Source organism: Stegodyphus dumicola, chromosome 10 (assembly GCF_044657685.1).
Source record: "Stegodyphus dumicola isolate Sdum_Otavi_A_Nest chromosome 10, ASM4465768v1".
Taxonomy (NCBI): Eukaryota; Metazoa; Arthropoda; class Arachnida; order Araneae; family Eresidae; genus Stegodyphus; species Stegodyphus dumicola.
In genome coordinates, this window is record NC_140777.1 from 69,912,760 (window position 1) to 71,066,192 (window position 1,153,433).

The 1,153,433-nt window shown below is 33.4% G+C and overlaps 2 protein-coding genes across 5 annotated transcripts; both read right to left on the reverse strand.

The window, feature by feature from the left end:
• Positions 1-1,228: 1,228 nt before the first annotated feature.
• Positions 1,229-198,585, reverse strand: LOC118192344 (uncharacterized). The gene is made up of 46 exons (XM_035363287.2): positions 198,324-198,585; positions 185,035-185,117; positions 167,612-167,766; positions 165,808-166,022; positions 162,592-162,869; positions 155,384-155,758; positions 149,316-149,400; positions 139,432-139,793; positions 134,217-134,446; positions 128,773-128,971; positions 123,057-123,611; positions 116,328-116,603; positions 115,464-115,627; positions 115,050-115,202; positions 113,066-113,231; positions 110,884-111,246; positions 106,025-106,157; positions 100,166-100,449; positions 98,077-98,304; positions 93,551-93,620; positions 85,598-85,848; positions 81,793-81,963; positions 74,188-74,304; positions 70,144-70,263; positions 64,577-64,699; positions 61,600-61,656; positions 57,478-58,013; positions 53,181-53,256; positions 51,711-51,863; positions 48,139-48,255; positions 46,320-46,436; positions 44,186-44,291; positions 41,239-41,307; positions 40,370-40,441; positions 38,386-38,457; positions 38,118-38,192; positions 36,541-36,612; positions 33,768-33,839; positions 28,089-28,163; positions 26,317-26,388; positions 23,450-23,521; positions 20,550-20,621; positions 14,574-15,442; positions 6,749-6,922; positions 3,929-4,161; positions 1,229-1,634 (listed from the first exon to the last, which is right to left on the reverse strand). Exons 2-46 carry the CDS (start codon positions 185,102-185,104, stop codon positions 1,443-1,445), a joined length of 8,496 nt encoding a protein of 2,831 aa, XP_035219178.2. The 5' UTR covers positions 185,105-185,117; positions 198,324-198,585; the 3' UTR covers positions 1,229-1,442.
• Positions 198,586-226,721: 28,136 nt separating this feature from the next.
• Positions 226,722-893,522, reverse strand: LOC118193720 (calcitonin gene-related peptide type 1 receptor-like). Of its 4 annotated transcripts, XM_085825064.1 has the most exons (17): positions 893,413-893,522; positions 890,896-890,964; positions 606,492-606,584; positions 545,229-545,401; positions 529,311-529,495; positions 479,543-479,665; positions 345,723-345,817; positions 345,289-345,380; positions 322,680-322,830; positions 312,164-312,314; positions 294,824-294,884; positions 286,337-286,403; positions 273,519-273,604; positions 269,710-269,848; positions 251,525-251,566; positions 241,400-241,541; positions 234,063-234,194 (listed from the first exon to the last, which is right to left on the reverse strand). In XM_085825064.1, exons 3-16 carry the CDS (start codon positions 606,522-606,524, stop codon positions 241,410-241,412), a joined length of 1,530 nt encoding a protein of 509 aa, XP_085681190.1. In that variant the 5' UTR covers positions 606,525-606,584; positions 890,896-890,964; positions 893,413-893,522; the 3' UTR covers positions 234,063-234,194; positions 241,400-241,409. The 4 variants fall into 4 exon arrangements, with proteins under 4 accessions (XP_085681189.1, XP_085681188.1, XP_085681191.1 ...); XM_085825063.1 differs by lacking the exon at positions 241,400-241,541 and having other exon boundaries at positions 226,722-234,194; positions 606,492-606,565; XM_085825062.1 differs by lacking the exon at positions 241,400-241,541 and having other exon boundaries at positions 226,722-234,194.
• Positions 893,523-1,153,433: the final 259,911 nt, after the last annotated feature.

The window sequence follows — 1,153,433 nt, forward strand, 5'->3', positions numbered from 1 at the left end:
CTCATAATACGCTTATTGCCTTGTATATAGTTTTAGTGGTTAGTTCGAAGATTTAATTTTAATCATTATCTTTATTTAATGCGAAAAATTCCAATACTACACTCAGAGATTGAACAAGTCTGTCAGTTATCAATATTGTTGAACTTGAGAGTCATCAGATGTTACTGATTTTGAAGAATGCGTAAATATTTCCTCATTTGAGACAGTAAGGTAAATTAGTGTCCCTGTAGTATCTGAATTTTGTATCTGAATAGTATTTGTCCCTGAAAGTATCTTACATTAAGAATAATGACCCCATCAACAAATTTTCATCCTTGATTTAGCATCCGTCCTAACTTTTCACCCGTGGCAAATATTTCAGTTTATCTTACCATCATCTGAACCATGATAAGCAGCTCTTCTTATTCCAAAGCCATTGTTTTCTTCAAGTGTCTTTCATTTGTTTTTATTCGCTATACATAATACAACGCTATACATATACAAAATACATATCAAAGATGCGGGACAAGATCTACAAATTTAAAAGGATTTGCTTTTTTTAAATTCGTCATTGCAGAGTGGTATTTATCATTCTGAGGCTGTATTTTAATTTAATTTTCTTTTCATACGTTAATCATGCACTTATATGTTATTCCAGAACAGAACGTAATTCTACACTAATTTAAAGACTTAATTTGTATTATTTTTAACATTACATATGGAAACTGCATTTAATAAATTATGCCTTGAATTATAATAATGTATTATGGATTGAATTAATAATGTATTGTGGCTTTAATTATTTCTAACATTTTTGAACCTGAAAAATATTCATACTTTTTCTAAATGAAGTTTTATCGCAATCTTTCCTTAAAAAAAATATATATATAATCGTTCGCCTTTGTAGTCACGGCTTTTCTGTACGTATCAAAGAGTTGAGTCACAAGCTACCAACCATGACCGAGGCCAGGAGGACAATTCATTTACTCCTGCACCTCTCAACATTCTTCTTAATTTGCGTAAAGCATAATAATTAGTAACTAAAATAATTTTATAATGATAATTTTTATGTTCATAGGTTTTAGTACTCTCTGCTTTCACTATGAATTATCAAAATTAAAATTCACGAATAACTCATGTAATATCGCAGAATCATTGGCAAATGGTGACATCAGTATGCAAGATTAGTGCCCAAATCTTTGTTGCAATTAGTTTAACAATTATATTAAGTGAAGATGCTATTCAGCACTAAGCAAATTGATTTCGCCTTTATTTTGAATAATTTCATACAAAATCATTACCACCAGTTTATCACTGGTCCAAAACTTTCTTTCAGAATCATTACATATGAACATATAAAACGAGTGAAACAACTGAAGAAAATCATATATTTAATATTCTGCTTCAGAGTTTCATTCATTGCTGAATTTTTTTCGCTGAAATATTTTATGATTCAGAGTTTATTAACAAGCAGTGCCTTGCATTGGATCGTTTGATCTGGTAACCACGTGGTACACTCTGAGCATTTTCTTGAGCAAAAGACCAAACTCTTCCATATCCACCGCCGTATCATCAGGCATGCCATTTATAGGAGTTGAGACTATTTTATAAGCGTTGATATCGGGTACGTAAACATGAATTTCATCACTGCCGCCCTAGAAATGTGAAATTAAAACATTAATTTCTATGCAAAAATTAAAAGTGACATATCACACCTGTTTTTAAGAAATGTCCATATTTTTTATATTATTATATTAAATTACATTCTTAAATATCGTAATATTAAACTATGTGGCATGTTAATGGCTTAAGAAACTAACCTATTTCTCAATATAATATTTTCTTAAACCAGCCTCCAAAACATCAAAAGTATGGTAGTAATTGGCCTCAAAAATTAACTAACTACTAATTTGCAAATTATATATATTTTTACGAAAAATAATGAACCAAAGGTACTAATTATGCTAATTAGTGCTTTTGGTTCATTATTAAGAATAATGAATATTCAGTATACAAATACTGCCATGTTACTCAGCTTTTCTGCTAATTAGCCAGGAATAATAATATAGCATTAATAACTGTATAATATAAAGGCTATAATTCCGTGTAAGAATACAGAACATTATACTGATCAAAAAAGTACAAGAGAATAGCGACCAAATTTTAACGTTTTTAAAAACTAAATCCATTCTCTCTTACCAGTGTATTCCCCTTACATATTCTGAAAGTTACTATCATGTTTGGAAAGCTTTCTAGAAATCTCTTAAATGAAGAATGTTTAGCATACTTTGTTATTCGGTCTGATTGTGCTATATGCAGTAAATACATTCGTGTGCAAAATTAAGATAATTTGCAAGTTATATATATTTTTACGAAAAATAATGAACCAAAGGTACTAATTATGCTAATTAGTACCTTTGGTTCATTATCAAGAATAATGAATATTCAGTATAGAAATATGCATTATGCAAATATTCAGAATCGAATACGTAAGCGTACATGTGTGTGCCTGTGGAGCTGTGATTATGGTGGGGATGTAAGCGCCCGAAGGGGTTTGAGACAATATGTGTGCTCATAGCTCCTTCACGATATTCGCCGTGTTTCTCGAAAGAGTTGGGCAAACATTATTAAGATATCGGGTAAAATGAGTAGCCACGAATGCATGGAAGATGGAATGAGATGCAGAATTGTCGATAGATTGGGGAAAAACCAGTCACAATTATAGGTGGCTCACAAATCTGAATGCAACGACCAGTATCGTCTGCATTTTGCTGAAACAGTTTCAGGATATGTGTTCCATATCAAGGAGGCGTGGACAAGGTCGATCAAGATCCATAACACGATGAATAAGGATAGTTATTTGGGCACTTTTAGCGCTGTGACGTAGGACTGCTACAGCTTCACAGCTCTTACTGATTCGTATTCTGCTACTGGAACCCTAGTAGTGCCCAAAGGTTTCTGGAGATAGGGTTGTATGCCAGATGACCACTACTATTTGCGTCCTGAACACTACAGCACAGAAGAGAACGCGTTTAACATGATGCAGACAGCATGCGCTTAGGACCAAACTTCGGTGGAGCACCGGGCTTTACAGATGAATCGAGATTCAGCCTGAACACGAATTCTCGGCATAGTTGTATCCGAAGAGAGCCTGGAACACGATACCATCCGTCTCGTATCAGGAATAAGGATCATTACGGTGGTAGAGGTGTAATGGTTTGGACAGGCATTATGCGTCCTATTTGCTATGAGGTACAGAGAGAAGATCTTCTAGCCATAGTTTAGATTCTCAGGGAAGCTGTTGGTCCTGGGTTTCTGTTAAAAGATGACAAATCTCATACGCATTGGGCTCAGATGGTCGACGATTAGATGGAAAAAGGAGATATTCGCCGTATGGATTGGACAGTCAAATCTACCGACAACTGTAGAGCATGTCTAGCACGCTCTTTGGATGGTAATTTCCCCTCCGAGAACCATCTCGGAGTTGAAAACTGCCTTGCTATAGGAGTGGGTTCGACTGTTTCAGGGATTCCTTAGCTGCCTCCTGTCCAGTACGCTGTCACGCTGCGCGACCTGTCTGGCTGTGAGAAGGGATCATACCAAAGATCTGACTCAATTTCAGTTCGAATCGCAACGTGGATTTTGGATATCTCTACTCTGAGCTTTACTGCCAATCATGCTTACCTAAAATGACTTTTGAATGGTACATGCTCTATTGAAAATATAAAAGCATATCAAATTTCATTGAAGACTGTCCAATAGTTTTCCAGAAATTTGGCATAATGTACAAATTCTCTTAATATTGCACACGAGTGTTATTTTATATATAATGTTTTCCTTTTGTTTAAATTTAAACGCTTTGTAGTGAATATGCTTCTGAATTATCTTTTATAAATATGAATAAAAAATAGATAAAAGTAGATAGAAAATAATAAATCATTTGGCTTACCGGATTCTCGCTTACGAAAACAGCATTTACGTCAATACCTCCCAATGCATATCTGTTTGCATGCAGTTCTGTCAACATTTTGCAGATAGATACAGAAATTTTCAAGAGATGGCGAGGTCTAAGGCCTGGCACGGTTCTTAAATATTGCAGAAGAGAAATGTAACCATGAGGAGGCTTAAAGGCACGAGAGTCAAGTTGATCTCTTAGCATCACACGCTTGGTTTTGTCTGAAACTAAAAATTAAATAGGGAATTTATTTATTTTTACAACCGAATTCAGTCATGGTGTTTCAAAATGCCACATGAAAATCAGTGGAAATAACTCCGAAAAGAAAAAAAAAATTATTACTAATAGTAAAACAGTAATAATAATAATAGTAATTATATAAATTTAAAAAAACTGTCTCTAATGCATTTTTTTAAAAATTATTGTTGTGTTATTTTATTAAAGCAAAAATATGCAGAATGAAAATAATAAAAATGTTGTTTTATTTCTTTATTTATTGTTTTATTTATCAATAAATAAATTATTGTAGCTAATGCCAAGAAAACCAATTAATATATACTTTCATTTCATTGTACTACTCTCATTTTCCTATTTATTTAAAATACATTGATGTTATTCAAAGGATTTTATTTGTTGCAGAGGGGAAGGATTTTCATATAGGATCACTATTATCTTTACAGCGTACACTATGAGGTATCTTTATATACATAGAAGATCTGCACATAAGTTACTTACAAATTATGATTTGCATTATTTGTAAAAAGTGATCGACAACGTCGGAATGAATATAAGATATCATATTTGGTCTTTAAGAAAGAAGGAACAAAACGGACACAAAACGAGGAATAAAGTCCTGTAGGAAAATTAGCATGTCTTTACATTTCAACATACTGATACTGCATGCCTAACTTTGTAGATACATACTCTGTAAGATTATCTAGATCAGCAGTCGCCAACCGGTGGTCCACGGACCACTGGTGGCCAGTGAAAACCTTTTGATGGTCCGCAGAAAAATTGGGATATTATTTATATTTTTATGAAGATTCAGTTCAAAAAATGATGAGTAACAAAACTTATTATGGAATATGTATTAAACTTTTATTTTAATTTCAGCTACATATTTTAGCGAAATTCTTTCTGAATTTAGACACATTTTAGCTACTTTTGCAGGTGTATCTGGCGACACTTGAAAGGGAGAGTTAAGATCCATGGATATGCTGGAAAAATAACTTCTCTGTTACCTTGTTACCTTTAATGGGTGCATTTCACATTAATAAAATAAAAGTTTGCTGATTATTATTGTATAAATTTACTCGTGTTTACCTTTTTTATTAATTCATATTAGTGGTCCGCCAAATATAAAATTATATATGTAGTGGCCCGTTAAGTTCTAAGGGTTGACGACCGCTGATCTAGAAGATACTGTTTGCCATTTCATTTTTCTTGTTTTACCTCGACAAATATGTCTTTTATAATAGTTGATGGAAGAATGAGTTCTGCAGTAACCATTCAAGGCTATTTTTACGCGATTTACCATCCAAAAGGTACGCTGGTTAGTCCATTCGATCTATGCTTTCTAGTTAAGCAGCACAAAAAAGAATATCAGCAGCATCATTCATTATCTTTCAAAGTACAACAAATTTATAACACTATAACAAAAATTCTTGACAGGCGATAGAATAACCTGCTGGAGGTCAATGGAGCCATTCAACCCCTTTGTTTTTAAACAAGCCAGCTTAATTCAAGCTCCTAAACACGCTTTGGCTATGAACTTCGTGAAGGGAGGTCATGATCTGACGGTGACCTTCCTGGTCTGGCCGATCTTGGCGTGCTACCAATTACGTCCTGAAAGCACGCTGTAAAGGTGGTAGGTAGGTAGGTAAGTAGGTAGGTATGGGACGCTCCACCCTCCTGGCAAGCTCGCCCTATGGTTTTTCTAGACCGGGCAGAAGTTGTAAAGATGGTATCACACATTCAAAACATTTCGGACATACAATTCTGTAGAAACATCTTTCTGCTTTGTCACACGATGTGAAACAGCCAATCACGGCGGATCGTTTTGGGGTTGCCATGTAAAGGGGAAACTAGTTCTTCATTACAAATGATGATTGATGACGAGGGGATTCGATACTGATAGCTAGCTTATAGTAGGTTTTTGAAAACGAACAACTTAATTTTTTTTTTTTTTTTTTTTTTTTTGCGAAAGAAAGGAAAAAATCGTCCGTCTCTCTTTCAGTGGTAAAGCAGAAAGAAGAATTGTTTGAAACAGTTGTTCGTCTGAAATAAAATGTATCTGTGATACCAACCTAAGAAGGCAGAAAATCCCTTATAAATTTATTAGTTAGCATGCAAAACAAATCTCACATTAAGAAACAGTTACTGAATAATCTAATAGTTCAAAACACACGAAAATAAAATTGAAGTAATTAAATTATTCAAAATTTTGAATATTTACACTTAATTTAATTGTTTCGAGGAAAGTTTATACAACCGCAAAGAAACTGTTACAATTGATCGCGACCTTTAAACACATAGAAGGTTTAGCAGACAAAGTTAGCTAAGCATTAGATTATCATTGCAAGCGAGATTTATAAGAACAAAAAAACAAAAATCAGAAATTTTGAAATATGAGTCACAGTGCTGTCCATTAAATATAAGAGAAAATTAAAATATAATTATAAATGAAGACTTTCTAGATGATTACACAGTATGATTCTAAAGGTTTATTTTACAGGAAAGTAATTTGTATTTATAAAATTATAAATTTTACCCAGAAAGTTTCTTTCTTTTTTTTTTTTTTGCATAGATACTTACTCGGATTTAAACTAGTTTTCTTGCTGTCATATGCACCTTTTCCATCTTCTGAATTAAGGCCAAATCTTGATAATAATCGCTGTTGGATATGAAGAGATGATATAGTATATATCAGAGGATTGGTAGCCGAATTCAAAGGTAGGACAAAAATGGCAATCCACGAATAAGCTTCTCCTAAGTATAAAACATATTAAAATCTGAGTAAAATTGACTAAACACTATTATAAATATACCTTTAAAAGCGTCTATTTAAAATACCTTTTAAAGCGTTAAATTCTGAATAAATATGATTTTTTATGTTAGTGCTGCATTATTGCAAATTAATTTATAACAATGAAATAGGATACAAAAGGTACATTAAACGATTTCATAAGCCGATTGCAATTACTGGACATTATTAATTTAATATATAAAAATAAATAACTAGAAACCTAAGCCCTGTAAATCAACCATTCACCACTTCAGAGATAGAACAACGATATTAGAACGTTTAAAATTTATTTAAAATTTAAGAATTCATCATTAAAGCAATAATAAATATGAAAACTCATAGATTTATTTTAAAATATTAGAAGTATATTGAAAAAGAATAAGAAGTTTAAAATCCTAACTTATATCTAAAAATAATATGGATATTTTTTTAGATACAAGTTAGAAATTAAAACAAATATTATCTGCACATTCACAAACGTTACGTACATAGTATATATGTTACAGTGACAAATCCTGTTAGCATCAATTAATAATAACCGGTTACTATTAATAATAACAATATTTTTGTGAACGAGATAAATAATGCATAATAATCGCATTCACCGGTAGATATTAATAATTGCCAATGCAATTTGGTCAGTGTGATTAATTATGCATAATAGATTGAAACCCGAAATTCTAACGTAATTTTAACGTCCTGCGGTACGATCTGCATGAAATTACACGCATAACAATTTTATTAATAATGAAATTTGGATCAATGTAGAAAAATATTTAAAAATAATGATTACTGTTATTTACACGATACATTACATTATTTATTACGTGAAACAAATTTCAAACAAATCCTTTTGGCGACAAAACCTGCAAACGAATTATAAGCACAATATTATTAATTTTACAGCAAACAGGAAAAGGCAAACAAATTATGTAACAAAAAGAGTGATTATATTTAAAAAAAAATATTTATTATGGCAGAAAGAACTTCTATGGGATTTGGAATTACAAAAGAATTTTAACGTTTTTTATTTACACAAATTTGAGTTATAATTGCTTTTACAATTACGATATTAAAAGCCTTGATCATCTAAATTAGAATTCTTAGAAGCAAATTATCTTAATCTTATTTCAATATCTAGAATTTCTATGACTTAAAGCCTTCTTGTAAATAAAAAAAAATATTATTTTGTGTAAAAATAATTTAAAATGGCATGTCTGTATATAGTTTTATAAGTTTTGATTTTCCTTAGAAATTATCACAGCTACAGCATTCGAACTATTAGTTTTATCCCTATCTACATCTAGTATTCTTAGTTGCACATTTTTTCTGCTACATTCTCATTTGGAAAGTTTAAAATCAAAAACCTTAACTTTTCTCTTCTTATTTAGTGACTGTTTAGCAAAGCATTAAACTTATTTAATAAGTTGAGGTTTCATCGTGTGCAAAAAAAAAAAAAAAAAAAAAAAAAAAAAAAAAAAAAAAAAGAGACTTCATCGTTTCTCCACAATCTTCCGATTCAATATCAACGAAACCTTTTTGCTTATCCTTTTCCATACTTATTACAGAGGCTGTTCACACATTTTTTTAGACGATGTATATTGTATTCACAAAACTAAATTACATAAAATTCTTGTGTTTTAAATGCTTTATTTGACATCCCTTATTCTGAAATATCTTTCGACACCGCAATTTTCAGGATAATAATGCCTTTTGAAGTGGCAGAAGAGATATTCTATCCCATTCCTCCCGAACAGCTTTCCAGAGTCCTGTTAGGGTTTTGGGACAACGTTTGGATAATGCAGTCTTTAAAAGTCCGAAAGCATAAAAATCCATAGATGACACATCGGGAGATTTAGTGGAGATATCAGTGAAGGGAACAAATACCCTTGCCTTAATACCAGTTTTTTGTTCCATTTCTTTTAGGAAATTTACAGTGGATTTTGATTTGTGACTGCTAGCTTTGTCCTGATGGAGTCTCACAGATTGATGGCACTGTGGGTAAAGCGATAGTATTTCATTCAGAAAAATTGGCGATAAAATATGTTCCTGATAGTATTTGGGGTTAATCTTGACATTTTTGTGCACTCTCTTTATTTTTAACTTTCCATTATAAGAAAAACCAGCAACAATTATGAATCCCTTAGAAAAACTTTCTTTCGATTCTTTGAACCACTAAATTCTTTGAACCATTTAAATTTTTTCTCCCCTTTTATGATAATAAATGGCTCTTTTACTGCTACAATAATTTAAATACATCCATGCTTCATCTATTGTCACAATTGTTTTCCATTTTTCTTTGAATAAGTGTTTCTCATATAGAATTCTGCAGCGTGTCCTGCGTTGAGCAATAAGCTTTGGAAGAAGACGATGCACATTGCATTTTTTCGCTTTCTTAAGATTTAAATCAACGTTTATCATTTTGTTTACAGTGAACACCGAGCATTTTAATGATTTTGCAATTGTTCTTTGAACTGGAGGATTTTCTTTTAACATTAAACAACGTACCTTTGCAATAGTCGAAGATGTCCGTTTTTCCTTGGATACTTGTTTGCAATTTTTGTCCCACTTGAGGCTCCAATTTGACGTTTTTTTTTTTCCCTTTCTCGTTGATGATATTACCTATCGACGCTTTAGATATCACAAAACCATGACTCTCACATTGTTTTTGGATAACGGAGTACGCATATTTCTCTTCGGAAAGAGCATAAATGTAGTCTTCGAACCACTGCTTTGTTAAATTCGCCATTTTGAATAAAAACAAAACTTTCAAGCCACAGACGATCATTTTGACTTTTAAAAACATAGTACAATTGCAATTACTTCTTTTGCAGCAAGCAAAGTTTTATTACTGCTTACCAAAATCGTCTAAAAAATGTGCGAACAGCCTCTGTACATTACAGAATTATATTGTTCTCATTCTGTTGGCCAACATGCTTATTTCTTTTTTGATTAGACCGGCAAGAGTTATTACTTCCAAATTTTTTCTAATTACCAGGTTCCACTTCCATATTGTCAACATTCAATGCACCTATATCTTCATTCCCAGCTGAGATTATTATCTGAAGTTGGACATCACTATTAGACTGATTTCTTAATGCAGCAAGATATTCTTCACTTGCAATTCCCGATAAAATATCGACTGGAAAGTAAGTTCTTAATTCTACTTTATTTTTAAAGTTAAATATATTTCCATATGGTATTGATCTATTCTATAGTGATGTGCTCTATTTTTCGTATACTGAATGGATGCTATTCCTTCTGCCCAATTTTTTTTTATTGCTTGTTTCAAGACAAGTGGATAACGTGTTCTCAATGTCTTGGTTTGCTCTATCAACCATCTTGTGATAAAATACGTCATAGCTTCCCATTAACAAATTTGAGTTTATTCCACATTCCAGAATTTTCTCAAATACATTTATTAGCAAATTCGCGGCTATTGTCACATTGCAAGAAGCATGGCGCTTCAAATGTTGTGAACATTTCCAGCAGATGATAAATAACTTCCTATGCTCGCTTTGTTTTTAACGCTCGTAACATTATAGGTCTTGATAAAACCTATAAATTTAAGTCTTCTTTCCTCTTGTGATTGTATATCAGTGAGATCAACTTGACATCTCAGATTAAATTCTCTGCTTTTAATTAGTTTAATTAACAAGACGTTTCTTGAAACGCTTTGTTTCTTTTCCCAAAGTTCACAAATATTTAAAATATTTAATTATGTTATTACAGTTTCGATTGTAATGTTCTTATACTTTGTCTTAACCTCTTTCATTATTCTGTCTCGTCCTACATGACCAATTGTAATGTTCTTATACTTTGCCTTAACCTCTTTCATTATTCTGTCTCGTCCTACATGACCAATTGCAATACCGACCTCATGAATGTTTTAAAAATTCTCCTCCCTAAAAGTATAATAAATAATTGGGTATTTCTCATTTTTAATTGGAGTAATATGGTTTTCAGCAACACCAAATCTTACAATATTATATCTTGATAGTCTTTGATTATCCTCGGTGATTTGCCAGAAATCTTTCCTTAGCTTCCGTTTACTTTTGCAAACAAATAAGCGAATTACTGTAAATAACTGATGAGATTTTCCTTTGTTTCGATCTGAGCATATCCAAATGACCTCAGAAACGTGACTCCATGACCTATAAATCCTTTCCATTGTACTTACAAATACAGTACAGACGATATGAATTACAAATACAGTATAGATGAATATGAATGCCATTGAATATGAATGCCATTCTACGTATCTGAAGATTATTATGCACACGCTAGTATTTGACAACAAAAGTAAAATCAAATTGATACTACGCAGTACAATGTACAGTGCAGCATCAAAAGGTTTTTTTCCAACTCCCAGTTGATTTTAAGTCATAAAAATTACTTTATACTGCATAGGTATACTCCCATCTAAAGAAATTTCGATTTAGCAAACTGTGGCAATATTTTTTTAGAAGACTGTGAACTACTTGTTACGTAATTCGATCAGGCGATGAAACATTTTTATCTCTTCCAGCTGTCAAGAACAGTTCTGCTCGTCAGAAATTTCAAATTAATGGCTTTATCAAAAGAGATGAATGATGTACACTAAATTTTAGAACCGAAAACATTGCCACATGTTCAGACAAATGCGTTAATCGGCACGGAGATTACGTCAAGAAATAAGGCATGCAACATAGAAGAGACTATATACATGATGGTACGCTGTATTATGCTGAAATAAATTATTGTGTTGTTATGATAATATTTAAAAATTTATATTAGAGGAAAATGTAATATACATACAGAGAGCATAAGTAACACATAAGTGATTTATAGAAAATTTATAGTGGTTCAGTAAGGTACCGGGTGGCCACAATTAAACTGACAGTGCTCACAGTGTTCTGTAGCGCGATCTATTTGCGAGAATGACGCCACATTTTGTAGGAAGATTAAACAAGACGGGGAACGAAGGATTCCGCGAAAAAACAAATTAGTTCCAAAAGTCACCGCTAGGGAAATATTTGGCGTTGTGTAATATTAGAAAATAGAGTGTTAACAAATGCAAATTAATAAGGAATAAAATTACCTTTTATTATGGATATGCCTTATGGAATATGGATATGCCTTACAGTACGGTAATACAGGTTTTGGGCTTTCCCGTTCCGAGAACTAGCTCACTACAGGTCGACTCTGCCTTCGGGCACGTCGTGGAGGTTCAACCTCCACTATTACCCTCTAGCAGAGCCGTGTACCACCTGGATACGTCACCAGGCAGCACCGGTCGTCAATTGCTCCTGCCAGTCGCTCGGGCGAGCCCGTCGCGGCGGGACATTACCCAGCGACCCCGGGGGAAATTCCCACGGGTTACTAGCACCACGCCGCGCTAGGACGTGCCAGACTCCGAGGCCGGCCAATAAGTGACCTTTCCCAGAGCCTTCAGAACCACCAAGTTCATAAATTTTATACCCCCGTGGCCGAGACTGCCTAGGTACAGATCCTAGCCAGTAGCTTCGCAGAATTCTCTACGTCGACCCCCGGGGGGAAACTTAAAGTACGGTAAGGAAAAGCTTACGAAAGATTATCAACTTCTATCCGTACAAGATCAGCCGTGTTCAGGAGTTACTGTACCCCGACCATGATAAGCGATTGACTTATGCTCTCACTTTCTTGCCAGAATGGAGGTGGATGATGCTTGGGCGTGGAAAATCTTATGGGGAGACGAGGCCCACTTTTACCTGATTGGAACTGTGAATAACCAGAACTGCCAAATTTGGGATGACAAATCACCACATGCAGTCACAGCAATTCCCTTACATTCACCAAAGGTAACTGTATGGTGTGCGTTCACAGCGGAATTTATCTTAGGTCCATTCCTCTATGAGAACATAACCCCGACAGGACCGGAAACCGGTGTCCAACGATAAAATCGCGGCAAAAACATCGCGGACGTAAACGTCACGGAGAAAACAACGCAAGGCGAAAACGTCGTGCTACAAAACATCGTAGGAGAAAACATCGCAAAGAGAAAACATCGCAGTTCTAAAACATCGTGGTACAAAACATCGTCGTCGAAAATAAAGCGGTTCAAAAACTTCGCAGTTTAAAAACATCGTCGTCGAAAATATCGTGGTAAAAAATAAAGTATCTACAAATCATCGCATGGCGATAACATCGCAGACATGCTATTTTCAGGCTTTAATAACTGTAAATGGATATTCCCATGAGCGCAAGGTGTAAGGGAGGATAATTTTTACTTTCATATTTTTAATTAACTATTAAATTTTTGCACAGAAAATAAGAAACTTAAGCATAGAAAATTAATGCAACTTATAGCACTTAATAGAATTTTAAACCGACATAGTTAACTAGCAAAGACCATTAATAAATCATTTTTTATAAATTTTTTACTGGTAATCTTTCATAAAATGTATAATCTATTAAGTTGCATTTAATTTTCTATGCTTAAGTTTCCTTCTTACTTTTTCAGCAAAAATTTATTAGTTAATAAAAAAATGTCAAAGTAAAAATTATCCTTCTTTACATCTTGCGCTCACAAATCATTATGGGAATACCCATTTACAATTATTAAAGCCTGAAAAAAGCATGTCTACGATGTTATCGTCATGCGATGATTTGTAGATACTTTATTTTTTACCACGATATTTTCGACGACGATGTTTTTAAACTGCGAAGTTTTTGAACCGCATTATTTTCGACGACGATGTTTTGTACCACGATGTTTTAGAACTGCGATGTTTTCTCTTTGCGATGTTTTCTCCCACGATGTTTTGTAGCACGACGTTTTCGCCTTGCGTTGTTTTCTCCGCGACGTTTTCGTCCGCGATGTCTTCGGCTGTAACCCCGGAAACCTGTTCTGTTACCGGAGAGAAATATCGCCACATGTTGAACAGCTTTGTCATTCCGGCACTTCAGCAAAGACAAAACCTGGGGAAAATCATTTTCATGCAAGATGGAGCCCCTCCACACGTTGCAGTACGGGTGCAACAGATGCTACGACAGAAATTCACAACAGAGAGAGTTATTAGCCGCTACTTTCCAACTGCATGGCCACCTCGGTCGCCTGATCTTACCCCATGCGACTTCTTGTTATGGGGTTACCTTAAATGCAAGATCTATCAAGGAGTGTTCCAGGACCTGGCTATGTTGAAGGATAACATATCACGGACTGTACGGGAGATAGCTGTTGATTTTAGCTGTTGTGCATACTGTGCACAGAATGCAATATGTGGTCCACAACAACGGCAGCCACATTGAACCTCATTTGAATGCAAAATAAAAGGTAATTTCCGTATTGATTTGCATTTGTTAACACTCTATTTTCTATTACACAGCGTCAAATATTCCCCTAGTGGTGACTTTGGAACTAATTTTTTTTTTTCGCGGAATCCTTCGTCCCCCGTCTTGTTTAATCTTCCTACAAAATATGGCGTCATTCTCGCAAACAGATCGCGCTACAGAACATTGTGAGCTCTGTCAGTTTAATTATGGCCACCCGTTACTATAATTAGTATCAGTAATAATATCTGCATGATAATCCCTTTTTTATTAAAGGAATAATGAAGGTCTAAAGTACAAAAATATGCTTAAAATAATTCTTACCAGGAATTCTGATTCCGGACATAGCTAGCAATCCCATAAGTATAATGGGAAACCAACACATAGAATTTGTCAAAGCAATCAGTGCCATTTGCCTTCCAATTGTGTTTTCTGTTGTTTGGCGAGACACAAGTCGACTCATGTTTCTGTATGACTTCCTAATTGTAATATACATGTAAAAATATGCAGAAACGATGAATATGAATGCCATTGTATTCATGCAGAAGAATATTCCGACTGAATATTCCCATCCTGCTGGTCTGTGATTTGTAATATGCAAAGCCAGGCATACTCCAGAGCGTGCATAGAAACGTCCTTGAAAATACGGTTCCACTACTAGAGGTATGATTGCCATGATGGCGGCTATAATCCATGCTGCAGCAATAAGTCTGTATGTGAATTGAAGACTGAACCTTCTCTGGGAAAGGGGAAAGCAGAGGCAGATTAGCCTATCTAATGTGATGAAGGCGAGAGTGAATACCGAAACTTCTGTGGAAACTGTAGACAAAAAGCCGCAAATCTTACAGAGGTTGCTTCTTTTCCATTTGTCGGAGTTTTCAATATAGATACTTCTGTAATAAACATCCACACTAGCAATGATAATGAGATATATTCCCATAAGGAAATCAGCGCAACCTAGGTTGAGGATAAGGGTTGAACTTATTCTGCTCGAATCTTTAGTCTTCAAACGCCAGATGATGACGAAAAGATTACTCAGCAGGCCGATGATTCCGAGAACCCATAAGAAGGATCTTTGGACCAGACTACTCATCAGGTCTTCACAGGACGAAATTTCATCCTCTGGTGGGAGGCAGTTCTGTAGTGATACTACAGAAGATGCCATACAACAAAAGGTGTATGAATCACTGTACCTGAAAAGTTTTAATGGTATTTATATAATGAAAATTTTTTATTGAGGAGTAAATTGAAAATAGATAAAAATAAAAAACAATAAACATATCCTATAGTCCATTAAAAACTGTAAACAATTCTAGACAACTTTTATATCGTTGGAAATACCCAGCTGCGGTGAGAAAGCTTTCTCGTAAAGAGGTGTTAGGGTTGCCGGAAAGTAGAGGCAAATCAAGGCTGCCAAATTTGGAGCTAAATCGCCCGTTTGGCGATATTTGACAACAAAATTAGCGGAGTTAGGTAAAACTATATATACCTTGCCTATATACAGATAGATTACAGTATCTTGAGTTCAGAGATTGGCTTGAAAGCGATCGACTGACAGGAGCTGTACTTTAGTACTTTGCCGTGAAGCCATTTTCACCGTTATAGACTGAAGGCTGCGTTGCTAATTCCTTCAGCGTATTTATTATATTTTTTTGACGATTGCAAACGTGGCTTTGGAACTGTCCTGCGTAATACTGGCGAATAAATTGTGTTTTCATTCTTCTTCAAGGGTTTTCATCCATAACTTCAAATCCACGAACCCGTAGAGTGCAAAAATATATATTCTAAAATGATATATAAAATAGACCTCAGTTAACGAACACTTTAATTATGCGAATTCATTAAAATGCGTTTATACAATTATTGATGAAAATTTGGAGAAAAGTACAGAAAAAAAATGCAGCTGTCTTGCGAGAAATTCTTAATCTATCGATCTCTTATTTTTTTTAGTACTTCTGATTCAGTCCTTCGAGTTATAAAGTTTCTGATAATCACAATTGATGTGTTTATCTGTCCTACATTACTTCAATTCTTTCGCTTTACTCTTTTAATCAATCAGTGGGTCTAGGCTAGAAAAATGTGATTTCTTCCATATATTATTACTCATTAATATACGAGATCAGAGCAGTGTGGTATTACATAAAGTGAAACTGAGTTCTTAATTGTTTAAAAAATCGTGAAAGAGCATTTGAGATAATTGTGGTTTAGACACATAGGAAATATTCATAGCTTATCAAAACGAGCTTTTTTCTAGGAGAAAAGAAAAAATTTATTGACTAGAAATTACTTTACATTCGCTTTATATGAATGAAATTAACGTTGGTTGGTCTTTACCTTCGAACACGAGAAGGTAATGTTAAAATTCTTCAAATGCGTAAAATATTCTAAAAGTTATAATAAAAATTAGAAACTTAGCATGAGCCAAATGCGAGATTTCGGAATATTTAGATGGACCTATAAAATTCGCAAAACATTCTGCGGCAATAAAATTACTACTCATACCGTAACTTAAAGTTACAAGGTATTCCATTTTTTGTTCTTTTTTCGGAAAATTACAAAAGATTTAATTCTTGAAAATAAATTTTTGTTTGATTGAATTAATGGAGTACACGAAAGCATATTAAGTTCGGTGATTATTTGAGAAAGTAATTTTTACGATATGGAAATCACTCATTTGAACCTATTCTGATCCCATTCAGTTGGGATAAGTGAAGCTGAACTAAAAGCAAACGTCAATACAACAAATAAATAAATAAATGAAAATAAAATATGAATATTGTGAAGCAATAAAGGAAATGCAATTGGACTCGAATCTTATTTTAACTTGATACCTGAAAATTTTTCCAAGTTTCAATTCTTGCCACATGAGGAGGTAGCATTTCGTCTAAAATTCGATATAAAATTCATTTTAGTTGATGTGCACACTAAAAACATGGGACACTGCATTCACACTGTTTGCTATCGAACATTCAATACCATGACAAAACAACAGCAGACTTGAAATTTTGCAACAAACGTAGACCTCAATAGGTTGCGCAAACGATTAGCATCTGCAAATCATGTGCGACAGTAGCACACAAATTACAGAAGCACTGTTGAAACCATGGAGGTAGGAAAGGGAGGAGGGGCCATTCCGCGCTAGAAGTGAAGCACTGCTTTGAAGCTTGGGTCACCAGACGGGGTGTTTTTTGTTTACATTCAGAAGCTCGCTTGACAAGATTCTGATAGTATTTCGACACACGACAGTTCCATAGAAATCGAAAAAGGGACACTCTCGCATGAAAGAAACATTCACAGTATGATGGATAATAGCAATTTGTATAGTTTACTGACATTTGCGCAAAAATTTTATCTTGGTTATTTTTCGATAACTAACAACAGCGATTTTGATTATGAATTTGTTTTATAAAATTCTAAGCTGTTGCACTACGAAAATATAGATTTTAAGAAAATTGCTAAAAGAGATCTGCCAAAATTTATTTTCTAGAAGATTTGAAAAGTTTGAAACTTGATGGCTAAATGTAAATATAAAATTATGTATGTTAAAATATTTGTAATTAGGCACATAAGTCAGATTAAGTTTTTATTAAATAGAGTAACGCATGCAAGGGCTGTCTGCCTAAAGAGAGAGATGCCATCGTGGAGGAATTTTGAAGAAAAACTGACCTTTGAGTGGGTATTAAAAATAATACTTATAATTTTCATTCAAATTATATTCATATATATTTTTTATGTAAAACTTTCGCGTGTATGCTAAATTAGTGTAAATTACTTTACACGAAAAATATAGTGAATGCACAGAAATTAAAGATTTGCACGTGTCGGAAATGATAAATAGGAAATATGTATGGGTATTTATGCATGTGCTTGCAAAAAGCATGTATCTGCCTTTGACAAAATACTTAAATATTCATTAAATTATTTATAAATGTATTTGAAATGAAGAATTTATTCACTTATAAACAACTGTGAAAGTACTGTGAAGAAATCTAATGATTAAATGTATCTAATTTATAATGATTATAAATGTTATCTAAATATATAATAACCTTAATATTGAATTGTAAACATAAATTGAAATCCTGTTGATAAATACGTTATAAAACTATTTAAGCAAGAATTGTTCGTATTGGAAAGCAATCTGTTAAAAGGTATTGTAAAGCAAATGCTATGAGATGCGCACTTAAGAACGTAATAAAGAGTTTTGGAATATGTATTGTTGAAATGAAGGGTAAAAAAAAAATCTGATAAGTATAATTAAAAGAATTATTCCTTTACATTTTATAATAACTCAGTTACAAGTTTTAAATAATACTTAAAAAAAAAAAAACTTATTTTATTCCCTTTCAGAAATGTTCAGAGAAAATCAAATACTCTTTAATTCCTAATAATTCTCTAATTTAAAATGAACCGAACAGAGCATTAATTATAAATTGACTTACATTTTTCGGTTTAAAAGAAGCCAAAAAATCATGTCATATTTAAGAAAGTATTTTAGAAAGAAGCTCTATAAATAGAAAAGAAATAATGCATAATTTTAATATTAATAATACAATAATAATTTAATATTAATAATACATCTCTACTTTGATGTTAATTTTTGTACCTTAATCGAATAAAATCAAATTACCTTAATTTTTATTTTCTAATGTAATTAACGAAAACTTGTGAAAATATTTCATTCAAATTAAACCATTCTGAGAAAACTGTCCTGTGAAAAGTATAGCATTTAATTCCGTTCAGAATGAAATGTTGTTTAAAAATATGTTGTTTTCACATACTTAGGACTCTGAAGTGTTGTAGAAAAAGAAAATATATACATTTATATGTATATTTGCGACGTAATTACAAAATATTTACACCCGAACGCGTCAAATCCCATAGAATTCAATGGTAAATGACCCAATGTTTTGGTCACCACGTAGGGATTGCCGGTGCTTCAGAGCAGGGTACGGAGAAACTTGTTTAGGGCGACTCCATCTTACTTCCTACCTCCATGGTTGGAACAACATCCGAATCATACTGTCTTAAGTAACACTGCAGTGAAGCTACCATTTAATTAATCACATTAAAGTATTAATTAAGAACCGAAACTTTTTGACTCCATCTGTGACGCTTCTTCTGAATGCGTAGTCACTTTTCCGCTTGCTTCACTCTTGCTAATACTCACGCGTCTTGCTTCTCTACATTGCCCATTGTCTGAAGATGTGCTAAGCTATCAAAAATGTAGGTGCATATTGCACTCTTCATGCATAATGATGAACATCAGATTATGCGTCTTAAGAATTAACTTTATCCAATAATAATAATAACCTAATTCCATTAATAATGCTAATTATGTTGAATCTACGGTTATCTCTCTCTGCAAGTCATCCTTCTATCTGCTCAGTAAAGACTCTCCAAGTTATTGCAACGCAATAAACCTTTCCAATTCATTACAGCTATCGCCAAAATATTACACACACACACATACACACCCGTAGGTTAAAGGAAGCCATTGATAGATATGTCCCCCAGTGAGAGTGTGTGTGTAATTATGGCAAAGCCTCGAGGGCTATCTGCCTAAGGGGAGGGATGCCTTCATGGAGGACTTTCTAAGGGAAACTGACTCGTATACACGTTACACATGGGGAAAACCACGAAAACGCCCATGCAGCCAGCCTGTTCGCGGGATTCGAACCTCGGACCGAACTACCAGTGTTCAGCGACTTTACCGCTCGGCCGCTGGTGCCCCCCCAGTGAGAAATACTTAAGTTAAAAAACTTGTCTTTCAATAAATCTGCACCTCATGAAATTGGAATGCATTCTACAACATACAAATAGGTATAAATCGTCAATTAGTAGTGAAACAGTTAACCCTAATGAAGTATTATAACATATAATTTGCGTAAAACTGCATTGATTTGAAATAAAATTTTATTATCTTATTTACATTAAATTAATAACTGTTGTTAGATATAAGACTTAAAAGTAAAACTTTTCATTGTAATGGGAACACGAAAATTATTGCTACTAAAAGTTATTCAAATATTTACAAAAATGAGAGTGGTTTATTTTAAATTTCGATAATTTTCAATTTCCGAAATGATCTAGTTAAATGAAATTATTACTGGCATAAAATAAAACTGGTATAACATGAGTAATTAAGTAAAAAAATCAAATAAAATTGATATAACGATGTGTAAATAAAGTGAAAATATTCAAGTTATTTTTCGATGTAAAAAATAGGATTTATTTTATAAATTGAAAGGGATTTAATATCCATAAATAAGTAGAATAATAATAATCTATAATACTTACAAATGCTCTAAACATTTCATGTCTGTAAAGAGATCAGATGTAAAATCCTCTATATTGTTTCCTCTGATGTCTCTAAAACAGACATTCGTTAAATCAGGGTATACAGCCAAAAAGTGATATCAAAAATTATATCAATTAAATATGGCGATGACGTATTCTCTTAATCATTTTGGTACATCAAATTACAGATTAAAAAAAAATTAAATTTTAAGTCTTTGATCAAATTGACTTTATATGCATAACTTACTCCTGAGATAAACGATCTCCAATAAAGATTGCACAATTTTGAATGGAGTTTTAGTTACTTATTACTATACTTTTTAATAATATTTTTAATGAAGATTTTTTGCACAAATTTTAATTTTTTAATTGCTAAAACTTTTCTTTTGAAGAAAAAATGATCATGTTTAAATTTTCTATCTCCTTATGGCTTATAAGAATTTATTTTTTAAAGTATTAATTAATTTATTTAATTTACAAATTGAAACTTGCTTCACGTAATGTAACTGCAGATTTTCTCTTTCAATAGCTAAACGATTTTATGATGATAAACTTTTATTTCTTTTAATATTAAAATTTCAAGTCTCTTAAAACTATTTTACAACCCAACTTATTTCGTTTTCCATGTATTTTTTTCTACGTCCAACCAAAGTACTTCAGCTTCTGGTGACACATCTTTTCTTACCTCTTTTCGAGAACAAGGTACTGCTGTCCATGGTTATGCTGCTTTTACGGTAAAAATATTATTTAGGCTCTAGTTTTTTAAGAAAAAAGTTTTAATTACTACGTTTTTCTATGTGGTTGCAATGATAAATTATTTATCTATCTTAAAATTGATTTATCTGATTTATAGACAATGATTTCACTGCAAGATTAACAAAAGTTTAAGGTATATTATTAGTAGTTTTCTTCTTACTTATTTATTCCCAATCTAAGATTAAATTTAAATTTATTTCAAAATTTTTCTTTTGTAATTGACTGGAAAATTTATTCTATGAGCTGAATAATTTTTTTTTTTTTTTTTTTTTTTTTTTTAAAGAATTTATACACATTTCCACTTTGTGATCTTTGTTTTTACTGATAGGTCCTACAGTTAAAAATTACTTCATTAAAGAATTTTCCAACACTATTTTTGTTACCTGAACATTTTAAAATTTGTTTATTAATTTAAAACATTTTTATGCGCATATTCTATTTCTTCACTTTTGCCCCCATTAGGGGGATACTTCGACCACTACTAAGTGTAAGGAAGTGGTAGCCACTTTATTGAGGAAGCACCTAATAAGTGTGCCACTGTGAATTGCTATAAAGTGGCGGGCAGTTACAGCTATGCTTTCTGCAAGATTCGAACGCGAGCCCATAAGTATAGCAGTAGGTTAGGTTATTTAATTACAGCAAAGCCTCGAGGGCTATCTGCCTAAGGGGAGGGATGCCTTCGTGGAGGACTTTCTGAGGGAAATTGGCTCGTATACACGTTACACATGAGGAAAACGACGAAAACACCCATGCAGCTAGACCGTTCGCGGGACTCGAACCTCGGACCGAACTACCAGTGTTCAGCGACTTTACCGCTCGGCCGCTGGTGGGCCCATAACAGTAGGTGACACTAAATATTATACTGTTTGGGCGGCTATTGCTTTGCTTTTGTTTTTCAATCTTTTTTTTTTTTTCTTTTCCGTTCTGGCTTATTGAGGTTGTGCTGGAGAATGCATAGTTTGTTTTTGAATTATTTCGAGTTAAATTAAACTCGAAATAATTACTGCATCTATTAGCTCAGAAACAGACGTATTCGTTTGCATTTTTCGGTATACAATCTTCCTGAAGAAGATATGCTGGAAAATAAAATCCTTTAATATTTTCAACTTTTTCATCTATTTTCAGGCTTTTCACTCTTCTGGATTTGTAATTTTATTCACCTAATGCAGTGTTTTTTTTTTTTTTTTTTTTTTTTTTTTTTCAGTATTTGTCCCATTTCTTGTTTTTTGCTTTACCAAACTGAGCGTGATATTTGAATTTACTTTGAATTTATTGAATTCATATACGTAAGCACACAGAGCTACTCAGTGCTGAAATGAAGTACAATCTACGATCGAATAAATTGAATGAAGATCCAATAAAATATAATATATGATGTATGTTGAAGAAATATGAAAAATTATTGCTTTTAATGGTTACGAACGATCTAGCTCATATTTGAAGTTTTTCCTTTTATTGAGCAAAAACGAGCTCAACTCGGCTGAAGATTTCTGCCTAAAAGCACACACACGAGTAGTATCCATAAAGCAGAATTTTGTTCTTATCTCATGGCCGAGCTAACCTCATATCGGAAAATAATCTATAATATCCTTCGAAATTATATTCAATAACTAGCCCAGTCTAACAAAATGTGTGTATGTGTATGTGTATTTTAATTACGGCAAAGCACACTAGGGCTATCTGCCTAAGGGGAGGGATGCCTTTCGTGGAGGACTTTCTAAGGGAAACTGGCTCGTATACACGTTACACATGGGGAAAACCACGAAAACACCCATGCAGCCAGCCCGTTCGCGGGATTCGAACCTCGGACCGAACTACCAGTGTTCAGCGACTTTACCGCTCGGCCGCTGGTGGGCCTATGCCCAGTCTAACAAAATTTTACTACATACGTTTCGGTATAATTAACACTTAACCCGGTGTTTTTCTACTTTGTCATTTGGTTTTTTAAAATTGTGGCGTAAAAACAGTTGTCTATTAAGACAAACTGTGGGGCTTAGACACAGCATTCTTTTAGCATGTAATAAAAATAACTGCTGATTGATAAAAATTTGAGTAAATATATTCTAGCAGTAATAAATATCATTATCATTGATAAAGATCACAATATACTTTAATGCTAAGAAATACAGAACTTAGTTACTTACAAGAGTGTCACAGAATAAAGTCCATTAAAAGCACCGCTTTCAACTTTTTCTATATTGTTATTCTGAAGATTTCTAAAATCAAATTTCAGAAGATTTTAAACCTGTGTTTATTTTATGTGCATTAAATACTGAATAACATTGAATCACATTTCATATATACTAGATAAAGAATTGAGGAGGAAACGAAAGTTTCAGCCTTGATTTTACTTCAATATGTATAAATTTCGCTGAAACATCACAGAACAAGGTATAAAATAAAAATAGTTTTTTTCCAGCGAAAAGTACTAGTTTCTTCGAGCTATAGTTGAATAATAACTGAACTAATTCGGACGTTCTTATACAATTATCTAAAAAATAAATTATGGTTAAAAGATTATTCTGATTGAAAGGAAAGTAGAAACAAATTATTATTAAATAATTAAATATATGTTATGATAAAAAATAAATGTTTTAAATAACGAGAATAAAATTATTTAGGCAAATAAAATGTCGAAAAAGTAAAAGTTAGTAAACGTTAATCGAGTTAGTAAAAATTATTAAAAACATGTAGATACTTAGAAAATTTAATTTAAGATAATATATGTAATCATACAAGAATTTCTTTTTCCCTATTTGAATACTTCGTGGTATCTATAATATTCAGAAAATAAGTAAATTGTTTGTTTACTATACTTTTAAAATTATTATACGCATATATTTTCCGAAGAATTAGGTAATAACAACAAAAATCCTTATATTTTTACTGAAACATTAATTAATACTGCCTACTGCCTAAATTACACTAATAGTGATGTAGCCAGAAAAGCAATTCATATTGCATTAAGTCAAACAAATGTTACTGGCACGTATTATAGTATTTATGAATATAATAAAATCAAGCATATGTGCATAAAATGTGCTTCAAATTGTTGACAGCTGACTATATAATCAAGCATATGTGCATAAAATGTGCTTCAAATTGTTGACAGCTGACTATATAATCAAGCATATGTGCATAAAATGTGCTTCAAATTGTTGACAGCTGACTATATAATACAAGCATATGTGCATAAAATGTGCTTCAAATTGTTGAAAGCTGACTATATAATCAAGCATATGTGCATAAAATGTGCTTCAAATTGTTGACAGCTGAATATATGGTAAGGAAAAATATGACACGAATTAATGAAGGGATACTGCTTGAGTTTGAATAGTTATCGCCGTGAATTTCAATGTGAACTTTAGTGAAAGTTTTACGGTTGAGCAATGCTGTTTGTAGAATTTAGAAAAGGATTGTATTCATCATAGTTCTTTACAATTATGGAAATGAAGGAAATAAAATGACTTCCTAAATAATTTCAAAGATTCTCAGTTGGGTTAAGTTGTCGGATTATCCTGCACAATCGATACACAAAATATTTTTACCTTTATATATTAATATTTAAACAAAAAAGACACTTTCTTAACTACAATATAAAAATATCTCTGTTTTTTTGTAACTGGGCTCTTTTCCTCGCAATATTCTACTTTAATATCGGGGATCGATTTCAAGATGCTTCTGTGTGTATGCCCTTAAATGAATTGGGACAAATAATGATGAACACCATTATAGAAATTTGATGGAAGAATTAAGATAATTTGATTTCTTTAAAAACATTTTGCTAACTTTTTCAGATTCAATAATGACTTATCTCTCGGATATGCATAAAAAGTTGAAATTTCAGGGAGGTCCTTAGACACTCGCAAGTACTGCAATAAACATCACAAGAAGGATCTACTTAAGGAACTTTTTTACCTTCGGGAAGATTTTTCTAAAGCAAATGGTAGTATGAATACAAAGATTCAAGCGATATATATTCATACAAAGACTTAGGTTGTTCTAAGATAATTCATTTGGTCTTCAGCAGCTAAAAATGAACAAAAAACTCTGATTCAAGGTAAATTAATGAAATCTCTTTCGTGGAATAATTTTTCTATCTTCAGAGAAAGAGAAACTGGAAGTAGACTGTAATACTATTAGGTAGTTGATAAAAGCAAGACAGAAATATTTACATTTCAAAGGCTATGTTACCTGTTACTTCAAAATGTAATATGATACAACTAGACAGGTGATGTAAAGATGATAGAGTGTCGATGTAGAGTAAAACAAATAATTATGCTAAATTATTTCAAAAAAAAAAAAAAAAAAAAGATTCTGTGATGTTGCCCGCCTATGTTAGAAATTGTAGTTACTGCTACAGTTTTAATCAGTTACAAATTCTAACCCGCACAGTCTAACAATCTCAGAAAGTTTTTAATTTTGGAAACACAATCTTAATCTTCAGAAATTACATCAGAATTTTTGATATAACAGTAAAAAGAAAAGTGGGGTTTAGGAGTTATACAAGATGGTTAAGTTTATAATGCACATATAAGATTCCTCAGTTTGCTTGATAAACTACAGGACTCCTTAAGTCTCAGAACTTTAGAACATAGACAGGGAGGTCATAAGGAGAGGGATACATGCAAGGAAGTCAGTACTGCATGTCATTTGAAGCACAGAATTTCAAATCACATTGTAGCACTAGTCTAAATTTATAATATTTGGTCTTCACCGACTTTGTTAACCGTTCCATCTATATTCCAATTATTAAATAAAAGTTTTAAATGGTAAATGTTTTGAAACTAATCATAAATCATATTTTGAAGATTTTTCTTTATACCCTTAACTAACATCTTATTAAAATTAAATAATAAGAAAACATAAAAAGATAAAAATTACCGTGAATTGCTTAAATTTGAAACTGGATATTATATTAACATCCTTTTGAAGATTGTATGTAACAAATCATACTTACAAAATTCTATTATCATTCTTTTGAAGACTGTATATCACAAATCATACTTACAAAATTCTCAGGCTTGACATTCCGTGAAATGCACGCTTTCTTAAAACTCTCAGAGATGTTCCAGTTAAATTCCTGTTAAAAGAAAACTTTTTCTACAGAACAATGCTTGACGTATAATTTGCATGCATGCATAAGTTCTTAAAATGAAACAATCAAATATTAAAAGGTATAAAATTCTAGACATTTTAGCTTCATTTTTCTGTCATCAGCATGTTTGAATTCGGCAAGAATGACAAAATAATATAATTTTATGCTAAATATTTTAATTCAAAATTTTAATTATGTATTTTTTACGATAGCTGTCTTAGTTTGTCTATTCCTAATGTAGAAAAAGATGATGACTTATCTCTCGGATTGTCGGGAATCGTTTTTTCACAATAAATTTAAAGCTCAGGCATTCTGCTCATGTGCATTAATTTATTTTATATCTGATTAAAAATTCTTTAAAACTTTTTTCGGTATGATGAGTGATATATATCCCACTCATTCTTGATATTAAATAAGGCTTAAATAAATTTATTGCGCTATGGTAATTTAAAATTCCTCACTTAATGTGGACCAGGAGACAGATCTTGTTGATTGTTTTTCCTAATCTCTGCTGGTTAAATATCTAAAATACAGCGCACAAACCACTCACCTCCACGCTGAGCAACACGATTGGCGACCGTAGTTTTGGGCAGACAAAATAGCTCGAGATTGTTTATATCAGACCTTTTTCCATTACGATTCTAGCGTCGACTTTATAGGATATTTTTATATTACAGATCATGCTGAAAATGCTGCATGATGCCCTTGTGTTCGTGTCCCATTTATTTGTTCCTCAGGGGTTACCTAAAGGACCTCCTCTGGAAGATCGGAATTTGACTTCATAACAAGAGTTATTGTGTTCGTGATAAGCTTGATATTCTTGCACAGGCTTGTTAATATATGAGTCGACTTTAATAGGTATTATTGGTGGTGGATGTAATTTTGAGCACATTTTCTGTGATTTCTGCATGTGCACCTTAATATCCTGTAGCAAACAAATGGTGAAGAATAATTATGTTGTAATAAAATGTGTAAACTCTTTTTATTTGTTTATTCTTACTTATTTATGTTATATGGCTATTATTATTTAAATTAACCAGTTATTTATAATTTAGCCTTTACTATAATTTCTCCTATCCGTTTATTCACCACAATGCAAATCAGTTAAACTGAGGTTTTGGGATTGTAAGACAAAGCATATGCCTTGTCAGCGCGGGCACGCTGCGTTTAGTTCCCATCCACTCTGATAAGCTGTAATTATACGGCTTTGCGTTATCGCTACGAACATTTGAATTTGATACGCTGGTTAGAGTTATTGAGACAGATTGGAGTGAAATGTATTTGTGTAGTCCTTGACTACTATTCTCTGTTTTAAATTGACATTCAATGTTTATGTTTAATTGCATCACAATGAGCTGCGGTTTATTTGGTTAGCACGAGAACGTGCATTTATACACTAAGTTCTGTTTAAATTAAAAAGGTTTATTTAAACCTTTACCAGACTCTGTACTTACTTTTAGACATAACAATAGTTTACTTCACGTCTATTAGGGAAGGATTCACTAAGGAAATCCCATAACGTTTAGTATTTTAGGTAACATTTCCGAGCATATTTCCCTTTTATAATAAGGTTTCCCGATTTATGCTGGATCTACCTTTAAAGTTTAAACACATAATTTCTAATCACCTTCTAGGAAGAAAAACACTGAAAGATTTATAAAATATAGTAAAGTGAAAGTTCTTACAATGTAGTTAGATTAGTCAGATCATGGAAGGCTTCCGTTTCAATTTCTCTGATCGTAGGATTATTTTCCAAATTCCTGTAAAACAGATGTTTCGGCAATTAGTTTTCATTTAAAAGACATTCTTGTAAAACATTCATTTTATTAGATGACATGTATAACATCAAAACAATATTCAGTATCAGTAAAAACTATATTTAGTTATAAAATAAAAACTTAGAATGGAGTAAACTGCTTAGGATTTAAAATAATGGTACACTGATTTTTCTGAAAGATGAAGTTTCACCTGATTTCAACCTGTTACTGCGAAAGTCCTAGTTATTTGCTGAAGTATCATTTATGATAGAAAATGAATGAATAAATGGTATTTTGCTTAAAAGTAGTCAGTTTAGATTATAAGGCATTTCTCCCCCCTTCTCAGCATGCCTTCGTAGTGTAGTGATCAGTACGCTCGGCGCGCATTCAAGAGTCCCGTGGTTCGAGTCCCGGCGAAGGCGTTGCTCATTTTTCATCTCTCCTGCTTCGAAGTAACTTGATGTCTCTAGAGTGGCGCCCGAACTAAATAAAGGTGGTGGATCATGATTTTCCACCACCAGGCTTAGGCGACTGGGTCCCCTAATCCCCAGCCGTCCTTTAAAAGGGAGCCTATATAAGGCATTTCTTCCGCCTTGTTAGCATGCCTTCGTGGTGTAGTGGTCAGCGCGTATTCGATAGGCCCGTGGTTCGAGTCTCGGTGATGGCATTGCTCATTTTTCATCTCTCCTGTTTTCAAAAAATACCTAATGTCTCTACATGTTTAACAGTTTTTTATTGCTCAATTTGATCCTAATAATTTTTTTCATTTAGCAAAAATATTCTAACATTTAAATATTTTAACATTTAGCAAAATATTTAGCAAAAATATTTTTTTTCATTTAGCAAAAATAGTATAATTTTATTAAATATAAAAATATTATTTTGCTATACTATATACTGATATTAAATTCTACACATACATTTGTTTTAAACTTAAAAACACATTAATGCATTAAATACTAATAGTATAGAAACTTCATTTTAATTTCAAATGTGAGATGTATTTTAGCTTTTCTACACAGTTTTCAATTATCGTCCCTTTCACATCACTACTAATAGGCTCTCTTGTTTCCACCAAGTGCGAAGATACGTAAATGATATATTATTAATTTATTATATAGGAATACCTTTCTATCGCACTTTTAACCTTTTCATCTCCCATCTGACAGCATTACTGTATTTAGTAAGAGTAAATTCAGCTACTGTTAGAAATTAGTATGAAACGCAGAGTGGCGTCTTTTCATTAGTAATTTAACATTATAATAATTAGTTCATTTAATAATTTAACTGCAAATACAAAGCAAATTTATTTTTTATTATACTTACTTATTTGCACGTGTATTTTTGGCTGTTTTCTAAAGACCTTTTCCACTTTTTTCTTAAATATGGCGTAAAAATGATGTCAAAAAGCGGAAATGAAGTATATTTTATAAAACGGTATGCATTGTTTAAAAGCTGCAAGATATACATGAACAAAAGTTCGCCCCAAACATAATTTATATAAAATATCGCATATTAAATGTGGGTTATACTTAAAACGGTCATTAAAAAGCGAGCCATTGCACGTTTTCTAGAGGTATATATCAAAAACTGACTAAAGCTTTCATTTGAAGACATTGGTTTGGGACCTAATTGTGACAGAAATATGCAAATTTCCATTCGTGAGAATAACATGAAATTCTAAAACTCTTAGTCAATCTCATTAAGAAACTTATTACATACAAAGACATCCCTTTGTCTAAACAAAGTTGAAATAGAAGCACTTTTATGAAAATATTAATGTTACAAGTCAGAGAGTACTTTCTTTTATATTCCTCGTTCTCTATAAAACTTTCTATATGTAGGATTTTAGATGATTGATTGTACAGGACTAGCAAAGGAAACTGACAGTATAAACGCAGGTAAACTGTATTTGTTATCAGGAAACGCTCAGTACAATTTTACAGAAGCAGACTTCAGGTTTAAGACCTCCACCTTTACTCTGTTTTCGTGACGTTTTTAACCCGTCCTATGATCACTGTTGACATCAGTCGAGCAATTAAGATGCGAATTTGAAACGAAACGCTATCTATATGTTTCAGTTTGCAAAAACAAATGCTGTTATTTAGAGAGTCATTTTAGAGCACGGGGTATGGAGAAAAATCTGCATCGATGTTGGGTTTGTCTATAGACCAGAGTACGTTTCTAGTATGCTGACCACAAAGAAGTCCATTTCTGACACTCTGTAACTACTCGCAGAGATACATCAAGGACTGAGATTTTGTTCATTCCGTTCCTAAAAGTTTAGACAATATAAAACAATGCATCAGAGCAGTTGCTTTGACTTTGACACAGACACGTTAGGATGTGATGAAACTTGTTTGACTATATTATGAATGCCTATTGTATTACAAAAAGATCGCAGAACATTTATAAATCAGGTAAGCAGATTTCAGAATATATTCTTCTAACCGTACAATTTAAAATATGTTATTAAAACTTTAACTTTGCAATGCATCTATTTCTTTGAAATTACCCCTCTTTATAAGGCAATCAAATATGATAATCAGGAAGTAAATAAAACATGGTGACTGTTATAAGTATTACCCACATTTCACTATTTTTAGCCGCACGTTGAGAGTTTTCAGCAGTTTCAGAAATATAGAAATCATCTAAAATAAGGATATAAATAGGATGCGAAATTATCAATTTCGTGTAGGCAACGTAATGCTGCAATAATTTGACACAGTATTACTTGTAGTTACATTACATGGTATAGAGGACTTTAATTTAACCTTAAAGTAATGAAAATAACCTTAAGCATTAAATTAATAAAAATAAATAACAGGAGAATAAACCTTTATAAGGAAGAGAAGGAAAATTATCGATATGCCAATAATCATTTTTTCAACTAAACCAAAGAGGAAGAGAGAAGAAATTACGAATAAAATTATCTGAAGACCCAAAGATAACAATGATTAAAACTTGCTCAGTAACTATCGAACTTGAATAATGCATTAGAAAACCTATAAATGTAGTTAATTAATTTATAATAAGATATAAATCTAAAATATTAAGATACAGATTTGATTGCCTTTGATTCGTACTTGTCAATTTTTGTTCTATGAAAACCGCTTTGTTTTTGAATACATTTATATTTGCATAGCTTTATTTCACAGTTGAAAATTAACCGGCGAGCATCTATAATCTGCGATGAAAATGTATTATCAATTGATAGCATCAGCCGTTAGGTGGCGCTGCGAGCGTCCTATCTGCTATTTAATGCGATGACTCAATTTTTGTTATAGAAGAACGAAAGTTAGTGGAGGAGTGTGCCTAATAATTATGTTTGCAAACCATTGCATATATGTAAATAAATTTCTGTGTGTTAATAACAAAGCAGAATCATCACTTACCTCTGGATTTAATGCTCGAACAGAAATCTAATGAATGGTAATGTAAATAATTATCACAAGATAAAATTTAATAACTTTTCTAAAAGGCTCATAAATTGTATCAAATCAAAACGCCATCAAGTTTCAGGCTGTAATTTAAGATTATTTACGTACCAAAATATGCATTTTTAATTACATGTTAAAAACACATTAGGGGAAAAAAAGAAAGAGACTGGTTTGGCATTATTTATCTTCAGTTTTTGCCCCACTTGGAAAGTTTTCTCCGAAAGCTTAGAATTTCACAGTTGTTTACCTTTTTAGTTTAATTTAAAGTAAGCAACTTAATGATTAGTTAAATACTATATTAAAGTTATTTGAAATAAATATCAGTCTAAAAATTTAGTATTTAGTATTCTGTCAGTATGTTTGAATTACAAAGTGTAATTAACAAAAATGTCTCTCAGATACCAAACTTCAGATTTAATGCAGAAAATAAATTTAAATTTGACTCCCCCCTTTTGGCTTACAATGATTAATATTATATTATGTTAGTATGTTTTAATAAATATTTAGTAAACCACATTTAAAATTTAGTTAAAATATGTTTTGTTCTATCGATAAAAAGATTTTCATTCTCTTAAAAATATTGCCTTTCAGCTGTTTACAGATCCTGCTTTATGATCCTGTTTCCTCTAACTCAAATTGCAGATTTATCGGACCATATGCGATTTGAGTTTGAGAACGCCGATCTAAACTAATTTCTGTTTTCAGTTATATGTTGAATTATATCTGTTTTCAGTTATATATGGTGAGTTAAAAAAAGGAACCTTTTGTAATAAGACCTGAAAATAAATAAAATAATTTCAGCTAAATACAGTTATGCAGTATTCACATAGATGGTATCACAGATAATTAGCGTTGATACTATTGGGTTGGCAACTAAGTAATTGCGGATTCTTTTTTAGAAAATCAAAGACAATTATTTTCATGGAACTAAATAACTTTATTCTGTAATGTATTGCCCATTTTGATCAATGACCTTTTGCCATCTTTCAGGCAGCATCATAATCCCACGTTCATAGAACTTCTGGTTTTTATTAGCAAAAACCTGAATCAGGTACGATTTGACATCATCATCATTATTGAAATTTTTACCATTCAAAGAGTTTTGTAAAGATCGAAACAAAAAGTAATCATATGGTGCAAGGTTAGGACTATATGGTGGATGTAGCAAAACATCCCAACCAAGCTCCAATAATTTTTGCCGAGTGACCAAAGATGTGTGTGGCCTTGCATTGTCATGATGGAATACAACACCTTTTCGATTTGTCAATTCGGGCCGCTTTTTTTTCAACTGCATTTTTTAATTTCGTTAGTTGTTCAATGTAGACATCAGAATTGATCGTTCGGTTGGTTGGTAAGAGTTCAAAGTAGACAATTCCTTTGTAATCCCACCAAATTGATAACAAAACCTTCTTTTGATGAATATCAGCTTTTGATGTTGTTTGAGTTGGTTAACCTGGCCTGCTCCACGATATTTTCCGCTTGATATTGTTGTAAACAACCCATTTTTCATCGCCAGTTATCAGCCGTTTTAAAAATGGATCATTTTCATTACGTTTCTTTAGCAAATCGCAGCTGTTAATACGTTGCGTTAAATGAGGAACCCATGTATCGAGTTTTTGAACATAGCCAAGTTGTTTTAAGTGATTTTCAATGCATGTATGTGATACATGAAGGTTCTCTGCAATCTCACGTGTTGTACTGTGACGATCCAAATCGATTATTGCTTTGATTAGGTCGTCATCAACTTCAACTGGACGACCATAGCGTTTTTCATCTTTGAGTGAAAAATCACCAGAACGAAATTTGGCAAACCAATTTTGACACTGCCGTTCTTATAAGGCTTCGTCACCATAAACATCACATAACTTTTTATGAGCTTGCGATGCGTTTTTCCCTTTGCGGAGATAAAAAAGCAAAATATGACAAAAATGTTCCTTTTGATTTTCCATTTTTTAACGAACGCCAAACAAAACTACGCGTCCGATCAAAAAACGTTTTTTACTAATTGACAGCTGAATTGCCAACTATCAAATAACAAAATGTGTTTTACATTTGTACTACTTCTGCAACCCTAAAAATTCAATTGAAGCCATCTATGAGTGAAATTCGCAATTACTTAGTTGCCAACCTAATATTTGATAATAAGAACGATAAAATGTTTACTTACAGAACTGTCACAGAATGAAGTCCAACAAAAGCACCGGTTTCCACTTTTTCTATTTTATTATTCTGCAAGTTTCTAGAAAGAATTTTACACTGATTTTAAAACTGTAACTTCCGCTTACAAATATAAGACACTAAATACTGAGATAATATTAAAAATATTTTCAGCACGTTTGAGAAGAATAACGGTAAGAGGAGAATGCTAATTTCTAATTCTATACCAATTTTAAAGCACTGAAGGAAAATTTGAGGATACAGAAACGAAAGAAGTACGATAAAAGGCAAAATATGGTCAGTAAAGACGTGTTGGAGTTCTTAAAGTGAAATGAATATTATAATAGAGAAATGTCTCTAAAAAGTTTGATCATGAAACTTGTAGAGTTATTGAATATTTTATGGGAGGAACAGGAGACACGAAATGCGGAGTGGCATCCTCTAAAATCGATCACCGGATATGAAAACTGCTAGCCGGACGTGCTTCCAAATACAGCACGAAAAGACATAACAAGGAAGGAGAAAATACCTTAAATACTCCTTCCCTGAAAGAGCGATTGGGTATTGGGACACCGAATTTCCAAATTCTGCTGGTGACGAATTACAATTTACTACCTTTTAGTTCAGGGTCCACTTTAGAAATCATATACAAATTTTTTCGAAGCGAGGAAACAGAAAAATCCGCAGTGCCCTTGACGGGATTCGAACACGGACTTTCGATTGTAGCAAGGTGTTCTTTCTAATTACAACACGCGGAAAGGAGAGTTTGATTTATTTTTTGGTTTTGTTTATTTTGATTAAGGCAAAGCACGCGAAAGTTATCTACCAAAGGGGCGGGATACGTTCGTGGTCAATTTATAAGAGAAAACATTTTATATTCACGTTACACATGATCAAAACCGCGGAAATGTCCATGCAGACGGTCCGTTAGCCTAAGTCGAACTCATGTTAAACTACAATGTGTTCAGTGATTTTACTGCTCAGCCGCTGATTGTCTGTGGTATGAAAGGGATAAATACCTCATAAATGATGATTAGATTTTAACAAAATTGTCTATTAATAATACAGAGAAATATGTAAAAACTGAAATATAGTCATGCTAAGACACACTACAGGCGTTTCCCACGCTGTTCGTTCCATATATTTGTTTGCAAATTGTTACTAGGTTCGTTATATATATCTCCTGAAAATTTTCATGATACTAAGACAAGAAAATAATATATTTTAAATTTTAAATACAGTATATAATAAATAAAAAAATAAAGAAAGAAAGAATTTGTTATAAAGTACGTATCGTGGATTGTAGCGTTTGAGGCATGTATGACTGGGTGTGTATGAGGATAATAAATCTTTAAATGGATGAGAAGCGTCAACGTCTGACTCGTCCTCTGAATACTCATCGACAGGTAAAAATGCTATTTAATGATGAGGAGGTTGTATGAGAGGTGACAGGAGTGTGTGTATGTGTTAGATGGCACAGCAAAACTAACTACTGAAGTTTCGTTCTGAGGGCAAGATGCCTTCATAGAGGATCTTTTAAACTGAAAATACCTCGTATTCGCACTACAAGCGGAGGGAATCCACGGAATATGCCCATGAGGCAACTTTAAACGATTTTTTTTCCAATGTGCATAATTAGGTGAACAGGAAATACTCGGGAGATAAAATTTTGAGCTCTTTTCGTCAAGTATTTATTTCATCTCTTTCTAAAAAGTAGAATTTGGAAACTTCCATTAACTAAAAATCTTAATACTACTTTGCACAGTATTTATACGTGAGTACGGGTTCGAAATGGATTGAATGCCCACAGTACCAATGATAGTTTCATAAAATTTATTTTCCCCAAAGAAATGCTGTATAGTTCTGGAACTTTTCTCAAAAGCACTCGTATAGCTACTTTCAGTATGACAGAACACAAATCAGTAGTTGCCATTTCAAACTACCACGAACGTTAAACTCAACGCATCCAAAGAACGAATTTTGCATGGGGATCTCTCAATACTCTGAACTAAAACCTGAGAGCTAATGCCATCTCGGGTTTTATATAGTTTTGCCCGGGTGCGGAGAAATTTCCAGTACCTTCGATTTCTGGAAATTACTGCAAGTTACAGTTACAATTACAAAGCAATAGGATAATTACAGCTATAACGAGATCAATCCAAAATGTCGCCAAATGGTCAGCTAGCTTGGCAAATTTGGAGCTTTTTCGCCAAATCTGGCAACAAAAATTAGTCGCCACAACCATTGCCAGCTTAACGCTAACTCACGAAGTCATTTACCTCAATGTTAAATGGAATAACCCTTGTAGCCTTATTTATCCTGGCAGAACTTCATTCTCTTGAGGCCTTTCGTATTACATTATGCAAGAGATGCTACAATTTTGCATATAATTTCGCTAAAATTATTCATATATGTGCAAAATTCGTAGCCGGCCAGAGGGGATATTTGTTAGTGATTCTGACTGCCGTACCGAAGGGCATGGGTTCGAATCGCGGAGAACGCATGGATATTTGTAAATGTATAGTGTCTTTGCGAAATTAGGACACTCTAAATATATGGCCAGCCGCAAGGTCCTCTCGTGTGTTTGGGTGGTACGGGAGAGGAGACTTCTCCCCTCCCCCCTGGGATGCCCTCCCTCAAAACTGGGGTTGAAGTAGAAATCCAACGTTCTTGAGGCTCTGGCAACCATTCTTCCATGAAATATGGACGTGCCAAGAAACAAATAAAATTTGTAGCACTATTACTATTCTGCTTAAAGAATGTCAACCATAAATAATACTTACAAAGTCCTTAGTTCAGGCATTCCATAAAATACATTCGTTCTTAAAATCTTAAGAGATGTTCCAGTTAGATTCCTGCGAAATAAAATATTTTCTAATGAATTATGTGTGACCTAAAATTTTCTCAGACAAGTTAGAGTTCCAAATTAAAGCGAAAGAATTTTGCGCATTGTAGTACTTATAAAATATTAATATTTATAATTTGTCAGCCGTATCTTCCCACATGGCTGTGCTTAAAATAAATTGAATAAAAAGCGATTATTAAGTACATAACATGATTTAGGTCCAAAGTAATTATGTAATACGATTTTGTAACTAACTTTAATAAAATTCAAATGCTTAAAATAAAATGAATTAATGACCCTTTTGTAAAAATATAATTTTCATGCATTTACGTGAATTTTTAATTTTACTGGTTCAAAAATAAATTATACAGGTATTTCAATGCTTCATAGGAAACAATGAGTTACAAATGTATTTTCTTCCTTTAATAATTAAAATATAACATCTGTTGGGAAATTTGCATTTCTCCCTTGGGTGCGCAGTGTTGAAGACATGTAAAGTTCAACGCTATATAGACCCGATGTAAAAGCCAAGACGTTGTCTCTGTGTCTGTGAGAAGACTGTGTGTCTTCCCATCATCCAGGCATCGACGTGGCCAGTAGCCAGACGTGCTCGTAATTCTCTTCAACGTCGTATGGCGAGTTGATGTATAGAATCCTGACGTAGAAAGGATCTATCGAAGATTACAATGGAAACAGAAATCTAGTCGAATGTTCCAGACAGCATTTATGTGAAGTATCTTATGGAACCGTTACAGCCAAGTACCTCGAAACATACCAATGAAGTTAATCGACCGATATCCATCCTCCCATCTTCTTCCTGGTTTGTTTATTCCTCATATCCTGTTAATTGGTTTTGTAAAACTCAAGCACCCATTAAAGTTTATGTTTAACATACAGCATGATGTTCGTTTAGTAAGGAACCAGGTTCCCCACTACGACAAAACTCTCATCATCAATAAATTAAAATCCAACAACATGAAAGTATAATTTTCTTTAGTTTGAGGGCCAATGTTTATTTCATAATCTTTTAAAATACCTGCAGTTTAGCTCAAGATCTTTAAAATGAATTCTTTCAGTGATGTCGCGAATTCTCTTTTTGTATTTGTACTCTCATGTAGCATTCATTTCCGATCGAATATCGCGATCAATTATTAGCTATTAATGTGATCGAATATCATATAAATTGAAATTAATTAACTAGTTAAAGTAATTAAATAAATAAATTCTTTTCAATGCAGCAAACTCCATAAGAGAATTTCTAGTGACTACCTATAAGCAAAAGTTCCATAATAAGATGGAAATATAAATTTTGGTACAGTTTTAAATATTAAAGCAATAAATCACATTTCTGTTCTAAGTCTGAAATTTAATAAAATTAATAATCAAGGTCATTGTTTTTCGTACTTGACATATGATACAATATTTTGCTACTTTATCAGTTAAAAGTATAACGTTTATTTGATAGGAAAGTTACAAGAGTTTTAAAATAAAATGCAATGAAAGGAGAAAACTTACAGTGTTGTCAAGCTATTGAGACCATCAAACGCTTTCGATTTTATTTCTGTGATAGTAGGATTATTCGCCAGGATCCTATTAAAAATGATTATTTTAGTAATGCCTATTAAAATGCCTCTTTTATTAAAATTAATTTGTAATAAACATTTTAAAACTTCATTTTATTAGCTAATGCACAACAATTAGGAATAGTATTGAATATAAATTCTGAAGTTATATAGAACTCTAAACCAATAATTATAAATGCAATAGTTCGCTGAATACTTACAATAAACGTACATTCATAAGTCCTTCGAATGCTGAAGTTTCAATAAATGTCAGCTCATTATTGCTGAGGTCTCTGAAAGCAATAAATAATTATTATAATACTTAAAAGTAATAGGACGTTTAGTTACAGCGCATTTAAAAATGAAACAAGAAGAATGGTGTTATTTTATTTAAATGAGATATTTATTTACATCCTCATTTGCCTTCAACTTATTAAAACATATTGACACACAAAAATACTGTAAACATTTACGTTTTATACTGTATCGTAATGTTTTGTATATGCCCACCAGCGGCCGAACGGTAAAGTCGTTGAACGCTGGTAGTTCGGTCCGAGGTTCGAATCCAGCGAACGGGCTTGGTGCATGGGTGTTTTCGTGGTTTTCCCCATGTGTAACGTGTATACGAGCCAGTTCTCTTAGAAGGTCCTCCACGAAGGCATGTCTCCTCTTAGGCAGATATCCCTCGAGGCTTTGCCGTAATTAAATAACTTAACCGTAATCTTTTATACTACATAAAGGCATACTATTGAAAATTTAGATTGAATAATTAGCCTTATTGAATGTGTATATCAGTGGCACATAAAATCTAAATTTTCATTTTTTTGAAACTAGCAAAAGCAAAAGAGAATTTTTGACGGATATTTTATGATAAAAATTTAGCTTTAAATGAGGAAAAGGTCATAATTTTTTAATTTTGTAAATAAAATATTCGTTATGATATATTAGCCTAAGTTCTGAAATCGGTCTTCAATTAAGGGGTGTTGGAACCCCAAAATCTTCAAAAAATTGTGAATTCGGATTTTTGCATTTTCAAACTATCTACACTTTTATCTTTCTAAAAATACCATTCCTTAATCCTTATGAAAATTAGAACTGTAAAAAAGTCTAGTTTTAATTTGTCATCTACTGCTTTGATCAATGAGGATTGGATTGGATTGGATTGGATTATTCAATTATGGCAAAGCACACGAGGGCTATCTGCCTAAGGGGAGGGATGCCTTCGTGGAGGACTTTCTAAGGGAAACTGGCTCGTATACACGTTACACATGGGGAAAACCACGAAAACGCCCATGCAGCCAGCAAGGTCGCGGGATTCGAACCTCAGACCGAACTACCAATGTTCAGCGTCTTTAACGCTCGGCCGCTGGTGGGCTTTGATCATTGAGGATTTTTACATAAAAACGCGTTTTTCTCCAAACGTGATTTTTTTATACTCGATATACCTTTTCTCAGGAACAACTGCTCACAGGTATCTAAACTTTTTATGGCTTATTTATTAGGTTCCCTTACATTTACTGACATGAGCTTTTTGTAATAAACCTAGGAAAAAAAATTTTAATTTTTTGTGTTAAATTTCACTACGCCTAGCAAAATATTCTGTAATTTACTCTAAAATTCAAAATGTTTCAAAAGCTTATTTCAGTACAATCAGATAGGTATACTTTAATTACAGAAAAAATTTCAAGCTTGTATCTACAACAGATTTTGAGAAAAGGTACATCGAAAATGGCCAATTTTACATTGTCTGTAATGGGGTTTCTGATACCCCTTAAATTAGTATTCGTCATTTAGCATACTATTTGAAACTTTGCCATTATTTTTATAACAAGATGATGTTCCTCAAAAAAAAAAAAAAAAAAAAAAAAAAAAAAAAGACCTCAATAGCGAAAATTGTTCTAAATATATGAACGTATTGAAGAAAATTTTACTAATTAATCTACATATTTTTACTGAAATTTCAAAAATGGAAAAGAACTACATGATATTTTATGTTATTTTCTTAAAAGCGATCCCCAATACCTTAAAAATATAATACAGAATTTGAAATTGAAAATCAAGCAAATCTAGACAGCTATCAAAACTTTAAAACTCTTTCCCTACATTTGTAAAAGGAGATATTTAAAAAAGAGAAAGTCATGCAGTTAAATGCATGAGTTATAAATAAGTTAAAGCTATAAATTAATACGCAGAATAGTTCCTTACAGCTTGTAGAGGTTTCTCAGACGTGTAAAACGTTTTCCCGGCAGAACACTTAAGTGATTATGCTGCAATATCCTAAAAGTTAAAAAAAAATATATTAATTCTTCGGTTGAAAACTTGACACAAGCACTTGCTTAGCACACGGTATATCACACAGGGAGCGAAAAATAATAATAAGCTAATAATAAGCCCTCTAAAATTAAAATATATAAAAGAAGTCTATGGTCTATGTCTATGTATATATAAAAAATATAAAAGAAATAAGTCCATAAAAACTTAGATGTTAATAAACTGAACATAAAGTAACGAACATTTAACTCTATTAAATGTTTATTTGGACTTCGTCATCGCATAATTTATTCATTTTATATTATTTTTCATTACATGAAGTAATAATTAAATCCCTTTTTATTATTATCCATAAATTATTCACAATTTATCCATAAATATTATTTATTCGGCGAAATGGATTTCTTTGAAGCTTTACACGTTCACAAAAATTTACCTTACGAAAATAACCTTCGAGTGGAATTAACTACATATAAAAAAGGATTTGCCATGCACTTTTATACATGAGAACACATTTTTAAGCAGTGTTAGAAGAACATAGATTTAATACAAATCATATTTTAGTTATGACATAATTTATGGTAAATTATTCCCATACCATTTATTTATGCAATGTCAATAAACGCTCTAGAAAGATAACCTTCGAGTGCATTACCATAATTAACTAAACAAATCAACAAACATTATAAAACTCTTGCATTTCGTTGCATTATTGTACATGTATAAGAAAACTTTAACTTGAATTCATGCATTGTTATACATTAAATTTCCAGATATAAACCTGAAATAATGATATATCTTACAGTTCTCCGAGAGTCCAGTAATATGAAAAGTCTGTTTTCTCTAAGTCGAGGTGATTGAAACTGAAATCTCTGAAATATTAATATAAGATAATAAGTTTTAAAGTGAAGATACGTAAGACGTGTAAAAACAATCACTCAAATACTTCATGCTCTTTATTTAAAACTAAATATAATTTAATAAGTTTCAGAGTAAGAAACTTGCAAATACAGCTGGGTTATTTTTGAAACATAATCATTCATGGAAGAAGAGAACAAAAATAGTATGTTATTTTATCAGAATAATGTGATAACAATGATAATAGTTTTCAGTTTCTCCAATTTCCGTGACACACTGAAACTAAGTGACATATGAAGCAACAGATAAATGGTTATTTTCTACAGATTAACCTAATGTAAGTAAACTAATATTTCGAATACAAAGCAAATACAATAGACGTACACTTTGAATTTGTTGCACATAACATTACTGAAACATGTATGGATAATTTTTATAACTTTTTAAAGCTGTTTGTGACCAGACTATATCACTTTTATAAAAATATTTTCAGTTTAAATCGCTATGTATATGTACACAGAACAGTGTAATTATAGTCGAAACTTGCTGTGTAATTATAGTCGAACAGTGTAATTATAGTCGAAATAGTGTAATTATAGACGACCATTCATTGCAGCAATCATTCCATTACATCAACTAAGGATAGTACATAGGCTCTTCGAGCATTTTCTGATGATTTTCATTCCATTTACAGAAATATTTTACCCAAATGGTTTGTGTTTTAATTGGTTATGTCTGATAACACTTATTCTTCTCTATCATTCTACACGTGATTTCCAAGACATAATGTCGTTTGCTGTATCGGAAGAGGTATTTTATCCCATTCCACTTGAACAGCTTTCCAAAGTCCAAGGAGGGTTGTAGATGGACGTTTGGACAATTTGCTTTTTTAAAGCCCAAAAGCGTAAAAATACGTGGATCAGGAGATTTAGTAGAGATACGAGTGAAAGGAACCTGATACATGTTTCTTGTTCCATTTATTTCCAGGAAACTGACAATGGATTTTGACGTGCGGCTGTTTGTTTTGTCGTTATGCAGTTTTACTGATTGATGGCATTGTGGGTAAAGAGAAGGTATTTTATATTTGAAAATTAGGTATAAAATATATTCCTGATAATATCTGAAGTTGACCTTAACCATTTTCTGTACTCTTTTTAATTTTTATTTGTCGTTATATCAAAAACCAGCAACAATCATAAACCTCCTTGAAAAACTTTCTTTGTATTTCTTGAACCATATTTTAATTTTCTCTTCACTTTGATGGTAATAAGAAATGGATCTCTTATTGCAGTCATTTAAAAGCATCTAAAATTCATCTTTTGTGACCACATGTCACCAGTTTAGTCCGGATAAATGTTTCTCACGAAGAATTCTACAGCGTGTTCTACTTTCATAAATATGTCGTAGAGAAAGACGATGCATATTATGTTTTTTCCCCATTTTAAGATTCAGAGCAGTTACCTTTGCAACATTCGAAACATTCCGTTTTTTCTGTTGGATATGTAACTGGAACAGTTTTTCAACTTGAAACCACACTCTGTAGTTTTTCTTTTCCTTTCCTTTTGACAATATTATCTATCGTATCTTTAGATATCGAAACTTAAGGCTTTCACAGCGTTTTTTAATAACTGGATACGAGTAACTTCTTTCGGAAAGAACACAAATATATACCTTTCCATTCATTGCTTCTTTAAAAGCACCATTCTGCATGAAAACTAAAATGTCAAGTAGCAGACGATAATTTATACTTTCAAAAATATAGTTGCATTTAAAAAGAATTATAAGCAGACTACTTCTTTATAGAAAAGCAAAGTTTTCTAAAAATGTGCGAACAGCTTCAGTATATTAAATACATTTTCGATATAGCTATCAATCGTAATATCACATTATTAGAAGGACACCAGAAATCGTTATAATAATCGTCATCTGATATGGTTGCAAGAACTATTTCTATTAATTCCTCTGAATAATATTTAAAATTGAATAAACCATAGTTATATGAATTCATTTAAATTCATTTTTTTTCAAATTCTTATACACGGATTATTTTTCGAAGGTCAAGTGAATTTCTTGCAAACGTGCAATTAAATAAATTACATATGTACCTATTGATTCAAGTCACACAGATTAGTTGTCAGATTGATTGAGTAAATAATTTAGAAAATTAACCACACGGACTTGCTGAACATGTGTAAAGTATTTAAAGTTATCCTAAGGTTTAACAGTTAATATTTAATTAAAGCCACTTTCCTATCGTTCTTAATTTCAGCCTACAATTTCCTTCCAGAACGTGTTTTCAGAATCGCGGTTAAATGCAAATGAAGGAAGAGGAAGTATTTAAAGTTTAAGTTCTACTGACTTCGTTAGAGAGCCAAAGATTCTGACCAGCGCGCATTCGCCTTTTAGGCTACACTCTCTCTAAGCTATTTCTACGCTCGGCCATATTTCAGACCCTTGATAGCTTCGCCGTTTAGTTAGCGTTTAGGAGCCAACTCCTGTAGAATTGTGATAGCTTCGACTATTAAGTTAAGTTTAGTTAAATTTCATTCCTTAGCATTCTTGAGTTCAAGCCCAAGTAGAGGCATTTTTGCATGTTCTTAGACAAGACCATCTATTAAATTCATTTTAAGCAATAAAGGGTAATTAACCCTTCCTGAGTATCTGTTCTCTGTCTACTGAACTAATGCGATTATTCGCTTACCAATTCTCAAGGTTCCACCCATTTTAGCTGTAAATTATAGGTTGGAACATTACAAGTATTTTAAATACCAGAATGTAAAAGCTAACATTTTCAAATAAAGAGTCTTGTTTCATGTGCAACTATATCTTTTAAACAGGAAAATAATTAAATTGCAATAAAATATCTAATTATACAATATTTTGATAACTTACAGTTTTCGCACATCATGAGGCAGATTACTTGGTAATACAGACGCATTTTGATGCAAGCAGGCGACGAATAGAGCATAGCACACACAATTCTCGGGGCAAACCATATCTTAAAGTTAAATGAAAATAAAAAATTAATTACATTTGGAAGATACATTTAAATATCAAATACTAAAATGGGTATTCATTATGTGGATTTCAGTTTGGTACTCTGAAAGTTAATTAAAAATATGAAATGAACGCGAAAATTGATTTTAATTAATGGAACATCTTGGAATACCTGAAATGAATAAATCTTAGAAATACCCTTTTCATCAAGGGGATACCCTTTTCATTAACGATAATATGAATTTAAATAATCAAATATTCTAAAATGACTGGATCTAAAAGTATCATGATAAAACTGTAACTATATACCTCATATATATATTCAGAGTTCATTTTATGAGGGAAGTGAGGTTTTCATATAATTTCTTACATTAGAGTCGTGTTCGCTATCCGCGGTTGACATTCCGTCTGAATAAAAAATTCTAAATGTGCGGTTGTGCGACGGAATATAATATAGTTTGATACAGCAAAACATATACGCCTTATATGGTTTTACCATAATAATGAGGATTATGAGTTTCTGCAAATTTCAAGACCTATGTAATTTATTTAGGGAACTTAAAATACCACAGAACCGCACCTGTGCACTTAGTTACATGCCACACCTTAGATTCATGTATTTGTTTTGTATGCGCCATTCTTGATGGCTATAGATGGTTATATTCCGTCATATGACCATGGCCAACCTCTATGATTTACTTACCTTGACAGAAAGATGCAGTTTAAACTGATCTTTATTTAATTAAGATACAATAACACGCCGAACAAATATTAATTTAGAAGTCAAACAACAAAAATTAGCGTTATATTTTCAAATTTTCACAGGACTAGTTTCGATGGTTTTACCGAACATCATTGTAAGCTGCCTAGTCCTGTGAAAATTTGAAAATATAACGCTGATTTTTGTTGTTTGGCTTCTAAATTAATACTTGTTAGGCGTGTTATTGTATCTTAATAACTATGTGACTTTTACCCAGCTTGAAGATAATAAAGAGGATTTAAATAAAGTTCTTTCAACAATGAATTCCATTGATCCTGCTATTCAGTTCACTCTTGAACTTGGGACTTGCATTTCTCTTCCGTTTCTCGACGTTCTGGTCGCACGTAACACATCCAACTTCAGTACTACGGTTTACCGTAAACCTTCATCGGTTTGCCTTCCACCACACTTCAATTCCTGTCATCCGACTAAACAAAAGTTAACATCATTTTATTCCTATATTTGCCGTGCCCTTCAAGTTTGCTCCTCCAAACTATCCCTTGATGAAGAACTAAATTATTTAAAAGCAATAGCTATTGACAGGAGCGTTTCATCCAACATTATTAATCAAGCAGTTAAAAAATCGCGGCTGGGGCTATAAATTTAAATTTAATTTTTTGTTTTCGATTATCCTCTAGAAATGAAGAGCAAAATCTATTGTAAAATCTTATTAAATGTTAATTCTTTAAAAGATTGAGGTAAATCTATGACAAAGTAGAAGTAATAGAAGTTTTAATTGCAATGGAATTCATAATAAAAAACTCAAAGTGCTAAAAATACATATAACAAAATAAAAATGGAGATGAAAAGAAAATGAATTATTGTTGATTCTATAGAAGAAGGCTGACTTTTCTAAAAGAATTAATCATTTTCCATAATATCCATAATAATTAAGGAACGATACCATTCGTCTGCTTCGTATATGTGTAGGAAATTCTTTTGAAAATTAGAAAAAAAGCTAAGAAATATAATATTTTTGGATTTAAATTAGACGTTTTTATATACAAAGCAATTTCCCAACACGATCTACCTATTTACAAAATGTTTTCAAATCAACAAAAATTAAATTTCATTTGATGTGTATTTTTATTTTAATTTTGATATGTATTTTTTAATACTGTAAGTTCTTTAATATTAATTGGAGCATCGCAGTTTAATGAAATAGTTCATATTCCACAGATTAAGGCTTCAGTATTCATTGATCTTTTTACCACAATTGATTTCATCAATAATCAATTACAAGCATATATTTCGAAGTTCGATACATACCACACAACAGCTCGTCGTCGCCGTTAGGACAATCTTTTTTTCCATCGCATAGCTTGTCCACCGGTAGACAGGAACTGCCATTATGGCATTTGTAGTGTCCAGGACAGCTGTATGAATCTGAAAGAGAAATATGATCCATTAAAAAAGATACGCATTATTTATTATTTGCCGAGTTCAATAAACGAAATTCTTAATATTTTCCTGTCAAAGTTATTTCAAAGACTGCGTTGTTTTAACATAAATACATAACAAGCTGATATCCAGACCATTTGATTAAGATCATTATGTAATGTGGGAAAGACGTAATATTAAGTCAAACACGGGAAAGGATCCTTCAAAGCAGTGTAACAAGAAAAATATATACTTCTCCAAATAAACTCTTCAAAATTAAATTAGTATATCAGTGACCGAAAGCAGTCTGACTTGTTGTTTGACGCTTTTTTATACTCCCAGCTATACGTGAAAAAGTATCGCTATTCAACTATTAATGTCTGAGAGGTTACAGCAACTCCACAGATAATTTCAGCAAAGGTAATCACTATATGGGTATAAACACGGAAAATTACTGCACCGTAACTACTGACAGACTAGCAAAAGATCCGTACCCCAGCATTAAAACGCGTAATAACTCGCCAGACCTTTCACCCTACTCAGACGTTTAATCTGATTGGATTGCTTGTGCCACTAATCGCTACCTGTATTTGTTACAACGCAAATCAAGAGGTATCGTTAAAATCTACATCCAAGAAAACTTTGTGGAGAAAAAAACGCGACGGATAACCTCAATTATCCGAAACATTGTAGCAGAAATGAAGAGAAACGTAATCATATCATGTGTCAAGCAACGCAACCTTATAGTGTATACTCCAACTGGACTGACGGGAAATATGAAGGAAAATAAATTTGGACTTTTCTATGCTTTAGTACACGACAATACATCTAGCATGATATCCATTTATCTGGAGTGAAATATCGAACTGCTTTGTTCGCAAAATATCGCTGAAGTACTTTATTACAAAGATGGAGGTGTTATAGGATCAAATACAGATTAAAGGGTATGTAGCGCTTTTTATGCTGGAAAGCAGCATCATGGATGCTCAGAATTGTTTGACTGAGACTGTGTTACCTGATGTAATTAATTCTTAAAGTGCTGTTGGAAATTTATTCATCTTTATGGATAGTAAAGTCAGGTGTAATAATTCATCCTATGCTGATGACGAAGTCAAAGCGAAAGAAACCAGTGAATGAACTCGCCACCAAACGTGCTTTGCCTAAATATCACAAAATAAAGATGAGATGATGAGAAGAAGCTTTCTGAACTCTTTACCAAGCACTAAAAAAATGGTTATGGCGCAGGAATAGAAAGATGAAACCTCTTTTAGGATTACATGAATAATCTTATTAAGAGGTGCACCACTTCTATTGGTTATTGATTACAGTCAAGAAGAAATATACACCATATTAAATTCATACCGTAGTATATTATCCTATGTTTTGATCGTTCTTCAACTTCTCTGCAAACTGTGATTTTATTGTTCCTGTTTCTTTTCATTTTTTTTGTTGTTATTCAAAGAAAATGTGCTTAGCTTTTATGAGTACATACGTTTTTATTCAGTCTGCTGTTCTTTTTCCTCAAAAGAAATATGTCGTGAAAACTCAAAGGAAGTATAGATGCCAATGCCAATAATCTTCAGAAGTTATTTGCAGAATTATAATTATTTACGATAGCAGTGTTGCAACCCATTCTTATGCTTAAGTGCTGCTTAGAAATTAATGTTCAACAAACTGTATCATAGAAATAAATAACAAATATACCTACCGCATTCTTTTTCATCTCCTCCTCCAATGCAGTCCCATTGCCCATTGCAAACGTAACGTAAAGGTATGCAGTAAGAACCTGGGCACTTTACGTAGTCTTTGGGGCAAACAAAAGTTTCTGCATAGCAAAAAAAGGTACCTTTTTTTAAATGCAATACTAATATCAATACATAATATGTGCTTCAATAACCCGTAAATATTTAGATTTAATTTCAAAGCTATTTTTGAGCATTTCATTTGTAGATATTTTTGAAAATTAAATTGGAAAATATTTGCGAATTATTACGTTTAGTGTATTTTCATTTTTATGTTAGTAGCAAATAGGGAAAAAGAATGCCAATTTAAACTTTAAAATTAGATTAAATTCTGTGTTAGATTGGAATTTATTTTAAGAAAACACGTTCTGCATTTTGAGGAAATTTGAGACTAGTCCGACTTTTTTAAAAAGCAAGCTTATTCTGAGAATATTTTAAAATAAAAAGCTTAAACAAAATCAGTATTATAAAATACCGTGCTATGAAATACGATCGATATATCGATATACATTATAGCACGGCTTAATGCAGTAAATGTAGCATACGCCAAAGGGTCACCTAAAAATCAGCGAATGCTGCATAGTATTCTTCTTAATATACATTCTCTATTTCTTAATTCTACATGCTACTGAATAAAACATTATAAAGCACACACCAGCTGTGGCACTTTAGTTGAGTCTTACTAACAAACTGAATTTAATCTTCATCTTTCCCATATACCTTATTTTCATCGCTGATTCGCTCCTTTATGAGGATCTGAGTGACAAGTAGTTTAGTATAAATTTAATGAAAGTAATCAGAACGTTATTCGAATTTGGATTAAAATTGGTGCTTGCCCGTTTAGAGGTTTTATTCTGCATTTATGATAAGTGTTTAGAGGTTTGATGCTGCATTAACTGTTATAGAGGTTTGATGCTGCATTTATGATCAAGGAATTTAATTATATTTCATTTTACTTTCTAAATTATTTAGCATACGTTTCTCCATTTTAGCGAAATTTCTAAATTGTCGTAAACTCAGCCATCATATGAGTAAAATACGTTATATAAATATATGTTCCTTTGCAACACAATTTAATTTGTATTTCGCTCGACTGCAGTTCTGATATTATTTATAATCTATAAACAAATTTAGTGCTTTGGCCACATAAAATTTGCATTCGTTTTTAAATTTGTATTTGATATTTCTCCGATTTCTTTAATTTCACTTAGCCAACGTCTTGGGCAAGAATAGATTCTAAAACCATACTGGTTGGTAAGTTAAGAATTGAATTAGCTTATAACTGCCTATCCACAGTTGTATTAGATTTGCTTTGACATTTTCAGTTTTGTATATTTCCGTATATAATTTTGTACATTTTTCTGTTTTGTATATCTATTGTTTAAGGATTATTTTGTTTCTTAATTACTTTAGGAGCTGATAAACTTGTTCTGTAACATTTTTATTTTAAACATCTAAACTAACAAACAAAAGTTAAGTGCTTTTGTTTTTAAGATAATAGTCAAGCCAATAATAGTAACTCACTCGAAAGCTTTTACGTAGCGTATTAGAGAGGCAAGAGTTCGATCTAAGTAATTAAGAATTTGATTTAGCCCCTTAGAGAAAATATCGATCTGCTATCATTGCAAACGACGCATATAGATTTCAAGAGAAGATACATTATTTTACTGAATAAAAATATTAAAATACGCTAGTCAGTTAAGCCCTGCTACTGATTAGTAAATGCAATGGAAAATTGCGATTTAGCTGCGCGCTATAATACTTCTTCAATCCGCTTGCATTTGTTCACGATGTCAGAAAAATAGTTTTATAACTTTATTCCATTCAATATATTTATCTGTTCATTACTGTTATTATGCATGATTATCAACATAATCTTTCTTTAATTTTATTTGCTTAACTGAATATTCATTTTTGTATCATATGAATATGCAAAGAATTAAATATGAGAACACCGAAAAATACTTTAAAAAAATAGCGTCAATCTCATAAAACTTAATTAAAGGAATCAGAAAAATATCAAATAAAAATTTAAAACCGAGTACAAATTTTATGTGGCCAAAGCACTAAATTTGTTTATAAATTACAAATAATATTAGAACTGCAGTCGAGCGAAATACAAATTAAATTGTGTTGCAAAGAACATTATATTTATATAACGTATTTTACTCATATGATGGCTGAGTTTACGACAACGTAGAAATTTGGCTAAAATGGAGAAAAGTTTGCTAAATAATTTCGGAAGTGAAATGAAATATAATTTAATTCCTTGATCATAAATGCAGCATCAAACCTCTATCACAGTTAACTTTAACGACTACAATTAGATACTATCCATTTCAGTCGTATAGCTTCGTCCATCTGTTATCTACTACAATAGTGAAGAGTAGCAAAACTGATGTAGATCGGGAGCTAATTGACTCTTCTAGGAGGAATTCAAGTGAAGCATTAGCTCCTTATTATCAAGTTCTTAATGTAAGAAAGATAAAGGAGCGGTGATAAGACTATTGATTCCTTCTCTGTCAAGACAGATTCTTTGTTCATGTAGCACTGAATTTTCTGGTAAGATCAAGATCCAGATTTCTGGAGATCTAACAATGGCTTTCTTCATTCCCAAATGACCCTCAATCTCATTACTGGAGGAATCTGGTTGCGCAACCAGATTGATACCAGGGTAAGCTTAAATATGAGCCGTAAAGTCCCCTGTGTTGAACATAGCTTAAACACAAACTTAAAACTGCTTGTGCGCAAAATTTGAATCACGGAATTTTCTTTTTTGGCAAAATCAATGCATTTCTGTTCTTGAATGTGATCATCAAACTTTCGAATGCATTAAATCAAGTATTTTATAAATAATTCATTATTGGTATTGATAGTATGGATAGTTAATTTATAGTGCGTAATGGCTCGTTTAACGCGGATTGGTTTCACGATGAGTCGAAGCTCTGCGGAAGACGATCTAGAAAGCTAAACAAAATTAAATATGTAAAATAATAAATAATGAACAACGAAATTAAATAAAATGAGCAGAAATAAATAAACAGAATCAATAACAAATAATTGAATAATGAAATAAAAAGCTACAGGGCTCCGGCTGAAATTTATTTGGGCTCCGGTTGAAATTATGATTTTACTGAAAAAGCGCAAAGTACCGGAATTCAGCCAGCGAAGTCCGGCTGAATTTAAACCTTGAAAATGCATCTTTTCTAGATATTTATACAATAATTACCTTTAAGATATATAACTTTTTTCTTCATTGACAAAAAGTGATTTTAGATGAAAAGAAATAGCAGTCACATTTTTCATGATTTTAGGTAAACATGACTTTAGGCAAAACTTCGTGAAAGTAAACAAACGTATATTTGCTTGTATAAGTATGAAAATGGTAGATAAACTGTTCTAAAAATAACTTAAAACTTGATATTAGTTATATTAAAATTAAAAATAACTTGATATTTCCATTTTGCTTCATTTTCTAAAGAAGGAGTATGAAAACGTATGGGTATTTATATAAAATTTTAAGCAATAAAGTACTTACCACACTGTCTCAAATGTGTTACATCTCTGCAACCAACATGAGATTCATATTCATCAAATTCGTAGATACACTTGAAAGCAATGCTGACATAATGACCGGTGGAACACTTCATATAATTTGTACTGTTTGTGCAGCTTTCCTCTACTTCCGCGGCTAAAAAATTTATTTTAGTATTAATTAATTACTCTTAGTAGGAAGAATAAATACATATGCAAAACACCATTTTCTAAATGAAAATATTTCATTAAATCATATGGAGCATACATGAACGAAATAATTAAATGGTATATGAAATATGACAGGTTAAAAATATATTTAGTACAAAATACTTTGCAGAAAAAACCTCATGACACTGCATTGTATTCAATAAAGGCGTTACCAGTGGGAGAGTACTTAAGATCACTGAATACTGGGAGTTCGAACAGGATTCCATCCTATGCAAACGGGCTGCCCTTAGGTGGTTTTCATGATTCTCGTCATATAGAAATCAGATTCGAGTAGAATATCAGGTTCTATCACCATATTCTACCCCATCAGATTCTGTTATAAAGTCCTGAACAAAGGTATTCGTCTCTTAAGCTAAAAGATCGCTCGTAATTTGCTGTATTTAAATAATTTAATGTAATCTGTTTAAGTACCTATTCATAACTTTCAACGATTTTTAACTTATTTAAGTAGGTATTTATAATTCTCGTTTTCATTAAACCCTCTAGTGGGATATTTATCTTTTAGAATTCATGTCTATTGATGCCTCCATTTCATGCTGCAACTCATGTCGTATGATTCTCATTATAACGGCTTGGTATTTGGAATCAAAAGAAGGTCCATAAATTTCTCTAAGACACTGATGACTAACGAGACAACTTTGCATTCAATTGGAAAATCACATTTGGCATCATTAGGTTCAAGTGATAAAAATATGTTAAAATAACTCTCTTATAAAATCATTTTCTAACTGAAGATGAACAGACCCATTTCACGGCTTATGATCGATACTCATTGGCCACTAATGGTGTCTACTCAGCGCTGTGCCGAACCAAAGTCTTATTACTAAAACCAATAATGTTCACTGTAAAGATGTTTGCTCCAATGATTTTTTTTGAAAGGACTTCGCACGTTTTCAGGAACGTTTTCCCTGAAGCATTTAAAAAATCTTTTATTTCCTTTTTTTGTGAACCATGTATTGTTATATTTTACTTTATAATACTAAAATTAAGTATACAATGACAAATATAAAATAATATTTTTTTATTATTCTTTAGTGCCTTGTATTTTAAAGCGAAAGAAAAGTAACTAACAAAATAAGAGTTTAAATTTTAAGGAAAGAAGTTTTCAATGTTGGCTAATTTAAATTCAATTAAATCAAAATTTAAATACCTTATGCAGATTTAAGATTGCTAACAGATTGATAATTTACTTTTTTAAAGCTAAATAATTTTTATAGAATTTGTTTCACGAAAATAACATTACCATTCCCGATACATTCCAAAACTCCAATTCGATGATAGCCATACTGGCCTGCCTGGAATGTGTACCCAAATCTTACCTAAATAAAGACACATTTAAAAATTATTATAAACTATGATTCATTAAATACACTGACTACCAATAAGTATTTGGACACCTGTGATAGAAAAGAAAAAATAACTTTATTCAAAATCAATAGTTGGTAGAGCCTCTACGAGAGGTAATTACAGCATGGACTCTCCAGGGCATACTTTCCACAAGTCTTTGTATTACAGCTAGTGGTATTTTCTTCCACTTGGCTTGGAGAAGACATAGAAGTTCCTTCACCAATTCTGCACGGGTAGTGCATCCCTAAATTCGGCAATGGAACTCGTCCCAGACGTTCTAGATAGGGTTCAGGTCTGGACTCTGGGCAGGCCAGTCCATTCGATGAACTCCATTGGCACCATACCAAGGCTTCGTTAACGTCAAAACATAACAACTGGCATTGTCGTCCTGAAAGTAACAGGGGTCCAACCCGTAAAACTGCCACAACGTAGGAAGCACATTGACATCCAAAATAGTGCAATAGGCATCGGAGTTGAGCTTACCATGAATGGGCACCAAGGGTCCCAGCCCATACCAGAGAAACACTCCCAGACCATAATTCCACCTCCGCCGAACTTGACTGTTGGCACAATGCATTCTAGCAGGAGACGTTCTCCAGGTAGACGCGAGACCCAGACACTGCCATCCGAACGGTAAAGGGTGAACCTTGATTCGTCACTCCAAAGAACCCGTTTCCACTGATCTACGGTCCAATTTCGATGTGCTTTGCACCACATTAACCGAGCAGCGCGGTTGGACTTTGTGATCAAAGGCTTATGGGCAGCAGCACGACCATGAAAACCAAGCAGATGTGCTTCCTTACGGATGGTATCCATTGAAACAATACTCCCGAATGCCTGTTGAAACTCCTCGCGGATGAGGGCCATCGGTTGGGTGCGGTTCTTCCGAATTTCTCAGGTCAGCACTCGTCGGTCTCTATCTCCCAGTTTCATTGGTCTGCCGACTCGAGGCACATTCCGACAATCACCGCTCACCTTCCACTTCTTAATCACATAGGCCACTGTCGATTTTGGGTACTTCAGATCTCGAGATATGTCCCTTAAGGATCGGCCATATTTGTGATACCCGATAATTATACTTTTCTCGAAATCAGAGAGCTCCGAACTGCGAGGTATCTTGCATGCGGCTAAAGCCGATGCTGTTTCCTAAACGATATAAACCGGCGGAGTCCGTGACGTACATTAGGACCGCAGATATCGTCATTTGCATAGGTGTCCAAATACTTATTAGTAGTCAATGTATTATTATTGTTCATATATTATAAAGAGAAGGTCATATTTAAAACATATTTAAAACAAAAAAACACTTCACATTAAGATAAAATTAGTTTTTATGGAGAACTGTGAAAAAGGTTCTTAACAATAAAACCTCTTCTTAAATGCAATACAAAAACTTTTGTAGCAGTTTGTTGGCTGTGTATCTGATTAGCATTACATTCAAGCACAAAGCAAAACACTTTAAAGGATACATTTGGCAAGTTCTCAAAGGAATGAATTAGAGTAACATATACGGAATTGTATTAAAGAATAAGATTTGTGAAACATTTAGCTGATATGTGAAAGCCTACTTGTTTTCAGATCATTAGTATATTATTATACGAGAAGATTAGAATATTTTTTATAATTCTGAAGCAAGATTAATTCGTTTCGTTTTAAAAGGGAAAAGGGATACATTTCTAAAGACTACACAACAAGTGAACAAAATAGAACCTTCATACTACTCAATTAGTACAATAAATCTGACAAATGATTTTATAAGGTATTTTCTCCCTTCCTCAAACATACATTCGTGGAATAACTGTATCACACTCGATGCGTATTCGAGAAACCCAGCCAATATGAGGTACATGTTGGTTCGAATCCCGGCTAGGGCACTGCTCATTTTGCATGTCTCCTGCTTCAAAATAACCTAAGGACTCTACAGTTTCATAAGAACTCTCTTAATCTTTATGAGCATATTCGTTATGAGTTAGCTTATTTCTCTCGATTAACCAATCTTAGAGCAACGTGTTTTATTACCATTTTCTGCATAATAACTAAGCCAAATCAGTCCAACAATTCTTTCTACGGTTTCAAAATGTATGACATCTTCCTGTGCATGTCTGAAAATTATAAAGCTCTTCTACATTGAATATAAAGAGCTGTGAATAGTGCGGCGCTTCCTAACAAAAGTTAAGTATTTTTTGCTCGTTTCTTTGATAAATTGTTCAAAAATAGGCAAAAAATTAAAATGCCTCATGGAAATTAGTATTTTCCAGGATAAAAGTGCATGAAAAACTTTGATCACAATATTGTTATCACCAAAACGTTTTAGCTTCAATACGGCTTTGCATATGATCGTAGTCAGACAATGTACAGTGGATGGACAAAAATATGGAAACACCTTGTGAAATGCATGTTTGAAAAGAAAGATTGATTTTAATGAAATATGTAGGTGGCGCTGGCGTTTTTGACTACTGACGCCACCTATACAACTTCGTAAATGTGCTAAACAGTTCAGTTGTTGTCTGAGTACTGTTATGTGAGGATGTCATTGCATTATGTCAGAGTTAACAGACTTTGAACCTGGGCAAATTGTTGGAGCACATATGGTAGGTGCTTCTGTAAGCAAGGTAGCCGAGGTTTTTAGTGTTTCAAGAGGTACTGTAACGAAGATTTATTCCGCATATTTGAAAAGCGGAAAAACATCATCTGCTAAATCACAGCGCGGACGAAAGTGTGTCCTGAGTGATCGTGACAGACGATCATTAAGGGCAATTGTGACGAAAAATAAGAAGACCACAGCTGCAAAAGTTACTGCTGAAATGAATGTTGTGTTACCGAACCCTGCGAGTACCAAAACAATTAGAAGGGAGCTTCATAAACAGGGAATTGCTGGCCGTGCTGCAATTGAGAAGCCACTCATCAGTGATGATAATGCTCGTAACAGGAAAAGGTGGTGTTTAAGTCATAAAGCCTGGACTATAGAGCAGTGTAAGCGAGTAATATGGTCTGACGAGTCTTCTTTCACATTGTTTCCCACTTCTGGCCGAGTTTACGTCTGGAGAACGCCATCTCAAGCCTATAATACAAACTGCTTGTTGCCAAGAGTGAAACATGGCGGGGGTTCTGTTATGGTTTGGGCAGCCATATCGTGGTTGTCTGCTAGCCCCATGACAACTGTGTCAGGGCACATGACTGCCAAGACTTATGTGAACATTTTGGCCGGTTCATCCCATGGTACAAACTTTGTTCCCCGATGGTGATGGTGTCTTCCAAGACGACAAAGCCCCTGTTCACACAGCTCACATTGTCCAGGACGGGTTTTCTGAGCACGAGTATGAGTTGTCCCATCTCCCTGGCCACCACAGTCAGCAGACCTGAATATTATCGAACCTTTGTGGTCTACATTGGAACGGAAAGTGCGTTCTCGTTATCCACCGCCAACATCGTTATCTGAACTTGCCACCGTTTTGCAGGAAGAATGGTATAATATTCCCTTGGCAAACATACAGGAACTGTATTTATCCATTCCGAGAAGACTGCAAGCTGTTTTGGATGCCAACGGGTTTCATACACCATATTAAGCAAAGAAACTTTTTTTAAAGGTGTTTCCATATTTTTGTCCAACCGCTGTATCTGATATGGGGGTTTTCAACACATGGCTTTTAGCGTGCTTCTGTGACAATTAGAGATGACTCTATAGGTTCCCATAATGCACCTGCAGATCATTTATTCAATAAGTACTTTCGTTCTTGAAAATATGGATATAGACTACCTTTTATTATTTCAACCTAATGTATTGATGCAGATCCTATGGTGTTGTTGTCTCAAGACCTTACAAAGTAACATAGAAATAAATGCTAATGTAAGGTACATAACTGCATGCTGTGAATATGTGAGTTATATGCACTTTGTACTAGAATTCAGAGTTCCTGGAAAATGAAGCGTTTTCAAAAATTGTTTATATCTTTTTATAAACTCACAACGAACGCAATTAAATACGGTTCTCTTTCTTCAATTTCAAGAAAAAGTAAGCAAAAATTTATTTTAGGAGACGTATAAAATTAGGGAGTAAAATGCTTGTTTCCAGGATAATTAGTTTAATTTCCAGGGTTAATAAAAATAAGAAGATACAGTAGTACATTTAATGCATGCTAGGTAGGCAAAAATACACTTTTAATAGATCCATGTGATATGATGTAAATACATACCTCTTTGACAGGTAAAATATCCTTGTTGTCCAAATATCCTTCGTCCTTTTCCCATTCAAATTTATCGACAGAATCGCAATTGCAGGAATTGCTGAGGTTTTTGCATCCTGTTTCGTAACAGCCGCAAGTTTTGTTCTTCTTAGCTCCTCCCCAAGTATACTGAGGCTGTCCGTTCCAGGACACCCACCAACCCCAAGGTTTGTCAGATTCAAAGTGGAAGCCTGTTCCCGAGCATTCCCAGCTGATGAATTGAAGACAGTATTTCGACGCATTGGTGAGGGCCTTGACTTTTTCCATACCAACGGAATACGTGAGATTCCGCCTATAAGTTCCCGCTCCGTCTCTTCCTGATCGGACATATATATTTTTTTCAGAGTCGTGGTGAACTATGGTTGTGACATTACCTGTCGTCTCATCGATAAGACAGTATACTTCAAAAGGCGCTATCGGTCCATCTGAGCCGTCAGAATCAATCACATAATAGCCGCTCCTTCTGATGTTATCCAGCATGTACAAGTCTTGACACGTCTTTCGAGCTTTAAAAAGTGAAACACGTTTCATAAAGATAATTAGTTCATGTAATTAAAAAGTTACTGGAAATTGTAAATTATGCTAGACAACTAAGACAATGTGATAAGTTGTTAGCAATTTTATTACAAATAAGTTTCTGATATATATTTCACTCAACACTCTATAGAGGTAGATTAATAATCTAATTAGATAATTTTTTTCTTCACATAATATTTTACATAACCAATTTAATAATTATGCAGGAAAAGAGGTTTTTAATGATTTATTTTGCCTTTAAGTAAAATATTACAAAATTTGAGATTTTCTTAATAAAGAGACGATTTATTTTTTTTTCAGCTTTTTTAATTAGGAAGCTCATACTTGATGTTATTTAAGGTATTTTTATGCTAATAATATTACTAATAATTGAACAATGAATTTAAGTTATCTAAACTAAAATGTAAAATCTGGACAAAAACAATTTTTAACATTTTGTCCTAGCAACAATATTTCGTGTTTTAGTTCAGGCTTCAAAGAATTCTTTTTCATTTGATGACATTTCTAAGAAGAGTTATTTAAAAACAATCAGCCTATTATACGTAATTTGAAGAAAATCGTATTAAATTTTAATAGATAAAATACTGTTCGTATGTTGTAGATTTAGGACAGAAAATTTTTGAAACATTTATTTTTTAATCAGAATACTATAGCGAATATGAAAAATTAATAATTTGAACTTAAATTACAAACATTTTAAAATTTATAAACAGATCCTAGGTCCAGACAAAAACAAAAGATGTTTCAGTGAAGAAATAAACTGGATATATTAGCCTAAACAAAAAATTCGGAAATGATTATTGCAAATATTTAACAATACACATTTAATTAGTTTTGTATCGTTGTCATTATTTTATGCTTAAGGAAAATGTTTTTTATTTTCTTTAGTCATAGAAAAAATTCGAGCTTAAATTAAGATTAAAAAAATAAAAATATATTGCTGTCTAATAAGACAATATTATTATCAATATTATTTCATAACATTAATAATAATTATGTTTTTTTAATATTTTATTTTTCATAAATATTATTCGTATGTATTATTATATAACTTTATAATTTTCGATAAGCATATAATTTTTATATTTTATATATAACACAAATAATTCATTAATTTTATTATTCACAAATTTGCTCAAAACATTATTATAAAACTTATACATCAATTTAAATATAGTAACTTATAATGGAATTAATATATGAATGTTTGAACATTTGTAAAACTTGAATCGTATTACAAGGCATAGTCTGCTTAACTCAAGGCGTAATTTCCGGTTACAGCCGAAAACATCGCGGCAAAAACATCGCAGACGAAAACGTCGCGGAGAAAATAACGCAAGGCGAAAACGTCGTGCTGCAAAACATCGTGGGAGAAAACATCGCAAAGAGAAAACATCGCAGTTCTAAAACATCGTGGTACAAAACATTGTCGTCGAAAATAAAGCTCTTCAAAAACTTCGCAGTTTAAAAACATCGTTGTCGAAAATATCGTGGTAAAAAATAAAGTATCTTCAAATTATCGCATGACGATAACATCGCAAACATGCTTTTTTCAGGCTTTAATAACTATACATGGATATTCCCGTAATAATTTGTGAGCACAAGATGGAAAGAAGGATAATTTTTACTTTCATATTTTTTATTAATCAATAAATTTTTGCTGAGGAAATAAAAAAGAAATTTAAGCATAGAAAATTAATGCAACTTATAGCATTGAATAGAATTTTAAACCGACATAGTTAACTAACAAAGGCCATTAATAAATAATTTTTTGTAAAGTTTTCACTGGTAATTTTTCATGAAAAGTATAATCTATAAGTTGCATTTAGTTTTCTATGCTTAAGTTTCCTTCTTACATTTTCAGCAAAAATTTATTAGTTAATAAAAAAAGTGTGAAAGTAAAAATTATCCTTCTTTACATCTTGCGCTCACAAATCATTATGGGAATATCCATTTACAATTATTAAAACCTGAAAAAAGCATATCTGCGATGTTATCGTCATGCGATGATTTGTAGATATTTTATTTTTTACGACGATATTTTCGACGACGATGTTTTTAAACTGCGAAGTTTTTGAACTGCTTTATTTTCGACGACGATATTTTGTACCGCGATGTTTTAGAACTGCGATGTTTTCTCTTTGCGATGTTTTCTCCCACGATGTTTTGTAGCACGACGTTTTCGCATTGCGTTGTTTTCTCCGCGACGTTTTCGTCCGCGATGTTTTTGCCGCGATGTTATCGGCGGACACCTAATTTCCTTGACTGAAAAAATTGGCCCGGTGTCATTTTGGATGATCCATTGGAAATATTTGTGACACATGTGCAAGAATACGTAGATACGTTTAAAAGTGTTAACCAAAATTATGCATTACACAAAAATTAAGCATCTGTATATCAAAGAATTTGCATATCAACAGCATTTAAAATTATAAATAGATTTCTTTTGAATTTTTTCTTTCTTTTGGGGGAGCGAGACACTTTCAAGTAGGTATGTGAGTCCATATTTCCATGGAAATTAGCCGAAATATTACATTATTATATTAGCCGAAAAAGATTCATATCCTTCTTGAGAGATATTTTATAGATGAATAAGCATTATCGATGAATGAATCGTCAATCGCATTGAATTTATAAAAGTGAAAATCTACAGTTTTTATCGATTGCAGAGTCATATCTTACAAAACAAAAGGAAATGAAAACGACAGTGTAGTTCCTTCTATTGTTGTGAGTGTACACTACTAATATTAAGTAAAACCCCTACTGCATAAGCAAAGAAGGTATCTTTCAAAATTACTCATACCATTTGGATAATACTTTTGTATTTAAATTGAATAATCACAGCGAATCATGAAAAATAAAAAAAAATAAGTTAAATTTAAATTATCAAATATTTAAAAATTTTTAAGCAACTAGAGCTGCAAACATTTTATTTCGAATTATTAAAAATGTTGTTTTAGAGTGCTGTTTGGGAAAATGACAAATTTTCTCATAGAGTGGTAAATCTTTACTTGAGATGTCATAATTTTTGTATTTTCTCTTTTTTTCCCTAAATAATGGGAAATTTTTATATTTTGTTTTTGATAGTTTAACAACTTCGTAGCAAATCTTCCTATATAAATGAACTTTGTTTCACAAAACCGCTCAAAGAAAGTTTTATCTCCAGAACAAAGATTTATTACGAAGTTCATTTGGTTTGCATCTAATACACTGACATTACTTGTTTAATCGTAAAATTTATATTTATCTCTAAAGATTAAAATAATGTTTAACATTCGATATAAAAAGTTGGGGTTGTCAATTTATGGGAAAAAGATGATTTAATGTCAATTTTAATCACGTTTCGATTAATCGACTGCACTATTTAATTCTACATTTACATTAATACTGTTGTTTAACTAACACAATCACTAACCATTAAGCGCAATTATTTTAATTGTTCAACGAGTTTTGATCTAGCCGAATTTAACATTCAAATAGCTCGTTTTGTGGGGAAAAAATAAAACATCAAAATGAAAAATAACCAACTAATTTATATTAATAATAGTAAATTACCTCTCCTTGAACATAGTTTCGTTTCTTCCAATCTTCCTTCTCTATCTGCCATTCGAGCTAAAAACATTGCAAACAGATAAAATATCAAATTTCATTGTTAGTGAAACACATAATAGATTAATGCCATAGTATTTTATTTAAAGTTTTCCAATATTTTATACTTGTCAGGATTTATTTATTTATTTTAAGTAATAGTTAATTTTGAAACAAGTTAGCGCTTCAGCCAAAAGCCTCATTATCCGAAATGTCTTATAATTTTACGCTTGTGCCATATCCGCTGGTTTTGTCCTTGGGATGCAAACCAAATATGTGTATAGTAAGGCGGAAATTTGTCGGGGGCCAGAGTGTAAGAACCAGGGAAGGAAAATATGCAGTATGTTCAGACTACTCAAATCTGTACATTTACATTATTTGCATGCAGGGAAAGTAGCAACATAGTTAACACACTATATACAGATAAATACTATTATAAGGATACCAAAACTATTATAAAGACTCAAACTGTAGCAAAATATTTACATAAACATTTCTATATGAACATTGTCAAAACCAAAACATAAAATTAATTATAAATTACGATATTTGTGTAACAGAACAATATATGTGTACAACATTAATATGAGAAGTATATGAGATATAGAAAGCTATATCGTACAACAAATTATACATTAACTGCCAAAATCTTAAAATTATATTCAATAAGTAATACAGGAAAATAAAACACAAGGTCCATACGAAGGAACGCCTAAGAAAATGGAAATGTACTACACATAGCACCTGACTCTTCTTTTTGTACCGGAGAGAAGGGAAGTACCTACGAATTATTCCAGGCTATCCGCTATATTCTTAAGAATGGAAGTTCAATGTCTTATTTGAGTTGAGCGCATATTTACTGCTGCTCGTGTTCCTGACACAACTTATTGGTGGGTTATGGAGGATCTTTTGAAATGATAGTTTGTGGTATGTGTGCATTAGAACAAATAATGATAAGGATCACGGATGCTACAGCAGATGCAAAGGAAATTATTTCTTGAGTCCCAAATGATGCAAGTAAGAAATACATGGGTTGTGCACTGTTATGTACTGGGTAAATTGTGGAGAGCCAATAATTAAGTTCTCATCGACATTAGGAAACACGCTGTGCAATTTGTTGTGCATAATGACCATGTTCCAATAATTCTGCCATTTTTTAGAGAGTTCAGTGCTGAGTGTGGTTTTGAGATGTGATGCACGAAAGGGTACTTACTTTCAGTGATAACTCGTTAACTGCGCTGTTCACAATCTCGTGAGCTGTTTACTTAAGCAAGTTCCCACCGCAGTCTAGTACCTATTGAAAACTTAACCCCAGGTTTAAAAGAAGCTATAGCATCTATTTTTGAATTGCCCTAACTAATGAGTGTCTGCTACGCACACTCTCAATGGCCTACACACTTGGTAAGGAATCTGTAAAAATTGCTTTTAATACTAAGAGTGAATTCCAGAACTGCTTTTAAGGCTATAACTTCAGCCTGAAGCACTGAATTACTGGTGTAAGTTTCCTGGCCAAGATATGGACTAGTCTCAACTGAACATTACTCTCAATTGCCATCTTGTCTGACTCTAGGAAAAATAACAATACAGATGGATGCTAAATCGAGGGACAATTTATCACATTTTACTGGAAGAGAAATTTATAGAAACATATTTCGTTTTCCAGGTTGTGTCATATTTTTTGTTTGACAATCAAAAATGTGATCCTATTTAATATTCAAAAGACCCTTCAGCTATGCCACGGGTATTAAACCTTTAAGCTAATTGTTACTGAAGAATGGAACATTCTTTTCTACAGTTGATTGCTAAACAGCTGAATGAAAATCACTATTACTTTAAACGAAAGGATTTCATCTTAAAAATTCGAAAGTGATGATAACATAAGCGAGTTTCTACGAAAACAAGGGAATTATTTAACACTAATTCATTACATTGGAACAAATTATGAATACAACTTTCACGTAAATATTTCGAGTTTATGAAAGAGGATTCTCTAAGTCAGACTTAAATATTCGACACATGGCAGTTGATTCACGATAACCATAAGATGTAATTTATCAAATCAGTGAACGATAGTTCTATATTAATATTTGGCAACAAAGAATGAAAAAGTGCGTGCATGTATATCTAATCATATATCCTACTGCCGATTGCTCACTCGTCACTAACCACTATACTTGCATGTATAGTGGTTAGTGACGCTGACTCTCGTACCGACTGACCCTGGTTCGGGAAGCACGGATGTTTGTAAGCTTATAGTGTCTGTACGGCAAGGTAGCACTCAAAATTCGCGGCGAGCCAAACGTCCTATCGAGATGTTGCTTCTAGGGAAAGAGGAGTGGAAGATCTTCGGAGGATGGGAGACCTTCGCACTGCTCCCTCAGGGTTCTTCGAAACTGGAATAGAACTGCACAAATTAGTGCAGCGGAACTATACTTGCTGTACAATGGTAAATTTCTCGTGTTCCGCCCTCTTCTACCTGCTTCTGTAGAATTGTTCTCCCGCGATTAACTTCTTTTCTAAAAACTGAAGTTGCCATTGAAAATGCATCTCTCTGACAAAGAAGGAGAGAATCAAAGTGTTCCAATTTTAAGTCCCTGAACAATAGCATATGTAAACATGCACAAATCATTACAGGGTTTGTTAGACATTCGGTATATGTGTCATTCGGTGTATCGCTGCAAAAAGGATATGCTTTAAATATCACACCAAAATTGTCCTTGTTATTTGTTTATTTTTTATTTAATAAATTCCGTCTCGTTATTTAATTGGTAGACTTGTATCCATACACTAAAAAGTTAGATAAATTTAATATTGATATAGGTACTTATGAACCAACAAAAGCTTTATTAATTAAAACAACATTAAAATGCAAAATTCACAAAAAAAAAATTTAAATTAACAGTGCTTTCATAAGCTATTTAGTTTTAAATATGATAATACTAACTGCATCCTGTTTGCTCATCTTCATGATATTTTCCAGGGCAATCTCTATAACCATCACATAGTGCAAGCCTGGGAATGCAAGTGCCATCGTAGCACTGGAAAGTTCTGTTAGAACTGCAAGAACCTGTAAATATGTATATTTACGTGGGTTTAACATATTAACATATAATGCATTTCTGTGAAAGAAATTAAGGTTTATTATTACAAATAAGACGGTGTTAAATTAACTTCTGCTACAGAAAAATGCTCATAAACAATGAATTACGGCGGTTAAAGAGAAGGTCCCCGTCTTAAGTAATCTTACACCAAGTGGAGTAATGCCAACTCAGAGAATTACGGCGGGTATAGGAAAAGTTCAATGCAAAAATCCTTAGAGGATATGGCAAGTACTGAGGCACGTGGAATTTATGATTGAAATTTTCTGTTTTCGGGATTTCAATATTTCTGTTCTATGTAAATCTGATTTTTTTTAAAATCAGGATTAAAGATTATGCATAAACATAAAAAATATGGAAAACAGTACAGCCTCAATGGTTTTGGTAACATGGGTAGCTATGTCTAGTTAAGAAAACAGAAACGTGTAAATGATGAAAAAGACCCTTTTATTTAAAACTAAATGAGTTGAACCGAAAGCTAACCTGGTGCTCACAAATCATCCAGCATTTATGGCGTGAACTCTAAAGTATAATTTTAAACTGAACTAAATCTAAGCAGCTATTAGTCAATGGTTACGCAGAGACATTTAAACGCGGAAGTTGGCCCTGCGTGACGCACTATTTACAAGAATCAAGCAACGCCGTAGACAGGAATGCTTATTATAGAGCAACAACTAGTGACGTCACCTTCAGGAAGCAGAACACGTTCTGAGACAATCTCAACCCTCACTTAAATACACGCGAGCAAATTTGCATTCTGTCAAGAAAAGGGAAAATTCGTAACATGAAGATTCTAAGAACATTCTGGAAGAGATTACTGTTATTTAGCGAATAAGTTGGTCTCACGTTTTCTCAGCTGCACTGAGCGGAAATATTAAAAGATAAACATTGATCAGCCAAATATTCTGACCAACCTAATAATATCGTATTGTTCCAGCTTTGTCAAGTTAAACAGTGGCATATGGTTTTGCATGGTGTTTAAAATTCCTTGAAAACCGGATAAGATTCTATCAAATTTTTAAGCAAAAGGGACTTAATTTCATTAGCTTACGAGAGAGTAGCTTATGAGATCTGAGTTGAACTCCATAGCATCCCAGATATGATCAACATAATTAACATCCGGCAAGTCAAAAGGCCAAAATATCAAGTAAATTCATCAAAATGTTCGTCAAAGGTTGTAAATACTCAGCAATGATGTTCACACAATTCGCAGCTGCCATAGTGTGTTCCAAAGTATGTTCTCCTCCACTGATTCAGTTATTTCTTGCGGTGTATATGTCTATTAGTTGTTAACTTGGCAGATGATATATTTTGACATGGTATCAATGTGATACAAAACAAATCGTGATTCATCAGACAAGACAAATTTATTCGATTGTTTCATGGTCCAATCATATGATCCATATCGATATTAACTGTGCATTCAGGTATACTTTAACCTTCATTACATTGAGTAGTCGAATGAATTTCCGGTAACGTGTATTGGCCTTCATCAAGAAAGACAGTTTTCGGCTCTACGTTCGTTGATCAGGCTTGGGCGTCTAGCATCTCGTTGTCTAATATTGGTCTCACTGTCATTGTCTGTCATTGTCATTGTCATTTTACAACACAGATCCAGCCTTTAAAAGATTCTTCATTCGCCAACCAGCGGTACTTAAAAAACTCAAAAGTATTATGGACAGACTGCAAGCATTAGGCCAGGACTTGTGTGATTCGGCTTAACCACAACCCTATCCTTTATGTAAATGTATATTAATGTATAAGTGTATCATTTCTATTACTGTATGTATAGCCACTTAGGATGATACACGATTACGTGTTACCATTATTCTTCATCTATCGTATAATGTATAAGTGCCATTTTCAGTATTTCATTTCCATTAATGTATAAGTCTTTAAGTGTATCATTTGTACTAATATATATGTATAGCCAAGTAAGGTAATACACGAATATGTGTAACCTTTAATTGTCATCGTTCAAACTGATACACAATTTTCATTCTCAGTGTATCATTTCTGTCAACGTATAGGTGTGTATGTATCATTTTTATTGATGTGTGTATAGTCCAGTAGAATAATGTATGATTATGTGTTTTCATTTATCGCCATCATTTGTATGTGTTTATGCATATCATTTCTAGTAGTTTATGTATAGTCATATAGGATGACACACGATTACGTGTATTCATTAATTGTCATCTTCTGCATTATTGCGCCAGTTGCGTCAGTGTTTCATTTCTTTTAATGTATAAGTGTTTATTGTTTGCCTATCTCATTAACCCGTTAGACCAATATACATATGTATCCAATGTACCTATACCACCAATGTACCTATGTATGAAACTTTTTATTAATTGTATACTGAAGCATATATATGCACACGCCCTTGTTTGGCCACGTCAATACCACATATTCTCCATTAATATATTTCCGATGCAGCCCTTTCAGGAAGTCGCCAGGGTTGTGTTGTTCTAAATAGGTGCGGGTACCGGACGACACCCGATTTATCATATTAAGCCGTCCGGGTGTCCGGGCCCTGCATTCACCTGTCACCTGCCATTGTCTGCCTTTCGTTGGTACTAACAAAGGCAGTTGACGAACACTCAACGAGCAGTGCCATTTCCATCTGTACACGTTCCTAGCTTTCGGGCCATTACAATATGATTTTCATCAAAATCGCTTACATCAACAGCCTTCAGATTATATATATACACAAAAATTTGTTGTTTGTATTCTGCTTTTCAGCATAAGAAATATTCCCTGCTCTTACAGGAGCCTCAATGAGTCTCTTATAGGGTCTGATGAAGAGTCTAGGTGGTGAAGTTCTTCATATGAGCTGAATCTGCAAGGAGAAAAATAATTGAGGCTTCTTTTCTCTGCAGTAGCAATCATGACTGGAAAAACCGAGGGAAAGGTGATGTCTTGGGAAAGCATGTTCAGTAGCTGATCACGTGATGAATTTGGGCGAATCCGAGAATAGAACGCAGCTAGCCAACTACTTCTTGCAGGTTTGAAATTACATATTGGAGTAAATACTAAGATTACCAATAATTAAAAAACTTATATAATATACACTATATACAGGTGACTATTGTTCTTAATAGAACAAAAATTAATTCATGAAAGAAAAAATAGTTACAGACGAAAACATCGCGGACGAAACAACGCAAGGCGAAAACATCGTTGTACAAAACATTAAACGAGAAAAGAAAGTAAGGAAAAACATTGTAGTTCTAAAACATCGTAGCACATAACATCGTCGTCGAAATTAAAGTGGTTCAAAAGCTCTGCAGCTTAAAAATATCGTCGTCGAAAATATTGTGGTAAAAAATAAAGCACCTTCAAAAAGTCATCGCATAACGATAACATTGCAAACATGCGTTTTTCAGTCTTCAGTAGTTGTAAATGGAAATTCATGTAATGATTTAAAGAAGGAATGAGGTATAGTTTTACCTGCATACTTTTGAAATACTATATTTTGCGGAAAAAGTAAGAATGAAACAAGCATTCAAAAACTGAAAATGGGTAGGAAACTAATACTACTTATAAAAGCAAAGATAATTTTATTATTTGATAATTAATTAAACAGTTTCAATAGAGGTAACCACGTTTAATTACTCTCCTTCCATTCTGAAATCCTTTATAAACTACATTTTTCATGAAAAATCAACAATAAAATTTTATAAAAGATATTAATTAATTAATGAGCTTTTTTAGTTAAATCTATACGTTTAAAAGTCTATTAAACTGCTACACATAGCATTATTTTTACACTCATTTTCAATGTTTGAATGCTGAAGTTTCCTTCTTATTTTTTTCAGCAAAAATTTATTAGTCAATTAAAAAAATCTGAAACATAAGAATAAAATATTTCTCATTCCTTCTTGTCTCACGAATCTCTATATGAATATGCGAATTTTTAAAAACCTGGAAACGCGTCTGTCATGTTATTGTCATACGATGATTTGTATGTGTTTTATTTCTACCACAATATTTTTTACGACGATGTTTTTAAAATGCGAAGTTTTTTATCCGCTTTATTTTCGTTGACAACGTTTTGTACCCCAATGTTTTAGAACTGCAATATTTTCTCTTTGCTTTCATTTCTGCCATGGCAATTTGTAGGACACCGTTTCCGCCTTACGTTGTTTCCTCTGCGACCTTTTTCTGTCCACGATGTATTTGCCGCGCGAAAAATTTGCATTCACATATGAAAAAATTGCAGGCTGCTGGCTTTCAATGGTCACGTAGCCAATCAACTTGCAGATGCAACAACACAATCTTATAAATGCTAAAAACAGATAAAAATGATCAAACTAATTAAAATATTTAAAAAGTAAGTACAATGGCCTATCTTTGCGATCAGAAAAATATACACTGCAAGTTAATGCTGGAGAAGCAAAATCTCTCTAAAGTTATATAAAAAAGAAGGAACGTTTCTTCAGAGTACGGTCCTAGTGTGTAGATACTGCACTCTCATTGGCTAAGTAGGTCATGTGCTACATGTAGATGACTAGAACTGTTAAATATGTTCGTTAACCTTATGAGCTGGCATCTAGGTCACTCCAGTAAGCACATTATGAACTGATTAGAAGCGAAAATGTAGTAGACGAAAACGTCGCGGAGAAAACGCAAGGCGAAGACGTCGTTGTTCAAAGCATCTTGAGAGAAAAGAAAAGAGAAAGCACTACATTTCTAAACAATCATGGTACAACACATTATCATCGAAAATTAAGCCTTTCAAAACCATCACAATTTTCAAACATCGTCGTTGAAAAAATATTAATAAAAAATAATGCACTTACGAATCATCGCAAGTATGTAGTTTCCAGGGTTTAAAGATTGTATATTCGCATAGTGATTTCTAAGCGCAAGAAAGCATAAAGAATATTTTCGCTTTTATATTTTAGAACTTTTAATTAATTAAAAACTTTTGCTGAGAAAGCAAGAAAGAAATACTGCGAAAGCTGGAAATGAGTAAACAATTAATATTATGTCTAGTTGTTAATACAGTTTTAAACTTTTGTAGTTAACTATCAATAATTATTATTTATTTAATATCACTTACAAAATTGTACTGGTAGATTTTCGTGAAAAATATAGTACTTTTAGACTCATGTAAAAGACCACATCATGTAACAATAGAAGTAAAAAGAGCAATTATTGAGATTTAAAAATATATTTCATAACTACTCCTAATTTTCAATTTAAGATCCTCCCGGATTTGGCTCATTAAATAATTTAAATTGTTCATTCAACAGTTTAAATTACTTAATTACAAAAAATAGATAATTTTAATCAACTAAATTATGCTTATACTAAAACTTAATTTACATTTTATATATAATTAGCCGATTAAGATTCAAAATTACAAAGTATAAGAAAGCATTTCCAATAGGAAAGATTTTCTTACCTACACAGTTTTCCTCATCTGAATTGTCAAAGCAATTTTTCAGTAGGTCGCATCTCTCTTCTAAGGGGATACACTGACCATTTGTGCATCGAAATTCATGAGGCTGACATTCTCGATGGGCTAAATTAATAAAATAATTGTAGCACAAATTCGGATCCAATGTCCAGCAATATTTGAACAAAAGTATAAATTGAACGCTTAACTAAATGTTCAGAGTTTGAAAGTGACAAGAGTTTGAAATTATTGAATGATTCTCCTAAAAAATGATGCACACCTTGCACAAAGCAGAAAAAATGGGACGGTTCTATGTCTTCCGTTCTACTGGCCAATTCACGAAATCTAACTTGAGTTTTTCATGTCTCGAAAGAGCGTCTTAAGATATATATTAGATTTATATCTTCAATCATCATCATCATCACCATCATAAGGGCACAGCCCCGATCCTAGCCGGAAATAACCGGCCGTATAATCAAAACGTGAGACTGGGGGAAAAAAAAAAGTAAAAAATCTCAGTCTTAGAGCCGAATTCCAGTTCTGTCTTTGTTCGTGTTTATAATCTTCATTATTGTCTCTCGAAAGTCTTTCAAATTTAAATAATTCTTTTTAAAATTTTCCTTAAAATTATTTCTATAGTTTTCTCTTGCATTCCGGGTAAGCATACCTTCATCGACGGACTGCCTGGCGTCTCCAATTAGATTTCAGTATAGGCATTATGACACAAAATCCGACTTTTTCTGAAAAGACTATCGATTTTTTTCCATATTTCGATCCTACTGCTCAAATTATTCAAAGTGCCAAATTTTGTAACATTCACACTAGTAGGTTTTAAAAATTAGCTCTCAAAATTTTAGTTCATCAATATTAATTGAACTTGGTATATATTTATAAATACCTCTCTTCTTTTTTATTAAACTTGTTTCCTTCTTTCACAACCGAAATTTGGGTTTAATCCAAATAAAATTCGCAGCTACTTTCTGATTGTTTTAAAAATTTGCATTTTTTAGTTTTTATAAATTTTTCGAAAACGTTTTGATTTATAACCTATAAAATTTTTACCATCATCTTAAAAGTATATTTCTAGCCCTCTGAGCTTCGCTAGTTTTTTAATCTGTTATGAAAACCTAAATTTAAACAGCATTTATTACCTAAATTTGTATATTTTTGTATCTTGGCATCGACTTTTATAAATGTGCATCCATTAAAATGACATTTACAATATTAAAGAACGTAAGAAAGCAAAATGTTTTAAATGATAAGCTTATTTGTACCAACTGACAAAATATCTCATAGCTAGGCATACCTACAAAAAATGAGGGTTTTTTTATTCACAGTTTCACAACATATACGTGAATTTATATATAGGCACATTTTGAAATCTGGAATATTTGTTATAAGCGATAATAATGCCTAATGTAGTTTACGCATTTTTTTTTTAATTATTAGACAGAATGAAAGATACACCTTTTTTCCCGCTCATGCACAATGAAAGAGAAATAAAAATAGGTTACCATAAATTAAGAATTTCGACAAGTGCGCCAAATGGTGCCAAATGAAATTCTTGGCACCAAATGAAAAAGGTACGCCAAGATACATTTTTGAATTTCTCGGTATGTGTCTCACCAAATTTTAGAAAATTTAATATTCGGGCATAATTTCAGTCATAGAACCGAAAAACAGAAAAAAATAGGTACATGATTTAAAAAAAAGTGCAGTTTTGTGTCAAAATACCTATATAATAACAATGCTATACATATACATCTAATGTATATCCTAAGGCCCACTTTCGAAACATGAAAAACGCATGTTGAATTTCCTTATATGTCCACTGGAACGGAAGATATAGAACTGTCCCTTTTTTTGTGTGCAGAATGTACATCTTTGTTATATTATTCGTTAGTGTTAGTGGTATAAATGTTTTATAACCTACAATAAATCAAACATAACAGTTTTAAATGCTCTTCATACCTTTATGGACAGTCTTGCGAGGAGCCAATAGTATATTAAGTTAATAAATTAAGGAAAGAAGCGTGTTTAATAAAATATACACATAAAAATAACAAAAAAAATTAAAGGAAAATTTTGTTTCACAAAATTATTTTCGCTTCTTCAGATGCGATAAAAGCCTACTCTTAAAATTTTAAAATTTCCGGATACCCCATATTTGAGTATAACCCTAGGAACGATCTGTCTCGGAAAATATCTCGGATTCTGTGAGTAGTCCTGGGTTTACCTAAAAATCGCTGTAAATTTTGTTACTGCTGCTTCATAAGAAGAATTTACGAATTTTCTAATCAAACTGGGTTTCACACTTGGAAACGTGGGCGCAACCAGCTTGAATTTTGCAAAAAGAGGATTTGTTGAAACATAGTTATCTGATAACACATTATGTAATGAAATACTGTATTTAGAAATACTAGCAAAATTTTCAAAATGAAAGAGCTTGGTCGAATATTAAAATGAATTTACGTGGAATGGACAGAAGTTTTTCTTACTTTAAGAATAAATATGTTTATTCCAAATCTGTAAATTTAAGAATTAAACTGTGTATGTTGGGAACAAATGCAATAACTATACTGTCAAATTTCGATAATAAATGCACGTAGCTACTTTTTCTAAAAGTGAGTAGTAGCGGGTGGCCATAATTAAGCTGACAGTGCTCACAGTGTTCTGTAGCGCGATCTATTTGCGAGAATGACGCCACATTTTGTAGGAAGATTAAACAAGACGGGGAACGAAGGATTCTGCGAAAAAACAAATTAGTTCTAAAAGTCACCGCTAGGGGAATATTTGGCGCTGTGTAATAGAAAATAGAGTGTTAACAAATGAAAATTAATACGGAATAAAATTACCTTTTATTATGCACATTTTCTGATTTAGTTCAAGTGCAATATGGCAACACTTTTAAAAAAGAGATTTTAAAAAGCGATAAAAGACAATGCCTGGGAGAAATCATTTTCATGCAAGATGGAGCCCCTTCACATGTTGCTGTATGGGTGCAACAGATGCTACGACAGAAATTCATAACAGAAAGAGTCATTAGCCGCTACTTTCCAACTGCATGGCCACCTTGGTCGCCTGATCTTACCCCATGCGACTTCTGGCTATGGGGTTACCTTACGTCCAAGGTCTATCAAGGAGTGGTCCAGGACCTGGCTACGTTGAAGGATAACATATCACGGACTGTACGGGAGATTCCTGCAGACATGTTACTTTCTGCTGCTGTGCATACTGTGCACAGAATGCAATATGTGGTTCACAACAACGGCAGCCACATTGTACGTCATTTGAATGCAAAATAAAAGGTAATTTCCGTATTGATTTGCATTTGTTAACACTCTATTTTCTATTACGCAGCGTCAAATATTTCCCTAGCGGTGACTTTTGGAACTATAATTTGTTTTTTCGCGGAATCCTTCGTCCCCCGTCTTGTTTAATCTTCCGAAAAATGTGGCGTCATTCTCGCAAATAGATCGCGCTACAGAACACTGTGAGCACTGTCAGTTTAATTATGGCCACCCGTTATTTTTAAAAACATAAATAAACCACAGTGCTAAACAACAGCCAAAATCCTGTTATCTAAATTGATCTTTACACAGAAGATCAGAATACTTTTGGAATTATGGGATATTTTATTGGAATATGTGGAAAACTGGAGAAAGGGTAAATAAAATTAAATATGTCCTTTTTTTCTCTTTCTATCCTTCAGGATAGTCTTGTCTCGGACTGCCTAGAACTATCTGTTTACTTTACTAATGATATAGTTTCGAGGAAATTTCCAGAGCTATCTACAGAAGTGATTAATTCTGTATACGTAGCGGACTACTGAGGCATTAAAATGTAATATTCAAAGATGTACCAATTGGCACACTTATTAAATTTACTTGCAGTACTCCGAAGGTATTACATATCTGGTGTGTTAAATTATTATAAATTTCAGTTTTCATTATACATAGAAACATAATACACGTGCGGCAATACGTTTATCGAGCATGACAAATATCTGCTACTGATGAATGCTTATTATGAATAAATAGATAAACTTACAGCATCTAGCTTCATCAGAGAAGTCACCACAATCATCTTTATAATCGCAATATGCATAAAAGGAGACGCAATTCCTATTATCACAACGAAAAGTGTTTTCTGGACATTCATCTTGAGCTAGTAATAAACAAGCAATATTAAAAAAAAATTAAATTCCTATTTAGGTCAACAAAGAAAAATTTTTTAAATAAAATTTTAAAAAATTAAAAATACAAAAAAAAATTAAACTAAAAGTTAACATGTGAAAAAACTATATTAACATCAAGTGTCATCCACTACAAGTTTAATCTTCCCGCCCACTTCGCAAATTTACATGAGCACGCGCGCGTCGTATTTTTTACGACATCTGTTATAAAACCGTGTTTGGCACGAAACATGAGAGAAATGATTAAATATTGATAATAATTTGTTAAAACATGAAAAATTAATCTTATTATTTCAAAATACAAATGATGGCACATTCAAATGAGAGTAAATTATTTTGAAACGCTTACATTAGTCAGGGGGAAAAGAAATGATGTATTTCGTTATAGAAATTTGAAAAATTTATTATTTAATAACTATATTTTAAAATCCAAGCTAGTTTTAATATTCATTTGTCCTGTCCTGTTGATTTATCATCGAAATAAATCTATAAATTCAGAAATAACAATCTGCCAGAAATAACGATGCCAAGTGCCATCGTTTGGGAACAATTCTTTTGCACTTACATGGTGGCCTTTTTTACTTCCTTGTACGAAGTAAAAAGGAAGTATTGTAATCGCGAAAAGTTTCAGGCAGCATATTTCAACGAAAATATCCATTTTGACCGCTATCGAATGCAATTTAACGATGTTTTTGCGTCATATCTGTACGTAAGGACAGAATAAAATACTATTTTCCTTCAAAAAAACTTATCAAACAGCTTTAAAATTAATTCTGAAGAGAATTTTTCGTGGCGTCTGTACGAACGTATGTACGTTCGTGCGCACGTACATATCTCGCATAACTCAAAAACGAGTAGCCTCAGAACGTTGAAATTTTGTATATAGGACTGATATAACATGTAGATGAGCAACTCGTATTTTGGTAGCAATCGGCCGCACAAACGTATATAAATATATTTATATATATATCCACTCTGTTACCCGGCTCAGTGATCTCAGTTTCTTTACTCTTATATGTTTGTAAATTGTATATATTATTTGCTTTAAAAATGATTGAATTATGTTGTTTTTATCTTCCGGTTAAGGATTTCATGCCTTTAGTAAATCTGTGTGCAATAGTTTTAGAATTATCAGCAATTTTAAAGTTGTTTAATTGCCGTTAAGACTGTTTTTAATGGCGGCCATTGATGTTTACATTTCAAACAAGAGACTAGTGGATTTGTTGCCAATCTAGAGAAACTTAGCTTCGCAACAACAAAGATAACGCATTCATTTATTATTGCCAATTAAATCATGTTTAATTCTTTCTGGAATTTTTTCGAGGAAATAAGCGTTTGAGATTTACTTCGTAATTTTTAATATAGATATTTTGAGTTTTTATGTATTTTTGCCTTCTGGCGAATTGAGAACTGAATTAATTAAATGAGAAATACTCAATCGTCTGTGAAAAACAGTTTCTGTTTTGCTTTGTTTGCTTAATTTCTTTTGTACATCGTTCTAGCTTTATTATAGTATTTGAATAGAACATGTGGCAACGATTAGATAATTCTTTAAATGATATACATTTTGTGCATTCTGAGTTATAATAAGAATGAAATCTAATACTGTTAAGTGAACCTAGCGCCAGAGTGTCGCTATGGTAAAGAAAGTGTATTTTAAAGAATGCATTTATTCTATTGTGGTTTATGTGGTCGGCGAAGTAGGTTTAATTCAATCTAATAAGTTTAAATAAAATGCAAGAAAAAATGCGTATAATTTAATATTCCGTACAAGGAAGTCATGTGGTGTACACATCAGATTTTTTTATTCCTATCATATATAACAATCTCTGTCTCTTGAGTATTTTGTCTTTTAGCAAACTTATATATTTATTTGTACATTCCAAAATTTCATCAAGCATATTTATATCATATTTAAAAAATAATGCTCCTATTTTATCCTTTATATTCTTGGCACTGTGTTTAGGGCAGGTAACGCTCACAATGTTCAGCTTATTCGTCTTTGAGCAGTTTGCATACTTCTGTTTTCACCACTCAGAAGATTTATCCTTAATAACATAGAATATACCATCATCATTCCTTTTTTCTATATCATTATTACTATCATCATCCGAAATATATTGTTCAGACTCACTTCTGATATTATTTATCTCTCAAATTAAAATAATACACGTGAAATAATAATTTAAAATTACAAAATATTTGAGAAAAAATATTTTCCGAATTTTCACCCACGACCACGCGCGTGTCATCGAAGATAATTTAACTCATGATAATCGTGAAATTCATGATTGGTTGTGTGTTTTCATCAACCCGTGCGTTGCCGGCTGTCACCTTAATCACATCCGGAGGAGTAGGGACGACTTGCAGAAATTTAACATTGGTTGCCTATTGCAGTGTGTATAATTGTCAAGAAAAACTGGTTGTAGCGCCTCATTTCACGAATTAGAATTTCTCCGTGCTTTTATTTTTGAAATTGAGATTGAGTTTTAAAAATTTAGCATATTTATGAAGCATAATTAACGTTCCAAATAATTATAAGGCTATTGCATGCTTTCAGAACTGGATATTTGTTTAGCTTTCCCTATGCTGTAAGGAAATTTGTAACTATTTCTTTTAAAAAACAATATTTTTAATCTAAACTAACAGAAAATTTCAAACAAGCAATTTTCTCTTGCAATTTTTATGCTTTTTATTGATGTAAATAAGTAAAAAAATACTAAAATATTTAAAAACGAATTTTTGAAAGTTTTGTTTAAAATTCTAAATTGTGCTGCTTTTTTAAAATTATAGATGAGTATAATAACACAATTTCTATAAAGGAGTTTTATTTCAATTATATTTCATAATACGTCATAGTGATAAACACTTTTGAATCCTTAAAAATTTTTATACGTATAATTCTAATATTAAAATTGTATTTAACCGTAATAATTAATTTTGCTTGTATTTAATAGTGATTATTTTTTTAAGTTTATTTTTAGTTCTGCATAAGATTTTTTTTATTTACTGTTAATTTAATTTATTAGCTCGAAGCAGCCTTTTGCGCTGTTTCACTATAAATGTCCGTGTCTCCTCGCAAAATGTTATACCAAATATTATCGCCCTGTATTATATGTAAAGAAATTAAATAATGAAGAATCTGCATGAATACATGTATGTTTTTCGCACTGTGACAAAAACGACAGTATCTAGAGCTATCAAAATTTGAATAATGTAAACCTTCACCCGAACATGGGCATCTGGACGGCCGAATTTCGAATTTGTTTTAATCTATTTCATATTTTGTAAAACTTTAACGAATTTTTGATTAACAAACTCAACGAGTTCAGAGCGAGCACTGTACGGAAAATAACAGTTTTATCTCCAGTGCGGAAATTCTAAAGATATGCTGTTTTCAAATGTATGTGGTTTACGGGCGAAGAACATGGTATTCAATAAATATAGGTAACACACAAAACTTTAAAAAAAGGTTCCTTTTGGGCGTAATATAAAATCTGAGTGCTTCTAGATTTTACTTTACCTTTTTTCTTTCCCTTCATTACACTCAGAAAATTTTATGCTCCGAAATTTATGAATTATTAAAATAAATAATCCACTTTAATGTTAATAATTTAATCCTCATATAATCAAATAAATATGATCGTTTCGTAATGTTATTATAGTTTGGAAAATAAATGCCTGAAAATGTTCACTAAATGTTTTAAAAAAATTATCAGATCTTGTTTAATTTTACCTTATTTATTTCAAAGCATCACATACTATCAATCTTATTTAATTTTAGTTTATTTTTACGCAAATTTAAGTTAAAAAATTTCGTGCTTAGAGTTTTTACCGTTTTACCAAAGTAAAGACGTTTGTACAAGAATTACGCGTGAAAAAATGCGCGAAATGCTGTAAAAAGTGCTTTAATGAGATATATTAAATCGTATTTGGAGAAAACTGTGACTTTTATAATCTCATCACTATACAACGTATCACATTTAATAATTAAAAACAGCTATGTGATACAAACGCCATAGGTTTCAGTGTTAAAGTAAACCAGATCGTCCCTACTCTTTCTTGCCGACATGTCGGTGACGCGCGCCCCGCTCACTGGGTTAGTCTATTTCTTATAAGGTCCATTGCGTTACCACTGATGTATTATATCTTGCACACACAAAAAAATGGGAGATTACTATATCTCCCGTTCTACTGGACCGATTGTCGAAATTTAGCTTGCATTTTCAATGTCTCGACAGCGCAACACACAACATATATTAGATTTCTACATAACATTATTCTAATATAGGTATTTTGCAGAAAATCGGACACTTTCGGAAATAATATACCAATTTGTATTTCATATTTCGATTCCAGGACTCAACTTATGCCCAGATATTAAATTTTGTAATTTTTCGTGAGAAATTTAAAAATTTATCTTGAAGCGTTTTTTTTTTAGTTTGCGCCAAGAATAATTCTTAGTTTATGGCAAACTATTTTCCTTTCCTATTTTTTCATTGTACACAAGTGGAAAAAATGTCATACTTCATACTTTTAAATAATTTTAACAAGGTACGTAAAGCGCAGTTGGTGTTATTATCGCTTCTAAAAAAATTGCCAAATTTCAAAAACCGCCAGTATGTAAATTCAAGTATACCTTGGGAAATTTTGAATAAGAAACTCTAATGTTTTGCAAGTAAGTTTATAAATACATATACTTAAGAGGATGGTAAAAATGTTATTGGTTATAATCCAAGTTTTTTTTCGAATAATATATGAAAATTATTTTTAAATACAAATTTAAAAAAAAATCTTAAAAATAGGTGAATTTTAGTTGGAACATACCTAAATTTCGAAATGGGAAAAGAAGAATGAAATAAGTTTAATAAAAAATGAGATATTAATAAATATATACCAAATTCAATTAACATGGAGGAGCTAAAATTTTGTGAGATAATTTTTTAAAAACTACTCTTGCGAATTTTACAAAATTTAGTACTTTGACATAATATGAGTCCTAGAACCGAAATATCACAAAAAATGAGTATGTTATTTCCGAAAGAGTCCGATTTTATGTCAAAATACTTATGTTAGAGCAATGCTATATACATCCTAAATCGCACTTTCGGGACATGGAAAACGAAATTAAATTTCGGAAACTGATCCAGTAGAACGGGAGATATAGAACTGTCTCATTTTTGCGTGCAAGGTGTACCTTTACTTAGCATATCAGTACACTTCCTTTAGGAGCTAAATGGCTGGGATTTTATCTTCAGAATTCTTTAAAGTTTCGTCTGTCTTTCTGTCTGATTCTCTTGTTTCCAGGGGTTTGGAAGGTTCTTGATGAAACTGGGAACCCCACATAACTGCTGATATGTGATCCTCTGCAGTAAAGACAAACAGGATTTTATTCTTCTTTCAAGAAGCTTTCAACACTTCTGTGGTTTAAACTTCAAGCACTGGATTGGTCCACTGTTCTTCGGTTTCAACTCATCTGTCCTTACATTAATGCCTAGAATGTTGTTTATATTATAGAAGACTTATCCTGCTTCATTTTCTCAATTAGATACAACGCGAAGTTTTTAATATTATCTCCATTTGTGTTCGAAAACTCTTTTTCTCGTATGATAGGAAGTGTCTGGCTGCTAAGTCATATATGAAAGTGTTTTTGGAAATCGCCTCGGGAATTCTTTGATAATAACATTTGTTGCTCTTTTTCGCTTTTACCCTCATGTGAATAAAAAGGATTGTTTCTTTCCTACAAGCTTTGTACCAATAGGTATCGGTCAGTCAGAATTTTTGCGCTGATAAAAAGGAAGTTTTCTTTACCATTGATCTGTACAAATTACCAGCAATTCTTTACTTAATTCGCACCAGTCAAAATCAGAATCGCTTTTTATAATTGAAGAAAGTTTTATTCCTTACATCTAATTCATCATTTGTTTTGTTCCCGTCGGCACATCACTTTTGCTGTGGAAATTTAATCATCTCTAAAGGGGTATATTTCTCCACTTGCTTTGAAGATTTTGAGATTGTTTTTTTTCTTTACATTCAGTCTTTATTTCTTGCAACGCTCCGAGTCAGTAATTTTATTTTCCTTACGTTCCGTAAGTTTAGCCCAGCTTGCAAAGAATGCATTTTGTGTTGTGTTGTTGTTGTGATTTATATCACTTGTCTGACAGTAATATGCCCATGGAAGACAAGCCAATGAGAGAACAAGCCCATGGAATTCATTCTGGCAAAGAGTGCAATATTGCGCCTGTCATTGGTAAGATCTTTAAGCACCATACAGGTGACAGTACGACTTTGCTCAGTTCTGCCCCCGATTTTGGTGGAGAGCACCACGAGGGGACAGGCACGAAGGTCACCCACCCCTCTTTCCCTAACACCAATCCCTTGAGAAGACTTTCGGCTGGTCTCATATTTAGAGTGCTCCCATGCGCACAGACACTATACATTTACAAACATCCATGCCTTCTCCGGGATTCGAATCCGGGCGCTTTGGTACGGCAGCCAACGTCGCTAACCACGAACCGGTTGGGCAGCAGGATACAAGTGGATTTAGGGAGGGAATAAATTTAAATGTCGCGGAATAAATTTAAATGGACCATTGACTGGTATTTCAATAGCTTCCCTATATTCTTCGACCATGTATTTAAACAGTAACACTGTTCTAGGAAACAGTTAATTATCGCTTCGACGTTTTTTGTCTTGTCCAGTTTTCTCTGAAAAGCTGGTTTGCTTTACTTTATTTTGTTTCTGTTTTATGTTTTTAATAAAATCTTCAATTTTTTAAACTCTCTGTGATTTTTAATACAACAGTAATGTGTTCAGAATCGTCACATATTTCTTATCCATCATTTGGCTCTCTGAATAGAGGCATCGTTAAAAAGTGCTACGAATGAGTCCACATAAATTCAAAAATACATAAATCTCACAAAATGCCGTCTCTGAAGGTTTTGACCAAACCTCTCTTATTATGAAATAAACAAATAAAACGAGCTAGAGTATTTTGTCACAGTCAATCGAAGGAATCTAAATCTGGGTAGAAGTAGTTGCAGTATTCTTAACAGAAGAATAAATGATACCCCTAAGATGGAGCAAATTTTTTTTAAATTAAAATTTAAATGAAATCACATTAATTGGTTATCGGTGATCACGTATCCGAGCTCATAAACTGAAAGAGAGTGATTTGAAAAGAATTCGTTTGGTTAAAATATGTTATTCATAAGTAAGAAATGCATCTAATGTTATATTTTATGACTAAAATAAGGTATGGTTGGATTTTTATTTGAGGTAATATTCCTTTCTGAGGTATTTAATACTGTGTCTCGTATCAAATGCTAAGATATGTTTTGGCAAAAATACTTTTATTATCATCTGTTTGTCCAGAATTTTGAACGAAATTTTAGAATTCTATATTGTTATTGAAGAAAAATGGCAAAGGATGTGAGAGTACGAAACATAACTATACTTACAGCAATTTGCTTCGTCACTCCCATTTTTGCAATCTTTAACAAAGTTGCACACAAACTCCCTTGAAATGATTTCTTTGTTTTCACATATAAAATACCTTTCTTTATCTATGTTTAAAAGAATGTTTTCCACTTCATTCTCGGAAGGAAGCTGCGACAAACCTTCTATACTCCCTAAAAAAATTCAAGAGTCACCAAAATGTCAAAATATATAGCAACATACTATACACTTAAGAGAAGTAGGTAGCAACCATGTAAGGTATATTTTAATTTTATAACAGTTATTTAAATTTAATAGCGCTTTCCTATCTTGCCTCGTTTCAACTTACACCTCCCTATCAGAATGAGTTTTTATAATTGCGTTGAATGCAAGTGAGTATGAAATGATGTTAAAGGAAAGTTCAACTTATTTCGTGAGAGCTAGGAATCCTGAGTAGCGTGCGTTTCTCTTTAGGCTAAGTCTCTCTAAACAGCTGTTACGATCGGCTGTATATTACGTGTTCTTTTACAGTTCACCGGCTAGTTTAAAACTAAGGGACAACTCCGTTAGATTTGTGTTAGCTTCGGCTAAATCTCTTAGTAATAGTTAGTTCTTATTTCTTATTTTTGAGTTCAAGCTCTAGGAGGCTTTGTTGTAAGCCCGGAGAAAGAGGCTGTCATCTAATTTTCATTGAAATAAATGATAATTAATCTTGAGTTTAATCTTGTAATTCTTGAGTTTACGATTTCTGTTCTTTAATCTAAGCGATAATTCGCTTAACAGTTCACTAGGGTTCTTAAACATTTAATTTAGCAGAATAAAAGTTAGGAACTCTAAAACCTTTGGCAATACATTTCTCATTAGGCATCAAATTGTTAAACAAGCTGATGTGATTAAATATCATTGTTTAATTTCCCAATTAAAGAACTGAAATATAGATATATACAATGAGATACAGTACTATATGTATATATTTATAATCAAATCTATAATATACATGTATAATCAAAGTCATGATTCGCAACTATCAAATGATATGTATGTATATGTATATGTAACATATTCTGTAGTCGAATGCAGGCGGTTGAATCCGTAAGGAACAGCAAAAATTTTAAAGGTTTGGAGATGTTAAACTCCAATCCACAATGCATAAGAAATTTGACAGTCGTGGTAGATTTAATTCAACTTTTATTTCAGCAAATATGTTGCACCAGAAATAAGTTGGCACATTATTTATGCCTATTCCAAAAGTTTACATTTTCGATAAATTTTATATAAGAAAGAAGGAGCAGACAGACTGCAGTCCAGCTAGGTCAAAGCACAGAAAGCAAGTGTGTTATGTTGAGGGTGAAATCTTAATTCAGACTGAGTTAGTTTTGGTTTTCAATGCATTTTTATTTCATAATTAATACTGCTGTAAAATTATTATTGGCTGTTTTAGTTCCATTTACAACATCAGAATTATGTAAGAGTCATATGACATGGATTAATCACGAAATGACGCAGTGCAGAGAGATTACAATTTTTAGAATAGAGAAAGAAAATTAATTTTACACTGCTAATTTAAACCTTTACATGTGCCTTATTTTTCTAACATGTATATCTTCTTATATATAAGCGGTTTAAGGGTTTAATTGTTTGTCGCCGATAGTTTATTGTTGCCACTCGGAAAAATGAGCGTGGAAATTATTCTCGCAGTTCTTAATTAATATCTCGGCCGATTATAATGAGAACGCTATCGATGGATTCGGAGAACTTTTTGGAATCGGAGAATACGCGTCTCGAATTTCAACTCGGCGCCGTTCCGTAGATATTCGAGAAAAAAGAATTTGGCACGTAGCCAAATCCCTGTAATAGGGAACGCCCAAGTGGAAAATGTAGGGAAAACGTAGGGGAAAATTAGTTTTTAATTAATATCTCACCTAATTAAAGTCCTAAGAAGACGCGAATGGTCAAAATGGCGTGCCACGGACCTGCGGAATCCAACGGTGTGCTTCGCTGAGCCCGGGAGCCAGTCGCTTCGGAGGATATGATGTTACTTCACCCCATACATATATGCGACTAAAGTGTCTGTTTGTCGCCGATAGATTATTGGTTGCTTGCGTAACTGTACTAGCCAATGCGGTGAAGTAGCCACGGCACAGGGTTGCCGTTTCAATTGAGACATAGACAATTTCCTGTAAAACTTGCCTTTGCTATGACCATCAATAAGTCTCAGGGTCAAACGCTTAAGCGTGTTGGCATTTTTTTACCTGATCCCTTATTTGGACACGTTCAACTTTATGTTGCCTGTTCAAGAGTTCGTGAAAGAATGGACGTAAAATTAAAAATAATGGATGGTCTTCTGCAAGGCGAGTTTAAAAATGATGGAAAGATCTACACAAGAAATGTTGTGCACAAAGAGATCTTTGACATGTGAATTAACATTTTATTGTTTAAATCACCTTTATTTTTTGAGCTAGCGGTGGCTCTTAAGAAATGTACCGCCAGTGGTTTCCTTCCTTGTTCTCTACTTTAAGCAATTGAGCAAGTAGAAGGAGGAAACCCCGTGGGGCAGTAAGCAAAGGGGCGTCCTCGCCGCCTGCCCTGGGTAATTCAGTTTGAATTAGCAGACACCTTTGCACAAATCATTTTAATTACAATTTATAATATTTAAATAGCGGTCATTTCGTATGACCGCTGGGCTTTCTAGTATATATGTACATATATCACTCAATGGTTGTGAATCATGACATTGATTATTATCTTTCTATTAATTTTATTTTCAAATTTATATATAAAGGGTGTATAAAATTTTGTAAAGAGAATTTATACAAATAGTTTGTAATATATTTATAGATACTGACATACATTGAGAAGGACAGGGGCTTGTAATCTTTTAGATATTTTGAAAATTAAGTTTATTCGCATTCAATTTTATTTAAAATTACACTATATGCTTTGTCCGCAATTTAGTTCTGTATATTTCATCAGTGCTAATTATGTACTTCTGCTGGTTTATGTTTTTAATTACTAGTTTTTATGGAAATTTGATCTATTTTTGTGTATTGTTTTTTATAGAGATTCTGTGTATGGATACCCGTTCTATGTATGGATACCCGTTCTATGTATGGTTCTATGTATGGTACGGTATAATTCTATCGGTTTTGTTTATGGGGTTTTGTCTACTGTTTTGTGCAGCGATTTTGCCAAGAGGTACCTTTATTCGTCTGTAGATGTTTGTGTACTTGTTTTTACAGGGATTTGGCCTGTGGGTACCTATATAGGTGTCCGCTTGGGTACCTATATAGGCTTTGTCTACTGGTTTTGTAAGGAATAGACCTACGTAATATGCAAATTTTTTTATGGAGATTTGGCCTATGGATACGCTTCTGGCTATGGGTTTTTACTAGAATTTCGTTTATGGTGCCTACAGTTTTACAGGTTTCTATGGATATTTGGCCTACTCATATCCGGACAGTTGTACGGATATGATAAAGGTTTATAGGTTTTTACGGGGATTTTGGTCTATGGTTGCCCGTACAGTTATACGGTTTTCTGTTTATGGGTTTTTACGGGGATTTGGCCTACGGGTACCAGTACAGTTGTATGGGTTTCCGTCTGTGGATATTTATGGGGCATTTTTAGCAGGGTCACTATTACAGCCAGTGATAGGGATACTAATGCTTTGAGATTACAAGCCTATGTTGTTCTTCATGAGCCAGAATACACAACTCAAGCAACACGCAACCAAATCACCAGCCTTAAAAATATTATGATTTTTTTTACCATGATCTGATTGAAAGCATGTTAATAATTTTGTGTTTTTTAAAATTATTATTAAATTACCTGTAAAGTTATCACTTTGCATCTTGCAAATGTAACTACTAATGGAAAACAAACTATCCGTTTGGGCTTCTGGCTTATTTGAGCCTACGTTTCCCCAATCAATGTCATCCCAATTGTGAAATGATAACTTTCCTAATGAACATGGAATGTCGTGCCAATGGGCTGTTGAGTGACCACTATCCACTTTCAACATGGTACAGTCTTGATATGCTCCACCATCTGGCTGAGTTAATAAACTGCGACCTGGAGACCTATGGTTAGGAATCATAATTTAGAAATGAAACGCGAAATTAGTATTATAATTAGGACAAAGATTACTGCTGAAAAATCAAAATCAAAATAAATGTTAATTAGAATGCTAATTGATGAGAGAAAATCGTAAGATTTTATAAGAAGTATTTTATTTTCAATTTTGATACATGTGTTTAGGAAGATGCTGAACTTAATATTGTTTGTTTTTAACTTTTGGAATTATTGATTACATATTCAGTATTTGGATAAAGTAGAAGAGTAAAATCTCATGCTTGGATCTCATCAGAATACACACTCATGTCCATAAATTAAGGATAATGCAAAATCAGGCAAAGGAAGAGTTAGAAGCAAAATAAATTTGACTTATTTGTAAAGCTTATTTATTAAACAAAAGGTAAAGATAAAAAAAAAGATGCTATATGTTTGATATTATTAAAAAAATTAGCGATTTTTCCTCCTTGGAGCAAATTACAAAAAACACCTATTTACAAAAAACCAATATTACATGGTTGGTATGATTGTTAGTACATTGTATGTCTCCCAGACGATGCAATGCAGTCCGTGCAACGCCTAGGCATGCTGAATATCAAATTATCGATCTGATCTTGGGGGATATTACACCACTCAAAACGCAATGCTCTCCGAAGTTCTGGTAGACATGTAGGAGGAAGTTGACGGGCTGCAACTCGTCGCCCAAGCATATCCCACACGTGCTCTACTGGATTCAAGTCCAGTGAGAATGCTGGCCAGTCCATACGGGTGATATCCTCCAATTGAAGGCATTCGCTTACGATGTTTGCGCGGTGAGGACGGGCGTTGTCATCCATAAACACAAATTGTGGGCCCATGCCGCCCCGAAACAGACGTACATGTTGTTCCAGAATGACTTCTTGTCATGGTTCCAATTTGAACATGCAGGTCAGTTTTGGAACCCAGAATAATTTCACCCCAAATGAGCATTCCTGCACTACCGTAAAGGTGTCGTTCAATGATGATTGCTTGGTGGTAACGGGTACCTGGAGCTCTTCATATGAAAGTCCGGCGAGAATCAGACTGCAAGCTAAACCTGGACTCGTCGGAAAACATCTCACAAGCCCACTGTTGCGGTGTCCATCATGCATGCTCTCTAGTCCAGGCTAACCGCAGGCGACAGTGAGTTGCAGTAAGTGGAATGCATCTGACAGGTCTACGAGCATATAGACCAATTTGCCCTAAGCGTCTGTACACGGTCTGCCTTGAAATTGTCGAACCAGTGGCTGAAGAGAGCTGACGAGACAGGTCTGAGGCTGTGCTCCGCCTGTTTCGTTTGGTAGTAACTGCCAAATACCGGTCCTCATTCGGCGTTGGAACTCTGGGGCGACCTGTGCTGTAACGTCTACTCATATTACCATCACCTTGGAATCGTTGCCAAAGCCTGGAGATGACACTCTGGGCAATGCCAAGTTCGTCTGATACTTCCAGTTGGATACGCCCACATTCCAGACGGCCGATAATTCTACCACGTAAAAAATCATCCAAATGGGTCCTTTGTGTCATAACTATTCGATTCTTGCACGGAAATGCTTATGAAGCGCCTGCGAACAATTTTACTTCTTTGCCTGTATTCCTTATATATCACTCTCTTACACTCTCGTCATTGTGACGTACCATCGGTGTCATCTGGTTACTTCCTGAAATTTGCAGATGATTCTTGAAGATATGTGTAGTAATTTTACAGGTGATATATTTATTTTAGAGTTCGATTTCCGCGTGACTCCGAATTATCCTTAATTTATGGACATGAGTGTATTTAGTTAGGTATACGTTTGCCTTTTTCTGCCTCATTTCGTTGAAAAAAGAAAGTTTTTAATAAAACGTACTTATCTAGTGCTTAATTATTCTCAGTGTATGAAAAACAGAACTTTCCAGATTTCCTGAATTAATTCTCACTTTAAAGGTGTATTTTCGGCTACATTTTTTTCTGTACTATCTTAGCTATTTTTAAGTTCCAAACTAGTTTATTAATTGCCTTATCACCAAATTAGTTTATTATTCAGATAAATGTTTACTAAACCAGTTTTTTCGATTTGGATCAAATTTATTAGACATTCTCATTTTGATATCACCCATTCAAAAAACTTCACAGTCATACTGCACCAGTATATCCAGAGGTTTTAACTACGATTCAATTTACATCTCAAATCTTATAAATAGGGAAAAATTCTGCTTATATTGTTAATTTAGCCTATATCTTACTTTGAACTTCAGTTGGACGAGACATCTAAGTATATTTAATTATATAACATAGCGGTTCTCCGCTGGTAGTACGCATAGTCTTGGGGTTACTTGATAGTTTAGCCAGGGATACGTGAAGACATTTTCAGTGATGACATAAAGTAAGAAAATATTTTAATAAATGCTGATAAAGAGGAACATATTCAAAAGCTTTAAATTTGTCATTAAATGGACGGGGAAGTAACTGCAAGGATTTCCGAAGCGGCCGTCATTGACCGAAATGTGTGTGATAATTTGGTTATCTACTGATTTTCAGCAGAAAATTGGCTGTCGCTGCTTTTACCAGTTTCATAAAGAATCTCATGCAGGACCTGATGTTAATAGAAATCGCAGCGATGTTTTCTCCAGGAGAGGTATATATGAGAGGAGTAAAGAAAATTGAAGCAAGTTGCTTAGGTAATGAAATAGCAGACTGTAAATGCCGAGGAAAGGAAGTGAGGTCTACCGAAATGTAAAAAAGACGAATGTAATTAAATGTCACTCTCCGCCGATAACAAGCATATTGTTCTTTCTTCACAAATCGATTAAACACTGTATGCAAAATAGCTCTCAAAGTGCTTATTTTCATTTGCTATTGGAACAAAACCTGTGATTCTCTTGCTATGGTACTGTTCTCTTTTTCAGCCAATAGCTAAGCTTTCGTCAGCCAATAGCTAAGCTCCTTTTATGCCTGCCGATGTGCTCCCATGCACTGCACTTGCGAGTCCACCATCGTCTCTTCACTGAAGCCTCGCCTTCCAAGTTGCGCGTCTGTCCACTTCAGGCTTATCGGCACCTACCTGTATCGGCTATCGCAAATCAAAACAGCCGGAGTCCTTTGGTATACAGAATTCAGAAACAGCTTCTGACAATTCCTATTTCGCAAAGACCCACTTTAAAATGGGTTCCCGCTCACACAGGGATTCAAGGCAATGAAGCCGCTGAGCTACTGGCCAAGCAGGCAGCCAACTGCACGGATATATTAGAAAGACCAACTAAACTTCCTTGGTCTCATATTAAGCGAAAAACTTTGACAATTCTGCTACAAAATTGGCAAAGTAGATGGACAAAGGCAGAGGTAGGACGAAGGACATTTCGTTTACTGCCAAAAGTTAACATGGAAATAAAGACCCACTGTGCTAGCCTAACACAGTTCTTGACAGGTTATGGACCATTCCCACTATACCTGAACAGATTCAGTTTTAGGGATACTCCTTTCTGCGAATTCAGAGAGGAAGGCGACACGGATCATTATTACTTCCATTGTATACATGCAAGATGCTGGCACTTGAAGAAACCAGCGGACTGTGCCTGGGCAATGTGGACGACTAACACACTCAAAAACAGAATAGCCCTTGATAGAGAAAATCTCAAGACACTGCCTAAGCAGAAACAACAGTGGATAATATTATAATACTTCAAATGTTCAGAACTTAAAGCAGATAACCAGAATAACGCTTAGTGTCTTGCAGTTATCAATATTTAAAAACTGTTATTAGTATATAATATTCAACCTTGTTACACTGGAGTCTTCCCCGCCGTGATGGTATATAATTCCGTTTGGTTCATGTCCGTGGTCGGAAGCCATCATAGCGGTGCACTCACTTACTCACTCACTCACTTTGTCCCTCCGAACTTTGACTTTCCATTTTCAACATATATTTATGAACTCATTGCTGTCGTTACCTACCTAACATTTTCACTTCGAAATGCTTATCTTGAATGCTCTATTTACTTTTTTCACTACATATATATAAATATCCAGGTACCCATTTCACGTCACCCAGGTACCCATTTCATGGGGCCTTCGGCCACCTTAAGAAACGTCGTTCATAGCTATTCCTTCTTTTTTGTCCTTGCATATCATCGGCAAGTATATTGTTATCATTTATGTATTTCGTTTCATTCTTCACTTACTTATTATCAATGTAGCATTTGTGCATTGCTACGCAGGCGTCTTCTAAGCTAATGCGTGGGAGGCTGAGTTCGCTTGCGCAGCATGTGCTAAATGGTGCTTTTCGCATCTCTTTGTGATGCATGGGCCTCACGTTTTTTTGCCTTCTTTTTGGAAATTTATTTCTTTTTTTAATGCTCTGTTCTGTTAGATGGTTTCTGTTAATCGGACATAGCTGAAAAATAATATCATATTTTCAGTTTTAAGTTAATGAAATCTTCTTTTACTATTGTGATATCCAAAAAGTGTGGAGGTTTATTTAAACTAGTATTTGGGCTTTTGAAGTCGTTAAATTTATGATGCTGTTTATATAATATTAGATAAATCCTAATACGTAAGTCTTTGCACAGAACTGAAACTACAGTAGACAACAGCTCCAGTTAGACGTTTACGCCAAGGACGAATCAATGGGTCTACCATCTGGGGGTCAGGCTAAAGCTGTTACTCTGATAAGAGATGGGTCGAACAGGTAAAGAGAATTCTAAATAGTTTGAGATGCCCATTGAGCTGTCTTCCCTAAAAGAATAAAGTATTGTGATGAATATTAAAGTATGAATTTTCGTTTGCAGAAGATGAGGACAGCTCAATTCTTTTTATGCAGTACATGGGAAGGTTTACATCAAATGAAAGTAATGAATTGTTGCGTCATTCAAAAACCAAAACTTCAGTTAAAAATAAAAATGAATAAACGTTTGATAAAGATTGAATATCCTAATATGAAACTGCATCCATCGTTAGCACGATACTGAATCGACAATAATTTAGAGAAAGAAAGATATTCGTTTTTTTTTTTTTTTTTTTTTTTTTTTTGCTATGGAGATGGAACTGATATATCGGAGCCGTGTGTAAAACAATCTTACCTTTTATTGTAAAGCCTAAAAGTCGTAACAGTTTCGAAGAAATCTCTGATTGTCACAGAAATATATGCAGGAGAAGCCTTTTTTTGTTTTTAGTGTGTAGCCATTTCTTATTCGTTTCCATTGCTGTGAGTTTTGTGGAAAAAAAAATAAAAGGGATGGGCGACTGCTACGTCGTTTGTACAGATGAGGAAATGTCCATGGCAGAATCTAAACAGGTTTGTAGGGGGTACATCAAAAAAGTCTCACTTATACAGGTAAGCCGAATAGACAAACTCCAGATTTCAAATCCTTACAAAAATCATTGAGAGAAAAAGTGAACGAATCTGTAAACGTTGTTAATTTCATTATAAATTCAATATAAACTCCCGAATATTCAAGGCATTGTGCGAGGATATGGATGATATACTTACTGCATTACTTTTGCATTCAGAAGCAAGGTTGTTGTCAACAGAAAAGTACGAATATCAAATAAGAATATAATGTTCAAAATAAAAATAAATACTCAAACTAAAAACGTACTAAGTATTCAAATACAAATATACTAAATACTCAAAATAAAAATACACTAATTAAGTGGTCTTATGCTTATTCAATTTTCTAATAATAAATGACCTTCAGAACTTGTGTTTACAGATATCAACTAAGAGCTTAATTTAAAATCACTAATTTTTTTCATTTTTCTCAACTGCAATTAAAGAAAAAAATATAAGATGCTCATTTTTGAAAACCGCTCATTTTTAAGGAGGAATCAGTCAAAAACTCAGTAAGTTTTTCTCTTCTGAAATGCAAAAAAAGTAATGTGCTTGGCTATTTAATATTTTTTCATGAATAAATGACCTCATTTTATTATGGGGTATTGAAACCCCAAAATCTTCAAAAAATTGTGATTTCGGACTTTTGCATTTTCAAATTCTCTACACTTTTATCTTTCTAAAAATACCATTCTTTAATCCCTATGAAAATTAGAACTGTAAAAAAATCTAGTTTTAACTTGTCATCTACTGCTTTGATCAATGAGGATTTTTACATAAAAACGCGTTTTTCTCCAAACGTGATTTTTTTATACTCGATGTACCTTTTCTCAGGAACTACTGCTCACAGGTATCTAAACTTGTTATGACTTATTTATTGGGTTCCCTAATACTTACTGAAATGAGCTTTTTGTAATAAACTTAGAAAAAAAAAATAAAATGTTTTTATGTGAGAAAAGTGCTAAATTTTACTGTGCCTAACAAAATATTCCGTAATTTACTCTAAAATTCAAAATGTTTCAAAAGCTCATTTCAGTATAATGAGACAGGTATACTTTAATTACAGAAAAAATTTCAAGCTTGTATCTACAGCAGATTTTGAGAAAAGGTACATCGAAAATGGCCAATTTTACATTGTCGGTATAGGGGTTTCTGATACCCCTTATGACAGAACAGTCCTATGACTACTTTTAAAGTTTAAAACTAGGCAAAACTGCAACCTTTTGCAGAAGAACTTTTACTGTAGAAAACGAGGGCGCTATATCTGATCGCCCTCGAAATCGATTGAGATGTATTGAAAACATACGCCAGGCTGCTATAACGTCTAATTTTAAAATTTTACTTAGGCGTGTTTCTCTTACAGTTTGCTTCAAAAGTGGCAGAAAAATTATTTTGTAATAAACAATTAGATTTTTGGAAATCATATATTGAAAAACATCAGAGTGAAATATTCGAGACATTTCACAACTTATTTTCAGGAAATGGGCTTCAGCTCACTAACGAAGGCAGAGACCATAAAAGACTCCACGGAACATTCAGACGTAACGTTCACAAGCACAATGAGGCGGACAATTGGATTTGAGATCCTTCCAATGTAGATTTCTTTAATGCAGTCTTAAAGTTATCATATCCTGAGAAAGAACAACTTACTGAGCTTTCGACTGATTCCATATAGAAAGGCGTTTTTGAAAAGAGAATCTTACTTTTTTTTTATTTCAAAGAGTAAATGAAAAATAAGTGATAAGGCAATAAACTCTTAGTTGATATTTATAAATACAGAAAGGAAAAAGAATTCTAATCCTATATTTATAAAAAAAAGTCACTGTGTCAAACCGGATTATCAGTAAAGATTTTACCTCTTTATACTTCATTCTGTCTTCGACAGGCTGAGCTCAAAAAGCAGACTACTATTTTAAGAATATTTAGGTTTTTTTAGTGTAGGAACAGACCTTACCAATAGTCATTAAATTCATCAATTCACTCATTTTCTCATTTCTAACATACAAAATGCTGATATAAAAATAATTATATTTCATTAATAATAATATGCTTTGCTTCAAATATCATGATGCATATTTTAAATAAATTATATAAAAATCAGTCTTTGTTTGATTATATTTTGATATCATTCATTGCAGGCCACAAATTTTATGACTTAAAGTAATGAAATAATAAGGTCCATTACGGGATCACTGGAGAAGCTATAACACGGTGAGAATATCTGAAGAGGAAGATTAGGAATACTCTGTAATGCAAAGCCTTTATCTACAGACACACAAAAGAAAAACAGAGAGCCGCTTCTCTGAATTGTAAACTGTACACTATATATGACTGAATATATTTCATTTGAGTACACTGATTTCAGAATAAAATGAAACTTTACCAGTCTGTATATATCATAGGATTTCCATCGCTCCAACGATATACACCTTCTTTGAGTTTATCACTGAGACCTGTAGATGAATAATAACATATAACAAATGCAACAGTAAATAACATCGTGATTATTATATATTAATAAATTGAAAATTGTTCTTCATTCACAGAACTTTAGTTATAGCTCTTAAGAAATTGTTTAAGGAACAGAATATGAATTCTTTCGCAGAAGAAAAGAAGGATTCCGTTGAAGACATGTAGATTAATAGGGGAAAAATAAAAAAATCACGCAAATTTCCCTTACAAATCCTTCCCAGGAAGCTCTTCCTTTATGCAGATAGACTAGTGCGCTTTGGAATAATCAGTTAAACCAAACCAAACCAAGCCTAATCCCAGTATTCATTTAGCTATTGAATTAGCAGTCCATTAATTAATGATAGAAAACATATTAATTTTGATGGATACTATATAAATAGATATTACTTGTCTATAACTTGAGCAAAAAGTCCTCCGTACTAACTTTGACACAAATACACTGCTGGCCTTTAAAATTGCAACACCAGGAAGGAATGATCTGACGAACATCTAAAATCACATGAAAGGAAGAAGTTTGGGATATGCAATTGATTAGCATTTCAGCACATTTGACGACGCAGGTGGGAGAAACGACATTTGAAACACTGCATAAAAGAAAAGTTGTGCAGTAGATTTCTCATTCGGAAAACGCTTTGTAAGGTCGGCGTTTGCTAGAATATTGTGTTATGCTTCGAAAAATAAAAAGAAATACTTACCACCAAGTATCGGAATTCGATAGAGGCAGGATCTTGTGGATTATCGTTCCGTGATATCAACCGTCGCACTGGTCAACATCCAACCATTGTCATGCGACTAGGGAATCAATGAGTTGCTGAAGGTCATACTGAAAGGCATGCAGAATCTCAATGTCCTTACCTGACTAACGCCAGAGAGGGCAGATATATTATGAGGTCAGCCCTACAAAACCGTACTACCATATCACGGACCATTAGGCAGGAAATATGCATGTTTGCAGCACGCCCGGTATCGCTCATACGGTGCGTACACGTTTGCAACAGCGTGAATTATCAGCACGCGAACATTACTTAGGCTTCCCATGACAATGCAGCATAGAGAGAGACAGCGACTCTGGTGAAGACGCAGCTGGATACAGGAGTGGCACAATATCTACTTTTCAGACGAGTCTCGTTTCTGTTCTGATGGCTGTATTCGTGTCTGAAACCTCCGAGGAGACTGCAAGCCTGCTTGCATTAGATATCGGCATAGGGACCGTGCACCTGTTGTGATGGTTTGGGCAGCTATTGGGTGCATGACACGCACATCTCTAGTTCGGATCGACGGTAATTTGAACGCAGATCGGTACATTTCTGAAATCGTACGTCCAGTGGTTGTGCCTTATTTTCGAGGTCAGACAAATGCCACCTTCCAACAATATAATGCACGACTACATGTTGCATGTCGTGTTCTGAGCTTCCTCGATACACAGGGTATTCGATTGCTGCCCTGACTTGCACAGTCTCCCTATCTGTCATCCATTGAAAACATCTATTCATGGGTTGCTAAGAGACTGGCCAGCCATCCCTCTCCAGCTAATACGGTTGATGAAGTGTGGCATAGACTTAAAGCAGCATGGAATGAGTTGCCCATTTCTGTCATTGAAGCACAGTTTAATTCCATGCCTAACCAGGTAAGGGCCGTTTTAGCTACCAGGGGTATTAGCTGTTTCTACTAATTCGCACACCTGTAATCTCCAAAACTGCATACAAATTTAGTCACCTTGTCTTCATGTTGTACAGTTTACGTACAATAAATATCTTTTTTGTATTTGCGTTTCTTTATGGTGTTGCAATTTTAATGTCCAGCAGTGCAATTCTGCAGCTACGTTTGCTTTAATTATGCTCGAAATATTATTGCATGCATTCTACAAGTTCTGTAAAAATATTACAGTAATTTAAGTAATATTTTCAACCTTAAATTTAAGCCAAATATTCCTTTGTAATGTATATGCAGCAATTGCCTTAAAATTTGACATATAATATTATAACTGGACAAATCGTTTTTGTAAATTTTTAAAGAAATGTGAAACTATTTTTTCGCATAACTTTCTTCCATTTCAATTTCATTATTATAATGCGCTATAAGTCTGCTAGCTATAAATGTTATGTATCATTAAAATAGTTAGAAAAATTGTTACCAAAAAAAACATGTAGCCAAGAATAATAATGAATTTATGATAGAAGGAAATAATTAAAATTTATCTTAAACTTTACAGCAAAAAAATTTTAATTTAATATATTATATTCTGTTGAAAGGAAAACCAATGCATACTGTATTTTCTAAATAACAGATTTCTTTTTTCTCAAACTGGCATATTCCGCTCGTTTCACATATTTTATCAGAGATGGGAATTCATGTTTATACTTCAAAGATTTCATACCAATTTCTCCTGAAAATATTTTACAGTGATAGTAGAAATGGAACAATTTTGAATTTAATTCATTCCTAGCATTGATTTTAGTAACTGGGTCATCAGTCCTATCATTCAGATATATATATATGTAAGATAAAATTATTTGAATCAGAATTATAATATAAGTATAAACATTAATTCTTCCTCTCTATTCTAAAATCGTAATAACGTCTCTGCATTGCGTCATTTCTAGATCACTCTATGGCCCGCGCAACTCTGATGACGTAATAATTGGAAACTGAAACTGCCTTTGTAAACCAAAACTTTTCTCTTCGCAGTGCTTCCATCCTTCATAACTACGCACTTCAGCTTTTGCTCTCTACTGTGCTAACATGTAATTTCGCTGGCTTGCTTTCTATTTCAACAATATCAAAAATGTAAATCTTCTGTGGAAAGGCACGACTAGAGTGCCAAGTGATTGTGGCCACAAATATCAAGTGCAAATAAAAATGGAATTAAAACTGCCTCGACTGCCAAGTTCTTTAGATATTATCAAGTTAGCATCACTAGCATACTACGCGATCAAAATCTCCTTCAATATGGGTCTAATCACGCATCTACAGTGTTCCGTCTTTTCCTTTGCTGCTGTTATGACATATATAAATGTAAAAATTAGTGTTTTCTTACTCTGAAGATAAAATAAAAAGTATATTTATCAATTGCCTGTACATAATCAATCCTTCACCCAAGTCGGGTTGCCTGGAAACCAAGAAAACGTCGAGCCTTAGTCGAAGTAAAATCTTTATTCTTTCATTTCCCCGCAGTGTTCTTCAATGAACGAAACGGTATTTCAGAAATATAAATTTTACCATCATTAAGAATTTAGTAAAATGACTAGTTCCACAGAATTATAAATTCTACGTGATGTGGTGATTTGTGGTGCTGAGATTGACTTGTGGCTCGCAGTTGTTCTGTGCGTTCAGTATTTCACGTTTTATGTGAATAGAATCCTCTACTGCTAGAGCAAAAGAGCTCTTGTGCGCTAGATTGAAGAATTCCGACTCTTTCAAATTTGCGAGCTTTGGGGGGCTTCGCGGCTGCCGTACACCCTCTCCCAGCATCTATATGTTAATGAGAAAGGACAACTGGTTGCCATGTTTTTAAGACCATGCGATGATGTTGTTGATCATTTGAATTGGTGGGCTATTAAACTCTATTCGTGAGGAGTGACTAGTCGGGTCTGTTGAGCATTTGTGAAGCGATGCGCCGTGGGTGTCGCGAGAGACGTAGTTCGTCAGTTTTTCTCCTGGTGGGCATGCATAAGGTGCGTGTACCTATCACGTCCGGGTCAGCACTGTGGCTGCAGGAAAGTAGAGGTGATGCCTCAAAGTAGAGCAGTTGTGTGATGCTTTCGGTGTTACGCGAATGTTTGTTCTTGGCGACATCTACGGGTAGAATCACAAGAGCGCTGCGAGATGCCGTCTCGCTTTGGTTTTTCTTTTCATGTGAGCATAATCCTTTACCGCTAGGGTATAAGAGCTCTTGTATGCTAGATTAAAGAATTCAAACTCTCAAGTTTACGACCATTCATTTGCTCCGCGGACGCCATATAGTGATATTATGAAACACACTAAAATTAATTTTTATTTATTTATAAATATTATATATGATGGTAAAAATACATAAAATTGTACACGAATACATTACATAATGAAAATCTGTTTCCGTCTCATGAATAATATAGTTAAAGAGATCTAATAGATAATCAGACTCACACGCTGGGTTTGGTTTGGTTTATATGATTACGGCAAAGCCTAGAGGACTATCTGCCTAATGGAAGGGATGCCTTTGTGGAGTATATTCTAAGGGTAACTGGCTCCAATACATATTATGCATGGGGAAAACCACGAAAACGCCCATGCAGCCAGCACGTTTGCCTGTACTCGAACTTCAATCGAACTACCATCGTTCAACGGCTTTACCGCTGATGGGCATCACACGCTGGGATACGGTTGGGTAACATAAAGAATTTTAATGCATTTGATTTCCTAAGCTATAAGAATACATAAAAGTTCTATGCAACTTACCGATGTATAAAGATCTCTGCTTTGCTTTCCACTCGTGTATAAGAAATGTGTGTAAAATTTCATTTTCTTTTTTGTCCAAAATGCTAACAAGATGAGCATTATTCTCTTTCCCACCATACGTTCTACATTTAGATTCCGCTTCGTACCACTGAAGAGTATCATTTTCGTGAAACGCCTTATAACAGTAGCCATTGTAGTATTTCCAGGTTTCTGGACATTTTACATCATCTGAAATGCCCCAAAACAAAAAAATATCTATTACTAATATGTGTGAAGTAATGAGAATAAATTGATTACTTTAATGGAAATCAATACAACAATAATTCTGAATAGAATTAAAAGTGAAAATAAAAATTTGCATTTTAAACGCAGAATTTTAAAATATATTTATGTAAAGGTATTGAATTGTTTATTACAATACAAAAATATCTTTATCTCTAAAAAAGGTTTATTTGAGAGGATATATTATCTAACTATTTTAATATATTCGGAGATGCATGCATGAGTTCTTTAGATTAAAGTAATGTTGTATTTATATATATATATATTTAAAAAGAATAAATTGAATTTAAATACAAATTTAATTAATTCTTTGCGACATGGCTGCAAGGAATGAAATTTAAATTTTGACAAACAAGTATATACGTAAAAAAGCAAATTTAAAGTTTATAATTAAAAAATGTGCAAACCTATAAAAGATTTAATTTTCGAACTAATCTACAATATCATTTAAATTCAGATAGCATAAGCAAATCAAGTGCAAAACCAAACCATGAAAATAAATTCCCCAACTAAGCAAATTAAAATTAATCTAAATTTTTTTTTAAAAAAAAAGCATAAGTGAATGACTGTTGAGCAGGCAGGAGCCAGACTTATCAAGGGGAAGTTTCCTCCAAACCTAACTCTACAATCATTCAATTCGTGTTTCGTCATTCATGTTTCGTCATTCATGCAGTTTCTAAAATGCATTGGTTTCTAAATTAATTAAATTTAATTTAATACTAGATTTTACATTGCTTAGTTCTCAAAATACTTCATTATTGGTTTTTTTTCCTTTTAGACCTTATTTTATTTGCTAATTTCTCAAGGTACCACTTTATTGGTATTTCTTTTTGGACTTTCTTCACTATGTCTTTACTTTTGGTATTGACTTTTTCCCTTGCCTGCATGAATGACGAAACACGAATTGAATGATTGTAGAGTTAGGTTTGTAGGTAACTTCCCCTTGATAAGTCTGTCTCCTGCCTGCTCAACAGTCATTCACTTATGCATTTAAAAAAAAAAATTAGATTAATTTTAATTTGCTTAATTGGTGAATTTATTTTCATGGTTTGGTTTTGCACTTGATTTACTTATGCTATCTGAATTTAAATGATATTGTAGATTAGTTCGAAAATTAAATCTTTTATAAGTTTGCACATTTTTTAATTATTTTAACTTTAAATTTGCTTTTAACGTATATACTTGTTTGTTAAAATATATATATATTTATATTGGCTAGCTGGCATTTTAGAAATCATTTATATAATTTTATCATTTTATATGTAAAGGATTTCCTATATCTGATGCAAATATTTCTGTTTAAATATTTATTACATTTTATGTTCTAAAAATTGATAACCTAAGTTGTCATTGCTCCGTGACATGGAAATTCATTGAAAAGAATGTAAAAATGAACTCGTGGCATACGTCCTTCTTTCTGCTTACGTCCAGATCTTTTATAATTGACCCGAATGCAACCTCCTACATTTCATCCTGACTAGCCATCACCACACGAAAATTATTGTTCATCCTCTTACACGCTTGTTATTTTCTCGATTCTTGTCAATTACCTATGTATATATTTTTCATATCATATATACTCCCACTTCACACAAGTTGTATATCTAGTAGTCATTTCTGTTTCTGCTATACATATTAGTATCAATTTTATATGTAGTAGTTTACTCTGCATGATCTTATTACTTACTTTCTCGTTCTGAAACAGCTCAATTGTTTTTTCTACGTAAGTAAATGATAGTTACTTAATTTTGGCTTCCTGAAGAGTTTGGGAATGACAGTGATAATTTCGTGTCATAAATCTTCCTACCTATGGCATTATAAGGATGAACATCAGCTGGCATTTCGTAACTGCTGGATGAATATTTAAGAGAAAATCCTCTTCCAGTATGCTCTGTATCTGATGAGAACTCCAACAAGAGTGTGTTCCAACTAGACACGATTACCAATGGCGGTTTCTTAGCGTTGCAATATCGACCAATTATATTGGATCGTTCCCCATCGTATACAGCTAAATAATCATGCTGGCAGTTTTCTCCACCAACAATGTCAAAATCTTGGAAGGTCAAATTAACAAAGTTCGTCTCATTTACCCTGAAAGAAAAAAAATCATACCATCATTTTATACATACACATTTGTCAAACGCCATCATAAGTTAAAAACTGGGATTTATATGTGAGTCAATTTTAACATTAGTTTAAGTTTTAGAAGGGAAGTAGAAATGATTGTTATTTAATTTCGCTTCATAGTATATTAATCTACGACGACAATTCTTTCCGACAGTTCTGATGGTAAATTTGACAGTTTTTATTCTAATCACAAGGTACTTAAGCAGAATTTTCTTTTTGCCTAGAAACGGAAAATCCTGTTGATAACGCAATATTTTAGTTAGCAGTTATCAAAAGCAAAACTGACACTATATAGTGAGTGAATACAGCATTTTCCCTGAGCAAAGGAAAGCACTCAACTGAGAAGGTTAGGAAGAAAATCTGATCTCGTCAGATAAAAGCATGCTATGAATTGCGCTTATATGGTTGAGAAGGAAACAGATGAAAAAATAAAGGTGCAATCTTATAGTGAAGTAAACAACTGGAAAGACTTACTTTCCTTCTATCATCGGTAACATGCTTTTATGACATTAATCCGTTTAACTTTGTAAGGATTATGTTCATTTTATTAACAGTTAAATTTAGAGTTAAACTTTCTTTCCTATCGCTTCTTAATTTCAACTTAGCACTTCCGGCCAGAACGTAGTTTTAGAATCACGTCTGAATGCTAATGAGGAAGAGAAGTATTTAACTGCGAAGTTCTACTGTCTTAGTGAGAGAGATACCAGATATTCTGGCTAGCACGCGTCCGCCTTTTTAGGCTGTTCTCTAGTAAGCTATTATTACACTCGGCCGTACTTTAGGCCCTTGATAGCTTCGCAGTCAATTAGCGTTAAGGGGCCAACTATGTTAGAATTTTGATAGCTTTGGCTATAATATCTCTTTAGTTAAGATTAGTTAAGTTTAATTCTTAGTTTCCTAAGTTGAAGCCCGAGGGTCGGCTTTATTGTACAACTCCAAGACGGACTAGATAAAGGGTTATTTCCCTCTTCTCACTTGTTTTCTGAGTCACGAACTCAAGCGATTATTCGCTTACTAGTTCTTAAGATTCTTCACATTCATCTGTAACTTAGAAATACACAGTGGAGAATCCTACAACTTTTATTCAAGTATTGTGTTCTTATTTTAATTTAATATTAAATTACTTATTCACATTTGACTTTTGTAATAATATTTTTTTTTACTTATTTATGATGTAGAGTCATTAGCTTATTTTTGAAACAGAAGAGGTGAAAAATGTGCAGTGCCTCCGCCGGGACTCGAAACTTGGACCTCTTGAATATGTCGAGTATGGTTCCAATTACACCACGGAAGCATGAGGAAATGAGGAGGAAAATACCTTATCAGGTAGCATAAGTTTAAATGAATTTATTTTTATTTTTATCTCTTTACATATACATTAATAAATGCAATGAATGAGCACATTATTTTCATTAGAAAGGTAGACTTTAATTGTATGACTTTTTATTACGGTTGTTGAAAATTTCGGCTGACAAAGACAAAATATTTCATCAATTATTACATTGCAGAGGCTACTTAAAATCTCTAATTTCTGTTTATTTTGACCCATATTTTAAGATTAAGACCCCATTTAAAAGATCGTTTCAGTTTCATTAGAACTCTATTATTTCGGTAAACACTCTTCTTAAAATAAATCTGATAAAATATGAAACTTGTTGAAATATCTATTACAGTTATACGTTATACTTAAGACAAGTGGCGACAATAATTTTCTAAAATACTGATCTCCGACCAAAATTTAATTCCACTTACAAAATTTCTCAAAAATAAGATCGAAAACATGAATGGACGCATTTACATATCTGCAGCTGGGACGTTTCTTTAATTGACAAACCTTAAATTTTATAAAATTTGTCTGCATCTTAACAGAATGTTTATCTGGACAATTACTCTTTTACGTCTCAGTTACAGTCTTTTACGTCTAAATACACATCTTTTCATATTTTTGTGTGCAAAATTAACTGCGATACACTTAACTGTGCTGTAATGTTTTCATTAGACTAAACATAAATTTAATAACATATAGGGTTCTACTGTAAATGAAAGATAAAGCAGACCCTATTAAATTGACAAATTACAAAATACTGAAAAAGGTAAAAGTATCCTTTATATTTAGCGTTAAACTGAACAGAATAGGCACAAGCTACGCTACATTGTGGGTATTTAAATTAACAGAACAGAAAGTTAAAATTTCAATATAAGTAACGTAGTCAGAGTCTGCACATAAAATAAACTTATTGAGCTTAGCTGGCTCAGAATTTTACTGGTGTGTATTTGAAAACTTCTACTAGCAAGACGCTAAAGGACAAAATATAACTTTAAACAGAGCTGGCGAGAGTACATAATAGTAAGACCCCGCTACTAAACGTTCTACTCTAAACATTCAAAACCCAATTCAGGTGAGGAATACAGAAAGAAAAAAATACAGTAAAGGCTTAAATCACAATAGTTGGTCAATTAAAATAAAATATCTTACAAGCAAATGCTGATTCCTATGAATCACCAAAAGAGAAATTTTTCTCCATAATTGTTTCCCAAATTCAAACTTTTACAGCAAATTTAAGGCATTTAGCGAAGCAGGAATATGACCCAAGTTATGAAATGCTTTGCTGAATACCTCAAAGAATTTTACATGTAAAATCTGAAAAGTTACATTTACCCAGTGAATAACGAACTAATCACAGATTTGCTTTGCAAACATTATAAAATATTCATCTTTTAATAAAATCGCTCAAACAAGCTTCTTCGTACCATTCTTATTTTGAGAAATTTTGTTATTGATAAAGCATACTTCACATTAAGTGTACAAGAAAATAAAGCCTGTAACACTATTTTCGAGCACTCTATATTACGCAAACCAAATGTTATCTTATATTTCTCAAATGAAACTTGGGTGATTATAATTAAAGTTTCAAAGCGCTATAAAAAAAGAACCACTCATGAAAATGACGTCAAATTTGAAAGGAATGTTATTGAAGAAGGCGGAAACCGTATGGCAGAAGAAAAAATTTAGTTTCAAAAGTTAGCAACAGATGGCGCTGCAAGCGGAAGAAGACGTAAATTAAAATGTTGGTTAAATTTCAGTGTTATAAAGCCGCCAGGTATCAGGCTGTTCCTCATTTCGCGTCTCAGACGTTCGCCATGGGTGTTTCACTGCAGGATCGCGTCTGTTGGTAAAGCTGTATTACAAGAATGATGATTGTGCAAGAGTAGCTCTGCAAAAATTCAGGACACTGAAGGGTATAAAAGAAGGCGTTGGTCCAATGAGTGTCGTAAGTCTAAAGAAAATGATGCAAAAATTCGAAACGACAGGTTCGTTTGATGTGCAATCTGGTAGAGGGAGAAAACGAGTGCATTCGACGGTAGTTGAAGAAGTGGCCACAGCATTACAAGATGGGTCGGCCGGTGCTGTGCAACCGTGCAGTGCACGAGGAATTGCCTGAACATTGGACAGGCCTACGAGCGCGATGCTGAAAATTGTACGAAACATCCTGCAATGCTATCCGTACAAAATTGGCCATGTGCAGGAGTTGCTTCCGTCTGACTTGACAGCTAGGGAGACGTTTGCGTTAGAATTCCTGGCTCGCATGGAAGTGGATAATGAATGGCCGTGGAAAATTTTGTGGACAGATGAAGCCCATTTCCATCTGACAGGATACGTGAATACCTAGAATTGTCGAATATGGGCAACAGAAAATCCACTGGCAACGCACCCCGTACCACTTCATCCTGAAAAGGTCACGGTATGTGGCTTTACGGCATCATTCATCCTACAACCATATTTTTTCGAGCAGATGGGTGCTTCCGGTCCTGTTATCGCAACCGTCACTGGTCAGAGGTATGCGTCTATTTTGCGCAACCACGTGATTCCAGCTCTGCAACAGCGTGGATGTGTGGATGAAATCATTTTTATGCAAGATGGCGCTCCTCCGAACATTGCACATCCCTTGAGGCAGCTGCTGAGACGCCATTTCGGAAATGCTCGAATTATCAGCCGTCATTTCCCTACAGCCTGGCCGTCCCGATAGCCTGATCTTACTCCGTGTGATTTCTGGCTGAGGGGATATCTGAAGGTTGTTGTGTTCCGTGCTCCAATTGCAAATTTAGCGGAATTAAAGGCACGCATTTCGCAACACATTCTGAACATCACCCCGGAGACACTGCGATCCGTTGTGGAACATGCTGTTTGTCGCTTTCAACTTGTTGCACACAACGGTGGACACCACATTGAACATGTTTTGCGCCAGTCTCGCGACAGTTCCGAACTTCTTTGATGAATGGTTCTTATGCGGTATGTCGCCGCAAAACTCTTGAAACTGATTTGTCCCTTTCGATGTGATATGTACAGTCATGCAAATAAATTATTCAATAATTCTAATTTGTCAATGCGTTTTAATGTGTAACTTCCAGCTTAGCCGTTGTTTTACGAATCATTTCTCGTTTCTCGTTGTGATTCTCCCGCTTACAGCGCTATCTGTTGCTAACTTTTGAAACTAAATTTTTTCTTCTGCCATACGCTTTCCGCCTTCTTCAATAACATTCCTTTCAAATTTCACATCATTTTCATCAGTGGTTCTTTTTTTATAGCGTTTTGAAACTTAAACTTTAATTATAATCACCCTATATAAGCAAAGTAGTTCTAAGAAACAACAATGGCAATTCTTTACACGTCATGTCATTATTTATTAAAGAAAACTCAATTTCGCAAAGAATATCTATGAATATACAAGGTATTTCGGCACAGCGGTTATAAACTTTCAAGAGAGATAGAACACGAGGGAAAATCATATATCAGTGCGTGGTCCGAAAAGCTTTCCTAGTGCGGTAGTGACGACGCAAAACACAAGACAAGAAGGACACGATCAAGATGAGAAAACAACTTTATTATGTAATGAATTCTGCCATATGGTTTCAGCATTACGGGGCTCCATCATATTATAGCCTTGATCTGCGTCTCCACTTAAATGCAACGTATCCTCAATATTGGATCGACAGGGAAAGTCCGGTGCATTGACCAACAAGATCGTCAGACCTCACTAGCATTGATAATGTCCTCTGGGGGAATATGTCAAGACACTGATGTACGAAACCTCCGTTAACAGTGCTGCAGAATTTGTTTCACACATCGTGGCAGCTACTGGGGGAACCTCGGTATCTTTAAGAACATCAGATTTTCCATGCGCCGGAGATATGAGTCTTGCATCACGGTCTAGGGTCGTAATTTCGATCCCCTTCTTCGATGACGACCGTTGTCTGCTTTTGTTCTTATTTCTTGTTACTATTTGGTTTCTGATGTACCAAGCATATAATATACATGTTTTATTAACCTATTGCTGCGTTTTGTGTTGCCACTAACGCGCCAGAAAGCGTTTTCGACTGACCATTGCTATGTCATTTTTGATCTTCTACGTGTATTCTATTTCTCCTGAACGTTTGTAACCGCCGTGGTGAAAAACCCTGTATAATTGGAGTTTAAATTCTTTAAATCCTTTTTAGTTTATTTTTAATTAATTAGTTCATATATATGTATTGTATTAACCTTATCAGCCAACTGCAACGGTGATTATTCTGGTAATTCAGAGGATGGCCTATAGAGATAATTTTTCCACAAGTCGATTCACACACGTATCTTCCAGTACAGTAAAAATCTCCAACTCCACAACCTGGACAATCTGAAAAATGAAACAAAACCAGCATCTAATTTAACTGAAACTGGATAAGAACATAATTTTAAAGTTACAGAAACAAATCTGAGCTCGCAAACAACCATTCTGCTGTTCCACTCTCTTCTGCAAATCCAATTTTTATGTCTTTTTGGCTTTAAGAATCATAAAATCATTTTCTCCGCCATATACAATTCTACAGCTAATTATAAAAACTTTTAAAGCAGCATAACAGCACATGTTTAGAATTACCGATGCACAGTTAAGTGTGTTACATACATTATTCAGTTTTTCTTAGTTCATCAATACCAATGTTCCGTTTTCTTAATAAGGTGGCTAACAAAATCTTTTATCTCTTGTCTTTTTATTATTAATGTTTTCTACGTTAAATGTATTTACTAAATGTCACGTTCTTCGCACTAATGTCACATAAAATTCAATTCAACAGCAAAAATCACAAAATATACAAAAACAGCATATCTTTAGAGTTTCCGACAGGCAGACTCGTGCCCTGGAAATAAAAATGCTTTATTCCGTTCAGTGCTTTCACTGCTTGCTTTTAAATAATTGAGCTGATTAATGAAAAACTCCTGAAAGGTTTACAAAATATGAAATATAAAATTCGAAATTGAAAATTTGGCTTCCAAGTGCACATCTTTGAAGAGGAAGTCTATGTTATTTAAAGTTTACTGGCCCTAGGTCCCTTCCATGTTTTCACAATGAGAGAAAAATACATACATTCATGCATACTCTTGATTATTTAATTTTATTTAAAATAATACAGGGCCATAATATTGGGTGGCAATAATTTGAGAAGTGATACAGCCGTTTACAGTGGGAAACGTAAAATCCTGTGTCGAAACGAATAGCCCATTTGGGCTAAACCGCATTTAACCTAAAAACCGCATATTAAGTACTTCAGATTACCCGAGTTAAAGTTTCAAATATTTAAAATTTAAATCTTAATCTATTACGCATTCAAATATTTACATAAAATATTCAAATTAAAAACCCACAAATCGTAAGATTAAACGGTGTTAACAATCTGAGCTTGGAATATAAATTTTTATTTAACACCTGTTACAATTTTAGGCAATTACGATAGACTCCGTTAGTTTGAGCATTAGTTCTGCATAAATTAAAGTGTAAAGTCCTTATGTTAAATTAATCAGTTATTATGTTTTTTATCTTTAATTCAAAATTGTCTTTCCGTATGCTCCGTCTGAATGCAAATTGGTTTATAGTGCTTTTAAGGTGAGGGTATTTAGATCTAGACAGGGAGGTCCTGGTACTCGCGTTGTGTTGGTTAGGATTCTGCAAGTTCTAGCTAAATATAATTATTCCGGCTTTGGAGATTTCTCGTATGTGTAAACTCACTCACTTAAAACTTAGGTTGACAGAGTCTGTAGCTTAAGTTGGCGGTTCCCAATGTGTGTGCCGCGGACTCTCCACAGAGACGCCGCAAAATGTTGTAAAAGCTTCATAATTAATTGAACCAAAACATTTCACTTAACAAAAAACAAAGTGAGAAGCTAAAAATACGTAGGTGTTTTTTTTTTTTTTTTTTTTTCTTTTACTTAACCCTGTATAGACGTAAAATCGTCGGCTCAGAATATGATTGCAAACGCGAGACAGCAACACTGCGCCTTCTCGATCCCGCTGTACTTCACAACAACCTTATCTGAGAACAGGTACAAGGCTAGAACGGCCATTTTACGGCTTTTCACGGCTCAGTCCGTATTAAAGAAACCGTGAACATTTCTACGTATTGTTGCTAAAGATAGTTCATCGTATCGTTTCATTCGGGTTTGCGTATACAGACTTTCAAAGGCCGTTTTTTTCCCGGATTCGAAAATACACTATTTTCTGTTAGATTGAGCTTCATGCAATTTATGCTTGTCCCAAAAACGCCAGTCAAATCAGCAGCATACGTAACAATTTTGTTAATCGATTTATTAAGAGCAAGCTCCCATAATTTGATAAAAACATTCATAATGATATTCTTGGGTTTCTCAGTCTTATGTTTTTGACGTATGTTTTTGAAACTATACACATGCTTCAAAGATGAAGCAGACGCCATAACAATTGCTTTCTTTCCACACGGTCAGTAAATGATTGAATGCTTTAGTTGCTTTTCTCGAAAGTGGGGGTGAGATCGGGGTTGCTGGAATTTGCAGTCTCGCCAATAAAGCCAAAAAAGGGAAAATTATCCTATTGGTCATCGAATGACTGACATGATATTCGCAAATATTTAAATAAAAAGTTAGATGCAACATAAATTATCGTTTCACACATTGTTTTTCATTCTGTTCTCTTTACTCAACAATATTTATATATTGTTGCGTTTTTCTTTTCTGACACCAGTTGTTACGTTATTTTCTTCCTTTACGTTAGTACGGGGTTTGTGATTTGGAGTGAATAACGACGACATTTGACGAAGTGTCGAAACACACTTTATTTTGCCAATATGGATCAGGATAGCTCCAATAACACTTTTTACAGTCGTCGAAGATCTACTATAAACGCGCTGGAACAATCAGCTACACAGCTTTCACACTGTCAGGCAATAACGGTGGAAACAGCTTCCCGCAAAGCACCAGAGTACAGCTCCCGACTCTGCTTGGTCGTTCTCGGAACTCCACGTACTCTGGAGACTCTCCACACTACAACTCGCGATGCACAGAGCACAGCTCCCGACTCTTCGGTTCAGTCGTTCCTGGAGCTTCTTTCTCGACGATGCACTAACCGCGATCCACTAAGAGACTCTTCGATGCACTTGACAACCCACTCGACACTCACTGGCCGGCTGACAACTCGATCGTCTCCGCGCGGACTAACTAGATAAGACACACTATCTGGCACTCCAGACGAGGCACACTCACTAACTCGCCCTCTCGACGAGGCACTGTCGAAGACACTCACTGACTGCGGACTAGCACGGTTTATATAGCTTGCGTTCGAGAACAACCGGTAGGAATTCGTTCCAGAAGGTTCTCCATCCGAACGTGGCATATCGCCAATTTTGTCGCCAAATAGGCGATTTCTCGCCAAATGTGGCAACCCTGCATTTTTATGTTATTTTATGGCAACCCTAAAATTGCTTTGCGGGGAAGCTACCTTACCCCGCCTGGACATTTCGTAACAATATCGTAACATAATTTTTACAATATGGTCTCTTGAAATAAAAGAGCTATCTTCTACGGCGGACGCATACATTTTTCTTCTATGTCCAGTATTTTCTACTCAGGCTGACCGGTGCTATAGACGCCTCGATGTGCGTAGATCCTTCACGACAGATTTCGACTGGAACATTTGCGGAATGCATATAAGCAAACGTTGCCGAAATGATTCAATCAGTCTGTTTATAATCCAAGTGTAGTGAAATTAAACTCAGCCCTTCATTTAAATAAATAGCGATATTAATTAGGTCATGTAGTGTTGTATTACTTCTTGTTGTTGTCCGAGATAAATAGTTTTGTCGTATTTTTGCTCTTGTATATTTGATGATTGACTGACGTTTGAACAATAAACGATAATAAACGTAACAGTGCATATAAAGAAAGCATGACTTGAATAAATGGCACGATTGGGAAGAAACGAAATTATTGTAACTATAATGACGGTTATTTAGAGCTGGGTTTTACGTCATAGAAATAAATGGTAAAGAGAGATCACAATGTGTCTTATGTATAAAATTAGGCTGCTTCAATGAGTAAAACTTATATTATACATTTTTACTGTAACTCGAGGATAGAAAATTCAAGTAATCTCATTTTCGTTTACACCTTGAAAATAGAAAATAGCTAACTTGATGCTAACAAGGAATACTTGTCAGCGTAGAATACCAAGCTGGTTTGAAAAAAAAATACAGCTGATTTATGTACATCATCTGAAGGAACAGTGAATATTGTAGATGTTTGCACGTATTAGGGTTTATTTGACTGCGTTTTAGTATTTATGTATTTTATAGTATTATGTATAATTTTTGTTATTTAGTGCTAGTTGGTGTTTTTTATTAAGCTCTATTAAATTAAAATTAAACAATAGCTTTTTTTAATAAAACGTATGGCCACTTACTGTGTTTTCAGATACTTATTTCGTGGACTTTGTTGTAGATCTTGAAATTTGGAACTGATCGACGTTTTAATAGCTCAATTAGAAGAGGGAATGTGGGCAAACATCCACCTTCCTGATCATAGCTAAAATGTTTGTCTCTGACTTGATGATCTATTTCTCGCCACATACAAACGTTTATGATTAATATATTACTTCGACATATACTTAGAGGTACTTTGTTAATAACAAACGTTTGTTTCTGACCGCCATTTCAAATTCATCTGCAAAATGGTTTAGAAAGCGAATCGCAAAAAAATATATTATACTTCAGTTGGAATAAATTGACTGAAAGGAGTTTAATGGACTAGTAGTGAAAATATTCTTGGTTATTTATTTGTTTCAACAAAAAGTACGAAAGCATTCTTAATTACAAATTATGGTTCTAAAAATGCTTTTATTCACATGAAAAGTTTATTCATGTAAAATGTGTATTCACAAAAAACTGCGAAAGGCATAGTTAGACGTCAGGACCAATTATGCCCTATTTCGATGTTGTGGAGACTTAAAATTGATACATTCTCATTAATATTGTTAGTTTCTAGAAAATACGATTATCATACTTCAATTTAATGAAACACTGGCTTCGGAACGAATGATAAGGATATTTTCGAATACTTACCTACCAATTTATAGTGCGCATCGAATCCTCTGTATCGGCTGCGAGAATATCTGAAACAACTGCTCAGGTGAATTTTCATTTTCCCGTTAGAAATTATCCTTTTAGGAAAGAGCTTACCATCAGGAGACTTTATAATTTGGCTCTTCCCATATCTAGGATACACAGTAAGTTCATCACAGCATGCGCTAGAATCTAGGCTGTCTTCTTTTGCCGCTAAGTCATAAACAATAAAATTCAAATCCACGTGTTTGTTTGGTCCCGGGTCAATGATCCACCAACAGGATTTATCCTGGCCGTAATAGGAAGGATAGTTTGGCGATGATATTTTTCCTTCAATTTCGTTCAGATTATATTCACATTTCACTGAAAGAAAATAAGTAAATTACATCGTTTTTCATATCTCATGGATGAAATTTGGATTAATTTTAAAATATCGTTTAAAAAACTATAAGCGGAATAAATCAACAGAAAGGATATTGTGAAATATTCGTCATTTACAAAGTCGAGTTCAGGCAAACATTTTATACTATTTTCTTATGTTTCAGATATAAGTAATTTACTGAGATAAATGGTAGTCCTGCATTATAATGCATATCAGAATAAGCGTATCAGAATAAAAATTTATAGTGATCTTTCAAAAAAATAAATTTCAAAGACTGAAATGTACACGTTTAAAACATATAGCAGCCCAAACGCTTATAAATTTATTGACTATTAAACATGCTTAACAGAAACTAGGTAAATAGCATGTTATCATAAAGCTGTAACAATTTAACATAATCAATCATATCATCAAATACCTTACAGGTAAATAAAAGGCTGACCGAAATCCCAACCTGAAACTATGACATCCTCGTCAGGGAAGGAATTCCGTTCTGGTTGAAAATCTTTGTTCTAGAGGAGTCGCCAGTAAACATTTTTTTAGAAAGGGCTAGATTGTAAAAAAATTAGGCTCAAAGAACCAAGTAGCATTCATGAAGATATGAATGGTTAATTTTCTCCCAGAGTAAATAACGAATAAAAGATTTACCTTTACATATTATAAATATATTAAAATTTCTAATGCAAAGAATGTAATTGTTTTAAGTTCTCATCTTACTGAGTTCGAAATTAATACGTCCTACCATTAAAGTTGTTTGCAAATGGTCATTTGTTAGTAATGATCCGAATTGAGATTTTACATGCTTCATTTTCGAAAATGTCTTTTCGTATAGGGTAAGTACTTCCAAGTACGGATATCAAATCCTCGTGCATATGATTGTAACTGAAAGTATTTATCTTCCGAAAGATATTAATAAAGCTGAGATAGATACTTTTCTTTAAACATCAATTTTGATATACAATCAATTTGCTAATCAATCACTTCCAGGTGAAGGTCTGATGAAACCCATTTGATTACATAAAGCTCGTCAATTATACAATCAAATGGGTTTTGACACATGAAAATATCTTTTGCACTTTTTATATACATCAAGATTGACAAAACTCTCTTATAACTGTAGTATAAGTTCAAAAAATATATCCTGTGCAAATCGTTTTGGAAATGAAGATTTTGCTAATATCTGAAATTTCGTAGAGCCTGGAAAATGGTGAAATTTGTTTAATGTTATTTGCATTTCTAACAATGCAAATTTTCGGCGATATGCCTTTACGCCAGAATACATTTCGCACGTTACTACTTTTTTCGGCTGTCACAAGCTAACATGATTTAATTAATTCACCATCGGTAAATGGTTTTCCTTTTGTGGCTAATAAATGAGCTATTCGTAAGCTGACTTTATTTGCTGCTTCATTACCATTTTTTGTTGAACCTCGAATGTCAGACTTGGTGCATGAAAGGTGCAGTTGCCCCTCGCTCCCTATTTTTTGACTTCGCTAATTTTATTGCGTGCTAGTCTATGTGTTTTATGTTTGATCAGATAGCCTGGCTCAGTAAAAGTAGGCGGCCAGTATAACTCTGGTGACGACCACCGAAATCCGGTGACGACCACGTGCAGTGCTGATAACGACCACATGTTTCTGAGAATCCTTTGCCAATGCTTTATTTTTCTTCTTTTTTTTCTCCTTTCTAGTAATTTCGTTCTCCTGATGAGGAGTGACCTTTAGCTGCCCTCGAAATCGATCGAATGTTTTAATATATGAAAGATAAATACAAGGTTGTTATTGCGATTTTTAATAATACCTTTGTTTCTGCATCCAAGAATTTCTAAGCGTAAACATGGCTTCTCATAATATTCCAAAATCTTCAGCTGAACTACTTTAGCTGTTATAGCTTTCAGAAGGTTAAATCTGATTTCTAGGTCATTCGTATATATATTACGTGATTCACACTGCTCACATACATAAATCTGCAAAAATAAAGAAAATACAGTTTTTAAACGAAAAATAGAAATGGGAGCCGTAGCTATGAAATGTATCAAGCTTATAAGCAAAAATATTGACAAACATGTTCACATAACGGACGAACATACTTCACATTACTTGAAGTAAGTTTTAAAGCAGAAAAATAAATTTATTGCTTTAGGTTAGAAATTAAGCGAAAATACATATTTTTAAGTAAAAATATTCCTTTATGTGAAAAATTCGAATTAAATCTTCTAAAACACAATTACAATTCATAATTTGCCTAATTTTTAATTAAAAAGATTAAAATTCAATAAATTGCTTAAATTCGTATTCTATTTCGCTATATATAATTGCGTTAATTTGGAATAATTGTTTAATATATCCAATTTTAATAATGCCTTGCTCTTTACTTCTTTTATTTCGAATAAATAGTTTTCAATTAAAGAAAATAAAGAACTTAAGGTACTTTTCCGTTTTGCCGGCGCAAGCGATAAAGTCGCCAATAATGGTACAACCGATGCCAAACGGAATATTCTCGCTGGTAACCTTTTACGCCTCATTCAGATAGTTCAGTTTTATGTCTAAGGCCATTTTCGGCAATTAAATCAATTAGGATGCAATCACAGCGCTTACCCGAAGCCGAAAATATAGAAAAGGTTAAAAAAAATATAAAAAAGTCAAGGTTTAAATTCATCAATTCTAATGAGAATGCATTAGCGAAGTAAAGCACTGCAGTTTTACATAATTTCTGAGTAAGTTATTCGTACGAATTGAAGTATTTCTTGCATTTAAACCTGTGTTCCAAATTAAGATTTAACTTGAAATTAATGTAGATAATTACTGAGAGCATTATATTTTTGTAGAGTAGTATACGTGAGATGAGATCGCTTGGGGTCACGTGATATAAACCGGCGAAACAGGATGTTGAACCATGAAAGCATAGTAAATTCTTAAATTGATGTCTTTTTATAAATTTATTGTCTTTATTTATTGGCTTTTTATAAAATTTTAAGCGATATTAAAATGTTTATGCCTTCAAAAAAAGAATTCTTAGGACTAACATTTTTTTAATATTTTTTGTGTGTATAATGTATGTTGTCGCCAATAAAGTCTGCTTGGCGAGATTTGCGCCGGCGAAACGGAAAAGTACCGAACTTAATTATGAAAAGCTTAGTATATATATATATAGAGAGAGAGAGAGAGAGAGAAAGAGAGAGAGATTAGACTTATCTTTAAATAACATGATTTACTCACGTATCAACGCAACCGATTTAGTAGAAGTCGCCAAATTTAGCTATAATTTAGCCAAATTAAGCTATGTGTTACTATATAAAGATTTTAAAAAAAGAGGTAAATATGCTTAATTTTATTCATTAAGAATCCTTGTAAAATTAGCATGTATTTTCCGTATATATAATGCAAGTAATATAACATTTTAATGAAAGATATAATGCTTTCATAATCATGATTACGAAGTATTTTACCACTGTATGCTTTCTCATAGAAAATTAAGAATTTGCATTTGCTAGACTTGTAAATAGGAGGAGAAGCACTAGATTGCATAGGTGTATGGTGTGGTGTATTTTAATTATGGCGAAGCACACTAAGGCTACCTGCCTAAGAGGAGGGATGCCTTCGTGGAGGAATTTCTAAGGGAAACTGGCTCGTATAACGTTACACATGGGAAAACCACGAAAACACCCATGCAGCTAGCCCGTTCGCGGGATTCGAACCTCGGACCGAACTACCAGCGATTGCAACATAAAGCGGACATCAAGTTTTCAAACATGCTAATTAATCACTGTTTTGATTTATCGTACTTTTTGTTGACCCACAGGTTCTTCCTCATATTTCCAGTTGTTTGATTCATCAAGGAAAAATAGTTGGAACTTCTTTACACATGTTCTTTTCGGCGCTCCTTTCAAACCTTGGAGAACAATGCCAGTAATCTTAGTCATACTTTGCAAGGTCACCTGAAAATTCATTATTCAAATGTTATAATAGTATATAGAGTTTCAAACGCAAATCATCTTTGAAATACTGCATATATGTGCGGCTAGAAGTTGACTGCATTTTGACAGAAAAAAGAAATGTTTTAATTCAAAAAGATTGTATTTAGTTAGTTCAAAAGAGTACCGCAGTATTGAAAATTGTGAAAAATACGAAATTTGTTTTAACTTAATTAATTTCTAGTATTAAAAGGAATGCATGCGGAAGCTATGACTATTTCTTACCGTAAATTGTTTCAAAGTATCATTAGATTTAGCGCACCATCCATGGTCAGCATTTAATCTGCCACTCGTATAATAATACTTGTTTGTATCGACAGTAGAGGACGAGCTGATATGGTTGTCAAATATTTCTTCAGATGCCATACCAAGAGGCTGACCACATGCTTCTGCAATATGAAATATATAATATTATGAATATTAAAAAAATTGCATTACTCTAATACTGAAAGGCAGACAGAGTACAGTTACAGAGCATCGAAAATAAAATACAGTTATTCATTTGCAAATCATGTTACGGTGATAACTGACCAGACCAAAATATAACCAAATGGTCGCCAAGTTTGGCGAATTTGGATGCTTTCTTGCCAAATTAGCGAGATAGCTATTTACTCAATATTAAATAGACTTGGCCCTGTATTTTTAATTTTCCGGCAAGCTTCGTTCCTTCAGATTTTCATGCTACATTATACAAAAGAAATACAACAATTTCATGTATAATTTCACTAAAATTATCTATGTACAAAATTCGTAACAGTATCTACATATTTCAGTCTTCTTAGTAATTGTTACTATTGTCACTGACTTTATAGAACAAAGCACTTTTTATTGAAATTAATTTTTCTATAGTTTCATTAATATTACAATCAGAATTTGAAATACTGATAATATAATGGATAATTTAATAAAGCTAATAATAATAATATAATATGATAATTTAATAAAAAGTATTAATAATTATTATTCAATAAAACAATGATCTTATGATTTAATTGTATCTTCAATTATACCTTAGATTTCCTTGTTCCAATATACAATGTCAGAGGAAACGTAAAAACATAAAAGAAGAAATATGTTAAAGAATTGCACCTGTTCCGAAAATTTTCATCTCGCAGAGTTGCAGACTGTCGAACCTGTTGTAGACGTGTATAGTTACATATTGCCCGTAAATTGGCTGAGAACAATTTGCCCTCAGAACAGAAAACTCTTCGTTCATTACAGGATATACATAACATGTATAAGCATTCAAGAACATCCCTTCTTGTGTGTGACGAATTCCAAAAGATAAGTCGTCATAATAATGGGCAAATGTCTTTTGGAGTCCGGTTTCATCCACGGTGACACGAAAGCCTCGTAAGCTGTCCACTGAAAATTTTGAAAATGCATTGAAAAAATCTTAATAATTACATGAGAAAAATTTAACAGAATAAAATTTCTTTCACCAATAATATCAAATCTGTTATTGAGGTGTTCAGTTACTAACAAATCTAGTCTTAAATTAGCAGTTTCTGTATGATTCATTGTCTATGTTATTTTAAAGAAATAATTTTGTTTATGTTCTCATAACCCCAAAATTTGGTAGAAAATAATATTTTAAGGAACATCTTTCCTAATATTTTCGGTTGTCGTGCTGTTTTACATTTAACCCGGCGGAAGTCGCACCAAGAAAAGTTACTAGAGTGGGAGCGTGGGGTATCACATACCCCAGTATTTAAAATACGATAAAAATAGTTTTATTTAGTTTTAAAGCTGTTTCTCTTATTCTCATGTATTATAAATGCGTTAATAATAATTGGATTTTAAAAAAATAATTTCCAAAATAATCTTAGAGTTAAAATTAAGATAAATGAAAAAAATAAAAAATAAACATCATGCCTCTAAGTTTCATTGCATCTTTAATACACAATGCTTATTTTATTTCTTTACACTTTGAACAAAATACATTCATGTGTTCTTGGCACAGAATGTTTTCACATTTTAAACATTGCATTCACGTTCTAAACAAAGATTATGAGAAGAATTTTAAACTAAATTAAAAAAAAAAAAATCCGTATCAAATTTTGAGTGAAATTCTGTGGAATAGTGTACTCTTGCCGCAAATACGTATGTGTAAAAATTTCAAAAAATAGGGTCAGAAAACGAGTCCTTGGCGCGATTACAATGAAAGTGAATGCCTTGCAAATTATTACATCTTTTATACTTAGTTGTTTCGAATTTCATGTATTCGTTTTAATTCTTTGTCGAAACTTATGCTTTTGTTTTCATGTTGTACGTCAGTTGCTTGGTAAAGTATTAATCTCTGATCTTTGTTCAATACTTTTTTTCATTAATTGTAATGCTAAGTCCTTCAAAAACAGACTTCTGTTTCTGGTTGGCGGATTAGCAGTTGAATGTAATATAATTCAAGCATTCATTACAGCAACTTTCAGTGCAGGAAAGAAAATTACCATTGGCAACCTCCTTGTTATTCTGGAAATTCAATAATTGGCTGACATTTCATCCCACATATCCACTGCTACTTTAGTCATATTATAAAAACATATAATACCTGACGTTGTATTTTCTCCAATAGTATCATCTATAGTATGATCGCTATATAATGTTGAAAGCATAAGAACAGTTTTTCCTTTTTTAGGAACATCAAGAATTAATGTTTTATCTTTTTCGAAACCAAAATAGTGTAGAAAATATTCCTAGTTTCATCTTCAGTTTCCGAAATCCAATCTTCATCGCTTTCAAATATTTCTAATAAATCTCACAGGCGTTGCATCTCCAGTTCATAGGGAGTCATTCTTTTTACCATAATGCGGGTAGAAATTTTTAAAAATTTAATGTCAAGTACTTTAAAATCACTTGCGAGTATAAATATTTACTGTTACATTCTACAAATAAATTTCTGAACTAAATATTCAGTCACAAAAACACTTACGCGGACAGGCGCGTGGGGTGTGTAATACCCCAGTTCCAACAAAATAACGATAACTTTTTCTGAAACACACAGGCAAAGAAAAAGCGGTTCTAAAAGGCAACCACAACTAGAAACTCAGCTACTGAATGCAGCAGAGAATTTCAGTTTCACAAGTTAGGAATATTCCACTTTTATGTAGGGGGTGGGGTATGATACACCCCACGCGCTTTCCCGAGGGTTAACAGTCGTGTCATTTCTTACCAAGGAATGTGGAAAATTTTGCCATTGCATCAGATATGTGATCTTCAAATGATTTTCCACGCCACATTGCAAATAACCATTTTCCAGAATATTGTCATTAACTTCCAACTTCATAAACAAATATTGGTATTAAAAATTAAGAGAATACTCACTTTTTTCCCCAATTTCTCAAAGTGTCAGATAGAATTTGATAAAATTTGGTATCGGTATCAAGTAACACAAGACAGGAAACTGTACGATACAAAAGTGAAAGTACTCACTTATTCATGATCCCGAGTAATGATTACCAGAATCTGAATGACTTTACAGGATGGTATTCAATATGAGGCTAACATGGCCGAAATAATGATGGTCACATTTAACATTATAAGGTATTTCTCCCACTTTCCTAGCGTGCCTTCGTGGTGTAACGGTAGCACGCTGGGCCGGTATTCCAGAGGTCCGTGGTTCGATTCCCGGCGAAGGCGGTTGCATATTTTTCATCTCTCGAGCTTCCAATTTACCTAATGACTCCACAACATAAGTAGAAATCGTACAGTAAGTCCTCATACCGTTAACAAAATATTTTATAAATCTCTGAGACAGAAGCAAACACACAAATAACACCTACTTCCTGGATAGCTGTTGGAAAGTTTGAAAAAGTGAAATTGTCATCCTAGGTACATATGAGAAATATTAAATCGAATTAAGGCCTGGAGATCTGATTGGCCAATTGAAATTGCCGAATATATTAGGGCTCTAAAATCTCCTTTTCTATTTATAATGCTCCAAGATCTCCTGTGAGCAGCCAGAAAGCCTTTGACGAGTACATGGAACGGTGTCATGATCCTGGTTCATGGTTTACACCACAAAAGTGGCCTTTATCTCTGACATTGGTGCAGGTCCTAGGCTTCCTCCAGATGAAGGTATCAAAAATCAATGATGTTGAATCTAGACTTGCAACTGAAGAGAACATGGGCCTAATGAAGTTAACCCGAAATTGATGATTTCTACCAAACCTATGTCATACGCAATACCCTGTTCGAGGTAATGAGGGGAACACAAGCAGAAAGTTGGAACTAAGATTCCAGTAACAGAAAAGAGTTCCAACACTGAACTGTGTGAGCTGTTGGAGTTCTCTCACACCTGCTGAAAATATCGACCTTTATCCGGCTGTGTCGATCCTGGAAGCTTTCACCCAGGCCGCCTTTTGGATATGGATCCGGTCTTCTGAAACTGCTTCTAGAAATTGAAGACGATAATAGTCGTTACACTGAGATTTCTTGAAATCTGAGATTGGGACTGCAGTGCCTCAAATGTACCAATAAGTTATTTTTTACCCCATTGCAACTTTTAACTGTAGTCTTTTAACATGACTCATTCACTCAGAATGCTTATGAAAGTTTACAAAATATAACAGCAAAAACTTGTAGTGTTCTGCTGTTCGTAGAAGCGTGTGTCTGTGTCCTGTAGATTCTACTATACTGGAAGCGAGTTATCGGTTTAGTTTGTAACACATGACCAATTCCTACGAAATTTAAACTTTTTATTTAATTCTTAAATGATCAGAAAGACATTGTTTGTGCGACATGCGAACCTATGCTTCTTGAGAGCATTCAAATTAACATAAAATATTGTTACATTCAAACGAAGGTAACGTAGTCGGATAACACACATAACGCAGTTTTATTATATATAAAAGAGACTACTTAAGCTATGTATACCGCCATATATTTGGAGCGTCGGCTAGCAAGATGCTAAAGCCGGAAATAAACGTAGGCTGAGATGGAGATAGTGCATAACAAGACGAAGTTGCCAGAAACTGTAACTCGAAGCATTAAAACCGTCAGCTTAAATACACAGTAATTAATTTGAAATATTATTCCACTATACCGTCTGGGCTGCTGAGAAGATATAATAACTGGTATATAAGATTTGCCAATTCTGGCCTCTTTTTTTTCTCTTTGACTGATCCCTGCAAATTCATACGTTGTTGGCAGTAAATATCTGAGTTGATCGCTTATTTTTTGGAAGCATCTCAAAACACACTACAACTTTGTAATCCGATCAAACTGGCATTTTCTCATGCAATTTAGCTTTCAATGTGATTTAGCCTGATTCTTCATTTTCGGAGCATGATCCTTTTTGATTAATGTTATTATAGATGATCCATCTATCATCACCAACGACAATTCGAGTTAAAAAAAGGATCGACTGCATTATGCTTGAAATACGTATAGCAAATCGTAGTATTAAGTGAATTTCATTTAACTCATGCTGGAATCAAATATCGTGCTTCCTAAAGAGTCCAAGACATTTTATGTGATTTTTAATTGTTGTGTGTGGCACATTAAACTTTTTTGCCATCTGTCGCATAGTTATATGACGATTAGATGTAATTATGACTTTAATTTTGTCATCATCAACTTCAGAAGGTCATTTTTAAGTGAAAAATCTCTAAAGAGAATTTTTAAACCGATTCTGGCACACGAATTCTGTTAAGCAATCAACAACATAAACTTCGCATATCTCTTTGTGAGCCTCAGCCGCTTTATTGCCTTTATGAAAATACAAAAGTAAAATAAGTAGAAAACGTTTATTTTTGAGCCCCACGTAAACTAATAATTGTAAACAAGAATACATGAAATTTGTTTCTATAGCAGTCTAAATGTGCCAGCTGCCAAATCTCAAAACGAAAAAAAAAATAAGTTTGATAGAAGACTAACAAAACAATGCTATCTATTTGTGCAAACTGAGATTATTTTTTGTCAACCCAATAATTTTTATACCAAATTTTAAATTATAACGAAGTACAGCAGAAAAAATGATCGGAACTTTAAGAACTAATAGAACGTCGCGGAAGTTTTAGTAATGTATTATTATATGTAAAAGGCTAACGGGGAAAAGCAGGAAATAAGAAGAAAGTAGAAAAAAAAATTAAGCTTGGACAATAACAAAAAATAATATTTTATATTTATAAGAAATATTCAAATGAATGCCCACCAACTGTAATGTTATGCAACAAGAATACAAAACTGGAGAAGTACCCATAATACTAAAATGTTAAATATTGAAATGATGGATGAGAACCGGTGGAGCCATTCTTTGGTCCCCTAGATTTTCAAATCTCTCCTCTCTCAATTTCTTACTCTGAACCCATGAGAAAAAAACCTAGTTTATGAGACTCACATTAACTTCTCGGAAGATATCAAAGAGAAAGAATAAGTAGAAATAGAAAATATGTGAAATTTTACGGATGAAGTTATCGATTTCATTTCGCTTCATGATATGATATTCGGTACTTTTCCGTTTCGCTGGCGCAAATCTCGCCAAGCATACTTTATTGGCGACAACATACAGTATACACATAAAAAATGTTAACAAATGTTCTAAGATTTTTTTTTATTTTGAAGGCATAAACATTTTAATATCGTTTAAAATTTTGTAAAAAAGCCAATAAATACAGACAGTAAATTTGTAAAAAGACATTAATTTAAGGATTTACTATGCTTTATGTTTCAATATCCTGATTCGCCGGTTCATATCACGTGATCCCAAGTGATATTATCTCACGCAAACTACTCTGCAAAATTCTAATTCTCTCAGTAATTATCTACATTAATTTCAAGTTAAATTTAGATTTGGAATGCAAGTTTAAATGCAGGAATGATTTCAATACGTACGAACAACTTACTCAGAAATTATGTAAAACCGCAGTGCTTTATTTTGCTAATGCATTCTTATTATAATTGATGAATTTAACCCTTGAGCTTGCCTTTTCAATATTTTCGGGTGAGCGGTGTGATTGCGTCCTAATTGACTTAATTACCGCGAATATCCTTAGGGCATAAAATTGAACTATCTGGTAAAAATTCTATCTAATTGTATGCAGTATTGAAAGAAACAAACAATCTGATAAGAAATGGCTGCGACTTGTTTTGAAAATGAGGCGTAAAAGGTTACCAGCTACCGTTTGGCATCAGTTGTACCATTATTGGCGACTTTATCGCCTGCGCCGGCAAAACGGAAAAGTACCTGATATTCTGCGTTTTGAAATCGTCATACATATATTAAATTCAAATCTTATAGCTGGAAAATAACTATACGTTTAAACATCAAGCGAATTTTGTGAAGTTCATAGACAATAAAATAAACTATTTAATGCAAATATTTGCGATCTGATGTTAGATTAAAGTTTTTCCAAAGCCAGACCTAAAAATAAAGAGGAAGCAAACTATCACCTCAGAAAAACCGTAAATTGTTTTCACGTTATATCTGCATGATATATTATCTACATATTACATTATTAATGAATTATTAAATCGCTATTACTTTTAATTGCTTGCCTATTCTAAAACCATATAAATAATTTGACAGTTCTTAGTTCCTAGATTGATTACTCTAGTTCATGCTCTAGGATCTTTAATTTTGAATATTGAGAATGGGTTCTTGTTTAAAATATTTTGAACAAAATGTACATTTATCAGTACTTGACTTCTTGAAAACTTTTAATACATTGTTTTCAAGATTTAAGCATGAACTGAGTTCACCATAATTCGTATTATAAATCCCGTGTGCAGTTTTTTAAATGCAGAAAATTTCCGAAAATAGTTGTAATATTTTAAAATTAAGTAGCAGTAAAAAAGTAAAACTATTAGTTTAATACTTACAGATATCATAATAACAATAAAAAAGCATAATTCCTTTCTCATATTGACTCTTGTCCACATATGGATGAGGTGACCCATATTTTGATATGCCATCGATCATATCGGCGTATTTTTCAGTCGAAGGATACCGGGGCTTAATGTCTTCATTGAAATGGAAGTAATGAGAAGAATGCGTCATTCCTTTTACCTTTTGGCACAGTTTGCCGTGTCTCAAAAGGTAGAAGGGAGAGGCTGTAGGAAGTTCGATGTAATTTTCTGCGCTTCCATCACTTCTGCAACAGAAATAGATTGTAGTTGTATTCTGCGTATAATTACCACGAGGAACGCTACCTTCAATTTTGTTATTTGACGGCGATTGCTTCGTATCCAACCAAGTGATGTAACCACTTTCAAATCCTGAGGGACATTGCCTACCATACTGGTAAATACAGTATTCACCTGGAGGCCATACTCGCGGGGATCTATGACTGGAGAGCGTCTGGTCTTTTATGCAGAAGTATTGACGTACACCTCTTCGTTGGGTTACACCTTTAGATGACTGCTTTTGAAGACCACCTAATAAAGAGCAAGAGAATTTATTAATAATTTTATTGTACGTTTAAAAAGCATATTTTATTTATAAACCTACTCATTGTAAAATATATACAAGGTCTGTGCCGAACATAACGGGCTTATTCTTTTGAGACATTTGTTGAACCGATTCGTACAATTACATAACATTCTTCGAAATATATTCCTCCTGCTTTAACACACTTGTTTCAACATGATTTCTATGCATTACATTTGTCCTGGAAGTCCGTCACAAGGATGTCCTTTAGTAACCTCGTTGTAGCCGCTTTGATGTGTTGTGTTGATGATAACAGAATTAAGTTAATTATTTTTCTTATTTAAGAAAAATCTGAATTTTTATTTAATTCCGTGAGTTATTAATTTAATGTATTAATATTTGGTTACTTAAATTCTTATTTTTGAGAAAAACCAATGCTTCAATGATATTCTTATTTTTTTCTTTTATTTAAACTTAACCAAGAAATAATTTGTGTAAAGGATTCAGGAAAGGGACGAATTTTCGCTGAGTCATTTTCGAACATTCTAGAAAGAAATTAATTTGCCTTCGTTAGCTTGAATGACAAGTACGTGACGAGAGGTCGAAAGATTATCGTTTCAACTACAAGGATAGGTTACTACTTTGGCAATCTAAGAATCCAGTTTGGCTACGCCAAGTTCGCCCGTGGACAATGGAGATTGTTTTGTGTTTTGAGAGAAACAGTAAGAATCTGGTCCCTAAAGGAGGCGAAAATCCAGTTTTGTGGTAGCCTGTGTTACTTGTGAGAAGTGAACGAAAATTCGAGTACGGGTCACTTTCAGACACAGTTGGATTTTTGCGCTGAGTGGGATGAGTTAAAGTTTTTTGTCTTCTAGCAGTAGTTACGGCAGGGAGCGGCAATTATGCTCCCGGGCCGCGTGTTAAACGTAAATTAGGAGAATAGGAGTTTGTATGGCAATCTGCTGAATTAATGAAAGAATTTTGATACATCTAAGGCCATTTGACCACACTTTAGACCTTTTACTCGGGTCGTCTTAGTGGAAGTTACCTTTTCCGTGAGCTGCGAAGGCGGGAAGCTGCATTATGCTTTCGACCTTGTTTTACTATTTAAAGTTCGAAAAATAGGATTTTGACGCTACCATCGGAAATGGTGAAGAATTTTAAAATATCTAACACTTTAGACCATACATTTTGACTTTACGCTTTGCTGTTCCGGAAGGTAGTTCTCTTCGTTGGGGCTGTTAAAAAAGGGGGCTTTTATTCCCCTTTTTCGTGGATCAATTAACAGTTCTGGGAACTGACGTCTGATTGGTTCTCATCTGAATTTAAATATCTAAGGACTTTTGCTGGTTGTCTTCGATGTGGTCTCTTGAGACTTTCCATTAGAATTTCGGGGAACAGGATGTTCGCTCGGCAGTTTCTTTTTTTTTTGGGGGGGGGGGACGTGAGAAGCCAGCTAAGACTGTGCTTACAGGTCATGTATGTTTTATCTGCGAGGAGACTCAACTTCTTTCTGCAATGTGAGGAACTTGCCATGACGGTGCTTGCAGGTCATGTGTGTTTTATCTGCAAGAAGACTCAACTTCTTTCTGCAATGTGAGGAACTTGCCATGACGGTGCTCGCAGGTCATGTGTGTTTTATCTGAGAGAAGACTCAACTTCTTTCTGCAATGTGAGGAACTTGCCATGACGGTGCTTGCAGGTCATGTGTGTTTCATCTACGAGAATAAAGGAGCCTTGTCTCTCTCTGCAATGGGAGTAACTAGCCATTACTGCGCTTACGGGTCCGTGCGTTCTCTTTAGTTATTGCCATTCCAGATGAAGAAACTTTGCGCCCTCTTCAAGTTTGTCGTCAGCCAGATAAGTAATTATTTTTATTTCATGAAAGGGAAGATAGAATAAATAGCCTAGTAGCCTTTTACTACAATTGTAAGAAAGTAATTTAAAAATATAATTAGCAGAACTTTCATTCATTCACCCTTGGACTGGAATCCTTTCACATGGAGGAAGCTATTGAGCCGAAAGCTCTCTGTAATGTAAAACAATAAGAATGTCTACCATTTTTGAAATTATTGCTTGTCCTATTATTTAAACACTTACTAAAAAGTTATTTTTTTTTCTTTTTCATCTTGTCTATTAACAATTACGATAAATAGAAAATAGCTATGGTTTAGGATCGTTTTTTTGGTGCCAAAAATTAAATTTAGAAATATGGAATTTATAGGTAATTGTAAAATAGCAGATAATAATCTGAGCCTTAATAAACTTACTCATTAATTTGGAAATTATATCATGTTTTCACTTGTGTATTGCATATATCACTTATCTGATCTTTACATGAGCACGATCCGGAAATAACGAAAAATCACAACGCAATGCTCTTACCAATAATTACGATCACAAATATGTTAAATTTGCTAGCACTTATATTTCTATGAATATTCTAATGTTATTGCTAGCCTAGTTAGTTTACGGTTTAATTATTTAATTGAATTAATTAGTTCACCAGATGATATTGTAGGCCCCAAAACTTACAATATTACATTAGTGCCGTTAATTAGTTCACCTGTCAGATCTGTGGCGTTATTTTATTTAGATACTGTAGCCGAATCTGAAAAGATGTTCTCCAGGGCCCCCAATGCTGTCCTTTGAGAGATTTTTTAATTTCCGGGAACAAAAAGAAGTTCGGCGGGCACAAATCAGGACTGTAAGGTGGCTGGGGGAGCGTTGATATGCTTCAAGTTTGATACAAAACTTTATCGCGTATCGCTACTCGAGAGTTGTTTCCATTTGATTTCGACGGAGCACTCAGACAAGTGTTCACTGAAACAGGCATAGTGACTCTTCAGGAGCTCGGAGTTGGTGCTGGTCGTGCTGTGTTCCCAAGACTCCACCCACCCTTCCGTACGAGCGACAACGCTGTGAGTCGGATGGTTACAGCCGGAAACATCGCGGCAAAAACATCGCAGACGAAAATGTCGCGGAGAAAACAACGCAAGGCGAAAACGTCGTGCTACAAAACATCGTGGGAGAAAACATCGCAGTTCGAAAACATCGTGGTACAAAACATCGTCATCGAAAATAAAGCGGTTCAAAAACATCGCAGTTTAAAAACATCGTCGTTGAAAATATCGTGGTAAAAAATAAAGTATCTACAAATCATCGCATGACGATAACATCGCAGACATGCTTTTTTGAGGCATGCTTTAATAAGTGTAAATGGATATTCCCATAATGATTTGTGAGCGCAAGATGGAAAGAAGGATAATTTTTACTTTCATATTTTTTATTAATTAATAAATTTTTGCTGAGAAAATAAAAAGGAAACTTAAGCATAAAAAATTAATGCAACTTATAGCACTTAATAGAATTTTAAACCGACATAGTTAACTAACAAAGGCCATTAATAAATCATTTTATAAAGTTTTTACTGGTAATATTTCATGAAAAGTATAATCTATAAGTTACATTTAATTTTCTATGCTTAAGTTTCCTTCTTACCTTTTCAGCAAAAATTTATTAGTTAATAAAATATGTGAAAATAAAATTCATCCTTCTTTACACCTTGCGCTCACAAATCATTATGGGAATATCCATTTACAATTATTAAAACCTGAAAAAAGCATGTCTGCGATGTTATCGTCATGCGATGATTTGTAGATACTTTATTTTTTACCACGATATTTTCGACGACGATGTTTTTAAACTGCGGTGTTTTTGAACCGCTTTATTTTCGACGACGATGTTTTGTACCACGATGTTTTAGAACTGCGATGTTTTCTCTTTGCGATGTTTTCTCCCACGATGTTTTGTAGCACGACGTTTTCGCATTGCGTTGTTTTCTCCGCGACGTTTTCGTCCACGATGTTTTTGCCGCGATGTTATCGGCGGACACCGAGTCGGATAGTCGTGGGAGAAGAAAATGGGGAGCATTACTTTTGGGATAGACCCCTTGTATAATTGATGTAACTATCATACAGGAAATTATAAAGGTTAAAATATAGAAAAATTCACTATCCCAGACATTGAAATCGCTAACATATATTTAAAATAAGGGACCATCTCAAGTAACTAGACGCTAATTCTTATTTATAAGTACGAACACCATGCTTCATGTACCTGATTGTATGGTCAATGAAAATAAATTCTTATTCTAATTCTTATTATTATTTCGTATATGCTTCCTTCTCACCACGCCCCCAGGTATGGTGGTTAGCAATTCCGCAGCTATATTACTGGGCCCAGGTTCAAACTCTGAAGCTAGTATGCGTTTGTAATTGTGTACTTGCAACATCAACCATTTAAAATAGCATTGATTCGGAAGTTCCTCCGACAGCTCGGTGGTACAGGAAGACAGCGAGAACGCTTTTAAAATCCCTCCCCAGTGGGGCTGTCCATCAACCCTGGTATGAAACTGGATAATACCGCATGTTACCTTATAAGGTGAAAAGGCCTTAGTCAAATATAGGCACTTTCTTCTTCACGGCCGTAATGAATTTATGGAGCTGACTGAGATCTTCTAGGATCAGAAGCAGAAACAAGATTTTTATGTTAAAGCTAGAACTCTAAACTTGTACTTCCTAAATACAGTTTTAACAATATAATATATTAAAATGAAAATTTCAAAGATGGCAACAAATAATGTATCCGCAAAGTTCAAATTTCTGTTATTAAATAAACATTTTGTGGAAAATATTAAAAGATAATAAAACATATTAGTTTGAGAAATCTTGTGCTGTTCAGAGATTTAAAACTTCGAAAAATCTACCAGAAATATGATTATGTTAAACAAAAAATAGTGTTAATAATAAAAGAAATCTATGTGCGTAACATTAGAAATCCTAATCTAACTGTAAGGTAAGTTGAAGCAATATTTTAAAACTGATTCTTTTATTCAGAATCGAATGACTCCACGGGCGATATATTAATTTTTTTAGAGTTCATGACATTGAAACCTATTTTTTCACCATTGTACTCGTATGTGAAGTTAAATCGCATGTGGCATATGAGTTATTAAAGCATGAGTCTATATGGCATATGAGCTATTAAAGCATGGATTTATGTGACATATGAGCTATTTGAAGTCTTTAATTTTTTTATTAATTTCTTAAAAGATATTCAGAAGAGCATTAGGTTTCGAGAAACACCTAAAATATCTTTCTGTCTTACCTTTTAAAAGCATTCCATTTGACCAGTCATAAACTTTATTATCTTGAACAGTATCATATTGCATGTCATGGTAACGGTAACCTGTCTGCCACTTGAAACCTGTTGAATTTGGACAACCGGATACAGGCATTGGCAATCCGTACTGGCCATCTGGCCACATTTTAGATCCGATATTTTTATTGATTGGTCCGACATTATACTGAGGAAAGAAAAAACATCGGCATATAACTTGCATAATACCATTTAATTTTAATTTACTTTAACAAAAGCTTACTGTTAGACATAAAATGCACATTAAAATCTGAAAGCAAATTATTTTAATAAAAGCATATCTTTAGAATTACGGATACACAGTCTCGCGCGCTGGAGATAAAATGTTTTTTTTTTTTCCGTACAGTGTTGCCATTGCTAGCTTTGAAATCGTTGAGCTTCTTAATCAAAATATCATAAATGCCTTACAAAATATAAAACACATAATAAAACAAATTCCAAATTTGGACTTCCAGATGCCCATATTCGGGTAAAGGCGTACATTATGCAAAATTGGATGGCTCTAGGTACCGTTGTTTTATCACAATGCGACAAACATACATGCATTTATGCAGATTCTTCATTATTTAATTTCTCTAAATATAACATATGGCAATAATATTTGGTGGCAATAATTTAAAAAGCGAATAGGACATTTAAAATTTTCAACCCAAAACGCCGAAACGAAATTAATAGTCCTTCTAGGCTAACGCTCTTAGGGCTAATAATTAGCATAGTTATTTGCTTCGACTTTTTGTGGTGAGTAATTTAATCATCTGCTTTCTAAAATTATTTCGGTGTTTGAACTTTTGAATACTCACGTATTCCTTTTTCTTAAATCCCTAACTTTAATATACAGTATCATTTAAAAGATTCACTGCTGTTGGGAACAAAATGAGTCCTTAGCATTATCAGAAAAAGTATGTAGAGAAATTAGGATTTTTTGGCATCCGGAGAGATGAAAAATTAGCAACCGCCTTCGCCAGGAATCGAACCACGGACCTCTTGAATACGTGCCCAGCGTGCAGAACCACTACACCACGAAGGCACTCTAGGAAAGTGGGAGAAATACCTTATAAGTAATTTAAAATTTTACCTTTATAATCTCCTTCGTTTCCTGCAATGTTTAACGTGTAATTTTTTCTCTTTACGTATTTTCTCAGAAGCATTTTTTCATTTTTAGTAGAATTTTTTGTATAATTCAGATTTAATAAATAATTTTTCAAATTTCTTCCTCTCGGAAGAAAAACGTTTTTGAATAAAAATATTAGTTTAAGTTCTAAATGTAAGTCTTTTTCATTGTACGGATATAACTGCGTATTAGAAAGTTGCGCGCGCACTTCTCGGCTCAGAATTTTTGTGAAAAGAATGAGAGTATGATACACAACAGACGAAAGTGCGTGCTTAAAATCGAGGATCTTGAGGATTTATTAGTGTTACGTGTGTTAACTGAGCTATCAGCCTAACACCCTTGATCCTTAATTCCAGAGGACCAGGATAGAATTTCTAAAGTAAGTTAAATTTTTGTAATTTATAATTGTTTTGTTTGAGTAAAATGTTAAAGAATTGTATGAAAGAAGACATTAGACTTAAAAACACAGAGTTAGGAGAAACTGTATCTGAAAAAGCAACACTTTTGAAATAATAATCCTATCAAAAATAATAAATATTATCAAACAGGTATTGAACTTCTGAAAGAATTAACAGATACAACGATCGCAACTCGTAAAGAACAGAGATTTAGAGTAGATTAAATTAAGGGTAAAAATGGGAAATAGAGCTTGCAAAATTACGAGCAGAAACGAAAGTAGAAACCAAACTGAGAGTGATATAGAAATTCATAATTCTTTAGCTTCCATAGTAAAAGGTGTAAGAAATTTTGCTATAAAAATGTGTCTACTAGGCCAGACGGCAGGGCTTTTTTCTTTTCTTCGTTAGTAAGGGTTTTTATTTCAAAAACTCTCCTTGATTAGTATAAATCATAGATTCTATTAAGTTTATTAGGTGAAAGAGCCTCTAACGTAATCACTTATATTAAAAATGACGAGTTGAGTAATTATAAAAAAATGAAATCTGTTATATTAAAAGAATTTCAGCCAGCACATCAAGCATGCTTAAAACAATTTAGAGTAAAAGTTTACAATTGGGTGCCCCTTGTTTATTGGTGATTCTTTTTTGACGCCAAGATCGGCACCAGAAAGGCACAATTTCAAGATGGCCGCTACACAAAACCAAAATAAGAAGTCAAAGAATTGCACAAGATCTGTGTCCATGTACACATCGATTTGTTTTTACTTAAAAAATAATCCTAGAATTGCACAAACTAGGCATTGCGCACTGCCTTAAACATGTCCATGTACATATCAGTCTATTTTCATTTAAATAAAATCGAGAAGCTAAAACAAAGTTAAAACTATCGTGGTAACCAGAAGTGAGGTTTCATCGCCAAAATTAAAAAAAAAAAATTATCGCCAATCGAAGGGGCACCCAATTCTACACTAGAGCCCAATTTAGAAAGACAACATGCCAGCAAAACGAAACTTATATGCAATTTACCTCACGTTTAATCACGAGTTAAAATTATTATTTAAATATTAAAAAGTGTCAGATTTTGAAATATTAAATAATCTTACTATATCGGAAAAAATATTTTCTGCTCTTGAGAAAGGAGTAGCGTCACACATTAGTATACGACAAGCAAAGAAATGGTTTCGTCCATCCGAGAAGTGCAGGATTTACGTATAAGCTACACAAGCTATAGCTTAGGACCCCCACTTTCTTGGGGGCCCCAAAAATTTAAAATATAGTATAACAGATTTATAAAGGATCCCGTATCTCAAATAGCTTAGGACCTTATCAAATCTAAATCCAGCTCTGCATCCGAGTTAGCAAAAAAAAAAAAAAAAAAAATATATATATATATATATATATATATCTTTAATATACTTAGCGTGGAAACATTCTTAAAAACAGTTCCACTCCGTGTCGTAATGGCTATCAAAATAAAAACTTACGAAAAGTATTCTTAACATTGTTAAAAGTTCAAAATATACTATTTGCTACGAAAATCATGCTTTGCGTCAGTGCTGCAATTACAAGAATTTATCTGTAATAACAGAGTAGAAATAGTTATGAAACTTAATTTGTATTTTAGCTGCCACTTGACATTTGACTGCTTAGCATTTAATCAAATGATTAAATGCTATTGAACAGCTATTAAATTGAACAGAAGTTCAAATCTCCAAATGAAAAATTTCAAGTTCTGTATATGGGATAAGACACCACGTGACGCGCCATTTTCAGTTTGAAAATAAATTATCGAAAGAATAAGGGAAAAAAAATAAAAACGAAACAGCAGCGACTGCTTCCTGTGTACTCACACCCCACAGCGCCACACTTTCTGCCTAACTGTGGTAATAGTCTGTTTGCAGCTAGAAATGTAAACAAATCAAGATGTGTTCTTTCAAGTACCGCGATCGGCTTTATTAATGATGGCATAAGATGTTACATCTGGTTAAAACATTCCTAGATGTCGGCTGCACTTCCTGTTTCATAAGCAGAACACGTGGGAGTGGATTTCAATCAAAGACACAAGCAAACATCGTAATTTCTGGGTTAAAGATTCCCTATTTACAATTCGAAGGAAAGTTTCGGCATGTGTTAACAATAAAGATAAAAGTTAACTATATGAACTGCTATAAAAGCTGAGTTAACTATATAACTACTTAACTATCTGAGAAGTTTAGACCTTTTAGTAGTACCAAAAATCACGCAAGGTTTGATTCCTTAAAGGAAAATTGATATTAAAATGCATGATTTTTGTAACATAAAATTAGCTGATGAAAATTTGAATGTAGCAGAACGTAACCATAATGTGTGAAGAACATTTTCAGAAAACTCATAAAGCAATACATTGGGTAGTTATGTTATAACTATGGTCTTTAAAGGTGTTTTTTATCTAGAAGAATCAAAGGACATTACTTTGAAAAATTAAGTCTTGTAGAAAAGATTAAGTTCAGATCCTGATTATTTAAAGTTGTACAAATTGTTTGTAGCATAGTATGAGCAAATGGGACATATGTATGAAGTAGTTGAAAAAGAAAATGAGACTGGGTCTTATTTTATACACAGTATAGGTGTGTATATACCTGAAAGAAATTCCAAAAAGTTTAGGGTGATATTCAACAGTTCATGTCCTTCATCTAAAGGAAATTCGTTAAACATATTACAATTTGGTTAGGTTCCGGAAAGATCTTTTTGCATTTACTGCCGATGTATAGAAAATGTTCCGCATGATCTAGATAACACCAGAGCAAATAAAACTTAAAAAAAATTCTGGAAAGAAGAAATTGCTAAGCCAGTAAAAGTCTTTGAATTAACAACTGTGACATACGGAACCGTAAGGGCTCTATACTTAAAAATGTGTACGCTACGACAATTAGGCATGATATATACATGGATGAGATTTTATCAGGAGTTCAGATATTGAAGCTAAAGAAGTACAATATCAAGTCCTCGAATTTCATGTAATACGCAGGGAAAGTAAAAATTAAAAATTTCTGTACAGCGCTTTTTTTAATTCGCTGGTAGTTTTATATTATCATTTATCTTTAATTTTTCGGCTGTCTGTATTTATTTTCTTTGCTAAAATGTATAACGACTCAATAACAGATTATATGATGTATAAGAATTGATATTTGAACTTCCAAAAAACGTGTTCTGTTTATGGTGATAAAGGACCACAGCTACTTGCAACCACGAAACGAATTTTTGCGTATTTAGACTAGGTTTATTAAGTATTATAAAGCAAAAAATGTCTGTGATAGCTAGAGATATTTAATATAAATCGACTGATGATAAACGTTTGGTATTAGTAGCTGAGAATAATCAGGTAATTGAGAAGGAAATGTACCTCCAGAGGAGGATATCGATAAAGATAGTATTGAAAGTGTTACGGAATTCTTAAGCACCATAGCGTGTTTAAGACTGCTTTAGAGTACTTAATCGTAATACAGAAAATGCAATCCTATCCAAATGTTAGTTATAACACCCGCTTACTGCTTCACACATCAGTATCCAATATAATTGCAGGCTAAAATAACAAAACCATTTTGCAATGCCTGGCACCTTAACGATAAACAAAAAAATATTTTATAAAACTCACATGTATATTGAAATTAAACAGCAATAAAAATAAATCCAAGTAACATTAAATTTCCTTTAGTGTTTTGTTAAGGTGTACACAATGAAGTTTTTAAATTTAATTGTACATTGTGATGCTATAAACATCACTAAATCAGTAGTCCAGAAACCGATTTCATCCGAAGGGGACATCTGGGCCATAAGATATCACTTATGAAGCATCTAGATAAGAATGCCTAATATGTAAATAATTATCTATTAAATATACGAACCTGTGATTTGCTCTTCATGCTGTGTAATTCAAATCCATATATTAGATAACGTTTCTGAAGATTCACTTGCCACCAAGGCTCTCTTTCAGATTCAGTGGCAGTGCAATGAGCGGAGCCAGTTGCCGAATCAGTCAAACCATCAACTGCTAAATTCGCACCCCGACTGTCACGTGTGCTAGATTGTTTAGCCGGTTTTCCTTCAGCAATATTGGTCAGTACAGTGTTGACTGCTGAAAAGGTAATAAAATTATTAACCATCAAGGTTTCAAAAACGAAAAGCTGATTCGTAATTCTTCAAGAATACATCTACTGACTTGATAAAAACTGCTTTTCTGGTGTATGAAAGTATGTTGGTGTTTTCTTTTCCTGAAGTCACTTTCGAAATTGTAAGCTTACAATATACAAGTTTTTTTCTACTTTTAAACTCATTTAACGTATTTCAAAGTGTATCCACTAAACAGGTGAGTTGAGTTAGATTTGGCATTTAGAGAAAGCAAAGGATATTAATGTTAAGTATTGATTCGCAAATTTAATGATGAGGAATTAAGGTTCTTATTAGCAACGTTAACCCTTTGTTGCATTATGTCCACTCTAGTAGACAAAAGTTTAAATTTGTTTATTCTTCTGTAAATGCCTTAAGGGGACTCATACACCTTAAACCCCCTCATGATCTTCGAATATGTGACTGTTGCAGGAATTGAGATATTTTATTTATTTTAAAAGTAATTACTTCCAACTTTTTATAGCTGACTACATAATATAGCTGCTTTGGAAACTAGTAACCAGAAAGTTTGTGTTGCCACAAATATTTTTGTAATTTAATCCTCTTTGTGACAAAATATTTCGCCATGTTTCCATCTTGCGCGCATCATATTTTAAAAATGGCTAATGGTACATACTTGAAATTGGATGGAATTCTTTATATGGGCACTATTTTCTAACTGAACCAACAATCTGATGAATATTTTAGTATTGAAAAATTTTATGGACGGAAACATTACAAATTTTTTTAATAAAATACATTTTATAAACTCAGCTCCAAATAAAATAAAAATTTAACGTGAAATTTTTAGAATTTTAGGTTTACGGTAGTTTTCAAATGTTATAAAAGCTAATATATTAAATATGGAATTAAATTATGAAATAGAATGTTTTAAACTGTGCGCGCGGAAACATGACGAAAAATGTTGTCACTAAGCGGATTAAATTATAAAAATATTTGTGGCAACACAAACTTTCTGATTACTATTTCAGAAAGCAGCTATATTATGTAGTCAGCTGTAAAACGTTGGTAGTAATTGCTTTTAAAATAAATAAGTTACCCCAATTCTTGCGACAGTCACCTATTCGAACATCTTATGTGTTTTAAGGTGTATGAGTCCCCTGCCTTAACAGATTCCATTCCTGTGTTTATTCATTCTATATTATTAGAACTTTCAACTGTCGATCATAGATAGCTATATAGCATCACTAAATAAAGCATTGCTATTTGGAAAATGGCTGCTACTTCTGTTTCCAAGTTAGTACAATTTCTCATATTAAACGTTATATAATATTGCTTACATTTTCTTATACTGCCATTTTTTATTCATAATTAGTAATCTTAGACATTTTATTTTAAATGTCAGTTTGAGAAAATTGTGGAGTGGGTAGGTGAGACTCTACCGAAAAGAGTGAATTGAAACCCAAATGTACTGCTTATCAAGCCAAAACACCACTGGAAATGATTGTTTGGCAAGGAATTTCTAGAACATTTGACATTTGAATCCAATAGGTACAGGTTACAAAATCGTAGCAAAATGAATTCAATCACAATCGACGAAATGAAGGTATTTTGGGGGATTTGTATGTACATGTCAGTTGTAGATTTACCATTTAGAGGATGGCAATGATCACTGCAAACAAGGCAGGAAATGATTTCAAACGCGAAGACCGTAAATCTTTGGGAAAAGATTTGTATGCATGTACGTATACGCATGCTGTCCACTGTAGTGAACAAACTCTAGCAATTATTTAAAACGAAATTTGAATAAAATTCATTCTTTTATTATTACTAAGGTTATTTTAAGTAGAAAAAATACAAACGTTTTTGTGTAACTTCTCTAGATTATTTGTAGGCAACAAAGGGTTAAGTGTGTGGTAAATCAAGTAAGAATTCACTATGAAAATAATTTCTGAAATAAGTGCGTTTAATTTAATACGAATGGGGAAATCAATTGTCAGGACTAGAGGAAGAAATCAAGAAAAAATCAGAAAGGAGAGAACGACCATTATTTCCTTAGTTATTAAACTTGTCTACCAAAGATCTGAAAGCCTTAAAGACGCACATGCACGAAATCATTTAGTATTGCATAGGAAGCAAATTTGCTTTTTCTCTAGAAACAAGTTAAATTCTCTGCTATGGTGAAGTATTATTCTGTGAGCCAAACGTGGCACAGAATATAAATTTGATTAATTTTTTTAGATGCAAGCTAATTGTTGTTCGGCATTATTCGTGAAGCATCTCCATTATACTGGCGAAATCATCTGTTGCTCGGAAAGAGAAGTCTATAAATCTAGAATAAAATCTAAAATACGATAAAATTATTTCATTTGAAGTAAATGTGTGGAATGATATTTTAATGAATCTGTGATATTTTGTAAAAGCGGCTTTTCCTCCTTGCAGGGAGAGAGACCTACTTCAAATAGTCTTTCTTTACAACAAGTTATAAAAATAAAAAGCAACACTCAAAGACGTAGCATTTTAGGTGCAGCCAGAAATAACAGGAGAAGGTAGAAGAAAAATCAAATCAAAATGATTGTCTTAGTTATTCAAATTTTCCTGTATGTTACATTTAATTTTCCCTTTTTTCTCTAGATACTTTTAAAGTGAAAACTGGTAACCTAAAAAAATGTAACTGTTATACTGATACAAAAGGTTGTATATGAATCTGAGAATATAAATAGCTTCTTTTTCCCCTCTTTTCTCACTTTCAGTCATTTAAAGAGAATCCATCATTTTCACAATAAAGATATATAGAATTTTATCCTTGTCATGTTTGTTTCTTGAATTAAATCATGCCTTATGACACTGGAATGAAGTTTTTGATGCAATATTACTTTGAATTCAAATTATATCCAGTCGTAACGTTTACGTTTTAACCTTAACAAAACTGGAATTTTGAAATTTTGAGCATATATATAGCAAATGAAAAATTAATCATCCAAGAAATAAGATACTTACGCTACATTAAAGTGATACGATTGAAATAATCTAGAAAACAATATCTTCCTATTATTCTATTAATAACGAGTTAATACTCAGACGTTTTTAGTATTATTAATGCAGAATGTTCAATGATGTTTATTTGACTCCTGAATTCTTGTTTATATAAATTTCTTAATGAAATATATAGAAATTGGCAGAGACCTTTTATATAGTAGATATTTTATATCATGCATGAGATCGCTAGTTTCCATTTCCTAAAACCTTGATTTAATTCCGGAAGCTTTTATTTACGACTTGTTTTCTTCGAGGAAATTATTACATGATTAATAAATTAACAGAACAAGATGCTTGTCTAATCGCATTTCATAAATATTTATAACTGCTTTTCCAAAAGCTCCCAAATTTAATTCAATTAGGTTATTGCTGATAGCTTTTGTTCTTTATGCAATGAATTCAAGATAAGTGATGAAAAAAAAAGTATTAAGTAACTATTTTTATGTGTTCCAGTAGAATAACTAGGAACAGAGCTTTGTAAGTTACTTGCTTGACATTTCTGATAGCTATAGCTTCGCATCTTTCATGGGAGACATTTGATGTTTAATTTACTTACTTAAAAATATTAAGCTGTAATTTAATTACACTTAGTAACACAATAGTTCTTCACATGGTCCGCATTATTAATCCGTGACCTTTGATAAGTATTTAAGTCTATAATTAACTCTGCTTGCATATAAAATAACAATAATGTTTTACTTTCATTTCTGTCATTTAATTTCATGCTGTTAATTTTTGTCAATTACTTTCCTTCTGTTTAGTTTCAGCCTGTAATTCATGTCGATTAATTTCATTATGTTGTATTGATTGTAGGGTTTATTTAATTTATTTAACCTGTAGAGACATTAGGATTTTTTGGAAGCCAGAGAGATGAAAAATTAGCCTTCGCGGGAATCGAACCACGGACCTCTGGAATACCCGCCCAGTGTGCAGAACCACCACACCACGAAGACACGCTAGGAAGGTTGGAAAAATACCTTATATACTCCCCCTTTTAAAGGGGGACTGGAGTTTTTAGGGGATCCAATCGCCAAATCCTGGGTGTGGAGAATCATCATAAACAACCCTTTTTGGTTCGGGCGCCACTGTACAGACATTAGGTATTTTGGAAGCAGAAAAGATGAAAAATAGCAACCGCTTTCGCCTGGAATCGAACCAGGGATCTCTGAATTACCGGCTCAGCGTGCAGAACCACTACACTACGAAGGCACGCTAGAAAGGCGGGGAGAAATACCTCATAAACCTGTTATTTTACGTTTTGGATCGGTACTGTCACTACTCTCTTTCCGTTTTCCCGCAAAAATGCAAGTTAGTTAGCGTCCATATAAATGAAGGTTTAAGATCGTGAAGGCAAAACGTGTTTTTCATAAAGAAAGCCAAGCTTCTACATGCGAGCTCCTAAGATAAGAAGAGTTCCTTTCTGTAGACTTGTACTTAACTGCAGATAGTATTTCAGGCTGGTGAAGCTTCAAGAGATAAAATCGTGATTAATTTACTCTGCGTAGCTATTGGCTATTAGTAATTTAGATTTAGTTTTGCATTGCATTTCTTCATTGCGTTCTCGCCATAAATGTTGGCTGATTAGTAAGCACCAGGTGTGCCTTCTGTTCATCTTCCTTAGTTTTAAAATAAAGGGTTTTTTACACCTTTGTTATGTCTCTAAAGTACTTCTGAAAACATAACGACAAGTCACTTACAATCTTATTGAAGATTAGTCAGAAGTTGCATATAGTAAAAGGCTAATGCCTTGCAGGGTAATTATTTGAAATAATTGTTAAAATTAAATTTTTCGTTCAGGTTTAATTATCTCACTTTATACAGTTTATAGAAACAAAAGATTGTATGCAAAATCTCAAACACTCTTGATAGGAAATAAGATCAAAATCACTTGATAGGAAATAAGATCAAAATCTAATGTGAAAATATGGTAAATAATAATCATTGAAACCATACCTATTTCTTCCGAAGGTGGTACGCTCCTGTACACAGCACAGAAGCCTCTTCCATTGCCCACTTTCCGCAGTTTGGTGGTGAAATGTAGAGTCATAATATTTGTAAATGAATAAAGAAATCCTCTTCGGTTTAGATTACAGAATCCACCTATAAGATTTTCTGATCTTATTTCTTCCCCATTGTATACCCAAAGAATCCCGCTCTCTGGGGTACAGTTTCTCGATCCTGGCACAGCTGGTATATCGAAGTCTCTAAATTCCAGTTCCACTACATCCGTAGCACGAGGGGAACGCAGGATCCAAGTATGACTATAGTCAGTAGAGTTTTCTATAGTAAAGTAGTAGTGGAAAGGGAAAGGGTACCTGGTAGGAAAAAAATTAAAAAATTAAATAAATGCTTAACAAATAAAAGTAAAAACTTTTAATATTGTTACGAAATTTCCAGCTGCGGTAAGATAGCTTCCTCGCAAAGCAGGTTCAGGTTTGCCAGATAACTGCAAGGGAATCCAGGGTTGCCATATTTGACGAGAAATCGCCCATTTGGCGACAAAATTGGCGATATGGCATAGATGGATGGAGAACATTCTAGAACGAATTCTGACCAATTTGGACCATAATGTTCTCGAATACAGTCCAAAAGGTATATAAATCCTGCCTTTGTCATATTCAATTCGAGGTCGTGGGCGTGTCAGGTAAAATTGTGCTTTCTAGGAGCTGCTGAGCGGGACTTAGAAGCAGAGCACATTTTGGACTTGACCGGACTTAGCTGGACGAATTGTAAGAAACATTTTTGATATTCGGGATGCCAGTATCCAATTCGAGTTAGGTTAGGCTACGAATTCAGCATAATGGATAAAATAGATTTAAAAGCGCAAGCCGCAAGAGCATTTTAGGTAAAGATGCGTCTAATGAGAAAATTCAGGAATTTAAAACCTTTTTAAAAGCAGAACACTCTCAATTAATGAGTAAACAGGATATTTCACAAAGATATTTCACAAATTAAAGAAATTGAGGATACAATTCTACAGATTGATACTCACCTTGCAAAGGAAAAAATGGAAGTTTTATTTGTTGATACTTCTTCCCAACCGAGATCGCAACCCACCTGGGGTGCTAGTTTGAAATCAAGCAAAAAGAAAATGCAAACTGACGCCGAAGGTTTTGTCACACCTAGAATAACCCGAATATGAGGCTCCAGCCCAGAAAAATAAATTTGAAAACTTAAACCCTGAAGATAAAATGGATCAGGATCCAATTAATGATGATAAGCACAGCGATTTTATTACCCCTAAAAAGACTGCCGGACATATCCCTCCGATAGTGTTAGCGGATTTCAACTCGGATTGGGGAAAGCTAAAAACTGACATAGAAAAGGAAAGGAATAAAAGTTAAAGGAAATATGGTAGGAGACACTCTTACGATAAAAGTTTTCGAATCAAATGTCTATAGAGCAGTTACTTCAATTTTGAGAGAGCGAGGAGTCCCCTTCCATACTTTTGTGATAAATTCTGAAAAGCTGATTAAGGCCTTAATTCGCAAACTTCCACGAAATACAAATATGGATTTAGTTAAATAAGAAATTCCCGATCAAGGAATCCTCATCGAGAAATCCGACAACTTAACAGTTACAAAGATGGAAAAGTCACTACACTGCCCTTATTTGTAGCACAGTATAAAAGAAATGTAGAAGGAAAGAGAATCAAAATTCTTAGACGTCTAGATGTTAGAGTTGAAACTTATAAATAGCGTCTATGGCCCGTGCAGTGTCCTAAGTGTCATCGCTATGGTCACTCAAGGCCCTTGTGTAATTATAAAGCTAGATGCTTAAAATGTGCAGAATATCATAAGACGCATATCTACTAGCTCATAAAAGACCAGAAATCTCTGCGGAGGCCCCCACGTTTCTTCGTACAAGGGTTGTTCACAACACCTGAAAATGTTAAGAAAAACATCGAAAATTGGAAAAAAACTAAAAGCTGATAAATCAAACAAATTTACTTTGAAAGAAAGCGAATTCCCTTCGCTCCCAGGAACTAATACATAGGAAATCCCAAAGAACGGCCTATCTTGGAAAAATCAACCCCCCCCCAAGGAACCGTCGTTCTTTGATTGGATAAAACCCCAACTCCAAAAAGCCAAAGATTTCTTTGTAAAATTTAAACAAGCTAAGAACTAAATGCAAAAGCTCGAAGTGGTATGGAAGCTTTCGAAAAATTTTCCGGCCTTGATTATGACTTTTAATCCAAATCAAGGTTCAAATCAAGGTTCAAAATCCGTTCAGGACCAGCGTCGTGTATACGCAACGCAACGATTCCATTCCTACCAGCCCAGCGTCCCGTATACGCGACGCAACGATTCTGCTCCTACGAGCCCAGCGTTGCGTATACGCGACATTAAAACGGAACGATTTATTTGAATTTTTAAAAGCCAGTAAATTGAGCTAAGTGGTAATTTCTTTCACATAGGTTGATTCATACGGCATTTGACCTTCATGTACTGGCATTAGTTTCTGTTTGTGCTTCTGGTTTTGAGAGATTTATTGAAATAAACAAACTGGAAATCACGGCTCTTTATAAATGCGCCTGTGAATTAAAGGGGCACAGGCGTTTTTGTTTATTTCGTTAGGATTTTCTTTTTTTTTTTTTTATTTTGAAACTCAACATAAGCTTTCTTGATTAATTAAAAAGTAACACTACAATATTGTTACAGAAGGGTAAAGCTTTCTCAACGCGTAATGCGTCTTGCTCATATTTCTCGGGAAAGAGCCAGCGTTTTTGTTTTTCTTACTTGATTTGATAGGTCATAATATATAATGCTCTGAATGATCATTACATAGAATGACACAGGCAAAGTAAATACATTATACAATATTTTTGTATAATGTATTTACTTTACATATAATGTAATTATATATAATGTATAGATTGACATGATCAGTAATGGATATCCCGCCAGTGAGGGTCTTTCCTTGATCACTTTCCGGTCATCGTGGACGCAGTTTTTGATTTAGAAAAACAGGAAGTTTTCTAATATAAACCTGATGTCACACAGGGTTTGAGAATGAAATATTTCTGAGTGTCTTTTGAAGAAGTTTTGGGACATGTGTTGGGGTTATATTCAGTTTTATTCCGTTAGCCATGGCTAAGAGACCTTACTTAAAAACTTAAAAAATTTGTCCAAACTCACCGGACGCTGGACACCGGACACAAATCACCACCTTTCCGTCTAACTGGAAGAGAGTTTCCGAAAATTTACGTTGACGGAAAAGGTAATAAAAGTAGGAGAAGATGCGTTGTGTATGCTAAAACCAAGGAAAAGCGAAAGCAAGCAACGTATTTTGAATGCGGAATATGCAATGTAGGACTGAGTGTCGATCTTTGTTTTGAATTATTTCACGCACAGCAGAATTTTTAAATTGGAATTTAATTACCTACAGGTAACTATTGTTTAGTTTTTTTATTTCTTATTTGTAATTTTTTTTCATGTTTATAATACTTATTTCTGAGTGTATAGTAATGATTTTAGTACTTTGCCTGATTAATTTATTTCTATTAAATTGATATTATTTATATTAATACACATTAAAAACAAGTTTATTAAATACGCAACTACTAACATTGACGTCATAATATCAAAATGCTGATTTTATACGATTTTTTTTTTTTTTTTTTGTAAAATTAGGCTTAACTACTTAACTACTGAAAGTGCTTGGGCCGGTGGCGACAATCCATTTCAGCCTGGTCCGGTCCCGTGACTGCGCTTCGTTCAACCGACGCTGGTCCTTAAGGGGTTAATTCAGTGATGGCAGCTAACGCCAGCTAACTGCCTCATTAAGACAATTTTCTTCTTCTAATGGACTTGCTGCAATAGTTTTCAATAGTGCACTATCTCCACTATGTTATTCTGTATGAAGCAATTTTAAAGCTCAATGCACATATTATGCTCTCATTGCATCTTAATTATTTATGTCTACCTTGAACCTTATGCCTATTGTCATTGCCATTGATATAAACCTGATTTTTACTGATTTAATATTTGCACATACTGTATTATTCTCTTTGATAACTAGTCTGTACATAATTTGTTATTGTATATAGTATTTTTGTATATTGACTGTATTATAAACTTTCTGCATGTATTTTGCCTTATGGCGAAGATGTCTGTAATACTACTATACTGTCAATGTCTCTGTACCTTTTGAAATATGCTCAATAAATGCCCGACTGACCTGTCTCCACGGGCTGAACAATTCTGATAGGAATTCATAGGTCAGAAGTTCAGCCCGTGGCGCTCAGTACGCTCAGCTAACGCCAGCTATATTAAAGTTTCCTTCTTTAATGCAAACGGCATTAAAAGGCAGACTCATGAACTCAGAAATTATCTTGATAAACATCAGATCGACATAATGTTAGTTAATGAAACTCATCTGAGACAAAGTTTAAAATTCAAAATCCCAGGCTATTCAATCATAAGGAACGATCGTGTTCAAAATTGACGCGGTGGCACAGCAATAATGGTGAAAAATCACATCAAACATTCAGTTTGATATGATTTTTTCCACCGAGATGAATAAGACTGAATGATTGATAATTGATGAATAAGACCGAAAGATGAATAATTGATACACCGAGATGAATAAGACAGCCACAAATGATGCTATCTTATTCATCTCGGTGTATCTCCCACCACACAGCTTAATGACAACTCAGGATTCAGACAAGTTGACTTCTACAAATTATCCTACATTAATTCCAGGAGATTTGAACGCTAAGTTCCACACCTGGAATTCGCGAAGTAATAATGGTTATTGAGGTATTCTCAACAGATATTTACTGAACAGCTATATCAGAATAGTGGCCTCGGATCGACCCACCCGTTTGCACACAGACGGTACAGGTGATATTATGGACATTTTGTTACTTAAAAACACCATTATCACTCCATATCTCGAAGTTCATGAGGATTTGGCTTTGGATCATTTCCCTGAAAATTTAATTTCTACGGTATCCACCCACCACTTCACCCAAAAGTTACAAAAGTAGACTGGAATGCGTGTGCAGAGAAGCTGAGAGATTTTCCGTTAGTATTTTTAACCATTGCGGTCATATAGAAACCCAAGTGCATAGATTTACGTACAAAATGCGATGAAAAGCTCGACTTATATTAGTAATTCAGGAAATATCTCGCCCTTCCCAACTAGAACTAAGGAAGAAATAAAAAAGAAAAATCAAGTCAAAAAAATTTGGCAGCGTTTTAGAAATCCCAATGATAAAAGAGAACTTAACTATTTAAACAGAAAAATAAAAGCTGATATTGCAGATTACTGTTCCGAAAAAAGGGACTTTTTACTCGAAAATTTGGATTATCATCCTGGCAGAGTTTGGAGGATAGCACGTTCTATAAGAATGCAGAAGACAAATGACATCTCCCCAATTCATCACATGGGAAATATCCACCACTCAGAAAGCGAAATAGCAAATGTTATGGCTAGTGAACTCAAAAAAAATTAAGCCACACCCTCAAGAAGACTCAAGAAGACAAGAAGATCATGAAAGCGAAATTCAATGCTCAGTAGACTCTATTAAATATAGTACACTGATTCATTTTATATCTCCCACTTCCCCAAAAACGATCTAGCAAATTATTAAAAATCTGAAAATCCGCAAGTCAAAGGTTTTGACGATATAAATAATGAAGCCATTAAAACATTCCCTAGAAGATGTATTGTACAATTAGTTAACATCTTGACGCATGTATCAAGCACTGTTATTTTCCACAACAGTGGAAGCACAGTATGATTATTACCTTACCAAAACCAGACAAAGATCCTAAACTAGTTCACTAGTTTTAGACCGACAAGTTTATAGCCGTCTCTGGGAAAAGTTCTTGCAAGGGTGATAAAAAAACAGGCTAACTGCTCACCTAGAGAGACTCAACTTAATTCACAACGCGCAATTTGAATTTAGAAGCGGGCAAAGTACTACCCACAAAGTTTTGAATTTAGTGGAATTTGTTGCAAGTAATTTCCAAAAGAAAACTGCAGTCGGGGCGTGCTTCCTCGATTTTGAAAACGATTTCGATCGAGTGTGGCACGCATGATCTTTTCACAAGCTCCGCAATTTCTTGCTCCCCACCAGTTTTATTCATTTGATAATTTCTTATCTTAAGCAAAGAACATTTCAAGTTAAGTTTCAACTTAGATTGGCAAAAGCTCTCAGTAGCTGTGGCCAACTGGCAAAGGATGACGATGACGATGGCCTGCCTTTGTTTGAGTTTTATCTTGAGTGTGTTGAGCTCCGAGAGCGATCGACCGAGTCGGAAGCTGTATTTAGTGTTTTGCTGTAGGAAGAATGCTGTGAAGCTGTCTTCACCGTTATAGCCTGATAGCTGGAAGGCTGTGTTTGCTGATTGTTTCAGCGTGTTTATCGTAGTTTTCGACGACTCTAAACGTATCTTTGGAACCTCCTGTGAAATACTGGCGAATAAATTGGGTTTTGATTCTTCGTCGAGTGTTATAGTCAATCATTCCAAATCAACGAACTCGTATAAACATAACAATATTTTTAGATTACAGATCCCATATTTCAGACACTGAAAAATTCAGCCTGCAGCTCTAACACCTTTATGTTATAAATAAAATAATGTACAAAATAAGCTAAATAATAATTAATAAATGTAAGTAAAATATAGAAAAATAAATAGAGTAAATAAAATGCAGAATAGTGAATACAAATAAAAAGTTGTAACATTAGATTAAAGATTTCAAATTCTAGATTCTGAAAATTTCAGATTGTGGTCTAAATGTATTTAAATCTTAAAACATAAAAATCATAAAGGTTTAAAAATTTTAGTTATTTATGGCCATTATATATTAAAAATTTTATATTCCAGACATTTCGTGCAGATTCAAATTTAACGCTTAAAAGAACATTAATTAAACTGCGATTAGTTTATAAATTTAAAGATTACTCACCATTAAATTGAAGATATGGAACATGAAATCATATATTTAAAACAATTTATGAGAAATACTAATGATAAACCGTTGGAAAAATTGCAGTGGTATTACTACATCATATATTAATTCCGTGGGGATTTGCATACTACTTATTTAGTAAAGAAAAGACTCATATTCAAGGCGAGACTGGTCATTTTTTTCTGTCAATCATTTATACACGAAGTTTGCCTCGAATATTTTTTCTCTAGTGGGGAGCAGAATACTGCTAAGACATGAACTCTTTTAGTTTAAAGAAAGCACATCAGATGTTGGTTTCTACCGGAAAAGAACATTTTAGCCTTATCGATGGCAGAAACTGGTTGCAATTGATCAAAACCGTAGAAAATGTCAGCTATTGATATAAGCTAATGCAATAATGTTGAGCATTCTATTGATGATGAGAGCATACGTTAATACTGTATTAAATCATTTTAAGAACTTTTATTACATAATTTTCAATAAATAAAAATTGCATAATTTAAAAAATAATATATCTTTTATTTATTGCAACTAAGGCAATATCTTTTTGCATGATAAAAATTAATTAAGCTAAAATACTAAATATAGTTATTATTTTAATCATTATTATCACATCCTTTATCTCTCCTCTATAATTTTATTATTTCCATTTTACATCCTAATGACAGTAAGTAATTTATTTTTAATATACTAACTCTTTAAACTCTGTCATCTTAAAAAAGCCTTCCCCAGTCATGATATTCAAATTTGGGAACTGAAGCTTAAATTAAACAATCAGCTTGAAGTTAAATCAAAACTGAATCAATTTCGTTCAACCCTTTGAAATAAATATGTTTATTCATTCTTCGCTTCTCTGTGTTTTTAATTTGCTCTTGTTGCTTTTCTTACTTAACTAGGAATAAGTAAAAATTCGCTGAAGAAAAACTAGACATGTCTTGCTCTCGTTTAGTTGTATGTGTTGAGAAATTATATTGTCTGGCATAAAATGTAAATGTTTCAATAAATATTGCCACATCTTGAATTCATTGTCACATTGTTATAGAAATATAGTAAATTAGTGCACACACATACATATATGAAATATAAAAATTACGTAAATCAGTTTTATAATTTAATTTAGTAATAACCTCTTAATTCCACATTTTTAATTTCAGTATTTAATCTCTCTATTCTGAAAATAATAATCCCTTTTCTGAACTGAGCATTTCTAGATTAATATGCGTCACATGGCTTCCGTAAGCTGATGACGTAGCTTATTCGAAACTTGAACTCTTGAGAACTGAAACCTTTCTAATTTAAACCAAAACCTTTTATTGCTAAGCTTTCATATTGGATAACTGTGTACTTTTAGCTTGATCCTTTGTGCTGCTTGGATACTCATTGCTGTGCTCTCTTCTTATCACAATAATATTAAAAAATTTAAATATTCTGAAAATAGGCACGACTAGAGTACCAAATGAATATGGCGACAAATGCCAGTTGAAATAAAAATTAATATTTAATCCTACTCGGTTGCTAGGTCTCCTGTTCATTTATGGATCAGCAGTCTACTCAATCAGAAGTCTTCCTCTTCAATATGCCATCTACGTGCTTCATCAAACAACATTGCTACTTCTTTTTCTTTCCTTTATCCCACACACGCATCCATAAAGAATAAGTTTATCAGTTCCAATTTATTTATGTCGTCTTTTTCCTATAAAAATATGTGCTTAAAATATTAAATGAACAAAATACTGTGCATTAATAAATATATATTATTGTGTCATCAGGAGAGTTAGCCATCTCATGTTTTCTCTTCTTGGTGCCTTGCATGGCACGTATTATCATTACAGTAACCTTGTAACGCTCGCTGAGTTTTTTTGCTGTTGTTGGCTGAGTAAATTATTGCTTGGAAAGATGGCTCGCATGTGATTAAAATTGTAAAATAAAATATTAATATTACTGCCCAGTTTTCGTTAATTTTGAGTTATTCGTAAAGGTAACGAATGCACGCATCGTTATATATAGGGCGTTTGGAATGCTGTCGTTTTTGTTTGGATTACACAATCAAGATTGGAATCCGTAATGTGAATGCCAATTAAGGCGGAAGCGCTTAGAGTTTTAAATGAATCAAAATAAAACTCGAGTAAAAGACTGAATTATTTACCTAAACACATGGGGCGCAATTCCGAAATGAAAACTTGTATGAAGATTTCATTAAGGAATGTAATAAATTAGGCCGTTCCAAAGAAATTGCTGAAATGAATAACTCTAGTTTTTCATATTATCTTCGTCATAATGAAGTTTCCAGGCTCGATAAGCCTAGCACTAAACTCTGGGTAGTGCTCAATGCTACTGCTCTTACGACTACTGGAATTTCGCTAAACGATGTTTCACTGAATAGAGGGTTAATTCAAAACGAACTATTTGATTTTATTTACAGATTTCGTACTCATTGCCTTCACGGCAGACATCGTTAAAATGCATCGTTAGATTTTAATTAAGGAGTTTTAAGGTATTAGTATGGCTTCGTAGTGCAGTGGTCAGCACGCTCGACGCGAATTCGAGAGGTTCGTGGTTCGAGTCCCGGCGACAGAATGCCCTTATTCGGGTCTAGACATACGTTATTTAAAATTGGATCGCTCTAGGTACCGTTATTTTATCACAATACGAGAAACAATTTTTCATTATTTAATTTCTTTAAATAGTATACAGGGGGATCATGTTTGGTGGCAACAATTTGAAAAGTGAAACAACGCTTGTAGTGAATAAACGCAAAATGCCAAAACGAAATTAATAGTCCTTCTGGGCTAACTGTTTTTGGGCTAGTAATAATGATAATAATAGTAACAGTAGTAGAAAAAGTAGTAATAATAATAAATCTCAAAATGTTCTTGATAATTTTTTTAATTTATTTAAAATTTACTCACTCTTTTGAAGCAATGATTCCACATCCTGCATTACAGATCGTTGAACCTTTGTCTTGTTCTAATCCAATATTACATCCAGCACATTCTATGTGTACAAAATTAAAATAATTTCATATAGAATAGCATTCTGTATGGAAGATAATTACATATTATACTCGTATGTTGACAGTTCAGAAGGCAATTATGATAATTTGAAATGCAATACTGAATTTTACCAAGCACTCCTTACTATTATCGATTTTTTTCAAAGTTACATTTAAGTAGTCATTTCCTACACGGAGAGCAAAAGATAGAAATGGATGTTTTTTCAATATTAAGAAATTTTTATTGCAGTTTTAAAATTTATATATATGATTTGTGCTGGATTTCTTCACATAAAGTGTTAAGTAATAGCAGGACTTCCAGCTATCTAATTTATTGCGTACAGCACAGACCCCCCCCTTATACTTAAATTCCTAAGCATTTGTAACTGATGAATTACGATTCATTTATGCAGCCCATATCCAACAAACTTAGTTGAGTAGGCTTCAGTATATCGTTACTGGGGATTGTGGACGATATGGAATTTTTCCAGATCCAGCACCCATTTGTTGTTGAGCATATCGCTCAAGAATGAATAAAGAATAAAGGAAAATTACCAATTTTAAACCTGCCAAAAAGTTAAACAAACGGCATTAATTTATTTCGAAATGGTAATATTGAGAATACAAGGCGTAATAAACACTAGTTATCTAGAAAATGCTGTTAAGGTGAAAATGTTAACTTAAGACGAGTTTCATTGCTAGGCAACTAGACATTCCTACGTCACACAAACTGGCATAAATTATTGGCATTTTAAACAATATTGTTAGCAGGACGTATTCATTGATGGCCATATTACTCAAGCATGAATAAAGAATGAAAAGAAAGATTTTAAGTTTTAAACCTCCCAAAAAACAAACAAGGGCATTCATTTGTTTGAACTAGGCACTAGTTATCAAGGAAATACTTTTAATGAGAAAATGTGGCCTTAATTCGAGTTTCGTTGCTACAAAGACCTTGTTGCGTCACAGAAACTGGCATAACAATTTTGCCTAATTGCTCTAACTGTTAAGATTTATGCCAACCTGTTATAAGAATCGAGAAATCACAGGGAAGCAATCATAGACTCAAATTCATTGATCGAATTTCACTCAGCTATACATTTATGCATGAGCAATTTTGTCATTCTTACAATGATCTAGTCGTCATTATTGTCATATGCTTAAGGCGTAAAATGCATTACGTCTGTTCACATGTCTGGAACAGGGTTTAAAGTTCTGGAATAGTAAAGCACTTACTTATTCTGTGTTTACTTAACTCATGAACTAAGGGAAGCTGATCATGTTAGAAAATGAAATACTTGTGATAATTTCAAGGCCTTCTGTTAAGATTTTTTTCCCATTTGGTGGGCGCTTAGTCGACTTAGACTTGGCCACTACTAAGGTTGGAAGTGGTGGCTACTTTATTGTGGAAGCACCTAAAAGATGGGCCAGCGTTACCTCCTTTGAAAGGACAATTACAGCTGTGCCTTCTCCGGGATTCGAGCCCGGGCCTTTCGGTATTGCAGTAGACTCCCCTAACCACTATATCGTCCGAGAGTGCTAATCCAGTCAGCTCAATCCGTTACGGGTTCAGTACCCTTTGTTAACATAGGAAATATATATTGAGGCATTGTCACCTAGTTAATCATTATGCGTCAGGAATTAGTATGATAATGAGATGATTATATTTTTTAAATTGCTCAGGTATGTTTATGCTAGTTGCAAGACAATTGTCTCATCATTCGCCAGTGTCTTTCCTCCTGTAGAGGTATTTTAAGTAAGAATAGTGTATAGTAAAAACTTATTTCTTATGTTTCAAATAACCTAAAACTAGAAACAAGAATTGGTTTTAAGTCAGAAAATGAGCAGATCTATATCTTCTAAGTTAAAGCAAAATCCTTTTTTTTTAGTTACGAGTGTGAAAACTTCTACATCAAACCATGTTATTGAATTTTTATTATAAACTTATGACAAATAAAACACACTTAAAAAATAATAATACACATATACCACACGTCAGATACATATTTGTCCTCATTGATCACATATACTGTACATTGTGGGGTGTGTTTACAGACGAGGGGCCATAAAATGGGAATAACATGTGGGGGACACGTAGAGGTCCGGCGAATATATATTTGTGGAGCGCATAGGTTGCTGAGTGTATGAGAATGCCGAGAGCGGTGACATGTTAGCAGCACAGGGTGATGTTCATGTTGACTTCTGTTAGTGGCGGACGTTGTGGGATTATGCAGCGTCGCATATATCTTGGCCCATAGCGGCGTGCTGGTCAATGACCTTACAGATTTTATTGATTGCAGGTTTGTTTTTAATAATGAACCGTTGAAAGGCGTCTGTAGGAGGAGTGGGATGCTATATGTGGTTGTCTGCTGTGAGTGGGCAAGAGTAGATATAGTGTTCTGGTGATCCAAGTTGGCCGCACACACAAGCATCTGTAGTGGAGATGTTGTGCCTATAATAATTTGCTGGATAGGGGCCATGTCTCGTTATGAACCGGGTGAGTTGGGGTATAGCTATGAGGCGTGATAGAGAGACTTTGGGTAGGAGATTATAGGTCCACCGTCCGGTGTCACACGCGTTCCATTCCTCTTGCCATATTTTGAGTAGGTCTTCTTTGAGAAGCCTCTTTAGATGCGATGGTGGTGCACGGATACGGATTTGCTGAACTTCAGAACTGATGGCGGCTTCTTTGGCTAGGGTGTCTGCTACCTCGTTTCCAACTAGACCAGCATGCGCCTTGACCCAGGTGAGGTGAATGCGTTGCTGGTGGTTTACAGAGAGTAGCTTTTGGATTTCGGAGATAATTGGGGAGGTGTGGCTTAAGTTTTGAATTGCCAGGAGTGAAGATTGGCTGTCTGTACAGATGCATGCTTGGTGGTAGCCGTTATTTAGTGTGTCGTTGGTGGCGTTGAGGATGGCCAAGGCTTCTGCCTGGAACACAATATTGAAGTGCCGCAGTGCTGCCTTCCAACTGGTACGTTCATTATTTTGGTGGTAGCAAATGTAGGCGCTACCAACTCCGTCTTCAATCTTGGATCCATCGGTGTAGTAGACGTACGTTAGCGTTGGGAATACTAGAATTGCTAGTGTTGTCTGGCGAATATATATTTGTGGAGCGGAAGGTGATCTATGGTGATGCGGAAGTTTCTTCCTTGAATGCCTGGGTGTGGGCGTAGGGTGGGGCGAGGGTTTTCATATAAGGTCGGACTGTGGGTTGTATCGTGGAAGGTGGAGTCTTTGCGTAGTTGCAGGACTCTGGTTATTGTAGCTTCTTGCTCGGCTCTAAGATATAGTGGCGGTATGCCTGCAAGGATGATGGCCGCAGAGGTGGCTCTGTTGCGAAAACCTTTGCACATCATTCGTGCGAAAGGTCTTTGGATGGTCTGTAGTTGTTTACATTTCCGGCTTTGCATCGGCGTCGCCCATATTGCGGCAGCGTACAGGACTATGGGTTCAATCACTGTCGTGTACAAAATCTTGTTAATATATGGGTTTCGTCCCCAATTTATACCTTGAAATTGACAGGCCTTGTATGCAATGGCTTGTGTCTTAATTTTGAGTTGCTGTAGATGTGGGATCCATGTAAGGCCTTTGTCCCATATTAAGCCTAAATACTTAAGCTGTTTGACGATTTTTAGATTTTTCTGTTGAAGTTTAATACATGGATTTCTGCTTGGGTTGGTGCCTGGCTTGGGAATGATAAGAGCGGTTGATTTGGCAGTGGAGATGGTTAATTTGAGTTCTTGACAGAGGAAGCTGAATTTTTGTAATATTTGAGTGCTTCAGTGTTCCAATTCGTTTCTGGTGCGACCCTGGATTAGGAACGCAACGTCGTCTTGTATAGGCAACTAGTTGTGTATGCTGTGGCCAGTTGGTGGAGATGATGCTGTTAAAAGTTAGATTCCAGAGCACTGGGCCGGCGCAAGATCCTTGCGGGCATCCTCTCTCCTGCTGTTTGATGGTTGTCCCGTTGTTGTGTGGGACCAGGAGGAAACGATTCTGGAGGTAACTGTCAAATATGCCATAGATGTTACGGGGGCATCGAGATGAGCGGAGAGCTTGTTTAATGGCCGGCCACCAGAGGGCGTCAAAGGCACTCTGAAGGTCAATTGAGACAAAAGCCGTGTGAAGCTGTTGTTCTTTGTTGTGGGGGATTATCCGTCGAACTTCCTCCAGAGCATGCAGTGCGGAGAGGCCAGAGCGGAAGCCGAACTGCCTGCTGCTTAGGATGCGGTTGTCTTGCAGATGAAAGATGAGTCTTTGTACTATTAGTTTTTCGTAGACTTTCCCTAGAGCCGGCAACAGGCAGATCGGTCGGAGAGAGCTTGGGCCTTGGGGATCTTTGTTCTTTTTAGTGAAGAAGACTACATGACCAGTTTTAAAGGCGCTTGGGAAGAGCTCATGTTTCAGTAGTCCCTCTGGTTTGACTGTGGGGATATGCCTCCTTGCGTCGCCTCCAAGGGTTGGAGAATTGTAACCGTGTAAGGCATCTTAATAAGCCAGGTCTTGGAGTCTCTACTCCCTAGGGCACTGTTGTAGCTATTAAAAATCATTATGTTTCGTCTTCCAATGGTTCTTCTTCTTCCAAGTAAACGCAGCTTTGTTAACTCCACTATCTTCATCTTATTAAGATGGTTAATTTATGTTTGAAGGTTTTATCAAGAGGTAAGCGATACAAAAGCATTTGATTCTTACAAGTGTTATCCATATAAATAATAAGGTATTTTTAGTACCTTCAGCAATAATATTTATTGCTCTGATAGAAGAGAACAAGTAACATATCCAATGGCTCTCTTGAAATATGAAGAATTGCTTGAAATTTTCCTACTGTATTCACAATGTAACAAAACCTTTCCTACCAGAGCTTACAGTCCCCGTATACATTTAAGGAATTTTCTCGGGAGTAGGACTAGGCTTTTCGAAGTTTTTGCATTTTAAGGTTTTGGGGTAGGGTTCTGCAGCTCTGAACGTAGCGAAAATAGTACAGCTTTAGAAAAATCTGTAAAGCTAGAAATTAGCAAATTTTTGGCTCTGAAAATTTAAAAAGTAATAGATGTGTTTTGTAACCATCACATTCTAATGCAAATGCAGTCTTTTGAAACGTAATGTCTTTACTTTTGTATTCATTAATATGAAACATGTTTTAAAAAAAATCACCTTGTTTTATTTAAATGCACTAAAATTAAAACTAACTTTGCTGTTATAATAATGTTGGTCATGTATTTAAAAATACAACCGCGAGACTGTTAAGTACGGCGAATTTTCCCACAGTTACTAAAAATCATAGGGCTGCTAGCAATATACTTTTTGATTTAATCATACAATTATGTCATTCTTAGAAACATAATAACAGTAAAAGAAATAATATGGAAAAACGACTAAATAGTGTAAATTACTTCATAAATTTCTAATAAGAATTTATTTAGAATATTATTTTTAGTCTATTCTCTGATGTAAAAACGGAAATTTTACTTTGATTAATTTGACATCAAACAAGTGAAAACAATTCAACTCTAAAACCATTTATGTAAAATTTTGAACAAACTTCTTGAGAAACATTGTATTGTCTTCTCAAATAAACACTCACTTATGAGCAATTTGAAAAAACTTGGATCTGCATTGGGCCGCAAAAATTAATTTTAAAGATGGAATTCAAACAAATAAGCAAAAGAATGCAGACACAAGAGTCGAGTTAAATAAAACAGTGTGTGAAACAGACGTAGCGGGTGAAAGCCTCTACTATTTTTAAATGTTTCATAACTTTTCGTAAAGTTACATAAAGTAATTATTGTATAAAAATATATGTTTAAAAAACGTAGATATTGAAATCAAATTTTAGTAGTCACCTTATTTTTCAGACTTTTCTACGTATTTTAACTTTATAAATGGCATGAGCAAAAATGTTCGACCCCTAACGTATTTATTGCTTTGCTCATCATTCACCATCAACATCATTTACATTTATATTCAAGAATTCCTACTTACCAGCTTTCCTAATGTGGGCCTTGAATCCCTTTCCTAGTTTTAACTTTGGATCCTGATTGCATGTAGTTAAAGATATATTTACCGTTGTCTCGGATCCATCTGACGCATAGTAGGGAGGAGTCTTTTGTCTTGTGAGGGTCACAATTTCATTTGTATTCGTCTTCTGCGCCTGAACAGTTACGACGTTTCTGCAACCGGGAACATTATTATATGCTCCGTAATGTACTACATCATATTCAGGAAAGACTAATTCCATGTAATCTCCTTCAGATATCGTTATTGTCCACGTATGTCGAAGGAAAGAAGCTGGGTACTTATCTTTGTAACCAGGTGTGACAAATTTACAAGGAGCGTTGAAACCATCTTCGAATATATCTATGGGATCAAAATTAGTCATTGTAGAATTTTATTATAAGAAAGACGAAATAATAAGAAACCAAATTTTATTCTGTTGTTTCATAATAACGGATACGAACTGCACTGTAGCACAGAACAATATTATTATATTGTAATGCATGTGATTATATTGCATTATAATGTATTGTAATATTATATTGTATTATATATTTAAATATTATATTGTATTATATATTATAAAGTAATTATTACAATATTGATTTTAATACTACAATAGATTTAAATGAATGACTTTTTTTTTTTAATTACTCATGTAGGATTTAATGCTCAAAGATTGAAAGTTCCGTCAACTTTCACAAAATTCCGTATAAATAATTAACCAATGAATGAAAAATTAAATGAATGAAAAATTAGTAACCAGATCCAGATTAATGCAAAATTTGAAATCGATATACTAAAAATTAATTTTTAATATGAAATTGATCAAATTTTCAAAATATGTTCTCCCCTCAAAAAAGATTTCTTGTAAACTATTCTTCTTCTTTGATACATGCTTAGTGTGAATTGAAAAGGGTATTGTTTTTGTAAAAGAGCTTATGAATTTACACCTCTACAAATAACCGATTTTGTGTAATATAATATTGCTTTAAAAATGGAATTATGAAGTTTTGAACTTAATAACTTATTTCAGCTTGTACTATCTTTGCCTACTTAAGGGAGATTATCTCACTTTAGCCATTTTAATGAGAGGGATGGGTTAGGGAGTTTTAGTGAAAGGGATTAGTTAGCTATTTTTAACGAAAAATCTTAATCTATGTTCACCATTATATTGATTCTGATAAAAATAAGTTTAGAATACTTTAAAAACTTTAATAACTATTGTATTAACCTAATCGCCTTAGAAGAAATTGCCAAATTTTGAAAATATGCCAGACTTTTTTTCTTTTTGCTGTATTCCGAGTTCCAATAATTTATACACAAGTCGTGATATAATTTTGCCTTAAACTTAATTTTAAACTCTGCGCTCATAGGAATGGTTAGTAAGCGAAGAAATTGAGTGTAAAAATTCTGCTGGAATTATATTTTTCGCCAAAATTGCTGAAAGAATTGTTTCGTTTATTTATTTATGACAAAGCACGCAAGCACTATCTCTCCATTAAAATAGGGAAGGACTATTTGCTTAGGGGAAGGGATAAGTTCAATATAAATGAAATCAGTTCTTTCTTTCCAAGCAACAATAAATTCGTAATTTTTTTTTTTTTTTTTTTTGTTACCAAACCAGAAAACAAAAACTTTTCATACTTCAGGTTAATACGTATACATAGGACGTCTTGGTTTAGATTTAATATAATATAACAACTTTTATCTCAATTTCAATAAAAAAATTAACTTGGCAATAATATACCTTGTCTGTTGTCTTAAAATGAATCAAAAAAGTTACGAAGGGCAGCTATTTATTTCAAATGCTGACATTACTGAAACATTTTCGACATACAGTGACGTCATATGCAATCGCATGCTTTCTTCAACGTCAGAATATAACCTTATATAATAATAATGTATTTAATGTTTGGCAATGCCATTTTTATTTCATATTTTGTAAAACTTACAAATATTTTATAAACAAAGTTTACGATTTGAAAGCAAGCAGTGGCAACACGTTTCGAAATGAAGCAGATTTTTATCTCCAGCGCGCAAGATTGTTGCCACTCGAAAAATGAGTGCGAAAATTAGCGTTTTTGGAGTTTTTAATTAATATCTCCGCTGATTAAAGTAGTACGATCATGAGAATGGTGATTTACCACAAATTTTAGGAATCAGGGGGTGCCCTCTCGAAATTCAACTTCCCGCCGTTCGGAAGGAGATAATGCTACAAACAAACACACAAAGAAACAGACGCGCACAGGTTTTAACACTATAGATTTGTAATTATTCTTACTGCAAAATTTGCATATATGAATCTGAAATTGTGCATATACAACCTGTCATTAATATTTGAATACTATAACTACAACAGACATCCATGTACATTTTTGTCAGTCTAATTTTGTACATTTTTCTTGCTTCAAATTATATGATGTTTAAATATTTTGTTTGATTGTTACGAATTAAGATTATTATAATTGCCCTTTAAATCTGATAATTCACGATTTATTTTTGATTTAATGCTTAGGCTGGAAACATAATTTATGAAATAGGAACAAAAATGTTTTGCTTTTTTAATCCCAATAAATTCAGTACTTACAAAATTACAGCGAGAGGCTGAATGAAGTGTAGCAACCATAGCATGTTTATGTTGAAGTAAATATTCAGTATGAATGATAGCACTACACAACTACAAAACTATTTCTTTTTAATAGCCGTTATTAGCGATTCAGCTGGAAACAATATATGTACCTTGTCGTATGCCAACATCTTTTCAATTTCCGATTCAGTCAAACTGGGTGTGGAATCTTAACTCAATTCTCTGTGCAATAATAATGTTTAAGTTTACAGATCGAACAAGTGACCTCTGGGACCTTATTAGATGGAAATAAGCAATTTAAACAGAGTCTATGTTTCTTGACGACATCAAATCTCCTCCTCTTAAATTCATATCCCTGAATGCAAGTGTTGAATGAATTATTAGTATATGGAGTGCACTTTTTTGCAACCAACATAAGATGGTTTTGAAAGGTTATTCGAACAAACTACAAAGCGCTTTGACACATGAGATAAATTTGCTCAGGTTGCAAATTAATTTAGGCACGTAAACGCCATATTTCGCAACAAGCTTTCTAATATCTGACTTGGGTGTCAATAAAACTACAAATATTCATCGAAGTTTGGGAGATTATTTAACGTGAAAGTCATTTCAAATTGTTTTCTAAACTCTTGATGAAGTCTCTGAATGATAACATTTATTAACAATATAACAGAAAGTTTATCAAAATCGAATGATTTCAGTGCCCACATATTCTTTTTTCATGATCTAGCATTTCTTGAAATTCTTTAGCCAACTCTTGATTAAGTTTTGGGATAGTTTATAGCATTCTGAACATGTGCATCTACAATTATTCTTTTGTTCTCGTAATGGTCTTTTAATGCTTTAAATAATGACTCATGCGTATCACATGAGTTTGAATTGGGTGGCCTCAGAGCGTAGTGTGTAAATAAAACATTTGTGAGAATCTGTTAAATGAGATTTGTTTTAGATATTAGATTAGATTATATGCAGTTTTGAAATTACTCCACTCTTTGTACAAATCAGAGAATTCCTGTCAAGGAATTTGGGGAAGAGAAATATAAAGACACTTCATATTTGCGGCACAAGGATCATCAACTTGTAATTCATTTTTCAAAGATCTGTTTGTATAATAAGTAAGGTATACCTAAAGGACACACGTCATTTGTCTCATGACGTACTGCGAATTCATCTAAACAATCATTAGTTTCTCCTCATCTTTATTTTTTTCATAATATCCAATATGCAGCTCCTTCAAATTTTGAAACAGAGTATTACAGAATCCAGTTTCCGCTGCAGTTCTATTATTGATACAAATTCGTCAGCAGTATCCAAAACGGCTAAAGTGAATTATTGTTTCGTGGCTTTTATAAAATTTTTGTGCGAGCAAACTTAATTTTTAAAGCAGCTGGACGAAACGAATGTTAGGAATTAAGAGGGACAGAATGCTATCAGAAGCAAGAAAAACTAAAATTTAATTTAGTTTAAAAGAATTCAAACTACAAAGAAGATAGCAGACGATAACTGAAGCTACTAGAAAAATAATAAATACAAGTTACTTGGAACTTAAATGTCTTTTTTCTACTGGATTTTAGATTAGATTGTATTTACCAGTCCATCAAAACTGTATCCTAGGGTTTTTCATATTATAAATAAATGTGCAACCGCAGAGTCATCCGAATGGACGAAAAGAGAATGTCTAAGAGTAACAAAGTCAAGGAATGTAATGCACAGGAGATTTTGAGATTACTAGAAAGTGACTTTTGGTGGTACTCACGTGAGGATGTAGTTTAATGTAAATTTTACAATAAAACATAGATGAATTGCAAAAATATTTACAGAATAATAGTTGAAATTCAAAGTTCTAGGGATCAAGTAAAACTCCTGATCTTAAATTTCCAAGAAAAGTGCTTTCCCACTGCGCTGTTAAGTCCGCATGAAAATCTCATTTACATGACAGGAGAAAAATACTGAATAAATGTTATGTAGAATAAATTGATTGATTCTTGAGTAGAATGAAAATCGTTATCAATGTCAATGTACGTTATAATTATGATATTCTTCCTGTACCTTCGATAGAGAACGGAACATATTTTTCTGTTTTTTAAATGCGTTTCAGTAGTTTATACTAGGGTGCAACTATGTTCTTATATAGCTGAAGATTATGGATAGCAGTTCGAGGGTTCATTGATCTCGCTAGTATTGCGGTGTCGTCTGCGCATTTTAAGACTTGAGGTGAAAGCGGAATCAGAAAATCGTTAATAAAAATACTAAACAATGTGGGATCTGGAATAGACCCACACGGGACACCCACATTGATGACATGTTTAGAAGAAAGGGTTTCTTCACATGTTAATTGGTACATTCTTCTTTTTAAGTAGTAATTTATGAGCTTAATAAAGCTGATCGGAAGATGAATTTCTGCTGATTGGGGAATCAGGTGATTGTGCCATATTCTATGGAATGCATTCTCGAAGTCGGGAAAGCAGACTGCAACTGCTGATGTTTTTTATGAATGCGTTAGCAATAATCTAGAAAATGTTAAGAATTTGGTGCGTATTGCTATGACCTTTGCGAAAACCACTTGGGAGGGATTGAGAAGATCACATTTTTCCAGATGTTCAGTGAGGCTAGAGTTCAGAATTCTTTCAAAAATATTCCCTACGCACGGGAGTAAACTGATGGGCCTGTAACTGGAAGTTAATTCGGGATTTTCCCCAGACTTAGGTAACGTGATGATTACGCAGTGTTTTCACTGTTGTGGAAAATATCACAGTCGTATGCAAGCATTAATCATATTAGTGAGAAGGACGAGACATTTTTTCAGGCAGATTTTAATGACAGACTAGCTTATGTTGTAGAAGCCCTTCGCCTTTTTACTGCAGCGGAACATCTATATACGAGAAATTCGAGACACGAGGAAAGTATGAGCGAAACATTCGTCTCTAAATACGAGCATTGACTCGAGTAACGAGCAATGAGCCAGGCTGCTGGTATGCGTGGCGCTACTCCCTTCGTCAGATCACTCAGTACTCTTTGATCTACGTGTTTGTGCATTTGTGAGTTAATTGGTTTTTACATTTAACGTGAAAATACTTGTTTCGCGATGCTTCCCAAGAAGTGTTTTGCCTCAGATAGTGCTGTAAACAAAAGGAAGGAGATCATGGCCGTTGAAATTAAGAAGGAAATCCGACACAAACATAAGCTTGGTGTAAGAGTGACAGAATGGCCGAAGACTTAAGTTCGACATCGACGATCTGCACTATTCTGAAGAAGAAGGAAGAAATTAAGAAACTTGATGTGGCCAAAGGAGTTACCGTTACTTCCCAGCACCGTCCAAATCTCCTAGAAGATGTTGAGAAGCTGTTTTTGGTATGGATTAACGAGATATAGTTAAAAGACGATTCGGTTTCAGAAGCTATCATAAAGGTAAGCTACGGGTTATATTATTTTCCAGTGTTATTTGTTAGAAAAATTTATTTCATGTTGATATTTTTGGGGGTGCGAAACGGATTAACTGGATTTCCATTATTTTCAATGGGGAAATTTGATTCTAGATACGAGAAATTCGCTATACGAGCACAATGCTGGAACTAATTAAACTGGTATCTCGAGGTTCCACTGCATTACGTTTCCTGAAAATATCATTTACTTCTCTGGGAGAGCCATAAGTGATGTAGTTGGAGAATTTACTACTGAGGATGTTATTTACAGAGTTTTCGATTTCTTTTTCATGTTCATGGATGATACTAGGGTTTGAAGTGAAAGTGCTCGCCAGCTTTGAATTAATTAGTACAATATTTGCAGTCATTTCTTCCGAGCGTGTAATCTGTCCCATGTGATTAATTGGGCCAATTTAATGATTTATCTCTGTTTTCATGGAATTGGCAAATTTCAAGATGGTTTCGGTACGAACTCATTATTCCCAGCATCTTGTTCAGCAAACTTGAAAGTTGTCAGATATTTATCAAGCAAGAGGGTTAATTGGCTTTGTAACTTTCCACTGTTTTCTTAGTTGATTTCTCATTCCAAATGTATCTGTAATAAGTTCCAGAAGATTTGTAGATGTGTTGGGAGCGTTGTTAATTTTATTGCTGAAATGGTAATTGAAGTTCTTTTATATCTCCGAAGTTATCGAGATGTGTAGCTCTATTGGTAATTTTCACGATATTTTGAATATTTTTCCAATTTATATCCTATTTTTTTATTTTTCAAGAGTCGAATAGTATCCGTAGAAATACATATTTACATATTTACGGGATAGTGACCAGAAGAGAGATCTTCAATACCTTAACGAAAAGGGGTTTGATAAATGCGTTTCATGATGGCAACATGACGAACATCACTCGTGCATGTATGATGATATGCTGTAAGGCAAATGAAGAATTCTGAGACTGTTATTGTCAGCAAAATGTTTCAGATGCCTTCCACTGGAATTTACGTGGAGGAAATTCCCACCAGGATGTTTTGAATTGAATTTTACGGATAAAGTGCGAAGAACATGTTATTTAATAAATAAAGGTAACACTCAAAACGTTAAAAAAACGCATCTTTGGACTTAATATAAAATCTGAAAGCTTTCAGTATCACTCTTTCAGTATTGTACGTAATCCTGTATAGTACTCACCTTTGTGACCAGTAGCTCTACATTTGAGAGTTCCAAGTGTGTGTTCTCCAGCTTCATTCGATTCTCCCGTATCTCCGAATCTTAACTGCAGCACAGGAAGTCGTCTAGAATCCAGAAGAAGTCCTGAATCATCCAGCCATTTTAATTTCTCATTAGAATCGCAGTTGCATGTACTATTTCTACTTGTTGGATAACAATACGGATGACAACCACAGCTCCCGCTGTCAGTTTCAGCTCCACCCCAATAGTATTGATCTTCCCAATTTCTTCCCACCCACCTAAGGAAAATACAAATTAGAATATAAATGAGATTTATTCAGTAATTTCATAACAAAAATTAAATACATTTGTGTAAAAGGCAGCCAGATCGTCTGGATTTACTTCAGAGATGAAATATGTTTGCATAAAAATGGCTGTAATATAGTAATACATTTCTTATTAGCAAACAACTAAATTTCTATAAATAGCTTATATATATTTGTTTCGTAAATAATAGCACGCAGTTACATTATGACAGTGCCTGATTAATTTATCTCTGTATTTGGTTTCTTTTTACATTGCTTCTCAAAATTAAATGATAATTTGTAAAACATATGCTCAATGATTAAACCTTTCAACCCGTATCCATTGGGGGATTCACTTAAATTAATTATCTGCAGCTAAACGAAAATCTGAACTACAACGCATAGGTCAGCGGATGAAATATGCAGTTAGGTGACTGGCAGGATGCTATACAATGTACACATGTTAGAATTCGGAGCGTAATGTATTTTCTGAAAGAGATATGTGTTTTACGAATTAGGACTCAAAGCTACAATTTAAGTGGAGTGTAGAAGTGGCGGTTAATTAATAGGCTCGAAGATAGGAAACTACAAACAGAAGTCTCCTGAGATCTGAATATACTAAAAAATGTCGGTACTTTTCCGTTTTGCCGGCGCAGGCGATAAAGTCGCCAATAATGGTAAAACTGAAGCCAAACGGAATATCCTCGCTGGTAACATTTTACGCCTCATTTTCAAAACAAGTCGCAGCCATTTCTTATCAGATTGCTTGTTTCTTTAACTACTGGCATACAATTACATAGAATTTTTACCAGATTGCTCAATTTTATACCCTAAGGCCATTCGCGGTAATTAAGTCAATTAGGATGCAATCACACCGCTCACCCGAAGGCGAAAATATACTAGAAAAGGCAAAGTAAAGGATTAAATTAATCAATTCTAATCAGAATGAACTACCGAAGTAAAGCACTGCGGTTTTACATAATTTCTGAGTAAGCTAGTCATATGAATTGAAATAATTCTTGCATTTAAAATTGTATTCCAAATTAAGATTTAACTTGAAATTAATGTAGATAATTACTGAGAGAATTAGATTTTTGTAGTGTAGTTTACGCGAGATGCGATCACTTGAAATCACGTGATATAAACCGGTGAATCAGGATGTTGAACCATGAGAGCATAGTAAATTCTTAAATTAATGTTTTTTTACAAATTTATTGTCTTTATTTACTGGTTTTTACAAAATTTTAAACGATATTAAAATGTTTATGCATTCAAAATAAAAAATTCTTGTAATTAACATTTGTAAAAAAATTTATGTGTATAGTGTATGTTATCGCCAATAACGTCTGCTTGGCGAGATTTGCACCGGCGAAACGGAAAAGTACCAAAATGTCATATCAAGAGCCTGGAACCGCCCTCTAATTCATGATTGAATCCTGCTAAAGGGCGGTCAAGTTTGTTTTCTACCATTTTCGGTTAGACGAAGCCATGAAGCTGCTAAAGAAGTTCGTTTAAGCCCTTTAGGCTGGCACAGGAGCTTAAATTAATGATTTTAGTTCTGCCTCAGGACTTCACAAGGTTAGACATTATGCGAAAAGAACCAGTGGTTTGTGTTTCCTTTCACCTTCTAAAGGGGCTATTTAAGTTAGTAGCATCGTTATGTTCAATAGATATGAGTGATGTGATGTGAGGGGCTCAGCCCTACGCTCCTGGCAGACTTTACATTGCCTTATGGCCTTTTTGCGGGCTGCGCCAGAATTATGTTCAGTTGAGTTCAATCGGGTACTTTTAGCTGAAAAATCTAGATAGAACATGAACTATGCTTTTAGACAAATTTTGATTAGAGGGAGCGATGAGGACGTAGCTTACCTTCCCATGGTTATGAAAGGTTCTGCTTCAACGAAGGCCGTTTCGTGATTTGGCAAGGGTTCATCGAGAAGAGGTGCATAACCTTTTTCATGAAAGTTCTGTAAACGGTCAAAGATATACGAACGAGATCTAAGAACCCAAGTAACATTGTTTAAGGGTATTGATGGCCGAAGTCTTTGGAAATGGATGAAAATTCTCCTCTGCATCAAATTTCTGTGGTATCAGAAATAGAAAATATCACTGTGGTATCAGAAATAGAATTAGGTAGCTTACAAACGAGACTTAAATTCTCTTGAGCATACTTGAAACACCTTAGCGCTGAATTTCAGGGCCATAAATGCATCCCCAGGCACTGCAGGTTCTGATAAATGCATTTTCAGAAGAATGGATCGCTATTTCACAAAATATAGTCACCATTTTGGTAACTTACATGAAATAAAATGTAAAGCTTGCAGTTCTGTTAGTGGTCATCATAAAAGTATATTGAAGAAATATGTTTGTAAAATACAATAGGTTATTTCCAATTTTCCCACTATTGTTTAATTTGCATAAATTTGATTGAATTCTATAATGTGGAATTAATCAGCTTGGAAAACGGGTAATTTACATTAATTGATGCTGGTGTACAATTTTGCAACAAACAGTTAAAAATTTTATTTCAGTCACTAGCCTGCAATTTTCACGAACAGTATATATTACATCTAAATTAATCACTAGCGTAAGATGTTCGAATGTTTCGCATTTATTCAGAACTCTCGACCGGATAATAAAAGAAGGAATGAAAGAATAAATGTGATTTTTTTTTCTTACTGCTCTAATATTTAAGGATTTTATTTTCGACAAATTATTAAACAGTTCTCAGCCAACAGTAACTTTAAAAAAATACTTATCCTTATGTTGTTGCATGTATGCAGTTACCTTTATTGACTAATATACTGCTATTTCAAAAGCTTAAATTTATTAATATTTGTGCAATTGTAACATATATTTTAACATTTAAAAATTTTAGCAAAACAGTTGCTCTCATTGCACTCTGTGCACATTTAAACCATTAAAAACTTACCAGCTATCGATAGCATCTGGATACCAAAATCCAAACATAGAACCTTTACAAGCCCATTTTATGTATTGTTGGCAAGAAAAAGATGACTCAATCAAGGCTATCAAATGTTCTTCGGTAGTGCCATTGTACGTAATATTTCGAAAATAAGAACCAGCAGATTCATAATGTCTAATATGTACAGGACGTTCACAGTCATGATGTATGACAGTCATCACCTGCAGTAGAAAACAATTAAAAATGATGTCAAATGTATTTGAAATACGTTATATATTGTTTTAACTCAAATTGTAGGATATATACTAGCGGGCTGTAGTCAAAGCAAAATTTATAAATTCTATTTACACCCGAAATAAAAGTTAATAATAAAGGCGTGAAATTGTGCAGTGCATTTCAATATCTTCTGAGGGTACTATTGACGGAATTGTTTTGTGAGTTCTTTGCTTGGATGAATTTACGAAGCTCCAGAATTCGTCGGCCGAGCTGTTTTTTCCGAAAAAAAAAATTCTCTTCCGGTCGATCGTGCGACTTTACCTTGGCCTTTAATGTTGTGATATATGCCTATTTCATATTTATCAACGGTCAAGAACCATGAGCGTGTTTCGTCTTATCCCTGATGTACTGTTCCCGAGATCGTGTTATCCCAAATATCCTAGTTGAGGTTTCTCCAAGAGCTAGCCGAGTCTACTGATTTCGTCTAGGCATGTTCCTAAATTCTTCAGAGGAAGGGATAGGTCTTGGTATCTCCATTTCCTAATCCTTGTGTACCCTACTTGTCCAGTGAAAGGTGCCTGTTTTTCTCTCAAGCTTCCGGTTACCGAAGTATCTTCAAGGATAAGTTTCTTCCTTATCTTTATTTTCCTGTTTACATTTTATCCACTTAAGGAATGAAATTTTGATGCACTGTAATTAACTTTGCAAGTTCTTTTGATTTGAATTAATATAATCACAATTAGGGCTAAATTGATAATATTACTATGTTACGAAAATGCCTCTTCCGCCTATCTGGCTGAGTATAAAATTTTGCTCTTGAATAAAAGATTAATAATGTTTGTTTTTTCTTCTCTGTAACGGGCTTAATGTGTAAAAATGTAGTGTACGCCAATAGTTCTACTATTGAACCTGGCATACAGTATTAAAAAAAGAGACTGTTAAATTGTGTAGACAATCTGTTCTCCATAAATGATAGTTTAATCAAGTGTTTCCTTAAAAACATTTATAATCAATCTCTAAATGTTTAAATAAATAAATAAAAAAAGGATACTAAAGAGCTTAAATTAATCAGTTGAGTGTAAGTTTTACTTTAAAATTATTTATTAATGATTCTCTTGAATGGTCATTCAACCGGCACGAACCCGGCAATCCCTAATACAACACAAATAACGCTATATTCGGCTTTAATTAAGGTTTCAATTAAATTGAATTTAATAAGGTTTTTGAGTCATACCTTACAATTTCATTTATTATTTGGAGAAATTATTGAATTGGTTTGAATGATATGTATTATTGGTACTGTGAATTTAGTACATAACAAAATTATAGTGCCGTGTAAGCGGTACATTACACAATTGTTGCGTTCTGCAATTTTGGAATGCCTTTAAAATATTTCAGGATAACACTTGCATGGGAGTTAAATGTGGTAAATTAAATTATAGCTTTATTGCTTTCACAAGGAAAAAGATAACTTTTTAAACCTCTCAAACAAACTATTTCAAAAAATTTTGTTTAAACCTCTCAAACAAAATATTTCAAAAAATTTTGGAGTAATATTTTTTCAAAATTTAAACAGCTAACTATCATGCCTTACTTGATGAGGATCGTCGTTCTCGACCATTTCACAGGAAACCCAGATGGGAGAAAGAGGACCATCGCCATCGACGTCAATTTGGTAGCTTCCCGAATCTCGGATGTTTCGATAATTCCACAGATCGTGACAATTCCTTTCTTGGATGGCACCTCTTGCTGTAATTTCAGGGAACGTGTTAGTTATAAACCTTTTCATAAATCACATTATCCTCAATGTAAAAGATATCAATCACTAAAAATTGATCCTTCAAACGAATCCTGGGAAAATGAGCACAGTTCATTGATTTCTGAAAGTTATAGGAAATTTGATTTTTGAACGAGAAGAAGATTTTTCAGTCTGCTGGACTTCTACCTTTAAATTATGAAGACAAAGTGTGAATTCATTCTCGATGTATATGTATAAGTAAGAATGTGGATTATGGTGCTACAGGTGAAAACATGAGCATCATTTTAATGGCTGTCGATCAATAAATCGAGTTGTAATACAAAAGTGTTCGCTTACATAGAGTTTGCAGACAAAGTACCAGTAACCACTTCTATAGCTCTTGAGAAACCTATACTTCGAAGAAGACTAATTAAGGCTCTTTGCTAAAGATACAAATGACCCAGGTGAGTACAATTAATAGACCGCAGAGAATTCTCAGTAGTACATCTAATCGAAATACAATGTGGACATCAATTGAAATTTTCACTGATGTGAGAATGACACGATGAAATATTTCTAACATACTGATATTACCATTCTTTCTGAGTTATTTTACATTCGTATTTCTCAAAATCTTTTATTTATTTGTTTGTTTTATAAGGTATTATCTCCCTCCTTTCTGCATGCGTTCGTGGTGTAACTGAAAGCATACCCAACGCGTATTCGAGAGGTCCAGGATTCGAAGTCCGTCTAAATTATTGTACACGTTCATCGTCTCCTGCATCTAATGACTCTATAAAAGGTGGTGGACGGTAATTCAGAACTTGGAGACTATGTCTCCTAATCACCAATTGCCCTTTAAAAAGGGGGAGTAGTAAAAGGGGTAGTTTCTCCTTCCTATCCGTATGTCTTCGTGGTGTAATTGGAAGCACACTCGAGGCGTATTCAAGAGGTCCAGGGTTCAAATCTCGACACTGCACATTTTTCACATCTCCTGCTTGAAAAAAGCCTAGTGACTTCACAATTTAAGTATAATTATTTAATTTATAATTTGTGTAGAATGTCAAGAAATCTTTTAACCATTTCCCCGTCCTAAGCTCAAATATTTACTTCTAATTTTTGCATCTAGAATTGGCCTCAGAAATGTTTTGTTTCCGTTTCATCTCCTGCTAAGACCTATTTAGAAGGCCGTTTGGAATCAACGTGAACCGGTTGCTTGTCTCACTCAAGGATTTTGAATACTGTCACCTTTCTCAGGACACACACACACACAAAAAAAAAAAAAAAAAAAAAAAAAAAAAAAAAAAAAAAACCACCCTTATTTTTTCTTAATTTCTCATCTGAAAATCAACAAAGATAATCCTCTAAAGCCACGCTTTTAAATGAGAAGTAGTCCCTCCTGCAAGCTGGCTGAAAGAGGTGGAAGTGGAAGTGCAGTCCTATTTCCGGCTTTTTAAGTGAACTTCGTTTTGTATGCAAACCAGATGTGGAGAAAACTTAACTAATTAAGTCATCAATTACCTTTTTTCATTTGCGCTGCATTCTGGGGGTTTGAAAACATTAAGCAATTAGTTTCTCTTGGGCGCAACGGTCTAGGCCACATTTTATTCCATTAGGTGTGTACCGTTGCTGAAGCTTGACAACACTTTTCAAATCGATGAGTCTGTCTCGGGACAAACGGGGAAGTGGTTTATATCGTAAAGTTCCTGCGAGGGCAGTGATCTCTAGGACGGCTGTAGTTGTAGAGATTAAGCATTAGGTTTCATACTTCTTTGGAATTCCTTGGAAACATTACAAAAAAAATCACGTGATGAAATTATAAATATGTAACAGTCGTTTTCTTTTTACAGTCTGCGAGTTGATGTTATTGAAAGTGGCAGGCTCCGGTAACTGTTTTATTCTTCAAGAATATGTGTTTATATTATAATTATGTTTCCCTAGAGTAACAATAAATATTGTTGTAAAGAACGTTTCTTGACTATGCAAAAACTCCTAACGGAACCATACCACAGTAAAATGTATAGAAAAAAAATTTTGAATTTTAAAACCTCCTCAACAAATCAGTAAATAAATCGAAAACATAACTAAAGTAACAAAATTAATAAACGATTACTACGTTAAATTTTAGACCGTGAAACGTTTGTACAATGATTTAAAAATTAAAAAGAAATTAATAATAAAGGTAGAAAATAAAGGTTAAAAAATAATAGGTAAACATTGCTTTAAACTTGTTGTCATCGAGAATAAAACGTGTTTAAAATGTTCTTAATTAATCAAATTAAATCTAATCTAATTAAATGAAATGCTGTAATTCTGAAATTATACAAGACGAGGTAAAAATCTAGAATGGCAAATAATAAAAGCAATATAAAATCAGTTGTGGCCTTGGTCTGGAATAGCTCAGCCACACGTACAATGTTAATGTCATAGAAATGTCTATTTAGTCAAATTCAAAGTACTATAATCAGAATAAATTTTAGACATTAAAATCAAACACAAATTAAAAATAAATATGCTGTGCCTTCAGGAAATAAAAATAAAAAATAAAAAAATAAATAAATATGCAGAGTTTTATCTAAGACAGATTGTAAGAATTCATTATGGCTGCTAAGTCAGAAAGCAATCCTAAAATAACGTCATTAAACATTTATAAAGAAAAAAAAAAAAGAAAGAAAGGCAATGCCTAAAATATAATCAAATAATAAAGCCAAATAATGGTGTTAATCTTAAGTTTAAAGTGTGTTAATTTAATGAAAAGATGAGCAACATGTTAGAAAATAGCTGTATGGCGAAATTAAAAGTCCTAAATTTGGATAAATGTAAACATTCTTAAAAAAAGAAAAATAAACTAGCAGTGTCTAAATTTAGTTAATTAATTAAAAATGAATAAAGGCAAAAAATAGGAAAGGAAGGAAAGCCAAAATGGCTTTGTCACGTGCAAATAAAAGCATGGCAAAAGGAAGGCAAATTAAAAATATCAGATATTAATAATTAAACCGAAATATGTTTAGTGCCTGACCAGTAACTAAATAATGAAATCATACAAATAAATTACAAGGAAAAAACATACAAAGAAGAGACTAAATTTACAGAAATATCGGCAGCAAAATTCCATGCCGCAATATTGGGAAAAAAGATGGAAGTGTAGTTGCCAGTGCTAAAATGCAAAAGTGTGGTTTCCGGTGCTAAAATGCAAAAGAGCGGCTCTTAGTTCTAATGTTATTAATTTCGTCACTTCAAATTATATTTTTTATTAGTCCAAAGGGATTTCAGTCCCGAAGGACTATTGCTTTCGTTTTGGCATTTTGCGTCGGACTCATAAACGTCGGTTCACTTTTCAAACTGTTGCCACAAAATGTTAGAGTCCTGCATTATATTTGAAGAAATTAAATAATGAAAAATCTGCATAAATGATTGTCTATTTCTCGCATTGTGATAAAACAATGGTACATAGAGCCATCGAATTTTGAATGACGAAATCCTACTGCGAATATGGGCATCTGAAATCCCAAATTTGGAATTTGTTTTATTATAGATTTTATATTTTGTAAAACTTTAACGAATTTTTGATTTACAAACTCAATGCTTTAAAAGCGAGAAATGGCAACGTTATATAGAAAAAAAAATACTTTTATCTCCAGCTCGCGAGACTGTGTATATCGGAAATTCTAAAGATATGCTTAATTTAACATTATTTTGCGATATTGCTCTTGAACTGAATTTTATGGTTTAAGTGCAAAGAACATGATATTTAATAAATAAAGGTAACACTCAAAACGTTAAAAAAACGCCCCTTTGAACGTAATTTAAAATCTGAAAAATTTCAGATTTTTTTTTTTTTTTTTTTTTTTTTTTTTTGTTTATTGGTTTCTTGAGGAATTTTAAAGTTTTTTTTTTTTTTTAAATTCGTTATATATACTATATATTATGGAGATTTCCGGTTATGTTTTTACCACCAATCCTCAAATTCCATATCACAGATTATGTTCTTACTGCATTAATATAAATATTAACAAGACATAGTGCACAATAAAAATTAAGCTTTATTTAGGAACTTCGCGCACACTGCCCGACAGCCTGCCTGTTTCGCTCTGCTCGCTACTCGTAAGAAGCTTCTCCTCTAGGGTTGCCACACTTATCGGAGGGCGCAAGGCGCGCTCCTTATCGCCATCACCACAGAGTTTCCCCCCAGTTCCTTTAATGGCTATTCAAAGGAACGACATAGGTTATGAAATTATCTCAGAGTATCCGTGCTGTCGGGTATTTTTTTTATGATTACAAAATTAGAATATAAAATTAGAAAAGATCAAAATGCAATTCAATATATAACAAGGTATTGACACATATAATAAACATGAAATAACAAGAAATATGTTAAGATATGAATTTTAAAAAAGTGTTTTAAATTGTTATGTAAGAAGCAAGTTTCTTAGGGAAGTGAACATGTCTTCCCGATCTGGTGACAGTTTGTGTCTTAGAGAGTTCGTTTGCAGATTTATTCTGCTGAACTGTCTTTAAGTCTTTATTTGTTTTCAGTTCAGGCAAATTAGAGTCCGAAAGCAAATAGGCTGGTTTCACACGGTCTATAGACACAGTAGATTTCAGACCGTTAACATCAATTGTGAAAGTTTTGTCTGTTCTAGAAAGGACTTTATGCGGACCTGTATATGGTTGGCACAGAGGTGGCTTTACTCGATCGACACGTAAGTATACATGCGTACACGACTTTAAGGTAGCACTTACGTAACATTTTTCTTGGCAATGTGCAGATGTTGCTATTGGATTCAACTGTTGCATTCTATGCCTAAGATTCGTGATAAATTGTGTTTCATACGGAGATATCTTAGATGACGTTATCATATCACTAGGCAGCTTGAGAGTTGTGCCGTACACCAGTTCAGCACAAGATGACTGTAGATCCTCCTTTACGGCTGTCCGAATACCAAGCATAACAACTGGTAGTGTTTCAGTCCAGTTATTGGTCTCGTGAGCCTTGAGAGAAGATTTTAAATGTCGATGAAATCGTTCAACAATGCCGTTGGACATTGGATGATAGGCTGTTGTTGTGATTCTGTTCGTACCCAAAATGCGCGTGAATTCTGCAAAAAGTGCGGATCTCATTTGAGAACCTTGGTCTGTTGTTATGATCGATGGGCAGCCAAAACGAGATATCCAACAGTTGAAGATGGCTCTGCAAATGGTTTCTGTTTTCATATCCGGGATGGGAATGGCTTCAGGCCATCTGGAGAATCTATCTATTAGAGTCAAAAGGTACACATTGCCTTCTGATGGAGGTAACGGTCCAACGATATCCATATGGATTTCTGAAAAACGTGCATCAGGAAGAGAGAATGTGCCCAGTGGTGCTTTAGTATGCCTAGTAATTTTCGATTTTTGGCAAGATTCACAGGATTTCACCCAATTTTTGATATGATGTTTCATATCAGGCCATACATAACGAGAACAAATAAGCTTCGTAGTAGCTGCAATTCCTGGATGTGACAGATTATGCAGATGATTAAAGATGAGTCTGCGAAAGGAATTCGGAACAAATGGACGAGGAATGTCTGTTGATATGTCACAAAGAATATTACCATCAGAATATTGGCATGGTTTAAATTCCACTTTCAAAGATGATGTGTTGTTTTTGAGAAGGTCTTGTACCTCCGGATCATGCCGTTGAGCTTCCGAAAATTTTTTAAAATCCAAAAATGGAGATTTTGTTATGGAATCAATTTCGATTCTTGAAAGAGCGTCAGCAACGACGTTTTTTGAACCTTGCACATGCCTAATATCAGTAGAGTACTGAGAAATAAAATCTAAATGTCGCAATTGTCGAGGTGAACATTTATGAGGGTTCTGTTTAAAAGCGTATATTAACGGTTTTTGATCCGTATAAATTATAAAATTTCTGCCCTCTAACATGTGTCGGAATTTCTTAATTGCAGAATAAATAGAAAATAATTCCCTATCGTACGCGGACCATTTCTGTTGACTTTTATTGAGTTTCATAGAGAAAAATGCTATAGGTTCCCATGTTTGTTGAGAAAACTGCATAAGTGTGCCGCCGATTGCGACGTCTGAGGCATCTACCCAGATGCTTAGCTGGGCTCCGGGAGTAGGGTGTCTCAAAAGTAAGCCTGAGCAATGGCATTTTTGGCAGCAATAAAGGCTTGTTCAGCATTCTCGTTCCAATTTAATTGTGGGGATGAATCCTGAACACGAGAACGAGATTTCTTTTTATTAATATAGCCTTCTAACAATTTTATTAAAGGGGAAAGAATATGTGCTGCTTTAGATATGAAACATCTGTAAAAGTTAAACATGCCTAAAAATCGGCGAAGCTGAGTGAGAGTGGTAGGTTGAGGAAAATCTAAAATACATTTGACTTTGTCAGGAAGAGGTTCAATTCCGTTTTCACTAAGGTGAAAACCTAAGAAATCAATAGATGTTTGACCAAAGGTGCATTTTGAAACATTTATGCAAAGTCCATATTCCTGAAGTTTGGAAAATAAAGCTTTCAAATGCCTGCAATGTTCCTCAGAATCTTTAGAGGCTATGAGCAAGTCATCGACAAAAGCGTAAACGCCTTCTAAATCCCGCGTAACTTCATCTATAAAACGTTGAAAAGTCGCAGATGCATTGCATAAGCCGAATTGCATACGGATACTTTCGAATAAACCGAATGGTGTGCATATGGCGGTTTTGTGGATGTCGGCTGGGTTAATTGGTATTTGATGGTATGCCTTAATCAGGTCGACATGACTAAAAATTTTAGTACCGTGCAATGCAGCAGTAAAATCGGCTAAATATGGAATAGGGTATTTGTCTTTTATTGTTTGAGCGTTCAATGCTCGATAATCTCCTACAGGTCTCCATTCCAGACTTCCCTTTTTTGGAACCATGTGAAGTGGGGATGCATAATTGCTGCTCGAAGGTCTCAAATGCCCCAATTGCATCATAGTTTGAAATTCTTGTTTTGCTATTTTTAAGCGATCTGGAGCTAACCGACGAGGTTTTGCAACCACAGGTGGACCTTTAGTTATGATATAATGAACGGTGTTGTGTTTAACAGGTTGGTTAGGATCTGGTAATCTAGTAACTGAAGGAAATTCTTTTAAAATTTTGTGATATGGTGTATCACTAAATACAGTTTTTACTGAATAAATGCTTGCATTTTTCACGCAACCGACGGTTTTAAAATGCGTTTTTAAATCTTTGAGACATTTGTTTCTGAGATCAGGCACCAATTCAAAGAAATGGAGAAAATCTGCTCCAAGAATGGGTGTACTAACATTTGCTATAAGAAAAGTCCATGTAAACTGTCGTCTTAATTTGAAATCCAAAGAAAGTGTTTTTTGACCATAAACATGAATAGTAGAAGAATTAGCAGCGAAAAGTGTTTGTTGGGACGAATTCCGTTTTTGAGAATTATTTGCTGGAAGTAAGGACACGTCAGAGCCGGTATCGACCAAGAATGAAAGGTTTGTTCTACGGTCACGAACGAACAGGCGACATGAAACTTGAGGCAAAGAATAAGTCGCCTCTATTCTTTGCTGGTTTCGTTTCCCTGCCATGAACAAGGTTTTGTACATTTGTCATCTCTACACTTTTTCCCAAAACGTCTATGATACCAGCAAACAGAATAATCTCTCCTTTTGGAATTGCTTCTTTCCTTATTGCGATCTCCGCGATTTGGCGAGCGACCACGAGAAAGAGAAATGCGATCAATACGTTTGTTTAATTTTTCTATTTGTTTAAATAATTTATGCTCAAGAGACTGATCGACTGTGCGAGAAACGGCATAAGTCCCTGGGGTTGGATTTACTTCTAAAATTCTGTCGGCAATTTCTGCAGCTTTATCTACAGTTAAATTGGACACCGCTGCCAAAATAGACTGAACAGTCGAAGGCAAACGTTGAAGGAATAATTCTAACATTAAGTTATCAGGAACATTTAAAGATTCTGCTCGACGTTTCATATTTCTAAGCAAATCGGAAGGTTTTCGAGAACCTAATTCTTCTCCAGATAATAATTGGCGAATTTCTTGCTGAGAAGATTCTCCTGAACGATTTATTAACTCAGTTTTAAGCTTTGCATATGGATCAATAGGGTCTGGTTTCATAAGTAAATCCCGTACTATTGATGCAATATCTGGAGGAAGATGAGCAACTACATAATTATATTTAGTAATGGATTCTGTGATAGGTTTGGGGGTGGCAAGAGCAAAGGTACTTTCACACATAATAAACCATAAAGATGGGTCTGATCGGTTATAAACCGGAATTTGGACGGCATAAACATCAGACATTTTGCAAGGTTTTTAAGCCAAAATAAAAGCAAGAATTTAACTAAAGAAAATAGATAAACAATAAAATAAGTAACAATAAGATAAGTAGAAAACAGAATTATAAAATGATCTATAATTACTACTCATCTGTGATTCGGAGGATGAAAACCGATGTAATCCATTACTTCTGGTTTGGAGATCTTGAGTGATGGCTTGTAGTCAAAACCGAAAGTGCTTGAGAACTGTTCATACGATTTAACACAGTCCGGGTTACCATTATGGAGATTTCCGGTTATGTTTTTACCACCAATCCTCAAATTCCATATCACAGATTATGTTCTTACTGCATTAATATAAATATTAACAAGACATAGTGCACAATAAAAATTAAGCTTTATTTAGGAACTTCGCGCACACTGCCCGACAGCCTGCCTGTTTCGCTCTGCTCGCTACTCGTAAGAAGCTTCTCCTCTAGGGTTGCCACACTTATCGGAGGGCGGAAGGCGCGCTCCTTATCGCCATCACCACAATATTTTATAAATATATATATGTGTGTGTGTTTTGTATATAATACATAAAGAAAGAAATTTAGAACTAATTTTTCACAAAGAACAAAAATTTGAATTTCATAATCAATAAATTTCAATAAATCCTTTAAATGTAGAATCAGTTTTGAGTAAATGCTAAAAGCAATTTCTTTCTTCTAAATTCGGAATGGCAACATAATTTAAATATCTTTCCTCGTACTTGAATACCTCGTACTTTTACTTGAATAATCCGCATAAATTCATAAATTTTAAGTGTTTTACGCGTGGCATCAAAATATTGATGCGAAAATCAAGTCGGCATGTGATCCGTGCTTCTGAAATTCAATCAAACGCATATTAGAATTCAGCACATTCATTTATTGAAAACATTGAATCTGATAGCATCCAGGATTTACACCACGAAGAAAAAAAGAATCTTAATATAGTCAGTAATCTATACCAAAAGGAATGAATATGAATGAAATGAATACCCAGACCTTCAATCCGCCAGTTAGCATAGTTATGGGAAGAGAAGATAATATAACGTCAACTCAGCCAGCATTAGCTACTAATGCACAGAGTGATGGACAGAATTTTAAAGAAATCGGTCCACTTGTCTTAAGAGCAGTACGTAATTTGAGGAAACTGAACGGTTGCTCTCTGAAAGACATAAAAGAATTTGTAGCTACCAAAAGCAAATTCGACATCAAGGCGGACGACTCTGGCATTAAAACATTTTTGAAGAAAGCTGTGAATTCCGGCACCCTAAGTAAGTTGGCAGGAAAGTACAAGATACGAGAAACTGCTGGAAGACGTAGAAGAAGCCGACAGACATCGAAATCTGGAGTAACAAAACGCAAAAAATCTCGATCCAGAAGACGTGCTGCTAGCCCTAAAACTAGAGGTCGTCGAAGAAGTGGTAAGGCTAAACGTTCTACTAACAGACGCCGCTCAAGACGTAAAATGCATAAAGGTCACAAACCTGGAGATAGCTGTGGGCAGTAACAATGGGAGAAAATTCTGACGTATTTCCACAAAAATTCCTAATCAGTCTCTTTCAGAACATTTTAGAGCTGTATGTCTTTTAAAATAAACTATAAATATTAGCATACTATTTCTACTACTACATATCAGCACAATGTATGAATCACAGCCTATAAAACGATGTATGTTCTTAAAAGTAATAGTTCAAATAAAAATTTAGAAGTACCCAGTGTTTATTTTTTGCAAAGTACCCAGTCTTTATTTTTTGGAAAGTACCCAGTGTTTTGTTTACTTTTAATAAATGCCAGGTGCTACTTTGGTAGACGGTTGCACGGATTTTGGCGATTTGTTGGCGATTTTTCTTTTGGCGAGTAATACAACTTATGGTAAACCCATTGATGGATAAGTTATTTATGGTAACCGATACTTTGTTGTCATTTTATTTAAAAAATAATGTGTTTTATTGTGCATAAATTCCGTGTTTTAAATATTATTTATGGCTTCTAAATATTAAAAATCAATTTAATTTTGCATTTTTATTTGAAATAAAAATTTTATTGTTTATCATATTTTATGAAATTTTATATTGTGGATGATGTAACCAATGACGTCACCTTACTTTAAAAGTAATTGGTTTTTATATGTATAAATTTAATCTAATGTTTTAAACATTATTTATGGCTGTTAAATATTAAAATACAATTTAATTTTGCATTTTTTTAAAAAATGATTTTATTATGTATGAATTTTTAAATAATTTTAATTCTAGGCGTGATATAATAAGCTCTCTGATTGGTTATAGAATAATTGTGCATTAACGAGCTATAATCAGCTCTCTGATTGGTTACTGAAAATTTGTGCATTTCCGCGCCGTTTTAAAATTTAATTCATATCTTCGAATTCCTTGAAAGATGTCTTCAAAGATGTTATTTAAATTATGATTCCGATTTTTTTGTGGTACTTATCAATAAGCAATAGGTTAAATGACTAAAAAAATGTAAGTACATATTTTTCCTTTATTTTATAATTGCATGCTTCAATTTTTTGTTAAAAAAATTAATACACTATTTTCAAAAATTGCTGAGATAATTATTTTCCATATGTTTTAATGTTAATTATATTCTATATAACGTATTTTAAAGTATTTGAATTTAATAATATTCTAATTCTTTTAAATGCTGGTATGATGGTTTTTAAATCGATATTCAATTTCAGTAATATTTTAATCTAATTAAACGTTGGCACAATGTTTTTATAGCGGTGTTTTTATTCTCTTTGCTATATGAAAGTAATAGTTACCTTACTTTACTATTTTATACTCATAGTAAATGTATTTATTTAACCTTGCTGCCATCTTAAAAAGCGACATTTTCAACAAAAAATTAATCCATTACTTTTAACGATATTTATTTTTTTAAAGTTTTGAATACTTTACTATGCGTAAAAACAGCGTTTTTCAAGATGGCTGACGTTTGTAAAAATCACGCCAACAATTGCGCCAACGTAAATCGCCAAACATCCGTGCAACCGTCTACCAAAGTAGCACCAAATGCCATCTTATGCTGTATTCTCATTTAGATCACTACGAAAATTTCAAAAAATCTGTCTTATATTCAATTGGAAATGTCAAACTTTAGTTTTGAAGTTTCTAGATGAGGAATAATAGAAATTTTACTTTTTATTTTGTCTAATATCTGACGTAATTTCACTTCTTACTTTATTTAATATCTTACGTAACATTTAGTATTTAAAGACAATGAGAAAGAATGCTATTTGTTAACGAATCCTGAAAATATGCTCTGTAAGTTAAAGAACTGGAATTGCCTGTCTGATACACAATGACTCTTTGAATCCTTAAAATCAGTTGTGAAAATTAATTCACGTTCTGTGGGTACCACATGAAAGTTTAAGCGCAGCTATAAGAATTGCTCTTAGTAAAAAAATTGAAATGTATTTATTTCTAAACAGTAATTTAAGATAAAATTTTCAGATTAGCTTACCAGAATATTTTATTACTCAATTTAATTCAGAACAACATAAATTTTATTTTTCGTCCATTTTTACCACCCAGAATTATTTTACAATACTTGCGGGGCTCACTCATATTATATCAGTAGAATACCGGGAAAATAATATAATCTAAAATTTGTAAATTATAAATTAAACATATTTTAAAAATTTGTAAATTATTCAAGGCATTTTCGGCCACCAGCAGTGGAGCGGTAAAGTGGCTGAGCACTGATCATTTGGTACAGGATTCGAATTACAAGGAATGGACTGCCTACATGAGGGTTTTCTGATTTTCTGTGTAACGTGTATACGAGCGAGTTCCTCTTTGAAATTTCGTCACAAAGGTATCTCATCTCATCCATTTGAAAATCGCAAAAATGGACTTCGAGAGTGAGCCCGACGAAAATAGTGTCCAAACAAATGCGAGGATTAGGAGCACCGAGATGGAGAAGAATAAACCTTCTCATACGCAAATTGCAATGCGTATGGGAAAATAAAAGCAGCGGTTGACAAGAAGAAATCTTCTGGCATGCAAATTTATTCTGTCTGTGGGGAAAATTAAATCAGAGAACAAGTATAAATTAGAGGGCATTGCATAATTCTCGGGCGTTAAAATTCATGCGGAAACAATATGTCCCATTACACGAAAAAGGAATATGCGGATATGCATATGATTTACGGCCGAGCAGGTGGCAATAGGCACCTCGCACAGAGGTTGTGCCAAAAGCAATATCCAAGAAGGCATTGTGCACACCATACCTCCTTCATGAACATCGATCAAATGCTGTGGGAGACGGGAATCAACACGAGACATCTTACAATGACATCTTACAAAACACGAGGCGTAATGTAGAGCTAGAACACAATGTGGGCACACCTAACAAAGAAAACGGAGTATTGCAGCAATTTACGATTTCCGGTAGACCAGTAGTTTCCGGTAGACTATGAACTGGGTATTAAACACAAAATGTTGCGCAGAAAACATGCACCCCCTTCCACGTGCAGAAGGTACAACTTCTAGGCGATGACGAATATCCACTTCATGTAGAGTTCATACACGGAATGCTTGATGCCACACAGAAAAACTCACAGTTTCCTGCCAGACCACTGTTTTATTCAAGGCCTGCTTTACGAGACATATTTAGGCCTGCTTTACGAGAGAAAGGGGCGTAAACACACGCAAAGTGCACATATACACTGGTTGACAATTGTTAAGGACGGATCACAAACGGCTACATAGTGCGCTAAAAATAAGTGCGTTTCGATGCTAGGTAAAATAAAACAATGCCAGAATACTAGAACCTAACAATAAATATCATTTATTGTGCTTGGAAATCTTGAAAACTTTGAAAAGAAGTGAAAATGGTGAGTGAAAAAAAGAAAATGAAAAGTGAAAAATAGTTGTATTGGTGCTGAATACGTAAAATGGAAAAAATGGCGATTACTGTTCGCCGGCATTCTCGCGCATGATATCAGTTCGGGATGTGCTCATCATGGAGGGCAATGTAAGATTCCACACGTCTTGTCATACTTTGCACAACATTATACAACAGCTGTTGGGGTGATTCAACCCATTTCTCTATCGTTTCACGGATGAGGGTATCCTTCTTTATTGGAGAGACATCTTTCCATCAAAAATGGCTGCTGGTTTCATAGTAGCTCTATGGGTGTCCAAGAAAATTCCGAATCTATCCATGGGATTCACCGTGGTTGACGGGTTTGTGACGTTTAGAGTTTCTTGAGATATACTAGTTCTTCCTGTTCGGCCACCACTGTAGAGTCATTCGGATTTTTGGAAGCAGGAGATATTAAAATGAGCAATGCTCACACTGGAACTCGAACCTGGACTTCTGGAATACGCGTTGATTGTGCTACCGTTACACCATCGAGGCATGCAGAAAGGAGGGAGACAATAGAAGAAAATGCCTTCTAAAATTTTATCTCAGCATCATGAGACGAATAATTTTGACAATCCAAAATTTGCGTACTCACAATACGTCTTACTGTATCTTGCACTTATGCTAATTTCCACGTTTTCCTGCCTTCCATTTTGTGGCTGTTACTCTCATCCGTTCTTAGCAATTGTCCACCGGTGTCATCGGAAAATCCCCATAGCACTGTCTTCTCGAAAGTGCAACACATGTTCGGTTTTAACATCTTGATAGGGATCCTCAGAGATTATCCCGTACCTTATGCTCAAATGCCTCAATACAGCAAATTATATTTTTTTCCTACTGCACGTCCTCCCGTATTTGATGCAGTAATACCAACCACTATGCACCAGAACATGTGGTTCATGCACCATCACATTTTGCTGTTTGCGGTACGTAACCACCTGGATGCTACGATGAGTTGAATTGGACGCGGCGGATCTGTTACTTGGCCTTCAAGTTCCCCGATCCTCAATGCATTGGATTTCTTATGGGGACACCTGAAATCGTTTGTTTAACAGACCCCTATGGATGCACTGGAGGATCTGACGGCATAGATCGTAGTCACTTCGTAGTTATGTATGAATTCGTCCGTTGGTGTTGGCTGTGCAATGATGTTCGGAGCTACACCTTCGAACAATTCCTCTAAACATATTTCACCATCTCCTTTCTGGCAATGAACTATGATTCATTATAATCCTGCTTGCCCGTTTTTGTTTTACTTGACGTCACATCCTTCGTAACTATTTTTTTGGTTTTTCTTACATTAAACGTGGTTTGTGACCCCATGTTATATGGCTATTTTTCATCTTCTTGAAGCTTACTATCACTCCTCTGAATTTGTCAGGCGAGTTTAACACCCTGTATATAAAATTATTTGTTCTGTTTAATTATGGCAACGCATTCGAGGGTTATCTGTCAAAGGGAAGGGAGACCTTCATGGAGGTCTCTCTGAGAAAAAACCTGCTCGTATAGACGTAACATATGGGAAAAGCCACGAAAGCGCCCATGCAGTCAGTCTGTTCACCAGGATTCGAACACCAGATAGCTACTACTATTCACAAACATTACCGCTCTACAACTGATGGTGGGCATGTATGAGAAGAAGAAAGCAACTTAAGTTAAATATCTTTTGCAAGTGAGTAAGGCTTAAAACTTACTGAACATCTTGTTGGTTCACGTTAATTTAGTTCAAGATTAACGAATTATTGAAAAGAAAACTAAAAAGTCATCAAAAGGATTGTGTCATATTTTTTGGTGACAGATTGTCAGGACTTGTGTTTCTCTTGATTTGGTTTGGAAACTGGAATGCCCTGAATAAGAACAGGGAGCTTACTCAAGCTATGTTAAAGATTTGTGTATAACAGACAACGCAAGCGGGAAAGGTATACGAAATCCTTTATTTTCAATACTTTACAGGCACTTTCGAACATCGGAATACAGAGACCAACAAGAATATAAAACTACTAACTAAAACTCTAACTAAAAGCTAACTTTGAATTAGTATACAAATGCCTAGCACTAAGACTGGCTTTTATTTAAAAAAGGTACATATGTAGTGCGCCGAGCTGCTGAAACTACAATACGTTTGCAAATATCAAGAGGGCTAAACCTCTGGCCTTAAAGGCAACCAGCAACCGAGTGAAAACTCATAAAACTGCAGTAGCAAGCGGCTTGCTTCCTAAAACTCCCTCTCTCTTCCGCTTGGCAAAAAGCCACAACTTAAGTACTTGGGCGTTAGCAAGACAATTTGCATAAACAAGTTAAAGCATTTTATACTGGCCGGAAAAAGAAAATAAGAAGTGATAGTACAGTTTTAAAATAAAATAAACGTTAGTAAAACTTAGGATCCTTACAAGGTATTTTCGAAAACGTTATGAAACTTGTTTCAGTGATTGCATCAAACTGCAATTCCTTCAGGTAATTTTGCACCTTCATCAAGTGGAAGATTTCTAGTAGTTAAGCATCCTATTATTGTATTTTGTCAATGATTAAAATGCTCTAACTGTATAAATAATTGTTCAGTAGAGCTTATGAAAAATTACAATTATTAAATACATCTATTTTAAACCATTGTTTGAAATCATCTACAATTATTAACTAGATTTATTTTCCATTTTAAATCAATTTTTCCTGTGACATTTTCATTTTCCTGACTTGTTTCTTCCCATGTTTGAGCCTTCAGTATAAGTGATTCCATTTGCCGACAGTTTGATTGTCTGAAGGCGTCGTACACTCAAATGGCAAGTTTACCTGAAAGTGCGTCTGATCTTATTTGTATTTGTACAACGAACTTCAAATATGCAGTACTGAGCTCTGAAATTTATGACTAGCCAATAAAAAATTTAATTCCACATGAAATCCGTTTATACACAACCTTACCTATGATATGTCTTCCTTTTCGTCGTTCACAAAATGATATTGATTACGATGTATCACACCCGATGACAAGCCAGGTCATTTCTTAATATTACTTCATAACGATAATATTATCTCCACTTACCGCAACATAAGACCACTACATACCTCTTATAGGCGTTGAATTTAAATTACCAGCTGAGAATAAGAATTTTGCAAATATAATAATTACTCGATCTTTCTTTTCTATATTTAATCTACTTTGTTATGAATGATATAAGTCCAACTAAGTGGTTTAGCACGATTGTTGAAAGATGTCTGATGAGGAACAGAAAATGAACACATTCATTACACGCATATTTTTTATCGTTTTGAATTTTATACAACATTAGAAGCTTCATCTCAAAATGCTGCTAAGAATTTTGTTGAAAAAATATATTCATACATCCTTTATCAGAAAAGTCCAGGACATTTTGTTTTTATTTCTGAGTTTGCAATACTAAAAAGTAACAAATGTTATAACAAATTGCGGCTGGGTTTCCGCGTAAATTCATTAGGTGGCAGGGCTGCGCTTAGCAACACACTGTTGGCGTTGTTGTCGCATTCCTTAAAGTGACAAAATGTTACAGTTTGTGAACAAAGAGTGAATGGGGTTGTTGTCGCATTCCTCAAAGTGACACTGTTACAGTTTGCGAACAAAGAGTGAACATTAAGTTCTGCGTTAAGCTCGGGAAAACCACTAGTGAAACGTAGAACATGACTAAGTAAGCATATGCAGGTGAGGCACTTTCAAGAAGTCGTGTTTTCGAGTGGCACTAAAGGTTTCGTGAAGGCAGAGATTCAGTGCAAGACGATCCCATAGCACATACCGATGCAAATATGGAGCCTGTAAGGCAGATATTGCAATAAGACCATCGTATAAATTTGAGTATGATACTAGAAGAGCTGAATTTGAGTTGTGAGGTGTGTCATAAGATTTGTCTTTTGCCCTGGAACGTTTCTGACAAAGGATGTATATTTAAATTAAATTTTGATGGAAGCGAATCAATTTGATGAGCAAAAACGTAGGTAGCATGAGTTCATAAGAAACAAGCAAGCAAGGGACAAATTTAAGTTCTATTGTTCCGATATATTTATAGAAATAATTCCATATAATGAGAAATTTGGACTCTAACTTACCTGAGGCAATAAGACGGTAAGCAACAAGGATAGACAAAATTAGTACTTTCATCATAGATTTCTGTGACATTCCATCAAATTCCCTAGAAGCAGAATATAGCTGATTAATTTATGCATGATATCCGTAAATTAATCTACTGTTAACAGATAAATTATTCTAATTGCAGGAAATATTCAATATAAAAAAGTCATGTCTTTAATTCATTCAATTAAACTGCTTTCAGTTAACATTGCCCCCTTTATTAATAACCTCTGTGTAGATCTATTGTCTGATATACATCCTTAATGAAATCATCAGAATAATTTCATATGACCGTGTAGTCGTGCCATATGGGCATGCGATTGGGCTTTACAATCAATTATTTTATTATTAAGCAAGACAATTGTATGAAGACTGAGACTTAATAATACAATTGTCTTGATATAATTGAAGAGCATGTACTTCGGAAATTTGAAACGATGCAGCCAAATACGGTTTCTGGTTAGACGGAGGGCCACCGAGCTTGGGGATTACTGTATAAGTGCCAGACAGCTATAGAATCTGTAGGATAGGAATGCAGGGCCGTGGCACATGTGAAACAAGTCTAAGAGAACATGATGCACAACAAGCAGAGTGGATACTGCAGTAGTTTTAAAACTGTGAAAGTTAATCAATGTGTTCCATGTGTAAATTTACTGACAATAATAACAATATGCTTTGAACATTGTTTGATTCAATAAATATAATGGCATGACTTCTTTCTTACACTTTTCGTGTAAAGATTGTAATGTTTATCCTAAGTTGATAACGGTTACTTTTAGTTAAAGCCACTGTCCTATCTTTCCTAATTTCAGCTTATAATTTTCTGCCAGAACGTGTTACCAGAATCGCTGTTAAATGTGAATGAAGCAAGAACAAGTATTTAAAGATGAAGTTCTACTGACTTCGTTAGAGAGCCAGAGATTCTGACCAGCGCGCGTTCGTCTTTTAGGTTGATTTCTCTCTAAAGTTATTTCTACGCTCGGCCATACCTTAGGCCTTTGATAGCTTCACCGTTTATTAAGCGTTAGGGGATCAACTATTGTAGAATTTTGATAGCTTCAGCTATATCTTTTTAGTTTAGTTAAGCTTTATTTCTTAGTATTCCTGAGTTCAAGCCCAAGTGGAGGCTTTGCTGTAAACTCCGAGAAGAAGTCAACTTTTAAATTCTTATTTCGACAAATAAAGGGGATTCAACCCTTCCTGAGTTCTGCTCTCTGTCTACTGAACTAAAGCGATTATTCGCTTACCAGTTCTAAAGGTTACACACATTTAGATGCAAATTATAGGTTGGAATATTGCAAGATATTTTGATCTGTTACAAAATAGTTACTTTTCGAGCTTACAGAGAAAGAATACTTTCATATTCTTTCTCTGTAAGTTTCAAAGACTGAAACAAGTTCATAAAAGTAATTCATGTAATTCACTTTCTTAAAATTAAAACAAATTTAACCAAATTTAGATTTAACTTTTGCTGACAAATAGTTGAGTATTTCAAAGAAATCTCATCTAGGTTTCTCTTTTGAAACTAAAAGAAAAACCTCTCACCCCATTTTCTGAGTATTATATCCTTTAAAAGCTATAATATATTAATAATTAAACATGGAAGAGAACTACAATAAAAGCACATTATCTAGAAGAAAATATTTAAGACTGAAAGCAGGATACAATGCTTTTCGATTAAACACTTTAAGATTATTTTTAACAATATTAAAGTCTTTAAAGAATCATGGTTTAACAGTGGAAACATTTACTAGGTATTGCTAGTGATCTAGTAAATGTTTCCATGTGCATGCTTTGCATACTTTTACACAATCCTATCTTCAATTTATGCTTCTCTTTTCCAATCATCATTTTATGCTATCCCATTTATGGACGTCATTTATTTGTTTTTATGTTCAGATGCCCATATAAATCTGAAGATTACATTTTGTAGCATTCTTAAAGTGAATTTGGTACATATGCACTAAACAATTTTAAGTCATTTGCAATATTAAAAATTTCTCAGTGATACATATTATCATTTGAGATTTAATGTCGCTGTCAAATATTTTCTAAGACATTCATTTTAAGATGCAATTTTTATACTTCCGAGGTTCGATTTTCTCAAGAGTATAAGGACACTTGGATTGTTTTATAATGCGTCGTATTTTTAATTTTTACTAATATTTGAGGAAACACATAATACAAAAGGAACTTTTCTATATGCTATTATAACTGCCACACTAGTCGCTTACCTTATGTATGTGAAAGATTTTATTTACCCCCTCCCATATTTGTTGAATTTCTCGTTATTTTAGCACTGATATACAAATAAGATATTCTATTTAGTTTCTAAATCTAATTTACCATAGTTTATAAAGATTTAAAAGATATTTAGTATTAGATGTTATCTGCTTACGGGAGCCTAGCTATACAGCTTTATTTTCTTCCCTTGCAGATGCATTTTAGCTACTTTGTACACTCGATATGTATTTTGACAAAAGCAGCATGAAACATGTGATCACAATTCTTGCAAGATTCAAATACAGAACCTTCCGTTTGCTAGCCGAACGTGTTTTTCAGCTACATGGTATAGAAGAAGAAAAACTGTACAACGTAACATAGAAATTTAAAGGATCTTCATATTTTGGTGACAACTACTTACAATACTACAGTTTCACGCTAATCACTAAAATTCTTGCTTCATAAATGCATATTCATAAAACTTCGCTCATTCTTAACCGAATGCGATACTTCATTTAAACCGTTTCGAAACCTTTTGAATATTAGTAGCTTCTAAAGACACAAGAAAAAGTGCATATAAGGTATACTTTGAATATCTACGACATCCTGTTTTAAGGAAACATAAGTAAATAGGTCATTGAACTGATAATAAGTTGTTTTAAGGAAATGATGGGTGATACGGTAAATATTACGACGATATATGGTAAATATTATAATGATGGGTAACCATTAATCTGGAATTAACTGAAAAAATATGTTTAAAGTAACTGAAAAAATATGTTTCTTTTAAAAAAGTAACTGAAAAAATATGTTTCTTTTAAAAAGTAACTGAAAAGTAACTAAAAAAATATGTGTGAAGTATGAAAAGTAACTGAAAAAATATGTTTCTTTTATGGAAGTTCCTAATTCAACTAACATCGTTGTGAATTTCCCAAATTATAATGAAACAATGTTCTCCATAACCAATCAGCAGTGCTTCGCCCACGGGCGCTTTCAGCGTATTTCAGATTTGCTTTCGTTGAAGTTTCTTTTATTTTAAAATAGGCATTTCAACCCGCATTTCGATGGGAAATGGAGAAGAGTCGTCTCCTATTTGCGATCAAAATACATGTCGTCACCACCACTTAACACTTATTTTCATAACCTCATCTGATACCATAGCTGAAGTCCCCTTTCATTTATGAGCCTTTCTTGAAGTGAAGCGTATTAAACCTAAATAAAAAGGAAAAAACACAGATAGGAGGAATCAAGAATCTGTCGCAGCTATAGTTACCATGGTAACGAGGCATGCCGATCAGGAAAATGCCCCTGAAGTTCTTTTTCTAAAGTCACAGACTATAGCGGTATATTTTAAAACAGCAAGGAGTTAAGCTGTTTTCCAACGGAATAAACATTACGCATATGCTCATGGACACAAATACTTTCCGTTTTAAAACACATTATCGTATATCTACTATAGCAATTATAAGTACTTTCAGTTGTTTAAATGTTAGATAACATTTTACCAATAATTCTAATTAAAGTATGACAAGGAATAATCTGTGTTCTCTTTGTGATTAAGAAAAAGAGCTGAATAGTTCGAAAAATGACTTTTTTAAAAATTATAAAATAAGCAGATAATAGAATAAGCTCATTCATAATAAACCGTGGGCATTAAGTATACTAAATTTACCATGCACTTTGTTGGTAATAAAAACAGCCAAAGCATATGTAGTTTATTTTAACATTTAACTTATAGAAGAGATAGCTATCTACAACCATCCTTGTTTTAAATCGCTTGCTGCCTTACCAAAACGTCTTAAATTAAACGAACGTGTTAAATTGACTTCGTTGTTCAACTAGTTCATTAGTTACTAAGTTCATTAATTAGTTTGTTGTCGTATTTCGAGCTAGTCAGTTTCAGTGGTACCTTCTCATATTATCGTTGTTCTAAGAAGAATTCTTATCATTTGTTTTTATAGCGTAAAAAAAATAAATAAGATTTTCATTGATAGTAATGGATATTAAAGTTTTATGAGTTTATTAGCGTTAACTGGATTTCAGATGATGGTAGTTTATACGTGCTTTCATTTAATTTTGTTTACTTAATGTCTTTTAGCCTATAATAATTATTCTTAGTTTTGTTCCTTGGAAGTGGCCAGAAACAACTTTTAGAATGAGCTAAAAATTTGTATGAGCAGTAAGCCTATTAAAAATACTACTTATTTACACGTGTTAGTTTAGTTAAGATCCAAGATTTTTGAACATGATGCATATAGAATATGTTTATTAGTTCTTAGATTCCGTGATTCGCTGATAATAGTTTATTTTGGCGCGTAAACGAGTAGCGTTAACTATTTTGTTGCCATATCTCTTGCGTTGAGGTTGTAACTTGCTATTTGATTTTCAATAACTGCATAACTTTTCAAATAGTTGTTACAAAAAATACCAACGTTATTAATAAGTGTTCGTATAAAAATATTACTGTCAAATTTTTTTATTCAAGTTTTTTCTTTAGTCTTTAAGGAGAAACTGTAAAGGAAAGAACTGTTAGTATAAAATGGATGGGGTGAAAAGTATTACTTTATCGGTTATGAAGATAAATGTGTACGCTTGTTGTGCATTAAAAGTAGTGTCCATAGAAAAGGCATTGTAAACCATCTTCTACAATTTTGATTCAGGCTATCACGGAAACTTTGTAATACGAAAAAGGATAATTTCATCTTGAAAATCAATAATGATTATCTCGCGAAGCCTTTTACGCTAAACCTCTGGAATATGCAAAAGTAGCCTCTGTTAAATTTGCATATTTTTTACTAAACTACCAAGTAAAGGTGCATCTTAAAATGCTTCCGACCAATTACGGATGGATATTAAAAGAAAAGAAATCTAAGTATAAAATAGGAAAGGTATTTTAATGTTATTATCCAGAAAATTATTTATTCATGGACTATTTGTCTTATTATTATTTATTATTATTTATTCATGGACTATTTGTCTTATTATTATTTATTATTATTTATTCATGGACTATTTGTCTTATTATTATTTATTATTATTTATTCATGGACTATTTGTCTTATTATTATTTATTATTATTTATTCATGGACTATTTGTCTTATTATTATTTATTATTATTTATTCATGGACTATTTGTCTTATTATTATTTATTATTATTTATTCATGGACTATTTGTCTTATTATTATTTATTATTATTTATTCATGGACTATTTGTCTTATTATTATTTATTATTATTTATTCATGGACTATTTGTCTTATTATTATTTATTATTATTTATTCATGGACTATTTGTCTTATTATTATTTATTATTATTTATTCATGGACTATTTGTGACATTTGCGCTTTTCGGAGCGAAGCATTACTACGGTTGAAGGGTTAGAAAAGCGTATTAGTATGAAGGATATATTTCCAGTTTCCATTTCGTTTTAATAAATATAAATATAAATATATATCAGTTTCAATTAGGACGGATGTGGTGCGCAAGCAACGACTGGTTATAAACGCTTTCTGCAGATAGAATTCCACAGCACAGATTGCAGACATGATTTGTCTCCTTCTGCAGATAGGACTCCATATGATTTAATTTTATTGCGTGCTATTGTATTTTATCCTAACGAACTCTACGATAAGAATTATTAGTTTTGGAAATTTAATTATAAATTTAGGTGTATCATAAATTATTAAACCTAAAAAAAATCAAATGCTAATTAGAATATAAACATACTCATTGCTATTAGAAATTGCTATTAAAATTGCTATTAGAAATTCCTGTTAGAATTGCTATTAGAAACTAAAGACGCTCATTTGACAGGCCTTTCCTTGAAGTGGGCTGGAGTGAGCGGAAGTAAAATGCTGGAAAGATTTATCTTTCGTTTACCAGAAGTAAAACAGTAAAGAAATAATAGGCATATTTTACGAGCAGCTAAAAAAAATAAAGATTGGTTAATCGATCTGCAATTTTTGGCCTTCATAACCGGGAAGTTTAAGAATTTAAAATTAATCTGCAAAGAAAAATTTGTTGTCACTTCCAAGACTATACATGAGCATAGTATTTACATTCAAATCTCAATTACCGTGACTTAAATTTTATTTGAAGAAAAATTTATTATCATACTCTCCTGATACAAAACATACTACTAAAAGTTTTAAAAAAATGAAATTTGTATTGCTACATCAAATATAAAAATTATAGGCGTACAAGTAAAGTATTTACTTCTGGATTTGTCGATTGTGTGATTAGGGCCTTTGAAAATGCTTTCATAAATCTGCCCAATACTACTGAAAATAATGATTCCGTTATACTTTCGGAATTTTTAAATGTTATGGCAAAGAAAGCTTAGAACTAGAATGAATAAATTTACAAAATGATCTTATTTTAAAAGCACATTGTAATGATTATACGGTTTGTAATTTAGTCTACAAAAATAGTTACTCTCTTTCCGGAAATCGTAATCTAAGGTACTTCATGCTGTTCAACTAATTTTTTTTTAATTAAGAAAACAAATACAAAACTCCTCGTGTTCCACGAAGTATTCCACAAGGCTTACAGATGTAAAAAATAACTAATAATACAAAGAGATACAATTAAACCATAAAAACATAATATCTAGGTTTGGAGAGAGCAAAGAAAAAATAAAAATACAAATACTATTATAATAAAAATACTAAAATATACCATGAATAATTAAAATATGTTAATATTCCTATAAAAGAAAAGAAATCAACTTAATAATAAGACATTAATAATAAAAATGAAATAATACTTCAAAATAATACTGATACAAAGGAAAAATAGTACATCAACAATACAATACATCAATATATAACGTAATCATACATGGACAATATGCAAAATAATACAATGATATATATTAGATTAATATCGAGTCATGTAAATAATAATACTAAAAGTTAAAAGAAGAAATAAAATCGCTCAAGGCTGCAAAGGCTTCGGAGCTCTTGTATTACGCCTGCCGTTGGCAACAGCCTTGAGCGCCATTCAGGTGACAGTGCGATTTAGATCAGTTCCGCCCCCAATTTTGATGGAGAGCACCCCGGGGGGGGGAATGGGTCAGAGGGCTCCCACTTTTCTTTCCTTCCACCAAACCACACGAGAGGATTTTTGGCTCGACACACATTAAATGCAATTGTCGCACCAACACTATACACTTACAAACATGGGAGTCGAACCCGGGTTCTTCGGCACGGCAATCAGTGACGCTAACCACTGTACCGGTTGATCGGCAAATATACTTCTGGCACTTGCATGCAACCTACAATGCAATAAAATATATTCCACGTCTTTCACAACATGTTCAATTGTTTAAAGGTTTTTTTAAAATTTTTTTAAATTTATTGCTCAGCTATTTGGAGGGAATTTTTTTAATGAAATATGCTATATTTTGATTTCGAATGAAATTTTGAAGTCAAAAGATCGAAACAAACTTTCGGATGCGCATATATCAATGGCTACTTAACAACAAACAAATCAAGTTATGTTCTTGGTAACAATAAATTATTAGGAAAATTACAAATTCGCAGTTTATTCTATAATTAGAATTGCTTTCAATTTTATTTCATTTGATTTTGTGCTATTTTTAATCCAAAGGGATTTGAATCCCGAAGGACTATTAGTTTCGTTTTGGCATTTTGCGTCGGACTCATAAATGTCGGTTCACTTTTCAAACTGTTGCCACAAAATGTTAGAGTCCTGCATTATATTTGAAGAAATTAAATAATGAAAAATCTGCATAAATGTATGTATATTTCTCGTATTGTGATAAAACAACGGTACATAGAGTCATCGAATTTTGAATAACGTAATCCTCCAACGAATATGAGCATGTGGAAGACCAAATTTGAAATTTGAAATTTGTTTTATGATCGATTTCCTATTTTTTAAAACTTTGACGAATTTTTGATTAACAAACTCAAGGATTTCAAAGCGAGCAATGGCAACGTTGTGCAGAAAAAACATTTTTATCTCCAGCGCGTGAGTCTCTGTATCGGAAATTCTAAAGATATGCTCGTTTTAAAACTATTTTGCGATATTGCTGTTGCACTGGATCTTATGGTTTAAGTGCGAGGAACATGATATTTAATAAAGAAAGGTAACACACAAAATGTTAAAAAACGCCCCTTTGGACGTAATTTAAAATCTGAAACATTTCAGTTTTTTTTTTTAAATTTTTTTATGTGCTTTTACATTTGAGTTTTTAATTATTAGATACGTGCGTAATTTTCATATTGTGCAAATATACTTATTTCAAAGCATAATTAATTTGTATTTTTAAATATAATATTATAATTATAACATTAAATTAATAATCTCTTCTTCAAAAATTAAACTAATCCTTAATGATTTTAATAACTTTTATTGTACCTTTAATAACGAAGAGGTTCATGTTCCCTATCCTTCCAATATTTATTCAGCTGTCAATGCACATAAAATTTTAGTTCATGGAATTCATGAATTATTATTTATTATAAGATTTCGAACCATATAAAGAACAAAACTAACAATGAATAAACACAATCTTGAAACATTTTTGTGTTTCAGTCTAAAGTTTTAATTCTTAAATAAATATTTTATTTTGGATGCATTTGTATCAAAAATTTTAAATGCTTAAAAGAATGGATTAAAAATGTTTATTTTTTAGTAAGGAAGAAATATTCTTTTAAATGTAACCATGCATTTTATTTATATAAATCACATTATCAGTACCCAGGAAATTTTAGGTATTAGAAATACTAATTCTGGATAGTATCGTTAATTGTCTTAAGATTTAGAGACATGGCAGTGTGTCAACTACGTTCGGAGGAGACGGAAAAGAAAACAGCGAGACACCGGCCATGTATATCATACACCAGGTGGTCCAACCTTTGGTTACCCGAGGGACAATCAAATGTTAGTATAGGAGAGTGAGGGCCAGGGACATTAAAGAAAGAAAATGATTTACATACAAATCACTAGTTTAATATATCACTATAATTTTAGTAAGGGAAAGTCTCAGGCTCGATTCTGGTGAAGCACTTTCAGTGCGATTTCTCGTTTTTGATTTAATTTGTTTGAGAGTAGAAAAAGCACTTTCACACACATATGTACTGCCAAACGGCGATAACATTTGCAAAACGGATTTATGCAGTTTGAGATAACGTTCTTTAGAAATCAGTTTCCAGAGATGTTCAGTGCATCACACTTTTTAGTCTGGTAGAATGGATCAGCCTGAAGATCACAAATTTCAATTTGAAGGTCCGATGGCACCTCACGTACTTCAATCTCCATGGGGTTGTTTAACAATAAAAGTTTTGTTTTTTGGGAGTCGAAATCATGGAACTCTTTCTTGATATCAGTAATTATTTCATGAAACATATTAAAATTTGTGTCATTTTCTTCTTTCAGCTGCTGGCAAAATGGGAGGTGTGCCGTATTATTTGCCTTCAGGGCAATTTGCATTACATTAATTTGTTTGCGAAAGCTTTGAATATGTCCATAAAGTTGGATATAGTTTGTTTTCTGCCTTGTAGTTTTAAGTTTAAAGCATTTAGATGGGATGTTAAATCTGTCAGAAAAACAAGATTATTTAAAAATTTGATTTCTTCCAGTTTTTCTTGATACTCATGCCCAATGTTTTATTTTTTGACGAAAGCAAGAATTTTATTCTTCAATCCAAAAAAACTGTTGCAGACAATTTCCAGAACTTAGCCAGCGCACTTGACAGTACAGTGAAATTTTATCATAGTCAGCATCCGAATTGTCCACAAATGCAATAAATGCTCCCTGTCTCTGGACTTTGCCTCCCCTCATTAAATTTACAATATTTACAACAGTTTTCATTGTCTCACTGAAACATATAATTTTTATTATTTAATTATTATATGTAATATAATTATTTATATTTAATATTTATTCTTTAAAGCAGTAAGAAGGGTCTTTTGTCTTTCCAAATGTTTAACTCAGTAAGAAGGGTAAGGGCCAAGAAAATGAATAAGAGGGCTGCATGCGGCCCGCAGGCCGTGGGTTGGACTACGCTGTCATACACGAATCATTTCGAACAACTTTCGACCCCTCCATTACTCAAAACCGTTTAGACCTACAAACCTGCAATTTTGTAATTCTGACTTCAAAAAGCTACATTATAATCGATGTTAAACCAAATAATACTCATGGAGAATGTCGAATGTCGGCAATTTAATCATTATTGTTTATTCAAAATAATTATAATGACTTGAAACACAGTTAATATCCAATTTTAAAATTTCATATAATAAAAAAAGTTTATATATATATATATTTTTTTTAAATTTCATTTTTATAAAAAGAAACCAGTGCAGCGTAAACGCAAGGAAAAAAATTGAAGGTCGCGTATTTATTTAGAAGCTCTTCATTTAAGTGCCTAAATAAAAACATAACCTATAATTTAGCTTTTCAAAAATTAATGAGATCATAACAATAACATAAATGTGAAAAAGCAGCCAAGTTCGGGAGAAAGACTTTCGGTGTAGTCTGTGTGACCAACAGAGTTGAGATCTAACAGATGGCAAGTTACATAGCAGTTCCTTTAATTATAACGCCCAGCAGCGGCGGAGCGGTAAAGACCCTGAACACTGGTAGTTCGGTCCGAGGTTCGAATCCCTGGAACGGGCTGGCTGCGTGGGCGTTTCCGTGGTTTTCCCCATGTGAAACGTGTATACGAGCCAGTTTCCCTGAAAGAAGTCCTCCCTCCCTTTAGGCAGATAGCCCTCGTGTGCTTTGCCATAATTAATTAAAGGATTAATGAATTATGGATTTATTAATTATGTATACAACGTTTTTCATTTCATTTAAAAACAATTTAATACTTTCTTTGATATCGGATTTCTAACTTGGCAAGCTAATTTCTAATTGGAGAAGTCAAAGTTTTTGAACGTAATTTATTAACAATTTAAACTTGCCAAGTTAAAAATCCGATATCAATGAAAGTAATAAATTGATTTTTAAATGAATTGGACAATGTTGTACATTCCTATAGCTAAGATTAAAAGGAACTACTGTGGAACTTTCCATCCATTAGATTTCATCTACTATTTTGTCGGTCACACCGACTACAACGAACGAATTTGGCTCCTTTTTCATATTTACGTTGTTTTGATATAAAAATACAAGAAACTTGATGAAATTGGTCACGTACCGTCAAAGCAAAAATTAAATTCTCAGCAGTTGAAAACACCCACAGTAAAATATATTACTTTAATCTCTAACAGTAGTGCAACACGGTAATGCGTAACCGAATTTATAACATGTGATTTGTATAGTGCTGCAGATTTAATACGAGTAATGATAGTGGTACAGTTTAATACGAGTAATGATAGTGGTACAGCTGCAGATTTTTCGCAGAGACATTTGATTTTACGCTCAGTTTGTCCAAATTAAATAATTAGGATTGGATTGGATTGGATTATTCAGTTATGGCAAAGCACACGAGGGCTATCTGCCTAAAGGGAGGGATGCCTTTCGTGGAGGACTTTCTAAGGGAAACTGGCTCGTATACACGTTACACATGGGGAAAACCACGAAAACGCCCATGCAGCCAGCCCGTTCGCGGGATTCGAACCTCAGACCGAACTACCAGTGTTCAGCGTCTTTACCGCTCGGCCGCTGGTGGGCCCTAAATAATTAGGAGATAAACTTCTAGTTTCTCAACAAAACTTAAGCAACGTTTTATAAACATTTTGATCGACTTTTCAATGAAGTAATTTTATGAAAGTTTGGGTAACATTTTATAGATTAAATTACATGTTTTATTCTAGATTCGAGCAGAAGTTTTAACTAGTTCGATTAGAAAGCAACTGTAACTTTATTCTTTTTCTTTTTGCTGGGCATAATTACTCCAATCTATTACCGATTCTAATGTAAAAACAGAGCTTATGCACAGAATAAAGATTTATTGATTTTATTTTATCATATAGACAATAAAAACACAGAAAAGATATGTGATTGTGTAGAAATATGTTTCGCAGTAACTTCCGAGCCTTTTGGTGCCTTCTTTCTTTGGAAATCTTTTTAATACTTGTTATTACTAAATTCTACCTTTGATTAAATGTCTGTATTAGCAGCATTTAAGATAACACATTGAAAGTATGTATGTATACATATATTAAAGCAGGGTAAAATATTTGCTGAGGTCTATTTGCGTTAAAAACAGACCACATTCTTACAAACCTTATCAATACACTCATTCGTTAGTAACGAATTTAAGATGTACCAAAATAATACATATTGAAAATTGAAAAAAAAAAAAATTAAACAGATAACATCTTCCAAAGCATTCAAGATTTCGTGCAATTTAAAGCTTTTTATTATTTTTTTAATGAACATAATTTTTGAGCAATAAACTTTACCTGATTTTATCAAAAAAGCGTATATGAATATAATAACTTCGGAATCACGTGAGATGTTAATGTCAAAAAATTAATAAAATTCATAGTCAAAAAGAGATGGTAATGTCAAGTTAAATTAAATTGCTTGATGATTTACTATAAACGCTGCAATTTAACAGTTTGTCACTGCTGGAAAAATATTCTCCATCAATTCAAGAAAAAGTTTTATTTTCTGCATACAATTAATGAAATGGAATATACTCATTCTATAAAATATAATAAAATTATCAATTTAATTAATATTATATAAATAATTAACAAATAAAAATGTTAGATTAATAATTTTAACTAAATTATTTATAGTTCATTTATCATTAAAACAGAGAATATTTAGATTAATATTCTCTGTTTATTAGTTTCATTATTTTCCTCAAAATTTTGTAAAATGTTTGTAAGTCAATTTATGTTCTATAAATTCAAAACCTATCTTACATTTCATTTATAATTATTTTTGGATATGCTAGAAGTATGTTAAAATGCTTAGAAATATTGTTTAACGTAACAAAATTTTCTCCTCTGTATTAAAGTCAAGAGTAATATGAAAATAAATTATTCTTAATTTTTTAATCAGATATATAGCGCATACGAAAGAAAGATATAAAATTTAATTTGAATTTACCTTTCCTTCCACCTAATATATCCTTAATCATAACTATATATGCGGCCAAAAAGTCTCCAGAATGTTCTTTTTTCATATAGTTTTGCGACAGGCAGAAGAAAGTTTACTTTTCTTGTTTCCGTTGTTTTTTGCTATTCTTCCTGCGATGACCGCTCTCTTCTTCCGGTTCCGGAAATAAATGAAGATGTGTGCAATCTGTGCCGAACGTAACAGCGAAGTGCAAGAATCTCATCCCGGAATTCATAACTTAAACCCAAGCGTGAGTGATAAGTGTTCATTACAGGAAAACCAATGAACGGCAAGTTTTTTTTTTACAGAAAAAAAAAAAAAAAAAAAAAAAAAATGCAACACTACTGGTTAAACTACAATGAATTCTAAAGAATTCCTATTTTAACATTTTAACAGCGGCTCAAACGGGATCCTTTAAAGTTTAATATAGTTTACCATTAGAGACGCCCCAGGTGGCGAGCGAAACATTTTATAGGATATGAAATGAATATACATTTAGACTAGCATGAGGACATTATATATCTTTAGTACATTTGAAAAATTATATTGCATAATCCTATGAAAATGTTTAATGTTTATAATTAGATATATCGTAAACTAAAAAGTAAAATAATAATATTCTTAAGACTGTATCTGTTGCTTTTAAATAACATATTTTGCTAATCAGTAACAGATATTAAATTTGAAAGATAAATACCTATATTCTTTCAAATAGCAACAGACTCGAATGAAATGTGAAACAACGCATTTATGACGATATTTAAAGTGAAATCGTGTTTCGAGACTCATAGCCTAGTTGGGCTCAAAATGCTCTCAGCAGAGAAAGAGATTGCTGTTAAACTGGCAGAAAAGTCTTTGATAAGTAAATTATAGTTTGAGTGCTGATATATGTGAGCCCTTAAAAATAAAGATCAAGCTTTTGAAAAGCAAATTTTATAATTTAAAATATATATCAGAATTCAAAAATTTAATGTTTAATTTGCGTAAAATCGTTGTTAATTTAAAAACTGTTGTCAGTACTTGTCAAATCTATTACATTTATGCAATAGAAGTTTTGATTAGCTATTCTTTTTGACGTTCTACCGTGTTAGCTTCTACCGTTTTAAATCAAAGAAATACTTCAGAAAATAATAACACTATAAAATGTTCTTCAAAAGCTTGCTCTTCATTTTTAAGTTCTCCCAAAAAACAGCAGTCAAACTACAACTTACTTACCAAAGACACTTCTGACAGTTGATCAATAATCTGTTTCTCTGCTGAGACCATTTTGGGGCCAAATCTCGACACACTATTCCACTTTAAAAATCGTCGTAAATGCGTTGTTTTACATAACACCATACGGAAATGAGACAATGTTTAATAAATGTGTGTTTATCATAAATGCTCATTAAGTTGGTTTTCAGACGTCTAATTCGCATAGGCGATGTAAAGCAAAACAACATACATCATCTGTTGCCAACAAAAACTATGAAAATTATCTTCTACAAAGAAAACGAACTATTTTCACGCTTAATCTGTGTGAAAACCATTTAATAATTCGAAATTAATTTTAAAAAAGAAAATGCTTACGTTCGATAAAAAGAGCATATTTTCAGATTAATGTATGCTTTCGCGCTTAATCTGTGTGTTATTAATTAACAAACTAGAACATTTAAATAAAATAGATGCATGTCTTAAAAATGTTATTTTTTGTTTTTTAATTTGATTCATTTAATTTAAAATGCATCAAAACACATTTACATTACTCATGGCATATCTAATTAAGAAAGTTAAATATTTCTGTAGAATTACAGTACATATTTTGTTTCACTTTTTAAATATGCAGAAAATATTAATCGAAATGCATATTCGTCTGTTATCACACAAAATTATTTTTATTCCATTATGCTATCTGAGCCATCTCTAATTCCTAATGATAAACCATATTACACTTAAAAGAGACCTTTTGGGTGATCATTAAAATATGAATTATTTCAGATTTTTTTCTTTGGCATTTTGTGATTTCTTTTTTAAATGAGAAAACAGTAAGCATACCTATAACGTGCAGTTTGATGAAAGAATACATACAATTTTATTTATTTACTTATTTATTTCTTTTACTTAAGAAAAGTAAATATTGTAAAACTGATATTGAATTTTTCGAAGTCTGTGTCACCGTAAGTTGTTTATTGTATATAATTTACAATTTTCGGCTAATTCGAAAATTGTAAATTATATACTATTTTCGGTATTCAGCCAATTCGAAAACCCAAAAAGTTATGTTATTTTTGACACAGTAATGAATTTAATTTCTTGTCAAATTGTGTGTGTGAGATTATGGCAAAGCCTCGAGGGCTATCTGCCTAAGGGGAGGAATGCCTTCGTGGAGGACTTTCTAAGGGAAACTGGCTCGTATATACGTTACACACGGGGGGAAAACCACGAAAACGCCCATGCAGCCAGCCCGTTCGCGGGATTCGAACCTCGGACCGAACTACCAGTGTTCAACGACTTTACCGCTCGGCCGCTGGTGGGCTTTGTCAAATTGAATGAAGCAACTGGAATTTCAAATTAACGAGGTTTTTTTTTTTTTTTTTTTTTTTTTTTTGTCTTTTGCATATTTGCACGTATTTCTGTCATTTCACAAAATTTGTTTTACAGATTTCTATATTTGACTTCTTTTTAATTATTTTACCACTTATTTACTTTTGAAATTTAAGACAAATGTCTCTGAGACGGCAATAGATGGCGCCATTTGCTGCAGAAATCTGCCAAAATGTTTGGAGTTCTGTCACTAATTCTCGCTTCTGCGGTTCTATAGAAATAACTGTAATATTTAGACATTTTATCAGTTGCCTGTTTATAATAATACAATTTAATCTAAACTAATAGTCTAGTCTCACAAGCGTTTGAAACTTCTGTAAAACAGTGATATATTTTATTTTTATTTAACATGCAGAATATGATTAACCGGTGAATGTAACAGAACGATAATTGGGAAGTTCTGTAGTTTGGATAGCGTCGAATTCAAATGAGAAAAAGGTCATTATTCTGCTAACTTTAAAATATCTCTCAATGTTAACAATTTTTTCTGTCATTCTAAAAGGTATGTTCGCATGGGAACGCCCTTTTTTATTGCCTGACAAAAAAGAAATAACCGAAGCCCTAAATAATAATAATAAATATTTTAGTAATAAAATATTTTAGACGTAAAAAGTAAATCTGTTGTTGGCTTTTTACTTTACATGAAGTTTTAAAATACAAAATACAGAAGTGGTTTTAAAATGATAATATTAAAGGTTACGGATTATCGCAGCAACCTTAGTAGATGTCGTTAAATTTTAGCAACTATTCGACTAACCAAGTCTTCAGGCTACAAATGCTCAAATGTTCGACATGTTGGACATTTTGCACTCCTCCGAAGTTGAAGGAACACAAGTTTGTTTTAGATAACCCAAATCTATTCAGATTATGAGTTGAAATTAGTCCATGTCCGATTAGAAATTTAGTAATTACAAAATTGAAGAAACAAATGTTTATTATTCAGTCTGTGAGGAATGGAAGGGAAAAATAATTTAGCCAAAGAGGCAATAGCAGAATTTCTGTATAATTTATTTCATTTGAATATTGTTTCACTCCTACTTTTTTCTTGAAGAATGACTTAAGTATCATTGGAGTATTAACTTGAAGATTTGTAACTTGTTTGCCAACCAATGAGTCATTTATTTCCTAGATTGCCGGTGTGACCACGTACACTGTGCCAAAAAAAAAAAAAAAAAAAAAAAAAAAAAAGAAAAGAAAAGGAAAAAAAAAGAAAAAAGGAGGGACAATTCTATCTCTCCCGTTCTACTGGGCCGATTGACGAAATTTAAATTGCGTTTTTCATGTCTCGAAAGCTCGACTTAGGATATATATTAGATTTATATATAGCACTAATCTAACATAGGTATTTTGACACAAAATCGGAATTTTTCTGAAATAGTATCCAAATTTTTTTACATATTTCGATTCTACGACTCAAATTATGCCAGACTGCCAAATTTTGCAAAAATCGTATCAGTAGCTTTTAAAAAATTAGCTCTCAAAATTTCTTCCTTTCACATTTCGAAATTTAGGTTCATTCCAAATAAGCCAATTTTTGTGTTTTATTTTTTAAATTTCTATTTTTAAATAATTTTTATAAATTTTTCGAAAAACATTTTGAATTATAATCTATAAAATTTTTACCATCATCTTAAAGTAGATGTAGTTCTAAGCATACCTGCAAAAAATTAGAATTTTTTATTCAAAATTTTCTAAGATATACACGAATTTACATATTTTCGCGTATTCAAATTTGGCACCTTTTTTTCAGCGATAATAACACCAAATGTAGTTTATGGACTTTTGTTACAGTGAATTGCCACAGCTATTTTTAACCTTAAATTTCAAATAAATTTTTATGGAGAATTAATTATATGAATTTTTTCCCTCATTGAAAAATATTTATTAATAAATATTTATTAATACTATATGAAAAGCTATTTTTTAATTATAGATGATTATTATTCAAATTTTTAACCTTTTTTTAATTTCTTTCCTTCTCCTTTTTTTTTTTTTCCCAAATATTTTTAAGAATAAATTTTTAACTTCGCCGTGTTATCGTCTGCTGCTTTACTATGACTGCACTTAAATTGAAATGTCTAAAACTGAGAAAGTTCGTTTGATGTTTATTTTCACAATGTTTTTAAGCAAACATGACGTTGACAGTTTGGGTAATGTCCCAGCTTAAAAATTATATATATACAGTGTCTCAAAAAAGTGATGAGACACTTGTGCTTTACAAAAGGAAACTGCAATAAAATTAATTTAAAAAACATGTAAAATTTTTTGTGGGTGTGTTTCATACTTAAATTTAGTAACAATTGTTACATAACATACATTTTCTCAAAATATTTAAATATTAATTTAATAAAAATACAATTGTTTAGAACGGAGCAGAAAATGGCTCACTTAAGTGATGGGACACTTAATTTTCCATCAAATATTTATCCAAAAATTTTACTTTTTAAAAGGTTTTAATATTTTGTTGGATTTCCTTTTACTTTTAAAACATGATTTAATCTTCTTGGGATGGATTCGACTAATTATTTTGGGATTTCTGGAGTGATTTTACCCCATTAATCTTGAAGCACCGATTTTAATTGTTGTTTTGAAGAAATGGTGTGTTTGTGAATTCTTGCCAAATATTCTTTATGGGATTTAATTGTGGAGATTGTGGGGGTGTTTTTATTATTTCAGGACAGTTATACAGCAGCCAGAGTATAACGTTCAAAGCACTGTGCTTGGGGTCATTGTCCTGGTGGAATTTAAAATCGTTATGAAGGTTCAATTTTCGTGCTGAAGATTTCAAATTTTGATTTCAAATGTCAATATACTTGTACTCATCCATTATACTGTCAATAAAAACAAGATTACCGACTCCAGCGGACGACATACACCCCCATACCATAACTCCTCCTCCACCATGTTTTACTGTTGGCACCAAGTTCTGTTTGCGAAATTCTTCCCTGGGTTTTCTCCACACCAAAGATTCTACCGTCAGAACCAAATATATTAAATTTACTCTCATCAGCAAATATAACTTCATTCCAGTAATCAGAATTCTTATTTATGTTGGATTTTGCGAAAGCCAGTCTGAGTTTTCTATTCTTTTCACTTACGAAGAATTTTTTCCTGGCTGCTCTACCGTGATATCCAGTAGATCGAATTACTCTTCTAATAGTCTCAGAATTAACAATTACTCCATATAATGCTTGTAAATCAGCAGCAACTTTAGGAGCACTCATTCTTGGATTTTTTTAAATATTTCGAACGATAATTCGCTTTATTCCATTGAATAGCTTTGATGGTCGGCCAGGTCTTCTTTTATCCTGAATCATATGATTCTTTTTATATCGTTTAATGATATTGAAAACTGTTTAATGACTGAAGTTAACTGTTTCAATAGTTTCTCTAATAGATTTTCCACGTTCAATATGCAAATTAATAACTAATATTCGAATTCCAGGCAAAGTTTCTTTTCGTTTAACATTCATGGCTGCACAGAGCTAAAAAACAAAAAAAATTCCAAAACAAACTGGAGAGAAATACTGCAGACGATTTTATAAATTATTGGCAATTGCGTTTGAGTAAAAATAAATACCCCAAAAGATATTTTTATTGCTTACTTCAGACGATTTTTGTTGCATAGTACGTAGTGTTCCATCACTTAAGTGAGCCATTTTCTGCTCCGTTCTAAACAATTGTATTTTTATTAAATTAATATTTTAATATTTTGAGAAAATGTATGTTATGTAATAATTGTTACTAAATTTAAGTATGAAACACACCCACAAAAAATTTTACATTTTTTTTTTTTAAATTTATTTTATTGCAGTTTCCTTTTGTAAAGCACAAGTGTCCCATCACTTTTTTGATACACTGTAAGTATAAATATTTACATTAATCCTTTTCGAAACAATGTTTTAAGTAACTAATTTTCTCTCGTTTTATAGATTTTATAAAAAACATGCTCTTTAATATGATTTAGATTAAGACACAATAACACGCCGAATAAATACTAATTCAGAAGTCAAACAACAAAATACAGCGTAATATTTGCAAAATTTTCACAGGACTAGTTTCGATGGTTTTACCGAACCACCATCTTCAGCTGCAAAACCGCAAATGAACAAGATAGGAAATAATGATTAGATAAGATAAGAAAGCTTGGACAAGAATAAGCAAGTGGCGCCATCTGTTGGCGAAACCAGAACTAAAACATAATTTCTCTAAAAGCCGAAGGCAAATTTGGATTGGAATTAGGATCGTTAACTAGAACAGAAAGATTTTTAGGAATGTGAAATGCCTCTAGAAAATCCAGTTCTCCAATGGAAGATGTTTTTTGAATAATTTTAGCAGCAGAAAAATTGAAAGTGTGATTTTCGGACCAACAATGTTGAGCAACAGAAGACTTCTGTGTTTCCTTTTTTCTAACATATGCCTCATGTTCCTTGATGCGAAATTTTAAGGCTCTCTTAGTTTGGCCAATGTAAATTAAACCACACTGGCAAGGAATCCTATAAATACCCCAGGAATTCATAGCCGGAATGGGGTCTTTGAGTATAGAAGTCCGAATTTTATTGATGGGAGAATGAACAACCCGAAAGTTAAATTTCTGCAAAATATGTGCAACTTTATAGCTAATTGATGGAAAGAAGGGAATGACAACAGAATTTTTATAATCTCCTAAAATAAGAGTGTGGCTTTTAGTGTGTTGAGATGAGAATTTTTTAACTGCTTGATTAATAATGTTGGGTGAAAAGCCCCTGTCAATAGCTATTGCTTTTAAATAATTTAGTTCTTCATCAAGGGCTAGTTTGGAGGAGCAAACTTGAAGAGCACGGAAAACATAGGAATAAAATGAAGCTAACTTTTGTTTAGTCGGATGACATGATTTAAAGTGTGGTGGAAGGCAAACAGATGAAGGTTTACGGTAAACTGTAGTACTGAAATTGGATGTGTTACGTGTGACCAGAATGTCGAGAAACGGAAGAGAATTGCAAGTCTCAAGTTCAAAAGTGAACTGAATAGCAGGATCGATAGAATTCATTGTTGAAAGAACTTTATTTAAATCATCTTTATTACCTTCAAACAGGGTAAAAGTATCGTCTACGTAGCGGAACCATGCCGGGAAGTTTAAAGTTTCAAACAGTTTTGATTCATAATAATGCATGTAGGTATCAGCCAGGATGGGACTGAGAGGGCTTCCCATGGCTAATCCCTCAGTTTGCTTGTAATATTTATTTTGGAAAACAAAATGTGTTTGTTTCAAACAGAGTTCAGTGAGAGAAATTAGCTCATCAATTTCGATGCAAGAGAAATGAAATTCGCGAAGTCTGGTTTCTAGACATCTTAATGCACCCTCCACTGGGACATTGGTGTATAATGATTTTACATCAAAAGAAACCATGAGTAAATTACTAGGAGAAATGTTTTTAACCTTTTTTACAAACTCTATTGAATTTTTTATGGTGTAAATGTTATGGTGTAAATGGTTCCGCTACGTAGACGATACTTTTACCCTGTTTGAAGGTAATAAAGATGATTTAAATAAAGTTCTTTCAACAATGAATTCTATCGATCCTGCTATTCAGTTCACTTTTGAACTTGAGACTTGCAATTCTCTTCCGTTTCTCGACATTCTGGTCACACGTAACACATCCAATTTCAGTACTACAGTTTACCGTAAACCTTCATCTGTTTGCCTTCCACCACACTTTAAATCATGTCATCCGACTAAACAAAAGTTAGCTTCATTTTATTCCTATGTTTTCCGTGCTCTTCAAGTTTGCTCCTCCAAACTAGCCCTTGATGAAGAACTAAATTATTTAAAAGCAATAGCTATTGACAGGGGCTTTTCACCCAACATTATTAATCAAGCAGTTAAAAAATTCTCATCTCAACACACTAAAAGCCACACTCTTATTTTAGGAGATTATAAAAATTCTGTTGTCATTCCCTTCTTTCCATCAATTAGCTATAAAGTTGCACATATTTTGCAGAAATTTAACTTTCGGGTTGTTCATTCTCCCATCAATAAAATTCGGACTTCTATACTCAAAGACCCCATTCCGGCTATGAATTCCTGGGGTATTTATAGGATTCCTTGCCAGTGTGGTTTAATTTACATTGGCCAAACTAAGAGAGCCTTAAAATTTCGCATCAAGGAACATGAGGCATATGTTAGAAAAAAGGAAACACAGAAGTCTTCTGTTGCTCAACATTGTTGGTCCGAAAATCACACTTTCAATTTTTCTGCTGCTAAAATTATTCAAAAAACATCTTCCATTGGAGAACTGGATTTTCTAGAGGCATTTCACATTCATAAAAATCTTTCTGTTCTAGTTAACGATCCTAATTCCAATCCAAATTTGCCTTCGGCTTTTAGAGAAATTATGTTTTAGTTCTGGTTTCGCCAACAGATGGCGCCACTTGCTTATTCTTGTCCAGGCTTTCTTATCTTATCTAATCATTATTTCCTATCTTGTTCATTTGCGGTTTTGCAGCTGAAGATGGTGGTTCGGTAAAACCATCGAAACTAGTCCTGTGAAAATTTTGCAAATATTACGCTGATTTTTGTTGTTTGACTTCTGAATTAGTATTATTTAGATTGTTTCAGTCGATATAAGAATCGGGTTACACAGTGGTACAAAATAAACACTGCTGGATTGTTTCATTTTTTTGTTATCTAGCAAAAAATCTTTTAATTAAAATATTTATCCTTTGGACTTTGCTTTAAACTTGATTCATATTTAAAATGCTTAGAGAATGAAAAGCTGTCTTCAATTAAAACGCAGTTGATGTATAATTGATATTTAAAAAACATTGACAAGAATGCAAAATTTATGGACGTGTAACAAAATCTTAATTTACTTGTGGTGAGCACTGAAAATAAACGTAGAAGGAAAGAAGAAAATTAGCGAGGAAAGTAAGAAAAAAATTGAAGGGGAATTTGGCTATCAGAAATACCAGTGTTTCGTAAAGTTGGATGCTTTTGAATATACTTTTAGAATACTTCAAGGAATTTGGGTGTTCAAAGTGAAAACACTTGAACGTGTACACCAGCAAATATCATCAGTTGAGTTTGTGATAACGGAAAAGATAAAAACGACGTCATTGCAGATTAAAGTGAAGAGCGACTGCTTTTCGACTACATGTTTGTATAAATTTAAATTACGTTATATAACATCATATCACCATAAAAGGAGAATCCCATGATTTCTTAGTCGAATTATTAATTTTAATCGAAAAATTCTGATTAATTGATTTATTTTAAAGGACAATTTCACGGTGAATAAGCTCTTTGTAAAATCAAAAAATGCAATCATCACCTTAATCTTTGATTTGTATGGGAGAAGACTGTCCTTTCCACTGTGTACATTGTCTTTTTGCATCTGGGTCACATTGTAGACACCAGATTTAATGTTACTAATAATACACTTTAAGAAATTGTTTTTCTGTCTCGAATTTATCAAGAAGGCTTTACAGCAAGTTTTTCTGTCTTCTTTTTGCTGTTGTCAAAATACGAAGCACACATCGGGCTTAAATTTTCCTCATTTCCAGATTTTTAAGTAAAATTAACTTACAGCTTTGTCTGCTTGTCGCAAGTATGATTGCATCTTTTACCAAAGAACGAATTTTCTCCACACTTTCCTCATTCTTTGAAGTGGAAAGGACGCACTTTCTTTGCCTCATTTCTAATGCTTTCGCGTCCACATTTCAAGCAGTTATATCACTTATAAACTCGGAGTCTTTGTAACGATATATCACCATATATTGTTCGAATCATCTCTAATATTTCGATGGCTGATTCACCTTAATTTGTAACAAAATGTTATAGCAGTGTTCCATATCAAAGCAAATTTATTTGTACAGTGTCTTTTCAGTAAATGAAAATGATAAAATAACTAGTTTAAACTGGCTATAACAAGAGTTGAAATGTCACTCTTACTAAACATACATTTATTCTTTCACGTTTTTAATTTTACTTTTTGTTCTTTTAATTTATCCGGTTACTTTATGGGCGCATCTTATATGAATGTCAACCTGAAACTATCATTGTATGAATAATACAAAGAATAATGCAATAGAATGCTAAAGGGATCTTGACGACTTATAATCGACTTAAAACAGTTTATTTTCAAGTTGGCCAAGTAAAATGATTTAGTAGTTTGAAAACTGCACAATGAAGAAAGCTTGCCAATTTAAAAGAGTATTGTTAGTTCGCTAGATGAGATCCTATGATAACCGCTTTCCATTGCTTTTTCACTAACGTTTTGCTGTAAAACAACTCCCATTTTTTTACTTGTTTTACCATTGATTCCTTCATGAGTACTTAAAAATTTAAGTTAAGGCAAAGAAATAACATAATTAACCAACTGCCTTTGATATATTTAACCTGTGTTGGCACTACTTAGAATGGCAGGGATCTTGCTGTTCTTGTTTATTCCTAATTCACATTTCTCGTTTCGCGGATCGTCTTCTAACCACATACGCTTCATTGATATCCATTATTAATGGCTTCTGTCACGTCATCAAGATTCAGTCTTTCGGTTTAGTTCTCTTGGGAACAATACAGACAGCTTCATTAATCTGTGGCCCATGAAATGTCTCCGAGAGCTTCGATCAATTCATTAGGGAGCGAACTCAGCTATTGCTCCTGACAGAAAGTTATTAACTCACTTCACGGTTTTAATGAAAACTGTTAGAGCAGTTAAATTGTATTTTGAAGTAACTAATGAAAATCAATGTATTTTTAGCCCAGCACCTGAGGTGAATTCAACTAGTTCCAGTTCAAGGTAACAATAATATAATAAAAGTGAGAAATTAATAAGGTTTATTCACGTTTGGTGGCTCATTTAACCTTTTAATCATAAATAATATGAAGCCTCTTTTTCCCATAAACTTTACCATTTTTTTAAAAGGTGTTATATTCTTCCATACTAGAAGCTGTATTATGCAAATAGGTAAGTGCCCTTTTTATGCTTCTTGGAAACAGTTTAATCTTTTAACAAAAGAAACCGAGAAGTGTTGATGAATGAAGACGCATATAGCTACTCAAAGTTAGATGCAAACTTTTCAAGGTTAATTTTGATTGATTTGTAACATGCTACCCATGCAGTATTGAAAGTTTATTTCAATTGCAAGAAGAATGCACTTGTTATATAGTGAATGCATTCACTTAAGGAGAAGTGGCTGGTTTCGATAGAGAAAAACATAAACATTTTCACTGAAAATAGATAAGAGACTAAATTGAAACTCAATGTATAGTTAATTTTTTTTATTTATATAAACTGCACATGTAAACTATATTTATATTTTATTAAGGATAAAACTAAATTTTTAACTGCGCCAATCTGGTTGCTCTAATATTGTAAGTACCGACATCAGTTTCCAAGCTTTGATATGAAAATATCACGTGGATCGTAGTGTATTCCCCTAGTCTTAAAGTGTTTGCAATTCACGAATCAATGACTTAACCCATTAGCCGTTGGTGTTGCGTTGACGCAACGGTCAAAATAAATGCGTATATAAATATAACTAACTAAGATATTTTGTAACAGCAGATGATTTTGTGTAGGGAATATTATGAAGATTATTTATGTAAAAAATATTTGCCTTATTTGCCTTCAACAATCATTTTGTTTATAATAATTAATCTCAGACTTTAAGCAAAATTTTCGACCGGGTAGTTTTGCTGAAAACATTTAACGAAAGAATCGCCGTCTTTATGAGTGATCTATTGTTAGTCAATGTCATCGTTTATCAGAACATTACATCAGTCAGATGTTTATATTTGTGTTGGGAAGGAATGAAAAACAAATGTTGCGTTGACGCAACGTCAGCAGGAAACGGGTAGCCAGTCTCCTTTTTCACTCATTCCTTTCGATGTTCTGGTTCATGTTCTGGTTGTTTAAAAATGCCTAGAACGATGTATCTGACATTAGAAGGCCTTCAAAGATTTTTTGATGAAGAAACAGATGATGACAATTTTAATAATGACCAGAATGAAACTGATATTGTTCCCCCAGAAATTGAAGAGGCTAGTGAGGAAGAAGAAAGGAATGACAATGTTTTAAACAATGATAATGATATTTTACCAAATGATACTGCTGGGGAAGTTGAAATTCACGTAAGAAGTAAGTTTCAGCCTTCTAAAAGCAGTTATAGTCCTACTAAAAAGTTTAAAAAGCAGATAACTGAAATCTTGAAGTGGATAAAAAAGGAACTTTTAGTTATGTCTCAGGAAGAACATGAAGAAAGAGATAGAAGAGAAATTATAAAAGATAAAACACAAGGTAAAACTAGTGCACAGATTTTCAATTTTCTTTTTGGTTGCATCTGAAGCCTATATCAGAAGATTTATTGGAATATTATTGCTTACAGGATATCATTTTTTACCTCAAAAATGTATTGATCTTTTGATAAGGACATTTTTGTTCCTGTTGTACGATAATTGATATCACGTTTGCAGTACAGGAATATGAAGCAGAATTTGCATTTGACAATACTGATAAATTATATGAGGTGAGATCGTATCTAAACTTAACTAAATATCACCACTTTTTATTACTGGAAATATAAAGTCTCTTTTAGATTTCAGACGCGAGAATGCATTATTTCTTTTGCAAACTCCTATTGAGAGTGTAGAATTAGCCAGAAATAGATCAGCAACAGGAAGACCTAGTAAATTCAGCATTCAAAAACCATTTCATGGAGATTATAGACATTTTATCGTAAAGTCCGTTGACAACAAAAGACTTTGTTGTAAAGAGTACCATAGCCAGACTGTTTATAGATGCAAAGTATGTAATGTAGCTTTACATCATGATTGTAATTAAGCTTTTTATGCTTGAATCTTTCAAATGAAATAATCTGTATTTGTAAAAGAAACACAATGTATATTTTAATATTAAATTAATTACAAGTAAAGTGATGTGTAGATTTATAAAACGTTATACAGCTAAAAAGTAATCCTGCGCTCCACTCAAAAGAAACATCACACGAGTACAATCCTACTCACTAAACATCCGTAGTCTTATTCCGCCGACGTTGCGCGAACGCAACACCCGCTTTTTCCACAGGTAAGAACATTTTTTTTTTTATTTTCAATGTAAATTTATGTTATAAATGCTTAATTTAATATTTGTTATTATTTTCATGAGAAAAGAAACATTCCTTGTAGTTTTGGCGGTTAATGGGTTAACAGTGCCATATATATATTTTTATATTCATTATATATTTTCTATATTATTTCTTAAAAAAAGTAGATAGCGATAACATTTAGTAGTAGCATCCATTTATTTGAAAAGTGGTTCGGCTCAAAAGTGCAGCAAACATAAAATTGAGAAATGAAACTAATAACTTTTCATTGCTTCTTAGCGAGAAATCGTCTTCATAATGAGCTTATTCTTGTTGCATTTAGCATAATTCCAAGAATGCATTAAATACCTAAAATTGTAATATGTTATTTCCAGTCATAGACTTAGTTTAAATACCATATTTGCGTTTAGAATTATCTCATAATATATTTCGCATAATTTTAAGTCTGTTTCGAGATTTCCATAAAGTATCGATTCCGATATACCAATTTTAGCTAAAATAATATATGTTAATACTCTTTCGTTTTAAATATTGAAATTAAAGAGTTTTGAATTATAATTAAATATAGATTTTAATTAAAAATTTCTATAGGCTTAAATCAGAATAACATATCCGGTTCTTTATTAAAACTATTATGTAATTCCTGTAAAATACCTTTTACTTTTTGTCCAGTTTTACACAAAACGTAGTCTTCTCTTTACATAAATGCACACCTCGCAAAAAAAAAAAAAAAAAAAAAAAAAGGGGGGGCAGTTCTATATCTTTCGTTTTACTAGACTGATTGTTGAAATTTATTTTCCTTTCCCCATATCTCGAAAGCGTGACTTAGTATATATATTATAGCATTGTTCTAACATAGGTATTTTGATACAAAATCGGATTTTTTCTGAAATAAGATGTCCATTTTTTTCCATATTTCGATTCAACGACTCAAATTATGCCTAGATATTAATTTTTGTAATTTTTGGTGAGAAATTAAAAAAATTATCTCGGCGCATTTTTTCAGTTTGTGCCAAGAATACTTCGCTTGGCGAACTTCTTAATTTATAGCAAGCTATTTTCCTTTCCTTTTTTTCATTGTACGAGCGAAAAAAAGGTCATCTCTCATACTGCTAACAAATAATTTTAACAAAGTGCGTAAATCACATTTAGCGTTATCATCGCTTATAAGAAATGTACGAAATTTAGACAAATTTGGACAGAGTCCAGGAGCATTAGCAATCCTTATCCTGAGTTTTTTTTTTTTTTTTTTTTTTTTTGTTATTGTTTTTATTCATGGAAAAGCTAATGTTTTTTTATTTTTTTTAATTTTTATTTATTCATGCTATGTGGCAATAATGAGGAAAAAAAAAAAAAAAAAAACTGGTGACAATTTCTAATGCACTTCTGCAGGTCCTCACCTCCCGTACGTTCATTTTTGCCACCTTTGTGACATTCTCGCAAAGGGAAATTAAAAAATTGTTCTCACAGCAAATCCAAGTTTCAATTTGTATAGGCTATAAATAATGTCCTTCAGGATACTGATTTGAATGTGCTTATATAATGAGGTATCGGAACAAAAATACGCATGATTTTTCGCTTTGTACTGAAATTATCTTTCAGCTGAAGCGTTGATGTATATAACAGTGTTACAGTACCTTCTTCTTTTGTGTGTATTTCCATGGGTCATCTATCTGCATCATATACATATACTTTTATAGAAAGCATTTCATTTTTAAAATTTATCCATACAAATGTAGTTAAGCGAGATTTCTAAAGGTCTACTCAGACTTCGATCATTTAATCTGCGCCATGCTTTGCATACCTTTATTTTCTCTCCTCACCTTAATTCTTTTGATTTATTACAAAGTGATTAAAAATTCTGGAAACACTTCTGTGTTTCTCAAATCGTTACAGTAAATGAAATTAAATATCGGATTAGGATGACAAATAGCAAGTTGTACCAACTGTATCCATCCTGAACCCCAACAATTCAAATGCATCTCTCTTGAATGCAACCACCTAAAATCTTCCTTCCTCTTTAATCATTAATGGGATTAAATCTTACAGTCATCTTTATTCACTAATTCGATAAATATTCTTCATTCTTATAAAGTCCATAGTGCTCTTATCAAGTTGTTATTTTCTAAAATACGTTTGATCATCAAGAATTCTATTATTTGCTTGGCGTACCTAGCAAACAAACAAATGCAGAATTGTGTGGGCCATGACAGAACCCTTTTTCTCCTTGAATGTTGTAAGCAGTTAAGTGTTTACCCAAGTTGCAGTACGATTCAAGAGCGTTCGAAGTCACTCGAATGCCAAGCAATTCGAGGGCGCTATAATCCATTTGTTGTTGCATCGTTAAAATGTACGCGCAGCATATCATATGCAATCATCTTAAAGATTCTGATGCCGTACCTTCTATTTAATTAGTACAGTGAGATAAAAATGCTTTATAGCGAATGTAATTCTAAAGCCATAGCTGGTTTTAGTCTGTCTCAAGTTAATACACATCCAATTAGAATTAAAGTGAAAGCGCGAGGTGATACTGTTCAGCAGACCATTTGGAATGTAAAATGATTGTTTTTATTTCATTTTATTTATTTTTTCTATGTGAAAAACAAGTATCAATTAGTAGATGTGAAATGTATTATAAGTTTTATTTCATAACCACAACTGAAGATTTTAAATTATTTTATCATTTGATTTCATAGATATTTAATTTGTGATTTCATAGACAGAAGCTAATTTAGGCCTAGTAAGCATGTGAAAATTTCTATTTCACGATTACAAAAGGAAGGGAATGAAGTTATCAAGTCCAATATTCTTTGGTAACATAAACTAACAAGTCTAGAAAGACAGGAGAGAGATTATCCTCTGGTCTTCTAATACAGACAAAGTTAGAAGGGTGTAAATGACCCTTTGTTCGATCACAAAGAGTTCACAGACACCCCACCTGGGTTTATATAATCCAAAATTTTGGCTTAACTTAAACAAGTAATATTAGACTTAAAATAAAATGTAATTAGACTAACCTAATGACACACAGGATAAAGTAAATGCGCAGGAAGGCTCTGGTTCGTTGCGGGACGAGTCTAATGGCTAAAAGCACTTAGCGCCACAGAATCAAATCGCTGTGAAGTTAGAGTAACAGCATGGCGGCCTAAGCAGACGTCATTTTTGTTTTACGTGAGCTATGAAATTGTAAACTATTATCGATAGCTTCTAAAGATAGGTCTTCCTCACCATCATTATTAAACATCTCCCATTCTTTAACTAGCAATTCTGAAAATGCTGACTCCTCCAGATTGAATGATATTTTACGAATTACTGATAAAATTAAAGATCTTCTAAACATCGGCAAAAATAAAAAACTTAATACCCAAGAACATAAAAATATTTCTGGCCATTTAACAGCTCTTCGTCAAATAGTGGCAGACCAAGAACTTACTCTAGCGAAGCACGAAGGTACAATTTCGGAACTGAGACAGCAACTGTCTCTTCAGCGTTCAAATACTACAGTTATCTCTGAAGTGAAGGAACATTTGCAGCAACAACAACACGAAGTTAAAAAATTATTCGAAACAAAGTTTCTAGAACAAACGCCAAATTCCTACGCCGTTGCTGCCGCCAAAAACATTTCTTTGAAACAGACTCCAAAAAGTCAATTCAGAGATCATATTCTACTCCTGAAACCTAAAGATTCAGAGAGAACACCTGAAGATATCAGACACCAACTAAGTTCGACACTTAATCTACGAAAACTGGGTATTCTTATCAATAATATGCGTACTACTAAGTCTAATGAGCTTTTAATCGGTGTCGAAAAGAAAGCAGACTTAGAACACTTACACCGCTCAATTGTTGAAAATTCACAACTACAAGCCTCCGTAACTGTTTGTACTTCAAAACCCAAAAGTACCAAACTCATAGTATTTAATGTACCATCTTCAGCGGCTGCTGAAGATATCAAATCGGCTTTTCTGAAAATTACATAAAATAATAATCTTGATATTTCGTGTTCTCCAGTTCACCGATCTGAAAATACAAATAATTGGATTGTAGAAATTTCTTCAGATTCTAGTGACTGTTTTACTTCGTCAAGAGTCTTCATTGGATTCAACTCGTGTTCCTTCCGTACCTACATTTCACTTCCCCGTTGCGTTCATTGCCAAGGTTTTGGACATAATAGTTGAAGCTGTCAAAATCCTCCCTGCTGTTCCATCTGCACAAAACAACATTCCCATAGAGACTGTACCTCAAACGTAAAACTCTGTGTAAATTGTGTGCGAAGTAACCAAGAAACTGGTTCTTCGTTGCCAACTGATCACGGTTCTCATGAAAGAACATGCCAGACCTACAGGAGTCAGCTCAACAAATTATTGTACCCGGACAAAGCCACAACCTCACATGGTGCCATCATCCATAACTAATAATTCTTCAGTTGATATTAACATGCAAGAGCGCAATTTAAAGAATAACGCTTCAACTCAAGATTATAACGTGGACAGTGATGTACAAAATAATCTACCCCCAACCTTGCTAAAAAACTCGATTCCATTTTCTTCAATTCGTTTTCTCCAAATCAACTTACAAAGAGCAAAAACGGCTTCTGATCATCTAGCAGAATTCTTAACTCATAACCAGAAAGACTTTGTTTTAATCCAAGAACCCTATTGTATCGAAGGGAAAGACGTCTTGGAATGTCTTTCAATATTCTCCTCAGTCGTCCAATCAACATCCCAGAGCAGCTATCATCAGTTTTAATCATAGCTGGCACCCAATTCTAATTACAGCCAAAAGAGACCTAGTTACAATCAGTCTTAATAGTTCCAACTCACAACTTCTTATCTCAAGTATTTATGAATCTCCCTCCGAGGATATTTCTCCTTTGCTTCAAGATTTAGAATCCATCTTGTTTTCCTTCCGAGGTCCACACATAATTTGTGGAGACTTCAATTCACACAACCAGCTTTGGGGCTACAATTCCACAAGTCCAAGAGGAAGGTACCTTGAGGAATTCTTCAACTCACATAATCTTGTCATTCATAACCAAGCCTCGGATTTACCTTCTTTCGAAACAATGTATGGGAGAGGGTGGCCAGATCTCGTAGTTACTTCCCATCACCTAATTAATTCGATTTCAAATCGCAAAATTGAAGAAGACAACTCCCACTCAGATCATAAATATATTACTTTTGAAATCAAAGAGAACTCAGAATCAGTTTTAATGAAACGTTTTAAAATTACTAAAAAGAAAGAAACGAACTTTATTAAGCAAATTCAACAATCCGCATTTCCAATGACTTCTTCCTTCCAACTAAGTGCACCAAAAGAAGATCTAAATAAAGCTACAGAAGATTTTATTAAAAAAATCCAAGAAATATGTGAAAATACCTTTCCAATACGATCTGCAAAACCTTACCTTCATATAAATTGGTGGACTAAAGAGTTACGCGCTCAAAAGCATAAGGCGAGAGCATTGAAACGGAAAATGAAATCGATTACTGACGATGAATTAAGACACCAAGCCTGGCTCAAATTCAAAAAAGAAAATGCAAACTACAAAAAGATGATTCTCGAATCTAAATTAAAAAGCTGGCACAAATATTGTTCAAACAATAAAGAAATTTATGGCACCTTGTACAAGATCGCCAGTAGTAAAATATTTAAACCGTCACAAATCCAACTTCCCTCAAATTTGCTTTCAAGTTCTGCTGAAATTCAGGATGCCACTCTCTCAACCCTAAATGAGATTGTTGACTCTGTCTTTCTAAAAGATGATCCAGCTGAAGATTCGCCTACTCAAACCAGAATCCGTAACTGCGATGACATTCCACAAACAGACAACGATATTCCGTTCTCAAAACAAGAAATAAAGCAAATAATTAAAAACCTAACTTTAAAAAAGGCACCAGGCCCAGATGGCATCGATAACCACATTATAAAATTAATCAATCAAGCCCATCCTGACATAATCTGTAGTTTTTGCAATCGATGTATAGAACTCTCTACCTTTCCTGATTGCCTGAAAATTGGTAATATAATACTCTTCAATAAGAAGAATAAAAGCTCCGATGAAACTAAATCTTATCGTCCGATAAATCTTCTCCCAGCCCTGGGAAAAGTTTTCGAAAGATGTCTTATTGGTCGTCTAAAATTTCATGTTTACAGCAAAAACTTAATAAGCAATAACCAGTTTGGATTTCGAAGCCTACTTTCAACAAGTCATGCAATTAATGCAGCTCTTGAACAAGTCAGAAACAATAAAATCAACCAACTTCATTCTGCAATAATATGTCTCGACTTAAAATCAGCTTTTGGTTCTTTATGATGGCCAGCAGTTTTACAAGCGCTGCGTTCCTTTAAGTGTCCTCAAAATTTATTTCTAATTATTCAAGATTACTTCAGAAACAGAAAAAGTATGATTCTTTACAACAACACTGAAATTGTGCGTAATCAAGTCCGAGGATGTCCTCAGGGTTCTTGCATGAGTGCAGATCTCTGGAATATCAGCTTCAACAACATCATTGCCTATCCATGGCCAGATCACTCAAAAATTGTAGCTTTTGCAGATGATGTAGCTTTTATTACAAGTGGCCGTACCAGAGACATTTCACAGAATAATTGCAACAAAACACTCCAGTTATTTAACCAACTTTGCAAAATTCAAAAGCTACAAATTTCACATAGTAAGTCCCAAGTCTTAGTGATCCATAAACCAGGACAAAATATAACTAAAGCTTTAGCTCTAAAAATTGACAATCAAAAGATCAAATCTGTGAACACAATCAAGTACCTCGGTTTAACAATCGACAAGAAAATCTCCTGGATTCCTCATCTACAAAATATTAAACTTCGTGCAACATCAATAGCTAACTGCCTACGACGTATGCATGGATATAACTGGGGCTTAAATCCCCATATAACACGTATTCTTCTAATAGCATTCATCTCAAAAATGGTAAATTACGGAGCCGGAATTCGGGCACAACCAATGACAGTAAGAAAAATGAAATGTTTAAATTCAATTCAAAGGCCTTTTACTCTTTGCATTACTCGGGTGTATCGCACAAAATATCGCGTGTATCGCACTTGATACTCTAGCTGGTACTCTTCCTTTATCAATCAGTGCAGAAATGGAATGCACCTATACGAAAGTTTTCCAACTTAACCAAGCCGCAGAATTCAACAACCATACCTTTTGGCCATCCAACTATGAAAAGAGAATTAACCCCAATCTTATCCATCCAGCGCTTCGCTTCAGGAAAATAATATTCCCCACGTCTGAAGAAAATTCAAGTTCATCTCCAATTGTTTATACTGATGGATCAAAAATTGAAGGAAAAGTTAGTTCCGCAGTCTTTTTTCAAATTACCCCTCAAATATCATCAAATGGAAAGGCCATCTCCATAATAATAATAGTGTTTTCCAAGCGAAATTGTCAGCTATAAAAGCAGCGATTGAAATAGCCATTCTCAAAAATCTCAACGAATTTAGCATAAAATCTGACTCTCAAGCAGCTATTCTAGCTATTAAAAATCCCTTACCTTCCTCTCCATTGATATCCGACATAAATTCTCTTCTTGGAAGAATCCCAAACTACAAAATTCAAAATTCAAATTTCATGGATCAAAGGACATAGTGGCCATTTTGGTAATGATCAGGCAGATGAACTAGCCAAAGAAGCAGCTATTAATCAAGATGGTACTGAAATCATCATTCCGTGGCCTCGCTCGAATTTCAAGTACCAACTAAAACAACTTGCTTCAAAATCTTGGCAAGATTTGTGGAACAATCAGCTTAGCATCTCTGAACTTGAATCCTTCCCTAAATTACTTTATAACAGGACATGGACCTTTCCCCACATATTTCTACGCAAGAAATTTGGCAAATTCTGACATCTGCATATGTGGGGAACAGGGAACTCCTGATCACTACGTTTTCTCACGCCCCTTAACTGAGGATATTCACATAAAATTCCCAAGAACTGACCTCCTGGAATTCCAAAGATTTTTAATTAAAGATAAACATCAATATCCAAAGTTTCAGAAAATTATGCAACGACTCTCTTCCTACGGCCTAGATCTCTGTCAAGTGTAAGTCCACATACAGTTTAAACTTAGTGAACTTTTACATGCTGTAATTATGGGAAAAATGGATCCGCTCGTGAACTGAACTTTATAAACTGCAATAAACCAATATATCTGAAATAACCCATGGACACCTACCTCTTTAGCATTATTATAACAATTCATTTAACATTGTGTTGCCAGTACTAATTACAATTATTTCATTATGTTTATTTGTTTATTAATTATGTTTATCTCCTATTTTTGTTGCACCAAATCAGATGTTCAATTTATCTTGTGAATCTCAAATTGTATTCCTACTATTTTGTAATATACTTATGCCCTACACCATTATTTTTAATAAAACTGGATGCGGGGCGTACTGTGGAATTGCACGATGTACCATTATAGGCAAACTTTAGACCTTTTGAAAAGCTTCAGTCTATGCAAATTCTTATAAAACTTGCAATAACCCCCCTTTTTTTTCCTCTCAAAGAGTTAGTATGGGAAGGCATTACCAGTTGACCTATGGTACATCGCTGGTGTCCCACATACTTTTACCTTTACCTTTACCTTTACCTTTGTTTAAAGAGCACAATAGCCGTTCTTTCTCTTTAGTTTGAATATAAGCGTGCTAACTGTTTACATTCTGGCAGGAAAACGTGGGTGCAAAGGAGAAAGACAGGACAGATGCTGTAACTAAATATTAATTATTAGTCGAAATAAATAAATAAATCCTCACAAAGTGAATGCTTTAATGGCGAAGCTTTAATTTTTAGAGCAACTCAGATTAGCGCTTGAAACATTTTCTCAATTGGGCCGGTCTAAACGAAAGGCCTTTTTACTTCCTTGTACGAAGTAAAAAGGAAGTATCGTAATCGCGAAAAGTTTCAACCAAAATATCCACTTTGACCGCTTTCGAATGCAATTTAACGATGCTTTTGCGTGATATCTGTACGTAAGGACAGAATAAAAGACTCGTTTCCTCCAAAAAATTATAAAACTGCTTTAAAATGAATTCTAAAGAGAATTTTTCGTGGCGTCTGTACGAACGTATGTACGTACGTGCGTACATACGTACGTACGTACGTACGTATCTCGCATAACTCAAAAACGAGTATCCTCAGAACGTTGAAATTTTGTATATAGGACTGCTACAACATGTAGATGTGCACTTCGTATTTTGGTTGCAATCGGCCGCACCAAACGTATATAAATATATTTATATATCCACTCTGTTACCCGGCTCAGTGATCTCAGTTTCTTTACTCTTATATGTTTGTAAATTGTACATTTTTTGCTTTAAAAATGATTGAATTATGTTGTTTTTATCTTCCGGTTAAGGTTTTTATGCCTTTAGTAAATCTGTATGCACTATTTTTAGAATTATCCACAATTTTAAAGTTGTTTAAGTGCCGCTAAGCCTTTTTTTTATGGCGGCCATTGATTGTTTACATTTGAAACAGCAGACTACTGGATTTGTTGCCAATCTCGAGAAACTTAGCTTCGCAACAACAAAGATAACGCCTTCATTTATTATTGCGAATTAAATCATGCTTAATCTTTTCTGGAATTTTTTCGAGGAAATAAGTTTTTAAGATTTACTTCGTAATTTTTAATATAGATATTTTGAGTTTTAATGTATTTTTGCCTTCTCGCGAAGTGAGAACTAAATTAATTGGATGAGAAATACTCAATCGTCTGTGAAAACTGTTTCTTTTTTGTTTTGTTTGCTTAATTTTTTATACATCGTTCTAGCTTTATTTGGATAGAACATGCGGCAACGATTAGATAATTCTATTCTTTAAATGATATAAATTTTGTGCATTATGAGTTATAATATGAACGAAATACAATATGGTTAAGTGAATATAGCATCAGAGTGTCGCTGTGGTAAACAAATACTAGAGTGAATTTTAAAGAATGCATTTATTCTATTGTGGTTTATGCGCTGTCGGCGAAGTAGACTGAATTCAATCCAATAAGTTTAAATGAAATGCAAGAAAAAATGGGCATAATTTAATATTCCGTACAAGTCATGTGGTGTACACATCATATTTTTTAAACCTTATGATCTAGTTACTATCAACATTCCTCATTTTAATGTAATGCATTCCCATTCGACGACAAAGCGGGCTTTAACTCCATAGCATTTAATGTAACCTTTAGCTTTTACTTTCATATGCCCTATCCAATACGAATTTTCGCAAGACCAAGCTGCTATGTCGTCAGTGACCCATTTGGTTAAACTTTTTAACCATTTCGTATGGTAAAAAAGACCACGGTCATTTTTGTTTCGAAATTTGTATTTGATTTGATTTGTATTTAGCATTTGATATTATTCGATTTGTTTTAAAGTTACGTAATGTAATTATTGTTTATGTTGTTACTGTAATGTAATGTTTAATATTGCATTTTTGCCTTAGTTCTAAGTTTGGCTTCCTGTCCAGAGATTGTACTGCCCGGGACGTGCAGTCCTTGGGAAGGTGGCAGCGTTTCGGTTTTTGTATTTAATTTGTAGTTTTTGGTAGGAATTGTAATTAAAATTGTTTCCCTTCCCCATGCAATGCAGCGCGTGACTAGTTTTAAGAGAGAGTTTCGCCGAAAAATTAAAAATACAGGAGCACGTGCATTTAACATTAAATAGATATCTCGTAACTGTGCCCTTTTGCTTTCCAGAAACCCCGAGAAAACAGAAGTTTTGCCAGAAACTTCTCGCGACGGATTAAAAAGCTATTAAAGTCGGAGAAAAACATAAAAATACCTCAGTTCAGTTGTTTACTATAGTTTTCTCTTCGCTTTGAATTATGTTCTATTAAACGCTTTAGTAGTTTAAAATAGAACTACTGTGTGATATTCTGTGATACTGTACGAATATCTGTGACGAAAAATTTCAGCATTTTGTTTTCATTTCTTGTGATGAGAATAAATTTTGTTAACCTTTCATCAGACTTGTGCATTCAATCGATTACGAACCTGTAAGCACGCAACAGTATTACAAATATTTGAATAACTGAAAATCTAAAAATTTTAATAGCTATATAGCTGTCGACCAACAAATTAATTATTAACCAACGCTTAGATTTCAAGCAGAAAATATGCATATGTACAAATTTGAATTTTTCTTTGCGTCATTTTTATGTGTATGTTTTGATAATTAGGGAGTAAAAGTTTTTTAAATTTAGTTAACAAATTTAGTATTATTAACACATACAAAAGAAATTTTTAAATGTTTTTTAATTGCAGCTCCTCAGATATCGCACTTTCGGCCCGAGTGCGGTTTGAGTATAGGAAATAAACGTTACATTTTTCTCTCCTTTTAAAGCATAGCTTGACGGCATGTATTTTTTTTTCCAATGTGAATTACCTGCTACGCAAAGTAATTGGCTCTATACCTTGTTGATAGCCAGAGCAACTGCAAGCCGGGTGGGGGACTGCAATCGCTTGAAATCGAAAGGCATATTTCAATCTTTGGGTGTTAATGGCATGCGAGGAATGTTTATTCAATGGTGGCTTACTCACTGTTGATGGTGGCCTCTATTGCGTCAGGTAATAGATTCTGTACGGTGAGCACAGCTCTGGCGGGTCGATGTTATGTCACAATGTGATAGGGTATCCTTTATTTAAAGTGAGCTTGTGTGGTGGTATTCCTAGGGTCTCAAGAACATTGGAAAATTTTGTCGGGCAATGCGCACCGGTACTATTCCGTTTTGAGAACCGTAAAAAAATTGCAGCGAAAATGTATGCGCAAAAGTGTCAAATCTAGCAAATGCGCCCATTTAAAACAGCGCGCCAAATCTAGCGTACACGCTGATTTCAGATTGCGTAAGTTTATATAGTTCTATATTTCTTAAAACGCCATTGAAATAGTAGTTTAATTTTTAAATCCTGTTTTTGATTTTAATTTCTTTTTTGATATCCTATGGATTTAACAATTTGAGAATTGTCCATGACGAAAAGTGTGTAATAGAATTTTGGGTAAAGTGCATAATCACCCATTGCTTGACGCGTTTTTAAGAATTGCACATACTCGGTATCCATGTACACATCGAGCTACTTTCATTTCAAAAAACAAAATCCCAGAATTGCACAAAAATGGCACTGCGCACACCCTTTATCTCTGTACACATCGACCTATTTTCACTTAAAAAGTAAAAGAGAATTGGCAAAATTCTAATTGTTTTCACCCTTGTAAAAAGCGACAAACAAATAAGTGGGCGATTCTGCACTTTACTGAGAATTATTTCAAAGAAAATGCATCATTCATTATAGAAAATTATGTTTGAAAAACCAACGAGATGAAACTATGCTTTAGCGATAACTCGGTAGCGAAATAGCGATGCAGGCATCCATTCAGTTATGTTTAGCAATTTTTAAATAAATTATAATAATGATCTGAAATAGTTATTGACTCTTATGCTTCCATTCAGTCATGTTTAGCCTTTTTTATATAAATTATAATAATAAAAAAGTATTATACCAAATTAACCTTTCATTTAAATTAAAACATAAATCTTAAATAGTCATTTACTATTATACTTCCTTTCTTGCGTTAGGGTTGCCGCAATTATTTTTGGCAGCACTGGCAGCAACAATAGTTTGGCGATTTTTTACGGCCCTCAAAACCGAATAGTACCTGCACACCCTGCTCTGCTCTGTATCTATCATTGTATCAATCGACGGAAAAGGGACAAAGCTGCCTGGAAATATAAGCATTACTCGTATAAGCTTCTTTTAATAGCTATCTGTCGATCAATTATTTGAAGCGCTGAGTTTTGCTTTGTTAGCCCTTGCGTCTCTATTCGGAAATCAACTTTCGGAAAATAATTATCCACTTTGGCCCATTTCTTCACGATTTTCAAAATATTCACAGAAATTCCATACAGCACGCATTTAAAGTCTGCTTTAAAGGTCTACATAGGTCTAAAGAGTCCACGAACACGACGTCGTCTAACGATAACATAGTAAGAGCTGATAGCGGAAAGACAACAGCGGTGACGTGAAACTAAGACGTGAGACGTGGCTACAAAATTGAAACTGTGCAGAGATATTAATATTTACTTTTAATAAAGAAGAAATTACATGTAACTTAATTAAATATGTATGACTTCCCGTGAAGCGGGCCGCAACAACGGCTATATGAATCTACGCAAGATGACTGTCGTTAGTGCACCGTTTTAACATAAATTGCCTGAGGGTGAATCTAGTGGGGTGTTTTTCGAAATCTTCTGTAGGCAGTGACCTTTCTTATTTTAAAGATCAAGCGCGCAAAATTTCATTAAGATCGAAATAAAAGTGTAGAATATGCCACACACGCAAAATAACCCGCCATTTTTCGTTATAATATATAATAAAGATACGCAGTGCTTTAAAAGCAATACACTGCTTCAATTTCTTTACTCTGTCCGATCAAGCTGCTTTACTTTCCATAGCCATATAGTCCCCAATTTGTGGCCTTCCGAATACGTATGAGTTACAACCAGATCAATTATTGCTTCAGAGACAGTTACTGCCCATAACGCTAACATGTCCAGTTAAATACAGCGTTTCTCAAAGTTTTTTCAAGTGTGTGTGTGGGGGGGGGGGTGGTTCTCGGACCACAGATTGTGAAACGCTGATTCAGTACACTGATGAAATACGAATACTGGGTACAGTATAATTGTTGGTTAATTCATATAGATAACAATTGCCACTTCCTTTCTTGCCTGATTTATTAATATTTAAATCAAGAAGCTACTAATTATTACTCTAATTATCTAACTAGAATAATTATGTTGGGGTTCATAAAACTTTTAAAGAATTGTTTATCATTACTATAGTTTTTTGGAAGTGGGGCAATTTTAATGGCGACTGAGATATATGCGTATTTGTGGAAGAGCAGCATTTTTGAGCTTATATAATCGAAACTGTTCATGATGAATTTTTTGATTTAATGAGTTTAATTTTATGTCTCAAGATTTTTATCTTAAAAACAATTTTGCAGAGTTTTTGTTTTCTGCTTGAAGCTCTAAAAACTGCTTTTATACTGTATTTCAAACCAGTAACTAATATTATAAATATTTTCTTCCTTTTGTTCCTCTAGATTTAAACAGCAGAAAGCGTTTTGCCTCTCAAAGCAATACATTTTATTCTCATTCTGTACCCCCTTCAATGATCTTTTACAAGCTTCGTTAAAATTAATTAATATTATTTTGCTGGCCTTGTCTCTCAGGGTAACGGTCAGTACAGATTTTCTTTTTTCATACCAAATAATTGCAGTAAATAACTATCTTTCAGAAACAGCTTATTTTTAAAGCTTATTTCGATGACTGTCTGGCACTAACAAGCTCCCTTTAGGAGTTTTAAGGAGTAAAGATCCTCCTGAAACAATCACATTTGCAGAAGTATATTTAAAGTTCTGATTAAGGGATTTTAATTGTCTACATGTCAGTCCTCTGAGAATGGATTAAGAAGAAAATATATAGTATTTTAAAAACACAATTTTATCTTGTAAGCAAAGCAAAAGCCAAGATTCATTTGCAAATTGGTCAGTTTGCCACTGTATTTAAGATTTTGTTATAAACGACTATTATATTTTAATCAGTAGTTTTGAAATCACAGATACAGAATTTTATTGACCTCATTTATTAAATAAACAAACATTTCAGTATTAAAAAAAATCTATAAAACAGAAATTCCCAAACTTTTATTTCCTTAATTGTAATATGTGCATGCATGTATTACACAAAAGAAAGAAAAAATTATATTTTAAATATTATTTTAATAAAGCATTAACACATAATACAGTACATGACATGTAATTTAACAATTCTGTAAATATGACCCATTCATCTTGTTCTTTTAATTTTCTTCCGTATTGGTACATAAATAAAAGTTTTCAAGATATTTCTGAGCAATGAATAGGCCCTAGGAAGGAAACGTCATAAGAAGAGTATAGTAATATCCCATAGTCTGGTGTTCTTTGTGAGTTTTCGATCAAATTCATTATTTGTTGCGAAATGAACCACTGCGTTTTATAGTCTTCAAACATAATGTACTAATTAATATAAAAATGAATGAAATACTAGCAAAATCTAATTTATCTTCGAGTAAATAAAAATTCAACGTAATTTACTTATGTAGCTGGGCTTTTAATTACATAGTTTTGAACTGAGCTGATTTTCTTCAATAAATATCTTAGAAATTACTTCGGAGACTATAGCAATTTGAAAAATTATTAAGTAAATTATTTAATCTACAAATATAAAAAATTTTGAGAAATTAAATATATTATGAGTGCATGAAATTTGTAAAGATACCAGCGCCCATTTTATTATTTATTATTATAAAATAATCACAAGTTTTTTTAAAGTTCAAATTCCTCAATATGTTATCAGAAAAACGTTTTTAATTTTACATGGCGCGAAATATACTAAAAGAGATATTAAAAAAATGTGAATGTAATACTCCAAATTAACTATACTATAGAGCTATCGAAATATTTCTGACACTAAATTTTGAATACAGTATTGTAAAGTGAGGAGTGAGCTTAAATATTGTGACTGTGAGCTTAGATATTACGAGAGTCTGCTAACAACTCGTTGCTTGACTTTAATCACCTCCACATGAGAAGTGCATCGATTAAGGAAACTGAGCATAATTGGATACTGCAAAATTCTCGATTAGTTTCAATCGATTTTAGTAGTTAACTGCAACCTTAATAAAATTAGAAAACGTTTAATTATATACCAATACGATTAATGTGTATTAATGTATGGCAGTATTTCTCACAGGAAGCAGAGAAAAGTCTTCCCATTTGAAGAAAAATTTAAATTTCTTGATATGTAATGCTACAGTTTATTTTTATGTTTAGTGTTGTGAACATGTATAATCTCTGTTTTTCTATGTATATGACAATATTAATGCAGGAGAAGACAGACAGTTAATTCATCTTGGAAGCAATATCACAATGTAAAACAATAGAAATTTATGATATGAATGAGTATGGTGGAATGCAGAGAAAAACTCTTATACATTTTCCTTTTACAACTGTTTTCATCTAATTTAGTTTACTGTAAGAATGCTGCTCACAATAAACAGAAATCTCGGTTCTGTGTATTAAACCACGGACCACTGGAATACCGGCCCAGCGTGCTACTATTACACCACGAAGGCACGCTAGGGAAGTGAGAGAAATTCCTTATATACTCCCTTTTTTAAAGGGCGACTAAAGTTTTAGGGGACCTAGTCACCAGATCCTGGGTGCGGAGAATCATCATCCACAACCCTTTTAGTTCGGGCGCCACTTGTAGAGACATTAGAATTTTTTCGAAAGCCGGAAAGATGAAAAATTAGCAATGCCTTCGCCGGGAATCGAACCGCGGACCTCTGGATACCGGCCCAGTGTGCAGAACCACTACACCAGGAAGGACGCTTGGACTGTGGGAGAAATACCTTATATATTTAAAATTGATACGGAAGCAGAAACGATGAAAAACATGCAACCGCCTTCACCGGGAATCGAACCACGGACCTCTGGAATACCGGCCCAGCGTGCTACCGCTACACCACGAAGGCACGCTAAGGAAGTGGGAGAAATACCTTATAAGCGATCTTAGTAAACGTTTGATTTTTATTGGTTAAATTACTTTAATCACATAATCATTGTTTCTGATGACTAGGATATACTTTATAAAGGATGAGTAAGGTTTGGTGTATTTGATTATAGCTAGGTCTAATTGCCTAAAGAAGGAGAGGCATCGTGGAAGATTTTCTAAGGAAAACTGGCTCGTTTCTCTTTTACCCATGAGGAAAAACTCCAAAATCGCCCATGTAGCCAGCCGTTTGCCTGGAATTCAACTCCGATCGAACTGTTAGGTTTCAGCGGCTTCACCGCTCGGACCGCTGTTTTGCTTAGAATGGATCATAAATACGGCTACAGGTTTGATCGCATTGGGTGATTACATTACTTTGGCTATAGGAAGTAAGATAACGCCACTGAAAAGCCATTTCGTCAGACTGAAAACGATGCAATGACACTTAATTTACTGCTTTTTTACGTGGGTAGAAGGTTTTCTGTTCTGTGCAAATATTTTTCTCATTTTCGAATAGTAACGGAAAAACTGCTACGCTAAAATCACATTATCGCCAGCCTCACGTTGCCGCGATCATTCTGGAACACTATGCTACAAGGTTTGATCTTCTCCACCAAGGCCAACCAGCGCGGTGTCATCAACTTTGTACTTCAAAGCAAGGTTTCTTCTACTTCTTTGATTAATGTAACGTCACTGTCTTGAGCGTTTGACTTCGAAAGAGCACAACCTCGTCTGTGAATTGAGTTTACTAAAGTGTGCTATAGCCCATATTGCAATTATTACTAGCTGCTGCATATTAAGCGCCATCTTGTCTAATGACTTAAAATATTAAATGTGACTACTACTTGAATGTAAAATTGAAGGCTGTAGTTTAATATACCACTCAGAGTTTCCTTTGCAAATATAGTAATACATTTCATTTTTACTTCAAACATTTATAGCTATGCGTGTGAATAGTATTTTCAGTTGGTGTTTTACACTTTACTGTGTTTCAACAAATATTTGATCTTAAATCAAATATCGATTAGAAAATCTATTGTTTTATAACAGTTTAATATCATTTAATAGAAAAAGTTGCATTAATATAGTACATCGATTTCCTTTTCTTTACCTTTTTGTATATTAACTGCTATAAAACAGATTTCTGTCTAAGATTTTATGCTATGAAGATTTATTTCCTTTTACAAGTTTATCTGGGGTAATAGGTATTCTGAAAAGAGATCGTCTTTATCTCTATTATTATTGGTAGTGTAATTATTTTGAGGAAACTTAAAAAGCATACTTCTGTTAACATAGCCAGCTCAAAATGCTGAATAAAACTGAAAAATAATATACTGAATAGAACTCAGACAATAAAAAACGGTTCAGTTGACCGTTTATTTTCCCTTTATTTTAGGAGCAAAACTGATGGATTTTCTAGCGGTTTAGTTGCAAACTTATTTTTTGTTGATAAATAACGCGATTCATTTCTAAGAGTTCTTATGCCAAGAAGCAAGGCCTGAATCCTTTAATAGCACCTTTTCAAAATACTTTTTATATTATCAAGATGCTTTATTATACATGCTTTATATTAAGGTTACAAATTTAAATAAAAAATGAATAAAATACTTTCAAAGATCAGATTAATAACCAATAAGGAAAATTGTTGCTTCAGAGAAGGATTGACCTGACAGTTCCTTCTTACGACTGAAACTATACCAAATGTTAATGATAGAGCACAGCTAATATGTGCTTGCAACCACTGGGACAAAAGTGTTGAAAGAACTTTAGCGTCACGCAAGCGCATAAGAAATAATAAAATGCTCTTTAAGTTACGCTTAATAAAATATAATAATTTAACTACGAATAAGCATATTTATAAAACATATTTATTAAGCATAATTAACCCTAAATATAAATGCACTTTTAAGCAGTACTAAATTAAGAAAATCTGATGTAGACACCGCATGACTTCCTTGTACGGCCTATGAAATTATACACAATTTTTGCTGCATTTCATTTAAACTTATTTCCTAAAATTTCATTAGAGATATATTTCTCATTCAATTAATTCAGTTCTCACTTTGCGATAAGATAAAAATGCACAGTTAAAGCAATTTTAAACAATCTGCAATTGAATTTGCAGCTTCAACGCAAAAACAAGCAATTCGGTCAGCAGGAAAGAAGGCAGATTTTTCGGTGGACAAAACTGAAAGTTTACTTTTATTCCCACTCTACAAAAAGACGCTGAAGGTGTAGAAACTCATTTAATTCACTAGTCTATTAAGTTTCAAATGCAAATAAAGGCGCCTTCGTTAGGCTTAGTAGATTGTAAACAACTTTTAAATTGTTGATATTTCTACAGCTATTGCATGCAGATTAATTAAAGGCATAAACACCGTAACCAGAACATAAGAACAACATAATTCAATAAGTTTTAAAGCAAAAAATGGACAATTTAGCAGCATATAAGAATAGAAAAACTGCGCTCACCGAGCCGAGTAACAGAATGAGCATACATATATATATACATTTGGTGCGGCCAATTGCAATCAAAAAGGGAGGTGCACAACAACATCTGCCCTGCAATCCAATATGCAAAATTTCACCGTTCTGAGGCTACTCCTTTTGGAGTTATGCAAAGTACAGACATCACGAAAAAAATCTCTACCGAATCCATTTTAAATCCATTTTTCAAATTGTTCTGAGAAAAAGATATCCTTTATTGTGTCCGTACGTACAGATAGCACCATAACAACATTGTTCAAATAGCTTAGAGAGCAGTTAAAATGAATATTTGCATTGAAATAGGATACACTTCCTTTACTTTGTATAAGGAAGTAAAAATCAGTTTTACTTTTCACTTGGAATGCACGTTACGAATAATGTTCAAGTAAAAACTGGAATTCATAATGTGGATTCCATATAAAGTGGATCATAAAGTCTTTTCGCAGTAAAGTTTATTGAACGCACTGAAAAGACTTGCGCTCTGTTTCACCAAGCTTCTGCCTCTATCTTCAATGTGCTTGCTCCAGCTCTCAGGAAATTTCTTAATTCTAGAACAGCATTAATAATTAGATCATTAAATTTGAAGTTCTGCACTCGTACAAAGAGTGTTTTGAACATCATACATGCTAGATACTTGTCTCCATAAATTTTATAAAGCTGTAGAAGTTGCGTGATTGCAACCAAGCTTCTTTCTTTGCACTCAAGCATCATAATATGTCCATACAACAGACACTTATTTCAAGATCATTATTGATTTCTCTGAAGATTATTTTACGTTCGAGCAGAATTAGTGCATCAATGGCAACCAGCTTGTCTTAATATGCTTGCAGTTCCCTACAGTAAGTATGTTGTTGTATACAGTAAGTATGTGGTTGAGTTCTCACCCAATCTTCTTGCTCAGACTTCCGTCAATCACACATTGCAAACTGACAGAGACATTCATCTCTAAACTGGATTTTACGTCTGAAAATATATGAGATGGAATAACACCTTTAATAGTCAAAAATCTAATTTGCGCAACTTTATTAGAAGTCTTCTGCTCCGACACGTTGATTACAACTAACATGGATGATGGATAGAAAAACTAACACTACTGTTCACAAGTTCAAACATGTATGTGTTTGTCTAATGAGTCATGATTATGTTGAACATTTTACGAAATGGAGTGTGAAAATCCCCGTCTTTATGTGAACGTCCCAATTTCCACAGATAATGGTTTCTTGATCATTCTTTCGATTTTGCTTTTATAAAGTAATGTAAAGGAAGAAAAGGGCTTTTAATCGTCTTTCAAATCAGGAAATATATATCAGTTTTAATTAATAAATTTAATAAAAACACGCGTCCTTCTTCTTTTTTTTTAAATTCTCATTTAATGAATTCTCATTAAATGAATTCTCTTACTTTAATGAGATGTGAGAAGTGATACATGCGTTACTGTGTTTTAGCACATTCAAAGTATGACATTTGCTCAAATTACCTTGCTACTGAAAAAGTTACCTTCTCACTCAAAATGCGTCTGGTTGTTTTATTCAAGCCTGAGTAAGTAAATGAAAATTTAGTATTGTCATTCATAAAATATGTTGGCTGATATTATTTGATAATGTTCTTTTACAGATTTTTTAAAATTATAATTGTTGATGTGTTTATTAATGAAAATAAACGTTTCCTCTAACTACGTTTTCCAAACGTTTAGAAATCTTGAAATCGTTTCTAATTCACTAGCTGAGAAGGCTGAGGTCACAAGCAATGCATTTTATCACTCAAGAGATAATAGCGGAATTTATATTAGACGTATATATTTGGAATGATATGGGGTAAGATAAAGTGAATAAAATTGCTTGGGAAAGCGGGAATATCTATTTGTAGTAACTGGTGGTATTTGTCGATGCTCATTCAGTTACATAATCAAAAGATCTTCCTAATTACTGATACTCGCAGAATAGATAATTTAGGCTACAGTGGAATACAAATAGTAATTTAAGTACATTGTATATGTTTAAATACAATACAAATACTGCATATAATAATACTTTTTCATCACCATCTAACAATTTCCATTCTTACATCATTATTCTTACATCAAACTATTAAGCATTAAGACGTTATAATTAAATATAATTAATGTTTTTGATTGTTTAATGCAGGCGGTTAAAGAAAAATAATTTATAAGAGTATGAATTACAGTTTTATGATGTTTTTAAATGAAATAATGTAATGTTAGTTTTAGTGACACGAATATTTCCTTTACACTCCACTTACAAAAGATCGGCTTAACTCTGATGTGTCACACGAACATTTATGACCTTTCTTATTTCTGTTGAAAGATAAAATATAAAATCAGGATATTTGTATTAAGATCAGAATAAAACAAATGCAAAAGAAAGTAAAATGGCAGCATTCCACTTGATATATGCATATAAAATTCTTTCAACACACATGAAAAGGAAACAATGAGAGATACAACGGTAATATCTACATTCTGTACAAAGGGAATAATCTAAGTTTTGACATAATGGTTTTCTGAACTAGGTACATCCTTAGTAGTTAAAAGGTTTTCATAATGTTTAGATCCACATCAGATATTGAAGACAAAACAAAGAGCAATGAAAAATGAGTTTTTCTGGTGATTAAGTCATGGGTAGTCTTCTGACACCTTACGATAGATAAAATGTGTTTTTATATTGAAGAACCATTTCTAGATATACATTTGCCATTGATAATTGAATTCCATAATCATAATAAAATGTTTTCAAGTTTTGACCTCAGGCCAGATGAGATTTTCCGCAGGTGAAATCAATGTGATTTCCTTGCGGCCGTTACTGGCCAAGACTCTTTACACTTTACACTGAGGCAACATCTTCTGATAAATTGTTACCATCTGTTACTGAATTATAGATTTCACGCTGCTTATCACCATTTTTAGATCTGTAGTGCAGTCCATGATGTGTACTTGCTTGGCTGTCAGCCATGCTGGAAACTTGGGTGACAGACACAGGGTTCATCATAATACTCGCCTGAGGCCTTCCTCTGAAATTTTGACTTAGCTTGTGTCTCTGGTATGTTCTCCGTAGCAGATATAACACCTGTAGAAGATCAAATAATACATTTTGGGCAACTTACAAAGCATTAACTTACATATTTTAATATTAAACTTTAAAAATAATATCCATCTCGCAATCCTGATAACGTGAAATAGAATACTTGCGGTTTGAACTCGAGCATCTGCGCATGCCCAGAAACTTTCGATGACTCTTCACCTTTGCATATTTTTGTTTACGTTAAGTCTGATCTATGAATTAGATTCTAAGTGCGTCTATAATAAATAATAATTGTTTTGTCAAATTTACAGTAGTAATTTTGGTTTTTATGCAATAGCAGGCAACCCAGCGTGAAATACTATGAGCGCGCGAAGGATGAAGATAAGAAATTTATCTTCATTTGTATTGCTATGAATTGTATTTTGTTTCGAAATAGCTCGCGTGTAAAATCGTGTAAAAAGAGGAATGCTGCTTTTTAGTAAAAAGTCTGATTTTTGACAGACGTGAAATAGTTAACTATAGATAAATTAATAAAGTTTAGAACACCACTCAGAACAAATTTTACGAAAACCGATAATAGCTTTAAAGCTTTAAAAGACAAACCAATAGATCAAGAAGAATGTGATGTAGCCTTTTCACTTTATAAATTTACAAAATTAGAAGGTATTAACTAAGATATTTTAGATATTTATCGAAAGATTCAAAAATGGATTCAAATACATTTATTTCATCAAGACTATGAGTAGAGATATTCTTATTCTGACACATCGTTGAAAAACGATTGCGAAATGAATGTCTAGTAATGTTAATAAAAAGCTGACTTGGCTTCTTAAATTTGTTTAAGAATGTTCATGATGACCCCTCTTTATGGAATGAAGACAAGTTCCTATATCGGCACTGTAAATCTTAGTTGCATATCACGTATTATATGCAGGCAGTATGTATAGTAATGATAAGCTTAGAGAAGGATATTGATCTCTTGGTCATGTTGCACTCTGCTAAAGGTGTCAAATGTTGTAATAGGTGTTAAATACTTTAGGCAGGTAACACCTTTTACTCATTAGCATTGTGAATCATATCTTGTTTGTTTGAATTATACATAATCAAGCATCATGTGTTGTAAAAAGTATTGTAAAATGTATCAAATGTGTCATGTGTGTAAAAAGTCTCCAATGTTCTAAAATGTACCAAGTGTTTCTGAAATATTAGCATGTAAGTGTAAAGTTAGTCTAAAGTGTTATGAATGTCATGTCAAGAAGTATCATTATGACCAAAACAGAACAATGTAACTCATAACTCTGTAAAAAAATGGCTCTGTATGCCCAAGTAAAACTTTTTTTTTTGATTTAGTACAAATAATTGTCCAGAGATCTGGGCTTTAATCTGTGTAAGGCAGTGCCACGACTGTCAGGCAACGGAGCCCAGTCATTCTGGCCTTCACGTCATCGGAAATGTTTTTATGTCTTATTTCCTCCAATGAATAAAAAATTATTTTTTTAAAGTTCTGCTGAAAACCTCTAGAAATATATGTATGAATGGCAGTTTACAGAGAAAATACAAAAGTAAGAATAAACTATATGATTCCACTATAAAATCACCTATCCGAAATGTAACTAACAAAACCAGCATACGTTTAAATATTCAATTTTTGCACAAATAGAAAAAGCATAGAGTGCTATTTATTTTCGACAAGACAGAAATGCTGTAAAATATGTTATGGCAATAAAGAAGTTCGAAAAAGAAGCTACAGAGCATCCACATAGTTGTAAGCTCAAAGATTAGCCAAAGCAAGTTAGTTGATATCGCGCAGTTGGGACGTTTCGCGAGAGTTCTCATTTTCTGATTTATTTTCTTCTGCGGCACATGGAAGCAAAGGTCTACAGACGTAATTTTCAGATTACTGACGAAATAATGGAAACAGTCCTAGAGTATAAGACCTCAAAGACAGCCATGTAGCATTTACGAATTAAGCTTCAATTGTGTCCATGGGGATAAGGGGGTCCTGACGGGTATGTCATAATATAGTGGTATGATAATGATCACAAATATATTGATATTAATATCGTGTTATGATATTGCTTATTCATGGCCAAAACACTAAAAAATTATCGCTTTTGCAGACAATATTGCTTTTATTACAAGCGGTCGTACCAGAGACATTTTACAGGATAATTGTAATGAAACACTTTATACATTTATCCAATTTTGCAAAATTCAAAAATTGCAAATCTGACATAGTATATCTCAAGTCTTAAGAATCCATAAATCAGGCCAAAACGTAACTAAAACATAACTCTAAAAACTGATAACCAAAAAATCAAGTCTGTATACAATTAAGTACTTTGGATTAACAATCAACTAGAAATTCTCCTGAATTCAATTCCTCATCTATAAAATATTAAACTTCGCAGAACATCAATAGCTAATCGCCTGCAACGCATGCATTGATACAACTAGAGCTTAATCCCCATCTAATACGAATTCTTCTAAAACAATTATGTCAAAAATGGTAAATTACGACGCCCAGAATTTGGCATAACCAATGACAGTGTCAAAGGCTTTTTGCATTGCTCGAGCGTATCGCACAACTTCAAATACAGCTGTTGCTGTATTTTACTTTAGTGGTACTCTTTCACTATCAATAACTGCAGAAATGCAAAGCATCTAGATAAAAGTTTTTCAGCTTAACTAAGCTGCAGAATTTAAAAACGAAACCTTTCTGTTATCCAACTACGAAAAATAATTCCAAATTTATTCATCCAGCGCTTCTGTTCAGCAAAATAAAATTCCTCAAGTCTAATGAAAAATTCAAGTAGTTCATCTCCAATTGCAAATACTGATGGATCAAAAATTGAAGGAAAAAATAGCTAGCGGCCTGTTTTTAAACTGCTCTTCCAAATATCATCAACGAAAAGGTCATCTCCATAATAACAATATTAATGTTTTCCAGGCTTAATTGTCAGCCATAAAAGCAGCGATTGAAATAGCCTTTCTCAAAAATCTCAACGAATTTACCATAAAATCTGACTCTCAAGCAGCTGTTTTAGCGATTGAGATCTCTTACCCGCCCCATTATTGATTTCCAACATAAATTCTCTCCTTGTTATAATTCCAACACACCAAAATTCAAATTTCATGGATCAAAAAGGACATAGCGGCCATTGTGGTAATTATCAGGCAGATGAATTAGCTAAAGAAACAGCTCTTAATATCAAGATGGTACTGAAATCACGCTTCCATAGTCTCTCGCAAATATCCCGTACCAACTAAAACAACTTGCTTTAAAGTCCTGCCAAGATTCATGGAATAATGTTACACAGGGAAGACGCACATATAACTTTATCCTTAATGTAAGCTTCTCATCTGTGTACTCTAATCCTTCATTAAATTACTATATAACCCTTCCCCACATATTTCAATGCAAGAAATATGGCGAAATCTAGCATCTGCATGTGTGGGTAATAGGGGACTCCTGATCATTATACAGTTCCCCATTTCTTCAAACTTCCTTTGTAAACTCTTATAAAGCTTGCAATTTCTTTAAAGGGTTAGTTATGGAGATACTGCGTTTTAAGAGTTAGTATACCATGGGTCATTACCAGTTGACCCATGGTACATCGTTGGTTTCCCCCGTACTTTTATATGTACCTGTACCTGATATGAGCAAAATGATAACAATTATTTATCGGTATTTACATGCTATCGCAACTGCTTTAGTGGACATTGTTATTAGGAGTTAGCGGCTAGCATAACCGGCCTCTTCTTTAGCATCGTCTCCTCTAGCGACTTCTTAAGCGACTTCTTAAATGGTACGTTTCTCGACGTAGGGGATACGAGATCTAGCGGACACCCCTAAGCCAAGAAGCGTACCTCTTAGATCGCTCGCGCTACATTAAAGCGTTTGGCTGGCTCCGTGAGGGGATACTCCAGAACAACTCTACATATTATTTATGAGATATTCGTATTACATTTGATCCTAGGTTACTGTGAACCACTCATAACAGCACGTGTGCAAGTCTTCAAGAAACTGATATTTTTTCTAAAATCAAGCAAAGAGACTTATTACTGGAGATGTTAAATCTAGTCCTAGTGAAGCTATGCTAAAGTTAACAAAAGGTTTGCCCGTCAAAACTGTTACTGAAGAGACAGCTGTTACCTTATAAAAAACGTTGCTTCTCTTTGAAGATCCTTTCTGGACTAATTACAGGACACAACTAGAAATCTCAAGACACAGTGTGGCTTCTTACAAAGTTTTCATAAAATTAGGGAGGAATTTGGCTTAGTCGATCGAATGCAAGAACCCCGGTCTTGAAACGCCTTGTTCTGGACGCAGTTAATATAATATTATTAATACAATACGAATACTTTCATATAATACCATTAATCTACGTTAATATAATATTATTAATATATTCCGAATCAGAGCTGGTTGCCTATTTATACAGATGAATCATATAGTAATGATCTAATGTCTGCAAGTTCGGGGGTTTATTCTGGGCTTTTTTCCTTCTATGCCTCTGCTGGGAAAAACCGCAATGCATTTGATGGTGAGGTGGAAACTCTTAGAAATGCTCTTAAACAATTATTGACATTACATTATAAATTCAAGAATGCTGTCCTGATATCTGATTCAGTTAATCTAGCAAGTCAAAATGCAAGACGTTGGCTCTTTGGAAACCAGCATATCAACTGTTCTTCAGAGCCGAGAAGTAATCCGAAGCCTATTGCAGAAAAATAAGAAAACTGGTATAGAGTGGATCCCTGGACACAGCAGCATCTATGAAAATGATCAAGCAAATTACCTCGCACGAAAAGCTGCTGAAATCGACAAATTCAAATATGTCACATCACTCAATAAAGCAGTCTGTAAAACAAAAACATCATTTGAAAATGTAAGATAGCATAAAGACGAAACAAAGGAAGGCTGAAAATTTCGCTTGCCTGCCAGAATATCCACAACGTAATGCTATAGCCATATTTCGGCTACTTACAGGCCATGATTGCTTGGATTACCCATAATGGTATCCTCTCAGTCCGGTACTTGCTGACATTTATATGCACTATTTTGAGATGAAATTATTTGATAAATTATCTTTTCGTCTTTGGATTCGGTATGTTGACGACACTTTCGCACTTTTTGACGGTTATAAAAAGGATTTATCCGAGATTCTATCTATTATGAATTCAATTGATCCAGCCATCCAATTCACTCTTGAAATTGAATCCAACAATTCCCTCCCCTTCCTCGATATTCTTATAATCCGCAATGAAACCGATTTTAGCACCACTGTGTACCGTAAACCCTTTGCAGTTTGTTTACCACCCCATGCCAAGTCATGCCACCCTGTTAAGCAAAAAATGGCTTCTTTTTACTATTATGTTTTCCGCGCGCTAAAAGTTTGTTCCTCTGAATCTTTGCTTACCAATGAACTTAATTATTTGAGAGCAGTTGCGATTGACCGTGGATTTTCTCCCGTGATTATTGATAAAGCCGTCAAAAAATTTTCAGATTCCCATCAAAGAAGACATTCCACTGTTAGAAATAATATTAATGACCTTGTCGTGCTTCCATTTTATCCTTCTGTTAGCTATAAAATTGCACGGATTCTCCAGAAATTCAATTTTCAAGTCGGTTTCTCCCCTATTAATAAAATTCACCCTTCGATTCTAAAAGATTGCGTTTCTGTCTTGAATTCTTGGGGAATTTATAGTATATCATGTCAGTGTGGTTTAAGATATATTGGCCAAACAAAAAGAGCGTTGAAGTTTCGTATCAAGGAACATGAATCTTATGTCAAAAAAGGCGAAATTAACAAGTCTTCAATAGCGTATCATAGCTGGACTTTTAACCATAATTTTGATTTTGGGTCTGCAAAAATCATCCAAAAGGCTTCTTCCATAGGCGAATTGGATTTTCTTGAGGCTTTTCACATTCACAAAGATTTAGAAAGTTTAGTTAATGATTTGAAGTCCAATCCAGTCCTTCCTAATGCCTTTAAAATTCTACTATCTTAATTCAATTATTTTTGCCGATAGATGGCGTTACCTCCTCGCGCTTGGTACTACCAGAGGGTATAAAAATCCGTTCAGTGGTTGCTTTCCATTATTTGAAGTTCAGATTTTGAGCGTAAGGTGCATTTACCCCTCGCTCCCTATTTTAACTTCGCTAATATTTCTTTATGCTTGATCAGACAGCCTGGCTCAGTAAAAGTAGGCGGCCAGTGCAACTCTGATTAAAATCTAGTTATAACCACGTGCAGTGCTGATAAGCACTACGTGTTTCTGTGACTCCTTCTCCTATTTTCTTCTTTCTATGTATTTCTTTCTCCTGATGAGGAGGGACCTTTAGCTGCCCTCGAAATCGATTGAGTGTTTCATTATACCTACGCTAAATATAAGGTTGTTTTTTACGATTTTGATTGTCACATTAGCGTGTTTCTCTTCTAGTCCATGCGTACGATAGTTCTTCGGTTTCATCGAGCATTGCCGCCATTTCCACATGAGTTATTTCTGCTGTATTTCAATTTTCTTATTTATTGTTTATCTCGATTTTGAACTATGCATTTGTGAAATTCGCCTGCAATAGAAAAAACTATGCTATAACATTTTCATGGATACCATATTTTGTCACAAACTCGCTGAAGGGAACAATAACTTTGAAACTCTTCTTAGAACGATTTAATTTTTTTTAAGGGGTAGCTAAATTTTTGCTTTGACAGTTTTTAAGAATAAATACCTAATTAAAACTTAAAGTATGTATGTAATATGTGCACATTAGGCACGCAATAAGTATGTTTTTGCAGTTTTAAATTCTTATTCTCTTACATCTGCAAAAAACCGGGAAATTTCGCCTAGAGAGTTGCACTAATACATAAATAGCTACTTACAAAAGCGGCATATCGTATTCTTTCTGTTTGTGCAAAAACTGGAAGTCAGTATTGCATCTCTGTTATTGCTGTTTCAAGATAAATGTTTTTCTTTCAGACTCTCTGTATGTCCTATTATATCAATAAGAATTATTTCTTACTGCATTAATGCAATAAGCGCATTGCTTTTGCCATAACATTAGGCATTATTTATATACATTAGGCATTATATGAAGAAATTAACAATTTAAGCAGTAAGTAGGCAAAATAAATAAAACATTCAGCATGCGCAACAACAGTAGGAAAAGACATGCATTTCATTCAGTTAAAAAAATTACGAAATAAATTTATAGCAACCGCAAATAAATTCAAAAGGAAACGTACTTTCTACAGCTCATGTGAGGCACGCCGCGTCCCTGACTGTAGTAACAGAAATTAACCTGGTTGAGCGCCGCCTGGTGGATGCAGGTGGTAGCTCTCGATTTGATCTGCGTCTCTCTACAGATCGCCATAACAGGGTCAGAATCTGTTGGAAAATTGCTTTGGCTCTTATTTTAATTCTTCATTTGAGAGCGAATTTTTTGAGTTAGATCGTGCATGCAATTCAAGCAAATTGCTTTATTTTTAGCAAAAAAAATTGCTTTATTTTTAGCAAAAACATGGGTACTCAAATGCCATAAGCTAATAACATGCATAATATTTCGTTTTGAAAGCAAAAACATAGCAAATAAGCAACGAACTACATAGCATATTATATAAAAATCTATGCTACATTTAAAAAAAAACGGAATCAGCTTATTTATCTGATATTTAATTAGTATTTACTTTATGAGTGACTTGAGGTTTCATTTTTATACAACAGCGAATATGGTGCAGAAGTGCAGCAATTTAAGTGCATTAAATGTTATTAGTTAATGTAATCAGAGTATTAGTTGACAATCTATAAGCATAAAATACAAAATTCAAATTTAAGGATTTGGTAAATTAATTAAGGCAGCTGTGTTAATTTAATTCAGACAGATGCTTCCTGCTTTGTTAAAAGAGAATAACGCTTTCTTTCTATGTGTCCAGTAACGAATTAAAAAAGATCGCAGGAAAGACTTCTCCTGTTTCGTACTTAATATCTAAATCTTATGAATTTGCTCCTTTTAGCAAAGCCGTTCTTTATTACACAGAGTTTCTTCTAACTTAAAAACAAATAGATGTTATTGATTTCATATTGAAGGAGCATTCGTAACTACAGCTGTTTAACAGTTCCATGTAATCTAAGAAACACAATATATCAAGAAATTGAGATTATCGTCTAGAAAATTATTTTTAATCATTTAAAGGCCCCAACTTAGGCAGCATATAAACGTCGGAAATGAAAACGAGAAATGAAAATTATAATCTCCGTTTCTTCATAATTACAGTTTTTAGGTAAAATGTAACTTTTATAAAGCTGTAATGTATTTATTCCCATTAATGTGTTAAACGATAACATTTGTATGCTGGGCTTCTACTTATTTTTCGTAGCCCCCCCCCCCAAAAAAAAACTTTCAAAGCACTGGCAACAACAGAAACAGCAGAGAAATACATATATAGAAACAGCTGAGAAAAGCTTCGTATTGCTAACTTAATACAGAGTCTGTTCACACATTTTTTAGACGATGTATATTGTATTCACAAAACTAAATTACAATAAGACCCCGCTTAACGCGGGGGATACGTTCCATCAAAGTAGAGCGTAATTCGAAACAGCGCTAAACGAGGCTATCTTTACATGTAAATATTGGGGTTAGGGGAAGATGGCTAGGAAATTGGTTAGGTATTAAATATAAAAAGTATGTTTTTTTAATAAAAATAAAACCAAACATTTATTTCTTAAAGCCCAAATTAATACCACATTATTATTTCTTGCAAAAATAAAAACAAAATATAAATAACAAAACGAATATTCTTAAAAAAAGCAAATAAAATTCTAAGTCAGTCATATTTAGTTAGCCTTCCGCGTTTTCAGTGTTCTGCCTTTTTGTGACAAAAGCATCTAATGTTGTTTGCCTTTTTCTTTTGCGTTGTTCTCTTAAAAATTCTTCATAAACGGATAGAGCATCTCTAACACCACGACTTACTTTTGAGCTCCTGTCAAAATTTGGATCATTTTCAATGAATTGATCCATTATTTCAGTTATGGTAGACAAACTCCTTTTTACAAACGCCATCGAAAGTTCTTTTTGCTCTTCTTCTGAATCACTGCTGTCAACATTTTTGTTTTCTTCTTGTTCAGTTAATTCCTTGAGCTCATCATTAGAAAGACTAGCCGCTGCTTCTTGAATTATTTCTTCGACATCTTCCACATTTACCCCTTCAAAATATGTCTGTACAATACCGCACCAAACAAGAAATACAAGTACACTCTTTCGGATATGTATTTGAAACCTATCGCTGCATAATATTTCGGGGAATCCCCGTATGCTGCGAGCGATTTTGTGGAATCCCCGGGTTGAAATAAAAGAGCGCTAAACCGAAAGAGCGCTAAACGAAACTGCGTTAAGCGGGGTCTTACTGTGCATAAAATTCTTGTGTTTTAAATGTTCTATTTGACATCACTTATTCTGAACTATCTTTCGACACCGCAATTTCCAGGATAATAATGCCTTTTGAAGTGACAGAAGAGATATTCTATCGCATTCCTACCGAGCAGCTTTCCAGAGTCCTGTTAGGGTTTTGGAACAACGTTTGGATAATGCAGTTTTTAAAAGTCCGAAAGCACAAAAATCCATAAATGACACATCGGGAGATTTAGTAGAGATATCAGTGAAGGGTATGGCCTTGATACCAGTTTTTCGTTCCATTTCTTTTAGGAAATTTACAGTGGATTTTGATGTGTGACTGCTAGCCTTGTCCTGATGGAGTCTCACAGATTGATGGCACTGTGGGTAAAGCGATAGTATTTCATTCAGAAAAATTGGCGATAAAATATGTTCCTGATAGTATTTGGAGTTAATCTTGACATTTTTTTGCACTATCTTTATTTTTAACTTGCCATTATAAGAAAAACCAGCAACAATCATGAACCCCTTAGAAAAACGTTCTTTCGATTGTTTGAACCATGTACTTAAATTTTTTTCTCCCTTTTTATGATAATAAATGGCACTTTTTTTGTTACAGTCATTTAAGTACACTCATGCTTCATCTATTGTGACAATTCTTTTCCATTTTTCTTTGGATAAGTGTTTCTCCTATAGAATTCTGCAGCGTGTCCTGCGTTGAGCGATATGCTTTGGAAGAAGACGATGCACATTGCGTTTTTCCGATTTCTTAAGATTTAAGTCAACGTTTATCGTTTTGTTTACAGTGGACACCGAGCATTTTAATGATTTTGCAACTGTCCTTTGACTAGGGGGATTTTCTTTTAACATTAAACAACGTACCTTTGCAATAGTCGAAGATGTCCGTTTTTGCCTTGGATACTTGTTTGGAATTTTTGTCGCACTTGAGGCTCCAATTTGACGTTTTTTTACATTTTTTGTTGATGATATTGCCTATCGACGCTTTAGATATCACAAAACCATGACTCTCACATCGTTTTTGGATAACGAACTATGCAAATTTCTCTTCGGAAAGAGCGTAAATGTAGCCTTCGAACCACTGCTTTGTTAAATTCGCCATTTTGAATAAAAACAAAACTTTCAAGCCACAGACGATAATTTTGACTTTTAAAAACACAGTATACTTGCAATTACTTCTTTTGCAGCAAAAGATGTTTTATTACCGCTTACCAAAATCGTCTAAAAAATGTGCGAACAGCCTCTGTATTATATAGAAATGAATATTTTGGTGCTTATTTATAACACTGTGTGGTTACCTTGATTTAACCATAACATCTCCCGGCAGAAAGCGAAATACTATTTTTGACCGATTATTAGGAACCTCGAATACCACTACCTTCTATAAAAGAATAATACCATCTGGCATGGTCTGATCAATAATCTCATATACAGCAATTGCCGCTGATTAAAATCACTGTCGTTCCAAACACATCTGAGTTTATTAAAAGGTTATACTTAATCGACGGCGATTTGTGCATTGCATATCCTAAAATCAATTAGAAACTAACTGCTAACTGTTAATTAATAAAATAACCACTAACTGCTAATTCAATAATTAATCTCAAAATATTAAATTAAAAAGTAATGTCAAAATTAAACTCTTTACGCATTTTGGATTTTCATTTTTTATTATTACGTTACTGATAAAATTTTATATTATAAACAAGTCTTTATTTTTATCTTTTATTTTTTCAACAAAGATATTTTATCTTACAACCAACTATTCTATCTGCGTTTGTTTTCCTATTGTTCAACGAAAGCTTTTCATTTGTACTGTTAATTTTGCAAAGCTGCTGGTAATTTTTTTAACAGCATCTTTCAGTTAAATAATTTTTTTGAACTTGCAGAGATTCTTCCGATTCGATTGATGTTGACATATCGTCACTTTTATCTGCATCGTTTTCGCTTGTCTGTTTCCTTAGTTTCTTTTCACTTTCATCGTCAGTTTTTACACACATTGTTTCAATTCTTTTGCGAGCTGACACGTATTATACAAACGAATTTGCATAATTTCGCTCACTGATGTCTCAGACATTAGCATGCAAGTCCTTTGAGGCTCCTTCTACCTAAAAGCCACATTTTCGAAAACAGATTTTAACTGATTTTAAGAGTGCATCTATAATATCATTGACTATAATATCCCGTGCACTGACTAGAACATGCCTGAACTTCAGCAAAGGAGATATCGACTTACTTATCTCCTTTGAAGTGCTTGCATTTTCAAAAAATTCTGTTCTGTTCATCACTTTTTGAACATCTTTTCTGTAATGATATGTGAAAGATTTTGTAAAACCCTGGTATAAAGACTGAATGTTAGAAGTTTTTTTCCTCCCCCAGGAAGATACACTAATGTTTTTTAGAAAGATATCAGATGTGTGTTCCATAGTGATCTATTTAAAAAAGCCGTTTTTCATTTTTCAGCTTGCTGTCCTATTTAAAAATGTCAGTAAAATTGCTACTTGCAGTCAATAAGTTAAAGGCGAATTCTGGCCTTCTTTCTAGCATCGAGTTTTCTAGGTTTTTGAAACGAGCTGCTGTTTTACTTTTAAATATTTATGTGTGTTCAGGTAATGTTCCGTAACACAGTCGAATTTCGTCTGTATTATAAATTTGGTGCGACTTGTAATCATTTAGCAGTCTAAGAAAAACGTCTTTATCCAGTTATCAGTCGCATGATGATCTGATGCCTCTTCTTACTCGCCATCCAGTTTTAGATGATAAATGTTGCACTTTTCTCCTTTCTTCAACTTGTAAGCCATACCATCTTAAAAGAAAATTTCATATTAACTGCTGACAAACGAAAAGCAGCTAGGGAGAATTATTAATGAATCTGAGAAGTATGAAGGATTTTATTTTCTGGGAATATACTTCTCGTTTTATATAGTTTTCAGCATGATAAACAATAGAGAAACTAATGTAATTTGAAGAGGAAAGCTTGCAGTGTCTGATATTTAATAACAGATGAATATTTCTTATCAATGCACTTTGCAGCTCTGCGATATTTCATTCAGAATGCCAGATTAGAAAATTCGTGTATTCAGAGTTCGTGTATTAATAGCATTCGTAATGGTTAGGAATCAGCTTTTGAACAAGAAATATCAGTGAACAAAAGGCAATTAATTGTTCGTGTTTCGAACTAATTTTAGAAGTATTATTATTTAAGCATTACATATAATACGTAAACACAACGTATTACCAACAAGTAGTATAAGCGATTAAAAATTTTGTTAATAACACAAACTGTTGTAGCAACCCTACAATACCACAGCTGACTTTAGTGATAATGAAACATATTTCAACAAGATATAATTCCTGATATTTTTAGACATAGGATTCTGGAAAACTTAAATAAATAAATAGAAATGTTAGCTGGACGAAACTGCAAATGCGATTTTAAAAAATATTTTTTGGTTGATTGAAAATACGTTTAATTTCTTTTTCTACCTCTCAGAGAAAAATAGTGTCTCCAGTATATCTACAACAACAATAAGTTCGAAATAACGAAGAAGTCAACAAAAATACATTAAATTAATTATTTTAATCATACATTGGCACAATTTTCATAATGTGTAGAAATATTAACTTAAAATTAATGAACTTTCACATCCGTACGCAAGTATATATATATTTATTTATACGTTCTGGAATTTTTTATAACAACATCGTTCTATTCGGCCACCACGGCTGGTGAATGTTTGATTTGTTTGTTTATATATGCTATCGAGAATACTTAAAAAGGTATTTCATGCATACCTTAGTGCAAAAAATGGAAATTCAGGATGTATTTCACCCTATAATTTCACTCACATGTGATGTTTTGGTTTCAAGATCGAAAACACTGCATTTGTTTCCCCTTAAAGTTTTCTTATCACATTCTTTGAAATGTCGTAATTTTTGTACATAAATCCTTTCTTTGTTGTCACATGATAGTTTTCTATCGCTGGCTGGAAAAAAAGTAAATTCTCTTTTTGTGTCAGCATATTCAGGAATTTAAAAAAATGAGAAATAATGCAATTCTTTGCAAGATTTCTGGCTTCAAATCTAAGACTCAGATCTGAAATAATATTTTTCCCTGTTTGACACATACTTTCTTATTTATGATACTAGGGACAAATATAAGAAAATAGTAGACCTAACGATTCATTCTGTAAATCAGGGTTTCTTAAACTATGGGTCGCGGGATCTGCAGTAGGGGGTCGCCAAAAATTTTAGCAGTTTTGATATTTCTTTGACTTATTATAATAATTTTACAATTACCAAATATTTTTGCACAATATATCTGAAAATAGATAAAGACAAGGCAATACAGACAAAGAAAAAAACGAAAACGTTTCGACGTATTCTTTCTATAATATAAACTTTCATTTTCCTTGCTTTGTACGTGACGCTATCATTTCGTCTGTTACTTATTAAAATTTTCACATTGTTCTATGTCTTAAAATTAGAAATTAAAGTTAATGACCTAAAACTGCAAGAGTATATTATAGTACAAGTGAAAAAATTGAAAGATTCACTCACACGGGTGTCGGATTTGCGCAATACTTATGGGGCCCTGGGCGTCGCAAAAATCTCAGTGATAAAAAGGGGTCGCGACTGAAATAAGTTTAAGAAACCCGACTTTAAATGATAAGCTTAGATACGGCTGGGGTTTCAATTCTTACATAAGTATTTTTCATTTAGCAGCACTGTAGCAGCTGCATATACGATGTATATCCTCTGGAGTAATTCGTAATTCCCTCAATATTTAGACTGCTTAATGTACAGCTGCACTTTCAATTCATTGCAGTTTTTATTTAACTCTCCAATACATAACTGTAGAGTACATGCTATTTATTCACTGTAATTCACACAGCCTTTAACTTTTAGACCGCTAGGTTTGTCCTTGTGCCATTTTTTGGTACTTTTCCCTTGGAATGCCGTTTTACCGCTATTCAAGTAAACATTTCTTAGCCAGAGTCGTCTGTATTTTGTTTACAATACGTTTTTTGGTATACAGGTGTGATCCATGCAGCTGTGAAAGAATAGTTAATGAGTACATTTTTTACGTTTTTATTTAATTATTAATTTAAGTAAATGATCATATTTATGTTTATTATTTTAATCACAGTTTAATTAATGTATTTTTAAATTCTTCTCGTCATTAGATATTTTTAACATTTCACTTTACTTGGGTTATATTTTTTCCAGAAAATGGACATTTACTTTCGTCGTTATCTACGTATTTATTTATTTATATTACTATTCATTCACATAACATTTTTCGTATGTATCTAACATTTGTCAGATATTGAACCTCTAAGGGAGGAAAAGAGTAATACCATAACGTATTCGATATTTCGAATCTATATCTACCGGTAATGGAGCCACATCTAAGCATTACATTCAGTCGACGATTCTAGTCAGTGAACTGTTCTGCATTATTTTTGTTAGTCATATCTAATTTAAAACATCGAAGAAAAATAAAAGAAAATGTAATAAATTTGAAGGGCGAGATAAGCAAGTGTAGAAACTTATGTCAGGTTTATCGATGGTACTGCAAAAGAGCTCGAATACATTAAAAACAGACATCAAAATTGAGTTCCGAAAGGGGAATATAAAACGAAATTCTCATTTTGTGCATCATACATTCATGATTCCTATCTCAAACACATTTTTAGTTTAATCAAATTTAATAAAAATGTTTTGTGTTTTCTTTATTTAATGTGACATTCCTTGAAGAAATTTAGCCGCAGGTATTAATTATCATGCTTTGCAACAATTAGCATCATGGACGACTCAAAAATGAGACTATGAAAGAAATTGCTTTGTTTCGGTTTATCTATACGGTTTTTGGTTCATCTGATTTGGCTGGGTTGAGAAGACCAATTAATTTTTTTTTATTTAACATACTTTTATCTGTGACTCATGTTTTCAATTTCAAGATGAAATCCATGACTGGGCAAATTGAGGAATTTGATGGATGTACTCAAAAAATACCAGTTGGAGATAAACATGTGCAAGAACGTGTTCTGATACATTACATAAATCAAGAAATGCTTTTCTAAGTTGCCTCTGAGTATTGTATGGAATCATTCGAAGGATTTAAACAGGTCTTCTGACCACCAGTAGTTTTCTGCTACAAATAAAATTGCAGTTGCATCATATTTTTCTAATCATTTGAATCTCATTCAATAAGATTCATTTATTCCCATTAGAAACCAACAATAGAAACTCTTCTGACATTGTTTCGAATGTTAAATGAAAGTTTTTTGGCAATCCACAATATTTTTAGTCCAAAGAGGCAGTTTTCCCAGAAGGGCTATTAATTTCGTTTTGGCATTTTGCGTCGTCCACTATAAAACGGCGTTTCACTTTTCAAATAGTTACCACCAAATATTAGAGGCTTGCATTATATTTAAAGAAATTAAATAATGAAGGATCTGAATGAATGTATGTATGTTTCTCGCGCTATGAAAAAGAACGGTACCTAGAGACATCAAATTTTGAATAACGTAGCCCTCCACTCGAATACGGGCATCTGGAAGCCAAAATTTGGAATTTGTTTTATAATCTGTTTCATATTTTGTAAAACTTCAATGAAAATTTCATTAACAAACTCAACGATTTCAAAGCGAGCAATGGCAACACTGTACGAAAAAAAAAAAAAAACATTTTTATCTCCAGTGCGCCAGATTGTGTATCGAAAATTCTAATGATATGCTCTTTTTAAATATTTTTCGATTTTGCTGTTGAATTGTGTTTTACGGTTTAAGTGCAGAGAACATGATATTTAATAAATAAATGTAACAAGCAAAATGTTAAGAAAAACGCTCTTTTGGGCGTAATATACCATCTGAAAACTTTCAGATGTTTTACTTATTTATTTATGTATGTTTACGGCAGATACACGCTGGGGTAAAATTATGCATACACAAGGCTTTGAAGTGTTAGAATTTTAAGTATTTTGGGTAAGATTAGAAAAAAAAAAATCGGGAAACTTTTACACCCTTCTTTGTATGCTGGTTTTATGCAATTTGAATATCACATTTTCAGAAAAATTTAGAATGATAAAATTTGCCTTTCAATATTTAGGAGGAACTCATTATATTACTATCGACAGATAGATTAAAATACCAGTGAGTTGTTCTTTGGAAATAGATATTAACTTGATTTAAAAGAACAATCATGTTTTAGGATTATATAACTTCATAACTAGAAGTTGTAAATAAATAGCATATATAATTAGTACATGTAAGAAGGGCATATTAAATCAGTGTTCTACACGTTGCTGTATATATTGCAAAGAAGAAGCATAGCTTTATAATTAATTCCCAGTAATAAATTTAAAGATAATGTATTGGAAGGAATAACATCGACGAATGAAATATTAATACAGAAAACAAAGTTCCACATTTATTGAAGATCAATAAAACGGAGGGAAGAATATAGAATTTTATTTGTGGCTAGCTGTAAAAATCTTTGTCTACTCATATGTGCGCTGAAGGATATATAATCAAGCTTTCTTAAATCAGGGTATCTATTATTCGCTGCAATAAGATGGGCTGGGTTCCATTAAATTAACGTCATGGAACCCAGCCCATTTTATTCAAGGTCCATTTCATTCTTAACGGGTTGGTGACATAAAAGTTCTTGCACATTCTTCTTATGAGAAAAGAATAAAAACTTCACTCAGTTTTCTTTTCTTAAAAATGACCTTCTCTTCAGGATAAAGAGTATTTTATAGTTTTCAGCAATAATTTTCTAACTATTAAAAATCTTTTGTATTATAACGTCTATGGTTTTTCGTTACTTGAACGAAGTTCAAAATACACATTCTAAGACGTGATTCTATTTATTGTGAACCATACAAAATGTCTAACCATGCATTTATTTAAGGTATAAAAATGTGAAAAAATTAAGATACATTAAATATACTTACTTCACCATTCATATAGCAGAATATTAAAGACACCAGAAAACCCTGTAATTAATTATGCAGTGTTAAATAACTAATAAAGGTTACAAAAATAAACTAAATTTTATAAATCATTGAAAGTTATAGACATGGCTTTTCATGTGAAGAAAATATTTTCTGTTGCAATGTGTCTCAGATATGTTCTTACATTATGTGAAACAGATCCTGTTTCTGTAGCGTCATTTGCAGTGTTTTCAGCTAATGACATTTAGTACTAGAATTATCACATTTTCATTATATCCAAAATTATAGCATCGGGTCATAACTGTTCCATGGACATCAATAAATTAATTTTTTCCACTGCATGTCGTATAAAAGCATAATAAATATTATTCTATGTAGGAAAATTTAGTTTTTGAAGCAGTGTACATTAAGAAGCGGTAAGACTTTATACTGCAATAAAAATGTGTAATTTTACACACAATTCATGTAGAATAAAATGTGTACTTTTTGCAAGTTTATTATAAAAGTATTTATACGAATTCAGTTTCAGCTCTAACATTCTGCATAGTTCAAAAATAGCAGAGTAATACATTATTATATCATAATAATCTCAGAAATTGCAGAAATAATTATTACTGCCATAACCTGAATAAAAAAACACTTTGATTGTTCTCTACGTCTCACATGTGATACAAATTTTGTACTCTTGTCATATCTAGTAAATGTAAGTTTACAGCCTCTGTACTTCGGAATCAGCTTTCCTGAAGTTTCTTCCTTTCTCATTTTAAAAGTTTTCATTTATATTTCTTATTTTTTAAATATTTTTTTCTTACTTTATAATACTACAGTCATCTCTGCTGAATTCGTACATCATTATTTCCTTAAAAACTTAAGCATTTATAGATCCAAGATGTGTAGGTAAAAAACAACAACTTAGGATAGCGTTTAATTCTAAAAGGAATTTTTTGTTGATTAGTGTAGTGGGAATTAATTTTTGGTGGCAGTTAAAATATTCGTTGCATGATTCTCAATTCTTAGTTTTCCCATGGCTAAGAGAATTTTCTGAACATACGGACAGGAAGCGTTGGTAGAAAAGCCGTTATTAATTGCAATGGTCAGCAACACTTCGTTTTGCCTTTTCTTGTTTTGAGATAGGAAAGCATCACTTTACAATATAAATTGCTCTATCTTAAGCTTTAGAACGACGAGAATTAGGGGGGATAGGGGGAGGGGTCATATTCCAACTTCTAAGACCAAGATGAGTTGGGAACTATTCTAGGGAGACCCAATCCGCCTTGTCCCAGCGGGACTATATGATTCAAAATAGACCAACCCTCCTCCAAACCAAAACGATGGCAACCAGAGACTCGCAGTTCATTCTCTCATTAGCTGAGCAAAACAAAAAATTAATTTAAGAGCCAACTAAACCACACATTAAAACCGGGTCCCCAAAGCCAGAGCCCCGAGTACATAAAAACTAGTCTAAAGAAACCAAAAAGAACTTAAAAATATACAATCAGCATTCCAACTCTCACTTACTCTAAAAATCATGCTGATAAAACATTATGATGAGTTGGGATAAATGGCATCATGATGGGCTGATAAAACATCATGATCAAGATGGGTTGAAGACATAACTTTCTTTGGAGGTTTCTCGGCTTTGAAATTCAGATTTGGCTGAAATTTGAAAGAGTAAATAGTAGTAGCAATCTAGGGCCAGCGTTTTCCACAGACGTGGCAGTGGCTAGCGCGGAGATTTGGCTGAAACTTCTTGAGGTAGGAGAAGAAAGAAAGTGGGCTTTCCGAGGTCAGACGGCATGGGCGGTGATCCTGCTCTTGTTTACCCTGCGGTATAAATACGAAAAAAATTCGGCCGGATCAAATCAGCGTTAATGCTGCTGTGATTCGTCACTGCCTCGACTATTTATTTCCCAAGGAATATCTGTATGTACAGGTTCCGATTGTGAACGACATGAAATCGTTGCTTTCGTAGGATGCTGTGTTGTCTTCACCTTTTTACCGCTCAAAAGATGCGCCTGGATTCTGTAATCTGTGCGTCTTTGAATTCAATATCGATCGGTACCTTGTGTGCGTCTTTGCATGTTAGGTAGCTATTATGCAACAATGCACATATGCAAAGAAATGCAAACACAACTGATTGCATCATCTTTAGAATTGTAAACTCTCGTCATTACGTCAATTTCAAGAAAGCATTTTTACATTATTGTCGTTTATTGACAGATGATTAGTTTAATGTTTTATTATTCCTACAGATGTAATCATAACTGCCACTGAGTAACCGCATTTTGCTTGCTTTTTGCCTGTCACATGGAAGTTTCTACGTTGCATGCAGATAACCATTTCTGAATAAAAGACATTTGCAGAATTTTGATCTTTGAATTTTTCTTCAACTCAGTTGTTTACGTTTCGACAGTATTATGGTATGCTATCTACAGATTTAATGAAACACTGCTGCGTGAAATTATATAAAAGAACTCTCTCCATACTTAAATTTTTGCATAACAGGGTACTAGTGTATTAGTGGAAATATTTGTAAATTCATAATTGTATAGCTGGTGATTTAAATCATACATTATAAAAATAATCTAATGATTCATTTTGAATGTGACTGTTAAAAAACACATTTGAGTGCATTGAACCATGATTATCCTTTAATAAATTTGCCAATAATTCTCGAGAATATAACTTATTGTAAAGAAATTTCAATATAATTGGGATATAATAGCGTAAGAAATAATAAGAAGCTATGTAACATTATATGATACGCAAACAATTCACATCAGATTTAAGTATTTCTTTTATTCTCGCAGGTACCAATTTGCTTAATGGCTTCTTTTCCCAAAACGAATAAAAATGCGATATTTTAGTCGTAAGTATCTCCTCTACGAGAGAGATACAACCGGCTTATTTTAAATTACCAAAAGTTTCAGTGTTGTAGAGTTTTCTATTTAGAAACAGTTTAGAAGAAGATCTGATAAATTTAGTTAAACGCAGCAGTTCTGAGCTCTGTATTCCTTAAGTTAGAATAGTTTATTTCTAAAAACATATCACCTAACACTGTAAGTATGTGGTTCGGGTTTCTAGCCTTTAGGTTCAGAATTTTATAAAACTAAAGCTACAATTTAAAATCCAAATGTGTTTCTCAGACTAATGACTCCCAACAGTGGTAACCTGATATATCCAGGGAGGTTTTACATTTAGGTGACTAAAATAATTTTATTTGATTCAAATAACGAAAAGGAGAAAACGATACGTTTGGATATATATTAATTGCAATAATACTGTGGCTCTTGTATGGAAAGATGATATTTAGAATGGTAAAAGTTCAACTGTAATGAAATTTTAGGAAGTCGATTCAATAATAAGCAATTCGAAATCTGAAATTTCGAATAAGAATACGTTATGAAGAACAAAATTCAGTGCTAAGGGATGCAAAAAATTAAAGATATAGAACATTAAATAAATCCAAAAAATCAATGACTTGGCAATAGTAAGAGAAGAACAGCAATAGAATTAAAAAAATTGCCAATTAATAGTCATAATAATAGATATCCGAGGAAGATGTTACATGATCCTTAATAGGAAAAATTACGTTTTACATCTTAATTAAACATTGAATCTATTTCGGATTACCGCTACTCGGTTTACTTGTGAATCTGAATTTCCTAACACATATTATGCCTCATATTTGGATAATATGAAATAAATTTAGTACATCATTTTATAATTTGTTTGTCTCTTTGTCTTCCTTGTAAAAAGCCTCTTACTCTATGAGGTAAGGAGTGGGTCTTTTTTTTCTTTTTTGCTTTTATATTTGCTATTGCTCTTTATGCTCACAATCTGTTCTTGCTCAAGAAAACTCAAATATTTAAGTGTTTTTGCTCTTAGTTATTAAACAATTTTGAATTTTTTCCCTCCTAATCGTATGAGAAAATTGTATTTTGATAAGATGCTATTTTATCGGAAAACTACAATTTCCAAAGTATTTTTTTAACTGATAATAGTAATGGATCCGCTTTTAAAACCCTTTTATCAGATTTTAACTTTTAACAAACTCATAACGTATCTTTTAAGTTTGGCTTAATACATATAATTTATATTAACAGTTAAAAATAAAGGTTATACATTTTCTTTCATATACAAGAAAAACATACATTAATATTTTTTTCTTTTATTTACCAAAACGGATTCTCCAGTTAATGAACTAATCTTCTTTAAGAACTAATCTTTTAGAGTGATTTACATATGTCGGCTTTATTTAGTGATTTTAATTATAATCCTATGCTTTCAAAAGCAATTAAAAGCCTCATATCATAGTTTTAGATGCCTTCCTAATTCTTGAGTTTTTTTCTTGTCTATGCTATTAAAATCTGTGCTCATCTGTATGTTTGTTTGTGGCATTATCTTCTCCGGAATGGCAGGGAGTTCCGTTTCGAGAGAGGTACCTCCCCTGGGTTCCTAAATTTCGTGGGAAGTCATTTAGACCATTCTCATGATCGTACGACTTTAATCAGCCGAGATATTAATTAAAAACTCCGAAAATCCGAAAATGCTAATTTTCGCGTTCAATTTTCGAGTGCGCTGGAGATAAAATTCTGCTTTATTTCGAAAAGTGTTGCCACTGCTGGCTTTCAAATCGTATACTTTATTAATAACAAATTTGTACGTTTTATAAAATGTGAAATAAGAATAGTATTGCCAAGCTTTAAACGTATTATTATTATTACATAAGGTCATATTCTGACGCGGAAGAAAGCATACGATTGCATGTGACGTCATTTATGTCGAAAATCTTCATTAATGTCATAAATAAATAGCTGCTGTTAGCAATTTTTTTTTTGTTTCAGGCTAGTATAATTGACACGATATATTAATGCCACGTTAATTCTTTTATTGATATTGAGAAAATTATGTTATATTACATTACATTTAAATCATGACGTCATACGTATTAACCTGAAGTGTCCAAATTTTTTGTTTCCTGGTTTGGCAATAATAGAATTATTTTCAAACTGGTTGTTGCTTGGAAAGAATGAACTAATTTCAATCGTATTGAAATGTTCCTATACATTTGCTTTTCAGAGGTATACAGAACTTATAAATTTTGCTTTGGCTGCAGTCCGCTAGTTTTATTTATTTTTGGAACTACATAGTGAACTTAATGGCGAAGAATCTCTCGCTACTTGGAAGTAATAGAGCTGTACCATTTTATTTTAAAATGCATATTACATATTCCAAGTTGTGAGAAGATTTTATTACTTATGTTACAAACAATCAAGCAGCTGTGGCTGTGTTACTTTCCGTTTCACAGAGCTGCTAATCATCTCATTTGTTTTCTTTGGCATTGCGTTATGTCATGTTTGATAAATATTCTTTTCGCTTTTAATAGTGTATCTTTCCCTGGAGTATTCCTTACAAGTTCCTCAATGATCACTGGTTTTATACTCTTTAGCAGAATGGCTGACATAAACCTTGATATTTTCACAGCTGTCTCCGAGTAAAATGGAACCTAAAAGTCTCCATTATGTAATCATCTTTTCTTTGAAAATTACAAATTTTTTTTTGGTACCAACATAATTTTTGATCTCTGTAAGTCCGAATATTTATTCAATTGAGCTTCCATTTTCGATCTGGTAGTTTAACAATAAATTAATATTTCGACCCATTTATTTTAATTTGTTATGATTACATTTTGGATCAATCCTTAATATGGATATAAAGGTACTTTTCCATTTTGCTGGCGCAAGAATTAAAATCTCCCAAAATGGTACAACCGATACCAAACGGAATATCCTCGCTGGTAAACTCATTTTCAAAACAAGTCGCAGCCATTGCTTATTAGATTGATTGTTTCTTTCCATACTGGCATACAATTACATAGAAGTTTTACCAGATATATCAATTTTATGCCCTAAGACCATTCGCCATAATTTAAGTCAATTAGGATGCAATCACACCGCTCACCCGATGGTGAAAACATAGAAAAGGCAAAATCAAGGGCTAAATTCATCATTTATTATGAGAATACACTAGCGAAGTAAAGCACTACGGTTTTACATAATTTCTGAGTAAGCTATTCTTACGAATTGAAATAATTCTTGCACTTAAACATGTATTCCAAATTAAGATTCAACTTGAAATTAATGTAGATAATTCCTGAGAGAATTAGATTTTTATAGCATAGTCTAAGTGAGATGAGATCACTTTTGGGGTCACGTGATATGAAACGGCGAATCACGATGTTGTGTCATGAAAACATAGTAAATTCTTAAATTAATGTCTTTTTACAAATTTCTTGTCTTTTTACAAAATTTTAAACGCTATTAAAATGTTTCTGCCTTCAAAATAAAAATTTCATAGAACTAACATTTGTTAACATTTTTTATGTGTATACTGTGTGTTGTCGCCAATAAAGTCTGCTTGGCGAGACTTGCGCCGGCGAAACGGAAAAGTACCGATATAAATTGTATATGCTAAAAGTTTAACTCAGGATTCGAAGCAATGGCAATTTAATTTCCTTTTAAAGTAAAATTTTTAATAAAATTTACTAATTTAATTATGGATTTAAAATTATTAAAAGTCAACAAATAATAAAAGCCAATTATATAATTTATTTTTGTTTAGATTGGAGGAATAAAAATATGTAACACTTATTAAAATCATGACTCGAATAAACTTAGAAAATCTCTCTTGTCATGTGCCTTTGATTAATGTGTGGTATATCCAGCGTTTTTGTCATTCTGAAATAAAATTTATGCAATTTTGTTGCATTGTTGAAATTTTGGTGCATTCAGCCATACAGCAGCTGTTTCCTTTCATCATACCTGCTAAGCGCAAAATCCTGCATCCGTATCGTTTCTTTCTTTCAATGTCTCTATCTTCAGCGATCTGGAAGAAGATTCTTGAAGGAACAAAAAAAAAAAAAAAAAAAAAAATATATATATAGCTTCCGTTCGTGTCATATTCTTGAGAGGAAAGGCAGCTATTTTCGCGTCAATTCTACTGAAAAGTCGAATCATTAAGAAATAATAGATAGAGTTAAGAATATTCGGCTGATCTTTGGAATTATGGTAACAGATAGTTTGGCGACATTTTGGAGGCGATAAAGGTTATTACCTAGGACTTTGGGAATAATGTAAGAAGTTTCCAGTTCCGATTACGCATTACTTTTGTGTGAGGGAAATGAGAGATCATGAGATATGTCATGTGACATTAATGGACGAATCACTGTTCTTTAATCGGAAAAGGGGGTACATTGTAAAAATATCTGCTGTACTTTATAGGAGTAGTTTCATTCTATGTTCTGTGAAACAGAGTTGTTTAATATTTGGATCCCATGGCCGTATATAAAGTAAATCCGAAATTTTTATTACGTTTATGTCTAATTGAAAAGATTTGCTTAATTGCGGATAAGTATGAATGTCCAATATGTGGGAGTGAAATGAGATTGTGTGAAAGGAAGGATATTACAGATAGTTTGAATGGCGGTGCAAGAAACCTGGTGAAAATGGACATTTTGTGATCCGCCATGCACTCAAGATTCTGTAGAAGATTAGGTAAGTTAGTATTTTTAATTATTTGAGGATATTATTTTTATGCATTGTTCTAAATGTAAGGAGTAAATAAATTAATATCGTATTATTGGAAAACTGTTATTAGCACTGATTTAGTTTAAAGTAATTAGGATTGTAAGCTAATTTTTATTAATTTAATGTGCTTATTTACATTTTAAGTAATGTTTTTAAATTTAATTATATTTTAATTTAATGATCGTGATTTTGAGAGTTATTTGTTTGTAGTATTTTGGAATACGTTTGAGTAGAAGTAAATGTGCATGGAAAGAATTTAAGTATTTGACACTAAGTATTTGTAATCATTTTTAATGTTTTGTTATAAATTGGTTGGTGACGTTTATAATAAATAATTTAGAGGTAAAAGTTTTTGGATATTTTATTTATTTTATACGTGCAAATGTCCATCCTTGGAAAGGGTATATACTTTTTCGCGATCAGATAATTTCATATATGTCCTTTTTACCGAATTTAAAGATTCACAAAATTTTCATGCATTTTCGTGAAATTTTTCTAATTTATGAGAATAAAGCAGTGTACATGGATATAGTGAAGAGTGTGCGCAATGCCATTTTTGTGCAATTCTGGGATGTTTTTTTAAGTAAAAATAAGTCGACGTGTACATGGTTTAGTTATATTTTAATTAAATGATAGTTATTTTGTGAATTTTATGTTTGTAGGAATTTGGTATACGTTTCAGTTGAAGTAAACGTGTATGGAAATAATTTAAATATTTGACACTAAGTATTTGTAACTATTTTTAATGTTTGCGTATAAATTCGTTGGTGACGTTTATAATATAATAGATAATTTAGAGGTAAAAGCTTCTGGATATTTTATTTATTTTATACGTGGAAATGTTCATTCTTGGAAAGGGTATATATTTTTTCGCGATCAGGTAATTTCATATATGTGCTTTTTACCGAGTTTAAAGATTAAGAAAATTTTCCTGCATTTTCATGCAAATTTTTGTAATTTATGAGAAAATAGCAGTGTAGATGGATAAAGTTAAGAGTGTCTGCAATGCCATTTTTGTGCAATTCTGGGATTTTTTTTAAGTAAAAATAAGTCGACGTGTAAATGGTTTATGTGTATGTGCTATTCTGAAAAACGCGCAAGGAGTTTGCGATTGTGCACTTTTCCCCAATTTTGCAGTTAATATTTGTCATGATTAAGCAGTTTTGTTACATAAAATTTCTAGCATAAGTGTAATTCGGCTAGCAGATTGTTGGAAAAAATGTTGAGTAAATAAAAAGAAAATAAACATGTCTTTACTTCGTGAAGACAAAATGGCGGCTGGGAAAAAAAAAAAATAGAGGGTTGCTGTAGCAAAGATTGTCGCCAAGTTTTCGCCAAAAAATCGCCAAGTTACCATAATCCAAAGATTAACCGATTATTCTAAACAAAATGCGATTATGAAACTAATTCATAATAAAAAATCAATTTATTCGAAATGCGGAAGAATCTATAAGAAAACTAATTTTTACACTATGGCAAAATATATAAACTTTTTAAATATATATTTAAAGTACTGTAGATATTAGAAAGCTTCTTGAAATAAAGATACCTGTTTCTGGTCATTATTCTTGTTAAGTCGCAGTATACATCTTGTCACATTCTATATTAAAATTGCAAATAAGTGTAACTGTAAGAAGTGAAAGGACGAATCACGTGATGTGAAACAACGGAGCAAACAAATATTGATAAAATTTAGTAATATTTTTTGATAAGCAATGTTATTTCCTGATGATCTAACGTAACTATCCTGGCGCAGTTTGGCTATTTTTACATATAAAAAAGGTAAAAGCTACCTACTTATGTTTTGAGAGTTGGTGATTTTGCTGCCTTTTTTTAGAATGTTTCCCAAGCTATCAATATTTATCTTAAGTTGCTGAACATTATTGGCATATTGAAACAAATCGTACTTTAGCAATTTAAAATGCAAATTTGAATTATTAAATAAGGATTGCGTGATACATAAAAAAAATAAAACACTTACATTCTTCTTCAAATCTTCTTGTAAATTTGTTTCGCTATTCTTTTCCCGAAGTACGCTGCGATATGGTTTCGCTTACAAAATATCAGAGACGTGTGCAAACGTCGGCAAAAAGCAGATATCTAGGAAATCGTCTTCTAGTTGTTCCCTTTATAAAATTTTCCGTGGAATTCTCGAAACTTGCAGAAAATTTACCGCAGTTTCTTTCATTGCAGGCATATTCCAGAAGCTCATACTTTAAAACTAATTTGAAAGCAAAAAATATCACGATTTGTTCATAAAAACTTGGAATACAACGAAAAAGAACGCATACGAAAATGGCCGTGTTGCTTGACTGAATGATTGTTATAAGCATGGTTGCCGGAAGAACGGTTATAGGTTTGGTTGCCGGAGTTTGAAACATTCTGAAAATTTGGCGATTTCTACAAAGGTAGTTGCTTACGTACCACAATCATGTAGTCATGGTTACGTGATTAGCGAAGATGGTAGAGGACATATAGTAACTAATCATAACTGCATTATGGGCAACTGCATGCCAGAATCGTCGCAAGACCATGAGAGTGTCGAGAAATGTTTTATTCAGCTTTGTCGCTTTCGATTGAGGAAATGTACAGAAAACGAGTGCTTACTACTATATGATGCATCAAAAATAGGAAACCTCATGGAATGACTCGCAGTTGCACACCGAATCAGCAATATCGATAAAAAATGTAGACGTATGGAAGAAAAGCAATACAGTAAGATGGCATTGCTCTGCAATGTTCTCCAGTTTGAAGAACTGATTTTTCAGTGTCATTATTTCGCTTCTTTTGCCATCACATGGCGCGATCAAAAGTATAATCATATTTCTAATCATAATAGTACCTAAAGTTACTACTTAATTTGTTAATTATTCGCCTTGATCGGCGATTTATCTCAGTGTTAAACAGGGGGAGTTATAGTATATAGGGGTTGGAAAAAAATATGGAAACACCTCGTAAAACGCATGTTTGAACTGAAATGTTTATTCTTGCAAAAGTTGGTGATGGCTCTGATGTGTTTGCTATCTAACGCCACCTGTACATCCTCAATACGTAGCAAATCGTTACCGAGACAGTGTTCTATGCAATTGTGAGTGCATCATGTCGGAGCTAAATGAATTCAAACATGAGCAACTTGTTGCGGCTCGTATGATGGGCGCTTCCATAACGAAAGTAGCTGAAGTGTTTGGTGCTTCAAGAGGCACAGTACCTAAGATTTTTAACTGATACAAGAAAACCGGAAAAACTGCATCAGCTAAATCACAACGTTGACAAAAATGTGCGTTGAGTGATCATGACAAGCGATCATTGAAGAGGATTGTGATGAAAATTAATGGGACTAAAGCTGCAAACTAAAGCTGCTGAACTGAATATTGCATTTGCGAACTCTGTCAGTACCGAAACAATACGAAGGGAGCTCCACAAGCAGGGTAACTTTGAGCAAGCTGCAATTCGAAAACCACTTATTAGTGATCAAAATGCCTATGAGTGGAGAAAGTGGTGTCAAATGCATAAAACCTTGACTGTAGAGGAAAGGAAAACTGTCATTTGGTTGGATGAGTTTTGCTTCCCAATATTCCTGACTTCTGAGGAAGTTTACGTCTGGCGAACGCCCTCCTAAGCGTATGATACAGATTGTTTTCTGTCAAGAATCAAACATAGCTGGTTACCGGTCATGCTTTGGTCAGCCATACTTCAGTACTTCATGGGATCCATCATCAGAGTGCAAGGTCACGTTACTGCCAAAAAGTATGTGACCATTTTGGCTGATCACGTTCATCCCATTATATAAATTTTGTTCCCCAATGGGGATGCCGTATTCCAAGACGATACAGCTCTTGCTCACTCAACTCACATGGTCCAAGAACGGTTTTCTGAGCATGAGGGTGAACTTTTACATCAGCCATGGCCACCACAGTCACCAGATACCAATATTAGTGAGCCTTTGCGGGCTATATTGGAGAGAAATCAACCATCATTGTTAACTGAACTTATCAGAGTTTTACAGGAAGAATGGTACACGATTGCAAAGCATCCAAGACCTATATGTTTCCATTCCGAGAAGCCTGGGAGCTGCTTTGAATGCCAACGGTTCTTCGACACCGTATTAGACACAGGAATATGTTTTTGTTTCAGTATTTCCATATTTTTGTCTAACCCCTATACAGTAATTAATTTTCATCATCATAATAGTAATAATAATGATAAGTATGTAAATAAATAAACAAATCTATTATATTCATGTGTACTTAATTGAAATTTTAGAATAAACAAAAGCACAATTTATAACTACTGCTTGTGCTGTGTCAGGTTTATTAGTACTTGCATATGTATCTAATTTTTATCATAATTGCTGTATTCTGGGATCTTATAGTAATGAGTGAAACTTCTAAGATGTGAAAAAGTGTCGCACTGAAGTTTGAACAAAAAAAAAAAAAAAAAAAAAAAAAAAAAAAAAAAAAAAAAAGAGTCCGTTTTCCTCTTCAGAAGATCCTTATTGCAGCCGAGATTACTTTTTATTCCTATTTTGGTAGTTCCTACTTTCTGCGTAGCTGCCTTCATGAATAATTGCTCCAGCTTCGATAGAATGAAATGTATACCCGAGTTTAGAAATTATATCACAGTATTCTTTACAGGTTTATGATCAGATTACTCTCTTTCTACAAGAATGTTTTGTTTCTAAGATCTTTACAGTAGACAATAATACCTTTTATTCCTTTTTTGGTAGTCTCTGCCTTCTTCTTTGTTGCCTTTATGGGTAATCATTCCATTTCGACAGAATGAACTACATAAGGGAGTTTTGAAAATATCACAAATGGTTCTTTACAAGTTTATAATCAGATTAATCTATTTCTTCAGGAATGTTTTGTTTTTATAATTCCAGAAATGTATGCTTAAACGACTGATCAGTAGAGGAATTCAGGAATGTTACAACGTTATCAGAATCGAAATATAGATTAAGTTATCTTTCTTTAACAACTTAACAACTTAGAGGGAACAAAAGTGTTTGTAGAATACATGTTCTTTCTTTCTCTCTGAATGGCAGACGTACTACAAACATTATGCAGCTCATATAACTACCCGTCGTGTTCTGTATCAAAAGGAGGGAAGGCTCCTATGAAGGGACGGACACTTACAACCATTTCTTCTCCGGGATTCAAATCCATGTCCTTTGGTATCGCAGTCCGCTTCCCTAACTGCGGTACCGTCTGGTCGACGTTATATCAGAAGGATATTTTAAAGAATGTTCGCTAGCGATCATTCTTTAAAATGTATTTAATACATTTTTATCACTTTCGAATAACCTGTACAGGTCGTTGTTAACAGCTACCCTTTTATCGGTTGTTGTCAGTCACTATAACAGTCATCGTTGTAACGAGCATCAAGTGTATTATTTTTCCTCTCTTCTGAGCGTAAGAAATTTGAAATCTCAAATTTTCCCCAAAGTGCTACTAAGCTACATGAAAGGCCTTTTCCTGTGTATATGTCCGGGTACTTAAATGTTAGGTGAGTAAGTTAAGCTATTAACAGCACTTCAGAATTACCGTCGAATTTTTTCTGTTCTTCTGTTTCTCACTCTCTGTCATGACGCGATTTTATCATTTACTAAGCGATGGATATTTTAAAAGCACAACAGAAAGGTTTTAAAATGAATATGGAATAAATTCTTGATTTAACAGATTTTTGACTAAATGTAAAAATTTTATCAGCTGTTCGGTTTCATCAAACCTGTTTAGTTCGGGAAACTTAAACTGATATGTATGGTTTCAAGAGGGATTAGAAATGAATGTGACATGTTCATAAGAGAAACCTATTAAAGTAACAACGTTTTTACACAATAAGGAAAAAATGAAGTAGGATTAGTGAAAATAAGTGTAATCCTGAGAGGACGCTTTGCAAAATATAAGAATAAATACAGAAATGCAAGTATTTTTAAAAATAAATTGATTTTCAGGACAGTTGATGTAAATATAGACATATGAGAGGGGAGAAAATATATAAAAATATTTTAATTCAGAAATTAATATGCATCCCACATCTTTTATGTAAACGCATGCACCCTCAAGCGTCAGTTCCAATGAAAATCCTTTCCGATTAAAACAATAGATTGACATGTGCAGCTATAGAGTTTAAACTGCACGTTAGGAATAAAAAGATGTTTCTTGGCATATATATTTTTGTATAAGCATGCAATTAAGAAATTTTATTTATATAGGATTTAAAATTGTACTATATTCTTACGTTTGCTTAGACGTGTTGACTGTTCTTAATTGATACATCTGTATTAGCCGTTATTTTTTATAAAAAAAAAATCTTTTTGTATATGTATCATTTTTGATTATGTTAGAGAATTACTTTCGGCTGTTTTGAAAATTATTAATTTAAATCCAAATTTTATATAATAGTTTTTCGTAATTAGAAAAGAATTAACTCAAACATGAGAAGGAGACGAAACGGGATCATATGCAAATTATTGCGAATATTTTGTTAGAGGAAAGTTTCGCTTTGATAAACCAAGAAATCAAAAATAATTTACATGTAATGTAAATTATGTCATTTACATGTAATGTAAATTATTGTTGTATTATGTACTTCATTTTTTATGTATAGACTATTCCTTTTTATTTTACTATTTTAAAATATATGTTTCTCATGCATACCATTACAAATTTTAAAATTCTAAATTTTTTTACAAGTTTTTAATAGTTTTATCACTGTAATCTTAGGAATTCATTTTCCTAATTACAATTTGCGGTAGTTTTATGCGCTTCCTTTTCTAGAAGACAATCAAAAAAAAAGAAAATGAATAATTAAAAATAAATATATACTATTTGATGAAAACGCTTAGCAGCATTGCGATGAAAAGGACGTAGCAATGTTGATGGCGTAGAACGTATAACGTTGAATCTGTAATGAACAACAAACGTAGTATCCGAGGAAGATTAAATATTCATTTTTACTTCAATTGATATTTGTGGCCGTAATTCACTTAGCACTGCAATCGCGCCTATCTTCCAGATTATTTATATTTTAATAATGTTGCGACAGAAAGAGAGTCAGCGAAGTAGCATCCTGGGGGCAACAGAGGTAGAAGGAAAAGTGCGCAATTATCCAGTATGGAGGTTCACCAAGAGAAGGTTTTGGTTTAGGCTGCTTATTAAGAGAAATGTTTCAGTTCTCAAATTTTGAGTTCAGGTTTCTAGATGACGCTGATGACGTACCTAATTCAGGTACATTATCAGTGTTACGCAAGCCATGTGACAGTTTAATATAGAAATTACGCAGTCCAGAGAAACTATTACGATTTTAGAAAAGATCGGAAATGCCGAAATTAAAATTGAAGAATTGAGAGCCTATTGCTAAATTAAATTATTAAGCTGTTATATAAAGGTTATATATAGAGAGATACATACGTATATGTGTTTGTGTGTATATATGTATGATTAAGTGAGATTAAACATAAATTTAATACTACATAGTGGCAAACTTATTAATCCGAACAGAAACAAAAGCAAAATTCAATACAACGATACTGACGTAATTAAATGTTTCATAAGAAATTAAAAGTAAAGTTAAATAAATAATTTAAGAATTCTCTTGCACCATTGCTGCAAGGAATGTAATTTAACAAATATTCTCGCTTACAAAAGCTAATCTAAATTTTAAACTATGAAAATTCCATTGTATATTAATAAACGATTAATTATTGCCGCGAATTAATTTGAAATAACATTTAAATTGCGAAAGCGTATGTAAATTAAGTATCTAAAAATATGTTAAAATATTTAATAATCCAAAAATTAATCCTAAAAGTTTTTAATTTTTTTAAGACTTACTTAATTGTATAAAGTGAATAATTGCTGAGCAGGCAGGAGACGGATCTTTTCAAGGGGAAGTTGCCTCCAAACCTAACTCTCCATTTATTTAATTCGTGTTTCGTCATCCATATAAGCATGAGTAAATTATTCAAAACCAAAAGTATAACCAAAAGTACTGAATAGCTTAAAAAGAAATTTAACTATAACAGAATTTTGAAAAATTTAGTAAGCAAATCGACTGGAAAACAATTTTTTAATTAAAAGTCCATTGCTAATGTAATTAAGAGTATAATTCCAAAGTAATTTAGAAACCCTTTGCCTATTATGGAACTTCCCCGACATGAATTATGCATGTAAATCAAAATATACTAAATACAATCTATAAAAATACAAAAATAATACTTAAAAGACAAGTAAATAGTAAGTTTTAATTTTACTTACTAATTATTTTATCATGTTTTTAGAAGTTTGCATTTATTTACGTATAGTTTCTAAATTTAAATGATATTGCAAATTAATTCGCAGCAATAATTAATTTTTATTTGTATACAACTGAATTTTCATAGTTTAAAATTTAAATTAGCTTTATATAATAGAGAATATTTGTTTAATATATACATAAATGTATGTATAATCAAGAGATACTAAACACAAACATAAATTCAATATTACGTAGTGGCAAATTCATTAACAGGAACAGAAGCAAAAGCGAATCAAATCAATAATATTCATACAATCTTATATACTAAATAAAAAATAAGAGTTAAAATTTATTTGGTGTTTTTCAATGAGCAGCCAGAAGAATTTTCGACAGAGCCAGGTTTCTGAATTTATAAATAAGGTGATAAGCAATTATGTGCTTTAGCTGCACCAACTTGTGTTAATATTTAAAATGTAAAAAGCACTAAAACCAATACACATTAAAACTGGTTCCTGTTATAATAGTAAAAAATAAAATGTTTTGATTAATCATTAAACACCACAGTGCATAAATAGACTAGTGCAGAGAGAAGATCAGCAGTGCAATAAATGCTTGAAAAGTGCGGGAAAAAAGTAATACTTGGTGCAAACAAAATGGTATTCCAAATAATAATATATATATATATATATAATTTATTTCCTAAACAATATTGATTAATTGATTATATTATCTCCTAAGTTTAATTAAAGTAGAATTATTTTAAAAGTGTGCATCCATACTGGTAAGTTATATTTTGAAAGATGTTTTGAAGTAATTTGAAAGCAAAATGTTAATAATGTTTTAACCGGGACTGGAGTTAAATCATCACGAAGAATAATATTTCAATTGTAAAAGGAAAAATTAAAACATGTAATCATTGTCATTGATCGGAAATTAGTTGACTTTTCAAGGGGAACAAACCAACTCCTGTTCAATGAACAATAATTGATAAAAATACGTAAATACGAAAGTGTTTCGTCTTTACTCGAGTTATAAGTTAAAGCCAAACCGGCAATTCTAGTCAGGCCAAATATTTCCGCGAATAGTGGGAATTATGAACCAATGCTGATACTCAAAGAACTTATTTTTATGAAGCATTTTAGTCAATTCAATTTGGAGTAAAAATCATTGAGTACTATATTATTTGTAGAAATTAAACATTGGAAATTGTCATTATGAAATCGAATTCAAAGTAAAGTTGAAATAAACATAGAAGATTATAAAAAAAGATAAATAATGCAAACTTTGTAAAAACAAATCAAAGATAATATAAAAATAATATAAAAAATAATATAGAAAATAATATAAATAAGATCAGTGAATGTACATGAAGATATAAAGGCCAGAAAAGGTATTAAGTAACTTACATTCTTTCTAGTGGGGGAGTTTGCTAAGTGTTCTCTTCGTGTCTGACTCAGAAGTGTAGGGTGTCCGAAAATTCTTAGCGGCAGTAGGGGCTTGGAATAATATCAGTCGGTAAGACTTAAGTGATGTAATTTATGGTAGTGGGTGGGACTTGGAATTCTTGAGGGATGTATTTTGTGGAGTTCTTATCTGAGAGAGACCGTCTGTTAAGATTTTTTTGAAAATACTAGTGAATGGAAATTAATTAATTTCTGGCTAGTTGTCGTGTCGCAATGATATATATACTATATATATATATATATATATAAATTTACATCTCTCGCTACATCATCATCAGGGAGTTGGGATGTCCAAAGAAGTGAATGGAACAGCCTTTTTCTGAACTGATATAATAGCAATAATTTTCTAAATTTAAAATTTTCTTAAAATATAAGACAATTTGTGTTTTTAACAGTTTAACCTCTACAGGCTAGAATAAGAAGAGATTTTGCTCAATTTTCCACGAATCCAAATCCTGTAAGTTACAAATAATAGCATAAAACAGCAGCAAAGCTTTTCATTATTTAAATACAAAACATGTCGAGCAAACTAATTCTGAAACCTAACTTAATCAGCGCATAAACTAGTAAACATAGTAAAATGAATCAAACTGAATCCAATAAAACCTATTCTAAGTAAGGACATAAGCATTGTGTCGAACATTACAAATAAATTCATCAAAATGAAACCAGAAACACTGCAAATATTAAATCCTCGTGTGATCGAAGGAATTTAATATTTTATTATAATATTAAAATATTTTTATGTTTTCAATATACTATATTCAGCATCATTTTTATTATTGATTTTATCTATCCTTCAACAAACTGTTTCTTTTTAAAAATATTATTCAGTTCACATTATTATAAAGCACAATATTTTCTTTCGTACAGTTATTCTTATTTAAGTACTTACTTGAAGTCCATCCAGGGAATGACTGAAATACGTGTAAGCTTCCAGGAATCCACAAGGACCGTTTTGGGGTCTGTAGATTACTAAGAAAAACTGTAGTCCAAACAAAGGAACAAGCACCAAAGTCGCTCGAACAGCTTTTCTGAAATGCGATGGTATCATCATTTTCAAAATTTTATTTAATATTAATGCACTTCGAAAATTTCATGAGCCGGTAAATAGGTGAAAATTATTACGAACTGAAAGTTTCGTTTCCTTGTTCATAAGTATTTAATTACCAACTTAATTTTTAGAATCAATTAAGTTAAATAGGAACGCAAACTTATTTTCATCGCACCAAAAATGGAACGCGATACAGTGCATCAATGAAAAATTACTCTTATAAAAGCTGAGGCCATATTGCTTTGTAGTTACGAAGAATATATTGTATCCGCCAATGGCTATGTTCAGTGGTTTAAAAAATTTAGAACTGGCATTTAGAAAAATCGAAAGTTACTGAAAATTTATTTATTTTATTTGGTTACGGTAATACACTAGGCTGCTATTATCGGTCTGAAGGGAGAGATGCCTACCTGGCGGACTTTCCAAGGGAAACTGGCTCGCATACACGTTATACATGGGAAAAATCACATATTGATCAAGTAGCCAGTACGTTCATCAGGATTCGAACCCGGCCCGAACTACCAGTGCTCAGCGGCCGGTCTGGTGGGTCTAAGACGTATCTGAGAGCAATGAATTAAATCTCCTTGATATAAACCTAGGTTATATCAAGGTGTGTGTGTGTGTGTGATTATGGTAAAGCCTCGAGGGCTATCTGCCTAAGGGGGATGCCTTCGTGGAAGACTTTCTAAGGGGACTATACACGTTACACATGGGGAAAACCACGAAAACACCCATGCAGCCAGCCCGTTCGCAGGATTCGAACCTCGGACCGAGCTACCAGTGTTCAGCGACTTTACCGCTCGGCCGCTGGTGGACTGGGTTAAGCACTGGAAAATTTAAGATGTGAATTTTTATTGTTTTTGAATTTGCTAATTAAATTCTTGTAGTTAACCAACAAATCGTATGTTTGCAAGCACCTAATGAAAATAGCTATAAACACAAAATGATTAAACTTGAAAATTTGTAAAAAATTTATAGCTTTTATTTTAGCTCCCAAATATATTACACTATAGCAATAATAGCAATATTAAAAACTACAGCCCTGCGAAATTTAGATTATAAAAATTGCAATTATACAATTACTGGTTTTGGTTTCTCTCGAATTTGAATATGGCCTTAATTTCCTCCATCATGCAAAGATTTATTGCAGTTTTTGCTAATTTTCTCTTAGCTTAACCTCCCTGGCGTGTATGGTTGCTTAACCAGTAAACGTGAATAAACGATAACAAAAACAATAATAATGAAAATGTCATCAAGAAAAAAGTGGAAATACTATATATATACATACAGAACATTATAACATTTTACATAACAAAAATTCTTATATTGCTCTTGTCATTTGTTACATTTTTGTTTCGTCTATTTCATAGCTACATTACAACATCTAGCATTAGTCTGCAGTGGTATTTATATTCTAATAACCCTAATATCTTTCAGCTATTATGTTTTTAGTAGAAATGCGGATTTGGTCCGCAATTTAACTACACAAAAGGTCTTAAGAAAAACAAGCTTAAAGTTAAAATGTACAATTGTACTCGTGTTTCATACTAATTAGGAAACAGAAAAAAATATACTTTTACGAATATCATAAAAAGGATATTGAAGATTTATATGAGTATTTTACAATCAACTTAGGCTTCTGATAAAAGTTAGTTATTTTCAAAGCAATTAGCGAAGGTAAAACTAATAAATCAATTCAGTAGCAGGGAAGTACACTAAAGTAACCACTCAAGTTCAGCCAAAGTCTCTCCGAGATTCAAGAAATCTGCGCTCAAGTATATATTTACGTATTAATTTGCATTCTGGTAGAAGTTACGAACAGGATAGACAAAATAGTATGATATTAAAATTAATAATTAATATGATAGCTTAAACCTTTCCAGAACTATTTTGTGAGACTCACTGTTAAGAGAATCTCTATTAAAGAATTTTCCTTTTTGCTAATAAGATCTTAAGGTAAAAAACACTATATACTTATTATGTGTAAAATAAGTTACTGACCAGTAATTTTTTTTATTTGAGGTATTAATGCTCCGTTTTATTGTTATTCTTCGTATAACCACCGCTTTTGAACATAAATCATTTCTGGTGTTTATGAAATATTAGTTCTAAATTTCTTACTTTACGTCTTATATATATATATATATATATACGTACACATATACATGTATACATTTTACGATCTCCACAAAGCATTCACCCTTTGATCATTGCATGTTATGCGAGATTTCGGTAAAACTGATTTCAAATTTCATATTTTCTTGAAAAGCCATGGAATTGCCATGGTACTTGTTTACATTATTCAAAAGATCTGCTTTAAAACGTTTTTAGAGACGTCAGTAAAAGCTTCTTATCTTTGGCTTTTATATTGCACATCAAACTTATGAATCAGTTTCGTAAAATTACAGCAATAAAATGGGCGATCACCCGGTAGAAAAAGAAAATTAATATATTTCGTACTTAGATAGGAGTAAATAGATGCTCCACCAGCTAACAGACCTTATCATTTTAATACTGAGCCTAAAATTTCAGCTGTCTCCTTACGCAATATTAAATCTCTGACAAATAGTAAAGTTGAGTTTAAGAGAATTTGTGAAGGCTATCTTTTTTCTGTTTCGAAGAAAATCTGATTCGGCATTCTTAACGTTACGTTAAACACTCTGTGCATTTACCAACGTTTCTGCCGTAACACATTTAAAATGCTTGATTTGTAATAAAATGAATGAAAAATAGCCTTTGATTTATAACCGTGCATTAAGTGCTTGCATAACTTCTAGTGCCATTTTTGCATTGGTTCATCCAAAAGCATGTTTAATCAGCTTTGTGTATAGTTTCAATGTAAAAATAGTAGTTCTCAAAATGACTAGTAAGAAAATAAACATTATCTTCCCTCTATCTTCATAGTGTATGAATCCGCATATGTTGTTTCTATAAATGGTAAGATATTTGGACGTTAGTGAAAGCATAAAAATATTTACTTAGAAAATAAATATACTCCATTTAAGTGTCCGCCAAAAATATGTATTAAAGGGTGAAAATTCTTATTCGAGACTTTTACGTGTACCCGAAAAAACGGAGTAATTTTTAATACTCACCGATCAAATCTGAAACATTAAAAATTTCGTTAAGAAAAAAGTCGCAAAATTCATTGAAAATAGTACATTACGATGCCAAAATTATTTAAAATAATCTTATGATGCATGAAAAATGCTTTTTGTTTTCCTTTCTTTACCAATGGTGGGTGCTTAGCCAACTTCAGCTTGGCCACTTCTAGAGCCAGACGTGGTGGTCACTTTATTATGGAGGCACCTAATAGGCAGGTAAACTTCGCCTCCTATAAAGGGACGGACAGTTACAACCATGCCTTCTCCGGGATTCGAACCCGGGTTCTTCGGTATCGCAGTCAGCTTCCCTGACAGCTATACCATCTGGGCGGTTGTATGAAAAATGTAATGACGATTGGAACGCACTTAGCGTCAATCATTATAAATGAATAAATATACCTATACTTTGAGTCTATTCATCATTTAATATCTCTTTATATATTTTACGCTTTAAAAGTATATGCCATTACCCCCTAAAATCATTTACGTGTAGGAGAGCTATTTTAAATAAACTTAAATGTACATTTGCAATAAAAACACGCTTACCTATATTGGCTGGGCTCGTTAGAATGCGTCGCTCGTAACTTAGTGACAAGGACCCGAATTATATTGCAGAGGAAGAAGAGGTTAACCTAAAAATAAAGGATGGGTTGATCAGCTGGAAGACATACTGCATAGTTAAATGAAAGTGCATCATTCAAAAAGTTCTTTTTGAGTTGAAGACTTCTTATTTGATATAAAAATATTTATTTTTTTAAAAATATTCGTCCATCGTGGGACAATTTTTGTTCATATGAAAACAATATATGACTTTATTAATACAAATATTATAACGTATATAATAGACTGTTAAAACGTGCAAAATAATGCGTGAAATATTTTAGGACATGCTCAAATAATAATACATGCACTAGATGCTTTTGTAATAATACAAGATTTTAAATTTAACGAATTGATCTTGAATAAAAAGAGTTCATGAAAAGTGTACAAAAGATACATTTGTATTAATTTAAGCTATTTTTATGAAAGCTGTGACTTTTGATGATGGATCAATATTACAACTCAAGTTGCTATTTATTGAAACTATATTGAAGTCATTTTCAGTTTTAACTGCTACATAGACCTGATATTCTAAATTTATATCTTAGTTTGATTCTTAGTGATGATATAACGAATTACATTATTCTTTGCGGGTGCGCCATTGCGTTATAGTGATGGACAAAGTAGGGCCAGATTTCCCCGTGATGAAACAAATTGATTTTTCAGGTTTCCTTTCCAAAAAAGAATACAAAAGGAAAATAATTTTTGTAAGTAAATTTTGGCCTGATCAATAATATTAACAAGTGTTTAATTTATTGTTAATGGACATGTGTATTCATTTTTTGACCCCCCTTTTGTATCACACTCATCAGTCATTCAATGTCATTGAAATATTTATGAGATGACGTTCACTAATGTATAAATTCTTCAAAATGGAGTACAAATTCCATTCTTAAATTCAGTTAGATCAATATTCTAGGCTTCAAAATTAGCGGAGAAAAAAGAAATATTTCACACTGATCTAGGATGAAAACACTTGAAATTATCAGTTAAAGTATAAAGAAATAAATAGGATTACTGGCCTTTTATAAATATTGCCATATATCGTTATAGTTGAATATTTAGCTTGTCCCAGAACCTTATAAAGTTGAATATGTGCCTTATCTGAAAGAGTTTGGTTGAAACAAATCACAGTTTTAATTTCAGAGCGCGATTTAATATTTGGAGAAATGGATCATGGGATATTATATTGGTATGATCTGTTAGTAGAGCTATGCTAAAATATGTTATAGAACGTACTTGGTTATTTTTTATATGTAGCTAATTCCTGATGTTTCAGGACTTTTAAATGCCAGAGAATTAATGTTTATAAATGCGAAAAATCTAATGACTACAAAAATATCAGTTTTGACTTAATTTTATAAGTTCTGACTGCTAAAATAGCTTGATTTCCTAGAAAAAAATAATTATTGCTTGAACAGAAAAAAAAATAGCCATTATTTGGGGAGTAATGTGCGCTTTGAACCATTAAAACTTATAGAATTATAGCTTGATACTCAACAATATCAATACAAAAAACATTGATTCCAAAAGAATATGTTAATTGTCAAATATCGTTTTAGAACGACTCAGTATATTTGCAAATCTTCAACAAATCTGAAGAAGACATTTTGCAAGTTTTCTCTCAAAGCTTTTAGATCTGCTGTGCAGGAAATTGTATGAATGTGTTTCGATTCACTTAAAAGCACTGACAAATAATTCACTTTGCCCAAATGTGATACAAATTCGCAATTCTAATTTCTCGCCTATAATTTTAACTTTCAGACTACTATTTAATATGCAATTTTTGGAAAGCATTTGAAAGCTGTAAGCTTAAGCTGAGATGCGTTTTACCGGAAATTAGTAGCCAGTATTTGCATTATTCATGAGGAAAGCACGAAAACACAAATCCGGGAAGCTCGTCCACCTTTAAGAGTAGAATCCTTAAGTAATTACTAGGAATGCGCTACTTAAGTCCACTCGCCCCGTGGACCGTGGTTTTTGAAGATTCTTTAAGTTAAATAAGAGCTTAACCCAACAGAAAATTAAGTAATAAAAGAAATGCGCATATTTCCTAATTTAACGAAATGCAAGTAATATAGTTATAGATTTAAAATAGTTACATGAATATAATTTTCCTCTAATAATAATAAATAATATTATGTGAAAAGGGGGAAAAACTGCAATCTGAAAATTCAGATTACTATCAGAGCCTAGACGAAAAATTAGCGAAAAATTAAAAAGCTTATAAAAAGTCTTCTTTATTAGTTATGTAGCACATGGTGTCTGAGCCATTTTTTAGGAATTGCGAAATTTTGCAAATGTTCATATATGTTTTCAGTTGAATATATACCATACAAGACTTATGACGAACACCCGGATATAAATAATTCACTTTTTTGTACTCTTCCGCATATTTCCATTTCTTTCTTCGGAAATGCAACCAGACAGTAAATGTGGAGAAGCACCAAAGCTTTGGTGAAACTGTGAAGAAGTAACGCGGTAATCCAGGACATAAATATTTCGTATTTGTATACTCTATCTACCAATACGTACACTGCTGGCCATTAAAATTGTAACACCATAAAGGAATTATCTGACGAACGTTGAAATCACGTAAAAGGAAGAAGAGGCTAGGATATGCAAATGATTAATATTATTTCAGAGCATTTAGACGACGCAAGAAGGAGAAGCGAAATCTGAAGCACTGCATAAAAAAAAGTTGTCTAGTGGATTTCTCATTCGGGAAACGCTTTGTAAGGTCAAAGTTTGCTCAGAATATCGTGTTATGCCTCAAATAATAAGAAGAAATGCTTACAAGCAAATGCCAGAATTCGGAAGCGGGATCGTTGCCTATCAAGAGTGTGGATTATCGTTCCATGATATTGCCCATCGCACTGGTCGACATCCAACCACTGTAATGCGAATGTGGAATCAATGGGTTGATAATTGTCATACTGAACAGCATGCAATATCTCAACGCCCTCCCATGACTAACGCAAGAGAGAAGAGACATATTGTGAGGTCAGCCCCGCAAAACCGTACAACCACATCACGGACCATTCGTCAGGAAATGGGCATGTTTGCTGCACGCTCAGTATTCGCTCGTACGGAGCATCGACGCTCTCGGCAGTGTGGACTATCAGCACGGCGACCATTACTTCGACTGCTTGCATTCGGTATCGTCATAGGGACCCTGCACCTGGTGTGATGGTTTGGGCAGCCACTGGGTACACGACATGCACATCTTTAGTTCAGATCGACTGTAATTCGGACGCAGATAGGTACATTTCTGACATCTTACACCCAGTGGTTGTGCCCTATCTATGAGGCCTGCCAAACGCCAATTTACAACAAGATAATGCAAGATCACATGCTGCACGTGACACAGGGTATTCAACTGCTGCCCTGGCCTGCACAGTTTCCAAATCTGTCACCCACTGAAAACATCTGGTCATGGGTTGCTGAGAGACTGTCCCGCCACCCTTCTGCAGCTAATACGGTCAATGAAGTTTGGTATAGACTTGAAGTAGAAATAATGAGTTGCTCGTTTCTGTCATCCAAGCCCAGTTGGACTCCATGCCTAACCGTGTAAGGGCCGTTGTATCTGCCAGGGTTGGCAGATGCTTATATTAATTTCGTACCCTTGTTAATCTCCAGACTGCTTACAAATTTGATCATTTTGTCTTCATGCCATACTGTGTATGCACAAAAAATATCTTCTTTGTATTTGCTTTCCTTCACGGTGTTGCAATTTTAATGGCCATCAATATATTTGGAAACCTATGATACAAAAGAGAAACAAAATTTATTAAAATTCAATAGTCCGTAGAGCCTTCACGATCGGGAATTACAGCTGCAACCCTCCAAGAAATGCTTTCTGGAAAACCTTGTTGACGGCTACTAAAATTTTCTTCTGCTCGGCTTAGAGAAGACCTATAAGTTCTATTACCGGTACTGGACGGTTGTTGCACCCCTTAATTTGGCGTTAAAACTCATTCTATAGGTTCTCGATAGCGTTCACGTCTGAGATGTGAGTAAATAAGTCCATTCGGTTAACCCCATTGTCACCATACCAGTCCATGGTGGACCTCGCAACATGACAGCTGGCGACGTCGTTCGGAAAATAATATGAGTCCGACCTGTAAGGTTGCCTCAACGCAGGAAACACACTGTCATCCAAAATAGTGTAGCAGACATCGGTGTTCAGTTTACTATGAATCTCTACGAATGGTTCAGGCCATATCAGGACGAATACTCCTAGATCATAATTCCGGCTCCACCTAACTTTACCGTGGGCAAAATGCATTTTGGCAGGAGGCGTTCTCCAGGCAGATATCAGACCCAGACAGTGCTATCGGAACGACAGAAGGTAAACCTTGATTCGTTGTCCAGAGAACTCGTTTCGATTGATCAATGGTCCATTGACTGCGTGCTGTGCACCACATTAACGGTACAGTGCGGTTGGACTTTGTGATAAAAGGCTCATGGACAGCAGCATGACCACGAAAATCAAGCAGATGGGCTTAATTACGAAAGGTATTCCTCGAAACGACACTCACGGTTGCTTGTTGAAACTCCTGGAGTATGACAACCATCTGTTAGATGCGATTATATCAAATTTCTTTAAACAGCACCGGTCGGTCCTTATCTCCCCGTTTCGCGGATCTGCCAACTCGAAGAACATTCGATAATCAGCTCTCACCTTCCACTTCTGGATCACATAGGATACTATCGAATTTGAGTAATTCAGCTCACCAGATAGACTCCTTAAAGATCGGTTACTTCTGTGATACCCGACGATTACACCTTTCTAGAAATCAGATAACTCTGTACGTATTGGCATTTTTCATGCCACTAATGCCAAAATTATTTCCTACACGATATTTAATGGTGGAGGGCATGACATATATGAGGACCTCGGATATCGGTATCTACATGGGTGTCCAAATACGTATTAGTAGATAGTGTATTATCTGCTTAAACATTAAAATCGCCTTAACACTTAAACAATTCTCACGTTTGAAGTGATGGTAAGTACTTTCAGTCGACTAGTTGTCTAAAATTAGGAATTTAAAGTTTCTTGATATTAGCAAACCATGCACATATTTAAGAAAACTGGAACTTCAGAAAAATTGTAAATTTCATAAGAAGCAAATTTATATTTTTAATGCCGATTCACTGTTCAAATTGATCTATTTTTATATCAAACGATTAAGAAGATGAAAATGCACTAACACATGTAACTTATTCATAAACCAAAAGAATCACTTGAATTCATCTCACGAAAGTTTCGTGGAATAAATTTCAGATTCTAATAAACTTAAAATCAAATATGACTATATAAATGCTAATTTTGTTCTGGTCTGTGGGAGTTCAAGTTTTAAATATATTCCAACCGTAAATTATTGCAATATAATGCGCAAGAATTTTAAAGAAGAACTTTCATTCTTCTATTGAATGAGCATTTTTGTTATTTTATAATTTAATTCTGATAAGTATATATAAATTAACTATTAAATAACAGTGCACAGCTGTCCTGGAAGATTGCTTCTCACAAGTTCTCAGCTTCTATATAAAAAGTATGGATACGTTTCATTGCGGATGTATAAATTATCATTCAAAGAAAATGAATATTCGATAGTTCTTACACAAGTATTTAGCCATTATTAATTAAATATCAATTAAAAATTTTATGGAACTTCTTAGCTCCAAATATTACTTTATTATACGAAAAGACAGAATTAGAAAACTGCTTTATAATATAATTTTAAAAGTTACATTAGAAAGAGTTGAAGTAGAAAATTTGACGAAAAGTTTAAGAAGCGTAAACAATGCAAGAAAGGAAAAGATTTGGATCAATATGTTAATGAAAAATCTGTCGTATGCAAAAATTGTATTTTTTATTTCTGACGAATTTTCGAAGAAATTTATGCATTTGTTCATATCTGAAATTCAATCTTTATTTTTTCTAAAATAATATCTGTTACGCTTGTGCATGTTTTTCAATAAATGTGTTGTAGAGAACATGTGAGATAAAATGATTAAAACCATCACAGAATGCTTGTCCATACATAAGAAACATAAATATTTCATTCAGGATTTATAAAAAATTAGTTATTAGAGCGGGAGAAAGTAATTGTATTTAATACTTATGTAAAAATAATTTAGATTTTGGAAACACAAGAAAGTTTTACAATAAAAGTGTTGTACTATTCAATATCACTAGTACTGAAGTCAAGAAGTAAGGTATCTTAAATTATGGTTGCATATAAAAAAAAGATTTTTTTTATAGAAGTCTCAAATTATTCATTAGTTTTAGTATATAGAAGTCTCAAATTATTCATTTGTTTTAGTGTTATTAATATCATTTGTATTACTAATTTAAATTTTTTCATTACATGATATATAGCAAATCCTGATCGTATAATCTTCTTAATAGCTAAAAGAAAAAATGTGTCATACTGCTGACGTCTTAAAATAAAATTTCTTGAATAATTCATTAAATACTTATGAGGATTCATTTGAGGTCTAGTTGTCTAAAGATAGGAAATGTTTGTGGAAATCCTGCAAATAAGTTAACCTACTAACTGCCAAAAATACAAGGAATGTTTCTTTTCTCATGAATATAATAACAAATATTAAATTAAGCATTTATAACATAAATTTACATTGAAAATTTAAAAAAATGCTCTTACCTGTGGAAAACGCGAGTGCTGAGTTCGCGCAACGTCAGCGGAATAAGACTACGGATGTTTAGTGAGTAGTATTGTACTCGTGTGATGTTTCTCTTGAGTGGAGCGCAGGATTACGTTTTAGCTGTGTAACGTTTTATAAATCTACAAATCACTTTACTTGTAATTAATTTAATATTAAAATATACATTGTATTTCTTTTACAAATACAGATTATTTCATTTGAAAGATTCAAGCATGATAAGCTTGATTACAATCATGATGTAAAGCTACATTACATACTTTGCATCTATAAACAGTCTGGCTATGGTACTCTTTACAACAAAGTTTTTTGTTATCAACGGACTTTACAATAAAATGTCTACCATCTCCATGGCATGGTTTTTGAATGCTGAATTTACTAGGTCTTCCTCTTGCTGATCTATTTCTGGCTAATTCTACACTCTCAATAGGAGTTTGCAAAAGGAATAATGCATTCTCGCGTCTGGAATCTAAAAGAATCTATATTTTCAGTAGTAAAAAGTGGTGATATTTAGTAAGTTTAGATAATGTCTCACCTCATATAATTTATCAGTATTGTCAGTTTGACTATTGTCAAATGCAAATTCCGCCTCATATTCCTGTATTGCAAACGTGATATCGATTCTCGTACAACAGAAACAGAAATGTCCTTATCAAAAGACCAATACATTTTTTCTTGAGGTAAAGAATGATATTCTGTAAGCAATAATATTCCAATAAATCTTCTTATATAGGGTTCAGATGCAATAAATTCTGGGCATTTTTTGAGCGTATATATTTGTCTGTTCAACGAGAAAAGAGTAAATGTCTAAACCAAAAAGAAAATCGAAAATCTGTGCACTAGTTTTACCTTGTGTTTTGTCTTTTATAATTTCTCTTCTATCTCTTTCTTCATGTTCTTCCTGAGACATAACTAACAGTTCCTCTTTTTATCCACTTCAAGATCTCAGTCTTCTGCTCTTTAAACTTTTTAGTATGACTATAACTGCTTTTAGAAGGCTGAAACTTACATCTTAAGTGAATTTCAACTTCCCCAGCAGTATCAGTTGGTAAAATATCATTATCATTGTTTAAAACATTGTCATTCCTTTCTTTTTCGTCACTAGCCTCTGCAATTTCTGGGGGAACAACAATATCAGTTTCATTCTGGTCATTATTAACATTATCATCAACTGTTTCTTCATCAGAAAGTCTTTGAAGGGCTTCTTCTAATGTAAGATACCTCATTCTAGGCACTTTTAAACAACCAGAACATGAACCAGAACATCAAAGGAATGAGTGAAAAAGGAGATTGACTACCCGTTTCCTGCTGACGTTGCGTCAACGCAACACCTGTTTTCCCTTCCTTCCCAACACAAATATAAACATCTGACTGATGTAATGCTCTGATAAACGGTGACCTTGACTAAATATAGATCACTCATAAAGACGGCAATTCTTTCGTTAAATATTTTCGGCAAAAATACCCGGTCGAAAATTTTGCTTAAAGTATGAGATTAATTATTATATACAAAATGATTGTTGAAGGCAAATATTTTTTTACAAAAATAATCTTCATAATATTCCCTACACAAAATCATCTGCTGGTATAAAATATCTTAGGTAGTTATATTTATATACGCATTTATTTTGACCGTTGCTTCAACGAAACACCAGCGGTTAATGGGTTAAGAAAAAATAATTAGAGAAACGAGAGAAATCATAAGACACTTATTTCTTTTCTAAATAGCATCATTGTTAAATGGTAACTGTATTGGAGAAACATCTGAAGTGCTAACGTGCTAAATTCATTTCCATTGATAAATAAATCGTGTTTAACACAAAAATATATTGAATTATTTCTATGGAGGGTTGCGTTAATAAAGACTGATATTAAACGCAACGGCAGTTCACAGTTTACATTCCTCATGTGATTACAATTGTATAACACATAAAAAGTTCTCATAATACAGGACATCTCTCAATGCAGGGATTCCTCGCCTTTTTATACCTTAGGGTACATTCTGGAATAACAGTCGGCTACTGGCAATTTATTTTTTCAAGGTATATTTATATGCTGACATAAATAATAATACACATCACATACAAAAAATTATCTTACTCTTACGCAAGATAAATAAATATTAAATAACACAAGCAAAAGGTTACAAATACTACGGTTTACAATTTATTAGTATTAAAATTCTTAATAAAAATGTAATTCTTAAAATTAGTGTAATATATGGCATTACATTTCATTCATCATTTCTCCACAATTAGAAAAGTATGGTGATATTTCTGTCTGAAAGCATTCATCGTCCGCTGTAAGTCGAGATTTGCATTTTGGTTTTATGCTACTTATTATTGAAAAGAATGATTCATATAGGTATACTGAACCAAGAAACGGTTTTGTCTTGTTTGATGCTCTTTTCAAGAATGAATCTGTTTCTGTCAGCTATATTGTAGAAATTCGCATCTCATACCTTCGATTTTATAACAGTGATATTTTTAAGATCCAAAATGTTTAGCTCCAGTTCTTCTGTTCTTGCTTGAATACAACCTGCAATGTATGTACTTAGAACCGAAAGAATTACTGTTGAAATCGTTTTTCGAACTGGTCTTGAGGTAATTAAAAGTTGATGTCAAATGAGGACAAGTCAATTTTAGCTCCGCCTAGCATTTAATTTCATCAAAAATATTAAACAATTTAGCTTTAAACCGCTTAAATTTGGATTGGAATTAGGATTGGAAATTATTCAAAAAACATCTTCCATTGGAGAACTGGATTTTCTAGAGGCATTTCACATTCATAAAAATCTTTCTGTTTTAGTTAACGATCCTAATTCCAATCCAAATTTGCCTTCGGCTTTTAGACAAATTATGTTTTAGTTCTGGTTTCGCCAACAGATGGCGCCACTTGCTCATTCTTGTTCAGGCTTTCTTATCTTATCTAATCATTATTTCCTATCTTGTTCATTTGCGGTTTTGCAGCTGAAGATGGTGGTTCGGTAAAATCATCGAAACTAGTCCTGTGAAAATTTTGTAAATATTACGCTGATTTTTGTTGTTTGACTTCTGAATTAGTATTTATTCGGCGTGTTATTGTGTCTTAATTACTAAAGTTAAGTTACTAAATGCTATTTTCATCGTAACTGCTAACTGTGCAGTGTCTGATATATCTATAAACTCCTCAAACTGTAATGAAAACCATTCATATAATTTCCAAGTCCCGCTGTAACTGAGTTTACACGTCTTTTGAAATGCATATATTCGTCTTGTGTTATCTGTCAACTGCAAGTCTTGCATTGCTCAAATAATCTCCTATTTCTTAGAAAATCACTGAAATAAGCAATCGGCACCAGTTAAATATACTTCTTTTAACAATTCACAACACTAGAAAAGCCTTTATTTGTGGCATGAAATAAAGAAGCTTTGAATTTGTGGCATGAAATAAAGACTCTTAAATTCATTATGAAGAAGAATCTTTGCGAGCATGTGAAAATTTTTTAAAGAAGAAATATTGGCATTTTTAAATTTGACCATAGGCTTAGTGAATTCTTATTTCAGATTTAAGCAAATAAGTCTTATTAAAAGTTGCATGCATTTTCTGAAAAATGACGTTCATTACTATGTTTTCTCAGCATTGCAACTCTACTGCCGCACAACAAACAAACACATTTATATGGTTCTTACCTGCATTAAAATTACAGGTTTTTGTCTTTTACTTGAGTCAACCATTTTGGAGTTAAAATAACAAACTATACAAAATCAAGAAGTAGAAGACACCACAAATAAAGTAGGAAACAATTGCACTAAAATATATGAACATTTAGCTAACTACAATTACATTCCTCTCGTAGAACACCAACATTATAACACCACAGTGCAGCACAAATAATTACGTTGTGCGTGTGGCGCCATCTAGGAACAGTGAATTCAAATAATTTTAATGCGTGTATATTTGATATTTTATAATCTTTAACAACAACAACAAAAATAATAATAATAAAAAAAAAAGTCAAATTGGCAAATTTTTCAGGACCATAGTTTCAAAGCGGAACAATTCCTGGTACACGTAGATGTCTGCCAAGCTCATTTAAACTTTTAAATGTTAAACAGATTATTACTAATAAATATTTTTTAAACATATATGCTTATATTTCTCTAACTAATTGCTAACTATAAAAAATTTTATATTGAACAGTTAATTTTTTTATCGTGGTCGCACAGCATCGGGCATAGTAAAACCAACGGTGGGGGGGGGGAACAGTGCCGGTGGGCATACTTTTGGGGTCCTATGTCTTAATACTTTAATACAGGAAGTTAGAAATTATTGTATCTTCCTTTTAAATTAGCGACTAAAATTTTCCATAAAATTTGCATTTTTGAAATTTACTTTTCATTATTTATCCCTAAAATATATTCAGAATTTTGAATAAAATTTGACGAATTTGTTTCTCTTGCTAGTTCTAGTCTGCGAAAATACTGTTCACTAAATTAAAAAATTAAAAAATCTGATGTGTACACCACATGGCTTCCTTGTACGGAATATTAAATTATACGCTTTTCTCCTGCACTTTATTTAAACATACTGAATTAACAGTTAACGAATTTTGAATTAAATCTGCTTCGTCGATAGCGCATAAACCACAATAGAGTAAATGCAGTCTTTAAAGTTCACTGTATTTAATTACCATAAACACTTCGGATCTAGGTTCATTTAACAGCATTACATTTAATTGATTTATAACTCAGAGGGCACAAAAATTATATCATCTGAAGAATTACCACAATTCCTGTTCAAATACTATAATAAATCTAAAACGATGTACAAAAAAATTAAACAAAAGGAAACCTAATGCGCGGACGCTACTAATTAATTCAGTTCTCACTTCGCGGCATAAATACATAAAACTTCAAAATATTTTCATTAAAACTTGAAAGATGTAGAAAAACATAAACCACCAAGTACAGTTAAAACAACTAAAAATAAATTTTTACAATTAAAATTACAGTTTCTATACAAAAACAAGCTAATAACTTAATAGATAATTCCAGAATGAATTAAGTATAATTTCATTCGCAATAATAAAAGAAGACGTTACTTTGTTGTTGTAAAGCTTAGTTTATCTAGATTGGCCGAAAATCCAGTATTCTGCTAAGTTTCAAACGTAAACAAATATGGCTGCTATGGTAATCAAACATTAGGCTTAGCCATACTTAAAAACTTTTAAATTGTTGATAAGTCCACAATTATTGCATGCAAGTTAACTAATCTCATAAAAACTTTACTTGAAAAATAAGAACAACATAATTCAATCATAAAGCAAAAAATGCAAATTTACATACATATAAGAATAAAGAAACCGAGTTCACTGAACATAGTAACAGAGTGGATATACATACGTATAGATGTCACGAAACAAATCTCTTCAGAATTCATTCTAAATCCGATTTATAATTGTTTTTTTGGGGAAAGAGTACTTTATTCTGTCCTTACGTACAGATGTCACGCATAAATATTGTTAAATTGTCTTCGTTAGCGGTCAAAATGGGTATTTTCGTTGAAATATGATACCCGAAATTTTTCGCGATTACAATATTTCCTTTTTACTTCGTACAAGGAAGTAAAAAGATAAAATGAAGAAAATATAAAAAGCAGGATAAAGAAAAGATTTAAAGCTAAAATAAAAGCAATATTTTCTCAAAAACGATTTAAGAAAATAAATTCAATAGAATATTTTTAATTTCTAACATTCAGATAAGTTACACTCATTTTGATTTTTTACGCTACAAAGCCATAAAAATTGCATTCTTTAAAAAATAGAAAAAGTTTAATTTATGAACTTGAAGGACGCCAAAACATTCGTAATTTCTGAGCAACCATTAAAAAACGAAAATGAAGCAACTGCTGATTTCCTTAACGTTTAGTAATAATTTATTAGTGATTGAATTTTTATGTAACTTTCAGTTTTTATGTACATTTTAAAAAAGTGCAGAAGAATTTCAAAAAATTTTGTATTAAACGATTGTCATTTGTATAACAGTATAAGAGAAACAGCTTGTATGGATTAAAAAAAACTGTTTTACCAGTAAACTCAGCATATTTGGACCATTCATAATCCATTCATAATGCTCCACTGGAAAAGCCCAGCACCTACCGTAAATAAAAAAAAAACAGGCTTTATTATTTTACAATAAGAAGTAAAATACTTCTAAATGACATATCTGATACCTGAATTAAGTAATTACATTTTAAATACATAAAGGTGACTATAAAGTTCAACTTCATCCTAATCATATTGTAAAATTAACAATCTAAATTTCAAATTAACATTCTCAAAGCTTCCAATATTAATCACTCATGAAAATAACAAAGAAAAATACTTATTAATATTTTCATTTTACGTGAAAATTTGATCAAATGGAATTCTCAGCTGGGGTTCTGCAACGAGTTATTAGAAATACTGTAGCATGAAAAAACTTTCCATGTAATAAAAATTATACGCTGTGATTCGCAATCCAAAAATACGCTTAGTAATGAAAATAAAATTCTTTGATACCCTTTTAGTTTTTGCTACACTAATTTCCAACTTAACTCACAGTTTTCTACTTGTTTGAGTTTATTAATCAAATAAGTTATTAGATTATTTTAATCGTTGAATATTTACTTCCACGTTCTTTTAAATTTATGAAAACTTCCTACTGAATTACCTTGCTTCTAAGACGCATTAATACTTCCTCCAAATATTTGGAAAATGGGAAGAAAACCTATTTTCTTAATAATGACTGAACTTGGGGAAGATAAATTATGGAGTAGAAAAGTATAACACAAAAGAAAATTCAATTAAGTGACAGAAAATTAAGTTACTGTGAAGTAATTGCAAATAAAGATGTCGAAGATAGAGTTTCCCGCTAAGGTTGGTACTCTGTTGTTATGTATGAAAAAAAATCGTTTGAGTAAGGAAAAGACAAAAGAATTATTGGATCTGTGAGAAACAGCAAGGGAGTAGTCAAGATTAGATGTAACAAGCAGACTAGAAAATTCTTTATTCCAGCAACAACCAGCATTCAGCTGCGCATGGTTTTATTCTCCGTTGCTTGCTCTAATTTAATTTCACTGCATTTTAATAGCGGTACAGATAGTAATCTGATTGCAGGAAAGTACAACCTTAAAGAAGAGATACCGGCTTGTATTAACTTCCTACATGATAAATGTCACTAAAACACCTAGGAACATTGCACGTTTTGGCTAAAAGAAAATGAACTTTAATCTCTAGAGAAATATATGACCAAAAAAGATGTTATTGTATAACAAAAACATCAGCTTAATTGTCAAACTTAGTGTGTTTTATGTCTTTTAATCATTACGGCTGTGATTATATCTGTAATGATAAAAGAAGACTTTGTGGGAAACGTTCTCTAGCGCATAGAGAAAAATAATTAGGAACATCTTCCGAAGTTGAATCAGTTAAACAAACAAAAAAAAAAAAAAAAAAAAAATACCACACAAATAAATAATGATACAAAAATTAGACAATAATAATATAAAAAGTTGAAACTTTTCTGACTGACAGTTTTATGGAATGACTGAACTGTTGTTAAAGTCAGTTATTTATAATATTCGAATGTACAGGGGTTGGACAAAAATATGGAAACACCTTTAAAAAAACATGTTTCTTTGCTTAATATGGTGTAGGAAACCCATTGGCATCCAAAACAGCTTGCAATCTTCTCGGAATGGATAAATACAGTTCCTGTATGTTTGCCAAGGGAATACTATACCATTCTTCCTGCAAAACGGTGGCATGTTCAGATAACGATGTTGGCGGTGGATAACGAGAACGCACTTTCCGTTTCAATGTAGACCACAAAGGTTCGATAATATTCAGGTTTGGTGACTGTGGTGGCCAGGGGAGATGGGACAACTCATCCTCGTGCTCAGAAAACCAGTCCTGGACAATGTGAGCTGTGTGAACAGGGGTTTTGGTGTCTTGGAAGACACCATCACCATCGGGGAACAAAGTTTGTACCATGGGATGAACTTGATCGGTCAAAATATTCACATAAGTCTTGGCAGTCATATGCCTTGACACAGTTATCATGGAGCTAGCAGAGAACCACGATATGGCTGCCCAAACCATAACAGAACCCCCGCCATGTTTCACTCTTGGCAACAAGCAGTCTGTATTATAGGCTTGAGATGGCGTTCTCCAGACGTAAACTCGGCCAGAAGTCGGAAACAATGTGAAAGAACACTCGTCAGACCATATTACTCGTTTCCACTGCTCTAAAGTCCAGGCTTTATGACTTAAACACCACCTTTTCCTGTTACGGGCATTAGCATCACTGATGAGTGGCTTCTCAATTGCAGCACGGCCAGCAATTCCCTGTTTATGAAGCTCCCTTCTAATTGTTTTGGTACTCACAGGGTTCGGTAACACAACATTCATTTCAGCAGTAACTTTTGCAGCTGTGGTCTTCTTATTTTTCGTCACAATTGCCCTTAATGATCGTCTGTCACGATCACTCAGGACACATTTTCGTCCGCGCTGTGATTTAGCAGATGATGTTTTTCCGCTTTTCAAATATGCGGAATAAATCTTCGATACAGTACATCTTGAAACACTAAACACCTCGGCTATCTTGCTTACGGAAGCACCTACCATACGTGCTCCAACAATTTGCCCACGTTCGAAGTCTGTTAACTCTGACATAATGCAATGACAACCTCACATAACAGTACTCCGACAAAAACTGAACTGTTTAGCACATTTACGAAGTTGTATAGGTCGCGTCAGTAATCAAAATGGCCAGCGCCACCTACATATTTCATTAAAATCAATCTTTCTTTTCAAACATGCATTTCACAAGGTGTTTCCATATTTTTGTCCATCCACTGTATGTTTCTGTAAGTTATATTACACTTTCAAAATTTTCGTTATTAGCAACAATCAATTGCGATTACCTTTTACAGATAAATTACAATTGGGAATTTTTTGTTTAATGCAATTCCTTTATACGACAATCTTTTTAGATCAAAGAGGCAATGTGCCCAGAAGGGCTATAAATTTCGTTCCGGTATTTTGCGCCCTCCACTGTAAAACAGCGTTTCATTTTTCAAATTGTTGCCGACAAATATTAGAGCCCTGCATTACACTTAAAGAGATTAAATAAATCCCAAATTGTAAATTTCGAATTTGTTTTTATTATCGACTGCAATTTTTGTAAAACTTTTAACGAATTTTTGATCAACAAACTCAATGATTTTAAAGCGAGCAATGGCAACACTGCACGAAACAAAATTTTAACTTCAGCGCGTGAGACTGTGTATTAGAAACTCTAAAGATGTACTCTTTTTAAACCATTTTTTAAATTGCTGTTGAATTGGATTTTATAGTTTATGGGCGAGGAACATGATATTCAATAAATAAAGGTAAGGCGGAAAACGTTAAAAAAACGCACCTTTGGACGTAATGTAATATAAAATTTGAAAGCTTTCAGGTTTTATCTTGTTGTAAAAATGTTTAAATAATAAAATTTAATAATACAGCTTTGGAATTGGAGATTTAAAAATTGGGCTTCCAAGTGCCCGTGTTTGGTTGGAAGACTGTTATTCAAAAGTTGATGGCTCTAGGTACCGTTGTTTTTTCACAATGCGAGAAACATTCATGCATTCATCAAGATTCTTCATTATTTAGTTTCTTTAAATCTAGTACATGGCGGCCATATTTGGTGGCAACATTTTGAAAAGTGAATCGTGGCAAAATGCCGTTTTGAAGGGTTAATAATTCTGATAATATTTTTCAGTAATTACTTTGCTTATTACAATTTGTTTTCACCCTGAAAGGTATTTGAAGTTTAAATGCAGTGTATTTCTATTAAAATATATCACGTGAAAAAGTAGTCGCAGAAAATCTTTAGAAGTTGTAATCAAGTTAGAGCAACCACTTTTAAAAAGACTAGCAAGACACCATTAGCGTTAGAAGTGTAATTAATTTATACAAAAAATATTTTAGGAAGCCTAATTAAGGGCACCAGTGAAGTGAAGTAATCGACCACTGCAACAGAAAATATTAGTATAGGAGTTGTATTTGTGTCCTGTACGGAACAACTAAATTGCAAAACCTAAACTGCTTTAACCTAATTAACAAGACTGCAACAGTAATGCGATTCGTTCTTGCAACTCAACATCTCTGCAACATAAGCGGGGCGTGTTATACGTAAATTTTTGTATACTGTAATTGGGCAACTTAACGCAGTCAATGAGGTGGTCAAAACGCTATCACGTTATATGCCATATTTTCTTAATAAAGATCGAATTTGATCTTTATTAAGAATTCGATCTTTATTAAGAAATGAATTAAAAATGACAGATCTTAAGATCATTCATTTTTAATCACCTTGCATGGCAACGTGATATTTTACAGGCTGTTCGTAACATTTTTTAGACGAATTTGCTTCGCTATGAAAAAATCGCCTTCTTGAAAATTTTTCTTTTAAATGCAGCTATAGTTTTAAAAATAAATTATTGTCTGCTACGTTATAGCTTTGTTTTCATACAAAATGGAGCTTTTAAAGAAGCAGTAGATGGGAGGCTATGTCTGTGCTCTTTCCGAAGGAAGTTATTCGTATCTTGTTATTAAAAAACAATGTGGAAGCCATGGGCTTTCGATATCTAAAGCTAAGATAGGTATTATTGCCAATAGGAAAGGAAAACAAATGTTAGTGTTTGGCTTCAAATGGATAATTTGTGCAAAATACATAACCAAAGAAAAAAACGGGATGCTTCGAATGTTGCAAACGTGAGAATTTAAATGTTAAAAGAAAATCTTCGAAGTTAAAGGATAGTTGCATAACCATTAAAACATTCAGTATCAACTGTAAACAAAGTGATGAATTCTCATTTGAATCTTAAAAAGGGGAAAAAATATAATGTGCATCGTCTTTCTCGATGACATATCACCGAACGCAGAACGCGCTGCAAAATTCTTCATTAAAAACATTCATCGGATAAAAATGAAAAAATAAAGTCACAGTAAATGAATCTTGGGTGTATTTAAGCGACTGGAATAAAAAGAAATGCATTTATTATCATAAAAGAGGAGAAAAAATATTTATAACATTATTCAAAGAAGCTAAAGAACGTTTTACAAAGAGTTATGCTGCTTGTTCTTCTTATAACGGCAAATTAAAAATAATTACAGTGGAGAAAAATGTTAAGATCAAATCCACATGGTATCAGGCACATATTGTATTCTCAATTTTCAAATAGGAAATACCTTCTGTTTACCCATAGGGCCATCAGTCAGTAGAACTGCATCCAGAAAAAGCAAGCAGTCACATGTCAAAATCCACTGTGTATTTCCTGGCAACAATGGAAAAAGAAACGGGTATCGAAGCCATACCGCTCATTAATATCCCTAATAAATATCTTCATGTATTGCTCTTGGATTTTTGCGCTTTTGGAGAGGATTGCCCAAACGTTGACCTACAACCCTCTTTGGACACTGGCAAACTGTTCAAAAAGAATTAGATAAAATACATCTTCGGATTCTACAGATAGCTTTATTCTCTTGAAATTACGGTGTAGAAAGAGATGAAGAGTATAAGAGTTATCAAATAAAACATTTAAAACACAAAAAGTTTAGGTAACGTGTTTCTTTAAATAAAATGGATATCTACAATGTAATTAAATTTTGACTTAGAAACTTTGATTATGAATTGAAATGAAACCAATCGTTTTCTGTATCAAAAGATGCATTTATATTGCTATGAAATGTACAGGCGCGGTAAGATGGCTTCCTCGCAAAGCAGTTTTAGGGTTGCCATAAAATAGCAAGGGAAAGCAGGATTGCCACATTGGGAGAGAAAGCGCTCATTTGGCGAAATTTGACGACACAAAATTGGCGATATGCCATGGACGGTAGGAGAACCTTCTGGAACGAATTCTTACCGGTTCAGCCCAGAATGTTCTCAAACACAAGCCGAAAGCTATACAAACTCTGCTGGCCCGCAGTCAGTGTGTAAGTGCCTCGGTTAGCGAGCTGATAGTCAATATCGAGTTGGTGTCTCGTCTAGCGACTCAATCCCTGCGGAGTCGATCGCGTTGACAGCCGGGCAGCGAGTGCCGACTGGGTCGTCGAGTGCACCGAAAGAGTCTCGCAGTGTATCGCGGTTAGTGCATCGTCGAGAGAGCGTGTTGAGCTCCGGGAACGACTGAACCGAAAAGTCGGGAACTGTGCTCAGTGTGTCGTCGAGTGCATCGCGAGTTGTAGCGTGGAGAGTCTCGAGAGTACGTAGAATTCCGAAAACGACCAAGCAGAGTCGGGAGCTGTACTCTGGCGCTTTGCAGTGAAGCTGTTTCTACTGTGATAGTTTGATAACCTGAAAGCTGTGTCGCTGATTGCGTCAGCGTATTTATAGTAGATCTTCGACGACTGTAATAGGTGACTTTGAAGCTGTCCTGATTAATAGCGGCTAAATAAAGTGTGTTTCAATACTTCATCAAGTAGTATTGTCATTATTCACTCCAAATCCATACGAACCGCTTACGAACGTAACAATATATAAATGTAAAAAGACGTGAGAAGTGAGTTTTCAATCGCTTATTTTTGCTGCAATTAAAAGATCCGAATATTTTCTTTTCTTTCCCTTTTTAGTTTTCTTAATCGCTCCCTCCTTTTTTTAATCATGAGATTTTAAATCTAGAAAGTATACTTCATTCTTGAAGCCACTTTTGTATATTTATATCACCGATTAATATGGAGCTAATTTTAAATCTTTATGATCTTTGAAATAGTTACGCTCAATATTTCTCACTTCAAAAACCTATTTTTAAAAGTAAATGATAAAAGTTAAAATAGATATATAAAACTCTGAATTACCTAATGCAAAGCACATATTGAAATATAATATCGAGCTCACAAAATGAATCAACATATATTTTTAATAACATTATTGGTTAGTTTTACCTTCACACCAGAAAATATTTTGACCAACTTTGAAGATTGAAAGCTGCAGAAAACCGTAAAGATTTCAGAAAAAGTAAGCAACACAGGTGCGCAATTAATGTATCATGAAATATGCAAAAGTGAACAAATTTGTACAAAGAAACCGTGGGCACTAAAATACCGCCGAAGCTGCTTTTGTTTTTTTTGCAAATCTTCGAGCGTTGGCGTAAATATCCCATCTAATACATAAGAACAGTATATTTGACGTGCTTCTAATACTTAATAAATAATAGAGTAATCTGTTGTTTATTTATCCAATAATTAGAATTGCTTTGATCTTTCTGCACATTATTTACGTGAAATCACAGAGCACGCAAGGTGTAGAACCTTCTTTTTCGCATTGAAAAATTTGGCACACAGTACGTACTAATGTCTTTTATATCAATACATATTACTTACAATAATCCGCTTTCTTTTCGTACAGTAATGGGAACACACTAACCTCTATTTTTAATTTCAAGTACAGTTATAAAATATTTTGATAAAATATTGTAACATAAATTGCAAGTTTCACATTTAAAATACACATTTTTAGAAAGAAAATTAAACGAATATTTGAAAAATAATCTTAGAAGTTTTTTAATATAATTTTGGTACTTTTTAAAAGTAAATGAAGGGAAATTTTTCAGTTTAATCATTCAAAGACATTTCTAATTCTTCACTTCAGATGTTATAACATACAAAACAGGACCGGTAAAAGATAACGAAATGAAAAATTGGTACGTACGTACTATCGCAACCATCTTGGCGTGATTTGGTGATTTTTTACAAAATAAAATGTAAAAGGTACTTAGCATGTGCAAGTTGGTGGTTTTTGCGCCTTTTTCTCGGAAAGATTCCCAAACAATCGATATTTATAATAACTTTGGTATAAAAATATCAACATAGGAAAAGAAAGCATACTTTCACAATTTAAAATAAAAATCTGAATTATTAAATAAGGATTATGTCATACATTAAAAAAAGCCCTAACAATCTTCTTCTCAATCTTTCTGTAATTTATTTTCGTTAGTCTTCTCCCGAAGTACACAGTGATCTGTTTTCACCTATAAAACATCAGAGAATTGCGGAGAATATGCTTCGTGTAATCGTTGGCAACAGCAGCTGTCTAGAAAACGCATTTCTTAGTTTTTCCCTTTAGAAAATGTTCAGCAAAATTCTATAAAACTGCCGAAATTTTGCTGTAGTTTCTTCCATTGCTAGCGAATTCCTCAAGCTCATATTTTAAAATTAAGTTCAAAGTAAAAAAATATCACGATTTGCATATAAAATCCGTTGGAACTTGGAATACAAAAAAAATAGAACGAATATCAAAATGCCGGCGTTTTCTGACTCAAACGATCGTTATGAGCATGGTTGCTGGAAGAATGGTTATGCGCACGGTTGCCAGAGTTTGGCACTTTCAGAAATATTTGGCTACTTCTATTAAGATGGTTGTGATAGTACGTAAGTACATATTTTGAAGTAAAATCTCAGAATAAGAATATAATTTCTAAGCAAGAATTGTTTTTGAAAAAAGATTGATCATTGACTTCAGTAAAGAATAAGCATAGAAAATTCTTACTTTTCATCTTCCATGGTCTTCCTTAAAATTGCATAAATTCCAACTGGAACTATTGGTAAAACTGAAAGAAAAATACTATTAATAGTAATAGATAAAAATTACGAAGTATATTAATTAATGCTCTTTAGTTTTATTACTTTTATATATAAGTGCAGAACAAGAAGAATTATGCAAGTACAAGTCTTTATCATAATCTGAAATTCATTCATACACTAAATTTGAAAGCAAAAACCGATTTTTAATTTGATAAATTAGCGATATTAAGAAACACAACTCTTATTATCAAAGGTTTCAAATACTGTTTACATTGTAGGAATGTGTGGCATTGCTATATGATACAAAACAATTTTTTGACTTTAAAATACGCGCTTAGATTCAGTCAACCGTAAATTGTCCGTCTGAAAGAAAAGACGGCTTATAGAATTGATAGAAGTCATTCAAGTTTTAGCAATCGGAGAATCTGCCTTCGAGTTGGCCGCTCGTACATGATGTGCAGAGTGACCTCACTTTACATAAATGGGGAAACTGTTAATGCTTCCTGCGCTCAAGAAACTAATTAACTTGACATTTTTTATTTAATAATATATTCTTTAATTAAAAAAATAATTACTTATTGGATAATAGCTAAACATATGATAGCCCTCATATATACGAACTTTTACAGTATGGAACGAACTATTCAGTCAATAATTCGGGAAGCAAAAAAATACCGTACTGGTGTATGTTATGTAAATTTAGAGGAGGAGTCTGAAATCAAAATTTTCACACAGTCATATAAATACAGACTAATTTTACATGAAATATCGTTTATTAATTTCTTTTTTAAATATATATTCTTAATTTTGCACAATTTATGTCATAGACATCCTTTGGGAAGAGGCAGAGAAACATATTTTAAACATGTCGGCATCGCATGAGCGTCATATCCTGTGCCTGAAGAAGATAAAAAAAATCTGCCACCTCTGAAAATAAAGTCTTCTATTTGCTTCCTGAGCGCAAGAAAGGTGACCAAGGCAAAGTTTCTTTGTGAATTCCCTGAAATGTAGTTTACACGTCAAAAGTGTTGGCAAAACTCATAAACAGGTAATTATTTGAGGAAGAATGGAAGAAGGTGTGTAAGACTCCTTATCTAAATGGAGTTGCGGTTGATTTTATAATCTGTTCTTTACAAAATTGAATCAGAAAAATTGGGTTACTGAAATTTATGGTATCGATATATTGACAGAATGCTTACCGAAAAACAAAACAAAACAAAAAGATATGAACCAGTATTTCGAAACTTTTGAGGCCATACTGTGAGGAAGATACTGAACTCCTGAATCACATAGTCACGAGAGCAGAGATCGATGTTCATAAAACGCTTGAGCCACTAGCCACTAGCGTGATAGCACACGTCAGCCTCAAAGACAGTAAAATTCAAACAGTTGGACTTAGCTCAATATTATGGCATTGGTATTCTGCGGTAGACGCAAAGTTTTATTGGTGGTCTTCACGCTGCAAGAGGCAACACTACGGTAATGGGTAACATCTGGTTACAGGTTACAACATCGCAGCAAAAACATCGCGGGAGAAAACATTATCCTACAAAACAATTGTGGGAGAAAAGAAAACAAGGAAAAACACCACGTTTCTTAAACATTGTGGTACAAAACATCGTCGCCGAAAATAAAGTGATTCAGAAACATGCCAGTTTTAAAACATCGAAGTAAAACATATCGTGATAAAATATAAAGCACATACAAATCATCGATAACGATAAAATCGCAGGCACGTGTTTTTCAGGCTTTAAAAGTTGCAAATTCATATTCGTATAATGCTTTGCAAGCGGAAAAGAGAATAAGGAATATTTCTACCTTTATATTTTATATTTTTTGAATAATTAATATATATTTTTGCTAACTTGCTAATAAAGCAGTCAAAAGCTGAAAATGAAAATGTAGTGCGTGAAAATGTAAGTAGAAATCTAATGCTATGTAGCAGTATATACGTATTGATGCTATGTAGGTGCATATAATAAATGCTATGCAGTTAAAAGAATTTTAAATTTATGTAGACTGAGAAAAAGAAAATAGTGACAGTTCGGTACCTCCCGTTCTACTGGGCCGATTGGCAAAATTAAACATGCGTTTTTCATGTCTCGAAAGATATGTATTAGACTTATATATAGTATTGTTCTAATATGAGTATTTTGACATAAAATCGGACTTTTTCTGAAATGACATGCCACTATTTTTCCATACTTGGATTCGACGACTCAAATTATGCCCGACTGTTAAGTTTTGTAAAAATCGCACGAGTAGTTTTTAAAAAATTAACTCCTCAATGTTAATTGAATTTGATATGTATTTGTTAATCTCTATTTTTTATTAAACTTATTCTTCCTTTCACATTTCGAAATTTAGGTCCATTTCAAATAAAAGTTTTGCCATCATCTTAAAGTAAATGTATTTCTAAGCATAGCAGCAAAAAAGTATACTTTTTTTTTCAAGATTTCCTAAGTTATACGTGAATTTACATTTTGGCGCGTTTTGAAATTTGGCGTATTTATTATTAGCGATAATAACGAAAACGTGGTTTACGCACTTTGTTAAAACTATTTGAAAGTATGAACGATGACTTTTTTTCCGCTCGTGGATAGTGATGAAGAAGGAAAGGAAAATAGGTTGCTATAAATTAAAATGTTCGCCAAGCGAATTATTCTTGGCGAAAAGTGAAAAAAATCGCCAAGATAAATTTTTAACCTTCTCCAGAAATTTCTCATAAAAAATTACGTAATTTAATATGTAGGCATAATTTGTGTCGTAGAAGCGAAATTTGGGAAAACTGATTTTGTGTCAAAATACCTACTATATAAGAACAAAGCTATATATAAATCGAATATATATCTGAAGTTGCGCTTTCGAGACATTGAAAACGCAATTTGAATTTCGTCAATCGGAGCAGTAGAACGAGAGATATAAAAATGTCCCCCCTATTTTTGCGCAGTGTACCTAATTATTAAAAATCATTATTTAATTAATCCCATTTATAAATTTGTCTTAGCAGTTTTAGATGAAAGCTATAAAAATTAGAAAAGGAAAGCTAAATAATTACATAATAATTTTCATATAAGTTACCTATATGAAAATTACTTGAATAATTATTAAACAAGTAAAATTAATTTTGTTTACGTGTGCTAATCTAATATTACTAGTAAAAACTATGTCCTGTTTTATTTCAGTTGATTCTTCTTCTTAAAAGTGTCGTTAACATTTTTATGTACAGCATCGTTTGGATGTTGATTTAGTTGTGACGAAGCATGTCAAGGAGAAGTAACTTCCGATCCATTTTCAGCTTTTGAATGATAAAGATTCCTTTTTGCTTTTTTAGGAAAAAAATTATTAATTAATCCAAAAATATGAAATATAGAGTTAAAATGTTCCTTACCTTTATCTGCGATTACAAATCATTATGCGAATACGCATTTACAACCTTTAAAGCCTGAAAAATACATGTCTGCCGTGTTATCATCATGCGATGATTCGTAGGTGCTTTGTTTTTTACCATGAAGTTTTAAAACTGCGGTATTTTTAACCGCTTTATTTTTGACGATGACTTTGTACAGCACGATGTTTCAAAACTGCCATATTTTTTCCTTGGTTTCGTTTCTCCCACAATGCTTTGTACGAAGATGTGCTCGCTTTGTTTTCTCCGCGACGTTTTCGTCCGCGTTGTTCTCTCCGCGATGTTTTCGGCGGACAACCATATTATCAAGCTTCGAGGCAACTTCACTGCACAGTTCAAAATTAACTTCACAACAGTTTGTTAGCCAAAGTTCAGTTTCTTCAGGAGAGTGCGTTGTCTGGTACTTCTTCTGAAACACAGTTTCTGGTGGAATGTTTTTGCTTATAGAATTGAATCATTCCTCAACAGCCCAAACCTGATACCAAAACACTGCACTTCTTTCTGCATCTGAAAAGTGTTCCACCAGCAAACGTTTTCAAGCGGAGGTGAAATCAGAGGTTCGAAAGTAATAATCTCAAACCGCCGACTTCTGTGTCACGTGCCTACAAAAAGTTCTCCCAAATTACGGTATATATTTCAACAGCAACTGAAAATTTGTGGAATGTAGCTGAAGGATGAGAAGAAGCTATAAAGCATCCGAAATGTTTAATAATTTAATTTTTGTTATATTTTAGACTGCAAAAGATGGACAAGACTGCATGTGCCAGATAAGGGTTAGTGACCCAAAATACTAACCAAATATATAAAAGTAGGGTAGCAACAAATACTATATCAATCCGAAATATAATATTTACAGTAATATTATTTGATTGAGGTTGTGGAGGCTTATTTCCAAATAGAAATTACTTGCTACAAATATTAATAATAAAATAAAGGTTGGGCGTTGAGAGAATAAGAGTTATGCGCATGAAAACGAGAAACTTGTTATCTGGTCAGACTATTCGCCAATCAGACGCAGAGAGTTTTATCTTATGGAGGTATCTACTAGAAACTCTATGCCATTTTGACTTCTAAGTGGAAAGCATTAAGAGGCTAAATTCTAATTATTTGGCCAATATTTCAAAGTGTTCTCTAGGATCTTTAATCAATATACAGACTTATATACAAGGTACCCCATCAAGATCGCCCAAATTCTTCATAGCCAAATTCTTTACTTGCAATAGATAAAACATGCCCAAAGCAATGTACCTACTATATGACACCATAGCTTTCGAGATAAACGCGAAAGAAAAATACAACCTCATATACGATGAAAAAAAATTCATTGGAAATATGGATATTGTTATTTGCATATCCATATGGAAGATGTTCAAAATGTCAAACGGGCATTGCGAAACATGCATGCACCCGCCGTGGAATGACGTCAAGCCGTTGTTTAAACCTTATTTAAAATGCTGCATCTAGAAGCTAATGCTAATCTTGTCATGGCGATAATTCATTCTGTGCATGTATGATGGAATACTCAGCCGAGTGGATTACGTGTGGGGGGTTCGACTTTGTGCCCCCCCACGATCGCCAAATCTAAAACATTTGGATTTCCTTTATGGGTCATTTGAAGGAATTAGTCTATCGAGAGCCATACATTACAGAAAGTGACTTTGTTGTTCGTCTTCATGCTGGTGGACTTCACTTTAGTGCACACCATGCCACTGCAAAGTATTCATTCAGCCAATCTGGGACGCGGGTCTGCATGCCTTTATATGCGCGGGGAACATTTTGAATACCTTCTATGTAAACACATGAAAATATTGCTTTTCAAGTTTCCAATAAAATATTTTGTTTCTTGCATCAGTTCTGACAACATACTTTGCTTTCGCATTTATCTCAGAAACTATGGGGCATGCAAGTAAAGGTTTTGGGTATATTTTACGTATTCCAAGCAAGGAATCTGGTTTTGCACAGTTTGGTCGGTCTTGATGGGACACTCTGTATAACAGCTCGAATATGCCTGAATACGTTTAAGAACAACTGACATTCTGTGATGAGTACAATAATCGTAGACACAGATCTTAAATATCAGGTCCATAATGCTCTACCCCACGCAAACAACGCACAGCTCACTTCAGGAGCCAGAAAATTTAACAATATATATAGGAATTCTAATAATTCTATATTATTCAAACGGAAATACTGAAAAAGCAACGAATCTCATCTTCTTTCTTATACTTCACTTGTCTTGAACATATCCTAAAGAAAACTGAGTACTGCGCCTTCTAATGCGAAATCTCTAAATTATTTGGCTACAATCAGAGACTTTTTTTCTATTCCATCGGAGCATCTTTACTAGAAAGATGTATCTTACGTGTTTCGAAACTGATTGCTTATCTATTGAGCTGGCCCAAAAGTTCTGACGTTTATTTAAGTGGAAATTTTGCGTTAAAACTAAAATATTTTGACAGTGCGTTTTATAATATTCGCTAGAGAATTATGTGCTCTACGAAACAGTGTGTTTAGTTTTTTTATGCTGATACACGTTTCATTCTATTCATGTCGTTAAAATAAAGTATTAAGTCTACAAAAAAAGAGTATTTTTAGACATCTGCTTTCTGCGTTTATTGAGCTGCCAAAGCCATAGAAGTTAATCGTAAGATTTGTGAAGTGTATGGCAAAGAAGCGATGCCTGTTAGGACGGCACAAAATTTATTTCAGCTATTCAAAAACTGCGATTTCTACCGTCGAAACACTGAACAGTTTGCTGAACGTCGGGAAGAAGATGTAAAGACCAACGGAGAATGCATTATTGATTGATTTGTTGGTCATTTTGTAGAGTCACTAGAATTTTTTTTTTTTTTGAAGCAGGAAAAATAAAAAAATGAGCAATGCTCTCGCCAGGACTAGAACTTGGACCTCTCATATACGCGCCGAGTATGCTTTGAATTACACCACGAAGGCATGCGGAAAGAAGGGAGAAAATACCTTTTGTGGGAAACTTAACTAAAAAATACCGCCAGTACATATAAATAAACCCAGTACTATCGGGCTTGAAATTTAATAATTATCCACCTACCAGTTTAAAGGGACTCCTACACCTTAAACCCCTTATGATCTTCGAATATGTGACTGTTGCAAGAATTGGGATATTTTATTAATTTTAAAAGCAATTACTTCCAACGTTTTACAGATGACTACATAATATAGCTGCTTTGGTAACTAGTAACCAGAAAGTTTGTGTTGCTACAAATATTGTTGTAATATAATCCGCTTGGTGACAAAATGTTTCGTCATGTTTCCACCTTGCGCGCATGATATTTTAAAAATGGCTAATGGTACATACTTGAAATTGAATGAAATTATTTATATGGGCACTATTTTCGACCTGAACTAAAAATCTGATGAATATCTTAATATTAAAAATTTTTATTTACGAAAACATTACAGAATTTTTAATAAACTTCATTTTATAAACTCAACTCCAAATAACTTTAACATGAAATTCTTAGAATTTTTGTTTCACAGTATTTTGTTTCACTGCACGCTGGGCCGGTATCCAGAGGTCCGTGGTTCGACTCGCGGCGAAGGCGGTTGCTAATTTTTCATCTTTTCTGCTTCCACTTAACCTAATGACTCTACAAGTGGCGCCCGAACTAAAAGGGTTGTGGATGATGATTCTCCGCACCCAGGATTTGGCGACTAAAACCCTAGTCGTCCTTTAAAAAGGGGAGCATATAAAGTATTTCTCCCACTTCCCTAGCGTTAGGGCCGGTATCCAGAGGTCCGTGGTTCGATTCCCGGCGAAGGCGGTTGCTAATTTTTCATCTCTGGCTTCCCCCCCCAAAAAAATCCCAATGTCTCTACAACAGCAGTTTCCAAATGTTATAAAAGCTATATATTAAATATTGAATTAAATTATGCAACATAATGTTTTAAACTATGCGCACAAGGTGGAAACATGACGAAAAATTTTGTCACAAAGCGGATTGCATTATAAAAATATTTGAGGCAATACAAACTTTCTGATTACTATTTCAGAAAGCAGCATATTATGTAGTCAGCTGTAAAAAGTTTTAGGTATTCTGAATTTTATTACATATCTTTTCGAATGTGTTTTGATAAAAAGAAAATTTCACACTTCTTTCGAAAAAAGTAAATACTGATATCCCGTAACGCACACACAAACAGATGAAAAGCATAGTGCATTGCATCGATATTTGTCCGAAAAGTTTCTAAGAAAAATATGGTATGCTATGCTTATCCCATGTATCATGCGCTGTTATCATAGGGTTCCCATGAGGTTCCTTGCTTTCTGGAAGTATTGATTTATTGCGAAAAACATCAGAAATATTTCTTAACATTCTACTCTTAGGATACTATTTTCACATCTTTCTATTCTTCCTGAAATAATATCTTGGTACACTCGGAATATTCGTATATTTTTCAGAGAATCAATTTAATATATAATCAGAACATTTCCTTAAGGGAGTATATCAGTCGTCATATTAAAATTAGGATAGTGGTGTTTAATACATCATCATGGTATAATTATGTTTGTATTCATGTCACATATTGACTTATTCAGTGTAATCAAAAAGATACGGTGTGAAATAAAGATATGAAAATAAGTGCTAGAATTTATTATGAGTGTAGAAGGTTATGTGAATATTTTTAAAGAAATTTTAGAATAATTTATATTGCATGAAAACCATAACCTGTTAATAATTATGATTAAAGCGCTTTCACTCTCTAAAGTATTTATAGTGCTCAAATATAAAATACTAGCCGCTACAGGGCCAGCCTTCGTCTGGCTTTTAAATGTACCAGGAAATGTGCCTAAAGGAAACACTAAATTTAAAAACTGCACAGAATTTTACTCTGCAGAACAACTTTATAAAAAAAAAGAATAAAAAAAGAAAAACAGAAATTATAATAAAAAAGTGTTATATGTAAAAAAATTGCAATGAAATAAGCAATATTTCTTAACGCAAATATTAATTATCCTAGTAAATAAATTAACCAACTCCCCGTTGCAAAATCTTAAAAATTCAATGGTGTAAAGGAAGTTAAGAACTCTGTTTCCGAAAAAGTCCTGCAAAACCTTTCATATAATTAAAATTATATATGATTAAAACATAATACAAAAAAAAATACAATGAAATAAGCAATAAACCTAATTTTTTTCAAGAGAAAAGAGTCAGTAGTTGCAAAAAACGTATTTCTAAAAAAATGAAACTATCATAAGAAAGCAATAACCAATCAAAATTATGCTTTTCGGATGGCATAGTTAAAAAAATACAAACCTCTTTGCCATTAGCTAATAAAGAGAGAGAAAGAAAAAAATATGCAATATAAATTATTCTAAAATTTCTTTAAAAATATTCACATAACCTTCTACACTTCTGATAATAAATTCTTTCTGTTGTGCCTTGCGATATGCATGTGCGTCAGGATAAGATTGCGATGTGCATGCTGCGTGTATAATTAATAATATTTTATCTCATATTTTCAACAGTCAACAGTCCAGTATACAAAGCACTGAATGAAAAACTGTTGCCAAAACCACACTTCTAAAAGAATGAAACTATACAAAATGATACGATTTCATCAAAAAAGATAAAATAAAAAAAAATCTGAATCGAATTTTGATAAAATCGCTTCGAGGGGCACTGGCTCTTGTCTAGATGCGCCTAGTCACCATATTTAGTAGCTCTGGTTCTACTAGCGTACGCGCAACACGAACGAAAGCACGAAAACACACACAAGCAGACTCTTTCTTTTATTATATGTAGCGAATTTTAAATAATTTAAATTTTTGTAATTTGTTTGAAATTGATTTCTTTGTATGCAGTTACTTAATTAAAAGCAGTACTTGGCAAAACAACTTCTAAGTATTTTTGATACAGGTTTTACATTTTTTTATTATAACCAATGCTAAAATTATATTTTATTCGTTTCTTTGCAACACAGTTGATTTGAATCCCGTGTTGTCTTTTTTGAATTTATTATTTTCGATTTCAGGTGGCACAGGCACACAATCTCTAGCGCACACAGGTTAGGAAGCGAAAATTTACTCTCCATCAGTAAATCTTCCTATTCTTTCCTATGATTCCCTCTATTTTAACCTTTGCGGCTAACAAAAATTCTTTACCTTCAAAGCATAATTATCTCTTTCACTGTATTTTATCACATTTCACATAATAGAAAGCAATCTTATGTTCATTTTGTATACTAATAATACGCATTTGCCAAACCCTGGTCTCTTCCGTATGGTAGCTGTCAGGAAGATTAAACTGTAAGTCAAATATCTCCTTCTGCCAACTATGGATAACTACCTGGATGCATGGAATTGTAATTTGCTTGCATTAGGAAAAAATTTTGAAACCTTCCAACTTTGTACCTTTATCATTATCATTATTTTCAAATTCTTCTTATTTATATCATTGTTATATCTTGTTGATTTATGCTACACTTGCGTTATTTTCATGGATCAAAGCGTTTTTGAAACTATGTATTATATCTAAATCTTGACATATACTTTGAATCAAAAATTTTGGCGCACATTTACTATATATATGATTTTATTATTCATTATTTCCAAACACGAAATGCAGGAAACCACAGAATGAGCATGTCTATGTCTATGTCTTATCACTTCGTAAGAGGCTATAGACCATTAACGGCCTTTACCAATGTATCATACTTGACTTTTAAATGCTTGACGAATCGAGTAAGTTGTATCCAGTAATATGGAAGTACTTGTGCACATGCTATGCTAGAACTCAGAGATTACTAGCGACGGAGGCTCCTGTGCCGCAGTCCGTAGAATAAGTAAATTTTGAGCAAATGAGGCGTCGTGTGGCGCCATCTATTAGTTGGGATGAAAAGCATTTTATTTGACTGGAGCTCTGGTTGCGCCATCTCTTGCAGGATGTATTGTAAGGCATTTTAAAAATTTCATAAAAAATATTCTTCTGATAAGCAATAATTGAAAAGTGAAATGATGAAAAACACAATTTGCTGTATATTGAAACTTTTCACAAGCGTAAAAACTATTTACATACAAAGTCTACCTGCTTTGGAAGGAACAAAGTCCATAGCGCATTGTAATTTGATAAGTAAATCTATAAGTAAAGAAAATGAAGTAAAATCTTGGCTAAACAGAATGAGCAGCTGTTCCGTCTGAAAGACTTTCAGAATTTTCTGCTCATTTAGCGGCTTTTATATTTTCTAAAAGTAATATAATAATATTACAAAAGTAGAACTATTATCACTAAGATTATAAGCCACTTTTGTGACTGCTACCTACGTTAATAACATTAATAGGTAAAAAAATTATAAATAAAAATGAGAATTATACTGCTTTGAGACTGTCGCTGTTTGTAATAAGATAGTTCGTTAGAGTTTGAAGATTCTGACAAAGAGTTAAATGTTCCTGAGAATCTGCTGCTCTTCACGAGCATTCTTTATTGTAAAGGGCGAAAAATGTAGATCTTTGGTTGTTTGACTCTGAAAAAGGTAGTGGTCTAATGTTCTTGGTAAGCCACAAATGCAACTGTCTGTGTTATGTTTTTCACCAAAACGTATTAACCTTTTGAAGACGAAATGGTCATTATAGTGGCCATAGAATCCTGTCTTTGAAAAGACGGGGTTGTCCACTTTAGTGGCCATGTCTTTTCCCCCCATTTTCCAGGCTGAAAAGTAAAATGTAAAATTTGACGTCCCTGGGGTTTTAACCACTTGTCCCTTTCAAAGGTCTTTCTTTTGCGACATAGATGCACCCCTCTGAGAATCCATTAAACTACGAACAAGAATCTTTGTTGCAAGGTGGTGATTTCTTAAAGGTGGGAAAGCATTCGGTTCAAGATTCCCCGTCCTTTGGTAGCTTTTACTGCTACCAAAGCCCCGGCCGCAAAAGGTTAAATAGGCCACAAAAGGTCTGTGGGCTATTAGAACATAAGTCACTGCACTATTTGTAGAAACTAATTTACGTGAGAGGATGGGTAAGAAGGTAAATATACTTCTTCCAGTGACTTCAACTGTACTAGACAAGGAAATAATTGATGTTAAAAGACTGTTTGCAGCCTTTCGTGCTAGTTGATCAGCGATCTCATTGCCAACAGTGCCCACATGGGCACGTGTTTGCAGCCTTTCGAGCTAGTTGATCAGCGATCTCATTGCCAACAGTGCCCACATGGGCACGTGTTTGCAGCCTTTCGAGCTAGTTGATCAGCGATCTCATTGCCAACAGTGCCCACATGGGCACGTGTTTGCAGCCTTTCGAGCTAGTTGATCAGCGATCTCATTGCCAACAGTGCCCACATGGGCACGTGTTTGCAGCCTTTCGAGCTAGTTGATCAGCGATCTCATTGCCAACAGTGCCCACATGGGCACGTGTTTGCAGCCTTTCGAGCTAGTTGATCAGCGATCTCATTGCCAACAGTGCGCACATGGGCACGTGTCCAACAAAATTTTGGTTTTATTGTTGTTGCTTATGCTCACTTGTCAGACGTAGTCAGCACAAGCCCATCCAATTCCTCGAGGCAAGGAGCGCTAGATTACGCCAGCCATTGGCAATAGCATTGAGCACCTTTCAGGTGACAGTGCGATTTAGCTCAGATCTCCCCCCCCCCGAATTTTAGGGAGAGCACCCCGACGGAAAGGGTCCGAGGATCTCTCACCCATCTCTCCTTCCACCAAACCACACGAGAATACTTTCGACTCACCGCATATTTAGAGTGCCGCCATTCTGCACCGACACTATGCATTTACAAACAGTCATGCCTTTTCCGAGTTTCGATCCCGAGCCTTTCGGCGCGCCAGTCAGCGACGCTAACCACTAACAGTTGGGCGGCTTTGTTTTTGTCCCTGTTGAATAAGGAATTAACAGATAATCAGTTTCTCTCACTAATGGAGGGCGACATAGCCCTACTATAGCTTGAAGACTTGAAGCTCTATAATCCGAAGAGAAGGAACCTCCAAATACAAACAAAGCGTTCTGGTGTTGTGATTATCTCACTTGTTTGACACTAGCATCACCACAAGCCCATGAAATTTATCGTCACAAGGTGTAACAAATTGCTCCTGTCATTAGCAAGAAGAGCCTTGAGCACCATGCAAGTGACAGTGCGACTTCAGTTCAGCCCATAATTTTGATGGAGAGAACCCCTGGGGGACGAGTCCAAGAGTACCCAACCTCTCGAGAGCACTTTCGACTCGCCACATATTTAAAGTGCCCCATGCCCCTCAGACACCATACATTAACAAACAAGTATGCCTTCTCCGGGATTCGAACATGGGCGCTTTAGTGGGGAAGTCATCGTCACTACCCACTATCCTAGTTAGGCAAAAAGCGTTCTGCAGATTATATATATTTCGGGAAACGTACATTTAGAACATACATTTATTTACATGTTTTAAGTGACTGGATGTCTTTATGTTCTGATGACATAAAAAGTATCTCCCTGATTACATGTAGTTCTGCAAGCAAAATCCATGTCAACTAGTCGATATATTAAAATTTTCCACACGCTGTGGAAAGTTACGTAACTTTATCGTAGACGCATGACTTTATATATAAAAATAAAAAAGAAATTAGAAATGAACAATAAAATAGGCTTTCGGATATGAGAATTTGGGTCCCTTGATTAACCATTCAAAAGTAATGCAGTCTTCACCGATACATGATTCATATTCACTTATATATTACATGTACTTATACTTATGTTTAGAAGTTAGGGTATAGTCTCGTATTCACGTTATTGAATAACAAATTGCCAGAGGCAGTTTAATAGAATTAGCTGTGAACAAATAATGTTAGACAGCAATTTAAACGTTACTGAAATTACCTACTGATAATTATGAGTAATAGACGTGAAAGTAGGGCATGCACAAATTTGACGTTGCGAGATAATGCCCAAAATGAGGTAGATTGAAAGTTCATCTCGAATGGATATACAAGTAGTAGGGCGAGTGGTCGTGCTGGTAATTGTAAGTAGGATAATGGATTAAGACTTGAAGCATATGTATTGGAATGGAAGGAATGCCTTACACGGAGAATTTTCAAGAAGAAATTGGTTCGAATTCATGTTACACATAGGTAAAACCCTAAAAATTTTATGTAGCTGACTCTTTTGCCGTAATTTGAACCCCATTCAAACTATCAGTGTTCAGTGATGTTATAAATCCACCGGCGGGTTCATCGTACTACATTAAAGACACTATAATAATTGAATAGTTCAACGGCAGAAAGAAAACACTCCATCGTCAAAGCATTTCTTAGCCCCTGAATAGTGTTCGAAAATGGTTGGCGGATTCCAGTTGCCCTTCTAAATCCATCTTAATCGGTTTCAGGACTGGAGATTTAAATATCTTACTCATTTATATAATATTCTGATTGATATGGACAAATATTGACATCAATGCGAAATAATTGATACATAACAACGCTCTAAAACGTCACACGTTTAGTTCAAATGTCCTTCCTGCATATCTGGGCAGTTCCGGACTCTATCAACCACATACAGTAGTGTGAAGCTATTTAATATGTTGCCTACCCAAACCACGGCATTCAACCTTCAGAGTGGTTTCCTTCCTTACTGTTACAAAAATAGTATCGACTCCTAATTATCCTATTTAGATGAAAGTACATCAAGAACAGGTTCTAAGACTGGATCTAAGCTTGTTACTGAAGAGAATGTGACTCCACTGAAGTTGGTTCCAGGAATAATATTCTTTTCAGCACGGCAGATGTGCTCTCTTGCGTGAAAGAGTAAGACAGATGCAAGCAATGGATCTTCTGTAAAGGACACTCTGTTACACAGAGATGTAGTAGCTTATAGAGCTATTAGGTTATTTGGAAGCAAGATAGATGAAACATGAGCAATGCCTTCGCCAGGAATAGAACCACGAACCACTGGAATACGCGCCCAGTGTTCAGACCACCACACCACGAAGGCACGCTAAGAAAGCGTGAGAAATACCACATAAGCTTCTGAAACTCAAATTTTGTTAGTAGTAGCGGATGGCTTTAACAATCACTTGGCGTCTGATTAAAAGTACCAGATACGGATCTTCATTGGGTGCTCTGGTTTTTAGACGTCTTTGCCATAACCTTGCAGATTTAGATGCGGTCATCTTATATTGTTCAAAAACGCTTAGACATTCATTGACCTCTCTTGCAACCTGAACTTGGGACTGCTCTACCTGCAAGATTGCCAATAATTCTCCTTCTCATTATTTATGTCTTCTAAACTTTTGCGGTTACTCATTTTCAGCTTGTACCTAAATATGTATAATCGCATCAATTATTTAATGACCTTAATAAGGTCGTATCATATTTTTTTTTCATTTGGAGCACTTGCAAACTGAAGAGATGAATAAATTTGAGGCTATGTGACGTTTCTTGGAAAACATTCAACAAATCAAGGTTAAAAACTGTAATAAGTAATATAATCCCCAAATCTGTATCAATATTTTTCGTTTTACTTCCTTGTACGAAGTAAAAAGGAAGTATTGCAATCGCGAAAAGTTTCAGGCAGCATATTTCAACGAAAATATCCATTTTGACCGCTATCGAATGCAATTTAACGATGTTTTTGCGGGATATCTGTACGTAAGGACAGAATAAAATACTCTTTTCCTTCAAAAAATTATAAAACTGCTTTAAAATTAATTCTGAAGAGAATTTTTCGTGGCGTCTGTACGAACGTATGTACGTACGTATCTCGCATAACTCAAAAACGAGTAGCCTCAGAACGTTGAAATTTTGTATATAGGACTGCTATAACATGTAGATGTGCACCTCGTATTTTGGTTGCAATTGGCCGCACCAAACGTATATAAATATATTTATATATATATCCACTCTATTACCCGGTTCAGTGATCTCAGTTTCTTTACTCTTATATGTTTGTAAATTGTACATATTTCTTTTCTTTAAAAATGATTGAATTATATTGTTTTTATCTTCCGGTTAAGGATTTTATGCCTTTAGTAAATCTGTGTGCAATATTTTTAGAATTATCAGCAATTTCAAAGTTGTTTAATTGCCGCTAAGCCTGTTTTTAATGGCGGCCATTGATGTTTACATTTGAAACAGGAGACTAGTGGATTTGTTGCCAATCTAGAGAAACATAGCTTCGCAACAACAAAGTTAACGCATTCATTTATTATTGCCAATTAAATCATGCTTAATTCTTTCTGGAATTTTTCGAGGAAATAAGAGTTTGAGATTTACTTCGTAATTTTTAATATAGATATTTTGAGTTTTTATGTATTTTTGCCTTCTCGCGTAGTAAGAACTGAATTAATTAAATGAGAAATACTCAATCGTCTGTGGAAAACTGTTTCTTTTTTGTTTTATTTGCTTAATTTCTTTTATACAACATATGGCAACGATTAGATAATTCTTTAAATGATATACATTTTGTGCATTCTGAGTTATAATATGAATGAAATATAATACTGTTAAGTAAACCTAGCGCCAGAGTGTCGCTATGGTAAACAAAGTGAATTTTAAAGAATGCATTTATTCTATTGTGGTTTATGCGCTGTCGGCGAAGTAGGTTTAATTCACTCTAATAAGTTTAAATAAAATGCAATCTAATAATCTAATAAGTTTAAATAAAATGCGTATAATTTAATATTCCGTACAAGGAAGTCATGTGGTGTACACATCAGATTTTTTTTAAATAAATTTAGATTTTCGTATTTTTGCTGTAATATGTCCTAACCTGTTATACAACACGATACACTCAAACGGGTTGACGTTTAAGCTTCTTATTGCTTGCATGCTTTGGAACATTTAAAATAATCTGTGATACATCAGGTATGCAAAAACAATTACAGAAAGAAATACTATTTATTTTCTCAATGGTTTCCAAGTTCAAATATATTAACTATGTCACAAAGTAATAGCATTTTACTTCCACTGATGTATTTGCTAGGTTTTCTTAAACAACATATTTATAACATAAACAAATTTTGAAACAGTGACTTAAAATTTCTGACCTAAGCGTTTCAGAATAATAGTTCCTATTTCTTATTGTTATCACTTATGCAAGCATTTGGATTTTTTTTGAAGGTTACGAATTGCATAACCTAGATAAATGAAACTTTCAATAAAAAACGTTTAAAATATTCAAAATTTGTAACGCACCTCGAAAACAAATCTCGCTTAAATGTTTTGCCTTTAAAAATATGAAAGAACAAATATAAATTTGGCGATTTCATTCTCTATATAGTATTTTGTAAAGTAAGAGTTAAGGAATTATAAAATGTCAAGATAAACAGTCGAAACGCGATAATCACACGTTAAAAGAAGCATTTTGGATTTAATATGTTTAATTCTTAAGCATTTGAATGACTTTGAATTATTTTATTTATGTTATTGTATGCAGTTCCTTGAGGAGATAAAATAAGACATCAAAAGGAATCAGCATTAGATTAGTTAACGTATGGTCCATTTCCATGTTCCTACATTTAAAGCTCTGAATGATGACAGAAATTGGCAGAAAAATTAAATCACTAAAAAGTAAACAATTTGGAAAGAATCGAAAGACAGCTGAGATTAAAAAAGGTAAACCGGTTTAATTTTTATTGGACAAATAAAATATTTTCTCTTTAAAGTGAGATTATTTTTAAATTGTATCACTTTTTGCTTATGGATGAGTGGTTAAGACTGTTTGTACATTTGATCTCGGCTTTTTTCTATGCTCATTTTAAAGAAGTTCAAGTTTGAAATGTATTTGTTTTATGGCTTGCATTTTATGAAAACCTCAAGGAGTCATAGTTGCTGAATTGTATTTTTTATGTTTAGACACAGAGAGACACTGAAAATAGCTAAAAGGTTTCCTGATCTGTAATGAAAATATTAAAACAAATAAAAAAGAAGTTTGTACTTACCCCATCCGATTATATAGAACATGATGAGATTCTTCTGTTCTGCAAATGCTGCTGCAATCAACTTGTGCAGATAGAAACCTTCACAAAACATCCACATATAATTGGTCATTCGAAAGTACTTCGTTAAAATAAAGAGTATTTTACAACCTGGCTGCAAATGAAAAAAAATATGTTATTTCTACTCAATATTTTATATATTTCAAATGTACAATTAGTTGTATTAACTAGATTATTTTTTGCATTTTATATGAAATAAACTTTCCTCGGATGGAACTATAAATAAAACTAAATACAAGTAACAATATTGCCTCAATATTTTAAGGGAATAAAACAGAACATTAAGAGAAAAATATAGGTCCCGAATAATGGGTTATTATATGTATATAAATATAACGTTTTTCATGAATAATGATATATCTATGTATAATGCACAAGGGTCTATCTATGTATAATGTTCATATGGAATAATACTTATCTGTTCTACAAAACTAGTTTGCATCTTCAAAGTTTCAAATATGTTGAATTCCATATAATGCAGATACGCTGAATGGCATACAATTCGAAATAATTACAGCTGGTCTCGATGCTAAAAATATGTAGGCAATGGAATTCTGGTTTTTCAATAGGTAATTATTTATTTATTGCAGTGCGGACGAAACCTTTATATGTTTCCTTACCCAGGGTTCGTAGCGGTCCTTACAAGTGCTTATAAGTCCTTATATTTGAAAATAAAATATAAAGGCCCTTATAGGTGCTTGCTTTTTCTTTAAAGCCCTTATTTTTTTGTTTTGTTTTTACTGCTTTTTTAATGCTTTGTTTTTAATGAACGCGCATTTTTTCCCCGTACCTAAGACGAAACTGAATAAACAACTTTTCTTCCTTATATGCAACGTCAGATGGTGAATCAAATTCCCGGAAATTGCTTTCCCCCCTTCCTCTGCATTAACGTAACCTATGGTGCGCGCAAGAGTACAGACAGGTGCACCTCGTTCTATTGGTCAAAGAATTGCGAAAACGGTAGAAAATTCCGGTACATTCGGTATTCTTTTCCTCCCACCCAAATACTACACACGTTTGAATTTCTATCAAGATTTTAATAATTTGCATTCTCGTTCCGCGTGGTCAGTTCATATTCGTGTTTATTATGATCGTTATGCTTATATTATGAGCATATGCATGAATATTTATAATAATATAGTTGCAGTAACTGCTGAAGTATAGATAAACCTCCAAAAATGGGTGTGTTTTTGCACAGATTAGCTTTCTAAGGAATAATATTTGGAATGGCTTAAATAAAAGGAAAGTAATCGAATGGTCAAAATAATTTCATTTTCTTTGCCAATACATTATATAGTACGGAGGTTGGGAGTTTCTCCGCAAAATCTCTAATATTGAAGCAGCGAACTTTTTTTTTTTGTCACTGTCCAATCTGGATTGAATAGGACTAAAAGTTTTTGCGGTCTACCCAACCCAAGCGAAGATTGATTCTATTCCCGAAATTTAATACAGTCTGTTTTAAATTAGAATCAGAAACACCCCAGATTAGTAAGTCTCTTTCTTTTCCTTTATTTAGTTCTTTATTCTCCGAATACCGGCAAGCGTTGATTCCAATTGCGTAATATCACATATGGAAGAATTACGCCGCACGTATTGCGCAATAACGTTTGCGGTATTTTGCATTGATAATTAATTTTGATGTTCAGTCTGAGATTTGTTTATGAACACTTAAAAGAGTTTTACTGTGCTTTCTAAGCAGAATATTTCTTAAGTTCCGTTGGTTTTTATATCATGTTATTTTCTTAAACCAAGTTCCGTTCGTTCGAAATCGAAATGTCAAAATCATTTATTTAGCCTAAATTTAAATCTAAAGAACGGCTACAATCACCCCCACACCTCTTTTTCGAGTTACTATCCGGAATATTCGGGAATTTCCGAGTATGCGGGTTAGTTAAGCTTTTACTGTTAAAGGATGACTGAATGAAGCAATTTCCAGTCTTCTGATTTCTGAAATGTGCCTCTTTTTTACTTAAATTACTTTGCTTGGGATATATGTTAAGGGAAAACTGTTATGCAATGAAAATTTAGAAAATGTTCAGAATTTTGATTTAAGTTAAATTATTTAAATATTAATATGAGTGAAAAAATGAATTGTATTTATTATTAGGTGCCAAACGAATACAGTTAATATGGCTTATTATTATTTATTTTCTATATTTTCAACTGAAGTATCATCATTAAATTTTGTAATATAGTTTAGTTCTACATAGTTTTTTTTTCTCGCATTGTAAACTAATTCTGTAAACTGAACTGTCATTTAAAACTAAAAAAAAAGTTAATTGTTTTCCATTGTTGAGGTAATGCTCATTCTCGTAATAAATATTGCATTGCTCATATTTTAAATTACAAGTCTAATTTTTCTTTTAAGGTTATGCAGTTGTGTATAATGTAATTAGACAGGTGCTTATTTTTTCCTTAAAATGTGCTTGAAAAGTGCTTATAGGTGCTTATTTTTTTAACTAAAATGTGGCTATGAACCCTGCTTACCGCGTTTCATTTCAACAACGATTACGTGGTTAAATTTAAATTATTTTATTTTTATACAGTTAAATATAAATATGAATTTTGTGTTTCAAAATGTATAGTTTATTCCATAAATAATTCGATTTGCTGATGTCATGTTAACACCTGATTTAGGATTTCCTAGGATCCTGCCTTCAGATTAAATCATACTATATGCTTTGCACACAAAGATAATTAGAGCTTCGAAAGCCTGTAATGAATAGCCGGAAGTTACTTCCGGCTATTTTAGAGAAACTGTGTGTTGTTTCCAACCGATTTCAGTAAATTTAGAAATGCATTTAATCAATAGATAGATGAAAGCAATTTCTTTTTATATTTGTATTTGTCTAGATACATGCGAGAATTAGCAATGAATATATACTTAAAATTTTACTTAGGTCTTAACTTTGTTGTTCATCATTGAGAGCAGATGTAGAAGGAAACATGTTTCATAGCGATTTAGTGATGTTTAACTTGGAATTCAAAATATATGTTAATATCTTCAGTTTAAATATTACTAAATCATCAATAATTAATTTAGAATAATTAATTCCTACATTTAGAAATTTAGAAAATCAGTTTTATGTATAGCAGCATCTACACGAGTTGTTTATGTATTTACATGCTGTTATTATTTGAGTATTCTTAGAAGTTAAGGCATATAAGGCGAAGCGACTGAAATGCAAATTAAACTTTACTATATCATGGTTTAGAAGCCATTCCAGGCGCAGTAGACATAAGTCTATGTTTGCTTTAGAAATGTGTCCCTGATACCTCAATTTAAGTGGGATTTTGAAAATGAGTGCAGCGTTACAAATGTTAAGTAAATATCATTGTTGGCAGATAGTAAGCAAAGACTGCTGTGATATAGGAATATTTGGGAGGTAGATAAATAATCAAGAAAGCGATAAAAGCATCTTATAGGATCAAACGAACGGAATTCAATGAAGAAAGTCATAGCAACGTCTACAGTTTTATAAAAAAACATGAAATTTAGTTCATATTCCCTGAATTCGATGAATGATTAGTGAATGAATTAATTAAAAGACTTTAAGACTCTTAAATCAATTCATTAAAAGACTAAGATTAAAAGGATTAATTAATTAAAATATACATTTGAAATACGAATGGGATCGATCAAAATTAGATAGAGGCATTAACTCTTAACAAAATAATAAATTTATGTGTGTAATACATTTGAAATGTATACCCTGAAACTGCAGATGTTAAGGAAGGGTATAGAATTTAATGACTTCTTTCGCTAAGGTACGACATCTGCCTTTTATTCTATGGCATTCACTCAGTCTGAAAATGATTTTGATTATGTGAGTTTTTATATTAGTTTTAATTAATATGCATGCATGGTTTTGCACTTTAGATCTCGTATGATCTCAAAATATTGCACAGACCATTAGGAGCTACTTTGGAACTATAATATAACTATACCACATATATACATTGCACAAAAAAGTCACCAAAGTTAAAAAAAGGGCAAATATACAGACTTTCCCCCTTACCCAGTGGGCCTTTTCAAGAAGCTTTTTCCGCAGGCCAGTTTTCTCCCTCTAAGCGTTTTCTAGATTTTGGATTTTAAGACGATTTAGGTCATTTTCTAGACATTTCAACCATCTTAAGATTTAGTCTGTCTTTGTTTCCGTGTACCTGTGGGTCTAGCGCTGAAGACATTTTGCGTTGCACGGTCTTCATCCATTATGATGGTTACAGCCGAAAACATCGCGGCAAAAACATCGCGGACGAAAACGTCGCGGAGAAAACAACGCAAGGCGAAAACGTCGTGCTACAAAACATCGTGGGAGAAAACATCGCAGTTCTAAAACATCGTCGTCGAAAATAAAGCAGTTCAAAAACTTCGCAGTTTAAAAACATCGCCGTCGAAAATATCGTGGTAAAAAATAAAGTATCTACAAATCATCGCATGACGATAACACCGCAGACATGCTTTTTTCAGGCTTTAATAACTGTAAATGGATATTCCCATAATGATTTGTGAGCGCAAGTGATGTAAGGAAGGATAATTTTTACTTTCACATATTTTTATTAACTAATAAATTTTTGCTGAAATTTTAAAAAGGAAACTTAAGCATAGAAAATTAAATGCAACTTAATAGATTATACTTTTTATGAAAAATTACCTGTAAAAACTTTATAAAAAATGATTTATTAATGGTCTTTGTTAGTTAACTATGTCGGTTTAAAATTCTATTAAGTGCTATAAGTTGCATTAATTTTCTATGCTTAAGTTTCCTTCTTATTTTCTCAGCAAAAATTTAATATTTAATAAAAAATATGAAAGTAAAAATTATCCTTCTTTACATCTTGCGCTCACAAATCATTATGGGAATATCCATTTACAGTTATTAAAGCCTGAAAAAGCATGTCTGCGATGTTATCGTCATGCGATGATATTTTTTACCACGATATTTTCGACGACGATGTTTTTAAACTGCGAAGTTTTTGAGCCGCTTTATTTTCGACGACGATGTTTTGTACCACGATGTTTTAGAACTGCGATGTTTTCTCCCACGATGTTTTGTAGCACGACGTTTTCGCCTTGCGTTTTTTCTCCGCGACGTTTTCGTCCGCGATGTTTTTGCCACGATGTTATCGGCGGACACCATTATGATAATGTGGCCTGCCCATTTTATTCTTTGGTATTTATTGGAATTAATGATGTCAATTTCATTATATGAGCGATATAGTTCTAAATCAGATCTTCGAATCTACACACCATCTTCTTGTATTCCTCCAAAAATTCTTCTTAAAACCTTCGTAATGCTGATTTGGCCCGGCAAGAATTTCAGAAGCACATGTCGAATGACTCATAGCTATTTTCGAAAGGTTTCTACCCATTACAGATCGGGTAGAATCTCCTAATGGAGCAATAGCATTGTTCCACATGCATAACATGCCTATATCAGTTTGGCCAGAGGGAAACAAATATTTATAGCTATGAGCAAATTGGTGACTTACAGCGTTTATTGCACAACTGTACAACTGTGGAACATATACAGACTGGAGAGAAACAGTAGCTAAAAAAAACAAATGTCGTGTAGAAACGCTGCGTGTTGTAAAAGGCACATTTGAAAGGGCATATAGCCTTTAGCTACGGTTATATTATAATAACGGCTATAGTAGTAACGCCTATTCAACTACAGTACAAAGTCCATAATCCGGACGCCCATTATCCGGAATGATCTATAATCCTGATAATATTTCAGGATAATTTCTTGTACATTGGACTAAGCTGTCCTCTTTCATGGATGAGAGTACCTAAGTAAAGAACTTAAAATTAGAAACGGTTTTTACGTTAAAATTCGGAATGAAATATTTCTTTTATGGTATATGACTTTTTTTCCAAGATGTTCTTCGAAGTCTGTTTTTAGAGTGGTGTTTTTGTGCCCTTTCTTTAAAAATAAAATCTTTAAAAGTATATATGTATATCTTTTTTTTGTATAAGCCACAAACTTTTTTTTGTATGCTTTACGCGTGTGCGTAAAGAATGCACATACATTACACGCTCTATATTTCCACAGCCATAACACCTTGGTTCCGTAATCTTATTAGGTATAGTGCGTGCTTTATTTTGTTTGTTAGTACTTGAATAACCCTTACTCTTCGTATCTGGAACGCGGATTTTCTCATAAATTTTTAATTTCTCTTTGAATTCAGAAATAGTTTTACACCCATACAACATAATTTTGTTACTACGCTGATCCGGTATCCCATTGATTACATAATCAAGAATTGATGAATCATCAACAGAACCGCGGCTGGCTATTTCGCGCATGGCAATTAAATATTCGGAAAGGGATTCACCAGGTTTTAAGTGTCGTTTAAGTCCAGACATAGTCGAAATGAACCGCATTTTTTTTTCTTCTTAGCGCGATATTACTTGCGTAATCAGAACAGCTTAATGAGTTGTTTCTCTAACCATTCCGAAATCTGTTTATCAATTTCACTCTGCTCTGCGGGGTGGAACGTTGCGGCATCATCTTCAGGGCAGATGTTTTTATTTTATTCGGCTAAATGTAGTATTCATCGCGATGTTGTCCGTCTTTGATACGATTTAAATCAATTTCCTGGTCGTTATAAACATCACGAATACACATCAAATAATTTTCTGGTTGCAATTTTCTAATTTCGACTATGCGTAATTTACGCATGCGCGCGTTGAAAGAAATGTTTAATAAAGTAAACACATAAATATTAAGCTTTTTTTGTAAAATTTGATACCCTTTAAATCATAATTGCTCTTTATTTCATAAATTACGGCTTCATATTTTTAATTGCGTAATTTCTGAATGCCATCTTACCAGATTTAAATTGATGAGCTATAATTCGAAAAAAAAAAAAAAAAAACCCTAATTCAAAATCGCCGAATTCCCGACGAGTCCGGGTTACGGACGTTATACTGTATCACTACATAATGCTGCTTAACTGCATCAGATTATGTTTCTACCATTACAAATCTTGTTACTTTGAAAGTGCTGATTAGTTTAATTTTCCAACAAGTAATATTATCAGAATACATCTTGAAATGGAAATAGTATATTTGTGTAATTATCCGACTAGAATTCAGAGATTAATAATAAATATTTTCCGAAAGTTTTATCATAATAATAGCTGTTTATTGTATTAGAAATAAGCAAGTGTTGAAAATGCAAAAATGCATTATATTGTTTATGTAGAGAATCGCTAATTTTTAAGTAACCCAACATGGTTGTAGTAAAATCTTTTATATATTTTAGTATACTAATTAATGCATATTGGGTACTGGATAGAACTAGCATACTTGCTTGCAGGTGATATTCCATTACTTTATCACAATGCAAATGTGATATTCTATTACTGTCTCACATTCAAGTTACTACTTAAGTATGCAGTATTTCGAGTAGATAACGTTATAGTGAGAATTCAGTTCTTAAGACTTCAGCCTCAACGTAACTGCAATTACATGAACTATGGTGCAAAACTCCAAAAAATATAAAAATATGTAAATGTCCAGATAACTGTACACTTAAAATCACTCTGTAAAATTGCTAAACTGTACACTTAAAATCACTCTGTAAAATTTACACTTAAAATCTGTAAAACGTGCAGATCTTAAGAATCAATACAGAGTGAAATCACAGCCCATTAATTGGCATTTAAACTAAAAGCATCGAAGATTTACTGTTTCGATTTTCCTTTATAACCCGTATTTCCGTTCCATTTCATACTGTTGCTGATGAAATGTACCAAAGAAAACTGCCATCGTTTGCAACAGAAGTCCATAAAACTATGTGATATGAGTTCCAGATTTCAAATGTTACTTCCAAAATGGATTATCATTTGGATTAACCAACGCTATAATGCTATTTCCATTAGTCAAGGGAACATTTCAGTGCAGTTTTCTCCATTTAATGGTGTCCACCATTAACATAAAATCTTCTCATTGTGGTAATTGTTTCATTAAAGATGAATTACGTCTGGGGCGTGAACTGGATACTCAACCTTATAGCTATAATAAAATTATCGTAACTTGGCAAATTATTGTCCTTAACAATTATTAAACTGTCTCCCCAAAACTCAAATAAAATTTCAATCCAATTGTAAATTTATATTTAGCAATTCCTGGCGGTTTTCAATTTAAATATTGACGCAAACTAAAACAACGATTCATCCAGTGGATTTCGAATGCAATATTAACACTTGTTTTAGTCGAGTGATTCGTTGAATAAGTTGAGCGATGGCTTATCGTATAAACCATTTTATAAAATGATGTGACCTCCTGGCAAAATTTAGTTATTTACGAACAAGATTCTAAATTCACAACTAAACACTTAGTTATCTACCCTGTTTCTAAACCTGTAAAGCACTTACCAACTATAAAGTGACTACTTAAGCTTTAACCTTTCACGAGCACAGCAGGCATTAATTATCTATAAGATACAGCGGCGACATGACGAAAGCTCCAATAGGCTTACAATTAAGCTTAAACAACCACTTTTAAAACTGTGTCTCTTGCCAAGAAATTTGCATTGTGATAGGAGTTAAGAAAGGTAGGATGGAGTTTAACTCAAATCTAACTGTTAATAATGTTTATGAACTATTTCCACAACTTCAGTTAATGTAACGGACAAATTACCAATATCAAAATAATAATAATTTATGTAAAAGTCACTATTAGCAACGATTTCTATTAAGCAAGTAAGACCATTAAATTGTCTTTACAGTCGCTATTTTCGCTTTTCACACAGTTTAGCAAAGAAAGAAGCTGATTTTGTCCCTGTAAGAGACTTTTATTTTCTTTTTCTGGCCTGAGAGAACAACATAATCCGTCCATTTGTTTGAGCCTATCTCTGATTTCTTAAGCCACTGAATTTTTCAATCAAGAAAAATGTTAATATTTCTTAGGTTGACAGCTCCCTGTCAAATCAGTTTTACTGATTCTCCTAAGTTGGGTGTTTTTTCCCAGAATGTAAGTGACATGAATTTCAAATACTAATGTGAAGACTGGTTAATGCTTGCGTTGAAGCTGAACGTAATTATCGTTGTTTGCTTCAAAGTTAAAAGTAAATGCTACTTGGCATAAAGCATATGAGCATTTATAAAAACTAACAAGCGTAGGTTGCCAATACAGTAAAAGAGTAAAACCCTTGCATGATGTTAATGATGTTTCAGGATTCTTATTTAAACAGAATAATAACATGCTGCATGAAAGTGCAATAATTTTTGTAATTTTATTGTTCTTATTTTCCTTAGCAACATGATAACCTATATCATCGTATTAAAATGTATTTTTGATAAACAACATTCTCGTTCCAGATCTTTGTTATAGCCTATGGATAAAAGCATGCTAATAGCTGTCATTGCCTGTTATCTAATACAGTATGTTATCCAATACACTTGAAAAAATAAAGAACAAAAGGTAAATTAGTTTCGAATATTCTGCAATGAAATCGTAATACTGCAGCATTTTACGTTTTATAGTAATACCATTGTTGTTGGTACACAGCAATTGCTACTGCTGCGGTGATAAGAGCAAAGTAAAATAGTGCAGAGAAAAATTCATTAATAAAATGTTTAAAAGCTTTTACAAAACCAGCAAGCTTGACATAATAAATTGTCTATTAAGTTCTTAAATGCAATTCTGCAGTAGCAGAATTGAAAATGAAATTTTTGTTTCATTCATATGGCTACACAATCTAGTTCTTTCATATAAGATTTTGTATTACTAAGCCCTATATAAAATTCGATTTAAGATAACTTAAAAATTATTGAACAACATCCTATTATATTGAGATACGACAGCAAACAGGAAGTTTTCAAAACATCTGCAGATATATAAAGACATGCAGAAAGGACCGAAATAAGCAGATTTTTCTAACAGAACAAGTGTGCAGAAATGGCATTTTGAAGTGATACAGGCTCTGTCAAGTGGCCGATAAAAACATTCTGTTGGCGTAAATCGCCATCCCCCATGCTGACACAGAACGGTATGCATAACTACTCGGAACACATATCTCGTCGACTGGCATTTTATTTAACAGGCTGTTTTTAAAACGCATCAGCTACTTGAAGCACAGCAGAGAATGATTCCAGAGTACATTCGAGCACCTGCTCCGTTTCCGTTCGCAGCCCCACACATAAAACGCATACCTTTGAGTTCCTCTTTCGTGTAATGATGCATACCTCTCGAACTTTGCTAGGGAATTGACGATTTACGCCAACTGGATGCTTTTAGTTACTGCTCAACAGCCCCCTGTACCACTACAACTCTCCATTTTTACACATGCATTGCATTATAAAACTTGCTCACTTCGATTCATTCTGCATGTCTTTCCATTTTTAACAGATAGTTTTGAATCCCTCCTGTATATACACTAACGCTCTATGTACACTAAGGTATATGTTTATATTGATAATATATTGAAAACATTCTCCAAGTACTTACTCCATTTCTCTGCATGATAGTTTGATAAGTATTCGACCGCTTGAGTTCATCTACAATGACTATGGACTTGAAAAGGACCACCACGACGCCATTCAGGAAAAGAGAAAGAAACAAGTTCTTATGCATGGTGATTCGGGGCACCTGAAGTTGTCTTGAGTAAACAATGCGCGGAGAAGGAGAAAAAGACATATTTTTAAACATGTCAACCTATTAAATTTTGCATAAGATGAAAGAAAAATTATATAACAGTTATTAGATCTACATATATGTAACAAATGAAAATACAAATCTCCATACTTCAGGTTATCAGAAGTATTCGATTGCAAGAATTATAATTTGGTTTTACATTTGAAGTTTCAACAACTACAATTTCTTATTGAACTGAATATTTATCAGTTACATTTTTTAACATAAAAATTGAGATTGGAAACATTTAAGTATTGATCCTCCAAAATCAGAAAAAACATTATAATTTAATTTTAGCATTCAAAATCATAGTTCTAAATTCATAGAAATTGTTATTGTGCAGCGAAGGTCTCGACACTCATGTAGATGGTAATTTGAGTTAAAAATTTCAAATTACCACATTTTTCGGCTTCCATAGTTTTTATTTCATATTTCAAAGCTAAGCTATATACAAAGGAATTTACAGTTACTAACTTTCAGATGCTATGTATTCCTGCACTCAAATGAGCCCTGGACTACATTGCGAAGTTTCAAATTCCTCAGGACTCCCGGAGTTATTTGAGATTTAAGTCTGTAATTATAATGAATACACATATAGGAATAGTGCGGTTTCAAAATCTCAAACATTTCTTGCATTCTTTAAGAAAGCTTAACATATATTATCGTGGCGACAATTCTGAAGGTTCATCTAAATGTCCAAAGGAAACTTCAGAATAGACGAACCAATGTTTAGATTGCATTCAGTCACGCAATTCCTAGGGAAAAAAACTAGAAGTTTTACATGTAAAATGAGGGAAATTATAAAGTGGGTCAAATTTCAAATCTTATCGTCGAGAGTGCTCAAACAGTTATACAAATGATGCTGTTGAAAACGTCTATAAACTTATAATAATGACAGAAAAAATTCATTTCTTCTTATGACGGATTCTTTCATTTTATGCCGGAGAGAAGTTGTGCAAAAAATATATCGTTTAAGTAAAAAGGCAAAAATGTAAAATATATACATTTTAAAGTAATTTGTGATTTAGACCCTTCAAGAATTCGAAAGGTATATGTCAGTAGTTAGAAGCCAAGAGGAACACTTCAAGATTTCATGTTCAAGTAAATCTTGAATAAAAATAACGAAAATTATTAAAGAAGTATATTTTAGGTTTGTTTCTGAAACTTTCGTTTCTTGGACGATACCCTAAACAAAGATTGACAAAATGACTGTGATTATTATATTAAAAGATTTATTAGTTTAATTAAAGTTTATATTTTCAATACCTTTAATCTCTAGCTATCTATACCACCATCAAACCTCTCTGTATTTTGAACAAATAAAAATGGCTTAAGTTAATTAACCCATTTTATTATGATTTCGATCTATAATATAACTTCTTCTTGTATGTAGTCTTCCTCAGAATGCAAATGAGTTAAGATTATTTAAAGCGGAGTTCTCGAAAGTTTTATTATGTTATAGCTTCTGGTAGCGACACTCGCAGTTGCACTCTCTCTCGCCTAGCTCTGTTAAATGTGTGGAGTAGGAACAATTTAATGTAATCGCGTGTGTCCATCACTATTTTGGTAATATTAACCAAATGAAAAACGTTAAGCGATGAGAAAATATTCTTCAAAATAGCAATGGAATTAAACTGATTAAATATATCTTGAAGCATATAAATACTTTCACAAGATTTTAATTAGGAAAGAATGTCATTAATAATTGACTATCTCAAATTATTATGCAAATATTCATCTACGAACTGTAGATGTTCATAATGTTTCTGACAATTATTTGATGGATGCTGTACCCCTAATCTTAACACTCAGAGAACATCGTTCATCTCAGCGTTTGTACGAGTCAACCGATTTCACTGTGTTCTTCTTCAGAAAGATTATTAAATGAGATTGCTTGGAAAGTCCTATCTCATGTTAGGCAAATAGCCCTCGTGTGCTTTGTCATGTTCAACTAACCTAATCTAACCTTGTACAGTCATTAAGCTTATCTGGATGAAAAATGAGCAATGTCCTCGCCGGGATTCATATTCCGAACTTTTCGAGTGCTAATCGGACAATATTTCCAGTTGCACCACGAAGGCACACCGTACAGAGAGGGAAAAAAACCTTAAAAGCCGTTTTTTCATCATTTATTAAAAGGCTTATTTCTTTGGTCGAATAATATGTATGTAATGAATTTATATTAGTTAGAGGCTGAACTCAGTTTGACGGCTGACACTGTGCTTTCATTTAACAGAAGAATTAATAAATATGTTACCGTGAAAGACCAAAATCTAGAGAATGTCAACATATTTCGATGAATGTCAGCATTCATATAGTTGCACTCTCCGAAATATTTGTATAATATGTTTTGTATTTGTATAAGAATATTTTGGAAAGTATATAGGGTGTATATCCGAATATATATGGTGTATATCCGAAATATTTGTTAAATATGCTTTGGTCCCACTTACACCGGCAAATGTTGACATTGGTCTTGCAGTAATGGTGAATGTTGAATGAAAATTATTTGTCACGATTTTAAATCATACTTTATTATTAAAACATGTAGAGTCCACTTGATTAACTCCTGTGTGAGAACTGGAATAGTTGTTGCACAGAAAGAAGGGTTAAAAGTACCCTTTATTACACTCTTAAAATTTACAATGCGTCATCTCGACGCTAACATACTACGCCTATGCTTGAGCGGTAATTGAATTCAAAGATGTAACTAAAGACTTGAAGATTTACAGGGCTCAGATAATTCCTGTTTCTTAAAGCCCCGTCGAAAACTAGTGGCAGCAAGTAAATACAGTTAAGCCTCACGAACCAGTAATAACTCTGGGAGCAGATGCTTGCGCAACAGAGGGACGGCAATAGCCTAACTTTCTCTTTCCCACTGAACCTCGGTTTTTAAACTCTTTCTTCAAGGTAGAATTTGCATTACTTCACGCGAGCTACCTAATTTAAATATTCTGGCATTGACAATTAAGGGAATGAAGGCTTATAGGAAAGAATAACAAATTAAATAAAATTGGTTATTTTAAAAAATATAAATCCCTACAAACGTATTATGTGTTAAAATAGGAGAAACTTAAGTAACAGAAGATGTAAACAATGTGATAAACTTAAAATAATACCAATAATAAAATTACTTAACTATGCGATCGATGTTATACAATTTTATTTATTGCAACAACTTGAACTGTTACGACACGTTCTGGACGTAACAGTTTAAGTTGTGATATAACTACCTAGTTGTGATTGCTGTGATATTTTCGACCAAATGCACAGGCGTCTCCTGCACTAAAGATTTCATATGCCCTCAGAAGGGGTACAATGGGTTGATGTCCGGTGAGCTAGGAGGCCAAGCCACAAGTCCGCGACGTCCGAAAAATCGTGTAAGATATTCCACCTCTCAGAGTGAAATGAGAATTCATGTTTCATGGTAATTATTGCTCAACTAGACGGGTAGTATCACACCTCTTATTTTGTAAAAACTATTTATACTTACCCTTTATAAAAACATTTATTAATTTATGCAGGCTGTTAATTAACATTTTAGTAAAATTATGGAAGAGCACACGAGAACTAAAACTGGTAGCGCATTAGTGAAAACTTATTAAAGATAACCCATATAGAGTGCCGTCCAAAAGTTAAGGATCAGCATGTTTTTCAAAACCAGTACAAAAATGTCAGTAACATTTAAATTCTCAGCTTACATACATGATAGTAACGAAGCTTAAGGAAATATATGCAAAGAGAATAGATAATACATTTATTTTATAGATTTTATAGAAGTTAGTACTTATATAGAAGTTAAAGAGAAAATGAAAAAACTGTAAGTTTTGTTCACGAGCGTTCTCTTAGTTGCTATTAGCAATTCGTTGACAATATCCAGGACAGTCGATCAATGTCCAAGAGAAGTCGTTTACCCAAATGATTGAAGTGGCAGGCGATCGGGTGGATCGAAATGGGGATGTCACAAGCTGACGCTGTTAGACGTCTCAATGTCTCTCGTAATGTGGACCACCGACTAAGGAAATCAGTCTTAATCCGAGGATTCTGTGTCTAGATGACATGTTCCAGGCAGTTTAAATGTTACACCACCTGGCGGAAGACCGTTATTTAGAAGGAACAGCAACATTACTGTGCCACAGCTCATGGCAGATCATTTAGTGGCAACTGGAACAAGAATCTCAGCTACTACAGTTGACAGACGCCTACACAATACAGGTCTGTATGCAAGATGACCACTTGTTTGTGTCCCTTTGATTTGAGGACACAGAAGTGCTCGTTTAAGAGCACTTCTGTGTCCTGGCAAGAGAACAAGTTTCGTGGACCAGTTAACAATGGGCATATGTTCAATTCACAGACGAGTCAATGGAGAAGGACTGACGAGGCAATGAAGAAGGAAAATGGAGAAGGATTGAGGAGCCAATGGAAAAGATCTGAGGTTGTCAGCTGATCTGGACGAAATAACGCACCAGATACACCCAATTCCACATTGTGGAAAGACACAGTTACAGAAATAGTAGAACAATGGTTTAGGCTGGGATCTCTCTTAGTGGTCACTCAGTCCTGCATGTGTTCCATGCAGGAACTTTTACCAATGCGAGATATCGAGACAAGATTCTTGATCATTATGTCTGCCCATGTGTCGCTGCTATTGGTCCTGGATTTATTCTGTTGGATAAAAACGCGCGACGGCACCGAGCTCGGGTTGCTGAACAATATCTTGAGGATCACAGTATGGAGCGAATGGAAAGGCCAGCTCAATCGTGGGACCTGAATTCGGTAATGCATCTTTGGGACTACCTTGGGAGACAGGTTGCTGCTTTTTTTTTCCAATGCCGTTAGATAAGCTTGAACAAGGATTATTTTATGTCTGATCATTGCTTCCCATTTTATTGACCGACGATTTAATTGCAGTATGGAATGTCGCTGCTCCCAATGTATTGCAGCTAGGTATGGACATATTCCTTATTAGAGCACGTTTCTATAATGTTACCACCACATTTTTCATCAAAATACTGTGATGCACCGTTCTTCCAAGACTGGATTTCTCTCCAAAGAGTGCATTCTTTTGTTGTAATACAAGAATTTGTTGTTATTTTTGTTGTTTATAATTTTAGAAACATTCTACATCGCATTCATTAAAGAACTGTTTAGTGAACATATCCTCTAAATTTCTTGTTTCTATATTACTTCATTCTCAAATTAGACACAAAAAACATGATGTTACTTAACTTTTGGACGGCAGTGTATGTTACACATAACAATACACACGCAACCTGTCCAGTGCAACCAATTCGAGAAGAATTATCCGCATTTAGCAATCCAATCATATGTTTCTTGGTCACTAGTAAGCTCCTATTTGCGTAAAATTACGTATTTGTGCGGCACATACTATTTTAAAAGATCTCCTTTAGTAATTGAGTCATTTGTGCTTAACATACCAAATACTTTGTCAAATTGTTTTGCGGACTTCCGTGAATATCGAATCATATGATCAGGCTTCTTGGAAACGTTGTTTTGCTAATCATGTTCTTACGTCACAAATAATTACCTCTGTTAAGAATTGATTGCCTACTTTACAAATAAAAGGGACTTTTGCTAAAACGTAGTTCCTCTTTATATATCTATATCTATATATATTATTTAAAAACTACTTTTTTTTCTCTTTCACAGTTGGAGAACAAGCGTAGTTTTCGACGATTTTTACCTCATTGGCGCAAATAAAAACGTCACAAAATATTTCATACTCGACTAATCAAAAGCATGGCACACTTGTAAACTTCTTTGTCTTATAGCTATGTCCAGTTTATTTTCAGAAACGAACGAATAGGAAGATTATTGATAGTATAAAAAGTGAAAACATTATTAATTATGTAATCCCTTGTAATGAGCAGATTTTACTCTCATATATAACCGTAACTACTAGCTAGAAACTCGAAAACGTCATCCATGAAAACATGATACGTAAGATTATTGGCCTTAATTCTCATCAAAGGGATTTTACAGTAACTAATTGTTTCCATACATCTTATTTCACAAATAGAAATTAAAGTTCTAAAGATGTAAATATTAATATTTACTGTATGAAACCTGTTTAAACATTTTAATTTTTGATTTGATTTACATCAATCTAATTTTCACAATTTTTTAAATATCCTTGTTTTAACAAACACAGTTATCTTTTCCTTAAGAATATATTCATTTTTGAAGATTGTAAGAAAGATGCAAAGCAAAAGCAAAAAGTGAAGATTCTCTGAAATAAAAGTATTATTAATAAAAAAACAATCAACATTCAGCAGTTGCAATATCAAACACATAAATGTTTCTTCCATTATAAAATTGTAGGAAATATAATTGTAGATACAAATACAATTTGTAGGAAACACAAATGCAATTGTTGGAAATACAGATTATAGGAAAATGGGGTTTTCATATACAGATTCACGAAAGATTACTTAAATTGCAATGTTGATCATTTCGGAAATTTAACATCGACCCTCCACGCTCCACTGTAAGCGCTGTGCAGTAAATTTCTTTCTGAGATGTATAAGGACCGCACTGATTAAATTTTAGACTTAAGTTCCCTCTTATCTCTGAGTCTATGAAAGAAAAATCTTTTCCAGTAATTTTCAAGAGCTTCTCCATTAACCTTTTTCTGATCTGTTTCGTCCTGAATCTGCACTTCGGAAATATTTAGAAAAGTTTCAGATTACTCAAAGAAATTAATCCGTGCATTAGTCTTAATTTTTTCTTAAAAGATAATTTAAAGTTTTAGATATGAAAATGTGAATACACTTAATATCATTATAAGGTAAGAAAAATCATCTCTAAATAGTGGCAGAGTTTAAATTTTTCCCTTTCGATAAAAGGTTCTAAGTCTTTCGCATAATATGAGCATCACAAATAAAATACTTTCACTTAAGGGGGCTCATACATCTTAAACCCCTAATGATCTTCGAATATGGGACTCTTGCAAGAATTGGGATATTTTATTTATTTTAAAAGCAATTACTTCCAACATTTTACAACCGACTACATAACAAGCTGCTTTGGGAACTAGTAACCAGAAAGTTTGTGTTGCCACAAATATTTTTGTAATTTAATCCGCTTTGGGACAAAATTTTTCGTCATGCTTTGACCTTGCGCGCATGATATTTTAAAAATGGCTAATGGTACATACTTGAAATTAGATGGAATTCTTTATATGGGCACTATTTTCTAACTGAACCAAAAATCTGATGAATATGTTAATATTAAAAAAAATTATGCACGAAAACATTACAGATTTTTTTTAATAAAATACATTTTATAAACTCAACTCCAAATAAAATAAAAATTTAACATGAAATTCTTAGAATTTTTGGTTCACAGTAGTTTCCAAATGTTATAAAAGCTATATATTAAATATGAGAGTTAAATTTTGCAAAAGAATGTTTTAAACTGTGCGCGCAAGGTGGAAACATGACGAAAAATTTTGTCACTAAGCGGATTAAATTATAAAAATATTTGTGGCAACACAAACTTTCTGATTACTATTTCAGAAAGTAGCTATGTTATGTAGTCAGCTGTAAAAAGTTGAAAGTAATTGCTTTTAAAATAAATAAGTTATCCCAATTCTTGCAACAGTAACATATTCGAAGATCATACGGATTTTAAGGTGTAGGAGTCCCCTTAAAGAGTTTGATTATCATAAACCATATTCAAACGCTTAACAGCCGTACAATGGATTTTCGTTGTGACTGAAATATCAACTCAGAGACTTAAAAATGGTTTAAAAGAATCATTTTATTTAAATACAAACTTGAACATAAATTCCCTTCTCGTGCTGGCCCACCAGCGGCCGAGCGGTAATGTCGCTGAACACTGGTAGTTCGGTCCGAGGTTCGAATCCCGCGAACGGGCTGGCTGCATGGGTGTTTTCGTGGTTTTCCCCATGTGTAACGTGTATACGAGCCAGTTTCCCTTAGAAAGTCCTCCACGAAAGGCATCCCTCCCCTTAGGCAGATAGCCCTAGTGTGCTTTGTCATAATTAAATAAACCAAAACCTCTTGATGAAACCAGTCTTTCCTTTCATAATTAAATACACCACCACCACCACCACCCTTCTCGTGCTAACAAGATCTACCACCACTTGTAACGATGCAAGTGAAGTAATAGTCAAAGTTAAATTGAAACGTACTTTTAGTAGTGAAAGACTACACAATTAAATTTAAATCTAATTTGGCTCAAAGCTATAACCGAGGTAACAAATAACGTAAGCAGCAAATAATGCAAATCCAAATAATTACAAACTTAACCGAAATGTCTGAGCTAAATTAGTGTCGCCTCGGGATGCAGAAACATTCTGCGCCTTACCATCCGAAAACGTTATCCGACTACGTTCTGATCGTCAATTTTGAAGAAATATTTCAAAACATTTTATTACTTTAATTTAAAGCTTATATATTTAGCTTTCAAAAACTATTTTTATTTTGTCTCTTCTGTGATTAGAAGTAGAATTATGGCTATTTTTATTCTACACCATGAACCGAAAATTGCTGTTTAAAAGGCCGGAAGTTCCTGTTTAAATGGCCGGAAGTTGATGTTTAAGGGACAAAGACTGCTCTAAACAAGAATATTTCATTTGAATACTGTTAGCGATATTCAAAAGATCATTTTGAAATATATGTATTATTATTATGTGCTTGGAAGCAAGATTACTTTCGAAATTTCAGTATCATATTTGGCAACATTTCCGTTTGCGTCTACATTCTGATTTGATTACACTCTGATTTAGCGTGCTTGCTGTTATTGAATATTATTTTTTGTCTCATTCTGCTTTGTTATTTTAACATTGTGATAAAATACTTTCACTTTATTATTGTAAACGTCGTAATGGGTTGGCGTGGAACTTTTCGTTCTAAAAAACGGCGATTTCCTGGAAACAAATCTACTGTGAAAGCTTCTACCAGTGAATCGAAACTAGGAAACAATAAAACATTTTCTGAAAGTTATAATGAAGCTAATAATGAAGCTGGTAATGGGATATTCGATGTTGAAATTCTAAAATCCGTATTTACAGCATTATCCCGTCCAGTGTGTTTCGAAACTCAAAACAATAATGAGAGTTTTAATAACGTATCATACCAAAAGTATCATACCAAAACAAGTGTTTGTTGAGTTGACAACATTGTGTCTTGGTTCCTATACAGGAGTAATACAGTTTAACAATAGATTTTTGGGTATGTTAAAAATATTGGGAAACTTAATGTGAAACATGGACAATATACTGTCAAGGGATATAACTGTATTGATAAAACTCGGATTGTCGATTCAAAACGGCATTCTTTACATTCCGCAAAAATCACAAGAATAGAATTAAGAGTTTCTTTAAAGAAAAAAATCTTCTAAAATAGAGTTAACAGAAAGTGCAATATACAAAACAGAGCACGTTTAGCAATGTAGCATATCAATTTCTAATATATTTTCTAAAGATAAAACTTTAAATATGTTTTTTGAAAAACTTGTTTTTGTCAATATTTCTAATACGAAAAACATCGTAACTTAAAATATTACTATAACAATTTTATGATACTTCCCACACATTATTCTATAGAATATTCGGAATTAAATGGACTGAAAGTTTAGGTTTATATACATATTTAAGATTTTTTCAGACAATTTTGTAAATGAAGAGAGAAAAATTTCTCGAAAAATAGCCAGTGTATGTACTCAAACAGGTATATTTAATAGACATTTTGCTTTATGACTTAGATTTTACGCCATTTTATTCCTTATGCTTTAATAAGTATAAGTGCAAAAAATAAAAGTAAAATATTGGTAAATAATTTTTAGTTAACTAATCTCGTAATACTGAAATTTGAATACATTTTTTATCCAAAATGTGACAAAAAAGTAAAAATTACATTTTAATAATATGTTTATAAACTGTTTCTATCATTTTAGGTAGCATTCTGCTAATTAACACCAAAAATGAATTTATTTGTACACTTTTTCAAAAGTAGGGTATCGAACTTAGTCGGATACCTTAAATACTATCTAACCGATTTACATTTCTTGTGAGGAAATGGAAGGAGAAGTTATAGTTTAAGCTGAAATTATAAACAACCGATTAATGAAAAATAGTAGTAACCTTATTATATAAAATTATCTTATTATACAAATCAAAATTTCAAAACATATATTTACTAAAATAATTTCAAAGCTATATTTTAAAATCTGTTTTATGCTTCAATACTTCTTATATTGCTATTTTTAAATGTTTTTAACATTTTAGTACAAAACATTTTGCTTGTAGAAATACATATAGTAATCTTTCAACTTAATATTTCTGGGCATTAATTTACCATTTCTTCCATAAAGTAAGCATAAAATTAATAGGACTTGTACGATTAAGAAATTTGAAAAATGTATTTCAATTCTAGCATTTCTATTTGATATTTCATAAACACGTAATTACTCGAAACAAATTTATACATACTCAATTGATATTCTGAGATTATATTAATAGTTAAATAAGCAGAAATAGATACTTTAAAGACTAAAGCCATTTTAAATATTTAAATAGGCATATATTTTAGTCTAGAATTAAATATCTAATAAACTGTCGTAAAAATTCTTCAATGAGTTTGAAAACTTGCCAGAAACTTATTTGAAAAATTAGTTAATTCGGTAAACACAATCGGCTGCACATCTTTTTTATTATCATTGTTTTAATGGGTACTTTTCGGTTTTGCCGGCGCAGCCGATAAAGTCAATAATGGTACAATCAATAATAATGGTAATAAAATCAATAAGTCGCCAATAATTGTACGATTGATACCAAACGGAATACCCTCGCTGGTAACCTTTTGCGCCTCATTTTCAAAACAAGTGACAGCCATTTATTACCAGATTGATTGTTTCTTTCAATACTGGCATACAATTACATAGAATTTTTATCAGATAGTTCAATTTTATGGCCCTGGCACTTCGTGGTAATTAAGTCAATTAGGATGCAATCACACCGCACACCCAAAGGCGAAAATATAGAAAAGGCAAAGTCAAGGGTTAAATTCATCAATTCTAATGAGAATGCACTAGCGAAGTAAACCACTGCGGTTTTACATAATTTCCGAGTAAGCTATTCGTACGAATTGAAATAATTCTTTCATTTAAACTTGTATTCCAAATTAAGATTTAACTTGAAATTAATGTAGATAATTATTGAGAGAATTAGATTTTTGTAGCGTAGTTTATGTGAGATGAGATCACTTGGGGTCACGTGATATGAACCGGCGAATCAGGATGTTGTACCATAAAAGCATAGTAAATTCTTAAATTAATGTCTTTTGACAAATTTATTGGCTTTGTGAGTTATTTATTGGCTTTCTACAAAATTTTAAACGCTATTAAAATGTTTATGCCTTCAAAATAAAAAATTTTTAAGAACTAACATTTGTTAATATTTTTTATGTGTATACTGTATGTTGCCGCCAATAAAGTCTGCTTGCCGGAATTTGCGCCGGCGAAACAGAAAAGTACACTGCTCAAAAAAAAAAAAAAAAAAAAAAAAAAAATGGGACAGTCTTCAATCTACTGGGCCGATTGACATAATTCAAATTGCGTTCTTCATGTCTCGAAAGCGCGACTTAGGATATATATTAGATTTATATATAGGACTATTCTAACATAGGTATTTTGACACAAAATCGGACTTTTTCTGAAATAACATACCAATTTTTTTACATATTTCAATTCTACGACTCAAATTACGCCTAAATATGAAATTTTGTAAAATTTGGAGCGAAATTTACGGAGACATTCACAAATTTATGTTGGCAATTTTTTGTCAGTTTGCGCCAAGAATAGTTCACTTGGCGAACTTCTTAATATATGGCAAGCTAGTTTCCTTTCCCGTGAGAGGAAAAAAAGTCACCATCGTTCCTTTTTCCAAATAATATTCTTTATATTATATTTTTAATTATAACTTATCATTTTAAGTAATTTTTTCTTTTTCGAATTTCATTTTAATTGTTTAAGTTGCATGGTTTTTTTTCGAATAACTGTTTTAAAAATTTCTACTTACCTATTCGAACTGCGTAAATAAAGGTGCAGCATTTATTTTTTTTCAAATAGTTTTCTTTATATATATTTTTTTCATAGTTATTATTTTAGGTAATTTTTAAATTCTTAACTTTTATTTCAATTGTTTGTGTTGCATTGTCTCTTGAGATAACTGTTTTAAAATTTTCTATTAATTCCTTCGAATTGAGCATTTTAAATATATTTATTAATATAAAATTTCCAGAATTTGATTTTAATTATTTGAATTGCGTTTCTTTCGGAGGAATACTTTGTAACCCAGACTACGATGCGTTTGAAAACTGCATATATTAAAAGAGAAAATACAGTAAAGCACAGTTAACACGCCTTTCAATGTTCCGTTCAGAAAAGATATACTATATAAATAAGAGAGACATTTAACTTAGGATTGAGACATTTTAACTTAGGATGACTTGCATACACTGCTTTAAACAGTTTTATCATTGTGCCCATTGCTTTACACAATTTTATCCTACATTTGGCTTCTTAAATGTTATTCATATTTTAGTCAAATATTTTATTTTTGAAATCGTAAGAATCAAATATCATAAGATTAAAAAGTTTTAAATAAAAAAAAAAAAAAAAATACAAATACTAAATTTTACCGTAAAATTTATTTTTTCTTCTCTTTTTCTTCAGGCATTCTACTTTATTCTTGCTCTTTTTCTTTAGGCATTCCGCAAATATATTAAAAAGCATCCAAATTTTCGAAATATCTTGATATTTCTGACAATCATTTTAAATAAAGTTATCGCCTTCCATTTCATAAAGGCCCAAAAACGGCCGAGCGGTAAAGTCGCTGAACACTGATAGTTCACTCCGGGGTTCGAATTCCGGTAAACGGGCTGGTTGCATGGGCGTTTTCGTGGATTTTCTCATGTGTACCGTGTATGCCAGCTGATTTCCCTTAGAAAGTTCTTCACAAACGCATCCTTCCTTTTAGGCAGATAGCCCTGCTTTGACGTAACTTAATAATTCAATTCAATCCATTTCATCAATATTTGGTCAGAGCCTTTATCAGTTATTAGAGGATAAACATTTTGAAGGCATGAGATGAAAGGAAAGACTGGTTTCATCAAGAGGTTTTGGTTTATTTAATTATGACAAAGCACACTAGGGCTATCTGCCTAAGGGGAGGGATGCCTTCGTGGAGGGCTTTCTATGGGAAACTGGCTTGCATACACGTTACACATGGGGAAAACCACGAAAATGCCCATGCAGCCAGCCCGTTCGCGGGATTCGGACCTCGGACAGAACTACCAGCGTTCAGCGACATAATCGCTCGGCCTCTGTTTCATCAGGAGAAAAAAAAAAACATCTCTAGGTGACATCCACATACATGACTGGATAAACTCTTGAATCTTCAAATAATTCGAATGAGAAAATCATGGGATTCTCCATTTATGATACGATATGATGTTTTACAACGTAATTTAAATTTATACAACCATATAGTCTAAAACCAGTCGCTCTTCACTTTAATCTGCAATGATATCGTTTTTGTCTTTTCTGTTAACCACAAGCTCAATTGATGGTATTTGCTGGTGTACACGTCCAAGTGTTTTTTCTTTGAACACCTAAATTCTTTGAAGTATCCTGAAAGTATATTCAAAAGCGTCCAACTTTTTGAAACATCTTGGTATGTCTGACAGCCATATTTTCCTGCAAATTTTTGCTTACTTTTCTCCCTAATTTTCTTCTTTCCTTCCACAGTTATTTTCAGTGCACACACAAGAAAATTAAGATTTTTCGATTGCTAGACTTCCATAAATTTTGCATTCTTGTCAATTTTTAAAAATATCAAATACATGAATTTCGTTTCAGCTGAAGACAGCTTTTCATTTTCTAGTCATTTTAAATATAAATAAAGTTTGAAGCGAAGTCCAAAGGATAAATAATTTAATTAAAAGATTTTTGCTAAATGACAAAGAAATAAAACAGTCCAGAAGGGTTTATTCTCTACCACCAAGGAACCCGATTCTTATATCGGCTGAAACAATCTAAATCATAGTAAAGATCATGTTTTTTTATACAATCTATAACTCGAGAGAAAATTTAGCTTCTTAAAACATTCTTTCTAAGAGGATTAATATAAAAGATTATATTTATATATATATTTTTAAAGCTGGGACTTGAACCAAACTGTCAAACTTTTAAAGTTTAATTTACATGGTGGTTATAATTAAAGTTTCAATTTGAAATGATCATAAAAGGAAAACTACCGGACCAAATGTTATCAAACTTGGGAATCGTGTAAAGGAGGTTATGGGAATTTATTTTCCGCGGAAAAAAAAGAGTTCAAAAACTCACCACCAGGGGGAAAATGGCGCTGTATACAATATTGTTAAATGAAATAAGACACGAAAACATCTGTTTAAAATGCGTTTAATATTTTCCGAAACGTGTTACAAAGCAGGTTCAATGTAGCGTCCAGCATTTTCCGAAAGTAAGTTAAATCTTGTTACTGCATTCTCGACAGCAGCTCTTAGTATATCAGGAGTAATGTTACGGACATGTCAGTGTATCACATTTTTCATTTCTGCCAAATTGTTTAGATTATCACCATAAACAGTGCTTTTGAGAAAACCCCATAGCTAAAAGTCACAGAGGTTGAGGTCTGGTGTGAAGAGGGAAAATGTTGGCCTATAAGACGTTCATTCATGAAATGTTGCCTGAGTAACTGTGCGACACACGTGAGGTGGGGTCCAGGCCTGCATAAAAATCGTAGTATCTAAAATGCCTCGTTACTGCAGTTCATGTATCACGAAACATTTTAACATTGACTCTAAGTGAGCTGCAATCACAGTGGTCCAGCTGTCGACTGCTCTTTAGAGAAAAATGGTTCAGTTATAAAACTAGCTGTCATTCAACACCAAACGGTGTGGAATGACTGCTATGCAATCGAATGCAGTAGGAGAATGCAATGGAACTAGATAGATAACATGAGGGATTTCTTTGGCCCAAATCGATTAAAAGCGTTTTGAATCAGTATCTTCATGTTTTAGGGCCGAATTCAGGCTTCAAATATTTTAAATTAGCGATCTGTAAGAAAACGATTTCCAGATTGTACGCACTTGTGCGAGTGATTTGCGATCTCACATTTTCTAATCGCTAATTCGTGGTTTTTATGGACGAATTTCTCACTTACACGGATGGCGCACTCAACGTTTATCGAATTTAACGCCTTTAAATGGTAATTTGCTTACTTCAAAATTTGTTAAGGGTATACAACATATTAAACCCGTTTAACAAAAGGTTAAGTTAGATTCCGACCCATATTTCGTTTAAAAATATTGCATACAGTGCCATTTCCCCCCTGGTGGTGAGGTTTGCCAGGTTTGATACCTGGCAAACCTCACCACCACGATTACCAGGTTTGATAACATTTGATACCAGGTTTACACGATTACCAGGTTTGATAACATTTGATGCAGTAGTTTTCGTTTTATGACCGTTTCAATGTGGAAATTTAATTATAACCACTCCGTATATTATTAAATTTTCATTTGAAGCTATGCATTATATGTATACCATACGTAAATTTTTCGCTTTTATGGAAAAATAAAGAATCGAAGCAAATATACTTAGGATAATGGACCAAAACTGAAAAAATTTCCCCTCCCTTCGAAAATAAAATATTGAAATTCGACCTTGAATTTATTGGGTTATCGAAATATTTAATTTGACTTATCTTCTAAGTCCTAGTTCCGACAACAATTCTGTCAAAAATTCCGAATCACTTAAGCTGAAGTAAAAGATTCAGTATATATTCACTGTATGTTAATAAAGTAATCAGACTGTAATAAAAATAGGCCCACCAGCGGCCGAGCGGTAAAGTCGCTGAACACTGGTAGTTCGGTCCGAGGTTCGAATCCCGCGAACGGGCTGGCTGCATGGGCGTTTTCGTGCTTTTCCCCATGTGTAACGTGTATACGAGCCAGTTTCCCTTAGAAAGTCCTCCACGAAGGCATCCCTCCCCTTAGGCAGATAGCCCTCGAGGCTTTGCCATAATCACACACACACACACTGTAATAAAAATAGATTGTAGAATTTACGCTGATGCAACATTTTGTCTGACTGCACAACATGTAATGCAAGAGAAGGCTTGTAGAGAACTTTTTTTGACATGCCTCTAAAAGTAGATGTCATACTCCTTTTGTCTCTTCAATATCAAAAACTTTCCTTTGAGAGGCAACTTTAGTTTTTGGGAAAGAAAAAAAACTACAAGAAGACAAATTTGAAAAACATGCAGGACGATTGAGTACACATACTTATTTTCGGAACACAAGCGGTTCTCCGACTGGTTATTGAATAATGAAAAGATGCATTATCATGCAATACAAAACATTTGGAATACGTTGTCTGACTGAAAACGTAAGATTAAAAGTCATCTGCTTAATTCACAGCCATTTACAAGTCAACTACTGGGGCAATTGCAGAATCGTTTTGATCCTGAGCTTGTAAGACAAACCTTATATCACTGGATTTAAACACTTCTTTAATCTTCCGAGAACGTTCCTTCTTTAGCTCATATTCCAGGAATATTAAGTGAATACAATTATTGCAAAAGAAATTGAATATTCATTTGCACTACGGCTTGGTAGTTTACTAACGAGTTAACAAAACTTAAATTCTGCTTTTTGTGTCTAGGTACACAACAATATTTTAAATATTTACAAATAAAATATTAAATTAGAGATTTAATTGGAGCCTAACCAGTTGCCTAGCATTTGAAGATTGTTAAATACTAATTGTTTGTTGCGAAGTCTAACCCAGGCTGCATGGTTGGTTTTCGTAGTTTTTTAGGTTCTCTTTACAAAGGTTCTCTATGAAAGCATCTTAACCAAATAGCTCCCATGTTCTTTCTATGTTCAAATAACCAACTAACCTAGTTTAAGCGCGATTTCCAAGTGAAGTTACTAGCAAAACCCGAATACTCATTAAAAATAATGTAGCTTGCCAGTCGAGAGTAACATGAAAGATACGGTGCCAATAATTAAATTGCTGTTACGGTACACTGTTTCTAAATTTAAATGGTCATTCCTTAATTAAATAGCCCACCAGCGGCCGAGCGGTAAAGACGCTGAACACAGGTAGTTCGGTCTGAGATTCGAATCCCGCGAACAGGCTGGCTGCATGGACGTTTTCGTGGTTTTCCCCATGTGTGACGTGTATACGAACCAGTTTACCTTATAAAGTCCTCCACGAAGGCGTCCCTCCCTTTAGGCAGATAGCCCTCGTGTGCTTTGCCATAATTAAATAATCCAATCTAATCCGATCCTTAATTAAATATAATTGATTTGTAACTTCTACTAGAACTGACGGTAAGAATTGAAGTGCAAATAAATAATATCGTGCGCAATCTTGATTAATATAAAATTAAAAATATTTGCACAGAAAAATATTTGAATTCAGACAAAGTTTTTTGAAATATTTGCAATTACTTTATAAGAAGGATTTATTAATAACCGTAATAATTACTTATTATATTACTGATGATTAGGATTCAGTTCTTGACAATTACAATCTAAATTAGAATTTTAAGGATATAATTAAAATACGCTACGCACAAAAATACATTTTAGGATAAAAAAATGAGTGTCTTTTTTATATTTTAAAACTTCTTAAATTCATTTAATAAACATCGTATCTTCGTTGTTAATTGAGTCCAGAATGTTGTGTGTCGTTTGTATAATTATTCTTACTTGTCCACAGAAGCTGCTGACTTATCCAGCCATTAAGTAGCTGCAGATCATTTCTACATAACCATTGAACTTCGATTAATTCAGTCTTTAGAGGGTTGTATGTTTATATCATAATTTGTCTTATATAAATGATTATTCTAAATCTTATGTTTCTATAAAAATATACTGTGCTTTAAAAATATGGATGATAGTATCTGCCGCTCTTTCAGCCACTTCAAAAGCGACAGTTTGTTTAGAAATAAATTATGCAGTTAATGTCATAAAATATTTTCATAAAATTCAAATAAACATTAAACGAAAATTCTCAGTTTTAGACAATTCGATTTAAGCGAAATAAAGTAGCAGACGATAAAACGCCGAAGGTAAAAATTTACTCTTAGAAAAATGTACTCTTATTTTTTTTTAAAAAAAAGGAAGAAAGAGAGAAATTAAAAAACATTGTTAAAATTTGAATAATATCATCTATAATTTAAAAAATAGCTTTTCATAGAGTATTAATAAATATTTATTACGCCTTATTGAGGGAAAAAATTTCATATAATTAATTCTCCGTAAAATTTTACTTGAAATTTAAGGTTAAAAATAGCTGTGGCAATTCAGTGTAACAAAAATCCATAGACCACATTTGGCGTTATTATCGCTCAAAAAAAAGATGCCAAATTTCAAAACGCGAAAATATGTAAATTCGTGTATATCTTAGAAAATTTTGAATAAAAAAGTCTAATTTTTTGCAGATATGCTTAAAAATACACCTACTTTATGATGATAGGAAAACTTGTATAGGTTATAATTCAAAATTTTTTTTCGAAAAATTTATAAAAATTATTTAAAAATAGAAATTTAAAAAATAAAACACAAAAAATGGGTAAATTTTATTTGGAATGAACCTAAATTTCGAAATGTGAGAGAAAAAATCAAAAAAGTTTATCAAAAGAAGAGATATTAATAAATATTTGCCAAATTCAATTAACATTGAGGAGCTAAAATTTTGAGAGCTAATATTTTAAAAACTAGTCGTACGATTTTTACAAAACTTGGTATTCTGGCTTAATTTGAGTCGTAGAATTGAAATATGGAAAAAAATTGGTATGTTATTTCAGAAAAAGTCCGATTTTGTGTCAAAATACCTATGTTAGAATAGTGCTATATATAAATCTAATATATATCCTAAGTCGCGCTTTCAAGGCATGAAAAACGCAGTTTGAATTTTGTCAATCGGCCCAGTAGAACGGGAAATATAGCACTGTCCCATTTTTTTTTTTTTTTTTTTTTGTTTTTTTTTTTTTGAGCAGTGTACCTTTTAATGATACTAACGCAAGAATATAAGTCTTTTGAATGCGAATCAGTCTCAAAGCTACTGCATTTTAATGAGTTAGTAAACAGCATGGTTATTTATAAAAGTAAAAATACGGGATGTCTGTGCACAGTAAATTTGAATATTCTTAAGTTAATATAAAGTATCACAGAAAGATTAAAGTATTTACCTTCCGTGTCTTAAATGGGATTCGCAATTATTTCTTACTTAGCCGTTATGCTCACTCGCATTTTAAATCAGATATTTTCTGCGGAAATACAACTCGCCCTCTTTTACTAAGAGGAGAAAATCATGCTTACTTGAAATAAGCTTCTGGGAATGTCATAAGGAAGTAGCTGTTATTTACATGAATAATATATGAAAAATTGCACCGGTTTAACAAACTTCATTTTGTTACGAAGTACAAGTTTTGTCTCTATGAGAGTAGAACTTGTTCATGTATTTGTTGCGTTTATTAGATTGATAAGAAAAAGACTAATATAATTTAACGATAAATTTGAAATACTACGGGACTGTTAGCGATATATTTCCATTTGAAAAATAGTAGTTTGTCAGTAACTGTAGCAATGATACGTTGTGTTTTTAATGTCTACCAATCGTCAGGAATATTTAAATATAAGTGGCATGTATATGAAACTAACGCTTCAAGTTTTATAGCCCGATTTCAATTCTGTTTAACGTCTATAATCCCACAGCGTTTGTCGGCACGATTTAAAATCTGTCTTTATCTAATATATACTATAGTCCTATGGTATTTTGCGTTTCAGAAAAAACTAGATCTATACTACTAAACGTTTCATATAGCAGATAGCTAGCAACACATACAAGGGCTGTTCTCACATTTTTTAGAAGATTTTGCTTTGATAGAAAAATGTCTTCTACCTGCAGTTGTTTTTAACTGCTGTAGGGTTTATATTTACTATTTTAACTAACATTTATTTTAAGTTTAAACCATCTTTCCTGTCAAGCCTTACTTTCCCCTGGAATTGCCAATGCCAGAGTATGTAAATTTCAGTAGAACGCGCAAGGATTCAAATTGTCAGCGGAAGTAATCTGAGTTAAATAGAAGGGAAACGAGTTCGAAAGGGTGCTTTCTTGCTTCACGAGCGTGGAGGTGGCTAGTTAGAAATTGAAGAACCACGCGTTTCGGCCTGTGTGCTTGCCTCGGCAGACTGTTAAATCTTTCAACGTAATATTCAGAAATTTGCTGAATTGTCAGCTGTATCTTAGAACGCGGTTAGGTTAGTTACGTTTAGAGAGCCTCGTAGTTAGTCACTTGTTATTATCTCTTTTCACTTTCTTATTTTTATTTTAACGCCGGGTCGGCGTAGTTTGTGAGCGTCAAGAGCACGCATTTGTAATTTGTAATTTGTAATTTCTAATCACAAGTTGAATAAAAAGGGATTTAAACCCTTCTCAAGACTTTGTCTACTTTCCAGTTCTTAGCAGTCACCACTATTGTTGCGTGCAGGTTGGAAGCGCGCAACATTACACTGCAACTCTACTTTTGAAAGTATAAATTATTATCTGCTACTTGACAGTTTTGTTTTCATGCTATATGACACTTTTAAAGAAGCAATAGATGGAAGGCTATGTTTGGACTCTTTCCAACGAAAATCATTCATATCTAGTTACCCAAAAGGACTGAGAAAATCATGGGTTTTCGATATCTAAAGCTACGATATATAATATAATCAACTAGACAGGAAAAAAACCGTCAAAAGTTGACTGAAATGAAAAATTTCTTCCAAATGCATGCCCATGGAAAGAATAAATGTTTGGAATGTTGCAAAGGTAAGATCTTTCATAAAAAAACGCGCCAAGTTAAAGGACCTTTGCAAAATCTATAAATGATCAGTGTCAGCTGTAAACAAAGTGATAAATGCTAAATTGAATCTTAAAAACGAAAAAAAATTTAATGTGCATTCGCCTTTCTCCAAGACAGATCGCCGAACGCAGAACGCGCTGCAGAATTCTTTATGAGAAATATTTATCTCGACAAAAATGGAAACACATTTGTCCCAACAGATGAAAATTGGATAAATTTAAATGACCACAAAAAATTCGGTTTGTTTTCATGAAAGAGGAGAAAAAAATCACAAGACATGATTCAAAGAGTCTAAAGAAAGTTTTTCAAATGGAATCATGATTGTTGTTGGTTTTTCATCTAACGACAAATTAAACATAAAGAGAGTGGAGAAAATTATTAAGATCAACTCCACGTATTATCAAGAATATATCTGATACCTAATTTTCAAATATAAAATACCTTCTCTTTACCCACAGTGTTATTAATCAGTATAACTGCATCAAGACAAAGCAAGAACTCGCATGTCAAAATCCACTGTTAATTTCCTGGGAAAAATGAAACACAAAACAAATATTTTAATAACAATTACAAATCCTTTATAAGCCATACCCTTCATTCCTAACCCTACCAAATCCCCTGATGTATCACTCTTGGACTTTTAAAAAGCGGACCAAACGTTGACCTACAACACTCCTCAGACTTGAAAAAGCTGCTCAAGAGGAATAGGACAAAATACCTCCTCCGATAGTACAAAACACTTAATTGCCTTGGAAATTACAGTGAATAAAAATCATGAAGAGCAACTGTTACCAAACAGAATATATCATATATATATTATTATGTCACATATCATATAACATATTATATAACATATCATAGATAGTAGAAGTCTAATCGAGTGAGTTGCTTATATTTGACTTTGTCTGCTTCGCTTTCATAAAATTTGCACAGTATTACTGATGCATCTGAAACATGCTGCAATATAAGATAATGGTTATGACATTTAAGAATATGACAGACAGTTTTCCCTGTCTCAAATAATTTATATGGAGAATAAGAATTTCCTACACAGCAAACTAAATCGAGATATGACATGCATATCCTGATTAAATACTTAGACCCTAATTGATAACTTTCAACAGAAGTTAGAAGGATTTTCCTAATTTTATGAACGAAATGTATTTAAATGTCTTTAAATGCGTGCATTTAAATTTATTGAAAATAAAAGATGCATAGCCTATGCTTAAAACATAAAGTAATATATTTAGGAATATTAGTTTTTAAAAATTAAAATTAAATCATAACAATTCTGAATTATCAAATTAATTTTTTAAATAAAATATGACGTATATTTTAAATTTAATTTAGAAAAATACTACATAAAACCTATGTCTTGTTTTGTGACAGTATTTTACTGCAGCACCTGAATGTAGTGCTTTATCTTATTTAAATAAACATCTTAAAATCAAAAAAATAATTTTCAAGTTGCTTAAAACATTATAAAAAACTTACTTGTAAACCGAGAATATCACGAGAGCTGGAATCATAGATATGATAGAGACAGAGTATGTAGATATATGGAAGTATAAATATCGTCGGTGTTCCTGTAAGTAGAAATGCATGCTTTCGGTAAAAATGAATTAGAGAAAAGAACATTCTAAGAACATCACAGAAACAGAGCATAAAGGCTCAACAATGTACAAAATCATAGTCAATACCTTCTAAAAATACACTGTAATTATTTGTTGATTAGAATGCTCAAAACAATGGACAAGTTTACTTTATTTTTACTTAATGTTTTTAGAGGTTTCGCTGTAAAACGTTTTAAGTTCATTTTTTTTTTCAAGTAGATATAAATATGTTTCCTATTCTCAGACTTTATTACAGAAAAAAAAATTGTAAAGTCCAAAATGAATACTTACAAAAGCAGATTTTAACATATTTACCTCAACACGGCCGCATTTGCTGTAATTTGTCCACTCTCTTAACTGCTCGTTTTGATACCAGGTTCCGTTAGACCAGCAGACTTTATAAGCATATTCTAAACATAAGAAAATAAAAACTAGATTTATAAGTAGAATAATAAAAAATGAAAGCTTTCAGTTTTATATTACACCCAAAGTGCGTTTTTAATTGTTTTGTGTGTTACCTTTATTAAATATCATGTTCTTCGCACTTAAGGGGACTCATACACCTTAAACCCCTCATGATCTTAGAATATGTGACTGTTGCAAGGATTGGGATATTTTATTTATTTTAAAAGCAATTACTTCCAACTTTTTACAGCTGACTACATAATATAGCTACTTTAGAAACTAGTAAACAGAAAGTTTGTGTTGCCACAATGACAAAATATTTCGCCATGTTTCCACCTTGCGCGCATGATATTTTAAAAATGGCTAATGGTACATATGATTGAAATTGGATGGAATTCTTTATATGGGCACTATTTTCGAACTGAACCAACAATCTGATAAATATTTTAATATTGAAAAATTTTATGGACGAAAACATTACAAATTTTGTTAATAAAATACATTTTATAAACTCGACTCAAAATAAAATAAAAATTGAAAATGAAATTTTTAGAATTTTAGGTTCACAGTAGTTTCCAAATGTTATAAAAGCTATATATTAAATATGGAATTAAATTATGAAACAGAATGTTTTAAACTGTGCGCGCAAGTTGGAAACATGACGAAAAATGTTGTCATAAAGCGGATTAAATTATAAAAATATTTGTGTCAACACAAATTTTCTGATGACTATTTCAGAAAGCAGCTATATTATGCAGTCAGCTTTAAAAAGTTGGTAATAATTGCTTTTAAAATAAATAAGTTATTCCAATTCTTGCAACAGTCACCTATTCGGACATCTTATGGGTTTTAAGGTGCATGAGTCCCCTTAAACCATGATATACAATTCAACAGCAAAATCGCAAAATATTTAAAAGAGCGTATCTTTAGAATTCCCGATACACAATATCGCATACTTGAGATATTTTTTTTTGCCGTACAGTGTTGCCATTGCTCGCTTTGAAATCGGGGAGTTTCTTAATCAAAAATCTTAAATGCTTTTACCACATATGAAACAGGTAATGAAGCAAATTTCAAATTCCATATTTGGGCTTTCAGACGCCCGTATTCGGGTAAAGACATAAGTTATTCAAAATTTGATGGCTCTAGGTATCGTTGTTTTATCACAAATGAATTAGGAATGTTGTGAGCAACATTCACACAGTCATGCAGATTCTTCATTATTTAATTTCATTCAATATTAAACAGAGCTCTAATATTCTGTGGCAACAATTTAAAAAGCGATTCGCCGTTTATAGTGAATCAAAGCAAAATGCCGAAACGAAATTAATGGCCCTTCTGGGCACAATACTTCTCTGGGCTAAAAAATAAAAATCTGAAAAATTTTCAGATTTTTATTTTACGCCCAAAGACTGCGTTGTTTAACATTTTGATAGTACTTTTATTTATTAAATATCATGTTCTCCGCACTTAAACCATAAAATTCTATTCAATATCAATATCACAAAATATATAAAAGGACATATATTTATAATTTCCGATACATAGTCTCGCGCGCTGGAGATCGAAATGCTTTTTTTTCGTAAAGTTTTGCCATTACTCGCTTTGAAATCGTTGAGTTTGTTAATTAAAAAACTCTTTAACGTTTTAGAAAATATCAAATCGTAATAAAACAAATATAAATTGCAAATTTGGGCTTCCAAATGCGCATATTTGAATGGAGGACTACTTTATTCAAAATCTGATGTCTCTAGGTACCGTTGTTTTTTCGCAGTGCGAGAAACATACACACATTTATGCAGGTTCTTCATTGTTTAATTTCTTTAAATATATGCAGATCTCTAACATTTGGTGGCAACAATTTGAAAAGTGAAACGCCGGTTATAGTGAAAGGCCACGCAATGCCAAAACCAAATTAATAGCCCTTCTCGGCTTTTGAGCTAAAAAGTGCTAATTTTATTTAAAAGTTTTTGAATACAAAACAGTATTAATTGCTTTAGCAACATATGATTTAACATTAATCTCATCATTCGTGTATTTCTTTAACAAATAAATGAATAATGTTTTCTACGTGGGTAACTTCTGAATCCTCGAATAGTGTGAAACATGAAAATTGGAATCTTTCTGCTTCTATCATGACTTGAAATTTTCGAATCCTAAAGTAAAAGCTGTTATAGATTATAACTCAAAGTTGGACAAGGGTTAGTTAAATCGAAGGAAATATGGTAAGCTTAGTTAAATTGTATGTAGGAGTTCATGAAAGGCGTTTTTGATGTTTGTAAAATTATCTGGAAAGAATTTAGTATCTCTCATTTAATGTTCATCTATATTTTAACTCTTAAGTTAATTTTGCATTTTCTACACTTCTTTTCTTCTTATTATTATTCTTATATTAAGGATTTTAGAAATTTTGAAAGCCTTCCAAGGATCTGAATTCGACAAAATTTAGGATTCATTGCCCTTCTAAAATTTTCGCTGTTTGAAGCAATAGCGAGCAGAGTTATCATTATTTTTGGCAATTCCTTTACATTTTCTGAGCTCTATATTTTAGGTTTACTATTTTCACAAATAACGAATAAAATCTAGAATAAAGAACCATTTAATCCTCTTGCCTAACAGATGTTAAGTAATAACATTGTTAATTGTACATTAATGTATTGTTACGAATTTTGTACATGATGAAGTACAATGATTAAGTACATGATGAATTGCATAAATAGATTATTTTAGTGCAATTATGCGCGAAATTGCTGTATTTTTCTGTGTAATGTTACCTGGAAAATCTAAAGGTTTGCTGGAAAAGTATGAGTACATGGGCAAGTCTATTTAACATTTAGTAAATGGGTGTCTTGGTAATTTGGCGAGATATCGCCAAGCTGACAACGGCCACTGAGGTCGCTAAACTTTGAGACCATTTGGCAATATTTCAGTCCGGTCCCTGTGTCACCGTAATAGGTATTGTAATTGAATAAGTGTAATTGATCACTATATTAGCTGCAACTGTAATTCAACCCTCATATTGCTTTCCAAGAATTTCAAAATGCAGAAAGGGCTATAAATAACATCTGCTGAGATTGGACAAAACATCTGCTCTCAGTTATTTTTGTTATGAGCTGTTAGTTTAGCGTGAACTGAGATATCTCCGGGTTAGCTTTCTCTTTAGGTGCGCTTTATTTTGCGCTGTGTTTAACGTCCTTAGTAGTTTGAAGTGTAACTATTAATTGTTCTCTGTGATACTGTGAATATCCGTACGAGCATTTATGTGAAAAATATCAGAACTTTGAAACGTTTCATTTGGTGAAGATAAATTTTGTCAAGATATCTTCGGACCTTGCTTGCATTCAATCTGTTATGAACCCGAAAGCACGCAACAATATTGTTTTGCGTTATTCGTTACATTCTTTGCGTATATGTTTAAGATAGTATTTTTAAAACTATTTATAGTCAAAAGTCTTTAATCCGGACTCATCGGGACTTCAGAGATTCCGGATTATCGGTTTTTCCGGATTATAGATCATCAGTTTAAATCTGATAAGATGGTATGCAGAAATTATAAAATTAAAAATATGAAACCGTAATTTATGAAATAAAGAGCAATTATGATCTAAAGTGTATCAAAATTTACAAAAAAGCTTAATATTTATTTGTTTACTTTATTAAACATTTCTTTCAACGCGTGCATGCGTAAAGCATACATTACGCATAGTCTAAATTAGAAAATTGCAACCAGAAAACTATTTGATGTGTATTCGTGATATTTATAATGACGGGGAATTTGATTAAAATCATTTCAAAGACGGAGTGCATCGAGATGGAATACTACATTTAGTAAGGAATTATAAGCCGAATAAAACAAAAATATCTGCCCCGAAGGTACGGATACTGCTGACAGATCAACTTCCAGTTCATTGCGCGCCGCGACGTCCCCCCCCCTCCCGTAGAGAAGCGTGAAATTGATAAACAGATTTCGGAATGGTTAGAGAAACAGGATATGCCTGTATCCATTTTTTGCAGCAATTCCACTTTTTGTTTGATGGACGTCGAAACATGCTTTCGCTTTGTAGATCTTTTGGCAGCTCCAGAATCGGAAATTCTTTTAGACATAATCGAAAGTTCAAGCTTACTTTTATAAAATTGCTCTAACAGTCTGCAAAAAATAATAAGCCGGATTCAATTAGAAGATTAAAAAACAACGCTATCTGCAACATTAACTAAAATACATAATTAGATCATTTTAGCTTAGCTTATGCCGTCCGTTATACATGAAACGCGCATGCGCAAACGCATTATACATTTACGCATGCGCAGAAAGTTTGTAGCTTTGAGGTCCGGATTATAGATCATTCCGGATTATGGACGTCCGGATTAAAGACTTTTGACTGTATTATCTTGGATTGGAGCGACATCTAAAAGGCATCCAAATCAAAAACAGTGTCGTGTATACAACTATTGATGGAGCACAAAATATAGAGGGTTTGCATTGAATACGAGAGCCATAATGTAAATAATTTATTGAAAATATCCTATGCTAAATTGTCCAAGCAATAAAGGATTTTGTCTTTAAATACTATTGCAAAACAAAACAGAGTTGGCAGAAATTTGAATTAAAAAAATGTTAAATTATGAATTAATTTTACTCTGAATGACTAAATGACGTTAGTTTATAATCATCATGGAATGATTAAAAATTAAAAATTCAGATATTGGCTTCCCGATAAACATAGAGACATTTAAAAAAATTATATAAAAATGATGTATCAGTGTGCGGTTGGCACCTCAAGATTTATCTTGTGGTGTTTCTTTCCTAGCCTGCTATACAATTTAATTAACACTATCACGAATAGACGGAATATCTTTGATATCGCAAAAATACGTAAAATTTTTTAAACAAGGCACGACTGAGAGTTCATGATGGAGAGCTGCAATTGCTCACAAATGCAAATCATTGAATGCCGTATAAACTTTAATTTTGTTATTTTTTACTTATAGTTTCATACTAATCTGTCAAGGAAAATGTGAATCAAACGTAAAACAAATCATCCATTCTCATATATATTTTAAGGTCAAAACGGAATTTGACACTTAATTTGTTTATTTTGTGTATGATATTTTTTAATGTGTCGAAAGCATGGCGATTTAGGCGTTAGATAATGTTACAAGTATTATTTATCTTACTTTGCAAAGTAGAATGAAAAAAATAAAAATAAAACGATTTCTTTAAAATCAGACAGAAAAAAAGGAGTGCAAATTTCGATTTAATTTAACGTACCGATTTCACTGATGGTCTCATAAACGGCAATAAAAATTTACGAAACGTATGTGAATTATTTTTGGTTCCAAATTTTATGTTATTCACTGCGCGATTTTAAAGTTTTCTTAATTTACTATAATAAACCACACATAATGTACTCTGACTTCTTTAGAAATTCCGATTTTTTATTTATTCTATCATCAACCCGAAAATGGTCTATTGAAGAAAAGAAATTCAGAACTAGAATGAACACTGACTAAATTTAAAACATTATTTTGTATTAATGGGTGAGTGTCTAAAAGTGCTGGCCCGGGTTTTATTCTAGATGAAGAGATTGACCCGATGGTGTGTCGTGGATTTTTTAATGTGTAACCATAACATGTGTGTAACGAATTTTCCTTGAAATACACTCTTTTGCAAAAAAATCGAAGCATCAAGAAGGACTTTTGCGATCGTGACAAATTTGGTATGCAAAAACATCTTGATCAAACATGCAAATGATCAAAGTTTGAAGGCAAATGAACAGGAATTGCGATCATAGCGTGTATTTCTAGTTCGCAATTCGCAAAGTATAAGACCAGTAACAGAGGCGGAAAATTTAGCTTTTTTTGTTCCTGCCGTTGTAATTCCATAAAGAAGCAACTAAAGATGCCATTACGACTATATCCATTCCATTCCATTGACGGAAGACGCGAGCACTGTACCTTTACCATAGGGTGAATCAGTTCAGCACCGCGCCCCCCAAGATCTAGAGCAGCCAAAGAGGCCACACGAGAGCCGCGCACAGAGAGACCAAGCCCAACGCCGGATCCAGCCAGGGCAGGTCAACGAACCAAAGGCCCATAGGGGACCCACACCCCGTCGCCCAGGCGTCAGATTTATAAAAGAAATATTTACATGGCCAAACAAGGGCAGAGAGAGATACAATTAAGTACATTAACAATATATCAAGGATTGTACAAATTTAACAATAAGAGGTAAAGATTACAAGATTACCAGATAAAGCAAGTTACTTACGACTATATCGAAGACCTTACAGACAACTAAACGACATCGAACGTGGTCGCACTGTAGGGTTGAGTGAAGCTGGGTGGTCATACCGAGAAATATGGCGCAACTGTAGCTTACAGACATTGTTGTGCAAAGATTTGGCAGCAATGGTTGTTAAAACGAAATTGCCGACGAAATGAAGGCTCTGGAAGGCCAAAGAGCACAAATGCGAAGCAAGATAGGATGATAGTTCGCCAGGCCCGAACCGCCCCATAGGTATGATTGTCGACAATTCAACGCACAACAGCCCACGACGATACCTCCCATGGTACCGTCCACAATCTCACAGCGAGTGTCTGAGGCGGGGTTACGCTCACAGAGGCCTTTAAGATGTTTGTCTTTGACCCCACAACATCGGCGGAGTCATCTGGAGTGGTGTCGCAGCCGATCATCATGGCTGCCAGCAGACTGGCATCGTATAGTGTCCAGCAATGTATCCCGTTTCACTCTTGAAGCAGATGACCACTGTGTTCGTGTCTGGAGAGGACGGAACTAGCGGTTCAATCAGCCTTTGTTTCATAAAGGCATACAGCCATAACTCCTGGTGTGATAGGGGTGTGGGGCGGTATTTCTTATGACAGCAGGTCATCTTTAGTCATCCTCCGTACAGCTCAGCGATGTGTTAATACCATCCTGCGGCCGGTTGAATTACCCTTCATGGCACGTCATCCTGGCGCCATTTTCCAACAAGATAATGCCAGGCCACATACCGCTCGCAAATCTCTGGACTGTCTCCGTGCGGACGTGTCTCCGTGCCAAGGAAGACCGTATACTCTTCCTTGGCCAGCAAGGTCACCAGATTCTTCACCTATCCAGCATGTCTGGGGAATAGTAGGCCGCAGATTCGGGCACCATAAAATATCGCAAATCTGCAACGACAAGTGATGAATGCGTGGCAGATGTGTCGCAGGATGACATTAGGACTCTCTACCACTCCATGCCTCGACGAATTCAAGCATGCATTGCACCCGGGGTGGTTCGGTCAACTACTAATTTGAACACTCAATGGGTGATTGTGAGCCGTGAACAAGCACTATGACCGTGATTATTTAATTATTTTATTATCTCTGTATGAGCTATACACATGTTCAATTTTATTAAAAACAACCATTTCCTTCATGGTGCTTCGATTTTTTTGCAAAAGAATATATTCTTCACAAAAGCATCAATCGTTTAATAAATAGTCCTCGCGCGCTTTAGCTTAATTAACTCAACCGAATATTTAATAGTAAGATTCTTGCCCATAAAAAACTATATAGTAAATATTAATCTAAAATTTAATGTTGCGGCAGTTCTGTTTAATTCTATGGTTGGAAGAATTGAAAGACACTTAGAAGGACGCTTTTATAATCGCAATATAATCGTAATCGGACGCTTTTATAATCGACTGTAAGTAATTTTACAGTCTTGTATGTCATACCGGACGAAAACTTTTGTCAAGAAAAAAAAAAAAAAAAAGCTGTTAGTGTGATTGTAGAAATTTGATTCATAAATATCAAGGACTAAAAGCGTAAGAAATGAAAGAAAAACAACGAAGATACATTTTGTTTAATAGAATGATAGATTTAAACCCTAGCTCTGAAAAGATTTCGAGATATTTTGGTATACTATAGGAATAATTGGTTTAGAATATTGACAGTAAATTAAAAAAAGAAACTAATTCGTTTGTTGAAATTCTGAATAAATTAGTTCTGGTATTCTATCGTCAGAAATAAATTAATGAATAAAGGAAAATAGAAAGTAAACGATAATTAGAAGAAAGAGCCTTGAATATCTGACAATATTTACATCTTTGAAAACCGGATCAAAACGATTTGCCAAGACCAAAACACGTAGGATAAACGCTGGAAAATGTTCTGGAACTATGTATCAAAACACAAATACAACCGGTTTTGCAACAATATGTGAAGACACACGTACAAAAGAATAATTTTCAAGTCGGTTCTACGACAATGAAAGGAAGCGATGTATATAAAGCCATCTATTGTGAAAAAAAAAAAAAAAAAAAAAGAAGTTACTGAAGAAGTACGTTATATGATAATTAAATAATAATATTTGTTTCTTTATATTAAATATACACTGGTGTGCAAAAATTAAGGACGAGACGGTTTTTTCAATATAACTTTGTACAAAAGCTTTCCAAATCAACACATTTAATACCGTAAGATCCCCAATACGTAAGGACATGAGTAATGTAAGCAACACTTACTAAAAGAGAAATCAGAGGGATAAAAAGAAGCTTTATTGAAAAAGTAGCATGGAGCGCAATGCGACTGAAGGCCGAAACATCCCTGTGATGGGTATCCAGCAAGAAACATCCGGTCTTTAATAGGGGATATGATCTTCCCTGACTGCTAGGCAGGTTTCACAGTGTCTGCCCATGCTGAGAATGAGGGTGTCAATGAGTTGTTGAGGCATTGCTGCCCATTCGTCTTGCAGCGCCAATCGAAGCTCCGGAATCGTTACTGGTGGTAAGGTAAGAGCTGCCAAGCGTCTGCCTAGAAAATCCCATACATGCTCGATGGGATTGAGATCCGGAGATCGTGCCGGCCAATCCATACGTTCAATATCCTCACTCTCTAAGAGCTGTTCGGCAGCTACTGTGCGATAACATGGTGCATTGTCGTCCATGAAAAGGAACTGCGGACCTATAGCGCCTCTAAAAAGACACACATATGAAAGAAGAATCTCGTTACAATAATGGTTCCCGTTGACTGAACCTGCGTCGAAGATGTGAAGGTCTGTACGACTACCAAGCATGATGCCTCCCCAAACGAGAACACCGTCACCTCCATACCTGTTCCTTTCAATGATGTTCGAGAGATGATTGCGGCTTCCCCGCTCTCTCCAGATGAGTATGCGATGAGAATCGCTACTCACACTGAATCTGCTCTCATCTGTAAAGAGGCTTGTCCCCATTCATTGTCTCTCCAGTTCCGGTGTTCCCGGCACTACAGAGAACGCCTTCTCCGATGGGCAGGAGTTAGAGGTACACAGCGTACAGGGCGTCGTGCAAACAGACCCCCACCGTGCAGTCTTCTGCCCACGGTAAAACGCGATATTGGTCGTCCAGTCGCCTGTGTCGTGTGTTTAGCGATTTCTCCCGCTGTCTGCCGCCTGTTGGCCTGTAAGGCAATATACCGGTCATCTGAGGGTGAGGTTCCTCGTGGACGACCACTACTAAACCCCCGGATAGCTGTTCCCGTAGTTTGAAATTGTCTCCAAAGTCGTGAAACGATGCTGTGAGGAATTCCGAACTCTGCAGCCACACTTGTTACACTGCGGCCTTCCTCCGACTTCCCAATGATTCGAGCTCGTGTAAAAGCATCCAGATGTCGTCTAACAGACTGATTATTCGCCATTTCTCGCTGAGGCAGCAACTCGGTGTGATTTTAACTGCTATACGGCGTGCAATCTCTTTGCCAGAAATACTGATCTTACACCGACAACATGCTTTATACTACTCAGACACTCCCCCATTAGGTCTACCTGCATATCTGCGCACGAGCTACCGTACATCACCTTACTTAATCTCCTGATTGGTTTTTCTGTCCGCTCTGCCTCTTCGTTCAGCTGATATGCTAATTTTTCGACTTCGTCCTTAATTTTTGCACACCAGTGTAATTTGAAGCATTTACCAAAGTATAAAGAATTTTATGGATGGACAAAACCCCTGAGAAATATTATTTTGGGAACTGAAGTTTTTCGAATATTTTGATAGAAGAAAACTATAACTTCAGAAAACAATAATTGAACTGTGGATTTTTTCCTTCCGTTTATACGTTTCATGATTTTCAAATCTAAACTTCCAGACGTGTCTAGATTGACAATTAAATATTAAGCCACGCTTTCTATTAAATATATTTCAAGAGCTGATACTTGAAATAAAGTATTTAAGAAGTAAATTTCATTTGCTGAAACTAATTTTGACAAGTAGATAAAAATTTATTAATAGTCTACCCGCAGTTCTATCTTCTTTTGCAGTTAGTCTTTTTAGATTGTCTGTAACAGCTGTAGTACTACTATTAACATCCAAATCAAATAAACAGAGATGTGCTAGTTTGCCTCAAAATAACGTAGAAAGACACCGATAGGTATTGTCCCGGTCATTATCCAGCTGCGTTCGGAGAGGTATATAATGCTAGCAAAGTCGTGACTGATATTGACTGATGATAGATGTAGAGATCTAAACTGACAGATAATGTGCTAAACATTTAAAGTACCATCTAGTCTGAAGATAAATATAGAAAGTAGTGTACGTAAAATAGTTTTCCTTCCAATGGAGGGTTCTAACTGTTACAGGCGTCGGCCGCTGCTAAGATCGAAATCGGTAGCCACCGCTGTCTCCTATGAAGGGACAGAGAATTTGCAGTCATGTCTTGCTCGGGATTATGTTTTTATTCGAATATTCCAAAATAAAGTTTAATTTAAAATTCGTTCAAATTTCTAATAGTATTGAATACATAGATTTTGCTCCATTCCCTAAGAATAATAACCTAGCAGTGGTCGAGTGGTAAAATGGCTCGACACCGGTAATTCTAATTAATTCTAATTAATTTACTGGTAATTATAATAATTAATAACTAATTAATAGAGTTTTAACTCTGCATTACGGCATGAGAGTCATTGCGGTTTCTTACATGCATATCTTGAATATAAGAAATTTTCCTATAAATTTCTTCCAGGAAGAGATCTCTTCCATTCATTCAGATAATTATCAGGTCTTTCGCTTTAATCCGAATAATCTGATATCTCGAAAACAGAGTTGAACTGTGTGTTGCTTCATGACTTAATCCAACCCATTTCCTAATGAAGTTTGTCCTTTTGAATTGCTGAATCTAGTGATCGTTTTGCTTTAAATTTGCTCCATTCGCTCACACACACACACACATATTATTCGTGAGAATTTTGTATGTTATGTTTGTAAAAATAAATGAGGCGTTTCGCCTCACGAAGTTTCAAGCGAGCTGAGATAAAAAGAAAATCTGAAAGCTTTCATATTTTATATTACATCCAAAGAGATGATTTTTTAATGTTTCGCGTGTTAGATTTATTTATTAAATATCATGCTCTTTGCGCTTAAACAACATAAAATTCAGTTCAACAGCAGTATCACAAAATATTTAAAAACAGCATTTAGATTTTCCGATACACAATCTCTCGCCCTGGATATAAAAATATTTTTCTGTACAGTGTTGCCATTGCTTCCTTTGAAATCTTTGAGTTTGTTAATCAAAATTTCGTTAAAGGTTTACAAAATGTTAAATAGATAATAAAACAAATTCGAAAATCAAAATTCGTGCTTTCATGTGCCCATGTTCGGGTGGAGGATAACGTTATTCAAAATTTCATGGCTCTACGTGCTGTCGTTTTTTCACAATGTGAGAAATGTACATTCTTCTTTATTTAATTTCTTTTAAAATAATACAGGGCGATAATATTTGGTGGCATCAATTTGAAAAATGATTCAACGCAAAATGCCGGTTCGAGACTAATAGACCTGGTGAGGTAACGCTCCTTTGGACTAAAAAGAAGAAGAAAAAAGAAAGAAATACTATGTATCACATCTTTTTTTAACATTACAAGCTCTGAAACGGACAAGACGTAATTTTTTATTAGAAATGAAAATAGGCAAAAAAGCAGAATGCAGTCTCCAAGATAGTAAAATTGACTTTACAAGTTGCTGAATGCGTTGCCAATTTAATGCAAAATTTGCTAAACTGCACTTAAATACAATACAGTCTTGATTATCTGAATATCTACGTATTATTCAAACTCATTAAATGGGCCCTTCGCTATATGGGCCCACCAGCGGACGAGCGGTAAAGACGCTGAACACTAGTAGTTCGGTCCGAAGTTCGAATCCCGCGAACGGGCTGGCTGCATGGGCGTTTTCGTGGTTTTCCCCCTGTGTAACGTGTATACGAGCCAGTTTTCCTTAGGAAGTCCTCTACGAAGGCATCCCTCCCTTTAGGCAGATAGCTCTCGTGTGCTTTGCCTTAATTAAATAATCCAATCCAATCCTTCGCTATATCATTTATACAGATATAAACCAGTTTTGGGATTTCTGAGAAAATCTGAGAAGAGCACAGAAATAAGATACATGTGTTCTAATTTAATACTTGATGCAAAGTTCGAGACAGTGCTATTAAATAATTGCGAATTTTGATTATGCAAACACATTAAATATATTTTTATCTATATCACTAGTAGAAGGCTTGTTGAAAATTCTGGGAAATTTCAAAACAGACAATACAAACGTAATATTGAAATTCTTCGAAATTTTTCTTTCCCCAATACTGAATTTAATTACAAGACCCCTGGCAGTAGATATAACCAATATTCCTATATATATTCCTTACATTGTCTTCGCGAAATTCCTGGCAAACATCGAGAAATAAACTATTGCGGAGTAATGTAATTCTTCGAAATCTTCCGATCTCTGTTATTATAATACTTCGTATTTCAATTCTTGGATTTCTAATTTTTCTAGTAATAATGATTCCCATACGCTGACATCTTACACTCTCTCCGCTTTTTGTCCTTCTTGTTTTCTTATACTACATGCTGTTGCTTATTCAAGCAGTATATCAGCTAACAAAAATTTTGAGTGTATTATTTTCTTACTTACATTCGATAGCAAAAGAAACGTAGTTTCATGTAAATGCGATTTAACAATTAGTTTTTCAACACATGTTCTCCAAACTATTAATGCTTTAGGTGTGAGTGAGGATGGAGCAAAAGTGAATTACTTAAGAATTGTATATATTTCCATATGCTGTTCAGAAAATTATAACATCGAAACAAAAGTTCATGAAAACAACTTTCAAAAATAAATAATTTATTAGACATTTTTAATATGACATTAATTAACAAACAGATCAACTTTAAAATTTATTTTATTTCTACATTGTCTGAATAATCTAGATTTGACATTCTACCTGGCAAGTTTCTTTCCATGCATTTTTGTTACATTTTACAAACAGTTAATTAATAAAAATTTAGAATATGATGAAAACTACAGTATTGAAATTACTACTGTTACATTTTGAATGAACTACAGCATTAAATAAACAAACAAAAAATAGCGTTTAGAATAAATTTTAAGTTTTAATGTTTTTTCAAGAATTGTGTAGAGTATAATTTAATTTTACAATCAGTTATTGCAAGTACCTTTACTACCAAACCTTATTCCATTTCCCTTCCAGAATACAAATTTCTTGCACGTGCGATTTTCAAATTAAGTGGAAGAAGGGAGTGTTTAGAGGAACGTCCCAACCGTTAATGACTCTGACTGCTGCGCCGTAGGGTCCGGAGTCGAATACCGGAGAAGGCATCGACGTTTGTAAATGTGTAGTACCTGAGCCGCTTGGGAGCTCTCTAAACTTTTTTTCCTCCAATGGCAGCGCCCACCAGCGGCCGATCGGTAAAGTCGCTGAACACTGGTAGTTCGGTCCGAGGTTTGAATCCCATGAACAGGCTGCCTGCATGGGCGTTTTCATGGTTTTCCCCACGTGTAACGTGTATACGAGCCAGTTTCCCTTAGAACGTCCTCCACGAAAGCATCCCTTTCCTTAGGCAGATAGCTGTAGTGTGCTTTGCTGTAATCTCAATATACCATAACATCCTGCAATGGCGGACCCTCAGACGACTTCGGCTTTGCCAATACTAAGGCCAGAAGAGGTAGTCACTTCATCACAGAGGCACCTAATAGGTAGGCCCACCTTTGCCTCCTATTGAAAGGACAGATAGTTGCAACCATGCCTTATCTGGGATTCGAATCCGAGACCTTTGCTATGAAAGTCGGCTCCCCTAACCAGTATACTTGGTCGGTAGCACTTTATGCCTAAACTGGTCGGTAGCCCTTTATGCCTAGTTTGGTCGATAGCACTTTATGCCGGGAGACGAAAGTCCCCTCGAGCTGCTCTCCATCAAAGTTGCGTTGTTACCTGTATGGTGCTTAAGGCTCTTGCAAACGACAGGCATAACCATGCGTCGCACCCTCACCCATATGCTTCTCAAGGCTCTTGCTCATGACAGACGCTATCATGCACTCCTTGCCACGATGTCGTGAGCTTGTTCTGAAGTTGCTGTCAGAGAAGTGAAATAAGTCACAACAACAACAGTATTTAAAGGAAAGTTTTGAAGGGTGAAATTAGGGCGTGTTTCTCCTGCTTGAAGGCCACGTTGCTAACTTTGATTCTCTAGCAATTAGAATTCTGTGGCATTGAGTTAGTCTTAGTTAAGCTAGTTTACGCCGAATTCGAGTCAGAGCCAGCTTCGCCGATAATTAAACTGTTGAGCCGTTAGGATATACTTAATCAATTTAAAATTATTCACAACCTGTTGATGTAAGCCAAAAACGTTGGCTTCTGCAAGCGCGAGTTGGTGCCGACTGTTAAACTTTATTTGAGTTCATAAAAGGTTCTCTACACCTGTCCAGTAGTGATTAAGAGTTGCCGACAGGAGGCGCTGCTAGCGCGTTATACTCTCGACCTACGTAATTTGAATTGAGTATTCTTTTCTTTTGTGTACTTGCTATAACAGATCTTACAGCTTTGTGATTGAGAATTTAAAATGTTTTGGAGCCAGATCGTTCCTCTACAGCAACAAAATGATTAATAAATATATAATAAAGTAAATATCTTTGTGATGATAATCTTTGTTATTAAATACAAAGTCAACCAGCTCCTGAGTACAGTTCAAGTGGTCCGTCGAGAATCGAAGGTGAGCTCTCCCATTTTAATCTCTATTAAATTTGAAGAGTATAATTGTTATAAATATGGAAGCTCTAAAAACTAGAAAAAGAGTGTTAAAAAGTTCACTGACGAGGCATAAAGATAAAATTGTTTCGTCATTAGATGTTTCAGATTCAGTTGCGTTGCAGCTATTTGAAACCAAAACTAATGAAATTTCTAACGAACTTAAATCTGTATTTTATTCAATTTTCGAAACATGTAAACCCGATGAATTGGATAACTTTATTAAGGATAAAGAAGATACAGATGATGTCGTTGATGAGTTGCTTTTGATGATTAAATGTAAATTAGTTGTAAAAAATAAGATGAACTCTGAACATTCTGTTTCTTCTGTGCCGAGTAATAATAATTCAAATGTGTTTTCGGATGTTAAGTTACCGACGCTATCGGTACCAACATTCAATGGTAAAATAGAGAATTGGATAATGTTTAAAGATATGTTTAAAGCTAGTGTAATAGAAAACACATCTATTTCGAGTAATGCAATCAGATTGCAATATTTAAAAGCTAGTTGTAAGGACGAAACTCTGAGAGTAATACAGTCTATTTCTATTTCGGATACAAATTTCGATATAGCTTGGAAACTTTTAGAAGATAGGTATTCGAATAAACGTGAGCTTTTAAATGCTATAATAAAAAAGCTTTTGAATCAGCCGAATATTAGCGAAACATCTAGTTCTATTCTAAATTTAATTGATGTAACGAACGAATGTATTCGAACTTTAAATATTTTAAACTACAAAGTAGAAAACTTATCGGAAATAATGATTGTATATTTGATAGTGGATAAGTTTGATAAATCGACTCGATACTGGTGGGAAAAGGAATTAAAAAACTCGGAAGAATTTGGTACGATTGAACAATTACTTTCGTTTTTACAAAGCCAAGCGAGAACGCTTCAAAATAGTAAAATAAGGGAGGTAAAAAAGAGTAATAATTTTTTACATAAAAAACTTACGAGTATGATATCCACTTCTAATACAAAAAACATAAATTTGAAATGCATAAAGTGCCGTGGTGAAGAATTCCATTCATTATATAAGTGTCCGGAATTTATACATCTTTCTGTCAATGACAGGTGTGAATTCGTGAAAAGAAATAAGCTTTGTTTTAATTGTTTGAAAAACCATTCCGTTCGAACGTGTTCGTCTAGTAATCGATGTCAAAAATGCTCACGAAAGCATTCAACGCTATTACATTTCGAAAATGAAAAACAAAATAAATCCGAAAGTGCTCATATTTCAAAGCCGGAAGTAGGGGGGGGAGAAGACGACAGTCAGTCTCAATCCGAATGCTGAAAAATTTGTTTATGACTCTTCTTCTACCAATAAAGAAAGTATTTTCGTCGGTACAGCTGTAAACGGAATGCGTCAGACGAAAAATGTTTTACTTTCTACTGCGAATATTTTAATCAGAGATTGTTACGGCGAATTAAAATCAGTTCGCGCTTTGTGTGATGTAGGTTCGATGACGTCATGCTTAACGATTGAATGTGCTAATTCGTTAGGGATTAAGAGAGAAAAAATATCCGTTGCGGTTTCTGGATTAAATAACACGAGAATAAGTATTAATTCTAAAGTATGTGCTTCTATTTCAAACGGTATTGATTTTGAAATGAGTTTAGAATTTTTGTGCGTGCCTAAAATCTCGGACTCCATACCAATCAATAATATAAAAGTTCCGACTGAACATTTTCCTCAAAACATTAAGTTTGCTGATCCAAACTTTTATAAAAGAGGAAAAATTGATGCATTATTAGGCGCAGAGGTGTTTTATCAGATCTTAAAATTCGGTCAAGTTGAAGTGCCCAATTCAGAGCTAAGATTTCAAATTTCTGTTTTTGGCTTTATAGCCACTGGCAGTATTTTAGGTTCAGAGACTGAAAATACGCGATCAGTTCACTGTGGATTAATTAATAATTATAGTGATATAGAAAATGAAATTAAAAAATTTTGGCAACTTGAGTCTACAGGAATTAAAGATGATCCCAGTGAAAATGATATAGATCAATCTTTAGAAACATTTGAAAAAACTGTTCGTTTTAAAGATAACCGGTATGAGGTTCAATTACCATGGAAAAGAGATTGGGGAGAGCTCAATAATAACTTCATCGATGCTAAAAACAGACTTAATTTACTTATGCGTAGACTTCAAAAAGATCCAAATCTTCATCTGCAGTATATTGAAACTTTAAAAGACTATGAAAATAAGAATATTATAGAGAAGATTAGATGTCCTAAGGAACCTGTTGATAAACCTGTGTTCTATTTGCCACATCAACCAGTTTTTAGAGAGGAAAGTGCAACTACAAAAATGAGAATAGTATTTGATGCAAGTTCCAGTCATAACTTTAAGCATTTAAGTCTAAATGATTGCCTGTGGTCAGGGCCAAACCTGAATTCGAACATATTCGACATTCTTGTTAATTTCAGATTAAACAAAGTCGCCTTTACTTCAGACATAGAGAAAGCTTTCCTACAAATTTTATTAGTCGAAAAGGAAGAGATGCAGTTCGTTTTCTGTGGGAAGAAAATTGTAAAATTCAAGTTTACAGATTTAATCGTGTTCTTTTTGGTGTTACGAGCAGTCCATTCCTTTTGACTGCTACTTTGAAAACTCACCTGAGAAAGCACTCTGAAGAATTCCCGACTACAATAGAATGCTTAGACCGCTGTTTGTATGTGGATGATTTTATTTCTGGAGCTGATAATGTGTCGGAAGCTTTTGAGATCTCTACTTAAGCTACATCAATTATGAGCCAAGCTAGCATGGTGCTACGAAAATGGACTACGAATGACAATACATTGATGCAGTTTTGGACACGTGAAGGTTTCGATACACAGCCACAAGTCAACACTATTAAAGTTTTGGGACTGTCATGGAATCCTGCTGAAGATTGTCTAATATTGGGAAAGCAGAGCCTAGTGGATAGTCTGTCTAAAAACGAAAGTACCAAACGATTCCTACTACGTACAATTGGAAGGATTTTTGATCCGCTTGGGTTGCTTTCGTCGTTTACTATTCGTGCAAAGTTCATTCTACAAGTCTTATGGATGAAGAAAATTTCTTGGGATGAAGAAATACCTGTAGATCTACAAAAAATATGGCTTCAGTGGTGCTCTGAGGTTCCTGATCTTTCAGAGTTACGAGTTCCTAGAAACGTGTTCAATTTAAATATACAAGTGCCTACCGATATCTTAGAACTACACTGCTTCTGCGACGCTAGCCAAAAGGCTTATGGTGCTGCTATTTATGCAAGAGTTGTGAAGGATAATAACATCGAAGTGAATTTATTGGTTAGCAAGAGTCGAGTGACGCCACTAAGGAAAATCACTCTTCCGAGACTAGAATTACTCGGTGCTTTGCTTGCCGCCCGACTAGCGAGTAAAGTCAAGAAAACAGTGGATTTGAAAAAGACCTCCTTAGTGTTCTTTTGGACGGATTCAAAAATAACTCTCTATTGGATTAAAGGATCTACGAAACGATGGAAATCATTTGTTGCAATAGAGTTAACGAAATACAGAGTTTAAGTGATACCAGTGCCTGGGCACACTGCCCTGGGAAGCAAAATCCAGCTGATCTCTTCAGCAGGGGAGTCAGTGCTGACATTTTATTGAACAGTGACATTTGGTGGCATGGACCCCAATTTTTGAGAGAAAAGACTGATGATCCGGTAGACAATAATGACATTCTAATTTCATTAGATGACTTTTCTGATGAACTAAAGAAAACTGATGACTCTAATGATCATTCTCCTATTGCCTTTACTGTTTTAAATCATAGTTCTATAGTTGATGATATTCTTTCCTTGAGTAATAATTATTTGACTATTGTTCATGTTATGTGCTATGTATTTAGATTTATCAATAATGTTAGAAATGAAAAGCTTACAGGTCACCTTACATTTAGCGAGTTGAGAAGAGCTGAAATCTATTTATTTAGGTCAATCCAACAAGGTGAGTTTGTAGATGAAATAAAACATCTTGAGAGAGGTGCCTCAGTGCCCAGCAACAGCAAGGTAAAATCTTTAAACTGTTTTTTAGATAAAGACAATGTTCTAAGGGTTGGAAACAGACTGAAACATTCTGACCTCAGTACATATGAGAAAAATCCAATTGTTCTGCCAGATAAGCATCCATTAACTTTAATAATTGTGAGATATTATCATTTAAAGTATTTGCATGTTGGTTCAAATGCATCATTGTATCATGTTCGACGTAAATTTTGGGTCTTAAATGGCAGAAATGTTTGTCGTAAAGTTGTTTATCAATGTATAACTTAATTAAGACACAATAACACGCCGAATAAATACTGATTCAGAAGTCAAACAACAAAAATCAGCGTTAAAATTTTGTGAATTAACGCTGATTTTTGTTGTTTGACTTCTGAATCAGAATGTATAACTTGTTTTAAAAACAAACCTGTTTTTGAGACTCAGATAATGGGTGATCTGCCCAAAGAACGAGTAACACCTTCTTACCCATTTAGTAATGTTGGAACTGATTTTTGTGAACCATTCCACATTAAATTTAAAAATCAGCGTAAGGGAAAACTAAACAAAATTTATGTGTGCATATTTGTACGCTTAAGCACCAAAGCCATCCATTTAGATTTTGTCTCTGATCTTACTTCGGATGCCTTTATAGCTTGTTTGAAACGATTTTTTAGTCGCAGGTGTAAATGTGCAAAATTATTCAGTGACAATGCAAAGAATTATGTGGGTGCAAGCATTGAGCTCAGAAAATTGCATAAATTGTTTAAACACCCAGATGAAACACTGACTAAATACCTGCTAAGTGAAAACATTGAGTGGAGGTTTATTCCTCCTAAATCACCAAACTTCGGCGGCCTTTGGGAAGCCGGGGTGAAATCTTTTAAGTTTCACTTGAAACGAATTATTTGCAATGCTCATCTGTTTCTTGAAGAATTTATCACTGTAATTCTAGAAATTGAAAGCGTATTAAATTCCAGATATCTTACTGCCTTATCATACGAGTTTGATAATTTTGAAACCTTGTCCCCCGGACATTTTCTCATAGGGAGGCCTTTAACTTCAATAGCTGAACCCCAACTTGTTGAGATACCAGAAAATAGGCTCTCAAAGTGGCAAAAAATAACGAAATATAGTCAACAAATTTGGAAGTTATGGAAGAGAGACTATTTAAATAACCTTCAACAACGTAGTAAATGGATGTTTGCTGAAAATAATGTTAAGGTGGGTTCACTTGTATTAGTCAAGGATGAGCATATGCCCAGTACAAAATGGTTAACAGGTAGAATTGCAGAAATAATTTTTGGAAAAGATAAAAAAGTTCGAGTGATTAACATACTATTACCAGGTGGTAAAATGTTAAAAAGAAATGTGAGAGACATTTGTGTTCTTCCTGTGAATTGTAATTAGATTTATGTATTTTAATGTGTTTCTTTATAGTGTTTATATTGCATCTGTGATTTAATGTGTATTTTAAAAATTTAACCATTGTATTGCTATTGCTTACAATTGTTTGTTATTATACTGTGCTTTAAAACAGTGTATACTAATTGCAATATTTTGAAACCCGTAAGGTTTCAAGGTCGGGAGTATGTTCAGTAGTGATTAAGAGTTGCCGACAGGAGGCGCTGCTAGCGCGTTATACTCTCGACCTACGTAATTTGAATTGAGTATTCTTTTCTTTTGTGTACTTGCTGTAACAGATCTCACAGCTTTGTGATTGAGAATTTAAAATGTTTTGGAGCCAGATCGTTCCTCTACAGCAACAAAATGATTAATAAATATATAATAAAGTAAATATCTTTGTGATGATAATCTTTGTTATTAAATACAAAGTCAACCAGCTCCTGAGTAGTTCAACACCCTTTAATTTAAAACACCTTTAAATTTTGTGTATTTATAAAAACATATTATAATGATTTATTCTCAAAGGAGAATAGTAATTATAAAGTACCGTCATTTGTAAGAGAACTGTAAATATTATTTATTGCATATTTTAATTATATTCCATGTACTAATTAGGAAGCAATTTTCTAAGCTCTCATATTTGCGTAGGAATTAATATTCCTTTTGTGATAAGACAATACATTTTACAATACGCGCAAAACAGAAAATACATCCCTTCCCCTTTTTCTTCCCTACAGTAATTTACGATTAACAATAATAAATTAAAAAAGAGTATTTTATTTAATGGTCCTTACTTTCTAAATTATTATCATTAAAACAATGACATCATTCAATTTTTTCCATCGATAAATTTTCCAGTATCTATAAAAATATGAATTAAAGAACTAAAAAAAAAAAAAAAAAAACATTATTTTAGATTTTCAATGAATTGATATATATTTTATGAAATTTCATGTGTATTTAAAAACATTTGCTTATTATAAAGCGCGCATATAAAAAATCCCTGAAATTAATAATGTTAGCTATGCACGTCAATTTAATGCAAAGTATTTTTAAGACGGCATAGAACTAAAGTCTCTTAAATAAATGGATTTTTCTTAGAGTACACTAGGGAGAAGGTGCACATTAAGTGCCTTATACAGTGAACCGACAAATGTTGTGATCGTAGAAATCTGGAATGTTAAGCCTACGGAAAAAGGTCAATTAAATATATTTGCTCTGTGCTTCACCGGTTCTTTGCAATTGTATACATAATTATCACATGTACTATATTTTTAGTCCATGTGCTATATTTTTAACATATATAGTATACGAACTACATTTAATTAGATAACATATTATAAGCAAATATAGTATATATTCTATATTTTTAAAACTATATTTACATATACTGTACTTTTAACGCAAATAATGTATTTTTACCCCACGTTTTTTAAAGATAACAGATATCACTGCAAAATACATACATTTGGGTAGCATGAGCATACAAAAGGCAGAAATATTAAATTTAGCCAAAGAATTTCGAGCATTGGAAAAGGGAATGTTACTTCAGTGTTGTTTTGAATTTGTACAACAATGTGAAAAGAAATATGGAAATGTGCGTATGAGACTACAGTTAAGTCCTTGCGCAAAGAGATGTTTGTTACTACTCCAGGAAAATTGGAAATACGACATAAAATGTCTGGATTTAATGTATGCTATTTAACGTCAAAATTGTTTTCCGCTTCGCTGTATTAAAATTATTTTTATTCATATAATAATATTTTTTTTCCATTTTCTGGAGATGTGAAAAATGTGCAGTGCCCTCCCCGGTATTTGAGTCCCAGTCCTTCCGAATATACGTCGAGTGTGCTTCCAGTTACATCACAAAGGAACTAGAAATACTGGAAGGCATATGAGAACCTAATACGGTTACGGTTGAATAGAGAATCAATTCCAGTTATTCAGTTACAATACTCGGTTACAATTATAGAGAACGGACCAAAATGTCATTAAACGGTCGCCAAATTTGTTGATTTTTAATTTCGATGCAGGAGACTTGTAAAATGAGCAATGCCCTCGCCGGGAATCGAACCAAGGACATCTCGAATACGCGTTGAGTATGCCGACAATTACACCACGAAGGCATACGAAAAGGAGGGAGAAAATACCTTATATACGCCTCCTTTTAAAGGCATCTGAGGATAAGGGACATAATCGCCAAATCCTGATGGTGACGAATTATCTTCCATCATCTTTTAGTTCGAGCCCACCTGTAGAGCTAGGATTTTTGTGATTGCTGTAGACATGAACAAAGTGCAGTGCCTTCCCCAGGATTCGAACTCAGGACCTCTCGAATGCGCATCGAGCGTGCTTCCAGTTACACCACGAAGGCAGGCGAAAAGGAGGGAGAAAATACCATAAAATGCATTTTATATAGCATTTATATTAAGAAAAGCTAATTTTAAACCATTTCTTTCATTGTAATGGAATTTGATTTAATGACAAATCAGTGCCATCATCTTAATTGCAAAATGTAGAAAAAAAAAAAAAAAGGTATTTGAGGTATCTCTCTTCACGAATTTTACGGGATAAATACCAAAAATTCAGTTTAAGAGAACAAAATTTGTGATTTACAATTTTATGAAATCTAAACAAAACATCCAGAACAATAGTAAATGTGAAAGCATAAAACAACTATTAAAAAGGAATAAAGGTTAATCTTTGGAATATGGCGACATTTTGGTAAGGCGATAAAGGTTACTAGCTAGGACTTTAGCAGTGTACATGGATAAAGTCAAGAGTGTGCGCAATGCCATTTTTGTGCAATTCTGGGATGTTTTTCTACGTGAAAAAGGTCGACGTGTACATGGATGATACCGTGTATGTGCAATTCTTAGAAACGCGGCAAGCAGTAGGCGATTCTGCACTTTCTCCCAATTTCGCACCTAATCTTCGTCATGATTAAGCACTTTTGTTCCATAAAAGTTCTAGCATAAGCGTAATTCGGCTAGCAGATTTTTGGAAAAAAAAATGTTGAGTTAAAAAAAAAAAAAAAAAAAAGACATGCCTTTACTTCGTGAAAACAAAAATGGCGTCCCCCCCCAAAAAAACTAGGAGGTTGCTGTAGCAGGGTTGGTCGCCAAATTTTCACTAAAAAATCGCCAAGTTACCATAATCCGAAGATTGACCGGATTAAATTTTGCGGAAATTTGGGAAATTAATCTCATTAGGGAGCATCCTAAATCACACAGCAGTTCATCAAATATTATTGTTTTGTTAACAGAGTATAGAATATAAATTTATATTTCATAAACAGAACTTTGACAAAATAAATTCATGCACAAAACTTTACCCTTTTTCTTCAAAAGAAAAATCCATTGTGTCGATTTTAATACAAATGTTTCTTTTTATTTGAATACTACGAATGGCAGCTGTTCGTACGATATTCTTGTATGGCAAAAACACTTTTAATAATGAAATAGAAAAAAAAATCGAGATAATAAAAAAAAAATAGTTTTTCATCAGAACAGAAGTTTCTTTGTTGCACGTATTGATTTTCGGAATTGAATATTATTCTTTAAAACTGCAAAAGGTGATGCATCTTGTACAAAAGAAGCAAAGTCATAAAAAATTAATCTTTCGAAATATGAAAATGCAAATTCAGAGTTGCATTTGTCACAGACTTTACTTTAAATGATACAGCTTTCACCTTTTAAATTAGGTAAACTTCAAATATTTCCTTTTGAAAAGAGAAATTCCGTTTTTTTTTTCATTATTACAAAAGAAGTTCATCAATCTAATGTATAACGTAAACACCAATTCGAATTTTAAGTATTGCGAAGAAAACACAGCTTTTATTAGTGCAAATTTAAACATAAAAGTTTGTGCTAAATAAATTTGCATCGTCAGTAGACAACGGTAGGTAGAGTACAGATATAAAATTTAAATACTGAAAATTAATATGAATGGCACGAATGAAAGTGATTGCTAAAAACAAATAATATCAGAAATTAATTTTTATATGCAATCTGAATTTCATCGTAAGTTTAATTTCATCCAAGTAAATGTTGGATGCTAATGCTGATATTTCATACAGTTAGCAGTATCACATTTAGCAAATAAATTACCTTAGATAGCAATGTTACTACAGTTAGTAAAACGCGCAGCAAAAGATAGCCTTCTGTATGGTTCAGGTATATATCATCTTAATAATTAAAAGGAATGTATTGTTGTTCTTTGTTGCTTAGTTTTCTCATTTAGGTCAGATTAGATTCGTAGAATGCACTGTGGCATAAGGGAGAAAATAGCGTATCAAATTTGGCCAGAACTTTGGAGACCCTACAGATAAGAAATACGATTCTTTTTTGCTTCGATGCAATATTTAACCAACAACACCCAAATACTTCACTTTATAAGGCATTTCTCCCGCCTTCTTGGTATGCCTTCGTGGTGTGGTGGTCTGCACGCTGGGCGCGTATTCCAGACGTCCGTGGTTCGATTCCTGGCGAAAGCATTGTTCATTTTTCACCTCTCCTGCTTCCAAAATATACCTAATGTCTCTACAGTGGCGCCCGAACTAAAAGGGTTGTGGATGATGATTCTTCACACCCAGGATTTGGCGGTTGGGTCCCCTGAAACCCCAGTCGCCCTTTAAAAGGGGGAGTATATAAGGTATATCTCGCGCCTTCTTGGCATGCTTTTGCGGTGTGGTTGTCTGCACGCTGGGCGCGTATTCCAGAGCTCCGTGGTTCGATTCCCGGAGAAGGCATTGCTCATTTTTCGCTTCTTCTGCTTCCAAAAAAACACCTAATGTCTCTACAATTTAATCCCTTCTTTCCTTCGATCAGTCTCCAAAAAAGGTTTTGTTCTCGACAGACTTACAGAGCCTTTATGCCTCACAGCCTTTATGCCTCACCTAAACACATAAAACAGCCATAATCCTTTGGAACTCGAAATCTGGACCGACGTTATTGCAGCTGGTTCCTCTAAACACAGTGCTGATCAAAGAATCATAATCTATAAAAATTATGCAATAAATATTTCAGAAGAGTTTTATGTGCTAGAAAATTTCCCCAAATGTTAAAGTTTATTCAGAAGAGAATATAAAGTTTAACCGTGTACCATAATGAGCAAATTTAATTTGATAAGATTTTGCTGGTAAACGACTGAGTAAATCCAATTCTTGCCAATAGAATATGCTGATAAAAGAAATGATTTGCTATTCAATTGAAAAGGCTCAAATAAGTGACACATTTGCTGCATGAATGACATTCATTGATGTATGCATGTCACATTACATCACCTTCTTTGCTTTCTCTATATTTCTATATTATATTTATGCAATTTTCTCCATTTTTAATTAAATTTCAACCAACAAATGCTTTTAGTTTGGCAAAGCAATTTGTTTATAAAATCACTTGAGCTAAATGTTCGGATAATCTTTATTTTGTCCCAGAGCATAAGCAGCATTCAGTAACCAGCTATAGGTTGTGCCTTTTTTTTTTAAGTTGCAATAATAGTTCGAAATCGAGGAAGCTTTGATTGTTTGAAAAAATCTTTTCATATCTTTTTGTTAAAAATGAGATTTACTAATTTTAGAAAACAGATTATAATATAATGGGTAAAGAAATAAATAAAATATTAAAATTAAGTTTTAGGCCATATGTTTGCTTTTAAGAATTCTGATGTCCGTCTTTGCAATTATTTTTCCAAGTTGCGTGAAAAATAAGAAGTACTAAAGCTTAAAATTAAACCATTCGCCATAGTAAAAAATGTACTCAGTTTCATGAAGTAAGTATATTGATAACTTAACATGTAAATAATAAAAGCAGAGTTATTTCACATTGCAGAGTAGTTTAAATACATTTTCGATTAAGATATATTTGATTAACGTGGACTGAGATAAATCGATTAAAATTTTTAGTATGAATTTTTAATAGGATTAACATAAGTGTACCTTTTCCTTGCAATGCGAGTAAAATTGTTCACAATTTTAATCTTTTTCCCTATTGCTGAATTAAAATACGTTGTCGGACTTTCTTATTATGTAAGGAATTTTTAAGTTAATATTGATATTTTTATGTATAAATATATACACTAAAGTGACAAAAGTCATGGGATAGCAATATGCAAATATACAGATGGCAGTAGTATCGCGTAGAAAATGTATAAATGCGAAGTGCTTTGGCAGGGCTTTAATTTGTTCAAGTTATTCATGTGAAGAGGCTTTGAGGTGATTATGGCCGCACGACGAGAATTAACAGACTTTGAACGCGGAATGGTAGTTGGAGCTAGACGCATGGGTCATTCCATTTCGGATATCGTTAGAGAATTCAACATTCCGAGATCCGACGTCTGCGTAGAGTTGACAATGTTCACAGACAAGCAACACTGCGTCAAATAACCGCAGAAATGAATGTGGGACGTACGAGGGACGTGTCCGATAGGACAGTGCGGCGAAATTTGTCTTCCTTGGGCTATGCCAAGAACAGACTATGCTAAGATTTAGAAGACCGACTAGAGTGCCTTTACTGACAGCGCGACATCGCCTGCAGCGACTCTCGTGGGCTCGTGAGCATATCGGTTGGTCCCTAAACGAATGGAAAACCGTGGCTTGGTCAGATGAGTAACTATTTCAGATGGTAAAAGTTGATGGTAGCGTTCGAGTGTGGCGCAGACCCCACGAAGCCATGGACCCAAGTTGTCAACAAGGCACTGTTCAAGCTGGTGGTGGTTCCATAATGGTCTGGGCTGTTTTAACATGGCACTGACTCGGTCCTCTGGTGCAACTGAACTGATCATTGACTGGAAATGGATACCTTCAGCTACTTGGAGATCACTTACAGCCATTCATGGACTTCACGTACTGAAACGACGATGGGATTCTTATGGATGACACTGCGCAATGTCACCGGGCCACAATTGTTCGCGATTGGTTAGAAGAACATTCTGGACAATTCCAGCGAATGATCTGGCCACCTAGATCGCCCGACATGAATCCCATCGAACATTTATGGGAAATCATCGAGAGGTCAGTTCGTGGCCAAAACCCTGCACCATCAACACTTTCACAATTATGGACGTCTATAGAGGCAGCATGGCTCAATATTCCTGCAGGGGACTTCCAACGACTTGTTGAGTCCATGCCACGTCGAGTTGCTGCACTTCGCCGGGCAAAAGGAGGAGCGACAAAATATTAGGAGGTATCCCATGACTTTTGTCATTTCAGTGTGTGATGTACTTTGGACAAGAATATCATTTAAATGCTGAGCGTATACGGCGTATATGGCTGTACTTAGTCTAAAGAACAACCAAACAAACACAGAGAAGTAAATACACTCCAGAAAGCACATTCACATCGTATGGCTTCAGCAGATCATCAACAGATCAGCCAAATATTTGAGACATTAATTTAGAACGTAACCCAAACTTAAATAGTATAAATATATATTTATTTAAGATAGTTCTAAACTTGAAATCTTTCATCTTACACAGTTTTGTTTTAAGTACCATTCTTTTAGCTGCATGACAATAATAGCGAATCATCCCTTATGCAACAAATTAAGAAAAACTAAATAACCCGAATTAAATGCATATACATAGCACAACTTGCAGTTGATCTTAACAGTGAATATGCAACACAAAAATTAACGACTTCTGGGAAAGGCACACTGTTACAAGATCTTTAACAATGCAAAAATTATGCGTAATCATAAAATTAGACAACTGGAGGTTGATATTATTTGGTTGCTGCCAATAATGACACAAAAACAATCTTCTAATAATGACACGAACTACAGCTAACAATCAACAATTTTTGAATAGACGAGATAAGTTGCAATTAAGAAACCACAGCATTTGAACTTTTCATATCAGTTTTATATAAACGCCTTGACTGAACGATTTATTATGACCATAGCAAGATTTTGTTACGAATTTTCAACATAGATGCATGATTTTAGTGCAGTATTTCTGAAACCTTGTATTTCTCTGTGTAATGCAACGCGAAAACATTGTGTAAATCGATATCTCACTCATTTGCCGAGATTTCGCCAAGCTAACAACGGTTTTTGGCGATGTATTTCTTCGCTAAGTTTGGCGAGAAATTTCCAAAAGTCGGCAAATGGTTGTTGTCCGGTCCCTGTATCACTGTAATTGATAGTGTAGGGCGTGGGACATATACCTGCTTAACTTTGTTAAACACCGGGTGTCCCCGTCCTCCGTTACTTGTCACCTGTATCACCGTAATAGGCATTATAATTGAATAAATGTAATTGATCACTATATTAGATCACTATATTAGTACAATCGTAATTCGACCCCCTATTGCTTTCCAGTTATTTCGAGAAGCAGAAAGCACTAGTTTCTCGGTTTGGCTGGTCGAAATCTAAGGACCGAGAGAGCATCTGTTCTTCTTACATTGCGTTGTGTTTAACGATTTTAGTAGTTTGAAGTGTAACTACTGATTGTACTCTGTGGTACTGTGAGCACCTGTACGAGTATTTTTGTAAAAAATTCCAGAACTATGAAGTGTTCCATTTGATAAAAATAAATTTTATTAATCTACCACTGGACCTGTGTGCATTCAATCTATTACGAACCCGTACGCACGTAACAATATACGAGTTCAGGGTGAAATATTAACACGCAACAGTTTAAAAAGTGAGATAATTATCACATCTGTAATGTGATTATAGTATTTGTTAGTTAAGTTCCTTTAAAATTAGCTGAAGTTAATACGATTACTATAAAGCAAATCCAGGTGTTGTATTTCCGATTTTGTAGTTTATTCCTTTAACTTAAACTTAATTTTATTATTACTGCAAATGTTTTTGCCACTTTAAAGCAAACGTTTTCACCCATACATTTCAAAGGTATTCAAAGTCATAATTATTTCCTTTTCATGAATGCCTTTGCATTTATTCGAAGCCAAAAAAAAAAAAAAAAAAAAAATCCTCCGGAGTTTAGTAATTAAGGTTTTTCTCAATACTGTGTCATTTAAATCTAATTCGAAACGGAGAAAGTGTTTTTTTGGAAGTAGTAGAATAAAAATGAAACCGAAAAAAGTTAAAATTAAAGAAAGTAGTTACCAAAGAAATCACTTTTCAACTAAGGAAAGAAATAAAATGCAAAAACGAATTCCAGAAAAGAAGTGGTGGTGAAATGATCTGAGGCACTTTTATTCTACTGACCACTGTAGCTCAGTTTAATGAAACGAATTTCATTTGAAAAAAAAAAAAAAATCACGTCGCAACTTTCCTTTAATTTAAAGCGAACTATGGTTATAATTTTTTTGTACCTAGAATTTGAACATATCTTTGTCAATGTAAATTAAGATAAAGATTATGAGTTTTATTTGCATTTTAGATTACTCTTCAGGTTTTTCCTATACTTTCCTATAGTGACATATGAATGTCTACTGATAATTTAAATAGGAACAGTATGTGTTTAATGATAATGTTTATTACACATGCTACATATTTGCAGTTACGAATAATTCTCGTAGAATGTCATTAGCTAAATTACACTGGTGTGCAAAAATTAAGGACGAGACGGTTTTTTCAATATAACTTTGTACAAAAGCTTTCCAAACCAACACATTTAATACCGTAAGATCCCCAATACGTAAGGACATGTGTAATGTAAGCAACACTTACTAAAAGAGAAATCAGAGGGATAAAAAGAAGCTTTATTGAAAAAGTAGCATGGAGCGCAATGCGACTGAAGGCCGAAACATCCCTGTGATAGGTGTCCAGCAAGAAACATCCGGTCTTTAATAGGTGATATGATCTCCCCTGACTGCTAGGCAGGTTTCACAGCGTCTGCCCATGCTGAGAATGAGGGTGTCAATGAGTTGTTGAGGCATTGCTGCCCATTCGTCTTGCAGCGCCAATCGAAGCTCCGGAATCGTTACTGGTGGTAAGGTACGAGCTGCCAAGCGTCTGCCTAAAAATTCCATACATACTCGATGGGATTGAGATCCGGAGATCGTGCCGGCCAATCCATACGTTCAATATCCTCACTCTCTAAGAGCTGTTCGGCAGCTACTGTGCGATGACATGGTGCATTGTCGTCCATAAAAAGGAACTGCGGACCCATAGCGCCTCTAAAAAGACGCACATATGGAAGAAGAATCTCGTTACAATAACGGGTCCCGTTGACCGAACCTGCGTTGAAGATGTGAAGGTCTGTACGACTACCAAGCATGATGCCTCCCCAAACGAGAACACCGCCACCTCCATACCTGTCCCTTTCAATGATGTTCGAGGGATGATTGCGGCTTTCCCGCTCTCTCCAGATGAGTATGCGATGAGAATCGCTACTCAGACTGAATCTGCTCTCATCTGTAAAGAGTACTCGTCCCCATTCATTGTCTCTCCAATTCCGGTGTTCCCGGCACCATAGAGAACGCCTTCTCCGATGGGCAGGCGTTAAAGGTACACATCGTACAGCGCGTCGTGCAAACAGACCACCACCGTGCAGTCTTCTGGCCACGGTAAAACGCGATATCGGTCGTCCAGTCGCCTGTGTCTAGCGATTTCTCCCGCTGTCTGCCGCCTGTTTCTTCTGGCCTGTAAGGCAATATACCGGTCATCTGCGGGTGTGGTTCCTCGTGGACGACCAATACTAAACCCCAGGATAGCTGTTCCTGTAGTTTGAAATTGTCTCCAAAGTCGTGAAACGATGCTGTGAGCAATTCCGAACTCTGCAGCCACACTTGTCACACTGCGGCCTTCCTCCAACTTCCCAATCATTCGACCTCGGGTAAAAGCATCCAGATGTCGTCTAACAGATTGATTATTAGCCATTTCTCGCTGAGGCAGCAACTCCGTGTGATTTTAACTGCTATACGGCATGCAATCTCTTTGCCAGAAATACTGATCTTACGCCGACAACATGCTTTATACTACTCAGACACTCCCCCATTACGTCTACCTGCATATCTGCGCATGTGCTACCGTACATCACCTTACTTAATCTCCTGATTGGTCTTTCTGTCCGCTCTGCCTCTTTGTTCAGCTGATATGCTAATTTTTCGACTTCGTCCTTAATTTTTGCACACCAGTGTATATATTAGATAACACTTTTGATTAGAACTTGAACTAATAAATGCATTGTAGCTCGTTTATAAGGAAGCCGGTGGTAACAAATTTATGATTTTAATGAAATTAATTGCATGTCCTTTAACGAAATTAACTCAATCTTGCCTTGAAAACAATTTACATTTTTTTCTTGTAACTAATACTGCTTTCTAATTCTCAAATTTTAACTGGCAGAAAGCACTGGATATCTTTATTTAGACTTTAGAATAATTTTGTGCAAAGATGAAGATGTTTCCTCAGTTTAAAATGCCTAGAGATTGTTTTTATTAGAAAAAAAATATTTGTAGTTTTAGCCTCGTTTAAGGCTATTTATAATTCTAACGAAAATCTGAACTTGCATTGACGTTCTTGAAAATTTTAGAATAAATGTTTCCAACTGAATGTTTTGAATGTAGAGGAAAAAAAAGAATGGACAAAAATATTTGGCATTATAAATAATAGACGGTCAAAATTTAACTGCAAAATAAAAATACAGTTATGTCTCTTAACTTGGACATAGAGAAACCACAATATTTTGACCCAGTAAGCGGCTACTCTAATTATTGGTTTGGTTTATTTGTTTATGGTGAAGCACACATGGTCTGTCTAAGGAGAATGTTGCCTTCGTGGAAGAATTTTTAATGTCAACTGGCTTGTATACACATTACGCATGGGAAAGGCCACGAAAGCGAACCTGCAGGCAGCCTGTTGGCCGGGATTCGAGCCCCGAACCGACCGACCAGTGTTCGACGGCTTTACCTCTCGACCGATTTGTCGTCTTTAAGAAAGTAATACAATGTAACGAATTTTGAAAATGATGTTTATTTGTCATCGATTAAATAACAAAAAATAAACGTTTATTATTTGTATGAAATGTAAAAAAAATTATCACCCTCATTCTTAATACATATTGTTGACATAATTTGAGAAATACTCCACTATGCTCAACTGATTGCCTACGTATGATCCAAATAAGAAGAGACACTTAGTTGAAACAATGTGCAGTCTTCTGTACTTTCTTAAGCTACATAACGTCACAAGCAATCAATAACGTTCCTGGAATACTTGGAAATTATTCGTACAGGTTCAAGTATACTGTCAACAATTCTTTTCCCAAATTCCCTGTCTTTATATATTCAACTGAATATTTTCAGGTATTCTATCTTAATAATATTTACCATCATTTTGACATGTGACATTACAATAATAATTCGATAATTAATCGAAGCGACAAAAATTTTCATATTCCCTTTCTCATCACAGTTTCAAAATGGATTCAATCTCATTTTGAAACATTTCTGGCATTTTAAGTGCGAGAGTTTTAAACAGATTAAATTAAACAATTTTGCATTTTTAGAATTAGCAAAGTGTAACTTACTCCTTTGTACTATTGTAAAACTAACTATCGTAAAACTTATTCTACACTAAGAAAAGGACTATATTACATAGTAACTGAGATGAAATTAAGAAGGTTTACTCCAACAGCATACTAAAGGGTACTTAGAGAATTTGTTGAACCTAAGAAATCCGTAATTCAATTTTCGAAGCTTCCGCCTTTTACATAATAATGAATTATATTTATGCCTTTTTACACTTTATTTTTACCTTACTGAGCATTCTTAATCTCAGTAGCGAGAAATAAATAACCAAAGTGCGTATTAATGTAAGAAGAGTACGTACTAATAACCATATTATAAATAACCAAAATAGCTAGTAAAGCGTTAATGCAAACTAAAGCTCGACATTTTTTGGAAGCAAATACTTAACTCTTTTTAGGAAATTATATGAATGGTAATAATAACGGCAAAGCAAAAGTTAAGAGCTATGCTGTTAACAATTCTGGCAGGAATAAAGCCAATAATAATAATTCCCTAATATTTACTGAAATGAGCTTTTTGTAATAAACTTAGAAAAAAAAATTAAAAATTTTTTTCTGTGAGAAAAGTGCTAAATTTTATTGTGCCTAACAAAATATTCTGTAATTTACTCTAAAATTCAAAATGCTTCAAAAGCTCATTTCAGTATAATCAGATAGGTATACTTTAATTACAGAAAAAAATTTCAAGCTTGTATCTACAGCAGATTTTGAGGGTAGGGTACGAACTGCGCCAAATTTGATCGAAGATCCCCGTCCCCCCTCTCATCTAATCCACGAACTGCGCGACGTTTCCTGTCCCCTATTTCTTTCCCAAGAAGATTGGGTGCTACAAAAAGTCATTTTTCGCCATTAATGGGACATTCTATTGAGACTGCAAGCCTTTATTTTCATTTATCAATATTGTAAAAATTGTGCATGCAAAACAAATATTAATTTAAAGTCTGGCGTGTGCTAAAGCAAAAATAAATTTCTTTTACACTCATTTTAAAGTTTTATGATGATTATAGGAATGATGAGCCAGATCTTTTTTATTCTCTGTAAGAATTAAAAACTTTCCAAGTTGTAGATTTTAGTCGCTGATATATATATCACTTTTGAATAGTAAAATTGATAGATTAATTACTAAACATTGGTAATGACGTACACAAAACTGATACATAATCAACCTATCAAATATCAGATTTGTAGCTCACTTAGTTTCTTGTCTGCTAAGTTTCTTGTCTAGATAAATATTAACAAATCTTCTTAGATAGCAGAATGGTTTTAACTTTAAAATTTACCATTTTAGGTAAACAGTTCTAATTTAATTAAAAAAATTCTCTTTATTAAATCTAAAAATTGGACTTCATAAGTCGTTCTCAATTCACACTAATATTATTACAATATATTCCGTATTAAGCTTTCCATTTTTAGTCATGGAAGTTATTTTAAGGTTATTTAACTTTGTTACAAATTCCATATTTTAATACTGGAAAAGTTTAAATATTTATTCTGTTTTCCACTTGATGTACTTTGGCATACATTTAATTTCTAATACACATTTAATTAATAAATTAATAATTATGAGCGTCAGCAGAATTTTCATAATTAAAATAAAATTCAAACTCCCTTATATTCATATCCTGGGATTTTCAGTTTTTCAGTTCCCTTTCAATCCATTCCTTTTTCACATATTGTTGCACTGTACTCAAGTTTTAATGTATGTAGAATTCATATATTTTGTATTGTATTTATACCAATTTATATTTAAATGATAATTTTTACGAATTCTTGAATCATAATTCTAGTTAAGAAAAGATATTTCTGACACCTTGGTACAGCTTATTCTTCAGCATGCAGCTTATTTTCTAACCTAGTTTCAGGCTGAATTATTTGTAAAATTAATTACTTCAAATTATTTGTTAACAAAGATGGTCGCTAAATCACGCTAATAATATTTCTAACTATTGTAATTTATAATGCAACGAGTTCGTGTGATTTATAATATAATTCATTTATAATTTTTTCAGCAGTATTGAAATTAATGGCAGATACTGGTAATGGTATACAGATTACAATGATTTAGATTGCCATTGCCTTCTTCACTCATGCTTTTATGCTACATTCCTAATATTTCATAATGGCATACAGGTAAGTTTAACTCATTCATTAAACATCTAAATCTGTAATTCAGCCCACTTTTGTTCTTACGTGTGCTGTATCTTCTATTTTCTTTAATATATTGTTCAGCCTAATTTCAAAAGGTCTTATGATCAAGCGCAAAAGAACATTGGTAGTTCGACCCGAGTTTCTAGTCCCAGTGATCCCCCAGCTATTTCTATTTTGTACTTATTTGCTGTGTCAAACTGCAGCGTAAAAATTTCAGTTCATGAAGTAAAAATACTTTTTTAATTTATTCTTTAAAAATATTGCGAAAATTTTCACCTTTACCTTAGCATATCTTTTTACAAATCCCTCTAATAAGAAAAGATAAGGAAAGAAATTAACTCGGTTTCGGTGATTGATACCTCGGTGCAAATTATATGTAACATTTTTCCAAAAGCATAGAGTTTATATGGATATCAATAAATTTAGGATTATTTTTCCATCTAATTTTCTTAACATGTTTATTGCAGAATTTTCTTTTCACACTCAAGCGCTCGACTTTATGAGTTTTCTATAATCATTCAATTTCTCAAGCCATAACAACTTTGCATACCTTCTGACAAGTAGTTATATTTTTAACCACTGTATTTTAATTCCTGTTGTCTATCAGTACATTATTCACTTGTTTCACAAGTGCAACTTTTATTTTATACGCAAATCTACGTAAAATAGCATTAAAACTTCAGTTATACGGAGCTTCTGATCGATTGCTTGTTTTAGATTGAATTAAATTAAGCTTAATGTTACTGTTAATTAGCCTGTTATTAATTTAATTATACATTTCTAATTACTTATATGCTCAGATATTTCCAAGTATGTTACTCAAACGTTTGCATCCGAATTTTTAATTTTTGGTTAAAAAAATAAACTTTTATTTATTGAGAGGCCTGATTGATTATATTAATTTGCAGTATTGTTTATCTAATTCCTTTCTTCTACATAAATTTTAGAAAAAACTTCTTAGCATAATAATTTAAATTTATTTACAATTTATACGTCAGTGTTCCAAATGCATAGTTATGTTGTTATAATAGATTTCATGCTAAGCTTTTTTTAAATTTAACTAAATTTAATTTCTGCAAACATTTTCATGATTACTTTAATTAACAAAAAATATTTTAAGCACACTTTAACACACTTTGATATGGAATAATTTTTTGCCCGCTAGTGAACTCTATTAAATTTTCCGGTCTAGTTCAGACATCTTGTCTATTATAGATGTAATTTACTAAAAATATAATTTGTTTGCTTTATAATTATTTAATTTATGATATTATTATAATAAATGTAGGATGTTTGTAATGCTAATATGTATGTTTACCAATACCTTTTATTTTCTTTTTTAGCTCTCGAATTTATTACTATTATTCAAGTAATTAGCCTGCTTGTTAGATATTTTTTACTTGTTCTTGTGATATGTAATTCTATTTATTTAATTTTATTTTCCTCTTGGCTACAATTGGCTTCGAAAAGTTAAATTGTAACCCTGTAGGCAGCAGGGAGAAGAAATTTTGATTGGCGCAGTTGGACTATAGCTCGACCCGGGGAGGATTTTCATTAGCGCAGTTGGAGTACACCCATTTTGAGAAAAGGTGCATTGAAAATGGGCAATTTAACATTGTCGGTATAGGGGTTTCTGATACCCCTTAAATTTATTTTTAATGTGAGTTTTGTGTTGTACTTTAGTTATACTTTCGTCATCCTTAGTATTTATGTATGTAGGATTAACCAATTTCATTATGAATATTTCGCTTTGTACATCTATTTTTGTTTTCCACTGTGGAACATTTAATGATGTAGATCGAATTTAACAAGTGTTAGAGACATGTCAGTACTTACATAATGATATAAACACCGAAGAATAACCGAGCAGGATTTTAATGCGAAATAGTCGCTGCCGACTGCGGTAGCTTTCGAAATTAAATAAAACGACTATTCTGAGAAACAACAAGAATAATTTAAATAAAATTTAACATATTAAATAAAAGAACTAAAATACAGACCAAATAATAGGGGGACCGGAAAGTAATGTCGCTTTCTTACTTAAACTCAAACGAATACATTTTCAACAAGTTTTTATGTTTAATCAATAATATAATCACCCTCGTTATCAACAATCTTTTGCCATCTAATGTGCAGATTTTTAATCCTGGACCGATAAAAATCAATTGGTTTTAGAGTACAATATCTCGAGAGGACATTTTGGACATCATCCAAATTGTCAAAGTTTTTGCTACTAAGAAAATGTTGTAGGGATCCGAATAAATGGAAATCCAATGCTGCTATATCGGCCGAGTATGGTGGGTGAGTATGGCAGTATCTCCTACCCCAATTCATTATTTGAGTGCACAGTGCGGTATTGCATTGTCGTGTTGCAGAATGACGCCTTTTCTGTTGACAATTGATATTTTTCGAATAAAGATTGGTTCACTCCATTCAATAGTTCACAATAAAGGTTTGCATTAACAGTTTGTCCAAGTTTCAGCAATTCAAAATGAACAATTCCGCGAATACTCCATCAAACATCCAGAAGCGCCTTTTCGGGATATAAACCCTTTGTAACCCCTATTAAAACTGCCGCTTGGGTTTTGGATTATCATATAGGACTTATTCTTTGTCTCCACTAATCAAACCATCAAAAAACGGTTCTGTATGGTGCCGTTTAAGCAATACGTTGCATGTGATGGATAGGTTGGCTTTGTTCTTTTCGGACAGATTATGGGGTACTCAAACACCTGCTTTGCTTACTTTCCCATTCTGCTTTAAATGTTCTTGGATGGTCGACCAAGGTTGGCTAAGAGTGTTTGACACAGATTTGCTTCCACTTCTCCCCTTAGCATGCTGTTGTCGACATGCGCAGAAACGACATTACTTTCCGGTCCCCCCATTATATCGCCACTTCCTATTCATAACCGATTACCTAAACTCTGCGAAAAGTATGCATTAAGAGGAAGAAAGGATAAGCAATTGCTGTGCAACAAGTACAGATTATTAAGCTCAACTAACATCTTCAAAAAATTCAAAATTCCATGTATTGTTTAATCGAGAGGCTGTTTAAACAAAGATTCAAAAAATAAAACATTCCTATTGCAGAACAAAATATATTAATATCTTTTTCTTGGTAATATAATAAGTATCCGATCCCTTTTATATTCCGACTGCTTCGCTGAAAATGGAAGGTACCGTTTTTATGCACGACATTATGTTTTAAGTAAAATTATCTAGCTTAAAACTATATATGCTTCATAACATAACCATGTTTCACTATTTTGTTTTCTGAAATAAAAAAATGAATTTGTGATTACTTTTGTGAAAGTGAGATTACATTTTATAAGGGAGCTTGTTTTATTGGATTAAGGCGAAGCACTCGAAGGCTATCTCACCTAAAGGAAGAGATGAATTAGTGGAGGAATTTATAAGAGACACTAGGTCGTATATTCGTTACACGTACAGAAAGTCACGAAAGCGCCCATACAACCAGCTCATTCAGCAGAATTCGGGCACCGGACTAAACTACCAATGTTCAGCCACTTTACTGCTAGCGAGTTTTATAAGAAAGTTCTTGAAATAATTTATATGAATATGCTTGACTTGTTTGGGGGCTTAGAAAAGAAACAAATCACATATTTCATCTAGCTCAATAGTATATTACCACTTAGAATTTGGTGAAATGTTGGTTTTGAATAACCACATTTGGCAAATGAGAAGTTTAAAACATTAAGAGAAAATAATAATAGCCCACTGATCGACTGATTTTTGGTTAAAAACAAGAATCATTTCTTAGCCATAATGCCCGTTTATTATATAAAATAAAAAAGATCACCCCATATGACGACGTTACTATGATATCTTACAAAGAACATGATATTGCTTATTACCTCCCTTTAGCGTTTTGAAATAGGTGCTTTAGACTTGATTTTAAAGTATAACATTAACTATATAAGTTTTGCTAAAATAAAATGCGATAAACGGTAAATTAAAATTCCCTGCTATGGATGCGTGCGGCCTATAATTATTCACGAGGACATTTGGTCGCAGTCATTTCGTATAATAGGATAATTATGAATTCTAAAGGTGATTAATGGTTATCATTTTATGCCAGTTACATTTTGCATAAAAGTTTTTCTAAATTATGAGTAAAAATAAATCGTTAATGTCCAAACTTTTAGAATTGGCTGTTATTATAGAATACGAAATATAAATACACTGAAATGACAAAAGTCATGGCATAGCAATATGCAAATATACAGATGGCAGTAGTATCGCGTAGAAAATGTATAAATGAGAAGTGCTTTGGCAGGGCTTTCATTTGTGTTCACGTTATTCATGTGAAGAGGCTTTGACATGATTATGGCCGCACGACGAGAATTAACAGCCTTTGAACACGGAATGGTAGTTGGAGCTAGACGCATGGATCATTCCATTTCGGATATCGTTAGGGAATTCAACATTCCGAGATATACAGTGTCAAGAGTGTGCCGAGAGTATCTAATTTCAGGCATAACATCCCACCATGGACAGCGCAGTGGCCGACCACCTGCACTTAACGACCGAGACCAGCGACGTCTGCGTAGAGTTGTCAATGTTCACAGACAAGCAACACTGCGTAAAATAACCGCAGAAATCAATGTGGGACGTACGAGGTACGTGTCCGATAGGACAGTGCGGCGAAATTTGTCTTCCTTGGGCTATGCCAGCAGAAGACCGACTCGAGTGCCTTTACTGACAGCACGACATTGCCTGCAGCGACTCTCGTGGGCTCGTGAGCATATCGGTTGGTCCCTAAACGAATGGAAAACCGTGGCTTGGTCAGATGAGTCACGATTTCAGTTGGTAAAAGCTGATGGTAGGGTTCGATTGTGGCGCAGACCCCACGAAGCCATGGACCCAAGTTGTCAACAAGACACTGTTTAAGCTGGTGGTGGTTCCATAATGGACTGGGTTGTTTTTACATGGCATGGACACGGTCCTCTGGTGCAAATGAACCAATCATTGACTGGAAATGGATACCTTCAGCTACTTGGAGATCGCTTACAGCCATTCATGGACTTCACGTGCTCAAAAAACGATGGGATTTTTATGGATGACAATGCGCTATGTCACCGGGCCAAAATTGTTCGCAGTGGGTTTGAAGAAAATTCTGGAAAATTCCAGAAAATGATCTGGCCACATAGATCGCCCGACATGAATCCTATCGAACATTTATGGGACATCATGGAGAGGTCAGTTCGTGCCAAAAACCCTGCACCATCAACACTTTCACAATTATGGACGTCTATAGAGGGAGCATGGCTCAATATTCCTGCAAGGGACTTCCAACGACTTGTTGAGTCCATGCCACGTCGAGTTGCTGCACTTCGCCGGGCAAAAGGAGGACCGACAAAATATTAGGAGGTATCCCATGACATTTGTCACTTCAGGGTATATTTTAAGACTTTTGAACCTATTTATGTCAAAAACGGGGAAAAATGTGTTAATTTTTATATTAAAAGCATTTTTTAGCATATCAAAGGACATGAAAATAGTTTGACGACTATTTCCCATTTTAGAATGCGTTGGATTGAAAAAGAAACTATAAGTATTTAAAAAACTCTTCTTTTTTTAACTTCATTATTTGAAATTTTAAATATTAACCTCATAATATGTAACAAGAATATTATCTGATTGAATCTTAAATACCGTACGTACTTTTATGTATGCTATTTCTTGACTTTTCCACTTGAAGCTAAAGTCGTTGTCCAAATCATACAAAACAGCGAAACCCGTCTCTGAATTATAGAATTGTGTACAAAGTTAGTAAAAAAAACTTCATCGTTCCTAAAAAGATTTCTTTCCTTTCGAACTGATTAGGATTTCAATTTTCATAGATATTTCTAACTATCTTATTTGCACTTTTGCAGTTTTTTTCCCAAAATGCACAGTTAGAAATTTATTTTCTCTAATCGCAAAACTTTGTTACCTTGAAAGAAAACGCAGAAGTTAATCATCTTATGTCCGAATATACTGCCACACATGGGATGATTTTTAAAGTAAAGCATTTCCAGGAGTTTCGTCATTTGTTCACTGTAGGAGATTTTACTTTGCATACGTTTATTGATTTCAATCCTATGCGGAAATGGGACGCCTTCGAAACGATACCTGGTCTGAAAAATAATACCCGGTCCTATCATTCTGCATGTCAATCACTGTTTGAAAAGACAGAACTTGCATAAGGATGCCCCTCAGTAGCAGTTCAGTTTCTAAATTGAAAATGCAAATTTCATTAACCTGCGAACCCGTTTATGCCAAGGCACAGGACTTCACTTAGAATTTGTTTACTTCGTGAATTAGATCAGCAAACAAAAACTAAATTTTCAAAGCAAAATCTCAAACAAAAATGTGCCAGCATCTTTATTCTGGTTGCTTTTTTCTAACTTAGAAGCTGAGCTCCATAAATCTGAGAGCTCTCTGAGGTATATTTTTGTTTTTCCAAACAGCAGTTCGCTTATATTGAATTGCTAGTATTTTTACGTAAGGGCAACATGCAGTCTCAAAGAAAGCAGTCTCACAGAAATGATCTGTTTTAGACGCTTTTTTAATACTGAAGATGGCTTTACTTTCGGTGGCAGTATCCATTCTACTAATCACAGTTGAAAGATAACTATACAAAATACTGATTCATCATTTTTAATAGATAAATTTTTAAATAAAAAATAACAGTACTGATAACAGATAATAGTACTGGCAGATTGCTAACAGCACCAAAGAAATATTGTACGAGTAAAAAGGCATTACCAAATCATTTCGTAGGGGTAGTACGAGGCCGTTTAAACTTTCCTCTAAAAAGATGAGAAAAAGCTTGAAATGTAATAAAAATATAATAAATTAAATAAAAATAAAATTGAACAAAAAGAATATTTAGGAAGCACAGTGAACTTAAGTGATGAAATCTGTCGACACAGCTTAGGCTTATATTTAATCCAAGCATTCTGTAAAATTTTAATCCTGCTTAAGTGCAAGAATATAGTAAATTGTAAAGCACATCTACTGTAGAGCTGTAATACAAAGTTTTTTGAGTCACAAAAAGAAATGCGTACGAGATTTTGTGAAATATTTCCTTAACATTGTGAAAGGAGAGAAAGAAGGAATATTTTTAAGAATTACATAATTAAATTTCGGTTAGGAACTTATGCAGTACACTTCTTCCGTCCATTTATAGAAAGAGAACATTAATCTTTTACTACTTAATGTATGAATATCGCATTACTATTTTCAACTAAAATGATTAAAAGATTTTAAAAATATTAAAATGAAAGCAAGCAAATATTAACATAGTTTTAAACAGAAGATTGAATTTTAAAGCCTAATAATACTTTTCTTCATAATGATAAATTATTTGTTCACTTACGAACCGTAAATTAACGCAAATTATTCTGAAAACATATCAGTTTGCGTTATCAATGTGATTTTGGATGGGAAAGATTTATTTTTATCAATTAAGAAATTAAAATAACAATTTATTCAATAAAAATTTGAGCAATTTCCATTCTGCTTTTAACTCGGAAGCAAAGTATTCATTTTTAAACTGCATGTTCAATTCTGGAAGAAAACTGGAAGAAAAAAAATATCTAAACCAACACGGCTTTCAGTATCAAATATCAAACACACAACACATACACACATCTTCATATACAAATGCAAGCAGCATTAGTGAAATTGGTTTTACAGGTATTGTTCCTAGCTCGTACTTCAAATTCAATCTGGTAATGAAATGACACCACGGACTAGGTATTTCCGATCAAAATGCTTAATTAAATTTTATTGGTATATTTTACATTACACAGATTTATAATATTTAGATATTATTTATTTAAATAATTTTCGGATCTGATTTAAAGTTTCATGCTCAAACATGCATTGCGTAATATATCAAAATAAAAGAAAAAATTATAACGTAAAAGTTGCCTGATTTTGAAAATTCTGCTGTTCGTGTAATGGCTTCTTAGATACATCTCAAACTATATGGTGAATTACGTTTTACAAAATTCATATGTCGGCAGATAAAAGTAAAAATTTTGGAATAAAATTTTATAAACTTAAAAGTATCCTGGACATAATATAATTAAAGTAGGCTGGTAATAAAATATCGCTCAATGCTGTTATTAAGTTAGAATGAAAATTCTAAGTAAACAAGTACTTACGAGTAATTTATATATATATGTGTGTGTGTATGACACAGAGAGAGAAAACTAATATATACATGTGTGTGTGAAAAAATACATAATATATATATATATATATATATATGATGTACCAGCTTTTGTCCAGAATAAATAGATTGTTGAAGAATCATAAATGTAGTCGTAGCTTAAATTATCAGACGATAAGTTTAAAAAACGGGATCCATTTATTATTGGTCAGGAGAAATGGCAGTTACAAAATCAGATCTCCGCAGTACATAAAAAAGAATTACTAACAACTTTTTTATGAAGTTTACTGCATCGTGACATTTAAGAAAAAGCCCCGATATTCTTTTGCGAGTCTTTTTATAGCCTCTGGAAAGGCGGAGCTTACAAGAAATGACGTCAGCCTCGTCAGCCATTCCAGTTCGCTTTAAATATTTCTAGAACATTGTAAAACTGTACGTGTAGAAAAGGCGGGGAAAACAACTTGACTACGGGGTTGTGGATTTAATTCCACTTACTTTCAAATAAGAGACCGTCGCCATTAAAAATGAAAAGAACATACAGTTAGAAATTTAAGTGTATTCTTGACTATGGAATTTTATTATTACATATCTATATGAAAAAGTTATTAAAATTAAATTTAAGCTCTCTTTATATTCTAAGATAAATAGTTCAGTTTTCAGAATTTCAGTGAAATATATATATATATATATATATATATATATATATATATATATATATAGTTATATAGATATGAAAGATGTTATTAAATCCGAATAACGTTTGCAAATAACTAGTTTTCCTAAATCTTGATAATGAAAGAAAATAAAGAATAATTATTATTAAAATAGAACACATTCTGTGAAAGATCCGTACTGAACCAAAAAGTCATAATTAGTTTTAAAATTAGTGCCAATAAAACCAATGAAAATTAATAAAATTTATTAAAAGAATGAAAGAAGATTGCTTAAACTAAATTTTTTTCTCAAGGGGATATATTTGGATGAATAAATCTTTTCAGCATTTTTCTGCCTTATATCAAGCAGCTAGATAATCAGTCTACTGTTTGATACATATCCATGTAATGCTTTAATATTTTATCCGTGTTATGCAAATCTAACGTATTACATATCTATATAATTCATTAAACATTCACGCTGAAAAAGTCCATTAATACTATTTCAGTTTAAAAATCCATCTCTAACTTTAAAAAAATGTGTAACTGCTAACCCGCATACCAAACCATTTTTTTTCATCTAGTGCATGCCCCTTCCAGACTTTGACTATTGAAAAAAGATCTAAAATACATCAATTTACCTATTCTTTCACCACAGATACCCTAGGCGATGCCATCTAGGAAATTTTGAAGCAAAGATAGTTCCGGCAACAACGTTACCTGTCTGATATGTTAACCGTCAATACCTTATTTAATAAAACAAGGAGTTTAAAGAGTCTTGCCTGTTTATGGAGTTATTCTACCTACCGCAGAGGAAACCTGCCCAAATCCTTGTCGGTGGAAAGAAAAAAAGAACTATTTGATGCTTAGCTCTCTCCTGAATGGCTTTAATTATTTAGTTAAAAGAATAATAATACAAACTTTAAACCTATAACAATTAAATATGTTTTAATTTCTAAGCAGTAGAAAGAATTAATTTACTAAATATTTAGTAAACTATTTAAAGCAAAATATTTAAAATACGAAGAAAATAAACGTTGTCAATTAAACAACAGCCTTTCTAAACTTATGTCTGAGTTTGGTTCAATAGGCGGCATAGAAAACATTAATGATGCAGAAGCAATGAAATTTTAAGGAAGCATATGTTAAAATAAGATATATATTTGGTACACCTTAATTTTCATTAAACGCTCTTTTTAAGTTCTTTCTAACTATTTGAAGATGAAATATTTTGGGTTTAGTTTAATTGATTATGGCAGAGCACACTAGGGCAATCTGCCTAAAAGGAGTTTTGCCTTCGTGAAGGACGTTCTAAAACTGGCTCGTATACACATTACACATGGGGTAAACCCCCCCATGCAGCCAGTCCGTTCGCATGGAATCGAACCCAGGTTGGAATTACCCGTTTTCAACGCTTTTACTGATCTGCCGCTGTTGGGCTATGAAACGGAAAGGATTGTAGGGCAAGTAAAGATGACAGTCAAAGTTTGACGTTGCTTTTACATGAAAAGCGAATGATTTCATGCCAAATAAATAGTTTATAAGGTATTTCTCCCACCTTCTTGGCATGCTTTCTTGGTAAGGTGGTCTGCACGCTAGGCGCGTATTCCGGAGGTCCTCGGTTCGATTCCCGGCGAATACGTTGCTAATTTTTACATTTTTCTTGCTTCCAAAAAAAAACCCTAATGTCTCTACAGTGGCGTCCGAACTAAAAGGGTGGTCGATGATGAGTCTCCACACCCAGGATTTGGCGATTGGGTCCCCTAAAATCCCCAGTCGCCCTTTAAAAGGGGGAGTATATAAGTTATTTATTTCTCCCACCTTCTTGACATGCCTTCGTGGTGTGGTGGTCTGCACGCTGGGCGCGTATTCCAGAGGACCGCGGTTCGATTCCCGGCGAAGGCGTTGCTAATTTTTCAATGTGTCTTGCTTCCAAAAAATCCTAATGTCTGTACAAGTTAATCGTAAACATCAGACACAGTGCATATTGTTTAATGTTAAACATTCCCCGTTCTGTATAATGTTACATTTTATACGAGAATAACTCCTACTGATTGCAACTTGACCAGAAAATAAATTTCGTCCCTGTCTTTTCAAACATAATTAAAAAAATACAGTTTTTATTACGTCATATATTACACAGAAATAAGGGCGTTAAAATGGAATGTTTATTAAGTAATGCATTCCATTTTTAAAACATTATACATGTATTAAAAATGAAATGTTTTTATTCAGATTTATTAGAAGCTGAAATTAGGTGGTCCTATAATACTAGTATTTTTTTGTCATGCATTCAGGAAATGAGATTCTGTTATGGTGTTTATCCAGGATAAGAGAGAAATTCTATTTTCTGATGAAGGCTATTATCACCGCCTTTGAAATGAAACCCAACGCGTTTTCTTTGGAAACATGTAATATTTCAGATATTTACAATTGCACTTCTCATTCGCTGAGAAACCTTTTTCTTTTGAATTAACAATTTAACTGTCAAGTTATTTTGATGATTTATTGAGCGCACATTAACTTTTCCCGAGATACAGTCGGGTTTGACAAAGAGATGAAGCCGAAATAAACGTCTCCCGATATATATTCGGTATAACAATACGATGCACTCAGAAAATAATTACCCCGAGAAATACTCGGACGTGACATTTTCGAACACCAGTGCTGTGCCCGAGATAATCTCGGGCATGACAGTTCAAAGGTTAAAGGCAATGCCCATTGATTTCTAAAATCATTTCTGTCTGCTGTATAAATCATTCTGTTTTAAATATATTGATGTGACAACACGATGTGAACGATTGATGAATTTTTAAAAGCTTCAAATCAGTTCCTTTATTTTGAGACAATTCATCGCATTTTTTTTGTTTCGCTAATGTTTACTGTGCTCTTCAGTGAATCAAATTTTAATTTAAGCTTTGGAAAAGGCACTACGCAATCAAAATATAGTAAAATCGGGGACTCTTCTTTTCTAACCTACCATTTGAAACCATTCTTTGAATTATGGTAAAACTTTATAATTTGGACACTTTGCTCAAATTATGCAAATGTTTCTAAAGCATATTTTAAAATAAAATAAAATAAATTATTTAGTTGCTTATGAATTTTGTTTTATTAATTAAACCTAATAAAGTACTTCTTAGAATTTACTTTTACTGCATTTTTTATTTCGTTGGAATTTTGTTTTGACATAACGCTCAATTTTAAATTGGATTTATAATATTCGAATGTACAATAATAAGTAAATGTGCTTTCACAGTTGCTCAGAACAGGAAAGGATGCTAAATAAAAATGGGGTGCTTTTCACATTTTTCACTTGAAGGTATTTCCACCTACGTGTTACTTTCAGTTACAACAAGCGGAAAATAATTGGAAGTGTTTTCAACTGTTTACAATTATATTTTTATTATGAAGGAAACAAGTGGTGAGCTCTTAATCTAGCTCTTAATATAGCACTCTAGAATCTCTTAATCTAGCAATCTAGAAGCTTCTCCAATGCAAAAAAATAGTGTTAAAGCCCGGAGATTAAGACAAGCTAGCTGTTCCGGTTCATCTCTGCATACCGTATAATACCTCTAAAGATATCCGTAGCATCTAAAGGGTAGCGTATATCTACAACGTATATTGTGCAATAAGCGTCTTCTTGCAACTTGTCTGAGAATATGAAAATTTTAGACTGATTTGAGGGCTTAAATGGCATGTTGTTCAACCCAGTCTAAACAAAATACACTCATGTCCATAAATTAAGGATAATTCGGAGTCACGCAGAAATCGAACTCTAAAATAAATATATCACCTGTAAAATCACTACACACATCTTCAAGAATCATATGCAAATTTCAGGAAGTAACCAGATGACACCGATGGTATGTCATAATGACGAGAGTGTAAGAGAGTGATATATAAGGAATACAGGCAAAGAAGAAAAATTGTTCGCAGGCGCTTTATAAGCATTTCATTGCAATAACCGAATAGTTATGACACAAAGGACGTATTTGGATGATTTTTTACGTGGTAGAATTATCGGCCGTCTGGAATGTGGGCGTACCCAAATGGAAGTACCAGACGAACTTGGAACTGCCCAGAGTGTCATCTCCAGGCTTTGGCAACGATTCCAAGATGATGGTAATGTGAGTAAACGTTACAGCACAGGTCGCCACAGAGTTAAAACGCCGAATGAGGACCGGTATTTGGCGGTTACTGCCAAAAGAAACAGGCGAAACACAGCCTCAGACCTGTCTCGTCAGCTCTCTTCAGCCACTGGTACGACAATTTCAAGGCAAACCGTGTACATACGATTAGGGCAGATTGGTCTATATGCTCGTAGACCTGTCAGATGCGTTCCACTTACTGCAACTCACTGTCGCCTGCGGTTAACCTGGAGTAGAGAGCATTCATTGTGACACCGCAACAGTGGACTTGTGTGATGTTTTCCGACGATTCCAGGTTTAGCTTGTAGTCTGATTCTCGCTGAACTTTCATATGGAGTGCTCCAGGTACCCGTTACCACCAAGAAAACATCATTGAAAGACACCGTTACGGTGGTGCAGGAGTGGTCGTTTGGGGTGCAATTATTCTGGGTTCCAGAACTGACCTGCATGTTCAAATTGGAACCATGAGAAACCAAATCTATCGGGACGTCATTCTGGAACAACATGTACGCATGTTTCGGGGCGCCATGGGCGCACAATTTGTGTTTATGGATGACAACGCCCGTCCTCACCGTGCAAACATCATAAGCGAATGCCTTCAATCGGAGGATATCACCCGTATGGACTGGCCAGCATTCTCACCGGACTTGAATCCAGTAGAGTACGTGTGGGACATACTTGGCCGACGAGTTGCAGCCCGTCATCCTCCTCCTACATGTCTACCGGAACTTCGGAGAGAATTGCCTTTTGAGTGGTGTAATATCCCCCAAGATCAGATCGATAATTTAATACTCAGCATGCCTAGGCGTTGTACGGATTGTTTTGCTTCGTCTGGGAGACATACAATGTATTAACAATCATACCAACCATGTAATATCGGTTTTTTGTAAATATGTTTTTTTTTGTAATTTGCTCCAGGGAGAAAAAATCGCTAATTTTTTTAATAATATCAAACATATAGCATCATTTTTGCTCTTTACCTTTTGTTTAATAAATAAGCTTTACAAGTAAGTCAAATTTGTTTTGCTTCTAACTCTTCCTTTTCCCGATTTTGCATTATCCTTAATTTATGGACATGAGTGTAGTTAAGGGTACATTTCTCCCGATAGAAACGCTGACGCGTAAATTCTTTCTGACCAAATAATAATGCGTAATACAACATAATGCCAATCACAATGCTCCTATTTTGAAGCTGTTTCCTCAGTTTTTTTGTGCTTCATAGGACTGATGAATTTAAAGTGGTATGATTTAAGTCTTGGGTAGAGTTCTCGTAGTTTACGTTACCAAAAAGAAAGAAGACTCGATAACATATGTCGTGCAGCAAGTGCCTTCTTGCATCCGACTGAGAGCGAATTTTCAAACTAATTAAAAGGTTTAAATGGCATGTTCAACCACTTTAAGTTAATAGTTAAAAATAGTTAAGAGTTCAGTTCTCCTGACAGAAGTGTTGAAATGTAAAATCTTCTCGAGCATAAGATGTTGAATTAGCTAACATAATGCCAGTCATAATGCTCCAAATTTGAAGCTGTTTCCTGAGTTTCATATGCTTCATGAGACTGGTAAATATAAGGAAAGGCTTATATTTTGCAACATGCATATCTAGGTGTATCATGGACAGTTCAGCCAACTCTTCAGCGCGACATTAAATTTATTCTAGCGTCATTACATGTGATACTATTTCATTGTTGCCTTCCATTTCAGGTTCATTCCTTTCTTTACCGGATCAAATTAGGTCTATAAATTAATTATAAAATCATTTCTATATGCAATTTAAATTTTTTCCTATAGCTTGTAATCTTAATATTAAAAAAATTAGTTACACCTAAAAGTGTAACTAACACAGGAGGAGAGAGCATGCTTCAATATTACTGTTCGATATTTCGGGTGTTACCAAAAATATAAATTAAAATACAATTGAAAGCTTTGTTGTTCTATATAATTCAGATTTAAACAATTTTGAGCCCAAACATTACTAACAAATTAGTTTTCCGTCCATGAATTCCTCGCTTCGCTCAGTGTATATTAAACTTTTCTAACAACAAAAACGTTTTCAAGTTAACAACAGATTTTCATTCTCTCATGAGAACTAAACGAAGAATTCGGTTCTTTCTGAGAGAAGGTCTGAAAACAAATTATACTTCTGGCAGACAGCTTCGAAATTGCAAACACTGTCACTGTATCAATAAAAGAAAATGCGAGCAAACGCTACACTCTTCTAGACAATCGTCCTTATGTTCGTCTTGTTTTCATTTTATGTTTTATACACACTGAAAATCGTATGCTTTATACATGTTATATTTTAAGCTTTATATAACTAAAAATCTTCGAAATCTATCAAAAAAAAAAAAAAAAAAAAAAAAAAAAAAAGAGAAATAATGATTTTAAAACAATACTTTTTCGCTGTCTTCAAAGCGTTGCTTGTATTACTCAGATATTCGCTCCAAACAGTTTTCAACATACGTATGACAGCTGTTCCATTGTTCTTGGAATTTAATGAAAAATTATTATTCGAAAATATGGAATTACGCTCCTCTTTAGAATAAAAGGAATATAGTTCCGTTGAAATTGCATTTCCGAAATCTTGGTAAATAGAAGTTTTGGTTGGTGTCATATTAAATTCTTTCGAATTAACGAATATTAAATTCTGTCAGTTATCCTAAATCCAAATTATACCCTACTAAAAATTCGGGTGCATAAATTCCAAATTTAGTTTTAATTCCCGTTTTCTCGTTTCTTTCTGACTGAAAAACGGTGGGCTAAAAATGCTCTATAAAAACGTTTTTGAGGATTGCGTAAAAGGATATGTGTAGTTTCATCGCTGCATAGTAATGGTTATTTAAATTTAAAAATGACAGGATTTTTTATTAAACAGGATTTTATATTAAAACAAAAATTTTATATTTAAAAATACTGAAAGAAAATCTATATCGCTGCTTACATTATACAATGAAAAACAGACATTCGGAAAAGAAGATACAAATAATAAGTAACTAGTCTAGCGAGAAAAGACCTATATAATCCCATATAATCTAAGCATTCCCAACTCTATAACAGCAACCTGCAATCGTAAAGAAATACTTGTAAGTAGCTGTCTATTACCTTATATAATTTATATGACAACGAACTTTCGATTAAGAAAAATTTTGAAACGTTTATTAACGTAGTGAATACCAAAATTATAATTACTGAAGTCATAGTTAAGTGTAAAGTAACCATATATGACAATTGTTATCAACTATCATGTGAACCAAAGAACTATTATTTATGTAATTATGTAAAGTATTTATGTAAATTTTGTATTTCCCTAAAGCAACACGCATAAACGGAAGGGAAGATTAACACGCCAATGTGAAATTTAAAATAAGGCAAAACAGTAACCTTATTCTGGCGGGAGATTTTGATTATAACTCTGTAAGGTATATTTTAATTTTATAACAGTTATTTTAATTTCAAAGTGCTTTCCTATCAATTCTTATTTCCACTTACAAATCCCTACCAGAAAGAGTTTCCAGAATCGCGATGAATGCAAGTAAGTTAGAAGAAGTATTTAAGGAAGGTTCAACTTACTTTGTGAGAGAGACAGAGCTAGGAATCCTGAATAGAGCGTATTTACCTTCCGGCTAAGTCTCTCTTAAAGCTGTTACGCTTAGCAGTATATTATGTGCCTTCTGATATTCGCCGGCTAGTTTAAATCCGCGTTAAATACTTTTGTTAGCTTCGGCTAAGTGCTCTTTAGTTAGTTAGTTATAGTTCAGTCAGTTCAGGTCTTATTTCTTATTCTGAGTTTAAGCCCGAGTGGAGGCTTTATTGTAAGCCTGAGAAAGGGGCCAACTGTTACATCTTACTTTGAGGGAAATAAAGCGTATTTTAACTCTTCTTGAGTCTACATTAATTATTTGAACTGAGCTTATAAGGTATTTCTCCCGCCTTCTTAGCGTGCCTTCGTGGTGTAATGGTCTGCACGCTGGGCGCGTATTCCACAGGTCCACTGTTCGATTCCCGGCGAAGGCATTGCTCATTTTTCAAGTCTCCTGCTTCCAAAAAATCTTAAAATCTCTACAAGTGGCGCTGGAACTAAAAGGGTGGTGGATGAGGACTCTCCACGGCAAGTATTTGGTGATTGGGTTCACTCAAACCCCAGTCACCCTTTAAAACTAAAAGGGGGAGTATATAAGGTATTTCTCTCACCCTTTTAGTGTGCCTTCGTAGTGTAGTGGTCTGCACGCTGGGCGCGCATTCCAGAGTCCGTAGTTCGAGTCCCGGCGAAGCTGTTGCTCATTTTTCATGTCTCCTGCTTCCCAAAAAATACCTAATAGCTTTACAAGCTATAAGTTGCTAAACAGTTGACTAGGCTCCTCGACTTTTACTTTAAGCAAGAAGAGTGAGGAACCCTACAAATCTATCGGTTTCAAGCGCTGTCAGGCACATGTCCCTTTGGCTAATAAAACAGGTCTTGATAAGATAAACCTTTTATTTTTGTATGGACTCACCACATATCAGACATTAAAATGGGCGCCCCGAGGAAGTGAAACAGGAAGAAAGTTAGTAAAGGGGGAAAATGTTTTCTCCTGTAAAAGGGAATAATCAGTGAGTTGAAAGAATTCAGAAAGATCGTTTCCCGTAGAAAGAAGCATGCACCTTTAAACTCCTTAACAACAGACCAAGCCTCACACTCAAAACTGTGCGAAACAGAAAATGAAAATACATATTTTAAGCTAATAAAGATAATGCGTATAATTTGTACAATATGTATACGTAAAATGCAAAAGTTTCCAATCCTATGATGCGGTATATAATAATTATTAATTCAAAATGTATACATACAGGAATGTGAAACAGAGATTAACACTTAAGTTACGAAACTGTGGTTTCTAAAATGATGTGTTGGGAAAAGCTTCATGTTTCAGTCCTTTGCGATAATTCGTAGCTCAGTGAGGCTGATAAATTGCCCATACGCCTATTGATTGCCTATTGCCTATTGATGAATTGCCTATTGATTACTTTTAGAAAACTTTTAATTACATTTCCGAGATCTTGATACAGAAATGTGTCCTGACATTAGAAATGCGCCTCAATTATAGCTATAAGTAGTATTTTATTTTGGACTAAAATACTACTTATAGCTATAATTTTTATTTGAAACCGGTTTAGGTCTGTTTTCGTAGCTGCAGCCAGGCCGAAGACGCATAGCAAAGTATTGGTCTGATGATGAAAATAAGAAACTTTAATTTTCTGAAGAGATAATCATGAATACCTGCTCAGAAGCATAAGCAAATATTCAGCAACTGAGGTCTCTGTTCTAGCAACGTATATAATATGAACGTGCCAAGTGAGCTTTAGTTTCAGGTGAACTCTCATGTAGCTGATTTTTGCTTTTAACCACAATGTAAACAAGTTTTAATGAATTCCACAAGCTTTACTAACTACCTGGTAGTGGAGTGTTCACTTCTAAATTTGTATTGATCACTCGGCAAAAAACAAAATGCAAATAAGACTAAAGTCTAGTCAGTATTGATACCCCTCAAATATTTTGTCTGACTAAAACAGGAGTCTAATAGGCATGTTATATTTTCCACGCACCTATTATACTTGTGCAGTTTCAGGAGCAGATTTTTGCATGTTTCCAATGCATGGGAAAATAGCAATCTGTAACGTGATTGTTGAAAATGCTCGTCAACTGGGAAAAAGCATTTATTAAAAAAACTCTTCAGCCATAAATTGGACATTCCGTCTATTCTTGTACCTGAGGTTCCTTATTATACTGGCTACGTTTGCAGAAAAGATTAGATTCGATGCATTTAGCGCAGTTAGAGCGTTAAACCACTTTTCTATCTTTTCTAGGACAATTCTAATGAAATTAGGGTTTCGTTTAACAGAGTTTAAGGAACACTGCCTTAAGTGTGAGTCGCGAAAACATGAGATGTGTCTGCGTCCGTGTATGCCATTAGAATAAGATTATTACCAGATTTTACTGGCCTGGACTCTTATTTCTTTTTCATTACTTTAGTAAATTGCCAGAAAGAACCTGTGCCTATTTGTAAGTCCGCCATATTTTCCTCGCAATGCTCTTATTTGAGGACGAGATTCTTGGACTTTATTAACGTTGAAATTGTGTTTAATTTTGTTTTAATGTGGGTTCCCAGGACATATACCACCTGTTTCTGATGTATTTACTATATTTTGCTATCAGATATGTATGTATGTAAGGTAAGAGCGATCCGGAGCACAATTTATTCAATTACCCCCAAGAAACTTCATATTTAAACTAGTTTTTATGTTAAAATAGGATTTTTTATTAAAAGGGTTTTTATAATAAAACAGGATTTTTTATTAAAAGGGTTTTTATAATAAAACAGAAAATTTATATTTAAAAATACTGAAAGAAAATCTATATCGCTTCTTACAATATACAATGAAAAGCATACATTCGGAAAAGAAGATACAAATAATAATAGCAAGTCTAGAGACAAAATGAACTATTACATCCATATAATTTAAGCATCCCCAACTCTATAGCAGCAACCTGCAATCATAAAGAAATGCTTGTAAATTTTGTATTTCCGTAAAACAACACGCGTAAACGGAAGGGAACCTATGTAGCCCTGGCGGTGGCAGGGTATGCGGCATGGGGTGAGCTTAATGTAGGATGCGGTAACCATGGAAACACTTGGGATCTTTAAAGGCGTCGGTGTATGTGTATAATTAACAGACGAAGACAACACCTGAATCACCTAGTGATATACAACTGGTGACCTCTACTTATACGTGGTTTGGTTTGGTTTACAGTAAGACCCCGCTTAACGCGGGGGATACGTTCCATCAAAGTAGAGCGTAATGCGAAACAGTGCTAAACGAGGCTATCTTTACATGTAAATATTGGGGTTAGGGAAAGATGGCTAGGAAATTGATTAGGTATTAAACTTAAAAAGTATGTTTTTTTTAATAAAAATAAAACCAAACATTTATTTCTTAAAGCCCAAATTAATACCACATTTTCATTTCTTGCAAAAATAAAAACAAAATATAAATAACAAAACGAATATTCTTAAAAAAACAAATAAAATTCTAAGTCAGTCATATTTAGTTAGCCTTCCGCGTTTTCAGTGTTCTGCCTTTTTGTGACAAAAGCATCTAATGTTGTTTGCCTTTTTCTTTTGCGTTGTTCTCTTAAAAGTTCTTCATAAACGGATAGAGCATCTCTAACACCACGCCTTACTTTTGAGCTCCTGTCAAAATTCGGATCATTTTCAATGAATTGATCCATTATTTCAGTTATGGTAGACAAACTCCTTTTTACAAACGCCATCGAAAGTTCTTTTTGCTCTTCTTTTGAATCACTGCTGTCAACATTTTTGTTTTCTTCTTGTTCAGTTAATTCCTTGAGCTCATCATTAGAAAGACTAGCCGCTGCTTCTTGAATTATTTCTTCGACATCTTCCACATTTACCCCTTCAAAATATGTCTGTACAATACCGCACCAAACAAGAAATACAAGTACACTCTTTCGGATATGTATTTGAAACCTATCGCTGCATAATATTTCGGGAAATCCCCGTATGCTGCGAGCGATTTCGTGGAATCCCGGGTTGAATTAAAAAAGCGCTAAACCGAAACAGCGCTAAACGAAACAGCGTTAAGCGGGATCTTACTGTATTTTAATTATAACAACGCACATTAAGGCTATTTGCCGAAGGGGAGGGATGCCTTCGTGGAGGACGTTCTAAGGGAAACTGGCTCGTATACACATTACACATGGGGAAAACCAAGAAAACGCCCATGCAGCCAGCCCGTTCGCGGTATTCGAACCTCGGACCGAACTACCAGTGTTCAGCGACTTTACCGCTTGGCCGCTAGTGGGCCTACTTATACCTGTACATGTAGTTACGATCCGTAAAGATGCTTTTACAATAATAATATTTTTTTGTAATTTTAGGGAGCTTAATATAGTTCCTAATCATAAATAGCTTTTGTATTCTCTTGATGTGCATTGTTAAGACTACGTTTGAACAGTTTAATTGCTTCTTAAATGGTGTTTGAATCTTTAAGACAACCAAGCTTCCGTGTGTGCCATTAAATGTTTTAAGAAGCAATCTCCAGTGGGTAAATGTTTGGTGGTATCCTTGAAAATTCCAAGGGAGACTATATAAAAAAATGATACGACGTGAATATTAATATAAATACATATCATGGGGCTAGACCATCTCATAGTGCACGTCCTATGTTAATTAATATGCGTATTTGTTATGTTCAGGATATCTGACCTAGCATTCGGCACATATGATCTGTAAGTTGTATCTTTGGGAACATGCAGATCCCCTGGCTAGTTTTCAATAATTTTATGGAACACTTCACCGTTAATATTGTGTTGCAGGCAGCCGCAGTCACTAGATTTCGCACTAAAGTAGCTTCTGATGATTACTGAAAAGGAATATGGTATAATGACTGAGAAAATAGTGTCTGTTTAAGTGGTGGGAGAGACTGCAGAAAAGGTAGTATCTCAAAATCTTCTTCAAAAGCACTACCATATTTATATCGAAGATAAAAGGTGAAGCAAAGCGAACAAAGGTATTGCCATCTATCGAGGAAAATAGATCGAAACAGGAAAATCTAAGACATCAGAATTCTCGAATTATTGGGAATGACCGAATTGGCATTAATGTCATTAACCAGAAAAAGCAATTTTCGTCAATATTAAAAGCCTCGAGAAAATCCAGGTAAGCAAATAAAGAAGCTCTATGTTATTTTGGTCAAAAACGCATATGTAGCTGGAGGCACTGAAATGGTTAACTGAAGTCCATCTTACCTTCCTTGATCTCTAACCATCCTTTAACTCCTGACCTTGTGAAGGTTAAAACATCTATTAAATCTTCTCATATACCCCCCTATTCAGTTTAAAACGTCCCTCATTCCACCTCTTATTAACTGTGCTAAGATGTTATGCTCTTCTCAAAGTTTCACAGATTTTGAATTCCTCTAGCTCAATATTTCAAACCTTAGCAACAGCTTCATACAGTTTAGCCAAATTTAGGGTTTCGAGATTTCCCCCCTTTATTTTATAAAAATATGAACACTATAAAACATTCTTTTGAAGTCGGCCATAAACTTTATAAAAATTATTTTTTAAAAACAAGATTTACTTTATAAGCACCCCCAGCGCTCATGCTTTGTCTTTATGCCAATTCACCATTTACTATACTTTGCTATACTTTGCTGGTATAAGACTATTATATTGTACCAACAATATAATAGTCTTACACCAGCAAAGTATAGTACCGGTACTAATCAATATTGTGTCAGTATTAATACCAGTAAAGTATTGTATCAGTATTGTTACATTTAAATATTATATATCCACATTTGTATCAGTAATGTAACAGTCGTAATTGAGTAAAGTATTGTATCAGTATCAGTATTTCCCATTTACAATTAATCACTATTAGTCAGTATTGAATGAGTATTAATACCAATAAAAGTGTTGTATGAGTATCAATATCAGTAACGTATTGTATGAGTATTAATATCAGTTAAGTATTGTATGAGTATTAATACTAGTAAAGTATTGTATATGCATATTTGCTCATGCATATATCGCATGAGCAATAAAAACAGTCTTACAATCAGTAAAGTATTGTATCACTAATATATCAGCCTTGTATCAGTAGTGTATCAGTTATATTTCATCAGTAATGTACAAGTAATGTAACAGTAGAACATTGATCTATGATATTTTAATTCTCATTTTTCTTTTTTTTTGGGGGGGGGATCTCTGTAACGTATAATTTCGTGGATTTATTTACCGACTTGTGCAAAATCATTTCCATTTCATCAGTATTAATATTCAGTTTTATATCAATGTATCAGTAATGTAGCAGTATTAATCAGTGTTAATATCAGTACCAGTATTATATCAGCCTTTAATCAGTTCTGCATCTGTTATATTTACATCAGTAATATACCAGTAATGTATCTTGAATATTAATCTGTAACTCTGTAACATGTTATATTGTATGTCTTGTCGTGCACGTTGATTACCTTTCAGGTGGCATTATGTATCTTGAAGGGGTGCTATAGATAGTACAATAGTACAAGAAATGTAACAGTAGAACATTCATTTGTGATATTTTAATTCGCAATATTTTGAGTCTCTGTAACGTATTATTTCGTGGATTTATTTACCGACTTATGCAAAATCATTCCCATTTAATCAGTAATAATATTCAGTGTTATGTCAATGTATCAGTACTCTAGCAGTATTAATCAGTGTTAATATTAGTATTATATCAGCCTTTTATCAGTTCAGCATCTGTCATGTTTGTATCAGTAATGTACCAGTAATGTATCTTGAATATTAATCTGTAATTCTGTAACATATTATATTGTATGTCTTGTCGTGCACGTTGAATACCTTTCAGGTGGCATTATGTATTTTGAAGGGGTGCTATAGATAGTGGTGGACGTGGTGCTATACTAATTAACCGTTTGATAAAGGGATAGTGCCTACGTCCTCCGTTCTCTCTCTCTCTCTCTCACCATTTACTAACGTTCCATTTGACAGAGCATTAAAATGTCTCGGAACCAAACTTCAAGAATTCCATTTCACACATACGGCAACTGAGCAGTTCGTTTCTCTCAATAAAGTGTCTATAAGTCAGATCCACTTCGTTTTCCAAAATAATCACCATTGCCGTACTGGCTCTGCGGCATTAGTTACTGGCAAATACTCCATTACTAGCTATGAGTACTCCTTAGTCCAGTATTTGCTGACATTTACATGCGTTATCTTCAGACCAAAACTATTTGAATAACTATCTTGAGGGCGACGTATTTGCACTTTTGGTTGATAATAAAAGACGATTTATATCATATTTTATATGTGTTAAAATTCAGCTGATCCAGCTGTCCGATATCCTTTATAAATGAATCTGGCTACCTTAATATTCGCAACGAATTTCATTTCTGCACGAATATTGCCCCGTTTGATTGCTTCTCTGTGTTAAATCATGCCACCGTGTTAACCAAAGAATTTTTTTCTTTCTATGTATATCTCGCTCTCTAAGTTTTTTCTTGAGAATTCCTGTTTTCTAATGAATTCAATTATTTGAAATCGGGTGCCCTTTACAAAAGACATCGACTGCTCTGTACAAAGAATATTCTTTCATGGTCACTGGCAAACCTTTAAAAAATTTTCATCTCGTCATCAAAGACGTTTTACTGTTGGAATAGTAATAAGGGTGGCGGTGCCCTTGTTGTTGTACATACAAATTTTCCATATGCCTGGTTTCCGAAGAGAGATATAGAGGTTTTGAAATTAAGACAATCTCTGTTCACCTGCTTACATAGGGAATGCAATCTTCGCTTCAATTTACAACCCGCTATAGAACAAGTTAACTGAAACTTATCTAAGGACTATTTAGTATTACTTGGCTCACTTAATATAATTATTGGGGGTGACCTCAGCTGAAAGTACAGCTACTAGAGTTGTCAGCGCACAAATGCTAATGGAAAAATACTGCATGGTTTTATTGAAAACATCCCAGCTGCACTAACACTTCCTAGAAAAAACACCTGTAGAGCATCAAAACTAAGATCTCAACCTGACATCATTCTCACCAATATAAATAAGGTGTTGGATGTATATAATGATCTTACCTTTGATCATATCCCTATTGCGGCTCCCCTTGGGGTGCTTAGAGAAGAGGTACCTGAAAATAAAACGTACACAGACTACAGGCAATTTCATTATGTAATGAAGAGAAACCCTCTAAAATTAGATCAAAACATCCACCAATATTATTTAGGAGATCGATCGCATCAAGGAAAAGTCTTAATAGTGCCTTTCATGACGCTGCGAAGACAATTACTTTCAGAAGCAGTAATTACGTTCTGCCAAGGGAAATAGAAAATCTTATTGGGAAGCATAACTGGATTAAGACACAATGCCAAACATCATTGGATTGTATTCTTAAAGTAAAGTTAAATAGGATTTCAAAAGAAATTTAACGTAAATTTCAGACCTTCAAGAAATTAAAATGGGTAGACAAGAATTGGACCGAGATCCTGACTTCTTGGAGATTCACAATAAATGATAAAATACAAGTATGACTGCGTAAGATCATTTCAAACTGATAATTCCTTTGCATTTTCAGACGCGAAATAATTAAGATGTTCGCAGAACACCTTGAGAGACAATTCGCACTCAGCAATTCCCCCACGGTCTGTGTAGTATTTATTTATATGTCTATGTAAATAGTTCATGTCATTATGTTCATGAATCAGGGTGGAGGAGTTGCTTGCTTTATTTCCTGTTTCCTTCTTAATTTTCATGTTTCAGGTTTGTTTGTTTCCGGAGAAGCATGAAGCTTCTGATAATTTTCATTTGGAATTTATTAATGAGACTATTCGTGGTAAAAGAGATCTCGCTCCTTTACCACCTCCTTTTACCTTCTCTTTGGAGAATTTCACTTCATTGTTTCTCACGTCAAGTGCCCATGTGGCAAAATTTCATTGAGCTTTCCAAAGCCAATAAACTAGGTCATTAAACAAAATTACATGACTGTTGATTATTTATCAGTGTTGCAGAATGTTTTCGCTCCTAAGAAAAGGGACCTGTTTTCGATCGCCCTTGAAATCGATGGAGTTTTACCCAATATCTACTCCAAAATACGGCTGCTGTTTTGCTTAATTTTAAATTAAATACCGCAATTAAATTCTAGAGAAGATCAGTGCAATCAATAATACACATTTAATTTTCAATACGTAAATCAGAATTGGTATTCAGAAAAGAAAGAAAAAGAGTTTTGTTATCGTTATGAATTAAAATGACCATACAAACGTTTCGTATCCCGATTTATTGAATACGAGTTTAAGGATTTGCTGGATCTAATATACGCGTACATGTTTACTAAACATACTAAGCAAAATACACCAGTGTAGAGAAGATTTCGCACTAAATGTGCCAAAATGTTAAACATGTTCCTATTTAATATTTTATAGGAATGATTCTTTTATTACGGTCAATTTAGCAGTCATCTACTATCAAAACTACACCTGAGCTTGTTCACATGCAAGTAGGAGTTATTCACACAGCTGAATTAAAATCAACAGCTGTTCAGCTGTAATTAAAATCAACAGCTGAACAATTAAAAACTAACTTTAATTTAAAAATAATATATGATACCTTTAACATTTAAACTATTTATTAAATGTAACTGACTTGAAAGCGTTGTTGATCATTTAATGTCGAAATAAGTCCCTTTTAATTAAACTGAATGCATAAATTAAGTTTTAAATATGACACACAAAGTCCGTGTCTGAATATACTAATAAATTTTAATTGTCATATGTATACAGTGTCAAATATATTGTTACGTTATTTTCTGACACCAAATGCGCTGACACGTTCAGCGACGCAGCCTTCACACTGTCAGGCAATAACAGTGGAGACAGTTTCACTGCAAAGCACCAGAGTACAGCTCCCGACTCTTCTCGGTTGTTCTCGGAACTCCACGTACTCTCGCTACGACTCGCGATGCATTCGGCGACACACAGAGCACAGCTCCCGACTCTTCGGTTCAGTCGTTCCCGGAGCTTAACACATTCTCTGGAGGATGCACTAACCGCAAGACACTTCGATGCACTCGGCACTCGCTAGCCGGTTGTGAACTCGAACTTCTCCTGACTAGATAACACTGACTAGATAAGACACACTAACTCGCACTCTAGACGAGGCACACTCTGACTGCGGACCAGCAGGGTTTATATAGCTTTCGGCTTATGTTCGAGAACATTCTGGGCTAAACCGGTAAGAATTCGTTCCAGAAGGTTCTCCATCCGTCCATGGTATATCGGCAATTTTGTCGCCAAATGAGCGATTTTTCGCCAAATGAGGCAACCCAGTCTTCCCTTGCCATTTTATGGCAACCCTAATCCTTCTTTGCGGGAAAGCTATCTTACTGCGCCTGTACATTTCGTAACAATATGTTACCTGATTAAGGTAAATAATTAGTTCATTCGTAAACAAGTGTGTTAAATTTCAGATTTTGTTATTGGCAATACATTCAAATTTATCAATAAAAGTTTCAGCTGCATTTTTAGTTCTATTTATTGCAGTAATCAACTAGAGTATATAAATAAACATTCTTGCCAAGGTCCATTTACTGCTTAAAAACACCGAAAATTTATTAAATCTTCTCTAAGGTTTCGCTTTTTCTCTTCCATTTACGAATAAATTATGCAACTTTAGGACATTTCTTTCCAAAATAAATGTCTTAAAGTTAATATTAAATTTAGGCCCACCAACGGCCGAGCAGTAAAGTCTCTAAACACTGGTAGTTCGGTTCAGAGTTCCAAACCCTGCCAATGGGCTAGCTGCATGGACGTTTTCGTGGTGTTCTCTAAGTATAACGTATATAAGAAACAGTTTTCCTTATACAGTCCTACATGGAGGCATGCCCCCCGTTAGACAAGTAGCGCTCGAGTGCTTTGCCGTAATCAAATAATAAAAAAATCAGTACCAAATTTATAGAATAAAAAGAATAAACATATCAGAATGATTACAAGAGTGATAGTTAAAATATCTGTGGTAATCTTTAGGTGAAAAATTATTTCAACTGTTATACTTTTCTCGACTTGAAATCGAAACATCGAAAAAATAAACTAATATATTTTCTACATTAAAATGAATTTAATCATTCTGAAATGCAAGTAACCACCAGAAAATGTATTCTGGCAAATGATGCGAATTTCGTCCGCTTTTAATAGAAAGCCTTTATGGAAGATTTATCAAAGAAGGTCTGGTAGACTATGAGATAAAAATACTTCAAACGTAAACGTTACCGACGCTGTTAACCCATTCTACCATAAATGGAAGGTACCCAGAAAATGGATTCCAGTTATTTATTTAAGGATTTTAGGATTCGATACTGCCTGCTAAGTGCTTCCTAATTTCGTGGAAATTAAATCTGCTCATCATGTAAACAAATGCTGTAGGCTGCAATGCGGAATTCCCAGCTTTTATCCATACCGTTTACTAATAATCAGTTACGATATTGTCTACATTATCTACATTATCTATATATTATAGATTTTTATACTAATAATAACGATTAAAGACGCATAACTTTAAATTGTATGTTAAATAACCCAAAGTTTAAATTTTATATTGGAACTGTACGTTAAATAACCACAACGTATTAAGTATATACAGGGGTTGGACAAAAATATGGAAACACCTTTAAAAAACCATGTTTCTTTGCTTAATATGGTGTAGGAAACCCGTTGGCATCTAAAACAGCTTGCAGTCTTCTCGGAATGGATAAATACAGATCCTGTATGTTTGCCAAGGGAATATTATACCATTCTTCCTGCAAAACGGTGGCAAGTTCAGATAACGATGTTGGCGGTGGATAACAAGAACGCTCTTTCCGTTCCAATGTAGACCACAAAGGTTCGATAATATTCAGGTCTGGTGACTGTGGTGGCCAGGAGAGATGGGACAACTCATCATCGTGCTCAGAAAACCAGTCCTGGACAATGTGAGCTGTGTGAACAGGGGCTTTGTCGTCTTGGAAGACACCATCACCATCGGGGAACAAAGTTTGTACCATGGGATGAACTTGATCGGCCAAAATGTTCACATAAGTCTTGGCAGTCATGTGCCCTGACACAGTTATCATGGGGCTAGCAGAGAACCACGATATGGCTGCCCAAACCCTAACAGAACCCCCGCCATGTTTCACTCTTGGCAACAAGCAGTCTGTATTATAGGCTTGAGATGGCGTTCTCCAGACGTAAACTAGGCCAGAAGTGGTAAACAATGTGAAAGAAGACTCGTCAGACCATATTACTCGCTTCCACTGCTCAATAGTCCAGGCTTTATGACTTAAATACCACCTTTTCCTGTTACGGGCATTAGCATCACTGATGAGTGGCTTCTCAATTGCAGCACGGCCAATCATTTCCTGTTTATGAAGCTCCCTTCTAATTGTTTTGGTACTCACAGGGTTTGGTAACACAAGATTCATTTCAGCAGTAACTTTTGCAGCTGTGGTCTTCTTATTTTTCGTCACAATTGCCCTTAATGATCGTCTGTCACGATCACTCAGGACACACTTTCGTCCGCGCTGTGATTTAGCAGATGATGTTTTTCTGCTTTTCAAATATGCGGAAAAAATCTTCGATACAGTACCTCTTGAAACACTAAACACCTCAGCTACCTTGCTTACGGAAGCACCTACCATACGTGCTCCAACAATTTGCCCACGTTCGAAGTCTGTTAACTCTGACATAATGCAATGACGACCACACATAACAGTACTCCGACAACAACTGAACTGTTTAGCACATTTACGAAGTTGTATAGGTGGCGTCAGTAGTCAAAAACGCCAGCGCCACCTACATATTTCATTAAAATCAATCTTTCTTTTCAAACATGCATTTCACAAAGTGTTTCCATATTTTTGTCCATCCACTGTATATGTATATACATATACTATATCAGCATAAATATGAAAAACTATATTAGAAGAACATTACAGTCTGAAATCTTCTAATTACAATTAAAGAAAGCCACCCACCAGGTAGAGGTTAACGTCCCTGAGTGCAGTACCGAAGGGCCCTGGTTCGAATCCCGGAGATGGCATGGGTGTTTGTAAATGTATAGTGTCGGTGCGGCATGGAGGTACTCTAAATATGCGGCGAACGGAATGTTCTCTCGTGTGGTTGGTGGGAGACGAATTGAAGACTCTCGGACCCGCATTCCCCCCCAGGGTGCTCTGCATCAAAATTGGAGGCGAAACTGAGCAAAATCGCACTGTCACCTGTCAAGTACTCAAGGCTGTTGCCAACGACAGGCTTAAAACTGACGCTCCTTACCACGAGGCGTTTCGTGGGCTTGGGCTGATGTTACGGTCAGACAAGTGAGCATAAAGAACAACACAACAACAACAGATCGAAAAAACTTATTTGAAATAAAAATGGTGTGTGTGTGTGTATTTAATTATGGCAGAGCACACTAGGGCTATCTGCCTAAGGGGAGGGATGCCTTTCGTGGAGGACTTTCTAAGGGAAACTGGATTGTATACACTTTACACGTGGGGAAAACCACGAAAACGCCCATGCAGCCAGCCCGTTCGCGGGATTCGAACCTCGAACCGAACTACCAGTGTTCAGCGACTTTACCGCTCGGCCGCTGGTGGGCGAAATAAGAATGATAAATGGTTAATGTTTATTGTCAATTAAAGTGTCATGGTTATTTATATACTTAATTCAGTAAAGCAAATTTTTAATTAATCTAAATGTACATGTGCATTTAGTTCATTGGATCTCTTGGGCACATGATCTGTAGCAAATATTTTGCTCAAGTAGAAATACTTTTTTTTATTTTAGCAGAAAATATTTTTTATTTAATTTTGTTCCTTGTTTTAATTGAAAATTTTAATAATCTCTTCGAGGTCTTGAGCAATGAAATTTAAATCCCCTTTAATTTCTTTAACTTTAAAATATTAGCTTCCAAATGTCTCCTATGCTAGGATGTGTAGTTGTAATCATGTATTAGTTTTTATAAGTGACATAAAATATATTGAAAAACACGATAAGAGTTTATGGAGACTTGTAGGATGTGTTTTTATGATCTGTTTGTTCATATGCAAAGTTTTATTTATTTTTAACTAGCAAGTTATTATTTTACAATAAGCTTAGGCTTCATCACACTTCGCAAAGATTTTCCAGCTATTCCAATATGTTAAGTTTTCGTTTTACAAACTAATCGATAAAACGACTCGAATCTATTCCTGTGGTTAATTCTAAGCGGGGCATAAAAATATACATTAATCAAACAGCACATATTTTCTATGATGGCAGCGCAGAAAACGACAGTATGTATTAAAAGCATCCCGATTCTTGTTTATTTGAAGGAAAAAAAGAACGATTTAGCAATTGTACAGTTGGTTTCGCACAGTTGAGTTAAATACATTTCTGATCCTCTCCGTTCTTATTAATTGCGAGTACTCAGGCAAATTGTAATGAAAACTTAAATATATGTGGTACGCTAAAATATTTTTCCCAACTGCCGTTCACTTTGCAACCTAAGCTCTTGTTGGCAATGGTTGGACATATTGATATTTTAATTATCTCTTCACCGAGAACTTCGCCCAGGATGAACTGCAGACGCAACCGAATAGCAGCCGCAAGAAAGATGAAATTCTATTCAAGCCTTGGGGATCAACACCCCGAGAGACACATATCTGATAATCTTCCGCTCCTCGTCCCGTACAATTATCCTTTCAAAAGGGTTTTCAGCTCGACAGCATTTTTCATTCTCACATTCCGCGAAGATAATATGTTTTAATTGAAGAAATAATATTAATGACTATCGATTGTATGAAATTTAATTATCTTTACATATGCGCAACAGTATAAAGTATTTCTCCCATTTTCCAAGCGTGCCTTCGTGGTGTAGTGGTCAGCACACTGAACCGGTATTTCAGAGGTCCGTGGCTCGATTCCCGGCGAATGCGTTGCTAATTTTTCATCTCCCCGGCTTCCAAAACACCTAATGTCTCTACAACAGTACTGTATTAAAATCAACAGGTTTAGCAGGTGAGAGTTAATATTTCTTACATTTGTATTTGAAAGGAAAAAAAAAACTTTGTAACTGGAAATAAAATACTCAAGAATATTTTTTTTTTTTTGAATTTCCTGCGTTTTTGAGTAAACTTAATTAAGAAATATGTGAAAGAATTCGAATCTGTGAATCGAAATAACTTTTTAAATTAACACACTTATTCAAGTTTAGCATTCAAAAGCATTAGAACCATGCATTTCGTAAAGAAACAAGTATGTCTCCCCTCCCCAAGATCCGATGCAGCTACATAATTGGATTTCCTAGAAATAACTTAATGGATGTTGTTATTCCTAATAAAATCTTATTTTACCTAATTTACAAAGCTTTGCTGAAAGCTTTATATACGTTTAGGAAGTTTCAATTAATTTCATTAACTTCCGCGCTTTTATCAGTAATGTGTATTGGCATCTTAAACGCAATTTCTTTGTTTTTAAAATATTTTATTTTCTATAAGTAAAGTGATTTTACGTGTGTTTTGAACTTGAACAAATTGCAATTAGAATAGCAATCAAAATAGTCCCTATCTCTTCAATAATAGCTGAAGAGATTCAGCAGTTGGAATATAAATTATTATCGAAAACTAATTTTCATGACATTTCAGACAAAAACAAATTAAGTTTGTTATAGATAATATATACTGAGATAATATAAACATTTTAAATATGTAAATTGAAATAGTTGAATCATATTGATGCAAATGACATTCATTGCTGAGCTGCTACACCGCATAGGCCATCCAAAACAAACCTGGAATTTACATGAAAAATGCAATACGCAGTTGTATGTAAATCAGCATTACAAATTACAGTAACGGCACATCAAAGGAGTACATAAAGGTCAGATTGATACGCCATTTCTTTCATTTCGAACTCTATCATGTCTCGGGGAGACAAAGCAGCTCATTAAAGCTCTTCTCTTAATTTGATCGCTGCAGAATCATAGAGTTTCCGGAACTCATGTTTATTGCATTGTGCAACTACACTCATGTCCATAAATTAAGGATAATGCAAAATCAGGCAAAGGAAGAGTTAGAAGCAAAACAAATTTGACTTATTTGTAAAGCTTATTTATTAAACAAAAGGTAAAGAGCAAAAGAAGATGCTATATGTTTAATATTATTAAAAAATTAGCGATTTTTTCTCCCTGGAGCAAATTAGAAAAAAAACCTATTTACAAAAAACCAATATTACATGGTTGGTATGATTGTTAATACATTGTATGTCTCCCAGACGATGCAATACAGTCCATACAACGCCTAGGTATGCTGAGTATGAAATTATCGATCTGATCTTGGGGGATATTACACCACACCAAAAGCAATGCTCTCCGAAGTTCCGGTAGACATGTAGAAGGAGGTTGACAGGCTGTAACTCGTCGGCCAAGCATGTCCCACATCTGCTCTACGCGATTCAAGTCCGGTCAGAATGCTGGCCAGTCCATACGGGTGATATCCTCCTATTGAAGGCATTCGCTTAGGATGTTTGCACGGTGAGAACGGGCGTTGTCATCCATAAACACAAATTGTGCCCCCATTGCGCCCTGAAACAAACGTACGTGTTGTTCCAGAATGACGTCCCGATAGATTTGGCTTGTCATGGTTCGAATTTGAACATGCAGGTGAGTTCTGGAACCTAGAATAATTCCACCCCAAACGAGCACTCCTGCACCACCGTAACGGTGTCGTTCAATGATGTTTTCTTGGTGGTAACGGGTTACCTGGAGCTCTCCATATGAAAGTCCGGCGAGAATCAGACTGCAAGCTAAACCTAGACTCGTCGGAAAACATCACACAAGCCCACTGTTGCGGTGTCCACAATGCATGCTCTCTTCTCCAGGCTAACCGCAGACGACAGTGAGTTGCAGTAAGTGGAACGCATCTGACAGGTCTACGAGCATATAGACCAATCTGTCTTAAGCGTCTGTACACGGTCTGCCTTGAAATTGTCGTACCAGTTGCTGAAGAGAGCTGACGAGACAGGTCTGAGGCTGTGCTCCGCCTGTTTCTTTTGGCAGTAACTGCCAAATACCGGTCCTCATTCGGAGTTGTAACTCTGGGGCGACCTGTGCTGTAACGTCTACTCACATTACCATCATCTTGGAATCGTTGCCAAAGCCTGGAGATGTCATTCTGGGCAATTCCAAGTTCATCTGATACTTCCAGTTGGGTACGCCCACATTCCAGACGGCCGATAATTCTACCACGTAAAAAAATCATCCAAATGCGTCCTTTGTGTTATAACTATTCGGTTATTGCACTGAAATGTTTATAAAGCGCCTGCGAACAATTTGACTTCTTTGCCTGTATTCCTTATATATCACTCTCTTACACTCTCGTCATTGTGACGTACCATCGGTGTCATCTGGTTACTTCCTGAAATTTGCATATGATTCTTGAATATGCGTGTAGTGATTTTAGAGGTGATATATTTATTTTAGAGTTCGATTTCCGCGTGACTCCGAATTATCCTTAATTTATGGACATGAGTGTAATTCGTCCATACTCCCAAGAAAATACCATAACTACAACTTCTGAAGTAAAACAATCGTTCGCTTTATGAACGTGGTACCGCTAGGAAAATAATATTAAACAATGTGTTTTAAATTGGTTTTCTTGTTTGTTCGTTTGGATCAGTTCTTGAAATTAATTATTAAACCGCTTCTACCATTCATTCACCTGCTAGATTTTCGTGGAATTTTTCTCAAATAATTTAATAATTACAGTGACAATCTTACATTCAATAGGAAATTTGATTTATCAAAACTATAAAAATATATATATTTCGAGTTGAATTGCCCTTCTATAGCCTTGGTTAGCGATTAAATTAATCAGTACAGATTTGCCATCCTTTCCCTTCAGATAAGTAAAAAAAACGAATGTCCCAAGTAAAAATATTTAATACAACTGAAAGGATTTATAAATAGTTTTAGATTAAAATTTATAATCAACCCTAAGGTTAGTTTTTTTAACCAAGTTTCAATAGTTAACGGCAGCTAATATTTGAAACAAAAGATGTACTTCTTATTCTTAATCTTTATAATTCTCCTCAGCTTAAATAATAGTGAATTAAGATTGCTAGAGGAGACAAGAATTTAAATATTGAATGAAAATCGAGGCAGAAAACTTCTGCCACGATAGAGGTTGGCGGGTCTTGGGGGGGGGAATCTTTCGTACACTGATTAAAAGAAGTAATTTTCCTACATTCAGAAGCGTTAATTTCCCTTCTTACTTACTTTTTATACATTATATTTTATACTTTTTATACTTGATAGTCTGAAAGGTATTAAAACATATAAGAAACTTTTTAATTACATAGTTTTTAATAATGTTCTTTCATAAGTAAAAAACTAATGATTTAGTTGTCACAATATTCACAATCATATACTATTAGTTCTTTTTTAATTATTTTTTATTTCATAACCTGAATTTGTTTGTATATTTTGTTTTTGATTAATGATGAAGCATAGTCGAAGTTCGAAAATTAAATAAGGAACGAGCAAAAAGTAATCACATCGATTATTTCACAGCGATTAATATTATCTAAACCAACAATATCGTCTTCAAAAAAAAAATTGTCTATCTTAAGCGAATTCTTTCGTCTGACATTATTTTTTTGCAGAAACAAATCAAGGAAAATACAGAATGCAAATGTCACTCGTATTACTTAGCGCCCAAACGTCATTTGCATTATGACCAATCACAAACAGAGATTTCTTCCTACGGTAGCTACGCGGTACGGTTTGCCTAAGTGATTGGTGGATCGATGATCAAGGTATTGATATTGATTTCTGCATTTTCTGTGCCACAAAACTACCAAAAATTTCAATCTTTCAATTCTTCTGTTATCCTGTCTTTGCAAAATTAATATAATTCTATCAGCTGTTGTCCTTCCTAATGTTGCGATTTTAATGACTTTCCGTGTATTATTCAGTTTCTTTAAACGTGTAAACATTAGTTAAAAAATTGGTAAGGAATATATACACGTCAATTCAAATTCTAGTGCAAATCTATGGATTTATGCTATCAAGAAAAACGCTAGCATGATTTTAAGAAATTATGAAATCAAAGTTTAAAATAATGTACCATTACTGTACTTTTATTTTCGTATTACTGAGCTGCGTTTACTAAAATGTACGTGAAAATTTCACTTTATTAGGAAAGATAACTGGTCTTTAAAAAATAATACAAGAATGTGTGAGGAAGAATTACGTTAATGTAAATGATAGAATAGATCAAAATAGACACACAATTCTCTAGAGAAAAATATTAACAAGAGATACAAGTTATATATAGACCACAAGAGTATAACTTTATTTCAATTTTGCAGTTTTATGAGCTTGAAATTATTTGATAATTTACTAAAAAAGCGAAGAGGACTTGGGAATTAAAATAGTTTAAAAAATATTATCCTTTCATGAAGAAATAAGTTGCAGTTTCTAATCTCTTTAGAAATATAATTAATTTAAGCTACCATCATTGCACCTGAAGTAGAACTCAACCTATGCTTTACTATGTTATGTGTTTCTGGGTTAGCGACAGAAAGAAATGGCGAGATATTTTGAGATAAATATTTTAGCAGGAGAGATACACGTTTAAATAATGCAAAATTCAATCTTCTCTTATTTTTGATTTCCGTAAACAAAGAACTGAAAATTTCAAGATAAAACATGAATTTACGAGGAACTCCCTTGAAATACGCGAAATTTATTTCGCACCAAAAAGCGACTGAGGGCTAATGTTAAAGTTTTTCCGTTTGTAAGTTAAGACTTAATAAACTGAACTTTTTAAGATTTCTTTAAGCTTGCTCAGTTGGTTGAGATGAACGGAAACAGATATATCAAACGTTAAGGCGAACTGAAGGGAATTTATGCAACATTAAATGCATTTAAATAAAAGTGCAGTTTAATAGTTACACAAACTCAGTTTACCTAAATAGCCATGTAAGAAATGCGTTACAAAATGTTGATATGACTGCAGCTATCATCCATATCCATTAATTATTTACTTTTAATTACTTTATTTTGAATATATATATATATATATATATATATATGTAATAATAACAAGGAAAAAACGGAGAAGTGTTGATGTGTACGTAGAGCCATATTGAAGAAGAAGAATTCTGATTGCGTAGTATGCTAATATGTTGACTTCGTAATATCTAAAAAATTGGCAGTCGAGGCGATTTTAATTCCGTTTTTATTTGAAATTGCCACTCTAATTGTGCCTCTTCACAGAAATTTTACATTTTTGATATTATTGTGATAGCAAGCACGGCAACGAAATTACATTCTAGCAGGGTAGAGAGCGAAGCTGAAATGCATAGTTATGCACGATGGAAACACGCGAAGAGAAAAGTTTTGGTTTGAGTTAAAAAGCTTCAGTTTCCAATTATTACGCCATCAGCATTGTGCAGGCCATGCAAAATTAAATTATCTAGAAATGCAGCAATTCAAAGAAGTTATTACGATATTTGGAACAAAGGGGAGAATTAAAAAGTTTATCGTTAGTTTAAATTCTAATTTTGATTCACATAATTTTATCTTACATATCCCCCCTTCAAAGAGAAAAAGGCGTGGCTACAGAAAAGACTTTTTAGAAACAAACATTACAGAATTAGCAAAACAAGATAAAATACAATTGTGAAACAAATTCAAAATCTGAAAGGTTTCAGATTTTAAATTACGTCCAAAGCGGCGTTCTTTTAACGTTTTGTGTGCTACCTTTATTTATTAAATATCATGTTCTTTGCACTTAAACCACAAAATCGGTTCAGTAGCAATGTCGCAAAATAATTTTAAAATGAGCATATCTTTAAAATTTTCGATACACAGTTCCGCGTCCGCTGGAGAAAAAAACTTTTTTCCCCGAATTAGAATGTTGCCATTGCTCGCTTTTAAATCGTTGAGTTGGTTACTCAAAATTTCGTTAAGGTTTTCAAATATGAAATCGATAATAAAACAATGCGACAATAAAATCTTCCACATGCCCATATTCGTAGGAGGATTACGTCATTCAAAATTCGATGGCTCTATGCCCCGTTGCTTTATCACAATGCGAGAAATAAACATACATTTATGCAGATTTTTCATTATTTAATTTCTTCAAATATCTAATGCAAGATTCTAACATTTGGTGGCAACAGTTTGAAAAGTGAACCGACAGTAATAGTGAACCAAAGCAAAATACCAAAACAAATTAATAGTCCTTCTGGGCAAATTGCCTCTTTACACTAAAAAAGGGGAGCGGGAGCTTATTTAAAGCAGATGCCTTCGTAAAAGACTCCATAAAGAAAACCGGCCCTTATTTACGTTATGTTCTACGTACGGAAAACCACAAAAAAAAAAAAAAAAAAAAACCCACGGCAACTGCCAGTGTTTCTCGGTTTTGGGCCTTTGAGTGAGTTTCGTAAGTATCAGAAATTAGAGCTAAAAGATCACTTAGGTGCAATATTCAATACTTTATGACCCAATTTTAAGCTGACTACACCAGCTAAACATTGATAAATCATCCCCGGTTCGTCTCCCGGCAGCTGAATGGGCCAACGCATGATGTTTTCCCAGTTTTGCTCACCACGAGAAGGCGAGTCAGCTTTCTTCAGAAAGATCTCTTTAAGCAGTAAAGGCATATAAACTTTCAGTGTTTTATCGTAAAAAAAAAATTACTTCCACTAGGTGGCAAAGTATCTAGCGTAATATCACAAGATTAGATGTGCACATTCCATTGTGAACAAAAGCATAAAAGAACCACGTACACAGGACAACAGCCTGAAATCAAATTTCTGAGAGCTGCGTGAGACGGACAGTGTGATAGTGATATTCCTTTGATGGTTTTGATTCTAAGTAGTTTTTCGTATGTACTTTAGTTCAGAAATAAAGGTATTCATCCCTATAACTACGCAGTCCTGATTTTCGCAATAATCTGTGAAATTATAGAATTATATAACTGATGGCAACGATATGGATCACGAGTCTCGTTCACCACCTTAATATTGTGTAAAGAATTTTAGCTACAATAATACCAGCGTTCCCACAGAGCCACTTGTTGAAAATACTGCGTTTGCCGACATTGCCAGTGCTTCGAGATAGCAGCTGGAAGTTCGCCACTGGGAATCGGAAAGATCCGGAAAGAATGCGGTACCAAAGGTATGCACGTGGCCAGGATTTTCAGACCATCTTCAGTTGAATTTTTCGTTTAAGTCTCTAATAGAACGACGACGAAGATACTTGCAGGAAAATGTGGCGAACGTGTTACAGAAGACGATGGCTTGAGTGAGTACCTCTTGCTAATTCTAAAAGTAAAATTCCTTTAAAGGAATTGTGTTTACAATTAGGATTGAAATTGTATACCAATCAAATAGCAAAACTTGCTCAGTCAGTCATTATTTGTGATAAAGGTTGAATAATAAAATCAGATTAAACTATAAATATCTATATTTAGTAAATGCAATATACTTGTATGTTTGAAACGACTATGAAATTTAGACCAATTCCAAAGTGTAGTGATTTAGTAAGGTGTAGAAAACCTGTGTTTAAGTTAAGAGAAAGGAATTCTCTGGGAATTATTTGAATACTATTTCATATTATTGCGTTTTTCTTCAAGTACGGGTTCCTGGTTTCGGAGTGATTAACTAAAACACTTGATGAAGAAGGAAAAAACAATTTATTAGCCAGTATTACTCAGGACAGCTCCAAAAACACTTTTACAGTTGTCGAAACACTACGACAAACACGCTGAAACAATCAACAACACATGCTTCAGGCTATCCGTCTATAACGGTGAAGATTTAACTCCAAAGCAGAGTTCCCTGTCCCGGATGACCCTTCGGGTCTGTCATATCTGGGTAATAATATCCACGCTTTAGTGACCTCTTCAACGGCGGTGCAGACCCCACAGTCCCTGTCCGGCTTTATACATAATCTTGGACAAGGTATAAATCGCTTTGAAAGTAATGCAAATTAGAACTCTACGTCGGCGATCTCCGATCTATCTCAACACACAAGACAGTACCGGTACGGTCCCTGCCAAGCCTGTACCAGCCTTAGACTGATCTAGGGCTCTAGTCCTGTGAAGTCAAATTACGTGACCCCGTGTTTGAGACTGCTTAAGTACAGATCCTAGCCAGCACTTCCCAGAAATTCTTCTGAGTCAACCCCCGGGGCAAAAAGGTGAAGACAGCTTCGCGGCAAAGCACAGCTCCCGACTCGGTTCGGTTGTTCTCGGAAATCAACGTGCTCTTAAATTCTCCATGCTACAGCTCGCGATCGACTAAAAGACTGACGAGACACCTCTAGACTGACGATCATCTCGCTAGTCTACGAAACACTCTCTTACATACTATCAACTTAAAGCTTCGTTCAGAATGGGGCGTAAAGGGCATACGTGGTTAAAGCCGAGCTCCGTTACCAAGGCAACCAGTCTGTGCTACGTCACAAAATCTGGTTTATGGCTCGTGGCATAGGATTCAAAGTTTTCAACTTTACGCCGAGTTTGGGATAAGCGTCGACCAATCAGAGCGAAGCTAAAACGAAGCGGCGTTCTACAGAAGATTTCGCTGTCACAAAACAAGCAGAGCGAACGCGGGAAATGAATCGAGCAAAAGAACAACGCGGGAAAGTTCTAAACACATCCACGCATGCGCAAATTTAGCTTCTCTTGCAATTTGCAATTTGGCCACGGCAATTTGGTCAATGCGCCAATTTGGCCAATGCAATTTGGCCACGGCTTACACGCCGTTCTCACAAGTGTGAACGGAATTCCCGTATTTTATGAACGCAGCCTGACTCTCCGCGGACCAGCAGCGTTTTATATAGCTTTTGGCTTGCGTTTGAGACATTCTGGGCCAAACCGATAACAATTCGTTCCAGAAGGTTCACAATCCGTCCATGACATATTGCCAATTTTTTTCGCCAAATGGGTGATTTCTCGCCAAAAATGGCAACCCTGCCTTCCGTTGCCATTTTCTGTCAACCCTAAACCCGCTTTCCGGAGAAGCTATTTTACCGCGGCTGGACATTTCGTACTAATATTCACCGTGAGTTACACTGAATGTCAATTACAATCGAATAAGAAGTTAAATCTCTTATCTATACTGTAGATGCATTATATGTTATTGTGTGAATTGTCGTTAAACGGTAAGTTTGAATACTGGTAGAATAAAATGTGTATTTTGCAGAATAATTTTCAGTGGTTAGAAAGAGTACATAGTATGTATTAAGTCGAATTTATAACTATAAGACGTACGTATTGTACTTTAATTTAGTAACTGAGAGAGAAGCTCGAAATTAACGGGAAAGGAAAATAGCGTATTCACTGAGACACAAGTGCTAGGAGCTATTGCAATTAGCTGAAGAATTTGGTCTTGATCCGAGAATGAGGAAAGAGCAATTAAGCGACATAGTTCTAAATATTGAAGGAAAAGAAGAAAGGAAAGAGAGAGCGAGGGAAGAGAGAGATATATAAAAGAAAAAGACAGTTTGAGTTAGAGAGGTTAAGAATTACAACCACGATTAACATTAAGAAATCCACCCCTAATTGCCACAGATTCCGTTTCAATCAACGGTGCTTCAAATGAAAATATTCGTGCCAAAATTCGATGTCGAGGTTCAATTCCCACAATAACCGACGTTAGCTTATATTTACCCCTTTTGAGCGCCAAACGAATCTGTGGTTTTACCAGAAATCAAATAATTGATCCAAATCATGACTATTAAGCCAGTGGAGGAGAGCTGATAATAATCCCCGAAACGACGGAACAAAGACGAGTACTCTCAAAATGAAATGGGGTTCTTTTAGGATCGTTCTCCCGTTTATGTCCAGAAAAATTTAGGCAAAAACTTAATTTATATTAAGTCATAAAAATAAGCCGAACAATAAATAGAAAGATCTTAAGTACGACCTGGAGATATATTTCAATGAATGGTTAAAAGTTTAGAAGATAATACTTTTGCTGAGCTGAAAGAATTAATGGTTGCTTACCCGATAAAAAGGGACGCAAGAGCCGAGGCTAAAAGAAACCAATAGGTGAATAAAAGGCATTAAATCACCGCTCGCTAAACGAAGCAGCTAGATAACTCCCAAACTGTAAGGCAGGATTTCATGAAAAATGTATTTGCTACTTCGAGATTTTTAGATTTGGGAAAACAAAGCCCTTTAAAAGCGGTAGGAGGAAGGAGAGAACCAAAGGTCTCGGAAGAAATAATATAATAACCAGGATTATCTAGATGAACAGAACAAGGCTAAAGAACTTGAGAACCATTTTGAGTGAATTGCCTTCATATGTGCGACCTCATATCCGCAGTTGAAAAAGAAACAGAAAAAACTATTGATCCGCTTAGCTTTCCACGGGCAGTGGAGAGAAATACTTACAGTGAGACGTAAGCAGGGCGATTATTAATGAGAAAGAATTGTTAGTTCTAAATGATTTAGGCGCATCTGCGGATGGCCTAACAAATTCCTATGCCTTACGTGAAACTTTATCTGGCGAAGTAGTGTGGATCCTTCAACCATTGGATCGCAGATCTAAGTATATGCCTACCCCTTGCTAATGTAAAAACTGGAGGACACTTTGGACGCGTGTTTAGGAAACACGCAGCAATAGATCAGTCCCTTGAGCCAGAATTTTACATCCTAAGAAACCGAAGTTTCGAGTTCATAAAATCCTCCAAAATTTGTAAAATTCTCTCAGAATAGCAAATACCTTTACGCGATCTCAGACTAGGAAATATTTCTCAACTCGCAAGGGAAAGAGACTGGAGGAGGAACGAATCGGCATATTTCTCAAAAGACAGAGGATAAATCGTTATTTGAATGCAATTTGGCGGAGAAGTAACTGAAGAACCGGGTCGTGAGATGGCCATCAACGGAAAGAAAGACTGAGAGAGATGAGTATTCATTAAGAAGATTTAAAAATCGATCAGCGCGCGTGTGAAACCTTAATTTTCATTTGGGGAAAATAAGAAGAGAAAGAGTTCCTGGAGCGAAAACCGTAAGAGAACATTCACAGATTTAAAATGTAAGTTAATGTGTCAACCAACTTTTCATGCGTCTGATTTTGCTAAAAGATTTGCAGTGCAAAGTGACGCATCGTGCATGGCTTTAGTGATTGTCTTATTACAACGAACCAATGGCGAAGATCCCCCCCCGTGCTTTGTCTCAGTAAGAAATTTAGCTCTGGGGAGAGAAAAATACATCACGATTGAACAAGAGTTTGTAGCCATAATATATACTCTAAATAAATTGAGGTTTATTTTCTGCGGCCTGCCGTTCATAATCCAAACGATTCATTGGCCTCTCGCGCGTCTAGATATTCTCATTCAGGTAAACATTACATATACTAAGTTGGTCTCTATATTGCAACCCTTCGACTACGAGATTGCACCCAGATCTGAAACCGAAAATAAAAATGCGGATGCACTTAAATCGCATTTAAATTGTTATCATATTGTGTAAGTCTCACGTATAAGACGATCCTAAATTTTTACTACCATTTCGCGAGGTAAACAAACGTGGGCGTAAGATAATAATATTTATAACATTCTAAAAGACAGGTAATGTGCGATATATTACATAGCTGTGTATGTCAGGTTATGAGGATCCTAAGTTTTACTAACGTTTATTTTATTTTAAAACTGTACTATCACTTCTTATTTTCTATTTCCGGCCAGAATTATATGCTTTAACTTGTTTATGCAAATTGTATTGCTAACGTCCAAGTACTTAAGTTGTGGCTTTTTGCCAAGCGAGAGAGAGGAGGAGTTTAAGGAAGCAAGCTGCTTGCCACTGTAGTTTTACGAGTTTTCACTCGGTTGCTGGTTGCCTTGAAAAATAAGAAGAGAAAGACTTTCTGGAGCGAAAACTGTAAGGGAACATTCACAGATTTAAAATCAAAGTTAATAAGTCAACCAACGCTTCATGCGTCTGATTTTGCTAAAACACTTGCAGTGCAAAGTTAGGCATCGTACATGGCTTTAGTGATTGTCCTATTACAACCAAGCAATGGCGAAGATGCACCTCGTGCTTTATCTCAGTAAGAAAGTTAGCTCTGGGGAGAGAAAAATACATCACGATTGAAAGTTCAGCAGCTTGGCCTACTACATACGTACCCCCTTTTAAATAAAGGCCAGTCTTAGTGTTAGGCATTTGTATACTAATTCAAAGTTAGCTTGTAGTTAGAGTTTTAGTTAGTAGTTTTATATTCTTACGTTCAGACCACAAGTGGTTGATCTCTGTATTCCGAAGTTCGGAAGTGCCTGTAAAAGATTGAAAATCAAGGATTTCGTATACCCTTCCTGCTTGTGTTGTCTACTTCACACTTTCTTGAACATAGCTGGAGTAAGCTCTCTGTTCCTATCGAGGATCATTTATGTTTCCAAAGCAAATCAAGAGAAACACAAGTCCTGACAAGGTTGCAATAGGTACTGATGTTCTATAAAACAGATAATTCCGTGGTCTATATACTACGTAAGCCTGTTTCTTTTAATGCATTAAATAATCAGTAATAGTTTATATTAATATGTGTTTCAAATGTTTACCTGCTTGTATCTTAACAAAGAAAATGTCGTCTCATATTTGACTAAATAATACATTATACTACAATAATACAAAGAAAAACCTTATCCGCTATCAATAACAATGATACATTCCTGATTGCATTTTCATCTGTTAATAATTTATTGTAACAAGGGCATGACTTTAATTGCAATCCGGTCCGGTATCTAAGAGACATTCATGTAAGTATAAAATAATTTTTATCTGTCCTCCAGCTTAGTTAATAATGTTGGAATTCCTTTCGTAAGCAAATATTCTTAGCGCTTCTTAAGTGGCACCTTTATCCTCAAACAGTAAAGAAAATGGAAAATAATTGCTGTCGGAGATCAATCTGGATGCCTATTAAACGATGGTCGAATACTTCGTTAGTTTTCCTGAAGGAAACTTTATGCATGTGTATAAGCTTGAGTGGAATGAATAAACCGGTTTCTTAAATTAAATGCTCTGCTTGTTAAATCTTTTAGCGCCTTCTGAAATGCAATACGTGATTTAATTTGTTCAGGTGCGTCGATCGACATCATTTGAACAGCGTTTGCGATTGCTGTTATTAACGCAATTCAAGCAAATAAAATCCGTTTGAAGTTTACTTCTTTATCATACTTTTGGACCAAAAATTTGAATGTCTTTGGAAATAAGTAGTAGATTTCAATATACGCGATGTAACTAACTGGTTTCCTAGGAAAGAATAAAATATCTAATGTTAAGTACACAAAATTATTTGTGTACATATAGAGGATTAGTAACCTTTCTAAAGATGTTTGCTATAGCAAAGGGAGGAAATTCTCCTTTAAGCTTGCTCGTTATTTCTAGATTGGCTTTTTACTCTGATCGAAGTTGAATTACTTTTAAATTCATAATCTAAGCAATGCAAAGATGCAATCATTAGGAAATCAGTTAATACAAAATTTGTACAGAAATAATTACTACACTTTATAAGAAATGCAATATGGAAGCAATCGAACAGTTTTTGAACAGCATAAATTCGTAAATTTCAGCATGAATTACTAAGCAGTAAGTTTAATATACCTGTCACTTCAGTTTTAAGATGAATTTTCAGTCTATCATCAAAGGTTTCGCGGTACTAAATCTAAAGATAAAAATCACAGAGAATCTCTTACGTACTCCAGTAAAACGTAAAGTAGGGAAAATTTCACACATCTCACGACTTTAATATGCAATAAATGTAACAATAGGCAATGGATTATATTGTTTGATTACGACAAAGTACAATCTATTCAAGCAGCCGTGTGAACACATGGAGGACTTTTTACGTGAAACTGCTTCGCATTTACCAAAGAACATATATGTAAATAAGTAAAGCTTCCATAGACCTAATATAAACCAGTTTGGCTATTGCAGCGCTAAATCGTGGAGAGACATTCTCGTCGCCAAATCTCCAGGTGCATAGGAAATTGAGAATACGGTTCAAATATAAAGAACTTGTAAGATTCATTCTTTGATATAATTCTTTACGATATTTTAAACTCGGATTTTCGTAGATTTTGTTGCTCCAAAATTAATAATCCATTACTTAATCTACTTGCACGGATCGTTGATTTCATTTAGTACGTCACGATTGCGGGGGTAAAAGTGGCATCACAGAACCTTGAACTCTGGACAAACATGGCCTTCGGCACCGGTTCAAGTTGTTAAGACTGGATCTGCTTCGCATTTATTCAACAGCTATTTCACACATGCGCAAAAAAAATATTAAGGCTCCTCTCTGTAAAGTAAACATAGAGTATAGCAAAGGTTTCGTTCTTAACTTACGCAATCATCGCATTTACCTTAGCCTGTTCGCTAAAATTCGATTCTAGGCCAGATTATCAGTCAGTGTTCATGATATTATCTAGTCGACCACCGATGGATAGCTAAATGATTAACTTATTATTGTATTATTATTAGCAAGATCGGCAGCTGTTATAACAACGCAGTTAAGGGTATTTATGTTAAAAGAGATTGCTTCGAAGATAATTTATAGAACTGTTGTCTGAACTGACGCAGTGTAATTTAAGAGTTTTTATATTTTATGTTTTTGCTTTTTGATACTTTGTGCATAATAAATAATTTGAATTAGTATAAAAAGTTTCAGTTGTTTTGGACTATTTTACAGCAATTTATAACAGAGGAGAATAATTTATGTAACTCCATGTAAGGAGATAATTTTTATAACACCATGTAAGGAGAAATTTGTGAAGAAGAAAATCATATTTATTAAAAAAATCACTTTATGTTTCACAGAATTTGAATTTCGATAATTTCTTGTAATAGAGGGAAATGGAAAGTAAATTCGAATGGTTTGAGACTTATTTCCTTCAACTAAAGAAAGAAACTTATTTCGAACAATTTCATGTTTTATATTTCTGCTTAGAAAATATACAGATTTTATATCAATTATAGTAGTGTAAATACAACGCGCAGGTAGAAAAACAATGATGTTAATGTATAACAATGATGTTAAGGGCGACTAGTTTAAAATAGTTTATTTATGTTTTGCATTTTCTGTTTCTTTTACATGCTTTGGAAATTTTTTGCTTCAGTTAAAACCAAAATTAGCTAAACATTTCGGATAATAATATTTGATACTTTCCAGCAACAATCCATTTTAGCAGTTCGATTCGCGGTTAAAATAAATATTTATCACTTATAATGTACTTCATATAATGATCTATTAAAAATGCCACCATCTACATTCTAAAACTTCAAAAAACTGCGTTATTATCGAAATTAAACCGCAGCATTTGAAAACACCAATAGATGGCGTTGCACCCGACAGCCGGTTTCCGCACCACTCAGGTGCTAATCAACTTTGTCGAAAATGAAGAATAAAGACCTATTTATAATAGATGAAATGACAGCGCAGAGGTTGAGTGTAGGACCGGCTTTTTTAGTCCAAAGGGATTTGAATCCCGAAGGACTATTAGTTTCGTTTTGGCATTTTGCGTCGGACTCATAAATGTCGGTTCACTTTTCAAACTGTTGCCACAAAATGTTAGAGTCCTGCATTATATTTGAAGAAATTAAATAATGAAAAATCTGCATAAATGTATGTATATTTCTCGTATTGTGATAAAACAACGGTACATAGAGTCATCGAATTTTGAATAACGTAATCCTCCAACGAATATGAGCATGTGGAAGACCAAATTTGAAATTTGAAATTTGTTTTATGATCGATTTCCTATTTTTTAAAACTTTGACGAATTTTTGATTAACAAACTCAAGGATTTCAAAGCGAGCAATGGCAACGTTGTGCAGAAAGAACATTTTTATCTCCAGCGCGTGAGTCTCTGTATCGGAAATTCTAAAGATATGCTCGTTTTAAAACTATTTTGCGATATTGCTGTTGCACTAGATCTTATGGTTTAAGTGCGAGGAACATGATATTTAATAAAGAAAGGTAACACACAAAATGTTAAAAAAATGTTAAAAAAACGCCCCTTTGGACGTAATTTAAAATCTGAAACATTTCAGATTTTTTTTTTTTTTTTTAAATTTAGGTAGAGGGTTTGAGTTTAACTACAGCGATAAATCGCAAAAAGAATGTAAACAGCTTTCAAACGATAAAAACGTTGCCGTTGAGTAACTCAAATTTAAGTAAAGAGACACATGCCAGATGCGAATAAAACAATATAAAATAAAAAAGGAAACATGAATCTGTACTTTAAAATAAGATTTAAACATTTATATTGTTCAGTAATTAAAAGTAGCTGTTTAAACTTATTGTTTACAATTTGACGTCACTTTAAAAATCACAAACTTAAAAAAAATACATTATTATCGAACGCTATACCCCCTCACTTGGCGACTTTATCGTTAAGTAGAAAACGTGTCAAAAATTACCAGACACTGAATGGGCTACGCGCTCTAAAATTTCCATAGTTATGGAAAATATACAAATCGCTAATAAAAAGAAACCAGTGCAGCGTAAATCCAACATTTCCACCGTTAAGAAAAATATAGAAATTGCTAATAAAAAGTAACCGATAAAGCGTAAATGCAACTTTTCCACCGTTCTGGAACACGTAAAAATTGCTAATAAAAAGAAACCAGTGCAATGTAAACGCACGAAAGAAATCGAAGGTCACATACTTATTTAGACACTTTTTCATTAAATGTCTAAATAAGAACATAAAATTTAGATTTTCAAAAATTAATGATATCATTACAACAACATAAATGTGAAAAAGAGGCCAAGTTCGGGAGAAACGATGCTTGATGTAGTCGTTGTCACCAACAAAAGAGTTGAGATATAACGGATGACAAGTTCCATACTAGATCTTTAATCACAGCTGTAGGAATGTACAGCGTTCTTCAATTCATTAAAAAAAACAATTTATTACTTTCTTTGATACCAGATTTCTAACTTGGCAAGATTTAATTGTTAATAAATTACATTAAAAGATTTGACTTCTCCAATTAGAAATTAACTTAAATGAATTTCTAATTAAAAATAAAATGAATTTCTAATTGCAGAAGTCAATTTTTTAATGTAATTGTCAATAATGTATTGTCAATAAGTTACCTTCACAATGTAATTGTTAATAATGTATTGTCAATAATTTACCTTCACAATGTAATTGTCAATAATGTATTGTAAATAAGTTACTTTTTAATGTAATTGTCAATAATGTATTGTCAATAAGTTACCTTCACAATGTAATTGTCAATAATGTATTGTCAATAATTTACCTTCACAACGTAATTGTCAATAATGTATTGGAAATAAGTTACCTTTTTAATGTAATTGTCAATAATTTACCTTCACAATATAATTGTCAATAATGTATTGTAAATAAGTTACCTTCACAAAATTCGACTTCTCCAATTAGAAATTATTTAATTAATTAAATTTTTTGAATGAAATTGCCAATAATGTATTGTCAATAATTTACCTTCACAATATAATTGTTAATAATGTATTGTCAATAATTTACCTTCGCAATGTATTGTAAATAAGTTACTTTTTAATGTAATTGTCAATAATTTACCTTCACAATGTAATTGTCAATAATGTATTGTGAATACGTTAACTTTTTAATGTAATTGTCAATAATTTACCTTCACAATGTAATTGTCAATAATGTATTGTGAATAAGTTAACTTTTTAATGTAATTGTCAATAATGTATTGTCAATAATTTACCTTCACAATGTAATTGTCAATAATGTATTGTGAATAAGTTAACTTTTTAATGTAATTGTCAATAATGTATTGTCAGTAATTTACCTTCACAATGTAATTGTCAATAATTTACCTTCACAATGTAATTGTCAATAATGTATTGTGAATAAGTTACCTTCACAAAATTTGACTTCTCCAATTAGAAATTCTTTAAGTTAATTTCTAATTGGAGAAATCAAATTTTGTAAACGTAACTTATTGACAATTAAAACTAGACAAGTTAGAAATCCGATATCAAAGAAAGTAATAAATTGCTTTTTAAAGAAATTGCAGAACGTTGTACCTTCCTACAGTTATGACTAAAGGAACTGTTATAGAACTTGCCATCCATTATCACCTCTTTTGTTGGTGATCCCGACTACACCGAATATCGTTTCTCCCAAAACCTGGTCGCTTTTTCACATTTATGCTGTTGTTATGATTCATTTAATATAAATGCTTGGTAATTTGAATCGTTATATATACATTTTGTTATTTTATGCATTTGTCATACGCAGAAGATGTTTAATTTACTTTCCTCAGTGCCTTTTGTTCACAAATATAAACTGAATGAAGTTTATGTGAACACAAAGCGTTACAAGGTAAAGTATGGAAATGCTGCAGTTAATATAAATATTTCCCTTGCTTTTAACTTATTATCAAAATTAGGTTAAAAGCAAAGTATTTTAGCGCATCAGCAGATGCCCTTTCATCAGGAAGAATACGTACAATGAATATCTAGATTTCCTGAAAAGAAATGGAAATCATGTTTAGTATTTTCTAAAGATGTAGAATGCTTTTATGCTATTCACTTTCTTCCTAATATGTAAACAAGCGTCTTTCCACGCTATTGTTATTAGCTTTTTAAATAAAATAAGCCAAGAATATTCAGTAGATTAATTCAACGTATTCAGTACATGAAACGCGAATTTCAAAAGGCTGAGAAATATCTTCCTTTACGTTGCTGAATTATATCATATTCAGCATCAGGCATATCATATCAGGCAAGTCAATGAATCAGCCATTTGAAAAACGCGAGCGTTAGTGTATTGTGTAATTATATTATATGCTAGTTCGCTGATTCAATTTTCACCGCGAAATAACGTCCTTTCTGTATTAAAATATGAAATATTTATTATCTTGGTCTACGGTTTCAATCCTCCATGGCACGTTCTGAGTTTTATGAGTTCTGAGTTCTGAGCTTTTTTATCAACATATGCACATTCCTCCATTACAGAGAATATTTTATAGCATTAGTATTATTTCTTAATGTACGTAGAAGTATAAATAACATGGAACTGTGCTAGAATCAATAGAAATATGCGAGAATTAGTTTATGTGAAGATCAATGAATCGGAATATTGTTTGACATTTGCTATGTTTTTTTCAATTATTTATAAATCTGAATGATTGTTTGTTCATTTGTACCATTTTTATATTTATGAAACATAAAATTTAGGATTTATTCTGAGAACAAAACCTAAGTTCGTACTAATCTATAAAATTAGTTTACACTATTATTTATAGTAAATACATTTCATTTACTCACATCTCATTAATTTTTTAATTTTACTTCTATATTTCTATAGAAATTCTATCTCTATTATCTTCTACATTTTTATCTCTTTTATATATTTTACTTCTATATATTCTATATATTCTTTATATTAGATTTATTCAGAAATGTCTCTCGCGTTTAGTTTACATGCTACTGTTAAAATACTTTTCATGACGCTTCTGCAGGTATTGCAATTTTTTACTCCTGTCTTCAGATGTATTATTTCGTTTTTATTTGAATGTAAATTTATCTTTACTATTAACGCTAATACATATTATTAAATAACATTTTCAAAATGATAACTGTAATTTTTCAGCAATTTTTTTACTTAAGTTCTAGAGTTTAACGTGTTTTACTATCATGCTCTAAAAAATCAAAGACCTTTTAAATGCAAAATACCACAAAATGCTTTATTTATTTACGTAACGTAATTGCATAATTTAATTTTAGCACAATTTTTTTATTTACATAAGTTTTAAATCATATTGTAAAATAAAAACAATGTAAGAAATTTAAAAAATAAATCAGAGACGGTATCTTCACAGGATTTATATTTTTCATTCGTGGTGATTTTTTATACGTCTGGCTTGGATGATTTTAGACAAAACGATTACCTAGTTCGTTGTTTAAGGAAACCAATGAAAGCTAAACATATGGACGAGTGTTATTAATTTCAAATCACTTTAAAAAAGTACTGAAGAGTCTGGAGTCTAATTACAAAATGTTAAATTGACTGCTATTTAAAAAAGAGAAATTCTACATGATGATACTGAAAACGTATTTCGGCATACTTTGTGAAAGATTGCTTTTATTTGCTTATATTTCCGGCTTTTTCATTGTGATAAAACGACACAGCGTTTGGAATGAAACTATTTTTTTTAATTTCATGATGTTTCTAATTCCAGAGAATGATGGGTACTTAGAAGTCCTGGTTTTGATACAAGCATTATTAGACCCGAAATAATATTTTCGAGATATTAGTTTATTCCAGTTTTCCTTCCTCTATAGAAAATTTATAAGAGGGAACAAGAAATGAGTTATATTGCCATTTCTTATTTTAGTTTGAGAAATTGTTTTCTCCTCAAGTTTTACCCATATTGGCGATAAGCTAATATACCTAAATTTCTCCATCAGTCTTCAGCGCAAATATTGAATTTCTGGGGCTCTGTTTGTCGCCTGGCTTCTTCCGGTATTTCTAAAACATTCTTCTCTTCACAACTTAACAATAGATTATTTCTCTCTGTCCGTTTTGTTGGCCGTGCCTTCAGGGCAGGAATTTGAATGGACTGCGTTGTTGACGCGAATGATACTTGTGACTCGAATATTCTTATCGACACATATGTCATGCTTTGTCTCGTATTTGTCAGCTACTGTCCTCGCATATGTATGCATTGATTTTAAGTAACCCTTCGAAGATTAGATATGATATTGTGCCACAGAACACAAGAAATGACCTAAGGACAAATATTCTTACATTCCATAGGAATTATAAGATAAGTCCAAAAACTTCATAATTTTCCAATCATAAACTAGAATACGCATGAAACATCTCAATGTCCGTTTGTTCGAACAGCCAGCAGATATGTTCTCAGAATTATCGAAGTTCTAGTATCATACCAGAATAAATAGAAAGAAAAAATTGTTATTTTGTAAATATCTAAAAATATTCTTTGGGCTTGAGTGTAAGATATCATGAATTCCCATTATTTTTCAAAGCTTGGTATGCGTTTTGAGAATATACGAAAAAGTATTTACAAAGTAGACGAAATTCCTTGCGTAAGGGACGCCAGAAATATTCCTAGTAAAGTACAAAATATTTCCTGGGGATATATTTGGAATATTCCAAAAGCTACGAATTCGGTGAGAGATGGTATGGAAAGCAAAAAGAATATGCCTGGAATATTTTGAGTTATTTAATGCAAATGAGTTGGTTGTCTAAAATAAACGCAGTATTTAAGTTCTGCTCCATTCTTCCCCGTTGGGTTGACAACGGTCTCTGAAACACTTACTGTGCTATCGCAAACCTGTTAGTAGCGAGTTAGTTGTGATGGAGATATATACAATGGAATCATTGTCGAAATATATTACAAATACGAAGATTGTTAAGCTGAAGCTCTGGGCGCAAACTGCGTGGTGCGCAGTATGCGGGTGTAAAAAGAGGGGTGCAAAGGTTCAACAAAAAAGATTCCGTTTTTATGACAAAAAAAATTGATGACAGAAAAAGTGTCGTCGTCGTACCGGACACTTCGTGGAAAATATTGTCGCTGTGGGAGTTAAAGTATCGTTTAGAGCTTGAGAATATCACTTCGTCGCAGATCTTTCGAATAAGACATTGCGAGGAGCACCACACAGTGGATTATGATGAAAGGTAAGCATAAGCACCTATGAAAGATTCAGATAATGCTACAGCGTAAGCCGAACGATCATGCGAAACGATGGGCATTATCAGTTCTACGTTAGACGTGGAGAACATTTACCGGATACTATTTTCCATATTTAATCGTGGTGATTGTTCTTTCAGAGTATGTGCCAACGTTGCCAATTCATGTATAAATAAAAGTTCATTTTGTAAATTTACATCCTGACTTTCTATAAAATCTGCGGTTAAATTAAATATTTCATTTTTTAATACTATAAAATATCATTATATTTTAATGCTCTTAAATGTTTTATTAAAATAAATATTTTTGGGATGAAGCGTGATTTATATTTTCATTAATGTGCTTGTTCACAATAATAAGACAGGTGCCTTCGTTTGCAAATTAGAAAAATGCCAATTCTGAGGATATATGTATGTATGTATGCAAAATAAGCTAAATTATTTAAATCTAATTAAATATAGTTAGATATAATGCTGGAAAACTTTTGTATCAGGAAATAGAATTATTTATCCAAATGTCAAGGCAATTTAATTTTTTTTTAAATCCATGTTTATAGTATACGTTTCACTTTAGCTGTATAAAAAAATCTTCATTTTATTAATTTGTCTCTCTGTGTATTCATCAGAAACTTCCTTTAACTTCAATCACACAGACGTATTATTTGTGCTTAAATAATTAAAATTAAGCTAGTATTAGTAAACAACGAAAAAAATAAAATTAAAAAAATTTTAATGAATCGTAGATATCAGATGTGGACACCACATGACTTCCTTGTACGTCCTATTAATTTATATACATTTCTTGAGTACTTCATTTAAAAGTTATGTCCTCGGAATTTATTAAAGATGCATTAATAATTCAATCAATTCAGCTCTCACTTCGTGGCAAGGCAAAAATACATAAAAACTCATACTTCAGTGAGAATTGTAAAATACAAAAAAACCTAAACACCAAACATAGTTAACAGCAGTTAAAAAAAGAAAAGCAATTTTACAATTAAAATTATAATTTCTACGCAAAAATAAGCGATTCGACCCGTTTCACGAAGACAAAACTTTCGTTACGCAAAACTGAAACTTAAATTTTGGTCACGCTCGGCAAAAAGACACTGAAGTTGGTACAAAAACTGTTAAAGATTAGTTAAAGGCAAAAAATTCTTAACCGGAACATAATAACAACATAATTCAATAAATTTTACGTCAAAAATTGCACAGTTTGTAGTCATTAGGTTATTTTTTTAAAACAGGAGTGATGAAAAATGAGCAACGCCCGCTTTGGGAATCGAACCACGGACCGCTGGAATACGCGCTCAGGCGTGCTGACCACTACACTACGAAGACTGGAGAAATACCTTATAAGTTTACTAATATAGAAGAATAAAAAATTGGACTTATTAAGCCGAGTAACAGAGTGGCAATATATACAAGGTATGACGCAAAAAAATGACTTAAGTATGTAGTTTGAAAAAAGAGTGGAGTTGGCAACAACTGTTTTGGTGACATCATAATACGCACCACCTCTATCCATTCGGCCAGTTTCGAATATTTCAAATATTAACTGAGTATATGGTATGTGGCTTTTATCGCTCAGAATAGAATTTTTTTTTCTAATTTTAAATCATTTTGGTCAACTCTCTACTTGTAGAGTTTCCTATATACGTATTGTATTACTGTAGTATTTTAGTTTTAGTTTTCATTCTTATACGTAGATCTAAACTAATGATTTGAAGTAAAATTACACCGCATTTTCACGCAGGTAATATCAGCGTTAAATACTTGCTGTTTGCTCTACACCATCGTTCATTTCTATAGTTAACACGTTTTATAATTACATTGCTTCCGCTCTTTCGCATTCATCATTAGAAATCACGTAATTAGAAATACACCCACAGTAAGTGGTTGTGAAGTAAAAGACACAGATGGTAATGACGAATGGTAATTGAAATGAAATTTAAGTTTGAGAACTCTTGAAATTAGATTAGTATAGTTCTCATTTTACTTTATTAAATTAAAATAATTTAGCTACAGAACTCTGTGAATGTTAGTATGGAATTTTTATTCTCTGAAAAAGAAAACTTTAGATACATATGACGTTTTAAATCAAAGGTCGTTGAAAGAAGGCTGGATAAGACGGAGATTATGACAATCAAAGTCAAGAAATTCAAATTAAGAATTAAATATTAATGTACATCAAAAAATTGCTGCATGTTATAAAATGAAATCGTATGATTTTACTGCAGAATTAGACGACGTTTGTTCAACCGAAATCGTTAAGTAAATTTTATTTCTTTTTTTCGAAATTTTATTGTTTATTACAGTAGTGTGAATTAACATCAATATAAACAGTGCAGCAGAAACAATGTTTAAAAAACCTATTTTGTAAGATATTTAATAAAATATCATAAATCTTTCATTTAATACTTTGAATATGGATGACGAGAAAATTCTTGATCAGACTGAGTCATCTGTGGTGTTCGGGTGACTTTGAGTACTTACGAGGTAAAGTAGGTATTTCAAAGAATGATCCTTGATTGTTGAAAGAAAGAAACGAAAATGATTGCTGTCGACAGCTAAATTCATTCTGTTCACTAAACTGCGTTGTATTTTTTTCGGTACCGACTATTTCTTCCTAAACAACCAATTCTTGTAAAATATGATCAGTAGTATCTACAGTAATATTTACACATATATACAGTCATTAGGTTATTATTTTTAAGCAGGAGTATATTAAAAATTCGAAATACCCTTGCCGAGACTCGAACCCAGACCTTTCAAATACGCGCCGTTACACGAAGGTCTAGTGTAACGGTAGTACACTCAGCATGCAGAAAGGAGAGAAAATACCTTATATTATCATTGCACATATCAGTATTCGAATCAGCATTTGAAGATGTAATTTTGTTTGTAATTATCGTTCAGAAAATTCTGCACTGTTCCGGATCGCTACTGCTCAAATTTTTGTAAGCATCACAACACGTTACTCACTCTATATCGAACCTAGACCTTTCAAATACACGCCGTTACACGAAGGTCTAGTGTAACGGTAGTACACTCAGCATGCAGAAAGGAGAGAAAATACCTTATATTATCATTGCACATATCAGTATTCGAATCAGACTCACTCTATATCGAACCTAGACCTTTCAAATACGCGCCGTTACACTAAGGTGTAGTGTAACGGTAGTACACTCAGCATGCATAAATTAGAGAAAATACCTTATATTATCACTGCACTTATCAGTATTCGAATCCGAATTTGAAGATGTAATTTTGTTTGTAATTACCTTTCTGAAAAATCTCCACTGTTCCGGATCGCTACTACTCAAATTTGTGTAAACATCGCAACAAGTTACTCACTCTATATACGATTCACGTAAAAATTACTCTTTCATTTTCCTTTTGGACATTGCAAAAGTTTGGGTCAATAATTTTAACACAAAAAAAAATTTCAACCATTTGTCGCTACATATAAAATATTTGGAAGGGAAGAAATAATTTATAATTATTCCAGCCTTTCATAGATACTTCGTTCTTGAGCAAAGAATTTAAACTGGATGCATGTTTCAAAATATTTCTTTTTAAACGTTCTAAACTCCTACGATGGGAAACAGTTGACACATGGTATAGCAGCGTTCGTGGCCTAAAGGAGATTTTTCTTACTAACTCGCGTGGCTGTCAAAGTGTGAAATGCAGTATTTAGAATAAAGTTTTACAATGTTAAATATGTAAGTTTTATTTCAATAAAAATATGGATCACATTTCTATTACATACTGCAATTTAGATATGAAGAGCTATTTTGAAAACTCGCGTACAGTTGCCCAAATACAAAAGTGCAATTCTTCATAAAGAACACTACATGCTCTATGATAATTAAACGAGAGGAGTACAAATTACTGAGCATTTTAAGGAATTCTTCAACTGAGTTTTGGTTCTTAATCTCCACAGCTTCGGTCACAGCAGGTTTCGGTATATTGATAAAGAAATACATAGATAATATTAATTTCAGGTGGCATGCGAAGAAAGAATTTCTTAACCAAGTACACTGGTTACCATAAATTTGGGAAAAATCGCAAAAATCACGATTACCGAAAACGTTACGTGTAGAATTTTATGAAACTTACCCACAGTATACAACACATAGTAAGGTATCAAATAGCATAAAAAGAAATTACCAGAAAAATATGGTAGTATAGAAATTAGCACACGTATAAAATGAACAAATCGAAGGTGTCAGTTTGCTTTGGGAAAAGTACCTTCAATATGGAATATGATCGCCTCTAGAAGCAATACAGCACATACAGCGATGTGTGATGCTTTCAATTATGCGGTCTGTCAGTTCCGTAGGAAGCCATAGCCATTGCTCTTGCAAAGCAGTTACAAGCGCGACAAGGGTTCGAGGGGGCGGATTGAGAGCAGCTAGACGTCTCCCTAAAGCATTCCAAACGTGCTCGATAGGATTCAAGTCCGGGGATCGAGCTGGCCACTCCATGCGCATAAGTGTTTCCTGTTGAAGACAATCATCTACGATGCGAGCCCTGTGGGGTCTTGCGTTGTCGTCCTGTAACAGAAAAGCATCACCTTTTGCCCTGGCATATGGGCGCACATAAACATCAAGGATGTCTTCTCTATAAATCTGAGCATTCACGGTCTCCCTTGGAAACACATAGAGGTCTGTACGTCCAACCAAAGAGATGCCACCCCAAACACAGACACTGCCCCTTCCGTATGCATATCGCACTTTTACTCAGCTACTCTTACTTGGCAACATATTCAAATTTTACACGGTTTGGATTATTTTTGAGGGAGTTATCGCTATTTTTGTGATTTTTCCTTAATTTATGATAACCAGTGTATTTAAATTGATCAAGAAAAGTCAACTCCAATTATAAATTTCAAAAATTTCTTAGAAGAAATATTCAATTCATAAAATGATTCTCTCTTGTCTCACTTTTGAGAAAAGCCATTTTGCTCTTAAGAGATGAGAGAACTATGTCTGACCGCTTTAAAAATCTATTGAGATTTAGTCAGTTTAAAATTGTTTTCTTTTAAAATTTTTAATTCAGTTTGACTTATCAAGTAAGGCATGTTTTGCTGTTTTATTAGTATTGAGTTACTGAAAACCGTAGATATTTTAAATATCAGTGAATGTTCATAATGCAACCGAGAGAATTCATAACCTTTTTATAAAAAGTTTAATTTCCATACTTTGTAATTACAAAGCAAATTTATATGTTATATTTCCTATTGCGTACATTTAAAAGCAATATTCAGGAAAATTATAGAGCACGTAAAATGTCAAAAACTGTATTTAGCGAAAATGCAAAAATGTATATAGAATGACCTCTCATTCCGCCAGGCTAGAATATTATTTATGAGAAAATTTTAAAATATGGAATCATGATACCATTTTAATTTTACTTCAGACTATACATTAACGAGCCAAAATATTATGACCATCCTCAAATTTTTAAATGAACTCGTCTGGATGACGTGGAAGGCACGTGATTGAAAGGAAATATTTAGCTGCTGCTGAAGAATGTAAGGACTCATTCTTTCACTTACTTTTGCGAGTGATGGAAAGATTGCTGATTGTAATGGCCTGAAGACTTCCAACGAGTATCTCCAAAACTGCACTACTGGTAGTTTGTTCCAAAGCTGCCGTTGTTAGTATTTATGCAAAATGGATAGATGACGGTGAAATCAACAGTAGACGCCAAGGTTTTGGACGTCCATCAAAGAAAAAGGACATCGGAGACTGTCCCACTTAATACAGCAAAATCGGCGAAAGATAGTGGCTCAGCTGACAGACTAATACAATGCAGATCCAAGCGCAGGTGTTTCGGAACACAGAGTTCAGAAGACACTGTTGGATATGGGACAGCGCAGCAGAGGTCCCACTCCTGTGCCTCTGTTGACCAAGCGTCAATTGGTAAGTGGAAGACAGTTGCGTGGTTGGAAGAATCACATCGATAGTCGTGTCAGCGTACGCCGTCTACCAGGCGAACAATTGTTCCTTGTACAGCAGGTCGTACATACGCAGGCTGGTGGTAGCGGCATTTTGATTTGGGTGACGTTCTGATGGGCGGCTCTGGAACCCTTAGAAGTAGCTAGACAGACCATGAAAGCTGCAGACTATCTGAAAATAGTTGTGGATCAGATGCATCCTTGCATGACGTCTGTCCTCCCAACTGAAGATGAAATCTTCCAGTTGGACAATGCCCCATGTCACAAGGCTAAAACTGTGTTAGAGTGATTCGAGGAGCATAAAGATGAATTAGTGTCCTGGCCACCTAGCTCGCCGGATCTCAACCCGATAGAGCATATTTTGGATGTCATGGAGCGGCGCCTCAGAACTCAGACACCACCATGTCGGAATATCTCGACTTACCTGAGAGTATATACCCTTACCTGGCTTTTATTGTCCCACCAGTGTCCGAGCGATAAAGTCGCTGAATACAGGTAGTTTGGTCCCGGCGAACAGGCTGACTGCATGGGCGTTTTCGTGGTTTTCCCCATGTGTAACGTGTATACGAGCCAGTCTCCCTAAGAAAGTCCTTCACGAAGGCGTCTCTCCCGTTAAGCAGATACCCCTTAAGCGCTTTGCCATGATAAATAAACCAAAACCAACTTGGCCTTTATTTTCGCAATTCTTGGTCGTAGTCATATATTTCCAATTACAGAATTGTTTTAATTGACAGAAATATTCATGTTTTGGCAATGTCAAATTTAAAAAACAAAATTGCGACGACTAGGTTAATTTTACGACTAACTGTTAAGGCGATCTCCCGGTTGCTGTACTTATATTTGTCAAATTTTTATACACGTTACAAAAAAATAAAATCATAAGAAGTTTGATTCCTGTACGACAAAAAATTATCGGGATATTTAATTTCAAAGTTTGCAGTTTTTGGTGTGATTTTCAGTTTTTCTTGAGGGATCGGCTGACTACGTTAGAATAATTTATTGGTAATAAGTTTAAACAATGTGCAGTTACAAATATGTATAATTTAATAGGCCGCACAAAAAAATCATGTGGTGTCCACTTCAGATTTTTATATATAAACATTATTATGTTAAGTATAAAATTTAATGCTGTATTGAATTTCCAATCCAAATACACTGAAATAACGAAAGTAACAATACGATGAATTTACCTTGTATTTTTAAGAACAGTACAAATATGCAAATTTATGAATTTTTCCTAATAGCTGTAGAACTTCAAAAATTTAATTTTTATTTTCACTTTACAAATATGACTTGGGTTACTTTTCGTGCTTTGAGATTCGAGTTTGATCATTTAAATATCTGCATCGCTTAGAGCTTCTGTTATGCAAATATCAGCTTGTCGAAGTTAGAATGCAAAATATTAAAAAAGAGAACTCTATAGTATCTATAATGCAGACTTCTTAAACTCTTCAATTTCGATTGGCATTTGCTTTGAATCATTAAAAATCAAGTACTTTCATTTAATATTTATTGTTAAAACAGAACTTCAGGAGAGCTTCTTTTATTTTAAATTACTCTCAGCCATGATTGCTTTCTGTCTCGCGACTTTCAGTCTTTGCCGCTGGGGTCATCGACGAAGAGTTCTACAGTAATAAAGGCAATATTACAGAGCTCTACAGCTCTGTAGACTTTAATTATTAGGTACCACACACTTTCTTTGCACGAGTTATCGTAATGGAATTTATATCTCTCGGCCATGCAGACAAGAACTCAATAACATTAATTTAATAATTAAACAACAAAAATCAGCGTTATATTTTCAAATTTTCACAGGACTTTTTCACTTTAGCAGCTGAGGATGATGGCTTGGTAAAACCATCGATACTAGTCCTGTGAAAATTTAAAAATATAACGCTAATTTTTGTTGTTTGATTTCTAAATTAATACTTTGTTCGGCGTGTTATTGTATCTTAATCTTAAACTCAATAACAGTTAACTTAAAACTTTAATGAATCTCTACTTGAAGGTTAACATAAATACATATAACAGTCCTCCTACGCTAAAATACACATTTCAGGTTTACTCTACGATTAACCACAATTCTATCTAATTTTAACGTACAGAGCTACTAACCGTAGTTTACCGTTTTGGACATAACCGAAATCAGCTACACCAACCAAGTTTAAACAGCAGTATTCAGCGGCAACCGTTTGCGTGTGATTCCAACAGCTGGTTCGCTCCGCCACACCTAGCCTCAAACTCGGACTGACGCTTTAAGGCCAGTTTACATCTGTCAGAGCCGCTCGTAGCGAGACGCTCGTCCGTGCGTTTCGAACCGAGTGAACGGACTTGTACTCTGATAGATTGTTTACACCAATCAGAGTGGACTGACAACTCGCCTCCGTTTGTTTACGAAATGGATACCGACATGGCAGCTGCAGGAAAGAATATGCATTGAACATACATGGATGTTCTTTGGCTGCAGTGCTTGAAGTCTGGGAAGCAGTTTCAAACGAATTAATTCCTGCTCTTGCGAGGGGGAAAAAAAAGAAGAAGAAAAGGAAATGGGTACGTGACCGGGTAGCTTGCCGCGATGAATTATTAGGAGTATCAAATGAACTATTAAATGAATTTCGGACGAGAATGTCCAAAGTTACAAAAACGTTATTGCATATCAGATAGAAGAATTTAAACGAAACTCAGTTTGAGAGAAGTTATTTAGTCAACTGTGGTTACTGAAATTCAAATTAACGAAGTTTTTCTACTATATACAACTGTTTATTTACATCTAATTAATCATTTACAAAATAATGTAAAGGTAATAATGTGTTTTATTATTTATTAATAGAGAGAATATATTTATTCATCCAGAATCCACAGAATCAATAGCTCTCCGTGCATGTAATTAATTATGCAGAGTTCTGACTGGAACTGTGTTATTTCTAGAGAAGAATGCAAAATTAACACATAAAATATTTATTCAAAGCAACGGCAGAAGTAAAATGTATAATATCTACCTAATTATTCAGAAAATCTTAAATAAATAAGTAGCAAAAACTTAGGAGCATTACATATATTACCACAGGTAAAAGAATATGTATATTATGGCATAGTTCCAACAGGAAGATATTTATCTCAAATTCTTACTTTTGGATCCTACTTAAATTGTGTTTCTGGACAACACACAAAGTGATATCAACAAAATTAATAATGGTTAAATATAGTGATTATATTTTACTTTTAAAATGCTAAAACGGATAGTTTAAGAAAATTAGAATTCATCTAGCATAATTTGTATAAACCTTAATACACTCACACATCCAAGCTGAACATGTTTCACATCCAAGCTGAATTGTAACGAATTATAGCCCAGAATGCTTTTATGCAAAGCAAGAAATTTAAATATCCACAATAAAACAGATCTATTTATTTTTTTCATAATTCCATTTTTATTTTTATAGTTTATAATATCATATATTTATTGCATCATCATGTAGGATGCTTGTAGAAAAACGAATATAAGCTCACATAATTATAGAAGTATGCAATATCTTAATGAAGCAGTGAAGTGTTCCCTAAAACACTTCATAAGATGCGTATGCATTAAAAAGTGCCATGGTTTGGCTATCACTTTACATCTCGGCATTATAAAACTCACTGTCACGACGTCCCTGCGAACGCTGCTCGGACTAAATGCCCGGATAGATTTTTCAACAGGTTCAAAGTAGAAACGGAAGCGCTGACTCATCTCCGCTACGTTTCTACTCCGTCGAAGTGAGCGTTTACATTGTCAAAGTAATCGTAACGAGCGACTCGCTCCGAGCCGCTCTGACAGGTGTAAACTTACCTTTAGAGATGGCATCCAACTTCAGATGAGCTTCGACATCAGACACCTTCTTGGTTCCATTTAACCTACTTATACCCGTATGCTCGTCCCAAAAATCTACATAACCATTTAGAGGTCACAAGCTCTGTGACTAAGTGATAGAAATGATGCAAATAAAAAAATAATAACTTGTTAGCTAAAAATAAACTAAATCGACAGACATAGTGTGAAAAATAATTAATGCAATGAATTGGCACTAATTTATCTTTTGTTCATTTAGAAGTTTAACTTAAATTCAGTTTTGAGATCTAAATTAAATCATTGAAATTCTATTGACAGTAAATATCTCGGTGCTAAATGTCATAGACAGAAAGTAAGCTGCATTTGAAAAGCTGCAAAACATCAAAAGATATACAGGGAACCTCGCTGCAAAAAAACTTCTTCAAGCTTCAAACAACTATAGCTCTTCTCGTTAATTAACCTTTGAAGTCTTAAACGTTCATCTCAATCATTTTATGCGTCAAAATCTTATTTAGGCGAGTGGCTCGCAATTGCATTAACTCCGCTTGTTCAGTCCACTTACAGAAATTTCTCAGCCACACAAAACTGTCAGATGCACTAGTCGAAGTTATGACTTAATCGCGCTTCAAATTTAACTCTTCAAAACTAATTTATTTCACACGAAAATTTTCTTTTCAGGTTTTATTATTATTATCATTCTTGAAACAAACTGCCATTTTGGTTTGAGTATTAAAGAAACCAGAACGTCTTTTAAAAATCAATCACTTTGAAAAAAAATTGCTATAGAGATGCACAAAATTTACTGATGCTCAAATAAAAAATGTCAAAATAATCAAAATTTCTCAAGAAAGTATCGAAATATAATTTCAAATATTAGCATTTCAAGAAAAAATAGCTAAGGTTTTTTTCATCCTTTTTTGATAACCATTTCATTTACAATTTTATATACAATTTTCACAGAATCCTATTGTGAACGTGTCTATCTCTCAAACGTATTTTTGGCAAGAACTTCCGTAATATATTTCATTTCGAAAATTCGGAATAAAAAAGTAATTACCTTTTTTCTGCTTATAATACAGTGTGTCTCATCAGGATTAAAGCTCCTAACCTGGTAGGACTTTATAAAGGAAGATAAATAGTATTTTGTTATCGAATTAATTTACATGATATCAAAAATTTTTGTTTTTAGTTACATTAGAACAAATGTTAATAAAATAATTAGCTTTAAGAGTAATAAAACTTGTATCTTTTATTTGTTTCTTAATTAAATCCGCTTATTTATTTCAAATCTCTTTTAGCTACATATTGCAGACATCTGGCTTAAACATGCACATTAAAAATAAGTATACGTTTAACAAAGTATTTTTTCCTCCTTCCAGTATGCATTCGTCGTGTAGTGGTAGCAAAATCGGCGCGTATTCGACAGGTCCGGGTTCGAGTCCCGGCGAGGTGTTTTCCATGTCTTCTGCATGAAAAATAACTTAATGGCTCTAGACATTGAAATTATACATAATTTAGCTTTCGCAGTTAAAGATTAGGTACTAAACGAAATACATTTTAAGCCCATACACGTCTGTTTAGTCATTTTTGACACTGCTTTATTATTTTACCTACGGTATGCATTCAGAAAAGTGACGTTGATAAAATATTGATTCCTCATACCGTAGTTGATATCCCACAGTGTTAATCCACAGTTGTCAAATAATTGCTTAGCACATACTCAATAGATTTTAATGCTTAGCTAGGTAAAGTATGAGCGAATAAGAATAGAGAAGTCACTAAAAACAGAACTGCATGGCTATTTAAAACGAATCAACATTTTAGATTTCAACTCTTTGCTTAACCTTAGAAACCAAAGCACTGTGTTCGCTAGTAATCTTTTAAGTCAAAAGAAGCAATACAATACATGGATAGATGCAAAATCATTCCAGATACAGCAAACGATGTTCCATTCACAGTAAAGAGTCTCACACATAATCAAAATCCTCTCCAAGAAGAAAAAAAGCCCCGTGACTCAAAGGGTTTGATAACCAGGCTATGAATAGTTAATGAAACTTATTCATGTGGCCAACAAAAACTGAATCAAGGACTTCTGTAACAAATGTTTTAAACTACACACATGTCCCAACTGTTAAAATCGCAGATGATTCCAAGTCCTGTAAGCTACTATATGAGCTTGACTACATAATATATGAGCTTATCCTCTTCCAGCCCTCGGGAAACATTGGAAAAAGGAATAATAGGAAGATTCAAATATCACTTTCATACGAATGGCTTAGTAGGTGCTCACCAATATAACTTCAGAAACCAATGTTCTACAGTTCACTCAGTAGACATTCATCCTACTGGAACAAATAAGATCACACAAGGCAAACCAGCTGCAATCAGCTGTTTTATGCCTGGATTTAGAATGTCAGTTTGATTTTCTCTAGCAGCTTGCGGTTCTGCAGGTTCTTAGAGCAATGACTGTCACAAAAATATTGGATCATATAAAAAGGTCTCCGTGTTTTTTTGCCACTAGATGGTGCTGATGCCTATATATATGGCAACACTCACCCAATTGCCTCAGACGAACATGTGCTTAGAAGGTGACATTCAGCTTCCATTTTTCGTAAAAATAGTTTTCTAATACGTTGCTTGTGTAAAACGTTATATTGATTTGAAAATGAGTGAAATATTTGAAAAAATGTTATGTGATGCTTTTTTACTAAAAACTAAGGTAAAAAGGCTGAAGGCTGAAAAAACATGCCGAAAATTACTGAAGTGTATAGAGAGAATGCTGTGAGTGAACGAAGGACCCAGGAGTGGTTTGCTGGATTCCATTCCGGAAATTTCGATATCAAATACACACCTCGCTCTGGTTGGCCAGTCACCGAAAACGTCAATGAAGTTTTGCAACTGGTGGAACAAAACCGGCACGTAAGCTGTCAGGAAATAGCAGAGGCACTAAACATCAACCACATGACAGTTTGGAATCATTTGAAAAGAGCAGGTTACAAAATGAAGCTCAATGTTTGGGTGCCACATGAATTGCAACCTAACGAAACCATCAATTTGGCTCTGTACTATGCACAGCTGGACCGCTTGAACGAAGCAATACAGAAAGAGCGACTAGAATTGTCCAAAAGAAAGGGAATTGTGTTCCATCATGAAAATGTGACGCCACACACACCTTTAGTGACTTGGAACAAAATGACGGAACTTGGTTGGGAAGTTTTGATGCATCCACCATATAGCTCGAATCTTGCACCGTCTGACTACCCTTTTCTTCGGTTTTAATAATTATCTTATGATATTTCTTAATAATTATCTTATAATAATGGATTATTTACTATTAAGAAAAAGCATAGTTTTACAAAATACTAGCATAATTATCCGAAGATACTCATGAAGAATTTTCCAGGTGTTTTGTACGTGCGGACCTGTGGGATATAATATTTAATACCATAGTAGGTCATCACTGGGCTGTGAATTCTAAAATAATTGGGTTCATTGCTGACGTATCATCGACCACTCGTAAAAGCTCTTAAAGATAACAGCATTGAAACTTTTCAAAGATTCAATGTCTTTTTAAGTCAAAAAGGCTAAAAATGGACGAAACATTCTCTAACATTCTTTACAAGTATTGTGCATACTTGTAAAATACACTTTTATTTAAAACCGAAAGTTTAAAATGCTATAAAATATCAGAAGACCATGTGATATTTTTGGGCTACGTCAATGAAAAAAAGGAAAAAGGCAAACACTGAAAAACTTGTAAATACCACAGTCTTTATTTAACAATTGAAATGGGTTATTGAGAAATAAAAAAATATTGCTGCAGTGAGATGAGTACAAGAGACCTTTATAAATGATTTTGCGTTCATTTCTCGGAAACACATCTCAGAAAAGATAGTAAAGAAATACAATAATGCACCAACTTCTTAATAAATGATGATAATGGAGAAAGCTGAAGAAGAGAATTAACGTTTCCAAATTGTGAACAATCAAAAGTGTGGATGTATAATGGGGAAAAATTCAGGTGGCAACAATAGTGAAAAAGGATATCTGACTGTCTGTTTCTGAAATAGATCGAAGTGTATCAGCTGTCTGAAGAAGACGAAGATGAAATCGATGAATCGCTCCGAATACTGAGAAGAATGATGCCCTCCATATATAAAGGTAGGGGTGCTACATAGTTCTAAGAATTTCCAAAATCATTAGGAACATTAATTTAGAAGTCAAACAACAAAAATCAACGTTATATTTGCAAATTTTCACAGGACTAGTTCCGATGGCTTTACCGAACCATCAAAATTTGCAAATATAGCGCTGATATGTGTTTTTTGACTGTTAAATTAATACTTGTTCGGCGTGTTATTTTATCTTAATCATTAAGTACAGTTCACAAATGAATTTTTGTGTTACACTTGCAGCAGACAATCAACTAGTAATAAGATTTCCCTTAATTAAGATGCGGTGGCACCTATTGTAACCAATTTGTGTGTTTCGATAAATGACACTTAAGGTGAACAAGTAATTGTTTTCTAATATTTCAAGTAAATCTTTCCTAAAAGCATTTTGTTCGAGGGTTTTGAGCACAAGATCGTTATATTTTAATAAAATACAGAGTTATTAATTAAGGCTGTAAAAGTAATATGAAGAGGGTAAGTATTAGGTGTGTTCCGCACTCCCTTATGGATCTATTATACGTGCCTGTATGTTCAATACGCTCAACACTGAAAAAAGCGGGAGGAGCGAGCCGCAAATTTTCCGGAAGGGCAACTTGAAAAAAATTACTTGCAGAAGCCCCACTTTTAGGTGGATGAACTTCATAAGTCTCAGATATATCAAGAAGGATGTAGAGCTGTAAGAAAAGGACGCCTAATGACATACCATCACGTTGCTCACTCGGAAGTAGAAACCGGACTCATGTGTATTTTATACTTCAGAGCCGAAACCGTCATAGTACAGATCTCAGTTCGCATGTAAATAACCACGAAAAGAGAATGAAAGTAATAAAGAAAAATATGATCACTCATTTTTAGTTTTAAAAATAAGAAAATGTGAAATTCACTATGCTTTCAAGAAAACTACTATCTGATCAATAGGGTATTCATGAAAATAAAAGCTTTGGGGATAAAAGCTGAGACATAATTTGGGAAAGCTGAGAATGTGGCGAAATACTTTTTTGTATAATTAAATTTTTTTTAGTAAAAAGTAAGCTCCGTAATATGTTGAAAATATCGAGAAAATTTTCTTTATTCAACTCTTATGTAGTACCTTTACTAAAGAAACAATTTAAGTATGTGTCTATTGTTTTGTAATTGTTATATATGGCTTTTTAAATTTAGCGGACGTTTTCGTCAACTAGACATACCTTTACAGATTTAAGAATATTCAAGTTGTTACTACGGTAAAGGAGATTAAATATATATTTGTCACTACATTTTATGTGTATTCAGTTTCGCATAATCCACGAAAGTAATGCTAAATTATTCTTAGCTCTTACTGATCAAGTAAAAATTTCGGTACTTACTTACGTATTATCGAAGTCACCCTGGCGCAGTTACGCGAACTTCGCGGATGAAAAAGCATAATTACTTTATTGTAAAAAATTACGTAGCACGTACATACATATTATTACATACCCAAATATATATTTATTCCAAAATACACTCAGTAAACATAATTAAAAAGGTGTTTTTGTTTTTGTTGTGGTGGAAATTTCGTAGCAATTGAAATGAAAGAGAGTTCGAAGCATTGTTGTTTAAGGATTTTCCGGAAAATAATTTATTCCTGCAGAAATTCCATCTCTCTTTTTCTTCTAATATACGAAAATCCCACAAGCACAAATTTTAAAATCGACGTTAAGACAAAAAATAATCATAACTTTTCTATAAAACCCATTGGAATTTAAAATAAACAAAAGAATGCATACAAAGATGGCGACATTGGAAACTGAATACTTGTCATTTGCATTGATTGCCTGAGTAATTCTTATGCGCATGGTTATCAGAGTTTGATGTATTCAGAAGCTTTTACGATTTATACTAAAATGGTTGCGACGCACGTGACAGAATTTTATTATTCGACAGAAGTTTCTCAGCGCCATAAATACACTATGACAAAATGTTCTCCAAAATACTGGTGTAAACATGAGAAAACTGTATTGAAGATTTGGGTGCTCTGAAACACAAACGTAAAAGGTTTGCTCTAGAACAAGATCCACCATTATAATATATTCACCCCGCCTGAAATAAAGTATATATTCTTTTGGCTAAAAGACATGGCGAATACAGAGACATAGAGAATCACTTCACAATGATATGCAATTATCATTTTTTAAAAATGAGCAGAAACCGCTTTGGATTTTAATTTAGCGATCTGAAAAATGTAGTAAAATAGAAGAAAGCAGATAAAAAAATGAAGCAGATGTACTAGATGACACACTTTTCTGTTGGAACAAGCAATATGTTTGACTCTTTCTTTTTACTTCTATTTTGCCTCCCTTTACCTTAAAGTATTCAGTTAAGATTGCTTGAGCATATACTCTAAGTATTTTATACATATTGTTACGTTTTTCCTTTCTTCTGACACCAGTCTTTGCGTTATTTTCTTCGTTCACGTTCGTACGGGGTTCGTGAGTTTGGAATGAATAACGACGACACTTGATGAAGTATCGAAACACACTTTATTTAGCCAATGTTAATCAGGACAGCTCTAATAACACTTTTTACAGTCGTCGGAGATCTACTATGAACACATTGGAACAATCAGTGACACAGCCTTCACACTGTCAGGCAATAACGGTGGAAACAGCTTCACTGCAAAGCACCCGAGTACAGCTCCCAACTCTGCTTGGTTGTTCTCGGAACTTCACGTACTCTCGAGACTCTCCACACGATTCACTCGACCGTACACAAGAGCATAGCTCTCGACTCAGCACAGTCTAAGACAAAACTCGATGATGCACTAATTTGCGATGCACTAAAAGACTCTCCCTCGATGCAGTCGACAACCATCTCGGCGCTAGACTTCGAGACACTCGCTCAATGACTGACTATCAGCTCGCTAGACGAGGCACACACACTCGATGAGAGACGCACACTCACTCAGACTGCGGACCAGCAGGGTTTATACAGCTTCCGGCTTGCGTTCGAGAACATTCTGCGTTAAACCGGTAAGAATTCGTTCCAGAAGGTTCTCCATCCGTCCATGGCATATCTCCAATTTGTCGCCAAACGGGCGATTTCTCGCCAAATGTGGCAACCCTGCCTTTCCTTGCCATTTTATGGCAGCCCTAAAACTGCTTTGCGGGGAAGCCATCTTACCCCGCCTGTACATTTCGTAACAACATATATTTGCAGAAATGAGGTTTTTTTACTAAATAAAGATAAGATCAACTGAAAAAAGTTTCATTTTCGCTAAAAACTACTAAGCTGTTAAAAACTTTCGACCTGTTTGTATTTGTTTTTTTACTTCGAAAATTAATGTGAGGTACAGTAACTTTTGATATTCCTTAATAATACTTATATAATACTAGATTTGTTCATAAAAGGTAATTCTTAAAATCAATTTTATTGAATAGAAATCTCCAAAAATTCATAGAAATAAACCAAATAACATTTTTTTAATTTTTAATTCCAATTTCAATAAAGATATCCCAGTGAAATGAGTGAACATAAATAATAATTTATGAATTTGCTATTTTATCAAAAATTCTAGTAGTTACTAACAAAGAAAAGCATAATGTTATTTAATTTTTTTGAAAATAATATAGTGTTACGAATTTGGTATTTAAAAAGCTTATATTAATTCAATTATAAATTAAATGGTTTTATTTCCCGCGCAGTGCAGCGCGTGACGAATATTAACAGAAAGCTAAGCCGGAAAATTGAAAATACAAGAGCGCGTGCATTAAATAAATAAATATCTCTTTTTGATTTCGAGAAAGTACCAGAAAATTCTAGCGCGTGATTTTAAAATCTTATAAAAGGAGGAAAACATCTCAGTTTGGAGTAGTTGCTTAGTTTGTTGTTGTTTAGAAAACTGCTCTTGTTGAGTGTAGCGAATTCGCGGATTAGCTTTCTTTAGCTGTTTTGAATTACGTTCTATTGGACATTTGAGTAGTTAAAAGTTAACTACTGTGAGATACTGTAATACTGTATCATAATTTGAGAAAATTTAAGCATTTTGTTGTGATAATAATAATTTTTTGTTCATTTTTCATCGAACTTGTGCATTCCTTTCATAACGAACGTACGCACGCAACAATAGGGATGGTTAAAGGCAAACTTGAAAAACTGCGTGACAAATACATTAATATACTCTCTGAAAAGACATTCTACTCAAGGCGATACACTGCGATTCCCAGAATAAGTACTCATCAACAGCAACTAAACTGCCAGAGTGCCTTCTTTAATAATTCCTATCACCATTAGGTTTTATGAAATAAAATTGTGTTGTTTGAGATGTACGCTCTTTCTTAAAGGAGTATATTATTGTTTAATCTTCTCAAAACTGTTTGAAGGAATAATCATAACAAACACTTCCTGCAGAATCACAGCCGGAATCTGAAACTTTCTCTGAAAAGGAAGGAGAAAAACAAAAAGCATTTATTTTCGTTAAAAGTTTCAATTCCGTTGTGAGACTGTTTAAAGGGATAAAAGCAAGATCTCTTCTAGTTTTCAAGGAAGAAAAAGCTTATTTAGGAGAGTAAATCGGCTTTGTGTTGTTGATTTGATCAGATTTCAGTTAAATAAAAAACTGTCTTTTCCAATTAATTACTTCAATTTAACGTTGCTAGAAAACAAGAAACGTGAACACCTTTCAAAGCTTGGATATGTTTTCTGTCGTAGCTCAAACTGAATCGTTAGTTTCCTGTTCAACAGACAATTGAGTCTCTATCTGTCTGCCACTTGAAAGGACTGGAAAGAAGATCGATTTCCAGATCCCTAAGTAAAATCAAATAAAATAAAGTACTGTAAACTCTTTATTTATTTTAGGAAGGCATTGCAACAGAAAGTTTAATTTTTTTTATAGACCTTCATTTTATTGCTGACAAGCTGCAGAATTCTATAAAATGCTGAATGAAAGCTTCAGCCTGCAATAGTCATATTGACGTTTGGAAGGTTTTATACATATCACACAGCCAGTTATTTAGTTTAATCAACTGAATGACTGGCTGTGTGATTCAGTTGATTAAACTGAATGACTGGCTACAAGGCAACTCAGTTGTTCATGTTTGTAAATGTATTATTTATGCAAATCATTCTTTCAAACATTTATTGGAATATTAAAAAATATTTCATATACAGGGTGTTTCGAAACTCACGGGCAAAAATGTAAAGGGTGATAGAAAAATCTAGACAAGCAATTTTCACAATACTGTTACGGATTTGGTATTTAAATAGCTAATGTTAGTTGAATTATAAATTAAATTGTTTTATTTCCCGCGCAGTGCAGCGCTTGGCGAATATTAAAGGAAAGCTAAGCCGGAAAATTGAAAATACAACAGCGCGTGCATTTAACATTTAATAAATATCACTTTTTGGATTTCGAGAAAGTTTTAAGTTCTCTTGAACGTTTGAGTAGTTAAAAGATAATTACTGTGAGATATTGTAATACTGCACGAATATTTTAGGAAATTTAAGCATATTTGTTGTGATAATAATAAATTTTTGTTCATTTTTCATCGGGCATGTGCATTCATTCATTTCGTAACGAACCCGTACGCACGCAACAATTTTTGGTGTCAGAAGTGGGATCTTGAATCCCAATTACAAGAGCGATGGAAGAACAATTCAGGCAAATGATGACTGCATTTGCTTCTTTCCAAGAAAATATGGAAGGAGCGTCAACTCCGTTAAGGAAGAAATGAAATTGGGCCAGGAATCAGTTATGGAAGAAATGAAATTGGGGCAGGAATCCGTTAAGGAAGAAATGAAAGCCGTTCAAGCTGGTCAAGAAAAGGTTGAAGCAGCTCAAGAAGAAATGAAAAGAGAAATTACTTGCATAATAGAAAAAAAAAAGTTGAGGTTATGGAAAACAGAGTGGACATGGTTGAAAATAGAGTAGGAGAAATTGAAGAAAAGATTTCTCCTGTCCAACAACAAATTGATGAGAGAGTTTCTGCAGTTGCCAAAGAACTGGATACTTTAAAGAAATTCGTAGCGACGGCAGAGAGCAATTCGGATAGTTTTAAAATTTTTTTACCAATGCCTGCTCGTCCCTCTCTGAAACTATCTACATATGATGGGAAGACCTCCTGGCAAGTGTATAAGACACAATTTTCTATCGTTGCGGATGCGAATGGATGGGATTCCCAAACTAAGTCCTGTCATCTCAACGCTTCTCTGAGAGCAGAGGCAGCGGATATCCTGCAGACGCTTCCAGAAAACCAAAACCTTGACTTCAAAGCTCTATCCGGCGCATTGGAGCTGCGGTTTGGCAAGAAATGTTTAAAAGACTACATCAGACTTCAATTAAAATCCCGTCAACAGAAGCCAACCGAATCACTCCAGGAACTCACCACGGATGTTGTTTCGGCCACCAGAGCTCTCTGCCAGTCTGTGAGATATTATTTCGCAATGCGCAGATTGTATGCGTAGCTCGCATTTTGTTTCTTGAATTCTTAAAACCGCTCATTGTAACTCTGTCGTTTTACTTTGTGCTGTGTTGTGTTCGAAAGATCAAACCGCCGAATAAAGGTTAAATTTTACAGTCCACTCGCAGTGATGTATTCTTAGGTTTATTAATTTAAAGTTAAGATACCGCAAAGCTACATTATTTGGTCGTCCTACGCCGGAGCTTCGAGAAAAACCCGCGCTTGTGAATAAGAATTCTACGTGTCCATAATGGAGTTGATAATGCAATTTCGGTTTAGAATTCTCAAGAGCTACGGAATGGATACAGTGTTCGAGGTGAGTGAAAGAGTTAACGCATTTTAATTGCATTTGAGATTTCCTTATTGTTACTATTGTTGTGTTTAAAGTATTAGTAAAATCGTGAATTTAGAATATTTTCAAAATGTCAGATATAGAAAAAAAAACGAAAGAAAATTTTGAAAACACAGTTAACTAAATTCATTGAGAGAATAGATTATGATAACTTAGATAATGCTGAAGCTGAATTAATCTTAGAAAAATGTAAAATCTTTAAGGAAGATTTTAAATCTCTATTTAGAGAAATTTATACAAATTGTGATGATGAAAAAATAGACACTTTCGTTGAGGAAGAACAGTCGATTTTAGAGAAAATTGAGGAGGTTCACTTAAAAATTATTCGTAAGTTAAAGGTTTACAAGGTCGTAAATGCAAATGGCGACAAACCTGTTGTACCTGAATCAATCTCTGAAAGTTTAAAGTTACCGAAATTATCTTTACCCACATTTAGCGGAAATTTAACTGAATGGATAACATTTAAAGATTTATTTAACGCTAGTGTTCGCAACAATCCAAATCTTTCTGGAGCTCAAAAATTACTAAATTAATAAAAGCTCAAAAATTAGTATTTAAAGAGTTCTTTGAAAAATGATGCTTATCGCATTATTCAGTCAATTCCCATAGCTGATCAAAATTTCAGTATTGCTTGGAATTTACTAGAAGAGAGATTTTCTAATAAGAGAGAACAGATATTTGCTTTTATTAAAAGAATTCTTAACGTTTCACAAATACTAATATCGAGGAATCTGCATCCTCAATATTAAGTTTAGTAGATAACGTAAACGAAATAACTCGCTCATTGGAAATATTAGATCAAAGGATAGATAATTTTAGTGATACTTTGTTGTTGTATATTATTCTGCAAAAACTTGACGTTTCGACAAAGTTGTGGTGGAAGCGTCAATTAAAAAAAGACGAAATACCAAAGTTGAGTGACTTGATAGAATTTTTGAAGAATTACGCTAGAACATTACAGAACAGTAAACATTTAATTAGTAAAACGCATAAATCAGATAAACCAGTGTATAATAGGGTTACTTCTCTGATTACTAATTCTACCTGTTTATTTTGTAAAGAAGATCATTTTTTATACAGGTGTTCTAATTTTTTAAATTTACCAGTGCGAAAACGAATAGAGTTTGTTAAGACTAATAAACTTTGTTTTAATTGCTTGTCTAATGTCCATAAAGTTAAAATGTGTAAGAGTGCAAACACCTGCAAGCATTGTTTTAAGCATCATCATAGCATTTTGCATTTAGAAAATAATTTCAAACCAAAAAATGTATCTAGATTCCCTTCACCGGAAGCACAAGTGTTTGTTCCGAAATCGCAGATTAAACCAGAAAACAACTTGAGTGAGGTTTCTCCAACTGTTTGTGCAAACAACTATGAAAATCAACATTTTGGTGCTCATGCTAATGGTAAACGTAGTCATGTACTTTTGTGTACTGCTTTAATTAAGGTTCAAAACTCAAAAAATGAATTCATAAATTGTAGATGTTTACTAGATTCAGGTAGTGAAAAATCATTCATTCGACGGAAAACAGCTATCAATTTAGGATTGAGCATAAAGGATTCGAAGATATTAGTGTCATGCTTAGGTACTTTCAATACAACTACTACTGGAGAAGTTGAGTTGTTGTTTACACCTCATTTTAATACTAATTACAGAATTTCAACGTCCGCTTACATAATAGACAAAATTACAGGAAACATTCCAAGTGTAACATTACCTTTGAATTTATATGAAAATTTCCAGGATTTAACTTTAGCAGATCCTACATTTCATGAATCTGGAGAAATTGATATTTTACTTGGAGTTAATGTATTCCTTACTTTAATAAATGGCGAGGTAATTAAAAGGGGCAAAAATCTTCCATTTGCATGTTGTTCTAAGTTAGGATGGGTAATTGCTGGAACTACACATTTTGAATTCCCAAACCGTAAGCAGGTTTCAGTCAATACGCTAAACGTAAACACGGAGGAATTAGTTAAATCATTTTGGGATTTGGAACAAATTCCCACATCGAAACCTTTAACTAAAGAGGAAAGATCGTGTGAAAATCATTTCGTGGAAAATCACGTGCGTAGTGAAAAGGATCGTTACTCAGTAAAACTGCCATTCAAGCCTAAAAGAAATGAGTTGGGTAATTCCAGACCATCAGCCTTTCGCAACTTTCTTAGTCTAGAACAAAAATTAATAAAAACTCCTGAAGTATATCAACAGTATAAAGACTTCATGTCCGAATATTTATCACTTGGACACATGGAAGAATTATCCGATGATAATTTAGATAAAGTAAATTTTCATTATTATATACCTCATCATCACGTGCTAAAAGAATCCAGTCTTACCACAAAACTACGCGTCGTTTTCAATGCTAGTGCCAAAACTACATCAGGGATATCGCTTAATGACACGCTAATGAATGGTCCCAAGGTACAAGACGACTTATTTACTATTCGTTTGAGGTTTAGATGCTATCCCATAGCCATTACTAGCGACTTATTGAAAATGTATCGACAAGTTCAAATTCATGATGAATATCGCGAATTCCAAAAAATATTTTGGAGAGATGATCCATCGAAGCCGATTAAAACTTACAGGTTGTGCACAGTTACGTACGGCACTACTTCCGCTTCATACCTGGCTACTCGCGTACTCAAACAACTAACAATTGACGAAGGAACTAAATTCCCAAAGGCAGCTGAAATAATATTACACAATTGTTATATGGATGATGTCCTATTTGGTTCAGACACAGTAGAAGACGCAGTAGAGTTAATTTCACAACTGAGTGAACTTTTACAAAAAGGTGGCATTCAATTGCATAAATGGTGTACAAATGATCGCTCGATTTTGGAAACTGCTTTGAGTGCTCGGAACTCAAATTCTTTATGTGCAGTAGTTGATACTAAATCAATAAAATTATTGGGTTTGGAGTGGTATCCAACGCAAGACGAGTTTACTTGTCACTTTGGAAATCTCGAAAACAGAGAGTGTTCTACTAAAAGAATAATTTTATCTTCTATTTCGAAAATCTTTTATCCACTTGGTTGGTTAGCACCTTTTACAGTTGCAGCAAAAATCTTGCTTCAAGACATATGGAAATTACAAATCTCGTGGGATAATCCCTTGCCAGATGAAATCAATCAAAGATGGAAAATCTATTGTGAAGATATCGCAAATCTTGAATGCATTCATATTCCTAGGAGAGTATTATTGCCCAAATTTACAAATGTAGAACTTCATTGTTTCTGTGACGCTTCAGAGAAAGCTTAAGCCGCAGTGATTTATTTAAAGTCTTCAAATCATTCTTCAATTTCGGTGCAGCTACTAACATCAAAAACTCGCGCAGCTCCCCTGAAAGTAATCTCTATTCCTCGTTTAGGCCCACCAGCGGCCGAGCGGTAAAGTCGCTGAACACTGGTAGTTCGGTCCGCGGTTCGAATCCCGCGAACGGGCTGGCTGCATGGGCGTTTTCGTGGTTTTCCCCATGTGTAACGTGTATACGAGCCAGTTTCCCTTAGAAAGTCCTCCACGAAAGGCATCCCTCCCCTTAGGCAGATAGCCCTCGTGTGCTTTGCCATAATTAAATACACACACTATTCCTCGTTTAGAACTCTGCTCTGCAGTTCTATTAGTGCATTTGGTTCAAGCTGTGCAGAATTCATTGCAAATTCATGTTGACAGTATTATGGAGTGATTCAATGATAGTTTTGTCCTGGATACAATCAGAACCAACACGCTGGCAAACCTTCGTAGCCAACCGCGTTTCAGAAATTCAATCAGTCTTACTTTCATCGCATTGGAATCACATAAAAGGAAAGGAGAACCCAGCTGATTGCGCATCAAGAGGTCTTTTGCCTTCAGAGCTTTCTACTCATGACTTGTGGTGGACAGGTCCTCAGTGGCTTAATTCAAATAATATTCCGTTCTCTATCAACTTACCATTTTCAGAAGAGTCTTTAAAGGAACAACGGAAAAATATTTCTTGTTCAATTGGAACAGTCGCTTCGCAAATTCCAGTCCTTAATGAAGTTTCATCATTTTTGAAACTTAAAAGAATCATCGCATGGTGTTTTCGGTTTGCGAATAATGCAGCTAAATCTACCGCAACAAGGATTAAGGGTTACCTTAAAACCGAAGAATTGCAATACGCTAGAAATGCAATTGTTAGAGTAGTTCAAATGGATGAGTTTTTTAATGAATATAATCTTCTGAAAAAGAATCATCCGTTAAACTCAAATAGTAAGATCCTTTCTTTGAACCCGTTTATCGATAAGAATGGACTTATACGCGTTGGAGGAAGATTAAGACAATCCAACATCGCGCAGGACAGAAAATATCCTATTTTGTTGCCCAAGAAACATCACATAACACAGATTATAGTGAATCATTTTCATATATCCCATCTTCATGCAGGCCCCCTGCTATTGCTATCAGTAATTAGAAGATAATATTGGATAATCCACGCTAGGTCAGTTGTAAGACAACAGATTTGGAAATGTGTGAAATGTCATCATGTACGAGCTAAAACATCTACCCAGATAATGTCTGATTTACCATCGTCTAGAGTCGTTCCGTCAAAGGTTTTCTCCAAAGTTGGAATTGACAACCCCGGGCCATTTCAAGTGAAGCCCAGGCAAGGCCGAGGAGTAAAACCAATGAAATGCTACATTTGTGTATTCGTGTGTTTTACTACAAGAGCTATACATATTGAATTAGTAGGTGATCTCACATCAGAATCATTTATTGCCGCTTTGAAGTGCTTTGTATCTCGAAGAGGAAAACCAATAGAAGTGCATAGCGATTGTGGCACAAATTTTATTGCTGCAGATAAGGAATTGAAAAGAGTAATAAACTCCTTGAAGGAAAATGAATTGGTTAATAAATATTGCTCTACTGAAGGTATTAAGTGGATATTTAATCCTCCCGCAGCGCCACATTTTGGAGGATTATGGGAAGTTGCAGTCAAATCTACAAAGTTACATCTCAAGCGAACCATAGGTGAACAACTTCTAACGCAAGAAGAATTTATGACATTGCTAGTTCAAATTGAAGCTTGTTTAAATTCGCGACCTTTGTGTCCACTGTCTGAAGATCCATCAGAATTTTCTGCACTTACGCCAGGTCATTTTTTAATTGGTACCCCGCTAACTGCTTTACCAGAAGAAAGTTTACACGATCAAAAAATTCCTATATTGCAACGTTGGAAGCTTGTTGAGAAAATGTTTCAAAGCTTTTGGAAAAGATGGTCCAATGAATACATTTCTAATTTGCAACGACGTTCAAAATGGTTGAAAGTGCAACCTAATTTAAAGGTTAATGATTTAGTTATCATGATAAAGGAAGACAATTTACCCCCGCTACGATGGAAATTAGGAAGAGTGCTGGAAGTTTTTCCTAGCTCAGATAATATTGTGCGTATCGTGAAGATCAAAACCGCTAAAGGAATTTTCAATAGGCCAATTCACAAACTTAGTCTTTTGCCTATCAATGATTAAGTTTTTTTCCCTAAAGCATTATAACTTTGTACTTTGCTTTAGCTATAATTAAATTCCTGAATTGTGTCAAGGCTTCTGTGCATCTGTTTTGAGAACAATTTAGTTTCATTGCATAATTTCATAGTATGTTTTCTTGTGAATATTTTAATGATACATTTTTGCATAATTTAATATTGTTATGATAATTTCATTTTCTAAAAGCTATTTAGTTTGAAACGATGTTTCAACGCCGGGCGGAATGTTTCGGCCAACAGAGCTCTCTGCCTGTCTGTGAGATATTATTTCGCAATGCGCAGATTGTATGCGTAGCTCGCATTTTGTTTCTTGCATTCTTAAAACCGCTCATTGTAACTGTCGTTTTACTTTGTGCTGTGTTGTGTTCGAAAGTTCAAACCGCCGAATAAAGGTTAAATTTTACAGTCCACTCGCAGTGATGTACTCTTAGGTTTATTAATTTAATGTTAAGATACCGCTTCGCTACAGATGTTGAAAGGCTGTCCCACCTCGCCTTTACGGAGTGCCCGAGAGAAACGAGGGAAATCCTGTCCCTGCAGTATTTTATCGATGGCATCCGGGATCCCGAAATACAAAAGGCTCTACGAATGGCGGATGTTAAAGATTTAAAAAGCGCTCTAGTATACGCCCTGAAATTTGAAGCAGCCCAGCAAGCAAATCGTAGAGACCGCCACCTAATCAGAGCCGCTCAAGTTCAAGAGCCAAGGGATCAAGTCACTGTTCGTCTAGACGATATAACCAGACAACTTAATGCCTTGAGACGAAATATCAGTGACAAGAAATCGACCTTAAAATGTTGGAACTGTGGATCTGAATGACACATACGAAGGAAGTGCAGAACATCCCAGGGCACGGATGTTAAGACCGGTCCTAGAAAGCAGCACGGAAACTAATTTGTGGCCATCTCGCGGGGCGGAGGTTGCCAGATAATGAAAAGCCCGAGTTTAAAGCGCTTCAGATTTCTGCAGTGAGAGGCGGCAGTAATGGATTTTTTATAATAGGACATATTAATGGAGTTCCCTGCAATATGATGATAGATACAGGAGCCAACGTTACTATCATCCGAAAGAATTTGGCTCAACAACTGGGAAGCAAACTTATCTGCACGCCGCCCTGCATTACCCTCCAGACTGTGTTCGGTGAGAAGATCGACATCGACGGAAAAGTAAATGTTAACAGTACGTTTGGAAGTGCCGCTTACCATCACACGGGATATGTAGCAGAGATCACTGATTCTTGCATACTCGGATTGGACTTTCTAAGGAAATACAATTTTTCCTTGGACTTTAAAAATAACGAATTGCATTCTACATCTGAGAACATAGCGTTATTTGGAGGTTATGTTGAAGAAGTTAAATCTGTCCATAAAATCATAGCACAAGACAATATCACAATACCGGCAAGAACAGAAGTTTTACTTCCTGGATCCATAACCGAAAACAGAAATTTCCGTTAAGGCATCATAGAATATCCCAATAACTGTAATAGCCCAAAAGGAGTACTAGTAGCCTCAATACTCGTCGACCTATCCAGAACGGTTATCCCGGTGAGAGTCGCCAATGTAACTGAGAAGGTGAGAATTCTTAAGAAATGTGAAGTGGTTGCAGCATGTACTTCAGTAACCACCGTTGAAAGAAAGAGTAACATCCAAGAATCCGTGTCTTCAAAAAGCATTACATCAGTGTTACTTCAGAATGCGCAATTAAACGATGAAGAGAAGAATGCTGCCGATCGCGTCATTAAAGATTTTCAAGTTGTTTTCTCCCGCTCGTCTTCTGACCTGGATCCAGGAGCCTATCAATGTCCAGGTGAATTCATTTGCCCAATTTGTTGAGGTGGTGAGCGGTCAGATGGATGGAAATGAGGATATCACAAGATGCTGCTGCTTAGATGTCTCAATATCTCTCGTAGTGTGGTTCACCAACTATGGAATCAGATGGTTCTGTGTCTAGAATCCGTGTTCTAGGCAGACCTAGAGTTACAACACTTGCGGGAGACCGTAATTTAGATCTTTCGGTCAGAAGGAAGAGTAACATTACTGTGCCGCAGCTCATGGCAGATAATTTATTGGCAACATGGACTAGGAATCTCAGCTACTAGAGTGCGGGGACACCTGAAGAAGACAGGTCTGTATGCAAGACTACCAGTTGTTTGAATCCTCTTGACCCGAGGACACAGAGGTACCCGTTTATGTTGAGCGTCTCCTGGATTAGTCAACAATGAGCGTTGTGCTTTCTCCACAGACGAATCCAGCTTCATAATGGAGAGTGATTCAGGTCGTCAGCTGATCTGTAAGGAACAACGAATCAGATACATCCAATCCCACATTGTGGAAAGACACAGTTACAGAAGTGGTGGAATAATGGCTTGGGCTAGGACCTTTCTCGGTGGTCACACTCACCTGCATCTGTTTCATGGAGGAACTTCGACCGTTGTGAGATATCGAGACGAGATCTTTGATCACATGTCCACTATTGGTCCTGTATTTCTTTTGATGGACGACAATGCGCGATGGCATCGAGCTCGAGTTGCTGAAGAATATATTGGTGGTGACGGTATGGAGCGTATGGAATGGCGAGCTCAATTCCCAGACCTGAATCCGATAGAGCATCTTTGGGACTACTTCGGGAGACAGATTACTGCTTTACGTCATCCTCCAAGGTCGATAAATGATATTGAACAAGGATTACTCCGTATCTGGTCTTCGCTTCCCATTTTACTGACCAACAACTTAATTGAGAGCATGGAACGTCGCTGCCACCAATATACTGCAGCAAGGGGTGGACACCTCATTAGAAGGCATTTTTGTAATGTTACCACGCCATTTTTCCTCAAAAACAGTGATATACCGCTTTTCCAAGACTGGATACCAAGAGTGGAATTTTTTGTTGTAATTCATGTTTATGTTGAACTTTAGGAACATTCTATGTCGCATTCATTAAAGAACTATTTAGTGGACATATCCTCTAAATTTCTGTTTACTGTGTTGCATCAGTTTCAAGTTAGACACAAAAAGAGAACGCTGTTCCATTGTTCTGGAGGGCAGTGTATATGTACGTAAATATGTACAGATGTCCCGAAAAGTCCCTTTTGAACCCATTTTACTATTCGTTTTGGGAAAAAATGAGTCCCTTTTGGTCCTTTTGGAAAACGTAGTACCATATAGTCCCTTTTGGAAAAAGGCGTCCGTATGTACATATGTCACAAAAACAGATGGTTTCGGGAAAGGTCAGACTGGATAATTTCGTTGTAATGTGGTACCATAAAGGTTTCGCTATTACAGTATTTAGTTTACTTCGTATAAGGATGTAAAAAAACATTTTTAGCTAAAGGCGAAAGAAAAATTTCATAAAAAGAAATAAAATGATACAATAATTGCTGTATAAAACAACATCTTTACTGTTCTAAATTAGCGACACTCACTTAAAAATCCTTAAATAAATACACTCATGTCCATAAATCAAAGATGATGCAAAATCATTCAAAGGAAGAGTTAGAAGCAAAACAAATTTGACTTCTTTGTAAAGCTTATTTATTAAACGAAAGGTAAAGAGCAAAAAAGATGCTATATGTTTGATATTAAAAAAATTAGCGATTTTTTCTCCCTGGAGCAAATTACAAAAAAAAAAAAAAAAAAAAAAAAAAAAAAACACCTATTTACAAAAAACCAGTATTACATGGTTGGCATGATTGCTAATACATTGTATGTCTCCCAGACGATGCAATGCAGTCCGTACAACGCCTAGGCATGCTGAGTATCAAATTATCGATCTGATCTTGGGGGATATTACACCACTCAAAAAGCAATGCTCTCCGAAGTTCCGGTAGATATGTAGGAGGAGGTTGACGGGCTGAAACTGGTCGGCCATACGTGCTCTACTGGATTCAAGTCCGGTGAGAATGCTGGCCAGTCCATAGGGGTAATATCCTCCGATTGAAGGCATTCGCTTACGATGTTTGGTGAGAGCAATCATTTCAACTAGTAAATGACTCTTTACAATTTCCTAAATAAAATGAAAAAAAAAAAAATATTCTTTTCCGGTGTACATAGAACTTACAAATTTTGCTTTGGCTGCAGACCGCTCCTCTTGAGGGGTTTCCCGATAGGGTGTTAGACCAGAACGGCTATTAATTTTGTTTTGGCATTTTTCACTATAAACGGCGTTTTTATTTTTCAGATTGTTGCCACCAAATATTATCGTCCCATGTTACATTTAAAGAAATTTAATAATGAAGAATCGGCATAAAGGTATGCATGTTTCTCGCATTGTGATTAACAAAGGTACCTAGAGGCATCAAATTTTGAATATAAGTCTCCAGACAAATATGGACATCTGGAAGTCCAAATTTGGAGTTTGGAAATTGTTTTATTATATATTTCGGTACTTTTCCGTTTTGCCGGCGCAAGCGATAAAGTCACCAGTAATGGTACAATCGATGCCAAACGAAATATTTTCGCTGGTAAGTCGCAGCCATTTCTTATCCGATTGATTGTTTCTTTCAATACTGGCATACAATTACATAGACGTTTTACGAAATAGTTCAGTTTTATGTCCTAAGGCCATTCGCGGGCGGTAATTAAGTCAATTAGGATGCAATCACTGCGCTCACACGATGGCGAAAATATAGAAAAGGCAAGTCAAGGGTTAAATTTATCAGTTCTAATGAGAATGCACTAGCGACGTAAAGCACTGAGGTTTTACATAATTTCTGAGTTAGCTATTCGTACGAATTGAAATAATTCTTGCATTTAAATTATATTCCAAATTAATATTTAACTTGAAATTAATGTAGATAATTACTGAGAGAATTATATTTTTGTAGCGTAGTTTACGGGAGATGAGATCACTTGGGATCACATGATATGAAACGACGAATCAGGATGTTGTACCGTGAAAGCATCTAGTTAATTCTTAAATTAATGTCTTTTATAAATTTATCGACTTTATTTATTGTCTTTTTACAAAATTTTAAACGATGTTAAAATGTTACAAAATAAAAATTTCTTAGAACTAACATTTTTTAACATTTTTTATGAGTATACTGTGTGTTGTCGCCAATAAAGTCTGCTTGGCAAGATGGAAAACGGAAACGGAAACGTACCTTTATTTCAAAATTTGTAAAGCTTTTATGAGTTTTTGATAAAGAAATTCAAAGATTTCAAAGGGAGCAATGGCAACACTAAATGGGAAAAAAATTACCTCCAGCGCGCGATATTGTGTTCGAAAATTCTGAAGATATATTTTAAATATTTTGCCATTTTGCTGTTGAATTGAATTTTATGGTTTAAATGCGAAGAACACGATGTTTGATAAATAAAGGTACCACACAAAACATTAAAAAAATTGCCCGTTTCGGCGTAATATAAAATCTGAAAATATTCAGATTTATTACTTTTTTATATTTTTTAAAGTTTCACGTAGCAATGTCTGTCTTTTTTGTATTTTTGAATTTTTGTATATGGTATATTCGCATTTGGGACTATTTGAAAACTGGGAGTAATTTTTAAAAAAATATTTTTATATTTATATAAGTTTGTTCACTCAGATTGTCAAGAAGGACGAAATGTGTGCTCAGAATGCCTTGAATATTCTTATTTTATCATTTAATTACTTACCCCCTGACAAGATTACGTGAAACATTAAACTGTGAATAATTAATTTAAAATTAATCATTAGCGTTTTTAAAAATATATTGGTTATTTACAAGATTATTTTAAAGATAAAATTGACTATGTTTTATTTGCAAATTTTTTATTATAACTTATGAATATTTAACAGTTTTGCATTTTTTATTTAAGCATTTGAAATTACTTTGAGACCTTTTCTTTTGCACAGTTGACGCCAATCAGCTTCCGTACCTTATGGCAAATCTGCTCACTTCCATGAATAGATGAATTAACGAAACTTTACAATATATCAATTGCTTCTTACTCAGCAGATTAGTTTACAAATTTCTGCGTTTTATACTACGTGAGAAGGATAGCAAAGACATGTTAACGCTGCAAGCAAAATTTCTGTTCCCTTAGAAAATATCTTTAAAGCATCGTCAGCAAAAGAAATTTCTTTTACCACAACGTCACCTATAATTAAGTCTTCTGAAGGACTTATGAAGGCACAGATAAAAAATAGGTAATTTCTTTCAATAGTGTTTCAATGAAATGTTTTCTGTGATATTAGGCGCCAAGTAAAAAGCATTTCTTGGAAAACCATATTAAAAGTCAGTTTTAGTTATAAATTTATCACACAGTATAAGTTGTAATGTCTTTTGGAACTGATGTTGTATATCATTAGGAGTTTCAGAATGCAAATTTAATCCATTATAAGCCTTGTAATTTAATTCGTAAAATTAAAAATATAAAACCAATCTAATACATTCTGTTAAACTTTAGATGATCAAAATGTTTTAAAGCAAAAATGTAAGAAAAAAGGTGTTTAAAACTTGTCCAAAGTCTCAAATACATCAGTAGAGAGAAATTAACAATTTTTTAACGAGAAAAGTCGAAAACAGAAACTATAACAAAAACGTTCAACGCGTTGCCGCAATTTCATCTCACAGACGTGTTTTTTACTTATTACGTGCACTACGTTTTAAGGGAAACTAGTTCGTATCCACATTACCAGATGGGCAAAAACCACGAACACGCCCTTCGCCGGACTCGAACCCCGGAACGAACTACCAGTATTCAGCTGCTTTTATCGCTCGGCCGCAGGTTATCCTATCTCGCAAACTTTACACCCAAAATAAATACAATTATTCGGAAAATTTATAAATTCATGCAAAGTTGTAAGCTTGTATGCTTATAAAATTCTCAACGAATATAAAATTCAAAAGGAGAATAAAATAGAAACAATATACCATTAATTTCTATTAGCATTAATACAATAGCTCAATTAATAATATTATAGCTCTCAGAATTACAAAGCTTTTAAAAACTCTACATTTCATTATATTTACGGGCTAAAAATAATAATTTTTAAAAATACACTAATATGCTTAAAAATATCATACTCTAAGTTATATTTGCCCTCATTTATAGTCAAATAGAATAAAAATAGGTTTCCAAAAATAAACGCATATTTCATCAAATATGCAGAATTGGTTTTCATCCGCTTGGGGATTTAATGAGAAAACTGGGCTTTTGCTAAATTAAGTTTTCTCACAAATTAAATCCGAAGCGTGTGATTGATTATAGATGCGTTTTGAATTTGTCTCTCGGGTTGCAGCAGGCGCCGATTAAATTTGTTCTTTTTCCGAAGGCCTTTTTAATACGTTAATTACATTCAAAATTGTTGCAGCCTGTTTTAAATCGAGAATTTTTTTGGTTGCATGAGAAAACAAATTCAATTTGAGAAATATTTTTCCTACGCGTCGTATTTCAGCCAGATTTATGAGTTTTATTAAGCAATATGTAATTTCTGTTTAAAAATGGCATAGATATGTAAATCAATATTCATTTATTATGCAGTTTTTTTTTTTTTTTTTTTTTTTTTTTTTTTTTTTTTAAATAGCTTTTTCTGTCTTATGCAAAGAATTATTAGGGCGGAATTTGTTAAAGTTTGCGAACAAGTACTTGCATTTTTTTTTAAAATTCTGGATGAGTAACGTGATTTTCATCTCGCTAAATATGTATGTAATGTGTACTTAAATATTAATTGATAAAATTTACATGCAGTTGTAAATTCCATGTTCTACAAGAATTTTTCTCCGAATAACTCTCTTATGTTCAAATTATTTTCGCAAAACTTTACTTAAGAATAACTTGATTCTCTCTTATTTAAAAATAAGTAAAAGTCCACTTTAGATTAGTGCATTTAATCTGAATAAAAAACTGCCCATTTGGAGGACTATTACATAGAGGGTTCTTTTGAACAGGAGTAAAATGTTCGATTTTTATGGAATTTGTTTTAATGAACTTTTTTATTTGCGAACCTAATTTAATGAAGTACTGATTAATCATTAAATACGAGCTTGACCCATAATAGCATTTAAGTATTTAAAAAAGTGTTTTAACCTATTAAACTTAAGCCAGTCTATACTAAATTCAAATAACTCTGCTTTTGAAGTAAAGAAAATTAAATTTTCTTTAATTTGTTTCAACTCTAATAAATATTTTGTAGTGAACAAAAGAATGAATAGTTTTAAGTACAAAACAAATTCGAAATATTTTAGAATAAAAATTTGTTACTCTGTGGGTCGGCATCAATTCTTTAAACTTAAGAAGTAACTTCATTTCTCCTGTAATCAATACAGGGAGTATTTTGGTTGTAGTTAATTAATGGGAGAAAATTCTATTTCAAGAAAACATTTTGTGTTCTTTTCAGCCAAAAGGGGCGTTAGCGCAGAAGGGCAATTACTCTTCCAACGGCATTTTGAGTCGGTTCACTAAAAATGTCCGTTTCACTTTTCGGATTGTTGCCACCAAATATTATCGGCCTGTATTATATTTAAAGAAATTATGAAGAATTTGCATGAATGTATGCATGGTTTTCACATTGGGAAAAAACAGCGGTACCTAGAGTCATCAAATTTTAAATAACTTAGTTCTCCACCCGAATATGGACACCTGGAAGTCCAAAACTTTAATTTCTTCCATCGAACTTGATGGCTGGTGTCATGGACGCTCGCGCGGTGTCTGATATGCAACCAAACTCTTCTGTAGAGCTTCTTATTGGTGTTGCACCAACTTGAAGTTATGGGGTAGCAAGTTACTAAATGCTGTTCCGTCTCCTGACATCTCCTACAACGTTCTAACGTTGCACGCTAATATATAATGTGACTCCCTGTTCATTAACTAAAGTTATTTAATCCTTTAAAAAAGACAAGCAATTCATCGCACCGTCTACGAAGAAGGTTTATAAAAACCTTTTTATTAAAAGCTTTAAGCTGAAAAAAAGCACGATTTATGCTTACAATTCAAATTTTTCCAACTTGCAGGCTCCACTTAACAAAAAATTAAAAAGTTAAATTTATATGATACTGGAGACCACACTTCGAGCTAGTGTAACAGCATTAGCTCAAATTACTGAGCGACTTACTTCGCTTAGCAAGTTGGATAATGCTAAAAACTAATGTATCTGAGAGAGGGGGAGATAATAGTAGGACTGCGAGCATAATTACCAAATCTAAATTTTTCATATCTATATTTCATTCAAATATTTTTTCTAAATTTTTCAAAACACCGACATAAATACTTAACTCATTTAGCTAAGGAAAATAAGAAGTAACGATAAAGTTCCAAACCATAAGAAAATGTGTTAATTGACATAAAATGTATTTTCCAGGCAAAGAATTTGAAAGTCAGATTATTAATTCTGTAACAAGAAATTAAAAAATATATAAATGTAAAATAAACAGTTTGGGGAAATTTTTAAATGAATTACATTCTATGTAGGATATTTCTTCTTTCTTTTTCTTTTTCTTTTTTTTTTTTTTTTTTTTTTTTTTTTGTATAACTGACTGTACAGTCAAAGATATAATGTGCATTTGGTCAAGGTTATTTCTTTATGATAATTGTTTTTGGGGTTGTTTGCACTGGAATGGAGGTGAACGTTTTGAATACTTGTTTTGTAAAAATAGTATTGCAGTAGTTTCTTATTTTCTTTTAGATTTGTATCAGAAATCTCATGCAAAAATTCTCTTGGTAATTCTGTAACAAGAAATTTAAAAATACATAAATGTAAAATAAACAGTTTGGGGAAATTTTTAAATGAATTACATTCCATGTAGGACAATTTTTTTTCTATCTTTTTTATATATATATATATATATATATATATATATATATATAACTGACTGTACAGTCAAAGATATAATGTGCATTTGGTCAAGGTTATTTCTTTATGATAATTGTTTTTGGAGTTGCTTGTACTTGAATGGAGGGAACGTTTTGAATACTTGTTTTGTAAAAATAGTCCTGCAGTAGTTTCTTATTTTCTTTTAGATTTGTATCAGAACTCTCATGCAAAAATTCTCTTGGTAATTCTGTAACAAAAAATTTAAAAATACATAAATGTAAAATAAACAGTTTGGGGAAATTTTTAAATGAATTACATTCCATGTAGGACAATTTTTTTCTTTTTATCTTTTTTTTTTTTTTTTTTTTTTTTGTATAACTGACTGTACAGTCAAAGATATAATGTGCATTTGGTCAAGGTTATTTCTTTATGATAATTGTTTTTGGAGTTGCTTGTACTTGAATGGAGGGAACGTTTTGAATACTTGTTTTGTAAAAATAGTCCTGCAGTAGTTTCTTATTTCCTTTTAGATTTGTATCAGAACTCTCCTGCAAAAATTCTCTTGGTAATTCTGTAACAAGAAATTTAAAAATACATAAATGTAAAATAAACAGTTTGGGGAAATTTTTAAATGAATTACATTCCATGTAGGATATTTTTTTTCTTTCTATCTTTTTTTTTTTTTTTTTTTTTGTATAACTGACTGTACAGTCAAAGATATAATGTGCATTTGGTCAAGGTTATTTCTTTATGATAATCGTTTTTGGGGTTGTTTGTATTGGAATGGGGGGTGAACGTTTTGAATACTTGTTTTGTAAAAATAGTCCTGCAGTAGTTTCTTATTTCCTTTTAGATTTGTATCAGAACTTCATGGAAAAATTCTCTTGGTATGGGACTCTTATGAAAATTTAATCTCTTGTAAACAGAATTACATTGAGTGCTTTGAATAAGATATCATTATACTGAAATATTATTGAATTTTCTGCCTCCAGAATTTTTTGTATTTGCATTCAAAATATTCTTGAATTTGTGTGAAGACATACTTTTATCTAACATGCTTTTATTTATTTCGAAGGCTATAGAAAATACTATTATTTATTATTGCATGCAATATAAGGGTTCATTTGTTCTGGGATGCCCATGGTGTCATTTAATTGATATGTCTGAGTTTGGTTCATAAAATATCGTGAATTTGGTTTTATAATACTACTATTCAAGTTCTTTTGAAACCGGCACCAAAGAATTTATTGAATCTGTGAGTATTAAGTTTTAAATATATTACACACAAATACAGGATTGCCAGACTTAATAGAGTTCGTTTTCTTTACCTTAAGCCAGCTTGGTCTAACTTTGGCATTTCATTCGAATAGAGGCCTTTTTCATATGTTGATCTGAATGAAAATCAAGGTTGTTTTATATACGGCGCATTAAACTTGGGAATTTAATATATTTCTACCAATAGCTTAGAGACGTCAAAGAAAATGTCCTTCCCCAACGACAAAGATCCCTCAGTCTAATTTTTCCAGTTTCGGTTCCTTTACAAAGTAACTCTGAATGAAGTTGTCTGGTTGTATATGCACAATATAGATTGAACACATATTCAAATGACAATAAGAAGAAATAAGCTAAGAATTAAATAGGCTGAAAAATTAAATGTTGGTAAATGATAATTTTTAATGTATGTTGCTTTTTATCAACGAAACATTGCCCAAAATTTAGGTTTTAAAATCTATCGATTAATAACCTACAATAGGTTAAATTGTAGTTTAATGTCCCATGTAACAATTCACAGAATACATTTTTTCTTAGATTAAATATTTTTATTTTTAAGCAAAGTATTTCGAAAACTATTTCTGTTTACATAATTTATAGCTAGAATTAACAGTTGGTTTATAGCTAGAAATAGTCGTTGGGCGAATTTCTCAATCCAGTCGCATCTGATATAAGAGCCTTAACTTCCTCTGCAATATTTTCAGCGGATTTTCCTGTGTCAGCCTGTAAAATGGTGTAGTTATGTCTGGTTTCTCCCACGACTCCAGTACAGTTTTGGACTTTGATTTGATGCTTTCTGGGGCGCAATTTCCGGTTTGGGACGGCTAAGTTTTAAGGTATTTCTCCCGCCTTCTTGGAATGTCTTAGGGTATAGTCGTCTGCACGCTGGGAGCGTATTTCAGAGGTCCGCGGTTCGATTCCCGACGAAGGCGTTGCATACTTTTCATCACTCTTGCTTCCAAAATACCCTGGGCGCGTATTCCAGAGGTCCGTGGTTCGATTCCCGTCGAAGGCGTTTGCTCATTTTTCAAGTGTACTGCTTCGAAAAACTCCTAATGTTGCTACAGTGGCTCCCGAACTAAAAAGGTAGTGGATGATGATTCTCCCAACCCAGGATTTGGCGATTGGATCCCATAAAAATCCCAGTCGCCCTTTAAAAGGGGGAGTATATAAGGTATTTATCCCACTTTCTTGGCATTCTTCCGTGACATAGTGGTCTGCACCTTGGGCGCGTATTTCAGAGATCCGCGGTTCGATTCCCGCCGAAAGTGTTTGCTCATTTTTCAAGTCTCCTGTTTCAAAAATACTTAATATCTCTACAAAGTGATAAATGCCCATTCCTTATTTTTCTCATGAAATAAAGCTAGAAGTTCCTATGGGGGCCAGTAACATGTCACGAGCGTTTAAATGAATTGAAATTAAAAAAAAAAATCAATAAAAAAATTACCTCTAATGACATGCTGAATTTGTTTACTAACTATGTTTTTTCCTATTTCTTTACCATGCCTGATAATAATTGAGAATGCGACTTGGCTGAAAGGCCTGTATTTGTGTTAATCCAGTTTTATTCGCAATTTACCAAAAATGTGTAACAAAGAGAGGAATAATGTAGTTCTTAGAAAGTAAGGTTGATGACGTGGCTGATACACTAAAGAAAATTTATGAGGTGCAGCCTATCTTTAATATCCTAAAATAATAGTGTTCCTCACTGTAAATTCTTGTTCACTTTTCATAACTTAATTCCAATGAATTATTAATTTGGTTAGCAGAAATTGCAATTAGAAAAATTAAGAAAGAAAGTTAAAGAATAATTGTAATGAACTTTAAATAGTTTATAGTGAGTTGGATAGGATTTATAGATGTATAAGAAAGAAGCTAATAATTGTACTACATTCTGGCTTCTAGTGAGGAAATAAAATTACTAATTAATGATTAGAATGTATTATGTTTTTCTTGTGTATTGTTATTGTCATTCATCCGATCGTTTTCACGAGCACGGTTCTAGAAGATATATAAACACAACGCAATCACCTCTACGTAATTACGATAAAAAATTTTAATTTAGTTTGCACTTAATTTTTTATGCTCACCTTTAGTCTGATTTAGCTGAATTATTGATCATTTATGTATATCATAACAAACCACATCATTACTGTTAGTAATATTTGTATTAGCGTAATTTTATATTATTTATTTAGTTCGGATTTACCAGTTAATGTTGTGTCGTAAAAAACCGCAACATTACGAAACAAATGATTTCAGTTAGCTACTAGAATGCTTTCTTGCGAAATCTGTTGATTAGTACCAAATGACAAATTAAAATCTTATAAAGTAACAAGCACTATTCGTATACTTATGGAGAATCGTTGGTGAAATTAATTAGAAACGGTTCAGAGCATTACTAGAAGAGTTCAATATATCAATTTCATTTAAAGCTAACACTAACGCAGTGTTACAAATTAATTAGAAATATGGTGATATTTAAAGACAACATTTCAGAAATTAATAATCTCTTTTGCCTAGGAACATTTTCATATTTTATGCCAAAGTAAATGTTTTGTTTATTTTCTTGTATCAGAGATTGTTTTGAGAATACAGGCCTTTTATTTTGGAACTCACTGTTTTGGGTTATTTCTCAAGGAATGTCTGGGATTCTTTCAGATCAAGGAGAAGGTCCTCTCCCTCTTTCCTTTGCGTCTCAGATCGAAGGAAATCGCCCACTTGTTTTAAACATTGAAGAAAACCCAATCCCCCTTCGCCTTTCTCACGAGAATTTTCACAGCCATCCACACCCTCCCGATGATTCTTTCGGCATTCTTTATGTTTGCAATTTTCGTTTATTTGTTTGTTTGTTTTACACGTAAGCTTTAGTTTGATCTGTGGTTCTTTATTTTCAGGTATTGATTTCTCATGCATTTCACTTTACTAAACACTAAACCTACGCGAATCATTTTGGTAAGTCTTTCAACCGCTCAGAAACTGAATATTAATGTTTGCTTGACATTGTTTCTCCATTAGTCGGCTTTACAAGATTGTATTAATAATAGATGCAATTTAAAGATGAACATTTTATCGGAACAATGACAAAATTTCAAAAAAAATGCATGATTGGTATTTAAAAACATTGTCAAAGACATTTTTGGAAATACACGAGCACATAATTATACCGAAATTGTCCAGCAAGTCATGGAGACACGGTACCAAGGTAGATGGGAATTACATATGATGGTTGACTGTTGGTCGAGAGTCAAGCAAAAATGTCTATAGATTAAATACTCCAGAAAATCCCATACGCGACAACTTTTACTTTCATATGTATGTTATACCCTTTGGTAAAAAATTTACTATTTGTATGAACAAACTTGCAGTAACTATAGCAGCCTTTCTATGAATAAAACTATTCCTTGTGAACAGCATATTTAATACATTTTACCTTTATTTTCTTTTATAAACATTTTTGCATGACGTTTTAGACAAGGAGAGGGTATCGTATAGCTTAAAATGTTGACGTGATAGAAAAAGACTGAGATTATTTTTGGATTCAGAGTCCAAAAGTTAGTAAAAAACAAGTGATAGATATAACGCAAAAATTTGCTGCTCCCCAGTGTAATCAAAAGGTGGGAGCAAGTTAAGAATGCATTATAATTTTAATGTTATATTTTGTATGTTATAATGCCTCAGGAACAAACCTCACTTAAATTTTTTTAGCATAATTTAGTCATTTTTGTATGGAAACGGTTATGTATATTTAGTCTTAACAACGATGTAGCAGCAATTTATTTTCGGTGAAAGGTAAAGTGTCTTTTCGTTGAATCTAGATTTATTCTGTGAATAATCACCACATGTATAGTTTTTTGTGTTTTAAAACTATAATATGAGTCTTTATCTCATGGCTACTTCATTCTGAAGTGTGATTGATCTTCTACGTTCTAATTTTATTATCGTTCCTTTCTTTGGCTTTTCTTCTTAAAAACTTCATATTATAAGCTTTTAAAATCACTTGTATTATATTATCAGAGAATAATAACCAGAAAAAATAAAGACGGAGAAATATTATCATACAAGGGGGTTCAAATATGACCGGCACTGCTGTTAACAATTACTATGCACGTCCAGCAATGTGTGTCCTCGGTTGAATATCTACATTCCACCTGACCTCCCATACACATTAGAGGTTGCTCAGTTAAGATTGACAGTCACAAGAATGCCAGGTGAACAACAGATAGCTTGGAGCGTACAACAGCACATTGCGATTAAATTTCTAGTTCGAAAAATCTAGTCCCCTGAAATTTAGCACAGACTAGGAGAAGTGTATGGGGATTATTATTATTATTATCAAAAGCACGGTCCTGATTCTCCTAGCCGGTACAAGGCGGCCGTGTGATCAAAAAATAAGACTGGCCAGAAAATAAAAACAAATATTAGAAAAAAGCATATAAAGTCCAAAATCTGACTCAGAGTGCCGAATTCCAGGTCTATCTTTATTCGTATTTACAGTCTTCATTATTATCTCTTCACAATCTTTCAAATTTGAATAATTCCTTTTGAAATCTGACTTAAAAGTATTTCTATATTTCTCTCTTGCACTCCAGGTATGAGGATATGTGTTTCTCTAGCACAGAATGGTGTGTGTGGTGTAAGTTCTTCACTGAGGAACGAGAACGCTTGGAGAACATCCGTCATCTAGACTAACATTGATCCTATGAATGTGATTACTCTTGAGAATAAGTGGATCACAATCCAAACACATGTATCGGTTTTTCAATTAGTGTTGACAATGTAGAAACCATTGGGAATAAATGTTTACAGTATGGTAGGTAACCATGGTAAGGTAACCATAGGGAATAAATGTTTACATTATGGTAAGATAACCATGAGGAATAAATGTTTACATTATTGTAAGGTAACCATCGAGAATAAACGCTTGCATTCTAGTAAGGATCCACGCATGTTGACAAACGAAAAGAAAGTGATATGCAGGGAGATTTCCATTTCGCTACTACGGAGGTTTGAAGATGAACAGGATGCATTTTAGAAGTCCACATGACAGCAATTAAACGTGAGTCCACTACGTCAATAGCGAGTACCAGGATTAGAAAAAAAGGCGCGCAATTTGCAGATGACGATGCCATTGCCGTCAGTGTTCGGGAGTGGATTCCAAGCCATCTAAAAATTTTCTATTGTAATGGCATGAAAATGTTTCCAGAACGTTGGCGAAAATGTATTGACTCTGATGGGAAAAAGATTGATGGGTAATATGTTCAACCTTTTCATTCGCAATAAAGCTTTATTGGAAAAGAAAAAAAAATCATTCTCTGTTATATTTAAACCACCTTGTAAAATGCTTTTTTCGCTCAGAGCAAAAATAAAATTTATCAATAGACGAACTCTTAGACTCAGGATAAATTTCTAAATACCAATAAAAATGTTCTACATGTAGTATAACGAAATCACAGCATACTGCGTACAATTTATAAATTTGTTCCATGTTTGAGAGAATTCAAAAAATAAATAAACCTTAAAAATATTAAAAAGTAGATTTAGTTTACTTCTAAAAATTATGTTTTTTAATAACATTGTAAAGAATTGTTACTTTGTTATGTATTTTATATTATATGACTCAACAAGCTAAATGCATCTCTCAATTTACTTTTCAGAAAGTGCCTAATGTTAGTTGAAACTCAAGATGTTCGAAAAATTAGCGATGGTCCTTATTCCTAATAAAATGCTAGAGATTATTTAATATTTATTGAAATTAATCTAATGTATTTCTTGAAAGCACCTTTAACTAGGTATTATAATCACAGAGAAAACATCCATCTTGCAATTACATTTGAGAAGACATTCATCCTGCATTTACATCGCTATCCTAAACGATTTAGCTGGCCCGAGTTTTAGGATTCAGAAAGCCTAGTTGAGGAGTTACAGACATTATTATAGATACATATTGCTACCAGTAACTCCAATTAGATTGTCTTTTGACAAAGCAAGTTTCCAGTAACCTCGAGAATCAAGAGAATCGCATACTCTTGCGCAGTACATGATGAACTAAGAAAAAAAAAAGCCTTCCCATTCTCGTACAAAAGAAAATCGGTTTAATCCCAGTATACGGTACCATAGTTGTTAGAATAGCCTCCATGTACGGTACACATGGGATGTGGCGATATTATGATGAGCAGGAAACGGGGAATTTTGGTGTTGGCGACAATTTTCAAAATCGTACCAAGACCGTTGCCGTATACCAGAATTTTACCTCAAAATCTTTTAAACCTTTTTTATTTCTTCTTAATAAATGCCTTATTTTCCATTTTGCAGTAAAATAAAAAATAGTAATCAATCATCTAGGCTAACCATTTAATATAACTATATACGCCAAAATATCGTTGATTATTGTAATTCATTTTTAAGTAATTAACTTTATTTTAGTGTTATTCATATCATTCAATATTGCTTATTTCCTCTAAATTTATTTATTATTAGTTAAAATACTAACAACTAATTCTAGAAGTATGATGAAATACTATCACGAAATTTAGTACACATATGTTTTGCTTATATATGCTGCTAAGCAAATATAAAATACCTGAATTTATTTTAATATATCATTAAATAGATCTCTTTCTTTCGTTTAGCTGCAAAAAAAAAAGACCTTTTTAAATCCAGATTGGGCAGATTCTAAGCTCAATCTTTAATCTCTTCTGATCAATCTAATCTCAATCTCTTCTGATCAATCTAATCTCAGTCTCTTCTGATCAATGGAGAAAACAACTCCTATTATATTTAATAGTAATGCTTTAGGAATATATATATATATAGATATACTTTTAGAGACATTAGGTATTTTTGGAAGCAGGCAAGATGAAAAATTAACAAAGCCTTCGCCGGGGATCGAACCACGAATCTCTGGAATACAGGCCCAGTGTGCAGACCCCCACACCACGAAGGCACGCCAAGAAGGCAGGAGAAATACCTTATATACCCCCCTTTTAAAGGGCGACTGGGGTTTTTAGGGGACCCAATCGCCAAATTCTGGATAGAGAGAAATCATCATCCACCACCCTTTTAGCTCGGGAGCTACTGTAGAGACATTAGGTATTTTTTGTAAGCAGCAGAAATGAAAAATTAGCAACGCCTTCGCCGGGAATCGAACGGCGGACCTCCCAATTACGCGCTGAGCGTGCAGACTACCACACCACGAAGGCATGCAAAGAAGGTGGAAGAAATACCTTATATATTCCCCCTTTTAAAGGGCGACTGGGGTATTTTACGGGACCCAATCGCCAAATCCTGGGTCAGGAGAATCATCATCCAACATCTTTTTTAGTTCTGTCGCCATTGTAGAGACATTACCTATTTTTTTTGGAAGCATGCAACATGAAAAATATGCAACACCTTCCCCGGGAATCGAACAGCGGACTTCGCAAATACGCGCTGAGCCTGCAGACCACCACAGCACGAAGGCTCGTTAAGAAGGTGGAAGAAATACCTTATAAATCGTATGTAATTGGTAAATTTTTGCGTTTTCAACTAGTACCATAATTACTTCACCTCTCACCAACGCTCCACGCAGACAGACTGGAATGTTTTTAAAACGCACCTGGAAAACCTGGAAAAGTCAGGGAATTTCATGCTCCTGTTTGAACGGCAACGTTGCCTAGAAAATATTTCCGCTTTGACAAGATGTTTTCAGTTTCATATTGAGAAACGTTCGTTTAATAGTAATTCCTCAAGGGCAACTTTTGGAAACAGTGATATACACAGATGAAGATAGAGCGGAAACATAAAAAGAAAGAAGAGAGAAAACAATTTTCTGTAAAATAACAACGCTTATTTCGGGTTTAGAGCCGAGAAGTCTAAAAGAAATGCTAAGAGAAAACTATTGATACCTTTCAACGAGTATTGTACCCATTTCTTGAAAATAATTTGTGATGTATTGTAAGATAGCTATATTTATGACATTCTTTTGTTCACGTAATACTAACAATTTAATGAAAATTATTTTGAAAATAAATATTATCACTTTCAAGCTGAAAAACTTCTCGAATTGTTTGGATTATTTTGGAATTCCAAATGCTGACATCTCTGCAATGATCATGTATACAACTAATATTACAAATTCTCGTCAGTAATTTCAAATTCATGTTCACATAATTATATAAAAATTCTTTCCTACTTGTACAAGATGGTGGATTTGTTTGAAAATAGATGTGCGCTGCACACGGCTGCTTGGCTGTGGTGCCTGCCGGAGTGTCTTGCCAACATTGCCATCCATCCCACGTTCGCGGACAAAAAAGGCCTAAAATTAAAACAAAATAAGTACCTTCTATACTATGCGAGATTCTTGGTACAAAGAAATGAAAACAAAGTACTTTGTAAGCTATGTGGCACAATAAGGAACAAAATCTTCATTTAACAGAATCAACATTAAATTTAGTTTCACTTAATATTATTCCAAAATATGATTCACAATTTTCGAAGCTTTAGGTAATTTAAAATTGTATTCCGTGGAGAATTTCAGTTTTAAATCATTTTACTGTATTTTATAATCAATGATCGTAAAACACAGAACGGAAAGAAATAAAAAAAGATCATGAATAAATTATCTATTTTAACAATAATAAAAAGCCAAGAATAACCTGCAAAAATGGGAATATCTTAATCTGTTAGTTATTTGATCATGAACAAGTTAAAAATATTTCATGCCGTTAAGATGTAATTTTTATAAACAGTTTTTGCGCTTCAAAATGTGGAAGGAGATGATATAAGAAAATAATAACATTCGTTTTTTTTTAAGTATCTGTTTAATCTGTTTAGGTAAATTCTATTAATCAATTACCTTAATTTAAACTTTATGAGTTTATTACAAGTCATTATGCTTCATCCATAAATTACTAAAGAAAACAGATGACTGTTTGAAAGCACAATCTTGTTATGAATATTCTTTTTATATGAAGATTAGTATATCATAATTTTTCAATTATTGTGAATGAGAAGTTACTGAAATACTTAACAATCTTCCGAATACTGCAAGTTCTATTAAAAAAATCTGATGTGTACACCACATGACTTCCTTGTACGGAATATTAAATTATACGCATTTTTTCTTGCATTTCACTTAAACTTATTGGATTGAATTAAAGCTACTTCGGCGACAGCGCATAAACCGCAATAGAATAAATGCGTTCTTTAAAATTCACTCTAAAATTTTTTTTTACCATAGCGGCACTCTGGCGCTAGATTCACTTACAGTATTATATTTCGTTTATATTATAACTCATAATGCACAAAATTTATATCATTTAAAGAATAGAATTATCTAATCGTTGCCACATGTTCTATTCAAATACTATAATAAAGCTAGAATGATATATAAAAGAAATTAAGCAAACAAAACAAAAAAGAAACAGCTTTTCACAGACGATTGAGTATTTCTCATTCAATTAATTCAGTTTTCACTTCGCGACAAGGAAAAAATACATAAAAACTCAAAATATCTGTATTAAAAATTACGAAATAAATCTTAAAAACTTATTTCCTCGAAATAATTCCAGAAAGGATTAAGCATGATTTAATTGGCAATAATAAATGAAGGCGTTATCTTTGTTGTTGCGAAGCTATGTTTCTCTAGATTGGTAACAAATCCACTATCCTGCTGTTTCAAATGTAAACAAGCAATGGCCGCCATCAAAAAACATTGCTAGGCGTAGCGGCACTTAAACAACTTTAAAATTGTTGATAATTCTAAAAGTATTGCATACAGATTTACTAAAGGCATAAAAACCTTAACCGGAAGATAAGAACAACATAATTCAATCATTTTTAAAGCAAAAAATCTACAATTTACAAACATATAGCAGTAAAGAAACTGAGATCAGGGAGCCGAGTAACAGAGTGGATATACGGAAACATTTCGCGATTACAATACTTCCTTTTTACTTCGTACAAGGTCATGTAAAAAAAGAAAAGTGGATGCCGCAGAGGAATGAATGTACGCTGTCAGTTCATTATGCAGTATAATTTCTGCGAATGCTGGTCAGCCTCATAATAGGACAAGTGTAAATATGTCTCTATATAAATATATATATATATACAACGATATAATAAATGCCAAAAATAATGAACCAACTGATGCTGGGTTATTTAGAAGAGCCGCCTTTTGGAAGTGATTACATTTCCTACCTATTCGCACAAAGTTTAATTCTTGAATCACCATTACCTCATCCATTTCTCACAAGCAAAAATAACGCCCTGACTTCCCCAGTTGAATTCTTATGGCTATGTAACAGACATCTATCATGTCTTTCTGATTTGTCACATATCATATTTTACGTGGAAAATTACAAGTGGGCGAGAATGCACCCCTAAACTGATATAGGCTTTTAATAAAATTATTTGGAGAGCGATTTGACATAATTCCTCTTCAGCAGGAGCAATATAGTGTGTTTCAATCTATTCAACGCTTTTTTTCCCTAAGTTTATTTCCGTCTTGTATTGGCTGGTTCCTCTTCGAATTGAATTCACACATATTTGATTACTAAAGAAATATACTAATTTCAAACAATCAAATATTACCTTGCACCATCATTTATTAATAACAAAATGCAAAATATGAAGGAAATAAAAGATACAATTTAATACTTAAACAATTTGGTATAATTTTGTATTGTTTTGTGAAATATCTACTAGTATCTTACTATTAAATCAATTTTAGTTTATGAGTAAAATTATTTTAAATCTTGAACTCGCAATTACAGTGATATAATAATTAAGGCTTTTACATCAGACATCACCTAATTATCTTCAATTGTTTTACATTTGTTTTCAGTTTCCTCAGCGTTGATTCGAATGAGCAGTTCCATAAAATAAATCTAAATTATTCAACGGACCTTTTATAGCCCCACCTACATATGTCGTTTTGGTCTACATAGCACAGACAACTGCATTTATGGCTTACCAGGTACATTAGATCACTATTTGTTTCAGTGTCAAATGACCAAGATCTACATTTTCGGCCCTTATACAAGCAAACAACGCTCGTAAATGGTTTCAGCAGATTTCTCAGGAGCCAGAAGAAACAAGAGCAAGAGTTGTCAAACTTTTCAAACTTTGTACCGCATAAATATGAAACAAAAATATATGAACGACCATAAAAGCATTTCGCCATTAAAAATCAATGCATCCTAAGTGGACGGAACTTAATAAAAGAATAAAGCCCTTTAAATTTACATTATTTAATTATATTCGCAAACGAAACTTTTACAATAAAAGATAAATATGTATGCTACGAGTATACTGTAGTGGCACTCCAGTTCTTAGAAATCGTAACGCCGGGAAATTGTTCGAAGTTCTTGGAAAAGTCTTCGTTTCAGCATTAAAGCTAGAGCCGTAAAAGTAGAAAACTTGAAAAATATATGAGTTTCTGAATAAAAAATTTGAAACAAAATGTTAAAAAAGGCGAAATTTTACATTAATTTTGAAAATTCATTTTTTTCCCGTAAACATTGTACCACTGAAAATATTGTAATGTACCACCAGGGGTACATGTACCATTGTTTGAGAACCGATGAACTGGCGTATTTATAAACAGCAGTCTCAAAGCAATATAGTTCACATTTGTATTTATAATTTTTAGCTATTAATGTTATTAATGTATATTATAACAGTAGCAGTCAGAAAAATGTCTTGTAATCCTAATAATAATAATTTTACTATTGTAATATTATTTTATTATTTTCATTTTTATTTTATTAGCTTCATTTTTATTTAAGCGCTATTTGATTATTTTAAATACTTTTTCTAAACTGATTAATTTTCTCAGAATTTGAAAACTACTTTCTCAAAATTATAGAATCTTCTCAGAACTTATGCCAAAAGCATTCGCTATTAGCTCTGCTCATCAACATTACATTAATCTTTGTAAAATTGCAACAGTGTTTTAATTAAAAAAATTACAATATCAAAAAACCGTTATAACATTTCTCTATAACATTTGTATCACCACCATATCCAAATTTTGTATTCAAAGAAACTTTTTTTTATAAAACACGCTAAATGAGCAGAAAAAGCTGCGAGTCTTTCACGTGGATCAGCTGCTCATTCTATGGTTTCCTGCTTAAATAACAGCCGTAGTTGAATGTCTAAGTACATATCGAAAACTGTTTTGTCGGAAATGCTTGTCAATCATAATATCCGTTTAGTTAAGAGCTTATTTTAAGCAAGCCGTAACTTCAAAGCAATAAAATTATTACACGAAAATAAATATTTTAAAAAAGTAATCAGGTATTATTTTGATTTCATGTTTCTGTGTGTTCACATAGATCTACTAAATATCCATACGTATATAATAAGCGTGTGCATTACAAGAAAACATGAGTTTAGTCTAATAATTAATTATATAGCATATTTAGATAAATATCTGAAAACATGAAAAATCTGTCAACCACACGTTTATGAGCATCGCGAAGATCTAGAACGTTTTATGAAGCGTAACTTGACTGTTTCCGATGTTTATTACTCTTAGGCTTTCAATAAATTTCAGCGACGGTTGTTTAGAATCCCATATTCCCTACTGGACGAACGAGGATAATTCGCGTTTATTAATATGGATTATCGATAGCTACTATGAATTATGATGAATTAGTGTTATTCGAGAAAATGCCAATGACTGAGAATGAATAACAGTGCCAATCGTTGATTTCTGAGGCAAGAGAAAATGAAAATTCGGACAGACTGAAGAACCGTCTAACGATAAGAATCAAGAATTTGAGAAGATTAAATGAAATTTTGCGAGGGTCACATCGGTTAAATTTTACTCATTCTTCTGTTTATTCAAAGATGAATAAATTTTATAAAATCTTATGCTATACATTGCTGACTTACGAATTAGAACATAAAATTTAAAAAACTGTATCTCAAATCAAACTAAAAAATTGTTATAGGGCATAATTGCTGACTTTTATTGAAACGGCACTTAAGAGACATTATGATGCACATTAGTAAGACTGCATATATGAATATGGCTATAAATTTCATATACAAAAATTAATTCATTAAAATGCAACAAAATTAGTATTTAATGCTCCCAATTGAATCTGTGCGAAACACCATCTAAACGCTACGGAAGCATGTTTTTATCTTATCTGAGCTAGTATCATGAATTTCTGCAGTTTGATCACTGGAAGCTAAATTTCTCTTCGTCGCTACTGCCGTTTGTATGTATATGTTACTGTGAAACACCAAAATCTGGAGAATGTCGACTTTCACCGGTGAATGTCAACATTCACATAGTCGCTTGGTGTATGTCCGAAATATTTTCTAAATACACTTATTTCTGACTTACACCGGTAAATGTCGGCATTCACCATGTACTAATGGTGAATGTTGAACATATAAGAGTATTATATTTTCTTCTCCGTAATTCAGTCGCGAAGAAACGCACTTGAGACTTAAAATAAGAACTCGAGAATGTAAGAACTTAAAACACACAGTACAGTCAAAATGAGAAAGAAAAATAATAGAAGTTAAAAACTTACTAAATTATGTGATTCAAATCTTATTTATTGCAATAACTTAAGAGTATTATGACACTTTGAATTGCACAAGAAGCCCTTGCTTTTACAACTGCATTTATTTGTAGAACACTTTCTACTGCGATGACACCGTGTACATATACTCCTCTCTTTTCGACCTGCACCAGAGCATATCTGTGATTGTCGACATACACCGGTGAGGGTCCGAATGTACAAGAATGTAATGCAATATTCGATCTTTCACCGACGTATTGGGTAAATGTTGACATTCTCCGGGGAAAGTCGACATTCTCATATTTCGGCCTTTCACGGTAACATATACATATTTAAGAAAAAAAAATTAGTCACTGATTAGATATTTCTAATTCCAATTCGGATTTGTTAAAATAAAAATTCATATATGGCTACACGTTTGATCACACCGTTAGTGATAGTGTTATCGTAAACTAAAGTGAGGTTATGGTACTGAACAATTAAATCTTCACACTGAAAAACAATTCCAACCGGCCTCATTTTTTTTCGCTGATAACTCTCGCTATTTCGAAAGTCTCCAGAATATTCACTCCTGCGCCGAATCATTTTCTCCAGTTCTCCACAATCAAAGACAATAATGCTATATTAGAACCTCGTCTTTTAAGTCTTACAAATTTACAGTAATTCTAGTATGCAGTCGACAGTGCCGTAACTTCAGCTTGCTGTTACATATTCAGCGCAATCGTGATTAATGATATAAACCCTAGCACGTGATTCTTTATCTGAAATAAAAAATTGAATTTACCACACTTTTCACAATTTACTTACACAGTGACAAATATATTTACTTAACATGTCGTCATATTTCTACGTCATGTCTCACCTATAATATTAATTTTTCAGGTGCTGCCGGATAAAAAAGATTTCAGATCAATCTACTAAAATACCATAATATTACACTGTTTTTAAAAATTAGAAAGCATTGAAATAAAATAAACTAAATATAGCCCTTTTTCATGCTAACATAATGAAATAAAACTTTCTTTTATAATTTATACTTGTTAACACGTGCAAATACCCTCATGGGAAAATGGTAAAAGGAACCAGCTTAAGTGTGGAGATATCGTCAAAAGTGCATTTTGTGTACAAAACGTATTATAGACATTTCATTAGTACTAAATCCTTTTTCTTAACCACAACAAAAGTAATGTGCCATTTATGGAGAACGTCTAATTGAAACAGTATCCAAGCTGTCTCTCAAAAAACTCTCAATTTATCTCTAAGAACAAACAAGATGTTTATTTTAATAACTCAGACAACTTTACTGTTGGCCATCCAAAATGCAAAAACAGTGATTAAAGCATTTTTTAGTTTTGAAATCTGAGGCCTGTTTTGACCTCAAGAAGATATGAGAAAGATTAGATTTGCAGCCCATGTGCGCTATTAATGCCTTTAAATAATGAAATTGACTGTCTTCTCTCTTCTTTTATGAAATCGACATATAGAATCCAAAGATGCAGGAGGGAGGATCTACCAATGAGAATGATTGCACCCAACTTGTCACAATTTTGAAAGAGAGAATAGGCATTACGTGCATATTGAAATAAAGGATCGTACAGCAAAATCATTAATTGCCTCACAAGAAAAAAAAAATGATTGCAGAAAAACATCTTTAACATGTACACCATGCAAAGAAAAGGGGAACAATTCTGTATCTTCTGTTCTACTGGGCCAGTAGACGGAAGTTAACTCGCGAGTTTCATTTCTTGAAAGCGCGATTAGGATAAATATTAGATTTATATCTAGCATTGTTCTAACAGAGGTATTCTGACACAAAATTGGAATTTTTTTGAAATGGCATGCCGATGTTTTTACATATTGAGATTCTATGACTCAAATTATGCCCAAATATTAAATTTTGTAAATTTGGTGAGAAACCTATCGAGAAATTTAAAAATATATCTTGGCGCATTTTTTGGCGAAATTCTTAATTTATGGCAACTTATTTTTATTTTCCTTTTTTAACTGTACACGAGCGGGAAAAGAAGATGCATAGTTCATATTTTCAAGTAATTTTTCAAAATGTGCTTAAATGACAATTTGCGTTATTGTCGCTTGTAACAAACATGCAAAATTTGAAAACTCCCAAGTATATAAATTCGCGTATATATTTGGATTCTTGCCTTAAAAAGATGGTAAAAATTTAATACGTAGTAAATAAAAAATATTTTCGAAAAATTCATAAAAATTACTAAAAAATACAAATTTTAAAAACAAAACAAAAAATAGCTACGAATTTTACTTAATGATTTTAAATTGGGAATTACGAAGAAACGAGTGAGGTAAGTTTATTAAAAAAAAGACATAATAACAAATATACACCAAATTCCATTAACATTGAGGAGCTAAAATTTTGAAAGGTAATGTCTTAAAAACTGCTCGTGCGATATTTTCAAAACTTGACCATTTGGCATAATTTGAGTCTTAAAATCGAAACCTGGAAAACAATTAGTATGTCATTTCAGAAATTTCCGATTTTCTGTCAGAATACCTATGTTAGAACAATGCTATATATAAATCTAATACATATCCTAAGTCGCGCTTTCGAGATATAAAAAACGCAAGTTAAATTTCGTCAATCATCCCAGTAAAATCGGAGATATAGAACTGTTCCGAACGTATTTTAGTCCAAAGGGGCAATTTGCCCAGAAGGACTATTAATTTCGTTTCGGCATTTTGCGTCGATTCGCGATAAGCGTTGTTTCACTTTTCAAATTGTTGCCACTGAATATTATCGTTCTGTGTTATATTTAAATAAATTAAATCATGAAGAATCTGCATGAATGTATGTATGTTTCTCGCATAAAACAACAGTAGAGTTATCAAAATTTGAATAACGTAATCTTCCATAGAATATGGGCATGTGGAAGCCCTAATTTGAATTTGAAATCTGTTTTATTATCGATTTCATATTTTGCAACATTTCAACGAACTTTTGGTTAACAATCTAAATTATTTCAAAGCCAGCAATGGCAACACTGCACAGGGAAAAAAAAAAGTGAACTTTTCCATCTAAGCTGCTTTTCCTTTCAAGGTTTATTGCTAAAATATAGAAATTCATGCAAACAAATATATTATTCTTGTCATAGTACTACACTCTAGATGATTTAGTTTGGTTTCTCAGTGTAATGTATTTGCAACATAAGTTATTTCTCAGAAATCACGACTTTAACCATTGATGCAAAATGATATCTACGAATTTTAGGATGATTCATTATTCATTTGTTCGCGAACATAGAAAGTTTATATACGGATATATGCTTATATTTTAAAATTTAAGACACAAATAAGAAGTCACGTTTTTCAACAAAATTAAATTTTATTTGGTAAGCATATTCTTCTATATTTTTAACCTAAGATTAATATATTGAGCTCATGAATATTTCAATACTAGTATATCATAACCTGTAAAATCTTCAATTTTTGTGTGAAATATTTCGAAGTATATTAAAATAAATATTTTTGAATGCATTAAAGCATAGAATATAAAACAGTTCCTACAAAAGCGACAGCTGTTCTGAATTGGCAAAATTCAATTATTAATGCCTTAGGTTTTAGCTTTTGCGTTTGATATTCTGAAATGCAGGAAAATTGGTTCGAAATAATTCAAAGTTAGGTAATCATAAGAAATCTACTTTTTCAAATGTGATCAAGACATTGAAATCACTTTCCATTTGCTAAACCAGTGAGGAATTTCAGGACTCTATACCCGACCAAATGGAAGTATAATTTATTTTCCTATTATGGACACCATATATTTTTTTTTCAATGAAATATGAGAATTGCGTAGTTTATTTTAATTTTAAAGACTGAGGGTTCTTTTCTGTTCTTAAATTCGTTATGGATAAAGAAAAAAATACCCTCTTTTTTTATTCTGTGTTGTTATCATGTAGGAACATTAGGATTTTGGAAGTACGAAACATGAAAAACGAGCAATGTTCTCGTCTCAGCTGGAGTCTGAATAAAGCTCTCGAATACTCGACGAGTGTGTTCGAATACTCGACCGTTTCATCACAAAGGCATGCAGAAAGGAGGCAGAAAATACCTTATATACTCCTCCCCCTTTTAAAAGGCGAGTGGGGATTAGGAGACCTAATCTCCAAATCCTGATGGTGAAGAATCATCATCCACCACCTTTTATAGTTCGCGCACCACTCTAGAAATATTAGGTTATTTGGAATGCAGATGAGAAAAATATGCAATGCTCTTGCCGGGACTTGAACCTGGACTCTTCAAATACGCGCCGAGTATGCTGCAGTTACACCACAAAGCTTGTGACAGAATTAAGCATGTTACTAATTAGCTCCTGCTTGACTATGCAATTAAGTTTAAGTTTTTAATAATTTCAATAAGCTCTCGATGCTGCTCTAGGAAGCCAGGGGGTATTGCTCTAGATAGTTGCAAACCCCGGACATTATCCGAGCAGTCAAAAAAGCAGTCCGGTTGTCCGGCGTTGCTTTCACCTGTCACCTGTAATAACTGCGAAGAATTAATATAAAACAACATTTTAAAATTGCAAGTCGACTGAAAATATACATTTTGAAAACAAATAACTTCAGATATTCATGAGCATATTTCAGATATTTGAGTATGAATCACTGTAAAGTAAAAGAATAAATAATAAAGAATACGTACATTGTTTAGATATACTTGCAATTTTAACGATCTAATAAAAAATATTAAGATAAGATTTTTTTGAGATATTGGACATTAGAAGTTATTTTTTAAACTATTTATTTTTTAAACATATTCTATTTTATTTTTAAACATAAGTTATTTATAAAACCTACAGTAACAACATAAAAATGAAACTGCGTTTTAGAATTATGAATTACTTTTTTTTCATTTTCAAGAAAATTATTGCACAAATACTAAAAACCTTAACATGAAATTTTGAAAGTGTAATTTTGCATCCTTAAAAAGGGAAATAATATTATATCCCTAGTATAAATAAAAGCAATACATAAGTAATACAACTGGGTTTAATTACTCAAAAAAAAAAAAATTGGTAGTAAGTTTAGAAAAACCAAACTCTGAAACCTGCTGCAATTTAGTGATAATTAGTGCACTTCTTTCTCAGCCAGACGGCGTCTGTAGTTGCTACGTATTTTCGTAAGCAAAGAGACAAAAATAATTATATTAATAAAAAATAATTAAAATATTAACCATGGTCTAGTTTAGATCCTTTTATTTTTTATTTTATATAAAAACATTTTTTGCTTGTATTTTACTTCTTTAATTTACTGCAGTGTTATATTCATTATGGCATTCGTTTTTTACTTTTCTGTACCAAGTAAAGGAAGTATTGTAATCAGGAAAAGTTTCGGGTATCATATTTTAAGGGAAATATTTGTTTAGACCGTTCCCGAATCCATTTGGACTTTTTCTCCAAATGGGATACTAAAATGCATTTAAAATAGATTCATGAAAGATTTTTTTTTCGTTACGAGTTGTGCGTATGTATGTATATCGCATAACTCAAAAACTAGAACGTTAAAATTTTGTGTATGGGACAGCTGTAGCATTTAGTTGCGCACCTTTTTGTTGTAATCGGCAGTACCAAACATATATATATATATGAGTTGTGCGTATGTATATATCTCGCATAACTCAAAAACAATTAGCGACAGAACATTAAAATTTTGTGCATGGGGCAGCTGCAAGTTAGTTGTGCACCTGCCTTTTTTGTTATACCAAACATATATATACAAGTAGCAAGACAACATGAATTAGAGAGACCTTAGTGGTCAAGAATTTTGCTCATTGAGCTGAAAAAATATTAGAAGTAAGAGGAACGTTTAAACGCTTATGCTAAAAGATACATTTGACTCTACAGCTCCTTAGCAAAAATGTAAAATCATTCAATAACCAGAAACAATAATGCAGTAGTAAATGCAATCTCGTAAGAACTAAATGTTAAAATTATAAAATTTATATATATGAGATGATTTGAAAATAAAAAAAAATATTTTAAAAGAACTTTTGTAAAATTTAAACATATTACAAAAATACATGAAATGTACATAAAATTGCGACAAATGGTAAAAAGCTCAATTCGAGGCTTGAGCCGGATTTATCAAGGGAAAGGCAGCTCAAAACTAAAATGAAGTTAATACCTATAGGGCGTTTCATCAAACGATAATAATTGAGACTATAACCGCAATTTCACTAATAGAAAATTCCAACTTAATGATCTAAAAAAAGTAAGGTAAGTCTCAATCATATCGCTCTTTTTACGGGCCGAAATTTAAATTGAAAATGTAAAATTTATTATTTAACTAACAAAAGCTTTACAAGAAAGCTTAGTTATGTAAAAATACAATTAAAATTAAATAGCTGCATTGTTATGAATTTTGTTTAATGTAACATGAACAACCCTAATAAATCTAAGCTTAACCGGAAAAAAAAAAATTACAGGGGCAACTCATTAACATTGAGGTAGACGGGTATCTCGCTAAATTGGCGAGAAATCGCCAAACGTTGCCAACTTTAGTGACCATTTCGCGATATTTGGGGCGTATTCTTATATAACCGTAGTTAGTACTGCAAATGAATGGCTGTAATTGATCCCTATATCTAACCATGGCCGTACCCAGCACTTATATGTAACGTAACACCTTATATACCTCCAGTAATTATATTACCTTATATCTCTTCCAGTAATTTATATAAATGAAGGTACTAGAGCGATTTTTTGGCGGCAGGGGAAGAAGACCGGAGAGAGCATTCAGTACTCAGTTGTTTAGTTCAGAGCTGACTTCAAAGTACTGACAGATCTCCGTGCGGGTTTCGCTCCACAGTTGAGTTGTGCTCCACAGTTAAGCATTGGTTGTGCTTAACGTTCATAGAAGTCTGAAGTGGTAACTACTGATTGTGCTTTTTCGTAGTGAAAAGAACTGTACGAGAACTTTTGTGCAAAGTTCCAGAGCTCTAAAGAATTCCTTTTGGGAAAATACATTTTATCAAGCTGTCGTCAGTTATGTATGCATTCAATTCATTACGAACCCGTTCGTACGCAACAATATATATATATATATATATATATCCTTAATTTTGCAGCACAATGCGCAAAATTTTCACCTAAATTGGAGTTTTTTCGTTTGTTCTTACAACCTTACTTATAAAAAATCTGAAATTTTTCAGATTTTAAATTACGTCCAAAGGGGCGTTTTTTTAACGTTTTGAGTGTTACCTTTATTTATTAAATATCATGTTCTTTGCACTTAAACCATAAAATTCAGTTCAAGAGCAATATCGCAAAATAATGTTAAATTAAGCATATCTTTAGAATTTCCGATATACACAGTCTCGCGAGCTGGAGATAAAAGTATTTTTTTTTATATATAACGTTGCCATTTCTCGCTTTTAAAGCATTGAGTTTGTAAATCAAAAATTCGTTAAAGTTTTACAAAATATAAAATCTATAATAAAACAAATTCCAAATTTGGGATTTCAGATGCCCATATTCGCAGTAGGATTTCGTCATTCAAAATTCGATGGCTCTATGTACCATTGTTTTATCACAATGCGAGAAATAGACAATCATTTATGCAGATTTTTCATTATTTAATTTCTTCAAATATAATGCAGGACTCTAACATTTTGTGGCAACAGTTTGAAAAGTGAACCAACGTTTATGAGTCCGACGCAAAATGCCAAAACGAAAGCAATAGTCCTTCGGGACTAAAATCCCTTTGGACTAATAATAATATATATATATATATATCCATCCGCTTAGCCGACTTAAAAGTCCTCATTGGCTTTTAATTTTGCAATACTTGGCCGTAGTCATTACTTCCTATTACAGAAGTGTTTTAAATGACGAATTGCCAAAACATAAAGATTTTATGTTTTGACAAATCCAAATTTAAAAAAAAATCTGGAAGGTTTCATATTTTAAATTACGTCCAAAGGGGCGTTTTTTTTAACGTTTTGTGCGTTACCTTTATTAAATATCATATTCTTTGCACTTAAACCATGAAACTCATTTCAAGAGCAATATCTCAAAATAATTTTTAAATGAGCCTATCTTTAGAGTTTCCGATATACGGTTCCGCGCGCTGAAGATAAAAAGGTTCCCCCTCCTGTTGTATTACGGTACCATTAATGTGGTGTTGTTGACGTGACCGTCTAAAAGTAACGATACTAAGATTATCAAATACAAATTAATTCCGCGTAAATAGTTAAACTAAAATTTAGTGGTTAGTACATTGCATGATTTTTACTAATAAGAATAAAATGACTTACCCAATAAGGCATGCATGAGTCGATAACTCTCTTTTTACAATCTCACATTTTTTTTTTTTTTTTTTTTATCAAACACATTTTCTGGATTAAATAAGGAACATTTACCACACACTATAAAATATCAAAATATCAGAACTTAGATACACAAAACGTGATAACTTAAAATGGAATGTTCGATGGATACCGAAACGTGACGAATCGTAGATAAACTGCAATCCTGTCTCATCAAAATTATATGCAGTCGAAATTTTCTCATACACATTTTCGTATTGTCGCGCAGTCTTATTCCACACGTGCAAGCTTTTCTTTTTTCACATTCACATTTTTTTAACACACTTATCATCACGTGGTGACACATCGCTGGTGAAGCACATCTTGGAGTCGAACACCTATTGATAATCTGCTGGAGCTGTTTTTTTTTTTTTATTATTTTATTCACGGCAGCAGGACGTAGTGAGTCTCCAAACACGCATTTTCCTCTAGATACCAGATCTCTTAAGGGGACTCATACACCTTAAAACCCATAAGATCTTCGAATAGGTGACTGTTGTAAGAATTGGGATAACTTATTTACTTTAAAAGCAATTACTTCCAACTTTTTACAGCTGACTACATAATATAGCTGCTTTCTGAAATAGTCATCAGAAAGTTTGTGTTGCCACAAATATTTTTATAATTTAATCCCTTTGTGACAACATTTTTCGACATGTTTCCACCTTGCGCGCACAGTTTATAATATTCTGTTGCATAATTTAATTCCATATTTAATATATAGCTTTTATAACATTTGGAAACTACTGTGAACCTAAAATTCTAAAAACTTCTTGTTAAATTTTTATTTTATTTGAAGTTGAGGTTATAAAATGTATTTTATTAAAAAAATTTGTAACGTTTTCGTCCATAAAATTTTTCAGTATTAAAATATTTATCATACATTTGGTTCAGTTAGAAAACAGTGCCCATATAAAGAATTCCATCTGATTTTAAGTATGTACCATTAGCCATTTTTAAAATATCATGCGCGCAAGGTGGAAACATGGCGAAATATTTTGTCACAAAGAGGATTAAATTACAAAATATTTGTGGCAACACAAACTTTCTGGTTACTAGTTTCCAAAGCAGCTATATTATGCAGTCAGTTGTAAAAGGTTGGAAGTAAGTGCTTTTAAAATAAATGAAATATCCCAATTCTTGCAACAGTCACATATTTGAAGATCATGAGGGGCTTAAGGTGTATGAGCCCCCTTAATTCTGCTTCTTTCTATGCAAAATACGACGACATTCCACGTGCAAAATATGCAGGAACGATGGTTGCTGCACACTCGTTAACACGATGTCAGACAGTAAGAGGGGAAAGAGAAAGACAAACCAGTCCTTCCAGTTTTTATACACTTCGATGTACATGGCAGCGCGTGATAACGATACAAGAATCGATGATGGAATATTGTTCACTGTGAGAATTCTGTGTTCTCAAATTCCCTCCGGCCGAAGAAAAAAATTTGTCCCATCACTGGACCAATGAAATCTCTCTCTGCTGGAGACACTTGAACTTTCGTCTGCATTACATACACATTTCACACCAATCTTGCAATCATCACTTGCAAAGGCCTTGCACTCTATCATTTCGTTGGCACTATATAAACATTCCACATTAGATGAACACAGTTGAGCTTTCGCGTGCACTATGCACACATATTTCACATTAATATTTCACATTGCTTGAAAAAAAAAAACACAGCACTTTAAACATTTTGTGATACACATTTTTTACATTCCTAAATTAGTATTCATACTGGAATCACATGTGTTGCTATATTAGTAGGCATAGCATAAAATGGTTCTCTACCTGAAATCAAACAGGACCTGTTTAACAGGACCAAAAGTTAAAACTCAAATTCATTTTTTTTTGTCACGGCACCATTAACCCCCCCCCCCCGGTAGAGTGTTGCCGTTGCTCGCTTTAAAATCCTTGAGTTTGTTAATCAAAAATTCGTTAAAGCTTTACAAAATATGAATTCTATAATAAGATAAGTTTCAAATTCCAAATTAGGGCTTCCAGATGCCCATATTCTGGGGAAGATTACGTTATTCAGAATTTGATGTCTCTAGGCACCGTTGATTTATCACAATGTGAGAAACATTCATGCATTTATGTAGATTCTTCATTATTTAATTTCCTTAAATATAACACAGGGCGATAATATTTGGTGGCAAAAATTTAAAAAGTGAACCGACATTTACAGTGAACCAACGCAAAATGACAAAACAAAATTCATAGTCCTTCTGGGCTAACGCCCTTTGGGTTAACAAAAATTCTGCAAGTAATAAAATAACAAAAATTCTGCAATCTAAATACATAGACAGTAGCGGTTTATATATGCAGTTTGTGTAACAATAAATATCTAACAATGCTTAATATAAGTTCATTGTTGTAATTATCTAATAATATTCAGTATAAGTTTATTATTACAAAATGTGTATAATTTAATAGACCATACAAAGAAGTCATGTCTTGGTCACACCAGATTAATACTGTTGTACACGACAATAATGCTATTTTATGTTAGGGCCCGTACTAAGAAGTGAGTGTTTCATAATATCGGTCAAACTGTTCCAATTTAAAACAATATTTCCGTTTAATGTTACAAAATTAATTGGCATAAATAAATTTTTACAGCTTTAGATAGGATTTGCTAAAATAACAGCAGTGCATCAAAATCGCAATACATGATTTCGAATTTTAAATTTTAAATAATTTTTTAAATTAATTTTATCGGTCTGATACTCAATGAAAAGCAGTAAGTAGTGCTTTTCAAAGGAAATATAGTATCTTTGCAATAGCAGGAGGTTTCTGTCTTCTGTTTTCCTGTGGGTGAAAATGATGATAATTTAAGGTAAACTGGAAGAAGGAGCACAAAGACCAGTTATATCTAATTTGGTTAACATTAATATATTTTTTTCATTTTTTAATTTTTCAAAAGTAAATATTAATTTTATAATACAAATTGATAATCACAACATATCTTCATCCAAAAGTAGCGAATTGTGAAATCTTTCCCTCAGAGGATTTTAAAGTATTAATTTCGCTTAGTAGTGTAATGTATTTTGCAGTAATTGACAAACAAATAATCTTCTTATTAGAACATAAATTTTATTTCTAGTTCACGGAGATAGATATTTGAATACAATTCTTAAGTGGCAAAAATTTCATACATCTGCTAGCTGGTCAAACTTCAGAATCCTAATTTTAAAACAATTTCTCACTTTCCTGAGCAACGGTTACATAATAATAATACGCCGTTGTAACTTCAACAATAAATAAAGTTATTTATTAAATAACAAGATATTACAGTAGATCATATTAAATAAAATCTGGTCATCACCAAAAGATTTTTCTGGGAGTTAATAGCTATTAAATAGCATAACAAAGTCTTCAAAATTGCTAAAGAAAGACTCAAGTTCTGATCTAAATGAATTTTTATCATTTTGTAAGCATTCCGATAATACTGTTTTCTAAGGAAAAAAATGTTTAATATTAGAAATTTTAAAAAAATGAAATTTCTTTTATTTTAAATATTCAAGAATAGCATTTGTTAAAAATCATAAATGCAAAAGTATGTCATTTCTGTATTTCTGTTTGTTTCTTTTATATTCTCATTTTATTTATTCATTTTTTAAAGGGGACAAGCTGATCATAAGTTATTCGAGAAATAATGTGATGCCATAATAGCAAGAATAGGAGTATATAATATCATGAATAATATCAGCAATAATAGCTGGCATAATAATGCCTTAGCAATAAAATACTGTTTATTATATTTAATGTGATCCATTTTATTTCCATTTGCTCGTTTTGCAATGGGAGTCAAAATGGCGAAATAAAATTTCGAATTCAAGATTTCATGTTTAATCTGTATATTAAATATACTATTTATTTTTACAATAATTTTTATTTTAATATGCTTTTTTAATTGTATTGCATATCTTTGATCAGTCTTTTTATGCTATTCAATAAAATAATATTTGATGGAATAATGTATTCATTTACGGGCTCAAAATTTCTAGGCAACGTACATTTATGCGTCTCTTCTAAGTGATAGTTTAATCGCTTTAATATCATTATATATTTTCCTCATTTGTACATAAAAAGGTAAAATTTATACCTCACCACCGTTTACTAAGAAACATCATCCTAAGTTTGACTGCGCGCATGGCGAAACTGACGTTTAAAGATTTAGTAAACTGCTTGAAAGAATTATCAGTCGGGAAGGTTTTGCGAGCTCCATGAAGTGAATTTAAAGAAATAATCCTTTACGTAATGCTACGATAGAATTATTTTGGCAGGTCGAAAAATTATCCAAAAATAATTGCATTTCAATATTTTAACTTTTCACCATGACTAGCAGAATGCAACCGTATATGAGTTCAAAAAAGTAACAGAAAAAGTGTTTCGGAATTGATTATGTGTGTCAAATATTACACAAAACAGCATTTAGTCTCAATTACACTTTGCAAAAAGAAGGATATGCAAGCGAATAAAATGATTAATCTTTTAATTCTGGTTTTAATTACTATACAAACCATTATTAGAGATGAAGTGAACTACCATATTGATTTTACAATTACTTAATCGGATTATTTTCATCATTAAGGGCTCGAATGTTATTCTGTGATTCAATAGCTCCCTGTGTTGTAAAATCGATATTGCTGCATTCTACGGGTTCGTGATTTGGAGTAATTGATGAAGAATCAAAACACAATTTATTCACCCTTAAACACTATCACACAGGACAGTTCTAAAGACATGTTTACACTCATAGAAAGCCAACGACAAACAAGCTGAAACATTCAGCATTACAGCCTTCAGGCTATAATGGTGAAGACAGTTTCCCGGCAAAGCACTAAATTAGAAACCCAGCATGGTTGAACGTTCTCAAGCTAATATTTCAACTCAAGAAAACTACTGCTTTCTCCACATAAAGGCAGGGTATATATTTATATATAGCTTTAATCTACCTTCCAGGATATTCCCGAGAAAACTGCTAAGAATGCGTTATAGAATGTTCCCGCTCCGTCTATAGCATATCGCCAATTTTGCCAGCAAATATCGCCAAATGGGCGATTTCGCTCCAATTCTGGACACTGGCTGTTCTAGCCAACGCTTTCTCTTCCACTTTCTGGTAACCTTAACCCCGCTTTGCGAGGAAGCTGTCTCCCCGCATCTGGTCATCACGCAACAATATTTGACCTGAATGGCAAAATAAAAAGCAAACTTATATAATACTCACACACACACACACACACAAAAAATCATTTGCGCCACTAATGAACGATTTTCATTAAACATTTGTAAACGAAAAGAAATCAAAAAATCTGAAAGGCTTCAGATTTTAAATTACGTCCAAAGTTTTTTAACGTTTTGTGTGTTTCCTTTATTTTTGTTAAATATCATGTTCTTTGCATTTAAAACCATAAAATTCAGTTCAATTGCAATGTCGCAAAATAATTTTTAAAAGAACCTATTTTTAGAATTTCCGATACGCAGATCCGCGCGCTGGAGATAAAAAAAAATTTTCCCCCGTAGAGTGTTGCCATTGCTCGCTTTGAAATCATTTAGTTTGTTAATCAAACATTCGTTAAAGTTTTACAAAATATGAAATCGATAATAAAACAAATTCCAAATTTCAAATTTGGTCTTCCACATGGTCATACACTGACTACCAATAAGTATTTGGACATCTATGCAAATGACGATATCTGCAGTTCTAAGGTACGTCACGGACCCCGCCGGTATATATCGTGTAGAAAACAGCATCGGTTTTAATCGCATGCAAGATGCCTCGCAGTTCGGAGCACTGATTTCGAGAAACGTATAATTATCGGGTATCACAAATGTGGCCGATCCTTAAGGGACATATCTAGTGATCTGAAGTACCCAAAATCGACAGTGGCCTATGTGATTAAGAAGTGGAAGGTAAGTGGTAATTGTTGGAATGTGCCCCGAGTCGGCAGACCAACGAAACTGGGAGATAGAGACCGACGACAACTGTCCAGAGAAATTCGAGAGAATCGCACCCAACCGATGGCCCTCATCCGCGAGGAGTTTCAACAGGCATCCGAGAGTATTGTTTCAATGAATACCATCCATAAGGAAGCACATCTGCTTGGTTTTCATGGTCGTTCTGCTGCCCATAAGCCTTTGATCACAAAGTCCAACCGCGCTGCTCGGTTAATGTGGTGCAAAGCACATCGAAATTGGACCGCAGATCAGTGGAAACGGGTTCTTTGGTGTGACGAATCAAGGTTCACCCTTTACCGTTCAGATGGCAGGGTCTGGGTCTGGCGTCTACCTGGAGAACATCTCCTGCCAGAATGCATTGTGCCAGCAATCAAGTTCGGCGGAGGTGGAATTATGGTCTGGGGGTGTTTCTCCTGGTATGGGCTGGGGCTTTTGGACCCCATTCATGGTAAGCTCAACTCCGATGCCTACTGCACAATTTTGGATGACAATGTGCTTCCTACGTTGTGGCAGTTTTACGGGTTGGACCCCTGTTACTTTCAGGATGACAATGCCAGTTGTCATGTTTCGACGTTAACCAAGGCTTGGTATGGTGCCAATGGAGCTCATCGAATGGACTGGCCTGCCCAGAGTCCAGACCTGAACCCTATCGAGAACCAACCTCTGGGACGAGTTGCATCGCGGAATTCAGGGGTGCACTACCCGTGCAAAATCTCGGTGAAGGAACTTCTATGTCTTCTCCAAGCCGAGTGGAAGAAAATACCACTAGCTGTCATACAAAGACTTGTGGAAAGTATGCCCCGGAGGGTCGACGCTGTAATTACCTCTCGTGGAGGCTCTACCAACTATTGATTTTGAATAAAGTTAGTTTTTCTTTTCTATCACAGGTGTCCAAATACTTATTGGTAGTAAGTGTATTCTTAGGAGGATTACGTCATTCAAAATTTGATGGCTCTATGTACCGTTGTTTTATCACAATGCGAGAAATAGACATACATTTATGCAGATTTTCCATTATTTAATTTCTTCAAATATAATGCAGGAGTCTAACATTTGGTGGCGACAGTTTCAAAAGTGAAACGGACATTTATAATGATTCAACGCAAAATCGCGAAACGAAAACAATAGTTCGTCACGGAGAAAGCTCCTTTGGACTAATAATTTTGCTTTCACTAAACTACTGAGAGTTCATCGTACCGTGAAAACGGTTTGACCTCTTGATATCACGCGGCTCTCTTTCGTCGATTATTCATAAGCTCAGGAGGACTCAGAGATTGATGATAGCATTTTATCTCGCAGCTGTAGAAAAAAATCGACAGCTCTAGAGGTGAATGTCATCAGTTTTTCCTCCATTGTATCTGAGAATTGAATTATCCTAATAAATACTCCTATGCTTCTTTTAGCTGTTCCAAAAATGCATTTTAATGAATACAGTTATCTTGTAGTAATTTAATAAAGTGCACCACAAATGTTAATAATCTTAAATGTAGAAATTATTAAAAACAGTATATTAAATCTAATTGTTACTTCAAAATGAAAAGAAAGGAAGAAGAAGGTCTAAAGGGCGATGAAACAGTACTTTTGAAACTACTGGATATATTTAATAAATCTGATAGTTAAATCCAAAAACCAAAGCGTTTATAAATTTTTATATGCACTTTTTCTGAGAATAAAAGGAATGTTTTTTTGAATCCTTCCGATTTATTTTGATACTAATTCGCAGTTTCGTGAAGAAGCTCATTTTCCTATCCTACAAATTTTTCTTTATAATTTATCTTCTTTCTTTTGCTGTGGAAGTGTGTCTGCTTTCACATTTTGAAATATTTATTTCTGTGTAATATTTCCGCCCATTAAATAATACAGACTGTGTATTTTTTTATCTCAAATTTTTCGTTTACGATTTTAGGTATTCTGCTCTTTCATATATTTGATATTCAGACAGAGAGGATTAAAAAAATTCCACATTTTTACGTGCCGTTTAATTTTCTTTTATTTATTTTTGTCACTTCAGTTGTTAGCAAAATGTGATGGCTTTACGTAAATTTTCAATCTTCGAGTTTACACTTACTATTATTTTCGCGACTGGAATATAAAACTTTGCTGAGAGGTACATCCAAACAGTAGCAGGTTGTTATTCAAATTGTACGTTGTAATAATACAGCAGCTAATGTTTCTGCAGTTACTGTGATATAGCTGATGCTTCTACAATTTGCTAGACGTAAGTACCCCTGTTAATTGCATCCTTTTATAGGTGGACTGAGGAAGGGTTTTGGTAATGCTATTCATGTATAGCATCAATAGGAAATAATACCCTTTGCATTCTTCTTCCACGAAAGCATATTTTCTAATGTAATAAATTTGCGCTGCTCTTAGTAATTAATTTACCTAATCCTTTTCTTCTTTCTAGTTATTAGCCCAAAGAGGCGTTAGCCCAGAAAGGCTGTTGGTCTCGAAACGGCATTTTGCGTCGAATCACTAAAAGCGCTGAAACACGTTAAAAATTGTTGCCACCAAGTAGTATCACTTTGTATTATATTTAAATAAATTAATAATGGAAAATCGGCATGAGTTTATGCATGTTTCTCGCACTGCGAAGAAACAGCGGTATCTAGAGCCATCCAATTTTGAATAACGTAGTCCTCCACTCAAACATGGGCACCTGGAAAACCGAATTTTGAATTTGATTGAATTTATAATAGATAATAAGTATTCTTCTTGAGGCGATGGCAACATATGCATTCAGATCGCTGAGTCTGTTAAACAAACATTCGTAAAATTTGTAAAAAGTATGAAATAATTTTTTTTAAAATCGAAAATCAAAATTCGGGCGTAGATATGAATATTTGTGATTTCTTTCATGAACTCGATTTTTGCGAGCAATTGGTTATAAGGAGCAAACATCGCGGCTCCTTCGCCCTCAATATAAGCGAGTTCGACTGTAATTGCCCAAAGGAGCAATTTGCCCAAAAGGGCTATTAATTTCGTTTTGGTATTTTGTGTCGTTCACTATAAATCAGCGTTTCACTTTTCAAATTGTTGCCGTAAAATATTAGAGCCCTGCATTAAGTTTAAAGAAATTAAATAATGAAGAATCTGCATGAATGTATGTATGTTTTTCGCATTGTTGGTAAACATTGGGAAGTAGAGACATCAAATTTTGAATAACGTAGACCTACATTCTAATATGAGCACCTGGAAACCAAATTGTGAGTTTCGAATTTTTTTTATCTCTTTCATATTTAGTGAAACTTGAACGAATTCTTGGTTTAAAAAACTCAACGATTTCTAAGCGAGCAGTGGTACCAGGACGGGAATAAAGCATTTTTATCTACAGCGAGCGAGATTGTGTAACGGAAGTTTCAAATATATGCTGCTGTTTAATATATATAGTTCAAAGCTGTGTGACCCCAAATGGTTTCGAAACTTGTATGTGTGTGTAAATGAAAAAAAGGACGTTTGGGTTTAATATAAAATCTGAAAGCTTTCAGATTTTGTTCCCTTTTTATTTTGTTCTACTAACACTCACAGATCTTTAGTTATTGGGTAGTTAGTACGAAAAGACAGGGCTATGTACTCATCTGTGTCATATCCTTATACTTAAAATAGATTTTAAATCCAATTACATGTTTTCTATGCGAAACTTTGTAATTCGTTTAATTTAATTACCCAGTTATTTTATGATATTGATCTGCACTATCAGTTCTCCTTCCCATTTTCCCTTGATATTATAAGACAGAGCCTGTTCTGCCTGTTCTGGCCACGTTACTAGGTTGCAATATTATATACTAGTTTCTGTTTTCGGGCTTTCGACATATTATTGCAGATAACTGACATACACGGCCAAATTCGCCGAGTCAAATTCGCGTTAATTTGCTGTGCAGTCTTTGGCTACTAGTTTGTTTAAATTTAAAGGTTTTTCTTACATTTTGAGCTTACTATTTTGAATTTCTCGCCATAAGTATTGGTGGAGTTGTAAACGCCAGGGATGCCTTCTAGTTTTACCAATTTTTAAATAAAAAGACTTACACTCTACCTATATTTCAGTTGATATTTAGACTTAGCGATAAGTCGCTTAAAGTCTATTAAGCGTTTAACCATATTATTTTGTTACGAAATGTATAGGCGCGGTAAGATGGCTTTCCCGAAGTTTTAGGTTTGCCATAAAATGGCAAAGGAAAGCAAGGTTACCATATTTGGCGATATACCACATACAAAATTGGCGATATACCACAGACGGATGGAAAACCTTCTGGAACGAATTCTTACCGGTTTAGCCCAGAATGTTCTCGAACACAAGCCGAAAGCTATATAAACACTGCTGGTCAGCAGTCAGTAGTGTGTGTGCCTCGTCTAGCGAGCTGATAGTCAGTCATTGAGCGAGTGTCTCGAAGTCTAGCGCCGAGTTGGTCGTCACGTGCATTGAGAGAGTCTTTTAGTGCATCGTCGAGTTTTATCTTAGTCTGTGCTGAGTCGAGAGCTATACTCTTGGGTATCGTCGAGTGCATTGCGAGTTGTAGCGTGGAGAGTCTCGAGAGTACGTGGAGTTCCGAGAACGACCAAACAGAGTCGGGAGCTGTACTCTGGTGCTTTGCAATGAAGCTGTCTTCACCGTGATAGCCTGATAATCTGAAGAATGTGTCGCTGATCGTGTCAGCATGTTTATAGTAGTTCATCGACGACTGTAAAACGTGTTTTGAAGCTGTCCTGACAATACTGGCTAATAAATTGTGTTCCGATACTTCATCAAGTAATGTCGTCATTATTCACTGCAAATCCATACGAAACCGGTACGAACGTGAAGGAAGAAAACGTAACAACTGGTGTCAGAAAAAGAAAAACGCAACAATTTGATACTCAAACATCTAAATCTCTACACCTTTGTTTCAGTATTTAATTTCCGTAGAAAAATATTCAATATTTTTGGGCATAAAATGACCCATTCATTAAAAATATTTCACATTCTTCGTTATAAAAAGAGAGTCATATATTCATGCTGTTTGTCATTCATATATTCTTAAAAATATGCTTTATTTACCGCATGCTTTATTGCAGGAGTGAACTTTTAAAATTCAGATTACGTTATTAAAACATTGCTCAATTTTCTTTAGCATCTCTATCGGATTTTTTTGCATTCTTTGAGCATCTTAACTGATAGTTCCTCAAATATCTCTTTTTTTAGTGAGAACAAAGTTCTTTGCTGTGAGAAAAAACGAAGCCAACTGCAAAACATCCAAAATAAAGGATGCGAATACAGACTTTTGCAGAATTGCTGTTGATTGCTTTTTATACGCTATATTTTGAGACCAAATTATTCACGCAAATTTTATTTCAGTTTTAGATTAATTATTTTGCTGACATGGTCACGCATTTTTATGATATGGAATTTGTTGGCGCATAAATCTCTTTAATCTCGTCCAACCAGAATTTGTTAAAATTGTATTTAATATTAATATGTTTCTTTGGCATTATAATAATACGGAATAAATATTATCATTTCAGTTTATCAGAAATTGCTTAAGGCTTGCTTCTACCCCAAGTCTTGTTAACTGTACTAAGCATGACAAGGTTTGGCAGCAAGTTTACAGCTACTTTTACATTTTTATTTTCTTCATACTTTTTTACACAATATGTTTTTGCTGAGAAACTCAATTACTTGGGAGTTATTGCAATTGACAGAAGGTTTTCCAATTTTTCCAAAGGTAAAGCTTTTAGAAAACTTTATTCTTATCGTTATAAACAGTACACCACTGAAAAGCATCCCAATAATCTTATCGGCATCAGTTTACTTCTGCTATTGACTAAAAGTATTACTGTCATACTTTGATGGCTAAACTTTGAATAACGGTTTTTTATTAAAACATTCGCCACTCAGCCATTCTCTGAAATATATTTCAGTTTATTATATTTTTATTATATCATTTATTAGAAATATACAGGGGTTGGACAAAAATATGGAAACACCTTTAAAAAAACATGTTTCTTTGCTTAATAAGGTGTAGGAAACCCGTTGGCATCCAAAACAGCTTGCAGTCTTCTCGGAATGCATAAATACAGTTCCTGTATGTTTGCCAAGGGAATATTATACCATTCTTCCTGCAAAACGGTGGCAAGTTCAGATAACGATGTTGGCGGTGGATAACGAGAACGCACTTTCCGTTCCAATGTAGACCACAAATGTTCGATAATATTCAGGTCTGGTGACTGTGGTGGCCAGGGGAGATGGGACAACTCATCCTCGTGCTCAGAAAACCAGTCCTGGACAATGTGAGCTGTGTGAACCGGGGCTTTGTCGTCTTGGAAGACACCATCACCATCGGGGAACAAAGTTTGTACCATGGGATGAACTTGATCGGCCAAAATGTTCACATAAGTCTTGGCAGTCATGTGCCCTGACACAGTTATCATGGGGCTAGCAGAGAACCACGATATGGCTGCCCAAACCATCACAGAACCCCCCCCCATGTTTCACTCTTGGCAAAAAGCAGTCTGTATTATAGGCTTGAGATGGCGTTTTCCAGACGTAAACTCGGCCAGAAGTGGGAAACAATGTGAAAGAAGACTCGTCAGACCATATTACTCGCTTCCCCTGCTCTATAGTCCAGGCTTTATGACTTAAACACCACCTTTTCCTGTTACGGGCATTAGCATCACCGATGAGTGGCTTCTCAATTGCAGCACGGCCAGCAATTCCCTGTTTATGAAGCTCCCTTCTAATTGTTTTGGTACTCACAGGGTTCGGTAACACAACATTCATTTCAGCAGTAACTTTTGCAGCTGTGGTCTTCTTATTTTTCGTCACAATTGCCCTTAATGATCGTCTGTCACGATCACTCAGGACACGCTTTCGTCCGCGCTGTGATTTAGCAGATGATGTTTTTCCGCTTTTCAAATATGCGGAATAAATCTTCGATACAGTACCTCTTGAAACACTAAACACCTCGGCCACCTTGCTTACGGAAGCACTTACCATACGTGCTCCAACAATTTGCCCACGTTCGAAGTCTGTTAACTCTGACATAATGCAATGACAACCTCACATAACAGTACTCCGACAACAACTGAACTGTTTAGCACATTTACGAAGTTGTATAGGTGGCGTCAGTAGTCAAAAACGCCAGCGCCACCTACATATTTCATTAAAATCAATCTTTCTTTTCAAACATGCATTTCACAAGGTGTTTCCATATTTTTGTCCATCCACTGTATTTCAGTTAATTTCATTTGTGACTATGAAATATATTTCAGTTTATAGATATGAATTCTTCGATATTTAAGATCACATTGTTTCATTGTGGTTTAATGCACAATCGCCAAAGAAAAAGCGATTAAAAATACACTTTTAAGTACATATAGGAGAGAAATCTCTAATTATTGGCTGTATTTTGACGGATATGTCACATTTTATTCAAATAAAAATGTTCATAAATTTCTTAAAATATTTTACATTCTAAAATCTTCAATTTTCAATTAACCATTTTAATTTTAACCTAATTAATTAAAAATCATTGAGAATATTTCATCAATCTACTCCATTAATTTATATTTTTTAAGTTGTGATTAAGAGATGTTATCTGTTAAAGTATACTGTTAAAAATATTCCCCATATAATAATTAATCATAATATTATACTTTATCAGAATTATACTGTTTACAAAATTCGTCGAAAACCATCAATTAACAATACATCCCTTTAACTCATATTTCCTCATCGTCCTAAAAATACGACAACACACATATGTAAATAGTCTTTGTATAAAATCTTTGATATAATTTAATTCAAATTAAAGACGATTTATTATTTAAGAGTCATTTAAATGCATATATATATATGTATCTTTATGGCAAGTTATAATTAATGAAGATATGTTTTATTAATTTTTTTAAATTGGGAAATTTTCTGATATTTTTTGACTTATGTTTTCAACGTACAAGTTTATTAAAATTTTGAGCTCGAAGAAAAACATACATATAAATTTACTGAGGTAATTTTCCATACTTTTATACCAGGAAAAAAAAATTGTAAAAAACATTTTACCTAAAAAATAGATTTTCCTTGCATTTTTAACTGTTCTAAAAATAGGACGAAGGGAATATTCACTGCTACCTAATCTTCATCAGTTTGTGATAGAGATAATTCTTTCTGTTAGCAAAATTCAGTTATAGCTTATGCAAAACAAACTAAAACAGAATTAGCAGACATCAATAGAGTGTCATTAAAAACTGTAGTGTATAAAAGCCAAACCATGAAAACTCTAAATGCGCAGAAGAATAGAAATCCAAAAATACAAAAGAACAGACCAACTAGGAAACTCGTGAATGAGCCATTATCTCATGCAGTTGTCCAGAATTTGCTGTCAATAATTACAAATTCTGAGATATATAATGTTGAGTGAGTAAGGGTTCGCAATTGATTGAATGCATATGTCTGAAAAAAGTTAATAAAATTTAGTCTTATTACGAGAAATAACACAACGGTGGATTTTTCTTCTGAGTAGAATAGAACGCAATCCAAAGCGCAGAGAAAGCTAACCCTATCTCACCTCGAATTCGTTACAATAAACAATAACAGTTGTCTAAGAAACAGAGCTCAGGTGTTTCTCTACGGCATTTTAAAGAGTTTAATCGGACACGAGAAAGTTCTGGTAATTTCTGTTTTCTCGAGATTTCTGGAAAGCAAAAGAGTAGAATTACGGTTACAGCTAACGCAGTAGTCAATAACATTTATTCAATTCAAAAATAAATTATGAGATATATATTTAATAAATGTTAAATGCACGGGCTCTTTACTTTTTCGACGTAGCTTACTCTTAAAATATGTTTCGTGCTGCACTCCACGGGGATATAAAACAATTTTAATTATAATTGTACTAAAAATAGCTAACTAAATACAAAATTCGTAACAATAAGATTTATATGGATAACGTTTTTACTTCACATAAATTATTATTCGTTCTTGCAAATATAAACTTCTTTGCTACACGTACCGTTAGAGAACATAGAATGTCTAAATGCCGCCTTATACCCTCTAAAACTATGTCGAAAATGGAACGCGGCTCTTCAGAGAGAAGTTTCGATTTAAATAACAAAATTGCAGCAGTTCGATAGAATGAAAATCGTGTTGTTTTATGGGCATTACATCGTATAATAAATAATAAAACGGAGTTCACATATTTGATAATCATGCAGTAGGTTATGTTACTTCATTTCAAGGAAATAAATGGTACTCGTCTTTATTTGTTAATGCATTTAAAACAGAATTTGTTGCTTCATGGAAGCTCAGTCAGTTATTTAGTGATGATAGCCTGAGACTGCTTGATTTTCGAAGACACTTAGCATTTGCCAATTTGGGACTTTCTATTCCAAGAAAAACACTGGGTATTCAACAGATAAATGAAGATTTTCTAAAGCTTCAAAATGAACATGTTATAGTAAATTCCCTTCCCTCCCCCCCCGAAAATAAACGAAGAAGATGCAAGCTAAAAATCTGCGCAGCAAAACCAACAATCATCTGTAAAAAACGTAACGTTGCACTGTGGTTAAAATTCTTTCTCCCATTCCACCTAAGTAAGCATGATTAGCAAGGAATTAGACCATTGCCCAATTTTTAGCACCAGCTGTATTGTTCAAAGAAATAAAACTTTGGTAAGTTTATTGGTTCTATATGCATACATAGATTTAGAGAAACACGTATTTAAGAGAATTTGTATGAAAAACAAATATTAATTTTTTCAATGGTTGGTATGATATGGGTTAAAGGTCACATTTATTCTCGAATATATAGTATTTAAACCTATATTTCAAGTATGCGGGCTTAGTTTCATCAAAAGCAAAATGGGGTCTTCCCAAGGAAAAACGCCTATCCTTCTTTAGTTTGTTGAAGATTCGGATGTGAATTTTGTTTCAAATGTATCACAACAAAAGTTATCTAAAGCCTGATTTCAAATTTGGCTAGCAGAGGGATTCGTACTTGGCGATCTAGTTTGCAGGCCATCGCAGTTCATTGCCGTCATCTTCTTATTCGCCTGAATAAAAAACTGAAAAAAAAAATAAAAAAAATCTGAAATGTTTCAGATTTTAAATTACGTCCAAAGGGGCGTTTTTTAACATTTTGTGTGTTACCTTTCTTTATTAAATATCATGTTCCTCGCACTTAAACCATAAGATCCAGTGCAACAGCAATATCGCAAAATAGTTTTAAAACGAGCATATCTTTAGAATTTCCGATACAGAGACTCACGCGCTGGAGATAAAAATGTTTTTTCTGCACAACGTTGCCATTGCTCGCTTTGAAATCCTTGAGTTTGTTAATCAAAAATTCGTCAAAGTTTTAAAAAAATAGGAAATCGATCATAAAACAAATTTCAAATTTCAAATTTGGTCTTCCACATGCTCATATTCGTTGGAGGATTACGTTATTCAAAATTCGATGACTCTATGTACCGTTGTTTTATCACAATACGAGAAATATACATACATTTATGCAGATTTTTCATTATTTAATTTCTTCAAATATAATGCAGGACTCTAACATTTTGTGGCAACAGTTTGAAAAGTGAACCGACATTTATGAGCCCGACGCAAAATGCCAAAACGAAACTAATAGTCCTTCGGGATTCAAATCCCTTTGGACTAATAAATAAAAAACGTAACAAGTCATTTAGGAATTACAAATCCAAACTCAGACTCTCATTATCTCCACAATCCTCCAAAGCATTTCTTCAATGTATCCTTGAAATGTAATGAACAGCGCATTCAGCTTGCAAAAGGAAGATCTCTGCCTTAATTACCCCTAAGAACATGACTGATTATTTAAGAGTTCCGGCAAAATATCGAAGTGACCCTTCAATAGTGTTAAATCTAAAATGTAGTGGATAAGAATTTGTCATCACCTTGATTTATCTTGATTATATTTTGCATCATCCTCCTAGTAACTTCAGCGTAAGGGATGTAAGGAATTAAAATATTAATTCCCGTGTGAAATCACATTTTCCATGTACTGTGCAATAGTCATCATATCTAGTTAGAAATAGAAAGGTCATCGCTTCTCGACGATTTCAGAATGTTTTTGTACATTACTACTCACAAAAAGTCCTAATAAATCTAAAGAATCATTCATATTTCGGATAGCTCGCATAAGACTGTTTAATAGAAAGCCTCTTCAAAAGATCATGTATGGAAGTGCACATTTTGATGCTTCTGAAATAATTATTCTTCTTAACATTTAGGTGCATTTACAATGGTGGCCAAAATTGTGCACACTTTTGGAAATTTTTATGTTTTTGAACTTTGTATGCTTATAGAAAATGTTACGTTTCGAAAAATGCAAACTTGTATATATCATTTTAAAGAGAATTTATTACGGAATTCAATACAAAATACAAAATTCAATTATTTGCAATACAAAAAAATGTTATATGTACTTTAATATAAATACAAAAACACAGTTATGAAGTGGTTTGTAATGTCTAGCTTTCCTGACCCATCACTGTTCTTGTTCTGAGAACCAATCAAATGTTAGTAACTGCCAGTAGAAGCTGACATCATGTTTACACTTGAAACAATTCATTATTTTGCTTTGTTCTGTAGAAGGAGGACCTGTTTCTTATACACTGCAATTACAAGTAGGAATTTTTGTAAAAATTTTTAATTTTTAGTCAAGAAGCAATGACATCAAATAAAATAGTAGATTGGACACCTAGAAAGAGGTGTGATATTATTGTGTTACGAGAAAGTGGTCTTTCATATGCTGAAATTGCAAGACAAGCGGGTGCTTCAGTGACTACATCTGGAGTCCGAAATTTTGGTTTACGATATCAGGAGACAAATTCAATAAAAAACAAAGAAGGAAAAGGCCGAAAAAGGTGCACCACATCTATTGACGACAGAAGAAAAAAAAAAGTCTTCTAGATAGAAAAATGTCATCAGTGGTCATCACAAGTGATCTGAATGATGCTGGTGTTTCTGTCAGTTCAAGAACAATCAGCAAAAGATTAACAGATGTTGGACTGAGAGGTAGAATTCCACGAAAAAAGCCTTATCTTAATTTTCAGCAACGAAAATAAAGACTACATTGGACAAATGAACACATTAATTGGACAGAGGATCAATGGTCACAAGTTATATGGAGTGATGAAACTAAGATATCGTTATTCCGTAGTGATGGGCGAAAATATGTAAGACGTAGAATAGGGGAAGAGCTACATCCTGACTGCATTCAAGCAACTGTGAAGAACCCAGTTAGTGTTATGATTTGGTCATGCATGTCAGCAGATGGTATTGGTCGCCTTCATGTCATCGATGGGACACTGAATGCCAGAAAATACATTGACACTATTCTAGAACCAAAACTTCTACCTTCCATCAGAGATCTCTTTCCCAACAATACTTCGTTTAACTTTCAGCAGGATTCTGCTCCTTGCCACACGGCCAAAATATCTTAAGATTGGTTTCGTACAAAGAGCATTAAATTGTTTTCATGGCCAGGAAACAGTCCTGACCTCAATCCTATCGAAAATTTGTGGCACCGTTTGAAAACTCTTGTCCGAATGAGGCGCCCATCAAATATGAGGGAACTAATTGAGGCTATAATTGTTTCCTGGCATCATGTAATAACGAAAGAAGAGCTTAAAACTCTTGTCAGCTCAATGAAACGTCGATGTGAAGCTGTAATCAAAAATAAAGGGTACCCTACTAAGTACTGATAACTCACTGCAATCATCACTATCTAATGTATATCGATAACTATTATCGTTTAACTTTTTTGTATTGCAAATAATTGAATTTTGAATTCAGTAATAATTTATCTTTAAACTGATATATACAAGTTTGCATTTTGCGAAACGTAACGTTTTCTATAAGCATACAAAGTTCAAAAACATAAAAATTTCCAAAAGTGTCCACAATTTTGGCCGCAGAAATACATAACATGTCGTTCAATTTTATTTACCGCTACCGAAGCGGTGAATTGCGCACAACAATACATTCTTAAAAAACACAATTCTTCTCTCTTCCAAAATGTATTGAAACTTACCATTTCAAAAAGATACGAAACACACGAGAACGAGCATTTGTTGAGATATAAAACTAATAAAAATTAAATGAATTATATTAATAAAAAATAAATACATGAATTTTTAAAATTGCATTTTAACATTAAAATTTTTTAAAGTGTTTACTTTATAAGGTATTTCTCCCGCCTTCTTGGAATGCCTTCGTGGTGTGGTGGTCTGCACGCTGGGCGCGTTTGCCAGAGATCCACGGTTCGATTCCCGGCGAAGGCGTAGCTAATTTTTACTTCCTAAAAATAAACTAATGTCTCTACAGTGGCGCCTGAACTAAAAAGGTGGTGGATGATGACTCTTCACACCCAGGATTTGTTTATTCTTTCCCCTAAAAATACCCGTCGCCCTTTAAAAGGGGGAATATATAAGGGTATTTCTCTTGCCTTCCTAGCATGCCTTCGTGGTGTGGTGGTCTGCAATCTGGGCGCGTATTCCAGAGGTCCGTGGTTCGATTCCCGGCGAAGGCGTTGCTCATTTTTCATCTCTCCTGCTTCCAAAAAATCCTAATGTCTCTAATCTAAAACTTCATTTTAGATGTTTTTAATCTAAAACTTCAGTTTAGATGTTTTTAATCTAAAACTTCATTTTAGATGTTTTTAATTGGTAGTTCGGTCCGAGGTTCAAATCCCGCGAACGGGCTGGCTGCATGGATGTTTTCGTGGTTTGCCCCATGTGTAACGTGTATACGAGCCAGTTTCCCTTAGAAAGTCCTCCACGAAAGGCATCCCTCCTCTTAGGAAGATAGCCCTAATGTGCTTTGCCATAATTAAATACACCAACACCTTAGATGTTTTTAATGATTTTACTTCCATTTTTACCACAAGGAGGCAGCTTGCCGAGCAGGGCTAATAATTTCGTTTGGAATTTTACGTTAATTTAATATAAACGGCGAATCACTTTGTAAGTTATTGCCACCAAATATTAGAGCCTTGCACTATATTAAAAAAATTAATAATGAACATTCTGCACAAATGTATGTATGTTTCTCGCATTGTGGTAAAACGTCTGTTCCTAGAGCCACCAAATTTTGAATAACGTACGTCTCCAACCGCATATGGTCGTCTGGAAGCCCAAAGTTGGAATTTAGAATTTGTTTTATTATCTATTTCATATTTTATAACGTATTTATGAGTTTTTATTAAGGAACACAGCGATTTCAAAGCGAACAATGGCAACACAAAACGTGAAAAAAATTATCTCCAGCGCGCGAGATTGTGTATCGGAAATTCTAAAGATCTCTTTTAAATATTTTGAAATTTTGTTGTTAATTTGAATTTCATGTTTTAAGTGCGAAGAACATGATGTTTAATAAACAAATGTAACACGCAAAAGGTTACAAAAACGCCCGTTTGGGCGTAGTAGAAAATCTGAACGCTTTCAGCCTTTTTTCATTCTTATTTTAGTTTTAATTTTGTTTTAATTACTTATTTTACTTCAGTTATTAATTTCAATACTCAGTTACTAAAATAATTAGCAGAAGCAATATATAATTGAAAAAAAAAATTATATCCCTTTTAATATATTAAAAAAAGAAATGTTATATTTATAGCAAAATCAAAAATAACGCTTTTTGCTAATTTTCCATTTAGCGTTAGAATAATATAATAAGGAATTGTTTAATTCTGCAAAATAGCGAGTTATAAAAAAAAATGAAACATACTAATTTAAATAATCTTTTTACTTCCTTGTACGAAGTAAAAAGGAAGTATTGTAATCGCGAAAGGCTTCAGGCAGCATATTTCAACGAAAATATCCACTTTGACCGCTTTCGAATGCAATTTAACGATGTTTTTGCGTGACATCTGTACGTAAGGACAGAATAAAAGACTCTTTTTTCCAAAAAAAACTAAAAAACTGCTTTAAAATGAATTTTGAAGAGAATTTTTCGTGGAGTCTGTACGAACATATGTACGTACGTGCGTACGTACGTATCTCGCATAACTCAAAAACATTAGCCTCAGAACGTTGAAATTTTGTATATAAGACTACTATAATATGTAGATGTGCACCTCGTATTTTGGTTTCAATCGGCCTCGCCAAACGTAAATAAATATATTTATAAATATATCCACTCTGTTACCCGGCTCAGTGATATCAGTTTCTTTATTCTTATATGTTTGTAAATTGTACATTTTTTGGTTTAAAAATGATTGAATTATGTTGTTTTTTTATTTCCGGTTAAGGGTTTTATTCCTTTAGTAAATCTGTATGCAATATTTTTAGAATTATCAACAATTTTAAAATTGTTTAAGTGCCGCTAAGCCTAATTTGATAGCGGCCATTGCTCTTGTTTACATTTGAAACAGCTGAGTAGCGGATTTGTTGCCAATCTAGAGAAACTTAGCTTCGCAACAACAAAGATAATGCCTTCATTTGTTATTTAAATCATGCTTAATCCTTTCTGGAATTTTTTCGAGGAAAAAGGCGTTTAAGATGTATTTCGTAATTTTTAATACAGATATTTTGAGTTTTTATGTATTTTTGCCTTGTCGCGAAGTGAAAACTGAATTAATTGAATGAATAATACTTAATCGTCTGTGAAAAACTGTTTCTTTTTTGTTTTGTTTGCTTAATTTCTTTTATACATCATTCTAGCTTTATTATAGTATTTGAATAGAACATGTGGCAACGATCAGATAATTCTTTAAGTGATATAAATTTTGTGCATTCTGAGTTATAATATGAACGAAACATAATACTGTTAAGTAAACCTAGCGCCAGAGTGTCGCTATGGTAAACAAAGTGAATTTGGAAGAATGCATTTATTCTATTGTGGTTTATGCGATGTCGGCGAAGTAGGTTCAATTCAATCTAATAAGTTTAAATGAAATGCAAGAAAAAATGCGTATAATTTAATATTCCGTACAAGGAAGTCATGTGGTGTACACATCAGATTTTTTTATTTAATAAAAGAAATTAGCGATCGGAAATTTTGTTTAAATATTTTTCGCTACACTTTACTACTGTTTTGTCATCAGGACCGGGTTCTCAAATATATGTATATATGGCATGTATGCGTTCATGTATTTTTTACATATGTAAGTACGAATGTATGTGTGTATACATATACATGCACATACATACCAACACACGTTCATACATTTCTGAAATCCGGTCCGGATAAGAGAGCAGTACCAACAGTTTATTACACTTGGTTTAAAATAAAAGTTTTACATAACAATAATTAAAATAAAAATTAATTTTTATGCTATTTTGAATAACATAAAAATTAATTCATTAATTCATTATAATTAATGAAAATTATAATTCGTTTTCACCGTGTATGATCGTATACGTTTAATTTTTCCTATGACTGGCTTCTTCTTAGGAGGGCAATTTTAATCGTCAAAAGCTTGAACTTTTAAGTATTAAATATTCAAATGTTTATGCCTTACTGATCTTTAACTGAAAGTCACTACTGATTAATCATGAAGCTGGTAGTAACTAACAAATAAGAAATTTATATGGAAGGATATGAGTTAATTAAATCCTCAACAAAACGTTTTCTGAAATATTACGGTTGTGTGATTTCTTCGCAAGCTAAAAAGATTGTTTCTGTTAGAATAATAACTGATTGATTCTTTTGGTACGAGCGGAACATATTGAATATCTTGACTTTCGTAATGGAGTTTCAAATAAATTGCAGAAATAAACCCCAAAGGGAATGACGAACAATCATTTCCGAGACGTTAACTTTCCGTTCTGAACTAATAACTTAATTCCTTCTATTTCCTTACACTGAAGAGATTTTTGCTTTGTATCCCAAGATAACAAAATTTATTTTTTACGTTAACTCTTGTTTAGGCTTCGAACTTTGCACTATAATAAGGGTTTTTAAAACTTTATCGGGTTTTAAATTAATCCAAACAAAGTAATAGAATATTTTTAAGGATATATTTTTGCAATAATATGCTTTGATAGTTATGTTAATATTTCGAAGAAATAAATCTTTAATTACTTTCAAAAGCTTTTTACAAAGCTTCAGTCTGGCACGTCTGAGTTTGAGAATTCCATTGAAAAATTTATCAATTATACATTTTATTTTTAGTTAAAATTTAGCATGTTCTTATTTGATTAATCAATACAGATGCCATTATTTTACCCCAAGAAACAGATATGCAGTGACTAAAAGAAAAATACTCAACTTCATTTTTATCACAATTTGTCTCGAAAAAGAGCCGCCTAGACGGTGCAGGGGTTAGGAGAGCCTACTGCGGGACCAAAGGGCTCGGGTTCGAGTCCCGGAGAAAGCATGGATGTTTGTAAATGTACGGTGCTTTGGGGTCATGGGAGCCCTTTAAATATATGGCGATCCGAAAGTTCTGTCGTGTGGTTTGATGGAAGGGGAGAGGGCCGTGATACCCTATTACCAACTCCCGGGGTGCTCTCGCTCAAAATCACGGGGGAAGTAGAAGTCCAACCTCCTTCAGGCTTGAAATTCATGGATGAGCCAAAACACCAACATCGTCTCAAAGAAGATTGTAAAGTTAAATAAATTTTAAATATACACCAAAACAAAATCTGAAAGTATTCAGATTTTAACGATAGCCTAGAAGGATTTGTTATGGTTTTTTATGTTCGCAGTCTACTAGTCTGCTGTTGCACTCACTTTCATCTAACCTATTTTTCTCCTTTTACCTTTATTATTGAGCATAATTTTCATCGTAGTTACGGCATATACAGCTCAACAGCAAAATGACAAAATTTTAAAAGCATCATAGCTCTCGAAACGGGATTTTACGTCATCCACTATAAACGGCGAATCGCTTTTCAAATTGTTGCCATCAATTATTATCTTCCTGTATTATTTTTAAAGTAGCATGTAGATGGCATTGACATTTGTGACCACAATTCACTTGGCACTCTAATCGTGCCTATTTCCAGAAAGTTTACATTGATACTGTTGCGATAGGAAGATAGCATAGCGAAGCGTCCAAATAGCACAGAAGTTCAAGCTAAAAGTGCGCATTTATCCAATATGGAAGCTTACCAAGATGGAGGTTTGGGCTTAGTTTAGAAAAGTTTCAATTCTCAGAATTTAGGTTCCGAATGGAGTACGTCATCAGCGTTACGTACGCTGTATAGCATAGATCGCACTAAAAATGGCGCTGGTTAAAATTATTATTATTTTTAGAATAGTAAGAGAAAATACCAAATTAAAAATGAGGAATGAAGAAATTAAGAAGGTAAATTAAATTATAAAGCTAATTTATGTATTTTATTTTACATATATATATAACAAATTAATTGTACTTATTATTTCGCTTTACCCTATTTCGCCTCGTTTTATTAAGAATGCTATTCTTTCGCAAACCGAGCGTGTATTTAGTACAATTTAAAGAATATTTAAAATAAGATATTCTAAGTTATTTTAATTATCCATTTTTTATATATTTTATTTTATAAAGAATATTAAAATTTTTATTTACTAGAAAAATGATCTAGATCGTTTAATTATTTCTAAGTATTCAAAATCCTAAAAGATAGATTTAAAATATTTTACCAATAAATATCCGATACTACGAAGTTCCAAAATGTTCAAAATATTTTTATGCTGCTCATATATTTTCTTACGTATTTTTAAAAACGAATAAAAAGGAAATAAGAATAAAAATAGAAAAGATGTCGAATTCAAAAATATTAATTTTGAAAGCCAAAGATATTTTTCTTTGCTCGCACAAACGGCAGAAACACTTTTTGTTATTTGCTTTCCGAAAACTAAAGTAATCAGAAATGTCTTATGGACATGTGTAAACACTTTTAAAGAAAGTTCAGAAAATGTGAAATAACGTTGGCTGTTTCTTTATTTTCTGCATTCTATATACGTGAGCTGGGATTCATTATGTTCGCGAATATTCAAGAAAATACACAGAACAGCTACTGAATGGCAACAATATTAACAAAGAATGAATGAAAATTTTAGTTTTTAGTAAGTGGGATCAATGAATGTAAGAGAGTCTGTTTTGAATTTTCAATCAAAGGTGTTTATATATATATATCATATATATGTATATGAACTCGGCGTGTAGGGGATTTCTAGGCTAACATGACATGTGAGACATTTTAAGCTCTAGCAAGCGGCTTTTTCTTTTGGCGCGAGTTCTAATATTATTGATTGCGTATGGAAAAATTGCGGACATACAGCATCATTGTGAATAGTTGTGAAGTTATTAAAAGTAATAGCGCAGCTCGTGCTTATTTGAGTTATTCGTAAAACATATCAACCCCAAAATGGCAACTAAAAACGTAAACTTGATTCCGAGTGCCGTGCTTTTAATGAAGAATGGACATAGAAATATTTTTACAGTTGTAAAAGATAAAGCAGTGTGTCTCATCTGCAATGAAGCTGTAGACATCTTTAAATTCTATCACCAGCTAAAAGTGCAGAAACTCTCAAAGAACAGAGACCAGAGAAAACTCCGCAGACGGAAAAGTCTCCGAATAGAGTACGTTGAAGTGAGACTTGATCACTAACTTTGTTATACGTTTGGTTGCTTGCGGCGTTTGTTATACTTGTGAGGATCTTAAGTTTTACTAACGTTTATTTTATTTTAAATGTTTTCTATCACTTCTTATTTTCTACTTCCGGGCAGAATTAAAAGCTTTAACTTATTTATGCAAATTTGTCTGGCGAACGCCAAGTACTTAAGTTGTGGCTTTTTGCCAAGCAAGAGAGAGGATGGAATTAGTAGAAGCAGGCCGCTCGCCTTAGCAGTTTTACTCGGTTGCTGGTTGCCTTCCAGGCCAGAGGTTTAATCCTCTTGATAATTTTAAACGTATTGTAGTGTTAACAGTTCTCTGTACTACATACGGTGTCCTGTTAATATATGGCCAATCTTCCACGTAGGCCCTTGTTTGTTATTCCAAAGTTAAGTTAGAGTTTAGTTAATATTTTTATATTCTTACATTCAGACCACAAGTGGTTGGTCTCTGTATTCCGAAGTCCGGAAATTATTGTAAAGAGTGAAAAATAAAGGGTTTCGTATACCCTTCCTGTGTATCTTGTCTACTTCCCACATTTATTGAACATAGCTTTAGTAAGCTCCCTGTTCCGAGTCAGGTTCTTGAATGTTCCCTAAGCAAGTAAGGAGAAACACTGAACCTGATATACTAACGTTCATTTAGTTGCTGTAAACGGAAGAGGTTCCGTTGAGCTTCAATGCATAATGCAGCCTTTTCATCATCTTGCTGTGGGAGCAATATCATTGTCTTTGAAGTGCGTTTAACTTTTCTTCGTTTATACTTCCAGGTTCTCTTCTTGTGCTTCTTTGGACATGGAGTAACTAAAGAATATGAAACAGTAATTTTTCTTCCGCGTATTTAAGAATTCTTTGTTGTCTCAAAAGCCTCAACTGCATCTTTTTCCTATATGTAACTTACGGCTGCATTTTGATATACAGGTGATAAATTGAGAGTTATCTGACTCTTTTTGGAAAAGTTAGGCAATCTGGAAAACTGCAGTATCCAGCTGGAATGTCAGAGAGAAATATTTTCCTTGGATTATATCTCTTTTCTTCCTGTTTATTTGCATTTTTTTCCGCATAGCAACATGTAAAATATCAGAAGAGGAAGCTTTGATTTCTTCTGTAGTGATATCAGTAGGCAAAATTTCCAGATACAATGTTTTAGTATCTGGTGCTTCATCATCAAGCGTCTTCTGTGAAAAGGGAGGTTGTTCAGTTTCCGGAGACTTTTCCGTCTTTGGAGTTTTCTCTGGTTTCTGTTCTTTGAGAGTTTCTGCAGGTGTTTTGGTTGTCCAACACATCGTTGTTCAAACTGATTCAGTTTATTTTTCATTGTTTCTTCATTATTCTGCATGCTTGGATCATCACCATCATCGTCATTAGCTGCATGATTGTCATCATCATCATCGTCGTTGTCATGAACATCATCTTCACAGACAACATCAACATCCTCTTGATCAACATCATATTCATTAGCTTCATGAGTGGCCATCATCATCATCATCATTATCATCAGCTACAGGATTGTCATCATCGTCATTGTCAATATCATAATCTTGATCCATGTCGTCATTTGCCTTCACATCTTCAACATCATCTTCATCAACATCATCGTCATGAGCTTCATGATTAGTATCAGCATCATCTTTATCATCGTGATCATCCAAATCCAAATTGTCATCATCCAAATAGTCATGGGCATCACCATCATTTGCTTTAACTGTTTGGTTTACTTGATTTTCATTTTCTTTTATTCCCCGAAAATCTTTCCTACCAGTGTTAACTTCACGAGAAAAACTAGGTGTTTGATTTGTGAGCGATGATCCGGATTGATAAGATGCATTAAATTAGGAGAATCAGATTCATGAAAAATATTTACTATATTAATTAGAAAAATATGTTCAAAAGTTTCTACTTCTATTAGTTTAATACCATGTTTTCCAATAGAAAATTCAGCTTGCTGGATACAATCACTTCCAATAATTGCGTCAACGGATAGTAGATTATCGTCAATAACATGAATGTTCGTTTTAAAATTTGTATTCTGAATTATGAAACAACCTGTGAAATATTCTATTGGGTGTACAATGCGATCACCAAGTCCTGATAATGTTATAGAAGATTTTTGAAGTGCTGGAAAACCAATTTTTGATATGTTAATTATAGTAGCATGACTGCAAGTGTCAATCAATAATGGATTGAGAACTGTCTCTGATATTTGTGATGAAGGAGATGATGCACGACTTTATTTCAAAGTAGACGATTTATGTTCAAATGAATAGCATGAAAAACATTTAGGTTGTTTATGACAACAATTAGAACTTTTATGGCCTTTAGACCCACAATTAAAGCAAACTATAGGTTGGGTAGGCTTCTGAGAGATTTTGCTCTCTAAGTGATGAGAATTATTTTGTTTAAATTTCAGATCTTTAGAAAATTTAGCAAGTTTGGAAGCAGACACAAGCTTTTATAAATTTTTAACTTATCTTTGAATTCACTTACAGTTTTACAACCATATAATAAAATTTTGTTAGGGTTTTCTGGAATACCATTTATCACATAATCAAAAATAGAAGACATATCAATTTGACATCTAAAACCAATGTCTCTCATAGCAATAAAGTAATTGAATAAGGATTCGTTTGGTTTTAAACGTCTTTTAAATAACAGTTTATGAAAATTTTCACTGTTAAGCTTAGAGGAAAATTATTCTAATAAATATTATTTTAACGCAGTAAAGTTTTGACATCATGTACAGAATTTACAAAAGTTTTAGCAGAGCCTGATAAGCATTTTTTTGGTAAATATCATCTTGTGAACATCATTCATAATTCTATTCAGTTAAAATAATTCTTATATGTCATTTAAAAAATATCGGAGCTGGAAGTTTGCCCGTTTTGGCTAGCTGCCAAGTTCGAAGAAGCAATTGACCGCGTAGTGGTTTCAAAATCTGTTTTAGTTTCGGAAATTAATTTTTGTTCTGGGTTTTCTACTTCACTGTCAGACTCAGATTCAAAGATAGTAGTTTCTAAAAATAAATCGAAATTTGTTCATTCACAATTGTAGTATAGCATTCATCAGCGGAAATGGCAAATTCTAAATTTAGAACATTAAGAATCGATATTAGATCTACCAGATTAAAAATATTTAATAAACGTTCCTTAACTTCGGAAGTGTGAAAAGAGTTATCTAGTCCTATGAATTCACGAAGTCGTCTGCGATTTGCACGATCACCTTCTTGACCAAACACAAATTTATGCAGTAGCTTAATTGCTTTCGTGCAAACTGATTTTAAAGATTTAGCTCTATGTGGTATCATTTAAAGTTGACATTGTCACAACTTAGCTATATCAAAACAACACAAGAGAGGAACAAGTTAATACAATAAAATGAAAATTCAGTTTTGATTTCGAAAACAAAAATTTTGGTTTTAAGACAGTACGTTCTAATGGTAAAAATATAATTTCAGTTCATCAAAATTGAATTCAAAAGACTCTTTATTTGATTCTTAAAGAACAGCTTACCTTCACTGAAGAAGCACCGGCCGAAGCGCCCATGTAAACTCGGCGTCTAGGGGCTTTCTAGGCTGACAACACACATCTAGGTGACTAAAGTATTTATTTAGTTATTGGTGGAGATATATTAGTGACTATTTACAAATGAAAAAAATGAGTGATGATTGAGAGGTTACATCTTTGTTGTTTCATCTTTACGTCTTAGTCGAAAGCGTGACTGTTCTTTGCTTTCATCGTCCATCTTATCGCGATAACGTTACTCGTGTTGAGTTGTCGCATTCCTGCGACTCACATGTATGTATGTCAGATAAAAAATATAAAAGCAAACTTCTAAATTTAATCGGATATAACCTATTTTATTTTTTATTTAATTTGGGGACTTCGTCTCATTATCTTAAAAAAAGCGCTAAACTGCGTCATTTAAATTAATCATGCGATCTTACGTAACCCTTAATGCAGATATCTCTTGCCCAATCAAAATAATTGTAAACCAAAACTAACTCGAACTGAGATGTTTCGACTTCCTCCCTTCTTCCTCTGCATTACTATTACGACACTCTTTCTCTTTTCGCTAACGCTTTCATCTTGTTAAGATGTTCATCTTCTATGCTCGCTTATATCGCAATAGTATCAAAATTGTAAATGTTCTGAAAATAGGCACTACTGGAGTGCCAAATAAATTGTGGTCACAAATGTTAATTTACATAAATATGGAATTTAATCCGGCTTGACTTCTTCTTCAAAATGGATGGACGCTCTAAGCATCAAGTATCTACGCCATCAGTAATTTTGCCCATCTACATCTCACAGTTTTACATCAAGCTTCTCTGAAAACGTGATATCATTACATGTATATAAAAATGAAAACGCGTTCTACTTCTTAATTTAGTTTTATTTCTTTGTTTAATTTAGCAATTTAAAACTTTTAAAACTCTGCAAATGCACACTCATACCATTCAAACGTTAAACAAATATTTGGTTTTTGTATAATTAAATTTAAATCAGATGTTTTAAGAGCTTTGCAAATGCTAGACACTACAATCCACACTAAATTAGTGGGTCTTTCTTTAACACATTTCTTTTAATACCATTCAGAAAACTAATTACTGTTTCTTAACAGAAAGTCACTGTAGGGAACGCCTCCTTTTAATGTCACTTTGATTAAAGGAAAATTATTTAAAAAAATTCAGACTACTGAAGAACTGTAAGCCGTTTCTAAGGGTACTGAGAACATCAAAACAAACACTTTTTCACGATGTTAAATTAAATTTAATCCTAAAACCGCTAATCAGACTAAACTATGTTTTACTTCAAAAAAAGTAAAATAGTCAAATGTTCGATAAATTACTAAAGATAAAAATAAAAATTTAGCTGAAATGTCTAAAAACTTCAAATTGCTGTTTAACGGTCCGAAAAAGTGCTTGCCGTTAAAAAAATTCACTGTTACCCTGCCATTTATAATTTTGCGTCTTGTCTTAACGGTGCATATCAAATTACTGTTTCTACTTTAATAAGCGTAATGTTATAGTAATTTCCTAACAGCATCACAAACAAGAATAAATTATGCTTGAAAATGTTGAATATGACCGAATATCAAATTTTAAGTTAAAGATTTATCTGAAGATATTAATTAGATTATAGAAGATTATACGAATTAAATCAGGTTGTTAAAAAGAGAATGCAATAATAAAAATCTATTATCTAAATTTAGAAGGTAGTTTGCTTTAGACATCCATTTGAAAACTTAGAAAATACAGCCAATTCCCGATTAACCGGGAGAGGAATAACCGAAAGGTATATTAACTATGCTTTATTTAAATAAAATGCAATTAAAATATTTTTATGCAATAAGTTTTTATTTATTGTTTTTTCGGAATGTAATTTCCCTTGTTCTAACAGAGAAATTAATTGTACTTTCTCACAGCAACTTCATACTTAAGCCGCTTATCATTACGTATTTTGACAGCTGATATAGCAAGGCTTGTTTGTGAAAACCTTCTATGCAGCAGTTTTTGGTCGGTGATCTTTCAACTATGGTGGTGTGGTGTGGTGTATTTTATTATGACAAAGCACACTAGGGCTATCTGCCTAAGGGGAGGGATGCCTTTCGTGGAGGACTTTCTAAGGGGAACTGGCTCGTATACACGTTACACATGGGGAAAACCACGAAAACGCCCATGCAGCCAGCCCGTTCGCGGGATTCGAACCTCGGACCGAACTACCAGTGTTCAGCGTCTTTACCGCTCGGCCGCTGGTGGGCTCTTTCAACTATGGAAGTGAAAAGTAGCATTTTCAGCATGTTTTACTATTTTACTATCGCAAAGGTTAAACTGCTTTTCAAGCAAGAAAAAAAAATTATCTGATGTGTATGGAGTAGATAGATCGACTTTAGAGTAGATGACAAACTTTGTTTAAAAATTTTATTGACATTACTGTGGTATTGTACTAATAAATATATCAGAAGGAAAGCAAGAAAAACGATAAATAAATTTAGCAAGTTTTTATTTATGTACAATATGCATTTCACCTACTCTATTTATGTTTTAGGATCATACAGTGTTATAATAATAACAACAGATTTTTTTTCATAACCACGGATTATTTTTCCATTATTTCCAACTGGAAAATTTCATTTAGTATCAGTACAGTTTGATATAATTCCGAGGATCCCAAGCGGATTCGTGACGGATACAGAGGTTCAATTGCATTATGTATTCGTTCATCGAAATTTTGTTTTTTCTCAATGGCTATCTGGTGCAAACTGATAAAAAATTCTTGCAGAAAAAGTAACTATGAACAAATAATCTGTTGTCACGTCCCGTCAAAGTGCTAATTAATCAACGTTATCGTGTGCATTACATAATTCAATAAAAGTGCTCTTATTATAAAAGTAGCTTTAACTATTCCATATAGTTTTGATATAACGCTTTTGGGACTGAATAGATCGATTCCAGACATATTTTCGTCTTCGTTTCTCGTATCATATTGAGTTAATTATGCTTCGCATTATGCTGACATGAATAAATGGAAGGATATATTATGCTGCCAACAGAAATTAATGCTAGCTGAAAAAACGACAGCAAAGAAATTTCTTTTCCATTAGATGAACTAGTATGAAGCGAGTTAATAATAAGAGTGAAAACAGAAAAAAAAAAAATTATAACTTCATTAATTAAATATTTTTAAAGACAAACTAGTCATAAAAAGTCCTATACGGGTCACCATGACATTTTCAATTACGAATAAAACCACCTATGGTGTATTCTGTAAAGAGGATGTTAAACTTGCTTTGGTGATTTAAACTATAGAGATGTTGAAATCGCTTGAGGTCACCAACTATGCATGTCATTCGTCGATGACAGATACATCAGCCTAATCTCAATATTTTACATTTTTTCTCTGCTCGTTGTTTTTCTTCCTTATACGAAGTAAAAAGGAAGTATTGTAATCGCGAAAAGTTTCAGGCTTCCTATTTCAACGAAAATGTCCATTTTGACCGCTATCGAATACAATTTAACGATGTTTTTGCCTGATATCTGTACGTAAGGACAGAATAAAATACTCTTTTCCTTCAAAAAAGTTATAAAACTGCTTTAAAATTAATTCTGAAGAGAATTTTTCGTGGCGTCTGTACGAACGTACGTACGTACGTATCTCTCCTAACTCAAAAACGAGTAGCTTCAGAACGTTGAAATTTTGTATACAGGAATAACATGTAGATGTGCAACTCGTATTTTGGTTGCAATCGGCCGCACCAAAAGTATATAAATATATTTATATATATATCCACTCTGTTACCCGGCTCAGTGATCTCAGTTTCTTTACTCTTATATGTTTGTAAATGTACATTTTTTGCTTTAAAAATGGTTGTTTTATGTTGTTTTTTTCTTCCGGTTAAGGGTTTTATGCCTTTAGTAAATCTGTATGCAATATTTTTAGAATTATCAACAATTTTAAAATTATTTAAGTGCTGCTAAGGCTAATTTGATGGCGGCCATTGCTCTTGTTTACATTTGAAACAGCTGAGTAGCGGATTGGTTGCCAATCTAGAGAAACTTAGCTTCGCAACAACAAAGATAATGCCTTCATTTATTATTTAAATCATGCTTAATCCTTTCTGGAATTTTTTCGAGGAAATAAGCGTTTAAGATTTATTTCGTAATTTTTAATACAGATATTTTGAGTTTTTATGTATTTTTGCCTTCTTGCGAAGTGAGAACTGAATTAATTAAATGAGAAATACTCAATCGTCTGTGAAAAACAGTTTCTTTTTTGGTTTGTTTGCTTAATTTCTTTTAGACATCTTTCTAGCTTTATTATAGTATTTGAATAGAACATGTGGCAACGATTAGATAATTATATTCTTTAAATGATATACATTTTGTGCATTATGAGTTATAATATGTACGAAATATATAAGTTAACTGTTATATAATTATTGGATTATATAAAACTTATTTTCAGTTATATAATTATTATATAAGTTAACTGTTATATAATTATTAATACTGTTAAGTGAATCTAGTGCCAGAGTGTCGCTATGGTAAACACATACTAGAGTGAATTTTAAAGAATGCATTTATTCTATTGTGGTTTATGCGCTGTCGAGGAAGTAGATTTAATTCAATCCAATAAGTTTAAAGAAAATGCAAGATAAAATGCGTACAATTTAATATTTCGTACAAGGAAGTCATGTGGTGTACACATCAGATTTTTTAATTTCTGGAATTCCGTAAAAAATATATACATGAAAGAAACGTGATAGATAAATATTATCTGACATTTTCCTTATCAAAAGCGATTAAATTTATTGATATATTCAGAAAGTAATAATCATATTTTGATTCAGTTAGAATTTACGTTCTGATTTTAAATCGGTATTGGATTTTAAAAGTTTAATTGATTTAAAAAACTGCTATTTACTTCATCTTAGAAATTATAAGTTCCATCTTATAGTACTTCCAGCTGTGGCCCCAGTAGAATATTTCAGTCTTTCTCTCAATTCGACTCTTTTTCTTGTCAATAATGCCAAATCTTTATTAAATTTAATTTTGAAGTTAGACCAAAACATATTATTCATGGTTTATAATTGTTTAATTTTAGACCAAAATGTTATAATTCGTCATTATTAAACCAAAACATTATAATTGGTTATTATTAAACCAAAACATATTATTCCTGGTTTATTGAGCTATATTGGGGTTATAGAAAGCGAAATAGTTTCTTGCAATATTTTGTCATCCTATATGTATTGCGAATTTCTACGAAGTTTTATTTGAAAATTCTAGTTTGGACGAAAACGACAAATTCTGAATACAAAAAGTACCTTCTTTCTCACTTAAAATCTGCGCCATTCTTATAGTTTTCATCATCCTTGTTATTTACCCCACTTCAATCTAAAGATTAGAAAACTGCAAGTTTATGTGTTTTAAATTAAATGTTAAAAATGTTTTCATTATGCCGTTAAATATTCAGAATTGTGCGTTCATTTCTGATGGGGAAAAGATCTTAAAATTACCTTAAATTTGAATTTCCCTTAAACCGCCATTTGAAGTTTATCAATGCAATAATAATGCCATAGTATATATATATATATATGTAATAATAAAATTCCATAATCAAGAATGCACTTAAAATTCTAACTGTATGTTCTTTTCATTTTAAAAGGCGACATTCTCTTATTTGAAAGTACGTGGAATTAAATTCACAGCCCCGTAGTCAATTTGTTTTTCCCGCCTTTTCTACACGTGCAGTTATAGAATGTTCTGAAAGTATTTAAAGCGAACTGGATTGGCTGACGAGGCTGACGTCATTTCTTGGAAGCTCCGCCTTTCCAGAGGCTATAAAAGGACTCGCAAAAGGAATATCGGGGCTTTTTCTTTAATGTCACGATGCAGTAAACTTCATACAAAAAGTTATTAGTAATTCTTTTTTATTTACTCCGGATACGTGATTTTTGTAACTGATATTTCTCCTGAATAATAATAAATGGATCCTGTTTTTTAAAACTATTCTTCTGATTATTTAAGCTACGACTAAAGCTGATACCTCACATATATATATATATGTATTCAGAGTGTCCGGAAAAGAAGTGATGAAAATAAACGAGCCATATACTCGAAATGAATGAGTTTATTGCATTGTGTTTTACATATCTGGAAAGAAGAACTTAGTAAGTTTTGCTCCAGTTATATAAACCTTAATGCAATTAACACATTAATTTCCCATATTTAAATTTTTTCATAAATTATTTTACAGACACCCTGTATTTTTATAGCATAATGCAGAAATTTTCATATGCTAAATATTTTTATGCGAATGCAGTCGTTTTCGAAAATATGAAAAACAAAATATATATATACTGATTAATTAATTAATTAAAAATTTTATATAATATGGTTACATTAATTATTGTTATCATGAAATGAACTCAGGCTGTCTGCAAGAAAGACTTTCGAAATAGACCATAATTATAACTTTAGGTCTATCGATGTTTATTTAAACATTTCAAAGAGTACATTTATTGTGGTCTGAGGAAACTAATTGAGCACAGATACATTGTTTTGCGAAGTAATTATAATAAACTGATGTGCATATCACTAGTATATTAAGGCGGATTATAAATAAATTAAATGTAATTTAAATAGAATATATGCTCATAGTGATTTGTTTCATTAAATTCAAACATTCGTTTTTTGGGTATTAAATGTTTTGAATCCATAATTAATAAATTAATTATTGAAATATTACATAAGACTTTACTCATATCCCATTAACTGATAATGCATTTAATATGTAATATGCAATCCACTTAAAAGTTCGCGTGCATTTCACGAAGCGTAAATTTAATTACTTGCTTGTTATAAGCAGCTGTAGTCCAATTATTTACAATTTAATGATTTGTTTTATTAAATAAGAACTTCAGCGCTTTAGTAACCCTCATGATATTCCTAATTTGAAGCCATTGAAAATTAGGAAGTGGAGTATTTGGAAACAAAGTATGGATTTTAATTAATTTGAGCTCCCAATAACCTAAGCACAGTTACAGTGAAAATTTAATTCATAAATTTTACCTGTCAAAACTGGAGGAGCTTTCATCATTTCATGGCAGCATTCTACGGCTGCGATACAACAACCTTTCCAATTCCAGATATACGGTTCTTCAATAAAAGAATCCAAAATCTCTTGGCTAGTATTCACTGGATTAGCTTCGTACGTCATGTTGATTAAAGGGTCCCGCAAGATTCCGTTTCTATACCTGGAAGTAAAGTAAAAAAGCACTAAATGCATGTATGTTCTTTCCATTCCACATCGTTTTATGGTAGGAAAATATATACTTATATCAGAAATAAATGATTTTGTTCTGATTAAAAATTCAATTTACCAGACCATTCTTGACATCTATTTCACTACATTTTTTCGAAATATATTTATGCGAATTAGTATACCTTGCATCTGTATGTACTGGAAACATTTTAAAACATTTTTATCTCTTTATCTTTCTATTGAAGTTTACTGGAGTTGTAAATGTAGATTTTGTTGTTAGGAAAGTGATCGTACGCCTGTTATTAAAGGTTTTTGTAGCGTTCCTAGCGGCGAAATGATGTAATTACAGCAGTATGAGCATAATGCGCTGATGGAAAATGAAATTTCAAAACAAAGAAAGAGTTTTGTTATGCAATCGAAATTTGCGAGGTTGTTAAAAGATGATGTCTATTCAGATTCCCAAAAGGTGTGGCTCTAGAAGCTACATTGTGAACATGCAAATAATAATGCTTGTTTTAAATACGCGATGTAAACTTCGCGTGCTTTATTAATCTTCCAGCATGGGTGTTATAAGCAGGATTTGAGTCAAAAATGTCTTTAGGGAATTCAAGAAGGCAGTATGAGCAGCTTACTGAATTTGAAAGAGGACGTGCAAAAGGGATGTCAAAGGAAAGTTCGCAGTATTCGCTGCATGTCTGCGGCGCATCGCACTGCATCTACAACAGACATTCGAAATTTTATTGGCTCCAGTGTGACACAGCAAACTTTGGCAAATCGATTACTTGACGGATAGCTTCGAGCTAAACTCATTGTACTGGTCATACAACTAGCTCTAGATGAGTGCTATCTTGACTTTGGTGTTATCAAGCTAGAGCCAATTGGATAATGAAATTGAGATTTGTTTCTGTCTTGGTGCCAGTGATGACCATATTAAAAGGAGGTCAGGTTAACGTTTGGAGTCAAGCTGTTTGAGGCGTGGACGCATGGGACGTACAGCAGGAGTTACGGTCTGGGAGCGATTTCCTATGAAAGCAGGAGCATTTTGGGAAATTATCCCACACCTATTGGCAGCAAATTCATACGTCAGACTGGTGACTGCGCCGGCTCTGCTGACATTCTTGAGGGACTTCCCAGCAGGATAAATCTAATCTCCATACCACTGCTAGCACCCAACGAGCTCTACAAAGTGTCAACATGTTGCATTAGCCTTCCAGATCTTGCAATCTTTCTCCCATCGAAAACGTATGGGAGAACGATAAATCCCATGTCATGTTGGACGATACCGTCATGTAGGACGATAAATTCCGCATCATTCACAACTATCATGGATCGTTGCTGATTGGATTGACTACAAGCTGATTTGTTACTTAAATGTAACAGGCATGGAACTCCATCTTTCAAAAATGAACCAGTGCACCTATACGATATAATGCACACTCGTCTGCATGCTTGCGTTCAACATGGTTGCAACTACAGCATTTTTAATGTATAATCATTTCACATTTGAAATGACTCTTCTCTTTTATACTTGAAACATTATTGAAATAAATATGTTACCCAAACAAATATTTTGCATATATTTCATCATTCCTCTAAACTAATTTCTTCTTGGCAATGAGATTTCATTTTCCATCAATGTATGTAGACATATAACGGAACTTTAATGATGAATAGTTACAGCAGTTATCATAGACTGAGTGAGAAAAGTAATAAATGGTTTTCTTTAGCACATAGCTGTGAACACCGGCATCGCTTTGCCGGAAAACTGTAGACACCGGCATCGAAATAATTATCTTATAATGTTATATTCCTCGAAGTACAGTTACCTACTTTCTCTAAACGGTTCCATGTTTGATACTATAAACTGTGGATACAGCAATAGAAATAACTCTGAATTGAAATTTAATATATAAATCGGATTTGTGTCTTACGTGTAAGAGCATACAGTACGTAGATATAGCTGATCTGTGCTTTCTCGTATTTGATTGTTAAATATGACATAAGTGAAGAGCAATGAACGCTATTACTTTACCGAACACATATTATCGGAGTTAATCAACGTAAATGGAGTGTCGGAGTTGATGGACGTAATCAATAAAGTGCATTCTTGACGCATCATCAGCATTAGAAGAATGTTAATTTCCGTTTTTATAGTGAAATAAAACTCAACTTTTTCTAACCAAAAACTAAACTTTAATCTGTCAAATATCTTCTACGCTGTTCGATAACCTTTTGCCATTTTTCTGAAAACTTCATATTTCCACGCTCATAGGACTTCCGTTTTGTTTTTCAGCAAAACACTCAACCAAGTGCGATCAGAGGTCATCGTTATTACTGAAAGTTTTACCATTTAAGAATGTTTGTAAACTACGTAATGTATGATAAACTACTGGTGCAAAGTCGGGGCTATATGGGGAATGCGACATCACTTACCAGACAAGCTCCAATAACCTTCATATGTGCCACTAAAGATGTGTGAGGTCTTGCATTGTCGTGATGAAACACGATTTCTTTGCGATTTGTCATTTGTTGCCTTTTTCCTTTCATTTTTTCCTCCAATTTCATAAGCTGTTATCAGTAATGGTAAAGGCTGAATGATATAACTATTCGTGTCAATCAGCCTTTATCAGAAATGCAGTAATACGTGTAATTATAAAATAATGGCTTTAATAAAAGTAATAACTATCATTCAGTCATCCTCAGAAACCTGCATAATCTATACATTAAAATGTGAATTGTCTAAAAAGGAATGTACTGAACAAAACATCATCAAAAGAATTGATAATTTTAATAAAATCATTCATGAAAATTTTTTTTCAGCAACTAGCAAAACTTGTTTATTGCTTTTTCGAGAAAGAATTTGTATTTTCCAATTTTAAACGCTTCCTTACATTCTCAAGAACTGCGAATGTAAGGAATCATTAAAACACTGAATCATTAAAAATTAATTAATAAAAATCTTAGAAGAAATTACGATGCTTTTATCTTCTCTAAATGAATAGTCAATTACTTTTAACGATTTACAAATTATTCGCGTTCCAGGTTATGAAAAAAATAACAAAGTAAAATAGTTTTACTAATCCCGAAAATAAATGTCATTTTAATACAATGCAGCTGAAACTAGAATGACGTTAAACCGTGTTAGCTTTAAAAAACATTTAATGGAAATATGCTATACTTCAGTTTTAAAATAGACATTTGAATCATTAGAGTTTGCATATTGTTTTCAAATCTGCCAGTCTGAAGAATTTGAAAAAATTTGAAATCTGAAAAATATTTGAAAACTTTTTAAAATGATTTGAAATTTAATTACTGTTCTATGTCGCATAGAATACTAACCTTGTGGAAATTAGCTGTAGTAAAACTGTCACCAAGATAAGACCTGAAGCTTTGTAAACTGGCAAATCTTGCCAAATTGTTTATTTATAAATAAGCAGCATAACATAACTGAATTACATATTCTGAAAATGTTAGAAATATTTCTAACATAAAAATAGTTTTCAATTTTCTGTTACATCGTTAACTTCTAATTTAATGAATAAAGTGGAAAAAAATGTTATCCATAGTCGATACATCACACCGACCGTAGCACTTTCTAGCTTTATCTAGTGTTTGCATTTTCATTTCAGACTTCACAGAAGATGTTTTATTTTATCATTTCGGTTTACATACTTCATGTGCACGCATTATGCTTAACGTAATAATGGTAAGTAATAAGTGTCTGTTATTAGTATCAGTATAACTTCGCACTAAATATCTAAACTCTTTTGCAAAAAAATCGAAGCACTAAGAAGGACATCGGGACGAAATTTGGTATGTACAAACATCTTGATCGAACATGCAAATGATCAACGTTTCAAGGCAAATGAACAGGAATTACGATCATAGCGTACATTTCTACTGCGCAATTCGCAAAGAATAAAACCAATAAACAGAGAGGGAAAATGTATATTTTGCTGTTGCTGCCATTGCAATTCCGTAAAGAAGCAACAAAAGATGCCAATACGACGATATCGAAGACCTTACAGACTACTGAACGACTTCGAACGTGGTGCATTGTAAGGTTGCGTGAAGCTGGGTGGTCATACCGTGCAATAGGCCGCCACCTGCAGCGTACAGACACTGCTGTGCAAAGATGTTGTCAGCAATGGTTTCTACAAGGGAATTGTCGACGAAATGAAGGCTCTGGAAAGCCAAAGAGCACAAATGCGAGGCAAAGATAGGATTATTGTTCGCCAGGCCCGAACCGCCCCAACTCTATCATTGTCGACCTGTTCAACGCAGTACAGCCACGTCTATACCTCCCTTATTACCGTCCATCATCTCACGGCTTTTGTCTGAGGCGGGGTTTCGCTCACAGATGCATTTAATGAAGCAGATGAGCACCGTATTCGTCTCTGGAGAGGACGCGGCCAGTGGTCCCAATCAGCCTTTGTTTTACAAAGGCAAAGGCATACAGCCATAACCCCTGGTGTGATGGTGTGGGGCGCTATTTCGTATGACAGCAGGTTATCTTTAGTTATCATCCATACATCTTCAACAGCTGAGCGATATGTTGACACCATCCTGCGGCCGGTTGCATTACCCTTCATGGCACGCCATCCTGAGGCCATTTTCCCACAAGATAATGCCAGGACACATACCTCTTGCATATCTCTGGACTGTCTCTGTGCAGTTGATACGATCCTTGGTCGGCAAGGTCACCAGAACTTTAATGAATCAAGCATATCTAGGGCATACCTAGGGCGCATATCTACCAACCGAGCATATCTAGGGCGCGCTGGAGATAATTTTTTTCCTGTACAGTGTTGTCATTGCTCGCTTTGAAATCGTTGAGTTTGTTAATAAAAAATTCGTTAAAATTTTACAAAATGGCAAAGGCTAATAAAACAAATTCGAAATTAAAAATGTGGGCTTTCAGGTTCCCATGTTCGGGTGGAGGATTACGTTATTCAGAATTTAATGGCTCTAGCTACCGTGGTTTTTTCACAATGCGAGAAGCATACGTACATTTATGCACATTCTCCTTTATTTAATTTCTTTTAAAATAATACAGGGCGATAATATTTGGTGGCAACAACTTGAAAAGTGATTCATCCTTTTAAAATGATTCAACGCAAAATCCCGTTTCGAGACTAAAAGGCCTTCAGAGTTAACGCTCTTTTGGGCTAATTGTTTAGGTAATTAAAGAAGTGCTTTTGTCAGATAGAATAATTCCGAGTCTCATTGAAGATACGGTCAAAAATATTGATAAATATGTCAAAAATGATTTATAAATCAAAAATGATTTATGATTTTTCTAGTGATGTAATTAGCACTGCAGTCGTTGAAATTGGTGATGCAAACAGTATGCGTGGGTTTGAAATTTTTATTAGATAGTCGTCAATAAATCGTTCAAAATCAGATAAGAATTTTGCGGTCTTGCTTCTATGAATGACAGTTTTACGGTTTCATTTTTATCATATATGAAGAAAACTCATTTGTAAATGCATTTACGCAAAACATTAAAGATGTAATGGAAAAGGTTCTAAAGATGGGTAAACATGATAGTAGCACGATCGGTAGTAACACACAGGAAATTCAAAGCTCTTTTTGTCGGAAATTGAAACGTAATATGGAGGTCTACCATTATATTCGGAAATACGATGGTCAAGTCGAGGCAAATTTTTTAATATAGTTGTATAGTATTTTGTTTCCATAAAAATATTTCTTTTCGATATCGGCGAACATGATTTCAGGCTAAATGATAAACAGCGATTTTTGAGACTTTTTTTAAACGCATTTAATAAACCATTATTAATGGTTTCAAACTATGACTCCAATGAAATAACCACACGATTTCGAAAATGTACGAGGAGTGGAAGAGGTTTTCTTCGAAGTTAATATTTCTTGAAACAGACATAAAAAAAAAAATAAAAAAAAAATTTGTTTCTTTCCCTTTTTAAAAAAACAGCATAAAAACGAAAATATCGATGACAACAATCTTAATATGTTCCAAAGTTGGATTTTAAATGTTAAAAGTGAATTTTAAAATCGATTTCAAATTTTTAAGAAGCACAGTGAAATGTTTACTTTTATAATAAGGCCCGCTGCAATAAAAGAACATGTTCTAAATCTGCAGTATTTTCAATATCTTAAAGAGGACAATTTTAGTCTAGAAATGGCTAGACAATTTTAGTTTAGAAGTGATGATTTTGAAATGATTAAAAGTACGGTTTTATGGACGGATACATTCAAGAGACGGCGGAAAGATGTAGAAACAAAAAATAAATAAATAAATAAATAAATAAATAAATAAATAAAAATGATCATTTCATGAAATCAACGTGCTGGGTATCACTTCTGTGAAGATTGTGAATTAAATATAAAAGGAAAAGAATTGTGCCTTTCCGGAATGGCAACCTCAGAAAAAAAGATCGTGAATTATGAATAAAATAAAAATAATTATGCTTTTTCAGAATGGCAGCATGAGAAGATGTTCTAAAGATCTAATATGAAATTTGTACTTGTAGTTTTTATTAAGATGGAAGAGTTCCATGTTTAAGTAAAAATTATTAATAAAATGGATTTTATTGACCAAAACCGAATTTCCACTTTATTGAAATAAAGTACAGGATGACAAATTTTATCTCAGTATAGAATTAAAAGAAACTAGAAAGACTGCTACTTCCTACGAAGTTTTAATTTCTGAAAAAAAAATGGTTTTGCCCTTTTCTCTACATTCGGTTCAATTTATAAATCCGAGCAAATATTTTCATGCAGGAAGTTTATTTTAAACAGGAATAGGAGTAGCTTAATGATCGAGAATTCAGACGCATGTAATTCGTCTGAAAACAAACAGATTCGACTAAATTAACTTCACAAATTCACCATCAAGGAAACCATTGATATTGTAGAGAAAAATTCTGTTCATTCAGCTATGTTTATTTCTATAACTAGAAAACCTGGCGGTCATGCGAAATGACCGCTGTTCTAGATATTCTAAATTGTAATTAAAATGATTTGTGGAAAGGTTTCTACTAATTCAAACTGAATTAATTACCCAGGGCAGGCGGCGAGAACGCCCCTTTGCTTACTGCCTTAAGGTGTTTTCCCCTTCTATTTGCTTAATTGCTTAAAGTAGAGTGCAATGAAGGAAACCACTGGCGGTACATTTCTTAAGAGCCACTGCTAGCTCAATCAATAAAGGTGATTTAAATAATAAAATGTTAATTCACATGCTAAAGATCTCTTTGTACACAACATTTCTTGTGTCGATCTTTCCATCATTTTTAAGCTCGCCTTGAAGAAGACCATCAATTTTACGTCCGTTCTTTCACGAACTCTTGAAGAGGCAACATAAAGTTGACCATGTCCAAATGCAGGTTCAGGTAAAAAAATGCCATCGCGCTTAAGCGTTTGGCTCTGAGACTTATTGATGGTCATAACAAAGGCAAGTTTTGCAGGAAATTGTCTACGTCTCAATTGAAACTGCAACCCTGTGCCGTGGCAACTTCACTCCATTGGCTAGTACAGTTACCCAAGCAACGAATAAACTATCGGCGATAAACAGACACTTACGCCGCATATGGTGAAGTAACATCCTCTCCTCCGAAACGGCTGGCTCCCGGGCTTAGCGAAGCACACTGTTGGATTCCGCAGGTCCGTGGCACGCCATTTTGACCATTTACGTCTTCGTGGGACTTTAATTAGCCGAGATAATTATTAAAAACTAAGTTTTCCCTACATTTTCCACTTTCATTCTTGGGTTTTTCTTATTAGAGGGATTTAGCTACGTGCCAATTTCTTTTTTCTTGAATATCTACGGAATGGCGCAGAGTTGAAATTCGAGACGCATATCCTCGGATTTCAAAAAATTCTTCTGATCCATCGATACCATTCTCATCTTCGTACTACTTTAATCGGCCGAGATATTAATTAAAAACTGCGAAAACTTTAATTTCCGCGCTTATTTTTCCAAGTGGCAACAATAAACTATCGGCGACACACACTTAAGCCGCTTATATATATAAAGATAATTTAAATTTTTATTTTTGTGTTTAAAGTATAAACATTTTTATCTTTAAAGGATGTATAGGCTGAAAGTACAGTTTGCAATTATTTTCTCAAAAAAATTAATTTTATTATTCACCAAAAAAAAAGTACTTTTTAAAATGAAAACATCACTTACTAGAAATCTCTTCATAACACACATATTTTGATTGATTTTAATCCGCAACCAAAAAAAGGCTCCCGACGTCTGGTCTATACAATAAGCAATATCCAGTATCCGTACAGTCTGTTGTACCATTATACGTTTAGTCTGTTGTACACACGCAACAATGCATGAAAATATTCTGTGTACTACTGTTTGGAATGTACCTTAAATTAATCTTTAAGTCACTCTTGGAATTTGTGTTCGTAACCCATGCTCAATCCTTTCCCGTTTAGCAACCCATATTCACCTATAACTTTCAACAATACTCAATAACTAAATTAACTGCATGTAGCAGTAAAGAACAGTCAAAAATAATATGGCAATGTCAAAAACAATGAGACATATAGTGTATTTGAAACTTTCCGATATATCTTGCTAAATGATCTACTGTTTCCAGGCGCTTCTTGAATGGTTCCTTTCATTAGTCTGGCATGTACACACAGAGTGTTTGTGCATGTATACCATGTGTATCATTCTTTTACCATAAAAGTCTGTATCCAGTAATATAAAGTATGTACTTATCATACATGCATAGAAAAATATTCAGAGATGAATAGGACCATACATTCGAAAGTAAGCTCTGAATAGCTGGATATCAACCACGTCTAAAGAAGGCTGAAGTTAAAAATGGCGTGATGCAGAAAATTATAATATCAGTAGTTTAACAAAGAAAACGAGAATTAAAATCCTGGCACTCTAGAAGTATCTGTCAGACTTATCTAACTTGTCTGAGAGTAACATCAGCAGAAACCCACGGAATTCATCGTTGCAAGAAGTGCAATATTATGCTTGTCGCTGGCTAGAACCTGGAGCACCATACAAGAGACAGTACGACTTTGCTCAGTTAACCTTGCCCAGGCCAGGGATCGAACCCAGACCTGTGGTGCTGCTAAGCGACGAGCTAGCTACTGCGCAGCCGAGCGACATTTGTAGAGACATCAGGTTATTTCGAAGCAGGAGACATGAAAAATGTGCAATGCCGTCGCAGAGACTCGAACCTTGGACCTCTCGAATATGCGCCGAGTGTGCTGGCCATTACACCTCGAGAGCATTCTAAGAAGTCGGTAGAAATACCTTACACACTCAGAAGTATATTTTCCTCGATTATATTTCTTTTTATAAATAAATTACATAGTATATAGCTTGTAGAGGCATTAGGTTATTATGAAGCATGATACATGAAAAATGAGCAATACCCTCGCTGGGACTCGAACCTGGGCCTCACGAATACGCTCCAAATATGCTAGTATTACACTACGAAGACATCTTGGAAGGAGGGAGAAAATGCCTTATAAGCTCATTAAAATTACAATAGAAAATTGAGAGTATCAAATTAATTATTAGATTTTTTTTTTTTTTTTCGTTTTTCAAAATAATTACAAGCATGAGTTTTTTTTTTTTTCTTTTTCTTTTTTCCCAACGATTCCGTTTTACACAAAAGTAAATGTAAGAGATTTGACATTAACTGCATACATTAAAATTGCTTCTAAAGGAAAGATTGTTTATGTGATTTAATATTTTAGACAAAGAAAATGCTGAAAATGCTTTTACATATTTTGAAGTAGGCTTCAGGCCATTACATTTATTTCAAATTTCTTTTATCAGGAATTAATCCCACGCATAGCAATGTTTTTATTTGATACAAAGATCTTAAATTAGAAATCTGAAAAAAAAAATTTCGTTCTATCATAAGGTTTTTCAAACAAATGCAACTTATATTCCGTAATAAATTGCAGTATGTTTGAATAGCTGAAAATATGTCTCCAAAATAAATCCATCTTTTATTTCATTCCACTCCCATGTTATTCCAGATCACTGGAATATTTTTGGTCCTAATCTTAACATTAATATTTTCTTTACAAGTGTAAACGCAGCAAATGTAAATGTTGTAGGAAGATAAACCTGTAAAATTATTTAATATTGAAAATATGCATTATTTATAATCTCAGCGAAATGTGCAGAAGAAAACATTTCATTAAATTCATATTAAATTTATTTTAAGAACATAATAAAATAACATTCGTTGCATAAAATATTTCAGCTTTAATTGAAATTTTGCTTCTTGCTTCGCAAAACATTATTAAGGAAATAGATGACAGAATGCATATATAATAAAATTGCCACATGGGTGAATGTTCTTAATATTTTAACTTCCATAAGCCATGTCTTTGAGAAAAGGAATTTATGAATTTAGTTTTGTATATTTCTGCTAATCCCTTACTCCTTTTTTTTCAGTTTTCGTTCTTGGTTACTCAGTGAAATAGTAAAGGGCACCGAACAATAAATAAAGCAAGGAAATACATAAAAATAGAAAAGAAAGAAAATAGGAAATTATTCAAGTTTTAACGTCGCACTAGAGGTTTTGTCAGTATTTTATATGCTTACACTTAGTACAGTCTCCGCCTCGACTCATTCTTGCTAACACATTTTTTTTTGTCTTTTTAACTCATTTCGTCATATCAGTGTTCAATATTCTTAACAATATGACACACAAAACATATTTTATTTCATTTCTAACTTAATAATGTATAATTTTTATCACCTACGCCATATAAAAATCACAAACCCTTATAACGTTCCACAGCAAAATCAGAAAACTTTAATAGGGTGTAGGTATTTTTTTTGGAAGCAGGCAAGATAAAAAATTAGCACCGCCTTCACCAGGAATCGAACCACGGACCTCTGGAATACCGCGCCAGCGTGCAGAACCACTATACCATGAAGCCACGCTAGGAAGGCGGGAGAAATACCTTATAAAGGCATGTTTAAAATTTCCCGAACAGTTTTAAGTCTTTTCTCAGTTTATCAAATTAATGTTCAGTTTTTCTTTGTGAGAAGACTCATCCAATTTTTTTCTTTTAACTTTTTATTTTTTCAACTTTGTTTACTAAACACTTTCTTTGCTACACAAAATTCAAAAACAGAATCACACAGTATTTATAAACAACATATCTTTTAGAGTTTTAGGTAGAGTTTTAAAGATTGCCCTACATTTTTAATAGTCATTATATATTTTTTTAAATAATACATGGAGATAACATTTGGTGCCAACATTCTGAATTGTTTTGCCATGTATATTTTCCTTTCGCTACATCCCGGCTTTAGAAATAGTGCATGTTGATACCTTGTCCCGAACTGACGTACCAAAAAGCCCCAGCTTAAATGGAGAAGAAATAGACGTTCATATAAGATTGTGTGCAGTAAGGTTGCACTCAAAATACACAGCGCGCTGAAATCTTTTCTAGAGGTTGAGAGTAGGGTAAAGGGTGTTTCACACCTTCTAACAGCTCTCCCTAGTGTTCCCCCTCGGAATTCTATCCGGGGTGCAAGATGTGTAAGGCCCGGTGATACTTATAATATGCCTAGATAGATGCATGGGTACTGGCCTTGTTTCAGCTTGCACCTCTTGATAACAATTTGGTGAAAATATCCTTTTATGTGTAAAGTGATATGGACGCAAAAGAAAGTGACGCATATTTAAGTCAATAGTTATGAAATTATAAGGAAAGTAATGACGGTTTTTTAAATGGATTTAGGAAAACATTTGTTACAAAGCGTTTCGTTGGACAATGATAGATCCACTGTTTTGTGCAAACATTTCCCATTTTTCTCACATCTTCCTAATCGTATCGTTTAAGTAAATCTCAAGCTCCGATTAAAAAAACTGAGAGATTGCCTGATGGACGTAATAACGAGCATTAAATCTTTTGTGTTCGAGTAAATGCTGCAGATTTTAAAAAGTGGCGTTGTGATGAGGCTACATCCGTGAATTTGCTGGGTAAAGAGGGATTACGCAATTAAAATCTTGGATATTTTATTCGATCACTATTGCCTTAATTGGTCTAACATTGCTTTCCTGAAACACACCTCTCTTCTATTGATAAAGGCTGGGTGTCTGGTGAGCAAAGCTTAATGTAGATGCTCAACATAATATCAGAATAGTTCGAAATTGAAAGTCTAGTTTTTTCCAAAAAGCTTCGAGAGAGTCCAAACTCTGTTCCTTACACCATTAAACTTTTAAATTAATTAAATTGAGCCGTTAATAATTGCCTTTAATTTCGAAGATATCCAACACCGAATCAAACAGCACATAACATCGATCCCAATATGTTCTGACGTTCTGAGGTTACTCGTTTTTGAGTTATGCGAGATACGTACATATGTACGTATGAACATACGTACGAGGGCAATTCCAAAAAAAAAGTCTCCTATTTTTTGAGGACGTAGAGAAAGTTTTAATACGGTTGTTGGCAACACTGTTGTGAGTGGTGCCTTCTCCGCTACCACATAAACACGCAGGCACTTCACTCGGATGCTCAGTCTTGGCTTGGCAGCTATTCGAAATGGAGCTCCCGATAAACGTTACCGCCAAGTGCGAAGTGCGCGCAGTTATTCGATTTTGAACGCAAAAGGCGTTAAACCAGTGTAAATTCACCGCCTATTGACGGAAGTGTATGGACAGTCGTGCATGGATGTCAAAAGCTTTCGCAAGTGGTGTAGAGAGTTTACAGCCGGTCGTACTGAAATTCATGACGAAGAAAAGAGCGGGAGGCCGTCAATTGCCGACGAGACACGATTGTTGAGTTCGTATTCTTTGAGTTTCGCGATTGTTGAGTTCGTAAAATGCGTAAAGATCGGAGGATCATCTGGATGCTCCTGAAGTTCCTCAACACTTCCTGAAGAGCATGGCGGCAAGCTGGTATGACATGGGCACTGTAAAACTGCCACAGCGTCTACAAAAATGCATCGACCGAAATGGCGATTATGTTGAAAAATAAAGCATTCTTCAAACTTTAAAGTGATGTAGCAATTATAGAAAATAAACGGTTCTTTGTATATCAAAAAATATAGGAGACCTTTTTTTTGAGATTGCCCTCGTATGTATGAACAGACGCCACGAAAAATTCTCTTCAGAATTCATTTTAAATTAGTTTAAATTTCATTTTAAATATTTTTTGGGGGAAAGAATCTTTTATTCTATCCGTACGTACAGATACCCCGCAAAAACTTCGTTAAATTGCATTCGATAGCGGTCAAAATGGATATTTTTGTTGAAATATGATGCCTGAAACTTTTCGCAATTACAGTATTTTTTTTACTTCGTACAAGGAAGTAAAAGGGGGGAGCACTCTTATTTTTACCATTTTTCCATCAGTGCTATATTACTTATGTAGATACTTTAAGAACAGCGATTTGTAAGCCCCATTTCTCATTTCCCAGTTATGCATTCTGGCCCTATTCAACCTCTGCAGCCAGTTCAGAAAGCTCAATTTATGCGCTTCAAGTTTCTCCTGTTAATGAGATTGTGGGCACTTTCCACAGCATCAGACTTGCTTTATTAATGAATTGCTTGACCAAGTCCAGATATTTATCATCCAACTCGAGGAGAGTAAACATCCCAACTCTGTAGATATGAATCAATTATCTAGTTTAGCTTCTACTCCACACCATACATTTGGTGAATGAGAATTTCACTTCATGCATCATCAGAGCCAAACTCAAGCTCTCCATGGAAAATTGTACTTACATTAACATGATCCAGTGCGGCTCCCATTTCCTTTGCCCTGCCTATAAGCCAAGTCATAACTTTTATTGATATGAGATTTGTTTGTCAGAGAATTGGTTAGTTTCCGAGGTCTAACAAAGTACAATTTTATGGTAAAAATATAAGTGATATTTTAGTTATTTTAGTTTATGTATCTGAGCATGTTAATTCATTTGTTTTACTATTAGGACATAGAAAATTGTACGCACGGAAACGAAATGGAATTTCTAAAATTAAAAATTCTACGAAAGCTCAGCGCGCGGATTTAAAGCATCATAAGATTAGTTACAGTAACAGGTTAAGTTAGGTCATCTGATAATGACGAAGTCTTTAGAATACTCTGTTTAAGAGGAGGGATATTTTCGTGGAGGACTTTCTGAAAGAAACTGGCTCTTAGCTACACATGGAGGAAACCACGAAAGTCAAACATGCAGTCAGCTCGTGCGCCTGGGATCGAACACAAAGCAGATCGAGCAATCAGCTCTGTTAGCTACTCAGACACTGGTGGGACAGTTAAAATAAAATTTGTCACATTTTTGTGATGAAAAAAATTAGGAATATATTTAAATATTTAAGTGTTAAAATACCAAAAAAAAACCAAGATAGTAAGTTTTAAAAAGGAAAAATAACATGTAAAAGTTTATTTCAAATAATATAAATACTTAAAAAATAATTTTTCGTATATACAAATAGTCCAATTTTCAAGCAATATCCAAAGTACTCACCCTGAAATTTTAAATATTTACCGTAATAATAATTGGCTGTTGACCAGGGCTGTTGAACTGTGAACTCATCTGGCCGAATAGCGTTTAAATATGTTCTTAAACTCAGCATGAAGCTTTTAGGGGAACAGTTTATATTTGATCGTTTTAATTTCTGTCTGGTTAATGTTTCTGCGTGTAAGTTTAGTAAAATAACGTGTAGCTTATACGGTATAATATATTGATACGATTTTCTGATGTGGCAGTATTGTTTTAAGCTGACCATATGGTTTGTTGGTGGTTGATGTCGTGTCTTTTGAGAAGTCAAAAGGATCCATGCGTGGAAATCCACTACTTCTGCCAGTTCCACTATCTTTTGACTATAAAACACAGCTCAATCCGGGAAGAAAATTTCCTCAAGCATTCTAGATCCAAAAAATGGCATCTCATGGAAAAATGGTTGCCATTGCCTCAAGAGTTTGGCCTTCTGCCTGCTGGTCAGCGGAAGGTATTTCATTTCCCTTCTATCACTCGAAGGACGCATTCTCTTATTCGCCACCTTGGAGACGCGCTCTCTAGGGGTTACAAGATGACCATTTCCAAAGCTTCTTATGGTTTCCGAGAAATAAACTCTATTATTCGTAAAATAATATACTATAAGACGATCATTCCTTAACCTAACCAAAATCGTCAAATATAAATTACGACAGCTACCAAAATGTCTTATTTCACTATAAAGTTAAAATATTAAATACGCTAAATAAATTAAAGGAAAGCATTTGTATACTGAACAATAGCATCAAACTTAACTAGGTAAACAAATAATGATTAACTGTTTTTGAGATTTCGTTCCATAATACTGAGATTAAGCCTTCGGATAAGCCAAACCTTGTGAACTGCAAGATTTCAATAAATGTGAATGCATGCCAATACAGAACAGGGAACATCTATTTCTCTGAATGCTAAATCTTTGATTAAAGGCGGGGATAAAAGAGATTATCTATTAGAATGTCAGCAGTATAATAAACGTAAAATTGTAACTACATTTCTGTAAGTTATTTATTTCTGTAAGTTATTCTGCAATTTATTTAGAATACCTTGGTGTGAAATTCTGAAACTGCTCAGAACTCACAAAAACTAATCAGATTCTTTTACAAAATTTTAATTTAGTGAGTTTATTTCAAATTCAGTCAGAAAAATAGAGTTTAAAAAGAAATTTATTGCAAATAAATATTTTTTTAATATTATGAATAAATAAATGACCATTAAAAATGTAACTTACTGAAATTGGACTTTAAAAGACGATCTGGGCATGTATGTGTAACATTTCGCGCATGTTTTCAGCTTGTATTGATCGTAAGAAAGAGGAACTCTGCTTTCTGTTCTACAAGTCATTCGTTGTTTCGAGATGCTTTCTTCTGAAGTAACGTTTTCTTCGCAACAAAACATCAGGGCCTGCAAAAGAAATAAACTTTTTAATCCAAGAACCACATTAAGCCCCCTCTACACACTCACAGGCCGATGCTCTTCCTCAAATACAAAGTATGACCGCGTTTATAACCGGAATTTATGTTAGTAAAATATTACAGAATCAATTCGTTTTATGAAATTTGTGATGAAGAAATATGTGAAGGAGAATTCTTTATATGTATAAGTTTCTGGATTTATTATAGCAAAAACTCTCGAGCCCAGTTTACATCTTTTTGTAATTTCTTTAAAAGAAGCGAAACTGTTGATTCAAAAATATGATACAAATTAAGCTAGAAAATACAAAATTGCTGCAAAGATATTTTATATAAATTTCACAATTTCCTGGCATAGACTCTATATGTTTGAGATACGTATCTACCAGTAGAAAATAATTATTACTTTTGTTGAAGAGAATGAGATACATATTTCCTTGAAATTATTGGAATTCAGAAGTTATAGCTATCCTCACTTAGTTCTATATTTGTCCATTAATTATAGTTGGAACTAATAATTTTAATAATAGTACATTATCCTTCTCCCGTTTTACTTTCAAATTACCGAAGCTGAAACGTTACGTGTTATGCTCTCTTTCTTCCGCTTTGTTTTTCAAATTATTGAAACTAAGAAGTTACTTGGTATGCTTGCTTTCTCTTACATTGCTTTTAAATTTTTTAAACTAACGTTACGTATTATGCTCTCTTTCTTCTGCTTTGTTTTTCAAATTATTGAAGCTAAGAAGTTACCTGTTATGCTTTCTCTCTTCTATGTCGGCTTAGACTCTAGATGTATAGATGTCTCTTTCTCTATTTCGGCAAATCATTCAGACCAAGAAGCTATCTAATATGCTCTCTTTCCCTTACATTTGGTTTTAAATTTTTGAAACTAAGACGTTACGTATTATGTTCCCTGTCTTCTGTTGCTTTCAAATTATTGAAACTAAAAAGTTACTTTTACTATGCTTTCTTTCTTCTATTTTGCTTTCAAACTATTGAAACTAAGACGTTACGCACTATGCTTTCTCCATTCTATTTTAATAAAGAGTCTAAAGCAATTATTCATTGTGTCTGAAGATTTTGAAGGATATTTACAAATTCGTATGAAAATGACAAATACGCCAGCTATATTAATTTAGGGTTCTGTGTGTTGAAAAGGTATTAGCTGCTTTCATTTAAGCTCGAGTAACTGCACACACGCAGAGCATGAATATAAAATGCTTTAATTTGCTATTTTCTGCCATCATCATTAAATTAAAATTAAACTCAACGCAGTTTCAAAGAGACACGAATGTAAGATTAAATTGCATTTCATGCAAAGGTTACATGTCTGAAAGAAGGGATGTTTTTGGAAAGACCTTAATATCATAAGCAAACTCGTATCACCTTACATATAAGATGAACCCAAAAATACCCTATGCTACCCAACCATTAGCCGGGATTTTAACCAGTTTAAATTATCAGTATTCGTTGATTTTATGCTTCGGTAGTTGATGAGCAGAAATGGAGACGATATGGCTCAAGTGTTATTATCCATCAAATAGTAAACTAATACTCTGAACAGACAATGAGGTATCTTGGAGTGAAAAATACAAGAAATCAGCTATACTGTCACTGAAATCGAAAACAAGGATATCTCATTTGCAAGCTTAATGTGCTTATCAGCAGCAGTTGTGGGCTAATGATAATTAGGATTGGTGTAGCTATAGAAATATAGTACACTACTAAACTTATTATTCAGAGTTACGAAGGACACAGATGTTTCTATAATAGAATGTGATTGTATTCCATTTTTTTACTACCATTATATGTGCTATTTAAATTAAAGTTTGTTTCATTGTATTTCTTCATTTAGTAAAGCCTGGCTTACCTCCAGGCAATCTCTGTAAGTATTGTCAAAGTTACGTACATAGATATTCCTAATACTTTTAATGATTTTTTTTCTTTAATCAATTATGAGAAAGCACACGGAGGTTACCAAATAAGTGACTTCCTTGAATTGTAAAAGTTAGTTGAGTACGCGTAATAGTTTATTGGTTGCTTGCGTAACTATAAATTGTTTTATTCCCCGTGCAGTGCAGCTCGTGACGAATATTATGAGAAAGCTAAGCCGGAAAACTTAAAAATACAAGAGCACGTGCATTTAACATTTAATAAATAAATTTAACATCTATATATAATAGAATTCGGAAATATGCAACCGGCAACGATGAAAAATAAATAAAATGAAATAAATATATATCTTTATTATATGCGACTTAAGTGTCTGTTTGTCGCCAATAGCTTATTGGTTGCTTGCGTAACTGTACTAGCCAATGGGGTGAAGTTGCCACGGCACAGGGTTGCCGTTTCAATTGAGACGCTGACAATTGCCTGTAAAACTTGCCTTTGCTATGACCATCAATAAGTCTCAGGTCCAAACGCTTAAGCGTGTTGGCATTTTATTACCTGAGCCTGCATTTGGACACGGTCATCTTTATGTTGCCTGTTCAAGATTTCGTGAAAGAACGGACGTAAAATTAAAAATAATGTATGGTCCTCTGCAAGGCGAGTTTAAAAATGATGGAAAGATCGACACAAGAAATATTGTGTACAAAGGGATCTTTGACATGTGAATTAACATTTTATTATTTAAATCACCTTTATTTATTGAGCTAGCGGTGGCTCTTAAGAAATATACCGCCAGTGGTTTCCTTCATTGCACTCTACTTTAAGCAATTAAACATGTAGAAAGGGGAAACCCCTTGGGGCAGTAAGCAAAGGGGCGTCCTCACTGCCTGCCCTGGGTAATTCAGTTTGAATTAGCAGACACCTTTCCACAAGTCATTTTAATTACAATTTATAATATCTAGAACAGCAGTGATTTCGTATGACCGCCAGGCTTTCTAAGTAACATTATAAGTGCTGAATGCACATAATAATTATTTTAAATGTTTGTATATGGATTAGGATTTGTGCCTTACCTTTTGCGGTATGCTAAGGCATTTACATCATATTTTTAAGTATTAAAACATTTTTTTAAGTAACATTACGTTTCCATAAATCTACTATGACTTCAATGAATTCGAGTTTCTGAACTTCTAAAATCTGAACTTTGAACTTGTGTACTTCGAGTCTTGCAATATTTTCTGTACCTATCTATATGTGCTATGAGGTAAAAAATATTTTAAAAGATTTTACTATCGTAATTTTTCTGGTTTTATTTGATTAAATTACATGAAAGCTTTAATATTGATAATCATTTAAGTTGCGGAGTTCTTCACTTTTTTGTACGAAAAAAAAAATGTTGAAGAATCTAGTGAACGGTTAAGCGACTTATCGCTGAGTTCAGATAACAAAAGACGTAGACTCAAGAAGGGTTAACTACCCTTTATTTCACTCTAAATAAGATGAACGGTAGGTCCCTTTCTTCGGGCTTACAACAACAAAGCCTCCACTCGGGCTTGAAATCAAAATATGAAATAAGAATTAACTATGACTAACTAAGAGACTTAGTCGAAGCTATCACAAATCTAATTTAGTCGGCTCTTAATCTAAACTAGAAAGCGAATATCAAATTCAAGTAATGTGCGGCCGAGCGTAACAGCTTTAAGGAAGATTTATCCGGCAGACAAACGCGCGCTACGGATTCCTAGCTCTCTCTCACGAAGTAATTTGAACCTTCCTTAAATACTACTTCTAACTCATACGCATGCAATGCGATTCTAAAAACTCATTCTGGTAGAGATTTATAAGTGGAAACAAGAACTGATAAAAAAGTATCTTTAAAATTAAAATAACTGTTATAAAATTAATATATACCTTACAAAATAATTAACATCCGTCAAAAATTCAGATTGCTTGAAGTACAGATGATAGCTGATCTCATAACTTGTCTGAAATTCCACGCAATAAGTTATCAAGTTCAGTGTTCCTCCTTACTTGCTTGGGGAACATTTAAATGACCTGACTCGGAACAGGGAGCTTACTAAAGCTATGTTCAATAAATGTGGGAAGTAGACAAGATACACAGGAAGGGTATACGAAACCCTTTATTTTTCTCTCTTTACAATGATTTCCGGACTTCGGAATACAGAGACCAACCACTTGTGGTCTGAACTTACGTTCAGATATTCTTACGAATATAAAAATATTAACTAAATTCTAACTGAACTAACTTTGGATTAATAAACAAGTGTCTACTTGAAGATTGGCCGTATATTAACAGAAAGGCCGTATGTAGTACAGAGAACTGTTAACACTACGATACGTTTAAAATTATCAAGAGGATTAAACCTCTGGCCTTGAAGGCAAACAGCAACTGCGTAACTTCTAAGGCAATCGAGTAAAACTACAATGGCAAGCGGCCCGCTCCTAATCACTCCTTCCTCTCTCTCGCTTGGCAAAAAGCCACAACTTAAGTACTTAGCGTTCGCAAGACAAATTTGCATAAATAAGTTAAAGCTTTTAATTCTGGCCGGAAGTAGAAAAATAAGAAGTGATAGTAAAGATTTAAAATAAAATAAACGTTAGTAAAACTTGAGATCCTCACAAAGTTAATGCTTAATGACTGTTATGAGAGTTATGCCATACTTTCACTTTTATATGGTCTCAGAGCAAGAAACGCAATCATTTAGTGAATAGCAGTATACAGATTTATTACTTAACGATCTTAAATATTCATTTTAATTATGAATGAATGCAGAAGGTGATGCATAGTTAGCATGAAATTTTGAACAGAAGATATAAAAAAAAAATTGTAGTGTATGAAATTGCACTGTTTTAATTACAGGCTAGACTAATTTAATAATGTGCATTTAGGTGCACCCTGTCGAACCTTGCATAGCGTAATTGCGTTCCCAGAAACTTAGTTAAAGAAAAGTATCGCAAAATCCCGCACGTGCTCTCGAGATGTATGCACTTGTCTTGTCCAACTAGCAAATGGGAGGAATCCTGCGAGATCGCTGTTGACTTTTCACGTTTTGTAGACAGAAATCCTAGTAACATACGTGTATAATAACAGCCATCTGCTCGAAGTTTTACTTGTAACATTAACAATCGATTGAGGAATATTTTATTAGTTATATAATAAGGTATTTTCTTCCTCCTTTCAGCAGGCCTTCGTGGTGTAACAGTAGCATACTCAGCGCGTTTTCGAGAGGTCCAGTTTCAAGTCCCGGCTAGAGCATTGCTCATTTTTCATGGCTCCTGCTTTAATAAAAACCCTAATGGTTCTACAATTTACATCAGATGCTTTGTTTATATGGCAAGAAAGAAAAACAATATTTTCTATGACAAGGAAGAGTAAGTACTTTTCGATGCAGTCTTTTATGTGTCTTTAAAAGAATGCATTTAATATTGTATAATTATGTGATTAGAACTTTACGCCTATACTTAAATTTGTATAGTTGGTTTGTAATACAAACCGTCAGCCTATCAGTATCGTGCTAGATGATCTAAAATGTTGTAGAACACTTTCCGTTTCCTTTGTCTTAATAAATGTTTTAATGAAAATAGACCTCATTCGAAAGGTCAATTTTGACAAAAAATCTCATTTTTTTTTGTTTCATATTTTTAAGAGCCACTATCTTAGTTATTTAAAACAACTTTTTCTTTCTTGATATGTTTATTAGAAAAGGAGATAGGCTACTTCTTCTGAGAGATGGCATAGCGGGAGTTGCTATTTGCAACAGCAGAAGTGAAGGTTTAAAAGGAAAATTTAAAATGCAATTTTTCTCCATTTTTATGTTATTTGGTAACTAAATAACTTTAAGCAGTCTGGATTCCAGTTAGTCTGGAGAGTCTGGCAAAGTATTTTTATTATACAGTTTCACATTTTCGCTTGGTAACATAGTTGTGTATACGATATATGTCATGTAATGTGGTACTTTTCCGTTTTGCCGGCGCAAGCGATGAAGTAGCCAATAATGGTACAACCGATGCCAAACGGAATATTCTCGCTGGTAACCTTTTACGCCTCATTTTCCAAAACAAGTCGCCGCTTTGTCTTATCAGATTGATTGTTTCTTTCAATACTAGCATATAATTACATAGAATTTTTATCAGATAGTTCAGTTTTATGTCTAAGGCCATTTTCGGTAGTTAAGTTAATCATGATGCAATCAGAGCGCTTACCCGAAACCGAAAATATAGAAAAGGTAAAGTCAAGGGTTAAATTCATCAATTCTAATGAGAATGCATTAACGAAGTAAAGCACTGCAGTTTTACATAATTTCTGTGTAAGCTATTCGTACGAATTGAAATATTTCTTGTATTTAAACTTGTGTTCCAAATTAAGATTTAACTTGAAATTAATGTAGATAATTATTCAGAGAATTAGATTTTTGTAGCGTAGTTTGCGTGAGATGAGATCGCTTGGGGTCACGTGATACGATCCGGCGAATCCGGATGTTGAACCGTGAAAACATAGTAAATTCTTAAATTTAAATATTTTTTACAAATTTATTGTCTTAAATTTTTCGCGTTTTACAAAATTTTAAGCGATATTAAAATGTTTATACCTTCAAAAAAAGAATTCTTAGAACTAATATTTTTTAAATATTTTTTATGTGTATACCGTATGTTGTCGCCAATAAAGTCTGCTTGGCGAGATTTGCGCCGGCGAAACGGAAAAGTACCTGTAATGTTAATCAGACAATTTTAAATGCGATTTTTGATACCTTTTTTTATTATTATTTATGGTCACAGTAACCATGATAACTCTAAAAGTTCCATATAGGATCACTTGAAGTTTTGCACAAAGAGTTTGCTTATTATTATGCATGACATAGACTAAGAGTTAAAGCGTAAGGTAACATTCCTTACAGAATTTATATTATATTATTTTTCCTTCAATAGTGTACGCATTTTTTTAAACAATTTTGCGTGTTCACTAACACATTTAGCCATACATTGCTAATGAATCAGTATTTTTCAATTATTCTATTTCATTGTATGCTTACGGTTAATGTACATCAAATAAAGTAAAAAAATATGCGTTTGTCGTCATTATATTCTTGCCGATGATGGTTGGTGTTGTTGTTAATTTCGATATAAAAGTTTCAGTTTTTTTTTTTTTTTTTTCGCAAATTTCACAAAATAACGAATTTTTTACCTCTTTTGTAGTGATTGTGTTTAAGTGTTACTGTAATCCAATAAAAATTATCATAAAAGATAGATAAGATATATAAAAAGCATTTTGAAAAAAGCTTTAAACGATGTCGGTTGCAATCAACCAGTTTCCGAAAAATATTCTAAGGCATTTTCTGAAAACCAACCGTGCATGAGCAATTGTACATTCATACTTGTACGATTTAAATGAATTGCCTTATATATATTTCGAACAAATTTGCTAAATTTGAATTATTAACAAAACGAAATTTTTGCAAATGACGCAGTTCTTAAAGAAAGTGGAATATGCTTCAAATCCTCAAATACTTTATACATGCAAAAAATTCTAACATTGCGATGATTTTAAAAAGAAGAAAAAATTCTATTAATAAATATGTCATCTCTAATATTACATAAAATACCATATTGCATAAATGCGAGCTGAATTCAAAAATGGAAGCAAATATTTAAGCATACTCTTCTTCCTTTTAAATGGAATATTATAGCTTTTATTAAAAAATACGAGATACCCACTTTGCCGTTTCTAAAAACGATTTCAAATGCGAATAAATTTTCTGAATAAATATTGTGCTAAAGAACTTGCGTTTATCGATATTCCCCATTTCCTGGTTACATGCATTCAGAAAATCCATTTTAAATTCGCCGCCAGCAAAACTTTGCTTAGTCAACTTTTTGAATCTGATTCCTAGAATTTTAATATCGTCTTGTGCTTTCCGTTATGTTACAACCGATAAACAAGATAGAATATGAATAATATGAAACCTCATAAATAGATTGAAAGAAAGATATTGAAGCATTTAAAGTAATATATTAAAATATGTCCTGGAGAAATAATTTAAGACGTTTCATATATCTGGAGAGATGCTGATGCCTAGTCTATTTTGGAAAAATTAAGAATAATCTAACGAAAGATAAAAACCGTGAAATGATCAATAAATATGAGCATACATTAAGACGTTTTGCACCGGCTAAAAGCGCCTCTTTTCAAATTACAGCATATATATTCTGACTTTAAACCAAGATATTGAAATTAAATAAGAGAACTCATAGTCCTTATAACTCTTAACCAGTGTTTCTCTAACATTTTTCAGATGGGAACCACTTTCATAAATCAGAATTTTCTGTGGACCATCTTATATTTTCCCTTCAACAATTTTCTAACAAGTGTTACTAACAGTATATTTGAAGAAGTTATTTTATGTTTCTAACAGTTACTTTAATTTTTTAACATGTTTTACCATCCATTCTCGTTTCTCACCTACTATTCCCTACCAGAATAAGTTTTTAGTTCAGTATATATCAGTTCACCAGGAGAAAGAGACACTATTACCTGGTAGACAAAGTCTGTCCTACATATATTAGTCCCAGACCCTAGAGGCGCTCCAAAGATGATGATCGCACGGCGATCGGCGGAGCCGGCCTGCCCCTCCCCCAGCAGTCCGAAATGACGGGCGACCAAAAACTCATTTCCCCGACCCCACCAAGGGGAAGAGGAAATACTATGTCGAAAATTATGCGTCAAGTTCAGGCACAATGCACCACTTCGGCCATGAACAGAACTAGGTCCTTCCAGGCGTCCACCTGGCAGCGCCGCGAGGAAAAAAGATATCGACAGCCCAGTATCAAGGCTCCAGACGCCCATTGGCAGCCTCAAGCAATCATTAGGCCCGATAGCGACGCATGGACCCCGCCGACCGAGGAACTTCTCCCAGGAGAACCTGTGAATTAAACGATATGACTCCACCACAGCCAGAAGAACAGACACGACAGTACCAGTACGGTCCCTGCCAAGCCTGAACCAACCTGAGAATGATTCCGTTTTTAGAATTGCTTTGCATGCAGATGAGGTAAAAAAAATATTTAAATGAAGGTTTCGCTTACTTCAGCAGAACCGCTTAGGAGTCCTTAATGACGCGTATTTGCAGTTTGGCTACTTCGTCGTTTAAAGCTAATTAAGCTGGACCGTATTTTACGTGCCTATTGATATTCGCCGGTAATCTAATTAGAGACCAACTACGTTAGATAATTTCATACAGCTTCGGCTCAGTTTCGTTTAGCAGTAGATTAGCTTCTTATTTTCGTATGTTGATTTAACCAGTTCACCGTTTGCCCCAAGAGAAATACGTTCACAGAAAAGGCATCGTCATCCGTTAGCGTCGGCAGACTCTCGTCGGGGTGAAATTTGGTCTGAACCGTAACCCCCGAGACACATACGACGCAGCGACGTTTTTCCAACCCCCACAGAATGAGTCGAAAATCAAAAGGGGTGATTGATGGGTTACTTATCTTCTCAGCGGTGTTGCATTAGGATCACAGCGGGGCTGTTTCAGGAAAGTAAAGGATGGGGACACTTTCTTCGACTAGCTACCCCCTCAACATATCTTATGGGATCCACAACAGCTTTCTCCTTTTCTATTAACGGGCAAAGGGATTTGAATGCTATCCTTTCAATTCTTAACGATTCAATTCTTCTCTTTTGTTACAGGCCATCAAGAAAATAATAAAACAAAATTCAAGGATATTCTAAATACTAGCTAATGCCCTTATTTTTACGTTATATAAAGCTTTTTCTTGACAATTAAAAATTACATTTACATTGCAATAGATTTGGGGTTAGGTGCAGGAAATGGAAGTGGGGTGGGCGCAAAGGGAAAAATATCTGCTCTAAGGATTACACCAGTCTTTGTGTTTTATGTTGCTCCTTAGGGGGTCGTTATTCACCATCCTTCAGTGTGACAGGTACGCTGTTCAATCTGATTTGAACAGAACTTCTAAATAGGCTTTCACAGGTGGTGAAAGGGGGAAAGAAAGATTCTGAACCCAGTTTTAGACACAAAAAGTTTACCTTTGGATGCGAAAAATGGCACGAAATGTTTACGATTTTCCTAACGGCGAACTGGTTAAAGCCCAAGTGGAGGGTTTTTTGTAAGTCCGAGAAAGGCGCTATTTCTGTTATCAGTTTGAGATAATAAAGGGTGAGTATAACCCTTTTCTGGGCTTTTCAGTCACACGCTTGGATTAAGCGATAAGTCGCTACATAGTTCAACAAGGTTTCTACTAAGTTATACAAAACAGTTAAAAACATTACATATTTATATTTTTAAAATGCTGTGAGGATTTATTTATTTGCCTTGACTAATAGTTAATCTTTACCTAAAGCAACTTTGCTTTTATTCTCGTTTTCACCCATGTTTTCCTGCCAGAATCTTAATCAGATAGCGCGCAGGTATTCAAATGAAGGGAGAATGTAATGCTATTTAAGCGGGAACTTCTGGAAGGTAAAATCAGAGCTTGTTATACTTGCTTGAAGTACACATTGTTACTTACTAGCGGTTTGATTCTGTGGCGTTGACAGCTTCTAGCCTTTAGGCTTCTATGAGTCAGCATCTATGAGGCCGTTAGGATGGTTAAAATAATTTTATTAAGTTCAAAATTACTTGTTTGAATTAAACCAGAAATATTGGCTTATGTAAGCCCAGGTAGGGCCGTTTTTTCAACTAAAAGTCATTGAATTAAGGGTACTTTACATCCTTCTTCTGTCTTTGCCTGTTGTTGTAAAGACGTGTGGATAATTCCTTATACAGTTTTCTAGAGCTCATTAGTTTATGCTACCTAAAAGTACGAAATTCTATAATGCAATTAATTAAAATTTATTTAATTTATGTTTATATTAAGAACCTAAGTCAATTTTTAAAAAAAATATTTTTTTAATAATTGAGCGCTATTTGTGTTTGCGTAATCTTATCAAGTAATAATTACATAAATGTTCGAATTCTCATGACTGCAGATCGCTTCTAAAACCACTTCTCTAAACAATAACCTATCCAAAGTGCAATGTGCGGTTCGATTCCTGCCTTAGTTTAAATGAACTTTTTAATTTATAATTTTGAATTTGTAGAGACGTTAGGTTATTTTGAAGCAGGAGACCTTTAAAATGAGCAATGCCATCGCCAAGACTCGAATCTGGACTTCTTGAATACTCGCCGAGTGCGCTACCGTTACACCACGAAGGTATGCTACAAGGAGAGAGAAAATACCATAAATTTGACTTCTAAGTTATATTTTTCGGAACATAAGCATACGGTGTTTGATATAATATACCGTATGTAACAGTGGTTCTAAACCGTGGAGAATTCTCCACTAGGAGGGAATTTTGTAGCTACAGAGGGGTAATGTGATAAGCGTTTCATTCACCTATTACGTATGTAAGGTTTTTCTCCTGCCTTCTTGGCATGCCTTCGTGGTGTGGTGGTCTGCACGCTGGGCGCGTATTCCAGAGGTCCGCGGTTCGATTTTCGGCGAAGGCGCTGCAAGATTTTCATCTTTCCTGCTACCAAAAAAAAAAAAAAAAAAAAAAAAAACACTAATGACCCTACATGTACTTACTTTTAGTTTGTGAATACAAAAATCTGCTTTTACTCAAGTTTTTCTTTATGTCAACTTTTTCTACACTTTTTCTTGTTTAATTTCTAAAATGCATTAAAAAATTCTAAATTTAAATAAATGTATGTGCATTTTTCGCATGCAGAAGGGGAGGTGAATAATCGTTTAGCAATGCTTAAAAGGGTATATGGGGTGGAAAGCGCTGAGAACTTCTGGCATATATATTGAAATCCCATATAAAACGACCTGGCAGTTTTGAAGTTGTTTTTCCGAGGAAAGCGGGGGGTTAGCAGTATAGCAGGCAATACCGTCTCGTGTATTTTAGCTTATGTTAAAAAAGAATTTATAATAAAAAAATTTTGGGGAAATAATAAAATCTGTAAATATATCAATGTAATAGCAGCGATGGGGCAGGATATGTGTCAGCAAATCAAAATTCAAATATTCGTTAACCTATCATTTCATAACGAATTTTATTTATTTTATTAGCTCAAATGGGTTATTTGCCAAAAAGGATTTTAATTTCGTTTCGGCATTTTGCATTGTAAATGACGTTTCCCTTTACAAACTGTTGCCACCAAATATCAGAGCCCTGCATTATATTTAGAAAACTTAAATAATGAAGAATCTGCATGGATGTATGCATGTTTCTCGCACTGGGAAAAAACAACTGTACCTAGAGACATCAAAAGTTGAATAACTTAGTCCTCCACTCAAATATGGACATATGGAAGCCCAAATTTGGAATTTGGAATTTGTTTTCTTATCAGTTACATATTTTGTAAAACTAACGAATTTTTGATTAACAAACTCAACTATTTCAAAGCGAGCAATGGAAACACTGTACGGGGCAGAAAAAAATATTTATCTCCAGCGCCCGAAACTGTGTATCGAAAATTCTAAAGATACTCGCCTTTTAAATTATTTTGTGACATTGCTGTTGAATTGAATTTTATGGTTCAACAGCGAAGAAGATGATATTTAATAAATAATTTAATAAATAAAACTTTCAGATTTTCTCTTTAATTTTTATTTATTTATTCATTATTTTTTACATAATCTTCTGTACGTTCTTAGCAATGGCATTGCTTAGGTCAGGTGAACACGATTAACTAATTAACTGATGAACACTTAAAAATCTGTTGAAAAATTTTACATCATGAATAAACAGCTGTACAATGTAGATTAACAATGCAGTATTGACAAAGAAACATTGTAATTCTTTTTTTACGTGTCTCTACATTTATACTTTTTGTATATTTATAGTTATTATTTTGTATTTTTATGCCATATATATATATAAATTGAAATGATTCACCGGCTAATTCTGGGTACAGAAAAGCAAGGAGGTTTTTAGGAGAGAGATTTCAATTGATTTCAATGTTTCTACCCCATGACGAATTGGCAGTGAAGTTGCTTGAATTCGTCTTCTGTTATGTTCTTTTTTCTTTAAATTTCATTAAATTTTTTGAATTGGGGTATTGCTTGTTTAAAAGTTTTAGTTTTAACATTTTTTAAATGCTTTGATGCATTTTGTTGGATTAGTTGAAATTTATTATTTATGAATTTCAGTTTTCGGTCTTTGTGAAAAATTAGTTCTAAATTTCTTACTTTATGACCTAATTGTTATATATCTATATAAATTTTTGTTGTAGATATATATTCCATGTCATGTTCATTTTCATGGTATACGTATACGGTATGTTTTTAATTCTATGAGCAAACCAGAGATGCGACTCTGTACCCCATGTGCCATGTATCTAATGTAAAGCTATTAGCTAAGCAAAATCTTAAGCAAGTGTTGTTTGGATACGTGGGACATCCATCGCTTTACCTATCGCAGGCATCAGGTGGCTCCGCCCTCCGTTAGCAATCACCAACTGATGTTAATGCCTTTCAAGAACTATTATTAAATTTTGCTTTGATATCATATAATGAAGCAAAGTATTACATTTTCTGAAAGAATGTAATGACCTCTTCATGGACCACGTTTTACATTGTAAGTCTGAATATTTAATATCTATCAGACTTTTTTTAACATTTAATGCCAAAAGTGAGTGTTCCTAACCTAAAAGAAAATTTTAATTTCGAGGCACCGAAAACAATGATTACTGATATAATATTTCTTACGAATTATGCTTTTTGTGTTTTTGTTTGTGACTATCCAAATCGAACGACAGAAACATAAGATTAGATGTCTGATATCAGAGCAAGGCCACGAAATTCTTCATGGCAAGGGGTCACGATTGCGCTTGTTGTTGGTAAGAACCTTGAGCACCATGTAGGTAACAGTATGATTTTGCTGAGTTCCACATCCAGTTTCGGAGACGTGCACCCAGGGCCACGGTCCGAGCGTCTCCAACTATTCTTTCCCTTTCACCAACCTCTGAAGAGGACTTTCGGCTCTTCGCATATTTAGAGTTCCCTATGCCGTACAAACACTATATATTTAAAAACATTCATGCCTTCTCAGAGACTTGAACCTGATGCTTTCGGGTCTTATGAATTCTTAAAGGTATAAGTGAAACAAATGTACTACTAGTCAATGAGAAAATGAAACGTAGGCAATCTTCAGATTTGTTTCGTCTGACGTCTAAAATATTTCCCGACAGCAATAGCTGTATTTAATTATACTGAATTTTATTTATATCTGTAGTTCTTCCACTGAACAAAAGGAAAAATATAAAATTTTAGCAAGAGAATCTTTCTCTTCCTTGTAGAGATCTAAAAGAAAAAATACGGTTATTGATTTGAATATGTAGAAAAAAATTATATGGATTGTATGATTAGTTGGTGGAGGTTTTAACTTTTATTTAACCGCTGCTGATTTTGTTTTGCACAAATAAACCGTTATTGACCTTTAACCTTAAATAATGCCTTTATTTAAGGCCTATAATTCTTCAGCACTCTCTGCTTTTGCCTTAATTCTTTCCCAGTTAAAGGGACCCGAAATGCTGATAAATCAGAACATTAGGTATGTTTAATGCTTTCCCCATACATTATCCCGTGCTTTACCGTATAATCCTTTCCCCGTCTCAGAAACGCATGATATGTTTTATTAACTGAATACCTGGCTTACCCTACTAGACGGGTTCGTTTTTCTTTCTTGTTGATATTCTGCATCGGGATCTTATCGCCAGTGGCATCCATTATTTCAGTATTTCAGTCTGACAATGGAACGAAAGTGAAAAATGGCAATACAGAATATAGGACTTAACCAAAAATAACCACTTGAATTAATCAGACAATAGCAAACTTTCTGACTGTATAACACTTAAGGACACAGAATCTCTTTCAGACTAAAATTCGTGAAGACGAATGTCTCGAAAATTTAAGGGCATTTTCGTAGGTCAACTGGTGCAAAGGAATTGAGATAACAATAAATTAATTTTCTTTTGGTGTAAGTGATTTGGAATATTTTGCACCAGGCAACCAACATTGATCATATGGATCAGCATTGATCTGTGACATTGATTAACCAGCCCGCCTTACTTAATTAATTTAAAACAGCGGTTCTCAATCTTTTGACTAACGCGTACCATCGGAACAAAAATTGAAAACCTTTAGTACTACCACTACAAAGTACTCCTACCACCATCACTCTTGAACAAAGCTCAGATCACATAAATTTAGGAGTGTTAGAAAAAACATTCAATCACAATGTTGGGGTTTTAATTTTTGAATGTAGTAGTTAAAAATATCTTGCCTCTTTGCCTACCACCAATTTTTCTCTTGCATACCACCAGTAACTAGTGTTTTTAGCACACAGGTAGTTGATATCATCAGGTACGCAGACCTGGTTTTAGTAATCTTCTAGGAAGACATCTGGCCTTTGGTTCACCTCTGTAATGATTCTGGTCACTCCTTTCACCTTGGAGTAGTCCGTAGCGAAGGAGGCTAACGGATGGTCTTGGAAATTTGCCGGGAAGTGTCTGGATCTTATATCATCTACCAGCCTACAGTCTTTGATGTAGTGAAGGGCGTCTGCTTGATGGCCTGGGGTGCCGCAGGCACATCTTACATTGCGGTTCAGGAATCTCTGAAAGTAAGCTGAGAACTTGCCATGTCCGGTCAAAGCTTGCGTCATGAAGAAATTGGAGCGGAGGCGTTTGGTGCTTACATACGGGAAGAAGCGGTACGTAATCCGGCCATTGTCTTCTTCGTGCCATCTATCTTGCCACACGTCGCAGAGGTATTTTGTGATGAGGCGTTTAGCTGCATCTGTCGATATTGGAACTTCTACGTCTATTGCTGGTCTGGAAGTTGCTGCCTTGGCATGAGCGTCCTCCAGCTCGTTCCCGTGGAGTCCAGTGTGGCCTCTAACCCAGCATAGGAGAATCCTTCGGTCTAATGAATTTAGTATTTCCTTTAGCGTTGCGGCATGTTCCGCTACTTTTCCTTTTTTATTCATCGCTTGTAGAACACTCATGCTGTCTGTAAAGAAGCTTATCTGCTCTGATGGGTGTTCTCCTGCCCATAGGGCTGCCTTTTTGAGGGCCTGTGACTCTGCCTGGTATACCGTTGTATCATCTGAGAGCCTGTAGCCTTCTCTGTGTATTTCTTGTCCGTGGTAAAACGCCACGAATGCGGCGCCTACTTGATTGTTTATACGAGATCCATCTGTAAATATCTCTAATCCTTGTCCGGAGGGCAGGGTCTTTGACCATGGAATCTTTCTTGGGGTTGCTGGATGTAATTGAGCATCATCTCGTACTTTCTCTATTGCATCGAATTGTAGTATGCATATGCCGTCATGAATGGCATCTTCTTTATAGTGGAGCATTCGGTAAATCATCTTTTCTCTGTGCGCCTTGAGGTCGAGGGGCAGGACTCCTGCTAAGATCTGCAAGGCTGCCGTAGAGGTAGTCGTGAATGCTGATGTCATTTTTAGCAGGGCGATCCTTTGTATTTGTGCTAATTTCGTCTGTACTCTGACGGTGTCCGACATCCATACTGGACTGCCATAGAGAATCATTCTTTCCAGTGCCCGGAGGTAGAGATCTTTCATAATTTTCCCTCTTAATGTCCATCTTTCATTCATGGTTCGATTTATGCTGTTTATGATGATATTCGTCTTATTTCTCAGTTCAGTTAAATGGGGACTCCAGGTAAGTTTCTTGTCCAGCAGAAAACCCAGGTATTGCAGGGTGTCTTGCCTTCGCAGTGGGATGTTATTCCACTTGATTCAAGGAGGATTTGATTCTATTTTAGTACCTTTCAGGAATAGTATCATCTGCGTTTTTCCACGCTGAATTTGAGCTTATTTCTTGTACTCCATTCTGTAAGTTTGCTAAGGGCGATCGCTGCCTTTCTATCTATGATTGTGCGATTACCTCCTTTGATGATTACAATAAAATCATCCGCGTAGGCCTGGATTGTAGCCGCATCTTCGAAGTCTGTCTGTAAGGCGGAGTCGGCCATTATTATCCATAGGATGGGGCCGATGTTCGACCCTTGAGGCGCGCCTTTGTAGTATTCTTTAGTGATGCTAAGACCATCTCTATTGTAGGTGACCTTCCTTCTCGTGAGATAGCTGTCTATTAAATTATAGATATTTCTGGGGCATCTTAGCTCTTTCAATCTCTTTTTAAGACCTGGCCATCACAACTGGTTGAACGCCGAGGCGACATCCAGTGAGATGACGCAGGTGTGCTGATTTTCTTGCCTATTTCTCTGGATCATACGTTGTAGGTGGTCGACAGCATCAACCGTACTCTTTCCTTTTCGAAACCCGAATTGCTTGTCATTTAGAAGGTTGTTCTTTTCTAGGTGGTAAGTTAGTCTCTGCGTGACCAGCTTATCCAACACCTTACCCCAAGCTGAGAGAAGGCATATGGGTCTATACGCATTTGGTTTTCTCTTGTCCTTTCCGTCTTTTGGGAAAAGCACTAGTTCAGCGTTCTTCCAGGAGTCAGGAAAGTAACCGTGGTCTAGGCAGCTATTCATTAATTTGCAGAAGCTGTCTTCATTTGCTATTCTTAATTCTTCTACTGCGTTAATTGTTAAGTGGTCTAGCCCTGGGGCTTTCTTCTTCTTCACTCCGTCCACCGTCCTCTGGATTTCCTCTTTCGTGAATGGGGGGTCATTTGTTGTATCTGGTGGAAACTCGGAGTCACTTCGGATTTGGGCGTGATGTGCGTCATCATCATTTTGATCGTCTTCTGGAAAGTGATGTTTTATAATCACTTCAATCGCTTCTGCTAATGTTCTAGTCATCGTGCCATCTTCTTTTTCAATCGCACTAATCTGGAGCGGACTCGTTCGTTTATTTTTGATCATCTCGAAGTAAGTACCGAATGGGGTGTTCGTGGTAATACTTTCCCAGTAGTCGTTCCAGTATTTCCTTTTCTCTTTGTACAACGTCTTTTTATACTTCGCCGCATAACCTTTGTACTTTTGCCTGTATTGTGGTCTTACTTCGGGCGGAGCCTTCTGGAATCTCTTCCTAAGGGCGCGTACGAGTTTTCTCATCTGACCTATTTCTGGAGACCACCATGGGGTGTATCTTTTCCTGAGAGTACCGGAGTTACGGTATCTTCTGGTATTTTCGTAGGCTTCGTGGATCAGCCGAGTGGCTTGACTTATATGTTCATCAATATCTTCTGGAGTCTGGATCTCTTGGAGTTTATATTTACGCATAATTTCTTGTTTAAAGTCCAGCCAGTCAGTTTTCTCTACATAAACTCTTTGACTTTTCGTTATTGGGAGTGTGCCTATGAACACTTCAAAGTAAATGTTGTTGTGATCACTTCCGTTTTCATCATCATCTATTCTCCAGTTTTGTAAATGAATGTTATCGTCTATTTGCTTGATTAGAGTGAGGTCAACCCATGAATTTCCCCTTGCTACTGCAAAGGTTGGGGTTGTTTGATCATCATTTATCACCGTTAGTCCTGTTGCTGCTAAGAATTCGCAGACTTTAGTACCTCTTGGGTCTGCTGGGGTCGGGCTCCAAATGGGGTGTTTCGCGTTTAGATCACCACACACTATTGTAGTCATCACATTATCCATAATCATTTTTTGCATTGTTGCTATTATTTCATTCATCTCTTGTGAAGGTGGGCAGTACGCCGAAATTAGCAGAAATGGGACTGCTGTCTCTATTCTGAGTGCTACTATCAGGGGATCACTGTACACCTGACAGACTGGGATTTTGTTGTCTGTTATTATTATTGCGGTTTTGGCATTTTTTTCGTAATAGTACTTTCTGTATACTATTGGTAGTCCGTACATCTTGTTTTTCACGATGTACGGTTCTTGCACGCATGCTATTTTTATTCTGTCATTTTGTGCTAATTTTATCTTCATTTTTTCTGTCGCACTCCTAGAGTGCTGTAAATTTAGTTGTAAGATTTCACAGTCCATAGTCGGTTCTATTTATGGCTTTTTCTAACTCTCTTTCATAGCATGGGCATTTTGTACTTCTGGCGTCATGGTTCGGATTGAAACCTGCATTGAATTTGGTATTTGCCATCGCGCAGTTTATGCATTTTTCTCTTTTGCTTTACATTCCTTCATTTCATGGTCGTGGTTACCGCAACCTGTACAGACCCTTTGACTCGTGCAGTTCTTCGTACCGTGATTGAATCCCAAGCATTTTGCACAACGGGATACTTTGAGGTATTCTTTGACTCTTAGTCGAGACCATTTGATATTGATTTTCTCCATAGTTGTCATCGTCTGGAAAGTTGCTGGGTCTACTGATAATACCCAGTGTTGGCCGTATTTGGCTCTTATAGGGAAAAGAGTTTCCATTTTTCCATTTTCCAGTTTCTCGTTTTGTTTCCTAATTAACTTTGTCACTTCGTCTTTCTCAATTTCGTAGTTTACGTTATATATGATAACTCTGGGTTTCCATTTGGCTGGAATTCTGGTCTCCATGTTATCTTTTGTTTTCCTGTTTTCTTTGATGGCGTCCTCCAGGATAGCTAGGTCATCTTTGTTAGGTACTTCTATGAGCAAGCCTCCTTTGTCTATCTTCTTGACTCTTTTAATCCCTATCTTTAGTTTAGTCGGGTTAATTGACTGCACTACCTTTTCTTTTAGTTCGTCTGAGGTGCATTCTTTGTCCTTGGTGGGATATACCAATAGGACATGTTCCTGACCTTCCTCTCTCTTTCTTGACACTGATCTTTTCATCTCTCGTCTGCTCTTATTTCTCGATCTGGATCTTGTTCTGGCGACCTCGGCAAAAGTCTTTTTCTCCACTGAGATTAGTCCTTGGACGTAATCTTCTAAGTGCTGCGTCTGTTCCAACTGTCCTTCCAGTTGCGCTATTTTTAGATTTTGCCTAGTCACTAAATCTAATAATCCTACGAACTCATCTCTAATTTTGTTGACTAATTTTCTAGGAACGGCCTCTTTGGCTAACAGTCCTTCTAGATTTATCAAGCACTCATGTGCTTTCTGCATAGACGACAGATCCACCGGATCAATGTCATGCTCTTTGGAGCTTTTGTGTCCTTTCTGTTTGTGTGACCTATCTGTTTTCGGAGCTTTGACCGACAAATTGTCTTTGTCAGGACCTTCTGGTCTGCTCTGCTCCGTGTGATGTTCCTTTTCCAACGCCCCTCCGCTGTTGGAGTTTTGATTCTCTGATAGCCCTTCGCTATCTGGATCATCAGATCTCTAAGAATCTTTGGAACGCTTGCCCGCCATCGTACTTTATGCCTGTACTGCGTACGTGGGGTGTAGGGATTGTGTCCTATCTTCCTATGGGACTACCACATGAACCGCTAGAAGTCCAACTTACGTGGTAGCTGCTGTTCACAGAACCGGTACCCTGGGGTTCTCACCGGAACTGCTACTTGGCGGGTGGAGTTGCTTTAGACCCTCTTGCGAGGGAGCCCCCAGACCACGACAAGGTCCAACTCCACACGGGATGCGACCAGCAAATGACCGCTAGTTGACCACGTTTAAACTCAGATAGTATTGGACGGCACCCGACGTTCTGAGATGGGCCAACTAACTCGCTCTGGATTTCACAAGGCTCTCGCGCATGCAAAAGACAAAAGACTACTGGTATGAATCGCATTCCCCCTGGGGGGCATACCACCAGTAGTACGCCTACCACCGTTTGAGAACTCCTGGTTTAAAAGATAAAGAGGAAAATAAAAGGTTCAAGTTTATTGAAATGTATATCAGATCAAAAATCTGTTTCCAGAAATATTTATGTTGCTACATATAAATCTTGTTTGTTTTCTTTGACTAGAGCAGAAATAGTTTTAAGGCTCAGTTTTGAAAAACATGTAACGGACAAAAAACACAAACTTGAAATCCATAGAAAGTAAATATTTATCTTGAAGAATAAGATATAGATTTTTACATTGTTAACTGAAAGCGATTTCATCGGAAGAAGAAACTGCGGAGTGGAATGTATAAAATTGTTGAAAGACTGCTACTGAAGAATATATATTTCACAATTCGAATATGCAACAAAAGCATTGCTTATCGATTTTCTTTTAAGCACAAAATCAATGTATAAGTTATATTCCTTCTTAAACATTTTAAACTGTCAGTAACAAAAGAAAACGTTTTTTGGACTATAGGTAATTTCTCTTTACTAAAATTATACAATATTTATTAATAACGTGAATTCTTTCCAGTTAATATTGTTTCCACCAGTGGTCAAGTGGTTAAAAATCATAAATAATGACATTCAATCTGGCTTGATCACAGCTGAAAATTCTGGCTACATCATTGATTTTTATGATTAACCCCATGTGTAATAAGAATATGTGCCAGTTGTTTCCCTTATAACGTTTCCCACAAAGGCATCCTCCATTTTAGGCAGGTATCCCAAGCTTGCTTTGCTACATTCAAAATAATCTAAGCTATCAATTTTATTATTATTATTAGATCTTTCACATTAATTTCTTATTGTTTCCCTATTTCTTTTATTATGAGTCATCTTTTATTATGCCCACCAGCGGCCGAGCGGTAACGTCGCTGAACACTGGTAGTTCGGTCCGAGGTTCGAATCTTGCAAACGCGCTGGCTGCATGGGCGTTTTTGTGGTTTTGCTCAGGTGTAATGTGTATACGAGCTAGTTTCCCTTAGATGTCCTCGACGAAGGCATCCATCCCTTACGGCAGATGGCCCTCGAGTGTTGTGCCATAATCTAATAAAACCAAACCAAACCAAAACCTCTTTTATTATTATTTTTCTTAAAACAGGAAAATAATTTTTAGATGAGTTTCTGTGAAATATACCTACTGAGCGGTAAAGTCGCTGAACACTGGTAGTTCGCTCCGAGGTTCGAATCCCGCGAACGGGCTGGCTGCATGGGCGTTTTCGTGGTTTTCCCCATGTGTAACGTGTATACGAGCCAGTTTCCCTTAGTCCTCCACGAAGGCATCCCTCCCCTTAGGCAGATTACCCTCGAGGCTTTGCCATAATCACACACACACACAAACACTGTGAAATATAGTTAAACATTTCATGGTCACTAAAAATCATGTTATCTCTTAAACAATTTTTGATATACCTATTATAACTCTTGACTTACATGTTAAATGTAAATGTAAAAAATATCTTTGCATGTGTTATGAATTTCTCTATTTTTACTTCGTCGTACGAAATAAAGGCAGTATTATAATCGCGAAATATTTTGGTTTGGTACTGAATCCATTTTGACTATTTTTTCGTACACATGGACAGAACAAAGAACCCTTTGTTCCGAAACAGATTGTAAAATGGACTTTTTCCGTGACGTTTGTACGTACGAATATAGATAGCTATAAATCTGCATAACTCAAAAGCTATTGAGTGCTGAAACTAAGTATTAAAAATTATTGAATGCCGAAGAACGTTCAAATTTTGTATAGGTGACTGCTATAAGATTTAGTTGTGCGTTTTCCTTTTTATTGCAATTGAGACTACCGAAAGTGTGTCTGTATGTATACCCACCCCTTAACGCCAAGGAAGCCCATTAAAAGTCCTTACTTGGCCTTTATTTTTCTCAAATATTGCACATAAACATATACTTTCAAATATAGAAATGATTTAAATCACGAATATATTCATCTTTTGGCAATTTCAAATTTAAAGCAAAAAACTGATTTTGGATAAACAATGAAATCTAATTTTAATGCGTTTCCCTGTTCCTGCACTTATGTTTGGGAAATACACAAGTGACACTCAAAATACGAAAAGAATGAAATAAGAGAAATACAAGATTTTTTGAATTCCTTATGACAAAAATTGACCTGGCCGTTTAAATTTAAAATCTGCAGTTTTGGTGCTATTTTCAACATGCCTTGAGAGAGTGGTTAATTAAATTAGACTAATTCGAGATAAATGAAGTTCAGCAAATATTTTGTATAAATTAATAAGTGCACAAGGAATTCATGTGGTGTCTGCATCAGATTTTTAGAGTTAGAATCCTTTGTACACTAAGCAGTTTTCGCGTCAGCTTGCATTACATGCCAAATTTAATAAACTGTCAAGTTTGCTTGTGTTGCCATTCGAGGAGCCTGCTAAATCTGCCGATTTCGTTTCAGGTATATAGTCCCTGTGTGCTTTGTCCAAAATTAAATAAGCGTTCATCACGCCCAATGTTTCAAAATTCTCCACTACTCGGAGGTATAGGCTGCAATTTATCTTTCAATTTACAACAGCAGATTGCTTATGGCAAATGTTGTTGTAAGTTAAAAAGCGATTTACAAACTCCTACTTACTACTTGATGTTATTAAAATATTTAATATTAGCAATATTAATAAATTACATTTATAATGTCATATATGCTTTTGTTGGTAATCTTACTTATCTGATGGGATCGGAACAAGCGTTATTATCGTGGCAAAGAATACGAGATTGTATCTGTTGTTGGCCAGAGCTTTCAGCACCATTCAAGTCACAGTCTGAATTTATGCTCAGTTCCTTATCAATTTTGAAGGAGAGCACCCTGGAGGGTGGATCCGAGAGTCTCCAAGCCCTCTCCCTTTGCCACTAACCTTCCAAGAGGACATTCGACTTGCCGCATATTTTGTGTCCCCATTCAGACACTATATATTTACAAACATCTATGCCTTCTCCGGGATTCGAAACCGGGCCCTTCGATACGGCAGTCAACGTCGCTAACCACTTTACCGCATGGGCGGCATAAAATCATACTTAATGTTATGTATGTCTACATAAATCTTTATTTAAAGCACCTTTCTAAGAACTATGTTGGTCTTTTACGCTTAGGCTAAAAAGTAAAACATATGGTCATGGCTTATAAGTGTTAAATTATATGCATTTTCGAAATCAGAATAAATATTTTCCTTTCAAGAAGCGTGAACACATTAAAAAGTAATTCTCTTGACCAGCGAATTGAAACCTACAAATATTCCTTCAGTGAGGTTAGCATGAATAGAGAGTGACGTTGCCGTTAGCAACGGCGCTCCTGTCTTTGTGTTTAGTCTTATCTTACCTAGCAAAAGATGTGCTGAATCGAATGACAGAAGTATCTGAATATATTCTTCTCGCGAATGGAGTTTCTCTACACGCAAAACGAAGATTCGAAGAATTAAGATTCTTATGAAGAAACGATTTTTACAGCTCACAGCCTTTCTCAAGATTACTGGAAATAATAAACAAAAGCTAAATGATAACTGGATATCAAAATAACTTCAGTATGTGACATTGATACAGATGGATAACAGTGATCACGAACTGAAAATTGAAAACATGACTTTGGGCTCATACTTTCATTTACAAAATTGATGCATTTTTCACGAATTTCAGAGTAAAATAACGTTTACCTTACTTGCTAGAAACAACTTTATTGTCAAAACCATCAAATTATTCAAGAAAAATATGTAGGGAACAATTATTAGCATTCGTTGGAATTTATAAAAATAAATAACGAACAAAGCATCTCATTTTTAATGTGTTTGCATAGTTTGTGATATTTTGTGATGAGTTTGTGTATTTGTGATAGTTTTATTTCGATCTGAGAATCTGAGTTCTTCCCCCCTAAGGCTTATAAACTTTGCAATCGCTCTTATGCAAGTATTTTTTTATTTAGAGGCGTTCAGTTTTGGGAAGTTCTCATATTTCCACTTTTGTTTTTTAAACAAATATAGAAACAAATTAGGAACGTTCGTCTTGTGCAATGGTTGTAGAAGTGTTATTCAAGGTTCTAGGAAAAACGCCTACAGGAATAATGCTCCTAGAATAATGCTCACAGGTATAAATACTCACAGAATAATACTCACAGGTATCTGTGTGGGCTTTTTTCCGATAAAGGAAAAAACGCCCACACAGAAATATGCCCACATAAGAAAAAAAACTCACATGGAAAAATGCTCACTTAAAAATATGCTCACACGGAAAAATGCTCACATTGATATATGCTCACATGGGAATAAGCCCACTGATAAATAAAATACGTAGAAATATCCTTACATTAATCAATCAATAATTAATTGATTTGAACATAGCAAACCTACTTGATTTTTTTAAAGAAAAATTATTTGATCATTTGAAAAAATTATTGGACAAATGCTCACATTAACCTTTTCAGGGGCAGTATATAAAAGAATGAAAACTATAGTAAAATTTTTCATGTACTGTATTATGCCACTGCCCCCTGCACGGCATTTTTTCCTAGTAAATACCAATAGTTTATTTTTGTTATTTAAATCTACTTTTGCATACTTTTGATGTGTATCTATAGAAATTGGTGTTTGAATGTAGTTATTTAAGTTTTGAGACAAAAACGTTCTGACCACAGTTTCCAATCGAAGTAAGGAATCATTATGAAGCAGCCTTCGAAAAATCTCCTAATACAACAAATTGCTACGAAAGCTTTCATAAGGTGCTAAATTCATTATTTAATTGTAGCCATCCGAGTATGGAGTTTTTGTTTGACGGATTGAAAAAAGATTTAGCTTGTCAACGTTTATTATTAGCAATTTTAAATACAGGGCCTACTGAAGTTTAAAAAAAAAAGAACATATGAAAACTTACATTTGGTAAGCGCGAATCATGTAAGAAACTATGAGGAAATCGATGATAAAATTAGATATTTACATATATTAGCTAATATTTAGTAAGTTTATGTGACATATATATTTATTATTTATATATAACAAGGTATTTTACGTAATTTAAATAATATAATTATTTCTATTTGCTTATTCTTCTAAATATGCAACGTGTATACGAGCTAGTTTCCCTTAGAAAGTCCTCCACGAAGGCATTCCTCGCCTTAGGCAGATAGCCCTCGAGGCTTTGCCATAATCACACACACACACTTATTCTTCTAAATGTTTATATTATAAAATGTGTAACATATATTTACTATTATTTTATTTTTTTAACAATTAAATTGTAATTTTTTTTTGTTGTATATTATGTTTAATTTTTCTTCCTTCCTCCTCTCTTTTTCTAATTCAAAACGGCCCATTTGTTAATCTTATGTAGCAACTGAATCTATACATAAGTTATACAGTTTTGGAGATATATATATACCATAGATGTTTTGGTAATTTAAATAATTTTTCTTTGAAAATTCAAGTAGGTGTTCGATGTTCAAGTCGATTAATTATTGATTGCTTAACGTAAGGATATTCCTACGTATTTTGTTTATCAGTGGGATAATTTCCATGTGAGCATATATTTATGTGAGCTTTTTTCCGTGTGAGCATATTTCTAAGTGAGCATATTTCCATGTGAGCTTTTTTTTATGTGGGCATATTTCTGTGTGGGCCATTTTTTTTTTTTGAGCATTTATACCTGTGAGCATTTTTCCTGTAGGCATTTTTCCGGTCACCGTAATTCAAATATATTATAATTACTATATTACTTCACTTATTAAGAGCAAATGCGTTTAAATATGTCTCGCAGATAACAATGTAAAGAACTTAATGATAGATAAAAGCACCATTTGTCTAAGCCACCAATTTTGCGGTTGGATATCAACATTATTCAGATTAGCCAAAGAAAATGAGCAACATGGTACTAAAGAAGATAAAGAAAATGTTATAGATGCGCAGAACGTTAAACAATAGAGAAAAAAGCCGCAGGGAGAGACATGGCTTATTCAAGGAGCAACAGGCGAGAAAAAATAATGCTTGCTGATTGCGGTAGTATTTATAGCTGGAAAGGCTTTGAGCTAATCCTTAGTGGCGACTGGGCTAAAGATTTTGCAGTGCAGAGAAAGAGTGACTTAACGTGCTGCGGTTACAGCCGAAAACATCGCAGACGAAAACGTCGCGGAGAAAACAACGCAAGGCGAGAACATCGTGCTACAAAACACCGTGGGAGAAAACATCGCAGTTTTAAAACATCGTCGTCGAAAATAAAGCGGTTCAAAAACTTCGCAATTTAAAAACATCGTCGTCGAAAATATCGTAATAAAAAATAAAGTATCTACAAATCATCGCATGACGATAACATCGCAGACATGCTTTTTTCAGACATGCTTTAATAACTGTAAATGGATATTCCCATAATGATTCGTGAGGGCAAGATGGAAAGAAGGATAATTTTTACTTTCATATTTTTTATTAATTGATACATTTTTGCTGAGAAAATAAAAAGGAAACTTAAGCATAGAAAATTAATGCAACTTATAGCACTTAATAGAATTTTAAACCGACATAGTTAACTAACAAAGGCCATTAATAAATCATTTTTATAAAGTTTTTACTGGTAATTTTTCATGAAAAGTATAATCTATAAGTTGCATTTAGTTTTCTATGCTTAAGTTTCCTTCTTACTTTTTCAGCAAAAATTTATTAGTTAATAAAAAAATGTGAAAGTAAAAATTATCCTTCTTTACACCTTGTGCTCACAAATCATTATGGGAATATCCATTTATAATTATTAAAACCTGAAAAAAAGCATGTCTGCGATGTTATCGTCATGCGATGATTTATAGATACTTTATTTTTTACCACGATATTTTCGGCGACGAAGTTTTTGAACCGCTTTATTTTCGACGACGATGTTTTATACAACGATGTTTTAAAACTGCGATGTTTTCTCTTTGCGATGTTTTCTCCCACGATGTTTTGTAGCACGACGTTTTCGCCTTGCGTTGTTTTCTCCGCGACGTTTTCGTCCGCAATGTTTTTGCCGCGATGTTATCGGCGGACACCATGATGAAAAATGGTGCAAAGCGTCGCGTCTTGGTGAAGCGAGGATATGTTTAATTAAAATGTATGAATTTAAAGGCCTGCTACTAATTGGTTCAAATTAAATTTCAAAATTTTGTTTCGATATGTAAGGTATCAGAATTTGAAGAAAAAATTATTTCCAAGTAGAAACTTAATCGAATAAATTCAGAATAGACCTTTAAATATAGGCGCAACCACCTTCAGTTCAGCACTCTGTCTCTTTATCCATATTGTTGTAAACGTTTGTTCAATCGCTGTTTGGAACTAAAAAAGAATTCCAATTTTGTAAATAGTACTGAAACTAAGTACGCCTTCTCTTTACAGCATGCGCTTGCTGGCTAAAGTAGGTCTCTTGCTTGGCTGCTGCTATTCATTGTGGAAAATGTAATGAATCGTAATCAAAATTGTAGGGTGCAGATTGTTCCCACTGTGATGCGCCATGCCATGGAATAAGTAAGTAATAAACAAGTAATAAAGATATATTTGGATTATCAAGTGATTTGTAATTCTTCAAAAGCTCCCAGCATCTTCTAGTATATAATCGACATTTCAGTTCTAACTTAAATCCACTCGCGACTGACAAAGAATTGGTGTTTTCACTAGCCAAGCACTCAGCATTCATCCAATACCAAATAAATGTTTTCCTCACACAACACACACATATATATATATACTTTATTTACAGGCGTATTTCTCCCCCCCTTTGCGTAACTTTCCTCTTAGTATTTTCAGCACCATAAACTTCTGAGTTATACTATAAAATGTAAGATATGCATTACAAGCAGGAAAATACTTTGTGCAAAGTAAAAAGAATATTATTGCAATTGATAATTCCATACTTAGAAATACATTATATAACAATATTAGTGTATCTTTATGTGTTTTTTAATGTGCTATGTTTGTTATTTAAGACTTATCTTCAGAAATAGTATGCGCTGCGTATTTTTCCAATCCTAGTTTTCAAGCTGTAAAATTAGTATAAATAGTAGAAAAGGGAAGGAAAAACTGTACATATATATACCGTATTTACTCGCAAAAACGTAATATATACGTATTACGTAATACGTATGTTGCGGTTTTGTTCATGAAAGGTTTGAAATATTTCTCATGTAAATTAATTCCAATTTTGTTCTTTTCTTCTTTATTTCGGCTTATGAGATATTTCATAAGAATATTTTATCAACATACAGCGAGAGCAATCTCTGTAACGTTAAGAAAAAATTGATTATAACCATGAATGATATTTTACATTACTTTAGTTATTATATGTACCTTAGGTTAGATACCCATATAAATCCTTTCCCTTGAGTTCATGAGTTATCTATGAGATATTTTGGATTCCCTTAGAGAACATCAATCTGTCTTCGTGCAAACATAGTTATACGGATTGCGGTACATTAATGGATTGTAGAGTTATTAGGTTGTTTTGATACAGAGAGGCTATTTTTATGCCCTCACCGGGACTCGAATTCTGGACCTTTCGAATACGCGCCGAATGTGATGCTCGTTACATCACGAAGGGATGCAGAAAAGAGAGAGAAAATACCTTACATACTCCCCCTTTTAAAGGGCGACAAATCCTGGTGGTGAAGAATTATCATTCACCAACGGTTTTAGTTCGGACGCCACTGTATAGTCATTAGGCTATTTTGATGCTGGAGACATGAAAAATGAGCAATGCTATCACCGGGACTCGAACCCTGGACCTCTCTAATGGCCGCCGAGTGTGCTATCCGTTACACCACGCAGTCATGCAGAAATGAGGGTGAAAATACTTTATAGGGTAAAAAGAGTAATAGCATGAAAAATAAAATGTTGTCTCTATATGAAATTTTATGAATGTGATGCAATTTTATGTCACGAGATTTTATGATTATAATAAGTTATATGAGCTCTGGAAGAAACATGTACTATACGCATGAATCTTACTTAACAACGGATTCTATTTTATGAGGCTATGTGGTAGTATATTAAAGGAAGCGCTTAAATAGAGGATAGTACCAGGAAAACTGGCTCATATGCGCATTACACGAGGAGAAAACACAATAACGCTCATTCAGTTATTGATTCGCCAGGATTTTAATCCATCTCGAACTATCAGTGTTCAACGGTCACAGCCGATCGAACAGTGGTAGACACCCATAAGAGTCTTCTATACGAACCACAAATTATGTTCCAAACCCATTAGTATCTTGTATTCGTGCCAGTGAAAGGAACGTATAAAAGAACATGGTCAAAGTGCGGCTGTTTACTCATTATACGCTGCCCACTCATTATGCGCTGACATTGTTAGCCGAAAATGAAGCAACAGCAAACGTTTCCAAACCCATTAGTATCTTGTATTCGTGCCAGTGAAAGGAACGTATAAAAGAACATGGTCAAAGTGCGGCTGTTTACTCATAATACGCTGCCCACTCATTATGCGCTGGCATTGTTAGCCGAAAATGAAGCAACAGCAAACGTATAATCTTAATTAAGCTTTGCTGATAAGTGAAGACTACATTTGCTGAATAGGTAACCAATCAGCTGCCGTATCTTAATTTAAGAAACAGAAAAGTAAATTCAGTATTAATTAATTACTGGAATTCTAAACAACTTTTCTAATCAAATGCAAATTTGTAACGGATTTATACGCCTCTAAAAGTCACTTTCACGACTTCAAATTCCCTTGAAATTATCTCTTTGTTAGCACTTTAATGTACCAATAAATGCAGTTACATTTATAATGCAAAATGTTTAAAATTATTCGCTAATACAATGCAATTTTACGCCGAAATCCAGTCAAATTAGTATTTCTATCCATTCTATAAAACAAGGAATACATAATTCAAGAGATGTACATCGAGTTGGAATTGTCGGAACACAGCATAACTCTAGGGAGAGCATATCATTTGAGTCTTAAATTGCATTATGCTATTTCGTTTGAAGCTAACGGCAGATGAAGACTAAAAGTCATGGGTTGGATTTTAACGTAGAAGCTATTCATTAATTTGCAAAAACTCTTTCATTTTTATACCATCGTAAGGACTAAAACTTGGGAATCATTGCTAAAAGGTATTATTCTGCATCTGTGTAAGAGAAACGCAAATGATTTAAATGAAAGTTAACTGCTATGGAATTTCTTAAGAAATACAGCAAACTCTTAACTAAACAACTTCTAAATGACTATTATAAAACGAAAATAGTAGTATTGGTTAATTCAAAAGTCACTAAAGATTTCAAAATCTTATAAGTAGCACAAAATTGAATAAAACAAATTGAAATTTTCGTGAAAACGAATCGATAGAATGAGAATTTTTTACAGCAGTGTTTAACATTTAGTTTAAGATTTAAACAACAATACATCTTATGATATTACAAATAATTTGTTTACTATTAAATAATTATCTTTGTAATACGTATCATAATAGGCCCACCAGCGGCCGAGCGGTAAAGTCGCTGAACACTGGTAGTTCGGTCCGAGGTTCGAATCCCGCGAACGGGCTGGCTGCATGGGTGTTTTCGTGGTTTTCCCCATGTGTAACGTGTATACGAGCCAGTTTCCCTTAGAAAGTCCTCCACGAAGGCATCCCTCCCCTTAGGCAGATAGCCCTAGTGTGCTTTGCCATAATTAAATACACACACACGTATCATAATATTTCAAAGAAACTCAATATATATCACAAAAGTAATTTTGAAAGGCATCCGCTAAAGGAAATATTCAGTTTAATGTTTAGCTTTCAATTCTATTGTGATTGAAATTATTATTACCAAAGTGAAACATTATTTTCTCTCCGTAACAGTTTGAATTATTAAATATGTATTCTACGTTAAAAATACATTGAAGTTTATTTGCTTGGTAACTGAATTGAATTATTAAATGTGTATCCTGTATTAAAAATGCTTTGAAGTTTATTTATTTGATAAGTGAATTGAATTATAAATTGTGCATCCTCTATTAAAAATACCTTGTCTTTATTTGCTTTAAAACAGAATTAAATTTTTATTAAATGTGTGTTCTGTATCAACATTACTTTGAAATTTATTTGCTTGATAGCTGAACTGAATTATTAAATGTGTCTCCTCTATTAAAAATACCTTGGCTTTTATTTGCCCGATAACTTAATTGAACTTTTGTTAAATGTGTATCATCTATTAAAATTAAGTTTATTTACTTGATAATTCAACTAAAGTATTAAATGTGTGTTCTGTATTAAAAATATTTTGAAGCTTATTTGTTTGATAATTGAAATGAATTATTAAATATGTATCCTCTATTAAAATGAAGTTTATTTGCTTGAAAATTGGATTGAATCATTAAATGTATTTTCTCTATTAAAAATACTTTGAAGTTTATTTGCTTGATAACTCAACTGAATTGTTAAATTGATATTCTATATTAAAATATTTTGAAGCTTATTTCCTTGATAACTGAACTAAATTATTAAATGTTTATCCTCTATTACAAATGCTTTGAAGTTTATTTTCTTGATAACAGAATTGAATTTTTTAATGTGTATCCTCTATTAAAATATTTTGAAGTTTATTTGCTTGATAACTCAGTTGAATTACTAAATGTATATTCTCTATTAAAAATATTTTGAAACTTATTTCCTTGTGATAAAAAAACTGAATTATTAAATGTGTATTCTGTATTAAAAATACGTTGAAGTTTATTTGCTTGTAAACTCAAATAAATTATTAAATGTATATTCTCTATCAAAATTATTTTGAAGCTTATTTCTTTAATAACTGAAGTGAATTATTAAATGTTATTGTTAAAAATACTCTATTAAAAATACTTTGAAGTTAATTTGTTTGTTAGCTACATTTTTATATTTTCCCTCTGACAATTAATTTTGAAATTTTTACTAGCATTTGCGCCAAACTGTGCAAAACATTAGAAGCAGTTTCATTTATGTACACTGCGAAAAAAAAAGACACAGGTTTCCTTCCTACTGAGACGATTGACGAAATTCAACTTATGTTTTTCAAGTCTTGAAAGCGCGACTAAGGATATGTATTACATTTATGTATAGAGATATGTTGACACAAAATCGGACTTTTTTGAAATGACATGCCGATTTTTTTCCATATTTCGATTCTACAGCTCAAATTATACCGAACTGCCACGTTTTGTAAAAATCGCTCGTGTAGTTTTTTAATGATTAGCTCAACATTTTAGCTCCTCAATGTTAATTGAAACGGATATATATTTATTAATAACTCTTTTTTTATTCCAAATAAAATTCGCCTATATTTTATGATTTATTTTTTAATTTGCATTTTTAAATAATTTTTATATTTTTTTCGAAAACGTACTTGAATTATAACCCATAAAATTTTTGCGATCTTCAAAGTCGATATATTACTAAGCATACTTCCAAAAACTTCGAGTTTTTTATTCAAAATTTCCTAAAATATCCGTGAATTTACATTTTGGCGGCGTTGTGAAGTTTGGCGTATTTATTATACGCGGTAATAACGAAAATGTGGCTTACGCATTTTTTTAAAGTTATTCGACTGTATGAACGATGACTTTTTTTCCGCTCGTGGACATGTGTGTGTGTGATTATGGCAAAGCCTCGAGGGCTATCTGCCTAAGAGGAGGGATGCCTTCGTGGAGGACTTTCTAAGGGTAACTGGCTCGTATACACGTGACACATGGGGAAAACCACGAAAACGCCCATGCAGCCAGCCCGTTCGCGGGATTCGAACCTCGGACCGAACTACCAATGTTCAGCGACTTTACCGCTCGGTCGCTGGTGGGCCCCGCTCGTGGACAATGAAAAAAAAGGAAAGGAAAATAGTTTGCTATAAGCTAAGAAGTTTGCCAAATGAATTTTTCTTGACATAAACTGAAAAAAAAAATGCGCCATTATAAATGTTTTAATTTCTCCATAAATTTGTTATTAAAAAAAATTTTAAATTTAGGCATAATTTGAGTCGTTGAATCGAAATATTGAAAAAAAAATTGGCGTATCGTTTCAGATAAAGTCCGATTTTGTGTCAAAATACCTATGTTAGAAAAATGATATATATAAATCTAATATATATCCTAAGTCGCGCTTTCGACATATGGAAAACACAATTTGAATTTCGTCAATCGGCCCAGTAGAACAGGAGATATAGAACTCCCCTTTTTTTTCCCGCAGTGTACATGTAATATTATTACAATTATTGCAAGACGTTTCTAACACACGTATCACGTACCTGCTAGAGAACTGCTTTTTAACAATATTAGCCGTCCAAATACTGATTGTCACTCTTGAAGCGTCATTCAGAAGTTCTACAGAGCGCTTAGTTACCGCCTCCTGCATTTCTGCGATCTCAAGAACAGTAACTTTCAATAACTTAATTATTCTGCGGTTGAATATAAAGACATCAGCATTTAGATATTTAGACAAAAGAAGTACGCTCTGCCTGAAGAAATACTTTACGACACTTCAGTTCACGATGTCGTGATATTGACGATGATGTCTCACTATATGTGTCACGTGTGATTATTTTCTTTCAGCATAACCTACAGAAAATTGAACAGCTCAAAATACTATCATACTAAAATCGTTGCAACTTCTGAGACAATAAGTGCTCACTGGAATACTTCCATGTGAACAGGCTTCTGAATTGCTTGGTTCATATAAGGAAGCATTTTAACGCACAATTTAAAAAAATAAGTAAGAAATTCGCAAACATAATCCTGTATGGTGCTAAAATAAAATCTGCAATAGGTTCTGTGTTGTCTCTTTCACTTTTTTTTCAAATCGCGAAGATCTTGCTTGAACCCAGGAGACTGAACATAAAGTACTAATTAAAATAATTGAAAAGTATCAAAATTTATATTAAAGGTAGCAATAATTTCAGTTCCACACTTTGTTTTGTCTTTGACTTTGCTCGTTTACTCATGCAGAACAGTTCTTTTTGTGCTTTACTTGTCCTTTCTTATCCCACTTCTACCATATAGACCAAACATTAGTACTGTAGGCTGGACGTTACAAATCAAAATGTGATTTTGAATGAGATTAAGGTTAAATTAACTCTTTTAACAAGAAAACCATTATTATGCTGAATAACTAAAATTCTATGACAGTGGAAATTTCGTGCTATGTTGTAACGATTTCCTTCCACCTATCTACCAGCCCAACAAGAGACCTGAAACTTTCTAATAGCATCAACCTTTGGCTTTTGTAAAGGAGTCTCAAATGAAAAGTCCTAGCATAAACAAGGTGTGCTGACTGCAGACAACACAAGCAGAAGCCCGACTCTTGAAAGAATGAATGACCAAATACCGCTTGCAGATTTACATTCTTCTTCAAAAGTTAAAACGGCCCACCAGCGGCCGAGCGGTAAAGACGCTGAACACTGGTAGTTCGGTCTGAGGTTCGAATCCCGCGAACGGGCTGGCTGCATGGGCGTTTTCGTGGTTTTCCCCATGTGTAACGTGTATACGAGCCAGTTTCCCTTAGAAAGTCCTCCACGAAAGGCATCCCTCCCTTTAGGCAGATAGCCCTCGTGTGCTTTGCCATAATTAAATACACCAACACCAAAAGTTAAAACTGATTTTGATGATATTAGGCAGTTCGCCTTCTGTCAGTTACTTATATGAAATACTGGCTCAGGAGTTTAGGTTATGAAGAAAACAATGTTTGTTCCATAAACCTGAATCTTATTTTTTGATTGATGGATTATTGTCTAACTATATTAGATTATGTTTTAATATAAGACTGCAGATTCATATACTTGTGGCTGAAGAACCCGATGCTGGAGCTGAAAGAACAAAGCAGAAATATGCTTATGGCTGTGCCGGGTGAGACGTTTTGAATCATATGAACTTGTACAGCGTCATATGAAATTCAATACACAATAAGTTATATCAATTTTATCAAAGATACATTCCGAAATGTATCTTTAACACGATCTATTTAGACAAAATCGATCAAGAACAGGTACTTTTCTCAAATTAAATTGTAGAGACATTAGGTATTTTTGGAAGCAGGCAAGGGGAAAAATTAGCAACGCCTTCGTCGGGAATCGAACCGCAGACCTCGCGCTGAGCGTGCAGACCACTACACCACGAAGGCTCGCTAAGAAGGCGGGAGAAATACGTTATAAAATTCATAACATTCCCAAGGTGACTCAGTCTAAGCGGAAATGGAACCTAAGGTATTTGAAAATACAAAAGAAGACAGCTGAAAATCAGTAGATGTATGTAACATATTTGCGTTAATAATATTTTCCAAAGCAAATTATTATTTTGTGAATTTTATGAATTTATTTAGAAACGTTCCATAAATTGATATGTTAAGGGGGCTTCTACACATTAAACCCCTTATGATCTTCGAATATGTGACTGTTGTAAGAATTGGGATATTTTATTTATTTTAAAAGCAATTACTTCCTATTTTTTACAGCTGAGTACATAATATAGCTGCTTTAGAGACTAGTAACCAGAATGTTTGTGTTGCCACAAACATTTTTGTAATTTAATCCGCTTTGAGACAAAATATTTCGTCATGTTTTCACCTTGCGTGCATGATATTTTAAAAAAATGGCTAATGGTACGTACTTGAAATTTCATGGAATTCTTTATATGAGCGCTATTTTCTAAGTGAACCAAAAATTTGATGAATATTTTAGTATTAAAAAAATTTATGCCCGAAAATATTACGTTTTTTTTAATAAAATATATTTTATAAATTCAACTCCAAATAAAATAAAAATTTAACATGAAACTCTTAGAATTTGAGGTTCACAGTAGTTTCCAAATGTTATAAAAGCTATATATTAAATATGGTTTGGTTTGGTTTATTTAATTATGGCAAAGCACACTAGGGCTATCTGCCTAAGGGGGGATGCCTTCGTGGGGGGCTTTCTAAGCGGAACTGACTCGTATACACGTTACACATGGGGAAAACCACGAAAACGCCCATGCAACCAGCCCGTTCGCGGGATTCGAACCGAACTACCAGTGTTCAGAGACTTTACCGCTCGGCCGCTGGTGGGCCCTATTAAATATGGAATTAAATTATGCAACAGAATGTTTTAAACTGTGCGCGCAAGGTGGAAACTTGACGAAACATTTTGTTACAAAGTGGATTAAATTACAAAAATATTTGTGGCAACGCAAACTTTCTGATGACTATTTCAGAAAGCAGCTATATTATGTAGCCAGCTGTAAAAAGTTGGAAGTAATTGCTTTTGAAATAAATACGTTATCCCAATTCTTACAACAGTCACATATTCGAAGATCTTATGAATTTTAAGGTGTATGAGTCCCCTTAAGGAAAGGCAGTTAGGTAACTTCTAAAATTTAATATTATATAAGGGAACGTAATAATCTGTGATAATTAACATTATAAACACTCGCAGTTACATTACAATGACATTATTATTGTTTTTAATTCTGTTAAATTTTGGAGCTGTCATTATATTCGAGTGAAATTAAATCTGTAAGAGTTGTTCTCTCTGAACTAATTGGGGGGATAAAAATCTTTTGTTTCATAAAATTCACGTATCTTTCTTTTTTTATATTCTTTTCACACGAAGTCTTTCATTTACTTACATTTTATATGATTTATCCACTTTAAACAGAAAGCACTTTAAATTTTGAAGTGGCAATTCGTGCCATTTTGATTGCTTTTTAACTTTAGATGAGCTTCGTTAAGTCAATAAAGTTTAGAGATTTTACGTTATAAATACAGTTTTAAAAAGCGAGCAGCAAAAGTATTTGCATTGGAAAGTTAACTCAATTTATTATGCAAAGTTCATTGTTAAAGGATTCAATCTAAAAGTCTATTCATCCTGTATGATAATGTAAAATTATTAACAAAATGGTGTTATTTTATTTTACAAAGAACTATGGATTTTTTTCTCACTGTTATGTTAATGCTAAGAAAACTACTTGTATATTAAGGTACTTGTTTCTAAAATGTTTTCTTTTATATTAATTGCTGTCATATAGTAACAGAATTCGTATTTCATTTTGTTTTTACATTTTATTTGAAATATTAGAGGTTTTAAATTAAAGCTGAAAATTCCAGTAAGGTCAGTTTTTCAGCATTTGTTTTACGTAATATTTCGGAAATTCCGTTTAAGCATTTTTGGTATCTGTTTTAAATAATACCTTCGGCGTCGTGAAGACAGGGTATTTACTTCCCCGTTTGAAATCTTTCAGAGAAGTAACACTGACTGCAAAACCGAATTTTTAGGGTAACAGTATGCACAGTCCCTGGAATAACAGAAACAGTCTCCGCTACTTGCGGGATTAATACGCAACAATTTGACTATTAAAAATGTGAGATTTAAGTATAAAAAAGTCGAATTCAAATAAATTTGGAAGCTGGGAGAAATTAGTATTGAAACTGTCAGCGAATGCTTCCAAAAGCTCCCTCTTAACTCAACTTTGAATTCTTATTATACACCTTAAACCTTTTATGAACTTCGAATTATGTGACTTAAGTGACTTCGAATTATGTGACTGTTGCAAGAATTGAGAAATTATATTCATTTTAAAAGTAGTTACTTCCAACGTTTTACAGCTGACTACATTATATAGCTGTTTGGAAACTAGTAACCAGAAAGTTTGTGTTGCCACAAATATTTTTGTAATTTAATCCGCTTTGTGACAAAATATTTTGTCATTTTTCCACCTTGCGCGCATGATATTTTAAAAATGGCTAACGGTACATACTTGAAATTTGATGGAATTCTTTATCTGGCCACTATTTTCTAACTGAACCCCAAATCTGATGAATATTTTAATATTAAAACATTTTATGCGCGAAAACATTACAGATTTTTTTAATAAAATACATTTTATAAACTCAACTCCAAATAAAATAAAAATTTAACATGAAATTCTCAGTTTTTTGGTTTACACTAGTTTCCAAATGTTATAAAAGCTATATATAAACTATGGAATTAACTAATGCAACAGAATGTTTTAAACTGTGCGCGCAAGGTGGAAACATGACGAATCTTTTTGTCACAAAGCGGATTAAATTATAAAAATATTTGTGTCACCACAAACTTTCTGATTACGATTTCAGAAAGCAGCTATATTATGTAGTCAGCCATAAAAAGTTGGAAGTAATTGCTTTTAAAATAAATAAGTTATATCAATTCTTGCAACAGTCACGTATTCGAAGATAACAAGGGATTTCAGGTGTATGCTTAATTCCTTGTGACTAATTTGCTTTCTGGTAGAAGTCGTTGAAAGCGAAAGTGTCAGTAGTAGTAAAAATTAGTTGGCACAATATTGATTAGTAAACATAAAACTCTGCATTAGTAAACATAATAAAAAATTGTAAAACTTGATGTGTGCACTATAGAAAAGATAATAAATCCAAAAAGCATGGAAAATTCAAGCAGAGGAAATTTTTTAAAATTCCAAAATGAGACAAGCAATGTACGTATGAAAAATGGAGTATAAAATCAAATGTATTGTCAAATAACCCCGTAAAAGTTATAAGATATTAATCCCGCCTTTTTGGCATGCCTTCGCGGTGTTGTGGTCCGCACGCTGGGCCCATGTTCCAGAGGTCCGTGGTTCGCTTCCCAGAAAAGGCGTTGCAAATTTTTAACCTTCTTTCAAAAAATACCTATTGTCTACAGTGGCGGCCGAACTAAAAGGGTGTTGGATGATGATTATCCTTACCCAGGATTCGGCGACTGGATCCCCTAAAGCTCCCAGTCGCCCTTTAAAAGCGGGAGTATACAAGATATTTCTCACGTTTTCTTGGCATGCCTTCGTGGTGTGGTGGTCTGCACGCTGAGCATGTACTCCAGAGGTCCATGGTTTTATTCCCGGCGAAGGCGTTGCAAATTTTTTAACTTGCCTTCTTTTGTATGTTTGTATATTGTATGTCGTATGGATGTTTGTAAATATATGGTGTCTGTGCGGCATAGGGAGCCCTTTAAATATGCGACGAGTCAAAAGTCTTCTCGAGGATTTGGTGTTACCGGAAGAGGAGGGGAAGAACCTCGCACTATTTCACCCTTCCAGCGGTGCTCGTCATCAAATTGGAAACGGAATTGAGCAAAGTCGTACTGTCACTTGTATGTTGCTCAAGGCTCTAGTCAAAGACGGGAACTATCCTGCTCGCCTTGTCACGATGAATTTCGTGGGCTTGTTCTGATGTTGCTCTCAGACAAATGAGATAAATCACAACACAACACAACAACATTATTTCAAAATTCATTATCTGTATAAGTACTACAGTAATTTTCTCATTAATTCGGCGAAAAATTAAATTTGCAACTGGCATATAGTGTTGAATAATGATATATAGCAATTTGGCTTGAAGGTAGGTAAAATTGTCCACAGCGTTACCGTTCTCTTTTGAAGCTCATGAAGAATAAAAAATTTAAAAAAATGTTTGGCCATTGGAAAGCAGGTTTTTAGAGGAAACAAAGATTTATGGCAATGATTCAGGACAGAGAAACTGTGAAAAAAATGCAGGTTTGGTTAATTAATCACGACAAAGCACTGGAAAACTATCTGCCTGAAGGCGAGGAATGCCTCTGTGGAGGTCTTTCTAAGAGGAACTGGGTTGGATACATGTTACACACGAGGAAAACCACGAAAGCAACCAAGCAGCCACCCGTTCGCGGGGTTTGAAATCAGGACCGAACTACCTATGTTCAGCGACTTCACCGTTCGGCCGTTGGTTGGCCCAAAACATGCTGGAATACTCTTCCTTTCAGTCTTTTACATCATAATAGTTAGGAACTTCTTAGGTTTTTCGGTCCTAATTAGTTAAATAATTTCAGAGTTCATTGGGACTTCGGCATTATTGAGTAGATAGTGGTTTGTAAAAGCATATTCCTTTCCGCAGATTTGGCTCATACGGTGGAAATAAACGGTGGATTGAGAATTAAAGAAAATAAATAAAATCGATAAAAATGATTTTCCTACCTCGTAAAGTACGGATGTTCTAGAAAAGAGGTCTTTCTCTGTGCCCTTTGGCTTGAATTATTGCGGGAGTTACCCTTGGACCTGGCAATGGGATGAAAAACGAATTGACTTCGTGACTAATATTTATTCTTCATGAATTTCATTTATGTTAACCTCAGTGCACCAGAAGATATAGTGGGTAATTTCTCTATCCGGAATTTGCAATTGGAAATGCACAACTTCTACTGCTCCGTGGAATGGTCGAGCTTTACTGATTGGTTTCCACAAAATGTTCCCAGATATCCTTCTACCAATAAAAGATGATGTGAGACATGGTTGCGAAGTGGCACTTTTGATTAATCATCAAATAGTGGATAAATAGTCAAGAAATTACTGAAAATGGAGAGATGGCGAATCATCGGGAATGAGAGGAAATTATGTGGAAACAGGGTAGAATAATTTCGTTTTGAGTGATCGAATGATTTCCTAAAGAAATATAGGAATAGAGAAATAGAGGTTAGAGTAGCTATGAAGAAGAATCGAAAGTAACACAAATAACTGATCATTTCCAGTGCTTGGTGCAAATTGCTTGCCGAATCCAAAATATAATCTTACTTCTCCGTTTTTGGAGGATCGCCTTCCGAAACTTAAGTAAGAAGTAAGTTTCATACGTTTCTAAGCTGCGAAATTATACTGTGAAGTTCGACAAGTTGGGAAATTTTAATTTTGTGTGAAGTCTAATCAGACCGTCTCTCCTAATGCTGAATCTTGATGTGCAAGGGAGTGATATCATCTGTAAATTACACAGAGATTTCCATTTCGTTGAATACTTTCATTTTTGTTCTGGCTGTTATGCTAGAGAAATTGAGACCAGTCGTTTTGAATGATGTATTTTCGAAATACTTTTAGGACTGTTAAAATAAATTTTTTAAAAAATCTGAAAGTTTTCAGATAAGATCGTAAGATAAATTACAGGCTGTATATTTCACTTAGTAGCTTTGGAAAACCTACTCCAAAGTGCCTCATGATAAATACTTGTCTAACTCTTTCCATTTATCGTCTGGTTAGCTTCCGAGAAGGATCAAGTGTTTACGTAACGTTCACTGAGCGTTTAAAATATATATATATATATATATATATACATACATATTAGGATTTCAATTCAGTGTCTTTATACACAATGCAGTCTAATGCATTGCTGATAAATGTTCCAGTCATTCAGCTACAGATTTCATGTACAAAACAAGTATAACTTTCTGACCTACACAGTACTTCATGATTTATTACATTGTATGGAAACCTGTAGATTGGGAGCCAATTGGTATCAAATTGAAAAACTTCACCAATTGGAATAGAAGACTGGACTACCATATTAAATAGTTGGCTCTGTGTACTAATCGTTACACTACATCATATGGGAAAAGTGTTTTGATTCCTTACAAGTGACCATCAGTCGAGCTGCCCAAATTATAAATTGTGTTCTTTCATTGCTCGAATTTGCGTTTACAGTAATAGCTGGTTACGTAATTAACGGAAAATTCGAAACATTATCTGCTTAAGGGAAAGGTGTTTTCGTAGAGAGAATTTTTAGAGAAAATTGCTCATATCTGTGATACAGATGGTGATAATTTGCATCATCTATTCAGCCAGCATGTTTGCTTGCCGGAAAATAAATCAGGAAGAAATAAAGCTTCGCTATGCTCTTGTCTTTCAACTCTGTTGAGGTTCTTCTCTCCCGAAAAGAAGTGGGAAAAAGATTCATTACTTCCCAACATATTTTAATCATGTTTGACTTTTGCAGACACTAACATGTAATCACGTAAAAGTACACCACTGATATATTAATGAAAATGAGTTGTTAACATAAATTAATGTTATTAGCAGATACATTTGCTTGCGCATATAGGAAATGTATATGCAAGGGAAAGAACTTTAAATTCAAATAATAATGACATTTACAAATATATTTTTCTCTGTATATAGGGAATTTCTATACTGACAGTAAAATTATTTTTTTTTTCAGAAAGAAAAGAATGTTTCCTTTGATTCTCAGCCCAACTTATTTTCGGTTCTAACATTTCATACTTTTTTGTATTTTCATCTCATTCTGGAAAATACATTGTATTTAACTTGCAAATTAACCATTCAGTATCTAAATAGTTATTTTAATGTTCTTCAGAACTTCGGAACAGAAGAAAATAATGTAATTTCTCAGTCTTCGAAACTGGATATTTCGAGGGGATTTTAACCCAGGTTTGCTCGCGCTGGGTATATAATACCCACCCGCCTCCGTATTTTTGCTGTGTTTCTCCAAACTTTTTTTAAAAAATGGGTGAGTCTTCTTGTAGCTGCCACCAAGGTCATAACCTTGGAGAAGAAGAATAGGGGAAAGAGTTCCAAAAATAGGTATCTTCAAATCGCCACTCCAGGGTATGTCACACTCAGCGCGAGCATTTCTATTACAATTCTGAGTACTGGTAGACACACTGAAATCGGTTCTCTGATTATGGTGCGTCTTCGAAGTTATGATGAAGAAATGCGACATTTAAGAAATTTACTTGATACTGTTTCTTTGGGTGAAGAAAGTCTTGAGGAAGGTAATGAATTTTCAGATTGAAGTGCCGGATGCTGAAGAAATTTACAGCGAACACAAATCTTCGACTGAAATAGAATCTGATTTAGAGAGCTATCTTTCTGAATCAATTGAAAGTGACTATTTTTTGGGAAAGGATAACATAACAAAATGGAAATAAATGAAATTCCATGGAAATGTTCGAATTTCTGTCAGAAATATAATTTTGAAACTCCTTAAAAACACATGCATTTAAAAAATGTCGCTTCTTCCTTGGAAGCTTGGAACTTACTTTTATCTTCTGATTTGATGAAGGTAGTGCAAGGCACTAATATTTTTATTGGCTCTATTAAAGAAGAGCAGCTGGTTTTCAGAAAGAAACAACTATTGTTTCTTATACATCCCAAAATAGAAAGCTGCCGTTGATGTTGTGGATGAAATGGCTGCAACGTATTCAACAGCTAAAAAAACAACTCGTTCACCTATGGCTATTTTTTATTCCATGTTGAACGTTGCTGCAATAAATGCACGGATAATTTTGCTATCAACAAAGAAACCACCTACTGGGCATCGAACCAGAAGTTCATTTCTGAAAACATCGCCATTTCGACTTATAGGAGATTGTAAAAAGTTAACAAGCAATGCTCAACACAAAGTCTAAAAGTAAAACTGGTCAAGAATGAGGCCGGTACAACCGTTGCTACGAAGATAAAGACGATATATAAAAGATGTGCTGTATGCGGGGCAAAAAAAAAAAAAAAAAAAGACAGAAAATCTAAGTTTGTCTGTGAAAATGTGAAAAACATGTATGTATGGAACATACGGCATGCATTTGCCGGAAATGGGCAGATTAAAGGTAAAATTTTTAATATATGTTTAAAATATGTTTTCTTTTCTCTGTTTTTCTTGTTTTATATTTTGTACAGATTTAATGGTAAAAAAAGGAGAAGAAACCGCCCTGGGTATGTTATATCCAGCGCGAGCAGACCCGTTCGCTTTTCTCGCGCGAGTAATGCCGGGTTAAAATTAGGAACAATTCCCAACTTTTTATCAGTTATTTTTAAAAGGATTTCAGAAAATGTATTACTAATCTTAATTTGTTGAGAAGAGAGAAATTGAGCAAACGAGAGTGAAGAAACACACCGTGAAATTGTCTATGTATTATTATTCCTATCGCCTAAGGACGAGTGGAAGTACGAATGGTCAGAAGACCGGTATTCGACCAATCCTAATTTGATAACGATTTTTTTTTCAGTTCAAGAGTTAGTTTAAAATTTTTTTTGACAATTTCCCATTTGGACGGTGTTACTGCTCAGTTTTGAACTCGAGGTTTTCAGACTGTCATAACAATGTTCTATTATTATGTCACAAGAGCACAGGGAAAGAATATCTTAATCCCTTAGAAATTCAAATTACAGACTGAGGTGTAACTATAGATATATAAGTGCAAGAGCTGGAAGCCTTCCACCCCTTCACCACACAATCTGATTGGTTTCAGCTCATATTCTTAAATTTCGCCCAGATGTACAACTGGTTGATTTTCAGATGGTAATTAGGGTTCATTCTCTTGTGAAATAAAAATTCTTAAATCTTCAGACTGGAAGTTTCTAAATTAAGCATGCTAAATTTTTTCCACATTGATCTGAAAGCATAAATTCACCAAAACCTTTTCTAAATTCCGAAAAATTCGCTTTTTTGTTCTATTATATATGGATCCTTTTACTCTTTTTGCTAGTCCAGCGTATGGAAAATATGAGTATCGAAGCTGGTTAACTCCATATACCGTGTAACCTCTCCATATGTGTTTGGAAAACAACTTGATGAGAATAATACTTCCATTTGGTAGTTAGTTTCAAACACGCTATTTGAACATTAGGAAGAATAAGGAAATTGGTAAAAGTCGATTTGTTTTTAGCGGGTTTTATTTATTGCTACTTACAAGTAATTTTGGATTCTTTGTATCGGTGAGTTCTGAGTTCGTCACGCAAGAAAATATGAACCTTTCTCTTCTAGATAGTTAATACTGTTGGTAAAAGAAAACTGAGCAATAAAATTTAATGAAGTTTGAGTTTATTTTTTCTCTTTGCTATGTCTGGGTTTATTTTTGTAGTTCGTACATTAAGATGAATCAGCAGTTAAAATTATCTACCCAGTCGTATAAAGTTAGCAATTTTGTTAAGAATATATAAAAGTAATATGAATATAATTGATTTATCATCAGAGCTTTAGAACTCTTTACATACAGTTAAAACGGGATGCTAATTAACTTAACATTATTTAATTTACTCGAGAGGAAATAAGCATATTTTGATGTCGTGAATGTCATTACAAAGTGTAAATAAAGTTAGTCTTCTCAAAATGGGGATTTTACGTTATTGTCAAATATATTTTCCTATATTTCCTATATTTTTCAGTAATTTTGCAATCTGATTTTTCTTAGTCTGGTAAAATAGTACGCGTTTGTTTTTAATTTCAGTTTACATTCTAAATACACTTAAAAGTATCAAGAGAGTTAAATTTACAGTGTCAATAAATAGTTACTGATGCCAATGATCTATATATATATATAAAGAAGAAAGTCTGTGTGTTTGTCCTCTAATAAATCAGTCACTACTATAGCTATCGTCGCCAAACTTTCTGCGATTCTTTTCTGGGTCCTAGAAAATGTAGACGTTCAATTAAAAAGAAAAAAAAGCTAAAACCTCGGAAAAACGATAATTTTTCCGAGTGGCAACAGTCTCGCAAGCTGAAGATGAAAATCTGCTTTATTTGGAAAGTTGTTGCTACTGCTCCATTCCAAATCCTAGAGTTTATTAATAGAACATTTCTAAGTTTTACGATAAAGTAAAATAGCATTGTCAAACATTAAATACATGATTCCCGATTTCAAAAAGTTGTCCGAGGGGACGGGACTCTCGGACCCGTCCCCCCAGGATGCTCTCCATCAAAACTGGGGGGCAGAATTGAGCTAAATCGTGCTGTCACCTGTACAGTGTGTCTACCAGAAGAAAAGCTCTCACCAGTTAGTCTGCAGCTGTCTGTTGCCGTGGAAAACAGCCTTGCCCATTTTCCATAGGGGTTTCTTGAAGACGAATGATAGACGTTTTTCCCTCATCCAACAGTCGCCAGAAACAAAATAACAATAAAGGAGCCTTTGGTTCACCCCTATTTGAAATATACTAGCCCTCTGGCTATAGCGACCGCCACTCGCCAGACACTGTGGCGGGTACTGTTCTTCTCGTAGACAGACAGTAAGATGCTCAAGGCTGTTGACAACGACAGGTGTGATATTGCGTTCCTTGCCACAAGGAATTTTGTGGGCTTGAGCTGACTGCGTCAGACAAGTGGACTTAAGTAATAAGAATAAAATTATTAGTTTATAACTATAGTAACACACTGATATAGCTGAAGCTTTCAGAAAATTGCCCAAATTTCTGGAATGTTATGAACTTTCTGAGATAGTTAAAGGGGGGGATAATGCCTTTGACAATAATGGAGACTATAGAAGCGTAGAAAGTGAGAAATCACTTGCAAACTTTGAAAAATAAATACTTGATGGTATATGCTCGCGGTATACGAAAGGAGGGATAAGAATATATATCATATTTACAGTCAAGGTATTCTTCTAAAAAAAGGTGCATCTTCTAGAACTTCTTGATGACACAAGATTTTGAGAGATGGAAAGTAGCATACAGCGTTAGGATTCTGTGGAACAGGAAATTGCAGAGATAGGTTTTTCGAACAGTTACAAAGCAGTACAATGAAAATATTTTAAATCGTGTGGAAAATGAAATAAAAGATACTCTTAAAAATGAGAAAATTTGTTTAATTTAGACGAGGTCAATAAATGTTCCATTTGTCTATTGTTGTCCTTGTTGTCCTTAGAGATAAAAGACATTATGCCTATGGCCAGCGATGAAGAAGAGTAAGAACACACATAAGCACGAATATTTAAGTACGCTTCTAAATGGTTTTAGACAGTCCATAGATTCAGGTACACTAAATCAGGAGAAAATGGAAGCGAAAGATAGGATGGATCATTTACGCAATCTTTTGTTCATATATTTTCATACTCATATCCACCAAGTGGGCAGACACTGTTCTTTATCAAAATGCCATCCTGTAAAGCATTATGTACCCATATCTTCGGAATAATTTGCATACGTACCGTTGTGAATAGCTTGTCGCTGTGGCATTGCATGTGCGTGTCTTTTGAAACACATTTTAGACCCAGTAGAACATTTCGATAAATTGCACATTCGCTGAACATTTCAGGCCACTCTAATTTATTGAGATGAAGGTACATAATTATTCATTCATATTAACCCCTTCACTGCCATAAGCATCACCAGGGAGTCTCAAAAATGTTTCATTCTGTGCTGCGAGCATCACTGGTGGGTCTCGGATATCTTTCTACACAATGTTAAAGAAAAGTCTTGGGCAGTTCAGAAATGACTACGTTTGTATGTGGCAATGCTGGATAATTTTAATTGAAAAATATTCAAACATGGATAAATTGCACCATCTACACTGGTGTGCAAAAATTAAGCACGAAGTCGAAAAATTAGCATATCAGCTGAACGAAGAGGCAGAGCAGACGGAAAGACCAATCAGGAGACTAAGTAAGATGATGTACGGTAGCAAATGTGCAGATATGCAGGTAGACGTAATGGGGGAGTGTCTGAGTAGTATAAAGCATGTTGTCGGTGTAAGATCAGTATTTCTGGCAAAGAGATTGCACGCCGTACAGCAGTTAAAATCACACCGAGTTGCTGCCTCAGCAAGAAATGGCGAATAATCAATCTGTTAGACGACATATGGATGCTTTTACTCGAGGTCGAATCATTGGGAAGTTGGAAGAAGGCCGCAGTGTGACAAGTGTGGCTGCAGACTTCGGAATTGCTCACAACATCGTTTCACGACTTTGGAGACAATTTCAAACTACAGGAACAGCTATCCGGGGGGTTTAGTAGTGGTCGTCCACGAGGAACCACACCCGCAGATGACCGGTATATTGCCTTACAGGCCTGAAGAAACAGGCGGCAGACAGCGGGAGAAATCGCTAGACACACGATACAGGCAACTGGACAACCGATATCGCGTTTTATCGTGGCCAGAAGACTGCACGGTGGTGGTCTGTTTGCACGACGCCCTGTACGGTGTGTACCTCTAACGCCTGCCCATCGGAAAAGGCGTTCTCTGTCGTCCCGGGAACACCGGAATCGGAGAGACAATGAATGGGGACGAGTACTCTTTACAGATGAGAGCAGATTCAGTCTGAGTAGCGATTCTCATCGCAAACTCATCTGGAGAGAGCGGCGAACCGCAATCATCCCTCGAACATCATTGAAAGGACAGGTATGGAGGTGTCGGTGTTCTCGTTTGGGGAGGCATCATGCTTGGTAGTCGTACAGACCTTCACATCTTCGACGCAGGTTCAGTCAACGGGACCCGTTATTGTAACGAGATTCTTCTTCCATATGTGCGTCTTTTTAGAGGCGCTATGGGTCCGCAGTTCCTTTTCATGGACGACAATGCACCATGTCATCGCACAGTAGCTACCGAACAGCTCTTAGAGAGGGAGGATATTGAACGTATGGAGTGGCCGGTACGATCTCCGGATCTCAATCCCATCGAGCATGTATTGGATTTTCTAGACAGACGCTTGGCAGCTCGTACCTTACCACCAGTAACGATTCCGGAGCTTCGATTGGCGCTGCAAGACGAATGGGCAGCAATGCCTCAACAACTCATTGACACCCTCATTCTCACCATGGTAAGATGCTGTGAAACCTGCCTAGCTGTCAGGGGAGATCATATCCCCTATTAAAGACCAGATGTTTCTTGCTGGACACCCATCACAGGGATGTTTAGGCGTTCAGTCGCATTGCGCTCCATGCTACTTTTTCAATAAAGCGTCTTTTTATCCCTCTGATTTCTCTTTTAGTAAGTGTTGCTTGCATTACTCGTGTCCTTACGTATTGGGGATCTTACGGTATTAAATGCGTTGATTTGGAAAGCTTTTGTACAAAGTTATATTGAAAAAAACCGTCTCGTCCTTAATTTTTGCACACCAGTGTATTATGGGCTCTGCAAAGCTTTTGTTTTAGAATTTGCTATTTTTATTTCCTTGTACGAAGTCAAACGGAAGTATTGTAACCGCGAAAAGATCCAGGCATCATACTTCAACGAAATTATCCATTTTCACCGCTATCGAATGCAATTTAACGATGTTTTTGCGTGACATCTGTATGTAAGGACAGAATCAAGGACTCTTTTCCCTCCAGCAAAATTATATAACTGATTTAAAATGAATTCTGAAGAGAATTTTTGGTGACGCCTGTACGAACGTATGTACGTATCTCGCATAACTCAAACACGAGTAACCTCAGAACGTTGAAATTTTGTACATAGGACTGCTATAAGATGTAGATGTGCACTTCGTATTTTGGTTGCAATTGGCCTCACCAAACGTATATAAATATATCTATATATATATATATATCCCCTCTGTTAACCGGCTCAGTGATCTCAGTTTCTTTACTCTTATATGCATGTAAGTTGTGCATTTTTTGCTTTAAAAATGATTGAATTATGTTGTTCTTATCTTCCGGTTAAGGTAACAGGAAGATAGTAAATCTGCATTGAATATTTGTCGTAGTATCAACAGTTTAAAAGTAGTGTAAGTGCGTTTAAGCCTAATTATTTTGCCATGGCGACCATGTTTGTTTACATTTGAAACTTGGCAGAATAGTGGATTTGTTGCCAGTCTAGAGAAATTAAGCTTCGCAACAATAAGGATACCGCCTTCTTTTATTATTGTGAATTATGTCATACTTAACCCATTCTGGAATTTATTCGAGGAAATAAGTATTTAAGATTTACTTCGTAATTTTAATACAGATATTTTGAGTTTTATGTATTTTAGCCTTGTAGCGAAGTGAGAACTGAATTAATTGAATGAGAAATACTGAATCGTCTGTGAAAAACTGTTTCTTTTTTTGTCTGTTTGTTTTATTTATTTTATACATCGTCTTAGATTTATTATAATATTTGAATAGAACATGTGGCAACGATTAGATAATTCTTCAGATGATATAAATTTTATGCATTCTGAGTTGTTAAATGATTGATATGCAACGCTGTTACGGAAACGTAGCGCCAGAGTGTCACTATAAACAAATATTGTGAATTTTAAAAAGTGCGTTTATGCTAATGTGGTTTACGCGCTATTGACGAAGTAGATTTAATTTAATGCAATAAGTTTAAATGAAATGTAAGAAAAACTGCGTATAGTTTAATATTCCGTAGAATGAAGTCAAGTGGTGTACACATCATTCTTATTCTATAATTTTACATTCTTAAGCTAAAAATTATTGTTTTTATTGAAATTATAAGATCTTGGCTCTTTTACCAAAATCATTTGTATTTTTTTCTGATATCTCGAATTACTTACAACCAATAATGCTTTTACAAACAATTAAGTTAATCTTCTTAAATCTGGCATCTCAGTGATTACTTTAACTTCCCATGGGGACAGTGAACGTGTTTTAATTTAACTAGCAGTTTACAATAGATTTTTAATGGCCCGATATTTCTCTTAAGGACTTTAGTATGAATGCGTGAACCATCTGTCCTATTAATCGTCTCTTCATTAAAACTCCAGTTGCAGCACACAGAATAGACCGATATTGCACGCCCGAAAAGATGGAGGAGGGTATACAACCAAATAAAAATATACAAATACTTAACGAAGAATTCGAAATCTCACCTTGATATCTAGACTAGCAGTAAATCTAGTTAATTACTGCATGTTCCAAAACTGTATCCATTATATGTTCCATATTCAAAATTTTTAAATTCCATAATTGGAATTAAATATATATGTTTAATTATGCTAATATTATGTTTTTTATGCTATTTACAAAATAAATTACTTTAAAAAGTTAAAATATACTTAGCATGAAACGAAATTCAAAAATTCGAATAGCTCAAGTTCAGGGTAATGAGTTCTATTCTGATTCCATTCTTTCAGCTCACATTATTTATTTAGGGGCATTGACTTGGATTAAGATAAAAAGCAAATCATTCCTGTTTCTCACAAAATAAAAAAAAAAAAAATTAATAAAAACCGCTGATTTTTCGAAATAATTTCTTCTAGATATGTGTTATACTGGGCGCAATTACAAAGAAGACGATATTTAATACTGCCTTTAGTATCTTAAACTGTAAAATTCTCTGAAAAGGTACGTTGAAGGCAATAATGAAGCATAAATTATGATTTATTGCATCATTGAGCGCGATCGTTAAAGCGAGCTGATAGAGTATATCCAATGACCGTCTTCACGCACCAGATAGTGACGAGGATGAAATTAAATTTGAATGATGTGGTATTTGCGGCTCACCTTAAGTTTACGCAAGCAGAATATTTGAGTGTACCACGGGACGGTTAATGAGGCTCTGCTTTATGCGCATACGTTGACGGGGTTCATATTCACATACTCAAGTTCTATTTTCGTATATTATATGATTAAGAGAAATTTCAGTCAAACAAAGCTGAAAGCTATTTTTAATTTAAGATCAAGATTTAACTTACATTTGATAAGATGATGACACGAGTATTCTGCACCCAGTATATTATTCAGAAATCTAATGGCATACCGTCTATTCTCCCCCCTTATAAATTCATATTACTTAGTTTCAATTTTTAGTCTTGAGATATCAGTTACGTTCTCACCAAGATTCAAGCTTCGGATTTTACGATTGCCAGTCGGATGTGTTACTAGTTACAACACGAAAGCACGCATGGGAGGAACTAAACAGTTCTTTGTATAGCGTTGAAATTTTGTGATTTAACGTTGTTTGACTGTCGACAAATTATCACAGAATTTCATTCTTTACACTAACGAATAAAGGGAAACATATTCTTCTAATCAAGGTTTTGAAGAGGTTTAAATAATTAAGGAAATTTGCATGGTTTTGCAAAATCATTTTTTACAATCTTAATCTTTCTTAATCATCTTGCAATTTCTAATGATTACAGATTTTTGAAGTCATTTGGTGAGTTGCTAGGACAATACACTTTAGTTTTGTCTGTTAACGGTGAGGTATTTTTAGGAAAATGTGATTATTATGAATTAGACAAAAAAGTTATGCTTCCGGTCTTTTTGGGCAAAAACACAAAATTCTGACGCAGCTAGAATTGGCAGTAGAACGAACGATTTAATTTCAGAAGAGAGAAAACAGGAAGAGAGATGAGAGAAAAGAAAGGAGAAAGCTAAGTGAAGTGTCTTTTAAAAACTATCGCAAAATGATAAAAAAATGAAAAGCAGAAGTGAGAATGATAAATGACATAGGAAGCTGTGAAAGCAATAATAGGCAGAGACAGGAGCAATGTCAGGATGACCCGCAAGAACGTACGAGATGAAGTAAAATTTACTGAAGATGTAGTGGCCTCGTGATATTTCATATGATCAACTGAATCTAATTGTTATTTAGTGCGTGCTCCAGATTTTTTATGGAGCGTTATACAGCAAAAGAAAAAAGGCGCTGAAGATTGACGGTGTTTGCTCACGGGAAAGAGGAAAAATTAATGAGTGCTATTTATGAATGCCTAATAGATGAATAAAACGTAAATGAGCCAATTCCAGCCTTAGAAAACTCAGAGCATCGGCTTCCGACTTTTAAAATGGTGCAAGGATCCATGTGATATATTCCTATCTACAACATGTTTGAGAGAAGAAATACGATTGTATGCCCCCTTGAATGGTTATAAGGTATTTCTCCCAACTTCTTAGTATGGTTTCGTAGTGTTGTGGTCTGTACGCAGGGTGCGTATTCCAGAGGTCCGTGGTTCGATTCCCGGCGAGAGCGTTGCTCATTTTTCATCTTTCCTCCTTCCGAAAAAAAATACCTAATGTCTCTACATGGTGATCAACAGAAACTGTGCTCGGGACCATTATTTAGCAAGTTATGGAATAAAGAACGTTGAACTTATCAGTTCTAACCTAGTCCCTATTTTCGGATGTAAGGATTGCGCTATGATACGTTTGATTTTTTACTTTCTACGATAAGTAATAAAGAGACTATTCCAGACTGGTATTTAACTTGATGGAAAGGACGGATCTTCTATAACGAAAGTGTTCATCGAGTGCCACTGTTGTTTTGGAGATATTATCCCTAAAAAGAACTAGTTACTGTTTAGAGAACTCAAAACTGTTATAGATAAATGGAGGTGAAGGTGTTTTACTACCTTCATTATCGTTGCTACGAGAAAAGACTGCGTTAAGGTGTATGCGCCACGTTGTGTTTGTACTCTTGCTCCGAATGGAGTATTTGAACGGATTATCGTCCAGCATTGCTTAACTCTTTGCAGACCATAACAGCCCAGACGGCCCATCATTCAAGCAATCACAACCGCCCCAAACGGCCGAAATTCCGATGTTGTTTTCTTCCCTCCCTTAAGGTATGCAGTACTAGGTGCAGTTTCCACAAATATATTGTATCAGTTTATTCCAGAGAGCTTGTCCTGCAAAGATTTATTTGTGGTTTCTTATCTTTATTTGTTCGAATTACAAAGGATGTCATTTGAAATCATCACTCTTCTTTGTGCGTTAATGGACGTGGAGGAGAGGAAACTGCTGTGACTGTCGAAAACCATCTCGGGTGGTTCGGTATTTCAGCATACAAGTTAGCGAAAGCTTCGGTTTTCAAAGACGTAAATTTCAGCAATTTTTACCTTTTCATAGAATCCTAGAAACTGACCTCAGGCAAGTACCAGTATCTCCTCCTTGTAGCTTAACAGGTGATTTGAATCCCTATCTGTTACGTGAATCACTTGTAGCTTAACAAGTGATCCATGTAACAGATAAAGACTCAAAATATATAAATCAGTTTTTATATATTCCAAAGTATATAAAGGTTCTCGATTCCAAAATTAAATGTGAATCATTATTAGAAATGCCTTAAATATAATCTAGTATATTTTCTAGAAGTTTTATGAAACTTTAATTGACATAGCAATATTTGTGTTAATTGAAAGGAAATAGAAAAACGAATATTTACGAAGTTTATGTTGGTTATTTGTCTAGCAGAGCACGTCTAATTCTAAATTGTTTTATCAAACGGAACCTGAGGCTGAAACAACTGCAGTTTAACTCGGCATATTAAAAGGATCTATATTAAATAGAAATTAAACTTTTTTATCAATTGGAAATATGATGTTTCACAACATTTTTTGATACATGTGTGTGGTATCTTCTACTTATAAGGTTCAGCAGAAAATTAACAGTTTCTTAACCGAAGGCCAAGAGCTTAAAATCAAAACTATTCGAAAACAATGCTTTATTTTGTAAAATTTACTTTGCTCTCCAGTGCATAATTTTTTTATAATTTAATTTAGAAATATATCTGAGATATAATTAATTTAGGTAATGTGTCTAAGAATATTTTATTCAAATCAACCTTCAAAGCGCGGCGTTATTTAACGTGAGTTCTTAAGTAAAATATGCAAAGTAATGTTAGAATCAATTCACATGAGAAAAAGCAGACAAAATAATAATAATAAAAAAATTGGCAATACAAGCCAATTACGCAGTATTTATTTCATTGGTGAAACGCAATAAATGATAATACTGGCAGCTTATAATACCTAGGGGAAACTCAGACTACGGTAGATTTACGTCATTGGTGTTCATTATCACAACATTTTATCAAATTAAATATTATTTAAAAACATTAAAGAATTGTATTTCTTATTTAAGTATGATTCAGTTACCGTCTAAAGCTAGAAGCAGAAGCATCCATTATTTGATTTATTTTATAAATCTTTTACCTTTTCTCTGATGGCGGCGGCAAAAGGAAATAAAATTCCCCACTCTTAAGTTGAATTATTAAAGACCACTTTGGTCCGCTGATTATGTAAAGTGAAAATACTTCCTTGTCTATTTTTGTGGACCCACCAGCGGCCGAGAGGTAAAAATCGCTGAACACTGGTAGTTCAGTCCGAGTACTACGAACGGGCAGGCTGCATGGGCGTTTTCGTGCCCACGTGTAACGTGTATACAAACCAGTTTCCCTTTGAAATTCTTCCATAAAAGCTTCCCTCCTTCCCTTACGCAGATAGCCCTCGAGATTCTGCTGTAATCACATAAACTAAACTAAACCAATCTTTTCTGCTTAACTCTGTAGGAAGAACAGAATTATTTGAAATAAATATTGTAGAGACATTAGGATTTTTGATGCTGAGAGAGGTGAAAATGGGCAACGGCTTTGCCGGGACTCTAACCATGGGCCTCTCGAATACGCATCGAGCGTGCTGACCACTACACCACGAAGGCTGGAGAAATACCTTACATATCCCCCTTTTAAAGGGCGACTGGGGATTAGGGCAATCCCAAAGTCCGGGTGGTGGAGAATCATCATTTTAGTTCGCGCGCCACTGTACAGACATAGGTTATTTCGAAGCAAAAAATATAAAAAAGAGCAATGTTCTCGCCGGGACTCGAACCCCGGACCTCTCGAATTCGCGTGGAGGGTGCTGACCACCACACTACAAACACATGCTAAGAAGGCGGGAGAAATACCTCATAGATTCCCCCTTTTAAAGGGCGACTGGAGTTTTAGGGGATTCAATCGCCAAATCCTGGTGGGGAAGAATCATGATTCACCAACTTTTAGTTCTGACGCCATTGTGGAGACATTAGGATTTTTGATGCTGAGAGAGAGATGAAAAATGAGCAACGCCTTCGCCGGAACTCGAACCGCGGACCTCTCGAATACGCTTCGAGCGTGCTAATCACTACACCACGAAGGCATGCTAAGATGGCGGGAGAAATACTTTATAATATCAGTCTAAAAATTTACTATTAAGTCGTCAATACTTTTGAATGAATGAAGTCTAATCAACGGCAAGTTCTTGCATATTATCCCAAAGGGCGTTAGCCCATAAGGACTATTAATTTCGTTTTGGTGTTTTGCATTGAAAACTTTAAATATCGGTTTACTTTTCAAATTGTTCCCACCAAATATTAGAAACCTGTGTTATATTTAAAGAAATTAAATAATGAAGAATCTGTATAAATGTATGAATGTTTCTCGCATTGTGGTAAAACAATGGTACCTAGAGCCATCCAATTTTGAATAACGTAGTGTAATTGAATAACGAATTGGTAATGTAATTGGTAGTGTAATTGAATAACGAATTGGTAATGTAATTGGTAGTATAATTGAATTCGTATTCAATAATGAATATGGACCTATTCTAATGGCCCTAATTAGAATTTGGAAGCTGTTTTATTATCGATTTCACATTTTGTAACACTTCAACGAATTTTTGATTAACAAACTCAATGATTTCAATGCGAGCAATACAAAACTCTACGGAAAAGAAAAAAAAAATTATATCCAGCGCGCAAGACTGTGTATCGGAAGTTCTAAAGATATGCTCATTTAAAAATTATTTTGCGATATCGCTGTTGAATTGAATTTTATGGTTTAAGTGCAAAGAACATTTAATAAATGAATAAATGAAGGTAACACACAGAAGGTTAAAAAAATTGCCTTTGGGCGTAAAGTAAAATCTGGAAGCTTTCAGATTTTTTATATATTGTTAAGAATTTTGTATTAAGTTAGATATTTTTAGTAGAATTATAATTAGAATTATTGTGTTTCTCCGTGCAACGCAGCGCGAGACAAATTTTAAGAGAAAGCTGCGCCGGCAAGGTAACAATACAGAAGCACGTGCGTTTTACATTAAATAAATGTAATTGACTACTGTTTTGACTGTAACCTTAATCACATACTATTCCTTTCCAGAAATTCCGAGAAGCAGAAATCTCGCACGGCCGGTTAAAAATTTTTAGGACCGAAGAGAGGGACATATAAGCTCAGTTGTAGTTCTTTTAGTTAGTTGCTTTGTCACTGTTGTGATTTTTAGCTCCACGCGAACTGAGATAAATGAGTTAGCTTTCTCTTCAGATAATGCTTTGCACTGCGTTGTATTTTAACATTTTTAGTACTAGTTTAAAGTGTAATTTTGCGTGATATTTGGACACTTATGCAAGTGTCTCTGAGGGAAATTCCATCGTTCTGCTATATTTCTTTTGATAAGAATAAATTTTATTAACCTTTTATCGGACTTGAACATTCAATCTATTACGAACCCGTACGCATGCAACAATATTTATTCCTTTCATCAAGCTAAAACCAAGAATCTGCGAAATCGTTGTGTCTTGGAAAGCATTTTTAAAAGTTTTACGATTTTCATTTTCATTTTTACGATTTTCATTTTATGAAACAGTCGACATTTTTTTACACTGTGGTTTAATATATTTCGTAAACATATGTTACCGTGAAAGACCGAGATTGGATAATGTCGACTTTCACCGGAGAACGTCAACATTCACCAAATACGTCGGTTACATTCTTGCACATTCGGGCCCTCAACGGTGTATGTTGACAATGACAGATATGCTCTGGTGTAGGTCGAAAAGAGAGGAGTCTATGTACATACTGTCATTGCAAAAGGAAGTATTCCACAAATAAATGCAGTTGTAAAAGCAAGGGCCTCTTGTGCAATTCAAAGCGCCATATAATAATTTACGTTGTTGCAATAAATAAGATTTGAATCACATAATGTAGTAAGTTTTTAGCTTTTATTTTTTTTCCTTTCTCATTTTGAATGTACTGTGTGTTTTAAGTTCTTATATTCTTGAGTTTTTATTTTAAGTTTCAAGTGCGTTTTTTCGCGACTCAATTACGGAGAAGAAAATATAATATTGTTATATGTTCAACATTCACCATTCGTACATGGTGAGTGTCGACATTGACCGGTGTAAGTCAGAAATAAGAATATTTTGAAAATATTTCGGTCATACACCAAGCGATTAGGTGAATGTTGGCATTCACCGGTGAAAGTCGACATTCTCCAGATTTCGGTGTTTCACCGTAACATATACATCAGAAATATTTTACGCTTAGTTTTCCATACATTTCTGTGTTAAAAATTCTGGAGGTGAATTCATATTACCCACGCGAAAGTTGATTTACATAGATTTGGTTGTTAAAAAGCCTACTGTTCATGGAAGAAATGTATGAACTGATAATCATCCTGGACAGCAAAGTTCGTGTTGTAGTGCGAACGAAGTTAAAATATCTTTTGAGCATTCGACAAAATGTCGAATTTTAAGCAAATGGCTTCTGAAGAAAGAAACTTATAAAATCCAGTCTCTGTCAGGTCACGGGCATCGTATTGTCCATATTTTTGTTCTCTGACTCCAGTGTCCTCACTTATTTAATATGGATCTAATATCAAAGTTTTCAAACAATTCAGATATTACGGCCAGACATTAATAGAGGCATTTCGCGAGTGTCTTCAAAAATATCAGAAGGTCTGAAGATTTTTTAGTGTTCCATGGATATATTTTTAAAACGAAATGTAAAAGATGCAGTACCTGAATTTGGTCTGATATTAACCATTTTGCATGTGAGCACTTTTTACGCACATATTTGGTAACTCGTTTCACAATGAAAAAATGCGATGCGGACACCGCATGACTTCCTTGCGTAGAATTTTAAATTGTACTCGTTTTTTGTTGCATTTTATTTACTTATTTCCTCGAATTTCATTAGAGACAGATTTCTCATTAAATATATTTTCTCACTTCGCGGCAAGGCAAAATACATAAAAAGTCAAAATGCTACTGTGATTTTAAATATCTGCTTTAAATTTGCTACCTATGTACTTATAAAACCATTTATTGGTGATGAAGAAGATTATGAATCAAAGTAGACTATCACTGAAATAAAAAGCACTATTTTAGGATAATTATATCTTCATTGTTTGGACACATAGTTTTTCTTTCCAAATCTAATAATATATATTTCAAATACATTAAATATATATTTCAAAAAATTATATCCACATTAAAATATTGGAAATTCGGTGTCATGTTATAATATTTAACATTCTGAAATACTTAACACTATCACTTCCTCACAGTACTTCTGATATGAAATTACTTTAAATACATAGAATATATTTAATTTTACAGAAACATGTTTTTTTTCCTTTATCTATATGTAGTAAGTCATACAAATAAAGAAATCTATGCAATTTATATATAAAAACTGGAATAGCAAGAAATTCGAACTGAAAACTTGGTTTCGGAATAAAAGATAAAGTCTTTCAGGTACTTAAAACTTTGAATAAATATTTCAGAAATTTTCAAAATTCGATTTGAGAAATCAAAAATGTTTAATTTTATTCTGAATTTGGTACACATATTTTAATTTTCGAAAACAAATTATGCTTATTCACAGCTTTCATTCACAAGATTAGACCATATAATAATGTAAATTGTAAGCTAAATTTTCCATTAAATAATCATAATAGTAGGAAAATTAAGTTATTAAAATACTTCCTGAAAAACTTTATAATCATGAAAATTTGAAAATGTTAAAACAGCTGGTCATATATATATATGTCTCAGTAAATCTGTATTACAATCTGCTAGATTTAACTTCTTAAAATGCTACTTTATAAATTAATAATTTAATACAGCTTGTGAATTGATATTAGTGGTCGTTTGTCTACTTGAGCATAATATGTACAAAAAATCGAATAATAAATTTTAATATACATTGAAATAAGAAAAAAAATGTGAATTTAATTTATCTTACATGAAAATTATTCACCTTTCTTTGCAATGCATAATATCCAAAAATTAAGATACCATAAAATACTCTCAGGCTATTGTTTTTTAACTTCACATATTGCTCAAAATATTGCTGAAGAAATGTTTCTATTTCTTATTTCAAAATTATGAAGAGCTTAAAATTAATTAACCTATTACCCCAAATTATGAATAAAGCTTAAAATCTTCAATTAGCTTATGACGCTTTTTACTTTTGAGAAGTTATATTCATACAAATTCCTAAACATTAATCATTACAGGTGAATAAACGTTTACATATATATATTTTAGTCTGTAACTTATCTTTATATATGCTAATTCTAATTCTAAGTCTCATATGCAAAGAATGAAGTAAATTTTAATGTGAAGTAATACGGATTAGCTCACATGTGTAAGATAAAAATTCATTTTTTTATAATTCTGCTGAAACTTCTTATGTATTTTATTTATTGATTAAATCTGAGTAAGAATCATTAACATAACTGCCGAATTACAATAATTTCCATGAACAAAGTATTTTAAATATAAATGAAAACAAGCAATGTATGAAACACTTCTTAATTGGAAATATATGTATATTATACATATATAAATGGACAATATGAAGAAATATTTTGTTAGAAGAAAATATCAGGCGGATTTCTGTTTCAGCGTTTTCAAAAGAATAATTTTTAAAAATTTTTCTTAAAGTAATTCTAAAGCGGGAAATAGTTTAAAATCCTGAATTCCATAAAATATTTTTAATGCTCTTTGACAATAACGGAAAATATTATATGGAACGTAATGTATTTGCATAAGCTTTAGTATAATATTGCATCAATTTATTGTAGCTATCGCAACATCTTAAACCCATTTTCAACATCGTAAATTTTCAAGATCCATTGTTAAGAGTATAATATTGAATATTATTATAATGGATTTATGAAATAACTCATTTAGATAAGAATTTATCTTTTAACAGACTTTTCTCATTCAAGTTTGTTACTATATACAAAAGCATTTACATATCTCTGAACAAGGAAATTCATCCTATAGTTTGTTGTAATTCTGATACCATTTATACCTCCGAGACGAATGAACAAAATAGTAATAGAAAACTATTCAGAAAAAATTTAAACGGTTTTGTATTAACACCTGTATGCTGTTAGAATAGCAAACATGTATGCAATATAAAATTCCAAATATTTCCATTTAATTCATAATTCTTTTCAGAAATAATCTTCAATTTCTAGATCTAGAGATTGTAATTGAATTGCACTGCTATTGTAATATAGTTACACAGAATAAATATCAAATACATTGCATTTTCACTTAAAACGAGAACAGAAATTTCACCCACCTGAATAAGAATCAGGATTACGGTCGGAAACATAGCAGTTATTTTCAATTTAGCCGTACGATGCACAGACTATCCTGGAAACATAGGAATAATCTGTAAGACAAATAAAATAAGAACAGACACCCAATACTTTCTCATAAAATACATTTTATATATTTGAAGTATTATTAGTTCATTCAGAAATTAAATTCGGTTAAATGTGTTGCAAAATGTGGAACAATTGCGAAATTATCATGTAATGTAATGCTCAAAATATTCTTTTGAAACATCAAAATCACAAAGATATTATAATATTTAACTAGCGTTATGTACTAAGTAGATTTTTATTATATAACGAAAATCATTGTGAAGGATCACAATGTGCAGTATTTAATACTCTGAAGTGATGTGAAATCCGATAATTTTATATTCTCACAAAGAGAGTAAATTTAGATTTAGTAGGTGAGAGGTTTGGATAATATACTGTTTATTACTATTAATTTAGTTACCCAAATGAAATTTGATTTTTCCTTCTATCGGTTTAAGGTAATGTGATCATTACGTTATTATATTAAAGTTCTAATTTGATAGTTAGCTCCAGCTTTTTAAGGAAAAATTTTAATAAATTTAGTGGGAATTTTATAATTCGTTAGAATTTTAGTAAACAAATTTAGTTCATCATGTAAGTAATCTACTTCCGTACAAATATTTTTTATTCTACTTATTTGTTTAAAAATCGTATTACTAATTGCTTTTCTGAAAACGCATGTATGCCAGTTAAATATTTTAATACTGGTAAAGTTAGTATCTCTTCTTTTATCAAAAGGAATCATTCTATTGTAGTACATTATTCGTAGCTCCAGAAAATCTATTTCTATTTTACTTCCATTGGTTTTATTTAGAATTAAGCAAGGTAAAGGTAAAGGTAAAAGTATGGGGGCAACAACGATGTACCATAGGTCAACTGGTAATGCCTTCCCATACTAACTCTTAAAAAAATCTGATGTGTACACCACATGACTTCCTTGTACGGAATATTAAATTATACGCATATTTTCTTGCATTTCATTTAAATTGATTGGATTGAATTAAATCTACTTCGCCGACAGCGCATAAACCACAATAGAATAAATGCATTCTTTAAAATTCAATCTAGTATTTGTTTATCATAGAGACACTCTGGCGCTAGATTCACTAAACAGTATTAATAATTATATGACAGTTAACTTATATAATAATTATATAACGGAAACTAAGTTAACTGTTATATAATCCAATAATTATATAACACTGAACTTATATATTTCGTTCATATTATAACTCATAATGCACAAAATTTATATCATTTAAAGAATAGAATTATCTAATCGTTGCCCCATGTTCTATTCAAATACTGTAATAAAGCTGGAATGATGCATAAAAGAAATTAAGCAAACAAAACAAAAAAGAAACAGTTTTTCACAGACGATTGAGTATTTCTCATTTAATTAATTCAGATCTCACTTCGCGAGAAGGCAAAAATACATAAAAACTCAAAATATCTATATTAAAAATTACGAAGTAAATCTCAAACATTTATTTCCTCGAAAAAATTCCAGAAAGAATTAAGCATGATTTAATTGGCAATAATAAATGAATGCGTTATCTTTGTTGTTGCAAAGCTAAGTTTCTCTGGATTAGCAACAAATCCACTAGTCTCCAGTTTCAAATGTAAACATCAATGGCCGCCATAAAAAAAGGCTTATCGGCACTTAGACAACTTTAAAATTGTTGATAATTCTAAAAGTATTGCATACTAAAGGCATAGAAACCTTAACCGGAAGATAAAAACAACATAATACAACCATTTTTAAAGCAAAAAATGTACATTTACAAACATATAAGAGTAAAGAAACTGAGAACACTGAGTCGGGTAACAGAGTGGATATATATATAAATATATTTATATACGTTTGGTGTGGCTGATTACAACCAAAACACGAGGTGCACATCTACATGTTACTCCTGTATACGAAATTTCAACGTTCTGAGGCTACTCGTTTTTGAGTTAGGAGAGATACGTACGTGTGCACGCACGTACGTACTTACGTTCGTACAGACGCCACGAAAAATTCTCTTCAAAATTAATTTTAAAGCAGTTTTATAATTTTTTTGAAGGAAAAGAGTATTTTATTCTGTCCTTACGAACAGATATCACGCAAAAACATCGTTAAATTGCATTCGATAGCGGTCAAAATGGATATTTTCGTTGAAATATGCTGCCTGAAACTTTTCGCCATTACAATACTTCCTTTTTACTTCGTACAAGGAAGTAAAAAGGAGGATTGCAAGTTTTATAGGAATTTACATAGACTGAAGCTTTCCAAAAGGTCTAGAGTTTGCCTATTATGGTACATTGTGCAATCCCACAGTACGCCCCGATCCAATATTTATTAAAAATAATGATGTAGGACATAAGTAGATTACAAAATAATCGGAATACAATTTGAGATTCACAAGATAAATTGAACATCTGATTTGGAGCAACAAAAATAGGAGATAAACATAATTAACAAAAACATAAACATAATGAGATTATGATAATTAGTACTGGCAGTGCAATGTTAAAATGAATTATAATAATAATGCTAAAGATGTGGGTGTCCATGGGTTTTCAGATATATTGGTTTATTGCAGTTTATAAAGTTCGCGAGCGGAGCCATTTTGTCCATAATCACAGCATGTAAAAGTTCACTAAGCAGTATGTAAACTTTCACTCGACAGAGATGTAAACCGTAGGAAGAGAGTCGTTGCATAATTTTCTAAAACTTTGGATATTGATGATTATCTTTAATTAAAAACCTTTGAAATGCCAAGAGATCAGTTCTTGGGGATTTAATGTGAATATCCTCAGTTAAGGGGCATGAGAAAGTGTAATGATCAGGAGTTCCATGTTCCCCACATATACAGATATCAGAATTTGCCAAATTTCTTGCGTAGAAATATGTGATGAAGGGTCCATGTCCTGTTATAAAATAATTTAGTGAAGGATTCGAGTACAGAGATGCGAAGCTTACATTGGGGGTCAAGTTATATGTGCGTCTTCCCTGTGGAGCATTGTTCCACAAATCTTGCCAAGATTTTGAAGCAAGTTGTTTTAGTTGGTACGGGTTATTTGAGCGAGGCCACGGAATAATGATTTGAGTACCATCTTGATTAATAGCTGCTTTTTTGGCTTCATCTGCCTGATCATTACCAAAACGGCCACTATGTCCTTTGATCCATGAAATTTGAATTTTGTAGTTTGGAATTTTGCCAAGAAGATAATTTATGCCAGATACCAATGGAGAGGAAGGTAAGGGATTCTTAATAGCTAGAATAGCTGCTTGGGAGTCAGATTTTATGCGAAATTCGTTGAGATTTTTTAGAATGGCTATTTCAATCGCTGGTTTTACAGCTGGCAATTCCGCTTGGAAAACACTATTATTATTATGGATATGGTCTTTTCATTTGATGATATTTGAGGGGGTAATTTGAAAAAAGACTGCGGAACCAACTTTTCCTTCAATTTTTGATCCATCAGTATAAGCAATTGGAGATAAACTTGAATTTTCTTCAGACGTGGGGAATATTATTTTGGTGAAGAAAAGCGCTGCATGGATAAGATTGGAGTTAATTTTCTTTTCATAGTTGGATGGCCAAAAGGTTTGGTTGTTGAATTCTGCGGCTTGGTTAAGCTGAAGGACTTTCATATAGGCGCTTTCCATTTCTGCACTGATTGATAATGGAAGAGTACCAGCTAAAGTATCAAGTGCTATATCTGAAGTTGCGATACGGAGTAATGCAAAGAGTAAAAGGCCTTTGAATTGAATTTAAACATTTGATCTTTCTCACTGTCATTGGTTATGCCCAAATTCCGGCTTCGTAATTTACCATTTTTGAGATGACTGCTTTTAGAAAAATACGTGTTATATGGGGATTTAAGCCCCAGTTATATCCATCATATGTCGTAGGCAGTTAGCTATTGATGTTGTATGAAGTTTAATATTTTGTAGATGAGGAATCCAGGAGAATTTCTTATCGATTGTTAAACCGAGGTACTTGATTGTATTCACAGATTTGATCTTTTAATTGTTAATTTTTAGAGATAAAGCTTTAGTTATATTTTTCCCTGGTTTATGGATCACTAAGACTTGAGACTTACTATGTGAAATTTGTAGTTTTTGAATTTTGCAAAGTTCGTTAAATAACTGGAGTGTTTCGTTGCAATTATTCTGTAAAATATCTCTGGTACGGCCACTTGTAATAAAGCTACATCATCTGCAAAAGCTAAAATTTTTGAGTGATATGGCCATGGATAGGCAATGATGTTGTTGAAACTGATATTCCAGAGATCTGCACTCATTTTAGAACTAAGCAAGCGATAAGCGATAAGCGACGGAGAACGTGGGCACTGTCGCTTTACCATTTGGGTTAATCAGTACAGCACCACGTCCACCTTTATCTTACATTTCATATTACATTATATATTACTATACATGACTTACCCATTGCATTATACACTACATATCAAATTAATACCTTACCCTAACATTACATTAACTTCACATCAACTTATTACATTAAAATTCTTTCCTAATAAACCCTATATTGGTACATTATAAAAGGGTTATTTTGCACAGAATTCGCATTAGACACAGGATACGCATTATATTATCATTATACACTGGGTACGCATTACATTATATACAGGGAAATTAATGATACATAGAAACATTATACGCAGTAGTGGGTTATAAGCACGATACGGGTTAAATTATTCACAGGAAATTAGTTATACACAGGCATTGCATTAAACAGGATAAATTGTACACATGATAGGCTTTATACACTGGATGCATATTGAATTGTCATCTGGACCATGCTAATTGTACCCGTTACTCGATACACTGCCTACATCGTTATGCATAATACTATTATACAGTTTGCATTCACATTGTTTCAGTTGAGCTTTGCATTGCGTGTCCTGTTGCTTATTAATCAGTACATACTAGATTACATACTACATTACATATTACATTACATATTATGATACATATGACACTATTACGATTATATTACATATTACATTATATATTATGATACATATTACACTATTACGATTACATTACATATTACATTATATATTCTGATATATATGACATTATTACGATTACATTATATATTATGATACATATGACACTATTACGATTACATTACATATTACATTATATATTATGATATATATGACACTATTACGATTACACTACATATTACATTTTATATTATGATATATATGACACTATTACGATTACACTACATATTACATTTTATATTATGATATATATGACACTATTACGATTACATTATATATTATGATACATATGACACTATTACGATTACGGTGTTACTTTGGTAGACGGCGATTTTTTGGCGAGTAATACAACTTATGGTAAACCCATTGCTGGATAAGTTATTTATGGTAACCGACACTTTGTTGTCATTTTATTAAAAAAATAATGCGTTTTATTATGCATAACTTTCGTGTTTTAAATATTATTCATGGCTTCTAAATATAAAATATCAGTTTAATTTTACATTTTTATTTGAAATAAAAATTTTGTTGTTTATAATATTTTATATAATTTTATATTGTTGATGATGTAATAAATGACGTCACCTTACTAAAAAAAGTAATTGGTTTTATTAATATCTATAAATTTAATCTAATGTTTTAAACATTATTTATGGCTATTGAATATTAAAATACAATTTAATTTTGCATTTGTTTTAAAAATGATTTTATTATGAATGATTATTTAAATAATTTTAATTCTATGCGTGATGTAATCAGCTCCCTGTTTGGTTACTGAATATTTGTGCATTACCGCGCCATTTTATAATTTTATTATTCATCTATTCGAATTCGTCAGATTTTAAATGGAATGGATATCTCCGTTTCGAAGATGAATGTTGTTATTGGTAATGACCAAGAATTATTGGTATTGGAATAAAAAAATTGCCCTTTGAGACCTTATTTTGGCCAACTTGTCTTTCCTAATCAAAGATTTATTTATAAATTGTTAATAGCGTCAGAGGAAATTTATTTTAAATTTTTGGAGGAAATCTCGCTAATTGCTTCTTCAATGAAGTGCGAGATATGTGGATAACAGATGAAGATGGTTAAAAGAGCCGATTCAATTATGATTTCGATTTTTTTTGTGGTACTTATCAATAAACAAGAGGTTAAATTACTCAAAAAAATGTAAGTACATATTTTTCTTTTATTTTATAATTGTATACTTCAATTTTTGTTAAAAAATTAATATACTATTTTCAAAAATTGCTGAGATAATTATTGTCACATATGTTTTAATGTTAATTATATTTTATATAACGTATTTTAAAGTATCTCAATTTAGTAATATTATAATTCTTTTAAATGTTGGTAGGATGGTTTTTAATTCGATATTCAATTTCAGTAATATTTTAATCTAATTAAACGTTGGCACAATATTTTTATAGCGGTGTTTTTATTCTCTTTTTTGCTATATGAAAGCAATAATAGCCTTACTTTAGTATTTTATACTCATAGTAAATGTATTTATTTACACTTGCCTGCCATCCTAAAAAACGACATTTTCAACAAAAAATTAATCCATTACTTTTAACGATATTTATTTTTTTAAAGTTTCGAATACTTTACAATGCGTAAAAACAGTTTTCAAGATGGCTGACGATTTTAAAAATCTCGCCAACAATTGCGCCAACGTAAATCGCCAAAAATCCGTGCAACCGTCTACCAAAGTAGCACCTCGATTACATTACATATTACATTATATATTTTGATATATGTGACACTATTACGATTACAATATATATTATAATACATATGATACTTTTACGATTACATTACATATTACGAAATATATGACACTATTACGATTACATTATATATTATGATATATATGGCACTATTACGATTACATTACGTATTACAATATACATTATGATACATATGACACTATTATGATTACATTACATATTACATTATTTATTATGATACATATGACACTATTACGATGGCATTACATGTTACATTATATATTATGATACATATGACACTATTACGATTACTTTACATATTACGATACTTGGCTTACGTATTTGATAATGTACTACGTATTAAATTAACAAGATAGTGCTTACTTCGTTTATCAGTACATACTACACTACATATTACATTATATATTGCGATACATGGTTTACACATTACATTATATTCTGCACATCAGATTGACAAGATGAAATAACGCCTTACCTTAACATTACATAAACTTCGCAACTACTTATTACATTAATGATTTTTAATTTACATGATTCGTGATACATGGTAAATGGCGCTGCACACTCCACCTTGCATTTGCATATCATATCTTAGCACGTTTGCTTTAGATTAGACATAAGTCTGTTCCCAAGTTCATGAGTTTATCAACTATCTTGTTGATTTTTCGGACAGTACGTTGTCTTTAACCATAAATCTGCAGAAAGCCTGCGTGTTTGTAGTTAGAATTTGCAGATGCAGATCTGCTGTAAGCGGGCATTGGGTAACATAATGATCTGGGGTGCCCATCTCACCACAGGTACAATGTGGTGAGATGGCAAGAAGCAAGAAGGACAGATTTGCATCATTAATCAATTAAGCAAGAAGGACAGATTTGAAATTTTGCAATGGTCTCAGAATTATAATTTGCATTAACCCACGTGCGCGCGCTTTGGGTTCAATAGGCCCGCGCGATTAAACAAACCTTTTTTAAAGCACGCCTATTTTACAGAAATCGTTGAGGTCTGGTGAAGTCGTATCTTAGGTCGATCTCTTTATGCTTCCGAAATTTTTCGCTGGGGCTTTGATACGGAGTTTGGATTTTGATCGCATCGGATCTTACCCAGAGCGCCTGTTCGCGTTACTATTACATAGTTGATTTGTGATAGTAATATAAAGCGGCAAACATGTCGCGTAATTTACATTACAAAAGAGAAATATTGCAAAAGTTATTATCTGTATCAAATGGCCAAGAATGTACTGTAGAAAATGAGGATAGAAATGGTCATGCATTTTCAGTTCATACAGTACTGATTCAAACAGTGATATAAATTCTGTAAACGATGGTGAGCTTGACATAAATTGTTTTATTGGAAAACGAATTATCGGAAAAGTAAAAACGAAATGAAAAGAAAAACAAAAATATGTAGTGTTTGCCCAGTGAAAAAGCACACAAAAACGAAAACGCGCTTCGCCGAATGTGAAAAATATTTGTATTTGGAACAAATGAAAACACGTTTTCTGAAGATTTACAATATTTTCCTCAAAAAACACGAATTGGGTCTTTTAGACTCCTGTAGCTCATATGAGCGGGCGTACTGCCGGATTAGACCATCATATGTAGCTCACGATATTTGCAAAGAGCTATAATTTTGCCTTGTGAAGTGACTGCTGAAACTGAAATTGTTTAGAAAATAAGTAGAGATTACAAATGAAAATGGAAAGAATGATCCCCATATTTATTCCGCATATTTGTGGAAAAATAGGGCAATTAAATAAAAAATTGTGACAATAAAGGGCGCAGTTTAGAACATCCTTCCACTTGTCGTCTGTTGAATTTGTAAGCATATCTGGAAAAAGTTGTGGTAGTTGTAAGAGATTATCGCAGACGGTTTTTAAGAAAGATTTGTGTAAAAATATTCAAAATTGTAACAGTTTATTTTTTTAATCTAGAGATTTTGAAATCCAGTAATAACTGGAAGCTTGCTACTAATGATCCAACAATAATTGTGATCTTTTTAAGCTGAAGTAAATATAATTGTAAAAATTTCTCAAGTTTGAGAGCAATGATTAGTCTGTACTATTTTATAATATTTTACACCATTAGCTACTAGCTATAAACCTTCGTGTCAGGGGTGCCTTCTGAAACTTTGTAGAGTTGCGCGCCTCCAACCTGCACGCAACAAAGTGGTGACTGTTGAAACTGGAATTTAGACAGAGTCTTGCTAAGGGTTTAAGTCCCATTTTATTCAACTTAAGAAATTACAATTGCGTGCTCTTGACTTTCACAAACTATGCCGACCCGACGGTAAAATAAAAATAAGAACCTGAAAAGAAATAATAACAAGACTCTAACTACGAGGCTCTCTAAACGTAACTAACCTCACCGCGTTTTACAATACCGCTGCTAATTCAGCAAACTTTGAATATCACGTTGAACGATTAACAATTCTCCGAGGCAAGCACACAGGCCGAAACGCGGGGTTCTTCAATTTCTGGCTAACTACCTCCGCGCTCGTGAAGTATGAACAGCACATCTCGAACTCGTTTCCTTTCTATTTAACTCAGAAACTTCCGCTGATAATTTGAATCCTTGCACGTTCTACTAAAATTTACATACTCTGGCATTGGCAGTTCCAGGGGAAAGTAAGGCTTGATAGGAAAGATAGTTTAAACTTAAAATAAATGTTAGTTAAAATAAATATAAACCCTACAACTTAATCAAAGCATAAAGGTTAATTGATTCGAAAATCTGTTGATTCGAAGATCTGAAATTTTGAACATGCCGTAAAAGGCCTTTAAGTTTGTTGACAGTAGAAAGTTCGTTTTGGTAAGTAATCGGTTGATTAAATTCTGATTCTATTACCAAGCCATAACATTTTTTTCAAATAATGCTGACGTTCTTACTTGCTTTATGCATTTTAGTAATCGTAAATTTCTGTTTAAGATCATGTATCCTATTTTTTGCTGCATTTCAATTAATATTTCCTATAAAATTCCTAACGTTTGTGTGTCTAAGCTTAATTTTATTAAAAACTGCGTCTTTCAGTTTCAAGAAGGTAGAAGATTAAGGTTATACCCGGTTTTGATAATAAATTTATTAAGGCTATTTTCAATGCTGTTGAGGCAACAAATATGTTTCCTATTTCTGGTAACCAGTCTGAGTTTAGTTCCTAATTTCAATAGTTTTTTTTTTTTTTTTTTTAATTTTTAGTCAGGAACCAGATATATATGTATATATATATATATATATATATATATATTGCATATATATCATCTATTGTATATATAATATATATTATACACATATATGTACAATGAAGATCTGAATAGAGATAGAGCTTTAAGGAGACTTCTTAACGTACATTGCACTTACTAAAAAACTGTACTTTACTTAGCGGTAATTAAAAAGTAAAAAACATTAAAAAATAGCACGTTTTCCATTTCTCAATTGTGCTTATTTTAATAAGAATTTTAGCACTTTAAAAAGGTTATAAAAGTGTAAGGAGGAGGATATGTTTTCTTTACATAAATCTGAGTTAGAGAAGGTAACTTTAATTAAGGAGATTTTATTTCTTTTAATGTAAAATATTTAAAAATAGCAGCTCCATTTCATTTTTGTGAAGCTAGTTAACGGTAACACATTTTTAAAGAATGAGGAAAGTATGTTTAAGGAATTTGAGAGACTTAATTGCCCTTTAAATACACATTAAACGTATAAAATTTAATGAACAGCTTTATTCTCAAATATAAGATAAAATTATTATATCATTAAATCTTTTCTGAATTTATTTTTTTTCTAACTTGACAAGTTTTTATCGAATAACTTATGTAGATTCTGAAAATAGATGTTACATAAAACACTTTTGTAGGTTTTCCAAACGCCTGTACGTATTTTGTTTTAAAATATACGTTTTGGAAAGCTGGAATTTGTATTAATCTAACGATTTAAACCACTAAAGTAATACTGCAGGCATTTGTTTTCCATAAAAAAATGTTAATATCTCACCTTTTTAAAAACAAGTTATGTGTGAAATACCCAAGCCAAATGAATACCTCTTCTCTTACTTTTATTCAATATTTGGCAAATATTTTATTTATGTTAAATATTTTATAATTGTTTTAAGATCACATTGTTGCATTGCTCGTAAATGAATATTAAGAAAAAAAAAACATGAAAACCAAGTAACCTTTAAAGTTTTGCTCTAAACGTACCGCAAAACACAATTAATATTTAAAAAAAAATACCAAAAGTATTCTACCATGTCATAGGAAATTATCTTTTATTGAAGCGATGCACAAGCATGGGAGGACCCAAAATAACTGCATTAATTTTTTGCGACTGTTTCATAGCGTTACACCAAATTTACTAAAATTCCATTACTGAAATTTTGTCAGTGATATTTCGTTCCGGTATTTACTGTTTGCGACTGTATGAGACTTTTACCGTTTTCGTTCAGCTATCTTTTGTGTAAATGCGAAAGATTTTCAGTTAGTCCCACATGAAGGCATTCATCTTGTTGTAAACGTTTTAGAGAGATTTGATGAACACGCATAAAGATTTCAAAACAGTATATGTATTTGCAAGTTTTTTTCTTCCTTAAAATATTTAATCCAGAACAGCAAGAGAGGAATAAAAAAAATACGATCTTCACAATTTCATACCCCCCCCCAATAATTATAACAAACATTTTAGTAGCAAAAGTACATTTTTCAAGCCCAAGGAAAATTTCGCCATCTTATGATGATACGCGATTCTATTAATTCGTATTTCATAAACGTTATCTTTCACCTGCAAAGTTTTTTTTTTTTTTTTTTTTTGGCTCATCACAAACGATGTCATTAACTAATTTAATTTTCATACGAGATTTTAAAACAAGAAATTTAAATATAAGGTTTTCCTTATCTGTTACTTTTAAAATCCATGATTAAAATTTTAATAAAAAATAGTGTGAGAATGGAAATTTCTCACACCACGCAGTTCATCAGCATGGACACTATTATAGCATTAATCGGAATCGAAGAACTACATGTGCATATAAGTACCCGCCAAATATGTTTTTCTCTCTTTTTGCTGACTACGGATCGCACAAGTGTGCGGGGCTTGCATATCTCACACGCATGGAGTGATGTCTTTTTATTTTTGATGGAGAAGAAGGAGAGAAGCTGCATGAGAATTGCACAAATTAGCCTGAAAGATTATGTAGAAATAAATATTCAGCTATAAAATAATTGTGCTAAAAATTGAACCGTCTTGAAATAAATTGTTAACGTGTGTTTCGCATTAAGAAATTGTTGCTAGTGCCATCCACTCGTCTCCTCGTCGATTTTACCTTGTGCTGACCAGGAGAATGCGTGTAAAAAAAGAATAATATAGTCGTGTATAAAGCAACATCTGCAAGCTGTTTACATAACGTGGAAGTATGTCTAGTACCAAAAGTGAACGATGAAATAAGATATAAATTTTGCTTTCAATCTTCTCTAGACGTCGCCGTTCTCGCATCCATTCGTTCTTATGTTCTTGTGTTTTTTGTAAGCTATTTTATCAAATTGATATATTTAATCCAGATAATGTTTAAATAATTGAATAAAGAGAGATTGAGAAAAGAAATGTGTCTCCGAAAGTCTCATGCATATGTGTTCGTGGGCAAGTGAAGTAATTTTATAATTCTCTGTTTTAGGGTTACAACGCAATGTACGACATATCTTTTTTTTCAAGCCAATAAATATTGGGCACACGTAACTTTGATTTGATACTTTGAAAGTATCCAGTTAGATAGGGATTTAAACACCAACACCACAAATAGTCTTTACAGTGTTACACTGTCATAATTTCTATATCGGCATGCATAATATAAATATATTTCTCAAGCTGATGCAAAATTTAACTATTTGGTTAGTTCTTCTTTGAAAAGAAACATTCAATTAGTCTGTTGTTGGGTAGCTAATTTTTTGTGCTGAATAATTAATCAAAAAAATTGTGAAACAATGTTTAACCAATCTTTCAAAGAACAATTTGAACTTCAAGTACGGCTTCAACAATGTTTCCCAGCTTCGTTTACATAACACAGTTTAAAATTCTTTAACTGTACCATGGAAAGAAACTAAATACTAGGTACACATATAATCCTAGCTAAAATTATATTCATTTTTATACAAGTTACAAAAGTACCACATTAACATATCTATTAAAGTCATCACTTAAATACAAATAAAGACTTTATCCTAAACTCTTGGATAAATATTTACATTAAAAAAATTCAAATTTTGATAATCAACTGCACAAACGAAGAGGAGGTAAAAGGTAGTTACATGAGCAGACTTTGGGAATCCGCAATCTCAAACAAACTTACTCGATGCTGCAGAATAACACGCGATAGGTCAGAGCAAACGAATTAATGTAACCTGTCCTAACACAGTCTCCCGCAGTTTTCAATACTGTTCGTTACTAGGTCGTGGACTAGCCGTTTTCTCCATCACTCTAAATATCAGTTCATATTACTGTTCGTAGACAGGAACACTCCACCGACTCCTTGAACATCATCAGTCGGAAGTCGATATTTTAAGTTTCTAGTTAGTATCAGTTAGAAACAGTCTATTTATAATGCTTTGTAAACCTAAACACGAGGCACGGATAATCACATATAATCTGTCGGCTCCAGTAGCGATATTCCAAATAGCTAAATTGGAATTTGAGTGCTCATGATCTTTTTACTTCCTTTACTCGTTGATAGTCGCGAAAGCAAAGTTTCGGTTCATCATCACGTTTTCACGTTTTGAGTCTGCGTGACACAAATCGTGACAAGAACCCCACACAGGTATTTACATTTCCTTCACAGGGGATTTTTTTTTTCATGTCCATTCCCTTCATAAACTCTCAGCCATTCAGTACAGCTGATAATACTCCACAAGGTTGATAAGTCTTTTTATTTTCTTCTTCATATTGCTCAACTCCCATCTAACTCAGAGCAATTCTAATTCTCCTTCTTCCGACAAAATCATTCCTATTTATGTCCAGACTTAATTATTAACTAAAATATATCTTCTGACGCACGCACGCCTCACTTGAACTTATTGGTCAAGTATAGTCCTCCACAACATTTTGCGAGCCAATTATAAAGACTTAGCAATAAAATTAGGCAAGGTACATATTTTCTACAACGCTTAAAGAAAAGTGAGTAGGGTTTTTCTCTACCTCGTTTGCCGTGTAAATTATCCAAAATAATTTCAGATGCGGATAAAACATATCTCAAGAACATAGAGTTTGTCTACCTTCTATTTGCTCTATAATTCAAAGGAACAATAAATAGCGTCATATTCCAAGTCTTATTTTCTTCAAAGCTACCGCATCCGTTTACTTCCTACAAGAAAATTAATTTTAACCTTCCCTTTCATGCTGTCAGACAAAGTCTTGTTTCAGGTGCACATTCGGTTCTTAGGCGGTCCCTTCGTGGCTGGTATCTCAGTAAAGGATCAGAAAACATTCTTTCTGTCTCTGGGTCCACCAGCGGCCGAGCAGTACAGTCGCTGAACATTGGTAGTTCGGTCCGAGGTTCGAATCCCGCGAACGGGCTGGCTGCATGGGCGTTTTCGTGGTTTTCCCCATGTGAAACGTCAGTTTCCCTTAGAAAGTCCTCCACGAAAGGCATTCCTCCCCTTAGGCAGATAGCCCTAGTGTGCTTTGCCATAACTAAATACACCACCACACTACACCATCTTTCTGTCTCTGCGACATAGACAGAAGACGAATAGTATATTTTCTTCACAATATACTTCTTCAGGTTTTAATGGAGCCTACGACTCAACCCCTATTTTTCTATCTATATTTCATTTCTTATCTAGGCGTCCACAGATTTTAGATATAATCCTGAAGCCATAATCTGTACATAACGTTCTGTTTGAAGGAACTGAGATTATTGTCTTCATCTTGTTTTCAAAAGTGTTCTGCCATCTTCAGACTGAACGTCAAACATGAAGCCTGAGTACCCTCACTTACTGTTTATCTATAACCTAAGAGATCTTTCAAAATCAGAATATGCTTGAAAATCATAACGGAATATTTCATTTGTAATTGAAATTCTGTTAACGTAAAATCTGCATAAGTTGTTCAAATTGTCAAATACGATGTAATTGCATAATTTCTTAGATCTGTTTAAATATGAAGAAGACATATGTAATAATCTGCTTTAAATTTTATAACATATAATAAATTAGTTAAGTTGTTATATGTGTTTTAATTTGAGTGATAATTTGAAGACTGCCTTTTTCTGTAACGCATTGTTTCAATATGAATCAAAAATAATAATATAATACCTAAAAATGTAAAGGGAGTTTTTATTTCCTGTATAGCATACATGATTTGCACATTTGATTCATTCTCTGACTGTTACACACATAATACAATTTACCAACATTCAATCAGGAGTTTAAATAAAAGTTATGTGTATGTTGTTATTTAAAAGCATCTTCTTTTACAGAATGTAAAATATTCGGCATTTAAACAGTTTTTCATACACGCACGTCACCGAAATGAACTTACAGTTCAATCTACGGTTTCAAATCGCATTTCATGTCTTATATGATTGTTAAAATACATCATACTTACTCTTTTGAAGCTTTGATATATAAATGTCAATTCATAAAATATGGAAAGAAGTTTAAAATGTTTTTTCAATAACATTTTAAAAATAAAATCTCAGTTGCATCACACACACGTACTAACACAAAATAAAGAAATAAAGAAAGACGTGTAACTTAAGATTACTGTAATTACGTAGATTTCAAACTATGATCTGTTTGAACGAAAGTAATAATTAACTAAAAATTTCAGAAAAAGTAAATGTATTAAGCAAACCGTTAGAAGATAAAACTTATACGTATAGTGAAAAGTATTCCCAGAAGTCTTCAGATTTCGTACAGGTTACGCATGCATCCTTTTTATAAGCGTTGTGTCATCCAATGTGACACTTGTGATCAATTTGCGAATCCGCTCGATATTGTAACCCTTTCTATTAACCTATCTTTTCATTGTTTTACTCGAACTCGCCTTGAAAAAGGAAATGGATGAGTCCCAGTCGTTCTGAAGGATAGTTTTGTTTTTATTTTTTATTTATTCTGCGTGAAACAAAGCTTTACTACACCCTCTGAGACTCATTCTGCAAGGAAATCGAGAAATAAATCCAAATCCTTATCGGAAAAGCAGAAGTAAATTTCCGAACCAGATGAAGAGAAAGCCGACAAAAAAGGACAACACAACGTAAACAGATTAACGTGAGTGGCATACAAGCGTCATTATTTAGGAAGAATTCCGCTGTGACGTGAAAGCCCTGATTGCGTGTAAATGGATAAAATCTTCATTGAGACAACCATCAAAAAACCTCATTCGAGAATAAGAAGGAAGAGCTACAAATGGGACAAAAGCTTCCGTTTCTTTTTTAGCGTACGAGGCAGTGCCTCTATCTGTTCACGAAATGCATCCTTAAAGGAAACTGACTTTCATTTAGAGCGAGATTTAGTTACTTCTTAAATTAGATTTAGAAACAACAACTATTTCGATCACTAGTTTTGATGTTGCTGAAGCAATAAAGAAATTTAAAAAGCGCTTGTATTGAATATTTTCTTTCCCCATTTCAAAGTAGTCTCCCATAAATCAAAATTGCATTACATTTCTTTTAATTCTATGAGACAGCTGAAGATAAGGTAAGACCAAGAATGGTCAAAGAGGAAATCCGCTACTTTGAAGGCTATATAAATAAACTTTAACATATAATGCACCAAAAGCAACTGTTTCTTTTCACAATTAATTTCATTCTTAAGAAAGTACCCAAAATCCGGACTAACTGGGACCATAAGCCATCCGGATATTAGAAACATCTAGACAACCTGATCAATGCTTTCTCATATTCAAGACGTCTAAAAATCAACATTTTTTGACACACTTATATGTAGAAAACATTAAATCAGTATCGTTCCTTTCCCTTTCTTCTCAATATTATCTTCGATTCATTACTGTGTTCACAATAAGAAAGAGAGACATGTTTTAAATTCTAAACGTCTTAAGTCTTATATATATCTAAAATCCTTGATATTATAGCTTAGTACTCATCAGCAAATTTACATGAGTTTTCAACACTATACAATAATTAGTAATATTAACCCTCTGACCGGCATGGATTTTGCTAAAAAAGCCCAAATTTCCGAAACTGCCATGAGAAAGAGTTATCTTCTTGATTTATGTATTTTTAATATTTTGTCTTAATTGCTTGGACATATTTCAAGGTAAACGTATATATACGTTTTTACAGACATCGGAAATAATTTTCCCGGCCGTATATATACGGCTTCCCCTTTTAAATTAATCATTCATTTTCAAAACGTGTTTTCTTTTCTATTCTTTTCTATAGTATATTAACCGAATAAAAATATATTATATTTCACATTAAAAAGAATAAAATAGGTACCTTAATTTTGAAAAATGACGCCAAAAAATAACCCGATTGGCATCAAAAAGTCTAATGTGTAGAAAGTAACTGACTATAATTCCACTGTGCATCTTAAGGCTGAAAATCCTTTCATAAGGTGGAAAGACGTGTCATTTAATCACGTTTCTTTGGTTCACGTTTAGAAAATGAGCATTTATTGTAGCTTAGCAGTGGCTCAGCGTAACAACATGTAGTAAACAATATTAAGTTTGAGCTCAGTATGTGATTGCTCGCCTGTTAACAACATAATTAACTACACATTTCCCTAACATTGTAATTAAATCCAAATAACATAAATAATTAATTAAATCAATGACATCGTATTTTAAAAATATGTACTACATTATATATTGTATTTATATAATTCTTTAATGAATGTGAAGTTTGAAAACTAGCTTGAAACATTTTGGCTTAGAAAATTAATGAGCGACTTAGATGATTAAAGTTCAGCTATTTAGATTTAGTTTTCAGTATATTTCAAGTATTTTATGTCACATTATATTCATGCTTCTTTCAGCTCTTCTGTTTTACACAATGCGGAATAAATACACACAATGCGAATTAAATAAAATTTTACACAATGCGAAATAAATAAAGAAAGAAAGGCATGTAACTTAAGATTACTGTAATTACATGGATTTCAAACTATGAACTGTTTGAACGAGAGTAATAATTAACTAAAACTTTGAGAAAAAGTAAATGTATTAAGAAAACCGTTAGAAGATAAAAACTATACGCATAGTGAAAAGTATTCCCAGAAGTCTTCAGATTTCGTACAGGTTACGCATGCATCCTTTTTATAAGCGTTGTGTCATCCAATGTGACACTTGTGATCAATTTGCGAATCCGCTCGATATTGTCACCCTTTCTATTAACCTATCTTTTCATCAGGTGGTCTTAATACATCTTATATTGATTGGAATTGTTCGTCATGGCTCTGTGGCAGTTCAGTGACCAAGTGAAACATCCACATATCAACTGCAGAAGCCAAAATACATTTTTGCTTTGTGGTACGCTATACGTTTCTGCATCAATTAGACACCTAACTCACTTAGGAAACCCGTGACAACGGTGACGCAATTACCACCGTCGCAAAAGGAGTGCATTCCTAGACTCCAGAGGGAACGAGACTACCAAGAAGGTGATAAAAGCCGAGCTAACGTCCATTCTGTACATTGGTGGCCCTGACACGCAGCTCTGCATACCTAAATAAAATGGCGAACGAGTTCACGATCTCCACAGTGTTTCTCAACATGGCATATAATGCAGAAATGTGCCCCCACTGGCTGACTGGGTAGTCCCTATTATAATCCGCAGCTTAGATACGCAATAATTAACCGTATAAGGCTCGCAATAATGCCCACGATGCAGAATAAATCGTGACGAATCCAGTATTTTCTAGTATCGCTACAGTTGCTGACATCGCACTGTATGACGCACACTTTCATTAACTAATCTTCTTTTGTATTCAATTTCAAGGATTGTAATTAAAACAGAATAAGTTGAAAAGAACTTCTTATTTATGCTTTGAAATACGATGCTCCTATGAAGCATAATAATGAGGTTTGCTACCCTTATATTACAAAGTTGTCAATAAGATCCTTCTTAATTATCCTGAATAGAAATAAAAGAAAGAGAGGTAACTGTGATTAAATAATTTTAAATGAGATTTTGTTTTTTTTTAAATTTAAATAATAAGTTTACATATTTATCACTCTAATGTAAAAAATCTGACATTTTACACTATAGCGTCTCGTGTGCTTGCAAACCTAAAAAACGTGTTTTCGTAATAAGTAATTCATTAATAAGAGCTAGCAGACTGTGTGGTCGTACTTAAGGAATTATCTTAAATTATCAGAAAATTTGTCGTACTTAAGGAATTATCTTAAGTACGACAAAGAGAGGCTCGCATATACTTGACTGCAGTTTGGGTATTTGTATATTATTATAATGTTATATATTATTTCTATTAATTTATTTGTTTACATTTGATATTTTATGTCAAATCTTTAAAAATCAATTTTCGTTTAATTACATTTTGTGGTCGTAATTTTAGTCATAAGTATTTGTTTCTTATCTAGAGGTGAAGATCTTATGATTCTGAATAGATGAAAATTTAAAACATAAAAATAACTCATTTATAAACAAAGATATAAGTTGAAATTCTCCAGTCAGGCCTTACTGATAATTTCGTATCTATCATGGTGATATTTGGCGATTTTTGCTCAAGCTGGTGACTGTCGGAAAGTTTCCAAGCAATGGCTTTTCAAAGTCATAGGAACGATATTTTCCAAGGCTGCTAGTTGGCGCTGCAATTCTGTTCAAATACGGCTCATTGAACCAGCCACTCGGTTGGTTTACAGATTCAATTCGGTTCAAAGAGTTAGCTGAATGAATCGTGAATTAAGGTTTAGAGTTTACTTCGTAAATGATTGCATTAATCTACAATACTTTGCATTTATTAAGAGAATCAGTCTTAACTCTGCATTCGTTTTTCGTTATCTACAGCTACTTATTTTTCTGGAAGCTATTATTTATTGAGAAATGTTTCCTTCCTGTTCAAAGAATAAAACAAAAAAGGAAATGTTTTAGAATAAAAACTTCTGGCAACAGCATATTGTTTAAAATAGGAAACATCCTCTGTAACTTCAGTCTTCTTTCAAAATGTCGCGTGCAAACAAATCGATGATTCAAGTATATGTTTTCGCGCTTTCTGAAGAGAAATATTTTCTATTCCACAATTAAAAAACCTTGTGAAATGCTTGAAATTAAAATTTCTAAATGCAAAATAAGTTACATTATTAATCAGAAAGGGAAAAACCGTCAATCATTACTTCTACATAGAAAAAAAAACTCCAAACGAATACACGATAAACGTACGTGTTTCTAAGGCTAAATCATTGTTAACATCTGAAAAACTGCCAACGCAGAAATAAATTGCAAAGTCTTCAAATATATCAATAGAAACAATAAATAAAATAATGAACCAAGGTTTACAATTGAAAAAAGTTAAAAACATGATGATAAGCAGCTTTCGCTGAGGCATATGCTGAACGAAGAAACATTCGTAGAACCCTCTATGAGTGTTTAAGCTGTTACGAAGCGCGAGATGACAGGCTCTGACATTGCAGAAGCAATAATTCGTTCAGTTACAGCTCCATTTGACGTTACAAGAACCAAACTCCACTCCCAGTGCTAAGGATTTTAGCGACATGCACTATGTCTCCCACCAAAGCCTCTCTATTTCAGGGAGGCTGACGGCCCAATGATCTTGTTGCTGTTCTGATATCATTTCAACTATAACAAATCAGAAGGCGTAAAATGCAAATGAAAAAATTAAGAAAGCATGACTAATTCTGTCTGCAAACTGTTTTAGATAAGACATGAACTCAGAATGCTCTTAAACTGTCGACTAGAGATACCTTACCGCTAGCAGGTTCCTCACATAATGATGACAATAGCCTGCAATAATTGTTTCTATGCCTTCAGTGTTGTAGTGTGTTCTTAACGTACTTTCGCATAGATTTATATTAAATGTGGTTTAGTTCTATAAGCAGTAAATAATACGCAACCTTAACAAACTCAACCACACCAGGCTACCATATGGAGATTTCGATATGTACCACTGCATTCCTTCAAAATCTGAAGACTGATACTAATACTGCATGCATAGCTTTTCAACGTATTCCTAACACGTTTCCTAGCGTTTCAGATGTGGACTGTTGTACCTTTTTCTTTTGAAAAGAGCTTTATCTAAGCACAGTCGCAATCGATAGAATCTGAAAAGTAATGGAAATCAATACCCCTGAAAATGTTACGAAAAGTTCTATTTTATAAAATCACGATGCAGACTTATAGTCCAGAAAAACGACTATCTGAACGAACATTTAAAAATACAGTTTTCATTTTAAACATTAATTATTTGTCCGCAAAAGTGTTCTAAAATTATGCTATCATCATCTGTAGCCATTGCAGAGACTTGCACATAGCTAGCAGCAATATTGTCGCTATTATTATAGCAACACTTTTATTATTATAATAATATTGTAAATATTTAGAAACACCAGTGAGATGCCGAACTTCCTACTCCTAGAATCTTGCCCATTCTTGTTGTTTACTACACCCTTAGGCATATAAACATTTAACGCTCCTAGAACAGCTGTGTCTGGGTCGTCTACTACGGCTTGTAAGCCGTCGCCATCGTCACTGCTGTCATTTTGTTCGCCACCATTCAGACGGTTTTCCCATGTGCCATGACACAATTTACTTAGAAAGATAAATAAGATCTTATACCTTATCAAATGCAACAGTCAAATACGTCATTTGATTGTTAAACAAGACATTATGAATGCTGATATGCTGATTGTTTCCTATTTGTTTCCATATTTAATATTTAAAAAAGTATTATTATTGAACAATACAATGTTTTAAATAACATAAACATTCGTCAATAACTCATAAAAATAGCTTTCTAAGGGCGCAATTTTTATCAGTTTATTTTCGCTCCTTAAATAAAAAGGAAAAAGGTGGGGGGTTGCTAAAGCAAAGATGCGTATGATTGAGGGGGATCTTTAATTTATTTTCAATGAAGTGAAGGTTCTTTTGAGCTTTTAAGTCTCATTTTTATAAAAATAGGTAACATAACGTTTACTTAGGTCGCACTTTAGTTTTAAATAATTCGGCTTGCTTTAAACACTTTCCTTAAATCAGCAGAATACATGGATAAGAAGGCCGTTCAAAAAATACGCGATTCTTGCACTACATGGATTTGATTACAGATCATGGATTTGATTAACCTACATAAATATGTTATGCCTCGCAGCCATCTGAATTGATTTTGCCTTTGTATCTTATAGAAAAACGAATTCAAAACACTCGTAAAACTATTTTTCTGATGTAAAGGCAGCTTTAGATTACAGAAATTTTTAATAAATCTTTACTGTTACCTTCTGGCAAGATATTTTTGGCTTGTTTTCAACTAAAATATTTTATGTTATTTTGCGTGGAAACGCTTTTAAATATGCTGATGCACATTTCGTATGTGGTTAAATTAAAAATGGAATTTGGCATAAATAATTCGTCTGATAGTAAAAGAAACTCGTATTGAGTTTCACTAAGGATTGCTATTATTTTCAACGTTTCTTGTTTCGTTTGGTTTATTTGATTACTGAAAAGCTCTTAAGGGCTATCTGTTGAACTGGAGGAGGTCTTTTTAAGAAAGACTAATTCGTATCTACGTTATATATCAGGGAATCCCCAAAACGTCTTCTTCCCCTAGAATCAAATTCAAGTTGAACAACCAGTGCTCAGTGCCTTTACCGCTTGGCTGCTAGTGGGCCAACCCTCTTCCTCTCCCTCCTTTCTATATTTATTTCAGGTAATGATTTTAAATGATTTTAGACTGTTAAACTTGGCTAATTACAATGGTGATAAGAAATACACTGGTTATAAAAATTAATGACAAATACCAACAATATGGGGAACAAACTTCGAAATTCTGTAGGAAATTATTTTTAATTTACAGGAAACAAACTTATTCATGTCGATGTTGATCATACATCAGCATTAAATTAAAAATCTGATGTGTACACCACATTACTTCCTTGTATTGGAATATTAAATTATACACATTTTTTCTTGCATTTCATTTAAACTTATTGGATTGAATTAAATCTACTTCGCCGACAGCGCATAAACCACAATAGAATAAATGCATTCTTTAAAATTCACTCTAATGCTTGTTTACGATAGCGACACTCTGGCGCTAGATTCACTTAACAGTATTAATAATTATATAACAGTTAACTTATATAATAATTTTAAAGCGGAAACTAAGTTAACTCTTATATAATCCAATAATTATATAACAGTTAACTTATATATTTCGTTCATATTAGAACTCATAATGCACAAAATTTACATCATTTAAAGAATAGAATTATCTAATCGTTGCCACATGTTCTATTCAAATACTATAATAAAGCTAGAATGATGTATAAAGGAAATTAAGCAAACAAAACAAAAAAAGAAACAGTTTTTCACAGACGATTGAATATTTCTCATTTAATTAATTCAGTTCTCACTTCGCGAGAAGGCAAAAATATATAAGAACTCAAAATATCTATATTAAAAATTACGAAGTAAATCTTAAACGCTTATTTCCTCGAAAAAATTTCAGAGCGGATTAAGCATGATTTAAATAATAAATGAAGGCGATATCTTTGTTGTTGCGAAGCTAAGTTTCTCTAGATTGGCAACAAATCCACTAGTCTCCTGTTTCAAATGTAAACATCAATGGCCGCCATTAAAAAAGGCTTAGCGGCAATTAAACAACTTTAAAATTGCCGATAATTCTAAAAATATTGCACACAGATTTACTAAAGGCATAAAATCCTTAACCGGAAGATAAAAAAAAACATAAATCAATCATTTTTAAAGCAAAAAAATGTACAATTTACCAACATATAAGAGTAAAGAAACTGAGATCACTGAGCCAGGTAATAGAGTGGATATATATATAAATATATTTATATACGTTTGGTGCAGCTGATTGCAACCAAAATACGAGGTGCACATCTACATGTTATAGCAGTCCTATATACAAAATTTCAATGTTCTGAGGCTACTCGTTTTTGAGTTATGCGAGATACGTACGTACGCACGTACGTACATACGTTCGTACAGACGCCACGAAAAATTCTCTTCAGAATTAATTTTAAAGCAGTTTTATAATTTTTTTGAAGGAAAAGAGTATTTTATTCTGTCCTTACGTACAGATATCGCGCAAAGACATCGTTAAATTGCATTCGATAGCGGTCAAAATGGATATTTTCTTTGAAATATGCTGCCTGAAACTTTTCGCGATTACAATACTTCCTTTTTACTTCGCACAAGGAAGTAAAAATGATGTACTTCCTGGTTATCCGCAATTACACGAAAAGTCATCAATTTAGTCGGTTTTTGAATTTATGAAAAGCTTGCGGTCATCTTTACGACTCATATGTACTCTTTTGCTCATAAATAATGATTAAAAAAAGCATTTTTGTACCACCCAAATGCTACAGTGGTTAGGGAAGCCTACTGCGGTACTAAAGGGCCCGGGTTTGAATCACGGAGAAAGCATGGATATTTTTAAATGTATAGTGTCCGTGCGGCATGAAGGCACTCTAAAAATGCGGCAAGCCGAAGGTCCTCTCGAGAGGCTGCGATAGGGAAAGAGAGATTGGAGACCCTCGGACTCGTGCCCCCGGAGTGCTCTGCATCAGAGGCAGGGGAGGACTGAGCGAGGCCGTACTGTCACCTGTGTGGTGCTAAAGGCTGTTGCCAACGACAGGCGCAGTCTTGCACATAGCCGATATTTACATTTTTGCAGTCATATGCTATCAACGATAAATAAAGCGAACAACTGTTGAAAAGGAACAGCACTTTCAGAAGAATGGCATACTGGTTACATGGACCATTTCTTTACATTGGGTTAAATTATAACACATAGTTTTTGTTTCACAAAAGAAGGATGCAAAAGTGTTAAGTGTACTTTCATAAAATAAATATTTTAACTCTCGTGTACTATTATAATGCAAATAAATAATCAAAAGCATTTATCTATTTAAATGTAATCGGTATCTGAAGTCCAAAAGAAAAAGTTAAAGTCTTAATACTTCAATTGAAATATTCGACTTCGCTCTAAAGGAGTCCTCTACATCACTTTCTTTAGAAAACAAAATTTATCTCGAAATAAATCACACATTTGGATAGAATTTATTATTTTCAAAATTATTTTACTTAAAAAGCATACATTGGGAAGCAAATTTGAGTTTACACGTGTTCTTTACAATAACAGGCAAATATATTTATTTTACTAATTTTGAAATTTTATTGAAACAAATATTTTTCAGCTACCTTGCCCAAAAAGGGGTTCTTTATAAGCGGCAAGGCCGTATATATACGGCCTAGAATATTGTTTTGTGATATCTGTAAGAACGTATATTACGTGCATATTAAAATGTGTACACGAAATTAAGGAATTATATCAAAAGAAAACAAATCCAGGTATGAAATACGAGGAGAACTTTTACATTAAAATCAAGAAAATAAATTGTTCTCATAGTAATTTTGGGAAATTTGTGCTTTCTTAGCGGAAACCCTGGCCATTCAGAGGGTTAAATAACTGTCATACACCTCGACTTTCATTTATTATTAATGTTAAAATGACATTCGTCTTAGTTAATAAATAATAAAACAATAACAAATCTGTAATGTGAAGGCGTTTCTTAATTTAAAACACTGGAAATAAAAACGGGAAGGAAGAAAAGAAATTGGTTGTATGAAAAGTCAAATATTACTGCATTTACTTGTATATTTATACGCATGGTGTATTTTCACTTTACCTTTTAACATACGATTCCGAATCTTCTGATCTATGGTAACAATGTAAAACTTATGCAAATGTAGTAAATTATTTTATGTGAGTAAAACGCATATTATTGAAATTAGTAAGTCCTTTGCAACGCACAATATAATGATATTAAAGCGTCTTTATACGCTATTTTTAATTTTCTAAATTTACCACTTAAACCATCTCATTAGAAACGTATTCAGGCCACATGGTGGTATTTTCTAAAGAAATTGATGTAGGTTTTTGTTCCACTCCTGGTTTACAAGAGGTGCAGTTTATTGCAAAAAGAGAAAAAACACTGGAATAAATACGGTGCACGTATTTACCAAACGGTGAGTTCCTTGAAGTAGGACATTGTCTTCTCTACCATCTCTTAAGAATAACATTTGGTTTATAAGCTTTGAAATTAAACAAATGTAAATAAATTAACGAATGGTCTGATGCTTGAACATGAGAAAACACAGAAACATGAGAAATATATTAGCTGGTGCTAAAATAAGTACTGAAGCGCAAGACGTTCAGTGTGAGACTGGATCCATTACTTTCATTGCTAATTCCATTGCTTCGGGAATTCTTTTAAATGCTTGCGAATTCCATTCATTGCTTCGGGAACGCAATTGCGTTCCCGAAGCAGAACTTTAAAGAGATTGCAAATAGCTTGGATGTAAACTGCATTGCATTTCTCCCGTTAATGTTTGTTTTTTAAATTAACGACCACGATTCAAAGATGCTGAGACCCTGAAGGTAATGCTATGTCCGTTGGTCCTCATTCTGAGAGCCAATCACGATTCCTTGAAACTTTTATTCCATTTGTGCAAGAGAAAAAACGTTCGCTACGGTTAACAAGGTCCGGATCGATTCTTTAACGATAACTTTCTTATCTGAGCAGGCCACATGGTGGTATTAAAGTGTTTTTTTTTTTTTTTTTTTACTGAAGGCAATGTAATGTTTAGAAAGTGCATGAACAAATTCTTGACACATTTTTTGCATATTTTAAACATTATTACGCTGGTATCTCTTGTAAACTGCAGTCAATGATAAGTGTCATTCGTAACTCGAGCTTTGAAAGTACCAAAAAGAATTTCCTTTGTTCTGCTTTCGTATGATAAGACCTACAGTCATACTTTTCGTCAACAGGATTGGTGAAAAGGGAACACATAATTTATCAAAAGACTTCGGAATTTAAATTCATTGGAGCTTCTAAAAGTGGGGACTTTTAAAATTATGGTTGTTAGTGCTCCTCGATTTGTGATAAATTTACTTTCCAATAAAGTCATAATAACCTGAAGGTTATTGAAATTAAAGTTTATCATATTATCAGGTTCAATGTTCCGTCTTACTTTCTTTGGGAACATGCACAGACCTGACTCGGAACAGGGAGCTTACTAAAGCTATGTTCAATAACTGTGGGAAGTAGACAAGATGCACAGGAAGGGTATACAAAACCCTTTATTTTTCATTATTTACAATAATTTCCGTACTTCGGAATACAGAGACCAACTACTTGTGGTCTGAACGTAAGAATATAAAAATATAACTAAACTTTAACTTAAATTTGGAATAATAAACGTGGAAGATTGGCCTTATATTAACAGGAAGCCGTATGTAGTACAGAGAACTGTTAACACTACAATCCGTTTAAAATTATCAAGAGGATTAAACCTCTGGCCTGGAAGGCAACCAGCAACCGAGTAAAACTTCTAAGGCAAGCGGCCTGCTTCGACTAACTCCTTCCTCTCTCTCGCTTGGCAAAAAGCCACAACTTAAGTACTTGGCGTTCGCCAGACAAATTTTGCATAAATAAGTTAACGCTTTTAATTCTGGCCGGAAGTAGAAAATAAGAAGTGATAGTAAAGATTTACAATATTAATCTAACCTACCAGGCATAGTATTTTCTTTAAAAGTTCCTCAAGATTGATTTTGATTCTCAGTTGTATAAACATATTCTATAGTTTGAAAATATTTTAAGTATTAGGTTTAATGTATTGAATGTCGCCCAAGAAGTCTAACTTCCTTAAGACTCTGGGAACTAATCTTTCATGAAATATGGACTCGATGGCAACAACAATGTACTGAATGCTACACAAAAAAATCAAAAAAAGGGATTTATGCGTGTATTGAACACTACTGGATAGATTGAATCAGACGTAAAGAGTATTCGAAGCATTGAACACAAAAAACTTTTACATGCCGGGAATACTCAGTAAACATGATAATCAATTTCGACGCTTTTCTGACTAGATTTGAAACAACTGGTAAAGTGTTAAATATAATCAACATTTGGTGATATATTGGAAGACATCAAGCAGTATCTATAAGTGTTTCTTTCTTTCTTTCCTCATTCCTCTATAATGAAATAGAAAATTTTTCTGTAACTATCAAAAGTAAAAAATACTGATGATGAAAAGAAACTGATGTTTTTAAGCTAACAAAGTAGTTTTGTGTTAAACGCTTTCTGCGCTAAATTTCTATTTCTTCCACCACACTTCATCGGAATACAGGTTAGGTCAAGCTTAAGTAGGTTAAAAAGCAAGCGAAAATAGTATTATGACAACAACCTAGTAGTCTGTTAGTTAAACGGGTAAGTGATTTTGCGATACTTAAATATTAATATTAAGCGTTCTTCGCTGAAGCCGAATTCTTTGACCTAATCTGGATTATTGCTGATTTATCGATTTAGGTTTTCTTTAATGCAATGTTTCTTAAACTGTGGGTCGCGATGCCCAGGTGGATCGCAGGACCTGGCAGCAGCGGGCGCCAAAATATTCAGCAGTTTAGATTTTTTTAACTTATAATAATTTTACAATTACCAATTATTTTTACACAATGTTTCTGAAAATATATAAGGATAAGACAATACAGACAAAGAAAAAAGGAAAAAGTTTCAACGCATTCTTTTTATAATAGAAAACTTCATTTTACATGCTTTGCACGTGACGCTGTCATTTCGTCTGTTACTTATTTAAAATTTTCACATTGTTCTGTGTCTTAAAATTATAAATTAAAATTAATGATCTAAAACTGCAATAGTATATTACAGTACAAGTGAAAAAATTTACAGTTTCACACACGCGTATGTCGGATATGTGCAATGCCTATGGGGTCCCACAAAATTTTCGTAAATATTATGGGGTCCTGGAGGTTGCGAAAGAATCTAAGTGATAAAAAAAGTGTCGCGACTGAAAAAAATTTAAGAAACCTTGCTTTAATGAGCTATTTGAATACAGTAAGAAACATAAGGGCTGTCTGCCTTCATGGAGAAATGCTTTTCTGAGCAAAACTAGCTCTTAACTAACGTTTTTGTACTTTCCAAGCCGAAAAGGCATCGGAATAAAATAAAATTATGAAGGTGTTAGTGAAAGCTAAGTATATTAACATTACAACTACCAAATATCAGAAGTTATCTATCCTTATTCAAACGTACGTGAAAAAGTATTTTCGCATACAGTAGGACATAAGTTAAAAATTCAGAAGTATCTACCTCTTGAAACCCTTGCTCACATGCACTGCGCATATGAGTGCAAAATATGTAATGTAAATAATGAGACACCCAATATATTATTTTTGCTTTCTCTCGGAACCCTTTTTAATATGCACTGCCCATGACACATGACTGCATACGACACGATTGGTGTAAAACCATCTCGAACAGTTATAGAAAAATGCCGTAACATATGTAATGAAAACAATGAGGCACCTAAAACATTATTTTAGATCTTAAATATGATAATAACAGCTCAGATCCTATTAAACCTTGCAGACAAATAGAAATTATAAAAATTAATATTAACAGTAAAAATGTACGAAATTACTAATTTGCATAATATTTCCTTTGATCAAGCAGGAGTAGATTATAACGATATCCATTGGCGTGAAATAATTTGAAAAGAAAAGCGTGTTCATGATTTTCCTCATCAGACACTTAGCATTTTGAGCCTTCGGAGAGAGAATTAGAACCGACAAGACATATTTTTAAAGTGAATGAGAAAAGTTTTTAATGTTAAGACTTTCGTTTCGTAAAGAAAAAATTTTACTTGGACTTCATATTCGAAGTTGTTTCCAATTAAGTGAAATTTTGTTAAATTCAGATTTTTTTTCTGATCATTTGAGAAAACTTAAAACTTTCCTTTTAATTTTATTTATGAATAAAAGTTAGAAACTTAATTTCTAAACATAGTATAATTTTATAACATAATAGTATAATTTTCTGGCTTACGCAAGATCTCTAATTGCTTCACATCTTTTAATGTCTATTTAGTAGATATATAATTATTTGCAGGGAAGTTTTATGAACGCATTTTGGATTAGTGTAATTATAACTGCACTTATTCTAAGGATCAGTCTCCATTCAAACTTTAACAGTTGTCTCTTAAGCATATGCAATTTAAGGAATCTGAACCCATTTCGAGATGTATTTATTATAGTAAAAGATACATTAAATTGAAGACATTTCCTGAGAATAACCAATCTTTTTTGCAGATTTTAAATTTCAGCATTACTATTAAAATACAAAACATGCATCTTGACAAACACATCTCACTCGATATTCGATCAGGACATTCTTAAAGAGCTATAATGTAAGTATAAATATACGTTTAGGAAAGCGATAATGCTAAAAGTGACTTGCAATGATATCATTATAAATTTATTCTTTCTCTCATACCTTATATTTGAACAAATTACTTCTGAGAAATGGCTCTAATTTACTATAATGCATATCAAGGTCTCATTTGTTTCAATAAGTCTCTAACATTCCACGAAAAAGGCTCATTACATCATACGATGCCAAAACAAGTAATGTAATTCGTATTAAAACGAACTGCTAAAAGGGCAGCTGTATTTTGTAAGAAAATATAATTATCTTAACAGTAAGAGTTTATTTAAATTACTCATCGTCATGTAGGTTACCAGGTTATATCCTTATTTTTTAAAATAAATTTTATCGCCTTCTGTAAAAGCATTAATAGCATTTACTAAAGTCATGTTGTTTATCACAGCATGCACAAAATATACATACATGTACATATTTAAGGGCTTTGCTGAAATTTCGTGATTCCTGCGTAAACAACGACCTAGTAACTCTGAAATACATTGGCAATAAACTATGATATAAATTATTCTCTTTATAATTATGTTTGAATATATATATTATTGATAAAAACTGTATAGTTTCCAATGATATTTTAAAGGTACCCATTTTAAGACTCACAACAAAGACACAATTTAAACTCTAAATCGAGTTCAGTTTTGTTTAACTCAGAAATGTGCTTTCTATGAATAACATTTATTATTCTCTTTGTAATAGTCGTAGTATATGCTTTAATACACAAAATATATGTTTTTCTTCCAAGTCCCAGCTCTCTTCTTGCAATAACAAAAAGAGCATAAGAAGAAATGAAAGAAAAACTGGTATATAACTACGTCACAAGTCGTCATTTACAGGCTGAACAATACATTGTATTGTTCTATTTCCAAGCAGCATGCATGGCGTATTCATGATAGACTTTTGTCCACCATGATAGCGAATTTAGTAACACAATGGGCAAGGAATCCTGTTCAGTCTTTCTTATGTTATCTAATCACTATATCTTATTCATTTGCGCTTTTGCAGCTGAGGACAATGGTTCCGTAAAACCATCGAAACTAGCCCCGTAAAAATTTGAAAATATAACGCTGATTTTTGTTGTTTGACTTCTAAATTAATACTATTCTGCATGTTATTGTATCTTTACGATCGAATGCGATCTTGATACTTATTTGCGATTTATCACAATCGCATGTTGTTTGCTCTATTTACGTTTCCTTCTTCTCCATAACTTTGTTATATTTGAGGGAACAGGAATTTTGTGTTCCAGAACGTATTGCATGGTACAGGTGTGTTTCATAACTAACAGATCTGAGAGTTAAAGGGACTAGCAAATTAATAATAAATAAATAAATAAAGTTCTAAACCTAATCTGAAGTTCATAAACTTGCGTAGTTTCGCACTCACTGCCTTGTTACGAATTGCAAAACACATCGGAATATACGCAGTGTATGAACGAGGTAACTCATTCTAAAGGGGTCACATGTGACGTTCATGTGTTCCAGACAACAGTATATTAAAAAGGGGACCATCTGAATGTATGTTAAATTAATCTTGTATCGTTGCAGATTTAACACTCCTTGCACTGCCTTCTGTTAGCAAGTAAGAACTATAGCGTTATGAAAATTCTTCCCATCTCCCTAATGAGCTGGAAACGAAATGATCAGAATCGTTTCTATTTGTCGAGAGCCCAGAGATGGAAGTTTCGAGCCAAGGCGATTTGTTTAGCTCTGTGTCAAGCCTTTAACAAAGGAACTTAGGTAAGGCAACAGATTCTAAAATATATATAAGGAAGGAAATAATAATACATATTAGGAAAGGAATATTTTACAGCTCGGCTGTTATATTTGTTGAGATCCTAACAATGAATTTCGAAGATACTTTGTAAGGATCCTAAGTTTTACTAACGTTTATTTTATTTTAAAACTGTACTATCACTTCTTATTTTCTACTTCCGACCAGAATTAAATGCTTTAACTTGTTTATGCGAATTGTCTTGCTAACGCCCAAGTACTTAAGTTGTGGCTTTTTGCCAAGCGAGAGAGAGAAGGAGTTTTAGGAAGCAAGCCGCTTGCCACTCTCTCTAGTTTTAGTAGTTTTCACTCGGTTGCTGGTTGCCTTTAAGGCCAGAGGTTTAGCCCTCTTGATATTTGCAGACGCATCGTAGTTTTATCAGCTCGGCTTACTACATACGTATTTTTTTAAATAAAGGCCAGTCTTAGTGCTAGGCATTTGTATACTAATTCAAAATTAGCTTTTAGTTAGAGTTTTAGTTAGTAGCTTTTATATTCTTACGTTCAAACCATAAGTGGTTGGTCTCTGTATTCCGAAGTTCGGAAATACCTGTAAAGTATTGAAAATAAAGGGTTTCGTATACCCTTCCTGCTTGTGTTGTCTACTTCACACCTTCTTGAACATAGCTTGAGTAAGCTCCCTATTCCTATTCAGGATCATTCATGTTTCCAACGCAAATAAAGAGAAACACAAGTCCTGACAACTTGATAGAGTCTATTTTCCCAGATTTGTGAATTGATTACTTACAGACTGTTTTAGTCTTGATTATTCAGCTCTTTTAAATACATGCAGTGCTGTCGAATGTTTAAAGTTTTCCCCGGTATTCCTAAAGCCATATGTTTCTTGGAATTTAAATTTAGGCAAAATAACAACCATAGTTCAGCACAGATTTTGAATAAATCTCTATAGATTTCTAGCGTGAACAAACACCTATAAGTTTAACAAAATTTAAATTGCGAATTGAGCTAAAAGAAGCATTTATTTTTTTGTACAATAAACTTACAAAATACGCAAATTTACTTTATACTAAGATTTCGATACGTATAACAAGATCCTAAACCTTAACTCTACTAACGCGTAGGATCATAACGACTATAATTATTTCCACAAATTACCAAACAGAGCCCTCTCGTTATTTTGTTCGCATTTACAACGCATGACTTAAAATAAGCAAGATAGCAGCAATTCGATTCCAGCTCAAAAATGATTAAGGTTAAGCTCAACAATCTTTTTATTAAACTATGCCTTTCGTCATTTAATTTGCATAAACCTCTCGTCTGTCTGATTATAGTGACACGCCGAGGAGAAAAGGATTAAATTTGAAACGATTGTTAGTAAAACTTGAGAATAACTGTCGAAGTTTCGCCTGTCGAATTACTTTTTTAGAGAATTATGTATAAATTGATAATTTTTTTAATAAGCGGACCCACAAAATTCAATAGGCGAACCTTCGATAAAATATGTGTTAATACTCAACCTATTTTCTTTCTAAATTACCATGGCTTTCAGTTATTAATTTATAACGGTTAAGGCTTTCTTTCTTTGTATATTTCTTTCACTTTTCTGCTTAGGATTTATTGATGAAGAAAGGCCTTAATTTTACTTAGAAATTCATATAATGTTTTCGTTGAAAATTATATGCAAAATAAAAGTTAATTTTGTCAGTTGTTAGCATTGTTCAAGTAACTCTGCAATTATGATACTAAAAAATTAGCATAATTAATGGATTCATTATAGAAATTACTGGCAAACGATTTATTTATTAATATTGATTATTATTCGTAGACACATTTCCTGACAAGATTTTTCACTTGATTTCTGTTTTTCTTCCACCAGTATACCTCAGTGAACATGACGCTGAGAAATGATGGTTCGGTTTGGATAAAACTCTCTGAAAACAAGCTATGCTAATAGGAACTTTACTATACTATACTATACTACTGTAATTCTATACTGAAACTTAAAGTATCTCATAGTCTGTTGTTTTTCATCGCATTGCTTATTTTCAGAAGCATAGCTAGGTTTCAAATGTCAACATACATACGGAAATCCTGTACATATTGCATCTTGCATTTTTGCCGTAATTGCAAATCTTTTTTATATGATTGCTGATAGTTATTTACATTAGGGCATGGCACTTCTAAATGTTGCATTTTTAGACTGTTCTCCGCTATTGGCAATGAACTTTGATGAACTTTTGGATACACGTTTAGAGTAAGTACTACTTACTAATCGTTGAAATGTTTCGTAGTATTTCTATTTAGAAATCTATACAAGTTATATAATTTAGTATTTAATCACATAATATTTCGCTGTTAGACCTTGATTAGTCATATGTATGCTTAAAGGGTCAGTATTCAGATTACGTTAAGCACAGTGATATCACAACTGTATACTAGATAGTATGACTATACGTACTCTATTGCAATCGGTTTTGATGTCATATATTTTCCTTTCACTTCTGTAGTTTTGACGTATGCTGTCTGTCCATTCTAGCCAATTTTAGGACCCTGTAGTTTATACGTTATTGCCTATTTCCAGCTCCTTCTGGACTGATTCCTATGCTTTTTCCTTCCGAGTACTTTTTTCCTTCCGAGTACTTTTTTCCTTATATCGATAGTGAGACAGCCGATCAACTAGGGCAATTATCATATCGCCAGATGGCCCCATTGCAGAAAATAACTTTGCTTGAAATTTTCCTGAATTGCAGGCTGCCAGTATTGATATTTTGGGGGGAAGGGCAAGCAAGCTAATGTGTTTTCAAAAGCCTGGGGCATGTAGTGCTGGACAAGTGAATGGTTCATCGTTGGAATAAGAATGCAATGCAGGTGAGCGGAACTAAATCCGTTTCCACTTGTACAGAGCTAGAAACGGATAGATAAGCTGGGGAAATACTGTTGACAAGCTTCCCTAACATAAACGACTAATGCGTTCTGCAGATATTTACAGTACGAGTACAAGGTTCGACACTAAAACTGATCTTTTTTTATGCTTGGCAAAGTGTGTCAGGAAAGAACCGTTCCTTGTGAAGAGATGGTCCGGAGATGAGCAGCTGCTGGGTAGGTCAGACGAAGGTACTTCCGGAATGCTATAGTAATCGCAGCAATTTACCTTTGCTGTATTTCAAAGGTCGATTAGTAGTTTATTATTGAACCCTTTTAAATGAGCAGTTGGTAAAAGGTTAGGTTGTTCAGTATACTTATCTCATGTGGAGGATTCCTTTGTAACATTATTTTCTCATTTGTGACTTTGAGTTCTTGTGTGGGCGGATACGTAGTGCATAACTGACCTGACTTAAATTCGAATGTGAATCAGAATATACCTAAATTCTTGCCGAATATATCAGAATGTGCCAAAATACTAGATAACTTTTCATCCGAGTCCAATGAGGTGATAGACTTGAGTCTGAATCTGCGTATTAGTTACTGATATATGTCCACTTAAAAGGGAGATGTTTTACTATTATGTTAGTGATCTGGGCACGAAATGAAATTACTGACTATTAGCAAGTCTAACTCACTTCTGTAAATGCAGCTAGTATGAATTATGTCTTTCTGCTAAGCCAACTATTTTTAGTGTTTTTCATTTGCACTATATATTCAATTCATAACCAGCGTACTGATTAGCACGTGGAGTGTGAATTCTTTAATTTTCTCGAGGATTAAGGCAAACTTAATCATCCTTCTACATTTATACACAATTTTAATGTAGACCTGGTGATGTTTATTTCAGTACTCATTAAATTCGGGTTTCATATATTAGACATTATATTTCTGTCATTTAGTTACTGCTTTCCAAAAATTATGGACTGGCTCATGAAACTTTGAGTTTCAAAATATGGCCTTTTGGTTTTTGGATGAAATTCAGTTTGTCTCATTTCCATTGTCATTGTCATTTCAGAAAAGAATATGCAAATATTATATGAAGTGACCATCTCGGATTTAGGCTGTGAGCTGATGCAAATTAGGCTTTGGCTGAAGACGCTGCCTTTGTGAAGGCTTTGATTAGATGAGTTTAATTGCTGAAAAAATTTTTGAAAGACAATTCTGGTTATTTTTTGATTAAGTAAATCAATTATAGTTCAAAGAAAGTTATTGGATAATTCTCAATACTTGCTTACTGTAGAGAACTATTATTAATGATGTATCCGTTCCTTTTGCTGCTGAACATTCTGCAATTCCTTTCGAAAAAAATTTCAAACGATCAGTTATCCAGATATATATTGTTAATCTTCCAAGTGTTTCTATATCCAACGGCCAAGATGTGAAAAAGCAGAACATTGGGTATTTGACCTGGGTTCGAGTTCCGGCTAACACGCTGTTTGCATGGACATTTTGAAGGCTCTCGTCTAACACGAATACGAGCCAGTTTTCCTAGAACGTTATATATATATATATATAGGTAGATATATTGACAGATAGATAGATATGAATTGAAAAATGTAAAATGTAAGAGACACTTTCGGAATTATAATCCTGCGCATTTGCTGCAGCGATTAATATAAAATAAATTATTAAGTTAAATTATACAATCACACAGGCAATTTTATGAATTTAGAGTTAAGACGCCCAAAATAAAATTCTTAAAGAAAATAAAAATGGAAGTTAATTTAGTAAATGTATGAAACTAATACTCAATATATAAATATATATCATTTTATGTTTTTAATGCTTTTTATTATTTTATTTTGGAATTAATTTTTATTTGAAATTAACTTTCAGATGCCAGTCACAGCCAAAGGCTATCGGCTCTTATTTTCATACACATAGTGAATCTTCTAATATTCGTTTTCATTTTCTTTAATAATTAAAAAATATTTTTTTTTGCTTTAGTTTTAAATTCATAAAATTGCCTACGTGGTTGTAATTTAACTTAATTAATTATTATATATATATAAATGATTACAAATATACCAATACATGTTTTAACCAGAATAATTTCGTAAGGATTATATGTCCAAATTTCTTACCTTTATATGAAATTTTTAATCAGTCAAAGCATATTTTTTCTAGTTAGACGAATTCGCTGTCGAATGCTTAACTTCTGCAAATCTAGGTGTGCATACTGAAAATGCTTACTTAGTCGCATATATTAATATGTTGTGTAATGAATATATTATATGATTGTGTTAATTGTTATTGTTTAGTTGTGTATAGTTTTTAGTATTCAGTTGTGTATTTAAACATCCATATTATATATATGTATATGTATAGATACTGATAAGAAAACATATACTTGGAAGAATTAACAATATATATGTATGTACTGATTGATAAGAAAACATATTTTGATTTTCTTCCCACTTGATGCTAATTCACATCTTTATTTCTAGTATGACCATTTATAGTTTACTAAAACAGCGTTTTGAAAGGCCAGAAGTCTCAAAACCACATTTAATCTATAAATATCATTATTTTTGAAATCTTCTTTTGTCTGTAACCTCCTAAATTTTAACGTTTTACCTTTATCTTTGCGGTTTCGACAGCTTAAATCTTTTATCGTTATATATTTCTAAATGAGTGGACTCAGTGGTATTTTTTTATGTCCCCCTTCACTTTTTTTGCATTCGAATAAATTAGCTCTCCATGTTGAAAATCCATTGTTGTCTGATAAACTTTGAGACAAGCATCATCATGGAAATAATTAATTAAAAAAAGTCTTTCCATAACGCATTTATTTCGGAAATTTCCTCCTCACTAATGCCATTAAATTCAAAATCAATGTGTTGTAGTTTCAGCCAGTTGTCGAATTTTAAACTTCATTTAAGAACTCTCTTACGTCACATTTTGAAGTAACCCTTTCCTTTAAGAAACAAAAATGAGATTTCAAAGGCATTCCAATTATCAGTTTTAATGTAACCTTATTACCATCTGAAAGAATCCTTTTCAAAATCTTCGTCTTGAAAGATGAGTGTTAATGTTTTATCAAAAGAAAATAATATTCACATTCTTAGAAAGAAAAACATTTTACATTTTCTCATCTATACATCGAAGCGGGTAATCACCTCAACGTGATTTTACCATATTTGTAATTTAAATCTAACTGGTAACCATACACAAAACTTTATACAAAAATATCTTTATTTAATGGTTTGCTAAACCTTAGTTTCACCTTTTTAATTTTTATGAGTTGAATATTCCTCCTATATCCATCTACATTTAAATCCCACTGGTAATTGAAATTTAATGGATTCGACGGAACTGTCATATTATGAATATTCATCTTTGGGCTATGAATAAATTTACGCGGGTATCAGAAATAAGTTCTTTAAAATGTGCAGTTTTCATATTCATCCATTCAGCACGCATCGAAAGATAAACAGAAATGAAACAGCTATCTAATGGTGTTTCATTTCTGTTTATCCTTTCATGCGACGACAGAATGTACTTTCATTGCACAAGAATTAATGTTTTTCAGACATCATTTGTAATTAGGACGTATGGTGAAGGACTTGCGGATTACCTCTTTTCCAGTCTGAGATTGAAGTATTTCATAAATTTTTAAAGATAGCGACAATATTTAATCTCTAACCCAAACTAAGATAATTTATAAAAACGAAATGGTATTATCATGTATATTTTAAACATAATTATTAAAATGTATATAACACATACCAGTCTCATACATTGCAATTAGAGAGTTTCTAGCCTCTCATACTTGTTCGAGTCTTAGCTTAGATGATATATTTAGCAATAGCATGAAATCAGACTGAAACCTCATATTTCAAAATAATTCATATTATTTAATTACGTATTACATCTGGCCATGTCTTGAGTTCTCTAAAATTTACTAGAGGACCACTGATCAAAAATGAATTCTTTCAAATTTCTTAATATCGCAGCAAAATTAAACATTTAAAATAATTAATTAAATAATACATTTTAATTTCTACTCTTATTATTACCTAACATATGGTAAAGTAAAAAGGGTTTAAAGTATAAAAGTACTACAAAGTAAGATTTTCACTATATTTTGTGCAAAGAATGTTCAAAATGTTGATATAATTTTAATGTTGTTTTAAGAATTTACTTTTCGGATTAGGAAGTAAAAATTCCATAAGTTAATATTGTTTAATGTATGAGTCTATGAGGATTTATGCGGATATGACCAGCAAATGCTTTGGAAACCACTGTCGTAAGCAATTAATTACTTTCATTAGTGATCGTATTATAAATACGTAGGTTAATACATATTACTCTCTTAAATATTTATCTACAAAAAAAAAATCAATTTGGAGTGCACAAAGTACTCATTGCTTTCAACTCATACGATTGTAAAATTAATTGGACTAATTAGATCCAATACTTAGATTTCGAGTAATTTAAATAACAATTTAATCTTTAAAAATATCTTTATCTGTAATTAAAAATAGGACAAAAGTATTTTAAATACAAACCACTTGAAGGTTTAGGCCAATGACCATATCAAAATATTACTATTAAGAATATAAAATTTCTGGAGATATCTCAGTTGTCTTCCGCAGTTAATTTTGTAGTTGGTTTGTTCCACCGAGTGACATTAAAATGATTGTCAAAGATAAAGTTCTGAACAAGTGGCAAATACTTATAGAGGTGCAAATAAGTAATAAATTAAAAAGCGTAAAACCTAAAGCAGAATATTGGGAGGCGAACAGAAATCAGAAGCGGTTTACTCGAATTAAATCAGAAGCGGTTTTAACTTGCCTAAAACTGGTCACTTTCGAGTAACGCACAGTTACTTGTGAAAAGCCGTGGTCAATCTCGAGTAACGCACAATTACTTGTCAAAAGCCGAGAAAGAATCTGTATATCTGATTGTAATGCTGCGCTGTCGGTATGACACATTTTAACAGAATGTCCATATTTTAATCAACTTCATTCGAAGTTTTTTATTAGCTCTGGTGTAAGGCTTGACCTTATAACTGGATACATTATTTATTCCTTAAGACGCTGAATGAATAGGCATTACAGATCATCTGAATTAATTTCAAATATTTTTATGTATTAAGATTTTATTTAATTTTATGTTTATATACCTCTTGCGAATTTTACGTATCATCTCATGCCAACATAAAGTAATATTATCATTTTATTATTTTAGTTGATTTTTATTATGTTCTGTTTCACATTTTAGCATTTTATCAATAAATTATCGTCTTCAAATTATTGTAATTGTTTCTGAAACTTTACAATGCAGTTAATAAGAAGGGATATGTTCGACATACGTTTGGCTCATATAACCTTTGAAGTTTTCTGCTGAAAATATCTACCATAGCAACCACCATACATTTTGTTTGCGATTAGGAATTAAACAGTATAATGGATATATAAACGTGTTCCTGATAAGAGAAATGCAGTTAGTAAATTAGCAAAATTTAAAAAATAATCATCGAAAAATGGACTAAATGAATCAAATTATTCATTAGTAGGATAAATTTATAAAGTCCTTGCGTAGAAAATCGATTTTCAAATTTGTGTTCATCCCGATGATTCTTCCCCTCTCGAACTCTAACAGCTTCTGATATTGGCTTCGATGGCGGCTTAACGGCATGTCTACCTCAGAGTTTCCTTAGCAAAAGATTAAGTACACTCAAAAGACAGACTCTATAATTGACCGAGCTATTGCGAAGAGCAATGTTGCCGGTCCGATCCGATCCAAACAAGTATGGCTGGAGTAGCGCGCTGTTTCCAGCTCATGAGGACAGCCAGTAGGCACATGACGGTAGGAAGTCTGACGTGGTAGGAGTTAAGACAATGAGGTGATACAGAAGGGGGCGAGCAAGATGTCGCAAGCCTAGGAATTAGGCCAGACAAGAAGACGATGTTGCCAGTTAGACTTAGACTCTATAATTGACCGAGTTATTGCGAAGAGCAATGTTGCCGGTTCCAGAATTAAAGCCCAAGGGCACTTGACATAAATAACTCCGGACGTGGAGAAAATCTCAGATGAAAAAACGGAGATAAGGGGAAGAAGAGAAGTACCAAAAGGAGCAAGACAATCCAATCGGACAAGTTCGCAAAATGTGACGAGCGATCATAGCTTTCAAGGAGGATCCAAGACAATGGAAATCAATGACAACAATACGAGAAGATACACTACAGCTGTAAGGATCTTAAGTTTTACTAACGTTTATTTTATTTTAAATCTTTACTATCACTTCTTATTTTCTACTTCCGGCCAGAATTAAAAGCGTTAACTTATTTATGCAAAATTTGTCTGGCGAACGCCAAGTACTTAAGTTGTGGCTTTTTGCCAAGCGAGAGATAGGAAGGAGTTAGTCGAAGCAGGCGGCTTGCCTTAGAAGTTTTACTCGGTTGCTGTTTGCCTTCCAGACCAGAGGTTTAATCCTCGTGATAATTTTAAACGTATTGTAGTGTTAACAGTTCTCTGTACTACATACGGCTTCCTGTTAATATAAGGCCAATCTTCCACGTTTATTATTCCAAATTTAAGTTAGAGTTTAGTTATATTTTTATATTCTTACGTTCAGACCACAGGTAGTTGGTCTCTGTATTCCGAAGTACGGAAATTATTGTAAAGAGTGAAAAATAAAGGGTTTTGTATACCCTTCCTGTGTATCTTGTCTACTTCTCACAGTTATTGAACATAGCTTTAGTAAGCTCCCTGTTCCGAGTCAGGTCTGTGCATGTTCCCCAAAGAAAGTAAGACGGAACATTGAACCTGATACAGCAATAGTTCCAATGACAATTCAAATACAATTAAATAACATCAATCAGTAGTGCTAAATACAACACAATACAACACAACTATCCAACACAATTTAAATACAATTATTCAATGAAGCTACAGAAGAACTTCAATCAAAATCAGATGCATTGGAAGTATAAATAGCTAACAATTGAGGATCTAAGTGAAAAAGTTGCCATCTCCTCCCATGAAGGTGTGAGCTGCAAGTGGTCTGACGCTTCTATCTTCGAAGAGAATTTCATAATTAAAGACTTGGGAGTAATTAACAAAGTCACATTGCACAGCTTTGTTGAATAATTTTTCATTAGATCTTCTGATTTAATCTGGAATCGTCTCAAGTTTTAAGTCTCTGTGTAAAAGTTTATTTCGGATAAGATAGTGTGAATCAGTAATAATGCGCATAAATTTGTTTTGCACTACTTGTAATTGATGCAGTTGAGTTTGAGTGACCGTGTTCCAAGCAGGAGCAGCATAACAAAGTATCGGTCGAATGCAAGTGAATTTCATAATTAAAGACTTGGATATATGTTTTTTGGTACGCAAGCTAAGATTTGAATATTTTCCAATGACCGGGAGAAATCTGCATATTATGCCCATGGCTTTGCTCTTGACACTATTAATGTGATTAGACCATGTGAGCCTTTGGTTCAAAATAATTCCTAAATATTTGGCCTTTGTGACCAGAGGAACAGCTTCCTGAAAAAGGTAGAGGTCTTTAAAAGCAATGTTTTTCTTAGTTTTGCTAAGAATTAAAAGTTGTGACTTGCTAGCATTGATTTTTACTCGCCAATTTGTGCACCAGTCTTCTACGGCATAGAAGTAATTTTGCATCTTGAATGGATTTAATTGCAATCGCCGTATCGTCGGCATAACATGCTAACAGAGAGTAATTGTCCAATCCAGGTTGAGGAAAATCTGATATGTAGAAAAGATATAGTACTGGACCGAGAATACTTCCTTGTGGGACGCTAGATCTTATAGGTCTTGAATTGGATTTTTCATTTCCTTGAGCATAAGCATTCCTCCAGCATAAGGAGCGCAACACTTTGCTTGTTATGGAATGCAGATCCCACAAATTCTACAATTCTTACTAGTTGTCAAGTAGTACTGAGGTTTTTTCTGAATCCGTACTGATCATTAGGTAGCAAGTGAAGAAAAGGTTCCAATCTAGTGACAATAAGTCTTTCATAAATTTTACCAAGGCTGGATAACAAACTGATAAGACGATAGCCATCAGGCTTGGTCACACCCGGTTTGGGAAGAAGAAAGATCTTGGCTTGCTTCCAAGGATCAGGGAAATAGTTGAGAGTAAGACAAGCGTTGAGAATACTAGCGAATTTACTGATAAGTTTCTAGGTAAGTTACGAAGCATTTTATTTGTAATTTGATTACTTCCAGGAGCTTTTTTGATGTTGAGATATTTAATAATATTAGTAATTTCCATAGGAGAAGTAAGCCTTGGGATGTTATGAGCCGAAGAAGAATGAAGCCAGGAATACACATAGTTTTCGAGAACATCTTTAAAGGTTTGATTCATGGACTCCATATTAGGAGTAAACTGTTTTTCCAGGTATTCAGCGAAAATATCGACTTTATCTTTAAGTGAGTAGGCAATTTTAGTATCCGTATGAATAGGTCTATTATTAATACTGCTTCTTTTAAGATTTTGAAGATACTTCCACAGAGAACCATCATTAATATTAAGTTTAGATACAAAATCTTCTCTTGTTTCCTTTTTAAAATCAGTGATAAGTTTCTTGATTCTTCTATTAAAAATATTGATTTCTCTTTTAAGGGCAGGGTCCCAGTTACGGTGCCAAAGCTTCAGCAATCGGTTTCTTTCTTTGATAATGTCTCTTATACTGCGAGGAAGTCGAATATTATTGTTAGTTAATTGAATGGTAACTGTAGCATCTCTGAAAGCTTTCAGTATACTGTCAGTGAAGATTTTAATGGCAAGATCGATATCCTGTTTGGTAGAAAGTGAAGTGAAAATAGGAGGATGTTTGAGTAAGATATTGTGAAAAGAAATCCAGTCAGTATTATTTCTGGTAATAGCAGGGTCTTCTTTAGAAACACCAAGAGAAGCAATGACAGGTACATGATCAGATGTAAGTTCTGCCTTGCTTCCAAGGAAATAGGGATAGAAGTATTTGTAAAGATAATATCCAAGATGTCGGAGAGATTTGGAGAGGCAGGACGATAAGTGGCTTCAGAAGGTACATGTAATGCGACAGGATAACTGCAGATAAAATTATGCATAATACGTCCATTGGTGTTAGAACGACGACATCCCCATTCGAGGTGCTTAGCATTCATGTCTCCGGCAATAATAACTTGCTGATCTTCAGGAAGTAAGTTTTTTAGTCTATCACCTCTGTAGGTGCGATAATTAGCAATATACAGTCTATCGGCAGGAACAACATGTGTTTCGGAGATCATGCCAATATCTATGTTATATTCTATAAAAAAGTCCGAAAGTTCATCAATTTTGTTAACAATGCCAGCAGCATTCCAATAGCAAAGTTTAAGCGAATCTGACTTATTGAATATGCTGGTCAGAATTAGTTTCATCTGATACTGTATTAGTGGCATTTTGACGGATGTTTTGCGCAAGGAGTTGTATTCCTGAGTTTTTCAGGAAGGTGACTAGAGTATTAAGGTCATCAAATATCTTTTTTGCTTCTGCAATAAGATTTGGAGAAGGATTGTTATTAGCTTTAATGGCTTCAGCAAAAGACTTATTGATAATAAACCTATCAGCATATGATTTGATTTGTTCTTTTTTAGCTTGCTTCGGAAACTTTTCACAACCTTTAAATGAAGCTGTGTGGTCTAGACCACAATTTGCACATTTAGCAGGTGAATTCTTGTCTTTTTGACAGGTTCTTGAGTCATGGTTATCACCAAATTTAACATATCTAAAGTCATTGTGGCAAGCAGCTTGTGAATGGTGAAATCCTTGACATCGGAAGCACTGGACTGGGCCAGAGCGTCCTTTATATGGTTCGACTTTGATATGTAATCCACAAATTTTGGTTTCTTTAGAAATTTCTTTAGATTTTTCATTTTTCTTCAGAGTGATAAGAAAAAGTGGAAATTTTTTAACTTGTCCTTTAAATCTACGAGAGAGTTGACTGACACTTATAACTTCGTAATTTTTGCTTAAAAGTTCTTCTTTGATTTCATCAGGATCTGTGTCCATTGTAAGATGACGGAAGACTACTTTATGATTCTTCTCATCAGGCAAGAGAAAGGAGTGATATTTAATTTCCTTTTTGTTCAGAACACTTGTCATTTCTCTATGAATGTTGACATGAGAGACTTTAATTTTAAAGCCTTCTTTTTGAATGTAACCTGTGTAATCAGATTTGTCTGATAATTTATGTTCTGCAAATAACGCTTTTAGTTCTTTCCAATCAAATTTTTTATCATTTATATAAATGGCAGGTGGCGCTTTGCCTTTTTTGTTTTGATCGTTTTGTATTTCTTCATTTATCTGAGATTCATTTGGAACAACGGGACTAGTGTCCATTGATTGTTGACTATTAATGGAATGAGTAACAACTGGTTTGAGCTGAGAAGGATTAATGGGACGAAAATGACCCTTTTTTCGTTTACCCACACTACGATCTCCTTTGGATTTTTGTTCAGTTTCGTTACCTGAACTATCCGTTTCTTGTTCGAAAGGAATTTCATTTGAATTGTCTTTATTTTGCATATTAGGTGAGCCTTTCTTACGTTTTCTTTTGACAATTTTCTATTCGCTTTCTGTAGGTGTAGAAGGAGTTTCTTCTTGATGTTCTAATGACTCTTCAATTTCTTTGTGAGCAGTAATTAATGCATCATACACTTTTTGAAGTAGATCAAATTCTTTGTCTTCTTTGATAGAAAGACTTCCATTTTGTTTCTTAATTCTCAGCTCCTCAACGGTAGCCGCAAAAACTTTCAAAAATGGTTTCACCATTCATAAGCAAATTAATGGAGTCCGGCGCTCCGGAACCAGACCCACACGAAGGTGTTCTGGATGAGCCGGCGGGACTTCACAAAGCCCTTGTCTTCAGCACTGATAGTCAAAGCTAAAGAGTAACAATCCAAAACAGTAAAAAATCGAAGGATCGAAATCCAACAATACAGTGATGAGCGATCAGTGGCACAAGATAAGCAACCACAAGGCGAAAACGCAGACGATCTCCAACACCGAGGCGGGAAAACACTCTGATGTTGCCGGTTAGCTCTGCTTGCCTGTTTTATACTCCAAGAAGAACAAACTTCAGTGGCATTACGGCAATGCGCAATCACGCTGCATTTCTAATCATATGCATATCTAGCCTACGTGTACATTCATGCCAAATTACGTTACGATCCTACAACTATTTCTTGGTGCGCCAATGTTTATGGCAATTGAGTCTATAATAAACAATGAATTAAGGAAAGCATTAGGTATATTTTTGAAAGATAACTTACCTCTCATTCCAAAACTTATTTCCTTAAATGCACATAAACATACAGTAATGAAAACTAAATCTTTCCTAGAAGTTTTTATATACTTTTGCACAACGGGCCTTATTAATAATAACAACATAATTTTAATCTTAATTACATGTAATTTCTTTTCTACATGAGCTAACTTAAAAAAAATCTGAAAGCTTTCAGATTTTATATTTATGCCAAAAGAAGCATTTTTTTAGTTTACACATACATACACGTTTTGAGAGCATTTGGGCGAAAATTTTTTAAAAGCAACATATCATCTTTAGCATTTCTAATAGACAGTCTTGCGCCCTGAAGACAAAACTTCTTTATTCCACACAGTGGGTTGTCACTGTTCGCTTTGAAATTATTGATTTTCTTAATCAAAAATTAGTTAAAGCTTAAAAAATATGAAATAGATAATAAAATAAATCCAAGATTCGGCTTCCAGATGCCCATGTTCGCGTGGAAGACTGCATTATTCAAAATTTCATGGCTCTAGGTATCGTTGTGTTTTCGCAGTGCGAGAAGTATACATACATTCATGAAGATTCTTCATTATTTTATTTCTTTAAATATAATAGCGGGGGATAATATTTGATGGCAACAATTTGAAAAGTGATACAACCATTTATGGTGATTCGACGCAAAATGCCAATTCAAAGAATAACAGCCATTCTGGGCTAACGCCTCTTTGGACTAATTATTCTAACTGCATAAAGCGAAAATATTTTAGAGAAAAGCAAATAAAAATTAAAAAAACACGTAAAATAAACCATTTGGTATTTTCAGCAAAATTTCGTATAATATTTGTTGAAAGCACAGGCACCAACTTTGTTTTACTATTTTAAACATAAGCTTAGCGTTTTTCTTTATGCTGTATTTTAATGTTTCAAGTGAATACTTATTAATCCGAAGCAAGGTTATTATTAAAGCGTTTTTCTAATATTTTACTTTTTATTGAATAAAGATGCATTTTACTTATTGTTTTCTCTACATTCTGATAGTATAATAATTCTCATAACCACTTTAAGTGGCATTCAGTTCGCTTATTTACTTACGCTTATTACTTGAGCTTAGTCTCATTTCCTTACCTATCATAAAGTTTCCATAAGCTTCGAATTAACTGACAAGATTACATTTAAGTTGTGTTTTTCCTTTCAAATCAATGCCAGTGAAATTGTGTAAATGCATTGCGAATTAGGAAAATATGCTAAGCGTTCAAGTAAGCGAGTTCAAGGCACTTCTACTGAGAAATGAAAACGTCTTTCCCTCGTTAGTCTCTTGGAGATAATAGCTATTTGTCTTTCCTTAAATGGAAGCAGTGTGCTTAAAGACGATAGATTGCGACAGAAATTTCAAGTGAATTTCAGTTACTTGTTAGAACATACTTGAAATGATAAGAGACTTAGTTGGGAGAAATTAATTTGACTTAATTTTAATAATTTTATTTTCAGCTTGGTTTTTAATACTTGAAGATTTAAATTCATTTTAAATACACTATATTTCTCAGATTTAAGCTCTAAGTGTCACACAGACTGCTTCCTGAGTTTTGCAATGTATCAGTTACCAGAAAGGAGGTAAAATATTACTAATCTAGATTTTTTTTTGGTGTGTGTGTGTTTATTTCTAGGTATTGAAAATCTTGAGTATTGCCAAAAGTGTTTAACAGTTTGTGAGACCTATCTATTTATTTTTAATTGATAGTTAATTTTAATTTGAATACTTTCCTTTCACTCTCTTTTCATCCACGCTTTTTATACCAGAACGTAAATGAGATAGCGACGGTTTATTTAGATTAAAGTAGAAAGAAGAGCTACTTAGTTTTAGAGCGTGTCTGCCTATTCCAGGCTAAGTTGTGCCGTGATTATTAGAGATTTGATTCTGTAGTATTGAGTGCTTCTAGCTATTCGGCTTTGTCTCGCCGGTTTTCTAGAAACCAGAGCCTTTCGTACTCGTTAAATTATTCCATGAGTTGTTAGGCTAATCTACCACATTTTGCGCAACCTGACGTATTTCTGTTAAGCCAGAAGTGCTTGGCTTGTGTAAACCCAAATTGTGTAATTGTTAGTTCTTTTGCGTTTGAATAAAATAGTCTTATACACCGTTCATCTGAGTTTGTTTTGATTCACAAGGCTAGAATATAATTCTTCAATATTCTTTTTTGAAGTCTATAGTGTATGCTCTTTTAGAGAACTAGACATTACTTATTACCTGGATTAAATATTCCAAAAAGACGGGAATCTCACAAAAACAAGCTGGGAGCTCTGGTAATTTTCATCAAAATAAACAATGAATATAATTTCGACTCGACGCAAATACATCAAAGAATAGATTTTATAAAATGAAACACGAATAATAGCTTTTCTCACATCGCATGCCAATAAGCATTGTGAAACAACTGCCAAAGTTTAATTTTTTAAAATATTTCTTAACTCCGTACAACCGAAGGTAAATTACAGTTTCATGTTTATGATTGAAATAGGCTCGAAACGGTAAACTACTTCGTTACTGTTCTCTCAATTTCGTTCGGTAAGGTTCGAGCCAATATTTCTGCTTCTCAAAGTTAAAGGAATACGTCTTCCACTTAACCTACTGGAAAAAATCTTCAAAATATGTACCTTTTTTCCATTATTCCAATCCACATTTTGGCAGAACCGTTAAAATCGTATTTCGGTTACACTTCAAAGCTCATCTGACCATTCAGGAAACATATTTCTTTTGAGATCTTCCAGTTTTCAGTTAAGATGTGAATGTTCCTTCTCCTTAGACTTTTTTGGTAATATTTTTGAAAAATCGAATGATAGCTTGGTTATGAATGACAGTTATAAGTAAATATCGCAAGCTGTTTTAAGTGCTGTCATGGTGAGAGCGAGCACGTCTAGATAACAGCTGCTACATTTGTCGTTTTAATCGCGATGACAGCACAGCTGCTGCCATTCTTCACATTTGTTGCTTAAAAGAGCCTAAACGAATTTACAGTGAACCCGAACAAACGGTCCTTTAAATGCTAAATCATCACCATCTGAATTGTTCAAGTTGTTTCTTGCCTCTGCCGAGTTACCGTTTAAATGGGTGAGATGGTAAGAAATTATCATCTTTCTCACGTTGTTGTAGTTTAAATAATTAGGACATCCAGGTAACATTGGAAAATCCATAGAGCGAGTTCTTGCTAGAAGACAACTGAATTTTGACATTTCTTGCTTCTGAGGGCATGACTGTTTTCTTATGTCCAAGAATGTGAAATTCATAAGTTTGTCTAATAGCAATTCCAAAATCTCGCAAGGAAGTAGTTTTATGGAAATTTTGTTGGTAGAACAATTTGTGAAGAAAGAATAATTGTCAATTTCTGATTTCTCTTTTGAATTTTTGGGTTTACGAGAATTATTATTACTATTTTATTAAACAATTATAACCATACCTTGCGTTCATCAGAAGATAAAAGGTCGAGAAAGTTTATTAAAAAAATTTGGATGGTAAACTTTCAGTTTCTTACATAAGTAATTTGAATTCTATTGCTTTCTCATAAACCTGAAATATCCGCATATTTTAACAATGCTCTAACAAAAAGCTTTATCTTTCTTAGATTACTTATATTAACCTTAAATTTTTATATGTATACCTCTTCTAATAGTAGTCTACAAAATACAATGGTAGTAGTACTTATTTTATTATTACTTAAATATAAACGATTTTGTTAAATGCAGAAAACGTTTACTATTATATAGGACGCGAAAAGTGTTTTACTATATTTATTACAATGACATTCATTTTTCATTCGCTAGTTTTTATACAGTCGTTTACATAAAATAATTTCTTAAACAGATTACTTATGCAACTGAAAGACAATTTAAGCATTAAAAATCATTACATTTGTTTCTATCTAATGCTTCAAGCTTTATATATGTACATATATATGCATAATTATCTTTTAGCTCGCATTTTCAGTGAACTAAGTATTATATGCTCAAGAAATAAATTTCTATTCGCTGAGTAAATTTTTCGAAGCATTACTTCTTCATTCTGAAAAGTTAAATATGTGCCTCCTGATAAGCAAAGGGTTCAGACTTGTAAATCAAATATTTTCTCTTCTCAAGCTAAAGCATCATTTGTGACGATCATTCGGAAGACGATCCGTTAGCTGTTCTGACTTAGAAACACCTTTCCGTTGGTGATGAATATTTAAAGTAAATGACGATTGTTAGACAGGGACGTTTCGAGCAACTATGAAATCCACTTCAACTGGACGCTAAATATACATTCTTGAAAGATAAACTCATCACGCTCGAAACTACTTCCTTCAACGGAACTTTGAAATCGATAAAAATTTACTATACCTTTTAGAACCAGAAAAATTTCTTTCACATTTGCTGAAGCCTAATTGTACTTTTCCTTTACTATAAGTGCCCATTAAATGCAGACAGTTACCAGAGCATTAATCTTAACTTTGTAGTTTGTTTGTCATAACTGAAAGGGTAATTTATTTCATACAATATTCTGTGTAGAATATTAAAGGTAAATCACGCTGCTACTGAAGGCTATCAGTAATATACCCACTGAATTGCAGAGTCAGATCAAATTTTTAATAAATCTTTTGATTTAAAAATGAACCTATATGAAATCTAGAATGATTGATAGACTTCACTGAAATTGGGAACCCTTAGCTTTGCTATCTGACAGAATTTACTCATGTTATTGACTCGAATATACAATGATCTCAAGCACAAGACTTATAAAAGAGATTGTTAGCATAATGAGATACCTTCACATTTATGTACTGAGACAGGTTAATAGAAAAACAATTAAATAGTCTATATGCATTATTTTTAGTTAACAGTAAGTAAATATGTTTTCTTTTAATACCAAAATATGATATAGCCGATGAACTGTCTCAGCGTAGTATGTAACGCTAGGAGAGCGTACAAGGCGCTTAAGTTTATTAAAAGGCTATTTAAGGGAAGGCTGTTTAATATGAGAATACGAATGATATTATGTAAAATTAAATTTACCATTTTATCCTCAGTATGGTAGCAAAAACATAGAAATAATTAAAACATACTTTAGAAATTTGTTCAAGTGGTTCTGAGAAAATTTGACCCGAATTAGTATCTGACCTTATCAGCGTCGACGATCAATGGTTCTAACAAGCAGGTTCAGAAAGATCTTGTTTGTTTGCTGTAGAGGAACATAATGTAAGTTAACCCCTAGGGTGTTTGCCTTACTGAATTTGTCAGTGCTCTATCTAAACCGCATGAAAAGAAAGCGGAACTGAAGAAATAATTTACTATATTTTCACCAAGTAACATGAATTGTACGCTGCAGCATTCTTAACGACAAGTGTGCTCTCAGTTGTGTATATTAATAGTAAATGCTCAGAATTTATTAACCCTTTTCATAAGTTATAGGTTTGTATAAATTTTTTTGAAAACATTTAAAAGCAAGCTGAGCCAGATCAGGATATTTAGCATATTAAATGGCTCACAGCGACCGGGCGGTTAAGTCGCTGAACACTGGCATTTCGGCGTGAGTTCAAGTCACAGTGCACTGGTTTGCTGCATGCGAGCATTTTTGGATTTTCACGTGCGTATCGTGGACAGTAGGCAGTTTCTCTTAGAACGTTATCCACGTGCTCATCGCTGTATTTAGTCAGAAAGCCCTCGTACGCTTTGCTATAATCAAACCAAACCAATTAGTAGATTAAGTGCATCAGTAGCATTTTCAAATTCCTATATTTTATTTCGCATTATATTCATCAGGATATAACTGGGATTATAAATCATACCATAAAAGTACTCGTATATCCCGAAAAGTATTTCAAAGCATTTTCAAGTTGCATTCCTATGCGCCGAATAGGAGGATGTACCTTCCAGAAATGAACACGTTGGTTGCAGTTCGCACAGTGGGCAAAACATTTGCGAAGAATGCTTCTAAGGCAGGTATGTTTAAAATGTGATAAATGATTATTTAATTAACTTCGATGTAACATTCATCGAAACACACACATTTGTCCCAGCATTTAAAAATATTGACAAGAAGTCTGTTTTAGCATCATAGACCGGCCCTCGCCCCATTTTAGATAACTTGAGTTGTCTGGAAACATTGGCTCCACAGAAACACTATACTGGCTAAAGAGAATAGCAGGAGTCAGAAGTTGAGAAATCTGGCAAATAGGTTTATTGTATCAAACAGAGTCGCGGGATGATTGTGGTATCACAGGGATGCGTTTCTGATGAAAGAAACGTAAACACACGTTTTCTTATTCAAACGCTCTTCACCCGAAATTCAGTATCTTTTTAATAATTCGAACTACACTACAAAGACAAGCTTACCACGTGTCTTTGTAGTGAACTTGTGTAGTTAGAAGCACGTCCGAGTATGTTCTAACTTCGAATCCCGGCGAGGGCTCTATAAATTTTTCATCTCTCTTATTTTGAAATAGAACGCCTAATAGTCTATGCAGTTGCTCCTGACCGATTCGAACTCCGAACGTCCGGATGCCAACTGGACGTGTTTCCAATAGCATCACAAGGACACGCGCTAAGGAGTGAGAAATTCCCTTATAGATGTTAGCTCTGGCGCTAATATCATCCATAACAACAGCATTTCGTAATAGGTTTGCCCTATTTTTACTGAATCCAGTGGTAAATGAGAATTAATTTTTACAGAATATTTATTTCACATATTGAAATGATTTTAATATATGTGCACACATTTTAATTCAGTTGCAGAAATCTCGAGAGCCATTGAAGAGCTCCCAAACTTTGAGATTCAGAATCCTGAACGTAGCACAGGAGAGCTCTTTTGCGCTAGTGGTAAGGAATTCGATTCCTATGAAATAGATACAAGATTGAATCCCAAAGTCATTATCATCTTCAAGGGTATGCGAAACAACAGACCCAGGATTGATTCCCTGGGTCATTACCATCTTCAAAGCCATGCGAAACTCGTGCGCTGGAGCATTTCTCGTTGGTGCTAATAGATGGTCACACGAGCAATCAACTACATACCCGATGCCATCGAAGCATCTCGTGTCACGTGATCGCTACATTGGCGACCCGGAAAACTACTAGACACTTTCCTCCACTAAACACACTAAAGACCTAGCACAGGAGAGCTCTTTTGCGCTAGTGGTAAAGAATTCGATTCCCATGAAATAGATACAAGATTGAATCCCAAAGTCATTATCATCTTCAAGGGTATGGGAAACAACAGACCCAGGATTGTTTCCCTGGGTCATTACCATCTTCAAAGCCATGCGAAACTCGTGCGCTGGAGCATTTCTCATTGGTGCTAATAGATGGCCACACGAGCAAGCAACTACATACCCGATGCCATCGAAGCATCTCGTGTCACGTGATCGCTACATTGGCGACCCGGAAAACTACTAGACACTTTCCTCCACTAAAGACACTAAAGACCTAGCACAGGAGAGCTCTTTTGCGCTAGTGGTAAAGAATTCGATTCCCATGAAATAGATACAAGACTGAATCCCAAAGTCATTATCATCTTCAAGGGTATGGGAAACAACAGACCCAGGATTGTTTCCCTGGGTCATTACCATCTTCAAAGCCATGCGAAACTCGTGCGCTGGAGCATTTCTCATTGGTGCTAATAGATGGCCACACGAGCAAGCAACTACATACCCGATGCCATCGAAGCATCTCGTGTCACGTGATCGCTACATTGGCGACCCGGAAAACTACTAGACACTTTCCTCCACTAAATACAAATGACGAGCTACGTCACACGCGCTCTATCTCAATCTAACAGCGACAGAAATGCCAATCATGCATCAACGGATCCAGCTAAGCACGCTAACACATTTTAGCGCAGCCACCGCCCATCAGCGCAACGATCACATGAACGCACTGGGGTCGCAACTACGCCCACAAACCGGGCTTCTTAACTCGCATCAGAAATGCTTGGGAAAGGAATGTGTGGCGATCTCGAGAGCCCCTGAAAGGTCGCAAAATTTGAAAAAGTCCTAATTCTTGAACCTAATGCACGGGAGCTCTTATGCGCTAGTGGTAGAGTATTCAATTGGCATGAAACAGACCCAAGATCGAATCCCAGGGTTATTACCATCTTCAGTGGTACGCGAAACTCGTGCGCTGCAACACTACTCGGTACTAATAAATAGCGACAGGGGCAAGCAACTACATACCCTAAATCCCCGGAGTCTCTCGTGCCACCTGCTCGCTACACAGTACTAAGATAGTAATTGAAGAACATGTAGGTAGAGCGAGAAATTAAATCTTTCGAACAGTTGCGCAGTCACAAGCCTCTGATCGAACTTCGTGCAGATAGAATGATTACTGTTAATCCCGGACTACTCAGAACACCATCTGAGACCGCTCGGTAAATATACGCTGCACAAATGCTACTCTATCCGTTTCATATCATGTGTCAGCTCTTATAAAGCATCAAAGTTCATTTCGAGATCAAATCTTTGAGGAATTATCTTGCATACACTTTACAAAACTTCAATTCATCATCAATGAAATAATAAATAATATGAGTTAATCGAATATGATTCTAGAATAGTTTATGTCTCCTTCGATTGTGACTGATGCTTTAATTCTCCGGTTTCTGTTTCGTTCTTTTTGCTGAGAGAATGTTGTCTACTCAAATGATGGGTACATTTGGGGAGGGGAATCTTTCCTATTAACGATGTCTGTCTTCTAAGTTTATATACACTTATGTGCCCTTCACATACTGTCACAATAGAGAATTCTCATTTGATGACGAAACTGTAAACTTTTCAATCTTTTCCTTGACAAAATTTCCACAAATCTTCACTACTCTTATTTGATTAATCTACGAGCAGTTTTTCACATTTCCCATGTTATCCAGGAAATATATTAGCAATAACCAGTGTTTAGCTCACTGCCATTGTCTTGCATATTTATCGCGACAAAGCTATGGCTCGCATAAGCGGTTTTTAAAACTACTGTTCCACTGAAGGGCTTAATATATCAACATTTTTCCTATTCCAAAATCCCTTATTTAAGAAGCTGGCAAAAATATTTTACGCTAAAGGAAAACATATCAAACCTTCACCCTTTTATGCACTATATAGACAGTTTTAGTCGGCAGTAGGCTTCTTTTATTAGTTCAGATGCATATTTATACCATAACGCCTAAAAGAAACGAAATCAGTCTCCTTGGTCCCATACTGTTGATACTGTAACCATCAAATATGTTTTTATATTCATTTATGACGTCACTGCCATAGAAAAAAATTCTAGGCTACATGTGGTTTCAGAACTTGCCGAAGATTTCAATATGTATATTTATATCTATACAAGCAATAAATTTTTAAGGATTTGAAACAAAATATTTTCTATATCAGCCATTCTTTGTATTTCTGCTTTACATTACATATGAGTTATGGTGGAAGTTATTTGAAAACAGAATGCCCTGGGGAACTTCCGATAGTGAAGTATGAAGTTCTTCAGTCAGCAAGAAGACGGATCGTAAAATGTTTTAAATGTCTGCAGAGCATTCATTCTGCTGAATCTAATATTCTTGAGATGACTGTTCTGAAGCAAGGAAGTGAAACGAAAAATATTTATTTTTTTCTACATGTTTTTTATACTGTTGAGTAAACCAAACAGTATAGTTAAAGTACGATATTTACTTTTCTTGCCCATTATTTGAACTGTCTTATGCAACAAATGGTCTGTGTACCGTGCTATAAATCCTTAAGAAATATATGTCTTTAGGGAAATGACAGAAAATGAAACGTAAAATTCTTTCATTGTTAAGGAATAATATTTGTAAACATTTTTTGTATTCTTTTATGTATTTTACTGATCATAAAACTTTGCAGATTTTAGCTTGTTTGTGTGGTTTAAGAAAAATATGTGCATTTTGTAATATACAGTTAATATATTTAAATAAAAATTCAGCCTATTTGAGAAATGTTCAAAAATATTAAAGTAATATTTTTGCTTTAGTCCGAAAATTATCACCCCTATGAAGCAAATTTCAAATATAGCATTTCGTAAAATAAATCCCCCTTTTTCCCGAGAAAGAGAACATTTTATTATCTCCGTTTGCTGATGGATTATAGACAAAATCTACACTGCACTAAGGGAATTAGCGAACTTAGCCAAGAAGCAAAACTAAATTTTATCGAATCCGAATCAGAATACTAAAAACCTGCCGAATATTTGCGAATCTTGGATCAATCATATCCTTCACACCGTAATTTTTAAAACATGTTAGTTCACATTAAAATTATTTACATAAAGTAAAATTTGAAATTTGAATTTAATGGAAAGCAATTTTAAGGATATAAATAATGTTAAAGATGTTTAAAAGATTCGGAATTGTAAATAAATAATTTTAAGGATGTTTAAAAGATTCGGAAAGATGTAAGCTTTCGGAATTATCACTATATTTATTAAGAAGATATAAATGGAATTAATTAAATGAAGTAGCACATAAGATGATTCAGAATTCATGGAAAACATTTCAGGTGAGTGTCAGATTTTAATTCAGTTTCGTTCCTTTGCGAGTAAAGCTCCGAAGTTGTTGCTGTTCGTGAAATGTGAGATTTTCAGTTTTAATTGCATGTTATGAAACTAGTTTGTAAATATCTGGTGAGGACACCACATGACTTCCTTGTATGGCCTATTAAATTATACACATTTTTTGCTGCATTTTATTTTAACTTACTTCCTCGAATTTCATTAGAGGTATATTTTTCATTTAATTAATTCAGTTCTCAAGTCGCGGCAAAGCAAAAATACATAAAAAGCTAAGCATTTTCATTAAAAATTGTGAAATACAGAAAAACATAAAGCACCAAAAACCGTTAACAATTATTAAAGTTAAATTTTCTGCGCAAAAACGAGCAATGCGGCAGTGGACAATAAGGTAGATTTTTCGATGCACAAAACGGAAAGTTCACTTTTAGCCCCACTCGGCAAAAAGTCAAAAAAGGTGCAGAACCTGAATTCACTATTCTACTGTGTTTCAGTTGTAAACAAATGATGGTTTGTTAGGCTTAACTCTTCACTTAAACTTTTAAATTGCTGGTAATTCTACAACTATCGCATGCAGATTAACAACAGGCATGAAAACCTTAACCGGAACATAAAAACCGCATAATTCAATCACTTTTAAAGCAAAAATTGTACGATTTACTATAATATAAGAATAAAAATCTAAGATCACCGAGCTAGGTAACAGAGTGGGAGAATAACATAGTATATATATACTTTTGGTGCAGCCGATTGAAACGGAAACGAAAGGTGCACAACTACACATTATAGCAGCTCTATATACCAAATTTCAACGCTCTAAGGCTACTTGTTCTTGAGTTATTCGAGATACATACAGACGTACGTACGTACATACAAACTTCAAGAAAAAAACTCTCTTGAATCCATTTTAAATCCATTTTACAATCTTTTTTGACAAAAACAGTCTTTTATTCTGTCCGGTTTCGAGAGCGGTTGAAATGGATTATATGCCTATCGCAAAATTTAAACTTTAGTTTTTATATGCATACATCGAAAAGAACATTAGTGATCTATTTTTCGGTAATTATACCAATTGCAATTTTCTTTGTATATTAATTGTGGAATTTCATTCAAATATTAATATGCTTCTCAAAATAAAATTTTTATTTAATACCTTAATTTTTTAATTTGTATGACTTTAGACTCAGAATTTATGTACAGAAGAAATCGGTGGAATTTTAAAAATAACTTTTCTTATTCCTTTCCTTTATTTAAATTATTTATGTAAAGGCAAAAAAAAAAAAAAAAAAAAAAAAAAAAAAAAAAAAATAGTGAAGTGTTAAACATTTTTATGCTGTCTGTACCTAAATATGTATTGATAACGAGAGAAATTTATAGTAATCTATGAACTATAAGTCTTTCTCTCTGATGTATATATATATATATTTCAGAATTCCAACAAAAATCGTCTTTTTCAAAAAATAATGTTCATTTAAATAGTTTGATTTTCTCTATTTGTACCATTTTATATCTGACGTTTATGCTTTTGTGCATTATTGTATGTTTTAAATATCACTTTAGCAAACGTTGACTAGAAACATAAACAAACGTTGAAATTCACGAAACAACGATATGCATTTTTACTTGAGTTTTATTTATATAAGATTAAAGATTCAGACTCATAATTCAGGAAAAGAGGTGTCAACAGTTATTGTATTTAACCACAAAATGTTTCCCGAAGTGTTTGACTACAATTTGAAATTTATAGAACGAAAGTTGTTTTATTCTTTTTTCCCCCAACTAAATAGAAACCTTGAATATCAAATCTTCTATCTCACTATACCCAACCTTTGCATTATATTGCTAACTAGTAGTATAATTGCTTCTCAGCGTTAAATCTATACGTAGAGATACTATTAGTGTGCAATTTTGAAATGATTCTTCATGAAGCACTAAGCACCTTTTCTACTGCATTTCTTAAAGTTATTGCACTATATTTTCTACAAAATTTCGAAACTGTAGGGAAAAGTGTAGATCACCCAGTGTCTATTTGCTTAAAGCACTTTTCGAAATTAATCATTTCTCCATTTAAATAAAAAAATAAATAAATAAAATTTTGTGAATTCGTTCTCTTATTTAATTGAGAATTAAAGACAGAATTCGGCTTGCATATTTTACCCAAATCCATTTCGAGTTATTCTAATTAGGTTATCTTGTCGGATTGAATTACGAGAATTCTGCTCGGATTCTAATTAAATGTTAGGAGACTAAAGCTGGTTTTTCCATCTGAATCTGGAATTTTTCATGGATGCACGTCTTTCTGGTCATTATTGAGAGAAAAATAAAATTAATGCGACGAATATTTATTTGATGGCTTTTATTATGAGAAGAATACATTATGTTTTGTAATACATGATATGCGTTAAATAAAATCATGAATCTGATTAGGTAAAAGATTTGACAGCAACATTTTGTTGTTCTTTTTATTAATACTCTGGTCTAATAAATTTAAAGATAATTCTTATTATGTGAAAGAATTTGCATTCATTCGAATTAGACGAGGTTGAATGCGCATGTCATATTTCACTTTTGCACATAGTCCATAACCAGGATTATTTTTATAAATAACTAGAAATGGCTTAGTTGCCAGCTTTCTATGAGGATGTGTTTTCAAGATTAATGTTAGTTTGAGTACATATTTTCATAAATCTTATTTTAAAATGTCTGTTTAAACTTCATATTTTCATTGAATTTTTAAAGGAATAATTATGGGTATTATCAATAACAATCAAAAAGTAAAGTTCGAAACGAAAATGAATAAAATCCTGTTTCTGCAATATGAAAGTGTAACATTTCTTCTCTCGGTAAAAGTTACTAAACTGAATAATTTCCGGGTAACCCGGAGAAGAAAGATTAGACCTTCATATTGCAGGAACAGAGAACATAGACTTTCTAAATGCCCATTGTATCCTCTAAAACAGAGTTTCTTCAACGTTTTTCAGTCGCGACCGCTTTTTATCACTAACAATTTTTCCCGACCCCCAAGACCCCGTAATATTTACAAAAATTTTGTGGGATCCCATAAATATTGCGCAAATCCGACACATGCGTGAGTGAAACTGTCAGTTTTTTCACTTGTACTGTAATATTGTATTGCAGTTTTAGGTCACTAACTTTAATTTATAATTTTAAGACATAAAACAATGTGAAAATTTTAAATAAGTAAGAGACGAAATGACAGCATCACGTGCAAAGCAAGGAAAATGAACGTTTATATTATAAAAAGAATGCGTCAAAACGTTTTCTTTGTCTGTATTGTCTTATCTTTATCTATTTTCAGATACATTGTGTAAAAATATTTGGTAATTATAAAATTCCTGTAATAAGTTAAAAAAATATCAAAACTGCTAAAAGTTTTGGCGAACTCCTGCTGCAGGTACCGCGACTCCCAAGGGGGTCGCGACACACAGTTTAAGAAAGCCTGCTCTAAAATAATGTCAAAATGGAACACGACTGTTCAAATAGTTTTGATTCAAGAGACAAAGTTGCAGCAGTTCGATGGAATGACATACGTGTTGTTTTAGTAATGTCAAACTTAATAGAAAAAAAAAAGTTTATCAAACTTAGAAAGAAGAGTTAAATGCGGCAGAAGACAGGTAAAGGTATCAATGTGCATTTGCCCTCCTACAAAAATATATATATATATATATATATATATATATATATATAAAAACGGAGTTGGCCTATTTGATAATCATGCAGCAGCTTTTGTTACTTCCATTCAAGTTAAGAATGGGTATTGACCTTTATTTATTAATGCTTTTGAAACAGCATTTGTTGCTTCATGGAAGCTCAGTCAGTTATTTAGTGATGATAGTCTGAGCCTGCCAGATTTTCGAAGACACATAACAGTTGCCTGTTTGGGACTTTCTGTTCCAAGAAAATCATCTTGCAGAAAACTGGATATTCAACAGGTTAAAGAAGATTTTCTAAAGCTTCAAAATGAACATGTTACCGCGAAATCCCCATAAAACAGACAAAGAAAATGCCAGCTAAAAACTTGCCCAGTAAATCCAACAACTTGTAAAAATGTAGCGTTGTACTATGCTCAAGATGCTTTCGCCCATTCCGCCTAAGTAAGAATGATTAGCAGTGTCCTATTTTTAGAACAGACTGTCCTAGAAATAGGATAATGGTATAATGATGGCACTGTATTGATAAAACTAATAAAAATGTGTTAATTGTTTTGATTTTATATGTATACATAGACTTAGAGAAACACATAGTTAAGAATTTATAAAAAAGTATTAATTTTTTCAATGCTTGGTATGATATGGGTTGAAGGAGCGGATTTGCCCATCTCTAAACCTGAGTCAATCATAAAGAGACGATCCGCTGACAAAGCAGATACTTAGGAGAGATAATTAATGAAAACCAGTATAGTTGATCATATAGTACCGAAAAGTATCGTGAAAGTAATGCTTTTAAAAAATTCAACTGAAGTTAGTAAATTTTTATCATATTCTACCTAATATGTTAATATGCTTCAAAGTTGAAAAGCGATAATTATAATTTCTGTTTAAAATATATTCTAATTTCTCACAGATAATTTGGCTTCCCACTTATTAATTTACTTTATGAAAATGCCCAAATAGTCTCATACATTTCAATGCCTTCCGTATAGCTCAACAGCGACAAGCAGCAAAATCGTTAGTTACTGGCCGGGTGACTCGACTCCAAATCCCGGTGCAGAGGCAGAAGATTGTGCACCGATTTGAGATTATGTGACTTCCGCAAGCGTAAGAGTTTTTCTCTAAGCGTCTCCACGAAGGCATTCCTCCCTTAGGATAACAGCCTTCGCCTGCTTTGCCGTAAATCCAAATAATCCAATCCGGCCCTGTTTATATTACACATACAAATATTATTACTAATATTTTCTTTTGAATGGAAATGAAATCTAACAAGAGTGGCAGTAAATAAAAGAAATTCAATAGAAAGGATGTTTCATGCCACATGAATCGAGAAGAATAAGATACGCATATATTTTGCATCAGAAAAAAAATTTTTTAGTAAGGTCAATAAGCTACCCGTGAGCTTGCAATCATTACAAACTCCTTTTTATTTAGTCTTCTAATCAAGAAGGCAAGAATTCAATTTCGAAAAATTCATATTTTTTTCTAGGAAACAGAAGTTAGGTAAAACTCTTTCTTTCTTGAATTCTTGGATGCAAGGAAAAAAAAAAAAGAATACACCATCGCTTTTAAGCAGGTCTTGAGATATAACAGGGTATAAAAAAGCACAGAATGTGTGAAACGCAATACATGGACAAATATTAACTTTCGTAGTGCAAAATTTGACTTGCATATAAAGTTACAGTCGTTCTGTATTTTATTATTGTTCCTTCAGAATTTTATGTTTCCGGTTTTGTAAGGAAAATTTCCTTATTTGTTTAGAGTCAACTGCATTTTACGTCCGGCTTACAGTCGCTTTTTCTAATTTTAGTAATCTTGCTTATTTCAAAGAAATTGCTTTCCACAAAAAGTAATCTTCTTTCCTTCTTTGCGGATAAAATGTTTATGATTGTAGCATCAGTCTGTGGTAAAAAAATCAACAACTGAAATACAAAGAACAGTTCAAAACTATTCAATAAAAATGCAACTTACTTCCCCAAGCGATTAAAACGGATTCTTTTTTTAACATAACTGATAAGATATTTTTAGAGTTACTGAGAAATGAATTCCTGCATTAGTTTAGTCTTTCAAACAATTTACGTCACCATCCTTTCTCTAAGTAAATACTTCCAGTTTATATTATTTTCAAAATTTTTAAAAGACTGAAAGACTAAGACACTTTAACGAATATTTGTGAACCGATATTTGGCACAGAACAGAAGAAACATCCAAAACAATTTTTAATACTGTGTGAAATAATTTTTTTCGAAACATTTAAATTTTTGTTCTTAGTACTACTATTCTAAGAGTTCAGTAATAAAATGACTAAATAAAAATCCGGACATTCTTGTGGCTGAGTGACTTATAGCAGAATCACCACACAAAAGAATTTAACTTTAATTGCACATCTTTATTCAATTAAAATGACAAATCCTATTCTTTTTAGATTTTCCAAAATTACACATCCAATAATGGTTTAAATTAAAATAAGGTTAAATTTAAGATTTCGACGTCATAACTATTCTAACAAAGGGAAGAAGAATGGACAGAGCAGCGTAAGGTCTTTTAGCAGCGATGGTAGGGAGCAGTCTGGCGAAAAATCCCGCGAACTCTGCATTTATAGTAGCGATTACATAACATGCCAGAATGTTCTCGAAAGTACTGGTCTAGGGGGAAAATCCTGAAATTGCGTAAAGTTAATTAGAGGTTGCCTGTTCGCGTAGAGAAAAGCCATCGTTATTTTACACACACACGCATATATATGTGTGTGTGTATGCATATTATTATTAAATTTATGTTGACGCAGATGGCGCTGCTAGTACGAGCGCAGTTTATTTTCAGTTATCACGTGGCTCTCGCGTTTTGGCGACGAGAGTAGAGGAATTTTGCATTTCGCTGTTATTCTAACGTATTTTTTTAAGTTCAAAGGGGCAATTTGCACAGAAGGACTATTAATTTCGTTTTGGAATTTTGCATTGATTCACTGTAAACTTTGATTCACTTTCTAAATAGCTGCGACCCAATATTAGAGCCCTCTATTATATTTAAAGAAATTAAATAATGAAGAATCTGCGCAAATGTATGTATGTTTCTCGCGCTGTGATAAAACAACGGTACCAAGAGCCATCAAATTTTGAATAACGTACGATCCCACCCGAATGTGGGCATCTGGAAGCCCAAACTTGGAATTTGTTTATTATCTATTTCATATTTTATAAAACGTTAATATATTTTTGATTAAGGAACTCAAAGATTTCAAATGGTAACAACGGTAACAAAAAAACAGAAAAAAATCTCTAGCGTGCGAGCGGTTAAGTCTGAAGAACATGGTATTTAACAAGTAAAGGTAACACACAAAACGTTAAAAAACGCTCCTTTGTTGTAACGTAAAATCTGAAATATTTCAGATTATTTTTTTTATTTCATTTTTTTGCTTGGTAAAGAAAAATGCTTTTTTTATACACGTCACTGCTTTTTAGTGTTATTTCGCATCGCATCGCCAGATATATATAAACATTTAGTGAACGTTACGTAAACGCTTGATACTTCTTGAAAGCTACCAGACGATAAACGGAAAAGTACCGGAAACGTATTTATCATCAGATGCGCTTTGGTCGTAGGTTTTCAGAAGCTTAAGTGAAACATAACGCCTGTAATATATCGTATCGTACGCATGCTTCGCACGTAGCCGATTCTAGAAGTGTTGAATTCACTGTGTGAAATCGGTATTCTTTATTATTGTTGCGTTCCACGGGTTCGTGCATTTGGAGTGACTGATAACAACATTTGATAAAGAATCAAGACACAATTTATTCGTCAGTATTACAGAAGACATTTCCAAAGACATGTTACAGTCGACGAAAAAGTACGATAAACATGCTGAAACAATCAGTAACACAGCTTTCAGAATATCACAAGCTGTAACGATGAAGGCAGCTTGACGGCAAAACACTAAATACTGCTCCGTCGCTCTGTCGATCGCTCTGGGAGTTCAACACACTCAAGATACTCTTCACGATAAAACTCGTGATACACTGCTACTCCGCATACAGGTAGGGTTTATATAGCTTTTGACCTGACTTCGAGAACATTCTGGAACAAACCGGTAATGAATGTTCTCTCGCCTTCTATGGTACATCGCGCATTTTGTCGCCAAATGGGCAATTTCCCGCCAAATCTGGCAAGTCTGCCTTTCCTTGCCACTTTCTGGCAACCCTAAACCCGCTTTGCGGGGAAACTATCTTACCATAACTTTGTATTTCGTAACATATGGTCGTAACGCCTATGGTGGGTGGAATATTTGTTATAAATTGACGAGCTGAGAAATAAACACAACTCTTAATAATTTAAATCTTTATTTTAATCTGTTATAGTGTAAGTTAATGATAGACATAATTAAATGCGGCCAGAATTAAATGCGTTAACTTGCTTATGCAGATTGTACTTGTTAACGTCCAAGTATTTAAGTTGTGGCTTTTTGCTAAGAGTTAGAGAGAGAGGGAGGAAGTGAGCCGCCTTGCCACTGCATTACACGCGAGTTTTCAATCAGTTGCTGCTTGCCTTTAAGGACAGAGGTTTAGTCCTTTTGATATTTAAAACGTATTGCAGTTTCGGCAGTTTGCGTACTACATACGTAATCTTTTAAAATGTCAGTCTTAGTGTTAGGAATTTGTAAATTAATCCAAAGTTAGCTCTTATTTAGAATTTTAGTTAGAAGTTTTATATTTTTGCGTTTAGACCACAAGTGGTTGGTCTCTGTATGCCGAAGTCCGGTAGCACCTGTAATCGTATAGAGAATAAAGGGTAAAGTCAACCCTTCCTGCTGGTGTTGTCTACTCCACACGTATTTGAACATAGCTTGAGTAAGCTCCCTTTTCCTATTCAGGACACATCATGTTTATTAAGCAGATAAAAAGGAATACAAGTCCTCGCAACATAAGCAGTATTTATGGATTCGAATTGAAGAGCTGCACGGTCTGAGAAAGAAACGACATTTTATTGTAAAACGTGAGCCCCTCATATTTCAAATACACTCATGTCCATAAATTAAGAATAAAGCGAAATCAGGCAAAGGAAGAGTTAGAAGCAAAACAAATTTGACTTATTTTTAAAGCTTATCCATAAACACAAATTGTACATGTGTTCTAGAATGACGTCCTGATAGATTTGGCTTGTCATGGTTCCAATTTGAACATGCAGGTCAGTTCTGGAATCCAGAATAATTCCACCCCAAACGAGCACTCCTGCAATCCCGTAACGATGTCGTTCAATGATGTTTTCTTGTTGGTAACGGGTACCTGGAGCTCTCCATATGAAAGTCCGGCGAGAATCAGACTGCAAGCTAAACCTGGACTCGTCGGAAAACATCACACAAGCCCACTGTTGCGGTGTCCACAATGCATGCTCTCTACTCCAGGCTAACAGCAGGCGACAGTGAGTTGCAGTAAGTGGAACGCATCTGTCAGGTCTACGACCATATAGACCAATCTGCCCTAAGCGTCTGTACACTGTCTGCCTTGAAATTGTCGTACCAGTGGCTGAAGAGAGCTGACGAGACAGGTCTGAGGCTGTGCTCCGCCTGTTTCGTTTGGAAGTAACTGCCAAATACCGGTCCTCATTCGCGTTGAAACTCTGGGGCGACCTGTGCTGTAACGTCTACTCATATTACCATCATCTTGGAATCGTTGCCAAAGCCTGGAGATGACACTCTGGGCAATTCCAAGTTCGTCTGATACTTCCAGTTGGGTACGCCCACATTCTAGACGGCCGATAATTCTACCAGATAAAAAATCATCCAAATGCGTCCTTTGTGTCATAACTATTCGGTTATTGCACTGAAATGCTTATAAAGCGCCTGCAAACAATTTTATTTCTTTTCCTGTATTCCTTATATATCACTCTCTTACACTCTCGTCATTCTGACGTACCATCGGTGTCATCTGGTTACTTCCTGAAATTTGCATATTATTCTTGAAGATGTGCGTAGTGATTTTACAGGTGATATATTTATTTTAGAGTTCGATTTCCGCGTGACTCCGAATTATCCTTAATTTATGGACATGAGTGTAAGTTGCAAGCAGTGTTGGTCCGCTTAAAGTTAACAAAAGTGTGTCCTCTCAATGCCGAAAAGACAGGTATTGGCAAACAAAATACATTTGCTCATTGTTCTTGAATTATTGCTTGTGTTGCGCATGTCAATAGATATGCTAAGGAGATGTTATCCAAACATTATTAGACCGGCTGTGATTGTTCTTTCTTTCAATTGCGATAGCAATGCACATTTATTAACAGTTCATCCATGAAGATACGCACCGTTGCAGCGTGATTTTTTATAACATTTTTGCCTAACATTTATATGTGGCAACAACAAGGAAAAGAATTACGTAGGTATTTGACCTTTCGAACTACAAAAATTCAGAATTTCAATAAATTAACAAAAAACACGTATTAATTACAATAAAAGCTTTTTAGAAAGTAATTTAAACATATAAATTTATGCATTTGCTGAATAAATTTGATATTTCGATTAGCTGTGAAAACAAACTGAATGAGTCAACATCGTGATCAATAAATTCCTTCGATTTATTATGTTGCAGTGATTTGGTAGTAACATTTTAGATAGATAAAAAAATTAAAGAAAAAAATTTTTGCGATTTTTGCCAGGGTTATTACTGTAATATATTCATTTTTCTAAAATCTGAATCAATAATTTGCATTGTGAATGATTCTTTGTTTTATAAATTTTAATAAATGCAAAATCAATCATACATGTTAACGGAGATTACTTAATTATTTTCATGTATGAAGTTTATGAAGCAGAAGAGCATTCATAGAAATCTTGCGCTTTATATTTCCTGTATATTTGCTAAAAACTTTACAATGCATCCAAACGAATAAGAGCAACAAAAAAGGGAAATTGTAAAGTAGCGTATGATGCAGAGTCTTTCAACGCATTTATGAAAGTGTATAAAAATTATGGGAAACCTTAGCGTTTCTATATATAACTCTTCTCAACTTCAACAGTTCATGGAGTTGGCATAGAAGAAGTAGCCACCGTTATCAGAATGGGAGTTTGGCATAAATGCATCGGTATTCTTACGAAAGGGAAATGTTCTTGCATAAAAAAAATTATTCCTCCTTTTGCTTTATAAATCAAGCAGAAAACAAACGAAAATATTATTATCATAGATTTCCTAGAATAGGTACCAGCACCTCAGTGTGGGCTTCCGGCTTCAAATAAAATATTGAATCTCTTAACGTTTCAAGCTTGTTTATGCCGAAGCACGTTACGACATTGCCTAAGAAGTAAAGATTTTTATCAAACATTTTTCATTAATTCAGTCATGATATATTGGGAAGTCGTGATGGTTTGGGGGCTCGTTTTTGCTAATCGACGTAAGTCCTAAGTTAAATGGAATGTTTGCATTTGATTAAATACATTTTTATTCTAGAAATAAAACCGAATTCCTCAGAACTATTTTAATAAAGTACTTATTCTAATGGTTATTATATAAATCAACATAAAATGCACAGTTTTAAAAGTACATAATGTAGAAAAAATTAACAGCTTTTTATTTTCCTTTTCTCAGTTCGAAATTTTTTATCTTTCCTATAATTTTTTATTTTACCTATACTTGAGATCAGCTGATGGAATGTTTAAATAATTTAGACGTAAGTAACTTTACTGTAAAATAGTATATAAGATATAAAACCTTATTTAGTTCATCCATTGCCTGGATTCTTTACATTCAAAACGTTGACTCATCTTCTTCCTTTTATACGAAACAGAGATAAAAGTTGAAAGATACATCTGTGGAGATAGTGAAAATGAAAAACTTTCATCATATGTGTGGGAAAAGAAACCACAGTTCCAAAAGAAAAAAAGAGCGAAAATTCTCTTAAATCCTTAGAATGCTCAGGAATTTTAAATTCTGACCCTTGAGTTATAAAACCAAACTTAAAAAAAACAAAATATTTGCTTCGATCGTGCAGCTAAAAGATTTAGAAAATTTCAGCTTTTTTCAGAATAAAACTCCTTGGAAAGTAGAATAAAAAACATTTGCTTGCAATATCAATTTTCTGAAATCTACTGAGATTGAAAAGCACCTTTGTTGTAAGCTTGGTTGTAAAAATGGCATCTTGCATAATTTATACAGTATAAAGGAGGAAAACGTAATAGTTTTCATTTTTTTCAAGGATCGAAAATGCAAAATTGTATCTATGAACTTTTCTAAATACACAATCTAAACGTCATTCATATTTTACGCAAAGCAAGTTATAAAAAGGTAATCAATTAGGGCTAATATCCTGCAAATTGCTGAACATAATTTTGTGGCATGTATTGCATTGTCTCTTTCTTCCCCGGAATGAATGATATATGATAGATGGAATTACTTTTTATCGGGAACTCCCACAAAAGATTATTTGTCAGTTAGATTACCCGTCCTCATTAAGTGGCTGAAGTAGATGACGACGTTCTTTTACTGCCATTTTTCTGCGTTCTCCTGCTGACAAATACCTCAGCCTAATATGAGTGGATCAGAAAGAATGCCTACAAAAAGTTATTTATATAGATAGTTATTTTCGTTCTTTTGATGCTGTTAGGAGATAAATATCAGGCATATCGATCAGCTGTCAGTAAGATGAAGATAATATTTTAGGCTTGAACATATGACATCCAGTTCAGAGTTTTCTACATAGAGATATATTTTTTACCCATTATTTACATTAGGTGAAATTACTTCTATTACAATAGGATTCGATAGCATATCAATATATTTTTCTCAAAGAAAATTTATGATTGATTTTATCTATGTATATCACAAAATTCATTACATAAATTTTCTTTTCTAAGCAATAAAAGGAAAAAAAAAGTCTTTATACAGGATGACCGATAAGTCTCTAAATATTTTTAAAATTCATAAAAATCGAAGGAATACGTAGAATTGAACTCGGTTTGCGAAAACATTATTCTCGTGAAGTGGGATTATGTGTTGGTAAAGGAAAAAAATATTTAAAATTATCTTAGATAGAGGGCGCAGTACAAGAGCAAATCACACATTTCAAGGAAAAGTATATTTAATTGCATGCAGGCAAATGCTTACAAGCATATGAGTCTTATTCTGTATGTCCGCCCATCACCAAAAATTACAGTTTGCGAGCGGGTTACAATACGGTTACCTGCAGCACGCAACATATCCAAATGAATTCAAGAGATTTCATGACGAATGGCGTTCTTTAAAGGCACCAAAGGATTCGGGCTATTTCGGCATCCTTTGGACAAGACATAACCCAAAAGGCAAAAATCAAGTGGTGTTAGCTGCGGCGAGCGAGAGGGCCACTCATTTATACAGTGAATGCTAATTAATCGCTCTTTGGTGATAGTTCTTCTTAGGGGACGTCTTAATTTCTGTTGTGATATTGTGGAGGTGCCTCGTCTTGTATGAAAGCCACTGTGTCAAGGAAATTATGTTCAAGTAAGTGCGGTATCACGTTCTCTTGCAGCAGCTACAAGAGCGTACTGCAGCTGCCGCTAGTAATTGAGCAGGTCTTTCAGCCAGCTTTTGCACAGCGCTTTTAAAGAATAAAAGGATCCACAATAATGGACACAGTGAAACCACCCCAAACAGTTAAACGCACTGAATGTAGCGGTTCCTCAGTATAGGCATGTGGGGTTCTCCTTTGTCCATGTTCTATAGTTATGGGTGTTGACTGTTCCATGCCATGAAAAATGCGCCTCGTCTGTCCACAAGAAGCCATTATAGATCGTCATCGATTTTCAACAAAGCCCAGTTTGCGAATTCATACTGCTTAGCTTTGTCATTTGATAGAGATGGTTGAATGATTGCAACTTGTAGGGGCAAAATATTAAAATAATGTCAAGGATACGGAATACCGATATGTCTTCGATATACCAGTGCTTCGTGTCACTTGTCGTGCGCTACTTACTGAAGCCCTTGATTCTTCTTTTACAGTGTCAATCTGTGAAGCTACGTCCGAAACCATCGTAAAGCTGTCGATGATTCTTGGCTGAAGTAAAACAACTTCGCTAATAACGCTTTATCCGCTAATGTCAGCATCGCAATTAAACTTTATGTACGCGGTTGTAGGATGAAAACTCAGAATTAAGATGCTAATCGTAAATTCTGTTATTTATAGGACTGATTTAATATTCCCTGTTAGTTCGTCTGTGCGGCGCCATCTGTCGACGAAAATTGTAACTATTGTTTTTTCTTTAACAAAAAACGTTCCCCTTTTACGAAAGTAATTTTTTCGCAAACCACATTGAATTATACCAATTCCTTTAATTTATATGAATTTGTATATAATTCACTTGCCATAAAAATTTGCGGAAATATTCTATTAAAATAGTTTCTACATTTGCATAAATTAATTGATAATTTTTTTAACTTTCTGACCGGCTTGTGTTTTCACATATATACTATATATATATGTGATGTATCAGCTTTAGTCGTAGCTTAAATAATCAGAAGATAAGTTTAGAAAACAGGATCCATTTATTATTATTCAGGAGAAATAGCAGTTACAAAAATCAGATATCCGGAGTAAATAAAAAGAATTACTAATAACTTTTTGTATGAAGTTAACTGCATCGTTGCATTTAAGAAAAAGCCCCGATATTCTTTTGCGAGTCATTTTATAGCCTCTGGAAAGGCGGAGCTTCCAAGAAATGACGTCAGCCTCGTCAGCCAATCCAGTTCGCTTTAAATATCTCCAGAACATTCTAAAACTGTACGTGTAGAAAAGGAGGGGAAAACAACTTGACTACGGGGCTGTGGATTTAATTCCACGTACTTTCAAACAAGAGAACGTCGCCATTAAAAATTAAAGAACATACAGTTAGAATTTTAAGTGTATTCTTGACTATGGTATTTTATTATTACAAATATATATATATTTTTACAGACCTGACAAAAACATTCTAATCTGTATATATACGGCCTTGCCAGTCAGAGGAATTATTTGCTCTCTTCGAAGTTTGCATAAAGAATAAGGATTTAGAATATATCATTTACGTACTGTTCAGCAAATTTGATAGTCGTATCCCTTAGCTACCATTTTTTTTTAGTTTACTGAAAGTTATAATAACTTTATTTCAAACTAATAAATATTTCTAGTATTTCTAATATTCAAGTAAATATTAGCTTATCGTGGATAAAAAAAGGATTTTTACAACTGAAATTCTCCTTTAATAATAATTTAATCTCCAAACTCTCACTTTATTGCGCGCGTTAATCTTTAATTATGCACTTTTAGGTCTTGACCATATGATTATTATTTACTATTCTATCAACAGTATCCTGTTATTTGAGCATAGAAACACTGAACATCGATATAGTAAAATTTTGAAAAGATTTTAAATCTTGAATAAGTAAAATTCAGTAAGAAGAGATTTACAGATTTAAACTGGATGTTTAAGAGAAAACAAATTCATCCAAATCATAGACGAAATTAAGAGTATTTTTTTTCTTTATCAACCTAACTTTTTTAATGCCAATGCTTTCTTTTGAATGGTGCTAATGCCATTTTCTCTACCTATTTGCTTCGTAAACCGAAGTCAGGTATTATCTCTAAAACAATGAATGTTCTTATATCTACTTCACAGTATACTCTGAAGTATAATTATCTAAATTAGTGTTTTTCATTATCATTTAGTTGAACTTCTCTATTACATACTTTCTCTCTTATTGTTGTGAGTATTCAAAAGAATACTTTAAAGAAAATTGGAATTTGTTCAATAATGCTTCATTCTTAAAATTGAAGTGAAACATAACAGATCTATCCGACATTCTATATTTTTATTCTATGCATCAAATATATATGCATTATGCATATAAAAGACACTTACTTTGGTGTTTGTAGGTGGAATTTGCTTAAGCTTCCCCATTGTCCCGATTTTTTTGGTTATTCATTCTGTTCTTTTCTCTTCATTTTTGACTTAAAAAATTCGCAAGATTTTGATAAATAAAAATATAGTTTTGCTATTTTGGGATTTATGCATGGGACCTTTAAAATATATATTGTGCATTAAAAAGCGTAAAATATTTATGTGTATAAAAAAAATGAAATTTGTAGATACTCAGAAATTCCATGAATAAAAGGCAGTCTAAGCAATCACGGTATCCAGGAAAAAAAATCACGTTTTTTGTAATTCCACTGTTTTAATAATTACTTTGTATAAATTCTTGACTACCATGAAAGATTCATGCTTTAACAGAAATTCATTTTCTTTAAGAACACGAAAAAGGATATTCTACGTTTCCCGTTATCCATATTAAGCGATTAACTTCGCTTTTATAAATCATGAGACATGTGCCTTCCTTATTCAAAAGCTATAATTAAATTCAGGTTCTTTTGTTCTCGCTTTGCTTTCGAGTTCTACCAGCATTCTCGGATATTCATGGATGGCACCAAGGAATGTTTAATTATATGCTTCTGAAGATTTTATTGGGGTACGAACGTAAACCAGTATTTCACGGAACTGAATCTTCCAAGTTGCTAAAGTCTTTAAAGATATTAATTATTGATAAGAATTCAGCAGCTGGACTAAGAAGATGTGCATTATTTTAAATTCGTCTGAAAAATTCCTCACCCAGTTTTAGTCATCACTTCAGTTTCATTTGCTTATATTTTTTTTTTACTAACTCTTACAGAAATTTTCGAACAATTTGGAAGTTTCATGACATTTTATTCATTAGAAAATAAAAGGAGTATTTGAAAAAGTATGTACTTTAAGAACACTGCGCAAACAAAAAAGGAGGACAGATCGATATCTCCCGTTTTACCGGGGCGATTAACGAAATTCAAAATACGTTTTTCATATCTCGAAAGCGCAACTTGGATATATAGATTGATATATAGCATTGTTCTAATGTAGGATAACTAAATAGGATGAACAGAAGGCACTTCTAGTGCCTACAAATCTTTCAGCACTTATGTTAAGAAAACTCAAAGTAGTAAAGTTAAATTTAAATGAACTAAGAGCAAAAGGCTACACAGAGCAATTTAACGCGAAGTTGGCTTAGAACGTTACCGGCTTGAATTAAACAATGGGCAATCTAGGGAAAGGCCGAAGATAGAAAGAGTACTTAATCTAGTAACGTGGCCTTCAAGAGGCAGAACACGTTCCTAACACTGGAGTCTAAACCTAACTTTAAATAAACGCGAAATCTGGTGGGAAAACGGAACGAAAGAAATGATAGTACAGATTTCAAACGTATAAAAGCCGGTTATTCACGTTAAAGGGAATATCACAAGGTTATATATCAGATCATGATGCTCATTAAATTATTCAGGTTCTTTAATTCTCAACTGTGCTATTTTTATAATAAAACATTAGTCATTACATCTGGAATAACTTCTATATAGTTATTTCGTGTTTACACTGCCTTTATTATATAAGGATTTCAAACATATAACTCGTAATTAGTCACTCGTTATTAAACGTTGCGATTTTTATATTTTTAAATGATCTTCTCTTTTAGAGAACAAATTTATTTGATGTTGTTGTTGTCGTGTTCCTGAAATTCATGGAAGAATGGTTGGCAGAACTTCAGTGAGGTTAGACCTCTATTTCCAACTCGAGTTTGAGGGAGAACACTCCGGGGGGGGGTTCCAAGGGTATCCCACCACTCTTTCCTACGAGCAGTCTACACAACAGGCCTTTTGGCTCACCCTATATTTAGAGTGTCTTCATGCCGAAAAGACGTTATACATTTGCAAACATGCCTTCTCCGAGATTTGAAGCCAGGTCTTTTAGTGCAGCAATAGGCTTCCCTAACCACTATACCGTCTGTCGGTAAGTTATTTGATCTTTTATGAAAACGAAATAAGTAATCTGAGCTACTCACATTTAAGATAACATTACTTTTAAAGAAAATCTTTTCATTTATGTTACGAAATGGGTTTATTCTTTTCATGTAATGTTTTTCTATAACACATAGTAATATAAATTTAAAAATAGGGCACGCATTAATGAATATTTCAATATAAATGATTCAAATCATAATGAAGTTACTCGCGTTTCTAAACAAGTAAATTCTCTGAAATCTGAAAAATTCTGAATTTCCATGAAAAGTTTAATGTGTCATAAATGTATGGCATGTTATCGAAAACGTAACTGCTTTAAGGGGGCTCATACACCTTAAACCCCTTATGATCTTCGAATATGTGACTGTTGCAAGAATTGGGATATTTTATTTATTTTAAAAGCAATTACTTCAAACATTTTACAGCTGACTACATAACATAGCTGCTTTGGGAACTAGTAACCAGAAAGTTTGTGTTGCCACAAATATTTTTGTAATTTAATCCGCTTTGTGACAAAATGTTTCGTCTTGTTTCCACCTTGCGCACACGATATTTTAAAAATGGCTAATGGTACATACTTGAAATTTGACGGAATTCTTTATATGGGCACTATTTTCTAAATGAACCAAAAATTTTATGAATATTTTAATATTAAAAATTTTATACACGAAAACATTACAGATTTTGTTAATAAAATACATTTTATAAACTCAAATTCAAATAAAAAAAAAATTAACACGAAATTCTTAGAATTTTTGGTTCACAGTAGTTTTCAAATGTTATAAGTGCTATATATTAAACATGAGATATAAATTATGCAAAAGAATGTTTTAAACTGTGCGCGCAAGGTGGAAACATGACGAAAAATTTAGTCACTAAGCAGATTAAATTATAAAAATATTTGTGGCAACACAAACTTTCTGATTACTAGTTCAGAAAGCAGCTATATTATGTAATCTGCTGTAAAAAGTTGGAAGTAATTGCTTTTAAAATAAGTAACTTATCCCAATTCTTGCAACCGTCACATATTCGAAGATCTTACGGGTTTTAAGGTGTACGAGTCCCTTTAATACACTTCACAAAAGAATGATTTAAATATACTATTTTCCTCCTAATTTAAATTAAGAAAGTATTTCTTATTAGAATTTGAAATTTGTAATGAGGGAAGTTTTTATACCACTTTAATATCAGCTTTACATAGTGTATATGTAAACATATAATTCTAGTTTTCGTTAAACAGTGTTGGATTCAAAAGAAATTGTTCATATTCGTTAGCTATTTTAAATGCCAAACTAAGTATTCCCGAAGGCAGAATGAAATAAAAGTTAATCTACGAGAAATTATAAAGCAATCTAAATACTATTGAAAATTTTGCTATCATTAAAAAAGCTGCGTATTTTTCTAATATTTTGTATCAATGAAAATTCATTGCCAATTAAAATTTATAATTAGTCTGCGTCTTCATAACGACAATTGTTTACTTCGAGGTTTTCAAAAATGAATAAGATATGTCAGTTAAACAAGGTATTTAAATGGGAAAAAATTACATGGGAAAATCTTTAATTAAACAAGGAATGAGTACTACATTCCGTATTTAGAAAATGGAAATTTTGCTTCAAACATAGCTATCTTAAAAATGTAACACACAGGACAACTTTTTTAATGAGTTTGAAAACCGAGTACTATGTTAGATTGCTATATTAAAAGTCCGTCAAATTAAAAACATTTGTTAGCATTATTCTTGGCAAACTTCTTTAAACCAAAAGTATTCATTTGATCTGAAAACACTAATTTGAATTAAGTAAATATAAGTTAAAGGTAACATAGAATATTCGCGATTAATCCAAATTAAATGAATTCAAAATGTCATATTAAAAAAAAACATTAATAGACTTTTGTGTTGATTATATTTCGGATTAAAATGAATCTAATTCTACGGTTAAGAAAGAATTGTGTAAATTTTGGAAAGTATCTTTCTACTTCGAAATTTGCATTATGTTAAATATTCAAGGGTTTCTTCATATCATCACAATGCCTGATTTTGGCTTTCTGTTACACATGACAAACTTCTATGCTGTATTAGACCTTCGCCATAATGCATTCGGCCATAAATGTATTCGTAATGCGATTTTTGAGAGCAACTAAAGTTTCGAATAGTGGGACATTTAAACAGACTTTTTACTATAATATCAAAGAAAAAATTCACAATCTGTGAGATGGAGAGATTTCTGAGAAATGCGAACAGCACATTGCCCAATTCAGCACTGCTGGATGCCCTCGCTGAAATAGTGACGTAAGTGTTAAAATTGTGATACAAACGTGGATACTTAACGTTTTATTTCTTGTATCATTCATTATTCTGTTTGTAATATGTTTTGAATTAATGCATTTTAAAACACGATGCATTATTTATTATCACTTGTATAACAGAATATTCAACTTCTTTGAACTCTTGATTTTAATAGCGAGCGTCTCGTGGATTTTCACACAGTTTTCATCTTCAGAACATGTGAATTTTAGATTTCCATAAATTCTGTTGTCTTATGCAATTGTTGTCTTATTCAGTTGTCCTTAATTCAATTCCCTTCAATATGTCTTATGAACCCCCAATAATTAGAGCTTCAGTTTTGCAATGTTAAACATTGGGAGGTATATTATGTTTTCTAATAATTATTATAGTCTATTAGCCTGTCCTATTCCTTCTGATGTCTGTCGTGGTTCCTCACCGGGATGTAACTTCGCTACTTTTTCTTGCAGCTATTAACCTTAAATATCGGCTGCGAATTCTTGTCGGTGAGTTATTATCCTACCGGTGTAGGTTCTGAGTCAGCCTGCTAGGTTAAAATGAATTGTATAATCTTGTAATATTCTTATTTTTAAATTTAGCATTATGTATCTTTTAAGTTCTCATTCCAAATGGTCGGTGTTTAGGCACGTAAGTCTGTACCGTCTGTAAATTATATTGTGTTCAATTGATGAGTCTTTTACACCCTTCCACTGGTCGTGTTCTCCTTCAACTGGTCCACTGGTTCCACAGGTCGTGTTCGTCATGTTCTTGTGCGAGAATTCGCAACTGTTAACACTTAGGTAGAACTACTAGCATTTTATGATAGCGAAAAGAACTAGATTTTATAACCCCGCAATTGCTTTTCCCGCTGTCAAGTCTTAAACAGTTTGCACTAACATGTGTGTAATACCATACAGCGATATTCTGCACATTTATGTTACTGAATGCAGCTAATGTAAATTGACACAGGGTGGGCCAAATAAGACCTGCTAATGTTAAACACGGATAACGTTTGTAATAAACATATATTTTGCTTAATTTTTATACATTAAATATATTACATAGAAATTGTGTATGAAACAGGACATCAGACAAATGTCCACCACTTTTTCTCGATACGGAGATTGGCTCTTTTCAATTACACCGCGTAATGTTTCTGGTTGAAGGCTCAGTATTTCATCTCTAATATTCTGCTTCAGATGTCTAATAGTCTCTGGTTTATTAACATGCACTTTGTCTTTTAAATACCCCATAAAAATGATTCTGATTCACCATTGACCGCAAAAAGTTTTTAATCATTGTTCTGTAAGAAACTCCGGAAATTGTTTGCGGCGTTCCATCCTCATTCTCGAAGAAATATGAGCCGATAACCCTATTGGCCATAACACCGCACCAAACGGTACACTTGAATTAAAATATTGCCGATTTTTACGCTGAGTCATAACAATTGATCGTTGACAAGAATAGAAAAACTCGATAATTTTAACGCGTTGTTTTGTACTGTATAGTTCCATAATAAATTTCCAAGAATTCAATTATAACCTAAAAAAAAAAAAGAATTATAAATTACAGCTTTTGCTCTATATTTTGAAAACGAAGTAAGTAATGATAACCACCATAAATGTCATCAGCTTATAAACGTAAATTTCAGCATTCGTTTATGAATTAAATGATTTTTTGGAAAGATTTCATTTCAATAGGGAATAAAAATGCCTTATATCGAGTTCTTAAACTTATTCATTGCCAAGAAAGTATAATTAGTGAATCGCCGGTAAAGCCAAGAAAAGAAAAAGTGCTGAGGAATTTGATTCATGTCCATTGCATTCTATGTCTTTTTTCAAAATGTACCTAAGTGCTCACAGCTCAGAGCACTTGGATGGGCAACTTGAATGGTCGCTAAATGAGTTATTTTCGGAAAAAGTCATTCATTGAGAAAAAATTAATGAAGAGGAAAGCATAACTATCTACTGAATCCTCTTCGGCAAAAGAGGCAATTTCTTTGAGGTTTTTTGTCCTAGAGTATGGGCAGTAATGATATTATTAAGAAAGTTGATAAAATTTTTACAGTTACGTTCATGGTTATTTAGTTTTAGTAAATAGTTCTTGCATTCTTTTTCTTCGTTACTCTCTTTCTTCTATGATTTTCATTAAGGAAATTAAACAGTTCTCAATTTAATATGAAAGTTAATTTTTAACTTAATTTGTAATATATTTTAGAAAGAAACTGATATCTAAAGCTCAGATGCATGAAACTTGATTGGTTCGTTCTGATTTTATATTATATTATATCTTTACTTCATTCTAAATATTTATTCTAAGTACTTCATAATTATAGATTACATCGAATTCTTCTTACCAAAATATTATGTACATATGGCTATAAATATTTATATAAAGTTATGGAAAAATTTGGTTTGTACAAATGTCTATGCAGTGCTATGCTGTAGGGGAAAACTGTACTAGAAGTTACCAAATCTAGTTGATAGAATCATGAACTTTGGAATATCTGTAAATTTCTGGCTTACGGTTTACCCGATGTGGGACTATATATCAGATGGCTCTAAGTCAGCTTTGCAAATATATTTGAACAATATTTATGTTTTAAGATCCGCAAGAAGTCTTCGAGGCATGTTTTACGTATGTCTTAGAATGCCTGCCTTAATGTAATCTGTCTTGATAGAAAAAGGCGAAGAATATTTTCGAGTATTAGATAGATTTTCTAGTGATATATTCGCTGTGAAAAAATATCAGTCGTAATGATGTTTTTATCATTAGTGTATTGCATGTTCATAAACTAAATAATACTGCTCTAAAATAATAAAGATTGTAGAGTCATTAGGTTTTTGATGCTGGAGCAGGAGACATAAAAAGTGAGGAATGCCCGCGCCGAGTGTGCTACATTTATCTCTCTCCGGCGCAGTGTGCCCACTCTGGCCGCACCCCAAAATTTCCCTCTGTACACACACAAAAATTGAATGGAAAATGCTTTACAGGTTACTATAAGTGACTTTTAACTTTCATTATTTATAATAGATGACAGCACAATAGAAACCAGCCCATACATTTTAGTTTAGTTTTTAAAGACTCCCATTTTTCAAAGAAATCTTTCAAATTTTTTTAAGATATAAAAGGAATTGTTTAAGAAGAAATTTCCATGTTATTTTCTTGGTTGTATGCTGATCTCTTTATTCTATATTAGTTTTAAATTTTTTAAATTTTTGCATTCAAATCTTGTGTAAAATCGAACGACAAACATCTGGTGTGCCCAGAGTGCGATCACTGAAACACCAGGTCCAAACCAAGAACCGGATTTTTTGATACCCTGCAATATTTTCATTCAAAATCGGGCTCCTCTGTGGAATGGTGCTTGCTACACCAGGGTGCCTGAGCCTAGGCTCTACCCCCTGTATAATATTTTCGTAGCTTCGAAGTTTAATGAAGATAACTTAGCAGTTAAGCATTTAATTAACTCCTAGTATTATTAATTGTATGTCAAGTCCTCATGACTTTTTTTTTTAAATAATATATTTTAGCTTTTACTATTATGAACTAATAAGCTTAATAATATGGCTGTACTAATTTAAGTAGCTAAAGTAATTAATTTTCAATAGGTAGTATTGAGAAAATAAGCTATATGAAGGATTGGCACAGAAGCAGGTGAACTGGTGACGCATGACACACACATGGTAAGTATACATACAAGTAATTTCACAATCTGAATCCTTTTATATATACAAAATAACAACAACATAAGGAATACATACTATAACTACAAAATTAAGTACAATATATACAGACACTGTGCAGATGGTATAGAGAAAACATACAAAATGGTGGTACATGTAATCAGGTGATACTAAGGTTACATAATCATGGTGTTCAGTTGGGCCAATGGCCTATCCATATTATACAGGTTATTATTGTCATAGTTACAAATTTTTATACTAGGATTATCTATTGTGATTTGTTTTGCATGAAAATTCTTACCTAATTTATATTAATGAGATCTAAGTTGCTCCTAACTTCTGGTATATACGATTATTTCTGATATACCATGCGGCGCTGGTTATTTGCCTTAATACCATATTTTGGCATGCTTGGAGCCTTTGTCTATTAGTTTTCTTGTGTGTGCCCATACTGGGCTTGCATAACAAAGTAATGGTCTGAGAATGGACTTGTAAATAAGTAACTTGTTGTCTATAGATAAAACACTGTTCCGAGCAATTAAGGGGTTTTCATTCAAAATAGAAAGGCGGGTACACACCTGTGTTTCCTTTCCTGCTTTCCGTTTGCTCTTTTTTTTGGGGGGGGGGAGGGGAGGTTTGGTTATCAACTAAGAAATAGTTGAGACGTTTTTCTGAAGGTCAGGAGAAATTTTATCAGTTAACGCTTTGATTTTTCACTAGAACAGCTATTTTTTTTTTCTTTCGCTTTCGCTGAAATACGTTTTGTTAGCTCTACGTATAGATAGTTTTGAGTTGTAAAAGTTTATTTAATTTTATTCTATAGCTTATATTTTATTAATTGTAAATATAATATTAGTTCATTTTATTTATGGTTTTTAATCATTTTGGAGAGGGCTGACCATCTCTGAACATCTGAAAGTCCTAAACGAAATGTCTTCAGATAGTGAATCCGACACGGATCCCGCTACATGTGCAAAATATGCAATATTGGGTTGTGTTTTTTTAAAGGTGGTGTCACTTTGAAAGGTTCCACCATGTTAAACATAGACAAAGGGGTAAATATGAAATGTAAATATAATATAGTGAAGTCACATTTTTTTTAAAATTAAAACGGTAAGTGCTATATTTACAAAATTTTACCTGTGTACTCCTCTAGGCCTGATTAGACTGCCTACCATTTGTTTTTACCATTTTTCCAACTTAAAACGGTAGCGCGCCGGAGAGGGTTGCACTACAAAGGCGTGAAAGGAAGAACAAAAATACAAGGTGAAAACGTTTTGCCATTAAAATCGGTTGTTTCAAAAAGTACAAAAAGTCGAGAAGGGAATAGCTACACAAATTGATTAAGAAAAGAGATATCTAATGGCAAAGTTCGAATTTTTTTTAAAAATTTTTAAAAATTTTTTATTTCAAGATTAATGACACAAATGAAACGTAATTACTATATTTTCGTTATTCATCACACGCATAGAATTATTCTGAAATTAATATTCGCAGCTCTCCCATAATAAATGCAATAGATTTCCGGATATCGTGTCTTTTAATTCCGTTCAAAGAACCCATATTTGAACTAAGAACTTACTTGTTCCTATCCTCATAAATGATCCGAAGCATATTACTTAGATTTTATTTATTTATTTTTATTCATTCTATATTTAAAATTATAGAATGAAAAAAGAATATTCATACTTCTGAGGTAGCTGGTTGTAAACCATGTTTTTTTTTTGGGGGGGGGCATAAAAGTGATAAAAAATCAATTCTTCTTTACTTTATAATATTTAATCACTAACTTAAGATTTTACATGTATTTTTGTCTAAAAATATTAAATCACAAATCTTTATTAGTGAATAGAAAATAAAATAGCTTCAAAGGTTTGAATTCTAACGCGAATGGTAATCTTTGAAATTGCATCTGTTTTATTTTTAGTAACATTTTGAAAAGAAATAAATTTTGGCTAAGTATTTAGATGGCCAAAATTTTCTCCTATTTTCTAAGTTTTATAAAATTTTAAGTGATGAAGGTAGGTGTATATATAATGATTTGTATAGTCTGCTAATACTGAAGAGGTTGAAGATACCATTTAGAAATATGTTTTAGAAAACTCCAGTATATCTTCTCATGCATATGTCTGTCACATAAAAAAATTACAATTTTCAATTCTAAAAATTTACATTTTTTAATATTAATTCAAACGTTAAGTTATAGTTTAAATTACGTGTAGCTGTAGTACACATAACAGCACTGACGCATTAGGCAAAATAAATAAATCGCAGGAATGTGAAAACAGTAGCTAAATTTGACGACAGTAAGAGTTGCAGGTTAGAATTTAGGAAACTCCAATATTTTCCCGATGTATCCAATATTTCAAAATCCAAAATGTTCCTGATGTATTCAATATATCAAAATTCAATATATTCCTGCATACGTTTGCTTGATTTTCTACAGTTTCGAAGTGTGATTTTCCAAAACAAGGCATCCCTTCCCTTACGTGGGAATCCCTAGTGGGGCTTTGTCATGATCAGACAAAACCATTAAATATCTTATAATGTTCTAGTTACATTGGTAGTCCTTGGCAGCTAGAATACGTATGCACTGTGTAGTGAATTATCGCTGAGTTCAGAAGAGAATAAAATAAGAAGATTTAAGTCCAAAGAACGGTTAAATCACGCTTTTGTTCAACTCAGTAATGATTCACCGATGGCTCCTCTCGGGAAGCCTTCACTTGGGCTTTAATTTAAGAGAGAGAATAAGAAACTAATTTACGTTAACTAAACTAAAACCAGCCGAAGCTGTACAGAAGCAACTAACAAAGTTGGCCTTCCTTAGCGAATACTAGCACGCACGTAACAATGCAGCCCATAAGTTTTTAGATTAGGCTTAAAATAACGATGTGACCAGAAGGCAGATCACGCTTTACTAAGGGTTGACTCAGGCGAATGCCTGGGAAGTGCTGGTTAGGATCTGTACCTAGGCAGTCTCAACCACGGGGGTATATAATGTGACTTCACAGGACCAGAGTATTGTACTCGGGTTGGTTCAGGCTTGGCAGGGACAGTACTGGTACTGTCGTGTCTGTTCCTTCGGCTGTGGTGGAGCTACATGGTGCATTTGTCGACTGAGTTCCCGGGGGTTTGACCCCATTCAGTTTTCGTGGCGGGGACTGACAAAGTGGACAGAGCACCTTTCTACAATGTGGTTTTGCCGATGGAGTGGTGCCCGGAGGCAAGGTGACAGCGTATTAAACTAGCAACGTATCGTTCTGGCCAATGCTTAGTAAAAGCCGGACGGGGACTGCGGGGGTTGCGCCTGCGAGAACGAGGTCCCACGGGCGCTGGATATTTCAAACTCTGAATGGGTCCCGTATAATGAGGACCTGGGATGGAGGTCCTTCGCCCGGTGTGTCTGTGTCTGTACTAAGAACTTCTAAGCTCTTCTACTGAAGTGACCGAGACTTCAACTTAAGTACTGGTTTTACAACATTTACATAAAATGCGATTCTGAAAATTCATTCTGGTAAGGAATTGTTGGTGGCAAATAAGGAAGTAAAGGACAGGTTAGTTCAAAAATAAAGATAACTATTAGAAAATTAAAATAAATTTCTACGATCTTTACAATTACTAACAGGAAAGAAATTTGCAAGAGATCTTGAAAATTTGGGAATGGATTGTAGTGCTGTGACCCTCGAAACATGTGAAGGCAGAAGCGATAAGAAAGATGTAATAAAAACAAGTAGTTAAATATTTGCGATGAGAAGACGTAGTTGAACGGTACATAACCACATGATGCAAGATTTTTTTTCCCACCGCTGTTTGCTTTACCATTGGCTGTGTTGCGAAGCTTGTCAAATGGGAAACGTAAGTAGGGTTTTGCTTTCTTGCAATCTCTTCAGAATAAAATGCTTAATGCAGCACATACTCTCCAGATCTTCATCAAATTCTTTAAATAATACAAATGAAGTAAACTTTTCTACAAAAATACTTCTCTCGCGATTCTTTTGACAGTAATAAGAGAATTTAGGGATGGGAAGAGAGGTAAAACGGTTTCTTTGGTTCAACACTTTAGGAGCAATGTAATTAAATACACTGGCCTGAGGCATAAGAAATCAATTAAAATGGATGCGATGCTTAAAAATAATCATTCGCTCGATTTCTCTCCCTGCAGGAAACAAAATTTGCAATTTTTAGCATAAAAGGGCGATAGCCCAGAAGTGATATAAGTCTCAAAACGGCATTTTGTGGCAAATCACTTTTTAAAGTGTTGTCGCCAAATATTATCTCCCAGTATTATATTTAAAGAAACTAAATAGAGAAGATCTGCTTGATTGTTTATATGTTTCACGCAGTTTGAAAACAATGACGGTACCTAAAGCCATCAAAATTTAAATAAAGTAATCATCCAGCCGAACATGGGCACCCTGCAGCCCTGATTTCGGAATTTAGAATTTGTTTTATTATCTATTTCATATTTTGTAAAATTTTAACGAATTTTTTAACAAACTCAAAAATTTCAAAGCGATCAATGGCAACACTGCACAGCAAAATATATTTTTATCTCCAGCTCGAGTCTGCCTATCGAAAATTCTAAAGACATACTCTTTTAAATATTTTGTGATGATACTGTTGAATTGAATTTTATGGTTTAAGTGCGAAGAACATGATATTTAATAAATCAAAAATAACACACAAAATATTTAAAAAAAGCTCCTTCGGGAGTAATATAAAATCAGAAATCTTTCAGTTTTTTTTTTTTTTTTTTTTGAATTTTTTATTTTTGTATTTTGTATTGTATTTTGATTTTGTATTATTTTGTTTTCAGTTTTACATATCGAATAAGCCAAACGATTATTAATTTTAAAGACTGCTATTTTCAGGCAAACGTATTTTATTAATTTACGAAAATTGGACACGCTTCAGTCAATATTACCTTACTAATAATGAACAGTAAAAAGGGCGTTCAAACATTGATTGCAATTTTTTGTAAAATTTAATACATCTGGAAGAAAGAGTATAATTTTTAGCTGACGTGTAAACTCCTTCTCTGTCAAAATACTATCGATGTACAAGATCATAACTTGGAATCTGACAGAATGGAACAGAGGTATAAATTTGGAAACATTCCATGCCAAATGCTGCCAGTCAACGGAATAAAAGACCTCTAATTTTTCATCCAAGGACATTTGTTGCTAGGTATTTCTCAGACGCTTGCCATTCAGCAAAGTATAAGATCTTTAATAATTTTAAAATTAAATCAATCAGCAGTTGATGAACAGCTTGAGCGATTTAGAAGAAATAAATGTACTTCTAAATAACTGAAATCTTTATTTTACTTTAATTATGCATTTTAATGGATTAAAAGTAAAGTATTTAGTTTATGATTTATGGGAATGATAAATTTTATAAACTTTTGCAGCTGTGTTGAAAGTAATAAATTTTTGTATTGCGATGCGTTATATAAATGTAGAAAATTTCTAAAACCGTTTTATAATATTTTACTCTTTTTAAGATCTTCAGTCTATTTTATAAATTTCTGAAATTTTCGAGGATAGACTCTTCTTCAAGATTTGGACTATAATCTGAAACTTCCAGTTTGGATTTTATTTTTACATGCTGTTTTCGCTTCATTTCGAAATTATATTCAGCGATCTTTATATCCAGGTTAAAAATAAACAGTATTTCGAGAGTTTTTTTCCTCACTTTAAGTTCATGTGCATAAAAAATTTTATGCATATTTACTGTAGATATAAGAAATCGTTTTATTACATAAAATGAAATCGTACAAACATTATTTTATCTTTACTACATGTAATAATTTCCCAATCCTTGTCAAATGTAAAAGAATTTTATCCTTGATATTTATTTAAATCTCAACAACATGCGAATTTAATACTTTTATTTGTGTTATACTTTATTTATTACTAATAGATAGTCGAAATTATTTTGTAGCTCCTTTTCAAATGAAAATATCTTTATCAAACGTATAAATATTTTATAGGAAATTTTTAATTCGATTGCAGTTTTTTCCTCATGAAGGATGTGGAGATTTATAAGACAACTATAGCTCAAAAATGATACCATTTTCAAAATACAGTTGCTATGTGTTAGCTTTCATACGTGACAATGGCACCTAAAACAGTTTCAAATCTAATCCCAATATTAGCACAAACTATAAATTCATCCAGTATTAATGTAAACTAAAAAATTTTTAACGTTGTTATGTAATTTATCCCAGTATTCGTGATCTGCGATCATTGATCTGCAGAAATATAGACAAGTTCCGCACACACAGGTACAGATAGAATCTAGGCCAGCACATCTGTAGTACCACAGGTAATTGAAATATTGCTGAATCTAGTTAATTGTTAAATTTCCACCCCGATTTTGAGGAAAAAATTTCGGGAGCTCTCGAGGGTCTTTCACTACCAACAACGGCATCTCAAGAGGACATTCAGCTCGCCATGTATTCTGAGTGCTCCCTTACCGCACATACATTATACGCTTACAAACATCCGGTGTCCGCCGATAACATCGCGGACGAAAACGTCGCGGAGAAAACAACGCAAGGCGTAAACGTCGTGCTACAAAACATCGTGAGAGAAAACATCGCAAAGAGAAAACATCGCAGTTCTAAAACATCGTGGTACAAAACATCGAAGTCGAAAATAAAGCGGTTCAAAAACTTCGCAGTTTAAAAACATCGTCGTCGAAAATATCGTGGTAAAAAATAAAGTATCTACAAATCATCGCATGACCATAACATCGCATACATGCATTTTTTCAGGTTTTAATAATTGTAAATGGATATTCCCATAATGATTTGTGAGCGCAAGATGTAAAGAAGGATAATTTTTACTTTCACATTTTTTTATTAACTAATAAATTTTTGCTAAAAAAGTAAGAAGGAAACTTAAGCATAGAAAATTAAATGCAACTCATAGATTATACTTTTCGTGAAAAATTACCAGTAAAAACTTTATAAAATATGATTTATTAATGGCCTTTGTTAGTTAACTATGTCGGTTTAAAATTCTATTAAGTACTATAAGTTGCATTAATTTTCTATGCTTAAATCTCCTTCTTATTTTCTCAGCAAAAATTTATTAGTTAATAAAAAATATGAATGTAAAAGTTATCCTTTTTCTCAACTTGCGCTCACAAATCATTGTTCGAATATCCATTTACACTTATTAAAGCCTGAAAAAAGCATGTCTACGATGTTATCGTCATGCGATGATTTGTAGATACTTTATTTTTTACCACGATATTTTCGACTATGATGTTTTTAAACTGCGAAGTTTGTGAACCGCTTTATTTTCGACGACGATGTTTTGTATCACGATGTTTTAGAACTGCGATGTTTTCTCTTTGCGATGTTTTCTCCCACGATGTTTTGTAGCACGACGTTTTCGCCTTGCGTTGTTTTCTCCGCGACGTTTTCGTCCGCGATGTTTTTGCTGCGATGTTTTCGGCTGTAAATCAAACATCCAGGCCTTCTCCAGGATTCAAATGCAGGGCCTTTGATACAGCATCCAGCGTCAGTAACCACTATACCAGTTGAGTAACGCTACACACACAGAGCAATAACAACTAGTCCAGTGTCGAAAAGAAATATCGAAAAAAGCTCGATCACAATTTTTTGCTGCATGACATTAAAGTCATGCTGCCACCAGCCACCTCATGTCGCCGAATGTATCATATGCTGTTGGAGATTATTTCAGAGGATAGCGCGTACTATGCGTTATTTTGTCTGTTCTTTTCTGACGATGACGACTGACAGAGTGTTTTGGATATTTTCTACTAATACCGTTGCAACAACCGTTGCAGTAATTAAATATCCCCATTCATCAACTATGATGCAAGCACAGAGTCGTCCTATCTGAGACTTCTGTCCTCTTTTCAAAACTCCGTAGATTTCTGTAATTAGAATTAGGATGCCACTTGCCGCAAAGACGGTATAGTGATTAAAGGAGCTTACTGCGGTACCGAAGGGTGCAATCTTGCTCAACGACAGGCGCAATCTTGCTCAACGACATGCGCAATCTTGCTCAACGACAGGCTCAATCTTGCTCTCCTTACCGCGATGAATTTCGCGGGATTGTTCTGATGTTACTGTCAGACAAGTGAGATAAGTCACAACCCAAGACAACAATATGCCACTTGAGTTCTTATTGCAAATTACTTTCTACCTCATATGCAACATCTTTCATGTTAGTTAATGGCTGATCATCAACACATTTCATAATCGTAATCTAAGATACGTAATTTCCTTAATTTTTAGTGCTTTGAGCACTTGCTTGCTAGTTCGGAGACTATGCTTTTCTGTTTTCTAGGATTTGTTTTCGAGAAATGGCAACGAAGGGAAAAAAGGAATTCAGGCTTTTAAAAAATACAGAATGAACGTATGCGTCGTTTTTACCTACTTGTACGAAGTAAAAAGGAAGTATTGTAATCGCGAAAAGTTTCAGGCAACATATTTCAACGAAAATATCCATTTTGACCGCTATCGAATGCAATTTAACGATGTTTTTGCGTGATATCTGTGCGTAAGGACAGAATAAAAGACACCTTTCCTTCAAAAAAATTATAAAACTGCTTTAAAATTAATTTTGAAGAGAATTTTTCGTGGCGTCTGTACGAAAGTATGTACGTACGTGCGTACGTATCTCGCATAACTCAAAAAAGAGTAGCCTCAGAACGTTGAAATTTTGTATAAAGGACTGCTATAACATGTAGGTGTGCACCTCGTATTTTGGTTCCAATCGGCTGCGCGAAACGCATATATATATATAGATAGATATATATATCCACTCTGTTACCTGGCTCAGTGTTCTCAGTTTCTTTACTCTTATATGTTTGTAAATTGTACATTTTTTGCTTTAAAAATGATTGTGTTATGTTGTCTTTATCTTCCGGTTAAGGTTTTTATGCCTTTAGTAAATCTGTCTACAATATTTTTAGAATTATCAACAATTTTAAAGTTGTCTAAGTGCCGCTAAGCCTTTTTTTAATGGCGGCCATTGATGTTTACATTTGAAACAGGAGACTAGTGGATTTGTTGCCGATCTAGAGAAACTTAGCTTCGCAACAACAAAGATAACGCATTCATTTATTATTGCCAATTAAATCATGCTTAATTCTTTCTGGAATTTTTTCGAGGAAATAAGTGTTTCAGATTTACTTCGTAATTTTTAATATAGATATTTTGAGTTTTTTATGTATTTTTGCCTTATCGCGAAGTGAGAACTGAATTAATTAAATGAAAAATACTCAATCGTCTGTGAAAAACTGTTTCTTTTTTGTTTTGTTTGCCTAATTGCTTTTATACATCATCCTTTTAGCTTTATTATAGTATTTGAATAGAACATGTGGCAACGATTAGATAATTCTATTCTTTAAATCATATAAATTTTGTGCATTATGAGTTATAATATGAACAAAATATATAAGTTAACTGTTATATAATTATTTTATTATATAACAGTTAACTTAGTTTCCGTTATATAATTATTATATAAGTTAACTGTTATATAATTATTAATACTGTTAAGTGAATCTAGCGCCAGAGTGTCGCTATGGTAAACAAATACTAGAGTGAATTTTAAAGAATGCATTTATTCTATTGTGGTTTATGCGCTGTCGGCGAAGTAGATTTAATTCAATCCAATAAGTTTAAATGAAATGCAAGAAAAAATGCGTATAATTTAATATTCCGTACAAGGAAGTCATGTGGTGTACACATCAGACATTTTAAGTTTGAGAACGAATGTCTAATTAACTTCCAACGTAAATATTATGCAAATAATAAAAGTTGAATTTTCAGTACAAAAGTTACAGATATATTTATTTTTGGATATACTGTCTCGATTGATTTGTAATGTGGTCAATTAAAGAAAACCCTCAAAATTTAGATTTAGCTCAAATTTCGCTTGGCGGACTAGCATTTAAGCCGACGCCGATCAATTCTATGAAAGTAGTTCGAGGATATCAGCTGGGAAATCGTTCTGAATAAAGTTGAAAAAACAGTTTTACTAATAATAACAGCAAACTTTTCTGTCCACAACTGCGCTAATGTTTCAAGAGTTCTGGACTGGTAATTCCACATTTATATTTGCTACAGAACTGCCCAAGAACGCAACGTCTTTAAGGGCTTGCAAAATAAGATATTCTGAGCAGATTTTCCAGATGAATCATGGTAGTGGAACGCTTAAGGGTTTTTTTTAACTTATTTTTTATAATTACATTGTGTAAAAGGTATGTTTCATGAGGCTTTAAGGAGTTTTACATGAACAGCAACACTAAACATGATGCAACATGGTGGCAACAATTTAAAGGGTGAAACGCCGCAAAATACCAAAACGAAATTAACAGCCCTTCTGGGCTAACGCCCTTTGGGCTAAAAGAATTCTAATGATGTAATGCTAATAAGCGATTTACCTAAGCCTTCTGGAATAGCACTAAAGACATATGTGCAGTTATACAGGGTGTTGGCGTGGAATGTTATGTTGTAAAGTCTTTATGTATTTCAGAGATGATCATTGCAAACGCCAGGATTCGATCTCCGGACATGCTTCCAATTACATCACAAAAGCTCGTGCTAAAGTGGAGGGAAAAACTTTACTTAGTGTTATTACAGTTTCAGTAATGTATAGGCTAAAATAATAAATGGGAATGCGAAACGCTTTGCTAAAACCTTTAGAATACCTCCAGCCATCCAAATACGGTTGAACATGATAAACCGCATTGTCAAGGCTCATCCGCAGCAATTCTCATCAATAGCTCTAATTGCTTTGCTAATGATACTTTAATGAGCGAAGCATATTTTTATATGCAAATCATTTCAAGCATTCCTTTTGTAATGAATGACAGCGAGTCGAATACAATCACTAAAATCAGAGTTTTAGCCGAGAAACCGGAGATATAATTGAGGCTTTAATAGGATGTATTGCACGCCGTAGTCAGTTACCTAATTACCATAAATATCACTAATGGCGAATTTCGTGAGTAGCCTGAAAACGTTATATCATGTTGCTAGCTAGAAAACAAAAATAAAAATTAGTGATTTTTAGTGAAGTCCTGTATATAAAAACATCATTTTTTTTTACTCATGTGCAACTCCGTTATCTATTTGATTTTATAAGATTGAATTTGCTCAAGCTGTGACTTAGAAACTTCTGATTAGTGCATTTATTACTAAATTTTGTCACCTTTAAGTCTAATTAATTTAAAGATGAAACGTGCAGTAATTTACCAACACACTATAAGTTAAAAATTAGTTATTAACCATACAATAAACATTTAAATTTCCTCCTATCTTTCATTATGTACTAAGGGTTATTTATATTATATTTATCTATCTATAAATTTTAAATCATTTAAGATCTAAATGCTTTTAACTTATTCATTAGCACGTAATTAATGTACTCTGTGAATCACTTGTGAACAGAAAACTCTTTTGACTTTGAATTAACCTTGAATTGAGTTCAGGTCATATATTCCTCTTTTAAATATTCAGTACATGTTAAACCTAACAACCCATATGCAGCAAAAATTGAAATAATAACTTTCTTTTCTTTTTAGCCCAAAGGGGTTTAACCCAGAAGGGCTATTTTTCACGAAACGTCACTTTAACTCGGTTACTATGAATGTCCGTTTCGCTTTTCAATTTGTTGCCACCATGCATTATTTTTAAAGAAATTAAATAATAAAGAATCTGCATGAGTGTATGTATGTTTTCTCGCATTGTGAAAAAACGACGGTACCTAGAGCTATCAAATTTTTAATAGCGTAGCCTTTCACCTGAATATGGGCACCTGGAAGCGCGAATTTGGAATTTGTTTTATTCTCTGCTTCATATTATGTAAACCTTTAAGGAATTTTTGATTAACAAACTGGACGATTTCAAAGCGAGCAATGACAACACTGCACACAAAAAAATATTATCTCCAGCGCGCGAGATTGTGTATCAAAAACGCTAAAGATATGCTGTTTTTAAAAAATTTGTGATTCTGCTGTTGAGTCGAATTTAATGTGGCGTAAGAGCCAACAACGAGTTAATTAATGAATAAAGTAAACGCACGAAACGTTAATAATAAAAGGAAATAATGGTCTGTAAAGCCAGTTTAATAAGAAAACTGAACAATGATATGATGAACTTAAAAACACAATGCGGAAAAAATAACAGAAAAATTAATGTCAACACTTAGTGCTACATCTGGAATTCTACATGTATATTGCTACATTGCTTTTAAAATTTTTGTATTTTTGCTGTTGAATTGTATATGGCGTAAACGCGAAGAGAATGATGCTTGATAATAAAGCTAAGAACACAAATAAAAGGGTTAGTAGAAGTGAGTGTAACAGCCAATTGGTAGACTGCAAGCTCAGCGAGAGTGTACAAAACCTTAAAAAAACCATTTTGGACAAACTTTTAGATATTTTTACTTCCTTGTACGAAGTAAAAAAAGAAGTATTGTAATCGCGAAAAGTTTCAGGCAGCATATTTCAACGAAAATATCCATTTGACCGCTATCCAATGCAATTTAACGATGTTTTTGCGTGATATCTGTACGTAAGGAAAGAATAAAATACTCTTTTCCTTCAAAAAAATTATAAAACTGCTTTAAAATTAATTCTGAAGAGAATTTTTGGTGGCGTCTGTATGAACGTATGTACGTACGTATCTCGCATAACTCAAAAACGAGTAGCCTCAGAACGTTGAAATTTTGTTTATAGGACTGCTATGACATGTAGATGAGCACCTCGTATTTGGTTGCAATCGGCAGCACGAAACGTATATAAATATATTTATGTATATATCCACTCCGTTGCCCGGCTCAGTGATCTCAGTTTCTTTACTTTTATATGTTTGTAAATTGTACATTTTTTGCTTTAAAAATGATTGAATTATGTTGTTTTTATCTTCCGGTTAAGGTTTTTATGCCTTTAGGAACCTGTGTGCAATATTTTAGAATTATCAACAATTTTAAAGTTGTCTAAATGCCGCTAAGCCTTTTTTTTATGGCGGCCATTGATGTTTACATTTGAAACAGGAGACTAGTGGATTTGTTGCCAATCTAGAGAAATTTAGCTTCGCAACAACAAAGATAACGCATTCATTTATTATTGCCAATTAAATCATACTTAAATCTTTCTGGAATTATTTCGAGGAAATAAGTGTTTAAGATTTACTTGGTAATTTTTAATAGAGATATTTTGAGTTTTTATGTATTTTTGCCTTCTCGCGAAGTGAAAACTGAATTAATTAAATGAGAAATACTGAATCGTCTGTGAAAATTGTTCTTTTTTGTTTTGTTTGCTTAATTTCGTTTAGACATCATTCTAGCTTTATTATACGAGTATTTGAATAGAACATGTGCAACGATTAGATAATTCTATTCTTTAAATGATATAAATTCTGTGCATTATGAGTTATAATATGAACGAAATATATAAGTTAACTGTTATAAAATTATTGGATTATATAACAATTAGTTTCCGTTATATAATTATTATATAAGTTAACTGTTATATAATTATTAATGCTGTTAAGTGAATCTAGCGCCAGAGTGTCGCTATGGTAATCAAATACTAAAGTGAATTTTAAAGAATGCATTTATTCTATTGTGGTTTATGCGCTGTCGGTGAAGTAGATTTAATTCAATCCAATAAGTTTAAATGAAATGCAAGAAAAAATGCGTATAATTTAATATTCCGTCATGTGGTGTACACATCAGATTTTTTTCACCTGAAGTTCCTTTGCTATTGCCTTACTTTTATAAAGATGCTCTTCCTAATGGATAGTTACAACTCTTCTCACTATCGTCTGCTATTAAATGCTAGCGGGCATTTGCTCTCCACTCACATTCCGAAGGAACATCTCAGTAACACCTAAGTAATATAAATGAGATTTAATTTTATTTCAAAGTACTTTTGCATAGATAAATGCTCCCAAAGTACTAAACCTCGAGTCCATTGATAGAATTAATTGCTGTTTTAGATTCATTTTTAATCACGATCCTTATAATTTTAGGTAAGATTTTCCATTTCCTCGTAAAAGTTAAATAATCATTTCGTTCCAGTTTACTGAATTTCAAAAGTAACTTTCAGCATCTTATATTTTAAATCCTCTTCTTGCTTACAAATTTCTATCCATCGATTTCAGTTTCATCTCATATTAGGGGTACTTTTTCAGTTTAATTACGATACGATTTGTAATATTAAACTTTATATTACAAAGCATAAATGAAAATTATTAATTTAATTTCCATGATAGAAATAGTACAAATATTCCGTAAGAATACATGTATGACTTCCTTTATTGCAAGAAATATTTATTGAATGTATTCAACTAGGATTGTAAACAATCGACCTGAATTAATTTTGATGTCTACTGTAAATATGAAATAATTAAAACTTGATTTCATATTAAGCTGGTTAATTAAAACTGAATCCCCGTAAATAATAATTTGAGTATTAATCGTCGCTTCACTACAAGCATTTTCGAAATAATTGTTTATTAAATTTCTCCTCAGCAAACAATTTAATGAAGTCATTAATTTCAAGTTCCCCTTTTCTTACTTTTAGCATCTCATCGAAGCTTCTTAATTAGGTTTTTCCCCGACTTACTTGCCTGCTCTTGTAAGATACGTTTGCTTTATAGAATAAAAGCGGCTTTGTTCTTAAATGTCTTGTCAAAAGGATGTCCTGGAACGACTTCGATCAACAAAAATTTTATTTTCGAACAATCTAATAACCGTCCAACTCGGGTTGTTTTATCAAATTCTTCTCATGACAGGCGAGGTGTAAGGTGCTAAAAAACAGTTTCGTCGAACGAGATGTTAATCATTTCCGAAATTTATGTAAATTTGATTTAAAATCGTGCGCTAATTATATTAATATGTAAATAAGCATATTATTGTTAGAGCAAAGGAGTAAAATGGAAGAATATGGCAACATAACACCATTATAAACCAATTACTCTGTAAATAAGATAATAATCAACAAATTTCGCTTCATAATTCACAGGAAATGCTGAGAGAAAAGTGGAAATTGCTCAAAAATCTTTTATTTTGCTTCTAAGAAAGTATTTGCAATCATCGTGTTTGCTAACGTTTTAAAAAGAATGAACAATTTTTATATATTAAGGAACTGTAGGATTTTCCTTAGTTTGAATAATCAATTATTCTAACTTTTGTTATCTTTTCTGAACTCCTCAACTTCTCCTCGCATTTCCTCACCAGTATGCAAATTAAGTTAAAAGTGAAAAATAATTTTCAAACGGGAGAAAGTTAGTCAGAGCGTGATATCGTTAACCTAGCAGAATTTGCTAGTATGTCCTACCTGCTGTTACTCTGAGTTTCTGATACGCCTTCGAGCTTTTACGTCTATCACAGCGTAGGCGCTGCGTCAGCATGTTCGGCTTAAGTAGTCCAGCACTACATTTTACCATTTGAATTTATTGTTAAATTATTCTCAAGTTCCCACCGCAAGTAGTCAGTGTTATTGTAAGTACGAAGTACGTGCATTTTTAAGAGTTGACGAATAATAAAGGGTTTGTTTTACTCATCTTCTGTGCTGGTATTATTCACACATGTGCGAGAAGTCGTCGGTTTTTCTTAGTAAGATCGCACTAACTAATAGCAAATCAGTTTAACTCACAAAACAACAATCAATTTCGTTATTAACATATTGTCCACTATGCTTTTGAACAGATGAAGGTTCCGACATTGCAGACTCAGGTTTGCTCTATATACTTGAAAAGGCAATTTATTCTATGTAATTTTCTGAAATTCTTTCTAAGTGCTTTATGCTTCATTTTACTCTGGAAAATGAGGTCGCACATGTTTTTTACGTAGGTTGGGGCAAAAGTCATGGCAACTATTTTTTTTCTTGTAGATACCAGTCCGGTTGGAAAATGTGACATATATAGACGAAAGGACAAGGTCTTAACTACATGTGTGGATAATTAATAGCACTGAAATATCGTGACACACGAATTTATTACGGTAGTTTTCAGGGCAAAATGGCCTTCACCGTGCAAAGAATGATAACACAATACGCATAAATTTGACATGACAAACGTGGGACTAAAGATCCTCAACGTAGTTCAATGCTACTGTCACCACAGCTGCCAAAGTTGTGTCAGGCGCTGAATACCATCAGCCTCAGCATTTGCCGCACCATGTGTGAATCGGGTCATCTGTTGGAGCACAGCATTAGCACTGTCCTCTCGTGTTGCAAACCGCCTACCACGTATTTTTTCCTTAATCTTGGGAATGAGATCAAAGTCACGGGGCGAAAGATCAGGAGAGTACGGTGCGTGCTCTAATTCTTGCCATCCCCAACGTCGGAGTAGCTGCCATACATTTATGTGGTCTTGCATTGTCGAGCATAATTATTGCACTGTCCACAAGATCCGGACGTTTATCCCGAACGCCACGTCGTACCTGTCGCACCAGGAATTCCCTGTAGTACTGTGTAGTCACTGTTATGCCATGAGGTACAAAGTGGCAAAAATGACACCCCCTGATGCCATATGCGACGATCACCATCAATTTAACTGGAAAGGATTCTGACGGACCTTTTACTGCCTTGGAGATCCAGGATGTCGCCACTCCGTGGACTGACGTTTCAGTTCTGGATCGTATGCCCTGCCCCAAAATTCATCGATGGCAATTATTCGTGACAAGAATTGATCGCCGTCCTGTTGCCAGCATGCAAAGTGGTCGGAGAATATTGCATAGCGCACCACCTTTGAATTTCCGTCAGTGCATGCGGTACCACCACGAAGCGATTTTCCGTAGCTGTAGCTCATTATGCAATATCCTGTTAACGGTGCGTTTCTCGATGCCACTTGCCCTCTCTAACTCCAGTAACGTCCATCGTCTGTCTTCATGCAGGAGCTGATCAATGACGGCACGTGCCAAGTTGGTCTGCACACTCACCGGTCGTCCCGAACGTTGCTCATCACTGGTTGACACACGTCCTCGCTGAAACTTTCCTACCCACCGTGATACTGTACGATATGGTAAGGCATTATTCCCAAGGGCTTCTACTAATTCACTCTGACATTCCATCGCATTTTCCCCTCGGAGAACGGCTATTTTGATGTAAGCCCGCTGCTCAACACGGGTTACTTCCATCTCGCACGACACTCACCAACTAACTGATTTCAGAACCCTCGCTATCACAGAGCCAGCTATCACAGAGCCATCTGTTGTTCTGCATACACACTATACCTGCAGAACTTCCACGCGACACATATACGTTTTGTGATCCGTTCACATATCTACAAGAAAAAATAGTTGCCATGACTTTTGCCCCAACCCTCGTATATTCATATTTCATACTCGTATTTTACTTGCTTTATTGCCGCCCAGACGGTATAGTGGTTAGGGGTGCCTACTGTATCGAAGGGTAGAGCTCGAATCCCGGAGAAGGCCTGAAGTTTGTAAATGTATAGTGTCTTTGCGGGATGGCGGCACTCTAAAGGCGAGCCGAAAGTCCTCTTGTGTGGTCTGGTGGTAGGGAAAGAGGGTGGTAGATCCCCGGACCACCTCCACCAAGGCGCTTTTCATCAAAACTGAGGTGGGGACAGAAGTCCAACCTTCTTGAGGGTCTGGCAAACAGTCTTCCACGAAATATGGCCTCAACAACAATTTGCTTCCTTTATCAATTGTAAATTATAGTATTACAGTAAAATATGCAGCATTTTTTCACTGCAATTATTTTAAATTACATATTACAATATATCGTGCTTTATGAAAGCAGAATTGTAACCTTTTGTATGACTGAGCGTAATCGAATTATATTTTGCAAAAAAAAAATTAATAATTAATCTCAAATGATGAACTAAAGATAATCATTCAATAAATTATGAATAAAACACTTAATTTATAAATGATTAAAGATAAATATGACAGCTCAGTTCGAGTTTGTAGTTATCTCGATCTTTTATTGAAAAGTTTGAAAAGTGTATTGCATTTGTCATCGAGAAAGAATAACGTCTGCAACTCTCTTGACTGCGGGCAAAATCAACCAAAATGTGTTTATTAAGGATATGCTTCGGCTCAGTGATATTTTCATTTAGAACAATCTTTCTTGGTGAATAACATGATACATTGTATTGACAAAATAATTACAATATGTTTTAAAGATGAAAATTATAATTCTAACTGTGATGACCAAATGAACTTTATTTTTCTCTTCGAATCAATGGTTCCTCTGATGATAACCCCGTGACGTTATTTTAGCCAAATCTGGCCGGTGTCCGCCGATAACATCGCGGACGAAAACATCGCGGAGAAAACAACGCAAGGCGAAAACGTCGTGCTACAAAACATCGTGGAAGAAAACATCGCAAAGAGAAAACAACGCAGTCCTAAAACATCGTGGTAAAAAACATCGTCGTCTAAAATAAAGCGCTTCAAAAACTTCGCAGTTTAAAAACATCGTCGTCGAAAATATCGTGGTAAAAATAAAGTATCTACAAATCATCGCATGACGATAACATCGCAGACATACTTTTTCAAAACATGCTTTAATAACTGTAAATGAATATTCCCATAATGATTTGTGAGCGCAAAATGTAAAGAAGGATAATTTTTACTTTCACATTTTTTATTAACTAATAAATTTTTGCTGAAAAAGTAAGAAGGAAACTTAAGCATAGAAAATTAAATGCAACTTATAGCTTATCCGTTTCATGAAAAATTACCAGTAAAAACTTTATAAAAAATGATTTATTAATGGCCTTTGTTAGTTAACTATGTCGGTTTAAAATTCTATTAATTGCTATAAGTTGCATTAATTTGCTATGTTTAAGTTTCTTTCTTACTTTTTCAGAAAAATTAATTAGTTAATAAAAAAATGTGAAAACAAAAATTATCCTTCTTTATATCTTGCACTCACAAATCATTATGGGGATATCCATTTACAGTTATTAACGCATGTCTGCGATGTTATCGTCATGCGATGATTTGTAGATACTTTATTTTTTACCACGATATTTTCGATGACGACGTTTTTAAACTGCGAAGTTTTTGAACCGCTTTATTTTCGACGACGATGTTTTGTACCACGATGTTTTAGGACTGCGATGTTTTCTCTTTGCGATGTTTTCTCCCACGATGTTTTGTAGCACGACGTTTTCGCCTTGCGTTGTTTTCTCCGCGACGTTTTTCGTCCACGATGTTTTTGCCGCGATGTTTTCGGCTCTAACCAATCTGGCCCATAGTTAGTTGTCTTAAGAATTAAAGCAGCTGAATTTTCGGCAGTTAAGCTGCTTTTGTTGTTACTAAACTAAATTCCCCGTGTGAAAATATTTACTCGCATTTTATCAGTTGGACCAAAAGTGGATAAAAGTGTAAAGACCAAATTTTTTGAAATTATAGATTATGGATCGGCGTTGACAAACTTACCGATTTCTCTTTTAAATTATATCACAAAAATGCGTTTAGTCACTGCAATTTGTAAACAAACAATCTGTTACATAGTTATTAATTTTCGGTTTATATTTTATGTATTCTTCAAGTTCTCGTTTCATATTAATGTTTTATAATTTATTTTTATGGTTTATTTTTGGAACTCAAGTGGGTCACTTGAAATTATGAAATCGGTCACTCAGTGACCCGCGGGTCATAGATCGCCGAGCCTTGGCCTAAAGTGCATGATACAAGTTTAGGTCTCAGCTGTTAAATGTGTATTCAAAATGATGTTTAAATCCATCATATAATGAAAGGAATAACAAATTTGTTAAGATTTCGTATGTATAGGCATGGTAAATTCTATGCAACTGTTAACAAAAAATAATAACGTTATACCCGAATTTCTAACTTTTCCAAATAGTTACTGATTTACTTATCGATATGATAATGCATTTTTCTTTCATCGTTATTAAAATTACGTATTTGGAATTCTTTGACGAAAATTTTCTAAATTTAGAAATAAAATTGTGTAATTTTTGCATGAAACTGTTTAGAAATAAATAGGAAAACGCTTGTCAAATAATTAGTTTATCATTATACCGTATTTTTTTCATTTCAAGTTTATGAAAACAGTTTGAAAAAGTAAGCTCTATATTTACCACATCAAGACCGAATTTTATAATTGTGAACTGAATTAAAAAATTAGTTTGAACGACATTGTGATTCCTTTCGCACATATTCTTTTAACAATAGATTTAAAGCTGTTCTTTTAAACCTAAAAATTACGAAAACTATAATAACTGGTGACTTTAATTCTAACTGTAATAACTGACTAACTGTAATAACGGACATCAAGTGAAATTATTTTGAATAGTGTTCCATAAATTGTGAATAAACGTTTAAAATGTAAATGTAGACTTAATTTAACGTAAAGTGAAAGTTAACATAAAGTGTATACTTAAATTTCGCTTAAGAATTCCTCCACTAAGGCATCCCTACGAACCACGAACCTCCACGAAAGCACATTATATATACATAAACCAAACCAGACCCCCCCCCCATTGCAATAGGATCAATGTATCGATACCTAAACGATAATTTTCAATCAAATATTATTGTGAAATAATTTTTGAAAACTTTTCTGTACAGAAGAGTTTAGAAATAGTCTGTCTACTAAACAAATCAAAAGAGATTATTTGTATAAATTTTTAAAAAAATGCATGAAAAAAATATTTTATTTTAGAAAAGTTGACGTAGACACAGATTGCAACAGACGGCGCGTCAGCGATTCAGGAAAGTTGAAAGAAAAACGAATTTACTGCTCTTGTGAACATAGCTGCTATTGCTATCATATTACTGCACTAAGCACTCGAAAACATTGTGCACAAAAGAATTATATTTTAAACATATATTCGAACAAGGACTTACAAACTTCTTCACTGGTGAAGCAATGGGGCATATATTACTTGAGGTATTTTGACAAAGATATTGAATTTGATATCAAAGAAAAGTATTGAATGTGGTGTTTATATTCATATCTAAACTTATAAAAGCAAATTAAATGAGATAATATTCTTAATTCTCTGTCTTATGTTATGACATGTCTGATGCACGTACAAATAGACCTTGCAGTTAAAAATTAAAACTTACATATTATAGTTTTAATTATAAACCATAATGATATCATTACATCACTTGAATGTTAAATTAAAGAAGTTTCTTCTTAGTGAAAGAGACGCAATGGATATCGCATTAAATGAAGAAAATCATGTATTCACATTTCTCAGATTTTATCGATAAATGTTATTCCTGTTATTGATTTTGTAAAACGTTTTAAGGCTTTCGCATCATGAGAGGCAAAAATCTGATCATTTCAAACATCATACACACGAATTTCTGCAGGAATGGATTTCCTCCTTCCCCTTGTAAATTTAAACGCTACAGCGTAACAATAACTTAAGTGAGGCGATTACTTCTCTCTTGGGGATCTTTGTGCGGTTTCACCCACTGTGTGCAGTTTCTACTTAGGACAGAATTGCAAGTGCAAGCATCCATAGCTAAAAGTTGTCGCTAAACAAAAGAGAAGGAAGTAGCTTGAAAAGAATTTAGCCGCTTTAAAAAAAATGATTGGCATGTCATTTAACAACTCGCGAAGGCCAGAGAGCCATGCACTAATGTGATGGAGGAAAAGTACCATGTAAATATGAAAGCAGACGTTCGGGCGACCTGTTGATGTCGGAACGCACGGGCGTTACGGGAGACTTCGCTGTGGAAAACTTAAGGCTTTCCCGACAATAGTTTGAGCTTAAATTTATCCTATTTTTCTCATTCAGTACTTTTGAATACTTCTGATAAATGCTTTTATTTCTATGCGTAAGGAAGGATACACCTGTCAAAATCGCCACTTATTTTCAAATAAGATTTGAATAAGACTACAAATAAATATATATATATATATATATATATAAATTCATGTAATTTTAAGATCATATCAGAATGTAGAAATATTTTAGAATTTTTCGATAAACATAGTTACATTTTTTTAACACAATGTGTTCTTATTCCTTTAATTCCTTTAATTTACAAATCCTGAGAAATCTCTTTTTTCAAACATGAAATACGCAAAATCCACGTAATGGGAATATCTAATCGGCATACGTGGATTTTGTGTATTTCTTCGGTATAAATTTACCGACTCTTATTTAAAATATTACATAACAACCGCTAATCTTAGATCCCTTATATCTAAGATCTAATCTTAGATAGATTAAGTATGTGAACAGGATTGAGTCATATATAACGCTGCACAATTGAATTAAACGTACTGTACCTTGTAATTAAAATCTTTACTTTTACTTTGTTGTGCGACATAAAGTAAGTATGGTAATCGCTAAAATTTTGGTGACCATATTTCAAAGAAAATATCCATTTTGACTATTCCCGAATCCATTTTAAAACCTTTTTTGCGAGACATCTGTACGTATGGACATAATTAAGGACTTCTTTTCGTAAACGGATTGTATCCATTTTAAATCCGTTTCTTTTGCGACGTCTGTACGAACGCACGTATGTATACTCTAACTCAGAAACGATTAACCATAGAGCATTGAAACTCTGTTATGTGGAACTGCTATAATGTCTAGTTATGAACCTCTCCTTTTACTGCAATCTGCAATACCATACATGAGGCAAAACTTGTGTTTATTTTAATGGGCCGTACAAGCAAGTCATGCTGTGTCCACATCAAATTATTTTCTTTCATAATAACAAAAAATATTGTTTGTGCGCATATGCTTGTATTCCATAACGCAGGAACAGATGTGTTCACAGTTACAATATTTTGTACGCATGTTTGCCAGACGGCGAAGAGGATCTCGAAGCATTAGAGTCTACTTACAGAAACAAAGGTATTTAAAAAAGTTAATCATGATATGAAGTTAATAAACTGCGTAGATGAGTGCAGAATTGCTTAAGTAAGCATAAACAAAAAAAGTGTCAACCATATTTTTTTGTTCATGGCAGCCTTTCCGTTAGCCAAAGTTTTCGCACTTTCACCAAATTATACAAATGCGCTGCAAAGTTTTATTCTATACAAAGTCAAGTATTCAAAATTGTTTTCTAAAAAGAAGTTCATTCAAGATGCTTTTTGTAAAATAACTAGGGAAAGATAAACATACGTAAAATTATGAATGTGATCTCAATGACTTAAAAATTAAGTAAACAGACTACTCTAAATGTTTTCGTGAAACTCTTCTTCAAACCCAGAATGCGAAACGTGGCGGCAAAAGTGAAGATCAAATTATGTGTTTACAAGAAGAGGATATTCAATTTATTATTCGCACACATTATTTTCCAGGAATATGCAGACTATAATGCCAAGCGAATGATGCCAAAAGTACGAATAAGTGGAGATCTGTTTGAAAATAAATTTTCAGACGATATTTAAGTAACGAAGTTGAAAGTAAAAGTAAAGAATAGATCTCACTTTCTTTCCAAGGTGTGTTGATAAATTTGCATTGGTTTGAATCATCAGAAATTGTTTTGTTTGTTATGTGCTGATAAGAAAACATTCCAGGGATGTAATTCGACACATAATATTTCAGAATCAAAGGGAACTTAAAACGAACAATTGAAGAGTTTTGGTTCCGCTTGAAATATAACTAAATATGCACCTTCATCTAAGAAACTTATTGGGAAAACTGTTATTTATTTAACACGGCAAACTCAAGTAAGGTATGTCATTCTCATTTTTAAGTTAAATCTTACAGAGTTTGAACTTTTAACGACTTGAATATACGAAAATGAAATATTTAATTTTTAGCGTAGAAGCCTAAAAGAATAATCATAAAATTAAATTCATATAATAACAGTGGTAGGGAATCGATGTGTTAACAATTTATAGCTCACACCTACATATTAGATTTTATTGCGGATATACAACTTTCTTATCAGTATGCCTCTTTAAGCAATTTCTTCTGAGACCTATAAAAAGAGGATTACTGTACCATGCTCTGAAGGATCCCCTTTTAAATGATTAATTATCTTAAAGCATCTTTTAAGCGCTGATTTATCGTAATATACCTTTTAAGCTGATACTCTGCATGTGCAACAGTTATCGTATTCAAGATATTATTTTAAAGGTAAATTTCCCTTATATTCTTTCAAGCCTTGGACCGTATGGTGGTTCGCAAAGGCTTACTGCTAGACTAAAACCAAAGAATGGTTACATGTACGCCATTCGCTAATCCCTTAGTGTATTATCGGTAGCTTCTTACTGTGCGTTTTGGGTAACTCTCCCGAAAATAAGGCACCTGTAGAACGGATGGGTTCGACCATAATTCCCGGCATAAGCATGATAAACATCCATCTGCCTGTTAAAATGGGAAAATTGTGTCAAGTACGGTAATAAATTTGTATAAATATAAGAATTACTAAAAAAACTATAACTAGTCGTTAAAAGTAGTCAAAATTATTTCATCCGTTATAAATTGTGTAGTAAGTACTTACTTGGCATGATTAAAATAATAAAACTCGATATATTTTGTACTTCCTTGTACAAAGTAAAAAGGAAATATTGTAATCGCGAAAAGTTTCAGGCATCATATTTCAACGAAAATATCCATTTTCACAGCTATCGAATGCAATTTAACGATGTTTTTGCGTGCCATCTGTACGTAAAGACAGAATAAAAGACTTCGTTTCCCAAAAAAACTTATTAAACTGATTTAAAATGAATTCTAAAGAGAATTTTTCGTGGCGTCTGTGCGTACGTATGTATCTCTCATAACTCAAAACGAGTAGCCTCAGAACGCTGAAATTTTGTATATAGGACTGATATAACATGTAAATGTGCACCTCGTACTTTGGTTGCAATCGGCCGCACCAAACGTGTGTATATATATATATATATATATATATAAATTGTGTAGTAAGTTACTCGGCTCAGTGATCTCAATTTCTTTATTCTTATATGTTTGTAAATTGTGCATTTTTAAATGATTGAATCATGTTGTTCTTATTTTTCGGATAAGGATTTTATGCCTTTAGTAAATCTGCATGCAATATTTGTAGAATTGTCAGCAATTTTATGTATTTTTGCCTTGTCGGGAAGTGAGAACTGCATTGACTGAGAAATATTGAAACGGCTGTGAAAATTTGTTTCTTTCTTTTGTTTGTTTAGTTTCTTTTATACATTAGTTTACGTTTAGTTTTAGATTTATTATAATATTTGAATAGAACATGTGCCAACAATTAGATAATTCTTCAGATGATATAAATTTTCCTCATTCTGAGTTATAAAATGAAAGTTATAATATGATTTCTTCTTAAAGAAACTACCATGCTAGGAAACTCATATCGTCATGCACCTTTTAGGTTTTATTCTAATTGAGCCGGCAAAATTATACTTTTGTGTAGTAGTTCCGGCGATATATTCATAAGCTGAAGCTAAAACTTATAAAATGAATGAAATGTAACGCTATTAAGGGAACTTAGCGCCAAAGTGTCACTATGGTAAACAAATCTAATGAATTTTAAAGCGTGCATTTACTCTATTGTGGTTTATGCGCTATCGACGAAGTGGATTCAGTTCAATCCAATAAGGTTAAATGAAATGCAAGAAAAAATGCACATAATTTATTATTCCGTACAAGGAAGTCATGTGGTGTGCACATCAGATTTTTTATTTAAAGTATAATATTGTGTAACTTTTGCAGGAATTTCAAAGTCTGCTACGTTAATTCCACTTTAGTTACTACTAGTAATGAAATAAATTTAATATATTGACATTTAAAATATTTAAAATCTATTTATTTGTTTGCAATAGGTCCCATGAAGCGAGGTTGACATTGCTCTTAAAATCAAAATTGAAAACTTAACTGAAGAATTACCTTTACTAAATTCAAAACGAAAGTGTTAGAAAATCCGAAGATTTAGAGTACAAATTTGACGTATTAAAATTAGAGGAACAATTTTGGCTAATTACCTAGTTGTTCATAAGTACCTTGAAGAAATTTCAAAAGTTCAAACAATGATATTTAATTTAAACCCAACACAATGAAGACATTAAAATTATTAACGGCTAAAGTCCTTCTAGTAGCCGTATTGAAAATTGAATGGTCATTAATTCTTCATTTGCAGCAGATGCGCTCTTTAATACCAATTATTTAAATTCCTAGCAGCCGTAACGTTTGATATCAGACAGCAAATCAGGATGCGTCAAATATTATACAATTTATTTCTACTCATAATGCGACTTATAAAGATCATTTACATTATTTAAAAGCAAGAATCTTCCAACAAAATTGAGCCAGAGATTGAGCTTGTTAAAGAACTAATTAATCATCTGAAGCATGTGTATCAGTTTGTGCTGTTTTGTACCTTTTGAAAGAGACAAATGAACGTAATCAGTGTATTGAAATGAGATGTTAATGACTTCGCAGCGAGAAAGAGAATTGCTTATTTGAAATATCCTGTGATCGTTATAGATTCAAATTATTAACAAACTGATTACAAGGAGCATACTTTACCGGAAGTGGCATCATTATTATCAGAGATACTAACAACAATTGGCTATTTTGTTGAATGGCTAACGGTATTCTAAATATCCAAAATTTTCAAACATATTTCGAAATAAGAGAATTAATTTCGTTTGAATTCACAAATGCCATGACATTAAATGATGATATAAATTGAGAACCTAGTTTTTCCCTTTTTTATATTCATGTTAACCGTTTATCACAAAACAAAATCTGCGTCATATTTCTATATTTCATTTCAAATAAATAAAGCATAAATATTGTGTTCATTAGACAGACCAAGTTGAAAGACTTTTTACTTCACGTTTGCACAAAAGCAATTCTGCAGTTTTTTAGGAGAAAGCTGCTCTGCAAATTGAAGCTTTCTGTAAACAGAATTACCTGTTTAAAAAAATCTGAAAGCTTTCTGGTTTTATATTACTCCCAACAGGGTGTTTTTTCATTTACAAATACATACATGTTTTGACAGCCGTTTCGAAAGCATTTGGGCTAGAAATATTTCAAAACAGATTATCTTTAGAATTTCTGATAGGCATTCTGGTGCGCTGGAGGTATTCCGCACAGTGTTGCCACTGCTGTTTTTCCGAACAGTGTTGCCACTGCTCAATCACAAATTGTTGAGATTTAAATTAAAAATGACTAAGATTTCACAAATACTGATAATACCTAGTTTCATGCCAATCCTTCATTGTTACACCATCGCTAATGCGTTAAGCCGAAAACAACGCATGGAGAAAACGTCTTGGTACAAAACATCCTGGAAGAAAATATTGCAAACAGAAAACATCGCAGTTCTAAAACATCGTGGTACAAAATATCGTGGTCGAAAATATTGTAGTAAAAAATAATGGACCAACAAATCATCGCATGACGATAACATGGCACACATGCGTTTTTGAATTCTCAAACTGACATATTATGTAACTGACTTTCGTAAAAACTAAACAAATCAACATCCAAAAAATTGACTGCACGCTATACTTGAAAATGTAAACGACACTTTAAGAATAAACGAAAATTAACAATAGAACAGTTTCACTCAAACAATATCAGATTAAAAAATGTGAAGGAAAATAATTTGATTATTAACTAAGCAATTTTTGTAGAGGTTACGTCTGTTATTTATCTTCCTTTTATTAACGTATTTTTAGACTGTATTTTTCATAAAACATTATCAATAAAACTTTATTAAAAAGGTTAATTTAAACGACCTTTGTTAATTAACTATGTAAATTTAAAGTTTTATTAAATTTTATAAGTGGCATTAATTTTTTTCTCATTTTTAATTTTTAAATGCTAAAGTTTCCTTCTTATTTTTTCAGCAAAAATTTATTAGTTATTTCAAAAGTAGGAAATATAGAAATAAAAGAATCTCTCTTTCCTTTTTGCGCACCGAAATCATTATTTGAACATGCAGTTACAACTTTTAAAACGCATGTATTCGATGTTATCGTCACGCTATGTTTTATAGGTACTTTATGTTTCACCACTCTATTTTCGACGACGATATTTTTAAGCTTTAAGTTTCTGAACTGCTTTATTTTCGTCTACGATATTTTAGAACTGCGATGTTTTCTCTTTGCGTTGTTTTCTCCCACGATGTTTTGTAGCACGACATTTTCGCCTTGCATTGTTTTTTCCAAGACGTTTTCGTCTGCGATGTTTTTGCCGCGATATTTTCGGCTGTAACCTTTTATATGGTAGAAAGACTGCTGCATTTTTTTATGAAATGGAGAAAGAGATATGAAGATAATTTGAGGAAAACTGTTGTCATATCTCGCCATCATATTATAAACTCCAAATTAATGAATCTGAAAAATCTTTGTTTCAAATAAAATTAATTTAAAATTGCAAATTATTTATGTTTCGCACAGGTGGCAACACATTTCCGGACGGCATATTTCATAAGTGCACATCAGCGTAGCCACTGAGGAAGTGGTTTCGAAAATGGACCAATGAGCTCTATTGCTCTTGTGATGCTAAATCTTCATGTATGTGAGCGTATATTGTTTACGTTTTAATTTGTATTTGTTTCGCAGTTATAAATATACGGCGTAATAGTACAAAATTTCATAGTGCTTTCGTTTTATGATTTTAATTAATCGCTGACATTTCACTTTCGCGATTTTTATCACGCATTAATATTTGGATTGATGTTCACGGCATATTATCACTCTAGAGAAAATGACTCGAGCTACAATTAGCCTCGAATATTATGCATTTACTAACACCTGTGGATTAAGAGAATTCAAGTGTATAGTTTTATTTTAATTGAGCTGAGAAAGGCTGGGAGTGTTACAATGAATCTAATGTTTTCTTATTTCAATACTTGCATTCTTTTGATTTTTAAAGTGTAAGATTCAAAATACATATTGCGTATGATCTTATTATATCCACTGTTAACATTAAAAGTTATATGCGAATAAATTGAATATATTCGTTGAGAATTAAAATATATTCACTCTGTTTGATGAGTATTTCTTGTGCAGACAGTACATTTAAAAATGAGAAGTTATTAAACGTGGAATTTAACACACTAAATATATACAAATGAAAAATTTGTAAAGTTCACTTTGAATAAGATCCTGCGTTGGCTATTATTCTAGGACATCTTTTTCATATAGACTGCTTAAAAAAAGTGCTGACTTCTATTTTCGTATATAATTGGCGTAAATATTTTTCTCATATTCATAGATATATGTAAAGATAGCAACTGGGCTCAGATAATTATCACATATTTCTTTCTTTATCTTATTTATCAATTATTAAGTAATATTTTAGATTGATAGTTTTGAAGTATCCAGCATGTGTTCTTATTTATTTAAAAATTCATTCAGCCAGGTAGTGAAATCTTCACGATTGCTTATATTTGATCTAACGTCGCAATAAAAATTTTCAGAAAAAAATCGACGATGCTCTAATTATTTTGTACAGAAAATTGCGCGGCAGAATATTAACCAGCTTGTTTAAATTTTAAAGCACGCGAAAGATCATGTAACAGGACAGAAATATTACTGGATGCCCATTGGTCCATCCTAGAAGCCACTCCCTCGGTTGCTCCGCAGATGTGCATTTGTGAAATATGCCTCCGGGCGACTGTATAATAGATGGTTGGTAGCGCTATGTAACTTAATCTAATAATCCAAATACTTTAAGGATTCTATTTTTTTCTCTTTGATTTCTTTTCTCCCACGATGTTTTCGCCTTACGTTTTCTCCGCGACGTTTTCGTCCTTGATGTTTTCGGCGGACACCTCGCTAATAATATCCCTTATTTTTATGTCAGGTTGCGTCTCTGATATAAGCATTTTCTCAATTAGATATTTATGTTATTCCTAACTGAAATTAATATAGGTGTTTGGATATGTATTTAATATCTCCATTTCGCTTCTTTTTTTGCATTATTTATTTTCTCAGCATTTAATTCTATTAATAATATACGATAATTTGTTTTCTGACAACAGGTTTCATTTTATTATTGAATTCGTATGAATGGCAACAATATTCATATTTTTATGTTCATTCGTTTCGATATGAAAATAAGTTTTCTTAGTCGCACTGTGCTCAAGGTACTTTTCTGTTTAATAATGTTGGTAAAATCCTAGAATATGGTAAGGCCTTGGCGCGATTTTGAAAATTGTCGCCAACACCAAAATGACCCGTTTATTGCTCATCATAATGTCTTCAAAAGGCGCTAAATCTCGTGTGAACCGTATACTAGAATTAAATCATAACAGGTACTGTTCTGTTATTAATACCGAATTCAGAAATATATGTAAGTATGCACGTATGAATGCATGTATGTGTTCATGTATGCATGTATATATGCAAGCACGAATGTATGTGCGTGTGTAAATAAGGTAATTTGACTCTCCTTTCTGTTGTAACGGTTAGCACACTCGGCGCGTATTCGAGAGGTTCGAATCCCGGCAAGGGCATTGCTCATTTTTCATGTTTCCTGCTTCCAAATAACCTAATGTTTCTACATTTACACATATATACATACCCGAGAGCATACATTCTTACATTTCTCAATACAGTCCGGATAACAGAACAAAATCCCATACTTTTTCATGTTTTAGAATGTTAATAAAGTCTGTATGCCTACAAAGCTCATTCTTTCAGTCCAAGGCGACTATCAACAGATGTCGAGTATATCGAGTATGTTTACTTCCAAAACAATTCCAGCATATTTATTGTTTTTTAAAAACAGTGTAAATAGTTGACAGCACAAATGTGAGCTGTTTATTAATTATTTTGTTAAACATCTGATTGAAAACTATTCTGAAGTAAAATATAAAAGTATCAATATTGACCAGTATATATAAGATACTTTTTATGGGACTAGTTTAAAAACGTCGTTCTCTTTTCATTCATTCTTGTACTATTTCACTATTCGTGCAATTCAAGCTTACTTCTAGATTTTGTAAGCCCAGTTGCAGTTTTTAAAAAAGAAAAATATAAAAATCTTAAAGCTTTCAGAATTTTACATTACGCACAAAGGGTCGTTTATTTAACGTTTTATGTTTTACCTTTATTTATTAAATATCATCTTGGTTGCCCTTAAACCATAAAATTCAGTTCAACAGCAATATCCAAAAATAATTTTAAAATGAGCCTATCTTTAAAATTTCCGTTACGTAGACTCGGGTACTGGAGATAATTTTTTTTTCGTGCAGTGTTGCCTTTGTTCGCTTTGAAATCGCTGAGTTTGTTAATCAAAAATTCGTTAAAATTTTACAAAATATGAAATCGATAATAAAACAGAGTCCTAATTCCAAATGTGGGCTTCCAGATGCTCATATTCGCATGGAAACGTAAGTTATTTAAAGTTTGATGGCATTAAATACCGTTGTTTTATCACAATGCTTGAAACATACATACATTTATGCAGATTCTTCATTATTTAATTCTTTAAATATAATAAAGGGCTCTAATACTTGGTTGCAACAATTTGAAAAGTGAACCGACATTTACAGTGAATCAACGCAAAATGCCAAAACGAAATTAATGGTCCTTCTAAGCGAATTTCTACTTTGGACTGATAATAAACTAGTAGTACAGTAAAGCGAATTTAATGTTTAAATGTAGAACAGCTTCTTAGTTATAATTTACAATGGTTTTTATTCATTTTCAATTTTAAGTACTTCAGTAGCTAAATAAGCTTGTAGAGTCTTCAGGTTTTTTTCATGCTGGAGACGTGAAAAAAGTGCAGTGGCCTTGTCTGAATTACGTCCGGACAGCCCGAATAAGCACCGAGTGTGCTGTCAGCTATACCACGAAGACTTAGCTTATTTTTGTTTGCAACTCATTTCTGCTTTAGACATATGTTACTCCCTGAAATTAATAGTTTCTAGTCTTTGCTTTTATGTGGGAACATTACGACTTTTATTTTCACTAGAAGTAATTGGACGATTATTAGTAGTTTTGTTCTAATACCATAGTAATATTAGATAAAATATTTAAAATATTATAAAAAGTAATATTTTATACATTAGATACCAGAAATTTGCTGCAACAATCTAATATTTTGAAAAAAGAGGGGGGTGGCCTAATCTAACAAAATCTAAAATTTCTGATATCAAACATCCCCCATAAATACAGTATTAGGCTCTGAGTACTTCATTGTATGATTATAAGCCCAATTTCATTTTAACTCTAATAGAAGTGCTTGAAATAATACGGCAAAAATTACCTACGCAATACAGTAATACATAGAATTCGCTTTTTAAATTATGCGCTGAAAAATATCTTTGTTTATCTTTCTTTAAAAACAAAACATCGGCGATAATTTGTAAGATGCCTTTAATTTCATCCAGGTTCTTCTATAGTCTGAATAAAATCTGAATTTCCGCAAATCTCATAAAGGAACACATTTACTTTCTTTCAGTCCGAATCAAAGAGAAACAATTATTTATTTATTTTTTGTTTCGCCGCTCATTATGACCGAAAGGACTGAATCCTTGCACCGTGATAATTTCATCTAGACAGAGAGAGAAAGAGCGCTTAGGAAGTACTGAATATGCTTACATTCCTTTCGAGCAACGTAAACAAGTTTGATAGAATTCCCTCGGAAAATATCCCTCGTAAAATCTCTCTCAGCACAGCTAACCTAATCTCATCCAATCTCAATAGAAAATACTAAACTTGTTGGCCATTTTTTGCTGAGATAATATTTGCTGCCTGATTTATTTATTCCACACTGAGAGGCTTCTTTAAAATTTCATAGAAGTAATCAGAGAAAAGGCACAGAAATTTTTTTGTGATAATTTATTTCATCATATTAAATAAGAGAAAGTATTTTTAAACGAGAAAATATCTATGTCATCATTTGAAATAATGTTTTAACGGCAATATAGCATTAAACATGCTTTGCTATATTTATATTTTTCCAATTGGAAACTACAGACAATAATTAAATCTCATCTCCTAAATCGATAGAACTTTCTGAATATTTTTATGTTAATTTAATCTTTTATTCTGAAATACACCTGGAAGTAAAATGTACTGCAAAATTTCTTCATTCCAGATATTCTTTGAAATTATTCTCTTTTCCTCTGGAACAGCTTTCACCGAAAACGAAATATTCAGCCTGTTCAAAATTCTTACCAAAATTTGTTACCTCAAGAAACTATTTATTACTCGGAAATTACTATCTATAATTCTTTAGTTATTTATGACTCTACAATAATTAAATAATTCTTTTACTCATACTCTAAATGAATTAAATTCTAATTCATCGATAACAAATGTCATTTTTATTGTAATATCAGAGAAGAGAGTAAAAGTAAAAATTAAAATTACACTAACTAAAAAAAAAAAAAAAAAAAAAAAAAAACCTGGAAAAATTGCCATTCTCTGAAACTTAAACTGTATAAAACATATATATTAATATGAAAAACCCACAGTGTAAAGAAAACGATTAATCTGCTTGAAACTCGTGCAATATTACTCAGAAGCTGCAGTGAGAAAAAATCTCAAACAAAAATATTACATTCAAAGTATTGTTTGTTCACAGCCAATGAAATCGAAAAAAATATATTAGGAGGAGATTTGCTAGTACCATTTTAAAATATCATTCTGCGAGTTTTCATTAAAGAAGAAAAACGTTTTTTAAGGCATAAAAATTAGAGGAACTTATGGATTATAACGTTATAAAACAGAAACAATAAGTGATACAGTGGCTCCACACAAGTGTTCGTACACTTTAAGAATTTGTAGAGAAAGCGCTATAACCCGGAGTTGAATTCGATTACAATGTCCAGTATTTTTTCGTATCATTTTCATGCCATATCGAATAAAAGCAAACTTCGTTTTAATACTGACTTATTTTATTTTCTAAAACTGGAAATGCAAGGAGGCATAGATAAAACACCGTACAAAATGATCGTACATCCAAATATCGTCGTAAAATTTCATATAGAATAACCGTCTGCCACTTTTTTTTTTAATTATTTTTTGCAGTTTACTGATATTTAAAAAATTGTTTAGCTTTATTCTTTGCTTTCTTACTTCGTTATATTTTATTTAATATTTAAAAATGGGTCGTAGTCGTAAGGAAACAATGAATTGCATTCAAACGTTGATCATGATTCATCTTGGGTAGAAAAACGATATGGGATATCCCAAAATTAGTAAATGTATCCCATTTTATGGTGCAGTATGTGATAAAACGCTTTAACCCTTTGCGGCACAGTGTGTCCTGTCTGGACACACCTAAAAATGTCCTTCTGTACGCACAGAAAAATTGAATGAAAAAGGATTTATAGGTTACTCTGAACGTTCTTTATTTATAGTAGATGGCAGCTCAACACAAACCAGTCCCTATATTTTAGCCATGTTTGGTTTTTAAAGACTATCATTTTTCAAAGAAATCTTCCAGGTTTTTTTAGGGTATAAAAGGAATTGTTTGAAAAGACATTTCTATGATTATTTTTTGGCTGTATGCTAATCTCCTTATTCTATATTAGTTTTAAATTTTTACCTGGAAATCTTGCCTAAAATCAAACGGCGAACCCTAGGTGTGCCCAGATCGGACTCACCGATAATCTAGGACAACTGAGAGTTTGTATTCTTTGTTTCTCCGCATTTCATCGGTGAGTTCATTGACAACAATGCTCGTTTCAACACTCTTTTCGAAGTTTTATTCGATCAGTATGCCCGCTTTGGACACACCCACAGAATTAAACGATAAGTGCTATCTTCACAAAATTTTACTTGTGTACTCATCTACACCTAATTAGACTGCCTACCTTTTTTTTTTTTTTTTTTTTTTTTTTTTCCCATGAAAACTCCAACTTTAAAAGATGGCGCGCTAGAAATTGTTAAAGAAGCAAATCGGATGGAAAATAAAGTAAGAAGAGGTCGTCCGGCAAAGTTATCTCAATATGATCGATCAGAAATTTACTGTCAGAAAATTTGCGAAAAATCTACTTTTGAGTGCCGTAAATATTTCAATAGAGTTCACTGGAAAAGTTTCTACTGAAACTATTTGACGAGTACCCAGATCAGCTTCACTACATGGCCGCATTGCTCGAAGAAAAGTTTTTAAAAGTGCAAAATTAGAAAGCTTAGGCTTACCTCCGCAAAATCAACGGTAAATGAGCCCGAAGAGTATTGGAACCATGTCTTATTTGCAGATGAAAGCAAACTCAGAATATTTAAGGGGAGTCATACACCTTAAAATCCATAAGATATTCGAATAGGTGACTGTTGCAAGAATTTGGATAACTTATTTATTTTAAAAGCAATTACTACCATCTTTTTACAGATGACTACACAATATAGCTGCTTTCTGAAATAGTAATCAGAAAGTTTGTGTTGCCACGAATATTTTCATAATTTAATCCGCTTTGTGACAACAATTTTCGTCATGTTTCCAACTTGCGCGAACAGTTTAAAACATTCTGTTTCATAATTTAATTCCATATTTAATATATACCTTTTATAACATCTGGAAACTACTGTGAACCTAAAATTCTAAAAATTTCATGTTAAATTTTTATTTTATTTTGAGATGAGTTTATAAAGTGTATTTTATTAAAAAGTTTGTAATGTTTTCGTCCATAAAATTTTTCAAAATTAAAATATTCATCAGATTGTTGGTTCAGTTAGAAAATAGTGTCCATATAAAGAATTCCATCCAATTTCAAGTATGTACCTTTAGCCATTTTTAAAATATCATGCGCGCAAGGTGGAAATATGGCGAAATATTTTGTCACAAAGAGGATTAAATTACAAAACTATTTGTGGCAACACAAACTTTCTGGTTACTAGTTTCCAAAGCAGCTATATCATGAAGTCAGCTGTAAAACGTTGGAAGTAATTGCTTTTAAAATAAATAAAATACCCCAATTCTTGCAACAGTCACATATTGGAAGATCATGAGGGGTTTAAGGTGTATGAGTCCCCTTAATTCCGATGGGCGCATACTTGTACGGAGAAGTGAAAATAAGGAACTTAATCCCAAGACCTTGATTGGAACGGTAAAGCATGGCGGTGGTGGTGTGTTTTTGTGGAGGTGCATGGCAACATCGGGATAAGGGGATAGTATTTATTGCCTTAGTTTAAATAGTTTAAAAGATAATTTAAAACTATCCACCCAAAATTTGGGCTTCATATGTTATTAGTTTAACTATTCTAAGCACACGGCCCTCAACATTCGCCTTTGGTGTGTCCATATTTGTCCCCAAGTTGTAAAATCACCACCCCAGTCCCTAGATTAAACCCGAGAATCCGATAAAACACATTTGGAGGAGAATTAAGATGTTAGAGTATGAAGACAGGAAAAAAAACGAAAACCGAACTAAAAACGGTAATGATGTAAGAATTGGATATTAAAAAAATGTCAACTCTATGCCCAGACGTTTGATAGCTATCATAAATGCTGCAGGATATCCTATAAAATATTACAATATTTACTGATATGGGGGGTTGGGACAGGGGGGACAGCCAGGGGGCTGGGACATATATGTCCCGCACGTTCACTACTTTAAATGTATCTCAAGAAATTTGAGTAAACTATGGAGATTTAAAATTTACTCCTTAATGTGGATTAGGAAGTGCAAGATCCTGTCGATTTGTTTTTCTGTTCCTTTCAGTTAAAATAAGTGACTAAATGGCCAAAATACATTCGAAATTGGCCCCTATAGCCCACGGGAAAAGGTTAAAGTGTACAAAGACGTTTGTGAGGTAACGTTTCTGTTAGTTTTTTTATTTTTGATTTTACAAAACAAAGTTTTACTGTGTTCGTAAAATAATTAGTGTAGTTTTGCAAAAAGAAATTTATAGATATTATTAAAAAATTCTCATTCTCAAATGTTAAATTTTATTAATGAATACAGTAATATTTCACTGAAACTTGCAAGTGTACGAACACTTTCGGGACTCACTTTATGTAAAGGGAAATTTTACTGAAAGTCATTCCTTTTCCCATTAAACAAATTAACATTCCAATAGAAACATTGGAAACTAATAATTATATTAAAATTATATTGTTGGGTCGTAATACAAAAAGTGTTTTCTAATGTAAATTTTAGTGATGCTTATTGCAATGGGTTATAGACTACGATAAGTTATTATAACATTGTCGTTTATGCTTATTGTATTACATTTTGCTTCCTTCTTTAGAAATTAAGTTTTTATATGGATTTCATAAGAAAATGTTAATAAAACATGCAACTAATTTTCAAAGCTTACAGTTAAGCATATTACTCAAGAATCTTGACCTTATAAAGAAACTATCACTCTGAATATTATTGCTTTTGTTTCTACAGATAATCCAAATCGTATTTCATAATGTTTAAAATTACTGCAAATTTAAAACATAACTTGGGTGCTATATTTTATACGTTTAATTTTCAAAAATATTATTATACCTAAAGAATGATACGTTTAGGTGCATAAGAATTGTAAATATAAATTTTATTCATAAAATTCGTGAAAACGGAGTTGCACAAGTTTTCATTATTTAGCAGTTTACTCTGTCGTGGTAATGCATCCATTTTTACTTCCTTTTACGAAGTAAAAGATGTATTGTAATCACGAAAATTTTCGGATATCATATTAAACGAAAATATTCATTATGACTGCTATCGAATGCAATTTAACGGTGTTTTTACGTGACATCTGTACGTAAGGATAGAATAAAGGACTGTTTTTCCCAAAACGATTTGCAAAAAGGATTTAAAAGGGATTCAGAAGAGAACTTTTTCGTGACGCCTGTACCTACGTACGTATATATGTATGTATCTCACATAAATCAGGCACAAGTAGCCTCAGAAGGTTGAAATTTTGTATATAGGACTGCTATAACATGCAGTTGTGTACCTCCTCTTTGGTTGCAATCAGCTACATCAAAAGTATATACAGGGTTATCCAAATTAAACTTCCCCAACTCAGAGGCCTTTGCAGAGTGTTGTACGGGTCATAATGTGATGAAATTTTAAAAACAGACACTTCAGATCATGCGCTCGAGATTTATTACACAAAAATTTAGTACAAGAAGTTGCCGATAGGTGGCGCTGTAACACGAGTTATGTGCATTTAGCAGCAACGTGATTTGCAGAAAAAAAGCTTCTGCGGAACGTATCCAAAAGACGAGCCCTACAAAAGTGGAAGACTGGCCTTGCACAGGCAGTTGTTTCCAGCTCACTGATGCACAATGGCGACTTTGAAAGACAAAGCTCTGTTAGTGAAAATTTTCTACCAGAATGACGAGAACTCCTATGCTGCGATAAGAGCATTCCGTCGGCTGAAGATCTTACGTCGAGGACCAATGACAACACGCAGTCTAAGAGACATGATGAAGAAGTTCGAAAGAACGGGACAGCTGGGAATTTTACCAGGTAGAGGACGATAGGTTGTGGAATCTGCAAGCGTAGAAGACGTTGCTTTGGCGGTCGTGGATTCCACTAACCAATCGCCACATGGTGTTGTCAGTGTGCCAACTGTTTCTTGTGCTGTTGATATGCCCTATACGACCGTCTGGCGTATGATGCGTCGAATCCTCGTTTATTTTCCTTACAAAATCGATAGTCGTCATCAGCTGTCCGACGGGGATCCTGTAGTTCGGGAAACATTTGCGTTGCAGTTCTTTGCCAGAATGGAAGTCGATGCTGCTTGGCCGTGGAACATCCTTTGGACGGATGAGGCCCATTTTCACCTGAATGGTCAAGTGAATACGCACAACTGCCGCATTTGGGCAAGTGAAAACCCGAGCGCAATCCATCAAGTGCCCTTGAACCCTCCAAAGGTTACTGTATGGTGCGGTTTCACTGCAACATTCGTCATTGGGCCTTATTTTTTTGAAGAGGTGACTCCAACACGGTTCAAAACCTGCTCTGTCACAGGAAAACGGTATCAGGACATGTTGACAACGTTTTTGATCCCTGAACTGCAACAACGTGGCCGCCTCCAGGACACGATATTTATGCAGGATGGTGCACCTCCCCATATTCTTCGTGGCGTTCAACAGGTGTGACGGGAAATTTTTACTGATGCACGTGTGATCAGCCGCTATTTCCCTACAGCTTGGCCTCCCCGCTCGCCTGATCTCACGGCATGTGACTTTTGGTTATGGGGACTCTTAAAGGATCGGGTCTACCAGGAATACCCAGCAACCTTGGCACATCTGAAAGACGCAATTATTTGACATGTTCGTGGAATTAATGTGGACTTACTGCGTTCCGCTGTGGAACACACTGCTTTGCGAATGCAAAGAGTTGTGGAGAACCACGGCACACATATAGAACATCTGTAGAATGTCTTGGTGATCTGCATCGCCACCTATCGGCAACTTCTTGTACTAATTTTTTGTTTGTTTAATAAATCTCGAGCGCATAATCTGAAGTGTCTGTTTTTAAAATTTCATCACATTATGGCCCATACAACACTCTGCACAGGCCTCTGAGTTGGGGAAGTTTAATTTGGATAACCCTGTATATATATATACCCACTTTGTCACTGCGCTCCGTGAGCTCAGTTTCTTTTATTCTTATATATTGGTAAATCGTGCATTCTTTTATTTAAAAATGATGAATTATGTTGTTCTTATGTTCAGGTTAAGGTTTTTATGCCTTTAGTTTCTCTACACACAATAGTTGTAGAATTATCAACAATTCAAAAGTTGTTTAAGTGCGGCTAAGCCTAATGTTTTTACATTGGCAGCCGTATTTGTTTACATTTGAAACTTAGCAGAATAGTGAATTAAATCAGTTTCTGCACCTTAAGCGTCTTTTTCCCGAGTGAGACGAAAAGTAAACTTTCAGTTTTGCGCATGAAAAATCTGCCTTTTTGCCCGCTGACTCAATTTCTTGTTTTGCGTAGAAACTATAACTTTAATTGTAAATTAAAGTTTTTAATTGTTTTAACTCTATTTGATGTTTTATATTTTACTATATTTTTCAAATTCATTAAAGATATTTCGAGGCTTTACGTATTTTTGATTTGGCGTGCAGTGAGAGCTAAATTAGTTGAATCTTAAATACTATTTCTCTAATGAAATTCAAGAAAATAAATTTAAATGAAATGCAGCAAAAAATGCGCATAATTTAATATTCAGTACAAGGAAGTCACGTGGTATGCATATCAGATTTTTGAGATTCTTCCAACTATTTCTACGCCAATAATTAATTTTATTTTTCAGAATACGTTCATTAAATAAATGGAACATTCTGACAGAAATTTTAATTCCGTTGAAACTGTTTGACATTTCTTAAGTTTTAAAAAACATCCTGTCACTGTATATGATATATATTTTAAAACGGTCACCCAAATATTATGCAGAACTATTTAAACTACCTTGCATCGTCTTTTAACAGAATATATTATTGAAATGGCATCATAGCTTGCTTTAACTGCCTTTGCAAAGTTGCAATTTATTATTGAAACAGGATTCAAGTGTGTAACACTAGAGATAGCTGAAATCATTATACTCTCACTGTGAGTTGCTCATTAAAACGGAGTTCGAGATTCAGTGTAACTCATTGCATAACAAAATTAAAGTCATGTCAGAAAGCGTATCCACAATTAAAACTTCATACGAATTCTATTTTCTGTAGAATAAATTCGGGGATTTATTATAGGATATGATAAAATATATCTTTGTATGTATATACATAAATAATGTCGGAAAATTCCCTACATATTAAAATAAGTAATTAGAAATAAATAAAAAAATCTGGAAGCTTTCAGATTTTATATCACGCCCAAAGGAGCTTTTTTTTAACGCTTTGTGTGTTACATTTTTACATTAAATATCCTGTTCTTTGAACATAAACCATAAAATTTAATTCAACAGCAGTATCACAAAATAATTTTAAAAGAGAATATCTTTAGAATTTCCAATACACAATCTCGCGCGCTGGAGATATTTTTTTTTTCGTACAGTGTTGCGATTGCTCCCTTTGAAATCGTTGAGCTTGTTAATCAAAAATTCGTTAACACAATATGATAATAAAACAAATTCCAAATTTGGGCTCCCAGATGCCCATATTCGAGTGGAGGACTACGTTATTCAAAATTTGATGTGTCAAGGTACCGTTGTTTTCTCGCAGTGCAAGAAACATACATACGTTCATGCAATTTCTTTATTATTTTTTTTAATAAAACAGGATGAAATACAATGTCTTAGATTAAACTCAAAATTCTTGTTATGTATACCGCGAAAAAAAAAATAAGCTGTCAGTTCTATATCTCTCGTTCTACTGGGCTTATTGACGAAATTCAACTTGTGTTTTTCATGTCTCGAAAGCGCGACTTAGATATGTATTAGATTTATATATAGAATTGTTGTCATATAGGTATTTTGACGCAAAATCAGAATTTTTCTGAAATGACATGAGAATGTGTTTCCATTTTTTGATTCTTCGACTCAAATGATGCCAAACTGCGACGTTTTGTAAAAATCGCTCGAGTAGATTTTTAAAAATTAGCTCTCTAAATTTAAGCAGCTGAATGTTAATTGAATATGATATATAGTTATTAATCTCTCTTTTTTAATTAACTTTTTGATTATTCCTTTCACATTTCGAAATTTAGGTTCATTCCAAATAACATTCGTCCATTTTTTATGATATATTTTTAAAATTTGTATATTTAAATAATTTTTATAAATTTTTCGAAAACTTTTTGAAATATAATCTGTAATATTTTTACCTTCTTCTTAAAAGAGATGTATTTCTAAACATACCTGTAAAAAATTAGAGTTTTTAATTCAAAATTTATTTGTGAATATATTCGTGAATTTATATGCTGACGCGTTTCGAAATTCAGCATATTTGGTTAAAGCGATGAAACATCAAATGTGGTTTAGGCACTTTGTTATGTTATTTCAGAAAAGTCCGATTTTGTGCCAAAATGCCTATGTTAGGAAAATGCTATATATAAATGTAATATATATCCTAAGTCGCGCTTTCAAGACATTTAAAACGCAATTTGAATTTCGTCAGTAAGAGCAGTAGAACGGGAGATATGTCCTATTTTTCTGGCGAAGTGTACATGAATCTCTCTTATATTACAGTATTATTAAAAGTTTTTCTGCAGCTCTTTTGTAGTTTTCTACTTCCTTTGCAAACGAAAATCATCATAAAAATTGCTAAACACTGTAGGCAAGTATTTCAATTAATAAGTTAAAATCTATGATAATAGACACCCCAAAAGAGAGTGAAAAGGGACTTGGCGTTGGAATATGAAATTCCAGACAAAATTATTTTCATAATGTAGAATCGGTACTTACTGTCTAGGAATATGATGTATGTAAACTTACTTCCGATGTGGCTGTCTAGGGGCTAATAAACTAGTCCGATTTACAAATAACTTGAATATTTAATGAAACATGAATAGTTGCAACAAACTACAAAGTAATTACATACGTAGAAGGAAATAGATGAGATTATTTACAAATGAAGAGAAGGAATAGTCTTTAATATGCAAACATCTTTTAATCGCGTCATCGTCTTAACGGCGGAATCGTCTGACTTCTATCATCGGAAAAGTAAAAGATTTATTCTCACAGCTTGTCGCGTCATCCGATTATAATGAACGATGCCATCCCACAAATGCTCGTCTATCCTGATGGAATGCGGCCTCGCATTCTCGTAACACCCCCATCTACATCTAGGGATCTGAAAAATAAAATTAAAAAAAAAAAAAAAAAAGATTTTTAGTTACTATTGAGGGAAAAGTTGTCTTAAATGGTTTATTTCAGCCATCTTCCCTTATCATCTTAACATCCTCAGAAATAACGGCGTTAGCTCTTCTTAAATGCTCTTTCAGTGTTCATTCATCTTGAACAGTCTATCTGAATACATGTATTTTACAAACACGTCTTCCTTTGATGTTGTCTGGAACAATTCATCTTCGTATTTACGTCTTCTTAAACATCATCTGAATACGTCTTCTGAATGCGTCTTCTTAGATACCGTCTGGATAAGTCTTTTGTTTGCGTCTTATATATCTTCAAGATCCGTCATTCCAATACGGCTTCTCAAAATCATCTTCTTTAAGCCGTCTTCCTTCATACCTTTCATCCTTAGACATCATGTTCAGTCTTCTTACATTAGTCCACGTCTTTAAAACAATAGTCCATTAGTCAAATCGGGAGAAATTTGTCTAGTCGGGAAAAACGTCTAAATCAGGAATCATCAAAATTGGTATTTCATTATCAAAGATATTCAATTTTCTTCCTGGATCTTCTGAATCTGCTTTTTCGCTTCTTTTTTCTCACCTTCTTTAACTTCTTTTGTTCCGTCTTTGCTTTCTGTATCAGCGTTGTTGTGATCAGGTTTTCTGACTGACTTCTGCTTTTCAATCTTCTCTTCTTCTTCGGTGGTCTCTGTAGTTTCTTCGTCTCCAGTGGCTTCTTTTGCTTCTCTATTGCAGGGTATTTAACTGAAATTGTTCTAGTAGGATTCGCATTTGATTCATAATTAAGATGTAACAAATTACACACAGAAATAAAATCATTTGCAGTAAGAGTTTTAAGTAATTTTTGCTTTGTTTCTTCAATATTAAAATCAGATGGAAAACCACAAAAGTTACGCAATCTAGCTCTATTTTTTCAATCACCCAAAGTTCCAAACACAATTTGATGTAAAAGTTTAATTGACGTAGTAGACCTAGTCTTTAAAGAATTTGAAATTCTAGGAATAGAATTTAAGGTAGTCATCTTAATTCACAGTATCATAGAACACTATTCTTAGAAGTAACAATGTGGAAATAATCGAAACAAAACTTACTTCTCTTATTTTGTAATATTCATAATGCTTCTTCCTAGGCTCATCGCGGCCTAAGCCCCCAAATCTGTACAAACGGTACTTACAGTCTAGGAATATGATGTCTGTAAACTTACTTCCGATGTGGCTGTCTAGGGGCTAATAAACTAGTCCGATTTACAAATAACTTGAATATTTAATGAAACATGAATAGTTGCAACAAACTACAAAGTAATTACATACGTAGAAGGAAATATATGAGATTATTTACAAATGAAGAGAAGGAATAGTCTTTAATATGCAAACATCTTTTAATCGCGTCATCGTCTTAATGGCGGAATCGTCTGAATTCTATCATCAGAAAAGTAAAAGACTTATTCTCACAGCTTGTCGCGTCATCCGATTATAATGAACGATGCCATCCCACAATAATAATAATTTTTAGTTATTCGAGTGTCAAAGAAGTGGCGTTAAAATAATTTAAAATTTAATTTGACATTTTTGGTAAAATTTCTTAAATGAGTTGTTCTTTCGAGAAAAATGTTTAGACTTCTTCAGGTTCTATTTTTTGTAGAAAATAGTTATTTAATGCAATATTTATAAGCTAGCTATGCATACGCTCAGTTTCCTGTACACGCCGATAGAAACTTGATTACACGTCGGAAAACGCATCCCATGCCGATGCAAAGGGTTGATTTTAAGCCTGTTTTAAAAATGTATCTAAAGATGTGTTTTGTTTTGCCCATAAATCAAATCAATATCCTACAGTTATTCCTTTTGGACTAATTCTGATATGCTAAGTATTGTTTTTCTTTGAAAAAGCTGTTTTCAAAATTATAACCTTTTTGTGTTCTTATTGCTGTTGTAGAAAAATTACGAAAATATATGTGCATTTGGAGAAAAATGTATCAAAAACCTTAGATCCATCTAAAAATGTCTAGTACAGCTTTTTCTAAATTAGAAAAGAAATTTTTTTAACTGCTGGTAACAGCCAAGCTCAATTTAAAACTTAACCCGGCGGAAGTCGCACCAAGAAAAGTTACTAGAGTGGGCGCGTGGGGTACATACCCCAATATTTAAAATACAATAAAAATAGTATTATTTAGTTTTAATTTTTTTTTTTTTTTTTTTTTTGTTCTCGTGTATTATAAATAAGTAAGTAATAATTGGATTTCAAAAAACTAATTTCCAAAATAATCTTACAGTTAAAATTAAGATAAATAAAAATAATAAAATTAAACATCATGCCTCTAAGTTTAATTGCATGTCTAATACAACATGCTTATTTTATTTCTTCACACTTTGAACGAAATACATTCATGTGTTCTTGGCACAGAATGTTTTCACATTTTAAACATTGCATTCACGTTCTTCTGTCCTTGGCGCGAGGGCAAAAAATTTATCACATCTTTCATACTTAGTTGTTTCGAATTTCATGTATTCGTTTTAATTCTTCGTCGAAACTTCTGCTTTTGTTTTGCATGCAGTACGTCAATTTCTTGGAAAAGTATTAATCTCTGATCTTTGTTCAATACTTTTTTTCATTAATTGTAATGCTAAGTCCTTCAAAAACAGACGTCTGTTTCTGGTTGGAGGATTAGCAGTTGAATGTAATATAATTCAAGCATTTATTACAGCAACATTCAGTGCAGAAAAGAAAATTACCATTGGCCACCTGCTTGTTATTCTGGCAATTGAATAATTGGCTGACATTTCATCCTCCATATCCACTGCTCCTGTAGTCATATTATTAAAATATATAATTCCTGACGTTTTATTTTCTCCAATAGTATCATCTATAGTATGACCGTTATATAATGTTGAAAGCATAACAACAGTTTTTCCTTTTTTAGGAACATCAGGAATTAATGTTTTATCTTTTTCGAAACCAAAACATTGTATAAAATATTCTTCTTTACATCTTCAGTTTCCGAAATGCAATCTTCATCGCTTTCAAATATTTCTAATAAATCTCACATGCGTTGCATCTCCAGTTCATAGGGATTCATTCTTTTTACCATAATGCAGTTAGAAATTTTTAAGAATTTAATGTCAAGTACATTAAAATCACTTGCGAGTAGAAATATTTATTGTTACACTCTAGAAATAAATTTCTGAACTAAATATTCAGTCAGAAAAACACATACGCGGACAGGCGCGTGGGGTGTGTCATACCCCAGTTCCAACAAAATACCGATAAATCTTTTTCTGAAACACACAGGCAAAGAAAAAGCGGTTCTGAAAGTCAACCACAACTAGAAACTCGGCTACTGAAAGCAGCACAGAATTTCAGTTTCACAAGTTAGGAATATTCCACTTTTATGTAGGGTTGGGGTATGATACACCACACACGCTTTCCCGCGGGTTAATAAAGTGCTTGGAAGCTGTAATTTATTGTTTAAGATTTAATGTAGACTGTATGCTATATAGGGTGTCGGTGAAAAGTGAGTTTTCTGCACGTTAAAGTGCATAAAAGAAATTAATTTTATTACTGTCAGCACACACAGAAAATACATCTATTTGATTATCTCTTGCTTTCATATCAAGCTCATACATACATCACTGGAGACATTTATAAACAAATGAGAAATTTGCCTAATTTAAGTTGAAAGAGCTTAAGATGATCACCTGCTTTATGTTGAAAGAACGTTCGAGCTGAAACATCTGAAAACTCAGATTTATAGGTCCAATAAAACCTTGCACACTTACATAAAAATAAAAATACTTAATAGTGTTTGTTCTAATTCAGAAGTCAAACAACAAAAATCAGCGTTATTTTTTCAAAATTTTCACAGGACTAGTTTCGATGGTTTCACCGAACCACCATCCTCAGCTGCAAATCCGCAAATGAACAAGATAGGATATAATGATTAGGTAAAATAAGAAAGCCTGGACAAGAATAAGCAAGTGGCGCCATCTGTTGGTGAAACCAGAACTAAAACATAATTTCTTTAAAGGCCAAAGGCAAAGGAATTAGAATTCGTTAACAAGAATTGGGATTAGGATCGTTAACAAGAACAAGAATTGGAATTAGGATCGTTAACAAGAACAAGGATTGGAATTAGGATCGTTAAAAAGAACAGAAATATTTTTTTGAATGTGAAATGCCTCTAGAAAATCCAGTTCTCCAATGGAAGTTGTTTTTTGAATTATTTTGGCAGCAGAAAAATTGAAAGTGTGATTTTCGGACCAACAATGTTGAGCAACAGAAGACTTCTGCGTTTCCTTTTTTCTAACATATGCCTCATGTTCCTTGACGCGAAATTTTAAGGATGTCTTAGTTTGGCCAATTTAAATTAAACCACACTGGCAAGGAATCCTATAAATATCCTAAGAATTCATATCCGGAACGGGGTCCTTGAGTATGGAACTCGGAATTTTGTTGATGGGAGAATAAACAACCTGAAAGTTAAATTTCTGCAAAATATGTGCAACTTTATAGCTAATTGATGGAAAGAAGGGAATGACAACAGAATTTTTATAATCTCCTAAAACAAGAGTGTGCCTTTTAGTGTGTTGAGATGAGAATTTTTTAACTGCTTGATTAATAATGTTGGCTGACTTTTGTTGTTTGACTTCTGAATTAGTCATTCGGCGTGTAGAATTAGGCGTGTTATTGTGTCTTAATTAGTGTTTGTTCTGTTTCTATGATACTACTTTTTAATACGTAGTCAGGCAATGTAATTCTTCTAAATCTCAACTATATATTTGCGAATAACTCTTCACATGCAATATTCGAAAACTGGACAACAAATGGGCTTATTTTATTTCATTTAAAACTTACGGTAGATAAACAATTCCAAAATAATAAATACTGCTATAATTTGTTCAACATATTCAACTTTATTTAATATTTCACTTTTTTAGTTTATAAAACGCATATACATGTAATTGAAAATTAAAATTCTTTCCCATGAACTGCTTAACCTGCTAATGCTGTTTCTGCCTAACGACATCGAAGCACTAAGAGAAGAAATCACTTTATCGAATAAGAACGTAAAATAAAAGGAAAATGCAGCTAGAATAAACAAAGAAACGTCTAAAGCAAACACAGATGAGTACTAAAAGCTTTATCGAACGCCTTTCCATATGAATTAATTAATGTTATATCAAAATACCCATACATATCGGGTTGGGTATAACGAAAACGCCTCAGGTAACGAGTAAAATATAATTATGGTCAAAATCTCAGTTGCGACGAACGACATTTGCTTCGTAAAAGCTTGGAAAATTACTTAACCTATTTAAGTAGCTTTTGCTTTCTTTTGTGAAGATGCATACATATTTGTGAACAGCTAATAAAAGGATTTATTTATTGCTGCACATAATTAACTGATATTTATGCAAATTATGGAAATAAATTATCGTCAATCATTAGGAGATCATATTAATGATTCTAATTACCATTCTTATCGCGTTTGTGATGTACGAAGAAAATATTTCGTTTACCTTTTTTTTCCTCTCTGAATCATTACATACAAACCTCCTCATCGTACAATAGTGGCTCTAAAATAATTTTTTACATTTCCAACATTTCTTCATATATGAAACTGTAACTTGCAATGTCTCGCCTTTGACGTTTTGATTGAATCGGTCTATTCCAAATTCTATCTAAAATGTAAAATCGGAATTTATTATTTCCATACAAGACGTAAAGGAAGTATCGTAATACCGAAAAATTTTGGTTGTCAGATTTCAAAGAAAATGTCCATTTTGACCATTCCTGAATCCATTTTGACTATTTTTATTGCCTGACGTTTGCACAAACGGGCACAATAAAAGACTCTTTCACCGAAAACAGGATGTAAAATGGATTAAAAATGGATTTTTTAGGAAAAACCTCTTTACATATGTATATCACATAATTCAAAAACAATTAGCCGTAGAACGTTGGAATTCTGCATATGGGAATCGTTATTACATCTAGATAAAGACATATGTGTGTATCTGTGATATATAATCACACCTTACACGGCTTGAAAACCATTACTCGGTGTTCAGTTTCACAGCCATTGGTCGTAGCCATGTACGTTTAATTACAGAAGTGTTTGAAAAGTTGAAAATATTCATGTTTTGGCAATGTCAAATTTCATAAAAAATATATTTTGGAAAACTAAATCTAAATTTTAATGCAGTCTCCCGGTTCCTATACTTATATTTGAGGAAGTATTATGCACGTTATCAAAAAATAAAGTACAAGAAGTTTGATTCCCGTACAAAAATATTAACTGACATTTTTTATTTCAAAATTTGCAATTTTTTTTATCATTTTTAGCTTGCCTTGACAGATAGGTTAATTACTTTAGAATAACTGGAGTAAATAAGTTTAAATAAAGTTCAGCGAAATGTGTGCATAATTTAATAGGTTACACAAGGAAGTCATGTGAAGCCCTCATCGGATTTTTTAAATTTTATTATACTATGAAGGTGCACATAAATTATTATGCACGTATTATAGTTAATAAATATACATTAATCAACTAATTATTGCATATTTTATGGCATAAAATTATTATAAACAATTATGTTTAGTAGTGTGCAGCGTACGTAAAATAACAAGCAATTCAAACATAAATAAACAAGTGAGTAATTGGTGCCAGAATATTATAACATAAATAATATATTTGTGTTGTGAGAACATTAAATGCGATAACCCAGTAAATGATCCAGTGTAAACAAATGGTTTGTGTAAAATAACCTACTAAATGAACAGGCGTGCTTAAGTAAAAGAAAACAATTTAGTTATTTATTTTGTATTTTTCAATTTGCTCCCAGGTAACTGGTTATATTAAGAATCCACTGGTGGCAGAACTGGTTTTACAATGGTATTCATAACAAAAGAAAATGTACATACCTTAGAATTTTTTGGCATTTGGGCACCTCCAGTTTCCTTCTTATATCAAATATTATGCTTACACACAGCAATCCTAGCTTACTATACCTATTACTTAATAAATAAACACAAAAAATATATCATGCTTTCTGAAAAATATATGAATTTTTAAGTCAGCTAGCAAAACTATAAAAGCCGGTTAACACCGAGTATACAAGAATAATCGGTTCAAATTTGGATATAGCGTATTTACGCCATAAAAAATGCAATTTCCCATAATAATAATAATAATAATAATAATAATAATAATAATAATAAAGATGTCACTGGAAAGGCTTTATAGCAATCAATTTACAATTTATCAGACATATTATTACAAACTTAGTTAATTTTTCTCTAATTTAATTATTCTTTAATAAAAATAGCCATAACGAAACAAAAACAACTTCAGAATTTTACCAAATTTCCAATTTCAAAATAAATTACTTGTACTGAAAAAAACAAAAGATAATGGCGGTTGGGAAGAATTAATCTCCTTCCGAATCGGATGCTGCTAGCCAAAAAGGAGGCAATTATAAACAGGAAGTAGAGGTTGGAAACTCGAAGCCCGGATTCTCTCGTCGGGTCATCCCAAATTTTTTGTTTATCGAGGTTAATTCGAGGCACAGATCCTCCCGTCAGCCATGCAGAAAGTCCTTCCATCACAGTATTTTATTGTCTCCTAAATTACCGAAACTTCTCAAAGCACAAACACTAGAGCCGACCACGTTTGCCAGGCGAAGACTGACTTTTCTCTGGCGAGAAATTACCAAGCAAACCCAAGAGGGGCGCCGTCCTCCAGTATAAAATAGTAATGCTTTTTGGGATGCGTCAACAAGGAGGTCTAGCAGAATTTGGCTGCAATCTCTTTTTCTATCCTGCAACACCAAGGTCTCCGAAGAAACCTCTATGCATCATGTAGGTCCCCAAGGCTGCACGTAAACACATTCCATTCTTTAGCCTCGTGACCAGACCCGCTTTACGAAGTCAAAAGCCGGAAACTCCAGACGTCGTCCTTATCCTTCAACGCATCACAGGGTAATTGTATTCTGCGAGCTAGCCTCGCAGTCAGGCTCCATTTTCGAGTAGTCATAAGGTGTTCTTCTGTCTGTTTCCTCGAAAAGTCACTCAAAAGCAAAATTCTCATTTCGAGAAAGATCATAAGATTATTCCAGACAAACTCTGGAATTACGATTTTAAATAAAAAAAAAACAATTTTGAACATTTCTGGACGCAGAGTTTTTTTACCAGGTTACAAAATTCTTTATAATTCACAATTTTTACCAAGTTGTCGAAAGTACCAGCTCAGACAGAAATTAAAGATATATTCATTTTCATAGGAAAGAGGAGAAAATTAAAGCAAATTAAAATTAGAAAAATAATAAACTTAAAAACATTAAGTGTAACATAATAGAACATAAAAAATCAAAAATTTAAAATAGGTAAGAAATAAGTTATCAAAGAAATTAAATATATTAGGTGTTTCTTCTTGAAGTTATTAAAAGAGATTAAATATTACTAAATACCAATTTAAATAAAACAATTAAAACTTATACAAAACGTTTAGTTCCTAAAATCTTGAAAACAATCAATGAATTCAAAGTTATAAATAAACGCCAAATTAAATTAAACCACTTTAAATTAAAAAGTCTAATCAGTTGCAAAAATTAAACTACCCAACGAGATCCACAACAAACTTTCAATATGATTGCCCTTACATGAATCTTAATTTAGCTTTTACTTTCTAGATCAAGCGATTTCAAAGGAAAATTTCCTAAATCTTCTATTTGTTAAATTTTGAGCAGAGATAATCTGAATCATGGAGAAACTCAGGTCACAAGATTATGTGGTACTCTTCTTAATGCGGTTTTGGATGGTCACATATTCTTTGTATTCAAAGGTATTCAAACATTATGGTTTCCTTACTTTAGGTTCAATCTGATTTTGTAACACAATGAAAGCCATCTTCTGGATTATATGCATCTTTTCCAATATTTCAGTATCTCAGTTACTATCAAATTGCCAACTATTGGTTTTTCCATCCCTTTTCAAGCAAATGACTTCACTTAACATGTCTTCTTGAACTTTCTCATTTAATCAATTTTTATTTAATTTCAATTCGATTTTTGAAAGACCTTCCTGACCATAGCGTAATAAGATCCCTGGAGTTAAAATATTTTACACACATAAACGAAGGCAGCAAAATAAATCTGCTTATATTAACTTGCGGATATTGTATTAAATTCTATCGATTTCACGAAAAATCTCTTTTCTTTAAGTAAATGTTGTAATCTGCGACATGTGGGCATAAGTTTTCACTTCTGAACCAATCGCTCTTGAAATGATTAGAGTTTTATAAAAAGTGTATATCAAATTATGTTTGCTTTCACACCTTATTTTGCTCCATCCGCTCAGTGAATAAGAATGCTGCATTCTGGCAACTTAACGGATTCGATTTGCAGCAAATTGGCCCCGGGGTGCTTGAGCATTTTCGTTGTTTTCTATATGCATGATGTAAATACCGGCTGATTCCTCCAAGCAGGTAACCTACCTTTAGGCAGATGGTACTCGAATGCTACTAGAATCCAAGAAATACAGTTGCATGATTTTATTTTTATATTGGCCTCTGACTGAGCTTATAGTTGAGCTGTAACCAAATTCAGCCTTCTGCTACGGCCAGTTGATAAATCTTTGACAAAGAATTTTAAGGAAACATAGGGAAACCTTTTTCTAAAGTTTGGTTAACAGAAACTGATTACAAAGTAACGCAGTTTTCCCCAGTCCTTGAAACTGTTTAATATATAAATTAAACGGAAGAATAATGTTCCGACTATAACTACGATAAATCAAGCAGTTAGCTTGATGAATTTACTATAGTTATTACAGTTAAAACAGTGTCTAAAATGACTGAATAAGTTTGAGAATAGTAAGGATATGATCAGGAAAAAGAACATGAAATTTATGTAAATGGAGATAACATCTGATTTATCAGTTTTTATAAAAAGTACGGCACTTGAAATAATGTTTCAAATTTTGAATCCAACGAAGGTTTTTTATAAATAAGAATAGGAAAAAGAAAAAACACTTTTAAAGTTAATTCTACATGTTAACAAAATTGAATAAACAGCTGTTTTAAAACAGAACAAAATTGTATTCAAGTAAGCAAACTACATCTTAAATTTTAAACTGAATAAGGAAAAAATAATAAGAAAACTTAATATATATTTTTTCACGTCGCTTTCAAATTCATTCTGCTTCATGAGGCAGTTTTTCAACTCTCGAGAATTGCATTTCGGAAATATAACTATAGTTTGCTATAGTATTTGGCAACAGCAGGAGTATGAACATTTGCTTATTCGTCTAGAATGCTCTAACAAATCTGATATAAAATTGTTGATTGACCGCGGATTTCTGATTTTATATTGGTTTGTATTTTGCTAATTTTAAATAAATAATTTCTTGAAACCGCCATCGTAAACTTTCTGAGTATCTCGTTCACCACAAATATATTTATACATATATTTACACATAAAGATAATAAAGCTCCAAATATTTTATACCATCTTTTTACTGAGCTTATCTATTAACATATATGCCACGTAGTTGCTATTTATGTGCATTTGGTAGTGTTACTTTTGAAATGCTATGTTTGGTTAAATGAATAGGTTTCGGAAGTTTTTGGAAATGGAAAGTTGGCCACACTGTGTAGACTGCCGACGATAGAAGACTTCTACAAATAGATTTTACATTTAGATAGCATTCACTGGCCTACCAGATCTCCCGACCTAAGGGATTTGGACCTCTCTCTCTCGGGTCCCTTGACGGATAAGGTATATGCAACCAGAATGCGAAGTTCGAAGGAGTTGAAGCAACGAATTAGTTAGGAAACTTAGCGCATATCCCTGGAAATCTTTGTTTTTTTTTTAAAGCAAAGTATCCGTAATCGTCTTTTGCAGCGCATTGCTAAACGAGATGGACCTTTGACGTTATTGTTACGAATTTGGTATTTAAAAAAAAAAGCTAATGTTAGTTCAATTATAAATTAAATGGTTTTATTTCTCGCGCAGTGCAGCGCGTGACGAATATTAAAAGAAAGCTAAGCCGGAAAAATTAAAAATACAAGAGCGCGTGCGTTAAATAAATAAATATCTCTTTTTGATTTCGAGAAAGTACTGGAAAATTCTAGCGCGTGATTTTAAAATCTTATAAAAGGAGGAAAACATCTCAGTTTGTAGTAGTTGCTTAGTTTGTTGTTGTTTAGAAAACTGCCGTTGTTGATTATAGCGAATTCGCGGATTAGCGTTCTTTAGCTGTTTTGAATTACGTTCTATTGTACATTTAAGTAGTTAAAAGATAACTACTGTGAGATATTGTGATACTGCATGATAATTTGAGAAAATTTAAGCATTTCTGTTGTGGTAATAATAAATTTTTGTTCATTTTTCATCGGACTTGTGCATTCATTTCATAACGAACCCGTACGCACGCAACAATTTTTGGTGTCAGGAGTGGGATTTGAATACCAATAACAAGAGGGATGGAAGAACAATTGAGACAGCTCATTACTGCTTTTGCTGCTTTCCAAGAAAAGATGGAAGCTGGCCAAACATCTTTTAAAGAAGAAATTAAAGAGAAAATTTATGCTGGTCAAAGGTCCGTTAAAGAAGTAATGAAATTGGGCCAGGAATCCCTCAAGGAAGAAATGAAAACGGCACAGGAACAAATGAAGTCGGGCCAGGAATCCGTTAAGGAAGAGATGAAATCTCTTAAAAATGAGATGAAAGCAGGTCAGGACGAAATGAAAAGAGAAATTACCTGCGTAATAGAAAATAAATTTGAGGCTATGGAAGGCAGAATAGACGCGGTTGAAACTAAAGTTGGACAAATAGAAGAAAGAGTTTCTTCGGTAAAAGAACAAGTAGAAGAAAGAATTTCTTCTGTAAAAGAACATATAGAAGAGAGAGTTTCTGCCGCCGAACAACAAATTGATGATAGGGTTTCTGCTGCCGTCGCCAAAGAAGTTGACAGCCTAAAGAAGTGCATAGCGACGGTAGGAAACAATTCTGAAGGTTTCAAATTTTTATCGATGCCTGCTCGTTCCGTTCTGAAACTATCTACATATGATGGGAAGACCTCCTGGCAGGTGTATAGGACACAATTTTCTATCGTTGCGGATGCGAATGGATGGGATTCCCAAGCTAAGGCCTGTCATCTCGCCGCTTCTCTGAGAGCAGACGCAGCGGATATCCTGCAGACGCTTCCCGAAAATCAAAGGCTAGATTTCGAAGCTCTATCCGGCGCTTTGGAGCTGCGCTTCGGCGAGAAATGTTTAAAAGACTACAGTAGGCTCCAATTAAAATCTCGTCAACAGAAGCCCACCGAATCGCTTCAGGAGCTCGCCACGGATGTTGAAAGGCTGTCACATCACGCCTTTTCAGAGTGCCCGAGAGAAATGAGGGAAATCCTGTCCCTGCAGTACTTTATCGATGGCATCCGGGATCCCGAAATACAGAAGGCTCTACGAATGGCGGATGTTAAAGACTTGAAAAGCGCTTTAGTGTACGCCATGAAATTCGAGGCAGCCCAGCAAGCCACCCGTCGAGATTGCTACCCAGTCAGAGCTGTGCGAGTCCATGAGCCAGTGGATCAACTGATGGCTCGTATAGATGATTTAGCCAGACAAGTCGACGCTTTGATACGGAGTAGGAGCGAGAAGAAAGTGGCTCTAAGGTGTTGGAGATGTGGTAGTGAAGGTCACCTAAGACGGAATTGCAGAACACCCCAGGGTACGGAATATAAAACAGATGATTTTACCAGACAAGTCAGTGGCTTGAGACGGAACAGAAGTGAAAAGAAACTAATTCTAAAGTGCTGGAACTGCGGAGTTGAAGGCCACATACGAAGAAACTGCAGAACACCCCGAGGTACGGAAAATAAGACCATTTCCCAGCAACAACGCAGTAAACAAATTAGTGACCATATCGAGGAACGGAGGTTGCCAGATAGTGAAAAACCTTGTTTTAAAGCGCTTAAAATTTATACAATGAGTGGCAACAGTAACGGAATGTCCATTAATGGGAATATCGATGGAGTTCCTTGCGATATGATCATTGACACAGGAGCTAATGTTACCATCATTAGGAAAGACTTAGCTGAACAGTTTAAAGATAAACTTATTTGGACGCCATCCTGTGTTACCCTTCAGACTGCGTCTGGTGATAAGATCGACATAACTGGGAAGTTAAACGTAAACATCACGTTTGGAAGTGCCGCCTACCATCACACGGCTTATGTGGCGGATATCACAGATCCATGCATACTCGGATTGGACTTTTTAAGGAAATACAATTTTTCCTTAGACTTCAAAAACAACAAACTGCTTTCAGCATCTGGTGACATGACTATCCATCCTCAGAAGAGATCTTCACTTGGAAATGCCGACGCCTTGTCCGAAAGACCCAGCTCGGGAAGCTGCCGAAATCATACCAGGGTCGAAAAGAAACGCAAGACTACCAGCTATTCTCCATCCCAGAAGCTCTTCGGTCGAGACCTTCGTCTGCCTTGTGACCGCCTGTTTAGTCGCCCTACGGATGCGCCTTCATCGCCTGAGGAACACATCCAAGATGCCCAGGCCCGGTTTGAGGGGATGCACCGTTCTGCACGAAAGCGAGTCAACTTGGCGACGGAGAAAGTGAAGACCAGATGCGACACAAGAGCTACTAGACATAGATCCAACAAAGGAGACAAGGTGTGGTTGTGGAACCCAATTCAACGAAAAGGACTGAGTCCTAAATTACAGTCACCTTCGGATGGTCCATATACAGTGCTGAACACGAATGACGTCGTGGTTCGGATCCGTGAGTCTTCGAACTCTTACGACAGGTTAGCTTATTACTATGGCCATAGTACGTAATGTAAATAATTGTAAATAGTATCAGACTATGGTCCTTTTTGTTTATAAATGTGTATTTAGTATTTGATTTGTATTTAGTAATTGAGTTGCATTTAGTATTTGATTTATATTTAGTATTTGTTTTGTATTTAGTATTTGATAGCATTTGATTTGTTTAAGTTAGTTATTGCATTTATTGTTTATATTGTTTGATATTGTAATGTAATGTTTATGCCTCAGTTGCATTTATGCCACAGTTGTAAGTTTAGCTTCCTGTCCAGGGATTGTACTGCCCGGGACGTGCAGTCCTTGGGAAAAGGGCAGTGTTACGAATTTGGTATTTAAAAAAAAAGCTAATGTTAGTTCAATAAAAAATAAATGGTTTTATTTCTCGCGCAGTGCAGCGCGTGACGAATATTAAAAGAAAGCTAAGCCGGAAAAATTAAAAATACAAGAGCGCGTGCGTTAAATAAGTAAATATCTCTTTTTGATTTCGAGAAAGTACTGGAAAATTCTAGCGCGTGATTTTAAAATCTTATAAAAGGAGGAAAACATCTCAGTTTGTAGTAGTTGCTTAGTTTGTTGTTGTTTAGAAAACTGCCGTTGTTGATTATAGCGAATTCGCGGATTAGCGTTCTTTAGCTGTTTTGAATTACGTTCTATTGTACATTTAAGTAGTTAAAAGATAACTACTGTGAGATATTGTGATACTGCATGATAATTTGAGAAAATTTAAGCATTTCTGTTGTGATAATAATAAATTTTTGTTCATTTTTCATCGGACTTGTGCATTCATTTCATAACGAAACCGTACGCACACAACATTATAGTGTTCCATGAATAGCAAATGTACACAAAGCGCAGTAGTACCATCTTCGTGGCATATATGTAAATGGACAAGATTAACGAAAATGATCATATAAAATACAAGGTACCCTCATAAAGTAACAGGACAAATTAAAACACCAAGCGATAAAATTTAAAAAAATGAATAAATCTATATTTAGACAGAATGAATCTCAAAACTTGTTACAGCCAGTTTAAACGGGTTATTCTGTCGTTTGCATATCCAAACGTTGGATTCATTTTCATTTACTTGAGACGATATTGTGCAAATAAATTGACTCCGATATGGAACAACATTATAACGTAAAAATGTATTGCAAATTAGATGAATCTGCTACCGAAACATTAGAGATAATTAGAAAAGTGTATTGGTGCATGGTGATGCACCGTTGTTAAGAACACAAGTACTATATGAATGATACAATGGCCTTTTAAATTTGGGCGGCAAAGCATTGACAATGACCCAAACAATGTCCTTTCAATTTTCAACAATAAGCAAAGTGCGAGAAAATTCGTTCTCTGTTAAAGCTGATAGACGTGTTACAACACAGCAATTTTCAGACATGCTTGGGATACGAAAAGAAAACTGTAGGATTAATTTAATTGAAAATCTGGAAATGACAAAATTTTTTGTGGTCGATTCGTGTTTCGAATTTTGACAGAACAGCAAAACAAAATATGCAAAAGCTTGCTGTGAGGATTTGCTAAATCCTATAGGACAAGTCAAAAATTTCTTAAAGTGTATACTAGCGGGAGTTGAGACCTGATGTCTACAATAAGACTGCAAATGATAAAGTGCAGAGTAGAAAGGACAGCGTTATTCCGTGCAAACGAACGCACGGATTTCGAAATCAAAGACTAAGAATGTTTAATCAACGTCATTCTTTTATCCCAAAGGACTTACTCACCATGAATTCTTTCTTAAAACATTAATCAATTAATCATTGTTTTTACAAGGAAGGGCCCTTTGGTATTGGGAAGCAGGATAAGGCGAGGTAGAATGGAACGTTTTGATGCTTGAAAATGGTTCTTTAACACGATAATACTGAGCCCCATGCAGTACTGTTTTTAGAATAATAAATTTGATAACCATTCAATTGTTATGATAAATCAATCACCCGCCGTATTTTCCAGACTTGCAACTGATTTTTCTCATTTTCCGAAGCATAAAATGACCATGAAAGGACATAGATTTGAAAACGTCTCGGATATTAAATCAAATGTTAAGCGTATTTAGCGAACGATTAGTTCTAACGCCTATAATCAGTATTGCGATGACCTGAAGAAACATTGGAAAAATGGTATAGACTCCGCTGGCGAAAATTTTTAAGGAGATAAATTTATTTGAAGTTTAGTAATCGTTTTCTTATTTATAAAAAATTGTTCGTTTGCGTTATAGGCGCACCTGGTTTTTGAATTTTCAATTGTCGTTAGCGCGGAGTATATTGCTTTCGAAATTGGAAATAGAAAATTATCATTTCTGTATCCTCAAAAGTTATTGATCCGAAAGCAAAATAGGATGTGTTGATATTCCGTTGTTATTGTGACTTATCTCATTTCTTTGACAGTAAAATCAGAACTAGCTCACGAAATTTATCGTAGCAAGGAGTGTAAGATAGTCGTTGGCACGAAGTGTAAGATAGATAGTGCAAGATAGCTTTGAGCTTCATACATGGTGAGCATATGGCGTCGTTAATTTTTACCCCCAATTTTGATGGAGAGAATCCTGGGGGGTCGGGTTTGAGGTTCTCCCACCCCTCTTCCCTTATCACCAACCTCTCGAGAGGACTTTTGGTTCCCAGCATATTTAGAGTGCCCCCCATGCCGCCCACACATTAAACATTTACAAACATCCATGCCTTTTCTGAGATTCGAACCCGGACCCTGCAGAAGGCAGTAGGCTCACCTGACCACTATACCTCCTGCGAGGCTTATATTCGAAGATTATTTGACTATGTCCGTAATTCCCAATTTCCTTATTGAACTTAATTATTTTATTTGCATTCAGAATTTTTAACTGCCTCAAATGAGAATTACCATGAGCACGGCTAAAATTCTTTTATATTTTTGGAGATTTTCAAATATTCCATTCAGAGTTATTAATATAAAAATATCTGCAATATTTTTCTGATTTATTGCATAATGACTTCTTATTAAGATTGTTAGTAAATTCATTGCTTCGCAAAGTTAAAGTAAAAAAGTTCTGGGGTCATGTTGCTTAATAACTGTAAAAAAATCTGATGTGTACACCATATGACTTCCTTGTACGGAATATAAAATTATACGCATTTTTTCTTGCATTTCATTTAAACTTATTAGACTGAATTAAACCTACTTCGCCGACAGCGCATAAACCACAATAGAATAAATGCATTCTTTAAAATTCACTTTGTTTACCATAGCGACACTCTGACGAGGTTTACTTAACAGTATTATCTTTCGTTTATATTATAACTCAGAATGCACAAAATTTATACCATTTAAAGAATTATCTAATCGTTGTTACATGTTCTGTTCAAATACTTTAATAAAGCTAGAACTATGTATAAAAGAAATTAAGCAAACAAAGCAAAAACAGTTTTTCACAGACGATTGAGTATTTCTCATTTAATTAATTCCGTTTTCACTTCGCGAGAAGGCAAACATACATAAAAATTCAAAATATCTGTTGTAAAGTTGCGCGCTTCCAACCTGCACGCAACAAAGTGGTGACTGCTGAGAACTGGAAATAGACCAAAGGCTTGAGAAGGGTTTAAATCCCTTTTATTCAACTTTCGAAGTTACAAATGCGTGCTCTTGACGCTCACAAACTACGCCGACCTGGCGGTAAAATAAAAATAAGAAACTGAAAAGAGATAATAACAAGTGACTAACTACGAGGCTTTCTAAACGTAACTAACCTCACCGCGTTCTAAAATACCGCTGATAATTCAGCAAACTCTGAATATTACGTTGAAAGATTAACAATTTGCCCAGGCAAGCACACAGGCCGAAACGCGTGGTTCTTCAATTTCTAACTAGCGACTTCCACACTCGTGAAGCAAGAAAGCACACTTTCGAACTCGTTTCCTTTCTATTTAACTCAGAATACTTCCGCTGATAATTTGAATCCTTGCGCGTTCTACTAAAATTTACATACTCTGACATTGGCAATTCCAGGGTAAGTAAGGCTTCCAGTAAGGCTTGACAGTAAAGATAGTTTAAACTTAAAATAAATGTTAGTTAAAATAAATATAAACTCTACACTGTATTAAAAATTACGAAGTAAATCTTAAACGCTAATTTCCTCGAAAAAATTCCAGAAAGGATTAAGCATGATTTAAATAATAAATGAAGGCGTTATCTTTGTTGTTGCGAAGCTACGTTTCTCTAGATTGGCAACAAATCCGCTACTCAGCTGTTTCAAATGTAAACAAGAGCAACGGCCGCCATCAAATTAGGCTTAGTGGCACTTAAACAATTTTAAAATTGTTGATAATTATAAAAATATTGCATAAAGATTTACTAAATTAGTACTCCAAAAACATCGGCAGTGAAATACCGCGAGTATGATGAAATTTTACATTTTATATTTAGTTTGTGACTACATTCAAGATCAATGCGTTGATATTGCAAATTTTGAAACAATTTAACGTTTCCGAATAGTAACATAAGCGTGATTCGTTTATTATTTAATTTTTCATATTTTACGTTTCCCGTTTTATTTTAAAAAAATTACGGTGGCATAGTATAGTAGACAATAATAACAAATAGACAGTTGAGTTTTAAATACATAAAATAAAAAGTAAATTGGAAAATTCTAATTACAGCTGAATTGTAATGAGCTGAATTAATACACCTGTCACGTGAAAAATGGCATCGAAATTACATTACATGTCGACTGCTTATGTATATAAACGTGGGAAATGATATCCGATTCTGATTTTCTAAATACTATATTACCATATATACTTCAAGACTTAATTAAAGTAATTTTAATAATTAAATTAATTAAAGTAATTATTTTAGTAAATTTAAATTTACTAAAATGTTTCACACTGAAACTAATATTACGAGAGAAATCTATGAAAATGTGTGAAGAATAAAAGTAAACAAATGTTTTTCTATCTTGAATAATTAATGTGAATGTAACCGATAGAAAGTGCAGGACATCGTTATACTCGACCTGACTTTAACACAAAACTATAAAATATCAGTTACTAAAATGAAGTATTACTTATTTTATAACAGAAGAAATCAGTTACACCAAGCGAAAAAATGAAGTATGGATTTAGAATGTCAATAAGGAACAGACGTAAAAATTAAGTAGCCCTCAATCGAGAAAAACTGCTAGACAGCATTCCTGCTCAAATTTGGGTTTAACACAAAAAGAAAATGTAATATGAAATGAAATATTATTTCCTTCATTAGACGAAAGCAATCATCTTAGACCGCGAGGGAAAAAATTAAGTACGAACTTCGAATTTCAGCAAATAATAGGTATAAAATCTTAAGCAGTTCAAAAATGATCAAGCTAAAAGAAGACAAAATAATTCATTAGATCTCCAATAATTACCTATCCTATAAAACAAAAATATTTCATTACTATGCTCGAACTCTGCTTTAATTAAAAGCAAACTGATAAGCGTGTTTTAAATAGTATAATTTTCTGAGTCTTTTTTAAGTGCACAAATAAAAACTGTGTTGGACAAAAAACATCGTAATTACTCTAATTAAAAAGAATCTTGCCACACGGGAGAAAATAGTTGCCTTAGGTCGATTTTTGTGTGCTATTGGAGAATATGAATACAAAAAGTATCCATCAGCCTCCATTTAAAATAAATTTAAAATCTCCTTTCACCTTGGGATGTTCTTACGAAACTTACGAAAATAATCAGCATATAATTTTTTTGGTTTCCCTCTTATGAAACTTAAATGAATTATAGTAAAACATTCGATTAATTCGATTATGAAGCATAAGGTAGCCTAGAAATTTGCGAAACTTTCCAAGATTGTATTGGATTGGATTGGATTATTCAATTATGGCAAAACACACGAGGGCTATCTGCTTAAGTGGAGGGCTTTCTAAGGGAAACTGGCTCGTATACACGTTACACATGGGGAAAACCACGAAAACGCCCATGCAGCCAGCCCGCTCGCAGGATTCGAACTTCGGACCGAACTACCAGTGTTGAGGGTCTTTACCGCTCGGCCGCTGGTGGGCCGAAACTTTCCCAGAATATCGTGGGAATATGAAAGCTACTTCGTCAGTAGATGCGATTTATTTTAAAAATTATGACTGTTAAATTTGTAAAGATTTAAAAATGACTTCCATGGTACTAGAGCTGAGAATAATATTTACGAAACGAAGCCCTTTTCTTACTCTCGGAGCAAGTGCATCACATTACATTGTGAAATAATGACTGCTAAAAGACTCATGCATACTAGGACAATATAAGTTTTCTTAGTAAATGCAAACAATGCATTGCTTTTACATATACAACCTTTACATGTAAATTAATTCTGATGAAAATTCTATTAAATTTATTAAACCTACGTCCGAGACCGGAGAATATTTTTTATGTGTTCTTAGAAGTGTACAAACGCACAAGGAAAATTTTTTAATGTGAAAAACCAGACAAATTTGTGAAATACGTAGCTGATTCTGCGCGTTTCGAAAGAACGATATAAATTAAAATTAACTGCTAAATATCTCTAGATAACAGAAAAAAAAATCTTCACATACGAAGTTTTGATTGTCAAAGCAGGCTTTTCTAACAACATTCGTCAACGTTCTGAAATTTGATGGTGTTGCATTGTTATATATACTGGTTTGGCAAGAAAATAATTTCGGTTTGCAGAAATAGATATCGTTATGTTCGTTTTGTAAGTCTTCTGTGTATGCTATAATTTTTTTCATTTCATTTGGCAGCTGACACTTTAAGGTTGCTATAGAAACAAATTCCGTGTATTTTTGTTTACAACTATTAAATTTTACGGTCAGTTTTAACATGGGATTCAAAAATAAACATTTTCGACATACTTTACTTTTTTAGTTTCGTAAAGGCGGGTGAGGATCATAAAAGGTACGTGAAGTTCATAGTGTTAATTGCTTAAGTGTGTGTGTGTGATTATGGCAAAGTTTCGAGGGCTATCTGCCTAAAGGGAGGGATGCCTTTCGTGGAGGACTTTCTAAGGGAAACTGGCTCGTATACACGTTACACATGGGGAAAACCACTAAAACGCAGCCATGCAGCCAGCCCGTTCGCAGGATTCGAACCTCGGACCGAACTACCAGTGTTCAGCGACTTTACCCTTCGGCCGCTGGTGGGCGTTAATTGCTTAAGAGAACGCATTTGTCAGAATTGGTTTAAAACCTTCGTTCAGCAGATTTATCACTTGAAGATCGCCAACGTTCTGACCGAACTACTGAAGCTGATGATGGCAAAATTAAAGCCGTAATTGAATAGAATCGTCATATAACTCTGCTAGAGATTGCAAAATGGTAGTTGTGTACGGTGTATCACATATACAGTAGCGGAAAATCACACAAGATGTCTTGGGCTAGTTAAATAGCTCTGTATTTGGGTTACGCATGAATTAAAAAAAATTCACGTAGCACATTCAATCAATACATATGCTGCTCTTTTCTAAAGTAGTGCAATCGACCCTTTTTTGGAATGAGTTATCTCTGGTGATAAAAAAAAATGGATCGTCTACAATAACATTAATCTAGAAAGATCATGGTCCAACATGATAAAATAGCTCAGATCATATTGAAAGTTAAATTGCATCAGAAAAAGTTAATGCTAGCAGTTTTCTAGGATTACAAAGGTGTTTTGTATTTTGAGCCTCTTCCAAGCAACCAAACGATCAACTCAGATGTTACTGCCAACATCGTGTGAAACTGGACGAAGCGATCAAAGAGAAAATATGAGGATTCCAAATCGCAAAGGAATCGTGTTCCAACACGATGATGCGAGGCCTCAAATCGTACTTACTTGATTTTTTTTTTTTTTTTTTTTTTTTTTTTTTTTTGCTGAAAAAGATTAGAAGTTCGGTGATCGTGGAATGATGAAGTTAGAGAAAGGTGAAAAATGATCATTGAACAGAATGGAAGATATTTCACGATTGAAATTGAATTTTATCGAAATAATTTCACATACATAATTTCAAATGTTTTACATATATCAGAAGTCAAAGTTTTTAAGTTTGGTTTCAGATTAACTAATATATATTTTTATTATTTTGAGATTTGTCATCAGTTTTCAATAAGTTCCGTTAAATTTTCTATTAATGCATTCTAATTTTCGACAAATTAAAATTTCACTGATGTTTCTGAAAACTAAAGATAGAGTGAAGGAGCTTTTTTTGAAAAGATTTCGTTATGAACTGAACTGTATTATTTGAATTATGACAGAGTTCTCTGCCTATGGGAAGGATACCTTCGTGAAGAAGAAATAGAGAAATTAATTTGTAATCACTTAGAAAATGTGGAGAAATTAATTTGTAATCACGTAATACATAAAGAAAGTCACAAACCAGGCTATTCGTGGTTTTATATCGAGATGAAACTAACTATGTTTTACGCTTTTACTACACGACCGCAGATGCACAAATTCGTGTCATATAAAAGGTCTTAAAAGAAAAAATGTTTGAGAAAGTCTCATATCACACGAAGATTTAAAACTTCCGTTGAGAGATTTATTAAGATCTTTATCTTTATTTGACAGAAAATATAAAAAAGCAGAAAAAAGAAAATGATTAAAGTATCGAAATAAAAAATACGATAAATACGTAATGAATTTAACCGAGGTCTTGGTACATTTATAGAGTCATTAGGCTAGTTTGGAAGCAGAAGATGTGAAAAATGAGCAATGCCTTCGGACTTGGAACTTCGAACTTCGAATCACGGACCTCTCGAATATGCGTCGAGCGTGCTGACCATTACACCACGAAGGCACGCTAAGAAGGCAGGAGAAATACCTTATATTTTTTATTTGATTTCTACTTGTTCTTTATAACACATCCGAGTTATTTGTAGTTGTAAACCACACATGCACTTAATTATAATCTATTTTAGGGTTTCTAGACCTTAACTTCAAAGAAGTGCTAAGTATATGATCTTAAAGTTAAGTAACTCTTTCAATAGAGGAGAAAGCTCATTAATTACAGTCTTCTACTTCAAAATCAGGCAATAATACTATCTGAGTTATTAGACTCATAATAGAGGTATTAAATATCTAATTTGAAAATTAAAGAATCAAAGGTTTTTCTGCCACATGCCTTCCTGACGTACAGATCTATAGGCTGTATCGAATGTTCTTAAGTACGGTTATTCTTGTTTTTTAGAATAATATTTCAACATACTTGGCTCTAAGACCGTTGTCTCTAAAATGTTGCAAGTTAAATATTTTCACATACGCTAATCGTTTGAGTTTCAAAGTAACATTTGTTTTTCTAACAGGCGAGCATAAAATCCGAAATGGCAAATAAAGAGATTTTCAGCTTAAACAGAAACTATTCACGTAACAGGTAACGAATTCTTAAAACTTAACTGTTTGGTAGGCTTTATAGATCTCTAATATGTATAAAAACTAACCTAATTTTAAATAGCTCTCTTCCGGTTATTCAAACTTTTAATATAGTCTTTTAGTTAGGAATAATCTAAATATTTCCGTTTTTCGTGTTGCAAATACGAGTTGGTTTCCATTAGAATATAATCCACGAAGGCATGCTATGTCTTAGGTTGATAGCCTTCATACTATTTGCAATATTCAGGTAACCGTGTCAATGAGTTTGAAAAATAGTGTTTAGTTTTTCCTTCAAATATACGAGTAGAATGTCAGCCAATAAAAAAAAAACATGACTGCTGTTTTCATACGATTGTGGAGGTTTTTTCCGTAATGACAAATTACGAAGACCTGTAGACAGATCAAGCAAAGATGGAAGAGAAGAGAAAACCTAAATAAGAATACACAGCATAATCTATGAATCTATTTTGTATTTTGCCTTTTAAGTGCAGGGTAAGTGCAGGGTAAGGATTCAGACGTGAGGCATCTATTTTTTTATGAAGTTTGCGCAGTTTAAAAATTGTGGTTGGAATAACGTTCATTCGATGCAGATGCTTTAAAAGACAATCATGGCCAGCAACAAGACGAAAGATAGGGATAATTTTCTTCCTGTTACTGTCGTTTGTTGTATGACAAATCACGACTGTAGAGTTCCTTGATTTAAATATATTTTAAAAACAAATAGCTACCGGAAAAGTTTTAAAACATTTCCACTAATCAACAATAATTAGGAATTATTAGATAATATTTACTAAAGAAATAATGCATGCATAGTAATAAGCAAATGAACAGAAACCTTAAAATATAGATAAAATTCAGCTAATAACTGACTCAGAAGTTTATTTTACGATCAAAAATCAAAACGACAGAAAGCAATTATTAAGGTAGTAAATACGGAATAACTTGTATTCATGAGTATAAACAATCGCAGTAAGGCTATAACTAAGCAAATATTTCTGAATGTAGCTGAAGCTAAAGATGCTAAAATTTTAATCTTGAATCTCTTGAGAGGAAAAAAGGAAAGCAGTTGGGCAGGATAAAATAAATCAAATAATACATAGCTTCAAATAAAATATTAAGAAATATCATCTAGGTATCAAAACATCAAGATTCCAAAAGAGGAAAAACGTCATAGCCCCAGAACCAGCGAGCAATGCCATCTTTTTGCAAAATTCAAGCTATTGAAACTCCAAATATCCGGCCTCTCTGAGGCAGCAATCTATCCGGATATTAAAAAAAAAGACGGACTGGGTTGTCCTTTTAAACACCTTGAAAGAAACTTCCTTCGAGGTACGCATTATTTTCTGTTCGCAGATTTCGCATGCAAGCAAAAGAGAAAGCTTTGTCCCTCAAGGAATTTGTTGCAAATGACATTTGCAAGTACTAAAATGAAATAAATGCAAACAGCACCCTCAATAATTAAATATCTTCCTTACTGAATAAATACATAAAACTATATTGAAGAAAATCATTAAAAGTGCAAAAAAGCACCAAAAAGGAATGAATAAATTGGCGTAGTTCTTAATTAAAACTTCGTCGCTTTTCAACGCAGTCAGATTTATATCCGTCTTCCTCTTCTTGCATAAAAATACTGTGCAGTCTCAAAGAAAAGAAAAGGAAGATTAGTTGGAATGACGAAGTAGTTGAGATATGCATGGCCAAAAAATGATCTTAATGAATGTGACCAAGAGTGAGGGATTATAAATGAAGCAATAAAGAGGATAAAAGTAAATATAGCTTTAAAAGGCTAGGAAAACATTTAAAGTTTTAACGTTAAATTTAACTGAAGGCCCATAATTTGGTAACAATTAAAAGAAACAATAATCTATTAGGAAAAAATATGCAGGTTTCAGATTTTAAATTACGTCCCAATGGGCGTTTTTTTAACGTTTTATGCGTTACCTTTATTTATTAAATATCATGTTCTACGTTCTCAAACCATAAAATTCAATTCAATAGCAATGTCGCAAAATAATTTTAAAATGAGCCTATCTTTAGAATTTCCGATACACAGTTCCGCGCGCTGGAGATACAAAGGTTTTTTTCTGTACAACGTTACCATTGCTCGCTTTGAAATCCTTGAGTTTGTTAATCAAACATTTGTTAAATTTTTACAAAATATGAAATCAATAATAAAACAAATTCCAAATTTGGTCTTCCACATGCCCATATTCGCAGGAGGATTACGTCATTCAAAATTCGATGGCTCTGTGTCACAATGCGACAAATATACATACATTTATGCAGATTTTTCATTATTTAATTTCTTCAAATATAATTCAGGACTTTAACATTTGGTGGCAACAGTTTGAAAAGTGACATTTATATTAAACCAACGCAAAATCGTAAAACGAAAACAATAGTCCTTCAGGCACAAAGCCCCTTTGGACTAAAAATTTACTGCATCATGTGATCAACATTACAGGTCAAAACGTAAGAAAATATCAGTCGTATGCCATGGCTTTCCCCAAAGGGGACCAGGTATGAAGCAAATTTTAATCCTCTTTAAAATATCCACCTATGAACTCTAGAGGTGGTTCTTTTAATGAGGTGTGTGATTTCGCAAATACTGGTCGCTTTCACAAGCGATTATCTCCAGGAAGTGGGTATAACGGGAATGTTAAGTATATTTTGAATTCGAAGATTAATGGGTAATATGTTCTGACAAATTTATGAAACTTGGATAAAGAGGAAAAAGTCAAAGCGATACTATCGAAAGGTATTATTTCTTAGTCTGCATTTTGTTAATCTTTTGGAAATTGCAAACATTCAACTTTCGAACTTGAAATGATGTTTCAAGCTTGCACTGATGAAAGCACACGAAACAGATCCATCGTTTACAATACTACTAATTATAATTATCTATGTTATGAAAATGTGCGCGTCTGTCTGTTTTCGTGTTTATTTATGACATAATCTCTTCCTGAACGGTTTTGATTCGATTTTCGAGAGAGGTACCGTCAGATTCCAGAAATTCGTAAGACGCCATTCCGACCATTCTCATCTTTGTGCGACTTTAATCAACCGAGATATTCATTAAAAAGACTGAAAACACTCATTTTTGCACTACTTTTTCCGACTGGCAATAGTCTCGAGCGTTGGAGATAAAATTTTTTTATTTCGAAAATTGTTGCTACTGCTCGCTTACAAATCGCAAAGTTTGTTAATGAAAAGTTTGTAAGTTTTACAAAATAAGAAATAAAAGTATCATTGCGAAACGTTAAACTTATTATTATTATATAAGGTCACATTCTGACGTTAAAGAAAGCACGAGATTGCATGTGACGTCAATGTATGTCGAAAATGTTTCGTTAATGTCAGCATTTTAAATAAATACCTGCTGTTGGCAACGTTTTCGTTTCAGGTTAGTATAACTGACACAAAATGTTTTTGCCACGTTAATGTTTTTATTGATATATAGAAAATGATGTTATATTACATTAATTTTAATCATGGTCATACGTGTTAACATGAAGTATCAAAGGTTTTTTTGTTTCCTGATTTGTCAGTAAAAAAATCATTTACGAATTGGGTTTTGCATGGAAAGAATGAACTGATTTCATTCATAATGAAATGTTTTTACACATTTGCTTTTGAGGGTTACATTGCACTTATAAATTTTGCTTTGGCTGTAGCCCGAAAGTTATTATTAACTTTTGTTTTGTTTTCAGGATATATTTTTTTCAAAAAGCATGCTAAATAGTAGATGAATGTCATAAGTGTGTGATACTGTGTACATACGACATGACACTCCATTGCCCCTTCGTATTTTGCACATGCTTTATAATGGTTTCTCCTGATCCTAAGACTAGCTTTTCATACCACTTCTCTCTCCATAGTTTAAACTTAGAAATCCTCAGTCAAATTAAAAATAGCACTGTAAGGTTTATCCTAAGTTTTTAACAGTTATCTCTTATGTAAAGCTACTTTCCTATCCCTACTAATTTCAGTTTACAGTTTCTTACCAGAATGTATTTTTATAGTCGCGGTTAATGCAAATGAGTAAGAGCGGTATTCAAGTCGAAGTTCCACTGACTGAGTGAGAGAGCCAAAGATTCTGACTAGCGCGCGTTCGCCATTAGTCTACACTCTCTCTAAGCTTCGTTCTCTAAACTTCGGCAGTATTTCGGGCCCTTGATAGCTTCGCCAGTATAGTTGATATTTAAGGGCCAACTACTTAGAATTTTGATAGCTTCGGTTCTATCTTTTTAGTTAAGTATTAGTTAAGTTTTATTTCTTAGTACTCTTGAGTTCAATCCCAAGTGGAGGCTTTGCTGTACGCTCTGAGAAAGAAGCCGACTGTTCAATTCTTATTTTGAGAAATAAAGGGTAATTAACCCTTCTTGAGTTTTACGTGTCTGTTTCTGAACTAAAGCGAATATTCGCTTGCCTGTTCACGAGGTTCCTACACACTTAGCTGATAGGTAAAGGTTGGAGCCCCACAGCAGTAAAAGTAAAAGCACTTGAAAACACTTTTAATATCTTGAGAAAATGCAGATGTTTTACTACCTATCTCCGGTAACTGTCATCCTATCTAAGACAGTTATGGATACAGATTAAATCTATCTACTCTTTCATTTCATAATGGCCGAAGTAACCCGATCCTCCCGATCGCGCGAAAACTCGACTAATCTCCATTGACAAGCGTTTTCAAAAATGTAAATATACTTGAAACGGTTTACGTCTGATATGTTCAGAGACTAGCCCAGACCCTTTCGTATATTGACACGTCGGTACATATTGTTGCATGCTTAATGCTCATAGCACATTTTTGTAATATATTTAAAATATACTAATTATTTAACTTTAAAACGTGCGAGAACTATCTACCTAATCTCCATCCCGATTTTACTGAGAACTCTTTTCAGAATGTAATCCAAGGATTTTGTAGCCATCTTGTTTTACCAACAACATTACGAGAACAGTTTCTTCTCAACGAATTTCTGTTACTCTTCCCAATGCAGGAAACACATTACAGTCACAAAAGTCCAAGTTATACTTAATGTCTAAATCTGGGTACGAAAATATGGAACAAACAGAAAAGAGAAACAAGATGAAGAAAAAATTTTATCTTTTTTGCAGCTGTAAGAAATAAATTTTTACAAATAACGAACTACAGGACTAATGATGCCAGTATCAGATCGAACAATATCGCTATAGTTATGCTTAACACAGGAACGATTATTGTAAACTCAGTCTCAAGAATGCAAGATTAATGTGGTTGTAATTAATGTAACTCTCTTCTGACTAACCGAAGGGTGAAATACTGAACGCCCAAAGTGCCTAAGTCTACAATCAGAATATATAATTCTAAACTAACTTTCAACTGACATCATTCGTCAAACGTAAGACGAAGAGGAGCAATAGTTTGAGGAATAATTAATCCTAGGCTCTTAAGATCACCAAGACCTTGTAGAGTTTAACGCTGCACCTCCGGTTGAACAAAATGTCTTGAAACAACAGAGACTTGTGTATAATAATAATAAATACATAATTAATAAATACTTAATTAATTTTTATTTAAAACTGAAATAACATATTTAGATAGTATAAAACTTAATTGGTTTGAGTATTTCAGGTGCAAAGACAATCTTATAAATAATGATGATTAAATTACCATTTCCATATATGTATCATTATCATCAAGTATCTATTCAAAGACGTATGGAGAATTTTTTTCTTTTTATTTAAAAAAAATGCACATGTATAAAATAACTAATTTTTGTCTTCTAAAAGAAAGGTGCTTCAGGAAGAAAAAAACTACATTCTTTCTTAAGACCAATGATACTTTTATGCTAATTAACTGTATTAAAATCTGTTTTTAAAAAAATAGGAAAATTTTATTCAGGGCCAGTTTCTAATGCGTTATTCCCGTTACCCATCTCATAATTTCATTGTACAGAATAAATTAATGAAAAACTTCTTTAATGTCTTTCTATTTATAGCTGTACAAAATAAACATTACGAAAAAGGAAATTGTAAAAGGGCAATAAGAATATATGACATTCATATATCGAAAATATTAAGGACTCACTTTATAATTTATATCCAGAGGTTTTACACTAAAACACCTTGAAGTTGTCATAACGCTCCAGAATACAAGGGAGATGCATGTAAAAGAATATTTACGAAAATGAAGTTTATAAATTCGCGATTCAGATCATTGTAACAGATTAGGATTTGGAACAACATTAATTTAAGAACTAACTTCGAATTTAACTTGTCCTATCATACGTTTATTAATAAACAAATATTTCATTCATTCTGAAGAGTCAGGAAAACATGCATAAATACTATGTAAAAATATAATTTGATTAAAAAAAAATGTGAAACTTTTTTCTGCCCTGCCAATACTAAAGCTTTCGCGATATATCCCTTTCACAAAATTGTTTGCCGGCCCCTGATTTAAGTTGATTATCAAAATTTTGTAACTCATTATCTGAGGCATTTCAGCGTGAGATTTCTTTCTTAGTAAATAAGCATTACAAAAGTGTTAACGCTTGTTACGTATTTTAAGTGGCTGAGATGATCGATTTACAATACAGAAGTAGTTCAAATGCGAAATTAATGTAATAAAGTAGTACTCTGTGGGATTAAATCTGAAATTTAAAGCGACAAGTTGCATTTCGAGAATTACATGTTAGCATATTTTGCTTTAACATCTTTAGCGATGGAACCACTTGTTCTTAAAGAAAGCCAGATCTCGCAGAATTTGCTCTAATTCAAAAGCGGGTTTTTCGATTATTTTTTGAAAGATCATGAATAAACAAATATCTGAAATTAGCGAAGCACTAAAAATTTATTTGCAACAGTTTTTATCTGAGGGATAAATTTTTATCTGTTGAAGCAAAATGCTTATACTCAAGAAACGACTGTTATACGAAATCAAATTTTGGATACGAAAGTGTTTTTGCATTTATCCAAAACAATATCCTCATTTTATAATATAGAAATTATGTAGGAATATTAGAGATAAGACACCTAAAGGCACATTAAATAGTGCCATTCATATTTAAGAAAACAAATCAAGATATGTACCCAATAAGGTAGCAGTTAAATATCTAACCAATTAAGTGCGCACTTCAAGACCAGCTCAAAAACCAAATTCATTACTCTAAAAATAGGAGGACCTATTCAAACAGCAATATTATCATATATTTAAGTATAAAAAGAAATATATATAAATCACGACAATCATTTACCATATAAAAAAGGGAATACAGTTTGTAACTGTAGATAAATGTTAGCAGTAGTTGAATAACTGTAATAGAAAGTGGTCAGTTTACTATCGTAAAAGTGGACAGAATGACACTAAAACTTATTTTCAAGACTATGGAAATCACTTCAATGAAGGATTTATAATTACAGCTCATTTTTATGGGAAACTAAAATTTAAAAGACTGGAAAGAAGTGTAAAAATAAACTCAACATAAAACAGTTTTTTGACACCCGCATTTAAAAAGAATCGTGTTTGTCTATAAGGTATTTATTCCACCTTCTTAGTGTGCCTTTGTGGTGTAGTGTTCTGCACGCTCGACGCATAGTCAAAAGCTACGTGATCCGTGGTTCGGTGAGGGCACTGCTAATTTTTAAAGTCTTCTGTTTGTAGCGTTGCGTGCCTCCAACTTGCACGCAACCAAGAGGTGACTGTGAAAACTGTATAAAAGACAGAGTCTTGTTAAGGGTTTAAGTCCCTTTTCATTCAACGTAATAAATTACAAGTGCGTGCTCTTGACGCTCACAAACTGCGCCAACTCGGGGGTCAAATAAAAATAATAACCTGAAAAGAAACTAAAGACAAGACTCTAACTACGAGGCTCTCTAAAAGTAACTAACTCACCGCGTTTTACAATACCGCTGCTAATTCAGCAAACTTGAAGATCACTTGAACGATTAACACTACTTCCAGGCAAGCACACAGGCCGAAACGCGGAGTTCTTCAATTTCTGGCCAACTACCTCCGCTCTCGTGAAGTAAGAATATCACACCTCGAACTCGTTTCCTTTCTATTTAAATCAGAATACTTCCGCTGATAATTTGAATCCTTCCGCGTTCTACTAAAATTTACATACTCTGGCATTGGCAGTTCCAGGGGAAAGTAAGGCTTGACAGGAGAGATAGTTTAAACTTAAAATAAATGTTAGTTAAAATAAATATAAACCCTACATGTTAAAAAAAAATAATAATAATAATGAAATTGCAGTGCTGCCAGAACTAAAAATTCCCAGTCGCCCTTTGAAAGGGAAAGTGTATAAAGTTTCTCTGCCGGCTTTTTAGCATGCCTTCATAGTGTAATGGTCACACACGCTCGGCTCATATTCGAGACGCGCGTGGTTCGAGTCTCGCCGAGAGCATTGCTTATTTTTCATCTCTCCTGCCTCGAAATAACCCAATGTCAACAGAATGTAAAAGACATTGTGCTCTGCAAAATCAAAGCCACGAATCTCGCATCAATTCTACAGGGAAACTACTTCAAAAAGAAGAAGGCCGTATGATGTAAAATACATAACCCTTTTCAAATATTTCTAACATCTTGATGTGGTATCAATATCACACCGTGCTTTTGGGCTGTTAAAAATAGTACATTTCTACAAAATCAAGAAGGGAAATGAAATTCTCTTAGTAAAATTTAAAAATTCTCTTGCTTTATGAAAATCAAAGTGTATATCTGTCGTCAAACAAAACACTAAAACATATAGCGCTTAAAAAGATAATTATTTATGTTACCGTATTCCTCGCGTATTTAGCCCCCTCCCCCCACAGCTTTTTAGCGCAAAGCTTTGAAAACTCCTTAAATGTTCAAGTCATTTTCCCCTTCGTTAATCTAATCGAAAGTTTAAAATGGATTCGCGTGATTCATGAAGCAATAATAGCGAAGAGCTTCAAGAAAATAGGGGATATCTAACACTCTTAATGGTTCTGTAAATCATTGCACGAGGGAAGACAGATGAACGGTAATGAAAACTATGACAACACTGACGATGATGATGTTTCGCAAGCTGTAGTATACAATAAAAGCATGAGTTAAGCAGTATTAAATGTTTTGAAATCTAAGGAAGTAATAGCAAGGGACAGCAATAAGAGCAAGCGAGATGCAAGACAAAGGGAAGCAGAAATTTAGATATCTTACTATATATCGTAATTTTAATAATACTGTATATTTTTATTGTAACGTCAGCTTCTTTTGAATAAATAGTAGTGAAATAGTTAGTGGTAGTTAATCCATGAAAGCTTTTCATTTGTTATGCTTATACTGCAACAGCGTCTTTAGGAAATTAAATTATTCCAATAATTTTATAATTTTCCCCTCTCGATTTTGTAGGACAAAATTAATAGAAAAAGGAGACAAAATAATTAAGTAAATACGTTACATTACCTATTTGTATGTATCAAAGCCATCCCAAAGATGTAAGGACTCCTTTTATACTCAAATATAGCATAAAAATACACCGCTCAAGGCATAAGAAAATATGAGTTCGTTCTGAATAATTTAATTTTTTTTTAAAAATCAATACAGAGAATTTTAACCTCCAGAATTATCTTCGAGTATGCTGAATCAATAGTGATTTCGCTAGGTTTCATATTTTAAATTGCTTTTATGATCCATCTGAATGTACACATATCAAAAGATAATCTTCCACTTCAAATTAATGTATGTGCAATTTATGGTCTTAAAATGAGAAATAAATGTCTGGGTGCCGCCCAACCTGTATATTGGATAGCGTCGTTGATTGTCGTGCCAAAGGAATTCCGGAGAAGGCATGGATGTTTGTAAATGTATAGTGTCCCTGCGGCATGGAGGCACTATAAATATGGGCGAACCGAAAGTCCTTTCGAGAGGTTGCTGGTAGAGAAAGAGGGCTGGGAGAACCTTGGACCTATCCCCCCAGGGTGCTTTTCAAAAATTGGGGGCGAAACTGAGCTAAATCGCACGGTCACATAGTAGAAACATTAGCTCTTTTTTAAAGCAGGAGAGATGAAAAATGAGCAACGCCCTCAAAGGGAATCGAACCACGGACGCCTAGAATACGCGTCCAGCGCGCAGACCACTACACTACAATGGTATGCTGAGAAAGCGGGAGAAATTCCTTACGTACTCCCCCTATTAATAAGTGTTTAGTGTTTTAGTGTGTTATAAAAAGTGTTAAAAAAGGGCGAGTGGTGTTTTTGGGGGACCCAATCGCCAAATCCTGGGTGTGTAGAAACCTCATCCACCACCTTTTTAGTTCAGAAGCAACTGTAGAGACATTAGGTATTTTTTAGTCCAAAAGGGCTTTGTCCCTGAAGGACTATTGTTTTCGTTTTGCGATTTTGCGTCGGACTCATAAACGTCGGTTCACTTTTCAAACTGTTGCCACAAAATGTTAGAGTCCTGCATTATATTTGAAGAAATTAAATAATGAAAAATCTGCATAAATAATTGTCTATTTCTCGCATTGTGATAAAACAATGGTACATAGAGCCATCCAATTTTGAATGACGAAATCCTACTGCGAATATGGGCATCTGAAATCCCAAATTTGGAATTTGTTTTATTATAGATTTTATATTTTGTAAAACTTTAACGAATTTTTGATTTACAAACTCAATGCTTTAAAAGCGAGAAATGGCAACGTTATATAGAAAAAAAATACTTTTATCTCCAGCTCGCGAGACTGTGTATATCGGAAATTCTAAAGATATGCTTAATTTAACATTATTTTGCGATATTGCTCTTGAACTGAATTTTATGGTTTAAGTGCAAAGAACATGATATTTAAGAAATAAAGGTAACACTCAAAACGTTAAAAAACGCCCCTTTGGACGTAATTTAAAATCTGAAACATTTCAGATTTTTTTTTTTTTTTTTTTTTTTTTTTGGAAGCAGGAGTGATGAAAAATGAACAACGCCCTCGCCGGGAATTGAATCACGAACCTCTGGAATACGCGTCCAGCGTCCAGACGACTACACTACGAAGGCATGCTAAGAAGGCGGGGAAAATAGCTTACAGCATGTAAGGTGCTCAAGATGTCCGGGTACTTCTTCAAATTAACGATTTTGTATTTACGTTTCAGCTCTACTGTATTAATGAAAGATGTGTAATGGATAACATAGATTTGTTCTTCAGAGAATTTTGCTAATGAACTCAATTATTTAAAATGCGTTGCCACTTACCAAACATTTTCTCATGTGATCATTGATAAAGACTTTTTTTTGGGGGGGATGGAGGGAGATTTCAAAATTTTGTTGGCTTTTAACTACTCAGAATTTGTTTTGGGGGTTTCGGCTCTTGCTTTTCTAGAAACGAAATTCTAAAATTTATGCTAATCGAATATATCCTTCTTTATCTTTGCTTTAATTTGAGATGTTTATATTCGTCTTAAGACACATGTTAAAAATAAAAAGAAGCTAAGAACATAATCACATTAAATTTGTTACATGCGGAACCATTTTGTGATTGGTAATGGCTCTGCTTAATTTTTTGTTGTATTTGAAGCAGACTTTAGTGCTAGATTCATTAATTGGGAAGTATTTCTGGTATTTTTTTAGTATTTTTCTACATTTAATAAAGTTAGAAATGTATAAAATTAATTTTGCAGTACCTAACATTTATAAATGTATCTCAAATAAAGGGAGTTTCAGCAAATCAAAATCACATGTGTTACATTACGTTTAAAATAGATTGAGAAACGCTTTTCTTTAGGTATTGATTTAACATTAAAATTTAATGCGTTTTGAGAAAGCTAAATAGTACCTCTAAATTGCTTTTAATCAATTTCGATAAAATTCCCGTCTTGCTTGTCTGGAAACAAAATTAGCTTTTTTATTTTAAAATCGATGTTAATCGGATATATGCTTCTTCTTTTGCCCTTTAATTTGAAATCCCTGTTTATTTTTACATTCGTTTTAAGACACACACGAAATAAAGATAGAAAAATGTTAAGAACATAATCAGATTAAAACTTACGTGGAAGCATTTTGTGATTAAGCAATGTCATAGTTTTTGTGATTAACGAAGCGATGTCATTGTAGAATCAACTGAGCGAAACTTTTGATATATTTATTAGACTAGGTTATTAAGAAGCGCTAAAGGGAAGACAAATAATGCAATTTTGTATACATGATTTACAATAAAATTTTATAATATTTAGAATGAGATACATAATGTTTATCTGGCAAAATAAAAGAACGTAATGGTACTAAATCAGTGTATACTTAAAAAGGCTTCGCAGAGCTCACTTACGAGATGTTTTGGTAAACATAAATAATTTTTATGAAAGCCATTTCTTCTAAATTTTCCACAAAATTTATCAAATTTAACTAATACATAAAACATATTTTGGCAGAGGTAATGATGAAAGCAGTTTGAGAAAATCCTTAACTAAATTGCTCGACACATGTTGTTCAACACCTAAGCATTTTATGTACACTATTTTGAAAACGGAACACACTTTATCATACACAGAATACGCTCAAGCTATTTTTCCGCAGTAATCGTTTTCCTAAATATATATGCACTTTTTTTGGTCTTGAATAAGTTCTGTGTGAATAGTGTTATATAAACTTTCATATTTAGTTGTATAGTTGTAATAAAAAATTATATATTAGTTACAGTTATACGATTGTATTACAAAGTAATATAGCTAATCTGCTATAGTATAAATTCATATATTGTTTTATTCTATATACGACTATATATTTCACATGCATTCATATATATATATATATGTGTGTGTGTGTGTGTGTGTATGTGTGTGTGTGTGTGTAATTTAAGAAAGGAGAACAAACTAAAAATTAGAAAAGAAGGTAAAAAGAAAATTCTTCATGCTTTTGCTTAAAAGTCGTTGATACAAGATAAATGAAATTATCACTAGAATACTTATAAATAATAAGCGAATTTAAAACTCAAATAAAATTGGATGTAATATGTTGATTAACGTTAAGACAAACTTTAAACATATGAATAGAAATGCAATGGTTATATAAGACATAAGCAAAAATAAAAAAATATAAAAAAAACCCGGTAAATGATAAATTAGTTTAATTCGAATCTCATTACTGACTCTTCAGGGGAAATGCATAATGGTTTTGGAATCCAGCTAATTCCATAACGCGTTTCGTCAAAACAGAAAATTGAGACTGTGCACGAAACTTTTAGATTATTTAACTGATAAAATTACCGAGATAAAAACGTTAGTCTCAATTTCTCTGTTTCATTTCCCGACGCGTCCGCTTGTAAAAGTAAATGAAAAACACGTTAATGGTGTAAGAAAAATCTAGGTAAACTGGCCTGGTTAGGCAAATGTACAAAATAAAATAAATAACGAATTGCTGTTAGTCAATAATACAAGATTTTTAGGGAGGACCTACTAGCTTAAAGAGTTTAAACTTTGTAAACGAAGTATATGCAATTTTTGCAACATTAATGAAATATAAAAGTTGGAAATATTGAAAGGTACTTTCACAAAATAAGATACATTAAAATGTACATAATATATAGAAATGGCCAGAATATGAATTGATAAACTTACGTTCTTCCGAGGACGTAGACATGTTCGTGACTGTCTTCTTACTCCGAAGGAATTTGGAATGTGAGCCAAGATGGAGAGAGAACTAGGAAGGGATCTATGAATTAGCAAAGTCGGGGACTTTGAGAAGCTATTTTTTGGATGCGGGAGGGAAGTGGTTGTGGAACTCTTGCGGGTGCAAAAGGCGTCTGTTAAAATTTTGATTTTATACTGATTCGACAAAGGAAATTAATTAATTTCTGGATAATTGTCGTAGCGGAAAGAGGAAAAGAGAATAAATAATCTTCACTGCTTACGAGCTACTAAGCAGTAATAAAACATTGAAATAGGCTCATTTTTCTTAGTAAAAGCAATAAAGAAAACGCCAGAAACAATGATTTTTTTTACATTATATGCAATTACTTCAGTAATTACACTATTTAAAAATCCTTTAACTGATAGTCAACCAACATATACCGCCTTTTCAGGTTTAGGAATAAATTTTCATATCAGCTGGCATATTTTAAATTCATCATCATTTGGCTGATAGGGATATGAAAATTTATTCTGCATTCTGTTTATTGTGTCTATAAAGATTACTTTAAATTAACATGCATGAAAGGCGGGGTATCGGGAGACACTTTACTCAGAGGAAATTTTTTTACTCCTACCCAATTTGCCAATAATATCTCACGATATTAAAAAATTCATAAAGTAAACTGAACTGCTAAATTAATAATGAATTCTATATAGTTTTCATTTTAATTCACTCAATTTAAATCTAACTAATTGGCTTAAACTCAACTTACCAGTTCGGCATCATAAGTCTTATATGGTAGTACAATTTTTGAGACAGTTCGTTAATAATAATAACAATAGAATAGAATAATCATTATTTTGTTTTTGGTTGCTATGGGTTACCAGACTGATAGCGTTGAGTTGTAGCAGGCAAGTTGACACAGTACTTCCTCTCCAGTGCTAACGATACCTTACAAATACTTTGAGTTGATGCGAACTCGACGACCCGAGCGTGTTCTTGTAGCAGCATCTGATAAGTCGGAAGTCGCGGTTTCTATCGAAGGCTTGGAATAGCTTGCACTGAAGTCCGTTGGAGATAGATGTGGATCTTGAGACGGAATTTGCGATAGTGAAGATGCATTCGCTCCAGTGGTTTCTGGTGTGCAGATAAATGCAGGCTTAAGATTTTCGATACTAACGACGACTTCTTTATCGTTGACCAACATTTTCTTAATGTTTTTTCGTTTTAAGCTATGAGGCCCTGAAAATTGTGGTGTGAGAGAAGGCTTTAAAGCATCACATCTGAGAAAAACACGAGGTGAGTTTCTAAGTTCTTTTATGCAAGAACACAGTTTGTTTGCAATGAGCGCTGGCAGGAACTGGTCGCAATTTCGACATACAGTTTCAAAGCTGATGCACGAATGTAACAGGATCTACTCGTACATTGCAGGATTGACTGAATGTACGAAATCCCCAGGCAAACGGAGATTAGTACCATATAACCAGTTAGGCAGAAGAGGCATTCAGATCCTGTTTTAACGATGATCGAAGACGCAGAAGTACAGTAGGTAACACATCAGTCCACTGTAATGCAGTATAGCATCGAATTGATTGTTTTAAGGAGCGATGAAATTTCTCGACAATTCCATTGGAACTTGGATGGTAGGGGCTGATTCTCACTCTGTAAGTGCCCAAATACCTAGTTAGTGACGTGAAGAGTTGGGACTCGAACTGATGCCCCTGGTCAGTAGAAATCTGCTCCGGAACTCCAAATCGAGAAATCCAAACGGTGAAATCCAAATGGTGTAAAATGCCTTTTGGTAGATATCAGCTGAAATATCTACCAAAGGAACGGCTTCGGGCCAACGAGTAAATCGATCAATGCAAGTAAGAATATAAGAACATCCATTAGAAGGCGGCAATGGCCCGACCAAGTCGAGGTGCACGTGATTGAAGGGAGATGAGGGCAAATTAAAATTTTAAGTTGGCTGGTGATGTGTCTGACAATTTTAGATCTTTGGCACTCCAAGCGCAAACATGTCCAGTTGGCTATGTCCTTTTGCATACTAGGCTATACAAAACGTTGCTGTATCAGTTATCTCGAAGCCTTGATGCCAGGATGTGACAAACGATGTTACTGACTAAAACAGCATGGCGAAACCTAGAGGGAACATAAGGTCGAAATCTTAAATCCTGAACATCACAATAAAGTGATTTTCCAGGTGACAGCTGCATAGGCTGTCATATATAAGCTATATACGTCATGAATACACACATGTTATATACACACTCTGTTAATCAGCTTTAGTGCAGTTTTTTTAGCCTTATGTGTTCGTAAATTGGCAGTTTTTGCTCTAAAATTGATTGAATATGTTGTTCTTATGTTCCGGTTAAGGTTTTTATAGCTTTATAGTCTTTAGTTAATCTGCATGCAATAGTTGCGATATTATCAACAATTTAAAAGGTAAGTCTTGCTAAACCTAACAAGGCTGAAGTTTGCTTACATTTGCAACTCTTAGCAAAATAGTGAATTAAGTCAATTTGTACACCAACTTCATTGCTATTTTGCGGAGTGGGACCAAAAGTAATCTTTCAGTTTTGTGCACCGAAAAATCTGTCTTGCTGCCAGCCGGTCAAATTGCTTGTTTTTGCGTAGAAGCTTTAATTCTATTTGTAATTTTTTTAAACTGTTTTAACTGTAATTGGGGTTAGATGTTTTTCTGTATCTTAAAGTTTCTAATGAAGATACTCGGAGTTTTTGTGCCTCTTTGCCTTGCCTCGATTTAAGAACTAAATTAATTGAATAAGAAATACATCTGTGATGAAATTCCAGGAAATAAGTTGAAATGAAGTGCAACTAAAAATGTGTATAATTTAATACATCGTACGATGAAGTCTTGTGGTGTCCACATGAGATTTTTTTAACTTCATCCTGTCGATAAACAATGAATATAAGTTGAGCTGTAAGACCATGTTAAATTAAGAACAATTCATTGAAGAAATATTATACATTTATTTTGCATTCATGAATGAAATAACATATTATTTAGAAAAGTACGCACTCAAATTCATTAATGTCTTAATATTTGCATTTTCTGTTGCTTATTGCATTGTCATGCATTCATTAGTTTAAAATATAAAGTTTTCAAATCCTTTTGAAAAATATTAATTGGCAGGAACAAAAGCTACGTTTCCATCTTGTAATTTGCTTCTGAAAGCATTTATTAAGAAATTTCATTGTCAAAATGCAAACGATTATTTTCTGTCTGCTCGTAATTTGCATAGTGCGATATTAAAGTTGCGATATTAAAATAATAAATTTCCCAATGCTTTTTTAAATACGTCTGTTCTGTAGTATTCTTGTTTAAATATATGTTCTCACTCTTGATCAGACAAAGAGATTTGAAACTGAATTTCATTTAAAATGAATAGGAAATTTGTTAACATCTCCAGAATAGCTGTTAACATAATTAGTTTTCAGAAGTTCAAGCGAAATTTTAGATTAGTTTTTACAAATATTGAGCATTTTAATTCCGAATCTAAAAGTTTCAGATTTCTATGTCTTCTTAATTTCCTCATCCTCAGTACCCTACTTAATAACATGTGAACAAGACATAGGTATAGTTTTTTTTCATTGCTGGTACATTCTATGAAGGTGATAAGGTTGTTAAGCTTAGCACATAACATAAGTAGTCGCATACATACTTAAAGGATAACAAGGTTTTAAATACAAGTAAAGATACTATTGTAACGTATATTTAGATAATTAATTATTTTCTCTATTTTCAGTTTACCGCCCACTTGAAGCATGTGACACCAATATTTAGTGAGCTTGGATTGATGTAAATTGCTTTGCTATCTAACTTTCTTAAAAGGCGTGTTTTGTTCCATGATCTGAAAATTTCAATCTCTGAGCTATACATTTGCGAAGTACTATCTTCTTAGTCTTGGCATACTATAGAAGTACTATCTTCTTAGTCTTGGCATACTATAGACGTACTATCTTCTTGTCATTTTAGGGAGCGATTATGTATTTTCTCCCAGTTTTCGCAAGCAAGAGGGGGAATGAATAAAACAGCTGGACACTGGTAATTGATTCCGGATCAAAGCTTGGGAACACGGACTGGCTGCATGAGAATTTTCGTCGGTTCTATTATGTATAATATGAATAAGAGCCAGGTCCTTCAGAAAGACTTAAACGAAGGAATTTTACTCCTTATGCAGGTAGTCCCAATGTACTTTTTCAAATAAATTCATCGCTGCTGTAGACAGTTTACACCTAGGCTAAGATGCATTACAGTGAGCTCAAAGCTTGGTAAACGTAGTTTGATTGTGTGTTCATAAGCTAATTTCTCAATCCTAATTACAAAATTCCCAAGCAACTGTGGAGGATTTTGATTAATTTATTTTTCTTTATTACACAACCTATAAGTAATACAAATAAATATCAACTGAGTTTATAGGAAATTTTCTCTTTCTTCACCACGTGCCTTCGTGTTGCAGTTGGATGTATGTCTGACAATAATCGAAAAGTCCGAAATTCGGATCACAGCGAAAGCATTATTGATTTTTATGTTTCTTGCTCCTGTATAAACTTGATGACATTGTAGTCTTTGTGTTAGATAAACCTTAAATTATTTTGTAACGACGATAATCCGCCGAACAAAATAAGGCTATGTAATGTAAGGAAACTTAAACAAATCTATATAATGTAATAAAATTAATTCTTGATAAAAAATAATAGAACTGTAAATGTTTAAAGCATTAGTATCGCATAAATAAATTTCTGCACTAAATATATATTCATTATCGTTAAGCATACAAATTTAGCCTTTCACCTGCTCCGTACCTATCTGAAGAACACTATTTACGCTTTGCATTAGACAGTACCTTTTAGCGGTTGTGTCTAATATAGAACACCCACCAATTAAGCCATCTTTTTGTCATACACGAGGTAATAAATTAATCTAGCATCTTCCATAATTAGAATTACGTCATCGTTTGCGAAACGTCGTCAGGGTAAATGGATGCTTTGTCTCTCAACGCGATTTAAATGGCTAACTGAAGAGTAACGAACAATACCTTCTGAAGGTATTTTGACTCAGGCTGCCTAATGAAATAGTTTGCTAGTAGTCTGGGAAAATTATACTCTTGCCAAAAAAGGTCTTAATTTGTTTATTGATTTACAATTAATGTTAAATATTTAACGTGAGAATCAGCTTTAAAATAAATAGGGTATAAGGTATTTCTCCCGCCTTCCTAGCGTGCCTTCGTGGTGTAGTGCTCTGCATATTGGCCCGATATTCCAGAGGTCCGTGGTTCGATTCCCGGCGAAGTCATTTGTTAATTTATCATCTTTCCTGCTTCCAAAATACCTAAAGTCTCTACAAGAGGCAGAATAAAACTGCATGACGGTTTACATAATTTGTTTGGTTTTAGTTACAAAAGTTATTTTTTTCTGAAAAATGCAGTGATTTTAGATACTTATAAGGAAGAATATAAGTAGCTATCAATTGTTTTGCAACTTTTAGCTGCCGATAGAGAGTGCAGCTCCAGCAGGTCAATCAGAATCATACCTGAATATTATAGCGATTAAGTCTTATTAACGTAGATTTCTTCATGTAAGAATATTGGAAACAATTTGTATACATAAAACTGCAGTACCTTTGCGAACGTTGAAAATGAATAAGACTGTTGTCAACAAGAGTATAGCTGAAGAAATCTCATAAGCTTGTCAACAATATGGAGGTATACATAGATATGTACACTAAACTAGAGGGATGTCATTGCTGACATATATTTATAAGAAAAGTAAGTCTTAAAAATATGCAACTTACTATTTGCATAATGGATCGACTTAGAAATTCAACATGATGTATATGTGTGGGATGAAAATAGCATCAAAATTTTATTCCTACTGAAAGGCCCAAATGTGGTATATTTTGAGCTGACGAAAACATTCTCGATAAATAAGAAACTATCTGTGAAATGTGATATATAGTATATCACGTTAATATGTCACACAAGTAATACATCAACTAAGCCCTTTAGAAAACAAAACGTTCTTCATCACTGAGCCCTATAATTATATGCTTTACCTCAAAAAATGTTTCAAATAACTGTTATCCTCAAACACAAAAGTAGTTGCAACTTACAAAGCTTGGATTATGAGTTTCGAATAATGTGTCAATTACGTTGATATTGCTGGATACTGCATAGTAGGTTTATAGTTTAGCGGACAACCTTTCGCAGTTGTCTAAACCGTCTTTATATCGTAGGGGCGAAGGCAACAAGAATCAGTGTAATAATCATAAGATTTCAATACTAGTTTCCAAGGTTTAGATATAAAACCTTCTTCTTCAGGTACAACATTTAATCATTCGAACTAGACCTGCAAATGTTTGAATATTACGCTGATTCCTTTTGTCTTAACACCTTCAATAATCGTTATTTGGAGTGTAATTCTAACTCAATCTCGTTTTTACTTCCTTGTATGAAGTAAAACGGAAGTATTGTAATCGCGAAAAGTTTTAAGCAGCATATTCCAACGAAAATATCCACTTTGACGGCTATCGAACGCAATTTAACGATGTTTTTGCGTGATATCTGTACGTAAGGACAGAATACAAGACTCGTTTCCTCCAAAAAAATAATAAAACTGCTTTAAAATGAATTCTGAAGACAATTTTTCGTGGCGTCTGTACGAACGTATGTACGTACGTATCTCGCATAACTCAAAAACGAATAGCCTCAGAACGTTGAAATTTTGTATATAGGACTGCTATACATGTTGATGTGCAACTCGTATTTTGGTTACAATCGGCCGCACCAAACGTACATAAATATATTTATATATATATCCATTCTGTTACCCGGCTCAGTGATCTCAGTTTTTTTACTCGTATATGTTTGTAAATTGTACATTTTTTGTTTTAAAAATGATTGAATTATGTTATTTTTATCTTCCGGTTAAGGTTTTTATACTTTAGTAAATCTGTATGCAATATTTTTAGAATTATCAACAATTTTAAAGTTGTTTAAGTGCCGCTAAGCCTTTTCTTTGATGGCGGCCATTCATTGTTTACATTTGTACCAGCGGACTAGTGTATTTGTTCCCAATCTAGAGAAACTCAGCTTCGCAACAACAAAGATAACGCCTTCATTTATTATTGCCAATTAAATCATGCTTAATCCTTTCTGGAATTTTTTCCAGGAAATTTTAAGATTTACTTCGTAATTTTTAATACAGATATTTTCAGTTTTTATGTATTTTTGCCTTGTCGCGAAGCGAGAACTGAATTAATTGAATGAAAAATACTCAATCGTCTGTGAAAGACTGTTTCTGTTTTGTTTTGTTTGCTTAGTTTCTTTTATACATCATTCTAGCTTTATTATAGTATTTGAATAGAACATGTGGCAACGATTAGATAATTCTCTTCTTTAAATGATATACATTTTGTACATTATGAGTTATAATATGAACGAAATATAATACTGTTAAGTGAATCTAGCGCCAGAGTATCGCTAGAGTAAACAAATACTAGAGTGAATTTTAAAGAATGCATTTATTCTATATTGTTTTATGCGCTGTCGGCGAAGTAGATTTAATTCAATCCAATAAGTTTAAATGAAATGCAAGAAAAAATGCGTATAATTTAATATTCCGTACAAGGAAGTCATGTAGTGTACATATCAGATTTGTTTTTAGTTTTCAAAATAAATCGTTTTGTTTTATGTTCTTTTCAAAATAAATTGAAGCAAAACAAAATTAAGAATACATGTCTCATTTACTATAAAACAAACTTTATAGATTTTAAATGGTCGATGAGGTGAAGGGAACCTCACCAATGGAATAATATTTCTAATATGTGAGTAATAAATGTTTATCGTTATATTTGTCAAAATTATGCATAGACCTGTGCCCTAGCTTCTACAGATCTACGTTTGTCTTGTCACGTTTGTCTTTCCATGTGGGATAATTTGGGTTTCAGAAGGCGTTTTGAGTATGTTCTACTAATGAAAAATTACTTGAAGCCTGTTTGTATGAAATATTATTTTTGATGATAACAAACGGATAAATTTTGACAAAATTGCTGAAAAGTGAGGGACGAAAAAGAGAAATGAAAGTAAGAGTTGATTATTGTGCAGCTCAGTCAAACTGGCTTGCGTATGTTTTGATATAAAGGAAAAACTGAGGGATAGGGGAAAAAAAGGCTCCCAGAGGATTTTATGAGATGCGGGAAAAAAGGAAAAGAGAGTGAGCGGAATACGTGTGGAGAACTGTCTGACTTATTTTCGTTTGTCTTGATAAGCAAGAACACTGAGCTTAATGTATTCCCCGACAAACAGAGGTAGATAACGACTATGCAGTGGATTTGAAAAAAAAAAAAAAAAAAAAAAAAAAAAAAAAAAAAAAAAAAACTCCTCAACTGTGATGATTTTTTCAAACTGCTCACAGATATAAAATTTATATTATGCTATGTGGTTATAATCTGCAACTGGAGAATAGACTGTGTTTTAAGCAGAATCTTCATTCAAAATTTTCTCCAAAGATTCAGTACTATGGACTACTGCTTGGAGTAAGAGTCATATAAAAAGAAATCCAACATTTCGTGTGATCTATTATTTGATTAACTTTCCGGGGTGTTATACTTTGGGGGGTGATGCAGTGATCCTCGCTTTTACAATTACTGTGAATCATCGACTATTTCATTTTGATTTTGTCTCTGAAGGTCTTAGCGTTCCATATAGCAAGCTTGATGTGGAGCTCAAGCTATTGGAACCTGACCATTCCGTGTGATATACACCCAAGAAGGAATTATCCGAATGGGACGAAAATCGGTAGAAGTGATGTACACAAAAACAAATGATTACAGTTTAGGAAAAATTTTATGATTTATTGAAGTGATAAAGCTTCAAAAAGTAATAAAAGTCAGTAACGCGTTTGTCCACCTCCGGGCCTTATGCAAGCAGTTATTCGGCTTGGCATCGATTGATAGACGTTGCGGATGTCCTTCTGAGGGATATCGTGCCAAATTCTGTCCAACTGGCAGGTTAGATCGTCAACAACCCGAGCTGGTTGGAGGGCCCTGGCCATAATGCTCCAAACGTGCTCAATAGGAGAGAGATCAGGCGACCTTGCTGGCCAACGTAATGTTCGGAAAGCAGTAGAAACTTATGCTGTGGGGGGCGGGCATTATCTTGCTGAAATGTAAGCCCAGGGGGGCGTAACGTGAAAGACAACACAACGGGCCTAAGAACTTCGTCGATGTACCGCTGTGCTGTAAGGTTGCAACGGATGACAACCAAAGGGGTCCTACTATGAAATGAAATGGCACTCCAGACCATCACTCCTGGTTGTCGGCCTCTGCCAGTCAGGTTGGTATCACACCGCTGTCCGGGGCGTCTCCAGACTCGCCTTCGCTGGTGATCGGGACGCGTCACTGAAGACTATTCTACTCCAGTCAGTGACATTCCAGTGGGAATGAGCCCGACACCACTGCAAACGGGCTTGACGTTGTACAGAGGTCAATGGTAACCAGCGCAATTGGCGCCGTGACCTCAGCCCTCTTTCTGTGAGCCGTCTATGAATGGTCCTTGCGGTCACTGAAGCACCAGTTGCACGTGCAATCGATGATAATAATGCATCTGGGGCTGTGAGTGCCGCTCTGATGATTGCTCGGTCTTCACGTTTCTTGAGGCCTACCGCTTCCTTCTTGACGCTGTGTGCAGCCATGGTTCACCCATTCCTAACAACATCGTCTAATAGTGGCATAGCTCCTACTCAAATGTCGAGCTATTCTCCAATAAGACCAAACGCTTCTTTGAGCCCAACTACACGACCTCTCTTAAATTCTGACATCTGCGTATATCGCTCGCGCACCTGAATGCGAGTAGTTACTGAATAGTTACTGTCTACCGGAGCACACAGAATGAAATTCGTGAAGAATTTGACCTGGAATCGTAATTTCTCCTCTTAAATAGCCTGCCAGCGCGCAGATCAGACATGCTGTAGCGACAACCGTTCATTCATTGGCAGCCAAAATGTAAAATTTTGCATTTTTTTGTCGAAAATTGTATGCATATCCATTTGTGTCCAATTTGCTTTATATCTTCTCGGTGCGTCGTGGTGCGTAATTTTTTTTTTTTTTTTTTTGTCTAAGAGTGTATTATCAGTCTGTGGACTGTTAAATCTTGATGTGAGATGCAATGATCCTATTTTCTGCAACAGTAGAACAGACTGCATTTCAAATGGTTCTGTAGTATTGTAAGGTTTTCCTTATTTTGCATAACAAATTTATTTTAAGTTGATACATTTTTCTGAACTTCTCAACTTCCCCTCACATTCTCTCGCCAGGATGTAAATTTGAAGTTAAGTGAAGTGCTTATTTAAAGGGGTGAATCTCTGAGTTTATTCAGAGCGTGGTTTGCTAGGCAAGCGCACGTTTCGCTGTTTCGCTAGTAAGCCTCTTGGCCATATCGGATTGATCATCACGCCAGTTAGGTTCTTGTGAGTTCACCTGATAGGCGTGACATAAGTGCTATCTTGCACTATTTATTTTAAGTTTGACTTAAATTATGTTCTACGCTTTAGTTTCACCGCAAGTTCTACGCTATAGTTTGTAACGCACGAAGACCGTGCCTTTCTGTTAACCATTTTGAATTAATTTAAAGGGTTATTTTTCACCCTTCTTCTTGAGTCAGTAGTTTTCTTCTCAGCTGTTCGAGAAGTTTCCAGGTTCTACTCTAGTTTATGTGGAACAAGAAAGTAAGACTCTATAATGTGTACTCGTGCTCTATAAAAATCTAACAGTGCAAAATACACTGATTCGCATTATATACCATCTGACTACCCTTCATGGCAATTAAACTTGAACAACCTAAGAACAAAAGTAATTCCCAAACTTGCTTTGAAACCATTGAAAATGGTCCCCGTAAATAAACATTACCTTTTCCCAATGAGTAGTTTAAAGTCATAAAAATTTTAGACTGGCTGATGAAGTAAAATAAGTGCAATTCTAACTACATAAATGTTTTTCAACTGCACCAAATAAAAGAAAATTAATACGTTTATTCGCAATTAAAATGCCGTTATCTAAGGTATTTTTTAACGTCTTCCACATCCAACCAGATATTAGCATGTTAAAATAGCTTGTATTAATATAAAGATTGTCAATCTGCCTTGTTTCTAAATAGAGTGGATAGTTTTAGAGGGCCTATTAAAGTGATTATCATTTTATCTATTAATACTAAAGCGATTATAAATTAATGAAATTATTCATTTATTTGTAGCGAAAATATACCAAACAAAGAATATCTTAAGATGTGTGTTTCGCAGGTTTTCTCAAGCCAATCATACTAAGGTTGCTATTTATATTTCTGGTCCTAGCAGCAGTAAGTGTTGCTAGACGAGTCCAGTTTAAAATTTGATATTTTTAGCCATAACCTTTTCAGAACCGTTTGCCATTTTAGTATGATTTGTGTTATTGACAGTAAAATGAAAAATTCTTCTCGGGCAAAAAAAGAAATTGACTCGTGAATATTTTCGTGCAGTAATTTTTCATGATTTTCGACGTGGATTATCAATAAAAGAGTGGTGTCCGCCGATAACATCGCGGCAAAAACATTGCGGACGAAAACTTCGCGGAGAAAACAACGCAAGGCGAAAACATCGTGCTACAAAACATCGTGGGAGAAAACATCGAAAAGAGAAAACATCGCAGTCCTAAAACATCGTGGTACAAAACATCGTCGTCGAAAATAAAGCGGTTCAAAAACTTCGCAGTTTATAAACATCGTCGTCGAAAATATCGTGGTAAAAAATGAAGTATCTACAAATCATCGCATGACGATAACATTGCAGACATGCTTTTTTCAAGTTTTAATAATTGTAAATGGATATTTCCATAATGATTTGTGAGCGCAAGATGTAAAGAAGGATAATTTTTACTTTCACAGTTCTTTATTGACTAATAAAGTTTTGCTGAAAACGTAAGAAGGAAACTTAAGCATAGACAATTAAATGATTTATTAATGGCCTTTGTTAGTTAACTATGTCGGTTTAAAATTCTATTGAGTGCTATAAGTTGCATTAATTTTCTATGCTTATTCTCATTTTCTCAGCAAAAATTTATTAGTTAATAAAAAATATGAAAGTAAAAATTATCCTTCTTTCCATCTTGCGCTCACAAATCATTATGGGAATATCCATTACAGTTATCAAAGCCTTAAAAGAAAGCATGTCTCAGATGTTATCATCATGCGATGATTTGTAGACACTTTATTTTTTACCACGATATTTTCGACGACGATGTTTTTAAACTGCGAAGTTTTTGAACCGCTTTATTTTCGACGACGATGTTTTGTACCACGATGTTTTAGAACTGCGATGTTTTCTCTTTGCGATGTTTTCTCCCACGATGTTTTGTACCACGACGTTTTCGCCTTGCGTTGTTTTCTCCGCGACGTTTTCGTCCGCGATGTTTTTGCCACGATGTTTTCGGCTGTAACCTAAAAGAGTTATTCGATGAACTTAATTCTTTATGCAGCAACAAAGCACCATCCTGCAATACTGTAGAAAACTGGTAAAACGAAATTCAGTCGTGGTCGACTTTTGGGACAGGACGAATTCCGTGAAGGTACTCAAATCGGTTGTTGTGCCAGAAAATATAGATGCTATGGGTCAACTGATAAAGCAAGATCGTCATATGACATATCGTGACATTGAGGTATCTCTGGGCATTAGTATGACAAGCATCAATAAGATATTACATGAACATTTGGCTGTAAAAAGATTTGTTCGCGCTGGATTCCTCATAATCTGACAGACGCTTAAAAGAAGGCTTGTGTCGATTAATGCAAGTAAATGTTTGAAAAATACGTTCAAAGTGCATCAAAATCAAAGGCTGTGTATAACATCTACACAGGTGGCAAATCATTCATCTGCGCATATGAGTCCGAAACAAAACAGCAGTCGACTGTATGGGTCTTTCAAGACGAGCCAAATCTAAAAAATGTAGTTCGCCGAAGAAGCACATAGAAGCAAATGGTTAGCTCTTTCTTCAGCATGGACACGTGGCGACAGTGACGTTACACAACGACGAAGGTTCAATTTCGAATGGTACACGAGTATTTGTTTGCCAGAAATCATTGGGGAAACTCGAAAAAGCAGAAGAGGCAAATCAGTCTTCGTCATGACAAACTCTCACACATCGACTCAAAAAAAAGGAATTTTTGATGGACCAAAACATCGAATTGATGTGTCAGCCGCCGTACAGGCCTGATTCGGCACCAAATGACTTTTCTTTATTCCCGCACATCAAAAATAAATTACGTGGACAACGATTTGCGACACCCAAAGAAGCGGTTCCATGCATTCAAAACGCATGTTTTGGAGTTACCTTAATGGTTGTGAAACAAGTGCTTCGAAAATTGGTTCAACTTTTTCATGCCTTTGAACATGAGTATCTGTTACGGTGAAACACCGCAATCTGGAGAATGTCGACTTTCACCGGTGAATGTCAACATTCACATAGTCTCTTGGTGTATGTCCGAAATATTTTACAAATACTCTATTTCTGACTTACACCGGTCAATGTCGACATTCACCATGTACTAATGGTGAATGTAAAACATATAACAATATTATATTTTCTTCTCCGTAATTCAGTCGCAAATAAACGCACTTGAGACTTGAAATAAGAACTTAAGAACATGAGAACCTAAAACACACAATACATTCAAAATGAGAAAGGAAAATAATATTGAAGATATTGTATAATTAAGGAAGTTAAAAACTTACTTAATTATACAGTACGTTCTAAATGAGAAAATAACATAACAGTAATAAAAAACTTATTAAATTATGTGATTCAAATCTTATTTATTGCAACAACTTAAACTATTATGGCACTTTATGACCTCTCTTTTCGACTTTCACCAGAGCATATCTGTGATTGTGATACACCGGTGAGGGTCCGAATATACAAGAATGTAGTGAAATATTCGGTCTTTCACCGACGTATTTGGTGAATGTTGATATTCTCCGGTGAAAGTCGAAATTCTCCAATTTCGGACTTTCACGGTAACATATCGATCTTCATAGAGAATATTTTGAAAAAAATAAATAAATAAAACCACTTTTAATCATAAGTATTTGTTTTGTCATTATTAGGCCAGAAATATGAATAGCAACCCTACTAATACTACTAGATTTGAACTAATACTGCCTAAAATAAGAAGACCAGAAGGAAAATTAAAGACCAGAAAGGGGAACAGAAGATAACTCTAAATGAAATATTTACTGTTCATAATTATATTATAATTAAGATTATTATTTATATTATTATAATAAAGATTATAATAAAGATTATTTTAATAATATAAGATTATTATAATAAAGATTTTAATAAATTTTTATTTATTTATTTTAGTCGTCTTCCAAACAACGACTTGCTCACGAAGCAATGCTACTCTCAAACGTTCTGATTCCTGCGATTATAAGAAATTTCAGAATGTAAATTTTAATTTCTCTGAGCAAATGTAAGAATACTTGAAAGAAAAAGAAAGATTTAAATCCTTCTAATTATAGTTATTTGAAAACTTCTCGTCAGAATTAAAAAAGTAAATATTACAAAAGTAAATTATTAAGTTTAACTAATGAAATTTTAGAAAATAAACATTTAGATATTGGTTTCTCGATGCAAGAAAATTAAGAAGGCATTTCATATCTTATTTGCCTCTATATGTAGACGATTTCTTTACTTACAAAAATTAAATTAATCCTAAATTTGTCTTTTTGGATGGAAAGAAACCTATTTACCTTCTATTTCAAAATATTAACCTCTCGGAGCTTAAAATAACCCGCAGAATTCACTGGTTTAGCTTTTAATTATACTTTTATACATGTCGAGGATTAACGCAACTCATAAACATTGAAAGCTTTGCACGTACAGATTCTAAATCCTTTAGATGTTTATCTTGAGCAGGACTAGGAATCCTGAATTAAAAATAAACTGAAATATGGCTCATTATTAATTAAGGCAATTAATATACATAGACAGTTAAAGCATTTTATTGGAACAGAAAAGTAATATTTCATTTTTAAATTTCGATTATGAAAATTAAAGTAACTAATTTAGGTATGTTGGGAGTTTCTGCTCGATGTTTTGCGAGAATGCAAAGATTCGAAGTATTATTACAAATATACTCGATTAATAAACAACAACAAAAGAAGCTAAATAAACACCCGAAACGTCTTCGACATTTAACAAAGCTAAGTTAGGCTAATTAATTGAGGCAAAGCTTCTTAAAGGCTATCTGTCTCTTAATAGGGATGATTTCGTAGAGCGGGCTTTTTAAGGGAAACTGGCTAATATTCAGTTACTCTTGACGAATCGCGAAAATTTCCTTGCAGCTAGCCCGATCGCTGGGGTATTGAACTACCAAATTTAGGAATTTTACTGCTCGATGTCTGAGCCTGCAAAGCTCCTGAACCTACGTACTAAAGAGTGTGAAACAAAGTGGATCCGTCACCCGATACCTTATAAATTAGCTACATCATAAGGATCTTTAATTAGACTTTTCTGAGTTTTTTATTTAGTTCCTAAACTACATGAATGTAACTACATTTTAAAATGTGCAATAAAATCCTCATTTAAAAAATACAAAAGAAGCTGAGATGAACATCATTTGGTATTATAAGCACTGACTACGCAGAGGAAAGAAGTAACTGAACGGGAGATTTTCTGCAAATCAGAGAAAATTTATTTTTAGTTGGTTTTCATAAATCTTAATTCCTTAATAGAGATCTAGATGGTACAGTGAGAATAGAAATAAGACATTCATCTCAAGATAACCAGCACTTTTCACTTCCTTGTACGAAGTAAAAAGGAAGTATCGTAATCGCGAAAAGTTTCAGGCAAGATATTTCAACGAAAATATCCATTTTGACCGTTATCGAATGCAACTTAACGATATTTTTGCGTGATATCTGCACGTAAGGACTTTTAAGGAATAAAAGACTCTTTTCCTCCAAAGAAATTATAAAACTGCTTTAAAATTAATTCTGAAGAGAATTTTTCGTGGCGTCTGTACGAACGTACGACGTATGTGCGTACGTTCGTACGTACGTACGCATCTCGCATAACTCAAAAACGAGTAACCTCAGAACGTTGAAATTTTGTATATACGACTGCTATAACATGTAGATGTGCACCCGTATTTTGGTTGCAATCGGCCGCACCAAACGTATATAAATATATTTATATATATATCCACTCAGTTATCCGGCTCAGTGATCTCAGTTTCTTTACTCTTATATGTTTGTAAATTGTGTATTTTTTGCTTTAAAAATTATTGAATTATGTTGTTCCTATCTTCCGGTTAAGGCGTTTATGTCTTTCGTAATTCTGGAAGCAATATTTGTAAAATTATCAACAATTTAAAAGCTGTTTAAGTGCGGTTAAGGTTTAAATAACATGGCGAACATATTTTTTTTTACATTTAAAACAGCAGAATTGTAAATTTGTTGCCAATCTAGAGAGACTAAGCTTCGGAACACAAAAATAACGCCTTCATTTATTACTGCCAATTAAAACATGCTTAATCCTTTCTGGAATTTTTTCGAGGAAATAAGTGCTTAAGATTTACTTCGTAATTTTTAATGCAGATATTTTGAATTTTTATGTATCTTTGCCCTGTCGGGAAGTGAGAATTGAATTAATTGAATGAGAAATACTAAATCGTCTGTGAAAAACTGTTTCTTTTCTGTTTTTTTTTTTTTTTTTTTGCTTAATTTCTTTCATACATCGTTTTAGCTTTATTATAGTATTTGAATAGAACATGTGGCAACGATAATTCTTCAAATGATATAAATTTTGTGCATTCAGAGTGTCGTTATAGTAAACAAATATAGTGAATTTTAAAGAGTGCATTTATTCTATTGTGGTTTATGCGCTATCGACGAAGTAGATTTAATTCAATCCAATCAATTTAAATGAAATTCAAGGAAAAAATTGCCTATAATTTAATATTCCGTACAAGGAAGTCATGTGGTGTACACATCAGATTTTTTTAATAGCTAAAGGAATCGAAGGCTGTATGAAAGTAAATAAACGTGTGTCTTTGCAAAGGCTGAAGAATCTTTCCATTAGCTTTTCGATTTTGCACAAGCATATTCATGTTTTCGATGTAAGGCGATAGGAAATCAATGTGCCATTCACTTCCTCCACTAAAGATTTTCAATTCGGAAGCTTAGAAGCTATTCATATGTCTTCAGATCAATTCTATAAAAGGCCTTAGGAGTCTATATCGTTCGCAGACGAGTTCATATTCGGTATGTAGATTGATTACAAATACGTTCTGATCTAAAGGGAATATGGCCTTTGCTGTCATTTATTAGATATCTATGAAAGGATAGTAGTGTTAGTCTGAAGGTAATGCATCGTCAGGTAATGCACTTAGATGTGGGCTTTATGAAATGAATAGGAATATTAAAAGAATTAGATGTTATATATTTCATTCTTATATTCGTTGTTACGCTGGTTTAATGGGAAATTCATTTAAACCTAAATTGGATTAATAATAACGTTAAGCTTGCATTCTTTCTACGCAGAAAATGGCTATTCAAATTCCATGGTCATACGTCTGTTAAGAAGGGAATGACGATTCTACTTCCAAAGCTCTCTCTCAAACTGTGTTCAGATTTCAATGTAGCTTAAGTTGTTTAGTTTTGTTTCTACCTATCATTTTTGGAATGCTGCTATAAACGACATGAAATGTTGTTTATTCTACATGAATAAACACTTCTTAGCAGTTTTTCAGATAACTTAAAAAAAAAAAAAAGTTCTTTATACTGTTTGTGCTATCTGTTTATTCAACCCTGATTTTTAATACGTATATATATATATATATATATATATATGAGTATTTAAAAATATTACATTATATATATATATATAATGTAAAATGGTTTCTAACTACTCAATGCTGTTTTTTAATATTAATGTTATACACAAAATGTTATACATATATATAATGCAAACTAAGAGTTAAAATAAATAATATTTTAAAAATCCATCCCTTATTCAGTTTGGAATAATTCATATGCTGAAACCCAAAGCAGAAGCAATTAGGTAAAACATGCCAAAACTAAAATTGAAATAACAAATTGGCATCTTTACCTGCATCGTCCTCGGCGGGCTGGTGCAACGGAAAATGTAAACAAATCAGCCAGTTTCTGAACCAGTAAAAGCACAAATTAAAATTTAAAACTTAAAAATAATCTCAGAAATACATTCAAATTCATCTGTATCTATATCAGACAAACCCCTTCAGGGCGAAATAAGCAATGTAAACATTATAGAATCAGAAACATAAAAACATTTAAAAAAAAGCTTTAAAATATTATTTTTCCATTACTAGGAACAAAAAATAAAGCAAGAAAGTACAAGTAATCCAATACATTAAAAAATAAAAAAGTATGCAAATTTTGAAACCATACAGGACGGGTCAAAAATTCTTCAAACAATTGTAGCATCAGTATGATAAGCAAACAGAAAAGCTTAAAATTTAATAATTTAACAACTTAAGCGGATCGAGTCCAAAATAGGTGTAGGAGAGAAGCAATCCAACATATAAAAAAATTAAATGAAAGTGTGATCTAAAGATATAAAAGAATAAAAATAAAGAAATACAGAATAAAAGAGAAGTTAATTCCTAATATTCTCTAACATTAGATCAACAAAAGCGTTTAAAATGAAGAAATATATTCATCCTGTTTAGCAGCAAAATACAACATATTTTGCTGCTAAACAGAATGAATATATTTCCCCTAAAATGTATGCCTAAAATGTATTAAGCCTAAAAGCCTAAAATGCCTAAAATGCTAAAGCTAAGCCTAAAATGTATTAAGAAATGTATCACTGTTGAATGAATATACCTGTAAATAGAAATGTATTTAGATATACTTACGAACGAATTTTAAACTGATTAATATGAATAAAAATAACTATAAACTCCTATTAACATTAAATAGGGTGTGGTAAAAATGAATAATTTGTTAAAGGAAAAAACATCGAAAAACCTGGATTATGAATCCTAAATTAAATCCACTCGTAGCCATGAAAAAAATAAGTGCAGAGTTTAGCTTTTTAGCTGAACGAATGGAAAAAGTTTTAGTGTTTAGTACTAAAATAATTTTTTTTAAATTCAGTTATCAAGAAAGTTTTAATGAATTGTGAAAAAATATTTTTGAAAATGTTAACAAAATTGTGAAGAATAAATAAATTCGAAGAAGCTAAATTATTGTGATGAAGTTAGGGCATAGTCTAGTAAACTGGGAACAAAGTTGAGAACAGTCTTAGAGATTAGAGAAAAATTTAGCAAATATGTTACAAATTATAAGTAATCTAAAAGAATAAAGGTAAAGGAAAACGTATGGGGGACAGCGATGTACCATAGGTCAACTGGTAATGCCTTCCTATACTAATTATTTGAAAAAAAAAGGGGGGGTGTAATTTCAAGTTTTATAAGAATTTGCATAGACTGAAGCTTTTGAAAAGGTCTAGAGTTTGCCTATTATGGTACATCGTGCAATTCCACAGTACGCCCCGCATCCAGTATTTATTAAAAATAATGGTGTAGGGCATAATTTAATTACAAAATAGTCGGAATACAATTTGAGATTCACAACATAAATGGAACATCTGATTTGGTGCAACGAAAATAGGAGATAAACATAATTAATAAAAAATAATTATAATGAGATAATTATAATTAGTACTGGCAACACAATGTTAAAATAAATTGTTATAATAATGCTAAAGAGGTTATTTCAAATAGTCCATAGGCTTTCAATCAGTCCATAGGTTATTTCAAATATATTGGTTTATTGCAGTTTATAAAGTTCACGAGAGAAGCCATTTTGGCCATAATCAAAGGCAGAAAACGAAATAAGTTGTCAAATGTTACACAATATAGAAGCCACTCAAGCTGGCTTTCTTAAGATCTTCCAAGTTAAAGTAGGCTCATTTTGTTAATAAGAACGATAGACAGTCTAATCTAAATAAAAGTTAATGTAACAATTTTGAAAAAAATGCCTAATTCGACTGTATATATATAAACGCAACTACTATGAGTCAAATTAAAAAATATTACACTTTCTATACTACCAAACAGGGTTCTCAATAACAAAAATTAATATCCATAATGCGTATATATTCTTTTACGAAGCTATGGATTCCAAAATATAAACAATCGGCCACCCATTGGACTTAAACATATTGGACTAAACCTATTGGATTAAAATCACCTATGGGACTCTACACGTGCCAAAATTTAACCAGATACTATTGAAGAAATTTTAATCGCTTTTTTTTAAATTTACCTTTGACAGTTATTCGAACTTTTAATAACATTGAATTTTAAATTAAACTTTATCCTTTTCTTAGCTCGTCACAGTATTCACTCAGACGAGAAAGGTTATGCATACTGGATGGCAAGGCACAAGTTTAAAACTAGGAGGCTATCTTGGTTTTGCCCGTGCCACCGCCGTGTTGCCATATACAAGCACTAGTTGTCAGACTTGTAATTTAGATATAGCAGATCCCACTTAGGAGTTTGTAGTTTTGAGAAACAGGATGTTGTTGTAATTATCTGGAATCTTATAACCATTACAAGTCTCCTTTATTTGTAATTCTGAATAATTGAGAAGTAATCATTTTATTTTGTGTAACCATTTTAAGACTTAAACTGTATGCATAGTCTAATAAATATATTTTTAGAAAAACACACAGTTCACACAGTTATATTAAAAACTAAGCACTAACAAGAGACGATAATTCGTCAAACCAGCTTAATTAGGTAATGTATGTGATTAGCTCATAGGCAAAAAGGTCCTGTTTCAAATTATTTAACATCCCGAAAATAAATACGCTTATTTATACGTAGCAAGTAATGTGGTCGAACCGGCATAATTGACCCCTGCAGCCATTAACACACGTAAAATATAAAAAGAAGAGCAAATGCCTCTTTCCGAAGTTTTATGCTTTTTGAGGACATTAAAAAATCCGATAACACTTTCACGTTTAATCTTTATGATGAGATGGGAATTTCATTAGCCATAACTGTTCTGTTTCTAAATAAGGCAAGTGACAATGGTCTTAAATACCTCAGAGTTCTCTTTATTACCACTATAAGTCACAGGATCGCATCTTATATTTTTTCTTCAAAACTTTATAGAAAGAAAAAAATAAGACTATTATCTTATTTCTTTATAAAGCGAAGAATGGGGTGATTTTCGCTATATCCATGAGCCTTAAATGCTTCTTAGAATCTTATATTTTCAGCGGCCTCGGTCAAGCATTCTCTCTGTTTTATTATATTACGGATCTTTTATCGTGAGTAAGATATATTTTCTATGATCTTGCGAATGACTGAGTGTTAAATAGCTTAAGTTCACGCCGGGAAATAATGTTATGAATCTTACTTCACAGCACCAATGTTATATCTTAAATTCATATAAAATGTTAAATATGAAACTACTTGCCGTTAAAGGGAGTGATCGTATAGTGAAACGTGTACAGCATTTTTTGCGTTGTGAAAAAAAAATGCATTCCGGGACCGCGCCGTGAGAGGATCGAAAACATAAAACATATACAAGATATAAAGGAAAAGTTCATATTAAATATATAAAGAAAACATACTGTAAGAGGTTCCAGATTAAATATCAGTTTATTCAATTACGACACAATTCGTACAACACAATAAGAAAAATCTTAACCTCATCTGAGAGTCTGTTCATTTAAATTCATAAAAAAACTTAAGGTTTGTTATTTCCAGAAGCATCTGTTTTTCCCCAAAATTAAAGCCTTAAAATAAATAATTCATAATCAAAATAAAATTTAAATTTCCATAAATCATAAAATCATTCACCTAATTTTTATAACGCTATCCGGTAATTTCTCTACATAACATTCCTTTCCCCTAAGGAATTAAATTTTGGTTTACCAAAATTTAGCAGACAGATACTTCTTGAAATACCATGACTCCTACTGTGCAATAAGGCTAAAGGATAACATACTGTAACAATATTTCACACGACTCCTTGGTAACTGTGACGTTACTGACACATCAAATTTCAAGTCCAAAATGTGCAAGTAAAACAACAAGATTAATCAAAGCAATTACTAATTAAAATACTCAAGGAAGATCATCAAAAATAATTAATCAAAAACATCAATTAAATCACTTAATTAAACCTAGAAATACTCAGAACACATACAAAAATAAAAATAAAAATAAGGCGCTAATCACAAACAAAATATGTCTAAGATCAATCAATAAGATAATTAACGCGCCGCAAATACATAAAATACATTCCTGAGAAAATAAACACACTAATAATTCAAACAATTCCAAATAAAATATGTCACATGAACGTATTCAAATAAGGAGTAAAGACCCCTAAGTACTACGAAATGGAATAACTTCCAAGATTGAATCCCAAACAATCACGTCTAAGAACAGAAGCGGCCTGATCAGGGCCAAGCATTAGAAAAGAAAAGAACGTTACAACACAAGGAACCTCGGAACCAGCCGAAAATACCCCACAGAAAAAAATCAGAAAGAAGGAAAACGTGATTGTCCAAAAATTCGATCCAACCAAAATCAATTCCGAAAATAGCATCCAGAATACGCTGTGCAAATACCAATTAGAATTACATCCAACACACACAAAAAATAATAATAATACAACCTAATGCATATACAAAATAACGTTTGGCCCAAAAATTTACAAATACTACCAAGATACACATATAGACATAAAATGAAAATACAATTAAACTGTAAAAATTTCGCACATAATTCAAATGAGCAATGAGATCAGCGATACTTAAAAAAATTTTTAGACTGCAATACCTAAACAAATGCACAAATAGTCATTATGTTAAACCATATCAAGTCAAAAATTTCACTGTAATTCAAATCAAGCCAAAAAAAAATCAACCAGCAAGAGTGAAGTGCCGCTAAAAATTTCAAACCTCACGGTAAACACTAGTGAGTAACAACACCAAACTTAAGTCCCCTTAGTAAGACAACACCAAAAAAAAAATCAGTAATTCTAAAAATCCATTAGGTCCACAAAAAAAATTTCAACTAGTCAAAGAAATCAATCAAAGCTGGACTGAAGCACGTTACTAGAACACTAAATAAAATATCACAAATCAAAAAAAGTGTTCAAAACAAACCCCCAATTTAGGCAAAAACTGAGATCTATTCTGCATCAGACTTTTTCAAAACGTTGTATAGTAACCTAAGCAATAGCTTTCAGCACACCTCCAAACAAACAAAACAAAACCTCAAACAAAAGAAACAAAGTTTTCCTCAAACAAAAGAAACAAAGTAACTCTTTACCGCGTCCATGTAAGCTGAGAAAAGCGCTGTATTATAAATGACAGACTCAAACTTTTACGTATCAAGCAAACCTCCAGACACGTTGAAAGAGAACATAAGATCTCTTATCTCGGAACGAAAAGTGCGCTGACCGAAACGTTACAATCCTGAACCAACACAATGAAAGAGATACAGCAATAGATTTCTCAGATAACAAGTTCCTGTTTGTCCCCGGTGTAAGAGGTCAAGTGCCACCATGAAGTGCAAGTATTTACGAGAAAACGAGCTTTCAGGACATTACAACTTCACGCAAGACCTAACTGCAACCAACAAATGCAAAGTTCTCAAAAGTGCTAAACTAAAAAAAAATACTCATAACTCGTAACTCAAAAATCCCTAAAAATCACACAAATGAAATCCATAACTCAAATTCTACTATTTTCCTATGACCACAGAAATCTCAATTCTTCCACAGAAACTAAACATCAGAGAACTTACATTTTACGGACCTTGGCAGAAACCACCAAAACAAAACAAAAACCTGATACAACTATCTTGATACTACCAATTCAAATACAAAACTTAAGCCAAAAGAAGAATTAACCCCAAATTCAGCAACCAGTCCAACCAAGAAAGAAAATTCAGTACCTCAAATCACATCTATTACGATTAACTAGCAAATTCAAGACAAACTACTTGTAATCAACAGAAAATTCCCGCTCATGAGTACAGAGCAAAAGTAACTAATCTTCTCAAACTTATCTAAAATTTTCCACAAACCAAATTCCCGTTGTCACCAAAATTCTCATTAAAATTCACTTTCTACAATTCACAAGACTAAATTTCTACTGTTTAAACAATTCTCACATGACAACTCTTCACAAACTTAAACTCAGAAGATAACTAATCTCAATTACTCTGACTCATTAAACTAATTAGAACTTCACTCAAGCTGAAGAATTCAATCCAAAAAAAAAAATTAAATATGCAAACATCACTATTGCTGATCTCAGGCAAAAATCCAAATCTAACCCATGTTAATTTTAAAACAGAATTTTGCAATTGAAAAACAATCTTCAATTTTTCTAACTCATTCATTTGTATCATTATGCCTTAAGAACTTATAAAATTCATTGCTCAATACTAAATTAAATTACTAACAATTACACAATATACTGGGATCATATCAAAACATTGTAAATCAAAAAGCAATAATATACTACGCTAGAGAATCATGAAAACATTACATACATTTCACAAAATATTATTCAATCAATTAAAAAAAAAAATAAAATCAGAATTTCTCTAACGTTAACCCCTCACAATTACACATTTCACAAGATTCTAGGTTAAATAATTAGCAAAAACACACAGACAAAAAAAAATGTCTAGCTACGCATAGCTATGGCTTGTCTCATTCAGTAAAATAATTAGAGTCTTTAATCTCTTTCTCTTAGAAGTGCTCAAAAAATGAGTCCAGTTTTTAAAGACAAGCACTCGAAACTTGTTACAAGGATATACAAATAGCATAGGATTATCGTGAAATAATTCATTTTCCATCTTGTATCATAAATCAGTACGTCGAAAATCAAAAATACACATCTAGAAAACACTCAAGGATTTTCAACAGTAAGAATGTACAGTACCTATTCTCCTACATTAAAATATATATTTTTCCTAATTTTAAAGTTCAATTCTGTTTGCCTAACGTTAAAGTCCAAAATTTTTGAAATTCACACACATTTTCAAACTTTATCACTCTCGTATTAACAAATAAGCAAACACAAATCAAAAACTCTAATTAATCCTAGCACATAAAATTTAACTCCTTCCTTAAAAAATAAATTACACAAAATAGGTAAATTCAAAATCCAAATTCAATTCTCGATCCGATCCCCCACTAAGCAGAGGTCACGGCACCAGTGTTAAATAGCTTAAGTTCACGCCGGGAAATAATGTTATGAATCTTACTTCACGGCACCAATGTTATATCTTAAATTCATATAAAATGTTAAATATGAAACTACTTGCCGTTAAAGGGAGTGATCGTATAGTGAAACGTGTACAGCATTTTTTGCGTTGTGAAAAAAAAATGCATTCCGGGACCGCGCCGTGAGAGGATCGAAAACATAAAACATATACAAGATATAAAGGAAAAGTTCATATTAAATATATAAAGAAAACATACTGTAAGAGGTTCCAGATTAAATATCAGTTTATTCAATTACGACACAATTCGTACAACACAATAAGAAAAATCTTAACCTCATCTGAGAGTCTGTTCATTTAAATTCATAAAAAAACTTAAGGTTTGTCTGGTGATTTAAAAGAAAGGAAAGGGAAACAATTTAAGGCCTGAGAGTTAAATTTTAGATTTGACGTTGTTTTTTTTTTCTGCTAAGGACGTTTTGGAAAAGCTTGCCTAAAGTTCAAACACACCAAAAAAAAAAAATAAAACTTATCTTGAAGGGACATCTTGAAGCGGAGGACTCTTATCTTATCCCGCGTTGATGTCGGCCGGGCTCATCTTGACACTGGTTCTAAAAATGTAGACCCACTTCACTACTGTAGAACAGAAACAGGAGCACTGCTGCCCAGGACGGCTATCCGCTTGGTCCTGAAAGTCCTATGTCAACACGCAGGTAACTCGTTCAAATTTCGCCGGTCAGAAACGTTGTTGCTAGGAAATTACGGCTCGCCTGTTCTTACTCATCCCAAGAGCAAGCTTCACGGGTAATGTCCCAAGTAAGTTCCAGAGTAACATCCACAAGTCCAGCCAACCAGTAAGTGCGCGAGTCCAAAAGTAAGAGTGTCCAGAGTAAGTGTGTATCCAACTCGAATTTTCTTCGTCTCCTTCACCAAACGGGCTCCCACTATGGCTTCACTTATCGCCCCCTTAATTATGGCAAAATCTTCGTTTTCAACTCCAGAATGCGGAAAAAAGGGTGATCGCGCATGCGCGCCCTTCTTCACTTAGCCAACAACCGGACCCTCAATCGCCAAAAACCTGAATGACTTACATTGAAAGACAACCTTTGACCTTTCCGTCACGTACTTTCCTCTCTTAAGGTCAACTAACAATGAAAATTCTTTCTCGAACATTCTAAAGCGCGCGAAATCATGACTTGGCGAAAATTGCCTCCCTTTCCCTGCTTCTTTCACAATGAATAAAAGTTTGTACAAGATTTGCAAATAAAAGAAAATAAATAATATTCATTTAAACTAAATAATATTTCCAGAAGCATCTGTTTTTCCCCAAAATTAAAGCCTTAAAATAAATAATTCATAATCAAAATAAAATTTAAATTTCCATAAATCATAAAATCATTCACCTAATTTTTATAACGCTATCCAGTAATTTCTCTACATAACATGAGTGATGTAAGCTGTAAACGGAAAAGAGGTTTTCAGTGCCCAGTTGGATATTTGTAAACATATACAGGCATGAACTTTGCGCTTACAACTTTTAAAACTCGTACAAAATCAAAAGTAAAAGAACTAACAAACAACGTTTTTATTACTTAGCCTTCATTACGCAATACTTGTAAGTTTATACAATGCTTGGCACGTTCGAATGACTGCTGGATTTTTTAGTACAATTCATCTTGTTGAATAAAATTTAAGTACCTGGTTATTGTTTTATGAAGCTCTTCACTGCTATTAATTAATCATTTTGGGGTGGCATTTTACTTCAGAGAACAGAAAGAATGTTTGGTGGTGTAGGGCTGGAAATAGGATCCACCCAAATTGGGCTGTAAGTAGAAGTGCAAACACCATAAGGCTCTGGCAACCATTCTTCACTGAAATTTTTAAACAAGTCAACAAAAGCAGAAAGAGTCTGCAGATGCCAATCTGGTAACCAAGAATTGTGACCTCTTGGTTTGCTAGATTTGACAAGTAGAGAGTTGTGTGACGGCACACTGTGTTGCAGAACAAACCGATTATTCGACCGAGCTGTTTCAGCCCTAACGTGGTGAATTTATTTCAGATGTCTACCCATTGCATCTTTTTAAAATATGTTGGCAGTTTGCTCCTGTAGAACACATTCAATGTGAGTTATCCCTTTCCAATCCAAAAATGTCCACCAAAATGGTCTTTACTCGCGATTTCTAAGACCGAACTTTCAATGACCATAGCGTCTTCTCATACCCAAGTGTTTCTGCCAGTGTTCCTTTTTCTGCGAGGATCATACGTAAAGTACAAAAGACCATTTCTAGCCCTAATTTGTTTGAAAAAAATAGAGATACATATCGGTAGGATCAAATCAAGTTATTCAAAAATCCAGTCTTCTTTCTGTTTTGGAGCCATTATAAGAAGGTCAAAAAGTGAAGAAAAACTTTTTTAGCATCTTCTACTACATTTTTGTGAGCAGGGTGTATACGGGTGTTAATCTCACAAGATATCATTTGAAAAGACAGCTGATGATTATTTTAGCAACAAATGTCGAAACTTTTCGATGCTTCCATCCATCCGGGCTACGAAAGATTTCACGTTTTAGATTCATTATCAACATTTTCGCGTCAATCAGAAAATGATCCGTACTAGTAATAAACATTCAATCAGTTATTGCTTGGTCTCCGTATAAAGCATAACAGCTTTTCAAATGCTTCAGTTGTTTTTGCAGTTTTAAAATAAAACTTTACTGTTCTCTGCTCAGCTTTCAAATCCATGACAGTAGATGTTGTCTGAATCAAACCAAATTATTAATTGCATAAAATTTTCTTTCCGTGAGGAGAATTGTGTTTTAGGAGAAGCAAGCTTAGATATCATGGTCATACATGCCATCATTACGTTTAGCAGACTATAAAATGTGTTTAAAATTAGTCCTAACTATTTCAGTGAAAAATCAGTCCTAAATGTCCTAGATGTGTATGTGCATTTTGAACTTTCACTTATCCTAAGTATTGATTTAGAGATTTGAAAAAATATATGTAAGCAAAACTCCATTTAAAACATTTGTTAGGTTATTTCCACACAGCTCCTGAAGCCTGGTTATCTGAAACCAAGATTTTCAAGAAATAAAGCATGATCATAAACTAGTTAGTTATTAAATGACGTTTAAATATTACATATTAAATTATTATGTCATGAAATGAATTCAGAGGTTGATTGTACAGAGGAAACTTCTAAACTTACTTTAAAGCCTCAATTGTAATACTAAACTAATCTATGTAACTGGAATTCTATTTTCTGAGCAAAGATTTTTCCTTGCAAAGATACCCAAAGTCCAGACATTCACAAGTTTTTAATTCTGCATTGAAGAATTTTTAAATGTTGCCAAGAAAGAGGAAGTAAATATAAGCTTTTGGATACTTTCAAATGGGATGTAACAAGCATTTAAAATAGCGTTTTTCTGTTTAGAGTGAATTAAAAAAATTATAGAAATAAAATATATTGCGTAAAGAAATACTTTTATTTGCGTACACCTAGCAGTGTTTTTAATCTCAATTATTAGATAATGAAGAATTTTTGCGTATGGATGGATAGATATATTCACCTATATTCCTAGCATTGTTTTTAGGCTCTACGATTAAGCAATAAATAAGCTTTTCGTATGTATGTAGCATATATATTTCTAACATGACCGTCAACCGGGATAGTAGTTAGTGACTATCACTATCGTACCGAAGGTCCTCGGTTTAAATTCCGAAGAAGGCATGGATAGTTGTAAATGTATAGTGTCTGTGCGGCATGGGAACACTCTAAGTATGGGGCGAACCGAAAGTTTCGATAGGTGGATTGTAGGGTAAGAGGATTGGGAGACCGTCGGACCTGCCCTCCCAGGGTTTTTCCTTCAAAATTGGGGAGGTAGAATTGAGCAAAGATATATTGCCACTAGTCTGGTGCTCAAGGCTCTTGCTAGTGACAAGCGCAGTCTTGCACTAGTAGCCACGAAGAATTTCGTGGACTTGCTCTGATGCTGCTGTCAGACAAGTGAGATAAGGCACAACAACAACATATTCCTAGCATTGTTTTTAATCTCTATTATTAAATAACGAAGAATTTCTATATACCTATGTATACACGTATATTCTTAGTATTGTGTCAAAATGGTAGCCCGTAGAGCCACTGAATTTTGAATACATTTCCTTTGCACAAGCATGTGCTCCTCAAAGCCTAAATTTCAAATTTGTGTTTTATTTATTTCATATTTTGAACGAATTTAATGAAATATTTTGTTAACAAAAGTCATCTATATAAATGCCATATGTTTCACTCAGAAGAACGTCACATATTTCTCTTTGGTCATTAACGGATATATTTTTAACTTCCAAATGTCAATATGTACATGCATACGGCAACACGGGAAATTTTCCTTCAAATTTAGTTTAGCTTTTACACATTAAAAAACTAAGCGATTTAAAATCAACAAATGCACATTATACTCTCTATTATTTATTTATTCCGCGATGGACATGGGAAATTATACCAGCTGGGATCATCAAAATCATTATATATCTTTCCTTTTTACTTCCCTGATGTATTGTAATCACGCAACAAGTAGTCTCAGAACGTTGAAATTTTGTATATAGGACTGCTGTAACATGCAGTTGTGCACCTCGCTTTTCGGTGTTTCAATCGGCCGCAGCAAAAGTATATATATATATATATATATATATATACGTAAAGAAACTTAATAAAAGGCAAAAAGAAGAACAAAATTGTTTAAATCCGTCCTGCGCTATAGCTGCGGGATTGAAGTAAAATAAACTTAAAGCAGCTAAAGTTAAAAATAAATTGGAGTCAAAGCAAGGCGATTCCTCAACAATATTAATATCTGCATTTTCTTGTAAAGGGGTTAAACATAAATTCAAAACATTTCAAAATAAAAATGATCATAGTAGTATAGACTCGAAAACTAAAAATGTAAAAATGGGAAAATATATACAAGATTATAAAAATTAACCCCCCTTTATTGAAACTTTAATTCAGAGCTTATCAGGGGAAAATGAATTATAGGCACATAAAAATAATTAATATTTTTATTGGTAAATTTGATTCAAAAACCGGAAAAAGAAACAAATGTATATTATATAAAAACTCATATAAATTCGAAAAAAGTAAATCTGAAATGTGCCAGGATTTTTCCCTACACTCCTTTGAAACATTTTTTTACTTTAAAAATAATTGACTTGTGTTGTTTTTATCTTCCGGTTTTACACCTTTAGGCAATCTGCAAGCAAGATTTGTAGGGTAGGGTACGAACTGCGCCAAATTTGATCGAAGATCCCAGTCCCCCCTCTCATCTAATCCACGAACTGCGCGACGTTTCCTGTCCCCTATTTCTTTACCAAGAAGATTAGGTGCTACAAAAAGTCATTTCTCGCCATTAACGGGACATTCTATTGAGACTGCAAGCCTTTATTTTCGTTTATCAATATTGTAAAAATTGTGCATGCAAAACAAATATTAATTTAAAGTCTGGCGTGTGCTAAAGTAAAAATAAATTTCTTTTACACTCATTTTAAAGTTTTATGATGCTTAAAGGAATGATGAGCCAGATCTTTTTTATTCTCTGTAAGAATTAAAAAAGCTTTTTAAGTTTTAGATTTTAGTCGCTGATATATATATCAGTTTTGAATAGTGATAGATTAATTACTGAACATTTGTAAAGCCATACACAAAACTGATACATAATCAACCTATCAAATATCGGATTTGTAGCTTACCTTAAATAAGTTTAAAGTCTAGATAAATATTAACAAATCTTCTTAAATAGCAAAATGGTTTTAACTTTCAAATTTACTATTTTAGGCAAACAGTTCTAATTTAATTTTAAAAATTCTCTTTATTAAATCTAAAAATTGGACTTCTTAAGTCGTTCTCAATTCACACTAAAATTATTGCAATATATTCCGTATTAAGCTTTCCATTTTTAGTCATGGAAGTTATTTTAAGGTTATTTAACTTTGTTACAAATTCCATATTTTAATACTAGAAACGTTTAAATATTTATTCTGTTTTCCAACTTGATGTACTTTGGCATACATTTAATTTCTAATACACATTTAATTAATAAATTAATAATTATGAGCGTCAGCAGAATTTTCATAATTAACAAAAAGAAAGTAAATAAATAAATTAAAAAAAAAAAAAAAAAAAAAAAAAAAAAAACCTCCCTTATATTCATATCCTGGGATTTTCAGTTTTTCAGTTCCCTTTTAATCCATTCCTTTTTCACATATTGTTGCACTGCACTCAAGTTTTCATGTATGTAGAATTTATATATTTTGTAATTTATTTAGGCCAATTTACATTTAAATGACAATTTTTACGAATTCTTGCATCATAACTCTAGTTAAGAAAAGATATTTCTAACACCTTGGTAAAGCTTAATCTTCAGCATGCAGCTTATTTTCTAACCTAGTTTCAGGCTGAATTATTTATAAAATTAATTACTTCAAATTATTTGTTAACAAAGACGGTCGCTAAATCACGCTAATAATATTTCTTACTGTTGTAATTTCTAATGCAACGAGTTCGTGTGATTTATAATATAATTCATTTATAATTTTTTCAGCAGTATTGAAATTAATAGCAGATACTGATAATGTTATACATTTAGATTATAATGATTTAGATTGCCATTGCCTTCTTCACTCATGCTTTTATGCTACGTTCCTAATAATTCATAATGGCATACAGGTAAGTTTAACTCATTCATTAAACATGTAAATCTCTAATTCAGCTCACTTTTGTTCTTACGTGTCCTGTATCTTCTATTTTCTTTAATATATTGTTCAGCCTAATTTCAAAAGGTCTTATGATCACGCGGAAAAGTCACTAAACATTGGTAGTTCGACTCGATTTTCTAGTCCCAGTGATCCCCCAGCTATTTCTTTTTTTGTACATATTTGCTGTGTAAAACTGCTGCGTAAAATTTTCAGTTCATGAAGTAAAAATACTTTTTAATTTATTCTTTAAAAATATTGCAAAAAATTTCACCTTAGCATACCTTTTTACAGATCCCTCTAATAAGGAAAGATAAGGAAAGAAATTAACTCGGTTTCGGTGATTGATACCTCGGTGCAAATTATATGTAACATTTTTCCAAAAGCATAGAGTTTATATGGATATCAATAAATTAAGGATTATTTTTCCATCTAATTTTCTTAACATGTTTATTGCAGAATTTTCTTTTCACACTGTAGCGCTCGACTTTATGAGTTTTCTATAATCATTCAATTTCTCTAGCCATGGCAAACTTTGCATACATTCTTACAAGTAGTTATATTTTCAACCACTGTATTTTAATTCCTGTTGACTATCAGTACATTATTCACTTGTTTCACAAGTGCAATTTTTATTTTATACGCAAATCTACATAAAATAGCATTAAAATTTCAGTTATGCGGAGCTCCTGATCCATTGCTTGTTTTAGATTGAATGAAATTAAGCTTAATGTTAGTGTTAATTAGCTTGTTATTAATGTAATTATACATTTCTAATTAATTATATGTTCAGATATTTCCAAGTACAGTACTCCAACGTTTGCATCCCAATTTTTAATTTTTAGTTAATAAAGTAAACTTTTATTTATTGAGAGGCCTGATTGATTATATTAATTTGCAGTATTGTTTATCTAATTCCTTTCTTCTAGATAAATTATAGAAAAAACTTCTTAGCATAATAATTTAAATTTATTTATAATTTATACGTCAGTGTTCCAAATGCATAGTAATGTTGTTATAATAGATTTCATACTAAGCTTTTTAAAATTTAACTAAATTTAATTTCTGCAAACATTTACATGATTAACTTTAATTAACAAAAATTATTTTTAGCACACTTTAACACACTTTGATACGGAATAATTTTTTGCACGCCTGTGAACTCTATTAAATTTTCCAGTCTAGTTCAGACATCTTGACTATTATTGATGTAATTTATTAAAATTATAATTTGTATGCTTTATAATTATTTAATTTATGATATTGTTATAATAAATGAAAGATGTTTGTAATGCTAATATGTATGTTTACCAATACCTTTTATTTTCTTTTTTAGCTCTCGCATTTATTACTGTTATTCAAGTAATTAGCCTGCTTGTTAGATATTTTTTACTTGTTCTTGTGATATGTAATTCTATTTATTTAATTTTATTTTCCTTTTGGCTACATTTGGCTTCGAAAAGTTAAATTGTAACTCTGTAGGCAGCAGGGGGAAGAAATTTTGATTGGCGCAGTTGGATTATAGCTCGACCCGGGGGGAATTTTCATTAGCGCAGTTGGAGTGTACTCATTTGTAGAATTATTAACAATTTAAATGTTATTTAACCCCTTGATGACCAGCGCGCAAAAACGAAGCGCAACCACGGGACCGAACTCCCTGAAATGGAACGCCGCAACCTGCCCATGCATTTTCAGCAGTTAAGTCTACTTTTAAAAAAAAAAATTCATACTAAATCAGCATTTTAATATAATGACCTCAATTTTTGAAATTTCGAACGTAATACACTAATTATTAATATTTATTAATATAAAGAATATCACATTAATAGAAGTAAATGGAACATGCAAAATACTAAAATTATAACTGATTATTATAAGCATGAAAGCAAATGCTATGCACATGAAAAAAAAAATTTACAAATACGAAATATAAAAGAAATGTAAGCAATAATTATCTGTGGGTAATTAAATTCCAATATAATAATTCTGCTTTGTGTGGAATAATTTAAAAATAGAATCGACACACAGGACAATGGCGGCTTTTTTCGCCGAGCAAGCAAGAGCATCGGGAAAGTTGACAAATTTCCCCTTCTGTAATAATGCAGTAAAGTTATTTTTGGATTAACCGAGAATGCCAATGTTAAATTTGAAAATAAATAAAAAAAAAAAGGACAGGAGTTTTTCCATCACGGAAGTTCAGCGACGTTACACCCGCTATAGTGAGCTAGATGCGTTTTCACAGACTCTCCTAAGGAAAAAAAAAGAAAAGAAAAGAAAGCATAAAGCTGGATGCATTTCCCCACATTCTAATAACTAAAAACGCAAAGAATAAAACGAAGAGACACACACAAAAAAAAATCTGAAATGTTTCAGATTTTAAATTACGTCTAAAGGGGCGTTTTTTAACATTTTGTGTGTTACCTTTCTTTATTAAATATCATGTTCCTCGCACTTAAACCATAAGATCCAGTGCAACAGCAATATCGCAAAATAGTTTTAAAACGAGCATATCTTTAGAATTTCCGATACAGAGACTCACGCGCTGGAGATAAAAATGTTTTTTCTGCACAACGTTGCCATTGTTCGCTTTGAAATCCTTGAGTTTGTTAATCAAAAATTCGTCAAAATTTTAAAAAATAGGAAATCGATCATAAAACAAATTTCAAATTTCAAATTGGGTCTTCCACATGCTCATATTCGTTGGAGGATTACGTTATTCAAAATTCGATGACTCTATGTACCGTTGTTTTATCACAATACGAGAAATATACATACATTTATGCAGATTTTTCATTATTTAATTTCTTCAAATATAATGCAGGACTCTAACATTTTGTGGCAACAGTTTGAAAAGTGAACCGACATTTATGAGTCCGACGCAAAATGCCAAAACGAAACTAATAGTCCTTCGGGATTCAAATCCCTTTGGACTAAAAAGGCGAAATTCCTAACGAAATAAGCAAACGCACCGGTATTCCTAAAGAGCTGTGAATCCCAGTTTGGTTTTACTAATAAATCTATTAAAATCAGAAGCACAGGACAGAAACTGATGCTCATATATGAGGGTCAAAAGCCACATGACTTAATCGCTTCAATTTAGAACCATCTACCGGCATTTAAAAATTCAAGTAAATCGTTCCGTTTTTCAAGTTACGTATACGCTACCAAAGCCCCGGTCTGAAAAGGTTAAGTGCGGTTAAGCCTAATTTTTTTTTTTTTTTTACTATAGCAGCCATATTTGTTTACATTTGAAATTTAGCTGATTAGTGAATTAATTCTTTCTGCACCTTCAGTGTGTTTAGTGAATTAATTGTTTCTGCACCTTCACCTTCAATATGTTTTGTGAATTAATTCTTTCTGCACCTTCAGTGTGTTTCTGCCGAGTGGGACAAAAAGGGAACTTTTAGTTTTGTGCACCGAAAAATCTGCTCTCTTGCCTGCTGGCCGAATTGCTTGTTTTTGTGTAGAAACTGTAATTTTATTTGTAAAAATTGTTTTTTACACTGCATTTGGTGTTTTACATTTTTACGTAATTTATAATGAAGATATTTTGAGTTTTCATGCATTTTTGCCTTGACGCGAAGTGAGAACTGAAGTAATTGAAAGAGATATATATATCTTTAGCAAAAATCGAGGAAATAACTGTTCTGTATTAGCAGCAAATATTGTCGCCAGTATGTCTAGGACAGAGGTGAATGTTTACGAGTATCGCATGCGCATTAGGTAAGCGACACTGAATCGTGTGTGAAAAACTCTTTCTTTTTTATTTGTTTAATTTCTTTTATACATCGTTTTAGATTAATTATAGTATTTGAATAGAACATGTAGCAACGATTAGAACATTTTTCAGATGATATAATTATTTTTGTGCATTCTGAGTAGTAAAATGAATGAAATGTAACGCTGTTAAGTGAACCTAGCGCCAGAGTGTCGCAATGGTAAATAAATAAAGTGAATTTTCAAGAATACATTTATTGTATTGTAGCATTTATTCTATAGCATTATTCTATTCTATGCGCTATCGACGAAGTAGATTTAATTCAATTCAATAAGTTTAAATAAAATGCAGGAAAAAATGCGTATAATTTTATATTTCTTACAAGGAAGTCATGTTGTGTACACATCAGTTTTATATATATATATATATATATATACTTTAAACGATTGGCCGCACAAGCGGCTAGTCATGTAAAGCATAACACATGTATAACGCTAGGACACGAATCGTGTTGTAGAAGAATTACCTAAATATGCAGATAAAGAAACATAATTGAGAAATTAAGTATTTTAATTTCATTTGTATGGAGAACAGAGCTGAAGAAGATTTGTTTTGCATTTAATTTTCCTTTGCGGAGATTGTAAAAAATTTTAAATCGTGTTCACGCTCTTGTTATCTCAGTATTTGTACGGAGATCAAATACTGCGTGTTTTATAATGATTCTTCACCCTCGGAGAAGATATGTACAAATGATCGTATTATATTCCTCTACCTGAGAATAAAAAGGGAAAAAAAATCGTAAAATCCTTTGTGCACTCTAGTTTTTTTTTTTTTTTTTTTTTTTTTAGCATAAATAGTACTCTTTTATTATTTAAAACTCGGTTCTTCTAAAATTCGAAAAGAAATGCACCTACTCCACACATCCCAATATTCCAAGAAGTCGAGTATTATTTTATCAAAACGCTCTAAAAGTCAAAGTACTATATCCTCTTAACTTTAAAGAAAAGAATCAAATCGTGAATCTTCCTTAGGCTTACCACAATAAAGAAATGTTCCTTTCCTCTCTCTATACATTTTGGACGCAGAACAGTAGTATACGATCCCATTTCTACATTTTATGTTCTTCTTCAAGGAAAGTAAAGAAATTCGAATTTCCATCTTTGTTTCTTTTTCAGAGTATAACTTTGAACCTAGTAGTGAAGTATTTTTACATGTTCATCTGTGACAAGAATATCTGTATAATTTATATACGTCGAATTAATAATATAGTTTACACACATTGAGTGTTGAATCAGATATAGGGTGTACATATTCCTCTCTTTTACAATTAAATACTAAAAACTGTATATATTAGATCTAGGTTATATCTAATAAAATGGATAAGCTTAGTTTCATAAAACTAATAGCAGGGAACATTTAATATATTATATTTTGCATATGTACGGAAGTTTACGAATCTAAATCTGCAGCAAAGCCAGATAGAACAAAACGGTCTACCTGTATACTTTAACTTCACTAATTACTTTGAAGTCACTAATTACTGAGAATTACTTTGAAAGAGCGGAAATTGACAATAATTACCTTTACATCTTCGAACAAAAATTCGCTAAGAAATACATTATTTTGCTACATATTTATTGGGAATTTTATGAACACAGTATCACAGAATATAATCAGTAGTTACACGTCGAACTATTAAGAACGTTAAACACAGGGCAATGCAAAGCGCATCCAAAAGACGAAACTTTCACGGATATTTCAATACTCTGAATTAGCAACTCACAACAACAACTGAGGAACTGATGTTCTCTTCGATATTATACAGTTTCCACCCGCCTGCCGATTTTTTTAGAGCTTTCTGCTTCTCGAAATTACTGGAAGACATATGAGGATAGAATACAGTTACAGTTATACAAAATATCAGTTACAATTATTCAATTATGATACCTATTTACGGAAATACAGGGATAGGACCAAATTGTCGTTAAATGGTCTCCATTGTCTGGCGACGTTTGGATATTTTTAGCCAAATTTGGCAACAAAAAATAGTTGCCAAATTAGCGAGATAACCATTAACTCAATGTTAAATACGTTTGCCCTTGTATTCATATTTTCCCGGTAGAGCATCATTTCTATCAGCTTTTCGCGTTACATTATACAAAAAATATAACAATTTCACATATAATTCCACTAAAATTAATCTATCTATGTACAAAATTCGTAACAATATTACGCTTGTTTAATATTTAGCCCTTCACGAGTCGCCTTCTCTAGCCTTTGCTCTGGTAGGAGATGGACAGTAGCATATCTTAAGATATCTTTGCAGTCACCAGAATAAATATATTTCAGTGTCTGCCACTTAGACAGCAGAATAGTGTTCTATTCGTCGTTTTGAGGCACCGAAACAGTTAGAACACTTTTATCAGCTGGCTACAAGACGTGCTGCCTTAAATCATTGCTAATATTAATGATTACATTCGACATAGAGGACTCTATTCTCATAATACTGATGAACGAGCAGAACGTTGTCAAAAAATTTAAAGGATTCGTATATTCCCACATTGCATCTGTTGGCCCTTTATCTCGTAGACGGTTAGAAAATCGTTGTCTTGAACGTTCTGTCATGGTAAACACGCAAGTGAACATTATGTGACATATGCTTTAAAGATGTCAGATCATAGCCCTTTCAGATATGAGTAGTGGCATAGAATAGTTTCTTATTTAATGGCATATAAATCTGCATAATAGCCATTGTTTACTCAGTTATCTTTTATCAGGATATAGAACTTGGATAATTTATCTGCGCTATAGTAAATTAGTTTTGAAATAGACATAAAAGCATGTTTAAAATAATACGAAAAAGGAAACCCACATGTTCAAAAACCATTCCTTATATATTCTCTAGAAATTCGTGGAAATTTAACATATTTTTTTAGTTTCCCTGCTTTTGATTATTGAATGCATTCCGAAACTGCAGCTCTCAGATTCTATTAAACGTTTTCTAGTAAGCTGACAGTAAAGTTCACTTTATGCACGAGTGGATCGATGACGAAACACTAAAATCCTTTCCTTAAACAACATCTTTTACATGCACTTTATTTTTTTTAAAATGCTTTTACCAAATTATTGGCTGTAGCTATCATTGTCAGAATTGACATTAATAACATCGTAACTCGGTTGTTACTTGAAATGTAAACTGCAAAGCTATTAAAATGTCAGGGAACGACGATACGACCGTAAGTGCTTACATTTCCGAGATCTTGATTTGCAGTATCGGATTAAATAGCCTCTAACGCAAAGTAATAGTTTGTTTTTAAAATAACAGCGCCCTGTTAAGCCTTTCTTGAAGAACATAATGTTTTTAAAACGAGGAACTGAAATAATTTCTGCTGTGAACATCGTAAAGAATACCTAAGTTATTTATTTCGAATATAAAATATTACATATTCGTAACACAAATAAATTTTACATTATGGTCACTAGGTCTCTTTTGTTAGTCCAAGAATATGGTTTTTTAATATGAATTATTTAGGATTAAATACAAAATTTTGTGTTTGTATTTTTACTTGGATTTTATTCAAGTATGTTTCTCTGTTTGCAAATTTATTTATTGTTTGTTTATATCGAATTTCAAAATCAATTTCTGATTGACGTTTTCGGAGCCTTTTTTAAAATTTTTTCACATACTAGCAAATACAATATTTCATATTGATATTTTAAAAATTTAGTATCAAATTTATTTTTATGTAATACAGAAGCTATTTTTATGTCCATTTCATTGCTTATTGATTTTTGTTTTCTATATCATTGCTTAGTGATAAAATAAATTGTTGCAGAATTTTAACATAAGCACCATCGGATAGATCGGAAACCAACGTTTCAACAGAGTTTGTTCGAAACCCTTAATGCAAGTTAACAATTTTTTTTAGATGTTTCTAAATTTCTAACATTTGTGGTTGCTGACAATGATGAACTAATAATGATGAAATTCACGATTAAAGGGAAAGAATTAAAGTGACGGTTAAATCAAAATTGTTGAAGAAAAATTTCAATAACCTGAATGTAATCTTACACCATTAAATAAATCAAAAGACCATGAAAGAAAGATAATATAACGCATGCCATTGCTATAATGAAAGAAATAAATAATTGTCTACCTTTTTACTGGAAATATTGACGGTTCTTGGATTCAGGGACGGCCAGTAACAACATTAATAACAATGACAGATGTAATTGTGCTTCATTTAGGAAGGTATTGATTTTCCTTATTTATTGTTTTTTGACCTTCTGTGGAATGAAACATAAAATAAAATGTATTTGCATAAGTTTTTATGATACATAGTTTTAGTCCATTACATTAAAAAATAAAATTTATTTTTTAGCGAATACCGCATTTTCATTCTTGTATAACTAAAAGTTAAAAGGCAGAGCAGGCATAGAAATATTGCATTAAACATTACAGTTTTTAAAACATAATAGAAATTGTAACATGAGAATGGCATACACATGAATGATTACATTCAAATCACACAAATTTCTAATTGGCAACACTGATTTAAAATTTGTCAGCGTTAGCAGCCCCGTGAAGTTAATCACATATTACCAAACTTTTTCAGATAGTTAAATAATTAAACTTTACTTTTTTATTAAATTTCAATGAAGCTATGTCATATAAAAATGATTTTCAATTATTAAAAATAAGTTGCAATATGACGAACTACATTGGAAAGTAAAACTACTTATTATGAATGGCAGTAATCGCTATTTGCAAACAGTACACTTCGATATATTTGAAATTAACAAAAAATTAGCTCTACTAAATTAACGTAAAAGTCTTGTTTCGGTAATAGAAATACTCGATGAAAATTCTCTTTGTTTTATGTTAGACACAGTGATGGAAAAGTTCTAAAAAAATTAAAAAATAAAAACAAAATCTGAAATGTTTCAGATTTTAAATTACGTCCAAAGCGGCGTTTTTTAACATTTTGTGTGTTACCTTTCTTTATTAAATATCATGTTCCTCGCACTTAAACCATAAGATCCAGTGCAACAGCAATATCGCAAAATAGTTTTAAAACGAGCATATCTTTAGAATTTCCGATACAGAGACTCACGCGCTGGAGATAAAAATGTTTTTTCTGCACAACGTTGCCATTGCTCGCTTTGAAATCCTTGAGTTTGTTAATCAAAAATTCGTCAAAGTTTTAAAAAATAAGAAATCGATCATAAAACAAATTTCAAATTTCAAATTGGGTCTTCCACATGCTCATATTCGTTGGAGGATTACGTTATTCAAAATTCGATGACTCTATGTACCGTTGTTTTATCACAATACGAGAAATATACATACATTTATGCAGATTTTTCATTATTCAATTTCTTCAAATATAATGCAGGAATCTAACATTTTGTGGCAACAGTTTGAAAAGTGAACCGACATTTATGAGTCCGACGCAAAATGCCAAAACGAAACTAATAGTCCTTCGGGATTCAAATCCCTTTGGACTAAAAATTCTTGGTTCCTTGTAGAGTAATGAAATTTCGGCAATACATTTCTAAGCAACATATTTAATTGATTAAATTATCAAGGTCACTGTTTAATGCACGTGCGAGAAGAGCCATTTGAAAAGTGAAATGCTGGTACATAAATAACACAGAATGACAAAAGGCTTGAAAATTATTTTTAAAAGAATATGCGTTCGCTAAACTTATATTCATTTCATCGCTTCACAAAAATTAACACAAAGGAATATAAGATAATAGAAAAGTTACAAATCACTATATACTATCGTAAATAATAATATAGTCCATATCTGTAGGATAACACTATTAAAAGGTATTTTCTCCCTCCTTCCGGCATGCGTTCGTGGTGTAACGTGCAGCACATTCGGCGCGTGTTCGAGAGGTCCAGGTTCGAGTCCTGGGGAGAGCACTGCACATTTTTCACGTACCCCGTTTCAAAATAACTTAATAACTCTACAGTTGCGCCCGAACGTAAAGCTGGTGGATGATGATTCTTCACCTGCAGGATTTGGTAATTTGGCCCCCCTAACCCCAGTCGCCCTTTAAAAAGAATTTTCTTTCTCCTTTCTGTATGCCTTCGTGGTGTAACGGTGTAACTCGGCGCATATTCGAGAGGTGTAAGTTTGAGTCCCGGCGAGGGAATTGCACATTTTTCACGATTCCTGCTTCAAAAATCCTAATGACTCGGCAGTATAAGCAAAAAGTATAACTGTGCAGTATAAATATATGCCTACGAAACAAAGTAAATTATTTAATAGCATTTACTTTGCTATTCTGACTCCAATCTACATCAGTATCATGTATTTTTAAGAAATAAAATTAAATATTTATCTCTCCCAAAAAGTTAACCAATACTCTTCTTCCATAATTATTTGCATGCAAACGTACTATATTTTATTTGTTTGTTTCATTTTCATAAATTTTGAAATATTATAGACTTTGGAAATAATGCTGTATAGTAAAAATATAGTTCGGTAATTTCTTCTGTCCTCTGAATAGATATTAATGTTAATTCAGAATTATTTAGAATATGGAAAGTTTATATGGCATACTTGAGAGAGAGGAAAAAATAGTAACATACGTTAACCATGTAATTACTCCTTTCCCTCAAATTTGTCTTCATTTCATTCAGCCGAATTTATAAATCTAGATTTATGGTATCAAGGATCAAAATAAATTCACAATACACAACCAATCTGCATCGAAAAGATCTGGTAGTATCTCGAATAAATAAGATGTCTCAATGGACCACTTGGAGTCATTTTTCACTTTAAGCAGCACTTTGAAAAAAGTGTACAAACACTGAAACAGATGTTAAGATTTAGTGTATAAAGAATCAAACTGCTAAAGTCTAGCTCTTATCTTCCGGAATGATGATATTTAAAGCTAAAAACTTGCATAATAAAAGTTGGTTATATTACTAGTTACTTCCGATTTTTAATTTTTAATATTAAAATTAATATTAAAACGCTGTAAGTGACTTAATTCGCGATGCGATAGTTTGAAATTATTATTTATTTTTGCATAAAAGCCAACCTATTTTTTGAATCGAACCCGTTATCCTTAATGAGATATAATAATTTAATGTTGGAAAGTTCTTAAGCTATACTATTAAAATCTGTGATCGTCTGTCTGTTTGTTTGTTTGATGCATTATCGTTTCCGGAACGGCGGAGAAATGGTTTTAGAGAGCTGTACCAACGGATTCCAAAAATTCGTGGGAAGCTATTCCGATTATTACCATCTTCGTACGACTTTAGTCAGCCGAGATACTAATTAAAAACTCTGAAAACGCTAATTTGTGCACTCATTTTTTCCAATGGCAACAGTCTTGCGCGCTGGAGATAAAAATCTTTGTTTCGAAAAGTATTGCCACTGCTCGCTTTCAAATAGTAGAGTTTAGTATTGAAAATTTGTAACTTTTACAAAATATGAAAAAAAAATAGCATTGCCCGACATTAAAGACATTATTATTATGTAATGTTATATTCTGATGTTGAAGAAAGCACTCGGTTGTATGTGATGGCAATGTAAGACGAAATTGTTTCGTAATGTCAGCAATAAATAACTGTTGTTGCCAACGTTTTTGGTCTCAGGTTAGTATATTTGACGTGAAAGTTATTGATCCGTTAATTAATTTTATATTACTTCCTTGTACGAAGTAAAAAGGATGTATTGTAATCGCGAAAAGTTTCAGGCAGCATATTTCAACGAAAATTTCCATTTTGACCGCTATCGAATGCAATTTAACAAAGTTTTTGCGTGATATCTGTACGTAAGGACAGAAAAAAATACTCTTTTCCTTCAAAAAAATTAAAAAATTGCTTAAAAATTAATTCTGAAGAGAATTTTTCGTTGCATTCGATTGTATTCGATCATTTGTACGAACGTATGTACATACGTAAGTGCGTGCGTACGTACGTATATCGCATAACTCAAAAACGAGTAGCTTCAGAACGTTGAAATTTTGTATATAGGACTGCTATAACATGTAGATGTGCACCTCATATTTTGGTTGCAATCGGCCGCGCCAAACGTATATAAATATATTTATATATATATCCACTCTGTTACCCGGCTCAGTGATCTCAGTTTCTTTACTCTTATATGTTTGTAAATTGTACATTTGTTTCCTTTAAAAATGATTGAATTATGTTGCTTTTATCTTCCGGTTAAGGATTTTATGCCTTTAGTAAATCTGTCTGCAATATTTTTAGAATTATCAGCAATTTCAAGTTTGTTTAATTGCCGCTAAGCCTTTTTTAATGGCGGCCATTGATGTTTACATTTGAAACACGAGACTAGTGGATTTGTTGCCAATCTAGAGGGACTTAGCTTCGCAACAACAAAGATAACGCATTCATTTATTATTGCCAATTAAATCATGCTTAATCCTTTCTGGAATTTTTTCGAGGAAATAAGTGTTTAAGATTTACTTCGTAACTTTTAATACACATATTTTGAGTTTTTATGTATTTTTGCCTTCTCGCGAAGTGAGAACTGAATTAGTTGAATGAGAAATACTCAATCGTCTGTGAAAAACTGTTTCTTTTTTGTTTTGTTTGCTTAATTTCTTTTATACATCCTTCTAGCTTTATTAAAGTATTTGAATAGAACATGTGGCAACGATTAGATAATTCTATTCTTTAAATGATATAAATTTTGTGCATTCTGAGTTATAATATGAACGAAATATAAATACTGTTAAGTGAATCTAGCGCCAGAGTGTCGCTATGGTAAACAAATACTAGAGTGAATTTTAAAGAATGCATTTATTCTATTGTGGTTTATACGCTGTCGGCTAAGTAGATTTAATTGAATCCAATAAGTTTAAATGAAATGCAAGAAAAAATGCGTATAATTTAATATTCCGTACAAGGAAGTCATGTGGAGTACACTTCAGATTTTTCCTATTGAGAAGAAGTTGACATATGACATTAAAATTAAATAATGACGTCATAGGTATTAACTTAAAGTGCAAAAAGTTTTTGTCTCCAGGTTTAGCAACAAAAAATGTATTTACGAATTGGTTGTTACTTGGAAAGAATAAAATGATTTCATTCACATTGAAATGTTTTATAACTTTGCTTTTCAGGAGTACATAGAATTTCAAATTTTAATTTAGCTCCAGCCCGCTCATCTGACGGGCTTGCAACATACTAATACTAATATGATAATAATATATGTGTATTCTTGCTTATTAAATCATGATTCACCGCAACAATGCTTAGTGTATGTAGGTATATTATTCTAGTGCCTTCTTTTTTGTCTTTTGAATACTGACAGACTTAACGCATAATTATTTCCATACCAGTTCTAGCTTGCTTTCAGTTAAAGCGCAAAATGGGAAATTTCATCTTAACATGTTCGTAATAAAGTTATATTAATTTAATTAATCCTTGCTGCATCTTTCGGTTCCATTTTTAACGTTTATAACTCACTAATTTCTCTGTAAGAAATTTAATTGTAGACAGAATATCTTCAGTACTTCTTTTCCTTCACAAGAAACTCTTAAGCGAATTTTCTGAATACAGAAGTTAAAGAAAAATAATGGTCTGTCCCACATTAAGTTTTTTTTTTTCGGAAGTTTCTACACATTAGAGTTAGATATAGAAAATAGACTTAATCCCAGCATATAAAATTTTTTCCTATTTGTTTTGCTTTCGACGAGCTTTAGAGATTAGTATGTTGCAAATAGTTACTTGATGACGACAAAAATTTCATGAGTCCGTAAGAAGAATTACAAACATTAGGTATGCTCTGTGGTCGCATTCTTTTAGTAACTGTCCACATTTCTTGTCTTTACAGCGCTTAGTGAAAAAAATCTTTTATATCTTCTCACCGTAAAATTAAAATAAGGAAAAAAATCTGAAATCTTTCCTATTTTTATCTTACGCCCAAAGGAACGTTTCTTTATCATGTTCTCCGCCATTAAACTATATAAAGTTCAATTCAACAGCAATCTGACAGAATATTTAAAAATTACCTATCTTTAGAATTTCCGATAGACAGTTTCACGGGCTGGATATCAAAACGCTTTTTTAACACAGTGTTGCCATTGCTCCCTTTGAAATCGTTGAGTTTGTTAATCAAAAATTCGTTAAAGATTTAAAAAATATGAAATAGATAATAAAACTAATTCGAAATTCAAAATTTGCGCTTCCAGTTGCCCATGTTCGGGTGGAGGATTACGTAGTTCAAAATTTGATGGCTCTTTGTACTTCAGTTTTTTCAGAATGCGAGAAACATACATACATTTATGAAGATTTTTCGTTATTTAATTTCTTTAAATATAACAGGGCATTAATATTTAGTGCCAACATTTTTAAAAGTAATTCTGACTTACTTTTCGAGTATTACTTACTTAAGAATTACTTAAAGCGATTCAACACAAAATGCCGTTTTGAGACTAATAGCCCTTCTGGGCTAACGCGCGTTTGGCCTAAAAAATTCAAAGGTGTGTTTCGGTGAATTTAATTTATGTCAAGTATTATTCATTCAGACCCTATTTTGGCCTGTTTTAGCTAACATACAAGATTACAGCATTTTATATATTCTAGAAAATACCCACCATTTGAAATATTCTAAGAACAATATGTATTCTTCTTTATATTCCATAATGTAAATGAATGCCAGGAAAGATTTATACGCCATATGGCAGACGTCGGTGTCTACTCTGCTCGAGCTAAGCGTGCCATATCAAACGATTTTCAAAAATGAATTGAATTATAATCTCCTAAACAGTTGAATTTTAGATAGCATACTGTTCTTTTATCCATTTCCCTTCAAAATGACAGTTGTTTAGTGCTATAAGGATGTGTTATGAGAGTCGGCTAACATTGCACATTTACAAAAAACAACATAATATTTAAAATCGCATATATCACTGTATGGCTCTAAACACAGGGGTTTCTCTTGCTCGACCATTTCCCTCAATGTAATGTTCAAAAGGAATGACATTCGACTGAATGATTATTATAGTAAGACATTTCTTCTCCATACAAAAGTAAAGGTTTAGAAGAAGATAATCGTCTTTGGTAAAAAGTCAAGGAATTCGTTGAGGTAAGACAACTGATGTCTGAAGGAGCCCACAAAATGATCTATTATATCGTATCAAAAGATTTTCCGCAAGAATTAAAGAGAAGTTTGTAGCATTGTACAACCTTGTTTCTGATAACGAAGGATTTTTAGCCTCCCAAAAAAACCTTCCCGCTACAATCAAGTACAGTGCTCCGATTAGAATTCGCGTTTGAAACCAGAATTTTCCACGAACAGAGAAAATAGCTTACACAGAGTGAAACATTTCTACCTAGATATTATAGCTTTCTTTATAATGGTCTCCCTTCCTCTCACTTTCGGGCCGAAACTTTTTGTTATCGTACGTCGAAGGCGATTTTGATTCCATATTCTACAGGATACGTAATGTACACTGCCCTCGAAAACTTAAGGAACAGCGCGTTTTTCGAAGCTCGCCATAACAAAAATATCAGTAACATTTAAAGTCTATCTTTTATATGCATTATAGTAATGAAGTTTAAAACATATATGCAAAAACAATAGCTACCATTTATAGAAATAAAGAAATAAACAGTTATATAGGAGTTGGAGAAAAAATGCAAAATCATACGTTTTGTTCACCATCTTCAGTTTTTATTACCAGTTTCGTTAACAGCATCCAGGAAAGTCTCTCGATGTCCAGGAGAAGTCGTTTGCTTAGTTCGTTGAGAGGATGTCAAACAGATGAAAATGGGGACGTCACAAGGTGATGCTGCTAGACATCTCGGTGTCTCTCGTAGTGTGGTCCACCGACTATGGAATCAGTTTGAATCCTAGGACTGTGTGTCCAGAAGACATGTTCAAAGAAGACAAAGAGTTATGACTCCTGCGGGAGATGTTATTTAGCTCATCAGCCTAAAGGAGAAGTAACGTTACTTTGCCTCAGCTTCTGATGGACAACATCATGCCTCAGCTTCTGATGGACAACATCATGCCTCAGCTTCTGATGGACAACATCATGCCTCAGCTTCTGATGGACAACATCATGCCTCAGCTTCTGATGGATATTCTTCAGCAAGCCGAGCTCACCGAGCTCAGGTTGCTGAAGAATATCTTGAAGGTCACAATATGGAGCGGATTCCTCAGACCTGAATCCGATAAAGCATCTTTGGGACTACTTTGCGAGATAGGTTGCTGCTTTAACTCCTCCTCCAGCGTCGTTAGATGAGCTTGAGCAACGATAAATCCGTGCCTGGTCGTTGCTTGCCATTTCACTGATCGACAACTTAATTGACAGCATGGAACGTCGCTACTGTGAACGTATTGCAGCTAGGGCTGGACACATTTTTTGTTAGAACTCATTTTTGTAATGTTTCCACCGAATTAGTGTTCAGAAAACTGTGATATACTTTTTTTCTTCTAGACTGGATTTCTGTGCCAAGAGTGCAATTTTTTTTATTAAGGTAAGTAAAGGTAAGAGTAAGGTAAGAGTTTTCCAAGAAGTTAATCGTTAACTTCTTAGAAAAGCGAAAGTTGTACGCGGATTTAAAACTTCGTAAAATATTTGTACGAATACTCCATGGTATTCAAACTCAAATATATCACAAAAGTAAGAACGTGCCTTCTAATGTAATGAGATTGAGAATGGGGCGATAAGGAGTTATTTTACTGGAGTTGTGTTTCTGTAATATCTTTTCTCCTACTGACCCTCATCAGTGTCACCTTCAGAATTCGCTAAGGTATACGCATGCTAGTACATTTCGTGATAAGTGTCATATAATTTAATATCGTTAAGTAAGACAGCTCACTGAAAAAAGCCCAAACTTGATATCCATTTGCTTCAAAACTTTTTGGTGAAAGAATGTATACTTGCAAAAAAAAAAAAAAAAAAAAAAAAATCCTAATATTTGCTCTTTGTATTATGGAAGCGTCCTTTATCTCATGGCAAATGTAAGGTGATATGCTGTCAAACTAAGGATTAGTTAATGTTAAAAAGAGAAACACTGAGAGAAATTAAAATCATTAAAACTGACTTCATTTGTGATTAAAAAAACAATTCATATGTCTAATCACGCAGTGGGAAAAGGAAGTAAACCTGTAGAAATATTAGGTTATTTCGAAGATGGAGAGATGAAAAATTAGAAATGCCCTACTCAAACCGAGCCGAGTGTGCTGACCACTACATCAGGAAGGCACGCTAAGAAGGCAGAAGAAATACTTATATACTTCCCCTTTTAAAGGGCGACTGGGGATTAAGGGACAAAATCGCTAAATCGTGGTGGTGGAGAAGCATCGTGGTGGTGAAGAAGGCATTGTGGTGGCGGAGAAAAATCGTCGTGGTGGAGAAGCGTCATTCACCACGATTAGTTTATCCCCACTATAGAGACATTAGGTACATTTTTGAAGCAAGAGGTCGAAGAAATGAGCAATGCCCTCGCCGGGAATCGAATCACGGACCTCTCGAGTACGCGCCGAGTCGGCGGAAGAAATACCTTATAAACCTATCTAATATAGTTACGAAACTGCTTAAAATAAAATTTGAAACTTTCAAAACTGAGAAATGCGTTGAGAAAGTTTTCTTAAGCAGCGATGTTTATATATATATATGCATGTGTGTGTTAGCATATGCTTTTCAAGTAAAGAACTGATAATATATCGAATTTGAGATCTATTGTTTGCGCAATCGACTGAGAAACGTATAATTCACATAGCTGGAAATGCAATGGGAAAACAAAGTACAAAATTACAATAAGCTGATAATAGATTACATATAATAATAATATATGAATGATAAATCTCGCCTAGTGACAATTGTGCAATATTCTGTACTATAATTCCAGTTATATGAACGCCATCGAAAAGAGAATATTACCGTAATAAAATACTCTGCATTACTAGTCATGTCTTTCATGAAATTGTAGAAAAACGCATTTAAGGATCATTCAAGTTTTGTTTCTTTTCTTTAGCGCTTTGGTAATTCATACTTAGCATCAGGAATTGCGCTTGCATTCGTCTTTACAACAGGATACTTTGTATATTACTATTTTGTTACTGTTTTTAAATTTTGTAATGCTATTTGTTATTAAGATAATTTTCTTGCCTCTTTTACCTGCCTATCATTTGTACTTATTTTCTTACTCTGTTCTTACAGATCTTCAAGAAAAAATAGCTTTCATGGGCCAACCAATTGGATAGTGGTTAACGATGCTGACTACCGTACCAAAGGGCTCAACTTCGAATCCCGGATCGGAGCACTCTAAATATGCGGTGGGCCGAAAATCCTCTCGAGGGGAAGAGGGATAGAAGACCTTTGGACTCGTCCCCTCCAGAAGGGGAGTCCATCAAAACTAGGGCGAAACTAAGCAAAGTCGTACACTCACCTGCATGGTGCTCAAGGCTGTTGCCAACGACAAACTCAAATTTGCACTCCTTGCCATGAAGAATTTCGTGGGATTCCTCTGATGTTACTATTATACAAGTCAGATAAGTCACAACAACAACAAGAAGTTTCTTGGTATCTTCTACTTACAGTTACAAGAAATAAACAGCAAATGTGGGAACCTCTAGCTGTACAGCAATGCCCAATGGCTTAATCTAGATTACCTCTTACTAAATTTATAACATTTTTAGAAGCAGAATGAATATAACACGTCTAAAAGCAAACACATATTTATAAAGATAGGTTTCTGAAATTAGATGTGATTTTCATCGAAACTACATATATATTCCTCCCCCCGATATTGCTACAGAAAGTACCTAAACGCTGAAGTTACTTCAGTCTGATTTATTGTTAACAGATATAAGCTTCAAAAGTATGTTTAACTGCTAAAAGGAGAGACCTTCTTAATGAGGTCAACACTTCCCAAATCACTGTATTCGCCCAGCTTGTATTTTCTTAGTTAATTAAGCCCGATATAATTCATTTTACTGTCATTCCATTAAAGCTAACTCTGTTCGAACAGAGAGATATTGACAATTTTGAATTGTAATGTACTAAATTCAAACTATCAGAACTGAAGGCTATAAAAATTGTTGAACAGGAAAAACCTCTTGAAGAATATTGCTTTAAAATGCATCCTACGATCTTAAATTACCAGGCATCACTGCCTTAAGTTGCTACCTCTTTGTAGGAGGTTGCAACTGTTATGCTGCCAGTTTAGGGGTCAACTTCTGAGTAAACTTTCTCACATACATATGTCGGTTTTATTACAAAGCACAAAGATCTCAAACATTGGTGATTCAGAAGCCTCAGTAGAGCTAAAAGTCAACAAATACGCATATGATGTTAGCTGAGAAATTCAAGGAAATGCGTCCTAAACATTTACTAATATTGTAGAGATATTAGGATATTTTTAAAGCAGGAGTGATGAAAAATAAGCAACGCCTTCGCCGGGAATCGAACCACGGAACTCTGGAATACGCGCCCAGCGTACAGACAACTACACCACGCAGGCACTCTAACAAGGCGTGACAATAATCTTATATGCTCCCCTTTTAAAGTACGACAGAGGTTTTTAGGGGACCCAATCACCAAATTCTGATGTGGAGAATAATCATCCACCACCCTTTTAGTTGGGGCGCAACTGTAGAGACATTAGCTATTTGTGGAAGCCGGTAAGATGAAAAATGAGCAACACCTTCGCCGGGAATCGAACCACGGACCTCTGGAATTCGCGCCCAGCGCGCAGACCACTACACTGCCAAGGTATACTAAGAAGGCGGGAGAAATACCTTATAATATTCTTAAAGAGAGGACTTTTTAAAACGTTGTTGACATTTATTTCTTTCTCTCGAAACAAGAATACATTTCAATAGAATGTTCACCTTCATTTCTCTTATTACTTTTCTATCATGCCAAAACATTTAGGACTTTTGTAAATTAAGGAATTTTACATTATTTCCAAATGATTTATTCTTATGGAACTTAATTGATGTTTACGTAACTAATTAAAAATACTATGTTTAAAATTATTTTAAACATAAAAACTTCATTTATTTTAAATGTTTCGATCTGTTATATAATAACAGCATACGCGTTGGTTTTCTATTTTTCAATGAACATGTTTGAGCGTGCATTGAAAAACAGAAAACTAACGCGTATGCTATTATTACCTTTGGGATATCTAGCTCAAATTTGCACTAAACGTAAAAGCAAGAGTAAAATGTGTAACAGCATGTGTAATCAATATATAATGACATTACTTATAAGTATCAAAATCTTTTATCAGATATAACACTAGTGGATGTATGTATTCGAGATACATAATTTCGAGATTTAGGTGATAATTTTGTTATTCATGTCATAAATTAAAATAATTTGAAAGCATTTTTCAAGGTTTCCTTTGTTCTCAATTAAGCAAATAAACCTTATTATGTTTTGGAACACGGCTTTGCGTTTGCTTTGAAACTACATTTATATTCTGTATTTTTTATTTCGTAACTTTCAGTTGAAATTATCCTACTGCCAAGGTATATTTTCCTGGCTTATTTTTGGAGTTGAATTTAAAACGAAGAACGCATTTCGGTTTCATCTTTTCACAAACAGGTGAATTTCATTTTTTTCCCTCCATTTTATATTTAAAATCCTACTTTGAAAATTCTTTTAACTAAATAGTTGTTTAATCTTAAATAAAAATTTAAATGAAATATATCATCTTGCAACCATAGAACTGCTGAGTTTTTTATTACTGTATGTTAACTATGAAATGAGACTGGAACGGTAAAAGTTGCCTTTCAACTACGGTTCTTTACTTTCGCATATCGAAAAATCTGATGTGCACACCACATGACTTCCTTGTACGGAATATTAAATTATACGCATTTTTTCTTGCATTTCATTTAAACTTATTGGATTGAATAAAATCTACTTCGCCGACAACGCATAAACCACAATAGAATAAATGCATTCTTTAAAATTCACTCTAGTATTTGTTTACCATAGCGACACTCTGGCGCTAGATTCACTTAACAGTATTAATAATTATATAACAATTAACTTATATAATAATTATATAACGGAAACTAAGTTAACTGTTATATAATCCATTAATTATATAACAGTTAACTTATATATTTCGTTCATATTATAACTCATAATGCACAAAATTTATATCATTTAAAGAATAGAATTATCTAATCTTTGCCACATGCTCTATTCAAATACTATAATAAAGCTAGAATGATGTATAAAAGAAATTAAGCAAACAAACGAAAAAACAAAAAGTTTTTCACAGACGATTGAGTATTTCTCATTGAATTAATTCAGTTCACACTTCGCGACAAGGCAGAAATACATAAAAACTCAAAATATCTATATTAAAAATTACAAAGTAAATCTTAAACACTTATTTCCTCGAAAATATTCCAGAAAGAATTAAGCACAATTTAATTGGCAATAATAAATGAAGGCGTTATCTTCGCTGTTGCGAAGCTAAGTTTCTCTAGATTGGGAAGAAATCCACTAGTCTGCTGTTTCAAATGTAAACATCAATGGCCGCTATAAAAAAAGGCTTAGCGGCACTTAAACAACTTTAAAATTGTTGATAATTCTAAAAATATTGTATACAGATTTACTAAAGGAATAAAAAACTTAACCGGAAGATAAAAACAACATAATACAATCATTTTTAAAGCAAAAAATGTACAATTTACAAACATATAAGAGTAATGAAACTGAGATCACTGAGCCGGGTAACAGAGTGGATATATATATAAATATATTTATATACGTTTGGCGCGTACGATTGCAACCAAAATACGAGGTGCACATCTACTTGTTATAGCAGTCCTGTATATACAAAATTTCAACGTTCTGAGGTTACTCGTTTTTGAGTTATGCGAGGCACGTACGTACATATGTACATACGTTCGTACAGACGCCACAAAAAATTCTCTTCAGAATTAATTTTAAAGCAGTTTTATAATTTTTTTGAAGGAAAAGAGTCTTTTATTATGTCCTTACGTACAGATATCACGCAAAAACGTCGTTAAATTGCATTCGATAGCTGTCAGAATGGATATTTTCGTTGAAATATGCTGCCTGAAACTTTTCGCGATTACAATACTTCCTTTTTATTTTGTACAAGGAAGTAAAAAGCGAGAATTAAAGAATAAATTAATTCTTTGCTTAAGCCGAATTTAAAATTCTTGCATTTATTATATCACATCTTGAACCCAGTGAGAAGACCTATTCTTGATTATTTTTCTCCTTCTCTTCCAGGATTTAGGTTGAATACTTGCCAGAGAATTTTGGACACTCCGCCCACTTTGGGATCATTTTTCCAATCTCTTGGGGCTCATTAATCGCCCGCGTAAACGGATGAATATGCAAAATTTTGCTGTAGTTATTAATAGATGTGTTTTCATATTTTCAGTTCTTGCAGCATCACAAAAGTCGCCTTTCGATGGAAGGAACACCAGTACTAGTAGTTATTTAAAAACTCTAGTGCTAATATCAATGTACAAATCTAATTGGTCTTTGGGTCTGAACTTTAAGAGTTTAGACCTAATGAAATAGCAAGTGGAAATCTTACGTAAGGAAGGTTTTGTTATTTATACATTCTGGCTTCATTTAAATGTTTTGTCCGTTTGTCTTTTTTTTTCTTTTAAAGACAAGCACGTTAATACGTAAGATCATCCCACTTTATTTTAACACACTGTATTGCCGTGATTAGTTATCAAAACTTCCATTTGCAGTAATTTATACAGTTGCGAGCGTACGAGTTTTTAATAGACTGAAAGCACACAAAACCGAGGATAGCTTGATAAAATTTATTTTCCGTTCTAGAACTTTCCACAAGAGTTCTAGTATAGCTCTTTCCAGTATAACAGAGCACAATCAATAGTTACCACTTCAAGCTACTGAAAACAAGACAAAGCAAAGCGCATCTGAAGAGCGAAGCTCGCAATACTCTCAATATTCCGATTCCAAATTCTCAATATCTCACCAATATAGCAAGACAGCCATTTACTCAATGCTAAATAGACTTGTGCATGTAACCTTATGTCACTGGCACAGCTTCGCGTTTCAACATTTCATCTTGCATTATACAAAAAGTACTACAATTCCACATATTATTTCCCTAAAATTATATTTACAAATAGCAATAAAAAAAAGTCTGAAGAATTTGAATTTGTTCCATTTAGTAGATCTCATGGAAGTTTTAATTTATGTTACTGTAAGAAATATGAGAATGATATACACTGGTGTGCAAAAATTAAGGACGAGACGGTTTTTTCAATATAACTTTGTACAAAAGCTTTCCAAATCAACACATTTAATACCGTAAGATCCTCAATACGTAAGGACATGAGTAATGTAAGCAACACTTACTAAAAGAGAAATCAGAGGGATAAAAAGAAGCTTTATTGAAAAAGTAGCATGGAGCGCAATGCGACTGAAGGCCGAAACATCCCTGTCATGGGTATTCAGCAAGAAACATCCGGTCTTTAATAGGGGATATGATCTCCCCTGACTGCTAGGCAGGTTTCACAGCGTCTGCCCATGCTGAGAATGAGGGTGTCAATGAGTTGTTGAGGCATTGCTGCCCATTCGTCTTGCAGCGCCAATCGAAGCTCCGGAATCGTTACTGGTGGTAAGGTACGAGCTGCCAAGCGTCTGCCTAGAAAATCCCATACATGCTCGATGGTATTGAGATCCGGAGATCGTGCCGGCCAATCCATATGTTCAATATCCTCACTCTCTAAGAGCTGTTCGGCAGCTACTGTGCGATGACATGCTGCATTGTCGTCCATGAAAAGGAACTGCGGACCCATAGCGCCTCTAAAAAGACGCACATATGGAAGAAGAATCTCGTTACAATAACGGGTCCCGTTGACTGAACCTGCGTCGAAGATGTGAAGGTCTGTACGACTACCAAGCATGATGTCTCCCCAAACAAGAACACCGCCACCTCCATACCTGTCACTTTCAATGATGTTCGAGGGATGATTGCGGCTTCCCCGCTCTCTCCAGATGAGTATGCGATGAAAATCGCTACTCAGACTGAATCTGCTCTTCATCTGTAGAGTACTCGTCCCCATTCATTGTCTCTCCAATTCCGGTGTTCTCCGATTCCGGCACCACAGAGAACGCCTTCTCCGATGGGCAGGCGTTAGAGATACACACCGGACAGGGCGTCGTGCAAACAGACCACCACCGTGCAATCTTCTGGCCACGGTAAAACGCGATATCGGTTGTCCAGTCGCCTGTGTCGTGTGTCTAGCGATTTCTCCCGCTGTCTTCCGCCTGTTTCTTCTGGCCTGTGAGGCAATATACCGGTCATCTGCGGGTGTGGTTCCTCGTGGACGACCACTTCTAAACCCCCGGATAGCTGTTCCTGTAGTTTGAAATTGTCTCCAAAGTCGTGAAACGATGCTGTGAGCGATTCCAAACTCTGCAGCCACACTTGTCACACTGCGGCCTTCCTCCAACTTCCCAATGATTCGACCTCGGGTAAAAGCATCCAGATGTCGTCTAACAGATTGATTATTCGCCATTTCTCGCTGAGGCAGCAACTCGGTGTAATTTTAACTGCTATACGGCGTGCAATCTCTTTGCCAGAAATACTGATCTTACACCGACAACATGCTTTATACTATTCAGACACTCCCTTATTTCGTCTACCTGCATATCTGCGCATGTGCTACCGTACATCACCTTACTTAATCTCCTGATTGGTCTTTCTGTCCGCTCTGCCTCTTCGTTCAACTGATATGCTAATTTTTCGACTTTGTCCTTAATTTTTGCACACCAGTGTATGCAAAAGACATTTCCTCTTGCTGTATTCCGGCATGGATCCATCTCGTGGTGCGGAGATGAGTATTCTGGAGGAATAACCAACAGATGTTGTTCCATGAGTCCATGTTCCAGTATCACACTAATATGTTGCAAACTGTTGAGGTGCATTTCTTTCGTTGCTACATTACGGTAATTTCAGAGGCGATAAAATTTCTCGCTTTTCTGGCTTTTCAAGGCATGAAGAGCATCATGATTGTGAGTTGGTTTCTCGCGCTAATCCCTTGTTGTGCAGGCACTCACAGTGACTGCGGAAACTTTCAAAAGTATCTGAATTTCGATTACCACGTCATCATTTGGGCCCTGCTGTAACTTCAGCCTTTATTCACAGTCTTTTGATTAAAGGAGAGAACACAAAGTTATTTCTTTTCACATTTTACAGTTTACTGATACGGCATATACGTATATAGTAGACTTCTGTACATTTTTAAATGAATATGATTAAAATATGTTTCACTTATATGCATATCCCTCGAATCGGAAAGCTTGTTGTAATTCAACTTATATGTAAAAGTTAACTAACTGAAAATGAGCTATAAACTCTTAAATTGTTTAACGTAATAATGTTACCGTGAAAGACCGAAATTGGAGAATGTTAGCATTCACCAAATACGTTGGTGAAAGATCGAATATTGCACTACATTCTTGTATATTCGGACCCTCACCGGTGTATGTAGACAATCACAGATATGCTCTGGTGTAGGTCGAAAAGAGAGGTCATAAAGTGCCATAATAGTTTAAGTTGTTGCAATAAATAAGATTTGAATCACATAATTTAGTAATTTTTTTTATTACTGTTATTTTATTTTCTCATTTATAACGTACTGTATAATTAAGTAAGTTTTTGACTTCTATTATTTTCCTTTCTCATTTTGAATGCATTGTGTGTTTTAGGTTCTCACGTTCTTAAGTTCTTATTTCAAGTATCAAGTGCGTTTATTCGCGACTGAATTACGAAGAAGAAAATATAATATTGTTATATGTTCAACATTCACCATTAGTACATGGTGAATGTCGACATTGACCGGTGTAAGTCAGAAATAAGAGTATTTGAAAAATATTTCGGACATACACCAAAGGACTAAATGAATAGTGAATGTTGACAAGGACTAGGAATGTTGAAATAAAAGGACTAGTGAATGTTGTCATTCACCGGTAAAAGTCGACATCCTCCAGATTTCGGTGTTTCACCGTAACAATAATAAATATAATGATTTATTAAGGCAAATCTAAATTCAAAATAACGGCAAATTTACTAGATTATAGGATACTAGGATTGGTCTTGATTAATGAATATTGTTCAAATTCTGTTAAATATGGTAATATTCAATTGAATACTGAATTAAAATTTCGAGATAATATTTATAAATGTCTGAAGGCAAAATATACTTTTTATAAAATCATTGTTAAAACAGTTTTTAAATTCGCGTGACATGTTTTCGTAATTCGTTGACGTATTTCTGTTTTAAATTTAATAAAAAATTGAACATATTACTTACCGTGCAATATCCGATGCAAATGATCACATTACTCCTCCGCTTAGTTATTAATAGTTAAGCATCGTAGAAATAACAATAAGGATTTCCTTAAGATTTTATGTATAAAAAATCTGATGTGTACACCACATGACTTCCTTATACGGAATATTAAATTATACGCATTTTTTCTCGCATTTTATTTTAACTTATTAGACTGAATTAAACCTACTTCGCCGACAGGGCATAAACCACAATAGAATAAATGCATTCTTTAAAATTCACTTTGTCTACCATAGCGACACTCTGGCGCTAGGTTTACTTAACAGTATCATATTTCATTCATATTATAACTCAGAATGCACAAAGTGTATATCTTTTAAAGAATTATATAATCGTTGCCACATATTCTATTCAAATACTGTAATAAAGCTAGAACTATGCATAAAAGAAATTAAGCAAATAAAAAAAAAAAAGAAACAGTTTTTCACAGACGATTGAGTATTTCTCATTTAATTAATTCAGTTCTTACTTCGCGAGAATGCAAAAATACATAAAAACTCAAAATATCTATATTAAAAATTATGAAGTAAATTTCAAACGCTTATTTCCTCGAAAAAATTCCAGAAACAATTAAGCATGATTTAATTGGCAATAATAAATGAATGTGTTATGTTTGTTGTTGCGAAGCTAAGTTTCTCTAGATTGGCAACAAATCCACTAGTCTCCTGTTTCAAATGTAAACATCAATGACCGCCATTAAAGCAGGCTTAGCGGCAATTAAACAACTTTATAATTGCTGATAATTTTAAAAATATTTCACACAGATTTACTAAAGGCATAAAACCTTTAACCGGAAGATAAAAACAACATAATTCATTCAAAATAAGCAAAAAATGTACAATTTACAAATATGTAAGAGTAAAGAAACTGAGGTGACTGAGCAGGGTAACAGAGTGGATATATATATAAATATATTTATATAGGTTTGGTGCGGCCGATTGCAACCAAAATACGAGGTGCACATCTACATGTTATAGCAGTCCTATACAAAATTTCAACGTTCTGAGGCTATTCGTTTTTAAGTTATGCGAGATACGTGCGTACGCAGGAACGTACGTATGTACGTACGTTCCACGTAAAATTTTCTTCAGAATTAATTTTAAAGCAGTTTTATAATTTTTTTGAAGGAAAAGAGTATTTTATTCTTTCCTTACGTACAGATATCACGCAAAAACATCGTTAAATTGCATTGGATAGCGGTCAAAATGGATATTTTCGTTGAAATATGCTGCCTGAAACTTTTCGTGATTACAATACTTCCTTTTTACTTCGTACAAGGAAGTAAAAGTAATGCTATGTTATATATCAATAATTTGTATTTGCATAATGTTGTAAATACACAAATTTTGAATGAATTCTTTTGTTAGTTGGAAGCCTTACACATTTTCACATTATTTCACGTTTTATTCTCTTCATGTTTTTATTTTGTGAACATACGAAGTCGAAAAAGTATATTCTTAAGTTAAGACATTTTAAACAGAAACCTGATCTAACAGCTAACAGTAAGGAACTGATGCAAAAATTAAATTTAAATGCACCGGTTATTTTTAATTTCCTAATATGCAAAACAGTTTTATTTTCTCGTAACTTACATTTTTTGATTGAATTGTTCCTTTCTCGTACTCCTTCCTTCAATCATTAATAAATTTATTGATGTAGTAGCTATTTTTATCAAACACACGATGGCAATATTAAGGATAATAAGTACGACTGACTTTTTGTGAATTATTATGTCATTAAAATTGCAGCAGTAAATAAGGATTTTAAATGTTATATGCAACAAATGTGGGAACGTGTTTAAGTATGGTAAGCATCAAATATTATTTAAATGCTTTTAAATTCCGCACTTATTATGTTGTGTTGTATCTGTATTAAAACTGTTTCGAAACAGAAGGAATTTTGACAAAAGAATCATCTAAAATACACTGCGCATCTGCTCAAGGGCGAATACGAGACTTCGAATCATAGTGTCTATACGTCAACTTTTCATGTGAAGAACACATGACAGGAATGTTTTTTAATTCCTTATAAACTAATCTTATTTTAAATTATGATAAGTTACATCAACTTATAATTTTAATTTCTTTAAAAACATATCTAAATTCAGGAGTGTACATGGGAGAAGTGTTTTTCCAAGTTTAGGGAGTGTATGTGGGAGAAGTGATTTTATTCCTATAAACTTGTACTTATGAACTAACTAAATTTATGAAATAGTATTTAGTTATTTAATGTCTAATTTAGAATTCTACTAAAACTAATTTAATTCTTAACATTGGCTCAAGTGAATTACATCTCTTCCTTCTATTCTCCTAGAAAGAATTGAATATATTTATATTGTCGCGTGCGTACGAGTTCCTAATAGGTTGAATGCACGCAGGTACGACAATAGTTTTAAAAAATGAACCATTTCAAAGTTCTGTAATTTTTCACAGAATTACTCGTCCAGGTGTTCATAGTATCACAGAGCACAATCAGTAATTACGCTTCAAACTGCTAAGAGAGTTGAATAGAACGCAATCCAGAGCGCATCTAAAGAGAAAGCTAATCCGGAGATATCTCATTTCATGCTGAACTAACAACTCGCAACACCAATACCTGAGAGCAGATGCTCTCTCTGATCTTATATAGTTTTCAACTGCCCGCCAAGATATTTCTAGCACTTTCTGCTTCTTGAAATTACTGGAAAGAAATATAAGGTCGAATTACGGTTGCAACTAATATAATGATCAATAACATTTATTCAATTACAGTACCTATTACGATGACACATGGACCAGACTAAAATGTTGCTAAGTGTGGTGACTTTTAACGATTTGTCGCCAAAGTTCGCGACAAAATAAGTCTCCAAAACCATTGCCAGCTAGGCGATATCTCTTTAAATTACTGAGATACTCATTTACTTAATGTTAAATGGACTTACACCTGTAATCTTACTTTTCTGCCATGTCTTCTCTCATTAGATATTTCGCCTTACATTACACAAAAAACTACAACAATTTGACATACAATTGCACTAAAATCATCTACCTATGCTCAAAATTCGTAACATTATTTATTTACACTAGAAAGAAATAGTTTGTCATACACACATTGCTCATCTCTTAATATGTATTATCTACAATACAATGAGTCCTAGCCAAAAGCTTTAATTTTCACGAACTCTGAAACACAATGCTCGCTCTCTGGCAGAGAAGCTTTCTTCTCTATTGTTGCCAGATTATTTATCTAAGCTTATTAATACAGCTAAAATGTATGCTACAGAATGCGAATCAAACGATGTTTTAATTCTTTGTGCTCTAATTTATTTGAGGTTCTAAATCCTTACAAATGAATCTGCTAAAATATATGCATACGGAAGGAAAGATTATAATATAATGAGCTCTCTTCTTTTCCTTCATATCTAATCTATTATTTAACCGTTTATATGCTAATACCGCTATTTATTCCTTATAAATTAATAATTAACTTTTAATAGATGCAATGATCGACCGATTTTTTTTACTTTACATTCATAATATATTAAATTTCAACAAATCATAGTAAAATTTATGGACTTTTACCTACATAGTGCTTGCATATATTATCCATGTTGAAGAAAGCATATATACAAATATAATTATAAAACAGATAGTAATTTTTTAATCTGAAAACAACAGTAAGTTAGAGAAACTTAGAACAGAACCGTAAACAAAACATAAATGTAATGTTTGATATACCGATGAACCTTATTGTTTATCTAAGACAGAAAAGTACTTGATATGCATCACTGAAGAAAAGTGGCTTTACAAATAAGAAGGAAACATTCCAAAGTTAAATTAAACTTTAGTAAAAGATATTTCGTTTCAATAAACGAAAAATGACCTCCTTCTGCGGCCAATCAAATTATACACACTTTTCCTGTACTTTATTTAAGCTAATTTCCTCGAATTATTCTAAATTGAATAACCAATTTCTAAAGTGAAATTGAAAATGACATCAAGAATTGAAATTTTGAAAGTATTACGGTCAAATTTTGTCGTACGGGAATCAAACTTGTTATAATAATATTATTTTTTCATAAAGAAAAATATAAGAACCAAATATAAGAACTTTTCAAATATAAGAACAGGTAGACCGCATTAAAAGTTGAATTTCGTTTTCTGTCGAAATTTATTTTTTCTTAAAATTTTATTTTGTCAAAACATGAATATTTTCGTCATTTAAAACACTTTTGTGCTTGGAAGTATATGACTACTACCAACAATTGCGAAAATAAAAGGCTGGGTAAGGACTTCTAAGCGGGTAAGGGTATACATATATGTGATGTACCAGCTTTTGTCAGGAATAAATAAATTGTTGAAGAATCATAAATGTAGTCGTAGTTTAAATAATCAGACGATAAGTTTAAAAAACAGGATCCATTTAATATTATTTCAGGAGAAAATGGCAGTTACAAAATCAGATATCCGGAGTAAATAAAAAAGAATTACTAATATTTTTTTGTATGAAGTTTACTGCATCGTGACATTAAAGAAAAAGCCCCGATATTCCTTTTGCGAGTCTTTTTATAGCCTCTGGAAAGGCGGAGCTTCCAAGAAATGACGTCAACCTCGTCAGCCAATCCAGTTCGCTTTAAATATCTTGAGAACATTCTATAACTGTGCGTGTAGAAAAGGCGGGAAAAAAAACTTGACTACGGGGCTGTGGATTTAATTCCACGTGCTTTCAAATAAGAGAACGTCGCCATTAAAAATGAAAAGAACATACAGTTAGAATTTTAAGTGTATTCTTGGCGATGGAATTTTGTTATTATTACATATATATATATATGCGCAAGATAGAAAATATGTAAATAAAAATTATAATTTAAACTAACTGTAACGCCTTCATTCTCCCGCTCTATTCTAAAAATCATAATAACGTCTCTGGATTCCTTCATTTCTAGATCAATCCATCTCGCACAGCGTACGTAACGCTATGACGTAACTCATTCGGAAACTAAACTCACAATTTTGAGAACTGAAACTTCTCTAAACCAAACCCTTCCTCTTAGAGAGCTTCCATATTGGATAAATGCACCATTTTCAGCTTCGACTTCTGCGTTGCTCTGTCGCTGTTTCGTTGTGCTCGCTTCCTATCACAGAAATATAAAAAATGTAAATGTTTTTGAAAAGGCACGATTAGAGCGCCAAGTAAGCTCCTTGTGGCCGTAAATGTCAATTGGAAATAAACGTGGAAGTAAAACCACCTCGACTGCCAAGTTTCATAGATATTACGAACTCAACATATTAGCATACGACGCAATCAGATTTCTTCCTCTTTAATATGGATCAAGTACCTATGCTAAACATTATTACTACGCCTCTACATCACAGTGTTCTTACATCAAAGCTTCTAAAATTTTTACAATTTACATATATGTATATATACCTGCCGATTACAATAAAATAGGGAGGTGCACAACTAGCTATAATAGAAGTCCCATATAAAAAATGTCAACGTTCTTCGGCTAATTATATTTGAGTTATGCGAGATACATACTTGCACATGTACGTATGTACGTACTTACAGAACGTCACGTAAAAAATCATTTTCCAATCCATTTTACAATCCGTTTGGAAGAAAAACGAAGTCCTTTATTGTGTACGTATGTACAGACTTCATGCAAAAAAATTATCCAAATGGATTTGGTTAGGGTCAAAACGGATATTTCCGTTCAAATATGATACCCGAAATCTTTCGCGATTACAATGATCCCTTTAGAAGGAAGCAATAATTTTCTCCCTATTCGTTTTGCTTCAGAATCCTCCAGGCTTTGACAAACAGTAGTAATTTCGCGTAAACTGAAAGAAGATCTATTCTAGTATATCTGATGGGGGAGCAGAAGATTTTCTATAGAATAAAATAGAAGAGGTTAAATTGGTAAAAACAGATTTTATTTAAATTTTTTAAGTTTTTATAAAACTAATTTTTACTATTTTAAACAGCCGCGCAGACGATATAGTGATTACTGCGATGCCGAAGGGTCCGAATTCGAAACCCGGAGAAGGCATGGCTGTACTCGTCCGTTCCTTCAGAGGAGATAACGGTCGCCCACCTATTTGTGCTTTCACAATAAAGTGGCCACACACACGTACGCCAGAAATAAGCTGAAATCTTTAAAATAAAATTAAAGATTAGTTGAATATTTAATTAAAGCAAAAAGATGAAAATTAATTTTCTTAAATTAAAAATTTTTTTATCAAAATTGCTTATTTTTAATCTTTTAATAATTACTTCATAATTGTGTCATCGGGTTAAAAAGTAATTTCGTGTTTCAGCAACCGGTTTAAAACTAGCAGTTGTACAAGATATGAATCTTTTATCTTAAATAGAATCTTAAATGTTAGAGTCCAATTAGTTCTATTGCAGTTGAGAATTTAATTAGCTTTCGCTAAGATTGTCTTGATTTTTTTTTTCTGATTAAACAGATTTCTTGTATGTATATTTTTAAAGCTAGTTAAATCGTTTTTAATTAATAAATTAATAAATATGTAAAAGTAGAAACGAAAAACCAGTAAACACCTATTCATCTTTTTTTTAAGAATGCTGTGCAAGAAAGGTTGAGTAATAAGGTCGAATTTCTGGTACTGAAATTAATTTGGTGTGTGTGTGTGTATTGAGAATACGGCAAAGCACACTAGGGCTATCTGCCTAAGGGGAGGGATGCCTTTCGTGGAGGACTTTCTAAGGGAAACTGGCTCGTATACACGTTACACATGGGGAAAACCACGAAAACGCCCATGTAGCCAGCCCGTTCGCGGGATTCGAACCTCGGACCGAACTACCAGTGTTCAGCGATTTTACCGCTCGGCCGCTGGTGGGCGAAATTAATTTGAAAGGCTAGATTCAATTTCGAAGCCAAAGAACACTTTTTTTAATATTTTTCTTATTATTTCTAGTCTTTTGCTAATATAATTTTGTGAAAAATAGTCTAAACAGTTAGTTTACGTATTGAAAGAGTATTTCACTGTAACAATAAATAAGCTGCAAATTACATTGACAAAAGTATGGACCTTTGTGCACGTGTAATTAATATATATATGTAGTAAAGATCTAACGCATAATTAATAGATTGTAATAAGCTAAATAAAACCTTTACCAGTACGGAGAAAAATATAATTTATGTAAATAATATATTTTTGGAATTATAAGAGCAACAATTTACGTGTGATCGTATTACGAAGCATCCAAAATTGCTGAAATCGGTTTTAAAACCACAAATATTTGCTCAATTTTTTACTACTATATATTTTGAAGTGATGCTTTTTAGAAGTCTTCTGTAAACTTTTAATGTTATCAGGTATATCCGTTGACTTGTGTTATAACAGAAAAAATTAAGTATAGTTTTCCGCCTTCAATTCTCGTGTAATTATTAGTAATTTCTTGTAATTATTAGTAAGACTTTCTTCAGTTCTTAAGTAAAGTTCTATTAAAACTGAAAATGAAGACGCATTAACCGTACATATTGACGTTTTTCAGATGTTGTTGTTGTTACCAATCTTACCTGTGTGACAAAGGTCAGCAGAAGCACATGACCTTCATCTTGACTAGGAGTTAAATGTGGCTGACGTTGGCAAGAACCTTGGGCTCCATGTAAGTGACAATCCCCTCCTCAAATATCTCTCAAAATGGGGATTTTGAGAGAGAGCAACCGGGAGAAACGAGTCTGAGGGTCTCCTACCCTCTCTTTCCTTACCACCAACCTCTTGAGAGGACAATCGGCTGGGCATATATTTAGAGAGCCCACAGGCCGCACAGATACTATACATTTACAAATATCCATACCTTCTCCGTGATTCGAAGCCGGGCCTTTCGGTATAGCAATCAGCGTCGCTAACCACTATCCCGGTTGGGCGGTTATTTTTCAGATTAACATACTAAGTAGCAGCTAATGCACTCATTAGTAATATTACAACTATCACAGCCAATCATAAAATCCTAAAGGTTATGGAGTTTCGCTTTCTTTGGGAGTATAAACCTATTCCAAATACATAACAGACGTAAAGCGAATCCCTCCCTTTTAAGGGGGGTTGTTGTAACCAATGCAGCTTACGAATTCTAACTATTAGGTGCCACTGAATTCATTTTTTGCCATTTATTGAGATAAAAGTGAAACTGCTATGCAGACAGAAACTCAGTAACATAAAACTTTAATGAGTCTGTGCATAAGAATTAACGAAAATATAAAAATAACGCCACTTGACTAAAATAAAATTCACACTTCAGTATTTCCCTATGAGGAACCACAATTCTAATTTTAACTAATTTTATCGTGCTAAGCTTAACTTTTAAGCTTACCAATTTCGACAGGGCTTCTGCAGGATCATCTACTCCCCAGCATTAAACAGCGATATCTAAGCAGCCACTTTATGCAAATGGTTCCCTCCTGCAGCTTGCTCAACCACTATTAGGGTCTGACTCGTCTGCCATTCAGATATTAGACAATTGCAGGCAAGTGAGAAATTCTTGGATCCAGCTAAAGTACTTATTCCCTTGCGATCGGCTCAAAAATCTGTATAACCATCTAGAGGGAAGTCAGAAGTGATAGAAAATACACAAAGTGTCACAACTACAGAGACATAAAAAGTTTTAAAACAACTTTTTATTCAAAACAGAACATGAGCATAAGTGTACATCTTGTGCTAACATAATCGACCACAACTCGCGGCAACGTAACTAAAGTAACAGTCAAATTAAAATTTAAAAAGTAGGCTAGTAATCAAAGACTACACAATTTGATTTAAACCTAAGCTGGCTGAGAAAATTCTAACCGGCGTATCAAATTTATATATCGGCAGCAATAACGCAGAGCCGAATAATTACAAACTTAACAGAGAAAGCAGAGCTAAAATAACGTGTTCGCGACAGAAACACGTAATATCTTACAATTCCTAAACCCCAGCTCAACTGCTAGCTAATTTGCATTCTGGTGAGGAAAAGGAACGGTGAAGTTATAGTAAAGGCTGAAATTATAAAAAAAAAATTTACTTTGAAATAATAATAACCTTAAAAGGTTGAAAAAAGTGTGTTGTAAATAAATCTTAATTTAATATTACTAGGTATCTTATTCATGCTTATAAACTATGTATCGAAAATATTAAAAAGAATTTATGGAACGAGATATTTATTATTGTATTTAGAATTGAACATTTCTGGTAATTAGAATAACAGGAATAACACAATGACGTAGCGTTGAACACTTGATGTTTACGAAAGATTAGTGATCTCAATGTAAAAATGATTCTTAACCAATCCCTTTACCAAGAAGGTAGCAACTTTAAAAAAAAACTATCCCACAAATATTTCTTTTTCTTCAGATTAGAATGTTAAAGCAAGTCTACAATGGAAATGATCTGTTTAGCATCGCCATATTAAAAAGCTTACTATAGTTTCGTGTATTCCAGAGGTTAATTGTTATCATTTTCTATTTATAATCTGTAACAAATAATCGTAGCAACGTTTTTAAGTTCAATGTGTTTTAAAAGTCAGAAAAAAATTCTATTTATTAACACAAACTCAAAATATCCCCTTTGTCTACCAACATAACTCTAATTCTGGGATAATGCAAACGTGGATCAGTCTTTTGTTTCGGAACTTAAAAGCAAGTTCTTTTATCATCTCAGCTGCTCTCAGTATAATTTAGAATAGACGAATGAATACATGATGATGAAATATAGAATAATTAGTTGCAAGGTAAAAGACTGAATGAAAATGATTATTTTTAGCTGGCATACATATTATATGACTTTCATGTTGAACTTTGTTCCTGAAAATAAATTATAAAAAAATAGTGACTAATCGCTGACACTATTAATGTACTTAAAACCCTGAGTAAATTAATAGTGTCAGCAACTAGAAAATTATCAATATGATTACTTATATTTAAATAATAATATAAATAAATCAAATGCATATATAAATAAGAATACTATTCTTTAAAACAGGGCTGTATGTTTTCAAAGTTTGTATATAATTCTTTTTTTTTCAAGTACCGGATTAAAAAATTGCATATAGTTTTGTTTTCAAGTTTTTATTATTTTTGCAAGTTTTGTTTTTGGACTCGATCTAATCAAAATAATTGCATAAATTTGTCGATATCTTTCGTAATCTTTTAAAATTTTTCTACGTTTCTGATGCTATAATTTTACAGTTTTTTGCATTGTTTACTTCGACCTGTAGGGGTTGGATTGATAAATGCACAGATTGATAAAGACACGAAAGGGCAGGCTATGTATTAGATTTATATATAGCACTGTTCCAATATAGGTATTTTTACAAAAAATCGGGCTTTTTCTGAAATGACATGTCAATGTTTCTCCATATTGCGATTTTTCGACTCAAATTATGCCAAACTGACAAGTTTTATAAAAATCGCACGAGTAGTTTTTAAAACATTAGCTCTTAAAATGTTAGCTCATCCATGTTAATTGAATTTGATATACATTTATCAATATCTACTTTTTTTTATTAAACTTAGTTGATTCCTTCTTCCAGAATTCGAAATTTAGGCTTAATCCAAATGTATTTCGCGAATTTTTATGAATTATTTTCAAAATTTCTTTTTTTAAATATTTCTTATAAATTTTTCGAAAACATTTTTGTATTACTGGCGCGTTTTAAAATTTGGCATATGTGTTATAATCGATAATAACGCCGAAAGTGGTTTACGCAATTTGTAAAATTATTTCAAAGTATGAACGATGACTTTCCCCCCCTCGTGTACAAAAAAAAAGGGAAAAGAAACTATAGGGGGCTCTAAATTAAGAAGTTTGCCAAGTGAATTAATAATTCTTGGCGCAAACTGAAAAAAATGCACCAAGATAAATTTTTAATTTCTCCGTTAATAGTAACCGTTACTATTAACGGAGAACTTAAAAATTTATCTTGGTGCATTTTTTTCCGTTAATAGTAACCGTTACTATTAACGGAGAACCTAAAAATTTATCTTGGTGCATTTTTTTCCGTTAATAGTAGCACCAAATTTACAAAATTTTATATTTAGGCATCTTTTGAGTCGTAGAATTGAAATTTGAAGATTTCAGAAAACGTCCGAATTCGTGTCAAAATTAGACTATATTAGAACAATGCTATATATAAATCTAATACAAACCCAAAATCGGGCTTTCGAGACATGAAAAACGCAAGTTGAATTTTGTCAATCGGCTCACTAAAACAGGAGATATACAACTGTAAAAACTGAAATGGAATATAAATTGAAGTTCTTTATGGTGCAGAGACTTGCAGTTTTCCAGGCTATATGCAGGATTAAGTCTTACGCGTTTCTCTCATAGGATCTGCTGCTCCCTATATTTCCACAAGCTACTAAACTCCGCAGTTATTAATATTTTTTTAATTCTCGGGATTTAAAATTTTTCGGCTTTTCCCAGGAATATTAAACTTACCTTCACTTAATTTTTTTGACATATTGTAATTCAGAAGCTCCTAGACATTACAAATTGAGAATGAAAATCATATACACAACTATAATCATATACACAACTTCATTTTATTTCAATTATTCTGATAGATAATATTTATAACTATAGCATATTTTAAAAATGAGCATTTATTAGCAAATAGAGAACTAAATCTTTGGAGGAGAAATAAATTTTGTTGAAGTATATCTACCATTCCTTGGTGAGGTTAATTTTAGAATAGTAGTTACCAGTTAATATCGATCGTTTGCACCTCAACTGTTAAATATGCTTTTGGCATTTTCCTCTTGTGAAAGCCAGTTTTTTTTTCCTGTCGTGTGCAAAATAACATTTCAAATTCAAATCTTTTCGCCTGAATGGAACTCTTTTGCGCGTATTATCACGTATATATTCTAAAACTAAAATAGGAAAAGCACTTGGCATATTTCCATTTTTTATCTTCATTGCTGGTCAAGTAATTTTTTAATTCAACACAAAATTTGTGGCATCCTATGGAGGAGGAGATAGCATTTATACATAATGAGCACTGAAGAAAAATAAACAGTTAAAAAGGTAAATAAACAGTTAAAACCTGTTAAATAAAACGGTCAGAGTAATTTCAGTCAAATGGAAGCAACGAATTTTACACACGTAACTAAGCCAAAAATTGAATTACGAGTACAACCCAAAGCATGTATTTTCTCCTACCTTATCACATACTTGCGCTTGCATTTTCTAGAATTTCATTCTAGATAAATTGGGTTCTCACTTCGCGGCAAGGCAAAAATACATAAAAACTAAAAATATTTTCATTAAAAATTGCAAAATACAGAAAAAAAAATAAATAAAACACAAAAAAAGTTAAAAAATCTGATGTGTACACCACATGACTTCCTTGTACGGAATATTAAATATACGCAATTTTCCTGCATTTCATTTAAACATACTGAATAGACAGTTAACGAATTTTGAATTAAATCTACGTCGTCGATAGCGCATAAACCACAACAGAATAAATGCACTCCTTAAAGTGAACTATATTTATTTACCATAGCGACACTGTGGCACTAGGTTCAGTTAACAGCGTTATCTCTCATTCATTTTATAACTCAGAGCGCACAAAAATTATATCATCTGAAGAATTACCACAAGTTCTATTCAAATACTATAATAAATCTAAAACAATGTATAAAAGTAATTAAAAAAATAAAAAAGAATCAGTTTTTTACAAACGATTCAGCGCCGTTTATCCAATGAGCATGGGCTACTAAATATAATTAATTCAGTTCTCACTTGGTGGCAAGGCAAAAAAACATAAAAATTCAAAATATTTTTATTAAAAGTTGAAATATATAGAAAAACACTAAACAACAAGTACAGTTAAAACAATTAAAAAACAGTTTTTGCAAATAAAATTACAGTTTGCACGCAAAAAGAAGCTAATAACTTAAATAATAATTGCAGATTGAATTAAGCATAATTGAATTTGTAATAATAAAAGAAGACGTTACTTTGTTGATGCAAAAATTATTTTCTCTAGATTGGCAAAAAATTCACTATTCTGCTAAGTTTCAAATGTAAACAAATTAGGTAGCTATCGTAAACAAAATTCAGGCTTAGCCACACTTAAAAAACTTTTAAATTGTTGATAATTCCATAATTATTGCATGCACATTAATAAAAGGCATGAAAATCTTAACCGAAAGATAAGAAAAATACCATTCAATTATTCTTAAAGCAAATTTTTCTTTTGTATTTGTATTTGTAACTATGGCAAAGCACACAAGGGCTATCTGCCTAAGGGGAGGGATGCCTTCGTGGAGGACTTTCTAAGGGAAACTGGCTCGTATACACGTTACACATGGGGAAAACCGCGAAAACGCCCATGCAGCCAGCCCGTTCGCGGGATTCGAACCTCGGACTAAACTACCAGTGTTCAGCGACTTTACTGCTCGGCCGCTAGTGGTCCTTTAGAGCAGAAAATGCACAATTTACAAACATATAAGAATAAAGAAACTGAGCTTACAGAGCCGAGTAACATACTGCATATATATATATATGTATACACACATATATTCATATACCTTTAGTGCGGCCAATTGCAACCAAAATAGGAGGTGCACATCAACATGTTATAGCAGTCCTATATACAAAATTTCAACGTCCTGACGCTACTCGTTTTTGAGTTATGCGACATACATACATACAAACGTACGTACAGACGCCACGAAAATACCTCTTCAGAATTCATTTTAAATCAGTTTTATATTTTTTTGAGAAAAAATAGTCCTTTATTCTGCCTTACGTACAGATGTCACTCAAAAACATCGTTAAATTGCATTCGATATCGGTCAAAATGGATATGTTCATTGAAATATGATACCCGAATTTTATCGCGTTTACAATACCTCCTTTTTACTTCGTACAAGAACGTAAAAACAAATTTTAAAATTAAAATCAGAGTTTATATGCAAAAAAAAAAAAAAAAAAAAAGCGATTCGGTTAACGGGCAGGAAGACAAAATATTCGGTGCAGAAAACTGAAAGTTAACTTTCTGTTCCATTGGGCAAACGGACACTTAAGTTGGTGCACCAACTGACTTAATTCACTGCTCTAGTAAGAGTTTCAAACATAAACAAATTGCGGCCTCGTTAGAACTAATGATAATTCTACAACTATTGCATGCAGATTAACTGAACGCCGGAACATCTTAAAGGTAACATGATAACAACATACTTTATTTGTTCCGTACATACAGATATCTCACAAAAAATAGTCTAAATGGATTCAAGAGCGATCAGAATCAGTATTTTTGTTGAAATACTTTACTTCGTACAAGAAAGTAAAAAGAAAAATGAAAAGAAAACATTGCATGTTGTCGATGAGCTCACTGTCTGCTCTTAACCTCACCTCCTGCTTGTAATTTGTTTTTCCTTTATTATTAACTGTCACATTTTTCGCACGTACGACGCAAAAAATTCAACAGCAAAATCACATTTTTTTTTTTTTAAACGGCATGGTTTTAGACTTCCCAATACAGTGTAAATGTTGTCATATATTTTTAAGCCCAGAAGAACTATTATTCGTGAACTTTTGCTGTTCGTTTCACATTTCAGATAACTAGATACTGGAGCGCATAACTGTCTACAGAATTTTCTATAAAAAACAAAAAACAAAAAAAATATATAAAACTTTTAATAAATCTAGCTAGTGTAATTTCATGAGTCTAGCTGATAATTAACAAATAAAATAAAGAACTGCTTCGCCAACTAACTGATGCCTGGAAGTTAATATTTTAAATCGGATATTTTTAGAATTCTCGGTATAGTATTAAATGTTGTCATGCATTTGTTTACACTCGCTATATTATTTCTTTAAAAATAATATATGGATATTTGGTGGCAACATGTTTTTATTTATGATGCTATACATTTTTAGCTCACAAAGGCAATTTGCCCAGATGGGCTATAATTTCTTTTCGACATTTTGCACTTGTTCACTATAAATGGCGTTTCACTTTTCAAATTGTTGCCACCAAATATTAGAACCATGTATTATATTTAAAGAAATTAAATTATGAAGAATCTGCGTAATTGTATGCATGTTTCTCGCACTGTGAAAAAATAACGGTACCTAGAGATGTCAGATTTTGAATAACGTAGTCCTGAATTCAAATATGGGTATCTGGAAGCTCAAATGTGGAATTTGTTTTTTTATTTATTTCATATTTTGCAAATTTAACGAACTTTTGATTAACAAACTCAACGATTTCAAAGCCAGCAACACTGTACGAAAAAAAAAACACATTTCTATCTACAACGCGCCAGACAGTGTATCAGATATTCCAAAAAATATGCTCTTTTTCAATTATTTTGTAGTATTACTGTTGATTTGAATTTTACGGTTTAAGTACAAAAAACACAACATTTAATAAATAAAGATAACGCACAAAACGTAAAAAACGCCCTTTTGGGCGTAAAATAAAGTCAGAAAGCTTTTAGAATTTTTCTCATTTACATTTCTTTAAAAATGATGCACAAATACATAAAAAGAAAATCCGATGGCAATGTACTTTAATATGTGTTCTTATATCTTTATTCATAGTCTAAAAATAACAAATGGTGGTAATTTTTATCGGCAATATTTGAAAACTGATAAGGTTAAAAATGTGAGGTTTAAGACTAATAGGCACTAACCTCTGGTGCTGAAAATTAATGCTGATTATTTTGTAGAAACGAATTTATGTTAGTTGTACGTTTAGTGAACTGTCTGCTTCCCATGCAAAGCATTGCACTATATTTTGATGGTATAACGAAATAATGATATTTTCTGGGTTCCTCCGAAACTTGCCTTGAGTCTGGAAATAAAAGAAAATATCAAGGAAATTTAACTATAAGCAACAGAAATACATATCTGTAAAAACGATGCCATCACTTGTCTTAGAAACATTTTAAAACGCAGACGGAACCAAATCATATTCAACCAATTTTTACTGGGAAAAAGGCCCAGATATTCTCAAGTAGAAGCGAGCAGTGTTAAGAAAAAATAAAATTAAATAAAAACAGCAACTATTATTTTTATGCAACAGGACTTCGCTCTCTCAAACAATAACATTTTGCACCTTCACTGTTTCTTCACCCTTGTCCACTTGCGCTCTCAATTTTCCTTTGTATAGGTAATGTAAAAATTTAATTTAAATTTACCTATATTTTTATTATTGCATTAAAAGTTGTGTATATTTTAATGAATTGCATCAGTTTTGCATTACAAGCTTAAATTTGTTTCGGTTTATTCGGAAAATTTCAATAGAAGAATCAGGAAAGAATTAAGTTCATATGTCATTACAGCAACTAGCCATTTCTGACACCTTAATGACTTATACATATTTAATACTGAAAATAAATGGTTGAAGTAAGTACTGTGTTCTCCAAATATTGGCATATGTAATGATACAAAAAAATTTTCTTTAAAAAAAAAGTATTTGCAGTTAAACAGCTGGATAAAATAAATAATAAATGAGTAATTTAGGTTAAAATAACATGCCAAACAAATATTAATTTAAAAAAACATTAATTTTTGTTGTTTTTAAGTCAAACAACAAAAATCAGCGTTATATTTGCAAATTTTCACAGAACTAGTTTCGATTGTTTTACCGAACCATCGCCCTCAGTTGCCAGAGTGCAAATGAACGAGATAAGATTTTGTAAAAAGATAAGATAAGAATGGCTGCACAGGAGTTAAGCTATTGGCGCCATCTATTGATGAAACAAGAAAAACAAATTATCCTTAAAGGCTGAAGTTAAAGATGGATCGGAATTAAGTCGTTAACTAGAAAAGAAAGATATTTTTGAATGTAAAACGCCTCTAGAAACTGTAATTCACCAAAGGGAGATGTTTTCTTGAATAATTTTGGCTTCAGAAAAATTTAAAGTGTGATATTTCGGTCCAACATTGCTGGGCAACAGAGGACTTCTGTGTTTCATTTTTCCTGACATATGCCTGTGTTCTTTAACGCAAAATTTCAAGGCTCTCCAAGTTTAACCAATGGAAATTAAATCACACTGGCAAGGAACCCTGTAAATACCCCAGGAATTGATATCCAGGCATATGAAACGCGCCATTTCATTGATAGGAGAACAAACGGCATGGAAGCTAAATTTCTGTAAAATACGTGCAATTTTGTAAGTAATTGATGGAAAGAAAGGAATTACAACAGAATTCTTATAATCTTCTAGAATAAGAATGTGCCTTTTGGGGTTTTTTCTGGTTTCGTCAATAGATGGCGTCAATAGCTTATTTCCTGTTCAGCCATTCTTATCTTTTTACAATATCTTATCTCGTTCATTTGCACTCTGGCAATTGAGGGCAATGATTCGGTTAAACAATCGAACCTAGTCCTATGAAAATTTGCAAATATAACGCTGATTTTTGTTATTTGACTTCTAAATTAATTAATGAGTAATGAAATTACTTTATTATTCATTGGGTTATTTATCAAGTTAAACTAAAAACATATCGTATCATTAATATTTGTGGTTACTCCTTACAGATTGGCCAGCTAATAATTAGGCCTTTCGTTACTTTTAGTCTGTTTTACAAACTAATATGGTTTCCTTGTAAGAATGCCTATAACCATACCAAAATACATAATGCCAGAGAAAAAAAAAATATGTATATATATATATATATATATATATATATATATTAGAGCCTTAATGGCGCATAGCAGACGGTTACTGCTTTAAGTGAGAACATATAAAATTAAAAGTAGTTAAGACTTCACTGCATTGCAGCGATTTTCCAGAAAATAGGATTTACCACCAACTCAATTCAAACTACTCGCATTAAACTAAGCAGAAAACTAGTTTTAAGAAAAGAAATCGAAGAAGATCTCGTTCTTTATCACAAAAGCACACTTTTTTGGCTGCCAGTATTGCAGGCAAAAAAATAAATTTGCGATGAATGGCATTTAGTTCCATCAAAGCGATGGTTTCGAGACTTTTATCAATTCGAATAAAAGCCAGCAGATCTTGCGGGATCTTTTCTTAAATGGATGCAAAGATCTTTATCTATTTACACAAAATGTCGGTCGTATTTGAGAAGCATATTTGGATTCAAAAACGGAGACACCGTACATTTTTTTTTTAACTGTTGGAAACAAAATCTGAAAATAGAAGTACATTTCTAGCAGGTTTTTTTTAATGTACATTGCGGAAAAAAAAAGCACAGTTCTATATCTCCCATTCTACTGGGCCAATTTACGAAATTCAACTTGCGTGTTTCATGTCTCGAAACAGCAACTCAGAATATGTATTGGATTTATATATAGCATTGTTCTAATATAGGTATTTGGACACAAAAATCCGATTTTTTCTGAAATGGCATGTCATTGTTTTTCTATATTTCGGTTCTACGACTTAAATTAGACCAAACTGCCGAATTTTGTAAAAATCGCGCGAGTAGTTTTTAAAATATTAGCTGTCATATTTTCAGCTCTTTAATGTTGATTGAATCTGGTATATATTTTTTATTCTCACTTTTTTATTAAATTTATTTGATTTTTTCTTCCACATTTCGAAATTTAGGTTCATTCTAAATAAAATTCGCCCATTTTTATGATTTATTTTTAAAATTTGTATTTTTAAATAATCTTGAATTATAACCTACAAAATGTTTACCACCATCTTACAGTAGACGTACTTCTAAGAATATCTGTAAAAAATTACAGTTTTGCATTCAGTATTTCCGAAGATATAAGTGAGTTTATATATTGGCGCGTTTTGAAATTTCGCATATTTGTTGAAAGCGATAATAACATCAAATGTGCACTTTGTTAAAATTATTTGAAAGTAGGAACGATGTCACTTTTTTCCCGCTCATGCACGATTTAAAAAGGAAGAAGGACGTGATTTTTATCCCGCTCCCGCACAACGGAAGGGAAAGGAAAATACACTGCTGGCCACCGTAAAGGCAACACCCTGAAGAAAACATGCAAATAACATGAACTTTACATCATGCATTGCCGGAGGTGAGATATGCAAATGAGATTAGAATTTCAGCACAGACGCACATCACGAGCGCCTGTGGCGCAACTTGAAAGCGCTATTTAAGGCTTGGAGTTTTCGACGATTTCAAATTCGGCAATTGTGTTTTTCTTGCGTTTTTTTTTTTTCAAATAAACGATCAATTATTCCTCGTAGTAAACAGCGACCACCTATGTGACCAATGGATGCAGGAGGGCACGATGGACCGACGTGTTCGATCGCATCCATCTCAGTGCACCACTTCATGTGATGACAGGAACATTGTGCGCATTGCAGTGACGGATCGCTCAGTCACATCACGAACCATAGAACAGCACATTCAGTCTGTAACGCATCATCCAGTGTCTGCGCGTACCATTCGACGCCGTTTACAACAGAGTGGTCTGTCCGCAAGACATCCATTGCTTCGTTTACCCTTGACGCAGAACCACAAACGTCTCCGCCGCCAATGCTGCGATGAAACAAGGATGTGGACGGCAGAATGGAATGAAATTGTCTTTACTGACGAGTCACGCTTCTGTCTGGAACACCACAATGGCCGGATTCGACGAGTCTGAAGACACCGCGGAGAGAGAATGCTGAACAGCTGCGTTATGCACCGCCACATTGATCCTGCACCGGGTATTATGGTATGGATCGGTATTGGTTATCACTCTCGCATTCCTCTAATAGGCATTGCCGGTACTTTAAACAGCCAGAACTACATCTCCAAGGTGTTGGAGCCAGTTGTCCTTTCTTACATTCAGGGTTTGCCCACAGCCATATTTCAACAGGATAATGCGTGCGACGTGTGGTCGCGACCACACGTCGCACGCATTGTTCAAGGGTTCTTCATCAATCGGCAGATTGAATTCCTTCCCCGGCCGGCTCGCTCTGCGGATCTTTCGCCAATAGAAAACATGCAGTCCATGGTTGCTGAACGATTAACTCAGATTACATCCCAAACTGCCACACCAGATCAACTATGGCAACGTGTGGAAGCTGCTTGGTCTGCTGTACCCCAAGAACACATCCAAAGTCTCTTTGAATCAATGCTGAGGCGTGTGGCAGCAGTGATCCCCAACAATGGCTGCTACTCTGGCTACTGATTCTGGAAGAAACCACACTTTACAGAAGTCTATAAATTTAATCATTTGATATTTGGTCAACATGTTATCTACTAAATAAATTTTGTTGTGATATCTCTTGTCTTTCTTGGTGTTGCAATTTGGGTAGCCAGCAGTAGAAGTTTACCAAGGAAATTTTTCTTGGCGCAACTGAAAACCACTCGCCAAGATAAAGTTTTCAATTTCTTCGTAAATTTCACACCAAATTTTACAAAATTGAATACTTAGGCATAATTAGAATCGTAGAATCGAAAAGTGGATAACATATTGGTATGTTATTTCAGAAAAGTCCGATTTTGTCTCAAAATACCTATATTATAACAATGCTATATATAAATATAATATATATCCTAAGTCGCGCTTTCGAGGCATGAAAAGTCGCGCTCTCGAGGCAAAACGCAATTCGAATAATTTCAACAATCGGCCCAGTAAAACGGGAAATATAGAACTGTCCTCTTTTCTTTTTCGTTTTTTTTTTTTTTTTTTTTCCCGCAGTGTACATTAGCCGCGAGTTTTGATTGATCAGTGATCCTCAGGGCATAAAACGAAAACGTAAGCGACAGACAGCAGGCTTGTTTTCAACTAAACGAAGTTCTACTATACTATAATTTTCTTCTTGAGTGTCGATGGCTTATATGTCACTCCACTAATAATCTTTATCGGAACTAATACATATTAATATTTAAAGAATCATTGTATATCAGGTTTAACTGGCTGTGTTTAACCATATGGTCTGAGCTAATATTTTCACAGAAGCTAACTGAATTCACTCAAACTAACCTTTTCACGGACTTTTTTTGCATACTTAAAAATCATTTCCTTCAATTGGAGGGTTCGCCAGTTTTGCAGGTCTTAAATTGTTAAAAAAAGTCACGCACGTACTTATATTTTAGTTTATATAACTAAAATTGAATTATAAATATGCATGTAATTACAGTTTTCCTTCCACCGCATTTTATACACAAAATCCCGATCCTTGATGAAACGTTGTTAGTGCCTTTAAAAGCATTGTAGTTAGGATGGGAGGCAATGGCTAAGATATCCAAAATGCCTTGTAACCTCGTCTGCCTCATGAAAGTTTTCTAAAACCGGTATCTTTGAATTCAATAGTTTTTCTTTAAAAAAAGAGGCTAAAATAAAAATGTTAGCTCATATTTAGACTTCGAACTCCACTTATATTAAAAAATATCTCAAGGTTGTATTTCCAAATTTTTAACTCACTCTCTCTTTACATATTTATAATTTAGTAAACAATATTTCTTGAGCTTTTTTACAATTATATTACTAAAGCAATGTAAATTGCGACTCGGAGATTCATAAAAATTTCGTTTTATCTAGAGAAATAACGAATGGGGGGGGAGATTCGGGAAACATCGCTTTAACTGTACAAGAATACAAGAATAGAAATAAATCAGCCAAAGGAAGAACATAATGGTAAATATAAAGCTAATTAAAAATGCTAAGGCTAGTCAGAAAGAGACGAATGTAAATTTGCTCCTAAACTAAGCTAATTTTGTCTGGAAAAAAATTGTTTCAAAATTTCGACTGATCTGTTCATCTACTTGCCACACAGCAAATGATATAAAAATTTTTGCAGAAATAAGCTGGAGCACATTTAATCGTACATAAATTGATTCCTAAAGGATTCTGAAAGTCTGTGTGAACCTGCATAAATGATAATGTTCTTAGCGTTTCATTTCCGTGATGTACTTATAAAGCATGAATGATAAAAAAAAAAAAAAAAAAAAAAAAAAAAACGGAACCAATCCTTACAGATCTTGATTTAATACATATTTTTAGAACTTATCAAACTTTTTTAACAAGAATATCATAAAAAGCCATCGAATTTTATCGTGGTAAGAAGCGCAGAATTGCGTCAGTCGTTGCCACGGGCCTTGGGCACAATATAAATGAGACTATGACATCCACTTTCCCATTTCCATCCCAATTTTGAAATAGAATCCCCCAGAGAATACGTTCAAGGGTCTCCTACCCCTTCTCTCCCCTGTCTTCAAACCTTTCGAGAGGACTTTCAATCGTGGTGTATTTTAGGTGCTCCCATATAACAAAGACACTACACACTTAGAAATATCCAAGCTTCACCGGAATTCGAAGCCGGGCCCAGCGATACACCATCAGAAACGTTAACCATTATGCGTTAGTGATCTCGTACACCAATCTCTGCAGTGTATTACCAAATAGGTCAACTGAATTAATATAAGAAGAAATCAGTTATTTATTATATAACTGGATGAACTTACTTGTTAAACTTACTTGTTACTTGTTAGATTAATAAACTACGAATCCAAATCTCAGGGAAAACATAAATGTATTTATCAAATGATACGAAGAAAAATCTAAAATTGGGCTTCGTCAAAAGAATGAAGGAAGACAAATCATTTGTGGCACTGACAATTAAGGAAAGAAGAGAGTGTGAAGTTAATGAGAAATCAAAACATGTAAATTAGAATATCCGTATTGCCCTTAGAGGCAGATGGGGTTTGTACAACATAGTAAATTTTAGGCTGTTAGGATTAACACATTTTGATTTACGAGTATATGGCTCACTGGTTACTACACCCTTAAGGAGAAATAAAATATTACATTATATTCATCAATGATTATTTGCTATACATCAAAGACTACCTCATATCTGCAAGAAATGGAGAAGTTCCAAAATAACACAATGAAAGCGTTTGGAAAATATCCAGAAATGTTAAGAGCTTATAACAGAGGAAATGTAATAAAAATGTTCAAGAATAAAAATGGGGAATGAGCATCAGACCTCTATTGCACTTTCTCCATAACAGAATGGTCGAGCTGGGAGAAAGAATCGATACATCATGGAAAGGACCAGATGTCCAACAGTCGTATTCACGTTTTAAAGGAAATTAAAGATAAATTGTAATAATGGCTGCCTATCCTCAAAACCGACCGCCATCAAAATGAGTTGATAAAACTTCTCGTGAGTTTTGAAAGAATTACAAATAAAACATAACCAAAATCGGAATTTTTGGTTCATTTCTTGCTTCCAAAATTTTTTATTTTAAATACTATCGCTTAAATGCAGTATGGTTTAAATTTAGGGATGTTATATTATGTGCGCACAACTACTATCAGATTTACTGTAGTTTAATAAAACACTACAATAATTGAGCATAACCATTATTTCATTCAAATAACATTAATAGTCTCTCTCACCACATAAAATACGAAAATAATGTTTATAGTTTATTATTCCATTCAGCTGCTAAAGGTAACTCTAATGTAAAGGAAAATCTTCAACATGCATTACAAGTGTTGCTTGATATTTCACTTAAAACTTAAAAAAGCGTTATAGTATCATTAATTTCAAAAAATTCGTGTCTGATATAAACGGACGTATCTACCAATTAACGAAGAATAAAACATGACATTTATCTTCACAGCTGTAAAAATGTACTAACATTACTCTTCTAAATGCTTCTAAATAACATTTTGATACAGATGTTCTTTTCATTATGAGTGTCATAAATAAAATAGGTTTCTAACACCCTAAAATAGGTACATTATGAAATTTCTAACTCACTTCTTGCAAAGCAATTTTATATGCATATATAAAGTATAATAATTGTGATGAAGTTTTGTAGTAACAAATCGATTGAGAATCGTGATATATGTATTTTGTTCATATGATAATATCCGTTACTTTTTTATATACTTCGGTACATTTTTAGGCTATTTTACATTAAAAAACAGAGGTTCAAGAATAGATTATTATAAAATATATTAAAACGTTTTCAAAATTTAAAAAATCTCGAAGCTTTTAAACAATTTTAAACTATCAAAACTATTTCAGAGCTGAGTTTTGATTTCATTCAATATGAGATATATCGTTTTATGATTTAGCAAAAATATATGGTTATTTTTATTTTAGAAGAAAATAATTACATGATTCTTTACATATTTATAAATATTTATTAACTTTTCTTTAATATAACCGTTATCTGAAATTAACGGAATGCTTTTTTTTCCTGTGCTATATACACAAAAAGTTCTAAAAATATGAACACGTTTTAGGAAACCAAGATTTAAAGTATCAGATAGCGATTTATATACAAAAATCATGAAGATGGAATTCTTTGCATTTTAATACAAAATTCTCCCGACAGATTGCCTTATATGTGCTTTGGAACAAGAATAGGACGAAAATAAGTAAGATCATCTGGCGTAGAATCATTTGCAATTTTGGTCACGTTACAATACTTCTAATAACTACTAATAATGTAGAGGTCCATCACGCTCTAACTAACGTAGTGAATGGTAACGTGTTAAATTGATTGACTGGACATAATCTTCCCTCCACTTGGGCTTAAACGCGAAACTGTAAGAAATAAAATAGTTCGGTTACAGTTCATGAGTTCATGGCGTTGAATAAAATAGTTCAATTACACTTAAATAGTTCTGTTACAGAACTTAATTAAAGAGATTTAGTCGAAGCTAACACAGTTTCTGAGTAGTTAACCGGTTATATTAAGTTAGCTAGCGAAGCTATCAAGGGAACGTAATACGCCCGAGCGTAGTAACAGCTTAGAGTGACGTAGCTAAAAGACAAACGCGCACTATTCAGAAAATCTAATTCTTTCTATCGAATTCAGTGAACTTTGACTTAAATACTCTCTACTTCTCATTTGCATTTAGCGCGATTCTAAAAAACTCATTCTGGTAAGGAATTGTAAGCCGAAGCTAGAAGAGACAGGAAAGGAGCTTTAACTCAAAAATAACTGCTATAAAATTAAGATATACTTTACACATCTTTCTACTTCTTTTAGGTTAACCATGCATTGTGCTGCGGTTCTTTATTTTATTTAAAATGTGCCTCAGTTTCCCATCTTCCGTATGTAATTTATTCCACTGCGTTGAGTTTTTATGAAATTATCTGTGTTTATATTTTATACTATGATCGTTATAAAAGAAATATCTGGCAAAATTCAGAAATATCTGGCAAAATTTTCTTTCTTTTTTAATATTTTCTATTTTAACTCTTTGGGGTTCTCATATTACCTGACATTACCTGACATTACTAAGACATTATTTGTAATTACGCTTCTTCAGCATCTTGGTACACATATTTAATTACATTCAGTGTACGTAAAAGTTACTCTATGCTAAGTTTTTAGAAGGTATTACTTACGTTTTTAATGTCTGTGCTTTGAACGCCAATCTTATTGTTCTTGGTTAATAGCATAACGACTTTCAGAAAATTCATATTTGCACTTTGCATGAATCTACAGCAATTCCATCGACCAGCGCGAACTTCTACGTTTTTCAATATCATCATTCCATACTTCGAGAGATTTATTTACTTTTACCGTGTATGGATGTTCTTCCAGAATGTTAAACTATGTCTAATTTCTGTATGTCTGTGACAAAACTATTCCGAATTCTGCATAGAATTTTAAAGTGAAAACTAACTGTCATAATTTTAGGTATTATAGCTTTTAGATCTAACTTTACTATTCGGCACATAAATTAAGGCTCTCAGTTTTAGTTCGGAACTAGAATCACAAGAATTTTTATTTAGGTAGCTCTTTCATTCCTTAGCTTTCAACATTTCACTTCAAACTGCCTTCTTTAAGAGACCAAGAGATAAGTTATTTAATTTTCTTTATGATAATTTTTATTGGCTTCCTTTTAACCTACGCAGAGTGTTTTCGGTAAAAATATCAAATAGCGCCTTCTGTTCCTTGCCGATGAAGAACGTGTTATCTCTCCCTGACAAAACTCCACCGCAGACCAAAAGGGGTCCTAAAAGCCTGCTCTTGTGGTCCACTTCCAAAAAAAGACAAAAACGTTAAATTTAAATTAACTCTATATTTCCCATTTTGGAACCGAAATTCTTAGTGTTTGAAAATGGCGCACGGAATTCGTCTATTGATATTTATTTCAAGGCCGATATTTTATGAATTTTCATGTTACACTGGTATGGACTTCCCTCTCTAGTCTTTGCAGCAAATGAGGGACTAAAAGCACTATGACTACAGCGCTTTAGCTGCCCTTGTGGCACTCCGCGCTCATTACTAATAAAATCGGACTATAGGGAACTGTACAGTTGTGCTTTCAAAATTGTAATTAAAATTATTTGTACACTGCACAAAAATTTAAATGGGACAGTTCTATATCTCATGTTCTACTGGGCCAATTGACGAAATTCAACTTGCACCTTTCTTGTCTCGAAAGCGTGACTTAGTATATATATTAGATTTATACACATCAGTGTTCTAATATAGGTATTTTGATACAAAATCGGACGTTTTATCAAATGGCATGCCAATTTTGTTTTCCATATTTCGTTTCTACGACTCAAATTATGCCCAAATGTCAGATTTTGTAAAGTTTGGTGCGAAATTTAGGGAGAAATGTAAAATTTTATCTTGCCGTATTTTTTTCAGTTTGCGCCAAGAATAATTTGCTTGGCGAAATACTTAATTTATAGCAACCTATTTTCCTTTCCTTTTTTTCATTGTACACGAGCGGAAAAAAGATCACCTTCCTTACTTTCAAATAACTTTAACAAATTGCGTAAACCACATTTGATAATATCGTAACGAATATGCCAAATTTCAAAACGCTCCAATATGTAAATTCACGTATATCTTAGGAAATTTTAAATTAAAAACTCTAATTTTTTGGAAGTGTGCAGAAATATATCTACTTTAAGATGATATTGTAAGATTCCCACCTGGGTACCTTTAAGTTACAGTTAAAGTTGTGGAACCTTAAGAACTGATAAGCGAATAATCGCTTCAGTTCGTCAGATAGAGAACAAAACGTGAGAAGGATTAAATACCCTTTATTATTCCAAATAAAGTTCCCAGAATACTCCTTCTTGGAATTTTACAATAAAGCCTCCACTAGGGCATGAACTCAGGAAACTAATAAATTAAACTTAAATTAATCGAATTAAAAAGATATAGCCGAAGTTATCAAGATTCTACCACAGGTGGCCCCTTAACGCCATTTAACAGCGAAGCTATCAAGTGCCTAAAGTAGGGCCGATCGTAAAAGTAGCTTTCGAGAGAATATAGCCAAAAGGCTAACGCACTTTACAGTTAAATACTTCTCCTGATTTGCATTCAAACGCGATTCTGAAAATATGTTCTGGCCGGAAGTTGTAAGCTGAAGTTCAGAAAGACAGAAAGTAACTTTTAACTAAAAATTAACTGCTAGAAAAATTAACATAAACCTCACAATGTTAAAAATTTTATATGTTACAATGCAAAAATGTCTTCGAAAAATTTATAAAATATATATTAAAAAATAAATCATAAAACATGTGCGAATTATATTTGGATAAAGCCTATATTTCGAATTCTGGGCGAAGGAATCAAGTAAGTTTGAAAGAAGGGAGTTTCGTATAGTATATATCAAGAGTATATATCAAGGTCAATTTACATTGAGGAGCTAAACTTTTGAGACTTAATTTTTTAAAAACTACCCGCACGACTTTTACAAAACTTGGCAGTTTGGCTTAATTTGAAAATCGAAATATAGAGAAAAATCCGTTTATCATTTCAGCAAAAGTCCGATTGTGCGTCAAAATGCGTACATGAGAACAATGCTATGTATAAATCTAATACATGTCCTAAGTTGCACTCTCGAGACATGAAAAACGCAATTTGAATTTCAGCAATCGGCCCAGTAGAGCGGGAGATATAGAGCTGTCCCTTTCTCCCTACAGTGTACGTATGTATGTGAGAAATAATTTTCATTACCATTTTTAATACCAACAAATAATTGAAATCGATTTAATATATATGCCAGTCTTAGACATAAGCTCACCAACATACATAGTAACGTAGAACAGCTGTACACGAATTGACAGACACATCTATCTCATTTATTTAAGTACCAATATTTATTTATACATATTTAATAAGATTATTCTAAATCTAATAGTCTTGAATTATTAAAGTCTCTGTGCGGTATGACTGCCTTTATCTAGTCGTGAGATTTTTTTTGTCACTTAAAATGCATTAGCTTATAATTTTCAAAGTTGTGCTTTATTTCTCTCTTTAAAGATGTAGATATCATCTCAAAAGCGAATGTAAATACTCAAAAACAGAGATTTAAATAAGTAATTATGCAAATTTACATAGTAAATGTTGTTTATGTAAGTCAGGTCTTCACGAGCAGATCTAAAAAGCTGTGCCACTCAGAGTGTTAAAATGATTTTTTTTCTATTAACTTAGCATCGATATAAAATTAAATGAGTTTTTATTAATTGTGTTTTGGGAGTTAAAAATTAAGTGGTCCATATAAAACATTCTAATCTATCAAAGCAGTCCCTACTTGGAATAAATTTCAGAAACAGCACTGGTAAGTCCTACGACATTAGAATATTCTCATTTGATCGGATTGCTCGATTACTGTATATGTGTTTCTTGGCAATATGTATGATTCTGCAGTATAGTTTAACTTCGGGGCAAAAAAACGATCTTCATCATTCCACCATATTTCGGTTAACTTTTTTTTTGTTATCATTAACCATTATTATTTCTCTGATTATATTGTTTAACAGAAGAAGATATTATTATACTTTTTTATGTTAAGTACCGGTAGAATTCATCATTTTAATATTTCAATTATATATTTTATTTCTCTACTTATTGTTGCAATTTTATCGTCAATATATATCTGTCATCAGTCACCTTTGGTTTCCTTAATGAACATCCACCAAACTTTCTTGCAGATATACCTGTCGTTTGGAAGGCTTTCCAATCTCGTTAGCAACACGTTTACCAATTCCAAACTCTTGGGCAACAGATGTCAACTTGTAGGCATTCCCTTAGTTTAAATAACTAATCATTCTAATTTTCGTTATCTTTTTTGAACTACTCAACTTCCCCTCACATTTCTTCTCCGGGATACAAAATAAAGTTAAGCAAAGAGAGTTTAAAAACAGATGAAATATGAAGATTATTCAGAGCCTAATTTCACTAGATTAGCGTGCGTTGATCTTTTTGCTACAACGCTGAGTTACGGATACGCCTTTTGACCATTTAATAAGTCTGTCACCGACTAAATTGTTCTGTCAGCCTAGTTAATCTGGCACTATTACTTATCTTCGAAGTTATTGTTAAATTACCCTTAAGTTACCACCGAAGGTAGTCGGTATTATTAATAGGTGTATTTTTGTTAAGAGTTTGACGAAGAATAAAGGATTTGATTTACATTTCCTTCTGGGAAGGTAAATCAAATCCTTTATTCTTCTTTTCCGTACTGGTATTATTCTTGCCTGTGTGAGAAGTCTGACGGGTTCCTAGTGAGATCACTTTAAAAATATGATAGCAAATAAGGTTAGATCTTATAAGCTACACTTCTCTTCTTGACTAACAACATTTTAAGCTTCACTGCTCCATGTGACCCTTAATGGTCTGTACTACAGATCCAAGTCCCCCTCATGACCAGGCGCGGAGGTTCAACCTCCACTCCAGCCCCTCAGAGGGGCTAGTGCACCACATGGTTATTCCCAGGCAGCACTGGTCGTTAGATTTGCTACCTGCCAGTCGCTCGGGCTGCCCGCTACAGAGGGACATTACCCAGAGTACACGGGGACGCTACCCCCCGGGCTACTAGAAGCATGCCGGGCTAGGACGTGCCTGACCTCGAGGCTGGCCGATAAGTGACCTTTCCCAGGGCCTTCAGAACCACCAAGTTAATAAATTTTATAACCCCGTGGCCGAGTTTGCCTATGTACCGATCCTAGCCAGTAGCTTCGCAGTGTTCTCTAAGTCGACCCCCCAGGAAGATCTCTTCTTGACTTCTCTTCAAACATGCTACCACATGCAAAAGGCATCCTGATGTGTCCTTGTGACATCAGGATGAATGTCACAAGGAGACATCAGGATGAATGTGAAAATGAAATTGTACTGCAGAAAATGCCTTGCTTTCTTCTACTTAAGTTGTCTTGCACTGTGCACACTGCATCGTCGCGTTTTGCCTGCCCTGATATATCCTCTGACAACATGGTACTGATATTTGCTTATGTATCCCCTTTGTTCTGAACTATCGTTTCATTGTACTGATAAAGCCATTTTCAACGATTTAATCGTAGTATGTTGAAAAATTAATTCGTTGCTTACGTTTTGCACACTAGTGTATTTCGTCATACAGCAATGCGGAGGAAAAAATGTATTTTATATACCATATTTTTTATTTAATGGAAATGAATAATGCTTTCTAATGCGCCATATTTATTCCATATCTATATATACTTAAAGATATGAAGAGAGGAAACTAAAAATATTTCTTTATATGTTTTATAATTTTTTACTTCGAAATTTAATTTAAAAAACGTAAGCAGAATAACGGAGTCTGTGTTAAATTCGTGTGAACATATAACTTGATTTAACTCTCAAGCAATAGCTGTTTATATATTGCAAATGCAGTCATATCAAAACATTCTTATTCCGTTATTATGAATTTAAACCAAATCTTCTGGATAATATAATTAAATCATGATATACAACATCGATGATTGTGGTGTTTGCTAAAGAAAGAACCTTTAACGAAAACCAAACCGAACTGGAATCGTAGACAGACGCCTCAGGAAGGTTTCACTGTACGTATAATTTTGTACAAATATAAGGAACATTTGCTTGTAAAATATTACTTCTTCATTTTAATTTCATTTTTTAATAGAAAGGAGCGTAATAAACTGAAAGCATTTGAAAATTAATATTTGAGCATCAATACACATGTATTTATGAGCAATAATAGTATAGGTTCGAATTTTCATGCTTTATTTTGTTATGATTATATGTAACCAGAGCTTCGAAGAATAAAATACTCGTGATTATGAAATGTTGAAAGTTTGTAAAACTTTTCATAGACAGTGAATTAATTCCTGTCGCTTTTAATGAGTTCTGTCATTTGCTTACACGTAAGAAATAAGAACATAACTTAAAAAACATTATTTTTTTAATAAAAATTGGGTATTTCTTTTATTTAGACACTGGTAGATGCTCTTGAACGTAAATCTTAGGTGTACTTAATTAAACTATAAATTTTTCTTTTTAAAGTGATATTTTCCAAATTTGGAATTAATATTCCCAATTACTCTAAATGTGTATTCAGAAAATGACTGCACGCAGAGAATTGTACGTGGTGATTCCAAAACAATAAGATTACATTTAAGTTTCAGCAAAATTATTAGTTCATGCAATACAAAATTTCTTCATATCTCATCCGATAAGGTGATAACTTTCCCAACAATTGCGTTTTTCCACATTTTACCAGTCAAAAAGCTGAATTATAATTGCAAGTTTGTAGAGACACTAGGTATTTTTTTAGAAGCAGGCAAGATGAAAATTTAGCTACGCCTTCGTCTGGAATCGAACCACGAACCTCTAGAATACCGGCCCAGCTTGAAGTCCACACCATAAAGGCACGCTAGGAAGGCGGGAGAAATAAATTATATACTCCCCCTTTTAAAAGGCGACTCAGGTTTTTAGGGGATCCAGTCGCCAAATCCTGGGTGGGGAGAATCGTCATCCACCACTTTTTTCCATCCACCATCATTTTAGTTCGGGCGCCACTGTACAGTCATTAGGTATTTTTTTGGAAGCAGGCAAGATGAAAATTTAACAACGCCTTAGCTGGGAATCGAATCACGGACCTCTGGAATACCGGCCCAGCTTGCAGACCACCACACCACGAAGGCACGCTTGGAAGCCGGGAGAAATACCTTATACGTTCAACTTTAATATCCGAAGGAATGGGAGCTACTAAGCTGTGACTTTTAGAGATTCTTCAAAAACGCTTTTATAGATACCTACTTCATCAACAAGAACTTCTTCAGCTTTCTATTACAGTATTGAATTTTATACTTTCTACTAATGATTGTTCTATTTCAACTTCCAACTCCAATACACACAAAAAAAGGACTAAGCAACAATTTTCGTTTTTACATTGGTGTGCAAAACTTAAGCAACAATGTAAATTTTAATCAGATAGCCATGAAATTGCAGAAAAGAGTTCTTGCGATTAGTACAATGAACACGCAATTCAGTAGAAATGTCATGCATATGCAAATGTCAGGAAAAAAAAGTCACAGGTGACGTCAGCGTACGTAAAACGAGTGTGGTCGGCGTGCTTAACTCAAGACTATAATAAAAGGAAGGATGGAGACGCAATTAAAGATATTCGTTGCAAGTACAAGTGAGTTCTTTCTTGAAATATGGCTAGAAGAAATCACCTGAATGACTTCGCATGTGGAAGAATGATCCGAAACCTGGAGAAGGGGCGTAGTGTGACCAGCGTAGCTGAAGAGTCGAAATCAACAAAAGTGTCATTTCGCGCGCTTGGAAAGCCTTTTAAACCATAGGTACAGCTGTTAGAAAGATTGGTGGTGGCCACCCCAGGAAAACAACTACAGTAGATGACCGATATATCATCCTGCAGGCAAAAAGAGCCCGAAACCAGTCAGCAAGTGCCGTAGCCCAGCAACTGTGTACAGCAAAGGAGCGACAAGTGTCGCGGGTATATTGTGTACAAACGCCTTCACAAAGGTGGCCTATTCGCCCGCTGTCCTGAAGGCTTCGTCCCTTTGAAAGACGGCCATCGGCGCTATCGTTTAGAATGGTGCAAGGAACACAAAAACTGGACATCTGATGAATGGAGTCGTATCCTCTTTACGGATGAGAGTCGTTTTAGTCCCACAAGCGATTCTCAACGCCAGTTCATTTGGAGAGAGGTCCGAACACGGTTTCATCCGAGTAACATCACGGAAAGAGACCGTTACGGTGGTCCTAGAGTTTTCGTCTGGAGACGCATTATGCTGAACGGGCGGGCAGAGCTCCACGTTTTCGACAGAGGTTCCGTAATAGGAGATCGCTGTTGTCAGGAGATGATCCTTCCTCATGTGCCTCTGTTCCGAGGTGCCATTGGAGCATACTTCGCTTTTATGGATGACAATGCACGGCCATACCGGACTCCTGCTGTTCAGTAGCTACTGAAAAGTAAAGATATCACTCGAATGGATTGGCCAGAGTACTCTCCTGATTTAAATCCCATAGAACATGTGTGGAATGTTTTAAGTAGACGCTTCGCGGCACGATTACATCTTCCACATCCTCCGGCGAACACCCAACAACTGAAACAGATGCTGCTTAAGTAATGGCAGTCTTACCTCAAAACATGTTGGATAATCTAGTGCTGAGTATGAAGAGACGGTGAGAAGCGACCATTGCAGTAAGGGGAGGGCATATCCCATACTAAGAAACATCTGCTTGTTGTTCTTCCTGTTATACAGACAATGATCTGTAACAATACTATGTGTTCAATAAAGCCTTTTTTGTTTGATTCCATACTGTATTTCATTGTATTCATTTTTGCGCAACTGTGCTTTCGTCATAGTTTAAATACAAAATGCTGTCTTCCATTTCTGAATTTCAAGTCTCTCAGATGATTTCTCGTGGAGTTATGGCAAAGAGAACAACTGTTGCTTAAGTTTTGCACACCAGCGTAACTCAAAGGGTCCTTATCCCAGAAGAGATATTAGCTTCAAAACGGCATTTTGCGCTGAATGATTCTAAAAATCTGAATCATTTTTCAAAGTGTTGCCACCAAATATTATCTCCCTGTATTATATTTAAAGAAATTAAGTAATGAATAATCTGCATGTTTGCATTGTAAAAAAACGTCGGTACCTAGAACCATCAAATTTTGTATTACGTAATACTCCACCCGAATCTGGACACTTGGAAGCCCGAATTTAGAATCTGGAATTTCTTTTATTATCTATTTCATTTTTTGTGAACCTTTAATGAATTTTTGATTAACAAACTCAACGATTTCAAATCGATCAATAACAACACTGTAAAAAAAAAAAAAAAAAAAAAAAAAAAAAAAAAAAAATTATCTCCAGCGCGCGAGAATATCTATCGAAAATTCTAAAGCTATGCTGTTTTTAGATATATTATAATATTGTCACTAAACATAACGTTTAGTATGTAAAAAGTATAAGAAAATATTCTTTGCCAAATGTGAATATTTTATTTTGTCAGTTTATTTATAGTAATCGAAATATATTGAAATTTAAATTAAATTTCATAAATTTCAGATTTACATCTAAAAACTATATAAATATTTCACAAATAAGCAATTTTTATGAACTATAGAGATTTTTAGCAATTAGAGTTTAATTTTATAACTAAAATTGAATAAACGTTAAATATTCCTTAATAAATATTTTGCAGCTTTTGAGCATTCCAGCTTTTATTTTTGTTACACAAATTCAAAATTTTTAGCATACATATTATTGTTGTCATTCGAAGTATTGAAACTCACAAGGTGTGTTGCTACTATAGTGAGGTTTAGAGTTTTTGATATTAAAATACTTTTAAAAATAATGAAACTCAATTCGCGTTTAATTCTAATGTCAGTGAGTTACAGGTGAATAATATTTGAATGCATAATATTTGAATGTGTGCTTTAAAGCAATTAAATAATGTTTGAGAAAAATTGTTTATAACAACGTACAGCCTTTATATCAGTATTCACTAATAAATCTTGCTCTCATAAAACGTAACTTAATTTGTTTCATATTTATAAATGCCTATCGAATTATTTTGAAAGACTGGATGAACATGAAAATAGCAAAAACATAATAGGAAAAGACGAATTAAGTTTATTTTCGCAGTATTTACTTTACCCACCTTAATTACTTCAGAAATTTCAGCAAACGTGAAGATTTTAGGAAAATGTAAAAAGAAAAAGGCTTTAAAAATTCAAAAATTATTAGTAAATATTTAAATTTCAGAAAAAATTGAAAAAACTAATAATTTAAAAGTAAACTGACTAAATTAAATTATTAGATAGTTCTTTAAAATAACTAATGGTGTCTTGCTTAAGCTATAAGACGGAAAGAATTTGTAAAACTTACATGAAAGTAATCAGTTTGAGGTGTCTTTCTATAATTCGAAAATTGTTTAGAAAGATAAGGATAAAAAAAATTATGAGTTCTGTTTTTCTAATTTTAAACATGAGAAATGTTTCACCCAGGAAAGATCACTCGGAAGGATTTTATATTTTCTAATTGGCTGGGCATATAATCATTTCTTTTAGCCCAAAGAAGCGTTAGCTCAGAAGGGCTATTAATTTCGAAACGTCATTTTGCGTCTAATCACTTATTGCGAAAGGTGGTTCTAATTCTAAATGAAGTGAAATACTTCAACAATCTACAAAAATAATCATTTTATTTACAAAGCAACTTGGATTGCATCGAAGGTTCACTGCTAACTAACTACGTCGCAAACTAAAAACTAACATTCTTTTTCAGAAGCGAAGCGCCCTCTAACGGCGATACATAAATCATTTGGGGGATTTTTCCACACTCCCCACCTGATAATTTTTGCAAAAATTATCACTATTTCAGCATACAAATAATAAAATATAAGAAAGCAACTTACATATCAAATACATTCAACTGATGTAAATATAAACTGCAAAAGGAAATTCTATAAAATAAACAAATATATTTAACTGCATCAACTCAAATGTTACTCAATACGTAAATATTAATTCAAATTACAAACAGTAAATTATTAGTAATAACTAAACTAATTATCTAAAATTAATGTTAGTGAACATGAAATATAAGAAGTAAAATTAAAAGGTTACAAAATTAGTTCATTTTCAGTCTGATAGTTCAAGGTGGTATATCAATTGCACAGGTCTCTTAAAGTCCCCCTTTTTAGTTTTTACCACACATGATCGTACAAGACCATCACGTTCTTTGAAGACTTGAATTACTCGACCTAAACCCCAGAGGAACTTAGATTTAGTTGTTCCTTCAAGTAAAACTATATCACCAATTTTAAGATTTTTCTTGGTTTCTGGTGTACCGAAGAAGTGAGCATTTCTTAACTCAAGAAGATACTGATTTTTCCATTTTTTCCAGAACTGTTTTATAAGTGTTGTTTGATATTCTTTTCGTTTTATTAGACTCTTTCTTGTTGGAGAGTTATTCAGGATCTCAGCAAAGTTGTATGGATATTCATCCTTATGTCCGATCAATAGAAAATCAGCTGGTGCAAGCGGTTCAGGTTCATGTAAATCGTTGTAAACGTAGGTCAAAGGACGTCTATTCACAATATTTTCGACCTCTGTCAACACAGTCATAAATTCTTCAAAATTCAATTGAGCTCTGCCTAATATCTTTTTCAACGGTTCCTTTATCGTTTTCATAAGGCGTTCATAAAAAGCTCCCCACCATGGAGCAAGCTCGACGATAAATTTCCAAGTCAAACCTTCATTTGCTAGAAAATTTTGAAAGTCTGTACCTTTAATTATGCTGTAAAAATACTGTAAATCTTTGGCAGCATATTTGAAAGTTTTCGCGTTATCTGAATAAAAGGTGAGACAGTTTCCTCTTCTCGAAATGAAACGTCTGAGAGCCAAAATGAATTTGTTTGCAGACATGTTGGAAATGAGTTCTAGATGTAACGCTCGTGTAACAGCGCACGTAAACAATACGATGTAGGATTTCTGAATGTCGTTTCCAGACCTGATGTAAACTGGACCTGGGAAATCCACGCCTGTAACATAGAAAGGTGAAGTTTCAACAATTCGATCTTTAGGTAACTGAGCTGTCATTTGTTTCGCTGGTTTTACTGCGTATTTCCGACAAATTAAACAGTTCCCTAAGACTTTCTTTACCAACTGACGGCCTTTAGGAATCCAAAATTTCTGTTTTAGTTTGGCTAAAGTTGCTGCAACTCCCGCATGCAGAACGTTATTATGTTCCTTTTTTACAATTAATTCAGTAAATTTGGAATCTTTAGGAAGAAGAACTGGTTGCTTCTCGTCAACTGTATATTCGGTTTCTTCTAATCTTCCCTTAATTCGAAGAATTTTATTTTCATCAAGAAACGGTGCCATGCTGAATATATCAGAGCTTGGAGAAATTGACTTGTTAGATTGAAGAGCCTTAATTTCAGGTGTGAAGAAATCCATCTGGGATTTACGAACACAAAAAAGTTCAGTGTCCTGAATTTCAAAAGCACTTAATGTTCCACTATTAGCAGGCAGTTTTCTTGCCTTAGCAACGAAACGTCTAACCCATGCCATAATTCTGAGATATTTCAGCACATTACTGAATTTTGTTATATCCAATAGTTGATCATCTCTTTTCACAACAACGTCATAAACAGATATCTTACTACGGAGTTCTATTTGCTTATTGTTTCCCACGTCAAACTTCGGTTGAACTGGCCAGTCTATACGTTTGTTTTGCAACCATTCTGGTCCAAACCACCAAAGTGAACAATTTCTTAAATTAGCAACAGTATTTCCTCGTGATATGAGGTCGGAGGGGTTATCTTTCCCACGGCAATAATGCCAATTATTGCTTTCAGTTAGTTTCTGAATTTCATAAACTCTGATTTTGATTAAAGATTTAAATCTTTCGGGAGATCCCTGAATCCAAAAATAAGTTATTTGAGAATCAGTCCAGTGGAAGGGGATTACTTCGTATTTTAAAGATTTTGCTATTTTATCACTCAATCTAGCGGATAAAAGCGCACCCAAAAGCTCCAATCTAGGAAGTGTAAGGGATTTCAGAGGTGCAACTCTACTCGTGGAAGCAACAAAAACTGTTTGAAAAGTTCCATTGTTCAAAACTATTCTCAGATACACCACGCATCCATAAGCTTTCAAACTAGCATCAGAAAAGCTATGGAGTTCTATTTGTTTCACATCTGCATCTATTCTAAATAGTAGCGGGGAATTCTGAGGTGGTTCAGTTCTTCAATTTCTTCGTACCAGGCTTTCCATTTATAACTAAGATCAGGTGGCAGTTCATCGTCCCAATCAATTTTGGCAGACCAGATTTCTTGAATCAGACACTTTATTCTTATAGTGAAAGGGCCATAAAATCCGACAGGATCAAAAATACGGCCTGCGGTTTGCAATAGAAAACGTTTTGAGTTGATTGACGAGGAAATGAAATTTGTCAAGTGCTGAGTGTCAAAATAAAAATTATAATTATCCGTATCCCAGTTAATTCCTAACACTTTGATCGGGACAACTTCAGGAGATTCTTGCATCGAAAATTCTTTGCGATGCCAAATATCTTTGAGTTCTTTGGAATTAGTATGCCACTTATGTAGTGACATGCTAGCTTCATTAAAAATGTTCACAATTTCTAAACTTGTTTTCAGGGCTTGTTCTAAATTTTGGTGACCACCAATAATGTCATCAACATACAGGTAGTTGTTTAAGAGTTCTACTGTTTCAGGATATATTTCTGAATATTTTTAAGGTGATGCTTAATAGTAGCAGCGAGAAAAAAGGGACTAGATTTTACTCCAAACAAAACTCTTGTAAATCTAAAAGTTTTCAAACTTTCATTGTTATCACCGGGATCATCTTTCCAAAAGAATCGTGTAACGTCCCTGTCTTCTTCATTTAACTCTATCTGTAAGAATGCTTGTGTAATGTCCGCTGTAAAGGCTATCGAATTTTGTCTAAATTTTATTAATAAATCAAAAATATCAGGATATAGGTTCGGACCAGTATATAAACAGTCATTTAGAGAGAGTGTTTTTGGTTTATGGGCTGAAGCATCATAAACTATTCTTAGTTTGCTTGTTGCTCTATCATTTCTGATGACTGCTCTATGAGGTAAATAAAATAGGGTTTTATCATTTTGATTGTCTTCTTGAACTCGTTCAATAATATGTTTTAACTCGTAATCCTTTAAAACCTCTGTGTATTGAACAAACAAAGAGTTATCAATTTTAAATTTGTTACTCAATTTCTTAAATCTTTCAAGTGCTATATCCCTATTATCTTCCATTAAATGTTTTGAATTCGGTTTCCAAGGTAATTTTACTTGGCATCTGCAGTTCTTATACCTGATATCAGATTCGAAAGATTTCATAATTTCTAAATCAACAGTTTTGTCGTTTTGAATATCACTTTCCAAACCTAAGTTTTCTAGCTTCCAAAACTGTTGTAACTGATCTGATATCAAGTTTTCATTTACAATTACTTTCATAGTTAATAATTCACTATGATCATTATTTACTTTACCCTGCAAACACCACCCAAATAAAGATTCTGTGGCTACTACATTTCTTGAAATTCTTTTAATTTTACCAGTAATTATAGAATAGTAGAAATCTACCCCTATGAGAATATCAATTTTGTCACTTTTTCTACAACAATCTGCTAATTGTAGATTTTGTAAAATTTTATTTTTCTTAGCAAAGTTCAAATCTGGAGGAGAGATAACAGTATTGGATATATTTTCGGTTTCAAGAAGCTCAATATATATATTAAGATTAGGATCGTTTACATTTTCTAGTTTTGCTCTAACAACATTAAAGGTTTTTTCTAACGCAGTTTTATCACCAAAGGAATAAACAGGAAGTGATTCTTTTCTAACAATCGGAAGTTCCATTTTAGTAGATACATCTTTGGTTATGAAAGATTTCATTGAGCCATTATCAAAAAGAATTCTGAAAGCCGTTTGTAATAATATTTTATTAGATCTGTTTTCATCGGAATTATATGACGAAACAGCGGAAATAACGCTCGAATCCGACGTTTTCTTTTCAGGTTTTTCATTATCTTTTTTCTGATGGAATGAATAACAAATGGCTTTCGAGTGTTTATTAAAGCAGAAGGCACAGTTTATTTTTTGTTTACAATTTTGAATCCGGTGAAACCGACCTAAACATAAAAAACACCGCGATTCACTTTTTAAGATCTCCTTTTTCTTTTCTACACTTAAAATTTCGCAATCCGCAGATTTATGATTTGTGTTCCCGCAGAACAGACACTGCGATTCGGATGACGCCGCTAATAACTCAACTGTAGACGGCTTGCTCGTTATGGCTGGAGAATGTTTATGTTTGAAGGGCAAATGCTTTTCCAATCGCGAATATTTTTCTCTAGAATTATAATTAACAGAAGCCGCGCGTTCTCTACTGAATACTTCGTTCCTCAAAAAGGCTAACAAACCTTTTAAATCCCAATTTTCGTCTTTAATTTTTCGACTATAATCAAGAACGAATTCATTAGGAAGTAATTTCAAAATTAAAGGCGTTAAGAGATTTCCGTAGGTATCAGAGTCTATTTTTAATGCTTCAAGATTTCTTATCTGTACTTTGGCGTGATCTAGAAGGTTTCTTAATCCGTTTATATCATTAGGATTTCTAACAGGTGAAGTACTTAAGAGTTGTCCTAAATGCGAATTAATTAAGATGTTCTTTTGACCAAATGTGGAACGTAACAGTTCAAGAGCAGCTTCGTAATTATTTTCGATGAGAGCGAAACCAGAAATAGCTTTGGCGGCTGAGTCACCAAGAAAGCTTTTTAAGTAAATTAATTTTTCTATTTTTGATAAATTCGGATTTTTATCAATCGCATTTTCGAACTGACCTATGAATTCTAACCAATCCGAAGAATCACCATAAAATTTAGAGATCGTTAATTTTGGAAGACGAGTGAATTTGTTACTTTCGTTTTGGGATTCTGTAACGGTTTCATTAGAAATGTCTCTATTTGCATTGTCCGAATTTTCCAACTTATTCAACTCTTTCAACTTTTTCTTTCCTCTAAACTGCCACACTTGAATTTTCTCTTCATATTCCAAAGCGGATGAGATTTCAAATTCAAATTCGTCTTCTTCGACTTTTAATTCTCGTTCTATTTCAGCGTCTAAATTGCTCAAGGATTTTGATTTTTCGTTTAACTGGTCTAAAATTTCTTCTAATACATTTACATTTATACTACTATCATCTTTATTCAGTTCGGTTTCAATTTTCTTTAATATCTTGGACACTCCGGTCCTCAATACCTTTCGTGTCGATTTCAGTTTAGCAATAAGATCTTCCATATTATATAAAAATAGAAAATACAGGCTTACCTTGGCTGTCTTCGCATAAAATGGTATCCAAAATTAAAAAACACAAACTTCTAAATTGGCCAAAGGTTCTCGGCACCGATGCGCCATATTGCGAAAGGTGGTTCTAATTCTAAATGAAGTGAAATACTTCAACAATCTACAAAAATAATCATTTTATTTACAAAGCAACTTGGATTGCATCGAATGTTCACTGCTAACTAACTACGTCGCAAACTAAAAACTAACATTCTTTTTCAGAAGCGAAGCGCCCTCTAACGGCGATACATAAATCATTTGGGGGATTTTTCCACATCACTATAAACGGCTGTATCATGTTTCATATTGCTGCAACAAATAGTGTGTCCCTGTATTATATTTAAAGAAATTAAATAATGAATAATCCGCATAAATGTATGCATGTTTCTAGCACTGTGAAAAAAAAACGAAACGTAAACACGAATATGGGCATCTGGAAGCCCGAATCTTGCATTTCGGATTTGTTTTAATACCTATTTCATATTTTTTATACTTTAACGAAATTGTAATTGAGAAACGCAACTATTTCAAAGATAGCAGTGGCAACAGTTGTACGGAATTAAAGATTTTGATCTCCAGCGCCCGAGGCTATCTATCGGAAATTCTACAGCTATGATGTTTTTATATATTTTTAGCGCAAATGCTATCGAAATGCGTATCTATATGTAAATGAAAAACATTCTTTTCGGTGTAATATAGATACATATAAGATAGCTTTTAGGTTTTTAAAAATTTTTTTCACCCAAAGAACTAACCATTTGCATTTGACTCCGCTGACTTTACATATGCTCGTATTCCATTGACGGTTCTAATAGTCTTACTTTAGGAACCTACCATTTCTGACTTAAAGCAACACTCTGAGTAATGATTATTAGAGGAGGTAAACCAAAAAGAATCAGTGTAATATTCAAAAATCTCCCGGCCTAGTTTCAAAAGTTCAAATATAAAGTATTGAAAATTTATGAATATTGCTCTGATTCTTGTTGCTTGAACCCATCCGATAACCTCTCATTTTGTTTGAATTTCCATCAACAAAACCTCATCCTTTGGAAATGATCTTTTCAGTAAAGTGTCAGATAATTTTCCGTTTCATGATCCTTTTCCTTTCAAAAAGCTGTCACTGATAGGACAAGTGACAGAACTATCCTGACTCCGCCGGAATCATCGCGCATAAAAAGGTGACACGTGTCAAAGAAAATTGTTATAATGCAGCAGATGTTTCCATTCCTCTTCTTCATATGATTGTTTTTTGAGATACTATAAAGCTTCTTGAAGCTTGTTGAATTAGAAACGTTCTAGGGAGAAAATGTTGACTGAGAAGATCTCTGGATGGAATTAGCGTAAGACTGAAATAGAATTAGTCATTCTAAGTGACGTCTACTTTAATATTCTTAGCCATCCTCATATATTCTAAAAAACACGAAGATTAATTACTACATAACTATATATTAGTTACATATTATGATTTTGCTTTCTGTAACGTTTTTCATTTGTCTAGTAAATGAACGTAGAAAAATTATGAACAATTTTTAGATCGTATTTTTGTCTGTGATGATTAAGACAATCTCTATTATGATAAATTTTTAATTCGAGGATTAAGACTGTATCTAAATCGAATTCCTTGGTGAACGACATTGCATCGCTTACGAACTGTGTTTATAATTTCTATTCATTTTACGATTTTAAAGAGAGCGCCAATCCTTTTTCTTTACCTCAAACAATCTATACTATAAAAATTTATGTCCACATGTTTGTTTATTTATTTGTGACACCATGACATCATCTGTTCCGGAACGGTGGGGCGTTGAGTCTCGTGACAAGTACTCCCGGATTCGAAATTTCGTGGCAATCCATTTCGATCATTCCCATTTTCGTTTGATTAACATCAGCCGAGATATTAATTAAAAACTCTGAAAGCACTAATTTTCACATTCATTTTTCTCAAGGGATCAATATCTCCCGATGGAAACAAAAACCTACTTTATTTCGAAAAATGTTGCCGTTGGTCCATTTCTAATCGTACAGTTTGTTAATAAAACGTTTGGACGTTTTACAAAATATGAAATAAAAATAGCATTGACCAAACTTTAAATACACTCATGTCCATAAATTAAGGATAATTATGAGTCACGCGGAAATCGAACTCTAAAATTAATATATCACCCGTAAAATCACTACACACACATTTAAGAACCATATGCAAATCTCAGGAAGTAACCAGATGACACAGATGGTACGTCACAATGACAAGAGTGTAAGAGAGTGATATATAAGGAATACAGGCAAAGAAGTAAAATTGTTCGCAAGCGCCTTATAGGCATTTCAGTGCAATAACCGAATAGTTATGTCACAAAGGACGCAGTTGAATGATTTTTTACGTGGTAGAATTATCGGCCGTCTGGAATGGGGGCGTACCCAACTGGAAGTATCAGACGAACTTGGAATTGCCCAAAGTGTCATCTCCAGGCTTTGGCAACGATTCCAAGATGATGGTAATGCGAGTAGACGTTACAGCACAGGTCGCCCCAGAGTTGCAACGCCGAATGAGGACCGGTATTTGGCAGTTACTGCCAAAAGAAACAGGCGGAGCGCAGCCTCAGACCTGTCTCGTCAACTTTCCTCAGCCACTGGTACGACAATTTCAAGGCAGACCGTGTACAGACGCTTAGGGCAGATTGGTCTATATGCTCGTAGACCTGTCAGATGCGTTCCACTTACTGCGACTCACTGTCGCCTGCGGTTAGCCTGGAGTAGAGAGCATGCATTACGGACACTGCAACAATGGGCTTCTGTGATGTTTTCCGAAGAGTCCAGGTTTAGCTTGCAGTCTGATTCTCGCCGGACTTTCATATGGAGAGCTCCAGGTACCCGTTACCAACAAGAAAACATCATTGAACGACACCGTTACGGTGGTACAGGAGTGCTTGTTTATAGTAGAATTATTCTGGGTTCCAGAATGACCTGCATGTTCAAACTGGAACCATGACAAGCCAAATCTATCGGGACGTCATTCTGGAACAACATGTACATTTGTTTCGGGGCGCCATGGGCGCACAATTTGTGTTTATGGATGACAACGCCCGTTCTCACCGTGCAAACATAGTAAGCGAATGCCATCAATCGGGGGATATCACCCGTATGGACTGGCCAGCATTCTCACCGGACTTGAATCCAGTAGAGCACGTGTGGGACATGCTTGGCCGACGAGTTGCAGCCCGTCAACCTCCTCCTACATGTCTAGCGGAACTTCGGAGAGCATTGCTCTTTGAGTGGTGTAATATCCCCCAAGATCAGATCGATAATTTGATACTCAGCATGCCTAGGCGTTGTACGGATTGTTTTGCATCGTCTGGGAGACATACAATGTATAACAAATCATACCATTCCTGTAATATTGGTTTTTTATAAATAGGGTTTTTTGTAATTTGCTCCAGGGAGAAAAATTGCTAATTTTTTTAATAATATCAAACATATAGCACCTTTTTTCAGCTCTTCACCTTTTGTTTAATAAAGAAGCTTTACAAATAAGTCCAATTTGTTTTGCTTCTAACTCTTCCTTTGCCTGATTTTTCATTATCCTTAATTTATGGACATGAGTGTATATTATTCCCGATTCCAAAATTTTGTGGAAAGCCATTTCGCTTTGTACGACTTTAATCAGCAGAGATATGAATTTAATCTCTTAAAACGTTAATTTCCGCACTCATTTCTCCGAATGCCAAAATTCTCGCGAGTTGGAGATAAAAAAATCTGCTTTATTTCGAAAAGTGTTAGAAAGCATGTGATTGCATGTGACGTCATAGTATGTCTAAAATGTTTGTTAATGTCAGCACTTTAAATAAATAGCTGCTGTTGTCAACCTTTTCCTTCGGGTTAGGATAATTGACCGCCATGTTAATTCCTTATAGATATTCATAAAAAGCTGTTATTATTTAAATCCTGACGTCATACGTATTACCTGAAGTGTGAAAAGTGTTTGTTCCCTGGTTTGGCAACAAAAATGTATTTACGAATTGGTTGTTGTTTGGAAGGAATGAACCGATTTTGTTCATATTGAAATGTTTCTGTGCATTTTTGTTTCATTTGTTCAAAATTATAAATTTTAATTGCACATAATTTTATTGTGCAGGTGTACATAATTATAAATTACCTAGCAGCTTCGCTGCCAGGCTTCGTCTGGCTTTTAAATGTACCGGAAAAATGGCTGAAGAGAACACCAAACGTTAAATTTAAAAACTGCATAGAATTTTACTGTGCAGAACAACTTCATAAAAAAAAGTTATTACGTATAACAAAATTACAATGAAATTAGCAATATCCCTAAATACAAATATTAATTATCCTAATAAATAAATTAACCAACTTCCCTTTGCAAAATCTTAAGAACTCAAATGGTATAAAGGAGGTTAAGAACTTTATTTCCTAAAAAAAATCACTCAAAACTTTTCAATATCTTAAAGACAGTGAAATGAGCAATAAATAACATAAAAGAAAAAAAAAAAAAATTCTGAAAAGCAAAGTATAATTAATGATATTTTATCTTATATTTTCAAGAGAAAAAAATTACGATGAAATAAGCTATATCTTCTTAATACAAATATTAATTATCGTAATAAAAAAATTAACCAACTTTCCGTTGAAGAAAAAAATAATGCAAAACATTTCAATATCTTACAAATAGGTGAAATAAGCAAAAAATAACATGAAAGAAACTCAAAAAACAAAACATTCCGCGCAGAATTTTACTCTGGAGAACAACTTTATCCCCCCCCCCCGAAAAAAAAAAAAAAAAAAAAAAAAAAAAAAAAAAAAAAATCAATAAAAACGTATTATATACAGTGGTGGCCAAAATTATGGACACTTTTGGAAATTTTTATGTTTTTGAAATTTGTATGCTTATAGAAAAACGTTACGTTTCACAAAATGCAAACTTGTATATATCATTTTAAAGAGAATTTATTACTGAATTCAATACAAAACACAAAATTCAATTATTTGCAATACAAAAAAAGTTAAACGATAATAGTTATCGATATGCATTAGATAGTGATGATTGCAGTGAGTTATCAGTACTTAGTAGGGTACCCTTTATTTTTGATTACAGATTCACATCGACGTTTCATTGAGCTGACAAGACTTTTAAGCTCTTCTTTCGCTATTACATGATGCCAAGAAACAATTATAGCTTCAATTAGTTCTCTTTTATTTAATGGGCGCCTCATTCGGACAAGAAGTTTCAAACGGTGCCACAAATTTTCGATAGGATTGAGATCAAGACTGTTTCCTGGCCATGACAACGATTTAATGCTCTTTGTATGAAACTACTCTTTCGATATTTTGGCCGCGTGGCAAGGAGCAGAATCCTGCTGAAAAATAAACGAAGCATTGTTGGGAAAGAGATCTCTGATGGAAGGTAGAAGTTTTGGTTCTAGAATAGTGTCAATGTATTTTCTGGCATTCAGTGTCCCATCGATGACATGAAGGCGACCAATACCATCTGCTGACATGCATGACCAAATCATAACACTAACTGGGTTCTTCACAGTTGCTTGAATGCAGTCAGGATGTAGCTCTTCTCCTATTCTACATCTTACATATTTTCGCCCATCACTACCGAATAACGATATCTTAGTTTCATCACTCCATATAACTTGTGACCACTGATCATCTGTCCAATTAATGTGTTCCTTTGCCCATTGTAGTCTTTTTTTTCGTTGCTGAAAATTAAGATAAGGCTTTTTTCGTGGAATTCTACCTCTCAGTCCAACATCTGTTAATCTTCTCCTGATTGTTCTTGAACTGACAGAAACACCAGCATCATTCAGATCACTTCTGATGGCCGCTGATGACATTTTTCTATCTTGAGGACATAGTCTTTTTATTCTTCTGTCATCAATAGATGTGGTGCACCTTTTTTGGCCTTTTCCTTCTTTGTTTTTTTATTGAATTTGTCTCCTTATATCGTAAACAAAACTTTCGGACTCCAGATGTAGTCACTGAACCACCCACCTGTCTTGCAATTTCAGCGTAGGAAAGACCACTTTCTTGTAACATACATCTTGTAACATACATCAACATATTACATCTCTTTCTGGGTGTCCAATCTACTCTTTTATTTGATGTCATTGCCTCTTGACTAAATATTAAAAATTTTTATAAAAATTCCTACTTGTAATTGCAGTGTATAAGAAACAGGTCCTCCTTCTACAGAACAAAGCAAAATATAGAATTGTTTCAAGTGCAAACATGATGTCAGCTTCTACTGGCAGTTACTAACATTTGATTGGTTCTCAGAACAAGAACAGTAATTGGCCAGGAAAACTAGACATTACAAATCACTTCATAACTGTGTTTTTTATTTATATTAAAGTACATATAACTTTTTTATATTGCAAAAAATTGAATTTTGCGTTTGGATTGAATTCAGCAATAAATTCTCTTTAAAATGATATATACAAGTTTGCATTTTGCGAAACGTAACATTTTCTATAAGCATACAAAGTTCAAAAACATAGAAATTTCCAAAAGTGTCCACAATTTTGGCCACCACTCTGTATATATATTGTAATGTATTTTGCAGTAATTTACAAAAAAGACAATCTTCTTAGTAGAATATATATTTTATTTCTAGTTCACAGTGATAGACAAATTTCATACAATTCTTAAGTGGCAAAATTTTAACACTACTCCTAGCTGGCAAAATCTTCAGAATACAAAATCTTTTTTTAAAACAATATCTCACGTTGCTGAGCAACGGTTTAATACAAATATGGCGTTGCCACTTCAACAATAATTATATTTATTTATTAAATAACAAGATATTACAACCTCTCCCCCCTCCAGATAAACTTTAATTTATATTTTTATAAATTAAAGTTTACTGTTTTTAAAACAATAATATCAGCACAACACAGAATTAAAATACAAGCATTTAAAGGAGAATTAAACAAGAAATGACATAATAACATACACTGAAGAAGAGAGGAAGGAACAAAATATTTTTTTTATTTATATAGAGAAACAAATTATTTAATCAGGCCAGGGAGTACGACTTAATGCGTCTACATTTTTATGGTTTTTACCACTTCGATGAACGATCGTGTAATTGTAAGGTTGTAGTACCAGTGCCCATCTCATAAGTCGTGGATTTAGACTCACATTATTTTTGAGCCAAACTAAGGGATTATGATCGGTCATGATGAGGAATTTAGTATGCCCGTCTAAATAACATTGAAGTTTCTTTACAGCAAATATTATGGCGGCGCATTCCTTTTCTGTGGTGCAGTACTTTTTTTCAGTTTCTGTAAACTTCTTACTGAGGTATAATACTGGATGTTCATTGTCTCGTTCATCTTTTTGAGCTAAAATTACACCCATACCAGAGTCTGAAACATCAGTTTGCAAAATAAACTCCTTATTGAAATCAGGCGAGTGTGACAAAGGCTTTTGTGGCAGTTTTGCTTCTTCAACAACTCGCTCTTGTCTGTTTAGTTTCTCTAAAAACTTCTCTTTGACTTGCATCTCAACTCCAGAACTTGGCAATTCATCTGGAACTTTTAACTGAGAATCGTTTAATTTTGTCAGTTCTTTCTTGTAAGATAGTTTTTGCTCTTTGCGAGATGAATCTCTGTTCTTATCTGCTACTTGCACTCTCATTGAATGTGGCAACTTTGAGTATCCTTTATCATGTTTGTGCCTCTTTGCTAAGTTTTCTGACGTGTGCGTAGATTCTGAACATATTTTTAATTTCTTAGCTTTAGAAGCACCTTCATGAGTTCTTTTATCAGAAGTTCTTTGATCTGCTGTTAACAAACTGTCAAACACATCTTTGCTTTTTGGAGAAGAAGGAACTGGGGAACTTATAGAGGAATAATCACACACATGATCCATAGAAGATGAATCACCAGGTAAATAAGGTGAGTCAACTTCCATATAAATAACTTCAGTTTTCTCATCAAGAGATGAACGCTTAGATTGTTTGTCAGATTTAAATCGTTGTAACAGTAAAGTTTTTACATATTCATACTTTTTCGCTTCCTCTTCTGGTTCTCTAGCAATAAGCTGAACAATGTCAGGAGGCAGTAATGAAATAAGTTGAGTCACTTGATTTTCATCAGGTATATTCATTATTTTAGCTTGACGCTCAAATAACACCAGAAATAAACTTATTTCATCTTCTTTAGGGTTGAAACGTGGCATGACATCGTGAATTCTGATTTTTAAAGGCTGCTCAGGTAACTGCGTAGTTTCTGCCGGCTGTGCTGTGGCAGCCATTGCTTCCAGCTGAAGTTTCTGTAGCTCAAAGGCTCTAATTCGCTCTTCTCTTTCACGCTCTTCTTTTCTTTCCCTTTCTTCTCTTTCGCGTTCCTTTTCTCTTTCTTCTCTTTCGCGTTCTTTTTCTCTTTCTTCTCTTTCGCGTTCTTTTTCTCTTTCTTCCCTTTCGCGTTCTTCTCTTCTTTCTCTTTCTTCTCTTTCACGTTCTTTTTCTCTTTCTTCTCTTTCGCGTTCTTTTTCTCTTTCTTCTCTTTCACGTTCTTTTTCTCTTTCTTCTCTTTCACGTTCCTTTTCTCTTTCTCTTTCTTTTTTTTCACATTCTTCTTTTCGTTCCCTTTCTTCTCTAATTGCAGCCAGTAGTTCTCGAGTAAACTCCTCATCATAATCGGGACTTTCAGTAATCAGTTTATGCAATTGAGCAATCTTAAATTCAGGTTTCACGGTTAAACCTAACTCTTCTGCTAGTACTTTTAAATCCTGTTTTTTACTCCTAGCTAAGAATGACATGTTGACACAAGTTACTTTTAATAGGCTTCCTTTTGAAATTCAATCTAAAAGCTCGTACTTGTATTAAAAATATATAATTTCTGGCGAGATTTAATTTCTCGAATACGAAATTCACACTAACCAATTGGAGAGAATTATTTAAACAACTTTGCCAGGTTGGCACAAAATAATTTAATACTACGTCGGGTTGACGTTTTAACTCACTATTCACAAGCCTCGTTAGCTATAACTGTATAAACACCTTTGCCAGTAAGGCAATACAATGGAATTTTACCAACGTCAGTTTGACGATTTTACTATCTATCTCCACGCCTGGTTGGCGATAACAAAAACAATTTTTGCCAGTTTGGCAATACAACCTTTAGAATATACAATCTGTAATACGTCGGGATGACGTTACTATCTATCACACGCCTGGATGACGAGAACTAAGTAAAAAAACTTTTGCCAATTCTGCAGTATAATCAAATCACACTACGTCAGTTTGACGTTGCTACTTATTTTCCGCGCGCCTGCTTGGCAACAAATTCAAAATTCAGCTAGCAGTACTTTTTCCTTTTTTTTTTTTTTTTTTTTTTTTTTTTTTTTATAAACGCCGGGATGGCTTCCACATATCAATTATCAACATAAAAATTCAATACAAATAAAAGTAAAGCATAAATAATAGTTTCAAAATACTTCTTTACCACAAATATCAATTATAAATTTAAGCTGAATATTTTTAGTGTCAGTTATTTTAAACAAAATTTTACACGATAAACTATAATTCTGAAATAAAGTATTAAAATTCAATAAAATCTTTTTTTAAGAAAACCAAAAGTTAATCTTATCTTCAGAGATCAGCAGTATCCTATTTTTGACAGTTTTTGCTCGGACGCAAGTTACAGAAGTACAGAAGATAATCTTTGAATGATCAGCTTCAAATCTGGCTTTAAAACGGCAGACTTCTTATATCCATTTCTCCTTGAAATAAACAAACTCGGCAATTGGTATTAGCAAACTTGTCCTAAAAAATTCAGCAATTTTCTGGGATTAGGAGACCAGCACCATCGAAATTGATAATTGCACTCCTAATTTCCAGGATCTCGGTGGAACCTCCAATTTAATTAAAGACTGTAATGTATTTTGCAGTAATTTACAAAACAGACAATCTTCTTAGTAGAATATATATTTTATTTCTAGTTCACAGTGATAGACAAATTTCATACAATTCTTAAGTGGCAAAATTTTAACACTACTCCTAGCTGGCAAAATCTTCAGAATACAAAATCTTTTTTTAAAACAATATCTCACGTTGCTGAGCAACGGTTTAATACAAATATGGCGTTGCCACTTCAACAATAATTATATTTATTTATTAAATAACAAGATATTACAATATATATAAATGACAATGAAATATGCCAATCTCTTGAAAACAATGAGATAAGAAATACGATGAAAAATTGTTGCCAAACCCATATTTCTAAAAGAATGAAACTATTCAAAATGATGCGATTTGATCAAAAATCTATCAACAATAATAAGAAGGAAAATTGTTGCCAAAATCACATTTTTAAAGATGTGAGATGTGAGAAGTGTACTCGGAAGCTTCATTTAAAAAAATTTTTAAAAATACAAAATATTATCATTTTTCCAAAATTCTTTTTGTAAAAGCAGTCGCAAGGATGAAAGTTTAACGTGTCCAAAAATCAAAGAAAAATAAACTGTACATTTTTAAACATAAACCTTTTTAGAAAAAATTCCGTTGAAAAGGTATTAAGTTCACTTTGTTAAATAAATTCGTATTGAATCGATTTATTGAAACACGAAATTTATTTTAATTTCGTAAAATAACTAAGTGCCTACGTTTCATGACGATGTGAAAATGGAGTGCGTAGAGTAAAATCTCGCTTTCCTATAACCCATTATGTCTCAAAATGACGCGATTTAGTCACAAGACATAAAATTTAAAAAAATTCTAATTCGAATTTCGAAAAACTCGCTTCGATGAGCACTGGCTCTTGTCTAGATGCACCTATGTACCAAATTTCGTAGCCGTGGGTCTATTAGCTTACGCGCAGCGCAAACGAAAGACACACAGACAGACTCTTTGTTTTATTATATGTAGAGATAAGTGTAAATTTTGTTTTGGCCACAGCCCGCTAGTTCACTTGGATATATCTAGATTATTCGAAAATTGCTAAACTCTGGTATTATTCTCTAAAACTGAAAGAGGAAATCGTTTGGGAAGACTGCTAGAAATTCCGTTAAAATATATCGTAGTAGAAAGTAAAAAGAAAACTTTAAATAGAAAATATCTGAGAATTGTAATTAGTACTTTCAAGAGCTCTGAATAGGCAAAATTATTTGAGAAGAGAAAACCTGTAAGATCTTTAAATGTGCCGAGCAGAAAACTTATTGTCGTCTCGTCAAAATACTATTTTAGCTTACAAATTGCTATTGTTTTTCTTTACATTTCATTAAAGTCTTTCGTAATACTCTACTATGTATTATAAATATAGACCTCCCGCAAATGGTTGCTATCTTTGGCAAAAGAGTCGATAAAACGCCGCAAAGATCAAAATATGTATTATACTGTAAGCTTATAAATGTATCGTCAATTTACGATTGGTTCTTTATGATCTTTAAGCCTTTACGATTGGTTGGTTATTCAAACTGTGTTTTTTAAAAGATTGTTGTCTTAGAATAATTCCATTGCCTTAGTTTCAGTTTCAAAATTTTCGCCATTTTCTAGAATATCACGCAGACTAAAACTGTCAGTAATGTGGTGCATAAATATAACTTTCATCCTTATAAGCCCATCCTTTTTCGAGCAAATCAAAAAACACTTATTTGGTTTCAAATTGAAGGATTTATTGAAAGTATTTTCCAACAAAAGTTTCATCATTCTCCTATTTTTCAGGCAATATAGGGTTTCCGTGAAGAAAGAAATCTGGTTGTTATGAAAACATCAAATCATCAAGTCACTTTTTGGTATCCTCATAAGAATTTAACCGCTTTTCAGAAAGGATGATGTGCATAAATCCGAAAAAATGGTAATCTCGAAGGGGCAACATTTCTGGAATACGACGCATAGGACAAAGCACATTCCAGAGAAATTCTTCTACGGGTTTCTTGATTGATCTTGTCATATGTGGGCGAGCACTATCATTCTAAAAAAACTTTGTCGTTTCTGTCGGCATATTCTTTACAATTTTGTTTCAATGCTTCTTTCAAATTGGTTACCACTTTTTGAAAGTTGTATTCGATGGAATTGGTTGCTCGTAAATTTCCAGCAGAGACCGGTACGTTTCTGCTTCAGATTTCTTTGGGATAAAATTTACCGTAAATGCGGTTTTTTAGCAACAAAGCTCAATATTTATTATGATGTAAAAATAATTATTTTTTATACTTTATAAACAAATATCAATTATTAAAATTTGATGTCAAACCTTTCAAATAAAACGTATCCAGGTTAGTTGAATGCAATGAATTCTACTGACCATACCAATTATTAATCAGTATTTATACCAATTAACACTACTCTAGACACACGGTTTTCGTAAGTTTCCCATCTTTATGTTAATTTTAGAATGATGATCACTGAAATGACATGAAAAGAGCTCACCTGGCTGCCATTGTCTTATAATAAAAAGCAGGACGGGTTTGTCCTACAACATGGTTATATAAAAAAATACTGTTCAGCGCCTGGTAATGTTAGAGTATCGTGCCAACACTTGCAGAAATATGCTCAAGGTAATCGCTAAATAAGATTAATAAAAGTAATTCTAATAGAAACGACAATAGCACCCCGGAACTCCACCACACAAGAACTGCGGTTGGCTAAAGAGCAACACTGATCATCATTGAAATAAAAGTGACAAAAGACATAAACAAAAATTTCGACTGTTGCGCAGCATCAAAACAGGAACATTAAACATTTGAAACGAACATTTCACTTTCACATGCTATCAAAACAAACACGAAGCAACAGGGGCTTAGACAAGAAAAAAATCCTGTTATTGAACAGAAGCCCTGTTATTGAACAGGGGCTTATTCAATAACATCAATACTGGTGCGTGTTTGGCAGCTTGCTATTCCACAGCATTGCCTGCGTTATTTGTATGAATTGTATTAAAAATGCTTATTCCAAATATTAAACTGCACACTGAAAGCATTTAATAATCATATCGCATGGTCTTAAAAATAACTCCATCTAGCAATATTTTAAAAACTACATAAAAGACGGAAACTATACCACCACTTAGCAAAGACTGAAACCTTAGAATAATTTCCTCTCGTTAATAACCAAACTCCTTATTATGGTTTCAGACAGCAGAAATTTCGAGAAAGTAATCCATGAAGGAAAGAGATAATAATCTGAAATACTGGAGCGATAGAGTATTATATTAAAGCAATATATTTTTAAAAATTTTAGTTTCGTGATTGAAATTAAATTATAGAGCTTTTAAAACGTCCTTCGTTTCAAGCGTTTTGAAATCATTGAGATTGCAAGCGTTTTCAAAACATCCTTCGTTTCTTTTCCGCACAAGATTTTAGTTTGGAATGCATCATTGAAAAAACATTTCATGCAAAGTATCATTTACAAAATGGTCTATTAGGAAACTATAAAATAGTCCCTAATCGTACTTACAATACAGTATGATTCCTAATTTATGTTATAAACCTGAAAACGCGGTATAAAACAAAGATACGAATAATATTCACATAGGAAACCCAGGTAAGAATCCATTTATTTAATCATAAATACAAATTAAACTGCATATGCATTAAGAAAACTTTAAAATGAGATTGAGATCTTATAATATCTCATATGAATTGCTTTATACGAAGAACAGCACCCACAGAACCTTTTATCTCTGATTTAAAAAGATATTGCTTCAAACTGCGTCATGAATACATATGTATATTAATAGTTTGCATAAGAAACACCGTTTGTCGATAGAGGGCAGTGGGTGTGTATCTCAGTAGGGAAAGACGCTATTCGCGATCGTGTTGTCGTCATTGCTGGGAGACACTGCATATCCCGAAAAAGCAGACATGCATTACTTATACGGTTATGCCAACAGTAATGCCTGAGCTGCGCTACGAATGCATGACGGGCAGTTTCTGGATAGACGAATGCGGAATCAAAGAATTGTTACATCGTCAACTTTTTGAAACAGTTTCTTTCTACGTCACCTGAGAGAACGCTGTTCAACGACGAAATGTACGCAATCCAATATTTGAAGAAAGCATCTTGAACATTGTGGCATAGCCAAGTCAAGTTAAAGAATTATTGCTCAAAACGTAGGGGTGAGTCAAAATGCCATTTGGAGAGTGTTAAACGTTAACCCGCAGGAATATCCTATCCACCTTGACTTCCACGAGTGCTTTTGCAGTAAACTGCATTGCAGCCGGACTTCACAGCTCATGTACTATTTACAAATAGGCGACGTGTACCCCCGAAGGTGTATTTAATGCGCACTGCTCTCAAGAAAGGGCAACCTGAGAATCTAAACAACGCGACCACATTCGTCTCAACAACGAATCAGTGCGAATGAGAGGGCGGGTATTGTCCACGACATATTAACTGGCCCATACCTACATTCCCAGCATCTCAATAGCCAACACTACATTATTTTTCCGGAACAGATGTTACCAGCACTGCTGGAAGATGGTCCGATCTCCATTTGTAACCGAATGTAATTGCAGCATGATGGGGCGTCAACCCACTTCAACAATGATTCGCATTACCTGAATGGCCTTTTGGGGGCCCAAAGGATTGGCTGGAGGGGACTACTCACTTTGCCATCTTGATTCTCGATTTATCGAGCTTCGAGCTTCGATTGCTTTTCTGGGGACATCTGAAGAGTTTTGTTTATGCGATTCCAGTTCACTCAGTAGAGGATCTAGTTGCTCGAATATGAGTACCTGCTGCATGTGTGCATGAAATATCTACCATCTTTGCTAGTGTATTTCAGTTGCTCCACCGATGCTGTCAAGCATGTATTGCTGTTGGTGGACAGAATTTTGAATAGCTCTTGTAAGCATCTTGTTTCAGTTGAAGTGAGACTCCCTGTATTTATGTATAAATAAATGGTTGCGACCTGATGTGAATATTATTCATATCTTTGTTCTGTACCTCCTCTCTATGTGTGTGCCATGAATTTGGAATCACCCTGTATATTCACTCAGCATTAATTCTCTTGTTTACAGGTAACTCTGAATATTTTAATGATTTTGCAACTGTCCTTCGACTTGGCTGATTTTATTTAATATTAAAGATCTTACCTTTGAAACATTCGAAGCATTCCGTGTTTTCCATAAGCGTGTATTTGGAACAATTTTTTCACTTGAAAACAGACTTTGACGTTTTGTTTTCTTTTCTTGTTGACAATATCGTATCTTTAGATATCGAAAAACCATGGCTTTCACAGTGGTTTTTAATATTTTGATACGAATAATTTTCTTCGAAAAGAGCACAGACACAACCTTTCATCCATTGCTTTATGCAAAACCACCATTTTCCATGAAAAACAAAATTGTCAGGTAGCAGAAGATAATTAAAAATTTCGGTACTTATCCGTTTTGCCGGCGCAGGCGATAAAGTCGCCAAAACTGGTACAACCAATGCCAAACGGAATATCCTCGCTGGTAACCTTTTACGCCTCATTTTCAAAACGAGTCGCAGCCATCTTATCAGATTGATTGTTTCTTTCAATACTGACATACAATTACATAGAATTTTTATCAGATAGTTCAATTTTATGCCTAAGGCCATTCGCGGAAATTAAGTCAATTAGGATGTAATCACATCGCTCACCCGAAGGCGAAAATATAGAAAAGGAAAAGTCAAAGGTTAAATTCCTCCATTTTAATGACCTAGCGAAGTAAAGCACTACGGTTTTGCATAATTTCTGTGTACGCTGTTCGTACGAACTGAAATACTAATTCTTTCATTTAAATCTGTATTCCATGTTAAAATTTAACTTGAAATTAATGTAGAGATAGTTACTGAGAGAATTATATTTTTGCAGCGTAGTTTACGTGAGATGATATCACTGGGGGTCACGTGATATGAACCGACGAATCAGGATGTCATAAAGTGAAAGCATAGTAAATTCTTAAATTAATATCTTTCTACAAATGTATTGCTTTTATTCTTTCTTTTTACAAAATTTTAAACGATATTAAAATTTTTATGCTTTCAAAATAAAAAAATTATTAGAACTAGGAATTTGTTAAAAATTTTTATGTGTATACTGTATGTTGTCGCCAATAAAGTCTGCGTGGCGAGATTTGCACGGGCGAAACGAAAAGTACCCAAATTTCAAAAATATAGCTTCAGTTAAAAAAATAAACAAATTTCCAAGCAGACAAGTTTTATTGCAAATTTCCAAGCAGACTAGTTTTATAACAAATTTTAGCAAAGTTATTTTAGCAAAAGTCGTCTAAAAATAGGCGAACAGCTATTTAACGAAGAACAAATTTAAGTTTACCCTAAATAGTACCTTAACCAGTTAAACACATATGAACAGAAATCGGATTCCTCATGAATGCGAGTTTTGATTAAATTTTTAAATCTGAATAATAAACCTATCATCATCTAGAGATAAGAAGCAACCAAAGGCAACCAATCTAATACTCTAGGAAAACATTGTAAGGACTCACTGTTATGATTTAAGCAGGCACTTCGTCAGACGGCCATAATGACGTTACGTTTAGGACGAAATGAATATCTGACTGAATTTGATTATTCGCTTCTTTAGTTTTCAGAATTGTCTAGCCTCAGTTGGAATCTCTAAGTGCCTTTGAAGATCTTAAATAGTGAAAGTTAAAAAAAAAAATGACTCAATCATTAGGCTTCCATCCAAACCAAAATCAAAAACTGATCTGGCTGCTTTCCAAGAACGTCTAATGAAATTTGGGTATATATGATATTTATTGTTTATTTTCTGTAGCTTCTGATAACAAAATTCACGATACCCAGAAAGGATAATAGAAACATTAATGACAATGGGGTCGAAAGGTACCACACATTATCATACATATATACTAACAGAAGATGCATTTCTTAATAAATTCCTCCTAATTTAGAAGTCAAATAACAAAAAATCAGCGTTATATTTTTAAATTTGTTCGCGGTTTGTTTTCAAAAATCAGCGATATATTTTCAAATTTGAAATTATAACGCTGAATTTTTTTCTTTGTTGTTTCACTTTTGAATTAGTATTTGTTCTGCGTGTTATTGTATCTTAAAATACCTTTTATGAAGTGGACACTTTATTAGCTGCCTGCTAATTAATTTCCTAATTGCTGTATCATGCTGGAATAAACGGCAATCTTCATCATCTATCTTCAGAAGCAGAAGTTTCAAATTTTGGTCGTGATCGGCCCACTGGTTCCAAAGATATAATTTTTTCGACATTTATTAACTTCGAATTTTCAAGCTGCAAAATTGCGTAGTTTGACTTCCAATTACAGTGCAGTGTTGTGTTTCAGTGTCTATGTGCCTTTGGATTACTATGGAATACCTTTATACAGATGAAGGACAGATGAAATACTGCTGCCAAGGTAAGAAAATTTGACTTTTTCCTGTATTCCAAATAGAAATATAAAAATTCAGCACCAAACGCAGTACTGTACAGAAAAACTTAGATCCTTTCCCATACGATGAGTGACACAGATTCCTCCACTTACTCGAGAGAACTTGCTTTGCAAACATTCATTACCTCGGACATAAGCTATACTGAGAAGATTGATAAACTCACTGACGGAATTAAAAAGATCGCAACTTCCTTTCGAGGTGGCAAAAATATTCTACCCCTAGGCTTGCGAAAGCAACTGATAGACACGGTTGAAGCCTTCCGAATTCTGGCTTTGGGAGTATCTGAGTATATCCCACCTCCGGATACCGTCGATAAAGCAGTCAACACATCCAGTATTTTCGCGTGTGAACTAGCAAGTCAACAGCAACACATCACAGCTGCACCTAATCTAGCGCAAAAGGCAACAGACAATCGAAAGTCCTACGCAAGTGTAACGGCGCAAAAGCCTAAACACACCTTGCTGATCTACCCTAAAGACCCGTCCACAACATCCAGGAAAGTGTTAAAAGAAAAATTGACTGCTGAATTTCCGTTACCCACATTCGGAGTTCAAGTAGCAGCATTAAGATACATCCCGCAGGAAGGACTTGCAGTGGATTGCCATACAAAAGAGGACATTCACGCACTCTCGGAAAAACTGCAGACTGAAAAGGCTAAAGAATTCTTGCAAACCAAGATCCCAAGCACAAGGCTTCCCAGGGTTGCTATACGCAATATCCCATTAAGCGTTACACAGGAGGAACTTGGACGAGTCATCAGTTTAGAACTCCATATTAACAAGAATAATGCCAAAATCCTGTACAGGCTCAAAGAAAGGAGTAACACAGTCAAGTGGATTGTCGAATGTAATCCCGATGCCTTCCAACAACTCATGCGCTCCAGAAAACTACTCATCGGCTGGCGGGCACATCGAATCTCATAGTACTTCAACACTAAGAGGTGCTACCGCTGTCAAGCATTTGGCCATACCCAGCAGGGATGCCAAAATAAAATCTATTGTGCATACTGCTCGGGGAATCATGCAATCAAAGACTGTCAAGCCAGACGAGCCACATGCATCAACTGTGCAGACAGTAACTACCGCAACCGAGACAATAAAGCTTGCGACCATCCAGCATATGATGTTGCCTGTCCAACATACACGAGATACGTCGAACGGATCAAACGCAGCACTATCTATGAATAGTCTATCTGCTACTAATGCTAACAACAACACGCCTGTAATCCAATCTAATAATAACAATAATCATATGCAGATTCTCTCTCCACATACTATACCTCCATCAAGCAGGAACATAGGTACACTAAGCACAAGTATCATCAAATGCCTGCAAATCAATCTTCAAAGGGCTGAGGCAGCAACATCTCATGTCCTCACGCAAGTTATTTCCAACGACATAGACCTCGTAATCATGCAGGAACCATACTGTAGAGAAGGTCACGTCGCTAGCTTACCTATTGCATGGAAAATATACCAAAAGGAGTCCCCGACGGCAGATCTTGCTCCTAGAGTAGCAATTGCCTGCTGCAACCCCGCATGGACACCACAAGTCATCAAGCTGCATAGGGATTATGTCGCCATTCTAATCATTTTTGAAAATATGCAATTTATCCTTACTTCGGTGTATTCACCACCAACAGATGCAATTGGCAGCACTGTCGCCCACATAAGCGAAACAAGTAGAAAATTTCCAAACACAGCTCAAGTCATAGGAGGCGACTTTAATGCCCATCATATTATATGGGGGTATAGTACCACAAATCCAAAAGGGCAGGAGCTTGAAGATTATATTGCGGCAAACAATTTACAATTGCACAATACAACGAATGCACCACCTACATTCGATAATTAGTACAATCAAGGATGGCCAGACTTAACGATCTCAACTTATGATATTGCTAACAACATACATTCATGGCATGTCTCAGACTTTGAAAGTTGTTCAGATCATAAATACGTAGAATTTACTATACAAACAGATACCACCATTTCTATAATTAAACGCTATAGGCTGTCAGGTAACAAGGTTAGACAATTGACCCAGGCCTTTACTCGTCTCCTGCAAGCAAAAGAATTGCAGCTAAAATCTTGCAACAACTCAGAACACCTTGATTCCCTTGCACAAGGACTTCTAGACGAACTTAATGAAATATGTCAACAAATTTTACCCCTCCGTACAACCAAGAAATTACAAGGAATATCTTGGTGGACCGGCGAACTAAGGCAACAAAGACAAAAATGCAGAGCTTTGCGCCGCAGACTAAGAGGCAACGTGGACGGAGAGACCAAAGCACAGATTCTGACTACATACCGGCAAGAGCGGGCTAAATATAAGAAGAATATTCTCGCTTCAAAAGTCACAAGCTAGCGTACCTTCTGTAACAACAATACGAATCCCTACGGGATCTTACATAAGATTGCAACACAGAAGGTGTTCAAACCAGCACAAAATCATGCACAGGTTCCAACAGCTAGTCTTTCAACAAACCCAGCGGGGTTTACAGCTGCCACCCTTCTTGACGAAATTTTTGCAAAGAACAATCCGCATGAAGATACACTGGAACAACGTGCAGTGCGAAACAATACAACTATCCCAGATACGCCAGATGATTATGCTTTCTCAGCAAAAGAAATCGCTCATGTATTTCGCTACCTACACCTGAAAAAAGCCCCAGGACCGGATGGCCTGGACTATTCACTAATTAAAGTTGCATATAAAGCCAATCCAGATTTCTTCACTAAATTTTTCAATAAATTACTTCAGGCAAAGCTCTTCCCAACCGTATTTAAGAAGGGACAGGTAGTCTTGTTCTTGAAAAAATTCAAAAATCCAGCTGAACCGCGGTCTTACAGGCCAATCTGCTTGTTGTCTGCACTGGGCAAAGTGTATGAAAAGCTGATTGTCAATCGACTTCGTCATCATCTGCACAAGACCAAATATCTAAGTGTCAGACAATTCGGTTTCCGCATAGGATCTTCCACCGTTCAAGCCCTTTCAACAATCAAGGATTGCATCCAGAAGAATAGAAATGATAATATGCATACGGCTTTCATTTCGGTTGACCTGGCCAGCACATTTGATACTCTGTGGTGGCCAGCAATCAAACAAGCTTTACGCAATACAAAATGCCCGACCAACCTTTATCTAACAATCACAAGCTACTTACAAGATCGTATGTTAATAATGTCCCACGATGCAGGTGTTTCATCCAAAGCCCAAGTGAGAGGTTGCCCGCAAGGCTCTTGAGCGGGGCCCCTCCTATGGAACATCACATTTAACGAAGTGCTCGCTGCAGACTGGCCCGCACACACGCGAGTTGTCGCCTACGCAGATGATGCTGCACTCCTGGTGCGAGGACGCACACGCAACGAACTGGAGAAAAACGGCACAGAAGTCTGCACACTTTTTGCTGACTACTGCACTCGACTTAAGCTTCAAATATCAACAGAAAAGTCAACAGCGTTGATCATTCCAAGGCCAGGAACAAATCCAACACGACGGCCCTGTATTAAATTAAACGGGAGAAATATTAAGTTCGTTAAAAATCTTAAATATCTAGGAGTAACATGGGACTCCGGTCTAACCTTTATTCCTCATATACAAGACCTTCGTGTTAAAACATCTCGAATAGCGAGAACAGCGCGCCAATTTCAGGACAAGAATTGGGGTCAGAGCCCCCATTTTCAGAAACTGTTATATCTCACAGTTGCAGAGAAAATCGCATTATATGCAGCCCCAATCTGGGCAAACCCAATGGGAGCCAGGAAAATCCGTCAACTATCAGCCTTGCAAAGACCTTTTGCGATAAACCTATGCAAAGCATATCGAACTACAGCCACAAATGCAGCACAGGTACTAGCTGGTATCATACCACTGCATATCAAAGCCTTAATGGAATCTGCATATGCCCAACTGATCCACTTGCGCCGAGATGCGACATTTGGAAACACTACCTATAGCCCAGTCCAATATGAGCATCGGAGCGACGTATTGCGTACACATCCCTCAATAAAAGGGACAGGCATACGCACAGTTAAATCCAACTGCCTTCATCGAGACACCCTCACGAAGATATACACGGATGGCTCGAAGCATGAACATGGAGTAGGTAGTGCCTTTATACACTATGATGGTTCCAACACCGAATACACATGGAAAGGACATCTGAAACCGGAAAACAGCGTCTTTCAGGCGGAAGTTACTGCTCTCACAGCAGCGGTACAGCATATACTCAACAACAATATACAGGCAGCTACCATATACACGGACAGCCTTTCAGCAATAAATGCAATAGAAAATCAACACCATGTATCGCCGAGCATCATTAACTTGCAAGACATCCTGCAGCATAATCGTCACACTAAAATTACCATGGTCTGGGTCAAAGCCCACGATGGCAACCAGGGAAATGAAGCAGCTGAACGTTTGGCTAAGGATGCTGCAAGCAATCTCGAAGCACAAGAAATAAATATTCCTGCCCCACCATCCTATCTAAAGCGTCATTTGCAGGGACAAGCAATACGACAATGGCAAGAAGAATGGACTAATGCGGAAACAGGGAGGCGCACCTATGAGCGTATTTCAAAGGTATCAACTGACCGCCTTATCGCCATTGCTCCTTTGGTAAACTACATAACAGGTCACGGGCCGTTCCCGTCTTATTTTCATCGACATGGGATATCAAATACAGACATCTGTGTCTGTGGAGAAGACGGAACGCCAGACCACTACCTATTCAGGTGCCCTCTGACAAATACCATGCATCTTTTCATGCCCACGAGCAACATAACTGCCTACCACCGACTGATAATAAAGCACAAGGGAAGCATTAATGCAATATGTAAAATTATAAAATTTATCGCGGCACTAGGTCAGGATATCTGCCAGCCCATTTAATCAACATAAGGTTTTCCACTGCATTTATCCAGGAAACTACAATTTGCACACGCATACCTTATATCTTATACCTAAACAGAACTTAAACTGGTTTGAGAACTCTTGCACAATAGCAAATATTTAATGAACTTTAACGCTGTCATGTGTCCTTATTAGTTCTATACAAGCACAGTATTATGTGCTTTTGTCAGTATTATAACGACTCTGTAGCATGCCTTCCTATAAGCATCATATCAGCTCTCTGTATCATATGTTTCTATTAGCACTTATTACTCATATACTATCATATGTATCTTTGTCTACCTTAATATTTATTTGCACAATGTGTTTTATTCGTATTATATCTGCTTTGCTATTAGTATCATATCAGCTCTGCACCATGTATATTTATTGGCATCATATTTACTTTGTACCAAGTGTATTTACTCGTTCTTCACCTGTACTGCATCTACTCAGCACCATGTCATTTAATTAGCTCTATATTTGTTCTGCATCATGTATATACATTAATATCATATTTGCACTGCATTATGTGTTTCAATCGTATGACAGCCTAAGTTCGTGCACTATGAGTTGTCTAATCATAAGTTTTTTTTTTTTTTTTTTTTTTTTTTTTTTTTTTTTTTTTTTTTTTACACATATACTATCATATGCATTATATGAAACACCAACTGTTTACCCCAAATATTTATCTGCATTAAATATTTTCATTTGTATTACATCTACTTTACATCATGCGTTCCTATTAGTACAACATATGCTCTGTACCATATGAGCCTATAAGCTATTTATCTGTTCTGCATCATGTATATTCATTAGTATCATATCTGTCCTGCATCAAATGATTTTAATCGTACTATACCTGCTCAGCGGCATGTGGCCCTTTCTTTTTTTTTTTTTTTTCTCATATCTGATTTGCATCATACGTGTTCATTAGAACTTACAGTGCACTGCATAATGTATTTTCATGTATTTCTATTAGTATCATATCTGCCCTATGTCACGTTTTTAATTAGCTCTAGATTTGCTCTGCATCATGTGTATATACCAGCATCATACCTGCTCTGCATAAAGTACCCTAATATTTATTTGTATCATATGCTCCTATTTGTATTATATCTACTTTGCATCATGAGTTTCTATTAGTATAACATATGCCCTGTACCATGTGTATCATATTCATGCTTGCATCATGTGTTTCTCATTAGTATTATCTCTGTCTTGCATCATGTGCTTTTAAATAGCATCATCTCTGCCCAAAGTCATGTGTTTTTATCAGTATTATAGTTGTCCTGAATCATGTCTTTTATTTAGCTCTATATTTGCTCTGCACAATGTGTATATACTATTAACATATTTGCTCTGCATCATGTACTCCTATCATGCGTTAGCCTAGGTTCATGCACTATGAATTGTCTCCCCATAAGTATTATTACTCATATACCACCATCTGTTTCATATGTAAACCAAAAGTTCATTGCTAATAATTATTTGCAACTTATGTTATTATCTGTCTTAAAACTGCCCTGCATCATGTGTTTTAATTAGTATACGCGCGTGCTTTATATCTGGCAATGTTACACGCGTGCTTTATATCTGGCAATGTTACACGCGTGCTTTATATCTGGCATGCACCATGTGTTTTCACTAGTATCGCAGCTTTATCTCTGCTCTGCATCCTGTGATCTTACCAGTTTTATTACACGTTTTTATATGTCACATAGTATTAAATCTGCTCAGCATTATATGTTCTAACAGCATCACATAAATGCATTATTAGTACTCTACTTAGCAGTCTGTGAGTATGTTCTGTGTATTTTAAGTGTGTTGTTATGTGTATTATGTCTTACATTTTTATGCCACCTCCACCCCCCCCCTTTTTTTTTTTTTTTTTTTTTTTTTTTTAGATTTCCTGTAACAACCACTGTAATCCTAAAACTTTCAAATGTCATACACATCACTTGTAATGTAGACTATGTCAACCGCCCTTGTATGGCCATGTAACTTTCTCATTAAGATTCAAATATACTCAAGAGGCAGCCTGATGAGGCTCCAGGGAGTTGTTGCCACTAGATAGTGGAGGACGCGGGGCATATGCCTGTTTACCTATGTTAAACATCAAGCGCACTCGTCCTCCGTCACCTGTCACCTGTACCTTAAATTCCTCTTAGTTAAGTATATTTACAAATACATACATGTTCTTATCATACAGGCGCAGGTTACAGAAAAGTGTTAGTTTTCTCTACCACAAATTCATGCTCTATAAAGAAACCGAAAAGAATTTTTTTTTTGAAATTTTTACAATTGTGCTAATATTTTAAATTAAAAAATGTCCAAAATATGCATCATCAGCTTCTGAAAAGGGTTTTAAGTTACTTAACACAGAAATTTTTTTTTGTCAAGAATTTGAAACCGTTCTTAAAACCTACTTGAAAGCAAATGCCATTAGTAACGCAAAACGCGGTTATTTTCTCATGAAGTAACGCGGTACTTTGCCCGCGTAGAATTACTACTGCGTTGACTTTGAAATAGATAACATCTAGTGATAAACGTCCCAGTATTCCCTAAATGACATATTTATTTTTAAAGCAGATGCATCATTTCATATGTTACACTATTTAGTTTTCGCATATTTATTTAGCTTGCGTAATATGACTCATGTATTCTAATTCTAATCATATACTTTAAATTTGATTCAATAAAAATCCAGAAGGATTTAAAAATCGAATGGATTATTGAATACGAGTTACAGCTAAATGCTAACTAACTATTTAATGTTTGGCTTATGTATATATTTCTAACTTTTTTCCTTGAATGATAAGGAGCCGTTCTTCTAGAAACAGGTACTTGTTTAAATCTGACGTAAACAGAATAGATGATACCATAGAACATCCAAAGGGAACTGTTATAAACATAATTAAAAATTTCAAGGAAAAAGTGTAAACCGTTTTCAAACTAAACAATTCATTTGGTTTCCATTGAACCATTTTCCCATAATTTTGAAGTTAAAACTATTAATTTGCTGTACTTGTATGTTATGTCGTGACTTCTGGAGTCCAGGTAGGGCATTTTACACAATTACATAGGCCGCATGCGCATAGCTGCAGAGGTCAAAATAGAAAACTCGTACTCAGGGTTTTCAAAAATATATTTCCTCAAAATATAGCACCGATAGACTTTCCCTTTTCTTATATTCCGAAGAGCACTCAGAACAAAAACGATTTCAGTTAAATAACACACAGCATTTGTTGAACAATAGCTACGCTTTTAAGTCTAAAACAGTAAGAAGCGATGAGTGAAGTGTAAGAAAACATTTCATTCAGAAAGCCTTTCTTCAAAAATAAATGAAATAAGAGTTTTACAGCAAATAAATGAATAAAATAGTACAAAGAAGGAAGAAAAAAATATTTGAAATACGCCAAAAAATAATACCAAGACAAAATTAAATGTTAAAGTTTACCATGTTTCTTCATCGGCAGCAGCTGCTGGGAAAAGTTGCATCTCGCAGCTGTTACAGAAAATTCAGTTCCTGGGAAAGTGAGAAAATTAAAAAAGTTTCTTTAAACATTTGGGTAAGTTATAACTACCGATTATAAGTCATTAATATTGTAATGCTAGCCAAATGTTTTTGAGTTAACATCAAGTTTAAAATTCGAATTGATGCAATTACAATCAAACAAATTATATTATTCATAGGAATACAATAAACCCGATTTTTAGTCCAAAGGGGCTTTGTCTCTGAAGGACTATTGTTTTCGTTATGCGATATTGCGTCGAATCACTCTGAACGTCCGTTTCACTTTCAAATCGTTGCCACCAAATACTATCGCTGCGTGTTATATTTGAAGAAATTAAATAATGAAGAACCTGCATAAATGTACGCATGTTTCTGTCATTGTGGTAAAACAACGGTACCTAGAGCCATCCAATTTTTAACGACGCAATCGCACTGCGAATATGGGCATCTGGAAGATCAAATTTGGAATTTGTTTTATTATCAATTTTATATTTTGTAAAACTTTAACGAATTTTTGATTAACAAACTCAAGAATTTCCAAGCCAGCAATGGCAACATTGTACAGAAAAAAAACATTTTAATCTCCAGCGCGCGAGACTGTGTATCAGAAATTCTAAAGGAAAGGCTCAAATGAAAATTATTTTTTGATATTGCTCTTAAACTTTATGGTTTAAGGGCAAAGAACATAATATTTAACAAATAAAGGTAACATACTTAATGTTAAAAAAAAAACGCCCCTTTGGACGTAATTTAAAACCTGAAACCTTTCAGATTTTCTTTTTTTACATTTTTTTATGTATTCTTATGAAAATTTAAGTATTTTTAAGATTGAAACCAAAATTGCTTTATTAAAAGAACAGAAATAAGATATTTTCGTTTAAAAAAATATTCTTTAGAACAGATCTAATTAAAAACTCATGGCATATTTCAAATGGCCTATCTAAGTGAACTTAAACAGTTATGCTAAAACTCGTATTTGTATCGCACTGACATTCGGTATTGCATGAAACATTGCTGTACATACATCAATACTTCATGTATGTACATTTCAACTATAATCAGAATTTAGATGTATTTATAAAAATCTAAATCGCGTTTCTAAATTGTACGTTTTACAAAAGATAATTTTAAAAACCTGTTTAAAATAATAGATAAATTAAACCCTATTTAGGCATTACAATAACAGCCTCCGTGTAAGATTATTTTAATAGGTATCTGTTGCCGATAATCAAAATAACTTGAGCAATGATTAAGATAAAGCAGCGAATCTAAATTCATGGCATACTTAAATATTTATGTACATATATTAAAGTTTTTTCTTAATGTTTTACACCATTTTAAACATGGAAATGTGTATAAAATTACCGCAAAATAGAAAATATGACTCATTTTATAAAATTGTGAATCAGACATATCTGTCTATCTCTCTATATATACATATACATATCTATCTATCTAAATATATATATGAAAAGTTTTCTAATTATAAATTATTGGTATATATATATATATATATATATACCAATATATATATATATATCCATTCAAGTAATATATATATACTTATATATATATATACTTGCATTCAAATAATGAGTATATATATATATATATATATATATATATGTTTTCACTCAAGTAATTAGTTCGGATTCGGATATTTTATTACAGTTTAATTTCGAAGATAAATTAATTGTATGATATTAGAATGCGTAGCAATTCAAAGTAATGCATGTATATATGAAATAATAAATGTTCAGCCTACTGGCGCGAAATCGAGATTTGGACTACGATCTATTTCCAAAACTTTCTGAAAAACAAATGTATCCTCACATAAAAGTTTTCAAATTGCTGTTCAAACAGAACTTCAGTTTCTTTGATTTATAGTACGGAATTCGAATTCGTCTGTCTTCTTGCACAAAAGCAAGTTTAGGCTCTTGTGTAACAAAACAGAACTAACGGAAGTTTTTGGATACATTTCAAATAAATATCAAAACATTTAGCAGAAAGTAAAATGGATTTAATATTTTGTTTGATAAATTTTAATTAAATACTTTTATTACGCCATTCGTGGCAACACCTACAATATGTAGCATAAACTGCGTCGACTAAATCAGTGAATTAAGCATTTAGTACTCTGAAATAAAATAATGAAGCACAACATGAAAAATGTCAAGTAAACTGCTAGAAATTATTTCAAAAAATGTTTTTTGTATAATATGAGCGTTTCTATTTTAAATGCAGTATGTAATTCATTTTTTCAATTAACATTGTATTCTGGAAAGAAGGAGCTGTAAGTTTGAAACACATTTTACCACATTATCTTTTCAAAAAATATTAATTTCTGAAGAAAAATAGAGAGAAGAAAGTTATTTTGAAAAGAAGGTAACGGTTCAGCTGATAGAAAAAGTCTTCTTCTATTTGTTCGTTTAGAATAAAAATAAAGAGCAATCTACTAACCTGTTGGAATCAAGAGCTATGTGATGTCTTCGGTCTATTTTGTCGGACTAGGAAGAGGAGAGAGCCGCGTTTGTCGAGGAGCAACCAGTCTTTTCACCGCTACTCTTCAGAATTTCTCCTAGAAAAGGGCCGAGCGTAAGAGAGCAACATGTGGGGGTGAATGTTCCGCGCGTGCGTTGGGAATTTCATAGCAACCGATGGAGGAGTTTTTTGGAGGCGGGACAATTAAGGATGCTGTAGCCAGAACACTTTTTCTTATGTCTTTATTATAAGAAACCCCAGGAAAATTCATAAAATCGTGATAAGTTTCGTTCTAATTTTATGAAAATCTTCACTTTAATCAAATAAATAAAGGCAATGACCTATCTTCAGATCATAGGTCAAACAAAACGTTTAAAAATACCACTGTAAGATTTTTTAATGAGTTCGCGATCCATTAGATGATTATTAAGTGTTCTATAAATGTTACCTGGATACTCTTAAAGCTTGTTTTATGGATGACCACCACAAAGTGTCAAAGGCAGTTCTTAGTTAAATGCTGTTTGGTATCTATGGAAGGATGTTTCTAAAATTTTGTCTCGTATATCAATTAGTGTATATGTTACCGTTTAAGACCGAAATTGGAGAATGTCGACTTTCACAGGAGAAAACATTCAACAAATGCGTTGGTGTAAGATCGAATATTGCATTACATTCTTGTACATTGGGACCCTCACCGGTGTATATCGACACAGATATTCGCTGGTGTAGGTCGAAAAGAGAGGAGTATATGTACGTGCTGTCATTGCAAAAGGAAGTGTTCCACAAATAAATGCAGTTGTGAAAGCAAGGACCTCTTGTGCAATTCAAAGTGTCCTAACAGTTAAAGTTTTTGCAGTAAATAAGATTTGAATCACATAATTTAGTAAATTTTTAACTTCTATTATTTTCCTTTTTCATTTTGAATGTACTGTGTGTTTTAAGTTCTTATATTATAAGTTCTCATTTTAAGTCTCAAGTGCGTTTTTTCGAGACTGAATTACGGAGAAGAAAATATAATATTCTTATATGTTCAACATTCACCATTAGCACATGGTGAATGTCGACATTGACCGGTGTAAGTCAGAAATAAGAGTATTTGGAAAATATTTTGGACATGCACCCAGTGACTATGTGAATGTTGACATTCACCGGTGAAAGTCGACATTCTCCAGATTTCGGTGTTTCACCGTAACATATAAACAGTTATTTCGCCTGTTCTAAATCCGTACTGATGTCTGCTTCGACGATTCATCTGAGGTAAGTAGTTTTTTAAGTCTATTCATCAATAATTTTGCCAAATAATTTTTTTAATGCTTAGACTAAGCAGACTGGAAGGTAAGATTTTGCATTGGTTCGATCGCCTCTCTTTTCTAGGAAGAGTATGAATTGGTCTATTTTGAAAGCCCTTGGAAATGCACCTGTAGTGAGAAGTTATATGAGATTTTTGAGGGGAAGGTTAATATTATTATAAAAGACCACATTAATTACTGAATAGTTTATGCCATCTGGTCCTGGCGCTTTTGTTATGAAAACGCGCAATACATCTTGGATTTTTGCACTAGTAAAATGGAAGTCGTCCGGAACCGTCGAGTTTGTTGGTGTTTTCTCATTGGTTGCTGCATTGGCGTGTCTTCGTCAGCATTATTTTGTATGAAGGCCGAACTAATGATCGTATTAGTGACGACTAGAGGGCGCAAAATTCTGTGAAATGAATCAGGCTCTCTTCCGTCGGCGCTCGATTATTACCGATAGATAGAGGATAATAATATTAATAAGCACCTAGCTATAAGACGCACATCAGTTTTTAGGAGACAGTCCTTAGAAAAAAAAAGATTAATTCATTACACTTATCATCTATTTTTGGATCATAAAATTTCAAGAAAAATTAAGTCAAATTTTTAAATATTCAGAAAATGAATAATTCAGAAAATGAACACATTTTCAAATTTCCAATAGATATATCATAATTTCGATTAATGTTTCACTTACCCTAATCTGTCTCTGTTTCGTTTTCTACAAACTAGTGTCTCTTCGTGAAATCTACTTCATTCTTTGAGTCTTGCGGAAGATTTATGAGTACATTGTTTTCAAGTCGAATTGAAGTAGAACTTAATGCTTAACATGAATATTTGTTTAGTTAAAATAATCAATACAATCTTGTTGAATAAAATGATTACTTACATAGTTTTTACATTATTGTACGAAGTAAAGGAAATATTGTAATCGCAAAAAAATTCGGGTATCGTACAGCCTGAGTAAAAACTTTAAGGCCAGTAAACATTTTTGAGAAAATGTAAAATGAAATAAAAGGGATTCAAATAATATTAATTATTAGAGTTCATTGATAAAAAATAAATGCTATAAACATAATTTGTAAATACATAATTATGAGAAATATGTGGTTATTTACAAAGTTAGTATGTCTGGCTGAGTAAAAACTTTAAGGCCACCAGTCATTTTTTAAAAATAAAAATAAATATAATATAAGCGTGTAATTACCATTGCAACTACTAGTTGTGACAAAGCTGCAATTTTCATATTTGTCATACGTTTCTTTGAAGTATTTGTGATCTTTCTGAAGATGGCGAATGGTAAGAAGTTAACTGATCATGAAAGAGGAGAGATCGAAGCTTTGTCTTCAACAGGAATGAGTAGTCGTGCTATTGCGGTAAAGACAGGAAGATCAAAGACTGTAGTCAACAATTTTTTTTTTAAATTGAAAGACAATTATGGTAAAAGAATACTGGGGGGAGACCTAAAGCTTTGTCCTCGCGTGATGAAAGAAGAGTTTGCCAACTTGTATCTACTGGAAAGTACTCAACCAGAAAACTGATTCCGACGACAAGTTTAAAAGTTTGTCAAAAAGCGATTTATAGCACAATTAGAAGGTCTGGAAGATTCACTTATACAGCAAAATTGACTAAGCCTCAGTTACTGCAGAGATACAAAATAGAGCGTTTGAACTTTGGCCAGAAAGTCATCACCTGGGACAACCAATGGATAGAAATTATTTTTTTCTGACAAAAAAAAAAAAAAAATGGAATTTGGATGGACCAGATGGCATTTCTACTGGCTGGAATTTCTACTGGCATGATATAAGAAATGAAAAAGAAATATTCTCCAAGCGCCAATTAGGTGGAGGGTCTGTCATGACTTGGGGCTGTTTTGCTTACAGTGGTTGGGCTCAATAGCATTCGTTTCAGTTAGAATGAATTCACAAGGATATCAAAATGTCCTAACAAATCATCTTTTGCCAAATGCTGAATGTCTTGCTGGAAAAAATTGGAAATATCAGCAAGACAATGCATCCTTCCATTCGAGTAACAGCACAAAAAATGTTGAAACTGTGAAATGGCCAGCTAGATCACCTGACCTCAACCCAATCGAGAACCTTTGGGGTGACTTAGCAAGAAGCGTTTATACAAATGGGAGACATTTTACATCAACAACAGAGCTAAAATCTACTATCGAAGATGAATGGTATAAAACCGATCCTCACCCTTTGTCAAAAACTCGTTTCATCCGTGAAAACAAGAATATTTGAAGCAATTCGAAGAAATGGCTCCTACACAACCTTCTAAGAATTTGTAATTTTTTTCTTATATGCTATTTTCTATGTTGGCCTTAAAGTTTTTACTCAGGCTCAAATATTCATCTGTGTGTTCTGTAATATTTTCTAATAATAAAATATTTGCAAATTAATTTTTCTACTTTTTTTTACTTTTATTTAAGCTTAATAATTATCAATCAAATGGTATTTTAATTCCTCAGTTTAAAAGTTTCCATTTTCTCAAAAATTTTTACTAGCCTTAAAGTTTTTACTCAGGCTTTATTTCAACGTAAATATGCATTTTGACCTCTTTCGATTCCATTTGAACAATGTTTATTCGTTATATTTGTACGTACGGAGAGAATAAATATTTTTTTTTCCGAAACGGATTGTTGAAATGGATTTAAAATGGATTCACAAGAGATTATTTTCGTGATGTGTGTACGTACGTGCGTATGTATGTATCTCGCATAACTGAAAAACGAGTAGCCTTAGCACATGGAAATTTAGTATATGGGAATGCTATAACATGATGTGCATCTCCCTTTATATATATATATATATATATATATAAGTATATATATATATATATATATATATAAAGGGAGATAATATATATATAAGTATATATATATATAATATATATATAATAATAATATATATATAAGTATATATATATATATATATATATATATATATATATATATATATGTGTGTGTGTGTGTGTGTGTGTGTGTGTGTGTGTGTGTGTGTGTGTATGTGTGTAATAAATTCAAACTCAAAATTGTAATACATTACAACTCAGAATCAACGATGAGGAAAATTGGAGGCGAAGGCAGATTAAATCTTCAGTTTTATTTTTAGCAACATGTTGCGGTTACACACAAGTCGGCACATTAAATGTGCCTGTTCCAAAAGGCTTACATTTTTATTACTTTGTAGCAAAAAAGAAAAGGCAGACAGACAGTAGTGTAGCTATGCCAAAGCGTGGAAAGCAAGTGCATAATATTCAGGATGAAACCTGAAGTCAAACTGAGTTAGTTTTGGTTCTCAAAGCATTCTGATTGTTAATATTGCTGTAAAATTACTATTGGCTGGTTACGTTTTACTTCCATTTACATCATCATAATTACGTAAGAATCATATGACATAGAATACTCTCGAAATGACGCAGTGCAGAAAGAGGTTACTATTTTTAGAATAGAGAAAGGAAATTAATTTACGCTGCTAATTTAATCTTTTACATATTCCTTTTCTTACATGTATATATATATCTACTCTGTTACCCGGTTTGGTGAGTTAAGTTCTCTTTTTCTTATATTTTGCATTTTTTGCTTTAAAGCTAATTGAATTATATTGTTCTTATGCTCCGGTTCAGGTTTTTATGCCTTTAGTTAATCTGCATACAGTAGTTCTAGAATAATCAACAATTTAAAAGTTGTTTCAGTTCCACTAAGCCTGACGATGACGCTATTTATTTACATTTCAAACTTAGTGACGCAGTGAATTAAGTCAATTTCTGCACCAGTTAGAGTCCTGCATTATATTAGAAGAAATTAAGTAATTAAAAATTTGCATACATGTATGTATATTTCTCGAAACCAACGGTACCTAGAGCCATCGAATTTTGAATGATGTCATCCTCCTACGAATATGTACATGTGGAAGACAAAATTTGAAATTTGGAATTTGTTTTATTATCGATTTCATATTTTGTAAAACTTTAACGAATTTCTGATTACCAAACTCAAGGATTTCAAAGCCAGCAATGGCAACGTTGTACAGAAAAAACATTTTAATCTCCACGTGAGACTGTGTATCGGAAATTCTAAAGAAAGGCTTCAATTGAAAATTATTTTGCAATATTGCTTTTGAACCGAATTTTATGATTAAGGTGTAAAGAACATAACATTTAATAAATAATGGTAACACACAAAACATTAAAAAAACGCCCCTTTGTACTAGTTTAAAATCTGAAACCTTTCAGATTTTTTTTAGTCGTAAAATATATTTTAATGGTTCTTAACTGTATATGGTGTTTTATGGTTTCTTATATTTTACATTTTTTAATGAAGCTGCTCTGAGTTTTTATGTATTTTGTCCTTGCCGCGACATGAGAACTGAATTGGTTGAATGGGAAATATATCTCTAGTGAAATTCGAGGTAATAAATGCAGTAAAAATGTGCATAATTTAATAGGCCGTACAAGGAAGTCATGTGGTGTCCACATCAGATTTTTTTTTAAATGACAATGTATAATCCTAACCCGTTCCATACCAATAAGTTCCCATCCTCGATACTCTAACGGCACCTGGATTGTAACTGTTGTTATACCTCACCAATACAAAAAACTAGTTAAGATTCTGGTAATTTCGAACGTAATGTAAAAACTACTTCAACATTCATCAGTACACTTTAATTTACGTGAAATTATTTAATTCTGTCGTTCTTAGCTTTAACTCTGTAATTTATATCTTAAATGTTTGTAAATTTAACAACCGAAGTTTTGTAATTATTATTTCTGTATGTGTAGACAATTCACAATTACTCTGCTTACATCACTTTACACGTCATTTGAAAAATTACCCTTTATTCAGAGAAAATTTACTAGTCATGCATGAGATACTCATATTTAACAAGAACAAAAATGTTAATCTAAAATCTTTTCTTGTATATTTTTATCAGGTTCTGCTTTCCGCTAGAAGAAATGATGCAGGGTAAAGTTTCCAAAACACAGTAAATGTTATAAGAATGAATATTTTCTAAAGAAATTTGCCAAGTCAAAAATTAAATATTCATTTGGAATAAAATAATAGGAAAATCGATTGTCTTTTGTAATTGATGGTGTAAATTTAAATCTCTTATTGTAAAAGAATTATTTCAAACGAGAGAAGTAGTTAATGCTTATTCCTAAGAGTAGAATTTTTTAATTCATTATCAGTCTGACGTTTAAATTGGTTTCCTCTATTTCATCTTCAGTGGAAATAGAATGGGAACAGCTAATTGTCCTTACTTTTGAACTCCGCAAGCAAGAGTGAAACTTAATTTTTATCAGCTCGGTTGTTTAAATTGCGTGGCATTAAAGTAGCGAAACTCAATCACGACTTCCGTGTAACGTTTTACACAATGGAATCGCTAACATTTCCTTAATGGATTACGCCTGTCTAACTCTGAAGCTAAAAAGGATGATGCAAAGAATGATAATAAAGTTTTGCGTCTCTAAAATATATTAAATGCAATTAACTAGAAAAGAAAGAAATTTTCCTGATTTCGAAAGACGGAAAATTCCTAAATATTCTCAAATCCAATTTCTGAAAGCGCCTAGAACCTCATGAATCTTTCGAATCTAAATTCTGTTGAATCCATCATGTGAGAATAATAATGAGAAGAAAGAAAAAATTACTTAATGAATATTAAATGATTTAAATGTTTATGGCGCCGCCCAAACGGTATAGGTAAAGTAGTTAGTGTCGATGGCAGCCGTGCCGAAGGGCCGGGGTTCGAATCCGGAAGATGGCATGGACATTTGTACATGGAGTCCATGGGGCTTGGGGACACTCTAAATATGCGGCGAGCTGAAAGTCTTCTCGACTGGTTGGTGGTAGGGGAAGAGGGGTTGGAGACCTTCAGACTCGTCTTCTTGGGGTGCTTTCCATCAGAATTGGAGATGGACTAAGCAAAATCGCACTGTCACCTGTAAGGTGCTCAAGGCTGTTGCCAAAGACAGGCGTAATCGAGTGCTCCTTGCCATGAGGAATTTCGTGGGCTTGGGCTGACTATAGGTCAGACAAGTGAACATTAATGAACAGCAGCAACAACATGTATTTATTGCTTAATATGTTTAATGAGAAACAAATTTAAAAATACAGTTTTTAAAACACACCAATATTGAATAAAAATTATAAAACGAGTTTTATGAATGAAGTATATAATTAAAACTACTGAAATATGTTTATTTTCTCATCATGATTTGACAAAACGTTTCAGACTTTACCTAAAAATCTTCGCTGTTAAAGCAAGAGTAGAGAAAATAGGCAGAACTGAGAAAAAATGGGATTATATCGAACGTTCACATAGATCATAAGGTATTCTCTCCCTCCTTTGTGAATGCGTTCATGGTGTTATGGTTAGCACACTCGGCGCGTATTTCGAGAGGCTACTAGCTCCCCACCTTTTGGTTTAACGAGGAATATATAGAGGCATCATCTTTCATGTGTACAAACATGGTTTCCAAATTTCGGTTACATAGCACAACTTCTCCTTTTTCTCCTGCTTTCATAGCATGCCTTCGTAGTGTAATGGTCAGCACACTAGGTGCATATTCGAGGGGTCCTTGGTTCGAGTCCCGGCAAGGGCATTGCACATTTTTCTTGTCTATTGCTTCATAACAGTCTACTGTCTCTAAAGTGGCGCACGAACTAAAAAGGTGATGTATGATGATCCTTCACCACCTGAATTTGGCGATCGGGTTCTCTAAACCCCAGTCGCCCTTTATGAGGAGGGGTATAATTTTCTCCCTCCTATCTGTATGCTTTCGTGTGGTGTGGGTTACCTACTTGGTGCGTATTTGAGAGGTCCAGTTTCGAGTTCTGGCGAGGGTATCGCTCATTTCTCATGTTTCCTAATCGCAAAATAAACTAATGACTCTACAGTGACGCCCGAACTAAAAGGTGGCGGATGATGCTTCTTCACCACCAGGATTTGGCGACTGGGTCAACTAAACCCCAGTCGCCCTTTAAAGAGATTCTCTCCCCTCTTTCTGAACACCTTCGTGGTATAATGGTTAGCACACTTGGCGCGTGTTCGAGAGGTGCCGGTTTGAATCCCGGCTAGGGTATTGGTAATTTTTTATTTATGTCTCCTGCTTCAACATAATATAATGACTCTACAAGATAAACGTCAAATATGGAAGTATAAAACTGAAAGTGCAGCACTCAGAATCGTTATGCAATAAACATTTAATTTTTTAACGACATCTTCTGTAGGAAGACAATAAAAATAAACTTTTCCAAGTTTTGACTCAGAACGCTTATACCTGTTCTTAGGTTAGTCTTCGAAGCGAAGAAAAAAGATAAGAATCTTTTAATCTCAAATCTTTTGCAAGGTTTGCAAGATTCGAGTATTTTAAACATTCCATCCCAAAAGGAAAGCATTTCTGTCATGATGTATTTAATTTTACCACGTACATGAGTTTGGGTAAAATTCAAAATCTCTTCAGTAGTTGAGTAAACAATAAAATGAAAATCTTTGAGAAATTACTGTAGATTTACTAACTCTGTTTTTTAAATCTTTAAATTTTAATGCGTTTTTTTTAACTTACATAGCCAAATTAAAAATAGCAACATTTAATACCAACGTTAAAAACATTTAATGTTTTAATTAACTGATTTATTACCTAGCATATTAAGATAAAGCTTACTTCAGTCGATTTCTGAAATTAGAGCTTTCCTGAGACAAGTTTCATAATCCATAATGATGTAAAACAGGATTTTTCTCTGTTAATATATAACATACAGCATAATCATAACGTAAATAACTGCACATAAATATCTTAAAGGTGACAATGCTATTGCGTTCATACGAGCTGGTAATGGATTAAATGCACACAGAACCGACAATGCTGGTAATTGATTAAATGCACACTTCATAAGATTTATTTTCCCAAAAGAAACACTTTACATTTCTGGAACTTTCAACAAAGGTATTCGCACAGTTTTTCTGTATGTAACAGAGCACAGTCAGTAGTTACCATATCAAGCTACAGAGAATTTTAAACATAATACAGTGAAATCGCCTGTAAAGAGCGAAATTCGAAAGGATATCTCTCAGTAATGCGAAATATACTCTGCACTGAAAAACTGAGAACTGATGTTCTCTGCGGTCTTATATAGTTTTCTCCCAGCAGCTGAGAAATCTCTAGTACCTTCCATATCTCGAAATTACAGGAAGGCACATGCGGCAGAAGTTACATATAAGGGCCGCATACGGTTACAGTTACACATTGGGAACAATTACAGTATGAATTACAGTTCGTTCGTTCAGATCGATAACCGAGCCAAAATTTCTTGCCAAATTTGGCGACAAATTTAGTCGCCGAAACCGTCACAAGTTTGATGATATCTCGCCAGTTTAGCGAGATAGTTGTTACCTCATGTTAAGTAGACATCCCTCTGAAATCTTATTTTTCAAACATAGCTTTATCTACAGTAGATACCAGCACATGCTGATATTTAGGGAAATGAGCAAGCTGATGGCCTCGCCAAAGACGCCCGAAATAGCTCTTAACTTTCTAACCAGCTTAACACTTATCGATGCTGACGCAATACCCAGCCGTAGACTTTATCTCCCAATCAATCAAAAAGAATTCCATTCCTGCCCTAAACTGTAACCGTGCCATTTCCACTACCATAGCCAGACTGAGGGCAAAACACTTGAAAGGAATGAAGATATCCTCTGATGGTCAACGAAATTATAATAGCTGTCCACACTGTATTGATATCGAACTTTCTCCAAACCATCTCTTCGATTGTTCTGCTACTTTGGTCAAGCTCTTCAGTTATCGATACAACTCCCTCGCACCAACTTCTCTATTCTTCGAAAATTATTGATGTTGCTACCGCTGGTTCTGGATACTTTGGGCCTTATTTGACTCCTCTGCACTGACGAATTGGACAAAACAACGACAACAGAGCTTTATCTCTTGAGGCATTTCATGTTACATTATATAAAAGCTACTCTAATTGTGCGTATAATTTCACTAAAATTATTTATATGTATATATAATTCGGAACAATATGAAGAAATGTTTTGAAAAAAACGGTTTATTACAATTAAGTTCAACATTTTGTGTTATTGTTATTTTTTGGATTACTTATGTATAAAATTCGGTACAGTATGAGGAAATGTTTCGAAAAAAATGGTTTATTACATTTATGTTCTATTATTTTTTGTATTATTATTATTTTAGATTATATATGTATCAAATTCGGAACAATATGAAAAAATGTTTTGAAATCAAGATGGCTTATTACGTTTATGTTCTATTATTAACCCAAAGGAGCAGTAGCATAGAAGGGCTATCAGTTTTTAAACGGCATTTTGTGACGTTTAAATTTTCAAATTTTTGCTACCAAATATTATCGCCCTCTATTATATAGTGTGCCCGTAAAGTCATGGTGCACTTTTGATCGGTCACAGGAAAGCAACAAAACAAGATAGGAATGTGAAATCTTCACCAAACAAAAGAAAACCTCTTGAAGTTTCATTCTAATTCAGTGCAATTTAACTCTTCCATATAGTCTCTACAGAGTCGTCACTGACCAATCGCCTGCCAAAACGGGGTTTGTCCAAACATTTTCATTCGAATTTGGCAAGCAACAGAACACACTGAACTTTCCTCTCTACGTCCACATGACTGGCGTGGGCGTGAGTGGACTGATGATCTATTTCGCAATTCGTGGTGTTGCGTCATCATCTGTGTGCGCACATGCTTGCACACCACACTACAGAAACTTGGAGAGTTTTCCTTTCGTTCCTTTCGTTCGATTTCACATTTCTGTCTTGTTTTGTTGCATTCCTGTGACTGATCAAAAGTGCACCATGACTTTACGGACGCACTATATTTGAAGAAATTAAATAATGAAGAATCTGCATGAATGTACGTATCTTTCTCTACTGTGATGGTACTCAGAGCCATCAAATTTTGAATAGCTAATCCTTCACCCAAACATGAGCACCTAGGAGCCCGAATTTTGAATTTCTTTTATTATCTATTTCATATTTTTTTAAACTTTAATAAATATGAAATAGATAATAAAACAAAGTCGCAATTCTAAATTCGAAATAGCTATTTTTGATTAACAAACTCAACGATTTCAAAGTGATTAAGGGCGACACTGTACAGAAAATAACATTTTTCTCTCCAGCGAGCGAGACTGTGTAGCGGAAATTCTAAAGATACGCTCTTTTACATATTTTGTGATATTGCTGTTGAATTGAATTTTATATGTAGTTTAAGTGCAAAGAACTGATATTTAATATATAAAGGTAGCATATAAAACGCCCCTTTGAGACTAATATAAAATTTGAAAGATTTTTATATTACGCCCAAAGGGCTAATACTATGTTACGCCAATATAATATTTTATTATTATTTTGTATATATATATATATATATAATTTATATACTAATGGATTATTGAGTATACTATTTCTTTAGAGAAATGTAGTAGAATGGTAGTTGAATGAAGTAACTTAAATGCATTTAAAATTGAATCTTCTGTAAAATTTTTAAAAAGAAACATCAAATTTAAATCATGAAAAAATTTAAATTGGAAACTTTTAACAATGAAAAATTAATCAACAAACCCAGTAACTATCGTCACTGATCATAAATTGGTTGCCTTTTCAAGGGGAACAAACCAACCGCGATCAATTAACAATAAATAATAAATATAAAATAAGATACACACACATATATAAGATAGATATATAGATAAGGTATAATAGCAGTAGGTAGGAACATTGCAGCGATCTTGCTAAAAAGTTACCAGGAGCTGTAGCTCCACGAAATATTTCAACGCTGTATTACTAAAATATGAACTAAGAAGAAATTTTTTGTGTGGAAAAACTGGAAAAAAACTGTAAACACGCGAAAAAAACCGCCAAAATTAATGTTGGAAGACATGCTGATGCACGAAAAAATTAATCTGACCGTTGTGATATGTGAAAAGTTAACACACATAAAAAATAGATTGACGGAAAATAATATATATATATATGAAAGGTTAATACATATAAAAAATATAGATGGACTGAAAAAATGCCAATACATAAAATGCAAAAATTATAATGAAAACATAAATTGCAAAAATACAAAAATACAATAATTACATAACAGAAAATGGTAAATTAACCCACTCGTACCCTCAACAGGCTTTTCAAGGGAAAAATGATTGAGTGTCGAACTAGGCTAAATACCATTACGCGTTTCGCCGAAACAGACCATTGAAGCTCCTGTTTAATGCGAAAATTTTTTTATAAAAACATGAATATTCCCGAATAAATCTTTTTTGGAGTTTCACTGCTCTGTTTCTTTTTCCCGACGCGTCCGCTGAAAAACACATTAGGGTGTTAAAAAGTAATTGCAACTCCGAGTAATGTAAAATTAAAATCAAAATAAAATAAATAGCGGTCTGCTATTAGTCAAAAAATTTACAACAACGTACGAGCTGGTCCTGTATAGCTTAAAGAAGATAGAACTTTTATATAGAGAATGGTGCTGTAATCAAATTAATATGCAATTAAATTTGCAAAAAAACAAACGTCGTAGGGTCTTATTAGGACCAAAAAAACACAGACAAAAGAAACGAAAAAACTGATCTGGGAGGTTCCGTCCTTTGCATCTGAAAAAATTTTAGAAAAGGGTGCAAAACCCCTCCGTGTCCAACCAACCTTCCTTCTCGTCGTGTGACGTAGGTAGGAGAAACAATAAAATCTGCATAGGCCAATGGGCTGAGATTGTAGTTTTGGCGGGAATTCCTGTCCCCCCTTTTTTATAGAGGGTGTGACAGAACTGCTACAAATAAGTGAAAATGAATAATTCAGCTAAAATTACTTATTTTTGGCCACAAAAGAAAGAGTAAATTGGAAAAAAGTCATTTCTTAATAAAAGTCGTCATTCTTCAAGCTAGAGAGCGGTAGATAAGGTATATATATATATATAAAAATAATTGATAAATATAAGATAAGATAAGATATATATATATATATAATTTATCAAGCAAAGTAGTAATTATAATTTTAAAAAAAACAATTTTGGTCTAGAAAACATCTTGCGCAATATGCTGCAAAATAAGTAAAATATAAAAGTAAGTATTGTAGTAAGCTCGCCTAAAAGTTACCAAGAGCTGCTGCTCCAAAAGGTTCAACACGTTTAAAAATTAATACATATGAAAATCAAACCATTAGACATGTAAAACATTAAAAAACAGAAAAAGATAAAAAGTAAGCGGAAAATGGTAAATTAGCCCAATTCGACCTCCAAACAGGCTTTTCAAGGGAAATTTCATTTATTTGAAAGTCGAATCAAGCTAACCCCATTACGCGTTTCGCCGAAACAGACAATTGAAACTTTTTCGCTAAAAATGTTTTAAAATTTAGGCAACGTGTCTTGGAAATTTTAATAGTCTCAATTCTCTGTTCCAATTTCCCGACGCGTCCGCACAGAATGACACATTAAGGTGTTAAAATGTGTTAAATAATACCTAAACTTCCTAAATCTAGACTAAAATCAAAATTAAAATCAAAATAAAAACGAAAATAAATAGCGATGAGCTATTAGTCCTAAAAATACAAAAACATACGGGCTGGGCCTGCAAGCTTAAAGATTAATAATTTAATTTTTAAATTATAGATTTTAGAAAACTGTAATGAAAACCTGTAATTAAAATAAAATAAAACAAAATAAAACAAAAATTAAGAAGAGAACAAACTAAGTGGGTCTTGCTAAGACCAAGAAAAAGTTGTAACAAAAGAAACAAAAACTGACCTTTGCGATGCAAAGCTGTCCCTCTTAAAACTTGTTGAAAAATGGCTGATATACGTCTGTGTCTTTCATTCGGATGACGTATGTAGGGGGGAGCGAATTTCTGTGGGCATTTAGCCAATGCGAAGAGATTTTCGTTATCTGCAACTCGTCTCCTATTATCGAAGGGGGCCGGAAACCTCGGAAAACCGTGTAAAGATCTCAAAAATGGTGCTTGGCTTGTAGTAGGATGGAAAAAAAATTTTTTTTTTCGAAGTGAAAATGGCTAATTCAGCTAAAACTATAAAAACTTGGCCATTAAAGCAAGAGTAAAAGGAAAAAACAGTCATTTGTTAAAAAAGTCGTAATTCTTCGAGCTAGCGGGCGATCAAGCTACTATGAAAAATGAAAAAAGCCCGATTTGTTAATAAAAGCAGTAAAATTGGCCATTATAGAAATTTAAAACTATGTACACAATAGTATTTAAGATTAACGTGCCAAAATTTTTGGAGGAAAGAGAATGAATAAACAAGAATTATCTGTACATTTTTACAATAGATTCTCTGAATTAGTCATCCTTCTTAAACCGTCCGTAGCTTTAGGTATAAAAAATCATTATCTAATTCAAAAAATCTAAAAATAGGTAAGGCTAATGCCAGCTTTTGTAAGGGAATTTTTAATTATTTTATGAGGTATTAGGTTACTTTTTAAAATAGTTACGAAGTATAGTATTTCTTCTTGTAAGTGTTCCGCAGTATTGCAGATTCTTTTTATTCTAAGTAGCTGTGAATAAATTGTGTTGTGTATGACTCTTTTGGAAATATTTGAATTCCAGTTAGTTAATTTAAGTATGGAAAAATTAAATTCTCTTCTTTTGTCGTAAACTTTAATAAAATGGTAATCTATAATATGTAAATCAAGGTAGACTACATTATGCTGTTCTGTATTGGTTTTATTTAGTTTTAAGCAAGCAGGGTAGATATTAGCGATTTCTATTTTGTTGTAGTTATTAAACGCAATGACACCATCAATATATTTATAGATGTGTTGGAAAAAGAGACTTTCTTCCGTACTGAGTGAACGTACATAGGTCAATTCTTTAGTAAACAAGAATAATTCACAAACTGAAGTTGAAAAATTCCCGCCCATAGGGATTCCCTGTACTTGTTTATAGATGTAATTGTCAAATTGAATAAAATTATTGAAGAGTACGCTGGTAAGGAATAGCTGCCATTTTTCGTTGCTGAGAATGGTAGAAATTTGTGGAAATAAATCTGGAAGAGCAAGTAAACTTGTAAAAATTTCTTCGAGTGGTAGAGATGTATAAAGGTTTTCAAAGTCGTAGCATTGGATATGTTCTATTTTAAGTGAATTCATAGTTTTAAGAACTAGTTCATTACTAGAGATCATCCAGTTGCAATGCAAACCCTCAAAATCATAGTTATTGATTAGGTCACGAATCATACGAAGTTTTTGTGCAAAGAGATAATCTATTTCTTTGAGATAACCTTTTGTACTATTCGCTATGAACCTGAATTTAATTGGAGACTTATGAAATTTGGGTAAGGCATAGAGATTTGCGAGCAAGATATTTATATTTGATCAGATTTTATTTGTATTTATTTATTTATTTTTGTATTGTTGTTATTTTTAGTTTACATATGTATAAAATTCGGAACAACATGAATAAATGTTTTTGAAAAATATTTTCTACATTTGTGTCCTATTACTTTTGTATTACTGTTATTTTGAGTTTATGTAGGTATAAAATTTAGAAATATATGAAGAAATGCTTTGGAATAAAAATGAAAAAAATTTTTTTTTACATTTATGCTCTATTATTTTTTGGTTTACTCTTTACTTTACATATGTATAAAATTCGGAACAATATAAAAAATGGCTTATTATATTATACGTCCTATCATTTTTTGTATTATTGTTATTTCTTAGTTTTACGAATATAAACAAGTTAGTAGAAAAAAATTACAGATTCTAATTGCATGAAAGTCCTATTTTAATTAATTTAACTGCTGCGCTTAATGTTTTTAATATTTGGCACAAAAGTGCTTGGCCTGATTTTTTAAATTACCCCATTCAAAAATATTCAGCCTGTTTCTTGTTTTCGTTATTAAGTTTTAAATCGATTGAAGCATTCTTCTACTAGGTAAGAAGAATTTTGTCAATAATTTTGCTTCGATAAAAATTTTTATATCTAATACTTCTCTTGGATGAATTTTAAATTGAAAAACTTTGCATAATCATAAGTTTTTAATAAAACTTTTGTTTGCAGATCCTTCTTTCAAGCAGGCAACTCTTTTTGTACCATTATGTCAAGATAAGATATTTCGCAGTCCAGCGGCTCGACATGAGTAAATTAACTTTAGAATGAAAAGTATCGATAATTTTTCTAACTTTAATGGGACTGATGACTCTTGCTCGGAATTTGTTTGGTTCTGCGTTAAACTATTTTTATTTATCAGCCAAGCAGAATATATGTTTTCTAATTTTATTTTGTGTCGCTATAGGGTTGTCAACTTCAAGAGAAAATTTTGCCGTGATTTTAGAATTTTTTACAATAAGCCGAAACCAGTTACCATTGGACAACCAACGTACCCCCGCTTGAAGAAGTAAAGTGTTGTAACTTCCATCAATAAGGTCGGCCAGCTGTGCAAAAACACGATCATTACAAAGCTTTACTTTTGATAGTTCTTTTGTTTTGATGAGTAGCTTAAAAACATAATAAAGCTTTTTCTGAATATTTTTAAATTGCAAGCTAAATGTTATCTGGGATAAACACAATTAACAGTTCAAATGTTAAACATCTTATTTTGGGAACATGCTATAAAAGTCTCAATATTTACCAATCATCGCTGTCGGCTATCGAATTATTATTAACCTGACTTTAAATTTCACCGACTCCCAAGTGGTAAACACCAACCTAGTTAGTAGTTTATGAATGTTAAAACGGAAGTAAATATTTTGCGTAAGACAGAATACTTTCTATGCAGAAATATATTCTATTCCGAAAATTGTTTAAACAATATACTAACAAGTCCGGACAAGTTCAAACACAGTATAAAAAGAAAAGATCCAAAGTAAAATTGACGTAAACCTTTCCTAGGACGACAATTCATGATTTCAGATGTTTTGGTTTTCCGTAGGAGGTGGTCGTTCTATGCATATGATGCTATATAAATGTAATTTTAAGTTCTCAAACCTTCCGGTGATCTTCTGAGGTGATTAAATTAGAGAAGCTTTAAATTCCTTAATTATATGATAAATATGTAAGCTATGTTAAGTAGAAGTGCTATGAATTAAATGTAGGTTTAAGTTTGAATACTGGAAAGGCATCAAACTTAGTGAAATATTCAGATGTGACAGTAAAATTGATGTTCTGTTAGGTTAGATTGATAGGGCGTAAGGTCTTCAGAGGTTGAGATGATGGAAGATACTGGAAACTTTCAGTTGTAGGCGATACAGGAAATGCATTATTGCTTAATATTTCATCATATGTTGACTTTTATGAGAGCAATCAAGTCAGGAATTAATATCTTCAATTTCATTTATGCCTGCTGCTTGGGTGGCGAAGATCAAAGTTTGTCATTAATAGATATAAAAATCCAAAAGTACAACAGTATGATCTAATGTTTACAACTATACTTTTTTATAAGTATGATAATAATAAGCATAGACATTCAAAGTACCATATCAACAAAAATATCGTAATTCTACCTACTATATAAAAATAAAAATCATATTTTTTGCTATCATTCTATAAAACATAATTTGAACCTTGTTTCGGAATCTGAAAGCCTATTTATCTCAATCTGTGGAGAATATTTGAGTTTTTGTTGGCAAAAACATGAAAAATCAACTTACTCCCTTGAAAAGATACGAACTAGGGATCTTGCAGTTATTTTCTGGATATGCTAACCAACTGTAAGGAATCTTCTCTTCCTTAGCGCGTGCCTTCGTAATGTAACTGGAAGGCACGTTCGGCTGTCAATAAGAAGGTTCAGAGTTCGAATCATAGTGTTATGGAAAATTGCTATGCATTATTTTGTTGTGTACAATTATTACGTATTATTTTACTGTGCATAAGGTATTCTTAGTAATTATATTGATTTACTGTGAAAAATGAATTTGTAATGTTCGTATTTAAGAATTAATGTATAATATTTAGTATTGTTTAAACTTTTCGTTCAATTACTGCAAAACTCATTTAAGTTTGGCTGGAGATATATTAGTGTTAAAAGGGACTGGGTATATTTCCGTTTCTCACGAGTCGGATTTTTTGGGGGGGTCAGGGGTCAGACTGCCCAGCTGCATTTTTCTCTTCTCGCGGGGTTGACCACATGTTTGGGGTGTGAAGGCGAGAAAGTATTTCTGCCTTTCTGAAGTAGAGAACTGGGTGATGTATTTATTACCTACGGATGTCGCATGTTTAACTGAATTACGATTGAAAACATTGTTCTGTTGCGCGGGAAAGAAAGGGTCTGCCATCTTGTATAGAGTTCTGAATTCCTTCGAATTTTCGTCGTTGTTTATCACCTTTGTTCTAGTTGGCTAGAGGGGGGTCCGAGTTGTGCTTAGATTGGCTAAATTTTAATTTTATTAATATTTGAGCCAATAGTGAATTTGAGGTGTTTACATTGTGAGATTTGACCGAGCTTTCAAAAGCCGTTGCATGGTGGGAGGAGAAAGATTTTTTTTTGTGAGATTTGGTCCAGTTTTAATTGACTTTTGAGAGGAGCGTAGCCTAGCGACCCCTTGTGGGCGACCGCGGTTACGGTTAATATTGTTTATCTTCGATGTACTGGCTGCGTGGACCGGTCCCAGCTCGTCGCGGGCTTCCTTCGGATATAGTTCGGCCAAAATTGACGGAAAATTTGGGACTAGTCCAGCGTTTTTCCTGACCGGCAACTTTTGTTTGAGAATCATATCTCTGACGTTTTCCACTTGTGAAAGAGTTGAGTCTGAATTGCTCGCACTGAAGTTCCAGTTTACTTTGGAAACTATGGAAAGAGGGAAGTCGTCATCTCCCGTTGTCTGTTTGCCAACCTGAGTGTCTCGAATCTTCATCAGACTGTGGTTTTATCAACTATTACGTATCGATTGAACATTGTTTTTGACTGCAAAGAGGGAAGTCGTCATCTCCAGTTGTCTGTTTGCCAACCTGAGTGTCTCGAACCTTCATCAGATTGTGGTTTTATCAACTATTACGTATCGATTGAACATTGACTGCAAGTCTTTAGACTTGTTTTTGGACAGAAATGAAATAGCAAACCGTGACCTTTCTCGAACAATTGCCAGATTGATTGTGGTTATGTCAACTAATTTAGTATCAAATGAATATTATTTCTACGTGAGAGTCTTCAGATTTTGGGGTTTAGAGAGCGATGATCCAACAGTGAGTGAAATTTTTGTTATTTTCATTTTTTGCCTTTTCTTTTAATAATTTTAGGATTTGAAAGTGTTGAATTCTATTATGAAATTCGATTATTTTAATCAATCAATTAATAGTTGAGAAAAGTGTTATGAGTAATTAATAGTTGAGAAAATGTATGTTAGTTATGCTTTTTTTTATGTTTAATTGTCATGAGTTTAAATCTTGAGTACATGTTTAAGAGATTAATATGAGGTGTTTCACTATGATTTTGTAAGACGTGAATAATGTTAACCATGAGATTGAAATAATGAGTAAATTTTACAATTATGTTTTTTAAGGGTAGTCTGACCAGCTACCTTAAATTATAATATTTGGAATATTTAATAAATGTGTTTGTTGATTTAATTATTGTATGTTTCTGAATTTTAATTGTGGTCTACTCTAGGTCACCCACGTGTTCCTTACGGAAACATGGTTTTACTCCAATTCGAACTTGGGTAGTAGAAAACCAGTTTTAAGAGTTGTGACTATACGATCGGTTTATTTAATTTATTTTGATTTTGCGTTTAGACTTCTTAGGTGTGATATTTATTTTTCCCTGGTGTTTTGAAGAGTTATGTGCTGTATTTTATAGACACTGGCTTTATGGCTATGTTTAGATTTGTTATGAAATTTATGTGCTTTGAGGTTGGAGATCTAAATTAGCTTTATTTTAGTGAGAGATAGCGTGTTAATGATTTTTTTTTTTTTTTTTTTTTTTTTTTTTTGTGGAAATGCCTTTTCACATTTTGGTTTTGATAAATAATCTTTGATTCTAACAAAACACTAGGGATGTGGTGTGGTGTGGTGTATTTAATTATGGCAAAGCACACTAGGGCTATCTGCCTAAGGGGAGGGATGCCTTTCGTGGAGGACTTTCTAAGGGAAACTGGCTCGTTACACATGGGGAAAACCACGAAAACGCCCATGCAGCCAGCCCGTTCGCGGGATTCGAACCTCGGACCGAACTACCAGGGTTCAGCGTCTTTACCGCTCGGCCGCTGGTGGGCTCACTAGGGATGAATCTTTCACTTTCTTTGATTTTAAATTGTTAAGATTTTGATTCTGATTAGTAGTAAATAAGTAGTTTAGTTTTAGTTTGAGTAGTTTATTTATTTATTTATTTATTTTTATTTATTTATTTATTTTTATTTATTTATTTATTTATTTTATTCTTATTTATTTTATTTTTATTTATTTATTATTTTATTTATTTATTTATTTATTTTTTGCCGTGGCACCAAGAAGAAGTCAGAAGTCAATTTAAAAGTGAGTCTGAAAGTAAAATAATTTTAATAATAAATATTTTTCTACGTAACACTAGCAAAGATATTGCTCATTTTTCACATTTCCTTCTCTAAGCGTAATGAGTCTACATACTTATAACTTAAAAGTGTGCACAAAGGAGTAGGATAACTGCTTCCATTCATTCTCACTAAAAGAGTGCTTAAGGATTCATATCCGGAAAGGATTTATTTATTATTTTATTGAGATTATGGCAAAGCACACTAGGGCTATCTGCCTAAGGAGAAGATGCCTTCGTAGAGGACTTTCTAAGAGAAACTCACTCTATACACGTTATACATGGGAAAAACCATGAAAACGCCAATACAGCCAGGGTGTTCGAGGGATTCGAAACTTGGACCGAACTATCACTGTTCAGTGACTTTACCTCTCGGATCGGGAAAAGAGGTAAAAAGCATAAATAGTATGAAACATAAAAGCCGAATCAACAGAATATAAATGGCGGTGAGTTACCAACCACGTTATTAAACTCGAAGCCACAGTAAAGGAACTTTTAACCGCCCTCCTTATGAAATATGCACCAGGGGATTGCAGTAATTATTTTTAACTCTTTCTTCGGATAATGAAAGCGTTTACTAATATACGTCTATCATCAAAACAGCAAATTTTTGCAAAGTAGTGGTTAATTGTAATAAATTTAAATAGCAATATTTGTAATCTCTTTCAAGGTAGATAACAAAAAATTTAAATAGTTAAAGTAAATGTTCCTTTTCTTTTTTTATCCTCATAATGTTCCATATCAGCAAAAGGTTTTAAACACTTATAATTCCAACCAAAATTGTTTTAAAGAACGAATGTCTTTATCATTTCACTTATATTTATTACATTATAATGCCAATGCTAATATTGAAACAAATAGGAGATACCTCTACAACAATGCATGTTTGTGCTTAATAATCAATTGAGAAGCACATGTATGACAAAAAGGAATGTCCACGAAGTATCGATATGCACTCCCCAATACACCGCAAGGAATGCCAATATAAATACCACAATATAAAACGAAAACGTAAACAAAAGAGAAAGCGCATGTCGTCAGTAAAGAGGCGAAATCCGATAACAGATCAATCACTTAACAGCAATAACATTCCTTTCAGCTGAATCAGTATACTCAAATGCATTCGAAGAACGACGGAAGTGAGTCTAAATCCCATTTCGAATTATAGAAAAACACTTCAAGTAACGGGAATATAAAATATCAATGGAATGCAAAATAAAATGTAAACTTATAGTCATATATTCGAAACCGCCTGCAGAATGAGTTACATAATTTGATATTGACAATGTTAACGTGAGCTCTTTTTTTTAAATATATGCATACTCAGATATATTTATTGAAAAGTCGAGATTTCAGTGTAAGTAAATGTTTTAAATAAGAGTAATATTTGAAATGAGATATTCAGACCATTTTCTCCTTGTGTAACCGCACGTTTAAAAATACACTATGGTTGCTTTATATAATAAATACAACGAAGAAAACTTGCTCTAGAAGATTCTTGTTTTCCTTTCACGGATTTGGCTCTGTGACAGAATAATAGGTATTGAAATTTGAGTGAAACATTTGGTTGCAAGCGATCCGGTGAAGTAAATGCATAACCAGCTATGTCTTGAATAATTAAGTTGTTTCTTTACTTAATAAATGAACAATGCTTCATGCGGTGAATGAAATAATGTCACAGTAAATAATATTTTCCTCCTATGGGTGTTCAATGGCTTAGCTCGAATTAAATGTAAAGTTTTTGTCTTCTATATTTTTTTTATTTTTTACGGGTCTAATTTGTAAACTAATAGGTATATCGTACCCTACAATTGTTTTCAGGTTTTAAATTTAAATATACATTTTAAGATCAGATTGCAGTTATTTTCAATTCATGATTTATGTATATGTTTTCAGTTATTTTTTAGTCCAAAGGAGCAGGTTGCCCTGAAGGACTATTAATTTCGTTGTGGCATTTTGCGTCTAAGATTTTAAAAAGCTGCATCATTTTCAAATCGTTGCAACCAAATTTTATTGCCCTGTCTTATATTTAAAGAAAGGAAATAATGAAGAATTTGCATAAATGTATGTATGTTTCTCACATTATGATAAAAAAACAACGGTTCCTACAGCCATCAAAATTTTAATAACGTAATCTTCCATAGAATATGGGCATGTTATGGAAGCTCTAATTTGAATTTGAAATTTGTTTTATTATCGATTTCAGATTTTGTAACACTTCAACGAATTTTTGATTAAAAAACGAAATGATTTCAAAGCGAGCAATAGCAACAACATACGGGAAAAAAAAAAAACATTTTTATCTCCAGCGTGCGAGACTCTGTATCGGAAATTCTAAAGATATGCTCATTTTAAAATTAATTTGCGATATTGCTTTGAACTGAATTTTATAGCTTGAGTACGTAGAGCGTGATATTTAATAACTAAAGGTAACACATATTTAATAAACGCCCCTTTGGACGAAATTTATAATCTGAAAGCTTTCAGATTATATAATATATATCCAATTCTAAGATTGTAATAGTAAACATTTCGAAGTATTGGATGGCAATCTAAAGTTGAAAGCTTTATAGTTTAATTTTTATTTATTTATTAATTTTCTTGTGATTGCTCTAGATCCTGGATAGTATTTGCTCCAGTTTATTTCAATAAAACGAATTACGCTCGAAGCTTCGACAACGAGTCAGACTTCGCATTGTGAAACCGTCAGGTGAGGCCAAACAGCATTTTTGTCTTGCGGTACGATGTTTGAGTTCTACACTCAGCTCTTAGTTTGACACTGAATTTCTCTTACCCTATTAGGCCCCAGGTACAACAAGGCAGTTGATGTGCAATTATCACTTCGAGTTCGAGATGGCATCATTGGTCAGATGCACGTAAACGAGCTAACGCCTTTCCTTTTGATTAAGCATGCTCAAACATTAAGATGACAGCCCACCAACACAACAGTCAGCCACATCAAGTACAATGCTTGCAAACAAGTTACTCTAGGGGCACAACCGCGATGTTTGTCACTTCTTTTAGTATCAGATAACAAATATTGTAAGGAGATCATATAAGCTCTTAGAGGTCAGTCAGCAGTTAATATGGAAAACACAACAAACATAAACATACGCAGCAGATCCGGGTTCGATTCCGTAAAGCCCTAACCACTGGTTAAAGTAACAAAGCAGAGGTAGCGCAGTTGCCACCTTCACTAAGATAACTGTGCCGCTAAGCAGCATCTGTATTAACTAACGCCAGTTTCCTCACAAACGCAATAAGGTAATACCTGGGAATTTTCGTATTTTCCCAAAGCATATTATCGAGGGAACAGACGCCAGTGAGAACATCTTTCCCAGACTGCTTGCACATCGCTGCAGTTGATTAAGGAGATGAAATATGACTGTTTATAAACAGGACCATTATTGTACTGAGTTCGAATAAAGTCAAATATTGGGAAATAAAACAGTAAAACTCTGGTACATAGACTGGAAAATTTTTCAGCTTTTTCCATGTATCATAACATTATCAAGCAAACACCTAGCCAATATCTCTATAACACTATGTTCAATTGTTTTAAGTATGCAGTTAAGAAGATACCACGCTAACAGTATAATGTTTTGGCAAACCAGTACCAGACAGGAAACCTGCCAAACACATTTACTTTATCGGAATAATGAACAAAGAGAAAATTATATTTCCTGCTCAAAATGCATAGTTTAAGCCTATCAGGACTTGGATGTCTTTTGATTTGTTTCGGGAATATGACATATCCTGAATAGGAACATAAGCAGCTTACTCAAGCTATGTCCAAATATGTGTGGAATGGGCGACACAAGTAGGAAGGATTAACTTTACCCTTTATTGTCCACGATATTACAGCTGCTCCCGCACTTCGGGATACAAAAACCAACCACTTGTGATCTGAACTTAAAAATATAAAAACTACAAATTAACTAAAAATAAGAATTAACTCCGAGTGCTTTACACAATTGACTAACGCTAAGACTGGCCTTTTAAATTATTACGTATGTAGTACGTAAACTGCCGAAACTACAATACGTTTTAAATATAAAGAGGACTAAACCTCCGGCCTTAAAGGCGGACAGCAGTTGATTGGAAACTCGCATGTAATACAGTGGCAAGGCGGCTCACATTCTCTCTATCTAACTCTGCTCTTGGCGAAAACCCACAACTTAAATACTTGGGCGTTAGCAAGTACAAATTGCATAAAACATATTCACGCGTTTATTCTGGCCGGAAGTGAAAATTAAGATGTGATAGTAAAGTTTTAAAATAAAATAAACGTTAGTAAAACTTAAGATCCTCACAAGTCTACTTAAAGTTTAAAAAGTGTTTCTTTCCTTAGCAGTCAGTGTTCAGTGTGATTACCATTATAGATAACTTTAGATATACTAGTAATAATTTTGTAGAATTGATAGTAATAATTTTGAAGAATTGACTTGAGAATAAACATAATAATTGTAACTAAATGGCTGAAATAATAAAATTCCCCTCCCTGGTTTTTTGAATACTACGGTGTTTGGTTATTAAATAAATATGAAAATGAACTTATGAAAGGCTCAGATCTTTATTTAATATTTAAAACTTAACTGAAATGAAAGTGTTCTCTTAAATAAACAATAGTTTTGTTACCATTATACATAACTTAGATTTAAAACCGTACAATACAAGAACAGTATCCATTTGCAACAGTACTTATAATTTCTTGAATAGTTTTAACTACTTTTTGCTTCTTAAAAAAATGAAAAGAGAAAAATAATGCCTAGCAGGCAGGCGCTTTTCTTTTAAATATTCCCAAGAAAAATTTAAAATGTTTCTATTGTTTACGCACAAATTAGCAACTATGTAATCTAAAAAAAATCACGGTTCAGTAAACTTATTATTAGAAATTTGAAATGATTTTTTTAACTTGTTAACGGCATTCAGTTATGTTAAGAGACTTTTTTAATCTGCTAATAATTTTAATCTGCCAAAATTAATTATGTTAAAAATATATCATTTAATACAGAGTCGAAGAAGAATATTCTATGACAATTGAAAGTAATTTGTTTCAAAATATATGGCTAAGAAATCGCATATTTATGACTCTCCTTTTTTAGTTTACTCCAACTTAGCGGCGGCTGTAGTTAATAGCAGCATTTCTAAGTAATCTACGAAATTTCAGTTATAGTCCTATAAAAGAATTTGAAAAACAAAGTGTACTTCAAAAAACTAAATAGCTTATCCATTAATAGAATAAAGCATTAAGTAATAAAAAGCATTTTCGTGTTTTTTAAACCGAAGAAAATCGTGTTAAAGAGAGTAGATACAAACTAATTTATTAACGAAAATAATTTCCTTAAAAAACTGTAACATTTTTCCGCAAGAGAAAAAAGATTGCCAATACCGTTTTAAAAACAATCTTTTTGTTTAAATGTGAAAAAAAAGTTTTGTTAAATGTGCAAAAATTCTCTGAATTCTTATATCACAACCTGCGATACTGTTTCCTGTATGATGTCTAGATATGAAAAAGGTGCTAATTTGAAACTGTATTATAATAAGAACAAGCGGGAAAATTAAGCAGTTCTCATCCAAGAATATGGATCACGACAATGAATTTATTGCTCAGGCTTAAACAATCCTTTTAAAAAATAACGCTTTTGTATTTCATTTATATTGTTTGTTCATTTGAAAGTGATTCACGAACGTTTTATTTAGGCACAATAGATTGGCTCTAGTAATGATAACGTATTAAGAATCCACAGCAGCGGATCAGAGTGAGAAATTTAGTATCTGTACTCAACAACTCATGAAAATATAAAAAAAAGCCTTCTTCTAACAGATACTGTGCTTTGAAATATAAGATAAACCACTAGTAGATGATAATTTGTAGAGTTCCTCACTTCGGAATTCTAAGTTAATGTTGGAAGTGAAGAATCTAAGAACTGATAAGCGAATAATCGCTTGAGTTCGGTGACAAGAAACAACAAGATAGAAGGGTAACTAACCCTTTATTATTCCAATAAGTTTTAACAAAACTCCGCCTGGGAGTGTACAAACAAAGCACTTGGGCTTGAACTTAAAAGACTAAAAATTAAACTAAAACTAAGATTAACTAAAGAAGTATAGCCGAAGCTATCAAGGTTCAAATCGAGTTGGCCCCTTAACTTATTTGACTACGAAGCTTAGCAAGGGCCTGAGTACGTCCGAGCGTAATAACAGCTTTGAGAGAGAGTGAGGCCAAAGAGGCAGACGTGCGTAAATCAGAAACTCTGATTGTCTCTGAGACAGTAAGTAACTTCGTGGTTTAAATACCGCTCCTCCTCATTAAATATTCAGCAAGATTCCAAAACTACGTTCTGGCGGGAAGTAGTAAGTTGAAGTTAAGAATTTGAGAGGAAAGAAACTTTAACTTAAAATTTAACTGTTAATTAAATTAACATAATCCTTACAAATTAATTATGCGATATCTTGGGATTTATTCACAGTGGTTATACATCTACGTTTCACTAATAATTTTCAAAATAATACACCACATTCAATCAGAAGTAGATCTAATATACTACGACGACCCTGGTTGCTACTTCCGACCAGATGCCTTAAAATACTTTCGGCGGAAGTCCGTTTGCATATTGGCCGGTACGCCGCTCTTTCGATGTTTTATTCTTTTTCATTGCGATAAACTTAAATTACGTTCATAAAATGTTGATTTTATTACTTATGAAGGTTTTACTGCATGTATTACATGTTTTTTCTGCCGTTAATATTTACAGTATACGTACATCCTGCATTAAGAGAAGCAGTGGAATATCAGATACCAAATGTTTGCGTAGGACGATTGGATATATTTACTGACGGTTTGGGTTATGACAATGGAATTGGTGCGGTATATGTGGTTTATTTGTTTGGTATAGAAATAGTCTATGGTAAAATTAGAAATGAACCTTACAGTACCTTATTTGGTTTTTTAAGCCGAGGTGGCTGCTCCCATATTTCCTCTTAATTGGATTGACGAAACCCTGACTATAAAAACATATATTCATATATATACAGACTCATTTTCTGGTTTGGATGTAATATCTGATGCTGATAACGCTAATATTTTAGTGTCATATATAAAAGATCTCCTTTTAAAAGTTGAGAAGTAAACTAAGTGAAAATGAACTGGGTGTGTAGAGTCATTAGGCTATTTTGGAAGAATGAGATGTGAAAAATAAGCAATGCCCTCATAATGACTCAAACCACGGACCTCTCGAATTCACGTCGAGCATGCTGACCACTACACCACGAAGGCATGCTAAGTAGGCGGGAGAAACACCTTATAGGTGAAAGCCCATATTTGTGTTATAGGCAATGAGAGGGCCAACATGCTAACGAGAAAGGCTGCTATAGATAATGCCGGGGATGCGTTTGATATTGAGACATCAAAAAGAATTGGTATTGGTAAAATGAAGGAGTTCTGTTGTGATTTCTGGAAACAGAAATGAAACGTTTCGGGGAAAAAGAGAGATTTTTTTTTTAACTTTGAAGATCCGAAAAATATAAGAATGATATGTGATTTTGATTTTGATTACAATCAAATAATTACTGAGCACGGGTGCTTCTTGGCGTACCTGAAAAGATTTAATTTGCAAAATAATAGTTTTTGCAATTTATGTAGTGCTGAAGGCAATTCATGACATTTCGTCGAAATGTTAGAGAAAATCATGGTAACAGAATGGAATTCTATTGCCGCAAGAAAGAGTTTGGATTTGCAAAGAATCTAACTTTTATAAATGGAAATAGAAAAATACTGGGAATTTTGATTTGATGGTTTTAACTGTGTTTTTATTTTAATCTGTGTTGGGTGTGCTGCGTTTACCATTAGGCTGATTATTAGCAGTCAGGAGAATTGCAGCACACTCGTGTATTACATTACCAGATTTAGTTTCTTTTTAGGCAAATAAAAGGTAAACATTCATTGCAAAGAACTCGAATTTATGGCGAGAAATCAAGAGAGAAATTTATGATTTTGAAATTGTTACCCAGTAAGTAACGTCATGAACACATGCTGTACTGAGAACACGACACCAACCAACCAAGCAACCTACTGTACTGAAATCAAAATACGATCAATTAAATTAAATAGCAATTGGAATACACGGGATTAGATGTAATGCTAATAATTATAAGTACCTAACCAGAAAGGAGATTGAGACAAACTGTATTTTCTTAGTTCTTGATACTTAAATTGAGAATTTAGATACGTCACATAAAAAAAATTATCAGAAATGCAGAGTTTCATAGGCCCTTTATTGTTAATAGAAATTAGCATTATTTCATCAATATTACCAGAAAATTTATATAATTAACGTGCATATAAATTAATTAATACAAGCTGCATATTTTAAGTGGCAAAGACCAACATGAGTACAGTTACTAAAGCTGTTCAGTTTCCAACAGCTGGAGAGTTAGCCATTTCCTTATATTATGAAACTACAAGCGATAACGCGCGAGAGAATCGTCCACCCATTGCACGAGAGAATCGTATTATTTGGACAGGAAATGTGGACTACTTTCCTAAAGGGAAGAGTTACCCTCGTGGAGGACTTTCTAACAGGAAATTGTTCATATTTACATTATAATTATACATGGCGAAAACCGCGAGTATACGTAATTATGAAACATGCAGCCAATTCGTTCGTCTGGATTTGAACCCTGGTCGAAATAACAATCTTAACGACCTTATCCACTTGGCTAAATAGATATACTACAATTAGACATAAACGAATAACAACCATGGCTAATGATATTCATTAAACAAAACATTTTAAAACCCTCTAAGCGGCAAGGTCGTATATATGTTACGGTGAAACACCGAAATCTGGAGAATGTCGACTTTCACCGGTGAATGTCAACATTCACACAATCCGCTTGGTGTATGTCCGAAATATTTTCCAACTACTCTTATTTCTGACTTACACCGGTGAATGTCGACATTCACCATGTACTAATGGTGAATGTAGAACATATAAGAATATTATATTTCCTTCTCCGTAATTCATTCACGAAAAAACGTACTTGAGACTCAGAATAAAAACTTAAGAATATAAGAACTTAAAACACACAGTACATTCAAAATGATAAAGGAAAATAATAGAAGTTATAAACTTACCAAATTATGCGATTCAAATCTTATTTATTGCAACAACTTAAACTATTATGACACTTTCAATGGCACAAGAAGCCCTTGATTTTACAACTGCATTTATTTGTAGAACACTTACTTTTGGAATGGCAGCGTGTACATATACTCCTCTCTTTTCGACCTACACCAGAGCATATCTGTGATTGTCGACATACACCGGTGAGGGTCCGATGTACAAGAATGTAAAGAAATATTCGATCTTTCACCGACGTATTTGGTGAATGTTGACATTCTCCGGTAAAAGTCGACATTCTCCAATTTTGGTCTTTCCCGGTAACATACAAACGGCCTAGAATATTTATTGGGATATCTGTAAAAACGTATATATACGTGCATATTAAAATATGTCAACAAAATTAAGGCTATATCAAAAGAAAACAAATCCAGGTATGAAATACCAGGAGAGGTTTTACATTAAAAACAAAAATATAATAATTTGTTCTCATAGTAGTTTTGGGAAATTTGTGCTTTCTTACCGAAACCCTGGCAGCCCAGAGGGTTAATATATCTCTTAAATTCTAGGACATAACGCAAGTAGAGGGATGTAATCATGTATTAGAATTTCAATTGCAAGAAACAACAAATTATGTGATGATAAACACAATTCATATGTTGCACTAACAATGCCGATACCTGATGCAATATTACTTTCTTTAGTGTTCAAATCATGAGTCTTGGTCATCAACTTTCTAGCTGTGAATAAGAGGTATCTTTTTCAAAAATAATGCTTGATTTCAAAATATTTAGTACTTTTTCAGAATTTAATACTTTTGGATTTCAGAATTTAATACTTTGGACTTTTTGAATTCATCCAAGTATGGCTTGCAAAAGCATCAGAAGAAATCCTTTTATATTATTCTGTGGCAAGTGATAACCAGTATAAAACTACTGAATTTGAAAATTTTGGTTAAAATTTTATCTGAAGAAGTTTCAAATTATTCATCTTTCTATGTTAGAAAGCATATGTTTCTTTAGGAGTTTTTCATAAAAATATCATCTTCCATGGCCGATCGTCATTCTCTCCTATTTTCGCAAAATTATTTATTCCATCTAGGGCTTAGTTTATTGTTTATTCTACTTAACTTTCTCTTTCTGTTAAATAATTATCTATTCCCGGCAGCCATTTGAAAACTTCGTTCTTGTTCTAGAAATAGCGATTTTTTTATTTAAATACACGAATAATTTTTAAAATAGCTACGCCATTATAAAATTCTTTCTTTCATTTTTAAAAGTTTAATTATCATGCATAGCAGTTATATGTTAAATTCTTTATTCCGAAACAGAGACGTGACGGAAGTTTTTAATTCTCTGATTAATTTTTAGCCACTTCATTCTTTTTGTACGGGGATAACAGAGCTTAATTACCAACGCAAAACAGCTAAACTTCAGATTCTAAGAATTCGAATTATTTTTTTGCGACTTAAGGTGAATTCTTGAGTTAAAAGTTTCGCAGTCACGTTGCTTGCAGTCCCGTTGTTTACAGTAGCAAAAAAGAAAAATTAGCGCCTTTTTACGTGCATTTAATTTCCACTTCTTGCAACCTTGCAAGAAATAAATGCCTACGGGAGCAGTGAAGAGTATGAATTCGTTAATTTTTACAGGCATAACTTCTACAGACGCTTCTCTCTCTCCTGCTGCCTAAGGCGGCCTTGAAAAACTTTGGAGCTTCATTTCTTTTATTTCATTAATATTTATGAGAAAGCATTTGAATAATTCATCAATGTAAACTGATAACAATATATTGGAGATACATGGAACATAATAAACGTTACCACTGCACCATTCGAACGCAAAAACTGAAGCGTAATGGCAGATAATTTAAAATATCTGTCTGCCTAATAGAACGATTATTAATTCTAATGACTAAATTTTATTAATTAAATTGTTACTGATTCCTAATTTTCCTTTGATGGCGTTAGAATTGCCTACTTTCCAGTCTTCCTCTTTCGAGCATCAAATTATATTATACTACGAGACTGGAATCCAGATGTTGAACCAGCTAAGAGATCTTCATAATCAGCAAATAGACATTTCTTAGATTTACTACCATTCTACAGGAAAAATTTGTAATTTTCCGCGTAATTTAAGACAGTAGATTGTGTCTTGTAATCTAATCTTCCATCATTTAAGTTAACATGTCAGAAACTGAACTCATGGAAGAGAAACAGGCATAGCGATTTTGAGTTAAACATTTCAAGCATGACAAGTATGTAGTTGCATTAATTCGTTTTTACACTATTTAATTGGCAAGCACATACATGGGTTATGCTGTACGCCAGAGGATTTACGTTTTTCAAAATTCAGCTATATTCATATATAGTTTTCTCCGATATCTATGAAAAAATCACTGAATTCATATATAGTTTCCTCCGATATCTATGAAGCTCACAGCTGAATTCGAGATTATATTCTTAAAGAAAATAGAGGATCATTCCTTCCATTCTTCGATATATGTTTACTCATGGGAAGTGTTAGAACTCGCGCGTGTACTGGCGTTAGTGTCTCATGCATTACTGTATGCACCGCTTGCATGAAAATATTCAGTTACTTGAACTATCATTGTAAAGTTGTAAAGTTATTAGGTTATTTTCAAGCAGGAGTACATGAAAATTTAGCAATGCCCTCGCCAAATCTCGAATCTGAACCTCTCGAATATGCGTCGAGTGTGTTATCGTTACATCACGAAACAGGCTGGAAGGAGGGAGGAAATACATTAAACACTCCCCCCTTTTGAAGGGCGACTGTGAATTAGGGGACTCAGTTGCCAAATCCTGGTGGTGACGAATTATTCTCCACCACTTTTTATTTCAGGGACCATTTGTAGAGTCATTAGGGTTTTTGTAGATAGAGACGTGAAAAATGCTCAGTGTCCTAGCCAGAACTCGAATCTGCACCTCTCAAATACGCACCGAGTGTGACCGTTATACCACGAAGGCTACTGGAAGGTGGGAGAAAATACCATTTAAAGTAAAACTGTTGAGAACCCTCGTTATACAAGTTTTCACCGATGAGAATAATAAAGAAATGTAGGATGCAGATTATCAACTGTCTGCGTTTTTGATACTGGAAACGATAATGAATCTAAAATTCAAATTAAGAACTATTAGTGAAAAAATAAGAAGGTTATGTAATAAAAGGAAATAAATAGGTAAACTATTTGTATTAAAGGATGCTTAAGCAAAAAAAAAAAAAAAAAAAAAAAAAAAAAAACCTTAATATAGAAAATATACTAAGGAAACTGCTCAGAAGTACAAACTATTCTACAAATGTTTACAAGCGCCTTCAAATCTGAGCGTTACATTAACATCCTCTCCTTCACATGAATCAATTCTCCTTCCCATCGCTGAGTTATGTGTAAGCGTAAATGGTGCCAAGTAGAATCATTACGTGGGAACAGACCGGAAATGAGCAGTTAACAGTGGGAGCTTGGTTAGAAATTGGAAGCTTGCATTTCAGTAGCAAATACTGTAACGGAATGTATTTAATTTTTGACCTCCTGTGAAAAGAAAGTTGTAAGAAAATATGAATTCTACACTTTAGTTTCGCTCATTTTAATATAAATGTGGATCATACGAAAATTACCTCCTAAATTAAGAATACAAAGTCATGAAAATTATTTAGTTTTTGATTAGAAGATACAATTGGTGACAGTTATCTACTGGATGATTTAATCAGATATGTTTTCACTTTCTTTATTTTTAAAATTATTTTGGATTTGCTTTCCTTCTTCACACTGATGGATTTCAAAACATCCTATTATAAAAATCTCTCAAGTTATTAGATCCGTGCTATAACTTATGATTAAAAAAACTTAGTAATCTCTAACTTACTGTATTTTAGGTATTACTGTTAATACCTAGGTTGGTTGAAATGAAAGTGACACCCAATGATTCCTATAATTAAACTAGTTGCTCTATAGAACACTTCCTATAGAACTTTGCAGTTCTATTTAGAGTTAATCTCCCACTGTGCCGTGCGGCCTTTATTGAAATTTGGAAATGTACATAAAGTGTAAAGTATATATATATCAAAGAATCTCTAAGGAGAAGAAGTAAAGGTTCCCCGGGGCAAATGTGGCTCCGTCAGACCGAAGAGACACATTATGTATATCCCTGAAGCTTACTTTAACGGGGCAAACCATTCCAAAGCTATTCACCCTCCGTACCTCACTGCGCATGTGTGAAATAACACCAGGAGGCAACAAAGCAGCATCAAAGAATGCAGCATGCCGTCGGCCATGTTAGCAATCTTTTACCACGTTGTTCGAAAACGTTCTTTGTTGTTGTAGTCAGAAGTACTTGGTTTTAGCTATGTGAAATTCTTTTAAAGACTTTTTAAATGTAATGCTGTAAGTGAAATGGTTTTGGCTATTGGGTGAAAACTTTGCTCTTGGTTTTCACAATGGTCATTCCAAATAATTGTCTAAACGTTTTCATGGTAATTTGTTTTTAAAGTTGTTGTCGGATAATTATAATGTATTTCAGTGTTTTCAATTTATTTAGGGGTGCCTTTAATTGTCTTTAAATATTTTTTCTGTTTAAGTTAGTTATTGCAAATTTTGCTTTTAAAATTTCACTGTAAAATTTTAACTATGGATCCATAAAAATTTATTACGCTTTGTATGGCATGTGTTTTCCCCCTTTTTAAGTTTACAGAAGAAAAGAATTAAGAAATTTATTTCATTTAAATTTTGTCTTCGTACGGCTCGCTGTTTAAATTGAAAGTAAAAATTGGACAGGATTTCTATAATTCGCTCCAAAATTCCAACTAACATCCTTTTGCTCATAAAACTCCAGAAATGTATGAAAATAAAACATTTTGAGTTATTTCAAAGTAAAAAATTTACTATCTCCTCGAGCTGCGCTGTTTAAATTTCACCCTGCGCTGGTGTTTCACTGTATAGCCGTGGCTCTTCGGTACAGCGGCGCAGAGGCGAAACAGGTTTACATTGCGTCTATGGAAGCTTTCATTCTTCTCCTTAGAGATTCTTTGATATATATATACATACGCATATATTATATGAATATTATTTTTAATTTAGTACGTGTTTAGTTAAAGTGTTAACACTGTATAGGTTTTAGTTCAAAGGGGCTTTGTCCCTGAAGGACTATTATTTTCATTTTGGCATTTTGCGTTCAAATCTTTAAAAAGCTTTGTCACTTTTCAAACTGTTGCCACCAAATATTATAGTCCTGCATTATATTTGAAGAAATTAAATAATAAACAATTTGCATAAATGTATGTATGTTTCTATGGAGTGTAGCAAGGATGAAAAGATGAGAAGGGTTAAATTACCCTTTATTTTCCACGATATTAGAGGCGTTCCTGCACTTCGGGATACAAAGACCAACCACTTGTGGTCTGAACGTAAAAAATATAAGAACTACTGACTAACTAAAATTTAAATAAAAGCTAACTTTGAATGCAAATGACTAACACTAAGACTGCCCTTTTAAATTATTACTTATGTAGTACGCAAACTGCGGAATACTACAATACGTGTTTAGCTCTCGAGAGCTGCACACACTGTTTTTAATTTGGAATTTAAATGCATAGTATTGTATTGCATCAATAAATAACATGCATTATACATGTGCTTATGCATCAGTAAAAAGCATATTTTTATTCGATTTCAAAGGGGGCATATTTGCCCCTTCCTTGCAAACGCACATGATTCTTATTCTTCAAATATGGAAACCCCAACTATTGTTTATTTTATTTTTCTTTTCCGAGAATCAGTACACTTGTGGTACTATTTCTCAAATGTAAAAGAAATGCAATTTTGTGTAAAAAACTCTATAAATATGCAGCTGGCGTCTCAAGAGACCCTTCATTATTAGAATTAGTTAAGCTTCATTTTCAGAATTACATATAATCTAGAAACTCATCAGGTCCCTCATTTCTAGAATCGCTAATTATTGATAGTATTCATATTAATGTAATTATCGCGTATGTTTAAGAATTACTAATTATTGGCAGTGACACTGCATTTTAGTGATTCATAAACTCCATCCAGGAGCTCGTTAATAACATAGATTTCTATGTTGTTGAAAACTTCATGAGTTATTTGAGTGATTTACTTGTTGTGGAATTCCATTGAGCATATAGTAGTTGTTAATAAATAACCGAGGTATGAGAACTTGAGGGAAACAAAAAGGAAATGCAAACTTTAAACTGGAGATTGAAATTTTCGAAACAGAACACTTTGAGGAAGATTTGAATTTTCAAAATAAAAAGTTCATAAAAAATTAGGACACGCATCGAATGACTACGCAGTGATTTAAAACAAATGACGAGAAAGAATTATATAGAAAAAATAAATGATAACAATTAGAGGACAAAATTATTAAAATATTAAAAATTGTATGAAGTTATAAGTAAGTTTTTTTAATAAAATATTTAAATACTTAAAATAATAAAACTATTTTGTATTCTGCAAAACATTTTTATTATTTTAAGAAAATTCAGAATGTTGAAACATTATTCTCATCGAACCAAAATTAAAGCTTTCTAAATATCCCAACCACTTAATAAAGATGATATTGCTCTTTCTCTTTATTATTTTCTCAGTTTTATAAATTTTATCTTTTTATATTGAACGAAGTAAAAAGGAAGTATTGTAATCGCGAAAAGTTTCAGGCAGCATATTTCAACGAAAATATCCATTTCGACCGCTATCGAATGCAATTTAATGATGCTTTTGCGTGATATCTGTACGTAAGGACAGAATAAAATACTCTTTTCCTTCAAAAAATTATAAAACTGCTTTAAAATTAATTCTGAAGAGAATTTTTCGTGGCGTCTGTACGTACGTATCTCGCATAACTCAAAAACAAGTAGCCTCAGAACGTTTAAATTTTGTATACAAGACTGCTATAACATGCAGATGTGCACCTCGTATTTTCGTTGCAATCGGCCGCACCAAACGTATATAAATATATTTATATATATGTCCACTCTGTTACCCGGCTCAGTGATCTCAGTTTCTTTACTCTTATATGTTTGTAAATTGTACATTTTTTGCTTTAAAAACGATTGTATTATGTTGTTTTTATATTACGGTTAAAGATTTTATGCCTTTAATAAATCTGTGTGCAATATTTTTAGAATTATCAGCAATTTTAAAGTTGTTTAATTGCCGCTAAGCCTGTTTTTAATGGCGGCCATTGATGTTTACATTTGAAATAGGAGACTAGTAGATTTGTTGCCAATCTAGAGAAACTTAGCTTCGCAACAACAAAGATAACGCATTCATTTATTATTTCCAATTAAATCATACTTAATCCTTTCTGGAATTTTTTCGAGGAAATAAGTGTTTAAGATTTACTTCGTAATTTTTAATCATAGATATTTTGAGTTTTTATGTATTTTTGCCTTCTCGCGAAGTGAGAACTGAATTAATTAAATGAAAAATACTCAATGGTCTATGAAAAACTGTTTCTTTTTTGTTCCCTTTGCTTAATTTCTTTTATACATCGTTCTAGCTTTATTATAGCATTTTAATAGAACATGTGGCAACGATTAGATAATTCTATTCTAGATATAAATTTTGTGCATTATGAGTTATAATATGAACGAAATATATAAGTTAACTGTTATATAATTATTGGATTATATAACAGTTAGTTTCCGTTATATAATTATTATATAAGTTAACTGTTATATAATTATTAATACTGTTAAGTGAATCTAGCGGCAGAGTGTCGCTATGGTAAACAAATACTAAAGCGAATTTTAAAGAATGCATTTATTCTATTGGGGATTATACGCTGTCGGCGAAGTAGATTTAATTCAATCCAATAAGTTTAAATGAATTGCAAGAAAAAATGCGTATAATTTAATATTCCGTACAAGGAAGTCATGTGGTGTACACATCAGATTTTTTTCATCATATTTAACAATTCCTTTTCATTTAAAGTTCGTTTAATTTCTTCATTGTTCAGATGTTTTTGGTAGTATAAGAATCAGTGTTTAAAAACTTCAGAAATTATAAAAATCACTTCTGTAAAGGATTTATTGTACCCTCTTGTGAAAACGGTTTTAAATTTAGAAATCTTAACTGTATTACTTGTTTTAAATTTCGTTTTTTTATAATTTCTCTCGGCTTATACAAATTCTCACGAACTATAACTTTATTATCTTTATCGGATGCTTCTTCGAGTGTCATTTGTACAGATCGCTCATATGAATGTTTAGAATTTTTTAACTAATTTATCTAGCATAACTATATATCTTTTAGTTCCATTTTCATCAAAATATTTCTTAATCTTTTCATTTAAAATGTTACTCCTTACGAGAATAGCATATTTAATTCCTACATTTTCTAAACTAAACCAATGGATATTATCATCTCTAAACGATTGTTACGTATTTTATCGATAAACTCTGTTCCCTTATCTGGCTGAATCTTAATGGGTACTCCTTTTTAAAAATTCTTTTTAAACGCGTTTGAGACTTGTTCTCCTGTTTTTCTATTTATGGCTATAGCTCATCCATATATACTAAAAACCCAATCACGGTTAGTAAAAAATTCGATATGTTTGATAAAGGAATTTAAAAACACTCTGCTCGCCATTGGTCGTCAGTGCTAGAAACATATTGCCTTCTCCTTGTAAAATTTCTGATGAGTGGTTTATTTTGTCTAAACTTCTTGTTGATGTGAAACACTTTCAATTTCTTTTTGAATCAGTTTGGCTTTATCTGCAGTTCTTTCAAACCACAATATCTTGTTCAAGATTAAGATTGTTTCTTTTAAGATTATAATTATCTTTTAAGATTTTTTCTTTTTCTTTCGATAGGCCGTGTAAGCTAAAATGTACCTTTTTTAGAACCACAAATCCCAATATGGTTTTGTTACTTTTAGAAACGGTTTCATGCAATTTTTTTCTTTTCGTTTTTTCATTGCATTTCAAACAGTATTCCATCTCAAAACAGCTCATCCCAAATGTCTTTTTTGTTGTATAATAATTCTAAGGATCCCTCTTTCTCTTCTTTCACGCACTGTGGATTTGGAATCTCGGCTAAAATTTCTATCATATTTTATCAGAAAGTACAGCAAAGCCTCCACTTGCGCATGAACTCAAGGTAATAAGAAATAAAATTTAGCTAATGAATTTAGCCGAGGCTATCAAGAATCTAAGTAGTTTGCCTCTAAATATCAAATAAACTGGCGAAGCTGTCAAGGGCCTGGAATACGGCAGAGCGTAGTAATAGCTGAGATGAAGCCAAAAGGGGGACGTGCGCTAGTCAGAAACTCTGAGGCTCTCTAACGAATTCAGCGGAACTTCGACTTAAATATCACTCTTACTCATTTGCATTAACCGCGATTCTAAAAACACATTCTGGTAGGAAATTGCAAGTTGAAATTAGAAAGGATAGGAAAGTCGCTTAACTAAGGATAAACCTTACAAAGGATTACGGATATCTAGTTCCAATTAGAGAAATAGCTTTCCAATTCGATACACAGGTCAAATTCTGCCAGTACGTGATAGATCCGAGCTTTGTTTCAAACTGCTGAATCTGCCAAAGAATTTCTTTCTTTAACTCGCTGGAAGTTTAGTATACTTTACTATTGATCTCCTGTCATCCTGTCAAGATTAGCTGGTAGTGGAAAATAAAAATCGTTAAAAGGCTAAAATGTATTAACTTAGTTGGTTATTTAATAAAGCATTGAAAAACTTGTAAGAGGTATCTGACTTTCAAGACATCTGCCCCCAACCTTTTCACGGAGGATTTTCTAACAAAGAAGTTCTACCAAATCTGAGCTTTTAGTATTCTTAAAAAAGTTTTTTTTTAATATGAACCGGCTCACCTAAAAAGTATGGTGATCAAACGTTAGTCTAAAGTTCTGCAGATCATCAAATAGAAATCTATAACTTAAAATTATAAATGGCAGTGCAGTGCTATTTGGCGATTTACCGAAATTTCAAAATGCTTTTTTCCTCATCCTAAGATAATGCATTCTCGAAAGGAAGATAAAAAATAATAAACGAATTGATACTTCCTTGAGCTTAATTTCAAAGCATTTATTAATGTGTGAGGTTCTTTCGTTTATTTATTAGATTATGTCAAAGCACGCAAGGGCTATCTCTTTCAGGAGGATGCCTTTGTGGAGGATTTTGAGGAAATTGACTCGTGTCCATATTTCGCATGAACAAAAACATGAAAACGACAATACAGTTTGGCCTTTTGCCTGGAATCAAACCTATACTGAACAAGCAGCGTTCAGCGACTTTACCATACGGTCATTGATGGGCCGAAAAATAAACCTGAATAACTAGAAAATATCTCTGTATGAATACCCAGTGTTCATTACTTTACCAATTCAATCACTGATAAAATATTATTGCGGCTTAAACTGCAATTTAATTTATTATCAGTTTTCTATTTTTCTTCGCGGTTATAGTAAATCTTTTCACTTTTACCTGGGCATATCATTCAACACGTATGTATTATGTAAAACGTATCACGCTTTGTAATGCGTGAATTCTTTCTTTATACTTGCGTAGGAGAGAGAGTATTTTTTTTTTATTTTATTTCATCCTGTACAATTTATGCATAGCGTTTCCATGAATAGGCAGTCGTAATTTGGAAAAGCAAAACGAGGAATTCTCTAACACAATTGAACACACATATAAAAGAAAAATGTTCAAAATTTTAAAAGAAGTTATTTATATTTTATCCGAATTTCTAAAAGAAATGGATAGAAGAAGACGTTTGCGTTTAGCAATACTTTCATGAATCTGAAATCTTGTTCCAGAGTTTAAGAGCTAAAATAAAAAAACAGCATTTTAATTTATTTCTACTTTTCTTCATCGGTATGTGATTGGTTGTGTGTATTTATTTTTGAAATTGCAGTTTTACGTGTGAATATATATATATATATACATGACTTTAAAATGCATATTTTTTATTATTGTATATTAAACACATATCTAACTATTTCGTAAGTGTATGTTGTACATTCAAAAACGCATCCTTTTGTTATATGCTACATGAAAAACATATCGTTAATCTTTGAAAAAAAAAAGGTTCTTTAGAATTCATCTTTGAAGAAGTTAGAAATTTTAAGAAATCTTCATACATTTATATAACGAAATTCTGCTTCTACAAATTTTTAGAAACAGTAGTTATTTTTAGATATTATGTATCATTAGAAAATATTCAAAGATTCACTGAAGATCACGTTATACATTGCGAAATTAAATTTTCTTGCTAATAACTTTCTGTAATTTCTTCTGTTTTACTGCGTTTATTCTAATAATTGTTTACCTGCTGAAACCCGCACATATGCATAATGCAATTGAATTGAATTTTTGTTTACATTACTTTGTTTAGGCTAAGCGCATAGGCTATACACATTATCATTCGAGTATACATATATTATAAGAGAAATTTTAAATTGTTTTATGGGATAATAGTTTTATCTTCAATGAATATTAACTATATATTTATAAATTGCCTTATAAAATCAGTTCACGCACTCTTATTTTATTTTATGTTCACCTTTCATAAATGATAACAAATATTATCCTCTCACTATTCGTTGTAAAATTATTATTTACTTATTATTAATGCAAATTTGTATATATTTTAGACTATGAAACATATGAATAGATCCTTCAAAATATAACATTTAATTTTTAATTATTTTTTTCCAAAAAATGAAGTCATTTCAACATTTGTTTCATATTTATCTTAAGTGAATACTAATTTATTTATTTATTCTTGTTAATGAAGTTCTTTTTTAAACTAAATTTAGATACATTTAAATTTAGCAAAAATGAGAAAATACCCGTTAATTCAAAGTCTCATTTATGAAAACTAAATAATCACATCCTTATATAATCAGTGAAATGTTTCAAGTAATTTTTAAATTCATTAATTTTTTTACAAACGAAATTATAAGGAACTTGAAAAACGCAGCAAGTTTTCATTCTACAAAGTTATAATTACTTAAATGCAGTGTAAAATAAAATAAATAAGTCGTAACCAGAATAGGAAAAGAGAGGGAAGACTTTTTAAAAGAAAGACTATGAAGATTTTTCACAGATTTAATTCTTGTTTAAAGTGTTTAATTGTTGCAAACTTTACCTACATCTTGAGTCATGCAAAAAAAAATGCAGCACTCTATAGAAAATGATATAATGTTTTTAATACTTCAATCCCAAATTTTCTGAAAATTTATTTAATTAGATCAATGAACGCTTATGCCATTTTTGCATATAATAAATCTCATGTTAAAAATGAAATAAATTATTAATTCCAGTTCTGATTTTTAAATAGGCAAATTCGCTGCTGAATTAAATAAATAAGTCATAAACGAAATTATATAACGAGTTGCTGCTCTTTTATCCTTTTCAAATCCTATCTCACCACGAAGCTGTATTTAAGAAGTTTATAAATGTGCTCCAGAGGTTTAGTCTAACATGCATCTTCCATTATTTTCCGTAAAGCAATAAAAAACACTAATTGTGGATTATAATGTGCAAAAGCATCGTTTTTCAACGTAGCTCAAAAGTCTTCAATGGGATTTCAATCCGGGCTCCTCGGTCACCAGTTTTATAAAGTTCAATGGAAAACTTGTAAGGATTATGTTAATTTTATTAACAGTTAAATTTTAAGTTCCTTTCCTGTCAAATTCTTAACTTCAACTTACTACTTCCGGCTAGAACGTAGGTTTGGAATCTTTCTGAATTTTAATGAGGAGCGGTATTTAAACCACGAAGTTACTTTCTGAGTCAGAGTTGAGTTGAGTTGAGTTGAGAGCAGAATCTGGACACAGAGAAATTTACTGAGTCGGAGAGAATCAGAGTTTCTGATTTACGCGCGTCTGCCTATTGGCCACTCTCTCTCTCTCTCTCTCTCAAAGCTGTTATTACGCTCGACCGTACTCAGGCCCTTGATAAGCTTCGCAGTTATCTGTTGTTTAAGGGGCCAACTGCATTAGAAACTTGATAGCTTCGGCTATATTTCTTTAGCTAATCTTAGTTTTAGTTTAATTCTTAGTCTCTTAGGTTCAAGCCCAAGTGTCGGCTTTGATTGTACACTCCAAGACGGAGTTTTGTTAATTCTTATTGGAATAATAAAGCGTTAGTTACCCTTCCATCTTGTTGTTTCTTGTCACACGAACTTAAGCGATTATTCGCTAACTAGTTCTTAAGATTCGTCACTTTGTACAGTAACTGAGATTTACACAGTGAAAATCTTGCAAACTCCTTAAACCAGATGGTAGTCAACTAAAATCTGTGACAGGAGCAGTTATCCAAATAGCATGCCCACTTCGATCCGAATGGCAGAAAATCCTGATGGGATGTAAATGATTTAGATTTTAACGTAATGGAATGTAAATAATTAGATGATGGAATGTTAATGATCTACATATTTAGTTAAGTAAAGGTATGTGGTACAAATGTTTCAAGTATTGCCAACAGAAGACGTACCTAAATATCCCCGAGCCGCCTTTATTTTGCACAGTTCTAACGTGGTACGCGGAATCTGTGGCTTCATGGGGCTAGCTCGTAGTCTTCACTTACTTTTTGCGGGATGAAATTAGAATCGAGATTTATCGTTCCATGTTACCGCTTCCATTTGTCAATGATCCACTTACGATTTTCTATAACCTATGCTGACATCGAGCGCAGCGGTTGCATTGAGAAGTGGTACTGTCATGGCTTTTTTGTCTTCTGAATCCGTTACGGTAAAATAAGCGTTTAGTGTTGCTTGTCACCTTTCAGCTCGCCCGATTAGTCTTACTTCTCTGCTATCCGTCTATTCTCGTCATGCTCTTGGTACTATGAAATTAGAAAATCTCAATCCTTGAACTATTTTTGAAATTTAAAAATGCACGATATCCATTATTTGTTCTCGATCGAAGGTATCTAAAATGCAAATTTCACTCATCATGCTGCATTTAACAATCTCTTGAAAAGGGCACCACTTCCAGCTGTATATATACCCTACGGCAGCTTCCTCACTACAAAGAAAAAGACAAAGTTCCCACGATATTTAGATAACGCTCTAAATCCTAGTTCAGTGGCACTTTGATGTTTATATGTCATTACATATGAAAATCATAAAGACAAATAAGAAATGCAAAGGATTAAAAACGGTTGGATATAAGAAATGATAAATCAGGAGTATTAAAATTTATTGTTTTATATTTTCGTAAAAGAAATATAAATACCAATAAAAAATAAACTAAATAATTACATAATATATCTGGGGTCTCATAAAGTCTCAAGTACAAGGTGTAAAACATATTTACCCTAAATAGTCTAATACTTATAATATTAAAATTAAACAGGAACATCTAATAATCAAACTGAAATATTTATGAAATTTGCTCTTCTGTAAAGAAATCAGAAAATGAAATGAAATTTATTGGCAATGTAAATTTGAATCTGATGTGCAAGCGATTAAAATGACGGGCAAATGCGTATGTATGAGCTCAACATCATTTTCAAACTGGTGGTGAGAAATGTGCCTTCCTTCAGGGCCCTTTTCTTTTTTTTTTTTTTTTTCTTGAAATGTTAATAGTCCTTTGGATTAAGAAATACAAATTCAGAATCTTTCTATCAAGATGTCAATGAGATTAAACAGTGAGCTTCGAGGAAGAAGGGAATTATTTTATTGTTGTCATGAAACTATCTTACAGAAATCTCCATACTTCATCAACGACTGTATAATTTCACATCGATCCATTTTCGTATCACGGTTCTGTTGCTAGCACAAAATAATCACAGTGTTAGGAATATGGAATATAATCACGATGATAGGCATATGGAAATACTAGAATGAAAAGAACCAGTCGAGTCAACGTTTCGATAACAGATCAATAAATGTGAAGTCACCATTGAATAGCAGACATCTTATACATGGCAGTGACGAAACATAAGTCGTCTTCTCTATTGTTAGCACAATATTCAAACTTTGCTACCGGTACGATGTTATCTGCATCCACCATGCGACAGCGTCTGCCGTCCAAAGGACTAAGCATTCCTTTCCGAAGGATTCATCTAACATCTTAGGCTACTAAGGGCTCATGGACATGACATGAAGTTTGAGCATCAGTATGGACCACACTGACGGCCGCACATGTAACTAATGTGATGATTTATTTGTATTTCACAGCATTACCTTCAGCTATCAGGCAGACTATACGTAAGTGAATTTAAGCGAACTGTAAATAAGTGAATAACACAAGTGACTACTATGAATGTGGCAAAGAAATATTACACAGGAACTCAGCAAACATGTGAACAGCACATACGATATACATTAATATACCTAGTTGATATTGTTTAGTATAAATGTATCTGAATAACTTCTTATATTCAAGTTACCATTAGTGGTAACTCAGAATCACAATGGATAAAACATTGCTAAAATCCTCATTCAGCACAGTCAAAGTCTTGGCAGGGTGTCTTTAATAACCACAGGCCACAAATCCTCATCTTCCGAAGTTTATAAATTCCGTTACAACTTTTAATATTCCACAGAGATTTTTGGCTGTGCCTATCGACAATAGAATGCGCCACCAATTGAGTATAAATGCTGAGAGTCATATGGTACAGCAACTCAATTGGTGGTAAGTAAGTAAGAATGAGTGTCTTTGGTTACCATTGGCAAGCTCTGCTGCTATGAATTACAGGTAATTTCAACAATAAGCTTTATATCGGAATATTTGATACCAGCTAAAAGCTGGTATCAAATATTCCAATACGTAGCTTAATTGTCTGAGAAGAGGACAATCGATTTGCATGTTCCTTGGACATGTTTCCCATGTCTTCACTGGATCGCAGTAGATATCCGTTCTTCCCTATCCTACTCTTTTGCGAGACGTCTAACCGACTGATTAAGTAGGAAACAAAGGCAGTTTGCGACTGGCCAGTTAATTTCCACCAGCAACCAATAAACTCTGGATTAAGATCGAAATAATATGGAGGGCAGTATTCCTGGTATACATCCAAAGCGTTTTTGATTCAATGCCGCGTAACGGTTAATGCCACTCACATCAGAAATTTAAGATTTTGTGGAAACAAACTAGATGCAGTGACTTGAAATTGTATCATTTATTTGTATTACCGTTAGTAACATGTGGCATCTGATGATTCCTCCATGGTGCAACATATTTCACTAATATCAATAGACGTAGTACCTGTACAAAGTTTATCCGCAGGTGAAGGCGACGGAATGTCGGAAATGGAAAACGTTTTTTTTATTTTAAAAAGAAAATTACCAACATATTAATAGCAGTATCACAGGTTTTAACTAATGTTTTGACTCATGTGTAATTTGGATTACTATTTTTATGCTTTAAACAGTTTACTATTTTTAGCTTTAGTATCTTACAAACAAAATTACCCTTCCTTTTCGATAAATCGTAGAGTGTAATTAATTATGATAAAGCAAGGTATGCAAAGAATATCTTATTTTTTCAGTATGATAATTTTTAATTGAGTAGGTTATAACATGTTAATGGTATATGGTAAGGTATACTAGTATCGTATCTTCTTTCAAAGATTCTTTCTGCGGAGATCATTAGCTCGAGATAATAAACCATCCACCTTTGGAAGGAAATTAAGTGCGTTTAATGATTCCGGAATAATGATTAATAATTAACGCTCTCATTTACACATTGAAAGTTCTGTTTTAAGATTTTAGACGCACACATTCTTTACCCAGCACGAAAGAACGAAACCTCATTTGAATAACAATAGGAAAAGATAACACAGAAAGCTTCTGAGCAAGCATTAGGCCTTTCTGAATACTGAACTTAGGCGGAACTTTGTAGTTTGATTGTTTTGCTCTTCCATTCCTCAGCAACAGTGCTTTCGAGCTCCCTAAATAAATTTTATTCTTATAAACTGATACTTATTTAATACAGTAAATAAGATATAGATGAAATATTATACGACATTATCTTAAATTAGAAACATTTAACATGTCCTAATAAAAATATGGATGGAATGAATTTTTTATATTAATTCTAAATCATTTAAGCTATTACTACTTTCTGATAATGTCCAGAACATATGCTCGAATTGGTGACGAAAAATAGCGAAATTTTATTTTCTCTTTTTTAGTTTCTTTGGATTTGATATATCCAAATTCCATTTCTGTCTAATATTTTGTCATTATAAGGATAATGCTCCTAGCTAAGCACCAATTTCTATATCTTGCATAATGATGTCATCTATCATAAATCGCAAACAGAAAGGGTGCTTGTCTATATTCCTATTTTCCAACAAATACCAGCCAGTCAGCCGCAGTATATGGATGTGATTTCAGATACTGAAAACTATCGGATCTGTCGTTTTAGTATTTAAAAAATACAGTGATTAATTTGTTTCAGCTGTGTTTTGTTGATGTCAATGTTCTCAACAGAATATATACGGTTATTGTCTCATCACGCGTAATATTTTACCCAGACATCTAAATTGATGATGAATGTTTTTCACAACCACTATGTGAGAAACCACAAGAAACAAATAATAGATAACACTACAAAAAGTTACCGAGCTGAAATTTTTACGCCAACGGCATTGCGTGAACATTATCTGTCTTTGCCTGTTGGCGCCTGTGGCTTAGATATTCATTTCTACGTGCACATAATTATGATTGCTGTGATGTACAATACTATTTTACTGATATAATTTACTTTCTGGATATTTTTCGTACCACATCTTATATTGTGTAGCTGTTTTTTCACGAATTATGGCTCTTATTTAGTTATTGTACATGCATATGATTGATTAGTCCAAGTGAATGCTAAGAGTCAATAATCAGAATCGCTAGACCTCCATGCTGAAACTTGTTATCAATTAATCCATATATATTCGTCCAAGGTTGCTGGTCAGAGCGCGGGCAGACATCATAGCGTAGGATTAATTTTATAGTAATGACAGTAAATAGGCGTGTGATATCTGAAAATCAGGTTTAGGTGTAGCAACCTAAAGTTATAGAAACACGGCATAAGAAATATTTAAATGTAAAGAAAAGAGACAAATGCAACGGCCTTTTCAGAATTATAAGTGATGCAGATTTTTTGTTTTGTTATTTGAGTTACAAATGAGTGATTCCGGGAAACTGCGCACCATTGATGTTTAGGTGGTTTGCAACGAAAGCCTCGCAATTGGTATTCTTGAACACATTTTACAAAAGGTGATCTTCTAAGGGGTATGAAATCTGACCAGATGAAGCTAGAACTGCTAGTTAGAATTTCTCTTCAAGTAAATGAGATTTAGAGTGAAAATTTTTCTTGGCGGAACGAGACGGTTAACGAAATTTCTGCTGGCTTATGTGAGAAAATTATTTTACGAGAGGATTTATAGGTAATTTTGAATTGGAACCCTTCGCCAAATTGTTAACATAAATTCAGGTATTTTTGCATAAGGAAACTCCAAAGCCTAAATAAAGAACGTGCACCGAGATACATATTGGCAAGAGAAAGCGAAGGTGGGGGCATTCTATTCTCACTTTAGCTACTTGTACCTGGGCCAAACGTCTAATTCAGTCAATGCTTTCGCTTTCAGGTACTGTGTCAAAGTAGGTTCCTGTTTCTATCTTTTTATTGCCTAAATAGATAAGCCTGATATTTCAGGACTGATGATGATTCTATGTACGTTATTCTTTTCAATACTTCAATTTTTAATGTCTGTGAAGATTATTATTTTAATAGGTGCTCTACTTAAGCAGAATTCTCTTACTTGTTAAAGATTGTAACTTGTAAAGATTTCGTAGTTATTTTGACTTATGATTCTTTGATTAAAACTGCTTTAAACAGAGGAAACGTCTTAATACGCTTTACGTTAATGCACAATACAAATAAAGTTCGAACTTATTTCGCGCTAAATGAGCAATCCTTATGTTTAAGAACACGCTTCAAAATCAGGAAAATATTAATTTAGATTTATGCAAACACTTGTTTATACTGCAATGTAATTTTTTTATCCGTTCCCCCATTTATTTCACGAAATTTTGTCCAAGTATTTAAATTAATACGTTTGTTCTAACTTCAAAATCTTTTCAATTCTCATACCTCTTTTGTTGCTTTAACTGGAGTATGTAAGTGAAAGAAAGTTTTAAATAGAATAAAAATATAATTTGCGGAAATGAAAACTGGCATCGACATTAACCGTAAAGTAAACTACCCTGCATGTTGAGGACACGGGCAGGAAAGGTGGTGAACAGCCTTCCTGTTACACATTTAGGTCGTGAAATTAAACGAGTCAGGTGCGAGGGGATCATTTAACTGTGATTGTATACATAATTCGATTTTACATGTTGTCTGTATTCCTACGAGGAGCAGAAATAAACTTATTTTCAGTTCGTTTAGAATTTCAAGCAGAAGCTTGAAATGTAAGTTGTTTAATTGTTTAAATTAAATGTAAGTTGTTTAATTTTATACTACTTTTGTGTTTATTTTAGCACTTCTGATATTATAATAAAAGCCAGGATGAAACGTTGTCTCTAGGTTTCGACTAGTTTAGTTTAACAAAATTAGAGTTTATCCTTATAAAATTTTTTGTTTTAATTATGTGTATATTCCTGTTGTATTCACCAACGCATTCAATATGTGTGCCTTTAGATGTTTGAATACTTTATTTCTTTGTATTTTGTCAGATAATACTTAGATAACAGGTTGAATTTTGTGAATAAGACTAATCCAGAACAGCTTTTCTCAACCGGTCGTACGCCTACCACTGGTGGTACTAAAGAGAAAAATAGGTAGTACGCAAAAGAAACAACTATTTTTTTTAAGTATTAATCTCAAAAATTAAATACCCAAATATACTGTTCAAGTTTTTGCTCTTTGGTAAATTTGTGTGATCTATGTTTGTTCAATATCCTCTCACAGACTTTAGCAAAATAAACCGTTTTTATTTTCGCAAATATTCCTTCAGCCATAGATATTAACAAAAATTGTCATAAATGATGCTTTTAAATGGAATAATACAAATGGATGCTGCATTTAATAGAAAATAAAAATAATTTGCTATAAAAAGATAATAGTATCTCATTAATCTTTTTAAAGTTGATAGATTTATTAGCATGTCTTTTAGAATAGACGAGAAACACGCAAATGTGAAAATTAAAATCGCAATTTTTTCCCTTGTTTTTATCGTACATATATTAAAACACTCAGTAGGTTTAGAGGGCAGCTAAAGGTCCCTCCTCATCAGGAGAACGAAATTACTAGAAAGGGGAAAAAAAGAAGAAATATAAAGCATCGGTAAAGAAGTCTCAGAAACACGTGGTCGTTATGAGCCACTGCACGTGGTCGTAACCGAATTTTGAATCAGAGTTACACTGGCCGCCTACTTTTGCTGAGCCAGGCTATCTGATCAAACCATTAGCAAACAGACTAAAACGAAAAAAAAAAAAAATTCAGCGAAGTCAAAATATAAGAAGCGAGGGGCAACTGCACCTTCACACACCAACTCCGAACCTCCCGGAGTTTCCCCTATATTTATTATAAATTTCAATTTTACCGCACGTTAAAACAATTATTTGAAATGCATCTCTTAAATTAAATCAAACAAAATATCTTTGGATAGGAGACATTCACACTCATGGAGAACAAGACACGTGGTCTGTGATGACATTCGCACAAGTAGAAATCATTGCTATTTGTAATAATCAAATTTTTCTATTTACCCTGCTTGCTTGTTAATAAAATCTATTTTCATGGTATTATGCTCTTCAATTACCATTCACGTTTAAGCACATTCGTCATAAAATGCTTGGTACTGCGTAATTCATTATTTCATTTACTGGAAGTCAGATTATATTGAGCTGTAATTTAAAGCTTTTAAATTTGAGGCCCAGCTATAAAAGGTATATTGTTCTACTTGCTAAACTTTACAAAATATTCATAAGAGTATACACATTTCTTAGTATAATTTCATTTAATAACACGATAGGCTACACTACAGTAAATTCACGCTTGAAGCATATCTTTTTTTGAGTGCAACCCCGCTGAATCGAAACGAATCTCTGGAATACGCGCCCAGCATGCAGACCACTACACCACGAAGGCACGCTAAGAAGGCGGGAGAAATACCTTATAACTTGATTCTGAAGACCAATCTCCTCCAACGATATTTTGAAGTCAAATTCCCATCATAGTTTCAATTTTAGAAACAACACATATTTTATGGCGAAAGCATGGGTTTTTAGTGTATCACGTTCGAAATTAGAAATCAGTGTTCGAAATTAGAATTAGTTTTCAAACGTTACTTAAACGTACCGAAAAGGTTCCGGCTGATAGTTTGGGCAATAAGATTTTTACTGTGCAACGCATAATGAACACGCGATCGTGGAAAAACAGTGGAATGCACGACTTTTACCACTAATGGCTCGAACAGAACGCTTTGAAGCAGTTAATCTTTCGAACTTTTGCAATATGTTTCATCACAAGACGAAATCTATTCTTATATTAAAATATAATTTGTCATGTTCATTCCCATAATGGGACATATATATTAATTTGCAGGTAATTCAGGTATTTCTATCATAATTCGAGTTATATTTGAAAAAAAAAATTTTTTTTCAGGGGGGGGTTGTGTTTGAATATAAATCTATGTGACAACGTACGTTTTCCATTTTCAAAGATGCTTTCAATAACGATATTTATAATGAATAAAAAAATTATATCGGTTTAAAAATAGAGTGAACAGCAAAAAGTTTCATATAAGAGCAAAATTCTCTTACCTAATTTTCCTCTGAGAAAATGCTTAATTTCCTTTATTTTTCTTGAAAGTGCGAAGAATGCTGTTATGACATAAGGAAAGCTGTAAAAATCTTCTGCAAGAAGTTAATTGTATCGCCATTGAATATTTCTCTTACAAAAGGAAATGGTGAGTGCATCAGATACTTTTCCCCGAAATATATTTCTTCGTTGCCAACTATTTCTGGACAGAAGCTAAAAGAATGACCAATTCATTCTGCTCTGGTGACGGAAAATTGAGTGCAGCGTCACAAATGAAGAGAAGAGGATTTAGCTCTCGAAGATTTTGTTTTGTACGTTTCCGCCAGAAAAGAAATGCAGGTTTTTCTCTGTTTTGCTCTTTAAGAAAATATTTTGGAGTCAAATTACTCGAGTCAAAATATGCAAGTGAAAGTTTTTTTTTACCGGCATAAATTTAAATCTCGATTTACTTTAAAGAAAGAGTTATAAATACTTTAAAGAAATAATAATAATAATTATAGAAAATGGAGGGTAAATGTACATTCGACATATAAAACACTTTTCGATAAATTACCATCTCAGACCCTTCTTCTGACTGAGTAACACCCTTTTATTTGAACCCTTTTTATTTGATTTACTTGAGATGGTAACACCCTTTTATTTGAACACAAAATTAACAGTTACACAACTTGGGTTTACACAAGTCAAGCACTTTTGGCTTAGCAAAAAAAGGCAAGGCTGAATCATTTCAAATGTGCTAGATTAGCCTAAAGGCTCACAGTACACTTTAATGCCCAGAATAGGCTCTGGTTTGTAGAAAAACCAGCGAGAAATGTCAAATGGCTAGACCTACTCAATGCCACAGAATCAAGTCGCTAATAATCACGGTACAACATGGTCTGGAATAGGCAGACAGGCTTTAAAAGTGACTTCCGAAACTCTTGCTTAAATAGCACCTCTTTCTACCTTAATCTGAATAAACGCTTGCCATCTCAGTTACATTCTGGCATGAAAAGCGTGGGTGGGAAAAGTGACAGGACAGTACTAAAACTTAAAATAACTATTGATTAAAAATAAATAGATAAACCTCACAATTTTAGATCTTTACATCGTCAAATAAATCGAAAAAGGAACTCCTCAGGAAACCAATTAGAAATTATGAACATATTCTACTAAATTTTGGAGAATTTTCAAAAATCTTTCGATTATTTTAACAATACAGCAGTTTATAGTAAAGATAGAACTTAAGATAGAAATATAGTTATAATTTAAATTATAGTTATAATATATCTTATAGAAATATAGTTCCTTTAAAAATATTCAAAAGGCTTAATTATTCCTAATAATAGTAACGCTATGATTTTTAAGTGATAAAAAGATCCATTTCTGCATCAAAAAAAAGTTAAACGAACTGCATGCAAGTTTAAGCCATTGCATGAATCGAAATAGCTTGACAGGTTAAGGGGACTCATACACTTTAAACCCCTCATGATCTTCGAATATGTGACTGTTGCGAGAATTGGAATATTTTATTTATTTTAATAGCAATTACTTCCAACTTTTTACAGCTGATTACATAATATAGCTGCTTTTGAAACTAGTAACCAGAAAGTTTGTGTTGCCACAAATATTTTTAGTCCAAAGGGATTTGAATCCCGAAGGACTATTAGTTTCGTTTTGGCATTTTGCGTCGGACTCATAAATGTCGGTTCACTTTTCAAACTGTTGCCACAAAATGTTAGAGTCCTGCATTATATTTGAAGAAATTAAATAATGAAAAATCTGCATAAATGTATGTATATTTCTGTATTGTGATAAAAGAACGGTACATAGAGTCGTCGAATTTTGAATAACGTAATCCTCCAACGAATATGAGCATGTGGAAGACCAAATTTGAAATTTGAAATTTGTTTTATGATCGATTTCCTATTTTTTAAAACTTTGACGAATTTTTGATTAACAAACTCAAGGATTTCAAAGCGAGCAATGGCAACGTTGTGCAGAAAAAACATTTTTATCTCCAGCGCGTGAGTCTCTGTATCGGAAATTCTAAAGATATGCTCGTTTTAAAACTATTTTGCGATATTGCTGTTGCACTGGATCTTATGGTTTAAGTGCGAGGAACATGATATTTAATAAAGAAAGGTAACACACAAAATGTTAAAAAACGCCCCTTTGGACGTAATTTAAAATCTGAAACATTTCAGATTTTTTTTTTTTTTTTTTTTTTTTTTTTTTGTAATGTAATCTTTTTTGTGACAAAATATTTCGCCGTGTTTCCACCTTGCGCGCATGATATTTTAAAAATGGCAAATGGTACATACTTGAAATTTGATGAAATTCTTTATATGGGCATTATTTTCTAAGTGAACCAACAATACGATGAATATTTTAATATTGAAAACTTTTATGGACAAAAACATTAAAATTTTTTTAATAAAATACATTTTATAAACTCAATTCAAAATCAAATAAAAATTTAACATGAAATTTTTAGAATTTTAGGTTCACAGTAGTTTCCAAATGTTATAAAAGCTATATATTAAATATGGAATTAAATTATGAAACAGAATGTTTTAAACTGTGCGCGCAAGTTGGAAACATGACGAAAAATGTTGTCACAAAGCGGATTAAATTATACAAATATTTGTGGCAACACAAACTTTCTGATTATTATTTCAGAAAGCAGCTATATTATGTAGTCAGCTGTAAAAAGTTGTTAGCAATTGCTTGTAAAATAAATAAGTTATCCCAATTCTTGCTACAGTCACCTATTCGAACATCTTATGGGTTTTAAAGTGTATGAGTCCCCTTAACGCAACGCTTATTTCGCCGTTACGCTGATTAGAAGGAATAATTATCATATGTTCCGAGATATTTTCTTTCTGTATTATATATGATGTAGCTTTCTATAAATTAAAACCATAAAATAAAGTACACGATTTCTTTTTAATTTTTAAAATATTAATTAAACATCCTTAGAAATATAAAATCTGTTGTGAAACACCACATGACTTTTCAAAACCAAAATTCAAAACCAAAATTAAAACCAAATGTTGTGAATTACAAAAAAGGAATTTAAACAAATAGAATTTAGAGAAATTAGCAAGTAAAGTCAGAATAATTAAAGTCAATTAATAGTAGAAAACAAAAATTTTTAGTAGCCCAAAGTAATTTATAAACTCTTGCCTACAAAAAACTTCCCCGACACGAATCATGCAAATAAATCAAAAAGAAACTATATACTATTTATAAAAAATACATAAATAATACTAAAACGGCAATTAAAAAGTAAGTTTTAATTTAACATACCAACTATATTTGTATTTTGAGAGTGCAGCAGCATGCCAAACTAAGTGATGTTAAGTAGTGTGTTTCATGTTTCATCTAACTTTATAAATAGAGGGCGCTAATATAAGGCAAAGTTGAGTGTGAAGCTGCTATCTGTTAGATCTATTTTAAAAAACCTATTTTGTAAACTTATAGTAATGTAAAATGTGTGTACTGTTGTAAAAAGTATTTTGCTAACTGTGAATGTGTAAAAATGCTAACTGTAACGTAATGTGAAAAAATGGTTTAAAATTATTAAGGTTGGGAAAACATTAAGGATTGTAAAAAATCGAAAATAAAATAAAAAGTTTTTTTAATAAAATTAATTTTAATTTACATTTTTATTTATTTTTTAATTTTAATTTTAATTTTTAATTTTAATTTTAATTTAATAAATTTAAGTATATTATTGGTATAAAATTATTCCTTATTCAAAATTTTAAATGTTTTACCACGTGTGAACTAATAAACTAATAAATGAAACTAATAAATGTGTGAACTAATGAACTAATAAATTAATAAATGAACTAATAAATGAAAAAAATAATGCCTGTTATTGGAAATTTTTAAAAAAATCATCTTATTTCTTCAGTGTGCTCTTGCGTTATAAAACGCCAGCACATCTGTCTTATATTTCGAAATTCCTCTGTCGGATTCCAGTGAAGCGTATAGCCTATGTTTCTGCAAAACTTTGCTTCCAATCTCATTTTTTCATCACACACTCATCATTATCAGAAAATGAATCATCTTCAATAAAGTATTCTTGTTAAGTCTCTACTTCAGATTATTTTTTATACTCCTTTGGCACATTTTTCCTCCCTTATAAACCATTAAAACAAAAAGAAAATTATCACTGTAATATATAATAATGTCAGATCAGTGCAGTGAAAGGGGAAATATCATTGATGGAAAACATGCCCGGCAAACTATTATAAGTGGTCATGATATATAAAAAGACGAGAGCCTATTATTCTTTAATCTGAATATGTATTATTATACGAAGTACTTCTGACGAGGTAATTGGAATAGAAATATTAATTTCAAGCTTAAGTGTTGTAATTCGAGGAAGGGATTACGAACTTACGAGTATTATAAGAATGCAATAATAATAAAAACTGCCAGCATAAAAAGAAATTTTGAGCCTTCTAAATTGATATATAATGTGTGTATTTTGTTTATTATAATGGAGATGCTACTGCAAAACTTTTGATTCTGTAGAAAGGTATAAGCTTACACGACAAAAAGATTCTGTTTCGAAGAAAGCTCTACACGTATACTGCAAATATCATATTTATGAAATTTGAATGTAGTCTTTATCTAAAGAAAATATATAACAAACCCGGAAAACGAAAACAAGAAATGAAAGGGGAAAAAATAATGACAAAAGGGAAATATATTTCTAGTAAAGGAAGTCTTACAGATCAAGCAATAAATAAATAAATAAATAATCTAGTATGGCAATATAATAAAAGAAAATACTGCATTTTCATCAGCGATATGTAGAGAGAATCCGGGCTATATTATATTATGAGTTTGTAGAGACATTAAGTATTTTTTTTGGAAGCAGAAGAAGTGAAAAATGAGCAAACCTTCGCCGGAAATCGAACCACGGACTTCTGGAATACGGGCCCAACGTGCTGACCGCTACACTACGAAGGCATACTAAGAAATTGGGAAAAGCCCTTATAAGTTCTCAATTGATTCAGCATTACATATTAAGTGTGCCTTCCTAGATAGTACACGTAATGTACACGTTAAAGTCCATATGCAGTAAATGCGTAGTTTGTAAAATTTTAAGCTTATAGATTATATTTTATTTGTTCTTACAAATATTACAAAAGTTAAATAATAAATTTAGATTAGAAGTAAGAGTGAATGCGTAGATGTAGACCGAACTTGAACTGATGCAGCTGAAATATAAACACACATGTTCACCTTAGAATCCTGTAGAGCCGGAAACCGACATTAATTGGTAGCTGACCTAGCTATAGGAATCAGAAAATAATATATATTCTATATCATTTAGAAATGTTTTTAAATTTAAATAAACTAGGGTGTAGCAAATAATGTGTATTAAACTCCCACAGCAATTTTCTGAAAACTGTGATGTGATTCACTAAGCAAAAAGTTTTATATAAATAGATAGAGAGATAGAGAGATAATTAAGACACAATAACACGCCAAACAAATACTAATTCAGAAGTCAAACAACAAATTTAAAGTGTGGTGGTTTCCCTTCCACCACACTTTAAACCATGTCATCCGACTAAACAAAAGTTAGCTTCATTTTATTCCTATGTTTTCCGTGCTCTTCAAGTTTGCTCCTCCAAACTATCCCTTGATGAAGAACTAAATTCTTTAAAAGCGATAGCTATTGACAGAGGCTTTTTACCCAACATTAGTAATCAAGCAGTTAAAAAATTCTCATCTCAACACACTAAAAGGCACACTCTTGTTTAAGGAGATTATAAAAATTCTATTGTCATTCCCTTCTTTCCATCAATTACCTATAAAGTTGCACATATTTTGCAGAAATTTAACTTTCGGGTAATTTATTCTCCCATCAATAAAATTCCGAGTTCCATACTCAAGGACCCCATTCCGGATATGAATTCCTGGTATTCCTTTATTTCTAGGATTCCTTGCCAGTGTGGTTTAATTTACATTGGCCAAACTAAGAGAGCCTAAAAATTTTGCGTCAAGGAACATGAGGCATACGTTAGAAAAAAGGAAACACAGAAGTCTTCTATTGCCCAACATTGTTGGTCCGAAAATCACACTTTCAATTTTTCTGCTGCCAAAATTATTCAAAAAACATCTTCCATTGGAGAACTGGATTTCCTAGAGGCATTTCACACTCAAAAAAGTCTTTCTGTTCTAGTGAACGATCCTAATTCAATCCATCATTGCATTCGGCCTTTAAAGAAATTATGTTTCAGTTCTGGTTTCATCAACAGATGGCGCCACTAACTTATTTTCTGTCCAGGCTTTCTTATCTTATCTAATCATTATATCCTATTTCGTTCATTTGAGCTTTTGCAGCTGAGGATGGTGCAGCAAACTAGTCCTGTGAAAATTTGAAAATATAACGCTGATTTTTGTTGTTTGACTTCTGAATTTGATAGATAGTCACGAAGGTATTTCTTTCATATGTTTTAAGCATATTATGAAATTGCATGTAAACTCCATTGTTCTGGCTTTTTCAAGAACACCAGTTAAAATTTTCCTAACAACCTAACCTAACTAAAGAATGTCATTGCGTTGTGTTAACATTTCCGAACAATCCTTATCTCAAATTAAAAAATGATCTGGTGTATGTCAGGAGTAAGGTTAAATAAAAATATTCAATTAGTTAATTCAAGTAAACAAGACATTTATTTTTAATGTGTACAATAATTTCCTTATAACATTGTTGCACGCGTACAGGTTCGTAATAGATTCAATGCACACAGAACCGATGACAGCTATATGAAATTTATTTTACCCAACGAAACATTTCAGAATTATGGAATCTTCCACAAAAATACTCGTACAGCTCTTCAGAGTATCACAGAGCAAAATCAGTAGTTATACTTCAAACTACTAGAACGTTAAACACAAAAGAATGTAAAGCGCATCTAACAGGCCAAGGTTTCACAGACATCTCACTACTCCCAAGTGGCTCTGAAATAACAACTGAAAAACTGATGTTGTCTCCGGTCTTTTTTTTTTTCCCCGGCCACTAAGAATTTTCTAGAACTTCTAGAAATTACTGGAAGGAATATGAGAGCCTAATACGGTTATGGTTCGATAGAGAATCCATTCAAATTATTCAGTTAAAACACCCATTACATTTACAGTTATAGAGACCGGACCAAAATGGCATTAAACGGTAGCCAAGTTTGTTGATTTTTGGCTCTTTCTCTCCAAGTTATTGTCGCCAACTAATATGCCAAAAGTTACCAGATTAGCGATATCTCACCAAATTAGCCGTTTACTAAATGTCAAGTAGGCTTGCCTTTGTATTCTCAGTTTTCCGGCAGAGCGTTGTTTCTCTCAAGCTTTTCATGTTACATTACACAGAAAGGTACCACAATTTCATATATAATTTCACTAAAATTTTATATTCGTAACAATATAGAACTGAAACTTTTGTGCCTATTTTTTGTTTATTAGAATAGTAATCATTGCTAATTACGAATTGATTGTGTTAATGTGCACGTATCACCTTGAAGTAACCATTATCGACAAAAGCATTAATATTTGGTTGATATGTAAGAGAATTTGTATATGTTTTTATGAATATTGAAGAACTTGTAAGCGAAACGTTCGTGCAAAATAAACAAAAAATTTAATTATTAGAAGGATTTGAGTAAAAGTCAGAAAACACCCATTTTCAGAAGGCTTAAATTATGTGACTCTTCTTAATTTAGTTGTTTGCGTATGACATTTCTGTTGACTTACATCGAAATGTTCAATCTGTATATTATGTGTGAACAATAAGGAAAAAGATATTACTTACTGTATATAACTCTTTGTGTCTTTTCTGAGTTATTACATAATCGCAGAAAGTATTTGTTTTCGATTACAGACAGGAAAACATAGTTTAGGTAAATGCAATAAATTCATAGAAAATAATCAAATAATGAAATAATTTATAGGAAATAATAATATTCATGAAATTATTATTTCATCAAAAAATGCACATTCATTATCAGAAATGATATGAATGATAAAAGGATAAATATTTATACACAGGGTGATTCAAAATTTTTTATTATTTATACGCGACGCAGGGCTGAAGAGATTGATCGGAGCTTCTCGCGTTGCGTTGTTCAGGACCTACGCGACGTTGCTCCTGAACAGGCGAAAATGAATAAAGGCAACTGGGGATACTTTTGGATAATTTGTAAGATTAATACTAAATTAACTTTACTTTGCGGGTTAGAACATTACCTGAACTGTGAAACGACTATTCGCTAAATTCAAACTGTATCAATGACAAGATAAAAAAATCTGATGTGTACACTACATGACTTCCTTGTACGGAGTAATACATTATATGCATTTTTTCTTGCATTTCATTTAAACTTATTGGATTGAACTAAATCTACTTCCTCGATAACGCATAAACCACAATAGAACAAATGCACTCTTTAAAATTCACTAATTTGTTTACCACAGCGACACTTAGGCGCAAGCTTCACTTAATAGCGTTACATTTCATTCATATTATAAATCAGAATGCATATAAATTTATATCATTTGAAGAATTATCTAATCTTTGCCACATTTTCTATTCAAATACTATAATAAATCTAAAACGATGTATAAAAGAAATTAAGCAAACGAAACAAAGAAGAAAGTTTTTTCACAGACGATTCAGGGCCCACAAGCGGCCGAGCGGTAAAGTCGCTGAACACTGGTAGTTCGGTCCGAGGTTCGAACACCGCGAACGGGCTGGCTGCATGGGTGTTTGCGTGGGTTTCCCCATGTGTAACGTGTATACGAGCCAGTTTTCCTTAGAACGTCCTCCACGAAGGCATCCCTCCTCTTAGGCAGATAGCCCTAGTGTGCTTTCCCATAATTAAATACACCACACCACACCACAGACGATTCAGTATTTCTCATTCAATTAATTCAGTTCTCACGTCCCGAGAAGGCAAAAATACATAAAAACTCAAAATATCTGCATTAAAAATTACGAAGTAAATCATAAACACTTATTTCCTCGAAAACATTCCAGAGAGGATTAAGCATGATTTAATTCGCAATAATAAATGACGGCGTTATCTTCGTTGTTGCGAAGCTTAGTCTTTCTAGATTGGCAACAAATCTACTATTCTGCTGTTTCAAATGTAAACAAACATGTCCGCAATGTTATTTAGACACTTAACCGCACTTAAACAGCTTTTAAATTGTTGATAATTCTACAAATACTTCTTGTAGATTTCCTAAAGGTATAAAATCTTTAACCGGAAGATAAGAACAACATATAATTTAATCATTTTTAAAAGAAATTTTTAAAGCAAAAAATGTACAATTTACAAACATATACGAGTAAAGAAACTGAGCTCACTGCGCCGTGTAACAGTAGGGATATATATATATATATATAAATGTATTTATATAGGTTTGGTGCGGCCGATTCAAACCAAAATACGAGGTGCACATCTACATGTTATAGCAGTCCTATATTCAAAATTTCATCGTTCTGAGGCTACGTGTTTTAGAGTTATGCGAGATACATACATACGTGCAGACACCACGAAAAATTCGCTTCAGAATTCATTTTAAAGCAGTTTTATAATTTTTTGTGGGAAAAGAGTCTTTTATTCTGTCTTTACGTACGATGTCACGCAAAAACATCATTAAATTGCATTCGATAGCGGTCAAAATGGATTTGTTTCGTTGAAATATGCTGCCTGAAACTTTTCGGGATTACAATACTTCCCTTTTATTTCGTACAAGGAAGTAAAAAGGGTGAAAAGTCCCTTTTATTCAACTCAAGAAGGAATTTGCAGACTGCACTGCTGGTGCTTGCAATCTTAACCAATACTTTTGGATGCAGCTTATAACAGAAATATAAAATTTAAACTAAGTCAAAAAATCTGTCGAAGCTGCACAGAAGTAATTAACGCGAGTTGGCTCTTAGCCCTACCACCGGTATATAAAAGTATACAAATCGGCAGTTAACATGAACGGCCGTAACATAGTTAGCTTAAATCAGGGAAATAACGTTGACCGACCGGGAGAACAAATTGTTTTTGAAGTAACTTCGGACACCAGCTTAAATAGTACTTTTCTACCCTGTAAGAGACATTAGGTTGTTTCGAAGCAGGAGACGTGAAAAATGAGCAATGCCGTTGCTGGTAATCAAACCAAGGAACATCTCTATAATACGCGTTGAGTATGCTGACCATTACACCAGGAAGGCAGGCTTAGAAAGGGGTAAAAATAGCTTATATATCCCTTTCCCTTTTAAAGGGCGACTAGGGATTATAGGATCAAATCTCCAAATCATGGTGGCGGAAAATTATCATTATATATACGCTGCTCTAGATTGAAAATGCAACACCAAGAAAAAGTGCTCAGAAAGTGATGAAATTTGGAAAAAAGACAGAGACAGCAAGCAGCAATAAGTGATCTGTATTTCAAAATGATAGTCAGAATACAGAGCGAGAACGGCGTCGGCTCAGTAGGATGTAGGACCACCGCGGACAGCGATGTACGAACAAACACGTCTAGGCCTTAGAGTCAATAACAGTACGGATGGTGTCCTGAGGGATGGCTCTCCATTCCCTTTTAATTTCCTCCATTCCCTCCTTTCTCATTCAGATGGCACTCCATTCCTTCCCATTTTTCCGCATTGGTGACAGGTCAGGAGAGCACGGTGACCAGGCAAGGCTCTGTATACCTTGTAGAGCATGTTGTCAGATGCGAGCATTGTGTGGTCGGGCGTTATCCTGCTGAAAACTTGCATTAGGCAGCCCTTGAAGGTAGGTGATTGCCACCGGCCGCAGTACATTATCCAAGTATCGTTGGGCCATCATAGTGCCCTGAATACGAACTAGAGGTGACCCGGAATCGTAGGCAATAGCCCTCCAAACCATTATGCCACGTTGTCGCTCTGTGGGGCGTTCCGCAGTTACTGCCGGAATAGATCTGTCTCCACGTCGACGCCACACACGTATGCGGCGACTGTCACTGGATAAACAGAAGCGTGACTCATCTGCGAACACGACTTCCGCCATTCTGTCATCCACATCGCTCCAGTCCGGCACCATTCTAAACGTTGGCGTCTATGTTGTGGGGTCAATGGCAGTATTCTTACCGGACGCCGTGAGTGCAGGCCACGTTCACTCAATCGACGGGAAATCCTTCTGGTCGACACGGGAACATCCAGGGTATCTTGCACATGCTGCAGAATCGCGGTACAAGTGACTTGCGGGAGCGCCACAGCTTGTCGACGGATGCGTCGATCCGCGCGTGCTGGCGTCACTCTGACTGCACATGCACCTCTCCTTCTTCCCACATTTCCTTGTTCCAACCATGTTCGCCATAGCAGATGCACCGTGCTCGCATCTATGTGGGTATCAGCAGCGATTTGACGTAAGGACCAACCCTCTCTTCTCAATCAGATCACCATACACCTCGTAAAATCCTCTATCTGCTGGAATTGCCTTCGTTGACGGTGGCCTGGCATTCTCTCCTATTGTACGTATCCTCCAAGACAAAAACCAACTTTCTTCGACAATATTTGTCTGACAGAAATAAAGACAGGAACGTTCCTTTCTTTATATCTTACTTCACGGGCGTCGGTCGGAGAGCTGCATATTTCACATCATTCGCATAGAATGATGCGAGCAGCGCATTTCACATCAGTGACGTGCGTCTACTCGAAAATTTCCATAAATTTCTGACCACTCCTTCTTAGTGTTGCATTTTCAATGTCGAGCAGTGTATGATAAAAAGAGAAAAAGAATGTAGTATCAAATATTGATGGCTTACTGAATAGGAAGAATTTCTGATTGTGTGGAATGCTAATCCATAATGAATAGGAAACTGGCAGACGAGGCCGATTAAATCATCTTTCTATTTTCAGAAAACATTTTACGGCCACAAACAACTTGACACGTTATTTTTGACTATTTCCAGAACATTTATATTTTCGATACTATGTCGTCAGGAAGAGAGTGTAACGAAACGTCGAAGCAGTGCAGAATCTGAAGCTAAAAATATGCAGTTATCCAACAGGAAAATTCCCCAAGAAGGTTTTGGTTTAGATTAGAAAGGTTTCAGTTTTCAAAATTTTGAGTTCAGATTAAGAATCGGTTAACTCATCGGTATAAGGAAAGCTCTGTGGCATAGATTAATCTAGAAATGGCACAGTCAGAGAAGCTATTACTACTTTGAGAGTACAGAGCGAAAATACTCAAATTAAAAATGATGAATTGAGAAGCTATTACTAAATTAAATTATAAAGCTGGTTTACATATTTTTATCTTACACACACCCATATATATATATATAATTGAAAAAGAAAATGTAAAGCTAACTGGTAATTAGACGTAAGACCTATTTGGCCCCCTTCTGTAAAAAAAGGGGGGGACAAGAATTCCCGCCAACCTACATTCTCATCCCATTGGCCTCTACAGATTTTATTGTTTCGCCAAACGACGTCACTAGACGATAAGGAAGGTTGGTTTGAGCAAGGAGGGATTTTGCACCCCTTTTCCAGAAATTTTTCGGATGCGAAGGACCGAAATCTCTCAGGTCAGTTTTTTCGTTTCTATTGTCTATGTTTTTTTTTTTGGTCCTAACAAGACCCTGCGACGTTAGTTTCCTTACAAATTTAATTACATTTTTATTTGTTTACAGCACCATTCTCTTTATAAAAGTTCCATCTTCTTTAAGGTTTAAAGGACCAGCCCGTACGTTGTTGTAATTTTTGACTAATAGCAGACCGCTATTTATTTTATTCTTTTATTCCATTTTGATTTTAATTTTACATTGCTCGGAGTTGCAATAGCTTTTGACTCCTTAATGTGTATTTCAGCGGACGCGTCAGGTAAAGGAACAGAGCAGTGAAGCTCCAAAAAGGATTTATTCCAAAAAAGATATATTCGGGAATACTAATGTTCTTTTAAATCTTTTTTCGCATTAAACAAGAGCTTCAATGGTCTGTTTCGGCGAAACGCGTAATGGTATTTAACCTAGTTCGACAATCAGTTTTTTTCCCTTGAAAAGCCAATTGAGAGTAGGAGTGGGTTAATTTACCATTTTCCGCTATTTAATTATAGTATATTGTATTGTTGCATTTTGTGTCTTCATTTTTATTTAAAACATTTTTTGTTTTTTATATATTGACATTTTTTAATCTATGTTTTTTTTTTTTTTTTTTTATTTTCCTTAAATATTTTTTTCCGTCCATCTATTTTTCATGTGAGTTAAAGCAAGTCTTCCAGCATTAATTTTGGCTGTTTTTTCACGTGTTTACAGTTTTTTTTTTCCAGTTTTACCAGACTAATTTCTTCTTATTTATGTAATACTGTGTTAAAATATTTCGTAGAGCTACAGCTCCTGGTAACGTTTTAGCAAGATCGCTGCAATATTTCTACCTACTACTATTATATATATATATATACATGTTATCTTTTAATTAATGTCATTTACTTTAATTTTAACCTTGAATAACTGTGTATACTTAATGTATTACTTTACTTTTTTGTATCAGTAACTGTGTTTAATTTTCATTGTCAAACCCAATGCATTACACAACTGATTATACTAAGCTAAGCAATGTAACACAGTCATAACCTTACATGTGTTGTAATTACCTACAGAACTCATTAACTGTTTCCATTCTGGAATTCTAAACGCTACTGTAAAATATTAATTTCATACCTCCCAGCGCTTTAAAGGTGTCTTAACAACAGTTAATTTTGTTAAAGTAAGAAACTTTAAGGGCACATTTGCATTGAGCATCATTAATTAACCTCAAAATGTGCCACATGTACTGGTTTAGCTCCTAATTTTCATTCCACACTCGCGTTTCATAGTGAGACCGGCTTAGTTATGCTCTTTTTGGTTTCCAATATAAAAATATGAAGGAGAAAGGTTAGAAATTTTAAAACTACACCAGTAATTAATTAGGCTCTAATTCTAGCTTTTTGTAAATGGAAACTCTAAAATATGCTTAAAGTAGACAAAATCGAAAACTTGTGGCATAATAAAACGATAAATAAATATCTTAATCCAATGATACAGAGTCTTATGACACTGGCTCATAGGTAAAATTTCATTCGTAAAGTATACGTAAAAATCGAAATGTAATACCAATAATAAATTATGTTTATATTTCATTACAGTGCGTTTCTACAGAGCGATATACGGCTGAAATGAATGTGAAAAACAATCCCGTATCTTTTAACGTGGTAATAGATTACGCAGCCTCTTCTTCTTCCACACCAAGAAGCACATAATCGCATGTGCGACGAGGTGGACATACCTGAAAATGGGAAGAAATGTGCACCGTAATCTGATGATTAAATGCAGCGTAAGCGCTGCGAATAGGCGAGGTATGAGATCCTTCCGAAAAATATGCTTTCCTTTCATATCACTCTTTCCTTTCATATCTCATCTCAATGCCTCCTTTGTGTCTTTGCGGATATATCATATATTTCGAAAGCAGTTGTTTTTCATACGTTAAGAGCTGGAAAGCCATAAAGCTAAATTTATTTGCAGTCACTCCCCAACCAAAATGTGAAAATGTTTAAAAACGTGACGTTATTGAGAACAGGAAAATTATCCCCTACCCCCCCCCCGAAAAAAGATTATTCTTGTGAAATGGAATTTGTCAAAGCCATAAAGTTAACATTGTTTAAAATTAGCCAGCAACGTGTGAATGAGAACGTAAAATGGTCTTCCCTTCTGAACATTTTGTGAAACTGATTATGACTGACGAGTCATGATTAGTTGAAATGAACCGAACAGATATAACCTTGCATGACTGAAACTCATTATCGGACATTTCAGATTAGAAATTTTCAAATGATTATATTTAATGCAGCTGGCATAGTATCATTCTTAATTAAGGATGGTTCATTCAGATCCTTTGAATCTCCTAATTTTAATATGATTGCAAATTCGAAAGCTCATACTTTGTATCTTTTCCGTCATTCCAATTTTTTAAATCACAGACTTAATTCAAAACTTTGAAAAATTATTTTGAAACTTTAAATAATAATTTTAATTCAAAACTTTGAAAACGTTAGTTTTATTCAATTCTATAGAAATGTTTTTTTTTAATCCTTTTTAAGAAGTAAAGGAAATATTAAAATCCAAAAACTTTCGATCATACTTTTAAAAAATGTCCATTTGAAACCCTTTTGAAAACATTTCAGCGATGTTTTTGCGTGACATATGTACGTACGGACAGAATAAATGAAAGTTGTGCCAAAACGAATTGTAAAATAGATTTAAATTGGATTCAGAAGAGATTTCTTCTTGACGTCTGTACGTACGTACGTATGTATGTATTTCGTATAACGTAAGAACGAGTAGTCATAGAACGTTGAAATTTTGTATATAGGACTGCTATAACATGTAGTTAGTAATAGTATGTAACAGCTGTAACATTCAGCATCTCCTATTTCGTTGCAATTGGCTGAACCAATCGTATTTAAATAGATGTATATTATAAGGTACTTCTCCCGCCTTCTTAGCATGCCTTCGTGGTGTAATGGCCAGCACACTCGGCGCGTATTCGAGAGGTCCGTGGCTCGAGTCCTGGGAGGGCATTGCTCATTTTTTGCATCTATTGCATTCAAAAAATTACCTAATATCTCTACAGAGGTACCCGAGCTAATAAAGATGGTGGATGATGGTTCTTCACCACCAGGATTCGGCAATTGGGTTCCTAATCCCCAGTCGCCCTTTAAAAGGGAGAGTATATCAGGTATTTCTCCCACCTTCTAAGCATGCCTTCGTGGCGTAATGGTCAGCATACTCGGCGAGTACCCGAGAGGTCCATGGTTAGAGTGCCGAGGAGGGCATTGGTCATTCTTCATCTCTCCTGCTTCAAAAATACCCTACTGTCTCTACAATATATATATATATTTTCCCACTCTGTTACCTCTCTGGGTGAGCTTATTTTTTTTCGTATATGTTAGTAAATTGTGCATTGTTTTCTTTAAAAGTGAATAAATTATGTGGTTTTTATGTTCCGGTTAAGGTTTTTATGCTTTTGTTAATGTGTATGCAATAGTTGTAGAATTATCAACAATTTAAAAGTGACGAAAGAAACCTAACGAACCGCCGTTTGTTTGCGTTTGAAACCTAGTAGAATAGAAAATTAAGTCGGTTTCTGCACTTTCATTCTCTTTTTGCCGAGTGGGACCAAAAGTAATTTATTCTTTTAACTGATTTAACTGTACTTTATGTTTCAGGTTTTTGAGTTTTTAAATATTTTTGGTTTGCTGCGAAGTGAGAACTAAATTAATTGAACGAGAAAGATACCTCTAATGAAATTGGAGGGAAAAAGTTGAAATGAAATGCAGCAACAAAATGTGTATAACTTAATAAGCCATACAAGGAAGTCATGTGGTGTACACATAAAATTTTTGTGAAGAAGGAGTGACTAATTCCAATTCCAGTATACTTGTATTCACTGCATTCCCTCGAAATTGTCCTAAAATTGTAATAACGCTGAATTTTTTGAAGATAGGCTTTCACATTTTAGCAGATATTCCAAAAACAATATTTTCACTTTTTAAAATTTAAATGCATCCAAAGAAAATAAAAAAACTCAATAATTTTTAATGAAATTACCTTAAAAAAATGAGCCACAGCATTCAAGAGTTTTAAAATTCTGTGCCATTTATTAAATCCATTTGTATATTCTACACAAATATTCGTGTATTAACGAAACTTATATTATTAAGATTAAACTTAGGCAAAGGAACGAACTTATTTTGGCTTAGATTTCTAATAAAAGTCTGTCGATTTCGAAGATGATCAAAAAAAAAAAAAAAAAAAATTCTTTTCTTCAGAAACCACAAAATATGCCTTTACGAATGTTGCGCCATCTTTCGCGAAAAATGATGACTAAACAGCATAAACTGTGATACAGAATTCTGAAAGCCTTATCAAGTACTGAATTAAAATTAATTAAACTAAATTTTTGTAAATGCGAAAATCTCCAAGGAAATCCAATTCACCAATTTTGAACATAAGATTGGCGTTCCTAAACGCTAAATGTTAATGATGTGTTAGTTAGGCTGATGTAAGACAACTCACACTAACAAGGTACACTTTAAATTCTAAAGAATTGAAATCAGAAATAGAATCTTTAAGACTCGAACAATGAATTTTACTGGTAGGTGAAAAAATGGCATGAAAATTGAACTCCTGGAGAATCTGAGCTTGAAGGGTGACACAGAATAGCAACAAAGTTATCACGTTTACTTGTCGTAGCGGAATGTCTTTTCTGATGGCAAGATGGAAATTTTTATCCACGCCAGACTATGGCTGTTTTCTTGCTTAATTTAAAATTTTATATTATCGTGTTTCTCTTCTATTTAATTTAAGGTAATTTTACATGCAAATTTTAAATATTATTATATTATTACTCCCGCTTTCTTAGCATGCCTTCATGGTGTAGTGGTCAGCACGCTCGACGTGTATTCGAGAGGTCCGTCGCTCGAGTCTCGGCGAAGGCATTGCTCATTTTTTCACATTTCCTGCTTCGAAACAATCTAATGACTCTACATTGTTTTAAAAAATATTTTAACACTATGTGATGTTTTCGTTATTATTATAAAATTATTCTAATATTCCTTGAAAGTTTTGAGTTTTGAGAGATTCGACTGATTTGATGAGATCTTAAGATTTCCTTTTTGTGCCGTAACTAGAATCAGGCAGATTTAGGATTTGTCGTCTCTCTACTTCTAGGAAACTTTTGATATCACAGTAAATTTAAATTTATACAAAAGTTAATTTAAATCCCTATTCATACATATATATTTTAATTGGTATACCATTTATTACTTAACTAATGCAAACAACAGTTTTAAGAATTGGAAATGTGTATTTAATGTAATTGCATTTTATTATGTATTATTTATTCCCATGAAAGTTAAAATTAAAGCATTAAAACAAATTTATTTAAAGATGAATGTCATCATTTTAATGTGCCTATTGCACTTCTTATTGAGATTTCTATCTTGTTGGATGCTATAGAACAGCGTTCGTCAGCCCTTAGAACTTCACGGACCACTACATAAGTAATTTAATATTTGGTGGCCTACTAATATGAATTAAAAAATGGCAAATACATTTAAACAATAATAATCAGCAAATTACACACAATTCGTTCACATTGAAAAATTTCATGAAAAGTACAAATATCTTATCTTCTTGAACAGAAAGCTTCACATTTCCATATCCCCGAAAAGCAACTGCACGAAAGGCAGGAACAAATCGGCAAAAGCAAAGCAGTATCAATAAACTCATAGTGTTATGCCGCCAATTTTTAACTATTGTAAAATGGCGCCATCGATCAACAGTTAGACAAAACAAAAACGGAAACTTCCAGTGATGCAATTATAAAAAAGAATGCAGATGGTTCTCATAAAAATCCATCAAGTTGCTTATTGACACGGAAGGAAAACTGTATTATTAACGACTACAATAGCATACATTTGTAACTTAAAAGAAAAGAGAATTCCAGTTTGTGCTAATACTGATAACAACAGCATATCCATGGATGCCAAATCTCACTTTCAAATGTCGTTAGATACACATACAAAAGTAGGTAAAAAGTGGCTAAATTCAGAAGAAATTTCGCTAAAAGTAGTAGATAAAAAATACAATCCATATTCCATATTAGGTTTTGTTACTCTTTATTTTTAAGTCATTTTTTAAACTGAATCCTCATAAAAATATAAATAATATCCCAATTTTTCTTCAGACCAGCAAAAGGTAATCACGGACCTCCCAGTGGTTCGTGAACCACCGGTTGGCGACCGCTGCTATAGACCGCAGGCGCCTCAGCTACTGCTCATTGCATACAAGTATTGTCTCCATACCCTTCAATACGCAATAGCGCAATCTCTATGGCATTTAGATCAACCATAGGGAAAATGTGTAGATTTTCTTGCCAATTGTTATTACCGTTGTCACCACTCTCACCTGCCATTGAATTATTTATAACTGGCATTGCTTATATACTTCAGTTCAATTACATCGCAGTGGAGTTGAGATTAATAATATAGTTAGCTACACACATCTCACACATCTAACTACTTGTTTTAGTCCAAAGGGATTTGAATCCCGAAGGACTATTAGTTTCGTTTTGGCATTTTGCGTCGGACTCATAAATGTCGGTTCACTTTTCAAACTGTTGCCATAAAATGTTAGAGTCCTGCATTATATTTGAAGAAATTAAATAATGAAAAATCTGCATAAATGTATGTATATTTCTCGTATTGTGATAAAACAACGGTACATAGAGTCATCGAATTTTGAATAACGTAATCCTCCAACGAATATGAGCATGTGGAAGACCAAATTTGAAATTTGAAATTTGTTTTATGATCGATTTCCTATTTTTTAAAACTTTGACGAATTTTTGATTAACAAACTCAAGGATTTCAAAGCGAGCAATGGCAACGTTGTGCAGAAAAAACATTTTTATCTCCAGCGCGTGAGTCTCTGTATCGGAAATTCTAAAGATATGCTCGTTTTAAAACTATTTTGCGATATTGCTGTTGCACTGGATCTTATGGTTTAAGTGCGAGGAACATGATATTTAATAAAGAAAGGTAACACACAAAATGTTAAAAAACGCCCCTTTGGACGTAATTTAAAATCTGAAACATTTCAGATTTTTTTTTTTATTTTTTTTATGGAAAATTATGATAAGGGCAATTTTTACTACACTTACGAGTTTGCTTTTCATAATGCTGCTAGTTGGAATTTGTATATATATAGGTTTGCAGAGATAAATAGAGAAAAACAATAATTAGAATACTCAGTTATTAGAAATTAATTTTTGAGCTACAATACTAAGTACAGAAGTGAGAAAATATTCAGTATTTCAAAAGTTAAATTGCCATGAGATGAGCGAAATATATATGGAGTTGGCAAAACCTGTCTTGGTGACGTTATGCCACACACCTCCTCTATCCATATGGCCAGTTTCAACTTAACCGCCCACGCCTCTTGGGAGTACTGCGTCATTGAGTGAACACGTGCAAATGCATTCTGCCGGAAAAATGTCTAGTGTAAAATCTGAACAGCGAATCAACATCACGTTTCTTGTGAAAATTAAGAAATTCGCCACGGAGGAAATATTTCAAATGTTAATCGATGCTTACGGAGATGAAACTTTGTCTCATGCTCATGTGTTTGAATGGCATAAGCAGTTTTAGGGAAAAGGGACTGTGTTGGAAATGATGAACGTGCTGGGAGCCCAAATAGGTCCCATCACGTTCATCATGCATCGTCATCATTGAATGGGTTCCCAGTGGTCAAACTGTTAATCAATACAATAATAATTACATTGAAGTACTAAAAAGTCTTCGTGAATAAATTAGGAAAAAAAGGTCCGCAATTGCGGAGTGATGGATGGCTGTTGCACCAGGACAATGCACCCGCTAACACGGTCCTATCTGTCAAGCATTTTCTAACCAGCAAAAACATTACTGTGATGGAGCATCCTCCTTATTTACCTGATTTCGCTCGCTGCGACTTTTTTTTATTTCCATAAGTTAAATCTTACTTAAAGTGAACCCATTTTACCTCAGCTGAAGAGGTTAAGGCAAAAACGGAGAATCTCCTGAAGGGCCTTCCAAAACCTCGTTCCAGAACTGTCACCAGCAATGGCAGGACCGAATGCAGAAGTGTGTGAATGCTGAAGGGAACTACTTTGAAGGTGATAATGTCATGGAGAACTCATTCTATAAGTAAAATGATTTATTAGACCAGTCTTCGTCTTTTTTTTTTTTTTTTTTTTTTCTCACACCTTTTATATACATCAGAGAACTGGCAAAAGAACTGTATTCTGTTTTCCTAAATTCGGAATTAATTGTTTTTTTGAAATATCAATTCATATATCAGCAATATTAAATAAACTAAAACAGCATACGTAGATTATACATTAGAAATTTATTTGCTTAGGATGCTATCAATTTCATTATAAAGACAACATTTTCAAAGAATTCCGTATGTATTTTCAATGGACAAACAGTATATTACCAAGCAATTTAATAACTAAAATAATAAAAATAACCTGTAAAGGTATTTTTCCACATTTAAAACATATTTAAAAGGTTCAAAAAATTATGACATGAAGACGGTATTTGTTTTCAAGGGGAAATATAATTCTTCTAATTATATTCAAAGAGAGCAACATATGTAGAATTTAATATAAGCCTTTTGACGATTTTAGTTTTTTTAATGACTAACATAGCGCTTCAGAATTACATTAAAACATAGGGTAAGTTATTTATTTTAATACTATTTCTTATAAATTTTATTATTTTCTCAGATTTGAGTGTTTTAAATCAGTTTAAAAAAATTGCAGTTTTGTTTCTCTTACGCAAACACATTCACTACCGTTTTCAAAATGAAAAGAATGCATTGCGATTGGAAAGCGAAATAAGTATGAACAAGGTGATTATAATTAAAGTGACCCTATTTAGAGCCTTGTAAAACCCGTTCTGTCTATCGGATTTTGATGAAACTTGGTATATACGTTATATGGACTATGGGGAAAAGATTTCTGCAATAAAAATGTAGTTCAAATTTTAACCACTAGATGGCAATTTTCAAAAATTCCTTATGCAAATTAGTCAAACCTATAAAGAGACTTACAGCCAGAGCCAGAAAATCATTCTGCCAGCCTTTGACATCGTTAATCATGCCCTTACAGAAGAAAGATTGAGCTTTACTTGTAAAACTGTATAAGGTATTTCTCCCGCCTTCTTGTCATGCCTTCGAGGTGTGGTGGTCCGTAATCTAGAGGTCCGCAGTTTGATTCCCGACGAAGGCGGTTGCTCATTTTTCATCTTTCCTGCTTCCAAATTACCTAGTGTCTCTACAACTGCTTTCTCAGACTACTGTCTTCATGCAAGATGGAGCAACTCCCCACAGTGGACACGAGGTCAAAGAACTGCTTCGTGCTAACTTTGGCGAGAATCGTGTAATACCCATAGCTTTTACGGATGTCTGGCCTCCTCGTACACCCGTCTTAAATCCCTGTGATGCCTGGTTATTGGTATTTTTCAAAAACAGTGTTTATGAAGAAGGAATTAGGACAACTGTACCGAGTTGAAAGCCAGCATTACACGCCATCCTGCTAGAATTCTCTCGAGAATTACTTTGCGCTGAATTCAACACGCTATAATGCGCTTTCAACACGTAATTGATGTCAATGGAGCATACATTGAGCACATTCTGTAATTGAATAAATTTTAATGTTTCTGACAGATTTTTTTATACTTCTTTTGGCGCTTACAATTCCCCCTGGTGATCAAAATTTGAGCTATTTTTTTAATTTTTTTATTGCAGAAATTGTTTCACCATGGTCCATATAACACATATGTCAAATTTCATCAAAATTTAATACGTAGAACGCGTTTTGTAGTGGTCTGAATAGGGTCACTTAAATTACAATAACCATGTACTTTATTCAGGTAAAACCCTTGAAACATGCATGTCTAAACAAAGATGCATTCGTACAGGATATTCTAAGAAACGTCACTGTTACATTACATCTGCAGAAAGCTCGTAACGCCCCCATATACGCAGTTCATTTGCTACCAAGAATCGCATATAAGATAAATTTTTAATGTTTACGGTTTTGTCATTTGGGTATTTTTCTTTATTACGAGGATACACACAATGATATCCGCCAGGGGAATGGATGCCCCTTTTAGGACTTTCCAATCAAGCAGTGGCAGCTGGCGTAGAAACAAAAGGATAGAGAGACACACGGCTTTATACTTTTGCTTAGTTACGTTACGTAATATATTTTTGAGTACGGGGGTCGACGTAGAGAACTCTGCGAAGCTACTGGCTAGGATCTGTACCTAGGCAGTCTCGGCCACGGGGGTATAAAATTTATGAACTTGGTGGCTCTGAAGGCTCTGGGAAAAGTCATTTATTGGCCGGCCCCGGAGTCTGGCACGTCCTAGCGCAGCGTGGTTCTAGTAACCCGGGGTCTCCCCTGGGGTCGCTCGGTAATGTCCCGCTGCGACGGGCTCGCTCAAGCGACTGGTAGGAGCATTAGACGACCGGTGCTGCCTGGGGCCTGTCCCCAGGTGTTGCGCTGCTCTCCTGGAGGGTAATAGTGGAGGTTGAACCTCCACGACGTGCCCAAAGGGGGAGTGGACCTGTAGTGGGCTTAAGTTCCCGGAGCAGGGCAGCCAAAATCCTCTACAAATATACGGGATGTTCATAAAAAAACTTATGACATATGAAACTTTATCGGACTATTGGCTCGACCAATCGAAATGAAAATTTAGATACTGTTATTTGGAAGTATGCCCAACTTGGCAGACGATAACACATCGCATGCGGAAGATTGTTGACAATGACGAAAGTAACATCGCAGGAAGAATCTGTAAATTTGCGGGAGATGACCCTATCTGAAAACGTTGTACACGTTTAAAACTTGCGATTCTAACAAAAGTATTTTCCCTTTCCTCTCTTGTGTTGTCGTTGAACCCTATATAACGCTCTTCTTTTCAAATGTTTTATGCTGACAATTATCGTCATATGTATGTCGTTACAAAGCCATTTATGGTTTTACAGTGCTCTGGCCAATTTGCGCAGGAAAACCGTGGGTGTTGCGATTCGAAAATTTCGAAGTGTTTTCACTGTAACTGCAACCGTGAGAACTCTATTGCTTTAAATCATCACAATCTCGAGAGCATACCTTCAAATAACAATATCTGAAATTCCTGACGAGTAATTGAGCGAATAACCGGCTAAGGGTTCATATATTTGGCAAATGCTTTACACTGTATATTGCATTTTAATGATTTTACATGTGCACTATCTCATAATACATCTGAAAGCTATGTCACGAAGGTTTATTCATTTAAATAGGCTTACAGAATGACATTACTTTGTAGTTTCTTCTACAGCATAAACTGGAGACCCTACTGAAAGACGAAGTAGAGAATTCACGCAATGTCTTAAAAGAATAAATAAGTGCAGACGATTGGTTATAACAACCTTTTTATTTTAACTAAATGGAACATAAAATGGAATCACTAGGTGCTCACAGTTTAACCACCACTTGTGGCTAAGTAACTTGAACAGAAAATAGTATGTACAATCACAATAAATTAAAGTTTAGCTACACGGCGGGCTCCTACTCTATATAAATCACTTAATCGGCTGGACACAGCAAAGACGAGCCTAGAATATCAATATAATCTAAAGTAAGTGGTTAGCACCAACTATTCAACTACAAAGCTACTTTTCAACCGGGCGGGCATAAATTCAGAACTAGCTCTCCAACCTCGAACTCTTAAAATCTTCCACTTAAATACTGTTTCCGAAATCACTTAGATCTGCATGTACAACATTAAATTTGCATTATGGCAGAAATTGAAATCAGAAAGGAAAAGAAAGTTTCTTAAACTAAAACTAATTAGTTGTAACAAAATAAGGTCTTTACAACTTTAAACTAAAAGGAGTTGAATGGGTGTTATTTATATAAAATTGAATAAGTTGTTACATGCGTGTATTAATGATGTTGCATGCAATTTACATAACCTCATTTTATGTTTCAGATATTTAGAAATATCAATCTAAAATTCATTCACAATAATTAAGTGGTTTATTTTATCAAAATCACCTTTCTACAAAAGTCTTAAAAGTGTAAAGGAAAGGTACAAAATATTCCAACGTGGAAATTTTAACCATGAGATCAGACCAAAAAGCAACCTTACTTTGATACCGCCAAAAGGATAGATTTATTCGCCAAAGGGATGAGTTTATTTGGTGTTGGTGTATTTAACTATGGCAAAGCACACATCTGCCTAAGGGGAGGGATGCCTTCGTGGAGGACTTTCTAAGGGAAACTGGCTCGTATACACGTTACACATGGGGAAAACCTCGAAAACACTCCTGCAGCCAGCCCGTTCGCGGGATTCGAACCTCGGCCGCTGAACCGAACCTTTACCGCTCGGCCGCTGGTGGGCCGGATGAGTTTATTTAAAAGTAGCCGCTAGGCGGCCAGCCTTCGTCTGGCTTTTAAATGCACCGTAAGAAGGCCTAAAGGGAACAACCAAACACTAAATTTAAAACTTGCATAGAATTTTATTCTGCAGAAAAACTTTATCAAAGAAATTCAGTAAAAATGTATCACATATTAAAACATTACAATGAAATAAGCAATATCCCTTAATATAAATATTAATTATCTTAATAAATAAATTAACCAACTTCCCGTTGCAAAATATTAAGAATTCTAATGGTATAAAGGAAGTTAAGAACTTTGTTTCCTAAAAAGAACTCATGCAAAACGCTTTATATAATTAAAATTATATATAATTAAAGCATAATATAAAACAAATTACAATGAAATACGTAATAAAGCTCATATTTTCAAGAGAAAACTGTCAGCAGTTGCTTTGGATACCAAAGCAATGAATGAAAAACTGTTGCCAAAATCACATTTTTAAAAGAATGGAACTATCATCAGAAAACAATAACCAATCAAAATTGTGCTTTGTGATGACATAATTGAAAATATACAAGCCTCTTTGCCATTAGCTAATAAAAAGAGAGGGGGGGAAAGGCAATTCTTTCTGTTGTGTCTCGCGAGACACATGCGCGTCAGAATAAGAAGATTGCGATGTCCGTGTTGCGTGTCCAAAAATCAAAAGAAAATAAGCAGTATAAAATAAGCGATATTTTGTCTTGTATTTTTAAGCCAGCAGCCCAGTATACAAAGCACTGAATGAAAAACTGTTGCCAAAACCATATTTCTGAAAGAATGAATCTATTCAAAATGATGCGATTTCATTAAAAAAGATAAAATAATTTAAAAAAATCTGATTCGAATTTTGAAAAAAATCGCTTCGAGGTGCATTGGCTCTTGTCTAGATGCACCTATGTACCAAATTTCGTAAACCTGGGTTTAATAGCTTACGCGCAAGCACGAACGAAAGACACACATAGACAGATAGACTCTTTCTTTTGTTATATGTAGACAGGTACGTACATTTTAAATAAACTGTATGATTTCTAAGGCATTCCGACACAGGTATCATTCTTTCCATTTAGGTAAGGGCGGGATCTGTGTCTGATCGCTTTGGAAATCGATATATTTATTTTGCTCACAACATCTATATAATTATATTTGGCTCACAACATCTATATAATTATAAATTTCCTTTTTTGCCCAGTTTTGAATTTTTATTTTAGCATGTTTCTCTTTCAATATGAAATACTAAAACTCTAAACATTAAAGGCAAAACTCAGTAATGCATTTTTAAACAGAATCTGTATGCTTAATTCACATTAAGATCTTAAGTAATATGCTCCTTGTTGTTAGCCGTTTCAAATTTAAACTATATTTTAATCCTTTGCTTTTCATCTTGCGGTTTCTGCAATACGTCCGTTACTGAAATTATTATAAAATGAAACCTCTGCGATTGTTTCCGAATCATCCAGTGTTTCAGGAGAAGAGAACTGAGTAAAAAAACTTTTCTAGAAGAGCAATTTTAAAAATGTTCTTGTAAAATATTTCTGTCACGAGCTAATGATAAAGCCAATTAATCTGCTCGCATGTTGTTGACAGGCATTGAATACAGAATGAGATACCAGAAAAAGATCAGAATGCTATTGGCTGGAAAGCGAGAAAGCCGAGGAGTGAAAACCAGCAGATAAGGGGCTTAATTCCACTCTTCGAGACCTGTGACGAATAACAACACGATGGACGAAGAGAGACTTGACGAACAAACAGAAAGCAGCGTGCTTCTTAAATTTCCAGAAGACACAACGCATTTTTAAGAACGCTTGATGAGTTCGAGCCAAGGGCTTTATTTTGTAAAATAAAAGTTTTCGTTTGATATATACACGACGAATTAAATTTTGATAATGAGAAAATATTAATTTGCACTGGATGTTTTCTTAAATTGCTTTTTACCTTTCCTACTGTTTCAGTAATACAATAAGTTTCTAACTTGTGTACTATACATTTTATTCTAGTTACGATTTTAATTTAATATATCTATTTTTATTAGCCCAAAAGGGCTATTAATTTCGTTTTGGCATTTTGAGTCGAAAACTTTAAATATCTGTTTCACTTTTCAAATCGTTGCCAGCATATATTATCACCCTGTGTTATATTTAAAGAAATTAAATAATGAAGAATCTGCATAAAAGTTTGCATGTTTCTCGCATTGTGATAAAACAATTGTACCTAGAGCCACCGAAATTTGAATAACGTAATCCTCCACCGAATATGGGCATCTGCAAACCCTGATTTGGAATTTGGTATTTGTTTTATTATCGATTTCATGTTTTGTCAGACATTAGAGAATTTTTGATTAACAAACTCAAAAATTTTAAAGCAAATAATGGCAGCAGTGTACGGGAAAATATTTTTTATATCCAGCGCGCGAGACTGTGTATCGGAAATTCTAAAAATAAGCTTATTTTACATCACATGATTACATAGCATATCGGCAAAAGTTGGATTCCGAAAGACGGAGGCGACCCTGAGCAGGTCACTTAGCGTGACATTATATGAATTGTTTACTTTTATATCAAGAATAGTGACATGAACTTCCTATAATAGAGATCACAAATAATTTAAAGCTTTGCCTGTCTTAAAATTGTTTGTTAATTGTTTTTAATAACAAAATAAAATATATTTGCTATACTAACCCATAACCGCTAATGTTTCTATAAAAAGTATAATTCAAGAATAACAAAAAATTTTATTGCATTATTCCGATTTTTCATGACAGGGAAAGGAAATTTCAGAAGTGGGAGGAGCGAAACGATTTTATAAGGAAAGGAATGTAGCATGATGTGTTGAGTAAAATATTAATGAAAAGTAAAGGTGTATTAGAAATGTAAAAGCATTAGGAAAATGAATATCATTAAGTAAACAAGAAAAATTATTAATAATATTATTATTATTAAAAAACGCGTTTTTCTACAAATTTGATTTTTTTTAACTCCATTTACCTTTCTCAGTAACTACTGCTCACAGGTATGTAAATTTTTAATGGCTTATTTATTATGTTTCCTAGTATTTACTGCAATGCGTTTTTCCTGAGAAAAGTACAAAATTTTACTTTGCATAATACACTATTCTATAAATTACTCTAAAATTAAAAAATGTTCCAAAAGCTCATTTCAGTATAATCAGATACGTATACTTTTAATTACACAAATAAAAACAAAATCTGAAATGTTTCAGATTTTAAATTAGTCCAAAGGGGCGTTTTTTAACATTTTGTGTGTTACCTTTCTTTATTAAATATCATGTTCCTCGCACTTAAACCATAAGATCCAGTGCAACAGCAATATCGCAAAATAGTTTTAAAACGAGCATATCTTTAGAATTTCCGATACAGAGACTCACGCGCTGGAGATAAAAATGTTTTTTCTGCACAACGTTGCCATTGCTCGCTTTGAAATCCTTGAGTTTGTTAATCAAAAATTCGTCAAAGTTTTAAAAAATAGGAAATCGATCATAAAACAAATTTCAAATTTCAAATTTGGTCTTCCACATGCTCATATTCGTTGGAGGATTACGTTATTCAAAATTCGATGACTCTATGTACCGTTGTTTTATCACAATACAAGAAATATACATACATTTATGCAGATTTTTCATTATTTAATTTCTTCAAATATAATGCAGGACTCTAACATTTTATGGCAACAGTTTGAAAAGTGAACCGACATTTATGAGTCCGACGCAAAATGCCAAAACGAAACTAATAGTCCTTCGGGATTCAAATCCCTTTGGACTAAAAAAATTTCAAACGTGTATCTACAGCAGATTGTTAGAAAAGGTACATCAAAATATGACCAATTTAACATTTATAGGGAATTCCGACTTACCTTAAATGAAAGTAAATGAGTGATTTGAAACGTCATTGATTGGCATCAACTTCCAACTTTATTTGTGACGAATGAAAAACAGCTAACAAAAGAAAACCACAGATTAAATTTTACATCATAACAAATACGTCCTTCACACGCGAAATCCAAGCTCGAAATTTTCACTTTTTTCGAAGCATTTATGTAAAATTTGTAATAAGACATTGCACAACGTTTTCAGAGAAACATATGAATAATAACAATCAGCAACAATATAGGTTATTTCCTAAAAATATACGAGCAATAAAACAAATGAAGTTTAAGAAAAGAACTAACTTTTGATGGAAAAGTCTGTGGAAAAGGTCTTAAATGATATAAATCTAATTTAGCTCACTCAGATTTATATCCTATTACTAAGAATGTGGTATGAGTAACATCAGCTTTATCTTCGACAATATCCTTCCACTGGAATAATGATTTAACGAATTAGTTACTCCCGATTACCTTAATTGAAACGACTTCGCGGCTCCATATTGGCAATAAAATGTTCCGAATACTTTGTATTGAGATAAATTGAGAAGCTGAGATCATTTAGTGGAATTAGAATATTGAAGAGGAAGAATTTAATTAGCTATTTAACAAGGCACTCCGAACATTCCGTGCGCACATTGCACGTGTCAGTCAATATATTTCTGCGGAATGAAGGTCTGTTACCATCACAGAATATTCGATTATCCATTTGCTAACCTTCCGTGGAATGGAGAATCCAGTTGCGTTGTTTAGGAAATCTCGGACTGAATAATAAAGGAGAGTTTCATTTTCAGCTGAAATTATTGCTTATTAGATAGTAGGATAATACCAGCACACAAAATTTCCTTAAAGAAATGTAATTGTGAAGTAAAATGTTTTACATTATATACAAAATCTGATGTGTACACCACATGACTTTCTTGTACAGAATATTAAATTATACGCAGTTTTTCCTGCATTTCATTTAAACTTATTTCCTAGAATTTCATTAGAGATATATTTCTCATTCAATTAATTCAGCAGCAAGGTAAAAATAACATAAAAACCTTAAAATAGTTTTATTAAAAAGTAAAAAATAGGAAAAAATATAAAACACCAAATTCAGTTAAAACAATTAAAAAAGAAACAAATTTTGCAATTCAAATTAGACTTTCTACACAAAAATCATCAATTCCGGCAACAGGTAGGAAGTTAGATTTTTTGGTGCACAAAATTGAAAATTTTCTTTTTGTTCTGCTCGGCAAAAAGACACTGAAGGAGCAGAAACTAACTTAATACACTATTCTGTTAAGTTTCAAATGTAAACAAATACGGCTGATATAGCAAAAAAATTAGTACATACCTACATAAGTCGCGGAAAAATGTCTTCTGAATTCATTTTAAGGGGATTCATACACCTTAAACCGGTCATGATTTTCGAATATGTGACTGTTGCAAGAATTGGAATATTTTATTTATTTTAAAAGCAATTACTTCCAACTTTTTACAGCTGACTGCATAATATAGCTGCTTTGGAAACTAGTAACCAGAAAGTTTGTGTTGCCACAAATGTTTTTGCAATTTAATTCTCTTTGTGACAAAATATTTCGCCATGTTTCCACCTTTCGCGCATGATATTTTAAAAATGGCTAATGGTACACACTTGAAATTGGATGGAATTCTTTATATGGGCACTATTTTCTAACTGAACCAACAATCTGATGAATATTTTAATACTGAAAAATTTTATGGACGAAAACATTACAAATTTTTTTAATAAAATACATTTTATAAACTCAACTCCAAATAAAATAAAAATTTAACATGCAATTTTTAGAATTTTAGGTTCACAGTAGTTTCCAAATGTTATAAAAGCTATATATTAAATATGGAATTAAATTATGAAGCAGAATGTTTTAAACTGTGCGCGCAAGTTGGAAACATGACGAAAAATGTTGTCACAAAGTGGATTAAGTTATAAAAATATCTGTGGCAACACAAACTTTCTGATTACTATTTCAGAAAGCAGCTATGTTATGTAGTCAGCTGTAAAACGTTGGTAGTAATTGCTTTTAAAATAAGTAAGTTATCCCAATTCTTGCAACAGTCACCTATTCGAACATCTTATGGGTTTTAAGGTGTATGAGTCCCCTTAAATCCTTTTCGCAACCCTTTCTGGGAAAAGAGTCCTTTATTGTATCCATACGTATAGATGTTACGCAAAAACATCCTTAAATTGCACTCAATAGCGGTCAAATTTGATATTTACGTTGAAATATGATATCAGGTTCAATGTTCCTTCTAATCTTCTTCGGGAACATACAAGGACCTGACTCGGAACAGAGAGCTTACTAAAGCTATGTTCACTAATTGTAGTAAGTAGACAGGATACAGACGGAGGGTATACAAAAACCCTTTATTTTTCTCTATATACAATAACTTCCGTACTTCGGAATACAATGACCCGCCACTCGGGGTCTAACGTAAAAGTAAAAAAATAAAACTAAACTCTAATTTAACTTTAGAATAATACACGTGAAAGATTGGCCTTATAATAACAGGAAGCGTATGTAGCACAGAGACTGTGAACACTACAATACGTTTAATTTATCAAGAGGATTTAAACCTCTGGCCTGGAAGGCAAATAGCAACTGCGTAACTTCTAAGGTAAGCGGCCTGCTTCGAACTCACTGCTTCCTCTCTCTCGCTTGGCAAAAAGGCCACACTTAAATACTTGGCGTTCGCCAGACAAACTTTGCATAAAAACCTTCACGCTTATAATTCTGGCCGGAAGTAGAAAATAAGAAGTGATAGTAAAGATTTAAAATAAAATAAACGTTAGTAAAACTTAAGATCCTTACATACTTCCCGCCAGAGTTAATTAGTTTGAAACTGAGGTCTAAAACGACCTTGTTGAAAACTTTTAGCTCTAGAATCTAACGCGAGGCCAACCTTTTACAAACATAACTTAGCTAGAAACTAGAAATTTAAAAGAAAGAAATTTGTTACAATAGCAGCTCCCAGGATATACAACAATCTTTTTTTCATCTGTACTGCATCTAACCAGGAGCTTTTATTCAATTCTGGTTCCTTCCAGAGATCTGGAAGGAAAACTAGTTTAATGAAATGTTACACAATGACATGGCAAGTAACATATAGAATTATACTGCTCTTAACATTCTTATTTCATTCATGACTATTTTAATTATCTCTCCCCGTGCTCTCTGACATGTGTTGTAAAAGAACACCAAACACGAATGTGTTTCTGTCTACGTGTGCCACACTTCCTCCTACAATCAAAACACTAACGTGTTAAAATTCAACATAACGAGACCTCTTAACACACCCTACTTTCAACTCTAAACCCTGAGGTACTATTCTAAAAGTGGCTAACTCTAAAGTGTAGCGTCAGAAAGCCTAACTACATCATTCAACCTTTACCACATATTCGCCATGATTTAATCTTTACAGTCACACGAATAACAAATTTTTAACATTACTTTCACTTTTACCATATCACGGTATTTCTTAACGTTTAAAATAACAGTTCACATGTATATAAGAACATATCAACATGCCGTTAATTTTACACATTTGAAAACATACATTAGTAGTACATTGTTAACTTCTATTCTTTTCAAAGCAAGTGCCAATTCTTTCTACATTGAAATAATACTACATTTCAAAACGTTTTTCAGACTAAAACTTCTTTCTCGCTAGAATGTTTTAAATAAAATTTATACAATAACTTTTTACAATATTTAAGTCTTTACACAACGCTATTATACATCAACTTTAGTTTTACGCACGAGTAATTTAAAAACATAATACGAAAATCGGTCACAACTCATTTCTCGCCCTTTTGGCGATAAAGGTAGACCTCGCATGAGGTAAAACTTCTTGAAATCTGCCACTTGCAGTAAGAATGAAAGATTAACTTAAGTTTGCAAAGTAACATAAAATTTTACTTATCTTTGTAATATTCGGACATCCTTTTCTGGGCCCAGTCTTTAAAGGTACTGCAGATAGTAGCTTGGTTTATCCTCCTTCTTGTACGGGCTCGCCCTTCAGTGCTTTCCTCTGGAAGCTTCCTTTTCTCACCAGTACGGCCACCCTTGAATACTTTCCTTTTCTCCTCTGCTTGTGGTCTTTGCCGTTTGATGGCAGCTGGTCTTGGCGGAACCGGGAAACTTCTGTCGTGATCCTGCTTGGACCTCGTTGTTGGCCTTTTCAAATTTTTCTTGTACTTTTTCCTCCGCCGCTGATGGCCCTTCCGCAGTTCGGCGACTTTTGCTGCGGAGAGATCTGTCGGATGAGTAGATCTTCCGTTTTAAAGCCGGGTTATAGTTGCCGTCATTTCTCCTGGTCCTCTTCACATACGTCGTCCTTCTCCCTTCTTCATTCTGGGGGTGTTCGTGAACTCTGTTTTCTGGACGGTGGAACGGCTTCTTTTTCTTGTTACCTTCCATTTTTCCGCGGGCCAATTTTCTTTTCACTTGCTTCTGTCTCTCATTGGCTTGCCCTTGTACTTGTCGTTTTTTCACCTCTGGAACTTGTACCTGCGGTGTCTGCCGTGCCGGATCCTGTAAAAGATCTGAAAAGATTTGCATTTTATTACGATCGAAGTAGGGCTTGATTTGATCAATGTTTGCGGAACATGTTTCACCATTTCTGGCTTTTAACACTACAACAGCGAGAGTTATTTTTTCTATAACATATGGTCCTTCAAATCGTGGAAAGAATTTGGCAGTTTTATCTTCTGGTGCTAAAGAAAGTGAATGCTTAATTTTTAAAACTTCATCCCCTACTTTATAAGTTACTCCCCGTCGTTTCAAATCATAATATAATTTCTGTTTTCCTTGTGCTACTTCCGTATTCTTTTTTGCTTCTTTTATTAGTTTTTCTATATCACCCATTTTAAATTCTGGGGCTCTTTGTTGCACATAAAATAGTTTATCTAACGGTGTTATAATCTTTCTGCCTAGAAATAACTCAGCAGGAGTTTTGCCCGTTGTATCATGTTTTGCGGTCCTAAGGGCGAAAGCAAATTCATTGACATAGTTATCCCAGCTTTTATGAAAATTTTTAACATAACTACGGATAATTTTCACTATATTTCTGTTGACCCGTTCCGCTATATTTGATTGCGGCCGATACGGGACCATTTTTAAATGACGTATGCCCAGTTTTTGGCACATGTCTTCAAATATATTACTTACAAATTGAGGACCATTAGTTTTATTAAAAAGTAAAAAATAGGAAAAAATATAAAACACCAAATTCAGTTAAAACAATTAAAAAAGAAACAAATTTTGCAATTCAAATTAGACTTTCTACACAAAAATCATCAATTCCGGCAACAGGTAGGAAGTTAGATTTTTTGGTGCACAAAATTGAAAATTTTCTTTTTGTTCTGCTCGGCAAAAAGACACTGAAGGAGCAGAAACTAACTTAATACACTATTCTGTTAAGTTTCAAATGTAAACAAATACGGCTGATATAGCAAAAAAATTAGTACATACCTACATAAGTCGCGGAAAAATGTCTTCTGAATTCATTTTAAGGGGATTCATACACCTTAAACCGGTCATGATTTTCGAATATGTGACTGTTGCAAGAATTGGAATATTTTATTTATTTTAAAAGCAATTACTTCCAACTTTTTACAGCTGACTGCATAATATAGCTGCTTTGGAAACTAGTAACCAGAAAGTTTGTGTTGCCACAAATGTTTTTGCAATTTAATTCTCTTTGTGACAAAATATTTCGCCATGTTTCCACCTTTCGCGCATGATATTTTAAAAATGGCTAATGGTACACACTTGAAATTGGATGGAATTCTTTATATGGGCACTATTTTCTAACTGAACCAACAATCTGATGAATATTTTAATACTGAAAAATTTTATGGACGAAAACATTACAAATTTTTTTAATAAAATACATTTTATAAACTCAACTCCAAATAAAATAAAAATTTAACATGCAATTTTTAGAATTTTAGGTTCACAGTAGTTTCCAAATGTTATAAAAGCTATATATTAAATATGGAATTAAATTATGAAGCAGAATGTTTTAAACTGTGCGCGCAAGTTGGAAACATGACGAAAAATGTTGTCACAAAGCGGATTAAGTTATAAAAATATCTGTGGCAACACAAACTTTCTGATTACTATTTCAGAAAGCAGCTATGTTATGTAGTCAGCTGTAAAACGTTGGTAGTAATTGCTTTTAAAATAAGTAAGTTATCCCAATTCTTGCAACAGTCACCTATTCGAACATCTTATGGGTTTTAAGGTGTATGAGTCCCCTTAAATCCTTTTCGCAACCCTTTCTGGGAAAAGAGTCCTTTATTGTATCCATACGTATAGATGTTACGCAAAAACATCCTTAAATTGCACTCAATAGCGGTCAAATTTGATATTTACGTTGAAATATGATATCAGGTTCAATGTTCCTTCTAATCTTCTTCGGGAACATACAAGGACCTGACTCGGAACAGAGAGCTTACTAAAGCTATGTTCACTAATTGTAGTAAGTAGACAGGATACAGACGAAGGGTATACAAAAACCCTTTATTTTTCTCTATATACAATAACTTCCGTACTTCGGAATACAATGACCCGCCACTCGGGGTCTAACGTAAAAGTAAAAAAATAAAACTAAACTCTAATTTAACTTTAGAATAATACACGTGGAAGATTGGCCTTATAATAACAGGAAGCGTATGTAGCACAGAGACTGTGAACACTACAATACGTTTAATTTATCAAGAGGATTTAAACCTCTGGCCTGGAAGGCAAATAGCAACTGCGTAACTTCTAAGGTAAGCGGCCTGCTTCGAACTCACTGCTTCCTCTCTCTCGCTTGGCAAAAAGGCCACACTTAAATACTTGGCGTTCGCCAGACAAACTTTGCATAAAAACCTTCACGCTTATAATTCTGGCCGGAAGTAGAAAATAAGAAGTGATAGTAAAGATTTAAAATAAAATAAACGTTAGTAAAACTTAAGATCCTTACAATGACACTCGAAAATTTTCGCTATACTTCCTTTATTTCTTACACGTAAGTAGAAATAAGCTTGCAAACTTCATAACTGCTTTGATGATAAAGTGCTAATTTTTTTTAAAAATATGTATATTATTTTAATTTATTAAGAACAATTAAGTCCAATTAATGAAAAGTAAGATATAAATACCTTAATTAATTTCTTATTAAGAAATATTGCATCAGAGCTATTAAATAAATTATTATGTTATTTTCAACTAAATTTCTGTCTGAAAATAGAAAGCTTTTCGTATATTTATAAGTCGGATAAGAAATTCTAGTTTATTTCAAATGTTAAAATAGCAGCTGTACAGTTTAGTGTGCTTGGCTATTACAGGGGTTGGACAAAAATATGGAAACACCTTTAAAAAAACATGTTTCTTTGCTTAATAGGGTGCAAGAAACGCGTTGGCATCCAAAACAGCTTGCAGTCTTCTCGGAATGGACAAATACAGTTTCTGTATGTTTGCCAATGGAATATTATACCATTCTTCCTGCAAAACGGTGGCAAGTTCAAATAACGACATTGGCGGTGGATAACGAGAACGCAATTTCCGTTCCAATGTAGACCACAAAGGTTCGATAATATTCAGGTCTGGTGACTGTGGTGGCCAGGGGAGATGGGGCAACTCATCCTCGTGCTCAGAAAACCAGTCCTGGACAATGTGAGCTGTGTGAACAGGGGCTTTGTCGTCTTGGAAGATACCATCACAAACAACAACGGGGGACAAAGTTTGTACCATGGGATGAACTTGATCGGCCAAAATGTCCACATAAGTCTTGGCAGTCATGTGCCCTGACACAGTTATCATGGAGCTAGCAGAGAACCACGATATGGCTGCCCAAACCATAACAGAACCCCCGCCATGTTTCACTCTTGGCAACAGGCAGTCTGTATTATTGAGATGGCGTTCTCCAGACGTAAACTCGGCCAGAAGTGGGAAACAATGTGAAAGAAGACTCGTCAGACCATATTACTCGCTTCAACTGCTATATAGTCCAGGCTTTATGACTACCAATTACTACCACCTTTTCCTGTTACGGGCATTAGCATCACTGATGAGTGGCTTCTCAATTGCAGCACGGCCAGCAATTCCCTGTTTATGAAGCTCCCTTCTAATTGTTTTGGTACTCTCAGGGCTCGGCAACACAACATTCATTTCAGCAGTAACTTTTGCAGCTGTAGTCTTCTTATTTTTCGTCACAATTGCCCTTAATGATCGTCTGTCACGATCACTCAGGACACACTTTCGTCCGCGCTGTGATTTAGCAGATGATGTTTTTCCGCTTTTCAAATATGCGGAATAAATCTTCGATACAGTACCTCTTGAAACACTAAACACCTCGGCTACCTTGCTTACGGAAGCACCTATCATACGTGCTCCAACAATTTGCCCACGTTCGAAGTCTGTTAACTCTGACATAATGCAATGACAACCTCACATAACAGTACTCCGACAACAACTGAACTGTTTAGCACATTTACGAAGTTGTTTAGGTGGCGTCAGTAGTCAAAAACGCCAGCGCCACCTACATATTTCATTAAAATCAATCTTTCTTTTCAAACATGCATTTCACAAGGTTTTTCCATATTTTTGTCCATCCATTGTATCTAAAGTGCCTAAACGTTTGGTAGACGTAAGCGAATTGTCGATAAGTAACAAATGAGACTTGGGAAGGCTGTAAATGTTCCTTTTATTAAAACTAAATAAAGACAGCAGGCACACCTTTTGCTTACAACTAATGTAAAGTTTAAATTCAAATGAATTGCTAGCTGAAGTCTACGCAATCAAACATAAATTAGCTTAAACTTTAACCGATGTGGAATTCAGCTTTCGGGAATTATAACGCAAGGCCGAAGACAAGAACCCTTATCTTAGATGGGAACCTAGTAATTGGCCACGAGAGCCAGAACGTGTTCTGTCTAGCAATATCAGAAGAAATGACGGTACAAGTCTAAAACATAAAATAACTAGTTAATTAACATAAAGTAATCTCGCACAGGAATGTGGAATTTTCTAAAATCCCTTAGAGAAACGTAATTTGTCAAAATATCCCTTTTGTAAAAGACTTATTAATGATTTTTTCTGTAGCACATAATAAATTTATGTATATGAAGATTAATAAAATTCTGTTATGAACGAAAATGCTCCATTGTTAGCTTTTTTGAAATATCATAAAATGAAACTTTTAATAGTTTTGTTTATGTAAAACAGTCGTTATGTTGCCATTGATTTTATGCTTATTATTTTGTGTCCATTAATCCTTATCATGTTGCCGTTCATTTTTTTTTCAATCTAATTAATTATTCTTCCTTTCGAGAAAACGTATCTCTGTTTTTTTTTATAAATAGTTAACAGCTATATGGTGCTTTTGTTTTTCTAATTATCCCTCAGTAACAGTGAAGAAATGAATGTAACCTTCGTTCCCTCAGTTATAAAATGCATCTTGTTGGAATTGAGTACAAAAATAAACAACTACTGTGTGCAGAGGAATAACAGACGGTATACAATAAAATGAAGCAATTCTAATGACGAAAGTAAAGAGCAATGGTAGCGGTGCGTACAAAAGGGGCCCGGATATTTGATTAAAATTTCTCTTACTAGATGCTTATGAAGACTATTCTCTGGGATTGTAATGGAAAATGATGTGAAACGTTTTATGAGACAGTTATCGCAATATAGGATTTGTACGTAATATTATTACATTTGTATCTTATTCTAATAATGAGGTAAATCCGGTCCAGTTTTTGCTGTAACCATCTGAATTACGGCGGACAGCCTGTGGATTTTCTAAAATGCAAAATCCATTTTTGTTTCAGGATAAAATACCAGACTTAAAGTATTATTACGATGATACAGGGACCGTACTAAAATGTCGCCAAATGGTCGCCAGGTTTGGCCGCCGAACTTCTCGCTGAATTTGGCCACAAAAATAAGGGTACTTACGTAGTATCGCAACCAGGTTGGCGCGATTTGTAAGTTTGAGTATAAAAGTATGAATAGAAAGAAAATGTACGTTTATTAATTACAGATACTTTTTAATACAGTTTTTTATATTATTTTGTTTTAAAATATAAAAAAGCAATTAAACCCTTCCGGTTTCGAATTTGAATAAGTTGCAGAATTATTTTTTTCGGCGGAAATCTTTTGGCTATTGCTTTTAGCACTGATTGAAAACCGTATTCATCATAACCATGTACACGTCGACTTATTTTTACTTAAAAAAAATCCCAGAATCGCACAAAAATGGCATTGCGCACACTCTTGACTTTATCCATCTACAGTGCTATTTTCTCATAAATTACAAAAATTTGCACGAAAATGCAGGACAATTTTGTGAATCTCCACATGCCCTTTTTACAAAACTACGTATAACACGTAGGGTTGCCGTAAGTAGGGCCGCCAAATTTGGCAATTTATGCGAATTTTGGTCTGGTTGCGTTAATACGTAAGTACCCAATTAAGTCGCTCAAACTCTTGTCAGCTTGGCGATATCTAGCCAAATTACTGTGATACCCACTTACTCAATGTTAAATGCAATTGCCCCTTTATTCTTACTTTTTCGACATGGCTTCTTTTTATATTTTTCGTGTTATACAAGAAATACAACAATATTATTTATACTTTTACTATAATTACCTAAGTACAAAAAACAAAAAAAGTACAAAGTACAAAAAATTTCGTAACAATATATTATCTATACTTTTGATGCTGTACATCTTGCTCAAAAGGCCAATAGTTAACCTCAACAAAGAAACGGTCATATTGCTTAAAATCTGTTGCGAAAATAACTTAATATACAAGAGGGTTTTTTTGGGGGGAACAAAGAATACACGCTACCATGCAATGAAATCACATGATTTCAGCAGACACAGCAATAAATATATTTCATAGTTATATTCATTCGAATCTCGCTATTGTGCGACAGCTTTTGTGATCATAAGATTTCACTAAAGATTAAGCATAAACTTTAAAATCATGTCGAAAGGAACCTTACTAACAAATCAGAATAGTAACGTTTACAGTGTTGCTGATTGCGATTCTGTGAAAGTGTTGCCAGATCTTGGGATTTTGCGCAAATTTGCTACTTTTGACAAACTTGTGCTACTAGATTTTTAGTAGTTGCGATTTTGCCAAATTTTTGCGACCTCCATCATTTCCTTATGCTAATTTTGCGACTTCAAAGATTTTTTTAATATATCGTAAAAGGCTTTTATTTTAAAATAATTTATCAATTAAATATAATTTGTATTAAAGAAATTGTTTATTTAGGCTTAAATAGAAATTGACATCTGGCAATCTTATTTAGATGTGGGCTTTCCCTTTGAAGGCTGCACAGCGTGGCGCCAGTATAACGAGAAAGGGGTAAGGGAAGTGAAAAAAGTAAAAAGAAAGAAAAAATGCTTCGGGACCTCTCACCACCCACCCTCGTTCCCTGTGCATTTTGTTTTTAAGTCAACTCCCCCCCCCTCCAGTTCTATAGTGATAATGAATCGAACCAAAGAACTTGAGCGCCATATATTGAACAGCTTGAGCTTGAGCGCCATATATTGGGTACCCAAACAGAAAAATAAATTAAATTCATACTTCTGATTATAACATTGCTAAGAACTAAGCAATAGAAATGACTTGAAAATCAAACTAACGTCATTTTTCTAAATAACAACAAAAATTAATTTAACAGTGAAAGAACAAGGCTTTCTTAAGTAATCAGAATCTGAAACAGATCCACCACAAAGAACAGAATACTCACTGAAAAGAACTCAAAAAGTTTAACACAAATAAGCTAACAATCTAAACGTGAGGAATCTATTAAGAATGGATATCCGCAAATTAATTTAAAAATTGAAACCTAAATTAAATGAGAATTAATTAAAAAAGGAAATGGATATTTAAAAAATGGACAATGAGCAATATAGTTTTAACATTTTCGTCAAAGCCAAGATACGTAATTAAAAAGACTAAGAATCGAATACAGTCTGTAACTTACGGAACCAATAGACGGTAAATTTGTGATGTTGTCAGAGGTCATGTGAGCCTCTGAAATTATGACGTCACAAAAATCACGTGATCTCTGACGTCAATTGCGATTTTTGCGACTTTTTGAGTCTGCTTTTGCTACTTTAGTTGAAAATTTTCTGGCAACACTGTTCTGTAATACAATTTCTGTTCTTCCTATCGCTGTCGGAAGAAGAATTATTTAAACGTCTTATTAGTCATCTGTTACAAGTTCACAGATGAGAAGTAAATTTACTAGTGAAGTACCCGATTCCAGTTAAGTTAAATTAAAAGTAATATATCAAACAACAGAGTGACGATACCGCTTAAATACTTCTGTAATAACCATGCAAAAAATACGATTCATAGTCATTCATTTTTCAGTCTGATGCGATATGGAACCCACATAAAAATTTTTGATACAAAAATAAGCTAATTCTGTCCTATTATATCAGCAATAATGGCATGCAGTTTTTAATGATTTTCGTCTTTCTAATAAGATGATCGTGAAAGATCAAGTTCCGTCCAATATTTCACCTATATTCAATTTTAGTCTATTAAATGTGGCAAAAAATTGATCATAATTGATCAGAAATTGTTATGTCGCGAATTTTAATTATATTAATATGTGTTTTAAGTTATCATTATTCTAGTATTTTTATTTGTACTCATGTGTATTTTAATCTGGAAAAAAGTATTCTTAAGTTGTTAAGGCTTTATTTAACTCGTTATTCTTGAGTAGAAAGTGTAACAAAGGCGAGAGACGGTTGCGAGGAAACATCTGGTTTATTGTCCTTTTTTACTAATAGTGGAGTCAGTAGAGTGTTGTTTTGCCGCCTTTTACTAATGGCGTTTGAAACGAAAATCGTCTTGCTTTCGCTTTGTTATAGTTGCAATTTTGGTTACTTTAAGACAGTGGGGGTTGTTGTACGCTTAGGTAATTGGATTCATGTAAAGCTTAGTTTCCGCTTGTTAGTTGGGAGGTCCACTTTAGTCCCCACGTTGTGTGTACAGATGTTTATGGACTCCATTGTCAGATTTTTCTGGTTTTTGATTCGTTGTCGGGGTGTAATTTTCTCAGTTTAGATAAAGCGAAATTCTGGCATTGGTGTGATTTTGATTTTATGGTTTCTTGTGGGTCAATGAAATTGGGGGGGTGCAGAGAGGAGAGTTTACTTCGGTGCTTACACCTTGTTGGAATTCATTCTGATTCTGATTTTCGAGCTAAGAGAAAGAAAAAGCAGAAATGAGTGGGGCTTGACCCCTTGCGGGTCTTGCTGTCGCGAGCGACGTGAACCTGCGGGCTGTGATTATGATTGCAGCGGAGTTTGATTTAAGTGAATTTTGAGTAACCGCGATGTGAAAGATAAAAAAAGATCGAGGGGCGTTTGGCCCAGCTGCGGGCTTCCTGAACAAGAGGGCTTGAGTTGCGTTTTTTCCCTTGCTCTAGTGGATGCATTCTTTTTTGCGAGATGTTTAAAAGTTTTGTCTGAGAAATGCAAGGAAAATTTTCCTGCGAGATGTCTAGAGAAACGTGCGCTAGCTGCAAAGAGCATTTGACTGAGAGCTGATTACCACTTTAGTGCAAGATATAGAGCAATCTACCAAGAAAATTTAGCACAGATTTTCTCTCTTCACCCAAATCGCTGGTTTATCTCCAAGAGCCTTTTTCCGAAAGATTCAGCATAAAATGTTGATTCGCCGCTTCGATGATGCAAGTGGTCGAGCTAAAACATTGTGTATATTCAGCTATCTGTTATTGAATTGAAATAAAGATCCTTTTAAATTGGACTATTGGATCCCACCTAATAGACAGATAAAGCAAGTCCTGGCTGTTTGAAGAATTATTAGACTGTAGTTTCCACTCGTGATTTCTAATAAGTTTAGAGGCTTCCGAAAGGGTTGTGACAGAAGAAAAAATGGGCTTGGCTCATTTCCCTGTGGAATGGACACTAAGGATCCTGCTACCCGGAAAAATTGTCTTCCATCTGTGATAAAAAAGTTTTAAGATTATTTTCTCTCTTTTCTTAGTTTTTCCCAATGCCGTGATGAAACAGTTAATAATGATTTAACTACCATGTATATATTGTCATTAATTATATAAATTAAATATAGCTAGTTAGTAACATTGAGAAGTGATTTATAATTTCAAGTTAAGGGCAGTTTTAGAAGGATTAAAATTTGTTTCACCTATTGAATTTGGAGTTAGAAAACTGTTAATTCCTAATTAATGAGAACCATTTATTTTGAGAATTAAAATATGTTACACCTTGTTAATTTGTGAAAAAATGTCAATTATTAATTAAATTTTTTAATTATTGCAAGCTGAAATTTTGTGTGACAGATGCGATATTTTCATAGTAAAATATGTGGTATACCAATAATATTATTATATTCAAGAATTTAATAAATGTGTTTGATTTAGAATTTTAATTGCACTTATTTATTTTGTGTGTTAACTTACTGTGGTCTGTCATGTTACTCCATTTGTTTGAGTCGGTAGGCTTTTAAGAAACATGGAGCTTTAACTGAATTTTGATTATTGATTTTCCTTTTGCATAGGTTACTCACAACGCGAACCTAAAATTTAACTTGTAATACCACTATACGATTGTTGTTATGATATATGATATGTTCTCATGATGATTATATTGAGTTTTGAGTTTTTGTCCGGCGCCATGAGTTAAAATCATAAAAGTTTAAAACACTTAATTTTCAGATATTTAACCAAATCAATAACGAGAACAAACAAACAAGCATTTTTCTTTTATATATATATATGGAGAGACATTTTGTAAAAATAAAAAATTTTCAATTAACAATCTCTGCGATTGGAAAGAGAGCAGTGATTCCGAAACACAGCATCTTATCTTCAATGCACGTGACTTTTGCCATTCGGAAAAAATGAGTGCCAAAATTATCGCTTTCAGAGTTTTTAATAAGACACATTCATGGACCTTATAAGAAATAGACTAACCCAAACGGGTTTTCTCCCTCGTCTGAGGCGGTGCCGACTGTCACCTTGATCCCATACGGAGGAGTAGGGACGACTTGCAGAAATTTAACATTAGTTGCCTATTGCAGCGTGTATAATTGTCAAGAAAAAGCTGGTTTTAGCGCCTCATTTCACAAATTAGAATTTCTCCATATTTTTATTTTTGAAATTGAGATTGATTTTTAAAAATTTAGCATATTTATCAAACATAATTAACGTTCCAAATAATTATAAAGCTATTGCATGCTTTCAGGGCTGGATATTTTTTTAGCTTTTCCTATGCTGTAAGGAAATTTGTAACTACTTCTTTTAGAAAATAATATTTTAAATCTGAACTAATAGAAAATTTCAAATAAGCAATTTTCTCTTGAAATTTTTATGTCTTTTATTGATGTAAATAAGTACTAAAATATTTAAAAAATAATTTTTGAAAATTTTGTTTAAAATTCTAAATTGTGCTGCTTTTTTAAAGTTATAGATGAGTATTATAGCACAATTTCTATAAAGGAAATTTTGTTTCAATTATATTTCATAATACATCATAGTGATAAACACTTTTGACTCCTTAATTTTTATAGATTAAATTCTAATATTAAAATTGTATTTAACCGTAAAAATTAATTTTGCTTGTATTTTATAGTGATTATTTTTTTAATTTATTTTTAGTTCTGCATAAGATTTTTTTATTTTCTGTTAATTTAATTTATTAGCCCAAACCGGCGGTAGCCTAGAAAGGCTGTTAGTTTCGAAGCGGCATTCTGCGCTTTTTTACTATAAGTGCCCATGTCTCCTTGCAAATTGTTATTACCAAATATTATCGCCCTGTATTATATGTAAAGAAATTAAATAATGAAAAATCTGTATGAATACATGTATGTTTCTTGCACTGTGACAAAAACGACAGTATCTGGGGCCATCAAATTTTGAATAATGTAATCTTCCACCCGAACATGGGCATCTGGACGGCCGAATTTCAAATTTGTTTTAATCTATTTCATATTTTGTAAAACTTTAACGAATTTTTGATTAACAAACTCAGCAACTTCAGAGCGAGCACTGTACGGAAAATAAAATTTTTATCTCCAGTGAGGAAGTTCTAAAGATATGCTGTTTTCAAACGTATGTGGTTTACGAGCGAAGAACATGATCTTCAATAAATATAGGTAACAGACAAAACGTTAAAAAAAGGTTCCTTTTGGGCGTAATATAAAATCTGAGTGCTTCTAGATTTTATTTTATCTTTTTTTTTTTTTTTTTTTTTTTTTTTTTTTTTTTTTCATTACATTCAGAAAATTTTATGCCCCGAATTTCAGAAATCACTAAAATAAGTAATCCACTTTAATGTTAATAATTTAATGATGATATAATCAAATAAATAATCGTTTTGTAACGTTATTATAGTTTTGAAAATCACTGCTTGAAAATTTTCATTAAATTAAAAAATAATATATCAGATCTTGTTTAATTTAACCTTATTTATTTCAAAGCATCACGTACTATCAATCTTATTTAATTTTACTTTATTTTTACGCAAAATTAAGTTCATAAATTTTGTGCTTAGAGCTTTTACCGTTTTACCAAAGTAAAGATATTTGTACAAGAATTACGCGTGAAAAAAATGCGCGAAATGCAGTAAAAAGTGCTTTATGAGATATATTAAATCCTATTTGGAAAAAACTGTGGCTTTCATAATCTCATCACTATACAACGTATCACATTTAATAATGAAAAAGAATTATGTGATACAAACGCCATAGGTTTCAGTGTTAAAGTAAACCAGGTCGTCCCTACTCTTTCTTGCTGACATGTCTGTGACGCGCGCCCCGCCCACTGGGTTAGTCTATCTCTTATAAGGTCCATGGATACATTTCGATGACCTCATTGATCACGTGACATGTATACCTTATGTAGACAACCAATGCAGATGACCTCATTGATCACGTGACATGTATACCTTATGTAGACAACCAATGCAGATGACCTCAGAGATCACGTGACTTATGTACAGCTAATGCAAACAACCAAGGTCATTCTTCCTCTTCTTCTCTTGCGGAATGCATCTCATTACTATTTTAGCTGACTAAAGTTGTGCGAAGATGGGAATAGTCGAAATGGCTTCCCACGAATTTTTGGAATCAGGAATAATGCATTTAATGTTTGGCAATGCTATTTTTATTTCATCCTAAAACTTCGAAAATTTTATTAACAAACTCTAGGATTTAAAAGCGAGCAGTGGCGACAACTTTCGATAAAAAGCACATGTTCATATCCAGCTTGCGAAACTGTTGTCATTCGAAAAAATGAGGGGAAAGTTATTGTTTTGTCGAGTTTTTAACTAATATCTTTGATTTTAGCTACCTTTTTTGGAAAAAGTTGACGTCGATCTTTTCAGAACCCAGAAAAGAATTGTAGGAAGTTTGGTGACGGTAGCTATAGTAATTATTAGCGAACGATTCTTTATATATATAGAGAGAGAGATTGTTGGATTTATTTCAGATATATTATTGCGCTGAATGTTCGCTGTCACTAATTCGCCAAATTCGACAAATAAAAGTCGAAAATGAAAGTGTTTATGATTGTCTTTCGTTAGGCTACCATATCTTACATGATTTGGCGATTTATAGCTGAGGTCGCGAAATTCAAGTAGATCCAATTTTTTTAAAGCATTTCAGCGTACATATCCAAACGCATATATTACGTTTGAGCTGTAAAAAACAATCAGCTCTGTCAACATAAGAACAGAGAGACGTATCAACTAAAATTCATCATAGTGAGGGCTTTAATGCATATCATAATCAACATATTCAAATGTTAACCTTAAGTAAGATTTCAAACCCTATAGTGCAGTTTCAAATATCCAATCAAAAGAAGAAGGGAAGAAAAAAGGTTGAAAAGAAAAGAAAAAAGAAAGGTGAAAAAAAAGTTCCGAATTACATAGAAAATGAAACCGCCTCAAAGCAAATATTTGACAGTGATTTCTTGAGAAAAAATTGTGCTAGGCAAACAGTTTCAAAGGCACAAACATTAGTTTCAAATTTATATAATTGCTTTTCATTTTAAGGGACTGAGCACTATTCTTTAAAATCTTTTCTATCATGAATGTTTTAATAATAAAGGAGTTAATTTAAGAAAAATGTGTGTCTTCTTTCTCCAACTTAATGACTTCTATATTTGGAAAAAATAAAAATTTGTTCGGTGCAATTTTCTTTTTCCTTACAGGTATTATGAAGCCTAAAGCGGTGTAAAAAAATTCAAATATCAAAGCACAAATATATTTGATTTTGATTTTTTATAGAATAGTAAGAAATCCAAAGTTGCATAAATCGAATAGTTATTCTCCTAAATTGAGTCACCATATATACGACAGTTAGTTCGCAACTTTCATGACAGCTCTTTGCATCACCAAACCAGTCAGCATTTTTATGAGTATTTTGAACCGCTTATTTTTCCCCTCACAAAATTCATTAATTTGAATTCAAGTCATCAGCGGAAAAATGATATTATTGAATTATCAAAATAGGCAAAAACTCCGAATAGCTTAATTATTACAACAGATTCCAAAATCTTTAGATGCAAGACCGAAATCAGCTCCATTTACGAAAAACGCCACATGAAATTCATAATCACCAGCATACATTGATATCATTCTTAATCATTTCTTCCCACTGCATTTTGTTATATAATTTAACTCGAAATTTACTTCAGCGATATGCTTTCGTTTCTTTTCAATCAGCAACATACGTTGGTATACTTCGTAATCACTTCTTGCTTGTGCCTGACTTTCTTTATGTAATTTAGCTTGAAATTTGCTTCAATGATGTGCCTTCGTTTCTTTTCAATTAGCAACATACACTGGTGTGCAAAAATTAAGGACGAAGTCGAAAAATTAGCATATCAGCTGAACGAAGAGGCAGAGCGGGCAGAAAGACCAATCAGGAGATTAAGTAAGGTGATGTACGGTAGCACATGCTCAGATATGCAGGTAGACGTAATGGGGGAGAGTCTGAGTAGTATAAAGCATGTTGTCGGTGTAAGATCAGTATTTCTGGCAAAGAGATTGCACGCCGTATAGCAGTTAAAATCACACCGAGTTGCTGCCTCAGCGAGAAATGGCGAATAATTAATCTGTTAGACGACATCTGGATGCTTTTACTCGAGGTCGAATCATTGGGAAGTTGGAGGAAGGCCGCAGTGTGACAAGTGTGGGTGCAGAGTTCGGAATTGCTCATAGCATCGTTTCACGACTTTGGAGACAATTTCAAACTACAGAAACAGCTATCCGGGGGTTTAGTAGTGGTCGTCCACGAGGAACCACACCCGCAGATGACCGGTATATTGCCTTACAGGCCAGAAGAAACAGGCGGCAGACAGCGGGAGAAATCGCTAGACACACGACACAGGCGACTGGACGACCGATATCGCGTTTTACCGTGGCCAGAAGACTGCACGGTGGTGGTCTGTTTGTACAACGTCCTGTACGGTGTGTACCTCTAACGCCTGCCCATCGGAGAAGGCGTTCTCTGTGGAGCCGGAAACACCGGAATTGGAGAGACAATGAATGGGGACGAGTACTCTTTACAGATGAGAGCAGATTCAGTCTGAGTAGCGATTCTCATCGCATACTCATCTGGAGAGAGCGGGTTAGCCGCTATCATCCCTCGAACATCATTGAAAGGGACAGGTATGGAGGTGGTGGTGTTCTCGTTTGGGGAGGCATCATGCTTGCTAGTCGTACAGACCTTCACATCTTCGACGCAGGTTCAGTCAACGGGACCCGTTATTGTAACGAGATTCTTCTTCCATATGTGCGTCTTTTTAGAGGCGCTATGGGTCCGCAGTTCCTTTTCATGGACGACAATGCACCATGTCATCGCACAGTAGCCGCCGAACAGCTCTTAGAGAGTGAGGATATTGAACGTATGGATTGGCCGGCACGATGTCCGGATCTCAATCCCATCGAGCATGTATGGGATTTTCAAGGCAGACGCTTGGCAGCTCGTACCTTACCACCTGTAACGATTCCGGAGCTTCGATTGGCGCTTCAAGACGAATGGGCAGCAATGCCTGAACAACTCATTGACACTCTCATTCTTAGCATGGGCAGACGCTGTGAAACCTGCCTAGCAGTCAGGGGAGATCATATCCCCTATTAAAGACCGGATGTTTCTTGCTGGACACTCATCACAGGGATGTTTTGGCCTTCAGTCGCATTGCGCTCCATGCTACGTTTTTAATAAAGGTTCTTTTTATCCCTCTGATTTCTCTTTTAGTAAGTGTTGCTTACATTACTCATGTCCTTACGTATTGAGGATCTTACGATATTAAATGTGTTGATTTGGACAGCTTTTGTACAAAGTTATATTGAAAAAACCGTCTCGTCCTTAATTTTTGCACACCAGTGTATGTTGTTGTCCTTCTTAATCCCTTCTTTCTTACTAGCGCTCTTCTTTATGTTGTTTAGCTTGAAATTTACTTTTCTTATGTGCTTCCATTTCTTTTCAGCCCACCAGCGGCCGAGTGGTAATAGCCGCTGAACATTGTTCGGGGTTCGAGGTTCGAATCCCGCGAACGGGCTGGCTGCATGGGCGTTTTCGTGATTTTCCCCCTGTGTAACGTGTATACGAGCCAGTTTCCGTTAGAAAGTCCTCCACGTAGGCATGCCTCCCTTTAGACCAAAGCCCTCGTGTGCTTTGCCATAATTGAATACCCCAGACAACCCATTTCTTTTCAGTCTCCACAGTATTTTATATATAATGCAAAACATATTATAAGTGACGAAATTATCTTTATTGATATAATTTTATATAAGGATTACCATAGCTTGGAATTCAGGTCGAGCATTTATGTCAGCGCGAGAAGTGACAAATTCTGTTTTGAAATTGATTTAATGATAAAAATGTACAAATACAGAGATGTGTCGTAATATATCGCAAGCACTGTGATAATGTAGTAAGCATGTGTTATATGCGCTTCAAAATTGTACATTTTTAATTAGCTTTGGGCAGCAGTTCAATATCTGTAAAAATTCTGCAAACTTGAATTTTAAAATAAATATTATAACAATTTCGGTATAATAATTTACGAAAGATTTTGTAACAAGAATTTTAATGTATCGAAGAATATTTTAGAAAATACTACAATTTGAAGACTACCAAACTAATCAAATTGCCTAATAAATATTAAAAAACGTTAAATATAGCATTAATGCATAAAATACTTATGTAGAGATATACCGACCGCCGTAAAACAAATCCTAATTTCTCATGAAAATTACACATGTCACAAAGTTTGTCAAAATATTTGTAAACACATTCTAGCATATTTCTCATAATGCCATTAGCAGTAAAGAAAATATAAACATATATAAAAGTAAATCATATATCAGTTGAAATCATGAAATCAGTTGTAGAAAATTCTAGGTTACTGTAGTAGATTTGTAGCCAGTTCGTTGAGTTCAAGTATCATGAGTATCTGTTGTAAAGACATTAGGTTATTTCGAAGCAGGAAAGATGAAAAATGAGAAATACCCTGGCCCGGACTCGAATTACGCGCCGAGCGCGCTGACCACTATACCACGAAGGCATGCTAAGAAGGCGGGAGAAATACCTTATATACTCCTCCTCTTAAAGGGGAATTGGGGATTAGGGGACCAGTCCCCAAATCCTAGGGATAGAGAATCATCTTCCACTACTTTCTTAGTTCGGGCACCACTGTATATTTTTTAGGTTTTTTTCGGAAACAGGAGAAGAGAAAATTTGCAGTGCCCTCGCCAGGACTCGAACCACGGACCTCACGATCAGGCGCCGAGCGTGCTGACCACTACACCATGAAGGCATACAATGAAGGCGAAAGAAATACCTTATATTGTGTTCGATGATACCGTAAAGTCCGTTTGAACAGTTCGTCAGTCCAGTAAATAAAAAATATCTGTCGAGTTTCGAGATTATTTTTTGTCTCTTATATTATAATCCGAGAAATTTTAAATTAATACCATTACATCCTATACAGTGTTACGCTAAAAGTAGAGAAAAACATGGCATTTCCAGAAAAATTTGACTTACTTAATATGCAAGGGATTGTTTATAGCAAAAATGCTTCCATGGCTCTAATGAATAATGAATACAATACTATGATATGCCATACAAAATTTTGATGTTTGTGATCATTCGTTAGACTATCCCGATGTAACTATATCGCTTGGGCATTCATATAATTCATTTTTGCCATCAATTAATCGAACTGCTGCACTTATTCCTTTCTATCTATTACAATTTTTTAGCCAAAAAAGGAACGTTAATCCCCATGAGATATTAGTCTCAAAATGGCATTTTGCGTCGAAACATTTAAGTGCGTTGCTTCACTTTTCAAATTGTTGCCACCAAATATTATCGCCCTGCATTATATTTAAAGATATTAAATAACGAAGAATCACTATGAAGGTACGCATGTTTCTCGCACTACAAAAAAGACAACTGTACCTAAAGCCATCCAATTTCGAATAACATAGGTCTCCCCTTGAACATGAGCATCTGGAAGCCCGAATTTTGAACTTCGAATTTTTTTTGTTATCTATTTCGTATTTTGTAAAACTTTAACGAATTTTTGATCAACAAATTCAACGATTTCAAAGCGAGTAGTGGCAACACTTGCACGGAATAAAACATTTTCATTTCTAGCTCGCCGAGACGGACTATCGGAAATTCTAAAGGAATGCTGTTTTTAAATATTTTGTGACTTTACTGTAAATCGAATTTTATGGGGCGTAAGTACCATGAACCTGATAATTAATAAGTAAACACAAAACATGTTAATAATAAAGAGACATAAAAGATTATTAGCATTTAATTGAACATAATATGACGAAGAGAAAATACTGGAAAAAGACAGAAAAATGTTATGCCAACACTTAACGCTGCATCGGAAAATCTAAACGCATATTGCTGTGCTCCTTTTAAAATTCACGTGGTTTTACTGCTAAAATGCATATGGCATAAGTGCGAATAAAGTGATGCTTAATAATAAAGCTAAAAAGACAAAAAAAAGTGGGTAGTGGCAGTGAGTGTAACAGCAGATTTAGTAACCTGCGAGCTCAGCGAGAGTGTAACCACTGAAACTTTTCATATTTTATTATTTTGATTTTTAATTATTTATTTAATATTTTCATTTTTACTCTTATTCTACTTTTTATCCTTTATATTTTTCATTTTTTTTCATTATACACCCACAATATCATAATAACAAAAAAGAATGATGCTTTTCATTTTATAATGATAGAAATTTTATTTCATTTCTTTGCTATTTTTAAATGCTTTATTACTAATAATTTCTAAATCATTAAGACATTTCTCCTACATGCTGTTTCGGTACAGATGTTAGTAATTTGAGCTATATTTTCTTATTTGAGCTAAATAATCCTGTCTTTCTAGTCTCAATTTTCACATAAATTTATGAAAACCAAACATCTGAATTTTTTAGTCATTTTGAAATATTCTGTTATGTTTCAATTTTGATACATTATCTTCATTTTATGTTTTTTTATGTTTATTTTATTTTGAGAGAGGTACTCCTGGATTCCGTGGGAAGCCATTTCGCCCATTATCATATTCGTACGATTTTAGCCAGTCGAGATATTAATTAAAAACTCTGAAAACGCTCATTTTCGCACTCATTTTTCCGAGTGGCAACAGTCTCGCGCGCTGGAGATAAAAGCTTTTTATATTTTGGAAGGTGTTGCCACTTTTCGCTTTAAAATCGTAGATTTTGTTACTAAAAAATTTATAAGTTTTATAAAATATGAAATTAAAATAGCATTGTGAAACATTAAACATATTGTTGCGTTATTCTTTTCTGACACCAGTTGCATCCTTCACGTTCGTACGGGGTTTGTGTGGATTTGAAGTGAATAACGACGACACTTGATGAAGTATCGAAACATACTTTATTGGCCGGTATTTAATCAGGACAACTCCAAAATCTCGTTCACAGTCATCGAATTGTTATAAACACGCTGACACGATCAGCGACACAGCTTTCAGGTTATCAAGCTATCACGGTGGAGACAGCTTCACTGCAAAGCACCAGAGTACAGCTCCCGACTCTGCTTGGTCGTTTTCGGAACTCCACGTACTCAGTACTCTCGAGACTCTCCACGCTACAACTCGCGATGCAGTGGACGACACGCAGAGCACAGCTCCTGACTCTTCCGTTCAGTCGCTCCCGGAGCTTAACACACTCTCTCGACGATGCACTAACCGCGATACATCAAGAGACTCTTCGATGCTCTCGACTACCAACTCGGCGCTAGATTTCGAGACACTCGCTGAATGACTGACTATCAGCTCGCTAGACGAAGCACATACTGACTGCGGGCCAGCAGGGTTTATATAGCTTTCGGCTTGTGTTCGAGAACATTCTGGGCTAAACCGGTAAGAATTCGTTCCAGAAGGTTGTCCGACCGTTCATGGTATATCGCCAATTTTGTCGCCAAATAAGCGATTTCTCGCAAAATGTGGCAACCCTATCTTCCCTTGCTATTTTATGGCAACTCTAAACACGCTTTGCGGGAAAGCTATCCCATCGCGCCAGTAAATTTCGTAACAATATTATTGTTATATAAGGTCTTATTCTGCTGTTGAAAAAAGCACGCGATTGCAGGTGACGTCACTACATGTCGAAAATGTTTTGTTAATATCAGCATTTTAATTAACTAGCAACTTTTGGCAATTGTTGGCAACTTTTTTTGTTTCAGGTTAGGGGATAGTTGACACGATATGTTATTGCCACGTTATTTCCTTTATTGTCATTGGGAGAAAAGTTGTTATATCACATTAAGTTTAAATCATAACGACATATGTATAAGTATTAAACTATAGTGTCAACAGATTTTACTTCTCGGTTTGGCAACAAGAACATTGTTTTCGAATTGGTTGTTGCTTGGAAAGACTGAACTAAAATCATTCATACTGAAATGTTTTTATACATTTTATTTTCGGTGTACATAGAACTTATAAATTTTGCTTTGACCGCAACCCGCTGTCTGTCGTGTTTGCCAGCTAAATTGTGGTAATTATATATTTAATATAATGCCTAAAAATAACATAAATTGGTCAGTAAATACCCAAAACAAAAAATTTTATTTTATTAAAATTAATTATATTACGAAACATTTTTCTGGGAAAAAGAAACTTTAACAAAATGCTCACACGTACCAGCGACAGACCTTCTCATTGAAATTAAAATGTCCGATGATGCGATAAATATCTTATAGAGAAAATCTGTCTCCTCGATATAGCGACAAAAATTAATTACCCTTCTACTGCGGATGTCACCGCTAAAACTTCTAACGCAAAGATTAGGCGTAAAGAATAAAGTTTGCTGTTTTCCAGAAACATTAACTGAAGCGTCAAAACTATGTGAAAAATACCGTAAATATGTCTTTACTCTTATTTTGAATGATAAGGATTTCTTTTCTTTTGGAAAAGTATTAATAATAAAGCAGACTGAGTCTAGAATGAAAAATCGTAGGAAATAATTTTAGCAGTCTGTTAGAAGGAGGAAAAGAAATAACAGTGATTTTTCAGTAATTCAAATAACACATTATCTCTCAAAAGACAAGACTGATTATAAATACAAAACTTAAACTGCAAAGTTTCTTTATCATACAGGCCAAAACTTTGACATCAAAATTTGACTTTGCTAAAAGCCTTCAGAATTGTTCCTAAGACTTATATAAAATTAAAAGCACCTTCCTTTCCTTTTATCCCTCCCAAAAATAATTCATTTAAAATTTTTCAAATGCTCTATTCTTCAGAGATTAAAAATCACGAAAAACTCCTGCAATCATCCAGGAATCGAAACTATCAATATTCTCGGCTTAACCATTTAACAACTTAGCGAGTCAATTTTACCTCGAAATTTGGTAAAAGTATGTTAGCATCTCCTTTTCTACTTCCTTGCACGAACGGAAGTATTATAATCGCAAAAAGCTTCGGGTATCTTATTTCAGCGGAAATACCCATTTAGGCCGTTCTCAAATGCATTTATACAATTTTCCGGACAGAAAAAAGGACCCTTTTTGCAAAACCGGATTGTGAAATGCATTTAAAATGGAATTGAAAAATTTTTTGTGACGTATGTACGTACATATATACGTTCTTACGTATATGTATCTCGCATAATGGGAAAATGATTAGTAATAAAATCCTAAAATTTTCTACATGGGTCGCCTGTAACATCGAATTGTGTCCTTCCCTTTTTTTATTGGAAATAGAAGTTATTGTTTTTTATTTATAGGCTGCGTAGAGCAAACCGTCCGCTGGGGCAGTTAGCCTATCGGCCATGTAACCTCGCTGACGGAATTAACTTTCTTGCAAAATTCCAGGCCTATGTTTGGCGGAAGGACAGGTAAAATGTTATATTTAAGTCCTTTTCAAAAGTCCACAAAAAACTTTGGTGTGTTTCTCGCAAGACGAGTGCTTTGACACATGCTAAAAGGTGCAAAAACGAGTGTTGGGCTCTTACATTTATATCCAATATGTGTATCATTTCTTTAAGTTATTTATCAGGACAGAAATTCACAACCAACAACATTAAAATACTTTATTCTATTTCATATTTTTAAAAAAATGCATGAGTATTTAGTATCGTCTGTTGCTATGATTACGTTCTCTCTCACACGTTTTCATTATTACAAATGCTTTTGAATGGTCATGGCGCCATCTGACAGTAAACTGTGGAAATTGCTAATATTCTTGACTGCTCATTGTTCTTCATATAAATAAAGGAGTTCAAAGAACAAAGAACACAGAAAAAATGCGTCATTACTTTTCAGACAACCAGATAGTTGCAAATCAAATCTTTCTTTATCCACAACATTGATTTACATTAAAAAAATTAAAAACAATTAAATAGTAAAGTTTTATAGTGTTAAATAAGACATTGAAATAATACACGTAGTTACAATTTTTATATATTTGTCGCAAACATCAAGGAAGCTCCTCACACAGCATTTTCATTCCATGGAATTTAATAAGATTCTTGAAACATTCATAGATGGCGTGGAATATTTCAAACATATCCTAAAACAATATTTCTAGAACTCTCCAAAGTTGTTCCAAAAGGTATTTTCTTATAATCGGCACTTCCACGAAGAGTTACCAAGTCATTGGCAACTTTCTGAATTAGCGAAAATTACACTACCTAAAGGCACTTTTCTGTTCATGAATAAAATTTTAAAAAGGCCTTTAAAAATAAATTTTATTAAGAAAAAACAAAATCTGTACAATAAATAGAACTTATCAGAGAAATAGCGGTGAAATTAAATCATGTAATCTCATGTGCACTCAAAAGATGTGTAGTACCCACATGCAATGGTGGATTGCTGTATGCACGAAAAATACGGAAAAATATTACCATTCCATCGAATGTTGAAATCGAGTGTATAGGTATTTAAAAATACCGAATATGCTTTCAATTTACACAGTAAAAATATGCCTGAAGCATGGTAGTTCTATTTCAATAACGTTGTCTTCTACATTATTATTAAAAAAAACTTTCATATATTCTTAAATGTGCACCAAGAGTAAAAAAAGGAGATTATGAGGGTTTCCTGTATCACAGCTAATTGAAAACTTTAGATATTAACGTAGGCATTCATTTTCTGTATATTTACAGCATAAATTTCCAAAATATTTCTATAACGTGTAAAGACTAGACCATGTATTTGTCTGGTATATAAAAACGGGCGTACTTCATGTATGTTCTGTGTATGTAGTCTATGACTGGAGAATTATGGAATTTTCTTAGAATATTCTCATATTTCCCTTGGAATACTTCAAGGTATCAAGCGCTGTGTCAAATTTAAATTCGAAGGATCTGTATGAAATTAATGAACACACCGGCAGGAATTGCTTCTAAGCAGTGCAAAAGAAAAAGTTCCCCCCCCCCAAAAAAACAATTATCCAAAATCCTGCCGAGCAGAAAGAGCGGCAAATAATTTAAGAAGGGACAAAAAAATCATCGTAAAGTTTTCACCACATGAAGTCTTGAGGATATCTAGCCTGCGCCAGACCACCAGTTTGGACAGGAGATAACAGTCAACATTCTCACAGTATTGAACGTTCGCGATGTGCGAACGTACTTTCCAACAACGGCAAAATTTGAGAAGAAAATAATTTTTAGAAATACAAATCCAGAAAGAAAAATCCATCGCATTTTCTATATGATCTCTCAGAGTCAATACTGAGAGACTTAACCCGGGATGAACAGACGTCTTGGAACCATTATTTCAGAACGGCGAACTGTTTCATTAGAAACCAGAATTTTTATCAGCCGGACCTCAGCGAAATATAGCTTCATTGATTTAAGTTTTTCATTAAGTTAATTAATGAAATAAGATACGATTTCATAAATTTCTTATTTATTATTGCACCTCAACAAGATCTTGTTTCATATGGATGAATGTTAAATACTTAACTTTTCATATACACGTACATTTTCATTTTACCATAACTTCATTTCAATTAACGGAACACAAATTAATTTTCTTCACTTGAATAATCAACCTTACTGGGCATGTTTATGAGATTAACGTCAGAGACATTACGTTTTCTTTCCCACTAAATCAATTACGCGGCACCCTTTAATGTCTTACCAATGAAATTAAAGGTGTTAGTAAATGATGTACAATCAAATTACTCTGTAGAGAATGATGAAACCAAATTAATAAATAAATATATGACTTAAGGAAAGGTTTTTATTTTTAAGTGCATGAACTTTGACATTTTTGGTGGACGAAGACTTTTCTAAATTTATGTCATATTTGATATTGAATTTGATAGTCACAGAAATTTTACAGCTACGATGAATGTCACGTGTTAGATTTTACTGGAAACCCCTGCTTTGAAGTTAGAAGTGTTTTTAGCATAGCCCGTCCAAATTTTAAAACCCAAATTTCTCCTTAGTATTTATTTATCGTAAGACTTTGAAAAATATTGCCATTACACGAGATATAATGCATTTAATTCATCTTCAATTAATTTGTTTTCACTTCGTTTTCCTTTTCTTCCTTGAGTCCGAAATATTTTTTAATCCGCAAAAAGCATATGATGAATTGTCTTTCAGGGTTTCATTTTAGCCTCGACATTATGTATGGGCTTAACTTTAAGATTTTAACTAACATTATTTCTACAAAATTGATCTAGTCTCATATAGGAATTAGGTTATACCAAAAGACCAGTTTCGAAGCAATAATATCTATCACAAATACTTAGCGTAGTTATATGCACAAAAATAAATACTGGTATATTGAGTCAACTGTTTCTTTCTTCATCTGAACGTGCATTTATCATATATATTAGGCAAAGAATAAGTAATATATTTTTTACTTAGAACTATATTCTGAGTTTCTAATCGTTATATATTTCAGGACTATCAGGAACAGATAATTAACCAGGTTTAATGACTATACATGCAGCAAATTTTACATTAACTATTTGAATCTTCTTTGAAATGAATACCAAAAGGATCTTTAATAATTTTAAAATGCAAAGATTAATTATCTCGTCAGCTGGACATTCCCTAAAAAGTATGCAATGTGCAATAACTTCTGATAATAAAAGTAATTAAAATCATATAACTAAATTAATTGTGGCAGATGAAACTTCACATAAATTGAATACAATATAAATATATATATTATTAAACATACATCAATATGAAAAATGCGACTCCACAGAGACGACGCCACAGTCAGGACTCGCAAACCGACAAGAGTTGAGCCTGAGTCCGTCAACAGTCAAACGATAGCAATAGAAGAATTTGCCGTCCGTCCAATGCTGCTGAAACTTCATCTGCTACCACCGCTCACCTAAGTGCTGCTCAAGGGAACCAGAACATCTTCAGCTACCTAAGAGAATCGCCAGAGGGCCTCCAATTGCCATTATCGACCAGCCATTCAGCTGGAAGAACATTTGTACCATGATTTATGATGGCAGCATAACTAAGAATTCCTACCAGGAAAAACGTTTACAGATGGGCATTATACCTTAATCGTCCGCACGCCAAACATTTACAGAGCTTTAAAGAATATTCTAAAGAATTAAGTGAAACATTTTACTGCTTCCCTCTCTTCAGGATATGCAATTAAAGGTAGTAATCCGCAGCAGAAACGTATGAAACCATTAATACACCTCAGTTTTTCAATTAACAGCTTCAAACAATTAATGAAACGAAGGAATGGACGAAGAACAGAACTATCACTCTTCTCAGCGACGGATATTAACGACAGTTTATGCCAGATTTACAACTCGGTTCATCTGCAAATTAACCTAAAATGTAAAGTGGAAGCATACATAGGCCAAGGAGGGACACTGCAGTGTTTCAAGTGTTAAGGATTCCTTATCAATGTACCAAACATAACAGATCCATGCAGCATTTGCCAAGATGTAAAAGCAAGAGCATATTAGAAATTAATGATAGTGCTTTTAAAAAGTTGCAATGTGTAACATAATGTATATAAGCAGTTGTAAAATGTATGTGTGTATTGCAGTAACAGTGTTCTAAATGTAATAGTGTTTTAAATGTTAAGCATGTATTGTCAAGTGTAGTAACACTTTTAATATAAATGCAGTTTTAATACGGATCACAAAATGTATCTCAATGCCATTGTTTGGCCCTGTAAAACCTGGCCAAATTCTAGATATAGGTGGACGTGGAGCTATACCAATTAACCTCAATGGTAGAGGCATGGTGCCCACGCCCTCCGTCGCATGTCGCATGCTCGCAAGAGCACGCTGCAAAATTCTCCGGGTGTATAAAATTTCCTACCAAGGAAACGAAGGATCCAATAAAAATTAACAAAGAATTAGTAGTGATCAACAAATCTTGCGCTGCAGCTCTAGCCCTTGCAATCCCCACCAAACCCGTACATGAACTTTTAAAAGCTAAGAAAGTGTTTTATGATCTGCAAACTTTGGTTTCGCTTATAAAAGCATCAGGAATCTCAGAAGTTGTAAATATCATCACCAAAAAGCAGTGCGAGAAAACGTCTGAATCAGTCGGCTAACTCTTACCTTCCCAGCTGTTGTTTTAGATAAGTTCAGAGAATTCATTTCCTTCATGAGGAAGCCAGCGACAAACGGTTACCACTCTTCCTTTCTTACTAAATTCTCTAATTAAAACTTACTAAAAAATACATAATTCTTTCTGCAGACAAATACACGTCAATCACCGTTGGTTATGCTGCATCATAAATCATGGTACAAATGGTCTTCCAGCTGATGGGCTGGTCGATAACGGCAATTAGAGGCACCCTGGCGATTGTCTTATGTAGCTGAAGATGTTCTGGTTCAACAAATCTGGTAAAATCAGTCTAAACGCAATCGAGCAGCAATAATTTATTTATACTCGTATGTTCGTTAAGTTCTCCATTAAATTTATTGACTGGTGTAAGAAATACTTTTTACAATACTTTGGTTGAAGTCATATTTTTGCATTACAATTTTGTATTTTTGCATTCGTATTGTATATTTGAAAAGTACAGCTGTATAGCCCTTTAAATGGAAATTCACAAACTACTAATTTCGTGCATTAAATCGAATACTCTGAAAACTGCAATAAAACGGAAAATGCAATGAACAACTAAATTCCTTTCCATTTGTTAGTTTTATAAGTGTACCACCAAAACACTAATTATATTTAACACCTTAAACGAAGATCATTCGTAAACATTAACAGTAGATCAGGTTTTTTGTTTTTGTTTTCTGAAACTAAAGTTAAGTGTTTACTTTCTGTTTTATGAAATCGAAATATTTAATTTTAGAGCTATAATTAAAGTAAAAATTCTGATAGAATTTTTTTAAAATCACAGTACATCAGATGCGTACTATAAAATATCAAATATGCTACAGGAAAAGCCCCATAGTAAGTAAAATTTCATTATATTAATTTCTAACACAATTTTAAATTATCAATTTGAATGCTCTTGGAAAATGTTTAAGACAAACAAAAATTACAAAAGTGAATATATAAATTGCAGCGTTAAAATTAATACATATTTATGCTGTAAATGATTAATGTGTAGAAAACATTATTCCAAAAATTAAATTTCAGTCCCCAGTTAACACAATTTTTTTAACTCGAACTCTTGATTTCTCGGTCCCTTGATATTGTGTTAATAGAGGTTTACAGTATTATCATTTATTAGTTTTATAGTTTGGACGTTATAACAAAGATAAGAGGCCTCTCGGTTATTAAAATGGTTGTGTTTATTTCCGAACTTAAACTTACGCAAATGAATTTGACGACAGCTTTTAAATTAATATCCGAAATACATCAAAAAATGGGTTTGCTTTCCAAAGCGCCAGAAGTGTTTTTGGCTAACGTGGAAAATAAATATTAGTACAGATCAGCGATTCTCAGCCGGTGGTACGCAAGTGAAAAATAGGTGGTATGCAAAGGAACGAAGTATATTTAACTATTCAAAGATTAAATACGCAAACATCGTGTTTACGGTTTTTCTCTAACATAGTAAATTTATGCGATCTGAGCTTTGTTCAAGGTGAATAACCCTCATACAAAGCAAAATAATAGCAAAATAATAAGTTTTTATTTTCACAAATACTCTCTTAGCCATAGATATAACATAGACATAGACATTCTTTTAGCCATTGTCATAAATGATGTTTTTCAAAGGAGTTAAAAGAGGAGAAATGGATGTTATATTTAATAGTAAATAAAAATATGTTCCTATAATAGGATAATAGTATCTCATTAATTCTTTTAGAGTTCATCGATTTATTAGCATACCTACACTTTATGTCACAACTGTTTCTGGGCTCATATTGCTTTATTTATCAATTAGAATTTTTCTTCTGAGTCCATTTGCTGTCTCTAACAGCAGGTATTTTGTCTTCTTGTTTAAAGAATTACTTACTTTTCTACACGATTTCAGAATATCGTCGTTTGTTTTTGAACGACATATCGTGCACTTAAATATTTGTAAAAACTAATCAAACAAACCTAGATTTTCTAAATGGAAAAATGGCTATAACCGACTAAGCGGAAAAGTGGATGATTCACAGGTGATGGATCTACGACCATCTAGTAGCAGAAATATTGAATAGAAAAAAGAAAAATTGTTTGTAAAAAATATAATGAAAGTTATTTATCATTTGGATTTACTTGGATTGGAGATGAAATGGACACCCAGCCTCAATGTATTGTTTGCGATGAATTGTTATCCAATCAAAGTATGAAACCATCGTTTCTTAAAAGACATCTTTAATCTGAGCATGTCAATTTAAAGAATAAATCTGAAGAATATTTTAAGAGGAAATTATCGGAGTTCAAATATAGTAAACAAGTAATGAAAGGTTTTGTAACTTCAAGTTAAAAAGCTTTGGAAGCTAGTTACCTAGTAAACTAAAAACTAAAACTAAACTACCTAAAAACTAAACTAAAAACTAAACTACCTAAAAAATGGGCAGACTCACACTACTGAAGAAAACTTTACATTACCCAGCGGCTAAAGATATCACTTTAACATTATTAAATGAAAAAGTAGCTAATGAACTTAATAATATTCTGCTTTCAAATGATACAGTAAGTTGACGAATTCATGAAATGGCAAATTCCATAAAAGAGACACTTATTCAAAAAATGTAACACAGTGAGTATTTCGCATTGCATTTGGTTGAACGTATTGATATAATGAACTTTATTCAATTATTAATTTACCCACGTTTCGAAGATGATCAGTTAATTGCCAGAGAATATATTTTTTGTGAATCACTTCATGATAGAGCAACTGCAAGTGAAATTTTCAAAGTAACTGACGATTTTATGTCTGAGAACGATATTCCTTGGAATAAGTGCATTGCCGTATGCACTGATGGTATTCGGGCTATAACAGGAAAATATTTCGGTGTTATTCCTCAACTAAAGAAAGTTGCACTTGAAACTAAATTTACTCGCTTCTCCGTTCATCGTAAAGCTTTAGAACCAAAGAAATCCACTAAAACGAAAATCATTTTGAATCAAGCTGTGAAAAATATTCATTTTATAAAACTCCGAGCTTTAAATTCAAGAATATTTACGATTTTATGCCAAGACATGAGCAATGAACATGAAACTCTTTTTTACTACATTCCAAAGTGAGGTGGTTATTTAACTTGTCTTTTTGAACTTGGATCAGAAATTCAAATTTTCATATACGATTCAAAGTTTTAATGGCAAAAATGTTTATTTAGTTAATTATAGTTGATGCGTTTAGCATATTTAAGAGATATTTAGGAAAGTTAAATGATTTAAAGTTAGGATTTCAAGAACATAAGGGTTAATTTGTTTGTTACTAGAGATAAAATAACTCCAATGATAAAAACCTCGAGTTAATAATCAAAGAACTGGATAATAATCTTTTAAGTATTTTACCACTTTTAAAAAGTTTTTAACAGAAAATAATTTGAAAATAAAAAAAGAACCAGCATCCGACATTAAAAATCATTTATTTCCATTGATAAATAATTTCAACATGTGTTTTCCCGAGGATTATGAAAACAAAAATTGGATTAGAAACCCATTTTGTTCAAAATGTACCTGAAATTTCATCTCGTGAAGAAAACGAATAATTGATAGAAACTTCCCGTGATCGAACTCCAGCTGAAGATTTCAAAAATAACGCTCTTGTTAACGTTTGGCTGAACCGATAAAAAAGAATTTAAAGGCATTTCAAATAAAGTTATTAAATTCTTATTGCCGTTTTGCTCAACCTATTTGTGTGAATAAGGATTTTCTTCCATGTCATATGGCCCACCAGCGGCCGAGCGGTAAAGACGCTGAACACTGGTAGTTCGGTCCGAGGTTCGAATCCCGCGAACGGGCTGGCTGCATGGGCGTTTTCGTGGTTTTCCCTATGTGTAACGTGTATACGAGCCAGTTTCTCTTAGAAAGTCCTCCACGAAAGGCATCCCTCAGGCAGATAGCCCTAGTGTGCTTTGCCATAATTAAATACACCACCACCACTTCCATGTCATATTTGAAAAATAAATATAGAACAAAATTTAAAGTGGATACTAATTTAGGGTAAAAACTAAGTGAAATAACACCAGACATAAAGAAATTTATCGCTCTTAAACAGGCCCAAATTTCGCACTAAATTTTAGAATTAAAGTATTATAATTTAAATTTTGATAATTAAAATGGCAACAACTTTTAATCTAATATTTTTATGTGTGCATATTTAATACAAATAGCCAATAGGTGGTGCAAATGACATTAAATTTAACCATTGTAAAATGTAGTGGTTGTACCAAAGTTTTCAATTTTTGTTTAAATAATATGGGTTAATCAAAGAGTTGAGAACCTCTGGTGTAGATTACATAAATTACTAAAACCATTCGTATAACGCAGGGGAATTCGGTTACAAACATTTATGACGTTGGAGAAATTAATTTCTTCGAGATTCAGTACATACAAATTGTGAATTTATGTTCCAAAATGCGCTTTTAAATAAAATATAAATTTTATTTTTTAAGCCAAGAACTGTAAATGACAAATGAAAATAAATATTAATAAAATAATAAAATATAAATATGTACTAACAATTTTTTTTTGCATTTTGTGTGCAAAAAATAAATTCATTCATCATAATTACTCTTCCAAAATAATATTTAGCTGATATATTTTCTTCGCCAATGGCAACATGCAGTTTCTGGTTAAAATCTCTCGGGTGAGACTATTCTGTTATAAACATTCAAACCTGCTAGTGTGGTCTTTAAAAATAATAAATCTATAAAATAAGATTCAGTACTAAAGATAATAAATGTCTACTTTTTAAGGTGCTGCTGAATAATACAAGCGGGTTTTGATTTCGTTACACTGAATGAGAAAAATTTCCTGTTATTTTTTGAAATATTCTGCAGCGTGCCAGAAGGGAGTCATTATCCTTGCATATTTTTCTGAACGTTCTTGGCAATATTAATTCTTTACATGTTTTTAAAGTAGCAAAATATATTCTAAAACTAGCAAAATATATTCTAATGCTATATAAAAATTCCTACAGTTTTATGAATCTCATTCTATCGAAACGGTATTGCATATATACTGCGTTTAATGTGGATTACCCGCCTATATCAACTGGATCATTAAAAATTTATTTTTAATTTAAGATATACTCAGATTACAACTAAGACAACTTTCGTAAATTTTTTAAATATATGGAGATAATAAAAACATTTTTAAATATTTCAAAGAGAGCTAAAGAAATAATGTTAATATGTAAAATACAGACTATTACAATTTTTCATTTAAGCAGGATTCGTCATCATAATATAATTTTCTTGAACACTGCCTTTGATTTGTAAATGAAAATTTTTGGCAGGCAGTAAATACACAAGATTGTGAGTAAATTGGTGAAAATTTAGAATTACCTTTAGCTGGATCATAGTTTATCTTGTCAGGAAAAGGACAGTTTCTGCATTTTAAATTTAACAGTAATTACTAATTTATTATCTCTAATGAATGATATATATATTTTACTGCAAGTACGAAGCCTACAGGAAAATTATTATGAATGTTAACAGCACTTATTTTAAAAAGCATACTTGCAAAAAGGTCTTCTTCTTTTTACTTGCAGTTTCTTCTGCCAAGAGCATATAAATCCTCTTTATTTTTTTAGCAGTGCATATTTTAATTATCTTCTGTTTCGTTATTTCCCAACAGACGTAATACGAAACCTTTTTTATAAACTGTGGAAAATTAAGCAATGACCTTTCAAAAATTCGTAGAGATGATACATACAGATGATATAAAACTCTTGAATGTTAAAATGTTACATACTAAAGCAATTTAAAGCAAAAATAAATTTTATTATATTTTGCATATCATAATGGGAATTTATTAATGTCAATGTGAAAAAATTAGGTCGTTAAAATAAATAATAATAAAAGGATGACAATATACACAGATATTTCTTCTGTAATCACAAACTCTTAATGTATCACATTTAATTAATATCTTTTCATTATTCTGTATTACTATAAAGAATACTCGTATCACAATTGAACTTTTACGCCATCAGATCTACTTCTAACAGTATGTGATATGGAAGACAGAATGAATTCTTAATGAATTTTCAGATTCATATATGAAACTAATAAACAGATTTAACTAAATTTCTATAAAATATAAAAATGCATATGAGACAAAAATGCTTTTAAATTAATTTTAAAATAAGGAAATAACATAATCAATCTTCTTTTATGTAATATTTAAAAGCTTTAAAAAAAAACCTGAGGAGGAATTTCACCAATAAATATCCTAAATAAAATCCATAAGGAAAATTGTTGTTCTATCAGTTAACACATTCTTAGAACTTTAATTCTGAAAATTATAGTTAGTGAAATAAATTGGCAAAACAAATAAGAAAATTTGTAAATAAAGAAATACTGTCTTGCCTTGTAACATATCCACAATTTTTCTGCTATTTAACGTAGGCCTCTTAATTGGAGTATTTTAATGATCTAATAATTTTATATTGTCAAATCTCTTTTTACTTGCTCAACTAATTTTATAAGAAAGTATAAATCTGTATATTTTTCAGTAACAAAATTTCTTTTATCTGAAATGATAAAGAAAAGCACGCAGATACATGTAATTAGAATTGCAATGAGATTACCAGAAACTTTGGAACAAAACTAAAGTATAAAATTGTAGACTAGAGTCTAAAATTGAAAAAAAAAAAAAAAATAATTTGCGTTACTCGAAGATACCTTTTGTCTTGTTCAAAGTAACACACATGCAGAATAGACGCACTATTTCAATTACCTTGCATTAAGAATACATAGACATTTTATATGCAATAAATTGTCTACTGAGATAGTAGACTTTACTTCAAATTAATGACAATCCGGTAATTTTTACTAGTTTCAAGTTGTTATGGACTGGGCTAATTGGACGTATTATCAGGAACTCGAAGTAGCGAAACTATTCCTTAAAACCAGTTTTAATTGTGATATACTGAATAAAGAATAACTCTCTAAGCACATGAATTTCATTTCGTTTAGCTGCCAATAAACGTAGAGCATTCACTAAATTCCATATTGTAAGTCTTGAAAAATGACGAAATACAAGGATGTTAAACTATCATCCTTTCGGAGACCACTAGTAAAAAGAAATCCATGGACCACTAGTAATCAATTTTTGATTTTGTCAAGCTGTGAAATGTTTCTTAGGAATGCCTGCGAATATCGTAAAGAACAAACATCTCTTGGCTGTTGAGAAAACAAGTCATAAAACCGACATGTATTTGTGAACGGTATGGTTGCATGCTGTAGGGATACTGCGCTTTCTTATGTCACTTGCGAAAGCAGTGTGACTCCAGTTGAATACCAAAGTAATCTGTAATATTTCGAGAAATATGTAACAAAATTTGAACGTGTGACAATTCCTCAGAATGTGACGGAAACAAGAACTGGAGTTGGGACGGTTGCAAAACTCTTACATGAGAAGCTGAGTATGTCGAACACACGTTTCAGACAAGTACTTGAAATGCTGAAGTCGTAAATAAAGAAATAATCAAATTGCATTTCCTCTTGAACAGTTATGTATTAAAGGCAAATAAAAGTTTTATTTACAGCCATTGAAAATAGATGGGAAAGAAATAAATAGCCAGAAATGAAAGAGGAGAGTATTGTACTGAAAAGCAGTTATCTCTCGCTCAGGCATACATATCTAGAAATCAACCGGGAAGATTTGACTTTTCGGGATGAAGAAGGGTTGTTGCTGTGATTTTTGCCTTGTAACATCTCGATAACATATGTTTATTACGCCAATAAACATCAGTTATCTTTTACCTGACCTCGAAAGGAAAGCTTCTACGGCAAACTAGAAAGAAATGGATTTCATTTTCGTAACGATTACGTGCAGAATCAAGTTTCGAAGACTGCTCCTTAGAACGTCAATTTCAGATTTAAAGCAATCCTTTGTACTTAATGATATAGCTGTAAACTGTTTTTTTTTTTTTTTTTTTTTTTTTTTTTTTTTCTAAATTTATTTCAAAATCTGAAACCACTCTTATGAATTCACGTTATATTGAAAATATTAACGTGAAAGATACTGCCCAAGAATGCTTTTAAGGCTCGGATAAATTATATGCTTTTGCTCAACTTCCACAATAAATTGAGCGAAATGCCACAAGTCAGCAAAACCTACGAAGGATATTCAATAGTAAGTTCTAATTATGAAATTTCCATCCTTTGGGGGGATGTCACATTTTCAGAGGTAATGTGGTCAGCCTTTTATTTATGTTTTTTGCTTATGAATATAAAAAACTACTTTCCTAAAAGTATTTTTTAAAGTTATATTTTTAAATATATATTTGTTTTTTTAAAAATTGTGAATTAGTTCTTTTTGTTTCTTATTGGTTTATATGGATTATGTCTAGTTCTTTTTTAGTTTCTTTTTATTGATATGCATATTCGTGTCGGGGAGGTTTCTGTAGACAAGGATTTCTAAAATACATTGGTTTCTAAATTATTTTTATTTTTTATAAAAAATTAATTTTTTTAAAAAAGTTTAATTTAATACTTAACTTTACTTGCTTGTTTCTCAAAAGACTTCATTAGTATTTTGCTTTTAAAACTTTATTCTTAAATTTAATTCTTAAATGTTAATTTCTAAGGGTACCACTTTATTGGTATTTCTTTTTTCTTTTGGTTTTGACTTTTACCCTTGCCTGCATGAATGACGAAACACGAATTGAATGATTGGAGAGTTAGGTTTGGAGGCAACTTCCCCTTGATAAGTCTGTCTCCTGCCTACTCAACAGTCATTCACTTATGCATTAAAAAAAAATAGTTTAATTTTAATTTTCTAAATTAGTGAATTTATTTTCATGGATTAGTTTTGCACTTGATTTCCTTATGCTTCTGAATTTAAATGATATTGTAGATTAGTTCGAAAATTAAATTTTTTATATGTTTGCACATTTAAAATTTTTTTTAAAATTATTTTGGCTTTTTATCTTTTTTTCTTATTTTAGGCTTTAAATTTGCTATTTTACTTTTATACGTGTTTGTTAAAATTTAAATTTAAATTTGTTTAAATTTTCCTAAAAGTATTGGTATTTATCAATATCGTATACAATTTTTCTTCTTTAGTTTATAAAATACATTAAAAATAATTTAAATTTAAGTAAATGAAATGGTATTGTTCGAGTTTTGTATAGGGGAAAAGGATGGTCGTCTAGGAATGGTGTAAAGAGTGTATGGGTAAAACAGTTTGAGAATCACTGCTCTAATTGTTATGTAGTACTTACAGGGTCACGAAAGCGCATCATAGTTTAGAAATTTAAAATGCAAAGTACATTCAGAAAGATTTATTTGATTTGTGAGAGTATGTTAAAGAAACGGAAGATAAACAAGGAAGATAAAATATCAGCAAATGTCCATAAATAGTACAACGGTTATATTATGGGGTTATACAAGTCCCTTCCCATGACACTGTCAAAATCATCAACATATTTCGGCTGAGCGCCATTTGGAGATGACTCTTAGCCAGGCCTCGGTGTGGATACCATACTGAAGGAAATTTAGGAATATTTGATAAAGAATCAGAGGAAAACATTCTGCATGAAACTCTGAGGATGCGAAACGTCTGAGCCAAAAGGGATCCAGAATTTCACTAGAAGTAAAGAAACGGCGTTGGAATAATTTTCTCAGTAACTCCACTCAGTGATAAAAATCTCCAGAAAATTTTATTCATGGCTTTGTTGCATTAGAAAAGCTCAGCATTTAGCATCAGTTCTTTCTTTCTTAAAATGAAACAAAGTATCTTATTCCGAGTATTAAATTTTATGACAAGAAAATGTGGCTTCAGCCTGAATGTTTTTTCTGAAACACAAATAGAGTCCTTAAAAATATAAGAAATCTCATCCTTTAGGAAAAGTTCCAGCTTTTCTGATGGAATGTGGCTGCGGCTCCGTCTTTTGGAAATCTTTCCTTGTTGTTGTTCAGATGTTACTTAGTGCCAACCGTCTACTAGTCACCTGTTGGCTGGCTGCCTACCATCTTTTAATCACTTGTAGAATTTAACGGTGAGAATACAACTTTGAAATTATGGCTGTCACCACTAAAAGGAGAAATTCAACGGAAGAGTAAAAAATACAGTACGATTTCTTAAAATTCATTTTTTTCAAATTTGGTCATATGTTTATAACAGAGATATTTTTATTTGCATTGCCTTGAAAAACTTTGGAAAGTGTGTGAACTTTGTAAACTTTGTAAAAGTGAATGTGAAATAAGTTTATACTCCTAAATCTTAAATTAAAATTTCATCATCACTGTAACTTTTAATTTCGCGGTTACAAGCATTATTTCAGATTTATATACTTCACTAAACATTTCAGCGTAAAAATACAATCTTATAAAGAACAAATTAAATATTTGTTATTTATAATATGAAAAAGTACTGCATCAAAAGGGTTTATTTGATGCAATTTTTAACAACCTCTTGCATTGTTAAGGAAGTCTATTCTTAAACAATCAACAGTCTTTTTACGTAACAAAGAGACCAATACTGCTGGAAATCTAATCTGAAGAATTCACTTCAAATAAATATCACTTCAAAATTTTTCCTATAATACTTTTATTTCATTACTGGAGTGAACTTCATTGAGAAAGTGGTTTAGCTTGCCAATTTAACTTAACAAAAGCTTTGTAGAAAAGCTATTTTGTAACTGAAAACTGATTTTTGGTGGCGTGAGCGAGCCTCAAAACGGCAATTGCAGTACATAATGCAGGGACTGCTGCGTAAAATAATTTTCACATTTTTTTCCTTGATACCAACAGCGATTGTGATCTTTCTTTTAACTATCTTGGATCGCAGGAAAGTTGCACAGTTATATTCTTTTAATTGACAATTTATATTATTTTGTGCAAACAGAAATAACAAAATTACTGCATACAATTTGAAACACAATAAAAAAATGGTATTCTGATGTAAAACATAACATATCATGGGTATATCAATGTCGCCAACTAGAAAAATGGGCACTATTAAGTTAGAGCGGCGTCAGTTAAAAATGAAGATAAAAAGAGAAGAAAAAAATGCTACAATAATATGCCAAATATCGAGGCTCAAGAATTAAACGTTTGAAATATCGTGGCTGGAGATTTCCAGCTTTCTTTTGAAATACCATCACACGTTATTTTTTGCCATATTTCGCCATTTTTTTAGTACGATGGACTACGCAAGTAGGAAATTACCTAATGACGAAGAGGCTGCCATAAGATTCCTTCAGGGCAAAGGAGTAATTCAGATCAACTGACTTTGTTCTCAAAATCATTTGATGAAGTTAACTTTTGACTCACAAAGCTCCTATATGGCGTTTTTATGTATGTTCTTGCTGTGAAAAATGTCTATTTATGTGGCTGTGGTCTCAGGAATTGATGTACTTTGAATTTTGCCAACTTCAGGTATAAATTAGCTATAAAACACGACAGTAGATCAGAATAACTACTTGAGGGAGTAATGTGCAAATAGTTTGATGTCTCATAAAAGAAATAAAATCGGTGGTGCCAATGAAATCTTAGAAACAGACGCGAAAGGAAGGAAACACCTTTCGTCTCGCTAAAAGGAACTCACCTCACAAAAAGGAAAAACAACGTTGAATGTGTTCTTCCGAAACAATGGGTATTCGTAGTTTTACATGTGGAAAGCAAAGCATGTGTTCTGGTCGCCGTTCCCAATCGTTGTGCTACAACATTGATGACTGCCATTCAGGAAAACGTCGCGGATGGCAGCATTATATTTTCAAACTGCTAAAAGAGATGTAAGAAAGAGGAATTAAGAAATGTTGGGCATGAACATTTCAACGTGAGTCATAATTTTGTAGACCCTGAAACCGGATGCAATAGCCAACCTGTGGAACGATTGTGGGGCAGTGCTAAGTGGAGTAATAAACGTCAGCGGGGTATTGCTCGCCACCACTTAGAGTAATATTTGATAGAATTTATGTGGCATCGGTTATATTTAAAAACTGAACTTTTTTATACTACTGAATGATATTTGTTATATTATGCCGTCTGTTTAGATTGAATTTCCTTTTGTTTTGTTATTTTTATTTATGCGTAGAATATTCATGATTAAAAATTTATTTAAAAAATTTACTTTCCTTAATAATTATGAAATTTAAAAAAATCACTTTTTAAATAGCATTTTGTTTTAGTCTTTTGAACCCTGTATTATTTCATAATTTTGAAATTGGCAACAATCGGTGGCAAAAAAGATGTGGCCCTTTTCTAACTGACGTCGCTCTAAAGGAATAATACAAAAATTTATTAAACGAAAAAAGAATATGGAACTTTCTGACTTTTGGATTGAATGTGATATATGTAATCAAGAAAGAAGCGTTTCTTTCGAAAATTCTACTTTTAATAAAGATATTTCTGAGAAAATACTCTTTGAGAACGAAATAAAAATTTATAAAAGTGAAAAAGTAATTGATCTAATTGATGCTCATGCAAATGATAGTAGAAGAAGCCTTAGTAGAGAAACACTTGAAGGGCGAAATATGGAACATCAAATTTTAGAAGAACCTAAATGTATCCAACGTATGAATCCATTCTCGCCTGAGGGCAGCATCAACATTAGAAATATAAACCGACTGAATGACATTAATTTAATAGATCTATGGATAGAACGTGATGAAACTAACCCTTCTGCAAACAACCAAATTCCTCCAAAGCACAAGAATGAATGTTTTGAAGAAAGCGTATTTACAACGATTTAAAAAGTCACCAGGCATGAAATTTGCAATGAAGTACCGGACTCTGAGGAAAACGTTACCAATGCAGAAGAATTGGAGAATATTTCATGGCATGCATCTGGCTATACTGAATCAGAAAAATTCGCCGTTATAGATGCTGTAAACTGTGAAGTACCTCATAATCAATACATAGAAAATTATACCTCCGCTAACACCGAATCTGATATAGAAGATAAGAAACCGCTTGAGAAATGTGAGAAGAACATTGATACAATTAGTGGAAATATGCACATACAAGGTGATACCAATTTAGATGACCTATCGGCAGGACACTACACAATGGATTTCTCTTACGCTAGTCAGTTTACATTTGTTAGTGGATTCCGGCAGTGGTACGGTAACAACGAAAGTAAACAGCGCTCACGGAGGTGCAAATATATTGCCGGATTTTGGCGATAATGTCATCGACGGTCAAAAGTATGAGAATATTTCAAGTGAGGACACTAGCTTTACCGAAAGAAACATCAAACTGGAGGATTCAGAGTAAGAATTACTTTTAAATATGTTTTCAAAGGTTAGCACACAAAAAGGAATCTGCAAGACAGAAGACATCACTCCTACTAAAACTAATTTTGAAAAACTCCAGACACCCCTTCTAGAAGCCAAATACGATCCTCTTGATGTTCTGCGTGTAAGCGCGTTAGTCAATGAATATACAGAACGAAAATTAAAAAAGAATGAAGAAGAAAATAAGAAGGATCTTTCTGTCGATTTAACTCTCCAACAACCTGGCGAAAGTGGCTTGTGTGATGACTTAACGCTTTAAAATGATTTTATCATGCTTTGCAGGTGTAAAGTGTACAGTACCTTAAGAAAACGTCTTAGACTCACACATAGTAATATTCGCCAAAGAAAGGGATGAGCCGTGGAGGATTTTTAAGAGAAACTACTTCGTATCCACGTTACACATGGGAGAAACCACGAAAACGCCCATGCAGCCAGCCCGTTCGCCGAGATTCGAACCCCGCCGGGAACCGAACTACCAGCGATTTACCACTCTATCCTTGGTGGGCGATTAATATTGATTTGTGAGAATTTATTAAATGCTGTCAGTCCTTGATCTAATACTATTCAAAACACCAAATATCATTCGATGACAGAGATTTTAACAATGGAAGGCATAACATTAAGAAATATTAGTCTCTTTATATAGCCTATTCTTAAAACCGCCAACATATTTTCGTATTCTGACCTTTATGTGTTCCATGGTTTTAAAAAAAGCTAGACTTATCCCTTTGTAATGCAATATTCCATTATTTTTTATTACAAAAATAATACTTTTTCTAATAATTTTACAAAAATAACTAATTTTATTTAGACTAATATGCATTTGTATAATCATCATCAATTCCTGGCTGCCAAAGCTGTTTAAAGTGTTTTCATCCCGATCTAGATGTATGGAATACATTAAAGTGAAAAGAATCAATATTTTCCCGAAATTAACGATAAAGAATGATTTTGCAAATTGATATTTGTGACTGATATTGTAAGGATCCTAAGTTTTACTAACGGTTATTTTAAATCTTTACTGTCACTTCTTATTTTCTACTTACGGCCAGAATTAAAAGCTTTTAACTTATTTATGCAAAGTTGTCTTGCTAACGCCAAGTACTTAAGTTGTGGCTTTTTGCCAAGCAAGAGAGAGGAAGGAGTTATTAGAAGCAGGCCGCTTGCCATACTAGTTTTACTCGGTTGCTGGTTGCCTTCAAGGCCAGAGGTTTAATCCTCGTGATAATTTTAAACGTATCGTAGTTTTAGCAGCTCTCTGTACTACATACGGCTTTTTGTTAATTAACGGCCAATCTTGGAGTTAGGCACTTGTATATTACTCCAAAGTTAGTTTAGTTAGAGTTTTAGTTAATATTTTTATATTCTTACGTTCAGACCACAAGTGGTTGGTCTCTGTATTCCGAAGTTCCGGAAATCATTGTAAAAAGAGAAAAATAAAGGGTTTCGTATACCCTTCCTATGTGTATTATCTACTTCACAATTTATTGAACATAGCTTGAGTAAGCTCCCTGTTCCGAATCAGGACAGTTAATGTTTCCAAAGCAAGTAAAGAGGAATACCAGTCCTGATAATATAACTAAACATCTCAATGAACTAAAGATAGCAAGGAAAGGGACAATCAGTACTTGAACGTTTTGCGTATTGTTATAAAATTAAATACATTTTCCTCTGATATTAACCTCTTGCACTCGAGAGGTGACTCACTCACCATGCGATTTGATGCCGCAGCTCGAGAGGTGACTCTGACTCGCCCCTTTGTTTGATGCGTAAACTTGATGCGCCGCTATATCTGTTCCCGTTTAGTTTCTTCTAAGCGGGTGCCTACGGTCTTTCTGAAGTGTAATGATCTTATGAAGTATAAAATAATATTCCTTTAAATGGAGATAAGATTTTCTTATCTGAAATCTTATCTTTTCTTATCGATCACAAAGTCTGTTATCAGAGGAATGAACCTGAAAAAAGGGCATCAAACGACATATTATTGCAGTACTTACCCCGACAAGCCGGGCATGCATCTCGGGAATTGTTACATGAAATATCATACACAGAAAAATTACAGACACTAATATTTAAGAAATTATGTTTATAAAGGTGTAAAGATATATAAAATGTTAAAATATAAAACTTTTATACATTAATTTGTGCGTGTAATGATTTTAAGTCATTGGTAAGGAATGTGTGAAAAAGGCTAGGAAACGTCTCGAGTTGCTAGTGCGCCGCGCGATAAAGGCCCCGAGTGCAAAGGATTAAAATTGTACCTATTAATACTTCCCAAATGTTACAGCGCTTGCAAATACATCTACCATAAGCAAAGATGAACTCCAACTCTACGTATAACGAAGAATTCTCCAAAGATGCAAAGACTTTGAAGATTGTATGCCCTATTTTCCTTATTAATTAAACCAGATTTAATAGACCCATTAATAATCCTGGTAGATTTGTTAACTTTTGAGTGGATGGAAATTGATAATTTCGAAATGGAACTTAGTGAACTAACCTCTTCAGAATTATAGAAAGCAAAATTTACAGAGTTACGAAAAATTGTGGAAGATAACTCTAACGATAATTCGACAATTATTTTAATCAGCTGGATGTCACTGCCGGAGAGATTAGCTTGTTTGAATAAAATTGCATGTGCACTGCTTTCCGCTTTGTGTTCCACATATCTATGTGAACAAATCTTTTCTCATATGAGTCTACAAAGAAGTTGTTTAACAACTGAATATTCAGAATCATGTGTCAATTTGAATGTCACAAATTATGTCCCTGAAATTGCTATATTATATAGAGTAAAACAGGGATAAGGTTCTCATTAAAATTCTTTATTTAGCTATATTGAAGAAATACCTATATTTTATGTAGCTTATTTTTTATTTTAATAAATATATTTAAAGAATACGTAATACATAATATATGTAAAATGTTAACTTTTTATTTATGTTGCAGAGACACTGGGTTAATTGGAAAAGCGGGAGAGATGAAAAATTAGAAAACGCCTTCACCGGGAATCGAATCACAGATCTCTGGAATACCGGCCCAGCGTGCAGAACCACTACATCACGAAGACACGCTAGGAAAGCGGGATAAATGCCTTATGTACTTCCCTTTTTAAAGGGCGACGGGGGTTTTAGGGGACCCAATCCCCAAATCCTGGGTGTGGAGAGTCATCATCCACAACCGTTTTAGTTCGGGCGCCACTGTAGAGACATTAGGTATTTTTTGGAAGCAGGCAAGATGAAAAATTGGCAATACCTTTGCCGGGAATCGAACCACGAACTTCTGGAATACCGGTACAGCGTGCAGAACTACTTTCCTAGCGTGCAAGTCGGAGAAATACCTTATAATGTTAAAAGAAGAGTTACATTTTATGTTTTTCATTTTTATGTTAATAAATGTCTTTAAATGATGCGTAACTGATGTATAATAAAACTCTAAATATGGAGTCTTATCCTCTATTCCCTAACTTTGCATACCTCGCCGTGGGAATCGAATTGATTCAAATAGTTCCCACTGTGTGGCATCGGAATCATATTGGTAGATTGGTTTGGCGGTACAACAGTTACAAGGTTGCCGATCCTCGAATAGACTATTTTGGCATTTGAAGAGCGGAAATCTGATTCTTTTTCTTATTTAGAGAAGCAAATTCTACTAATGGCAGTCTTCTTTAAAGAGAACTGGCACAACGCCAACTTCCGCAATGAATGGAAGGAATACTTTGCCATCTTCTGCGTTTATTAGAAGGTGAAAATTTTACTTTCTTAAGCTATTAGTTGTTAATAATTCGTTTAGAACGAATGAATGTTATTAACTTGTTTCAAATCATTAAATACTGTTAATTTTGTCAAATGCAACATAGTTAGTTAACATAAGTTTCTTTCTTAAACTTATTTTACTAAAATCATTTTAGTGAAACAAACTTGGCAGGATGTGTGACAACAACATTTTGAACAGAGCTTTAAAACATCTAGAAAATTTGTGTATTAACTTTGGCAGGGGGTAAACTACATTGAATTTTACATGAAAACAAAGAATCCTCGAGAATGAAAAGCTCACTTCAAAAAGGAACAAGCAGAGAAATCTCTTTGCTTAAACTTGTCAGACGCTGATGATGCTTTCCATAGGAAAATGGCAACTCTAGTGATCGACGCATTGACATGCAACAATTCTTTAAAGATTCACTCACAATGGAAGCTGTCTTCTGTCCACTCCTCTACACATGGCCTGTCAGATAACAATCTGAAGAGCCTTCGAAATTGTGGCTGTGGATTTTCTCTTTGCTGTGCATAGAGAATACAAAGAATTCCTTTAATAACACCATTACCTTATTCTCTGTCATAAGCATTAGAAGAGACAATTTGCCTCTGGAATGCAAAACATATTTAACTATTCATCTGTCCACCAGGAGTATATCCATACCACATTTAAGAAAAAAGAAAACTGTGTAAGAAGTTTATTGGAAGTAGGGAAATCAATAAATATGAATAAACCTGAGTTCTTTGTTGTTATCATAATAATAATTATGCACTAAGAACAGAAACGGGGAATATCAACTTTTAAAATATTTAGCATAAATTTACCATTTTTATCAACAACAGAAATTTTATCCCTCCACCAAGTAAGAGCAATTAGAATGCACAAGAATAATATAAAAAAGAAAAAAAACTGAAAGGGTTCAGATTTTAACAGTCGCCCAACAGGGTATGTTCAGGTTTTTCTACGCGCTCGCCGAGTTCTCAGTTTCTCAATCTGCTTCGGTTTTGTTTTAGCTTCGTTATTAAGCATAATTTTCTCTTTACTTAACGCCATATACATTTCAACAGCAAAATTACAAAACATTTAAAATCAGCATGTGTTTGGAATCCTCGAAGATGTATTCTGTGTTGGCATATATGTTTCTATTTTTTCAGGCTTATATCAGCTTAGCATGTAATATCTACTTGTTAAATTCTTGGTATGACAGCTGAAATACGTACAGGTTAGGTTAGGTTAGGTTATTTTAATTACCGCAAAGCCTCGATGGCTATCTGCCTAAGAGTAGGGATGCCTTCGTGGAGGGCTTTCTAAGGAAAACTGGCTCGTATACACGTTACACATGTGGAAAACCACGAAAACACCTATGCAGCCAGCCCGTTCGTTGGATTCGAACCTCGGACCGAACTACCAGTGTTCAACGACTTTACCGCTCGGCCGCTGGTGGAAATACGTACCGGAACCAGTAAGAAATTGACAAGCAGATGCTCTCACTTCAGACCTGAGTAGTTTTCAAATGCCGCCGAGATACTTCTAGTATTTCCTGCTTCTTGAAATTACTGGAAAGCAATACGAGGGTGGAATTACGGTTACAGCTAAACATAGTCGTCAATTACATTATTTAAATTTCAGTACATATTACGATGATACAGGGACCGGAACAAATATACCAGTTTTGGCGCTAAAACCGTTGTCAGCTTGGCGGAAACTCGCCAAATTACTGAAATACCCATTTACTCAATGTTAAATGCACTTGCCCCTGTATTCTTAATCTTCCGGTATAGCTCTCTTTACATTTTTCATGCCAGAAAAGAAACGCAACAATTTTACTTATAATTCTACTAAAATTCCTATCTACGTACAAAATTCACAACAATATGCAGCGAAACGCCGGCAAGAAGAGCCACAATCATAGTGCTTTTAATCTTTCTTTTGTTGCTCAGACTAGAGTGGGTAAATCTATAGATAATATAGCCAGTAATAAAGTTTATGAAATGTCGGGCTTGGAAAAAAAAGTGATAGACGATTGTCATGTGTTCACACTCTGTTATTTTCAGCTATAATGTGATACACGCATTTAAGCAGTTAATTTTAGTTTTATCTTTTGTCTTATCTGAAAATCTATGAAGACACTGCAATACTTCTTTGGCGATATGAAGCAACTCCAATGATGGAACACAGCAATAACTTTTATTCAAAACTGAAAAAAATGGCGACATACAAACAAGAAGAGAAAACATATTCTAACATTTAAAAAATAAATTACATTCTTCGTGCGAGAGTCGCACGTGGCATTCGAGTCTGGTTTCAAATATTGCCTTTCACAAATATCTTAATGTTCATCTATTTAAATTATTTAAACTACAAGATTTTAATACTATTTAAAGCTGTTACAACCTCTTCCCCAAAGGAGAGACTTTTACCGAAGGGAAAAGTTCTGTAAAATTCGAAAGTTTATAAGCTCGGCTTGCTCAATTGCTTAAAGAGAAAAGATAACTTCTCTCATAAGTTTCCAAATTTTCAGGCTGAAAATTTTAAGTTTTAAACAAATATATTTACACCACATTTAAATATGAAAAAAATGGACAGGTTTCAAAATTAGTCTTCTTTTTTTCCTTTACGGCGCCTAGATCTCTTCCATGGTGGACCAGTTCCTCGGCTATAATTCACAGCACAGTCTTTCCTCAGTTCATCTGTGCCTTTCGGATAATATTCATTTGTCATTTGCTTTCTAGAATTGTTTTCTGCGTCTTTTAGTAGTGGCTTTGATATTAAATCCAAAGCCGAAAGATGATGATAACGCTGCATTGCAAAATGATTCTCAATATTAATTTCTTTATCGTTTTCCAATTTTTCGTGAACATCTTCCATGCCTTATTCCGGTGATTTAACTTCTTCTTTAAAGACATCTCTGGATGCTTTATTTTCTTCCTTCATCGGTTCCAAGATCTTATCTTCAGCTATTTTTCTTTTCCTTTGAACTCTACTAGAGACGGCATTAACCTGGTGAGGATAACTATTAGGTTCCTTTCCTTGTTTATTCAACAGTGCAAAAGTTCGATTGCCTAATAAATACCTTCCTTTGTCGAGTTCATTTCTAATAATGGCAGCCTTAGTTATTACTCGCCCAAGATCGCAATTTAGTTCGATCTCAGCCAATGGTAAACAGGTTGGATTCAAATCTAATGGCTGTTGCTCCCACACATTTTCACCTGTCAGCATTTCCGGCGTGATGTATTTGCGACAAACTATATCAATACTAGCACCTGAATCCCTTAATATAGGAATTTTATGACCATTTACGTAACCCATACTAGTATAAGGTAATAGAAATTTATCCTCTGGTTTTGCACTAATTCTGTTAAGATTAGCAGGTGATTCATTACTATTCTTAAGTTTTGAACATTGGGGGTCTTAAATGTTGATAGGACCACACATTGTGGCGTCTTTCGTTTTTCATATTTATCATCTGGATGTGGACTTCTAGGTCTATGAAACCAGCTTTGCGAATTACATCCTGATGACAATTTTTTTTTCAGTTTTATTTTTATTATCTGAACTCAATTTACCTTGAGTTAGTGCATTGTATCTTTCTTTCTGCCGATCCACTACAGGCCTTTTTTGAAAGTTTCCGCAAACGTTTTCATAGGCATCAAGTTTTTCAGCTAATTTTTTTAGATGAAATCATCTCTACCCATTCATCAATAAAATGATCTCGAATTTCAGGAGGAACTCGACGTTTAAGTTGGTCAAGCACCATCAAATCTAGCAACTGATCAGAAGTCTTAACTCCGAGACCAGTCACCCATTCTTTGCAATAATTTTCTATTTCATAATTAAAATCCACCCATGTGGATTCGGTACTCTTTCATAAATTTCTGCTTAAACTTTTCCGGGCTTAGTTTAAACCGTCTTAACAATAAATTCTTCACGTGTTCATAATCTTTAGCTTTATCGGAGGGTTCTCTAGCTATTAACTGGATTACTTCGTAAGAAAGTAGTCCTAGTAAATGAGATACAAATTCTTCTTTATCAATTTTAGCTCATTCTGCTTGCCTCTCAAACAATAGCAAATATAGACTGATATCTCCTTTCTTGTCATCGAATTTCTGCATAAGGTGACGCAGCTCCGTTTTCGGCCGGATCTGTCCGGTATTTTGAGACTTTGTCTCTGCTTCAAGTCTTAATCTCTCTAATTCATACTATTCGTTCCTTCTCCGCTCTTCTGCTTCTTCCTGTCTCCTATGTTCTTCTCTTTCCCTTTCCTCCCTCTCTTTCCGTTCTTCTCTTTCATCCCTCTCTTTCCGTTCTTCTCTTTCCTCCCTCTCTTTCCGTTCTTCTCTTTCCTCTCTCTCTTTCCGTTCTTCTCTTTTCTCCCTCTCTTTCCGTTCTTCTATTATTGTGTCTAAGGGTACTTTTCCGTTTCGCCGGCGCAAATCTCGCCAAGCAGACTTTATTGGCGACAACATACAGTATACACATAAAAAATATTAAAAAAATATTAGTTTTAAGAATTCTTTTTTTGAAGGCATAAACATTTTAATATCGCTTAAAATTTTATGAAAAGCCAATAAATAAAGACAATAAATTTGTAAAAAAACCATTAATTTAAGAATTTACTATGCTTTCATGGTTCACCATCCTGATTCGCCGGTTCATATCACGTGACCCCAAGCGATCTCATCTCACGTAAACTACTCTACAAAATTCTAATGCTCTCAGTAATTATCTACATTAATTTCAAGTTAAATCTTAATTTGGAACACAAGTTTATATGCAAGAACTATTTCAATTCGTACGAATAGCTTACTCAGAAATTATGTAAAACTGCAGTGCTTTACTTCGCTAATGCATTCTCATTAGAATTGATTTTAACCCTTGACTTTACCTTTTCTATATTTTCGGCTTCAGGTAAGCACTGTGATTGCATTCTAATTGACTTAATTACCGAAAATGGCCTTAGACATAAAGCTGAACTATCTGATAAAAAGTCTATGCAATTATATGCCAGTATTGAAAAAAACAATCAATCTGATAAGAAAAAGCTGCGACTTGTTTTGAAAATGAGGCGTAAAAGGTTACCAGCGAGAATATTCCGTTTGGCATCGGTTGTACCATTATTGGCAACTTTATCGCTTGCGCCGGCAAAACGGAAAAGTACCTGTCTAAAATTCCTTTGACGAAGACTTCATCAAAATCTCTACTTTCAAAAATTATCTGTTTTAAATCGACTATTTTCAAATCTGCAGTCACATGAACTCCCAGTTCAGCCGCGAGATTTTGCAAATCTTCCTTACGAGCTCTTCCTAAGTAAGACATTGTTTCTATGTTTAAAATTAACGAACACTGTGTTCTTTATATTTCCTCAAAATAGCTCAAATCAATTACTTTAATTAATTAATGAAGTCAGGAATCACGAAATTAAATGCACTTTGTTAAGTACGTATACCTCAAAAATGAAATATTTAAATTATATGAAGTTCATTCTCTCTACCACATTAATTGTGATTAAAATAAGAATAATAACATAGAGCAATATATATATATATATCTACCGTCTGGACAACTAAAATGAATATTAAATATAATATCAAATACGGTAATAAAATAAGACAATTTATTATTAACAGGAAGTAATAATCCGGTATCACTAATATTGCGTTCAGTGATGAACTAATAAAATAAAGCAATTCTATATGAACAGGAAGTAATAATCTGGTATCACTAATATTATGTTCAGTGATGAACTAATAAAATAACTTTTATTTAGCACTGAAAAAAATGGCGACATACAAACAAGAAGAGAAAACATATTCTAACATTTTAAAAATAAATTACATTCTTCGTGCGAGAGTCGCACGTGGCACTCGAGTCTGATTTCAAATATTGCCATTCTCAAATAACATTTTTAGTCCAAAGGGATTTGAATCCCGAAGGACTATTAGTTTCGTTTTGGCATTTTGCGTCGGACTCATAAATGTCGGTTCACTTTTCAAACTGTTGCCACAAAATGTTAGAGTCCTGCATTATATTTGAAGAAATTAAATAATGAAAAATCTGCATAAATGTATGTATATTTCTCGTATTGTGATAAAACAACGGTACATAGAGTCATCGAATTTTGAATAACGTAATCTTCCAACGAATATGAGCATGTGGAAGACCAAATTTGAAATTTGAAATTTGTTTTATGATCGAATTCCTATTTTTTAAAACTTTGACGAATTTTTGATTAACAAACTCAAGGATTTCAAAGCGAGCAATGGCAACGTTGTGCAGAAAAAACATTTTTATCTCCAGCGCGTGAGTCTCTGTATCGGAAATTCTAAAGATATGCTCGTTTTAAAACTATTTTGCGATATTGCTGTTGCACTGGATCTTATGGTTTAAGTGCGAGGAACATGATATTTAATAAAGAAAGGTAACACACAAAATGTTAAAAAACGCCCCTTTGGACGTAATTTAAAATCTGAAACATTTCAGATTTTTTTTTTTTTTTAATACTATTTAAAGCTGTTACAACATCAAGGCCAAGTTTCATGAACCACAGATTGAGAAACGCTAGAATAGAATACTATTTGTTTCTGCTGAAAGCAATACACATGTTTGATAACTTTGAAGTGAAATTCTTTTACGACATTTATTTTGGAATCACTCAGTAGGATTAACAAATTTTAACTAAATTAGGCATGTAACTGAAATCACCAAAATTTCTTATGTAACAATTAATTTTCTTTGCGATGTCCATTTATTAATTACGGGTAATAGTCGACTTATACAGCCCTGCACATAACGTAGCCTAACATTAAAAAAAAAAAAAAAAAAAAAAAAAAAAAATTTAAATGAAGTCCAAAAGGGCGTTTTCTTAACGTTTTGTGTGTTACCTTTATTTATTGAATTACATGTTTGTACTTAAACCATAAATTTCAGTTCAATAGCAAGGTCGCAAAATAATTTTAAAATGAGCCTATCTTTAGAATTTCCGATACATAGTTCCGCGCGCTGGAGGTATAAAGGTTTTTTCCCCCGTAGAGTGTTACCATTGCTCGCTTTTAAATCGCTGAGTTTGCTACTCAAAAATTCGTTAAAGTTTTACAAAATATGAAATCGATCATAAAACAAATTCCAAATTTTAACTTCCACATGCCTATATTCGTAGGAGGATTACGTCATTCAAAATTCGACGGCTCTATGTACCGTGGTTTTATCACAATGCGGGAATTATATATATATTTATACAGAATTTTCATTATTTAATTCCTTCAAATATAATGCAGGACTCTAACATTTGGTGGCAACAGTTTGAAAAGTGAAACGGACATTTATAGTCATTCAATGCAAAATCGCAAAACGAAAATAATAGTCCTTCAGAGAACAAAACCCCTTTGGACTAAAAAGATTTAACTTATGCAGTTTAGGCCCACTTATAAAAATTTTATTGCTCCATTTTAATAAGAGTACCTGTCCTTGAAATCACGCTTAGCCATCATTTTGTATCAGAAAATATTCATTAAATATCGGTTTAAAGCTTACTTTTGGAGATGGTATTAATCTCCCATAATTCTCCTGAATTTAACTTAGAATTTTAGAATTTCACCCAAGAGTAGAATTTTCTGTTTAGCATCTAGACACCGCTGCGCTTCAACACATAAAGATTAATACGCCTAAATTTCTTTCTCCAGTTTGAATGTAGCCATATTATAAAATAACGAACTGATAGAAAGAACATTATAAGTTGTTAAGAATCCAGCAGCGTTTACAAAAGAGTACAGTAAATCGTTTTGTATAAATGTCATTATATCGCATTAAAACCGACGAGTCATACACACTTTGAAAATATGCGATTTCCATAAATAGTGGCTGCAATTAAATCATACAATGCAAGCGATGTGATTCGATCGTATTATCAATTATGCATAATCCATCTGCAGTGAAAATAAATATTTACAGAGGAAATAACTTGTAAGGATTTGTATATTTTTCCAACTAGTTATTTTACGTTATATAACTTTACCCTCAATCTCCTTTTCCGTTTTCATGTTTGAGCCAATTTGAGTGTTATTCCTTCTGTGTAGCTTTTGGCTATCTTATTTAGCTTTAATTTGAAGTCATTACTTTTTGAGTTACGCCATAAATACTGGCTGGTTTTTTTAAGCACAAGAACAGCCTTCTGTTAAACTGTCTGAGAGTTTTAATAATAGGCTCTTTTACACCCTTCTTAGGTTCTCTGCTAGACAACGTGACATAGCGAAAAGTCGCTTGAGTGTCAGTTTAGTTCATGTTTCAAAGAAGATGAAAAAAAATTCTGTTACCCCATTTTAAGAATTTTTTCTTGATAGAAAGAAAGCAATTTTATCAGTTTAACAACAGTACTTTTAAAACAAACATTCACAGTTTTTTTTTTTTTTTTTTTTTTTTTTTTTTTTTTTTTTTTCTGATTACAGTTTTTCTGAATACAGTTTTCCCGAATACAATTCCTGATTAACCATGTTTTCCAGAACGCGATTTTGTGATTTTTTCAACATTGGAGCACTAGAGCATAAAATATTGGAGAAAAAGGAAACTTTCAATCTTTTAATGATAAAAAACGAACTTGTAGAGTCATTAGGGTGTTTTGATTCTGGAGAAGTGAAAAATGACCAATGCGCTCGCTGGAACTCGAGCCTGAACCTTTCGAATACGTACCGAGAGTGCGACCGTTACACCGCGTAGGCAAGCAGAAAGGAGGGAGAAAATATCTTATATATTCCCCCTTTGGAAAGGGTGACTGGGGATTAGGGCACTTAATCGCCAAATTGTCGTGGTGAAGAATCATCATCTACCACCTTTTAGTTCGGGCGCCACTGAAGAGACATATTTTTTTTTTTTTTTAAGGCAGAAGACGTGAAAAGTGTGTAATACGACTCGAACCTAGACCTCTCGAGAGGAGGGAAAAAATAACTTATAAACTACAGGGTGGCCCAGAAGTCACTTTACATTTTGAAAATTAAATAACTTTTTCTTAAATGACTGTATTTAATTAATTCTTTTTTATTTTTTGCTTATTCACATGTCCATTCAAATGGAAATGAGCTTCATCTCCCATGATCAACTTGTGAATAAACTCATTGTCATTTCTTGCAGTTCTCTGAAACCTGACAGCATAATTTACTCGTTTCTGAAAGTCTGCTGGTTTTAAAGATTGCACTAATTGAACCTTGAAAACGCGTCACTAAGTTCCTTATTGCAGGCCTACTAGGGGGATGTCGAACATTGAAATGGCGCATATTTTTGCGTTGCAACAATTGACCGTCCATTTTCAAAGTAAAATTCAATTATCTTCACTCTTTGTTCTGTTGTAAACTTATCCATGATAAAAATTTCCAGGGATTATATTTTTTAATTCTGAAAAGAGAAAAAGAAATATATTAATAGAAAAAAAAGTTATTTAATTTTCAAAATTTAAAGTGACTTCTGGGCCACCCTGTATTATTCTAAAACTAAATGCTCTTTAATTATTTTTCGTGTATAAACACTCTGCTAATTCTGCTATAAAGATTAACTTTGAATAAGATTAGTATATAAACGAGATATTCTAAATCATTTTCATTAAATGGAATGTGAGATCAAAAGGTATTCGGGAATTCCGGAAATAAGTGTAATAAATACTAAATTCTGGCAGAATAACTGCATAAAATGATTACTAATTTCATTTGAAATTTCAATTTATTAAAAAATTTATTTGAAAGGTGAAAGACTGATGTTTGAGAGCTACATTGCGAGTAGATCCAAAAACTTCTGAAATTTCTCGTAACATTAGAAACCTTATAATTCATTGTTGGAATCGTGGGAATACTGAGAAAAAAAAAATAGGTTAAATGTTAAATGTGAGTTCGAAATGAAAGAAAACAAATTTAATTGAAAACAAACCACATGCAGGAGGTTCCCAAGCATTTCATTAAACGTGAGAAATGGTGGATCGCTGGGAATATCACATGTAATTCTAAATTTGGTGCAGTAGAATTGACTTAAGACGCGCGTCAAAAGCTTAACAAACCTACCAATGCAGAAAGTGAAAGAAAAATTTTAAGAAGTAATAATTTTCATCGAACGACTAGCAAGGAAGAAACCATTCCTTAGAGAAGCAAATCGAGAATCTCGAATACAATTTGTTACAACTCACATTCAAAAGCCGAGAGAAGTTCAAAAATCGGTTATATTTCAAGATGAGAGCAAAAACAGTATTTTTGGAAGTGATGGAAATCAAATAATGCAACGGAAACCTAAAACTGAAATTGAAGAATCTTACTCCTTCTGCGAAACCTCTGTAGCCAAATAGCCTGGGGCTGGATGGGTGCTTCTGATGTTGGAAATCTTCATTTGATTGATGGGAAGAGGGTCAAATTTGTGTACTTAAATATTTTGAAGCAAAGAGTTCCAAAATGGGCATATTATCAAATTTCAAACTTTAACAGGATAGTGGTAAGAAAACACAATGCTCATTGCAGACTGCGGACTTTATACAACGGTCCACATATGACGTAATCAAATCACCTGCACAGAGTTGAGATGTTAGTCCTAACCAGCATATTTGAGATTATTTGCAAATTAGTATAGGTATAATTTCCTAACAAAAATGAGCTTAAAGCAAGGGTTGTATCAAAATGAGAAAAAATAGAAGAAAGATTTCACGTTAAGGGAAGTTGGAACCCCAAAATCTTCAAAAAATTGTGATTTCGGATTTTTGCATTTTCAAATTCTCTACACTTTTATCTTTCTAAAAATACCATTCTTGAATCTCTATGAAAATTAGAACTGTAAATAATCTAGTTTTAATTTGTCATCTACTGCTTTGATCAATCAGGATTTTTACATAAAAACGCGTTTCTCTCCAAACGTGATTTTTTTATACTCGATGTACCTTTTCTCAGGAACTACTGATCACAGATATCTAAACTTTTTATGGCTTATTTATTAGATTCCCTAATATTTACTGGAATGAGCTTTTTGTAATAAACTTAGAAAAAAAAAATTTAATTTTTTTGTGTGACAAAAGTGCTACATTTTACTATGCCTAACAAAATATCCTGTAATTTACTCTAAAATTCAATATGTTTCAAAAGCTCATTTCAGTATAATCAGATAGGTATACTTTAATTACAGAAAAAATTTCAAGGTTGTATCTACAGCACATTTTGAGAAAAGGTACATCGAAAATGGCCAATTTAACATTGTCGGTATAGGGGTTTCTGATACCCCTTAATTGATTGGTGAATGACTTTATGGAAGTAGTAGGCGTATATGAGAAATTATAATTGGAACTGTGCAATTTGAAGACATGAGGATTTCAGTATCCTTTGCTAATATTTTACTATTACTTTTACAGTAGTTTAGTGCTTTTTGTTAGCATTTGGAGAGAGAAAAAAACTCATCTTACTATTGGGTAAATATTATTTATCCTTTGCTTCATTTCGAAGAAGTTTAAAGGGATACACATTCATATGTACTATTCAATTCATCAAGAAACTGGATGGCTGTCTCACGGATTTAATACATTTCGATAGTGGATTTATGCTTAGGAATATGACTGATGTCAGTCAGTCAGTAATTTTATAGGGCTTGAAATCGAATTGTAATACTTAGTAGAAGTACTTTAACATATTGTGTGCAGTCACAGGTGCAGCCTGTTCATGAGATGAAGATAAGCAGGAACAATAAAAATGCCCCGTCAGTCAAATCCTGGTTGATATCTACATGCATTATTATGAATCAAAATCGTTTGATACTTTATACTTCCTGGTATGGTTCCGCTGCGTAAACGATACTTTTACCCTGTTTGAAGGTAATAAATTTTTTTTAAATAAAGTTCTTTCAACAATGAATTCCTGCTATTCAGTTCCTTGATCCTGCTATTCAGTTCACTTTTGAACTTGAGACTTGCAATTCTCTTCTGTTTCTCGACCTTCAAACGTAGCACATCCAACTTCAGTACTACGGCTTACCGTAAACCTTCATCGGTTTACCCTCCACCCCACTTCAAATCATATCATCCGACTAAACAAAAAAGTTAAAGTTAGCTTCATTTCATTCCTATGCTTTCCGTCCTCTTCAAGCTTGCTCCTCCAAACTATCCCTCTATGAAGAACTAAATTATTTAAAAGCAATAGCTATTGACAGGGGCTTTTCACCCAACATTTTTAATCAAGCAATTAAAAAATTCTCATCTCAACACAGCAAAAGGCACACTCTTGTTTTAGGAATTATAAAATTTCTGTTGTCATTCCCTTCTTTTCATCAATTAGCTATAAAGTTGCAAGTATTTTGCAGAAATTTAACTTTCGAGTCGTTTATTCTCCCTTCAATAAAATTACGAGTTCCATACTCAAGGACCCCATTCCGGATATGAATTCCAGGGGTATTTACAGGATTCCTTGCCAGTATGGCTTAATTTACATTGGCCAAACTAAGAGAGCCTTAAAATTTCGCGTTAAGCAACATGAGGCATATATTCGAAAAAAGGAAACACAGAAGTCTTCTGTTGCCCGACATTGTTGGTCCTAAAATCACACTTTCAATCTTAATGCTACCAAAATTATTCAAAAAACATCTTCGATTGGAGAAATGGGTTTTCTAGAGGCATTTCACATTCAAAACAATCTTTCTGTTCTAGTTAACGAACCTAATTCCAATTCATCTTTGCCTTCGGCCTTTAAAGAAATTATGTTTTAGTTCTGGTTTCATCAACAGATGGCGCCAGTGGCTTGGTTCCTTATCTTATCTAATCATTATATCTTATCTCGTTTCGTTCATTTGCGCTTTTGCAGCTGAGAGTGATGGTTCGGTAAAACCATTGAAACTAGTCCTGTGAAAATTTGAAAATATAAGGCTGATTTTTGTTGTTTGACTTCTAAATTAATAAAGATGCGTCTGAAAGATTAAATTGTACTGTATGTTTTCGTAAATATTACGATTCTGTAACTATTTTTTAAGTCAGTGCTGTTTCTTTTCACCAAACGTTCCTGAAGAAGCTGAAAATCTTATTCGAGGCCTATAGAAAACGCTCTCACTCTTTCGAAACTAGCCCAAATTGAAGCTAGGATGACTTAAAATCGAACGAATAGAAAATGTAACAACCAGGAAAGGAAAGAACTTTTCTTTTTAATTTGCTATGGAAAACATCTATGAAAAGAAATGTGTGCATAAAAATTAATTTAAAACTTTCATGAAGTTTTTAGAAGTAAAATGTATTCTTTTTTCCCTAGTAAAAATTAATCCTCCAATACAGTCCTTCCTTTTTTAAACGTTGTTTTTCCTCGAAAAGTCTCCATTTATATCGTCTTAACATCTATCAGTGCTCTGAAATCTCACTAATTGAATGGATGAGACATTTGAACACTGATATTTCGGCTCGGATTTTATATCCCTGTGATATTTACTGACTGTATAAATATTGTCTAAAGGTTTCCTAATCTGTAAATAAATGCAAGCCAGATTCTTTTAGAAATTCTTTTAAGTAGACATCGCTTCTCTAAGGATACCTCGTATACCGTGTTCAATCATTACCAGAAGCAATTATGTAATATATTCTTTTCACTAAGATAAATAATATAATAGTACATGGATTGAACATTCAATTTATAATCCAGCTTACTTTCCTTTCTATAAAGGCTTTTCTTTCCTTTTTGCATCATTTAAAGCTAACATAGATAAAATTTCTTTGTCGTTTAAAGCTCGCGGTTTTAATGAGATTTTATGTAATTTAAAATTTCCTTCGCAGCAAAACCGTAGAAACTTGCTTAAGTATTCAAGTAAATAATGTCTAATCCTTTTAAAGAAGCCAAACAAAATCGTAAAAATTCACGTAGCGAACCATAAAAATAGTACGTGACATAAATCGTTTTCAGCTTTTCGAGATTTAATTTCTTTTCAGACAGCTTACAGACAGTTCTAGTTTCTTTTTTAGATAGGTTACAATAAACACAAAAGTGGTCTTCCTAATTCTGGGATAATAGCCTTTGAAATCAGGGTTTAAAGAATACTCACACTTTTTATTTTTTTTAATAAAAATGACTCTCACTTTTTATCATAATATAATGTGTCTTCCCAGAGAATAAAATTTCCTTTAATTAGCTCTTAGGGAAAAAAAAGGTTTAGTTCTAATTTAGATCTGATAAATTTTATGTTGTGATACAATTCTTGTTGGCAAAATACTTGTAACTTCCTATTACAAAAATTTTTCACACGGTGTTTAGGAAAAACGTAAAGTACAAAATAAAGTAAAATACTCAATGAAAATTCACTATAATTAATTTCAGTTAATTTTACATGAACTATTCAAAACAGATATTTCAACTTTAGAGAGTACTAAATTTTAAATATTGTTGCATGAATACGAGTTCGTGTTAGGTTGAATGCATAAGTCCGATAATAGGCTAATAAAATTTATTCTATCAAAAGAAATATTTCAGAACTCTGGAATTTTCCACAGAAATATTCATGCAAATGTTCACAGTATCACACAGTATAATCAGCAGTTACCTTTCAAACTACTAAGAACGTTAGACATTGAGCAATGCAAAGCTCATCTAAAGAGAAAGCTAACTCGGATATCTCAGTTCCCACGGAACTAAACAACTCGCAACAACAATAACCAAGCAATTGTGAACAGATGCTCTCTCTGCGGCCTTAAATAATTTTCAACCGGACGCGAGATATTTCTAGTACTTTCTGCTTCTGGAAATAACTGCAAAGCAAAACGAGGGTGCAATTAAGGTTACGGCTAACATAGCAATCAATTACATTTATTCAGTTTCAATACAAATTACCGAGATACCCATTTACTGAATTTTAAACGCACGTATCCTTACTGTTTTGGCATAGCTTTCTCACAAAATCTGTCTTACATTGCATTACACAGAAAACTACAACTATTTTACTTATAATTCTGCTACAATTACATATCTAAATACAAAATTCTCCATAATATACACAGAAATACTTTGGTATCTCTTAATATGAACCTTCACTCTATGGAACCTAAAGTAAAAATAGATATTTCCGATTGCCTTAAGTTGTGCTCTAGCGCCCTAAAAGTGCTTTTAAAATAGTTAATATTTTAGTATTAGTAATACAAAAACTTTGAGTAGTAGGATATTGAATAGTATACAGTACATATTGATTATGGTATATTGAATAGTATACAGTATATATTGAATATGGTATACTGAATAGTAACAGTATATATTGACTATGGTATATTGAATAGTATACAGTATATATTAAATATGGTATATTGAATAATTAATATATACAATATATATTGAATTTTAGTATAGTGAAAGCCGCCCAGACGGTATAGTGGTTAGAAGAGCCGACTGCAGTACCAAAGGGCCCGGTTTCGAAATCTAGAAAAGGCATGGCTGCAATTGTCCGTCCCTTCGCAGAAGGCAAAAATTGCCCACCTATTAGGTGCCCCCATAAAATGACCACCACTTCTGGCCTTTGTAGTGGCTAAGAGGAAGTCTGTTGAGGGCCCGCCATTGAGTAAGAAAGAAAGTATATTGAGTATGGTAGACATCAAAGTATATATTTAATTTTTACTTTATTAGTATATATTAGTTATTTTTGAATATGTTACCGTGAAAGACCAAAATTGGAAAATGTCGACTTTCACCGGAGAATGTCAACATTCACCAAATACGTCGGTGAAAGATTGAATATTGCATTACATTCTTGTACATTCCGACCCTCACCGGTACATGCCGACAATCACAGATATGCTCTAATGTAGGTCGAATAGAGAGGAATATATGTACACGCTGTCATTGCAAAAGGAAGTGTTCCACAAATACATGCAGTTGTAAAAGCAAGGGCCTCTTGTGCAATTCAAAGTGTCATAATAGTTTAAGTTGCTGCAATTAATAAGATTTGAATTACGTAATTTAGTAAGTTTTTAAGTTCAATTATTTTCCTTTCTCATTTTGAATGTATGTTCTTAAGTTCTTATTTTAAGTCTCAAGTGCGTTTTTTGCGACTGAATTACGGAGAAAAAAATATAATATTCTTATATGTTCAACATTCACCATTAGTACATGGCGAATGTTGACATTTACCGCAGAAATAAGAGTATTTGGACAATATTTCGGACATACACCAAGCGACTATGTGAATGTTGACATTCACCGGTGGAAGTCAACATTCTCCAGATTTCGGTGTTTCACCGCAACATATGTACTGAATAAAATTATGCATCTTACTATTCCCTAAACGTACATTTAACTATTCCTAAGGTGTTGTTTTCATACGTGCCCCAAAGTACGTATGGAAATCTCAAAATGTTTCCCAAAAATGCTGAAGGGGTTCGCATTTACTCAAAATCCACCTGTGGGTGAGAAGCTAAAGACTTGAAGTAATGACAGCATGCCACAGATTGTTTCGATAGAAGAGGCTGACTGAATGGGATTTCCTGACTTCCCTCCCTGCATTAATATGAATATAAGCTAGTTTCTTTTTTTTTTAGGCAATTCTACAAAATGAAGTTCCTTACCTTAATCTAGTACTCTAGTTCAGCCTTCAGGCAAAGCGAGTGACAGTTAGGTTTAAGTTACATTTCATTTTCACATACGGCAACAATTCCAAATAAAAATAGCGATGTTGTGGTTGCTGTATATTGAAAAAAGGACTTGCAATTCCTTCCCATCGCCAGAATTACTGTGATGGAAGACTTGCGATCAATAATAGAAAAATTATGCGTAAAACCGCAACCGTCACCTTAGACTCCAGAAAACTGGTGAGAAAGGTAGCAATTAGTATGACATTAAATATCACATGAAATCTCAACCTCCTGTGTAAAATCCAGGTCAAAGTTGTTAAAAATTGCTGTTATCGTACCCAGATAGAGGGTTGGGTAAAATATTAAATACGTAAATTTCTCTTTAAATAAATGTTACGTAAGTTGCTAGCTTAAATTTTATAATTATTCAATTTTAGTTACTTCATTCAAATGTTATTTATTTCCGGATGAATTTGGCTTGATACGCTGTTAAATGGCAATTAATGTGAATAAATTCAGATAGAAATGCAGCTCGTGTCCACCAGCGACCGAGCGGTAAAGTCGCTGAACACTGGTAGTTCGGTCCGAGGTTCGAATCCCGCGAACGAGCTGGCTGCATGGGTGTTTTCGTGGTTTTCCTCATGTGTAACGTGTATACGAGCCAGTTTCCCTTAGAAAGTCCTCCACGAAGGCATTCCTCCCCTTAGGCAGATAGCCCTAGTGTGCTTTGCCATAATTAAATACACCACACAACACCAGAAATGCAGCTCTGTGTAAAACTTTAAGTCTTATGTGTAACGGGCAGGATAAAAATCAAGAGATTTATCGCCGAATAATTAATTAAGACAAAAATTCAACAGCACTATAATAAAATATTTAAAAACAGCATATCTTTACGATTTCCGATATACAGTCTCTCGCGCTGGAGATAAAAATGTTTTCTTTTTCGTACTGTGTTGCCATTGCTCGCTTTGAAATCGCTGAGTTTGTTAATCAAAAATTCGTTAAAGCTTTGCAAAATATGAAATAGATAAAAAAAACCAATTCCAAATTCGGGCTTACAGATGCCCATATTCGGGTGGAGGATTACCTTATTCAAATTTTGCTGGCTCTAGATACTGTCATTTTTTCACAGTGCGAGAAACATACATGCATTCATGCAGATTCTTCAGTATTTAATTTCTTTAAATATAATAAAGGGAGATAATATTTGGTGGCAACAATTTGAAAAGTGATTCAGTCTTTCAAAGTGATTCAACACAATATGCCGTTTTGAGACTAATATCCCTTCTGGGCTAACGCCTATTTGGGCTAATAAGCAATAGCAAACTATTCGGAACTAAAATGCGAAGTGATAAGTACTGCTGCATAAAATTAATTATTCACCCGAGTCTGACGGGTAAGATCATTTATCACTGGTGGTCTGAACTGAGCTCAAACCACGATGGCCGGCTGCCATTGCGTTTTCGGAAGATTCCGCCATGTGTAGCTTGAATATGAAACTCTAAAGTCCTCCACGAAGACATTACTTAAGTAGTGTACTATGCAGTAGCAAAATCAAAAAGAAAAAAAAGAAAAAAAAAAAAAAAAGAACTACGAACGTATATGCATAAAATGACATCCAGACTGGAAATGTTAAGACATATATAAAATTAACAGTTCGGTTAATCTTCGCATTATGGTAGCTTGGCGATTTTTTGGCGACCAAACCTGCTACAGCAACCTGCTAGTTTTTGTTTGGGCGCCATTTTGTTTTCACGAAGTAACGGCTTTTTTTTTTTTTTTTTACTCAACAATTTTTTTTTTCAACAATGTGCTAGCCAAATTACGCTTATGCTGGAACTTTTATGGAACAAAAGTGCTTAATCATAACGAAGATTAGGTGCGAAATTGGGAGAAAGGGCAGAATCGCAAGCAGCTTGCCGCGTTTTTAAGAATTGCACATACATGGTATCCATGTACACATCGACCTATTTTAACTTAAAAAAACATCCCAGAATTGCACAAAAATGGCATTGCGCACACTCTTGGCTTCATCCATGTACACTGCTAAAGTCCTAGCTAGTAACCTTTATCGCCTTACAAAAATGTCGCCAAACTACCTGTTACCATATTCCAAAGATTAGTCAAACGTTCTTGTACATATTCAAAATTATTTTGCTGCAATCTTACGTACCTTCATTTATGTTACAACTTTATCATTTAGCATTAAGATTTTATCTCCAAGAATTACGACAATCTAAATGTATAGCAGAAATCTCAAAAAGTATGAAAGTATTAGCTAAAATTTTCACGTATACTTCTTAAACTTTTCTAAAACTTTCCTCAAAAATGTAACTCATTCTGCATATACTTGCGGCATAGGAATGTTTATTTTCTTCATAAAATAAAGAAAGTTTAAAATTTTTGCGAGAAAAATATCTCATTAGCATTAGATTACTTACCGGTTAACGACTTCTCCTTCAGTATAAAAGATTCAAAAAGATGTAACACCAAAAGTATTTTCCAATTTTAAAAAAGTAGCCAAAGAGGGTAGCGAATTTATGCTATAAGGAGCTATTCACTTTTACTCCTTTTTTATATGGCCAGTCAGAGACGCTGAAAATTCCTCGTTACTGGACTTATAGGGGTAGCGATATTTTTCTGACTTTTCATAGAGTTGTTGCAACTTGAAAGTGATATCGTCTCTGGATGGAAACAAAATATTTTCAGAGCATTTGAATGGCTTCAACCCCAGCCGAACCTATTGCTTGGCCTTTTAAAGAAGGAGTCACGCTTTCGATTTTGCAGAACTTTCCATATCTTACGCTTTCCTGAATTTCACTCGTTGCAGTTTCCATTTCTCGTTTCAAGAAGAAAGCTGCATTTTTTTACGCTTTGGTTTATTAAGTTCCTAAAATGCGCATGATAGCGTTTTCTTTCCCAAACATGATAAGGCAGAATATTTTTATTCAAGAAATTTTACGTAGACTCGTAAGGAGTATAATTTGAAATTTAAAGAGGTAGCCAAAAACCTCAGGGTCGTCTAGTAATAAAATTACTTCATAAACTTTTCTCAAGTTTAAAATCTTATAATAGAGCTACACGTCTTAGAGTAGTATACATGTATGACGTAACTGAGTCTCTAACAGTCGATATTTCATGAAAATTGTTCGTGTGGAAATGAAATAGATGTTTTTCATTATTTAAATTCAGATATTAGAAGCGACTAGCGGGCAAGCCCACCAGATCAGTGGGCTGCGACAAAAACAAAATTTATAAGTTCTATGCACACCTGAAAAAAAAAACGCGCATAAAGTACTTCAGTATGAATAAAATCAGTTCACTCTTACCAAGAAACAAGTAATTTCTTCACTATTCTAGAGGAACTATTCAATTGGTTTGGTTTGATTTATTTAATGATGGCAAAGCACACTAGGGCTATCTGCCTAAGAGGAGGGATGCCTTCGTGGAGGACTTTCTAAGGAAAACTGGCTCGTATACACGTTACACATGGCGAAAACCACGAAAACGCCCATGCACCCAACCCATTCTTGAAGATGCGAACCTCAGACTGAACTACCTGTGTTCAGCGACTTTATCACTCGGCCGCTGATGAGCCATCATAATCTGAAAGACTATAGCATCAGTCGAAGAAATATTAATATTGAAATAGCTTGTCGGTAAGCTTAAGGCAGACACTTCCTTTTTTTCTCACTTGTCATTTCAAGTCTAATAGAAAATAGTTATGTTAAAAATTTAACTATGCAGAAATTTCAGCGATGTGCCACAGTAACTTTAATTAATTTCTTTTTATTCGTATCACTGTCGAAATAAAAATAGCAAAATAATTCTCAACACCTAAAAAATATATCTATGTATTATTTTTTCAATAATTCCGAAAACTAGTTTCTTGAACATTTCTTTGAATACAGTATGACGTCACTGATGATTCAGACAGAAAATATATTAATGATTTTGAAATGAGGCAAAACACTATGTTATGTTACCCATATACAGCAAGCTTACTCGTATAATTTATTTTTAAGTAATCAATATAATATACAATTCGTTAATGCAAAAATCTATTTCATACTTTGATCGCTGCGTTTTAATCACACCTATAATAATAAAATAACTTATTAAAAGAGCATATTTACTTTCTTGGTACTCCTTTCAAAGGAATTCGAAGCTTTTCTAAGAAAATGTTTTACGAATAACGAATCAGAGCACTAAGAATCATGCAATACAAAAGATTCATTTATTAGGGCAGCTTAAGAAGCATCTTTCCCATTGAAAACGTTTCATGTAACAAAATTCTCCATTTTGGGGGAACTCATAAAGATTGATCTCATTTAAGAAAGAATGCTATAGAAAATTTCTCATAACAAAAATCCTTCTGGCTTTTGTTAATTGCATTCTTGTTTCATGCTTTTTTTATATTTTTATATCTCAAAAAGACGTGTTTTCTTGCTGGATTTTAAAAATGAATTTAACAGGGGTAAGACGCCACTGTGAAATTCAGAATTTCTAAAAAGCCGTTTCATGCTTTTAAAGCATCAGCATCTTCGCTTTATTTACACTGCATGAGAAAGCAGACGAAGTAACCAGAGGCTATATTACGAATGCTTAGATGAACATGAAGAAAACTTCAAAAGCATTTTATGCTTCTCTGAAAAGAGAAAAGAGCTTCAGCAAGCTCAGAATTTTAAAAATTCAGATTCTCTTCTCCGTGAAGAAAACGTTTGGTATCGAAAGCTTTAAAAGAAATACGTCAGCTACTGGAAAGTTCTGTATGTTGCTCTCACTGCACTTGCATTTTCCGCGAAGCTAACGGGTTTTATTATTCAATATAGATGCTGCGTTAAAACTTTATAAAATAGTTTAAGAACTTTACATAATAATACTATAAGAACTATATTTTTTATTACAGTATAAAATAATTTCATTTCCTCTAATATCACCATTATACTTTTACTGTAGTAGCAAACAATATGATTTCTTTACAATTTCAGAAAACTACCAATTGTAGTGAACCAGATTTTGAACAATAGTTTTTACGTATGCATATGATTTAGCAAATATATGTGATGTACCAGCTTTTGTTCGGAATAAATAGATTGGTGAAGAATCATAGATGTAGTCGTAACTTAAATTATCAGACGATAAGTTTAAAAAACAGGATCCAATTGTTATATTTCAGGAGAAAATAACAGTTACAAAAATTAAGATCTCCGGATTAAATAAAAAGAACTACTAATAACTTTTTGTATTAAGTTTACTGCATCGTTACATTAAAGAAAAGACCCCGATATTCCTTTGCGAATCCTTTTATAGCCTCTGGAAAGGCGGAGCTTCCAAGAAATGACTTCAGCCAATGCAATTCGCTTTAAATATCTCCAGAATATTCTATAACTGTACGTGTAGAAAAGGCGGGAAAAACAACTTGACTGCGGGGCTGTGGATTTAATTCCACGTACTTTCAAATAAGAGACCGTCGCCATTAAAAATGAAAAGAATGTTAGAATTTTAAGTGTATTTTTGACTATGGAATTTTATTATTACATATATATATATATATATATAAAGAGACGGAGGAGTGTTGATGCGTTCGTAGATCCATAGTGAAGTGGAAGATTTTTGATTGCGTATTATGCTAATATGTTGAATTCGTAATATCTAAAAAACTTGGCAGTCAAGGCAGTTTTAATTCTATTTTTATTTTCCAGTTGACTTTTTGTGGTAACAATAATTTGACACTCTAGCCGTGCCTATTCAAGAATAATTACATTTTTGATACTTTTAAGATTGGAAGCGAGTACAGCGACCAACCACCACACAAGTTCATGCTAAAGAACGTAGTTATGCAAGATGGAAGCACACGAAGAGAAAGGTTTTGGTTTGAGTTAAAAGCGGGGAAAGTGCAGAATCAGCCACTGCTTGGCGCGTTTTTAAGAATTGCACATACTCGGTATCCATGTACACATCGACTTATTTTCACTTAAAATACATCCCAGAATTGCACAAAAATGGCATTGCGCATTCCCTTGACTTTATCCATGTACACATCGACCTATTTTCACTTAAAAAGTCAAAGAAAATTGACAAAAATCCAATTCTTCTTATTCTTGTAAAAAGCGCCAAACAAATAACTGCACGATTCTGCGCATTCAGAGCTGCGCATGCCATGCAAAATGGAATGATATAGAAATGACGCAGTCCAGAGAATTTATGACGATTTGTAAAGCAGAGCGGGATAATTGAAGGATTACCGTTAGTTTAAATTATAATTTAGATTTACATATTTTTTATCTTACATATTGTATGTAAGAATATGTAAGATAAATTATATTTTTGGTTTACATATTGAACTGCACTGCATTCCATTTATTAAAAAATTAACCGTACTCCATTTGTATATAAAAAAAAAAAATTAAATGAAAAATTATAAAGTGAGAGTTTATATTTTTTATATGAGGAGAGTAAAAGAAACAAATAACAGAGGTAAAAACAGAGCCACGATCCAAATCTTAAACTTCGCTGACAGCCATAAGCCATTTCAAAACGCCCCCCAAACCAACCAGCAAATAAAACCACTACAACAATATCAAGTTTCAACGTCGAAAGGGTTGTAATACAAACAAGATCGCGCCAAAAACCAGCGCAGAACACATATCGCCACATTTGGCGACCTGAGGACGCATGTAAGAGGATTTGGAATACCTATAAATATTTTTTTGGCATTTTAATGCTAATGTAGAAAGATTTATTAAAACTAAAGTTAAATTCAATGAAATAAATTGTTGGAAATGATGTTTTAATGATATCTGAAATATAACAAAAACTTTACACTATATTGGTATAAATGCACGAATTACGCTGAAAATTTTGAAACCTGTATGAGTTGTATGGTATTTTATGTTAATTAAGCAATTTTTATGATTTAAATCTTTACTATAACTTCTCCTCTCCGCTATCCCCCACCGAGATGCAAATCAGGATAAAGTGTATTTAATAAAAGAGTTTTGAATGTTTTAATCATAGGACTGGCACACATGCAATACAGAAGGAGACAATGGTCTCCCCACTTTTACTTCCCTTTTTTGACAGTTCTTGTAGTTTCAGTTGTTAGCTCATCAACGTCATATGCCCTTAGAGGCTTACTTTTGTTATCTAGCTTATTAAAGCCCCTTCGAGGGCCGCATAAGCAACATCATAATCCGTTATCTTTGTTTTAGTCACAGAGCTTCTGTTCTATTATCCAGCTCCGGTAATTCATTAAAAACTGTTACGGACATCATGTAGAGTACCACTTCCTTTTGTCCAATTTTACTCATAATCTAATCAACTCTTTATATGAATGTAGAAAGCCTAAATATGTAAATTATAAATTTTCTAAATTTCCATTATGAGTTGTCATGGGCGAAAATATCGTCACACACGTACACTGCGCCTCCCCCCAAAACAAGAACAGGGACAATTCTATATCTCCCGTTTTACTGCGCCGATTGACGAAATGCAAATTGCGTTTTTCATGTCAGAAAAGCGCAATTTTTGCAGTATACGTGTGGAACTTAGGATATGTATTAGATTTATATATAGGTTTGTTCTAATATAGGTATTTTGACCCAAAATCGGACTTTTTCTGAAATAACGTACCAATGTTTTTTCCATATTTCGATTCTACGACTGATGCCTAAATATTAATATTATGCCTAATTATCAAATTTTGTAACATTTGGTGTGAAATTTACAGAGAAATTCAAAAATTTATCTTGGCGTATTTTTTTCATTTGCGCCAAGAATAATTTACTTGGCGAACTTGTTAATTTATGGCAACCTATTTTCCTTTCCCTTTTTACATTGTGCATGAGAGGAAAAAAGTTACTCGTTTCTACTCTCAAATAATTTTTAGCAAAGTGCGTAAACCATATTAGATATAATTTTCGCTTTCAGCAAATATGCCAAATTTCAAAAGGCACCGATACATAAATTCACGTATATCTTCCAAAATTTTGAATAAAAAGCTCTAAGTTTTTGTAGGTATGCTTAGAAATATATCTACTTTAAGATGATGGTAAAATTACTTTATAATTCAAAATCTTTTCGAAAAATACAAATTTTAATAATAAATTATAAAAAATGGGTGAATTTTATTTGGAATGGACCTAAATTTTGAACTGTAAAAGAAGGAATCAAGTAAGTGTAATAGGAAAAGAGATATAATTAAATACATACCAAATAGAACTAACATTGAGGAACTAAAATTTTGAGGGCTAATTTTTTAAAAACTACACTTGCAATTTTTACAAAACTTAATAATTTGGCATAATTTAAGTCGTAGAATCAAAACATGGAAAAAAAATGGCATGTCATTTTAGAAAAAGGTCCGATTTTGTGTCAAAATACCTATATTAGAACAATACTATATGTAAATTTAATATATATCATAAGTCGCGCTTTTGAGAAATGAAAAACGCATTTTGAATTCCTTCAATCGACCCAGTAGGACAAGAAATATAAAACTGTCACCTCTCCCCCCCCCCTTTTTTTTCGCAGTATACATACAAGCAGCTTTCTAAAAGTAGTAAAAATTTTGCTCTGGAGAACCTAATTCGTGCTTATTAACTGAAGAAAATTTTTTAACCGTAAACATCGACTAGGCATATAGGTTAGAGAGAAGTAAAAATAGTGAAAACTCTTTTTTTTTTTTTTTTTTTTTTTTTTTTTTTTTTTTTTTCCCTATAGCGTAGCCTTCAAGTTGGACTCAAAGTAACCGTAGTGTAAATAAGCCTTTCCGGTCTTCAAGTAATGTACAACTTTCGGCTGTGCAGTTTTACTGTAAATTTAATCAACTTTTGATTGAATGCAATGTTTAGTTTAGTTTAGAGTGCAATGTTTAGTTTGTTTAGTTAGCAATAGTTAGTTTAGTTTGTTAGTTAGCAATGCAATGTTTAGTTTAGTTAATGTTTAGTTTAGTTAGTTAGTTTAGAGTTTAAAAACAGAAAATATGAAATTTTGTAGAGGGTTGATTAACAGTTATCGAGAAAACAGAAAGGCGGCGCACGCAGACAGACACAGAGAGAGAGAGAGAGACATAATTTTAAATACGGTAATAACGTGTTATGGGAGCCCTAATTTATGCTCATTCAGTGAAAACTCACAATGAATTTTTCTACCGAAAGCATTACCTCATTTACCTTTATATATAAGATGGCGGCAGGTAAAAATAAATTACATTATTTCTAACGAAATTTCATGGCAACACGACTTCGAGGATTTTTTCTTATTCAGTTTTACAGTCATTCTAAAATTTTTATTCAGATTCAAAACTCGTAAACGTAAGCACTCTTGCAGGCATTAAACAAAGGACATTCTATTTTAAAATGCAAAAGATGCCTTCTTATTTAATACGTCACTCAATATATAAATTATTGGGCTATGTAAGTTATGTAAATCAAAATTCATGAAATACTCGTAAGTACAAAAATTTAAGCATCGTAATAAATTAATGAAAATATATTAACTAGTCTTGCTTTTTTACCTTCCTCAAAATGAAACTGACGAATTATTTCAAACTTATCCTAGAAAAGGTTAAATCACTTGCGTGTTTTGAGTAATTAATTGTTTCTTATGGCAACATGGTATGTTTAAGCAGGAAAAAAGCTTTTACTAAAATTCATACCTTAGGAATAAATTCATTATATCCATACCTAAGTTAGGGCCTCTTCTCGGGAATATACAGCAGTCTTTCCCTTCATAATAAAGCCCACCAGCGGCCGAGCGGTAAAGTCGCTGAACACTGGTAGTTCGGTCCGAGGTTCGAATCCCGCGAACGGGCTGGCTGCATGGGTGTTTTCGTGGTTTTCCCCATGTGTAACGTGTATACGAGCCAGTTTCCCTTAGAAAGTCCTCCCCGAAGGCATCCCTCCTCTTAGGCAGATAGCCCTAGTGTGCTTTGCCATAATAAAAAAAATACACATACAACCCTTCATAATAAAATATTATGTAAAACAATAAATCCAGCCTTCCTTTACGTCACTTCCGTATGGGAACATGCTGCAAAAACAAAATTTAATAATATCGAACGTTTACTGGTTTATAAGCAAAAGAAAATTGCATGCCGATTTAAAAATCGGAACCATTAGAAAATTCATTTTTAAAACCGTTCACAATTTTTATTGCACATTTATTAAACATCATCAAAGCGCTATAATTTCAATTCGGAGTCCTGAACCACAAGATGTTGGGTGATAACATTTGAAAGATGGAGAAAATATTCAAAAATAACTCCAAAATGTGTTCTATGAATACCACAAATAAACTCCTAGTTCTTACATAAATCTAAGTTCTGTGGTTTTTATGAATATGCTAAAAGTAAGCATTACCAGGCAGTTGTTTCTTCCGTGAATGGATAATAAATGGAAACACTGTCTTAAAAAAGTAACAACTAACATGTAAATAAAGCGCTCGGCGAAACAAATGCGCCTCATAAGTGGCTCTGGTAGAAATACAAACTTATTTAACTCATCTTTATATAAAACTATATCTCACTAAAGTGTTTTTAAAACTATGGATAAAGGGGAGAATGGAATCTCTTATTTAAAGCAGAAATTTCTGGTGTAAGTACGTCTAAAATAAGATAAGAGAAATTTGTTATTGGAATATAAATTAACCTTTTTGAAATTTCATGGTTAGTTTATTAAGTAAAGGAAATATGAAGCTTGAAAACTATAAAGATGACGTGGGAGATCTTTAGGTAGGAAACTTAAGGTTTTAGTTTTGAACTCAAGTTGTGGAATTTTTCCTGAAACGTTGGCAGCGTTTTCAAATGAGGATGAGGAAAGTTTTCATCAAAATAATACCCGTATGGAAAGGTTCTTTTTTATTCCAAAGGGCCAATTTGCCCTGAAGGACTATTCATTACGTTTTGGCATTTTTGTCGAAAACTTTAAAAGGCTGTATCATTTTCAAAAGGCTGTATCATTTTCAAATCGTTGCCACCATATATTATCATCCTGTTTTATATTTAAAAGAGGCCCACCAGCGGCTGAGCGGTAAAACCGCTGAACACTGGTAGTTCGGTCACAGGTTCGAATCCCGCGAACGGGCTGGCTGCCTGGGCGTTTTCGTGGATTTCCCGATGTGTAACGTGTATACGAGACAGTTTCCCTTATAAAGTCCTCCACGAAGGCGTCCCTTCCCTTAGGTAGATAGCCCTAGTGTGCTTTGCCGTATTCTCAATACATACATACTTATATTTAAAGTAATTAAATAATGAAGAACCTGCATAAATGTATGTATGTTTATGAAAAAAAATATTTTTATCTCCAGTGCGTGAGTCTCTGTATCGGAATTTCTAAAAATATGCTCATTTTAAAATTAATTTGCGATATTGCTATAGAACTGAATTTTATAGTTTGAGTACGTAGAACATATTTAATAAATAAAGGTAACACACAAAACGTTAAAAAACACCCCTTTGGAAGTAATTTAAAATCTGAAACCTTTCAGATTTATTTTAATTTTCTTTTATTATGACAAAGCACTCGAGGGTTATCTGCCTAAGGGGAGGGATACATTTCAAGAGAGCTTTCTAATGAAGGCTGGTTTTGTATACACGTTACACACGGGTAAGGCCACGAGGACAACCACGCAGCAGCTCGTTCGCGGGATTCGAACCTCGGACGGAACTACCACTGTTCAGTGACTTTACCGTTGGACCGCTGTTGGGCCCCATCTGGAAAGGAAGTACTGTGGAAAATGGAATCCGAGTATGACGGTTGACTATTTCTGAAATCTTAAAGAAAAGGCACATCTGAATTTGTAAATAATCAAATGATATCACTGAAAAATATATCAAAGTAATCCAAGAACATAGCAGGAATTCATTTAAAATAAAGGACTCCAACAAAAAAAATAACAATTAATTGGTGGACTAAGGAACTGAGGACCGAGAGGAACCAGACTAGAGCATTGTATCGGAAAATGAAAAAAGCTCCGTCAGAAGAAACAAGAAATAAAGCTTCTCAAAACAAAGCAAAAATTAATTCTTTTCTCAAAACAAAAAGCCTTATATAAAAAGAAAATACTGACAGCCAAAAATAATAGTTGGAAAAGATACTGCACAATTCATAAAGACACATATGGTATTATATATAAAATCTGTACAAACAAGGTCTTCAGCCCCACCCAACTTAGAGTCCCAATGACAAGACAAAGCAGCTCATCACAAGATGATAACACAGTTGCAACGATAATGGAAATAATGGACAATGTTTTCATTTCGGATGATCAATCGCAAGATAATCAAGACCAACAATTATTGAGATACGATAAAAAAATACCTAATATTCCAAAAGATGTCCCATTCACAATAAAAGAAATTACAAATATTATAAAAAAACTTTTCCAATACAAAGCACCAGGTCCAGATGGGATCAACAACGAATTAATTCAAATAATTCATAAATCGAACAGAAGTATCTTCACAAACCTATGCAATAAATGTTTAAAGCTAAGAACCTTTCCAGACTGCTTCAAAATAGGGCAAGTAATCCTTTTCAGTAAGTCAGATCAAGATCCAGAAAGCTAAAACTCATATATGCCAATAAACCTTTTACCAACAATTGGAAAAGTTTTAGAAAGAGCAATAGCAGGCCGTTAATGTCACCACATTACAAAAAACAAGATTATAAGTGAAAACCAGTTTGGATTCTCACCTAACAAGACTACTACAAATGCAATTGACAACGCATTGGATCAAATACATAAAAACAGAGCTCAAGATTTACACTCAACATTACTTTGACTTGACTTGAAGAAGGCATTCGATTCTATGTGGTGGCCCGCAGTTCTGCAGGCCCTCAGGGACGCGAAATGCCCAAAAAATATATTCATAATATTACAGAATTTTCTACAAAACAGGAAAAGCATAATTATTCATACCATTAGAATAATTGAAAAGTACCAAGAAAGAGGTTGCCTTCAAGGTTTTTGCCTAAGTGCGGATTTATAGAACTTAACTTTCAATTCCATTACTGATTACATATGGCCAACCCAGTCAAAAGGAATAGCGTTTGCGGATGACGCTGCATTTATCATAGCAGGAAGAACCAGAAATCTCTTAGAGAAAAATACTAACGAAACACTATGTATCTTCAACTCCCTCTGTAAAAATCTGAAATTAACCATTAGCCAAGAAAAATCTAAGGCCGTTATACTATTTCCAAAGCCCTCCCAAAAGATTACACGCCTGCCTAGATTTGCTATAGAAGATAAGAGAATAAAAATTACTGATAGCATCAAATTCCTTGGCCTAATCATTGACAAGAAATTAAATTGGATTGAACATTTAAAATTCATTAGAAATAAAACCTCCAAAATTGCAAACAACATCCGAAAATTGAAAGGATTAAATTTGGGATTAAGTCCATATATCCAAAATGCTCTCTTTAATACAGTTATTGAAAAAATTGTGTTATATGGGGCGGAGATCTGGGCCCAACCTCTTACCAAAAGAACGAAAACACAGCTGCAGGCAATACAACTCCCGTTTTTACTATGCATTACTAGGTGCTACAGAACAACTTCAAATGCAGCACTCTGTGGGTCGGCAGAAATAGCCCCCCTGCATATAACAGCTCAAATGGAACATACCAAAGGCACGATTTTAAGGCATAAAAGGAACTGTTCCATTAAAAGATAGAGACTTCGAATATTCCAATTACGAATCTCCTTGTAACCCATACAGAAGGCACCCAGCAGTAAATCCAAAAATCAACTGTATTGCAAAAGATACACAAACAAGAGACTACTACCCATGCGCATACACAGATGGCTCCAAAATGGAAGAAGGACTCGGATGTGCATGCATTATTTATATAAATTCTCAAGTTAAAATAATACGAAAAGCTAAACTTCGAAATGAAAACAGTATTTTCCAAGCTGAGTTATCAGCAATACCAATGGCCCTAGAATATTGTACCGAAAACGAATTAAAAAAATTCAAATATACACAGATAGTCTATCCACGATTCTAGCTATGAAAAATACTAAACATCCGATCATTCAAGATGTCTATGATATCTCCATCCCGAATCCCGATATACATCCTACTATTTCATGTGTTAAATCCCATGTGAGGATTTCTGGAAATGAAGAGGCAGATGAAGCGGTAAATCTGCTATTACTGACACTGACGTAGAATTAAAAAATCCCTCGGCCCAAATCTCAGCTAAAACACCAACTTAAATGCTTACAGGAACACGTATAGGAAGAAGAATGGAAAAATAGCGATAAGAGGAGAAGACTCTTCCAACTCATACCTCATATCAATACAGACAGACTGAGTACGAATCATCTAATTAATTGGTTTATGACAGGACACGGCCCCTTCCCCAACTATTTTTACGAACGAAACATAGCTCCTTCTGAGCAATGTATATGTGGGGAAAGGGGGACCCAACCATTACATCTTCAAATGTCCATTAACAAAAAATTATCACTTGATACTTCCTCAGACTAACATATACCAGTGCTTGCAAATAGCTTTAAAAATAAAACAACTAAGAAGAAAATTAGAACTCTCCGTTATATTCCTCGCTAGTAGAGGAGAAGAATTGTGCAATACAAGATAAGCAAAAAAATAACACACTGTAACTTTCAAAAAATTTAAATTAGAATTAACAAAACTACCTACTTGACAAAATATTGAAGGAAAACATTGACAAAAGTACAGACTAGAATGAACAAAAAGACTAGAGGACCATACAACACCTCTATGCATAAAATAAAATTTAAAAAATCTGATGTGTACACCACATGACTTCCTTGTACGGAATATTAAATTATACGCATTTTTTCTTGCATTTTATTTAAACTTATTAGATTGAATTAAACCTACTTCGCCTACAGCGCATAAACCACAATAGAATAAATGCATTCTTTAAAATTCACTTTGTTTACCATAGCGACACTCTGGCGCAAGGTTTAATTAACAGTATTATATTTCATTCATATTATAACTCAGAATGCACAAAATGTATATCATTTAAAGAATTATCTAATCGTTGCCACATGTTCTATTCAAATACTATAATAAAACTAGAACTATGTATAAAAGAAATTAAGCAAACAAAACAAAACAGAAACAGTTTTTCACAGACGATTGAGTATTTCTCATTTAATAAATTCAGTTCTCACTTCGCGAGAAGGCAAAAATACATAAAAACTCAAAATATCTATATTAAAAATTACGAAGTAAATTTCAAACGCTTATTTCCTCGAAAAAATTCCAGAAAGAATTAAGCATGATTTAATTGGCAATAATAAATGAATGCGTTATCTTTGTTGTTGCGAAGCTAAGTTTCTCTAGATTGGCAACAAATCCACTAGTCTCCTATTTCAAATGTAAACATCAATGGCCGCCATTAAAAACAGGCTTAGCGGCAATTAAACAACTTTAAAATTGCTGATAATTCTAAAAATATTGCACACAGATTTATTAAAGGCATAAAATCTTTAACCGGAAGATAAAAACAACATAATTCAATCATTTTTAAAGCAAAAAATGTACAATTTACAAACATATAAGAGTAAAGAAACTGAGATCACTGAGCCGGGTAATAGAGTGAATATATATATAAATATATTTATATGTTTGGTGCGTCCGATTGCAACCAAAATACTAGGTGCACATCTACATGTTATAGCAGTCCTATATACAAAATTTCAACGTTCTGAGGCTACTCGTTTTTGAGTTATGCGAGATACATACGTACGCACGTACGTACATACGTTCGTACAGACGCCACGAAAAATTCTCTTCAAAATTAATTTTAAAGCAGTTTTATAAATTTTTTGAAGGAAAAGAGTATTTTATTCTCTCCTTACGTACAGATATCACGCAAAGACATCGTTAAATTGCATTCGATAGCGGTCAAAATGGATATTTTCGTTGAAATATGCTGCCTGAAACTTTTCGCGATTACAATACTTCCTTTTTACTTCGTACAAGGAAGTAAAAAGTAAAAATAAAAAATATTCTGAAAAAAAAAATTCATACACAAAATCATTCTTGCCTGACTCAGTATATACTCTCTTAGATATACAGGAAAAAATGTGTTGTTTGCATTTATGTATATAATAATGCTATATGTATGTTCCTAAATTTATTGTTATTTGTATGTTATTTTGTCCCAATATGTTATATATTTACCTTTATGTTATATATTTGCCTTTATGTTCTGTACTTATCATTATGTTCTATATTTACCGTAATGTATTCGAGTACGAAAGGCAAATGTATTGTAATTTTTTGAAAAAATGTAAATATGTCAAAATTCTTTCAAAAAAAATTATAACGTTCAAATAAAAAGATAGTGCAGTTGGACAATACCCACATTACCTATTGTTAAACATTGGGTGTCCGCTGCACTACAACCTGACCCTGAATTTGAAAATACGGAAAAGGAAAATGTATATTTTATCTCATTTTCGTGATTCATTCATAATCATGATAGTTATGACAATTTGTATTTCCGCATACGAGTTGCTTTTTGTTGTTAAATATTATTAAATACTATTAAATTTTAAGTAATGGTAAAACTTTGTATAATTTCTTGACTTTCTTGAGAGTGAAACATTATAAGGTACCTTTATCTTAATTAACCAATTATTATGATTTTAGCCTTTACCATAACTTATTCTTTTCGTAGCTCTGCTCAGAATATAATTAGGCTTTTTAAGTTCAGGGTTTTGAAATTTTAGATTAGAGCTTCTGGCAACCGCGAGTTGCTGCTTATCGCCAACTCTGTTTAAGTTGCATATCAGCTTGCGACTTGCTAGCCGCTTTAAAAATAAGCTCCGTTAAATATCTGAGCAAGCTTAATTAATCTTTTTTTACGTGTGGTCTCCGATTACGTTACTCGCATTTTAATTTAGCTTTGCTATATTAATTTAAACGTTCGCTAAAATCGGAAATTTGTTTCTAGCGCAAACGGTGGCGTTTCTCTCAGTTAACTCTCTAATGCCCATGCTAGCATATTTGCTACCATATATTAAACGCCACGTTTTTATACCACGAATACCATGAAATGTAATTTTTATGTCATAAATTTATAAACTGAACCTTTCTCATTTATTATTAGCGAATTTTAGGCATAGATAGCGGCACCACCTTAAAGAAAAAAAATTAGAAGAAGAATGGATGCAGCAAACAATGCAAGCACCTTTTCAGACGTAAATTGTTTGTTTATTTTACAAACATTTTATTAGTAAAACAGTTAATAATTACTATTTATATAAAGTAAAAGAGTGAGTGTATCACACAGCATAAAATAACTACAAAATTATCGTTTTCAATGCTAAAATATTTTTTTAAAATCATGGTAGCAAATTCGCTACCATGGGCATTCGTGTATCTAAGCCTAGCAGTTCTCTGAAGAAAATATGTTTTTACATTGAAATTAGTTCATGATCTTTAATCTTTGTAATTTTAGAGATAACAAATATATCCTTAAATACAATTTATGTATTTAAATTTTATTAGTTTAAATTTTGATATTTTTCAATTTAAAAATGTTTTAAGATATATTTTTTCCTGTTAAAAAGTCTCTAGGAAAATTCATTTTGAGATTTAAATTGAAAAATAAATTTAGTCCTCTATTAAATCTCAAGTCTTTTTAATATATTTGTACTTTATTTATTGAATGAAATTTAAAAAATAATTTAATGATAATTTAATAAAATTTTCGGAATTTTGAATAAAATTTTGAATTTTATTCAGCCATGCTCTTCAGGTCCCTTTTTTCACAGAATAAAAGGAAAAAATGTCTTTAAGAAACTAGAAGATGCCATAGAACCACGAAAACGCCACTTCTGCCAACCCGTTCGCTGAGAATCAAACACTGGCCGAATAGCAGCGTTCAGCGACTTTACCTTCGTCCGTTGGATGGCCTATTAACCCTTTCCGGCACGCTACCTTTTAAAGCTGGAAGTTTGATAAAAAAAAAAAAAAAAAAAAAGGTAGGCAGTCTAATTAAGCCTAGAGAAGTACACAAGTAAAATTTTGTGAAGATAGCACTTATCGTTTTATTTCTGTGGGTGTGCCCAAAGTGGCACACTGATTGAATAGAGCTTCGAAAAGAGTGCTGAAACGATTATTGTTATCAAGAAACTGACCTATGAGATGCGGAGAAACAAAGAATACAGACTCTCAGTTGTCCTAGATTATCGGTGAGCCCGGTCTGGGCACACCTAAGGTTCGTGTTTAATTTTAGGCAAGATTTCAAGGTTAAAATTTAAAACTAATATAGAATAAGGAGATTCGCATACAGCCAAAAAAATAACATAGAAATTTCTTTTCAAGCAATTCCTTTTGTACCCTAAAAAAAATCTGGAAGATTTCTTTGAAAAATGAGGGTCTTAAAAAACCAAACATGGCTAAAATATATGGACTGGTTTGTGTTGAGCTGCCATCTACTATAAATAAAGAAGGTCCAGAGTAACGTATAGTAACCTATAAATGCCTTTTCATTCAATTTTTCTGTGCGTACAGAAGGAAAATTTAGGTGTGTCCAGACCGGACACACTGTGCCGCAAAGTGTTAACAGCCAAGTTCTGACAATCTTCATCCTTCAAATAGGTATATGATTTCTAAGATTTAAAAATAATCGTTGTCCACAGTAAACGTTCCTCCTTAATAAAGCAATTATTATAAAATAGTTAAATAATCACGCATTTAATATATTAGTTTCATAAACCTTTAAGCATCTAATTTTCAGCCTAAAGGGCGTTAGCAAAGAAGACGCCATTTGGTGTTTTGTTGCGTTTCACTTTTCAAATTGTTGCAACCAAATATTATCGCCCTGTATTATATCTAAAGAAATTAAATAATGAAGAATCTGTATAATTGTTTGTATGTTTCTCGCAATGTGATAAAACAACGGTACCTTTTGAACCATCAAAATTTCAATAATGTAGTCTTCCACCCAAACATGTGCACCTGGAAGCACGAATCTTGCATTTCGAATTTGTTTATTATCTATTTGATAGTTTTAAGCTTTAGCTATTTTTTATCAAGAAACTGAACGATTCCAAGCGAGCAGTGGCAACACTCTGAGCGGAATAAAGTATTTTTATCTCCAGCGCGCGAGACTGTTTATCGGAAATTAAGATACGCCAATTTTAAATATTTTAGCCTAAAGGGTCGTTAGCGTAAATTCTCTCGAAACGTGCATATGTTTGTAAATGAAAAAAACGCCCCTTTGGGCATAATAGAAAATCTGAAAGCTTTCAGAATTTTTTTAATTCATCTTTTCTTGTGGGTGTTCTTTTCCTCGAAAAGTGTACTTTTTGTACATCTTTTATTCGTTTTTTACGTTTTCGAGTTCTTTTTCAACTATTTGAGTCAGTAAAAGTTGTTAATCGCAAATTTAAATAATATGCAGTGTTGCCAACTTATGCATTCAGTAATACTTCAACAACAGTAAATCAAGCTTTTTTCCCTGTTTAATAAGTATCCCACCAGCGGCCGAGCGGTAAAGTCGCTGAACACTGGTAGTTCGGTCCGAGGTTCGAATCCCGCGAACGGGCTGGCTGCATGGGTATTTTCGCGCCTTTCCCCATGTGTAGAGTGTATAAGAGCCAGTTTACCTTAGAAAGTCCTCCACGAAGGCATCCCTTTCCTTTGGCAGATAGCCTTCGAGGCTTTGCCGTAATCAAATAATCTAACCCTCTTTCATAAAATTTAGTGTTAACCAATGCAATGCAACTATTCGAAACTCTAATCCTTCCGATTCTTCTCTTTTATAAAATCTCGTCTGTTACCATTTTGGGGCCATTTGTTACTTAACAGTGTCCAAAATAAACAATGCATCTCTGATAGAGCAATTTTCATTAAAGCTACACCATGCATTTTCGGCGCCTTATTGACGCTTTTCGTCATTTCTTTTCTCACACCTTCTTCAGCCTTTGTGATTTGGCTTCATAATAGAACGAAATGGAACAAACAAGGAAACATTCCCTAATTTCTGGCAATGTTCTACTGGGATTTTTTTTTCGAACAAGCTTTGCCTTGTGAAATTCAATAGCTAGATGTTAACTCCCGACATTATTAGAAAATAAATCGTACGGCAGTAACGAATGAAATATGTGATCAAACAAGCCATGTTTCTTTTCGGAACACCTTTTTCTTTCCGCCATGTACGAATGCTGTATAGCCATTTTGCTTCTATTTAATACATTCTAATTTCACGAGGGAATTATTCAAATACAACGCTTCTTAATGAAGAACAGGACAAACAGTATAGCTCTCGTTTATATCTTAGCAAAGCCTAAATGGTGAAATCCAGTGCAAACAAAAACAAAAGAACCCTGATTACGCGAAGAACGTAATTCTGCGAGCAATGTTTAAAAAAACAGTTATTGACAGGAAAGAATCCCAACCAAACTGGCGACACTTGGCACTAAAGAAATAAGTGACTATCTTCTTTAATTCCGAATATAATTTGCCATAGCAAAAGTCCAATATTTAACTTTACTTTTCGAAACTGGCATACCTTTCTGGATTGGAGCAATTACTGTAACGAAAAGCCGAGAAGAAGTAGGACAATTTGACAAAAAGTAAGACTTAACTGTTAGAAGCACTACAATATTGTCACAAAGTAATAATTAAATTTCTACTTCTCCACTATTTAGGGAATCCAACTTAATTTAATTTACAACACGAAACTGAAGAGTCGCTAGCTTGCGTTCACTTTCAAGAGTTGGTCTAATGCCACTAATAAGTACTACTTAATTACAAAATCTGCTAAATATGTGATAGTTCTCTGGCTCTAGCTACTGAAATTCCACTTCGATGTTCATTTACCAAATGACTAGTATTTTACATTCAGAGGAAACTTGACAACAACGACTAATTAATTGAAGCAGGAAATAATTTTAAGTTCTGGTTAAAGAATCTTTTACTTAAATTTACTCTCGGGTAAATTAAATTTGCATAAAGCTTTGGAATTAAATGAGATAGTGCGACGAAAGACGAAAAGAACGGGAAAATGCATAATTAAAAGTCAATCCTAAATAAATTAACGTAATTATCTTGCAGTTCCATGGACTGAGTTGAAATTCTTCTTGAAGGAGATTTTCTTTTAGTAACACAAATATCGCATGCTTTGCCATGAACGATTTAAAAAAAAAAAAAAAACCCTCAACAAACTTATATATATATATGTATGTATATATATCTATATATAGCCCCCTTCTGTAAAAAAGAGGGGGACCGGCCAACTTTCTCTCAGCCGATTGGCCTCTTCAATTTTAATAGCTTCGCACGATGACGTCATTATACGATAAGGAGGGTTGGTTTGAACAAGAAAGGATTTTTGCGCCCTTTTCCAAAATTTTTCGGAAGCTGAGGACGGAACCTCTCAGGTCAGTTTTTTCGTTTTTAGTATAAGTTTTTTGTCCTAATAAGACCCTGCAACGTTTTTACTTACTAAATTGAATACATTTTTTTTACTTACAATGTCAATTACATTTTTTTACTTACAATGTCGATTACATTTTTATCTGTTTACAGCACCTTTCTTCTAATAAAAGTTACGAAGTCTTTAAGGTAAAGGACCAGCCCGTTCTTTTTCTACTTTGATTTTGATTTTTATTTTACATCGCTCGGAATCATAATAGCCTTTGACACCTTAATGAGTTTTTCAGCGGACGCGTCGGGAAAAAGAGACAGAGCAGTGGAGCTACTAAAAAGGATTTATTCCAAAATATTTTTTTCGGAAATACTAATATACTTTTGTATAAAGTTTTTTCGCATTAAACAAGAGCTTCAATGGTCTGTTTCGTCGAAACGCGTAATGGTATTTAGCCTATTTCGTAGATCAGTTTTTTTCCCTTGAAAAGCTAACTGAGAGTACGAGTGGGCTAATATACCATTTTTCCGCTATTTAATTATTGTTTTTGTAGCTACTTTTTTATGCTTTTTGTGTCTTTTTATTATTTTTTTTTAATTTTGATTTTAATTTTTATGTATTGGCATATTATATATTGGCAATTTTAATTTTAATTTTTTATGTATAGGCATTTTATATATTGACATGGATTTTACTACATGGATTTTATTATAATCCATGTTTTTGTAACTTCCTGATATATATATATATTTTTTTCCGTCCATCTTTTTTTTTTTTTTTTTTTTTTTTTTTTTTTTTTTTTTTTTTGTCATGTGAGTTAATTTTTCACATTACACAACGGTCAGATTAATTAATTTTTTCGTGCAATAGCAAGTCTTCCAGCACTAAAATTTGGCAATTTTATCGCACTTATACAGTTTTTCCAGTTTTACCAGGCAAATTTCTTATTGTCTATGTAGTACTATGTTACAACATTTCGTGGAGCTACTGCTCCTGGTAACTTTTTAGCAAGGTTGCTGCAATGTTCCTACCTACTACTATTCTTTCAAATCTTTTTGCAGCATTATGCGCAAAAATTTTTGAGACCAGATAGGTCTTTCGTCTAATTACCAGTTCGCTTTACATTTTCTTTTTCAATTTATATATATATATATTGTTGCGTTGTTTTCTTCCTTCACGTTCGTTACGTACGTGGTTCGTGCTGATTTAGAGTGAATAACGACGACACTTGATGAAGTATCGAAATACACTTTATTTAGCCAATATTAATCAGGACAGCTCCAATAACACGTTTACACAGTCGTCGAAGAGCTACAATAAACACGCTGAAATAATCATCGACACAGCCTCCAGGTTATCAGGCTGTAACGGTGGAGACAGCTTCACTGCAAAGCTCCCGACTCTGCTCGGTCGTTCTCGGAACTTCGCGTACTCTCGAGACTCTCCACGCTACAACTCGCAATGCAGTCGACGACATACAGTTCCCACCTCTTCGGTTCAGCCGTTCGCGGAGCTCAACACACTCTCTCGACGATGCACTAACCTCGATATATGAAGAGACTCTTTCGATGCACTCGATAACCCACTCGACACTTGCTGCCCGGCTGTCAACTGAATCGACTCCATACTCCATATGAACTTGTAAGGATCCTAAGTTTTACTAACGTTTATTTTGTTTTAAATCTTTACTATCACTTCTTATTTTCTACTTCCGGCCAGAATTAAAAGCTTTTAACTTATTTATGCAAATTTGTCTTGCTAACGCCAAGTACTTAAGTTGTGGCTTTTTGCCAAGCAAGAGAGAGGAAGGAGCTATTAGAAGCAGGCCGCTTGCCATAGTAGTTTTACTCGGTTGCTGGTTGCCTTCAAGGCCAGAGGTTTAATCCTCTTGATAATTTTAAACGTATCGTAGTGTTAGCAGTTCTCTGTACTATATACGGCTTTTTGTTAATATACGGCCAATCTTGGAGTTAGGCACTTGTTTATTAAACCAAAGTTAGTTTAGTTAGATTTTTAGTTAATATTTTTTATATTCTTACGTTCAGACCACAAGTGGTTGGTCTCTGTATTCCGAAGTTCCGGAAATCATTGTAAAGAGAGAAAAATAAAGGGTTTCGTATACCCTTCCTGTGTGTATTGTCTACTTCCCAAATTTATTGAACATAGCTTTAGTAAACTCCCTGTTCCGAGTCAGGACAGTTAATGTTCCCAAAGCAAGTAAGGAGGAACACAGAACCTGATAAACTAACTAACTGACGAGACACTAGCTTTCTCGCACTCTTACCAGTAGGGTTTATCTAGTTTTTGGCTTGTGTTCGAGAACATTATGGGCTAAGCCAGCAAGAATTCGTTAAAGAAAATTCTCCATCATGGCATATCGCCGATTTTGTCGCCAAATGGTCGATTTCTCGCCAAATGTGGCAACCCTGCCTTCTCTTGCCATTTTATGGCAACTCTAAACCTGCTTTGCGGGAAGCTATCTTACCGCGCCTGAACATTTCGTAACAATATTTATATATTAAAAAAAATCTGAAAGCTTTCAGATTTTATATTACGCCCGAAGGCGCGGTTTTTTAACATTTTCTGTGTTATCTTTATTTGTTAAATATCATGTTCTTCTCACTTAAAACATAAAATTCAGTTCTACAGCAGTACCACATAATATTTAAAAGGAACATAACTTTAGAATTACCGATACACAGCCTCTTGTCGCTGGAGGTAAAATTGTTTTTCCGTACATTGTTGTCATAGCTGTCTTTGAAATCGTTGAGTTTATTAACCCTTTAACTGCTTAAGACGTGTTTAAACGTTTTTGGAATTTCTTTAAAAATGCTTAAGACGTCTTTACACTAATTTCAAATCGCACGAAAAATGCTTAAGACGTGTATACACGAAGCCCGAATTTCGCGAAGATTGCTTAAGACGTGTTTAGACGACGCGATCTGGTCTTCCTTCCCCTACCTTTCTGCAAGCGGCTGTCAGTTGACACAAAGCTCTTAATAGGGTGTGAAGTTTCTTTCAAAAGAGCACTTTAGGAAAAAGTCCTTAGAGTGAAGTATCTTTATCAGACAGCTGGTATGTATTATCTGTGTGCCGACTAAAAGTTTGCGAAAGAAGATAAATCGTTTTACAACTGTTTGCCTTGTGGTACTTTATACAAATGAAAGTCAGACAGGATCCGACGTTGTTATAGTACATTGACGAATTTTAATAGAAACAAGAAAAAATAAGAATTGTAACGGAGGACGCCTTTATGCCTATATGTTATATAATCAAATATTTTATTTTTGTATTGAAAAATGATTACAATTTCTGATTCGTCAGGAAACAATATAAAATGTTGCAACCAGCTTTCTTGTTTGCCTTCGTATTTCAAATGCGCGTTATTATAATGTTATATTCTTCTTTTTACATTCTTAAATGTTAAAACTGTGCTTTCAGCATGCCTGAGTTTTGTACTCGTATGTGTGGCTCTATGCTCCGTAGAAATGGCGAACTGACATATAAAAATTATATGAATGTTGAAAGGAAGATATTCTACTCGAAACTTCAACTAAATGGAATAAATGAATACGCCGAAGGAAGTTCTAGAAATATTTGTTTCAAAAATTTTATTATTAAGATTTTAAATACAAAATGTTTTGAAATCTAAAGAAAAAAATATGTAATCCTTGAAACATTTTTGGAAAGAAATCTATCGATATAAAATCTCTTAAAATTAATGGAATGTAAATTAATTAAAACAATTAGTGTACGGAAGGGTTAGATATACTGCGCACAAAAAATTACAGTCAGAAGATCAATTATTTAAAGATATAAATTAATTACATTAAAAGAATTTAAAATAAATTAACGTCTGTCCAAATGTCAATGCTAACAGCAATAGCACGAATGAAAGTTATTCTTTAAATTCCGAACTTAGTTCATCCGACAGTACGCAATGATTGTGTCTTTGCGATTACTTTTCTTATAGATACTACAAAAGGCCGCCAACGAAGTAGCGGTAAAATCGTTGAATACTAATAGTTTGAAGCGGGTTCAAATCCTGATGAATGGATTGCCTGCATACCAGTTTTAGCGAATGTTTGTTGCGCATGTTTAATGTGAATATGAGACAATTTATTTAGCTTTTCATGATGACGTGCCTTGATTACGAGTCCTCGCTCGGGTTGTGTTTGGTTTGGCTTGTTAGATTATTAAGCACGTGAAGGCGATCTGTCTAAGGGGAGGTATGCTTTCGTGACAGATTTTCTAAGGGAAACAATCTCGCACTGCAAAAAGTTAAAACCATAAAAACGCCCATGCAATCAGCTTGTTCACGGGGGTTTGAATGCAGGTCAAACTACCAGTATGTTAAGAGAAGCGATTCCAAGAATGTTTAATTATTTTATTTAGTTTGTCATAAGCTAAATAAAATAATTAAACATTCTTGAAATCTCTTCACTTTACTGAAATGGCAATAACTTCGAATTATACTATGCTACTACTTTTCCTCTAATATGAAATTTTGAACTTTTCCGTTATCGGACAGCCCACCAGGGACTGAGCGGAGTCTAACGGAACAACTGGTGGTTCTGTCCGGGGTTCGAATCCCGGGAAACGAGCTGGTTGCCAGGATGATATTCTTAGTTTTCCATATGTGTAACATGTATACAAGCTAATTTCCGTTAGGCAGTCCTCGAACGAAGGCATCCTTCACCTTAGGCAAATAACCATCGAGTACTTTGCCATAATCAAATAAACCTTTATCCATAACATGCTCAAATATTTTTATGTTGAAAAGTTCATGCGCCAAAGTTGGCCCCCGTTGAATGAAATATGTTGTTTATTTTTTCTTTGTTTTTTATAACAACAATGTTCTTGTTTTCAGAATCTGAATTATCAATAAAATTCTTTTAATAATATGCGATTCTATTTTGTTTTTTTGTTTAATGAAAAATTAATTTAAGAGACAAATCTCTTACATTTAGAAAAATTTTCGATTTTCGAAACGAGTTGCTGTCAAAAGCGCATCTTCTCGTTGCTGCATATATTTATTTAAAGCAAACTGCTTGGCGCGTGTGCTTTTATATTTGAAAAGATTCAGAGAATTTGCAACATGGAAATAAAGTTATTAATTTTACTGAATTTTGTGGATTCTTTGTGTTTTGAGGTAAAATTCAAACCATCAGATATGTGATAACCTTAAAATAAGGGTATATATAATCAGGATTTTGCGGCCAGACATTCCCAGCGAAATAAATTACAAAAAATTATCTATGTAGAATTTTAATTTATCAGTGTTATTACACATCAGTTTATCAGTGTAAGCTATATCGAGTTTTAGTTGTGTTCGATATAAGAATTTTATTTGGTTTATATAAATCCGATTCGTTTAATAATATTATATTTATTAAATACTATTTATTAGGTTTTCAAATCTGTCAAACCCAATCAATGGCCTCCTGGCTAAGATATCTGATTATTGCTATTTCGACTCGTATTCGAACCCAATTAAACGAACTGGTTGAATTTTGTGATTTTCCCTATGTGTAACATGAACATGAGTACGTTTTACTTAGAAAGTCGCCCATGGAGACATTCATTGCCTTCGGCTGATAGATCTCGTTTCCTTTGCCATACTCAAAAAATCTAAAACTTTTTCAAAAACACTAACAGATGCATATAACAAAATAAAATTAAGTAAATGCATATAAGAAAATAAATTAAGTAAATGCATATAAAAAAACTGAAATAAATGTATATAACGAAAAAAAAATGAGGTAAAAACAAATTTTCAATAATTTTTCAATACAGTAGTTTTTAAATTGCTTGTTTTCAAATTTTATTTCATTTTTATGTATGTACTAATATACAGTGTATGTGTGCGAAAGTGTGCTTGTTCGGCATATCCATATATATTAATTAAATAAATCTGATTTGAAAATGCATGCACTAACGCGCTATTCTCGTAATTTGAAAAACACTAAAGTATTGTCTGAGAAAAATGTTTATAAAGAAAATTAAATTTCGTCTCCTTACTCGGTGCTGTGTAAAAAATTTAAGTAAACTTATTAATTTTTTCTTCTTTATTAAAAACAAATTAGTTTCTTTTCATCTATATATGAAAAATAACAAAATCTTGTTGTCAGAATGGAAAGAATAGAAAACTCAGACTGGCTTTCGCAAAATCCAACATAAATAAGAACTCTGATTACTGGAATGAAGTTATATTTGCTGATGAGAGTAAATTTAATATATTTGGTTCTGACTGTAGAATCTTGGTGTAGAGAAAACCCAGGAAAGAATTTCGCAAACAGAACTTGGTGCGAACAGTAAAACATGGTGGAGGAGGAGTTATGGTATGGGGGTGTATGTCGTCCGCTGGAGTTGGTAATCTTGTTTTTATTGACAGTAAAATGGATCAGTACAAGTATATTGACATTTTAAATCAAAATTTGAAATCTTCAGCACGAAAATTGATCCTTCGTAACGATTTTAAATTCTACCAGGACAATGACCCCAAGCACACTGCTTTGAACGTTAGACTCTGGCTGTTGTGTAACTGTCCTGAAATAATAAGAACACCACCACAATCTCCAGACTAAAATCCTATAGAGAATATTTGGTAAGAATTGGAATCAAGAATTCGCAAACACACCATTTCTTCAAAACAATAATCAAAATCATTGCTTCAAGAAGAATGGGGTAAAATCACTCCAGAAATCACAAAAAAATTAGTCGAATCCATCCCAAGAAGATTAAATCGCGTTTCAAAAGTAAAAGGAAATCCAACAAAATATTAAAACATTTTAAGAAGTAAAATTTTTGGATAAATACTTGATGGAAAAGTAAGTGTCCCATCACTTATGTGAGCCATTTCTTGCTCCGTTCTAAACAATTGTATTTTTATTAAATTACTATTTTAATATTTTGAGAAAATGTATGTTATGTAATAATTGTTACTAAATTTAAGTATGAAATACACCCACAAAAAATTTTTACATGTTTTTTAATCTATTTTATTACAGTTTCCTTTCGTAAAGCACAAGTGTCCCATCACTTTTGTGAGACACTGTAGATATTTCTCTCTCTCTCTCTGTGAGTTCTTGAAATCTTGGAATGGGTGAAAGTTTATTTTGTTTTACATATATAAGGAAACTGCATGTAAAGCAAAATAATTCAAGGCACCCATTGTATGTTAATCATTGTACGTCCCCTCAGCTCTTCGGTTGGGTATTAAGAAAAGAAATTCCTATACTGCTTTTGTATTACTTGTATAGTGAAAGATTTGAAAAAAATAGCTTCATATGAAAAGTTTTTCTCCGATGAACGAATACAGCTGAAACATGTTTCTGTCTTCAAGTATATCCACAAAACATGAAATAGTATTGTACTCTTTTGTACTCTATTGCATTTTTATATTACTTCGTGGTAAATTTTTTTATTCTTAAATTTCTCTCTCTCTTTTCTTATAATACACAAGTACTCTTTCAAATATGGCTGACCTATGAACCTAAATTTTTATACTATAAAATTTTATATAAAAATTAGCCGTAATCATTAGACACAGCTTTGTGTATATTATATTCTTGAATACATGCCTGCAATTAATACTAAAAATACTATTGATAAAATTCGTGATATAATTAATAATGAAAATACTGTTTAAGCTAAAAACCGATTTGAATCTTTTTTTCATTATAGGGTAACATGAGCCAAACAATTTTCGTTAGAAATATACAATTATGCTAACTTGACACATCAGATAGAAAATATTTTATCGTCTTCATCGGCTATGATAAAAGATTTTTACGCTTAAGATTTTGGATTATGATAAAGCACACAGGACCTATTTGTCTAAGGGAAAGGAAGTCTTCAGAGTAGATTTTTTTTTTTTTTTTTTTTTTTTTTTTTTTTGTGGGAAACAAATTGTTAATTCACAATCCATTGTACTTATGAAAAACCCCTGAGCCTCCCATGCAGCCGCTAGAATTTACCGGTCCTCAGCTATCTTACCACTTGGAGACTAGTTGGCTTTCTGAACTTACGCAATATCTATCTGAATTTGAATATTTGCATAAAAAACGAGCAAAATAAAATGACACATTGTAAATAGTACATTTTACTGAAATCAAACTTTCTTTGAAAAAGGAAAATTAATTGTAAGGAATAAGATGGATGCATTTAATTAAACGGCGGGCAATAACAGCGCTGATCATATGTTTCGTATAGGAAATCATTTTCTTCGTGTTATCGTATAACGGAAAATATCCACAGATTATATTTTACAGTTTTTAAGAAGTCATGGGTTATCTGCTTTAAGAGAACACCTTCGTGGGCAATTTTCTAAATAAAATTGGCTTGAATTCACGTTACGCATCGAGAAAATCACAAATACCACAAGCAGCTAAACTGTTCGGTTGCCAACAACAAAATACCAACATCCAGCAATCTTATTCACTCAACTATAGTGAACTTAAACTAATGTTTGTATATTATTAGTAGTATTAAAATAACGAAAATATTTATTTTAATAAAAATTTTTGTTTGAATATCCTCCCTAGTAAGGTATTTCCTTTGGTTGGAGATTTGTCAACAATAAATGCTATGTTTAAACAAGACATTTATTTAGAGCATAATGCTTCAAAAATGTATGCTGGGATCCCTAGAAAAAAAAATATCGCCGGAAAATATATCTCCGAAAAAATATTTAATTATTCATATTCTTATGATTAATTATTAAATAATTAATAACTTTTATAATTATTAAATGAAATGCTTATTTATACTTTACCAAATGTACAGCAACACTCTTTCTTTACAAAAATACCATATTGAATAAATTATATTGTAAGCTAATAAGTAACAACATTGCTTTGTTTAATTAAGATACAATAACAAGCCGAACAAACATTAAATTGGAAGTCAAACAACAAAAATCAGCGTTATATTTTCAAATTTTCACAATCTAATTTTCATTATATCGTATCTCGTTCATTTGCGCTTTTGCAGCTGAAGATGATGGTTCGGTAAAACCATCGAAACTAGTCCTGTGAAAATTTGAAAATATAACGCTGATTTTTGTTCTTTGACTTCCAAATTAATTGCTTTGTTTGTTATTAATATGTCTCATCCTTCCTATTTCAGATAAAATTTACTAGTGTTTCTTGGACAGGAAAGCAAGAATTTTTAATTTGAATCCATAAATTTAAGATACACTGAAAACGGTTTCATGTTATAATCCCCTTTCTGAATATCTTGAATGTATATGAAAAAGTAAAATGCAAATTTAATATTCATATTACCACCCTTAAAAACACCCAAATATTTCGTTTATTACTCTCTTAAAACTACGTAATAATTAAGGAAAAAAGAAATTATTTAAAATAATTATTAGTTGCCTGCAGTTGAAGAATATAGGAAAATGCAGAAGGTTTTAAAGATTTTTAATTAATGACAAAAATACAGAAAATCGGAAATAATACGAAATGTTTCAGCAATATCTCAGAAGGAATGAAAATTGCACCAGATATTTGTCAGAATATAATTTTAGTGATAGCAGTTTAATTAGTCTGCATTGAAATTCCGGTGATAATCAGTGACATACAGATTTAGGTTACTTAGGTTAAAAATGCGTAATAATTTAAAATTTAACCGGGTAAATTTTAAAACCAATTTATTTGAAAACTATCAGCTTCGCTGCGAGCCTTCGTCTGGCTTTTAAATGTACCGGAAAAATGGCTGAAGGGAACTCCAAACGTTAAATTTAAAAACTGCGTAGGATTTTACTCTGCAGAACAACTTCATAAAAAAAGTTATTACGTATAACAAAATTACAATGAAATAAGCAATGTCCCTTAATACAAATATTAATTATCCTAATAAATAAATTAACCAAATTCCCTTTGCAAAATCTTAAGAACTCAAATGGTATAAATGAGGTTAATAACTTTGTTTCCTAAAAAAATCAGTCAAAACTTTTCAATATCTTAAAAACAGTGAAATGAGCAATAAATAAAATAAAGGAATGCAAAAAACAAAAAATTCTGAAAAGCAAAGTATAATTAATGATATTTTATCTTATGTTTTCAAGGGAAAAAATTACAATGAAATAAGCTATATCCCTTAATACAAATATTAATTATCCTAATTAAAAAATTAACCAACTTTCCGTAGAAGAACAAAAATCATGTAAAACGTTTCAATATCTTATAAACAGTGAAATAAGCAAAAAAATGACATGAAAGCAACTCAAAAAACATAAAATTCCGCGCAGAATTTTACTCCACAGTACAACTTTATCCAAAAAAAAAAAAAAAAAGAAAAAAAGAAAAAAAGAAAATCAATAAAAATATATTATATTTATATAAAAATGACAATGAAATATGCCAATCTCTTAAAAACAGTGACATAAGAAATACGATGAAAAATTGTTGCCAAACCCATATTTCTAAAAGAATGAAACTATTCAAAATGATGCGATTTCATCAAAAATCTATCAACAACAATAAGACAGGAAAATTGTTGCCCAAATCACATTTTTAAAGATGTGAGATGTGAGAAATGTACTCGGAAGCTTCATTTAAAAAATCTTTTAAAAATACAAAATATTATCATTTTTCCAAAATTCTTTTTGTAAAAGCATTCGCAAGGATGAAAGTTTAACGTGTCCAAAAATCAAAGAAAAATAATCTGTACATTTTTAAAAATAAACTTTTTTAGAAAAAATCCCATTGAAAAAGTGTTAAGCTCCCTTTGTTAAATAAATTCGTATTTAATCGATTTATTGAAACACGAAATTTATTTTAAGTTCGTAAAATAGCTAAGTGCCTACGTTTCATGACGATGTGAAAATGGAGTGTGTAGAGTAAAATCTCACTTTCCTATAGCACATTATGTTTCAAAATGACACGATTTCGTTACAAAACATGAAATAAAAAAAATTCGAATTCGAATTTCGAAAAAATCGCTTCGAAGTGCACTGGCTCTTGTGTAAATGTACCTATGTACCAAATTTCGTAGCCGTGGGTCTATTAGCTTACGCGCAGCGCGAACGAAAGGCGCGCACACACAGACAGACTCTTTCTTTTATTATATGTAGAGAAGATATGTAGAGATAAGATTGTTTAAGGGAAGGAAACTTTCAAGTTTCGCAGCTGTACCCCCTGCGGCATTAAGACGATCATCACGGAGAGTCTAGCCTTTTGCAATTCTCTTGAGAGCTCACAGGTACTGAACAATATATAGCAATCAATCTCACTTAGCGGAATCATTGAAGTAAAATTCTGGGAGGGACGGGAAATAACAAAAGAACTGCTTGACAATTTTCAGAGGTTTAGGGTTATTTTCGCGACATTTTACGGGAAGTTCGGTCCAAAACTAGCGACAGTTTTAAAGAGATTCGCAGATAATCACTCGACAGGCTAAGAGTTAATCAAAAATTCGTTAAAGGTTTACAAAATATGAAATAGATAAGAAAAAAAATTCAAAATTCGGGCTTCCAGATGCCCAGATTCGAGTGGAGGACTACGTTATTTAAAATTAGATGTCTCTAGGTACCGCTGTTTTATCACAGTTTGAGAAATATGCATACATTGATGCAGATTCCTTATGATTTAGTTTCTTTAAGTACAATGCAGGGCTGCAATGTTTGGTGGCAACAATTTGAAAAGTGAAACGCCGTTTTGTAGTGAACGATGCAAAATGCCAAAATGAAATTAACACTTTTTTTGGGCAAATTGCTCCTTTGGGCTAATAATTCTTCTTTGAAAGAGTTATTACGTATTTGGTAAAAAATATAGATCCAATAAAATAACAAAATTAAATACGCTGGACTTTACATATAAACAAAATTAAATGACAAATATAAAATCTGTATTTCGTCTTCGATATTCAAGATAAGTCATGAAGAAGGTATATTAGAAAGAAGAATATAAGAAGAATATTAAGAAATCAACCAGTCTAAAAAACAAACAGATCTCTAGGATGATATTATTAATAATCTCTTGCACTATATCCTTCTCCAACTACAAGACCTAATGCAATTTCTAAGTGTCCAAATAAATACCGTAATTTCCGGAAGAAACGCCGCGGCGTTTACGTGTTTAAAACTTAAATTTTCAGCGGGTGCGGCGTTTCTACCCATGCGGCGTTTAGGTGCACTAAAAATAAAATATTTCCTATGATGGTCATTGTACATAGTTTGGATGGCCTTGTCATTGTGCATAGACTGGTGCTGTTCCCACACAAAAGACCACTCAGTTGCTTTTTGCGAACGTTATTTTGTTTACATTCTTTCCCTTGAACGGACCTACATGCCTTATTCACCCTAAACGAGATCTCAGAACAATAACATTCTTCCCCCTCTCAAATCAACATTCTCATCAGTTTGAATAGTCTCTCTCCTCTGCCATTCGATGAATCTTCCAGGACCCATTCTCTTTCCACCCCTGCCTTTTCTGAAATTTTTTTCAGCTCTCACTTTGCGGCAAGGCAAAAATACATAAAACCTCAAATTTATTAAAAATCGAAAAATATATAAAAATATAAAATACCAAGTACAGCTAAAGCAAGAAAAAAACATTTTTTGCAATTAAAATTAGAGTTTCTACTCAAAAACAAGCAGTTCGGTAGATTTCTCGGTGCGCAAAACTAAACGTTTCCCTTTGGTCCCACTCCGCAAATAAACTCTGAAAGGGCAGAAAGACTTTGTTCACTATTCTGTTAAGTTTCAAAAGTAAACAAATATGGCTGCAATGGTAAAAACAATCAGGCTTACCCGTACTTAAACAACTTTTAAATTATTGTTAATTCTACAACTATATCATACAAATTAACTGAGTTAACCTTAACTGAAAGATAAGAAATTTGAAGATTCGTTAAAATATTTAAATAATTAATTTTGTAATTAATATTAAATATTCAGAAACTTAAATTGGTTGGAATATTTAAATACTCCAACCAAGAATTTTTATATGAAGTGTATATTTTTCAATAATATAGAACCAATATAAAGAGCTTTTTAAAAAGCTGCCACTGGATATTAGTCTAGAAACCTTAAGAAAATATTTTGAAAATATACATTGAAAAAAAATTAAAAAATGTTTGCAAACAATTATTATTTAACAAACCGAACTCTTAAGATTACAAAAATGCGGTGATAGAAAATTAAGCGAAATATCTGTGATGATTATTTCGGATATTTCTCCTAATTTTCGTTCATTTTATGAAGATGATTATGATGATAACTTTAGTAAAACTTAATCTATGACTGATTAATCTATGACTGATTATGACTTTAGTAAAATTTATTTACGGAATACAGTAATCTAGGAATTAACAAAGCCCACCAGCGGCCGAGCGGTAAAGTCGCTGAACGCTGGTAGTTCGGTTCGAATTCCGCGAACGGGCTGGCTACATGGGTGTTTTCGTGGTTTCCCCCATGTGTAACGTGTATACAAGCCAGTTTCCCTTAGAAAGTCCTCCACGAAGGCATCCCTCCCCATAGGCAGATAGCCCTAGTGTGCTTTGCCATAGTTAAATACACCACACCTAGCAATTAACCCTTATGAATATTTTTGCACTTTTCCGAATTTGAATTTTTAAATCGTAAAATACAAAGTTTGAGCAAATATCAGCTGATATCTCTAGAACTAACTGGTAAATAAACTTTGAATTCTACTTCAAATATTTATTGTCTTCTAAATCCGTAGACTTACTTTAGCTTACCATATGTCAATATAACGGAATTAAAACGTAATAAACCCAGCTTTAAAAAGCGTCAAAATATAACTGTAAGCAGTACGTAAAAAGCAATATTTAAATGAAAAAATCGTAAAAATATATTTATATATGCATTATTTTAAAAATTTTAAATTCATTCGTCAAAAACACAACAGATAACTTATGCAATCGGTAGAAACAATTCAAAATCTACACCAATCTAATGTAGCCTCTTTATCTAGCTTCGTGGCCATTTTACACTGGAATCAGTGTTTGTATTCCAATTAAGTATTATTCTTTTAGCTATACAATCGTATTCTAAAAAAATGAAATCAAAGCTTAATAATTATTTCCTATTACACAAACTTATAGGTAGAAGAGGATTGAAGTATACGCAAATACCTTCTATCTGAACAACTTAAAAAATATATGAGATATATATATAGAAAGTTGCTGGTACTTCTTTGTTATAGGGGGTCCCCTAGCATATTTGGCGATTTTAGATTTCCATCAAATTCTCAGCTACAATTTCGCCAAGCTCGGGAAGCGCGAATGTAAAAGTAAACAACACAGTGTGTAATAATAACACAAATACTCATATGGTCGTTTCCTAAGAATATTTTTAAAAATACTCATCCTTATTATTTTATTCCATATAATTGTTCCCGTCAACTGCATCACATTCACAACTTCAACTGCAGCACAATTAAGCTGTTTGTTAGACCATTTCATAGCCGTCAACTCCTCTGCCCAAGAATTCATAAATCTAATAGCAGTGATGAACGATATTCTAAAACCGCTGAAACGAATTCCAAAACGGAGGACCTTCCATTTGCAATTTTTAACATTGCACCTCCAAATGGTTTCGCCGTTTCATGTTATGGCCATTTTCGCACATCCGTTTGTCAGATAAAAGACCTCTTTCTTGAAAAAATAATATGGCATTCACCTCATTGCTTGGTGAATTAAGATTGTTAACGTTATATTCATAAAATATATTTTTTAAATATGATATTTTATTAAATAATTATATATATATATACATTTATTAATGTTAATATATATTTTATTAAATAATTATATATATTTATTAATGTTAATATATATATAATGAACCGCCCAGTCGGTATAGTGGTCAGGAAAGCTGATTGCAATGCCGAACGGTCTGGGTTCGAATCCCACAGAAAGCATGGTTATAACTGTCCGTCCCTTCATAGGAAAGGCCATGGTGGCCCACCCATTAGGTGCCTCCATAATAAAGAGACCACCACATCCGGCCGCATATTTCACAAGTGCACATCTGTGTAGCCACCGAGGGAGTGGCTTCTAGGACGGACCAATGAGCATCCAGTAATATTTCTGTTATGTCACATGACCTTTCGCGTGCTTTAAGATTTATGCAAGATGGTTGAAAATATTCTGCAGCCCAATTTTCTGTACAAAATAATTAAAGCATCGTCGATTGCTTCTGAAACTTTTCATTGCGAAGTTAGATCAAATATAGGCAACTATGAAGATTTCACTACCTGGTTGAAATAAATACAAAAATATGTTGGATACTCCACAAAAATATCGATGTGAAATATTACTTAATAAGTAGTAAATAAAATGAAGAAAAAATATGTAATAAGCATCCGAGCCAAAATACAATCTTTACAAAAAACTATGCGTATGAGAAAAGTATTTACACCAGTTATATATGTAAATAGAAGTCAGCCCTTTTTATTGCAGTCTATAGGAAAAAGATGTTCTATAATAATAACCAATGCAGAATTTTATCCAAAAGGAACTTTACTAATTTGCGTTCGTATACATTTAGTGCGTTAAATTTCACATTTAATAACTGCTCCCTCTTAAATGTACTGTCTACACAAGAAATACTCAACAAACAGAGTGAATTTATCTTATTCACGACGAATATATTCAATTTATTTACATATAATTTTTAATGTTAGCAATGGATATCATCAGATCATATGTATTCTGAATCTTACACTCTAAAAATCAAAAGAATGCAAGCATTGAAATAAGAAAACACTAGATTCACTATAACCCTTTCAGTCATTCTCAGCTCAATTAAAAAAATATACACTTAAATTCTTTTAATCCACATAATATGCCGTGAACATCAATCCAAATATTAATGCGTGATAAAAAACGCGAAAGTGAAATGTTAGCGATTAATTAAACCCAAAAAACGAAAGCACTACAAGATTTCTACTATTACGCCATACATTTATGACTGCGAAACAAATGCAAATTAAAACGTAAACAACATATGCTCACATGCACGAAGATTTAGCGTCACAAGAGAAATAGAAGCTCATTGGTCCGTTTTCGAAAGCCCTCCCTCAGTGGCTACGCTGATGTGCACTTGTGAAATATGCCATCCGGCCTTTTATAGATTAATGGAATAGATTACATTTGTAATTGTTCACAATCTGCCCTTGAAAAAAATATATATATATGTAATGGATATATTTTTAAATATTATATTTTATTAAATAATTATATATATTTATTAATATTTTTAAATAATATATTAATTATATATATTTATTAATTTTAATTATACATATTTATTAATTTTAATATATATATAATGAATATATTTTTAAATATTGTATTTTATTAAATAATTATATATATATATATATATATATGTTTATTAATGTTTATATGTTTATTAATGTTTATATGTTTATTAATGTTTATATATTTTAAAAAAAATCGTACGCATTCGAAAATCTCATCAAAACTGAATAATACAAGACGAGGAGGCGGTGACGCCTCCCAGCCAGTAGAGTCGTTAGTGATCCGGACTGCTGCAACGATAGGCACGGGCTCAAATCCCGCAGAAGGCATAGTTGTAGCTGTCCCGTCCTTTCACAGGAGGCAGCGGTGGCCACCTGTGACGTGCTTCCATAATGAAATGGCTACCACTTCCGGCCGTTGTAGTGTGCAAGTCTAATGGCTATTAAATAATGTCTCCGGCCATTAAAAAAAAAAAAAAAAAAAAAAAAAAAAACTGGTGAGAGCAAAAGTACAATACGGTCTAGTAAATGACCACGTGGCGAAGAATAAGAACACGCAGCCAGATTTTGGCGAGATATCGCGGTTGATCGACGATTCAATCTCAGGGCCCGCTATAGCAAAAAAGTAACCAAATTGCTTTATATTTCAAGAAATATAATATTTGAAATAATTGTGCAAAAGTACTAGAATGGAAATATCTGCTAAAGGACAATTTAATTGCCGCATTAAACTATAATTCTTCAGGTCTAGCAACAGTGTAGCTAATTTGGGTACAAAGCATCCGCAAAGCTATCTGTAGCATATTACATATTTCTACAAAAGGGAGAAAAGCCGTATTCAAAACAAATCTTTTTGTTTTTTCACCTAATTTTTGTCTGTTTTTTATCAAGCTCATTTATAAGCAGACATGCTCTTCCTATACTTTGATGTAGCGGTAATCTTATAACATAGTAGTAGGATTACTAACTTTGCATGATGAAAGAATTTCAGTAAGCAAGTCCATTTTTCTTTTTGCGAAGATCTTCTTTTACGCTCATGAATACAGAGATGAAATTACATAAGGCTTCTTAATATTTTCTACTCGGTTCTCGATTTAACTGATTCAACGCATTTCCTTTGAGCCAAGTATGCGTTCATTTTCCTTATTTACATTGAAAAGACTGAAGATCCGCCACTCAGATGTGAGAATATAAGCAGCTTGGGGTTTGGGGTAGAATTCCTAAAGCAATTCTTCCAAGTTATCAATTCTGAATTCGCTTCTTAAAAATGTCTTAAATAGTATGATGAATGGAAAATTTCTTCGTTGCCAGAATCTAAGACCTCATCTTAAAATGAAATAAAAATATTTATTTTTACTACGATGTTAAAGACTCTTAAAACAAACTCGCTCACTTCAAAGGAAACATGGACTTCTTGGTATAAGTTATTTACTGTTAAGTTCATTTAATTACTTCGTACGTTTTTCCTGGACAAAAAATTAACGAAATTATATCACATGACTTCATTAAGTAAAAATTTTCTTTCCTGTAAGTGTTCTGTACAATAAGAAGTTTTTTTTCGCAGTCGATGTGATTCACTGACATGATTGTCTATCACAGCACTATAATTAAGACTACATCTCATATCTAGATTCTTAAGTGTGCGGGCCCGCTTATAATGGACACTTTTCAAAAAATTCTAAGGAATTATTCCATCCCCCCCATGCTTGCTCGTGTGGTGCAAGCACGGGGTCCGCTTAGCATGTCCGTTTGTAACAGGACGATCCATGGTTTAAATCCTGGCAAGGGCATATTTGGTATTTCATACATCCTGGTCCAATATGCTTAAAAGGCTCTGCAATATGTATTAGGACATATTTTAAAGCTTTAGACCATTTTTTTTAAATTTTCCATGCAAATAACATAATATAGGAGCAGCAGAAATTTTAGAAAGTTAAGCCTATTATGAATTCATAAAATGCATAAGTGTATAAATATTATGTAGCATATCTTTTCCAACATAAAATAAGCATAAATATGTTTTTTGTCAAGATCTTTGCTAATCTACAAATGTTTTCAGTATTCACACGGCATATGTAACAGTAAGTGGTGAGTAAAAAGGAATAAGGGTAAATCACATCCTCAGAAAATTAGAACGTATACTGTCCTATTACAATATTATCCGCTAAACACAATACCTGTTTTATTGCTTTTCTTGTTTAAAGTGTTTCATCTAGTTTACTGTATGTTACGAACACTGCATAGCATATTATATCTATATATATATATATATAAGATATAGCAAAATATGATAGCTGTTTCAAAAAAAATAATTGACGACCTCAAAATTAACATATTAAATTTGGTAATCTGCCCCTAAATTCATCTCTTCTCACAGGTTCCAGACTTTTCTATCTTATGTAACGTTTTAATGCAGATGCCTCTCGTCCAATCAAATTAATTCTAAACCAAAACTGTGAACTGAAACTTCAGCCTTCTTGCTACGAAAGTACTATAACCTTTCCCTTTTCCCCGCATAGCTTTCCTGCTGACAAGACGCTTTTCCATCCATGCTGCTGCCGCTTACTCGCTTAAGATGACGTCGTACTTCAAAATGGGAGTTATTCTATTTAAATACTATTAAGAAATATCTTGTCTGAAAAAGGATTATTTGATATGCATGGAAAAAATAAAGATTGCGATTTTTCAAGATATGTTGTGCTAAATTGCGTCATCATGCTTTCCACTCTGCCACCTTCAACCCACAGTATATATATATATATATATATATATATGTGTGTGTGTGTGTGTGTGTGTGTGTGTGTGTGTGTGTGTGTGTGTATGTGTGTGTGTGCGTGTGTTGATAAAACAGAAGTAATGACGAGGATAATTTTGATGGCGTAGAAATGTTGATCCATAATGAATAGGAAATTGAAGACGAAGACATATTAAATCTTCATTTTTTATTTCAGCAAACATGTTGTGGCTACAATCAAGTTGGCACATTAAATGTGCCTCTATCGAGAACTTGTATATTTTAGATAAATTTGCAGTAAGAAATAAGGAGCAGACAGTTAGAAGCCCGGCCAGGCCAAAGCGTACAAAGAGAGTGCGTTATGCGTTCAGGGTGAAATCTTAATTCAGACTGAGTTAGTTTAGGTTCTTAATTCATTATGCTTGGATAGTTAATATTACTGTAAAATCACTATTGGCTGCTTGAGTTTTAGTTCTATTTGCATCACCAGAATTATGTAAGAGTCATATGACATGAATTAATCTGGAAATGACGCAGTGGAAATAGAGGTTACTATTTTTAGAATAGAGACGGGAAATTAATTTACGCTGCTAAGCTGATCTTTTATTTTCTTCTTTTCTTCTTTATTTTCCTTAAAAAAAATACGTAAACAATGAAAATAACAACGTAAATTTCCCTTCTCAATTCTAAAAATAGCAACCTCTCTTTGCACTGCGTCATTTCCAGAAAAATCTAATTTTCATGATGTAAATGGAACTGAAACCTAAAATTTAACCAATCACAGATTAGCTGTACTTTGTGCACCTATCATGTATAAATAGCTAATAACTGTATAGTTTCTCTCTCTTTCGCCTCTTCGCCTCTGTGCTGACAGCTTGTTGCTCAACCTCTGCTAACTATTCGCCATTAATTAAAATGAAATAGCGTATTTAAGTTTACGGGGCGAGTTTAGCACCCCGTAATCTTATAACGTTGTATGATTAACATATATATAATGTTGTATGATTTTAAATTCATTTAGTGCGAAAACAAGTTACTACTACTATATATATATATATATATATATATATATAATTATTTACTACTAAAGTTAGATTGATTATATTATCCCCTAATATAAATTTTGTAGGATGTATCTAAATGAAGTAATCCAGAAGTATGAAAAAATTTAATTCCGAAAATAATATTTTTAAAAGAACTTGAATTTCAATCATGCAAAATAGAAATGCAAACTTTTAATATGAAAACTAATAAACAAAGTAATTATTTTCATTGATCGGAAATTGGTCGACCTTTCAAGGGAAACAAACCAACCCCCGTTTAATTAAGAGTAATTATTAAATGCAAAGGTATTCCGTCTTTTACTCAAGTAAGAATGATGATGCCAGACAGGCAATTTTAGATAAGGCCAAAATTGTAGTTGAGCTTTAATTCAATTAGTGAGATTAAAGAAATGAATTAAGATTAAGTAAATGGATTTTTTTTAGAAATCTCGAGATAATACAGCCAAATTAAGTAGAGTACTACAAGGAATTCATTTTGAATGTAGCAGTTCCGTGAAATTAATATTTTTTTAGAAATCTCGAGTTCATAAGGCCAAATTAATTAGTAAAACTATCTTATTATACTTGAGTAAAGAGTCCCCTTGAGTAAGTGTTAGGGCCTTATCTAAAATTGCCAGTTTGGTATCATAATTCTTACTTGAGTAAAAGACGAAACACCTTCGCATTTATTAATTATTGTTAATTGAACGGAGGTTGGTTTGTTCCCCTTGAAAAGTCAACCAATTTCCGATCAATGGCAATAATTACTTGGTTTATTAATTTTAATATTAAAAGTTTGCATTTCTATTTTTCATGATTGAAATTCAAGTTCCTTTAAAAATGCTATTTTCGGCATTAAATTTCATACTTCTGGATTACTTCATTTAGATACATTCTACGAAATTTATATTAGGGGATAATATAATCAATCTAACTTTAGTAAATAATTATTATTACCTTACTTTGCAGTTATTGTGCAAGTATTAGGAAATTTATTTCAATTTCAATGAATTTCAGTTCATTAATTAAATATATATATATACTATATTATGTAATTATATACATAATATAATATCCGATGGCATATTTCACAAGTGCACATCAGCGTAGCCACTGAGGGAGGGCTTTCGAAAACGGACCAATGAGCTTCTATTTCTCTTGTGACGCTAAATCTTCGTGCATGTGAGCATATGTTGTTTACGTTTTAATTTGCATTTGTTTCGCAGTCATAAATGTATGGCGTAATAGTAGAAATCTTGTAGTGCTTTCGTTTTTTTGGGTTTAATTAATCGCTAACATTTCACTTTCGCGATTTTTATCACGCATTAATATTTGGATTGATGTTCACGGCATATTATGTGGATTAAAAGAATTTAAGTGTATATTTTTTTAATTGAGCAGAGAATGACTGAAAGGGTTATAGTGAATCTAGTGTCTTCTTATTTCAATGCTTGCATTCTTTTGATTTTTAGAGTGTAAGATTCAGAATACATATGATCTGATGATATCCATTGCTAACATTAAAAATTATATGTAAATAAATTGAATATATTCGTCGTGAATAAGATAAATTCACTCTGTTTGTTGAATATTTCTTGTGTAGACAGTACATTTAAGAGGGAGCAGTTATTAAATGTGAAATTTAACGCACTAAATGTATACGAACGCAAATTAGTAAAGTTCCTTTTGGATAAAATTCTGCATTGGTTATTATTATAGAACATCTTTTTCATATAGACTGCAATAAAAAGGGCTGACTTCTATTTACATATATAACTGGTGTAAATACTTTTCTCATACGCATAGTTTTATGTAAAGATTGCATTTTGGCTCGGATGTTTATTACATATTTTTTCTTCATCTTATTTACCACTTATTAAGTAATATTTCACATCGATATTTTTGTGAAGTATCCAACATATTTTTGTATTTATTTCAACCAGGTAGTGAAATCTTCATAGTTGCCTATATTTGATCTAACTTCGCAATGAAAAGTTCCAGAAGCAATCGACGATGCTTTAATTATTTTGTACAGAAAATTGCGCGGCAGAATATTTTCAACCATCTTGCTTAAATCTTAAAGCACGCGAAAGGTCATGTGACATAACAGAAATATTACTGGATGCTCATTGGTCCGTCCTAGAAGCCACTCCCTCGGTGGCTACGCAGATGTGCACTTGTGAAATATGCTATCCGATGCCATGCAAAATATGTGTTAATATGCATTTTCTAACATATGTAAGTATGTATGTATGCACATGCAAATGTAGGTTAACACATGCAAAATATATGTTAATATATATACATACTAATTTTATCGGTAAGGCTTCGGGTGACCAGGAGGTCCTGGCAAAGTGGCATAAGCGTTTTTGTGATTTTTCCCATGTGTAACGTGTATACAAGTCAGTTTTCCTTAAAGACCTCTATAACGGCATCCCTTCCCTTAGACAGAGAGACCTTGAGTGCTTTGCCATAATCAAAATCAAACCAATCAACAACAGGTAATTAGAATAGCAACGGTCAATCGAATTTCGCTTTATCAAAATCCCACAAAACAAATGATATATAACGATATATATAATGAAAACAGTTAAATAACCTAGATTGAATTATCAAGCTCCAAACCAATCATTTTTAAAATTAACAGTTTCTCATTAAAGCAAGTATTGTTTTAATAATAAAACAATTAAATTTTCAGGAAATCATGTAAATTTTTATATCCTGTTGGATATCTTCACATTTGTCATTGGCAAGGGCAAGTACTTGTTATTGGTATACTTGCAGAATGGCGATATGTACATTTCAAGAAGAATGTTTTATTCAAGCTACCATTGTTCGTGAAAATTTAAAATTAAATAAAGAAGTTTAAATGTATGAAGTTTTAAAGAATTTTAACATACAAAATCTGCATGTTTTTATAAGGAAAAGGCTGTATCTCTGTATATGGCAATAGCTTTATTTGGATGATGCTGAAAGAAATCATTAAATTTTTTAGTATACTTGATGTATTTGTTAAATATGTCTACTTCTATGTTTGTATGAACACCAGTATATCTGCTGTTTCGTACGCTATTTTAACTGAATTTTTTGATTAACTGATTTCAGATTTGAATTTTTTAAGAATTGTTTCTGCTAAATAATCTCCATATGCAATGCACACAAATGAATTATTTGTATTGTGCATAGCGTAACGCAAGTCTATGAGTACTGAGATGTTTAAGATTATATTACACAGCTAATTTATAGTTACAGCTATATATTATACAGCTATTGTTAGTGAAAAGCTGAATTTGTGAATAAGCTTCCTAAAATGAATCATAAAAATACACTTATTGCCCAGTATAATGCTCAGATTTTCGCATCGAAAAGGTAGATAGTTGGTGGATTTCTGATAGAATAATCTTTTTAAAAAGTGATAGGATTCTGTTGGACTTTTACATGTTAACTGCAGTGGGCTTTCGGTAAACAATCGTATTCTAATAATGCTGAAAACTCACCAGTGGACATATGAAATAAGACTGTTGAGTGTCGGTTGTTCGAAACGGGTTCGAATCTATCGAGTGAACTAACTGCGCATGTGTGAAGTTCCTTCTCCTGATGAAAGACGAAGAACGGAAGTGACCTACCCCGGAAAAAGCGGTCGAGGCAGGCTGGTGGGGGGGAAGAAAGACTGGACTGGTTGGCACTTGGAGTTGGACAGGCAAGCATGCTGCGTGATAGTATAGAGAACTGAAACATGTTTTAATTTCTTTTGCGCGCCTTATATATATATATATATATATTGTATATAGTTTATTTTACAGTGTATTCGTTGTATGGTGTATCAATAGTGAGGTATGTGTAATAAATTAGTGAAAAAAATGTCAAAGCGGACAAGTCTTATTTTCCCATTATGGTAAGTTCACCCGGAGAACCCACCTCGTGTTTGAACGAGCGCGAGGCATGACAAGATGAGTTTTTGTAGTTTTCTTCATGAATCACGTAAATATGAGCCGGCTTCTCTCAGAAAATCCTCCATGCAATCATTCCTTCTTTTAGACATGTAACACGTAATTTTGTAGTATAAGATTTTCTATGCCAATGACAATGCGTTTGTGTAAGAACTGCCGTATCATCGGCAAAACGAGTGAGCTAAATTTTGGTGGACAAGTACGTGGAAGCCATAAGCAAATTTTGCTTCACGAAGAGCACGTTGTTTCTGAGAAATATAATACGAGGTATATTATTTAATAATAACAAAAAGAAGAAGAATGTAAAGAGAATTTTATAAGACATTTTCTGCCTCCTTTGTGCATGCCTTCGTGGTGTAAGAGTAGTACACTCAACGCGTATTTAAGAGGTCCAGGTTCGAGTCCTGTCGAGGGCATTGCTCATTTTTCACGTCTTTCGCATCAAAAAACCCAACGACTTTACAAATTTGTTTAGTAGTCCTTTGTAGTAATCAAAAGTTTTTGTGTCTTATTACTTCAGCGTTGAAATATATTACCTTCGTATGAATTTTAATGTTAACAGTTTCAAAATTTCGATTTTTCTCTTAATAATAATGCAATATACCGTTGCGTTTAGCTTGAAAAGTGAATTACTTTGGGGATGTATATCGTTAGCAAGTTGTTAAACAATTTCCAAACTTTTCGCTTTGCAATTCGAGACAAAGAGCAAACAGACTAATAGGCTTACAGATTTGGAGGAATGTAAAATTTTGATATTTTTTTTCCAGAAATGTCATGATAATTGCATACATTCATATGAAGACATAGCCAATTAAATTTAGTTACAGACGTTATAGTTTTAGTAATACAGTCGATGGGAAAATGTTTTAGCCCTTCGTTATTGACTTTATCTTGTCTAGAAGCTTTTTAACTTTTCAGCTAGACAATTGCGTTCGCAATTGCTGAATTCATTTTTCAAAAATGCAGTGCGATTTTCGTTGTGCAGTTTATGACGGGACAAAATATTAAGACGCCAGAATATCAGCCAGAAGAAAATTCTTATCAATATATGTATAAACAATACTAGTATTATTTCCGTGAAAAAAAATAACCATAATTTTTTTTATTAAATATAAGAGCAGGCTAGGTTATTTAATTACGGTAAAGCCTTGAGGTCTATCTGTCTAAGGGGAGGGATGCCTTTGTGGAGGACTTTCTAAGGGTAACTGGCTAGTGTACACTTTACACATGTGGAAAACCACGGAAACACTCATTCAGCCGGTTAGTTTGCGGGATTCGAACTTCGGACCGAACTACCAGCGTTCAGCGACTTTACCGCTCGGCCGCTGGTGGGCCAAATATAAGAGTAGAAAGGAAGCAATTATTCTCTACAATTCATCAAGTTCAAATACAATTTTTTAAGCTTGTAATGGATGACACTTGATGTTAATACAGTTTTTTTCATATATTAAAGTCAATTCCTACTTATTTATTCCTGTTTATCGGAATTAAAGATATGCTGTTTATATTAAATATATTATAAGACTTACAAATAATGACCGTTTATTAGGATATTGGTGTATATAATTATGGGAAAGCACACTAGGGCTATCTGCCAGAGGGGAGGGATTCCTTCGTGGAGGACCTTTCTAAGGGAAACTGGCTCGTATACACGTTACACATGGACAAAACCCCGAAACACCCATGCAACCAGCCCGTTCGCGGGATTCGAACCTCGGACAGAACTACCAGTGTTCAGCGACTTTACCTCTCGGCCACTGGTGGGCCCGTTTATTAGGAATTCTCACGTGCTGTAAAAATTCATTTTATAACAACTTATAAATAATAGTACATGACTGTGATAAATGTGACTGTAATATTTAACAAAAATAAGTGGCAACAGTAAGACAGAGTTCTAAAGATTTTTAAAGTGTATGGAATTAAAGAATTGTTGTTAGTATATAGAGTTGGATCACCATCAGCTTTATAAATTAGAAACGAAACTATGCTAATAGTTTTAATAAAAATAAATTAAATAAAGTTTTTCTTTTTTGAAGTTTTCTTTGTTGTTGTTAGGAATTTACTTTATTTTTTTTATATTACTTTTTCATGTTATGTAGCTTTATCAGTGGTCGAATAAGACCACTGATGCTGGTAATTCGATCTGATTTAAGTTCGGTACCAGTCGAACGGGCTGCATGGATGGTTTTTCATTATCTATAATGTGACTACCAGCAATTTGCCCTCCGAAAGTCTTCCACGAAAGCATCCCTTCTCTTGGACAGATAGACCTCGTGGCTTTGCCATATTCAAATGAGCTTACCTACCATATTTAGGTGGAAAATCTTCATTTTAATTTTATTTCCAAATATAATATACTAATTTTTAAATGAGTTTATTGTATACCGCAGCAATATTCTAATTTTCATTTTAACACTAATACGAGGTCTGAAAGAAGAAATTTAGTGTGTGATCATTATTAATAAAAATAACCCTTGGAAGAATGCAGAAAAAATCATTGATTTTAGAATCAAGTGTGCTGACGTCTGAATTAAACTCCAAGTATTTGATTTCTGAAGATTAATTTGAAGTGTATCATGTAAAATTTGTTTGCATTTCTTTCTCTCGATTTGGTATTTTATCTATATATATATATATAAAGAAGAAAGTTTGTGTGTGTGTTTGTTCGCTAATAACTCAGTCACTACTATAGCTATTATAACCAAGCTTTATACAATTCTTTCCTGGGTCCTGAAAAGGCCGATGTCCACTTTTTTCCAAACAAATGAAGCTAAAATCAGAAATATTAATTAAGAACTCAGAAAAACGATGATATTTTGCCCTCATTTTTCCGAGTGGCAACAGCCTCGCAAGCTGGATATGAAAATTTGCTTTCTGTCGAAAGTTGTTGCCACTGTTCGCTTTCAAATCCTAGAGTTTGTTTATAAAAAATGTCTAAGTTTCACGTTGAAATAAAAATAGCATTACCAAGCATTAAATACATTATTCCTTGTTCCAAAAATTCATGGGAAGCCATTTCAACTATTCCCATCTTCGTACGACTTTTATCAGCCGAAATATTAATTTAAAAAAGTCTGAAAGAGCTTTTTCGCACTCATTTTTGAGAGTGGGAACAGTCTCGGGCAATGGAGATAAAAAATCCTTTAATTCCGAAACGTGTTGCTACTGCTAACTTTCAAATCGTAGAATTCGTTAATCCAAAATTTGTAATATAGTTTTGCAAAACCTGTACATACAAAGAAGAATGTCTGTTTGTTTATTCGCGTTATTGATTTCATCGATTATAATAAGTTTTTTGCCACATTTAATAGACTAAAATTGAATATAAGTGAAATATTGAATGGAATTTGAGCTTTTACGACCATTTTATTAGAAAGAAGAAAATCATTAAAAATTACGTGCCATTGTTGCTGATATAATGAGAGAGAATTAGCTGATCTTCAATCGAAATTTTTGTATGTGGGTTCTATATTCTATCAGCCTGAAAAATGTATGACTATGAATCCTATTTTTTGCATGGTTATTAGAGAAGGTACCAGCGGTATCGTGATCTCTGGTGTTAGATGCATTACTCTCAATCTAGCTTAACTGGCTTCGGGTACTTCCGCTAGTATACTGATAAAGAAGAAAAAATTCGAAAATCTGTCAAACGTAAGACAGTTTGAAGTATATGAAAGAAAATGATAAGTTATTGACGAGGAAAAAAATAAAAGAGTAGAATAATCATGAGTGTGTTGACGAGTAACATTTTAATTGATCAGAATTACATATTTCGTAATTATTCGAAATATGTAATATAGAATTATATATTCGATGTTATTCATATTATCGTTCTAGTATAGATTTTTTTAATTAAAATTCCTTAGACTATAGCGTGGGGGATTATCAAATTCTCTTTAAATAGGCGATCCTTTATGACGTGAACAACAGATGTCAGAATGCTTGTATGCAAAAATATCGGACTGTGAAATTACTACTCTAATTACAATACGTTCATACACACGCACGCACGTTCGTTTCCCTTAAAGCTTAAGCTGTGTTAAAATATTCGTTTGAAAATATAAGAAAAATCGGCGGAAATGTCAAATATTTCAAGCAATAACATTATTTTGGAATGCATTCAAAGCGAAGCGTTTACTTCCATCCGAGATAGAGAAATAAAAGCTGCTGAGTGCCTCTTATCTCATTTATAAAACTTTAAATTTTTCTTAATTAAATGTGCATATTACTCCCTTTATTTGAGTATAAAAACTATAAATTTATAATTTTGAAGTTAATTTTATTCCGAAGGTGTTCAAAAATTATAGTAAGAAATGAAGATGCGAAAATAAGCAATTTCTGTTTCTATGAAGATAATCCTGATTACAGATTATCCGAAAAAATATGGTTATTTGAAATTTTCCCGCCCCATTTACTTCAAATAAACGGGACTGTACGGAGTTAAGTTACACGATAGATAAAAATCGCAAACGTATTTGCAAATCCTTAAAAAGCTTGTGCCTCTAACTTCAACAGTAAACTAATGCCCGTTCAAAAGAAAATATAAATAATGCGTTAATTACATACAGGGTGATTTGCTTAAGCGTCTATAAATTGCAGCGAGGGATAGGTTACTTAGAGACGATTCGGAATTGCAATAGGAATGTAGGGGTGAAAATGCAATCCTCGTTTGCTGGTCTGAAGACAAGAAAACACAAGGAATGAAAGGGAGACTGTGAATAATAATATTTTAATCAGTAGATCATGACAGTTGACATATTCAGAAGTCACAGTAAGGGTTCGAAGCCATCGCCAGCTACGGTACGAGTGTGAAACCGCTGCAATAACAGAAGGCCGGACTTTTTGGAACACACCAGGAGTCTCACGGATGATTATGCTATCTAAACTAATGCGAGCGACAAAATCATCCTCACTAGCTACGTGTGTTTCGTACACCGGACTCCTTAAATAACCGCAGAGAAAAAAAAATCTGGGCTACACAGGTTCGGCGACTGTGCATGCCAATCCACCTCTCACCAAATTTTGAATTCAGTTGTTGCCGAATAGTAAAATGGGCTAGGACGCCATCATGGTACCCTGATTTTCAGATGCTTTGCCTATCTGACAATCAGGGCAAACCTTTCTCCAAGGAAATCTCATGAAACTATCCGTGCAAACGAATAAGCATAATATATGGGTCTATTAGGTGGTCGCCAACAATGTCAGCGCCAAACAATTATAGAAAACCGTAACTGTACTGCATGTGCTCGGATACTCCTGGAGTTGTCCAATGCTCATAAAGGTGTGTTATGTGCTAAAGTATGCTTCGTCGCAGGCCTTCTGTGCTAAAGTATGCTTCGTCGGTAAAAGGATAGTGGCCGCAAAATAGGGGTTCCGTCACACACTTCTGCTTGTACCATTCAGCAGACGCAACTCTCATTGTGTAATCAGCAGGAAGCTGTTGCTGTGCGCACTACTCATGGTATATATACAAGTGGTTCAGTACATGATTTTCAGACGATGATTTCGGGAACAGCGAGGTTTGTGGCGATCGCTCGTGCGCTGACATGTGGATTCCTTTCTAAGCACTGGAGCACCATCTCTTTTACTTTTAGGTGTCCATGTCATTCGTTCCCAATTACTTTGATGTGTCCCGAAAGATTCCGTACCGCAGAATCTTCGATGCAGCCGTGCAGACTTCTGATGATTCGTAATCTGCCTATTCGAGTAAAGGTGCACAGCGGCTCGCCCATTACAGTCGGCCATTCCGTGTGCTAGATACATAACTGCTGACTCAGTTATTACTGAAACCTTCTGTACTATTTACTCTGCGTTTGACTGCCCGAATGCCGAATTGCGCTCGCGAAGGTTTTACCTGCTCCACAACAATGCCTTCTAGCGCGCTCCAAATGCGTTTCCTCCCCTGCATATCTATGTATTTCTGAATCATCTTTGAGTATCCTAGTCCTCCTTGAGGTTTGTACACGCTTAAGCGAATCATCCTGTATATTCTTCCGTTTGAAATATTCTTTGGAATGTGAAATCTGCAATATGTATATTTGGTTGTTAGAGGGCGTTAGCGTGCTGTCTATAAGAAAAAGGACGAAATGGCATAACCTGGGACAATGAAATTCATGTTTTAGTGCACACAGAGTTAAAGTAGCTTCCAACCACTAAGAGCATTGCCAGATTTTAAGCAACGAGGCTTGGATTACCTACTTTATTATCTACTTAGATCAGAAGTAGATTCCTGCAATTCCCTAATCATTTCATTCTTTAGATTTCTCACATTGAGCGTTTCCTTCCGTAAAAATACTTCTTCAGAATCAATGTTTTCTGTCAACTGAAATTATGCATAGCAACAGGATAGCGATATTCGAAGATACCAATTGAGGAATTCTAGGAATGTGATGAGCGCTAAGAGCGCTAGGAAAGAGTACGTGTTCCCACAAATTTTGTCTAGAGGATGGCTAAGTAATATTTTTTCCATTTGAATGAGAATTGTCCTACAGGTATTTTTCGCAAAATCTTTTTAAACGCTTGAGAGTAATTAAAAATCTTCTTAATAAAAACTGTAATTCTTTTCTATTTTTACATTTACGTAGTTAAAAATGCAAAATAAATTAAAAACTGAAATTTAGTACACATTTAATATGTTAAGTGTTTTAAGTGATGTTATGCTAGCTTTTCTTTTGAAGTACTGTAAATACCATAAAGTGAACATTAGTCAGTATTAAGTTAAAAGCACCCTAAACTGCAATTTACCAAATTTTTTCTAATAGAGCATAAATCATAATTTTATCATGTGCGTCTCGTATAGTTAGCTGGCATCAACATTTTAATACTAAAGCAAACAACGCAAATATATAATGTTTGCTAAAGTCTCATATTTTTATAAGCGTCTTGACAGAAATTTGTCATCCTTTACATAATTCCTTTCATATTCAGAAATGGATTACATGACAAAATTTCCCCTTAGAAAATGGTGCCACATTAGTTTTGCGCTATGGCCTTGAGAAATAAAAAATATAAAATCTGCTTAATTCTATCGCTTGCTAGATTAATTTATCAATTAACTATTTTTTAAGAGCAAAGTTACGTGTAAAGCTCCAGTAAGTATTAGAAATGTTTTTTTTTCTCCTTATAATTAAGAACTTATCGCCTTGGAGAGATAATTAAGCTTCCATTTTTTATAGAACATTTAATAAAAAACTAAACATAAGCGAAATATGTAAACAAGATAGAAGTATGACAGAAATAGCAAAAATAGTCATTTAAACCTGGTTATGTACGTTTATGACAGCTAGAAAGTTTTAGTATGATAAAAAAGGACAATTTAATTTTTATCTCTTAGGGTTTTCTAAGCATTTAGGTTTAAATTAATTTATTTAAATAAGAAGTGAAGAAATATTAATTTTTTTTTTCATTTTTTAATCTCATTAGAACTTTAGTTTTCCGGAGTTCGGATATTCTGAGCTTAAGTTATTCGGATATCTCTCTATTTCTATCTTTCTCTCGAGCCAGTTTCCCTTAGAAAGTCCTCCACGAAGGCACCCCTTCCCTTAGGCAGATAGCCCTCAAGGTTTTGCCTTAATTAAATAACCTAACCTCTCTTTCTCTCTCTCCTCATTTTCTAGCAAAAGAAAAAAATAATCATTAAAGTTTTACAAAATATAAAATTAATAAAAAAACAATCTGAAAGGTTTCAGATTTCAACGGTCTCCCAAAACGGTTTGTTGAGGTTTTCACGCTCTCGCTGAGCTCGTAGTTTATTTGTCTGCTCTTACAATCACTCCGACTAACCCATTTTTTTGCCTTTTTAGCTTTATTATCAAGCATTATTTTCTTTTCAGTAACACGCCGACGACATATAGTACAATTCAACAGCAAAATTACAAAAATTTTAAAAAGCAGCATAGCAGTGTACGTTTAGAATACTCGATGCAGTGTTAAATGTTGGCCCCTCCCAGTCTTTTCTCAATTCATCATACGAATGTTCAGTTTCATACTACTTTCTCACTTTACTTACTTTTTATCTTTTCATTATTAAATTTTTCTGTGTTTACTTTATTTAGTAAATACGCCGTTCTTGGCACTTACGCCACACAAAATTCGATTCAACAGCAAAATAATAAAATATTTAAAAATGGCAATCTTTAGAATTTCCAATAAACACTCTCGCGCGCTGGAGCTAAAAATGTATTTTTCGATACAGTGTCGCCACTGCTCACTTTAAAATCGCTGAGTTTGTTAATAAAAAACTTATTAAAGTTTTATAAAATATGAAAGAGATAATGAAACAAATTTCGAAATTCAAAACTAGGACTTCCAGGTGCCCATGTTCGAATGTAGGACTACGTTATTCAAAATTTGATGGTTCTAGGTACCGTTGTTTTTTCACCATGCGAGAAACATGCGTACATTCATGCAGATTCTGCATTATTGAGTAGCGACAGTTTGAAACGTGATACCCGGTTTTTGTAGCGTAGTTTACGTGAGATGAGATCACTTGGTGTCACGTGATACGAACCGGCGAATGCATCGTAGTTCGAACATGTTGAACTATGAAAGCATAGTAAATTCTTAAAATAATGATGTGTATTAGAATTATATATTGCATTGTTATAACATAGGTATTTCCACGCAAAACCGGAATTTTCCTGAAATAGTGATTTTTTTTCATGTTTCGATATCGTGCACTCAAATTATGCCAAAATGCCAAGTTTTGCAAAAATTCGTACTAGTAGTTTTTAAAAACATAGCTCTCAAACTTTGAACTCAAACTTAATTGCATTTGGTGTATATTTATTAATATCTTTTTTATTAAACTTACTTGATTTCTTCTTTCACTGTTCAATCTAAATAAAATTCGAGGATTTTCTTTTTTTTTTTTAATTTGTATTTTTTAGTAATTTTTGTAAACTTTCCAAAAACTGTTTTGAATTATAAACTATAAAAGTTTTACCATCATCTTAAAGTAGATGCATTATAAGCACACCATCAAACCGTTAGAGTATTTTATTCAAAATTTCCTAAGATATACATGAATTTATATATTCACTGTTTATATATTGAATTTATGTATTGGTGTTTTGAAATTTGGCATCTTTCTTTTAAGCAAAAATAACGCCAAATGTGGTTTACGGATCTAAAAATAATAACTATGATTAAAAATTATAATGTAAAGAAAATTATTTGAAAGAACGTGCACCTTTTTTTCCGGTCATGGACAATGAAAGGGAAAGGGAAAAGTTTACCATAAATTAAAAACTTTGACTAGTGAATTAAACTTTATGCAAACTGAAAAGAGAGCACCAAGGTAAATTTTTGAATTTCTGAGTAAGCTTCTCACTAAATTTTACAAAATTAAGTACTGAGCCGTAATTTGAGTAGCAGAATTATGGGAAAATATGGATATGTTTTTCAAGAAAAGTCGGAATTTTGTGTAAAACTATCTATGTTAGAACAATGCTATGTATAAATCTCACTTCCCATTAACACAAATACTGCAGTCGTGGAAGTTTTGAATAATTTAATATAATAAGGAGTAGCGAATTCGAGTAATAATTAACAAACTCAAGAAATATCAACCCAAGTTCAGAAAATCTGAATTTTATTATTGTTGAGATTACGTGCACAGTGATTTTACTTAAGGAAAATACTCGCCGGAAATAGAGTATGTATTACTGCAAGGTAGCCAGATAAAAGTGAAATGTGTGTTTGTGTGAGAAAATGGCAAAGCCTCGAGGGCTATCTGCCTAAGAGGAGGGATGCCTTCGTGGAGGACTTTCTAAGGGAAACTGGCTCGTATACACGTTACACATGGGGAAAACCACGAAAACGCCCATGCAGCCAGCCCGTTCGCGGGATTCGAACCTCGGACCGAACTACCAGTGTTCAGCGACTTTACCGCTCGGCCGCTGGTGGGCCTCTAAAAGTGAAATGAAAATATAAGAAACCTAAATTAGCATTGTCATATCCTGTGTTTCATTATTTATGACTTAATGTTAGGCTGGACTTTATGAACTTACGAGTAGGTTATCTTTAGAAATGAGATTCGTTAATGGTTATGTGCAAGCAAAATATTTTGAATGTAAATGGCAGAATTTTATCAGTACATCAGGCGAAATAAACGGTCGAAGAAATTATTTTGACTTTCATTTTAGCATCATACAAATGAAGGAAGCTTATTAAAGCTGCAGAGACATATCTCCTATCGCCCGCCTACTACTACTTAATTTTACTATGCGTAAAACGAGTCAGTCAGTTTTCTGTTAATTAAAGTACTTTTAGGAGTGTCACGAAGCTTGGTAAACGTCTCGTAACGGATCAGATTTATTTGGAGAAACCCAAGAATTATCTGCAGAATTTTATCAAAGTCGTAGCTAGAAAAGGAATTAATTAGCTCAGAATTGGGACACCTAATGTGTCACATTCCTTTTTATTACTTCTTTGTACGAGGTAAAAAGGAGGTATTGTAATCGCGAAAAGTTTCAGGCAGCATATTTCAACGAAATTATCCATTTTGACCGCTATCGAATGCAATTTAACGATGTTTTTGCGTCATATCTGTACGTAAGGGCAGAATAAAATACTCTTTTCCTTCAAAAAAATTATAAAACTGCTTTAAAATTAATTCTGAAGAGAATTTTTCGTAGCGTCTGTACGAACGTATGCACGTACGTACGTACGTTCGTACGTACGTAGGTATCTCGCATAACTCAAAAACGAGTAGCCTCAGAACGTTGAAATTTTGTATATAGGACTGCTATAACATGCAAATGTGCACCTCGTATTTTGGTTGCAATCGGCAGCACCAAACGGATATAAATATATTTATATATATATCCACTCTATTACCCGGGTCAGTGATTTCAGTTTCTTTACTCTTATATGTTTGTAAATTGTACACTTTTTGCTTTAAAAATGATTGAATTATGTTGTTTTTATCTTCCGGTTAAGGATTTTATGCCTTTAGTAAATCTGTGTGCAATATTTTTAGAATTATCAGCAATTTTAAAGTTGTTTAATTGCCGCTAAGCCTGTTTTTAATGACGGCCATTGATGTTTACATTTGAAACAGGAGACTAGTGGATTTGTTGCCAATCTAGAGTAACTTAGCTTCGCAACAACAAAGATAACGCATTCATTTATTATTGGCAATTAAATCATGCTTAATTCTTTCCGGAACTTTTTCGAGGAAATAAGCGTTTGAGATTTACTTCGTAATTTTTAATATAGATATTTTGAGTTTTTATGTATTTTTGCCTTCTCGCGAAGTGAAAACTGAATTAATTAAATGAGAAATACTCAATCGTCTGTGAAAAACTGTTTCTGTTTTGTTTTCTTTGCTTAATTTTTTTTATACATAGCTCTAGCTTTATTATAGTATTTGAATAGAATATGTGGCAACGATTAGATAATTCTTTAAATGATATACATTTTGTGCATTCTGAGTTATAATATGAATAAAATATAATACTGTTAAGTAGACCTAGCGCCAGAGTGTCGCTATGGTAAACAAAGTGAATTTTAAAGAATGCATTTATTCTATTGTGGTTTATGCGCTTTCGGCGAAGTAGGTTTAATTCAATCTAATAAGTTTAAATAAAATGCAAGAAAAAATGCGTATGATTTAATATTCCGTACAAGGAAGTCATGTGGTGTACACATCAGATTTTTTTCTGTAAAGAAAACAAGTAAGTATCGGCTAATGCTATTCTCATATTATACCTAGAAAATATTTTACTCACGTTATGTAAATTATCAAAGGGAAAAAACCCTATGAAACTAATAGTAAAAACCTGATAAAAATAAATCCCCCTTTTTATAAAGAAACTTAAAGAAATTAAATTTACTTCTGATTCGACAATTCTTATAAAATATATCTTTCAATTCATAAAAAAAATAAAAATAAATATTCATAATGCACTTCATTTACTTTGTTTCTTGAAAAAAATACGTTCAACTATTATTACTTCCTATCTTCAATTTTTAAATAATGATAAAGTCAATAATAATACAGCCCCACCAGCGGCTGATCGGTAGATTCGCTGAACACTGGTAGTTCGGATCGGAGCTCGAATCCTGGAAACGGCTACATTAGCATTTTCTGCTTTTCCCCATGTGTAATGTGTTTACGAGCCAGTTTCCCTTAAAAAAATATCCTTAACGAAGTCATCCCTTCCGTTAGGCAGGTAGCCCTCGAGTGCTCTGTGTAATTAAATAAACCAAACCAAAACCAAAACCAAAACCGGTCAAAAAAACCGGTCTTTTTTATTGTTGTTGTTATTGCTAATGCTTACTTGTCTGACTGTGAGCATTAGCAACAGCAAATTAGCAAAAACAAGTCAACCCAAGCCCAAGAAAAAAAATTAGAGTGCCCCATGCCGCACGGACACTATACATATGCAAACATCCATGCTTTATCTGGGGTTAAACCTAGGCCCTTCGGCACAGAAGTCAGCAACACTAACCACTATACCAGTGTGGACGGCGGACGGTTTTACATTTTGAAAATACAACCGAAAATCTGAACTACATAGAAACAATAAAGTGTAATTTTTAATATACGTTTACTTAATCTATTAGTTAAATTAAATATTTTTTTCCAACAAAAGTGCAAAGTTTCAAAATTAACATCCTCTCGTTCAAAATCGTATCACAAAGTAACTCAGACACCTTTTATCTTATCAAAAAAACTTTTTTAAAAAAATCTGAAGTTTTTTCTAATGTTTTATTCGATTATTATTGGCTTTTAAAACGGTGTCCGCCGATAACATCGCGGCAAAAACATCGCGGAGAAAATAACGCAAGGTAAAAACGTCGTGCTACAAAACATCGTGGGAGAAAACATCGCAAAGAGAAAACATCGCAGTTCTTAAACATCGTGGTACAAAACATCGTCGTCGAAAATAAAGCGGTTCAAAAACTTCGCAGTCTAAAAACATCGTCGTCGAAAATATCGTGGCAAAAAATAAAGTGTTTACAAATCATCGCATGACGATAACATCGCAGACATGCTTTTTTCAGGTTTTAATAATTGTAAATGGATATTCCCATAATGATTTGTGAGCGCAAGATGTGAAGAAGGATAATTTTTACTTTCACATTTTTTATTAATTAATAAATTTTTGCTTAAAAAAGTAAGAAGGAAACTTAAGCATAGAAAATTAAATGCAACTTATAGATTATACTTTTCATGAAAATTACCAGTAAAAACTTTATAAAAAATGATTTCTTAATGGCCTTTTTTAGTTAACTATGTCGGTTTAAAATTCTATTAAGTGCTATAAGTTGCATTAATTTTCTATGCTTAATTTTCTATGCTTATTTTCTCAGCAAAAATTTATTAGTTTATAAAAAAGTGTGAAAGTAAAAATTATCCTTCTTCACATCTTGCGCTCACAAATCATAATGGGAATATCCATTTACAGTCATTAAAACCTGAAAAAAGCATATCTGCCATGTCATCGTCATGCGATGATTTGTAGACACTTTATTTTTTGCCACGATATTTTCGACGACGATATTTTTAAACTGCGAAGTTTTTGAACTGCTTTATTTTCGACGACGATGTTTTGTACCACGATGTTTTAGAGCTGCGATGTTTTCTCTTTGCGATGTTTTCTCCCACGATGTTTTGTACCACGACGTTTTTGCCTTGCGTTGTTTTCTCCGCGACATTTTCGTCCGCGATGTTTTTGCCGCGATGTTTTCGGCTGTAACCTTTTAAAACATGAGTTAATGTGTTATGATATATTGGTTGAACATCAACATCATTATCACCGTCACAGACAGCAAAAGAGAACATTGTTCAGTTTAAAATGAATGCAAAAGTGATAAAGAAAATTTAAACAAAGTTTTCTCAATAATTTCCTTGATCCTGTTGTCGGTTCACTTTTGAACTTTACACGTCTCCCTTCCGTTCCTAACATCATGATCACACAAAATGCATCTAACTTTAATACTAGTGTACATCATAAATCTTTATCTGTTAGCCTTCTACAGCACCTCGAAGCTTGTCAAACTAAACAGAAGTTGGACTCTTTTTATTCTTTCATTTTGTGTTCTCTCCAAGTTTCCTGCTCTAAATGAAGTTCTTGATCAATAAGTCAACTACTTAACTAGCTGCAACTGATAGAGGCTTTTCATGTGGTATTATTGACCAAACGGTTGAAAAATTATCTTTCAAACATAACAAAAAGAATTATTTCGTTTTAAGAGATTATAAGAATTCTCTAGTTATTCGTTTCTTGCTATTTATTAGCTGTTAAACTGCACGCATTTTACAGAAGTTTAACCTTCGTGTCGCTTTTTTCTCCTATCAAAATAATTGGCAATTCTGTGCTCAAAGATCCCTTCTGAATATGATATCGTGGGATACGTAAAATGTTTCTTGCGAATGTGGTTTAATAAATATTGTTCGAACTAAGAAAGCTTTGAAACTTCGCATTAGGAAGTGAGTATGAGACATATGTTAAGAAAAAAGAAAGACATAAATCCGCTACTGCCCATCATTGTTGGTCAAAAAATCGCATCTTTCACTTTTCTGCAACCAAAATTAAACAAAAAATTTCTTCCATTGGCGAATTAGATTCCTCAGATTTGTTTCACGTTCATAAAAATATCTTTCAATTCTAGTTAATAATCCCAGTTCTAATCCTTCTTCACTTTAACCTTTAAGTAAATTACTTAATAATTGTTTTCATTTTTTGTGAATGCACAAATCTATCACTAGTGCATGAGCACATACTTCATCATTTTTACTTCTGCACCTGAAGGAGGAAGTCATGTTCAAACCTTCGAAACTAGTGTTGAAACTTTATGTACCTCACGCTGAGTTTTGGCGTATTTCATTATCTCCAACACTTCTTTTGTTCTTCGATTTGTTATCGTAGTTTATATGCATATGATATCGCTTTAAATTGCTGCACTGAACAAGTGTTTTGAGTATTTTCATGCATTCATAGTAATACGGTTAGGGTCATTATCTTTAGAACCTGTAATTATTTTATATAAAAGTTTTACGCTTTTATTTTTACTTATTACGCGTTTTGCCTTTAGACACTACACCGAAAAAGAGCCGTGTCCCTTAGAGGTCTTTTTAAGCGAAACTAGCATTCACGATACACATGGGGAAAACCACAAAAACACCCAAGCAGCCACCTCGTTCGCCAGAACTCGAACCCCGGGCAGAACTACCAATGTTCCACAGCTATTACCGCTCGGCCATTGGTGGATGAAATTTTATGTTAAAGGTTACAAACTTCATTCTAAAATGTCAATATACTTGTATGCCCTCACTCCAAAATAAAATTAAGATTGTAGAGTCATTAGGTTAATTGGAAGCAGAAAAGATGAAAAATTAGCAACCGCCTTCGCCGGGAATCGAACCACGGACCTCTGGAATACCGGCCCAGCGTGCTACCGTTAAACCACGAAGTCACTCTAGGGAAATGGGAGAAATACCTTATAAGATTACATTTTCAGCCAACGGTATACGCCCATAATCATAAATGCTTTTTTGTTCTGTTCTATCGTTGGAACTAAGTTTAGTTTTTTAAATTATTTTTTAATCTTCTCCATATGGAAATTAATTCAAACGAAAGGTATTAAATTATCTTCTTCAGCAAGTTTTACTTTATAGCACTATTTTTAATTTTCGTAGATTTTTGAGAAAGAATGCTTGAGTTTTCTGTCTTTTCACTAATATATTTTTTCTGTCGCTCAGTAACTTAACATTTCGGATTACTTATTTAACATTCTGTGATTTAATATATCCCCACATTTCTTATACGGATCTCACTTCAGTTTGAATTATATTCAAATTCTAACAGAAATTAAAAATATGAAATACAATTAAAATTACTACATTTTAATGAAATTCTGCTCGTTTTGGAACACCTAGTCGTCGAATATTTTAATAATTCTTAACAACACTGAATGCTGTTCTAAAATATATCTCAGGTTTCTCAACATTCTCTCCTGTTTTAAGTTCTTTTATGTTTTTCGAGTAATATTTCTGTTAGATCAGTGCTTTAAATTAACTATTTCGACAACTTTTCCAATCGCTTTCTTCTGTATTTTACTATTTGTAGATTGCGAACTAATATACGATCTTCTAATCATATACGCTTTCTTGATAATATCTTAGAAAGAAGATATGATATGAAGATATAATAAGAAATTCAAAAGTATACAAATTCTTAAAAAAACAACATTAAAAACTTCAAGAGGAGGTTTTTTTTTTTTTTTACATCTTGTTTAGTGTACTTCGATTCGATGCCTTCATTGAAAATTTATTGAAAAAAGAGAAAATATTAATTAAATTTCATAATTTATGTATAAAAAAAATTCCTTTTGCAAAACGAAGATAAGTAAACACTTATTTTAAAGAAAACTGTGCATCATTGTTTCAATTTTATGTATTTAAAATATTTGATTTATCTTCGGAAAATAAAAGTGCCCGATCGTTTCTGTGAGATATTGTATCTTGAGATAATACAACGTAAGTTTTACTTTAAAGGAAACAAAATTAACACTGTATGCGAGCAATCAATTACTTAGAATGGCAAAGAAGTTGCATCTCAGATATTTAAAAGAATCATTTTTAAAGGCAAATTGATATTCAAAGCAACTCTAATAAATTTGGTTTTAATTAGTTTTAAACGTTCAGATAAACTTTAGTAAGTGCTTGCATTGACGCTTTCTGAAAATTGCCTTAAAATATTTATTGCATTCTCTTAAAATAAATACGTGTGAAATAACTCCAAAGAATACAAGGTGGAAACAGAATTTCTTTCCATCCAAGTGCTCTGCATTTATACAGAATATTCTAAATAAGTGTATATTTAAATTAAAAAGCATGTTATTTTTATTTCTGTTGATATTGTTGCTAAGCACAATGCGTTTTTACTTCCTTGCATGATGTAAAGGAATTATTGTAATCGCAAAAGTTTTGGGTATCATATTTCTATGAAAATATCCATTTTGACCGCTCTCAAATATATTTGAACGACGTTTTTGCATGATTTATGTACGTACATACAGACTAAAGGTATATGTCTCAAATAGCTGAAAAACGAGTAGCCTAACAATTTTGAAATTTTGTATATGGGACTGCTATAACATGTAACCTTTATGGTTGCAATCGACCGCACCAGACTAATATATAAATATATATATTGTTACGAAATGTACAGGCGCGGTAAGATGGCTTCCCCGCAAAGCAGTTTTAGGGTTGCCATAAAATGGCAAGGGAAAGCAGGTTTGCCACATTTGGCGAGAAATCGCCCGTTTGGCGACATTCGACGACAAAATTGGCGATATGCCATGGACAGATGGAGAACTTTCTGGAACGAATTTGCTCCGGTTTAGCCTAGAATGTTCTCGAACACAAGCCGAAAGCTATATAAACCCTGCTGGTCCGCAGTCAGAGTGTATCTAATCTAATTTAAGAAAATAAGCAGTACCGCCAAAATTAGCACAACCGGCAATTTAAAAGAAACAAACTGAAAGATAACTGGATAAACACTACAACAGAATAAGGACTACTTATCCAAAAACTCATCCTCCGCTGGAGATGTGTCGGCGCCACCAACGGGTCATCTCGACCTTCATTCAGAATAGAAACCACTTATTTCTTAACATAAAATGACTAAATTGAACTCAAGACAACTGCTAACCTAAACAACAATTATAAAATACAAATATTGCCTAGCTTAACGAACAATAAGCATTTACAGTTTTCAGTAAATTATACATTGTATGTATACAAATTACATTATAATTTCTGCAATTCAACTCAAAAATTTAAGCAATTAAACAAAAGGATCGAAATATACATAATTATTCAAATTGGTAATAATTTTTATAAGTCCTAATTTAGCTTTATTATTGCTATATAGATATTTTTCATTATTTATAGATATATTTCGAAAATATTCTCCTCTAATTTCCTTCGTTAAGGCACAATCCCAAATGTAATGTCCATTAGATGCTCCAGATGCATCCTGACCACATCGGCAATGAATATCTTCATTAAATATTGAAGAGAGTCAGAGTGTATGCCTCGTCTAGCGAGCCGATAATCAGTCATTGAGTGTGTGTCTCGTCTAGCGTGTCACCAGTCCGTGCGGAGTCGATCGAGTTGACAGCCGGGTAGCGAATGCCAAGTGGGTCGTCGAGTGCATCGAAGGAGTTTTTTAGTGTATCGGGGTTAGTGCATCGTCGAGAGAGCGTGTTGAGCACCGGGAACGACTGAACCGAAGAGTCGGGAGCTGTGCTCGTGTGTCGTCGAGTGCATCGCAAGTTGTAGCGTGAAGAGTCTCGAAAGTACGTGGAGTTCGGAGAACGAGCAAGCAGAGTCGGGAGCTGTACTCTGCTGCTTTGCAGTGAAGCTGTCTCCACCGTTATAGCCTGATAGTATGAAGTCTGTATCGCTGATTGTGTCACCGTGTTTATTGTAGTCCCTCGACGACTGTGTAACGTGATTTTGGAGCTGTCCTGATTAATATTGACTAAATAAAGTGTGTTTGGAACTTCATCAAGAATTTATTTCGTTATTCGAATTTCGAATTCGTTATTCACTCCAAATCTACGAATCGCGTACGAACGTGAAGGAAGAAAATAACGTAACAACTATTGTCAGAAAAGAAAAACGCAACAATATATGTATGTTAGATAAAAAATATGAAAGCGAACTTCTAAATTTAATTCACTATAACCTCTTTTATTTTCTATTCAATTTGGGAACTTCGTCTATCTGTCCTAAAAATAGCGTTTAAGTCTAAACAGCGTCATTCAAATTAATCATGCGATCTTACGTAACCCTTAATGCAGATGCTTTTTGACCAATCACCAAATTGGAAACCAAAACTTTTCTCTTCGCGTGCTTCCATCTGGCATAACTACGCTCTTCAGCTTTGCTCTCTACTCTACAAAGATGTAATTTCGCTGGCTTGCTTTCTGTCTAAACAATATCAAAAATGTAAATCTTCGGCGGAAAGGAACGACTAGAGTGCCAAGTGATTGTGGCCACAAATATCGATTGCAAATAAAAATGGAATTAAAATTGCCTCGATTGCCAAGTTCTTTAGATATTACCAAGTTAACATTATTAGCATACTACGCAATCAAAATTCTTCTTCAATATGGATCAAAGCAAGCATCGACACTGCCCATGCTTTTCCTTGTGCTTTTATTATTACACACACACATATATATATATATACCCACTCTCTTACAAGGCTCGGTAAACTCAGTTTTTTTATTCTTATATGTTGGTAAATGGTGCACTTTTTGCTTTAAAAATTAGTGAATTGCGTTGTTTTTATGTTCCAGTTAAGGTTTTTATGCCTTCAGCTAATCTGCATGCAATAGTTGTAGAATTATCAACAATTTAAAAGTTATTTAAGTCATACTAACTAAGCCTAACGAAGCCACCATTTGTTTACTCTTGGAAACTCTTTAGCAGGATAGTGAATTAAGTCAGTTTCTGCACCAACTTCAGTGCCTTTTCCGCCGAGTGGGACCAAACGTGGAAACTGTATTTGGTGTTTTATATTTTTCAATATTTAATGAAGGTTGTTTTAGTTCGTACGTATTTTTGCTTGCCGCGAAATGAGAACTGAATTAATTGAATGAGAACTATATCTCTAATATATTCGAGGAAATGAGTTTAAAGGAGCTGCAGCAAAAAATGTAATAGGTAGTACAAGAAAGTCACATGGTGTGCACATCAGATATTTTTTGATTGTTTGTGTTGTGAGTAAAGGGCAGGGATCAACACAATCCATTGGCCTGTTGGTGACTGATTTCTTCTTATAGTAAGCTCTATTTAAATTGTGTATTTCAATTATACTGTAAATAAATTTTCCCTTTTTTCTACTGCAGAGATGAGATAAACATTTTCTTATTAAATTTCCTCTTCTGAATATGAATATGTAGTTTCTTCTAAGACTGGCTCTTTTATGAATGTTACAACAAAATTTTAAAACGTTTACTAAAGAAATGTGTGTTCTCAGAAAGGAATACGCAATGGATATAACAAACCTGTAAAAATCTTTGAACAAAGCACTATGAATGTTTAAGACCTTTCAAGTACCTGAGGTTTTGGCTTGCTGACTGAAGGTAACTTGTGTCCTGTCATTCCTATTATTCCAAGAGAAATTGGCTAACACTGCAGCGCTCTAATTTGCATTTTTATCTGTCTTCCATTGTTGCAATTACGGATATAAGCGTTGTTACAGTCGGGAGGTCAAGATTTCAGCTTTGTAGGTAATTTTATTTATTATTAGGTAATTTTATTTCATTAAGTACGTGATTAGGTTTTTTAATTAGGCATGTGTTATTTGTTTTATTATCACTGACAGCTAGGTAATGGTGAGGACAGTTCAGATGAGCATAGGTCTGGATACCGGAAGTGCCTGTTTTCTGTTTGATATATCCTTCGCAAACAGCTGGAACTAAAAGTAGCAGTCTTTTTCATTATCCATCTATTCTCGCCACACCATGGTCCCTCCAAAGTACGCAAGCTGTCTTGTGTCCGTACAAGAAGGGTGAAAGAACAAGTGGTGAAGCATGTTTGAGGAGTCCAAAAACTTTCTTAATCTCCAAATACAAAAAGAAGCTCCTCTTGTTTCAGGTATAATAGCGCCTTTTCTAGACTTCCCCATAAATGTAGCAAAACCTATTCGCTCATTCACGCGTTTACGTGACGTGCGTTTTTTTACCACCAAAATATGGAAGTTTTAACACGTATGCGGTGCAAAATTTCTACCCATAACACAATAATATTGTTACGGAATGTACAGGCGCGGTAAGATGGCTTTCCCGCAAAGCAGTTTTGGGGTTGCCATACAATGGCAAAGGAGGGTAGGGTTGCCACCTTTGGTGAGAAATCGCCCATTTGCCGACAGCATTGGCGATATCCCATGGACGGTTGGAGAACCTTCTGGAACGAATTTTTACCGGTTTAGTCCAGAATGTTCCCGAACACAAGCCGAAAGCTATATAATCCCTGCTGGTCCGCAGTCAGTTAGTGTGTCTAGCGAGCTGATAGTCAGTCATTGAGCTAGTGTCTCGAAGTCTAGCGCCGAGGTGGTCGTCGAGGGCATTGAGAGAGTCTTTTAGTGCATCGCAAATTAGTGCATCGTCGAGTTTCGTCATAGACTGTGCTGAGTCGAGAGCTATACTCTTCTGTATCGTCCTGTGGAGAGTCTCGAGAGTACGTGGAGTTCCGAGAACAACCAAGCAGAGTTGGGAGCTGTACTCGGGTGCTATTCAGTGAAGCTGTTTCCACCGTTATTGCCTGACAGTGTGAAGGCTGTGTCACTGATTGTTCCAACGTGTTTATAGTAGATCTCCGACGACTGTAAAAAGTGTTTTTAGAGCTGTCCTGATTAACATTGGCTAAATAAAGTGTGTTTCGATACTTCATCAACCGTCGTCGTTATTCACTCCAAATCCACGAACCCCGTACGAACGTGAACGAAGAAAATAACGCAACAACTGGTGTCAGAAAAAGAAAAACGTAACAATATTAAGCTACATAAGGTGCTTTGAATGAGTGCTGACAGATACAAAACTGCTTAACTCCGACTGATTTTTTTTCCTCAAATGTACGAATGATGAAGTGGAGTGTTGTTTAATGTTAGCCCAATAACTCTAAATGCTGATGTTATATTTTTCGTGTTTTTCTGACATCATATGAAAAATAAAATCTTCCTGAAGTTTTGGAATACTTTAATGTTTCTCTTTTGATGCTGCATGGCAAGTGACAGGTGAGAGCGGATCCGGACATCCGGGCGACTAACTAGGACTATTCGGGTATCGTCCGAAATCCGCAACTGTACAAGGCGACAACTCTTTGGCGCCCCAGAAGTGCGGCTTCAGGAGTTTAATAGAAACTTTTGTTGGTGCTGTATATTGAAATTTGAGCATTTTAAATTGATATTTAAACATTTTACACACTACAACAATTGTATACTGATGCACACACTGCAGCTGTTACACAAATATTATACACTAATAATTAAACATTACCATGGTGCATTGTATATGCGCCTAGTTTTAAACACCAGGAATATATAGAGCTACAATAATGTTTTTTTAGACATGCGTACGTTGTTGCACGTATATAAACATTCCACACTAATAATTAAACATATTATCCTTGGTTACAGGCAGGTACTACAATGATACATGCATACATATATACACAAAAAAGACACACATACGTTTCCCTGGTGCATTTTACATATATAGTTGCTGTGGATACGTTAGTTACTTCAGAGTGTTCATGTACAGGATTCCATCATATACACACACTAAATAGCACACTAACATGGCGCACAAGAGCTCTAGTACCCTACAACGAGACAGGAATAAGATAGTTAGTACTGAAGACTGGGCACGAATCTGTATTGCACTAGGTGACATGACATTGGTCCTGTCCCAAAGCCTGCAGTTCTTCCATTATGAGCTTGAGTTTTCTAAGCAGAGCAGGCTGCTTAATGAAGAAGCGCATGCATCATCAATTGGCAGCCGCATGTGCCGCAGGGCTACAGCATGACGCTAAGCTACAACTGATCAATCAAGAAAAAAACTTTCTTACATTATATATTCTTGATGTTTTCTCATATAACCAACTATTTAGTATTTTTGAATTGCGAAGCTTCTCGACCAACAGATTTATATTTTTAAATCTGAAACTCTAATTGGAATAAATGTGTGATGGGAAAAATGCGCAATGCCCTCGCCGAGCTCGAAACTGGACTTCGCGAATACGTGTTGGGTGTGCTACAGTTGCACCACGAAGGCATGCTGGAAGGGAAAAGAAAATACACTGTATACTCCACTTTTAAAGGGTGACTGGGGGTTTAGGGAACCCAATCGGCAAATCGTGATGGTGATAAATTACTGTTCATCACCTTTTAGTTCTTGTGACACTGTAGAGTCATTAGGTTTTATGCTGGAGAGGTGAAAAATGAGCAATGCCCTAACCGGAATTCGAACCTCGACTACTCGAATACGCGCCGAGTGTGCTACCGTTACCCCACGAAGGGCATACTGGAAGGAGGGAGAAAATATCTTATAACCAAGTCTTTCCAAGTAGTTTCATTAAACAGATAGGACACAGTCGTCAAACGCTCGCAGAATTAATTTGTAAGCAAATAAATCATGAACTACCAACAATATATGAAGAGAATTAATAAATTAATTTTTCGTTTTTAAAGATGAGACGGAGCAAAACTTTTATGGAGTTAACAGCTTCATTTCTTGGGAATATTAATTTCGTAATACTTCTTTGTATTACTTGATGAAGTATATTTTTAACGATTTTCTATTCAAATGATAAGAAATTTATAAGAGAATGTATGTTTTTTGCAATGATATGGAATGCAAAGCATTAGTTAATCGCAAAGTTTTAATTAATAAATGGACGAAAAAAGGGCATTTCTTAATGAAGTTTCCTTGAACCTTTATTGAGTCCACAAGAAGGTTTTTAAAATTTTCATTAACATAAGTTTTAAATTAAAATTTCTCAGTTTTTGTAGCACGTTTAGAGCTCATTGTTTTATCTTTTGAGTTGTTAGTTCAAAAATAAAGTTAAATAAATTTAAGAAGTTGTTACGAAATAAATTTAAGAAGTTAGTAGTAGAAGTTGTTGGTTTTAATTACAATATAAGAAGTGTTAGAATTAAAACGCAGAATCTTTCTTCTTGACGTCATCAACAAAATAAATACGATTTTACATGTTATAACATGCACGAACTGTAAAAGCTGCATTTATTTGTATTACCCATTTACTAGCTCTCGTCTTATGGCAATTCTCTTTTGCGAAAGATCTAAATTGACCTTACCGATTAATAGATGAAATCTGTGAAGGATTTGCTTTCTTTAAAGAAAGGTAAAAGGTGCTTCGATCTTTGTTTTATACAATGATTGCTCAAAAGCCATCAGCTGTCTTAACTGCTCCTCCATCCCTCTTCTCGCCAGCTTGCAACCCCATTTCTAGCACAAAAAAGATTATTGTATATGTGCAGCATCGTAAGATTGAATGCACACAGAACTAATGACAGCTTCATAAAATTTATTTTTCCGAAACGAACACTGCATTTCTAGACCTTTCCACAGAAATACTCTTACAGCTCTCATTATCACAGAGCATATTCAGTAGCTACACTTAAACTACTAAGAACGTTAAACACAACGTAGTATTCGGAATATATATATATATATAATTTAAAGTAGAAAGAACAAACGATAAAAGACCTATGTGGTCAAAAATTTTGTGCATATTACGAATTCAGCTCTAAACTTACAACTGAGAAAGTAATGCTCTGTCTAGTCGTATACAGTTTTCCAGAAAGAACACTGTTACAATTACACGTAGAAATCAATTACAGGTTTTCACTTACAGTATCAATTAGTTATACAAGGATCGCACCGAAATATTACCACATTTGGCTACTTTTGACGATTTCTCACCCAATTTGTCGATACAAATTAGTCGCCAAAACCATCGCCAGCTTGACGACATCTCGCGAATTTAGTGAGATAGACGTTTACTTAATGTTAAATTGACTTGCTCCTGTAATTTTAATTTTCCAACAGAGCTTTGTCTCTTCCAAGCATTTCATGTCACATTATACAAAAAATTCTACAATTTCACACACAGTTTTACTAAAATTATTTACATATGTACCAAAATTCATAACAATACTATTTGACTACAACAAAAGAATTTTTGTTTGCTTTTCTTTTTTTTCGGGGGGGGGGAGACCAAAGGGGCTTTGTCCTTGGAGGACTATTGTTTTCGTTTTGCAATTTTGCATCGATTCACTACAAATGGCGAATCATTTTTCAAACTGTTGCCACAAAGTATTACGGCCCTGTGTTATATTTAAAGAAATTCAAATAATGAAAAAATCTGCATAAATGTATGTATATTTCTCGCATTGTGATAAAACAACGGTACATAGAGCCATCTAATTTTGAATGACGTAACCCTCCTACGAATAGGGGCATGTGGATGACAAAATTTGAAATTTGGAATTTGTTTTATTATCTATTTTGATTAACAAACTCAAGGATTTCAAAGCGAGCAATGGCAACGTTGTGCAGAAAAAACATTTTTATCTCCAACGCGTGAGTCTCTGTATCGGAAATTCTAGATATACTCAATTTAAAACCATTTTGCGATATTGCTGTTGAACTGAATTTTATGGCTTAATTGCGAAGAACGTGATATTTAATAAATAAATGCAACACACAAAATGCTAAAAAAAGTCCCTTTGGACGTAATTTAAAATCTGTAACATTTCAGATTTTTTTACCTTATATTTTTCAAACTTCTTGATCTGAGATGATTTTGATCTGCTTCATGATTAGCTAATAGTTAGCAAAGGCATGTCGTTTGTCTGAGGCTTAGAGATTATACAGCTGCGACTTAACTTTTGTCCATCTTCTTCCTAATTTTGATGAAGAATCTCCTAAGAGACAGATCCGAGAGTCAGCTATTCTTTTTACTTCCTTGTACGAAGTAAAAAGGAAGTATTTTAATTGCGAAAAGTTTCAGGCAACACATTTCAACGAAAATATCCATTTTGACCGCTATCGAATGCAACTTAACGATGTTTTTGCGTGATATCTGTACGTAAGGACAGAATAAAAGACTCTTTTCCTCCAAAAAAATTATAAAACTGCTTTAAAATGAATTCTGAAGAGAATTTTTCGTGACGTCTGTACGAACGTATGTACGTATCTCGCATAACTCAAACACGATTAACCTCAGAACATTGAAATTTTGTACATAGGACTGCTATAAGATGCAGATATGCACTTCGTATTTTGGTTGCAATTAGCCTCACCAAACGTATATTAATATATTTATATATATATATATATATATATATATATATCTACTCTGTTACCCGGCTCAGTGATCTCAGTTTCTTTACGGTTATATGTTTGTAAATTGTACATTTTTTGCTTTAAAAATGATTGAATTATGTTGTTCTTATCTTGCAGTTAAGGGTTTTATGCCTTTAGTAAATCTGTAGGCAATATTTTTAGAATTATCAAGAATTAGTTGTTTAAGTGCAGCTAAGCCTAATAATTTTTTTGATGGCGGCCATTGCTTGTTTACATTTGAAACAGCAGGATAGTGGATTTGTTGCCAATCTAGAGAAACTTAGCTACGCTACAACAAAGATAACGCCTTCATTTATTATTGCGAATCATGCTTAATCCTTTCTGGAATTTTTTCGAAGAAATAAGTGTTTAAGATTTACTTTGTAATTTTTAATACAGATATTTTGAGTTTTTATGTATTTTTGCCTTGTCGCGAAGTGAAAACTGAATTAATTGAATGAGAAATACTCAATCGTCTGTGAAAAACTGTTTCTTTTTTGTTTTATTTGCTTAATCTCTTTTATACATCGTTCTAGCTTTATTATAGTATTTGAATAGAACATGTGGCATCAAATGATATAAATTGTGTGCATTCTGAGTTATAATATGAAGGAAATATAATACTGATAAGTGAACCTAGCGCCAGATTGTCGCTATGGTAAAAAATAGACGGAATTACATTTATTCTATTGTGGTTTATGCGCTGTCGGCGAAGTAGGTTTAATTCAATCTAATAAGTTTAAATAAAATGCAAGAAAAAATGCGTATAATTTAATATTCCGTACAAGGAAGTCTGATGTGATGTACACATCAGATTTTTAAAATTTTATTTGATGCATAGAGGTGTTGTATGGTCTTCTAGTCTTTTTGTTCATTCTAGTCTGTACTTTTGTCAATTTTGTCCTTCAATATTTTGTCAAGTAGGTACTTTTGTCAATTGTAATTTAAATTTTTTGTTCTTTAAACTATATCAATTTTGTGCATTCTGAGTTATAATATGAACGAAATATAATACTGTTAAGTGAACCTAGCGCCAGAGTGTCGCTATGGTAAGCAAATAGAGTGAATTTTAAAGAATGCAATTATTCTATAGTGGTTTATGCACTGTCGGCGAAGTACATTTAATTCAATCCAATAACTTTAAATGAAATGCAAGAAAACTGCGTATAATTCAATATTCCGTACAAGGAAGTCATGTGGTGTACACATCAGATTTTTTTTTTAACTTTCGGTGCACTTTTCTTGAAACCTATTCAGCCTGGAAGTTTAAATTTTCCACAGTTGTTTAGCAATTTCTTTGATACTATGCAGGATATAAAATTTACAGTCATTAGTTTTGATATATTAAAAATTTAATACTATTTTTTAAAAGATTTTCAAAACATTTTACTAATTTATTTTTAATATTTTTTCTTTTTAAATAAAATGTAAAATACTATTTATTCTTATATTGTTATTGTTTTTAATAATCATGCAACATTTGAAGGATTTTGGTGCAGTACTCTTTAAGAAAAATGTACCAAACTAAGATACTGTCACAAAAGATTCGTCAAAGGTGAGAGAAATTAAACAGCTGGTTTTTAAAACCATTAGGCTTTTAATTTATATTTTATATATTTTATATAATCTACAGCCTGTCTTATTTTAAATGAAAAAAAATAATCTAGAATATCGGTTTATTTTTAGAAAAGTTGTACCCTAGTAATTTTTGTCTCGAACTAGTTGCATTTCGCCTGTCGAGATTCACACGTCTCCCTAAAACATATTTGGTATGATCGGATAGTCATTATTTTTTTTTGAAGATCTGGAAACTCTCAAAGGCCTTTTTGCGCAAAAATTAACGGTAATTGTTTTTCCGGTTTTTCGACTTTTTGGGTTAACGAAAGATTTCGCAGAAACTGATTGAACTGATCTATGAGGATTCATATCATTTAAAGCTGTCACACCTATAGTGATAGTTCGAAGGTTTGGGTGCTAAAGCATAGTCTACTTATAACCAGAATTTTTATACAATTCCTTATAATCTCCATCCAAATTAATGAAATACAAGATTTTGCAATTCCATTCTTCCGAAATAACCATCTGTTACATAATACCTTAAGCAGTAATTCAATTAAAACGTCATTTCACTTTTAAAAATTGGTTTAAAATTACCTACATTGTATTCATGGGATACAGTGTAATTCATTTAAATCTCTATTTGAGCAATTAGCGGGAAACACGTTTACAGAAGCTGTTAAGTTATAATTCATAATATATGGAATATTAATTACGGGATTTCTAGAAATGTAATTCTCCGAAGAAGTAATTATCTATTCTTAATGAGTCTCCGAGTCCGTTTTATCGATAAATAATTCTACTTGCATTATACATTTAAGAAAATTGTTGCCACCAGATGATGTCACGCTCGGTTGTAATTCAAAACCTACTTCAGTTTAAATGCTATTAATAAAATTGCTATCATAAATTATATGAATTATTCATAAAAAACGAAAGAAAGAATCAAACATAAAATTAGCGATATTCATATATTGCAGATAAATTTAAAATAACTGCTCTCAGAAATAACAATAAAATAAAGATAGCTTTAAGCGTATATTTTTTTCTAGAGAGCTAAGTTGGACGTTTTCCTTGGGAATAAATATGGTAATTTTCAAGAGTAAAACTTCATTAAGAAAAGATAAATTGTTGAATAATTTTAAGAACAGAAATAAGTAGTGATATTATTGTCATTATTGTGTAATATTTTGATTTGAAAAATTAAATTCTTTTTGAATAGTTGTTGAAATATATTTAATTTAAATAGTTGCAGAAAATATTTTATAAAATGCTCTACAGAACTTATTTAATTTCTTTCAGGTTGTTTCATACGATCTTGAAAGATTTATTTTTTTGTCAAATAGCTTTTATTATTTTCCCGGAAAAGGCATGGATATAAAATTGTCTCTTTCTTCATAGGAGGTAACGGTGGTAGCCTATTTGGTGCCTCCACTATAAAATGACCAATACTTCTAGGAGTGGCTAATGCCGTTATAGGCAAGTGCCGGCCATTGGGAAATAAAAAAGCTTTTATTATACCATGTATCGGCAAAATTATTCTTCGCTCTATGTGCCGTAGATGCTATTGAAAGTAAATACATTACTTATAAAGAAACAAATATTTTATATTCCGAGTAATCAATAAAATGAATAAATTAAATGTATTGTCCAGTTCTACTGTATCTAAAAATTTGTATCAAATGCGGTAGACTGGTAGCAAATTATCAGTTTGAAACAAATCACAGCCTTGTGAAGCTTAAAATAACTTATTTTTATTTAACATAATCGAAATCGGTTTTTTTTAATTAACATAATCGAAAGTGAAATTTCAGTTTAGGCAACGTAGTCGGAGACTACACATGAATTAGGCTTCTTATGTTGGCTCAAGATATTTACCGGCGCGTATTTTAAACGCCGGCTGCAATAAAAAGCCGGAATAAGCCGTCGGTTAAAGCCGGAATACAATTTAGATATAGCTGATAATAAAGGCTTACTCTTTGCTCAGTGAGCTCTTTGTGTTACTCAGCTCAGTGAGCTCAGATTTTTTTTATTCTTATATGTTGGTAAATTGCGCATTTTTTGCATTAAAAGTAATACAATTTTGTAGTTCTTTTGTTTCGATTAAGTTTTTTATGCCTTTAGTTAATATGCATGTAATAGTTGTAGACTAATATGGAAACACCTTTAAAAAAACATGTTTCTTTGCTTAATATGGTGTAGGAAACCCGTTGGCATCCAAAACAGCTTGCAGTCTTCTCGGAATGGATAAATACAGTTCCTGTATGTTTGCCAAGGGAATATTATACTGTTCTTCCTGCAAAACGGTGGCAAGTTCAGATAACGATGTTGGCGGTGGATAACGAGAACGCCCTTTCCGTTCCAATGTAGACCACAGAGGTTCGATAATATTCAGGTCTGGTGACTGTGGTGGCCAGGGGAGATGGGACAACTCATCCTCGTGCTCAGAAAACCAGTCCTGGACAATGTGAGCTGTGTGAACAGGGGCTTTGTCGTCTTGGAAGACGCCATCACCATCGGTGATGTACCATGGTTTGTACCATGGGATGAACTTGATCGGCCAAAATGTTCACATAAGTCTTGGCAGTCATGTGCCCTGACACAGTTATCATGCGGCTAGCAGAGAACCACGATATGGCTGCCCAAACCATAACAGAAGCCCCGCCATGTTTCACTCTTGGCAACAAGCAGTCTGTATTATAGGCTTGAGATGGCGTTCTCCAGACGTAAACTCGGCCAGAAGTGGGACACTGTGAAAGAAGACTCGTCAGACCATATTACTCGCTTCCACTGCTCTATAGTACAGGCTTTATGACTTAGACAGCACCTTTTCCTGTTACGGGCATTATCATCACTGATGAGTGGCTTCTCAATTGCAGCACGGCCAGCAATTCCCTGTTTAATGAAGCTCCCTTCTAATTGTTTTGTTTTGAAGCTCCCTTCTAATTGTTTACAGGGTTCGGTAACACAACATTCATTTCAGCAGTAACTTTTGCAGCTGTGGTCTTCTTATTTTTCGTCACAATTGCCCTTAATGATCGTCTGTCACGATCACTCAGGACACACTTTCGTCCGCGTTGTGATTTAGCAGATGATGTTTTTCCGCTTTTCAAATATGCGGAATAAATCTTCGATACAGTACCTCTTGAAACACTAAACACCTCGGCTATCTTGCTTACGGAAGCACCTACCATACGTGCTCCAACAATTTGCCTACGTTCGAAGTCTGTTAACTCTGACATAATGCAATGACAACCTCACATAACAGTACTCCGACAACAACTGAACTGTTTAGCACATTTATGAAGTTGTATAGGGGGCGTCAGTAGTCAAAAACGCCAGCGCCACCTACATATTTCATTAAAATCAATCTTTCTTTTCAAACATGCATTTCACAAGGTGTTTCCATATTTTTGTCCATCCACTGTATTTGTTTCTGAAATGGTTTCCATTTCAGCTGCCTATTAGTACGCTAGCAACATATTTCTTTAGTGAACTAAATAACATTCTTTAGTGGATTAAATCATTAGTGCGTTAGCAATGTATTTCTTTAGCGGATTTCTTTAGTGTGATAATTTACAAAAGTAAATTTGCTTTGGTTAATTATTATACTATTTTCAGATAATCAGTCTAAAAATCAGTCAGATAATGTGTCTGAAAATCAGTCTGAAGTAAAAGATGTCTCTTCAATTAAAGAAAACGGTGGTAAATGAAATGCAGAAGAATGTATCTCACAAATAAGTATCTTATAATTCAGAAAGTCATTCTCAAATGCAAGAAAACCGATGCTATGGATAAATTATTAATATAATTATCGCTATGAACCAGAGTGGTGGCGAGGGTGCCTGAGGGAGGTATTTGCTTCGGGAAAAAATTAGAAAGAACGCAAAATTAAAATTTAGTAGATTAAATTTTTAGGTGAAAGTTACGAAAAATTATATAGGTAGCACAATTTTACTATTTTCCTAAAGCATTAAACTCTATGAGAACTTACTTCTACAAATTGCAGTGTAGCGGTAAACTGCTGGTATATATTAATGCTTGAAGCCTGTAAATGAGAGCAATTGTTAAGAAAAAGGGAAAGGGACTACGTGGTAATCATTCTGTCGCTACTGAGTGCACCTTTTGGAAATTTTCATGCTTTATGAACTGAAGTGAACAGGAGAAAGAACAAGCCAGAGATATGGTAGAGACACTACGGAATAGAAGCGGAAATGAACATTATTTGAGCTTATTTTGTAATTAATCTCCTCCTGTCAATTAAATTGTGCTCCAAACAGTAAAACGTTCTTCTGTTCTAAAGAAATAATAACTCTGGATAATAACCTTTTGTTGTTTGAATGCTAATAATCAATGAAGTGTCTCTAATCAACAGCTTGAAAAAAGTTCTGAAGAAAAAAAATAAAAGAAAAAGTTTGAAAACAAATAAATAAAAGTAAAAAAATCTGAAAGCTCTCAGATTTTAATATAACGCCCAAAGGAGTGTTTATTTAACGTTTTGTGTGTTACCTTTGTTTATTAAATATCATGTTCTTCGCGCTTACACTATAAGATGCACTTCAGCAGCAATATCACAAAATATTTGAAAAGAGCACAGCTTTAGAATTTCAGATAGACAGTCTCGCGCGCTGGAGATGATTTTTTTTTTTTTTTTTTTTCAGTAAAGTGTTGTCATTGCTCGCTTTAAAATCATTGAGTTTGTTAATCAAAAATTGTCAAAGTTTTACAAAATATGCAAAAAATAATAAAACTAATTCCACATTTGGACATTCATATGGCTATATTCGCATGGAGGACTACGTTATTCAAAATTTGATGTCTCTGGGTACCGTTGTTTTTTCACTATGCGAGAAACATGCATGCATTCATGCAGATTCTTCATTATTTAATTTCTTTAAATATAATGCAGGGCTCTAATATTTGTTGACAACCATTTGAAAAGTGAAACGTCGTTTTATATTGGACGTCGCAAAATACCAAAACGAAATTAATAGCCCTTCTGGGCAAATTGCCTCTTTGACTAAAAAAAAAGGAAAGTTTTACCTTTGAGTATTATTATGATCTTCTAAAACTTTGTCAGTCTGTAAGGATCCTAAGTTTTACTAACGTTTATTTTATTTTAAATCTTTACTATCACTTCTTATTTTCTACTTCCGGCCAGAATTAAAAGCTTTAACTTATTTATGCAAATTTGTCTTGCTAACGCCAAGTACTTAAGTTGTGGCTTTTTGTCAAGCAAGAGAGAGGAAGGAGTTATTAAAAGCAGGCTGCTTGCCATAGTAGTTTTACTCGGTTGCTGGTTGTCTTCAAGGCCAGAGGTTTAGTCCTCTTGATAATATCAAACGTATCGTAGTTTTAGCAGCTCTCTGTGCTACATACGGATTTTTATTAAATAACGGCCAATCTTAAAGTTAGGCACTTTATATTAATCCAAAGTTAGTTTAGTTAGAGTTTTAGTTAATATTTTTATATTCTTACGTTCAGACCACAAGTGGTTGGTCTCTGTATTCCGAAGTTCCGGAAATCGCTGTAAAGATAGAAAAATAAAGGGTTTTGTATACCCCTCCTGTGTGTATTGTCTACTTCACAAATTAATGAACATAGCTTGAGTAAGCTCCCTGTTCCGAGTCAGGACAGTTCATGTTTCCAAAGCAAGTAACGAGGAATACAAGTCCTGATAAGTCTATCATAAAAAAAAAATTAAAAAAAAAAAAAAAAAGGTGGGAAAAAAGATTTCCGTTTATCTTTAAAAACATTACTTTAAGAACTAAAATTCGTTTCAAAATAAACATGAATTGCTGTCATATTCTCGTGAAACGATACAAATGTGTTACGTAATGCCCTCAATAAACTTCGGAAGATATCCACGAGACTGTTTTATGAATAACTTTATTGAATGAACACGAGACTTTTAATGTATTAATGTTTTAATGACGCGAGTTTTGTGTATCCTTTTTTTGTGGATGGCATCAGTTTTCGGCGTTGCCATGCATGTTCTGTTGCGTGTTTGCTTAGTGATAGAAGTGTTCTATGAATTTAATGTTGATATGAATATGAAGTGAATGATTACATCGTATTTGTGTTCTGTTTATTGAATAATATTTTAGTTTCTGCTTTACTTCAAAGAAACTGTGAAAATGCTGATGTCGAGTATTTTCACGAATACTCTTCTTGACGAATAAAAGTGTTTATTCGTCAAGAAGCAAGTGCAGAATTCAAGTAGATAAGATTTATTTTTTTCTATAAATATTGAAATTGTAAACAGATATTCTTATAGTAGACTCACTGTGTCTAATTATTATTAAGGTTTATATACGTATATTAAGAATCTGTGCAGAACAACCGTTGACGGGTAGTTCTGATTTTTTGGTATTTTTGATAAAATTTTCGTTACGAAATGCATTTAAGGAAAAACATGAAATATTGAAAATTTCTCAGCATAAACATGAGCATAAATGCAAGCCGGTTTTCCTTAGAAAATTCCTCTATGAAGGCATTCTTCGCAATCGAAAAGCTCTCTTGTGTATCTACATTAACAAATAAAGAACAAACGTGAATTATTATTAACTTTATTTCTGAAAACTTCAAGTTATTTCGAGATTTAATAGGTTTCACTAGCAGCAACATAAAACATTTGCATCAAATTTTAGTTTGGGCTCCCCTTGGAGAACCAACTAGAATTTTCAAAACCAGGAAACCAAAGAAATCTGCTGTGTCGTCGTTTGGTTCGAACTCTGAACCTTTGGAATTCCAGGACAGCATGCTTCGAATTACATTAAGAAAGCACGTAACAAACGGGGAGAAACTAGCCGTTGAAGAACGCATGTGAATTATTACCAGTTTCGTCATAAAAGTTCAAATACATCTTTTACTTAATTTTTAAACATTTCATAATAAAATAAAATGAAAATGGGGTTATGTTCACCCCGTTCCTGTAATTTCAGTATTATCACTGGTAATGCAAATCTTAAATATCTTTATTCTTACGTTTTTAATTACAATTTAGTACCTTGAATTCAACATAAAATTTAATTTATAGTATTAAATGCAATTAAATTAAATATTTTAAAAATAAAACACATTTTTAAGTTCATAAATATACCACTCTAAGCACAAACACTCAAGATTTCTGTGGTAATGATTACAAAGTAGTTTCAGTTTGAATTAAAACACCCTTTTTGTATGTCCTTGCACGAAGGAAGCATTGTAATCTCGAAAAATTCCAGGTATCATATTTCAACGAAAATATCGAATTTAAACGCTATCCAATGCAATTTAATGATGCTTTTGCGTGACATCCACAAGTAAGGACAGAATAAAGGACTCTTTTCCCCAAAAAAATTATAAAGCTGATTTAAAATGAATTCTGAAGAGACTTTTTCTTGGCGTCTGTGCGTACGTACATATCTCTCATAACTCAAACACGAGTAGCCTTAGAACGCTGAAATTTTGTATGTAAAACTGCTATAACATGTAGATGTGCACCTCGTATTTTGGTTGCAATAGGCCGCACCAAAAGTATATAAATATATGTATACATATATCCACTCTGTTACTCTGCTCAGTCAGCTCAGTTTCTTTATTCTTATATGTTTGTAAATTGTGCTGCATTTTTTGCTTTAAAAATGATTGAATTATGTTGTTCTTATCTTCCGGTTAATGTTTTATGACTTTAGTAAATCTGCATGCAATATTTGTTGAGTTATCAACAATTTAAAAGTTGTTTAAGTGCAGCTAAGCCTAATGAATTTTGCGTTGCGGACCTGTTTGTTTACATTTTAAACTTAATAAAATAGCGGATTTGTTGCCAATCTAGGAAAACTAAGCTTCACAACAACAAAGATAACGCCTTCTTTTATTATTACGAATTAAATCACGCTTAATCCATTCTGGAATTTATTCGAGGAAATAAATGTTTAGGATTTTTAATATAGATAGATATTTTGAGTTTTTATTTATTTTTGTCTTGTCGGTAAGTGAGAACTGAATTAATTGAATGAGAAATACTGAATCGTCTGCGAAAAACTGTTTCTTTTTTGTTTTGTTTGCTTAATTTCTTTTATACATCGTTTTAGATTTATTATAGTATTTGAACAGAACATGTGGCAACGATTAGATAATTCTTCAAGTTGCATAAATTTATATGCATTCGAAAATGATTACCTCACGGAGTGGAGGAAACGGCGTTCGCCAAAGTTCTCATCTCCTTTCTTCTTGCTTAAAGCAAGATTGCTAAAGATTGCTAAAGATTATATGCATTCTGAGTTATAATATGGACGAAATGTAACGTTGTTAAGTGAACCTAGCGGCAGAGTGTCGCTATGGTAAACAAATATAGTGTGTTTTTAAATGTCCATTTATTAGATTGTGGTTTATGCGCTATAGACGAAGTAGATTTAATTCAAGCCAATAAGTTTAAATGAAATGCAAGACAAAATGCGTATAATTTAATGTTCCGTGCAAGGAAGTCCTGTGGTGTACACATCAGATTTTTTTTCCTTAGAACGGAACTGGAAGCAGATAAATGAAAAGGTTCATGCAGCAGGAAGTATTCGCTACTTAATTAAGTGCTGTTAAACATCTGCACATCTTTTTCTCTGATGATGCCATTCATTGAGAGTACGTCAAACAAAACTATTTCGTATTTATTTAATACTTGCGAGACTTCCTAGAAAAAACTGCAGGCTTCTCGTGGCTTGGAAACAAATCCAAGAAAAAATAACAACCCTTATCAGAATACTTTTTCTTAGTACAATTAATTTGATTGCTTGAAATCTTCATCCATTCAGTCTTTTCAGTTAATGAAAGGAAATTGGCAAAATTAGATTATTCGGTACATTTATAAACTCTTGAGATAAGAGGCAATTTCTCATAAAAGATTCAGGGCCGAAAAATACTAAATATACAGATTTACTCGTGGTATGTTCTGGCGCTTTAGGATTACAGCTCTCTCGTTCAAAGTATGCCCGAAAAAAGCCGTTATTAAAATATTGGTTGTATAATGCTTAGCTGTTTAATATGCAAATTGTATTTAAGATTTTTTATAACGGGTCGAGGAAAGAGTTAATTTTTATTCCGGTTCTAAGATCCTTATATGAAGTTTATCAATTTATTTTCAAAGAAAAGTTTTTGTTCTTCTTAGGATTTTTAGCCGTCGTGTTTTAGGAAATGTTATTTAATATTGTGTGATTATGCGATTTCAAGATTTTAAAATACTTGATAATAATGTAATGACAGTAAATAAATTTCTCTTCGAGTCCCCAGACGATTAAACGGAAGACATACCAGGCTACCCGAAAGAGATAATTGCTATGAAATCTTAAGTTCCATTAAAAATTTCCCTGGGTTTTAATTGTATGTACAACTAGTTTAGTTCCTTTAAGGCTTTTTAACTAAAAACATTACAGCTCTCTCGTTCAAAGTATGCCCGAAAACAGCCGTTATTAAAACATTGGTTGTATAATGCTTATCTGTTTAATATGCGAATTGTATTTAAGATTTTTTATAAGGGGTCGAGGAAAGAGTTAAAAGAAGGAAAGAGTTTCGGGCATACTTTACGAGAGAGCTGTAATTTTCGTACACCTTATGCACTTTTATTCTAGTATTTATGAATATATAAGGTTTGGTTTGATTTAGTTTATTATGGCAAAGCACACTATGGCTAGGGGAAGGGATGCTTTCGTGGAAGACGTTCTAAGGAAAACTAACTTTACACATGGGGAAAGCCATAAAAACGCCTATGCAGCTAGCCCGTTTGCCACGATTGTCAGTCTAGGTCGGAACTACCAGTGTTCAGCGGTTTTACCGCTCGACCGCTTGCAGTGCTAAATATATAAGGATTTTTAGGTATTTACCTGTCTTGCAGTCAAACGGTTTTGACAATATTGCCAAACAGGGCAATTAATCTCCAATAATTACTAAGGTAATAGTAAAACAAACTAATAAATATTTGGTTTGGGTTTTATGTAACCCTTATGTAAGCCAAATTAGGCTTAATTTAGACTGTGAAAATTTCTAAATTAGGCTATTTTAAGGAAAGGAAATCCTATATCTCATTTTTCCCCTTGAGTTTTGAAAACAGTATCAAAATTAGGTACCTTGCATTCTACAAAACAGAAGACCCTCCAGCGTTCGAGCGGTAAAGTCGCTAAACACTGGTAATTCGACCTTGGTTCTAATGCGGTGAAAGTGCTCGGTGCATGGAGGTTTTCCTGGTTTCCCCATGGGTAATGTGGATACGAACCAGTTTTTCTTAGAAAGTCCTTCACGAAGACAACCCTCCTCTTAAACAGATAGCTCTTGTGTGCTATCCTATAATTAAATAAACCCACCCAAACCAAATTTATAGAGCATCAAGCTCTGGAGTATTTTTTAATTGGGGGACTGACTATACTAATGAGCACACTCAAAACCTTAATAGATTATGTGGCATAATAGTTCATCTATGTGGCATAATAAAAGACATCACAAAACTATGTGACATGACTTAAATTCGAATTTAATTGAACTTATGTGGCGTCGAGTTTGTAAAAGAGGTGTAGTTTCATTGTTATTTTATATTTCATTAGAAATTTTGACCGCCAGAATGATTACCAGTAGTTTTAATGAACTTCTTTGTCAGATAATTTCAAACCTTGAATTCACATTTACTTAAATTGATATATGCCATACTCGTAATTTGTATTTGTTGATTATATAATTCAGTAAACTGCGATCTATTACTATCTAACTAAATAAAATCTAACTAAATAAGATCAATCTATTCCTTCAAATATCCATCTGAATCACTGGCGTAGTTTAGGTGAAACCTCTACCAATTATTACAGTCGACGGAAAAATACGGAAGTAACGATTTTAATTTCCACCTAAAATTTTAAAACAGCGATAACACTTTTTGTATCATATATAAAAATGTAATATGGATTTACATGCACTTTATATATAGATATAAATAGATTAGTAATTTTGTATGGGAACTGATAACTGGTAGATCTTTTTACCTGAAAATGATTAATGATTTTGTATAGAATCTCAAATAAATCCGTTTATTCTTCATAATTCCTTACACTGTTCCAAACGCGGAAAACTATTTAAAAATAATAAATACCATTTAATAAATAATCGCCTTCTTATCACTTGGAAAGACCTATTAAATAGTAAGAGATACTTTTTAATAAATAATTTCCTTCTTTTCGCTAAGCCTTTCTTTCCAATATGACAATCAGAAAAATGGCAATTCGGATTTCACACTTAAATTCGCAGTTAATAGTTACCAAAGCTGTAAACTGCTTGCAAAGCAGTCACAATGTACAGAAGGATGATAACTCCTTTTTTTAGTTCTTTACGTTACGATTTATTAGTTATTTATATTATACATTTATGTTCACAAATATATAAGCAAAATATAAGTCATTCCTCTCCCCCCCCCGGGGATAATTATTAGAAATAAACTTCCATTACTACCTCTAATACCAGCATGGGTAAAATTCATCAAATGGTTTACAATAAGTTAAAAAATTCTTACATTCCAAGAAGTATTTTGTAAATTCTATACTGCATCAAAGACTGCTGAATTTCTATTCGTTTTATAGTCAGACTAAATACAAGTATGCTTTGAAATTTTAATAAAGTACTTGATTTACTTCCAGCAATGAATCTGAAGTTAAGCTCAGAATCAATATACTATTAATGAATGAAGGAAGTCATTTTACCAATGTATTATGTAGCGAAAATGAAACAGCTAAAATAAAAGAGACATCTTCGTGGAAATACAGAAAAAGTAGTGTTACTAGTCTCCCATGGGAAATTATTAGCCTTCGCAGAAAATAATTTAATCTCGATAGAACTTCCAGAGTCTGCGACTACGACTATAGTCTATTTCCCGTTAATCATTCCATTGGCGTAAGAAGTATAAGCTATTGTTTTTTCCCTTACATATGGGCAAAATTTATACATATGGAAATCTTTAGACACTGAATTTAAATTACAAGTGATACTCGAAGAACATTTGTCTGACGTCCATGTAGAATTTGTTCATTTGTACATCGATTATTTAAAATTTTGCAGTAATTAGCGTTTCAAAAAGCTACCATAGTACTAAACCACAATAGCTTTCAAATAATAAGAAACTTTGTGGTAAAAAATTTGTTTGATGCCACTTTAAAAAACATTATATGTATATAATGACATCGTAAGATGACCGTAGATGCTTGATCTGTGCCACTTTCATTATTTGTTGCCATCGCCAAATTGATGAGATTTCGCGATTAAAATACTTCCCTTGCAAGGAAGTAAAAATGAATTAAGGAAAGAAATTTCTTTAGATGTGAGACACCTTATTGTGAAACTGAGGCATGAAAAGAAACCTTATTGTGAAATAGCTCAAATTATTGGGAAAAGTCAATGCAACTGTACAGACTTTAGTTAACATTACATGTTAAGGATGAATGGGCTCTGCGAATCTCGAAGTTGTCGTCCAAGAAATGCTGGTCATCGTGATGCAAGATCTCTTGTAAAATATGAACCAAAAGTAAGCTCTTTAAAATTAATTCAACACCTTGTGACGGCATCCATTTCATTGGAGTTTATGAAGATAGAGATATTTGATATACGTATCTTTTAATCTGAAACTGCTTTTCTGTAATTGGGAAAGTCTGATGCACGATTTATTATTTTCACAAAATGTAAATGATAGATTTTATTGAAGCCCTAAATCTTGGAAGTAAGTTTATCACCCATTGCGCATATAGCGCTGCATTGGGTGCTGCAATGTACATGTGTTCCACTTCTGTAGAGACACTGTTTTGCCATTTTGCTTTTTCTCTTCCATGAACGAAGCTGCTTCTTTATTCGAACATATAGCTACCTATCAGTAGATTTTCTGATTTTTTTATCTTTGGCCCAGTCTGCGTCTTAGTATGTATATTTTTGAGTTTCCCTGAAGACTAATTTCAAGTTCTATGAATAACTTTCTTGCCAACATTCCATCCTGTTGCTCGAGAATTATATTCTATACTCAAGAGAGTAACGCCACACACTATGCCTGATCGATTTACTGAAGTATAGTAATATCTGCATTCCTATGTTAGAATCGTCTTCCAGTAGATTTCCCTCATATTCTAATTTCCAATATTTTTTATATTGGTGTCAGCTTTTAATTTAGGGCACCAAACTATTTTTTCGATTACCTTCTTTTAACATATGATAAGCTTACACTTTTGAATTCTTCGAGAGCTATGTTATGATAAAAAAGTGACTTTTAGATCTTTTGTTTCTATAACTCCTCTTTCATGTCTCTTCTCATCCAAAATGACATATCGAATTACAGAAGCTTTGTTGCCACACAAGAAAAGAAATATAGTTACAAATTTCACACAATAATAAAACAAAAACACACTTTTGGAAAATAAGCAATAATAATAACTAGATTATGCAACAATCAGTATGCTCAAGAGGCGTACTCTTGTAAACAGCTGGGCATACAATAAGCTCTTAAGATTCATGTTTTTACAATCAAAGTAAAAATTCCATCATTGTTTGATCCAATTTCTGGCTAAGCTGTTTTACTAATCTAGTTTTACATTTGTCGAATTTTCCTTCTGCCTTCGTTTTAAAAGTTCATTTGCAGTTTACTCGTTTTCTTCCTTTGAGATGGTTCTCTATTTTCCAAGTCTTATTTTCTTCTACTGAACTAATTTCTGCTTGAATAGATTTCACCTTTTTCGACTTAATTCGAATTAATTTTTTTATACTTTTCTACGATTTATATTCAAATAGTTATGAATTTTTAGCTATATAATGCAGTCGCATTTTTTTGGCCCACCAGCGGCAGAGCGGTGAAGCACCTGAACACTGGTAGTTCGGTTCGAAGTTCGAAACCCGCGAACGGGCTGGTTGTACTAACGTTTCTGTGGTTTTGCCCCATGTGTAACGTGTTAATACGAGACAGTTTCAATTAGAAACTCCACGAAGGCATACCTTCCTTCCGTGTTCTCTTCCACGAAGCCATCCCTCCCTTCCATGTATTGCCTTAGGGAAGCACACTTAAATAATAATAATGCAGTCGGGCTTTGGAGAAATCCCTTTAGTGATTCTCTTGCCGATCTTCTTTGCGGTTATGCTTTTCTTCAATTTCTGTTATCGTTTGTTTATCTAGCTCACTTTCTTCTTCTTCATTATTATGAGTACCAGGAAAGTTTTCATTCTTTCACGACCAATTTACTGTTGGATGATAACTACTTTTTTGGTTATGTATGTAAACAATAGCCTTTATTTTTGTACTGTTAGTTTTAAGCAGGTAACTCCAAAACAATTTTTTTAGAAATTACTAAAATGAATAAATGAATTTAGCTATAATTTCGATGGTAGTTTTATATAATCTAGTTTTTGCTTCATCAACATTAGAACAGAATGATAATTTTATAAACTTTCAGCACATGGATAGAGGGCTTTCGCAATTACATTATAAGGCATTTTCTCCCTCCTTCCAGCATGCCTTAGTGGTGTAACGGTCAGCACACTCGGCGCGCATTCGAGAGATCCAGGTTCGAGTCTCGGCGAGGCCGTTGCTCATTTTTCACTTCTCTTGCTTCAAAATAACCTAATGACTTTATAACATACGTTACTGTAGCTTCATTTAACTTGTTCTAGATCAACTTTTTAGTATTTTTTCATAATGTGCAATGTAATAGTCAGAGATTTGACAATCATCTGCTGCAGCCATGTAAGATAATGAAAGACGATGGAGCGCATGCATCTAAAGAGAAGAAGGATAATAATAAATTACTTTTTTGCAAGTATACATAAAAAGACATCTAAACATAAACAGATTTTTCAGACCTAAAGACAAAGGACTGTTCTTTCACGGACTATGAGCTCAAAATACCATTCAAAAAAACAAAGTTCTAAACTCAAAAAACTTTCTGCAGAACTACTTGACGAACACGAAACAGAAAACGATGGTTTATTTCTAAAAATCTTTTAAAAAATACTTGAAATCGAATACTTTTCTAACGCTGGAGGACATATGCACCCAATTCTCTTCCATGAAGAAAGAAAACAAAAAGAAACTATATGTTTCTTTTTGATTCCGTGTTAGCGGCGTGTAAGAAAATTGGCAAAATTTTGAACGAACTATTCTACCATATTTCCTGATATATGTGTGTACTTAACTTCTTTACCTGAGGGAGCGTCATGATTCATCCCCTCGATGAACTACAAAGACAATTAAGAGAAAGAAAACAATCACAGAAAATACGTCATCTACTTAAGTGCAATCTCAACATTTAATCACCTGTGGTAGCTACGTCTTCTGACAAAACTGCAGGTTCTTGTCTCAAACATCTTTAATATATTCAATGTTTTAGTCGGCTTTTAATTACCATAATGTCTATTTATTAGCCGCATAAAAGATGAAGAAGTAAAACATAAAGACAAGGAATGTATACCTCTGCGGAATGTTTAAAGACAATCTCCCACTGGACTCCAATATATTATAACTTTTATGGAATGTAAATGCCAGCCTGGCACTTAGCACTCACGTTAAAAAGGATGCTTTTATCCAAGCAGATGATTTTGTTATTTTCCCATAAGAGCAACAGAAAACGGATGCGAAAAGGAGAGGAATTTCCATAGAGGTTTGAGGAAAATCTGAAGCTGGCGTGTTGAATATAAACTAAAATTTAGCATTATGAACTTTACTAAATGGAAAGCACTTCAAAGAAAGCGGGATACAGAGGATAAAGTTACCTATTCTCGTTTGCGGAATATTAAAATCCGCTGACTTCGTTTTACATAAAATCCTTACATTGATGTCAAATTTGACAATTCTTACGGAATGTAATTCATACACTATCCAGTAACCTGAACAGTATAGTCCCTTACAGGTGTAATGTGAAAGGTAAATTAATTAAGCTGCTCTGTGTAGGAGTTATCAGCTACACAGAGCCCGTTGTTCTACGCTCTGTGTTGGAGTTACCTTTTCTGTGTAGAGTTATCTGCTATCATAGTACGAATGAATTTTAATTTGAATTGGCGCATTATCTATGAATTGGGGTATTAAAAAGCAACGTAAAATATTTTAGAATACAGGAAACTGCACTGTATAAAACGGAAAACTTTTCAATTTCTACCATCGCTCTATAGGGCATAGCAAAAGAAATAAAACAGTTTGATTTACAAGCAAAATCTGAAAGGAAATTTTACATGTTAATGCACGTAAAAAGAACAACTGGAATACAACCAAACTTATTACCAAACTTATTCATATGTTGCCACAACGGCTCCAGTGCGACGACATGAGGTCTTTGAAACAACAGGAGGTCTTTGAAATCCAATTCTAGACAGCCATTTTGTATCATTAGAGATAATTTGTGCAGATTATGTACGTAATGCTTGTTAAAATGCTAGAATAGCCGTGTTTTTTAAAATAGCCATTTTATTTTTAAACCTTATTCTTTCCCATTCACTTGACGTTATTAGGGCCATAGAAAGCATAAAGCTTTCAGTGGATGAGATAAAGTACTGCAATTTGATTAGAAATATTGCGAATATTTTTTCTGTAGACGGAGACCAGTTTTCATCTTCCTGATAAATGTTTTCCCTATGTTGTTTTGTATAGACATTCGTGAAGTTTTTTTAATTATAATGTTTATGTGGTATGTAAGATCGGTTGCTTATTTTAATTCGGGAAGAGCACGTAAGCCATCGTGGAATAGTTTACTTTTAAGTTAAACTGATGACAGCTACCAACATACTTAAAATCTGCAGAATCATAGTAAAACCATCATCTTTTCAGGCTACTAACAAATAAAATCGCGTATAGTTGTTACGATCACTTAAGTATTTTATTCAGCATTTGCATTTTGGTTTAAAAGTGCTGATATATTTTCAAATTTGTACCTTGAATCTGAAGTGATTTGGGGTGTGCTTTAGCTACTATGCTATTGCTTCTCGCTATGTTTTTTTGCGTCTGAATATTGACATTTCTGGCAGATTTTTGCGAAAGGAAACGGTTTTAATTCCTAACATTCTGAAAAATTTGTCAACATATATTTTGCCCCCACCACCTTCTCTGAATCTGGTTTCACTTCAAATACTCTTTTTCTGTCTGTGCCCCTTAACCAATAGCCTATTTCTTCTACAAACAGAAATGCGATACATACAGTTTTTTTTTACCTCAGATTAATGATAAATTTTAACAAGAAAAAAATTCTAAATCAACTCAATGTTGTGATTTTAGTGTCAACTGCTCGAAACTATAGTTTATACCACATCGCTATAAACACCTGAAGCAGCTTTCAATTTTGCATAGAAACAAAGCTTTCACATTAATTTTATATAATTTAATGAATTATTAATTTAATTAATTTTATATATTTTAATGAGTTCTGCGCTCCAGACTAAAAAATAAGTTAATTTCTATTGCTTTTTCTCAACCATTTTGAAAATGAAAATTGATATTTTTTTTTTAAATACAGCAAAGTTTGCAATCAGTAACACACAGATATAGACAGAATATTAAGCGTTAACTTTTTGATGCAATAGAAACTTGCGCCCGCCTAGCATCAGAAGGGCCGGAGTTCGATTACCGGTGAAGGCGTTGTGAATTTCTTTGTTTTTCTGGGCTTGATAAAATTCTCGATGACTCTATTATAAGGGTAGTAGCCCACTAGCGGCTGAGCGGTAAAGTCGCTGAACACTGGTAGTTCGGTCCGAGTTTTTTACACACGAACGGGCTGGGTACATGGGCGTTCCCCATGTGTAACGTATATACGAGCCAGTTTCCCTTAGAAAGTCCTCCGCGAAGGCATTTTTCCCCCTTAGGCAGATAACCCTTGAGGCTTTGCCGTAAATACATAAACCAAACCAAACTAAAGTATAATGCAGTACGAATCTGAGCCAGATTTTCTTAGAAAATCCTTCTAAAAAATATCCCTCACTTTAGGCAAGGAACCTCGCCATAATTCTTTAACACATGTAATGTTGCGCGCTTCCAACCTGCACGCAACAATAGTGGTGACTGCTGAGAACTGGAAAGTAGACAAAGTCTTGAGAAGGGTTTAAATCCCTTTTTATTCAACTTTAGAAATTACAAATGCGTGCTCTTGAGGCTCACAAACTACGCCGACCCGGCGGTAAAATAAAAATAAGAAACTAAAATAAAGAATAGTAACAAGTGACTAACTACGAGGCTCTCTAAACGTAACTAACCTCACCGCGTTCTAAGATACCGCTGATAATTCAGCAAACTTCTGAATATTACGTTGAAAAATTAACAATCTGAAGAGGCAAGCACACAGGCCGAAACGCGTGGTTCTTTAATTTCTAACTAGCCACCTCCACGCTCGTGAAGCAAGAAGGCACACTTTCGAACTCGTTTCCCTTCTATTTTTAACTCAGATTACTTCCGCTGACAATTTGAATCCTTGCGCGTTCTACTAAAATTTACATACTCTGGCATTGGCAATTGCAGGGGAAAGTAAGGCTTAACAGGAAAGATAGTTTAAATTTAAAATAAATTTTTGTTAAAATAAATATAAACAATACACACAAATAAGGCAAATGTTACATCAAATAAATTAATGTATCTGTAATTACTGTATCTGTAAATAAGCTGTAAAGAACTTCCTTCTGAATCAAGTAATTAATATGAAACTTTTTCCTCTTATTTTTTCATCTTGAAATATGTTAAGATTTGAGCGTGCACTTTTGCTCCCTATAAAGATAAATATAATTCTTCAAATTTTATTTTGAATCATATTATTCATTAAAATTGTAAGTACTTGTAAATTATAAGTAATTGTGCTGATAGAATACTTTAAATGTCAACTACTAGAACCGTAAAAATAGCTGTGGATATAATGTAAAATAGCAGAGTATTACATCCACAGCTTGTGAGAAATTCAAAACAAATGTTAAAGGGGAAACTGAAATATCAAATTACGCAAGCTTAAATAACTTTTAGCACAGCCCTCAATAATTTTACGAATCAATAGCAGCTATTCAAGCTAAAGCCGATTTGGTAATTCAATAACTCGGAAATCTAAAAGAGTGACTGGTCAAAAAATCTGCTAAATTTTTTCCCTTCAACTAAAGAACACTGCGCATAAATACATTAGTTAATTTTTATCCAGGATGAGATTTGGAGAGTGAAAGTAAAGGCAAGTAATGACATAACTGGGGTCATTAACATAAAACCCTTAGAGTATGATGATCATAAGAGAAGGGATTTCATACATTGAAGAACAAATGTGAAATAATTATGTATTTTGTACCTGATTTTAAAAACGAAGCGAAACATATGCACGACTGAATTTTAGATTTCTTGAAGGATTAACTTAGAAAATTATTATTTCAAATTTAACTTCGGAGCCTTCCTCAGTACATTTTATTCAGGTTTCGCCTTTACTTAATCATCGAATCTTCTTTGCGAAAATGTTTAATGATGATAAAACCTTAACCCTAGAGAAAGTAATGCAAAGTTATGCTTTGACCAATAAAGAAGGACAAAAAATTTTAAAAATACTAAAATCTTATATATAGTGTTCTAGTATGCTAGAACATCATATTTAAGAGTTGCTTCGGAAAAAGTTTTATACTAGAAAGTTGTATACTTCCCCATTTCATAATAATTTTCTTCTTTCATACTTATATAGATTTACGTAAATCAACGACAATCTAATGATGTAGAGTAAAAGTCCTTGTAATTGAAACATTTCCAATATATATGTTACGGTGAAACATCGAAATCTGGAGAATGTCGACTTTGACCGGTGAATGTCAACATTCACATAGTCGCTTGGCTTGGTTATGTCCGAAACATTTTCCAATTACTCTCCTTTCTGACTTACACCAGTAAATGTCGACATTCCCCAAATACTAATGGTGAATGTTGAACATATAAGAATATTATATTTTCTTTTCCGTAATTCAGTCACGAAAAAACGCACTTGAGACTTAAAATACAGAGTTAAGAGCATAAGAACTAAAACACACAGTACATTCAAAATGAGAAAGGAAAATAATAGAAGTTAAAAACTTACTAAATTACGTGATTCAAATCTTATTTATTGCAACAACTTAAACTATTATGACACTTTGAATTAATAACCACAAGAGGCCCTTGCTTTTACAACTGCATTTATTTGTGGAACACTTCCTTTTGCAATGACAGCATGTACATATACTCCTCTCTTTTCGACCTACACCAGAGCATATCTGTGATTGTCGACATGCACCGGTACAAGAATGTACAAGAATGTTATGAAATATTCGATCTTTCACCGACGTATTTGGTGAATGTCGACATTCTCCGGTGAAAGTCCAATTTCAGTCCTTCACGGTAACATATATTTGAATTCAGTAACACCATATTCGAAGATTTTGACCCATACGACAGATGAAAAATAAGTATTTATGCCTCAATAATAATTTCAAAAATACTAGCAATGACAAAAACGTCGAATAGGTTACTTTGGCCTTCTTAGAAGTTTTAAATTTCATAAATCAGAAAGTGTGTGCTAAACGTAACTGCTTCAGTGTAGTTGACTTTGACTCCATGTAGACTATCAAGTCTAAGACAGGGCGAGCGACTTATTGCCCTGTCTTTAGACTTCCAGTGAACTAACGCTGAACTTTGAAGATTTAAAATAAACCTTATTATTTAATTCTGAAGTTTAACAAAATTCCATAATTCGTGCAATGACAGAACAAATCATCTTCTTTTTGCTGTAATAACGAAACACAAATGTTAACCCAAACTTGAGCAATTAAAGTGTGAATTCTCAAGGCAGAGTTCTACTGTAAGTTTTGCTTCAGGTCTTCTAATCACGTGAGTAAACGCGGTGAGTAAAGGCTGAAGCCGATACAGGTCAAGCTAGAAATTAGGCGAAGAGTTCGGAAACGGTCGAAGGTCTCTGCCAAAATCTCTCTATTAACTTCAAAAACTCATTTTTTCTACGTTAACTAATTTGCATCCTGATTGGAGCAGACGAAAGTAGAATTGACTGTAAAGATACAGATAATAAATTAGTCATACAGTACTCTACAATACACTAGGGAACAGGGGCACCCAGATCTGTCTTCATTTAAGTACCTTACACGGTTAATCCTCCCAAAACCCAACAGGCGATCCAGGGAGGCACAACCCCTACGGAGGAACTTATATGTTCACACAGTCTGAGTTTATGTATGCTATGTCAGAGGTAGACGGCCACGTATCCACCAACAAAGCGAAGAAAATGCACCGTAGATTGCCCGCAAATGTTGACCAAGGGGAGCCAGACCTCCAAGGACAACCTTCGAAATCTAACCATGTATAATAGCAACTCCACAGACAAGTCAGTACCAAATAGTCCCTACCGAGCCTGAAGCTTTAACCGAATAAACGATGGTTCTGATCTTGAGAAGATTGATTACACCCGTGGTCAATACTGCTTAAGTACAGATCCTAGCTAGTAGCTTTACGGGTTTTACAGGTGTCGACCCCCGGTAAGGGACACTTACCAGTACAAGTGCTAGAATTAATTTCAAATGAAGTTTTATGTGACAAATCTGACAGAATCCAAGAGAAAGGATGCTTCAAAAATAAAGCATGGGCAAGAAATATTAAAAAAATTTCCTGTAATGGGAACTGTTAATAAATTTTAAAGATTTCTTTACATAGAGAAAATAGGTTAAAATTATAGTTTCATGAATGTCTCAACGCTTCTTTTAACACATTTAACAAGTGAGTTAACAATTAGTTAACCTATTCTCACGAATTTTGTATTTATATAACTGAGTTTAGTAGAATTATAAGTCACCCCGACGGTATAGTGGTTAGGAGAGTAAACCGCTGAGTTCACTTCCGACCCAGGTATAGATATATCCATGCAGAATTGGTTACCAACTCAATGGTTAGAGAAGCCTACTATGGTACCAAAGGGCTCGGGTTCAAATTTCGGAGAAGACATGGATATTTGTAAATGTATAGTGTCGGTGCGGCATGGCGGCACTCCAAATATGCGGCGAGCCGAAAGTCCTCTCGTGTGGATTGGTGGGAGTCGAGAAGGGTGCTACACACCCGGATACCCCCATAGGGTAGTCTTCCTCAAAATTGGGAGGGGGGAATAGAAGTCCAACCTCTCTTCGTAGTAGGCTGTGGCAAACATTGTTCCATGTAATATGGACAACAACAATAACTGTAGAATTATAATTTAAAATCGTCGTATTGCCCCGTGGGAGACGAATTTTAAGAGAAAGCTATGTCGGAAAAGTAAAAATGCAGGAGCACGTGCATTTAACATTGAATAAAAGCTTATCTCGGTAATTTATATTTAAATAAATGTAATATAACCTAACGCTGTAACCGTAATTCCACTTTTTATTTTCCAGAAATCTCGAGAAACAGAATTTACTAGAAAGAACTCGCGAGGACGGTTAAAAGCTATTTAAGGCCGAAAAGAGAGACAGCTCAGTTGTTTAGTTGGGTGCTTAGTTACTGCTGTTGCGATTTGTAGTTCCACCTAATCTGAGATAAATCGGAGTTAGCTTTCTCTTAACTCTTTAGATAACTATCTTTCACTACTTTTTATTTTAACGTTTTTAGTAGTTTAAAATATAACTACCGATTATATTGAGTGATATTTTGAATACTTGTATGAGTATCTCTGAGGAAAATTGGCATTCTGTTGTATTTCTTTTGATAAGAATCAGTTTTATTAACCTTTTATCGGACTTGTGCATTCAATGTATTACGAACCTGTTTGGAGGCAAAAATATATAAAGAGTGTGATAAAAATAATTCCATGCATGTGTAATAGATAATTTTCTTTTGTTTGTTTTATTATATTGTTTAGATTATTCATTAAAATATATACGAATATTACAGCAATTTATTTGTAATTTTATTTCAAATGAACGATCTTCAGGATCATAAAATTTCCTATAAAAGTACTTTCATAGCATTATTTTTAAACCTTTTTCAGAAATCTTCTGTTTGATCGCCCCATTCTCCCTTTTACATATTTAATATTAAACAATATTTGAAATCTTAGCAAATATTAGAAATTTAAATTTCTTTAAAAGCTAATAATGCTTCAATAATTAAAGAAATCATTTTCCTTTTTCTCCCGATATCCTTTTTGTCGGAATGGTGCATTAAGGATCACCTTTTAACAGACGATCTCATGCGATGGAATCTCCAACTTGTTTCTTTCCTGAATTATCCACATAACAGTAGATAATTCAGATACTGTAACTATTTTTAGTTTATTAAATATTTATTTTGGTAGAAATACATTTTATCTAGTTTTCCGTGTCTCGGTCTTTGCTTTATGAATATTTACCAATCCTTTTTTCACTCTTCAAATAAAGTGAGTGATTCTGCTCGAAAGATGTTAAGATACGTAGAAGAAAACCATTCCTTTAGGCTAGGTTCCTGCTTCAAGCCACGAATAGAAATGAGTGATAATATAACCAACATTTTTCCCGTTTCTTTAAGAAATATTTCCAGACGTTTACTTTCTGTTTAATATGTGATATTTTAATTTTTTTCACTGTTTACCAATGGGCACTGCTTTTATGATGCTTGAAATTTCATGAGGAAAATGGGAAGGATTATTTAAACTCTTTAGTGTATTTGTATGTCTTTAAACAATTCACTTAAATGAGTAATTTTGCTTTATCCTCCATTCGGTGCTACTTTGGTAGACGGTTGCACGGATTTTGGCGACTTTTTGGCGATTTGCCTTTTGGCGAGTAATACAACTTATGGTAAACCCATTGCTGGATAAGTTATTTATGGTAACGGATACTTTGTTGTCATTTTATTAAAAAAATAATGCGTTTTATTATGGATAACTTCAGTGTTTTAAATATTATTTATGGATTCTAAATATTAAAAATCAATTTAATTTTACATTTTTATTTGAAATAAAAATTTTGTTGTTTATTATATTTTATATAATTTTTTGTTGTGGATGATGTAATCAATGACGTCACCTTACTTAAAAAGTAATTGGTTTTATTAATATCTATAAATTTAATCTAATGTTTTAAACATTATTTATGGCTGTTAAATATTAAAATAAAATTTAATTTTGCATTTGTTTTAAAAATGATTTTATTATGAATGATTATTTAAATAATTTTAATTCTATGCGTGATGTAATCAGCTCCCTGATTGGTTACTGAATATTTGTGCATTACCGCGCCATTTTAAAATTTTATTATTCATCTCTTCGAATTCCTCGGATTTCAAATGGAATGGATATCTCCGTTTCGAAGACGAATGTTGTTATTGGTAATTACCAAGAATTATTGGTATTGGAATAAAAAAAATGCCCTTTGAGACTTTATTTTGGCCAACTTGTCTTTCCTAATCAAAGATTTATTTATAAATTGTTAATAGCGTCAGAGGAAATTTTGGAGGAAACCTCGCTAATTACTTCTTCAATGAAGTGCGAGATATTTGGATAACAGATGAAGATGGTTAAAAGATCCGATTCAATTATGATTTCGATTTTTTTTGTGGTACTTATCAATAAACAAGAGGTTAAATTACTCAAAAAAATATAAGTACATATTTTTCTTTTATTTTATAATTGTATACTTCAATTTTTGTTAAAAAATTAATACACTATTTTCAAAAATTGCTGAGATAATTATTGTCACATATGTTTTAATGTTAATTATATTTTATATAACGTATTTTAAAGTATTTGAATTTAATAATATTCTAATTCTTTTAAATGTTGGTAGGATGGTTTTTAATTCGATATTCAATTTCAGTAATATTTTAATCTAATTAAACGTTGGCACAATGTTTTTATAGCGGTGTTTTTATTCTCTTTTTTGTTATATGAAAGTAATAATAGCCTTACTTTAGTAATTTATACTCATAGTAAATGTATTTATTTACACCTGCCTGCCATCTTAAAAAAAGACATTTTCAACAAAAAATTAATTCATTACTTTTAAAGATATTTATTTTTTTTTATTTTATTTTATTTATATATATATATATTTTTTTTTTTTTTTTTTTTTTTTTTTTTAAGTTTCGAATACTTTACTATGCGTAAAAACAGCGTTTTTCAAGATGGCTGACGATTAAAAATCGCGCCAACAATTGCGCCAACGTAAATCGCCAAAAATCCGTGCAACCGTCTACCAAAGTAGCACCCTCCATTCTTATACAAATGCAGTTAAAAGCAGTTGAAAAATTTACAATTAAAAGTAGAGTTTCTACGCAAAAACGAGCGTTTTGGCCAGCAGGCAGGAAGACAGATTTTTCGGTGAGCAAAACTGAAAATTTACTTGTGATCCATCTCGGAAAAAGACACTGAAGTTGGTGCAGAAGGTGACTAAATTCACTATTCTACTAATATATTGCAAACGTAAACAAATGGCGGCTTCGTTAATCTTAGTAGCACTTAAACAATTTTTTAATTCTCACAATCCTGTTTTAGAATATCCTAATGTCTCCGCAGCTAGAGAAGTTGAATGTACCAACTTGCAAAAATATTTGCTTAAATTGATATTTTTTACTTATTTAGAAACAGAAAAAATAGACTTAACTTCATATCGAATAATGGATATATTAGATTAATAATTTGACTGAAGCTTTTATACTTTAAGGGGAATTTATTTAACAGCTATTTTATGTTGAAGTAGCCTTCCTGTTGTTCTTGTTTCAACCCACAGTTTCTTGCCGGAATGTAAATAATCTAGCACGCGTATATTCAAATGAGGTAGAAAGCTGTTAGTATTTAAGGGAAGGATTTGGATGGTGGAATCAGAACGTGTTCAGTCTGCCTGAAGACCACGTTCCTATCTTTTACTTTCTAGAGATTAGATTTCTGTGGCGTTGAACGCTTCTTACCTTTGGGCTTCTTTACGCCAACTTTCGAGTCACAGCCAGCCCGCGCGGTAGTTAACCTGTGAAGTCGTTAGGCTAAATTTAATTTCATTTAATTTTAAGTCAGAGCAAAAGTTTTGGCTTTTGTAAGCACGAATTGATGCCATTCGTGAACTTTATTTGAATTAATAAAGGGGACCTTACACCCTTCTCCTAACTTTGTCATACATTAAGAATTAGGGATAATTCTCTAAGTCTTCTAACATCGAGCTTAGTTTACGATATTCCAAGCATATCAGACGTTATAGCTTATTTATTCAAATCCGATTAGTCAATTCTCGATTTTCATGAGATTCTCAATTCCAATGAAGGAGATACTATCGAACATAAGAAAAGTTAGCAATTTAATTTCTATACTATTATCATGTCTTTAAATAATTAACTGAGTCAATTTTTTGTCTAAATTCTTTTATATACTGTATTTGTAATGATTTGTAACGATGAAGTTTTTAAAAAATTTTTAATTCTAAGCTAAGGAATGTTCTCACAAGGATCACTGAAATATTTGAAGATAAGAGCTAAATGGTGCAGGTTTAACTTACTAAATCTTAGAAGAGTATTCAAAGTTGTCCCATCCGATATTAATGTATTTTTGTAGACGAATTTACCAAAGATACATTCAATACATTTGGAATCGTTGACAGATATGCTTCTATAGCCTCATTAATCTCACGAATGAAACGACGGCGACGTAAATTTTGTTTTGGATTACAGCCGGAATTCATACAACAAAATCAGAAGAACAGAGTGTATGTTCTATCAGTTTAATGGATTCTTCAACCGTCTGTTAAAAGAAATACTGTCTGTTTTATCATGGGAAAGAAAGAGACCCTAACTTTCTCTTCTTAAAAAAGTTTCGGGAAGACACTTAGAAGTGAACCAGTTAGATGTAACTCTGTTTCTCTAATTTGACGGTTTTGAACAGCAGTCCTCTACTTCTGAGGGAAAACGGCATACATTACCGTTTTACTGTTGTTGTCTTTTCACCATTATTTATTAGGGTCATCTGCAAAGACACATACTGTACCTTTGCGATGTTGAAACGTCAAAACACGATATGTACGTTTCATTGCCAGCTGTGATTTTAAAAATACTGAAGTGTTTTGCATCATTAATTATAATTTTTTTTTTACTGTGTAAGGTTTATCTTAAGATTTTAACAGTTATCTTAAGTTGAAGCTACTTTCCTATCCCTCCTAATTTCAGCTTACAATTTACTACCAGAATGTGTTTTCAAAATCGCGGTTAAGAATTTTGATAGCTTCGGCTGTATCGTTTTAGCTAAGCATTAGTGCAGTTACATTTCTTAGTACTCTTAAGCTAAAGCCCAAGTGGACGCTTTTCTGTGCTCTCTAAGCCAGGAGCCAACTGTAAATTCTAGTTTTGAGCAATAAAGGGTAATTAACCTTCTTCAGTTTACGCTTCTGTTTCCTGAGCTAAAGCGATTATTTGCTTACCAGTTCTCGAGATTCCACACACATAGCTACTATAAGAGAAGAGGTTGGAACCCTATAAATGATTCTGAAATACTCCGCGTTTTGAAGTTCTGTTAATTTATGGGGGACTCAATGACGAACTAACTTTTTATATACTGTTTGTTCTTCATAAGTATTTTATGTACAGCTTCCAACGTTAAGTTCTTTCTATACCATTTGATAACTACAACGATTCTCACTGATTAACATTTTCGTACTGCCGACTCATTTTCTGCATCTACAGTTGACAAAACTCGTTCTGTGTGTTCATCATCCAGGAGAAAATTTCGATCTCTGCGAAATTCTGTAAACCACCTGAATACACTGGTACGAGATAAAGCTGCGTTTCCATATACAAACTGTAGACTTTAAAGATATTCTTCTTGATTTAGCCCCACTTTAAAATTAAAGAGAATCATAGCCCTAAAATGCTTTCCTCGTCAGTTCCATTTCTTTCGTTTCAAAAATTTATTCTAAGATAAATAAATTCCAATTGTTGCCACAAAGTTTGGTCTTCGGACAAAAATGATTTCAAAATTACAAATCTGACAAATAATTTTCTTTTAGTGCATATGTCCTGATGCCTCTGTCTCAAACCTTTCAGAGTTACCTATGTATTTATTATTTTCTTAATCAGTTCTTCCAAATTTTCACTGACGGTAATATCATTTAAATAAAAAAAGCCTAAAAATTATCAGTTGCAATGCATTTCTTCTATCTGTGGTACCGCTATTTCTTAATAAAGGTATCCTGCCTTTCAAAATTGATATTGAGAAAAATAAAATTTAATCATTACTTACTGAAAAATGATTGAAAATTATTAGGAATCTTTCTCCTTCCTTAACGCATACATTCGTGGTGCAACTACAAGCACTAGAAGGTTCGCAGTCAGGATTCATTGATAGAACTTAGCAGAGAGGTGAATAGAGAAGATGAAGTCATGGCCGAGAAAACTGCAGCGTAGATATAGAACTACAACATTTTGCAGATACTGATCCGAAATGAAGAGCAACTTGGCAACCGAAGGGCATTAAACATTCATTTCGATTTCAATAAACATGTTGCTGCCAAAAATAACTTTGTAATCTATTTCGTGCCTAGTTCAAAAAACGTTTACATTTTAAATAGATTTGCAATTAGAAGAAAGCAGCAAGTAGCAGTCTATCGAGCACTGTACAGGAAGAAAGTAAGTGGTGTTCAAGATGAAATCTTAATTCAGAACGAACTTAGAGTCATTAGAATATTTTGGAAGTAGAAGGAAAAAAGGAGCAATGCTCTTGCCACGACTCGAACCTCGGACTTCTTGGATACGCGGCGCCGAGTGTGCTGACCATTACACCACGAGGGCATGCTAACAAGGCTGGAGAAATACCTTATAGAGTTCGCTTTATGTTTTCAATGCATTTAATTTGATAATTAATATCGCAGTAAAATTATTATTGGCTGTTTGAGTTTTTGTTCCATTTAGATCACCAGCGTTATGTAACAGTCACATGATATGGATTATGCTCGAAATGACGCAGTGCAGAGAAAGATTACTGTTTTTAGAATAAAATGGGGAAATACCAAATTAAAGCTAAGCATTTAGGGACTATTGCTAATTTAAATTAAAATTTGTATTTACATATTTTTTTATCTTGCATATATGTATATATACTGTCTGGGTAAAACTTTTAGGACTGAGCTAATAAAAACCAATAAGGGCAGTAATATTTTTATAACCCTTGTGAAGTTACATATCGGTTGGCGCCATCCACAAGCAGTTCCGTAGAATGCTGGAAGTCCAGTGCTGGAATGCCTGATAGCTCCCTCATACGGTTCTGTTGGCTCGCCTTCCTATCGTCGAATCGATGGCCTCCCAGCTTTCATTTCGGTTTTGGAAACAAAAAATATAATTTGTTGGAGTTAAATCCGGCGAACAAAAGGGTTGTAGTAGCACACTTACTTTTCTTTGGCCAAAAGCATCCGAGTAACAGCTGCATCGTGGGATGGCGCGTTATCGTGCAATGTAAGATTCAAAAGAGAAAACAGATACAAACGGGACACCCTGTATAGTAAAAATATTTTTGTCGGTGGGGTACGTAGATACGTGTTTACGGAGTGACAAAATTTGCTATAGAACGGTGGTGACAAGCATCATGGCTGGTTAACATTTTTTTTTATTGTTGTATCTCTATTGATGCAAACACTTCGGCACAAAATGACCTCTATTTTTGATTATTTGAAAGAGTTAAAAAATATTACAGTATATTTCATGAAAGAAAGATAAACTGTGACATGTTAACAGAGTAAAATAACTGAGAATAATGCGTACTTTTAAAATGATGGTTTAGTAAAATTATAGTTTAACATTTTCAGGATTGTTTAATTTTACGTTTCAGTTTTCAAATTTTGATATTATGTTTAGCTGAAGTCTTACTTATGTCATTAGAACTGTATAAAAGTCATGTGAAAACGATAAATTTTGAATTGACGCAGTTTAGAGGCATTTGTTGTAACTAATTACTATTTTTAAGATGGAAAAGGAAATACGACATCAGAAAGAAGCGTTATCAGATTAATGCAAATTAAAATTAGTACTTTATCTTGTTTTTGGAATAAATTCAACTATAACGCGTCTTACATAAATTCACTAAAACTTTTGTTTGAATTTAAATTTTCCTCAGAAATGCAGATGGAAATTTGCATTTCTGGAATTCAGAATTCTTTGAAATTTCAGCATTCTTTGAAAAAATTAAAGTCTAAAGGAAGAAATTTATGGTTACTTTTTGACTAGATCGATATTGATAGATGTGAAAATAAAGTAGGTAGTTCGTCGATATAATTTGAAAAGTCTGTCAGAATAAAATCGGGCAACATTTTAAGCAACTACGAACTGCGTAAATTATGTGTTACTATCTTCAAGATCCTTTATCTGGCATGCCAGCAGCTTACTCTAGTCTAAACCTCCTTTTTTTCCTAGCTGAAGTATCACATTTAATTCGATTCCGTTAACCCGTTATAACGTCAAGGTGTCATTTTCGCTTTTTTTCTAATTACTGGAGCTTCAGAAAATATAATAAGAGAAAATTACAACTAGGGGTAGTAATTGAGTTTGTCATCATCTCACTGAGCGATCAACAACTACTATAGTCTGTAAACGGAAAGGAATATTAGCTTAGTGACAAATTGAGTGAATCTTGGAGATGTAACGTGTCAGTAAACAATGAAATTTCTTATCAAGGAAATATAACGCAATGAGATAAGTAAATTTTGGTTGTATTTTCAGCATTAAAATAGGCATTTAATTTAATTTGTAACTGCTGTGACATTTTAATTAAAGAACAGAGGGACTGTTAATTAGTAAAGATAAACTTGGAGATAAATTGTAGATATCGTTAATGTTATTTAATTACCATGAGCTATTGACTGATTAGAACAGAGTTTTGAAAATTAAAGAAAAGTGAGTTTGATACAAAATAAAATCTTACCATAAGTTTTAATAATCAGTTTTAAAATAATGTTTTTCTTAGAAACTTATGCATAAAGTGATATATATAAACTTAAATAGCTTCGTGAAGAATGATGAGAATAAAATATAAATATTGTACAATTCACACTTTCTGGCAAAAAAAAGGCAACACACAAGATTCAGCCATATAAATATGAAAATTTCAAGGAATACATAGCGAAACAACTCATACGGATGATGTAAGATGAAAGTTGGTGATGGAATTGTAGAATAATATAAAAGGAAAGGAAATGGCGGACAAACCAACAGTCGCTATTATCTACTTCTTAAGGAATCCAGAATTTCGAGATGTTCAACGTTCCAGAAGAGAAGTGTGAATGAACAGATGCCTGGACGAAGACATCGTAGACTTTTCCGGCTAACGGACGATTTTAAAAAGAGTTAGATTGTAGGCTTACGTACGCCCGTGGATGGATCGATGAAGGAAATGTAAATAATCGCGAAAGAGCAAGTTCATCTAGACATAGTACAGAGCACACATAGATAGACGTATACGAAGAGACGCAGTGGCAGCCTTAAAATCGACTACTATGAACGTTTTGCGGAATGGTGCAAGGAGGTTTAGATGTTCCAATATCTGAGAGAACCGTTTTCCAAAGTATGGCTTAAAGCAGTTTGCACACAAGCCGTCTTTTGCGAAGATAACTATTAACGCCAAACCATCGACGCAAAAGTCTGCGATGGTGTCGTCAGCGAGCCACTTGGACAATTGATTGCCACAATGTGGTATTCAACGACGAGTCTCCCTTTTTGTTTGTCTGATGATAATCACTAGTTAAGAGTCTGGAAGCGTCAGGAAGATACAGCCAATCCGACTACTATTCCTGAACGCCGCTCGTTAGCGTGGCAAAATGATTTGGAGTGCCATTAGTGACGAAAGCAGGTCATCACTGTTACGTATCAGAGGCACATTCATGGCATAACGATACTTTGATGATGTGCTGCAGCCTATTGTGCTGCCTTACTTTTAGCCTTGCAACATGTCCCATTGTTTCCTTGGCCTGCGACGTCCCCTTATCTTTCGCTAATCGAGCATATTTGGGACATGATTGTCGTCGTTTGTCTGTTCTGTCCCAGCCGTTATCCGAGGACGAACGTTGGAGGAGGGTACATAGCGTATGGACTTCCATCCCTCAGGACAATATCCGCGCATTAATTGAATCTGTACTTCCTAGGTATGCAGCTTGCATCGCCGAGAGAGGTGATCATACATCTTACTGATTCCCTGCATATTTCAGTATTGTACAAAATTACCTTCTTATATAGAACAGCACTGATTTACATATGCATATTCTCTCTGTTTATCAATGGTCATCACATTTTACTTAATCTTTCATGGTGTCGCATTTTCTGAGTCGGGCAGTATATGCACAACAAATTGGCATCACATCACAATAAAACTTTTATTTCAATACAGTGATACAGGTGTACGTCAGAGTACAGAGTTTTTATCCCACGGTGAGCTTCAGTAGACGAAAAGATAAGATCTCTTTGAATACTAGCGTCATGCCTTTTCCCCCCATGCATTATGAATGCGAGATATTCCCCTAGATAGTCACCCACGAAGATATCTCTCTCATTAAACAAATACTGATCTGCCATTATCAGTTAACAACTGAACCACCTCACGTTAATAAAATTGTAAACTCATTAGCGGTTTTTTTTTTTTTTTTTTTTTTTTTTTTTAATGTAGGAGATGTAAAAATATGCAACGTCTTCCCCGGGACTCGAACCTGAATCTCTAGAATACGCGCCAAATGTGCTACCTTTACACTACGAAAGCATATTGGTGTGTGTGTGTATTTAATTATGGCAAAGCACATGAGGGCTATCTGCCTAAAGGGAGGGATGCCTTCGTGGAGGACTTTCTAAGGGAAACTGGCTCGTATACACGTAACACATGGGGAAAACCACGAAAACGCCCATGCAGCCAGCCCGTTCGCGGGATTCGAGCCTCGGACCGAACTACCAGTGTTCAGCGAATTTACCGCTCGGCCGCTGGGGGGCCCGAAAGCATATTGGAAGGAGAGAAAAAAATACCTTATAAAGATAATATCTCAGTAAAAGATTTTTACTCTTTCCATAGTGCGTAGTGTTCGTATAAAGACGTACGCGTGTATTTCACATTGCTGTTTAAACTGCTGTATTTTTTTATATGTACAGACCATTTATAAAGTAGTAAATCTCGGCATTTTATAAATTCTTTGTCTCTTTTCTGAAGAAATATTTTTAATTTTCAAGCATTCTTGTAGAACTTCCAAATGTCATCTACTTATCGTGAATATGATCTTCAGTCGGCTAGTGCTAGCATTCAACAAATCTTCATCTCCAAAATGATTCATTTATATAATTCCTCGAACAATAATTGTGTCAGATTTAGAATGAGAGATATGCTATATTTCTTTTCATTTCAAGCAATTATACCATTACTAATAGCTCTAATTTGAATCTTATACCAGGATAACAATTTGGAGTATCAAGAGATTCAAATTTATGTGTTAAATGTACGCAATTCACAAAAATTATTATTTATTGTAACAAACCAAATCACCTAGCAGTAATCGTAAAAGACCGTCACGCGTGAGATGGCTTTCTGTCTCGTCTTCTTCTAACTAAAAGGTTTACAGCTAAATAAATAATTTTATTTTAATATTTTTATTGGCATGTCGCCGTCCAGACGGTACAGTGGTTAGGGGAGCTTACTGAGGTACCGAAGTACTCGCGCTCGAATTTCGGAGAAGGCATGGATGTTTGTAAATGTATAGTATCTTTGAGGCATGCGAGCACTCTAAATATGCGGCGAAATGCTGCAGGTCTACAAAGTTTAAAAGAGAACTGTCTAGGAAAATATCATTTTTGAGATGAATAATAGTAGGAAAATTAAATAATATTCTTTCGAAAATTTAAATTAATCACGGAACATTTAGATCCCATTGTACGGGTGCTGTTTAGCCAATTTTCAAAACAATAATGTAGAATCTGTACTTACTGTCTAGGAATATGATGTTTGTAAACTTACTTCCGATGTGGCTGTCTAGGGGCTTGAAATGACTAATTCGACTTATGAATAACTCGAATATTTAATGAAACATAAATAGTTGCTACAGACTACAAAATGATTACATGTGTAGAAAGATGAATTTACATAGATGATATGTACAGATGAAGAGAATCGACTGTCTTTTACATGTAAACATCTTTCAGTCGTGTCATCGTCTTAATGGCGGAATCGTCTGACTTCACCATCGAAAAAAGGTAAAAGATTTATTCTCACAGCTTGTCGCGTCATCCGATTATAATGAACGATGCCATCCCACAATAATGATAAAAATTTCGAAATACTGTGAAAATTACAGTGTGCGAGAAGCTAAGCAGAACGCGAAGAGAAAGTTGTGACTGTCAAATTGATATCAATCGACTTCTAGACAAAGCGGAATTGCCACAATTATTTTTATTTGTAAACATGCACTTGAAAAAAAAAAATAAATAGGCTTGCTTTTTTACTCACTGAAGACAAAATAAGACAGAATTATATTATTTTCACTCGAAATGCATATATTACTGACAAAGGGAGAGATCTGATACCTTTGCAATATTTAAACATTCTATAAATGCCAAGATATTGTAACATTCTATAATTGCCAAGATATCGTAAGTCCGTAATATACAGAATATTTATCAAACATCTGTCTGAATTTAACCTAATGTTTGAGGTCCTATTTTCCAACATATAGATCTTTTAGGATAGAGATCTACATGTTGGAATAGATCTTTAAGAATAGATCTTTTAGGAAAAAGTATAAAAAATGTGTATTGCTATGATCACACTTTCCAAAATATTACCCCGTTAGAGCTCCAGATAATCAGAACAAAATCACAGCCCAACCGGTTCAAATGTTCGAGCAAATGAGTCTCCCCGTCCCCGTGATTTGAAAACGTATCTCACTGTAATGCAAACAACGGAAATTATTTGCCTTTTCGTTTACTATGTTCATTTCAACAAATTTTATAATCAAAGAAAACGATAATTTTATTCCCGTTAATTAAGACACAATAACACGCCGAATAAATACTAATTCAGAAGTCAAACAACAAAAATCAGCGTTATATTTACAAAATTTTCACAGGACTAGTTTCGATGGTTTTACCGAACCACCATCCTCAGCTGCAAAACCGCAAATGAACAAGATAGGAAATAATGATTAGATAAGATAAGAAAGCCTGGACAAGAATAAGCAAGTGGCGCCATCTGTTGGTGAAACCAGAACTAAAACATAATTTCTTTAAAGGCCGAAGGCAAATTTGGATTGGAATTAGGATCGTTAACTTTATGATCTGAATTAGATATAGGGTTCTTAAGGATATGTAGTGTTTATATGTAGGACTAAATTATTGTTCATCAAACTAATAAATTTTCTTGTAATTTTTAATAAAGTAATTTATAGTCCCCTTTGTTTTAAATGGAAATATAGTGCAAGTGTAAATCCTGGAAGACAGTTAAATAAAATAACAATGTTGCTCAACATTGTTGGTCCGAAAACCACACTTTCAATTTTTCTGCTGCCAAAATTATTCAAAAAACATCTTCCATTGGAGAACTGGATTTTCTAGAGGCATTTCACATTCATAAAAATCTTTCTGTTCTAGTTAACGATCCTAATTCCAATCCAATGCATTTGCGGTTTTGCAGCTATAGATGGTAGTTCGGTAAAACCATCGAAACTAGTCCTGTGAAAATTTTGTAAAATAACGCTGATTTTTGTTGTTTGACTTCTGAATTATTATTCCCGTTAGTCAAAAAACAAAATGTTCTTTCTTTGACGAAATTAAAGATACAATTAATTTTTAATTCTTCGGATAAAATAAAGCGATGACTTTAATTTTATTCGGATAGATCTCCAAAATTACCACTATTTATGTGTTCTATTAATGCCATAATAAATTTTTATAAGCTGCATACCTGCCAAACCAGTATTCTACTGTTATCCCAGTAGATTGCATTTATTTTGTCTTTATTCTTAATGTATTAATGTCTTTATTCTGAGACATCAGTCTGTTACTTTAGTTGGAATTGCAGGAATGTTAACATTAGCGAGAGCTTACAAAGCGGAAATCTTTGCCTATTTTAGTTCTACGAAAGAAGAATTTTATGCGGGTTTATTATCACTTATCTTAACACTGGTCTGCTAAGATTGCCTTACTCTATCCTATACGAAAATAGCGAATGCAGAGATCTACCGACAAAATAAATAGTTTTCCCAAAATTGCCTGAAGAAAGTTAAGTTTCCAGTCACTAGGCATGAGACAATCTAGTATGTAGACGTTTCGAGGATAAACAATTTTGCTTTCGTATGCTATGGATATTAATACATTTCTAGCAAAAATTAATAACAAAATTTATTGGCTTAAATTTGTCTACATGCAGATTTTCAGTTACTACTACTATTACTTGGCTTCGCCAAAATGAAGTACAAAGTTCTAAACTAAATCTCAGATTCACATCTATCTTAATCAAGAATCTGCGAGAGGTCCTCCTGAAAGAAAGAGTTGAAAACGTTATACGTACTTCCTTCTTGGTGCGCATTTTGGCAGATCTCAGGGTAAATGTCATGTGATGGCCTTAAATTAATAAATGTAGGTAATATTTCAGGAAAAAATTTAGCTCAAGGGAAGTATTTTATTTATTAATTCAGTTTTCTTACAAATTGCTTTTCTTAGCATTTATGACAAACACATACGGAAAGCATGTAAGTTAATTGTTACAAGGAAAGCAGCATCCAGAAGAAAGGAAATCAATATTCTCATAGTTTCTTAGAATATCTCAGCAGTAGCATTGTTCAAATTCTGTTGCCGATTACCAAGTAACCTATCATATTTTCTCCAATTTTAATCATTCAGAACTATTAATTGTCAAAAGAATCAAAAGCTACCAGATTTCACCTTGACTGGATATGGTCCTATTTCTATATTATGCACTTGTATTAGATTCTATTTATTAACACCGGCAAAGTTTTTAAAGGTCCTTTATCCAAGGAATGGCATGCCTTCAAGGAAGATTTTCCCGAAGAAAATGGCACATATCTGTATCGCATATTCAGAAAACCACGAAAGTTCCATGAAGCCAGTCCAAGGAATGAACTACCAGTATTTTAAATCATTCAGCTACTGTTAGGCAATCGTGCATCTGGATAAGATATATTTTATCTCACTACTTTGATAAGCTAAGTGGCTTACATATGGGATACGATTACGTGATGGAATACGATTAGGTGGTCTGTTTTCTTTTATGTAATGTACTCAAGCGAAAAGACCTTTTCCAATCTACGATGCATGCCTATAATCTGCATCTTAGTTAAATATCCCTGTTTCATCTGCGTGCACGTACAACTTCAACAACTTATGTAAACAAACTTAAAAAATACCCATGAAATTTAATGCTGTAGATGCAAAGTATATTTAGTGTATTTCAGGCTTTGTTTGGAGTCAGTGTCTAATGAAAAGGCTGTAAGGGTTTTAGAAAAAAAGCTCTCGAAAAACCTCCAGAAGCAAATTACTCTGACAAGAGGAGATGATGCCATTTGTCAACCAAGATAGACTGAAACTTTTGCCAGAACTTGAATTTTACAAACTTTTCCAGTATTATAGAGTTATTCCAGGCCCTGGGAAAGCAAATATAGTTTACTTTAGTTCGCACTTCCAATGTTTTACAAATATTGGGAATCACTAATTGTCAGACTAAGCTTCTTTTATATATATCCATATATAAAAGATGAATATGAAAAGTATTTTATATATATATGCATATATAAAAGAACGTTAGAACCATATTTGATAATCAGTCTTTTTTATAGTTTCAAATTTCTCTGCGTAATATGTTCAGTAAATCGACAAGACATGAACTTTATGATTCTAGTTTTGTTCTTAAGATAGCCTAACCCCACCAGTTTACCAGGTAATTAAGACCAGTGTGCCCATATGGATTAATATAGCGACAATTGGATTCTATTGGATCTGCGAGAAAATTTATTTCATTCTTAATTAATTAAATGAGAGTAAATATTTCCTTCAAAAGTATAATTAGAATTTTTTAGTAGTACTACTTTTAATCAAGTCGTTTACAAAATATCTTTGTACTCCTCTACTTTAAACTATTACCAGGCAGAATAGTTTGTTAATACCAGATAAAAAAACTCTACAATAAAAACACGTTTGTATTTCCGCTAAGCTTCTCTTTTATGGGTATTTTTTTTAATCTAAGCTTTTCACAGAAAGCGAAGTAAATGTTGACCTGTTTGCATATGTAGCTTTTTCAAAGGTACAACTTTTAGTGAATATATGAATCACAACTATTACATAAAACACATGCAAGAAACAGAGCCGGATCTGAAACTGAAATCTATTTACATTTAGTCATAGTATTTCGGTGGAATAGAATGGAAATAACGAAATAAAACAGAATTCAATTTAAATAACTGAATTGTTTTAAAGTATTATTTCCATTTTATTGCTATTTAAACAGTTGTATACATTAGCTTCTTTTTTATTCAACTGAATAAATTCTAAATTTTTATTTCACTTGCATTTAAAATTTACCAGCATAAACACATATAATATATACGACTAGTGTATTTTCCGATTTTTTTCCAACATTTAATAATTGTAGGTGTGATAAAGTGACAAAATACTGTGTGTTTAATGTGTAGAAGTCTTTTACGATTCAATTACTTTTACTGTCTATTACGATTCAATTACTTTTGCTAAGAGCTGGTAATTTCCCGCAGGCAGTTAATAAGAACGCTTTCTAATTTCTTCATTTTGTACTTCTATGAGTTCTATTAATTTTTTCATTTAATATTACATTAGTAAAATTGACTTTTCCATTTGCAGAAATTATATTAAAACGTTTCAAATAGATTCACATATCATCAAGAGGAGGCTTGGGAATTTTTTTTAAACGGATGGAACCGGGAAGCGATTACGTCTAGGTTTTAGATAAAGTAAAAAGGTAAAAAACTTCGCTAATGATATCCCAGAATGAATTCTATGTGAATCAATCGGTTGCATAGAGGTTCTCTCTTATCGCGTTTAATGTAAATACAAGTTATTTTCCCTTCTTTCAATGTTTTTCAAAGTAGAATCTTTCATTTTTTGCAGTTGACTGTAATAGTCGTCGCACACTGAAACAAAAAAAAAAAAAAAAAAAAAAAACTGAGCATTAATTCTCAGGTGCCTTAAATAGAATTTAAATAGTAAATCTAAACTTGCCTTACATGATGATTTACTCAGAGCTTAAACTGCGACGGAGCCTGACACCGGTACTTCTTTAGTTTCTGCGTAAATCATAGTTCTAGCTGGAGCGCGCCGGAGCCCTGAATACGAGGGCTGAGACATTTCTTTTATGAAATGAACCGTAATTTCAGCAGAAAATGCTTTTGATTTCGAAAATATTTTGATAAGTAAACGTTAAAAGTCGATTCTTTTTCCCTCTGACATATACTGTTTGACAGCTAAAATCATATCGACTGCGGATCATGGTCGGAAAGTTTTGGAGTACCCCCGCTTTGTTTTCATGCCTTTACATGTTCATTTAAATTTCCATCCATAATCTCATAGTGTTTCTATCATTCTTTCTATTCTCATTAGAAACGCTTTAACCGTTTCACCTTTTCCCATTGGTATGCTAGAAAAGCATGATTTTTGTTTCTATCAGCCCTTAATACATTATATTCTACATTCAGAACATAGCCGGAGTCCGGTTGGGCTATTTCAGTTAGTGAATTCCAGCCAGAATTCAGTTAGTGAATTTCAGTGAATTCCAGCCAGAATATAAAACGACGTCGAGTATTTTTATTATTTAACTATTTATGATTACTAATTCAGAAGTTAAACAACAAAAATCAGCGTTCTATTTTCAAATTTTCACAGGACTAGTTTCGATGGTTTTACCGAACCACCATCCTCAGCTGCAAAAAGCAGCTGCTCCTTTTAACCTCGAGTAAACCTCAAAACTAGTCCTATGAAAATTTGAAAATAGAACGCTGATATTTGTTGTTTGACTTCTGAATTAGTATTTGTTCGGCGTGTTATTGTGTCTTAATTATTTATGATTAATTTAATTATTTATTTCTGTACGCTTTATTCAGTTTTAATTTTAATTATTATTTATTTTATTTATTTTTGCTGATTCTTCCTAACAGCTTTCTGGGTGCTTCTGGACTTCTTAGCTTTTGAGCTTTGATACTTCTAGTCTACAAATTCAGAATTTACTTACAAATAAAATAAACACTTTTTCAGAAGTTTAATCATTTAAAACGTGACAATGCTATGTAGTTCTTGATAGTTTATGCTGTTTTTGTGAATGAGAATTAGCACCTCAAATGCCTCAGACATATACTAACAAGATTTAATTTTGCCAATAAATCATATTGTTGTGTAGCGAATTTAATTTAATTAAGTGATTCATAAAAATCAAAATTTTAAAGTTGTAATTATTCAAAATTTGAGCTACACAAGTTTGGTTATATTCTTTTTGGGCCTATTAATTCTAGTGTAATATATTTTGGCTTTCCGAGTTTACGCGAACTGCGTCTTCAATCTTGTACATGCAGACAATGGATAAGTATTTTTGTTTCTGCGTAATAAACTCAGTTTTTCATGTCAAAAATTAATTTGATTCCTTAGTATTTAATATCATTAGTTGCAGAAAAATTAGCTCTTTAATTTGGCATAACTTTCATTTTTCTAACTTTAATTGCATTTCAGTTATGAGCTTTAATTAGTAGATTTTCTTCGTTTCGCTTGTGATTTAGTTAAAGGGGGATGAAATGCCTTCTTTCCGGTTGAAAAGTCACTTTTCGAGAGTTTTCAGCGTTCTTTCGTTGGGACCCTTGCAGGGTTGTTGAAATTCCTAATCTCCCCCGGTCGCAGGTGGCAGTTATTTGGCGAGGGTTTGGCGACTTAGATTTTCCGTTGAGGTTTCAAAATAGTGGTTTTGGCGAGTTTGATAACATGAGGGTATGCTGTGGTTGCAACTATTTCAACTTTCGGCGAAAAAATGGGTTGCGCCAACTTGGCAGTCCGGCGCTCTCCCTTTTAACGGGTTGTTTTAGGGGACGAGCTCACTTTTTGCACTTTACTTCTGTTGCCCTTTGAATTGGCCGGAGGCGACAGCTGACTCCGACGAAGAAAATGGAGCTTCTCCCCGATAGGCCTACGGGCCTCTTGGCTAAGCGCTGTGAGCGCGGGCCGTAGGTATGGGCATCTATGTCTTCAAAAAAAAACAAATCGAAATTCTTTCATCAGTTTTTGTTGTGTGTGTTTGTGTATCTCAAGGAAAATATACAAAAGTAAATTTCTAGAAAAATGATGCGCACCATTGATTCTCCGCTTCACTCGAGACCAGAGCGTTAATTTAAAACCGTTGTTTTTGGAAACCTCATTTGCTCATCCTAAATTCTACCAGAACTTCAAGGCTACCATAATGAATAATTTAAAACCGTTGTTTTTGGAAACCTCATTTGCTCATCCTAAATTCTACCAGAACTTCAAGGCTACCATAATGAATAATTTAAAACCGTTGTTTTTGGAAACCTCATTTACTCATCCTAAATTCTACTAGAACTTCAAGGCTACCATAATGAATAATTTAAAACCGTTGCTTTGGAACCTCATTTGCTCATCCTAAATTCTACTAGAACTTCAAGGCTACCATAATGAATAATTTAAAACCGTTGCTTTTGGAACCTCATTCGCTCATCCTAAAATCTACTAGAACTTCAAGGCTACCGTAAGGAATCCATACTGTTCTACGAACATTTTTTTCCATTCAACAGGCCGCCAGCACTGTATTTCACTTATCTTGCCCTATTGGAACCTCAATTGTTCATCCTAAAATCTACTAGAACTTCTAGGCTACAGTAATTGAATCCAAACTGTTCGACGAACATTTTTTTTTTTCATTCAACAGGCTGCCAGCATTCCTCATGAGCTTCGATGGATTTCTTTTGTTTGATGATCCTTAACAGATAAGTTCCTTTTTCTTTTTGGTTAATTCTTGGTTAGTTAAATAT

Bases quoted from the DNA above. Each gene is read 5' to 3' on its own strand.
- LOC118192344 (XM_035363287.2), bottom strand. From the start codon at position 185,104: ATGTCACAGAAATCTATGATGAAAGTACTAATTTTGTCTATCCTTGTT. The intron at 128,972-134,216 runs GTTCGTATATTT...TTCTTTCCTCAG, and splicing joins GCATGAAGAGCAAATCACAG to TATAATGTCGGACCAATCAA. The intron at 61,657-64,576 runs GTTAGTATTATC...CAATGTTTTTAG, and splicing joins AGATGAGCAAACAGGATGCA to CTCGAATGGCAGATAGAGAA.
- LOC118193720 (XM_085825063.1), bottom strand. From the start codon at position 606,524: ATGTTTCCGACCGTAATCCTGATTCTTATTCAG. The intron at 345,818-479,542 runs GTAGGAAAGAAT...TCTTATGTTTAG, and splicing joins AAATCCACCATCTTGTACAA to AATATGCTTATAAAGTCTGC. The intron at 345,381-345,722 runs GTAAATATGTTA...TTCTACTTACAG, and splicing joins GCAAATGCGGCCGTGTTGAG to GAACACCGACGATATTTATA.